General features: G+C 37.4%; 2 protein-coding genes and 1 pseudogene across 24 annotated transcripts; 1 reads left to right on the top strand and 2 right to left on the bottom strand.

Annotated features, from left to right (window-relative positions):
- Positions 1-20,118: 20,118 nt before the first annotated feature.
- Positions 20,119-27,243, bottom strand: LOC106837268 (phosphatidate phosphatase LPIN2 pseudogene; annotated as a pseudogene).
- Positions 27,244-55,965: 28,722 nt separating this feature from the next.
- On the bottom strand, positions 55,966-850,480 carry INPP4B (inositol polyphosphate-4-phosphatase type II B). 21 transcript variants are annotated; one of them, XM_070504821.1, is made up of 28 exons: positions 849,828-849,966; positions 819,195-819,306; positions 714,823-714,885; positions 696,172-696,273; positions 485,139-485,212; positions 454,467-454,674; positions 452,545-452,589; positions 427,871-427,989; positions 425,688-425,804; positions 355,011-355,061; positions 344,794-344,873; positions 314,466-314,577; positions 305,679-305,751; positions 293,522-293,669; positions 268,557-268,687; positions 268,072-268,176; positions 254,431-254,539; positions 233,786-233,963; positions 222,074-222,277; positions 205,669-205,828; positions 192,525-192,697; positions 191,032-191,155; positions 189,850-189,967; positions 184,895-185,035; positions 180,758-180,855; positions 151,300-151,412; positions 147,487-147,641; positions 55,966-56,023 (listed from the first exon to the last, which is right to left on the bottom strand). In XM_070504821.1, the coding sequence occupies exons 6-28, from the start codon at positions 454,552-454,554 to the stop codon at positions 55,981-55,983; spliced, it is 2,685 nt and encodes an 894-aa protein (XP_070360922.1). In that variant the 5' UTR covers positions 454,555-454,674; positions 485,139-485,212; positions 696,172-696,273; positions 714,823-714,885; positions 819,195-819,306; positions 849,828-849,966; the 3' UTR covers positions 55,966-55,980. The 21 variants fall into 21 exon arrangements, with proteins under 21 accessions (XP_070360922.1, XP_070360920.1, XP_070360921.1 ...); XM_070504819.1 differs by lacking the exon at positions 55,966-56,023 and adding an exon at positions 103,310-103,480; XM_044767200.2 differs by lacking the exon at positions 55,966-56,023 and adding an exon at positions 103,523-104,904.
- A 231,884-nt stretch (positions 850,481-1,082,364) lies between these two features.
- USP38 (ubiquitin specific peptidase 38) lies at positions 1,082,365-1,113,778 on the top strand. Of its 3 annotated transcripts, XM_014838102.3 has the most exons (10): positions 1,082,365-1,083,639; positions 1,085,189-1,085,324; positions 1,090,513-1,090,642; positions 1,092,377-1,092,478; positions 1,096,248-1,096,406; positions 1,098,530-1,098,723; positions 1,102,062-1,102,155; positions 1,104,572-1,104,678; positions 1,105,881-1,107,240; positions 1,112,570-1,113,778. In XM_014838102.3, exons 1-10 carry the CDS (start codon positions 1,082,958-1,082,960, stop codon positions 1,112,729-1,112,731), a joined length of 3,126 nt encoding a protein of 1,041 aa, XP_014693588.1. In that variant the 5' UTR covers positions 1,082,365-1,082,957; the 3' UTR covers positions 1,112,732-1,113,778. The 3 variants fall into 3 exon arrangements, with proteins under 3 accessions (XP_014693588.1, XP_044623133.1, XP_070360926.1); XM_044767198.2 differs by lacking the exon at positions 1,085,189-1,085,324 and having other exon boundaries at positions 1,082,433-1,083,639; XM_070504825.1 differs by lacking the exons at positions 1,082,365-1,083,639; positions 1,085,189-1,085,324 and adding an exon at positions 1,085,894-1,085,918.
- The last annotated feature ends 39,655 nt before the right edge of the window (positions 1,113,779-1,153,433 follow it).

Genomic DNA, 1,153,433 nt, shown 5'->3' on the forward strand with positions numbered 1-1,153,433 from the left:
AGCAGCTTCTTCATGAGAAAACAAACCAAAATCTAAAAAAAAAAGAAAAGAAATTTTTTTTCTTATATTTCACACTGTTAAAAATCAGGAAAAAGATACATAGCTGTTTTTAAAACCCAAATATCCAACTGATCTCATTTTCCCGAGGATTCATTTTGAGCATATGAACTTGAATTCTTATATGAATATACTTCTGGGCCAAGTTTCTGAGAGAAAGTTTTTTTCCCTTTAATAGCCTGGGATTCCTCATTTGAACCACATGACACAGAAGATTATTTGAGTAACTATTTTCTCAATTCTCTCAAGAGTGGTAAATAACTAGTACCATTGTGATAAATCAGGAGGCAGCTAATTAATTATATACAATGGCTTCCATAGATGCCTTAGGGAATTAGGATTTGATTCTCTGTGGAAGGGGTGGACCCAATAAGAGCACATACCAAGCAACAGAACTTTTACTCTTTTTCTCTTCCGTTTTCTATATTTATATAAACTGTATGTTTCATAATGTTCTTTTGATGGCAGAACACAACACAATGACACTCAGATAGATGGAAGATAGAATTCTTTGCTACTTAACAGTTCCAAGCAAGAGAAGGCTGCCACCCAGGGCCACACAGGGAGTATACCCAGGGACAGGTGTCAGCATGCCTGTGCTGTAAGGGGAAGATTAAATATGGCAAGCCCTGAGGGGTTACCCAGGTTTCATGGCTCCCTTTGATTGTCTAATTTGAATGATTTTGGCAGGCTTTGGGGCATAAAGGCTGTCCCTCGTAGTCTGGTATCTGGCCTCCTAGTGATTAGGAAAGACATATAGTGGCCTGGAGTTTGAGAAACATATACAGAAAGCGGTTGGTGAGTGGACTTAACCAGCTGCTCAACAAGGGGAACTGACTGGCTTCTAGCCAGGACGTGGAAGCTGGGTCAAGACAGCATTTAAAAAAAAGACACACTTTATTAGTTTCTTCAAATCAGTCAGAACCAGAAATCCTTAAGATATTTTATAATTCTGCTTAACACACTTTGAAAATCGGAAAATATTTCAAACTCCCACAATAAGAGGTAAAGTCTTTTCTCAATTATTGGCAGATGGGCACACAGATAGTGTCTTAGTCTGCTTGGACAGCCATAACAAAATCCATAGACTGGGTGGCTTAAACAGCAGACATTTCTTTCTTACGGTTCTGGAGACTGGAAGTCCACCATCAAGGTTTCAGCATGATCAGCATCTGGTGAGAGCTCTCTTCTGGCTTGCATATGGCTGCCTTCTCCCTGTGTCCTCTCCCAGCAGAGGAGAGCACACTCTCTGGTGTTTTTACTTATAAGATCACGAATCCCACCATGAGGGCCCCACCATGATCCTAATTACCTCCTAAAAGCCCTATCTCCGAATATTATCAGTTAGGGCTGCGACGTAGGAATTTGGCAGAGGGCACAATTCAGTCCATAGCAGACAGGATGCGGTTTCAGATCCACAACCTCAGCCATGGGTCAAAAGTAAATGCAGGATAGAAAATCTCACTGGTCCACATCCCAAAGTACAGTATGATTATGTCAAGTAGGCAGGACATATTTTCTTAATTGAATTAAGTTTAAATATAGGCAAATATACTGTGCAGAAAAAAATTAACACAATAGGCCTGATATTGCCCAATTCTCAGATTTCTTTAGAAGGTCCGTCTTGTGGGACTGACCTTGGCTGACATGTGGAATTTGGCTTTCGGAATGTTCCTTTCGTTATAATTGATAAGGCTGTTTTGCAAGCCTGGGACACTGAACTCGCTGTACCAATCCACTTAGATTGTAAGAAACAGTGTGATTTATGATGAGTAACTGCTTTCATTCTGAGAGTCTGGGATTTTGGTAATTGTGGTTGGTGGTGCAAGTAGAGAGCACTTGTGTGACCAGCTTCCAAAAAAACCCTCTCAGCTCTGTGTCTTAAGCAGGGTTTCCTGGGCAGAAAGACTTCATACATGTTGCCTCAGTTCATTACTGAAGGCTGTAACTCTGTTGAGGAAGAACTTTGGAAGTTGTACCTGGATCCCTCCAGATCCTTCCAGATGAGTCTTTTCACTTGCTGGTTCTGCTTTGTGTCTCTTCACTGTAATAAACGATCGCCATAGGCACAGCTAAGGCCCTCTGCGTCTTGTGAGTCCTAGTGAATCACTTAACATGTGTGTGATCAGAGGGCATCCAAAATAAATGCAGGTAAAAGACTACAAACCAGATTTCCTATTGTCTCTCACTCTTAGGGAACGCATGCCCAACATTTTAGTAGACATCACCAAAACTAGATTCTTCAATACTGTCGCCACTTACAGGGAATAACTTAGTGACTTTGTGCAAAGCAGAGCCAGAACCCAAGTTAGCCATGAATGAGAAATAAAAGCAAAACCGCACAGGGAAAAACAGCCAAGGGAAAATAAGTCAGCAAAGGTAAGTTTCTACTGCTATTTTTGATTCACTCTGGAGGAGGAAACTAAAGTAGAGATAAAGTTGCTTCAAGGATCGCTTGAAGAATAGGTTTATATAATCAACACAGAAAGGCACGCTGAGCTAAGCATGCTAAGAGAGACACAAAACTAGTTAATGTCCTACAGGGCAATAAAGACATAGCCTTTGGAGTTATCTTTTCTAACGTCAGAAATAATTTACATCCCTTCCAGACAAAAGTTAACAGGTAACTTCACAAAATCTGGGCCTTAATCAGTCATCCATAGTGACTCAAACAAAGGTAGACTGCTAGAAGATGATATAATTCTTACATTATAAACAGACTGTGTGACATTACAAAGACACACAGTCATCCTTTTGCTCTAGTTTGAAGTTTTAGATGTTTTCTTATCAAAGTGATAAAAATAAATCAGTAATAAATAATTGTATACTTCAGAGTATACACCGTTACAACTGGAAAACAGATTTGAATCAGAAATAAAATTTACTTATGCAATGATAATTCTAACGTTGATAACTTACAACCAAAGATCACTTGATTCATTCTAATGAATTAATTATATTTATGAAAAGATTGTGCTATATAGATACCATAGTAAAATTAGAATAAGATAATGGGTAGTATATCTTTCAGGGGGCACATATCACACTGTATTCTTTTTTTTTTTTTTTAAGATTTTTTTTTTTTATTTTTTTCCTTTTTCTCCCCAAAGCCCGCCAGTACACAGTTGTATATTCTTCGTTGTGGGTCCTTCTAGTTGTGGCATGTGGGACGCTGCCTCAGCGTGGTTTGATGAGCAGTGCCATGTCCGCGCCCAGGATTCAAACCAACGAAACACTGGGCCGCCTGCAGCGGAGCGCACGAACTTAACCACTCGGCCACCGGGCCAGCCCCCACACCGTATTCTTTTGAATGAAACCAAAGGAAGAGATTTGTGCTACTTTGAGGTGTGAAGTATCATGGAAAAGGATTCTTCCATAATATAAGTATTTATAGCTTTATAAAACTCTCTTTCTATTAAATAAGAGACAGTTACCATATGCTATTCACAAATGAGGCTGTGATCTGCAACACCTATGTCATGTTGCTATATGATTCCTCAAAAGTGAAAACAACTTTTCATTAGTGCATGCTAGACAAGACGAGGTTGGATGGCATGGAAGAGAGAAGGAGAGGTCAGTGAATAGGTTCAACAAAAACAAGGGCTGGGCCAACTGGTGGCATAGTAGTTAAGTGTGTGTGCTCCGTTTTGGTGGCCTGGGGTTTGTGGGTTCAGATCCCAGGCGTGGACCTACATACCACTCACCAAGCCATGCTGTGGTGGCATCCCACACACAAAATAGGGGAAGAATGGCACAGATGTTAGCTCAGAGCCAATCTTCCTCACCAAACAAACAAGGGCTATGTACTAATGCAAGATGGAAGAAAACTTGATGAAGTAAGTGGGCTTATCTAACATTTATGACCCTGGTTATTTCATAAAATCTCCAGAAACTGAATTGAAGTCTAATAAACTAAAAAAAGAACTGACTTTCCTTGCACCAGATGACAGAGGACGATGCCTGAGAAATGAAGGAGTCATTACACATGGGCTAACTACATATTGCAAGGAGATTGATATTCCTCTTGTTACTTTCTACAACTATTTAAGGACTAGCATCACCCTTCACATTTTACAGATGAGCACTGAATATTTCTCAGGGAACTTTTAAGTTGATAATTATTAGAGGATGCTTTTCTCATAACTCCCAAATGCATAATCAGGCTAGTATGTTTGAGAGAGCAGCAAAATCACAACTCCAGGTCCTGATTAATGGAAAGCTAACAAATAAGGAATATTTGGCAGAAATCCAAAAGTCAAGAGACGAGCAGAAAACTAGGATTGGGGATAAACAAGGCAATTTTTTTTCATCTCAAAAGATTAAAAGCTTGAATCTTTAAAAATAGTTTGCAATTTGCAAGTAGAATTCTTTTTCACTCTTAAATATTCAATAGGGAATGGGTGGCTATGTCAATGCTATGACCTTTAAAGGGGCTTGAAGTTTTCTGGGAGCTGCTATGGTGGATTAGAAATGAGATATGGTCTAAATTGCTAAAATCAAGTTATAAAGAAAAGGAGAGAGAACATGAAAACCCTCAACTTCTTTGGACTTTAAGGGACTGCCCCTTCCTCCCTCACCATGTAACAGAATGACAGTATTTGTGCCAACACAGAGAACACAAACTCTTCTTCGCATAGCTCCCTTGTTCTGGCTCCTTCTCTAGGCTTCCCTGGTGGACATCACTGGGATGTCATACCTGAAACTCTAGGCCATTGTTCTCTCTCTGCAAAGGTTTACTCCACTGGGGGAATAACTCCTACCTTAATTTTCCCCAAAGGTCACTTATGTCAGGTTGGAGTATTTAACAAAACGTTATTAAAGGCTTAATGATAAAAAAAATTATAATAATGGACTCATGACATAAAAAACTTAAACCTGTAATATTTCCGTAATCTCATACTAATACCCATTTCTAGAGTGTTTTTCTTTTGCAGGACTTGTTCCTCAGTCTTCAGTTTGCTGTGGGTTTCCATACCCCACTTATGTTAACAAAAATCTAGGGGAAAATAAAGGAAGCTTCTTTTTTTAACAGCTCTTAATCCAAAGACTTAAAAACTTTTATCTGGCCTCAGGCCAAAATATTAAAATTAACCTCATAATATTCTGTTCAGATACATACCCTGCCTATGATATTCAACAACTCAGTTTGATGAACAGTATTTTTCTAGGCTCACAACTTTTAAATATCTTGGTCTAATGCTCAGTCTTTTTATTATTTTGCCAGCACAAAGTTTTCCTCAGAAAATGTCTTATCAATGTGGTCCCTTCCAGTACAAACAAAGAGCTTTCCCAGGGTAAATTATTATTTTATCTCTGAAGTGTTGAAATTGCCTATGATCCCTGAAATGACAGCCTCTGTAGCTTCAATAGTTTTAATATTGAAGACCATCTCCAGAAATGGTGGAACATTTTGTGCAAATAGGTACGTAAGCCTTTACAATGAAAAGGGGAAAAGAGTATTCCTCTCAAAACTTTTCTAGCCAAATTAGTAAATGATTATTATTCAAAGACTTTTTTTTTAATGTGAAATTGGTAGCTAACCTTCTTCCTCTTTTTTTTTTTTTATCATGGTCACACTAGATTATAACATCATATAAATTTCAGATGTACATCATTATATTTCGACTTCTGTGTAGGCTACATTGTGTTCACCACCAAAAGTCTAGTTGCCATCCATTACCATATTTATGTGTCCCTTTATCCCTTTCACTCTCCCCCCCAACCCCTTCCCCAGTAGCTAAACTTCTTGATCAACTGATGTTTTTAAATCAGGGAGCAGGATTTCTGCTCCTGGGGAGATGGAGTAAGTGTACTTTTCCCTATCTCCCACCAAGAACAACTAAAAACCCTGGACATTATTTATGAAACAATCTAAGGAAACTCTGAAAGGTGGGAAGAAGGAAGCAGATTGGCTAAGGCAACTTGAGACCCAAGGAATGAAATGATGGTGAGTTACTTAAGTTTTCTCTTTGCCTCGTGTATCTCAGACTTAGAGCTGAAAAAGCTGGCAATATGGAAACACCAACAGATGCAGACAAAAACCCGAATAAAAGGCCATTCTTTCTAGCCAACGGACTAAGAAAGAGGTAGTCTAGTAAGGCAAACTCTTTTAGATAGCAACTGCTCTTCTCTAGCCAGACACCACACAAAAAGAGTGGCCCCACCCCCAGCCCCACCAGCAAAGGTTGAGTAGGGAGCCTAGACGTCTACCCTTGCCAGGCTATAATGAGTCACCCAACTCCCCTCAGCCCCGGCCCCTGCTGAGCTGGTGTCAGAGAAGGCCAAGTAGGAAGTGAAGACTTTCATCCTTATTGGGTGTTATGAGCCATCCTCTTCTCTCATGGTGTCACTGGTGACCACTTGGGAATTCAGAATTTCTAACAGTAATGAGGTGCCCTTCCCTTCCTGGATGGGATGCTATCAGAGGAAACTTCATGAAGAATCAGGATTATCACCACCACCTAATGGTAATGAGGCCAAACCACCCTGGTGTTAGCAGAGGCCATGTGGGGAGCTGGAACTCCTTCCCCTTTCCAGCAGCAACAACGAGTCTCCCTGCTCACATGTCAATAGATATTGAATGTGGCACCTGTACTTCTATGATCACCTGGCAGTAGGTACTACCCACCTCCTGCCTTGCCGGAATGCAGTCAGAGCAAGCCAGCTAAAACAAAAGGCTTAAATAAGATAGAGAATCTCATAACACAATATCGCAAATATCCAGGCTTCAACTGAAAACGCTCATCATACCAAGAACCAGAAAGACCTCAAATGGAATGAAACAAGACAATTAATAGATGTGAAAACAGAGATGAGATATGTGTTAGAATTATTTGGCAAAGATTTTAAAGCAGCCATCATAAAATTTTCAAGAGCAATTATGAACACATTAGAAAAAAAAATGAAAAAAATTGAAAGTCTCAGGAAAGATATGAAAGCCTTAGCAAACACTTAGACGTTATAATGAAGAATCAAATGAAAATTTTAGAAATGAAAAATATCATAACTGAAATAAAAACTCAATTGATAGGCTCAATAACGAAATAATTCTTTCAGAGGAAAGAATCAGTGAACATCAAGATAGAACAATAGAAATTACTTAATCTGAACAACAGAGAGAGAAAATTGACTGGAAAACAAAAAAAACAGCAGAGCTTCGAGAACCTGTGGGACTATAATAAGTGATCTGATACTCATTTCATCTCAGTCTGGAGGAAGAGGAGAAATAGAGGGAGCCTGAAAAAGTACTCAAAGAAATAATGACTGAAACTTCCCAAACTTGGCTCAAGCATAAATCTGGGGGTTTAAAAATGTGAGTGAACCCCTAAAGGGATAAACAGAAGGAAATTCATTCCAAGACATACAATAGTCAAACTTCTAAAAACTAGATACAAAGGAAAAATTATTGAAAGCAGCAAGTTCTGAAAGAAAAAAAACTGTCAATCCAGAAACTTAATGTCTAGTAAAAATATCTTTATAATAAAAAGCTATGCAAAGAGATATTAGAAATATCAAAACATTATGAATAAATCAAAATGGAATTCTAAAAATTGTTCAGGAAAACGACAGGAAAAAGTAAACAGACAAAGAAACAAACAAAGAAAAGAATAAATAGAAAACCAAAAATAAAATGTCTGACTTAAGCCTTAACATATCAATAATTACATTAAAACTGTATAGTTTAAATACACAAATTAAATTTTAATAACCTAAATACTTTATGGATTACATGATTGTCTACATAGAATATTCCAAGAAATCCACAAGGTAAAAATCCTGGAATTAGCAAGTGATATCAGCTAGGTTTCAAGATACAAGATATGCATATAAAACTCAACTGTATTTTTACATACTAGCAATGAACACAGGGCACTAAAATTAAAAATATAATACCATTAAATATTACTTAGAATAAATGAAATAAATAGGTGTAAATCTAACAAAACATGTACAGAGCTTGTATCCTGAGAAAGCAATTGGTTTGGAAGTCTTGACACAGCAAAGAAGGCAATTTTCCCAAATTGATATACAGGTTTAACATAACTTTTATCAATATTATATAAATTTTTTGTAGATATAGATAAGATTATTCTAAAGTTTGTATGGGAAAACAAAGGAACTAAAATACCCAAAATTCTTTTGAAAAAGAAGAATAATGTGGGACCAATTAGTCTATTTGATTTCAAGACTTATTATTTAGGTATGGTAATGAAGACCATATAGTACAGATAGAGAGGTGGACACATAGATCACTGGAATAGAATAGAAAACCCATAAGAAAATCCACACCAATATGCCCAACTAATTTTTTTTTTAATTCATAGATTCTATTTTTTTGGAGCATTGCAGCTTTACAGAAAAATTGAGCAGAAAGTATAGAGAGTTCCCATTTACCCCCTCACTTGAACCCCCGCATTGCCAGTTTCCCCTATTATTAACATCTTGCATTAGTGTACATTTGTTATAATTGATGAGTCAATATCAATACATTATTATTAACTAAATTCCATAGATTACATTAGATTACACTCTCTGTATTGTACATTCTATGGTCTTTGAAAAACGTAAAATGGCATGTAGGCACTGTAACAGCATCACACAGTATAGTTTCACTGCCTAAAAATTCTTATTCATCCCTCTCTCCCTTTCCACACAACCACTGGCAACTACTGATCTTTTTACTCTTTCCATAGTTTCGTCTTTTCCAGAATGTCATAAACTTTGGGATCATACAGTATGTACCCTTTCCAGATAGGCTTCTTTCTCTTAGCGGTATGCATTTAAGTTTCTTCCATATCTTTCCTTGTCTTAATAGCTCAATTCTTTTTATCACTGAATAATATTCCACTATATGGATGCACCTGTGTTTATCCATTCACCCATTGAAGGACATCTTGGTTGCTTCCAAGTTTTGTCAATCATATATAAAGTTTTTATAAAAATCCATGTGCAGATTTTTGTGTGAACATAAGCTTTCAACACATTTTGGTAAATACCAAGGAATACGATTGCTGGATTAAATGTTGAGTATGTTCAGTTTTGTAGGAAACTGCCAAATCATCTTCCAAAGTGGCTGTACCATTTTGCCTTCCCATCAGCAATGAGTAAGAGTTCCTGTTGCTCCACATCCTCATTAGCATTTGGTGTTGTCAGTGTTTTGGATTTTGGCCATTCTAATAGGTATATAGTGATATCTCATTGTTCTTTTAATTAGCAATTTCCTAGTGTCATTTGATGTTGTGCATATTTTCATATGCTTATTTGTCACCTGTATATCTTCTTTGATGAGATGTCTGTTCAGGTCTTTTGCCCATTTTTAAATTGGATAGTTTGCTTTCTTATTGTTGAGCTGTAAGAGTTCTTTGTATGTTTTGGATACTAGTCCTTTATTAGACATGTGTTTTGTAAACACTTTCTCCTAATTTGTGACTTGTCTTTTCATTGGCTTAACTGTATCTTTCACAGAGAAGTTTTTAATTTTATTGATTCCAACATATCAATTTGTTCTTTCATGAATCAGGTTTTTGGTGTTATGTATAAAAAGCTAAGGACAAACCCAAGGTCACTAAAATTTTCTCCATGTCACCTCCTAGGAGTTTTATAGTTTTGCATTTAACATGTAGGTCTATGATCCATTTTGAATTAGTGTTTGAGTCGGGTATGGGGTCTATGTCTAGATCCTTTTTTTTCCCCATCTGAATGTCCAATTTTTCCAGCACCATTTATTTAAAAGATAATCCTTTCTCCACAGCACTTCCTTTGCCCCTTTGTAAAGACCAGTTGGCTATATTTGTGTGGGTCTATTTCTGGGCTCTTTAATCCTTTCCATTGATCTATGTGTCTATTGTTCGTCAATCCCATTTTGTCTTGATTACTGTAGCTTTATGTAACACAATTGATTTTTGACAAATTTATGATAAGTAATTCAACAAATTTAACAAATGGTGCTGGAGCAATTAGACATACATAGGCAAAAAACCGAATATTCACCTAAGTCTCATGCCTAGAACAGAAATTAACTCAAGTGGACAAAAGATTTAAATGTAAAAGTAAAAAACCTAAAGATTTTTTTAAGGAAAAACTCACAGGGAAAAACTTTTGGGATCTAGACTGAGGCAAAGAATTCTTAGACTTGACATCAAAAGTACAATCCGTAAAAGGAAAAATTGATAAATCACAGTTGTCAAAATTATACACCTTTGCTCTGTGAAACACCCTTTTAAGAGAATGAAAATACAGGTCATAGATTGGGAGAAAATATTTTGAAGTTACACATCCAACAAAGGACTAATATCTAGAATAAGAATGTATATAGATCAATAGATAGATAGATAGATCTCACAACTCAGCAGTAAAAGAATAATTCACTTAAAAAAGGCAAAAGTCATGAAGATTCATTTTGTCAAAGAGGACAAACAGATGACAAATAAGCACATGAAAAGTTGTTCAACATCCTTAGCCACTGGGAAAATGCAAAGTCAAACCACAATGAGATATCACTAAACAATTACCAGAATGGCTAAAATAGAAAGCAATGACAACACCAAATTGGGCGAGGATGTAGAGAAACTGGAACACTCACAGTTTGTTAGTGGGAATGTAAAATGGCACAGCCCATCCAAAAAACAATTTGACGGTTTCTAAAAAACCAAACATACAATTACTGTATAACCGAGTAATTGTACTTCAGGGAATTTATCAGAGAAATGGAAACCCATTCTTGCAAAAACCTGTACATGAATGTTTGTAACAGCTTTATTTGTAATAGCTAAAAACGGCAAACAACTAGATTGTTCTTCAACAGGTGAATGGTTAAACACACCATGGTATATCCATACCATGCAATTCTACTCAGCAATAAAAGGGAATGAACTATTGACACATGCAACAATCTGGATGAATCTCCAAAGAATTGTGATGAGTGAAAAAAAAGCCAATCCTAAAAAGTTATATTCTGTATGATTCTGTTTACATAACATTCTTAAAATGAAAGAATTATAGAAACAGAGGACAGATTAGGGGCTCAAGATAGGAGGGCCCTGGGTGTAGCTATAATAGGACAACTTGAGAGATTTTTCTGGTGATGGAAATATTGTTAACTGTGTCAATGTCAGTACCCTGGTTGTGATATTGTACTACAGTTTGAAGATGTTACCATTAGGGGAACTGGGCAAAGGGCACTTGGGATCTTTCTGTATTATTTCTTACAACTGCCTGGAAATCTATAATCATATCAAACTGAAAAGTTTAATTGAAAAGTTACTGGAGCAGCATTCCATTTTAAGACAGCATCATAGGTCCAGGTTCCCACTAAAATGTTGAAACAGTAAGACTGCTGGCTTCCTCCCTCAAGATCAATCCCTGAGCAACTATAAGAGAAAAAAAAAGAAAAAGAAAAAGAAATGCAGAAAAGGATTTAAAGGCTCTTGGTGTAACAGGGATTATTTTGAAACCTTGTGTAGGGATGTGTTTTTCACCTGGGAAAGGAAACAGACAGGTGCGGCTGTGGGAGAATATACTTTAAAGGAACTGTTGGGGTTCTGCTTTTGTTTCTCCCCTGGCATTGCCTAGGGACAAACAGTGCCTGTCCATGCACCTGTTGCTACTCAAAGCTGCATTGAGCTGTCATCAGAAGTAAATCCATTCCAGATAAGAAGATTTGTAGTTACAAGGATCAAATTAAAAAAAAAAAAAATACGACTACTTTTAGACAGTTACTTCCCAATGCCCCTCCATCCAAATTTTCCAGGGGCTGGGGAATTACAATTAAAAGAGGAACTTCTAATACATTTATCTCTAGAAAATGAGGAAATTATTCAGGGGGATTTAGGAATGTTTTGTTGACCCTGGGATTCTCCATCCTAGGGTTCATCCACCCTGCACCCCATGAGCTCACTGGGGCTCAAGGGACTGGAGATAGTTTTCTCCCAACATCTACGGCCTGGTAGTGTAGCTGGTACTCTCATGGGAAAATAAGCTCACAGACCAAAATTGTAAAACTTTGAAAAGTCTAAGTATTTCAGAAGAAAAATATAATATTGTATTAAAGATTCCATTAGAGCAAAAGTACAAAAACAAAAGGATCAGGAATTTAAAATTAGTCAAATAAACATACAAAAGTGGGTAAGGGAAGATATTAGCAACAGGAAATGAGAATTAAAAAGTTTTCAAAAATCTAGCTAATTGGATATGAGAAACAAAATAATTAGAATAGAGTCATAGAGAAATAAACTTCAAAGAACTAAACAAACATGAAAAATCTCAGCCTAAAAGGCCCTAGAAGGCCAAAGAAAAGAATTAAGGAATAACTCATACTTCATCACACTAGAATTATACAATTGAATATTAAAGACAAAAAAATTTTTAAAAGCTGAAAGAAGCAAAGGACTACATATAGAGAAATAAGAATTGAGTTGACAGTATTTTTTCAACAGAAAAATAGGTGTGAAAAAACAATGAAATACTATTTCAAAAGTATTGATGAAAAGGGTATAGAGACTAGGATGTTACATATGGCTAAACTCTTGATAAATCTTTAGGATGTACTAAAGGCTTAATGGCATTTAATTTTATTCTGAAAGGAAACGAGGTTTCTGGAGCAAAGATCAGAGTGATTACTTCAAGCAATAACTGTGCCCATTCCCTTCTGCCTCACACCCCCAGGCTGTGCAAGGAGAGTCAGACATCACCTGCACCTATGGGGATGCGGAGGAGGAACCCTGAAATCATGAATTTGGGAGTTTATTTGGATTAACTGATCAATTATCACTTTTTCTTCTTAGAAACAGAGATAAACCTAATCTCTCTAATGTAAACAAATTGTTGTTGGCAGAGAAAAGGGAAGTGCCTGGATTCCTACCATTTGGACTGTAAATAAACCTTTCTAGGGGAAGGATAAGAGAATCATCTCAGCTTACAACCTTTAAAATGTGTCCTTGGTTTTACATTTTATCCCTCTTTGAAATGTAAACACATATCTCCAGGCAAGTAAATCTCCGCAGGGTTCTTTCACCATCTATTTAGTTATCATGAAACTCTCAAGGTTTGTCCTTTAACCAAGGATTCTGTTTTCTTCCCTCAGAAAGCCCTAGCCATGCAGAAACGTGAAAATATTTACTTCTTGGCAATTGCCATTCAAATAGAGGGACATGATAAAAATATTCCCAGACTTTCAAGACATCAGAAGTTTGGTACACTAATTCTACACTGAAAACAGTTTGGGATAAAGTACATAAACAGGAGAAAAAGTAAATTCAGGAGATACTATAAGAGACATATGAAGGAAAAATAACCAAAACCTTGTTAAAATTATGCTGCCTTTAAAAATTATTAAACTCAAGAAAAAGAGGAAATATGTTTATAATAATCAAGAATAATGAAAGAAGGTTCAAGGTAGTGCATAAACATCAAACTACGTGAGAGCTTGCCAAAATTCTTGCCATTAAAAAAAAGTATCAATCGAAAAGAAATAATAATAAAGTTAGAAACAATAGGAAAAACTGAAATAAGATATTAAGATAATAGAAATAGATGCAAATTCATCAATAATTACAATAAATGTAAATGGATTAAACAACAGATTGACAGAATGTGGATAAGGAATAAATGAAGACACCTACAGCTTAAGAACATTCAAAGAAGGGAAATGAAGGCAAGTAACAGGACATATCAGACAAGCAGCAATCAAAAAAAAGCTTGTGTAGCTAAATTAATATGAGATAAAATGGATGTTAATATATGAAGCACTTTTTAAAAATGGAGTGTCGTTATCTAATGATTAATTTTCCATGAACTAAGAATACATAGCAATTTAAAGCATGTATACACCTAATTTTAAAAAGCCTGAAACAGAATTACGGGCGAAACTGATAAATCTACCATGATGGATTTCAACATATCTCTCTCAATTGATAGGTCAAGCACACAAAATAATCAGCAAGTGTGCAGACCTGCACAACATAATTAACAAGCTTGAGCAGTGTACCTATGTACAGTTTTGCAGCCAACAATTGAAGAATGCGTCTTTTTTTCAAGCATGTATGGAAAGTTTATTATGACATTTTATCATAGAGGAAATGCAGACAACACATTTCAAAGATACCACAGCTATTATACATACCATGAGATCTAATGACAATACAATTAAGTTAGAAGTTATTTTTAAAAAGATAAAAGAAAAAAGTTTCCTTTTCTTAAAAAAATTTGAAATTTTTTTTAAAACTGCTAGATAATTCATGATATATCAATGAAAGAGTAAGAGAAATAAATAATTCATAGGATTATATGATAATAGAAGAGAATGAAAAGCTTATAAAACCAAACCTACAGGTTATGTTCAAAGTGGTCCTTTAAGAGGGATTTATCGTCCTAAGTATTTGTATTAGAAAAGAGGAAATATTTAAAATCAATTGTGCTAATACTTATTTTTAGAATTTAGAAGAGGAATACTAGAGTCAATCCAAATAAAATGGAGGAAAAAAGGTAATAAAAATAAGATTGTGATTAATGAAAACAAAGATGCTATTTTAACTAAAATGTGATTATAAAGAAAACATCAAAATGATGGAAAGAATTACCTAAAAGATGGAAAGAGCTTTCCTCTCAATCTTTCTGTTACTCAGGAAATTGATTCTATTTCTCTCGTCTCCTCAATGTCAGCTGTACCCTCTGCTTACATAGTCTGCTGCTGCACAAGAGGTGAACATCATCTTATGACAAAGGGTGAAATCTTGGGAGATCAAAGATCTGTGCTCTACCCACAGAGCACCCATGGACTTCCTGTGGGAATTACTCCCTGTGAGGGTTTAATTTGCCCATGCATTAGCTTATTTTTGCAGAGAAAAATGAGATTTGAAGAACTCAGAATTTATTAAACATAGGCACTCCAAAGGATAGGCACACACTGGTGGTGAGCAGTCTAGCAAAGGAGGTCATGATGTACACCATCTTCCTTCAGCCTTTGCCAGCAGTGTACTCTCATCTCATCATTGAGCAAGGTTCTCAAACTCCCCGAAGAGCAGATCTCTTGTTGTGGGACTAAAGAAAGATTTTAGCTTAGATTTCCATATCTTTAATTTGTGTTAAATCCAAACTCTGGCAGACTTCCTTATTTCCTGCCCAATTAATGTATTACATGGTTGAGTAACTCTGACTTCACCCTGGCACCCTGATTACGGTAATGTGAATGTTGGCTCATACCACTGTTCATAACTGTCCTATTCTGTGCTGGATCCAAATGTCAGAAACAGTCTCACAATACCGGGGAGAAAATGCATATGCATGTGTGTGTGTATATTTATGTATATGTGTATAAGCAGATGTATACATACATAAATAAAATGATGTACTCTGAGCTGGAAGAGGAGTGACTGGAGCACCAGGAGTTAATTGTTCTTTGTATACACTAAGGAAATCAGGGAGGAAAAATTCTTCCCCTCTCTTGACAGTCAAGGGTATTCAGGACAAAAGTGTTCTGGCTCAAAGGTCCCCAGACTTGTTTACCACTAAGAGCCACTTAAGCGCTAGTTAAAAATACAGATTCCTGGACTTTTCCCTAGAGCTTCTAATTCCAGAGGTCTGGGGTACAGCCAGGCTTCTGTATTTTTCATTTGTGCCCCTAAGGTGACTTTAAGCTTGGACAAGTTTGGGAAGCATTGCTCTACCTAGTTCCAAGATCTAAAAATTTTAAATCATATGTACACATAGTCTTTTGGGATTGTTTTAATTGTTTTCTGTAAGATTTATCTGACTTCTCCAATTACTCCAACAGAAGAATGTGGTATTCATTAATCTGCTATATTCACTTAGTACATCTCTATTTCTTAACCTCTCTAAGCCTCTGTTTTTCACCTGAAATATGGAGATAATATTCATAATAACATCTACCTCCAAGAGATGTTTTAGAGAATGCAATAAATGCCTGTAAAACATTTAGCATAACACTTAGAACTGATTAAGCCTTCAATAATATTCTACAATTGTTATTATTTCATATGACAATTTTTTTAATTTTTTTGCTAGCCTAATATGATAGATTATTTAGAAAAATGTTGCAATTATTCTCCTCCTGTACTAGGCCTCTATGCAATGTGGCTTTGCAGAAACTCCCATCTGGAGGTGGAGCCCATTTCCCCTAGCCTTGAATCCAGGATGTTCTTGTCAATTGTTCTGACCAATGTAATGTGGCAGCAGAAGTGAAGTTCTGCTAGTCCAAGCCTAGACTTCCAGGGGCCTTGTACACTTCCAGTCAATGGACAATCCCTCTCTAGCCTGTTGGAGGATGAGAGACCATTTGGACCAGCCCAGTCAGCCAGGTGTCTCAACCCTGGCACCAGAGATGTATGGAGCCCAGTCAAAATCAACAAAGTGCTACCCAACCTATAGGCACCTGGAGGCAAATGAGTGAGCCCAGCGGAGAGCAGCAGAAGCACCCAACTTACCTAAGAACTTATGAGGAATAAGGAATGGGGATTGTTCTCAGACTAAGTTGTGGAGTAATTTGTTACACAGGCAGAGATAACTGATACATCTACTATATGCCAATTACCAGGAAACATATTAGAGATGCAAAGATAAATAAGGCACAATCCTAGCTCTCAAAAACAAAAAGCATGGATTCACAAGTGAAATAGATAGCTAAACACAATTACAAAACACAGTCGTGCAAGGCTAGAATTACAGTCTTTTTTTGTTTTTTGTTTTTTTTTGATGAGGAAGATTGGCCCTGAGCTAGCATCTGTGCCAATCTTCCTCTATTTTGTATGTGAGACACCATCACAGCCTGGCTTGATGAGCAGTGTGTAGGTCCAGGATCCGAACCTGCAAACCCTGGGCCACTGAAGCAGAGCACGTGAACTTAACCACTATGCCACTAGGCTGGCCTCTAGAATTGCAGTCTTTTGTAAGCTTCATTTGTTAAAAAATAATTTTGGAACGTCTGCTATTTGCTATGCCCTGTTCCAGGTACTTGAGACATATCCATAAACAAATTAGACAAAGATCCCTTCCCCAAAGAAAATAATAAACAATAAATATTATAAAGAAATATATTGAATATGATGTTAGAAGGTGATAAGAGCCTCGGAGGAAAAAGAAAGAAAAAGTAGAACCAATAAAAGGGATCATAAATGTGGGACACAGTGGATAGAAATCAGATTGCACTATTAAATGAGGTGGTCTAATGAACCCTTGTTGAGAAGGAAAGAACAGTAAAAATAAGAAGATGAGAGAGTTAAACAAACAGAATGTTTCCAAGGAGGTCAGAGATAGAGTGACGATTCTAAGGTGAGAAAGTGCCCAGAATTTTTGGTTAACAGAAACTAGGCCAGTGTGGCCGAAGCAGGAAGCATAAGGTAGGATGTATGAATCAGCCTGTAAGAAAGTATCAAAGAAAGCTTGCCCGAGGAGGTGACATGAGCTCACTGTTGAAGTAAGGACAGGAGTTAGCCTGGATGGTAGAGAGAGGCACTCAGGGTATAGGAGAGAGAGAGTTAGAGAAAAGGGAGTTACAAGTCCGAGACATGCACACATGCAAAAGAACCAAGATGATGTTTACAGTGAATGTGAACTGTTGGGGAATTGCAAGTATTTCTTAGAAGTGGAGCCCAGAAGAGTCATGCAAAATGACGTTGGAGTAATGGACAATGTCACGCCCTGAAGGACAGGAATGCACGGCTGAGGAAGTTGAGTTTTCCCTGGAAGGCAATGGGAAGTCATTGAAGAGTTGAAGCAAGAAAGAAGTGATTTTATCAGATTGACTTTGAAAGATCATTCAGTCTTTAGCATGAAAAGTGAATTGGAGAGGAGTGAAGAAATAGTCTGCAAGACAATTTAGGAGCCTTTTTTATAGTCTGGGCAAGAAATGAGGACAGAGGAGAGAGTGTGGATTGAAGAAATGTGAAAAAGTTTTGCAAGATAGGGTGAATGGGGGTGAGGGCGCAGAGCAATTCCAGTACTTCATGTTTTCGATCACTGGGACATCAGGGTTATTAGGAGATCGGGAAATATTTTAATGGTCAAAGCAAGGAGTAACAGCATTCATTTGTTTTAATATTTAATGGATGTTTAGGATATGCCCAGCTAATATTAGACATTACAAATGTAAAGACAGGTGAAGCAGAGCTACATCACCAAGGACCACACAGTCTAGCAACGCTCCTTCATCACCCCCAAAACAACTAGCACCCAGTAAGTGGCAGGTATTGAGCGCTTTATAAGTATTATCTGAATGAACCCTCCCAATGGCATTTTGAAGTAAGTGAGACTATTATCCCCATTGTACAGTTGAGTAAATTTAGGCTTTGAGACTGACAAAAGTCTCACATTTAGTAGGTGGCATAGCTGGGACCTGAATCCAGGACATCTATCAGAACCCCATTCTGCATTGTGATGAACCAGACCTACTAACCAGTAAGTGCAATAAAGGAAATGACAAGATTTCTCCAACTGAGCAGCATGAAAGTCTTCAGAGGGGTGATTCTTGAACTGAGCCTCGATAGATGAGCAGGTTTTCTCCAGGAAGCTGGAGAGGGAAGAGAAGGCAGACGAGGTTAAGTAGCACATACTGTAGAGGAGCAGCTGTGTGGATGGGCTGGGTCTGTCCCTCCAGATCTACTCTTCACCCTTCCCCACCTCCTCTGTGCACCAGCAGGCTGACCTCTGTGGATTGCACCATCCCAGGGGAGCTGACTGAGTTTGACCAAGGAGAGACACTAGCTGGAGTAGAGACTGGGAGGAGAGAGAAATCTGGTAAGTATTCTCCTGGCTCCTTCCTTGTAAGGCCATGAGTTGATAGTAGTTGTATTCCTCTAACAAAAGACACATCTGCAGGGTGATCCTCCCCTCAGCTGTTGCAAAACTATAGTTTTCTCCATTTCCAGCAACTGTGCCTTCCTCTCCCCATGTTGCCAACCTCTGCATGCTCAATCGTTCCTTCTGAGATTCCTTAACTTAACTCTGTCCCCTCTTTTGGAAACAGTGGTAATCCCCAAAGGAATAACAGCTTTACTGAGATACAATTCACACACCATGGAATTCACTCATTTAAAGTATATAATTCAATGATTTTTAATATGTTCACAAAGTTGCACAACCATCACCACAATCAATTTTAGAATGTTTTCATCACCCGAAAAAGAAACTTTGTGTCATTAAACAGTCAACTTCCCATTTCCTCCATCCCCTCAGCACCAAGTAACTACTAATCTATCTTCTATCTGTAAGATTTGCTTAATATGGACATTTCATATAAATGATGTCATATAATACGTGGTCTTACCGTGACTGGTTCCTTTCACTTACCATAATGCTTTCAAGGTTCATCCATGTTGTAGCATTTATTAGTATTTCATTCCTTTAAATTGTCAAATAATATTTTGTTTATGGATATACCACATTTTATTTTTCTATTTGTCTGTCGACGAATATTTGAGTTGTTTCCACTTTTTGGCTATTATGAAGAACGTTGCTGTGAAGATCTGTGTCTAATTTTTACAAAGACCTATGTTTTAATTTCTCTGAGTACATATCTAGGAGTGTCATTTCTGGGTTATATGACAACGCTATGCTTAACCTTTCGAGGAACCACCAGCCTGTTTTACAAAATGTCTACACCATTTTACATTCCCACCAGCAATATATGAGGTTCTAATTTTCCACATACTCACCAAAACTTATTATGTGTTTTTATTATAGTCATCTTAATGTGTGTGAATTGGTATCTCATTGAGGTTCTGATCTGCATTTTCTGGATGGGTAATAATGTTTAGTACCTTTTCATGTACTTTTTGACTATTTGTCTATCTTTTTTGGAGAAATAGCTATTCAGATCCTTTACCCTTTTTTTTTTTTTTTTTGGAAATTTTAACTTTACTTTGCGCAATGTTTTGGTCCACTCTTATTTAGCTTCTTTTTTCTTCCTTTTGAATTATTCAGTTAAAGGAGCACCCAGTATACAACTTGACACAGAGCATGTGTGAGGACCAACCAGTGACAGAAGCCCAGCCTCCGAGCTCAGGTCCAAGCTCCCCTCACTTGTCCCGCCAGGGTACTGAACTGCGACCTGGCCAAGTCCACGGAGGCGAAGGAGGGCGGCAGCTCCAGCTCCAGGAGCTCTCTCTGTCCATGCCAGCGCCTGCCTGGCAACATGTGTCTTGTTCCACACCTGTGGCTCAGAGGAGAGCCCAGTGTCCTCTGTCCAGCAGAACCACCCATCGCTTTCCCTTGCTCCAGGTGAGTGACTGAGGGCCTCCGCCCGAGGTGCCTCCTCAGGCCAGGTCATCCAGGTCCACTTTGGGGATCGGGTCTCGCCAGTAGCAGAAGGAGCTGAACTCTGGGCACGGACATGCGGAATTCTGTTCCTTACTGAGGAGTGGGAATACATGCTCCACGAGCTCGCTCAGTCTGTGATACAATGACTTGTTTCCTTTGGTCCTTTCTTGTATTAATTCACCCTTGGGGTTCACAGTGAATATTCTGCAGTCTGGAACTCCAACTTGTGTGTAAGCATAAACATCATTGGGACGGTTTCCAAAGGCAGCATAGAAGGGCTGCTTAGACGGGGCAAACAGATTCTTGATGTCATTCAGACACTCAATTTTGAACTTCTCTGGTTTCTTTTCTATCACTTCCCTGTGGAAGGCCGAGAACAAGCTGCTGGGGGACAGCATCAGAGGGCCCCGGGGCAAGATTGTGCCCTTGTCATTGACTCAGTGCAGGTAGCCACAGGTCACGTCAGCCGTGCCGATGGCACAAGCTGAACAGTACAGAAACTTGTAGCCATTCTTGTTGATGGAATGGTAGAGCTTTGCTATACCCTGATGAGTCCAGTCTTTACCCAGCTGTGGAAGAATCTGTCCCAAAGCATCAGACTTGATTATCGTTCCATCGATATCTGAAATGATGACCTTGTCATTCCAGTTCCATAGGTAAATGGTCCCTGCGCAACGGCAGGTACCTTGATACTGGGTTGTAATACTAAACACAACATTATTTGGGCCATCTTGGAGCTTCAGTTTTGCAATCTGGTCTGAGGAGAGTTGAAGAGACTTCTTATATGAGGTCGTGCTGCCGTGGCTCGGGGGCTCTGTGGGGACGGGGTCCACTCTGATTGATTCTTCGAGCTCCTGTGATCCCTCGTCACTCGACGAGTCATCCTCGGCTGACCTGCCACTGGCCAGCTCCTTTGCACCTGACGGCAGGTCACTGGTCGGCAAGCACCTCGAATTTCCCTTCCTTGGCCTCCGGCAGCTGTTTGGTCATGCTTTCTCTCTTACGCCAAAACCACCAGCGACCAGATTTCTTTGGCATCTTATCTTTGACCCAGGACTCGACTGTGGCCTTAGGCAAGCTCTTCTGGAACACTTGTAAGCTAAGGATCATGGGAGCAGTCAAAGCCCAGTTATAGTAACGGTTATATATCCGTATTACAAGGTTAGGATTGTCTATAAGTCCAGGGTTTTCTGCAAATTCATGATAAGTAATGATATGCTCCACGAATTTTTCTTTAGAAATTTCTCCATTCTCACTGAGGCCCCCACAAAGGGAGAGGGTGACGTCAGGCAAGTCCATGGTAGAATCCAAGAGGCACTCAGTGCCACTATCAGTGGCCGCGCTTCCCACGGACTGTGGGGACTGGGAGCCAGAAGGCGTGTCAGACTCGGGTCACTGCCTGGAGACGGGGTCTGATTCACTTTTAGGGAAACAGAGAGCTGCAACTTCAGGTTCTAGAGCCTTTAAATCATCTAGGTAAATATCATCAGGTCCCTGGTGTTGGCTTCTCTTGTGGACACCTTTCTTCTTTGACGGCGAGTCTACCTTAGCTGCTGGTTTTGATTCTGAGGGAGCCTCCAGCAACGAGGGGTTGGGAAGGTGGTCTGCATCTAACATAGATGAAATTGGAGGTGGCTCAAGGAGAGGTTCGACAAGTCCTGCAGCTCTAGTTGCATCACTCATCTGCTTACACAGGGCTCTGGGTTTGGGTTTCACTATGGTACAGACCGTTTCTCCCATGGAAGCATCCTTTTCAACCTCACTGCTGAGGCTGTCCTCACTTGGAATTACCCGAAAATGGGTATTTTCTGATGGTGTAATCGTACCTGTCCTAGGATGATGGTCAGATCTGTCTCTTTTGCTGACCTTGGTGGACTGTGGGAACCCGCCCCACGTCCACTCCATGTGGGACTCAGATCTGAGCAGGCTCTCGGCTGGTTTCACCTCCAGCTCTGAATCGCTCTTAGGACACACTGCCGTTGGGGAATAGGTGTTGTCTGAAGGGGACCAGTCTCCATCAGATAAGGGGTATTGATCCCCAGAATGGAAAAGCAAAGGCTCTTTATATTCTTCTTCCTTTAAGGAAGCATTTGAAGATCCTCTTGCTGACTGGGCCCCCTTGCCATCGTCAGAACTCAGGTTCACATCCACGGTGTCCTCTGCAGCAGGGCAAGTGGCCTGGTTTTCCTTCTTACTGTCCTGTTTGCATTTCTTTGTCCTTCGTTTTTTCTTTTTCACAGAACTTGGAGCAAAAACTCTCTCCGTGTCCAAGATGTGTGAGATGTCTGAACTCTGAGATGGTCTTTCATTTCCACCAGATTTCACCAAACGGGTGTCAATATCTTTAAAGAACTGATCTTCAGTAGGAATTGGTGAGGTGGCAAGGTAAGCAGGAAGCTTTTCATATTCCTCTTCAGTCTCCTCCACAAAGAAAGCTTCTCCATTGTCACCCAGTTTCCTGTGAAGATCCACTGCATCGCCATTGATTTCTATATCAATCACTTTCTCCTTGGATCTCAGGACTCCCAGCTTCCCGAACCGAACGTGAAATGGCAAACACTGATAGGCGGCTCGGCTCCCGGCCTGCGCTGGCGCCCGCGGGTGGCCGAGAGGAGGCAGCGGCCGGATGGCGGTGGCCAGGGGCGGCCGGAGAGGGCGAGCGCGCCTCCTTTACCCATTTTAAACTCCCAATCTCTTAAACCCTTCACTTGTTATTGTGTGGATTCCTGCTAGGCTCTCAACTGATATGCATCAAAGGACCGTCTAGATTTATAGAACATGTCCTACTTCGAGGTACATAAATTTAGTGAAAGATTCGGGTAAGCCACATGTGCTAGTGGCGCAAAGAAAAGGAAGAAAATCATTTCCATAATATACATTGACCTCAGCAATTTCTTTTGAATTGAGGCTCTCTCTCAATGTGGTCTCTTAACTACCTACTTTTCATTTGAATCATTTATTGCTAAACCATCCTAAAAACACAGGACTAGGGACCTCTCAGTCCAGGTCACAGGAAGGAGAATTTTAGGGCTCAAATTTTTTTAATGCAAGCTTTCCTAGCAAGCTTTAGAAATCCCTGACAGCTGAAACATCTGAATAAGAAAAGCTATAGATAATATTGAAGGTGGTCTTTTCTTGTCAAAATAACTCAGATTTTAGTAAAACCCAGCAGCTACAATAAAGTCAGGGTTTGGAGCCACACAGAACGACTCTATTATTTATTTGCCCTATGACTTTCGACAAGTTACTTGATCCATTTCAGCCTCAGTTTCCTCATCTGTAAAATTAGGATAATGGTATTACTCTACATAAAATAGTTGTGATATATAACTAAAATAGTGCAAATGAGACATCTACAAAGAAAAACGTTAAATAATTATTTTTTTCCCCTCTGTTCTTGTACTGCTGTTTCATGTTAGTCTGGGTCTGAAAAGTCTCTCTCGCCTCTATAATGCTAAGTATGTGACACCAAAATTTATATGGTTATGTTACAAAAGATACATTTAATGTGATAGGTGAATACATTTAATTATATACTTTATTACAGAAAAATTCTGAGATATGTTGAAAAATTTACTCCTTTTTTTAACAATAGTAAACAAAACAAAGTATTAGACCTCAGATTTCTGATATTCTAGGGTGAAGACAGGTAATCTATTTATTTATAAAATTGTAGGCCTAAAAAAATTCTGCTTAGAATTCTCTCCACCAACCTATAAGCTTCAGAATTAGCCTTACTTATCTGAGACATGAATTAGATCCCAAAGTTGGGAAAAGTAGCATTACACCCTTTGTTTATAATTGTGAGCATGTTAATATTTTGTATTGACAAAATGCCAAGTGCAACAGAGCAGTTCTCTTTTTAAATCATTCCGTGAGCTGATGAATTATGAATATAAAGTGGGGGCCTGTCTTGTGATACTAATGCTGTATCTCAAGGAAGCAAGAGACAAAATTCTGACCTTTAGGAACACAATGAATTTATAGAAAACCAGTCCTCTAGGCATCCACTTGAAAAGTGCACTCTTATCTACAAAGCCCAGACAGAGATGGGCTACACTCTTAACTCAAATAATAGCCTTGTTTCCCTCCTGCAAATTGTGGAACCATTCTTGTATTATAAGAGTCCAATTGTGCAAAGAGCTGTACAGGAAGCTACACAGGCACTTAGATAGGACCCTGCAAGTAGAGATATTTTTTTCTGAGTGCAAATGGAGCATTGAACAAGTACATTTTAAGTATTTAGGATGTTGGCAGTTGCAAAATCTGGTTCTAGAAGCTCTTGTCCTTAAATTATATATAGTCACTTCATTCAAGTGAGTCAGTGTGAACTGAATAGGATACTTTATTCTCTCTTGCCAGTCTCTACTAAATTTACTCTGTGGAATATCCTTTCCTGCCTCTAGATTAAAATTTGTGTAACTTCCATAGCTTTCCCAATCATTCTCAGATGATAAAATCTTTTTTTTCTTAGGTACTAGAAACTCTTGTCAGGGCATGTGTCACATCCATCAAGTCTTTGCTCAAATCTTATCTTCCTTGACCATCTTATTTACAAATTCAGACCTCACTTCCACTCTAGCATTCCAGATTCTCCTTCCTGCTGTTTTTTTCTGCCTTCTAAGGAATAACACTGAGTTTGTCTATTTTCTGTCTGCCTTCCCTAGTAAGTCCCTTGAAGGCAAGGACTTTGTTCTTTTCTTTTTCTGTGTGTGTGGGTGTGTTTACCAATTTATTCCTTGAACCTAAAACAGTGGCAAGGACATTGTAGACTCCCGCTCAATACGTATTTGTTGAAAGGGAGAGTGAATCAGAAATCTAAATTCTCATCCAGTTTAAAGATTTTCTCCACTCTCAGCGTGAACTTCCCTTAAGTAGGATGCTGTGATAGAGAAGGAAAGTGTGGGTACCGTCTCTGTTTTTCACTCTCTCACTTCCCCTGCTCATCAGCTCCTACTTGAGACTGAAAGACGCAGGATGTGAGGGAGGAGAACACAAAATTACTTATGGTTGTACTTTGTCATCAGGGACAATTTAATAACAATTGTGACAGATGCACGATTTGCTAGAACTTTCTTCCGTGGGGGGTTGGTGGGTTCTTAAGAGACTCCACATTGCTGAGATTCTCTCAACTCCTTGATGTAGGTGATGACTTGGCTGGTTGGCTGCTTGTGACATTACTCAGCTTCTGCATCCAAATGCTTTGTTAGCTGTGTTTCAAATTAAAATAATATGAGGTTGCTATAATAAGCAAAATAATTATATAACATAAAGGTTTATAAAGGCAAAACAAAACCCCTCCCTTTATTCTCCAACTCTACCATGTAATCAATGTTAATCTTTCCCCGGAACTTTGTCCTTGATTGTATATATACATACAAGCATACATACACATTGGGATATCTTTTTGAGTATTTATATTTACTTATTTAAAACCATGCTCTGCTTATTACACTGATAAATTGTACATAACGTGATTCTGCCATTTTTTTCCTACTGTTTTTGTTCAGAAACAATCAGCATCCTGAGCAAGTATGATTAATGACATAATCAAACACATTTTGCTTTTTGTCTCTTGTCTCTCATTCTTTTTCATCATTGAATTAGGCCTGCCCTGAACCCCATCAAAACTAAGGTGGATTCAAACAGGGAAAGTGAACAAGATTTTAATGTTAAATCAAGTCCGAATATCTGATTAATATCTAGGAATGAATATTAATTTACCTAATTGAGTCTACATTTGAGGCTTAAGGTGACCTTAGTTTTCTTCCGCTGCGCCACTGGGCCGGCCCCAAGGAATATTATCTTAATGTCATTTTAATTTCCTCTTTTTCAATGATTATGTATCATTTTGCTTTTCCAATCTTGTATATTTCCTACTTTTTTCTTAATCAGGCTCATGAGGGGTAAATATGATTTTTAAATCTTTCTCAAAGATTCTTATTTGGCATTTACTTACTATTTTTACTTTTGCAGTTTAATAATTTCAGATTTGGGGCAGGCCTGGTGGTGCAGAGGTTAAGTGTGCACGTTCCACTTTGGCAGCCCGGGGTTCGCCAGTTCGGATCTCTGGTGCGGACATGGCACCGCTAGGCAAGCCATCCTGTGGCAGGCGTCCCACGTATAAAGTAGAGGAAGATGGGCATGGATGTTAGCTCAGGGCCAGTCTTCCTCAGCAAGAAGAGAAGGATTGGCAGCAATTAGCTCAGGGCTAGTCTTCCTCAAAAAACCAAAAAATAATAATAATAATTTCAGATTTTATTTTACTAATTTCCTCTTCCTCCTCTCTTCTGCTTTATTATGTTGTATGTTATCTAATTAAAATATTTACGGTAGATATCCAGACAGCTATTTATCCTTCTATTCATCTGCCTACCCGCTTTTGTACCATTCTTATATTTGAGAAGTCTCTGAATTTAGAAGACACTTCAAGTTAGTGTTAGAAATCCTAACTTATTTATCTGTCCTCTCTTACTGCAGGGTGCAGGCAGCTATGATGCAGATGACATAGACGTTACTTATTAGATTTACCTAAAAGAGAATTAAATTTATCAGATAGTGATGTTAAATGAAAACATATCATGGTCTTCTTCCTGGTGTGGATGGCCAGGCTAGATGTTTTATAAGATTTAAAGATTCTTTTGATGGTGGGATACAACACAATGACACTAGGAGAGAAGAAAGGCAGAACACTTTGTTACTTTCAGCTCCAATGCTGCCAAGCAGGATCACCCATGGGGTTGCACCTGGGGACAGGTGACAATAAGCTGGAACTGTAGGAGCAGGCTTATATATGGCAAGTGAGGCCAGGATAGCTAGGTTTCCTGGGCTTCCTGGGGATTGGCTAATCTGAGCAATCATGCAGTCTCTGGGGCATAGAAGTTGTCCCTAGTTGTTTGGTACCTGGTCCAGAGTCATTTGGAGTATGTGTCTATGGGACACACAGAATATGTGAGCTCAATAAGGGAAGTGGTTGGGTGGGGTCTTAGCAAACTGCCCACAAAGGGGAACTAAGAGTTTTTAGCCACAACTTCAATACTGGGTGATGACAGCACTTGTGAAATACTATATTACCAGAGACATCAGCTTTCTAACACAGCAGTGACAGAAGTGCAAGTAGAAGATTTCACATTCAAACTCCAGTGCTTCTGCCCTTTGGCAGAGTAAGCAGGGGTTTTGCAGGAGAAGCCCAGTGGTGTAATTTGGGAGTCAGATTGTGTGTCCTTTAAACCTGATTCTGGCCCTCCTAGAGATTCTCAGAGATGTGCTATGTTAGTCAGGGTTCTCCATGTACATGAAGAAATCAATAATAAGGAATTGGCCCCTGTGATTAATTCCAAGGCCTGTGGGGTGAGTCAGCCAGCTGGAGACCCAGGAGAGCCAGTGGTTTAGTTTCAATCTGAGTCCAAAGGCCTGAGAACCATGAGTGTCAACGGTGTAGTTCTAGTCTAGAAGTCAGCAGGTTCAAGACCCAGGAACAGCCAATGTTTCAGTTAAGTCTGAGAGCAGGGAAGAAACCAATGTTCCAGTTCGAAGGCAATCAAGCAGAGAGGATTCTCTCTTGCTCAGCATTGTCAGGCTTTTGTTCTATTCAGGCTTTCAACTGACTGGATGAGGCTTATCCACATTGGGGAGAGCAATCTGCTTTACTGACTCTACTAATTTAAATGTTAATCTCATCCCCAAACAGAGGCTTCAAAACATCCAGAGCAGCTATCTGGGTACCCCATAGTCCAGTCAAGTTGACACATAAAATTAACCATCATACCTTCTTTTATAAATTTATTTTCTGTTTACTAGAGAAAGTTCTGTGAATTCTTTTGATTTCCACTAAAAATCTTGACTGACACAAATACTAGTTTTATTTTAATATTTAATCTTTCATCTTTAATGATGCATGTACTTAATTCTATGTATTTTTTTCTGAGAAGAGCTTTTGACATGTCCAGTAGATTTTTGTATAGCCATTTCTTTTTTATTGTTTTTTAAATACTTTGCCCTTTTAAGTTTAAATTCCTCTTTATTTCAACTACTATCTCAAAGCTAATTTTCTAATTTTTATACAATAAAAATTACCCCCTAAACCTTATATATAATTAAGATTAGAGAATTGGTCTGTAAAATTTATACATTTTTGAATTTAAGGTTTTTTTGTGTCTAAGTTGGTAAACAGAGTTTTTAGAAGTTCAATGAGTATACACAAAATACTTTTTATTTAAGCTATTTAAAATTTATATCTCACTATGAAATTTTAGAGTTGAGCACTATTACTTATTTTTTGTTAACAAAATCTGTTCTATTTTTAAAGAAATATATTGAAATCTCCTATTATTTTTAATGTTCACTTTGCTTTTTAAGTAGTTTTTACTTTGTATATGTATAAAGCTCATTCAGATTTACAATTTTTCTCATGAATTTTGTTTTCTATAGTTACCTAAAATCCCTCTTTATTCTGATAAGTGAATTTAACCTTAAACTCCTCCTGTGTGTTAATATAGCCATTCCTGCTTTTTTGGTAGTTGCAATTACATTTGAATAATATTTCTTTAACGTCTCTTTAATTTCAACCCAGATTTAATGCTTTGTCCTCTATACAAAGCATAATATTTTTTAAACATGTAAATATTACAGTCTGCCCTTTAGAGGAAAGTACTTAAGTACTTTAATTAATTTACTTAATTTTATTCCTTACATTTTACTTTGCATGTATTATTTATTTTGCTTTATTATTTTTTCCCTTGTTTTTAATGGTTTCATCAATTTACTCCTTATCTCCTTTTTCCTTCTCATTTATGTGAGAGTTCTACTGCACTTTCTCATTCCATCAAATTGTGTCTTTTCTGATATTCATACAAATTTCTCTAGTATAATATAAAAAGAAGAAACTCATAAAATCATGTAGGTTATTTAATTTTCACATTCTCCTTCCTGCTCTATCTCCCCATTCTCCCTCTTTTTCTGCCCAATATCCCCCAATTTCAAAGTTTTGTTGAGCAAGCTTTATATTTTGAGGTCCAGACTTTTTTTTTAAGTTATCTCACAGTTTCTCACATCTATTTTAAGAATTCCTATTTAAGCCATTTATATTTTGCATTTTGCTTTGGTGACATTTAAACAAAAACTATTTTATTGCATTTTTGAAAAGGCAAAGGCTAAAGACATCAGTAAAGAAGTCAGAGAAGTCAATAAGGAGTTCGATCAAAAGCATGTGATCCTGTAGAATTCACAGAATCCGTGTAGACCAGAACACGAAGCTCAGGACAAGGAGAGGCCTCCAGGTGAAAAGCTACAGCATGGTGAGTTGCTATAGCTGTCTTCGAGTCACACACTGCTTGCACATTTTAACCCTGCTCCTTGAGGGGAAATGGATGGAGTTTCTGATAGATCCTGGCCATTGACAGGGGTGTGGGATTTATATCCGCATAGATTTGGACTCAAATTACTCCTCTGCCTCTTCTTAGCAGGTGATAGCAGGCAGTCACCAGCCTCCAGAGCTCCAGTTTCCTATTTGTGAAAAGGAAATAATAATACCATCTCACAGGATTGCTTTAAAACATAGAAGACCACAGACCTCTAAGGTATGTGTTGTTGGGCACTCAAGTAATGTTTGGGTCCCTGTCTTTCCCTTGGCCAGAACTGTGTGCTGATATTTGCCTTAAGACAGTAAAACTAATTTGAAAGTCAAACCTCACATCCCTCCTGCTGGGAAAAGGAGTCACTGGAAAAATAACACCTCTGCCCTCCAGCCAAGCGTGTCTGTTTCCATCTTTGTGTTCACTTTCCGTCTTTGTCTAGACACACATATAGGGTTGGAAGCACCTTGAACTGGCAGATCTGTGTCTTCCAAAAATATTTTTTTGAGTTTGATTGGTAACTACTTTTTGGCTTACCTCTTCCTACTAAGAGATTTTATAAATCACCAGAGTTTTAGATTTGAACCCAAGATCTAGTCAACTACACAGTAAAACAAAAACTCAGGATAGCTGAGGGATGAAATTAAATTTTGATTAATCTGGTATCTCAGAGTGTCTCTAGGCAACACCAGCCTCCTTACAAAATGATTTATTGCCTAACATGTCAGCTTAGGAAATACATAAGATTTCGGCTAAAAGGGACTTTTATGGGATGACAGGCTCACATTCTGCCTTCAGGCACAGAGGTTTCTAACATTGTCCCTACCCAAGTGTCTCTACTTTTATTTTCCCCCTTCATAGACCTCAGGTTTGGTTATTTTTTCCTGGACGTATATTAAATAAAAGCTTGTTTCTTAAATGTAATTCATCAAGGAGGCTTTGGTTAACCTTACCTAACCAGTTATCAACTGAAACACTCTCTTTTTCCCCATCAAAAGGAAACAAGCACTACATTTTGGTTAACCTCATGGCACCTGCATTGTAGATAAACAATAAAATCCTTTGAATTCTTTTTAGGCTTTGCATCACACAGCCTTGTATTCGAATCATCTCCTCCAGGTGTTAGCTGTGTGATCTTGTCCCAGATATGTAATTTGGATTACCCCATATAAGGAGGCAGTGGTCCTCAAACAAGCATTATCAGCATTATATGAAACTAGTTAGAAATGCACACTTTCAGACCCTGCCACAAACCTACTGATTTAGAAACCCTGATGTCTGTGTTTTCAAAAGCCCTTAGGTTCCTGTGATGCATGTGGAAGTTTGAAAAGCAGTGGATTAGAGAACAAACTGTAACATTTCTAGAGTTTATCATAGAATAAATGAAAAGTGCATACAGAGCAACAAGCATATTGCGTGGCATACAGTAGGTACTCCAAAATGTTAGGTAGTAGCATTATTATTGAAAATCATATAGAGACCCTCCATGCTTCCTTCCACACAGCCCAGGTTAGAAATCACTGATTTAAGCCAAGAAGGTGGAAAGTGTTAGTCATTATTTCACAAATTAGTTTATTAAGTGTCATCATGCAGACCATGAGAATCCAGGGATCCTCGTGAGGAAAAGAGCAGAGTCTGAGGCAGGAATTCCAGTTACCACTAGAACTGTATCCCCAAATTCTGGAATTAGAGTCACCTGACCTCTCTGCCCAGAAAGTCGTCAATTTGGGAAATTAACTAGAATTCTCTTTGTCAAAGAAAAAGTCGTTACCTCTTGAGAAACTGAGGTTCCTTCTGAAAATGTAGAAAATCATTAAAAGGCATTTTTTGGTACATTTCTGGAAGAAAATATATGCAGGCCTCTCTCAAGTGGTGCCACTTCTGCTTGAAGGGCTGGAGAAGCGTTGGCCTGTGAGCAGGAAGTAGCTTTCTGTCACTGTGCTGTTAGTAATTGACCCTCCCACAGCTGGTTTAGAGCCTTAACTAGTCCCTTCCAGACTCCCGAGCCTGATGATGATACAGGAGCTAGCCTTTAGAGCACTTCACTTCCTGACTTGCCTGGTAATGATTGTGGCATTCCATTTAGCTCCATCTGAGTGCTATTTAATATTGAATATTCTTGAGGATGTAGACCTCCCCAACACTGAATTTTACCAACAGAAAATACGGACGAATAGACTTTGTTTTTCCATCTCTGCTTTTAACTTTTGTAGTCTTCAAACTGGATATTTCTCCTTAAGACCTATAGAGAAAAAGAACATGGATGGACAAATGGTTCTATCCATGAAGTTTTTTCATGTCTTAACAAGAAAATAGCACTATTGTTCTATCAATCCCTTTTCTTCCAACACTCCTCCCCACACCCTCTTTCCTCTATTCTCTCTCTCTCTGAGTGCCCCTGCCATGGTTTTAAAGATTTTACAAAAAAGGAAGAAATTATATCCTTTCTACCATTCAGGCATTCCTTCAATCTATGCAAGTATAAGAATGAGACTTATTTTGCCACAAAGCTGGGTGAGTAGGCAGCACATACATAAAATGAGGAAAAAAAGAAAAGGATGGGGTGTCAGAAGCTTGCTTTATCTATAATTCAGATATTAACCATCTTGTCTTGTGAAAGAAAGCCTGGGGAAGAAAGATAATGTCATTACTCATAAGCTTGTTACTCACACAGAGTATCCTGCAGGGAGCTTCCTGTGGGCCTGGCAGGAGGGAGGGATTTCTCAACTTTCTGACTGGCTTTGAAGTGCTACTTACTCATGTCATTCCTTCATAAGGATCTTTTAGAACAAAAAGAGCAGGTCCTTTCAGAATCCTGCCCTCATTTTCCTCACCTGTAACTAGGCTTTATCTCACCCAAAATATAAGACTGATACACAGTTTATTCACCACGGCATCCACTATACCTTCAGGGGTAAAAACTTGGTTGAGCTCAGTTCTGATAATTGCAAATTGTTTTTTGTAGAGACAAACCTTCTGGGCTCCACTGCCTTTCCGGGGAAAGTCTCTCATATCTTAGCAGCTTTCCTGAGCCAACTGCATAAGTTTCCTGATAAAATGCAGAAGGCCCAAACCCAGCAGTGTGTGGACTCGATTGTTGGAAAGGAGAAACTGAGCAACCGCTGAGCTGAACTGTTCCCTTTCTGACGTAACTTTCATTATTTAGAAGTGCCACTATTTATCGCCATAGCATTTCAAGCAGCCTTATAGACCTGAATATTTACTCCGATAGGGACAAAGCTAGTGTTGCTGCACAAAATTGGGGTTCTCTTGCCCCATGTGTATAAAGAGCCAATTATTACGGCGTCAGCTTTTGGGAAAACAGCTTTATTGTGGGGATCAATCTACAAGGAGACAGGAGGCACCACATGCTCTCAGATCTGTCTCCTCGATCTGGGGCTTGGGGCAAAATTTATGGAGTGAAGGGCAGGGCAGTCTGAAGTGTGGAGCTAGATGATTGGAGATAAGGAGAAGTGAGGTAATTGATGATCTGCACAAGTGTAGTCCAGCTTCATGGCTCTTCATAGGGTGCATGTTCACAAAATGGTGGTGTTGGTATGATCTGAGGGTGGAGTTTTCAGCCCTTTGACATCAAAAGTGTCACATTTTGGGCACTTGTGCAGGCCCATTTGATGGGTTGGTGGTCTCAACCGGCCTGAACTGGACAAGGGGGTGATGTGGGGTCGGTGAGCCGAGTCGTCGAAAGAAAGATTTCTTGGACTCTCAAGATCTGGCAGTAGTGCTCTTTTATTTAGAGAATAGAATAGCATGGGGACAGGACCCATGGGCAGTCACAGCTTCTGCTGCCGCCACTTCTGCTGCCCCTGCTGGCATAGGGACAGGGCCCATGGGCAGGCAGAGCAGCTGCTGCTGCCCCCACTGGCATGGGGACAGGACCTATGGGCAGGCAGAGCTGGTGCGTGGGGACAAGACCCACGGGCAGTCAGAGCTCCTGCTGCTGCCCCGAGTCGAAGGCTAGGGCTAAATTTAAGGCATAGGTATGTGAGTCATCTCTTTACGAAGACAAAGGAAAGAACATGAAAAAAAGTTAAAATGGTATCAGTGCAGGTGGGGTCTGGTCGTTGGGTGATCCCATGACTTTTAGACAAGAATCAAATTGGATTAAGTAAAGGTTAGAAAGGTTAGAAGCCACCACCCTAAATCAGTTTCATGAGATTGCCAGACAGCAACCAACTTAAGTTCTTGCCTTCCGCATTAAGAGTTTCTAGGGATAAGGTCATCTCTCCTCTTCTTCCTGGTACAGAGAGGGAGGCACCTTTTATAGATAGAGATTTACCTTACAAATGTAAATGTATCCCAACAAGGCAAGTTCCATTCCCCAGACCCTCCTTCCCTGTCCCAGTTTATCAAAAGCAATCAGCCCCAAACAATCCCAATGCCAAAGAGTCATATCTTGGGGTGGCCAATTTCAGGTCCCTACAAGTTCATCCCTCCCTTCCTTCACAAATGCAAATGTCTCTCAAAAGGGCAAGCAAAATTCCAGTCCTCGGAGCCTGCTTCTCATCTGTAGTTTTAAAAGTAACCAGCCTAAAATCCTCAGCAGGGGGACTCTCAGATCCTGAAATCAACTCTTAATTACTCCGTTGATAAGACAGGGTCAGTTGAACTGGTGCTAGAGGGCCCATGGTTAGACCAGGAATTTGGTAAAATAATTAGAATTCAGTATCTCTCAAATGTGATAGTTTGCCAGCTTTTACTCTCACTTCCATTATTTAGACTCCCATCATCATTGTTTTCTTGGCTTACAGAATGGATCTCTTGATGGATGTCTAGGACTCTTCTCAAAAAGTTGGTTCTCAAACTTGAGTGTGAGCAAATTGTCATTTGAAGAGCAGATTCTTGAATCCTATTCCAAGAAATTGCATTCTTAACAAATACCAAGCAAATGCAGATGTAAGGTTCCAAAACATATTTTGATACATTACTAACTCCATTTCCCTCTGTCCATTCTTCCTATGGTGACAGAGCACTCATTCCACAGTGCAAATTTGACAATGTCAGCCTCCACCACAAGAATAGTTGATAACATCCCAGCGCCTTGAAGAAGAAAGCCCAGACCTTTAGCTAGCGATAGTATCTACCTTTGTATATATGTATGTATGCTTGCTTGATCTTTCCAAGAAAGTATTTAAAGTAAATTATAATAGTGTATATGCTACAACAAAATAAATGACAGATGTGGAAATCTTTACAGAGAAAAATGTAAGTGGGAAAAATAAGATGAAGCCAAGAGTGAGAATAGTACCCAGATGAGATACACCCGGTGAGGCCCTGTACAATTGCACTGAGTGGGCCCCAAATTTGGTTCAGAATGGTCTAGCAGAAAATGCAGAGATACATAGACTGGTTAAATAAGTCACACTTTCCAGAAGGGAAAATATATATCTAGTTAATGAGGAGAACTATGACTTATCTTAATATCGAGACCAGGGAGAATTTATTCTTGCAGGGCCTGTGACAGTGGACACCTTGCAATGTAATGAATGATATCCTTATAATAAATATAGCAATAGGTTTCCTAGGGCTGTTTCTTATGTTCTTACATGTTGATCAGTGATACCAGTGATCAGTATCAGTAAAGCCTGACATGAAGCACAGGTCTATAAATACCTTGAAGGGATGGGGTGTTTGCACCTCTGTTCTAATCAAAGAACAAATTTTAAAGTTCTACAAAATTTGCTAGGAATGGGGCATGAGTTAAATAAATATGATATTAAATTCTAATCTAGCAGCTGTGAAGATTATCCCAGAGCTCCACTGAGCTTTAGGTAAGGATAAGGCAGCAGTAAATTCCAGTTGTACTGAGAAAAATGTCTGGAGTGCAACCCCAGTAGGATGTTGTTGAAGTGAATGTTAACATCCTTTAACAACCCTCGAGGCTGGGATAGGATTGCCATTCTTTTGTGAAAATTGGGTAGTCTAACAGCTAGGAAACATGCTTGAAAAGCTCTCCCCCAAGGCAGTAGGAATGATTCTTCTTACGAAGTAATACTTGGGGGCCAGCCCAGAGGCATAGTGGTTAAGTTCATGTGCTCTGCTTTGGCAGCCCAGGGGTCACAGGTTCGGATCCCAGGCGGGGACCTACACACCACTCATCAAGCCATGCTGTGGTGGCGTCCTGCATATAAAATAGAGGAAGATTGGCACAGATGTCAGCTCAGGGACAATCTTCCTCACCAAAAAAAAAAAAAAAGAAAGAAAGAAGTAACACTTGGTCTTCCCTAGCACATAGACCTAATAAACAACTGGTTCCATAATTAACTGGGAACATTCGTAAAGGAAAACAATTCAACTCTCTGTGGAGAGTATTGTTTTCCTCATTTTATGATGATGAGATGAAGCTTAAGAGAAGTGATATAACTCAACTAGTAATTAACAAAACTGGGATTCAAACCCAGATCTAGTTGAGTGCCAAGCCCGTCCTTTTAACCTCCACACTACACTCTTTTTCCAAAATACTCCTCCTTCAACCCTGATTGCCATGGTAATAAGGTAGATCATTAATGGGAGGAATCCGTATTCAACTTATTCATCTTGTTTATAACCAGCTTCTCTCCATAGAACCAAAGACAGAAGAACTTTAGCCCAGTATTCAAGGCTTTGGTAGCTTAGCTAGTGCCACCTATCCGATCGTTCCTGCACATTTACCCTGGTCTCAAGGATATCAAACCACTTATGCCATGCTCTTTCTCTGCTCTGTTTATTCTACAGAGAACGCTTTCTCCATCCTAGTGTACATGGCAGGCTCCTATTCACTCGCCAAGTCTCAATTCAAACATATCATCTACTTTTTTGCATGTGGGATAATATACTTTGTATAAAAGTAAGGTGCACGTGTGTTTGTCTAGGTTGTCTTTAATCTATACCATAGTTGGTTAGTTAGCATTTTGAAGTGCCCTAATAAATAGTTGGCCCTAAAGACATAGGTATTTAGCCTTTCATATATTGTTATTTGAATCTAAGACAGAGGGTTTATAAATGAGTATAAAAATGATAGAAATATTTTTTCATGAAATCAATGCATCTAAAGATAGGTGGTGAGTTAGGGCAATTTGTAAATGCCATACTCCACGTGCATGAATGTAATACTGAATAAAAAATTTGGCACACCTGCAGAGTAGACTAATATCCTTAATGCAGCACTTAAGCTCTAGAGCTCAGTTGGTCCTATGTCCCTCCACCTTTCAGAGGCTGGCTAGTCCTACTAACAGAAGAGGTTTGTGTCTACTTTCAGAGCAAAATTTTCTTACCATGCCAAGGACAGAGAATGGGACTTGCCAAAGCCTTAAGAACAAGCTACATTACTATTTTGTCCCTACTTGTCAATAAATGTTTCCACATTCAACAGAATTTAGTCTAAGGTTTGTTTTCATCATAACCTGGTAGGGTGATAGAGAGAGAAGAGAGTTATAGACCCTACATATACCTAACCAACCAAAGGCTACCAGATATTTACCCAAAGACCCAAACTTCACTGATGAGCCAAATTGGCTAAGGAGAGTTTGTAACATCATCTTAGTTGGCGCCTTCCCAGAGTGTCCCAAATGGATACACTCTATTTCTACTTCATATTTCTATCTTGTTTTTATCCCATTAAATGAATGATTATAACTTATCTTGCATTATAGCAATTATTTCTTGGCATTCTAATACTTGTAACTTCAATACCATAAAGATTTTGTTGAACTTATTAAAAAAAGATTTTTAAAAAATTTACAAATAGAATACAATATTACATATGCCTTTTTAAACCTCTATACGTTATTACTACTCTCGATATATTGTTATACTTATTATATTAGATATTTTTTATCTAACCTTAAAATCCCTGCTAGACTTAATCTCTCTTGCTCTCTCTCACACACACACACACATTTCCTGACAAATTTTGAGTGTCTGTGTGATACCTTATTCAAGCATGTACAGCAAGTGGCTAGAAATTGGCCTTCTATATATAAGAAAAGCAATAAATATCTGTTCAATGAATAAATAACAGAAATAACATGTGAGCATATATTTTGTGTCATTGGACTCTTCCAGTCATTATTAAGGCACAAGGAGATGATTCATATTACAGGCATTAAAAGGACTCAGTGAAGCAGCTTGTAGGATGGCTCATTGAACCAATTTGTCCATGAATCATCATGCTTTTTTTGGTTTGGTTTCCTTTGCAGCAAATTGGAATCTTTACAAAATAGTTCACATGCTTTCTTCTTAGCCCAATTTCTGGCTGTATTCATCTGAAATTCATTCATAATTTGCAGTATTATGTGTTTTGTAAACCAAAACCCTAGCCAAAGCTGAAACTGACACCTATTGCAATTTGATTTTACCAGACCATTTGTAAATAACCAATGCTCTACGATCAATAAACTTGCCACATGACTGTTACTCAGGTGACTAGGTCTAGGTCAGGCAATCAGCAGAAAAATAAACTATCTTTTGCCACAAGACTTATAACTCAGAAGGTTGTAGTGAGTGTGAAGAAGGGGAAAGGGAATAGTAAGCTGAAAGTAGGCTGTATTACATTGGTTGAATGATTAAAATCTTGAAATATCTCAGATGAGCAACACGAGTGAAGTTATTAGGGAGTTGCTATACACGTGGTGCTTTTCAAGCTTAGGTACCTCAAAAAGCCCTGATGTTCTGACTGCATTCTAGAAAATTATATCAGAACCTCCGAGACCAGGTATTAGGATTATTTTTTGATTCCTCGGATGATACCAAGGTACGACAATGGTTCCACCCCACTGCTACTATTGAAATTAACCTAAATGCAATACCCTGGACTTGGAGAAAAGCATATGGTGGCGGGGAGCATCATGTTAGAACGGCTTTGCTGTCACTCTTCAAGAGGTCGAAATCTCTCCCGTAGCTCATATGTGGGTTATCACAGGAGCTAAACTTTTAAACTCTATTAATGGTAAACTATTTATATTACAGAGTTTATCTGGTTTAGGAAGAAAAAAATAAGATCTGGTTTAGGATGCAAGGGTGGAAAACAGGGAAGCTGAGTGAGATATCTGAGAGGGCATGAGAGCCCCTTCTTCTTGTGGTGGGAGCCTGCAGACAGCCAGGTACAGGAGAAAACACAGCAGATGTAGTTTGCATTGAATAAAGATCACACATTCTCCTTAATCACTTACGGAGTAAGTGTAAATTATTGTCAGTTTCATCATTTGTAATCAGAGCCTGCAACAGATGCTGAAGATTTCATTTAAAATGATATGTGTCTCCTATAACAACCTGCAATATGCTCTCCAAGGACTCTTTACCTTCCACATTCCACAAACTCCGTACAGGGGAGTTTATTCTTAAAAGAATTTGAGGTAAATTAAGCACAATGAATGCAACATTTTTTACAGCTAACATTTAGTGGAGTTTTTATAGAGCTTACTATGTCTGCTTTGAGTGGGCATTTGCCTTAATGACTTTGTTTAACAAGCTTTCATTTCCGTCTTTATGTGATTTAAAGAGCTCTTATAACTATTTGTTCGTAGGAGTTTCACTACCAACATGTGGTGATCACAATTTGGCTTTCTTTTTCGTTTTTTTTTTTTTACAAAATTAGTATATAAGAGGAAAATATTTATAGTTCCAATACCAAGGATAATGGTAAAATTCTTAGTTTTGGTGTGCATGTTAAACATTCTCTTTAATCTGAGGCTAGGAGCTAGGGATTAGAATCAGGAATCCATAAGGAAAAATTCCTATGTCCACAAGCAAGTTGCAGACTTCATGCATGAGACCATCTGGGGTGTTCAGAGTGTAGGAGCCAGCCCTCAGGAAATGATGTTGAGTAAGTACACAATGAATAGAGGGAGGCGCCTACCTGCTTCATTTTCTCGAAGAATCAGAGAAAAACACATATTTAGAAAATAAAACACTGTGGGTACCTTTGGGGAAAGGGAACCAGAACTAAAATCAGGGTAGAGGATCAAAGAAGATTTTAGTTTGATCGGTAACGCTTTGGATTTTTACAAGGAGAATATGTACATTTATTATTGGTCTAACTAAAAATGGGTTTTACAACAAAGAGAAGACGAGAAGGAAATAACATTTGGAAAAAGAAAGAAAAATAAAAACACAAAAAATTTAGAATCTATCTGTAAATGGCTAAATTATAGTCTTCAATAACAGATAACATGAGAACCAAGGCAATCTCAAGACTTAATCAACAAGAGGTAGAATTCAACCAAATCAGCTAAAAGGAATTCTTAAACGGACAATCTAATTTTACTATAAAAATTGAACAAAATACTAGATACTACTATAATTTTGATTCCAATACCAATTTTTAAAATTTTTATTGAATTTTATTTATTTATTTATTTTTGTACAATGGAGTGAGCATCTGCCAGTCAGTCTGGGACACTTCATGCATACTTCATTGGTCTTCTAATTACAATCCGCACTTGATCCTTGAAGTTTTCCCAGAATATAGGATAGGTCTTTCCCTTAAAATTAATATATACTGTTCAGAACATTAGTGGAATTTTCATTAATTTCTCAAGCTCTACATATACTTTCAGACCATAACTCATATAAGGTATGTATACTTATGCTCTCCTTGTCTTTTGAAAAAATTGACTGACCAAATTATCCAAAAAATGGATAGCTTTATTATTTTATAATGAAATTACTGTTTAACTGACATTTTATTCAAATGTATCACACTGTTAAGGAAAACAGGTGCTCTTTTTTATTTAATAAAGCAACATTTACCAGGGAGAGATCACAATTGATTTATAGGAAGTATGGAGTGCTATGGATTCAACTATGTCTTGCCAAAATTCATAAGTCTATACCCTAACCTTTAATGAGACTATATTTAGAGACAGGGTCTATAGGAGGTAATAAAGGTTAAATGAGGTCATAAGGGTGGAGCCCTAATCTGATAGAATTGGTGGCCTTATAAGAAAAGGAGAGCAGAGAGAGAGAGTGCTCCCTGAGTGTGCACAAAGAAGATGTCACTTGAGGATGCAGCAAGCATGAGCAGACAAGGCAATAGAAGAAGCCTCAGAGTGAAATCCACCTTGCCGGCATCTTGATCTTGGACTTCCCAGCTTTCAGAGCAGGGAGAAATAAATTTCTGTTTAAGCCAATCAATCTATGATATCTTGTATGGCAGTTTAAGCAGACTAATAATAATGAGGGTACTACTCTTTTCTGCCTCTAGGAAAAAGACATATGAGGTCTTTATCAATCACTCATTGTGCCATGCAGTGCATTAAATTGTGGCCCCAAAATGATATGTTCATATCCTAATCCCTGGAACCAGTGACTATTACCTTATATACCAAAAGTGTGAGTATTACCCTATATGGTCACAGATGTGATGAAATTAAGGATCTTGAGATGAGAGGATTATCTGGGATCATCTGGCTGAGCTCTAAATACTTATCAACGTCCTTATAAGCATCCTTATAAGAAAGAGGCAAGGGAGACAACATGGAAGAGGAGGAGGCAGTGTGACCAAGGAGGCAGAGACTGGAGTCATACAGCCATAAGTCAAGACATGCCAAAAGCCAACAAAAGCTGAAAGAGGCAAAGAACCAGCCTGGAGCCTCCAAAGGGAGTGAGGCTCTGCCAACATCTTGATTCAGGACTTCCATTCTCCAAACAGTGAGAGAATCAATTTCTATCTTCCTTCAGCTACTCAATTTGTGGTAATCTGTTATAACAGCCAAACGAAACTAATACAGCCCACTTCAACTTACTAATCCATCTTCAGTGAATCCACAGTTTATCTATCTACCTAAAGTCAAATTTCTTTAGGGAACATTTAAAACTCTCAGGTTAAACAGTGTGTGTGCATGTGTATGTGTGTGTGAGACTCACATATACACAGACAGGTCTTAAAACATTTGTGAAGTTTTTGTCAACTTTCCTTCATTTCGAAGTTAGTCCCTACCATTCTAATGATGTACTGTTATAGATATTGTCATTAAAATCAAGAATAAGTCAAGGATTCCAGCTATAACCCCCATCTTTAATATTTTTCTGAAATTCTTCTGAAATATATGTAAATGAGATAATTAAAAAATAAGAGGTTTACCTATTGGGATAGAGGAGGAAAATAATTGTGTGCAAATGATGTGATTTTTCACTTAGAAGTTAAAATAGAACTTACTGAAAAGTTCAAAACAAGAGGCAATTAAAAGCATATTTAAACATAATAGCTTTATATCAGGAAAAATCAATTAAAATCAAATACTAAGTCATAATAAAATGTTGACAAAAATATGAACTATTTAGGGTCAACCGTTAAAAGAACTGTATGGCAGGGGCTGGCCCCGTGGCCGAGTGGTTAAGTTCGCGCGCTCCGCTGCAGGCGGCCCAGTGTTTCGTTGGTTCGAATCCTGGGCGCGGACATGGCACTGCTCATAAGACCACGCTGAGGCAGCGTCCCACATGCCACAGCTAGAAGAACCCACAACGAAGAATACACAACTATGTACCGGGGGGCTTTGGGGAGAAAAAGGAAAAAATAAAATCTTTAAAAAAAAAAAAAAAAGAACTGTATGGCACACAAGAACAAAAACTAACATTTGATTGAATGAGTAGAGAGTGACATATACCATATTTCTCAGTGGCTAAACAATATTTCAAAGAATTAAATTCATTCCAAATCAATGTTTTGGTTTAACATAAGTCTAATCACATCTCAGATTTCTGTAGGCTTTAACACAATATCCATTTGAAAGAACAAATAACCAAGAAAGACTAAGAACTAAAGAGCGACTTGTATGAGAAAGATTTAAAATCAAAATTATGTAATACTGGTAAAATATCAACAGATCGATAAAAAAAATAGATAATCCTATTATTCATAATAATTTTGTTTGTGATAAAGTAAACAACAACTGTTAGCGAATGGGAGGACTATTCATCCAATGGTTGCAGGCAAAAGATGATTATTTAGAAAATTATAGCATTTGATTTTTAGTCCATACTATATATCAAAATAAATTCTAGATATACTGAAAAGTTTATATCAAAAATAATATTATAAAATGCTACACATAATTTATATGAACATTCTTCTGCTCTCTGAATAGAGGACTTCCCAAAGATACAAAATATATTTTTAAAAATCATAAAGAAAAATTCCCATGTTTTTCTACATAAAAATAAAACATTTTTGTTCACAATCACATTGATGAAAATGGAAAGGCAATTTTAAGACAATATTTATTATAAACATGACAGATATGGTTTTACCCTTAATTATGTAATAGAGATATTATTTTTGCCCTTGTTAATTCCTATTTCCAATTAGCGGCACTTCACCTAAATACTCAGCTATGAATCTTGAAGTTCTAGGGGGCAAAAGCAAGATATTCTATAGAGAAAGGATATACGCATCGCTTCTGGCCCAAGGCCTTGTGAGGATGGCAAAAAAGATACGAGTAGAGAAGGAAGGTAGACTTGTGAAATACCAATCACTATCTCCCATCCCATCTCTACATCCCTTGAGTCTACTTCTTGGGGGGTTGATTTTAAAACATATAAAAAGTTATGGAGAACATCAGATGGAGAGTGGCTTGCCTCCCCTATACTGATAGGGGGCCAGTAACGGCACTATGACAGGAGAAGAATTACACATGGCTACTTCCACCATGTTACAGGAGTGATGGCTCAGAAGTGCCATTAGACAATGAGAGAGAGCCTCAGGAAGTGCTTCTGGTTCTCACCAGCTTGTGCTTGTCAAGCAAGAGACCCAGAGGTGCCCATGTGCCTGTTGAGGGAACAGAGAGTTATTTGGATTCAGGTGAGGAGGCCACAGGGGGCAAGAAACCAGAGGCAAATGGCCAGATTCAGGGACTCCCATGAAGGCTGCTAGCACATTAAGTTCAAACTTCTAAATGGGACCCAATCGCACTCAACAGTCACTGGTGCAAGGAACAAACAAGCAGCCCAATCACTTCCTGCTGGAGCCCGGGGAGAATCCTGAGAAGTCAGGGCCAATCTGAGGACTCATCACCTCTGATGCTGTGAGATCCTTGAAGGCAGAGATGGTAGAGAGTACAAAAGGAAAATGACTTGTGAAGATCAGAGTATTTGCAGGTAAAATAAAGGTTTTATGATTCTTCCTCTATCTGTAAGAGGAGCAAATTTCTGGCCTAATTACATGTGTGGCTTATCTGTATATTTATAAAGACAAAAGCATTCCTCTTCTGGAAAGTGAATCACTGATGGTTAGGAATGAGAGATAGATCTCTTAGGATTACCCTTTTTCTAATTTATCCCTTCTTTTCCACATATCTCTTGTCCCAAAAGGGAGGATTCTTCCATCCTCTTTGTCGCGTCCTCCTACACTATGGCAACAAGCCTCCTGGATTAGCTCTCACATGGAAGGGGAAGATGGGAATTCTCTCCAAAGTCCATGGAATAAACACTTGGTTCTACGTCCTCCAGGTGTATCTATCTGGGAACTCTGGGGTATGATAAGGAAGTAAGGATCTCTGAGAATGAAAATGACTTGATTTACTAGCTTCTAAATAGTATCTCCATTAATAATAATAGTCTTAAGGAACTCACGCCAACTGATAAGAATTCCCCCAAAGAAACGTCAGAAAAAGCTGAGCAAGAAATTCTCAAAAGAAGAAATAAGCATATTAAAGGCACAAAACCTTATAAAATTGGCTATTAAAAGAAGATATTTCCCAATGTTGGGAAGAATGTGCTAAAAGAATATTTTTATATAACGCTGCTGACAATGATAGTTTGTTCAAAATGTCTACAAAGCAATTTGGCAATAACTTTTTGTATTCTCCAAATTATCTCCTTAGGTCATGTGTTTCTTATGGTCAGAAGAGATAGTAAATATTCTTTTAAATGAAGCTAGATAACTCATGCTGGCATCAATCACTGTCAACCATACTTGCCTATGTGGCATTGGTCAGTCGTCTCCCTGGCATTTCCTATTCTCCTTATCTACATCCACTAGGCATTTATATCAGTAACTGTTGACAGGCAGCCAAAGTGACAGAGATGTTGTGCTAGGCGTTTTAAAGAGCTCTAATTTTTCTGCTTCAACTGAAGTTCTATGTAGATTTTTTCCTAACATAGTTAACATAAAACAAATCAAAGCACTGAGTTAAAATAAGAATAGTAAATTTATTTTCCAAAGAAAATTTAAAGTTAGCAGGTGAATGGTAACAAATGGACAAAATCTTTTCCATAGCAGATATAGCAATGTATTACTCATATAAAAATTTATGAAACAAATTTTGTAAAAGAAGCTACCGATCACAGTGACATGAAAAATTATCAAAATGAAGATGAAATCGCAGATCGAGGCGGCAAATGTTCAAGTGAATCACTGCCTTCTCTGACAAGTGACTTCCAAGGGACCACATTAGCATCACAGAAAAGTCACCAGAAGCCCCTTCTTTCTTCAATTCCGTGGTGTATTTTTCACTAGGGAATTGCTACAGTTATCACCACACACACAAAGAATAAAGGATTCAGAAAGACTAAACAGAGGCAGAAAAGAGCTATTTTCATAACTTTTTTTCCCCAGAAAAGTTGAGCTCTATATATGTATTTTTTTAATCAAAATTGGGAAAATATATATTCCCTGAGCACTTATATGAAGTTAATGAAAGGGATCTTATAAAAAGAAGTGTATGTTTATCCACTTTGTAAAATGTGACCAGGAGAACTCTTGTTCCAAAGCTGGACTCCGTTAAGTTAAATGAAGGAGTATTCTTTGTCTTCAGTTCTCTACTTTTCTATAAAACATTAAAACCTTTGGTTCTCTGGTGTACGGTTTTACTGAATTTAGAGAGTAAGACTGAAAAAATACTTTATTGCCGAACTGAAGAAATATTGCTATGAATCCCTCATGTACGGGAGTAGCAGCACAGAATGCTAGAGGTCACGTCAACACGTGTGTTTTATAGGCGAGAGCTCAGAGGCTCAGACAATACCAGCCGCTCTGTGGAGGTTACACGGCTACTCAGTGCCAAGACAAGACTTCAGCAGAGCTTGTGACTGTGGCTCTTTCAATTGCATCACCAGCCTAGGAATATCTACTATGCAGCAGGAACAATGTCTTTCCTTCAGTTTTTCAGACCACTGAGTAATGACGTGCATGTTACACACGACTTCAAGGTGGGTCTGACAAAGGGGAGGTTGAAGTGCATGTATAGTATTTCAGGCCACATGCTCCTCTCCCCTGGTTTCTCCGTTTCTTTGTCCTTTCTAGAACTACTGATTTGTCATGGTGTCTCTTACTTGAAGAATCTGATGCTGGTTGCAACTTTATATCTTATACCAGCTTATTGTGTGATCCAGGGAATGAGATTTTTGGGGAAAAGAAATCTCAAATGAACTCAAATCTTTCTGTAACTTTTTCTCAGCACACACTACTTGACATCCATTATTACATGAGATAATACGTGTAAAAGGGCTTAACTCAGTGCCTGTCGAACAGATATAAATCCATGATGATAATATGCATTTGTTTTATAACTCTGATTCTTCTAGTAGTCCTGGGACTTTGGGATCTTCCATGGTATTTATAATCCAGACCAGGAAGTTCTTACAATATAACTCTTAAAATTCCAGGAGGGTAGGGAGATTATTTTCTTTTTACTGATATACCCCAAGCACCTACAGCAGTACCAGGTAGAGTGCAGACTCTCAAAACATAATTCCAAATGAATAAATGGATGAGTGTGAGCAAAAGATCTACGCAATGACATAAGCTGTGACTCCAGCTCTCATGCTTGAAGCCCGAGTGCACAGATAAAGCAGCTGCCCAGATTGGCAAAGATGGAAGTTATTATTTAGGAGCAAGAAGTCTGATTAACAAACACAGCTTGTGAGAGGTGTTTCCTTTCACAGGGTTAGGGGAATGTAGGAAGATGAGAAATTTTAATAAGGATTTCTATGGTATTGCTTCAAGGATGAGAATTTTGCTGATTAATTCCTACTCCAGTCAAAATGACTCGTCTTACCTTTTGGGCTGAAATTTTCATGGACACTATTTTAAGAAGAATTGAATAATATTGGCCTCAAACTCAACAATACATTTGCTACAGTTTCATTGACTTGAAACTTCTGTGGATCTTGGACAGTTTCTCTATCAGCTGGCATCATTTTTTCTTTTCTTTTTCCTTGTTTTAGAGGAAGTCCTCGAGGAACAGAGATTTTTTTTTAAACTAAATTTAATTTACCAATGTGAATCTGATTATTTAGAAATGGACTTTAAGGAGTAAATGCTCTGGATCTTTGCCTTAAGATAATTTAAAAAGTAATGACTAGATTTACTAAGTTAATTTGAATTACCTGAGTTAATTAAAAGCCTATTATTAACTAATATTATTAGGAAGAAATTTCTAATTTCAATAAATATTTCTAAGCACTATTTTTGTTTTTGCCAAAACCTTTGAGATTATAATGATGAGGATATGATCTGTTTTATGGATCTTTATAAGAGGTAATGTATAGAGCAACGCTGCCCATAGAAATATAATGTGAACTACAAACACTATACTGTAATTTTGTTTTCTAGTAGCCAAATTAAAACAAGGTGAAATTAATTTTAATAACATATTTTATTTAACCCAAATACTCAAAATATTATTATTTTAAGAGGTAATCAATATAAAAACTATTTGTCTTAATCTCTTTTGGCTACTATAACAGAATACCACAGCCTGGGTGGCTTATAAACAATAGAAATTTATTTCTCACATTTCTGGAGGATGCACGTCCAAGATCAGGTTGCCAGCACGGTCAGATGAGGGCTGTCTTCTGGGATGCAAATGTCTCCTTATATCTGCACATGGCAGAAGGGACGAGGAAGCTCCCTGCTTCTGTGGAGTCTCTTTTATAACAGCACTAATCCCATTCATGAGGGCTCCCCCTCATGATCCAAGCACCTCCCAAAGGCCCCACCTCCTAACACCATCACATCCGGCATTAGGATCTGAGCATATGAATTTGGGGGGACACAAACATTCAGACCATAGCACTGTTGATGAGATAGTTTACATTTTTCATACTAAGTCTTCAAAATCTCACTTTGGACAAGTCACATTTCAAGGACTCAAAAGCCACATATGGCTGGTGGCTACTATCTTGGACAGCACAGGTGAAGAGCTGGGAAGATTTTGGAGACTGACAGTTCTGGACATAAACCCTGGTTCAGTCATTTACTAACTGTGAGACATTGAAGAAATTTAAACATTCCAAGTGCCAGTTCCAGCAACTATAAAATGAGAATAGTTTATAGTTTGAACATTTTTGTGAAGATTAGAAATAATATGTATGAAATATCTACTACAGTGCTGGGGACTTAGGAGCTATTACTTCCTGAGGAAACTGAACTTTCAGTGCCTCAAACATAATTTCTATTAAATGTAGCTGCTGTTGCCATCATCACTTTATATCTCTGAAATTGCAGAAAAACTCTTTTAGCTTAACTTTCTTCATGGAGAAGCTGATATTGCAATGACATGTGGAATGAAGCTCCTAACTGTGGAACACCTGAAAGGTGACCTCATTAGCACACAATGAGAGAGAATACAGTTGTCACTTACTGTTAAATATGCATTTATCAAGAGGCGGCTCACCTTCCTCATTATTGATCATAAGAAAAGTGATGGGCGATATATTCATTTTGGGGTATATTATCTTTATTAAAAGTTACACAACTCCTGGTAAAATAATGCAATCCATTCTGGAATAAATTAAAACATTTCCATGCACTCTGAAAATCAATTTCCTCTTGTTTCAATTTACATTCATACCTCAATCATTTCAGTCTCAATATACAAGCTTGATTTCTTCTGGCCACTATTTTTAAAAGTATCCTCAAGGAGACCAATTCTGGGTTCCTCTGGAAGAAGAGTGTGAATTTAGATTTCGAGAAATGGTTGAAGCAGACTCTGGGGGGAAAGAGACTAAAGATTCCATTAGAAACCATAACAGCAAAAGAAAGCACATTTACTAGTCATAGTAAGTACCAGTTGGCTTGGTCTACATCATGGAGTGGTAGCACGATAAAAAAAAAATCGAATATTATATGCTTTTTAAACCTTGCAAAGTGTTCTTATGTTAATAATCTCACTTAACCAGAAAAAAATATATAGGGATAAACATTAACTGAATTATGGTGAAATTTGCTTGTTTGGTCTGCATTACCCAGATAGTTAGCTCTATCCAGGGGGAAACATTTTTTCTATGAGGATGCAAAGGCAGGTGACAGATTTTCGAAAAGTCTACCATTGTTATATAATGATAACTGAAAGGAAAATAGATTTTTTAATGGATTTTGGTCAGATTCAGCCAAAGGGAATTTAATGTCAACAGCCTAAGTTTTAAAGTGTAGATGTACACTCTGGATGCTGCATTGAAGCTTACAATTAGAAATTTTCTCTAACAGAACAAAATAGAATTAGAGAAGCATACAATTAGTTGGAAGTCTGGGCTATTCCATCTTTCTTACTTAATAGGTGAGATCCAGAGAAGTGGAGTGACTTATACACCAGCAAAATGATAGCTAGGGGCAGAGGGACAGTGTGAGGCCAAGTAGTCTGACTCTTAATCCAGGATTCCTTTCACGGCAGGAAGTTGCCTTGAAGGAAAACAATATATAAGCTGGGTGGGAGGTAGTTGGGAGGAGAAAGTGGGATATTTCTTGACATTTTATCCCTCTGGCTGAATGTGTTCACAAATGATAAAGTGAAAAAAAAAATTAAATTACACTTTATTCTCAAGTGCCGGAAAGCTTCAAACTGAGCTATGGAAATTATGGGTATTTTGCTGGGAAGAGGTATGACTTATTCCAATAATTATTCAGTGCTGTGCTTTATTTTGACTAAAGATGCCATTGTAATATTTTCAGTCTGACTTTCAATTTCAATTGTTTTGTTATTCATGGATCATGGGCAGAGGAAGACAAGTTGTTACTCCTGAAGCATCTCTAGGAAATTCTTCTGGGCAATTAAGCAGCCATTTCCTCTCTCATGAATTGGTGCAAAGCCACAATTCTTAGGAAATGGATTAGATGAACACTGGTTAAGAAAATAACCAGCTGGCATTTTGGATATCTTATAAGGAATATGTCCTCTCTCTATTCTTTCTTCATTCCGGGACTCACAGATTTATGAATGCCTTGTGACAGGGTTGGGGAAGCGAGTCTCACACCTTGCCCTGAGAAGGGAAAAGACTGATTGGTCTGGCTACAGGGACCTTGGTGTTCCTGTTATATCACTGCCTGTGACCCCATTGTGCTTCCTGTTCACAGGGGTTACCCCAAATTATAGGAAGTTTATTTTTCCAAAGCAAATGATGAGTGAATGTGGAAAAGTTTCAATGCGTTCCAGCTAAAAATAAATTTAAAACAAAAATAAAAATGTGTATGTGGCTAAAAGTATAAAAGGGAAAAGTTATAGAGAAAACTGTTATTTAGCTAATAAGGTTGATAGAATGAAATGGAAGATTTGGTCTGATTTCAATGACGGCTTTTCAAACAAATCAAGGCAGATATGAGTAGTCAAAGTAAATAAATGCCCATAAGTCAACCAGCATTGCACATCTTCACTAGGAAAATTAATGAAGTGGAAAATTTTTAGGTTTCAGAAGAAATTTCTTCTTAGTTTCCATAAGAGAGGCAGCGCTCATCAAATTTCAATTTTCTTATCAAATGGCATTGTCTCTATGAGCAGCAATTTCTTTTATTTTTGTTGACTATATCTCTTAACCCATATTCTCTATTGTATATTTCTTTAGCAACGCTTATTTGGTCCCTCTCTAGGCCATCTGCCATTCCTATCCTTTTGATTTGTAGTATTAGTGTTCGTCAAAATTAGATTTTGTAGGTGCAAGATCTGTCCATGGCATTCTTTTGTCTTTTTAAGCTGTTAAGACTGGGTCACCAAACCTCCTTCTGAATTAGTCCTTCCCAAGATTCTGGGACTCTTCTTGCTCGTAGAGAAAGAGGAAACATAAGAATACCAAAGTCAAGAGCTCTTTAGAGTCAGTACTAAGCCTCTAATTTTTTCTCTAATTCTAGCTCCTGAGTATGGCAAAGATTGACTAACCACTCACCAAAGCCCTGTTTTCCTCCTCCTGGGCACACAGCTTTATCATGTTCCCCTTTATATCTGGTTAATGTTCCATTTCCCAGCTAGCTTCGGCCACGCCACTGAGTTCTGGCCAGAGGAGTGTGATTGAAGTTGTGTGCGTGTCACTTCCATCCCGGGACCACAAAAATCTCTCACTTGTGATCCTTTCACTCAATTCCCCTTCTCTTGGCTGTTGTGTGCAGACAGGCATGACAACCTTGAAATCCTCATTATAAAACTGACAGAGTCTTAGGGCAGGAAGAGTATGTGTTTCTGAATCACTGCTTGAAGCAGAGACACTCATCAACCTGAAACATTCATTTAAAACTTAAGTGAGAGGTAAAGTTCCATTATGAAAACACACTAATAGTTGGTGCTTTACACATTACAGTAGCTATAATTACCTTACATAAAATTGTGACATACACATTCCTGAAATAAACTCCAGTCCTAGTAACTTGGTCCCTGCCTTGACCGTGTTTACTGGCCCTTAATCTCAGTTGCTCTATGGGACCCTGCCTTCTTTCTCAGTCCTTCCAGAATCTGAGCTCTGCTCTGGAAACCTGTTCCATGTAGAAGGTATTGGATAGAACTTCTACCATTAGGATCAGGCTGGAACTAGGTACTCTATTCTTACCCAAACACAGACTTTGGGAATGCCATCTTCTCTTTCAAGATTTTACCGTACGCTCTGCCCTCTGGATTCCTTATTCCACATACTTGACTCTAGAGAGCATTAATGTGTCCCTAGCTCGTGTTGTGTTATTACCATCTCCTTGTGGTCATATAAGCATTTTACATTTTTAAGGTTTTCCTGCTGTGGAAGAAATAAATTCTATGTTATGCTTTAAAATTAAACTGGCAGAATTGCTTACTTATTTTAACTAAACAAATAGCATATACACGGAAGAAAGTCTTCAGATAGTTTTCAAAATGAAAAAAAGTTACTGTCTTTTAAAATTGTTGAATAGGGACCAGCCCAGTGGTGCAGCCGTTAAGCTCCCACCTTCCATTTCGGCAGCCTGGGGTTCGCCAGTATGGAGCCTGGGTGTGGACATGGCACCATTTGGCAAGCCATGCTGTGGCAGGCGTCTCACATATAAAGTAGAGGAAGATGGTCACAGATGTTAGCTCAGGGCCAGCTTTCCTCAGCATAAAGAGGAAGATTGGTGGCAGATGTTAGCTCAGGGCTAATCTTCCTCAAAAAATAAATAAATAAATAAAATTTAAAAATAAAGTTATTGAATAAATTATGATACATTGAATGAAATCATAATCAGCATTTAATTATCATAATATTGGTGAGGAGATTTCAGCTTCCTATGACAAGCAACTAAAATTTTAAGTAATCAAGAACAATTCCCTCTAATAAACACCCTAATAAATGAAATTTCCTATAACAAACATTGGTGTTTTCAACATCACACGTTGTGGGTAACCCCCCTATACTCAGTGTACCAGGACTCCCAGAACTGAGGTCCTTGCTAGTCTCTCCTTCATTGAATCTGGACTAGCCCTATATACCTTCTAGAATGCAGCAGAAATGATGGTTCTTGACTTCAAAGACTAGGTCATAAGAAGCCTTAACAGCATCTGCCTTGCTTTCTTGAAACACATCTGCTGCGGGAAGCCAATGAGTAAGAAGTCTGACTGCCATAAAACCCCAATTTCCTCTCATGTGAGGAAGCTCTAGCTGGCTGTGGAAAGGGCACACGGAGAAGGAGAGCTGATCTTGCCATCTCTGCTGAGATGTCAGACCTGTGACTCATTGTAGACACCCAATCTGAGGCATCATCAGCTGAATTCAGGCCCAAGCACCCTCTGACTGCACCCATATGAGAAATGCTAGGCAAGGACTGCCCAACTGAATCCAGTCAATGCAAAGAATCATGACAAATAATAATAAATTGTTTTAAGCCTCTAAGTTTTGAGGTGTTTTTTTTGTTTTGCACAGAAGTAGAGAACTGGATAACAGGCTGGCAGTTCTTTTAATATATGAAAGCAAACTTACAAATATAGCAAGGTTCTTTACCCTTTTCCGTAAATGCTGGTGTTTTCATTCCTTCTCTCTACATGAGTTCTGAATAAATTACGAAAAAACTTAAAAACAAATAGAAGCCAGGCTATCACCTTAGTTATTTATATAGGCTAAGGTAGAGTTTCGATGGGAGTGAAATGAGTTCCATGATACTTAACAGCCAAATAGTCAGAATTATCCACCCTGCCTCTGGCAACTGGACCAGGGCAATCATCTCCACCGGAAGGGGACTTCCTGGGTAAGTTTTGTGGCACAGAAAACAGAAGAGAAGTTTTGGGTGGGTTTGCTTGCAAGCAGAACAAAGAGCAGTTTGTCCTTCCCAAATTACCAATCAGATAAGTCAATTACCTTGCCTTGGGCGAAGTCAGTAAAAGGGCAAAGAGAGCCAGGCATTGAAATGTCAATCAATTATGAGGTAGAGTCTGGGAAACCTAAAGCAAAGTTCACCCAGGGTTTCTTAGGACTGCAGCCCCGGGAAGAACAGATTCAGGTAACACTTGAATTGTGTTCCAGGTGTTGAAGGAAGAAAGGTTTTATAGTCATGGCGAACAAAGGCAAAGAAGAAAAGAAAAAGGAAGAAATGTATTTTAACAAATTTCAGGGACAATGTAATCGTCGGGTGAGCGTTGGCTGAAACAAGCCACTGAATAAACTTAGGAATGTGGGAGATGACTCTGAGAAGAATGGAGTCTCTGTCTCAGTAATCTTATCTTCCTGACAGACACATTTCAGGAATTTATTGAGTTCAAGAATTCATCCTGAAGGAGGAATTTGTTCCTCTCCTCTTCATGTCTGCCTGGCTCCAGTTTAGTGCTGAACATGAGAGACTCCATCTTTTTTCAATCCCACAGCACCAATTTATTCCCTCCATATGGAAGGGCGTACTAAGAGGGAGGAAAAAGTTTCCCTCTAACAGTAAAAAGATTTGACAAAAACTGACTATAAATAAGCCTAGATGTAACTGAAATTTTGACATAAAAGCATACAAATATTTTCTCGTTGTTTCCATTTTATTTTTTAAATTAAAAAAATTTTTTTAAAAGATTGGCACCTGAGCTAACATCTGTGGCCAATCTTCTTTTTTTTTCCTTCTTCTTCTCCCCAAAGCCCTCCAGAACATAGCTGTATATTCTAGTTGTAGGTCCTTCTAGTTCTGCTATATGGGACACCACCTCAGCACGGCTTGATGAGTGGTGCTAGGTCCGCACACAGGATCTGAACCAACAAAACCCTGGGCCACTAAAGCGGAGCGCATGAACTTAACCACTCAGCCATGGGGTGAGCCCCTTTTCTTTTTGAGCAGAACAATGGTTAATTCAGTGCTTTACACTCTCAAAATCACTTGTGATGATTTTTTCACTTAAATTTTCTAATTTAATACCTTTGAAACTTATGCCTGTTGTTTTATTTATAATTTTATCCAATGCAACACCCAAGATCTGGGGCTCATAATTTTTATTTCTTCGTTGCTCATCACCAAGTACAAATAGGGTAACAAGTGCAAATAAGTTACAAGGACTTCTGAATATTCCAAAGTTTTTACCATCTTAGATCAGTTTTATAACTCCAAGCTGCTTAATCTCCTTATCATAAGCACAACATCAAAAAGTTCAAGGGAGTGGGGAAAATGGGAGAATCCAAGGTCCATTTAGACTAAAACAGAGAATATATCTTAGTGGTGCATTTGTGAGTGAAAGATAAGATAGTAGGAACAATTTTGCTTGGAAAGTGGAATTTTCCTAAGGCTAATAAGAATGTAATATTTAACTATGTGGCCACTGGAACTGCATGAGAAGAGATGATTACTGGAGTCATTTAAGAAATCAAGACTTGGTGTATAGTTATTCTCTAGATTGTAAGTTTTAAAAAAGTTACATGAAAATAAGAATCATATGTCATCAACCACTGATCCACATACAAGTTATACATTACCCAACATTAAGTACGCATTGTCTTTCTGGAAGAAGAAAGAGAAGAATGATAAGAGGTATTGTAAGGATATCCACAGCCTATGAAGATGGAACTAGGACAATTTCCATTTTACACGTGTCCATTACTAATAGGCATTTAAAGCAAGGTTGCTGTCTCTGCTCTCAACTGTCTCATAAGGCAATTTTGCCTTTAATTTTTATCAGTAGAATAGATTTGATTGACTCTATTAGCAAGCACACCTCTTTAAAGTAGTAGGTTTATTTAACACGCTGTAGGTTTATTTAACTTCCCATAGCTGTATTTCACTCAACAATATAGTTATACTTCATCATATAAATGACTGCTCTGATAATTCTTTCACTCCCTTATGGCCAACACGCAATGTAACATTACTGACACAGTTTGTAGTTAGAAAGGATAGTTAAGGACCAACTACTTATAGCTTGAGTATCACTTTTACTGCTCCCAGGCTAAGCATAAAAACTGATCAGTGAAACCTTCTTCAGTAGTATTAAAAAAAAAAAAAAGACTGAGCAGTGATGTCTGACTAGCTCTGGAATCTGGAAGCACGCATGAGGATGACCTTCTAAACCTTGGTACCACCATGGATCAGATAATATAGAGATAGACGTCTTAGGAGTGGTGAGATGGACAAAGCAAACCATTGCCATGTACAGATGCCATGGGACAGTAATCCCAGTGTTTGGGCAATGAACCCTGGAGGAGACAGAGCAATTGTGAAGAGCCCACAAATTCTCGTAGGTACTAAACATTTTCTGTATGCTAAATAATTAAAATAAGACATGCATAGATTTACTTTTTTAAAAATGTAGATCTTACTTAGATTAATAAATACATTTATACTTTTCTACAGCTTTAACATTTACAATACCTTTTATATTATGCTTTTTCTCAATCAAGGAATTCTAAAATCCAGCTGTTACAGATGTGAATCTGTGAAATTGTTTAACATGAGGCAGGAAAAACAGTCTCCGCACTCAAAAATACATATTTATATTTTTTCTTTCTAACTTTTAGCACATTGTTCATCCTCAACTCTTTCACTTTCATAGAATAAGTTAACACTCTACACAACAAAAACACATTTTTTCCTGAGAGGGAGAATCGTGACTTGGAGAGCACCATTAGGCTGGCAATGAAGCCCTAAGTTGAAAAAAAGTTCTCTTTACAATTCCAGGCCAACCATGAGCCAATCTGTGTGATTTCACTTGAGTCTGCAGAACGTAGGTGCATCAGTTTGAGACAACCTATAAAGAGACAAAAAAAAAGCATTAAGACTTCCAAGAGATAGAAGGAGTGATTCTCATTCTTGGCTGCATATTAGAATCAGCTGGGCAGTTTTTAAAACTCTAGATACTCAGGCTGTACATTAGGTCAATTAACAGAAACTGGGGATGACTAATAATTTAGCTAGACGTAGAATCTTAATATTAATAAATATTTACTGTGCGCCCACTGTATACAAGTCATGCTGTTATGTGCACATGATAAAAGCTTGAATTAAGGCGTGTCTCTTTCTCTTAAGTAAGTCAAACTATAATAGGGATGACGAAAAAGTAAAATATATAAATCAAATAAAACATAAAATACATTGAGACAAGTTCTCATTACTTTTACAAAGACATTCTGTGTAAAGAAAAGGGTAACTTTTGCGGAAAGGAGGGGGAGTCAGGACACAAAGTTTGGTGACAACTGAACTTAGCCATTTTTTTTGAATAATTAGTATACATAGAAAAAACTTGGAAATACAGAAATGTGTAAAGAAGAGAAATAGATTATTGCTAATAATTCCATAATCCAGACAAAATAGACATATTTCATATATAAGTATGTCTCTGTGTATATATGTGTGTGTGCATGTGATTATATCATATCTATGATATGTATGCATATCAATATAGGTATGCATATATCAGACATTGATATACGTGTATATACACATATATGTGCGTATATATGGTATCTTTGAAACACATTTGTTTGTGTATTGTATATACATATATACTAATTTATTTATATATGTACACATATATTAATGCATTACACATGCACATACACTACTGTGATAAATAGGAGCTAAGCAGTGACACTCCTTTTCCCTGCCCAGGTTCTTAATCAATTGAGAAATAAAAAGTAGAAGATGAAGGATATAATAATGTCTTTATTCTTGAAAAGACTAATTTGGAGAACATAATTTTGTGTGAGAAACCAAAGGACCAGCTAATTAAAGTCCAAAATTACGCACTTACCCACCCAACCATAGGCAATTCTGGAGTCAGGAAGACCAACCTCCGCTAGAGGACAGCTTGGACTGAAGGAGTAGAGTGGAATGTAAGCTCTCTATAGGTAGGCTGACTCCCAAAGAGCAGAAAAGTATAAGCCAAGTTTAGTCTTTACAAATATACAGATTTATGTAATCGTTATGTAATATATATGCAATTATAATCCCTACACAGACAGTCCCTGATTTACGATGGTTTGACCTATGATGGTTTGACTTATGATTATTTTCACCTTATGATGGTGCAAAAGCGATATGCATTCGGTAGAAATCATCCTTCAAATTTTGAATTTTGACCTTTTCCTGAGCTAGAGATATGCAGTATGATCATCACTCGTGTTGCTGGGCAGTGGAAGGGAGCTGCAGCTCCCCATCAGCCACAAGGTCATGAGAATAAACAACTAATACACTTACAACCATTCTGTTTGTCATTTTCAGTACAGTATTCAAAACCTTATATAATATATTCAACACTTTATTATAAAATAGGCTTTCTGTTAGATGATTTTTCCCAACTTTAGGCTAACATAAGTGTTCTGAGTACATTCAAGGTGAGTGAAGCTAACCTATGATGTTCAGTAAATTAAGTGTATTAAAGATATTTTTGGCTTGTGATATTTTCAGTTTACAATGGATTTATCTGTACACAACCCCATCATAAGTGGAGGAAGATCTGTACGATTATGCAATATATGTGTAATTGCAACTATATGTCATATAGAGATTCAACTTAATATAATGTAAATTCTCAAGAAATTAGCCATTATTATTCTCATTTTCAAGCAAAATTATGTCTGCCATGTTCTCTACAGGATATCAGGTGTTTTGCAATGAGATTAGGTAGCAACAGTATGATACTCCCATAAAATGCATAAAGACTTTCTATTCAGAAAATTCCAACAATACAGATGCCCTGATTTTACATATAAGCTGCCTGTCAATATTAAATTTGTAGGAAGAAATTAAATTTCAAAGAATAAATACTCTTGCAAGTTAAATCCAAAGGAAAATAAAGTCCCAAATCAAATTCCTTTGACTTTTAAAAATAAATTAGAGTCCAAAATTCATCCTTTCCAATTTGTAATTCTGCTTAGTTCGGTCAGAGGAGTTCGTTACACCTGCGTAGAGTTGGGGTTCCTTCAGCAACTGCAGTCTGGGAAGGCTGTGGATCTTTTAGGACCTCAGAAATTCTCAGTTCAGTGTCAAGACTCATCCTTCTCACTCCAATAGGACTCTAAAAGAGGACTCAAAAAGCAACCCCAACCCCACATCCACCAAATATAGAATATAGGCAAACCAGAATCTCTAGAGTGATGATCCATGCTAACAACACTATTCCCTAAATCCAGTATGTAGTGCCATCAAAGGCCATCCCACTGGCATCTGGGGAAGAAAGGCAGATGGTAGATGGTGACCATCTTGGCCTCAGCTTTGCTGGTTTGCCAGACAGTCTACTTTTCTGGAATCCACAACCCATGAAGTTAATTGGTAGAAGTCTCCCAGCAAATGATTAATTCTGTCTCTATGTATTTACCAAATGTGGAGTCGGGGGCAATCCAGAAGCCTACTATCTCCGCAGGAGGGTGATGTGGAGAAGATACTGTCATCTTTGTTTGCAATGGCAGCAGCCCCTTCCTCTAAACCAGACATTATTTGGGAATCCTTTATTTGCCACCCAATCTATTCATAACCTCTTAACTTCCATGTCCCTTTGCGTACTTCAGTCCTAAGGATAAGCTCTATTGAGTAGTACTGACTCCCAGGTATTCCGGAGGTGTTTTGTGCCTGTGTAAATTAGTTCCCTGCCTTTGCCTCTTGGGATGGAATTAATCTGGCCTAACAAAACCCTGCCTGCTAGAAAAAGATTTCACCTTAAAGCTGCGTTTGTTTCACCTGTAAAAGCACCCTCATAATTTGTGAACTGCAGCTGCTCTTGAGGCTGTTGAGGCAGGTGCCCCTAAGGTCCTAGTGAGGGCCGGTGCCTCAGCCACGTGACACTTTAAAGTCTAGACAATCTCCTTGCTCTTCATTTCCATCCCATAAATTCTTTAGACACTGTGATACCCACATGCCCAGCTACAATCATTATCATTTTGAAACTTGTCCAAACATTCTTCTCTACTATTTTCATTTTCTACTGTTGAGCCTTTGGACCAGACACACAATTTAAGGTCACGTGTTCCACAGTTTCAACCTGTGCCCTGAAGGCACAACAAAATGTTATCTACTGCAGCCTAAGGCAAGAGATCTTAAGCCTCGGCCACATGATATTTTAACAGTTTAAAGCTAGATGGTCCCTGGTGTTCTGCAGCTCTGGTGTCACTCTGCTGTCTTGCCGTGTGCATGCAGGTCATAATCCACTTAGTCTAGCCAGTGATATAGACGAAGCTGTGCTTGTGTCATAATAAACTACAGCAGCCTGCAGCCTGAGGCCTTAGCACCTGCCAAAGGCACCGCTTTGCTGAGGCCCTTGTCTTTCACTTCAAGTTCAAGGTTAAACTGCAATCTGCTCTCTGAGGCCATCTGTGCTGGCTAAAAGCCCAGGCCTTTGGCCTTCTCTCTACAGAAAAGTCTTTTAGGGTCAGAAGCACAACAAGTTGCAGCCACCTGGCAAAGTCAAAAGTACCTAATGACTCATGTTTAAGGACTCTTAGTTAGGTGTCAGCAATTAAAAGCTAACTTTGCAAAGTAAAAACCTTTCTACCTAGTGGTGACGAAAATAATCCATAACCAATTTGTAAATGAAAATTTGGGTGAGTTTATTCTCAGCTGAAATCTGAGGATTATAACCCGGGAGAGTCTTTCCACAAAGGAACAGAGCACTCCAAAGAAGTGGGGGTACATAGGGTGGTTATATACCCTCAAAGAAGGTGTTTCACATATGATTGAAATGTCCCTCCCACAATAGTCACAAGATTGTTGGCACAGCACTTAATGGACACAGCAGGTAGTGGGTCTGCTATCTTGGTGGGCATAGCAGGAGGCAAGTCTATTGTCTCCAGCTGGGCGGTCACAGGTGAGCGCAGCAATCAGCTTCTAGCCTAAGGAAAGATACTTAATCCTTAAGGAGACGCCAACATTGGGAGGGGGAGGGAAGTTGCACCTTTATCTCAAGGGCCTTTGCTCTTGCCATAGGGAATCTCTAAAGCAGATATACAATGCATGCTCAACGGCCTCGGTCAGGCCCTTTTGGAAAGACAAGGTCAGGCCGAATTAGGTTTACACCAAAATGGCTTCCTCATATATTCCAATATATCCTATTACTTGCCATTTTTATTTGACACTAGTATAAACCGTACAAACCACCAATGTCTAAATTTCCTGCCCAGATGCTAAAGGCCGAGGTCGCATCGGAAGTTTTGTCCATTCCACGTGGAATTTGCTTTCCAAATGCTTCTTAGCTCCTTTCGCAAGGTTCTCATTTGCCAAATACGGCATTTAAAAAAAATTATATATATATATCTCCAATTTAGCAAAATACATATAATACACACACACATATATACTCCATTTAATAAATTTTAATAAATAAAACAAATACCTGACATACAAAAAAATATATATACCAGGTATTTATTTTATTTCACTAAATTTAGATCATACTTTATAAAGAAATATGTATTCTGGTTTCATATATCGAAAGTATTTTTTAAATCTTTCCTAATATCATTATTATAATTAGAAAAAATTAAAATATTTTTAATCATAATACCCCATGAGCCTGGTGAAAGTATCAAATAGTACAGTAAAACCCTATGAAAGGATGCATGTTCCTCTCCATCCTCCAATTTAGCTATTTATAGGCAACCAGTTTTAATGCTTTAGTTGATTCTTTTTGCTGTTCTTTCCATATCCCTAAATACTATCTTGTACTGCTATTTCTCAAGTATTCCATTTTAAAAATTATTTATTTCCTCCTTTGTCTCTTAATCCACCAAACTCCTAGTAGAGCTAAATCACTATTTTTAATTGAATCAACAAACTATGTAAATGTAGTTTACTTGAAAGTCTAATAGCTTATTCCTGTGCAGCTTTTTCATTCACCAAGAGTTTCTAATTTCTTTTCTTTATATACTGTGTCCCTTTATCCTAATATTATATTTAGACTGTTTACCTTACCAGGCACTCTATAGAGCTTTTGTTTGTTTGTTTCTCCTGACTTTTCCCCCGGAACACTGTGCTTCACCTGTCATCTGGATGAGTCATCTTTTAGGAGAGCTCTGAGGTGGTCATCCTGGGACTTCCTCTTTCGTAGACCTCCTTTCCTTGAACTTGTTTTTGTCTTTCTTGGACTACTTCCTTGTTTTGCTAGAGCAGAGTGTGTAGGAAGTCTTATTTCTGAAAACGCGTATGTCTGAAATGTGTTTATTCCAAACACTCGACTGATAATTTGGCTGGACATAGAATTTTAGTCAAAATCTGTTTCTTTTAGATCTCTGAAAGCTTTGTTCCATGACTGTCAAGCATCAGTGTTGTAGATGAGAAGGCTGGTGCCAATCTGATCATTCCTCTGTAGATGACCTATCCATTGCTCTCTGGAAACTCTTAGGAACTTGTCTTTACCCCTTTGGTCCTAAAATTATACAAATATTTACCTAGAAATGGGAATTTTTCAAGCATTTATTTGGCACTTAGAAGGTGCTTTCAATCTGGCATCACATCCTTCAACTCTGGAAAATTCTCTTGAATTGATTCTTTGATATTTTACAATCTCCTCTTTTCTATGCCCTCTCATTATAAATTGCTGTTAATCAGACTAATATTACTTGTTACTCAACAAACAATTTCAAAAATGAGGTCCGGGTGCTTGGTTTGAATTCTCAGTCATCTCGTGTCTGATAAAAGCAAACACCTAATAGTTCCTTGAGGGTTGAATCTTTAGACCTTCTCTGAGGCTAAAGGCAAGGTCACAGAACCAGCAGCTGAACTTCTCCTCGCAGAGGCCATATGGAGACCAAACCCCTTATTTGGTAGGTGTACAGAATTGGATAACTTAGGTAAGGTTTCCAAGGCCTGACAGAGCCTGGACTAGACCAGAGAATTCTCATTTCCTAGCTGGGTCCCTTTTTCATTACATAATGTTTTGCTAGTCTGCCACAACTTAGTGGCTTGAGGTACAAATTCACACATCTTATAATCAACCATGATGGGTACGGTTTCCAAAGAAAATTCTAGGGACTGTTATAAAAACAAACCAAAAAAAAAATGGAGAGGGACTACTGAGATGGCAGCAATCGCCAATAACTCTTTCTGCAAATGCTAATGAAGCCATTTACTAAGATACACAGTGGTCATTATGTAATACTTACTTCAATATAACAGTGTTTCCTTGAAAATGATTGTCAAAAATTTGTTTAAATTATATAGTTTTAAATCATATAGAAAATTTTTGTAGTAAAACAGGGGCCTTAGAATAAGAATTAAGACTGAATTGTGGTTTCAAAGAAAAGTCAAAATGGAGGCCACAATTTGAGTATACCGCTAAGCCGACCATTTATAGTCACGTAACCAAAACTTAAGCTGTCCTGATTTCCCCAAAAGGCTGACTTGACCTTAAACCAAACTTAAGCTTTCTTCATGTCATCATGACCATGCAGATTCCTAGGCAGTCAGCTGGGAAACAAACAAGTAAGCTTATGCACTGCTACTACTCTAAAAAGGACCTAAGTTTCTAGTAACTAAGCACAATGGAAAACAATGTACTTCCTCATTCACGCTTCACAAACTGAGCTGCAGCTGCTGAGAGCCCAGGGTCCTACCACTTTGGGTTTTGAAGTCTTCCCCTTCAGAAATGGTTTGTTTCTCACTCAATAAATATTCATGTTAAGTAAAACTCTGAATTTTCTTTTGATAGTTTCTATCATACCCACTAGGTATGCTACTATGGACAAGTTAGTTAAACTCTGCAAATTTCTTCATTAATAAAATGTAGAAATGATGGTAAGATTTATAGGAATGTTCTAAACATTGGCTGAAATTATGCATATAAATTAACTAGCATAGTGCCTAGTACATGGGATGCATTCATGAAAATTTGTTAAATCAATGAATGTTAGTTTATGTCACTTGTCATATGGACTTTCCATAGGATTTCTCATGCGTATAATTATTTGAGGAATATGTCCACTAATTGTTGAAAGGCCTGGAGAACTTTGTTCACATTCAAAGTTGTTGATGAGTAGTACATTATCTCAGTTGGCTTGCTTATAAGCAGGTAAGAAAAAAGCTGCAAATGACTAACACAAACTGAAAGACGAGTTTATAATATGTGCCGTTTTTGATATTGTAAGGTTAGAACATTTTGCACTGGGCTAGAGTAGTGTCTTCACTGAATAAAAGCTATTTTTTTTCCTAATTGAATATCCACAAGATTATGGAATGTATATGTACTCCAAACATACTCAATAATTGATCATCAGTGATAATGATAAATATTTAAACGTATGATTTAGGTGCCACTCAATATATTCATTCAAATGATCATTCATTCAATTCATTTATTCATTTATTTATCATATACTTATTGAGTTCCAAATCAATAATGCTGAGACTATGAAGAGAAAGTCATTGCCCCAATGCTAGCACTCTTATCTCTATTACCCAATTCATTTGGTGAAATAAGGAACAGTTCAGGAAATTAGAACGGAAGTGGGTGAATGTCCCTTGCTGTTACTGTGTACTTAGATTAATCTTTCCCGTTCTAAGCATTAAAGTCAGGATATAAACCAGCACTTTCCAATAGACATAAAATACAAACCACATGTATAACTTGAAATTTTCTAGGAGTCATCTTTAAAAAGGTAAAAAGAAATAGGTGAAATTAAATTTAGTAATATTTTTAGCCTCATATTTTCAAAATATTATTTCAACACATAACTGATATTAAGATTACAATGAGACAGGTTACATTTTCTTTTATACTCAGTCTTGGAGATCTGGCCTGTATTTTACACTTACAACACATTTCAATTTGGACTAGCCATATTTCAAGTACTCAACAGGCACAGGTGACTAGTGGCTACCAGATTAGACAGTACAGATTAAGGACAATGTCATGGATACTGTATTCTTAATATTATGTATAGTGCCTGTAACATATTTACTCAAGTGAAACTATAAAATGCATGAATAAATTAATAAATAATAATAAAACAAATTATTTAATGGAAAGAAGTTGTATTAGTCAGTATTATTTAGAGTTAGTCATCATTCATTCTTTCTCTATGAGGAAAATCTAAGTCAAAATTATTTCCTCTAAAATAGGAATTGATTCACTCATATGACTGAAAAGCCAAGGAGATCCAGGTTTGAAAGAGGCTGATGGGAAATCTCTCTCTCCCATCTTGCACCCACACCTACTGCCATCTCTCCATCTTTCTGTTTATTTTTCCTCAGCCTACCAGCTATAATTGGCTAGATTATTGGTCATGTTATATGCCCAGAGCAAGTTATTGTCACTGAGTGACTCTGCACAAGGGATGTTCTATCTTGTTGCAACTTTCTACAATAATCTGGACAGAAAGAAGAGGATATAGTGACCTATTACTGGCTCTTAAAATCATCTTCCTAAAAGTGACACCCATTATTAATGTTCACCCATTATTAATTTTCTTGGCCAACCAAGTCATACAGTGACACCTAACCTCAAGGGGTTTGAACAAGAAGTACAGCCCTGCCATTTTCCCAGATGGCAGAAGAATATGTTAAATAGAGCTAATGACTAGCATACTCACTATTAGCTTCATTCTCTGGCAAAAAACGCAAAGATGGCTCCTGACTCGTATCCTTCCTTTTTAGTAATCCTGTTAGAAATAAAGTGCTTCTTACTCAGTAATCTCAATAAAGCACCCCCTGCTGGAGGAAACAAAATTTGAGATGAACTCTAGTAGTTTCTTATTGCTGCTGTAACAAATTGCCACAAGCTTACTTAAAATAAAACAAATGTATTATCTTACAGTATTAGAGGTCAGAAATTCAAAATGGGTATCACTGGGTTAAGATGGAGATGTTGGTGGAACTGCATTCCTTCTAGAGGCTCTAGGGGAGTGCAGCGAGTTGAATGGTGACCTCCAAAAAGATATGCCCACATCCTAAACCCTAAAAATCTGTGAATGTGACCTTATTTGAAAAAAGAGTTTTTGCAGATGTAATTAAGGATCTTGGGATGAAATCACCATGGATTATTTGAGTGGGCCCTAAATCCGAAGATAAGCACCCTCATAAGAGACAGAAGAGGAGCAGACATCCTAAGATAAGGCAGAGACTGGAATCACACAGCCCCAAACCAAAGAACACCTGGAGTCAGCAGAAGGTAAAACAGGCAAGGGAGAAATTTCCCCTAGAGCATTTGGAGGGCATGGGGCCCTGCCAGCACCTTGATTTTTATCTCCTAGCCTCCAGTATTGTGAGAGAATAAACTGTTGTCATAAGCCACAAAGTTTGTGGTAATTTGTTAAGGCAGTCCTGGGATACTGATACAGTAACAACTCATTGTCTTTTACAGCTTCTAGAGGCTACCTGCATTCTTTAACTTGTGTCCTCTTTCTCCATATTCAAAACCAGCAGCAAAGGATCTTCAAATTTCTATGTTCTCTTTTTTTGCTCCCTCATTTACTTATAAGGACCCCTGTGATGACAGTGGGCCCCCTGGATAACCTAGGATCAACTCCTTATTTTAAGGTCAGCTGATTAGCAACTTTAATATCATCTAACTTTAATCCCCCCTTGCTATCATATTTATGGGTTCCAGGAGTTTGGACGTGGAGTGAGTGGCATTATTCTGCCTACTACATGAACTTTGAGAAAAAGCAGAGTATTTTATCAAGAAGAAAAATAATATTTGAGACTAAAAGAACAGCCTTACAGAAAAAGTGCAATGTTTATTTGAAGTTTAAGTTTCAGATGTTTTATCTTTATACCAGTTTGAGACCCATCAGACAACACCATCCTACACCAGCCTACATGACGCACCTGGAAATGCTCCCTAATGATTTTGGACCCTTCTCAATGGTTACTGATCTGTGCAGACTTTCATCCACTTTTTCTCCAGTTGATGACTCATGACTTCTTCCCTCATTTACAACACAGATCTTGCCCTTTGGAATTGATCAGTCCAAAATTTTCCTTTGGCCCCTCTCTGAACACTTATCTTGGATTTCTATTACTGATAGTTCTTTGTTTTGGACTACCTTAGGAAGAATTTCTACTTATATTAGTTCCTTAAGAATGGAGCTTAATCATTTTTCCATGAGAAGGGGATTTGGGAAAAAAAAAAAGGTTAAGAATCTTGGGTTGCTGTACCACAATATGTGATAAGGAACTAGATGGGAGATGAGGCTGGGAACAGCTTGAGGTTTGATTATAGAGGACGTTGGAGGAAGGTATGAGGACTAGGGAGTTTAGACTTAAAAGTTAAAAATTTATTATTTTGTTTATAAAGATGAAATATTATAGGAGAAATAACAATAAAAATTATAGTTCACTTATTTTTAAATTTTATTGAGATCTGGTTTACATACTATGCAATTTAATGATTTTTAGTAAATTTATAGACTTGCGTGTTTGTCACCACAATCCATATTTATAACATTTCCATCACCTCCAAAAGATCCTTCATATCTATTTGCAGTCATTTCATCTACTTTCTGTCTTTAAAGATTTGATTTTTCTGAACATGTCATATGAATAGAATCATTTATTATGTGGTCTTTTGTGTCTAGCTACTTTCACTTTGAATAGCTTTTAATTTCCCCTCTTAATAAGGGCTTATGATGTTCTAGGCACATAGCTGAATTCTTTACTCATATTAATTCATTTCCTCCTGACAACAGCTCTGTGAAGTAGGTACTGCCACTGTACCCATTTTATAGATGAGAAGATTGGGATTAAATAGCTTCTACAAAGTCATGTATCTTTGGCTCTATCTACTAAGGGATAAAGCCATAGTTAAAACCTAGGCTTACCACTATCCAACTATCCTACACTGCTCTTCAGTGTTAGGATCCACATAATAATATTAACATAGAAATAACTAGGGGTATGACAAACTGGTGGCACAGAGAAAGGTTAAAAGTCTATTTTCATCATATCCATTTCAAATAAAAGTCGATTTGGCTGGACTAGATAACAGACAGAGGGAATAGACAGGAAAAATAGATAAACAGGGAGGTAGAATGAGTTTGTGGTCAGATAGATTTGAATAGAAAATCCAGCTCTTACTTGCTGTCTGATTGATTGTGATCAAATATTGTAACCTATCCTCAATTTCTTCATCTTAAAATTGGGTTTAATGCCTGTTTTCTAAATATACTGTATAAAGATTTACATAATGTACTTAGCACCCTGCCTGAGGCATTATAGGGGCTCTCTAAATGGTTATCTTTGTATTTCTGGTGGTTTTGCCTCCTGCTAGAGCAGATAGATGAAGCAGGAGAAAGGCGAAGAATCAAAGGTGATCTTTAGTTTGGCTTTGGTAAGTGAGAGTTACCAATGATCCTACTAACAATACTGGAGAATGTAGTCTGAAGATTTGGTTTATGGGGAAGGGATGATGAGTCTGATTTGTGCTGTACTGAATTGCATCTACTAGTAGGAGAGACATGTGAAGAGATCCTTCTGACAAATGAAATTCTGGTTTGGAGCTTCAGAGAAAAGTCACAGTTATGAAACCAAGCAATTGATTCAGAAATGATAATGATCCTGGCACTTGCAGTAAGAGTTGCAGCAAGGCCTGAACTAAAAGGTCAGTTGGTCAGTACATTTTGTCTTCTGATGAATTTCTGTATCTAGCCAGTATCCTGCTGGGGCAGGAAATGGCCCCAGTCAGAGGCTTCCTGAAGAAATGCACCCCGTAAGTTTGCCTAACCAGGGTAATTGCAAGAGATAGAAAGCAAGGCAGGAAGGAAGGAAATGAAGAAAAAGGATCTATATAAATTCAGGAGAATTCATCAAAATAGTAACCCAAAGATCAAGTAACTATGTCTCCTGACTCAGTGCCTACTAAATGACAAGGAACAATGGAGACCTGGGATAATATGATACCAAAATTTTAATTCTATAAAACACCATTAAAGGCGATACCTTCTAGAGAAGTAACTAGGCCTTATTTATAATGATTTTAATGTAGGTATCAGATGAGTTGCTTAATTCACTTGTGTTGAAAATAATACAGCAAAAACTCCCATATTTTCTGGGTGCTTTCTCTGACTACAAGTTTTCTAATGTCAATTGCTACAGAAAATGCATTAAAACAAGAGAGTTTAAGGTATGATTAAGAATTAGCCAAAGGAATCGAAACCAATTAATAAGACCCTAGAGCTCATTATTAAACAAAGTCTCTAGTGTTTTTCAGTGTGGGCAATGTGAGAGGCAACAGGTGAGAAAGTACTTGGTGTTCCTATGGTCACTTGTTAATTGTTGAGAGTCACCAAATAAAAAAGCAGAAAGGACTTCATCAGACGGGACAAGCCAATGGACCATTACAAAGAAAGGCCAGATAAACAGAAAGAAAGAGATTCAAAGAAATTATTGTCAATACATCTCTAATAATCCATAAACATATAAGCAAAGAAACAAAATTGTGGGCAGAATTACCATTGATGTACATATTGTTATTGTTTTTTCAGAATAAGATATCTTAAAGTAGAATAAAATCAATTTGTGAATTTTCAGATTACTATCTTTACTATATAAAACATAGAGGAATAAATATACATTTTCTCTAATACACTTTTTCTCAAAGGGGAAAAATTGGATTAAGATTTTTACATTATGAAATGTTTAAAAATAAAGTGTTTATATATTGATATTCATTGGCTACTTCCAAAAATACTTTTTAAAAGCTTTATAATATAAAGATTAGCATGTCCAACTCTCTCTTTCTATACATTGGTTACCGAAGATACATAAACTTGACATATATAGCATTGACAATTTTTACAACCTAAGTATATCTTAATAATAATCACAGAGGAGTATAAAATGAAGAGAACTTCAGTCTGATTCATTCTGGTGGAAATAAACCATTGGACACAAGATTTATAAGAAAATCTTGTAATAGCATGCATTTGTTGTTTATTTTGTTTTACAAACATAAATATTCTTCAGATGTGATGTTGGGAGATGTTTCCAAATTTGGCAGAGACAAAGACATCTTTTGGTAAGATTGATCCAAGAATATTCTATTTCTGCCACAACTCAGCCTTTTATTGCAAAGACAAATGCACTTGATTTATTAGCTCAATTGTTAGCATGGGCACAAAGAAGGCAGGAATGGAAAATTCCATCTCTCATTCACTAGAGCAAAAAAAGCTGTGCAATGATTCACTTTCTTTTCATATCAAAGTAATTATATATTTTTCTTCCAATATTCTTAGAGTTCTACCATTTTTCTCTAATTCTAAAGCCAGAAATTTATTCTAAGTCTTGGTTCTTCCCTATTTCAACTATAGTTTCTTCATTTCTTCTATAAATAGCAATTAATTTAGTCTTCAGGGGATTGAGTGAGCCGAATATAGCAATGGCTATTAACACAGGTTTAGGCCGAGATAAGTAACTTGCCTGAAATAGTAGGTGGAAGTTTCAAGATTTGAATCTACATCTGGCTAACTGCAAAGATACCCACTATTTATTATATGACAATACATTTACCTCCATCGCAATTGCTGCTCCCAAAGTCTTAGGCATACTCCCTCTTAAAGATTGTGTAGGAGTGCTCTATCACCCTACTACAGTAGAGGTAGCCTGAGTATGGGAATATTTGAGATTTATCTTTAACTAAGATACTTGTCTCATGTAGTGAGCTCCAATTACTCAAAAAACAAACAAAAGCAAAAAACAAAGACTTCGGTATTTCTTTCGGAGAAGAAGCTGGCATTATAGTTACATATATACCCTTAGCTTCTTATGATCAACAAAGTTAACATCAAAATATTTATGTTTATTGAAGAAATTTACTTTCACTTCAAACATTTCAATATCCTGAGTATAAGCTACCCTACAATTATATTTTATAATTCTGATAGTCTTTTGTAATGCCTACTCTTGAACTCAACACATTATACATTTCTTCTAGCCAACGGGAAAGCAGAACGGCCATAACATTGAGAAAATAATATTTAATCTGTGGTGGGAATGGATTACGTTCTCATTATTTTGTAACATTAATTAAATCAGAAATAAGGAAATGCTTGTATACGGTATCATTTCAACTGAAGCCAATTATCTTGGCCTTCAAAATAAGTTATGACAATGTCAATGCTTAAGATATTTTCAAAATTATCATTATTTGTTTATTTATTTAATTACTTTTCTTTTTTTTTTTTTTAAATTGCCCATAAGTTGTGATAGGCAGGCTTCTCAGCTCTTGATTTAAATGCTCACTAACTCATATGGGATAATTAAAGTGTTACCAATAAGGAAGCCAGTTTATTGGGTAAAGCATGCCATTTTGTTTTTGAAATTTCACAAAAGTGGGAAAATCAATTATAACTGAATATTTGTCCATTGTGACCTTAAGGGAAGAGTATTTTTTGTCAAAGAAAATTGTAGCTGCCTAGTCCCTACACAAACTCTGACTCTTATCCTAAATTTATCTCTATGATTTAATATGTTGGAACAAATGCTAGAAGAGTTGATTTTTGTTAAAATACTTTCATGAGAATGATTAAACATAATTGGGAAAGAAAAGAAACTAATCTATACTGTTGAAAAGGCTGAGGTCGCTGTTGTGTGATTGTACAGTCTTAGCAGTTTTAATTGACAGAACATTTGTCTAAAAGTCAACATTCAGCATGCTTAAACAATTCTCATTAACTCTGGTTAACCCTATTAACTACTTTAATGGTAATAAAAACAATCTATGCTCACATGAAGTCAAGAAAAATGAGATTTGTTCTACACAGAAGGTCTTTTGAATGCACTGGTGCCTTAAAACTTTCACATAATTAAAAATAATTAGATCTGCAAAAAAAGTCATCGTTGTAATAAAAATTTGGCTAGAAACTAATGGAATAAGTTGTGCATTGTATAACTACTTAACATATTTTTTATTTGATTAGTTGACTAATCAAATGAATAACACAGATAATAAAATTGACTTTAAAATTTTATGTTAACATATGCCCTGAAGTCTTTTTTTTTTTTTTTTTTAAAGATTTTATTATTTCCTTTTTCTCCCAACACCCCCTGGTACATAGTTGTATATTCTTCGCTGTGGATTCCTCTAGCTGTGGCATGTGGGACGCTGCCTCAGCGTGGTTCCATGAGCAGTGCCATGTCCGCGCCCAGGATCCGAACCAACGAAACACCGGGCCGCCTGCAGCGGAGCGCGCGAACCCAACCACTCGGCCACGGGGCCAGCCCCTGCCCTGAAGTCTTTTTAAAAGTCCATTATGGTATAAAATAGATCTATTGAAAGGAAAGATATCAAGTAGGGAACTTACCCTTTAAAATAGAGGTTGTTTGGGGCTGGCTCCATGGCCAAGTGGTTAAGTTCGCGTGCTCCGCTGTGGCAGCCCAGGGTTTGGATCCTGGGCGCAGACATGGCACCGCTCATCAGGCAACGTTGAGGTGGCATCCCACATCCCACAACTAGAAGGACCTGCAACTAAGATATACAACTATGTACAGGGGGTTTAGGAAGATAAAGCAGGAACAAAAAAGAAGAAGACTGGCAACAGTTGTTAGCTCAGGTGGCAATCTTTAAAAAAAAATAAATAAATAATAAAATAAAATAGGGGTTGTTTAACTGGAAAACAAAAACAAAAATCTGTGGCCTAGAAATGAATGTGTGAGTCACAAATCCCGAGAGATTACCAGGTAGGAGATAATTTCAAACTTTAAAGATGGCTATTGCTGAAAACAGGTGTCAAGTGTATGTTTTAACAGATAAATTATCTCACACGCTAATTGGCAACCCCATTTAAGGTGCTGAAGACAAGGGTGAAGCACTCTATAGCATGAGCCCTGGTGCTGCCTGATAAAAGCAATCAACGAATTGGAATGGACACCTGTCATAATATGTGCATTGATTAAACTGGGCTGCAGAAGAGAAGAAGCAATTGAAAGCATCATGGAGTTATCAGCTGAGTATAAGTACAATAAAAAAATCTGTGAGTCACTCTAGGTCAAATGTCAATACGTGCATGGGCAGTATGGTGCTGTTTTAAAAGCAAGCAAAGTAACAGACTGATGGAGTAGGATACAGCCCATAGGAAATTTACGAGGCTTGGTAAATGAGTAATATAGAAGAACGCCTGCTAATAATACAGAAGAAATTGTTGAATTATGTAATTGTCATTTTAGAACCCTTAATGATGTTACTGGTCCAGGTAAGGATTATTCTCTAAAACAATTAGGTGAATGGTTGAGGGGGAACATGAAAAACTGCAAATATAACCCCTTTCTGAATATCTCTGGCTTGCAAAGCGGAAAAAAATAACTTTGCAATGAAACAACCAGTTTGTCAGCCCCTTACTCCCATGTTTAATCTTATCAACATTGATGGCTGGTCAACCAGAAAATAAGTTTTCTGATGTGATGCAATGTAGTATCCAACATTATTTATGTCAATGTATCAAAAAAGTAGTTCTAATTTCTGGTTTGAAGGAATTAGAGGGGATAGAGGAAGAAGTTAGACAATGAGAGAGCTCAGAAGACTGTTCTTGTAAAACTCTGGGCAGGATATGGAGGTACTTTCATTTTGCTTTTGGAAAATTTAGACGAGTGAAGGTTCGAAGATGTTGACATTACAGAACCATTTAAGCTGAAGTAAAGAGTTTCTTCGCTACATATCTTTGCTCACTTCCCTCATTTTAGAGCTAAGGAGAGTTAAGGTCAAAGGCCGCCTAAGCTATAGGAACCCATCAGCATTGTACGCCAGATCCTAAGTCCAGTACTCTTTGCTTGACATCATGCTGTTCTCCAGAGGTGTAGTGGTACCTCACCAACACTTCAGTTGTTGAAGGGGAGGCTGGAGGATAATTTGCAAGTGATGCTACAGAGAAAATTAAACAGCAAACTTGAGCCTGGACGAGGTAAACATCTTTAGGGTCTTCTCTGAGAGTGGATGGTTTTATGAAGGAGTCACAGCTGGACCTAGCAGGTTTTAGCTAAGTAATTTAGGAATTTCACCCCCACTTGTACTCTACTCTTTAAGAGTGTAACTTTTGGGGCTGGCCCTGTGGTGTATTGATTAAGTTAGGCATGTTCTGCTTAGACGGTCCGGGTTCATGGGTTCAGATCTCAGGCATGGACCTACACAACTCATGCTGTGGTGGCGATCCATAAATAAAGTAGAGGAAGACTGGAAACAGATGCTAGTCCAGGGCTAATCTTTCTCAGTGAACAAAAAAAAAGAGGGTAATTTCTCGACAGGAAGTAATTTTAAGAAATACCTGACCACCATGGACAATTTCATAAAATGGCAAACTTTTTTAGCTCCCTAGAAATGGATAAAGCATTATTGTTTCTTTTTCATCACCTTCAGATAATAGTCACATAGAAAAACGCATTTCTATTCTGCTGTCAAATTCAATTATGTAATTGCTTCATTTATACTTCTTTTATGAAAAAAAGTAAATATCACGTTCAAAATATTTGCAATCAATCTATAATACAGCAGCTACATATCCTACTTTTGTGAAAGTCTTTTCCGTAAACCATAAATTGGAATACAGATATTAGTAATTACCGCATTCACTTCCACAATGACCTTCATAACTGTTTTGTACTAAAGCTGCTGGGTAGCTCTAGGTTCCAAGTGCAGCTAAAACAAAAGCCCACAGTCAACATATTCCTCATCAGGGTAATGAGGATCAGCAGCAAAGATGTGCCCTGTGTGAAGATACAAAAGTGATTTTAGCAGATGAGGTCCTGAATTTCCTGATGAGATTATCAGAGCTTTTTTAAGCAAACTGTTGTTAGACATGGACCTTTAAACCCTGCTGGCAAATCCATAGCCTAACAATCTTATTCTCTGTCTTTCACTCCCGCTGTATTGAAGATCTGTCCTCAAGAAAAGCCTCTCAGAAAGGTGGTTCTGGTCCCCCCAGAGTCGAGGCGCATGGTATTGATGGGTTTATTAAGAAGAGGAATAGGGTCTAAAAACTTTGGATATAAAGCCTACATTTAGTTTTCTTCACCCATAAATAAATAAATTGATTAAATAAATAAGAAATAAGGCAATTTTGTTTCCTTTTCTGTGCTTGGAAATGAATAAATAAATAAACAAAACCACAACGACAAAGACAAAAACCTTTATTTTATGCATTAACTATAATCTCTCCCTTTTTGCTGTAACTTTAATTGTAATACAGTTCTGATAGGCACAATGCTAATGAATAATTAAAACATGTTTCTGAAGAAGGCAACTAGGGCGGGAAAAAAAGCCAAGAACATGGATATTCTACAGAGTCTGAATAGCTTTTCTGCCCTACTTCCCTTTACAAACCCAGGACACGAATGTTCCACACTTGGAGCAAAGAATGGCATTGGACTGTTAAGCCTTTTGAATTATAGATCCTACTCTGCCACTTATTTAAAATGAAAATACCAGCAAATTATTTTATTTTTATTTTCAAACTTATCCTGATAATAAATATAACGGTAGTTCCTATTTAACAACTATCTTTCATGTGCCAAGAACATGTTTGTTATTCCATTTCATCCTCACTACTGCTCCATGACATAGATATTGTGATCCCCATTTAACAGGTGAGGAAACTGATATTTTGCTTTGGCAGGTTCAAGTTCGCACAGCGAGGAAGTGGAAAATTGGGATTTGATTTCTATCTGACTCCAAAGTTTATGTTCTTTTCTCTATATTACAGTTTTATTTCCTTAAGAAACTAGACGAGGTGTAGTGAACAAATGGGCTGAATTCTTATTCTATTTTAACTCTTAAGAAAGTGTCAATATTACTTACTTTGCGTTTAAAGTTCTTAGACTTATATAAATTAATGTCTTAGACTATATTTGAAATACAACTAGGAAGAACTTCATAAATAGGTTATATGGAATTTTAAATAAACAAAAAAAACGCTTTCAAATCCTCGACACTCATTTATATTATAAAAATATTGCCCCATTACAGTGATGTTAGTTTACGTCTACGCTGTAGGTGTGGTCAAGTGCTCTAATCAGGACTCACTCCAGGGAAGGGTAGCTAGTATTTAATCAAAAGAACATATTCCAGATGTGGCCGCTGCAAACTTCATCTAGATTTATGAATATTCAATATCACAATTTAAAAAGTTTGTGTAACAAATGTTATCGAGATTTTCTTTCTTTGGAGAAAGATGTGAAATAGGATAGAAGAATCTAGACTGAGCCCTTCATCCCTTATCCAAAGAATCGACTACCTGGGTCTCATTCCTAGACGGCTCTGTGTTTAGTCAGCAGATTTTTGGTCACATGACTTAGATTAACATGGTTAGTTGGAATAGCATCACATTTGCCTTGAGGTAAACTTTTCATTTCAAGATTTTGTCAGAACACCTAAGGGACTGTTTGGGCATACAAAGAGCTTGTGTGTTTGTTTCATATCTGCTGGCTGCTAAATATCTGAATGTGTGAAGGAATTCAGTCTGAGACTTGCTTTCACAACAATGTGGAGGAGGGAAAGATGTATCTTCTCCCCTACCTTTGACAATTAGAGGTCTCTAATATTTATCCAAAGGAATCTAATAGTTGTAGGTGGACAACTCAGCTTAGGTCAGTCAAGACAAATATTATTCATCTCCACGTATTACGTGAACCTAAACTCTATCATCACCTTGGGACAATTGGTATTCTCTCACCGTTATCACTTTCCTACCTCCAAAGGAAATGCGAGAAGTCGGTGTGCTCTTGTATCACTTCTAGACTAGTTTTGGGTTGTACTTGGACATTCCATGGGTCTCTGGAAGGATTGCAAGGTTACCGGGCTGCCTGAAGACACTTCCATCTGCATAACTTACAGAATCAGGGCTCAAAATGGTCCAAGAAATTGTTATTCTCTTAAAACAAGGGCTCAATCTGGATCTAAATGCCAGAATAAATGTCCTAAGATTCAGCAGCTACTCCTTTAAAGTATTCAAGATGAGTGGTAGTACCTCACAAAAATTGATGGGTATGTTCTCTCAACAATCCTTTGAAAATGGCTTTCCAAGACAGTGTGTAGTCATTAAACCCCCCAAAATACCCTCCCCATTTCTTGCTTCATGGGGGTGGGGAAAAGGAGGAAAGCACTATGACCTCTTGTGATTGAAAATGGAGCTAGATTGATAGATAGGCCTGGTGTTGAGATGGGGATTCTGAGCTCCACGGAAATAAGTAATGTGAGCGGTTTTACCATTACAAGGCTTAAAACAGATTAAACCTAACATTCCCGGAAATAATATGTAGTTAGGGTGCACTTAAACCATTTTTTTACAAATGGGATTCCTACCTAAGATTCTAATCTGGATAACATTTGACAAAAGAACTAATCTACGACATATTTTATTTTAGGTAAAATAAATTTTCCTAATTTTTATTTCCAAATCTCTAAATTCACATGACTCCCCTCCTAAAGGCAGATATTTTCTTAGTTGTGCGATGGCCAGGAGAGTACGTCAGTTCTTAGGTCTTAGTGAGTTACGTAGCTTTTAGTAACGACTCCCAATTCATGTGCAAAAGGTTTTTAAAATATTTTTTAAATGAAAAATATCTGTAACTTTTGAGTTTCAAACTCACTTGCAATGTTTGGGAGGGACTACTTCATTTCCAACGTTACTCATGACTTCATGACTTTCAAAGTGTAAGAGTTTGGGAATAGGCTATAGACTGGGAGCAAAACAGGCTCTGAACTCAGTTTTAGGGGCAAATCCCATATTTTCTTCTCACTGGTATAATAATATCTACTTCATACAGTTGTTTTGAAGATCAGATGAGAGGATCTCCATAAAGCTTTTAGCAGAATGCCTGTCATGTAATAGTGATCTATACATGTTTACAATAAACTTATATTCAGATTTCCTATCCAAATTCCTTTAAGATACAAGGATCTCCCAATTTTTCTATCCCATAAACTAGGATTTTCAAAAATTTTATTTTTTATGGGTGTAGCTAAACCATGTCATCATCGTTAATCCTTCATAGTGGTGTAATTGCTGAAAGCAGTAATGAGGCAGGCATAGTATAGAGAGCATTGAGTACAGAGTCAGAAGTCCTGCTTTGAATTCTAGCCTGTGACTGACAATAGACTGTTTCATTTTTCTGAGGCTTATTTCTTCACCTCCCAATGTTCTGAAAATTAAATGAGGTAAAGTATAGCAAAGGGCCCATCACTGAGCCAGCATATAACCGATGCTCAACAAATAAAATTCTCCCCATTTAGAGTATATATTTCTGGGGAGTAAAAAGTAAGATGTGGATTTCTTCTTATCCCTCTGTAGTCATTGATCTGCACACCATTGGTGTCTAGCTAATAATTAAAAATTCTCAGACTTCATGAGTAGAATGTATTTCCAACTTTATTTGACTATGAGACAAAAGAGCTGAGTGTGTGAATTTATTTGATTGTTTTCTCACTGAAATGTCTGAAATGCTCTTCTGCACCTTACCACGTCTAGGATGCTATTTTCTTTGTTAATGATGTCTCAACAACTACAACGTTAAAAATAAATTGAAGAAAAACAGGAGGAAATGAAATTTACCAGGTGGAAGATCAAGAGGAATTAAGCGCCAAAGCTCTAGCCTGTATGCCTGTAAAATTGATCTGACTTAATACATTTGGTGCAAATAGAGTTGTATTCTTTGGGATGTATGTCTACACACACACAAACTCTTCTTTCACTGCGGTGAGCACATCTTGCTGTTGTCCATTTAGAACTCTCATGAATAAACAAATATAAAGAGGTTGTTTTCATTTTTATAGTTCAGCTTTTTATCTGAAATTTAAAACCAAACATGTACCAGCATATGAGCAGACAGACTTTAAAAAACGTGGTCCATCGGGGCATGCTCAATGACAGCGCCTGATTCCCATCATGTGGGTAAAAGAAATACCGCATCTCTTATCTCGTCTTCTTACTTAAAACTTTGTTTTTTACCCTCCCGGCAAATCTTTTTGTCGCAACACCACTAGACTTAGAGCACGGAGCTGCCTGGAGTCACACCAATGTTTCACTCCAAAGTTTTGCAGGGTAATTCAGCGCAAAATTTTCAGTCTGTTCTCCTAGCTAACACTGTATATCTTTCAGGATTCAACTTTGGTATCCTCCAGCAAGCTTTCCTTTATCCCTTCTTCCTATTCAAGACCAGCAAAATACCCTTTCTCTGTACTCTTACATCACTCCACATAATACGAAAATTGTAGCTTTCTTGTCTGTCTTATCCACTACATTGTGAAAATCGTTTATGTTTGAATCCAATCCCCTACCGGAGTGCCCAGCACACAGGACATGCTCAACAGATACTCATTGAACTGAATTGAATCTACTCATAGACGTATTTATGTATGTAAGTTTCTTCCAAAGTAATCCTCAAGTGTCCACTAGTCCAGGAAGAATGTCTCTTCATGTACAACTTCCTGAAGGAGGCACTGATCTGTTCTACCATGAAAGCGAATTCAGATTGGTGTTGCAGTACTGGGTTCCCAGCTTCTTGCTCTGATATCTGGGAGAGAGATCCATATATTCAATTCATGGAAGTTGTAACACGTTACTTGCTATGGGCAGAGTTCAGGGATGTGAAGTCTTGGTGCATGTGACGAGTTCCACTCTGTGTTTCTGGTTTTCTACTTTGCAAAATAAAAATAGTGATTACTCCTTCCTACTTCACAGAAGGGACCGGGACGCTTGCCCTGCCTAATGACACAAATAAAAGGTGATTTTTTAATTGATTACAACTCAACCTCTCTAGGAGGGTTCTTTTACTCACCTGATGGCCCCAATTATCAATATGGTAAATCTGCAAATTAAAGGTAGAAATAACAGATGATTTTAAGAACTGTGATTTGGTAATAATGTATAAAGGGTGGTTAAGAGGAAAAAGAAGAATGCTAGCAAAGGGGAAAATACAACTGCTGGTTAATAGAAGTTCAATACACAATAGGATTTTGTTGATTTAGCATAGCAGACATCTTAAGAACAATTTTAGTCATCTTGTAGAGCCAGAATAAGATTTTTTTTTTTGGTGAGGAAGATTGGCCCTGAGCTAACATCTGCTGCCAGTCATCTTTTTGCTTGAGGAAGATTGATGCTGAGCTAACATTTGTGCCAATTTTCCTCTATTTTTGTATGTGGGACACTGCCACAGCATGTCTTGAGGAGTGGTGTGTAGGTCTGTGCCCAGGATCTGAACCCCTGAACCCTGGGCCACCAAAGCAGAGCGCACAAACTTAACCACTATACCACTGGGCCGGCTCCAAGAGGAAGCATTTTTATTCTTTTATTGGGAAACTGAAAAATCTGAAAACAATGTTACTCACTCAAATTGATATAGATCTGATCTGTCAAAAATACCATGCAAAAAAGAACTCAAGGGGCTGGCTTGGTGGTACAGTGGTTAAGTATGCACATTCCACTTCGGCGGCCTGGAGTTTGCCGGTTTGGATCCCAGGTGCAGATATGGCACCGCTTGGCAAGCCACACTGTGGTAGGCGTCCCACATATAAACTAGAGGACGATGGGCATGAATGTTAGCTCAGGGCCAGGCTTCCTCAGCAAAAAGAGGAGGATTGGCAGTAGTTAGCTCAGGGCTAATCTTCCTCAAAAAAAAAAAAAAGAATTCAAAATGCAACTAATAGTATCTTATCCATAAATAATACCCAAGATCCAAGGGCTTCAGATCTTTTCAAATGTATTCTTTCAAGAAAACACATCATTTCTTTCTGCGTGTTTTGGATAGGCAGCACTGATTCCATTTAAAAATGGAGGAAACTGAGCAAAAGAAATATACCTTTTCTGACATAATAACACTAGTAAGCTAATAAGAGAATTAACCTATATCACATTTTTACAACTTTTGTCTCTGGGATTCATTTCTCTTATATGTTTATTTTTAAATTACACTCGGAACAAAGAACAGTTAGAGCAAAAATGAATTCCATTTTTGGTGGATCGCTATCCTTTTCAGATAAAACGATCCTTACACCATTTTAGGCAGACAGCTGTCTGTCCAAGACAAAACAAACAAGCAAACAAGAAAAACAACACTGGGAAAAATATTCTACAAACCCCTATATTGAAAATAACTTTGCAGAGAGATCCAGCACAATAGCAGTACTCAGCAGAAAAAGGGGTATTACTATTAAAAACAAGACAGCAGGCCCGCAGAGGAGTCACTTATGCTAAGTGCCACATCACCAAACCAAGATTTAGTTACACTGTTGCCTTTCCCGGAAATGGAATGTTAAACCAGTCAATCAAGAATCCCCTGATCAGCGCTAATCAGGTCATCTGCCTGATAGACCCCTGTCAGCCCCTAAAGGAAAGTAACCTTGCAATAACCAACACACTTTTTTGTCTAGAGTAACGTCCTTGTTCCCGCTACCTCCTGCCTATAAAAGTCTTTCATCTTGTACAGCCCCTCGGAGCTCTTTTCTATCTGCTAGAGTGGATGCTGTCCGATTCATGAATCGTGGAATAAAGGCAATAAAATCTTCAAAATTTACTCAGTTGAATTTTGTTTTTTTAACAGTTTATTTATTGCCTTTATCCTGCTAAAGAGGAAATACAATTTATTGCATACCTTAGCACCAACACAGTCTCTCTGATCAAAGTTCCATTCAACTCCTTAAGCAGTTATTGAACGTCTATATTGTATTAAAATTTACGTCGAAGTCCACGTTGAACCTTCTAGGTAGTTAAAATTGTTTATGCAAAAGGGTAATTTCTCCTTGCTCATCTCCCTGCCTCTGGATTTAGCGGAAGTGGAATCACCATGGAACAGCACCAGGTGCATTTTAGCTTCTCTGATGATTTACTCTGTCACCTTCAAGTGTTTTTCTAGGGCAGCATCTCTGAGCAAAATCGATTGCACATTCCAGGCAGATTTCTTTTTTCTCTTCTTGAAAATTCACTATGCGTCTTAATATATTTTTTAAAAGTTTTTGTTTTGATGGTCTCTTACTGGTTTCTGGTTCCAAAGTACTAAGAGTCAGGGAAGTGTCCATTTGCTTACATTTCTCTAAGTGCTTTTCCCCTCATCCAGAACGTTTCTAGCATTTTTTCTAAACTGATTCTAAAGATTTTAAACTATTATATATGCAACATCAGTGAAATTTGAATTTATTTATACAGAAAAGCTTTTTACAATCCTCTCAGTTGTAAATGTTGAATGCTCACATTTTTCAAATGGAGGAAAATCCATGCTAGAAAAGATATTAGTGTAGAAACAACGTAAAGGCAGAAAAAACAAACGTGCCTGTTTATCATGAACACAAAGAGTTAAAAAGTAACTTCTGCTGTCATCCCTCAGGTATGGGACAAAATCATTTAATATCCTTGCAGTTTTTTTCCTCAGAAGAATATTCTAAGAACTAATAATTTAAGCAATACCCCCAAAATATAAATTTTTCTCATATGCCATATTCATACATTAAGAATTTTAAAATCATATTTAAACTGTTAGTGTTCTCTTAGGTATTTATATCTGACCTCTTGCTCCAGTCACTCGCTAAGGAGTAAATTTAGAAAAGATATTTACTAAAAAGATTTACTAAAGAGAGAAATAATTCAAGTAAAATTATCATACACAGTTTTCTCGGATTATCTGACAATTTCTAAAGATGAGTGGTAAAAGTTGTGCTAGAAAAATTACTCAATTTATTATCCATCATTACATTACACAGTTTTAAGCAAATAAGTCCTACAAAAGTTATTTTTTAAGGAAGATTTTAGGGAATTAATCTATAATATTGCCTCTTCCTGTCCATGTTTTGAACAAATTAGGAGGTTAGACAAGGAGCAAGGCTGTCAGAGGTAAAGATATAAGCATTCAGTTTTTTAAAAAATTGTGAGATAATTTTGGACTTGCAGGAGAGTTGTAAAGATCGTGCAGCATGCCTGTACAACTTTCACCTAGCTTCTCCTAACCTTAACATCTTACACGGCCATCGGTGCCATGCTATTAACTAGACTACAGACTTTATTTGGATTTCCCCAGTTTTGCTTCTAATGTTCTTTTTCTGTTCCAGGACCCAGTCCAGGGTCCCATGTTGCATTGAGTTGTCATGTGTCCTTTGTCTCCCTGAGTCTGTCACTGTTCCTCAGCATTTCTTTGTAACTCACAACTTTGACAATTTTGAAAAGTACTGGTCAGGTATTTTGCGATTGTCCGTCAATTTGGATGTATCTGCCTGATAGCTTTTCACTATTAGATTAAGTTTCTGGATTTGAGGAAATATCAGAGTGATGATGTGCTCATCTTATTGGATTATAACTGAGGGTACGTGATAATATATTTTATTGCTAGTGACCATTGGAGTAATGAATAGTAGTGATTTTTCTGCTCTCATTCCTTCTACATTCATTAATTGGAATTCTCTGTAAGGGTATATTGTCTCTTCTTTCTCATTTATTGATGCAGTCATTTATTTTTATCACACATGCTTATTTTATTCTTTGGTTAATAATCCAACACTATCGTTATTCATTTTGTGACTCTAATTGTTCCAACTGTCGCCACTGGGGCTCTTTCAGATTGGCCCTTGTGGTTTTTTGACGTTTCTTTTGTGTTTTGTTTTGATTTTTGTTCTTTTATTTTGTCTTTACTTTCTAGCACCTAAGGATGATCCAGATTCATTTTGTATTTTCTCTTCCCTCTACCCCGGAATAAACCATTTATCCAAGTAGTCTTGGTTCTTAATATTGGAAGACAGAATTTAGAAACCAATATGTAGGTGTTAAATGCACTCATTGCTACTGCTTCTAGGTCCTCTTCATGCACAGAGCTTAGTAATGTGTGTATTCATACCTTTCCATCTGTATACACAAATCTATATTTCTGTATTCGCCTATCTGTGTGTGTACACGTATATATGCATACATGTATGTGTATATATGAATATAAACATATATACCTATAAACATGAGTTTATACTGATAGCTCTGATTTCAATTCAGTCCCACTAAGTAGGGTTTATTCCATCCTTCCTCTTTCCTTACTTCTTTCTCAGACAGGGAGAAACCTAGCTCTCACTATCTACAAAATAATGATGTATTTGTTCAACCACAGTACAACTGTAGTTTCAAAATTCCTAATCTGTACTCACGTGAGAAACAATTTATGAACTAAAGTACAGTGTTCATTGTTCGTTTCCTCTTTAGCCTTACAGTATCTAGTCCAAACACTGTTTTCTTGCCTATTCCCTTCCATGTGATTAGGTCATAGATTTGTAATACAGACGTGAGGCACAGAGGAAACAAAAAGCAAATGGGACATAAATTTGAACTGAATAAACATGAAAATTCAACATACAAAAAATGTGTAAGATATAGTTAAAGTGGCACTTAGAGAGCAATTTAACGTATACTAATTGCTTGTTTTAGAAAGAAGAAACATCTCAAATCAACAGTCTAAGTTGCTTCTTTAAGAAAGTGAAGAATGAATGGTTTCTGGTTCCTCTGTGTATAATGTATTCTATTTTTATGGAGACTATCATGATTTTTTCTTGGTCAACAATTTTCAACAGTTTGTATATGATATGCCTTATTTGATTTTTTAAATCCTTTTTTGGTACTGTATGAGTTTCTTTAATGTGTTTTTGTGATTTTTTGTGAAATTTTGATATTATTCCATACCTCTTGGAAGCTCCATTCTGTTCTTTGTTTACATTTCACTTTTTCTTCCATTCTTTTTCTCTTTTTCTTTCAGTTTGAATAATTTCTATTGATCTGTCTTCAACTTCCCTGATTCTTTCTTTAGCTGAGTCGAGTGTACCATAAGACTCAAGGATAGTTTTAATATCCAACATTCTCATTTGATTTTCTTATATAGTTTCCTTCTCTCACTCTAGTTTCCTATCTGATTTGAATATCATTTATCTGTTACATTAGAACTTTTAACATATTAATCTTAGTTAATTTAAATTCTCTCTCTGAGTCTTCCTACATTAGTGTCATATATGAGTCTGGTTCTAATTGCTTTGTCTTATGCAAGTGTGTTTATTCTTGACTCTTTGTATGCCTTGTAATTAGTTATTTAATACTGGGCATATTTTTTTAAAGACAATAGATACTAAGGTTAATTTTGTTTATGCTTAGAGATGAGCATAGCTTTCCTTCTTCCAGGCCTATTTTATGGGGATTTGTGTAAATCGAACCCAGAGTCAGGCTGAATTTGAATTTTATTGTTGTCATGGATACCCTCTGTGACCAACAGTCTTCAAATTTTTCTAGTGATTGCTTGTGTTTAGGGAGAAGGCTGATTTGGCAGAGGTTATGTCCTCAATGTCTGCTTCACCCTTGGTTTTGGTGCTTACCTTTGTGCTGTACCACAGGGAGGATTTGTCCTTTGCACTTACTCCTCCACCTGGTGTGGTGCTGAGCCTGGCGCAAACTCCCCACCCTCCCTCAGGGTTAGCACTTATTTTTTTCCTTTCTTTCTGCTTTTTCACAGCCACTATGGGTTTCTACCAGTCCCCTAAGGCTAATTAATGCCTTTGTTCCCTACGGAAGTTAGTGGATATTTGTCTGAATGGAGACTCAGTTGTGTGATAAGTTGAAGAAAAGACTTTAATTTGTAGTTTGTGTAATATTGTCCTTGTTGTAAGGGTGAGAACAGTATTTTTTCAGCTCTGAGCTGAAACCAGAAGCCAGAAGTCAATATCAACACTTTAATGTAATTGTCAAGAGAATGTGGCTTTGGGGTGTCATGGTAATAGCCCCAGTAATGTTAAACCTCTGAGTTGGACAGTCTTATCCATCCAGGCCCTAGAAAACGGCAGGACTCCCCAGCAGGAGCAGGATCTTTGCCAGGAAGCCTGTGTCATGTGTTGAAGCAGACCAGACCGTGTGTTCTACAGCTGCAAAACCCCAAAGTAAAGATGAAGAGAGAGGAAGCTACAGTTATGTCCGCTGAGTTTCCTTCCCAAATTCATTAGTCTGATATGTTGCCTTTCCCCTTTGGAGTTGATTGAGTGGGGAATGGAGAGAGACCAGGAATGTATTTCTTAGTGGAAGTCCTCCTATATCCACAGAAGAACAGAGATATCCTCCTTCTTTCACAATAATATTCTCCAACTGTTGTTATATTTATCCATTTCATTCAACCAATAAATCCATGGTCAATCTGGAGGAGGAAATCAGCAATCTGTTAGAGTTGTTCTGTTCCACCTTCCTGAAGCTGCTCCCCAAGGTGATCAAAGATCCTTTGTGGATACTCCTGGGACCACTCTCCTGCCACTAGAGGGCTCTTATACGAGTGATGACAGAATACTGAATAACTCCAAGCCCCCCATTATTTCATTCTCAATTTTATTTCCCATACCAGGTTATATCCATCCACATCGGCCCAAGTAGCATAAGATTCTGTAATAAGATTAAAAACAATGTAAAAGGGAACCAATATAAAATTTCAACAAATAAAGACGCCTAAATTTATTCACGTTAGTAAACTCCAGGGGAGATTTGAAATCTGCAGACTAAGTCCTTGTGTAAGTTACAATGCTAACATGTCAAATTCCAAAAGAATTTTAAAGTGAAAATTCAGATTGTTTTGTCCTTATGAGTTACAAATCCAGGGTTGTTTAGGACATCACCAATTCCTTACTGTGCTCAGTCTCAGGCTGAGGGGTCAACGCGTCTGGGCAGAGTTGTGGTTTCTTCAGCAGCTGCAGTCTACACTGTCATTGGCACGGCGTAGTGTTTTCCCAGCCCTGGAAGTTTATTAGTTTAATGCCAGATCTATTCACTCCTCACATTTAAAGTTTCCAGAGGATTAACAGGAGATGTGTATACAATTGTCGGTGACATGAACTTCGTTTAAAAAACAAGCTATTCCCAGCCCTTAAGGCAGAATTCAGTACTTAGTGTTGCCAAAAACCATACAGAAACTCAAACGGCATTTAAAAAAATAAGATAAATGATGAAAATCTTATTGATTTTAGTCTAACCAGGATGGCCATTAATGTTGATTTTCTGAAGTTCATGATTTATGAAGTTAAACTCAATTAGCTGAAATCTTTTAAAGAACGGTTACCAGATCTCGTTATAAGATTACTACATCTGGGGGAAAGATTCGCCACCGTACCCTTTTTCTCCTCTCTCAGAGAGTGACATCTGACACATTGCTATAATTTTACAATTGTTTTCCCTTTTACATGAATTTTAGTTTTTAGAGCAGTTTTAGGTTCACAGCAAAACTGAGTGGAAAGTACAGAGATTTACCATATACTTCCTGCCTCCCCACATGCACAGCCTCATCTGTAATCAACAATGCTCACCAGAGTGGTACATTTGTACAACTGATGAACCGACATTGACACACCATTATCACCCAAAGTGCATGGTTTACATTAGAATTCAATCTTGATGTTGTGCCTTCTTTGGATTTGACAAACGTACAACGGCATATAGCCACCATTACTGCGTCATACAGAAGAGTCTCATTGCCCTAAAACCCTCTGTGCTCCCTCTCTCCTGCCTAACAGCTGGCAGTCACTGAACTTTGTCTCTGTAGTTTTATCTTTTCCAGAATGTCAAACATTGTAATTGTACAGTTTGTAACCTTTTCAGAAGAACTTCTTTCACTTAGTAACAGGCATTTAAGCTTCCTCCATGTCCTTTCGTGGCTTGATAGCTCATTTCTTCTTAGTTTTACAAATTAAAAAATTTCAATGTTTGTGGTTCTTAAGACCTGGTCGTATGTGAAGTGGCCCTTTTCCATACAGCCTATCTGAAAGTTCTTCATTTCTATTGTTTTTTGCCTTGAGGCACTGTTGTCTGGGACACCAAATTACACTGAGCTTGTCATTACTTCCACCCTTTTATAAGCGCAGGCATTTTGAGCACTGCTTCAAGATGATGGTGGCCACGCCTCTTGCTATACAATCATTCCCTCACCCCCATGTTTGTTTTAGTTGAAACGTCACCCTCAGAAAATCCCTGAGCTGAACCACCAACATCTTGTGCTTAGGGTGAACCATACCTCTGCTGTGAGCTCCTGTACAATTGGGCAGTAAAAGTCTTAATCCATGGCTGTAGCTTACGTCAATAACTTTCAGAGCCAATAACTTTCACATGGCAGTGGGTGACTCTTTTGTTTTTTCTCTTTTAAAATAAATAACGTATTTTAGAAAAGCCCATAAATCATAAGAATAAAGTTTAATGATTTATGCCAAAGTGAATACATCCATGTTATTACTACCCCTATTACTGCCATGCCAGAAGTCATCCCTCGAGCCCTTCCCGTTACTGCTCGTTTCTCCTCCTCAAAATAACCACTATTTTAACTTTTGGCACCATAGACTCATTTTTTGTCTGTTTGAATGTTTATAAATTGAAGTATCTGTTATTTTTGTGTCTTACTTCTTCCACAAAAATTATGTTTGAGCAATTCGTATATGTTTTTATATGTAGCATTAGTTTATTCTTTTTCATTATTGTATATAATTTCAAAATTAATCAGTTCTACTATTGATGGGCTTCTGAGTTATTTACTGTTTTGGCACATTATGAATAATACTCCTAAAAGCATTCTTATAAATGTTTTGGAAGCACATATGTAGGCATTATACATTTCTATTGGATATATACCCAGGATCACTGGCATACATGGTGTATTTGACACCAGGGCAAATCATATTTTAATAAACCTCCCCCCACTACAATAAAATTATTTTCAGTAATAATAAGGTAAAAATAACACACATTATTTTCTTTGTTTGCTCTTTACCTTTAAAACTAGCAATTAATAATTGAAAAAACAATAAATTTCAATTTTAAAGATTTCTTAATTTTAGTAAAATATTACATATGTGAACAACAAATTGCACTTTCAAAACAAATATAGTGTTCCTTTCAGATCACACTATTTTAACATTTTACATTTTATAAACAAGAACTTCAAGAGGTTCTGTAGAGTAAAAGAATTGCGGTGCCTCAAGTTTCATTTTTGTCTTTATAATCACTTCACCATCACTGCAATCATTGCTTGTTTTGAATCTAATATCTTTGCGCAGGAAGATATAGCATAACAGGAATTTGTGACACAAATTTTTATAATTTGGAACTGTAAAGAACTTAATCTTAAAATGAAAACATGCAAATGAGTTGACATTTATTAAAGGGTAAATAGTAAAAATGTGCTGATTTGAAGCTGACATACATATTATTAAAACTCAATATTAGCTGTCTCAATTTTTTAGAATTTAAATCCAGATAAGACTTTTTGGGGAAGAGTATTTGCCCATTGGCATTGTTTACAATTTCTAGGGCAGAGTCATAATAAAATTCAGACCATCTTTTAGTCACTTTTTCCAGTTTTTATGTTGTAAAATTCTCTACAGACCAGGCGTAGTACTCTAATTTCCTTCCTGGGACAGATTTCTCCCACCCCCCCGACCTTGGTATGTCCCTGTCCAGGAGCAGAATGGCTGGTCATGGGGTATGCATGTGTTGAGGGTAGTAGACACTGCCTAGTTTTCAGAGTCAATACAGTAATTTACAATTCTCCTACCAGTATATGTGATTTCCAGCTGTTCCTTATTTTATTACTAGTGCTTGATCTGTCAGGTTTTCAATGTTAACCATTCTGATAAGTGTATATGGTTTCTCAATATGGTTTTAATTTGTATTTGCCAAATGAATAAGGAAGATAAGCACTGTCCATATTTTTGGATATCTTCTTTTGTAAAGTGTCTGTTCAAGTCTTTTGACCTCTAATTGAATTATCTGATATGTTTTCTTTTAATGATTTATAGAAGTTATCTACATATTCTGGATACAAGTACTTTGCTGGTTAGAAATATTGTAGATATCTTCTCTTATTCTAAGTTATTTCTTTACTCTCTTGATGTCATTTGCTCACTACAAGTTACTCATTTTAAAATGATTATAATTTATTAATATTTTTTTCTGTGGTTAGTGCTTTCATGCTCTGTTAAGAAGTTCTTTATTTTAGTACAGACTAATTTATCCATGTTTTCTTTGAGGGTTAGGGCTATTGTGTCCTGTTTGAGAAATCTTTACCTACCAATGGTCATAAAGATAATCTTTATTATTATATAGATGCTTTAATGCTTTACCTATTACGTGAAGACTTAAAATCTTCCTGGAATTGATTTTTTTTTAATGTGGAGTAAGGCAGGGGTCCACTCATGGATACAGAATTGCCTTAGCACCATTTAGTCAATATACCATCTCTTCCCTATTGCTCTTCAGTGTCACATTTGCCACAAATTAAGTAACCGAATACGTGTAGGTTGGTTTCTGGACTTTCGATTCTATATCATTGTTCTTGTCATCTAAACTTGTAATAATACTTAATTAGCTTCCCTTTGTGTTTAGTCTGTATATCTCATTGTGGGAGTGCTACAGATTTGCTCTCCTTATTCAAGCTTGCCTTGATACTATGGTACTCTTTGCATTTCTATATAAATTTTGGAATAAACTCATCAATTTTCACCAAAATAACCTGCTAGTATTTTACTTGGGATTGCTTTGAATCTATAGATCAATCTGGGAAGAATTGGCTTCTTTATCATATTGTGTTTTAGGATCCACGATAGGCTATATCTTCCATTTATTTAAATATTCTGTAATTTCTCTCACTAATGCTTTATAATTTTCTGCATTGAGGTCTTGTGCATTTTTTGTGAAATTGATTTTATTGCATTTGATATTTTTATGATTTAAAAAAAATTTACTTTCTAATTCTTCACAAGCTAGTACATGGAAATACAATTGTTTTCTCTATGCTTCTCTGATATTTAATGACTAGCTAAATTCATTTCTTAATTCTAATATTTTATCACTAATTTAAAGAATTCCACATAAAAAGCCATGTTGCCTGTGTATGATGTTTCATTTCATCTTTTACAATTATCATATCTATATAAATATACAGTGTATACTCTTACTTTTTCTGGTTTCTTACACTCAACATAATTATTTTGAGATTCATTCACATCCTTGTCAACACTTGGTATAGTGAATCTTTTCAATTTTTGCCATTCTAGTAGGTATGGAGTGATATCTCTTTGCGGTTTCAATTTGCTTTTTATTTTAAAATTTTAATTAATTTAAAAATTGAAATGCAATCTAAAAAAATGACATAGTAAAATTCACTCTTCATTTTATACAGATTATGGATTTTAATAAAGGAATAGAGTATATACCACCACAATCAAGGTATAGTTCAATTTAATCATCTCCAAAAATTTCCTCATGCTAGCCCTTTGCAGTCAGGTCCTCCTCTAATACACAATTCTTGGCAACCACTGACCTGTTCTGTTTCTATAATTTTCCTTTTCCAAAATGCCATACAAATGGAAGCATACAGTATGTGGTTTTTTGGTTCTGACTTTTTTTGCCTAGCAAAATGAATTTGAGATGCACCAATATTATATAAACAGTTCATGTTTTTTGTGTCACTGAGTAATAATCCAATGTAGAGAAGTATCACAGTTTCTTTATCCATTCAGGTGATTGAAGGACATTTGAATTGTTTCCAGGTTTGGGCAGCTGTAAATAAAATTTCCATAAATATTTGTACAGGTTTCTATATGAACATGCATTTTCATTTTTCTTGGGTAAATACCTAAGAGTGAGATGGTTGGCTTACATAGTAAACATGTGTTAACTTTATAAGAAATTGTCAAACTGTTTTCCAAAGAAGCTGTATCATATTGCATCCCCACCAGCAGCAAGGATGAGTCCCAGTTGCTCCACATCCTCAAGTGGTATTTCATGGTGGTTTTAACTTACGTTTCCTTACTGACTGATCATGTTGAGCATCTTTTCATATGTTTATTTGCCAACCATATATCTTCTTTGGTAACATATCTATTCAAATCTTTTGCTCCTGATTTTTTTTTTAATTTAGTAGTTTGTTTTCTTATTGTTGAGTATTGAGAGTTATTTATATTTTTAGATAAAAATCCTTTGCTGGCTATGTAATTTGTACATGTTTCCTCCAGTATGTCGTTAGGATTTTACTTCTCTTGACAATGTTAAATGAATAGCAGAAGTTTCTGATTTCAATAAAGTTCAATTCATCCATTTTTTTATGACTCATACTTTTGATGTTATATATAAGAACTCTTTGCCTAACCCAAGGTCAAAAAATTTACCATGTTTTCCTCTAGAAGTTTCATAGTATTATGTTTTATATTTACACTGTAATTGTTTAAATTGTAATTTATATTGTAATTGTGAATTGTTGTACAAGCTTTGAGGTATTCATGAAGATGTACTTTTGCATATGAACATCCAATTGTTCCAGAAACATTTGTTGAAACAGCTGTTCTTGTATTCATTGACTTACCTTTTTACCTTTGGAAATAATACATTGTATTACACTTAAATTGAGTATTGTTAGAAATAAAGACATAAAACTAATTTTTAAAATTGACCTTGTGGTCTGAAACTTTGTTAAACTCATTTATTCTAATTTTTATGAAAATTTGACTAGATTTTCTACATAGTTGATCATGTTGTCTACAGACAAAGATGGTTTTACATCTTCCTTTTGAATTTGAGTGCCTTTTATTTATTTTTTTTGCCTTACTGATCTGACTAGAACCTTCAGTACAATCTACAGAAGTGCTAGGAGCAGACATCTTTGTTTCATTCCTGATCTCATAGAGAAAGAATTCAGTCTTTCACCATTAAGTAAAGATTTTGTGTAGATGCTCTTCATCAGTTGAGAAATTTCCCTTTTACTCCTAGTTTTCTGGTTTTTTTTTTTCAGGGATGAGTTTTGGACTCTAACACATTTTATGCATCTATAGAGATGATCATATAATTTTCCTTTTCTAGTTTGTGAATGTGATGAATTATATTGATTTATTTTGAAATGTTAAACCATGTTATTCCTGTGATAACTCTCACTTGAATTCGGTTGGCTAAAATTTTGTTTAGAATTTTTGCATCATTTCATAAGTGATATTGGTCAGCAGTTTTCTTTCCTTGTTGTTGTCTAGTTTTGATATCGGGGTAATACTGGACTCATGGAATGAAATCTTCCCTCCTATTCAATTTTCTATAAGAAAATGTCATAGGTAGGCAAATATCAAAAAAACAAAAAAGGAAGAAATATAGTAGCTAAACTATCTGTGTCCAGTTGTGTCCACAATCACCAAGCAAATAAGTCACTGAGTGAATGGCAAGTTGTATAATGTGTCTTGGGAGAACACGAACATTATCCTAGAGGATGTTCTTCACTTAAAAACAGGAAACAAAGGTGAAAGGATGTTTATCCCTCTATTTTATTTCTCTTTAAATAGGAAATAAATTCAAGCCTATATTTCTCTTTAGGAGTAAATCAGGGACCTCTGAAATCAAACCCTTTTCTAGAGGCAATGCATACTTCAGAGAACCTTTCATTCCAGTGGATTCAATACTTATTCACAAAGCTAACTAGGGACAGGCATAACGTTAAGCTATCTTCAGTTTACATATGGGAACATGGAAAACACTAACAATGAACTGATTCTCTCAGAGTTAATGGCAAATCCAGACAAAATTAGAAAAATAAAAATACTACTCTCACTGTAGTATTGCAGCTGTTTCCTTAGTTACACTTATTTCAGTGAAATTACTTTTCATTTTTATCTTACTAGAGACTTTAGAGTCTAACTAAATAAAATGCAGTTCTACAGTGAAGTAAATCTTATGAAAATTGGACTGCTTTTATTATAGTTCAACCTCTTAATGTTAGAGCTCGTGAGGGCTTGGTCTCAGGCTTTTTTCTCATTACACTCACTCCTCAGAGGAAGTGGATGTCCGTTTTTCCCATGTCTTTTTCTTTTGGGAATTGCTCTTTCTCAATGCCATATAATGTGGGGGAGCTGCCATTCCAAGTGCCCACTTCATCCACCATTGAGGTGCAGGGGTGGTCCGAACTGGTCCCTCAGAGTCTCCTTCCAGGACACAGTGACTGAACAGAATCCTTTTGAGGATTGATATGGTTGCTGGGAGAGAGAGGATCTGTATTTTCTCACAAAACATAAGCTGAAAGTACCATGTAACCCTGGAACGAGCAGAGACTGTCTGAAAAATTACACTAAGACAGAGGAAAGAACAGTCAAAAGAAAAAAAAAAAAGAAAATAGAGGCGAGACAGCAATAGAGAGGGAGAAAACTGGTATCGTCATTTAAACATGAGGCAATAGATGTGCCGAAAGCTCAATCCTTGCTCTTTTTCAGTTTATGAGACAAGAAATTGCCTTTTTGTTTAAGCTAGTTAAGTGTTCACTTTCAGCCAACAAGTGCTGACTCCTGGTCTAGGTGTTTTTATTCATTGACACGTGCTGTCAGCTTACACTGCTCTGTTCTCACTTCAGTCTTCCCTGAACCCGAGATTCATTTCTATGAATATCCCTGAGTTTCTGCCTGGATTAGATGACTTTGGCAGCTGAACCTACATGTTCCAAGCCAAGCAACTGGTTTCCCATCAAACCTAGTCCTGCCTTCCTCTCCTGCATCTCAGTATGTTACCACCACTTTTCAGTAATTCAAGTCAGAAATGAAACTCACCTTAATTAGTAGCTCCCTCTCTCTCTCCCCGACCACCAACCCATCAGCAAGTCCTGCCTTTCTTACTCCCCACATATTACAGGAGTCTCCATTTCTCTTTATGTTTACTGTCTTAACTCCAGTCCCTTGCCATCTCTCACTGTACTGCAATATTCTTCCAACTGCCTTACCACTCTCAGTTTTGATTCCCTACAATCCAGCCTCCACACAGCACCTGGAGTGACCCTTTAAAAAATATAAGCTAGGTCACTTTAGTCCCCTGCTTGGAATCTCGTAATTGCTTCCAATTGCACATAAAATAAAGCCTGACTTCCTTCCTGGTCTACAAAGCTTTTTCTAATATCATCCCTCCTCCCCTGTCCCCCAGCAGCCCCATACTCTGTGGCCCATGCACTGGCCCCACAAACAATGTCCCTGTTTGTCCTCTCTCTTCCTTTGGCTGGATGATGCTCCTCGTTTAGAGCTCCGTCTAAATGACATCTCCTCAGAGAGACCACCGTGACTACTCTATGTGAAACAGGGAACCCTCGATGTGCTCTATGGCTCTCTGCTAAAGCTTGTAGATCATTTACTTCATATCACACATTTTAATTAATAATTGTTATTTAGTTGATTTTCTTTTTGTCTGCCTCTGTCACTCGACTGTGAGCCCTGTGAATGAAGAACCATGCCTCTTGTCTACTGCTAACACCCTGTGTCTAACCACCTGCCAGTTACATGGAGACTCAGAAGAATCTGCTGAATGAATGAAAGAATAAACAGATGAATGTACAAATGAATGAATGCGTTATACAGGTACAATACAGAAGAGTGAGAACAATGCAGACTAATTCCACTTAGAGCGATGTGGGCAGATCACTTTGGAAAGAAAAGCATACGAGTTAAACCTTAAGCAACAGATTTGGGGATGGTGGGAAGAGAGGAAACAGCCTCAGAGAAAACCTGGAGATAATTTGGGTGTGTGAGTCTGTGTGTGTGTGTGTGTGTGTTTACAGGACATGCACTGTGTACATAGACTCCTAGTGTAAATATGTATAGAGGATAGAACTTCAGAGATAGAAAATAAGCCCTGAGAAGGTAAGGCCAAATTGTGGATTTCATCGAATATCGAACTTCAGTTAGTTTGGACAGAACTATAGTTATGAGGGTAATAAACAATGCGTGTGCAGGAAATAGCTGTAGCAATGAAAGGGGAAAGTAACAGATACGTGGTGATATGGTGGTAAAATTTACAGATCTTAGTGACAAATGGATTATACGTCAACAGAAATGGAGGAGTTAAAGCTGATTCAAGCTTGTGAACCGGTGTGACTAACATATGGATTCCATTAACAAAGACAGGAAACCTAGGAGGGCTGTGTGTGAATTGGGAGAAGAACAATGAAATCATGAATATCTTCAAACACATACATTCACAAATAGCCAGCAGATACCTGGAAAGATGGTGCTGGTGCCCAGCTAAAAAGAAATCAAAGATAAATAAGTTAATCAGCAACAAATACCAAAAACTTTATTGAATATGTCCTATAGGCTGAGGGCATCAGTGAGGGCTCAGTGCAGGAATGAGAATCCGGTCATTTTGAGCAGAAAATAGTTGAGTTCATGTAATAGGGGGAACCTGATGTTTATACAATCAATGGAAAGACTGGAGGAACTTCATGTCAGAAGTGGACCCTTATCAGGCTTCTGACTTCAAGCACCTCTAATCCAGTTTTCAGGAACTCCTACTGCCACTCACAAGAGGGAAAATGCTGCTGCTATGGCTTCCACCATGCTGAAGTCACAGCCACCTCCACTAGCAAACTGGGGAATTGACAATAGATATGAGAGTCCGACTGCTGCTTCCCCTCTACCACAATATGGCTGTCTGCCCATTCTGGTACAGAAGGGGTGAATGCCTTCCACTCCTTGCTATCTTCCTTCTTCCTTTCAAATACGGTATAGGGGGGTCTCATTGGCAGAACCTATGTGATATCCAAAACTTTCATGGTAAGCATACCAAGAAAATGTAGTTTTCAGTCTGCCAACTCTTAAGTTCCAGGTAATGGGACTGCAGGGGCCTAGACTATGATGGCAATGGATGCTGAGTGCCAACAGATAAGACAGCACAATGGGCATTGGGCAAAGGGCTATGCATACATTTCTCACTTACTTTTCATCAAGAAAAACTGAATTAAGTCATACTATTAACCTCATTTTACAGACAAGAAAATATTAGGTAACTGGACATATGTCCTCATCTAGTGAATTCTGGGAACCACGATTTGCATCCAGGCATTCTAACTCAAAAGCTCACATTCCTTAGGTCAGTACTGGAGTTTTCTCCTTGGAAACAATAGCTGAAGACCTCAAAGGAAAGCATATCCAACAAGAAGAGAAGAATACTGAGTCTAGACTTTTGGGCAACTCCTAAATGTAAGAAGCAGGCAGAAGAAGGAGAAGCAGTAGCTGAGAGACTACAGAGTGTTTAGAAAGGAATCAGATGTTAGAAGAGTGCAGCACAAAGTCAAAGTCAAAGGAGGTGAATTATCACCAAGGAGGTGGTTGTTTATGGTCAATTGGCTTAGAAACTGAGAAGCCATCATACTACGCAAAAAGCAGATCATTATCATCATTGCTGTTATTTAATTCTGAAACTAAGGGCTATAGTGACAAAGTCGGATGGATTAGGAGGTAGAAGGGAGCTTTTAATAGTTGAGTACCATATTCCTGGTATTCCACCCAAAAGTGCTTTCTCCCATCCCCTGCCCCTTTTCACTTAGCATTTATTTAAAAACTTATTGAGTTACCCTTACTCATCAGGATCATTGCAAGAACACTCAGTGTTTGTTACATGGAGCCATAGAATCATGCCCATGTGGCTACTTTGGCTTAGAATTGATGCTGGCTTCACATGCTCCAACTACATCCACCACCTTCCTGATCCCACTCTCTGGAGATATCTCTATATAGCCCTGGAACAAATTTCCTGAGTCCCTTGTTGTACTCTGACTTTGAATGGGACTGTCACTCCCTTATAACACTTAAACTTTGCATGGATATTTAATATAACAGAGTATTACCATTTTACTCTTGCTGTCCCTCTGGTTTTACAGCAGGAAGCATTTTGCTATAATTCACTACGCATTGTTTCACTATGGGGCTGCTTATAACCTTGCTCCTGCTCAGATGAAGAAACACACATTAGTATCAACATATATTGATGATGATGACATTACAGAAGAGGAATGTTTCTTGCTGCAAGATCAGATATGTTCTTGAAATTCTCCAGATGGCAAAACTTCATTCCTCTTTTACCTGCAAGCAGGGGTCTCATTTGGTTAATTCTTTTGCAACAAGATCTAATTAAAACTCTTTGGGATTTGCCTTCTACTATCAGGTGCTATATTGAATTATAAATGATCAGATCCAAATAGCTACATGGAAAAATTGTCTCCAGTGCTCAAATGACTCTACATGTATTCTGGACTACAAAGATCAGTGATTTGCCCAAGGTTGAAGCACTGACATCTGGTTCTTGAACCTTTTTTAAAATCGTGGTTGATCTTGCTCCCGCAGAATAACAACTCTGAAAGGTGCATTCTGCTAGTGAATATGAGACTAACATGATATCAACGTAAAACTTGCACTGTAATTGTGGTCCAGCATAAAATTAGTCTGTTCTCTTTGACATATTGTTTAGCCTGCCCTTCTAATATTTTAACTAATGTTTAGACATTGCTATACTGATGAAAATGAAAAAAATATATATAATAGGGAGAAAAAGACAGAAACATAAAAAATAAAAATCACATTTATTTAAACAAAAATATACACACAATGTACAATGAATATGGTTTACACAGAACAATAAAACAAAATGATATTTCTTCAAATGCCAATATAAGATTATCTAACCTATTTGTGCCTCATTTTCTAGGAATACAAATTATTGGTTTATGTAGAATATAAATTTAACATAAAAAACCCCACAAATCCCAATGTTTCAGATAAGTACCACAAGAATCTGAAAATTAGGTGTTAGATTAAATAAAATAAAATATTCACATGAGAAATATATGTGTACAAATGATTGCACGTGTGCAGAGAAATGGGAGTGTCTATATAGTCATAGACAAATGGAGTCTGCCTTTTAAAGGTTTGAAAGTTCTTTGACATGAAATATTTTTTAATATTGGTAGTGATAGCATCATAAGAACTATATAGATAATACAGCAACCTTGCCAATATTTGAGTCAATATCGCCTCCTAGTCAATGAAACGACACCAAGTCATCATTAAAGATGTATGGTTGGATTGTGCCCTTTTATGACCTTGGAGTAAGTAATTTAGATGATTTTAGGAAGATTGTGAATGTGTATGAAAGTGCAACATATTCTTAAAGAGCTATATTTTCTAAAAGATAAGCAAGATATGGTTTCAGGCAACATGACTTGTATGCGGTCTTCTCTCCCTTGACATTCACACTCTCTGGGTACTATACTTCATTGTGAGCCTTTTTTTCCTTTTTTAATTTAAAAATATAAATAGTCATGTAATCTATAAAAAATTCAAACTCAGGAGAGCTGATTACATGTTCATTTTTTTTGTTGGTTAATATTACCTTACAATTTTTTCCAACTCCTTGTTACTAAAAGTCAGATATGATTTTTCTTTGACATCAAAAACGCTTTAGACTTTCTCTGACTTGCTTAGAAATAAAATTCAAAGAGTGTTTCATCTGCACTATGACTCAGAAAGTAAAAATCCAAACTCTTATACCTCAACTCAATACCTAATTGGCCTGCAATATTTTATCTAAAACATTAATTTCATTTTCTGTTCTTAAAGACAGTTATTATTTGTAGCATCTGTTTGGAGAGGAAGTTCTAACTTAAAACAACCAAAGAAACAAAAGATATAATATATTGGACTTGCTTTACAAAGCAACGGAAAATAAATATGGGGGTAAAAAGCATAGCTTTTGCAGATTGCAGCTGGGCAAAATGAATGTGAATTCACACACTAAACTGTCAATCAATTACACAACTCTCAGCAAATCATTCTCTTCAGTAGTGCATAATTTCTAAACCTTCCAGCTATTAGGGATGCTTTGCGTTCAATATGTTCATTTCCCTCTGTAACTGTTGATTATAGTTTTTCACAGATCAGTTTCTTAAATCTGTGATAAAAGTTAATTTATTTCCTGGAGGATTACAAAAGACGCCCTTTATATTGAACTGAACAATTGATAGGCCATCCTGTTTGGAAATCAAACACCTAAAACATCTGTGTTGATTTAGCATACTGCCAGAGTTTAATTTGTTTAATCTAACAGTTTGGGTTCCAATTGAGCCATATTTACTAGAATTGGCACACAGTAATATGTTACTGTTTTTAGTGCTTTTAGCAAATACTAAAATTATAAACTTAAAAAATTGATACTGAAGCACATTTTCAGTAATACTCTAATTAGGCTGACATTTCCCTGAATTTAGCCCGGAGTTGTTATTGCTTACACTAAAGCTCCATTGCTAAGATTTCCCTTGCCAAACATCATAGAGAGATACATTTTTAAGTGCATCTCTATGATTAAATAATTTAATTATGAATAAAATATAAACATCAAATATTACTTATAGACTAATAAGAGTCTTTAAAGAGAGTAAAAAGCAAAAGAAAATTACACCGATCTGAAGATAAGTGATTGCATTTAATGTCATTTTAATAATTTGATCCTGCTTCCAATTGTTTGTTATTTTCTGGAGAAAAAATGATGGCGGCATTCAGTTGTGTGCCAGTAAATGTTTATCCACTGGCTTTCCAGGAATTAAAAACCCTGATTTGTAGCATTTGGCAGTTTCTGTGGTGTAAATACTCCCACTGGGGTCAATTTCAAGCTACCAACGTGATGTTACCGAAGGTGGAGCCAGGAAGATATGCACAGTAATGCATCTCTATAATATACTATTTCAATTGTACAGATACAATTAACACAAATAACCTCAAGAACATAGAAAATTTGTAAAAGGTAGTAAAATAGGAAGTAGTAAGTTTTATCTTTGCTTTTAATAAAATTTATTCAATTTTATTTCATAATTTAATATTTAACCATAGTTGTGTTTTACTACTGGCTTACAAAATTGCTGAAAATTTAATGATTAACTCTCATGAGTAAACGTGAGCCCGTTCTAGCACGTGACCCGTATCGTCTTTTCCTGGCACATATCAAACTTTACATTGGGGGGGATTTGGTTTGCTTAGGAAGAAAAGCATTACTGTATACAAATCTTTTTCTTTTATACCTTGAATCTTATTTTATGCAAAATACCAATCTTACTTGAGGAAAAAAAAATGGGAAGCATCCTCCATCTAGATGCTAGCTTTTATGACTTGAGGGTTCTTTAGAAGAGGTGTTAGTCTTATAAAGCAAGGACTGGAGGTTAGGTATGTGACAGGCTGCTCTAACTGGGTGCTTGGTTATTTTACCACAATTTGTCAGCTGGATCAAATGGTTGCTCTGGCTCACTGGATTATTAGACTGACCAAACTATTTACACTGAAAGATTGTTTTGGCAGAGTGTAGACAAACCCAAGGTGATATTTACAAGAAGAAAACAACCGCATAAATGAATGGGTGTGTCTCAGGGTGGTTCTGCTTCAATCAAATATTTTAAACTTTTATGTTCAGCTGCTTTATGGACCATTTCCTGGTCCTGGATCTTTTGTCACCGGGTCAAAGGTAATCATGATTCCACCTTCCCTTGTTTTAAAATATATTTTCTGTAAGACTCTGCAATTGGCTAATACAGAATTGATATCTACATTTGATAATATTAGAGGGGAAATGTTTTTGAGGAAAAAAATTTGTTTGGAAATGTCATTTTCTTGGTTCAGTTTCTGGCTCAACATGATCTCCTACAATAGGCCGGCTGGTGTGTCTTTAAACAAAAATACAGATAGAAAAGAGTGACTGAGGCTGTGTTTGTACAAAGGAGATTTTCAAATTTTTTGTATAACATTGGTTCTTGGATTTAGAAAGCCTTAACAACTTAAGAAATAGTGAGGATGCTTTCTAAGGATACTTGGAACATCTCTCAGGAAAGGAGCAATATTGCTGATATGAAACAGAAATTTTCTTAATGAAATCCACTTTTATTTTTTATTTATTTATTTTTTGTGTGTGAGGAAGATTGACCCTGAGCTCACATCTGTTGCCAATCTCCCTCTTTCTGCTTGAGGAAGATTGTCACTAGCTAAGATCTATGCCACTCTTCTTCTATTTCATGTGGGCTGCCTCCACAGTGTGGCTTGACGAGCGGTGCAACGTCTGTGCTCAGGATCTGAACCTGCAAACCCTGGGCCTCCGAAGCAGAGCACATCAATTTAACCACCGTACCACTGGGCTGGCCCTGATGAAATCCACTTTTAAAAGCATGCACAAATAGAGGCTTCCTATAGGGAAATGCAGATGACTATGTCAATAATAAATAAAAACTTGTATGCATTTGTATTAGAGTAAGTTCTATTCTATTTGACGTTTATATTAGCACTTACTAAAAAAGAAAAAAGGCTTTGAAATGTCTTCCAAAAATAGAAAACGTTATCGTTAGCTTTTTAGTTAATAAATATTTTTTCCATATTTAAGTCAAGAGCTTTCATTTCTAAAAATACAAATAAAAATTATTGTTTATAAGAGTATTTGCAGGATGATAAATCACTTAAGGTCTCTTGGAACTCAGATTACCATTTGATATACTGAACGAGGCTTCATAGTTATTCAAGAAAACCTGTGTCATCCCAGCCTCTTTACCTTAAATCCAATGGGATAACGAAAATAACCACAAATCCTACCATTTTCAAATGAAATTGAACAATTCAAAGATTATATTTAATCATTGAAATGGAGAATGAGGTATAAAGGAGAACACTAAGATAACTTTGTCCATAAGTAGATCCACAATACACAGCATCTTTTTATTAAAAAGGTTGTAAATTGTTTGGCAATTGCCTTGAGTATAATGCCCACAAGTCATTTGCTGAAATAATAGATTGATAATTTTAGTATTAAAAGCCCCAAAGGGTTATCTAAAATTTGTAATAATTTGAAACACCCAACACAAGCCTAGAGATCTGTTTGGAACCCTAATTTCAAAAGGCATCTTAGTCAAGGAGCTATCATATTAGCTATGGAAAGCCCCATAATATCATCTGTTGAACGTGGCCATAGGTAAGGGATGTCTATGAAATAAGCCTCTGGCATTTCCAAGGAAAATTATGCTCTAGATGGCATGCTCCTCTAATGAGAAAGAAGAAAGAGTAAATTCTTAAAATTTGGAGAAAATAAATTTCATTTGTTCACACCTTTGTACTCTAAGCTTCAATTCCAGCAATAAATGCCAATTTCTATCTAATTAACTAGCATTCTCCCCTAATTTTCATGTATATTTAGCATGGCAATATGGAGAAGAGTCAAGCCACAGACAGGGAAGGTAAGAAGAGATTGTAACCACAATTCTAAAATTATCTCGCTGGGAGGTTAGGGGCATATTTTCCTTTGTGCCTTATTTACCCATTTATAATGGTGTTATACAAGATGATGCCTAAGTTAACCTCTAATCTGGAATTTTAGAAAGCTTATGGGGTTATTTTATTGAGTAAGGACAAACTGGAAATTCAGGTTAACAGAAGTAACTGTTTTGGTTTATCATTAGTTGTGGTTGCACATGTTTTAAAATGTTTCTTCACATACACTAATCTACACCAGACAATGCATACTTACACTCTCTATATTCTGTGCCAAGATGACTGATAGAAAACATCTCAAAGCTATTTTACTGACTTTCATGAACTTGACTACATAAAGTTCAGACTGATAGAATTTTTATCCTGGGCATCAACAGGCTGATCATCTTTAATTTCCTTGCAGTTTCAGTCCCTCGCAATGTTTTGCCTATTATACCATTCAACTTTTTCTATTGCCACTTCTACAACTGGGCCATACAACCCAAGTCAGAGTTTTGAAAAGATACCATGCTTTTGAAAAGTAACTTTACTGTTCATCTGCCTGTTTAGGAGGAGAAGTTACACCTCTGTTGGATGACACAAGTCTTTACAAGCACACTTGTAAATCGTTCCATAGTCAAGATCATGAGTTAACTCTACCTAATTTCAGTCCACCAGAAAAATACTTTTTAAATCCCACAGATGGGCTCTAAGGTTATGTGTGAGAAAGGCTGTGAAATAATATCTCCAAGTCTCTCTGCCCTTTACACTCTCCTATCTTCATTTCGGAGGGAGAGTGTCACTCTCTGAATCACCTCTAGTCCTCTTGTAGCAACCTGTGTTTTCTCAGGATGTCTTTCCTTAAAATACTTAATGAATGAAATTTACACTTTCCGAGCTGATCTCAACCAGCGGGGGTCCATACAGAGAAGCTTAGAACTAGAAACACAGTATTATTTTAGAATTATTTTAAATGGGTTTCTTTCAGAAAAATATACTGATAACTAATTCAGTAATTTCTAGATTGGGGCACACATTCCTGATCACCTCCCTCCACAAATTTATGACAGTAAAAAAAAATAAAAAGGTGGAGATTATCCAACTGGAGCATATTTGTGTTCCTGTTTATTTACATGTTGGTAAACTTAGGTGTCAGCTTTTCCGTAAGTCCCCTCTGGAGGTCTGTAGTACTTGGGGAAAGCCATCAGCTGTAGCATGTTGAAAGCATACTTTCTGCATTTGATATTCTTCAGTACATTCTCTATGCGGCATCCTTCTCTGGTGAAAGGGGAAAAAGTACAACTTCATGAAACACAGAATAAAGAAATATGCTTTATTTGTTCAATGCAGAGTTGCAGCAACAGTCCAAGTAAAAATAACAAAGATTCAACTCTACATTTTTTTTTTTTCACAAATGATGATACATCTTACAAAATTAAATCCTAGGCCAGGCCCAATACCATTATTGCCCACGGAAAGAGATGATTAAAGTCTCTTTGCTCTTAACAGATATTTAAGGTTTAATAAACTCTTTAAATATACTTTGCTCCACAATACAGCTTCACTTTAATTTCATAAATATATCTGCCTTCTTCTATCTTTTTCACAAATTAATTTCTCAGTCTCTTTAAAACACATTAAAATCTATATGTAGCCCTAAGGATGCAGGTTCTAGGAATAAGGCATTTAATTGATTAAGTCTGGCCCTATAGATTTTTAAAGGAAAGTTTCATTTCTATTTTACTTAATTACTTTAGCTGTGCAACAAAGAGAAAAAAATGGCTTTCTGGACATCCTGGTCCAAGCCTCAGCTTTATGGAGGAAGAATGCTTGTGCACGGAAAGTACAAAAGTCACAGGTGCGGAAAACGGTGCCTCAAGACACAAACAAGACCTTGTTAAAAAGAATAGAAAAGTACTCTGAAAGCCAAATCAACCAAACAATAGTTCCAAACAGGTTAATTTAATTACAAAACATAAATAGCCATTCTCTCCATAAAGTTTCTTGACAGAAAAGGGTTAATTGCGGCAAGGAAATAACATAACTAACAGGTTAAGAACTCAAACAGAAGGTTCTATCAGCTGATGGAAACAGTGACATTAGCACAGTGGAAACAAAGTCTGGAACCTCCCACATCTCTAGGACTTGTCTCAGGGTTTCAATGTGTTGTGCAAATTCAATCTGAATTTCTTTAATAACTTTAATGGGAAGAGGAACAGGAGGTGCAGAACTTCAAGCTTTCAGGATTCTGTCTTTGTCTTATTCCAAAGACAGTAGTTTAAAAATTCTTCTCGAGCTGGTTAACAGTGGGAAACACTTTTCCATGAACAAAAGAGCAAAATAATTCACTTAATGCATAGTACTTCTCTTTTTAGATTTTAGGAAAAACAAAGAAAACACTTACAGTTCAAACACTGGTTTTGTTTTTAAATTCTGTGCATCTGAAAATGTAGAAATATTACAGCATCGTCCCCATAATTTAAAGTCCATTGTCATTTGTAGAAAAGAAAGGAATACAACGTAAAACTTATTGGTATTTGGCTAACAGTAACGCAAGACTTAAAATAAGCCACACAACTAGCAGGTGTGAGCTGACAAGCAGCAAGGCGACAGGATAGAAGTGTCGAGAAGTTGGCTTGTTATCAGTTAGACAGCCTGTTTCAGGATCATCGGATTCATTCAGTGCTCCCTGGGTTTGTCTGCTGTTAAACAGGGCGGATTTAGGGGAGAAAAGAAAATAGTATAGCATTCATACAGTAAAGAAACTCAACCTTAAATATTCGGAAATACAACATACTGTCTCATACAATACAGCTGTTTCAGATGAAGTTTTTATGCTAAACAGCCCCAAATGCATCCCGTATACTTTTTTCTGACTGTATAACATTGGCAAATGTATTAAAAAAGGAGATTCCTTAGAGAACATTATGATGATATTCACATGGGTTGAATCTGTATGTGCAATGGAGAATCAAATAAGCATAAGAGCACCAATAAACAAGACCACGTGAATAAGACTAAAATACGGGTCAGCCCATAAAAAATAATCTGATAAATGCATCTTTGGAAAATGAAATGAGATACACAGTATGTAGTGAAGCAAATGGATCTGTCTGGCACATTTAAATACATGTCTCTTGGTATTGTACCTATATAATGCACTTAACATTATAAAAATGATTTATGGAAGTGGTCTGGTATTTAAAATGAACGAAACATCTGACATGTCATCCTTGCCAGCCATAAGATTAGTTTAACAAAACCCAACTCGGTGCCCTTCTGTTAACACAGCTCATAAATTATGTTTTCTCTTGCTCATTTTACTTAGATGAGGCCAAATCTATCTCCTATGGACTCCTGATCTTAAAAGAGATCCATATTTGCAGAACGACACTTTGGAAAACAAAAGATTGTAAATTCCCAGGTGGTGTATTTTCTGTGTAAGTAAAAAATGGGCATTTGTAACTGGGCTTAAAAGCAGCTCCAATTATAGCAAATCTGAAACATGCCATAATGATATATGTTGAAAATAAAAATTCTTTTCTGTGGTATATTTCATCATTATTCAGAGTATTCGAATTTCAATCACATGCAGTTGTCAAGGGGTAGTTTGATCTCTGTCACATCCTCCAGGTGTTGAGGCAGAAAACTGGTTGTTGCTCAGTCTTATGAAGTGCCATGCAAAGGCAGCTTCTAAACAGGCATCTTAGCTTGCAGGGTCTCCTTCAACCAGTTGCAGCTCCTGAAAACCCCTATACAGAAATTTCTGACCAGGTCTTGACCACATCAGTGGCCACATTTGGACAAGCGGCAGTCATAACGATTTCAAACAGCAATCTGACTTCATTGAAAACACCAAATCAATCACTCTGTGCTGTGCTCCGGTGCTCCCTTATTTTTTGGTAAGACCTAAGAACTACGGATCAAATGACAAAGTGAAATAGAAGCTTACCTGGAAAACAAATGGTTTATTGAGCAAAATGGAGGCTTATTTTAGACTGGCATAATTCCCATTGTCAATTGAACAAGAACTTTCTACTGCACATTAGGTGGGAAATATACAGTAGATTTTAAGGTATTGATACCTTTGAACGAGACTAAGAAAAGCTTCCTTGTCCTATATTATTTTTTGAATTGGCTTCTCAGGTTGCTTGAAATTCCTACATTGCTCATCCCAGAGAAATATTTTATTTGTTTGTACAGTTATTACCAATGTTCATTTCATTCTTTTAAAATTTCTATTTTTCTTATATTCTATAAAGCATATTCTATGCTAGTAGAGTAACACACAGAGAGGCAGCTGTGGGATAGTCAATAAAAGCATGGACTCTGGAGTCAGACCACCTGGGTCCAAGCGTGGTTCAGTCATCTGCTGGTTAAGTGGTCCAGGGAAAATTATTTAACATTTCATGTCTCAATTTCCTTATCTGTAAAATGGTGTTAATAAAAATAAGACCTACTTCTTACAGCTGCTATGAAGTATCACATGCAAGCCAACACTTATAAAGTTTTTAAGACAGAGCCTGTCATATCGTAAGCATTCAATAATGGTTATTATTGTTCTATTATTTGTGTGTTAATAACTATACACATCTTGGTAGTGTAGCTAGAACCTTTCTAACAAGTAGGGACATATAATCAAACAAGGCTGTGAACCACTCCTCTAGCCCAATGGTGCTCAACAGCGGGCATGCCGGTGGGGCGCTGTTGGAAGGACAGAGGGCTGATCAGAGCAGTTTGCTTTTATCGATATTATCTGTTCAGGTCTGTGCAGAAGAATTTGCTTGCGCACCACCCCAGTGACAACATTTGGACAAACAATAGTCATAATTATTTCAAACAGATCACAGAGCAAACCGAATTAGTTTAAAGCACCAAATCAACCATGGTGTGGTCTGGTTGAAAAGAATAGTTGAAAATAACTGGTCTATTTCATGCTTGAACAATCCTGAGAATGAGGAAAAAACACTTTTCAAAGAAGTTCAAAGAAGTTCATTCCATACACAGACAGCTGTGGAGGGGGTTCAGTCACAAAACATGTGTGCAGGCATGTCAGGGAGGCTGGCAGGTGACGTTAGGGTCCCCTTGGACTTTCAGATGCACAAAGTAAAGATAGAAGCCCTGAAGTAACGCTTAGCTTGTTCCTTCCTCAGCTTCAAGCACCTATTAGTTGCATAAACTTTAGCAAATACTAAATGTCTTTCTATTAAAATGTCTCCATATGCATTGTTAAAAGGATTAAATAAAATGATATATACAAAAAACTTAGCACAGTACCAGGTATAAAATAAGACCTGAATAAATGTTAGCTATTGTCATGACTGCTATCACTAATGTCATCCTCACTAACACTGCCTCCTGTCCAGGATTAAGGTGAAGATTACCTGTAGCAAATCTTAACAACTTTGTTGGAAACATGGTTCCTCTCCAGTGTTCCCTGTTAGGAGAGAAGCACAGTCTTTGTGTTCCCTGTTAGGAGAGAAGCACAGTCTTTATCTATCTATCTTTCTACCTACCATGTATCTATCTATCATCGATCATAATATAAATATTACATTCTGATTACAATTTTAGGTTAAGTATTAGCTACAATCTGTCAATATAATAGTACAGAAATGCTCTCTCTTTCCCAGCAGGGCCACACAGTCAGGCTCTGACCGAGGAGTAGACGACTGGCCAAAAAGTAACTTGAAAGGAAACTTATAACAATCCCTACTCCAAACATAGGGGACTAATTTATATCAGATGACTTTTTTTCTACAGCTGCCAGAGCACATTTAGCAATTTCCAGTCTGCTTGTCGTATGTGCCTTCCAAGCGAAAATTACTAAATTAAAATGTTGCCTTTTTCTTTTTTTGGAGGGGCAGTTTTATAATTGAGTTAGTTCACTGTTTACTAACTTCAATCTCTGGAGATTAGAAAAATACATTAAAATGCCTCACATATAATCATTCTATTATTCAGCTGGAATTGAAAGCAACATGGCCTATGAGGCTGTCACAGAACTTAAAGCTTGAGGCCCATGTCCGTGTCACGGAGTGAACACAGGTGCTCTCAGGGCCGCTTCCTTGCTTCCTGCTAAGAATAGCACGAATGGTCATTTCTTCACGGCCGCAGATGCATTTTTATGCACTCTGCAAGTGCAAACTGCAAAGGATCAATTAAGTAATAAGATTAGTAATTTCCTCACAGGGAGATTATGACAAATAATTAATTAGTGGCCGCCTTGGAAGAGCCCCTGACAATCCAATGTCATTAGTCTCAGCCATCGCTCACTGTAGATCACCATGGAAGCAAGTAACAATATTGTCTCCACTGAATATATGACATGATCAGACATTTAAGGGCAGTTACTGAATCTGAAAGATAGAAAATAATTTTTTTCTTCAAAGACCTATCAAAGCAATCACTTAAAATAGGAACAAGTAAAAGTAAATGTCTCACTTTTAAGCACATCACTGCCTACATAAGGAGACCTTGCGTAACTAAGACCCAATGTGCGTGACTTGATGATATTTGCTTATTTCCCTCTCTTTTCAGTCAGTGACTACTGCTGTATCCTAGATCACAAGTCCCCCACTGCAGGCATCCTCTCCAATCATTCAGACTCTAATAATAAAAGTTAGAGTCCTCGTATCTCCCCCTGCTGGGTAATTATTCATTAATAGTTTTGATATTTCATTCCTTTAACTACTATAGCTCTTCAAGGTCCCCCAAAGGAAAATTACCAATTAAAATTGAATTGAAAAATCTTTCCTTTTGACCAGCAAGCTGATTTCCCATGCTAAAATGAGAGCATTTTGCAGTTAATTACATCCAAGTTCAGAGCTATGGGCATACCACCTTGAAATTATGAGCCCAGAGTTTAAAGCCAATATCTTACAGAGCTTTATTTGACTCTACATTCATCTGATGAATCGATCTTTATAGAGCACCATGTTTCAGACCCTAGACTGCTGAATTGTATCAGATGTTAAACTGGCAGATCTGGCTAAAAATGAATATAATGTAAGTCTGGCATCAATAAGAGCTTTGAGAGTGGTACAAAAAACAGAATCATAGATTCTCAGATGTAAAAGTGCCTTTAAAAAACCTTCAAGTTGAATGTACACGTTTTATAGATGAGGAAATAAATTTAGCAGACTTCTCAGTGCTTCTACAACAGCAAGTTGAAAGGAAAGGATCCTGAGAATGTAGTTTCCCTGGTTCAAACTTTGCTTATATGATAATCTGGTGAAATAAAGTAGAATTTTGTTTTCAGCTTAGATCAACGTCCGTGAAATTTAACAACTCAAAATACTCTTAGATGACAATTATCTACCAAAACTTTCCAAAAGTTCAATATATAGTTAGATTATTAAAAGTAGATTTCCAAAACTTTTTAAAAACTGTGCAACCATTCAAGTGTAGGGGAAATTCTAATAAAAGCATATCAAGGGTGGGATAATTTCCAGTGGCCTAGAAGCAAAATTAGCCCTTATGGCCACTGGATCACCAGCCACATTTAAAATGCCTTTTTTATTCTAAATAGATTTCAGAATCTAATTCAAAATATGTCAACCACAAGAAAAGCCCCTAAATGAATTACTTGGAAGACATAAGACACTGTCACTGCTTTAAGTGTCTGGGTCATAGAGTGTTTCTAATGATCCTGGACAAGTTTGCTATAAAAGAAAGAGTTGTATTAACCAAAATACACCCTCAGAGGAAGCTTGAGGCCACCCCATAGGGCACTGCATGCATTTCTGGACATGGCATGCTAAGGGGAGGGCTACCATGAAGCAGAGAGAGCAGGGCCTGCTAACCTGGAAGACGACAGCAGACTTGGGAACCTGGCATATCAGAAAAGACTGAAGACAGTGAGAATGAGAATTCCACTGGCTTGGAAAAGAGGAAAATTTAAGATTAAATAGTTGTTGATTTCAGATAATCAAAGGTTCTGTAGTGTAAAGTCTGGGCTACCGTGGAAAGCAATGGAACTATCTGAAGCAAAGAAAGAGATCTATGTATCATAGCCTATCATGTGATAGCTGCTTTGTAGATATTATCTTATTAATTCCTTACAAAAGATCAAACTGGCTGGTGTTATCTCCACAAGCTCAAAAGGGATACAAAACCTGCTCAAGTAGCAGAGAGGGCATTTTTATCCCTGTCTGCCTAGTGGAAAAACCATATTCCTTTCCTTTTACGATTGGGATCCTGTCACCTCTTGGAAACTGGCAGGTATGATTCTTGTCAGTTGTTAGATTAGATTAAGTGGCCTCTAAAATTACTTTCATCTCTACATTCCTGGGATTCTTTGGTTCTATTAAAACACACCTGCAGTACTCTAGAGATGCATATTTTTTCTACGAAAAGAATAGATGACAGTTCAGTAAGAAATAGTTGGCGCAGCGTGCAAAGGTGGAAGAACCCAAAGTATGTTGACACTGTATTTGGTCTCTAAAGTTGTTCCTGCTCATTCTTATCTATTTGCATATTCTATTTTCTGAATTAAAAACAACAAAAAACCCTGACATATTTAACTGTTTTAATTTAATTTCTCCCTGGTATCACTTTCTACATGCTTCTTCCCATTTGACTTTTTTAGTTTTAAAAAGTTATCTAGAAAATAGGAATATCTTCTTGTCAAAAAAGGCAAGGCTCCAGGAGTGACACTTTCAAATAGTATCTAACCGTTGCTTTGAAGAGCAAGTACATATGCCCAGAAAAACAACTCAAGAAAAGACAGCAAAGAAGCCTGGTATCAAACCTAAATGTGTCTGATAAAAAATGTTTAAAAAGGAAAAAAGAAAGGAGAGAGAGATACACAATAAGTTGAAACTATAATTGCTTCCATCAGATCATTATCAGAGAACTGATTCCAGTTTTGATCTTTGAATTTCAGAAAGGAGAATATTTGGATGAGGTCCAGAAAGAAATATCATAAATGATTAAAGGACTGAAGAAAAAAGCTTTTGAGCAAGTGCTGAAGGTTCATTTTGTTTGGACAAAAGAAGGCTAATGTGCGATGTGATCGCTTTATGTAAATGTACATAAGACAGTGGTAAAATAATTTTGGAGATAATTTGTGTTTTGCTCTCTCATATTTTTGGCTGTAGTATAAAGCATGTGCCCTAGGGATTTCAACAGCGCTGAAAGCAAGAGTCGCCTGAACTAAATAGATTTGCCCTTCTTTAATCTCATGAGAGAGAAAATGTGAGGTGTCTATTGAGGGGGAAAAGAATCTTTGAGGGTTGAGAAAGAAAAAAGAGAGAAAGGGAGAAGGAAAATGACAGAGAGAGAGAGAGAGACAGAGAGAGAGAGAGTGACTGGGGAGAGGACAGAAGGACAAAGGTCAGTGCCAGGAGAGTAAAGCTTTGTGCAGTGTTCTGAGTTGGCGCCTGCTGAGGGAGGACCACCCACAGAGAAGGGCTACAATATGCATCTAAGGAGGCTGATCATCAGTCACTGGTCAGCTTCACCAAAGATTGCCATGTCTCGAGATTAGGTTGGATGCGATGAAATGAAAGGGCTTCAAGGTACCATAATGAATAGGAAAAGGAGACATCAGTGGCTGATGACTGAAACAGACAAGCTTTCTACAAGTTTCAGTGCAAGATGAGACCTGGGGCAAGAGGAGAGCTCAAAATAATAGAGACTGACTTTCCATCAGCCTGGCTAGATAGAAGCTGAAAAGTAGAATGAGGCTTGTTTAAATAAAGTTTTAAAAAGAAACGAAACAAAGAACAAAAACACATTACATCTTATGAATGTGAGTTAGTGGGTAGATAAATACAGAAATTCTACAAAGAAATAAGTACACAGATGTAAATATACACCTATACCTCATGTTCTGTTTCCCAAGCAATGTAATCAGCTTTTCTTTGTAGAGGAGCTCCAACAAGATGACTCAGTTTTAATTGCAGCAAAGTAGCAGTCAGACAGAAGAAAGGAGACTAGTCACGAAAACGATCTGTAAGTGTATTTGTTGCTAATGTTCTTAAAAATATCAACAACCATTGTCTCACTGCTCTAGCTTGTCATTCTCCTGGAGTTTGGGATAACTTTTATCCCCTAGTCAAGAGGAAACTAACGTGCAAAAATAGAAGACTTCTGATTCCATTCTTGATAAGCACCAGACAGAGGTAAATCCATCGCCAGCCAGCTTCCCTGTTGGAGCTGGGAACCTGGCAGAGCAGGCAGCCTGACTCCACGGGCTGCTCTTAAGCTCTCAAATAAAAATAAAAGTCCATTTATACCAGTAGGTTATAGCCTATGTTATTCTGAAAGTAGCCTGGGAAATGTAGCAGGTATCAGTAACAGTGAATAAATATTTGAACATGTGTAACAGAAAAGGAAAATCAGCTCGGCTCCCTATTATCTATTCAGTTAACTTTCGACTTTTTCCCTTTAAAAGGGAGAATGTTTACATCTATCCAATAGGATTATTGTGAGATTATGTAAAGGCACTTACCACGTCCTCAGGAGTAAAAATAAGCAAATAAAAAATTGCTGTCTTTCTCTCCCCTTGCTAAATCTCATTTCTTGTGCAGACAGTGGGTACCTTGACCAGATGTGCAGTTGCTTAATTCTAGCTCTTTTTCCTCTTGTTCTCTATAACGTTGAAGTGCCCTAGGATTTAGGACAGCACACTTTACCTTCCTGTACTTTACATACTTTCTCTAGATGATTTCAACCAGTCCCATGACTTTAATATTATTTTATGCTGATGAATCTTAAATTTTTCTCGCCAGTTTAGGCCTCTTCTCTGAATTACAGACATATATTGCATCTTCACTTGGATACCTAAGAGACATTTTAAGGTAACGAAGGGTGGCAGAATATGTCACCACCAAATATGCCCCATTGACATAAGGATTATTTTGAGCTAAAGGCACTAGAAAAACAGCAGGTGCAAGAGGGGTGCTCTGACCTCCCCTTTTCTTTCTGAAAGCAGGAGATAAAACTTTCATGTGAAAGATGCCCTTCCTAAACTAGGAAGAAAGAAACATTCTTATCAGAGACAGTCAGTCAACGTGGAGAGAATTCTATATGACAGACCTAGATGAAATAATTCTTATCTTCCTCTAGCTCCCCTCTCCTCCCATATATTTTACTTACTTTTCCACAATTGCCTCTCTTTGTTCAGCCTAGTATAAAAGGATTTAGGTTTTACACTTTTTTGGGTCTTCATTTCCTTTCGGAGATTTCCACGTACATATAAAATTTGTATGCTTTTCTCCTGTTAATCTCCTGTTAATTCTCAGGCTCAGCCAGACAACCAAAAGAGAGTAGAGGAAAAATTTCACCCCCCCCCCCCCCGCCGCATAGTTTCTAGGCCAAATCATAACTTGAGGCCATCTACTCTGCCACCATTCCAGATCAGCTCCTCTCTTCCTTCGTATCACAGGAAATGACACTCACCCACTCAGACATTCAGATTAAGCACCTCAGTTCTGCCTGATTCTTCTGCATTCTTTACACCGCACATCCGTCCATCAACAGTCAGCCGCTTCCCACCATCTCCACTGCTACAACCTGACTGTGATCCACTGACATCTTGCTCTTGTACTAACAGACAGTTTCCTGCCTTCACCATTCTTGCCCCTCCATTAAGTTTCACTAACTCCTGATGTATCCATCTAGATGCATGACAAAGTAACCAATGCTCTATTCTAGTTCCATTCTAAAACCACTTCTGGAAGAGTTTTTATGAAATGAAAATCCAATTGCATCCCAGCTGCCCACAGGGAACCAAGCTTGTAAAAATTGCAGTGGTGCTTATCCATCTGCAGGGAGGTGGAAATATTTCAGCTTCTCAGCACTGAGAGAGAAGCTCCTGAATCTCAAGGAGGAAGTTCAGCATACCCTCTTGCTCCACAATCTCTTGGGTTTCTCAGGTTTTCAATTCCCTCCCACCACTGCCATTTGTGTGGTATTACAGTCAGCTAGATTAATCCTGTTAATCTGGGACAGAATCCTGCTTTTGATTTTCCTTGTTGCATCTGAAATAGATGGAACTGAGTATAAACCAGCTCAACATCAGACACCACCATTCCCAACGTTGTATATTCTCTAACATTAACTTCAACCTACTCTTTGAATTGGACCCTCCAAAAGAATCAATTTAGTTTTGCCTCTGGAAGTGCTAGAATATTCATCATCTTCTCTAGAAGGATAGGGTCTCTCTCTTTCTCCCACCTTCAAATCTTTTCTCATTTCTATTTCCCAATTCTCCCTTTACTCCCACCATCCCATGAAAATAGCATGATGTTACAATTTATGTTATCAGCTGCTGGAAGTAAAGGCTTATGAAAATCCTAGGGAAAGAGATATGTTCAAGAATCTTAGAGTTTAGTCTGGGATATAAGTGCACAGCTAAAAACAACAACAAAGGTTACATAACTACGAAAAAGGCTGAATATAAAATATGAAGTACAGTAAGGAGGAATAACTCCAAGGGGTAACTCAAAGTGCTTTACATATATTATCACTACTCTCTGTTACAGGGATCCAAAGAGAAATAGACTTTTGTGATGGACAGTGAAAACTGAACAGAATTTCAATGGCTAGAAATTAGCTGGGGTGGGGAGGATATAAATAACATGGAAAGGCATGGAAACAGGAAAATGTCAGATGCATTTGGGAATTACCCATAGTCTGCTTTGGTTAAAATAATAGGGCAGCAAGGAAATCAATGAAAGCAGGAAAATCAAATATTAGGGTATTTTCTTTTTTTGTTGCTGATTCATTTTAGGCATTTTCCAAAATAAGCATGTATTTTGCAATAAGAAATTGAACTATATTGTTGTAAAATGAGATGGGGCTATGTTGCAGATGTTTGTGGTTGATGGCAAAAATGCAGACCTTATTCTGTAGATGTGGGTGGGCAAACACTGAGGACTCATGGGCAGCAGAGTGGTGTGATTATCTGTGTTGTAGCACAGCACCTGGCAGCAGTGGGTTGGATGGCTTAAGCTGGGACTGCAGGAGGGATAGAATTAACAAGAGATATGAAGACCCAATAGCAGGTTACCATAAGAGTCAAGGCAAGAAATGATGAGGGCTGGAACTTGGAGTGAAGGGGAAGGGTGAGGAAGTTATAGATTCTAAAACAGACGTGATTTGAAAAGCAGAGTACGTGTTAAGAGTTTAGATAGGGGAAGATCGGGGAGAGGAAAAAGTAAAAACTTATGCTGAAGTTTTAGGGGAAAATGCATTCTATTTAAATATGTTATGTTTGATGCAAGGCTTTAGTTAGATATGTATAATAAAAGATGGGTCTAAACTGGATCTATACCATAGTTCTATACCCTAAATTTGGAAGTTTCCTGCAAAAAGTGGGCTAATTAGATGATGTCACCCAACTAGAGAGTATACTTTAAGCAGAGATGAGAGATGAAGGCAAAACTCTGGGGAATGTAAGGCCATTGAGAAAAGAGGCAGACAGTAGGCAGTGACATAGAAAACAGTCACAGATTCAAAGAAAGAGGGTGTAATCAATATGTCAAATGCAGCAGCTGTAGCAAGGAGGTTGCAAAGTAAATAAAGGTCACTGGACTCAACAATTATGTGGCTTGTAGCCTTTGACTTGCAGTAGAATTTTAAGAACAGAAATTAGTTTACAAGCAACTGATGAATGAGTGGTGAAGAACAGGACAGAGCATTCTATTCTATTTCAATTATTATGTCCAGAGCCTTGATGGTGAAAGGAAGAGGAAAGATGGCACAGAGACTAAAAGAGTCAACTGGATTGATGAAACTGTTTTAGGATACATGAGGCAGGCATGCTGGAAGGCACAGGGGAGAGAGCAAATGGGGAAGATTCAAGAATATGGGATGGTTGGCCATCTTTTCCTTTTTCAGAGAAAAATAGATATTTAAGGGTTGAGAACTACCCACAAAATAGGGAGCTTTTGTTTATCAAAAAGTCCTGACTGAGTAAGAGTCCACTAACCTCAAAGCATTCTCTGATTGATCTGAATATGGAATCGAACATAAAGGTGTGTAAGTGCCTGGAGGAGGGGAACATGCAGATTTACCCTAATTAGAAGCTTCATTTCTCTCCATTGTGTGACACAATGAGAACTTTTTGCAATATATTCTCAGTTGTTTAGTAAGCAAATAAAGCCAAGATTGAATTTCTGATCACCTAACCGTTAATGTCACAATACATTAGAACATCTAAGCTACTGATGGTGTGCTTGGAGTAGCATCTTTGCATATAATTTTGAAGCCCAATGTCATGTAAGTCCCAAAAGTTTACAAATACAAATTTCAAAACAGTGTCTATTTCTTCTGAACTGATTCTTTTTTCATATGGTATGTGGATTGAAGCCTCCCAATGATCATATAAACATAAATACTACTAATTAGAAGCATTTAATCAACACAAATGACCACCAAAATGACTGTGCTAGAATGCACTGTTCTGCTTCCTTTTTAATTTCTGATATTATTAATGACTTTTAACTATCTGGCACTAGATTTTGTGTCCAACATACTATCCCTGATCATGGTCACTGGAAAAGCCTTATACCTGGCTTCTCAGAATGTCAATATCTACTCAGGGTTAATAAATGATCTTAAAAGATGTCTATTTTCTAACAACCAGATGGATACTTCCTTCCGTTTTTTGTTTAATGCTACTTCTTTTCTTCTTTTAAACTGATATTGTCGCAATAAGTTCTAGTCAATTGACCACGGATCTTGATTAATTTCCCCTTTTCATTTATAATTCTTAGCTCTTCTAAGGAAATAGGATTCAACTCCATGAAAAAAATATTTCCCAAGATATCTGTGATGAAATAAATTAGGGAAATGCGGTTAAAAAAATTCAAATAGGATTTTTAATTTACTTATTTATTCAAGAACTAGTTTTTAAATTCTGACTTTGTGCCTTGAGTAGTCCAAACTAACTACAGTCTAAGAGTGATAAGAAAAAGGAGGAGGCAGGGCCGGCCTAGAGGCTGAGCCGCTAAGTTCACACATTCTGCTTCAGCCACCCAGGGTTCACCAGTTTGGATCCCGAGTGGGGACCTATGCACCGCTCATCAAGCCATGCTGTGGTAGGCGTCCCACATATAAAGTAGAGGAAGAGGGGCAAGGATGTTAGCTCAGGGCCAACCTTCCTCAGCAAAAAGAGGAGGTTTGGCAGCAGATGTTAGCTCAGGGATAAGCTTCCTCCAAAAAAAAAAAAAAGAAAAGAAAGAAAGAAAGAAAAAGGAGGAGGCAATGATCTAGGAAAAGTTGATTGACCCTGAAATGACAGAGGCCCCTAAATTTCAGGCTAAGGAATTTTAGCATCATTCTGTATATAGTGAGGAGTGACATGATTGGTGTCGACCTTGAGGAAAAACTCTTTGGGAGCAATGTGTAAAATAGATTGGAAGGTAAGGGATTGGAGAAAAGAAAACAATTGAGAGACTACAGCAGTGGATCAGGTGAAAAGTAATAGAAGTCTGGAGTAAAGTAACAGAAATGGAAATGAATGAGAGAGCATATATGAAAGACAGGGAGTCAGGTGAATCGACATCTTGGAGAATCTGCCTTACAGTAATTATACACAGAGATGGTGATTATAAATAGGAAGACCAAGGAGGGAATATTTTATCTCAGATACATTTTTTTTTCTTCTTTGTCTCCTTTTGTAACCACACTGATGCAGATAATCAGGCTGAGTCCAACAGAGCCATCATTTCTGACACTTGCAACAATTTTCTGCAATAATTCTTGAAATGGCTGTGTTGTTCGCCAAACAGATGGCTATCGGGGAGAGCACAAAATAGCACTCAGAGCCAGTCATGGTAAATGCTAGAGTTAACTTGTTTGATTAAAATAAAAAATGTGTTAGTAGTTTCATTCCAGTAGAACCAAGAGAATTCTAAGGCCGGCAGGCAGGGTTCTTTTTCTATCCATTTCGTTTGTGCTTCGTTGCACATCAGTTAGAAATCACATTCTTTATCAACTGTCTTCTGTTCAACTGAGTAAGGCATAAAGACACAAAACTTAGAAAAAAGGTATTTTTTTTCCTACTTTTATCTTGTTTAGGCTTCCTCTAAATTGCTTAAAGCTTTTCTTCAGCTCAGGTTGTCAGAGATAGAAGAGAACCTTAGAGATCTCCTGATTCAACCCCTTCGTTTGTCCGATGACAAAGGTGAGGCCTCCAGAGGAGGACCAGGATCATTAGCAGTCCATGGGGTGGAGAGCTGGGATTGTGTGCAGAACAATTAGATTAATGATATTGTTCAGCTCCAACACAATGAAACAGAATCTCCTCTCGTGCCCCACCCCTAACAGAGAGGAAGACATCACCTTCTCACTCCTCAGGGTCTCTACATTGTGAGGCCATGGTATCTAGCACATTCTTGTGGGGAAATGCTTCCAGGGATTTGGGAGGGAGCTGAGCTGGAGACCATGCATTTTGATTCACTATGATTTCTCTGTTCCTCAGCAATCCCTATGGAGTTTTGGTTCCTTTTTCTAGATAATTGTAGTGTGAAATTAGCCTCTGAATCTGTCACTGTGGCTGCTGCTGCTCCAACTTACAAACCACTGAGAATTCCAGGAAGGAAGAAAATTAATGAGAGAGTTCACATAACAGTCATTCATAAAGCATCAATTAAGCTCAAAGTTAATAATAAAAGTTACCATTTACTGAGTACTGACTATTTCACACATGCCAATCACTTCACCCTGATGATCTCCTTTAACCTTCACACCATTACTGTGAAGTAGGTACAAAGGTCCCTTTTGCAAATGGGAAAACTTAGAGATGTTAGGTAGAATACCCAAGCTTACGCTGGTAATAAGAGGTAGAGTTAGAATATGAATCCAGTTCCTCCCGACTCCTAAGTCTGTGCTCTTAACATTTGTATTATACTTTTTCTACATTCTGCATTGTGCAAGAAACTATGTAGATTACAGTACCTGCACACACGGACTCATAGTCTACCTAGGACAGCTCAACATACCCTGAATAATTAGAGAAAAACATGTAATACTGCTATAAATAAAATACAAGTTTTGAATCTAGAGAGTTCTCAGTACGGGCTTAGACTAAGGGTGACCACACAACCCAGTTTGCCTGGGACAGCCCCAGTTTATGCCTATTGCCTCAACAGTATTTAAAGGGAGGGAAGGAGAGAGGATATTTAGGTAAAAGTGTACAGTATTAAAAAAGAAATCAAAAGAAAAAAGACGGCGGCAAGGATTTATGGTGTTTTTATATTTTTTATGTGTTTTCTGTGTAAGTGTGTAGGGGCAGGTATTTATGTGAAAGAATGGTGAAAAGAGGAGCGGGAGAGAGAAACAGAGAGGGCATGGTCTAACAAAAAGATGAGGGCGAAACAAAATGACACTACAAGATCACATGATTCTGCATGATATACTTTGGTTTTCATAAAATTAGTTTGAAAATACTATGCAGGGTAGATTGAAGCACAGAGATTGGGAGCAGAAAGCCAGTGGGGAGAATATTAAAATAATCAAGGTGTGAGGCAAACAAGATAGAACCAGGGTGGCAGAGAGAACTTGTAAAAGGCAAAAGACATGGCAGAATTTAGTCAACAGACACGTAATTAAGACTTGCATCATGGTTCATGATAACATTGGTCCCAACTTTTAGATGCTGTCATCATGGGCAGTGAGAGAACAATAGAAATTGGCTTAATGCACTCATGAAGCTTTGGAGCTAAGTGACAGCAAACTGAAATAATGGTACATGCTGCCAGAAAGTTTTTACAGTCATTAAAAAAAAATCATGGCAGAATTGCATCATAGAGCACAGAAAACAGGCAATCCAACCTGTCGTCACATGCAATTTAACTTCAGCAAAACAGTATGGTGTCACAGTCAATGAATTGTGCTAACTCAAGTGCTGTTGCTTTTGTTTTACGTAATTTGTACATTTGTTTTGGCTTTATAGTTGTATAAGAGCTAGAAGCATAGGGAATTTATACCTAGTTTTATGTTTGGGCATATATAAGTAACAATATACTAAAAATAGTCTATGTCAGAAAGGAAAGCAGGCAATAATTATTTCTTAAAGAGGTCAATGCATGACTCAAGTTTGAGAAACAGTATCTAACACAAACAAGATTGTTATTGACATCACTGGCTTGACAAGGAAGTATTGGTGATGTGGAACTGAAAAGTTTAAGTGGACTGGTGGATTGGATGTGAAACTGCAAAAAGATAAGAAGAAAATATGGGATTAAAAAGTAACAGCAGCAGTTGAGACCACATTAAGAAATGTATATTGCATATGACACATTCTGCAGGAAAAAAATACAATAAAGAAACACAAGCCATAAAACCAACCATATAAGCTATGATTGATACTCAAGGCTTAGTGCAATAGCTTTACTTGGCTAAAATATGAGTTTTGTGGGTAATGCGGTGGGAATTAAATATATTTCTTTCCGGAAGGGTGAATATATCAATAGGCAGGAATTAATTTTATGGCCAAATTAACAAATGACAATTCGCAAGATTCATTAAAAGATAAAGTATCGAGAAATGTGGGAGACAATCTGGATACCATATCTAATTACCCCAAACCACAAATCAATTAACAAAAGGTCCATGGGTCATATCCATGTGAAGTGCCATTGATTTAATGAGCTGATTTTATAACTTTTAGTCACATGGTGTTGTTGAGCTCCAAATCCACATGGCTAAAATACTGACTTTTGTTCTTTTAATTCTTTTTTTCTAAGTAAAAGCAAATAATTCACTGAAAACCAGCTGCCAAGAAATTGGTTAAGGGATCATGAAGAGCTGACTTTGTATGAATAAGGTTCCAAAGTTAATCTGGGAGTGACTTGAGATTCTTACTAGAAATATAAAGCTAAGATTTTCAGGACACTTACCCTTTTGTTTTGGAGAATAGTATCCTAACGGATTCCACTCTAGTAAAACAGGAATTAGCTATCATTCTCATTATCTAAAAATACTTCCCATTGGAGAAAGATTAATAAAAAGTCAATGGTTGATTAAAAATCAAAATACAGATTATTAGCCTATAGATTCCTATAATTCTATAAATTATCAGTTTTTAAAAAATTCTCAGTAGATAGCAGTATACGTAGCGTATAGTGATTCTATACCTATTTACAGTATAGTGCTTATGTACTGGAGAGTCAGACAATCCTGGGTTTGCATCTGGCTTTGCCTCTTGCTACCTGAGTTACTTGGACAAGGTACACAATTTTTCATTTCATCATCTTTAAAGGGGGGATGATAGTATTGTTATATGTAGGCTAGTATGAAAGTTAAATACACAGACACACAAACACAGACACGTATAGTATACTTAGCAAGCCTAGCATATATTAGGTACTCAATAAATGGTAGCTATAATTATTAGTGTCATTATAAATATTAATAATTATTTATTGAATAAATGACAGTGAAATAATCTACAAGATCTCTCTACTAATGGTTAATGAAAAATATACAATGTAGCATAGAATTATGTCTATAAAAGTTATATCCACAGTAATGATTTCAGGAAAAGAATATTTAATCATTATTTCTAATAATACTTTGAACTTATGATTTATATACACTAACATTGCATGTTGCATTTCTCTCTCTAAATATTTTTCTAAACTTTCCAAATCTAAATTTGATAGGCTGTTGAACAGTTTGATTGTTTTTAACCAAATGATATTTTACTTGTAGAATATTGCTTGCTTGCTTTCGTCACATATTTTATGATGTTTATTTCTCCTATTTTCCTATTCTATGTCTAATTTAATCATATGTAACCAAAGAACTGAGTAACTCAATTTTATAATTCATCCTAGTCTACCTGAAATAATCATTTAATTCTGATAACATTTTGTTATAATACTTTCAATCAAAAGTCATTAATATACATTGGAATTTTTGTTCAAATATTTCTACCTTGAATAATTATAAGTATTCAATCTTATAATTGAGATAATGATAATTAGGTTGGATGCAGACAATTATTAAAATGTATAATGATTTCTAAAGAGAAATTATGTTGCTCTTTTATTACTAAACTAGCTTATTTATTCCCTAGGAATTATGTATTTAAAATTTATTTCTCCAAAAATTGCTTCCTGATTGGTTAAGTATAACTAGTGTTCTTCTATGTTAATAAATATAAACTAGATCAATTGCATATAAGTATAAATAAAACAAATACATAGGTTTTTCTCTCTTCCCTTTACTTCTCCATAAACAGGTACATATTTATAAAATAATATTAATTCTCTAAAAATTCTACAGTCAAGAATATGTTGAATACTTTCATTAAATATTCCTTTAAACATAATGTCTTTATTTTATCTATTGGCCAAAATTTACAGTGCTTAAACTACCTAGTTTCCTATGACAAAATTTCCCATATTGTGTTTCATGAGTATTGATGGATGTGCAGTGCTGGGTTAATAAAAGTCAAGTTTCTTTATGATGGAATTTTCCTAAGACTTTAATATATAAATGTATTAGTAGCTTTGGGGAATTGGAAACATGCTATTTCTTGGACTTCGGTGGTCATTGCTCAGGTATCCACTTTGTAATTATTTTTTGAAACGTACATTTATGTTTTATTCACTTTAACATGAATGATTTAACATTATGTCCTATAATATGTGTTGTGATATTCTGAGGAGATATAGACTAGGAAAACCTTTCCTTAGAACATTTACTTAACATTATAAAGGTAACTAGTGTTCAGAGGAACATGAATTAGGAAATGTCACCCTATAGGATTTCAGAAAAAGAGTTTAAAGGCACAGATTAATTAGAAAACTACCCCATCTACTCAAATTAATATCTACACACCAACGTCATGATGCCTTACAAAGGCAAGTAGAAAATCAATGCAATCATCTAAATAATTCTGACAAAACGTATTGCTTTTGTATACATATATTTAGACTACATGCCATTCTATTTTGATTTTTAACCTGAATGAACGTTTCAAATTTCTTTTCACTTTGTATTGGATGATATCCAGAACTGTCTTAAAAATTTGTACATGCAGAACTATCACTAAAGGAAAGCAATGTGGATACTTTATTATTGTAAGTAAAGATAATACCACTACCGTCTTTTCTTCCTTTTTCGTTGATGGTTTTACTTTGAATAAGTTATGAAATGACACTCTATACTGAAACATGTTATTTTGACTTTCTTGGAATCAACATTCAAGTCTTTCTTGATCAAGAATAGACTATTTTATCAGACTTCCATCATATTTAAGTCTTTTCAAATATTTTACAAAAAAGATACCCTCATAATAATTTTTGCTTTTCTTTAGAGATAGTTCTTAAAAAACATGATTTATTAATTTTGCTGTGGTGAACAAGCAGAGAACTTATCAGATGGGTGCTTTGAAACATGAATTTGGGCAGCTACACAGGGGGTGGGCTTCAAGAAGGCAGTTGGGAGAGGGGATCTGGTGAGAAATGGCAATGTCCAGTCTAAGTCAGATACTAAATGAATGCTGACATGCTGTATTATTAACAGAAAGGAAAGCTGATTGTTTCCACACACTAGTGACATTGCTGCCAATGTTGGTATTCTGTTAGGGAAATTAGAGATCCTCACTGGTATTCTTTGTCCCAATGGTGGACTACCACATAAAGAAAAGTTAAAATTGTACCTTTAGTCATGGCCCGGTTTCTCAAAAAATACTTTAGACACACTTGAATGTTTAACTCAGAATTTAACTGAATCCCTCAATTTCTCTCCAAAAAATCATGGAAGAGATCACCTACCCCTAGAAAATTGTGGGAAGATGGTGAGTTACTAATTACCAACCTCTCTATCAGAGAGAAAAAATGTTTAGTAACAATCCAAATTCATGTCTTTCTTGTGTCGATTTTTACCTGGTGACATAGATGCCAGCAACCATTCTCTTATCCCCTGGAGGCTTAACTTATTCCTAATTGAATTCTGGCGTATTAAATGGGTAAGTAGGCACACTCACTCATTCATGTCCACAGAATGTAATTTAGTACTTTGGTAATAAAATACTAAATGATGCCTACGATAGCTAAGGAATGAATGTGTCTTCCTAAAAGCCTAAATGATTTTAAGGAGTTATACAGGGAGATCTGTTCTTTTTCTTAGAAATATTTTATAATTTGAATCAACCTATCACTAAATGTATTTAGTGATATATTATCATACATTATCAACTTTTGCCCTTATGTATTATCTTCAGATAACATTGCTTATGTTTTGTGCATTAATTAGAAATTTCTGATGGAATTGTTGTTACATAGGTCATTCAATAAAAATCCTCTGATCATGCTATATGCTGTTCTGTCATCATTGGGTATAAAGTAAAATTTGATGGCTGGTTGCCCTGTGCTCAATGTAATAATATATTGAGCCATAACACACTGTTTTTCCTGTTTCTACTGAATGGAATGCCTTCAGAGTAGTATCTGGAAATACCACTACTGTATCTGAACATTTTTAAATGCATGTATGAGATAATCACTGCTGCAAGTTCAAGTTCATTACAGCCTCATTTCAAGTTCCAGCTGGGAATTAAACTTAAATTGAGACTGAAATGGGTTTTGTTATCCCTATTGTGCTGCTTAGAGGAAGATGGTTCACGATGATACGGAGAGTGATTGCCTCTGGGGCTGCAAACACAGAGTCTGAGATAGCCCACCATACGTATACACACACAATAATCTAAAAATCAGACAACTGCACAGATAGTCCAGAGAATCCCTTTTTTTTCTTTTATTGAGAACTAACTTAATTGTGGGTGTCTGCTTGGCTGGATTAAGGTTCTGCAACATTTACTTTAATATTTTCTGATCTATTACTAAAATTAGTGCTGCAATTGTAGGAGGCTGGATAGTCACAGAGGATTCCTAAATCATGCTTAAATAGATACATAGACAGATAATGACATTGTTGAGCACCAAATATTTAGGAGATGGAGATAACAACATACATAAGGGACACAATCTTTATTATGCACTTTCTGTAAAAGGGGAATAGATGACGGTCTTTATACCTGTGTTACCTTATTCAGAATCACCCATTCTACTGAGCTTGTATGGATGCTTCAAAATCAACTAATTTTAACTATAATGATTAGCTAAACATTGCCTACTAAGGCATTTTGTGATGTAGGAGTGACCAAGTATGCACGTGTGTGTGTGTGCGTGTGTGTGTGTGTGTTTGTATTAGACCCCATTTACTAGATTGAAACTTCTGGATTCTTGACTTTGCTTCATTAATTCGATAAATATTTTCTGTGGATGTAGTCTGTGTATTTAAAATTCCAAAGTCACAGGAGCCATGGAGCTATTATGCATCCATTTTCAATAGCATAGGGCATTAAAGTTGGTTTGACAGTTAATACACCACTATTAAAGCGGACAATCACTGATTTCTAAGGAGCATCTAAAAAGAGACTGAACCTCTGCATTCCTTCTTGTCATTTATATTGATACACATGACTGGGGTATGGAGGGACTCTGGACTTTCCTACAGAACAGGCCATGGTAAATACAACCATCAACCCAAATTCATAAAGTAAGGTAAGTCTTTGTCAATTAGAAAAGTTATTTTCTATCCTTTACCTGATTCGCACATATGCTTTAAGGCTAGATGAGATACTGTCCATTCAATTCTTAAAAGTAGCACAAAAAGGAATTACAACGGTGTTTGAATTCACTTAAGAGACCTTGTTATACAAATCATATCCTGTGTCATCAAGGATTAGCAATCATAAAGTGGTCATTTTAAATTATAAGTGTTGTAAATAGCATTTGTTCATTGTTGTATAAATCTTATTCAGTTTTCTACAAAATGTTTCTGTTTTACAGAAAGTTTTGTTCCATAGAAAGTACTATGAATCCTTTAATTAAAAACAACAACAAAAACAATTAGTATTTGAATAGTTTGTGACTTGGAAATGCTTTCTTTTAAATGAGAGACACTTAAACTATAAACATTGCTACTGCAAGTAAATTTGGTTAAAAAAATTTCAAGCTACACAGAAAAAATGTTAAATGGTGTCTCTCTTTTCCAAAATAAACTTACAAAGGAAATTTTGAATAGTACATTAGATACAATGGTTTACGGAACAGAGACTATATAAACAGAGCAAGATGATGTGGTACCTGTAAAAATTTAATCTCCCTAAGGAAGTAAGTGATAGGAAGATGAAGAAAGTCAGCTTCAAGGACTTTTCATTCCCAGGACAACCTCAGCTCCAGGCCCCAGAAAGAAGCTACTATTGGATGTTTTGGTGGGTAACAAAGTGCCAAGGACAACTTGGAAGCAGCTTAGCCTAAAGATAAATATTTTACAAGGAAATGAACAGCCTCAAGTGCTAAAAAGCGGCAAATCTAAATCTGCAAAGGGTTGGTACCATTAATATTTTATATCCATGGTTACTATAGGATACACTAAGTTGGAAGTGTACTGTCCTCTAGTCGCCTCTGGAAATCTGAACACTAGTGACTAGAAGAAATTAGGGAGACACGTCAACTTGGAGCTGCATTTTACAACTCAAATACACCTTTTTGTCTTGTCCTGGTTATTTGGGAACTCTGAAGGCTTTGCTCAGAGAATTTTCTCATCCCTCACCTGTCAACCACACAAATGATGGATAGGAGAAAAACGCTAAGGCGACAAGTTTTCTCTTAAATTTTATTATACTCTGTGATGTCAGAGTATACCCATGTTTGGTACCCATGTTTGGTAACCATGTTCGAAACTGACAGGTGCCATGGAAACAACTAATTACAAATGAGAACCTATAAATACATCATCACATCACAAACCTACATTAAGAAATGTAGCACCTTTCATAGGAATGTTTATAATGAGAAAAAAGCTCCATTTTAATATGAAGATGTTAAAATCCATCATAAGCTTTTTCTATCTGCATTATTTTTATCTGTCTATCTGATTCTGAAGTTACAGAAACTTAATCTATAACCAAATTCTTCACTGGCTTCTACTTAATACAGGTTTATTATTCTTCCTCTCCAGTACTAGTTAGTGATTGAAGGAGAGAACTAAAGCAAAGCTGCACTCAAGCGAGTAGCTGAATTTATGTATTTCCACTTAAGATTCAAAAAGGGGAATGTGTCAGTAGCTATTCCATATGCAAAAGACATTTTGACATATACACTCCCAGTTTGGGACTTGAAATGAAGAGGTCAGCCAGTACTGACGTGAACATTACAAAGACTCCTATGCCAAACCAGAAATAAATTTGCCTGAGTATAAAGATTATGGAAATTCTTACATACCCACAGGCAAAAGATGAAGGCATAAAATCCAGAATCGGTAATATTCTATTTGCTTGAGCTCCAATGCTTACAGTATATCAAAATTTGCTTTCTTATTCCCTAAAACTTTCTGCAAATCCATTCTCTCTGTGCAGTGCTCTTCTTGCTTCTTTTTAAAATTTCTAGAATCTCCAGTGCCTGAGATTTAGTAAAAATAATATATAAATATAATCAGTCCATTATTCCTGTAGTTCCAATTCAAATGCTCCAGGCAAAGTGAGCATCAGAGGATCTCGCCCTCCTGTGAAGACTTAGAGTACTTTCTGGATCCAACCAGATGGCATTCACCGCATGAAGCCCTGCATTTTCTTTATTTGTGTACGTCTTGTCTCTCCTACCAGACTGAACTTATTTTAGGGCAAGGAACATAATTTACCTACCTAACGTGCCTTGTACTAAAGAATAGTCTTTAAAAGTACTGCTTGAGTCTAGGTCCCCCTGGAGAGCCAAGCATTGCTGTCTCTGACAAGGGTACTGAATCTGGGCCATGTTCATGCTAGTTAATAAATAAATGTATTTGATTAAAATTGATTATCCTTTAGCTTCAGTAAATACCAGAAGCTCATCAGTACAACACGGGGATTTAGAGTAATAGTTATTTGTATACTGATTTGCTATTTTAATCAGCTCACACTATCAGAAAGACTTGAAAATGAGAACTAATTCTGATTTCTTGGACTCACTCAAATAAAACAATGCCTCCCTTTCACAAATGGTTTTAAAATAAACAGTGTTCTATCACTGGGCTACTATTTCACAGATCGTACCTTTTTCTTTCTTAGAGCATCTTTGAGGAAGCTATTTTAGGTTCAATCTGTTCTCTATTCCAACAATATACGATAGTACAAGAGGCTAGCTGCCCTCCAGTTCAATATTACGTTTAAAGCAACGCAGAATTCACATACCACTCTCACCTAACAATTATGAATGAAATATTCAAAAACAAGAAGAGTTTGAGTTTTCTTAAACAAAATAGAAAAACTAAAATGAAATTCTATTTTTGCAGAAGCAATATTTTTAATATAATCCAGTATTAAAAGAAATGGGGAGGGTTCTTAGAAAAAAATCAGCTAATGATTATCTATTGCAAGATGTCTGGCTCTAACACAGCTTTCCCTCATTCCTGGAATAAAGAACGGAGGTTAATTTGGGTTGAGTAGTAACGGTGTTTACATGTATTGAGAAGAGGTCAACTAAAACTAGAATTAATGGGAGAGATTAGGTTTATTTTCTTTGTATCACAGATTTCTAGCCCAAATATACTGTCTTGCCTGCCTAAGTCTGATGAAGCTGGTTATAAAGGGAGAAAGCGCAGGCAGGTTGGAAATCACCTAGGAAACCAATGTATTTGTGGAGTGATAAGGGCTCTTAAATCTGGATACTTATAAAAGTCACTTTTCTAGTTTTTCTTAAAGTCACTGCTTTCTCAGAAATCATAACTTGATAAAGTAATCTACTTTCAGTATTTATTGACTCTGTGTCCCAATCTTAGGCCTCTAGCAAAACATGCTGAAATTTCTAGAGTAATCAATAGCTTTTTAAATTTTTTAAAGAAGCATCAAAGTCTCTTGTGGGTGGACTATATTCTTTCTTAATTTACCTGTCTCATAATAATACCAACTTATAGGTTACTTTCTCTCTGTAGCCCCGACATTGCCCCATACTCCTGCACCACCCCCAAAGATTTAATTGCTCTCTTATCCATGTTTTCAAAAGCCTTTTATACATAATATCATAAAAAACCTAATCCATCATTATTTATTTGTATGTGCTTATCTCCCAATAGGTATTGAGGTTTTCAAGGACAAGGAACAGATCATATTCATATAGCTATCTTCAATATGAATCATGATTTCCAGTAAATAATATACACTCAAAAATTGCTTACTTCTTTGACATAAGAGAGTATTCAGAGCCGTCTACTCCTTATGGTAAATGGCTTCTGCTAAAATAGAATAATGAGCCAGAATGAAACCAAATACTTTTGGTAGAAACAATAGGGTTGTGGTCAACTAAAGTGAGCCTACATAGGCCCTGCGCTGCAGAAAGAGAGTGAGCAGAGAAGCAGGTCACCATCACGCTGTAAACGTGCCTTTTGTGGGTAAGCAGAGCCCTGAGGGAGACACGGCTCCACTCCACCAATGGCATTAAATAGAGCTAGCTCAGGGGTCTGATTTCCCGCTTCCCTTTCCCACCCTGGTGTTTTGAGTGGGCCTCCATGAGGAAAAGTAGGTCCTGGGTAAGCGCAACTCCTCATCCACCTGGCGCTCTCTTTGACATCACTGCACTGCTTGCTCAGTGAGCTGACACAAACTTGAACCGGGTCCAAATTGTCCATTTCATCAATTTTCAAACTTGGTCCAGACTTTGTGGTCTGGTTTAGTCTAACAATCAACCACAAACTTGTTCCAGAGTAGCTACCTGATATGCACACGTCGAATTTTCGGTTTTGAACTTTCCATGATTTTTCAATGTAGGTATTTCTTCATGTTCAAAGAAACTGTTCCATGAAATTTCTCTTTTGAATTTTTTTTTATTTGAAGATCCCTTAAATTATCTATTAGTTACATATGATTGTGTAGAAGTATGTTCTATTATAAAACTCAGTCCCTTTTTTTGGGGGGGGGGGGCGTTGAGGAAGATTCGTCCTAAGCTAACATCTGTTTCCAATCTTCTTTTTTTTATGTGAGCTGCTGCTACAGCATGGCCAGCAACAGACAAGTGGAGGGGTTCTGTGCCCAGGAACCAAACCCGGGCTGCCAAACCAGAGTGTACCAAACTTTAACCACTAGGCCATGGGGGCTGGCCCTCAGCCGCATTTCTTAAAGCTCTGAAAATATACAATGCGGCCACCATACTTATCTCAAGGGTAAGGTTGATAGGAATAAAAATACATACATTTTGGGGCTGGCCCCCTGGCCGAGTGGTTAGGTTCGCGCGCTCCGCTGCAGGCGGCCCAGTGTTTCGTCGGTTCGAATCCTGGGCGCGGACATGGCACTGCTCATCAGACCACGCTGAGGCAGCGTCCCACATGCCACAACTAGAAGGACCCACAAGGAAGAATATACAACTATGTTCCGGGGGGCTTTGGGGAGAAAAAGGAAATAATAAAATCTTTAAAAAAAAAACCCAAAAAACATACATTTATATTTCATTGCAAAATACCAATTACCCTAGCAGAGCTCTGGAGAAACTGTGCTAGATAGCAATATATATGACAAAGGACTACATGTTGCAATTTACTACACAGTGAGACAGAGTTCTTTTATAAAGGTCATGCAATTTGTGGATCCACGTACAAAGAGATAAATGTAGATCAAAAGAAGCGTGGACCTGGCCTCACACCACTTTCTAGTTGTGAGGCCTTGAGCAAGTCATTTAACCTCTCTGTGGCTGTTTCCTCATTTTAAAACTTAATCCTTAGGGTTAAAATAAGGTTTAGGTGGGGCCAGCCTGGCGGTGTAGTGGTTAAATTTGTGTGCTCTGCTTCAGTGGCCCAGGATTTGCAGGTTCAGATCCCAGGCACAGACCTATCTACTGCTCATAAAGCCATGCTGTGGTGGCATCCTACATACAAAATAGATGAAGATTGGCACAGATGTTAGCTCAGGGACGATCTTCCTCAAGCAAAAAAAGAGGAAGATTGGCAACAGATGTTAGCTCAGGGCCAATCTTCCTCACCAAGGAAAACAAATAAATTAGGTTTAGGAAAGTTAATATTTGTAAAGTGCTTAGAAAAGTGCATGGTACAGTAAGCATTATATAATGGAGGGAAGAAAGAAGGAAGGAAGGAAGGAAGGAAACGAAGGAAGGAAGGTAAGGAGGGAGAGAGAATGGAAGGGACATGTAAACTTCTGTCCTATTTTACTTTTTGTTCTCCTTATTACATTTAGAACATGATGTCCAATCTTCCTTGCAATTATTTATAAAGGGCGTTAAAAATGAAGAATGCATTGAGAGATGGTGGCAACATCTTTTAGAAAAGACAGAAGGAGTTGCATCTGCTTTTACATCTTAAAGGGATTTAAACAATAAGGCGAACGTAGTAATCATCTTCAAACACTCGCAGGCTGACATAAGGAAGGAGACGCTGACTTATTCTATGTTGACACAGGCAGATGAGTGGATTAACGACTGGAAGTTATAGGGTGACAGCATAATATGAAGGTAAATTTTATAAAATGTATAGCTGTCCAAGCATGGAATGGGTCAATACACAAAATAACAAACTCCCTGCTACTGAACATGTGCAAGTAAAGGTTAGCTGACAATCTGTCAGGGATGTTGTGTAAAGAATTCCCGCCTTGGTTGGCAAGAGTCACAAGGTAATCGCTAAGGTCCTTTCCAAATGTTGCAGTCTTAAAATACCATTAATATGAAAAGTTACAAGTGCATGGAAATGGAAGTAGTTCGAAAACTGACTTTTAGGAAAATAACAATAAAGGCTTGAAAAACAACATTTATTCTGTACCAAAAGCTTGTGGTCCTTCACAAACCCATGGAAATAATGAGAAAAATAATCAGAGGGAAGTGGATGTGTCAACTTATGGTTATTCTTTTTTTCTCAATTTGTCTCATTTTCATGAGCTAACACAATGTTGAATTTTTTTACTTAATATTAAACATTGGCTGAAACAGTAGTGTAACAACAAGCGCGTCTCTCACAAGTCATAACGATTGGGTCATCTGAATGAAAGTGCAATTTATGAACGAGATCAAATTAAGTCTAAGCAAAATGAACATTAAAATTGTACATATATATGTATTTGCTTAATATCTATAACTTCGGTCTTCAAAGCAAGTCAAAGAATAATATAAAAAGGTACATTGCAATTCACCTTGTCATTTCAGTTACTTTATTTGGAGCATAGTCTTGCAAGGCTACCAAATTCATTTTGTCAAAAAAACAGTGGCTGTAGACTATCCTCTGAGGTGGTTTTAGACTATTTCCCCAATCACAGAGATCAAACCTTGCTCCAGGAATTCTATATAAGTTCTCACTGTTGCTCAGAGAAGCACATCTTTTCACAGTGGAATCAGTTCAGACCCCAGAAGGAAATGTCCTATTGCTCTCCAGCCTGTTTGCTCTTGGCCACCATCACATTAGATTCAAGGGACAGAGGCTTCAACTGAAAAATCTTCCACAAAACTTAATCGAAGGGCTAGTATAGACTTAAGAACCGTATCTTAGAGATTAAAGAATAGAGTAAAAAAGAATTACTTTATTAGGCATATATTCATCAACATAAGATCTTAAGAAGTCTTAGACTAGCTGTCCTTCCAACACTGATTCACTCAGACAACATAATTATAGACCTCAGGTATAGATCCCAACAGAAATGGGAAAAGCAATGTTAACTACGCTTGTTCAGATTCTTCAATAAAATTTTGTCTTAACTTGAAAGACTATATTTTGCCCTTGGGTATCTTGATACCAATGAATGAACTACACAATGATAATGATGAAGAGGTTTCTTTTATATGTGAATAAGAATGCTGCTTCAACAGTTTTTTTTTTTTTTTTTTTTTACAGGGCGTGGCAAGAATATCAGAATGCCAAGAATTCTCCTTAAATGAAAAATCAACAGCTGTGTAGACTTCAAACTACTTTCCTTGTAGCAACTTTTTCTTTTAGCTGCCGGGGCAAATACTCCATCTAGAGGACCACCTGCACAAGGAGAAGGCTTGCCTCTGCTGGGGAGAGAAAGCCCTGATTGCCTGGAAGACTCTCACAACCAACCTGGCCAACGGGTCCATGAGAGCAAGGTTTTACCTCGTCAAACCACACATTAATTAGAAAGCTGCTTTTTCTCTCCTACCCTCTACACACAAAGGTCCAGTCTTTCAAAATTCTTTGAACTTTGCTTTTATTCCTTGATTGTGATAAAATTAGTTAAATTAAAATTTTGCGTCCATTACTAATCCATCTCTAGGAGGAAGTTAGCAGAGTTCAACAACATATTGGCAAAATGCGCCAACACCATTTTAATATTTAGTTGGTGATAAGGATATTCAAAAGATAATTACTAACTTTCAAATTAAGCTTAATATTTGAAAAATACACAGACACGCAATCATTTTCATTAGCACTAATATACCAACATCCCAAAATTCTTAAGGCTTTTTAAAATATTGACTATTTTTCATTTTCCTTTCATCCCAGCATCCATACCACGATTGTTAGTGTATCCTATTTTTGTTATTCAAGGGATATGGGCAAAGCTGGCACAGTAAACATACACACATTTATCATAAAACTACATAAAACAGATGGCAAAGAAACGACTTTCTTTTTACCTTGCCATAAATAGAAATGGAACACAGTTTCCATTTTCCATTATGATCTGAAACCATAACCTCAATAACATAATATTTTAATTTATGAAATAACTTTAAGGATTGCATTTGGGAGAGGTTATAACTGACTGTGTGAATATCAGACTGTATTGTTTTCTAAAGATAGATTTATTTAACCCCCAAATAAAGCCCCATGATTTAGAATCAATTTCCAATTACTATGTACAGTCCTCTGTCCAGGAGCCACAGAATTCATTAGCAACTTTAAAGTTATTAACATGCACAATAAAATTGTGTTTATGTAGTCAGACCACAGAGGAAAAAGATAAACTTGGCAAATGATCATTGGAGTTTGGGCTTTTCAGAGGCTGTCAACCACACATTTCTCATGTGGTCAAGCTGAACCCACGCAGGTCTTCACAGTAGCCTCGGTTCCCTTCTGACTTTATGACCCTGGAATATCCAATCATACATACCTTGCATATATGCATGCGAGATTTCTGGTATCTTATAGGAAAAATGGTTTTTCTTTTTCTATAGTGACTAGAGATAGTAGGAGTTTTAAATAAATGCATCTATTTCAAGAGCAGCTGCTGTAAAATCAATTCATCCTTGTGAAGAAGAAGGCATTTTCCCCCTCCTTTTTGGGCAAAAATAATATCTCTTGACAGCCCTAATATGCCTTTTTCTCACTTTTGCTCTAGTCTTTCCTAGAGAAAAAAAAATCTTTATCACAAAATCAAATGAAACAGTGTTATAAAAATTCTATCTTTGAATTTATGTTATAAAATTAAATTATGAAACAGAAATTGAACAAAGATATCTATTGTGTCCCTATTTTCTAGAGCAGTCATAGTGATTGCAAACTCTGAAGCATATAAAAATATAATGTCATTATTTTCTCAAAAAGTTGAGAAGACAGACATCACTTGAAGACACATAAATTCAGGTATAAGAGACCGGAAGCTTTTTTGCAGTTTGAAAAAGCTATAAATCAGTATTATTCAACTTGACTTGATAAGGGCTGAGAGCAGATTTAGGAAGAGTCTTGAGAACAGGAAAGAGGGAATATTTTATGTGATTTATTTTTAAATATTTAAATCCTGACTTGTTTTAAAAAGAATTTAAGACAGTTTAAATGGATATATAAAATTCAGTAAGATATCAAGAATAAAAAGTGAGAAAGAAATAGTAAATGCAAGAGTAATGTCATAAAATGGAACTAGAAATGAGACCACTGTATTAAAAAAAAAAAGCCCTTTAATGAATTCTATACATTTGAAGTAGATAGATCACCAAATTGGTCCTAAGCTTTTTAGTAGTCTCTACCGAATGGAAAAGCACAAAATTAAAACACACAGCACATATACACAATCCCATCCAGCTCCCCCACCCCCAAACCCCACACACATGTATACGCACAAGCACATGAGTTGTTCTGGAGAATCATAAACAAGCCTCATGTTAATGCTGCAGAAATGAAGGGAAAGAATATTCACAAAGAGGGAACTCTACAAGGTAGTAAAAAATGTCTGACAACATGGATGAACCTTGAAAATACTATGCTAAGTGAAAGAAGTCATTTACAAAAGACCACATACTGTATGATTCTATTTATATGAAACGTCCACAATAGGCAGAAGTAAACAAGTGGTTTGGTTGCCTATGGCTCAGGGGATGGAGGTTGGAGAAAGGTTGCTAATGGATATAGGGTTTCTTTCAGGGGTGATAAACAGGTTTTAAAATTAGGTTGTGTCGATGGTCGCACCAGTCTGTGAATACACTAAAAATACTGAATTATATACTTTAAGTGGGTAACTTGTATGGCATGTTACTTTATGTGTATGTGAATTATATCTCAAGGAAACTGTTAAAAATGTAACACAATGCTTACCCTAGACCAGTGGTTATGAAACTTACGTGTGCATCACAATCGGCTAGACAGCTCATGAAAACGCTGACGCCTCAGACCCACTCCTAGAGTTTCTGATTCAGTAGGTTTGTGGTGAGACCTGAAAATCTGCATTTCTAGCAAGTTCTTGGGTGATGCTGATGCTGCTGGCCCGGGGAATACTCCTTGAGAAGTAGTGTATAGATGATATGAATAATTGAAAAGGCTGTCTCTTTTACTTTTACTTTCTTCAATATAGTTTGGAGACATCACAGTAACGCACGGTTTAGTAAAAACAATCCAATGGGAGGCCATTATGACAAAGAAGGCGGTAGCAATAAAAGCAATAATAATAATGCCAATCACCACCACAATACCATCAATAACAGCCCTAGTGGCATTTAATATTTACTGATCCTTACTGTATAACAAGTACCGGGTTAAGGGCTTCTATGGCCATTGTTTAATTTAATCTTCACAACTACTCTATGAGATGAGGATGTTGGTGAAATTACTACAATGATATTTAAACTTCTCAAGCACTTACTATATACTATATGCTGTTACCAATTTCTTTATGTACATTGTTTCACTTTACAGATAAAGAGCCTGAGGGCCCTTAGAATTTCACCCCCACTGCTAAGAAGTGGAAAGCCAGGGGATCTACCCCCACAGTCCTTCCTCCTAACCATCACACTATCCTCACTTTACGTGCCATACTGAAGCATCTGCTCTTGCTGAGCTGGCTTCATTGTTAGATTTTAGAGGATTCAGAGCAGCGACTCCCGCAAAACAATGCTGTGACACTTGAGAAATATCACGTATGATTTGTTACCCTAATAAACTACTAATTTTGCAAATTACATGCTTTATAAATTACACTCTCGATCCCTATAATGATGTCATTCACATTCATATGAATACCAATAGGCTCAATGACTGGAAGAGAATGGGCTGTCACTGTGCATAATACATTTTTGCCCCCTGAGACTTGAGACCATTATTCTTCAGGCATAAATGCATTATGTCAGGCATTTGAACTTTTTTGTCATCTGTGATCTTCCAATCAGAAGAGTTTGCAATATTCTCACTGCTTTTCCACAAATACTCTTGCCTTCCAGTCTAGTTTTCATTAGTCAGTGGCCTTTGAAGACTTCCAGTTTGCTCTCCTGAGCTAGAGACTGAAGCACTATAACCAAAATTCAGGTGAGAAGGAGGGTTGAAACCCTTCTATGACAGCATTTACTAGAATATAGCAAGCACTCTGTTGAAGGCAAAACGTTACACTGAGAGTACTTTAGTTTTTACACAATACACTGATAGTATATTGATTTTCATAGTTTTGGGTATATTGTCATGTGCATTAGCACAAACATAACAGGCACATCAAGTACATGAACTCATGAATATCACTGCCTAGGACAAGGCTAAAATAAATGATTGTTCACATGACACGTGAAAACATCGTTAGGTGGATAAATGAATGTCTGAGATTTGGGAAGCATTCTTATATGGGAACCGAATGCCTTAACAAACTTGTAAACTTTAAAAGTAAGCAAGATCTGAGGTAGAACTACGATATTTGTTCCACATCCACGTGTTTAATTCTGAGTTATTTCTCTCTTTGGACACGGCATTCAGATTCAGCAATATGAGGCTACACCCCCTCACCTCCTTGGTTCTTGAATCTCAACCATCCAGGAGCATAAATAAGCTTTCTAGCTTTCGGCTAACTGCTCTCCACAGATCATTCAGGCCTGAGCTGCCTGTGTCTCAGTCCTCTTTAATGAGAACGAGCCATTTCTAGGACTACTTCCTGTTACACTTCATTTTCCAAGTGTGAAGGCAGCAATCATCCCCCTGCCTGCCTACAGGTTTGTGTCTGTGTCTCAGCTGGAAGTTTCCTTCCTTTGTCTAAAATGAGCTCTGTCCCTGTCACTGCTGAAAAGTCTCGTATCATACCACGGGTTCCTGTCAAACACCATGCATCTCTCTATCCAAACCCAGGAGACTCTCTGTCTTATTCCACTTTGCTTCCATTTTTTTTTTAAATAAACAAAACAAATAAAAAATATTTTTAAAAAACTATCACTACGGAAACCCTCTTCTCTAGGACTTGACTTAAACACAATAAACCTGTGGTCCATAAATGCTGGAATCCTTTCTTCACTTGCAATTATACGCAAACCCCCAATGTGTGAAACATATTAAATATGAGATGCTGGAGGTGGATACCCAGATGGCTAATCAATGTTTAGAAGGGTTTCCAATATCACTTATTATTGGGAAAATATAAATTAAATCAACATATCACTTTTCACCATCAGATTGGTGAAAACTCTGATAGTGCTATTATTGGGACATGTAGAAAATGGGAATACCAGTGCATGTCTTGTGGGATATAAATTCGTATAGCTATTTTGAAGAGCAATCTGGTAGCATCTAGTAAAATAGAAAATATAACGACCTTACCACTCATTTCCCTTGCAGGTTTATATAAGAAAGAAACTCTCATACTTGTATTCATAAATATACACGCATTCATGTCTATTACACTATTGCTTGTAATAGCAAAATATCAGAAACAAGCTAAAATTCAATAGGAGGACAGGTACCTTGTGGTCTATTCATGAGAGGAATACTATATAGCTGTTAAAAGGAGAAGGCTAGACATTATATATGAACATAGATCTCAAAAATGTGGTACCTGCTAGAGAATATACGTTGTCAACATGACATACATTATGATACCATTTATGTAAATAAAAACACATAACAAATGCGATGAATTAATAAACACTACTCTTAGTCTTAACCACTCAAATATTCCTAGTCAAGAACTCCTAACTCCCTCTTGCTACTTCCTAAATGGTAGCCATCCTCAAGACACAGTTCAAATCCAACCTCCCCCAGGACTATATTGAGCTGTAGGGATTCCTTTTCTCCCTTGATCCACTCTAATAATTAAAAGTTTTAGGCGTGTGGCCTCTTCTATCTCATACTATCATTGAGGGATTAATAGAAGTTCCTCATATAGAATGTTTAATGTAATTCTTACTGCATAGCAAGAACTCATTGACTATTAGCTGCTATTATTATTACAAATTTATTTCTTCATTAGTTTGGCATGGTACTCTGTCATTGTAGATATTCAATAAATGTTTACTTTTGACTACAAATATGATGATGATATATTTCTGCTGATGATATATTTGCCCAGGTCATCTCCTAAGGTGGGGTTCCTGGCTCGTTATTTACTGGACACCCTAAATCGCTAATCAAGTCTGTGGGCATTCAAGAGTTGGACATTCACAAGTTCCATGCTTGAGTGCTGAGGCACTGTGACCTGGGAACCTCAGAGGAGCACTAATCCTAGGTTCTGTTGATGCTAGTAATAGGGCTCTAGCAAGATATCCAAACCTTCTAGCCCATAGTCACCGAGAAAGAGTTTACGCTTTTTAGAAACCAAGTATTAATCCTGGGACTTTTCTTCTAAGACCTTGAAAACCAGGGAAATTCCTCAATTTCAGGAGTATCAGAGGAGGCACTTTTAGAGAAACATGGGAAAGAGAAGAATAAGAAGGGTATATAGAGATGGGGAGAACATGGAGAGCAAGGGTAATTTATTAAGCGGAGCACCCAATATCCACTGGGCACAGAGACTTTAAGGAAGTGATGATCTCATTTAACACAACATCTATAGGACAGGGAGACTGTTATGCCTGGTTTACAGATTAGGAAACTGAAGCTGGAGATTAATTAACTTGTCAAAAGCTGCACAGATAATAAGCATTAGAATAAAGATTTAACCCTAGGTCTTGCTTACTTCATGTTTGTGGCAGAAATAAGTTGAATCTATTTATTTTAATTAGATTCATTTATATTTGATTAAATTAAATTAAAAAGTATATATTCTATCCACTTATATGTCCAGGCCCTTAGTCAATAATTTCAAGAATTGAAAGAAGTGACCTATTTGGAAAGGCATTTCTAAAGCTGGCAGTCACTCTGGATGACAAATTCCATACTCACAGAGTCTCAAATCACTAGTACTAGACAACAAATATTATATACAAAACAAATTAAGGAAAAGAAACAGATCTCACAGTCACTACTTTTTTAGTAACAAAATAATATGACACACATAAACATAGGAAGAAGTTTGCCTAAAATTAGCACATACATTTTGTTCAGGAGGTTGAAGGGTTTTGTGTAGGTCATTCTTTGATTTCTGCAGTAAGGTCAGTTCTCTTTGGTGGTTCCTCTGTGGATATCTTGTCAAGATTCTCTCTCCAATGTGATTTCTAAAGAAGTGTCTTCTCTACAGTATTACTCATGACCCATCAGATGAAGCAAATAACGTCCTAAAGGGGTCAGTTTTTGTGTAATTATTAGCAACTCGAAGATGAAGGGGGCTCCCTCTGGGCTTATTACGTCCATTTGTCACCGATATGGACTGAAGTAACGGAGCAACCACAGCACTGAAATTCTCCAGGGAAGAGATGACACTTAGTGATGATGAAAAACTGTCCCTGCTTCTGCTGTTCTGCACAAACACATCCCTTTCAAGTAATCAAGAGATAACTGAAAGCTTCAATGACCTATGTCTACAGTGCTTGTTATTCACTTTAGTATTTGAAATAGGAGATAATAGGAAATAATAGCAGCTCTTCTCCGAATAGTACAACCAAACAAAAGTAAAAAAAAAAAAGCCAAAGTGGAAAGAAGACTAAGGAAAAAAGGAAGACATTTTTCTGTTTCAACACAAATAAACTACATGACTCAAAAGTGAACTCTGCAAAGGAGTAAGTCAAGAGAAATTAAATCTTTACTGACATCAATTGGTTACATGTCACTTATTTATAAAGCAGAACATTTCATAAGTTATGCTCTCCCGAGATATAAATTTCAGGTGGAACATGTTGAGAATATATGACATTCAACAAGATAATAAAACTCAATAAGCTGATGGGCCTTTTAGCCTCTCTCTTATGAATTAAATATTTACTAGAATAGAATGATTAAAGCTCTGTATCTCAAGGGTGATAAATGAGTTGTATGCTGAAAGGTACCCTGATTAATCTTACTAATGGCATATCAACTATCTTAATTTTAAGGAGCCATTATAGAATGACAGATTGCAGAGTAGTGTAGCATAAGGAAAATAAGTTACAGACAGACAACTAAGCAATATGGTGTCACATTGCAACATAATCCCAGAGTTCCTGTTAGGGGAAATAACTGCACCAGCATTTTCATTTTAATTGACTTTTGAGTGGCAATCAAATTTCCCAGCACAATTATTTTTTGATAAAACATGACATTTTATAATCCAATCAAATTTTGTATTTTTAAGTCCAACCCTAATCATCTATTAATCAAATATAAATTTGAAAATGCCTACTATAAATGCTTTCTGCAAACGCATTGGGACAAGATGGCTCTTAGCATTCAATGGCAATTCCATAACCGAAAATTTGAGTGCTGATGCTGCATTCTCCCTTTCTTAAAATAAATATATAAAATCTGCTGATTGTTCAGCCCGCATTTTGTAAATTTGTGCTGTAGATGATCAAGGGAGAATTTGCCAATACACATATACTTCAAAACTCAAATAAAGAATGGATATACCAAGCTTATAGTCTTACCCAAAGTCATTAAAATCAATTACTAAATGGGGTTGGTTTAAATGAGGCAGACTTCAGTCAAGTGGTTCTCAACTCTGGCTCTAGCCCAGAGGCTAGTCTGTTATGGGACTCTTGCCATTTACCAACCCCTCCCAGGGTTTCTAATGGGCAATGAGGGTTGAGAATCGCTTTCTGGGTCTTGCAATATAGGCAACTACTGAGAGTTCCTTAGAGAGTCCGATCTATCAGATACCTTGCTAACTTTCTCATGCGAAGAGGCTCTTCTGCCATTTCAGTCAAACAGATTGTAACTAGAGGCTCATGTCTGGAGTGTGAGGCTGCAAGTAATACTGGATATGTAGGAAAAGAGAGTGTGAAATTTTTGAAAACTGTACAAAGGGTAGATTTAGACTGTGAGTTAAGGTAGGTTGCTTTTTACCTGTTTGTTTTTGAATTTGTATCATAACCTCTCCAAAGCTTTCATGTTCATCTTCTGGAACTTATGCTTATAACTGTATCACAATCGAGTGATTACATCCTATGCTTGATTCTAAAAATCTATGTATGCACAAAACTTGCTAATATACAGGACCTGAACATTTTAGAAACCTACGTTATTCATTCATTCATTCACTCATTGAATAATTGTTCAGAGCCTACTTCATTAGGCATTGTTCTAGGTACCAGGGAGGAGCAGTAAACAGGAAAACAAAAATCTTTGCTCCCATGGAACTTATTCTGGTGAAGGGGTTTCTGAGTAAGCAGCTTTATTTATTTCTTTTTATCTATAACATTTTGCTCATCCACAAATAATTTGAAACTGTTACAGAGTTAAGCACAATACAATAGAAAAAGTTAATACAGATAAAGAAAAAATAAATCTAGGACAACAGGGATGATATTATAACCTTGGTGAACGTAAAAACAATTCAGAGTAAATACTCTGAAAGGTAGTTAGAATAATACAAAGGTAGAATAAACTGCAACTGATGTTAAATAAAAAACCAATATGTTCAAAAGTATAAAAATCCAACTCCTCTAAAACACTATTTTGTTTTAATCCAGAGTTGTGCCTCAGAGTATTTGTGAAGTTCTTAAAAAATTGAGATCCCTTGAGCCACCTCAGAACCTCTCTGTTACAAACCATGTGGGGGCCAAATATACATAGTTTTTTAAAGCCCCAAAAGAGTTCTTATGTGCATTTTAAAGCCACTGTCTGGAGGGTGGGACTTCTCAGATGGCAGAGTGAGGAGCTCTGCAAATCCCCTTCTTCCCCAAAAAACTATGACACTGGAAAATATTGTCAAAAAACCATGTCAGTGCCCTGGTGATCAACCAAAGTCAAGCAATAAGCTGAGAAGCGTTTCTTTGTGGAAAACTGCTGAGTGCCGGTAAGAAGAGCAGGAGTCTGTGGTCCTCCCTCCTGGCGCTGCTCCCAGCACTGCCCCTCTCAGCTCCAGTTCTACCAGGGCGGGGCTGCCGGTGGAAACCAGCAACTTGCTGCTGCGCAAGGGGTCTGACTGCATTTGAAGAGGAGAGTGGAAAATCCCTCTCAGGTACTGTCAGAAACATTAGTGTTCTTGGAGGCAAACGAATCCTGATGGCCCACCTCACAGCTAGCCTGAGATTGCAGCACCACTTGGGCCACTTCCTAGAGCAGTGGACTAGCCAGAAATGTAACCAGGAGATTCTGGAAATGGGGAGCCACGGAGGGCTCTGATAAATTTCCACACATGCTGAGCTGACCAGTAGGACCTAACAGGACCTGGTGGAAATACAAGGCAGGGCAGATGTGGAAATTTCTGAACTTTGAATATGTTCCCCAATTCACAAACAGACACACCAGCAGAGGTTGTAAGCCTTACTGGACTGACTTGTTTGAGTACATCCTTTGGCTAATCGTTGACCGACCATTAAGCTACAGAGACGGTAGGGCAACCCTAGGACACGAGGCTTTGACACAAAAGTAATAACCAAATTACCACTCAGAACAAAATTGAAAACACAACTTGAAAAAAAGATGAGAAAGTTGCTACAGGGGTCTGAAAAACAGAAGGCAGCACAATGAATTCCTTTTCGGACTGTTCTGCAATTATTTAACCACTATTTGTATTTATTTTACTCCAGACCAGACACTGTGCTGGATGCTTGGACACAATGATAAACATGACACACAAGGTTGAAAGTAAATAATTTATATTCTAGAACTAGAGTTTGCTTTTTAAGGTCTCAAGATTTGGGCAAACCGCTCTGGTCTTGCAAATAGCCTCAAATTTCTAAAAGCACATGGTGTTTATGACATGTATGACATACAATATTTTAACTAACAGGTCTGAGGTACCAAAATACATTACCAAATTATCTTAAGTGATAGCATTTTGTTTCATTCTGTACAAAGAAAATAACATTAACATATAACGAGGGCATCTATGTTCCAGTGCTGGCTCTAATACTTTCTATCTGAATAGTTTTTGCCAGAACGCTCTGTAGAGCTCAGTTTCACTATTGTTAAGGTGAAGCAGAGTTGACTAAATTTCTAAGGTGACTCCTTGATCTCAAATCTTATGACTACTTGTAAAAGCATACAATAATACACATTAACATCAAAAAATATTTCTAAGAAAACTATCCAGTCTTACTTTAGTGAATGCCATCTATCCATAATTAAGATTGCATTTGTAAACACATGCACATTTTAAAAGTGGTATTTAAAGAGCTTATTTTCTTAAATGGGAAAAACATTGCATTTGAAATCTTCTTTACAAGAGTTGGCAGCAGACTTTATTTTACTATATGGTATTGGATTCAAACCTTATGTCATAATATATTCATAAAGATTGCAAGGCTTCAGGGACCTGCCCCGTGGCCAAGTGGTGAAGTTCACACACTCTGCTTTGGCAGCCTGGGTTTCACTGGTTTGGATCCCGGACATAGACCTACACATCACTCATCAAGCCATGCTGGGGTGGCATCCCATATAGCAGAACTAGAAGGACCTACAACTAGCATATAAAACTATGTACTAGGGGTCTTTAGGGAGAAGAAGAAAAATAAAAGATTGGCACAGATGCTAGCTCAGGGTCAATCTTTAAAAAAAAAAAAAGACGATATTTAAAACAAAAAATCTGCAAGTTGGCCCAAACTGTCACTGATCAAAATTAAAAAAAAAAAAAAAAAAGACTACAAAGGTAGAAATTAGCTAGATTTTATTGCACCTGGAAGATCAGAATGTTAACATCATGACCCTTGATGGTTATTTTTTATTTATTTAACGAATATTATACAGTAGTGCCAGATTATCCACAGGGGATGAGTTTCAAGACCCCAGTGGAGGGGCCAGCCTGGTGGCAGAGTGGTTAAGTTCACATGCTCTGCTTTGGCAACCCAGGGTTTCTCCGGTTCAGATCCTGGGCGCAGACATGCCACTGCTCATCAAGCCATGCTGAGGCGGCGTCCTACATGCCACAACCAGAAGGACCTACAACTGGAATATACAACTAGGTACTGGAGGGCTTTGGGGAAAAGAAGAAGAAGGGAAAAAAAAAAACAAAAAACGGTGCAGCCTAGGCTCATGGGTCCAGGATCTGAAATAATTGAAAAAAAAAAAAAAGACCCCAGTGGATGCCTGAAATGAGGATAGTACTGAACCCTATATGTAGTATGTTTCTTCCTACATATACACACCTGTGATAAAGTTTAACTTGTAAATTAGGCACAGTAAGAGATTAACAACTAATAATAAAATAGAACTATAACAATATGCTGTAATAAAAGTTTCTGTAGATCTTAGCAACCTCAGCATGTGAGGTTTTTTCTTTCCTTAAGTCAAGAACTTTCATCTTTTCACTTAAAGGAAGCACTTTATGGCTTCTCTTTGGAATATCCAAATTGCTAATATGACTACTCCTGCACTTTGGGGCTGTTATTAAGTAAAATAAGGGTTACTTGAACACAAGCACTGTGAAACCACGATAGTCGATTTGATAACTGAGAGGGGGCTACCAAGCAACTAAAGGTCAGAAGGCATACCGTGTAAAAGTATGGACCCACTGGACAAAGGGATGATTCATGTCAGGGGACAGGAGGAGGAGAGCATGAGATTTCATCACACTGCTCAGAACGGCTCGCAATTTAAACCTTGTGAATGGTTTATTTTGGGAATTTTTCATTTAATATTTTCAAACTTCAGTTGACCACAGGTAACTGAAACCACGAAAAGGGAAGCTGCAGATAAGGGGGGACTACTGTATAGTGATTACTGTGTGTCAAACATTGTTCTAAGCACCTCACACATATCAATTCATTTAATCCTCAAGGCACCCCTAAGAAGGGCTACTATTATTATCACATCTCTTTTACAGATGAGGAAATGGAGGCATCAAGAGGTTGACTAACTTGCCTAAGGTACTAACAGGCAGTAAGAGATTAACTTGTTTGTGGCAAGTGGCTTAGAGCTTGGATTAAACTCAGGTCAGCTGGCTCCCAAGCCCCATGCTCTCATCTACTCATCAAACCTATGGGCTTGTGTCGTAAGACAGAATACCTGACAAGGGAAATGATGGCAGTTATTAAAGAAAAGAACGCATCTTATTTCCCTTAAATGTGTGTGCGTACACACATATAAACATTTACACTCTCACGCAGCCCTCACACATACAGAAAACCAAAGAATAAATTAGACAGATTTAAAATTTACCAAAAAAAAAAATTACCAGAAATGAACCCCCTTAAATTTTAAGTCATGAGCAAATATGTTGCATATATAATGTCAATTCTGCACAACCTTTATGGAATATCAAAATATGTAGTTTTACAGTTTAACATGTGCATGACAGAAACACTCTTTATTTACCAGTTTGAAAGAACTATCTTTCTAATTTAAAGGTCTTCTCTCACCTCTACCTTAAATAAACATGTAGCAATTTCACCTTCTAGATAATTTAAGTTGGTCGAATCACTTTAGTCTTCCGGTGTTTCTGGCTTATAATATCATGTGTTTCTGCTCTCCTCACTCAGCACCTTTGCTCTAGCCAGAGTGACATCTGTATTCTTTTTATGCACATTTGAAGATTTCATACTCAGATGACGAATTTTTCCTGTTAGTGCTGAGAGGTTATTTTTGAAAGAAGTTTTTTATATCAACCAAACATGTTTTATATGGCTGAGATGTTCATGTCAGACCTCTAAGACATTCTCATGCATTTATCAAAAAATCATGATAGAACCCCACCGAACAGTGAAAATGCCAAGAGACATGAAATGGGGTAAAATAGAGGACTTCAGAAACCTCTCATTAGTGGCAAAAACATACAGGCACAGGGCAAGGGCAGGCAAGCATCAGTGTCGCCACTGAGAGACTGCAGCAGTTAAAAGAAAAGTGGAAGCTAATGACATGCCAGATGAGAAACAGTCCTCTCTAGAGCATCACGTGACATTCCCTTCTAGGAACAGGGAGCCTGTCTTGTGCTTCCTGGTGTGCTTCGGAGTTGGTCTTTGTAGCAAAGAGACAATTTTGCTTAACTTTTTAATTAACGTGTGTCCTTGCTGACAGACATTGTGAATGAGGCACTTTTTCCTTCCCATTACGGCTTAGACCTTAGACTTAATTACTGTGGAAATGAATCAAGACACATGACTTCAGGCACAGCATTTTAAATGTCGGCAGAGTAACGATATTAATTCTCTATTTTAAAGTATCAGTGTCATCCCATCTTTACAACGAGTGATGTGAAAATAATTTAAGGAAGGAGGTTACTGACTCGGAGACACTGCAAGTCACGGGAAGATCACCTATTAGTTCCAACGTAGAAAGGCTTTATTTGGATGACGACTTAGTTTTATTTGGGGCATACTCATAGCTACTTATATGTAAAGGAACTCTGGTCTTCAAGTTTACATACGAAATGACCAGAGCTCTTTGACTTGGGTCTAAATGACCTACTAAAATATATCCTCCATGCATATAATCAAAAGCCGGCCATATTTTTTTTTATTGCCTAAAATGAGTAGGGAGAATACTTAAAATTACTCCATCTTTCATGTCATGAGCTATAAGCCATGGAAACGCAATGAAGTTACTAAATGTTTAGTCCTCCAGTAAAATACGCATTTGGACAAAAAAAAAAAATCTTAAAATGACCTTAAAAGAAAGAAAGTTGAAGACACACGGGATACCTTCTCATGCAATCCAGTGCTCGGATAAAGAAGTCCTTGTGCAACTGGTGCTCGTCCCTCAAGATTGAGCACTGTTCAAGCGTCACTGACATCGACGTCCTGTCTTTGGCACTTTTACAACAGGTGAAACGGATACCATTTAGTTTGCGACAAATCTGTAACACAGACATATGAACAGTTTATTGTTCATTTGTAGATTAAAGTGTCAGACTCCTCTAAAGGCTTCCTGTCTAAACAAACCAAATTTATGTTAATTTATGATAGTCAATTGGTTCAATCTGCCCTATGGAACGTAAAAACATTACCATTTCATCTCAAAAGCTAGTGGAATAGATTTCATTTATTTAGTTCTTTGTACATGAGGTGTGGGGTGTGGGTAAATTTTAAATCTTTCAATCTTTGAAGCCGTATGAGATGGCAAATATCCAGCAGAGGCAGCAATGCTCCCAGAGAGGGGGACTGAGCTGCAGTGGGTGATGGTGATAACGACAGCTCAGGAGCGACACCTTAACTGTGAAGGGGAAAAAGATCTATATTCCTGGATCAGACATGGATCTGAACGCTAAATAGCTAGTATCTTCTTACTTTACATTTAAGAAACCTTTTCTAGTCTCGGTTTTATGTTATGAGATTTCAAACATCCACCTGGTGCCAGTGCATCAGATAGGGAACCTCTCATCAATACGACTAACAAGAATAAGGACACTGAAAATGACCATTGTTAATTGCACATCTACTGTGCACCAGGTACAATACCAATAAATTTCATGTAAATTTGCTCTTTTAATTAACTTCACATAACCCTGGAGAAAGGTATGATTACTCTTATTTTACAGGTGAGGAAATTGAGGTGTAGATAGATTAAGTAAGTCGCACACAACAGAGCAGAGCCAGGATGCTAATATGTCTACCTAACTCCAAGGAGCAAGTATTTGACTTCTGTCCCAGTCTGTTTCTCTCTGCAATTCTTTCTTTTTGTTATTTGGGTGAAAGTCAGGAGAAGACTCTGTGAGCAGCAATAATCTCTGTCTCATTGCTTTATGCTTAACACTGAATCACCTTTCTCTTCCCTATCCCATGGTAGGGTTCTGACCCAAGATACTAATAACCAACTGTAGCATCAACATGTATTTGAAATAAATCTAATGTGATATAACATAGGCCTGCTTTATTATCTGCCATCAAGGGGCCTTAATAGTTATCTGTTTTGAGGAAAGGATATAAGGAAACAGTTTGTCAAGGATTTTTACCACATTTTAATTGTGATTCTTATAATTAAACTAGGACTTGCAAGTCCTTATTAGACCTTTGGTACTTTCTCACTATTTCCAATATAAGTGACTAGAAAAATGTGAGAGCATGATTTCACCATATAATCTTTATTTACCTAGAAAATTCTAATCCTTTCAAATAAATCGTATTTAAAAATTTTTAATATAAAATAACACAGGCTTGGCTATATTCATAGCAATAAAATATAGACTTCAATAGCCACTTATGAGATATGGTTTTGTTTTTTTTTTAAAGATTTTATTTTTTCCTTTTTCTCCCCAAAGCCCACTGGTACATAGCTGTATATTCTTCGTTGTGGGTCCTTCCAGTTGTGGCATGTGGGACGCTGCCCCAGCGTGGCTTGATGAGCAGTGTCATGTCTGCGCCCAGGATTCGAACCAACGAAACACTGGGCCGCCTGCAGCGGAGCACGCGAACTCAACCGCTCGGCCATGGGGCCAGCCCCATGAGATATGGTTTTTAAAAAGAACGAATATTCTTTAAAATGCATTGTCACTATTATGTGCAACTATCCTGCTAAGGATATTTAGAGTTCTAAATTTAAAATCAAGAGGAGGCAGGGGCAACTGTATCAGAGTAGACAGGTGGGGTCTTGATTTCTGTATTTCTACAATTGTTTTGAACTATATAAACTTAACACACTCGATTGACATTTGATTTCTTTAAATTCTCATTTTTATTTTTTTAAATTCAATCAAGATAAAAGCAAATAGCTTTACATTTTTCAATTAAAATGCAAAACATTAACAAAAGCAATATTTCATTAATAGATTTAGAGAAGAGAGGAAAACGAAATAGAGACAGAAGTAAAAGGTTTTGAAAAATGTCAAAGGGGATTTTTCTATATTTCTTCATTTTAAGAATATTATCGTGGTCCTCGGTTTGCAAAGAGGATATTGAAACTGAGTTATCAGTCTACAGAAACTCTATTAATAATAAAGTCAATGTTCCTACAGAATGTTAAATTTGCACACTATGGGTGCTGTGTATTCATCAAGGCAGGCAATCATCCATTCACAGGTAAGTTGTGAATAAGCCATATTTGGTCTGCACACACATTTCAAAAAAATATTTCAGAAATGTATGGAATTAATGGGAAAACTGTTTTATATATTCAAACAGTAAAATTACATATAGTAAGAGAAAATACGTTTGTAGTTTTCACATGTGCATTTTTCATTTATCTATTTGCGTAACTGAACGATATGTATGTAATGACATATGTATGTGTTCCTGCGTTGTCAGATAGCCTTGGTAAATGATCAAACTACTGTTGTGCTATCACATTATTAGTAAAATAGCAAAAATAACATATGACCTACCTTTGTGAAAATTTTGTGAGAATTAATAACTATAGTAGTCTTTGAAGATATAAAGAGCAGCCGCACTGGGGAAAGAACTATTAAAAACAACCTTCATGTAATGCAGTATGGTGCTAAGTGGGACCTGTGTAAATGAGCTGCCTGAAAGCAACGTTTCACATTGTTACCTTTGATGTTCTTCCCTGGGGCTCCAAGAGGGCATGAAGGGAACCTAAAGCAGCTTTCCTCTACCCTGCTCTTGGTAAATTATTTTATATAGACTCATGGTAAATTATCCATTTCTTTTTCCCAGAAGAGAGGAAGTAATACTGTATTATAATTAAAGCACTGGCAATAGGAGAAAGGCTCTTTTTTAAACACTATTGATAGAGATTGAATAGAATATACTAGAAGATCCATTAACTTGAACTCCAAATTACATGAGCAACACTGAGAAGTAACTACAAATGTGGCATTCATCATAGAGATCTCCAACGTGTGCCTTTCCTGATGAAAAGATCCTTTCCTTAGGGTCTAGATGTTTAAAAAAATTCGTAAGTTCATGTGAGCTATGCCTGAATGGTTGCCAGATAAGAACTTAAAAAACACAGGCACGATTCTCTCCCTTTCATTGTAGAAACCTGGGGTGGGAAAGCAGGCAGATCTTCCACCCTGAGGGTGCCAGTAAATGAGAAAGAACCTCCAAATATAGCTCATTACCCAAGAGCAATCCATCAGTAAAAAATTCTACGCCAATATCTAAATTAACAAACACATTTACAAGCTCATTAATTGAACAATATGTCCAGGAGCCTTACTAAGGCTGTGAGTCAGAAATCTAACCACATTCTGTTGAAACTATCTATCACTAACGCAGCAATTCAAAACCCTGATAGATATGGGTGATTGGCATTGTAACACGCAGTATCAAGAAAATCATAGGCATTTTGTTTTAACCTCAAAGTGTCAAATACATCCATGATTTACAAGAAAAGCCAATGAGTAAGATACTTTCTCACTGAGTGCATCTTCTTCCAGTTTGCGTTCTAGTCTATTGTTAGAACTACCAACAACGCTGAAAATGCCTAATCCCCCGGATAATGGAGGATGACATCTGTTAACCCAAAGTGCAGAGGTTGCACACTACATAGTAGATACCAAATAATGCTTGCTGGTCCTCATGGTGACAGTGAATAAGATTTGACAGGAGAATGCTTACTGTTGCAGCCAGCCACATGATTTCTACATTCTTTCTTTTTTTGGCTTGGATATTTTGATGGAGATTTTCTAGTAATCCTTTTAAATCATTTTGTTCTTGAAAATGTGAAATGTCTGAAAAAAAAAAGAAAGGAGAAAAAAAGAAACAGTGTTAGGATTAGGCTTCCCATGGTTTTTTCCTCAATATATGTGCAAATGCAATTTCTGTAACAACAAATGCCATTTGGAGCAGAGTATCTAAGGATAATCATACTTATTAATCCCTCCTGTTTTATTCTTTACTTAGAAATATGCCTCAGTTTCCCACATTCTGCATTCTGTGTAACTGTGGTAATGTCAACTAGTCATATAATACTGCTATGCTAACAAGGAAAACATTTCTGATGATGATGGCTGCTGCCTCACTTCAACTAAAGCATGACAGAGATGAAATATGAGATATACTGAGTAGTTAGTCTGAATCGAGAGACTATATTAAACTGAGTCTCTCATGGGAGGGAGAAATCTGAAAGTTCAAATAAAACACATGAAGTCAGTTTCTGTATAGCATGATTCCTCAACCTTGGCACTCTTGACATCTTGGACTGGATGACATTTTGTCGTGGAGAGTGCGCCTCTATTCTGCACTGTAGGATGTTAAGCAGCATCCTTGATTTTTACCATTTAGTAGCCAGTAGTACCCTTCCTGTGACAATCAAAAATGTCTCCAAACATTGCCAAATGTTTCCTGAGGGCAAAACCTATCCTGGTCGAGAAGAATTGCTATGAAGAAGCACAAGTATGGCATGATAAGAAACACAACCTGAGAGACAACAGTTAGTTATATGAGATAATTGGCTAGAGAGCAGGAAATGACTGATTGCTCAGATCTCTATGTACTAATAAGTAGAGCATGAGTGATAAATGGCATACATTTTATATTAAAAACTAAGGCAATGCACAGTATAACACATGTCTCTCTGAGACTTGGTGAGACAGGATTCAAGATTAGAATATAGAGATGGAAAAAAAAGGCTTTCTAAGAGAGTTGTTGGGTTAATACTGTACAGTACGAAAATACACTCTACTGTTGAATCCACAAACTGAAGGATGAAGAATTTCTAAGAGTTGCACTTGAGACCCAAAACAGGAGAAAATAAATAAGAACAACATAGACTATACCTAGGCTATCCAGTTACATCAAAGAAATAGGTGATACAATCCTGAATCAGATCACAAAAATGACACAAATAAACTTTAATAATAATAAGGCTGTGTACTTTCCAAAATTGTACCAGATATTTCATTTTATTAGAATAATACATCTGAGAAGTTCTTCACTTTAGCTCCAGAGAGTAGAGGAAGTATCCTAATGAACTATACTAGCAATCTATATCTATCAAAGAATGGAAGTGGTTGGTAAAATGGAAATGTCTATTGAAAATAATCATACATCATCTTGAATTTCATGATCATAGAATAGAGGAAGGTCAGATGCAATCCAAATGTATATCTTGTGCTAGGAAAGTGAAATTCAAAATATTCACATAATATATATGCATGATTCTACTGTATTCATTCCTAAATGGAAGACCTGTCAAAAGTGAAACCCTTAGTATGTAACTATAGGTAATTTTCATAAGAAAGAGAAGGTTTGACTAAAGACATAACATTGCTAAGTAGGAGACTCTATGCTATACAGAGATTTCAACAGGACATAGCCCAAGGAGAAAGGGAAGGAGGCATAATGTAGTATGTCTTGAAGAGATTTACAAAACCAGCTCAACACTCTACAACTAACCAAAGAAAGTAAGGACAATAATGGTGCTTTTTAATTGCTATGTATATCATATGAACAATAAGAAGTCAGGTCTACCATCACTACTCTTGATGTTGATAAATGGCAACTAAAACATAACCCAAAGTAATCCATAAATTAGAATTATAAGCAGCCATTTAAAATTATGTACAGGTATATCATGGACGTAGAAAGTGTCCTTCACATTGTGGAAAGGACAGTAGATTAATGAATGAATTTATATTTATGTGTCACTGAAGGACAAGGGCACGTTCTGAGAAATGCATCATCAGGCGATTTCGCCATTGTGCAAACATCATAGAGTGTACTTAGACACACCTAGATGGTATAGCCTACTACACACCTAGGCTAAATAGTACTAATCTTATGGGAGTACAGTCATATATGCAGTCTGTCATTGACTGAAATGTCACTATGTGGTGCATGACTGTCTTCATTTAACACTCTGAATATGTGCTTGCATATGCATGTTTACCTTTCTTTATATGTGTATGTAGGCAGAGTAAGACATCGCTTTAGATATTAACAGTAGTCATCTTTAGGTTGTAGGATTTAGGTGATTTTTCAACTGCCTTTTTATGTCATTTGAGACATTTACAATGAGCATGTATTGTCTTTCAATACTAAAGTTATTTTAAGAGCAAGAGAGGACAGAATATACACATTAGAAAAGGAAAGAACCAAAATTCTTATGATTTAAAGACATGACCTCAAAAACTCCACATTCTAGTATGGTGGGATAGATTTTTAAAACATTATGAACTGCAGTAAAGTGTACTGTGGACTATGACATGTCAGTAAAGAAAATAATAGGGGCTGAAGATAAGGAGTGGTCAATTCTATGAAGACTAATTGTGTGTGGAAGGGCTTCTAGCAAAGGTAATGCTTTGTGGCTCCTGAGAGCATTTAAGACTGAGGGGAAAATGTCACCAAAGTCATGAAGACATAAGGCACTACTGTAGACACAGAAAGTTTGTAGTTCACTATACTCTTAGAGTGCACGGACCCAGAAACAAGAATTGTGAAGGGCCTGTTTTGCCATACCGAGAAATCTTGGCTTCATCCTAAAAAAGGGAGCACCTGGTGAATTTTAAATAGGAACATAACCACATCTGAGAAGTCCCCGAGATACTTTCTGAAGTCACCTGGTATAAATGGTTTTCAATGGTTTTGATAGAAATACAGAATAAGAATTTTACTTTACATAATGCTCCACAGCAGTCATACACACACACACAAACACACACATCCATCTCTAGCAAAAGATGTACGAAATAATACTTACCTTTAGTGAATATAATGTACCCTGAATATATTCTGCTCTATTCCATGCTATTTTTTTTGAATGTTGGTCTCAACCCACCAAAGTGATTTAACAACCCATAGGGTCAACACAAAAAATTTGCAAAGCACTGATTTAGGGCAACCTCATGTCCAAGATTCTTAGGTGACTTTTTCACAAGTTTCACAGTTAGAGGAAAAGTCAAGTCAAAAACAGTCTACCAACTCCTATGCCAGTAATTTCTTCCAAATCTGTGTTAGTGTCTTCACAATTAGCTAGTAGTACTAAAAAGCAGCTCCACTATTAACACAATGGACCAGCTTCTTCAGAATTCTGAGACTCCAGAAGAAAGCATCATGATTTTTAAAAATAATTTAGTTTCATTGTTGACACTGAGATTTTTTTAATCAGCCATTTGAAACAGACTATAAGGTTCCTAAGTATAATTAGCAAATGGCCATCCTTCGCCCTTTTCTATCCTATAAAGATAGTGCTTTAGGATAGACAGACATGATGTCCCATAGTAATTTCACCCCCTATCCCCGTGGCATGCTTTTTATAAGGAAATCATTTTGATCTGTTTAAATTTTCTGACCACTACTATACTTCTATATCTGTAATGATAAAATTTGCTTTATTCAGAGCACACTCCTATCAATGCAATACTTTGGGTGTGGCCAATTTTTTTTCAACCTGACAAAAATCCTGCAGGTCACAGAAATTCAGATTTGGTTCCAGAAAGAAGTATCATCGGTCAGGACTACTTTTTGGACTAATAGATGAGATTTCAAGATATAATGATAGATTCTGATATAACAACTGAAAATGATGGCATAAGTGCGACATGGATTGGTTGTAGATTTAGAATGAGTCTCCTGAAACATAAATATAGTCAGTAAGTCTTGCTTTTGCTACTCACTTCACATTACTCTAACACCAAATTTAGACAGGGCAATTGAATCTCTATGCCTATCTCCACAGAAGTAGTCTTTTGTTTTCAAATGGTGTTCAACAAAGCAATCAGAAGGTGAAAGGTGTGAGAATGTTCATTGTGTTACTGATTATAATATTAGACAACAGCCAAAAAATCTAAATCTCATAAAGAGAACAGATAAACTGTTACATATTCATGCAATGTACTCACACAATAGGCAAGATGAATAAACAAATGCTATATGTATTAACATGGATATATACTAAAACTACGCTAAGCAAAAAAAAATGCAAATTATAAGAGGATTCATACAAGATAACAGCAATAATATAAAGCTAAATGTGCAAAACTGTACCACGTTTTCCATAGATACATACGTTTGGAGTAAAAACTTGTATGAAAATGTGAAACACCAAATTCAAGATATTGATTTCCTCAGAAGAGAGGAGGTTAGGGGTAGGAACTGGAAAGGGTACAATGGGGGCTTCCCTCTGTCTGGAAATATTTCTTTCTTACAAAATTTCTGAGGCTGAGGGATGGGTTCCTGAGAGTTTGTTACCTTATGTTCTATTCACTTTTGTTTGTTTGAAACTTTCATAATTCTTTTTAAAGAAAGCACTGAGCCAAGATTCCAGGAAAATGATTTCTCCTGCCAACTCTGCACCTGCTTTGATGTGTGGTCTTAGGCGAGTTGCTTAACCCTCCACCCCTATTTTCTCAACTGCAAAACGAGGACAAGAACCCTGTCATGGTTCATCGACTTGTAGTGGAAAACAATTAATAAAAGTCTTGGCAGAAGAAGCTACATTATTAAATTCTGTGTCAACTCTGAAAAACAGAGGACAACATTAATAGCTCTTAAGAAAGAGTTCATAGCCTCAGATAGGAAGCCTACTTTCTCAGGCAAAAGTCAGAATTTATCCAAAATAGGAAATGTTCTCTCACACACATGAAGGCACACAAAACAATCACAATCGCAAATATTCACAAATTCAGTGACTGTTCTCCCATCACTCCCCGTTAGAACAGAATAGCCAAGTTCAGGGTTACTTTTTAGTACCCATTTTCTCCTTATTTTTTCAAACGGGTTTTCTTTAACAACAAGAGTTCTGAATACAATGTAGACCTGAATGAAACCCAGGGTGCTGACAAGTGAACAGGAAAGGGGCCATGACTCTCAGCTGATTGAACTGCGATGCTAATGAGGCCAAGGCAAGAGCTTCATCACCTCATGGTGAAATGATTTTCTATGGCCAGAGAGTGTTCCAAGATGAAATGGCAATTACGGCCGCCTTCCCAGCACCTATTCCACCCATTTCTCACTGCGTAGTAGGCACAAAATTTATGTAGGATCAATCGCACCTTGACTCTGAAGTCAATGGGTGTAATCCCATCCCCCTTGAAATCAGGACTAGTTCAGGGATGGGCATCTAAATCCAAGACAATCAGAACTTGACTCTGACCTCAGGAACTATTTCAAAGGTATGCAAGTAACCTATGCTGCTCCAGCTGAGTGACGCTCAGGACTCTGTAAAGTGGAAGAAGGAAGAAAAGCTCTCTTCATCTCTTTGGTTGAGCATGCAGTGGAGCATGAGAATAATTGCTCATGCCAGCCATCTCTTAATCATGAGGAGACTAGACATAGGATAAAATCAACAAGAAGAGTGGCAGAGTAATGAAACAGGGCAGGAGAATGTTTTTTAAATACTGCTAAGCCACTGAACCAATCCTTACTTGAAGGGTTGCATGGCTTACCACTGGAATTTTCAGTTTTGTTAGTCAAATACATTTTCTTTATTGCTCAAGCCAGTTTGAGTCTGGGTTTCTGTCACTTGCAACCAAAAACATTCAAAGGTAAATATGTGGTTATATTGGCATTTTTAACATTAGCCAGCCATATTGCAAAGGTGTATTGTTGCTTTAGATGCAAAGAAATGGCAAATAAGTAAGAGTATTTCTGGAAAGCAGCACATCAGTCACTTCTACAGTGACAGTTTTAAAGCATGGCCCCACATTCTTTGACACTCCTTCTATTGAGAGGTGGAGTTATGTACATTCACCTGGAATCTGAGTGGGCTTGTGACTGTCTTGACTAATAGAGTCTGGTAGAAGTGATGCTACGTGACTATGGAGGCCAGATCATAAATGACAGCTCCTGCCTGATTCTCTTGGAACTTTGTTGTCTGTATTCCCTTTTTTGGGGATGCTCTCTAGAGAACCCAGGCAGTATGCTGGGAGAAGTCCAAGCCTCACGGTGGGTCCCGCTTAGGTACTCCAGTCAACAGTTTCAGCTAAGCTCAGCCTTTGAGTCATTCTAGCCCAGGTGGCACAATGTGAGTGCAGAAGCCTGCAGATGACTCCAGTTCCCAGTCATTTAAGTGAACCTTATCCATTCTTCTTTCTAGCTCAGGTCCAAGATATCATGCAGAGGAGACAAATCATCTCACTTGCCCTGTCTGAAGACCTAACCCACAGGATCTGTGAGCATAAATAAAATGGTTCTGATTCTATATCACTAAACTTGGGATAATTTGTTACCTAGCAACAAATAATCAGAACAACTACAATAAAAACAACTTAGAAGGGCTTGTACTTTTAAGTACGAAAAAATGAACACATGAAGAACAATGCTTTCATAGTCTATCCTTGTTAGTGCTATATTCTGAAACACCAAGTCTTTTCTATAATTATTCTGAAACAATTATAGTTAAGTGTACTAGCAAACAAATGCAATTAGGTGAAAGCCACTGAAATGTCTTAAAACTGGAAATTATGTTCTTTTAGATGCTGTAAAATTTTGAGAAATATAAAGGAGAAAGCCCCACTGAAACCACTTTATTTAAATTGTATTTCCAATTTCCAATTTATGAAAAAGGCAATATAAGAAATCAAATATCAAATTCCCAACCTGATCAGAGCCGAATAATATTTTTGACCTATACACTTTCATTGTTTCCTCTTAAACGAATTTCAAGATTGCATCACCCATAGCAAAGGAAAAGCAAACTTTAAAAGTAATTGTTAAAATACATTAAAACCAATGTATCAAAAATTCTTTTGGAATTTCCTCACTCACCATTTGTATATTGAAGGGTATGGAACTTGGTGTTCAAGGAAAAGAGTAGGATTATAACATATTAATCTTTTTTCCTATATTCATTTGTTTAAAGAAATCAATTGTGATTTGATTTCAGAATCTCCAAACAATTTAAAGTCATGTCAAAGGGTTGGGAGACGGTTCGTAGGTAGATTACTCTCAAAAACCTAAATTCTGGTCTCCTCAAGATGCCCAAGATAGTTTTATGGATAGACAACAGAAAATCTGAGCATGAAAAGGGGCTTGACACCAATCCCCAGTTCAGTCTCCTTGTGAGCCCAGATGTACTATGTGGACTAATTTTGCCTGCATTCAAATGGCCTAGGTCCTTAGCACTAAAGGGAGTTGGACGGCCACCTTTTTTCTTCTCCCAGGTCATCTTCCAAGTCCCTGCATTTTACCCCAACAAGAGTGATAGCAAGAAAAGTCCTGTTGAAAGCATACATTAAATGCAAAAGTCTGAAAACCAAAGCAAGGATGGGTTTCTCAAAGCTTAGGACAGAGGGGGAAGCAGCTTTTGAGGTCATTCTAGTGCCTCACCTCGTTGCCCATGCAAGAGGCAGGCTGCCAGGGAAATATACCAAGGTCAAATGGTAGCCCAGAGAGGCAGATGCATAACAAGGCCTTTTCTAAAAAAGAAGGGCTCACTTCTTCCATGCTCCTTCTCTTTCTGATAATGTGGAAGGAAGTGATTCCCAAACTGCCAAAATGACAGCCAAGATAAGGGAGATAGTCATAAAGACTGGGCTTTTTTCCAAAAGCCACAGTCTCCGCATCATCGCTTTAGGTTTCTGGAGGCAAGTAAGCATGAGATCTTGAATACTTCATACTGTATAGAATAAAATAAATAACTCCTGAGGTGTTAAGAAAGGTATAAATGAGGTAAAATAAAGGAAGAAGATTATGGAAATAAAGCTGCTTTGGGAAGCTCCAAAATGAAAAGGAAAGAGTAATAAGAACATAAGACTTACATTTTATTCCATTCATATAGCTCCTTTTTTGGCTTGAAGTGACCTCTAGTTTGATAATCTGGGATTCTTAAATGTTTATAGTAGCAAAATGTATTAATCTATGTGTGTTGGCAGGCTTCTCTTTTCTGACCCAATCTGATGAAGATAATTTTGTCTTTGAGTCTTCCATTTCTCCCCCTTATCTGACTTAAGAGTTCTGCTTTCTCTGGAGTTTTGATATGCAGAATTGGAAGCATGAAGAAACAAAAGTAGAAGGAAAGGTGGGATGAAACAAAAGGACTTGCACTTGTGGTTTTGGGTGAAGTAGAATAGTAAGTAAAGAGTGAATGTTCACGAGAGTGATATGCTCAATAGTTGAGTGAACTAGAGAGTGTAAAAAAGGATTTAAGAAGTAAAATAAGGGCCAACCCCAGTTGCCTAGTGGTTAAATTTGGTGCACTCCACTTTGGCGGCCCAGATTTAGTTCCTGGGCACAGACCTACACCACTCATTAATGGCCATGTTGCAGTGGCAGCCTACATACAGAAAATAGAGGAAGTTTGACAACAGATGTTTGCTCAGTGTGAGTCTTCTTCAGCAGAAAACAGGAAGATTGGCAACAGCTGTTAGATCCAGGTTAATCTTCCTCAGTCAAAAAAAAAACAAAAAACAAAAAACCAACCAGGGGCTGGCCCCATGGTATGGTAGCTAAGTTTGGCACACTCTGCTTCAGTGGCCCAGGTTTGCGAATTCAGTTCCTGGGTGCAGACCTACACTACTCAGCCATGCTGCAGCAGCGACTCACATAGAAAATAGAGGAAGATTGGAATGGATGTTAGCTGAGGGCTAGTCTTCCTCAAGGAAAAAAGGAGGAAGATTGGCAACAGACGTTAGTTGAGGACAAATCTTTCTCAGCCAAAAAAAAAAAAAAAAGTAAAATAAGTTGTTGGTTGTCTCTTCTTTGATGTTTAACTAAAAGTTGGAAATGATTTTTAGTTCCCTTTAATTGTTGGACTGTTTATTGGATGCGATACTATGCTGAAACTGGAGTCATAAGAGACTGGTATTAATTCAGGTCAAATTCAGACATTTACTTCCAAAAGGGATGATGAGTCTTAAGATTTTTAATATCCACCTTACTCCTCACTGTGGTGCCAATGAACTTATCCTAATGGTGATGATCTCAGGGGCTCATTTCTTTCAGGGTATACCAAAAAGGAAAATATGCTTTTCTGAAAGATTACCAGAGAAGCAGTGACTATATGAAAAAAATCATTAAGGTTAATATAGATATTACAAGAAGAAAGAGAAGGAAAGAGGCTACTGAATGGAGAAGAGAGGCAGGTTGGCTCAAACTATAGGAAGATTTTTACAAGAAAATTTAACTGGACCAATAAGTTGACTTATTTGTAAACAGGAGAAATATAACTCTCTTGAGAAACTCAAAGTGCATACAATCATTATCTTATCCATCTCTCTAACATTCATAAGGCAGTATGACATCTTCTCATCACAGAAATTGACACAGGAAATATTAATTTCCTTTCTCTGGTGAGATAATGGTAGAATGTACTTTGAAGTACAGGTATAATCATATTAATTCTCCTTTAGCTGATAATGAAATGGAGGCATTCAAAACATCAAGTGACTCACCTAAGTGAGCTTTCAATTGAATTCATAATCTTTTGATTTCATGCCATTTTGTGCAGACTTACTAGACTGTTTTCCTGGGAGTCCAGCCAATCTTTGATGAGTGGTGTAATCTGGAATGCAAGACTTAGTCTAAATAGAGGAGAGGCCGAGTGAGAAGGAAAGAACGTAGAAAAATGTAAGGATGGCTAAAAGGCTAGAAATCTGAGTCTTTACACAAATTAGAGAAGAATTGGGCTAACCAAAAAAAATTGATGTATCTAATTTGTGAGGACCATGAAGTAACATAGAAGATGCAGAGATCAAGGCTGAGTTGAACAGAGAGGTGGCCATTTGTACGTGTGTTTGTGTGTGTGTCTATCTTTATTACTTGCAGTGTTCTTTCATTTGTTGGCTTAATCTGATCCACAAGTTAATGGATACCAAAAGTCTACATCTGTGGTTTTACCTGGACATACAAAATTAAAATTAAATATTGTTTTGCATCACTTTCCCTTTCAAAAAGACACAGGAGTGCTTCAAGAGACATAGTAGGCAAAAAGAAAAATTCTCTTAATTTTTGTCAATGTTAGAAAACATTAAGAACTTTGAGAGGTAAGTCAATCAGAGTTTCTTCTGCAATGAGTTGCAGATAAATTTGTAATTATAAGTATGTAGAAATTGTAAGCAGTAAATAAAGGCATGCTGCTGGAAATACTCAAATATTTTTAAATTTATAATTCTACATTTGGAAGATCAGAAACTCTATAACAGAAATGGAAGAGCAGTAGTATAAGTGAGAAGAACACTTAACTGGGAGTCAGAAAATAGGGAATTTAGTCCTTGTTCTGTCATAAGCTGGGTGTGTGAAGTTAACAAAATCTATCTTGAATCCCAAGCCCCCCATAGCAAATGATAGAGTAGGACCAGATCAGTATTTCTTAAACAATGTCCTGAGGAGTACTTATTAGCAAGATGCTAATGACTATTTTATATTTTTGTGTGTGGCCACTTAAGGCAATGAAAATTCTATTTTAAAGAAAGTTAAATAGGTTTAGATACTATAGATTAAGGTTATCAGCAAACTATGGCTTGCAGGCTAAACCCAGCCAATTCTGTGTTTTTGTAAATACGGCTTTTTTAGAACTCAGCAATGTTCATTAATTTACATATTGTCTATGGCTTATTTTGCACTACAATGGCAGAGTCTAGCAGAATCTAGCAGTTGTAACAGAGATCATATGGCCTTCAAAGCCTGAATTATTTACTTTCTGGTTCTTTACATAAAAAGTTTGCTGACTATGCTATAGACATTCTTAAAACTTTCAATGTGATAGCATGAATTCCAAAATAATTTTGCTGTAGAATCCTTTTATTGCCCAACAATCAGTAGCAGAAAGTGTTCCTTGGAATAGATTATATTGTTTTCAAGATCCAATAGCTTCCTATTGATTCTAATTCTTTAAAACATTGAACTAGAGAATTCAGTCAAGATGGTGGTGTTGGCAGAGTCTGAACTCACCTCCTCCCACAGACACAGAAAATTTACAAACTACTCTTGGAACAATTATCTCTGAGAGAGAATTGAAAACTGGATGAAAAGAACCCCTACAACAAGGGACAGTCCTGATCAAGGTGAAAGAGGCAGAAATTCCTTTCTGGTGAGAAAAGAGCCACCTTCTTGAGCTGCGGTGCTTCATGGACAGCCAGGACTAATCCTAAGGTACGCAGCCTTCCCTGAAGGAACAGGGGACCTTTTACTGCTATAAGCATCTTTTGGATTCAGCACAAGTGAGACAAGATGAGCGTCATAATACCTAGTTGTGCTGCTATTAACTACAATGGGGAATACCCCTAGAAAAGCTATCGGACATAAGGGAAAAAACCTGCTCTTAAAGGGCCCACACACAAATTCACCTGTTTTGGAAAGCAACCTAAAATCACCAGAAAGAAAGGTACATGGTCCTTTGGTGAAAGGAGACTTTGGTGAAGATAGGCTCTGGGTGCATCTTGGGGAGAGGTGATACCTCTCCAGGGACTGAGATACTGGTGGCAGCCATTATTGTGACCTAGTACAGGTGTGCTGACACAGATGCTGAAAGATACCATTAGAGTTCTTCCCCTGGCCTGTTAGCCCAGGGATCTACCCCCACCCACTAGGGCACTGATTTAGTCCAGCTCAGCCAGGGCAGGCAGCCCACACTAGGAACTGGTCCCACCCAACAGCAAGCCCCCAGGCAACCTGTGGGCCCAAATAGGTTGGGTGTGTGGGACCTCTGCAACAGGGTGAGTGGGTCTGCCTCTGTGGGGTAGGGTATGCACAAGGAGTGGGTGGAGTGTGTGGGGCATTGGTGGAGTGGGGCCTCTGCAATGGGGTGACTGGGTCCACTTCAGTCAGTTGGGGTGCATGCATGGGGCAGGAATGTGCTGTTGGGGCGTGTGTCCCTGTGGGCAGTGGGTCTTGTCAGCTGCAGCAGACTTTTGCTTCTCAGCCACATGGGAGATCAGTCACACCTTCCAAAATCTGAAACATTTGGGTGCTCCCATGCCTGAGGCCAGCCCCACTCAGCTGCAATCCTGAGAGCTGACAGCAGTTTTGCAGGCCAGTGGCCTACAACAATTGTAAGTTCATGAGCCTAGCAAGCAGCCATGCTGGGAGCCTACTCCCTTAACAGAGAAACTGCAACAGGAATGTGCTATTAGACCTTGCAGCCAACTGTGCTGGGGCTCCCCATGCCTGATAAAGTGACTGAAGGGTCCATCGCAGCCACAGACAGCTGAGCATTACAACCAGCCAGCCAGCAGGACAGTCTAGCCTGCCTGGGCACCTGCAGCAAGAGTAACCCTGCCACAACAGAAGGACAAACATAGCCCACACAGGGGACACTCCTGGAACATTTGGAACTGGTGAATAGAGGGAAGCACATGGCTGGGTTTCATAAGGCTATCTCTCTAGGATCAGGAGACATACCTGACCTACCTAATACATAGATATAAACACAGATGAAGAGGCAAAACAAGGAGACAAAGGAATATGTTCCAAGTAAGGGAATGGGACAAAACTTGAGAAAAAGAACTAAATGAAACAGAAATAAACAATCTCTCTGACAAAGAGGTCAAACAAAAAGTAATAATGATGCTCACTGATCTTGGGAGAAGGATGGATAAATTCAGTGAGAACTTCAACAAAGAAATGGAAAATATAAAAAGGAACCAATCAGAAATGAAGAATACAATACTGGAAATGAAAAATTCAATAGAGGGACTCAATAACAGAGGAGATGATAGAGAGAAATAGACCAGCCAGCTTGATGAAGGATTATAGGAAATCACCCAAGCTGATCATAAAAAAGAAAAAGGAATAAAAAAGAATGAGGACAGTCTAAGGTACCTCTAGGACTACATCAAGCACACTAACATCCATATTAATGGTGCCCCAGAAGGAGAGGAGAGAGACAAAGGAGCCAAGAATCAAGCTGAAGAAATAATAGCTGAAAAGGTCCTTACCTAATGAAGGACACCAACGTCAGATACAGGAAACAGAGAGAGCACCAAACAAGAAAAATCCAAAGAGGCCAACCCAAGACACAGTATAATAAAAATTTCAAGAATTAAAGATAAAGAGAGAATCCTGAATTCTATAAAAGAAAGACAACAAGTTACACACAAAGGAAACCCCATAAGGCTATCAGCTGACTTCTCAGCAAAAAACTTACAGGCTAGAAGGTAGTGGCACAATATATTGAAAGTGCTGAAAGGAAGAAAACCTACAGTCAAGAATATTCAACTTGGCAAGGTTATCTTTCAGAATGGAAGGAGAGATAAAGAGTTTCCAAGACAAGCAAAAACTAAAGGAATTTATTAACAAGGAACCAGCCCTACAAGAAATACTAAAGGGACTCATTTAAGTGGGAAAGAGAAAACCACAAACAGGAATATGAAAATTATTTTTAAAAAGCAATAAAATCACTGATAAAGGCAAAAATACAGTAAACGTAGCAGATCGGCCACATAGGAAGATGACCTGAAGATCAAAAGACAACAGTACCAAAATTATCTATTCACAGGATAAGACAGTAATGAACACATACACACACAAAGAGGTAGATATGACATCAAAAACACAAAATGTCAGGGGAGGGGAGTAAAGAGTAGAGCTTTTAGCAAGAGGTCAAACTAAAGAGACCACCAACTTAATATAGGTTGCTATATACATAGGTTATTATATATGAACCTCATGGTGATCACAAAACAGACACCTACAATGAATACACAAAAAATTAAGAGAAAAGAACCCAAGCATAATACTAAAGAAAGCCAGCAAACCACATGTGAAGAGAGCAAGAGAAAAAGAAAGGAACAGAGAAGAACTACTAAAGCACCAAGAAAAAAAGTAAGAAAATGGCAATAAGTACATACTTATCAATAACTACTTTAAATGTCAATGGAATAAATGTTCCAATCAAAAGGCCATGGGTTGTTGATTGGATAAAAAGACAAGACCCATATATATGGTGCATACGAAAGACACACTTCAGACGTAAAGACACTCACAAAGCGAAAGTGAAGGGATGGAAAAAGATACTCCATGCAAATTTCAATGAAAAGAAAGCTGGGGTAGCAGTACTTATATCAGACAAAATAGACTTTAAAACAAAAACTGTAATGAGACAAAGAAGGGTACTACATAATGATAAAGGGAACAATCTAACAAGAGGATGTCACACTTGTAACAACCTATGCACCAAACACAGGAGCACCTAAATTTAGAAAGCAGCTATTAACAGACATAAAAGGAAAAATAGACAGTACACCATAATAGTAGGGGACTTAAACCCTCCACTTACACCAATGGATAAATCATTCAAACAGATCAGTAAGAAAACATTGACCTTAAATGACACATTAGACAAGATGGACTTAGTAGATATATACAGAACATTCCATCCAAAAACTGCAGACTACATATTCTTTTTGAATTCACATGGAGTATTCTACAGGATAGATCACATCTTAGGCCACCAAACAAGTCTTGATAAATTTAAGAAGATTGAAATAATACCAAGCATCTTTTCTGAACACAACAGTATGAAACTAGAAATTAACTACAGGAAGAAAATCAGAAAAGTCAAAATATGTGGAGATTGAACAAAATACAAAGATTGAACAAAGATTGAGTCAATGAAGAAATCAAAAGTCAAAAAATACCTGGAGACAAATCAAAATGAAAATACAATATGCCAAAATTTCTGGGATACAGCAAAAGTGGTTCCAAGAGGGAAGTTTATAGCAATACAGGCCTATCTCAACAAACAGGAAAACTCTCAAATAAACAATCAAACAGTGCACCTAAAGGAACTGGAAAAAAGAAGAACAAAGCTCCAAATAAGTAGAAGGAAGGAAATAATAAAAATCAGAGCAGAAATAAATGAAAGAGAAACTTAAAAAAAATAGAAAAAACTCAATGTAACTAAGAGCTGATTCTTTGAAAGATAAACAAAATTGACAAACCTTTAGCTAGACTCAACAAGAAAAACCACAGAGATGGCTCAAATAAATAAAATCAGAAATGAAAGAGGATTAATTATAATGGACACCTCAGAAATACACAAGATTTTAAGAGAATACTGTGAAAAGCTATACAACAACAAATTGGATACTCTGGAAGAAATGGATAAATTCTCAGAATCATACAACCTTCCAAAATTGAATGAAGAAGGCATAGAGAATTTGAATAGACCAATTACCAGTAAAGAGATCAAAACGGTAGTCAAAAACTTCCCCCAAAATAAAAGTCCAGGACCGATGGCTTCCCTGGGGAATTCTACCAAACATTCAAAGACATAATAGCTATCCTTCTCAAACTCTTCCAAAAATTTGAAGAGGAGGGGAAGCTTCTGAACTTATTCTAAGAAGCCAACATTACCCTGATACCAAAACCAGACAAGAACAACACAAAAAAAGAAAATTACAGACCACTGATGAACATCGATGCAAAAATCCTCAACAAAATACTAGCAAATCGAATATAACAGTACATTAGAAAGATCATATATCATGATCAAGTGGGATTTATTCCAGGGATGGTTCAACATTCACAAATCAATCAACATGACACAATACATTAATAAAATGAAGAATAAAAATCACATGATCATCTCAATAGATGCAGAGAAAGCATTTGACAAGATACAGCATCCATTTACGATAAAAACACTGAATAAAATGGGCATAGAGGGAAAGTACCTCAACATAATAAAGACCATATATGACAAACCCAGAGCTAATATCATTCTCAATGGAGAAAAACTGAAAGTTATATCTTTAAGAACAGAAATCAGACAAGGATGCCCACTTTCACCACTCATATTTAACATAGCATTGGAAGTCCTAGCCAAGCAGTCAGGCAAGGAAAAGAAATAAAAGGAATCCAAACAGGGAAGGAAGACGTGAAACTGTCATTACTTGCAGATTAAATGATTTTATATAGAGAAAACCCTAAAGAATACACCTAAAAACTTTCAGAAATAATAAACGAATACAGTAAAGTTGCAGGACACAAAATCACCATACAAAAATCAACTGTATTTCTATACGCTAACAACGAAGTAGCAGAAAAAGAAATCAAGAATATAATCTCATTTACGATTGCAACAAAAAGAATAAAATACCTAAGAATAAACCAAAGAGGTGAAAGATCTGTACACTGTAAACTATAAAACACTGTTGAAAGAAATTGAGGAAGACACAAAGAAATGGAAAGATACTCTGTATTCTTGGATTGGAAGAATTAACATAGCTAAAATGTCCATACTTCTTAAAGCAATGTACAGATTCAATGCAATCCATATCAAAGTTCCACTGACATTTTTCACAGAAATAGAACAAAGAATCCTAAAATTTATATGGAACAACAAAAGACCGTGAATAGCCAAAGGAATCCTGAGAAAAAGAACAAAGCTGGAAACATCAAACTCCTTGATTTCAAATTATATTAAAAAGCTATTGTAGTCAAAATAGCATGGTACTGGCATAACAAAAGACACACAGATCAATGGAACAGAATTGAGACCCAGAAATAAACCCACACATCTCTGGACAGCTAATTTTCCACAAAGCAGCCAAGAACATACAACGGAGAAATTAAAGTCTCTTCAATAAATGGTGTTGGAAAAACTGGACAGTCACATGCAAAAGAATAAAAGTAGACCATTATCTTATACCATACACAAAAATTAACTCAAAATGTATTAAAGACTTGAATGTAAGATCTGAAACCATAAAAACTCTAGAAGAAAACATATGCAGTACACTCTTTGATATCAGTCTTAGCGGCGTATTTTCAAGTACCATGTCTGACTGGGCAAGGGAAAGAATACAAAAAATAAACAAACGGGACTACATCAAACTAAAAAGCTTCTGCACAGCAAAAGAAGCCATCAAGAAAATGAAAAGACAACCTAACAATTGGGAGAAGATGTTTGCAAACCATATATGTGTTAAGGGGTTAATATCCAAAATATATAAAGAGCTCAACAACAAAAAAACTAACAACCCAATTAAAAAATGGGCAAAAGATCTGAACAGATATTTCTCCAAAGAAAATATACAGATGGCCAACATGCACATGGAAAGATGTTTAATATCACTAACTATCAGGGAAATGCAAATCAAAATGACAATGAGATATCACCTCACTCCCATCAGAATGGCTATAATTAACAGGACAGGAAATAACAAGTGTTGGAGAGGACGTGGAGAGGGCGGAACTCTCATACACCGCTGGTGGGATTGCAAACTGGTGCAGACACTATGGAAAACAATATGGAGATTCCTCAAAAAATTAAGAACAGAATTACCATATGATCCAGCTATTCCACTGCTAGGTATTTATCCAAAGAACATGAAAACATGAACGCCTAAAGATACATGCACCCCTATCTTTACTGCAGCATTATTCATGATAGCCAACATTTGGAAGCAACCTAGATGCCCATCAAGGGACTAATGGATAAAGAAGATGTGGTATATATATAAGATGGAATACTACTCTGCCAAAAAAAACGATGAAATCTGGCCATTTGTGACAACATGGCGGGACCGTGAGGGTATGATGATAAGTAAAATAAGTCAGAGGGAGAAAGTTAGATACTGTATGATCTCACTCATAAATAGAAGGTTAAAAAAGAACAACAAACACATAGAGACAGAGATTGGATTGGTGGTTACCAGAGGGGAAGGAGAAGGGAGGAGCATGAAAGGGGCGATCAGGCACGTGTACAGTGTTGGGCTGTAATTAGTCTCTGGCTGGTGAACATGATGTACTCTACACAGAAATTGAAATATAATGATGTGCATCTGAAATTTATATAACGTTATAAACCAATGTTACCACGATAAAAAAAGAAAGGAAATTTTAGCTAAGAGTTAGTCATTGTATGGACAGAGAGAATTTTTTTTAGATCAGATTGACATATTGTTATAATATATTTATTCTGAAGTCTAAATCAAAGATTGTATTCCTTCCAGTATTAAAATTATAGCTTTGGACTGAAAAAAACGCATTGAACTAAATGACCCAATTTATCCCATCATTCATTCATTCACTCAACAAATATTTATGTGGCATAAGCTATGTGCGAGACAATATTTTTAGTAGTTGAGATAGAAAAGTCAACAAATAGACAGGAGACTTGTCCTCGTGGAGCTTACAGTCTGCTGAGGAGACACAGGCAAACAAAGTCAATGATATACTGTATACTAGATGATGATAGATAGTTGTTATGGAGAAAAATAATGAGACGAGGGGACTGGGCCATGTGAGGTTGCATTTTTAAACAGAGTGGTCAAGCAAGGCCTTATTGAGAAAGTGACATTTGGGGAAAGACGTAAAGAAGGTGAGTGGGTGATCTATATAGGGGGTAAAGCAGAGGAAACAGCCAATGAGAAAGCCCTAAGAAACAATAAGAGGTCAGTTTGGGGCAGAGTGAAGCAAATGAGAGAGAGGTAGCAGAAGGGGACAAAAGAGCAGATTTTTTGCCAAATTACGTGGGGCCTTAGAGGTCATTGTAAGAACTTACTGTGTAAAAAAAAATAAGGGGCTACTGGAAGAGTTTGAGGAGAGGCATGATTAGATTTTCAGTTTTAATGATCACTTTGGCTGCTGTGATAAGATTAGACTGAATGAGGTTGAGAGAGGAAACAAAGAGACTGGGAGGAGGCTCCTGCCATTATCTGGAAGAATAACAAGGTTTTGCACAGAGAGGTAGCTGGTGGTGAGAATGGGGGTCATACATTTTGAAAATAGAGCCAATGAGATTTTCTGATGAACTGGAAGTGGGGTATGAGAAAAAGAGTAGATTCAAGAGTGACTCCAATTTGTTTTTGTTTTATTTTGCCAAAGCAACAAAAAAGTTAGAAAGTTAGAACTGATAAAAATTGAAACTGATAAAAATTGAGCGAGTTTTTAAGGGCATATCAGGAACAAACTTTGAGGTGATGCACGGGATCTATGAGTTCAGAGAAGAGAGATGGGGTGGTGATGTAGGTATGGAGGTCGATAACTAATAGATGGTATTTAAAGCAATGAAACTGTGTTCAACAAGGGAGCAGAGTCCACCCCAAGGACTGAATCCTGGGACACTCCAACTTTAGAGATCAGAAAGAAATTAGGAATCAGTAATGGAGATTGAAAAGCAGCAGCCAGAAAGTAGAAGCAATCACAGAAAAGCGTGGTGGCCTGGAAGGAAAGTGCAGAGAAAAAATAAGCATGTCAAACGTATCGCTAGATCAGGTAAGACGAGGACAGAGAACTGAGCATTGGCTTTAACAATGTAGAAGTCTTAACCAACAGAGTTTCAGTGAAGGAATTAGGACTGGGCAGAGTGAGTAGTTGGGCTGCAAGGTAGCCACACAAGGGCCTCAGATGATCCCTTAGGGTAGTGTCAAATTGAGGCAAGGAGTCAGACTTTATATTCCCTCTTGGACCAGTCATTAGACTCAGGCTGACTGGGGAGGTGGAGGGGCTGTGACATTGAGTTAGGCTGCTCTCCTCAGCCAAGGGCAATACTTGGAGAGTGACTCAGTTGAGAGTTTTCATCTGCCAGCTTCTCAGTGGCTGTGGGAACGAGTGTTTTGATCCTCAAGGGTGGACAAATGGGCTGTGCCCAGGAGCATCCACTGCAGTGCAATAGAAACTACATGGTTCACCGTCATGGCTCCCAGTAAAACAGCCAGCTGTGATGTGCAAGGTGTTTACCATTGGTGGGTGCCAAGATCATTGCTTCTCCTCTCTTTGATCATTTTCATGAAAACAACAAAAAAAGAACCAGTTCCAGTGAAGTTACGTGGACTAATGTCTGGCTGGAGTGGATTTAGCAGAAAAATGAGTGGAGAAAATTGGAGCAGCTAGTAATCTTCGAATCTCACTTTTATCTATTTCTGGAACATTTCCAACCTTAAGGTAGTCTTGTATTATTGCCCTTCTACTGCCAATCCCTCTTACTCATCTTTTGCATGTTTCTGCAATGCCAAACATACGGATAATATGTGCAAAATTCCTCAGCCATCTGAATGTTTCCAAATACACATATGTTTGAAATAAAATAAGCAAAATATTTGGATGACTAACTGGATTTTTCATTTGTATATTTGGATGTCTACATAGTACCAAAGTTGAGCTGTCTGTAAAACAGAAATTATTAATTAATTAATTAATTATGTAATAGTAATTTATAGTTCCTGTTGGAAGGATAGTCATGTGTTAATTTAAGAAAATCCTTATGTCTTCTTATATCTTCAAGTCTGTTAAAAATGCCCCACAAAATCTGTAATATTCAGATTATTCTTTTTGATTAGGAAACTTAGACTCATTAACTTAGCTTGTCATAATAAATCAAGGCAATCTCGCCTTGAACAAAATCATCAGTACAACTGAGTTGCTTTATATATACATTTCCCTTAGGTCAATAAATGTTTGTTAAACAACAAATAAATAAAAGATACAACAGTTTCAATATTCTGGGAAATTTTACTTTCGCGCTCATGTCTAGAGTATGAATGTAAGACAGGCATAAATTTACAATTTGACAGCTAAATCTGTCACATCTTACAAGTCTAAGTTAGTGGTTTTCAAATCTTACTGTACAGTGGAATCAGCTGGAGGACTTGTTAAAACACAAATTGCTGACCCCACATCCAGACGTGGATTTGTCTGAAATTACTCTCGTGGGTAAAAGGTAAGGAGAGGTGCTGAGAGGCAAAGGTGCAGTTGGTCAACTGTTGAGTTCCTCTCAGGTCAACTGTTGAGTTGCTCTCATATCTTGGTCCCTTTTCCCATTCTGCTCTGTATCCCAGGAAACCTCATTTCCCAGACTACTTGCTGCTTTCTGACTTACAGTTAAGTTTGGGCAATGAAGATTAAGAGAGAGATTAAAGGGAAGGAGGAAGACAGAAGCCACTGTATTTCTCTTCTGATCTCCTTGCTTCTTATGAGCCTCTGTAAGTAGTCGTGTCTTCTCCATGGCTCCAACTCCCACTGGCCAACTTCTCTGCCCATGGTCTCAGCTTCTACAGGACACCTCTCATCAAAATTCTAAATACAGCTAGGTGGCCCCAGCATTTGTGCTCTGGTGACACTACATCTGACCTAGGTGCCTTCAGCACCTGGGTTAGTAGCAGCTTCCTGCTATTGCTATGCTCAGTATGGCTACACCAGTCTCTGGTTACTGCCTCCCTTCCTCTTCATGTCTATCAAGAATGCTCTGCAGTCAATTCCTAGAGTGCTTGTTTTCCTGACTGTGTCCTGACTAAGACAGTTACTAAGAATTTGGTATTATTTTTTATTTACCACAGTACACCCTAGGTTAGCATATCCTGTCTAATTCAGATACCCTTCTCTACCTGATCCTGTTGGCAGGTTAATCTCTTCTTGCATAGCCTGAGCTCATCCCTAAAGTTTATAGATAGGAGAAACGAAGCAGCGAGAAAAGAGATGTCGGGAGAAGAGAGAAAGGTGACCAGGGGGAAGAGTCTAACAGTGCTTTTTGTCACCCACAGCTGAGCCTTAGTGGACAGAACAAAATCGTAGCCTCTGAGGTCTCTGTTCAGAAAATGTTGAGAGGCTGTCCTAATATTCAGAAAGGGTCTCTATAGAAATGTGAACCATTCAGAGGAAATCTAGTATTATTACCATAGGTGGAGAAAAAGTTAATATTTTAGAAATTTACTTTGAAACTTGGGAAATATTTAACCTTTATCAGAAAGTCCCTTTGCTAATCAGAAAGACTTGGATTGTTTGAAGACCTTTTGTGGGGTGTGTCAATGAGTGTGAGTACGTGAGTGTGTGAGTGCATGTGTGTGTGCACATGTATGCATGTCAATGCATTTGTTTGTTAATATCCTTTGATACATTTGCCTTACTTCATTTCCTCATTTTATAAATTCAGGTCATTTCCAGAGCCTGCCAAGGTCTGGGAAGCCAGGCTCAAGATAGGCGTAGTCTAAGGCCAGACAGCTCAGAAAAGCAGGGACAAGACACATCCACCATAGCTTGTTCTGAGAAAGCGAAAGCAGCACCTTTAAACTTGTGGCAGGAGTGAGCCATATGCCCATGTCAACACACGTGGACTCCAATTTTAGGTAAATAAGCAGTAAGTAGATTAATATTCAGATACACCCTTTTTTGTTTATGGACACTTGCCCATTGATGGGGCCCACATAGCTGATGCTGTCAGTATTGATTCCATCACATATTTTCTGGTCTGCATCAGAGCTCATAAAAAAATCACTAACTCAAAGAAATATCCATTTAAGTAGCTTGAATTTTCATTGATAAACAGAGCAAGTGCGGTACAACCCTTCTCTCAGATATATGCTCAATAATCCAAGAACTCATTTACATGCTGCTCTTCAGTGATTTTATCCATTTGTAACAGGAAATACCTGTTAGCATGTGACAGCAACTGTTTCCCCACGCTCTACAGCATCGAACAGTATGGAAAGTCCAACAGCACGATTGTTGAAAGAAGTTTACCAAGACCTAGTACTGATTTCTTTCAGAGCACAGTATACATTACAAATGCTGTGCCTAGTTTTCTGTTTCTCAGCAATAGTCTCAATTGTACCAATTTGTAAGATCACTTTACATGGAGTACAATTCCGAATGATACCTTGATAGCTCGGTGATTTTCATTCCTTCTAGAAAAAAAAACAGTTTCTTTCAGGAAAGTATCATATACTTGATCTAGGAAAAACTACCTTGATTTATTAGGAGTTCTTTCCTATATTTGAAAACCTTGCTAAATTTTTAACAGCTGTTGAATATGGAACTATTCTGAAAGGAGGAATTATTAGATATTAAGGGTGAGTTGATCCCTTCTCTGATCTAACAAAATCCAATTTTTGATATCCAACATTGTATTCATAGTTAAGTTTTTCTTTTTCATCTACTTTTGGGAAATCCTCTCATTGGAAGATTTTCTTGTCTCAATGGACTCCTGTTACTTTTTATATATTTCACACTATTTTGAGTTTTAATATTTATTGTAATTTTCTTTCTAATTTTATCCTTAACCGGCCAGGTTTGCTCCATTGATCTATTTTTTAAATGAGAGATAAGATAAATCAAAATACTAAAAATGAAAAATGTTAACTAAAAATATAAGTTCAAAGGGCATAAAAATATTTTGGTCTAAATAAATTGCGCCCTGTTAAATATTAGCTCAGTAAAATTGAACATCAGAGCGCTCAACACGCAGGCACAGCTTTTACGAACTATAGTTAAAGAGCTATACTTTAATTATTATGTTAAGAGAATTTAATAGGCTATCAGGGAAAATCATGATTGATTTTTTTTTTTTTGAGGAAGATTAGCCTTGAGCTAACTACTGCCAGTCCTCCTCTTTTTTGCTGAGGATGACTGGCCCTGAGCTAACATCTGTGCCCATCTTCCTCTACTTTATACGTGGGATGCCTACCACAGCATGGCGTGCCAAGCGGTGCCATGTCCGCACCCGGGATCAGAACCGGTGAACCCCGGGCCGCCGAGAAGCAGAATGTGCGAACTTAACTGCTGCACCACTGGGCCGGCCCCGATTGATTTGATTTTTAAAGTTTGTAAAGTGGAAGTGAACAAAATCCTTTTTCAAGGCTTTTTCCTCTGAAGACCGTGGGAGACCTGACAGGTGGTGGACCAGCAGAGGTCTGAAGACCAACCCCAAGCTCTGCTTCGAAATCTTTCAAAATCACTTATACTCAGAACATCAGTCCTAGAGAATTATCTGTGACCTTTTGGAATTCTGAAAGCCAGAATACTACTTTTTCTTTCCTTTTTTTTGGCACCTGAGCTAACATCTGTTGCCAATCTTTTTTCTTTTTCTTCTTATCCTCAAAGCCCCCCAGTACATAGTTGTATATTCTAGTTGCAGTTCTTTTAGTTGTGGCATGTGGGATGCCATCTCGGCAATGCCTGATGGATGGTGCCATGTCTGTGCCCAGGATCCAAACTGGCGAAACCCTGGGCCACTGAAGCAGAGCGCATAAACTTAATCACTCGGCCACAGGGCCAGGCCACAGAATACTACTTTTTGCCTCTCAAGTAATGTTCTGTCTCTGTATCACATGGGAGGCCTAATCCTCTGTTCTCTCTTGGGGCTCCTCATGGGCTTTCTGACTAGTTCTAGAAGCCTTATCATTGCACCCTTCTATAGGACCTCTTGGCACAGTCAAGAGCAGGCCCTCAGCCCCTAGCCACTGCCCTGCAATTTCCACCTGTCTTTAAAATTTCCATCTGACTTGGAAAACCAAACGACAGAGAAATAAAAAAGAAAAACTCTCTCACTTAATTCTACTGCTTTCAGCCAGTTTTTTTCATTTCTCTCATTCTAATTACTGTCAGCTTGCTGAAGGGGGTTGCTGTCCCTCTGTTTCTCTACTTGTACAACATGAGTTCTCTCCTTAAATGCCTATGATGTGGTTTTACTGCATGTTTTTATTAAAACTACTCTGGCAAATGTCGTCAATGACTCATAACCACCAAATCCAACAGTTTCTCGCTAATCCTTATTCTTCCTTCTTCATCAACACATTTGTTATTCTTGTTCACCTTCCCCTGGTTGATATTCTTCTCACTTAGCTATAGTGATGCTTGATGACCATTGATCTCTAGTAATTTCTCCATTTTTCATGGCCTCCTTAGTCCTCGTTTCCTTATACTCATGGATACTCTCCTCCTATCATGTTTTCTCATTTTCTATGTGGAATACATAGAAGACTATTTAAACAATTCCTCTAAAAATAATTATCCATAAAATATTAGGTTGTCATCCTATTTCCCTATTTTTTTTTTAAAGATTTTATTTTTTTCCTTTTTCTCCCCAAAGCCCCCAGTACATAGTTGTATATTCTTCGTTGTGGGTCCCTCTAGTTGTGGCATGTGGGACGCCGCCTCAGCGTGGTCTGATGAGCAGTGCCATGTCCGCGCCCAGGATTCGAACCAACGAAACACTGGGCCGCCTGCAGCGGAGCGCGCGAACTTAACCACTCGGCCACGGGGCCAGCCCCCCTATTTCCCTATTTTTATAAATGGAAAGAATGCATAGGATCTTTTATTTTTCGTAGCGCAGAATTAAAACCTGTGGCAATGCATAACCACACAATGAATGTCAAAAATGGCCAAGTAGAAAGTAACGCTTTTGAACTAAATTACTCACAAAACTAAACTACTCACAAAAAGGATCAACACGGCAAAATAGCAACTCATATTCTGGAAAGAGATTTAGAGTTCATGTAGATTATTCGTCGATCACATTGAGTCATTAAATTGTAAGCTACTAGGGACTGTATTTTATTCACCTTTCATCATCCATAGTGATCGGCACAGGCTTTTACACATAATATGATCTCCATCAATGTCTGCTAAATTGAACGTGAGGCTTCTGGCAACAATTGTCAAAAAAAATAAAATAGGATGAACTATGACAACAATATTTGACTTACCCTCAGTACAATTCTAAGATTTTTTTTTAGTATTTTGTATGCAATTCATATGCTGTGGTTGAGGAAATATTATTACAAAAGAAAGATGTCAAATATTGAGGAGTTAGTTTATAACAGTTCACAAAAGACCGTAACTGTTTTTCCTTTTTAGTTCACAGTGCTACACAGCCCACCCTTATCGTGCTAACATGGGAGTCACCAAGTGGTAGCATTCCAATAGGCCCATAAGACAAAATCTTCCTCCTTTGTTTTGGCAAAAGGGCAAGAGATGTGCCTTATTATCAGAGAGAAAAATAGAGAGATTGGAGATGATGAATTGACATGGTCACTCCTCACTTAAAAGGGAGAAAAAGAAGCATTTCATCTGCTCCTTCTGCCAAAATCAGGAACTCCGAGTCATGTATAAGATGTGATGGTTACTCTAAAGCATGGAACAATTCATGCTGGTGATTTACACAAGCACTTTGTTTTATTTTGCTAACCCCAAATTTAAGTGTCTTAATGCTTTCAGTGGGCATGAAAGGGGACTTGAAAGGTTTCTGAGATCCTCAAACCCAGTGGGAAGAGCAGAGCAAAGAGAGAGAAGCGCTCATGCCTGCCTCACTGTAGCTTCCCCAGTTGATCAAAGAGGCCAGTAAATATCACAGGTAGGGCCTGAGAGGAAGTAGCTCCTGCAAATTTACTGTGCCTTACAGTCAGGGCAGAGAGAACAACTGTCTGAGAGCTGCATTACTGTACAAAGAAAATATGAAGGGAGAAATCCACGACATCCAGTACCCAGACAGAGCAGACAGACCTCACAGTCAGCCACAGCTCTGTCTATCTGACACCAATTTCAGATATGTATCTCTTGCTTCAGATGAAGATTCAGCAAAGATTTAGAAGAAAGGGATTGCCCATTCTTGGGATCTCCATACTTGGCATCCTTCTCTGTAACTGGCACTTCCCAGTTCCAGATCTCCACAAATCCTCCAAGAGAGGGAAAGGGAGGGAGGCCATCCCCCTGCTACAAAGCCTTCCATTAGTGTCCCCTCTGCAGATACAAGGAAGATGGGGTTGAAGGATAATAACATTTGAATTTGATTGAATATTTATTCCAAATGAACTTGAGATTTTAAAATAGATTAGTCTACAAATCACCAGACAATGCTGAACACATTGAAAGGAAGTGAGGTACTGTTGTTTGGTACATGAATTCTACCCCCTTTCCCATTACTAACTCCTAAGGGGTGAGTGCTTAATAAAGCTGATAGTAGTTATCAAGATATAAACAATTCCATGTGTGACGATTGCTGAACTGAGACTATTAATTGAATCTACCACATATTTAACAGAATTAGAGAGTATTTCAAGCAGAGCAAGTATTGTAGGCCATAAAAATTTCAGTACGAGAAGAGTAAAAAAGATGAAAGCTATTTGATTGCGAGTGAATATATAGGCTGAAATAGAGTTTTTCATTCAATCTTGATATCACAAAAGTAGGGGACATCTCTTAAGGTTAAAAAAAATCTTTCGGGAAGAAAGGGAAATTTTTTACTTCAAGAACATGTAGAATTCCACTATTTAATTCACAAATCATAAAAATCAGCATTAGTGAAATTAATGGACAGGACATCCAAAGTGGATTAATAAGCGAAAGTAACATGTTTAGAGGACTAACTGATCCTTTTAACATTGATAACGATTATCACTTGATTTCACTGTGAAAGAAAAATAATATTTTATAGGGATTAAGGGGATGAGCCTTAACTATGGTAGTTTTTTCCTCTTTAACAAATGGCCTAAACTCTATTCACACTATTAATAAAGCTTTATACATTCTTCCTTGAATTCAGTGAACCCAAATGATGCTTTGGGTTACAGTATTTCTGTGTGAGGAATAACCCCACCTATGTCAGTATAATTGCATAGTTCAGGTTTGGATTTTGTTATGGAAAACCAGAATCATACACCAACTCCATTCTGTGCCAAATCTATGGTAGTATTGTCTCAAAAATATATTAATATCATAGGAAATAAAAGATCAGGAAAAATTCAGTACGTTAAGACAACAGTCTAATGAAATACAACTCGTTTGATGCAGAAGTCTCTTCTGTTTTTAAGGATGAAATATATCTACAAGTTTAAAAAACAGTTATATTTAATTAGCAATATATTATATAAAGTCTCATGTTCTTCAAAGTTTTAAACTTATATTCCTATAAAGAGTTTAAATGACTTGAATGCAGGAATTATTTTGTATTTCATAACTCAGATGACACTTCAACAATTACATACATTTGGTTTTTGGGTGACATGATTGTTTATGTATAGTATTGAAATCCTTCATAGATTTTTGCCAACAACCTACTTTTTAATATAATGCACGTTTTGAGCAAAGATGACATATTATTGGTTCTCAAACATTAGTATGGATTAGAAATTACCTGGAAGGTTTATTAAAACACAGATTACAAGACAACTTCAATAGATCTGCAGGGCGGCTGAGAATTTGCATTGCTAACAGGTTCCCAGGTGATACTGATGCTGCTGGTCCAGGGAACCATACTTTGAAAGGACCCACATAAAGAGAAGTCCAGTGGTTTACAAAAGTTCTGAGAATTACTTGCAAATTATAAGTAACATAAAAAAATTATCCACCAACACCCAAGTTATAACAAACTCCTTTTTCATTAATTACTAATGCAAAATAGTTTTGCTTATATTATTAACTTTTCAAGTAGCTAACAAATTTAAAATTCATAAGTATGCTGGCTGCCAAAGAATCTCCCTACACTTACTTTCATTTTGCGTTAAAATATATTTTATGTGGAATAATATAAAAACTGCAGGTGAAATTTTCTAACCATACACACATGGACATGCACACGCTGTTGAAATATTTTAAGGCAAGATCACTGTGTTATGAAAAGACCTAAACACTGCGACCTAACATATTTCAAACTAAGTATCAGAATATAGATGAGTGAACAAACTGCCAGTGATTAGATGACAGGTAGACTTTTACTACAGCTTTTGGTTACAAATATTAAAATATTTTCTACTTTATTAAAACCTAGTTTCTCATCATTGTGAATATTTCAATATCTCAACATATTTATAGTACTTATGGATGAACTCCAAATACATTCTTGATTCTCTGATTTTGGACTCTTCAAATGTCATGTGCTTAATTTTTTGGGAAAAAGAACTGCAGAACTGACTGAACAATGGCAAAAAACCAAGCAACCAAACAAAAAAAACAAAACACATTTCTATAGGCTTGCATGCCTTAACATTTTCACATAAATATTGCAATAAGTACATTAAATTGGTTCCTTAGTTTATATCACTTTATATTACCTGTGTAACTCGTATTCTGTCTGATTTTCTCCTTGTATATGCGTGATATATCTGATGTGCCTTATAAATTAGAAACCTAAATCTTTATTAAAGTCTTTTAAGTGGCTAAAAATTACACAAAATTTCTATTGGACTCAGTTGAGATTTCTAATTATAAGTTCCTTAATTTTAACTTTTGGCATTTTCCAGTGGCACTGAAATTAATGTCCTAGCATGAGCTGCAGGACACATTCAAGAGAGTAATCAGGGTGATGAGGCAGGTGTCGGCCAAGCCACCTTCGCAATCAGTCTTTTTGGCTCAGACAATCTCAAAATTGCTCTCACATCCTCGCCCCATGCTTCTTTCTTCCTTTGACCTCTATGTCTGACCTCTCCTGAAGATTTATAATCAAGAAACCATTACTGTTGTTTTCCGTAACTAGCATACTTACAATCAGGAGGCATCTTTTCCATAAATATCGTGTAATATTCTTTGAGAAGTTCAAAATTTTCCTGATTAATACTTTCTTGCAAAGAGACATCTCCAAATCTAAAAAGAGAAAATGAAAATAGTTATGGGTTATAACATAGCACTTGAATGTAACATTTTTCATCTTCCTTTTTAAATAGATGGCAATATTTTCCTAAGGAAGGAGTCTCTTTTTTTAAGCAACAGTGCGCAATGGTGATTTCAAAAGTATTCCAGTCTCCACTGGCCCTGATTCCACCAATCCCTTTGGACACACCAAAATATCCTCACAATCATCAAACGTGAACTTGAAATGAAATACCAAATCTAAAACACCAGCCCCTGTGCCTGCGCATAACTGATACGCAGTTAATGTTAGTTTCCTCACTTTTGCAGGGCTGCATCTCTGAAAATATAAAAATCCCTCCCTCTCTCTTTTTATCCTTCCCATCTTCCTCTTCACTCCTGACAGTTTGAGGAGAGATCCAGAAGACCAGGACTAGACACTGGGTTGCAAACAGTCTTGTACACATAATCAACTGCTGTAGGCACACGTGGTCCTCCAATCTCCCAGAGAGTAGTGCACTTCTGCCTACGTTTTTTTTTTTCTGTCCACACCATGGAGGCCAACAGCCTCTCTACTGGAGATTTTCTGCCTCTTTCTCAAGATAAAACTTTCTACCTGTGTATCACTGCCCCTGCGTTTTCTTTAAGCATTTCTCAGGTTTAAGTAAAGTCCCCTTCTCTCTCTATAAAAGATGCTACGTAAATGGCTTCCAAATGTATGCCCATCCAAATATCTCCATTCAGATCTGTATTTCTAGATGTCAGTTGAAATTTTCAGTGCGAATCATCCCACTCCACTTCAAATGAAACATAACCAAAAACTGAAACCACCTCCTCCTTTTGTTTAGAAATAAACATGTTCCTGGTATTCTGCCATTAACTCAGTTTCAAAATCTAGGCACCCTTTTGTATTTCCTCTCTTTTCTCCACCCCACCCACTATTCATTGATCTTTTCACACCTTTGGTATCCTTTCCTTCTTTTTCTTTACCACTGTCATCATATACTAGCTATTCAATTGTATCCTGATTGACTGGATACAAAGCCTCCCAAATACTCAAGTGCTATGCCTCCTTCTGTTTCAAACTATCCTTTACATCATGGTCAGATCATTATTCATTCAACAAATATTTCTTTAGTGTCAACTATGTGCCAGACGCTGCATGTGCAATAAATGAAATGTTGGAGAAGTTAATCTAACGCCCATTTCATATATCAGCTCACTAAACTTCACTACTTCTCCTCTCCCTGTAAGGACAAAGTCTAGTCTCTTTTTTAGCATCTAACTTCTCCACAAAGGCTTCCAAAATCCCTGTGGGAATGTAGTTACACCCTTCTCCCTTACTAGCAGTATTTCGATGTCTTTGGGACTTTTCACATGCTACTCCTCCTCTGACTAAAATGTCTTACCTTCTTTCTTGGCTTGATTAATTCCTATTCATCCTTCAAAGCCTTGTAGAAGGCTGCTCATCTACTCTATGAGACCCCCCTAATGAAGTCTCCCATCTATGAATCACCTTCATTCCTCCCCTCTTCCTGTCCCTTCCACATCTTTGCTTATTGAATGAGTCAAACTGAAATGTACTATTTGTTGACCTGTCTTCCTTACTGGATGGTAAGTTCTTTCAGGACAGAGATCATATTCATTCTTCTTGTTACATCCCATGCTCCCTGTGTCCTTCAGCTTGGCAGAATAGTGCTTGGTACAGAGTCAGTGTTCAATATCTATACTGAATTAAACTTGGAAGACAGGAACGTACACCCAGGAAAATCTACAGGAGAGTTTCCCTGAACTCTGAAATATACTCTTCTAACTTTTGCAGACATCATAATCAAGTGATATTTTAAAAATACCATCCTGGTTGGGATAATATTATGCACTGAATATTTATGTCCCCTCAAAAATCATGCTGAAGCCCTAACCCCCAATGTGGCTATGTTTGGAGAGGGAGCCACTAAAGATGCAATTAAGGTTAAATGAGGTCATGAGAGTGGGACCCTGATTCAATAGGATTAGTTTCCTTGTAGAAAGAGACACCAGAGAGCTCACTCTCTCTCTCTGCACACACAAAGAAGAGGTCATGTGAGTACACAGCGAGAAAGCAGAAGAGAGTTTTTACCAGAAACCAAATTGGCTAGAACCTCGATCACAGGCTCTGGAACTGTGAGAAATAAATTTCTGTTGTTTAAGCTGCCCAGTCTGTGGTATTTGGCTGTGGTAGCCCAAGCAGACTAATTAGTACTTACTTATTTGAGAATGGATATATATAACATAGGTTTTGGCTATGGGTAAATATGTCGTAAAATATTACACCTGAATTATATAACATACCTAACACTCAGCTGTTGCCTGATAAAGCTCAAAATTCAGAATCAGGAAAATGAGGCCAGAAAACAAAAAAGGAAGTGATCTGCTCAAATCAATAGATGGTTGACATCAGAGTGTTTCTTGCTTCTCTTGTGTTTTTGTCTACTTTGCCATTTTGTCTCCTTTTCAAGTCTCATGTGTCTTACATAGCTTCCAGGTATGAAAAACTGCATTTTTTAATATGCAAGAGAGATGAGAGAGAAGGGAAGGAAAGGGGCATTTTTTAAATAAAGTGACTAACAACTAAAATAGTCACAATGACATGAACGATGCAAGTTAACCTAACCTGGAAGGCTTGAAAACACAGTGCTAACTGTTCCTTGAAAAGTCTGTAAATGGAGAGTGTCACATCTCTCTCAAGACCACACTCACAGGCCTTAACTTACTAATTAAAACCCAAAATACTGTACTCTAGTGTAACAAAGAAGAGAGAATTAATTGAGAGCGCTGATTCTTTTTTTCCAAAATTGTATAATTTATGTTCATAAATATCATTCACCTCAAAGATCAAACTTGCTGTGAGACAAATATATACAGATGACTGGAATATAATCTGATTTTAGATATTGATTTGCTAAAGTGCTTAATTTTTGTACAATACAGTGAATAAAATTAGATTCTGATTTATGCATGCTAGAAGAAAAGAGATGAATAGCTTCCACACTTTGAAATTAAACATGCAATACAAAGCTGTCATCTAATTTTGTAACTGGAAAGTGAGAATTACGAAAACTTCTATTATCCAGGAAGCATCTTTTGGATAAGAAAGGGATAAGGAGAAATATCTGGAAAAAAGTAGATAAAAACAGGCACCTTGACCATCTTTGAAATTCAAGAGGACTATAAATGTAGTGGCATTTTTAGTTCAGTAAATGACATTAGTAAAGGCCTAAAACCGACTATCAAGTCCTGGCAGAGAATATGGCAGGCACTTTAAAACTGCCACCTATGGAAGAAGAAGACATTTGGAGAGTGAATTATAGTTAAGAGAGCATTTTAAATACTGAAGACTATCAAACTCCCCAGAAGTTTTCCCCATGGGGAAGCTTCTCCAACCAGGCCTTACAGCAACAGGGAAACTTTTTTCTCTAAAATTTTTCAAAAATGCGTCCTAGGAACCTCAACTCATGTCCACGTTTTCGATAATTTCTACATGTAAATCACGTAAGAGGCAAAAGTAACTCCTCTGTCTGTTCAAAAAAGTGCTTTTGACAGTGATTCATAGGATCACATACAATCATTTGTCGTTTGAGCAAATTACTATGAAAAAATGTGTTAATAACTGTCAATAGCAACTATTTTAGTAAGGAAAACAAAAGGAAATAATAGACTGTGTTTTAGGTCCAGAAATTGACACATGAGCTGCCTTTACAATGTTGAAATACATATGAACATAAAAAATCCTAAAATTTGGTATACACATAAGCGTTTGGAAACACGAGGAAATTTAATCCATGTGAATATTTTGGTATTGGATTGCATATTTTCCTCATTGTCTCACGACACTTAAATTTGGTGTGAGCCAGGAATCCTTAAATATGAATATTTCTCCTTGCTGTACCAAATAACTTGGTACTAATAAACAGGAAAACCTAAGTTCTATGTGCAGGGAAGTGTGGAATTGCTCAACATTTTCATAACAATTAAAAAGAAAAACTGAAGTACCAGTGTTATACCTGAAGCTTACCTCTCAGCGAGAGTTTGCTGCTCATTGATTCCAACGTTAAAAAGTACCGGATACACATGAAGCAATTGTCCTTCTTTAATCTGGAGAGGCAGAGACTCAAACATTCTCGCTGGAAGCTTTACCTCCACCACATAATGTTCACTAAAGGAAGCAGAGGACAAAGAGAAGCAGTGTTGTTTATTTCATTCACTTTTAGGTTATTTTAGATTCATTGGAAAGAAACTATAAAACAGTTGGAATTTAGCACTGATTGAAGTTTTTGGCTGCTATCTGCTTATTTTCTGTTACTAATTCATTCGATTATAATTTCATTCACTTCACTATTAAATTGCTTGGCATAAAGAATTGTTTACATGTTTGATTTCTCTCCATTACTCTGAGCTCCTTCAGGAAAGGAAGAATGTTTAGGTCATTTTTGCATACCAGGGCCACGTACATAGAGAGCCTTATTTGTTATTTGTTCTCTTGATTTAGTTATTTTTAAAACACAACCAGGCTCAAGAATAAGAAAAGTAATTTAATGATGGATTTTTCAATATGGGAAACTAATAAACCAAATCACTTATAACATTTTTTAGCACAGCTTGATTGTTGTTATTCTTGATGAACCTCTGTGTTTGTGACGGTTTGATGGAAATATAATGGTTTCATTATTTAAGGTGTAACCTTTGGGGGTTCTCAATCATTTTGCAACATTAACAAATCATCTCATTGAAAATTTCCATTAAAAATTACCCCTAATGTTTAGTGTTGGAAATTTAAATTAGGATTCATAAAATGTGGTCAACAAGAATAGCTGCTTACATAATTTGAAACGCCATCATCTGATGCACTGCGAATTGAGTAGAGCAATATAGAGAGTTTTGCCCAGAATTCAGGAAAACCCATGTGTTTCCAGAACTATACAGAGTGCTGAGGTGGTAACACATGTATTGGGAAAAAAAGCAAAGGACAATTAGTGGGTCTCTGTGAAAATATTTTTAGTTTCTCCTAGTATAACAATACTGATATGCACTCTGGATCATTGACTCTGAGACTTGTTTCTTATCTGAGCTTCAAACTAGAGAACTAGGAGATAACCTTCAACCCAGCAAGCAGGGACATTAGCACTACCCTCACACGGATGGACACATTATTTTTCTTTTTCATTTTTTTGTGAGGAAGATTAGCCCTGAGCTAACATCTGTGCCAGTCTTCCTCTACTTTGTATGTGGGATGCCTCCACAGTATAGCTGATGAGTGGAGTTGGTCTGCATCCAGGATTCGAACCTACGAACCCAGGGCCGCTGAAGCGGAGTGCAGGAAACTTTAACCACTTGGCCACGGGGCCTGTCCTTTCTTTTTCTTTTTTAAATTGCTCTCAGTGCCCTTTACAAAAGCCTGACTAATAGAGGGCTGATGTTTATTTATTTCAAGTCTTTCAGGAATAGGAGAAGAATCAATGAGTTGGTCCATGTTGAAAGGTTGCTCTGAAGGTGAAATATTATACAATTTATGATAACTTTTTGTCAGTTCTATTAAAATTAAATTATTTTATTTTATTTATTATGTTGATATTTTAATTTATTACATTTTAATAAATAATATTTATTACATTATTATTGTAATATTGTTATACAATATTAATAATTTATTACATGTTATATAAATTTAATAATAAAAATTAAAATTAAAATAATTGACAAGCATGCATTTTAAGTGTATAATTCAAAGCTTTAGAAAATTTATAGAGTTGTGCAATCATGACAATAATTCAGTTTCAGAATATTTCCATCACCTTAAAAAAATCCTTCATGTCTGTTTGCATTCAAACCCCAATCCCATTGCCTGCCCCAGGAAACCAATGATCTATTTTGTCTCTACAGATTTTATTTTTCTACATATTTGACGTAAATGGAATGATACAGTATGTAGTCTCTTGTGCCTAGCTTTTCTCACCTCGCATAATGACTTTGAAGTCGTCTATGTTGTAGCATATACCAGTATTTTGTTCCTTTTTATTGCTGTATAGCATTCTACTGTATAGATACCACATTTTGTGTATGTATTCATAAATGGATAGATCCTTGGATTACTTCATGATTTTGGCTATTATGAATAATGCTGCTATGAACATCCACACATTAGTTTTTGTGTGGACATATAGTTTCATTTTCTCTTTGGTATATACCTAAGAGTCATATGGTAATTTTAGGTTTAACTTTTTAAGAAACTGCCAAACTATTTCCACAGTGGCAATATCATTTTACATTCCCACTAGCAATGTATGAGGGTTACAGGTTTTTCACGTCCTTGCAAACACTTGTTATTGTCTGTCTTTTTTATTATGATGATTCTACAGTGGTGAAGTGCTATCTAATTATGGTTTTAATTTGCATTCTCCTAACGACTAATAATATTGAGTAGGTTTTCACATGCATATAAGCCACTCATATATCTTATTTGGCAAAATATCTATTCAAACATTTTGCTCATTTTTAAATCAGGTTTTTTACCTCATTGAGAGTAAGATTTTTTAATGTATTCTGGATACAAACCCTTTATCAGATATATAGTTTACATATATTTTCTTCCAATCTGTGGCTTATCTTTTCATTTACTTAATGGTATTTTTAATGCTTAAAGTGTATAATTTTAATGAAATCCAGTTTATCAAATTGTTTATTTTATGAACCTAGATTTTTGGTCATATCTAAGAACTCTTTACCTAACCCAACTGAACAAATATTTTCTCCTACAAGTTTCATAGTTTTAGCTCTTATATTTAGACCTCTGATCCACTGTGAGTTAATTTTGGTATGTGGTATAAAGTCAGATTTTAAATTCTTTTTGCATACGGACAATCAATTGTCACAACAACATTTTTTGCAAAGACTTTCCATTCTCTATTGAATTGCCTTGGTACCTTTGTCAAAAATCAACTGACCCAAAAAGTAATAGTTTATATCTAGGTTCTAAATTCTGTTTCATTGATCTACATGTATATACTTATGCCAGTACTATAAGGTCTTGGTTATCATTGTTTTATAGTAAATTTTGAAATCGGAAAATAGAAGTCCTCCAACTTTCTTCTTCTTTTATAAAATTGTTTCCATTATTCTGGTCCTTTGCATGTCCATATAAATTTTAGGTGTAGCTTGCCGATTTCTCCACAAAAGACTACTTGGAAGTAGGCAGTTAGTGATTGCATTGAATCTATAGATCAATTTGTGGAGCACTGCCATTTAAAAAATATTAAGTATTCCAATCTGGGAACAGGGATTGTCTTTCCATGTACTGGATTTTATTAATTTCTCTAAGCAATATTTTGTGTATCCTGTGGAGAATTCTTGGAGTACTTTGTTAAATTCAGTCTGACAATTATTCTTTTTGATGTTATTGTGAATGGAATTGTTAACCAAAGTTTCTGACAATTTTTCTGGAATGTGCTTTTTTCGCTCTGTGGTCCGAATCAAGTCAGTCCCCTCTGGTAGTGCAACTGCTGGTTTTCATGGCCCGCCTTGCCGTAGTAAAGCTGTGCTGAGAGAGCCAGGGTCGATGACAGCACCCCGTGGCAAAAATGCCACGGACTCCAACAGTCTTATCCAATGTTCACTAGCTTGTCATGAATAAGTACTTCTAAATTTGTTGTATGCCTTTGATTTATTCCCTTTGCCCTAAAATGGATCTTTCAGACAATTCTGTCTAATTGTAATATTGCTTTTTGGAGAGAGGATTTGCCAAGCTGCTCATGTCGTCATTCTAGAAGGCCTACTCCCATCTTTATGATAACTTTTGAATTTAGCTACAGTCTGAAGAACTCCCTCAGAAAAAGCATCTTTTACTCTACCTATGCCAAATGGCCTGGTAAGCTTCCCTTACAAATTATGATAAAAGTATCAGGTTCTTACTTCTGATAATAATCTTCATGGTGATATAGAGTGGGACTTTTTTCCAGGTGTGTATATGAGCAATTTTATTCCTCTTTCTCCCAATGAATGGCAAATTAAGCATTAGTTTGCAGATGAAATATTCAGTTTTATGAGGATACGGTTTTTCTTTATGCATAAGAAACAGCCACCTTTCATTCAACCATGTATCTCTGAGAATCACAGAAAATTTTAAATAATTCACACAAAATTTAAAATATCATATGTTTACTATGGACAAGAAAACAAGTGTAGTTTAAACTTTTATACTTAGTCTCTTCTCCATCTCTCTCTAGAAAGAAAAAGGCTGTCTCTTTAGTACATTCATATTTTTCATTGTGATCTGAGAATGTTTCAAATTTCAAATATCCACGTGCAACCTTTAAAAGTGCTAACATCAGAATAGTCAAAACTGGGAGGACTTCTGATTGAAATGAGTTAGCATAGGATATAATTCTTCTGTTGGAGGTCTATTCTGCACACCATCATTTTTCTTAATTTTTCTGATATTTTGCCCATTATACACTGACCTTTAAAACTATTTAAAATCATTCTTGGAAATCTCAATCTGGGAGTGAATTATCCAAAATAATTAGAAAAATGGTGGTATATGTCCCTGACATAGGAATACACCTTTTCTAAAATGTTCCTGCTTTTAACAGAATTTAATATAAAGTCATCTCAAGAATTATGATGCTATTAACCAAATGATTCCAGCAGAAGTAAAAACATCCACAACTTCAGACTAGATAGTAATAAAGAGAAAAATGTTCTTCTCATGCCTGCTATTATTTTGTATTCTTCATATTTCATGGGGGAGCATTAAGATACTCACCTCACTACAGTACAATTTACGAACAGTCATGAGCTTTCCAGGAGTATTTCAAGCCTCCCCTGTCGTGTCCTCTACATTTATTTCTCACCAAAAAGGAAAAGAGAACAAAAGAAAGAATTGCACACCAAACCTTAATTCTCCTCGGCTCTTTTATCAGGAGTTAATGCAAACATCTAACAAAGCTCGGTCTTTAGGAAATGGGCACCACTTACCGCCTTCCTGTTATAACTGGCAAGACATCATTGGATTTGGCTTCAGTTATTTTAAATGTGACTTTCTTCAAATCTGAAATGCCAACGGCCATGTCCTCCAGCATTCCAATCTCATCACCTAAACAAGGGAAAAGGAGCCTAGTTACACACAGACTGTTTGAAGAAAATGTCACTTGGTACTACAGCTCCCTGCCGGAATGTTTCTGGCATTTAAGTGAATGAGTTTCTGAATGCAGTGAATCCATTCAAAGTGTTTGGCCTCAGAGGCTGAAGATTTTCATTACTGAAGTAAGAACCATTTCAATGGACTCCAGCAGTCTGTGTATCTTTTGAGAAAAGGAAGAATGTATATATTTACTGGGAGGCTACAGACAAGTTTTAACTCCTTTATAAAACACAGTAGCATTCAGATCTCGTTACATTGGCATGGCTGATATTTGATTTCTAGAAATAAAAGAGATGGCTGAATTGAAGATGACTGATCCAGGCTCATATGAGTTTTATATCTCAATGCACTGACAAATAAAGCCTGAGAAAGAGGTAATTAAGTAGGATTCTAGATCAGCACTATCCACTAGAAATACAATGTGAGCCACATATATAATTGTAAGTTTCCTGGGAGTCATATTTTAAAAAGAGTAAAATAAAAATGGTGAGTTAATCTTAATAATATGTTTTACTTTAACCCAATATACCCAAAATGTCATTTCAGCTATAAATCAACATAAAATTATTAATTATTAATATAAAGCTTTTTTAACTAGTCCTTGAAATCTGGCATGCACGTCTAGTACATATTGATTTGGACCAGACACATTTCAAGTGCTCAATAGCCACACCAGGCCATGTATTGAACAGAGCTGTTCTAGACATTAGAGGGTTGGGACTTTAAAAATCCTGTCATTGAAACTATGTTGGCAAAGAGCCTTTTATTTTAAAAACGCCAGATGGCTTCTCAGGACTCCACTATGAAACAATCTATAATTCCATTTTCAAAACATAATGGGGGCAAAAGCACAGGTAACGGTGAATGAATGCAAAGAACTAGAAGTTACATTATTCCCGTAATACTTGATGCAGTAAAGGTTTACTTCTCCTTTTTATGCTTAACTGAAGAATCTTTGGATCAAGTATCCTTATGAGTAGAAATATGATTTTACCATGTGCTAAAGCAGTACTCACTGTATGTACTTAGCAGTCCTTCATATTGCACTACTAGTCCCACTGTGTGAAGCTGCTGTAGGAAGCCAGGATCATGTAAACTTGTGTGTAATTTGATGATAAAACCACAAACCAATCCAGCAAGCTAAAAAAAAAAAAAAAACCGTTGAAGAAATTTACCAGGGTCAACAAAATTTAATTGAGAACATTTAAGACTTTCAAGGCACCACAGATTTCATTTTAAAAGTTCAAGTATGTGTAAGAAAACTATAATTTCTTATATATCCATTTTGAAACCAGTTGACAGTCTTTGATCTAGTAAGGTTTGGGGAAGACAGCACTGTGAAAGGAGAGAGCATGGACTCTGGAGTCAAGGTGATACATCTGCAAATCCTGTCTACCATTTCTAGCAGTGAAGTCAAAAAAAGTTATTTAATGCTTCTGATGTTATTATTATTTTTGCACACATAGACTAAAGACAATACTACTCATTTCATAGAGTCATTGAAAGGACACGATGAAGAAACATGTGTAAGGCAGAGCACAATGTCCGACATATAGTTAGCTCCATTTGCCACTGGACCATCCATGAAATACTGGAGAACAGGGAGAGTTGGGTTAAAATATGCCCTTTGCCTGGAATGTTTAGAAAGACAGACTCTGTCTCTTTCCCTCCATGTGTCTGTCATATAAAATTCAGTCACCGAGGTGGAGGCAGGAGGGGAGATGGAAGACCCCAGCAGAGCCGGTGTGATGGAGACCAGCCTTGGTGTCACGGGGTAGGGTTGGGTGTATGCAAAGGAGGTGGTTCTGTCACTTCCCATTCAAGCCTTACTGCCTGGCAAACTTATTTTATAAACAAGAGAGGAGATCATTGGGGGGCCCTGTCCTGGGATTCATGGGGGAGCCGTATAAACAGGGGGTTGCAAACAAACCCCTTTTACCAGTCCTAGCTGGCCACCTGCAATGCAAGGCAGCTGCCCCTTTCCTCCCACTGTGCACTGTGCGGAGACCCCAGGGCATAATATGACAACAGGCTGGGTGACCCTTTCCCTCACAGACTCTGCCCCGTGAAATTGAATGTCCATTTCAGAGACTTAGCTACCTGTTTGCAGAAATAAATGCTTAAGGGCTCATAAACTGTTTCTATTTGGCTCATATTTATTATGATTAAGAAAAACTGGGTACCAAAACTTAAAAAAAGGATCCCTTTAAAAATAAAACGACCAAGGGGCCAGTCCAGTGGCGTAGCAGTTAAGTTCACGCACTCCACTTCAGCAGCCTGGGGTTCACTGGTTCAGATCCTGGGCACGGACCTACACACCACTCATCAAGGCAGGCTGTGGTGGCGTCCCACATGGAAGAACTAGAAGGACTTGCAACTAGGATATACAGCTACATACTGGGACTTTGGGGAGAGAAAAATAAAACTACCAAAAGAAGACCTCTATCCTCATCAAGGATAGTATTTAACAACCCAGCACAGTGCTGTGCTCACAAGTAGAGGCACCTACCGCTTGGCTGAAGACAATGTCTCTTCTCAGAGTCAGCATCAAACACTGGGGCAAGCTGTACGCAAGTTCCTGAAGGAGCACAAACGTCAGGGACTGCTTGGCTCGGTTCACCACTTCTCCCATGCAGTCCTTCAGGGTAAGGATGAGGGGATACAACTGTTCATACCAGTCCTCTGCGGGGAGGAAAGGGTGTAAGAATCATGGGATAGATGAAGGAAAGTCTCGGAGGACAGAATCAATTTATTTTTTTTTTCAGTGAAGTTTTACATATTATTAAGGATTCATAAGATTAGATTTAAAGATGTCCAATTCAAATCTCTCCTCTGAACTCCAGATGTCTATAACCAGCCACACACTGGATCTCTCCACTTGAGTGTACTTAACATAATACAGTAGAACTCTTCTCTTCTCTGTGCATCTCTAATCTGTGCACTGCCTGTATCTTAGTGTATGGTGCCACCAAAGTCTTCCCATGCTGGAAACAGAAGTTTTCCTGGACTTCTTCTATAGTCTTCCCATTTACTGAGTCACTAAACTAGTTCAACCACTGCAATAACCCATGAAACATTCATCTTCCCCTTGGCATCTCCCATCATCATTCATCAACCTGCCTTGCATCACTTTCTATCCTACTTATTAACTGATCCCCTTTCCTCCACTCATACCCTACTCAAATCCTTTCTCAACAGTGTTGCTAGAGGGAGCTTTCTAACCAGTTTAAATCCCATTCCATCACTCACTCTCTTGCTTCCTTAGTTAAAATATTTTAAAAACACTAGAGCATTCAGAATAAGGTCTAAAAGCATAAAAGATCCTCCATTATCTGATGTCTGCCTACTTGTCCAGTCTCATCTCTCAGAACTTCTTCACTTGCAGTCTTGAGTCCCAGGTGAACTGAACAACATGTATTTTCCAAAAGCTGTCCTGCTCTCTCATCTCAGTGTCCTTGTAAATCCCTTCTCCAAGCCTGGAGCACCCTTTCTCTACTTGTCTTCCTGACAAACACTTTATCTTCTCTGCAGGTGCAATGTAGAATTTCTCTCTTCCAGGAAGTCTTGATTTCCCCCTAATCCTTTTTTGTTTACTAAAGTTTGGGTTGAATTCACTTCCTTTTGTGCCCACAGCTCCTTGCCCTTAGTGTTCTAGAACTATCTACACACTCTTTGTGCTGCAAAAAGGGAGCTCATTGAGGGTAAGGAATATACGTTTTAATCACTGAATCTCCAGAACCTAGTATAGTGTCTGGTATATAGCAGATATTCAATCAGCATTAATGGAAGGAGTAAAAATGCAATAAATATAACAAAAGTCTTTTAAGATACTATAGACAAGTATGAGAAAATCAAGTTTTTGACAGTGTTTGGAATTCAAATAGCTTTTCTTCAAATAAGGATACAAAATTGAAACCATCTGTGATTTTGTATGTTTAGATTTCTAACATGTTTCAAGTATATAATTACGACTTTGGCATATGATATAGAAACAAGTTATGTGCCATTTCAGTATATTTGGAACTCAAAGCCCTGACAAATGTTAGACATTATAAATTCCCAACTGTATGACATTCAATTAATATATAAATAAACAGTACTTGACAAATAAAATTTAATAGAAATAAGTGCATGCTGAAAAATTAAGCATGCAACGGGATCTGAAATATGATCTTCTCAGCACAAAAGTGTCAGCTTCATCATGAGTGATGTGAGGGGTCAACAGCCAGTCAAGACCTTGTAAGAGTTATAGAGAACAATAAACAGAATCATGACCACTATGGTACCATATCTCCTGTCATTTATTTTATGTTGTGGTGTAAAGACTAGATGAAATAAACCAAAATGGTTGAAAGGGTAATTAATGACCGCAACTTAATAAAAAGATGTGTTCGTTAATACTCTATGTAAATGCATATGCAAAATACATTGGAAAGATCAGGAGTTGTTAGCTAAAAATATTGCAGAATTAAGCGTTATGACAGGCATAAAAAAAACACTAGAGAAAGGACAATTCAATGAAGACCTATTAAATCTGTAATCATTTAATAAAGGACTAATTTGTGGGCAGTCTAGGATGAAATATGAACAGTGGTTCAATTTAAATAAGCGTGGGCTAACTATTGATTTTTATGCCATTAGGACGTGTAAAAGGGCAACTGGAGGAACATCAGACTTATTTTCAGAGTAAAAGACACATCAATAGGCACCAAGAAGCAATATTCTATATTCCTATTTTTTTATATTTATTCTTTTATCTTTTATTCTTTCCCACCCTCTTATTTAATTATTGTTCTCAATATGAATGTGTAGCCTGATACATACACACACTGGAAAAATAAATATTTCAATAAGTTGACCTGGATGTAGATCTTAACAGATCAGGCTGCAAACTGATTTTGTTTTGTGCTTAGGTCTACAGAGATCAGTTTCCACCCAAGAATTCTCAAACATGAAATAAAGCTTGTGTGCAGTAGGTGGCGCTGCTTCATCAGGCTGAAGTAGAACTACTTTGCCACTTATTCAAGTCACAGATTTACACTTTTTTATACATTTGCATAGTTTCCAAACAGCATGTATATATATTTCTTTAAGCATCTTGCATCATACTGTCCTGTGTCAAGCGGTCAATAATTTGATCAAGAGTGTCATATGTTCTTTCTAGTTAGAAAATGGAAAATTACCTTAAGTGTACACTTTTTTTTCCTTGAAAGAAACTGAGAGCTCAAATTAAACATAGCTCCTGGGTTTTTCTGAAGGTCTTTAAAAGAGGAAACATTGTAGATTTCTTCATTAGCATCAGGATACTTTTTTTAGTCACTTTTAAACTTATCCTCACACTTATTCAACCAGTTGATTCTTAATCATAAATTGCAATCAGATAATCAAAAGAAAAAAGATCTAATTTCTGGTCCTACTATAATAAAACTGAAAACCTGGGGAAAAAAAAAATACACTGATATTCTACCGTAGGAGTATTGTTAGATACTTGTCTGATACTAACAATATTCCAGTGTCTCCGTTTACTATAATTATATATACTTTTTACGGCTAAAATTTAAGGAAAATGACAATATAAAACACATTAATTATGAATGAGGAAAATACAAGTTTGTGAGCAAAGTAGAATCTCTCAAAGATAGCAGCAAGCTTCCTATGGAGAAGCATACATGAGAAAGCTAAAATTACTTTTCTTTATAGAAAAGAAACAATTAAATTAATTCAGCAGATAAAGGAAACCTGCACTGGTAAATGCAAATTGCGATGACTACAGGTTTTGTTCCCTGTTAATATTCGCTGCATGTAAATCTCAGGTTCTGAAATAAACACAATGGGGTATGACAGGGCAGACAAAGGCCGAAGTCAGTTCATAAATGGGCTTTTTGCTCCAACGAGCATTCTAAATCAGTCTCACAAAAGAACAGCAAATGTTTTAGTTTTCTCTTTAAAAGTATTTTTGAGAAAAAAAAGCTGCAGCTGTTGAGTCTTGAGACCACTGTCACCTCCCCCTCACCTGTGTCTCTCTCCACATTTCACAATTTACATGGTGCTTATTTTGTCCTCAGGATAAAGCCATTTTTGGGGAGGGATGGAGATGTTCATTCTGTGCTATCAGGTCAAAGTAAGAAATCCAGAAATGCACACATCCACTCTTCTGAGCTTAGGTTCTGCAAGTTTCAACTAAGATCTTATATAAACACACACGCACGCGCGTGCGCGCACACACACTTATGATACATCCAGCGAAGCTGGGTAGCTGAGGGCTCACCACAACATTGTCACTGACCCAACAACTGGCTCAGCAGGCACTTAAGCGCCCACATGGTCGATTCTATCCCCTGGGCTCCTTTCAGTGTTGGAGGAAAATATGAAGAGAATGTTTTAGTGTCTCTATAAAAACTTGCTGAAACTCCTTAACCCTGAGACCAACAAGCAGAGTCTTTCCTCAGGAAAACATAAAATGCGTGTGGCTTAGCTGAGCTTTTCCTGAGCTTTGTGAAGTGTGTTGGAAACCATCCAAGCAGAGCCTGTTTTCCAGCCCTTGACTCGCTTCTATAACGTATTCAAGTGACGCTCACTGAAGGATTCAAAGAATGATGTCCAGGTGCCCCCTTCACCTCCACACACCATCTATTTCCTGTACAGGATGTTCATGTCCTCCAAGCTCAATGGCTCTTATGTTACTCAGGAGAAAAATAAAAGAGCCAAATAGCAACCAACTGTAGTACAGCATAAGGCTTTCTTTCCAATTTCTGAGCCATTTTCTTCTCAGGTGCTTGGTCTTCTTTGTTCATTTAAAATAATTAACTTCACACAAGCTTGTAGTCATTGTTATTTTTGTTATCACAACTTTTCAGACATAGAAAAAAAGAAAAGCTAAAAGATTGCATGCCCATTAAACTTTATGCAAAGAGATAAGAGAAGAAATGAGCCCAGCTCTTAGGATTCACCTAAGTTAAGAAGATGATGAACTGTGAAGCCAAGCAATTAGAACGGCCTTTAAGGAGGGTGATAAAATTCCCAAGGTTGTGCGAAGAACAGAGACCAAACCTACAGCCAACGGGGCTTTTATACAATTCTCAAATCTCAGGGAGCACAGAACCAGCAATGGGTCCATGGTTGAGGGCTAGGGGTGGGGGATTTCGATACCTCTGCTCAAAGTCCTTGCTGCTTTTGAGGGCCTGTGTCATGCATCAACCCAGATATGCCACCTACATGCCCCTCTGAGTGAAGGCCTGGCCTTTCATGTACAATTTTACAATGAGGACATCATAACTTGGAGAGGTCAATTAATGATGTCTTCTTCTCCAGATGCTTTATAGCTAAACTTCTTTATATGAGCATGATACACATGGCCAACTTTGGTCATAGGCCCTAGGCACTTGCCCCTAGGATGCCTCCAAATATCCAGACACATCCCAGGGATGTGGGGCACAGAAACTAGGGTAATCAGACAAGAGACAAGTAATCAGGAAAGAAAAGCATTTGCTGAGGCTTGGCCGCTTCAAATGTCCTCCCTGGCTGCTCAGAATGTCCTTCAAGCTTTCCTAACCCCTCGCCCATCTTTCTCATCCATCTCGTGGCTCTGGTCCAGGAATCAAAAGATCAATCCGCATTTTTATATTATTTTAACAAATGCTAATCTGTCTTCTTTTTATCACTTTTCCTCCTTTTTTCACTGCCATCATGAGAAATACACTCATTGCTAGCCAAATACAACCTCTCGGATATGAGGTCCAATATTAATATTGATCACTTATGTCCCCTATCCTCACAGAGTTTAAAATATAGAAGAGAATCAAGAGCTGTAAAGTAATACCTACCATACAAGGATATACTAAGTGCTATAAAAGTTGGGATGTGACAAAACATGTTTAGAAGAGTTAAGAGTTTAGAGGCAAGAGAGTTCATGTCTGGTGAGAAGATCATATTCATTCATGGTTGTGTCCTTTACTGAATACCTGAAGGAAGTCCTATGTGGAGGGAGCTCAGGGAAGCTGCTTGACCTGCAGGTAGTGAATACCCGTAAAGTGAAGCTTTGTAGGAATAGAGTCTGGGAGGGGTGCGGTTTGATGAAGCTAAGTCCCACAAATGGATGCCATACACTGACTGGAGGGGGCCATAGAGGGGACTGGAAGGGAGGAGGGAAGGAGCTGAGATGAGTCAAGGACTTAGAAAAGGAATGAATAAAGTAGAAGAAAATGCTGAACCTGAAGTCATGGTAAAAAGCCAATGGAAAACTTAGTGGGCAGTTATCATAGCAAGGATAGGGAATGAGCTTAGTAGGGGTGTTGAGAGAAACAGGAAGGTATGGATTATGTGTGAGCAGAGCCAAAAGCTGAGAAACAAGGCCAAATCTAGAAATAAGGAGTATCAGGCAGGCAAATGCAAACAGGTTTATGGTAAACTTGGGAGGGAAGTCACACATGAATGCGGCACCATCCTTTCCCCCACCTCAGAGCAGTCTTAAAGGCCCCAAGGGTATTCATACAAAGGACAAACACGTATCTTAAAATGTAATCAACGTACTATCCTCTGAACTGTGATCCAAGGAAAGCGAGTGATATGGCATCTTCCAGATGTATTAGAAATGAGTGTACTGCTCATCTTGAGACAAACTGCTATGAGAAGAACAAAGGCAACCTTTTCTCATGTCAAGGAAACCTTGTTTGTTTAAATCCTGCCAGCCTGAGAACACAGTATCGTAAAACTTCCCAGTCTTGCTCTTAGAAAAATAGCAAAGGAAATGCATCAACTGATATCCTGGGTTAAACTTCTCATTTCGTGGCACAAAGTTGAAAGCCTTAAGTAAATTCTGCTAAGACACTTTCCAGGAACTAAATCCATTAACCAAACAAGCTGTGTATTTATTGTAGCATAAAGTTTTGAATTGGGGGTTATGCTGGCCCAAACAGGTCATGAACTCACATTCATTGGGCTTATTTTGCCTTTTGGCCTTAAGAAAACTGTAATGTCAACTCTGGCCTACAAATATGCTGACATTTAACCATGGAAAAATAAGCTGCATAGGTCATAGGTCATTGAACAACCTAGGTCACCAACCCATCTGCACCAGAGAGCTCTTGTCACTTAAATTTTGTCCGGTATCTAAGATTGAAACCAGAGGTAGCAGATACTGAGTGGACTGAAGCCTAATGACAGTGCAGGCGTCCAGAGCAGGGAAGAGGAGACACATTTCTATCTGGAAGTGACCTAGGTGAGTGCAGTAGTTTTTTAGTAAAGTTCAAGGCCAGTGGAATAGAGTGCACCATTTAAAAAAAAAAATTCTACAAATACAACAAAGCCTCGTGTAAAGAGATTTAATTTATAAGTGCCGAGTAAGTAGGCAAGTCACAAACATAATGTAAACAGTACCATTTCTCAGGCTATTCCATTCAATAATCACATGCCCCAAAGTTCTCAGGTGGGAGATATGAATCTCTTTTCTCTGTCTGTCCCAGTTTCTCTGTGGTTGTGAGCATCATCAGATTTCCTTTACAACTTGCGCACCCACCAGACTGCAAGACCAGGGAGATGACTGAAGGCGTTCCTGAGGACAGTGCTGGCAGAAGATAGATGCTCAACAAATATCTACTAAATGAATGAAAGGGTTTTCCTTTTCGTCTTCAAACTACCATCAATTTAGTGTGTGTCTTCCATAGGGCTTAATGACATGAACTATTTTATATATAATTGTGTTAATTAATTGTTCTAGTCCTTATTCCAAGTTTGTTAGGTAGACAGCTACTCTGGCCAACCAAAGATAAAAGATGCGAAAGAGATTTGCTAAAAAAAAAAAAAGGTGATTTGCTAAAACCTTGATTTGTCCCTTTTTGGAGGTTGGGATGCATTTTTCGGATGTCTAATCTTTGGCATTAGCAAGCCATTGATAATTGGTAATAAATTATTGATAAATTCTTTGCAGTTACCAGACAATTGTGTTAAGTGGAGACAGCCAGAGATAAAGCAAAAGATGTGGGGAAAAAAGTGAACTCTTAAATCCCATAAGGAAATGTGGAATATGCTTTACAAGTTAAAAGGGAGTTACAAAGCAGAAAAGGACACGAGTATGAAAGAAGAAGAAACTCTAACCACTGGTAAGTGAACTAATTCAGTGATCTACACGGATGTTTACCTCGTCTGTATGAGAAAGCAGTGATGACTTACAGGCAGCATGGACTCATTAAGGAAAATTATGTCACAGGAACTTCATCTCTTTTTGACAGGGCTTAAGGCTGGGTAGATTAAGAAAAAGCATTGAATGACATAGGGCATTTTGTCTTTCGCAGGGCACTTCATAGTATTGTTGTGAAAGAGAAATACAGGCCATGCAGTAACCTGAATGGGTGAATATAGCTAGTGGAACACACAGTCCCAAAGTGTAGTGATTAACAAGTATATTCCAATGCATACAGTTCTCTTTAGTGATGTGCCTCAAGGACATGTATTTGTGTCTGTTTTCCCATAATTTTTATCTAGAATTTCCATAAATGGACAGGAATATTTGTGAAATAAACCTGAGTAGGACAGTAGATACGATGGATGAAAGTAACAGATATTTATTAAAGTGTACTCAAAAGTGTATTATACTGCAGTCCTGGGTTTAGACATCAATCTCTTCAGCAGAATTGAGATAGACATGTCTTAATCTCCTGTGCCCCTAGTATTTCACAATGTCTAGCACATAGTGGTGACTGAATATTACTTGAATATTGATAAACCTGAAAGGTCAAATTTAGCAAAGTTTATGAATATCAATAGAGTTACTAGCAAAACATGGCTGTCAAATTAGCTAATGTGGACTTGGATATCATTAACAAAAGAAAAGTATCTAAAAATAGGGAGGTGGTCCTCCTGTGTTACTCTGCATATTGATGCTATTCCTTTGAAAAACGACCAAAAATGTAGCAACTTGGAAAGGACACGATGGGTGCTTTCAGATATGTTAGGCTATAACGTGGCAAAAGGAAAGTAAATTTGTTCTGTGTGTTTCAAAGGATTAGATCTGGGCCTGTGGGGAATATTAAAAGAAACGTATTTAGATCAATATCTGGAGCATGCCACTCTAGAAAATGCAAATGGTTTTCTATCAGTGAAGATGTGTATAACAGGCTAGGTGAAAATGGGCAGATATATCATAGGTAAGCTTCCTAACAGAATTTAGGAGCTTTAACTACATATTCTTTAGTGACACATCAAAATCTAAGACTCCAATAGTCACTGATTTTATCCTTGAGTCCTCGATTTATTATGAAATTGAATGCATGTGGTACCACACACACAGTGGATGCTTGTAAGTATGTTTAAGTGTATGGAAAATAAAAAGACAATCTTGTTCATTAAGAAAATATGTAAATATAGAAAAGCCTTGAAAGTTTTGAGTAGTTATTGTACTATATTTGTTCAGAACAGCAAAAAAAGTTTTTCTCTCAACACTATTTGTATTACTCTTGAAAAGAAACTGATGAAGTAAGATATATTGTAAAATTCTGGATCTAAAACAAAAAACCTTCAAAACTACAGATTTAAAACATTATTAAATTAATACATTGTAGAAAGAAAATCTGCAACTTTAAAAGAAAAATATCTGCAGGTTATAGAAGAACATAAAAAAAATGGATGATGGTAGTGACATTTCAGAAGACCATCTGTTTAAACATTTTATATATATACCAGCAAAACAAACACAAATTACAGTTACAATGTACAAACAAAAGATGGTGACAAAGAAAGAAAAACTGACTGTCATAGGGTTGACTTACCGTATAAGATTTCAAAATGTATCCCAATATAAAACACAGTAGACAAAACATACGAACACAATAAAAATTCCAGAAATTGGTTAAAAATGTTTACAGAAGTTAATATATAAAGAAAAGAAAACAAAACAAAACTGATGCAACATGAGGAAAAATAATAAATAATAAATGATGTGCTAACTTGCCTATCAGTAGTTATCACATCATACCTTTCAACAAGTTCTAGATTACTCAAATCATTCACTGAATCACTTCATTTATTAATTGTAAAAAGTACAATGAAATGCATCCCACCCTAGCTATGGGTTAGTGAATAATCTAGCCCATAAATTTGGGGGCTATTGAAGAAATGGATTTTATTATAAAAAATAATATTTTAAAATATAGTATTGTTACATCATATCAAACTTCACAAATAACCAGAAATTACAATTTTTCATCCAAAGTGGCATGAAAGCAGTGAAAATATTTAAGGTTCGTAAGGCTATAGTTAAAAGGGTGTTTGTAGATACTGTTGATGACAGTACCTAATGTTAAAAAGAACCATCAAAATGTTCCTACCCACGCAAATGTTGGTTTCTAAATGCTATTGCCAATAAAAGAAACCAGGATTCCTTAGAAAATGGCTGAACCTAGGGCTGAGGCAGGGAAAACAGAGATGAGCCTGGAGTGCTTCATGGTGCCAGAGGGTAAGGGAATGAGTAAAAAGAGTAAGAAAGAAAATAAGGGAGTAAATAGCCTGTGGTGGGGAAACCTGTATGAAGGCCACTGAAATGAACCTGAAAGAGCTCCCAGTGGCTATCTCTAGAACAATTTGAACCCCAAATAAACAATAATGGTATTGGATTATAGACCAAAGAGTAAAATAAATATTCATGAGTCCACAGTGATATAAACAAATAATTGTATAAATAAATACACGGGAGAGAAGGGATAACTCTTCCTTATAAAATAATTCTACTGTTAGCAATCTCACTTAGGGGAAAATATCTGAGATGTAGTTAAAGACTTAAATGCTCAAAGATACTTCTGTGTTAATTGCAGTATTATTATAATAATTAAATATTTGAAAGAGTGGTTTGTCTTTTGATGAGTTAGTTTACAGTCATTATAATCTCATTTCCAGAGAATATTTACCAGGAAATATTCATAATATAATGGTATGCAGAATATTAAGAAGAACATTTGTATTTATAATGTGTACTCCAGTTTGGTTACAGTATGTGTGTGTGTGTGTGTGTGAGTGTGTGTGTGCATAAATACAAGATATGTTCAAAATGTTTATGTCTAATTGAAATAAGAAAATAAAAATCATATGTAATTGTATTTGTTTTTCTTAACGAATTTTCTAAATTATTACTTTCTTAATAAAATTTAAAAATACAAGTAAATTGGAGTATGTGTCATCAATGGATGTATATCTCCAATATCTTTATCTGAGATAGTTTGGGGGATAACATAGGTAAATACACGACTTTAGGTTATTCATATGCTTTATATTACTTCAAAAAGCCACTATTAATTTCTCTACTGCATTGCTTTATGTGACAAAAATCAGGGTAGATACCAAAAGTGCTTTTTTCTTAACTTTAGAAGACTATATAAAAATAATTATTATTTTTATATAATAATAATATAATATAATAATATACTAATGTAATGTATAATAACAATGTAATAATTTTTATTTTTATTAAATAATAAAAATAAGCATTAATATTTTATTATACAATAAAAGTAAATTTTTATTAAATAATTGAGTTAATCAATTCCACTCTGACATACAATATCCATAATAGATTTTAAATATACTTGAGCACAGATTCATTTGTAAAACATCTATTTATACATGTTAACATGCTCTTTTATGTAGCAATATCTTCTCGAAAACAGGCACTCTATATACAATTGTCTGACAAGTAAAATGTTAACAAAAGCTTTAACTTTAAAATTATTTGACGATACTATAGTAAATAATTTTCAGACCCAAGTATACATTTTCTTTTACACATTTAAATAGTTTCTTATGTCCTAAAAATGTTTATAACACAAAAAAGAATGGATGAAGTAAAGATGGATAATAAATCAAAGTAATAAAATCAATTAGAGGGCACTATGTCAAATATTGACTCTAATTTGATCTAGTTGTGACTTCCACATCGGCAGCAATTTCTGTTTAGTTTTAGACTGTATCCAAACAACGTCTCACATAAAAATGAAAGCAATTCATCTAATTTTACAGATGATTTACCTACCAAATATTTTTACTTTTTAAGAAGTAATTTTGTTTGCATAAACGCTATCTTCCAATAAAATACAAGACAAATAAAATGTACAATTTCAAATATTTTAAAACTCTGTTCTTGTCAATGAGAAGTTTTCAGGAACATCAAAACAGAAGAGGTAGCCAAATTCAGTATCCCTTATCTCATTTCTGCTAAAAAATATTAAGCTTGAAAACCCATCAATGGACAGAACAAGTCACTAAACTGGATTCTGCCCCCTTATCTCATTTTTCAGAGCACAGCATGTCTCTGGCTCATAGTTGATAGTCGATAAAGGTTCAATTAAAGAAAATTGAAGTATACTATTTCTTTATGACATAAGTTATGACAAGCTTTCATTTTGATTCATTTAAAGTTATGGAAGTGGACTAGATTCATTAACTAATAAAACGGATATTATTAAGAAAGAAGATCCCCATAGACAATTAGACCCAGTAGGAATGAACATAAAGAACATTAGTGTAAACTTTCCACCCATGCGAATGTTCTACAGAGGATGAGGACTATCTACACTAAGAACACTTCAGAAAGCCAAGGTTTACAAATATGATTTAGAAATGGTTCTACTATTAATCAAGTGATGAAAGATTGATGTTTCACATAATTAAACTCCTGATGAAAATGTGAGTAATGAAAAATCAGGAAAACATAAATTTAATTTTATAAGTGTCCATATTTCCTTATGACTCATTTTCTTAAAGTAGTAAGAAAAGCAGATTTCAGAAGAAGAGGGAAGGATGACACTGTTTATTCTTTCCACTTAGAATATCTAGCAAAGGGGTCAGGACAACTCTTACAGCATTCTTACTATCATAAAGAAATGCAGATGTTTGTCTTGGTTTTTGTTATCAAAATTAATCAAATTAACAAAAAAATTTCAACAAAAAAAGCCATTTTTAGGGTCACAACTGTAGTTAAAATTCTGATTATCGTATTTTGTAGTCAACCTTGTAATAAGCCATACATTTGAAAGTATCTACCTATATCTATCTGTCTGTCTGTCGATATACACATACACACTCCCATATGTATGCATATATACCCACGTGTGTGTATACGTGCATTCGTGAAAATCCAGACTTACTAATATGTCTTTGGACTAGTGCACAAAAATATTGTCCTTTATGGAATCAAAGCTTCTTATGCTTTTTTGAGATAATTCATAAAAACATCCCCCTGAAGAAGGAAAAAGCATTTTATCATATTGCATTCTTTTTGGGAACTATGATGAGATACTGTGTCCTAATAACTCTCAAATTTTCTAAGAGTTTTAAGAGCAGAGGCTTGTTTTTCTTCCTAATAAAATTTTGGAGAAATGTGTACCAGTAGATTAAATTATGTCAGAGTCTTTAACAGAAAACACTGTTCTTCTTTCAAGAAGGTTTTTATGTGGCAAAAGGAAAAATAAATGAGCATTGCAAGCAGTTCTGAAAACACAACTGAATGCAATTTGATAAATAGCCTTCCATCACCCAAGCCAGAGCATTGGAAAAGCATGCTATCAGCACTTTCATCAAAGGCACTATTGACTCCTCTTTTCTCTCTCATTTTATCATGACTTTCTCATTTTGTTTACTCAGTCAATGATTGGGAAAAAATGACTCCTTACCCCTTGGATGAGTTATGATGGAGTCCACTAGAGACGGGTCCTTTTCTTCATTTTTGCTGCTGCTGCTGCTGCCGCCACTGCCACCATCTCTTTCAATCAGTTTATCCACCATGGCAATAATGCAGTTCAGGCTCTTCCCCACATTGGCCCACACCCTATCCTGAAAAGAGCATGAGTATCACTACGCATTGTTATTGCAGAAACAAGATAAGGCAAAATCTGATGAATCCATTTTGGAGAAGCAGGCAGAGAAGCAATCCTAAGAATGCAAACTGAGCGACTCACTCTACTACTTCCATTAATCTGGCCAGACTATGGATATACAAGAAATCTATTTTCTCTTAATAAAGTAAAATTTAAGTATTATAAATCTTTTTATTTAGCCCATTTTTTTCTCTGTCATAAAAGCAATGATGAACTACCATACAATATTAATCCATAATTGAGCACAAATTATGACATATCTATTTTCCTTATCAATACTTAGTAAGAAAGCAAAGACATATCAATATTTTTAAAGAATGCCCACCACCTGCATTAGAATTTTTGTTTTTCTTTTTACTGTGATAAGATGTACACAGCGTGAGTTTGCCATTTTAATCATTTTCAAGGGCACGGTTCAGGAGCACTAAGTACACTTACATTGTTGAGCAGTCATTACCACCATCCACCTCCAGAATTTTTTCATCTTCCCAAACTGAAACTTTATACCCTTTAAACTTGAATTCCTCATTCTTCCCTCCCCCAGCTCCTGGCAACATCATTTTACTTTCTGTCTCTATGATTTTGACTATTCTAGGCATCAGACATTCTTAAATTGCGATCTTCAGATCACCTCTAATAGAATGATGTAGAGAATTAAAATGTAGGTCCTTGGGTGCCATCAAGTCAATCGGAACCATTGGGAAGAAGGCCCTCTAAATTGAAATGCTGACACGCGTCCCAGGTGCTTCTGACCACACTAACTCTGAGAGCTTCTACTCAATACTATATGCTTCAGCTACACAACAAGTCATTTTGGCTGATTTATTTCCTAGGAAGCAGCCTCTACCACTAACGGACCTCTTTGTCACTAATCTTCCTAGTTCTGATTACTATCCATTTTTGTTTAGGGCAATACCCAATACTGAGTTCTTTGATTCACAAAATTTTCTATTTTTTAAATAAAAATTTTAAATATAGTCATCGATATCATGATGTTAACCTTGGCTTCTCTTCTGGCTCCTCTTCCCACATCATTTACGTGTAAGCCCTGACTCCCCATCTGTGATGGTTAATTTTATGTATCAATTTGACTGGATCACAGGGTGCCCAGATATTTGGCTAAACATTATTTATGGGTGTGTTTGTTTCCAGATAAAATTAGCATTTGAATCTGTGGACTCAGTAAAGCAGATCTGCCCTCCTCAGTGAGGGTGGGCATCATCTAATCCATTGATGGCCTGAGGAGAACAAAAAGGCCGGGGAAAGAAAAATTCCACCCTTCCCCCTTGACTGCTTCAGCTGACACAACAATCTTTTCCTGCCCCCAGTGCTCCTGGTTCTCAGGCTTTTAGTCCTGGACTGGAATCTACACTGCTGGCTCCTCTGGTTCTCAGACCTTCAGACTCAGGTTGAACTACACCACCGGCTTTCCTGGGTCTCCAGCTTGCAGATGGCAGATCATGGGACTTCTAAGCATACAAAATTGTGTGAGCTAATTCCTTCTAATAAGTCTCTTCATATATATATATATATATATATACACACACACACACATACATATATATACATATATATGATTTATACACATATATACACATATATATGATTTATACACATATATATGATATGTGCATATACATATATATATACACACATATCCTATTGGCTCTGTTTTTCTGGAGAACTCTGATTAATATACTATTGCAGAAAAACCAAATGGATTTATGGTGCATTTCCTCATCTCGACATAAAGCAATCTTTTGGTAGATGCTTTCCCTGTAATAGAGCAATTTCAGGAACCTAGAGTAGCACTTAGTGCAAAGATAATAGACAACTAAAGTACTTCCTTAGTGGTTTATATATTTTTTTCCCAAATGTATATTTTTTACATAAGTTAATTTTGCTAGTTTATAAACATATAAACTAATTTTGGTTAGGATAAATCTAGAAGGAAAGAATGATAGTAGAATTTAGATTATCTGATGGGTGCTTGTAAAGATTAAGTTAGTTGAATAATTCAACCACATTGAAACAAATATGGAAATGTACTGACATGCCTACTCTAGCTGAGGGGCAAATAGGATTTAGTAGAAAAAGAGTACATTCAAAGTTAGAAAAGGTCAATGTGAGGTCCACTTATGTGATACGCTGTCTATGATACCCGGGGAGAACCACCACATTTCTGGGCAATTAACAGTGGGGTCCTCTACAATTTAGAATGATGATTCATGCCCTGCCATCCTCACCATACTGCAGTGGAGCCAAATGACATGGTTTCTATGAAAGTGCTTGGTAGAATTATTACAATTTGGCAAAATCACATCCTGTCCCTGTTGGCTTTCCTAATGAATCAAGCTTGTTTTCATCACCCTGTAATCTTGAGTGTGAAATATGCCATTAATCACAAATAATCATAACAATTTTTCCCATAAAATTAGATCTTTCCCCTCAAAGAATTAAAAGCACTTCCCTTCTGCTTTTAACTAAAAGGGAAATTAAGACACCAATCACATCCACAGATTACATCATCCTCTGCTTGTCGTCTGAGAAAATGAAGTGGAGGCACCTCTGAGGCATGAGCCAGGAGACCTAAGAAAGCTCACCTCTTCCAGGAGGAAACACTGCGGAAAGGTAAGCCAGCTGAGGTCCTGACATCACTCATACTGCAATTTGGTAAGGCGCTCACATTCCAGACCACGACAACAAACTAAATGGCCCCATGCTGAATATGCCTTAATCACCACCACCAACTGCATCTTTAAGGCTATTAAATTGAAAAATGAGACAATTCTTCAGCTAATACTGGAAATAAACTCTGCTATTGAGGGGAAAAAAGGGGAGAGGATTGCTCCTAATTTTCCATATTAGCTTTGTACATGAAGTAAGTTTTCAACTCTCTTCCTGCTGCCCATGTTGAGAGGAACTTTATATTTTGATGAAAGATCAAGTAGCATTGCACACTGCCTGTCTTGTGTAAAGTAATAAAAGGGGTGGATCAACTGCTCTTAATCACATCTCTGAAGTGCTTGAACAGAAGGTTATTTAAAAGGATAATTTTACATTCTATACCTATATATTGTTCTTCTTTCTCTATAGATACCTGAGTTATAGGATTCTACTGGTAGAAAACGTAGCCTTTGCAGACAGTAGAGAGATCTTTATTGACATGAGGAGCAGAGTGAAGCATGTTCAGTGACCAAGACCAACAACCATATAGTAAAGAGAGGAGGTAAACAGTAGAAAAACATTTAAGTCATTAAATGCTTAGAGGACACACAAGCAGGGAGGCTGTTTTTTGGGGGTGAGTAATTGAGCAGTTTCTTCTGTAACATTAACATACAATTAATGTATAATCAAATATTTTATTGAAGGCACACCCAGCAGCAGACTCTGAGCAGACTAATTCTGTTCTTTATCTTTTGGAGAGGAGATCCTGCCTGGTGGTGAGGGAACGCTGAACTTTGCTGGTCATTGCTTCCTTCTCTTTTATGGCATCTACAAAGTAGATTCAAGTTATTGATTTGCACTTCTGTCTCTACTACTAGACTATGAGTTATTTGCACTATATTGTGCAAGGCCTGGAAGAAAGACAGAGAGAAAAGGGGTGAGCAAAGGAGGGAAGAGGAGAGAGATGACTCCAACCCAGACAGAGATCGAGGGCTGCTATGTATAGTCACCTTGGATATGAACATTAGCTAATTTAACCTCAAAAAACACCACACAAATTAATATTATTGATTCAGTATTTTGGGGGGGCATGGGAAGCTTGGCCGTGAGCTACCATCCCTTGTCAGTCTCCCTCTTTTTGTTTCAGGAAGATTGTCACCAAGCTAACACTTGTGTCAATCTTCCTCCATTTTGTATGCAGGATGCTGTCACAGCACGGCTTGATGAGCAGTGTGTAGGTCTGTGCTCAGGATCCCAACCCATACAATCTGGGCCACTGAAGGAGGGAACACAAACTTACCCACTACACCACCAGGCTGGCCCTTTGACTCAGTTTTTAGAGATGAGAAGATTTCAGGTAAGAGACGTTGAATAATATTCAACATTAAAATGGTCTAACTGGAGCAGAAATTCTAATTGACTCCAAAGACTTGATTCTTCCCCTATGATTTCCCACAGAACTGTGGTTCACAGTAGGAATTCTTTTTCGTGAAATCACTGGAACTCTGGGGACAAACTAGGCAGAAGAAGGTCAGGAGACAGAGCCTGGGAAGGTTTAGGTAGAGATGTGTGCCATCTACAGGAGCAAGATTAGGTTTCAGTTGCCTAAGACAGATTTTGGCAGTTATCTGGCAGATTCTGGACTAAGAGATGACTCTATAAAAAGGACAAGATGGTTACATATACTCGTAAGTCTAAAATAAAGGGTGTCATATAATCAGGGATGGAGCAATAACTTGGCTAAAGGGTCATTTGGCTTCGGTCAAAGGACATAAGCAGCCAACATTAATAAAGAGCAATGTCAGTATCAAGGCCCAAAATCCATTCACGTGACTGGTATATAAAACAAGGAGTGGGTTGCAAGGAAGACGATAATTCAACTGCTAGGAGATCAGGGGGAGGGGCAAGATAATTATTTTGGAACTAGGATGCTAAAAATAGGTAGACAAGTTTCTTGAAGGGGAGCCTTAAATATCTGATTTCTCTCCTAAACAAGCCACTTTCCATAATATTTCTCTGAAAACATACACACAGAGGAAAACAACCAGCAACAATTCTCTTAGTCTGATGATTTTTACTCACTAGGCTGGTCCACACAGGAAATTCTTTTTGCTTAGACTGCTGGTATGTCTGGGACCTACTCCACTTTGTTCCCTACCAAAATCACACGATTTGTTTCCAAATGTTCTCATGAAGAGGAAAGGCTGATTAGGGAGGAGAAAACAATGGAAGCAAAAGAATGTGGCTGCAGTATCTGGTGCTTCCAGCCCCTCCCCTTTTCAGGCCAGGCAAGTATGAACAGCTCCAGATCCTGTGTAGTTCCTTAGCTACAGGAGAGGTTTAGAAACAAAACAACAACTTATCAGAAAAACAGATTGCCACGCAGTTTCCCCTGAAAATAGTATCAATCACACTGCTATGTCTTCTGCTGTATGAAAGAAGCAATGAAAAATTGGTGGGCTAAAGTCTAACCTTTAGTAAATGGAGCCTAACTGGTCTCCTTGACCTTAATGGAAACTTCAGACAACCCAATTTCTTGGAGGTGAAGTGGCTATAAACTTTTTCTCAGCAATGAGGGCACAAAATCAGTGGGGAACTAGCAGTAATATTTATTCCATTCTAAGTCAGGTGCTGATCTTGGTCTTTATTTATTTCTGGGTAAGGACCTCAGCTAACACGTAGGTCAACCCCAGTGCAATAGATGTAAAAATTTGATGGATGTAGCAGTGAGTAGCCAGGGGCACATTACACCTGGCAGAGTGAGCCATGAGGGCAGAAGACATGGTGCTTACTCAGCATGCCACACATTTATGAGCCTGGTAGCATCAAGAGAAATCCTGACTACTTTGGATCAGCAATTAACTTGAAAAAAAAAAAAAGTTCAGCAATGCTGAGCTGATCAACTGTTCTAGGGCCGATTTTTGGTTGGCAAGAATGTGAAGACTAAACCAGAGCTGACATGGAGGTCTGAAGTAGGCCTGTCATAACTATATCTCCATATACATTTTCCCACTTGTCATTACCAATTTCTGAGGACTTTGATTAGAACCAGCCAGGGAATTAACAAGGCCAATAACATCTTTAAAAAGAAGCTTCTGTTTATCCTTGAGTGGACTGAGAGCAATTTGCACTTTACTGACCTGGTTCCTCAACACTGCAAACCTTTGTTTTTTCCATCGCTTAATAGCTCTTCTCTCTGAATCCTAACTTTACTCAGACTGTTAGGTGAAACAGTTGCACTTAAAATACTCTATGACACAAACTGGCACATGTATGGCCCAAGCTACGTAATACACACATATTTGCACACACGCAATTAAATGAGATTCTTTGCTTAGGCCTATTGATCCTGCTTAACCTCACCTACCTAACCACACCACAGGCCTCACGCTGAAATTCAGTCCCTAGTCACACACGTGGATTCACGTAGTCAGCCACTGTTTCTCCAGTATTGACCTCTCCTTACTTCCCTGGTTTGGATCTTTCCCAGGCCTATACTGTTAGCTGCCAGACAATGAGATCTACCTATGACTGCCACGTTCATCTTCATCGATCACCATGCCCATGTCATCACTCCTCTGATCAACAGCAGGTTTAGTACCCAGCAAGTATTTTTATTCTTCTCTCAGCCTAGAGGCGTCTCTGTAGTTGGGCTGACCTAGATAATTCTCTTGATTTCTCATTAGTCTTCAAAATAAAAACTTCATCCAGGTCAGTCTCCTTGCTGTCCTAGAAACATACTGTTAATTAGCTCAAGATATATTTTCTGGGCACTCGCTACATGCCTTCTCAGTGCTGAACATCAAAGAGAATGGAAACCTTGGAGGAACTAATATTTCTATCTTGACACATGCTGCTTTTTATGCTTAGAATGCCTTCTCCCTTATCTTCCGTCAATCCAAGTTCTTACCCTTTCAAGTCTCACCATCTCCAAGAACTGTTCATGCTGCTTTCTCTCTACTTAACATGTTTTTTCTTTGTAATAGACAGTGGGCTCTATGAAAAAATGACTATTACTTATTAATCCCTTTATTCCCAGATCTTAGTACTCATGAGTTGATAGATAAATAAAAGAATGAAAAAATGAATAAAAGAAGGAAGGGATGATTTTTTCACCTTCTCGAAGCCTCATATAACTTCTCTCTGAATCTTTTCAACATTTTTAGTGTGTATTACACAATTACCTCCATTCTGGGAACATCTTTCAATATCTCTGCTTGTTTTATGAGTGCTGGCCATTCACTTAAATAAGGTGATATGGTTGTTGAGGTAAGAAGCCATATTTTATACTTAATTTGTTTTCCCCCCAAGTTACCTATAGCATTGCTGTACATCATTGATGCTTAATTAACATCTGTTGATTGACTTAATAATCTGCTATTCGGGAGTAAAAAGAAATTAAAACATAAATATAAGAAGTATTATCACATGTGCCCTCAAATTAAAGTTAGAACTAACCTCATACTCTGAAAGGCTGAGTTTACCCTAATAAATGCCACATCGTGCTACAGCTTTCAATTCAGTGAAATATTAAATAAAGCATTTGTTTAATAACAAGTAAAAACAATCCACTGATGGACTAAAGCTTTTAATTTTAAATTGGTAACTGGATATTATCTGCATACCATTAGACAGCTACACAACTGGTTGAACTATACGACATTATCAGTTAGTGTACTGCATACCATCAATTTCCAGGATTAATTTTTTTTTTAACTAAACGTACCAGCATATATCAAGTCAATAGTCTGCGTGTATATACCTCAGCATTTCTTTTAACTATTCATTAAATTTTGATTCAAAAATTTCTATTTAGGAAATAATGTCTCATTATTCATATTAGAATGTATTAAAGCTTAAGGCACTTGATTTGAATGTAATCATAAATTTCTAAAGTGTGTGTATGCAAGTTTGCAGATACATTATACATAAGCACATCAAAATATCTGACACTGAACCAGGCATTGTAAAGGCCAGGGAAGTAGCCAAGGGAAATGATGGTAACCAATATAAAATCACGGGAAAATCACCTTTACATTAATAAAAATAAAATATCTTTGTTAAAAACACTGGTTTGAATTGTATAATGAACTGGTCTTTCAGGAAATCCGTCCATTCCCTTCTTCCTACATTAACTCTGAAAAACACATTGAACAAGTATGTTTAAAACACTGTGCTAGGGGCCAGCTCTGTGGCCAAGTGATTAAGTTCACACACTCCGCTGCGGCGGCCCAGGGTTCGGATCCTGGGTGTGGACATGGCACTGCTTGTCAGGCCACGTTGAGGTGGCGTCCCACATCCCACAACTAGAAGGACCTGCAACTAAGATATGCAGCTATGTATGGGGGGGTTTGAGGAGATAAGGCAGAAAAAAAAAAGAAGATTGGCAACAGTTGTTAGCTCAGGTGCCAGTCTTTAAAAAAAAAAAAAAAAAACCACTGTGTTGGGGGGCTGGCCTGGTGGCATAGTGGTTAAGTTCACGTGCTCTGCTTCAGCGGCCCAGGTTTCACAGGTTCGGATCCCAGGCATGAACCTAGCACTGCTCACCAGGCCACCCTGTGGTGGCATCCCACATAAAATAGAAGAAGATTGGCACAGATGTTAGCTCAGTGACAATCTTCCTCAAGCACAAAGAGGAAGATTGGCAACAGACGTTAGCTCAGGGTCAATCTTCCTCACCGAAAAAGCACCCCGCCCACACACACACACTGTGCTAGGTGCTGTAAAACGAGATTGAAGGTGAATGTATTAACTGCATGTGGGAAAATCTAGAAATTGGCAAGATTTCATGAATATGCATGCACATAAAGATCTCATTTGGGGTTTCTTTTCTTTAATAGAACATTTGTGCATTTTAATGGACAGTCATGAACTTTGCTTAATCATCTTTGGCGGACTGTAATATCAGATAAGTATTCAAAGCATATTTCTCCTGGGTGAAATGGACTGGAGAAGTTCAGGAATGTTTCCCATCCATCAAGAACACAGATGATAGAACACACTCCGTTGCCATATAGGGAACAACTGGCCTAATTCTCCCTGTTTTGCCTGCCCTTTCTGATGGGGAGAGTGGGTGCTGTCAATGCCCCCCTCCTCAGTATAAGATTATCAAAATCAGACAACCTTATTATGTGTGACTTAGGGATGAAAAAGAAAAAGCTGAGACAAAGGGAAAAATTTCCTCCAATTTCTACTTGCTGGGAAACATCTAAAATTATTTCTGTGTAACTAGGATCTTTGTGATCGGTGCATGAATAATCAAATAAAGTTAAAATTGCCACCACTGTGTTTCTGGAAGCTTCTAGAGGGCTTAATTGATCATGTTTTTAGCTTTGGCCATCTCTGATGTTCTCTGTCCATTTTGAATTTTACTGCTTTCTATGTTTGTAAATATTTTTCAGGTGACTTGAATAGTCATCTGAGAGGTGACCATGACACTAGGGAATATGCACTAAGGAGAGAGGAATATAACTGGGTACTTTTGACTGGAAGAGAGAAACAAAATCCTCAAAAGAATTCATGAATTCCAGTTGGGGTAAAAGGTACTTGACATAGTGCAAAGTTATATTAAATTTAAATATTCTGATTTTCAAAATAAGAAGGTAAATAAAAATAATAATTTGAGGGCACATTTCAAAGTCATTAATTTATTCTACAAATGAGTATTTAATACCTTTTATGGGCAAGTGCTCTGCTATCTGTGGGAATATAAAAGTGACCACGACATTGTCTTTGCCCTTTAGTAGATTATAAAGTTCATGAATACATGGATGAAACAGACATGTAAACAACCAATATAATTCAGTGTTCATAAGGCTGTGTGATCACTGGATGCAAGAATAATGCTTTATTATACAAAATGTTTTGGAGTTGAATGCAGTATGTATGTATATATATACAAACATGTGTATCTATCTATATATCTATCTCTGGATAGGTATATCTATAAGATAAAAATTGGAAATAAATGGGTATATTTTAGTGGACATTTTACTCATTTAGGTAACTAAGCTATAAGGTATTTCTTTAGAAAAGTTAAATTGTAGGTTAGTAATTAGGTGTCTATAAGAATTAATTACCTCTAAAGAATGAGAATGATTTATTTCCTTCTTATTAAGATCAGGTCAGTGGTTTCACATAGGATAATTCTAGCCAGTCAGAAAAGTGAACAGAATTTTTTTTTAATATTAATTTGCATAGGTACCTCTGCATTATGCACAGCCTGAACTATTTTCCCTAGAGCTAAGGTCTAAGATGGAGACAGAAGCTAACAAGAGAAGTTGGGAATACAGATCAGTGAAGATTGCCTGTGGAGGTATCTGATGAAATATGTTTTGTCCTCAACAGTTAGTAATATTTTGCAACTATCTGTGCTCACTGCTACCAATTACGGCAATATAAATAGCTCTATCAATACTCTTGTCAAGCTTAAGCATTCAGATTTGTTCTAGACATCATTAGAGAAAAGCGTAGTACAAAATGAACTGTGAGATGTTGGGAAAGAGCATATCAGAAAGCGGTTCATGTAAATCTTATTCCAAAAGGCATCTTTGGAAATATTGAATTACAAAGAAACCACAATTGTCTTTCAGGTTATATATGCACTTTATTAAGAGGATGCCTGACATAAATACTATCGTGAATTGTGCTATTGTTTCTATAATCTATAAAATTATTAAAAATTATTATGGATTAATGTAGATCATGTATTGTGCTTATGTGACATAAATACATTTTACCATAATAAGGCATAGCAAATGTTCTCATAGCTTAAGAATGGAAATTAAAATTAAAATTTGATTTAGGGGCCGGCCCGGTGGCACAGCGGTTAAGTGCGTATGTTTCAATTCGGTGGCCCGGGGTTCACCGGTTCAGATCCTGGGTGCGGACGTGGTACCTCTTGGATGATATGCTGTGGTAGGTGTCCCACATATAAAGTAGAGGAGGATGGGCATGGATGTTAGCTCAAGGCCAGTCTTGCTCAGTGAAAAGAGAATTGGTAGCAGTTAGCTCAGGGCTAATCTTCCTCAAAAATAAAATAAAATTTACATTTGCAACATGAAAAAGGGAATTAATTGGATAATTTGGATGAGGAAATATTGCCTGATATAGAAATGTAGTTCAACTACAAAATGGGTTTGAAATATGGCTAAAAAATAGCAACAGTTTTCCTAGTTCTTCACTTTGCTGGAATGGATCAGAATACAAAGGATCAGAAGTTTATATCTTTTTTTAAAAATAATTTTTTGAATGAGGGTAGGCAGATTTAGTCCCACTCCATCAGTGTAGTAATGCTGAAGTTAAATCACAGTGTTATAGAGAATAGTATAATTACTGGAAGCCACAAAAACTGGGTCAACTTAATCCTTGGGTTGGATGACATGCTTTCATGTTTTGGACAAACTAATCTTGGAATCCCAGCTGCTGGAAGCATCTGCTGTAGAGATGTAGAGAAAGAAAAGCAATATGTCATCTTTACCAGCTAAAAGAAGAAGAATGCTAGATTAGTCTATTTCTTTGGACAGATTGTCATAAAATCCCAATATTCCTCTGGGTTTAATTGTTTACTAACTTTCAGAAAATTAAGACTTTAAAGCACTCAATCATTTAATAAATAAAATTCAGCAAATAGGCAATTTTTGGTCAGTGAACATTCTAGTTTAAATCTCTTCCATATTGACTAGATAATTATCATCCAGATTGCCATCAATTTTGCCAACAAAACAAGTTTAAAAGAGAACAATCTTACATTGATTTAGAATTAATAGAGATTCTCTCTCGGCCTCAAAGAGAAAGGTTTTTATGTGAATCAGCAGATTAGAATTCAAATAATTTACTAACATATCTTCATTTGCAAATATTTATTATAAGAATCTAAATGCAGTTGTTCAAGTTAGGTAATTGTTAAAACTACAGTCACTATAAGAAACTAGATAAACAGATTTTTAAAAATGGAGCTACTGTAATCTTATGTGCAAACCTAAACTAATCTAGGTGATCAGAGAATATTTTTATATATCACAGAAACTCAATTGCATTAATTTAAAACACTGAATTATTTCAGAAAGTTGGCTAGACTTGTAATCAGTGCTGAAACTTTTCTAACATGTAATTAACTAAGAAAAGTGGCACACAAAGTTATGTTTCCAATTCATTTAATAGCACAGTCTCCAAAGGCATTTTCAATTAGTTACATTTTCTTTGGACTTACTCAACTTTTCAAAGTTAGATAAAGCTTTGAAAATAATCTTAAATGGTTATGACTTTGGTGAATTTTTTTTTTTTTAAATAAGAAATTTCCATCTCTTGACAAAGGCATCTTTTTAACAGAAAGTGGTTGCTGAGGAAAAGCAATAACAATGTTACATAACAATCACATCTGATTATTGTTTGCAAATAGAGTAAAATTATATTAGAAGGAGAGAGTTAAAAGTAACTTTTCTGAGTGGGAACGATTTTCCTTGTAATCATGGTAAATTTAGACAAAGCACTTATATGCTTTTGGGAAACAGTGGGTTCTAGAGGAAATTCAGAAATTATATGAAAGGAGATGAAGAGGAAGATACAGATCTTCATTATTACCCTACTCTTTTTGCCTTGGAAGGAAACCAAAAAGAAAAACAAACAAACAAACTGAGATGACACTCTTGCATCCACAGGAAGAAAAAACCAAGAAGACATTTTTTTCCTAGAATCAAGACTACCAAAGAATTCCCAAGAGAATGATCAATGGTGATCCAACAACCAAGCAAACTCCTACTGTAACTTTGGTTGGCCCCTCACAAGGACTACAGTTCTTCCTAATTTTTTAAGATGTTGCTAATAAGCTCCTTTACTCATTTTCTTTGGTGCCTATTTGATACTTTCACCACTATCCTCAGTCCATCCTCCACATTCGCTTCTCTTTGCACATGATTCTACTTTAAGGATAAAAAAAAAAGTCCAGGTTAATAGCCAGAACATATAAAGAACTAAAACAACTCAGGAAAAAAAAAAAAAAAAAACAACTTTAAAAGGGGCAGATGAACTGAATAGATATTTTTCCAAAGACATACAAATGGCCAACAGTGCATGAAAAGGTGCTCAGCATCACTAACCATCAGGGAAATGCAAATCAAAACCACAAGGAGATATCACCTCACACCTGTTAGAATGGCTATCATCAAAAAGACAAGAGATAAGTGCAGACAAGGGTGTGGAGAAAAGGACATCCTTGTCGCACTGTTGGTGGGAATGTAAATTGGTTTACCCACTGTGGAAAACAGTATGGAAGTTCTTCAAAAATTTAAAAATGGAACTATCACATGATCCAGCAATTCCATTTTTGAGTAAATATCTGAAGGAAACAAAATCACTATCTCAAAGAAATATCTGCACCCTCATGTTCACTGCAGCATTATTTATAATATCCAAGATACGGAAAAAAACCTAAGTGCTCATTGACAGATGCACGGATAAGGAAAATGTGGTACACACAAACACACATACACACACAATGGAATACTATTCAGCCATTAAAAAGAAGGAAATCTGGCCATTTTTGACAACGTGGATGGACCTTGAGGGCACTATGCTAAGTGAAGTAAATGAGATGGAGAAAGACAGTATGATGTCACTTATATGTGGAGTTTTAAAAAGCCAGACTCACAGAAAGAGAAAACAGATTGGACATTGCCCGAGTTGGGAGGTTGGGGGTGGGGGAAATGGGTGAAGGTGGTGTAACCATACAAAGTTCCAGTTATAAGATAAATACGTTCTGGGGATTTAACATACAGCATGGTAAATATAGTTAGCTGCTAAGAGAGTAGATCTTAAAAGTTTTTGTCACAAGAAAAAAAAAATTGTAACTATGTGAGGTGATATATGTTAATTAAATTTATTGTGCAATCATTTCCCAATATAAACATGTATCAAATCATTATGTTGTACCATTTAAACTAATACAATACTATATGTCAATTATACCTCAATAGAGCTGGAAAGATATTTTAAACAATCAAACAAACAAAAAGCCGCCCAGCCCCACCCACCCTTGAATAAGTAAAGTCCACCTTTACAGCCCCCTTGCAGTGTCAGTAGAAGAGCATACTGCCTAGGACTTGTCTCCACCTGTGCCCTGGAATTGATTCTCTACTCTCCTTTGTAAGGACCCTGCTCTATCAGTCATCTCCTCTCTGCCTCTCAGATGGCTTTTGGAATATAAACACATCAATTTTCACCATCTTTAAAACAAAACAAGTAAACAACTCAGAATAACCACATACACACACTCTCGCTCTCTCACCCACCTTCCCAAATGTCAGCTAATGTGTTCCTGTCCAAAAGGGCACCTCATTGTCTTTCTTGACTGGTTAACCTCGATTCACACTGAAATCTAAGAATTACTTCTGGAAATCCCACCATGACCATGAGACTCCTGCTCTATCCCGTGTAGACCCCTAAGTTGAACTTAACTGCCATTTGTCTTTCTAGAGCCCTGAACAGGCTTTGGAGTCCTTGAAGCCCTGGGTGGTTCACCTCTTGTGTCCAGCATGCAACACAATGAACCAGGCAGAGTAGGTGCTCAGTGACACCCCCTGGACTGAGTGGTCCCCCTAAACCTCCTCAACTCACCACACGGTTCCCATTCTATTCCTTCTTTTCCCATCATCAGAAGGTTCTGTGTATAAAATTTTGAGTTGAAGTCATATTAGTAGAGCCTATCTTCTACCATCTTTCTCTCTCCAACTTTTTGTAAATGTGTTAATATGTTTTTATCTGCCACTAGACTCTGATCTCTAGGACCTAAGGATCTACTGCTACTTACCTTCCCATTTGGAGCACCTAGGATATAGAAGGTCTCAAAAATTATCTAAAAAAAGAAAATAAGGAGGGATGGAGGGAGAAGGACACTTCTGAGCAGCAGGAGGAAGGCGGGGTGTAGGGAAGGGTTAGCATAACAGTGAGGTGAAAATTATGAAAAGAAAAGATACCTAGTTCCAAAATTCTTATGTGATTTAATATACAAATGCTCATTATTTGTCAAAAGGTTAACCCTGTATTTTTAATTAAATGAAATACAAGTTCTTTTCTGTGTCTACACAAACTTTAAAATTCTCGATACTCATTGTATGGTAGATCCAGTTTCCTCATTTATCTCAAGGGATAGCATTGATCCTCATAATGAATTATGTAATTTACATATCTTAAAAAAGAAAACATATGGCAATAATACTAAAGTAATACAATGCATTTCCCTAGGCCTTGGCAGGCAATGGCATGTTATCGCACAGGTAAATCATTTATCTCATGACCACCCTAAGAGCTAAGCAGAACAGGCGCTGTTATTTTCGCTTTACAGTTGAGAAAATTGAACTTCAGAGAGGTTAAGAGGTGCGCACGCCTCGGAGCTGTGAATAAATTGAAGAAGGTGAAAGTAAAGGGAAAAATATTAGATCTGCTCTTTTCAAAATGCTTCAGTGGGAGAAACGCAATCTTAATCAGCAACAACAAATACTTATTCAGCATTTACCTCTTGGAACCCAGCTCTGTCTTTCCTGTGATAGAAATTTTATCAAAAGAAAGAGCAGGCATCACTTCACAGCCCTTCAGACAGCAACTTTTTTTGAGAAACCTGGACCTTTCAAATAATTTACTCCCCGAACACTTTTCAATTCTTGGGTGGGAGGAAAAGTAATCGTTAACTGTTTAACATCTAATACAGCTAGCCTACTATTTTCTTGATTAAATATATGATGAAGTAAAGCATTTCCTTCTGTGTGTGTGTGATGTGCATATACTTTGGAGGGTTCCTGAGCAATGAATATGCATTGATTCAGGAGTAACACACTGCTTCCCCTTCAGCCAGAACCTTCACGCATCTCCTGTCTTATTCTGCCCAACTAGAGTTCCTGTCACCATGTTGGTTTCTTTTGTTTATTTGCCTTTACCAGCTATTTTTTTCAGGTTTTAGAAAACCTGGAGCAACATCTTATTTTTAATACTAGAATCTTGAAAAGGGGAATTTAAGAGATCTCTGTGTCCACTGCCATTTAAATGCTAACACTTTTTACAGTATGAGCAGAATTAAAACACTGAATTGCAACAAGGAAAATACTTGCTGCATCCAAGTAGTGAATTACGGATGATTTTTGACTCTTTTTCTAAAAATTAATTTTAACAGCTTATATTACCTTGGTAATAAATGAGGAAAAGTATTATAGAGTCTTGCAATTGTGGCATCTTTGCTTTGATGACATATTCTTCATTGTATATATATGTAATGAATATTACATGTATATTCATACATATTACATATATATTTTGCCAATATATTAATAGCAAATAAATTTTTATGTCAAATAAATATGATCAGGAATAAAACTTCCATTTATCATTTGCCCCTAAGGAAAAATATGACTTATTTACCCACAATTTGTATTATGACTGCTTTCCAACCTGTTTTGATGAAAAGCAGAGATTTCTTATCATTCCTGCTTTAGTTCTCAGGACTAAACATCAGGACGCAAGCAATGTGCAAAGAAAAAAGACTTACCCACTCTTCCTCATCATAGTCTGAATGATGAGGTATGGAGTCCTGCCTCTTCATCGGTGGGGGTGGGTCCTGGGGACTGCTCTCCTCTGTGCTGTTCTTAGGGGAGGGTGGTTTCTTAAGGATGCCTCCTGGCCGGGCAGTGTAAAGCGCTAAAAGAGCACTTCTGACCAGCTGATCCTTGAAGGCATGTACAAAAAGCTCTGTCTGGAAAGAAATTGCCAAGGATTAGAAACAGCATGGTAGTCAACTCAGCCTATGCTATGAAAAGGTCAGTTGCAGATTTGTTGGCACTTAAGTGGTGTGGATGTTGGAAAAAATACAGGCAACAGAGAGAGAAAATGATTCACACCAATCAATGGAAAATAGTTTGGTTTTGGGTTGCTGCCAAGGTCTTGAGTCCTCCTGTTCTAAACATTAATGCTGAGATTCTATACGCACTATAAACACCATCTGTCTCCTCAGCTCCCTATGTTTTAGTTCCGAATCCTGTCTTTGGAGGTGAATTTCACTGGGGATAATCATTTGAACACCATCTACCTGCTGCATCTATCAAGTAATTTCAAATATACCTTAAAACAAAGTGTGATCAGACTAGGTATAGTCTATATTTCAAACAGAGTTAAAGGCTAAAGAAAGACATATCTTTTAAAAACTTTAGAGGCAAGAGATCTTTTTTTCTGTTTAGCGTTATGGACAGATTTCAACAGTAGAGATGACGTAGGCAGTCTTCCCCATGAAAACATTTGGCTTTTATTCCTTATTATCACCCTTAACTGTCTCTCCACCAAATGGCTTCAGTAATGCTCAATGTTAACGAGGTTACTGTGAAACTTGCCATGGTAGATTTTACAAGCTGGTGGTAAATACCTAGTAAGTACTAAAGTAACGACAGCTCACTGACAATAAAGAGCTTTACAGCTGTACTTTGCAGTTTCCTGACAAATGTTTAATAGCTTCACCCTGTAATATACTGGAGGGTGCAGGAATTGATGGTCTGTATTACAGTACACTTAACGTGCACATGGCCTAACAATCTGTTCAGTCAAAGACTAGAGAAGTAACTCATATTATTAGAGAAGTGACACATATTGTTAACATATTCATACTTCATAATCTGTTAGTAAGGGGCCCTTTAACTCATAGCATTATTTTGAATAATAGTTGATAGAATCACCATTTAATGAGACACTTTTGGATATAATGCTGTAACTCAAGGTAATCATTTATTGGTGCACTCTCAACATGCAGTCACCAGTGCCATGCCCAACTAGTGGTTACTAAATTGTCTCTAAATCTGCCTGTTGTGTCATGCGATTAAAGAAAACCAGTTAAACCACATGCAAAACAAGTGCCTAATAAGATGATTATGATCTGCATAGTCACTTTGCAATAGATTGTGAAATTCTAGAACTAGAAGGACCTTAAAGTGGACCTCTTCATTAACCAGATAAGGAAACTAAGAAAGAAATGTGATGACTGTCCTAGAGCAGACTGCTTATTGGCATCACAAACGGAACAGGTCTTGTTTTCTAACAAATTCCGTAGCTATTGCCCTCACTCCAAACCACCTACCCGCCACCATCAGACTAGACCTGCCTGTTCCTGTTCTCCTTCTTCCCAACCCCAAGCTCCCGAAGTGTTTTGAACAGTAACCAGCTCTCACAATTAACTGTGTCCACAATTGCCAACATAACTATCTTTACTGCTACACTTTACTGGATGTTTTAAACTCTTTAAATCTATTAGCCATACTGAAGGCACTCTGAAGGTAAGTAGACAGGAAATATAGGGAAAAAAAACATATAAGAATGAAAAGTTGGAAAATATTTTGATGCATTAAAAAACCAAAATAAAAAGGCAGCTTTTTTATATTAAAAAAAAAAAAACCTGAAGAAAATGTTGGCGGGACAGTACTCAGACAAGTCAGCAGTTATAGCCAAATGGAGAAACATGTTGTTTACATAATCTTCCATATAACATGGACGTGTCCATCAATGTGAATTTAAATATTAAAAATATGAATTTATTTCCATTCAGCTTAACCCTGCTGATAGTTCCAATAAATTCTTTTGATCTATTTTTAGAGCAAAACAGCTTGCCCTCTTTGAATTCCTGCTACTACAGCTCCAGTCTCCATAACACTCACATAATTAGTACATAGCTGAGTATCTATTCACACGCAATGAAATCTTCTACCGTTCTTATAATCACCCTCGTTTTCTTCCCATAGCATGCACACACAGAGATTCCACTTCATTTATTCAGATCTCATTTGGGTTGATTTACCACCAAAGACATGGGAGATAATACAGGAGAGTATTGCAGTTTTACAACCCAGGATTTTTGAGGGGTAGTCGAATATAATGCACAAAATCTTAAACAAACACAGTAATAGCTGATCTTTGACTTTGTGTCTATACTGAAAAAATTTATCTGACTCCTTGGAAACTCTCTGGGTCACCCAGAATCAGATTCTGTTACAAAATAGCAAAATATTCCATTGCAATATCCATGTGACCTGGAAAAATCTTAATTTTCTTGACCAGCATTACTTAGTAAATGTAGACCAATGTAGACCCTGATGTTTTACAGTCAAAACAAATCAGCTTGAAGAGATTAATGTAGTCACTCAATCCCAACACATGTATATGTTGCTGTTCTTGCAACTGAGATGATACTAGGAGAGTTGAGAGTAGTGGGAAGGATGTGACCTTGTTTCTGAGTTGCCTATTGACTTAGAGTTCTGAATACCTTTTTCCTTTTCTGGCTTAGCTCACACTACATTAAATGAAAGAAGAAAGGCTGTCTAAATGTTATCATGAGAGTAGGCAAAAAATTTATTAAAATATTGGTTTAATAACACAGTAAAAAAGCATAAAATCTGAACATAAGGCAGATCTGTTTTATTTGTTTGATATTAAAAAGAGAGAGAGAAATGTTACCTTAAATGAAATGTTTTCTTGCCTTATTGACATTTTCCCAATTCATATTCTCATACAAGTATTCTTCAAAGTAACGTACAGAATTATCTGCAAGTATAAAACTACTAAAAATTACTTCTCCTGGGGACGAATCTCTTAGCTTCCTGAATGTTAATGGCAGAGGAATAGTTAGGATATGTTCATTTAAAACCATCTTTTTTCACTAGAGATTTCAACAAATTAAGAAAAGTCTCCTTTTATTTAGAATCTTATTGTCCCTGAAAAGATTCAACGCCATGCCCAATCTTAACTACAATACAGAAGTAGCCAATGGCATAAGCAAGTGATTATCATTTTAGCAGTCACGTATATGGCAAGAAAGAATTCTGCTAATTTTGAAATTTGACATGCTTTAATTATTTTATCAGGCAATAGCGCTACTCTCTGAGATGTGTTTACCATTCCCAAAAGGAAAGTATGCTGAACTTTCAGCCAGGAGAGTTACCTGACATCTGGGCAGCTCATACAAATTACCCACTTGACCTTGGCTAAATCACTTAACCAGTTTGTACAAAATTACAAAGCCTACCTGTGCAACCCTTGTGGGAATTCACTGTAAATTAGACTCTTCTCTTTATGCTTCTCGTTCTTGACTGACCTTTTCAGTTTCCTTTGTTAATTCATAATCCCCTACTCACTCAAAATGTGGTAAGTGTACCCTAAGAGACCTTAAATCACTTTCTTGAAAGCATTTTTTCCACTGGTGATGTAACCCACTCTTCCATAACTTCAACTATCATCTTTATGCCAAGTTCTTCAAAATCCATTTCTACCCACCTCCTGAACCAGTACTGTCAACTGTTTCCATCTAAAAGTCTTTTGAGTTTAGAAGTCCCAGCCTGAGCTCAAGTTTCTTAATGAATGTGTTCTGCCTTGCTTTTCCATCTGAGTGGTATCCTTACTATTCAGTAACTCACAGTCTAAAGGTCTGGATCATCATTAGTAATACTTATCTTTTGCACTAGTCATCAATTTCAACTAGTTATACCTATTCAATAATTTCAAAGATTGATCCTTATAGTCCTACAGCTAGTCCCAGTTCAGACCCTTTCTACATTCCATGTGGATACTTTCTATAGTCTCCTTACTGGTTGATTTACTTTTTTTTTTTTTTTTTTGCTTCAGGAAGATTAGCCCTCAGCTAACATCTGTGCCAGTCTTCCTCTATTTTGCATGTGGGTCACCACCACAGCATGGTTGACGAGTGGTGTAGGTCCACACCTGGGATCCGAACACATGAATCTGGGCTGCCAAAGTTAACCACTATGCCATGGGGCTGGCCCTTGATTTACTATTTTTAAGGTAACTTTTCTTTTTTTGTCAGGATATTATCCAAGGCCACCAATATTAAAATGTAGACTTCTGAGTCCTAACCCAGAGATACTGAATTAGAATTTGTATTTTTAACAAGCTCCCCCAGGATCATTACTGACAGTTTGTGATGTTTAATAATTCAAATCCTCTGTCTCAGCTCAGCCTATTGATTGCTATGATGGTCTACCCAAAGCAGGTCTCCAGTCCTTCCTCACTCAACAACCTCAGTACCTACAAAATAGACTTTCTCTTGGATAAATAACTAGGAGTCAGATGGCTAGATCACATATATATTTAACTTTATAGACATTGCCGAACTGTTTTCCAAAGTGTACAAATAATTGTGTGCCCATCAGCGATATATGAAAGTTCTGGTTGTTCATATCCCCCGCAACTCTCTGTATGCTCAGCCTTTTTGATTTTAGCTATTCTAGTGGGTGGTTAGTGGTCTCATTTTAGTTTAAATTTGCATTTGCCTAATACCTAATGATGATGAGTGTCTTTGCATGTGCTTATTTGCCATCTATATATCTCCTTCAGCGAAATGTCTTTTCAATTCTTCTGCCCATTTTTAATTGAGTTGTTTGTCTTACTATTAGGTTGCAAGAATACATTGCATATTCTGCTACAAGTCCTTTGTCAGATACATATTTTACAAATATTTTCTCACAGTCCATGACTTGTCTTTTTATTTTCTTAATGGTTTCTTCTGAAAACTTTAATGAAAGTTTTAAATTTTGATGAAATCTTACACATCATTTGTTTTCTTTTTTGGTTCATGCTTTTGTGTTCTATCTAAGAAATCTTTGCTTAACTCCAAGAGGATAAAAATTTTCTCCTACGTTGTCTTCTAGAAGTTTGTTCACTTACATCTCTTAGCTTATATATTAAGGTTTATGATCTTTTTTGAATTAATTTTTATATGTGTGTGAGGTAAAGATAAAGAAGGGTTGCATTTTTTTTGCATATAGATATTCAATTATTCCTGCATTAGATGTTAAAATAATATCCTTCTCCCAAGAACTTCCTTTGCACTTTTTGTCTGAAATTATCTAAACGTATATGTGAGGGTTTATCAGAGATTCTCTATTCTATTCTATTGCTCTATATGTCTATGCTTGCACTAATACATTGGTATTATTTTTGTTTTAAAGAGTAAATATATTTAAGTAAATTAAATGTTTGAATCTTTTTTATATCTATCCAAATATTTACCATTTCTGACACTCTTTATTCCTTTGTGTAGATCTAGTTTTTATTTGTCTAAAATGATCTTTATTTCACTTTTATTTTTGAGACACATCTTTTCTTGATATGGAATTGTAACTTTTTTCCATTGTCAGTATTTTGAAGACATTATTTCATTGTCTTCTGGCTTGCATAGTGTCTAACAAGAAGTCTGTTATAATTCTCATCTGTGTTCCTCCGCACATAATGTATCTTTTATTTTCTTTTCTGGTTGTTCCACAATTTTCTTTTTATCAATATTTCTCAGCAATTTGATGATGATGTATCCATGATTCTTTTCTTTTCTTTTTTTCTTAACGTTCTTCTGTTGGAGTACATTTTGCTTCTTGCATCTGTAGTTTCAAGTTTTCATCAAATATTGAAAAATTTTGGTCATCATTTCTGCAAATATTTTTCTGTTCCCCTCTTCACCTCTTCTTGGACTCCATTGACATGTATGTTAGACTTCTTGGTATTTTTCTATAAGTCATTCATGTTCTGTTTATGTTTTTTAGTCTTTTTCTCTATGTGCTTCATTTAAATAGTTTCTAATGCGATGTTTGCATGTTCACCACCTATTCTTCTGAAGTGACCAATGTGCTAATTCCACTCAGTACATATTTTTATTTCAGAAATTTATATTTTACATTTCTCTGAGTTCTATGTGATTCTTTTTTTAATCTTTCATTTTTCTCCCCATCCTGTTCGTGTGTTTCTCTGCATTCCTAAATATATAGAGCTTGGTTATAATCACCCTTTTAAGGTCCTTATCTGCTAACTGCATCATCTCTTTCATTTCTGGGTCTGTTTCAATTGCTTTATTTTTCTTCTGGTTATGAGTTACATTTTCCTGCTTCATTGCACACTTGGCATATGCTTAGTAAATGCCAAGCATTTTATATGTTACGTTCTAGCTGGCTGGATTTTATTGTTTTCTTTTAAATAATGTTGGATTTTGTCCTGGTGTGAGGTTAAGTTACTTGGAATCAATAACAATCTTTCAAGCCTTATTTTTAAATCTTGTTAGAGTGGATCAAGAGCAGTCTTTAATCTAGGACTAACTTAGCCCCACTTCCAAGACCATACCCTTCTGAGGGCTCTACACAATGTGGTATGTATTATAGTCTCTTCACTCTGCTGGTGGGAAGATCAACTATTCCCAGCTCTGTGTGACCACCAGGAATTGTTTTATCTGCTTATTTCTGGTATTTATTTCCCTGGGTTTTGGTGATTTATTCTTATGCATATGCAGATCAGTACTCAGATAAAGATTTAAAAGCACCTATTTACAGATCTCCAAGGCTCTTTCTGTGTGCAGCTCCCTTCTTTCTGGCACTCTGCTCTGTGAATTCTAGCCATCTTACCCTTCCTGAACTCCCATTTCTCTCTTTAACTTGAGAACTTACTGTTTGGCTTTCTCCTCCTAATGCCACAGCCTGGAAACTGCCTCCAGGAAGCAAGCTAGTTAATCATAAGCATCACAGGTTGTTATCTTCCTGTTCTGCCTATTTTCCAATTCGTGAAAACCACTCTTTTACACATTTTGGCCAGTTTTCATGTTGGTTAAGGTGGGAGGATCCATGCTACTCCATTATAGCCAGAAACAGAAGTTCTAATTCCATGTATTTTAGGTATAAGTCTTATTCTTAATATTATTTTACTTCCTTATCTTTATTTTCCCTATTCCTCAATATTCTAATGAACACAAATTTTGGTTTTTATGTAATATTACTTTTTCACCAATTCAATATTTACGTGAGAGTATGAAAAACAGACATATAAGTTCTAATCCTGAGATTTCATCTTGATTTATACCAGTTATTTTCAAGTTCACTTAGACTATATACATATATATACACACACACACATATTTTCACCAAATATAAAAAAAAAATAAAAATCCTTTACCTATTAAGTTCTCATTAAATTCTCTTCACTTTGGGACTGAAATAGACCTAGGAGTGGTTGCACTGAATAAAAAATAAGAAACTCCTTCTCAGTGCCTAAGTAATCAATATAATCAATATCCTGCTGTATATTACGTGTATCTTCAACTTTTAGCTTACTGATAGCTTACTGACTTCTTGGCATTGTTATTAAGGAAAACAAGACTTTTCATAAGAAAATTCTGAGTTAAGTTTTCAGATGAAATGCTTTTTTCTTTCTTTGAATACAATAGAATGCTTTGGTATACTGTGTTAAGGTTGAAAGGATACTAGGAATTGGAAGATGTGAGATTTTCTCAAATGTACTGTGAGCAGAGCCTCTCATACTTGTGACAAAATCAATATTTGTTGTTGTTGTTTACCATTTCACAATTATAATATTGTGGAACATCTCATTCTTTTAAAGTCCTGGGTTGTAAAAGTTAAGGACCATGTTTATGTAGTATTTGTCATACAGCATCGAGTATAATGCCACACCCAATCAGGAGGTCAATATTGCTTTTTGATGAGCAGGATAATGACTTTCTAAAGAAGATCTATCAATCTTGTTGGAATGGAGAATTCAATGGGTAGTTGGAACTAATGTCACACGTATATCCGAGCTATGAGAGCTATCTATACATTGCCTACATTTAGGCCCTTATTTTTTCAGTTTGAATTTGCTTACATTATTTTTATCTTTTGATTTTTTTGTAGTATTGTACACTTTTAGTCTAGGGAAAGGAAAATGCATTTTTATCCCACTCTTATTATTAACCTTTCACATATTATGTTAAAACTTTGGCCTGTGCTTTGTCTTCTCTCTTGGAATTATTTATAGCAACTCAGAGTTTGCCTTGTGTTATGCCCCTATGTCATAAGATTAAATAATTTATTTAATATTTTCATAAACTAATATGCAGCAAAAAAACCCAGTTATCCATCAGAAGATATACTAAGAATTAAAAGATTAGAACAATTTAATTGAGCTTGTGTGTTTTAGGACATGAAAAATTTATAGAAAATTTTTATTCTTGTGAAATTTCAGTTAGGTCTTCCCCACTGCCACCCAACCTCCCTACTTGTTTCCTTAGTTCTATATACACATGCCCGTCTTAGCAATCATGGAACATTTGACAACATGCTATAGTGGTTAAGCTCACAGAAGCTGGAGCCAGACTCACAAGGTGGGTGACTTTGGGTTCGTTAATATAGTTCTGTACCTCAGTTTCCTCTACTGTATAAAATGAGGGGTAACAGTACCTGCTTCATAGGATTAAGCAGATTAAACATTGAAGATTTTAGTACCCATCTCATGGACTTGTGAAAATTTAAGACCTTATAAGAGTACTTCACACTTATTAAACCTCCAATAAATGCTATCTATTATTGACATTATCATTAGCATCATAACTATTACCATCAAGAATCTTGAATCTCTTGGGAAGAACAGGTCTACGTCTTACTCCATTTGTGTCCCTAGTGTCAAGGACACTGCTTGGCAAATAGTTCAGGAAATATTTTTACTTTTTCTAAATTGTGTGTGTTTGTTTTTCTACCAATAGACGCTTAAAGGGATGGAATTTTCCTGGAGACCCTTAGTCCTGTGACTTGGTTATCAGCAGCAGGAGAGATTATTTGAATTGCTTTTGGATCTACAAATAATGCCAGCTCTGAGACTCTCTGAATATGCCCTATTAGTAAATTGGGTTTCTCTGTTGCCCTTTGCTTTTCCCCAAGACTCTGAGTATATGTTAAACTGATAATGTATCCACTGCTATCATGTCCAGATGCAATGGCTTACCTAAGAGAAGGGATGGCATCTCATTACAAAAGAATTCAATGCCTCCTGCCCTCAGTCTTCCCCAGCCTCTCCAGTCTACTACAGTGAGCTCTCCCATGTTCAGCTGGTCAAAGGCTATGAAACCTTTAGAGTTCCTGGATAAGTATTAACGTAGACAATCACTATTACATATTGAATAGGCTATATGGACAATTTCCTAAGAAAACGACTCAAGAACTTATTTTCCAAACATACCAGTCCAGAAATAAAAGAAACAAGGGGACTATCAACGAAGTAAGAATTTCCATTTTCTAACCCACAGTCTGTAACACCCTGATCCTAAAAACAAAACTTTTTCAGCTAAATCTTGCTAACATTAAATTATACTAAAATTTACGATGCCACTAAAACTATTTATCTTTTATGCTAAATTCACGGTTCATACTTTATTTTAAACCACTAACTGTCTTCATAGACTACAAAACTCTGTTTAACTTAGCTAATTCTTTGAAATTCCAGGCATGCATTCTTAAAAGAATGCATGGCTTGCAAACTTAACTTAAATAAGATCCTCTTGATTCCAAGGGCTGACAGATTTATTAGTAGAGGAAGCTGTCTACTCAGTAGAAAAACATAGGGGAAAAGTTGGAGCAATGCTAAATTAAAGGAGGAGAAAATATGCACCCTGTCCCCTCCTGAATCACTGCAGCAAGTTGTAAATGATGTATGAAATGACAAATCCTTGCCCAACACACAGGAAGAATATAAATACCGCTCTGTAATCACTGCAGTGATGTGCTATTTGCTAAAATTTTCTGCTTAGGTGAACCCAGAAAAACCTCACTTCATCTACAAATCCAAAATAGAACTGAACCAAAATGAAATTATATTATTTTACTGTACGCAACACTCTCCTTTTTTTTTCCCTTTCCCTAGCCATAACGTATTTATTGACTACTAGACACACTTATTGACCATTAGAATACTTAAATGTTGCCGAGGAGTTTGTTTAACAATTTTTTTTTAACTTTAAATAAGAAAACATCAAAACACATATATTAAGTAGAGAATGCCAGAGTTTCCATGCCAGATTCCATCAGACCTGGGGTTGAACCCTGGTTTTGTTTGAATCCTAGGTTTGACTCTAGCTGCATGATTTGCACCTTTCTTTAAACTTCTCTGAGCTTCAATCCTTTCTGTTGTGACATGGAGATAATATGTACCCACAATTTGAATGAAATAACATAAGTCATGAAGTCCATAGCACAGTATTTAACAAAGTAGGTACTTGTAAATTTGGGGTCAATTTTTTCCTCCCTTTTCATGATGGAGGCACCTGTTCTGGCCTAGAAGGAATGCTGCATTTTGAACTGGAAGTCTTAGATTTTGATTTTTCACTTTTTAATTCATTTGACAACGCACTTGACCTTTCTGAATAGGCATTGGCTAACTTTTAGTGAAAACAGACATTAGTTATATCTGATGAGAAAATATATGGTAATGTACACTTTACACTAAAATGTTAAATAAGCACAAGATATTATTATTATAAATTAACATATCTGAACCAAAAATATATACATATATAGAATCCAGATTTCTATGAATCTGTTCTTCAGGGACATGAAGAACTACATTGTTATTTTATTCTAAAATGATAACATGAGCGTTTTCTTTGGTCAGTTTTTTCAAGGACATATTTATTGAAAGTATCTCATAATAAATTGCAAGATGTCCTCAGAATGCAGAGGTTAAGGATGAGGTTATTGGAATTGGACTCGAAGACACCTGGTTTTACACTTAAATCAAGCTGCAATTTGTCTTTTTCGATCTTGGTTCTTTCTATGCCAGTCAGCTGCCCTGATTAGTTATGGAAGTTGTTATTGAGTATCCACCCCACCCCACACTAACTTTCCTCTCTGCATATACAGATGCAAGTCATCTTTGGAAAAATCAAGGCATAGGTCCCACTACATTTCAAACAATAACTTTTGGAAATTTTTAGAACCTTCTCCCAGTAGATAATGTAGAAAGGAAGTGAAGAAGAGGAATTACCCCATGCCACCAATAAGAAACCACATCAAAGTTCTCAAGTGGCATTCCTATTCAAATGTATAGCTTCATATGCATAAAAATTAGGTGATCACCAGAGGAAAATAAAGCAATTTTCAAAATCTAATTTAATTCATTTAATAAGACCATGAACAAAAGAAAATGAAAGATGTCAAGGAAAAGAGAAAATATATCCCAACTAATAACAGATTTCATTTCCTAGTAGGAAAAAAAAAGTAATGTTCAGTAAGATTTGAAAAGAGAATGAGGCCAATTCATTTTGATCCTGTGGCAATACTTTGAAGCTTGCTTTTTAACCTGGTCTATTTTACATTTTCAGATGCTATGAAAGGCAATGTATGCAGAAAGCAACACCGATGGGGATTTGGGTCTTTCATTTTCCCCAATGTAGTGATGATTTGGATCTTACTTTTTCTGAAAGCATCTTTAAAGAATTCTTCAAGCTGTCTGGAGAATGCTGGCTTGCAGAATTAAGCAGTAGGTCTGCATAGGTTGCTATCAGAGGCTGTAGCTGATTGATGTTGCTGAGAACTTCTTTTGCTTTGGCTGTGTTTTCAGGTGAATAGTAAATAAACTGGTACTCAGTACTGCAACAACAAAGATAAAGACAAGTTACACAACAAGCAGAAGGAATTCGCAGCCCTTAATACCAGATGGCAAATGATAAACAGAACTCCAAATATCATTACTCCCTATTGAACAGATAAGAACTATTCTAAGAGATTTTTTACAATGTTCCAAGAGTTTTTTAAGTAAAATGACCAAGATATTTTTGTTTTTAAAAGATTGGCACCTGAGCTAACATCTGTTGGCAATCTTCTTTTTTTCTTCTTCTTCTTCTCCCCAAAGCCTCCAGTACATAGTTGTATATGCTAGTTGTAGGTCCTTCTGTTTGTGCTATGTGGGATGCCACCTCAGCATGGCTTGACGAGTGGCGCCATGTCTGCGCCCAGCGTCCGAACTGTTGAAACCCTGGGCTACAGAATTGGAGCATGTGAACCTAACCACTCAGCCACGGGGCTGGCCCCAACCAAGATATTTTTTAGGACTGGGTAAAATAAATCCAGCCCTTTTTCAACCCCCAGGAAGAGTCTTTCTGATTGCATATGTCAAATATTGGTATTCAAAATAAATGATTATTAGTATTCATTACTCATGAAGTTACATAGGACAGAGAAAAAAACTATGAGTGTTTATATTCAGGTGTGTCTGAATATAAATCCTGGCTCTGGCACTTACTACTAGCTGGGTGACCTTTGGGCAGCCTTCAGCTTCCTCCTGAGGAAAGTAGGAAAAATTATACACATAATTCTAAGAGGTGGGTAAGACTGGTGATCATTCATGTGAAGTGCCTAAAATAGTGCTTGACACAGAGAAGGCATTCAATAACTCCTACCTATATTTTCCCTCGTGATACTTAGGGCAAGGGGAATAAATTTAATAGCTGAGAAATGTGGAGAAAATTACTTAATACCAAGTGGGTATATGGAGAATTTTATTGGATAAAAAAGGACTTTGATAGCATAAAAATTCCATTAGGCTATTTTGTTATCACTCTTTCTGTTCCTGGTGGTTTCTCATTTGACTTGTAAACAAATCTAAAATTGACTAATAATTAAAGAATTACTGACTTTTGTAATCACCATCTAGAAATTGGTCAAGCAAGCTATGGAGGAAAGGATTCCATGGAATGAAGGAATCTTTGGCCAGTATCATTAGAAAAGATAAAGAAGGCATGTCAGCAGGGGAAGCAGTAAAACAGCAAAACACCAGCCCAAGAGAAAGAAGGGAAAAGTCAAGGTTGGTGCATTCTCATGGTTAGTGCCACGCTTGCTTACATCCCTATACATCCAACTGTGAAAGCATTTTTCATAATACCTTGCAACCTTTTTTGAGGATTTATTGAACATTTTCTCTACATTTACTAGCTAAATTATTAAAATTCCCATAATTCCATTTCTTATTTTGAAACATTAGAATCCAGTAAGAAAAATTAACATCTAGGAAGAACTCTCCTCTTCACTTTCCCGTTTTTCAGTTTATTCAGGGAGATGATATTCTTTTGCAAATATATAATAAATATTTCTATTATTTTATTTATTTATTTGCACAATAATTAAAAGAAATGTCCTTGGTTGCTTGGACTATTCAGAAGATAGAACAGGAAGTTGATGAGGGTACATGAAGGCTAAGAACTACATTGCTATTCTGTGACACTTATGAGAATTTGCTCTCAATTTTATACTTGTAGACTTCTAAATTTCAGAAGTGGGGGCTTAAAATAAAACATACCTTAACTACTGAGTTGGTGTATTTCAATGCGACTAAAGCAAAAGACGAGTAACAATGGTGAGGGGGAGAAAGAATACAATAGTCCCTGCCAATTACCTCTCTTTTTCTGGCTCATCTGATCTCATGCTGGAGTGTGGTAAGGCCTTAACCAAAAACTGTGAACTGAGATGTTCCCTTTTCATCTGTATTCAGACTGGATACAAAGTTCAATCCAACACAGTCTTCAGTAAATCGAACAACTCCATGTTATTTTTGCAAAGAAAATGATTATCTAAAGATATGGATGCATCACCAGGGTGGGGATGATGTTGGATACCCAGCACTTCTGACAGCAGAGAGTAGGACTATTCCAGACCTGATACAGAAGGCAGTGGGTGGTAGCTACTCCATGATCCCTCTTCATTGATCTGCTCTCCTGTCATTATAATTTGCTTTCTGGTGTCACGTTATGGGTACTGACAAGACTCCCATGGCTTAGCTCTCGGAAAGCTACAGTTCTCAAGGCCATATGTGGTCTCCCATCTTTCTCTTCACATGACAGTCCTCTGTTGGAGTGTGTCATTCCTGGCTTCGCATACATTCTCTTCCATTTGTTCTTTTTGACTCTTGTCACCATTGCCTTTCTTCTTTACTTATATCATACTTTCCTGGCAGTTCACTGTTACTATATTCCTGAACATTACCTACTTTCATTATTTTTTATACGTATTTCTTACTCTGAAAATTCTCTTAGAGTCTCCTCTCCATTTGAGTCTAACACATACATTTTCAAGATTTATTTTTCACATGTTCTGTCCTTCTACCCTGGTTCAGCAGTGCTCAAACTTTAGCAGGTATAAGATTCACTTGGGGATGAGGACAGAACCTGGGTGTTTATTTTAAAAAATGCAGATTCCCTGACAATACCAGGAGATTCTGCTTCACTAGGTTGTAGCATCTATAACAAGCCCCTCAGTTGACCCTGATGCAGGTGGACATCTGAGCACTTTCAGAGACATCTGCTGTCATTGTTTTCACTGTGAGAATCCCTCTAAACCCTTGATTATGCTACACAAAGACTCTGATAAAAATTCCTTTATTCTCATTTTAACTAAGTTAAACTTAGGTTCCTTATTCTTATTTTAATTTTCCTAGTGCCTTTTATAAGGCTACTTTTTTGCCCTCCATCTTTATATTCAGCACAAGTTGCTTCAGAGCCCTTCTCCTTGCCAGCGTTGCCTCCCCTAACATTTTCCATTGTCCTTCCATTCTTTGCCCTCCCTATATGCTCCCTGCCCTCTTCCTCTCATCCTCCCATTACATTCTTCAATCACCATCGTGGGACATAACCATAACTCCTGCCCCTTCCTCCCAAGTCAGTCTCTGTTGGAGTGGAGTTTTGTAGTAGGTATTGGTTCTCCTGATTAAGTCTTTAAGAATGAGCACCTTACCCAGTGAGGCTGAAAGATTCATTTTCCACAATAAAAGCCAATGCTGGTGTCCAGGATGAAATAGTATGATATGGAAAAAAAAAATATCACCACCCACAAAATAATTTTAAGTATACATAAATTTCATCCACCTATTCAGTGCCTTACTGTTTAAACATGTCATATATTTTAACAGTTATAGCTTCTTAAATGGAAAGTTATGAGTATAATTTAATTATCGAGATAAAAAGAATATAGCGAAACTCTATTTTATAGTGCTCTGAAATTTAAACTGAATCCAAACACTTGAATCAACTATCAATCAGACAAAGCCAGAAGAAAGACAAAAAATTTGCTTAGACAAAAAATGTTTTAATAGGATATAAATAAATAGCAAATCATGGATAACAAAAATTGTAATTGGTGCCATAATAATTTTTTATTGATGAAATAGTAAACATATAATATATATTTATTTATTTAATATAAATTTAATTAGAATACACATACATCCATACTCATATGTACACAAGTGCCTGTTGTTACTGGGGGTGTCATATGGTGGAGACGTAAAGAAAAATAAAGCATTGATATTCATAAATGTTAATTGCTACCAAAATACAATTTAAAAAATGATTGCATATTCTTGGGTGTATATTCCATTTCAGTTGCTTTTTGCTGGTCCTCTTTATTTCCCTATCCTCTAGTGTTGGCATGCTCCAGGACTCAGCCCTTGGAACTCTTCCCTTTTTTATCTATCTGTCCTTCCTAAGTAATCTCATTTATCTTGTGGTTTAAATACTTCAATTGTGCAAATGATTCCCCAGTTCACATTTCTAGCCTAGATCTTTCCCCTGAACTCTAATTAAAAACAAAAGCTCTCCTCTTGACAGCTCCAACTTATCATGTCCCAAACTGAGCTCCTGATCTGCTCCCATTCTCAACAGCCAGCTCCTCTGGCACTCTTCCTCAGCTTAGTTCACAGCAAGTCCTATGATGGTGGTCCATGTCTTTTCTCTCTCTCTCCTATGTTTTGTCCAATTTTCAGAATATTCTGCCTTTTCCTTCAAAATATGTAGAGAACCCAACCACTCATTTCCACTCTCTACGCAACTGCCCTGGTGCGGACCACCATCCTCCTCTACCACCAGGATAGTTGCAACAGCCTACAAACTGGTCTCTCCACCTCTGTCCTCTCTCCTTGACATTGAAATCCGTGACTTTTGCTTAGTTTTGAAAGAGGCAGGAGGTAGGCTAGGAGAGAGAAATAAAGCAATTCTTCCTCAGTTCCCTATCCACATCCCAAATCCTGGGACTTGCACTGCCACTTATCTGCGCCTGCCCTACCCCACGCCATTACTACCTCCACTCCTTAACCCATTTGCCCAACCAACTACTACTTTCGCAAATGGAGTCATACAAAAATATAGATGAGAGATGCTAAATAGGCAAGGAGGGAAAAGGGAAGGAATAGATGGAGGAGGAGAGGCATGGACATAAGAAAAAATGCTATTGAGTGATGTGTCTCTGCTCCTGTGGCAGAACTAAATCTCCAGAGAAAAATTTCAGGACTATTTCCACTTATTTTTTTCCCAACTCAAGCAGTATTTGTAAAGAAACAGTCTCTTGAATCCAGAGGGAAGGATAGACATGCTCTCAGTTCTAACTGGGAAAAAAATCATGTGGATAATAAATGAAAATTTACACCTTAGTGCACTTGAATATACCCTTCTGGCTTCACAGGGTTTAACAACATGCTTCATGAAATTGTAGAATGTAAAAACATAACTCTCTGCTTTTCCCCATGCATTCTTTCCATTTTTTTCTAGAAGTGTGGCTGAGAGAAAAGAACTAAAAGGAAAACAGTATTTGTTTTTTTACCTCCAAAGGATTTTACTTACATAATTAAATGAGTTACATGATCTAAACATAAATTGATGTTTGTCTATGAAACTACGCATTTTTAAAGACAAGTTGGTCTCCTGGAAATTTTAGAATGAGTATTTTGAACAAAGCCTGATCCTGCCAATTATTAGCTCTGGGACAGGTAATGCTAATTAAGAGGGAAAAAAACCTAAAATTTATTTTGGCTCAACTTGCTCTCAAAAAAATTTACGTGTTGGCTCTGATCGCAGTGGCTCCTACTACTCCACTTTTCAGTTTGCCAGTTCTTATCTGCAATTTCTTGACCATTAAGACCTTTTTTCTGTATACATCCTTTCCTTAGCCCTATTATTGCCCTAACAAAAACTTCCCAGGCACTCTTAAGTGACTTTAAATAAGTCCAATGTGTTTTCACTTCCTTCCATGGCCTATTCCCATCTATGCTTGAATTCACTTGCCCTAACTTCCAAGGATCTGGTCAGTTCTATTTCTGCCTTGTTTGGCTTCTGATATTTTCGTGCTCACTGCTCTGTGAAAGTGTGACGGAGTAACACCAACACCAGGTCTCCATCCAAAAATTTTCTCAACTCCATCGTAGACCTTATCCATTCACGTACCTATCCGAAGAACAGAAACCATTCCCAAATATACTGCAAAAGTAAATGTTCCCGTGATTGTAAATGGGAATGAGAGATCTTTTTGGGGTGATGGAAATGTCCTAAAGTTGGATGGTGATGATGACTGCACAACCCTGTAAATTTACTAACAATCATTGAATTGTATACTTAAAATAAGTCAATTGTATGGTATGCAAATTATGCTACAGAAGCAGAGAATAGAATGGTGGCTGCCAGGGCTTGGAGAGAGTGGGAAATGGAGAGATGTTGGTCAAGCAGTTCAAAGATTCACTTATGCAAGATGTATAAGTTCTGGAGATCTAATGCATGGCACGGTGACTATAATTAACAGTACCGTATTTTATGCTTGAAATTTCCTAAGAGGGTAGATCCTAAGTGTTCTCACCACAAAGAAAAGAAAACAAAAGAAAATGGTAACTATGTGAGATGATGGAGGATAGGTTAATTAGCTGGACTGTGGTGATTATTTCACAATGTATACATATATCAAAACATCAAGTTATTCACCTTGAATATATCAAATATTTGTCAATTATACCTGAATAAAGCTGGGGGAAGAAAAGCAAATGTTCTCAGCATATGATATTATAGTGTTGGTGATTATGATTCTGGGATAAAAATATAGGAAAACAGAAAGTATATTTAGGAGCCATTTCATTTTTTTCCCTGTTAAATCTGATTATATTTTTGTGGAGGGTCTATAATAAAGCCAATAATTTATGCTGTAGAATTTACACTAATAATCCAAATCTCTCTCTCTCCTTCGTTCTCTCATTTTAATAGCTAATAATTATTGGGTCTATACCATAGGCCTAGCATTATGCTAAATTCTCTTCAGGGATTATTTTATGTAATCTTGACAACAGCTTTCTGAGGAACAATTATTCTTCCACCATCCAGACACGGAAATTGAAGCCTGGATAGGTTAAGTAACTTGGTCTGGATTACACAACTAGCATAGACGGTAGAACCAGGGTTCAAACCCAGGCCTTTATCATTACACAATTTGAACTCTCAATTATGTTTCACTACCTCATGAACACAGTATTGACCCATTTTAAATCTGGAAAGGTTATAATGCACTAATACAGGAAACATCTTTTATTCAGTAACATAACGGTAGGTTATTTTATTAAAATAAAATTTAATTGAAGTTCTCATCTAATTAAAACAAAGCTCATGAGAGAAAATGTATGATTCTATTTTATAACACAGATTAGACTAAAGAAAGAATTTGAAATCATCTCACAGTAAACTTTCAAGAAATATTTAGTGACTGCCACTTGGACAATGCATTGAGGAAAGCGAAAGGCCACAGGGAGGCAGCAAGATGATCCGTGTGGATGATGTGATGAGCGTGATGATGCCTGTCCTCTAGATGCCACAGCCAGGGCCAGCAGCAGAGAAGGAAAAGGGGATAACTTTTTTGCCTCAGTCTTCTTCCCATAAGAGCCTGCAAACCTAAAGCTCGATATTCTTGCTGTGTGCAAATATCTTTGGGTAGCCTTGGTTTCGCGGGGCTTGCTAACTAAACACCCAGTACTATAGCTCCTTACATTCCTGAGAGGTCAGACAGTCATGTAAAAGCAATGTGAAAGATTGTCACATTGCATCCGACATTTCCAGGTATTCTGTAGTTGGAGATTTTTTTTCATGACCTAGTTTTCCATATTTGCTTGAAGTAGAAGTGGCAAAAGGAATTTACGAAGACATTTCTTTTATTCTACAACTAAATAAAAAGCAGGAGAGACAAAAAAAAAAAAAAAAACTATCCAAAAGAAATGGAACTCTGTATCTATCCATACCATTCTAAATAAACTTTAGTATCCTTTCCAAACTTTCACCAATATGCTTAGATTGATGTCTTCTGTGTAGAGCATATCATTTCATGTTTTCTTTCAGGTACATTTTTTATATACATCTCTGCATATCTCATAACGCACATACTAACTGAAATGACTACATAGTGCTCTACTCTAGTGATTTAGCAGAATAGGTTGCTTATTCAGTCATTCAAGACGTTTCTAATATTTTACTGTTATGAATAGAATCTATGAAAATCTCTAAAAAATTACTTTTTCTCTCTATTATTTTTATTGTAAAATGTTTCTAAATAAGTGGTTTTCTTGAGGTGTATTTAGGGAGGCTATAGATAGAATCAATAAGGCTAAAGTCTCAGAAATATCTTTATTGACTACTATACAGAGCAATTTTAGGCAGTTTAAAATCATAACTGATGATTGAGTGCAAATCACATCAATTCATGTTTTGGGTTTTTTTTTAATAGTACAGATAAAGCAATTTACTTTTGAAATTATATTCTCATAAAAGCCCAGAAGAAGTTGAATCGACCAAATTTTTTTATTTCTATTTGGTGGGTAGCAAAACCAATTCCTAGAAAGATGGTCTGTAACTAACAATATTTGTTAGAACTAACATTGTTCATTTATTAAGAGCATACGCTTTGTGTTAAATATCTACTGATCGCATGAGGGTGAATGAGTATGGAACAAGAATCTGAGAGTGGGGACAGAAGTCTAATTTTCTAGTTCTGGCTCTGTCATCATCCGCATGGGTGACTCAATCTTTGGTCCTCATCCATAAAATAAATAAGGGAATTTGCGATCCCTAAGATTCACTGTTAGTTCTTACATACAAAAGATTCTTTAAGGGGAAAAATCACAGACTCAACAAAATGATTTTCTTGTTTCATGAAACTTCTTTCCATTTTGAACATAGACAACTGAGCTTCTTAAGTAAGCAATGGAAACAAATGGTTTATTTCCTGTACTCCTTTTCCCAGCAAGCTTGGCATTTACCGGGTTATATAAACGAGAAACCTAAGAGTCCTTCAACCCTGCCCAGTCTCTCTCAAGTCCTCATGCAGTTGGATTTAAATCCTGTAAAAGTCTCCTTAAAATCTTCAAGTCCATAGTCACCCACTTCCTCTCAACCACACTATTATAATAGCCTACCTGTTTGCCCTTTTTAAGTTCTCTCCACACTGTCACTCAAAATGCAAATCTGATCATGTTAATCCTCAGACAAAACCTGTGAATGAGTCCTGGCAGCCCATAGTATGAGCTGCCAGGACTTGATAGAACAAACAAGTGTTGATTTGGCTCCTGTCCCCTGCCCAGCCTTAGTCATATCCTCACACACACTCTCTCTCTTCCCACTCCCCTCCTCCACCCCTGGCCCCCAGCTCCTGTAGGATCCTGGAGTTTCAGAGCCAAGGTGCATGGAATGGCAGCACCATACCCAGGTGTGCTGCACAGAAACCTGGGAGTCTTTCTTGGTACCTCTGGATTTTTACCTTTCACTCCAAACACACAAAATCCAAATACTTGGCAAGCCCTCCTAAATATTTCTGCAACCAATCTCCTTCTCTCCATCTGTGCTGACACCACCCTAGGCCAAGCCATCTTTCCCCTCTGACAGGCTCATTGCAATAACTACTTATCAATGCACGCCTTACGACAGAGAAGAGGACAGTGGAATTGTTCAGGCAAGGTCTTATCTGACAAAGATTTTGCAATAATTCTGTTTTTCTCATGTTACACACGACAATTGTGTGATTTTTCCATGACATAGATCCCATATGTACATTTTTTTTAAAGTTAGTACTTTTAGTATAATCTTGCCAAGAATGGGATATTCTACAGTTAACTTCTAAAGCTCTGGAAAGTACAGCATTTTTTATTTTCTGAAAATTTCTTTGTAGATGACTGTCTTTCCTGCCGCTTGTTGCCTTTGGCGTGATGGATATCAAACATCCAAGCTAACAGAGAGCTTTAAAACACACGCTGGAAGTCGCTCAGTATTTAACCTCACTACAAGAGTTCTTCCTTGGATTAAAGCCATACTAGTTGAAACGACAAAACTGTGTCATGGTTTAAAATATTGTTTTAGTTTACAGCGAAGGAGAAATGCAGTTTCTGATTTACAGCAAATAAATCCTCAAACCATATTATCTTTTCCATATCTAGTTTTTTAAGTAAGCAGAAAAAAAAGTTTTTCTGTAATCTGCCTATTAGATTTCCCATTTTATCTTTTCAATCCTAATTCCTTGTTGATTAACTTTTTCTTCTGAGATAAAACCAGAAGTCTTACCTTAATAACTCTGTGAAATTAAAACATTTAATTGACAAGTCAAATTATTCAAACTATCTTCCCGAGAAATAGTGATGGTATTCTTAATAAGTCCTTCGTCAAAAATCTCAAGATTTTAACCACTCTAACAATCTAATGATCTCAAGAGAAACCAGTTACATCTATTATGTAAATAAGGAAACTGAAGGGTGAGAAGTTCAGTGGCTTTCTGAAATCAATTAAACAATTGAAAACAATTAAGATTGATTTTGTATTCTATCATTTTCAGACACTGTTCTCTTCACCAAATTTATTATCACTATAAATTCTAAGATCATTAGCAAACAGTTTCATTTACAATTAAAGTGATTTTCTTTAAAAGGATGATTTAATTTTTAAGAATTTTGAATTGTCACACAATATGCAGTGCTTTTTCCTTAAGCTTCAAATTATACTTTGCTTTACAAGATTCTGGGTAGGTGACTGGAGGAATGCTGCCAACTTTTAAATGTTAAAGTCACCCTTGCATTACTAATATTGAATCAGATTTTAGGCTGGCTTTTTTATAAAAATTATCACCTTTCTCATTTCAGAACACATAAAGTTTACTTTTCCTTCCTTGTGAGGTACAAGCAAACAATAACATTCTAATACCTGACAAATGGCTGTTTTTAAAGCCTACAAGATATTTTCCACAAATGCCCCTATGTTTCTGTTTCCTAATTCCGCAAACCTTCCCTCTGTTTCTGTTACCTAATTCAGTCACGTTGATCTCTTGAGGCAGAGTAATTTATTCTTCCTTCCACTCCTGTGAGAGGTAATGCTTTCACCACTTTCATTCACTCCCTCACATACTTATTCGTTCAAAAAATACTTCTCAAGTTAGTTCCTGAGGATTCTGTGGTAAACCAGAGAGACACAGTCCATGCCCTCACTACACAAAGTTTAGAAGGGAAGAGAAACAATTAGACGTGTTTGTACACTGGAGGCTAAAAGCAGATGTGGTCTACCCAAGGAGTCTGAGAAGGCTTGCAGCAGAACTGAGACGGAGGACGTTCAGTTTGGTTCACTATGGAGGGTGGTGTGAGCGTAAGAGATGGTGGTGTAAGTAGCGAGGGACCAAGCTAAAGAGAGCAGGGCCAGGTTACACAGGAATATAGGGACCAAGCTAAAGAGAGCAGGGCCAGGTTACACAGGAATATACTATGCACTTTGTGCTTTATCCTCCGGGCAAGAGGCAGGGATGAAATGTTTAAAATTCCAAAATCACAAAATTATATTTGTGTTTTAGAAATATTACTCCAACCAAGGTGAGGAAAATGGATTCGATGAGAGCCAGCCTGGCAGAGGGAGAGGGATGAAGAGATTTGGCAGTAGGACATTTAAAAGATGGTGATTCTGTGGGTTAGGATTATCCTAAGGCACAATTTGTTATTGAAATGAATGACTTCCTGAGAAATAAAAAGGTGGAACTAACAGAATTGATTTTTTTTTTTTTTGGAAGTGGAGGTAAGGGAAGAAAAGTAGTCAAGGATTTTCAGATTCCTAAGTTGAACATCTGGGTGGATGCTAGTGTCTTTTATCTGACGTAAGGTAAGGGGATGAGACTTGACTTAATATGCTGACTTTGAGGTGTTTAGATGATACCGTTAGTGGGGAGCTGTCTGCCAGATGGTTGTTAATATATGTCTGGATTGCGTGAACCACACCTGGGCTTAACACACAGATGGGGGCTGAAGCCCAGCGCTCAAGAATATGTGGGCAATCAGGCATCTTACACACACTGATACCACTTTTTTGGAGGGCAATATGGCAATATCTTTAAAATGTAACCATCTCAACTAAGAAATTCCACTTTTAGGAATTTACCAAAAAGAAATGCTCACAAATTTGCAGAGACATAAGAACAAGGAGGGGCCTTGCAAACACAGGGAGTTATAACAACAAATTAGAAACAATCTAAATAACAATCAATAGTGCATTGGTTAGATAATTATGCTACATTTGATCAATAAAATCCTACTTACAGAAAAAATGAGATCTACATGTATTGAAATGAGAAGTTGTCAAAACATTTTTTTGAGTGCAAATATACTTGTTTATATATTTTACACAAATTATAGCTAATATCTATTAAGCCCTCATTATGTGCCAGGTACTGTTATAAAATGTTTGATGTACATGAAATCATCAAACCTTCAGAATAACCCTATGAGGTAAGCAATGTTATTTCTATGCTACAAACAAGGAAATTCAGGCACAGAGAGGTGAGATAATTTGACTAATGTCACACAGCCAGTAAGCGCCCAAGACAGGATTCAATCGATACAGGGAGTGGGGTCTATGAATTGTCTGAGAAGAAAGTTTCTGCCTTGCCCCAGAATGGGGGCCCCCCAAATTAAACTGAGTTATACAAAAGTCAAGAACATTACATTCTTCAGACCTGAGTTTGTGGACTAGATTTATAACCATTGAAAAGTCAAGTGGTTGAACACCTGGAAGAAACTGCACAGGAAAATATATTAAGGTGTTCCGATTGGTTTATTCTGAGGAGGAAGAATGGAAAAGGCAGGCTTTTCACTTTATATGCTTCTTCCTTCTTTGAATTTGTGTGCTACAAGCAAATTTTATTTTTGAATAGTTAAAAAGAGAATGAAGAAGGAGAAAGCTGCATTACAAATTCATTTAGGATCATATGCAACCTAGCAAAATTCCTTCCACTCCCTTGGATCATATTTAGTTCAATGCTTTGCAAACCTCATCATTTAGTTTGTAGAGTATGTCCAAGCCTCCACAAGCCTATTTAATTAAAAACATTTTATTCTCTCTCTACTCCAAGCTATAGATGTATAAGAGATAAAATCCACTTATTCTTGAACATCTAATGTTGTGTATAAGGAGCGGCATATGGGGAAGCACATGTGAAGAAGAAAAGCCTGGTCCACAGTTTTGGCAGACCCAGCTTTGCATTTGCTCAAACATGAACTGAGCTGAGAGCTCAGAGTGGCCAAGGAGGAACCGACTCATAGGAAGAAGAAAATATAGCCTCAAGGAATCAAATTCATCTACACAAAGAATTAATCCCCATCTCCTTGAAAATGACATATTGTCAGCCTCTGAACACATTTCAAAAGAAAAAGAAAAGGAATGCATAGGGCTTTTATTCACACTTATTCTTATTTCCATAGGGCCTGTGTGATATTTCTTTCTTTATTTGTTTGTTTGTGATATAAAGTGGTTTTTCCAAAAGGAAAGAAATGTCTTTGAAAGCGAACGGGACATGAATTTTAGCTGCCACCTATAAGACTGATATTTTGAAATAGCCTAGCTTCAGTGTATTGGGCATGACTTCCAAAGAACCAAAAACACAAAGATTGTTTTTAAAAGAAGAGTATTCAATTTATATACTTTGAAGAATTACTCATTTTAAGCCATTTTGAATTTTTAAATTTATAATAGAAATATAAGTAAAATATAAAATATAGAAATAAATAAGAATAAATAAATAAATAAGAATAAATAAATAATAAATAAAATATAAAGATGTAGATTAAATGTGGGAAAAACAAACTAGAAGAGACTGCACCAGTATCTTACTAGGAACTGTTTTGTTAAGGAGGGAGATTATGGGTGATTTTAAACTCTTTCTTTTGACTTTTCTACATTTTCCAACAAACAATATGCAAAATTGGGAAATTATCGATAGAAAGTATTTACCAAAAATATATATTATTGAAAGATAAAAAATATTTCTACATAAAAGATATATGACATGATCTATTGGTTCACATGGAATACTAAACCATTATGATCTCAGACTAAATTACTCTGCCAGTGAGTGACAAGACAAATTTCGGAGAGAAATCCAGACATCAGGCTAGAGAAAGACAAAGAAGTTGAAGTTGGAAAAAAAATTTGGCTCCCAAAATCAAATCATGGATGCAGTCTCATTGCTTTCACTGAATACAGCTGAATTACTCATTCCCTTTCATAAAGAGACATGAGAATCTTTAATCTTAAGCATGAAAGTGAAGGGTTTGAAAACAAATATTTTTGTAACTACTGCCTAGTCTGTTATATGTTATTAGAGAGAGTATAAAAAGGGAAGACCTGGAAAACTCTGACAGTTTTGCTTACATATCTCATTTCTACACTACTAACTAAAACGGTTAATTTATGTTTCTTCTCTCTCAAATTAGCAGTGGTTAGTGATTCTATCAGAAAACTATATTTCTTTCTTTTTTTTTTAAAGAGTTTATTTTTTTTCCTTTTTCTCCCCAAAGCCCCCTGGTACATAGTTGTATATTCTTAGTTGTGGGTCCTTCTAGTTGTGGCATGTGGGACGCCGCTTCAGCGTGGCTTGATGAGCAGTGCCATGTTGCGCCCAGGATTGGAACTGACGAAACACTGGGCCGCCTGCAGTGTAGCGTGCGAACTTAACCACTTGGCCACGGGGCCAGCCCCAGAAAATTATATTTCAAAGTTGGTAATATGAGGTTCTGCATCCAGTTCTCCTATTTCTGGTTTATTGGATGCCTGCTACACTGTGGGCTAGAGAGCGCTTCCTTCTTTGATGCAACATTTTTCCTTTTTTTGAGGAAGCCTCTGATATATAGTAGAGAAGGAGGAAATAACTACTTCTATTTCTCCTCACAAGATTTAAGAAAAATTTTCCTCAGAATTTCCACCGTGTGATTGAATAACCATTGATCTCTTAAAAGATGACTGGTTTGTTTAACTCTTTGTATTATTGTTTTACTTTCAGAAAATTCCCCAAATTCTAGTACAGACTCAAGTAGTTGCAGGCTCAAGGACAGCCTATAAGTTTTCTATCAGTAAAATCTTAGTTCATTTTCTCTATGACTTTTCCAAATGATTTTCTTCTCTTTTCCCTTTGAAATTGTAGGGCAGTAAATGTTGATTATGGGCATCTGGAATAGATGGTGGGGGGACCAGGGCGATACTCAAAGCAGGCATGTGACATTAGTATCATTTGCAGGGAGCTCGTTCTGTGTTTGTTCCAAATGAATAGGCAGATCGCAGGGAACTAATATTCTCAAGAAGGAGTTAACACTGTCCCTCACTGGCCTTTCTGTCTTCCTTACAAAGGCTCTTGGTTTTCATGAGGTGCCTTTTTATCTTAATGAAAAGGCGATGCTTTCAGGTCATGATCCTACTCAGTGAAAGTTCTGGCTGAATCTGAAGTTCCTGCTGAAATTAGAAAATATTAAAGGCGGCAAAATATGTGTTGTCATGGTAATTTTTCCCTTTCTTTTAAACAATACTGAAAATAAAGGATTGATTCATATTTGGGGAGGAATCCACGAGCTTTCAATAGTGTCTCGGTAAATCAGCAACTCCAGGAACACATAGATGTTTGACATAACAAGTGAATACTTGGGTTACAAACATCCTGATTTTGATCTTTTAAAAAATGTATGCGTAATTGGAGTTTTGAGTCTCCTAGAAAAGTCTCATGTTTATAGCACGAAATCTCTATAATACGTTCGATTTTATTTGTTTGCATGTTACTCAGGCCCAACTTTTCCCAGATAAAATTCTTATAAGCTTTATTACCATCTTTGGTTTTATTTTGCAACTGTTTAATGAGTTTGAGATTCTGTAAACCAAAATTTCTAGTAAGAGAGTTGTAATACTTTTCTTCTTTATTTCAACAAATATTCCTTTACATAGATTTTCTTTCCTTTTGATACATACCAATTGAGGTTCTACATATTTTTCAAGTTTTATCTCATCTGTGTCACTATTCCTATTTCTATTCACCACACCTTTCATCTGTCCTCTCCCAGCGATATTCACTGACATCTAGATCACCGGTTCTCAACTCTCCACATTAGTCTCACCTGGGAAGCTTTTAAAACATACTAATACCTGGGCTGTATTCCCAGGACTTTCACATAATTTGTCTGGGGTGATACCCTGGCATAGTTAAAATGTTTTAAAGCTCCAAAGGTGATTCTAATGTGCAGCCAGGATTGAGAACCTCTGCTGTATATAATATTGATCTTACTGCATTATGATTATTTGTGAAACTTCATCTGCCCCTGGAGTTGACAGCACTTCAGTCAGAGACTGTATTCGATTCATATGTGAATTCTCATGCCTGTCGAATTTGATCTATAGAATGCTTGCACGCCAAGTACTCTGGGAGCAGTCCAGAAAATTCAAATTTCAAGAGAAAGTCACCTCTTCAGGCAATGGCAACCTGTCGTGGAACTATTGGACAAGAACAAACCTAATACACCATAATTGTGACCTAGTAAGGTTGAAAGGGGAGTGAAAATAAAATATTAGGACTAAGAGCTAAATCAACTTGAGAAATCAGGAAGACATAATGAAGAGGGTGGAATCTTAGGACGGACCATGTCTAGAATTTTGATAGGATTATGTGTATGGTTTTGACAGGAAGAAATGGAAAATAACGGGGAGATGAGGACCGAAGAATTTCTTGTGAAAGGGAACAGAGTGAGAAAAGGGAAGAGGTGGAAAGGTGTGAAGCCCATTAAGGGAACAGCTCGTGGAGCATTTAAGTCGCAACTACAGAAGGAGCTGATGAAGGTACAATGTCGGTGGGGTGAGATCAAGGTGGCTTTAAGGGGCCAGTGGATGAGTGTGGACTCCTTGAAGGTTTCTGAGCAGGGGAGCGATGTACTCAATTTGTGCTTTAAAAAGATAAATCTTCCTAATTAATTATCTTGTAGCTTTTAAAATACATTTTTACATGATCCGAATTACATTATATGAATACCATAAGCAAAGCTTTCTTATGCTAAAACCCTTTTCATTATGAGATCAACGTATTCATCGAAAAAGAAATCACTAAGGAACAGACACATAAATTACATCTGTTCTCAGATGACAATTATTTCATTGGTTTAGCTGAGATGAAAATAAATGGAGGTGAAGTAGTACAATGGCTGTGGTAATTCCCCTAAAAAACCAGCCTAAAAGACTAGACTATATTTTTTGGGGTGAGGGGGTACCAAAAGAAAGAACAGGTAAAGAAATTTCCCTTCACGTAACTGCGATTTTCTGTACTGCCAGATGTAAATGTGTAAGTCTAAGTTACTCATTTCATATAGTCATATTTACTTCTCTATTATTGCTTATGGCTGAAAAAGACAATATTTGTTGCTGAAAAAGTCTGCATAAAAATGATTTGCATAATGTGATATCACTTTAGGCATGAAGTCTTGACTCAGGTCAGCTCTTGATCAGATAGACTGGCTGATACCATGCTTATCTGTGTATTGCCTCAGCAAGCTGTATTTGTCCCATACCACTGCCCTATGGAAAGTACTTTTAAGATCTACATCAAGTTATTTTTTAATTTTTAAAAAAATTTTATTGTACTTTATCAATAAAATCATTAATAAAGCAATGGGATATATGAAAAACCTAAAGCAAATCAATATTTACAAACATTGAACACACTTTTTTATTTATTTATTTTTCCCGAGGAAGATTAGTCCTGAGCTAACATCTGCCAAGCCTCCTCTTTTCTCTGAGGAAGACTGGCCCTGAGCTAACATCCATGCCCATCTTCCTCTACTTTGTACATGGGATGCCTACCACAGCATGGCTTGCCAAGCTGTGCCATGTCCGCACCTGGGATCTGAACCAGTGAACAACGGGCCACCGAAGCAGAACATGCGAACTTCACTGCTACGCCACTGGGCCGGCCCCTCTCTTTTATTTTAAATTTGATCCCAGAGCTGTGTGTGTGTGTTTATATGTATATAAACATCCCAGTGAAAAGTGAAGAAGAGTGAAGAATTCAGATGTTCACACATCAGAATATCTGAAAAATTCAGATATTTCAAACTCAAGAAATATTATTCAGAGTCTAACCACACAACTCAACATTTGTCCTTGCCAGTAGCATATAAACACACACATTATTATAAGGTTAGATTCCATGTTTGACATACCGACGCTTTATATGCTCAACTAGATTTTATGTGCCCTGTGGACAGTTTTCAGTCTTCTAATTGTGTTGTGCACTTAAAAATTTGATTGAGAAAAACATAGACTAAGCAAATTCTCAAGGTACGAACTTCCAGTTCCTAACATGATGGAGTAAACACAATCTATTTTATTTCTCCCACTAATCACACACACAAAAAAACTCTAGACAAAATCTATAAGTCAGAAGGCTCTAAGAGGTAGAGAAAAGAAGGCATATTGGCTGGGAGCCTCAGGACTTAAGGAATGACATGACAGTGAGTTCCATGGGCTTTTTTCTCGCCTCCTATATATCCCAAATTGAGTGCTAGAGAAGCCCTCAATGCAGCAAAATGCCGACTAAACAGATATGTGTAATTAGAGATTTGGTTCTCCTAGAAAAGTCTCATGTGAACAGCATGAAAACCTCTACAATATGTTTGATTTTGTTTGCATGTTACTCAGGCCCAAATTTTCCCAGCTGAAAATCCAAGAAAAGCCAAAGAACTAGCAAAAGGGAGGCCCAACAGAACAGAAACTTTTAACCATACCTGCCTCAAACTCAAGAAAAATAGCAGTGTCCCTCCCCCACTTGAAGGATGGTATGGCAGGAAGTCAGTGAGAAACACCCCCCCCCACACACACACCCCAGTACAGCCTATGGGCGGAAACCTGTATTCCACTGCCATTCCCATTGCAGTAAAGAGATGGCATCCCTTTCCCCACGGGGTCTGTGACTGCTGAACTGACTTCCCACCTCCATGAATTAAATAGGAAGTGCCCCCTCCACTCAGAGCCCCTGGTTGGAACTCCGACTTCCACTCCCTGTGGAATAATAAGGCAACAGAACTGCTTTCTCCAGCAGAAGGGTTTGGGAGAAGGGGGGACTATTAAGGGATACCTGAGGGAGTCTCTTTGTGGTAATGAACAGTTTTTTAAGATGATGATGGTGATGGTTACTCTGATCTACACCTGTGATACAATTTCACAGAACTACGTACCCTCCTCACCAAAAAACAAAACAAAAAAGAAAACAAAAAACTGGAGAAATCTGAATAAGGACGGTAGCTGAGTTAATACTATTGTACCAAAGTCAATTTCTCTAAAACAAGAATGAAACATATATATGTGTTATTAGTTTATGTATTTATACAATAATATATCAGTTATTCAATTTCTAACTTACTTTTACCACTTTCTTCCTGAACACCTGAACAGTGAACAACAAATGTGTGATGTGATAAAACTTGAAAAAAGGTTCTGGTTTGGCCACTCAGATCAATTTTCTAATATTGTTACTAAAACAACTATGACTAAAGAATAAGTATCTTCCCCTAACTTTCAAAATGAGGGTTCTTAATTCAAGAAGAATAACCACTTGAAAAGAAAAATAAAGTTACCATTCACACCTGAGTAACACCCTTTATGGTCTACATGAGTGTAACCACAGCCAGAGGATATTACAAGTGACAAGAGATTTCACACATTGGGGTATACGGGGTAATTAATCAGTTTCAAAATTGATTTGGCATGAACTAAAGAAGCCTAACTTATGGCGCATCAAACACACATTGTACATCTGCTTTAACCATTCAAGTAAAGAATATACTCTTAAGCTGAGAATGCCTACTTCCCCTCCTACGCCCTATCGGTAACACCCGCCCTTATTAGTCCCTCTCCCAACATGATGTCAGGGTCATGTTGACCTGCTAATTTTCAACTAAATACCTCTTTGAAACTTTGATGAAAATGTATCCTGGATTTGTTTAAAGGATGCTCTTTGTTCTAAAAAGATATAAGACTGTACTGAAAACCATGCTTCTCCAGAACGCTTTCTAAGGCCCTCCCAGGTTCTAATTCTCACCCTGGCTTGAATAAAACTCACTTTATTCCTCCTGTCTATAGAAGGGTTATTGGTTATTTTGCGTCAACACAGGATAAACTCAATTGATTAGTACATGGGGGATAAACTACTGATGCAATATATTAAGGCAGCTAAAAACAAGCAAAAAAGAAATTGAGAAAGTATATTAGAAGTATAAATAGCAGGGATAATACTTTGGTTTTTGTATCATTACTTTTCCCTAAGGAATAGAAAGTTTCCTCGTTTAGTCTCATCACTTGACTAATAAAGTTCTGTATTGATGTCTCTTTTCAAATGGCACAATTAAATGACAGAGCAGTTATGTGCCTTGCCTCAGGCCACAGTAGAAATCACTAGTTGGGTCGAAGTCATAAATTAGGACTCATGCTCTCCATTAAGTGTCTTCAGCTTCACAGTTCAATTAGACTATGTTTTTAACTAAATCCCTGTCTGAACACCATCTCATTGAACGGGCGATAGTTAGTAGTAGAATACTATCTATTTTTTAGTAGCATGGCTTCCCCCCAAATTTTCTGCCAGCACACTACTACTCTATAAGCAACACACTCAGGCATTTCATTTATTCTTATTTAATTTCTGCTCAAGTATTTTTTGGAAATTCAACAACTTTAAGTTAATGAATGAGTTAGAGATGTCAAGAACTAATCATTACGCACAACCAGAAGGACCTACAAATAGAACATACAACTATGTACTGGGGGAGCTTTGGTGAGAAGAAGGAGGAAAAAAAAAAAGAAGATTCGCAATAAGTGTGTTAGCTCAGGTGCCAATTGTAAAAAAAAAAAAAAAAACTAATCATTGTGATGGACCAAACTTCTTTATCCTAACCTTGTATACAAACTTCCCCAAAGGGAAGATAGTATCATTAACGCATCCTGTCATCACTTACTTTCTTCTTTCCGTTTCAAATCTATGGAGTAGTTTCCGAAGACCACCATTCTTAAATCCCTGAAAATGGGCAGCTGGGGCTCCCACAGTGATGACATCGTAGAGAGCATCTGGAACAGGAATGGACAAGGAGATGAACACTTTGCAAACACTGATCTCCAGTATGCTGTTTCCATTGAAGCATGCACACTGTATGAAGTCTGAGAAATTATTCTGTTTAATTTTGCAGGAATAACAATGAACTCGCATCTCAAGGGGGCAAGAGGAGCTAATCAATCTTTCTAAAAGCCACCTGTGCACCCAAACAAGTTAAAATATTTCCTTGATTTATGACTACATCTTAATTATATGCCACTGTGTAGAACAGTATGTTCTCTCATTCTTCTATATACTTACTGAGATAACATGTTAATTGGTCTTTTGTGTATTTTACTTTATTGAGTTTTGCATCATTTAATTTGCAATCAGATTGAAATTCAACAATAATGAACAATCTTTCAACCAAAATTTACAAAGAAGCAAAATACTAATGCCTTTTGGCTCAAGGGCAGAACAATACTAGTGCATTTTTACAAAATCTATACAGAATACTTTCCCGCCTGTGTATACTACATCTTACCTAATTTTGAATGCATGCTTTTGCAATTTCCTTAGGTGACATAGAAAGAATACACAAAATATCTCGATCTATTTTTCCAGTGAGATACTTTGTTTTTTTTAATAACAAATCCATACATTTAAATCGAAACAATCCTTTGATCTTGAAAGCCATCAAATTTGATACATATTAAGTTCAGGGCTCCAACACATGCCGTCATTTTACATTCTAATGAAAGCATCCCCATAGGAAGGAAGACAGAGCGAAGGCCCTCTTGTTAAACTACATTTTATTTGAGAAATCTAATTTCACAGTAGATCCTTTTCAAATTGATTCTGGTATGGACACATTGGTTGTTTTTCAGATCTCATTTACAGGGAAAACATAAACTATTTTATTAGCTTCAGGTAAACACCATAACTTCTTCATAGAGGTTCAATCCAAATGCACCTGCAACATTTTTCTTAACAAGAAAAGCGTCTTCAAGTGAAAGACTTCAGCAGCACTCAGAGAACTCAAGGTCACAAAAAACCAATACAACCCAAGCCAACCCATCAATAAGGCAGATACTGAACCATCACTTAATAGATTGTTGGAGTGGTTATCTCTTGCCCTTTTAAAAAGTCACTAATAAACTGGAAGTCACTTTTTCTTAAAATAGCAGAATATTAGACTGTGTCAAATTTAAAGATTTCTCAGTCTAGGGGATTTTAACCTAGGACTAAGAAAAGGGTTTCAGGGTGTCCACAAACGTATGTAACTTATTTAAGTGCAACTGTTCTACTTCATGGAAAGGGGTCACAGATTTTTCCAACAGTCATGAGATCACCCAAGAGTTGCCAACAACTACCACATTCTAGTCCACCTTCACATTTCTGGGGAGAAACCTGAGGACCTTGAGAAATTATCTGCTTTGTCTAAAGCACCGAACACCTTCCACCCAGGGTTCGCTGACTTCTAACCCAGGGATGGAGAGCCAGTGGTTTACGTTACTGACTGGAACCTGAGTCCCTGGTTCTGGATCCCAGTTCCGCCACTTCTAAGTTGTGTGGCATTAGGAAAATTACTTAACCTCTCTGGTCTCAGTTTCCTCAGCTAGAAAATGGAGTTGACAGTAGTTAAAAGTGATAAGCGTGTAGTAAGTACTATCTATGATTATTTCCCCTGTAAGAAGTAGTCCCATCAATTAAGCAAAGAAGGGTGGTATTTTAACTTTTGCTTATTTCTCCATAAAAATAAATTTTTCAGTCTGAAAAGGAAAGTGATACCAAGGCTCAGTTTTCTGAATAAAATCAATTCCTGTGTTAATTTAAACTAAATTCAGAAAGAATAATCATGCTGCTGCTGCAATGAAGTACACTGCATTTCAGCTAAAACCTGGGTGACCAGCAATACCAAGAGTATACAGGAGTGACTAAAAACTGCATATATATGTCCCACTAAACCCAAACTAATTGCATTCCTAACTCAATCTCCAATAAAAACAAATTGCCTGTAGACTTCACTGGATCCAAAAAAACTTGTGGCCTCTCTACCACTACCCAGCAAGAGGGAAAGGATGAGGGAAAGGAAAATCTGAGTGGAAAAAGAGAGCAGTCTTAATTGATGGAGGTTAAAATAACTTACTTTTGCAAAATTTGCAAAAACATTTGACCACAAACATGTTGCTAGGACCCCTTGTATGGTCTTGTAAGAGACCTAGACAACCTAGATGTCTATCAAAAGATAAATGGTTAAAGAAAATGTGCTGTACACATGCACTTGAAGGGCCCTGAACTTGAGCTTCATTAGCATCAGGGTGAATCTGTCTCTTTAATTCATCCACAGTTTCAGCATTTTCCAAACCTACTTTCTAGGACCAAAAACTTTCTCTTCATTCATCCAGCTTACTGCTGTTGTGAAATGCTAGTCATCTATGAAGGAACCAAGACATTTTAAAGTAGCAGGTAAAGGAACAGAAGAAAGTTGCTCAAATACTCTCTACTCCTCATAGTAAAGAACTGACTATTTTAAAATCTAAATGAAGGAGTCTGTGTTTCTTGAACCCATCTACAATGATGAACAAGCTCGTTCATTTCCAAGGTTCTGACTTTTACTTATTTCCTTTCAATTTTCTATCTATGAACTCATTATTTTGGGGGTTTTAACACTATATTTTTACCAAAGCCTATAAAATCACCATCTCTGGCTAGTTCTGACCTCCTCCACACTAAATAATCCAATTCCTAACTGCCTTATGAACATCAGTGAAGGTCAACCTGCTATTAATCCTCACTTGTTCTAACTCTTCCCACCTGCTCTCCCCCTCCCCCCCCCCCGTTCCCTATGATCAATAAAGACATCACCTTCCTTTAAGCCTTCCAGATTAAAATTCTCAAGATCTTAAGATCATTTTAAATTCCTCTCTTTCCCTCAACATCTTATCTGATCAGTTTTAACAACTCTGCTACCCAAATTTTATTCTCTCTTGCCAATGTTAACTATCTTTACCCTAACACTAACTTCCTCACTTTTTGTCAGGATGACTGATGCCTCTTCTATCTCAGCCTCGCAGCATCCACAGTGCAGTACATCACTTCTCCATTTGGGTGGCCATTCAGTCACTCTGCCCAAAACACAGGCTTTGATACTTATTTCCCTCCTCATATATTTCAAATATTAATAGAAGAACATTCAAATGTTTCAACATCATGCATGATGATGTAGGTGCTCAATAAATGTCAATAAATAAATATTTGGAGGCTCAATTCAGTTTGTCTTCTTTGTCTTTAGATCACACAGGGAATTACTATTCTTAATTGCAGAATAAAAGTTTAGACACAATACCCAGAAAAAAATATGGGAATTGGAATATACCTATCACCAGGGGATGGGGATAAATATATATGCAGCCATGTATCATATTCTACAAAATAACAGAGAGCTTATGATTATCTACATGCAAAAGAATGAAATTAGACCCTCATCTTACAGCATGCACAGAAATCAACTCAAAATAGATTCAAGGCTTAAACATAAGACCTAAAGTTGTAAAATCCCTAAGAAAAAAATTGGAGAAAAGTTTCATGATATTGGTATTACCAATGATTTCATGAATACAACAGCTAAAGCACAAGCAACAAAAACAAACAAGCAGGGTTAGATCAAACTAAAAAGGTTCTGCATAGATAAGAAAACAACAGAGTGAAAAGACAACATATAGAAAAGGAGAAAATATTTGCAAACCATTTATCTGATGAGAGGTTAATCTCAAAAATATGTAAGGAACTCCTACAACTCAATATTAGAAAGAGTTAATAACATGATTTAAAAAATAGCCTAAAAAGGGCCAACCCTGGTGGCCTAGTGGTTAAATTCAGCATGCTGCTTTTTGGCAACCCAGATTTAGTTCCTGGGAGCAGACCTATACCACTCGTCTATCAGTGGCCATGCTGTGGTGGTGGCTCACATACAAAACCAAGGAAGATCGGCAACAGATGCTGGCTCAGGGTAAACCTTCCTCATCAAAGAAACAATGGGCTAAAGATTTGAATAGACATTTCATCAAAGAAGGAAAACAAATGGTCAACAGATATATGAAAAAATGATAAATGTCATTGATCATCAGGAAAATGCAAATCAAAACCACAATGAGATATCAAATCACATCTGTAAAAATGGCTATTATCAAAAACACAAAAGACAATGAGTTTTGGCAATGATGTGGAGAAATTGGAACCCTTGCACACTGTAAGTGAGAATACAAAATGGTGCAGCTGATATGAAAAACAGTATGGAGGTTCCTCAAAAAATTAAAAATAGAACTATTACATGATCCAGCAATTCCACTTCTGAAACTGAAATTAGGATCTCAAAGAGATATTAGCACTTCTGTATTCACTGAAACACTATTCACAATAGTCAAGATGTAGAAACAACCTAGATGTCTATCAAAAGATAAATGGTTAAAGAAAATGTGCTGTACACATACTATGGAATGCTATTCAGCCTTAAAAAAGAAGGAAATTCTGCAATATGTGACAGCATGGATAAAACTTGAGGATATTATGCTAGTGAAATAAGCCAGTCATGGGAAGACAAATACTGCATGACTCCACTTATATACAGTCTTCAAAATAGTCAAATTAATACAATTAAACAGTGGAATAGTCATGGCCAGGGGCTAGGGAGAGGGGCAAATGGGGAGTTGCTAATCCAAGGGCATAAAGTTTCAGTCAAGCAAGATGCTTGATCTGCTGTGCAACATGGTACGTATAGTCAACAATAATGTATTATACACTTAAAAATTCATTAAGAAGGTAGATCTCATGTTAAATATTCTTATCACAATAACATAAAAAAGAACTTATGACTAAATTGCTATCAATGTTTCCAGAGAATTTGAGTTATTTTAATCTGTTGTCTAAAATAGGAAGAAATACAGAATTCCCTTATTTATTTATTTTTTGCTGAAGAAGATTCACCTTGAGCTAACAGCTGTTGCAAATCTTCCTCATTTTTTTTGCTTGAGGAAGATTTGCCCTGAGCTAACATCTGTGCCAATGTTCTTCTATTTTCCATGTGGGTCACCACCACAGCATGGCTGACAAGTGGTGTAGATCTATGCGCAGGATCCAAACCTGCAAACTCAGGTCACTGAAATGGAGCATGCCAAACTTAACCACTACACCATGGGGCCAGCCCCAGAATTCCTTTAAAAACATCTCACCACACCAAAAAAAGTAATTATATATGAGGAGATAGATATGTTAATTACCTTGACTGTAGTAATCATTCACTGTGTATATGTATATCAAAACATCCTGTTGTACACCTTAAATATATACAATTTTTATTAAAATATAAAAAAGTCTTTATTATTGTTTGAATATTTTTTAAAATTTTTACTTGTGAGATAATTTTAAATTTCCAGAATAGTTGCAAAATTAGAGCAGAGTTCTCTATACCCTTCACTCAGGTTCTTTTTATGTTAATATCTTACATAATCATAGATTAATTATCAAAACTATGAAATTAATCTCATACTATACCATTAAGAAAAGTAAGGAATGTATTTGGATTATTTTTTCCACTAACACCTTTTATTCTTTTAGGATCCAATCCGGGATTCCATATTTCATTTAGTTGTCATGTAGTCTCCTCCAATTTGTGACAGCTCCTCAGTCTTTTATTTTTGACCTTGACACTTTTGAAGAGTACTGGTCAGTTATTTTGTAGAATGTTCCTTAGTTTGGGTTTGTCTTATGTTTTCTCATGTTTAGATGGAGATTCTGCACTATTGAGAAGGAAACTACTGAGGAGAAATGCCCTTCTCAGTGCATCCCATCAGGGAGTATGGTAAGTTAAGTACTACTTTATGTGAATCTTGATGCATTGGTCAAAGTGATGTCTGCCATTACCTACAGTTGATTCTACACTATAAAGATACTACATATTTGGAGGGACATATTGTAAGACTATGCAAATATCCTGTGTCTGTTTAAACTTGCACCCACTAATTTTAGCATCCATTGATGAATCTTGCCTATGACAATTATTACTGTTTTGTTTGAATGGTGATTTTCCATTTCCCTCATTCCTTCCACATTTATTAATTGGGATTTTTCTGGGAGGAACAGTTGACCCTTTTTCTTAATTCATTTATTTATTCAGTTACTTATCAACATCAATATGGACTCAGGTATGTTGTTATCTGGTTTATGATCAACCCTATCTTAATGTTCAACTTGTTCCAGCTTTGTCCATTGGGAGCTTCTTCAGATTGACTCCTAGGCATTTAAATATGCCCTTTTGGTTTTATTTTTTGATTTTTGAGTACTTACTTTCTAGAGCCACAATACATTCCAGACTCATCTCGTATTTTCCCTGCATCAGCCCTTGAATCAACCAGTATTCCAAGGAACTCTAGTCCTTTTTGTTGGAGAATGGTGTTTAGAAATCAAATACTGGGGGTAGCTATGCTCATTGCTACTCTTTCAATTCTTTTTAGTGGCTAGAGCTAGAAAGTATATATACGTATATGAACTTGTGTGTGAATACATCTATATTTATCTATCTAATTATCAATCTATCTATACCAACAGCAACACAAAAACAAAAATCCATGAGTCCACATTGTTACCTCTAACTTCAACTCAGCATCACAAGATTCCTTCTACCTTTTCCTCCTTTTTGATTTCTAACTTCTTTCTCTGACATTGAGAAGCCTGATTCTCCCTGTTGTAAGGGAGCAGAATTTGTTATCTGAAAAACGTGTCTCTTTGGCTTGACAATTTTTAAGAACAAAAGACGCAGGAACAAACTTCGACCTTCCCTCTAACTGCCTAAAAGAAGTCAAGATACAATCCCTGTTCCAGAAATGAGCTATGACCACAGACAACTATAGTATAATATGAACTAGGTGTGGCAGACAGGGAGGAACCTAGCAAGGCCCATTTGGTCAAAGTCCTCTCCATGTCTCACTGTCTTTGGCAAACATTTGTTTACCAAACATTTGCTTTTCCATTTCCATGCAAATTGCCTTCCTCCCCTTTGAAGTCCCAAACCACTACCCCCAACATCCTCTTTTGTCTTTGCTGAAGATAATATTTAAGGTGGTGCCTTTGGCCATTTTGGCAAGTTAAGTTGCTCAGAGTTTGCGGGTTTCTCCCATGTATACACGTTATTAAAACTTGTTTAATTTTCTCCTGTTATTCTGTCTCAGGTCAATTTAATTCTTAGACCAGCCAGAAGAACCTAGAAGGGTAGAGGAGTATTTCTTCCTCCCCTACACTATCTACATATGTACGTATTTGGTCAACTCTATTATACAAATAAAACAGTTTAGAACTGTTAACCCATACCTCTGTAAGAAACAAATTTACTAGTAAGAATATAGTGTTTGTATTCTTTTTTTATTTAGCCTTATAGTAGCCAATTCTTTCTAAAGTATACTTAGGTCAGTTCCTTTCTTTCTCATTCTTTTCATTAAATTATCATGTTTATAATTTTATCTACCATTTATTATTATTTTAAACAAGATAATAAAAATAAGTTCACAATAAAAGCAGGCTGGGGATACAAAGTTCTAGGGGAAATTTGCATAATAATTAGCAGCACAAGAATCAGGATTTGAAAAAAAAAAAGAATAGAAAGGGAGCCAATTTCCTAACATAGATGTATGTTCTCAAAGGTGAAGGTACCAGGAAGTAAGATGTAGAAAAGTCCCCCAAATATTCTTCACTTTTGAACTTCATAGAACAAATTTCAAACAGGCAAGTAAAAAGTAGTACTGTTGTTTCAGCACAGGTAGCAGCACCTCATCTATATTCCAGAAGCCATTTGTCCTGTTACCCCACCTCCCAAGCCAATGCTGGTATTCTATTAATATCAAGTGATCTCTGCAGGGATGCTAAGTAGATGTCTGGATGCTGAAAGAGCAAATAAGGTCTCCCTCTGCCTCTCTCACTTTTCTCTGTTGCCTTTCAACCCTACCCATCCTGATTAGAACCACTCCTCAAACAGCTAGGATCTTTATGAGCATATTTAAAGAGGCTGAAGAGTTTAGACTTAAATAGCCTTTGTACATTTGAGGTCTTCAAAGTGTTGCTTTGAAGTGTTAACTTTTAAATATTGATAACTGTGATATTGTGATTTATAATAAGAAATAAATATTTGGTCCCCTTTTCTGGCCCAGAGCTCCTAAAACCCTTGGAATTTCCTATGTTGAAAGTTTTAAAGGTGTTTTTTGTTATGTTGATGAAGTGACTTTTGGACCTCACCTAAGGATGGGGCTGGTTGCCAGAGAATCCAACCCTGTGATTAGAGGGTTGGAATTTTCAGTTCCTCTCCTCCTCCCACCTCCTGGGAAGGGTAGGGGGTTATAGATTGAGCTCCATCCTCAGTGGCCAGTTATTTAATCAATCATGCCTATGTAATGAAGCCTCCATAAAAACCCAAAAGGACTGAATTTGGTGAGCTTAAAGGTTGGTGAACACATGGAGGTGATGGAGAGTGGCAGGCTGAAAGGGCATGGAAGCTCTGCTCCCCTTCCCCATACCTTGCCCTATGCATCTCTTCCATCTGGTTGTTCCTGAGTTATATCTTTCTATAATAAACCAGTAATTTAGTAAGTAAAATGTTTTTCTCAGTTCTGCAAGTAGCTCTCACAAATTAACCAAACTCAAGGAGGGGAATGGTGGGAACCTCTAACTTATAGTTGATGAGAAGCACAGGTAACAACCAAGATTTCCCATTGGTATCTGAAGTGGAGGGCAGTCTTGCAGTACTGAGTCCTTAACCTGTGGAACCTAATGCTATCTCCAGGTAAATAGTGTCAGACTTGAGCTGAATTGTAGGATGCCCAGTTAGCATTGGAGAATTGATGTATGGGGCTGAGACAATTATAAAAATCTGGGTGGGCATTTTATGTTACAGAAAACTTAAGAAATATTGAAGGTCCTTTATTCTTCATTAAAAAAATATAATCTATGTGCCTTCTTTCTTTGATATTTTATTTCTCAAAAATTGTCCTTGGCTTTGTGAAAATGGCATAGTATACAGCATAATAGGAAAGTGGAATTCAAGTTGTTGAGTCTCATCAAGCTAAAGATACTAGGCTGGTTTGAAATTTAATAATAGGGCTGCCTCATAGCCTTTTAAAAGCCATTTAATAATAGAATTGAGATAATAAGTCTATTTTTTTCCCAGAAGATCTCTTTAAAATTCCTATAACTATAAAAATAGTGCTAATGAAAAAAACCATGTAGACACACTGATCTCATTTCAAGGAAGAATTTAAGCATAATCCCTGACTTCAAAATGGCCACAAAATGACTCTGACACGAATCACAAGACAATAGGGAAATCTGCTTCAAAATAGTCCAACCAATTTGGCATCATCATTAAACATATGTAAGGCTGATTAGGCTTCATTGATGAGGCCACACACCCAGACTCTTGAGATACAGAAATCAAGAAGCTCTACATAGCTCCTCTTGTTTGCTCCTTCCCTCAGAGTAGAGATTAGAAGACTAAGGGGCAGAGAGGTTACCTGAGGAATCCATAGGTACACAGTAAATTCTGGCTTATGGATCTGACCCCAACTACAGCTTTATGATAATAAGATAGTAGGTTCTTTCTCTATTTTCTTTCCTCTTTCTTTCTTGTATACTATAATATGCTACCATATATCTATAACATACAAAATAACAAATATAGAATAACATCACAAGAATCCATATTTTATAATATCCACCTGATTTTCCATGAAAATAAAATCTATTGAGGTATGTTGGAGTGGGAACTTTTGTTCTTAACTTCAGGATTGTGTTTTTATTATTGTTTTACTGCTGTCTAAGATATCTAGAGTGGTAGGTATTCCATTTGTTGCATTTAAGTAATGAATAAGGATGAAAAATTAACTCAGTGGGTCTGAGAGCACCCACAGTTAAATGGAGGTTCTTCATTTGTCAGTATAAGACATGAAAACATTAGTTCTGTTCAGTTACTTGTTTCAAGAGTTACACATTAGCCTTGTATTTGGCGAATCTGCCTGCTATTGTTTGCAAAGCTGCTTCTCCAAATACAGCAGACATATTAATCAAATGTGGATAGACACAATTTACTAATGGTAAGAATGAAAATAAATTTAGGCTAGGTCCCAATAACTCACCAATGAAATATCATTGCTTGGACGATCTTACTTGCATCATTACCTTGCAAAATGTTGTCTGTAATTCAGCTAAACATTCAAATCCGTAACCACAGACTTTAAATAAACTTAACTGCAATTCATTTAATCTGTTCAACACATTATATAAGGAAGTAGAAAATTTGATTGGCTAACATCTACAAATTTTAACTGTTTTATTTTGCAAATAAGAAAACTGAAACTCAGAAAAGTTATTAACTTGGTCAAAGTAAAAGAAGTAAGTGGTAGGGCCCCCAAAATTCAGTCAAATTTTCAATTTCTATTATAACATATAGCTGGCAATCTACTCTAAAAGGCACATACTTTATCTGAATTCCAATTTCAAATAATACATTTTAAATTTATAAAAACAAGTATTTTTAAAACATAAATTTAATATTTAATCTTACGTGTATGATATGTATATCATATACATGTATACATTATATACATGAGTAGGCTTGGGAAAAAAGTCATTATGTAATAGAAATCAGTACCTTCACATTACTTCTTGGCTGTAAGGGTACCTAGTCCTTTCCCACATTTTCTCTTTAAGTCTTCAAAGAGAAGAACCAGTCTTTCTGAAAATTGCTGCATCAAAAATCCTCTAGTTTGTGAGTTGTATCCTAGTTCTGTAACATCAAAATCTTGGTTTCCTGTCTACTGCTTGTATTGGTCATCATAAATAAGAAATCTCTTTATATGTCCTGTTATGGGCTATCTTAGAATATGACCAAGAAAGATATCTTAGAATATGACCCTTTTTCGAAGAGGATCATTATAGATGCAGTCAAGTTGAAATCAGGCTATTACGGCCGGTCCTAATCCAATATGACTGGGGTCCTTAAAGGGGAAATTTGGATACAAAGACAGACACACAGAGAAGATGATGTAAAATGCACAGGGGAACACCGTGTGAAGATAGAAGATTGGTGTGATGCATCAACAAACCAAAGAAAACCAAAGATTGCACGCAAACTACCAGAAGCTGGGAGGAGGCAAGGAAGGAACCCCCTAAAGGTTTCAGAGGGAGCATGGCTCTGCCAACACCCTGATATCAGACTTCTGAACTCCCAGGCTGTGAGACAATAAATTTCTGTTTTTTAAGGCACTGAGTTTGTGGTACTTTGTTACAGCAGCTCTGGGAAACTGATACATATCCCAAACCAAACTAATTAGAAGAAACATTGCTTGCTTTTCTAAATTTCTTTCTTTTAAGCTGCCAGTTTATTCCTTTCAAATTGCAGAAGAAATTAAATGCATTGCATTCATTCTAGCTCACTCTCATCTATTTTTCAGATAACAGCTTGGAAAAAACAGTATAATGTAAATGATTCTTTCATTTTCAAGAAGTAAGTGTAAAGTAAGAGGCCACTTAGATACTAACTTCTCCTTTTTTTGGTGGAAGTATTTTAAGGACCATCACCAAATATTTGAATGCAAAATTAAATATAAATTCATATCACTTTGGTCCCAACAAACTATCTGATTTGATGCCACTGCTATCCATCCATGGCTGTAGCCAGAGTCATCCTTTTCTCTCATATCCTCATTCTAACAGTCATTAAGTCCTTGCATGTGATGATTTTTCCAAAATGCCTCTCTAAATCATCTTTTCTCAAAATCTGGCTACTTCCTTAGTTAAGATTTCATTGTCTCTTACTAGGCTCTTAATTGATGACTTTCCTCCAATTTTAACAGCCCTGATAAAACTGACAGATCCATTTTGTTCCAGTGATGGCAAATGTCACATGTATCATAAAAATCATTATTGTTCATTTTAGGTATTTTACACATCCTCTAATTCACTTAATCAGGAAGAGGACAATACTGCTTAGAAAGATTAAATAACAGACTTACAGTCATATATAAAAAGTGGTAAAAAGATATATAAAAAGTACAATTCTGTTCCACTCGAAAATATATAAACTTTTTACTATATCATAAAAGCCTTTTCATATTGGCCATTAGAAAAAAATTTACGTTGGTTGTCAGATCCCTTTTAAGTACTTTAGCTTCTTTATTACGTGTTGATACTTTGGTTTTGATGATTTTTAAAACCATCACATGTTGTTATGTTCAAACTATTGACAGACGCTCCATAATCAGGGAAGAGTTCCTAAATGCCTTAAGCCAATTCATCTCATTTTTATTTCAGTTCTTTCATTTGATGTAATTTTTGGTGAAAAGTATCCAAGTCAAAATTTTAGATAGTTGATAAGGGTTACCCAAAATAATAAAATTATACATCAGAATGATTATAACTACACTTAAACTTGCACATTAGGTGATTATGTATACACAATTATGCATAAACTTAGAAATATGTTTAATTTTCCTGATTATAAAACTTCAGATGATTCTAAAGCAGAAACAGAGATTTCATTTTAACTTTTTTTAAAAACTGTAACCTCTATATTGTCACAATGGCTACAAAATAGGGTGTGAGAAAGAGTCTTTAGAAGTATCTGTGTATGTTTGTGTGTGTCGGTACAATTACCAGGAAGGATTTAATCATCTAAAGTAACTTTTTCTCCCTAGGAAGATGGGTACTAGCAGGATGACCATAGCATTTATCATTCAAACCCAGAGACTTCTGAGAGGGAAAGGAGGTGGAGGGCATCATTAGCAATGATGCTAGATAACAGGCATAATATGGACTTTTGCTGCTAAATAGAGGCAGATAGTCAACCCAGATATCATAAAAATTGATACAGTAATAAGTTAAAGGAAAAAGGAGATGAGAAGAATATTTTAAAATATATTTTATAAGGATGTGGCAAGGAATTATGTAGAATGGCAGTGAATATAACACCATATTGTTCACTCTGGACCCTATTTAGGTATGTTTATAAAAATCCATACATTTTTCCTTAAAAGGTGTTTATTATAACTGAGTACATCGAAAATACTCTACCACTTCATATCTGATAAACCCCCTTCTCATAGGGAAAGCGGTAATTCTCTTGATAGTCACCACTAAGTCAGAGAAGCAGCATACCTTTGGGCTTTGGTTTATTAAGACAGGTACAAAATGAACAAGTCTTTTTTTTTTCCTTTTTCTTTTTTCCTAATCCAACAGTAGCACAAGTGGTAGCTATTAGCCGTCACTGATATTACTTAGGGAAGCTAACACTCATTTTTCATATTCACTTGTAACAATTCAGGTGCCACATTTCCAAAGTATTGCCCAGAAACACAGCAACAAAAATATAATCATCACTTTTGTAGTATTTAGGGTCATTATCAGCCTCAATTATTTCGTCTCATCTTTATATAACTGCTAAAATTTTTAATTCTGTCAATAGTCAAACTTTTTAAAGAAGTATACACTAGCATAATTTGCCAATTTTTGAAAGAATACTGTTTACTACCTTTCAAGTGAGGGCTGTGTACGTGCATTCTTTGCAGATGTAGATTTACTGGAACAAATTCCAATGTTCTCTCTCCTTTGCTGCTGCTGGATTTGAAAGAGGACCCTAGGTGGAAAAAACTAAACATTATTAGTAAATAAATAATAAATGCGTGTGTGTGTGCACATACGTTGAAAAGTACATTTGACATAGCAAAATGTTACAAGAATTTCAGAAAGAGAAACATATCCTGTTTCAGTTGCTTTTCTTCTCAGAAATTCAACTTTTTAAAAAACTTTCTCAGTTATTCTTATAATAATACCATGAAGTAAAATAGCGCAATCTTTCTTCCTTGTTCTTCATGACAAGATGGTAGAATTAGAAATAAAAGCTTTTTTCTTTTAAATCTTGGCTTTTTTATATCTATAACAATGTTTTGTATTGTTTTCACATAACATGCATGAAATGCAATTCAGTTTGAAAATGTAAAGTTCTTGCTTTCACACCTGTTTCCTTGCTAAGTTCTTTCAGAATTCCTTGGTACATATTCACCATTTGATCACAGTGAGTAAGGACATTTTTCCGTAGATTGTCCCAGTGGGGAGAAAGCTCACCAAGTTCTTTTAGCTCCTGGTTTCTGTTAAGAATGGAAAAGAGGATAATATATTTATTTTGATCTTGAGTTTATAGACATGGAAGACTTAATCAGGCTTGCCAAACTAGTAAGAAATTGATTCACTATCCCTTCCAGGAAAAATCTATGTGCTTACTAGAAAAAAAATAATTTTACCACAAAGAAAGATACGAGTAGTTTAGGTCAGACAAACATTAAAAATTCTGCATGCCAGAAAGCAAAAAAAAACTACAGATTAAATAAATTTTTCCACTGATAAAAATTTCACAAAGATGGCCAAGACTTACCATCCTTAACAGACATAGACTATTCAGTTAAAAAACAAACACTAAACTTCCATAGGAAAACAGTTAAGTTCTAGGCTTGACCATCCTAAATAAAATAATATAGGAAGGGCTATCTACATCTGAAAGAAATGCAAGATATTCAGGTAATCCAGTTTATATATAACATAGTTGTAAAATTTTTTTAAAGCCCATAAATGGTACGATCAGGTATGATTTTATTGGCCTCAGTTTCTCCCAAGAGGACAATTTAAATACCAAATGCATATGTTTTGTCCCTTCTTTATCAAAAGGAAGAGCTAATTGTGCCATTTAGGTTTTAATTATTAACTTTTATCTAATTCTCTACCCTTTAGCCAAGTTAATTTAAACAATCAGAATGCCTTTTTAAATTATAATGATAAATAGTGTAATATGCTGCTTGGTTAGATCTCTTATTCATTTCTGTAACCTTTTACCAACAACATTTTCATGAAGCTAATTTAACCAGCAATAATGATCCTTCTTTGCTATTTTGGCTGTGAAACATGCTAAATACCAAGCTAATAAATTCAGAAGATGTAGAATCTTTAACGTCCTGTTAAATGCAAGAATAATGGATGGTGTGCAAAAATGTGACTTGCTTTCAAATGTTTGTAGTTGCCTTTGTTAGTTTCAATGGGAATGCAATGTAGCATTGCTGCATCTTTCATCGACATCTTTACAATTTTTGTGAACATTAATCTCATTCTCAGCTTTTCCATAGATTAGCTTTCATCACACAACATTCATGGGAGGAGAAGTAATTAATCAATAGACAATGAGAGTAAAGAAAATTCATGACCAAAGAGGGTGGGGAGAGAGAGGAGAGAAAGTTGAAGAATTGGGGAGTCAAGATCTCTATGTGTACTTTATGTTCAAGACAAAACAACAACCAAAACAAACACACAATTCCAAAAGCTTGAAACATTCAAGTCTAGAAGAATCCGGGACAATTAGGTCAAATATGAGATAGATAGTAAGTGTGAGATATCAACTTAATATGTAAGGTTTCAGGCTTTATTTCCAATATATAGTTATAATGAAAATATTAGTTAAGGATTCCTATTTAACACTAAGAGATGCACCATGGGTTTACAATTCATGTTGTCTCTGAATTCTTATCAGAAAGAATAATTAGAAGAGAGGTGGTGAGGGAGGAAAGGAAGGATGATAGAGAAGCCCCGGACTACGTGGTGGGATCCTGGGATGGGGGACATCTCCTTTCCTAAGACAAGCCTGGCAAAGTGTGGTCAGAAGAGTTTAGTGTTCTGTGGGGAGTGACTGGAGATAAGCTGGAAGGACTTCATAAACTGTTATATAAAATTTATCACCCTCCTCCGGTATGTCAAAAATTATATACAGTAATACACAATTGAAACCTGGCATTCACTGCTTGTTTATTCTAAGAGCTGGAAGTGAAAAGCATCACATTCTGAAAGAGACAAATAACCAACATAAGGCTTCTTTGTATTGAAAGAAGTTCAAATATAGGGAAACTATAGAGTAAAGGTGTAATAAATCAGAGCAAAGTAATAAAAATGTTATAAACCAAAATGGGGCAGAGTAAGAGAGTAGCTGTGAGTTTCAAAAAAGAAATGAAAGAAATTACTTACATTAATGCATTACCATAGATAAAAAGGGGAGATAATTGAGTACACCAAATCAGTAAACTTTTCAATGGGGAAGGTTAGAGCTGTTTATACTATATTTTAATTTGCTACTCAGTGAACAAAAACTTTGGAGTTGAAGAGCCTTGCTTTGTCTCTCAATCCAAGTTCTCTAGAAGGCAGGATCAGAGATCAAGCAATCTTGGGTGCGCAAAAGGGAGATAAGAAGAGAAGTGTGCAGGGAAAAAGAGAAAACAGACATAAGGTGGTATGTTACTGAGTTGGGAAGAACTTCGGAAGAAAGCATGGCTGGTGACTTGGTCATGTGGAACAACTCTAGAAATGTCATATGGAACCATAGCATACTTGGAACAATTTGTTAGATGGAAGAAAAGGTATTTAAATGTCAGTTCCTTACCATCTTCTATATTTCATTGGTAAAGATACATCCTATGAAACATTAACTCCTCCATACTTCTAGTGGTGTAATCTATCTCCTTTGGGTGGCCACTGGGGAAGACATCCCAATGGAGACAGAACTGTCCTGGGTTTGGTCTTATAAGGCATAGGTGCCAGAACCACTCACAATATTTTCAGCCACTGGAGGTATGGTAACACCTGGTCTTCACCTTCAGGGAGGCTAATAAAGCTGGAGGTGTTAAGAGATAAGATGACAATGGTGGTGATATCTGTGGCTCTCCATTCAGTAAGCAGTCAAAACTTGAAGAGAGGTTAGAGTTGAGCCAGTATAGAAAAGCACATAAACTTGGCCCAGGGCAGGCAATCCCTTGCACAACTTACACGTGCACCATTTTCTGATATCCAGGTAGCATATAAAACAGCATCCCTCATGTCTTCCCTATGAGGGAAGTCCAAGTATAATCCTTCAAAGTGATGACCAGGTGCAATTCCCCAAAGACTTAAAGAGAGGTAGTGAACCAAGCTACGGTATTCAATACTCTAGCTGATCCTTGGGGCCTTAATTGATATTCATTACCAATCTCCTCTACCACTCATTTCAGATTTTCCTCATATTACACTGCCACTTCAGCTGGTCCGGGTTGCTGCCTTGTGAAGTGACTTGACCTTAATCCCAAGGTATTAGGCCCTTAATTTCCTTGCTCTCATGGACTCTCAGGTTGCTGCAATTTCCCATTCACATCTGGGCCTGGAGCACTTCTAAGTTCCAGACATATTTCTCTTTACTCAGGTTGTGAAGCAGAAGACCTATTTCCCCATGATGATAAGTTTAGTATCTCTTAATATCTTTGCTGGTCCATTGTAGTGAGAAATGCATGGTAACCAGATGACATGCAGAACCAATCATAGCTTCCCATTAAGTGGGACTCTTTGTGGGTCCCTTGACAGAATTGCCTCTACCTACATCCCAAGAACTAGGAGTCTAACTGGCAAAGTCTAAGGTTGTAGGGAAAAGAAGCATAAAACCATTAACAGAGCACTGTGATTGATGGTAAGAGGGGCCCGCCCTTTTACCAGAGATGTGTATTCTAGCTATGGTGGGCACAACATCCTGTATCAGCTGTTGGTTCAGCATATAAACTTCATTCTGGAGGACAGTACCTTAGCAGAGCCTTTCATAATTAATATTACACCACCATTCTACCAGGTCTGTAGCTTTTGGGTGGTGTATCATACAGTGATTACAAGCTCATTTTTGCACCTCCTTTGATGTGGCAAGTGTCCTTTGGTAGGACTGTTATGTGGGATGCCATATTATTGGATCAGGCATTCTGTAGGCCATCAGATATGGGTGGTGGCAGAGACACTGAGCAAGAAAAGCAAACACATATTCAGACCATGGTTCACCTACTTAGGATGAATTGCTGACCTCTCCAAGGTCAAAGGGATCCAACTTAATTGACCTGCCACTAAATAGCTGTTGGGTCTCCTCCAAGGAATGGTATCATATTAGCGTCCATTGTCACTCTATTTCTGGCATCTAACATTTAGCAGTGACAGTAGCTACATCAGCCTTGCCCATGCCCTTGGGTCCATGCATAGCCCCTGTGTCTGCCACCAAGGCCATTCTTTTCATGGGTCTATTGCACAAACTCTGGGGTATCTGAGAAAGGAGTCTGGCTAATATCCAGAGGCAGGTGATAACATCCAGCTAGTTGTAGAGAGCCTCCTCTGTAGTATTTGTTTTCTGATAGGCATGACTCCAGGCATACAGGCACTTTGAGCTCACGCCTATAAGCCTATCCACATACCCCTTGCCCCGTCTCCTTGTATCCAATCTCCTAGTCTTATTTTTCCCAGGCCCTTGAAGCCATTCACTCTGCCAATACTCAATGTATATCCATACCTCAGGCATCTCTCCCTCTAAATGAATAACAATTATACTGTTTTGCAGAATTGCCCACTGAGTGGATTTCCTCCACTACTGGACTTTAAGGTCCACCTAACACATCAGGCTGACCTATCTTTGTAAGAGTTTGAGTTCTTTCCTCTTCTATGAGTTAATCATATGAAAACTCCCATGAAGCTATAGGTGCAAGATGAGAAAGAAGCATCATGCAATAGAGGTACTGACACGAGGTCAATTGCATGAGATTCGGGGATGTCTCTTCCTGATATATGCTCATACCGTCTGGATCTGCGTGAGCCCAATTCCAAATGTATCACTCCCATCTAACTCTTACACCACACAATGGGATCAAATCGACACCCAGTTCATAATGGGCAGCTCCAGTCAGAGTCACTTTGTGTCCCATTGTCAGGTTTTCAGTCTCTACTAGGGTCCGGTATCATAACAGGGGCTGTTTTTCAAATGAAAAGTAGCTCCCTGATGCAGGAGGCACCTGCACATCCCAGAAGCCTAAAGGTCTGCACTGAAATTTTCTTATTGGAATTGCCATAGACTCCACACAGCAGCACCGTTTCTCATCACAGATACTTTCAGCCCCACTGGATCTCCTTGGTCATGGACCCTAGGGCTTGCAACACAGCTGGGATCTTTTGCAGTGTCCCTCCTCCATTTGACACACTCTGCTTCTCCACTAATATACAGATATACATATATACATATATGATTAGTGATCATTAGTGGCTGATTATACACTAGACAAAAAGCCCCAATGAGATGTACATCATAAATACAGTTCAAAGGCACAACAATTATTTATGTGCACAGACGAAAAAGGCTTTTTTTGTGTATGTATACATATGTGTTATATTACTGATTTCCCCCATTATTCGTCATTGTACCAACATGTTAGAGGTGAAGCAACCATATGTGCCAGTTTACACCTGTTATTCCACTGTAACATTAGCATCTCCTTCATTTTCAAAACATCTTATTAGATTATCCAAGTCATGAGATACCAGAATTAATATATCCTTTTTGATATAGTTAAATAAAACAACTATCAACTCACAGAATGTTACAGTTGGAAGGAAGTTCAGAGAATAATTTGAAACCTCTTGTTTCATAGATGGAGGCATATAAATGAAACTGCTTGTTAGTCTCAGAGTCACTAGAATACCGTAAGGCTTTCAGGCTACAATCCCCATGTCCACTCTTTCCCCACTCCACATAAGTCTCCACTGTAAAAACGAAGACACACAACACAAACAAAGAAAATAAAAAACAAAAAGCAGAGCACCTTGTTTATTGAAGGTACTTAAGGAATATATGTTGAGTGAGCAGGGTTTGGAATCTAGGCTATTGACTTGTAGAATTGCATTTGTAAACCTTCATTTACCTTTAAAATTAACTTGAACAAAGGATAAGTTATAATTTGGGATTTTTATCTCTGAATCTTGTAGTAGGAATGGCATGGCTACTAGTATGCAGTGCATGGTAAGTGATATTCTCTAAAACATGTTCAAGTGCATAGTTCTGTCCAGTATTATGAGATGCGTAGAGAGGACCCCTATGGTCCAGTGTCTATGTGTTGCCACTTTTACTTAAACAGCAATCTTGGCATCAATATTCTAATCCAATAGCTAACACGTCTTCAAAAAGCCTTCGGTGTGAATGGCAAAGGGGATGAGCTGTGCAAATGAATCTTTAATCCACAGAAAAATATCTTTTAAAATAATCCTTCCTGATCTATGAACTTTCTATTTTACTCACAGTAACAACAGCTTCTGCTTTCAAAATCTGTCCCCTTCATTGCTACCTTTACATTCATAACAACAAATATTTTCTGGAAAATCCACTGCCCTGCTAAACACATGCACTCTCTTATGAATTCATTAATTTACTCTCACTAGAGTTCTGTCTCTAAAACAAAACTTCTACCCTATCTCCAACTCCTTCTAATTCTCCAAGAGTCCAACAGGTAAACACAAGAAGTTGGGAAGAAAAGACTGAACATTCAAATATTAATAAACTCGGGCCTCTTACACATTAAACAGCTTTTTGTCACTTACTTCCATCCATTCCGTTTTTGCTTCGCTACTAACAAATATAAAAGGCAAACCATATAAAATAAATCTCTGAAGGAGACAGGTGATTGCTAAGGCCTACTTGAGAAGTATCTAACTCTCTATGGATCTTGGCATTACAACTATAAAGGATGACATTCTTGATATTTGATGAAATATTCATACAGATCTCTGGAAACAACCTTATGATGCACTTTTTGTCTATATGGCTTTTTTTGGTCTTATTTTATTTAAATATTTCAAAAAGAGATGCTTTTACTTTTCAGTAAAATTGCAGGTTCTTGGAGGTCATTATGATCCTCTGAACCTTCCATAATGCAAGACACTACTAAACATATAACATGTTTGAAACACAGACTATTGAATAACATGAAGAGGAACTGAGATTTAAAAAAACCCCAAACCCAAACAACTCTATGAAGAATGAAGACAAATAATTGAACAAAAATGAGTCACAAGGAATTGGAAGAAAAATGGCCAAACCTGATTTAAGGTTTTTACATACAATGCATAAAACATTGGCAAGAATATTAAACAGATAAACGATTCTTAAATTTCGTTCCTTACACCCATGGGGCCATTGTGGCTAAAGGGACAGGGTAGGCCTTGGACATAAGAGGAGCCAAGTACATGGACAGTCATCAGGTCCTTTTCCTTACTCCAGCCACTCACCAGCTCCAAGTGAATCTCTGATTAATATTGGAATTCCATCTACCGTCTGTTTGGAGAAAAAAAGTTTCTGCTCTTAAAAAAATAAAACTAAGTTTAAAATCACCAAAGTAGAACATAGTTAAAAGAGGAGAAAGTTTAGCTTCTATTTAAAACACAGTTTTAAAGCCTACTGATGATGTATTCAAGGGGAGAATTCTAACAAGGGGAATATTTGTTCTGAGCCTGTGAGTGGCAGAATCTTGTCTGATTCATCTTTTTTGTCCTACCACAGTCCTTAGTCCATGGGAAGTCTTCAATATAGGCTTGTTGACTGACTGAATGAAAGGTGTGAATGCAAATTGTTGTTCTTAGATGTTCCTGAAATTTGAGATAAAGTCAGAATATAAACTAATCCTGAAGTAAAACACTGAGTTTTGTCTCACATAAATGGATAGATACAATAGCTAAACGAGCCATTGTTGAGTCCTCTAAATTTTTATGATCTAGGTAATCCTGGATTGGTCAAGTTTTCCTTAGGGACAGAGAAAGATTTGAAAATGTACCTTTATATGGCATTTCTTACTGTGATGGTTAATTTTATGTGTCAACTTGGGCAGACCAGAAATTGTCCAGATATTTGATCAAATGTTGTTGTAGGCATTTCTATGAGGGTGTTTTTGGATGAGATTAACATTTGAATCAGTGGACAGAGTGATTAAAGCAAACTGCCCTCCCTAATTCAGTTGGGCCTCATCCAACCAGTTGAAGGGCTGAATAGAACAAAAAGGCTGACCCTCTCCCAAAGGAAGAGAGAATTCCTTCTGCTTGACTGACGTTGAACTGGGACATTGGTTTTTTTCTTTTGGACTCAAACTGAAACATTGGATTTTCCTGGGTTTCAAGACCATTAGCCTTTGGACTAGAATTACACCACAAGCTCTGCAGGATTGCCAGCTTACAGACTCACCCTGAAGATCTTAAGACTTGTCAGCCACCGTAATTGTATGAGCCAATTCCTTAGAATAAATCTCTCTAGTGTGCACGCTATACATACATACATACATATACATATACAAATATATATACCAATATATATATACAGATATATACACACACATCCTATTAGTTCTGTTTCTCTGGAGAACCCTGACTAATACATTAACTATACAGGGATTCCATCACAAAGATTTCTCTCTGCTTGGTACAAAAGAAGTTGGGGGAAAGGGGAGGGGATGGAAACATTCAGAATATAGGCTCTTTCATGGCCTTTTATCCCTCCCATTACATGTTGCAAATACTCTGCCGACTTCTTCAAAAGAAGAACAACTATAGAGATGCTTAGTTTGTCTAAGGGACATGCACAAGAAATCTCTCTTGTTCTGAGGTCAGAGCTCCACATGTGAGCACCATTTCATTAGAAGTGTGAAGTCAATATAATAAACATTAAAAATCTGGGTATGTAAATTCAAAAGTTCCTGAAATTATGAAAAGTAATTATTGTAATAAAGATTCCCTGAGAATAACAGTTAATTCATTTGCAAGAGTCTAGTAAGACCAAATAACCCAATAAAAATTTATACACCAAAGGCTATGGCCCGGTAAGAAAGGTATTAAAATGTTATTTGAAATTGTTACTATCAAAGTAAATAGAAATATTTTCCCACAGTGAGCTGTAGAATACCATTTTGTAGAATAAAAATAGCTATACAATTTAAATAGAGCCTTTGGTAGATACGCTCTAAAACTACACATGGGTGTACACAGGTGGAAAGTTTAATAGCCAAACTACTTTCATTCATTAAGAAAAATTTGACCTTAAATCAAACCCAAAAGAAGTCATAAAAAAATTTACCCATTAGGAAAAAAAATTAAATACTAAATAGTCAATGAAGAATAGACTACATAAATGACTGGCAGGTCGGGGGGGGGGGGCTTCAATTTTGCAAAGTGGTTGGGTGACACCATAAAACTGAACAAAGTTCAATCAGATGTCAAGCTTCACAGTATTTTCAACCCACAGTTTAAATCTTCTGTGCTTTAACCCAAACAGGGATAAAAACTGCATCCATAAATCATGGCCTTTTTCTTTTTTAATGCATTTTTTGAAAATGACAATGTGCTTAATGTTGCAATCCATGAGCCACAATTTCACTGAAAAATGACTGGATATTCTGAGTGGTCATTCACTCTGATTTTCACTTGAAATTAAATTAAGTGACTGCTGTACTGCACACGCAAGAAAGTTTCAGGTTATAAGCGAAGACTAAGAATTGGGACACAGTAACTACAGGATTTAGTTGTAACCACAGAAGCTATTTGTATCTGAGAAACAGCCAGATATTATAATTTAATTTTCGGTAACTGGATTAGAAAAAAGTGAGGAATAATAAGTATGTCTTCTTCTACCCTGAGAGTCTATTTGCTGTTCCTGATAAAGGTGATTAGGTATTTATTTATTTCTAAATAACATCTTATTTACACTTTGAAGTTTGTTTTAAAGTTACCAAACATGGACAACACCTATTTTTTTAATATCTTAAAGCTCAGTGTTCCATTTATGTTTAAAGTGGTGGCAGATGATATGAAGCTTCTCCCAAATTCACATATATTAATTACACACCTACTCTTTCTGCTTGACCATGAAAACTACTAACTGAAAGGCTGGTAAAGCAAGAAAGTATGCTAGAGCTCTCATCATTTTTTCATCATTCCTGCATATACTTTTAGAAATTGCAAACATTTCTGGGTATTTTCCCTTGCAGTGCCCAACCGTGGACCTGGGGTATGGATGTCATCCAGTGAAGTTTCATAAATAGATGAGATTCAGGAGGCCCCACAAAATGTTGGCAGTAGGGCTCTGTGGTGGACGCCATAAAACTTTGCAGGTAATCAATGTTACTTTTGTATAGAATGTATCTCTTTTTATATTTTCAAAACAATCCTTATAGATAATTGTTCCAGAGCTGGACTAAGCAAAATTACAATTTCAGTCACACCGAAATAGGCATATTTCAAGTGCTGAAAAGTCACGTAGTTATCATATTAGACAGTACAGTATAGAACATTTCTGGCATCATGGAAAATTCTATTGAACAACGTTGCTGTAGATAAATGAGAACAATATAAGTGAGAAGTAAAGTGACTTGTTCAATGTCATATTGCCAGTAAGTTGCAGAATCAAGACTTGCACCCACGTCTTGTGACTGAAAATCTTGTTCTCTTTTTTAATTTAATTCCTGGGGAGCATGGTTTCTCCCAAGAAAGTATCCCTGAATAGGAGGACAAGATTGGAACCTTCCATCTGGGGGACTCATCTGAATGGAACTTCTGCCTAGGTCAATAGAGAGCTGGTTCAAAGATTTTTCTCAAGTGGACACTTACCAGACAGCTTTACCTATCATAATTGCTGGAATGTCAACAACAAAACAAATTCTTATGTAATTTCTATTCAGTTAACACACAATTATGCAGAGCCCACTATACTTATTTATGCCACGTTCTGTAATAAGACTTACAAATATTCACTCGTTCAATATGCATAACAGCCCACTGAAGTAGATATTATTATTATTATCATCCTTATTTTTAAAATGAGGAAATTGAGACTCAGAGAAGGTAAGTAATTTAGCCAAAGTCAAATCCAAATAGTGAGTAGCATAGTTGGGATTAAGCCCAGAAGGTTTGTTTTTGGTGCCCATGCTTTAAACTACTATGCTAGGTGGACTCTCCATTAGAAACATAACGCAATCTCCTTCCCACTAGAAATTACAGTACAGAACACATGACAGTCATACTTAACAGTAGGGATATGTTCTGAGAAATGTGTCGTTAGGTAATTTCATCATTGTATAAATGTCATAGAGTGTATTTACACAAACCTAGAAGGTATAGCCTACTACACATCTAGGCTGTATGATACTAATCTTATGAGACCACCATTGTATATGTAGTCCATCGTTGACCTAAACGTCGTTATGCAGTGTGTGACTATAATTTGATACTACCAATTTGGAAAAAAATCAAAAACATTTCTATCTTATGCCTATCTTTCTATAAAGTAGAAAGCTTGATGTCAGCCTTCTCATTCTCCACAATAAATTCCAACGGGCAGGAAGAAAGGAGAGTTGTGTGTTACTATAGCCCTCCTTTTTCAAATTATAGATGCCACTGCTGGTTATCCTACATCAGTGCTGCCCAGTAGAATTCTCTGTGATAATGGAAATGTTCTGTAGCTGTGATATTTAATACGAAGGCTACTAGCCATATGTGGCTATTGAGCACTTAAAATGTGACTAAGCTTACTGAGGAGCTAAATTCTTAATTTCATTTAATTTCAACAAATTGTAACTTAAGTCTAAACAGCCACACAGAGCAAGTAGTTGGATAGCATGGACCTAGATGGTTCAAATAAGAGCCAAAGAGGGCTCCTTTTTTCCTTCTAAACCTGGCACTTGCCCACTATTTCCTATATCAATGAATTATACTTATCTATTCAGTTATGCAGGTCAGAATATTTGAATCATCCTGAACACCTTACTTCCAGATATAACCTATCACCAAGTCCTGTTAATTTTAGCTCCCTAAAAATCTCAAACATATGTACATTTCTGCATTTCCCCCACCACCTTTCTGACCTAAACCACCATCATTATTAGCGTAGAAAACAACAATATCCGCTAAATTGTTTTATCCTTCCACACTTACCTTCCTTTTTCTAAATGTAATCATGTCATTTTCTGTTAACAATTTCAGCTGTTCTTAGGAAAAGATTACATTACTGAGTGCTTATTATATGCCAGGTATTATGCTAGAGTCCAGAAGGAGTACAAGAAAACTGACAAGTTCTTCCTTCTCTGAGGCCCAGGAGGCCCTAAGTAATATGAAGCCTGACTATCACCCCCAAATCACTGTCTCAGCTCCAAACACAGCAGTTTGTGGGTGAACACATGCCCAGCCTACTTTTCGGGCCACTGGGAATTTGTGGTTCATACAGTGAACATATCTATGATGTGTGCCAGGTTAGTAAGATAAAGGAGATTGAAATAAATTGCAGACTTGGTTTTATATCTTAAACATTATCACATTATCAACATTCAGCTAACATGAAAAACAACAACAATAATAGCTTTAATGTACTGAGTGTCTACTGTATACATGAGTCCTTCCTTTTGTTTTTAAAGATTGGCACCTGAACTAACATCTGTTGCCAATCTTCTGTTTTTTTTCCTTCCTCTTGTTCTCCCCAAAGCCCCCCAGTACATAGTTGTATATTCTAGTTGTAGGTCCTTCTGGCCATGTCATGTGGGATGCCACCCCAGCGTGGCTCGATGAGCAGTGCCATGTCCCAGCCCAGGATCTGAACCGGAAAATCCCAGGGCCGCCGAAGCAGAGGGCATGAATTTAACCACTCGGCCACGGGGCTGGTTCCCATGATTCTTTACATAGATGGTAAGAGTGATTTCCCATATTAAAGGTCAATATATGTATGCCCCAAGGGTTTTTCATCACTAGCTCATTTTAAACCTCACAATAACTACGTACATTTATTATTTAATCCCTTGTTTACAGTTGAGGAGACTGAAGATAAAAGCAGGGAGAGAAATTGCACCATATCACATAGCTACTAAGTGGAATTGGAGGAAGCCAGGTTTCAAACCCAGAGCTGCATTCACACACACACACCCACACACACACCCCCCAAAACAAAACCTGAGAGTCTCCTGATTGCTCATTTAACTACTACAGTAGCCTTGTAAGACAAACGATAATGTTATTACCTAAAAAGATCTGGAAATTGAGAGATGAATAATTGTCTACAAGTTACAAGTATGTATCAGGTGGCAGATATAGGTTTTGAACTAGGGTCCATAATGATTCTGTTTCTGTGCTCTTATTGCCACACACTCTCCCCTACTCAATCCATTTTAAATAAAGAATCTTGGCATGATAGAAAAAAATGTGCTTCTAAATGAGTTTTGCCTTATTTGTTCCTGTGGGGATACTGCAATACCCAAACAGCAAAATAACACACATATTTCTATCACCAGCTTGACAATACTAAGCGCTCTACAGGATCTCTCATTAAATGATACCAAGAATCCATAATGATGAATTTAATGGCACACAGCATCTGCCCTCAATACTAGGAGTTGGTAGGACGAATGCACTTTCCATGATAAATAACAAACCACATGGTAACCCAACTGTGCATCAACATTGCATGAAGAAAAATGAACAGAAGAAACAGCACTAATCAGGTATGAATCAACAGTGGTGTCCTGATGTTATATTCTTTATGCATTGCTTTTGGATCTTTAGGACCTAAGATTTTTCTGAGAGAGAGCACACAAGAGAGACAGAGACAAAAACACAAAGAGAAACAAAGTGGAAGAGACAGAACACTATAAAAACATCGATGAGATTCATCAGTTTGAGGTTTATTTGATAAATATAAATATGTATATATATATATATATATATGAGATCTAAATAGCATAGCTGGTTCTCTATTACTTTTCCTATTAATCAATGTTTCTTTAAGGTCAGTAAAAATTTTCAGTGTGCTTTTATTTTATCCAAGTATGCAAATATCGATAGACATCTCAAAAGACATGTGCTTCAGCCATGCCAAAATAAACAAGGCATAGGATGAGGCTGGAGAAGTAAGTAGACATAAGATCCTGCTTGCCTTGTAGGCCATGTGAAGGGAAAATCTTGTCTAGTGGAAAACAAATTTAGAAAAATGTACATAAATTATATCTCAGAATGTCAAATGATTTTAAATGGACAGGCTGTGTCACTATGTTGTAAAATCCTACTGTATGTCTTTTTATATAGTGAGGCTGTTTTTGAAATAGAATTTACCTGAATATATTCCAGTTCTAATATATATTTTTAACTTTTTTTTTTTTTTGGTGAGGAATGTTGGCCCTAAGCTAACATCTATTGCCAACCCTCCTCCTTTTGCTTGAGGAAGAGTGTCCCTGAGCTAACACCTGTGACAGTCTTCCACTATTTTGTATGTGGGAAACTCCCACAGCATGGCTTGATGAGTGGTGTAGGTCTGTGCCCAGGATCCAAAACCGTGAACCTGGGCCACGAAAGTGGAGTATGCTGAACTTAACCACTATGCCACTGGGCCAGCCCCTATACTTTTAACATTTTTCAAAAGGCACCCTTGTAATGTTATCAGTTTGAAATAAAAACCATTTTTTTCATAGTCACAAAATGCTTTAAGATAGGGTGCAAGGTCAGAAAATTAAATATCTTCTGCATTTCTCTCAAAACAGATATAGTGCTTAGAAAGACAATTTCACAGAATATGATAATATGTAAGTAAACACGTGGACATGTGTCTCTGAAACATGTATCTCTGGGTAGCAACTAGCCTTGCAACCCGGGACTTCAAAATATCTTACTGACCACCTTTTTCATATATAAGAATATACTTATGTTCAAGAAATAGATTTAGGACACAGATATATATCTATATAGATACACTTATAGTTCTATAATATAGCTCTAAAAATATAGAACACAGAATATTTGAAATATATAGTGTTGAAAAAAGTGTTTATCTTCATTGATATAAAATATTCTATCACCATGAATTTAGTATATGTACATTTACAAACACTAATATCTAAGACAAAGCAGGTACATTCACTCAAAGAAGTGTAAAAAACTTTTATTTAAAGTTTTTACATCCCAAACTCTATCCCATTCTCCCCTACTAAAGTATTTTGGTTCAGATTTTTGATATTTCATCTACAAGACTGTTTCTCTGCATGATACACACAAATATTTATATGTTTTATATAAAACTGAAGAGAGACTTAAAGTTAATTGTTATAAAATATTCTTATCCTTTCTTCTAAACTCCCAACACCATATGCCAGAAAGTTTCTCTATTTCCCTAACCCTGGGATCAATGAAGAAAAATAAGCGTAAGGAAGAAATGAAGCAGGAGAAAAAGAGAAAAATACATGATATAAATCAAACTAATTTTTTCCTGGGGAGTTTTATGGACAATAAGGTTCTTCACTGAAATATTTCATTTGTTTAAAGCTTTTGGTACTATGACAGGTTTTCAAACATAATTTTATAGTGTAGAAATGTATACTTTTTTGATAAAGCTAAACACTGTGGCCACAGAGCCTCCCGTCTAAACATCTCCGTGTGCACACCGTGATTTAATACTGTATTTGAAGCTGTCATGGAGCTTCAATTCTATGAGTAACATCATTTTGTCTAGTAACTAACATATTTCAATGCAGACTGAGCATAGCAAAGCTCTGAAGTAGTACAACATCTGAAGAAAATACTCAACATAAACAAAATATGTGGCAACACTAAAACAAACTATAAAAATTTTATAGGTGGTTGTTTGGCAAGACCTACATAACCTGCATGAGACCTGAATTGAAGGACTGTTAAGCTTGAAGCATTATAAACACAGGCAAAGATGCACAGATGCACACACACACAGACACATATACACACCTTCTATGTGTTTAGGGTCTCTGAGCTGTCTTCAACATGTCACTCTCCTTTCCTTTCATTATAATCACTCCACAATAAACCACTTGCTATTTCCTCCACCCTTCAAGCATGCTAGATCAAAGAACTGGTCTGCTTTACAATACCGAATCCCTTATGTATCGTGAATATGGACTAATTTAGGAAACTTCTCAGAAGCAAGGTGTTACACTAAGTACTTTGTAAGTAGAATGCCCTCCTTCTCCTTCCCCAATATACAGTTCCAGCAGAGGCCTCCAGAGGTTAAACTCCTACTGGAAAACTGCATTTTATAAGATTTCAATCAGATTGTGTGAATTTGAGTTGTGAGCCATAGATTTTAAGGAAATAAGGCCATTGGCAGAAAAGCCACTAGCAGACTGTGCACTGTCACAGGCAAGAAATGATGGCGGGTTGGGATTAGAGTAAGATGGAGTGAAAATGTAAAAAACAGATGAGTTTTAGAGAAAGTGTGGAATCAGAATGATTGGAAATTGATACTCGATATTCAAACTTGAATGTGCATAGAGATAGTGAGACAAGACAAAAATGTATGTCCTGTGTTTCTGCATTGGACTGTTGGACAGAGGGTGGTATCATTTACTGAGAAAGGAATTAATTGAGGGAGAATGATTTTAAAGGGAACGACATGAGCTATGTCTTAGACATGTTGACTTGGAAGTAATTACAAAACATCTAAGTGGAAACATTTAGCAGGCAGTTGGATGGAGGTATCTGGAGCTCAGAAGACAATATGAATTGGAGGATTTAGAAAACAATAGCACACAGATGACAATGGATCCTATGGGAGTGGATGCAACTGATCACGAAGAACACAAAGAGTGAGAGAGCATGGAGATGGAGAAACATGCACAAAGAATCACCGACATTTCAGGGATGGGCAGGAGGAGAAGAGTCTCCTATGAAGACAGAGAAGGCATGACTAGCAAGGTCACCTGACTACCAGGGGTGTGTGCAGCCATAGCAGCTGATGGAAGACTGCTTCAAGAAGGAGTTGAATGCTACCAAGCGGCCAAAAAGATGAAGGCTAAAGATTGTTCACTAAATTTAATGACAAAGAAGTCATTGGGAGATTTTAGCCTATAACTATTTCAGCCTTCAACAGATCAAATATCCAGAAAAGACAGAGAGAGACAGAACATTGCAAAAACAACTAATTCATTGTAATAACAATTTTAAGTTACTAGAAATTAAAAGATATATACATCCCCCTGTTCATAGCAGAATTATTTACAATAGCCAAGATACGGAAACAAACATTGATGGATGAATGGATAAAGAAAATGTAGTGTGTATATATACAATGGAATATTATTTCCATAAAAAAGAAGGAAATTTTGCCATTTCTGACAATATGGATGAACCCTCAGAGCATCACACTAAATGAAATAAATTACACAGGGAAAGACATGATCTCAATTATGTGTGCAATCTAAACAAAAAAACAAAACCCAACAAACTCATAGACATAGATACAGAGAACAGATTGGTGGTTGCCAGAGGTGTAGGGTCAGGAGTGGGCAAAATGGGAGAAGGGAGGCAAAAGGTACAAACTTCCAGTTATAAAATAAATAAGCCATGAGAATGCAATGTACAACCTTGTGACTACAATTAACGATACTATATTGCATATTTAAAAGTTGCTAAGGGAGGAGATTTTAAAAGTTCTCATCACAAGAAAAAAATTTGTAACTATGTATGGTGATGGATGTTAACTAGACTTCTTGAGGTGGTCATTTCACAATATATACACATATGGAATCCTGTTGTACATGTAAAACTAATATAATGTTATATGTCAATTATACCTCAATAAAAAAATTTAAAAAAGACAGAATAGAAATAAAACCAGCAAAACAAAATAGAAATAGAAATATAAGTATGCAGTTCACACAAGAAGTCTGTTTAAAAAAAGAAAGATGATAAAGATAAAATAGAAATAATTAATTGAGACAACAGGAAGAGTAGAATTGATAAGTCTAGAAGAATCCTCTTTCAAAAGATCAATAAAAATCAAATATATTAATCCTTATGAAAAATATACAAAAGCTATATGAAGAAAACTACAATAGTTTATTTGTACATATAAAAGAGGATTTGAGCAGACCATATTCCTGAATGTAAAGAGTGAATATTCCAAAGATGTCAGTTCTTTTGAAAGTAATTTTGCTGTTATTGTCTCCATTCAATGTTTTTAATTACTTTGCTTATGACAGTGGAGAGGCATGGAAACTTGGCAAGTATTATAAGGAGGTGAGAAAGAAATAGAATATTGAAAATATGATATTGAAGATAGTAAGTTTTCAGAAATGTAGCTAATTTCACATCTCATTTTATCATGTTATCAAATAAATTCTTGATTATTAAAATTTAAAATGCAAAATAAATGAAAATTTAATAGTGAGAGTATTGATTAATATTGAACTGATCTCAAAATAAAGACAAACTTTCTAAGTATAATGAAAAATCACAAAATATACATAAAATCTTACTATAAAAATAATAAAATATAAATTTAAGAATAATATTTGAAAAAATATGTCATAAAATATATACTGAATATATACTAAATACATAAGTAGCTCTTGCAAATCAAAAGGGAAACTATGAATACTCTGGTTCCCACATGGACATCTATGTGTATTTGTACTAAACATATAGATAAATGTACAACCACACAAAGTATCAAAAGTATAAATTTAAGAGGCAAGGGGACTCCAATAGTTGATACCAGCATATCACCCAAAAGGCCAGATAGAGCCCACGGCATCTCAGTGGTTACCAGTCATCCCATAATAGAAACCACTAGGCATCCAAAGGACACTGCAAGGAATCAAGAATGCCTTTGTCACTGCTGCTCTGAAAACACAGTCAGCCCATCCTCATTTACCCATATATTTTCCTGAGGTAGGGAAGGGAGAAAAGTGAAATTCTGAATGCCTGGTAATTTTCCTAAAAAAACAGTCATCCAAAATTTTTAAACGAAGCATGAGGGAGACCTAAATTTTGAATGGACTTTGATGTTTGGATGGAAAGTAAACTGTTTAAACCAGAAGAAACCAAGGTATGGTTAACTGGCAAGTCTAAGTATTCTTTGTTATTTGTAAGGGTCAGTGTATTTCTTTTCAATTGCTGTGTAATAAATTACCATTCTAAATCCACCATCCAGAAATAATCATTGTTAACATGTTAGGATACATATTACTAATAGTTTAGTTTATTTCTAGTCTACTTTTTCTTCTAGTCTTTTTAATGTAGCAATAAAAATTAAGATGCAATAATTTTTACTGATTAGTAGCCTAGATTTTTATTTACCACTATATGGTAGAATCACAGATGTATTCATAATACAACTCAGATATGCAAGGAAAATTAAGCATGATACCAGGTCATAAAGGTCATGGGGAGCAAAATTTTGCTTTCCAAAGTGAGGCTTATGAAGATGAGAGTAGATGAAGAAAATAAGACACAGCCTTCCTTCTAGGTGGTGAAGTTAGAGTGATTTTACTTTCCCTTTTTTATATTTTCTATATCTTTACTATTTTCTATAGTGAGCATATATTATTTTTTTGGAAAAAATTCAATATACATTTTATATATTTGTAAAATATGGCTCCAGGAGCAAAGAATCAGAAAACTGCTAAGAAAAACATAAGCCTTTCTTCTCAGCAGTAAACATAACTTGAGTGATGTCTACGATTCCCTGTTTGCGAATTTTTTGGACCTAAACCATAATATAAAATTCAAAGTGTAGTGTTGTGAAAACACTTCACCGCCAGTGCAAAAGCTGTGATGTATCTGAACCTGACCTCAGAAGGCTTAGGCCAATGGGAGGGAGCCCCAAAGAATTTAAATTCTATCACAGCCCTAAGACTTTGTGTATGCACAATCTCAAATTTAATAAAAGTAGTTCGTGTTGAATGCAACGTGTTGAGTCACACTAACTGTGAGACGAAGAGACTAACAGCAAGAGAGCTTTTAGGTGGCAGCTGCAGGCAAGGACAGACATTGCGTAGGAGTGATGTGAAACTAGCCTCCGCACCATTATGTCTCTGCCAACATTTACATTCCATGTCATGACTGGCTGAGAAGGATAACGTTTTCCTCAATTATGCATACCGGTATGCATAATTCAAACAGGCAAATCATGCACACATGTGGTCTCTGCAAACACTCCCAATAACTTACTCTGTCAAGTGTTTACAAATCTCAGATGTAAGAAAGTTAATAACATACTTGGATGTTACGAGTGGAATTTCATTCTTACCAAGTTAAAAAAATTATGAAATCACTAATAATGCCTTATCTTTAAGACAATTTTGACTAAACATATACCTTATATTTCCTTAATTCTCTTCCTTAACTGCTGTTTCTTTCACAATTAAATCCACAGTCAAATTTTAGGGATTTTCTCTCTGCGAGACTGATATTTATGAGACTAATTTATGACTGATTTATGAGACTGACAGTAATCATAGCAGTCTTTCAATCTTCCATTTTCCACTCCCTTGGTAAAGGAGGGGCAGTTATGTAACAAAATATTAGGATAATTCCCTAAACAGTCCTATAGAGAGACAGCAACACACCAACTCAGAGAAGCTAACTGTATTTGGTCACCAGCTTACATATAAAAATTTAAATCTGGGGTGAAAAGGGAGATTGAAAGAGTCAATTTATCATGAAATCAATTTATCATGAAAGGGTAGGATTTTCAAAATCCAGACTCCACGGAAGTCCAGGACTGACCACATTTGCAAATTCATCTTCTTAGTAATTGAGAGGAAAGTTCATTTTTGTAAATAAAGTTTTGTTAAAACATAGCCACAATTATTTATTCACATATTGTCTATGAGTGCTTTGCTTCTGCAACAGCAGGGCCAAGCAGTAGAGGCGTGACCATATGCATTTCAAAGTCTAAAATATTTACTATTTTGTCCTTTAAGAAAAAGTTTTTGCTGACACTTGATGTAGGGCATGGCTAAGTTCATAAGTTCATATTGTATTTACTGACTTCTCTAAACAAAAATAAGATTATTTATCCCCATCTATCTAGCTAGCTAGCTAGCTCACTCCATCTATCCACAGGTCCTACACAGAACAAACTATGAAAAGGGTCTTAGTGACAGCTTACATCTGCTACTCATTGACTTATTACTCTTCACCAACTAAAATGATACAATTTAACTAATATTTATTTTAAAGATTCAGAAAATAGTTGTTTAGGTTTCTTAGCAATGTAAATGACCATAATATAAAGTTGGCCAGGGAAGTTTTTTTTGTTTGAAGAAAAAACTCCAAGCTTTTTGTTCAATAATTCCCCCAGGATAGATTTCCGAGCACGCAAAAGGAGCATTTTGCACTGCTTGCAGGAACTAAAAGATAACAGCACTATAGCACCCATAGTCTTCATCAAACAAAGTAAGATAGTCCATCTAAACTGTGTGGTTGGGAGGGAGGTTGAGGCAAGTAAAATACTTTCTGGGGTCTGAATAAGACTAGGGTTAAAGAGGCCAAGAAAAGAACTTCAGAGTAAAGTTGTGTGCAGGCTGGAGATTCCACCCAACCAAGAAAAATGTTTCAAGTCCTTTTGCAGGACAATGTCTCATTCTTACATATTTAATTTATTATATTATCTTATATCATATTAATTTCATATTATAATATAATTTAATTTTTATAGTATACCAATTTATATTATATTGCAAATATAGTTCTTAATTTATGTTCTCAGTTTGATGACATATCTTCAAGTAGATTTTTCAAGAAAGTTTAGTGGGTGACATTTTCTGAGCTCCTGCATACTTAATTATGTCATTTCCATTACCTTCATTCATAAAAAGTTCATAATCTGACCCTATATAATAAAGTGGGGTCATAGCCTTTACCTCTCAAAAATCAGTATTCAAAAATCAGTTATTCCACGGGCTTCTGCAAAGAAGTGTAAACTTAGCCTGATTTTAGCACATAAAGGAAAAAATCAAAATTGCATACATTTTCACTGTTTTCTTTCAAGCTTCTGCACAAATTTTTCTTCCCCAAGAACACTTAAAATTATCTGGGAGTTTCCAGCTTTGTGCCCTGCACATCTAGCATCTTCTCTCTCATCATTTTGAACTCACTTCACCTTTGTTCAGCGTTTGAGGAGAGCTTATTCTGTTTGTCTTCCACATTACTGATAGGATTTCTCAGTGTCAGATCTGTTCTTTTCTGCTGGTTCTTTTCTGTGGCTTTAATTTGGCTGCTGTATTTTAAAATTTCATTATTCCCTCCACTAACCTTTTCTTCTCAGCATTTTCCCTATAGGATGATGGCTCTTTTCTTATGGTTTTCTGATTCTGTTTCATAATAGCCACACCTTCTTATACTCTAACCAGATGGCTAGTCAATTTTCCTAGAAACTTTTCCTATTTCCCTTTTGAGTCTTCAGTATGATTTTTTCCCTACTTTATAAACTTTTAAAGATTCATTGTTGAATTTTTAAAACACATTCTAATGATGGGAGATCTACAAAGAAAAGCTGTTGGAAAAAGCAAAAGGTATGTGGAACAGGCTGGTCATCACAGTGCCTAGCCAATTTTTAGAAGCTATTAGGTTTTTATAGTTTAAAATCAAAATAGGATTTTCTTCTCTGAACAATTCCCAATGTATACTGATGACAGTTCCTAGAGCTGTCACTAGCAATGGAACTTTATATATGGAGGAACTGTGCCTTGTCTCCACCAAAACTGCCCGCTATCCCCTTCCATGCATTTGCAATTTTTTTTCCTGCAAATACATAGGAAAAAAGACATACAGAGAAAGGCAAGAGAACAGGATGGGTGGACAACACTTTGTTGTGTTAAAAATATTAAAACAGTAATTACAGAGGCTATGCCTACTAAAATTCAATGGCTTAATGGCTGCTTTCTCCTTATTCTATACTCAATATTTCCCCCTGGGATTTAGGGTCCATGAATGGATAGACAGAGAGCTACTAAAGGGAGTGGGAGTGGAGGGTGGGGTTGGAGATAGTCCTGTGGAGAACTCAAAAGCTGTAGACATGCAGAAGGTCAGCTGCTGAGCCTTCAAGGGGTTTCTAAACTGATAACAAAAGACAGATGCGGGCAGCAGTAGTGGTCTTTCTCTTCACTTTCTTTCTCACTAGCTTTCTGTATTTTTAGATGAAACAGCATTAGTCCATCAACTCATATTTCCAACCCCAAAATATGAGCCTAATAATTAGTCATTGTGTTATATATAGTATGTAGTATAATAATATAGTATTATGTTAATAGATATCAGTATTTTGTAAAAAGTCATCATTTTCCATTTTCTGTGTCTATATGAATATTTTAGTGGGAATTTAGGACTGGCTAAATTTGATGCAGCTTTCAGGTGCAATTTTATAGGATAAAGCATAGCCCAACTTCTTTCTTTTTTCTTTTTTTTTGAGGAAGATTAGCCCTGAGCTAACTGCTTCCAATCCTCCTCTTTTCGCTGAGGAAGACTAGCCCTGAGCTAACATCCATGCCCATCTTCCTCTACTTTATACGTGGGACGCCTACCACAGCATGGTGTGCCAAGCGGTGCCATGTCCGCACCCGGAATCCAAACCAGCAAACCCCGGGCCACCAAAGCGGAACATGCACACTTAACCGCTCTGCCACCAGGCCGGCCCCTTAGCCCAACTTCTTAAATCTGCTTTGTCTGGCAACTCCTCTTCTGTGGCTCTCAGCTGAAATAAAGGTGCTAGGTTCTGCCTGTCACTTCTAACTCCTGCTTGTCTCCTGAGTCCTTCCTTATTCTATACCCTCTGTGAGGCACAGTTATTCTCTCCCACCCTTCCGTGTGAAATGTGATCTTTACGTGACTCCAGTAAGAGTGCTTCTTAGTGTCCAATAGTCTAGAATACAACAATGTTGAGGATGACACTTCTTTTATGACTTTGAAAACCCAAACTCCATGCTCCTCTAATCTGCACATAAGCTTGTTAATCCTTCCTGAGAGTTTCTGCCCATCACCTACTCTTACTATTAGCCCTAGGTAGGGATAAAATCGAACAATTTGGCTTACGCTAATTCATGCTTGCAGCTGGCTCTTATAAGTAGTCTGCTTAGGTTCTGAACATGCTCCAGGTTCTCTCGGGCTGAGTCAATACCTGCTATCTGATTTCTGCGGCCTGATTATCATCACGCTGCTACTCTCAAGTGTCCGCCTTCCTGTCCCTCTTTCCTTTACTTCCCTAGCTCCAGGATGTTGTCTTATATGTCTTATATGCTTGATTTTCCCTAAAATCCAGGTTCTGTTTTCTTTGTTCTTCACTTGAATATATATTATTTGCGCAGTCCTTCCTACCCTAACAAATCTTGTCAATACTGCCAGGCTTGACCATGGTGCACTCACTGGTTTAGGTCACTATGGCATCCCAGGGGCTGAAGAGTCTACCAAAGGAGCACAATACTATTAAGCAACTTGGTGTACTATCGCGAGCATAGGCAGAAATCCAAATTTGGGACATTTTACATTTTCCTATATATTTTAGCAATTACAAATGTTAACTATTGAAAATATTTGCTAATTTTCTGAGATTTAGGGCCTTAACAGTATTTAGTATAATGTAGTATTCGGCATTTTTAAAGTCACTAGAAGTTTATAAGGCGGAGAAACAAATTGTTTGATCAATCATGGCTCAGAGATACTCTTATCAACAATCAGCTTCAAATCCTTCTGTTATATTATAGCAATGGATTTAATTTTGTTGTATGACATACTGTCCATTCACATAGTATACTGTATCAATCATCTCAAAGAGTGCTTAGACCAAGAAATATCTGAAAACTTTGTTACAGATGAGTAGTCCAAAGAAGGGTCAAGTAGGAATTCCTTACAGAAACAGTGATCATAAGCACATAGGTAAGGACACAAGGATTATTAGCTAGGTCAAAGCTCAGGTTATTGGCTAGACACAAGTGATACAATAACAATCTAATGCAAGCCACAAATGAGAGTCACATGTGTAATTTTAAATTTTCTAGTAAAAACAAGCAAGTGAAGTTAACATATTTTATTTAACCCCAATATATCCAAAATGTTAAGATTTCATTATGATGTCAGTCCTTTTTTTGTTTGTATGCTAAGAATGCAAAATCTGGTGTGTATTTTAGACTTACAGAACATCTCAAATTAGAACATTCACATTTCGAGTGATTAATAGCCAAATAGGACTAGCGGCATCATACTAGACAGTGCAGTAGTCTAGATTTTTATATCATCATACTTTAAGAAAAAATGTTTTATAGAAAAAATAATTAACATGAGAGACATTAAAAATTACTTTTTCTTACCTACACAAATCTTCTTTTATGTGAAGAGAGATCAATTCCTTAGGAATATGAAAAGAAAGTATGCTCTCTGACATCTGCTCGCGGATTCGCATCCACTTATTGTCAGATGTGGGAAATCTATATAATTTACACACTGGGTTCTTCAACACTGGGAAGAAAGAAAAAATAAAAGGTTAAGAGTTAAATTATAAAGATATGTACATCAGATGAGGATCAATTAGCCAAATCATTAATCAGAGTACCATTCTAATTATTTATTGGATCAAAAATTTGTTTTTTATCAAAATCTATTTGTGTTTGAATTGCTAAGAATTTTGTGGTTACATCTCATCTTTTCAGTAGTTTCTGAGACATATAGTCTTTATTAAATTAAAAAATGATACATCAAATTCCAATTCATAAATACAGCTACATGGTTTTTTAATTTATGACCTATTAATTTCTTTCTCTTCTAAAGATTTCTTAAGGCATATGTTTTTATAAATATAGATGAAACTATACGTATATATACATAATACACACTTTGAAAAAATATATTTCTGAATTTCTTCTGATCACTCTTAGTCAATTTTACCCACTTACATAGTAGGTGACAACTGATATGTTATTTCAGAGGTTTTAAATGGCTCTACTACTAAAAATGATTTATTTCTTAAATGTCAGAAAGGTTCATTCCTTGGCTTAAGAGCTATTACAATTAAAATATTATGCATACTTGAGTGCCAATGCGTCGATAACACACTTGTCTGAAACCACATATTATCAGACGCAAGACAGGGAGACTATGAACAAACTCTATTTAAGGTGAGTGGGCAGTGATTAGGGGAGAAGTAACGAGGTCATGCTATCAAGAATTTTGAAAAGTTTAGGGAAAAAGTAAAGGGCCAGCTATTAAGATAAGACTTGATACTTTTTTTTCGCCAGGACAGCACTCCTACCACACACTCCCAAGCCGTATATTTCAGAGCAGAATTTTATCTCCATTGCTCTTGCACAATGGATGCCTTTGTTACACTCAGATGCCAAAGCTTAATGGGCAATAAAATATCAGGTCAATCACCAGTCAAGTATCTATGATTATTTGGCTCCAGTTTACCAATAAAGCTGATTAAAAACAGAATTTGATATTGAAATGGATGTAGGGCTTTAAATAATATCAAGCATGGTATGTGGGCCAAGTCTCCTAAATGTATAGGGTAAAATGCCTTTCAAAATTTTAGGGTTCTATAAGACTCTATCTCATTCACTACCTGAATAACATATAATATCCTTCTGAACATTAAAGTGAGGATCTATTCATCCATTCTTCTGCAACCATGCGTTCTCAGAGTACAGTCTGGACATTATTTTTATCAGAATTGATACTACATTGGAAACCTTGATTTCAAACATCCCACTCTTTAATGACCAAATTCAAAGCTACCCCCTACTAAAAATTAGCCACAGTGCTCACTTTTCAAAAGCACCTATAGAAGCTAGAAGACAGCAAAATATCTCCAGTATGTTGAGAGACAACATTTCAAATCTAGAGTTGTATATCCAAAGAGATTATATTTTTAACATAAACACGATCTTTAAGTTTTATCAATTAGATCATATCACAGATCCATATATAAAGTCAATTATGTTTATTTTTTCTTTTTTTGTTGAGGTATAATTGATATATAAAATTATATTAGTTTCAAGTATACAACGTAATGATTTGACATTTGTATAATATTGCAAAATAATCAGCGCAATAAGTCTAGTTAACGTCTGTCACCATACAGTTACATTTTTTTTCTTGTGATGAGAACTTGTAAGACCTACTCTCTCAGCAATTTTCAAATACACAATACAGTATTATTAACTATAGTCACCACGCTATACATTACATCCCCATGACTTATTTAATATAACTGGAAACTTGCATCTTTTGACTGCCTTCACTGATTTTTGCCCATCTGCATCCCCCTGCCTCTGGCAACCACCAATCTGTTCTCTGTATCTATGAGTTTGTTTCTTGGTTGGTTTTAGTTTTTGTTTTTTCACATTCCACATATAAGTGAGATCATACAGTATTTGTTTTCTCTGAATTATTTCACTTAGCATAATGCCCTCAAGTTTCATCCATGTTGTCACAAATGGCAAGTTTTCATTCTTTTTTATGGCTGTATAATAATCCATTATGTTTATATATACCAAGTTTTCCTTATCCATTCACTGTTGGTGAACATTTAGGCTATTTCCACGTCTTGGCTACTGAAAATAATGCTGCAATGAACATGGAGGTGCACATATCTTTTGGAATTAGTGTTTTTGTTTCTTTGGATAAATACCCAGAAGTGGGATAGCTGGATTCTATAGTATTTCTATTTTTAACTTTTTGAGGAAACTTCATACTGTTTTCCATAGTGACTGTACCAGTTTACATTCCAACCAACAGTACACAAGGGCTCCCTTTTCTCCACATCCTTGCCAACACTTGTTATTTCTTGTCTTTTTGATAATAGCCATTCTAACAAGTATGAGGTAATATCTCATTGTGTTTTTAATTTGCATTTTCCTGATGACTAGTGATGTTGAGCACCTTTTCATGTACCTGTTGGCCATCTGTATGTCTTCCTTGGAAAAATGTCTTTTCAGATCGTCTGCTTATATTTTAATTGAATTTTTTTGTTGTTTTTGCTACTGAGTTGTATGAATTCTTTACATATTTTGGATATTAGGCCTTATCAGATATATTTTCGTTCATCTGAAATATAAGAACCTACAGCCAGTCAATAAAAGAAACTACGATATTTCATTCATTTTTAAAGTGTAAATGTTTCAAAGATTTAAGAATTTTATTACAACTTCTATTGGCATATCTCTAGGGTTGGAGAAGAAGAAAAAGTGTGTATTTAATTCAATGTAGGGTCAGTTTGGTTAAGCCATTTATGGGATCTCATGAATTCTAACATAGCTAACATGATTAGGAATATAAATGCATCCTTTTATAGTAAGACAAAAACTCAGTCTCTGAAATGTCCCAATTTTTCTTTAGTATTCTAAGCAAATATTTAATTACTTGCTTTATCTATACTCAGTATATGCACTGCTTTTTAACCTCTGGTTTTTTTGAAAGATTACACAGAATCTTTGTATCTCCCAAACCATGGTTAAAAATCCTTGGCTTTCTCTTCTCTTTTATAAAACAACAATTATTTTTTAGAAAATTTATATTTTGAAGTAAGTCACAAAATGTAAAATTCTTCATTTTCTCTGTTATCCCCAAACTAGGCCTTCAACTTTTGATTTTATTGCTTTCATTTTAATGCTCTTCAATGTGTTTTAAATATACACTTTGGTAAAATAGCTTAAGTAGAAATCAAGGGCAGTTTGATTAATGAGCTCTAGAACTCTCCTCTGGCCATCCAGGACACATCACCCAAAGACTCTGTGGGAATGCTGCTGTTTGTACGGGAAACACTTGGGGCAAATAAAAAATCAGGCAACTTGATCATCAAAAAAGAAAAATTCCCAATAATGTCTCCCATCTAACTTTTATGTTATACGTTCTGATCTTTCAAAACTCACAGGTTTACAACATTAGCACAAAACTGTATATACTTATCAGGATCTCAGTGTAGATATAATGATATCCACTTTACAAGCCAATTTGATCTAGTAGCATTCCTTATTGAACATCAATCTATGAATAAAGCGAAAAAATTTCCTCTGTAGCCTAAAATACCATATAATGGAGTCTGACCTCAAAGATGAAAAAATATGGCCTGACTTTAACTGCCATGCAAATTTGTTGCACTGGTTACAAAAAAGACCAGATAAGATGTTCTTAACTCAAAATTCTTGCTGAGTTGATAGTGGGGAGATTTTGTCACATTCTCAGGTAAAAGAAAGGCATGGTATTCATGCATTAACTGTTGAACAATAGGCCATAAATGATGAATGCTTTTGGCAATTTTTTTAATGCTTCTTCCCTGTAATAGAGATACAGTTTCAACAATTCCATTCACACACTCCAGCTGTGTAAATGGGTCCATCACTTTCAGCTCTGGCTCTCCACTGATGCCAAGTATTTCTTCATATAGAAAATGCAAATCTGATTATACGATAGGCTCTGCTCAGCAAAGAAAACTATCTAAAATCTTTTATACATTCTTTTTAAAGAGACTCCTGTGTAATAAGTATTCTCTTCATTTTTTTTTTCACTGTTTTTGCCAAGACAATTGCTAAAAATATCATGTAACAGATTCTCCTAAGAGAAAAGTAGTAGAGACATCTTGGATCACATCATGGCCCTGTGATGCCTTAATCAGGGTACAGTTCTAAGCTGGTCCAGATATTGATACCTTCTCCTTGAAGTCTACTTCCTAAGGTGAACACATGATAAAAAACAAATGACAGAATTGTTTCCCCCTAAATTGCAGCACAACTCAAATTTCCATATTGTTTCTCTTGGACACTGTAACAGGGCCTCTTTAACAAGGTAATGCCCACTTGCTTTTTCATGGGATTCAGCAATCGTGAAAGCCAAGCTGCCCCAAGTCTGAATTATCAAAGTAGAGATGCCAAAGAAGTGTTCAACAAAGCCAAAAAGTATAGACAATATATAAGAAAGATGGCTGCTCAAGAAGCCTGGGGCAGAAAAGATAAACCAGAGAGACATCACAGGGCTGATTTCTCTTCTTTGTGTGTGCATTAGGGATGCCAGTGGTTTGGACAAAGGATTTTGGAAATTTGGATTCAGAGTCGAGAGGTTCATCAAAAAGTCAAACACTTTTTCAACAGGTTGTCTTCACTATATTTCCCCAAAGGAAGCTCATCTGTGATTATCTTCCTGCATTTTCTTGCTTTTAGGAGGTAGTAGAAGTCACATATTTAAATGGAATCTGACTCGATTGGCGTCAAGCCTTATAAAATCATTATTCTAATGCACTGCAGATTCTTGTAGAGAATCTATTCATTCTGTAGCTTTCAATTATGCAGTTGTTTAGTAGTTTAATTATTCAACTGAACACACATAGATTGTCTATTCTCCAAATACCACATTATACTCACTAAAGATAAGTCTGTGTAATCCAATTAGATATTGACACTCCCTCATTTGTACATGAAATATCTTAGATTTATATACATCTTAAACGCATGTCGGCTCTTTTTCAGATTGGATGAGAACTGAGAAACCTAAATAGAAATCACTAAAACACTATTCTAAGCATGGCTATAGAAAAGAGATTGTAAGAAAACATGAGAATATAATCACGGGCCCATTTAGAGCCAGTGCAAACAGACCTCAACTCTTATCAACAATGTGATTAAAGATTGTCTTTCAGAAAACCTGCAAAGTCACTTAGCCAGAGCATGCGCAAAAGAAGACATCATGACTTGAAATGACCTCGGAACCAAAAATCCTCCTTCCCACAGAACCCAAGCACCGAGACACGACCAGAAATTGAAAGCTGGAATTTTATCATAAGTGAGGGGTCCCTCATTCAGGAAGATCTGGTGTTAAAATTCCTTCTGCACCTCATGCAAAACTGTTTAGAATTCCATCAAAGATGTTTAGAACTCCATCATGAATGTTTAGAACCCCAGCATAAATGTTTAGAACCCCATCATAAATGTTTACAACCTCATCATAAATGTTTAGAACCTCATCATAAATGTTTAGAATCCCATCATAAATGTTTAAAACCTTACCCTAAAATGCCTGAAGCCCAACAATGAAAACCGGCCACACCAGCGTCTCCGCATGCCAACCTGTTCTCCCTAACCTCCTAAATTTTGTCCCAAATCTTGAATCAGAGAGACAGATCTGAGGGCAAAGCCCCCTGTCTCCCTGCAGATTGATCTCACAGAATAAAAGCTGAATTCTCCTCCAAAGGCTGATGCCGTAATTAATTGGCTTGCTTATGCTGATCAGGTAGAGAACCAGAATTTTGTGCAGTAACAAGAGGAGCTTGGAAAATACAGCAAAGAGATCTCTCTCTCTCTCTCTCTTTTTTTTTTTTTTGGTGAGGAAGATTGGCCTTGAGCTAACATCCATTGTGAATCTTTCCCTTTTAGCTTGAGGAAGATTGTCCCTGAGTTAACATCTTCCTCTATTTTGTATGTGGGATGCCGCCACAGCACGGCTTGATGAGTGGTGTATAGGTCTGTGCCCAGGATTCGAAGCTGCTAACCCTGGGCTGCCAAAATGAAGCATCTGCACTTAACCACTATGCCACCGGGCTGACCCAAAGAGATATCTCTTTAAAAATGGTAAAGATTAAATCAATCGTAAAAAAAAAATAAACTCCCAAGAAAGTTTTAGTAACTTTTCTCTAGGTTTGTCATAAAATACAAATTATGTAATTGTTTGTGTTGTTTTTAAAGTAAACAAAAAAAAAACTAGGAATAGGAGATGAGTTGGACAAAGTGCTGCTTCCCTCGTCTAGCCAAACCCACAAGCTCTTGGCACTCCATCTTCAATTCAAGGCCAAGTATAAGAAAGTCTATTACAGATGTCAGAATAAAACATAAAAATAGTACTTGCCAGCATTTAGTCTCCAATTGGTGATAATTGATGAGTTTCGTGCGTAGAATTTGGATTTTAGATTTTGAGTGGTCAGAAAAATGATTTGCTTCATTTATGCTAGTTTGAATGATTTGGTCTGTTCATTCTAGTTCAGTCATTAAAGAAAAAGACTCAACTAGAAAAGGTAGAAGCTAGCTAATATTTCATGCTGAGCAACCTGGAATGACCTGTAGTTCACTGAACTCAAGTTGTTTCTTGCCAATTTTCCTCTGCTCCAGGCATTCCCTATACTTCAAAGGAATGCCCTTCTTTCCTGGCTACAGGTAATCATCCTATAAACTCAGCTCAGCTAGCACCTCCTCCAGGAAGCCTTCCTTGGCTTCTATCCCCTCCCTCCCTACAGGTGGCTCCCCTTTGTACATCCCATCCCCATCTCTATCATGGTTCTTACCAGTTGTGATACAATTGTCTGCTTACTGTTCTGTGTCTCCCATAAGAATGTGAACTTTGTGAAGGCCACGACTGTGTTTTCCTTGTCTTCATTTTATCTCCTGCACGCAGCACACTGACCAGAAAATGCAAACATTCCACAGAGATGAGCTTAAACCCTGCAACTCAGATGCTTCCCATCATTACAGGGAAAATGCAAGAGGGAAGGACATAATAAAAACCCTCACTTCAAGGGAGAGCACAGGCATCAGGATGGAAGAAGGAAAAACCACATTTGAGACAAAGACCCCATCACATTCATCCACAAAATATGACCTTTGTGACTATATCATTTCCTTGACTTTATTTTTCTTCTAATTTACTCAAGTGGGCAGTGGAGAAGGTAATGGGCTTACAACAGGAAGATAGTTGAAGCATTTAAAGGTGTGTAAGAGATGATTCTATTGATTTTTAGATAGTAAAATTCACTCTTCCATTGAAGCTACTTAACATGCTAAATATATTAGTACACAGTAATGAAAGGATATGGAAATTCCAAAACAGCAGGTTAATGGACTCTATTACAGTTGTCAAAACAGCAAAGGGAAAAGAAATCTGGAGAGTAAGTATAAAGGACTAAGGGCAATGTTATAAGCCAAAATGGCCCCCAAATTTTACAAATCAGAGAGTTATAAATACAAGGACAAAATCTATTCAAAGTAGTATGGAGAAAAGACAACAGAGGTATCTTTGTTAATATAAGATGATATCATCTAAAATTTGACGAGGTAGTAGATTTAGTACCTCATGAATGAAAAGAGAAAAAGGGGGAAACTGGGGTTTTCTTTCTGGCTGGAATGCATCAGTACTCAAAATGAATAGAGAGGAAAATATTTCTGACAATCTCTTAAAATATTGCGAGTCATGCATTGCTTTGGATGGGGGTGGTAGTGAGGAGAATGTTACCCCAATTTTTTTTTTTTTTTTTTTTTAGCTCATTTGTGTGGTATTGGGAAAAGCAATTAAAATCCATGGTGCCTTATGAGGCAGAAAAAAATTAAAAATGAGAATTTGGTAGAAATTTTTAAAGAAAGTAATAGATTATTTTATTTCAAACAATTAAATTTCAACATTTTTCTCATGGAGAAAATAACAATGCAGTTTTCTGTTACCTGAAACATCAGTTCAAATGATAAGATACATGTGTTATCAGCCATTTGACAAGCATTTATTGAGTTCCTATTGTATTCTGGCCCTGGAGATATAGAAATAAGCAAGCAATGTTCCTTCTTCTTAAAAAGCTTATAATCTAGCATCTTCTGCAAAGCAACAATAGTAGATGGATTAACCCTATTTTGGGAAAAAGAATCAAAGATATAGCAGCCTATTTTGAGAAAAGGTGTGATTTATCTGTGAAGCAAGAATTACAAACACGAATAAATTCCCCACATAGGAGGGGACTGCCTGTATTTAGGACTGACAGCACTACAGTCCCCTTGTCTCGGTTTAGATTCCAACCACACAGTCATGGAAATCATTGCCGTCAGATATACCCTCTGTGAATATGAAGGATAGTATACACGTTGATATACAGCATGAAAGTAATCTTTAAAGAATATAAGGGAAGACTTCATGACTCAAGAAGCATGGAATTCAACGAAGGAAGATGCTGTATCAGATCGAATGCTTGCTGGCAGGGGGAAACTCACTCAAAATGTGAAGATAATAGGAAACGTTGTGACAGGGCCCATCAGCTCCTCAGGGTAAGGGTCCATGGGTTGAAGGACTCTGCAGCACTATACTCTTACAAGGAAAACTGGGAGAATTAAGACATCTAGAAAGAACTGTCTTCCTGACAAAATTTTAAAATGGTACATCTGTGGTCAGGCTTATTAAATATAAATAACTCCTGAGAAAGACAACTGTAAATGACAACAAATAGATATATGACTCCACGTGAAACTGATTAAAAGGAATACTTTTATGAAATATTTCTAAAAAGAAGACAAACATGTAAAAGCTAAGCTATGCTATATCAGCTTCAAACATTTGAGAGCCAAAAAGGAAGTCAAAGACTGTCCAGGTTAATTTGATCATTTTAAAAGAACTGATGTGCAAAGAGCCTGACCTGTCTATCAGGTCGCACTGCTGGTTGGCACATCTAGGCTTTGACACCAGTTCTTCGGACAGTTCGTTCAGTGCTCTGATATTAAGACCACAAGAGCCCACTTGTAACTGTTCTGCTGCAGACGAGAGGCCTCAGTTGATGTGACTTAGCAGGCCCTGTGGCAGACCCGACCCTCTGCACTCCTCTATGTTCAAAATTAACTTCCCCTACTCCCCCAACAACAGGTTCAAGCATTCTTACTACCATTTTGCTTAAATGAATAAGCAAATAATTAAAGAGGTAAATTTCCTGTTTCAAGAACTTTATTCTGTGAATTATATAAAGTCAAACTGAATAAGAACTTTACATATCTAATACTTACAATGTCTTCTAGCGTGTCTTGTTTCACAAAATATAAAATCCAACAGCTAAAAGGAATTTGCCTCCCCATATAGGTAAGGTACTTACATATCCTTCTTACGGGATCGTAAATTCTGTCCCCAGTCCTCCTCATTCTTTCTCTCCTTCTGCCCTCAATTACCCAGATTCCCAACATACTCATTCAACTTGCAAGGCAAACAGGACATAAAAAAGGTGAGACCTTAGGGGGAAGAACTTTTTCTTTTTCATCTTACAATAGATAGGCGAATTTCCTGAATTATAAATTAAACCTCTAGAGATATAAATAGAATAGTGAAGAGCTGCTATGAGGTATGACATTCTCTTCCACTCACTCAATAAGTACTTCATAACTCACTTGAGGCTGGCAAGTTCTATATAATACATTAATACAAAGACTTCAGAAGAATGTCAATAGCTCCCTTTGCCTACAGATTTTTAAAAAAAATACCACATGGGACTATAATAGATTAATTCCAAAGTCGCTGAGTTTAGACATATAAATAAATAGAACCAAAGACAGAGGTACACACAAGCCAAAGTCACACAGAGAGGTATATTCTATACCAGCACAACACAATTTTATATTTTGAACAGAAACATTTCAAATACAGTACTTAGTTGTGTTTTTATTTAAAAATCTAGCTTTTATAACATTTGCTGTCATTTATTCTTTTCTTCCCCAAATATAAGAAGACTCAAAGAAAATATATGTGGCAAATATCCTAGGTTCTGAGCACTCCTCCGGGTTGCCTGGACTAAGGACATTGAGAAATATGTTCAGAAGTAAGTGGAATATCACCACAACTGTCACCACCATGAACGAAGAAAAGAAGTAATCAATCATCTTTCACTCCACTAAGTAAGCATATTTAAATGGCAGAATGCAGCTGCTTCCATCAATTCCATGTCAGTTGTCTTTGTCATATTACAATTTACGCATTAGGAGTAGTCCCCAGTAATATGGAAGAATTAGTGCACTTTCAAGACTCACGTCTTACAGATTTTATGGCACAAGTATTAGGAGGTACAGATTTATTTTTCACTATGTCCCTCAGTCTCTTCTTTCTTATGTAATATATTTTCTACTTAGAGAGCCATTTTTCTCTTTCTCTTTGAAATTTATATTAAACCCATCAGTATTTTAAAAATGGCATTTCTTTTTGTGTGCATAAAAGATTACCAGGTTCACATGAGTGAATCATTAAAAAATTATCTTATAATTATAGTGTGGATCATTTTGGTGACAACCTTATTCATTCAGACTGTATATAAGAGGGAGTTAATATCTCCCACCCTTGATTTTATTTCTCAAAAATGGCATTTAGTAAAATAAATAGATTATCTGGATATATTAAATTAAAGACTAAAGGTTCGGTCAACTTTCAGGTGGAAAAATAAACGTGAAGAGGACCCTTTGAGGACACATTAGATATTTTAACCACGTTGATAACTTATCATATACTTTGATGGTACATGACCGGGTAGATCCTTCACTGTTTAATGCACATCCCTTACTCTTCTGCATTCTTAATACAACTTTTAAAAAAACACGTCATTTGGTCATAGGTTGAGAATTAGCTGCTCTTCTTTGGTATAATCTCTCATTCTATATAAGTATAGTTAATGGTTTTTTTATTGCTAAATTTTGAGTTCTCTGTACTTATAAGCACAGTCAAAGGGAGGCCTTCCTTTTCTTCATTTCCTATTATTAGTGGCTTCCTGCAGGGAAAAACTGTTAATAGTTTAGGGGTTATGTATTAGCAAGCCTTTGAAGTTTGGTATCATTCATTAAGCTGATTTTTATGCTATGTCATTGTTTAAGTGTACAACATGGTAGGGCTAGAAAAATATGAAGGCTTATTTTATTGTCACACCAACTTGTTAATTAATGGCTTTTTAGTAATGAACAGCCTAGTGATTAAGAGCAAAGCCCTTGGGATCAAAACTGGATTTAAATTCTGGACCTGCTATTTGCTAAGTAGGTGACCTTGACCAATATCCTCATCTGTAAGATGGAGATAATGATAGTGTCTTCCTTATAGCACCTGTCAGAAGGCAAAGTAAGGCAAGGCATCTAAGGCATTTAGCACATTGTCTCTCACTGTAATAGTCATTATTTACTATTGTTATTAATGATAATACAATTTACTTTATCATTAAAAAATTTGTTCCATAATTACATATACATATTATCATATATTTTTTAACTGTACCATATGTCTCAATTTTATCCACAAGGTCATCATTTAACACATTGTTTAAGGCCTTATTGAAATTCAAATACATTGCTCTCAGTAACACAGAATATGCATACAAACACAGGATGTACAAATACATGTATAAATTTTTCCTCATGAATCCATGTGCCTACTGGTTTAACAACTTTGAGTTCTATAATTAGAAAGTCAAACTAAATAAGAGCTTCACATTTCTAATACTTATTCTATCTTCTAATGTGTCTTGTTTCAGATAATACAAAATCCAATAGCTGAAAGGAATTTGTTTTGCCCTGTAGCCAAGGTATTTATATATCTTTCTTACAGAATTGTCAAGTCTATGGCCCCACTCTGCTGGCTCCTCATGATTACCAACTCATTTTCTAAGCGTTCACAAATGATTCTGTAAGAATGCTGCCCAGACTCAGTACTGAGTTCACAGGAAATTAAAATTTAGGTTCAGATGAAACTAACATAAGTTTCGAAACCTGAGGTACATACCTGCATTCAAAAAAGGTAAGTTATCTTTTCCGCTCACACTTTCTGGGGCTGTACATTCACATACCAGTGCACACTAGGAAAGGAAAAAAGAAGAAAGGAAACATGTTTGAAAATAAAATAAGAAATGAAATCGTTTTATTTTGTTTGCAAAAATGAGGCTATGAACCTGGTTTCAAAAAGTTCTGAACACAACATTTTTGTAAAACTATTTTCAGCTTTATCTTCACTATGAAGCTTGTTTAGTGTGATTATTTACTTACATATATTATGACTGTAATATATTATTATAGACTCCATTTCAGTTCTAGTTAAAGATGACTTAGGAAAGAAAGAAAAAGATGAAAAAGGACTGTCCCCAGGATGCTAGGGAGATGTTCCTGGTACAGCAAATCACATTTGACGAGCTGAATGGGTTTGTATTTCTGTCCCCTGCGACGATTTTGGATCAATAAAAAGCAAATTATTTTCTAGATTTTCAATAAAGCCAACTTTAAATAAAAGATTAAAATATGTTGTAGCATCTAATTACATAGGACAAAAGCAGATTTTTGTCTTCAGCAAAATAATGCAAACACTTGCTCATACAGTATAATGACAACTTATAAATAAGCTGATCATTGATTTATAAATAAGCAATTTATAAATAAGCTGATCCAGAGATCATGGATCTATTAATCCACGATGAACAGATTAAGCTCATGAGCCTTTACAGAACCAACACGTCTCTGGACAGAATGAACGAAGAGACACAGAAGAGTACACTGCCATTTTCCTAGTGCGTGAGCCATGAGTGGAAGACAACATCCCAGACATCTATCTCTAAGCGTGGGTCTTTCCTTAAGTTTCCTAGGAAATTGTAACTAACAGAGAAGCAAAACTCTTCTGACCCCAGGAGATTGACAAGAGACCTATTTTCACACAGACACCAGCATTTGCTTCTTCAAATGAGTTTCCTTTTATCTCTAGCCAAAAAAAAAAAAAAAAAAAGGTGGGGAACCAAGAGAAGGAGGAGAGGAAATGTTCAGAGCAAACATTATCAGACATAAGCAACTAAATGCAAATAAAAACAAAACAAACAAATGAAAACTCAGCAAATTCTTTTCATGAGGAGTTTTAAGGGAAAGTGTCATCCTTCTGTAGCACACATGGCTTTGCTCAAGAGACGCCAAGGGCTCAGACCACCACCCCCAGTAGGGTGTATCCAAATTGTTTGGGTATTTCCTTACTGTCCTAACTCTCTCTCTCTCTCTCTCCTCTTCCTCCTCCGGGCACAGGCCCCCTTGAGAATCATGGCCATTAAGGTCACTGTTACGATGGAATGTATATATCCCTTAAGCATTTTGAGAATAAAGATAAATAATTGAAAATATTGATTTAAATGTTACTTTCTGTATCCTTATAGTCCAATACTTATTCCTCTACCATAACAATTCATCACATTACTCAGGGAATTTCTTGATGGGGAAAAATAAGCTTTCATAATTTCTTTAGCACTTATATTGAGGTCCTGGTTCACTGAAAGAATGAATAACTAACTGCAAACAGCTCTTAAAATTTTATTTTCTCCAAGTTATTTTCATGACCAACCAGATGTCAGAGGTGATCCTTTCTTTTATTCCACAGTTATTTTGGAAATTCACTTTCCAAATCACTAGAGCATTACAATGATGATACTTGGAAATACTGAAAATTCTTTATTCCTCCAATTTCCAATATTTCCTCTACTCCTTTCAGCCTATGTAGGGCTGTTAAAATAATCTTTCGTAAACACTATATTCATCACATCAATGTTCTGCTCTAGAATGTATAATGTGTATTTACTGCCCAATCAAATCCAATATTCTCAGATTAGTCTTCAAATCCTTTCATGATTTGTCTCTGACATCCTTCCTCATAACAACCAGGCATATAGCTATGAGCCATCTTCCTGTCCAAAAGAGGATCATCATCTACAATATAGCATATAGGAATGGTTTAGATTAAACCCCTTTAGTGAAGAAGTCCATAATTCATAAGGACCAGGCTTTATCCTGAGAACTGGTCCCCTATATGAAGGCAGACCTGCCTGTTTGTAATAAAGACAATTTTCTGTTTCCTAACAGAAGGCCTGTATTATTTTACCAAACAGATATAGAAATATGACTTTCATACATTCATATCTCCCATTCAAACTGGAAGGCAGGTATTTAGGACAATTTTAACCTAATTACATTATTATTTTGCAATTGTATTTTGAAGCTCTACTATTCAGAATGCTCTCAGATTTAAATCCATGGCATATAAACAGAAAATATCCAAAAAATATTCACTAAATTAATATTTTCATATTTGGACTCAATAGTTAGTTTCTTCAATTGTTTCCTGAGTATACCTTCTGTGTCTCTATTTAGATTGAAAGTTTTTTGAAGCTAAGAACTTCTTATTTCTTATTTCCTTAGGCTATTTTATTTAATTTTTTACAATTGACCCTAGAATCACTTTTACATGTGCCAGCTCCTACAGAAAATGCAAAGATTAAAATGATGTGGAATCTGTGCTTAAGGAGACTCAAGCTACACAGACTGTTCATTGCTATCATTATGATGGATATTTGCAGCATTACACACTTATATGGTGTGTGCTCTCAATGTAATGACTTCACATTTGTGATTCTGATCAGAAATAACAAATATCACAAGCTTTTTATACCACATGCAGCATCATGAACCAATTGATTTTGACGAATATGTTAGATGCTAAATGTGGCCAAGGAGAAGAAATAGAAGATACGTAAAATTCTTGGAGCTTAATGATTTTGAACATCAACTAACATATCGATTTGTCATGTCTTGGGCTAGAAAATTAGCAAAACTGTAAGAACAATGATCACAAAGTTCTGTATGAATCCATCAAAGACCAATACTTCTTGGCAAAGCACTTTCACCTCTGTTAGTTTATTCCTTAAATCATGGTTCTCAAAGTTTGGTCTAGAGTCTCCTGCAAGTCCCTGATAACTTTTGTCTTTGAATCTCTATAGCATCTAGAACAGAGTGAAGACAATATTATTTTCATAATAATACTAAAAAATTATTTGACTGGTTTCCCTCTCTTTCTCTTACAAGCATAGAGTGGAATTTTCCAGAGGCTATATGACATAATCATTTGATGGCTAAAGGTATGTGTGCTTGTGTACCCTTCTGTTTTAAACATTTCTCCTTTGAATTTCTAAGATGATAAATGTATATAATCCAAAAATGTAAAATCTCTAATGTAGTAAATGCCAATGGATAAAATCCACATAAATATAAATTTTAAGAGTGCAAAATATGCAAATTGCCAAGCTTTTCTCATTCGGTCTCATGGTCTAAATACCATCCAAATACCATCTGATGACTCACAAATATGTAATTCTAGCTTGAACATCTCATCTGAATTCCAGACTCAAACCTCCAACTGCCTACATGCATCTACATCTGCATGTCTAAGAGGAATCAGACTTAACATCTCCCCATTTCCTCTCCTCCTTCCCCTGCTTCTCTCAGTTTTCCTTATCACAACAAATGGTAATCCTATTCTTTGTTTACCCTTTGCACCTGAAGTCTGGCTACATTTCATTTTCTCCATCCTGATGCAACACGTCTTCATTTCTACCCTGAATCTCTGCAATAAGCAGGCTCCGTTCTCTGTCCTTGCCTCCTTTCAGGCCACACTCAACACAGCTGCCAGAATGGTCCTCTCAAAACATGAATCAGATCATTTCACACCTATACTCAAAAATCCGCAACGGTCTTTACAGCTAGCTCAGAGTCTAATGGCCTAGCAGGGAGTACGCAATCTGTCTTCCCTACCCCATGAACTTCTGTCCTCAATTCCTACCACAGTCCTCCTTAACTGCTCAGCTCCAGTCACATTGTCCTCCTTGCTATTCTTTCAACATAACAAGCATGTTGCCAGCTCAGGGCCTTTGCTCTTGCTATTCACTCTACCCAGAATTCTTGTTCCTCTCAGATATCCACATCTTGCTCCCTTATTTCCTGCATGTTTCAGCTCAAATATCACAGTATCAGTGAATCTATCATTGATCATCCAGTATAAAATGGCCACCTGCCAGCACTCCCTAGTCCTTGTACCCTGTCTTATTACTTTTACAGTGTATAGCAACATCTGATCAACAATATATTACTTCTTCATTTGTTTATTGTTTACTTCCCCAAAAGGCAGTATCTGTGTTTATTTGGTTCATTGTTGAATACCTAGAACATAGAAGGCAGTATTATTTGATGAATGAATGAGGAATATTATACACCTGCAAATATCCTACAAGGTAAGTAAGGCCAGTCATACAATTTTCAATTTTCTATTTGGGAAAAATAAAGGGATGAGACCTTTGGAGACTAGTCTTTAGCTACCCAAGGCCTCCACCTTTTCCCTGATGGTGGTTGATGAAAGTCCGCTTAAAACACCACTTCAAAGTATGGAAGCAAAATTACCTGAGCACATCAGGTTATCAAAATACTAGCTAGGTTAGGTTCACAGCCAAAAAGAGATATATTATTACTCCACTTATACCATGTTTGCTACTGTCAAAAATAAGTAAGGCATTTTCCCTTTTTTTGTAGAAATCACCACCACTTTGATCATTAGGACTTCACCATATTCAAATCTGATATAGACATTAAACAAAAAGAAGAGCAAAGCAGAAGCCAATCTGGACTCAGCTCCTGCAAAGCCTCACTGGAGGATGCTCTTAACAACCCTCCTGCCCCGACAAGAAGCTGACGCATCTCTCTGAGGGCAAAGGGGAGGACTGTGGCTTTCTCAGTTCATCCTGTTGGCTTTACTTACAGGAGTTTTCTCATCTATCACCTGATTTGATGATTTTGCTTCTTAACTCTCCTTTTTCTTGTAGCATTTTGTTCTTGACTACTTACTTCAAAGGTTGTTTTTTTTTAAATTTCTTCCTCTTTCCTTCATAATCCTAAACTCTTCACTACACCCTTACTCCAGTCTTTATTTATTTACCAATCAGTTTGCGCAGCATTATATGCAGCCAAACATTTTCCCTTCTGGGAGACAATTTTAGACTTTATTTCTTCAAAGTAAAATTGACTTCATTTATTCATTCATTCATTCATTTTTTCCTGTGTCAGTCTCTATGCTAGGCACTAGGGTTAAAGGAGAGAATAAAATAGACAAATATCTTTTTCTCATGAAGTTTAATTTTAATGAGAGAAATAGACAATAAATGAGATAAATAATTAAAGTATGCATGGCATTGGACAGTGATAAGGACTAAGGACAAAAATAATGCAGAGAAGGGAGATAGAAAGTTTGGGGTATGCGTTGTAATTTTAGATACAGTTGCAGAGAAGGCTTCAGTGAGAAGGTGACATTTTGCTTAAAGACCAGAAGGAAGTAATGTAGTGAAGCACACAGTGACCTACGGAAAACGGTTCAAAGGCAGGTTGAATAACAAAGTGCAAGGACCTGAGTTTGAAATGCACCTGGAATCTTAAAGGAATAGCAAAGAAGATAACGTGGCTGGATTGAAGGGAGCAAAAAAAAGGAGTAGAGGATAAGGCGAAGGAAGTAATGGGGGCAAACACTTGTAGGACTTTAAGTTAGGCCACTGAAAGGAGTTGGGTTTATACTTTCAGGGAGTTGAGAAGCCTTTGGAGGAATGACATGGTCTGCATTATATTTTAATAAGTGCTCTGCTGAGAACAGACTATGATGGACAGGCGGGTGTGTGAGGGGAGGAGGAAGGAGGGAATCAGGGACACGTTCAAGAGAGTACTGTAAAAATCTAGGTGAGAGACAATGTTGGTAACAGTGAAGGGGTCACAAGTCATCAGATTCAGGATTTATTTAGAAGACAGTCTCAACAGGATTTGCTGACAAATTGACTGTGAGTATGAGAGGAAGAAAGGAGACAAAGAAGACTCCAAAATAAAAAAAAAAACAGTTTTGGATACCTAATGCAGTATTTCCCCTAATATATTAGCTTTGTAAAAGGACAATGTTAGCGTTTCTTTTGCGAATTTTTCTTTCTACTGCTGTGTGATTTTTAACACTGTTGTCTATTTCTATACATGTATATATCAAAGTTTGACCCAGTATAATATGGGTCATGACCCTCAGCACAAGCTTCCCTTGATGAGAAATATATAATAATAATATGATTTGAGGAAACAAGCAAGTAAATACATGTGAACGGAAAGAGTTTGAATTTTTACTTACATTTTATTCCATGCTCTGGATTCATGATTAAAAGATTCATGATTAAAATGTAGTTTTTGTGTTAGGAATATTGTTATAAACTGAATTATGTTCCTCAAAATTCATATGTTGAAGCCCCAGCGCCTAATGTGACTGTATTTGGAGATAGGGCCTTTATGGAGGAAATCAAGGTTAAATAAGGTCATGAGGCTGGGGCCCCAGTCCTATAGGGCTGGTGTCCTTTCAAGACAAGGACGAGACACCACAGCTGGCTCACTCTCTCTCTCTGCATGTGTGCCAAGGAAAGGCCACGTGAGGACACAAGGAGAAGTCTGCAGGCCAGGATGAGAGCTCTCCCCAGGAAGTGAATCGTCTGGCACCTTGATCTAGGATTTCCTAGCTTTTTAGAACTGTGAGAAAATAAATTTTTGTTGTTTAAGCCACTCTGACTATGGCATTTTATCATGGCAGCCCAAACTGATGAACACAGGTATTAATCACTTATCTGCTTAGGTATACATGAGAGAGAACATGTGTTACTCACCCACATGACCATGGTGCGAAGAGTAACTGCATTTCTTTCCCTCCCATTCATGCAAACCACTGAAAGGGATATTTTTTTTAGGGATAACCTCTATTTCAGTTACTTCATCTTTTTATATGTTTCAGTCAATCACTAACTTCAGGATCTAAATCACCATTAGTAGCAGATTGCGTTAATACACTTCACAGGAATTTTGATTTAGCAAATCTGCCAACGGGTCCCAGAATTTCCATTTCTAACAAACACCCCAGATGATTCTGATCATACTTCAAAAAATACTGAGATAATTATTTCTACATAATTCTTCTAAATATCACGCATAGTGCACCTTACTACATGCCTGTCACTCAATCATGAATATCCCTAGGGATTGTCAACAGAGTTTATAGTAACTCTGTAAAAAGAATTTGCAAAAGGTCAAGGTTTACTAAGAATCCAGACAGGACAGAGGTAATGCCAATAGTGCTTGGTGTGTTTACCATCTTAGTCAACTTATGACTCGTGCGTGGTACATGCTGACACTGCCACTTCCTATTCCTAGAACAGGCCAGTTAAGGCTTTTTTAAGTTCACATTACTAAGTCAGAAACATTAAGTAGGATGGACTTTGGTGGGGCATATTCCTGGGTATCAAGTTCTCCATTTATGAAAAGAACATGATTCAACTTGTGCTATCTCATAATAGTTACATGGTAAATGAGTCAGGGGGTGGGCAAGCTTTGAGGAAAATAGAGAGGTAGCTAATAATAGAGTCAGAGTCAGGGAACGTAGCCCTACTTTGACATGTGGACTGTTTCTGCTACTGGTCTCCCGGCACACTGCCACAGGTCCAGGCACCATTTTCTGCCTATTTCTGCTCTCTGTCCCTGCTTAGCCTCCAAAGCCTCCCTGTTAATCTCGATACAGCATTCATGTGGCGGTGACTAATATGAGTCTTGTATAGAACTCCAAAGGAGACAGGATTGAATGAAGGGACCTGGCCACAAGACAGGAGTCTTGAGTACACGGATCCTAAGAAGATCTGCTGCAAAACTTCACAAGGGCCCTGAGATTTTCAAGTAATGTGATTCAAACTTTGGGCCTCCTTGGAATATTTTCACTCCAATGATATGTTCCAACGGAGAGTAGGGGAATGGAGAAGAAAAAGGCTTGGGACAGAAGATGAGAGCCTAGTTTATTCTGGGGCAAGAACGATATGTTTTTGACAGGCAGTCAGATTTTTTTGTAAAGTTAAATAATTTGTTAAGTGTTAGATAAACACCATCTCTCATGTAAATATTTCCTCAGTACCAAAAATTATATATGCTCCCATAAGGCATGCTAAGCCAGAAATTAAGTCATAATAGGCCTTATCATGAAACGATGCTCATTTATGAAAAGCTAAAAAAAAAAAAAAAAAAAAAATACTTAGATCAAGCTTCTCTTTCTTGGAGAGAAGAAAGTAAAAATCCTGGACACATCCTGATATGCACTGGGGCCTTCATCCTAGGCTTCAAGGAGGCTGCTTTGCTTCCAGAAAGCATTGCCCCTCCTCCAGAGCTGTCCCTCCTCTCTGTACTATTTCCTGCATCTCTCTCAGCAATTTAATAAGGCACAAAGTCATTGACTGTGCCCTCTTTCACATACATAAAAATGAAATCCAAATTCAAATTGCATCTCTTTCCAAAGAGGGTTTAGAGTAGAGAAGTGGTTATTTTTGGCAATAGCTCTCCCAGAATCTTCTGTGCATCTCAAGTAGGGTTAATTATGGCAGAAAGCAAGAGTGATCAATACTTCTGTTCAACTGAGAAGAGGCAGTGTCAACAGGGAGACAGTGGTGAAGAGGAAGGCGTCTCTGAATGGCGCGTGGCTTTGCATAGTTCCATGCAAACAGGCCCTCTGGTTCGGAGGATGAAACACACTTATGGTATTCCAATTCCAAAGCTGATTTCTCATTTAGCTTTTGAATAATGAGATTTCGTTACACAGAGGCGCTGGTGATTCAGGCATCTGGCAGAGCTGATCATTTCTAATTTAATTTGTGCAATGAGCTGACTGAGACCCTACCTTTTGTCCCTGCACATCTGTCGTGATGTGGTCGGCTTCCCCATCCTCAATCTCCCCCATCTTCACGAGACTGACTTCTATGGTGCCAACAACTTTGCCACCATCTGAAGTTCTGCAACCAAAAATAAATGAAATGGAAAGATAAGAATCTTCTCTCTCCTTAAAGTATGACCAAACATGTTTGTTTCTGAAAACTACTAATATTGCTCTTTACCTTCATTGGTTTTAATTAAACAAATCTGCTTAAAACACATGGAAACATGTTAATAGTGTTGACGTTGTTTTTAATTTCAAAAGAAAATTAACCATGAATTTGTGAGGTAAGCACATGGATTGTCAGAAATGACCATGTGAAGGTGAAACCTCTTCAAGCTTCTCAGGAGTAGCTGTAAATAGCGTGGATCCACATCCTGTTTGACACCTTCACATCTCTACAACAACATAAACCAGAGCTCCCTACATCCATTGCAAAGGATATTGTGTGCATCGATTACAAAACCTACAGCTGAATAAAATAGAAAAGAGTATAAACATCCTCATATTCCTCTGTGACCGGGCTATTAGCTACAACATCTTATTTTGTACCTTTTCTCTAAGATCATTTTTCTAATAGACTAGATAAAGAAGATTCTCTCCCAGAAAACATAAGAAAGTTAAGGTACATGCAGAGCAGAAATTAACCATAGAGATCATTTAATACAGCTCACTGATTTTTCAGATAAAGAAACTGAGACTCAAAAAGATGGAAAGACTCGTCCAAGGTAACAAAGTGCAAAACCAGACACCCGGGTTTCTATCTTCTTGAAGTCTGTTCATCACTGAACAACTCTTCTTTATTTAATAATGATGATAATTTTATTATTACAATTATCATCACTATTGTCTTCAATATACAAATTTCATGGTTGACAAGAATAATGAAAGATTAAAAAAAATTAGTCACCACTATCCTTTAAGATTCTCTAATTTCTTTTTCCAGGCAAGAAAATATACAGAATTAATGGTGCCATCATACCAAGGAAACACTGACACATAATGATATTTTTGCCTTGAATCTCATTTTGAAAATAGCAGTAAGCCACCCCATAGGTACGATATGTTGCTGTAACTTCTATCTAAGCCTAATTGGCTAATATTAGTCATGTGACACATTTTTTTTTTTATCTAGTCACGTTCTTTTCTGAAATTTGTTTTTAACTTTAATCTTAACACAAATGGCGTCTTTCTATCAATCAGTTTCTTCTAAATGTCACTATTTTGTTATTAGATGGGTCAGGAGAGGAATAGAAAAATTAGTGTAAGTAGTTTAGCAAAATGCTAATTAAAATAATGAATAAGTTAGATGAAACAGAAACCCAATTATGTTACTAGATCATGGCAAGTTTTTCACAAAATATAAAAATGCCAAATCAACACACATCTTTTGAATTATGCTTTTAAAGAAACTGAAACAGGAAAATTCTGATGACGTATATATACCTAACGTCATGATGCAATAAAATAAAGATTATGTACATAAGAAAAAGAAATGTGATTTACTTTTTAAATAGTATATTAAGATTTCTTACTAAAATATGAAATAATATGGTTCCTGGTGATTTTTAAATCAGTGGAAATCACAATATTGACTCAATTACTTAAAACTAATATAGAAAACTTAAACATTCATCACAAAGATGTGTATACGAATGGCAGTATAATCTATGATTTTGTGAAAAATGATATTAGCTCCAATTCTGGGGTGGATTTAAAAAATTCATTATACCATTTTCCCACTTGAAAATGCCATAACTTGTTATAAGTCCTGATGTGACATATCTCTGTAAATTTCTTCAGTACCTGGTAGTTAAAGATTTTATTTTTTTTTTTTAGATTTTATTTTTTTTTCCTTTTTATGCCCAAAGCCCCCTGGTACATAGTTGTGTAACTTTTTTTAGTTGTGGGTCCTTCTAGTTGTGGCATGTGGGACGCCGCCTCAGCATGGCTTGATGAGCAGTGCCATGACTGCGCCCAGGATTCTAACTGGTGAAACCCTGGACCGCCGAAGCGGAGCTCAAGAACTTAACCACTAGACCACGGGGCCAGCCCCTCCTTTTATTTTTTAAAGATTCTATTTTTTTTGTTACATGGTAGTTAAATAAAGCGTTTAATAAGAGCCCTTGGGGCCGGCACCATGGTCAAGTGGTTAAGTTTGCACGCTCAGCTTCAGAGGCCCAGTGTTTTGCTGGTTTGGATCCTGGGCACCGACCTATCGCTGCTCATCAAGCCATGCTGAGGCGGCATCTCACATAGCAGAACTAGAAGGACCTACAACTAGAACATACAACTATGTACGGGCGGCTTTGGGGAGAAGAAAAAGAAGAAAAAAAAAATGATTGGCCACAGATGTTAGCTCAGAGCCAAGCTTCAAACAAAAAAATAAATGAATAAGAGCCCTCCCTCATTGGCATTACTCACAATTTTTTTCTAGAGATTTTCAGACTTCCTTTTCTCTCAAACTGATCATCAATAACAATTAAAGGTAACTCTTTCTTCCTGTAGGAAATTGTGTAACAATTTTTGCTTGAGCAGACTGAGCTACCTTAGTTTCTAGGAATGCAAAGCCTACATATAACTTTTGAAACTTGTTTACTGAACTAAACCAAAAAATGCTACAATGATTTGAAACAGAGGGTAGACTTTTCACAGCCTCTCCCAAGACTCGGTAATAAAATAGTATCTGCCGTAAGGGTGAAAGTGTGAACTCAGGAGTTTGAGCTCTCTGTTAGTTGCAGGACCTGGTCAAGGAGCTCCACCACGTGAAACTTCAATCATTTGTAGAATGGACAAGATAATAACATTGTTGTGAGGATTAAGTTGTAACATGATTTATGTAAAATGCTTAGCACAATGCCTTCCACAAGATAAGTGCTTCTTCCTTCTCTCCCTCTTCTTTATCCTAGTAGTAGTAGTAGTAGTAATAGCAGTAGTAGCAGCAGCAGCAGCAGCAGCAGTAGTAGTAGTAATAGCAGTAGTAGTAGTAGTAGTAATAGCAGAAGTAGTAGCAGCAGCAGTAGTAGTAGTAGTAATAGCAGTAGCAGCAGCAGCAGCAGCAGCAGTAGTAGAAGTAGTAGTAGTAATAGCAGTAGTAGTAGCAGCAGCAGTAGTAGTAGTGGTAATAGTAGTAGTAGTGGCAGCAGCAACAGAATTGCTATTGTCATTAATGTATTATATTATATTTAATTTGATTCTCTATAGGGATTTTACTAAAATCAGCACCCAAGACTAGTAAAAGGTCATAGGATCTCATGGCACATGCATTTCAACAGTGAATAAGTGCTTATTCATTTCAACAGTGGGTAAATGCTTATTCCAGATACAAAGACTTAGTAATAACAGATGATGTTATGAAGTTTACATTCCTAACAGTGCAAAGAACACAAGTTTATAACTAATTACAAGGCAAGAGAACCTTTCGAAGTGCCAAAGGAGATGAACATGCCATGTATTATGGCAGCAGGCTTCTGAACATAGCTCCATCTATTCCCTTTTAAAAAGGCTCTGGCTACCTTTTAAATAATTTTTATGCCTTGTGAGTTTCCTATTTCTCTTTATCTCCTATTGGCTTCCATTTCACCCCAGAATGGAATCAAAGCAAGAAGCCTGCTTAATCTAGTGGCAATAGAGGGATTCTAAAATCATTTTTCCCCCAAAACCATTTTGGACAGGAAGCTCTGAGTACCCTAAAGCATGCCTTTCCATCTGAGATGTGTGGGAGACGAGGAATGAGGAATCCAGGTTATAAGCTAAAGAACTGAACCCAAGTCCCCAAAAATCATGGTCCACACTGTCAGTGAACTGCACCGTAAAATGTGGAAGCAGTTTCTTCCGTATTCTGTTAACAACTTACCATACACAGAGTATGGATATTCAACTCTTCTCTTCAATCAGGAAAGTCACGATTGAAATAACTATTTCATGTTTCCACAGGCTATTTCAAAGGCGACTTCATAGAAATTTAGAAAATATTCATTCTTAAATGCTTAATTATGCTTTTAATTTACCATCCATCAGGTTCAGGAGGCTAGCAATTATAGCTTAACCACTATTCATCACCAAAATTCTACTGAATTTTATCTAGGGGAAATTCATCATATCTTTCATGGAAGATATATTGAAGAGACTTCTGGGCTAGGAATCAAGAAACCCAAGTACGACCTCCAGCTCAGCTGTTAATTAACTATGTGACTGATGACACACCACTGTAGTTTTCTAGATTTCAGTTTCCTTTACTGCAAAACAAAGAGTTGGTCTCTAACAGCTTTCTATCACATCAGCACTCAAGTCCTTGTGCTAGTCACTCCTGGGATTCCATCACACGATTCCACTGTGGGCATCATAGGCCATCACAGGCTGATACGGCCTTGAGAAAAATCTCAGGCACAGTCTAGCTTCTCCTCTTCACTCCCCACCTTCCCATCCAACGTTCCTCCAAATCAAACCAAACAAATCAAATACATGCCAAACCTGGAAAGCAACTAACACTTACAGTCAAATAATTTGGCTAGTTTTTCGCATAATATCCTATGTACATATATACATGTATATGGGGTGTGTGTGTGTGCATGTTTACCGCCATTATGGCAATGCATCGTGGTATTTTTACAAGAATACAAATTTGACTGATCCAGAAACAAAAGTGATCTTCATACACTTTCCTAGCAATTTATATGGCAGTAAGAACAGGCTGCAGTAATAAGTAACTATCTCAATCTATATGAACAAAGAAAAAATAATGTCATTTCAGACAGCTCTTGCCAGGCCATTACCACTGTTTAATGCAGAGAGCTGTAAGAGAAGTAAAAAGATGGATAGTTCATGGCTGCTATAGTATTTTGATCACAACATCAAGTTCCTAATTCCCTCAGCAGAGACACTTAAATATTTAACCATGCCAACAAGGTGGAAGACAACAAAGGGGACATTTCGGCAACACGAGTCGACACTCCTTTTCACTTAGGTTTTAGCATGTATAATATATTATTGATTAAGGTTTTTAAAAATCTGCCTTTAAAATAATGCCCCTAATGCTTCCTAATGAAATATTCAACCTCACATGCTGAAACATACAAACATTTTTAGAAGACTGAAGGAAAGTCTTCTAACAAAGGACAACGGAATGATACTCCTCCTCTAAACTCCTTTACCATCTACAGTACTGTCCTTAGTAGAGCAAAAAGGAAGCAAAAAAAACACCTCTGGAAATGTTAAACAGCAACATGTATACAACTCCTCTGTTCTGGAAGTGCCACAGACAAACCAACAAATGACTGTGAACATCCATGGAAAAATCATCATTAGCACTGTCAGTCTTTGTGAACATAAAGCAGTCCTGGTGTTACACACATGCATCTTCAGCTGCGGGACATGCCTTGCATTTAAACCATCTAGATGTGTCACTGGGAAATGAAAATCTCACCCGGACAAGAAAATAAACAAAGGCCATAAGTAAACAAATGGCGTTAGTGAGCAAGTGAGTACACCTTGAGGAACTTTCTGGTGAATACATTTATCTGGCTATGCTAGATTTACTTAGGGCTCACAGAAGTTAAGAGTTCTATTGAAGTATGTATAACTAAACATACCTCTATTCTGGCTGAAATTCACAAATGTCAGGAGGGGTATAATACTTTCAAACTAATACCCAAATAAAATCTTTCAGTAGTTCTTAAGATTACAGCTCACACACTCTAAGGTACAGTCCTTGTTTTTTTCCCTCTTTTCTCTTTATAAGCTTGCCTTGAGAAATTCCATCCATTATTATGGATCCAACTATCCCTTCTATGAGGACCTACCACAATTTTATATTCCCCACTCTGTCCTGATTTCCTGATCTAGAACTCCAAATTCCTGTTGTCCTGATATTATTTTACATTCTGTAAGCTTGAAATTCAACTCTTCCTTCCTCAAATCCCAACTTGTTTACATCGATAGGACATCCTTCTCCAAAGACCAAAACCATAGAATATTCCATCTCTATCTGTGCATTGCCCCTACCCTCCAATAAGTCACTGAGCCACACTGATTCTTCCTCTATAGTGTCTCTTACAAGTGCCCCTTCCCAAAGGCAACATCGCCTCTCCTACATTATACTTGGAGAAGCTACTTCCCATTTTCCAGTATCTTTCTCTTCCATTCCATTCATCTCAAGTTTTCCTTTTAAAGCCTTGCTATCACTATTTTATTTTCTTTTCTCTGTTGGAAGTCTTTAGACACTGCACAGTGAATAACCAGAGAGTCTGAAGTATAGCCTGTCTTTCAAGGCCTTATATCAGGACTTGTCAAGGGTTATGGACAGCTCAGTATTTTCGGTTCAAACTGATCCATGTCATCACACACCATTAAATACTGGAGTCTGGTTTAGTGGAAACTGCAGTGAACACTGAGTAACAAAGTCCTTGGTCATGGTGTTGGCTCTTTATGGTAAAGAGCTATGTGACTGTGCACAGGCAATTCAGCTTCTACGGAGATTTCCTAGCTATAAAATGAAGATAGTAAAACATCCTACTTAACTCACAAAATGCATGTAACCAAAAACAAGGTTTTAAGTTTAAATATAAAAATGCTTTAGTGTATGAGAGTGAGTACTATAGTTACACAGTCTGGCCACAAAGCTTCAAGAGCATATCATAGAAGTGTTGACTATCAGTTTTTCAGACTAATTGGCTTGTAATTCCTCTTAACTGCTAAAAACAGTACTATTCACACATGAGGAATTCCTTCAATACAAATAAGCTAAAACAAATCTTTCCCTCCTCATGACTCTACTAAGAATATATATAGTAAGTTATATTTGGAAACTTGTTTCTATGCTAAATGTGAAATATCAACTATCTCCTTGAATGTAAGAGATATACTGTTAGCAAGGTGAGAAAACAAGATCAGCATCTTCTAAATATGTTTGTCAGGATTCAGAGGTAATCAAAATTACATTAAAATTAATAGGACACCATGACCCACCCCTTGGTAGATAAGGGATTGCAGGTAAGATGGAGTCAGCACACCTTGTCCACTGAATGCAGCTATAAAACCTGGACGGAATGCACAGAGCACCTATTTGAGGACTCAAAGTAGATAGCACCAGGTATTGGGAAGAAGATCAGAATTTTAAATATCACCGAACTACACCTGAGTTTACCACTTTTTCTCTCTACGGTATCTAAATTCAACCTAGTTTCAACACAACCCTAAACCTAGAGGTGCTCATTGGTCTAGACAGAGAGAGCTTCAGGAAAGTTCTCTAGTCTGGCTCAAAGAATGGGAAAGAGGTCTGCAAACAGTCAGAAGAATGGAGAAATCTCTTTTCTTTTTTCCCCTCTCACATGCACCAGCCCTGAAGTAATCCAGTGGTGTCAGCAACAAGAGTGGCAGCAAGGAGAAACTGCAGGAGCCTAAAACCATAAGGGAAGGAAAGTGTCCTCTCTGGAGCCGTGATCCGAAGGGAGTCGGGTGAATGCTTTTACTTTTTATCTCTCTCTGCTCTCCTGCCTCTTGGCCCCAGAAGCGGGTGCAGTTGCATGGCAGAGAAGGGAATAAATCCTCAGCTTTCTGGCTGGAGGATCAAAGAGAAGCCACAGGAAACAGGAATGTGCTGGGGAGAGTGTGGAGAGGAAGGAACCCAGGAAAGGGACTTCTTAATGTTGCTCATGAGCTCCTGGGCTCACCCCAAGCTGTGCCTGTGTGGATCTAAGCAGTATATCAGAGACTCTGAGAAATAATCCATGGACTTGACCACCCCTTGGTCCTAGACTGCCATCTGGGTGACAAACATGAGGTTAGACCTGAATAACACTACAAAAGTTTTGAAAACAGAAGCAATATTGAAACTACAAGTTTTCACGGGACACAAGGTCAACATACAAATATTTAGCAATGAACAGTTAGAAACTGAAATTAAAAATATATATCATTTATAGTAAGTCCAAAACACAGTACTTAGTTGTAAATCTAGCAAAAATGTACAAGATCTACATGCTGAAGTACTACAAATGATGGAAGAAATAAAAAAAGATCTAAATAAATGTAGAGACATACTGTGCTCATGCATTAGAAGAGTCAATTTTATAAAGATGTCAATTCTCCCCAAATTGATCTATACATTTAACGCAATACCAATCAAAATCCCAGCAAGACTTTTTATCGATATTGACAAGCTGGTTCAAAAAGTTACAAGGAAAAGCAAAGTTAATAGAATAGCCAAAATAATTCTGAGGAAGAACAAAAATGGACAAATTGCATCTACTGATTTTAAGACACTTAAATCTACAGTAATCAAAACTATGTGGTATTGGTGAAAGGATAGACATATTGATAAATGAAACAAAATAGAGAGGAAATATGACCAATTTATTTTTGACAAAGTTACAGTTAATTCAATGAAAAATAATAGTGCTTTCAACAAATGGTATTGGAACAATTGGGGAAAAAATAAAACTTGGCTTAAACTTCACAACTGAAAGAAAAGTCAAAATGGTTTATAAATGTAAAATATAAAACTTTTAAAAGAAGACATAGGAGAAAAATCTTCATGAATTGGGCCTAGTCAAAGTGTTCTTAAATATGACATTAAAAGCATGAGTTAAAAAAGAAAAAATCGACAAATTGAACTTCATTAAAATTGCCAACTTTTGCTCTGTGAAAGACATTGTTACACAAATGAAAACAAGCTACTGACTGGAAGACAATATATTTGCAAACCATATATCTGATAAAGAACTTGCATCCAAAATATATAAAGAGTCCTAAAAACTCAACAAGAAAACAAACAGCCTAATTAATAAATTGGCAAAAAAGTTGAACACACATGCCTCAAAAGAAGATATACAGATAGCAAATAGCCCAGGGAAAACTTTTCAACATCAGTGGTCATCAGGGAAATGAAAATTAAAAGCACTATGAGACCCCGCTATATAACTGAGAACAGCTGGCAAGGATGCAGAGCCACCAAAACTCTCATACACTGCTGGTGGGGAAAACAGTGCAGCAGTTTCTCACAGAGTTCAACACACACTTACCATATGACCCAGAAATGCCAACCCTAGATATTTACCGTAAAGAAATAAAAACTTAGCATCACAGAGAAACCTACACATGAATATTTTAGCAGCTCCATTCATAATCGCCAAAAACTGGAAACAAGCAAAATATCCTTTAATGTGGATGGTTAAACAAACTGTGGTACAACCATCCCGTGGAAAACCACTCAGTACTTTAAAAAAACTGTTGGTGCACACAGTCACGTGGATGAATTTCAAAGGCATTAGAGTGAATGAATGAAGTCAGTCTCAAAAGGATACGTACTGTATGATTCAATTTATATAACTTTCTCAAAAAGAAAAAGGTATGGTGATGGAGAGCAGATGGCTGGGGTTGGCATGAGGGGAGCATGAGTCAAAGGGGCAGAAGAGGGAGTTTCTCTGTGGTGATGGAAGAGTTCTGTATCCTAATTGTGACAGTGGTTACAAGAATCTGTACATGTGTCAAAATTCATAGAACTATACAATAATAAAAAGTCAATTTTACTGTATGTTAATTTACAAAATAGAATAAATTAGAAAGGATATAGCTATTTTCTCTGATAATGAATTAATAGTAAACAAAAACAGCCAGTTAGTCTGGGAATACAGAAACAAAATTATTAAAATGTTATCCTCTTCCATGTGAAGCAAATCTTTTAATTTCTGACAACATTTATCTGCAATGGCAAAGTCAAAGTATCAATTTATCCCATGCCCTATTCTCAAAATATCTGCTCATGTAGAAATGCCATACGTGAGAGGAAAATTTCCACCTGAACGATGGAGAGCATTTCCTCAGAGACTGGAGAGGAAAATGCTCACACAAGCCTTGTTCATGGGATAAAGCAACTGGCCACCTGTCTAAAATTACTCCCATTTAGACCTACAACAGAGAAACTATTGTTAAGGCTTTTTGTTGGGTTAATTTATTTTATTATATTTACTTGTCTGACTTTTTATTTTGAGTAAGAGGCAGAAAAAGATTGAGGAAAAGAGCTCTCTATATATTAAGCAGAGACCATCGGGAGAAGGAGGGAATAGTAGCAAGAAAGGAATTATAGGAGGTTGTAGGGGCATTATAGGAGATTGCTAGGGAAACCTGACGTAACAGAGAATTTTTTTAAAGGCAAAAACATATTTTTTAAAGCAAAATATACAGTTTTAAGACCAGGTACAAACAATCTTGACTGATGACTAAGCAAAACATTTTTTCTTACTAAAAATGGACATGCTCCTATAGCAAAAAAAACTCTACATAAATGGTTTGCAAATGTCACAAAACCAATCAAAATATTCTCAAACATTCTGAAAATATTCTGAAGATAAGTGGCATGGAGAACTAGAGGGTTCAATTATTAAATAATTAGTATTAAATACTAGTGATAGGTCAATACATAATATTCAAATTTTGAATCATATACATTTTCATCGGATTTTTTGTGCTTTTGGATTTATGTCAGTTTTTTAATGGTAGGAAATAGTGCAAAGAGATATTTTTTTAAAAAGCCAGCATTTAAAGGTCAAAGTTATACAGTATATGAACATAATTTTGAAGTACAATGTATTTCAAACCTGTGTTGTAAGGAATTCACTAAGCTTTAAATTGCACAATGAGGCAAGCGCTCTGAAGCAAATAATTCTTAGTGCTTATACTTTTATGCTTAATTGCATTTGGATTTGTTTTAAATTCTTCTGTTATTAAGTTATAAAACCTTGCAATTTTTAAAATATTTTTTCTTTATTCTCCTTTAATATGACAATATTTTCAACCAAAAAAGTTTCCAAAATTATAATTTTCCATAGAAATATAAAAATAATGTCAAAATAACAAAAAATATTAACCCACTTACAAACATTTATTAAGCACCAAACATGCTGTGTAAACTATTACATGCGCAAGAATACAACAAAGCACAAAATAAAAATCCCTGCCCTCAGGGAGCTTGAATTCTCACGGTAAACAAGTAAATGACATGTCAGAATATGTGCCGTGGAGAAAAATGAAGCAGGGTAAGAAGGTGGATGAGCGCTGGGTTGGGGCTACTACTTTAGATTCAGTAGTTGGGAAGGGCCTCTTTAATATGATGCCATTTGAACAAAAAGCTAAAGGAAGTAAAGCAGCGAGCCATCTGTCTTTCTTGGGGGAAGATCTTTTCAGGCAGAAAAAGCAGATGGTCCAAAGGCCTTGAAGTGAGTGAAGTGAATATGGTCCCCAGATTCAAGGAAGAGCGAAGACACCAATCTGGCTAAAGCTGGGTAGTAGGTGGGGAAAAGAAGTACTAGCCTGGAAGACTAGAACTTTGATATTGCTGCAAAATAAATGATCACAAACTCAGAAACTTGAAACAACATCCATTTATTATCTCACGGTTTTTGTAGATCAGAAGTCTGGGCTGGCTCCTCTACTCAGGGTCTCACAAGACTGAACTCAAGATGCAGGCTGAGCTGCATTCTCACATGATCTAGGGGAGAGTCTGCTTCCTAGCTCATTCAGGTTGTTGGTAGAATTTATTTCCTTGCAGCTGTCTGGCTGGGATCCCTGTTTCTAGCTAGTTATCAGCTGAGTTGATGCTCAGCTCCAAGAGGCCACCCTCAGGTTCTTACCATGTGGCCCTCTCCATAGGCAGATGACAAGATGGCAGTTTGCTTTTTCAAGACCAGCAGGAAAATTTGTCTCTCCAGTCTGCTAAGATGGTGTCTTATACGAGGTTACCCCAGCCACCTAGGTGTCATTATAGAAGTGACTATCTCATCACCTTTGGCATATAGGGTGACCTTATAAAGGGAGGCACTATCCTCTCATAGTCAGGCCCCATCCCCACTCAAGGGGAGAGTATTACGCAGGGCACATAAACCAGTGGGGTAGGAATGTTAGGGGACATCTTATATTCTGTCCACCACAAGAAGTGGTGAATGAGATAATCTAGAACTTGATAGGCCACTGTAAGAATTTTGCCCCTTCTCTGAGTGAGGTGGAAGACCAACAGAAGATTTTAAACTGACATAAGTTTTAAAGTGAGAACGTGGGCTGCAGTGTAGAGAACAGACTGTACAGGAACAAAGAGAGAAGCATGGAGATGAGTTAGAAGAAAGCAGGATGAAGTTGAGATGTGTTAGATTCTAGTTTTCCTTTGAAGGTAGCACTGACAAGATATTGCGATTGGATATGGAGAATAAGAGAAAGAAGAATCAGAGAATACATAGATATGGCCTGAACAATGGGAAGAGTGGAGTTGCAATTTCCTGAGATGGGATGACTGTGAGGATAAACAGGATTTTAGGCAAAGGAGTGGGCAGCAAGGAAGAGTGAAGAATTCAGTTTTAAACATTTTAAGTTTGAGAAATTTTTTTAAAGTTCAAATAAAGATGTCATTAGGTGGTTGAATGTGAGAGTATGGAGTTTAAGAGACCAGTCAAGGCTAGAGAGAAAAACATGGGAATCATCAGAGTACAGATGATGTTAAAAGCTTGGAGACTGGATGAAAATGAGTGAGTGAAGAGTGAAAAGAGAAGTGTTCCTAGACTGAGATATAGGACACTTCAACATTTAGAGGTCAGGGTATTAGGAGCAACCTGCAAAAAAAAAAAAAAAAAAAAAAAAAAACAAGAGGAGTGGCCAGCTTCTTAGCAGTAGGAAGAAAAAATGAAAATCTGGTATCTCAGCTATGAAGTGAAAAATGGGTTTTAAGGAGGGAGTGATCCACTGTACAGATACGCCAAAGGAGGAGCATCAAAAATTGTCCTTTGGATTTAGCAATGTGGAAGCCATTCATTCCTGATGGTGACAAAAGCTGTGTAGGTGAAGTGATGGAGATAAAAACCTGATGAGGATGGATTCAAAAGACAATCAGAGGAGGCAAAGCAGAGACAGCTCCTAAAATGGTTCTCCTATAAAGAGGAGTGGGGAAATGGAGCACAAGTTAGGAGATGTGAGAGATTTGGTGGCAATTTTTTTTTCCTTTTTGAGGAAGATTAGCCCTGAGCTAACATCCGTGCCCATCTTCCTCTACTTTATATGTGGGATGCCTACCACAGTGTGGCTTGCCAAGCACTGTCATGTCTGCACCCAGGATCCGAACTGACAAACCCTGGGCTGCCAAAGTGGAACACGTGCACTTAACCACTGCGTGGTGGCATTTTTTATGCTAATATACATGATCTAGTAGAGAGGGAATAATTTATGATATAAGAGCAAAATGAGATAATTGCTGGAGTAATGTTCTTGGAGAGGTGAAAAGAGAGGGAATCTAAAAGACTAGTGGAGGGGTTGACTTTAGATATGAAACAGAGTTCATCTAAAACAGGAAGGAAGGCAGAGTAAACGCTGGAACATTGGTAAATACAGTGTGGGAAATTGTCAAATTCCTCTTCTCAGTGAAACAGAAACCAGATAAATCATATGAGAATGAGGAAGAGGGGAGACTTTTTGGAGGTTCTGGAAACAAGGAGAGTGGGAGGGCAAATGGACCAGAGAAATATATTAGTACTATAGAGTAATAATGGGGGCACCCATGAAGTTAGAGGTCATGAACCCAAACAAAACCTCTAAGCATGGAAGTCAGGTTATGCAAGCCCACTCAGCTGCAAGGATGCAAGGATGGAGTAAGTGAACAAAATATTGGATTTAACCACAGGTTTTGATGGTGTAGCTTTTATTTTCATTTTATCTATCTGTCTGTCTATTTGTCTATCTATTTATCTATCTATCTGTCCATCTATCTATCTATATTTTGCTGGGGAAGTATAGTAACAGAATAGGGGCACAGGAGTTGAGGATACATTCAAGGGAATTGTTTCGTGATTTCTCAGTGATGCACCATGGAACCTCAACTGGATAAAAACAGAAGAGTGGACATAGGGGAGGGGGCTGTAAAGGGTAGAGACAGAACTTTAGGATCAATGACTAGGTGCAGGCAAAGAGCAGCGAGAAGGAGTATCCTGGAAAGATATGAGATGAAAAAATCAGAAAATAGGACGTTTAAAATTAAGACTCTGGAGAGGTGGTATTAATGACAAGATGTAGGGGATGACCACAGGAGTGGGTTGCTGGAGTAGGGTAGAGAAAAGCCTAAAAGGCCAAGAAATTGAAAAAGTCATCTATGTGGCTATCGAATCACAAGATGTATAAAAGGAGTTGTGCTGAAGAGAGACACGGTGAATTACAAGTTAAAGTCCTCATGAAACGAGGGGAGGTGACTTCTTTAGGTGACCCCAGTAATGTGGGGAATCCAACGGCATGTTCAAGGTCAAAAGCTTCAATCCAGGGACGTTTTCAGAGGATGTTGATCCTCCACCAGGTTTAAAAGGCAGCCACTTGGCAGGGCTGCAGAGGAGAAAGGCAGCTTCCAGTTAAAGAAAGAAAAATGATTGACGATAGGGGATGGGGCTGGGGAGGGACCTCAGGAATCGGAATAGAGTTGGGGAGCAGAAGGCACTAGGGCCAGTGTAGGGAGTGGATAGACAGGTAAAATGATGGGCGGCCATGTGGATGAAGGATGACGTGCGGATCTAGGGCTTCTGCATGGTGACCAATCACCTGAGAATGAGTAATGGTTACCGCCACCATAAGGAAACTCAGTTTAGCTGGGCAAAATATGCATCGGTAGACAGGCCAGCACTAATTTTAAAACACTATAAAGACCTGAAGTTTCCCATTTTCTGATTTTAACTTGTTCCACTACATAGTCTTAACACTGCATTACTAAATCATCTGGTACTTATTCTAGAGGTCAAGATGTGACCGATTCACACTTAAAGCAGTCTAGATAGGATAATGAAGATTCCTTCAGAACTTTTTTGTTAAAAGGAAGAAAAGTAATTAAAGCAAAGTTCAAGACACTCTGTGATACGGAAACAGTATACTGCTTTTATTCATGCTAAAAGGAGTCTGAAGATCGGCAGGAACCGATCAAATGTCCTATACCAGTTTTTCAACATAAAGTGCATGAGAAAGCCATCTACTTTTTCTCCAAATGTCTCCCTTTCAAAACATTAGTTTAAGATTTCTGATTACGAGAGTATATCTATTAGCATTAAAAGGCCTTTATCACATCTCTAAAGAATCCATATAACAAAGAGTTTGGTATTCCGCAGGCTGAGTTCTAACAGGAGATAGAGACAGTAAAACATAAAGGCACAGGATTAAAATTTTCAATTAGAGAGCGATGTCTATATATTCTTTTGTAAATTTTTGAGAACTATCAAAGTTTGTGTTCCAAATAAACATTTCACTAGCTTTGAAAAACCCTGGATGCAGGGTTTTATTATCTCTTTTACTCTAAGATAAACTCCTCAGAACCCAGTATTAGGACTGAATAAAATTGGAGAATGCTTAGAGCCAAAAGGAACCTTAAGTATCATTCAATTCATTTTGTAGAAACTAAGACCCAGAGAGGTTAAGTGAAAGGTTCAAGGCCAGCTCACAAGTCATCAGCAGTGCTGATTTGTCCAAGAACAGTAGAAATCAGAAGACCACATCCAATTTTTTAACATTTATTTTTGAAAATCAAAAGATGAAACGGTGGTAACGTATTTATTTTTAGCTGTTTGTTCAATAAGTTTATTGTTCTAAATCCCTTGGGATTTCCTGGGTGATAGTAGTGTCTGTTGTTCTAATGAGGCAATGCTTGGTGGGCTCTTAAATGGGGGCTGGTCACCAGAAAGACCAAGACATGATTAGAAGCTTGGAACTTTCAGCTCCACACCCTACGTTCCATGAAGGAGAGAGAACTTGACTGAATGATTGATCCTGCCTATGTGATGAACTCTCCATAAAGATCTCAAAAGTATGGGATTCAGATAGCTTCCGGGTTGGTGAACATATTCATGTACTGAGGGTGGAGCATCCCATCTCCACGGGCACAGAAGTTCCTGCATTCAAGACCCTTCCAGATCTCGCCCTATGTATCTCTTCATCTGGCTGTTCATCTGTATCCTTTATGATATCCTTTGTTATATAATAAACTGGTAAACATAAGTAAGTGCTTCCCTGAGTTCTGTCAACTATTCTATCAAATGATCGAATCCAAAGGAGTCGTGGGAACCTCTGATTTGTAGCCAAGTTGGATAGAAGTTGTGGGTACCTGGGGACCTGCTACCTGTGACTGGCATCTGAAATGGGGGTAGTCTTATGGGACTGAACCTTTAACCTGTGGGGTCTACATCAACTTCAGTTAATGTTAGAAGGGAATTGAATTGTAAGGACACCCAGCTGGTATCACACAGAATTGCTTGGTGTGGGGAAAACCCCACACATTTGGTTGTCAGAACTGTCAGAAGTGAAGTATTCTGAGTGTGTAGGAAATGAGAAACACACAGGAATGTTTTCCCTTTATGCTGATTGAGTATTCTGCAGAATCAAATTATTTTTCCTTATTCTCAGTGTTGTTTTATTCAAGCTATTATGTTTTTAACATTATAGTCTCTCTTCCCCATCCTGCTATTGCTTAATAAATTGATGTGTTACAGAACTTTCTTGAGAGTACTGAACAGATACTTTCTAAAATATCCTTTTATCAATGAATTTTAAAATGTTAATGATGATTTTACTCTATTTACCTATTCATAAATTTGCTTCTTTTCACCGTAGTTTAAAACATTTTCCTAGGCTTCACATGGTTGCTTTTTTTCTTCATTAGTTTATTAATTCATTTTTACAATCTTAACTCACCTAAACTTGATAATGTTCAAAACGGAACTCCCAACTCCTCTTACAACCGGCTTCACTGAAGCCTCACCCTTCTCAGTTAACAGAACTCCATTGTTCCCAAAGTCTGGACCACAATCTTAGGATTCATTTTTATTTCCTTTCTCTCATATCTCAAATCAATGCTGTCACCAAATCCTGTTTGTTGTACCTTCAAAATATATCCAGAATGCAATCACTTCTCACTACCTCCCGAGTGCAAGCCCCCACCACCCACCCCTGCACGAGGCAGAGGCCTCCTACTTGGCCTTCCAGCTTCCACTCTTGCCCTCCTGCGGTGTGTCTGCTCTCAACACAACATAAATCAGATCATGTCACTCCTCTGCTCAAAACCCTACCATGGCGCCATCTTTACTCAGAGTGAAGGATGAAGCAGGTCACACGGCTGTCGATCCCACACCACCTAGACCTTGTCACCTCCTTGGTCATATTTCTTTTACTCTCCTCCTTGTGCTGCTCTCTCAACCCCTGCCTCACGGGCCTCTTTACTGTTCCATAAATACACCAGGCAAACACCCTCCTTAGGGTCTTTACAGTGGCTATTCATTTTGCTTGTAATAGCAACAGTAGCACTGCCACCATGATCACCACCCCTCCCCAGCTAATAGCTGCATGGTTATTTTCTCTTTCAAGTTTTTGCTCAAATGTCACCTTCCCAAAGAGGGTGGCATTGATCACCCAGTAGACCAGGCTGGCCATAGGTGGAGAAAGCATATGACCAAAGACAAACAGGTATTAAACAGCCTGGAGCTGTTAGATACTCATTTTTGAAAAAGAAAAAGCTATTGAGACCCAGTGTTATGAGACACTCAGGCTGATGACGATAATGATGGTAATGATGACCAGTATTTATTGGGTGCTATGTACCAGGCACTGTTTCAATTGCACTGCATGTATTATTTTTTGTAAATCTCAATATATATCTCATGAGGTACATATTACTCTTATTCTCAATTTTAGATGAGGATTGTGAGGTGCCCTCAAAACTCTAAGTAATGCCTCTCTTTCTAAAGACTTCTTTAAACTGGATGCTGAAAGGGTTGTCTTCCAGGAACATGAAAGTTATCTAACAAAAACCAATACCTTTTCCCTGTAAAATTCACTAATCGGGTCCTCTAAGTAATACAAATATTACTTCCTTACCTCCCTCTGCCCACACTCCTCAACCACCAACACCACTCCAGTCCCCTACCGGCAAGTCATAGATGGAGACAATGTTCAGGCTCCTAGCACTAGTGACTTAGTGCTCACTTAATCCAGTTAATGGTTTAGGGTAATGGTTAGTTAATGGCAGAATTTGGACCACAATTCTTAAGAGTGATGTGACTTGGCTTCCAGTCCCAGTTAAGGTAACAGGTAATCCACATGGCCATCATAGTCTGCACTGGAACCTCATGGATCGGCTTTAGGCACTGATTATTAATATGCATGACTCAAAAACAGAAGGGAAAACTCTTTCCCAGAATGAGTATTCAAATGGTCTTATAAAAGTGACTTCTTCCCCATTCTCAGCCTCTCCTCTAACTTCAGAATTGCCCAGGATTCTCTTAAAATTAGTTCCATAAGGAAACTCTCCGACCACTTGGAAATTCATCAGCCTTCCTTCTGACTCCATCTCTCATCAGAGAAGGCATTAGCTGGGAAGTTTGTAAAGCTTTCATTGAGGAATGGATCTGCAAGGTGTCAGAAGAGAAAAACACTTTTCCAGAAAACATGTATTCCTGTTTTTTATTCACTTAGCCCTGAAACTCAAAGCAACTTGGCTGCTTCATTTTAGATCCATGACTAGCACTGTTGAACTCAAAGCATTTACAAACACAATCTCTGAGAAAATAATAAAATGTCCTAACAAATACTATGAAACCAGTTATAGGTGTTTTTACCATTTTCCCCTCCATGGAGTCTTCATATACCCTTTATTATCTTCAGTTTTTAAATGAACTTAGCAGGAAAGATAACATCACTCAAATAGTACTTGTTTCAAGGGAGTTGAGGGAAGAAGAGATGGCAGGAAAGAAAGAATAGGTAAAAAACTTTTTTTTTCTATTAAAGAGTAAATGGATCCTTTACTTAAAATCTAGTTTATGAACCTGTAATTCAAGTTCACCTCAGTGGTATTATTATCATTAGTAGACAGATGGGGAAATTTAAGCACTGCAATTAACTCCTAGCAACAAAATGAAATTCTAACTTCCTCCAATGTTACAATGGCAGGCCTATCCTTAACCAGCTTTAAAGGCTATATCACTTGGTCATGGAAGCAATTCATTTTTACTGGTACCAGGGAAAAGTCGCAATAGCCAAGAAGTTTAGTGTTAGTTGGCAGTTTGCCCAATTAAACAAGCAAACCCAAGAACCCTTAGAGACTGCCTCTCCTATTTACTGTATAAGTCCCTGGAAAATCTTCAATTTGATTCCAGACAAGAGAAAAATAATCCTCACTATACATCATTTCCAAGTTTAGGATTGAAACTTTTAAACCTGCTTTGAATTAGAGAAACTGCGCCAAAGTTGGGGAAGACAAAGATAAAATAAAATTCAAATTATCTGCCCAGATCTTCAATGGGTGGATGAGGATTAGACCAAGTTTATTAGGGCAACTTAAATTTGGTTTTACTAATCAATTTTTATATTGAACTTCTGAAGGAATTGTTTATTTACTTTCCAACTTACATGTATAAGAAAGAAGTAAAATTCACCATGTATCTACAAGTGAATTTCCTCATTTCATTTGCTTGTAATAATGTAACAAATGTAATATATCCCCAGTAGCACTTAGGTCAGGTCCAATTAAACCTGTATTCAATGATTTCAGTTAATTTTAAAAACTTACTTTCTATGCAAGATGGTAAAACTATTCCAGAATGTAACAAACTCATCAGTGTCATACAATGTTATAAAGAAGAATCCTTAATTACCTAATGTTTTCTATCAAATTCTACTAAGCTTAAGCACATTGATCAAAGGATCCAATGGATCACTCATAAAATAGCCTATCTCTAGAAACAACCATCCCTCATTGTAGCACAGCCTTGAGAAAAACAATTTGCTTACATTGGTGCTAAATGTAATAAAGCGAAGCAAAATAAACTTGCCTATTCTCTTCTTTCTTCTTGCTTATTCTACATGTTTTTATCTTTGATCTCATCCTTCTCTTCTGCCTTCTTAAAGTCATTTACCACATTATTTTCATGTACTTTCTGTTTCCTTATCTTCTATTAATAAAATAGTATTCTCCTTACTTTTCCTGACTCAATTCTTTACGTTACTGGAGCCTCATTGTGAACAATCTCTTTCAACTCCATTTTTACTATGAGACAGGCATGCTACGCCACAGAACAACAGACATCAGTGAATTTCAGTTAATGGATTAGGGCAGAAAATCATAGGCTAGAGCATCCTATTAGGGGAAATACATTGTCAAGGGGCAGGTCACTTTCTATATTCCCTCAGGGAGGAAACCTCCTTCACAGCTGACTCGTATACATTAAGTAGAACTGACAATGTGTAAATAGAAAAGCCAAGTCAAACCTCATTGGAAACACAGTTAAAAAATGGTGACCTTCTCGCATTAAGTCTTTGTTAGCTGGAGCAGGAATGATGAGCTCTGCTCTGCTTCTTCAGGCACCCACTCCAAGGCCTGCTGACAGGAACATGGTCCTTTGGTCTTGGGAGACTGAGGAGCCAATGGAGGGGGATGGTGACCAGACCTTTGCACTGACATGCCTGGAGACTATTACCTCTCAGTTCCTGGTGAGAATAAATTTGGAGACTATCAATGTTTTCTGGATGAGTAATGTTTTCTGGATGAGTAAGACTTATTCCTTGAGCAAGAGATACCAAGAAATGGAGGGAAAATAATTGGAAGTCAGCGTGGGAAGGAATCTAAACTGCATCATCCACACATACAAACACTGTGCTCTCTTGCTGGCTGAAGTTGAAACTGAGCTCAAAACCCTGAGAAGAAGGGTTTCCAGAGAAAGACAGAGACTCTGACTCCACCTTTAGAAAGCATCATGTGCACAAAGCTTGCTATAAATGAGGGAGGAAGTGGTGTCAGTGTCAAACATAATGTGTGTGGCTGCAGATGAGCGTGAAAAAGCAGACTTGCCATCTTGTATATCTTGGCTGAAGTTTTTGCATATGTTCACGGTCGAGCTCATTTGGGTGGGGAGTGGGAAGGAATACAAAGTTTAAAGCAGGAAAAGAGCATAATCAGATAAGAATTTTAGAAAGGATGATTTGAAAATGATGCTTGGGCACTTGATGGTTCTCAATTTTAACGAAGAAAGGCAAAACACCGAAAGGCAGAGCTTTCAGGGGAAGAACCAAATTCAGTTTAGCGTAGTTACAGCATTAGATGATTGTGAAAATAAACAGGTGCCCACTTATCTGAGCTTAAAAAGAACCTGTCAGTGAACATAAAAGTGACAGCATGTATTTTGTCACTCCTTTCTCATACATTTTGTGAAAATTTCACAAATTGGTGTCTATATAGGCCACGGCATGGGTGTAAAATGCCATGGGGTTGGCAATGGGGACATAGGGGACAGGAGAAATAGGGTGAGTAATTGCATGTGGTTAGAGGCATAATGTGTGGGGGTGGAGGGTGTGTGTGTAGGAGCAAGTGTTTATTTCAGTGAAGACCACGTGCCTGCCTACAGATGTGTGTGTTAGAGAATATGCTTATGGTGAGAAAAAGTGGTAAACACATAGCCACTCATGTATTCTTCTGGAAAATTCATGGTTGTTCTTGTCGTTCTAAATCAGCATTTTCTAAACTATGTAGCTGTGTTCCTTGGAACACAGTGTCTGCTAAGCTCTTAATATGTGTTCCATGAAGACAGCTTCTTGTGTTCAAATTAGCTTGGGACAAGCTGCAGGTGACATCTCTCCTCTGAGAGACCCAAAGGGCTTTGGGGGCTAAGGAAGGCTCTGAGAAATACTATAGTAAGGTAACCAACTTCACCTTTTTCTTATAAGAGCATTTTCCAACTTATTTGACATAAAACTCCTTCATTCAAAGAACATATACTAATAGCTGAAGGGAAATTGGTGTTCCAAAAAACAATTTGGAAAAAGCTCATTTAAATGTGTCCAGAGCAATAGAAACACAGAGTGATAATGATAAAAGTGACTTTGGTAACCATGGGCAAACCCAATACAAAATTTTCAGGTCGAATACAATTCCTTGCAGGCCTAATCAGTCCTACAAATTCTCTTCAAAGCTAAATTAGCTCTCCAACTTCTTAAGCAGGTAGGTCTTTGTGTACAGATACTAACTTCGTGTGATTTGCATTTTAAAAGAGGAAATATTTCAGGCTTTTTAACACAAATTGAGGAGCTATTGAAGTGTACTCCAAGTATGTGTTGTCCCTTTAGTGACTGAAAACTCTAATTTGCAATGTGACTAATATGACATCTTTTGAATAATGCAAACTAAGAAAGTGCTAATTGGTTTCCATGGTCATACCTACAGCCTCATGAAAATGGATTAGGAACATAAAGAAAAAGGCAGACGATATAACTGCAGAGCCATTTAAATTATAAATGAAAGACAGTCTAGTTGAATGAAATGGAAAATAATAATACTGATAATAAAAATTTTAATAACAGGTGACCAGCATGATGAGCACCTGCTTTCCATCTGACAAAATTTCAGATAGGCTGTGTATAATATGTATAATTTTCACCTGAAAAAAAAACCCTAAGGCTAGAGAAGCTGGCCGATAAAAGAAAACGTAAAATTTATAGCTAGCATTTATCGACCACCTACTGTGTAACAGGCATTGTTGTGAACACTTCACATTAGGAATTCACGTGAGCCTCAAAACAGCTTTGTGAGGTGGGCACCACTGTCATCCCCATTTCACAGATAAGAAAACTGAACAATCAGCCATCCTGTTATGCAACAGAAGAGCCAGGATTTGGGCTCAGGTATGTCTCTAAATCATGGGTTCTTTCTACTTTTCTACTGTCCTAATGCCATGATATTTGTATACTCTGCACTCTCTGATTTTATTATAAGTTGATGTAATTTTAACAATTATTGCAAAGTGGCTCATGTTAGAGCCTTTTGATAATTTTACGCAATTGTGTCCCTGAAGGACATTAACACAGCCCCATAAAAGAACATAATCTGTTTCAGAAGCAAATGCCCCTACTTCTGTGTTTGATGTCTTCATTCTCACAATCCCGTCCTGAGAAATGTCACTTGAATTTACTTCTGTAGACAGTTTTTGATATATTCAGCAATAAAATGCGCCAGTAAACTCTAAAAGCAATTGATACTCTGTGTGACATTTATGAATTTCCGTACTGATTTCAGCACTGTATTGCTGAAGTTTTAAGTCAAAACAAATTTTATTTTTTTCCCAATTCTATTGGAATGCTTCCTGTTTCAACCAAACAAACTGCTCTCCATATGCCTCTTGCTGGCATCTGCCAACTGATAAGAAGCCAAATCTGATGTCAGAGAGACTAAAGCCAGAATTTAAGTTGCAGGTCAGCACTCATTTCTCAAATAATAGAAATGGTATATCGAGATCAAAGGCTAAATCAATCCCTTTGCATGGATCAATTTAGAGAAATGTGGATACCACATTTTAATAAAGAACTTCAACAAACTAGGGAAGCAAACTAAGCAAAACATTGTGATGGTTGAAGAATTAGTAAGTTTAATGCAGAAGGAAAGAAAACAGTATTTACAGTCTTTTTCTCTAATGCACAGCAGTGCATGGAACTTCACTGCATTCATTAATTGCCCAGAATAACCCTGGGAAAGTCATTAGCACTTCCATTAACAGATGTTAAAGAGAATAGGCAATATGCCTGGGATGACACAGCTGGTGACAGAGCTGGGACTTGAACCCAAGTTTGGTATGAAAGTCTGGCATTCTTTCTATGACATTACATTCCTTCCTGAGGAAAAAAAAGGAGCAAAGATTTAAAGTTGAACAAAAGAGCTGCCTTCAAATGTGATCACAGAGCAAAGGCATGAGACTTTTTCTACCTATTTCCATGAAGGAGAGCTGGGACCATGGCAAGGACATAAAATTTGGGATAAAATAGGAATACTTTGCTACACTGACCTGTGTGAAAATGGAAAAGACACGTGGCTCCTTGAGTTTGAGTTCCCTGTTGTTAAAAGGCTCCAAGAAGAAGCTGAGGTGCCAAGATCTCTTCTAGTCTCTAAAATTATTTAATTCTAAGATTCAAACAAAATACATAGTCTCCAAGAAATCCTGATATCAAGAACCCTTCTTCCCTCCCAATCTGCCTTTTCCATCCCGTCTCAGCTGTGTGATCTTAGGAAGTCAAACTTCTAATCCTTAGTTCGCTTATTAGTAAATAGGAATAATATCACCTTCCAGGCAAGATTGTTAGAAGATTAAATAAGATAAGACATTTGAAATGCTTAATCCATCGTAAGCTCAAACAGTGTAAGTTACGTCTTCCTATTTGTCTATGAGGCCCGAGTCAGTGTCAGGACCAGAGGAGCTCTAGGAGGAGCTGCCTGTCACCTCCCCTTGAATCATGCCAAAAGCACAGTGAAGGAAGCACTCCAAGGATGCGAGGCTTTCCACTTCTTTGTGCATCTGGATCAATCACAAGTCTGCATTTGCTATTGACTTGCACGTTTTCCTGCTTGTTCACTCCCAGAGAAAAATATGCAATGTTCTTAGACATTGCTTTCAGGGTATACGATGTGCATTTTTAGTCAACTCTATGCAAAATCATCAATTAAGTTAGGTTTTTACATGCCATCCTCATCCTATAACTTTTCCAGTGGTGCATTCAATAAAGCATACTACTATTCTGTTTTTTAATTAACCATGAATATGCTATTCTCTCTCAAAAAGGGGTTTTTGGCTGCCAGTTAATGTCTCTTCCTTTATTTAATATACAAAATGTTTTAGGCATACACAAGAATTAGTGTTGTGGAACCATTATCACTTTCTGCTGTAATCCTACTTTCCGGTACCTAAAAAAGCTGACTGGAAGACTTTACAAAGAGAATGAAATATATTCAAATATACATGATTATGAAGATGCTTGATGTGATTTTTTAGATTATCTCTGAAGTTCAAATACATTTTGATAAGAAAAGATGTCATTATAGAAGTATTCATCATATATAAAACTTTAGACTATTAATTGGTGCTTAAATTAAGAAGACTTGCATAACTATTATTTACACACAGGGAAAGAGTAGCAGTAGGAAATTAAAACTCTAAGAAGGGTTAATTTCATTTGAAATGAAAAAGAAACATCATCGAAGACTCTATCTATGGCCAACGTTGATCTCAGGTTACTGCGGGAGTTCTGATGCATTCATGCATCCAGGAGCAAACTCATCCTGATCCACTGCCCTGTGGCCTATAGACCATGCCTGGGCTCCCAACCTGTGAGATACTAGTGACAATTTCATCTTTTCATCACTCTGAATATGCTTGTGTAGAAAACAGTATGTTACAGTCTACGGAGCCTCTCCTTATCATTACTTCCAGCCCCCAAGTTATGAACATGCCATGGGAGATTAAGTTAAAAACGTGGGGTTTTTCTCATTCTTTTATTTTTAGAAACAAAATTGAAGTGTGTGTGAGTTTAAGGAGGTTAAATTAAGCAAAATACCAAAAAATAAAAACCTGAAGAACTCATAATTTGGATCTTAACTTCTATAAGCACACACATTTGACAATGGAAAATAAGTATTCCTGGTTTGTGAGAAAGCAAAATAGTCCTAAAATAATACAGATGCACAAACAGATATCCATTCACACAATCTATGATACAGTTGTATATGCATGAATACATACACATACAAACGTTACACAAAATAGGGAAAATTTAAAAACAAACAGTAGAACTGTAATGCTTATTTCTTTCATAGGCTCTCCCATACATCTGTATATTATAAACATAGCACCATACGTCCATTTAGGATCACTGGAGTCTTATATTACATGTTACATGGCAGCACTATTATAAATGTGGCAGAAGTAATAAGTGAGAAGAAAACATAAATTCTCTTTTTATGAATAAATTCTTACATATCTGTATTTAAGAAAATGTTGTCACATCCATTCTGATAAAATCATATAAATATTTTCTTAGTTTTGGAGGGTTACATGTAGAAGGTTACAAAAGAACTAACAGAGCGCTTAAGAGCTGAACGTTTCTGCGATGAGGTAAAGTGGCCTACACCGAAATCAATGTGAATTCTAAGTAAAGTTTTCAGCTTTTCAAGCAAATTACAATCTATCACTCATTTCTCCGAGAACTACTCGTCTCAGATATACTCTAATGCTTATACTATATTATATTCGCTAATTCAGGTGAATTCCACTCAGACACAAATGGTACTAAGTGTACATTCAGCATTCATGAAGACATAAGGAAGTCATCCTCATGAATCAAAATTACAACAAATAATTATTGAACCCGTACTATGCCACAGGCATATAAGACTGAATTTTAAGATAAAGCATTAAGGAAAAAATAAATGAGGTCCCTAAAACTTTCCAAAGGATGAAATATAAAATGGAGAAGTAAGTAAAGATTCTGTGAGATCATTAGCTTCCTACAAGGCAGGAAAATAAGAACGGAACAAGCTTTGGAGTCAGACCAAAGTAAATTCTAACCTTCCTTGTATAATCAGCAGCTGTGGGATCTTAGATAAGTTGCTGTAAAATGAATATGATAATGCTGCGTGATTAAATAAGATCATGCACAGAAAGCATCTAACACATTCTTTGCATGCTAGTAGATGTTCAATTAATAATGAGATTGTTCATTAACAGTGTTACTAATAACATCAACTGCAAAATATTAACTCTGCTATTTTTAAAAATTTCTAAAAAATTGATCACTGCAGGTGGCATATGAAAAATTAATAAAAGCTTGCTGAATGAATGAGCACTGAATGTAATCCAAACTGTGAGGAGACATGCAACGAAGCTCAGACAAGGTCAGAACACTTCCATCTGTCTCTATTCTATGAAAAGGATTTTCTAGAAAAGAAGTTATACCCTCCTCCCTTTTTTTCTGCCTCTGTGGTTGTTAGAATACTTTAAGAGAAAGGTAATTTTTCCCGACTACTAGCGCCATTCGCAGAGACAGACCTAATTTCTCCATTCTCTCATTAAATCATAAAACAGGGTTATAGTGTTCCAAATTTCTACTTGCATGGTGCCAAGACATTCAGATCAGGTTGGTAGAGTAAATGATTGTCAGGTGCTCGGGCAGTAAACCAGGTGGAAGGCCTCGTAATGCCATGTTCTGGGGTGAGAATAGATTCCACAAGTTTCCCTCAGCCTTCATTTCCCCCCAACTTAGCAGGCTGGTACCCACTTTCTGCCATCATGGCTAATATTCCTGAGTTCTCCATGGTGTGTTAACACTCATTACGTCTTTATTTAGTCTAAGATGAGGCACTGTGGTGGACTCAGTCCATGAAGAAGTGGTCCTGGACCTGAGGCCTTGCTTTTTTCTGCCTTTACTAAGTCACATGACACGTGATATGTTTTAACTAGTTCTCAGTTTCTCTTTTGTCAAAAGAAACAAAGGGTCATTACAGCATAGGCTTTGCAGTCAGAAATATGTGGCTCCGTACGGTGGCTTTCCTACTTCTAAGCACTGTAACCTTGTACAAATTATTTACCTGCTTGCTACGCCTCGGTTTCTTAACTTATAAGATGGCAAGAATAATAACATTACAGGCTAACTGTATAAGGGTTAACGAGACAAGATCTCTACTATACTTACAAGAGAATAAAGTAAATTCTTCTTCTTCTTCTTCTTATAAGATTATCCAATATTTTTCTTGCCTACAATTATAATCCTCTATACAAAAACCCTAGCTTTATATTATATAATGGAAGTCAGGAATATATGGCAATCAACTAGAGAATGAAAATGGAAAATATAAATGATTGACATCTAAAAGAAGTCAGAGGAGAGAGGAACTACCAAATGTAAACTAGCAAAACAAAGCAGATGTAATACAAAGGTAAATAGATACCCAGTCCAATTAGGATGCTAGAATACTCAGACAGAAATTTAGCAACTGTGCATTTAAATGAAGATGAACTACATAAGTAGGAACCACTTTACATTGGAGGTATTTTCCCAATATATGCGAACAAATTACAACTTTAAAAATACACTATATTCTATTTTAAGAAATTTGAGTCTAAATATACAAATTAGACACACACTTCTTGTCCTTTAAGTTTTCTGTGGAAAAAAAAATTCAATTCAGTTCAAAAATTCCAGTTCGAGTACACATGGCCTAGTAGCCACATAAAACCATGGTGTTCCGTGGAACTAGTTTGAGAGTTTGGGAATCTGAAGTATCTGGTAAGAAGCAACCTAAAGGGACAGTGATCGTGGGGAAGCTCACCATCAAAGAATGGTGCCTAGAAATACATCCTTATTTCTGTGAATTTGTTTTACAAAAATCTGAGATTTCTATTGCTTTAAAAATAATTACTGGAATATAAAAAGAATAAAGGTCAGATATTATCAGTGCAAAGGAAAATTAAAAACAAAACAAAACAAATAACCAAAAAAATCTTATCCCTGACCTAATGTTCTTTCAACTCAGTAACTCAGAGAGTACTGAGTCAAAGGAAAGAAGATAAATTGTATCAGAACTAAAAAAACATGAAGTACCAGAAATCAAAAGGCTATGAAAAGTCTATACTGTGTCTGGTTCATAGGAAGAGAAATCCACAAAGTCAGCAAAGTACAAAAAGGAAAAAAAATACTAACCTACCTAGTCCACAATTGGTTTTCAAAAATTATCTTTTCTAAAATATTCCATTCTTTGTGGTTGAACTTGTTTTCCTCTTATACAATCGAAATCAAATGAGTTGTAAGCCGAGGTATTAAAATCAAAAGTGGAAATTTGTATTGATTTCATCTAAACCTGTAATTATTACATTCCCTTCTCCTTCCAACATTAATATCCTAAACTTGACCCTTCTGTTCCTATCCTCTCTCTAAGGTATTGTGTGGCTCACTAATTTCCATTTCACTAAAGATTTCTCGTCCCTGATTTCTGTTTCACAGGCAGTGTCTAAATGTTGTGTAGTGCGCTGCTGACGTTGATGACAGTCTTGATATAGTCAATACAGTAGCTTGTGAGTCAGCAAGAGGAGGAATTAAGCGAATGCATCTTATCCAGAATATGCGTGCCCACTAGTAGTTCTAAGTTAGCTCAATGTTTGAGACCTCATATCATGAACCGAGGGGCACTTGCGTCACATCCAACCACCATGCTAGGCTGGCAATAGATATTTTCTAGGTGTCAGTGACACTGATAGCTAGATATTTTAGCTGGCCCTTACACACTACAAATTGAAAATAACCACAGCAAAATTTTATTGGGAATGACACCACAAAACTACAAAGATTTTTAAATGTGTTCTCAAGTAAAATACAACAAAAAAATAACAGATGTTTAAGAGACACAGCCTAAAATAAGCCTGAGAGAAGATAGTGGCCTCATTAGAACCCACCAACACTTATTTGTCTGCATGAATATGGATTACTTTAAATTATTTTATACCGTCTCTTGAGTCAACATCAAAACTGTAAGGATCAGGAAAAATCAGAAAAAGAGACAGCAGCAGTACAGATTCCAGTATGAGCAAGAGTATCTTTACTGAAATAAATTGTTTGTTACCAGTGGGTCCTTGGGGTCCAAGGCAGAGGGCAAACTTAAGACATTTTCTCTTCCCTGAGAGTGGTCTCTAAGTTTCATCAAAAGAGGAGCATCTTAAGATTTACAAAGAGAGTTCCATACAATTTTTATATTCATTTATACTATACAAATATAGCAAGAGGTATTCTCCATGTATACATAATTATAAGTTATTATACAGTCAGAAAACAACATACTATTATTGTTTCAAATTTATTATGAATTTAAAAAGAAATATTTATTCTATTTATTACTTTTGTTAGTATTAAAACATTATGCAACTTCCTAAGGATTTTTGTCTCATCTTATGTATCAAAACAAACTGTACTTATACTCAAAATCAGCTATAATCTATTGTCTGTTTCAATATGGTCTGTTTTAATGTATAACTATCTCATATCTAATAGTATAGCAACAAAATAAGCTTAAAAAAAGAGAATACTCAGTTTATCCTCTATTATCATAAGTCCTCAATGTTGCCTCTAATAAACATATTTCAAACGTAAAAACTTACTTGATTTAAAAAGTAACATTTTGATAAGTAACAAAAAAATTACTTAATAGGACACTCATCATTTCTATTTACTTTCTTACTTTCACAGACTTTCATCACTTTAACGATAATGTGATTTTTTTTTCCTACAAGGGCCGATAACCTTTGACAATTTGAAATATGAACTTTAATGTGAACTTGAATGACTGCTGTTTCACCATAACTTGTTGAAGTAGCGAATATAAGCCATTTGAGTGCTGACATCTGAACGTCTGCAGGAATTGTGACTTTCGAACCCAACCAGCCATCAATAAATATCATGGGCTATTAACTAGAACAGCATTTCTGCAGACAAAGAGACCCACCTCAGGCTCAGGGCTAGCAGCTGCTCCTTTGACTTCAACAGCTCCCCCACTTTAAAACTGGCATAGCCCAGGAAACTTCGCTGAAAATAAGAGAGAAAGAACGATTTTCATTCATTTCTGAGGTTCTTAATATTTTTGCTGTCACACCAATCACACCAATCACACAAAATTAATGTTTAGAAGAATGAAATGTTAACTCTATTAGCCTGACAAATAGGTCACTGGCAGAGATACAATCATCAGTAATATACCCACTTCACGGGGTGAGGTCGAGGGGTACAAATCCTTTTGTTAAAAATAAAGAGACAAATAGCCTAGAAAATAGCAAAATGTATAATACAAAAGCCAAGACTTTTCCACGAACTAATTTTCTCCCCATATGAAAACTGGGGTAAAAGAAAAGATGATAAACTTTCAATATTTACCAGTGCCGACGTTGTTCTTATCAGAATTCCTCAAGTCACTGGCAGCAACAACTTTGTATTCCAGATATGAGCAAATCTGTCACTTGGAGCTATTTTTATGTGGGACTCTGTACAAGCTATAAATAGAAATGCTATATTTCTCCCCCATCATAGCAATGTTTAAAAGCATTTGTTTCCTTTGTTATTTCTATGCTAGCATGGGACAATTTCATTCCAATACACCAAAAAGAAAGGGACTTATTCAGTCACATTTTCTAAAATTGCTTTTTAAACCTATCATAACTGGTGTTGGCTATCTACGAATATCTACTTTCTATACTCTTTGATTCATAATGTAAAGAATAAAACTCTAAATTGATTTTTCTTTTCCAGGATAAAAATCTTTCATCTCTTTTTAATATTCCTGGCTACTTCTGATTTGAAAGTCATACTATTATGGTATACCATGAATAGAATTTCTCATTCTCCCCTCAAGGTCAAGAAGTAAACATGAAAATATCAAAACCATATTATTACCCATGCCATTGCTGCCTAAAACATTGTAATACTCTACAAGAAGTCAATACTACATCTTCCAGAACATTCTCTCTTCATATGTCTGTTGCCAGGCTTCACTAAAATAAGAGGCTGGACTTAAGTAGTCTGAGGCCAGTTGGGTCTTTTCAGAGGAAAGTGTGCAGTTATGCCATACACAAAAGGCTCCATCTGCACTGAGCAACTGTTGGACATAGGAAAGAAAAGCTTCAGGTCAGAATTTTCCTCTCTCTTTTCAAAGCTCTAACTTAGAAGAACTGTTTCAAAAGGCAAACATCTGAAATACAACTCAGTTCTAAACTTGGAGATGCCTGTATTTTAGTAATGATAAACCCAGTGAATTAATTTGAAACTCAAGAGCTGGTTTAGACACCAAGTCACCAAAGCCAGAAGAATATGAGACCAAATTATTAGGTGAAGAATATTAGGTGAAAATAGAGGATTTGTGGAAACAAGCTCTGATGACAGGTCAACGAGTGATGAAATGAGAGTGAATCATGGCAGAAAAGGAAGTGCAACAGCTGTATGAACAAAGTATGCAGAGATTTAGGATGACTTTTCAGCAAGAGGTAATGAGAGCCTAGGAGAGATCCAGCTGAACCAAAGCATTTGTAACTTCATCAGGGATACCTACTAGAACATTCCCATAGAAAAGAGCACCCCTCCTCAACACACACACTGCTATTCTTTATTCCTTATCCTGCTGGATTTTTCTCTATTGGCGCTTAAATATTATATATTTATTTTGTCCCCCCACCAAAAAATTGAGATTTGAAGTAGTTGCACAAGAAGCTTTATTTTGTTTTCTGATAAACCCCCAGTGCCTAACGCATAGTAGGTACATGATAAATATTTACTGACAAAGAATGAATGAACAAATGGCATAGCGCAAGCTTTCAAGTACTAGTTATTCTATTAGATATAGAAGAAATGCTCTTTCTGCATATAGTTATAAACTACTATACTTCACTGAAGTGTGGGAAATCAAAACAATTTTACAGTGTGCAGACAGTACATGTAAAATGTTGTAGTGAATTTCATTTTAGCATTTTGTATTTTAACGAGATGTCTATCTCACTTATTCTTTATATGATAATTAGGGTTTTTAATTTAAATCCTCACCCCTCACTCATTATCCTTATTCAAAGAAAACTCTTAACTGACCAGAAATTTCATGATGCCCTAAAATTTCAAATTATTTCTTCTCTTTGCCTTTTGAGACTTTGAAGGTATGGATGGTTTTAGAATTAATAAAACAAACTACATATGCCATGAATGTTACTGTGGTCTTTTTGACAATAAAAGCAGCAAATGCCCCCAGACTGGAAAATAGCAATGAGAGACAGGTGGAACGGCTATTTTCAGACATGAGCTGCAGACACACGACAAGGCACAGCTGCAAGCAGAGTTTGTGACCACAAGCCTTTGGAGGCCTCTCCTGTCCACCAGCCCAGAAGCTCCTGTGGAGGCGGACCTTGGCTTGTCCATCTTCGAGCCAAGCCCAGTGTGTGGAACAGAGGGGCCGTGTGGTATGCCTACTGCTGCACTGTTTGCAGTGTGCCAAGAACAATGCTCTTGAGTCAATCTTTTCCATCACAACTGTCAGCCACATGCTTAATCTCAAAGGATAATAGGAGAACTTACAGAGAAAACACAATCTGCTAGAAAACAATTTGGGTAAAGGCGTTATGGCATTAGATTATGAAAACATGTCAAACAAGAGGAGATGTTATATAGATATAAATATTATTTATTCTAAAAATAACTGTATACTCTGTCTGGATGTTGCACAAAATACATTAATAAAATCCTCAAATTTAAAGACAATCTATAATTGTTTCACATTTCAACACCAACAATGAAATTGCCTATACATTTATTTTCTAGCAGGTTTTTATGTATTTGCTTCACCTCAACACAAATAAAACTAGGGCCTTCTGCACTCCCAAAGTTGGAAAATACATCATTCATTTACATGAACATTCTTTGGACTCCTGGTAAAAGAACAAATTAAAGGGAAAAACAGTCTTCTCTATTTCTGAAACCTGCATTCCCATATAGGGAAAACAGTGCACCATGCTATATCATAAGCTAATAACTTAATATAAAGCTACTTTATCCTTGCTGTCACTGTAATCATAATCATAGAATTTAAGAGAATTCTTTAAGACTTTTTTTATATTTCAAATATAACTCAAGGAACAATGTTTTCTCTCATTCGGTGCCATTTCTAAACTTCTCATCCTAAAGGTTTCACACTGGGAGCTTTAATATCAGGCGAAAAATAAAAAAGACAAAGAAAAAAATGTAAAGCCTCACTAGAATTGGAGCTTCGGAGGTCTGAAATGTAGTCCTAAATTAGTTATTTTCCAAAAATGGAAATCTGGGCAGTTAAACCATTTGTCCTAGCCCCTGGGCTGCATCCAGTGATGGGCATGCTCAGGCCTTCGATCTCTTTCCTCTCTCTCACAAACCTGTGGTCTTGGATGAGTTCCTCCAACACTCTAGGCCTTGGTTTCTGTATGAAAAAGTTGTATATGATTAACTGTATCTTTCTCATAGCTGTTGTTATGAGAATTAAAGTAACCCAAGCAAAGCACTTAGTATATTGCTGAGAAAACAGGAATATTCCACAAACATTAACTTGCATAGCAATTAAGGTAACACACCCAGAAGTCAAATGACTTAAAAGTATTGTAAGTCCACCTTGGATACCTTTTGAAAAAGGCAGAGTATTAAAAAAAAAAAAAAAAAATCTATGAGAACTGCCTGCAATAAAAAAAGAAAATATATGTTTAAAAATAAAAATTAGATTCAGGGGAAATATATATTAGAAGAAATTCTACATAAAAAGTGAAAAAAAAATACAAAGGTTATATGGGCCTATACAGTTATTATTGTTGAACACGTGTTACCTATAAGCTACCTTGTAGTTCAAATTTTTAGTAGATCATATGGAAAGTTTATCAGGGCCCAAGAAATGTCTACATGGAATCAAAGAATATCAAGGCTTGTTAAGGCATTGCCAGTCTGTAGAGGAAGAAAGTGGGGCCCAAAGGAGTTAACTGGCTAACTTATGGTCACAAAACTAGTTAATATGCAGAAGGCCGAATTAGAACCCAGGCTCTTGCCTTTCAGTCCAGTGTTCTTTCATCCCCCTCATGCTGTGCCTTATTTCCAGGACAGGTGGCAATTCTCTTTCCTTCTGACAGGTTCTCTGCCCACACAACATGTGGCTCTGACCTTTCTTGCCTGCTCATAACAGTGAAACAAACACTCACAATTATGATTCTGGTGCCAGCACCCAAAGCAGGTGATCATTAAATTGCTGGATGCACGATTTCAATCACTCACCTGGCTGGAGAGAGGTATCAAGCAGGGTGGAAAAAAGTGGGGCATCTGTCTCAATCCCTGGCCTCTCTCGATAGGGAGTGTACAAATAAACAGTTTATCCACCAGCCACTGTGGGGACCCTGAGCAAGTCACAGATCTCCAGACTGCTCACCAGGATTGCACACCTCCCTGCAGCAGGTCCTCAATGGTCCCCTGGCCATACAGCACTACAGAAGGAGCCAGAGGATGTACAAGCCCATATGCATTGCCATGAGCTGGCCAAACCTCCATCACTTATGTAATCTCACAAAGCCTTTATTCAGAGTATAGGTTTCCTTTATACTACAATTTGCGTGAATCTCCCAAGTTTTTCCAAGTACTGTCTAGCGCTGCATTATCCTGAACACTAGTTTGTGGCTCTTGTGAATTGAGATGAGTTCTAAGTGTGAAATATACAACAAATTTATAAGATGCGGTATGAAAAAAGAAATGTGAAATATATCATTAACAATTGTTTGTATTGATTACATTTTAAAATGATAATATTTTGCATATTTGGGGCTCAATAAAATATAATTAAATTAATTTCACCTTTTTTGAAATAAACCTTTTTATTTATTTTTTTTCTTCTTCTTTCCGAAGCCCCCCAGTACATAGTTGTATATTCTAGTTGTAGGTTCTTCTGGTTGTGCTATGTGGGATGCTGCCTCAGCACATGGCCTGATGAACTGTGCCACGTCTGTGCCCAGGATCCGAACTGGCAAAACCCTGGGCTGCCAAAGCGGAGCGTATGAACTTAACCATTTGGCCACAGGGTCAGCCCCTCTTTATATTTTTTTAAAAGCAGGGACTACTAGAAAATTTAAAATTACATACATGGCATGCATTTGTGGTATGCATTATATTTACATTGGATAGTGCTTGTTTAGATGCTAAATGAATCTATCAATAATACTTTGACCTATTCTCACAAAACTATATACAGGAACTGTGTAAATTTTAAAAGGTGTTTGAAGATCCGAAGTTGATGTCATGAGGTGGATAAACAACATCTTGTACACATAACTTACAGGACAGGCCCTTTTTCATAACCCAGGTACTTTATCTTCACTGTCAACCCTAACGGATACAGTTACATGGTTTCTCATCTATAGGAAGGCAAACAGGATATGAACTATTCACATTGAAAAAAAGACATCAGAAAGAAAAAAGAATTGGGGGGAAATCTGCTAAAAGTTGCTGAACGGTCCAAAGAAAACATTGAAAAGCACTTTAGGTTAAAGTCATATACTATAAAATTACGTATTTACCATGAATACACCTCAAAAGCTCTCATAGCACAGACTGGCATCTGCTTGACTAAGTCATCAACAAAGGTTTGGGTGCATCCAGTAGGTGCTTCTTCAGAATGCAAAGAAATGTATGGAGCATATTTGAAGGATTTACAATGAAAGATTTTCGCTCATGTTTTAATTGGAGTACTTAATCGCTAGAGTCCTAACATGATGGCAAAGCCATTATTAGCTCTACTTTCTTGACCAAGAAATTGAACTGTCAGACTCTTTTTGCAGTGTCCAAAGAAATATTTTGAGGATTAATTGATGAGATGTTTATTAACTGGTAGAACTTCATTGGTGCTCAAGATGTGGTAATTCTTATCTAGAATATCATGTTCTCTGAGAGTGTTAGAAGCCACGGCATGCTGATGTCAGCTCTTATTTAGTCTCATTCTTACTATACCTGAGATTTAGTTCAGTAATATAATTGCCATTTTATTGAGTTCTGATGTGACACAGAATGTACTAGATATTTACCATATTATTTTTGTTTTTAGTCACCATACCCCTCTTTTAATTCTGGTGGTTCTAAAAAATATAAGATGGTTGGCAAACCAAAATTACGGTATACTTCCCAATACATTCAATACAGATATCGTAATTTGCTAATTTCCAGGCACAAAGCTTGGACTGTTAGAGTGAGCAAAATAAGCAGGGTCTTCATTCTCATGGAGTCTAACATCTAGTAGCAGTGCGGAGACCTTACTAACACCTAATACCCATTCTGCCCTTCTTTCAGTACTAAAAGCACTTTGATTTTGTTTAAGAAGGAATTGTACCCAGATTCCCTTCTGCCTAGGGACTCAGCTCTTCTCAGTGATATCTAAGTGTTAGTATGCCAACTGAGAATTCCTGGAAAGTTGTTGTTTTGCAGAATTGAAAGAACAGAATCAGATGATCTGAGCCTTTGCCCTTTACTCTTTCCCAGCCTGGAATATGAGACTTGGAGGTGCTATGGTCAGAGCAGACAATACTCTAAGAAAGGAAGAGCAGGAAGATGGATAGAGCCTGCTTGCATGAAGCCATTTTTGAGTAGCTGCAGTCTTGGACAACCTCCCCCAAGACTTTTTCTAACATGAGAAAAACAAGCCTACTACCTTTAAAACACTGTCTGTCAGTGAATGCCTCTGAATGCATTCCTAAGTGATACAACAGACATATCACAGAATGTCAATTGAGACTTTTCTTTTGGTGCAGGAATTATAGCTGAATCTTTGTTACCAAATGCACCACATTATAAGTTCAGAGAACCTCCAGTCGTTGGAGCTATCAACCCCTTCACAATGCTTAACGAGGAGCCAGTTCAGAGAAAGTGGCCTATTGATAACCATGACATAAACAGTTAATACAAAGGTAGTGTTAGAAGAGAGGGAAGGTCAGCATTTGGGGATGTATACTATTTAGGAAATGAGGCTAATCTCTCTGTTAATCACCCTCAAGAAGACACCTCTATCTCCAAAGCCAAAGCCAAAGTCAAGGGAATCTGATCCCAAAAAATCACTTATCAAGCTTGGAGGTGTCCAACCATCCTTACCTCCCCACTGTTGGGGACTGGTGATTGTCTCTCCTTTGATAATCACTGACTATCTAGTACCATGCTGCTGGGGCTTGTAGAAAGGGTCAACAAGGAGATGGCTGAGCTGAGAGAGGAGACCAGTGGGCAGCCTGAATTTCTTCCATGCGACATGGCTAATACATGCGAATTTTACATGGGTCAAATGGACAGCACAGAAAGCAGCTGAGCTAGGGCCACATGCTGGAAAAGTGGATCTCAGTAGCAAGAGAGTGTAGGGTGAGCCTGGGCAGTGGAGAAGGTTGCACCAGAATCAGATCCTCCATCATAGGGAAATATGCAGTTGGAAGGAGCCTACAAGGCCTCCAGGAATACATATATTCTGCTCACAAGAGAGCCAGCATTTCAACATCTACCACATGGAGAACTCTGACAGGCAGCGTCAGCCTGAGAAGCACCGAAACCATCAGAAGGGGAACTGCACCTTCACCAAGGGCAAGCACAGAAGGAATCTGTCTCCCCTTTCCTCTCTCCTTGCCGCAGCACTGAACAATAAAAGGAGGAAAGGGTACGCCATGTGTGAGAATCAGACTACGCTCCCTCTCTCCCACAAGTTGCCAGAGTCAGAGATGTCTATAGCCTGCAGTGGGAAACAGTGGGAAGAGAAAGGAGAAATAAATAATTTAATGAAGAGACTTAAAGGATTTTGCATCCAATTCCAATGTGTGTTTTTTCTCCATACATCGAAGCAATTCTCTGACACCAGGTGAGTGTCCTGTGATTCAACTCAATTCTGGCACTATCTACTGGGAGATAGCATCAGATGCCACAGGCTGAGGGCTCAGTCCCATAAGATGGCTTGGCCCTCACTTCAGATGCCAATTACAAGCCCAAGTTGTTACTTGTGCTTCTGACTGAGCAGCTACAAGTCAGAGGTTCCCAGGAAACCCTCCTTGGGTTTGATTAATTTGCAAGAGTGGCTCACAGAACTCAGGCAACCCATTTACTTACTAGATTACTGATTTATTACAAAGGATATTAAAGGATATGAATCAACAAGCAGATGAAAAGATAAATAGGGCAAAGTATGGGGAAAGGGCACAGCGCTTCCACGCTCTCCTCCGAAATCTCCAGGTGTTCATAACCCAAAAGCTCTCTGAACCCCATCCTTTTGGGTTTTTATAGAGGTTTCATTACATAGGAATGATTGATTAAATCCTTGGCCATTGGCAATTGATTTAACCTCCAACCTCTCTCCCCTTCCCAGAGGTCAAGGGATGGGACTGAAAGTTCCAACCTCTAATCACATAATTGGTTCTCCTGGCAACCAGCTCCCATCCTTAAGTGAGGTCCAAAAGTCACCTCATTAACCTAACAAAAGACACCCATGTATCTGTCTCAACACTTAAGAAATTTCAAGGGTTTTAGGAGCTCTGTGCCAGAACTGTAGACAAAGGCCAAACACATATTCCCTATTATAAATCACAATACCACAGGACACAAGTTTTAACATGAATTAAATGTATTCCCAAGAACTTGAATGTGAAAAAAAAAATGGGGGAAATTTACACAATTAGGCCAGGACGTCATTGAAGCCTCAAGCAAGGAGGATTTAACACAGAGCAAGTTGAGGGGGTGAGCAGTTAGCAGAGAAAAAATTAAATCGGTTCATCTTTCTTGAACACCAAAAAATAAATGGAACTGCTCGATAAAATAATGTATTAACCTATTAATAGTTACAGATTTCACAAGGTCTTTTGTCTTCTGAAGGAGGTGTGAAGGGTGTGATGAGAGCTTGCAAGTGATGACTAGTTTGCAGGAGGGCACCTGGGGTAGTAGGAATAAGCAACAGGCATGTGACCTGAGCCCTGAGCAGGCAGAGGGAGCTGGTGGTGAGCAGCAGCTGGGCAGGAAGAGGGTCATGTGGCCTGTGGCAATGGAGGCCTGAGGCTGGAAGAACTTGTTGGTCCCTTTGGACAAACTAAATTAAGCCCTCCACGCAGTCTGGGCACAGAGATGGGTGATGCAAGTGTGAGCAGCACAAGTGGTTGAAGGGACAGGCAGAAAACAAAGCATGAAGATTCACTTGAGGCAAAGAGAGTTATTCAACCTTGCCCAGGAAGAAACTAGAAGCTTGGGTTAGGCATGAGAAAGCACAAAAGGAGTGTCCTTTCCCTTCTCCTTCACTCTCAGATGCAGAAATAGCTGGCATTCTCCTTGGTGGATTCAACTTACACTTTGGGGCATATTTTTGGAGGGCTCCTTTGGCAGGATGGGGTGGTGGCTGTTGCCAATGAGGAAATGAACAGTACCTAGTACAGGTGTCCACACGCGGCCTGGAAGAAGGTTGTCAATTGCCTGTAGGATTTCAGGGAATTTCAAACAGGCCTTTCAGTTGGTTCAGCCCCAGGGCTTCTTGGACCCAACTTATTTCTGGACTTTTTCCTCCTCTCTGAATGCACAGATCCTGGGGACTCAGCCTGCTGGGTTATCTTTTCAGGAGCTGCCACTGCCTGCTCCTGCCTTGTCTAAGCTAAAATCACCTATTACTCTCTTGCTTTTCTAACATCTGAAGGCTGGAGATGTGACAGTGCAGATGCAGCAGGAAAACCTCAGCGGGATTTTCCAACGCTGGACTGCACATTGGTGGCAGCTTCTGTTTTGACCTGTGTTACAGTGCTTAAGTGGCAGGCAGCGGAAAATATCACAGTTCTACAGCTAGTTAGTTCTCTGCCTCCTTCCTGAAGTGGAAGAGCCCACATCTGCAAATTCCCTAGCCTGTGTTGGTCCAGGAATGCTGGCTCCAAATCGCATCTCAGCTACCTGCAGGGCAATTTCCAAATTCATCTCTAGCCAGCTGAACTAAATATGAATTCATTTGAGGATGATTTTCAGGAGACAAGGAGTAAATTCCATGCCATTCAGCAAATAAGTGACAGTGCCTCCTCGCATAGTCACACCCTGTTAATTTAACTCAATTTCATTTGTCAGCCACCAGGCAGGAGGCCAGAGAATATCTAAATGATTAACTCGGAAGGAATGCCTGTGCCTTTTGGAAACACAAGAAACACTTACCCCAACCTCTGGCAGGGGATCCTTATGTTCAAGGAGGACACTGGTTCGAACCTATGGAGAAAAACAAACATTTTCTGTATGACTTTGGAGTAGAAACCAGCGCAGGAGCTTCACACAGGTGCTGGGTTTCATTGTCCTTCATGTGGCATCAGTTCAGACTCTGTGGTTAATCATTATTGAAGGCACCTGTGTGCAACACCCTCTGCAGTGCAACAAAGCTGTCCTCTTACAGTTCCTAAACTTCCTGATTTTCCTAAGGAGACAGAGCCCCTTGGATCCTCACTGCATGACCCCTGGTCAAATACAGAGATATCCAGGCTTTAGGTGAATCACCTTTAATTCCACCAAAAAGCAGCCCTCATTCAACATTCAAGAGAAGGGACAGAGTTAGTGTAGAGGGAGTCACTCTATGGATGCTCAATAGATATTTATTCTCTGAATGAGCAGGAAGATCCACAGTCCTTACAGGATATCCCTCCCACGTGAGAATTCTGGGCCAAATTGTCAGATACCATCATCTAGGTTTGTTTGAAAACCAATTCTCAACTGGGGGAGAGGAAAGTAGTGTAAAATAATCAGTCATCTGGGGAAGCTTTTCATATGTTTGAAAAGCACTGCAAGAGAAATATCAACTTTTGAGAATTTAATAAGTAGACATATTTTCTACTGAGCAGCGATCCCCCATCCTGCTGTCCATCAGAATTACCTGGGGGCCTTTTCAAACTGGTAATGCTTTTTCCTGCCCCCAGATATTGATTCTAACGCACGGCTACTAGGTCTATGGTTCTCTATTTAAGAAAAAAATGTTCCCAAGGAAAAGAAATCACGATTATCCTTCTCACTTAAGAAAAAGCTAGTAAAAGGAAGAAAGAAACATAAAACCTAAATCTAGTGCATCTTGATTTGAAGTACAGATGAGACAAACGAGGTAAATGAATACAGAGCAATATACAAGCACACTCTGTTTAACCGGAGAGCAGAGGACTGCAGGAACAGACGGGAGAGAGGAACCCAGGAACACATAAGGGATCAACATTTTAGAGGGTCACTTTAACAAGATCTCTTTGGAGGAGCAACACTGACAATCACACTCTCTTCAAATCAGGACTTAAAGTCCTGATGTACCTGACCACACCAGGTCAATTCTCCCAGGTTAATGGATGCTTATAATACCCCTCACAATGTCAAAAGACTTGAACCAGCTCCTAAGGGCCTACTCATCTTTAACATGGTTTCCATTTCTTTGAAAAAGCCCCAAGCCACGGGAAAACAGCACATTTTAACTTCCAGCTGAACACTCTTTCTTTGTTTCTTTATGACAGATCCAGCACTACCGCTTGCACAATTTGTCAGTCATTACGACTCAAAATTGTTCACCAGAGCACAAAATAAATGACAGGAGAGCTCCCAACAGAGTAAACAACACAATTTGCAGAACACACTCAACTCAGGGTTTCATGACAGAGAGCTGACTGGCAACGAGCATTTGCAGTTTGGTAGCTGCATTAATGTTCAGTGGTACAGACTGTTCAGATGTACCATTCAGTCTCATTATCTGGAAATCATTAGCTGGCCTCAAAGGATGAGGAAACTATATATTAACAGTGGGCTGTAATAGACTATATAGTGTGTATATATATATGTGTTCTCTCTCTACACACACACATGGACTATATATACACACATACAAGCATATATATAATTTATATATACACAATGTATATCTGCATGTTTACATATATAGTAGAACGTACTATAATATATAACAAAATAATAAATATATAAAAATAATAAAATATATAAACAAATGGACTATAGGAAATAAATATTCACACACATGCAACCCATACTCACATACATATATGTGTGTATTTATACATCATTTTAAGAAAATATTTACCATTCAAATAACATTACCCAAAGGGATATGCTTGAATTTAAAAATAAAGTGAAAGAATCAGAAATCGGTGAGAGTCAACATATATAGACTGTATAAAGTATATATATCTATATAAACTATGTGATATAATGTTGGACAAAAGTAGAATAATACTAACAATTCATGCAACATGGTCGTTAAACTCCTAAATTTATGTTGATTTTATCAGTAGAACATTTATTCCTTATAAATATGAATAAACTATAAAGAAAAAAAAGATCCTTAACCCAAATTTGTACACTATGAAAAAAATCTAAAGATATTCACAGACTAGTTCATATCCAATGTGTATGTCTGAGTGAAGGAGAGAATGAACTTTACTTTACATAATAGAAGTATTTTTGAAAAGCACATGTATGTCACACTTTCCTAAATTGAGGCATGTTTCAATTACCAGCAGAGCTCCTGATTCAGAGGAACTGAAAGACAAAACTTTAATAAACCAACTTCAAATTTTGTAAAGTCAGATTTTCACATAAAACATTTCTTTATATCACTATATATGTATAGTTCTAAAACTTTTACATATTTAAGGTCAATCCTACTGATGTTGTGACATGTAGGTTACACATCAATGATGCTTTCCTTGTGTAATATATATCCCTCATTACAGTGAACACAAAGTAGGTGGCAAGCACAGGATTTGCCAGTGAATGAGGTCTCATTCCTTCTCTTTGGGATTTCAGAGTCTAGTGAGGGGAACAAATGTATGAATAATCCAGTATAATGTAATAAATGCTATAATGGAAATGTGAGCATTTTCTTGTGGGCATTCAGAGTGAGGAGTAACTAATTCAGCCTGTGATTGTCAGGAAAGCCTTCACGGAAGAAGTGTTCTGGGTTTTGCAGGATAAGTGGGAGTTTTAGGCAAGGAAGGATATGACAAAGCCAGCAGGGTGTTATAAAACAGGCATGTGTCATGGAGTTGTAAAAGCCCATTTGTGTTTGGGAAAGAGCGAGCATTCTGATGATGCCATAACATGGGGGCCCTCAGGGGAGTGGCAAGAGTTAAATATGTTTGGGGATAGAGGTTGGAGCCATTTGCTGTAGAGGGTTATCTATCATATTATGGAACTGGAGCTTTATGCAATTTATGGGCAATCGGAAATCAGAGAAGACACTGGGTAGAGGAATGACACGACTAGATCCCCTTGAGTCATCCCAACTCTGCCCTCAGTTACACTGACAGAATTATTTAATCTCTTTATGCCAGTTGCTTTTTGGCTTTATATCAGTTATGGAGTTAACAATACACCTCATAGGTTGCTGTGAGTATTACAACTTTTCAGCTCTTAGAACAGTCCCTGACACAGAATGAGAAGGAGGGAGGAAGGGAGAGAGAAAGAAAGGAAAGGAAGAGAGAGGAATTGAGGAGGGCAGGGAGAAAAGGAAAGAAGGAGAAAGGAAGGGAGAAAAGAAGACAGAGGAAAGAAGGGAGGGAGGGAGGAATGTGTCACTGAGAAAAAATAAACCCTGGACAGATTTAGATGAGACCTCTGGATGAGAAAGAGATGAAGCAATGGCGGTCACTGTGGCAACTGGAATATTCCAGTTCATCAGCAACGTCATACCTCCTGAGATTTACTGGCCTTCCTTAGGAATTCATTTTCCCTTTTTTGGTCTTATCAGCAGTTCTTCTCCCTGTTTCTCTTCACCTACCCCCCCTATCCCTTCCTGGGACATAAGAATGTCTGCCTGATGACACATGTAAAGTTTTTATAACTTCCTTTTGTCTAGACTTTTATGATATCAAATAAAGCAAGGGAGATCAATTAATAGGAGTGATCATGTAGAAGATTATATATTCCATCTTGAAAATTTTTTAAAGTTCACATAAAACAAATGCATTTCCTTCTCTACTAACTTCATAAGTTCAAAATTCTACATACTAAATTTATCTTGAAAAAAAGTAAAAATCAAAACAAAACCAGGTAGCATATAGTGAATTATGCTCACTCTTTCATCAACTCTCTATAGATTAGTTCACAAACTTTATTCCCAAGCAAGAGCCTGCTTGAGCTACCACAGCAGTGACTGAATATAGCATTCCAATGCTCAAATCCATGGAGAAAAGCTCCTTAAACTAGACAACCTTGCTACAAAGACCATGGGCACTGCTCTTTGTGCACAGCGTATGTGTAAGTGAGGCTTGCTCCATTCCAGCTGGATTTTTCAGAAGTGGATATAGTATGCCCTCTCCACTGTCTCTTTCTCCCGCCAGGGAATCCAGCCCTTAGGTGGCTGCCGAGCTGCACCTTGGTCCTAGAATGTCCACAGAAAACCATCACTACCTGTATTAGACTGCTAAATGATTGTATTCGTTTTCTACTATTGTGTAACAAACTTAAGCTATTTAAAACAACATCCTTTGATTAGTTCGCAGTCTGTAGGTCAGAAGTCCAGGCCCGGTGTGGCTGGGTTCTCCACTCCAGTCTTGCGGGGCTCAAATCAAAGTGACAGCTGGCTTCGCCCTCATCTGGAGGCTTGACAAGGGAAAGGACTACTTCCAGCTCCTTCAGGCTATTAGCAGAATTCATTGCTTGCAGTTGTAGGACAGAGGTCCTCATTTTCTTGATGGCTGTCAGGTCAAAGTTGCTGTAAACTCCTAGAGACGGTCTTCATTCCTTGCCATGTGGCCTCCTCTATCTTCAGATCAGAATCTCCTTTGTGTCAAATCCTCCTCACACTTTGAATCTCTGTCTTTGGGTTCCACTCTCTTTTAAAGGCTTACCTGATTAGGTCAGGCTCACCCCAGATAATCTCCCCTTCTTAGGCAATTTTGCCATGAAAGATGACCCAATCACAGGAGTAAACGCCATCATATCACAGTTCTAGGGATTATGCAGAGCAGGAGGCAGTAATCTTGGGGCCATCTTAGAATTCTGCTCAGCACAATGATCAAGAAATAAACTCCCATTATGCTAAGACACTGAAATTTGGATATTTGCATTTGTTTCAGCAGCCAGCATAATTTAGACCTCCCATTTGTTTTATAAGAAATTTTGCATTCAGTTTATGGCTATGAAGACATAAAGCAAACAGTTAATATTAAATCCTTATTCACTATTTCAATGTCATCAAACATGTATTAACTACTTATTATGATCTAGGCACTATTATAAACACCAGCCATCTGAAGAGATTAAGAAGACAGGGTATTTCTTATCCACAGGCAATAATGATAACATGAGAAGAGTGAAAACGTGTAAAATAATTACTAAGCATCTCCGATTGTCTACAACCTACCAGCTACTCTTACATATTGATTTTCCAATTGTTTAAATTTTTGTTGTGAATGGAGAAAATGATCTATGTACAACCCAAATGATTTAGACCATAGAATCTTGAAGATGGAAGGGATCTTAGAGCCAACTTAGCAAAACCATCTATGCAATGTGAAAATTTTATCTGAAATACCCCTGGGAAATGCATTTAAAATTTCTCCTTGAACATGTTTAACATCTAGCTTTCTATCTCACTAATCAGGACTATAGAGATACTGTTGCAAACTCATACAGTGGGCTGGAAGTAAGAGAATAGAGATCGGAGAGGACTCTGGCAAAATGGAAATCACATTCTTCGTCTATAAGGAATGGCAACTACCCAGCTTCAATGATTACAAAGTTCCTGAGAAGAAGTCCTAATTCTTTTGCAGGTAGGCAATATTTATCAATTATTATCAATATTTAATTGTTTTTACCAGAAACAGGCCTGGTAAATAAGGTGAGTGGTCTAAGAAGGCCCAGTACTGTTTTAGTGAAAAAAAAAAAAAACAAATTGCTACCCTAAAACAGTTGCTCTTGATCTTGACAACACATTAGAATCATCAGGAATATTTTTTTAATATCAGTTTTCCAGGCCACACTCTAGAATATTTAAATCAGAATCTCGGAGGGAAGGATTCAGTCATCGGTATTTTTTAAGGCTCACTCCACACTTGATTCCAATGAGCAGCCAAATTTAAGAACTACTACTCTAAAATAAATGAGATTTTTTTTGTGAGAGCCTCATAAATCAGCTCTGAATTCAGTGAGAAGTTGCAAAAACGTATTGAGTAATGGTCAAATGATGGAATAAGGTTGCCTTTGAAAAAGATTTTTTTAAAAGTTAATGGAATCTCAGAGCTAGAAGAGATCTTAGACATTATTGGGCAATGTTTCTTAAACCTTAGCATGCATACTCATCACCTGGTGGTCTGCCGCTGATCAGGAGGATGGTCTGAGGACCATCTCCTAGAAGCTTGTTAGAAATGTACAATCTCAGCCTCACTCCAGACATACTAAATCAGAATCTTCATTTTAACAAGGTTCCCGTGTAATTCATACACATGATAAAGTTGGAGAAGCTCTGCTCTAGAAGCGTGCTTATGAGTGAAAGTGATCACAGATAGAAGGGTAGGCATTCATTTGCACATAAACAAGCCTGAGATAACAAATGAGATTTATTCTTCTGGTTATGAAGGTATTTAGTATTTTTTTAAAAATGTTAACCATCTGTAAAAGTTCCAGATAATATTTTCTATCAGAGATGCCCTTTCCTTTGTCATGCAAATAGAAAGGAGTTTGCTCTTGTCAATGAAGTCAGAGATTGATTTGGGATAGAGCTGGGCTGGAATTTTGGTAAGACTCAGTTTTGTGAGCTGAATTTCCACCCCACCCCAATCCCAGATTCATATATGGAAGCCCTAACCACCAGTACCTCAGAATATGACTGTATTCAGAGATAGATAGAGTGATTAAGTTAAAATGAGGCCATTTGGTGAGGCCTAACACAATATGTCTGATAAGAAGTGTCCTGATGATAAGGGGAAGAGACACTAGGGGTGTGTACACCAAGGAACGACCACGTGAAGAGTCAGCAAGAGGGTGGCCATCTGCAAGCCAAAGAGAGAGGCCTCAGAAGAACCCATCCCCGCCACTGCCTTGATTTTAGACTTCCAGACTCCAGAGGGTGAGAAAATAACCCTCTGTTACTTAAGCCACCCAGTCTGCGGCACTTTGTTATGGCAGCCCTAGCAATCTAAGACACATTCTACCTGAGTTGCAGGGTATGGCCCTCTGCGACTTTCAACGGAGAGCCTGGCTGGTCTTTGCTCCTCAACCCTGAGAGAATGCTGAGGGTTCTCAGATATCTGAGCATACCTCTTTTGCACTGTGCCCCTCAGAGCTTCAAAATCTGGCAAATGTCTTTAGAGTGAGACGAGCCATGAGTCTGAGTCCCCTTTGGTCTCCGCATTTGTTATGTCAGCTACACATGAAAATCAAAATCTCTGCTGGGTTCTCTGTCTGCCAGCTGTCGCCTTGTGTTTAGCAAAGCCTTGATGCCCAGACTTCTAGCTACAGGGAGAATCTGTAAATGCCCTCAGGTGAAAAATGGCTTTTTAGTCCCTTGGTGTCAATTCACTGCTCCCTCTAGGGTTTAACTCTTGCCTGTTTTTGGTCCCTCTCCCCGGTTTCCTAAGCACTGTGAAACTGGGAGGTTTTCCTCTGCTTTTTATAGGCCTTTGGCCTTATTCTTTAGCCTCCTGCACAGCCACAGAACTCAGGGAGTCTCTTCTGAGAAAAAAATGGCCACTGACTTGAGGCCCCTGAAGTCTCAACTTCTCACTTCATCCAACACAACTGCTAAAAGCTTTCTGATTTCTTCTCCTCTGAGCAGCAGCAGCCCTGTGTCCAGGCAAAGGCCTGTTCTTCAGTCCACTCTCAGAATCAGCAGATGCTGAAAAATCTCAGGCTCCTGATAGCTCAACTCTGAAAGGTCCTGTGTTCTCTGGAATTTCAGCGTAACTTGTCATTATTACTTTCACAGCTCAATGATACTTTCAAACCTCATTTTTGTACCATGTCTGGCTTGTTTCTCGGTATTGTCAGAGGGAATGTTACTTGCTCCACCTACCACATCCTACCCAAACTGAACTTTTTAATATCTGAAAGTTATTGGAAAGCTAAGGAATCTTCCAAACATGTGATTAAGACACGAAAAACGATATTCAACAGAGCATAGTTAAATATGATTGGAGAGGGGAGAAAAATGCCATTATATGCTTATCTATTTAGTTAAGTCTTTGATAAACCCTTTACAAATGCATAACTACAGGTAGTTCCCTTAGTAAAAGCAGAGTTTACCCTGAAGCCTGAGCACTATCCAAAAATAATCCAATAATTATTGTGTGACATGCTTTCTTGGTTTTTACTAGGTAAATGTGATCATCTTTCATATGTCAAAACATATTCAACAAAACTATGTACACAAGAACATTCTATAGACTTCCAAGCCAAAATGAGATAATGGTATAACAAATATAAGCACTCTTTTAGTTTGGATGCATCTAATCTTAGAGGTTTTCCATTTCTCTAAGGCAGCGATGTTCACACTATAGCTCTCTAGTCACATGGGTCTCTTTATGTTTAATTGGTGGCTCTTTAAGACTTCTAATTTCGCTATATGAATGCGCCATTATACTAAATTCTACCAGTCATACAGGAGTCATGTGCTTCTTTAGGTTCATGGTGACTGCAAATGCGGCACTAGAGTCATATAACTTTGAGTCTCCCTGCCATTAGCCACATTTTATTCCATTTCCCTTTCCAACTATTACAGAGATCTATTACAGGCAGGTGTGAAAATACTGAACAGCAAAAATATCTTAAGACATTCCTTTCCTTGGTCGGAGAATCTCTGAAAGATACAGGCTCTGCTGAAAATAAGAGATGCAGAAACTGAAGTCTAGCTCTCATGGAAGCCAAAGAGGTGTCTCCACCACTGCTCTGAGGGTAAACCCTTCTGCCTGTCACATTCTTTACTTCTGGATCTTCCTGAAAGGGACACTAGGCTGGGAAAGGCAATAGCATTCAGACCTGTCAGGTTCCCTGACCTGTGTCTATGAGTTAAGTCCTGTCCTGTACACTTACCTAAAGCAAAAAGGACAAACCTTAAAGAACTGTACAACTAAAGGCCACAGACTTAAGTGTTAAGAGATGTTTAGATATTTTTAAAATGGAAATAAAGAGTAAGGAGCTCTTTGTACTGCAAAAACACAATCTAAAAATGTGTCTTACAGGCACTGAAACATTAACTAATAATTTTCTAAACAACTGCTCATTATAATTTGAGAACTCCATTCCCAGTGACTTCCAAAGCCCCACATGAGGATATTATTAACACATGAAGTATATATAAGGCCCAATTCAAATACAAGGTATCTATATTAACAGTTTTTGCTCAGGTCAAACCACTATTACTGCTCCCATCTCCCTTCCTCTCCTTCTCCACTACCCCAATAAACAAAAATAATTGTACCACCACTCTGGAAAGTGAGAAGAGAGTCATGAGGGCTGATTCCTTGATCCTAGCACTAGAACTGAATCGAGTTTTGAATTCAGTATGTGCTACCCTAAAAACTTTCTAGCCTAGAAAGAAATAATATAAAGCTTATAAGTGATAAGTAAGGATAATAGAAGCAAAGGAAATAACGATCACTATACTCACTTGGCCTATGGGTTAATTATTTCAGAGGCACATATATTAACTTTTTTTTCTTGTATTAGCTCATTTAATTCCTGTAGTTCTGTGTTGTTTTATTATCACTTTGTCCATTTTACAGATGAGAAAACTCAGTTTCAGGAAGTCGAAGTAATTTGCCCAGAGTCACTTCAATAGCAAGTTGCAGATCAGACGTTAAACGATCTGCTTCTAAAGCCTGTGCCCATTCTGTGGCAGTGTGCCTCTTCTGAGCCCAGACTGATGGTGACTTTAAGTGTCTTCCCTAGGGCTGCTTAATGAGTTTTAAAAACCAAAAATCTATTAGCCTCAGGGAATAGAAACAGACGCAATTTATCATATTGCCAGACTCAAAAACACCATCCTTACATGTTAACGGCCCCCAATTAAGAGCGCAGTCATGAGTTAATGAACAAGCCATTAGACAGAGAACAGTAATATCAAAACAAGCACATGTCTATTAATCTTTTGCTCATTGGAAGTCATTAGTCCCAACACTATAAGGCTAAATAATTTCTAGGTAGCTTTAAACAAAATTATTGTGATATTATTCCTTATTTCAAGAGATCATTTACAACCCAGGCTTTTGTAACCCCAGTCAAAAGATCACCAAGCCCTAGGTAGAGATCAACTGATTTATATAATCAACGCACAAATCATACTTTTTGGATGAATTGAAAAAAAATGTGTATCCAGGCATAAAGGGGAGAGGCTTTCAATGCAGCTAACAGTGAAGTGCTGTGTTCATCTCCAGGAAAAAAACAGAATTAACTGCAGTAGCTTTACTCTACTATCACAGCAGTTTCTTTCTCTATGGAATTCTACTAACGTATCTAATAATTTGATCAATGGGTCTCAATATTGGCTGCACATGAGAATCATCCGTGCACATTAAAAAATGCTGATGCCAGGGCCCCACGTGTTCATGTTCCTTTAGTTGATCCGTTTCTAATCACTCAGAATTTTCTTTCACTGCTTTCCCTTCCCATTTTATCTTCAAAATCACCTTATGAGAAAACTGAGGAGCAAACTGGAAGTAACTTTCAACCTGCAGGAAAACATGACTCAAAGATAAGTGACTTTCTCCCCAGATTATGTGGCTAGTAAGTAGAAGAGCTAATATTTCGGCTTGGATCTGCTGTATTCCAAAACCAATGCCTTTGACACCTCTGTTGTAATGCCTGCAGCTTGGGCTGAAATAAGAATCCCACATCCACTACACGAAAGACAATGAACGGAAATCGAAGCAGGGTTCCCAGTTTCCCCGCCGTAGAGGGAAACGTGACTGTTGCATCTCAAGCGAGAACTCGGGGTGACTCTCCTCAAAGGAACACTGTTAGGAAGTAGCCAGGGTCTATTGCACGACTCGCTCAGTCTTGTCTTAAAAGAGCAAAGGTGTTAAATTCAATGTTGTAAACTCTTCCCAGGAAGGTGATACCGATATACAACAATGTTTCTATACGAAAAATGTATTCGTAGTTTCAAAAGATTGATTTACAAAATTGGGAACACAATCCCATTAAGTGGAGGGCTCCTTTTACCCTAATAAACCAGGTGTATACTCAATCCTGTAACGTCTGAGTAGCAGCTGGGATGCAAAATGCCTACAATTTATATCTTATTCAAACCACGGATCAGCAGTTCTCTAGTGTGGTCCGATCAGAAGATCTGCAAGGTCAAAATTATTTGCATGATAATTCTAAAATGATATTTTCCCTTTTTACTCCTTGTGCCACTCTCTCAGTATATTTCTTTAGTTTTCCAAAATGCAATAATTTCAAAAACATGTATTATTTATGTGAACATATAACGGATTTAATATTTGCTATTTTAAATGAATTAATAAACGTTTTAAAATTTTCTGAGTTTTAATTTCCAATGTGCTAAACATCTATAAGTTATTAAAACCATATGAACAAAAGCCTTTTGGGATTCTTGATAATTTTGAAGAATGTAAAAGCATCCGAAGACCAAAAGTTTGAGAAACACTGCTACAGGCGATCCTCAACATTTGGGATTTGTTTTTCATGGTTACTTGGTCAATCTTACTATTTTTCAGAAGATTTTTGCTGCAGAGTCTCTTTCAGAGATGGATGTGATGTTTACCACATGCACCCACTAATCCAGCCACTCTGAATCACCACAGTTCCTTGAACTTGCCTTGCTCCCACGTCCCTCCATGCTTTGCACGTGCTTCTCTTCTGCCATAAGTGCAGGGGACACAGCCATGACAAGGAATAATCACTTCACAGACTTACATCCCAGCATCAGGAAGGGACGGAAAATATCAAAATAGGTAAATTAGGAAGTATGCGTGGAAGTAAAATATGGTAATGGAATAATATGTTAACTGGATAGGACTACTTTACTACAGTGGTTTCTCTGAGTAGGTGACTTTAATTAAGACCTACATGAAGAAGAGGAGCCAGCTCAGACAAAAATAAGAGGAAAGAGTATTCCAGGACAAGACAAGAGCAAGTGCAAATGCCTTGAAGCCAGAATGGCTAAAAAAACTGGCTGAATGGAGAGTAAAAAAGTGAGAGGGAGAATCAAAGAAGGCAGGGCTCTAGTGACGTAGGGTCTATATTTTAATTTTAATGGGAAACTCTAGCAGGGTTTTGAACCAAGAAGTGATGTGATCTTTTTCACACTTTAAAAATACTACTCTGATTCTAATATGGAGAACAGACTGCAGAAGGTCAAGAGTGAAAAGGATGAACAATTAGGAGTTATTTGCAATTTAGAGTTTTGTTACCATTACTCTACTTTTTCTAGAGTCAAGATCAAGCTCAGTGCTTAGGTTTTAGAGTGATAATCATTGCATAGCCTCTAGTTATTTAATTTGTTTCTAATTATTTATAGAAATCACTTTGATACTGACAGAGAAACAAAGTTAGCATATAAATTTCTTGTATGTATAATTATATTCATCTATGTGAATAATAATGCTCAACTGGTCACAAGAACATTTGTGAATGAATAATATTTAAATAAATTTAGTGACAGATAATAAATGTTCTGCTATATACATCATATTTACATTACGGATATTAAAGAATAGCACAGCTCTTGAAATACAAGAATATTCAGAAGAAGCACGGTAACTTAAAGCACGAGGGAGTTCAATTCCCTGAAAAAAATTTATAAACAAACTGAGTGATGATAATAGAATGATGATTACCAAAGAAACTCCTACGAATAAGATCGTCTATGGATGGGTTCGGCACTTCTGGCAGGTACCTGTGACAGCAGCATTTAGAAAACGTCTTCAGTGATACATCTTTGCATTTGAACCACACCAGCAAGCAACCATTCAAAAACCCGCGAATGGCAAATAATGATGCCAGTATGGAAGAATATAAAAGGGAAGAACAGCACCTTTAATTTTTAAATCAAACCCCTTTTTTCTAGAACAAGAGACCTATTAACAGGACTTCTGAAAAGCATCTTTCCATAGGGGCACAATTTTGCACACGATTGGGCCTGACTTAAAATATACCTTGGAAATCCAACTCTGAGTTTTTAAAGTTGTGGAACATTCTATATCTGCACTGGAACAGTAGCTGCCTGTGAGATGGCTCTTTCATTTTCTAATCAAAGGTTTTCCGTTTTACACAGTAAACTGGCAGTCAGAACCAAGTCCACGCGTGCACGCACACACATGCACACACACACAGGAGTATTCAGCAAGCAATTCAACTCCACTAAAGTGCAACTGTTCAACAAATGTCAAAATATTCCTGTTCCCCCAAACCATTCAAAGCTTTTAAAATAAAGCTTCTCGAATGCCTAAGGACTTTACCGTCTTAAGAACACATCTGAAACCTAGAATCTTCACTCTTTAAATTCTTAACAGCTGAAGTATCCCTGACTTTATAATGCATGTTTTGTGCTTAAAGTGAGTTTATACTCGGTATTCTTGCTGCCTCAGTGCCTAAAGAGGCAGGCTAAATTTGAGCTAATGGGCTCATTTGAGAGGAAACTATCTAAAACTAAGAGCACTAAGGAAAGTCCACTCACAAGGACAAGAGAAACGGGCATTTTCATAAATTCTTCTTATCAAAAATTGTACTTTTACCTTTCCCAGTTCTTAAAGTGAATTTTTCTTTGATGCTGTCGGGAAGAAACTTTCAAACGTTCTTAGATAAGGGTGCTCATTATTGCGCAGATGAGACAAGACCACAGGTAAGGACATTCAGGGGCTTTAATCTAATCGTGCTCAATGGGATTCTGCCATTAAGGACAGTGGCATTCAGGTAAATGTTTAACAACTGGTTCTGGGAGGATGGAGATGGGAGGGAAAGCTATGATTTCTAGAGTGTGCCAATTCCTGTGATTTAAATATACCCACCCCGGCCGGTTTCAAGCTACCAACTTGAGACGACAGACTGTGGAGCTGGGAATGATGTGCAGGATCAGCTCTGCAGGGCTGGTGGAGCCGACGCCAGCACATCACCGTGGGGTCACCATGGGGTCACTGTGGAGAAGTCAGCAGGCACAGATGCTTGGGACCCAGATCTACTGAGATCCCAGAGCATTGTGAGCATGGCTGTGGCTAACTCAGGCATGCATTTCAGAAAGAATTTAGTATAACATGACTATATTCCCATCAGTAATTTGAAAATAAAATCCATCTTGAGTCTTACATCTCAGGGGATAAGACCATGTCTCAGAAACCAATGATTTTTAATTAATTTTAAACTCAGCAGAATTCAAATGTCTCTCTGAGAGGTGACCAGCACTGTCTGTTCAATCAGATTCCCAGTAGCTGCTGAGAAATTCTTTTAAAAGCAGTGGAAACTTTGGCCATGGGAAAGATGCAGAAGCACACAAGGAATCCGGCTTACCAGAATTGGTCTCATGACATATCTGGGCTCCAGGGTCAGTTTTAAGTGCCCTGGCAGCTAGCACTGGATGCTTCAAAATTTTATCTCTCTTTGGAGCCTCTGATTGTAGTCTTCATAGGCCACAGACCATGTTATACATCAATGTTTAGAAAAGCATTTGCACTGAATGTACCACAAAGCTGAAAAAACCTGAGATTGTCAGTATATCCCCTCATCCATAAATAGACTTATTTGCAACCAGGATTTCTAGATTAGAGTCTAAACTCTTAGGAAAACCTTCCATTAAGGAATTTTTAAAATTTGTTCCAGTTAAGCAAACAGAAAATTTCTTTCTGTTTTTTGCTGTAAAGCAAAAAGAAATTTCTTTAAGGGCATTAACCATGCTGATAATTTTGTCTCCTTAAGAAAAACTAATTTTTCATATAGCTGTCTTGTACAAGTTTTATTTCACAGCTTATCCCAAACCAAGCTGTACAATATAACAGTTTGTGCTTATAGTACTACTGTCCAGGGATTTCAAACAGTTTTATATTAAAAAAAGAAATTTATGACACTATAATAAAACTTTATTCCTGGCTTTCTTTCCCCTTTCTTTAAAATAAAACATAAGGGGAGTAAATACAGCTAGACATTTACTACAGGTTTTGTAATAACAGATTACAGGCCTTCAAAGACACATCAATATTCATAAAAAGAACAATGGAACGGAAGAGCATTAAATGCTATTCCTAAAGCAAAAAAGAAATATTTCTCAATGACCTTGGGAAATAAACAGGTAAACTTATTAAAGAGGGATAAAAAGAAAAACGGATTATAGTAAGAAAGTAAAAAAAAGAGAGAAAGAAAAAGAGGATCACATTTATCATCATAAAAACCTACATCAGGGGCTGGCCCCGTGGCCGAGTGGTTAAGTTCGCGCGCTCCGCTGCAGGCGGCCCAGTGTTTCGTTAGTTCGAATCCTGGGCGTGGACGTGGCACTGCTCATCAGACCACGCTGAGGCAGCGTCCCACATGCCACAACTAGAAGAACCCCCAACAAAGAATACACAACTATGTACCGGGGGGCTTTGGGGAGAAAAAGGAAAAAATAAAATCTTTAAAAAAAAAAAAAAGATATTACTCCTATGTTTAAAAAAAAAAAAAAACCTACATCAGTGTTCTATCAATTATGAGCTGTGGGGTGTTGTGGGTAAAAAAGGCATTAGAAATAATTTAATCCAGCAAGTTAAAAAAATTTTTTGCAAAATAAAAATTGTTCCAGCTTTATTGAGGTATAATCGACAAAAATTGTATATATTTAAGGTGTATAATGTGACGATTTGATAAACGTATACATTGTGAAATGATTACTACAAACAAGCTTATTACCACAAACAAGCTTATTACCACATCCATCACCTCACATTAGTTACGTTTTGTGTGTGTGTGGTGAGAACACTTAAGATGTATCCTCTTAGCAATTTTCCAGTTTACAATACAATATTGTTAACTATAGTTACCACGCTATATGTTAGATTCTCCAGAACTCATAACTGGAAGTGTGTACCCTCTGACCTATATCTCCCAGGTCTTACACTTAGAACAGAATTAGGCCTAGACTAGATGTTTTATTTTTTCTTCAAAAACTTATAAAACCAAAGACATGTACCCACAATGAAAACCTTGAAACACGGAGACAGATTGCATGGCGGCACCCATGTCAGGTGCATCCTGATCACAGTTGTGAGGCCGGCCTGGGGGCTGGTGTCATTGGCTTAGCTGGGGCCATGTTTGTGCTCTGTGTTTTTGCTCTCAAAGTCAGGTCGTTGGATCAGCAGCACTGGGATCACTTGGGAGCTTATTAGAAATGTAGAAGCTTAGGGTCCTGCCCCAGAATGCGGAATTAGAATCTGCATTTCACAAGATCCTCAGGTGGGCCCAAAGTACATTAAAGTTTGAGAAGCCCTGATGCAAAGGATGCATTCATACTGCATATAAGCAGTTGGTGAACTGCCTTTAAATACTGAATGGCTAAATCCTCTACACTTGTGGCAAATAGTCCCTTGAAACTGCTGGAATTTAGGCCTCCTAAGATCTCCCAAAGATGTTGCCTACAGGTCAAGCAGGCTGGCTAATGCCCTGTCTGCTACTTCCTGGGAAAAATGTGGGGAAAAAAATAAGCGTCTCTCTGAGGATCACAAATTCCCAAAGCAGCTGGAGGAGTTATAAAAAGAAAGGCATTTGACGATTTTCATGGGAGCTTCTTCACTTATCCCATTTTTCTTTATTAATAGTAACTCAGATTAAACCTTTCAACAATGAAAACAAAAACTCTAGTGAACTGGTTCGTAACATTGGCTTGGAGCACAGCAGGCTTCTCTTCCCTCGCTTCAGCTTCTGTCCTCTCATTTTTCTCATCCAAACTACCTTGTGTTTACTTCTCACTTAACTATCTTACTCTTTAGAATTAGCCATTAATCTCAGCATTGATTTTCTTCCTCATAACCCCAAGCTTCCCAAGAATACCTTAAGGATGTCTTTCCTTTCCATATACCAGAAAGAAAGAAATATTGGTGCAAATATAATGGATATTTATCATCTATTTATATTTCCTGTTCTGGGATTCATGTTTACATTCTCAACCACTAAAATATAATCTGAAATTTAAAAACAGTGCCTTTAAACACCCTTGGGAGACAGGCAGAATCAATCATCAAACTGCAGAACATGAAGAATGGAGAGTCAATTGACTTTTAAAAAGTTGTTAATCTATTTTTACCAGAAAGGAAACTGCATAAGCGTGTACATACAGTTTAGTATGTACAAATTAACGCAGTGTAATATCAGCAGCTGTGGAAGAAATGCAACTTAGCCGGCAACCTTAAAAACTCCTTTTTTGAGCCTTTCCCCAATATAACCGCAACCTTCTCCACCAGAGATAACCATTATCCTTTTGTAATGGTTTTCTTTCTTTTCCTTAGAGTATTACCACTAAAGAATGCATCCCTAAACAAAAGAGTGTGGGCTTTCTTTTTGCCCAGCTTTTCACTTAATATAAAATACATGAATACTGTATGTATTCCTTTGTCTTGCTTTGTTTACTCAACATTTTTTTGGGATTTATCCAAGTTGTTGCATATAGCTAAGGTTCATTTATTTTCATTGCCAGATAGTAATTTATTGTATGACTATACCACAATTTATTTATCACTATTACTCTTGATGGCTATACGGATTATTTCCATGTGTTGGTTGGAAAGAACTGGAATGAACTGCTGCTATAAAATTCTTGCGCACAGATTCTGGAGCACATGTGTGAATAACTTTCCAGGGTAATTACCCAGGAGAAGAAATCCTGGGAGAAGAAATCCTGGGTCTTTAGGGATCACATCTTCAAGTGGACTACAATGCTAAACTGTTTTTCAAAATGCTTGTATCATCTACCTCCAACTACATGAAAATTTCACATCTTTATTGATATGTGAAATTATTAGACTTTTTAATTTGGGGTTAATTTTTGATATGTAATTATATCTCATTGTAGTTTTAATTAAGACTTCTCTGATTACTAATGAGGCTGATTCCCAAATGTTTACTGGTCATTTGGCTCTTTGGTAAAATGCTAGTTCAGATTTTTTGCCCTTTTTTTCTATAGTTACCTGTCTTATTTTTGTTAATTTATAGAGGTCCTTTATACATTTTATATACACAACGGATATTAGTCCTTTGTAATTTATATGTGTTGCAAATGTCTTCCTCCACTCTACAATTTGTCTTTTCACTCTTTTACGGTGTGTTTTTTCACCTGACTCTCTTAAACGTTTATATTTGAAAGTATTATGACAAGATGAGGGAAAAGCAGTATAAAATCATACACCTTTAAAAGACTACATCTCGGGAATGTATCCAGTATCATTATCTCCAATTGTGTATTCTAGAAGTGATCTGTCAGCACTTGCATACCTGCTTTCAACTATATCATCCTAAAATTGCCTATGTGTTGCTTTGCAAATGCTTTCAAGACTCGCCATATGTGTCTGAACCTTCGCTACCATAGAACCCCAATGCCTAGATACTGACCTTTACCTAAAAATATTCTAATAAAAAAAAAAGTTGATTAAATGCCACAGGAGAGACCAACCATCAAATTGTCTTAATAGTTTTTAATTAAAGGCAATTTTGAAAGAAAATAATATAGCCTGCATATAGAAATCTGCTCATTTGCCGGCCTTGACAAAGGCCCAACTAGTGAGTGAGTTGGTTTTTGTTTTTCCTGCCTTGTATATTCAACAAAGTAAGATTCTCAAAGCTTAAATGCCTCCTAAGCACTAAATATTTCCTATTAATCTATTCTGATGATCACAAGACATAAAAAACTTGAATTTCAATATTTTAATTTCCATATATTAGAAGTTTTGCCAAATGTGCTAAATCCTATTTGCTCCTTCAGGTGCCACACTCTACCCTTTTCCACCCTGCCCTGTGCCCCTGGAGGCTGAGCTCTGGCCTACATCAAGGGGCTTCTTTGTCCTCCTGGCTTTCAGTGTGTTCTGGAGGTGGGGGCCCTGACAGCAGTCTGGTGGCCCCGAGAGGAAAAGGAGGTCAAGATATACTGGCCCTTGGCTCCCTTCTTGTGAGGTAGCTTCTAGCCAGCCATGTCCCCTGACCAAACTGGCCTTCTCTACTCAAGTCTCTCTGTTTTCTGGAAACTGTCCCCCTCCTTCCCCTTCTCTCTTTCAGGCCTAGAAGTGATAATAGCTCTACCATTATTAAACCAGGTTACTGCACTACTCTTTGTGGTTCTACTTTGCAAATAGTCCCTTTGTAAATAAACCCTCCTGAAATTATCCTAATTTGTGGATGCCACCTGTTTCCTATTGGAACTGTGACTGATACAGACTTAATAGCCATGCTTGTGTGCAAAGAGAAGCAAAACAAAGCATTAAGGCAGATTACTAGAAGTGCTGCCTTCCTGGGCTCATATATAAAGCACAGAGAAGCACAAGTACTCTTTCCTATGGAGCTAACAGAATAATCATTCAGCACAAAAATTATGTTGGGCCCTGGGAATATAATAAATAATGAAGAACAAAATTATTCTTCCCCTTGGAAGGATGGGTTCGTTTTACCAGTACTAGGTTGTAGACCCCAATCATGATCTGCCAGCTGGATGGCATTCAGGGGCTTGGTGGAAAGCACTCCTTTCACACTACAATTCTTTGCACCCTCTTGCTTAACTCATTCATTCTCACGACCCCATTTTGAAACTGAAAGTGGACATTCTTTAGCTCAGGAAAGTGAATTATGTTTCAAGTGACCCCATGAAGTCTAGTTCTGAACTTCATTCAGTGTTGTGTCTCCTTACTTTTTTTCCCTCCTTCCCGAAAGAAAAAAGGCAGTTCAGTTGATGCTTATTTATCTATTCCTCCTTGTATAGATCTCTTATTTTCTCATGCTTTGATATAGTATTAAATAACAAAAATGTTTCCTCTTGTGTGTAGTTCATGCAAAACTAAAAAGCAATTATTAAACCAGAAAAAAAGTAACAAATTATAATTAGGTACATGAATAAATACCTCAGGATGCTACAAAGAGATATTTTCATTTCTCAGCTACAAGACTGCTACCTTTTTATTCCGATATTACAGAAATGAAAGTCCCTTCAAACTAGGGTATGTTTAATACCACAAAAAGCATGTCAAACAGAGAGATTTTACTAACTGAAATGACTAAGTGGAAATACATAAGGTGTATCTGATGAAGGGAATAGCAGTGAGGGCCTTGCCCCATCTGTTCCCCTATAGGAAAGGCAATCTAATTTCCATAGGGAAAAGACAGGAAGGCTTATTTCGAGGGTCTCTTGCTCCCCAACTTACTAGATGCTGTAACAGTAGCAGAGGCAACAGGGATCTGACAGCCCGCCACTAGCTCCCGTCTGAGTGAGAATATTCTCCTTCCACAACAACATGACCCCATGCAGGGCCCTTCTCGGCAGCCTGCCAGCGTGTAGGAGCCTCTGGCTTCATGCTTCCCCTCGTCAGCAATCAATGATGTGACTAAATCAGGAGCGAGCTGAAGGCCCCTAAAGCAGGCACAAAATCATGGGGGAGCTTGTTCTAATCGGTCTTTAACTACCGTCTGGAGAAAACGAGAACCACCGCACATCTTTTGTTCTTCATCTCCAGTCCTAAAAAGGGACCTAGACAGCTAAGGCTTCAGAGCTACAACACCATACTCCAGGAACTTAGAGTGCAATTCATACTACATTTGCCATTATTTTACTAGAGACTCTGAACATAAAATTTAACTTACACTTTTTAAACAGAAAAACACTAAACAGCTTCCACTGTGCTTACTAGTGGATATATAAATATTCTCTTTGATTGAAAAAGCCACTTCCCCTTCTCCCTGGACCCCATTCATTATTGTATTGAAAGCAAAAGTGAGTGTCTTCATGTCAATGCTATTTGGTGTCTAATTCAACACTATATTTATTATGTTTCTAAACAGATGTGATAAAACACATACATATTTTATTTTAAGGCTTAAACTAGAATTAAGAAAGTCCCCAAATGTGGAAGTTAATCACTTAAGTTATACTTTAAAAAAGTTATTGAGGGGATGGCCCCATGGCGTAGTGGTTAAGTTCAGCATGCTCCACCTCAGCAGACTAGGTTCGTGGGTTCGGATCCTGGGCATGGACATATGCCACTCATCAGCCATGCTGTGGCAGTGACCCACATATAAAATGGAGAAAGATTGGCACAGATATTAGCTCAGGGCTAATCTTCCTCAAGCAGAAAAAGAGGAAGATTGGCAACAGATGTTAGCTCAGGGCTAATCTTCCTCAGCAAAAACAAGAACAAACAAAAAAACTTATCAAAGTACATACAGATGATAATCTTATAGAAATGTATTTTACTTCATTTGTATCCTATGTAGATGGTAAAATATAGTAGTTAATACATGGACATTTAAGTGAGTAACATCTGTGAATGTGAATACAGCAACACAGCCGTGACTCTCAGTAGCTGTGTGACCTTGGTTAATTTACTTAATGTGACAGGCAGACCTCAGGGTGGCTCTCAGGATCCCTGCCCCCTGGTGCTCCTGTCCTATATAATTTCCTTGCCTTGACTGTGGGCAAGGCCTGTGACTTACTTCTAACCTAGAAGACGGCAAAAGTGATAGAATGTGACTCTTGTGGTTGTTACATTACATGGCAAATGTGATAAGATGTCAGCCTGTGATTATATTACATTACATAAGATTCTTTTTTAGCAGATTGGAGCCAGAGATTCTGTTTGTTTTCTTGATGAAGCAAATGGTTATGCTGGAGAAATTCACATGGCAAGAACCTGCTGGCAGCCTCTAGGATCTGAGGCAACCTCAAGTCGAAAGCTAGCAAGAATCTAGGGGCCACAGTCATACAGCCACGAGAAGCTTAATTCTGCCAAGAACTAGAATGAGCAAGGAAATAGATTCTTCTCCAGCTGGACCTCCAGATAAGATCACAGCCTTGTGATGAAGCCAACACCTTGATTGCAGACTCTGGGCAGAGGATTCAGCTAAGCCTAGGTGCTGACCCAGAGAAGCTGTGACATAATAAATAGGTATTGTCTTAAGGTGATGAATTTATTATGATTTGTTATACACTTCTCTAAGCCTCCGATTCCTTACATGTAAAACAGAAATGATAGAACCTCCCAGACCAGTCGTGAGCATTAAATGCAATACTGTTTTCCACACACACATTCCCAGGATCTCACTCACAGAAAGCTCTCAAAACTCAGTAGCAACATTATTACTACTAGCATCCTAGAAAGTTAAATCTCAGAAAAATGAATATAAGATAAGGCCTTAGGAAGAGGTGAGTTCTGCTTATGCTCGTAGTGAAGATGCAATCAAACAGGTTACTGATTAACCAAGAACTCGACAAATTTAATTTTATTACATCTGATTTTTGGAACAATACTAAACAAAACTGAGAAATGGAAGGCAACGGTCTTGAGCACCTTCTCTTTACTCTTTTGAGCCCTGTCCCCTTCTCCCACACTCTCTCAGCTCTTAGGTACTCAGTTTCTCTCAGGAGCTGTATTTGTTGAGGATCAAAGAATCTATCTTAAGACAGAGAATCTTATAAATAGCTTGAGCTGCACCAGAAACGCAATTGACTCTTCTGCCAGAATATAAGAATTGTTGCATATTGTCACAAGGAGTTAAATTTAAGTTACAGGGAAATGTTTATAAGAATATGAACATTTTCATAATATATAACAGTTTCAAAATAGAATTCATACATTTTGTATAGAGAAATTTTGCCGAAAAAGCATTCATGTTCCTTAATAGCAATCTCAACTATCTTGCTTACAGCCTTGATCTCTGAAACTGAGCTTTATTTATTATTCTCATTTTGATTTTAGATTATTTTAATTACCAATAAAAAGCAAGTACCAAAGCTGAATGGATTATTACTTATGTGGATGCTTTTAAAGCTAGAATAGTTAGTGGCCTCATTCCAAAGGTTCTATAAACCATTTTTATAAGTGAATGCTATCATAAAGAAACTTGGATGGAAACTCTGTTATTGGTGGAGAATGCAAAGCAAAGAGTGACTAGTATTTTAAGTGTGTTAAGTACAAAGCAATGTCATTAAATTAAATTTCTTCCATCCTTTAATTTCATTAGATGAAAAATCACCACTGAGAAGATGAAGGATTTCATTTCTATCCCATCAGTTCAAACATCTGAAATTAGAAGAAAGTTGAATGTTAGCAGCATAGAAGCTGATGTGAAACTAATTTGTGGCCTCACGTTATTCCTATGGAACAAACCGAATGTTGTCTAATATAAACACTCAAACAAGAACCACCGAAATTAAGATCCCAACTGGTAAATTAACCAGGGATCTCAAGAACTGAGTAGACTACATGGCCCATTCTAACCGGTGTACTTCATGATTTGTAGTGACAAAGATATTAATATTCCAGAGATGAAGGGATAGACAGATAAAGGACATTTATCTAATGGATTATAAGAATATCCTTTGCTCTTAGTTCACATAAATCCCTATACCTGTGAAGGCTTACAAAATACCTGGAAGTTCATTATAAATCAAACTAACGTGAATTGGCCTTTCACTAAACTGGAGAATTGGAGTTTTGCCTGGTTTTTTAATATGAATTCCATAAACAGAGTTCCTAGATGACTGGACAGAATAATGACTAGTATCTCCCAACCACCTCAAATGCCTTTCATGCCTACTTTTCTTTATCCTTTATTCTGATTTATTTATCGCCTCGTCAACTGGAATGTTGATGAAGTTCAATGGTTAGTTACCAGTGATAGCTCAGCCACTAGTTAATTATGAATTTGATCAAACCACTTAATCTCTTTGACCTTTTGTTGGTCTCTAGTAAAAGAGAAGAATTATTTTCTTTACTCTTTTTCCCTTGTTTAGGGGCTCAGAAGCAAGAATATATGTGAAAGCACATTGAAAACAGCAAGGCACTATAGAACTTTGATATAAAATTACCATAAATATTAATATTTCATTTCTAGCCCATAGAAAGCCAATTGAGTATCATTTTTGCTAAGTAATAAGCTGTAACTTAATGACTTTTATTAACAATGAGATTTCCTGTGCTTTCAAGATGTCATAATTCAGCCATTTTTAATATTGAGTGTACATCGGTTATCTTTCTAATAATGGCTATAAGTTGGTTTTAATCCATTCACACTCTCTAAAATAGTCCCTCTTTCTCGTAAAGAATAACATGCATTTAAAGAGAAATAACCACAGAAATAAGAAAAATCTTTGCAGATAGAAAAGAGAGCATTAGTCTCCTTACCAGTAAGAAACTCTAACCAGATCCAGCCTGTGAAACAGGGAAGCTAAGGGGGAGAAAAAATATATATGCGTGTGTGTGTATATATTTATGAAATTTTATATTACATATTTTTTTTATAAAATGTTTTCTAGGTCCTTTACCCAAACTACAAGGGTTAGCCACTCAAAGGATGGCATCATCATGGAATTTTATCTGTGGGAAGTTTTCCTATTTCCATCATGCCTTTTTCCAAGTAGCTCAGCACAATCATAGAGTTTACAATCATATAACTTCTACAAAGGGTACATATACACGAACGGAAAATGATAACAGAGAGAGCAAGAAAGTCAGCTCCTTTTCCAACAATACGCTTATCAATCATCCAAGAAACAAGGACATACCTTTGTATGACAATAAACACATCTCTAAAGATGTTGATAGTTTTTCTTTAAAAGATAAAGATATAAAATTGTACTTAATTTCCACTTTTTTTTTTTTGCCATTTTGTGTCATTCAGTTAGTACACAACAATATTTTCTCTAGGTGGAATATTAAAATAAAACATTTTTCTCTTGGTGTCTATCATCTCATTTGATTTGTATAGAAGTGCTTTATAAAATCTCAAATTATTCTAAGCTATTTCGCTTGGTTCTGCTTATTTCTAAGCAGATTAGATTCACAACTTAAATTCACAACTTAATAACATTAAAGTACACCTAACTCACTTATATTTGGGGAAATATGCATAATAAAAAAATCTTTATGGAGGCATCTATGCAGTGCAAAGTCATAATATTTTTCTTCAGTAGAAGAGACATTATGTAGCAGCAGATTTACTTATAACTAATTAGATTCTACGACAAGACACACCAAAGGTGACACAACTCTAGAAAAAGAAGCCATTTCTTGATGAGAAGAATTTTATATTCAGTATCAGATAATTATTTCCTGATTTTTAAAAAAAGCCAGAGTAGTAGGTAACATTGTTGAAAAATAAAGCATTTGAAAAATAGTGACAAGAAGATTTAGAGAAAAAGGTATATCATACATTCATAGAGGTGTGACAGGGGGCTTTCAAATGCTAGGTGGGGATAAAGGGATGTGGTTATGTCACCCAGTGCACATAATGCACCTGGCCCTTTGCAGCACACTCGGGGTGGGACACTGAAACATGAATTACAGGCCACATGAATCAGAAAGTGTAGAATCTGAGCAGAGGTAGATAATTCATTTAATTCAAATCAAACTTAAATAGGCCAGTTCCCATAAATTCCAGTGGTCTTCATAGGAAAATAGTCATGGTAATTTACATTTGATTTAATTTTAAAAAATCAAAAGAACCAGAATAATCAAGGAAAACAGGGAGTTTATGCGAACATAGATTTAGGGCTTACAACCATCCACTTTCCCTACAATTGCTAATACTCCACCTTTGTCAGTGCATACCCAACCTAGTAAGTGACGCTTTGAGTAAATGGCTTCTAGACTTTTCCTTTTCTACTGCGTGATTGTGGCAGTTTGAGTGAACTGTTTTTCATCTCAGCTGTCCCCCTCAGTTTGCTGATGTAGACATACAGTTGCAACTCATTAAGTCATGCACACATGGTCACAACAACAAGGAAATGGAATTGTAGAAAGCAGTAGAAGTAGCTTTAATTTACCGAACAACATTATTATCATCTTATATGATGCTGAGCTGGGCACTTAATTTAAATAGACATGGTCTCTGCAGCCTAGGAATTTATGAACTAATACATAAATAATACAATCTTGCTCCTTTCCAAGAGGAGAACATAGATCTTCCCCGTGGGCTTCCTAATTAAATCCAAGCGTTAGCACTCTAAGATAAACTGGTCATTAGCTTCATTCCATTTCACTTTTCTTCTTTTTGCCTCTTGCCCTCTATCACTCCATAATTTAAGGACACTTTGGGAAGAAGAAGCCTTATAGAAGAAATCAAAAAGGCAAACATCCTCAAACATTAAATAATATGGAATAATAGAAGCTGAAATGAGACTAGAAAAAAGTGACATATTGATGATGTGGACAAGGACAGAAATCTCTTTTATAAACCAAACTAGCACCCAAATAAACAAAGGAGGCAAGAGAGATTATCTGAATGAACGAAGATAATCAAAAAGTGTAAATTAAGGCCAAGAACTGAAGAGGAATAAAGAATATTTTTAGGGGCCAGCCCAGTAGCATAGCAGTTAGGTTCGTGTGCTGTGGTTCTGTGGCCCGGGGTTCACTGGTTCGGATCCCGGATGCAGACCTACATATTGCTTATCAAGCTGTGCTGCGGCAGGCGTCCCACATGTAAAATAGAGGAAGATGGGTGCAGATGTTAGCTCAAGGCCAATCTTCCTCAGCAAAAGGAGGAGGATTGGTGGCGGATGTCAGCTCAGGGCTAATGTTTCTCAAAAAAAAAAAAAAGAATATTTTAAAATAAATTAAAACAGAGGGCTTGGGAGCTGTTTAGCAAAATAAATTTTCCTAAGTGGAATTATGGCTCTAGCAACTCAGCAAAAAAAGACCAAATTAAGACAAATATTAAGTAATTCTAGTCTACACTCTCTAAATAATTGAAATATTTGGTTGGTTGAAATTGGAATCTTTTAATATTTTTATAAAAAGGTGCAATATTGAGTAGCAGTTGCATAAAACTGCTGAGTTATGACATCCTAAAAAGCCGAGCAAGATCCACAAATGAAGCCCTTCCCATTTGAAATGACATAAAAGGTGGAGCCTGGGAGTGCCAGCCACTCTATCATTGACCAGGTTCATTTTCCTGACTGATCCAGATGTAATAGGTAAAGCTACTAGGCTCAATTAAATTCTACATTTGCTTTACTTTTCCATTTCACTGTGTGTAGCTACAAACCAGTCTTCCTTATAAGAATGTTGAAGCAACCTCTCTCTTAATGTGTGGTCTTGAAGTGCCTAGATGATCAACCACATCTTTCAAATATGAAGAAAAGATTGAGTTACGATATTTGATTTCATCACATTTAATGCCATTCCACTGCAAATTCATATGGTGAATAATACATTTTTGAAATTAATCAAATGAGTGCTTAAATAAAAGATTGATGTCACTTTAATTTCAATTTTAATAGATATTCAACAAATACATACTACCTGCCAGTCACTGAGACCAAAATTCTTCATCTAATTGCTTAATGAGGATGATATAAGAAGAATCTTAATGATTCAGAGCTAGTACGCATCCGTTTTTCAGAGTCAAGTGATACATATATTCCAATTACCTGATTACTATTTGGCCAGTGCTCTGAGGGAAAAGTACAGCCCTAATCATTGTGAAGCACTTGAAGTATTGCAACATGGCTGACCCACCAAATGAAGGTTGGAGTAAGCCAAGTAAATATTGGTTGAGCACCTGCCTCAGGGGTCAAAAAATTCACAATGAAATTAATTTATTCACCTCTAGCTGAACTAGCAAAGATGCTATTATTTTCACTTAACTTCCAAAGTGGAAAAATCAAAATGAATAATATCAAAATTCAATAAAAACATTATTACAAGTAATCCATTAATTAAAATATCTGAGCAAATAATTTCTGTGTGAACTTTTCTCCTGAGACCTCTCTGATATCATAACATAGAAGACTGAAAATGAAATATGAAAGCATTTATGAGACGGGGAGAGAGTCTACTAGGTGAATATTGTCTTCTAGATTTAGGTACACGTGTACCAGCAGAGGTCGTTCAGAAAAGAAGGACAATCTGTTATAAAGAGTCCCAGGGTCACAGTGCTCCCACTTCAAGGTTAAATATTCCATCCCAAGTCACAATAATTTCATGATACCCTGAGGGAAAGAGAGGAGGAGTCAGGGAACCATAATTGAGAGAAACCCGACAGAACATGTAACCCATAAACTCTGCTACACAATTACAAGACAAAATCACAGCTCCATTATGTGACTGCATACACTTCCACATATTTTGACAAAACGCACATCAATAGCAAAGATAAGCTATGAGCTCCATCTCGTAAATAATATTCTTCCATCTTGAAGCCTTTCCTTATGTTGTAGGGGTGGGGTGGGGCAAGGGCACTAGATCTGAGGAGGGGGCATTGTAGGGAACCCCATCTCAACCCTGCTACTGCAGAGAGGTCACCGGGGAGGAACCTTTGTTTCCATCAGCCCCTAAATCAATTGCCCCATTATTAATTCTCTTAGCAGAGAATAAAAAATGGTTTGACTTTTGCCCTTTTAACAAAGTTAAGACATTCACCATTCAGCCACCTCAGTGTCTGGTCTTATTTCAGGAAAATCTTTTATTTCTGGAATATTTTACCTTAGAGGAAGAATCATAAACCAGTCAATTGTGGACCCAAACCAGGTTACTTTTGGAGCCCCAGTACCAGCCACCTGCTCCACCTTTTAATTCTTTCTGACATAGATGATTAAGAAGACACTGGAAATTGTCAGCATGTGAGAGGCCCTTTCTCTGTCCTCTTGTTCTCAACCTCACAATTGACAAGTGCAAATCTACGATATAAGGAAATAAAAGAACGTCTTTCTAAGTATGAGCTTAGCGACACACTAATCTAAGTAACATAGCTCCGGGGCTGCCAACTAGAACGGGCTCAACCCGGGGCAACGACTGTCTAAAATACCCCTAGTGAATAGTTTGAAGGAAGAATCCTTCCCTCTACAGCCACAGAAGGTTAGCAGAGCAAAGCCTTATCTGTTCTAAGAATCCCCCACGTCCACTTCATGGAGCGCCTACTCCCAGGAGCTGTGCTGCTGGAGGGCAGAGAGATTCATGCACTTCACAGCCAGCTCAATGCAGGGAGCTGTAGGGCGCTGCTCCGGGAAGCTGGCTTTACAGCTCAGCCTTGCCAGCACCAATGAGGAACGCAGAGCAGATGTTATTTTCTTCCTGCTTTTACACTCCTTTGGAAAGAAAGATTTCCTGTCCCTCTTCCAAATCTCTACCATATTTGGCTCTTTATTAGCTATTGCTACGTACTCTGTCTAGTAGCCAAGATTTTATAGCAATGGCTTTTTATTTACAACTTGAGTAAAAAGAAAGTAACTTGGGTCCATTATCAGCAATAAATCCTAATTTAGATATAAACTTTGATGTCACAGAAGTAGCCCACTCAACATACCTCTTTTTATTTCCCTTCAGAGAATAAAAACAACTGACATGCAAGAGATAAAAGAAACATTTGTGAACCACATTCCAAATAAGGGGTGAAAAGAAAGATGACATAAAGGGATGCTATTTTTTGTATTGTCTCTTGGAATCTCTTTGTAATTTAGATTCCTAGGAAGAAAAATCTACTTTCTTATAGTAGCTTAGCACTAAATGGTCCTCTAAGAGAATGAAAGTCAAACTACTTTCTTAGCAAATAGCTTCAAACCACAGAGTGATTTGGACACAAAGAGAATCTCATGGATCAGCTTTTCCATTTTCCTGCAAAGGTATAGGAATATTATATTTCATTGAAAATATAAAATAAATATAGGCCTTTTTTTCAACATCAATAATTTATGAAAATGAAAAATTTTATAAAGATTTATGATATATATCAACAAAATACTCTCTGAAGTGGAAAATTTTGTGAGGAAAAATACTAATCACTCTATCTGAATGTAATATTAAGAATTGTCCTCTATAAAAATCACATCTTTAGGGCCGGTCTGGTGGTGCAGCCGTTAAGTGCACACGTTCTGCTTCCGCAGCCTGGGTCTCACTGATTCGGACATGGCACAGCTTGGCAAGCCATGCTGTGGTAGGCATCCCACATATAAAGTAGAGGAAGATGGGCATGGATGTTAGCTCAGGGCCAGTCTTCTACAGCAAAAAGAGGAGGATTGGCAGTAGTTAGTTCAAGGATAATCTTCCTCAAAAAAGAAAAAAAACAAAAAACCATTTTTAGATCCTCCCTCCCATCTCCACCCCCAAGGAATCGAGGAATCACAAGTCACTTCTTTATTTTTCAGCTGTAGTTAAAATATAGACAAATTAAGAATTTTATGCTCAAATAATTCCAAGTCTTCCTGAAATCAATATTGTCTGAGAAGTTGTAAAAAAAAAAAAAAAGCCATCATCATCAATAACCAGAGGATCTGTTTATTTTCTTCAAGGTGAGACAGAAATAAGAGTTTTTTGTTTTGTTTTGTTTTTAAGATATTCAATGCACTCTAAAGATAATCAAGCTGTAGGACACAGACTGTTATCACCACAATCAAAACTACTTCTTACTCTCTTAGATGCAAGAAACCATAGAAAGAAAATTAGCATGACATGTGGGGCTGAAGAACTTGAGTTGTATGTCACTTTCCACTGTTGAGAACAGTCCACTCTACTAGTCTTTCTCTGGGCGTTCAGGGATACGTTATGTCAAGAACATGTGGTATGCCCTTGCTTTATTTAAGCAAAATAATAAAAGTGAAATCATTGTTGTCACATTCTCTGTTCAATAATTGGTGCCCATGTTTCAACTGCCATTTCTCTAAGATAATTTAGAGATGAATCAGAGCACATAATGCATTACATTCAATATCACCCTGCTTGGTGACCATTTTTCAAAGTATTTTCTTTGGGAAAATAAAAAAACTAAAACCTAAGTCAGTTTCTCTCACATATCACCAATACTAATGCAATTCAAATTCTCAGCCCACTTCCCCCTCCCCTACTCCTTGCCTCAATTTGCGTTAATGCTCTAATTTTATCAATAGCAGAATAAGCATATTATTCATAAGCCATTGAGCCTCAACCACAACACAACTTTGCGTGGTGTAAATATTAAGTACCCTGCCATTGGTAAGATATTGGACAACATGGAAGTCATTTAAGAATACCTAAGCCACTATTATTTTTCAAGATTTAAGAGAGCAAAAATGCTAAAGATTATAAAATTCTACTTTTACATTGCAAAACTATACTTTATATTTGTACCTCAATTTTCAAAGCAGTTTTACATACAACTGTGCCAGAGATTATGGCTCAGCTCTAAATCCACTGTCTACACTCTGCTGTGTGATGCTGGGGCTGGACTCTCAAAACCACATTTCAGCTTTACCAGCTGGCTCTCGTTGGTTCTTCTAACAGGGAGTACTAGATAGAGACTGAAAAGTCTGGAGGAGGAAGAAGAAATGTATTCCTTCCTGCGGACTGGCTGTATCCTTGCTGTTCCTAGGAGCTTTACCCTGGCTACACTTCTTTACCCCAGAGCAGCTATTCCTTTCTGTAGCGCGAGCCCAAACCAGTTTGCAATACTTCCAACATATGCAGCCTGTTACACCCTTCTCACAGGTAGCAGCGCTCATCAGCTCTCATTTCCTCCACACAGTGAGTCTCAGGCCTATGGGACTTTTTCTCCAAGCTCATCAACAGTGAGAGAAATTTTAGCTCTCCTGGTCCTTTCCTCAAAGGTTCTAAGCTTTAATAATTCCAGAGTCTTCCCTGTGCTCCTCCAGCTCTACAGGTGGTAACCAACTACTGTAGACGCCACCTTTGTGATAATTTTACCTCGTTAAAAATGTTACGCCTACTTAATTACTTATCCTCAATATCTATGTTCAAATAGCTGGTGTGCTTTCTGTCTCCTGACTGAGACCTAGTTGATTCAATAACGCTATGGGGGCAGTTAGAGCAAGCATGACTGTCCCCATTTTACAAATGTTCACAAAATAACATTTTAACCTGGGAAAGGAAAACCTGGAACTTGAACTCAGTCTTTAAACTCCAATCCTAGCACTCTTTCCATGAAACTGCTTCCACGTATTAATATGAAAAAGTCATTTCTCATAGATACTCTACCTGTGCAATCCAAAACCATACATAGGAGGTCTATAAGGTGGTCCAGGTGAATACGACTATTTAAAATCATATCTTTTGTACGAAGTTAATTTTTATATAAAATTTCCTCAATTTCAATCCATTGTAATAGTTTTAAGAGTTTGGGTTAAGATGTATTTTTATTCCTGTAATATAATAAATAGTCATGATCCATTAAATTGGAGCCCATTGAATAATGTCAAAACCATACTTATGAGCTCATTATATCCTATATAATTTTAAAAGTGGAATTTAAAAGGCAAAAGCAAACTACTAAATAAAACGTAGCTCTGAGCATTACATTTGCTTGCTGCCAGATATTCTATAAATATGAAAACAGATCTTGGAAGGTGCTGTTTAAAATGAAAGTAACGAATACTTCCTGATGGGGTGTTCAGCAAGACTTTCCAGACATGCGCTTCCTTACTCTTGTTGGCCAAATAGCATGTTTTTTCCTCCTGTCTGCTCAGTGAATGTGTTTCTAAAGGCTGCTTTGTGTTCTGTAAATCACAGGAATTCCTTTACGGTACAACTGGAGGCCCCGGCAGCAAAACCTAATGGAATTGAAGAAAGCACCACAAACACTTCCCAAATGGCCTTCTTCCACAATCGGCAGCGTTAAGACAACAGCAACAAAAAAGTGAAAACAGAAACTACAAAAGCAAATACATCAACTTTTGTTCTTCTTCCCTCATTTCTTTCTAGATCCTCGGGACTGATACACAGGAAAAATAGATTAAAGGTAGAATCACATCTATAGTACCCACGCTACATAAATATATTAAAATATCTATCCTGTAAGATAGGAAAATGAAATTTCTACTCTTACAGATATATGTAGAGAAATAGATATTACTTTTCTACACCGGAAAATATTCCCAAGCCATATGTTCATGTGTCTGACCAGGAATTTAACAAATTCACTTGCTACTTCAATAGGATAGGACTTCAACTCCCTTTTGGTGGCTTGTCAATCATCAATACCAGAAAACAAAGTAAGGAATGAGAAAACAAAAGAAACTCTTCCATCTCTGTTAATCGCTGTCAAACACCTATGAAAGAGGAACCCCCCATTTTTATAGCTCCATTATCAGCATTTGCCATTGAGAAACTAATGTTAAATGACAGCATCTGAGTTACCTCTGCTTGTCATTGGCAACATCCTACAACAGCGATGTGCCAAATTATCCATGGAAGTTTTAGCTGATGACAAGTGGCCTATTCAGTTATGATTGGAGTAGCTTAGAAATACAGAGTGATGTTTTCCCAGCTCACTACTCAGATAACTAAACCACTATTCACTTGACTTTGGAGTCTATCTGACACTGGATCACAGAACCCAAATGTGCTACCACCGGATAGATTAAAAGGTTAGAAGTTGCTAAATGTATTTTTTTTAATGTCTGTAATAAAAGAAATAATATCTATGTCTTCAATATTTAAGTAATAAGGTAATGGTGAATGTTATACCTTCATCCTATTAAAATTTGTAAAGGAATGAATAGAGACCATGCTAATATATTCAGTAGGGAACTGTCAAGACTTTAAAAACACTACCATCCTTATACTATAGTGTTTTTTAAGTTGAGTGTATAAATATCAGCCTGTAGGGGGAACTCCAGGTTCTTCGCCTTGATTTTCCTAAAGTCCAAGTCAGGAAAAGAGAAGAAATCTCCATTCCTTTAAGAGAGAATCATCTAGCTGGTCAGATTCCAGGACATTGACTGGAGCATGTTCTGTACGACTGGAGCTTTCAGAAAGTTTAAATGTCAGCATATGCAATTCTTTCTTCATGCTCTCTATTCCTTCCATGTGGCAAGCAGGTTGAATCAATGCTCTTGGAAAACTACCCTCTCTCTTCTCTCTGCCTCTGCCTCTCTCTCTTTCTGCATATAAATAGATAGAGGTACCTAAATCTACATATATAGCTATAGATACATGTAAATATCTGTGTGTGTGTATATAACATAATACACACACATGCATATTCAAGTGCACGAAGATTATCTGATTACTGCCTTTGCTCAGACATCCATGTCCATGTTCTTGAGGACAAATATTTTGCAAAGAATATTCAGCATTCTTGATTTACCGGCCATAATATCACAGCACCCTAGATCTTTCTCTGATTTCTAATAGGATGCAGGGATAGCATAGAGTGTTCATTCTTAAACCACACAGAATACCATTAACCAGTTTTGTGACTTTGGGCACAGGCCCTTGCTCTGTGAGTTCTACTTTCTTTACTAAATGACTTCTAAAGTGCCTTCTGGCTCCCAAATTCTATGCCTTTTATCTTGATCAATTTCATTCCAATGCTAAGTAAAATTTTGTTCAACTACTCTTGACGGTCTAAGTCATTTCTCCACTGATGAAATTGACATAACTTCATTCAAGGTCATGGAGCAAAACCCAAAATACCCAGCAGGGATGAAGGACTCAGGTCAAACACATTTGACCAGTCTGCTGCAGAGATCTGGGACGCAAGAGCCAAAATCAACCTAAATAGACAAATCTCAACAGCAAAGTCACAATCTGCCTTTAATCCAGCATATTGGGTAACATGTGCGACAAGTCGTCTTAGAGCCTTGGGACATGGACTCAGCAAATGTGCATGCTGACTCTTACATCTAAAAATTCAGTGGGAGGCACATACACCTTACATAAATCATCTTCCTGACTATGCCAGCAGCTTTTCATCCTATAACTATGTGGCAATTCAGAACAGGTTTGTATGAGCACAGCCACCTATGTGTAGGAGGGACAAGATTTTCATAGGAAAAGCAGAGTAGGAGCATTCTTTTCCCCTCGTATACTTAGAGTTCTCCCGCATTTCCATTTTATGTCTTTCATCTATCGTGGACACTTAAGGAATAAGCTGGCATGAACAGTTCAGGTAGAGGAGAAAGAAGATGATTAGAATCATGGATTCCAAATCTTTTAGAGAATCCAACCATCAAAATGAGCTGGCATTATGGAAGATAGATCAAATAAAGATTTTAAGTGAATTTAATCCAGTGCCCTCACTTTACCATAGGAAACTAACTCAGAGAGGTCCAATCATTCACTGGAATGATCTTTATTTTGTGCTTACTTTAGATGCTATTATGTGAGTGGGAAATCCTGCTTGTGCACACTGGAGTTCAGAGAATCAGGCTAAAATACCCAGTCAATATAAGCCTACCACATCAGCTGTGCATAACAAATCATCTCGATACTTGAGGCTAAAACAATAATGACCTGCTATTCCTGGTGATTCCGTGAGTTGACTGAGCAGTTCTGTTCATCTCATCTGGGCTCACTCATGGGGCCCAGTCAGCTAGTGGTGTGGCTGGGACTATATGCTCTCAAACAGACGCATTCACATGCCTGGGGCCACAGCTAGGAGATGGCTGGACGAGCTGTAACATCTTGGACTCTCTCTCCATGCAATCTTTCATCTGAGCTTTTTACATGATGCTGCAAGTTTTCCAAGATGGTAAAAGTAGAAGTTGTAAGACCTCTAGATGTAGAGGTTCAGGAGTCCCATTATTGCACTTCTGCTGCATTTTGTGGGTCAAAGTAAGTCACAAGGACAGGCCAGATTCAAAGGGTGGGGAAATAGACTCCATCGCTTTATAGGAGGAGCTGCAAAGAATCTGTGGGTGCATATAATCTACCACACCTAGACAGTAGAGAGAAGTTAGGAGGTTAAATGAGACACGATTTGAATCTCCTTTGCTTTCAAGAGAATAAATCCTAAGGGATAAAGGTGATACTAGAGGTTATTGATTCATGCTTCCAGACCATTCACTATTTTGAATTCTAACAAATAGAAACCATGCCAATGCTACGTTTCTGTACAACGTCCACATCATAATTGACACTCACTAAACACATAATCACAATAATGGAGACAGAAGTATGCACAGGCATGTTTCACAGAAACTAAACTAGACTTAGTCAGTTTATTTGTTAAGCATGTATTCTTATCTACTACGAAAAGTCATGACCTTCTCACTTAAGAGAACCAATTACTTCTTTTGCACAGAAAATCTTTAGATAAAACCAGAAAGGTGATTCAAAAGTTCCAGGGAAACGGTGAAGACAGGCAGCACTCAAGCCTCCTCTTTCTCCTCAGACAAACCTCAGAAATAATGTGATCTAAGAGTAGGGGGAAGACCTCACCTTCCTCTAGGAACACACTCACATTCATGACCATCGTATGGGTATTAAATAAGATGATTTTTGTGATTTTTCTTCATTAGCATTTTATGATTTTGTGCTTTGGTCTATAGTAATTTTTATTTCCTGACCTCTTAACTAATCTGTAATTAATTTCAAATGCATAGAAAACTATAGAGAATAATACAGCATAATATAACAAATATCCACATAGCCACCATTAATCTAATGATAATATTTTGCCAGATTCATTTCAGTTCTACTTTTAAAGAATGATGCAGATAAACACAGCAAGCCTTTTATGTGCTCTTTCTTGATCCCATTTCTCTTCCTCCAATTCCAAAAATAATAACTGTCCTGAATTTAGTTTTTATTGTTTCCATATGTTTTACATCTTTAATAAACATGTGTTCATCTTGATTTTAAAGTTTTTATTTTAAAATGTCTTTTTTTTTACAATGTATATTAAGAGTTAATTCACTTTTAACTGCTCTAATGGTGTGAATATACAATTTATTTATTCATTTTATGTTAATGAGCATTTAGACCTCGTGCAATTTTATACTAGCACAAAAATAAAATGTTGCAAAGAAATTTTAGGAAACTGAGTGGCAACCCTGCCTGAACATTACAATTATCTGGAGAGTTTTTAAAAAACATCCAGATGCCCTATTCTGGAGCTATGCACGCCATTCTGCTTGACATCACGACATATCTAGAAAAGAATATTTAGAGGGTGCATTGGAGCAAAAAGTAAAGGTTTCTCAAGGATAGTCAAAGGGGATGAGACACTTCTACCTCACCAAGCACACCCAGCCACCCCAAGGGCTAAGAGGAATCACACCTCAGTAGATTGAAATCCTTTTCCAATTTCCAGCACGGCATTGTGCAGGTACCACCGGCTAAGCAGTGCTGTGCTAAAGCAGAGATTCTCAAATTTGGCTGCACATTAGAATCTGTTGGGAAGCTTTTAAAAATCTGCTCATGTCCAGGCTGCACCCGGACCAATCAAATTAGAATATCTGGCAGTAGGATCAAGACATCAGTGCTTTTTAAATCTCCCAGATGATTCCAACACACAGTCAAGGTTGAGAACCATGTTGAGCAGCATCTCTCAAACTGCCTTGTTTGTGAGGTTCACCTAGAGCACTTGTTACTAATGCATATCCCTAGGTCTCAAACTCTTTAGTGGCCGGCCTGGGAAACTGTATGCTTAAAAATGCCTCACATCCATACCTAAACACAGAATTGCTGTATCTCAACTGAACAGTGGTCTGAAGCTACTTTAGAGCCACTTGCAAGCCCCTATTTGTTGAAGCAATCAATCTAAGTGATCTTGCCTTTCCAGACAACGTCCACATCGAAGTGATGACTCTGACCTAGTGACTGTGATGGTTGGTTTGACTGGAATTGCAAATATCAGTTTAGATCCCTCAGAAAAGGATGCTAGCTGAGTGTCGTTAGCCTTCTAAGGGGCTTCATATAGTAACTCTTGCTGGTGTCGTCACACCACTCCACAGGCAGGCATCATATCGTCCATTGTGCTAGGAAATAACCTTCGAGATTCCAGCCACAGAGCTCTTTTTTACCTTTCTTGAAGAGGCTATAAAGCACACTGGTAAAGATCAGGCTCACCAGACTGCTTGGGTAAGCCCCAGCTTCACTAGCCACCAGCTGTGCCACCTTGGGCCACTCACTGAATCAAAGCACGCCTTGGTTCCCTCATTTGTAAAAAGAATCATGGTATTAATAGTACCCCTCTTGTTGTCGTTACAAAGATTAAATAGATAAATAATTACAAATGCCTAGAATTTAAGTGTTTAATAAAGATAAATGTTATTATGATTGTTACCAGTTCACAAGCCCCAGTTCTTCCCTCATTCGGGTATTCTTGCATGTTTACCATCTAGAAACCTTCCCATTGTCACCCACCCAAATTGCTTTATTCTCAATTGATTGTAGCAAATAAAAAACAAAGTAGTAAAAATACCAAAATTATTAAACCCCTTATCTAATAACAAATTCTGTATGTTTTCCATAGCATATTAAGTATCTTTCTCTCCTTTTTGCCACCAGCAATAAATAATGTTGAAAGATATTAATTCAAAAATAATACCTTAATTGTGTCTACTTGAGTTTAATGCTTTATGCCTTTCTGATTCAATTTTTTCAAGGATCTCTAGGTCTTAGTATCCCAGAAACTACTTTAAGAGATTGTTGTAGAGTTAAAATAACCTTTTTGGGCAGGAAACTCTTTTTCATGTCAAAGTTTATTTGGTCCTGCTGAAGTTTAATTCCATTTTCTCTAGGTTTGGCTTTTGTGCCCATTTTAAAAAATGGGACTTGTGGTAACTATTATTATGTAGCATTTGTTGCAGAAAGAACTTCAAATCCTTAAAAATTATACTAGAGTGTCACAATATGTTTCCTTTTGAGTTAAATTTCATAGATAAGAGAGGTTTTTAAAGAAATACTAAAGGAAATATTATTTGAGGTCATTTTAACCATAAAATCGTCCCTATCATAGACCCTGAGGTCAGGATTCTGGTAACACATATATGAATTTTGACCCTAATGTTAATATAAGCATATTACACACATACAAGTAATAAAGATCAATAATTTCAAAGGCCACTGTCTAGAAGGGTGAATGAAAAGTCAACCTAGCGGATACAAAAATAGGGTCAAACTATAAAATTTGCTCACTTATGATTTTTAACAATATTCCATACTTTGTCTTGTCCTTGAGAAGCAGCTGGTCATTTAAAACCATCTGCTCTTTTGTGCTGGATAGAAAGACGTCAACAGTTAAAGTATTTCAAAATCATCACTACAGAAGCAAACATATTTGAAACCTAGGGAATTCCTAGAAAGGCACCTTGAGAATACATCTTTGACATTTTTATTTTCAAGGACTACTTCCCATTGCAAAGCCAAGTGTAGTTACTGATACACTGAAAATAATTAATGCTAAAATCCCTCTGCAGGCCGTGAAGAATTTAGGTCATTTCAGGGACCGGATAATGTCTATGTTAATTCTGCAAATCCCACAGGATCCAGGTCAGAGATCTACACACTGCAGGATAGGAAAGCAATTTCAGATAACAGATGAAGATGATGATTATGGGGACTACAATGATGGAATGCCTTTAATTATGTCAATTCACAAAAAAGTGATAATCATTTGTAAAACATTAATTGAAAACGTATCTACTTCCAATAGTCATGCAAATAGTTTGAAAAATCTACCAAAGTGACTCAAAATCTGTATTAGTTCTTTCTTGAAGGAGCTGAGTTTGCACCCAGGGTAAATATTTATACATACATATCTATGTAGTTGTTATTTTATAGTTTTTGTGTGTCATATTTTGTGTACATTCTTTGGGTGTCATCCTTGATGCTTTCTCTTTACTTCAACTACTTTATCCTATTCTTCACTAAGTCTAGCTGATTTTGTGTCCCAAGTATATCTAAAATCCACCCACTTCTCTCCACTCCACTGCCAGGATGCTGGTCCAGCCACCATCATCTGTTCTATTTGTCTACCTATAAGCTCCTTTAGTCCATATTCCACATAGGAGCTAGTGAGGTCATTTAAAAACACAAATAGAAGTATGTCTCTTTCCTACTTAAAGCCATTCAGTGGTTTCCTTAGTCAGATAAAATTAAATTAAAATATCTTTAAGACCATGCATGAGCTGACTTTACCTGCATCCCCTGCCTAATCTCTAACAAAGGACATAAATAGTTTTGGTAGGTGGGACAGGCAATGCTATTTTCCCTCCTGTTGTTAATTTGCTACTTCTTCTTTACTATCAGAACGCCAATTTTGTTAGTACTGGCAATTTTCCCAGCTCTTCTTGCAGCTAGATTTGGCCACCAGATGTCAATCAATGAGATGTAAGTGGGTGTATATGCTGAAGGACTTCCTTCAAGTTTCCAATTGAATATCATCTACTCAAAAACGCTTCCCCTATTTATCCCTTATGAAATTAAATTCCCTCCCATTAATCTCTCAAAATCCTATTTCTTCGGAGAATTTGATTGCAGTTTGTAATTATATTATGTATCTGTTAGTTTGTTTGTGTCTCTCTGAGTCCTCTGCAAGCTCTGTGAGAGTAATGAACATTTATGCCTTATTTACGGCTGTATATTGTCACCTCTCCCAGTTGTAGATAAACAGTAGTGGACAAGAGAATGAATAAAATAATTTGATAAATATTTATCAACATTATGAACTATATTATAAATCCATTATCAACAGACATTTGTCTCATATCTATTTTGTGTAAGGCGTTACACTTGGTGGTGTGGGAAATATAACAGTAAATACAACATGCCCTTAAGAAGCACACAGATTAGCGCAAAAGAAAAACACGTGCATAAATAACCATAAAGGGTGGCAGGTGATATAAATATGGCACAGATGCTATGGGAGGTCAGAGAAATCCCTGATGACTGCAGTGTTAGGAGGGTAGCCTGATAATGCCTAAGCTGATCATGAAGTTGAGTATTATTTCAATGGAGGTAAAAGATGGGGGTGAGTGGGTGGGAGAAAAGCAGCTCAGACAGAGGAAACTCAAAAAGCACTTCTAGAAAGTGCAGTGATGTGCGAGAACAAGGAGTAGTCCATCAAAAAAAAAAAAAAAGATGTAAAGCAAATATATCATTTCTATTTGTTTCTTATAACACCTTTCCTTGAGGCAACACCTGATGATGACCCAGTTTGGCCTAAAGAATAACTATAAGTTCCCTAAGGGTAACTGTGTTTTAGCAAGGCTGATTTAAGGAAACACAACATAGCGATGGTAGAAGGAGAGAGAGAGAAAACAGGATATGATGTCCTGCACAAATTCTATCAAATTCTTCAGTGGGGGTTGGAGGTAGGAGATGGGGAGGTGGGAATAGTTAAAACAATTAAAAAGTATGTAGGTTCAAATTGGGAGTTAGTAAAGGCAGAAAAGAAAGAAATCAATTACAAGGGTAAGAACACCGATGATTAGATACTTAACAAAAAGGTAAAATAAGAGAAATGAAGAAAGGATAGCTTACAGAATGTGTGAGGGGTTAAAGTAATTTAACTATAAATGCAGGTATGTTTGTGAACTCCCCGTAGTTCTTTTATCCTCTAAATGTCTTTTGGCTACTTCATAGCCCAAGTGCCATCACAAGAGCGAGGTACAGAAAGAGAGAGAGCTTAGAATCAATTTCAGTTACCTGTGAGGGAACGAGTTGTAGTAAATTGTCTATTTCATTTGTATATATCAATTAATGAACCCTTCAAGGGCTGCTCTTCCAATTGTGCTATGTAATTAACATAAATAGAAGGGATATACATGATGTGCATGTGTGCATATGGAGGACGTATTATATACAATTATATGGAGCAATATTGTTTTACATGTATATATGTTCATAAGGAGACACTTAGATATATTTCAAAATATGTTACATGTCTCACAGACTAGTCTTACGCCTTGTGTTATTTGACCCTACAGTCCCTTCAAGGGGTAAATATTATTATTCTGCTGCACATTTTTTAGATAAGGAAGAAAATGTAAAGAGATGATAGAACTTGCCTAAAGAAAGAGAGTCAGTCAGTGCTTGAAGCCAAGCAGAGCCAGAATTTCAAAACCCATTGAGTCTGGGGATCTTCCTACCACATTTAGAACAGCGTGAAGACATCTCGTCCTGAAGCAGGTGGAAGAATGATTAAGGTGGTGTCTCATATATAATGCTGCCCTACATTTATACATCACATTTCTTTCAAAGGGTTTTCAGATATTATCTCATTTGTCTTCCAACAACCCTGAAAGATAAATAGGGGCAGGTAGCTCCATCTGCATTTCCCAGGATGGATTCCCTGAGGCAGGGAAGAGAGAAGTCACGGTGAACTGTGGAGCTCTGCAGCCACCAGACTAGAATCCAAGTGGCGGTTTCCCTCCCAGGGCTCTTTCTACTGATCTGGGTAACAGAATCCCTGAAATAGAAGTGAAGGGGGATAGGAGTGAGGTTGAGGAGATTCCAGAAAAGGGATATAGTTGCGTTATTTCACTGTTACTCTTTCTAACATCTCTCTCTGGTACCTCTGTCCACAGGAATATGAAAGAATGGGTAACAGGATCTCAAATGGGACTCTTCCTGCTGTTCCCAATGGGTAATTAATGCTTAATGCTAAAAACAGAAAGAATATAAGTACCCCATATTCCAAAGAGAACTGCCAGCAATAAGGTTTCTTTATCTTCAGAGCTTTCTAAGGCAGTTGAAGTAACACTACCATCCCCAAACATCACTCAAACCTCCCGACTTCCCTTAACAGTCTATTAAAAAAAAAAAAAAGATTGGGAAAGGAGAGAAGGAAGAGGTCATCAAGAGCCATAGATTCTTGTCATCGATTGTTGGACTAATGGGAAGTAAAATCTTCCCTGCATCAAACAAGCTAAATAAGAGAGATCTGAGAGAACCCCTAATAGAGACTGGGGTTCTAGCACCTCACTGGTTCCCCTTGGTGCAGGGTATTCCTCATCTTCTGTGCGTCTAAGCAAAGGGAGAGCAAATTGACAAATCACAAAAGGCAGAGGGAGGTGAGTTCAGTCTTGCAACTTGTACTGCCAGCATTCGGTTCCCGAAGCGAAGCAGGCATCTTGGAAGAAAGCTGGACTGGAACCACCTCATCAGCACCCCAGAGAGAAGGACAGCTAGCCAGGTGAAGGGCCTCAAGTATCAAGAGGCTATGGGGTTCACAAACAGGATCAGGTTCAGGAGATTGTGCAGAAGGGAAGCCCCCGCAAAGCCCTCCAAGAAACTCGTGCATGCCCACCAGGAGAGAGCCAGCTATGCAACTATCAGTAGAGTGATAGCCTGGGAAGCAGCGGTAATCAACAAAGAGAAAATCACAGCAGCTCCAGTCAGATAAGGGACAACTGTTCTGTTTCCTTTTTCTTTCTCTCCACCTCAGCACACAAGGAAAAGGGAGAAGAAGAAAGCGTCCAAAGGCCAGCAAACCAATCCTCTCCTGGGCTCCAAAGTGAGAAACAAGTAGGAGGAACAGATAAGCAAGCCACATCCCCTCCCCATGGATCAAGGAGCCCCGAGACTGGCCTATGATGCTGGAAGGGAAAGTTTTGTAAAAGAAATGAGATTGGAATTTTCAACTGGACAGAATTTGAGTAATGGGAAATGACTTGACAGTTATGGTATCTGCCTAGGATGTCGTTAAGGGATCTGCTACCCAGCTGAGAAGAGGAATTTGACATAACACAGTAGGGAAGCAAAGCCTGGTGAAAAATAAAACCATTTCATGTTTGTTCCCCACTGAGCTGAGCCTTCTGAATAAACTAGACATATGCGGATGCAAAAATCAATTGAGACCATGGAGGAGGAAGAGCAGGCTTTAACAGTGAAAGAAGAATATTATTTAAGCCTCTCTACAGAGATGATTTACTGGAATAAAAACAACCCATAAGCAATAGACGGAAGAAGAAATACAAAGAAGCAAACATTTGCAGCCCTCTGGTTCAGCAGAACTTGCAGTTTTCATTCCTACTTTTATACTCAGATGTGGGCAGTGCACATTGAAGAATCTAGAGAGGTTTACACTTGACACTACAAGGAACATTTATTTCAGACATGTGGCTACATCAATTAAATGCGATGTGTATTCACAACATTAGTCATTTCACACAGCAGCTCATTATAATGCATGTGCCTTGCAAAAGCAGCCAAGATTCAGTGAGGCATAAAACCACAGAGCATCATTATAGATCATGCATCATTATTTTTTAAAAATATTAAATTTTACAATGGCTTTGTTCTCCATATTACTAATACTGGTCAAAATAATTATTTTCCTCACTTATTCAGGGTAATTTTCATTTGAACTTGCATCCTGATTACATAAATTGACCCAATAATTACCTTAATTTAACAATAATTTTAAAAAGTGTTTTCCCACATTATAAAATGACAACCATAATCTTTGCATAAAGCAATAAAGAATAAATGGCTCTAATAAAATATTACTAGAGGCAGCTATTTCTAATCTAAAAGACTCACTAATTAGGTTTCTGCATGAGAATAACTAAGGTAAATCACATAAATGAAAAAGGAGAAATAAAGTGCAACGTGATTATATAAATGACTATTTTAGTGTTAGCTAGGCAAATTGTCACTCAACAATCTATCTGCAGCTTTGCATTATTACTCAAGTTGTCTGATGCAATAAAAATAAGAGAATTCAGTGTGAATCCAGTTCAACTGAACAAAGATTTCCTTAACACACCCTATAAGAGATACAATGTGCTGAGAATTTAAGTAGACTCAGAAAGACCAAGATAAATAAGACATAGTCAGTAAGGAGGAAAGACTGAAACAAATGTAACTGTCCCCAAACTTGAAGGTATCATCATCAGCAAAATGCTATGTAATAAACAATATATTTCCTGACAAGCAAGTCACATTTTCAGTATCAGTCAGTGTCTAGTAAGAAAGAGATGGCACACTCAAAATGGTTTAACTGAAGAGGATTAAAGAAAGGGATTGTTTATAAAGGCGTAGGAGGATCAAGAGATGCAAGAGCATGTAAAGCATCAAGGAATGCAGCCACAATGGTCAGTCCTCCTCACTCCTAGTGGGAAGAGAGAAGGGAGGGACCACATTTACTGGGGATCTGCTAAGAGATGAAGCCAGGAGTAGAGCTGCAGGACAGGACAAGAACTGTGGCAGGAGAGAAAATCAGCCCATTCTAGAACCTGAAGAAGGGTTAGAAGTGGGAATGGGGGCTCTAAATCCTCAGATTTCTTTCTCCTTCTATGCTCTGACCTCCAGCAAGGCCTCACATTGGCTAGACCTCCTGTAAAGCTGAAAGTAAGGGAGTTTAGGTCAGGTCCTGAGATGGGAGGGGCAAGAGCTGGACAGAGAAGTTTGGAGAAGAATGGATGTGGGGTGGGGCAGGTGGAAGCGGGGGAAACAAAATAACCAGCTTAGCTGTTAAAATGGAATTTAGAATATAGTAAACTAGACTTTTCTTAATCAATAGCTTGAGGTTTCACAACCTATTTTGATAAGGAAATGAGATACAACACTGGATTTAGAAAAATTTAGAGTTTTCAAAGAATATATTAAAATACTATAATCTTCCAAGCCCCAGACATCCTGACATTGAGAGTCCACATCACTAATCATAAATTGAAGAAATAAGTTCCAGACAAGTGCTACTTGGAACAGGATACATAGGTCTAAACGTTTTTGGTACAAGAGGCAGGCTGTCTTCCCTAATTCAGCACTGAGACCCTCACCTCCATCTTTCCCTATTTTTACAGAATGAATTTGTCACACATTAGGCACTTAACTGACCAATGATTCTACACATCTTTGGTGATTCAGGAGACACAGAGAAGGAAATATAGTCAGCTAGAAAATGTAATGTATAATTCAGATTAAATGAAATATTTATATTAAGGACAAGCAATGATTAAATGTATTTAGGATTAGGGAAATGCGAGTGAATCATAAGAATCGAATATTTGAGGAATGGAGGGACTTACCCCAAATATTTACATCATGACAGTTCTGTTAAGGAAGATGTGGTGGAGAGGATGAAATGTTAAGAGCTGTTTAACTGAAGGCCAGGGAGATTTTCTTAATTATTAATACTTAGATGTACAGATCCTTGTAGGGGATTAGAATTGTCCGCCCCCTAATGTGTCTCTTTGGTTAAGGATAAGAGACTCTGAAAGAAACTCTGACCTTCCTAACTGCCTAAAAGAATTTAAGATGGAGGGCCTTTCCCCAGGACAGGCAATCACCATAGATATCTCTGGGTATCGGTAGACTGTGAGGGTCCTTGCTAAGCCCATTCTTATCAAAGTTCTGTCTACCAAACACTTGTTTTTCCATCTCCATGTGAATTGCCTTCCTCCCCTTTTAAGTCACAAACCACTGACCCCAACTTCCTTCTTTGTCTTTAGCTGAAAATGGTATTTAAGGTGGTGGCTTTGGCCATCCTGGCTGAGATACTCAGCTTTCCTGAGTTTCTCTCACGTATACAAGTTATTAAACTTTGTTTGATTTTCTCCTGTTATTTTGTCTCATATCAATTTAATACTTAGACCAGCCAGCAGACCTAGAGGATAGAGGAATTGTCTTCCTCTCCTACACCCTTCTCAATAATTCTTGGCTTTTGTGACAATATTAAATTTCTTGGAATTGATATCCATAAGTTTTCTTCATTAGTCAACTTCTGTTCTTCTCGTTTCTCATGACTCCATTCAAGAGAGGGACTGAATTTTTAATTGCAAAGAGAAAACTGAGAAAGCTTTGCCAGTGGGAAATGAGCAAGGCCAGGGTTCTTCTCATGAATGAGTAAATAATAATAATTAAGAGGCACATTGTAGAACTTTTCTGAGTACAATAGTTGCATCTCCATCTCATGGAAACAAGAAACACAGAATATCCTCCCAAGAATCTTGTGAGGATTCTGATCATGCTGGCTGCTAGACTGTATCAATTTATGTCGCGAGGCTCAATTCTCTGGGGATAAGTGTGTATGTCAAAGGAAATAAAAGAGAGAGATAGAAAAATAATTACTCTGATACAAATATTAGCTCTTAGTTGTAACTTAGGTATGTGAAAGTAAGACAAATTTCTATCTTTTAGGTCATTCACTCTAAACAGAAATCATCATGGAAATACAAAATTCAAACAATAACTGGCCAATTATAATGGAGGTCATCATAATTAACAAGATCTAATAATTAGTTCAGCACAATTTCATAAAGAGCTATGAATAAGCCAATAATTTACAATGGTAATAGATGCTATATAAGCATATTTAAAAACAAAAAGAATATTCACTGGGATTATTTAAGTAGGTTGGGGGTGGGGAAGACCTCTTTTGTTGATTTTTCACTTCCACGTAGATGGTGTCCTCAATCTTTGTAGCATCCTTGTGTTGCAGGAGGTTATCATTCAAAATCATGTTGTCTGAAAAGTATTGAACCTGGAGTTCCTAATTCGGAGAAGTAGAAGGGTATAGATGCAGCAAATGTGAATTAAATTAAAAAAAAAACAAAAAACTTTGGAACAATCCTTAAACAAACAACACACTTGTTAACACAAGAATTCACATTTTTACGTTTTTCCTCAGAGAAAATACTGATTGGACAACTAATACCCTCTCTCAACCAATCTTTTCTTTTGAATTCCTGTGAGAACATTCTGTTTGCACCATGCTTTTGCCAAGGTTCCTGGTCTCGGCTTCAATAAATGCTATTAATTTCTTCTTGTGTCACATGAGAACCCAAGAGGAAATATGATGTTTTATTTCATAAATAGAACTATCTACATTTGGAACACTTCTAATTTGCTTCTCTAGGATGAATGTTCTATATCTTTTTATTGATTAACATTTAAGATTAGTTTATATATGTGTGTGTGTGTGTGTGTGTGTGTGTGTGTGTGTGTGTGTGTGTGTGTGTGTGTGTATGCAGTCTTTAGGAGAGGTCTAATTCAACTCCATTACATTTTTCCCCCTACTTATTTCCATCTTCATCCAGAAATGGAGCTCAATAGCTCTTGTATGGTGAATAACTACATGATTTTTCCCATCTTGGTTCAAGTAGGTTAAGATGGAGAAATGACTTTTCTTTAGCACCCAATTCCCTGGAACTTCCCCTAACTCTCTTAACTCAGTCTTTACACTGGATAACAATAATAAAAACAATTACATATGTGTGAAATCTTGGTGTTCCAGGAACTCTGGTAAGGGCTCAATATGTCTAATTTAATACTCTTAACCTATGAGGAGGGTTCTATTCTTGTCTCCATTTCACAGAACAGGAAACTGAAGTTTAGTGATGCTAATTAACTTGCTCAATGTCACCTGGTTAGTAACTAGCTGTACTAGGACTCAGACATAGATCTGATTGTCTCCAGGGCACTTGTGTTCTTAACCTTATGCTCTACTACCCCCAATTAGTGCAGAAATACTAAATCTCACTGAGTCACACTCCAGACGCTTGGCTCAAAGTTTAAGTATTTGTGCCAAGTTCATGACTCTGTCACTACAACAGGGTTCTAGATCTACCCCTGCTTTGCAATTGTATGTAGTTCGTTTTCCTTATGAATTTACTCTTGGGCTAACGACAGTGAATCATGGCGACAGAAAATAGAGAGTTGGAAATACTGCATGCGCGGCCTGTTGAATGAATAAATAAGGAGAAGCCCGTCACCCTGTGTCTTTCCTGTCCTCCTCTATTAAGATACTCAAACATACAAAAAGCTCACCATTGTCTGAAGTAAACCCTTTACTAGGCCATGCTGCCTTTGCAATCACATAAGCTCTACAAGACCAAACAATAGAAATCATCTACAAATACAAAATAACCCATTAAGCAAAGGTTGCTGTTCTTGCTTCAAAGGTTGTTGTTCTTGCTTCTGGAATTAAAATAGCTAATCATTTTCTCATACATCTTTCAACTAACATTGTAAAATAAAGTCAAGATTATAATAATAAACGATTCCTTATCAACTACTGACTCTCCTCTGTATCTCTAGTTCCAAACATTGAGATAAATTCCGGTATTTTTAATAGTACCATTATCAACTTAAATTTAGTGTCTCCAAACCAAATAATGATTTCCTTCTTTTCTGATAGCCAACATTTTGTATAATGACATTCCTGTTCTCTCAATCACAATATATAAGTAACTAATGTCTTTTTCTTTCATGCTCTGTATAATGCATATGCATTTACTGATGCATACACAGCATGTAACCAAACAACAAAAAAGTTGTGCATATTCATTTATTTGTTCATTCAAAAACCACGTAATCTGAGAGACAGTGAAGCTACAGAGTGGCAAAAGATACAACCTGTAATTCAAAAGGCAAATAATCTAGTTAGAAGGCATGCAAGGAAACAGAATGTTCAAACTATGAAAGTAATTGCTGGAATGTATGTTTGTACAAACTCTTATGGGATCAGAGAAAATGACCCAAATTAATGGAAAAGGACATCAAGGAATGCTTCCCAAAGGAGTTGCAGAGGAAACAACAGGCAGATGAGTGTAAGAAGAGAATTGGTGCAAGTTGGAAAAGGCTGATTGCAAAGAATCCACAATAGCCACACGATAGGCTGTCTGATAATCCAGGAAAAGCAGGCCTTTGGGGGATATAGGACTCAGGTGAGTGTAGGAGAGTAAACAATGACATTGCTGAGCTAGTAAGCCTGGGTCACTTCAAGAAGAGACTTGTATGTCAGGCTAAGGCACTTGGATGTTTCTTCAGAGGTGGGGTGAGAAAAGGAGGAGGAAGTGAAGGAGGAAGAGGGAAGGCCAAAAGGAAAGGAGGAGGGAAGGAAGGAAAAAAGAAAAGTAGAAAAAAAAAGTAGGGGATCTCTGAATTTGTCAGCTCACCTAAAGTATCCAGAGGTTACTCTCGTTTAGACACACCTAGATCCTGATGCTAAAATATCAGCTTAACTCTTGACATTTTGATTTTTTCCCCCGTCTTGGCCATGTTCTGAGACAGGTTCTTCCCAAGAGACAACAAAACAGTTAAGACTCTCACTTCATATCTGAAGAAGGAAGGCTTCTTTCCAATGTTTCCAGGGAAAACAAAATCCTGGTAGATCAGACAATGTCTCATTGGTCTGGCTTAGGTTACATTTCTAGGAAACTTATGATAGAACATACTGAAATACCAATAGGAATAGATATATTAACTAGACAATAATGGAGTTTACATTCATTTTCTTATTTATATCTCCCTTTATAAATGAGAAAACTTGATACCTAGGGTTAAATGCTCAAGGTCACAGACAGCCAATACTCAAACCCAAGTCTGTTCATTCCCATTGTCCATGCTCCAGATATAAATAAATGCCTTCATAATAGTCAATTACCAGCCTGGGACAACGTCCAGCAGTAAGCTTTGAAAAATTACCCATTCTCATGAAGCACACTAACCTCTGCACAACGAGTCCCCATGGAGTTTGCCTAGAGTTCCAAATCTCTTTTAGATTTTCCTTAAAAATAAATCGCCTTGATAAAAGTAGTTCAGACTCTCAATAGGTTCCCCAAGTCTTATATCTACATAACATAAAGCTGTGCATTAAAGAAAAGGCAAGATTAAAAAATATAACAAAGGCAGCAAATGCCACTTGGATTTGGTTCTGCGGTAGAAAAATGTGGAGAGGCTTGGCAGGCATTTCAGTGATGGGCAGCTTTTCCTTCCCAAATCCTTATTTCATTTCCAGTGTGACTTCTGGCAGTCGATAGGAATGTGTGTTTTTGACTGAGCAGCTTGAAACGTTCGTAGGGACAAAAAATAAGGCTGATGACATCCTTTCCATTCCTATCATCAGCAAGCGTTTCCTCTTCAGAAAGGAGCAGTAGCTCCGTCTTTTCGTATTGGAGGTGAATACCTGAGTATCTTTACTACACTGACTCCTGATGCCTTGATATCGCCACAAACAGTATCTCACATGATGACTTAAGTAGATTTTACCTTAGTCTTGGCCCTGAACCAAAGACTTCCCCTCTCCGTCTGCCTGCAAATAAATACATAACTACAAGGGCATGCATTGCACTTTTCTTCTGGACTTGAAATGTAGACGGTTTTAAACTGAATCATTTCTTTCCTTTGCCAAACCAGGGTTCAGTCTTAGATAGCTTCAGGCTCAAACAATCACTATTTTGAAAATCCGACTCTATGTTATGCAGCAGAGGGGAAAGAGCTCTGATTGAAGAGCCAAGACCTCTATGTGTCATAAATTCTATTTTTGCATCTATATTGAATAGATCGGTGCCCTTTCATAAAGCAGAAAGTGTTTGAGAAGATGAATAGAGTAACAACGTTTGACCTTTTAAGGTTCTGAAACCTAAGATCATAAATCTCAAATACTAAGAGAAAAATACATTTTAATGAAATTATTAGAATTGCTCCCTTTGAGACCTAAAATATACAAATAAAAACACTTCTGTGGTAAAATATAATAGGTATCTGGACAATAAATTTTATTTACCATGTTATTTATGTAACACATTAAAATAATGTAATGTATTATTTTAAAATAATGTAATGTATAATAAATAATGTAACTACATTAAAATGTAGTAATTAAGAAGAGCACAGATTCTGGAGTCAAATGTCCTGGTTCATATCCAAGCACTTCTACTGAACAGTTTGTACCTCTCTGTGCCTCAATTTTCTCATCTGGAAAATGGTGATGATACTAACAGTATCTATCTCTTGGTATTCGTGTGAAGATGAAATGAGCAAATACGTAAAGCCTAGAGAACAGTGTGTGATATGGAGCAGTGTTATTAAGGGTTTGCTGTCATGATGATAATGATGATGATGATTATGTATTCAAAATATAAATAAAACATATTTGAACATAAATATATAAGGTAAACAGTCATTCAGGAAATACTATCGTTTATCATATTCCCTGTTGAGAGCCTTTCTGTAGTTGTTAAAGCAAACAAACAAAAACTAAAACTTTACCAAAGTTAATTATAATGCCGAAATATAATCATCATCATAACAATATTAAGAATAGCAACTCGCATGCATTGAGCAGTTACTATGTCAGGTACTGCACTAGAGGATTTACAATAATCACCTCATTTCAGCCTTACAACCACCTTGTGTAATATTTACACTTATTATCATGATTTTATTAGTGAATGAACTGAGGCCAAGAAAAACTAAGTAACTGGCCCATACTTATGGAATTAATAAGTGTCAGAGCCTGGATATAAGTCCGAGTTCAGATGAGCACAGCTCACATTCTTAACCATAATGTCAGAGACTACCATTCTAAGCAAAGATGCATTTTTCATGCAAACATTTTTCCTTATTACTTTTCCAATGATCTGAATTTCTTAGCAAAACTTGTTTGGGTAAACATTTTGGAAGATACAGAATAAAGACTTTTAAAAAGTGGGGGGCTTTCCATTATACGCTATTTTTGAGATGGTAAGGGGAAAAAGCATATAAGCTATAATTAAAGGTAGTTTCATATATATGCTTTCATTCTTCCACATGATTTTCTTTCATCATAATTATTTTGAACTCCTGGGTCTTGCCAAACTAGTTAAAATTATCTTTTTCTATTGATATTGTTACAGCTATTAAGAAATGATTAGACAACATGCATCGTATGTACCTTAGGGAAGTCATAGTACTGGTGATCTTTGCAGAACACAATTTCTTTCCTGTCAGAATCTCCAAACACCTCATAAAAATAATTCTCAATTCCACTTGTTTCCCAGATAAGATAGGTTCAAGCCAAGCATTTCATTATTTCTTATTTAGTTAACTGATCCAAGGAAGGGATTGTAACGTAAATACTACTGCAGAAGAAATTTTATAATTTAAAAAAGTAATCAGGAATTTCCAGTAAAGGCAAGATCAATTACCAAGAAATCTCTAGCTCTCAGTTCTGGGACTCCCACTACCCACTACCCTGGAATTCCTGGGTCCTCCTGCAGTTGGCTTAGGTGGCCTAGATCTTTCTACGAATGTGTTCAAACTTACCCTAAACTAAGTATCTTCCTGCACGTTCACCCACAGTCCTTTGCTTCTGCTTTTTGCAACCCAATATTGACAGTCTCAGCACTCATTTATTTCTTTAATCACTTGGATTCTAAAGCTTCTCCTCAGCATCTAACTTACTTTCTGAAAGGCTAGTGACCTCCTAATCACTAAATCCAGTAGTTTTTTTCCATCTTCCTTGGTATATCTACAGATCTAGGCCACACTGACCTTCCTCTCTATGTTAAAGCTCTCCACTAATTTGGTTTCTAGGACACTGTGCTATCTGGTTCCCTTCATTTTTTTTTTTTTTCCTTTACTGCTTTTAACCTTTTTTCTATCTTTTTCATTTATTCAACACAAATTTATTCAGGAACGAACAGTGGGTTAGAATCTGGGGATACAAAGACAAACAAGACAGTTCCTGTTGCAGGAGTTCACAGTTTGAAGGAGAGTTAGACACAGAGACAGAGGGTTGAGCGTTAAGTCTTGTCAGAGCAGTGATTCCCAAAGTGCGATCAGTAGACCAGGCGTACCTGCATCACCTGGGAACTTGTTAGAAATTCAGCTTTGCAGGCCCCAGACCTAAGCTGCCAAAGCAGAAAGCTGAGGCTTTTTTTTTTTTTTAATTTTGGTAAAAAAACATGTAACAAAGAATTTATCATCTTAACCATTTTTAAGTGTACAGCTCAGTAGTGTTAAGTATATTCATATGGTTGTGAAATAGATCTCCAAAACATTTTCATCTTGCAAAACTGAAATTTATACTAAACAACAACAACTTCCCTTTTACCCCTCTTCCCAGCCCCTGGTAACCACCATTCTACTTTCTGTTTCTAAAATTGACTTTAGATACCTCGTATATGTGAGACATATGTGTCTTTTTGTGACTGGCTTTTTTCATGTAGCACAGCGCCATCCAAGTTCATCCAGTTGTGGCATGTGACAGAATTTCATTCCTTTTTAAGGCAGAATAATATTCTATTGTATGTATACACCACATTGTGTTTATCCATTCATCCATCGATAGACATTGGGGTTGCTTTCAGCTCTCGGCTATTATAAATAGTGTTGCTTTGAACATAGGTGTGAAAATATCTCTTTGAGATCATGATTTTTATTTTTTGGAAAAATACCCAGAAGTGAGATTGCTGGATTGTATGATAATTAATTTTTTGAGGAAACTCCATACTATTTTCCATAGCAGTTGCACCATTTTGCATTGCTACCAGCAGTGCACAAGCGTCCCAATTTCTCTACATCCTAGTCATGAAGAAATAACACTTGTTATTTTTTGGTTTTTTTACAGTAACCATCCTAACATGTGAGACATTGCTTTGTATCTTTTACTGAAAACTGATTATCTCTCATTCTCCACATATTATTTTCCAAGGTTCTGACTTTGATCATTTTTTTCTATTTTTCTTTCTTGATTCTCTCATTTTCTTTTTTATTAAAGACTTTGTTATTCTTCCCTTTTCTCCCAAAGCCCCCCAGTACATAGTTGTGTATTTTTAGTTGTGGGTCCTTCTAGTTGTGGCACGTGGGATGCCACCTCAGCACGGCTTGATGAGCAGTGTCATGTCGACGCCCAGGATTTGAACTGGCGAAACCCTGGGCTGCCGAAGCAGAGCGCTCGAACTTAACCACTTGGCCACGAGGATGACACCGATTCTCTCATTTTCAAAGATCAGTTCTGTAAAGATGCCTTCCAAATCTTTATTCAAAATCCTGTAGTTACCTGCCTAATTCAAAAGTCATTCCCAATGTGCTTCTTTTTTGCACATCCCAATATAGAAAGTTTGGAAGAACATGTACTTGCTTTATCAGCCTTCCTTGTTATTATTGGTGATCATGGGACACAATTCTAGCCAATGAGATGCAAGAAGGAATCTGACACAGGTTTACTTTCTTGAATAAAAGGTACAAAATTAGATGATACTAATTCTTTCCTCCTTGCCATGTGAGAAAAAATAAAGCCTAATTATTTAAGCTACTGTTAAATTGTTCTAAAAAATATAAATCTTGTCACTTTACCTTAATTCTTTACACCTATTTCCAAATGATTGCCTAGATATTTCCAGATGGATATCACACTTGCATGTTGGATTTATCATAACAAAAATCAAATTGATATAAAGAAGCCTTTTGTTGTCTCTTTATGCCTTAATATATGCAATATTTTACAGAATAAGTATAAAAATATTTAAGTGAATTAATAAATTGTGACTTGACTAAACATGGTATAATCTCTAAGAACTTCCAATTAGAGGAAACAGCATTAAGATACATAGTTCTCCTCCTCACTTGACTATTTTTATCTTGACATTATCAGCATCCTGGGGTGAGATCTCATAATGACTTGACAACATAGCTTAGCTCCTCCTGAATGTCACTTCATCAACACTGAAGTCTCACATGCAGTAACTCAGCTAACCTGAGAGAGGCACTAAATAATACTGCTGTACAATTACCATAGCTATTATACAGCAACCTAAGGTAGGCTTATCCAAACTGAAATGAACAATCAAAAGGCCATCAGGGCATTTTTGCACCTGTACTGAGATACACTGACCCCATGAGCAAGATGCATTATCCAAGGCAGTTACTCTAGGTATCCAGAGAGGCTTCAAAAAGTATTCCCCCTCTCCTGTTACTGAAGGTCAACTTAAAGAGGGAGTTCTTAACCATATTTACAAGTGTGGTTATCTTCAGCCATGGATTGATTGAAAGTCTCATCAAAATCAAATTATTATTAGAGTCAGGAACTTAATACTGTTCCTGAGAAACTCCTACAGTCCAATGGGTTCACTATCAGAAGACAGATGCTGGTTGGCATTTCAATAGGACCTTGAACAAATTTTTTAAATTTACTTTCCAGCTCCCTGACACAACAGGGTCTCTAGGTGACACAACAGGTTCCTATGAGAATCAAATGTGATACTGTATGTACAAATTCTTTGTAATTATTGCTGTTTTATATCATTTATTTGTTCTTTATTTTCTGGGATGCCCCAAACAGAATTTACCCTGCTGTAAAGGGTGAAGTGATATGTGTGGCTGTAAGGTAAGATAATCCTCCCCTTTAATCTGCCACCCAGTCACATTAATTGTACTCTGATCTGATTTTTAATTAATGAATAACACTTAAGCCTTTCTTCTGTCTTATTTTTGGTGTTTCTGAGAGTCTAAATGGTTAAAGCATTTTCTGCATAGAAGAAAAAAAATGCTTTTTCACAATTTTTAGATGGCTATGGTCTCAGAACTTCCTTCCAACATCTCATCTAGTTAAGCATTCATGAATTTCATGAGGTCAGGCTAGAGAAGAAACATTCTGTGAGTCTTTAGTCTGATAAATGTCTTGAGAAAGAAAAGAAAGTAAGATTGTGAGGAAGGTAGAAAAGAATTCTTTATTCTCTGTCATGCTGTAAAATCTTTCATTTTGGGCAGTTTGAATAACGTCTCAAAATTTAAACTTTATGATGACTCAGAGCTGGAAGAGTAAAAAGAGGGATAGGGTGAGTTACTGGTCAGTCCATCAGATGGAACTATGATTTGAAAAGTGAATCTTAAACAAGAGGGGTTTTTTCTCTTATTCTTTCTCATGTGTGGTTTCAGAGACAGACCCATGGACACACTGCTGTTTGTAACCCAAGTTAAAAGATGAGAATCAGGTATCAAAATGACTATTACAATGGAAAATGTGGGTCTGCCTTTGCAATCATCTTCTGTGGTTTCTCACCTTTTGGAAAGAAATACTCGGGAAATGAATGTTGGAGTATCAGAATGCAGAGTATCAGACTAAGGACATACTAAAATAAAAACAGAGAAAATAGGTTCTTATTCACTGCTGTTCCTTTGTTTCAAACTGAAACAGTTCTGGTGTACCAGCATAGGATCTGCACCCAGCCACAAATCATCTCATAAGAACACAGATGAAATATCCAGACAGATCAATTCACTGGAAATGCGGTCAACCTTGATGAGTCTGATACCATGAAACCACTAATCCTTCTCTGGGAAATATACCAGTGTTACTCAGGAAAGAATGTCCTATGCAAGAATAGTATTTGCAGTAAATCATAATGATACCTGCATTTCCAATGAATTTTTAGTTTCCAAAGCACTTTTACTTGTGTTAGCTGATTTTCCTCCCAGTAGTAGACAGGGTAGGTATTATAGTCTCCATTTCAGAGCTGGGGAAACTGATAACTTGTCTGGGTCACACAACTAAGTAGCAGAGATTAGACCTGTGACTCTAAATTTTATGTTCTTTGTTCTCAATGTGGCATCATGATCAAGAAGGAACCCTTGAGGGGACAAAGAGTTGTATCCTTGATCTCAAATTTGAAAATGTCCATGCTACAGCTATTTCCAACTCTATGTGAACCTGATTTTCCCATAATGGCATTCAGAAACCTTGTCCTGGCATCCACTGCTGGGGTTTTCAAATGCCTCTGATGGTCTATTAGAATTCATCTCCAGTTTGATATCATCTTTTCTCTGATACACGTCTAGGTTGCAAGTCCAAAGTCAAAGAAACTAATGCCAAGGGAAAGCAACTATTTATGCCATGTGTGTGCTGGGGAAAGCAGGATGGGAAAGGCAGTACAACAGCATCTGAAAGACATGTTTCTGCCCTTAAACCTACGCTAACTGGAAAGGTTCTTTTTACAGAGAGAAGAAAATTTCTCTGAATACTTACATTGCCCTAAGGATATTTCTGGGTTTTTTGGGGCAACAAATGAAGTCAATCCTGGAATTTAAAGTTTAAAGCCTTACCTAATGTACACATACATACAAATTTGTGACTATTAATCAATGTACATATTCATTTTTAAAACTGTGTGTAGATGTGTATGTGAATACACAAGCAAATGTCTAGAGTTTTTAAAATGAGGCCCCAGTTTCTTTGTTGCTCTGAGGCCAGAGCAAGCTGCTATGCACATTTCACTACGCCTCAACTTACACTCAGGAATGAAAAGCAAATGTGGTAGCTATAACATATGCTTCCAATTCCGAGTAGGGGCGGGCTGGGGTTTGAGGTGGGTGAGCTCTTGTTTATATTTAAATCCTACCCTGTTAAGATTTTCTTGGGAAACTGCTTTCACATATTCCAAAACACTGATATGACTATCGATGCCCTTTTCAAAAAAACAAAATAGTAGTTTAAAAAAATCAGTATATTATTTAAAATACTAAATATCCCTATAAACCCTATATATCTGATTAAACAAATCTCTATAGTACCTTCCAAAAGCTGCTTTCTCTATCATAGTTAAACACTATTACCCAAGTTTGCATGAAAGACCAATATTATTGTGAATTCACACACTGAATTCCTTAGGACAAGATATCAGGAACAGCTGCCACCACAGCATTTAGCTCCATCCTCAACGAGCACATCTTAAAAGACAGCTTGACTTAATGCCATGAAACCTAAGTAACATGGCTCATGGCGACATGAGGAGAAAATCTTTGTGATGTGGAAACAGATGTCCCTTAACATTTTTCAGAATGTGACATCACCTTCTGCCTTGATATACACAACTTTCCTCAGTAAGTTTAAAAATAACTTTCATGCAAATTTAAATAGCAGCCTGGACCTAGTTGTAATTATCATTCCATTCAAATGACTCAAAGGAAAGCCTATGTTTCTTTAGAATTTCCTTTTGTTCCTGCTGTGCAGCGTATGTAAACTGACGGTAATTAAAAGCTATTCCCAGCTGAAGCAGACTAACCTTTGAAATCACTAGTTTCTGCTTCTTTCTAATCAGAAGAAATGTTTTGGCAACACATCACATTTCAGCTTTGCAAAACTAAGCAGGAATGGGAAGCCAACGCAGGACACGTGTCCTCAGTGCCCATGTGGGTCTGTTTCAGGGATCACGCCCATCAGACAGAGTGTTCACTAAGCTTCCACCTGCACTTACAGCTGTGCCAAGAATGCTGCTGCGAGAACAAGACCAGGCTGGCCAGCCAGGCGCTAAAGGCCTAAGCCATCGGACAAATGGTAACAACTGGGGAATTCTTGAAAACCCTAAGAATAAGGTTAAATATCCCAGAGTCAAGGGAGATAACTCAAGCAAAAATAACTCTCTCTCAGTTCAGGGCCCAAGTTAGACTCACAAATCTCAGTGGTCAGTTATCAGCCCATTCGATTGGTGTTAGCAGGTAAAAAGATCAGTGCTCCTAGAACCACTTTGCAGTATGAATCCACTATCCAGTTTACTGACTCTACCATGCACAAGACAGTGCTCCCACTTGCGATTGCAGATCCCCTACAGGTTCCCCCTAGCTATTTCAGGGGCTACTTCATCGAGTATTACAAATGATGGTCATTTTCTTCCTCTTCTGCTCTGACTGGCCTTGGTGATGTTTTCAGCTACTGCCTTCATTCCCTACAGATGATCCCTGACAGCAGGTCCCTCACATCTCCCCAGGCACTGAAGTCCCTGTCAGGGATCTGCCAGCATTCTTACAGGCGGCCACTTCATTCCACTTCCCTCCCATCCGGGACTCTGACTGCCCTCCTCAGGATTCAAAAGTGACATCCTCTCTGGACAATGTATTTTGTGTGGAAGTAATGGAAACGACATTCATCTGTCTAAGTTACATTAATTCTATTTGATTAAAAATAAAGAAATCTTTCGGAAAATCCATTAACATGACTGTTTTATGATATGATTATTTTATTTCATGTTTTTTTCTCTCCCCTCATCATCTACTACTCTCCTCCCCAATTCCATCCACTACATTTATCCTCCTGTACTTTTCTACATACTCATGATAGTCATACACAATTATATACTACTTAAATATAAACAATATATATATAAAGGCATTTTTCATTATTAGTGTTTTAAAAATGGAATTATATTACACTCCATATCCCGCATCTTGCTTTTCTCAATTATGTAACACCTTATGGATCTTCCAAGTCTGCTTTTAGAGTCCTAATTACTTACATCCTTCTTTTCTAAGGCTTCATAATGTCTCTAGTTTGGATACACCAGAATTTATTCATGCATTCCTCTACTGATAGGCATTCACTCTGTTTCTAATTTTTTCACTATTATGAGGAACACTAAAACATTCTTTTCCATATAACCTTGCGTACTGGCATTCTACTTCGGTGAGGTTGAGTAACATGCTAAATCAGTGTACACTTATTTTTCATTTTAACAGATGCTGGAAAATTGTTTTTTTTTTAAAGTTGTAAAATTTTACATTCAATCAGCACTGTATGAGAGTGCAGTTTTCCCACATTCCTGCCCACAACGGTCTTTAAATTTTTTGCCAGTTTCTTAGTAAAAATTGATGATCTCATTGCTATTTTAATTTTGTGTTTCTAAGAAAATAATTACAACATTTTCTCATGTTTCTTGGTCATTTGAATCTATATTTCTGAGGACCACCTCTCCAATACTTTGCTCAATTTTTTGACCCTTCTTCTAAACTTGGAAGAACTCTCTAAATATTTTAAGGATTATTCCACCACTCTCTGGCTTGCATCTAATTTTCCGTATCTACTTTTTTTCTCTTGTTTATGCCATATATTCCCACATAAATAGTGTAGATTTCCATATAATCCAATTCCAGTCCTTTCTGTCCTCCCATTCTTAGAAAAACTTTCCTTACCCTCCCTCCCCAGCGCCTGCCTCTAGATTACACAGTCTCTTAGATTACCTTGTAGGAGTTTAAATGTAATTTAGTTTACACATTTAATTAATCCACCTGAAATGTATTTTTATACATGGAACATGATGAGACTGTCATATTATTTTGTTCCAGATGGATCATCATTTAAGCACTTTTTTTTATGTTAAATAATCCCTTCTTTACCTACTGAATTAAAGCCATCTAAATCAGTGTTAATTATCCATGTATCCTGGAGTCTGCTTCTGGATTTGACATCCTGCCTCACTTCTCTATTTGTCCATTCCTATGATCAAACCATACACATCCGATTGCAGTGGCTTTACGTTATATTTCGATGTCTAATCGGGCAAGTCTTACTACTCTTTTAAAAAATGTCCTTGGCTATTCTTGGATATTGATTTTTTTAAATAAACTTTAAGATCATGTTATACAATCCTCAACATCCCTCTCCATAAAAAATACTTTTGATATTTTATTTGGAATTATACTAAGCTTATAAAGTGAATTTGGGACAATTTATATTTTATGTTATTTACTTTTATTCCAACACAGGTATGTTTTGCCTTTTGTAAAGGTCTTATTTTATAGCCTTCAATAAGATTTTATACTTTCCTAAGTAATTTATACAATAAAAGAGAGAAACCATTGATTTTTAAATATATTTATCTTGTAACCAACCAACTTACCAAATTATCAAATTTGGTCTTTATTTACTGAAGTCTCTTGGGCTCTCTAGACATTTAAATCATATCAACAAAAAAATAGTTTTGTTTCTTGCCTTCCATATTTTATACAAGTAATATAATTTCCTCATTGTATTTTCTATAGCCTCCAAGAAAATGTTGAATAATAATAATGATAGTGGGTAATTTGGTGTCTAATTGAAATAATTTTAGCATTTAATTGTTTAGAACATTTATATTATCTTACTAGGATAGACTTTTATTATATTCCTATAATGTAATCGATTTCTTTTTTTATTAGATGTGGCCATTAGATTTATTAAATGCCTCTTTAGCGTTCACTGACATAACCAAATGAGTTTTCTCCTTTAGTTATTGATAAAATGTATTATGTTAATAGATGTACTAATATTGAGCCATTCTTGCTTTCCTGAAATAAACTCTTAGAGCATATTTTTCTTTTTCCACGTAGATGAATTCTACTGAATACTATTTCATTTATAATTTTTGTACTTATTTTTAACTGAAATTCAGTTAAAGTTTTTTTAAAACTTTCATCAGATTCAGGTATACACTTATCTAGCCTTCATAAAATAGACAACGGAAGCTTTCTATCCCCTCCCCCCCAGCATCCATAGGCAGGTTATATTGCTTAGGGACCTATTACGGAGATTTGTAAAACAATACCCATAAAAGGTATCTGAAAGAGTAACTACTCCCCACGTAAGCTATATACCTGGTTCAAAACTGACTGCCTAAATTTCTGCTCCCTTATGATAAGGGATCAGAGACCTTCCTAAAACTTCTGGAGCAGACACCTATCAAATTAGATTTATGCAATCATGACTAAATTTCAATCCATGGACTCCAGAGTCCCAAACTAGACTCACCTGCAACTCCTGCAACCACTCTTCTCAGTGATCTTTTAATGCCTAAAAAAAAAAATGCTCCCTGCTCAAAACCTACGAGAGTGGAAAATTAAAAGCCATTCTTGAATGATGGATGGAGGTAGGACTCAATAAGAGTCCAGAATACCCTTAGGAAACATAGGGTAGATTATGCGTCTCTGTTTGTGATTAACATTAATACACTTGCCCAGTTTTGAAAAGAGAATAGAAAATGGTCTGACCTAATCATTTCTGTTTTAAGCGGAAAAAGGCAAATTAACTCCAGGTATTGTTTTTTCTTTTTAAAGCCAGGTTAAACAATGTTTCTATAACTCACACATTTGTAGACAGTAAAGGGTGAAAATACTGAAACTATAGTTGTGCTGATCTCCATGAAATAAGGATGTGGCTACCTCATAGTCGACCAGCCACTCTGCTATGGCCAAAAGATTTTAAATTTGTTCTGCTTCAAGAGTAATTCATTTTCTTATTTCACGGTCAAAGAGCCAGTCTTTCTCCATGCGAACACCATTACCTTCTTGAGGAAAGTGAAGACGTATCAATGAATACCCTTTCCTCTGTTGTGGAAGTCCAAACAAAAACAAAAAACAAAATCCCTGAACAGACAATATAGAAGAACTCTGTGTGAGTGCAGAAGGCAGTAGCATAAAGAAAGAACAGGAATATGAGTGAAAAGAAAAAACAATGTAAAGAGCAGCATAGAGTGTAATGCACTTGATATGTAAAGTACAGAGAAGGAGAAATAAAAGAGAGGGGAATGCAAATATATAGAGAGTAGCATAAATGCTAAAAGGAAGAAGTTAAATATCTAGCACTTCTGCTTCTGGTTAAGATGTAAAATGTTGCAAGAGACTGTCACTCCCATTGGAACACTGAGAAGTGAGATACACTAACAAACCATAGCTTTTGTTAAACCCTTCAGAAAACTGAGGGTGTAAATAAACCAAATGAAAAAAATACAGAGAGTGACAGACCCTTCCTAGAAGAAGAAATGCTCATGGCTAGAATCAACCTTGGCTGAGCAGCAGGAAGAGGAGGATCTTTGAATGAACTTTGAATGAGCCATGTGACCTGCCATGAGACATTTGAATCCTCAAGAGCCCTAACCACAGCCTGAGTCTCACTCATCCATCTACTCGTTCCCACAGGGCTTTCTCTAAAGCACAGGCAGCAGATCAGAGATTGATTCCACCACGTACTAAGAAGAAGCTTGGGAGAGAGGTAGGAGAGCAGTGAGCTGAAAAAATTGCTCCAGGAATCTAAGGCTGGTTTAACAAACAAAAATGAATTAATGTAACTCACACATCAACAGAATAAATAAGAAAAATATATAAGCATCTCAATCCATACCAAAAAATAATTTGACTAAATTCAACACCATTCATAGTAAAAACGATAGAAAAGGAATTCCTCAATCTGATAAAAGGCATTTATGAAAAAGCTACAGTTAAGATCATATTTAATGGTGAAATATGAAACACTTTTCTCTTAAGTTTTGGAGCAAAATCAGGAATTCCACTGTTACCACTTCTATCAATATTGTAGTGAAAATCATACCTAGCCAGTGCAATAAGGAAAGATACAATGTACAATGCCTGGAAAGGGAAATATGTATCTTTCATTATTCACAGATAGCATGATTGTGTATTTACAAGACTCTATGGAATCTATAAAAAAATTCTTTAGAACTATTATGTGAATTTAGCAAGGTTATTAGATACAAGGTCAATATACAAATAATTGTATTTCTTCCTATTAGCAAATGACAATTGAAACTGTATTTTTGGGGCCAGCCCAGTGGCGCAGTGGTTAAGTTCGCACGTTCCGCTTCTCGGCAGCCTGGGGTTCGCTGGTTCGGATCCCAGGTGCGGACATGGCACTGCTTGGCACGCCATGCTGTGGTAGGCATCCCACATATAAAGTAGAGGAAGATGGGCACGGATGTTAGCTCAGGGCCAGGCTTCCTCAGCAAAAAGAGGAGGACTGGCAGTAGTTAGCTGAGGGCTAATCTTCCTCAAAAAAAAAAAAAAAAAAGAAATTGTATTTTTTAAAAATACCTTGTATTTTAGCATAAAAAACCATTAGATATCTAGAAAAGTCTAAAAAATATTATGACCTGTATACTTAACACAAATACATTGCTGGTAAAAGCTTAAAGACCTAAATAAATGGAATGATATACCTATCATATTCCAGATCAGTAGACTCAATATAGTAAAGATGTCCATTCTCTCCAAATTGATCTATAGATTCAACACAATACCAACTACAATCCCAACAAGCTTTTAAAAGAAATTGACAAGCTGTTCTAAAATTTATGTGGAAAGACATAGGCTCTAGAATAGGCAAAACAAAAACAACCACCTTGATAAAATAGAACAGGCTGGCAATGACAGAGGATTTTATCTGATTTCGGGACTTACTATAAAGCTACGATAATGTTATTGTCATGAAGCTAGATAAACAGATCAATGGAACAGAGTATCCGGAAATAGGTCTACATGTATCAGTAGGTAATTGATTTTCCAGTCAAGGCACTACCTAAATCCAATAGAGAAAAGAGTCTTTTTTAACAAATGATGCTAGAATATCTAGACATCTACATTAGAAAAAAATAACTTTGATCCCTACCTCATTCCTATTACAAAAATTAATTTGAGATGGATTTAGACCTAAATATAAAAGCTAGAACTATAAAACATTTTGGAAAAAAACATGAGAATATTCTCATGGCCTAAGGAAGGAAGATTTCTTAGGGCACAAAAGCACTAACTATGAATGAAAAAATTGATAAACTGGACTTAATCAGAATTAAAAATTTCTAATCAACAAAATACACCATTAAGGAAATTATCAGGCAAACCAAAGACAAAAAAATACAGTGACACATATATTTAACAAAAGCACTTGTATCCATAAAATGTGAAGAATTCTTAGAAATAATAAAAAGAAAAATTTTTTAAAGTAAGCAAAAGACTGGAACAAACAGTTTATTTAACAAAAAGATAGATGAATGGCCAATAAGCACAGGAAAATGTGCTCAACATAATTAGTCATCAGGAAAATGCAAATTAAGATCACAATGAGATACCACCTCATACCTACCAGAACGTTAAATAAAAATGATTGACAATATCATTGTTGGTGGAGTAACCAGAAGTCTCATACATAATTAAGAGTAGGAGATTAAGCTTATATAATAACTTTGATGAACAGTTTGACACTTTCCAGAAAAGTTTAACACACATTTGCCCTATGACCTATTCATTATAACTCTTCAGTAATTAACCTTCAAAATAAAATCAAAGATCCACATAAATACTTGACTCAAATCTTCACAGACACTTTGTTCATCGTAGTCAAAAGCTGGAAGCAATTAAATGTCCATCAATAAGAGAATGAATAAACAAATTGTGGTATATCACTACAAGATAATACTATTCAGCAATAAAAATGGGTAGACTGAGTCACTCAGCAACACGAACGAATCTCAAAAGATGCCAAATACAAGAGAGCACATATTAGATGATTTCATTCACACAAATGTCAACAAGAAAAACAAATCTATGTTGGTCTATATGGGAAAGTGGTTGACTCAGGGTGTGTGGGGTGGCAACTGACTGGAAAGGGGCACAAGGGAACTTTCTGGAAGGATGGAAATGTTCTATATCTTGCCTTGGTAGAAGTTATGTGGTCATATGTAACCGTCAAACTCATTGAACTGAACACTTAAGATCTGTCTACTTTATTGTATGTAAATTATATCTCAGTAAAATACAGATATGCTCTTCATAAATATATACCGCTTACCAACCAGTAGAAAGGTAGTGAAGTTATTTACAAAAGGCAGTAACATTCTAGAACTCTGAACTACTTCTGTATGGAATCAGTAACTGCCCTTGAGAACTGTCGTAACACAGAGAGGAGCATTCCAAAAGGCAAAGGCTGAGTCAAGGAACAGGTTGAGAGGACCCCATAGCACTTACACATAAAAGAAAAGGGAAAAACAAGGCCAGGGGGACAAAAAGCAAAAGCTTGAGACATAAACTTAGCCACTTCACAACAGGTAATAACAGCTATTTTTTCATGAACAGTAGTTGGCATTTCATTATAAAATATTTAAACATCTGCAATTAGGTATGCATCCTTAATTTAAGTGCTTACAAATTTTGGATATGGGTTTTTTCCTATAGTGGAATATCGGCTTTTTTCCTCAATTTATCAATTTTTAAGCTCCACATAAAGAATGCCTTTAAAGTATCAGTTGAAGTAAAAAATACCATACTGTGGGATGTGAAAATGAGGGAAATCCTATCAATAATATATGTACCATAGCGTAGCCTGGAAAAAATAAAGGATTTTTAACTTGGCCTACTTAAGTTTTCAGAATCCCGATTTCTTCTTTTTATAAGGGGCATAATAATACTTCCCTCAAAGAAGTTTTGTGGAGATTAAAGAAGAAACAATAATATATTATAGTTTATAACATAACTGTGTTATAAACATATCATAGCTATAATATAACAAACTATAGTTTATATAACATAAACTTTAAGATAACACATTAAACATAGTGCTTAGTATGTACTTAGTGACCAATAATCTTAATTTCTTTTTCCTTACCTACTGTACTGTATCTTCTAGATAGAGAAGAAAGCCAGCGCACAGAATTTGTATCTCAATAGCTATAGTTAGACTTTAACTTCTAACATGTCAATGTAGAAAATCAAGCCAAGCCAAAGTACACTAAATGTAAATGGTTTTATTTTCCACAGAAAAACATATAAACTGAACTGGACACTTCTGTCTAGGGAATTGTACTAGAACTAAATTGCCTTGGGCATGTAACACACGCAGGATGCAATAAATTTACATCCAATCTTGATAAGGTCACTTTTTCCGTAAGGTATAAATAGGAGATTGCTAGTAACTGGTAACAGAAACTGTCTTAGGACATATATCCTCACCTGAGAAATGTTCAATGTCTCCTGGACAAGGGACTCTGTCCTGTAAGCTGAACATCTAACAAGCTGGGGCTACAGCAAACACTTATTTACTCTAAGAGTGAAAGGAATGGGGCAACGTGAATACTGCAAAATACATCAGAAATTCAAATTTCTACCATGAGCAAAATCAATCCTGTGACCTAACTATATGTTTGCAGATTAATGGCTGTCCTCAGCTGGGTGTTGAAAGAGCCTTGTTCAGTACCTTCCAAAACACCACTTGCATGGGAAGGAAGAGAAAGAGAGACCAACCTGTTGACGTTCTTTTCCTTCATAGGTTTCTCCTTCCTCTGAGGTTTTTCTGTAATATCTGAAAGACCCAGATTCCCAGCTTATTTCCCTAGGGCTGAAGACTGTAAATGATGTGCTAAAAATACTTTTGTCTATGTTGTTTCAGTTTCTAGGAGTTTTAAAATAGAGCCTACAACCAGCCTATATCCAGAAGATAGCAACTTCCCTGTTAGAACCTGGGCTCGCATATCCTAGCCACAGGATTCAATTTCAAGCATAAAGTCCCCATCAAACAGCTGGATGTTAAAAGAGCCCATTTCTCATTTTCCATGAGGAAAAGAATAAAAAAGTCACTCTAATTCTAAGGATGACCCTGTCACCACTATACCCATCTCCCCACCTGTCAAGTGCTCTCTATCCATCTTCCACAGAGGGAGACTTACTGCAATGAATGGGAAGGATGATGGATGTAGTACAAGGAAACAATAGTCATTGTGAATCAACTGTTGGACTCTTCTCATTCATTACAATGATTAATCGCATTTCTGCTGAAGTGAACAAGTAAGATAATCAAACTTAGGATCAGTTATTTAGAAGAATACAAGAAAAACAAATAGTTGTTAGATAATAGTTGCATAGATGAAAGGTTATCATTTCTCTTTAAAAATATCTAATATTAATATGTTTTTAAATGAATATGAAACAGCAAAGTAACAAATTTGTTTGACTGGTTAACTCCTAGTAATGATAAACTCAATAGGAAAAGATAAGCAAGTTGGTCATCTGACTCAACTACTTAGTATTCATCCAGTAAAGAAGATCTCATTGTCCTGGGTCAGCCTAACATGATCAATGGTTTGCCAGGATCAAACATTCAAACTACTTTTAAATACATGTAAATAATTCATTAATTTTCCAAAACACACAAATATTCATCATCTCATTTCTTAAGCTTTGAAAGTATCATGATCTTAAAATATTTAGGTTGCTAAGTGCTCATAATTATAAATTGTACTTTAAAACCACTTCCTGTTTCCCCCTTCCTCACTCCACTCTGCCCCAAAGAAAAACTTAAGAAATGAGAGAAAAGGTGCCAGGATAAGGACTGTATGTCCACGGGGACTATTAGCATATTAATGAACTGTGTTTCCCTTTACACTTCCATCACCAAGCTAATTGTCAGTTATTTTAAGGAAGAGGTTATGCCTTAATTAACAGCACTTGGTAAATGAAAGCCGGTTGCATTTCTTAAGTATGTTCAAATTTCACAAGTCTTATTTCACAGCAGGAATTCCAGTTCATCCAATACTTTTACGTGATAACACCTCCGATCAAGGAAGAAAGTCATTAAAAGACCCTAAATAATTAGCTTCCAGAATAGAAGCCAACAAGAAGTATAATTAATGAGTAAGCTTATTATTTATCCCTAAAGCATTAACAGATATGCACATTTTAAATGAGGGAGATTGAAAGGGACAGAAACATCTTTGGTACTTAGTATTTCTAACTCTGATATTTCTAAGGACTTAACAAACCCAAGGGTTTGGGGGCAACATTTTCATCTCTGTAGCAGAGTGACCCTTCCATCTTCTGTCCTGTCTATGCCATGGCACTATTGGGAGGATTGAATTTGATCATGTGCTTGGAAGAACATAAAATCCCGTAGTTGCTGCTTTGTTTTCCATCATACTGATCATTTCTCTGCTTTTTTTCTCCTTGGCCCAGTTGTATCACCTCCTCCCACCAGCCTCTCAAACTGTATCTCCCTCATTCCCAACTTTATGATTTTTCCCCCGTTCCCCCCATTTCTCTCTCTCCTATGGCAGAAAAAGGAAGCCTTGCCCAGTGGCTTTGTGCAGTCTATCAAACCTGGTCCCTGATCTCCCAATGCAGTCCACTCCTTTTCCATGTCACCTCAAAAACAGGGAGAATAAAGAGAAAGGAAAAAACAAACTTCCAAGCAAACATTTTTTTAAAGTTGCCAGTTTTAACCCCAATTTTTTGTCTCTTAAAATAGTTTTATCTTCCCCTCTTCTTTAAAGTCAGACATAATCAATGTAGGACAAGTTAAGAAAAAACAAATTAAATATGGAAAAAGATTTTGGTTAATATTCCCTTATTTGACTTTTACCATTTATGAGGGACCGTGAGGCAGTAGTCAAAATGTTAACTGCCATAATAATAGCAGCAATTTACACATATCAATTAATCTGTAACAGTTAGTCTTCTAAATATTTTACATATATTAACTTATTTTATCTTTACAACAACCCCACAAGGTAAACATTACAAACGAAGAAACAGACACCCAGAATTAACTCTCCCAGAGTCACAAAGCTGGTGAGCAGAATAGGAACCAGTCTGCCTTCTAGATAATTGTATTGGACTGCCATAACTGTTCTAGTCTACGTATATGCTGTGCATTTAATTAGGCATTTCTTCTGCAATTTTAAACAAACGAACTTTCCTGGGACTAAGATGAGTAGAAATTCCTCCAACATAGACTATTTTTTCTCTATTAAACATCCCCACCATCTATCTATGTTATATATTTTGTGGTAAAGAATGGAAAGAAGAGAAATAGTCAAGTGGGGCAGAAATGCCTAAGTGAGGGAAGGCAGGGCAGAGTTTAAAGCCGCCTTTCCCCCAGACCTAGACAATGTAGTGTGTGATTCTCCAAGTCCAGCCGCCCCTCTTAGCTTCAACCTGTACTCTCCCAGAACCTACTGCCCCACCTGCCTTCAAAGTATTTCCTAGCTTGAGCTTCACCATTGATCATTAAGACTCCCATAACACCCTGCCTTGAAAACAGACAAAAATTCATGCTAACAGGAGAGATTTAAAGGAGAGGGTTCCCTTTCAACCATCCCGTTCCCCACACCTACCCAATAGCATTCTCTCCTGTCCAAGAATTTTAAGAGTGGCTTCTAGAGATAGTGCCAGGGTACTTAACTGTTTACCCATAAGGTCTCATTCAAGTGGAGGAAAAGTCAGAGCCTGTAGGAAGTGGAAGACTGAAGAATCTCCGACAACAGACCACAGGGACTTTACATGACCTTCACGTAAAGAGGCCAATTCAAGCTTCTGCCTAGTGCTTCCAGTTACCTCCTCTGCTTGCTTTGGTGCCAGGAATAACTTCAGGAAAACAGAGGGAGTTTCTCTCTATACAGTTGTAAAAGAACCAACTGTGAAAGTAGAGTACTTTATCAATCCCCTGTTTTAGAATAATTACAATGCCTAGAAAGTTTTCAAACATTATTTAATCTCTTCCACTTGCATTCTGCTCACAATATTACTCCTTCAGCAACTCTTAAAACAACAAAAATGTAACCCAAAAGTTCAAGCCAGCCTTCTGAAAAAGAGGAAAATCTGTTTTGAAAGCTTTTGCTCCTAACCAATTGCCAATTTGGCACTAGGCCAAATGAATTTGGAAAAAATCCCAGTAAACTATAAACATAAACACAGGACAAACACTTTCTTTGAAAAATGCCAGTTACATTAAAAAACCCAATAGTTTAGAAAAGCATAATTCCCTTTCCCAAAGAAAGAAAGAAGTACAAGTACTTACAGTGTCTTGAGACTTATCCTTGACATCATAGACTGTTAGCTTTATTTTGGTCTCCTCATAGATGGGATAGTCAGATGGGAATGTGACACCAGTCAGAAACAGTGGGTCTCTTGTTCCCTGTGACAGCACAAGCAGACAACTTTGATTCAGTAAGGCAGCAACTGCAGTCGGCAGCACGCAGTGACATATGAGAATGCAGAAAGTGTGCCCGGGTCTGTTTGTTTTTCTAGGAAGTAGTTCTATTAGAAGACAGAGCTGAATTGCCAAGTGATGCTCCTGGGCAACCACTTGGCCCAAGGCCCCAAAGTACTGATAGAGCTGTTGATAGTAAATGGCCCTGCATCGTTGTCAGAGCTGCGAATAGTCTTGAAAAACTCTATTTTCATTATATGCATAGCCCTTCTTTAGACTCAGTTGTCAGTCGATTTAGAATACATTTAATGGATATAACCTGTAATTTATGCAAATAATCTAAGATATTGACTGATTGAATTAAAATGAAGCTATTTTCTCAGAAAGAACCATTTGGTAATCTCATGCTGTCCATTTATTTCCTTTCTATAGTGATTCAACTGAAAGCTATGCTCTGATGGTATCCACTTGTTTTTAGATGTTTAGCTGTGTTTTTTTCTCAGACTGATTTGAAAACTAATGAAAGAAACTAAATATGATGGATTTGGGGCTATGAAATTACTAGCTCAGGATGCAGAGCAGAGGCTATTTCCATGCCTCCAAATTCATTTTTAGAGAGCTGACATCTAATATTAAATTTTATAACTATATTTAAATATATATATTGCCAAATATTATTGAGGCACTTGCTAGAGTGCTGTAAACCATCTGTCTATGGCAGTGTCTGAAAACCTAAGTCGTTCATTTATTCATTCACTCTTTCTTTTTTCACTCACCAAATACTACTTTTGGTTACACTCTGTGTTAGACAGTGAATAAAACAGCCAAAAAGTTACATATGTTCAAATATAAAATTTTGAAACGTCTGAAAATAAATACTTTCTTTTAAATTAAGACAATATTTAAAAAAATAATTAAGTTGGAATAATACCTGAAAATGTTTTCCATATAAATGAACAATTTTACAATCATAGTCAAGTTTTCTTTACATGAATAAGACTATTCTTGTTAATTCGACTACAGCATTAACTGCAAATTATACCAACATTGGAACCTCAAGTTCCAAAAGGGCAGTTTCAAGGCTATATGTAGGATCTGGGTCAGTCCCATTAAAGAAATGAGTCAAGTTTAGTCTGAATCATTTCTTCCATCAACCCGGCGTGAAGGGGCCAGTCAGCACTGAGCAAGCCAGGCCTGGGGTAGGCTACTCAGTTTCTGGCAGAGAAACTCCTCATTCAAAACAGACAGGGCTCACAAGTCTAAGAAAAGCATGCAGAGGTAAGGAGTTTAGAATACACTTTCGTTAGTCCCAGATGCTCAAATAAATATCTCTCATTCACTAAGGTTGTGAAACGTGTGATGAGAACAAAATAATCAAAAGGGAAACACTTCCTCTTTTGAATCTGATCCAACACCATAACAAGTTTCCACCTGACACATTTTGAATATTATATTATTAACAATAAATGTAAATAGGAAATCTCTCATCTAATGAGTAATATTTACACATTTTTCCTAGAAGCATTAGTTTCTCAAATTAATCATCTACTTTTCTTTGAAAAAAATCATACTTTAAAAAAAGAAACCAACAGCAGAGAATATAAAGTTTCCACAGACAGACTGAAGAATACAAGAAAAAGTGAAAAGGGCAAAAATACTTAGTGGGTTTAAAACTTTGCTCGGTAACTTTATGACTTTCTTCTTTTCCCAAAAATAAATATTCATTCCATTTAAGCTAAAAATATTCGGGTTTTTTTTTTTTTCTCTATTTGGTGCTCTATTAGAGGATTCAACGTAGAAATTTTTTTATTTACTAAGGAAAAATACGATCGTTTATGAAAAAGGCACGTTCTTCCTCCGTTTGTTTATTCTGGTAAGTTACCAACGCATGCTTAATAACCTCAGGTATGCTTTCCCAAATGACAGAGGACAGTAACAGCGTAGCTACAGGGCATGAACTAACTTATTTTAGCTGTTTGCTCAGATCCAGAGAGAGATTGAGAGAGACAGAGCGCGAGCGTGAGAGTAACGCAGGCAGATGGCATGCTCACCTCCACAATTTCCGTGCTCGAGTATCTTGTCAGACTCTGCTCCGCGGGGTGGATTACTGAGATCTGCACCAGAGTATTCAGCTTCCGATCACGGACGGGAGCCACAAGATCCTTGCATGCTGGCAGTGACAGAGGAAAGAGAAAGAAAAGAAACTAACACCATATCTCGGAGAAAACTTCTGTCCCGGGCTGGAAGTAAACTTCGCTACGGTGCTGAATGAAATCTCCTGGGACACTGGCTGATTGTACAGAGGAAGTCCCTTGGAAGTACCTTACAGAATAGGAAGTCACGTGCTGTGGAGCTGAATTGAGAGTTCATTTCCACTGACCACATTTGCAGCTCTTGTAAGTCTCGACTGCCTTGGGATCACAGCTCCGATGCATGACTGCACACACCGCTGAGGGACTTGAGTGACTGTAATTAGTCTCCTAGACTGACTAAATTGATTTGGGCCATATCCGGGAAACTTTACACTCTCTTCCTTATTGACACTGGCTGGATTGGTTCAAAGGTTCGAATGTACACTTGGTCCTTACCTATGTCTTCTCTACAGCTGACCTCTTTCGGTCATTACCCAGGAACAGAAACTGGAAAGAGGGGCTATCCTACCACACAGCACACAAGCCACAAGGGAGGGGCAGAGGACGTGTTAAAAACACCCTCTATCTGGGATTCCAGCCAAGTCTGGGAGGGAGAAATATAGAATCAGGATGGGTTAATTTTTGCCCAGGGGCCACAAATGTAAGAAATTTCCCTTGAGACACCAGGCTCATATTACAGACTCTCACCACCATACCATATTTCCTTGAGTATTTTCTCCTCCCACATATCGTTTCCCCCATTTAGGGAAGAAAAACCCAGAAAAATATTCTTTTTCAGCAAGTCCAACATCTCCTCTCACTATGCTTTCTCCCCTGGCTTTGAAATAGTAATTTTACTACCTGCAGTTGGAGTGCTAAGTATGATGCAGTGTCCTCACCAGCGGGGGGGTTCAAATTCAGCTCAGCTGTTGGCCTGAGGCAGGCAGGAGCTGTGATGGGGGAACTGAGAAGTGGCCCTGGGTCCTGGATTCGTGGTGAGAGTGTGCTGGGCTCTATACAATCCCTACCCCAAACTTCTAACCAGTGAGGGAAGGGAGAGAAGGACCAGAGTATTTAAGTTACGCTGTGGTACTGCAGTCATTTACAGGAGCCCCTCCACTGGGATGGAGGTACTACGGCTTAAATCTGAAACTTGAAAGCAAAGGAAATTATAAATGTAATTATCACCTCTCAGTCGCTTGCAGATCATCTCACTTATAGAGGAAAAAGCAGGGGCTTTGGAATGAAACAGGCCTGGTGTTTGTCCAGCTCTCCTAGCTAAGCAATGCTGGGCAAATTATTTAACTTCTTGCCAGACTTTGAGATCCTTTTACTCCTGTCTGGTATTTTGTCATAATTTTTCCTTATTGAAACCACATGTCTCTAGCAATACAGGAGGGCTTAAGAAAGCATGTGTAGAAAAAAGAATAGCTAGAGTTTATTTAGCCCTCACTATTTTTGAGGAATTTTGCTAATTATCTCTTTATTTCTCAAAACAGTGCTTTGAATTATTATTTCAGTTTTACATATTAAGAACAAGAATATGAGTGCTCACATTTGCATTACTAGAAATCTCTGGCAGTTTCCTTAATGTCCCACCCATCAGCCCCATTTCTTTTCTTGACTACCGAATTCCTCTCTGCACAATGCCACCTCTCTTTGGAAGACCCACTCCCTTGATTCTTTCTTGTCTAACCTAAGAGATCTACAGTTTTAGAAAATACTGATGTGAGGTTTCAATAATGTCAACATATTGCCGGAAGGAAAAAAAAAAACAACTAGATTTAAACTTGACTCTTCTTCGGTGGTTATTTTGATCATTTCCTCTACTTGCCTTATGAATGTGTTTAATTTTACCACTCATTCTCTTGGTTTTCTGCTCACAGTACAGCACTCTCTCCACTTACTAACATATATCTGTCCTTGGATTTTAAAGCTGGAGTCACCTTGTTTCAAATACATGCATCTTGCCCACTCTCTGCCTGTAGTCTCTACCATATGATCTTACGACACTTTTGCTCAAATAAGACACTCCTTTTCTGATTTCTTATCAGGCTTGGTTGTGGGCTGTGGTTAGTTCTCAGAAGCGAGCAGCTGTTCTCCATTTTATCAGAGAAACTCTCAGACTCACTCTTGAGAAAAACAGAGAAAATCTCCATTAAACTGAAATGTTCTGTCCAACTCAATTTGCAGATCCCCTGATAGTGATGAAGTAAAACAATAATAATAACATTTTGTATTTCTTTATATTCTATAGCGCTAAAACCAGGCAAAGAAAATAAGTCACATCTTGGGCTGCACATATCTCTTTTCTTCCCAATAGCCCAGAGCATTTACTGTTCCCCAAGGCTTATACAGCAAGATGTCATGGAAAGATCCTGAAATCAGTCAGAATTCCTGAGCTGTAGTCCCAGATTCCTTGTTTTCTACTTATGTGACGTTAGGTCACAAAAGCTTAGATACTCAATTTCCTCACCTGTCTACCTATTTCTCAGGGTTGAGTTGAGAAAGAAACTAGGCCGTTTACGAATGGACTTTTCTATGCAAAAATAAAGTTTACTAATATCATTATACTAATATTTACCAATATTACTACCAACATTTGCCAATATTTGGTGTTTTGTTATTTTGTAAAATGGATTTATTGACTTAGTCATATCCAGACAGCTCCTTAAAAGTTGTTACCAAGTCCAGTATTTCTTTGTAAATACCAAGCCAGTGTATGAGTCATTGCATTTCATAAAGTGAAACCTATGCACACGTTAGGTGTATAGGAGGGTGATGAACGATGAGTGATTGGATTGCTTCATGGAGCTATTACTCATTTGATCGCTATAAAGCTTAACCGGCATTGGAATAATTCAGTAGCCAATTGAGAAGCCTTAAAAACGTGTTTTCAAAAAGTGTTATATCAGTCTTCCAGACGTACTTACCATTGCCTACTACCCAAACAAAACTCTAGTCTAGGAGTGGCCTGCATAAACGGCCTTCCTCAACTCACAAGACTAAAAGAATGTTTTGGGGTTTTGCTTCACTTGTTTCGTCTCATCTTTTTAAGACTCAAGTCAAATGAGGAGTAACAAATAAATGCCTCTCTGCAATCATTCACTCATCAGTAGATTTTTACTTTTATTTCTGCCTTTTTACTGGCTTCTCTTTGGACTGAGCTATTTAAAAGTATGCGCAGAGCCCAGAGGAGTTTAATTATACAAGATGTTGATAGGTTGGGATTCAAATGTGCTTGTGTCCACTGAATTGACTAATTTTTACTGAAAAGAAAAAATAACAATATAGAATAATTTTTTTTAAAAAACTATAATTTGAAACTTTTCTTTAGAAAAAATAAGAGCTACGAGTGACTATTTTTCCTGTTAACTTTGCTACAGTAAATAACAACCTGAGGGCTCATTTTCTCTTGCCAGCTGTGCCTGAGATGCCTACAGGCGCCCACAGCTCACATTTGTACAGGAGCCAGACAGCTCTCACTCTAGTAGAGGAAAATCCCCAGTAGAAGTGTAATGACAAAAATAAATGGAGCTTCAGTAAGTCAGGGGAGGGGAAGGCACTGAGCAAACTGGAAAGCCTATGCTGCATCAAAAGAGGGACCTCATTTCAGACTCACTGCTTGAGGAAATGAAAGCCCTCTGTGGCTTGATTTTAGGATTTGTCCAAAGCTTGCAATCCCAGTTACTGTGTAGGCTAAAGCTGTAAGAGTCACACAAAATATATCTGTAACTGGATTTGACCTAATGACCAGAAGTTGCCCACCTCTGCTCTAGATGCTTAAAACTACTACTTAGATTCTTAGGAAGAGAGCACAGATCATTTTTGGCTCCTGTAGTTCCAATATTTGAAAGACCCGAAGCTAAAGGGCAGGTATCTTCAGAGTTCTTGTTGAGTTAAATATTCCATCTACCCCAAAATACTTTTTTTTAATAAAATATCAGTTTTCACTTCATTCAACCATCATTTCTAAATCATGTCAAGTCTACTGAGTCCGTGGAACCTTTCCATTACTCTAGCCAACTTTGGCTGGGATCCTAAAAATGTCTCTTAACTCTTCTATCAGAGAGCTCAGTCCCAGCAAGAATCAATTTGAAATAGAACACAGCTATTGGTTCAGGTGCCTTTGAATTCAGCAGCACTGGCCGAATCCTGTTCTAAGATCCGTATTGGATAGAGAGCACACAAATAAGCAGAGGGGTCTGCCAAGGGCAATGGCATGAGCCACCAGGGCAGTGTGAGCTCATGGTTGAATCCAAGCAACTGTCTCTTTCCCTTTCAGAATGCTTTCTTCCGTAAGTCAGGTCATTTTTCTTGCCTCATCCTATTTCATCTCTCTTCTCGCCATTCTGGGCTGGTGGCATCTAACAAAGTTTATCCTCTTTCCTCCGGAACAAAGCAATGGCCACAAGCAGAGGAGGTAGGGGTGGGGGACTTTCCACATTTCTACACTTCTCTTCTTAAATTAGCCAAAGGAAAGTTAAGCTTAGAGGAGAAACCACACAGCGTAGCATATAGAGGATAAAGAAATGTGGTTTTTCTTTCTCTTGAGATAAAACTATTTGAAACCAGGATCTAACCTAAGGAGCTATGTGACTTTGGATAAATTACTCTATCTCTTTCAGCCTCTATTTTCTTATTTGTAAAATGGAAATAAAAGGACAAATTTCATAGACTTGTTATAAATATTATATGAAGTAATGTATATAGAATGCTAGGCACATAATAGGTCCTTCATTTATTATTATTAAGATTAATATGAATGTACTTATGCATTAACACAAAAATGGATTTTATCCATCTAATATTCTTACAGTAATTAAATGCTCAAGATGCTCCAGGTTGCTCCTGATTTTGTGTAACTTTATTCTTTTTCAATAAAAGCACTTTATTAAATATATAACTGCGATTTTTAGGGACTTTCTTGCTTTCATATAGACAAATAAAAAAAATTTTAAACCCTGTACTGGTTTGTTTGCTAATTTCAGAAATCATAGGTATCATTAATATATTGCCTTCTGTGAAACCAGATGTGCACACTGAGACTTGTTAATTTCACCTCTGACTGGGCACTTCCAAATGAGAAGCCAAAAATAGCAGAAAGCTTCCTTCCTTTTTTTTTTTTTTTGAGGAAGATTAGTCCTGAGCTAACTGCTGCCAATCCTCCTCTTTTTGCTGAGGCAGACTGGCCCTGAGCTAACATCCATGCCCATCTTCCTCTACTTTATATATGGGATGCCTCATGGCTTGCCAAGCAGTGCCATGTCCGCACCCGGGATCCTAACCAGTGAACCCTGGGCTGCTGAGAAGCAGAACGTGGGAACTTAACCGCTGCGCCACCAGGGCGGTCCCAGAAAGCTTTATTTTCTGACTGTCCTCAGATGTACTACAGGTAAAAGGTCAACTCACCATCCAAGTGGGAGTTTAACTGAAAAGTTAGTGTTCCTTTACTTAGAGAGTGATGGCCCATAGGAAAGTATTATCTTAATAACTGAGATGGCCCAAGGGGTCCTGGAGAGACTCACTCCTCTCATCTGTACATTCTTTCATTAAAAAGGAAGGCTGTGAAGACTAATAAAGCTTCTTTTTCTTGCAATTAAAAATGAATGCTACAGCTAGGACCCCACATAGCCCAGTGGAATCATACCCTCTCCTCTGATGAAAGATCACCTCTTGTACCCTCTACAGACTCTTCTTAGGAAAAACAGAAGAGAGAAATTCATGCCCTTCAAGGGCAAAAAAGGCCAGGGTACAGGAGACAGGGTCATCTTGAAGAGAAAAGTGGCCTTATACAAACAGGAATTTAGGGAATAACCATCTAGCTTCCAGGCTCCTCCAGAGCACCATTCTTATCTTACTACCGCTAAGAGAATCAGCCGCTTCCCTAGGGTTATGCGTAAGACTCTTGCAGCCTAGAATGCAGTTTTTTTATCCACTTCTCAGATTCTTAAGGTTTGGTCAGGTTTCTCAAAAATGTCACATATATATCCTTGCTCCTTGTACTACAGAAAATTAGATGCCACTAATCAACGGATATGCCAATTTAGGTTATGTTTCCAGTGCAATAAATTACTGGACTCCTTTACACAGTTTCACAGTTACCATTTTATACCAGTGATTACATCTAGATTAAATCAATTTACATCATACATTAAAAGATATATGTAACACTTAAAAAGCCTAATAGCCCCTCTCTCTCATTACTTTGCCAGTATAATATGCTTTCCTATTTTTAGTTTCTTCTGCCTTTCTGTTCTTTATACTTCCTTTCTTTCAGGAATTTTAAGATAGCAATTTTCTGAAGCCTAGGCTGCTAACCTCTACAGTTCAGATCTCCTGAGTAGATTCAGAAGACAATACTGCCTCATTCCCAGGGCACTGCATCCCCTGATAATTCAGCTGTGTGTAGTACAATAGCCGAATGCACAGCGTCCTTGCCTCATACTAATATCCACAGAATGAGAATTTCCTAAGTAGCTGGGAGCACTCTATTCACTTATGAATATTTTCTTAAGGCTATTTCTTAGAAAAATGTGTCTCTATATCATTTCGACCTGATGTAGGGCCATTAATATATATCCTTCCGTGTTCATTCTGTCTTCTCGCGATAATCTTTGAGTCTCGAATTCACTGAGTCTAGCATCACATCTTGCCCTCCCTGTTCATTTAGCTTATTTTCAACTGATAGAGCCACTTTCTGTAATTTTTCTCACTTGGTATTATTTCTTTGTGTTCTCTTCTCTGCTCTCTCAGATGTCCTCTCTGACATATGTTTCTCTCATCGCTCTGAAAGATGAGGTCATCAAAGTCATCACTTGTAAATTTATAAGACTTGGGACTAGTGAGGTCAGGAATACATTTCTCTTAGCAAACCATAGCTTCTCCCTCTAGTTAAGTAACCATTTTTTAAAGCTTTGTAGAAATAAAACAAAAACGCGTTATTTTCCCCTTAACTGTGCTGTGGGAGATTTTAATTAGCACATAGTTCCCTAAAGAGTATGTAACTATGCATATGTGCCAACATAAGCAATATTTGTTGGAAAAAATAAAAAAATGTATAAAAGTTGGTGTGTAAAACTGATTAGAAAATTTGAAATTATTTTTTATTTCTCCTTTTTTTTCTTTGTCTTTTAAGGCACTGAGTTCAAAATATTAATGTTTCAAGTTCAAACTTAGGGTCTTACTTTTCAAGGATAAGTATACCCACAACTTGAACCAACAGTATTAATTGTAGGTTTCTAGAAAGTCAGGGGGTAAAAAGCAATTCAGTGTTTAAGGTTGAAAGATAAGAAATCACCCAAGGGGCCGGCCTGGTGGCGCAGCGGTTAAGTGCGCACATTCCACTTCAGCGGCCTGGGGTTTGCTGGTTCAGATCCCAGGGGCAGACATGGCACCACTTGTCAAGCCATGCTGTGCCAGGCATCCCACACATAAAGTAGAGGAAGATGGGCACGGATGTGAGTTCAGGGCCAGTCTTCCACAGCAAAAAGAGGAGGATTGGCAGCAGATGTTAGCTCAGGGCTAATCTTCCTCAAAAAAGAAAAAAAGAAATCAACCCAAGGAATCGATACACATACACACACAAACTAAACGAACCAACCAACCAACAAATAAACAAAGACGCTGAATGAAAGAATTTCTTAAATATTCTGAAATAATCCTAGATTTTTTGCTCCTATACTACAACAATAAAATGTGAATATCGTACAAATGTTAAGGTTGTTCTCCTTAAGACAGTAAATAAAGTATGCAAAAAAGATGGGGAACATGGGGGTGGGGGTCAGGAGGCACAATTTACTACATACTCACCACGTGCCAGGTGGCATTAGGCTTAAACTTTTCATGTGTTAGCTCATTCCCAGAGCAATAATGGCCTATTGCTACCTCAGAGTTCTATTAGTGCCATATCCATATTTTTTACTAATCAGTCAGTCAGATTTGTAGATCACAACATATGGCTCAAGCAGGAAGACTATTTTTTATTTATTTTGTACCAATAGCTCAGAATTCAGCAGTCTGAGTTGATTTTTTGACAATAATGTCATTCTTCTCCGTCTGGCCCTCTGCATGTTCAATGGTGATTTAGCTTTCTAATGAGAATTTAAAGACTCAACACTCTGATAATAGAATCCAAGTAAAGCTTGAGGAAAGGATGAGACTAATGCCACAGGGAGGAAGCAGATGACAGAGTTATTGAGGAACATGGGTATTAATTTACAAGAGGGAATTTAAGAGACTCTGTTATAGAAACATTGCTTTAGAATTCTTGCTACATTGAGATCTGAGCACCAGGGCTCCTAAATTTCATTATAACTGGATTCACTTATAAGTTATATTGATTTCCTTGATATAAAAGGCTAGATTCAGCTTGTTGAGCAATAGTTCCTGAAATAAAATTTGTGACTTTTTTCCCCCATTACAGAACAATATAAAAACACGCAACCATAATTTATGTGTCTCTGTGTGTACGTGAAATAAAAAACATATTGCCTTTTAAAAGAAAAAAAAAATGACTGGGAAGATGAAATTCCCTTCTTTAGTTGGGAACATCATACACACTAAAATAAACAAGCCACTCAGTACCCGTTCTCAATTTAAGTATCATTGAAGAATCCAGAGAGAAAAAAAGAACCTCTGCCTGGAACAATGGTGCTCTCGGGGAAACGCTCTTTGATTGTCTGTGCTCTGGAGCAGTGAACATGCCAGCTGTACAGCAGACAGCATATTTACATATGAAAAGAACAAATTTGGTTCAAATCACTGTTGTCATACCAGAAGACTCGCATTCTCCAGCTTGTCCCCTACTCCCTCAGCTTCTCTCATGTCAATCCTCAGAAAATTCTATTTTGTCTTGTTTTCACGAATATTACCCAGGTGACTGAGACTCCCTCCTCAAACAATTGGATTAAAAACAAGCCTATGCCCGCATCTCTTCTGGTTTTGATATCCCACGCTACGTGCTGTAAACACACACTGGTCTGGCATCAGCATCTAATGTTGCAGACAGACTTGGCTCTTTACGTGCATACTCCAAATCCACGATCCACTTTAGAAACAACAAGTGCTTGCTGTTTTCTGCTGCTCTTTTCAGCAGGAACATATGTGCTGCTTAAGAAAAGATGAAAATGTTATTCCAAGAATGGAGGCAGGTCCCTCTGAATGCTAAAAGAAATATTGTGAGTCAGTTAATGGAAATCTGTAGTGTTAGAACTAGAATCACAGAAGTAAGAGGAAGAAACAGGGAACAACCTTAAGCCTTTTACTCACCCAGAGGCCAAAGATGACAACGTTTTTCCAGAACTACCAGTTTGACATGGAAGCCAATAGAATTCCCATTCAGGACAAGCATAGAGCCCTCAGTGGATCGAGTAATGCGTGTGGCTTAGTGGGGAGAGGCTGCTTGCCTGATTTACTTCTGAACCAAAAGATGAGGCCAGCATGGTTAGTAGAGACAGTGAAGTTACAGGAGGGGGGCAGGAAAGGCAGGGCCTGAGCTACGAAAGGTGGATGGCTAAGAGAAGTGTGCTCAAAGTTTCTAAACTCCAACTGAGGACACAGAATGATGTCTTGGAGGTATTTGGGGGTCTTTAAGGAAAAGTAAAGGAAATAGGTGGCTGGCCTGTTGCCTTCAGGGGTTGACAGTCTCCTGAGGGATTCTGAGGTCCACATGTCTGGGCAGGAAGCAGCACGCAGTCTGAAAAGCAGTTGTTCTATCTGGATGATTTCACACGCAACACATTGACTCATGGTCTAGGTTTCACCAAATCTTGAATGAGGCAATTTTTAGACATGCTTTCCCAAACGAAAATGTTTTAGAAGAATTACATTGTATGTATTGCACTTAAGGGCTTAAATTTTAGAATGTAGTGCTTAAATTAAGGTGACTTTAAAAATTTTAGTAATTTTTTTTTCCTATAAATGTATTAGGCTTGGTAGTTATATGCAGTATTAACAGTGTTTTTTATGAAATGGCTGTCCTTATAATGCCAAATATTTTACAAGTAGATTAAAAGTGTTAAAGTCATACACAGATAGATTAGGAAATAAGGGGAGGAAAGGGAAGAATGGGAGGATAGATAGTCTGGGGGAATAATTAACCTATCATTTTATTGTCTCCATCTAGAACATCCTTTGGGAGAGGACAAGTTTTGAAGAGCTTGAAAAAGATAACCCCCCATTTCTCTTGAATCTCTTGAGTCAATCATATGCATGATTTTACTGCAGACAAAAGAAAAATCTCAATGTGCCTGTTAAACATAGGGCTTTACGGGTGTCAATTCTTCCATCATAAGATGGTTGACTCACAGGAAATAAAACAAGGTTGGTACAGATAAGCTAAAGCTAGAAATGACTAGTGATCCAGGAGACATGAAACAAGAGGAGGAAGACGGGTGAGTCTGTAGGTGAGAAAGCACATGTATGCTAGCTTGAGGGCAGAAAGGGTCTAATTATTAAGAGCAAAATCCACAAGTTCAACACTATGTGGAAACAACAGATCTGATGACCTGAATGTGGGAGAGACTGGTTCTAAGAGAACCAGTTTGAAGGAAACAAGAAGCATACATCTCAGAATATTTGGGATCTCCAAGGAGAATAGTTCAAGCCTAAAGCTCAGCAGAGCACCTGCTAGCTGAATGTAGAATGCTTCAGAGCCCTAGCTACACAGGAAGTTTCAGAACCAAAGAGAAGTAGTTTACACTACCCAAATTCAAATTAAAGAAAAACCACCTTCTCAGCTCTTCCAGGACACGTGGTAGACTAGATAAGATAAGAATACAAGACACTTTCTGTTTGAAGGTCTCCTTGGCAGTTCTTACTTGCTCTGTGTAGTAAACAGCCAAAGGTTCAGGTCATAGATTCCAGTCCTGAGTGACTTTGGATTTGTTATGGAGCCTCAGTATCCTCATCTGGATAATTATAATTATTCTCACTGAGTGCGTGTAAAGATTCAATTAAATATGAAAAAAAGAGTTGTTAAATCCCTAATCATGTATTAATAATGCATTTCTCACATTCATATGTATCAGCTCAAACACCCTGTAAAACAGGAATTATTATCCACCACGTACAGATAAGGAATCAGAGTTTCAGAGAGAGTAAGGGATTAATCCCAGATAATTGTTAAAATAATACCATTAAGCAAACACTTACACACCTAGCACCATTCTTGGTGCTTTTAAGTACACTACCTCATTTAGTCCACAAAACAACCCAGTAAAGATGAGTTGTTCCAAGTCATGCAGGTAGCCAGTAGCAGAATCAGGATTCATACATTCCCAGGATGGCAGTCCAGCCCATGCTCTCAAACACTGCCCTTGTATGGCCTTCCCTCAGTGTTGTTACATGTTGTAAGCTGAAACTGAAGCTCAAATCTCTGGACTCCAGCCTATTTCCACTATTTTAGTTGCCTGTTACGCTTGTTATTTATATATGTATGTTCTTAAGAGCATCTGTGGAAGAAGATCACTTGCTCCCTGAGGCTGCCATAATACAAGAATTCCAAAATTACTTTGTGAAGAATTTTGGGCATCAAATTCTATGCAGGTAGGCAATCATCAGCTGCATAGTCCAATTCTAGAGCCCAACTTTTTCAGCTCAGCCTGTGACTGATTGTTCTTGTAAATTCTCTCTAGAAGAACCCTAAGGCCAGTAAAACTGTATCCTTTCTAAATATAATTAGCTAACAACAAAATATCAATGATTAAATAATGGTATTCATTGAGAATTTTAAAATGAATTACTCTTTTCAAATAATTGTGTGAGTAAAAATTATAAGACATTTCAAGGGTATACATAAATATATACATTTATTTATTTTATGACGAAATTTGTGAGGAAAAAGCAATGACATTCGTGCATGCATCCACTCCATGGATATTTACTGAATGTCTAAATGTGTCCAGCATGATTCTAGGTGACAGTTTCATAGCAGTGAACAAGAAAGCAAGTTTCTTATTTTATAGAGCTTATAGTCTTGTGGGACACGAACTTAAACAAAAATAATTTAGTGAGCATTCTAAACAGGGTGATTAAATTGAGAGTGTTGGGAGACCAGCCCCGTGGCCCAGTGGTTAAGTTTGTGTGCTCCACTTCTGTGTCTCTTCTTTTCATGGATTCAAATCCTGAGCGTGGGTCTACACACTGCTCATCAAGCCATGCTGTGGTGGTGGCCCACATGTAAAATAGAGAAAGATTGGCAGCACATGTTAGCTCAGAGCCAATTTTCCTCACCAAAAAAACCCAACAACAACAAAAAATTGAGGATGTTGGGGGAAAGTGGATCAGGAAAAGCTTCTCTAATGAGGTGACGTTTGAGCTGTGACCTAAAGCATACCAAGGAGCCAGTGGAGGGGGAACAACAAATGCAAAGGCTCAAATGTTTGGCCTGTGTAAGAAGCAAAAAGAAGACCAACAAGGTTGATGCAGAGTAAGCTGGCAGTTTAGCACAGATAAGGTGAGAATGGCCTGCTCCTGAAGACCCTTGTAGGATGTGGTAATATATTTCAATTTTATTCAAAGTGAAGTGGAAGCCACTGGAGGATTTTAAGCGGGGAGTGAAGAAATCACATTTATATTTTTAAAACAATTATTTTGGCTCTTCCATTAGGAAGGGACTGTGCAGGGACAAGAGCAGATGCAAGCAGACCCATGAGGACTTCCCTGACTGGCCCAGTGAGAGCTGATAGTGGCTTAGAATTGAACGACAGTGGTGGCAAAGGAGAGAGGTGGTTAAATTCAGAATATATTTTCAACATAGTACTTACAGGATTTAAGGATGATTTGATGTGAGGTTATGGAAAAAGAAGAATCAAGAAAGAATTATAGTTTGGTGACTTGAGTAACTGAATGGATGGTGGTATATTTTATGGGCATGGACATCATGGGGGAAGAAAATGTTTTGGGGGACAGGAATGGGAATCAAGAAACCAAGTGTTAGCTCTCTTAAGTTTAAAATATCTCCTAGACAAACAAGTGGAGATATCGACTAGCCAGTTGAAGATGGGAGCACCTGAAAAAATGAGGGCAAGAGTTACAAATTTTGGAAACAAAAGCCCATAAATCTTATGTAAAGCCATGGGCTTTGGAATCACTTAGAGTGAGAGGGTGTTAAAGTTTTGTGAGTATTGGGATAAAACTGGTATTCTGAATTTGGACAAGTTCTTACCCGGGAATACCTTTCTTGCTGCAACTGACTTCTGCCACCTTACCACTGCAGCTAAGAGCCAAGAGCGATCTCTTTGTCATTGGTAAAGAGGAGGTGATGTAGGAATAAGAGGCAGAGTGGTTGAAAAGCTTTGGGCTGCAGACAAGTCACCTAGTCCCTCTGAGAGTCAGCCTCTTCCATGGTAAAACAGAGAGTACTACTATTGCCAACTATAAAAGGTCAAAGCTCAAGTAAGAAGCATCTGGGAAAAGACTGTTTTGTATAAGGGAAATGTAAAGGGACTCTTCTTTAATCCTGCATTCAACTCTACTAGGGCTCTTCTCTTCCCCATGGCATGGTTCCCACGTGGCCTAGGATACATTTGGATGCCATCTGCTTGACAAAAAGGCTCACTGACAAATTTCAGCCACACAGGCAGCAGCATGAGGGGATCTTGCTCCCTCATAACCTTAGTGGCTTTCAACTTTACACAAAACAAAATCACTGAATGAACACAAGGCCCTAGGCAGGCCTGATTCCTCAATTACACATAAGTAGCAACAGATGCTGCAAAGGTAGACCTGTTCCAGTGGCCAGCCGCTCTCAGTAATGAGACAACGGAGGGAAGAAAGTAATGAGGTAAATCACACAGAAAGAGAAACTGGATGGGGCTGTTGATCTTGGATAAAAAACACAAATAGAGTAGAAAGTGAATATTTTTTTACAAACCTCTAATTTAACAAATAATTTACTAAACCTACGTGGAACAATCAATTTAGGCCTGTGAAATTAAATCTGGTCAAAGATCTCCCTTAATTAAAAGCTCGTATAGTATCTTACCCAGAAAGAAATGTGACGGGAAGAATATACATAATTTATCACAACAAAATTCAGTAGTTAAACGATACAGTCGTGGCAAGAGGAAGTGGGAAAAAGAGAGCTTTGATCTCTCATATACTTTTCGTTTATTAACTGTGTCATGTATCTCAACCTCCTGAGAGTGCCAAGCTGGAATTTAGACCAATGTCAATAAGAACAGGCCCCATTCCAACTGCAGCACACATTAAATCTTGAGTTGCCAGAAACCACTACCCACAAGACAGACCTGTTAAGAAGCTCTAATTGGTTCATTTTCTCTTCTTTTAATTAAATCTCTATTTCAGCAGTACAAAAACAATATGCAGGTCTTACATAACTTTTTATTGTCTTCCCTTTCCCAATCCTGTATATGCTTCTACTTCCTAACCTTACTTGAGCAAGTAACTCAATTCATCTCTGAAACATGAATAGTGGCAAGCACCTAGAGGGCCTGTTGTAGCAGCAGAGATAAAATGTGAAAAGGCTACAGCCTAACAGAAGGAGTTCAGTAAGGGATAGCAATTATCACACACAAAAATGCAGTGCTAAGACCTCTGTTCAAGGAAGTCCTCACTGAGTGTGATAAAGTGATTCACCCAAGGTCATATCCAAAAGCATTTGTTACATATCAGTTTAAGTGCTTTGTATATGTTAAATCATTTAATCCTAATAAGAACCTTACAAGGTAGATACTGATATCCTTCCCATTTCACAGAGAAGAAAACAGAGATTCGCAGACATTGTGTAATTTTTCTAAGGCCACATGGCTAGGTAGTAACAAAGAAAGGATTCAAACGCTGGTAGTTGGCTTCACACTCCCATCTCTCTGCTGGTAAGCTATGTTGCTGCCCCATTCAGCTTATAGACTAAAATCTGAGCCTGAAATGCAAATCCACTTCTATTAGTTGTGTATTGTTTTTGCTGTGTTGTTGATAGATGGTTGTTCTGAAAAATATTTCCTCAAAAGTCTTGCTAGTTACCCGATGCTGTCAAAATTGAGAGAGCTCAAAGACACATCGAGAAGATTCTTGTGTATGCAAACTCTGCATGGGTAGGCAATTGTCAGGGTCACAGCATGGCTACAGGGTCTGCTGTGACAGGCTCAGCCTGGCCTGTGCCTTCTCTGAGTTTCAGGTAGCATAGCCCCCAAGCCAGTAAGATTCAATTCTTCCTGATACCTCATTGCTTGGCAACCCCAGGAGCTTCCCAGGTGTAATCTGAAACTGGCCCCCATATGAGAAGGGCAGGGAGAGACTGAAGAAAGACACAGAACACTCCAGAATGGTGGGTGGCTGGTTTACTAGGCAAGGAAACTTCCTTAGGAGGCTTGGGAAGCTGCAAAACCAGTAGATCTCCACACCTGCCCACCAAATCTTAAAACTTTATATAGATGCATTAACTGGATTCAGTCACATAAACCATCCAGATAGTCTCAATACTACATTTCTATCTCAAGGCTGCATCCTTAGGGCAGCTTCTGGGAACAGGGAAGGCAAACGGAATGCACATTCCAAGGACAGGGGAGGGAGTGGGGAGCCTCCAATTGCCCAGCTCCAGCTTGCAGATCAACCAGGGTGACGTCTTCTCAATGACCTCCCTCAACACACCTACATATAATTTGCTACCAACAGAACAATGTTTAAAGACTTGTGTTCACTTAGAATTTTAAAACAAGTCCCTAATACACGTGCAACAATTGTAAAATATTGCAAGGGGATTTCTAGAGCCTTAATTTGTTTTTAGAGTGGGATTGTAAGTAATAAAGAGGAAAATGTAAATGAGCATTAAATTCATTACCTTGGAAAATGAGCTTCAGGATTTTGTTTCATATATTTTGCTACTTTTTTGCCTGAAATGTTTTCTGTGTTCCTTCTAAACCAACTGAAATCCTGCTCATCCTTCCAAGTGCTACTCCACAAAGATGCTGTTTCTGATACCATAGTTACATTTAATGACTGATTTTCAGTACTTCCATAGTTTTTGGCTTATGCCTTTATTTGCCCTTATCACAATCTGCCGGGCATTATAGATGTTCGTCTCCACCACCTCCTGGAAATTCTTAGGAAGAAGAAATCAGTAAGGACGGGGTACAGCCTGATGGTTGGAAGGAGGAGCTTCAGAATCAGACAAATCTAACTTGGATTCTGATTCTGTTACTCAACTTCCACAAGATCTTTGGAAAGCTGACCACGGAGAATCTTAGATTTTTCATCTCTTGAGTGAAGGTAATATGGGACAGTATGCTCTGTACTCTGACTCCTGGGTTCAAATCTTGGGCTATTACTTTACCTGTTCATATCTAGGATTCCTTTCCTGTAAAACAAGGATGATAAGAGAGTAGTAGAGCAATAATGATTTCACATAATGAAATTGTGAGAATTAAAGTAATTAATTTAAGTAAATTATTTAGAACAATGTAGGGTGAACAAATAAACACTCAATAAATGTTAGTTATTTTTAATGTTATTATCCCATAGAGTTGTGGTGAGGAAAATACAGCATCCTGTTTATAAAGAGGTAACCACATAGTAGATGCCAAAAAAGCAGTAGCTGTTATACTGTGCAGTGACTATGATCTTCCAGTACTTTAGAAGGTGCTCCCCCAAAATTGCTGTTCAATGGAATGTGATGTTTTTTAAGGGAAGTGTCATATTGGAAGAATAAAAAAAATGGCATCGATTTATAATGAGGCAACAAAATAGGTTAAGCACAGGTCTTGTCTAATTCTTAACAGTTGCTTCTCTTGTTGCTTGACGATCATCTTGTAGCTTACATGAAGAAGTAATATTTTTATCATTAGATTAAATACAAAAATATACTTTTGTGCTTAATATTCCCTTTAGCCGGCCCAGCATACCAAGCAGAGGGTAAAAATACTAAAGAAGATATACTAAAGTCTTCTATTCTCCCACTGGAGCTTTAAAAAAGTCAGAGCTTTATAATCGTTTATGGAACACAGACCAGCAGGAGAGTAGAAGTGTGAACACAGGAGAGAACTGGTAAGTTTAGCCTCCTAAGAATTTTTTCTTTTAGAGAAACGTCTAAAACAATGCCTGATTTATAGCAATTCATAAAGTCTGAATGGACCTGACATGCAGGTTAATGAAGGCCTCAGCAGGCTATAAAAGCTGCCTCTGTAAAGAGATGAGACTGTTTTTGTGCAGCTTGTCAATTTGGGCACATTTTTATGCACATTTTCAAATTCTGAACACAGAAAGCTGATCACATAATTTACAACTTTTTTTTTCTAACTGGGCTATTGGACATATTGGCTCTATATACAAAATCCAAAATCAGTACACATAATCTAATATACGATGTGACAGAAGAACTTAGTGTTTAGAGTCAGCAGTGTCCTGGACAAAGCTTTAACAACCAGAGAGGATAATCTCTCCTTATGGAAAGCCTCTGTAATATCTGAAGTAACCTACCTAATGACATCTTGTCATTGTACCATGACATAATGTGATAAGAGTGAATTTTAATCACTGAATTCTACGATGATACACATCCTTTACCTGGTACAGGTGTATAGTGGGTTGCTTATCCACAAGCCTTTTTTTTAATCCTCCATTTCCACAAGCAAGCACAAGCAGTGCACTTTAATTTGTCTATTTAATCACACTATGTGTGGCAGAACTGACACGGCTTGCAGAGTGAATGTGAAGTTAATTTCTTATAAAGCACTTGCAAACACTGATGTTTCTATACATATTGCTATTCCCAAAGACCAGGAAGCAGATGAATGAAGAATCCTATTTGAGAACAGAGTTTTCATTTTCTCTTCCAGGAAGACAAGCTGGCTGGCGTTTCTATATGTAGCTTGGTTTGATAATAAAGTATTTCTTGCATGCCTTTTGTGTGCACGTTTTCTGAATTTGGAGTCTCTATCTTGTTCCAAGCACCAGGCATCTGTTTATGCTGCTCTCCTGGTCCAGAATGGGATTCATCCTTTTCTCTTGCTATTTGAATCCTGTTTTCTTCCTTCAAAAACTGGCTCTAATCTTCCTTAAGAAGCCTTTCTTGACTACTCCTTCCCATACTAGTTTGATCCTTTACACAATCTCTTACATTCATAGAGACGGAAAAACAGCTCAGCTTTGAAGAGTCTTTTAATGACTTTAAGGATCTTAGTTTGACCTCTCTAATTATACTATGGGCTAATTGAAGGAAAATGGCAGAATTTTACTCCTTCACATATGCCCCTTTTCTTGTTCAGCTTATTCAGGTTCTTTATTTATTGCTTCTTTTTTAAATTTTTTTTAAAGATCAGCACCTGAGCTAACATCTGTTGCCAGTCTTCTTTCTCCTTCTTCTCTCCCCCTCGTCCGCCTTCTCCTTCCCTCCCCCTCCCCCGCCTTCTTCTCCCCAAAGCCCCCCAGTACATAGTTGTATATTCTAGTTGTAGGTCCCTCTGGTTGTGCTATGTGGGACGCCACCTCAACATGGCCTGATGAGTGGTGCCATATTGGCACCCAGGATCCGAACCAGTGAAACCCTGGGCCATCAAAGTGGAGCTTGTGAACTTAACCACTCAGCCATGGGGCAGGCTCCCCAGGTTATTTATTTTTAGAAAACCTCAAAACATCTGATTGTGACATTTATACAGGCGCATTACAGAGATTTTGGAAGATACAGGAAAGTATAATAAAGGAGATAAAAATTCTACCAACTTGTGATAACCGTGGTTAAGGACACTCATACCTGTTCTCCCCATCTTGTTCTTTTGTACACACAGACACAGAGGGTTAAGTAAGGGTCATGTTGTACATGTAGCTTGTTATCCTGCTTTGACAACTTTTATATTCTCGTTTGATGAAATATTCTTTTGATAGATTATTTTTAATGACTATGTAATATTCCATCTTAAGAACATATGTTTCACTTTAAAAATTAAACAACACATGCTGATTGGCTCTGAGTTGGGGATGAAATACAGTGGCCTGAACTTTCCTTCATCCATTTTGAATTTAAGGTATTAGGAGAAAAGTCAAAAAATGAGATGGTAAAACAAAAATCAAGAGGGTTAACTGTCTGAAAACGTGTGACAATATACCACCACATTGCGGAGATAACTGTGATGTACCTGTACATTGCCTACTATTGATTTGTATCTGTGAAAATTTCCACAAATTTACTATGAAAATTATAGCAGTTAATGCAGACTTATCAGTTTTAGAGAAAACTGAAAAATAAACTAAGGTTCTGTTAAATAATTTGAGCCTCAGAGTAGTCTTATTTTAAGTACTAATAAAACACATACGGGATGAGTTGGTATGTTTTAACTGCAAGAGGAAAAAGTCTTTGGAAAAAATTATTCCATAAGATTATATAGTGACTTTTAAAACAGTGTCACAAAAGCCAAAGGATCTAACAATCAGGTGGCCTTGGATCCCATGTATTTCTGTCCCTTACTAGAGGCTCACTAAAGGGTCAGGCCTGATCCTATTATCCAGACTGCTGGGGCTGGGGGTTGGTAAGGGTGAGAGTGAGAGGGGACTAGAAGAGGCGGGGGGAGTAGGATCTTACTGGCTCAGTACCTCTTTTATCCTACAGTTGTCCTACTCTGACCTTGGGATTCCAGTAGTCCAAGCACATGGTCCTTCCCTCTTCTGCCATTTCCCCTGTGGCTCTTTTTGCTTCAAGACCAGATCAACTTATAACTCGGTCTCATGCTTCATCAAACCAGCAACCCAGTTTACCGCCTTTGAACCCCAGAATTCCCGTTCTTACGACCCTATTTCCTGTGCATAAATATCGACCAAAGCCCGCTCCCCCCTGCTTGGAAAGTCACCTGGGTCTTCTGTTCAGTACAGACGCTTTCCAAATCAGTACCCGCAGCCAGCTTAAGTCCCTATGAATACAGAGGCCTTCTTTGACCTCTAAATCTAAAGCAGGTCTTCTAGTCGCAAGTTAACTGCCTGGCCCCCAGGGATGTTCTGTACAGTGGCCCTGTTTACTGTCTACACAGAACTTAACACAACCTGAAAATACTTTATCTAAAAGCTTTCTGTGTTCTCAATACAATTTGAATGAATGAATCGTTTGTACTGGTTAGAGATTTCACTCCAGTGCCCATGTCCTCACATTCCTTTCATAATCAATCTGGAGGCTGTTGATGTGCACAAAATACGTCTTTTAATGTGCCCTGTACCTGGTCATTTGGCTTCCACTGGGTATCAGTTCATCAAAGTGTAAATTAATTTCAAGAATAACTTCAAAATGGCAAAGATGGAACACAAGGACCACACGCAAACACACACATGACATTATTTCCTATGTATCTAATATACATTAGTGCCTATTGTTTTGGATTTATAATATATGTGATATCCATATAAAATATGAAAATATATTGTTATAAGTACTCTATTGACTCTGGAGATGGTAAACGGAGGCACATGATGATAAGCACTATAAGCATAATTGGGTGGATGAGTTTAAGAAATTTCTCACAGAGATTTCTTTTATATCTTTGTCATAATTAGTCTTCTGTAGACGTTTTCCACAATGGATTCAAGAAAGAAATGTACCCAGATTTTAAGAAATTATCTCTCTTCTTAAATGCCAGCTTTGTTGAAATGAAAATAATTTTATTAAACCATAAGCAAAATCTATTTTCTCTTAGGTTTTTAATTATTTCTTTCTTTGTGAAAATAAAAAGGGTATCAATACGCTCAAAGGAAACAATGAAAGAGATGTGGAAGCAGAGTTTCAGGTGTAAGGGTGAATTATATAATTCAAATGCAGTAAACCATTAGAAACACAGTTGACAATGGCATGAGATACTCATTTTTTTCAGTACATGCTTATCTTGTGCTAACAAGACATTTTTAGGCAATTAGCTTGCTCAATTGACTAAGCATCTCCTACCTCATTTACTTGAATAAAGATATGCAGCAGAGAAACTTCAGCAAGAGACAATGATGATATAGTGGCATACAGACAAGGCAGAAACAAGTCTTTGCCGGAAAATACCTTATACAAAGCAATATACCACTTGGCAAAATTAGCGTGCTGTTTTCCCAATTTGAAAAGCAAAGCCATTGAAATTCTCAATTTATTTGAATACTTGGGTAAAAAAATAGAGAATCAAATATCAAAAATTTATTTGGAAAATTAGGTGGAAAAAAACCTCCTATCTTATTTCTTCTATATTTTTCCTAGAATTATTTTTTGTTTTAAGACAGTTGGGTTTTTCTTATTAAATAAATATGCACATTCTTAAACAATGACACAAATATTTAAGAAATCATTATTCTTTCATTACTCATTATGAAACGAAGTTAACCATATAACAGGTGAAGTCTTAAAGAATTTGTGGGATTTAAAAAAACCAAAGAAAAAAAGTGTTAAAAATAATACAGTAAAATCTACAAGGGTTTAGGTGTAATGTCTTTGAAAGAGTAGTTTTTTAAAAAACTTCTTCAAGAAATAGTACAATTGAGAATCCTAACGTACTAAGAAGCATAATAAACAGTATGGGGAATGTATCTTCCAAGATCAATAGCACAATTCCCTGAACAATCTAAATAACTTTCTTTGTTTATTCATCAGGCATTTCTTGCCACTTTATAAGATAAAATTATTTGTTAAGAATTCTAGTGTATTTTTTGAATAAGCATAAAAAAAGAAAATTGAGGGTTTTTTTTTTAAATGAGAGGAATATTATTATGGATGTATTCTTGCAGCTGCTTAGCTCTTGGATCTACGATTCAAAACCAGAAATATAAGTGACAACAGCATCGCTACTGAATTTGACTGGGCTTTCAAAACAAACAGTATAGTTAGGCCCTGGAGCAAGACTGATAACCTTAATTGAAATAAAAGACAGGTGTTTGGCCCAAGCACGCTGTCTCTTGAAAACTGGCCACCACCGTGTTTGCCTAACTCCAGTTGCTTCTGCCTTCTTCAGACTCCGCCTGTTCTCCAGGATGCAAATAACAAGGCTTTGTCTGTTTTTTGAAATACACTAAATCACTCTAACAAATCTTCACTTTTCAGAAGTCCTCTCAAAAAGGTAAAGAATGAATCTCTTCTCTTAAAAATGAAAGTTGAGGGCTGGCCTGGTGGTGAAGTGGTTGAGTTTCCTTGCTCGACTTCAGCAGCCTGGGGTTTGTGGGTTCAGATCCCAGGCACGGACCTACACACCACTCATCAAGTCATGCTGTGGCAGCATCAAAATAGAGGAAGGTTGGCACAGACGTTAGCTCAGGGACAATCTTCCTCAAGCAAAAAGAGGATGACTGGCAACAGATGTTAGCTCAGGGCCAATCTTCCTCACCAAAAAGAAAGAAAAAAAGAAAGAGGGATAAATGAAGGCTCAGGTAGCAACAGTTACAGCCAGTGAGTCAAGAGGTGCCTAGGCTTCTTTGGATCCTCAACTCCCTTTCTGAAAATGAGTTATTTCTATATCTGACAACAGCTGAGAACTCTCTACAAAAAAAAAAAAAAAAAAAAAAGTATAGCTTTATTGGTGTTATCACAGAAGTTCTTTGAGTTTTTACATTTCTGTTTCTCAATACTAGGGATAATAAAAAAAATCTAGAATCCTTAAATTATAGCACCTTATAGCTATATTTGTAACAAAATAAAATGTTAAAAAAATTATACCAAAACCAAGAACACTGACAACACTAAATGCTGGTGAGGATGTGGAGCAAAAGAAACTCTCATTCGTTGCTGGTGGGAATGCAAAATGGTACAGCCACTTCAGAAGATAGCTTGGCAATTTCTTACAAAACTAAATATACTCTTGCCATATGACCTAGCAATTGCACTCCTTGGTATTTACCCAAAGGTGTAGAAAACCTATGTCTTCAAAAAACTTGCGCATAGATGTTTATAGCAGCTTTATTCATAATTGCCAAAACTTGGAAGAAACCAAGATGTCCTTCAGTAGGTGACTGGACAAATAAATTGTGGGACATTCAGAAAATGGAATATTATTTAATGCTAAAAGGAAATAAGCTATCAAGCCATGAAAAGAAAATTAAGGAAACTTAAATGCATATTACTAAGTGAAAGAAGCCAATCTGAAAGGGCTACAGACTTTATAATTCTAACTGTCTGATATTCTGGAAAAAGCAAAACTATGGAGAGAGTGAAAAGATCAGTGGTTGCCAGGGGTTAAGGGAGAGAGAGGGATGAACAGGCAGAGTACAGAGGGTTTAGAGCACTGAAAACACTCTGCATGTTACCATAATGATGGATACATGTCATTATATATTGTCCAAATCCATAGAATGTACAATACCAAGAGTGAACCCTAATGTAACCCATGGACTCGGGGTGATAATGATGTGTCAACGTAGGTTCATCAATTGCAACAAATGTATGAATCTGGCAGGGGATGTTGAAAAGAAGGAGGCTGTCTGTTTGCGGCGACAGGGTTTATATGGGAAATCTCTATGCCCTCTTCTCAGTTTTGCAGTGAACCTAAAAGTGCTCTAAAAATAAAGTCTATTAAAAGAGAAAACAAACAAAACAAAACAAAAATAAATTATATATAACTATTGTCCTAATAAATTATGCTTCAAAATGTAATATTATGAGAAAAGGATATAAATTTAAAAGCCATTTTATTATATAGTAAAAACACATGTTGCTAAAATAATTGGGACTGCACCAAAAACCACTATGGGTAGTGAATGTATATATTTCAATTTGCCCATAACTTTATTAAATATGTATATTAATTTTTAAAGACTTGGATACTAAAATATATCTACTCTCTGTATATGAAATTGAACATATACATGTATGATTCTATAAAACTGCATTACAAAGAAAAATGTAAAGATACTGGTGACCTTTCATAATATTTTGGAACCATGAGAGGGAAAAAAAAAATAACCTCTTTCTAAATAGTTCATATCAAACGTATTTTTACCCTCTTTAAATACTATTTTGCAGCTAAGTTACTAATAGCATCTTGCAGTCATACCTGCTTCAAACACAAAGCAGGTCCCCCTCACGAGCCAAGTAGTGGATCACCTTGAGTGCACATGTTTAATTCATTCTTGAAAAAAAGTTACAAATTTCTACTTGTGACAGACTTTTAGAGTTGCTTAAGGAAGTCAAAGTTTTGAATTAAATTCTCAAATGCCGAGGATCCGCCCACAAAATCAAGATGGAACAGGAGGAGGACATTTTTGAGTGAGTGAGACTGAAAGAGAGAAGAATCTTGTAAATGCCGTAAAGGAAAACTCAATGTCAGGCCAGTCTCCAGCCCAAGGAGTAAATAATTAGGCACATGGATTTCCAGAAACATTGATTAGCAACAAAATCCAGTCACTGCATGAGAAGGAGTGCTGGGCACTGAATTTGTGGTCTGCAGACCTGGTTGTCAGACACAACTCTGTCACCACTGAACCCTATGTCCTTGAGTGGTGAACTGACCTACTCCTCAGCTCAGATTCTTTACTTATAAATTAGAGAAAATACTACTTACCTTATAAAATGAAAGTTTTTATAGAGCAAAGTTCATAAAAGTTTGTAAAAGGTACGCTATAAGTCAGGTACCTACAAGTTGCAAACTGTATATACAAATTATTATTATAATAATAAATAAGATGGAATTCCTTACCAAGGATGAATTCCAACTGTGGTTCATTTGGAGTCTTCTGAATACCTATAAATAATAGATACAAACTCAGATGAAAGATATTTAACTTATTATCATAAATATGTCAATGAATATAATCATGTTTCACTCTGCCCAGAATGTAGAAACACATTATTTGGCAGAATGAATAAACTCAGTTAGTCAGACTTATAAGCAGTTGGTTTTCAGAATGTAACATAATATTTGTAGCAGAATGAGATATGACTAAAGATTTGACTGATCTATTTAGCTCTATGGCAGTAACGAAACTCAGAAATACTGTTTTTGTAAGCTATGACAAGTTCAAAACATTTTTCAGTGGCATCTGTTTCTTTTGGATGCATAGAGACAGAGCAGTAACCTTCAAAAAAGATGAGCTCCCCAAAGTACTCTCTTAGATAGATTTTTCTTTCAAACTACTTGGATCTGCTGTAAATAGAAAATTATTAATTAAAAAGATATCTCTGATTGGGTTATGAAAGACATGATAGTGGTTATTCTGCCAGTTTTTTGATAGCTCAAACCAACATTCTGTTAAATATTTCTATTCCTTTTTTGGAGATTTTTAAAAAATCCAGTAACATGGCTAAATAATTTAAGATGAAGTGGGCTGTAAAGTGAGTCTGAGACTAAAGGTAAGGAAGTGTGAACACGTAATGGTTAAGAGGTAGAAAGATCAGACTGTGGCAAGTAACTAGGTCGTAGGTAGATGCCCGAAGACCACACACAGTGCAGGGCCTTCCTAAACAAAAGCGGATGAGGACCGGGGTGCCATTTCTTACAACCCATGGGTGGCCAAGGCAGCAAAACCAAAATGTATGGAAAAGTAAACCATTTGGCAATAAACGTAAGAATATTATAAGAATCCTTTCCTTGTTTATTTTTACTGGTGCGTTGATCAGGTACAATTTAAATTTACTAGCATTTGGTCACTAATATATTGTTAGAACCATCTCTTTGCATAAAAATCACTCATTTTTATTCATAGAGTTCACTTTTTTTGCAGAGTAACCATATTTTTTTCTCCTGCTGACATTTAACCATGCTATGGTTAACAATTTTAGACTTTCCAACAGGGGTTAGAATGACAATCATTAGGTAGGTCTTTGTGCATTTCAAATAGCGTGGATTTTTAAAAAGGTTATTAACAATTAACTCTGCTGTAAGCTCTGACAGCCAAAGTTCTCAAAAAATGCATCCAGCCAATACCACTTTCTAAAGATTATTTTTATAATGTAAATTAAGCAAGAGGTTGGGCATATGTTTGCCAGTGTTAAATAATTGAGCAATAGGAATCTTCTGAAAAGAAAAGATAACAACACAATTCATGCTAAACAATAAAACCCAAACCCTGGAATTTTAAACATGAGAGAATACATACATTTCTTCCCATAATTTTAATTACTTGAGTAGAACAAAAACCAATCTTAATGTTTAAATGCGAATCTTGGCCAAATCTCCAAGCTTGCTCTCTTTATGTAACTTAGCACTCTATGGTATGGCAGCAACAGTCTAAGCATCTAGTGTAACCATTTTGCCCTAATGTCTTTGGTTTTAAAGAGAAAATTTCTATGTTCCAAAAAATAATTCCACATGAGAGTATATCAATGCTAAATAGAAGGTGTTCTTAAAAAGTATTTATTAGGGTCCTAATGAATATTCAAGAACTTTGATTCTGCTATTTGATATGTAACCATTTCATGGACTATCATTTATCTCATCCAAGATAAAAGATGAGAGGCATAGCATAGATTCACAACACCAAAATAAATAGCACAAAGGAAAAAGTTTAATCTCACGCTATTTGCAAGAACGCGTTTCTGTGAATACACATGCATGTGTCTGTTTAGTACACTCAATTTGCATTTTCAGAGAGTTACAAGAATGAGTGCGCACATACTTACTTGTGAACTGAAAGTCCCCCGTATCATTTGCCGGTGTGGGAAGAAAGTGCTGGCCTTCTTCTGATGCTCCTTCCTCTTTGATTTCCATGATCAACCTTCACAATTGTTCAGTCTTTCAAGTTTTCGTGCTGAAATGTCAGTGCCAATGATTCCTGGTTTAATGTAGATGTATCTTCACACTAAAGACCTGATATCCCACTCTGAAATTCTGCATTTAGGAAACAATAGCAAAAATCTCAGTTACTTCAGAGTTCAGTATAAAGCTAAGAATAAAGGTAGATAGAGACTATAACTACCTTCCTGTCCCTCCCACTTTTACTTTTAGGACAAATGCACCCAGTTAATGTACAATAAACTCTGTATTTAATGGGTATTCTCTACGCAATTATTTTATGGTCATATGAGGAACGTGTAAATTTTGAAATTACATTCTTTCTCTTCTGGTTCATTCTATAAAATAGCAGTTAGCTATAGGGGCTGCCAACTTAATATGCACCTGATTTAGTCACAAGATCAGATAGCATCTTGTTAAGGCATTAGCAAGTTTTGCCAAGGTAATGGTACTATCATGCCTTCCATTAGAACTGCCCTTTATGCTCATCTCTCTATCCATCCTTGTTAGAATGTTATTGATGAGCACATAAAGATAACTTGGCATGACTCTCTTCTTCAAAGATGAGCCAACAGGTTGTACAGGCAATTTTCCAATCTCATCATTATCCATGGAGTCTTTTGCTGCTTTGCCTGATAAAGGTTTAATTGTTTAATGATTGGGGTATATGGTGAAAAGAATGAATAATAATTCTTAAAAGCCAAAGCTCAAGGGGAAATGAAAGTAACAACAAAATGATCAAAATTAGCATGGAGAAAGGAAGCTTCTCCAAGAATTTAATACCCAAATAGTTTCAAATTCATTTTGATATTTAGCATGACATACATGACCAAGAATGAATTAGAAAGAAAATCAATGTTGTTTTAAATCAAGTTACCAGCTGAATTAAAATGTATAAAAATCTTTAAATGTCTACCCAAAGTTGCTGAATGAGATAGCAGCAATCAAGTGTGCTTTGGAATACTGATTCGGTCTCCAGCTTCACAAACCCACAGCCTTACTCTTTGTTGTTCTTAACAAAGTGGATTCATCTATAATTCAGCTTTAGTTTTTTAAGATAATCTGGCAAAAATTAAATCCAGAAAGCATCTTGAATCTTTAGAAAATAGTACAATAAAGTTGCAGGCAAATACACATTTTCTTCTAAAGATACAACCAGGAATACTTTCTGGGGTAAAGGGTAAAAGGGTTACTGTGCCAAACCTGCCAATTTGAAAACTATATTTTGAGTTAAGATAATACTTTTGAATTTCTTTTTTGACAATTTAAATTTAGAAGTCTTTTTCTTATAAGGACAGACATATATTCATTGTACCACATTCTCTCAAGAACCTATGACAAATGCATTAGCGTAAGTGGAATAATATCTTTGGGAGATCATCATGCATTTGGGACTTAGATACAAGAATTTTATTAAATTCACTGTACTTCTTGTCTTCTTTTTGCTGAGAAAGATTTGCCCTAAGCTAACATCTGTTGCCAATCTTCTTCTCTCTTTTTTTTTCCTCCCCAAAGCCCAAGTACATAGTTGTATATTCTAGTTGTAACTCTTTCCAGTTCTTCTATGTGAGCTGCTGCCACAGCATGGCTACTGACAGATGAGTGGTGTGGTTCTGTGCCCAGGAACTGAACCTGGGCTGTCAAAGTGGAACACGCCAAACTTTAACCACTAAATCATCTGGGCTGGCTCAAATTCACTATATTTCTTGACCAAAGACTCAACCTCTAATCCTGATCAGTCATCTTAAAAACTGACAAAGAGACTTAAGTAAGGTAATATGAATGAATTTTAGCAAAATAACCACTCTGCACACTAATGGTGAATAATTAATAAAATAAAAGTTAACTCTGTGTGTGGGTGTGTGTGCACTTGCATAATTTGGAGGTCAGTGGAGAAAACTGAAGATGCCTAAAAAGGCTCATTAGTATGATCCCATTTTAAGTATACTATCCATTCAAAACTAGTTCATTTACTGAAAAATAACTTCTTGAATTTTAGAAAGAATGAAGCCAAAGGATTATATGACAATCTCTTATGATTCTATTAATTTCCGTTCTACATTTGTTGCATTTGAGGACAAATTTGACATTTGATACTTGTTACCAAGGCACATACCTCAGAAGGAAGCAGTTGCATTACTAGAAAGCTCTAGAAAACCACTGCATTTCTAGCTGGTAAATATAGCATTTACCTATGGTTATGGTTAGGTACAATAGTTCCCTTTCTGTGTCTCTTTGGAAATTTTTTGGTTTGGAGATCACGCAAAAGAATAGATTGAGGCTTTTACATACCACAAATATATTTAAAACAGATAGCTAGAGAGACTAAACTTAATTCTTAGAGCAGAAAGAAGCCACACTAAATATACTTTATGCAAGAGAGTGACATGACCATATGTGGTTTTTAGAAAGTTTACTGGGTGTCAAAGTAGAGAATGTACTGGAATGCAGCAAATTGATATGGCAACCAATAGTTTGGTGGTTATTTTAACATTCTAGGAAAACAAAATAATAAGGAGGATCTAAGCCAAAACAGAAGCAGATGATTAGAAAAGAGAATCTGAATTCCAAAGAAACTTATAAATAAAATTACCTGGATTTGATGATGGAATTAGATGTGATATCAGAGTTGAGAATGAAAGACAGGAATTCAGGTGAAACCCAGTAAATTATGAGCCAGTAGACTAAATGGAAAATAAAGAAGGAGGAATTTTAGTCAAGGATGATGAGTTTAGTTTTAACGATGTTATTTCTGAGGTGCCTTAAGATATTCAGAAAGCAGTTGAACACATAGGTCTACATCTCATAAGAGACATTAAGGCTCTAAAATTATATTTTTGGAAATCGTTTGCAAATGGTTGAAATCAAAGGAACACGTGAAGTCACTGAAAGAAACTGAACGTAGTGAGAAGAAGGAAAGACTGAGGATTCAACTTAAGGCACAAATTATTTAAGGGAGCAAGAAGAGAGGTTAGTTGGTAAAGGTACCAGCAGTGATAGGAGGAGCAGCAGACAGAAACAACTGAGGGAAGAATGGCATCACTTCGCTTAAACAAGATCATTGGGCTAAGAGATGGCTAAACTTTTTTTAAGAATAGGGACACTTGAGCCTATTTAAATGCTGAAAGAACATAGCTAGAAAAACAAAAGAAGAATTGAAGATTAAGGAGAAAGGAAGATGACTTATAGGTCAAGAAAAACTCTAGATGATACAGTCTGCTGTAATGGGAGGAAGAGGAGTGAATAGAAAATGAGATATGATCTAAAAAGTAAGGGACAGAAACTTGAGAGTGTTCTCCCCAATGGTCTCATTTTTCCTCTCAAGAAAAAGGCATATTTATGAACTATGGATAAGGAGAGATTTCTCAACCTGACTTCAAAAGCACAGTCCATAAAGGAAAAGATTAATAAATTTGACTATATTAGAATAAAAATATTCTGTGAGCAAAAGATACCATAAAAAGTAAGATAAATTACACACTGGGAAAATATATTTGTAGCACAGACGTTTACAGCTTCTGTTTAAGATGTACAAAGATATAAAGAGTATTACTCCCACCATAACCTCAAAAAAAAAAAAGTTGAATAATATACAGAATTATAAGTTTTCCTTAACTAATCAGAGGAAAGATAGATGCCTGCACAGAGCAGAGCTTCCTTCCATGGGAGGAAGAGATGTCAGGCCCTAAACAAGCTGGTAATAAGAATTCAGCCACAATGTTTAATGACTTACTAAAAGTCAAAGGTGGGCTAGTAAGAGAGTATAGAGCTACTGAGAGCCACGAATTCAAGGGTAATCTACATCCACTAACAGGCTTCTCTTCTTGGACTTCACCAGATGCTCTCGAGAAAGACTGGGAGCAGAGTGAGCGTCTGGAGAAAGCATCCTTTGATGATGCAGGCCTGTGGGAAGGGAGCAGCAGTCACTGCAGGAAAAGCATGATGTACCACTTTGATCCTCCCTACAGAGCTAAAACACAGACCCTGTTGCCATCAGGGCACAAGCAAAGACTCATTGCAATTAGGGGATGGAAACAAGAAAGTGGTAGGAAAGCTTCCTGGAACTATATCATTAGAGATCCACTGATCCTCTATTGATAAGAGAGGAACAGGATCACAGAGAAAAAGTCCCATTCCCAAGACCCAAGAATGCAGACCTGCTTAAGATCAAGGCTGAAATAGGATAACAGAGAACATCTCTGCCTCTAAACACCAGGCAAGCAAACACTAAGAAACAGGTAATAGAAGGCTACCACTGGGGGAGGCATGAAAGCATAAATAGTGAACCTCTCTGATTTAGAAGTTCCCAGGAAAAGCCTAAAATGGAGGGTGGAGAACAAAGTCTCCAGCCACCCAAACCCCACCCTAAGCACAAGTGAATGTTAGAGGAATTTGAAACTAGCAATGCACTGAAGGTTAGCCACAGCAACAACGAAAGCCAAACCTAGCTCAGTTACTGACTAGATCTACTACATCCCCCAATACACAAACTAAAGGTTAGCAGAAAAAGAGGAATGCCCACTTCTAGGCGTAAATACTATTTTATACTCTACTTCCCTACAAATCACCCAAGAAGATGAAGATGAAGACAAAGAAGAGGAAGAAGAGGATGGAGAGGTAGGGGAAGGAGGGGAGGAGAGCAGTGCGGGAGGCAGAGGAGGAGGAAGAAGGAGAACACCAACAAAACAGTCCAAGAAAAAGCAAAAAAGAAATGAAGAGAACCAGACTCAGGTATGACCCAAATGTTGGAACTATCTGAAAAAGAACATGCTAAAGACTCTAATGGAAAAGGTAGACAACCTGCATGGCCAGATGGGAATTTTTAGCAGAGATAGAAACTGTTGGAAAGAATCAAATGGAAATACTAGGGATGTAAAATACGTAACAGAGATGGAGAATGCCTTTGATAGACTCTTCAGTAGTATGACACCATCAAGGAAATAATCCATGAACTTAAAGATAGGCCAATAGAAATTAACCAAACTGAAACACAAAACAAACAAACAAACTGAAAATGCATGATAGCATTCAAAAGCTGTAGACAACACAAAGCAAAATATATGTGTTACTTGGACCTCAGAAGAAAGAAAACGATAGAATAAATATTAAAGCAATAATCGCTGAAGATTTTCCAAAAATATTGAAAGACATCAAAAAAGTGATCCAAGAAGCTCAGAAAGCACCAAGCAGAGTAATGACACTTCCTCACACACCAATACACAAGCAAATCAAACAAACAAAAAAAATCCTACGTATATCATATTCAAACTACTGAAATCCAAAGCTAAGGAGAAAACTTTTAAGGCCATCAGAAAAAAAAGGTAAATTACATATAGAGTAACAAAGACAATATTGTGAACTTCTTGTTAGGAACTAAGTAAGCCAGTGGATATTGGAGTGACATCTTTAAAGTTCTGAAAGAAGAAAAATTGTCAAGCCAGAATTCTATTCAAAGTAAAAATAACTGTAAAAACTAAGAAATAAAGACCTTTATCCACACAAATAAAAACAGACAAATTCATGATCAGCAGAATTGCACTACAAGAAATATTAAAGAAAATTCTTTAAGCATGACTTAGAGAGATACTTGAATCCAAAAAAGAAATGAAGAGTGCTATAAATGTTATAAAAGAAAATAAATGTTAGTTTCATCTTTTCTTGCTTTTAGTGACTACAAAATATAATTGCCTAAGGCAGGGGTTGGCAGACCTTTTCTGTTAAGAGCAGAGAGTAAATATTTTAGGCTTTTTGGGCCATACAGTCTCTGCCACAACTACTCAATTCTGCTGTTGTAGTGTGAAAGCACCATTGAAAATACAAAAACAAATAGGCATGGCTGTGTTACAATAATACTTTATTTGCAAAACTAATTTGTATTCAGAATTTGGTCTGCAGGCCAGAGTTTGCCAACCACTGGTCTAGAGCAAAAATAGTAGCAATGTATTGTATGCTTATTGCATATATAAAAGAATAATGTGGGTTCTCGTTAAGATGGCGCTGTGAGCAGACATTGAACTCACCTCCTCCCACGAACACAACCAGGTTACAAAAATTTTGGGAAGAATCATCCTGGATTGAAAACTGAAAACTGGATAAAAAGCACCCCCACGACAAGGGACAGTCCTGACGAAAGCATAAGAGGCAGTAACTCCGGCCGGAGAGGAAAAAAGCCACCTTTGGGAGCAGCGGAGCTTCTCAGCTGGCCAGCCGGGAGCCACCCTAAGGTACGCAGCCCTCCCTGGAGGAGTGAGGTCCGGAACGGGGGCAATACTGCTATAACCATCCTTCGGACTCAGCCCAACTGAGATGGGGGTCTTACTGTCTGGCTTTGCTGGCTATTAACTGCAGCAAGGACACCCCAGAAAAGCTATCGGCCGAAAGCCGAAAAGATCTGGGTCTTAAAGGGCCCACGCACAAACTCACTCATTGCAGCAACCTAAAATCACCAGAGAGAAGGCTGACTGTCATTTGGTGAAACAAGACTCACCTGGTGGGCTCTGGGGGCATCTTGGTGAGAGGAGGATCCTCTCCAGAGACTGAGACATTGGTGGGGGCCATTGTTCTGAGCTGGTCCAGGTGTGCTGATATGGACACCAGTGGGGGCCATTGAGGTGCGTCCCTTGGGCTGTTAGCCCAGGGGTCTGCCACACCCACTAGAGCACAGATTTAATCCAGTTCAGCCAGGGCAGGCAACCCGCCCTAGGGACTGGCCCCACCTAACAGCAAGCCCTCAGGCTACTTTTCAGCCTGCATTGACTGAATGCCTTGATCCTCTACAGGCAGGCGAGGGTGTCTGCCTCTGTGGGGCAGGGCTTGTGTGAGGACCAGGTGAACTGTGGGGGCATTGGGGCAGAGGTGGGGGCCTCTGCAGTGTGGTGGTGGGGTACGCTCCAGGGGGTTGAGAAGTGTGCATGGAACAGGACTGTGTTGACAGTGTATGTGGTCCAGAGGGGAGTGAGGCTTATCAGCGGCAGAAGAATTGTGCTTCACAAATAGCCATAAAAAGGATCAGCCCCACCTTCCAAAGCCTGAAACAACTGAATGCCTCCATGCCAAGGGCTAGCCCCACTCAGCTGCATTCCTAAGAGAACTGGCATCAGCCTTGTTGGCCTCAGGCCTATCACAACTGTACGCCCCTGAGCCTAGCAACCAGCTACACTGGGTACCAACCCAATTAAGAGGACAATTGCAATAAGAGTGTGCTGACAGACTTTGTAGCCAACAGTGCTGAGGCCCCTCCAAACCGGATCTACAAACAGCTGGCCAGGGAAGGAAAGATCAGACTCCCTGGGTACCTGCAGTGGGAGCAACCCTGCCACAGCAGAAGAACACAAGTAGCCCACAAAGGGGTCACTCCTGGTTCTTATGGTCTGGTGACAAGAGGGAAGCACACTGCTGGGCCTCATAAGGCATCTCATACATAAGACCACTTCTCCAAGATCAGGAGACATAGCTGACTCACCTAGTACAAAGAAAATAGCACAAAGAGACATAATGAGGAGGCAAAGGAATACTTTCCAAGCAAGGGAACACTACAAAACACAAGAAAAAGAACTAAGTGAAACAGAAACTAGTGACCTCCTTGACAAAGAATTCAAACAAAATATAATGAGGATGCTCACAGATATGCAGAGAAGAATGGATGAACACAGTGAGCACATCAGCAAAGAATTGGAAGATATAAAAAAGAACCAATCAGAAATGAAGAATACAATACTTGAAATGAGAAATTCACTAGAAGGACTCAATAGCAGAGTAGAGGAAGCAGAAGAACGGCTCAGCGAGCTAGATGAAAGATTAGAGGAAATCACCCAAGCAGAACAGAAAAGAGAAAAAAGAATCAGACAGAATGAGAACAGTGTAAGGGAACTCTGGGACAATATCAAGCGTGCTAACATTCGGATTATAGGGGTCCCAGAAGGAGAAGAGAGAGACAAAGGGGCAGAAAATTTATTTGTTGAAATAATAGAGGAAAATTTTCCTCACCTGAGGAAGGAAACAGACATCCAAGTTCAGGAAGTACAGAGAGCTCCAAACAAGAGAAGCCCAAAAAGGCCCACACCAAGACATATTATAATCAAAATGTCTAAAATTAAAGGCAAAGAGAGAATCCTAAAAGCAGCAAGAGAAAGGTCACAAGTGACATATAAAGGGAAGCCCATCAGGCTGTCAGCAGACTTCTCAGTCGAGACCCTACAGGCGAGAAGAGAATGGCACAACATACTTGAAGTGCTAAAAGGAAAAAAACCTACAACCAAGAATACACTATCCATCAAGGCTATCATTCAGAATGGAAGGAGAGATAAAGAGCTTCCCAGACAAGCAAAAATTAAAGGAGTTTATCACCAAGAAACCACTTCTACAAGAAATGCTGAAGGGACTTATTTAAGTGGGAAAGCAATGACCACAAATAGAGATAAAAGAAAAAAATTATCAAAAAACCCCAAAACAACAACAAGAAAAAACAGGCAATAAAATCACTTGTAAGGTAAAAGTATAGTAAAGGCAGCAGATCAACTACCTGGAAAGGTAATATGAAGGTCAAAAGACAAATGTACTAAAATTACCTATTTCAATGATAAGAGGGTAATGGATAGACACACACTAAACAAAAGACTATATATGTTGTGAAAAACATATAATGTGGGAGGAGGGGAGTGAAAAAGTAGAGCTTTCAGAAAGAGGTCAAGCTAAAGAGTCTATCTACTCAATATAGACTGTTATATGCATAGTATATTAAATAGGATCCTCATGGTAACCACAAACTAGAAACCTATAACAAGCAGGAAAAAAAGTAAGACAAAAGAAATCAAACATATTACTAAAGACAGCCATCAAACCACAAGTGAAGAGAGCAAGAGAAAAAGAAAGGAACTGAGAAGAACTACTAAAACACCCCCAAAAAAGAAAAAGTGACAAAATGACAATAAATACATATTTATCAATAGCTACTTTAAATGTCAATGGACTAAATGCTCCAATCAAATGCCATAGGGTGGCCAACTGGATAAAAAAACAAGATCCATGTATATGCTGCATACAAGAGACACACTCCAGACCTACAGACACTCACAAACTGAAAGTGAAAGGATGCAAAAAGATATTCCATGCAAATGGCAAAGAAAAGAAAGTGGGGGTAGCAATACTTATATCAGACAAAATAGACTTTAAATCAAAAACTGTAATAAGAGACAAAGACGGGCACTACATAATGATAAAGGGAACAATCCAACAAGAAAATATAACACTTGTAAATATCTACGCACCCAACATAGGAGCACCTAAATATATAAAGCAATTATTAACAGACATAAGAGGAGAAATAGACAGTAACACAACACTCCACTTAAACCAATGGATAGATCATCCAAACAGAAGATCAATAAGGAAACACTCGCCTTAAAGGACACATTAGACCAGATGGACTTAGTAGATATATACAGAACATTCCATCCAAAAACCACAGAATACACATTCTTTTCAAATGCACATGGAACATTCTCCAGGACTGATCACATATTAGGCCACAAAACAAGTCTCAATAAATTTAAGAAGATGAAAATAATACCATGCATCTTTTCTGACCACAAAGGTATGAAACTGGAAATCAACTACAGAAAGAAAACCAGAAAAGTCACAAAAATGTGGAGGTTGAACAAAATTCTACTGAACAATGATTGGGTCGATGAAGAAATCAAAGAAGAAATAAAAAAATTCCTGGAGACAAATGAAAATGAAAACACGACATGCCAAAATCTGTGGGATACAGCAAAAATGGTTCTATGAGGGAAGTTCATAGCAATTCAGGCCTACCTCAACAAAGAAGAAAAATCCCAAATAGACAATCTAAAAGTGCACCTAAGGTACTGGAAAAAGAACAACAAACAAAGCCCAAAATCAGCAGAAGGAAGAAAATAATAAAAATCAGAGCAGAAATAAATGAAATAGTGACTAAAAAAAAAATAGAAAAAAATTAATGAAACCAAGAGCTGGTTCTTCGAAAAGATAAACAAAATTGACAAACCCTTAGCTAGACTCACCAAGGAAAAAAGAGAGAAGGCTCAAATAAATATCAGAAATGAAAGAGGAGAGATTACAACGGACACCTCAGAAATACAAAAGATAATAAGAGAATACTATGAAAAGCTATACGCCAACAAATTGGATAATCTAGAAGAAATAGATAAATTCTTAGAAACATACAACTTTCCAAAACTGGTCCAAGAAGATGTAGAAAATTTGAATATACTGATCACCAGTAAGGAGATCGAAACAGCAATTAAAAACCTCCCAAAAAATAAAAGTCCAGGACCAGATGGCTTCCCTGGTGAATTCTACCAAACATTCAAAGAAGACCTAATGCCTATCCTTCTCAAACTCTTCCAAAAAATTGAAGAGGAGGGGAGGCTTCCTAACTCCTTCTAAGAAGCAAACATCATCCTGATACCAAAACCAGACAAGGACAACACAAAAAAAGAAAATTACAGGCCAATATCACTAATGAACATCAATGCAAAAATCCTCAACAAAACACTTGCAAATCGAATACAACAATACATTAAAAAGATCATACATCATGATCAAGTGGGTTTCATTCCAGGGATGCAGGGATGGTTCAACATCTGCAAATCTATCAACGTGATACACCACATTAACAAAATGAAGCATAAAAATCACATGATCATCTCAATAGATGCAAAGAAAGCATTTGACAAGATACAGCATCCATTTATGATGAAAACTCTAAATAAAAAGGGTATAGAAGGAAAATACCTCAAAATAATAAAGGCCATATATGACAAACCCACAGCAAATATCATTCTCAATGGAGAAAAACTGAAAGCTATCCCTCTAAGAACAGGAACCAGACAAGGATGCCCACTGTCACCACTCTTATTTAACATAGTATTGGAGGTCCTAGCCAGAGCAATCAGGCAAGAAAAAGAAATAAAAGGGATCCACATTGGAAAAGAAGAAGTGAAACTGTCACTCTTTGCAGACGACACAATTTTATACCTAGAAAACCCTAAAGAGTCCACTAAAAAACTTTTAGAAATAATAAAGGAATACCGTCAAGTTGCAGGATACAAAATCAATGTACAAAAATCGGTTGCGTTTCTATACACTAACAATGAAGTAGCAGAAAGAGAAATTAAGAATACAATCCCATTTACAACTGCAACAAAAAGAATAAAATACCTAGGAATAAACTTAACGAAAGAGGTGAAAGATCTGTACACTGAAAACTATAAAACATTGTTGAAAGAAATCAAGGAAGACACAAAAAATTGGAAAGATATTCCATGCTCTTGGATTGGAAGAATTAACATCGTTAAAATGTCCATACTTCCTAAAGCAATCTATAGATTCAACTCAATCCCTATCAAAGTTCCAACAACATTTTTTACAGAAATAGAACAAAGAATCCTAAAATTTATATGGAACAACAAAAGATCCCGAATAGCCAAGGGATTCCTGAAAAAAAAGAACAAAGCTGGAGGTATCACACTCCCCGATTTCAAATTATACTACAAAGCCATAGTAACCAAAACAGCATGGTACTGACACAAAAACAGACACACAAATCAATGGAACAAAATTGAGAGCCCAGAAGTAAACCCACATGTTTATGGACAGCTAATATTCGACAAGGGAGCCAAGAGCATACGATGGAGAAAGGAGAGTCTCTTCAATAAATGGTGTTGGGAAAACTGGACAGCCAATGTGCAAAAGAATGAAAGTAGACCATTCCCTTACACCATGCACAAAATTAACTCAAAATGGATTAAAGACTTGAATGTAAGAGCCGAAACCATGAGACTTCTAGAAGAAAACATAGGCAGTACGCTCTATGACATTGGTCTGGGCAGCATATTTTCAAGTCCCATGTCTGACTGGGCAAGGGAAACAAAAGAAAAAATGAACAAATGGGACTACATCAAACTAAAAAGTTTCTGCACAGCAAAGGAAACCATCAACAAAACAAAAAGACAACCTAACAATTGGGAGAAGATATTTGCAAACCACATATCAGATAAGGGGTTAATATCCAAAATATACAAAGAGCTCATACAGCTCAACAACAAAAAAACCAACAATCCAATTAGAAAATGGGCAAAAGATCTGAACAGATATTTCTCCAAAGAAGATATACAGATGGCCAACAGGCATATGAAAAGATGCTCGACATCATTAGCTATCAGGGAAATGCAAATCAAAACTACAATGAGGTATCACCTCACTCTGGTCAGAATGGCTATAATTAACAAGACAGGAAACAACAAATGTTGGAGAAGGTGTGGAGAGAAGGGAACCCTTGGTCACTGCTGGTGGCAGTGCAAACTGGTGCAGCCACTATGGAAAGCAGTATGGAGTATCCTCAGAAAATGAAGAATAGATCTAGCATATCATCCAGCTATTCCACTGCTGGGTATTTATCCAAAGAACTTGAAAACACAAAGGCATAAAGATACTTGCACCCCTATGTTCATTGGGGCATTATACACAATAGCCAAGACTTGGAAGCAACCTAGGTGCCCATCAAGGGACAAATGGATAAAGAAGATGTGGTATTTATACACGATGGACTACTAATCAGCCATAAGAAATGACAAAATCCGGCCATTTGTGACAACATGGATGGACCTTGAGGGTATTAGGCTGAGTGAAATAAGTCAGAGGGAGAAGTCAAATACCATATGATCTCACTCATAAGTAGAAGATAAAAACGACAAAAAAAAAAAAACACATAGCTTTGGAGATTGGACTGGTGGTTACCATTGGGGAAGGGGGGAGGGGGGAGGGCAAAAGGGGTGATTAGGGTCACATGTGAGGGGATGCACTATAATTAGTGTTCGGGTGGTGAACATGATGTAATGTATCCAGAATTTGAAATATGATGTACATCCGAAAAAAATAAAAATTTTAAAAAAAGAAAAAAATAAATAAAAGAATAATGTGTATCATCAACAGCAAAAAGGATGGGAAGTGAGGATGGGGAATGATTTTGGTATGGTTCTTAAACTAAAAGTATAATATACAATTATATCTCTAAAATATTTGAAGGTAGACTGTGATTAGTTAAGTGTGTATAGCGATTCCTAGAATAACCAGAAATAATTTTTAAAAATAAATACAAATAATAAGCCAATAGTGGAAAAAAATTAAATAACAAAAAATACACAACAAATAAATCTAAAAGCAGGGGGAAAGAACAAAAGCAGATGGAATAAACAGAAAACTAGCAAAATGTTTGTTTTTAATCCAACCACATCAGTAATCACATTAAATGCAGACAGTCTATACACACACACACACACACACACATCAATTAAAACACAGAGATTATCAGTTTGGATAAAAAATGAAGACCTGACTATATGCATCATAGTTATATTCAAATATAATGATATCTAGTTTAAAAGTAAAAATATCAAAATATATATACCATGCAAATACTAATCAAAAGAAAACTGAAGTCTGATATTAATATAAGACAAAATAGATTTCATATCAAGGAACATCAGCAGGGACATTATATAATGCTAAAATGGTTAATTCGCCGAGAAGACATTACAATCCTAAATGTGAATGCATCTAACAGATTTTCATAATACATGAAGTGAAAACTTAAAGAACTGAAAGGAGAAACACAGTCAAGCCACATAAGATTTCAGTCAGAGATGGACAGCACAAACGACAGTGGTCCCATAGATTAGTGCCATATAGCCTGGGTGTGCAGTAGTCTATACCACCTATGTTTGTGCGAGGACTGTAGGGGAGGAAGACATTTTTCTCTACACTTCTAGGTTCTTCCAGCTAGTCTAAGCATTAAATTGACACGAGGCAGATCAGCAAAAGAAAAGCAAACAAATGTTTAATAACACGTATACAAGGAAGAACCCAAGAAAAGTGAGTAATTTGCCAAAATGGCCAAAGCCCTCACCTTAAATACCATCTTCAGCTAAAGACAAAAAAAGGTGTTGTGGGTGTGGAGAGTCAAGGACTTCAAAGGAAAGGAAAACAATTCACAGGTAGGTGAAAAGGAGCAAACTTTTGGAAAACAAGTGTTTGTTAGGCTACACAGAAACAGAAGAACACAGAGAGGAGCCCTACAGACTGGCTTTTCTAGGTTTCTCCATGTCCACCACCTAGTTCATGTTATGCTAAGGTGATAACTTGCTTCCTGAGAAGGTTTTTTTAATCTGAATTCTTTCAGGAAGTTAAAGGAGAAGTAACAAGAACTTTCTGACTCTTTTGTTTCTTAAAAATAATCAGCCTAAAATAATTCTCATGTACAAGAGACACATTTTGGGGCAGCAAATTTTGTTCCCCCTTCAGCACACTCTATGATGTTGACACAATGACAAAATCACCTAATGACACATTTTTCAGAACATATCCCCATTGTTAGGCGATGCATGACTGTAGACAAATCCACAGTGACATGCTTGAAGACATCAACATTTTTTATCAGTGATGGATAGAATGAGTAGACAGAAAATCAGTGCGGATATAAAAGACTAAACAACACTACCAACAACTTGATCTAATTGACATTTATAACACAATTCATCCAACAAAAACAGAATACACATTTTTTTTCAAAGTATATAGGGAAGAACATTCACTAAGATTATATCCTAGGTCATAAAACAAACTTTAACAAATTTTAAGTTGGAATAAAAACAAGTTTATTTTCTCACCACAATGAAATTAAACTAGAAATAAAAAAGATACCTGCAAAATCTCCAAATATTTGAAATACATTTCTAAATAATTATATGTATTTAACGTGATTCAGAGGTTATTCATAGGTATATACCTATGCACACTTTCAATCAGAATGAAATCACTACATTACACATCAAAATATGCTTGAAGGTAAATTTACATTATTAAATGCTTATATTAGAAAAGAAAGTCTCAAATCAATGATCTAAGTTTCACCTTATAACCAGAAAAAGAGCAAATTAAACCTAAAACAAGCAGAAAAATATATAATAAACATATATATGTATATAATAAACATAACTGATAAAGATTTAGTTTCCAGAATATATTGAAAATGTTAGAAAAACAACCTAATAGAAAAAACTATCAAAATGTGTAAATAGGTAATTAAAAAATATTAAACAAAAATTGCCAAGAAACAGGAGATTCTCAACTTCACTACTGATCATGGAAATGCAAATTAAAACCAAATGAGATATAATTATGGAACCATGAATAAGTAAAAATTTTAAAGTCTCAAATCCTCAAATATTGATGAGGATTTAGAGCAATATAAACTTTTATGCACTATTGGTGTTCCAATCACAGTGGAAAATAATTTGGTAATATCTAGTAAAGTTGAAAAGCAATTCTACTACTAAGCATATATTCTAGGAAAATTCTTGCAAATGTGTACCAGAAGACAGTTAAAAGGATATTCATAACAAATCAACTTCTAATAATAAAATATTGAAACAGGCTAAATGTCCATCAATAAGAAAGTAGATAAATATATTATGGTCTACTCATTCTATATAGAATGGATCTTTCACATATCAACACTGATTAGCTTCACAAACAAAATAGAAAAGAGAAAGAGTGAGGAGGGGCAGGAACACAGAGAGAGAAAGAGAGATGGTGATATGATGGCACTTATAGAAAATTCTAAAACATGTAAAATAATACACTAGTTCTGTATTGTGCAGAGGTACATACATATGAGGCATAATCACCATAAACACTAAATCAAAATACGATGTTTGGGAGGAGGGATGTGGGGATGCTATCAGGAAGGGGAACACAGGGGTCTTTAACTGTACTGGGAATGTTTTATTTATTAAACTGGGTAATAGGCACATATTTTTCCTTATACCTTTGGTATGTCCCAAATATTCATTATGAACTTAACTAAAAAGGCAAAGCCATGTGTTGAGAGGAGATGGGGAGGAAGTGGAGTGGGAGCTTTGAGAAGATGGAGTTTTGAGCTGGCCTTTATGAGCTGGATGAGGGAACAAGCAGAGCAGCTGTGTGGGTCCAGCTGGGCCTGGAGACCACACACCTGTGGAGACTTGTCTGACTAGCTGTGTGGCTTTCTCCAGCAGCGCTCAGCAGCCTGGTGGAGGAGGACAGTTTAGCTGACATAGCATCAGGCTTTTGTCTGCTGACGCAGTGAGATGCAGGTGAAGCCCGGACTATAATACTACTAATGTGACTGAACAGCTTCTAGGCTGGATTGGGAAGTCATTAAAGGGGAAAGATGTAACATATTGGGAGATGACAGAAGAATTCAGTTCTAAGTGATGAAGAGTCTCCAGGACTGCCATAGGGTAAATGGGTGGCTGAAATGGAGTAGTGTTGGTGGCCACTCAAGCCAGAAGACAAAAGCTGTGCATCAAGGATGTTAGATGGGTTATTCCATGGAAATTGAAATCTCCAGGAAGTTAGCAGGCAGCACCTAGGGACCAGGAAAAAGCTGTGTTTGTTGTTAGTGCCGTCGAGTTGATTCTGACTCCTAGCGACCCCGGGTATAGCAGAGCAGAACTCTGCCTGGACTTTTGCACCATCCTCTCACCTTCCAACACGGCATCAGACAACGCTCCACTGCTATTCACAGGGTTTTCATGGCCAATGTTTTCAGAAGTGCGTGGTCAGTTCCTTCTTCCTACTCTGTCTTAGTCTGAAGCTCTGCTGAAACCTGTCCACCATGGGTGACCCTGCTGGTATTTGGAATACTGGTGACATAGCTTTCAGCATCACAGCAACACTCAGCTGCCATAGTATGACAACCAACAGATGAGTGGTGTGGTTCCCTGACCAGGAAATGAACCTGGGCTGTCGCAGTGAGAGCACTGAATTTTAACCACTCGAAGACCGGGTTGGCAGAAGACTGTGTGCCTGGTAGAAAGGTGTGAAGGGAGCAGAAGTTTGGCCAATGAGCATGATAAATGGGAGTAGAAGTTGTAGCCAGGCACTTGCAATCTTAAATGAGGTCATAACAGTTTAGGGGCCTCGTGTGGCACTAGGAAAATGATGCCCTACCCCCAGGCTCTGTGGTGTGTGGTAAGTCTACATTACAGTAGGCAGCAGGGGAGCAGAAAACTCCAGAAAACTAGGTTTCCCTTAAGACAAAGAGACAAAAGAAACATTTCTGAAGAGGTAGAAGGTGGAAGAGACTGTTTTTCATAGAAACAGAAGATCTCAAGGACAATACGTAATAAAAAACTGAGAGGATCAGGAGAAGATTCAGTCATGGCCAACTAAGCCCATAGCACAATGGGATGACACAGTGGGCAAGGATCCATGACAGGAGGCGCTTGTGGTTTAGGTGGTATCCCAGGATGACAGGGATGTGAGGCATCGTAGGACGGGCTGTTCTTGGGTTCTAAGTGGACCCCTGGTTAAAGATGTTTCCTGGCCTGTTCAGGCTGAGGTCCAGGCAGGGAGTGTTGGAGTCTTGATGATGCTATACACCTGTGGCTTTTGTTTGAGTTTCCAAACAGTGCTTTGATATAAAGTATTGAATGAATTGTTATTTTCTATCCATCTCCAAAAGATGCAGAATCGCAAGTCTCTGTTACATTGATGGTGTAGCCTTTCAGTAGCTAAGCCATTAATCTTGCTCACTTCACATCAACGTCCCCAAACTTCTGCAGCCAGGACTTGGTTCTGACAAACCAGATATAATTCACGATGCCAAATCATTCAAAAACCTTCTGAACACCTGGAATTTGCAAGATGGAGAGTGAATGAGCAGGGCTTCTGAGGATCAGCCAAATGCTTTATAATGCCAAGAAGAGGTAAAGCCAGGACTATGATCTGGGTGAGGATGTGCCTCTGCCTTCTCTGCTCTTTCCCCTCATGGGAAATGTGAGGCTACATTGAAGGCTGCCATCAACTGTAGGATAATAAAAATTTTACAATTCGACCCCTAGTCTCAGTAACAGGGATTCATTCTTATTTTACATCAATCAAAAATAATAGCAGAATAAATATAAAAGTTTCCCTCTGAGGAACCAGCCCCATGGCCTAGTGGTTAAGTTTGGTGCTCTCCACTTCAGCAGCCCAGGTTCAGTTTCTGGGCACAGACCTACACCACTTGTCAGTTGCCTTGCTGTGGCGGAGAAACCACATACAAAATAGAGGAAGATTGGCACAGATGTTAGCTCAGGGACAATTGTCCTTAAGTAAAAAGAGGAGGATTGGCAACAGATGTTAGCACAGAGCAAATCTTCCTCAGCAAAAAAAAAAAAAAAAAAAAAAAAGCTTCACTTTGAGGAAATGGCATAAATTGGAAAATTCAATATTTTACCCGAAAAAGCAATCAGGCATATATTTAAGGTCAAGCCTTCCTGGCTTCTCAGGAGGCCCCTGACCAGGTAGAGGATAATTCCATCAGAGCAATGGATGATTGTTCAGGGGCAACATTTCTGCCCAGAAAAACCAATTGTGTCAGGAGACACTTGAAGTCTCAAGGGCAGTATGGTTTTGCTACCAATATTAAATTCCATGAGTATCTGTTTTGTCACAAGAAGAATAAAGATGAGAGTTGTCAGGGCTCCAGTTTGATCAAAAGTCTACTTTCTGGGGCTCAGTATTGAACTGGCCAGCAATATTCTTCTCACCTCTACCACGAAGACCCAGCGCTGACGTAAGACAGGAAGACACGTGGATTTAGCAAGACCAAACAGCAATAGTCTTTTAAGGCTTTGCCACTCGAAATGTGGCCGCTAGATCAGCAGTATCTGCATTACCTGGAAGCTTGTTAGAAACGCAGAACCTTGAGCCAGACCTCAGATTGACTAAATGAGAATCTGCATTGTGGCAGAGGTGATTCCTATGCACGTTTAAGCTTGAGAAGCACCACTTTAAGGCATAGAATGCTGCCCAGATTCCAGGCTCATAAACTGGGAGAGGAGAAGAGAGAGTGCGGCCAGATAAGAAGCCAATATGGGCTAAAGGTCCATGCCACTTAACCAGACTGTCTAGACTGATGCCAGGAGCTGTCACAGATCTTGGCCTGGGCTTCATTCTCTCTAGCTATTGGCTCATGTTCTACCCCCGGCACTTTATTTCTAGCCAGGACTTTATAATCTGAGTTATTTGCTTGGGGCCCTTAACACCCACTACCCTCCTACCCACCTATTAGTTGGCCTCTCTGTGATGGACTCTTGCCAATGATCAGTCCTAACCCAGCCTAGATTCTGCACCCATTCTTACTCCCTTTCATCTTTGCTCTCTTCAGCCTCAGCTCAGCTGCCTGACTCTTGGAAGTCTGCTTGGCTCTTGGCAGGGTCAGACCAAGGTACTTCTGGGGCTAAACAGAGCCAGGTCACTGCATGCTACACTCTGGAAAGTGCTAGAGGTTGGCGAGGACAGTTAGACAGCAGCTCACAATAAGAACTAGTGTCGTAATGTCATCAAAAGCGGGATCATCTAGAGTTCAGTAATTCACTGAAAATGTTGGGACTGGGCGTTTACTGGCACACCGTGGTTTAAACTATTATGACACATGGAAACAGGGAGCCGGAGAAAAGGTGGAGACAAGAAAATCAATTCAATAAAAATACAATTGACCAGCATGATAAACTTCTCTTTGCTTCCTGTAAATAGCAAATCAAAGGGGGCTCTACTAACACACATCCACAGTCTTCAGAGAGTTCTAAATCCACCATTGCTTTTGAAATAATTTTAGCCAATAGTAGCCACAATTTTCTGAGTATTTATCATGCCTTTTCTGAATACATATTATGTGTCATATTCTGTGCCATCACTTTATATGCATTACATGAAACTTCACAATAAATTGAAGACGTAACTCCAGCTTTACAGGAGAAGAACTGAAGGTGAAAAAGTAATTTGTTCAGGACCCACTTAGTAATTGGAGATACAAGGATGTGAGCTTGAGTTTCTGATTCCAAGCCTCTCTATTCCACCTGCCATCACTTCTCATTTTACCATACAAAAGAATTTCAGACTTTTCTTATCCCTTAAGAAAGTAATGAGGGCAGAAGGATAGAGAGAAAGAAGGGAGTTCTAGGAGACATTTATTTTAAAGCTTTTATTTACATTATTTTCTCTCTTAAAAATAAAAACTCCTGGAAAATCTATAACCTATCAATAGAGTGTTTAATGCCCAAGTACCAGACTCCCAGGGAAGAGATAACCAAGTCATTATAGATATTTTTACAATTCCATTTATAATATCCTGTCTAATTGAGACATACTCATCTATTGTTCTTTTACTCTGTCCTGATGTGACAATACTTTCTGTGGACAAGCCAGTATAAAAAAAAATCAAGAATAAATATTCAAAATGATTGAAGTTTGAAAATAGAATCTAATGATTCAACACATCCAATTCTCTGGATCCAGCATTCTGGTTACTTAACAAAGGGGTAATATTTTCTTCCTTTGCTACTTTGAATCATAGGACTCCCTTTTGGAGATCACAGTCTCGGTCAATAAATATTCCCAAACCACAGTGAGTATTAAGTGATCATTGAAACTAGCAAAATCTTGATGTTCAAAAGGACAGAACACAAAGCAGCAATGGAGAGAACTCAGTTAAGCAAGCAGAGGGACAGCGTTGTGGTTTATTGTTAATCAGAGGCCAGCCTGTTGCTCCTTTGTTTCATATTAGCATAAGAACATGTTGGTCTCCATTGGATATAAAGCAAAAGGAGGCTCCCGTCAACCCCTGTGAGAAAGCATCCTTCATCCTAAGAACTCAAACGGCTTGGCCTCAGCACTGTGTAAGATCTGCACCAGAATTTCAACAGTTTCCAACAGTGACCTGAAGTCCTGAGGAGGACCACCTGCACCAACTTTGGGCATATAGCTCGTCAGCCATCTGACTTGTTAGATATTGTTCTGTGTCAGTCATAAAAATGAAAGCACTTGAAGAATTACAAAGCGAAGATGTGAAATCATGCTTGATTTAATCTCACTCATCTCTTTGCAACAGTTGATTACATGCATCCACCTATCATCGCTCTTTAAAGTATCAGGATAAAGTGTCTTAAAAGGATATATAATTGAAGAGGTTTAAAGAAACTAAGAGTTGTCTCATTGAAGAGATGAGAACACTGAGGCCCAGAGGTGGGATAGAAGACCTCCATGTACCCAGGTGGCAAGTGGCCACGCTGGGATTAGAGAGAAGGCCTTCTGTTCTGAGGTGAGCTTTTTACCTGTCTCTTCAGAGTTCCTCTTGGTTGCTTCTCACATATAATCAAAGGATAGGAAATTTCATTGGATGTTGCAGAAAAGACTAAAATCTCATGGAAACTTTTCTTCTATAAATACTTCATATGACACATTGGATTTCGCTTACGTAACAAAAACTTGTAAAACCTTGTCTAAGCCCCAAACACGGTTTTTTAAAAAAATTGCCATCCTACAGCAAAGGTTTAATAAAATAGTACAAGAGAGCTTTATAGTCGTTTGCTAGATGCATGTGTATTTTTTTAATGTCCTCTGTCCATCTGAAAAACTAAGTAGAGGACAGGAGGTTATTGTCTACTTTTAAGATGACAGGGTTGGGCTTTTTTTCTGATACTTTTATTCAACAAACTGCATATTCCAACTACAATGAGTCCTAGCCACCCATCTCAAGCCTATCTCAAGAAGCAGAGATGTACAGAGCAAATTTTAATTTGCCCAGAGGTTGATTCTTTTTTCACATGTACTAAAAAATAGGACTCCGGGGAAGAGCTGCCTGAGCAATGTCCAGTGTTCTAGAATCCCCGGGAACACGGTCACACGCATACGCCCAAGACCAGTTAATACCACGTGCTTGAGAAAACTAAAACAGAAGCTTTGATTACATCTGCAGGACATTTCTAATATAGACGTCAGAGGTTATTAATTCACCGAACTGATTGAATTCCTCATGATGACACATTTCGGGTTCAAATTAGTATTGACTAAATTATCTGTAGCTTCTGATGATTAATTGCTCATTTTCTTTTGAAATTTCAAATTTCAAAGTAAGACAGATAATGAATTTAATTAAAATTTTATCTTCCGCTTTTTATTATGACGGGCAAGAATAAATGTATCTATGTGATTATTATAATTTCACTTTAGTTCTCCAGAGAAGTTCATAGAGTGCCTGAGGTCATCTGCAAAGAATATAATATAGCATAACTAAGTTTTCTCATTCATACTGGCTACTGCATACAAATAATGAGCCTTAATTCTTTCACTACAAGCAGTTTCTTCCTTACACTCCAATATGTACACAGTCACACATTCTACCTTGAAATCCTTTCTCAATAAAACTGCACTGCAATGAAAGTAAGAGTAAACAATATTTAATGGGGAAAAAGAAGAAAATTCAGTTGCTAAACCTGAATTGGGCAAAAGAAAAGAACTAGGCTGAGCAGCGACGTTCCACGCCATTGTTCCACCTGCAAATTCATCTAGCATTTCTCTGGTGCATCTTATAGAACTAAAGAGAATCACAGATTGATTTAACAAATTCCCTCTATAATGTGTGTTAATTTTCTGTGATCTGCTGGAGTTTATGAAGGATTGCCACTGAGGCAGTATGGTACCCAAGCTCAAATTTTATGTGAAAAGTATGTCACTAATTCACACCTGAATACTGAATAAAACAGCATGAGTAGACTTTCCCATCTTCTCAATCTCAGGCTGAGGCTCTCCAGCTTCTAGGATTGCTTTGATCCCACGTGGAAGGTGAAATAAGGAAAGGAACTACCATAATCATTGATTCAAGTGAGACGTATTTATTAATCATTGATCATGTGACATGTATATGGAATATACTGCTGTAAATAGAAAAGTTCCGTCTTATATTCTGCCTTTGCCAAAGTACTAGTTTTCAGTCCTTTAATAGCATAACCAACATAACACCCGCCCTCCCTCGCCCCCACCTCCAGCACATTTTAGCACTTAATACTCCCTGACTCTTTTCCCTTTAGTAAACTACTCTGAGAATTTCTTCAACCAGTTTTTGCTCCCTTGCCTGGCAAGTTAATAAAAGTGTCTTTGACTATTTCTTATATTATTCCGAAGTCTCTTTTATTCTTGAACTCTATGTTAGTCTAGCATGCACATCTGAATCCCTCTCACATGGCATTTATTATTACAGTAATTTAGCATGAGACAGGTTATATAGCAAAGTGGTTAATTTTGGATTGAGACTGCCTATTATGGATCCAGATTGCCTAGGCTCTGCCACTTACTCTGGAAACTGGGGCAAATTACTTAAACACACTATCCCTTAGTTTCCTCACCACAAATGGAGAAAATTCTAATATTTTTGTAATTATTTATGGTGAGAACTAAATAAATATATGCAAAGTTTTTAGGTATTCCATTTCTAGCCAACTAAACACTGTATCTCCACTGATTAGAAGTAAACACAAAAAGCAACCAAGGGAGGATTTTGAAAAATAAACAAAAGTAGGAAAATTGTGGGAAGGGGCTAAAACTTTGAGAAGAGAACCGCATGAGGGTGAATATTTCATTTTTTCTCTGTTTTTCTTGTGGTTTTGACCCAAACGTAGTCCCCATTTTTTGACATGGGACATATAACTGTGACATATTTAAAAGAAAGGAAATCATATAAGTATGTTTTCAGACCATAATGGTATTAAACTAGAATTCAATAACAGAAAAATATATGGAAAATACAAATGTTTGGGAATAAGGCAACATGCTCCTATAGAACCACTGGGCCAAGGGGAAGTCATAAAAGTAATTACAAAATAATTTGAATTATGAAGATGAAAATAATATCAAAATTTGTGGGATGCAGCTAAAGTAATGCTTACAGAAATTTAAGATCCAAATGTTAGTAAAGAAAAGTGTCAAATCTACAGTCTAAGCTGCCATCTTAGGAAACCAGAAAGAGTCCATTAAACTCAAAGCAAGCAGGAGGAAGAGAATAATAAAAATAAAAGCATAAATCAATGCAATTGAAAATTAAAACAATTGAGAAAATCGATGAAGCCAAAAGCTATCTCTTTGAAAAGATAAATCAAATTGATAACTCTAGCCAGACTGACCAAGAAAAAAAGAGAGAAGCTACAAATTACCAATATCAGGAATGGAAGAGGGGACATCACTACAGACTGTAAAACTTAAATAATAATAACAAAAAATCCTGAACAATATTATGAAGATAAAAGGGATAACAGATTAAATTGAACAATTTCTTCAACAAAAAACTGTCAAATCTCACTCAAGAAGAAAGAGATAAACTGAATAGTCCTGTACCCATTACAGAAAATGATTTTGTATTTAAAAACTACAAATAAAACTCTAGCTAGATGGCTTTCTTGGTGAATTGTACCAAAAATTTGAACAAATAATAACAAATCTACACAAACTCTTCAAGAAAACAGACAAAGGGGCATACTTCCTAACTCAATATATGAGGCCAGCATTATCCTGATACAAAATAAAAGATGCTATAAGAAAAGAAAAATACAAACCAATATCTCATGAACCCCAAAGTTATCAACCAAATCTTAGCTATAGCAAATCTAACGCAACAGTGTATAAAAAAGGTTTATCCCAGGATAAACCAGCATACAGAGGGATTTATCCTGGGAATGCAAACCTAGTTCAATATTAAAAAAACTATCAATGTAATTCATTAAAAAATAAAAACATATTATTACTCCAATAAATGCAGAAAAAATATTTGACAAAATCCTACATCCATAAAATAAAAACCGTCATCCATAAAATAAAATACTCTTAGCAATTTAGGAGTAGAAGGAAGTACATTAACCTGATAATGGGCATCTACAAAAATACACAGCTATTATCATAACTGAATTATAAAATCTCAACATTTTGCCACTAAGATTGGGAATAATACAAGAATTTCCTCTCTCATCTTTCCTCTTCAATATCATAGTGGTGGTCTTAACCAATGTAATAAGGGAAGGAAAAGAAACAAAAGACATACAGATTGAAAAGAAATAACTAATGCCGTCTCTATTTGCAGACAACATGATTGTCTAAGTAGAAAATAGCCCCCAAAAAAATCTACAAAAAAAAAGCTGTAAATAATTTTATCAATGTTGCACAATATAAGGTCAATATACAAAAATCAGCTGTCTATAAACTAGAAATGAAAAATGGGGAAATGAAGTTTTTAAAAAGCACCATGTATTATAGTACAAAAAAACATTAAAAATTTAGGGCTAAATCAAAAAAAAAAATGTGCAAGATCTGTATGCTATAATCTACAAAACATTGATGAGAGAAATAAGATAAAATTAAATGAAGATATATACAACATTCATGGATTGGAAGACTTATTATTGTTAAAATGTCAATTCTCCCTAAACTGATTTATAGATTAGGAAAATGCAAATTTAAACCACAATAAGCTATCACTATACACCTATCAGAATAGTTATAATTAAATTTTTTAAAAATTGGCAATACCAATCTCTGACAAGGATGTGAAAAAACTGGAATTCTTGTACATTGCTGGTGGGAAGGCAAAATGATACAGCCACTGCAAAAAGTCTGGCAGTTTCTTATAAAGTTAAACATACACCTAACATATGACCCAGAATCTCATTCCTGGTTATTTTGCCAAGAAGAATAAAACTTAAGATCACACAAAAACCTGGTTTGAGTGGCCTTTTATTTTCTTAGTAAAAATTCATAATTACCCAAAAGTTCTTCAAATGGTAAATTGATAATCATACCAAAGTACATCCCCAAAATGGAATATTACTCAGCATTAGAAAGGAATGAATCACTGATACCCACAAAATTCAAGTGAACCTCAAGTACATTATGTGGGGGACTGGCATTGGCCACCCCAAGATATGTCTCTTTGACATGAGTACTATTTGGAGCTGGTTACTTTTAATAAACTGCAGACGGGAAGGAGGCTCTGAGGAGTGGAATTTGCTTGCCCTTTGTTAGGAGACATTTACATTGTAAAGGAAATCTCCATCTGTAAAGGTGTCTCCCTCTCTGTACCAGGAAGAAGGAGGGGATGAGCTTATCTCTAGAAACTCTTAATGAACGCCAAAGGCAAGGACTTAAATCTGCATTTGTTTACTGTACTTGTGTGGTAATCTCCCATGATCGACTTCCCCTCCACCCCCAACATCCTCTTTTGTCGTTAGCTGAAGATGATATTTAAGGTGGGGGCTTTTGGCGAGTTTCTCAGCTTGCCTGAGCCTCTCCCATGTATACATGTTATAAAGCTTTGTTTAATTTTCTCCTGTTATTCCGTCTCATGTGAATTTAATTTGTTCTCTGGCCAGAAGAACCCACTGTGGGTAGAGGAAATGTCTTCCTCCCCTACAAGAATCCAGACTTGAAAGGCTACATACTGTTTGCTTCCATTTGTATGGCATCCTGGAAAAGGAGACTTAGGGAAACAGAAAAAGATGAGTGGTTTCTAAAGGTTGGAGGTGGGTAGGAGAGGTTGATCACTGAGAAGTAAAGATTTGGGGTGATGTAAGTGTTCTGTATCTTGATGGTGGTAGTGGGTATATGACTGTTTCCATTTGTCAGAAATTATAGAACCATGCATCAAAAAGTATGAATTTTATGGTGTGTAGATTTTTAAACAGTGAATACAAAACAATAAAGATATTAAAAGATACAACAAGTGGCCAATAAATATTACTAACACTATTAATTTTAACAATATTTACTATTATTAACGTGGCTAGACGAGAGGAAGATGGCCTAAAAGAGGTACAATTGGAATGCTTTGACAATCAACGTGACTTCAATCCAGAGGAATGCAGAGACATGAGAGGAAACAGGAAGAAATTTGTTCCATAAAAGAGTAAGAAGAATAAACTAGGAAAGAAATATTGATTTATAGGGGCCAAGAGTCCAAATTACCAAGACTTAATAGATAAAATTAAGTTTGATCTGAATGGGTATCAATAAATAGGGGCTCCCTTGAATTTGGTGTGAGGGATGGGGCAGCAATAGAACAGGCTTCTACTAGCAGGAAGAGTGGAAGGGTCGCTCTCATCATCATGTGTAAATCAGGGAGGGATATTCAAAGTAAGGTAAGGTCACAGGGAAAGGTATGCAGGCAGGTGTCCTAGAAATCAGGGCACCTAGAACACTGGGTGCAGAGCCAGGCTCCTGACTCAGACACAGTAGCCAACAATAAGGATCCATTCAGAAAGCCAACAGGACTCACACAACTGCTGTGACTGCAGCCTGGTGCTCATGGCCAAAATTCATCCCACCGGTGACCTAAATAGCAGTGTGGAAGCAAGCAGCAAACTTTGCCAGAGGTCCATTCCCTTGGTGAGTTTTTTGGTAAAGGGTAACAGAACAGAGTGAGGATGGAAAGAAGCCATTAACATAATATGTAATTGGGCTTTCACTGTCTCTGTGTCAGGGTCCCCTTCTACAGATGAGGAACAAGGTCTAGTGCCTGAAAACAAAAAAATCAAAGGGGTAAGATATTGATCTCAGGAGATCCCTGGCACCCGTCATGGAAAAGATGACATTTGATCTGACTTGAAGAGATTTGTACACCAAAAATGTGGGGCTAGATGAAAGGAAGGGAGAGGAGAAGAGGCAGAAAGGGAGGAAGAATGAAAGACAACAGGGAAGAAAATATTGAAAATGAAGGCAATGTAAGCAAAGACAAAAAGCCACATGGAGAATATGTGTAAGTAACAGGAAATGGGCTAATCTGAAGGGAGCAGAGCTCTTGGAGAAGTAGCAGGAAGTGGCTGCAGTATCCTTGAATGAAATCATTCACAGGGAGGCATAACCGCTCTTGCTTTGGATGTTAGATACAATATTTGTAAACCGGGGAATAGGACGATCTGGGTTATCTACTTCCTGGCACTGTTAGTTCACAGCTTCATTCAATTAAACAAATATTAATTGAGGAACTATCATACCTAATGGGCTGCAACGTGCTGTGAGTAATTCAGAAATAATATGCCACTATGCCTTTAAGTGGGGTTTACAATCTGGAAAGCCGAATCCAAAATATCTACAAGAAAAAAAATAGCCTGAGTAAAAGGATTAATGAATCTGCCTTTCAGTCTTTACCTCCAGGGTACAGAATCAATAAGCACTTTCTGAATGTTTAGTATTTGCAATATTCTGTGCTAAATATTATGGGACATATTCTCGAATTAGCCTTGTTTTTTTTTCACTTCCTTCTCTTTCCTTCCTTTCTAGAACTTAATATATCTGGATCTGCTACTATGTACCAAGCAGTGTATAAATCAGGAGACAAGAAAGAAACCATGTTGCAAAATGAGATTGAAAAATTCTATTTTAGAGATGGGTAAACTGAGACTGAGAATAGTTAGAAAATTGGTCCAGGGTCAAACAGGGAACAAGTTAAGGAGCTGAGATTCAGCTCAGACCTCAAAACTTTAAAATAATTGTTTTACACTGAGCAAAATATAGTCTCTGAAAATTACAATTTATAGAGATTAAAAGACTCATCATTTGGTTGAGAAAATTATTCCTGAAAGAGGAAACAGTACAGCTCAATTTTGTGCCAGATAACAGGTTCTCCAGAGTCCAGCTCATTTTGAGACAGGTGATTATTCAAGCGGGCTGGAATATTACCATTTCTATTTTTCTCCTTACTTTTATGTTTCCATGTTGATCTCTTTCCTTTTCCTTTTTCTAAAGGCATTTTCAATTAAGATTTCTAATTAGATTCCAAATTTGAGACACATATCTAGTAGAAAGCAAATGGCATGAGCAGTAATTAAGGGACAGCTGTGTCTTGACGTTTCCGTGCAATGTCATTTGGTCTTCTCTCCTGGTCCTCTGAATATAGATGCTTTCAAATCTACCACCCAACCTACACCTCACTTTAAGACTTTTTTAAATTATGAGAATTTTACACATCGAGGAGAATAAGCATTTTCGATGGAAAGGAGTATGATTCAGAACAACTGAGGTGTGAACAGTATTTTCTTTGTGGTTTTCCTTTGTCTGTTTAAGAGAACAAATATTACTAATACTCATATTGAAAATTACTTAGTAAGCTCTTACTCCAGTACTCCTTATTGGTACTTACAGCTATACTTTCACATGCAAAGCATAAGCAAAATGTGAAACAATTAACCATACAATTCAGGTCAAGAAAAAATTTTCTGCCTGAGAAAGCTAAAGCACTGGAGCAAACAGATTTTTTTCTGGTTTGAATTATCTAGATTCTAGAAAATTATCTAATATAATTTAATATGCGAAGCCATAAAATAGGACAAGTTACCTAAAAGCAGGCCAGCCTCAGGAGCATAAAGAACCTCTTAAAATGTATTTTCCTGTGCAACTGAAATTTCACAGTGTTGTAAACTATTATGACCTCAATTAAAAAAAAATAAAGTACATTTCCAAGAGAGAAACTTTTGAAACATCTCCTGTTGTAAACATGGAAATAGCCTGGGAAATGTCAAGTTGCGTAAAGGTATACACACACATACATATACACATATGTATAAATAGATACACGCATATATACACATATTTATTTGTTTGTTTACTGTAGAACTTCTCAGAACCTACAATATGTTAATGTGCACTTCAAGCTCCTGATAGTGTCAGAGCATTCCGAAAATTTTCAAACTTTCTTGACCCAAACCATTTTATGCAGAACATATCACGGAACTAGTGTCCAGAGGAGAAATGACCACATGGACAACCTCTTTGCATGGTCCTAAGATGTCAACACTGTAGTTTGGCAGGAGGTGTAGGTTGGGTGGTAGATTTGAAAGCATCTATATTCAGAGGACCAGGAGAGAAGACCAAATGACATTGCACGGAAACGTCAAGGGCAGAAAAGTGGCCAAGCAGAGCTGGTCCAAAGACACCTAACCATGGCCAGGAAGGCCGTATGAGACTGGGCCAGCTCGCATAGTCATCTTCAAGCCAGCTTCATCTTACGTCTCTCTCTACTTCTGTGATGACTTAGCTACTGCCACTTCATCCTTCTTTCAATCATTTTCTTTATTCACTGCTGTTCCATCTGCCTGCGACTCATGTCCTCACACTTCAGCTCGTTGTTTAAATATCGTCTTCCAGAGAAATACCCTATATTTAGTCAATCCACAGTAGATTCTTCCCTTGTCTCTCAATATTTTCTCCCACAGAACTCTGCTATTTCTCTTCATAGAATTTATCATAGTTTTTATTCATATATTGATATTTGCTAATTCCTGTCGCCTCCATTGGACTGTGGAGTCCATGAGGGGGAATGGACCATGGCTGTTTTGTTCAATTCTGTAAAACCACCAAATATCTCAGAGATGAGGGTTCACCATATAACAGGCCTTTGATGAATATGTGCTGATTTAATAATAAGTAATAATAATAACTAGTTAATTCTCTTACATTTCTGTCTAGGCCTGGCCTAACAGAAATCCTCAAAATTGATTTAATTATACATAGAAATCAATTCCTCTTTAGCCTATGGTCAACCATCTATAACACACAGTCACACATGTTCTACGACACCAAACTGGCATTTCTGTGAAAAACTTTTTAATAATAAGGGCTATAAGTTTGAATTAATCATCCCTCTAAAGGAATATTGTGTGTTAATTACTGAGACTCACTCTTGTATCTGCTTTATTGTTGTATTCCTCAAACAGCTCTGCTTTTTGATTATTGCTTTGCTGCTTTCAGAGCTCTGTAAAGGACAAAAGGACAAAATGTTAGGATTTGGTGTTTCACTGGGAACTTCTCCAGCTAAAATATTTAATATGCTTATAATGCCCATCGTACCAAACTTGAGGACTTATCATCACAAGATCCATGGAACATAGCTATTTCTTGTTTGTATTCCTAGTTAATCTGCTTCATTCAGCTTACAGAGCTCCACCAGAAGGAACTAGAGCTGACCCTTATTTATTTGCTTACATGAGCCAAGCACTATTCCAAGTTGCATGGATTAACTCATAACCACTGGGCAGGCAAGAGTTAACTCAGAAGGCCTGAGTTACCCAAACCGTGCACTTTCCAAAGAAAGGCCCATCTTCAGGACTGGCCCTTGGCCAGCTTCTAGAAGATAACCTGTGAGCTCTTGAAACAGTCTGCCCGATAAGAGTTTTTGTCTGCCTGAGGCCTTGGCCTATGCTGTTCCAGTTTGACCAGATATGTTTATGTTGAACACCTGTTTTTGCTTGGGGAAAGGGAGGCTGAAGTTTGAGTAGCTGAGGTCAATCATCTGGTGCTACATGCTCATGTGACTGACCGCTAATAAAACCACACGACTGGCCAACAATAAAACTCGAGAGACCAAAGTTCCGCTGAGCTTCCCTGACTGACCACACGTCACGCATGTAGTCACACATCATTGCTAGTAGAATTAAGTACACCCTCACGTGACTCCACTGGGAAGGGACACCTAGAAGTTAGTGGCTGCCTTATGTGCTTTACCCTTTGCTGATTTTAATGTGTCTTTCTCTGTAATAAACCATGGCTCTGAGTATAACAGCTTTGCTGAATCTTAGGAGTCCTTTCAGCAAATCATCAGCCCTGAAGGTGGCCTTGAGGACCCCCACACAACCACCCTGTGAGCTAGGTACTACTATTATCCACATTTTATAGACAGAGAAACTGGCAAAGAAAGGTGAGGTAACTCAGAGGCCCATGGCTAGTTTAAGTGTCAGTATTTTAATTTGAACTCAATGATTTGGTTATAGACTTTGGGCATTTTACCACTATGTCACATTGTTTACCAAAATACTTGTTATTATATGTCATACAATACATGTATAAAAAATACCCCTTGGTTCTTTTTCCCATTTCATTATCAGGAATGATAGTTTTCAAATTGTATATTTACTTTCAATTACCAAGATTTCATTTTATCTGCTAAAAAGAGAACCATAACTCTTATTGAGTCAAAGTTGTTCTTTAGCCACGTATTTTATTCAAAATGAATTTTTCTCCAGTTATGTCAATGATACGGACTTGACCTATATTTTTCTCACTCACATTCTGATATATTTCTTCCCATTCTATAAAGTTTATAATGTAGGAGGATGAAAACTATAAAGAGTCAGCTTTAAAGCACACCAGGTCTTATTTAATGTGAGGAAACAAACACATTATCACAATTTTTCTTAAGATTTCTATTTTTTTTAATCTGATAGATCTAGAGTTACTTTTAAGACAAGTGTTAAAAAAATAGTTCATAATAAAAGAAAGTATGAAAATAATCATGCAGTTGCTACTAAAGAAAATACAATCTACTGATTTCTAAACATAAAAAAGAAAAATAATATACCAGTTATATAGAAAAGTCCCAATTTTGGTATATCAAGCTTTTATTCAGGTAGACTTTGCAAAAAACATTGGTCTAATTAATCATTGTCATTAGGGGTCTGAGATAGTAGCTTTATTCTAACACTTGAACAAAACTGTCATTCATTCTCTTTTATCTTTTTTTCAATCTACCCAAAGGTAAGCATTGCACTCTGTTGTACATACAGCGGGTGACAGTTGTCTTGTCCTTATCACCAAAACAGATGGCATATCTCTTGATATTTTGAGGGGTCATTACATCCATGAAGATAATGAGTCTACCTTGGAAGGTGGAGGTACATAGGTCAACGTAGTCTCCTATGGTTCATAGTGCCCAAGCAAGCCCTTGAAATAACCTTCAAAAACACAAGTAAAGCCCACAGAGGAAGGGCAGCACCTCACACAGTGATGATGAAATGCGCCGAATGTAAACTGGATAATTGTGCAAGTCCAAAGAACAAAAGTCTACGACATGGAAGGACCAGCTGTGTTATGTTAGCCTCAGTCTTTCAGACTTGTTATGGTCCCATTATGATGTTATCATTTGTCAGCTCCCATCATGTAGCAAGAACTCAAACCCACTGAACTGTACGGTGACTTAAAATGAACACCCCCCAGAGTTAATGCAAACAAAAAGTCTCAACACTTATCACTACCTTTACAATAAATGACCAAATAGAATATTTTCCTTAATTAGGATATAAAAATTTTCTTTAAGTAGAAATACAAAATTCTGTTTTAAACAACTTCTGGATGTTAAACTGAGTTGAACATTATTAGTTAGGATTAAAATATGGAATAGTAAAACAAAAATTGGAGTATCCTCTATTGGGCTCTACCTTATCCTATGAGGTTGGTGCCTTCTTTGGTCTCTATAGCCACTCCCTTTATGGTCCTGAATGGGGCTTTCATCACTCACATTTTGTGTCTCTTTCTACCCCAGAGTCCTAATGTGATGGGGATATAGCTAAAGACAAATCTGGCTATTTTCCTTTTCCATGTTGCCCCATGAAAGAAAGCTGGCCTTGAAATGCTTTGTTTGTTGTTGATCTCAGACAGCCTGACAGATTCAAGTCAAGAGCCCTCATCAGTGAGAGGTTTTGGGATATTATGCCAAAGGCAGGAGCTGAGTGAGGTGGAGTTTAGAAAAGATCAGGGAGAGAGTATGCCATATATTTCAAGAAATTGTGCAATATGGAGGTTCTCATGGATTCTGAAAAACTTATACATTTGCCACCTAAAAGATACAACAATTAAAAGCCTTCTTTACAGATACACATGTAGTTACTAGAACTTCTTATAATTAACTGTCTCTAAAATAGATATAAAAATTTAATTCTATCTCCAAAAGCACTTCTTAAAATATTACTTTTGCTCTCCAATTCCCATCCCTTATTGTGAAGGCAAAGCAGAATTTAGCTGACAATATTCTCAAAATGATCTTCACATCAACTAACAAATTACAAAAAAAATTCTATTAGAATTAATAATTCAAAAAAAGTCTCAGGATGCATGGTAAATTTGTAACAATAATTTTTTGATATAATAGCAATAAACAGAAAGTAAAATTTTCAAAATAAATGAATATAACTCCCAGTAGCATTAACAATAACCTGAATCACTACAGCAGTAACAACAAAATCAATAACTGCTTATGAATAACTCCGGAGAGAAAATTATGAAAAGCTATGAAGAGAAATAAGGAATTATAATATATGTGTGAGTGGGACAGTATTTACATCATAAATATCACTTCTTCCCAAATTAATCTATATTTTTAGCATAATTCCAATCAAAATCCTAAAGTGAGTAATTTTAGAGCCTGTTAAAATTCTCTAAAATTCATTTGAAGAAAGAGTTGTGAATCATAAAGAAACTCTGAAGTATGAATATTAAAAAGAAGTTTTGCTCTATCTAGTGATAAAAATATATTGTTATGACACAGTATTTAACATGTGCAGAACTGGATTAGAAACTGATATGCAGATTAGTAGGAAAATATAGATATCCCAGAAACATCCCATTATATGCATTCACTCAACAAATATTTGATGCCTATCATATGCCAAACATGACACTAGTTATTAAAGGGACAGTACAATATCTGCCCTCAGAAAGTTTGAAGGGGGAAAAAAAATTAATAGCTGTTTTCATTACAGTTGAAATCGATACAAATGGGCATAAGATTCCAAATGGGGATAGGATTCCACGGATGCATAGAGAAAGGGAATCTAAATCAAGAGTATGATAAAAATGAACACCACAAATTAATGAGAAAGAAAGGAATTGTTAAATAAATAATGCTGAGATAATTGCCTAGCTTATTAGAATAAAATCAAATATGTTCCATTAGACATAGATATACATTCCAGATGTATTATTAAATTAAATACAAATAAAATGTGACATAAAAATAAAGAAAAATGCAATTGATTGTTTATATGCGTTTTGAGAGAAGTTAGGTCTACTTATGAAGCTTATAAATGCAAAAAGAAATTCGAAAGAAAATGCCTGGTAGATTGGACTATGTAAAAAAAAAACTTCCCTAAGTCAAACCAAAATTTAAAAAGTAAAATAGATACAAAATTATTTGCAACGAATGCAAAACATCAAAATCTATCTTATATAAATACTAAATGCCAAACTATCAAAGGATACTTCACAATAAAGAAACTCATTAACGAACATATGGAAAAAATGTTCAGCCTCATTAGTACTCAAGGAAATAGCCATTAAAACAATGACTGACAATATTTCATCTGACAAATTGGCAAAGAAGACAACGTTTTCATGCTTGATGCCATTTTGAAATTGTTTTGAATGCCACTTTCCTACAACCCCTAAGAGCTCTTAAAGTTTTCCTCCCCTGTCCCAGAAGATCTAGGAAGCATTCTCACCAAATATAATTTGCACAAGATGTTCATTTCAGGCACATGCTATTTTAACTCCCACTAAATCACAATACCCTTTAGGTAAGTGACTGTCAAGTATTCATTATGGTATTATGGGTACCACATGCAGTACACAATAAACATGCAATAAATGTGTTGAACGTTGAATAGACGAATAGATGAAGTTGTTTCTTCATCATTAAAGTAAATAAAAGATTAGAAGACATTTGTTTCTGTCCAAAATGACCATAAGACATTTTGTCCATAAGATATTTGGTCTATACCCAAAGGTCCTTGACATTTGGTCCTTTCCAAAAATTCCATGAGACATTTGGCCCACGGCAAAAGGTCCATCATACCTGGTCTTCTTTGGTGCTGTCCAAAATGTCCATGCAGACATCTGATCCATGCCAAAAGGTCGTTGATATTTGGTGCTGTCCAAAACCATTTGGCATGGACCAAATATGTTTACGGATGTTTCAGACAGGACTAAATGTCTTGGAAGGAAATAAAAGTATGATGCTGGCTTCTCAAAAAATATGTTTCCTACCCTTTGATCTAGTAACCCTAATTCTGAGTTTCTATTCTAGGGAAGCTATCCTAAAAGAAAAAAGTTGTATACACAAAGAGTTACTACAATATGACTGAAAATGGGAAAAATGTAGAAACAGCCTAAATATTCAACAATAGAGCAATCTTTGAAAATACTGTGTGACATTAATTTGATTGAATATTATGTCATCATTAAAAAGAAGAGTTTAAAATTCAGTTTAAAAAGGCTGATACCAAAATGTTAAATGTAAAAAACAGAATTTAAAGTTGTATATCTCATATATAACAGGTGTAGTGTAGCAGCTAAGATTCAGAATAAAATTCCATCTTGATTACTCCTTAACTGTATCCGTGAACAAGTTACTTAGGCTCTTTAACCCTCAGTTTTTATAAAATGGGAAAGTAGTAATAATATCACCTATCTCAAAGTGCTGTTATTTTTAATTAAAAATCATATTACATAATTCAAATAGTGTTAATGGTACCTATCATATAATAGTATTCAGTAATTGCAGCTATAGCTTTTATTTGAACTATTAAAAACAAAATCTATTCATACCAGAAAGTCTAGATGCTAACACATTGATGCGTTGGCAGTAGTCTTTGTGAGGTAGATGTTTGGCTGTCCAGAACCTTTAAAACACATCTCCTATGTTTGGGAAATGTCCCACCTTACAAGTTTACAGATCATCAGGACAGACATCAGAAATCTACTCCTCAGCCTTCCTTACCTGTTAAGAGTGTAAATTATCCCTAAAGGAATAGATGGTGAGCGCGCTAGGGTGATGGCTTGCGACCTAGGCTTTTCTGACAAGATACTGTGGTACAAGGTTTCCATCTCAGAGTCTCAAGCTAGAAAGAGACTGCAAAGATCATTGTGGCAAAAATATAATTAAGTCCAATCACACATCTGTCATTTGAATCACCTCTACCCCATACCATGACCAAGTTGTCACCGTCAGTGATACTGAGCTCAGTAGTTTGCTATCTTAGGAAGAAAACCAGATATTCTATCTCTTGGTAGCTTTGAGTGACAGAAAGTTTTTCTTTTACACTGAGTCAAAATACATATTCCTGAAACTCTTGTTTTCCCTGAGTCTATCTCCACATCTGAGTATTCTTTATGCTCTCATTTTAGATACCCAAGATCAGTGCCTTGGAATCACTGCATAGCAATCTAACCCAAAATACTTTGATATATACTCCACATGCTTGTTACTTTGATTCTGTATCAATCTGTCATTGCCCTGGGTGACCAGATGCTCCAGAGCAGAGATGTGAATCGCTAAAGCAGAGGCACTGTCTCCTCTTCTTTCTCTTCAGATCACAAACTCATCATTTATTTGACTCCCATCATAGGAAAACAAAGTTGCACTGGACCACAGTGTAAAAAGAAATTTGGAACCCAATACAAAATTTAGATGTTAGTGTTTTGTAGAGGAAAACTTTTCTACTTTTTTGTTTTTCTTGAAGGAACTAACCAAAATGGTATAGTGAAAACTACACAAAACTAGGAATCTGCCAGTACAGATTCTAGGTCCTGATTCTGCTACTAAATCCTAGAGAACCTATAAAATCCAGATTCTTGCATTCCTTGAAGGATAATTTAGACTCTCAACATTTGATGACTTGATTTCTAATAAATAATTAGATCCCTAAGTCATTAGCTAAGGAAGAAGTAAACAAAATAAAACTGGTTAGCAGTATCATTTCATTTGTACTTCAGGTTTCCTTTTAACTATTGAACAGAAGTTTTGAGATTGAAATCAAAAGTATGCCATCATTAGTTATCCTTCTGATCTTCATCAGGTATGTATTTTTTCTGCTTTTGGAAACTGACAGATCTACATGCCCCATGCTCACAGACAAGAGTTGACACTACCCCAAAAAAATACAGACAGATTGCATAGACATAAATGAGGACAAAACCTGTACTTTTATTAACTGAAAATCCTTTCCCCTGATTCATTTGGCCAACAAATACTGGATTCCTGTATAAGTTATGGTAACACTAGCTATTGAAATAGCTAACCATGAAATCTCAGTCACTTGTTCAAGTTATTAACTCATTGATCCAATTTTTGGCTGAGGGGAGCAGGGAAGAAGTTCTGTTTTATAAAGGCCTTCAGGAACTCAGGCTGAGAGAGACCCCACCATCTTGCAACCAAGTGGCTTAGTCACCCTGAATATGGGAATCTAGCAGGGTGACTAGAGAAGAGACAGAATGAGGATCACATAAGAGCCCTTTATTGGCAAGGTCTGGAGTGTCACATGATATGCCTAGGTGCAAGGGGGCCTCAGCAGCCATAACTTGACACCTTGGAAGGGAACCAGTATCTCTGGTGGACAGCTGACCATCGTCATCACAGTCTCCTATAGTTAAAGATTTTGTGAGGGTCAATTAGTTCACGGCAGGTTGCATACATTTATCTATACCAATGCTAGATGTCTAAATAATGAAGTAGGTAAAATGAATGATTTAGAAAAGAGGGCTTTGGTAAAATTGGCGTCAGAAATTGTTGCAGACAAGAGTGTATTCCGAAGAATGTGGTGATTATATGGTGCAAGCACTCTAGGGAGGATAGACAACAGGGGTCCAGGAGAAATTTGCTCCTGGGTGAAAAGTATCAGAAACATCTTTGGGCAAAAGTCATACTAGAAAAGGGAATTTCTAAGTGTGTTCTTTTCATAGTCATATAATAAAAGATGAAAATACTCCTCAGGCTGACTCAGGACATTCCATGATCTGCCCCTTTCCATTCTTCTTCTTTACTAGTTCTGTACACGGATTTTTGTCTCAATTATTTCCAAAATGACTCTTGTTTTGTGGCCTCTGCAAATGTCCTCTGTCTGGAGCTGCCTTTCATCAGGCTGCTAACCTCTGGAACTTTACCAACCCGAAATAGCATCCTCATGTACGCCAGGAAGAATCTTCTCCCCTCTTAGAATTCCCATATCATTTATGTTGTGGTGGCTTGTTATGAGGCAATTTGTATGTTGTTATATGAAACTATTTTTTTGACTCTTTACACTATTGTATCTCCCTTTATATAGTAAGAGGCTAAAATGTTATTGAGTGAATGATGGAGAAAGTAAACAGATTTATAGGTTATACTAGTGGTTTTTAAACATGTTGCATACCAGAATTACTCGGGGACTCAAGTCTCAGTCAGTATTATCTGGGTATTCTGCATTTCTAACAAACTCCCCAATGATTTGCTTTCATCGGCTTTGAGAAAAATAGATGACTAATTCTGCTGAATCTGAAGTAAAGCTGTTAAATCATATTTCAGACAAAAACACAATGAGTCAACCGGTTTTAATTACCCCAACATAAACTGATAGGCACATGACGTAGCACTGGAGAGTTTATTGAGAACTGGGATCTATTTCTTAGTACAAGTAGTTAAAACTTCTCAAGAAGGGAACATCTATTCCCTTTTGTGTTCTAGTGCACATGAGGTAGTAAAAGAGATGACTGTGAGCGAGCTACAAAGTAATAATCATTACAATAACATTACCTTTAGTACCCTTGTGAGAGTGAGGAAATAAAAGGAATAGTTAAATATTAGAGAAAAAGACATATGGCAGTAATATGTGGGTATTAGTTGAGAAATCATTTTAAATTAAAATAGAGAAAGTCAATAGCTTGCAAGAATCCTAGTGATTGCTTACCAAATTCCTTACTATAAGCCCAGGAAAACGCATGCTGTGAATCAAAACTATAGGCTTGACTAATAAAGGGGAACAATATTATTGTAAGGGGAAAAGTACTATTTTTATTTGTTTAAAGTTCAACCAGGTTTATCAGTTTTGAGATAACGTAGCTTTGAAATTTTGCTCTTTCAAGTAGTTTCATGCACAAGCGGTAAATACTACCAGTCAAATGTCATAAACTGACCGGTTAAAAATCATCTTTCAAAACATGGAAAGACAGGCAGAGTGAGGATGACAGCGAAGCCCTCAAAATAGCCTACAGATCAACTGTTATCTAGGAATAAAATGTTTTCTCCCAAAACAATTTTCAAGATTGCCTTTTAAGGAATGTCAAAGCTAATAAAAACACATTTTTTGCCCAACATATACAATATATCAAAGGGATGGAGCCAGCTAGAGACTCAGTGAACCCAGGATAATGGTCTACCAAAGAGAACACTTAACACTTAGGGTCTTTAAAAAAAAAAAACAGACAGACAATCTAACAGACTATTTTCTTTGAAAGGAAAGATTTTAGGAGATACCACATATTGTCCCCTAAAATGGTAGATTAGAAGGGTAGAATAAAATAATTATACAAAAATCTAACCACAGAAGTTGGCATTTATAAGGATTTATAATATTCAAGGCCTCTGCTTAAAAACGCTATCTCATGATCATCCCTGCTTTAGTTGTTTCCACATTGGAAAGGCTGATAGAGGCCCAAAACATCAAGGCCAGGAGAAGGTGGTTAAGAAATAAGAACAGATCAAACTGATTTCTCCTAAGGGAGATGGGATCTATGAAGCTATTGAGATACGTGCTCCTGCAGAGTTTATAATGTAAGCAATGGAGAAACAAAAAGACAATCTAAGAATTGGGAGAAGATATTTGCAAACCCCATATCTGATAAGGGGCTAATATTCAAAATATATAAAGAACTCATACATCTCAACAACAAAAAAACTAACTACCCAATTAAAAAATGGGAAAAAGATCTGAGCAGACATTTCTCCAAAGAAGATATACAGATGGCCAACAGACACATGAAGGGATATTCAACATCATTAACTATCAGGGAAATGCAAATCAAAACTACAATGAGATATCACCTCACTCCCATCAGAATGGCTATAATTAACAAGACAGGAAACAACAAGCGTTGGAAAGGATGTGGAGAGAAGGGAACTCTCATACACTGCTGGTAGGAGTCCAAACTGATGCAGCCACTATAGAAAACAGTATGAAGAGTCCTCAAAAATTAAGAATGGAACTACCGTATGATCCAGCTATCTCACTGCTAGGTATTTATCCAAAGAACTTGATAACATGAATGCATAAAGATACATGCACCCCTATGTTCATTGCAGCCTTATTCACAATAGCCAAGACTTGCAAGCAACCTAGGTGCCCATCAAGGGACCAATGGATAAAGAAGATGTAGTATCTACACACAATAGAACACTACTCAGCCATAGAAATGATGAAATCCAGCCATTTATGACAACATGGATGGACCTTGAGGGTATTATGCTAAGTGAAATAAGTCAGAGCGAGAAAATCAAATATCATATGATCTCACTCATAAGTAAAAGAGAAAAACACCAATAATCACATTGAGACAGAGACTGGATTGGTGGTTACCAGAGGGGAAGGGGGAAGGGAGGGGAGGGGAAGGAGTAAATTAGGCACATGTGTGTAGAGATGGATTGTAATTAATCTTTGGGTGGTGAACATGATGTAATCTACACAGGAAAAAAAATTCACAAAATCAAATATCTATCCTGCCATCATTTTGATAAGATTGCCAATTTCCTTGATTTATTCCTAGTTTACCTCCCAACCCATTTACACCCAGTACTTTTGAATCTTTCCACCATGTACTTTTACCCAATTATCTTCCAAAAACACCTCTTGGTCTCTTCCCATTCCTAACACTACTGTATCAATCATTTATCTAACTATGATCTGTCTTTCATTTATTCAGTTATTTAATTAAGTTAAAAATATTATATATTTAATATAAAAAAATTTAAGTGCAAAATATCATGTTTCTGGATCTTGAGGCTCAGAGTTGTGGACTGTCCCAGCAGTTGGGAGATCCAAGGTAGTGGGGAGCTTCCACCTGAAACAAAGGAGAGCACGAAAACTGAGGGATCCTGCAGAGCTCAGGAACCGCATGGGACGTCAATATCTAAAGCTGGATGCATGGCCAACTGAACAAAAAGAGGACTACAACAAAAGGACTGAAAGAAGATGTCAAGGCCAAAGAATAGAATCAGGTAGCTAAGAACCAGGAAAAAAAAAAAAGAAGAAAAAATAATTTATTGACATCGTATTATTGGAGCATCTTTAAGTTGTCACATATTGTAATGGCATAACTTCTGAAGAGACATATTGGACATGTGGTTAGGTATAACTGGGATGAGAAACAAAAAAGTGAGTGGATTTTTGGTTCAGGGTACAGCAAGGGTCTGAAGTTCATTAATGCACTATCCTAACCTATTTCAATGTCCTCTAGAGTAGTGCTATGCAATAGACGGTTCTGTGATGATGCAAATGTGTTCTAATCTGTTCTGTCCCGGAGCATATCCACTAGCCACATCTGGCTATTGAGCACTTAAAATGTGCTTAGTGTTGCTAAGGAACTGAATCTTTATTTGATTTCAGTTAATTTGAATTTAAATAGCCATGTGTGGCTAGTGGCTACTACATAGTATTATGCAATGTAGCTTTAGAAGTAAAAATTAAACTTCCCACCAGACACACAAAGGAGCAGTGTCATTCTCAACTTCATGAGTAAAGAGCAGGACAACCTGGGAACCAACAATGTCCTCTATAGGGGCCAGACTTAACTCTGGGGAGCCAAAGCATTGATTGTTAAATCTAAATGGGTTAAGGGAACACAAAGAACATGGTTGTGGTGGGGTGGGGAGCTTCCATTCCTCAGGATTCTTATTTCTAACAGAATCACACTAGAGTAACTCCTGCCTTTCTCCTCCCACCTCACTCTCTTGGGCTTCTCTCTCTGTTTTGAATGAGAAGACACTGTGCAATCTTTTCAGCTTCCTACCTTGTGGTAAGCCTATAATAGTGGGCTCTGCCCCAGGAAGGAAGCCCACATTTGTCCAGCTCTATCTGAGTAGCTGGCTAAGTTTAATTCCATAGTGAAATATTGGAAGCTCAATCTGGCATCAAGCATGTCATATCATCCCATCAAGCTTTCATCAGGAATAAAGCTGTTATTTACAGCTCCATTTCTCTGACTTCCATGCCTACTAATCAGTTGTTTCCAAAACGTGGAAAAGAGAAAGAATTTATTTACCACCCCCTCCTCAAAACTTCGAGACTCAATATTTGTGATCATTTAATGGCTTCAAAAGTAAAAGTTAGAATTTGTCTTTGTCTAGACCCTCTTTGTTCTGAGAGAGACAACTTAAATGATACTTTCAGGCATATATACAAGCTATATACATTATCAGTTTATATTAAGGCAGCCATGAGCCAGTGGAGTAAATGGTATGAAAGGTGTTTTGTACTGAGATTTCCTGACCTTCTTGAGTTGGTCCAATTCCGCATTATTTCCTTTCATACTATCTGTTCCTTCTCCTTTGTGACACATCATATCTTAATTTGTGTGATTCATTAATGATGAGTTTACAATCCCGACTGGATGATAAACCCTATCAGCTTCACAAGGGAAGAGACTATGCTCATCTTTTAATCATCATTTTATTTACAACACTTGGAATAATGACTGGCACATGGATGATATGCTCAATAAATGCATAACGCATATTTTATTTAATGACATAAAAGATTATCTTTAGTATGAGCAGAGATTATGATACAAATTTAATTTTTGGCTTCTTTTATGCATAGTCCTCAGAAATAGTGGTCCTGCAAAAGGAGAATTCCTATTTGGAGGAGTACAATAGTCTCCAGGAATACAAAACTAATAATGGTCATAACAATAGGAACCAATAATAATGACTGGATTCATGCTAGGCTTTTGCTTCCATTCCACAGGTCAGTGCCAAGGGTCTGACAGTAGAGTTAGCTAGATAATTTAAAGTACATAATCATGGCGCTCAGGCCACCATAAAAGCTTCCATTTGTTGAGTATCATTATGTTCAGACACTGTGCTGAGCACTCTAGAAAACAGAGTCAGGATAGGAACAGTTTTTTGAGCCAGTTTTTTTTCTTTACCACTTTGCTATAATACTTCTCCCTCATGGCAGTCTTTAGGTTCATAGAGCAAAGGTCAGTAAGAACTTTCTGTGAGTGAATATCACTAATAGACTTAAGAAGCAGCGATATCTGATATCCAGTTCTGGGGTTCCACTTTTACATCATAGTTTCTCTAGACTTTAGTCAAGTTTGTAGACTAGAAATCTTGTGCTTTATAGACTAATGTAGAGCCTGTGTGTATATTTTGGATCAAACTGAAAAGACAGGAACTAAGACAGGATTAATGTGATGATATGATTAGAGGCAGTGGGGAAGACACCTGGTCTAGAGTGATGAGCAGCAACTAGAAGAGAGTTGTGGAATTCAAAAACACTCACTAGAAATTTTGGGGAAAGACCTGGATTTCTTGCCATTGTACAGAATGAGAACTCAAAATTATTGCTACTTGGATACACGAAGAAAATGCGATACTGAATAGAAGGTGATCTACCCACAGAACCCAGGGCCCTGAATTAATCAGAAAGGGCTGCGATGAGGTCTGGGAATCCTTAGACTACTGCTTGGGAACATGGATCTTAGTGACAGAGAAGTTAATAAGGACTAGAGAATGTTGTGCTTCCTGAAAACGTTAATATAAAAAGTTCAGAACACTTTCCCTGTCCTAGACTATCATGTACAGTTCTTATCACTGTATCTTAAGATGAATATGGAAAACTTAAAAAGATCCAGAAAACAGCACCTAAAACCATGAGATGAATGAAGTATGAGAGCAGCCATATGCAGTCAGATAAAAATGGAAAACTTTGCTAAGAGGGAAACAGAAGCTGAGGAAGAATATCAACATAAAAATGAGCAGCTTAAAAATTAATATGACTTACAAATTTAATATAGATTTGAAGAACAAATTCCAAAGTATTAGGGCAAAGGAATACGCTTTGAGGAAATAAGATTATCAGTACTTTATTAACACCAATTGGATACACATTCTGGAAATATACATACATCTGACAAGAATTTGTCAAAGTATGAAAAACTAACCCACAGACAGTTACTAAAGGAAAGCTTGGATGTAGCCCATCTTTAGGGTTGAAAGCCACAACTTCCAATAACCACACTTTCAGGCATCCACTGGCAATCAAACACTAGAATTAGAAGGATCAGAGTATATCACCAATTAAAATCTAGAATATTTTGAAAAAAGCAATTTAAGCAATACCGATAGCTAAATTTCTGAAAGAAAACATCTGTAAATTAAGGAATTCCTCAGAAAAATTCTCTTTGTTCAGATATTATGAGAACAACTGCAATTAGGGGTCTTGTATTTAGATACTGGTTAATAATGATTTTTAGTTTTAAAATATCTATGCAATTAAGGGGGAACTGAAGTTATCAGAATGTTAATTTGTCACTTGGAGCACTAAAGCAGAGATCCCTACCCCTCAGCCGAGAATCCTTGTTCCGTAAAGGATTTCAGGAGATTAGTCTGCTCCTTCCTAGGGAATCGAAATAGCTTTCAGAGAGGCATGCACAGATACATTTTTTAACCTGACACTAAGGGAGATATAAAATTACTTTGATGGAGGAGACTTTGATCTTAGGCCAGAAAGCTGAGAGAAGAGAACAAAGCAATCGGATCCAGACACAGTCTCAATCTTCATTTAAATGTTTTAGGAACACGTCACTGGAGTGGAAATTTTCTCATTCAAAAAAAAAAAAAAACCCCTAAGTATTTAACTTTTAGACTGATAGTCTATATCTCTGAGCCACAAAAAACAGTAAATAATAATACTCATTCAGAAAGGGCTCTGTTTTCCCAAATCTAAGATTATATAAACATCATGTAGATGAATACTCTTTTGTCAGCTACGAAGGAAAATAATTTATTTTTCACAACAAAGTTCAGATAGTTCAGAGATACTGTCTCATTTGATCTTCAGAACAATCTGGAGTGAATAAGAGACGATAACAGATTCCTATTTTACAAAAGTTAAAGTTCAATCTCAAAGAGCTGGTGAATGTACCAACAGCTGCCTATTTGACAATGGCCCCTGAATGAACTGATTTAATCAGGGGCTCTGCTGGGTTAAGAAACTGGGATTTGAATGAAACTGTCTGATTCTAAACTCTTGCTCTTAACCCACTATATTTTAAATTTCCTGTCCAAGGTAACATGCATTTACTACTAGAACTAACAATTAAACTCCCAAACTAGTGCTCTCCTCATTATACAAATTGCCTCCCACATCCATCCATAGCTAAATAGCACTGTGAATAAGGCTGACGTTGGCTAGACATTCACCAAACCCTTTTCCCTTTGCCCTCACCTAGCCTTCTGTGCAATTATGTGCAGCCATGTGACTAAGATCTGGTTGATAGCGTATAAAATGCATGCTTTGTGCACTTACTCCACACCTGGCCTACAAAATCCTCCTGAACTATCCTCCATCTTTCCCTCCTTATTAGCTGAGTGAGGAAGACACCAGGGAGTGTACATCCACAAGAGGAAAGATCCTGGTTCCCTCACTGACTATACAAGTTCTTCTCCCTGCCAGGAATGGACAGAGCAATTTACATGAACAAGAAATAAACTTTTATTCCAATAAGCTGCTAAGATTTTGGAATTTCCAAAGTGATTGTACCATTTCATACTCCCACCAGCAAAGTATGAGAATTCCAGTTGCTTCACACTTTCACCAACATTCAGTGTTGTTAGTCTTATTAATTTAGACATTTAGTTCACATATAGTGCTTATTATAGCTTTAATTTGTATTTTCCTGATTACGTGTAATTTTAAGCATTTTCCATACGTTTATCACTCATTTGTTACACGTTCATTTGAGACTGTTTCATTATTTTTCCCATTTTTAATTGAGAAGTTAATCTTTTTGTTATTGTATGATAGCAATGTTTATATTCTGGATACCATCTTTCGTCAAATATATTTTTATTGGAATACTTTTTTGTCAGGAATATTTTCTTCCTATCTCTGGCTTGCCGTTTCATTTTCCTAATAGTATCTTTCAAAGAGAAGTTTTACATATTTATAAACTCCAATTATCAGTTTTCCTTTTTATGGCTTGTGCTTTTTTTACCATATATTACGAATCATTTCCTGCACAAATTCAGAAGAGTCTATTTTGTTTGCTTTTAGAAGGTTTATATTTTAGCATTTGCAATTTGGAACATAGCTCATTTAGTGAGAGTAAGAGCTGGAGTTAATTTTGTTTCATGAATTTATCCAGTTCCAGTAACATTTATTGCAAAAATGTCCTCAATGTTTGCCTTGGTGCTTACACCAAAAATCAACTGACCCTTATATGTATGTCTATTTCTGGACACTCTATTTTAATTCATTGACTTATTTGTCTTTATGCCACTGCTACCACTTTCTGGATTACAATAGCATTACAGTAACTGTCAAAATTAGGAAATATAAAATCCTCTAACTTCATTATTTTTCAAGATGTTTTGTCTATTCTAGGTTCTGTGCATTTCCATATAATTTCAATATTAGCTTGTCAATTTCTACCCCCCAAAAAAGTCTGCTGGGATTTTGATTGGGATTGCATTGAATTTATAGATCAATTTTGGGAGAACTGACATCTTACTAAAATTGAGTTACTTAACCCATAAACATGGATTAAAGATTTTCTTTAAATTCTCTAAGCAAAAATTTATATTTTTCATTGCAAAAGTCTTGCACATATTTTATTAACTCTCCCTGAGTGTTTTATATTTGGGAGAAGCTTTCACAAATAATGCATCTAAAATATATTTTCTAATTGTTTTTGCATGTATATAGAAATAGATGTGTAAAATTGGCCTTGTACCCTATGACCTTTCTATACTCACTTATTATTTCTAGCAGTTACATTTTAAAATTCTTCAAGATATCCTACATACATATATCTTCTGGAATAAAGACAGTTTTAATTATTCCCTTGAACTGTTAGGACTTTTATATATTTATCTTGTCTTTTTGCATTGACTAGGGCCTCCGTTACAATGTCGAATAGAATTAGACACTTTGCTTATTCTCGATCCTAGCTGGAAACCATACAGAATTTCCCCATTAAGAATGATGTTTGCTGTGGAGTTTTTAACATGAATGTATGTTGAATTTTTCAAATGCTTATTCTGTATTCATTGAGTTGGGTGTATAATTTCTTCCTTTCTTCTGCTAATGTGGTACAATGCATGATTAATTCTTGAATGTTAAACCAATCTTGCATTCCTGGGATAAACTCCAAATGCTCACAGTAAATTATCCTTTTCATATGTAATGGAATTGTTTTGCCAATACTTTGTTAAGGATTTCTCATCTCTGCTCATAAGGGATAATGGAATGTATTTTCTTCTAATGTCTTCAGCATTGGAATCACAATGTCTTCATAAAGTAGGTTGTGAAGTACTCATTCCTCTTATATTTTATGAAAGCTTGTATAGATTGGAATTTTTTCCTCCTTAAATATATGACAGAATTCATCGACGAAGCCACATTGGCCTGGAGTTTTCCCTGTGGGAAGGATTTGAATTAAAAATGTAATTTGTTTACCTGATACAAGACTGCTCATATCCTTTATTTCTTCTTGAGTCAGTTTTAAGTTGTGATTTTTAAGGGAATTCTGCATTTCATCCAAATTGTAGAATTTATTGGGCTACAGAGGTTCATTTTTCATAATATTCCCTTATATTTTTCTTAATATCTTTAGGATATGTACTGTTCTCCTCTCTGTCAAAACCAATTTTGGTAATTTGTACTTTCTCTTTTCATTTCTTTATCAGTCTTGCTTGGGGTTTACCAACTTGATTAATCTTTTGAAAAAACCAACTTCTAGGCTTTTAATTTATTGTCTTTTTCTATTTTACTGATGCTCTGTCTTGTGTTTATATTTCCTTTCAACTTTCTTTGGTTTCAATTTGCTCTCACTTTTCTAGTTTCTTAAAGTGAAAACTTAGGTCACTAATTTTAAGTGTTTCTTCTCTTCTAATATAAGCATTTGAAAGTGTTCATTTGTTTCCAAACACTGCTCTAGTTCCATCCCAGAAATTTTAATATGCTGTGTTTTTATTTTTATTTAGATTAAAGAATTTTCTAATTTTCCTTGGGAATTCTTCTTTGATCCATGAGTTACTTAGACATGTGTTACTTAATTCCTAAATATTTGGTGAGTTTCCAGGTATTTTTCTTTCTAATTTTAATTCTCCTGTACATCTTGTGGTCAGAGAAACTACTCTGTAAAACATTAATCTTTTGAAACCTGTTGAAACTTCTTTTATGGCCCAGTATGTGACCTATTTTGGTGAGTGCTCCATGAGAAGTGTGTGTTCTACAGATGTTGAGAATGGTATTCTACAAATATAAATTACATCCATTTCACAGATGGTATTTCAAACTTTATTAAACTTGCAGATTTTTTTTTTTGTCAATTGCTGAGAAGGGGTGTTAAAAATACTATGATCGAGCATTGTATATTCTCTTTTTAGTTCTGCCAATTTTGGCTTCATGTATGTTAAACTCAATTATGCATACATATGTAGCACCTAATATACTGACCCTTTTATTAGGAAATATTTCTCCTTTCCAAGTAATAATTCTAGTCTTGAAGTTTACTTTGCCTAATTTTAATATAGCTACATCAGCTTTCTAATTCATGATTACTGTTTTCATGTTACATACTTTCCACACTTTCACTTCAACATATATGTCTTTATATTAAATGTTCATCTCTTGTAGACAGCACATATTTTATTTCTTATGTTGTCTTATTAATTTTATACCTTTTTGTATATTCTTTTTAAATGTTAGCTTTAAATATTACAATTTACATCCTTAATTTATCATATTGTACTTCTAATTATTGTTGTAAAAATCTTAACAATAACAGCATAATTCTATTTGCCCTTCTTTTCTTTGTGCAATTGTTGTCATATAAACTCCACAGACAATATTATTATTTTTGCTCTAAATAGTCAGTTTCCACTTATGCTTTCATAATTACCAGCATATTTATGATCTCTAGTGCTTTTCCTTCTTTCCTGCTGACACAAGTCCCTATCTGGTATCACTTCCCTTCAGCTAGCAGAAACTACTTTAACTTTTCTTGTACTGCAGTTCTGCAGACAAAGAATTTGCTCAAACTTGAAAATGATCTTGTTTCACCCTCAGTTTTGTTCCATATATTCATTGAATTTGAGTTTTTGTTTCTTTTTTAAAAATTTAAAGATATCGTTCCATTATTGTCTAGCTGCCATTGTTTCTGATAAAAAAAAAATCCCCCATAATTTGTATCATGGTTCTCCTACTTGTAACATGCACTTTTTCTCTGTCTGCTCTCAATATTTTTTCTTTATTTTTGTTTTTCAGCAGTTTAACTATGAGATGACTGGGTGTGATTTCTTTTGTATTCATCTGACTCGTGGTTTTCTGAGTTTCTTGGTTCTATAGTTCATTTGTGTTATTTTCAGCAAATTTGAGAAGTTTTTGGCCATTATTTATTTAGACATTTTATTTCCCCATCCCTTTCTCCTCTTTTTGGGGGTTTCCATTTTTACATACTAGACCTTTTAACATTACTTCACATGTAACTGAGACTGTGTTTACTTGGGGGAAAAAAAAACAACTTTTTTTCTTTGTTCTTCAAATTTGGTAATTTTTTGCATCTGTCATCTTTGCTCAACTTTCCTTCAGCAGTTTCAACTTACTGTTAATCCCATCCAGTAATGTATCTAAAGTTCAGATTTTGTAATTTTCACTTCTAGAATGTCAGTATGATTCTTTTTATAGCCTCTATTTCTCTGCTGAGAATCTCTTTCACTCAATTTTTTCTATAGTTGCTTACACTCTTGAACATATTTATGATAGCAATTTTAAATAGTTATTATAAGTAGCCTGTCATAAGAACTGATTTTAGTATTTTATTTTCAACATCTTAGTCATCTAGGTGTCTGTTTCTGTTTGACTACTCTTTCTTTTGTTTATGGGACACATAAACTTCTTCATCAGGTGACCAGTAATTTTCATTTTGATTTGATTTATGCTAGACATTGTAGGTCTTACATTAAAAGGAGTCTTGAGTATGGTATTTTCCTTTAAATAATATTGAGTTTAATTTTGACAGGCAGATAAATTACTGGAGGGTCTTCTCAATCCCCTCAGACTTGTTTTCTATTCTTTGTTAGGGAAGATTGACTTTGGTTTTGTTTTTAGACCTAAGATATGGCCCTTACTCTGTGGTATGGTCCTTACTTGCAAAGCATAAGCTTTCTGGGGTTTCAACTGATTGAGGTATTCAGCAATGTTATTGCACTCAGGATGACTGAACAATTATTTCCTCTAGCACTGCACAATTTCTAGTGTTTCTAATCTACTCTTAGCCCTGCATAAAATCTCACTCTATCCTTGCATCAGATACTTCAGCCCCAAATTCAATCTTTGCCTTCTTTCCTCAATGAGATCACTACTCTCTGCTCAAGATTACTCCCCTGCTCCAAGTCAGAAACACTGAAAGAATGTGAGGCTCACCTCACATATTCTCCTTTTTATAGGGACCAGCTTCTTGAGCTGTCTTTGCTCAATGACAGTAGACAGTCATTGACTATATGGTCCAGTTTGATAGTTGTTTATAGTGGGAGACTAAGTTGAAAACCAGTTATTCTGTCATGGATGGAAGAAAAAGTCTTATATCATAGGCATCTTAATGACTAATACTCTACAATGTTTCAACTATAATTAAAGATTTTTGTATTAAGTAATATATATGTTATTTAAGCACCTTTGTCTATTATAGATAAAGTTATAAATGTATTTCTTAAATACATAAGAAATACATGTGTTTCTTAAAAACTTTAGTAATGTTTCCTTGAGATGCATTCCCAGAAACTGGTCAAAGGGTAGGAAAATATTTCTGGTTTTTGAAAATACTAAAAAAGTAGTCCCCTCAAATCTCCTTTGAGAACAAAAAGAGGGTAAAATTATATGTAAATTATATTAAAATAAATATATTAAAATGAATTATAATAAAATTATATTAAAATTATATCTTATTTCCATAACAATTATATCAAAGTATAGTGCCATTAATAATGCAATAGAATACCAGTTTCTCTACATACTTACGCTATGTATTTTATTTTGTTTCATAATGAAGTAAATTAAAGATAATATGAATTCAGTAGTAATCTTTGAAAAGGCAGAATAACAAGTTGATAAATGGTCAAAAAAACTGCAAAAATGTCCTCTGGCTTCTCTGTGCTCCAGCAGCTGCCCTCTGATTGGGCTGGCCCACATGCTTAGCCTCCACTTACCTCTGAACCCATCAGGATCCATGGCAAAAAGGTGCCTGTGGCTCCTCATTGTCAACTCTCCATCGTCGTTTTACCACTAGGGTTTTCAACTCTTTTTAGTCATGATTTTGAGGTGTGAGCAATTTCACTCTGACTTTCAGAGGCTTTTTGTCTAATGCTTTAGTTTCACGCAAAGCCTCAAAATGTGCTGTACAATAAACCAGTATGTGTGTGTGAAATCCTTAATTTCTCTAATTTTGTTATGCCTATGCTGAGTGATCACTAAGACTTTGTGGTGTGGTGCTTTTCTTAGTTGAATTCCGGATCCTCAGCCTCCAGACCAGACAGGAAAATGCCACAGGGGAACAAACATCTGCTGTCTTTAGCTCACTTCAGAAATGTTTTCCCCTCTGGACTTTCAGTGCATCTAGTACTCATGGATTCCACAGCTTCCAAGCACCTTTGAAAATATAATTTGTGTAATTTATCCAGCTTTTCTAGCTCTGTCAGCAATTTTGTTGGCCTCGCCTGACTTACTACATTCTACTCTGAAGCAGAAGTCCAGTTTTGCCAATTTTGAACTGTATAGAAGTAGAATTATATAATATAAATGCTTTATTTTTCTCTGGATAATTTTTCTCAATATTACTTTTTTCATTGTGCATCCATTTCCTTGCATGTTTATTCTCATTACTGTAGATTACTCCTTTGCATGATTACACCAAAATTTATTTATGCATTCTACTGTTAATGGGTATTTGAGAAATTTCTACATTCTGGCTATAATGAATAGTGCAATCTTGAAAATTCTTATAAATACCTTTTTGTAAATATGTAAATACATGTTTGTTAGGGGTATATAGTGTAGAATTGCTGGGTCGTGGGGTACGCACGCGCTCATCTTTAGTAGCCATTGTCAAAACGATTTCCAAAGCAGCTGCTTTTATTCACATTTCCACCATTAGCATATGAGAGTTTCCATTGTATATTTTTAATTGGTTGTATTTTCTCTAGGACCTATTGCCATAAATCCCTTATGTAATAAAGATATTAACTGTTATATTTGCAGCAAATATATTCCCATATATTCTGTTCTTTGTGTTTTAATTTCAACTATGCCAAACAAAATGTGTAAATGACTTTGGATTCCACATGCTTTGAAATATTCACATATCTTCTTCAGTCTATTAGAGTAGATAATTAAGCCTTTACCACAACAATGAACTCCTTATCAACAGATTTACCTGTCAATATTCAATCTAATGATGCAAAAATATCTCTTTAAGACTGATATTTCTAAAGCAAATTGGGAACAATGTAGATTCACTGCTACTCTTTGGAGACATAGAATAACAACTGGTAAATCGCAAAAAAGAGGAAGAAGAACAAGGGATGTAGTGTAGTATAAAATGTTTATAGGGGCCGGCCCGTGGCACAGTGGTTAAGTGCACATGTTCCACTTCGGTGGCCTGGAGTTCACCAGTTTGGATACCCGGTGTGGACATGGCACTGCTTGGCAAGCCATGCTGTGGCAGGTGTCCCACATATAAAGTAGAGGAAGATGGGCATGGATGTTAGCTCAGGGCCAGTCTTCCTCAGCAAAAAGAGGAGGATTGGCAGCAGATGTTAGCTCAGGGCTAATCTTCCTCAAAAAAAAAAAAGTTCATAGCTACATAATCAGAGCGAAATGGATTTATAATTAAGAAGATGAGTCCTTTTTTGGTTTAAGTTTGTTTTCTTTTGTTTTTTTCCCCTTACTTTGTCCTTCCACAAAATATCATATCTGAATAGTTGTGGCTACCATGTTTCTCTAGCTTGTCCATCTAAAACAGATCTTTTTAACTGCTACTTTATTAGCCATGTCACATCCCATTACTCCAGTTGTGACTAAACACCAGGGGATAAACAGTGTTGAGCCTGGCTCTCCCAGCTTAACTATAACTGCTAGAATCACATAATGCCAAACCAATAAGCAATGCAACATGCCCAAGTTATATTTATCTTGGTAATCAGTAAAACCAATTTCAATCTAATATGTTTTCATAACACTGTCTTCTGGGGAATTTACATTAAAAAATAGTACAACAGAGAATGAAGGTTACATTTGTTAATGATGAAAATCTCAAATTTATACAGAGGAAATTAATAAGCTCCAAGACTTCCAAACAGGATTTTAAATCCAGAAAATGTGTTATAGTGCTTAATCTCTGCCTTATCTAAGGTGTATTTTAAGTAAATGCTTTATTGGCTAAACACAGGATAAATAAACCAGAGTCAAAGTCATAAATAATTATATCCACAAACAGTGCTACTCTTACAAAAGCAAAACCATGTCTAAATTCTTGATCTGCTTTCAATTTCACTGACTTTTTCCTCATTATCCTGAAACAGCAATATTTTCCAACAGTAGACTTAACTTTCTCCTACCAGTAGATTATCACTAGCTTCAGTCGCTGTGCTGAAAGCCTACAGCCTTCTTGGCACATTGTCAAATGGAAGGATGCAAAGGCCTACCTCTACTAGTTCATGTCTACCCCCTACCTGCCTGAAACGTGTAGAGAAAATGAAAAAGCATTTCAAAATAAGCTTAGGGAGTTATGTGCAGTTAAACTTGCAGTTATGTGATCTGTGCCTTTTTGGCATAGAAAATGAGAAAGATATTTACAAATGAAAAGACATATTATGTATACATAATTTAATTAAAAGGACACATAATGCATATACAATTTACTGGCTTTTTATGAGTCTTTAAAGGTACTTGAAATCATGACATAACCAGCTTATTTCTATCTTGCAACTTATTTTTTATCTTTTTTTTGAGGAAGATTAGCCCTGAGCTAACATCTGCTGCCAATCCTCCTCCTTTTGCTGAGGAAGACTGGCCCTGAGCTAACATCTGTGCCCATCTTCCTCTACTTTATATGTGGGATGCCTGCCACAGCATGGTGTGCCAAGTGGTGCCATGTCTGCACCTGGGATCCGAACCAGTGAACCCCGGGCTGTCGAAGCGGGACGTGTGAACTTAACCACTGCACCACCAGGCCGGCCCTTTAGTTTTTATCTTTGTATTAACTTTTCTTGGGTGGTTTCATCAGGAGAATAAGTGTCCAAAAATGTCAACCCAAGAAACATATGACCACAGCTCACATCTACCAGTCTTTACCAATCACAACATTCTTCTAATGGGTAAAAGTCACTTCCCACAAAGCAAGTGACACAGAAATAACCTGAGAAAATTGTAGCTACCTTAAGAGTTGAAGATGACTGTGATTCTGTGAGAAAGTCAACTGTCTTACGAAGAATCCACCTAGTAATTAAAAGGTCTTATTTAAGAGGTTAACTTGGAATACTTTGGTTTAGATTAGAGGAGATAATCTTTATAATATATTATTTGAATACTAGAAGACAAAACTATGAGTCAGAATTGTCAGATATAGAAAGTGACCTAAAAGCAAACCTGTATGTCTTTGTAAATATCTAGACTCAGGTTTTAAGAGAGAAAAGCAATTTTTCAAAATGTACAAAGCATTTTGAAAAGTTATTTGGAAAGACTTTTCTCCCTGTAAGGACTGGTTATCAGCATCTTTGTAGTTGGATAATGCAGAAGCTGTTCTTTTCTTCCTGTGATCTGCATCGGATCTTCAAGGATAAAGAAAATATTTATATTCCATAAAAATCATTCAACTTATCTAGGGAGCTGGAACTGAGATTTAATACCACTGAGAAAAGCTCTGGTTGTTTACTTGACTTATCAAGAAGAAAACAATTCAGCATTCTGAGAAAGCAAAATGTTTAATAGAGGCTTCAACCATGCAAAATAACGATAACCAAATACCTGAGAACAAGGAGTTATTGTTAGCATATACCACTTGATTAAAGGGAGGTTTAATCAGGAAAACACAATGGTTTAAAGTAATGCAAAGTAAAATTTAGAATAGGTTTGAATTATGTTGCTCTCAATGTACATATAACCTATAGTCTGCTTTATTGGACAGACTCACAGAGGCCAGCTAGGATTTCATTATGTTATATTCAGGTTATGAGACAATTTTGCTTTTTCTAGTGATTTAATTTATGAGCTATCTTTTGTCTAAGACATATTGCAGAGGAATAGGAACTGCTTTTTACCAGGAAACTGAATATGAGACTGTTCAGGCATGCTATGGAATCAGTTATCCTTAGAATGTTGTTGTCCATCACTTCACAGGGGTCATTACTGCTGAAAGATACCAATTGCCAATTCAGCAATCCCCCAAGTATCCTTCCCTTTAACCAATAAAAAAGATCAACCTTGCAGGCTGTTAAGAACTATTTAAATCCCATGATATACTGAAAGAGTAATCTATACACTCCTTACCTTTATTTCAGTTTTTCCTGGCCCAATCCTGCAATCTAATCAAAACTCTATCATTCCATAATATGACTTTCATGGAGGTCCCTAATGAAAACCTAAAAACCAAATCCTCTGCCTGGTCCTGGCTTCGCCAGTGTGCCTCTCTATTAGAAATTGTAGCCTTAGAAAATGTTATTCTCTTTGAGAAGAACTGGATTATGGAAATATAGCAAAATAAACTCAGGAGCTCCCTTTCCCTCCACAACAAGCTCTAAGATTTTTGCCAATTCTGAGTGAAACCAGTAGCTAGCACTCTCAGAAGCTAGGGAGACAAAACTTGGGAGAGCACGCATGCGCTTTCTTCCCTAAGGGATAGGGCTTGGCAAGATTCTGAGGCACTTCATTGAAACCCAAGGGCAAGACCCAAAAAAGTACTTTTGGAGACAAACTTGGCACCTCAAACCTACGTACTCCTGAGAAGGCTGACTTAGTGAACTCTGGTGTCTCCTGAACACTATGGGGTAGAGAAAGTACATCAGGCTGGTTGAGTCTCCCTGCCCTTGAGGTCAGGAGATTACAGAGAAACTTAAGAACTGAGTGGCTTTTCAAGGAGCAATTATAATTGTAAATTCTTGCAGTTGTAAATTCTTTCTCTACTTCTTTGATATATAAATCTTCTCTGGCCAAGTTTACAACCGAGGAATGTCTTTTTCAAGGGCCTAGGAGACACCCTTTTGAAAGGTAAGCATCAAAAAAGACAGTGCCAAGAAGAAATAGACTATCTGAACAGACCTATATTTATTAAAGAAATTGAATAATAATTAAGAACCTTTCAAAACACAAAGCAGAAAACAGAAGAGTTCAGTGATGAATTCTACCAAACATTTAAGGAAGAAATTATATCAATTTTCTACAACCTCCTTCAGAGATTAGAAGCAGAGGGAATACTTTCTAACTCTTCCTAAGAGGCCAGCATTGCTCTAATACCAAAAATAGACAAAGATATTATAAGAAAACTAGAGACCAATATCTCTCATGAAAATAGATGCAAAAATCCTCAATAAAATATTAGTTAAGTTGAATCCACAAGAGTATAACAAGAATTACACATCATGACCTATTCGGACTTATCCCAAGTATAGAAGTCTGGTTCAACATTTGAAAATCAATTAATGTAATCCATCACATTAACAGGCTAAAGAAGAAAAATCACATAATTATATCAATGGATGCAGAAAAAGCATTTGACAAAATTCAACTTCCATTTTTGATAAAAACTCTCAGAAAATTAGAAATAGAGGGGAACTTCCTCAACTTGATAAAGAACATCTACAAAAAGCCTACAGCTAACATCATACTTAATGGCAAAAAACTTGAGGCATTCTCACTAAGATCAGGTACATGGCAAGAAAGGCCCCTCTCATCACATCTTTTTAATATGGTACGAGAAGTCCTTGGTAATACAGTGAGGCAAGAAATGGAAACAAAATATACACAGACTGGAAAGGAAGGCATAAAACTGTCTTTGTTTGCAGATGACATGATCCTCTATGCAGAAAATCTGAAAAAAATGACCAAAAAACTCTTGGAACTAATAAGTGATTATAGCAAGGTTGCAGGATATGAAGTTAATACTGTAATAAAAGCCAAATTCTTTCTTATATACCAAAAATGTACAAGTGGAATTTGACATGAAAAATGCAATACTGTTTATATTACCACCAAAAAAATAAAATATTAGATACAAACCTAACAAAATAAGTACAAGATCTATATGAGGAAAACTATAAAATTCTGATGAATAAACTCAAAGAAGAACTAAATAAAGGGAGAGACATTCCATGTTCATGGATATGAAGATTCAATATTGTCAAGATGTCAGTTCTTCCGAACTTGATGTACAGATTCAATGGAAATTAAAACAACAATGAGATATCACTGCACACCTATTAGAATGGTCAAAATCTGGAACGCTGACAACACCAAATGCTGGCAAGAATATGGAGCAACAGGAACTGTCAGACATTGCTGGTGGGAATGCAAAATAGTCAATTACTTTAGAAGACAGTTTGGCAGTTTCTTAACAAAACTAAACATAATCTTACTGTATGATCCAGCAACAACATCATTCCTTGGTATTTATCCAAAGGAGTTGAAAACCTATGTCCACAAAAAAATCTGTACACAAATGTTTATAGCATCTTTATTCATAATTGCCAAAACTTGGAAGCAATCAAAATGTCATTCACCAGGTGAGTGGATAAACTAAGGTACATCCAGACAATAGAATATTACTCAGTGTTGAAAAGGAATGAGCTGGGGCTCGCCTGGTGGCATAGTGGTTAAGTTTGCACACTCTTCTGTGGCAGCCTGGGGGTTCGGATCCCAGGCACAGACCTACACATCACTCATCAAACCATGCTGTGGAGGCATCCCACATACAAAATAGAGGGAGATTGGCACAGATGTTAGCTCAGTGACAATCTTCCTCAAGCAAATAGAGGAAAATTGGCAAGAGATGTTAGCTCAAAGCCAATCTTTCTCACCACGAAAAAAAGAAAGAAAGAGATGAGCTATCAGCTCATGAAAAGTTTTAAAAGCATGTTACTAAGTGAAAGAAGCCAATATGGAAAGGCTGCATATTGTATGATTCCAACTATATGACATTCTGGAAAAGGCAAAACTATCAAGACAATAAAAACTTTAGTAGTTGACAATGGAGGTGGGGGCGGGGGGAGCAAGAGATGAAAAGGCAGAGCTCAGAAGATTTTTAGGACAGTGAAACTATTCTGTATAATACTATAATGACGAATATGTGTCATGATTCATTTGTCCAAACTCACAGAACGTATAATATCAAGAGTGTATCCTAAGGTAAACTATGGATTTTGGGTAATTATGATGTGTCAATGTAGGTTTATCCTTGGTAACAAATGTATCATTCTGGTGATTGCTGTTGATAATGGGGATGGTTATGTATGTGTGGAAGTAGATGGTGCATGGGAAATCTCCATCCCTTCCTCTCAATTACGTTGTGAATCTAAAACTGCCCTAAAAACCCAAAAAGTCTTTAAAAAAATAGTGCCTTCTTTTTTAAAACTAAATAATATCCCATTGTTTGTATAAACCACATTTTCTTTATCCATTTACCCATGGATGGACATTCAGGTTGCCTCCACATCTTGGCTATGGTTAATAGTGCTGCAATGAACCTGAGTGTTCAAATAACTCTTCGACATCCTTCACAAAGAAAGATGTCATGTTGTATGTGACAACATGGATGAACCTTGAGGACATTAAGTTAAATGAAATAAGCCAATCACAGAAGAACAAATACTGCATGATTCCACTCATAGGAGGTCAAACTCATAGAATCATGAGGTTTCATGATTCATCATAGAATCTTGCCAGAGGCTGGGGAGAGGCGAAGATGGGGAGTTATTCTTCAATGGGTTTAAAGTTTCAGTTATGCAAGATAAAAAAAGTTCTAGAGATTTGCTGTACAATATTGTACTTAAAGATAACAATACTGTACCATACACTTAAAATTTTGTTAAGAGGACAGATTTAATGATCTCATGTTATATTTTTGGTTTTTTTCTACTATAAAAAAATATGTATAGTGCTCCCATCTCCTTGACTCTATAAGAGGGTAAGAGCCTAACTTCGATTAAGCACCAAGTAGTAAACATAGATGGCCTAATCCCATTGACCAATCTGTCTGCTGAGGTCAATAGCTCATCAGGGGACTGATAGCTGTTGGCTCCTATGTCACAGACACACAGAGATAGAAACAACAGTGCCTTCCACACTCTGTGGAATATCCCAATAACAAGACCTAAGCCACAATGAATTAACAAAGAAAACTTACAACTCATTTTAGGGGATTGGCAGCCAGAGATGAGAGGAAAATTAGAGCAATCAGAAAATCTGCCCAGAGAAATAGAATTTCTGGAGAAAAGGAATAGATATTTGAATAAAATTTAGTTCAACTCACATGCACGCACACACACATGCAGAGCTGATAAGCTTTAACTTCTAAACCAAAGATTTTGTTAAATGAAATGAAGGAGTGGATTATCACTACCAGGAACCAAAATCATGGTCTGAAAGATCAAGAGTTACGTTACAAAATCTGGAGCAAAAAACATCTTGAGGTGGAAAATATGAGGGAAAACGTAAGAGATTCAGAGATTAGATGCAAAGATATTAGGTCTTGATAATATTACATAATAGAAATTTCAAAAAGAGAAAAAGAATAGATGAAGGCAAAATGATAACTGAACCAAAGTAGAAGAGAGTTTTTCTAAGGTGAAGAATAATGTAAATGTGCATTTGAAATGGCTCACCAAGTTCCAGACTTCATTAATAAGAAAAAACATATTGTTAGACCTGTGTAATTAAAATTTCAGAAGTGTGAAAACAAAGAAAACAATGTATGAGCTTAAAAACATAAAGAACAAGTTACTTAAGAGAAAAAGAGAACCAGATTGATACGAGAGTTCTCATAGGAAGCCCTGGAAACTATAAGACAGTGGAGTAAAATTTAGACCTAATTGAAAAACAAGCCTGTCAACATTAGAATCGTTTCACTGGCCAAGATAGCCATCACCCATTAGGGCAAAAGAACGGTATTAAAGAACAGGTAATAACATAGAGAGTATCACTCTTATACTGAATATGAAGAAAGCACTTGAAAAATACTATAACCAAACAATTAGATCATAAATTTCAAGATGATGGCAGACGAGTCAAAGAAAGGGTGGTGAGGGAGCTGAAGTAATTGGGTCATATGCACCTGATTATGAGAGCCGGGAAAGTGAAGGTCATTGTTAATGATAATGGAAGAGTAGAGCAGGGTATTTTGAAACAATATACAAAAAATAGCCTCTAGCTTTTATCTTCTCTAGCAACAATAAACTTCAAAATGAAATGAAAAAAATACCATTTATAATACTTACAAACATTACAAAATACAGAGCAATTTAATAAAAATGGCATGAGACATATGATATATGAAGAAAAACGTATAATTGTATTGAAAGTTATTAAGATCTGAACCAAAAAGAAAGCTCTTTAGATGGGAAGAGATAATATAATAAAAATGACAATTTCCCCAAAATTAAGGCATATATTTAATGGAATTACAAATAGAGTCCCAACAGGACTTTAAATAGAATTAGATAAAACAATTTGAGATTTACAGGAGAAATATGTGTCCAACAACATCCAATAAAATAATGTGCTAGAAGAACAATGAGGAAGTACTTAAGAACTTATGAGAAAGCCACTGTACGATTACGAAATCAATATGTAATGATATAGAGATAAACAGATCAATGGAATAAGAGAGAGCCTAAAAATGGATCTCACTATACATAATTAGTAGAAAAAGAGTAGATTGTTAAATAAATATATCGGTACAATTAGCTACCTAAAAACACACAATGATTTATCTCCATTTTATACTATATGAAAAATACAAATTCCTGGATTAATCATAGACAATCATAAAAAAACCAAAACATTAGGATATAGCAACTATGGTCAAGGGACAAAATCTAGACAAAATTGGAATCAAACAAATTATATATATCTGATTACATGAATATTTTCCGAGGCAAACAAGTCAATAGACAGATGATAAAGTTGGAAAAAATATATTTGCCAATCAAATGGTAGACCAAGGGTTGATTATCTAAAATATACAAAATTATTAAAAGTATTATAAGCACAATGAAATATCACTTTACACCTATCAGGCTTCCAAAAATTAAAAAGAGCTGTAACACCAAATAATGGAGGGATGTAGGAGAAAAAGTCACTCCAATACATTTCTGGATGTGTGAAATCTTACAGCCTTTTTGGAAAGCAATATAGCTACATCTATTAGAATTATAAATACATTTACTTTTCCAACTCTTGGGACTATGTTCCATAGCATGTTCATTAACACTTATGTACAGGATGATTATTGCTCTTTTGTTCATTTTGACCAAAAATAAACACACACACAAAAACAGAACCTTGTTAAGTGAATGCCTACAGGGAAATGGCTGAATGAATGATGATATATCACACAATGGAATATTATTCAGCCACTGAAGAGAGTAAATTAGAGATTTACCAGTTGACCCGGAAGTATTTCCATTGAAGGATATGCCATTTTGGCATAAGGATTGTTTTTAGCTGAAGACCAGTGAGAGGAAGCAGATAGAAGAAAAGTTCTCTGCCTTCTCCCATCAACCTGAAAGCAGAACATACACTCCTCTTGTGAAGGTGCCTCCCTCCCCACTTCCCATACCAGGAAGGGGATAATACCTTTATCACTGGGGATGAGATAGCATTGAGAAAGTCTACACAAACAACCTTACTAATTAGCCTTATCTGCCATTAGTTTCCCATATATTTGCTTTCCCTCAATGTGCTGCCTTTAGAAGCTCAAACTCCTTTTCCTTTGTCTTGTTACTTCCCTACGAAATTATTGGTCTTTGCTAAAATGCTACATAAGCCCAAATTCTAATAACCCCTCTAAGTTACTCATGACTGAGGTTTCTCCAGCATGAAGTGCACTGCACATGTTAATCAACTGTTCATTTTTCTCTTGTTAATCTGTTGTTTTAGCGTCAACCTAATTTAGAAGAACCCAGCCAATGAACCTAAAATGAGCAGAGGAAAATTTTTTTCCTCCCCTACACCATACAGTATTGTTGAATCAGAAAGGAAGATACAGAAAAAAGTGTAAAACATAACTATCTGCAATAGAAGTGATTACAAATATACGTATGATTGCGATATTTATATCACAGAAATACATGATTACATATAGATATATGTAATATGCATATATTTATGTATTACGTATATATGTAATACATATATATTTATATATATACTTAGAATACGTATGTATATATGTATAAATCATACACAAATATATGATTATATATTTATATCATTATAATATCATATAAAATGGAAACATGGAAGGATAAATATTAAGACATCAGCAAGAATTATCCTGCTTGTGGATGTGATTAGAATGGCAATTTGTTTTGAAGATGGAGAACAGGGTAAAATCAGTCAAAAAAAACAAAGGAATAGAAAAAAGACTATTAAAAAATTGAAAATTATACAAATATGCCCAATTATACATGTAAATATAATTTTTAAAAATTACAAATGGTGATCGCTCTTCTGTCTTTAAAGCTCTTTCCTCAGTGACCAGGGTGTTTGGGAAATGGGGATGTGTAGGAAATGACAGGGACACAGCGGGCCTGTAGGATTTGATGCTGGACAGCTGGAGTTAATGTCCCAGCCCTGTCACTAACAGGAGGTGAGCGGTCCATTGTATTGTTCACTTTTCCAAACTCAAAATTCCCTCATCCATGAAATAAGGTTGTGAGAATAAAATGCAACAATATAATTAAACTGCTTAGCCCAGTGCCTGGTACATATTAAGTAGTCAATAAATACTGGCTGTTAATATTATCACTCATATTATAGTCACTGTGAATTGACCAGTCCTAGGTCCTGGTTAGAGAAAAGGAGGAGAGATGGACAGCAAGATGATTTTGAGGTTCAAGTGTAAGTGTAAGGAATCATGCTGCTATATTTTAAGATTTTTTTATTCTTCCTTTTTCTCCCAAAGCTCCCCAGGTACATAGTTGTGTATTTTTAATTGTGGGTCCTTTTAGTTGTGGCATGTGGGATGCCGCCTCAGCATGGCCTGATGAGCGGTGCCATGTCCGCACCCAGGACACGAACCGGCGAAACCCTGGGCCACCGAAGCAGAGCGTGCAAACTTAACCACTCCGCCACGGGGCCGGTCCCCATGCTGCTATATTTTAAATTCTCCCTCCTAGATTTTGATTGGGTAGTACAGAAAGTTATAACTTCTTAACACGGCATTCAAGATCCTCAGACTTGGTCCTTCATCTAAGTACAATGATTCTCCTATGCCCAGACATTCTATTTATTTCTCAAACAATTCCTGCAATTACCTACTTAAAGAGTTGCTATTAGGATCAAATAGTGAAGATGCTGGCTCATGTTTTTCGATAACCTACTGCATGTCAGGCGCCATGCTATATGCAGTAATACTGAAAAGTACATTCTACTTCCCTCATTTTGCAAATAAAGGAACTAATATTCCAAGAGTTTAAAGGAGTATCAAATTTTTTTGATGTTAGATATGTCTAGTTCAGAACTCCAGGCTTGTTCTAATACAGCTGGTTGTCATCATTGTATATAAGTGTTCTATAAACAGTAAATATTCTACAAATTTAAATGTAGCAAGATATATAATGGGAGGTTTCAGTTGCCTTAGAGTCTTGGCCCAGGTCCTAAAATTGAGGATAGCAGGTGATAAATTTTCACACATTCTAAAGAGAGGTGCCAGACACTCCTACCCAGACTTGCTGAGATAAATCTAAATATGTCCTTACCTCCTTTCTTTGTCACTATCACCAGTCTATATAAAGTTGATTAGGTAATGGGGCTTTTTAGAAAACTTGATAGGCTAGAAGAGGAGAGGGTACAGCTTTTCCAGACCTCCTCACTTGCAGACTATGTTCAAGATGCCTCATATTACAGAAAGCGATAGCTATCGGGCATGTGAAATACAGGGCACAGTGCCAGATTATAAGAGTACCAGACAGACGGATCTGTTCCTTTGCTTCTATTTCCTATTCCCATCCCAACCCTGGAGGACCCTGCAGAAAAATTAGTATAAGAGCAAAATGGAGGACGAATGAAAAAATAGGTAACACCAACCCACCCCTCCTTCCCCACTGTTTATCTGGGAAATTTTTGTGTCAGGACTGAGCTGGAAAGAGGGGAGATGCCTTAAATTGGAGTAGAGGTGAAAGTTGTGATATGTGACTGAACTATACATTTAATATTAAAAATTGACAGCTCTAATATCTAATGACTATTCTAATATTATTTCTGGAAAGATCTTGAATACTTCTGAGATATTCTCCAGGGACAGAGAAGGGAAATCCAACAAACTGTTGGAGGGCAGTGGTGGGAGAAAGAATAAGGCCATTTCATGATTATCCCTTATCGACTGATGACATAAAGAAACTATTCGTTCTCCCCTCTGCTTTGGCTGATGTTCACGTACATTGCTCTCTTGAAATTCTGCCCAGCATTCTCGTCTCGCTTTCCATGACCCTGTTTCCATAACGTCTTTCCATAATGTCTCCGGATAAATCAATCTTTTATTCTGTGCTCTCATAGCCTTATGCCCCATCAGTCATACAGTATTGTGGCCAAGAGTATAGCTAGACTCCTCTGAAACAGTGAGCTCCTTCAGGAGCAGTATGGTATCTTAACTGGTCTTTTTATTCCCAGTGCTTAGCACAATATCTTGCTCATGCTAAATGTTCAGTACTAGCTGATTAAATTGCTGTGGAACAAATTGATAACTGAAATCAGTCACAAAATCCAGGACCTTGTGCTCCAATACCTCTATGGTATAAATCCAGAAAACTTCCCCCAGGGAGCAGAACACTGTTTCTGCTCTCCCGTGGACTTCGCAGGTAAGAGTCAAGATAACTCTGACACAGCTGAATACCCATCAAAATAGAAACCCAGGGGTCACCCAAGCATGAACCAAACAACTATTAGGCTCCTACTATGTGTCAGGCTTTGGGAATGAAAGACAAAGAAGACAGCACTTGGCCTGTTCTTTTACCCTATGTTTATAACAGTTAAAATGGATCTCAGTTTGGAAAGCATATGATCTTCATTTCTGAGAGCACTGGCAGCATACACTGAGAGCTGATGGAACTGTGGTTGTGATTAGCCAACTCCACAAGATGAAGATATGGAAACTGAGGTAGGCATAGGCTGAGGGCAGTAAAGCAGACATGGCACCAACACCAGATCTTTCCACAGATGGCCTTAACTGAGAGTGTGTGATAGTTGCATAAATCCCAACCCAACCACTGACTTAATAATGGCATGTCTTAGATTCACCCTGAGTATTCAAGCCTTAGCAAAAACCATCACCAAGATGGTCTTAACAGTCCTCTGAGCTTGGCTAAACTTCAGACAGGTTTCTTTCTGACTATAGACCCTGGCCTCTTTTTTCATAGAGCATTTACTTTAGAAAACTTGCAATTGTAAATTATTTTTCTACCCCCTTGATATGTAAATCTTCTCCCAGCCTCTTGCCAGTTTTACAACCCAGGAATGTCTTTCTCAAGGACCTGGTGGTCATCCTTTTGAAACGTAATCTTTAAGAAAGACAGCCCCTTTATCTCCCAGCCTCTGGGGGAAAGTAGGACCTAACTTCCATAACTAGCAAACTAGCTAACTAGCAAACACAGTGGCCTAAGCACATTGCACGTGGACAAACCTCTCCTCCAATGTCCCCCAGTACTTTTCCACTAGCTCACCACCATGCTTAAAAACTCTTCTGCCTTTTGTTTCCGTGGAGTTGAATTCAATCTCTCTTCCCTATTACAATAGTCTTGATTAAAGTCTTCCTCGCCTGTTTAACTCAGCCCAATGCAATTTTTCTTTGGCAACCACTGTATAGAACTTCAACCATAACCATGAACTTTACCAACCACAGTGATGGTAATAGTTGTGATTAGTAAAAAAATTGTTCAATAAAATTTCTCGACACTATAAACCAGTGTTTTCTCAACCAAGTGCAATTTTGTGGGGCAAATAGCCTGTGGGCTATTTGATAAAGTCTAGAGACATTCTTGTTTGTCACAGCTAGGGAGAGGGGGTGAAGGAAGAGGTTTGCTATTGACATCTAGTGGGTAGAGGTCAGGGGTGTTGCTGAACATTTTACAATGCACAGGAAAGCCCTCACAACAAAGAATAATTTAGTGCAAATATAAATAATGCATGGTTGAGAAATCCCGCTAGAAACAGGATCCTAAGAGCACTCTTTCCTAGGTCTTAGCCCAGTCCAAGAAATTAGGTTGTGCCAAAAGGCCTGCATGAATACAGGTTATGATGAGGATCAAGGCTTCCCCAGGGAGAGAAGGCCAAGTTGTCCTGGCCTACATGCTGATCTATATGACCCAATTTATATCTAAAGTTATACGACCACACAATAACAAGACCCCACCTGCACTGATACCATTTACGTCATCTTTCCTTTGTCTAGTAAAAATAAGTCACGTATCCATGCCTTATAAATTTAGCTCTAACCCACAACACATTGCAGCCCTTCACTGCCCATGGGTCTTGTCTCCATGCTATTCCCTGAATAAAGGAGCACTACTACCAGACCTTGAGAGTCCAAGAAATCCTCTTCGATTCTTTGGCTCGCTGAGCCCGCATCAGGTTAGAATATAGTTTTTTTCTTTTAAGATTGGTACCTGAGCTAACATCTGTTGCCAATCTTCTTTTTTCCTTCTTCTTCTTCTTCTCCCCAAAGCCCCCAAGTACATAGTTGTATATTATAGTTGTGAATGCACCTGGTTGTGGTATGTGGGATGCCGCCTCAGCATGGCTTGATGAGCAGAACCATGTCTGCGCCCAGGATCCGAACTGGAGAAACCCTGGGCTGCTGAAGTGGAGCACGCGAACTTAACCACTGGGCCACCAAGCCGGCCCTCAGATTATAGTTTCTGAACACAACAAAAGCAAGCAACTGAGAAACAACTATAAATAGCTCTTGAAGAGAATATTATTGACAAACATGAGTAGAACCAATAAAGTTTATAAGATGTTGAATTATTAAGTTACTACAAAATGAGTCCATATTTTGCATTTGTATAGAACATGGTCCACTTGCTCATGGTGTACAGGTTCCAACACTTCCTAACTGTGGCAGTGTGTTATTTAACTCTTAGGCTCAGTTCTCTCATAGGTATAAGAGAAGAATAATGACCCCTGCCTCCTAGTACCATTATAAAGATTCAACAATATGATGCAAGTTCACGCCTTAGCCTGATGTCTGATTTATAGTAAGTTCACAGTATATGGAGATAATTTTAAAACTGCGATAAGAAAGGAAAATAGAGATTCCAGAATTGACAACTTAATAAAGAATTGAGGAAACAAATGACACCTAATTAAGTCCTAAGCTTATCATTTAATATTTTGAGACCAAACTAACTCTTCAAACACCATTATTTTTTATGAGAATTTAAGATCTAGATAATCCAATTTGTGGACTGACTGAGTCGCTTTGGACTCATAATCACATGAAGGTATTTCTTAGTAAGAATCTAATTAGCTGTTTAATTAGTCTATATAGGCTAATGAACTGCCACTCTGCCATTATCTCCTTTAGAGGTTCATCTCAGTCAATTTATGTATACAGTCATAACATGATTAACCCAGTACAGATTGTCACTACCTATCACTGACTCATTGACAAAGGAACAGCTCTTCAGTTAGCCCAGAGCCCCCTTGGAGGAATTACTAAATTTGTAGATGCTCTCTTAGTAGCTAGCAAGTTAACTTAAACAGGTTACCTGATTTATTTTTCATTTACTCAAAAAGCAGTTATTGTGGCAATAATAAAGAATAATTATTCATTTAATTCACTTGTGACACACTGATCCCATTCTATTTGGAAACACACAATAAAAAAAATTAAACACCTACCCTCTTCCCATTTTTCACACAGTCAGAAAACCTATATCAGGACAAACTGGCTTAAAATGGTTCTATGTAGTTCAGATGTAAATGAATTTGGCTGATTTTATAATGTAAGGCTCTGGTGCATTCTCACCAACTACACAGGAGTAACAGACCTTAGATATTATGGCTTATTTTTTTTGTCCCACATTTAGGGCTTCTATTATTTATATTTGCTTATGCCTTCTTTGGCAATATGCTAAGGACGATCTGTGTTTCCTCAAAGGCTATTATTTTAAGTTTAAAAATGCATTAGTATATGAGAAGTAAAAGCATGAAACCCCTTAAGTCTCCCCTCAATAATTCACTACTAAATCAATATATAAAGAATGTTTTTAAACCACCAACTAAAGGAAAGGAAGTTCAAAAAACAATGGATATCTTTCCTCAGAATTTTCTAAACTAATTTTTCCTTCAGATAGACTTGTCAGTTTCAAAATAAACCTGACTTGGGTTTCTGAGATCCCAGGAAGTGAAGGATATCTTGCTTCATTTTCTATTCCTATATAAAGCAGAGTTGTATTAAAAATTTCAAATTTCTTCCCTCTTTTGAGTTCCAGAGGATACATTTGGGTTAGTTCAATATGCTATTCCTGCTTTAACTTTCTCATAAATTCACTTTTCAATTTTATCCTAAAAGTTTGAGTCAAAGAGTAAAATCTTCAAAGTGCTAGTCCTCTCTGATGTACTTTTGAAAAGAGGAACATTAAGTGTAACCTCAGTGAGGTACAGATCAGTGCATAATGCTAAGAGGAACTTAAAAAAAAGAAGAATTATTAAGAGTGGCAAAGCCACAGAATTACTCTTTACAATAACCTTAATATGAAGGCAAATGATCTGTTTGACACTCCATGCACAAGGGAAAATTTCTATCATCTAGAAATCCTCTATAGACATTATTTGGAAGGGCTTTATTCTGCCAATCAGTTAGTACCAGTTATAGATCCTGAGCTAACAAATGTCAGCATGATAGTTTCTCTGGAAAACAATACCATAGGTTAAGTAGATACGTGTGTTAATAGTTAAATCAGTAGCTCTCAATCTTGGTTGCACACTAGAATCACCTCTGGAGCTTTTACAAACTCAAATGCCCAGACTGCCCCCAGATCAATTAAACCCGAATATGTAGGCTGGGAACCAAGCATCAGTATTTTTTTATGCTGCCTTGGTGATTTCAATATGCAGTCCAAATTGAGAACCAAGGCTTTATAGAAATGGAACGTTCTGTAACAATTGCCACTATAGCATAGAGTTAAAAGGAATCTTTGGATACATTTTCATAATTGAAAATATAATCGGTTAGAGTAGAAGAAAGAATTACTTCTCCATCTCCCAACTGTAACATTTAAAATGAGGTTTAATGCCACTACTGAAGTAGATTTTTAAATTTTTGTACTTTTTCTTATAATACCCCAACAAAACACTGAGATCATTTCTATACAGGTATATTTAAGTTGATGCAATTTGACTTGACATAGCCATTTAAAAGACTCTAAAATATGAAGGCAAATATTGCTAACCCATTCAACTGACTCTAGGTAAAAAGAATAATCAGCCACTGGTTAGGCAACATTTTTTCTCAAAAGCAGAACAGTAATATGAAATTTGGCATAAAGATATCATAATATAATAGAAGAAATAACTTTTGGCTCCATATATTAAACCTTGTAAAAAAAATACTATGATTAGTATATTAACTTATCAAAAAAATAGTTAAACACCTTTTAGGTAAATGGCACCATGCTAGGCCCTGGGGATACAAGGTAATTGAGAAGACACAGCGCTTGCCCTCATTGACCTATAGCCCAGGCCAAAGATTTTGATCCCATCTATTCACCGACCATAAACCCAAGATATCGTTAAACATTAGTAATATATCAGTTTCCAAATGAATTGCCAAATGTCCGTATAACACATTTTCAGATCAACTTGGTTGACATTCTATGCCTTTCTCTATACCCCATCTTCTAAAAGATCAAGAAAAGACTGATAATGTAAACATTACCAGTTGAGCTTGTGCAGGTTTATGAAAAAAAAATGGTAAATGATTCTCCTATCTCCACTTCTCCCACATTTTCTGTTCCTTTCTTGCTTTCTTACTGTCTCTCATTTTCCTCCTCCTCCTCCTCCTCATCATCATCCCTATTATTGTCACAACTGTCTAGGCAGTCTCTAATATATAATCCAAAAATACGTCCGAAAGCAAAAACTGTGGCATTGGAAATCATTGTTGATCTATTTAGAATTTTTTCAGTTCTTGATTATTTTATATTTCATTTTAAAAGTAATTTGTGCTCATTATACTATTATATAAGTACAAGAAAAAATTACTCATAACCTACCACCACAGAAACCATATTTAATATTTGACATCTTTACAAATTTTCTCTATCAAGCTTTAACAGTTAAAGTCATACCAAATGTAAAATTCTGAATGCAGCTTTTTAATTTTCTTCACATTATATTTTAAGAATTTTACAATTTCACTAAGAACACTTTATAAACCTTATTTGAAATGGTATATGGCTGAAATTCTTAACATTACAGAGTGCTTCAAGGGTGTCAAAATATTAATTTAATGAGCAAATATTTACACACTCTCTTCTATGTACCAGGTACTAACTTAGATTCTGAAGACACAGAAAGGAACAAAGATTCCTGTCCTGTGGAGCTGATATTCTAGTGGGAAGAAACAGACAATGAAAAATAAACAAATCAAAAAGATAATTTCCGATAGTGATTTTCATTTTAATAATCATGGGATTCTGACTCCGGAGAGGGGGCTGGTTGGGGGGGGTGTGTTGGGAAGATATCCATCTCCAAGTAGAGAATGTTTGATCTGAGATTTGAATGATAAGCAGGAATCAGCCATGCAAAACTCTAAAGAACCTGCAAATATAAGAAGAGTGGAATTATGCTATCTTCCTGGAAATTCTTTTTATTTTCCTAAGATTGGCACCTGAGCTAACTTCTGTGGCCAATCTTCTTTTTCTTTTCTTCTTCTTCTTCTCCTCAAAGCCCCCCAGTACAAAGTTGTATATTCTAGTTGTAGGTCCTTCTGGTTGTGGCATGTGGGATGCTGCCTCAGCATGGCCAGATGAGCGGTGCCTTGTCTGCGCCCAGGATGCAGACTGGCCAAAGCCTGTGCTGCTGAAGCAGAGCGCACAAACTTGTTCACTCCACTTGGGCCAGCCCCCTGGAAATTCTTAATTACCTCTATTAGGTCTTCATGAAGGTACAGGTAAAGAGTGAGCAAGCCTTGAAAATATCTCTTCCTTGCCGGTCCTCATATGGTTTCTCTTGGGTCAGATCTCAAACTTCATTCATCCTTTCCTCAGAAGCCACTTAGAGGCCAATTCCTTTGTTACATAACTCACTAATCACAAGAGAACTGATATGACAAAATTCCTGCCTAAACTTCTAACCAAAGATGTAGTTAGAATTTATAATATAATCTGATTCAAATTTGTGCTGTCCTTTATTTTTACCATAAATTCACCACAATTTTTGACACTTCAAATTTGTGTTGCTATTACTGTTCTTGTCAATTTTGGAGGTGAAATGTGTCAAGCTTGTTGTACAAGTGGTTTAGTATTGCAGTCAAGAGCATGGTCTATGGACAGATTCTAATGGTAAGACCTTACCTAAGCTACTTAGGCAGCCAAAATTTCCTTATTACAGTAATAATAATGTCAATTTTCAAAGAAATGATATAGAGAACTCAGCTTAGAGCCTGACACACACAAGCCTTTAATAAATAGGTAGAGTAGGTAGAGAGATAAACAGCATACATGTTCATGTACACACACACACCTTGAAATTATTTTAAATAGTTTATGTATAAACATCTTAGTATCAGTAAAAAGGAGACAATTTCATCATGCTGTATTACTCCTTGAATGTCCTCTTGAAACTCTATTGCTCAGAAGACTGCATATGGTCTGCTAAGAAAGGCTGCCCACCAATTTTTTTTGGTGAGGAAGATTGGCCCTGAGCAAACATCTGTTGCCAATCTTCCTCTTTTTTTTTTTTTCTCCCCAAGCCCCAGTACATAGTCATATATCCTAGTTGTAAGTCATTCTAATTCTTCTATGTGGTGTGCCATCACAGCATGGCTTGATAAGCAGTGTGTAGGTCTGCGTCCAGGATCCAAACTAGCAAACCCTGGGCCACTGAAGCGGAGCACACGAACATAATCACTTGACCATGGGGCCAGCCCTCTATCAACCAATTTTTACTTGGATGAATTATATAATGTGAGATTTGGAAAACTTGAAACCCCAAACTCCACTAACTCTTGGTCATAGACCAAGATCATACCAAGTTTCAAACATAATCATGGTGGGAGATGAAAAAGAGATGCTAAGGGTCCTCTCAGTTCTCCTCAGTGTTTCCTCCTCTTCTCAAGCCCTCATTAGGTGACTTCCTCCACACTAACACAAATATTTTCATGGAAGACTGTCTCGATGCCTAGAACTCTGCATTTGAAACAAAATCCTAAAAGACAATGGGATGAATGAGCCCTGCACCCAAGGAAGGGGGGGAATTCAGAAAGAGACTAATAAAGTAACTTTCACACTGTCCTCCTCAGAAGCTCAGCACTCCTCCATTGGACTAAGCTCAGAGTAGAGAAAAAAGGGATGATTGGGTGGGCTTGAACCAGAGAGCTCATTTTCATGTGATATATATGTGTCTAAGAATGGAATGTTCAAAGGGTTCCAAAACTAAAACAAAACCTTGAAAACCACTGAGCCAGTAAATGTGAAGGCTCTTTGTAAACTGTAGTGTGATTTACAAATGCTAGTTTTTAATATTATTACTGCTGTTTCTTGGTTCTTGTAAACATTTAAATGCTTGTTTTATTGGGAAATTGCTTAATTAGATAATAAATCTCAAGAAAAGGCAGTGTTCCAAGTCAAAGATTCATTTTCGTCTCTACCATTCTGTGCAATAAGCACATTTGAAAGGCTTCCTAAAGGAATTCCTAAAGGGATCGATTTAGTGGAGGAAGCAGGAGCAGACGACTAAAATTCTCCATCAAAAATTTAAATCACTCAGTCAGTCGCTTTCTGCAGTAAAGAAATTCATCACACTCCCTGGCTGTTATGAGGATACTCAAGGAAATGTTCCTGCCTCCTTTGGTTGGATATGAGAGCCCTAAGGATCTCAATTCAATTACTGTAACCTGGATATTGAATCCCACGTACAGAGAAACACCAAAGGAATATGGAAAAAATAATAACAACAGGAATCCAATTTAACTCAATGTACATTATTTGTCCCAAAAAAGGGCAACACAACTACAGGATCCTGTATGAGAATTTAGGAAATAATAATAGCAAAGATAAATAATGCTGTGTGCCAGGCCATGGTCTAAATGCTTTACATACATCAGTTCATTTGTTCCTCTTGACAAACTTATGGGCTCAGCACCATAATTATCTTCTTTGACAGATGAAGCCCAGAAAGTGTGAGTCACCTGCCAGAGGTCAGTGTTGGAGCTAGGATTCAAACCTAGGGAATGAGGCTCCAGAGATCACCATACTATGCTTTAGTTTTTAGTTTTAGAGAAGTTAGAAAAATGAGTGTATATTTCAATTTGAATTCTACCAATTATAAGTAGGGCTTTGTGCTTGATATCTTCCTTCTGCCCCTCCAGATTCACACCCTACACTTTTCTACCTTGCTATGTGTGCTGGAGTCTGGCCTGTGTAGACAGCATCAATGGGCTTCCAGTTGGGTTTGGCATTAGCTGGAGAGTAGAGGTCAAGGGGAGTGTAAGGTCAGGGTATTTATCTTCCTGGTTCCCTCACTCAGGTCACTACTGGTTAGCTGCATCCCTCTGTTGAAACTACAGCTCCTGTCAAATGACTCTCTTCACTCTGGCTCTCTACCTCTCCCTTCCTCTGCTCCTGAAGACACAGAGAGAGCAATAGCTCTCTACTGTTACAATTGCTGGGCCACTGAATCACATTCATTATTTTCCCTAAACCCTGACTACATCTTTGTAAATAGACCTTTTATTAAACTTCCCTCAAATCACCATTCCAGAAGTCTGAATAAATTCCTCCATCTAGTTTACATATGACTGGACCAAAAAAAAATGCAACATAACCCTCATGATCCCCCCTTTCTACCCTCTGAACAACAGGCCCAGGAAATAAATTCTTCAGCTGTCCAAAAAGAGTGCCTACTACAAACCTCTGTGAAAATTATTTTTCAATTTTATTGGTTTTTTGGAAGAGATCAGGAATTTATGTCCACAAATAGAACAAAATTTTCATTTGAATAATAGTCATTGGGTCTATTAAAGCATCCTAAGTGCCAAGAAGCAGGGCAGGAACAAACCTATTCACGTTGGGTGTTGGTCTGTTTGAGCTGAATGACCTTGCTAAATCCTTGACTCAGGTGCCATAAATCAGACACTTAGCCCAATTAAATGCAAAAATATCTGATGCTATGCAGCTGACAATACTAGATAGCTGGCTTCCCAGAACCAGGTAGTAAAATATATCCAGGAAATGTGATCCCATGGTGCAGAAAGACACCAGGTGCATCCTTGTTTTCTCTTCTGTCTAATTAGCCATTCATCAGAAACAATGCATGCTTACGAATATGTCTTGGCCTCAAAGAAAGTGAGTATCTGAACTGACCTTAACATCTCTTCTTCAAAACATCCTAAGTTGATCTTGTCATTTACTGAAACAGCCCACCCTGTGGGGGAGAATGGAGGTTGTTTTCATTGAAAGGGAGGTAAGAACAACGCTCCGAGCCATAATTCAGAAAAATATGGTTACCTACCTGCTCCTCTCCCCTCATCCACCTTAATAGTGCTGATAACTCTCCACTGTTCCACTCCTGTTTCCATGTTGAGACTAGCTTTATAGCTACAATTCAGCTGGCTTGATGAGAGGATGCATTTCCTGTTACCATGACTTGATGTCTGCAAAGTTAAATGTGTGTGGAGGTAAATTACTCACTATCATTGCTTACAAACCTCATTGTTTCATAATCAGAATGTGTCACAAAGGTCTTAAAAGTCTATGAGCATGTACAGCTACCAGTGGAACAGACACAACAAACAGACACGTCTCTGAATTACAGTTTCATAGAACAATGGCTGAAGATGGATGGATGATACACAGACCTATTTCACCAATAATCATTTGGGAAATCTCTTGGGGTAATTCTGGACTGGCGGGAAGCAACAGCATGACCAAAGATTAAAAGACAGAAATCCTGGATCTTACTTCTCTGATTCTAGCCACCATCTTGATGTGTGACCTCCCCGACTCTAAAATGAGAACTATCTGTATGAGCGGACTTGCAGAATCATTGGCATGAACAAAAGTGACTTATACATACAAACAGTAATGTAAAATCTCGTGCTATTTCACTTTGCAGAAATTGGTCAGAAATTATTTTGTGAATGAGATCCTCCTTTTCCTGAAATAAAGTCAAGATGCAGTGGTTCTTTCAAAGTATACATCCTATTTCTTTTCCTCCACACCTGCAGTAACCAGCCTCTTAGGGGGTCTCCTCCAGTGATCCTCACCTTCTGGTATTCACACATTCAGTGTGCTCTTCTCCATTGATCAGGGTTAACCTGCACATCCAACAAGACATTGCAGAAATGATACTGCATGACTTCCAAGGTTGGTTCATAAAAGCCATTTGGCTTCAGCCTTATTCTCATATAACTCAGTCTGGGAGAAACCAGTTGCAATGTGAAGAGGATGCTCAAGTAGCTGAATAGAATAGTCCACATGATGAGGAACTGAGGCTTTCTGCCAAGAGCCAGCACCAACTGCCAGTCATGTCATTAAGCCATTTTGGAAGCAGATCTTCACACCCTATTCAAGCCTTCAGATGAATGCAGCTCCAACTGACATCTTAGCTGTAACCTCATGAGAGATCCCAAGCCAGAATCACTCAGCTAAGCTACTCCTAAATTCTGGATCCACAGAAACTGTGTGAGATGTTAAATGTTTGCTAGTACAAACCATAAAGATTTGGGGAGTAATCTGCTACATAGATAACTGAAATAGTCTTTATTCTGGCTTTCTATTCTGGACAAAGTTTACCTTATATGTATACACGTCCTTTCCCCCAACCCTGACAAACATACACCCATTTTTCAAGCAAACTTTCCATATAGAAATATGGCAGAATGTCTAGGAGCAACAGGAGGGCATGCACACTGTGATAATGACACAATTTTAGAGAATTAATGCTCTAAGATGTACACGTCCATAGTTTCAACTGCACAAACCATGAAGGTCCATCTGAAAAATGTCCTCATCCAAGAAATTGTTTACAAAACTAAATACCACATGTTTGATCTTCATAATATATTTGTAGCAAAGTAGATTATTCCATTGTCTTACAGCAGCATAAGTGGAATATGGTGATATCATTTTGTCATCCAGACAGTTGTAAATAGTGAGTTAATGTCCTGCCTTTAACTCCTGTTAACTGACGGAATTGAGTCATATTATTTCAGCTGATAGTGAAACAAGTGAATTAGACAGTTAAGAGGGACATCCGGCTGAAATACTGCAAAGGTCTAGCAGCGCTTTAAACCAACCATGAGTATCTTCCGCTGCAGAAAAACTTCAAATCATTATTAATTGTAACTTTACTATGAGTCATGATGACATTATACAAAGAGTGTTAAAGTACTAACATTACCAGAAACACCCAAAGCAGATAATATAACATTCTTCCTCACCTGCCTCCTACTCTTTATAAAGCCAGTTTATCTTTAACGTTTCAGACCATATTAAAGTGTAATAAAATTAGAGGAGATACACATTTACTGTTTATATCACTATATCTCCAAGACTAACATAACAAAACAGATGAAAAATCACATCTATAAAAACTTTTGGGTACCTGTAGAATTTTTTAGTAAAACCACTTAAAAATTGTTTTCAGTGTTAGCTTCCAACATAATAACAGGCCTGAAAACACAGACTACCTTCTTAGTATTGATGTGAATTTCTCTTAGGAAAATCAGAATTCTAAATTAACCTAAATAATAAAAAAGGTATTGAGTTGTACTGCAATGAGATTTTACTGTATACAAAGCTAGTTTCTGCAAAGGGCAGAAATTTTCTTTTATGCAAGCCCATAAAACAATTTTTTAAAGCCATAAGAATTATAGCAAAATGAAAAATTCAAAAAGAATGAAATACAAATGTTTTATCTTTAAATAAACAGCAGCAGAATTTTACCAAATATAAAATGGCATAAAGGGTAATGGTTATGAAATGAGAATCACAACGTGCTTTTCTGAAACCCTCAAATGGGTAAGGGTTAACTTAACTCTTAGAATTAGATCTTACAGATCTATTTAAAAAATTTGTTTGATATTTCCATTTAACACCTGTATTTAATACTTTTATAAGGTATCAAAAGGGTAGGAATTAGGAACATTCACTTCTGATATTAAGTTGGCTGAAAGTGCCTAGGTGTGGAGCAATGGAAAATAAATAAATTGTGTCAACAAGTTTTTGTTGTGTTATTAATTTTATTTATTGTTCTGTCAAAATTATACCCTTGTGAACCAAGGAATTTAAGATATACCTAGTATTTACAAATTTTTTAATGAATTAATTCTTTAATAGAAATTGTGAATGGATTTATGCTTAATATAATTTCAAAAGGGTTAAGTTATTTTACTCTGAGAAATCGCTGATGATTCAATTCTGAGAAATCTTATGCATTGGGTTGTATTTACGTCCTATATATTAGGAAGCTATCATTTCTCTTCAGATATTTCATAGTATCTGTTGAATGAGATGTGTGAATACATGAAGAAAAGAAGTTTTCAGCAATTAATTCTGGCAATGTTTTGGAATCAATAGATGCCGTTTGTCTAAAATATACTGTTATCCTTATGCTGATCTTTGCGTTCGTTCTTGAGTTACACTTTTTATTTCCATGTAAAGTTGTGTGCAAGGATTATTTTTACTACTTCCTCCCCCCCAAAAACCTATAATCAGTATAATGATCTGCATGATAATGTCTCAGAAAAATCAAGCAAGCCCTCAAAGCATTACTTGGACATCCATTACATACCTAGTTAAAAGGAATAAGACTTAGGTCCTGACATCAAGGAGATGGAAAACATAACCAGAAAAATCAAGTTAAATTACATGAAACAATTAGGAAAAATTAAGTGCTATGATGTATAACAGTATTTCCCAAAATATCCATGAGATGTGAATAGATGTTTTATTTAGAAAAATAAATAAATAAAGAGCTTCCATGGTCAAATAAGTTTGGAAAACATTTCTTAAGACATTACCCTCTTGGCAATTCACAATGTCTATTAGCATATTAACGACTTAAAAATTTTGCAGCAAAGAAAACGACTAGGCTTTTATTAATCCAGGATATTCAAAATTTCTTTAACCATGGAAGCTTTTGTTAAAATGTTCTCTTTTTGATCATGAAAATTTCATAAATGAAGAGAAAAAATAACTCAAGTATTTGCCACATTAATTTAACAAGCATTAGCATTTTGCCATATTTGGTTCAGATTTCTTAATCTAAATAACAATAAAAGATCACAAACAATTAAGGCTACTCTCATCCCTTTTTCCTCCCTCTTTCCCCAGAGGTTACCATCGCCCTGAAATTGATCTATATTCTTCTTACCCATATATTTACCTTGACTCATGTTTGCATCAACAAACAATATAATTTCTGTTTTAAATTTACAAATATAGTATCACTTTTGTACCCATTGTGATTTACTAATTTAATTCAACATTATGTTTATGAGATGGAGCCATGATAATGCATATAGATTTAGTTCATCTGTTTTAACTGAGGAATTGTGTTCTTTGTATAAATAGACCACAAAAATTAATTATCCAATAATCTATTAAGGACATGTGGCTTGTTCCCAACATTTTCCACTTACAAACAATGTTGTGGTGAACAATGCCTTGTACATACATCCTTGTGTGTCTAGAAGAGAGTTCTAGAGTATAAGCCTAGAAGGAGAATTAATAAGCCATAGGTACCTACATGATTAACTTTAGTAGTAGTAAGTCATAAGTATCTATGTGATTTAACTTTAATAAGTCATAGGTATCTGCATGATTAACTTTAACTTTAGATATTTCAAACTTCTCTCCGAAGTAATTGAACTAAGTTACACACCAACTGGCATGCTGCAGGAACTCCCAGTGACTCACATGTCTGCAGACACTCAGACATGACTTTATATTAATCTGATGTGCATGAACTTGTACTGATATACAACGTTAATTTCCCCTATTATTTTTGAAATCTGAACATATTTTCATAAACAAATTGGCCATCTGGTTTTCCTCTTTGGGAATTATGATGGTATGGCAGAGTTGATATTAAATTTCCTAAACTGATCCTTCATTGTACAAATTCACAGCTAAGAGTTTCCCGGGTTTATGGTTTAACTTTCATTTTGTTTATTATTTCTTTGGTTGTATTTTGACAAGTTTTTATGCTTATCAATTTTATAAAGTTTGTACTTTGGTGTCAAGTTTTCATCTAAAATTTTCAAAATTTTATTTTTCACGTTAAGGATTCTATTCCATCTGCTATTTATTTGTGTATTGTGTCACACAGGCATTTAATTGTCCCAGTGACACTTCTTGATTAATCTATCCTTTCCATACTGACTTCCAATGCCACCTGATCATACTAAGTCTTTGTAACATAGAGGAGATCCTCAGTAGTTGAGAGAAGGAGAGGGCCCACTGTTGCATTGGCCTAATTATACATGAGGGACTGCATGAAGGAAGAGGCCTTCAGGCAGGGTCTGAATCCTGGATGGACATAAGGACATAGGTTTTGGTGTCAGACAGACCTTCATTTATATCCCTTCTGTAATCCTCACTGCAAGTGAATTAATCTTGCTGCAAATGAATTTCTTCACTTGTAAATGAGAATAATATGGATTACCAAACAGTATTATTCAATGAAATAATATATTTAACAGTGGGTACCATATTGTCTTGCATATAGTAGGTGTTCAAAGATGTTAGCAGTAGTAATTGTAGTTCCTGTTGCTGCTAGTAATAGTAGTAGGAGTGGTAGTAGTATCTGACTAGGTTACTCACTATAATTTTGAAAAGATAAAACAAATATGAAGGAAATTCCTAGGAAAGGAAAGAGAACAAGGATATTGTCTGACCATAAAGGTGAGAGTTAGAGACGAGCCCAAGTTGGGGTTTGGAGGATAAGCTATAAGAGGAATGGAAGATAGTGGTTTAGGACAGAGGCTCTCAAAGCGTGAACCCCTCAGACTGTGAACCTCAGCAGCAGCAATTCTTGAGAACTTGTCAGAAATGCAAATTCAAGACCCCAGACCTACTGATTCTGACACTCTGACTGATGTGTGGCCCGGTAACCTGTGTTTTAACAGCCCGCTCCCCAGGTGATTCTGAGGCATGCTCAAGTTTGAGACCGTCTGGTTTGGCACATGGTGAGTAAAAGGTGATACTGAGGAACCAGGTGAACATGGTGTACAAACAAATGTCAGAACTGAAGATGTAGATTTCTCACTTAAAGGGCTGAAATTCTTCTGTTCTGATGCCTTTACTTGCTTCCAGTTACTGATTCTATTTTATTGAATGGCTTCCCAATCTCAGAACCATTCCTCAGCTTTCAAGTTCTCCTTGCAGTCCACCTACTGGACAAAGCAATGCCAAGTTTGCAACCTTGAGTCACCCTCTGTCCTTCCCACCGTCGCCCTCCTACATTGTTTTCCTCATGCTTTCAGCTTGAAGGCTCCCCAGGGAAGGCAATTTGTCTGGCACAATTTCATCTAACATTAAATACCATGTACATTTACAGAGTTTTGTAATTCATAAACGAGGGTAATTATAGCCTAGAACCCAGCTTTTAATAGTAGGAATCCCCGGCCAGTAAATACAAAACAGCTATCAATATATGTATATCTAGTGACCCTTCTCTGGCCCCTGAATAAAAGTCTTCAAAGAACTGCTGTATCTGTACTATTTAAGAGTACTTTTATTTTAAGAACCAATTTCACTTGAATCCAGTAGGTGTACGCGTGAAAAAAAGAGATGAGCAGTAGCCAGCTACAGAAAACATTTACCTATTTTCAGATTTTTCCATTGTGTTTTTTAAAGAGTTTTATTGATTCTTTGGCAGCAATCGAGCTGGGGAAATAATGAGAGATCTCATTATAATAGCTTATCAGAGACCTGACCAGTGTCCTCATTTTGGCCATGATAAGTGAAAATTCCAGCTGCAAAGGGTCAGCTCGGTTATGGCTACAAGGATCAATTGTGCAGACCTCTGAGAGAAGTAAATCTACCATGGCAGGCTGTGGAGCAGGATGCATTTGGGGATAACACCTGCATTTTAAATTAGTGCTGACTGTCTTGCAACACTTGGGAATCCCTGTTTAATAAAATGAAATCAATCTCCAGGGACTTGAAACGTCACACCTTTTATGTAAAAATTCAAGGTAATTCTGGTGTGTTTCTTACTGTGTTTTTCCTTTTGCTTTACAATTTGTATATCACATACAGGCAAACACATACACTTAAAATCTATAAAACACATAGAGTAGCAGGTGAAAAAGTGGACCAATAAAACACATATTTTATTATCACTGTGTAATATGTTTAACAATATAGACAGAATTAACCTACAGTGAAAAAGCTTTATTTTTTTCCAAGTATTGGATGATTGAATACTGCTGTCTTTGTGATATGAATCATGATCCTTTACAACGAAATCAATTTACTTGGGGGGGCTGGCCCCGTGGCCAAGTGGTTAAGTTTGTGTGCTCTGCTTCAGAGGCCCAGGGTTTCATGGGTTTGGATCTTGGGTGTGGACATGGCACTGCTCATAAAGCCATGCTGAGGTGGCATCCCACATACCACAATTAGCAGGACCCACAACTAAAAATACACAACTATGTGCCAGGGGGCTTTGGGAGAAAAAGGAAAAATAAAATCTTTAAAAAAAAACCGAAATCAATTTACATGGGTGTTTAATTTATCTACAAACACAACTAGAAGTTTGAAAGAAAGTTCTAGGATTGAAATTGCCTAATAACATAATTAAAGAAAATTTAAAATACCACCCATATGAATTTCAAGTGCATGAAAAGAATGAAAACCCACAAAACTGTTAGCAGCACTTTTTATCTTAATGGAAACATAATGTACAACCTTTTCATTTATACATATTTATTTTCTAAATTCCTTATCACAAGGAAGTATGATTATTCATTATAGTACCAATGTTAATAATAATAAGATATGAATGAAATATGTACTTGGAAATATTTATAAATCTTAACTAGACTTGTACCAAAATTCTATTTATAGAATTCATAGAAAAACAAAGAAACACATACATGCACAAATACACACACCAAAAACATATTTGCAATGCCTTTCTTGATAATTAAGAAATAAGATGCAGATAGTAGCAGCAGCAAGTAACAGTGAAAGTCCAAACTGTTTGCTTGATATGTGTGATCTTGGACTAGTAGATAGTAAACACTGAAGGGAAGCAATAATGTCAGCCATCCTGAATTGATAAGCAGAGTCAATCATGTACTCTGGAGGAAGGGTTTCAAAACTTTATAAAAACACTTCTCTTTTTTAAATAAAGAGAATTGTGCATTGCCGTCTCTTAGGGCAACTTTATTATGTTGCAACATATATACTAAGGACTGCAAATTAACAATTGATTTGATATAATAATTGGGATCATCTAGATCAGCAGTTCTGTAACCCTAATTCTTGGATTTCTAGGGGTTCAAGGAAACCTTTCGGAAGGTCTGCAAAGTCATAGCAATTCTCACTACATTATTTGCCTTTTTCATCATTTGCCTTTTTCACTGTGTTGGCATGCCTCTTTCACTATGTTGGCATTTTCACTGATAGTACAAACACAGTGGTGGGTAAAATTACTGGTGCTTAGAACAAATGGAATCCATAGAACCAAGCTGTTCTAGTAGACTTTGTGTACTTCACCACCATGCATTGAAATGTCACTTTCACGTAAGAACATCTTTGGGGAAGCAATAAAGATTATTAATTTTATTAAGTCTTGGCATTTAAGTATATATCAACACTGTCTGACAAAAATTACAAGTTTGTATAAAACACTTCTACTACATAATGAAGTCGATAGTTGCATTAGTTATCTATTGCTGTGCAACAAATTGTCCAAAAACTTAGCAGCTTAAAACAACATGCATTTCTTATTTCCGTTTCTGTAGGTCAGGAACTTATGCACTGCTTAGCTTGAGTCCTCTGGCTCAGGTTTCTAACAAGGCTGCAATCAGGTGCCAAGTGGGGTCACAGGCATCTCAAGGTCTAGCTGGGAGAGATCCACTTCCAACCTCACTCGTATAGTTGTTGGCAGGATTTAGTTACTTGAGGGATTTTGGACTGAAGACCTCAGTATCTACCTCACTGGGTTGTTCTGAGGTGTGGATTGAGATAACTAGCATTCAGGCCCCTAGGGTCTGGTAAATGCTCAGTGCTGGTTATTGGCTGGAGGTCACTCTGTTCCTTGCCAGGTTGCCCTCTCCATTGTGGCAAGCATATGAGAAGAGCCAGAGAGAAATCCAGCAAGATGGAAATCATAGTCTCTTATAATCCAACCACAGAAGTGAAACCTCTTCAGTTTCGCCATATTCTATTTGTTAGAAGGAAGTCACTAGGTCCAGCTAACACTTGGGGGAGGGAATTACACAAAAGCATGAATTCCAAGGGGTCAAATCAGAAGCTGCTACTCATAATAATCATCTCTGGGAAAAGTACCCGTACAACTGTTTGTGTTGCAAGTTGAACTAGCTGCTCTTTTCATTACACAGCATTTTAACTCGAAAGAATAATTAAAAGACAAACTATAATTATTCAGACTTGGGTATTTACAGATATTCGCACAATTGAGTATTTCTTGAAAATGAACAAAGTGAGCTTTGTCACTTTGAGGAAAACAGCATTGATACTCAAGACTTGATAGCAATTGAGTATTCAAATGAGTGCTAGAATTTTGGAAAACTTGTATCTGGCAACAGTGTCTTAACAGTTTCTCAATACATAAAACCTTTTTTTTTTTTTTTTTATTTGCTGAGGAAGCCTGGCCCTGAGCTAACATCTGTGCCCATCTTGCTCTACTTTATATGTGGGACGCCTACCACAGCATGGCTTGCCAAGTGGTGCCACACCCGGGATCCGAATAGGTGAACCCCTGGCCGCTGAGGCAGAACGTGTGCACTTAACCACTGCACCACTGGGCCAGCCCTTAAAACCTTTACTAAAGATAGTGGCAGCAATATTAAAGAACTTTGGGTTCTGATATTGTATAATGAAACATGTTAACATTTGAAAGATCCACAAAACCCAGTGAGCCAATGTTTTTCAAATGACCAATGGATGCCTTTACAGAATCATGCCTGTATCCATTTAAAGTGCAAGATAGACCGATGGATCTCGTGTAGCAATATGAAAAGTTCATTAGCATGGTTTCAGCTCCACATTGCAATTAACCTTAAAGAAACTATTACTTACAGGGTTCTACTGTAATATCAAAGAAGAATATCCACAATTATCTGAAAACAGTATTAAAATACTTCTCCGTTTTCAATGCTATAACTCCACAAGGCTGGATCTTTTCCATAGACTTCAACCACAACAACAAATGGCAACAGTTTGAACACTGTGGAAGCAGATATAGAATCCAGGTAGCTTTTATTAAGTCAAACATTAAAGATAGTTACAAATATGTATAAAAATACCACTCTTCTCATGAAACTACTTTTTGTTTTGGAAAACATAGTTTTTTCATAAAAATATTTTATGTGGACATAAAATGGGTGTATTATGGCTATTTTTAAATAAATTATTTAAGAATGTCTACTTTAATTCCTAGCATGGTAAATATTGATAGATATAATCTACATAAATAAAATCTCTTCCAGTTCCTCAACAAATTTTAAGAGCAAAAGATTCCTAAGATCAAAATATTTGAGAATCATTGGGCTAGATTTTGCTGTTTTAACAAAAATAACCCCAAAATCTCAGCAGCTTGAACAAAAAGATCTATTTCTCATTCAGGCTACAAGTCCATTGGTGTTTACTGAGGGAATGTCCTCATTGTTTTCTCAGGAAACCAGGCTCATGGAGAGTACGTGATCAAGAGTCCAAACTCACAAAAATAAGAAAAACAGGCATATGGCAAAATTTGCAAAGGCTTATAAAGCTTTCCTTAGAAGTTACTTATGCTAATTCCACTCACTAGTCATTGGCTTAAGAAAGCCACATGGCCACATCTAACTTCAAGGGGACAGGAACAGGCAATTCTGCCATATACACAAAAGGAAATCCAGAAATATTTAGTGAGCAATACTAATGGCCACCACATGTGCTAACCCCAATCCATAGATAGCTGGAGCACTGAGTTGAAAAGGATTATAAGGCTGTATCTTACCTCAGGAGGTTTATTAGTTTCTCATCGCTGCTGAAAGAAATTTAGTGTCTTAAAAGAACACAAATATATTTTCCTACAGCTCTGGCGGTCAAAAGTCCTAAATCAGACTGCTGGCAGGGATGTCTCCAAGGGAGAGACATCCGGAGTCTCTAGTGCAGAACCAGCTCTTTGCCTTTTCTAGCTTCTAGAAAACATGGATTATAGCAATATTTATCCCTTAAGCCAAAAATAATTGAGTACCTGCTAGGTAAGAGGCACTATTCTAAACTCTGAGGACACTGAGCGGAACAAAAGTCAAGTCCCAACCATCACAGAACCTACATTCTAAAGGGAGGAGAAATAGAATAGCAAGTAAATAAATACACACATGTGTTAGAAGAAAGGTATGTACAACAAAGAAAATTAAGGCAGGAAAAAGTCATTGAGAGCGCTGTGAGAGGTGCTCCTTTAGATAAGGTGGTCAGCAAACGTCTTTCTGATCAGACAATGACTGAGTAAATCACTGAATAAATTTAAAGGGATAAATCATGATATCTGGAGGATGACCATTCAGGCACTGAAAACAGCACCTGAAAAGGCCTTAATGCAGGAGGATGCTTGGAATGTCTGGGAAACAGCAAAGAGGCCAGGGTGTGGCTGGAGAGGAGGGGAGGAGGAGATGAGGTCAGAGAGAGAGCTAAAGTGCAAATCATATAGTGTCTCAAGGACTGTGATAAGGACATAGCCTTTACTCTGAAATGGGCAACCACAAGGCCATTTACTTATCGGAGTGTTATGATATGGGTTACATTTTTCAGGGGTCACTGACTACTGTGGAGAGACCATAACCCCAGGGGCAAGGCTAAAAGCCCAAAGACTAGTCAGGTGGTCATTGCAACAATAGGAAGGAGATGGTGCTGATTTAGATTAGAGCTATAATGATGGAGTTGGTGAGAATTATCTGGATTCTGGACATAATCTGAAAAAAAGTCAATAAATATACTGATGGGTTAGGTGATATGGGTGTGAAAGGGTCATTACCAAAAAAGTCATTACCAAGAAAAGTGGTCAATTTTCCAAGTAGGAAGGAAGGGAGGGAGAGATGGAGGAGGAAAGAAAGGAAGGAAGGAAGGAAGCAATGGGGGAAGGAGACAAGCAAGCAGGAAGAAGTCTCCACCCAACTTTTCAGTTGAAAGACTTTTGTGTCAAAATGAATAGTTTTTCTGGAAAATTAATTCTATGACTTAGGGAAGTCCTTGGATATCAGTTAGAAGAATGATGAATCTTATATAAGCAAAACATGCTTATTTAGCTTCAAAAACTTGAAATGGTTTTAGGCAAATCTGCCACATGGAGCTGCTTGTGTGCACATTTGTATAGTCTGTGAGAAGTAATTTCTCTTTTATGAGTTCAAATTGATGATGTAGCTTTCAACATTATTACAACATGATTTATTGTTATCTAATCCACATCCGAGTAAAATAGCACTGTCCTTCTCTGAATAGAATAAAACTTCTCTCAAGTAGATCTTTTTAAGAAGCTTTTATGAAGGTCACATTTGCTGTCAATTCCACAGTCTCAGACTAACGGGAAAGACTGTACCAAACAAACCAAGACACTAGTCAGAGGTGAACTGTTTCTCCACAAAGAAGTCAGAATTTGCTAGTGCCATCTACAAAGGCCAGTTCTTAGTTTCTTCTCAAAATATTGATATTAAATCTTTGATTAAGCTGAATAGAACTAATAAGTAGATACAATACTCATCCACTTTTTTGATGCATGAGACTATCTTAACTAAGTAATATTTTTGTTTTAACTTACTTCTGTTTCAACAGCTAGACATTCAGTTCTGAGTCAGGCTGCACTGAGAACAGACATCAGAAAATTTTGCTATAGTCAATTTCTATTTTCAATTTATCACCAGGTTAATTTTATTTTCCATTATTATTAAGATATATTCACTTGTCTCCATTTCCACCACCACCACCCTGGTCCAAGCTAGAGTCATCTGTAGCCTGGGCACAACCATATCCTCCCACCTGATGTCTACATCCGTCTTGCCCTGCTCCCATCCTTCTCTGCAGAGCCGTTGGAATGATCCTCTTCAAAACTCAAATCACGTAGTTTCTTTAAAAGGCTTAAAGATGAAATCTTTAAGCTTAAAATCTTTCAAAGGCTTCCATTGGTTCATAGGATAACGAAAAAACACTGAAGTCCTGCACATGCCTACTATTGGCTTCTCCATGCTCTTCAGCAAGGGGATCCTCTTGCTCTGGGCTCTGCCCTCTCCAGGACTAGCTCTGCTCCCAACCTTGCCAAAGTCTTTGCGTGGACTGTACCCCTGCCAGCACACTCTTTATTCCCACCCTCTCTCAGCTTATCTTTATCCTTCAGGTCTCTAGTTTTCTGTCTTACTTTTTCCGGGAACTTTTCCCTGACTACTCTGCTCCACTCCAACAAAGTCAGATATCCTTGTTATATGCTCTAATCATCCTATGTTGCTCTAGCTTATAGCACTTATGAAGGTAGCAATTAAAGTAATCTGTGCAATTGTTTTATTAATGGCTGTCTCCCTTACCAGACGGCAAGTTTCGAGAGGGAGGGACCCACATCAATTAAAGCTCACCAGCCTGCCACGGTGTAAAATAGGCACTCAGTAACTATTTGGTGAATAACAAATGCATAGAAAGTTTTATTTACAAAACAAAATAAAAGAAGCATTTAATAAAAGTTAGAAGAGTAAGACTAAAAATGGAATATATCAAAATACTTGATTAAAAGTGAAAGATATACTTAGACATCTAGCAATTTAGATAGTCAACTGTAATTGTGAAATGGATAACTGGAAGAAAAGAGGCTTGGTAAATTCAGATCTTTTGATTTTTCTCGAAGGTCATTCATCTGTTGACCTGCTGCCTTGTGAGTTTTCAGAAAATCTTACAATTTTGTTTCGCTGTATGTTAGCAGATGTAAACCATAATGGTAAATATTAGGGTTTTTTTTTTTAATATTAGTGCTAAGAAAGAGACTCAGATGCCACTAATTAATGCTCTTGAAAGCAAATGAAACACGTGTCAAAAACAGAATCTCAAGACATAAGTGAATCAGAAAATCATTTCAATGCTATGGTGCCCTAAATTACAGATCTAAAAAGTGATTGTAGTATTTACTCTTTTATCTTTGGAGGTCAATGCTCAAAATACATTGTAAACATATTATTGGGTCACAATTTGAATGAGCTCAAGTTCAGTTGTATGACTATACACACAAGACAAATGTTCTCACTGCTCTACGGAAATCATAAGGTTCTGCTTAAAAGACAGTCTGCTTTCAAATCGGCAGAGGACCAATTAGTGCATCCTTCCAGGAGGACGGTGCAGTGGCTCTTCGTCTGATCTTCATCTGGTTCAAAGATTCAAAACAACAAGCCCTCAAACGTTTGTCCTGATTTTTAATAAATAGAAACCAATGTTGCCCTGGATTTTAAAATGTACAAAAAACACTTCTGAAAAAATCAACTCATGAACATCCAAATCCCACATTTGCCTCTTGAACACACAGTCAAAATCAGAGCTAGTGTGGTAGTCTTCAGTGCCAGTCAACAAATATTTCCATTTTTTTCCTTTCTGTGCACATAGTAGGATTACATTTATTAGGACAGCATGGCCACGAACTTACTTTGACCAAAGAGTCATTAGAAGTTATGGGTGTCACTTTGGGGTAGAAGCTGGTGCACACTTTGCAAGGTTCCTTTCCAATGCCACTGCACTAGCATTGCTGTAGATGATAGGAACTCCTTCATCCAGGCTTCTAACTGTAAAGACATGGATTAAAGCCCCAGGCGACCCACTGTGGACATGCATTTTGAGTAAGAAATATGCCTTTTCTCTTTCAAACCTTTAAAAGTTGAAGTTGTTCATTTCTCTAGCATAACCTAGCCCATCCTGAGGAACATATATTTGCAAACTCAAGTCATCAAAAATAATTTCAAATTTTATACTATGATGTTGATTTATTTATATATCTATATCTATATGTACACACATATGTACATTATTTATATATGGGCATCATAAAATAAAAGAGACCCAGGGATACAAGGATTGTAGAATGACATCGGGTTTTGAGTCATTAAAATTCCTTACTCTACAGGTCTCTTAAATTTCTTTTTAAACTTTTTGACCTGAGAGAGGAAAATTGTATGTATTTCTATAATTATCTAAGAGTAAGCACACCATCTCTTGTATTCTTTTTTACAGACACACCACAATTTACTTGTTACTGAAAACAATACATTTCTTCTTAAAATACATCCCCTGGGGCAGTAAAGTACATTCTCTAGTGTTTTCCAGTCTAGTGATCATATTAAAAAATCTTAAAGAACATCAATTTTCATACATTATCAAAAGAAGTACATACAATCTTGAGGGATTGTACAAATGACTATATTTATGCACAACTTGTTGAGCAATGCCAAACATTAGAAATGTCGTGAGTCAGACGATGGTTCAACAACAGTCCCTGAGCACCTAGAAATGCACGTTTTGTCTGCTGTCTGATGATGTCCCTTGAGTTAAGCAACAACTCAGAGACAAAACAGCTGAGGGAGAGTTTAGTTCATCCACCTACACAGAGCCGGGTACATCTGTTTTTCTTGCTACCAAATAAATGTCAACCACTTTCGTGCCATCGAAACAAAAACAAAATTCCAAGAAGAGACTTCCTGAATTTCAGGCAATCTACCACCTATTTCAGCACCCATGGCAGAGTTCTAGATTCATCTTAGGAGGCTCTGTACACAAATGGAGAGTGAGCTAGATGGCAGTGCAGCAAAAGCGAGCAGTTTGCTTCATCATGGCTGCTACTATTGATTACTAGAAGTGCAAGATAAGTAATTGTGTTATAGCAGTTCCCTAATGTGTAATATAGGGCTAATAATACCGCTTACCTCAAGAGATTGAGAGGATTAAATTAACTACTCCATACAAATGGCCTGGCACATAGTAGTGGCTCAATAAATTGCAGTTGCTCTTATGGTAACAATAATTATTATAAAATTATACATAATTATAACAACATATTATTATCTAAATCAATAAACTATTTGTGCATGGGCATTTCCCAAGTTCAGTTCTCAACAACTTCTTTTTTCCACTTCATACTCTTTTCCACGAAAATCTCAGCAAATCTCCAGGCATCAAATACCAACTCTAAAGTAAGATTCCTAAATTTACATTCTCACTCCTGTTTCTAAGTTGATATTTCCAATTCCCTCTAGAACATTTTCAGCTGGATATCCTTTTGTTTTCTCAAACTCTTGGTGTCTACATCATACAGCAAATCCCCAATCCAGTACTAGCATTAGACTTAGGTGACGATGGCCCTTGTCTTGGGGCCTGATTTAAGGGGGTCTGCTCTCACCCTTCTCTCACTGCACCCCTCCCCACAGAGCAAGGATTCTGCAGAACCAAGAGATCTCATCACTATATGGTTGTATTATAATTGCTCTATTTTTTCAAAGGCAAGTAAAAATATTCAAAGATAAATAGCACAGAACTAAATTTACCAATTATCTGTATAAGAATTAAAATAAACATTCAATACTTGCTTCAGGAAATATAACAAAGTCTTATATTTAATATTGCTATAAACAATGCTAATCGATTTGCTAAATCTCTTTCCAATGTATGCCTTGATAATTAGCTGTCCTCCTTTTCTCCATTTTCCACTTCAGAAAGCATGTCTGATTTTAACTGCTAAAAATTGACACTCAACAATTTCTAGGCAGGGAAAAGATAAATGACCATTAATTCAACTGATAATTAACCACCTGAAAATCAAGAAAAGACTCTATCATCATCATTTCTGGCTTTCTACAATTTAGGATTTTACTTCCCTCTAAGTAGAAAAATTGTTATTTTCTCAAATCAAAAGAAGTGGCAGCTGCACACAGAGGATGTGCCTGGGTATTTCTAGAGCTGAAGTCACCTCATTCTGCACTTCACCAAACAGCTCCTATCAGAACTTAAGGAATCTAGGCAATGCCATGCATGATGGGAAGGGGCTGTCAGCACATGGAACCCTGGGAACATCCCTGATGGCCCCATCCCTTCTATCATCAATGAACTCAACTCTAATTGGTAAATAACTAAGCTTAGGGGGGCTGACATTGATTTTCTTTCCTGCCTCTGGCAAGGATGTCTGCCAGGTCAATTGCACAGGTCACTTAAACTTCTTTAGACTTCACTTTCCTCATCTCTCAAATGCACAGCACTCTCACATATGAAACTTTGCACCTATATAAGTGACCTATCACTTTGTGAGAATGTTTAACACACTACAAATCACATTTTAAGGAATAAGTGTTCACTATGCTTCTCCTCATTTGCATGTGCTTTATGATACATGAGACCACTTGATTTTGGAAAACATGATAAAGACAAAAACAAAAACAGCAGCTAACCCAGCAAAATCACTTGAATGATTAAATGAAACCTATGGTACCATTGACCCACTGGGTATAGAAGGTCTAACCAAGGAAATAGACACACGTGGCATACCAGGCCTTGGTACTCTCCAATTATCTTCTGTAAAAGTCTACATCTTGGCTGATAAGAGTGCAGTTTCCATGATGCCTCATGCTTTTTCTCATCTACAAGTTTTCAAATAATCTCTTCTTCTTCTGAGTTGCCCCATTTGTCTGGAAAATTGCTATACCTAAAGACGCAGTTCACCTCCGTCTAAGAGCCCACTCTGGTCACTCCCAGAAAGGATTAAGTATATATATAAAGTATTAAAGTATATATATATATATATATATATATATATACACACACACAAAAAAAAAAAACCGATAACATATTATTCTGGTAATTGTTTATATGCCTGCCTATCCTGCTAGACTATAAAAATCTCTGTATTCCCAGACCTAACATAGTGTTGGGCATAGAGATGGAATTTAATACAATTTAGCAAGTAATACATAATTACTTAGTGAAAATACTTTTTAAAACCTGTTTTTTCTTTTTCTTGTAGTTTGACATTTGCTTGCTATTCCATGAAATTTCTAAAGGTTAACTTTTCATCTCATTTGTGCTCCTGTCTGTCATTGTGATCTTAAAACTGTGTTGCTGCCACAAAAGTAGATAGCTGAGCATTACTTCTATCTACTGTCTTTGAAATGAGCTGTAGTTTTATCTAATGTCTTTTCTGTGTCGGCCCAAGTACCCAGTATGAGGTCTAGCCACACTTAATGTTTTGCACAAAGTTTGCATCTTCCTCAGATCTTCTGTTGATGTTAAAAACCAAATTATGGTACTGAAATGTAGTTCTTAGTCAGAATGGAAAGTGATGTTTATAGGGCGTACTCTTATGGATCACAGTAGTCAATACTTAACATCTATAAGATAAATTTTACAGATCAAGATGTAGGGACGTGAAAAAATCCACTATCTAAGAAAAATACTGGGTTTTTTTTTAAGTGATTAATTTTGGAAATATTCTTTTAGATTTATGAATACTACCATGTTGTAAATGTCAACAACCATCATCAGCTCCCTAAAGATACATTTTTATGGAAACCAAACATACTGCTTTAATGTAAGAGTTAAGGTAAAGTTCATGAGCCATTTCTTCAACACTGAAATGCACCTTTAAAAATACTCTATTGGAATTCCTTTAAGGCTCCTTGAACTCCAGAGTGAGGAGAGAAAGGAGATGAAATAGATTTGTCTTCCACAAATGTTGCAGTCAGTTCCCAGCACACCTCCATCTGAGGCTTGAATGGGCTGACCTGGGATGAGTGTGGCTATAGAAACTTGGTCCTCTCTTAATGTTGGCTTCCCACTCCTGCTTCCCACTCTCCATCCAAAAACACTCCAGCCAATCTCAAATAATTTTCAAGGAGTTTACTAGGAATAAATTCCAGGAAATAGGGAATGATTACGGTAATTGTGATTAATTAACAGGACAACAAATGTGATTCCCAGATAACACTGGGAAACTTTCAAACTAAGCACGGGGTTATATATTCAAACAGAAAGCTGCTGAGTCCTGGGTGATCAGTAGATATAGATTTTTAGAAATGGGAAAGGAGAGTGGGAGAAATAGGACCTGGGTATGGTGGGAGAGTGGGTAGACAGAATTCTTAAAGGGAAATCAAGGTATATACCTTAGATGAGGGCTGAGTACATATGTCTAAGATGTTGCCCAAATAAACAAAAGAGAAGAAAATCCAGTTCTCAGAGAGCAGAGGTTATACACACATGCACATATATATGTAGGGAGAGAGGCAAAGATAGAAACAGAGAGAGGAAAAATGAAAATATCTTACCACATGAACCCTAGGAATATTGAATAATTATTCCAAAATTTACTAGAATTTTTCAAATCTTAGTTGCAAACTGAATGCAATGGAAAACTGAAGTAAGCTAGAATTCAGCATGTATAAATTCTTACTTCAAGAAAATTTATCATTTCCAATATTTTCTTAAAAACTTTTTGTACCTTAGACAACAACAATAATGAAACCTCACCTAAACTTGAGGATTCTGGGAAATGATCATTGTGGATGACCTTTATAAGAGAGGCACCAAAGAGCAGAGCTTGGTTTTAAATTGCTAACCATCCAAATAAATCCTTATGTAAGTGGTTTCCCATACTTCCTCACTGCAAGCATTATTTTTTAAACAAGAAAACACATTGAACACTGACAGCTAAATTGGTTAAATCCACATGGCAAGAAGGGCAGCCAACAATCCAGAATGTGTTAAAAATGGTACATTAAAAATAATTTCTTGCAAACTCTGTGACAGGGCAGAAATTTATAAAAATAATGTTGACAATCTAACTGTGATCTAGTAAACTCATCAGGATTGTATGTATGTGAGTATACATACATATTAAAAAACAGATGTAACAGGAATTTACATAATCATGTAGCTAAATACTTGAGCTATAATCTTTTAAGCAAACTCACATTTATTTTGCCTAAATATCTGTAATACTGGGTATCATAATTGTTTCTGATGTCATAAAAGACTATCTTGAATGAATATACCAGTTGAAGAAAATATGACTCATGCTAAGTATAACCTTAAAGAATTTGAAGGGTTCTCTTATTATAAACATGGAGAAGCATATAAATTGTACCTTAGTGAACAAGCCACTTTGAAATTCTACTTCCAAGATGAGTAGTATCTATTCACATGCCTGTGTTGCAGACATGGGCATGAAGATTAAGGAGGTAAAAATACTTTCGAAATTTAACGAATTTAAATTTAACGAAATAAATTCCCTTCTGAAATGAGACTTCCTACTTCCTACAACTTAAATTCTGCAGAAAGAAAGACCTTTACAGTTATAAACCACACATTCTTTTACCAATGAACAAAAAAGAAAATCAGTCAAAAAAAAAAGGAGAAAGAGACAACACTGAAGTTAGAAATGATATGAACTTGATCCTGGCCCTGTTAGGCCTCTTTTTGTGAGTATGAAAAAAGCAAGCAACAACACCTCCCCCCACCAAATATCACCCTGAGGAGACATTCATTTGTTAATCATGGCTCTAAGGTAGCAGATGTGGACCAGAACTGCTCCTTCATTCTCAAACCAGGAAGTTTGGATGATATCCAGGTTGAGAATACAAGACCTGCTTCAGGCTGCTCACACCACCTGCGAGACATTTGCTCTGCTTGTCACCCAATATCTGAGCGTCTGGGGAAGTCATAAAACAGCCAGATGACATTTACTTTGCACATCTACATGACAATATAACAATAACAAAAACTTCCCTTCTGAAGCACAACATGTTGCAAAGTATATTTGAATGAAGAATTTTACCAGGCAGAATGATTCTGCTTTTAAAGAGTTATCTGCATTAAGTCAACAAACCTGTCAATGAGGTAGATTCTAATAGCTGGTCAACCTGATGGAAGTCACAGCAGTTGAGCTCAACTGCACTGGCTGATGAAACTGACTGGTCAGTTCAATCAAAATATTTGATCAGTAATCTGGTAAAGAACACAATTTAAATTACTGCTGCCTCCTTCCCCTTGCCTTAATTTATTCTTTGTCACACTGTGTCTTGCTGATATGAGAACAAAACCTATATTATTTTATACAGACCAGTGAGTCTCAAAGTTTCCTCCCTGGCTTTCCCGATAAGGTTGCCTGTGAGAGCCTGGTGAGTAGGAGATTGGCCAAACTGAATAAACTCCCACACTATTTCCCAGCTCCAAGGTTAAATTTTCCCTTTTGAATCTGTTTTATATTTGATTAAAGGTTTCTCGGGAAAAGAGGGAACTGACAGGGAGAGGTGGACTATGCATTTATATTAAAATGAGTTAGTACATTTTAGAGGACTTTTAGAAATGCTAACATAATATGTAGTTGGAAAAAAAATACTAAGCTTTTAATGAAATGACTGAGTTCAGAAAAAAAAAAAATTGACTATGAAAATAAAATGCCCGTGCTGAGTATTGGATCCACTTCCATCCCCTTCCTACGTTCTACGGCTTGTCAGAATGGCTGAACATGGAAGACAAAGATCTAACCTTCCTAACTCCTTTGCTTTGATGCTCTGGATTCAGTTGAGTTTCTGCCAAGGAGATATCTCATCCTGAGATTTGGAAAATGCAAGGGAGACAGTGACACTGAGAGGGGCAGATGGGCCCCAGCAGCCGTGGGTGTCAGCAGCAGCTGGACTCCATGTTTTTCACTTGCTTGGTGGCTGTGGGAAGGCTGTGGCTTTGGCAGCAGTGTGGCTGTGGCAGCAGCATCTCCTAACTTCTGGAGCTGGGGTGGTGTAAAAGCTTTGAGGCCAGAAGTCACATCACGGCTTCCTGACTTCCACTCCTCCAGCCTGTTAAAGATTTGGTAAGCATTTAATCCTTGTATTAAATCCATCTCTGCCTGAAGTACCCAGAGTTGTTTTCTGTTTCTTGCACTGAACCCTAGTTGATAAAATGCCGTTATATAAGAAAAATGTGTACGATGTAAGCATTTTTGATAATTTTGAATTGTATTTACAGTGTAACCCTCATGTTGATGCCTGCATTCCTTTGCTTTTGTCCTGAATCATCTCTATTTTTATATTCTTGTGTCAGACACAGATGTAAGCATTGTTTCAAATCCTCTAAAAGAACCCTCTCTGTCTCTCTCGTTCCCTCCTCTGTCCGACCCCCCCACTCCAATAGCCCACTCTTTGGATATTCCCCTTTGACTTTTCTCATTTCCAAAGGCCTCCTGCAGTCATGCCCTCACTTGGTGTTTCGTTCCTTCTCCTACTTTCAGTCTTTATCAGGCCTCTTCATTCCCCTAATACCAAAGATCTTAAAATGTCAGTTTTCTCTCTTCTCTAGCATTCACAATTATTCAGCTGTCTCAGCTTCTTCCCCCAACTTGAATAAGAAAATTCATCTCAATAATCACAAAACAAAAGGACATCCTTAGAACTTTGACGGTGTTTTGGGGTTTATTTTGGTATGTGCCTGACATCTTACTCTTTGCCTCAAATAGCTTATCCAAATTTTTCTTCTAAGTAAGTATAATTCTTTTTCTAGCCAGAGTTCTGTTACAAAAACAACAACAAAAAACTCTTCTTCATTATAGCAGAAAGGACGAAGGGACTATCTAAGATTTGATCTTTGCTTTCATGGTATAGAGTCATTGATGGGAAGTTGTGCCCAAATAGGGGCGACATCTTCTGGTTCTCTTTTATTTAGGTCAGCCTTATGACAAGTTTTGGCCAATGGAATGTAAGATGAAATGGCCTGGGGGCTGAGAGGGTTATGTATCTAGCGTGCCTTCCCTATATTCCCATCTTCTTCTTTTTTTTTAATTTTTAATTTTTCCTTCTTCTCCCCAACGCTCCCCAGTACATAGTTATATATTTTAGTTGTGGGTCCTTCTAACTGTAGTATATGGGATGCTGCCTCAGCATGGCTTGATGAGTGGTACCAGGTCTGTGCCCAGGATCCAAACCGGCCATACCCCAGGCCGCTGAAGAACATGCAACTCAACTACTCGGCCATGGGGTCGGCCCCTCCCATCTTCTTCTAAAATGACCTTCAAGGCTATGTGCTGAGGATGGATGCCTTCAGGATGGAAAGTGACAGTATCCCTGAATGACTATGTGGAGCAGAGTTCTCACCATCCATGCCTGCCTACTGCATTAGACAGTGACATCGGCAAGTAATAAGCTGAACTGTGTTAATGAACAAGGATTTGGAGGTTATTTGCTAAAGCAATTAGTCTTACCATAACTAATTCAAGCACAGTTTTTAATTTCAGCACCAAATTAATGTGAATATGTGCTTCTAGCCTTGACTAGATAGGCTAAGTCAACATAAATCAAACTGACATCATTAAAAAGCTGTTGAGAGAAAGAGATTATTGAATAAGTGGATGTGCTGAGGAAAATACCATACTTCAGCAAAATAAGCATGTTTTGTTCATAAACAAAATTAAAACTATTTTTTTTTTTTACTACTAGATGCCTCAGATTTTTAAATGCTGATATGTTATGTGAATCTACAATAAAGCAAATGATCTTGAAATCCTTACTTCTCAAAGCAATGACTAGTATCTTTTGAATTTGAATACAATTTGGAAAATAATGAGCTTCTAGCTTTAGGGTTCTCTTGTCAATGAGGTTGAAGGAGAGACTAAAACCATGAATTATGCAGATCTCTTCAAAATTGGGAGGAAAACACTTCTTTAATATTAACTGGCATAAGCATTAAAGAGCATTGTAGATATTCTACAGAGCAGGTTTTCTCAACAGTGGCACTGCTCATATTTTGGGCTGAATAGCTTTTGGTAGTAGGTGCTGTCCTATGCATTAAAGGATGTTTAGCAGCATACTTGGCCTCTACCCACTAGATGCCAGTGACACTCCCCACAAATTGTGACAATCCAAAATGACAATCCAAATTGTGACAATCCAGAATTCGTTAAATGTCTCCTGGGGTGAGGTGGGGGCACAATCACTCTTAGTTGAGAACCACTATTATAGTGCAAGTTTAGCATTAAAACAAACAACAAACAAAAACATTATTATTTTCCTCACTTTATCTCTCTTGATAACATAGCTTATTTGTAATTTCAGAAAGCATTTTTAAAAGTCACCCTTGATATCTCTGTCAAAAAGATGATAAAATGCGAGCTAAATTTTAATAGCTAGATTAAGTCAAAATATCTCAGTCAACCACACCTGATTCTCTTTATAATCTGAGTTATGCAACACCTGGCCTAGCCTTGTTTAAAATTTTAATCAATGATTTGAACACAAACATAGATGATAAGTTCTTAAATCTACAGGTAACACCAAGTTATACGCAATAGAAAATGTATTAAATGATTGAGTCAAATTTTCCAAAGATTTTAAAAGATATCACGATGGGCAACAATTAATATTCTGATCCATGCTTTGTTTCTAGTATCCGATAGCATATATATGAGTAGGGAAGCAATTTATATGGAAAAATGTACAGCTGTTAGTTCTTCAAAATTTTAATGAGCTAATATTTGAGGCAGCTGCTGACATTAATGCAATATTAGGCTATGTTAATAAAAGTGTACTCTCCAAATCATGGCTGTTACTCTCATTTGATTCTCCCCAACTATATCTGGAGTATTTGTTTTGCTTCAGTGGAGCAGATTTTAGCAGAATGCTGAAAAATTAGAATTTCTGATCAAGGGGAAGGATTAAGAGTGAGAAACTTACAGGGATTATATTTTATAGGTTGACTTAGACACTTCTCTTGCCTAGGGATGAGCTGCCATGACAAAGCCTAAGGAAAAGCCATAAAAAGCTTGAATTTAATGTTGTTTTTTAAAAAAGGCTGACCTGAGGATAAAAAAACAAGGAGTTGGGAAAAAAAAGCAAGAGAAGGTTTTGGAAAAAAAAAAAAAAGCCTTTGACCCTGTCCAATCTTTTGCTCCAGATATGTTGGTGAAACCAAAAATAGAGGCAATCTGTGCCCAGTATCTTATCTGGATTCATTGGGGGGAACGGTGGTTGGGGACACCAAAACTACATTGGCATAAGCGTTGTAGGGAGAAGGAGATTCTGAGGAACATAAGAAACAAAGTTGTCTGAGGTTGCCTCAACCCAAAAGCTTCCCACAGCAGAGAATGGTCTAGCAGAATAGCCAAAGAATTTCTCTGTCCCAAGAATCACAAAGGTCTTAGGAGAGAGAGAGACGGCAGCAGGGAGGGAAGGAAGAAGGGAGAGGGAGAGAGACAGTGCTAATAAATCTAAAAAGGGGCTTTGGACCATGACCACTGATGCTGCAGCAGGAAATGACATCGGTCATACAGTCCTCACCTGGCAGAAAAATAATCAGGAGATGCCATTATGAAACTTATAACCTAGAGCCAGAAGATTTTGTACATGATCAGGTCAGAGGCTAAATGAGGATTGGGTCCTCCCGTCCCTCGCTCTTTATTCCAGATTGTAACACAAACCCTCCAGGACGTAAGTGTTGCCTAGAGTGGAGAACAAGGGAATGATTCTGAACTAATTGAGTTCAAACTAAAATAGAATTTATGTGGAACTGACAATGATAATGTTTAATGCCATAAAGCAAAAGAGGGGCTTGAAATAGATGAGTATAGAAACATAAAGTTACATTTTTGAACCCCTCAATTTTGTGACCTGTAAAATTTAGACCCTCCACTTAAAAGCAAGGAGAGCTCTGCTCTTTATTTTCAATTGATCCCTTGCACTTATATCCATTTAGTAGCTGAGAACAGAATTCTGGACAATCCTTGGATAAAAGCACGTCCACTTGGATTTCAACCTTCTCTAGAATATACCCAGGTATTTTCCTTAATATTAAAATAACATAACCTGGCACATATACCTATAAAAAGTATTATTATTAATAGAATTATTAACATTTTTAATCACATTTTCTTTTCAACATTTCAACTTTAGATTCTGTATTCACTGTCCCTTTTAATTCCAAATCACTTTTCAAGGAAGAAATACTTTTCTACACAATTCCCATTTAATTAGTTTTACCAGAAAAGCTTCATTTATTATTTTGCTACAAATCGAATGGAATAAAAAGAACTCCACAGCTATTTTATCAATTCAGAATCGGAAAAAACACTCCATGATCACATCACCTTTTGTCCTGAATGTCTTAGGCAGAGATGGAAGTGCAGACACTCGAAAAACGAAAACCTGACCAAAAAAAGAGATCTTCCTTTCCTGATTTACTGAGTCCAGCCTATTTAATTTCCAAAGAGCTGGATCAAATTTGTGTGAAAAGGAGGAACATATTTTGTTACCTAAATTCAATGAAGCCTTCACGTGAAGACCTGATAGGATGGTCCTGAGAAAAATAATACCTCTTAGTGGCTACAGCATCACAGATGTGAAGAATCTGAACTTGTGAAAAACAGCAATCCTGCTTCTAGACTTTCTAATTTTCAAACTACAGCTCCCACCTCATTGTCTGCCTTCCTCCACTGACCTAGAGTTCAACAGTAACCTGGGCACAGAAATAGTCATCTGCATTCCAGCGAAGCTTGAGGCACTCTGTGTGTCTACAGGAAGTTTTATTTTATAATAAAAGTAACCATATGTGTTGAATATCTTTGTTATGCTAAAAGTGATGTTTAATGCCTTTATATTTTATATGCATCATCTTATTTAATGCAGTATAAGGTATGTATGTGTGTGTATATATATGTTTATATGTGTGTGTATGACAAAGCATGTTCTTCCTTTACACACATGCATTGTCATATATATCGGCTTTGTGGCCAGAACACCGGGCTTCTAATCTACACTTTAGACTTCTTCAATTATTAGCTGTATGATTTATCTTTGTCAAGTTATTTAACCTCAATTTTTTCCTCCTTAAAGTTTACATATATATAAGTTTATATATATCAATTTACATATATAAATACATATATGTATAAACTCATCTCAGTAAGTGCCTACTTGATGGCACTAACAACACATGGCTCTGAGGATTCTGGTTGGCTTACACTCCTGGCTAAATCAGCCAATTTACTTTGAATCGAATAGAGGTTTGTAGGCAGGAGCCCAGATAAGACAGGGGCCCGGGCAACAGGTCTGCCCCAAGGAAACAGGGGCCAGGGCAACAGGTCTGCCCCAAGGAACAAACCCCTAGAGACCAGCAGAGCCAGTCTAATGCAGAAGACTACAGGCGATTTTTAAAATTTGTGCCCATTATCAATTTATTGCCTTAGAGCTCCAAATCCATCCTTCAATGCCTGCTCTGGGAAAAAAGAGCTGAGCTCTTTAATGTTCTTTTCCCCTTTGCCAGTGGGGAAGGTGTTAAGCTCTGTTAGTAGAGGGCACTGCAGAAACATTGTAGTAGAAAAGGATTTTCCTTCCTGGTTCCTGTGTGTTTGCTCAGCTGGCTCCCAAAGCATGACCTGCTTCTCAATAACCAGCTCCTACAATAGGCATGGCTTCCCAAGCACCCTGCTCCTGCAGCACATGTAGCATCCCTAGCCTCTAGCCTCTGCAGTGAATGCAGCTTCCGCCGTGTCCAGTTCCTGCAGCACAGGTGGCTTCTCCAGTGCCCAGGATCAGCATAACCGGCTGCTTCTCCAGGGTCCAGCCCCTGAGAATCATGATGGCGAAGAAAGCTCACCACCCAGTAGCTTCCCCTGGCACACCTCTCAGGTAGTTTTGTAGCAGAGTCCCTTTGGGATATACCTCCTTGGAAACAGAAGGTGGATTTCCCACAAGTTCAAGAGGGCACATTTCCAGCAAGTTCTGCCAGCAAGTCACTGCAGCAACTTCTCTACCATCCTGAGATGGCTTTGCCCTCTCCAATGAGATCTGGATCTCAGGCTTGGAGGCAGGAGGGAGGAACCCCTCTTTGAGCACTTATCTCAGCCCTAGAGGAAGAGACTGCTCCTTGTATCTACCATTCTTATGTTATTAGTTACTCTAATCCTCCACTACAGTTGATAATTCTTTATATTGAACTATCCAAACTAATGCATGGTTTCTGTCTCCTAATTAGACCCTGACTGAAAGAATAATCAAGATCTTTTGGGGCTGGCCCTGTGGCCGAGTGGTTAAGTTCGTGTTCTCCGCTGCAGGCGGCCCAGTGTTTCGTTGGTTTGAATCCTGGGCTTGGACATGGCACTGCTCATCAAACCACATTGAGGCAGCGTCCCATATGCCACAACTAGAAGGACCCACAACGAAGAATATACAACTATGTACCAGGGTGGGTATGGGCTTTGGGGAGGAAAAAAAAAAAAAAAGATCTTTCTCCCTCATTATAGGAGAATAAGGCACTCTTTATCGGAAAGTGAATAAATCATCTCAGTTTTCATAGACGAAAACTGTCTAAGGAGGAAAGATAGCAGATTCTTTAATTCTCATCTCTGATGCAAAATTTAAATTTCTGCTAATCTTTACATAATCTTTCTTGCCTTGATTAATACACATGAAGCAATTACTTAGGATGGTATCTGAAACTCAGTTCAGGATTATGGAGTCAAATATTAAAGAGTTGGATTTTATGAAATACTTTTCCCTACTTGGGTTCCAAATTATTCTTGGCTTCCAGGGGCACAGCTCTTTGATACTTGTTTTTTTAAGTAACCGATTTCATATGAAGCTCATTTTCCTCTCAAACTAGGAATACTATAAACCAATAAAGCCATTTTTCCAGATCAGTAATACTACATTATTTTCTTCTAATACACATAACTCAGCAAGACTAAATAAGATGCTACATATACCAATGAAAACTCACTGAATGAATTAGTCTGTTATACAGTGTAAACACTGTAAATCTTCCTTGTTCAAAATGAACATCAATTGGTTTGATTGTGTAATAAAAAAAAGGTTGCAGATGTTCAGAGAAAGGAAAAAATGCATACTTACATGTTCAAAACAGTATCTTTCTCATTGTCATGGGTGAAAAACCCCTCTGGAAATATTATATTTCTTGGGTCTAAAAATTACATTAATGGGAATTGGAAGCCCATTTCTCAAAGTATTGATGCATGTGCACAACGTAAAGTGCATCTTGTTTACACGCACAAATTAATCTATAATATTCTTACATTTAAATGTATTAATCTCAACAGAAAACATGACATTACCGTTGTTCACATTTTCAATCTTTCTATTTCAATCATTATGTAAATGCTGCTTCCAATTAAGTTTAGAGGCACACTTTGTTCTATGGTTTAACTCTGCTGTTACCGTACCACTTCTTAGCAAATTTGGTAAATATGAGTGCTTCTATTTTCAAGTAAACTCGTTTTATGCAAACTCATTTGCACTGCCACATGATTAATTCCCCTTTAGGATTATAATCTATTATATTTGCAGATAATAGGCAGAAAATGAAATGGAACTTTTCTTTCTGATGGAGCTAAATCCATTAGTGAAACTTTAAACTGTGTAGTTAAAAGGTCATTCTACTTCATCGTAATATGTGTTCCTTTTTTTCTTAATCTTAGAATTCAATTGTGGAGTCAGCATTAAAAAAACAAAACAAAAACCTCTCCGAGTGATGCTCAGTAACATTTACTCTCCTTCATCGCAGGCCATTTTTTCCTCTTTAAATCTTCAACTACTCCCCAAAGTTTAAATCGCATAGGTTTTTATGTGGCCTTAGTTATTTTTAACTTGGAATCTTGATGGATTATATGTTGTATAAAATTACTGAAACATTTATGAAATACTTTAAAACTATACAAAAAAGTCCTATCTGTTGCACAAAAATAGATTTTAAATCTGATGTTGCAAATGAGATGCCAACGTGCTAAAGATAACAGGCATCAAAGTAAGTGTGGGAGTGTCCACCTAGAGGGAGCCTCAAAAAGACCCCAGGAGTCTGAGGCCTGGCTATTGTAGTCCCTATTCTACCTGAAGGTCTAAACCAGGGAAGAAATGACTTGTTGTGAAGAAAACTCTGTATGGAAGTTTTCTTTGGAGAAAGTTGTAACCTGTAACTAAAACCTAGTGAGGGGCTCTTTAAGGGGCTTACTTAGAAAGCATAATGTGTGAATATTGCAGAGTGAGTGTGTGCGTGTGTGTGTGTTTGTGTGTGTGTATGAGCATAGAGAACTGAGGTCTGACTCCTCCCTAAAAAGTCTACAGCATGAGCGATGGAAAGACTAACTGCTTTGGCAACGTAAAGAGAGTGTTATTAACGTTTTGGCATCAACCTGGCTCTCAAAGTTCGTCAGAACAAATTTGTGAGTGTTCTCTGTGGGTCAGGTATAGGAACCCATGGGAAGGCAAGCTGATGTAGAGGTGCTTCAACTTCTTCTCCAGGGAAAAAGACATGGGAAAGAGAATGGAAAGGCCATGTGGAGAGGCCCCCATAAAACCATAGGCAGAGAGGATTGCTGCAGCTGGATGGACGGAGTTCTTCTCCCAAGCCACAAGAATTGCCATCAGAGGAGACCCTCCAAAGAACCTACAGAAGCATTCATGGGTGAAAAAAATCTTTTAAACACCCCTACTAGGACAAGAAAGCACAAAGCAGATTTGGTGTTACCACTCAAGAAAGAACTATCTTCATATCCTTATATTCCTCTCTCTCATCCTATTTGGACTCTGGTAGGGTTGGAAGCAACAGACCCAGAGGGGGAAAGAGGGAAGGAGAGCCCATTGTGAAGATAGAAGGGGCTGATCAGATTCTATGCCTGCAGGCAGGTGACCCACTGATGCTGTGCCTCAGCTGGAGGAGGGGACTGAATGAAGACCGAGTGTTGACGAATATATTAGTCTAGACAGCCTATTTTCTGAACCGAGACTGTGTTTCGTGTATAAAGTGACCTTACGACTTCCTATTACCCAAGAGTAATGAACTTGTTGAAGTTTTCATTCAGTAATGGAGGAAAAACTTCTCATACTGAATATATTTTACATGGACACTGGAACACAAAATCAAGTGGATTTTATGGTGACATTCCAGGAGTTGTACTTTTTCCATTACCTATATTATTTATAAATCTATATTTTGAATCTGAGGGATCTTGATTATAGGTTTATAGTAAAAAACTATAGTTGGTTTATGTAAATTTATCTACATTAATGCCCCAAATTTTGTGGGTATGCAATATTAGAAACATAACGTATCAAGGAAACAGCACCTATATTAATTCAAGACACAATGAGGTAACGATTCAACGTAGTTACAGGCAGCAGTTTGATACTTAGTGACAATAATGATAATGATAATAGCTAATACATGCTAAGCATGTATTATTTTGTGTCAAACTGTCGAACATTTTCTAGTAGGAACTTGCATAATGCTGTCATCAACCCTAGGAGGTAGGTAAAGCTATTATTCCCATTGTAAAGAGAAGGTAACTGAGGCACAAAGGAGGTAACAGTTACTAAGTTACCAAGCATTAAGTGATGGAGATGGATCCAGATATGAAATGCTTAACCAATCTCTATGATAACCAAAGGAAATCAGAGGCAAAGAAGAGACTATGAGTCCACTGTAGAACCCGTGCTCTGACCTAAAAGGCAAAGTCAAAGACGGACAACTACTTACCCATTCTCTAGTTCTCAGAAAGCCACTTTCTCCCTCAATTACATTCATTGTCACATACTATTTTATCTTGCCCGTGCAAAGAACAAGAGGTATTAGATGTAGTATTGATGCACAAAATGGTCTGTGGTCCAAGTAATTTGGGATATAAATTTCAGGGAAAATGACCAAGCTATTCATCTTTCAGAATCACTTTGTTTCATTTTATCCAGAAATATGTATTTGATACAGTAAAATACCACTGACGGCTTTTGACTGGAGTATATATCCCAAACTGAGGAACCTAGGATCCCGAGGTGGCACAGTGAAGGACAGATGTCAGAATCCCAGGTTCTCTTTCCTAATATGCCACTTTTAGGGGAATTGTAATGTCATGTCTCCCCAGAGATGTTCGGAGTCAAATTGGTGGGTGTAAGTGTAAGTGTTAAAAGCTCTTTGGTAATATATTTGTACGGTATTATTGTCAACTGGAATATGGGAATCCTCGAACAATATTTTAAAGTAGAATTTTTATATCCTTTATTAATTCAAAAAGAAAAAAAAAAGGCCACAGCATTCAGCAGTAATGCAACTTGGATGAAACAGACACTTGAGGACATAGAAGTCCAAGGAAATGCTGAAAATTAAACATTTTTAATTTTACAGTTTATAAAAGTTGTACATGTTTTCTGAATAACATTAAGATACTATTGATAAATATAAAGAATATAGAAATTACCTATAATTTTATCATCCAGATGAAAACACGATTAACATTTTATGCTTTTTTTCAAAATTAAGATCATATTATAAATCATTCTGTCTAGATTATTTTGGTTAACTTACTATTTTGAGCATTTGTTTGTTTCATTCAAGATTCTTCAAAACCATACTTTTGACTCTGTAGTTTCCCCATTATATAACAATCCATATGCTCTTTATTCTCCTTTTCCTGATTCCATTGCTTTTTTGTACTTTTTTTACCAAGACAACCAAGACAGTAAATAAGCCCTCAAAAAGCTGATCTGTTACTTCCTGCAAATTCAGAGAGCTTACCCCCAAATCAATATTTTCTGTGCAAACAGTATTTCTGGAGTCTCAAAAGTCTTTGAGAATGCTAGCAAGATCATCTTTCATAATAAACCAGAACCTGACTAAATGATCCATATCATTTAACCCTCCCACCAAGCTCTGGGGATCTCTCAGATGTATTGAAGGGCGCTTCAGCTTCTGAATTCCCAAGTCCTTGCAGGATTGCCTGGGCAATAGTTAAACATTAACTATTTATGAGCAGCTCCAACACCCTGCACTATTTTTCTGCAACCCAATTAGCAACATTTGGCAAAAGAAAAGTAACCTTCATCTTGAGGATCACTAGCGAATCAGAGACCGAAAGAGCCAAATGGGCCATTGGAGGTCATCAAGTTTATGCCCCATTTTATAACTCAGAAAAACCAAAGACCATGAAGGTTAAGTGACTTGGCTGAAGTGACACAGTGTGCTGAGAGAGGCTCCAACCCTGGCTGGCAGAAAAATACTGCTTCTACCTTTTCTGAAAGGAAAATACCATCTCTAATTATTTATGAGGAAATAATGCCTCCTTACTTTTTATTGTATCGTATTTCCTTATCTGTGGAGAACAAATTTGGGGACCAATTCAGAATCTGACATACCATATTTTTTCTCTTCTTGAGACTAAATATGGGAACCCATAAGAAATCATTGGCTTTGCAATATTCAGGTAACAACAACACAACTTTATGCATTTATCACTACCATGTTTTATTTAAGAGCCTGACTCCTTAAAGATTAAGATAAAGACTAAAACATCCTTCAGTATTCTTGGAGAGAGATACAAACTAAAGACTGCTATTACTATAGGTCACATGTCAGGGGGAAAACAGGCTGTGACTCTCTGGTTAATGGTAAGCTTGGAGAGAAACCCAAAGCAACAGCTTTGAAAGGTAAACACATCTCTCAAACTCCTAATTGTTGTGAAGATATATCCTTGGAATGCTTAAATGATGAAAGAACCAAATCGCCAAATCCCAGTCACTACAGAGCAGTGTTTCCAGCCTGGGTGAACGTTGAGAAAGTCCATGGACTTGATGGTAAATGAGTGGAAATTGTAAGAAGTGATCTGAACATTTTGAGCTTTGCTATCAGTAATGGAAAAATAGCCAAAGCATTTCAAAGAATATAAATATCCAAACAGAGAACTAAAAGAGTCATCAAAAAAAAGTCTACCTTCTGAAATATAAATGATGAAATCAACATATAAATTAGTAGGAGAAAAGACCAACTCAGACCAGCTGTTCTACAGAGGAAAAACAATATGACCTGAGGTTAACATATTACAACTTAAAACACATATTAATAGTGAAGCTAAACCTAATTGCCAATCCATCTAAATTGTTTCGTTTTGAAAAATTTTCTGGTATTGGTAAACACTTTAGTATGAAGCAGTTATTTTGATCAAATGCTTTATAGATAACCAAAACTTCACTCTACAGAATTCTTAAAACTTTAGTCATTCCAGACTGCATATTTTCAGCATAACAGAGGGGTTACCTTTCTAAGTACCAAATACAGTATATACTTTTTTCATTTAACATTCTGACAGAAAATCATTCTAAAATGTATTAAACTTTATGAGGCCTTCCTTAAAAGTACATTGGGCATAATGTAATTTTCCTTGATGACCCAGAGTCATCACTGTGAATATTAATTATTATACTGTGCTGTAATAAAAGGATGTCTGTGAGGCTGTCAAAAATGTATACTTTCTATTGCCCTGAGAATGACGGAATGTCAGAATTAAACAGGACTTGAGAGCTTGTCCAGCTTTCTCAAGTACAGATGAGGACACAAATGTCAAGAGAGGAGTGACGTGATTTAATTGAGACATAAACAGTGGCCTACCCCAGATCTCCCAAGTTCTTATCCAGAGTCCTTTCAATTACCCAGCGTTGCTCAGCACAACTATACTTCTCATTAGGTCTTCTGCCTGTTTTTTATAGTTTTTCGTTTCTCCTCTTTGTTACGTTCTTTGCTCACCCTTCTCACTGTTGCTGGCGATACAATCTCCCCCTCCCCAACAGTGGGCACTCTGATGATGAGTGGTGCAGTTCTGGCATGGTGGGAGGGCATGGGGAGCCCCTGGTCCCCAGAGGGTGATGGCTGGAAGTCAGGTGCTGGGGAGCACCAGGTCAAATTTAGGAGAGTGATCTAAAATTTAGAGAGTAATTTCACCTAGACCGCAATCAAGAGTCCTAACTACATGTTGGAGTCGAAGGTACAGAGCCAAAGAGGGGAGGGGGCTCAGGGACCAAAAATGCCAAGAAGGAGGTACAGAAAGGAGCAAGCGATGGGAGGTCGTCTAGCTGCACCTGAATGACAAAGATGCCTGTGCCTTCTTTCAACTCCATTCCATGGGGATTATATTTTGAAAGTAAACACAATGAGAGGGATGGAGGGTGCCTGCTTCTTTTTACAGGTAGGTGAGATGTTATCCTACGGTTTAGCTTGCATGTCAATAAACAGATAAGGCAGCAGCTCAGTGAAGTAGGAAGAGGGGAAAATAGTAGTTTAAAAGACAAAGGCTGCATTTGAATCTGTTGCAGCAGGATGGTGAATTCTCACTTTCTGAAAGAATTGCCCTTTTGTCTAAAATGAGATGACTGAGGCTCCCAGGGGATAATGACTTGTCAAGGGTGGCACAATGGCCAGGCCATTGCCTCTGATTAAAAGGATCAAGTATTAGACCCCCGTGCTCCAAGTGGTGGTCATAAGTCAGGTGATTATCATCTCAGAGAGGAAATGCTCCCCATGTGGTGAGCAGAGGAGATTCTGTTGTACTTTCTCTCTCGCTCTTTCCTGTAGTGACAGAAGGAAGGTTTACTTTGCCGCATAGTCTGGAAGACAAATTGGTATTCTCTGCAGGAACAGACAGGATGATTCATGCTGTGTGGTACATAATTAAGGTCTGTGAACTCAAAATGAGCAAACCAGGATGTTAGTAATTTTGGTAGAGGAGTGGCTCAAGAGGGCAGCCATACCTCATTCTTTATTTGAATCCCTTTGAGGCAGGAGAGTTAAACTTCTCTGAGACAAGGGAACTCATCCAGAATAGTAGTTCTTTTCAAATCTTTTCTCCTCTACCTCTTGATCTCTCATGTCTATCACATACACAAAAAAACAAACACATATATATGATATTTTTATTTCACTGCCAAGACAGTAGGTTTTCCTCTCATCTTCATGTTTTGAAGTGTTCATTCAATCCCAACAAGTATTGAGGCTCTACAACATGCCAGAGGACGAAGCGCTTCAAAGCCACATATTAAGACAATGTGGTTCTTGCTTTCACAAAAGCCCACAGTCTGGTTGAAGAGACAGAGAGGTAAAGACATTACATGGGCACTTCCCTGACTGTTTCACTATGGCTGAAACACTTACATTCCATAAGCCCAGTCTCTTCAAGTGTAAAATGACAATACTACTACTTATGTTGCCAATAGTGTTATGAGTATGAAAGAGTCAATGTATATAAATCACTGAGTAGTGTGCCACATATATACGTAACCAATGAGGAAGTCACAACACAAACTAGCAAGTGTTCTAACCAAGGAACGATAAAGATTCAGAAACACAAAGGAAAGAGGCTACTCTTCCCACAGGTGGACATTTGTTGCTTTATGGCCACCCAGCAAGCACACATCCTTTCATTGGCAACAACATCCAATTTCCTTGGACAAGCCCCTGTCCCCTGTGCTCAGTCCATGTGTTTCTGAAGACATTTACTCCATAGAAGGTCACATGGCATGGCAAGCAGTCTTTTCACAGCTTCAGTAGAGTCTGAGTTACAAAAGGAGCCGAAATACTAAATTATAGTGCACTAAAAAATGGAAAGAATTAGTGAGAAAAAAAAAATTAGTGAGGCATTTTCCTTTTGTGCTTTCCTTTCTGAGACTGCATAGAAGTGAGAGGGAGGAGAGAGGAAAGGGTGGAAGGAAGCTGGATCCCAAGTTGTAAAAATGTCCAGGAGGCATTTTAAGATAAGGATTAGCTAACATTCTCCCATTAAATTGTTCGCATTTAAGTCTTTCCATCTCCTCAAACCTGGTAGAATTTGTCCTACACACAAAGGTCTTGTATGAGATGTTTCCGCTTGTTTTTCTGGAAGCTGAGGAAAGTGTTGAGCTCTGCGCCTGTGTGGGCACAGAGTGGAAGTGTGGCAGCATGCAAAGATTGGCACCCTGACCCGCAAAAGAAACAACTCAGTGGAAGCAGAAGCTCAGAGTGACACATGGCCAAGAGAATGTCAGTTACATGCAGCCAACTTCAAAAAGGTGGACAGCAAGAAGGTAGACGACATTCCCAAGGCATGGAATAGTGATCTGAGCCAATTTTATCTACTCTCGCAGGAAGGGATACCCTAGCTGATGCTGGAGTTTTAAGTCCTGTTCAGGTTCATCTGAACTCTGGTGCAATCAACAGTTTGAGCCCCTTATTTAAATCCCTGCCATGGTTTAGAACCAGGAGCATAAGACGGCCAAACCCTGGGGTGCCTATTTCAGAGGAGTGGCAATAACTCAGCAGCAACCAATTAGGTTATGGGATTTCTACCACAAAGTCACAGGAGAGTTGGGGAAAGTGCTCAGAAATCACTCACAGAATTTGGGTAAGGAAGCTCTTTGAGATCAAACGCTGGTGGCAGAAAACCAAGCACATGTAATATTATATGCGCTCTCAAGAGCATGCTGCTTAAATTTTAATGTGTATGTGAACCACCTAGAAATTTTGTTAAAATGCAGATTCTGATTAGTAGGTCTGGGGTAGAACCCAAGATTTCGCATTTCTAATCAGTTCCCAGATGCTGCTGAGGGTGCTGGTCTGGGGTCCATACTTGGAGCAGTCAGCTAAATTCCCTCATGAAATAACAAACAACAGAAAACCTTAACATTGATCAAATAAATGAACCTCATCATATATAGAATTCCTTTAAACTCAGAGTCTTTTTGAAAGAAAAAAGAAAGTACTTACTGGAACCTTGCACCACTTATCAGAGCACAGTGTCAGAGAAACTAGACCCCTACAGTAGACTTTTGAGCCTTTGGTATGCTTTGCATATTACCAAAAACTAGGGATCTTGGAAAGTGTAATACCAAGGACTAAAGAGAAGTAGAGAAGGAAACGACATTGATTCTCAGAGAAATAAATAGAATATAAAGAATAAAACTAACAATTGCTACCGTTTGTTTCATGTTTACCATCTGTCAGGTACTGTTTTAAGTATTTTATCATTTAATTCTTAATATCATAGTAATTCATGAGGTACAGACAATTGTTATCTCTATTTTAGAGATAAGAAAACTAAGACTCAGGGAGGGAAAGTTACTTGCCTAAGGTCACACAGCTAATAATTAGCATGACAGGGGTTTAAACACAGGCAGTCCTGCTCTATAGCCTACAGTTATAACCATTATGCACTCTCAATCTCCTGTCTCCATTGCTCCACCGAAATAGCTTTTGCTATGGAGACCAATAATCTCCATGATGCAAGATGTAATGGACATTTTTGGTCCTCTAAGCAGTACTGGATGCTGGATGCTGCAGACCTCTCCTTCTCTGAGTATTATCTTCTCCTGGTTTTCAAGGCATGAACTCTCCTGGTCTCTGTTCTATTTTTCTAGCCTTCCTCTCAGTTTTCCTTTCAGTATCCTTCTCCCCTTTCTGGCCACGAAATGCTGGGATTCCTCAGGGTTGAGTCAGAGTCTCTTCTGTTTTCTCACTCTGTAGTTTCTTTGAATAGACAATATCAATCAGTTCTTTAATTATCACCTCTACTTAGATGACTCCAGGTCTCCACTCTCTTCTGAAGTCTAGACTCATATATCCAACTTGATATCTCTATTTGTATGTCTGAAAGTAAGAGCAAATGCAGCAGATCTACAACTACGTGCAAGATTGCTACTTCCATCTTCCCTTTCCACAAAACACCTTGTAGCAGAGGCTGCTGTTTGTGCCTGTCCATATCCTCTTGGCTTTATCATTTCAGATCATACCCCCAACTCCCAACTTCGAACATTTGCATCTCTTGTCTGAAGGTTTCCCCTGGCCATTGGAATCCACTCTGCCTGCCCCACATGGCAAGCCAGAGTGCTAAGGAAGTGCTGCCCACTAGCCAATTAATGACTGGCAGGAGAGGACTTGGGCCATAAATACCCCAGTACCCTTTCTCTGTGGGTAGGGTAACTCTGAGGCCTATGTTCCATGCTGGCTTCTAGAGTTCCCCAAAAGGCATAAGCTCTTGTATTCCACAGTAGTAAATTCCTCAAAAAGTACACCTCTTATCACCTACTTTCCCTTCTCCGTCTCACTTCTTCACTTCCCCATTGGTGTTTCCTGGGATTAACTCCAAAATAAACCACTGACCCTAAAATCTGTCTTGGGGTCTGCTTCTGAAAAAGAACACACCAAGACACACCCTCCACCTGATTTTCTTCAAGTCTTCCCTTCTCAAGGAATGGGTGCACCATCAGCCTAATTCCACTGGCTAGAAACCCAGAGTCATCCTTGACCTCTTGTGCTCCCTTAAACTCCACATCCACTATCAGTGAGTCCTGCAAATTCTATCCATTCAATAGCTTCCTAGTGTCCCCTTCTCCATCTCCTCCACCACCTCCTAGTCCAATAGCTATCATTTCTCACCTGGAATAGTAAAAGACACCTCTAACTGGTCTCCCACATCCACTATTTTATGAATTTTTTTAATTAAGATATAATTGACAGATAATATTATGTTAGTTCCAGGTGTACAATGTAATGATTTGATATATGTACATACTGTGAAATGATCACCAAAATAAGCTTAGTTAATTAACACCCATCACCTCACATAGGTACAATTCTTTTTTCTTTGTGATAAGAACTTTTAAGATCCACTCCCTTAGCAACTTTCAAAAATACAAGACAGTATTATCAACTATAGTCACCATTCTGTACATTACGTCCCTAGAACTTACATATTTTGTAATTGGAAGTTTGTAACTTTTGACCACCTTCACCCATACTTGACCCCCTCAAATCAGTTTGCAGCAAGAATATTATGCAAATCTGCTCATGTCACGCTCCCCAAGTACCCACAATTTAACCCTTCCGTGGTTTTCTGTGGCTTTTAGGCTAATGACAGACAAGACTAACCATTAGACAAGGCACTGTGGGATTTGATTTTGCCTTCCTTTCCAGCTTCATCTTGCATCAAACTACCCTTCACACCCTGGGCACCACTCAGTCTGGACATTAAATCAGCATTTTAGTATTTTCAACCTCACTAATGGATTTTAGTGTGGTGTGAAAACAATTTGGTTGGCCAAGATTAGCATTTTATTTTAATGAAACGCGAGAAGAGAAACACATCAGAGCGTTATTTGTTAGAATATTTTTTTTTAATTATATGTGTACTGCATCATGATGAAAACCTATTTGTAACCAAGTATCACAGTCAAAAGGTGTTTGAAAATGATGCCTGAAACATACTATTTTTTCCTCTGCCACTGAGCCTCAGCAGATGCTGTTCCCTCTGCCTGGAAAGCTCTGTCCCAACCTCTTTGCCTAGGAATTCCTATGCACCCTCCTGATATCAGCCGCATCCATGCTGGCATCCTGAACATCTAGTCAGGGTGTCGGGGTGTCAAAGACTGTCTGCAGGCAGCACCGCATGGAGCTAAGAAGAATTCAACAAACCTAGTTGGGCAAGATTAAAAATAAAAGCCATGAAGAATCCAAATATTACGCTGCAGGATGGCTACCAACCATATTAAGCCAAAAGACACCTATTGGGAGAGAGGATCGGACATGGAGCCTACAGAAGTTCCTTGAGCCACCAGAAGTCAGCCACTTGGACTTTTATGGGGCACTCTGGCACACCGTGAAGGGCAAATTTGAGGTTGACAAACTACAGCAAAGCTATCATAGTTAGAAAGCTAGCTCAGCAGCCCAGGTGAGAGCCAGTAACCATATCTGTAAAGAGCAGCTTGCCGGGTGGAGAGGTGGGGCAAACCTGGGAGATGTTAAGGGGAGAGAATATGAAAAACCTGGTTACAATGCAGTCTATTTCATGAATTTGTTAGACACTAAATAGTTGTAAATGGGCATTTTACAGTTGATTTATATAGTCTCCAGAGCCAACTTTAAAAGGGTGAGGACCCTGAGGCTGGTCGAAAATAATAAAAAAGCATTCCTATGTTTCTGCCTACTGGCAAAAAGCTCATTTCTTTATTTTTTTCCCATTCAGCGAGAAAGGAGAGTTCTTAGCTGTGAGTGACCCGTAGAGACAAAGCACTGTAGAGATGGAATTAATTTGAATGTTCAATTGGTAGGTAAAGAAACAGGCTCAGAGCTTCATTGTCTTACAAGCTAAATGCCACAGCCGCAATCAGAACCCAGGAGCTCGGCCAGCTAAAGGAAGGCTTTGTCCATGAAACCACCCGTGGTCAAAGGTGCAGTTCCTAACCCATCTGAGTCTCCTCTTTCCATACCAGCAAGACCAAGAAACTTCTCTGGCCCAGGCAGGCTCTGTTCTCACTGCCACCAACTGACCAGGGGCACCATCACATGCATCACCCCTCTGTTACTAAGGAAGGTCATTGCTGGGGTCCCTGACTCCAGACAGGAGTTCAATTTGTATATAAGTGGAGAAAAGTAGCAACAGTTGTTTAAATGAGGATGTAGATTAGGGTTATGTAGCTGAAATAGAAAAAAGGGCAAATATTAGAGACAGTTTGGGAAAAAAGTGAAAGAACTAATGTCTGACCAGGTATAAGAGATAAAGAGGAAAGAAGTAGTAAGGAAGAATCTAAGACTTGGAGACTAGGAAGAAAGATGGTACCGCTGACCAAAACAGGGTCACTTGGGAAGGAGAGGCATCTGGGTCACAGGGAGAAAGACCACTGTTCAGTCTTGGATAAGTTAACTTTGACAAGAGGGCAGGATATGCATGTGGAGATTGCCTGCTGAAGGTTTATTTGGGGAAAATGTTTTATATCACCCACGACAGTTTTATTTCCACCTTGAGTCAGAAAGATGAGCTTTGCAGTTACAGCAGAAAGAATAAGGGCCTAAAGAGGTGTACAAATTGCGGGGGGAAGTGTCGATGGCAGTTTTGATCACCCAAGCTGATACCTGGGGAACCTGCACTATCTTCTCATATATTCAGGCAAGAGAATAGAAGTCAGAGGGCTGAAAGGGGCTCTTTCTTCTCCTTTTCTGATGCATCAAAACTGATACAGCACAAAGCTGCTCCTTAAAACAGCCCTGCTGTGACCACCGGGGGCCAGCAGCCAGCCTCCAAAATCACACCCCAAGTCAGCTTTTCACACGGCTGCTCAGCCTCAGAGACACTTTCAAAGAGGCTGCCTGGAGAGGTTTGGTGGTGCAAGGGCGAGCATCCTCATAAATACCCACAACGGCTGACACAGCTGGAGGAAGGCTGGCAGTTTGCCAGGGTTGGGCTGCAGACAGGAAATCTGGGGAGAGAATTGTGGAGAGGAGAAAATAAAGACTGGATAAAAGTTGGAGCTAAAATTAGGTTCAGACATTAAGATCAACACAGATAAGAGGCGAAGAGGAGGATGGTGTAAAGCTCCCTTCATTCCCAGAAAGGGAATTTCTGTGAAAGTCAGACTCACCGCCGAGAATTACTTCAGGGCACGGAAGAGACACAAAGGCCTTGCGGTTCACAGAGTCCGCCACGCCCCACCTCCCACAAACACACAGACGCATGGCCTCCACGGAGGAAGAAACTGAGGCCAGGGAAGTCACGTGACCTGTGGATGGTCACACGGGCAGCTGTCAGTGGCAGAATCTGGTACACACTCAGGATTGCAGACACATGCTCCAGGGGTCCTTCTTACTGTTCCACACAACATCACAAAACCCGTGAAAGGTGTGGTCATGGTAAACATCAACCCTGAAAATGTGGGGCATCATTACAGGTCTCTGATAAATAGCAGAATAGATTATAGAGGGAAGAATAGGAAATACTTGTGATGAAATATAAGATGGAATTGAGACAAATTGTATTGAACATAAAATATAAAATGGAATTGAGAGCCCCAAAATAGGTCCATCAGAAATAGTCTGGTCCCCCAGGACAATGGTCTCTAATGTCTGTTCTTGCAGAGCTTCTGGTCTCATCCGTGGGCTCAGTCCCCCATTTCCCATTCTAGGTTCTGGTCCTGCCCCCAGAACCACAAGAATGTCCAAACAAGCAGCTCAGTGGCAAAGTTAATTCTGTTTTTAACCTCTGCATCTGAAGCACAGTTGCTCATGGGCTGAGTTTGACCCCACTGCCCAATTCCTCTGCATCCAAGGCTCCACTTCCCTGGCGGGCACTTGACTCACATCCCTGGTATCAAACAGGGCAACCATATTTGCCCTTTTCAATCTGAAAACACTGGTCCTAGTCTTTCATTCTGATTCTATACCCGACCTGTCATCTCAAACCTCTGGACGGGCTCACAGGCTCTAATCATGGCATCATTCTTCTGTCTGAGACTTTCTTTGTATTACTCTCCCTTCCTTATATTCTCATTATCTTCCAAATATCATCATCCAGGCCCAAATAAAACACCAACCATGATTTGATTTGGGAAGCAGAAAATAAGGAAAGAAGAAAGATGGAAGCTAAAAGTTAAAGAGGAAAGAAGGCCCCTTTTAGAAATAGTTGTTACTAACATGCCTCAATATGAAGCCTGAAGGTGAGGAAAATCTACATTCCATAGGAATTATTCAGGGTAGGCTGTGCTGTGTTGCTATTAACAAATTTACCTGGAAACCCCAGTGGATTAACATAACATAGGTTTCTTTCTTTTCCTTGGTATATATTCAGTGGGTGTTGGTAGGTAGGGGAGAATTTGCTTTATGTAAGAACGAGGGACCTGGGCTGAAGGAAATCTCTTCTTGAAGCTTCTTCATCAAGAGCAAGTCTCCTTGATTTCCTGGCAGGAGAAGAGAGACTGTAGGATCACAAGGGGGTTTCCATGGGCTCAGCCTAGAACTAATACATTCACTTCCTCTCACAGCTCTTTAACTAGAGGTGGACATAGGGTCCCACCCATCTGCAAGGAGGCTGAGAAACCCCTCTTCTCCACATGGCTCCAAGGAGAGGAGAACTGGAGATTGGGAATGCTAGTAACGTCTGGTGGACAATGATCCCAATCGATGTGGCTCTCAAATTCTTGCAATTGTTCTGTTAGCTAAAGGGCTAAGGTACTTACAGTTGTGACAATGTTTCTCATATTCAGTTGACAATAAGCAAAGTGTTTGCAATACAGTGTGATAAAAATGAATGAATATGGACTAATAGAGTAAGGAAATGATAGTGCAAGTGTTAAAAGCTGAGAGAACCTAAGGTATTAAAGAGGATTATGTTGCTACAATTTTGTTTCACTGTTCTGTTTTTGTTTGTTTGATTTTTGAGGCTTCAGGAGAATTTGTTTTTAATGTTAGTTTTTAACGTCTACCTTGTATTCAATGAACCAAGATTAAAGTGGAGCATTTACCTCTCATTTTTATGAGTAATCGCATATAATATGCAAAAGTATAAAATAGCAGGGATGTCTTATTAAAAGCAACCATCTCAAGACAGCAGCAGGCTTGTAAATAGTGGAATCATACGCATCAGCTTCATCAATATTGTGATTTAATTCTAGAGTACCACCTGCGCTTCTGCACATATTTTAACTCGTAACCACAGCCCTTCACAGACAAACCCATGTTAACTCAATCCATACATTAATTATGGTACAAGTTTACCTAGAGCTGGCATTAAAATATTTTAAACTCTCTGTGCATAAATTGAACATTTTGCCAAGCATACATTAAAAATAAGGAGAAAAGGGGCTGGCCCCGTGACCGAGTGGTTAGGTTCGCGCGCTCCGCTGCAGGCGGCCCAGTGTTTCGTTGGTTCGAATCCTGGGCGCGGACATGGCACTGCTCATCAGACCACGCTGAGGCAGCGTCCCACATGCCACAACTAGAAGGACCCACAACAAAGAATATACAACTATGTACCAGGGGGCTTTGGGGAGAAAAAGGGGAAAAAATAAAATCTTTAAAAAAAAAAAAAAAGGAGAAAAGAAAGCCGTTGAATTACCCTTTATTATTGCTTGCTCTTCTTCCTCGTATTATGTGTTGAAAGTGTTTTGAGTTATTTATTTACGTTTAACTCAGGGACATGGTGTCCGTGTGCTTTGGAAGCCTACAACAGGACTAGGGTGGCTGGAATCCCATCCATCCAACTTGCCTGGAGCCGTCGGAGGGGTGTGCAGGGAGGGAGTCTCCAGAGCCTCCTGACATCTAGTGACAGCATATGAGAGGAGCAGCGCGATATACAAATAAACAAATATTTCTCCTCTAATTTCCAAAATGGGGTTTATCAAGTAATGTTTTGTTTATGGAGATGACCACAGAAGTGAAGTGTTTTGGCAAGATCTAGTCCTCAACACTAGAGGCCTATTGTTTGAAAACATCTTCAGGAAGCCTCCTCTGCCACAGCCACGTGTCCCTTCTAAGCACACCTAGGCCCCCACGAGAATGACAAGCTCCACCTGGTCTCTCTTACACAGCAGGGAGGGTGCACAGGCACAAGGCAACCAGCCCTATTTAAGATATTACTTCTTAATCCTGAAAGCTCATAAATGCTAGTATGGCTTTTAAAAAATCCATCTCACACAGGTTGATAAACCTTAACTGTCATTTTGGTGAAAACTGAAGTGACCCTTTTAATATCACCTGTTTTTCTATAGGCAATAGTTGTCAAACCATTATACCTTCCTGAGAAAAATATTCAGTAAGACCACACTTAAATGTAACAGAATCTACATGTTAGAGCTAAAACACTAATGACATAACTTACAAATTTTCAGGAGATTAGAGTTTACAATATTTTTTTTTATCAGATCTGCTGGAAGACCAAAAAATTAAAATTAAAAAATTCTCTACTCACTGATTTTTCTAGATATATTCTCTAGTAGGGCAAAATATACCATTGCTTAAAAAAGAGACTTGAAGTGATATGAAAATATACTTCCAAAGCAAATCAATTCAGAAAACTATTTCACTTGAATAAACACCCATTTTATAAATGGAAAAACTGAAGGAGAAAGATTATATGACTTGTTCAAAGTTTCTAAAGTTGATTTGTGAATGGAGCAAGAAATACAATATTTGTCTCCTAACTTTAATTCAAATATCTGAGTTGAAATTTTTAGGTACTTATCTTCTTCTAAAAATACGTAAAGACTGAAATTATTTATTTTTTTTAGGAAGATTAGCCCTGAGCTAACATCTGCCGCCAATCCTCCACTTTTTGCTGAGGAAGCCTGGCCCTGAGCTAACAACTTTGTCCATCTTCCTCTACTTTATATGTTGTATGCCTGCCACAGCATGGCTTGACAAGCAGTGCCGTGTCCGCACCCAGGATCCAAACCAGTGAACCCCGGGCCGCCGAAGAGGAATGTGAGAACTTAACCACTGTGCCAGTGGGCTGGCCCCTGAATGTTTATTTATGCATACATCATAAGAAAGAGTCTATCTAAAGTCTAAAAAACAGTTTTTTCCCCCAAAAGTTTCTATGTACATTTCACGTCTCCGGCATCAGGTCTAGATTTGTTTTCTTTTTTTCTCTTGTCTTTCATTCTTTAAGATTCTCACAGGGGAAAAACAAGAGGGAAGATGAGATTTCATCAGAGGACAGTTTTGACCTAGAAAGAGGAAAAGAAGAGCTTTAACATAGAGAAAAACTGAGACAGATCTTTAAAGAGGAGAGTAAGTAGATGTTGCTACATTATTTTGCTTTACGTGGATGTAAAGAAGTTACCAAGTTTTTTGTTGCTTGAACGGGAATAGAGATTTTTCTTATGAGGCTCTGAAAGACTTTATAGTTGGAGAGTAATGTGAAAAACAATAACTTCTGCCACTGAATGATTGTTAGCAGGCTCGGCACCTTCCATAAAAAGATGCTTCTGTCCAATTTCCAGTCACATCAAATTCTCATTACAAGCAGCTAAATCCCATCTCGCCATGAGCCAGACTGCATCAAAAGGAGCAGCTTTATGCAGTAAGTTTTGCAACACACACTTACAGCCCACATATCCTAGGTCACACGGTGAATTCTAAGACCTTTTCCCCTCAATGAATGACAGTCTTGGAGGCTAAGCTTCAACGAGGCCAGGAGCAGGGAAGTACTGGTGACCAAGTTGCCCTTGAAAATAAGAAAGAAATTGTGCTGCTTTTTGGAAACAGAATTGTCCGGTTTCCAAGTGCTTGCACAAAATCCATTTTTGTGTTACAGAAAAAAATTAAGGATTGCTGAGAATTTAATTCAGAATCCATGAGAAGGAAAATTAGAGAGGCAATAAGGCAAAAAATAAATAAATAAATAAATCCCTAGGGTAGAAAACTCAAAAGCCTACTCAATAATTTCCACGCCATTCTCTCTTCTCACGTTATTTATAAATCTTAGATATTGCTAGATTTTCTTCCAAGGTCTGGTGAGAAAATGAAATTAAATACCAATGAGGTTAAAGTTCCCAGACTAACCATGGAAATCAGGATAGGAAGGAGCAGACTGTAATAATGAATACTAGGGTTCAGAGCACCACCTCTAAGTCAGAGCATCTCTCACCTTACCAGTAAAGAGGCCAATGGACTTGACCTTAGACGGCTCTGCCCTTTAGAGAAAGCTGTTTTTAGTAGTAAAGAGCCCCTCTACTGGGCAGAAAGACGAATATTGCTTTCAAAACAGAAAATAGGTCAACTGGTAATGCAGAATGAAAGTTGGATATGACAATTCTTTATAGCAGTGAAGCTGAAAATGAAGGGTAAAATTCAAAGATATAAGAATGGTATGTTTTCTTATTGGCGCATGTCCATTCTCACATTTAGTGTCTGTAGTTTGCTGTGACTGGGAATGTTGGCTTCATTTTAGGACCTACACAATCCAAGTAATTAACTAAACGGTACATACTTATTTATATTTCTCATGAATAGATGCAAAAGGTACTCCAGAAATTGACGAGGAATTAGGTGACAGAGCTGGAAAGAAAACAGCAACATTTGGCAATGGAATGGTTTGAAGATAAAATAAAATACGGGTGTTTCTAAGGCAAGAGCAGTGATCGTGATGGAAAATTAGAATCTAGTTTACAGTTACACTGTAAATGAAAATTATCAATTCATGTACATTAGACCCATGAAGTAGATTGCAAAAACAGCCACATTACTTTGTAGTGCCTCCAATCAAGAAGTGGAGTCTATTTGCCCATCCTAGATTTGGGGCTGGCGTTGTAACTTGCTTTGGCTACTAGAAAGTGGCAGAAATTATATTGCGCCAGCTCGGAAAATGAGCCTCAAAAGAACTAGTAGTTTTTCCTCCCACTCGCTTCTCCCTCTCTCTCTTTCTCTCTCTCAGAACCTGCTAGCTACCTCCATTTGAACAAGCCCCAAGCCTGGCCAGTCTAGCCTTCTACATGATGAGAGAATCACTGTGAAGCTATTACCATTTCTCCAGCCAACAATCAGCCAGTCCCAGAAGCAAAGCCACCCAGCAGACCAGCCACTGATCACAAACGTATGAGTAACCCCAGTTATACCAGCAGAAAAACACCCAGCTGATCTCAGAACAAATTGCCAACCCACAGAATTATGAGCTAAATAAGCAGCTGTTATTTTAAGCCACAAAGTTTTCTGGTGATTTGTTACACAACAAAACATAATGGATAGAATCCATATATTCTAAGATGGTTCATATTAGTCTATGATTAACTCAATTTGCTAAACCTTTATTGAATACTAACTATGTGCCAGGCATGCTGACAAAGCTGCGTATTAGTGCATTGGGGAGACAGACTTCCCTGGTGCACAGCCCATCCTGAGAATGCCAGGAAGGCTTGCGATACCTGAGGGATAAGACGATACCTGAGGGAGGACTAGAAATATATTTATGAGTGGGCCAGGTGAAGTAAGGTGGGAGAGGCATTTCAATCAGAGGGAGTGGTAAAGTATACAGAAGTGAAATAGCAAGATATAAACAGGGAAGTGCAGGAATTTATATTAGTAGAATATGAAGTTTTAGTCAGAGAATGGCAAGAAATGAGACTAGAGAAGTTAGTAAGAACCAGATCATGGGAGGCTTTGAATGTTCTCATAAACAGCTTGGATGGAAGTATATTGATACAGGCTTAGGCTAGTAGTTCTCAAACATTAGGGCACATGAAATCCTCTAGTGGTGGTGTTGAGAGTAGAAGTTTCTAGGGCTCTATCACCCATAAATTCTTATGCAGGAACTAGGGATGGAGTCCTGATTTGGGGCTTCAAATTTTTTAATTTTGCATTTTTAATATGTAACTCAGGAGGGCCTGATGCAGCGTGTTTATGGACCATACTTTGAAAAACATCACTAGGCAAGGAGAGGTGTCCTGAAGTGATTTCAGAAAGAGAGCGGCTTGGGCATTCTCTGTATTATTTTCAGATTGACATTTAAGACTGATTTTTCCGGTTGGTCTGGTAGGTAAATTGAAAGCACTCAGTGAAAGAGGTAAGAATGAGAAAATCTGGATTTGAGCAGTGGTAATAAATATGAGAACCAATGTGTGAACTATTTAGGAAGTTAAATTGCCAGAGATTTTTGTTGATTGCAGGAATAGAGGTGGAGGAGAGGAAAGTGTCAAGGATGGCACCCAGATTCAATTAGACTTGAGATATCTTAAAAATGTCCAGAAAGCACTGCTTTTGGAGTTAGAGGCACAGATTTAGGAGTCACCAGTATACAGCTGTAAACCAACTATGAGTGTTGGGGGGAGTTCCCAGGAGAGTCAATAGCGTGAAAAGGGAGAAGGCCAATGACAGAACCCAGAGGCACGTCAACACTTAAAGGACACGTAAAAGATAAATAGCAGCTAAGGAAGCTGGGACAAACTACCAGAGAATTAAAGAGAAAAACATGGCTATGGTGACGTTATAGTCCCAGTAGCCACAAACCAGCACTGTTCCAGGCAAACTGCGACATATGGTCACCCTACTTAACAATTAAAACATGTCATTCAAAGTCTCCTGTGACCATTGCCAGCCTCATCTCTCTAGAGTTTGGGGTGCAGAAGACTGAGTGGTTCAAGTAGTTACCTTGAAGTAAAAATGTGAAAACAAAATTTATACAACCCTTTGAAGAAAATGTAATGTATGCAGAAAATTATAAATAGGAATGTAAAAAGACTTGTAACTACTTATGCACTTCGGTGAACAACCTTGTAGAGCCTCTCTGTCCATATATAATTTTAAATGAATAGAATCTTTGATTTAATATATATATATGCATATAATAATATATATACTAAAAATGTCTTTTTCACTCTACAATATTGTTATCATGCATATTAATAATCTTTATCAGTGTTGAGAAACCTTTTCTATAAAGGGCCAGATACTAAATATTTTAGGCTTTGTGAGCCATATGGTTCCTGTTGCAGCTACTCAGTTCTGTCCTTGCACTGTAGCATTGCAAGCAGCCTTAAACAATATGTAAATGAACAGGCAAGGATGAGCTAGTCAATAGGCTATAGTTTGCCAAATGTTGATCTATATCATAATTTTTGATGACTTCACATTGCTTATGGCTGTACCATAAATTATTTAACCAACCTTACTTAAAGACACATATCCCAAGGAGATTTTCAAACGTTTGAAAATATATGTACAAATATGTTTAATACAGTCTTATATATTGTCATGGAAACAACATAAATGTTCATCAAAAGGAGATTAATTAGATAATTTGGGGTATAATTAATAATTCCGTTCAAAAATCCTAAATGGTATAGTTAGAATGCCAAGTACAATTTTACTTCTTTTCTGAATTATCTTGCCCCTAACTTAGATCAGTTTCTTCAACTACACAGATATGAAAATTTCTTTTCAAAATCAATTATAATGTGGATGGTCATGTTATTTTGATTTGACCATGACAGGAAGATAAATACATATAAGATTATAATAAAATGTACAATATTATTTAATCTATAGAACTCATTCAAATTTCTCCAATTGTCCCACTAATGTTCTTTTTGGCCAAGGATCCAATCCAAAGTCACACTTTGCATTTAGTTGTCATCTTTCCTTAATCTCTTTTAATATGAAATAGGTCCTCAGTCTTGTTTTTCACGAGCTTGACAATTTTCAAGGTCAGGTATTGTGATACCCAGGTACAAATGAGCCCATCTAGTGTCAAAATCTTGGTTTCTAAATACCATGCTCTAAGGACTCTGAGTCCTTGGAGAAACAGCTGACTGCAGGACTAGGGCAGAGAAAGTAGAAGATGAGCCTGAAATATCTTGTGATGTCAGAAAATATGGAAGTGCTTTAAAAAATAGCGGGCACATTCTAAAAAGATACAGGAGCCAACTGGAAAGGGACTTCCAAAGGCTAAATCTTAGAAAAGTGAACAACACAATAAATAATGATTGTGATAGATAATAACCCATTGAATAAAACAAGAATTCCATAGTGATATAAATAATGAATGAACAAATGAATGGGTGAATAAATAAAGAAAGAAGGGTAAACTTTTCTTACTGTAGATTTCCAACTAGTATCTGTAGATTAAGGAATGATTGAACTAAAAATCATGGGGCTTTGCGGACATGGCACTGCTTGGCAAGACATGCTGTGGTAGGCATCCCACATATAAAGTAGAGGAAGATGGGCACGGATGTTAGCTCAGAGCCAGCCTTCCTCAGCAAAAAGAGGAGGATTAGCGGCAGATGTTAGCTCAGGGCTAATCTTCCTCAAATAAAAAAAAAAAAAAAAGAAAATCTTCATTTGGCAAACACCACAATAATAATTGTTTCAGGCAAGAATTGTCAATGGATGCTAAAAATAGTGGTAATGATGTGATAAATAACTAAATACTTAAATATGCTCAAATTATTTCCCTGTAAGATCCTTATTAAGTACAAAGAAATAGAGTAACTTTGCAGTGGAGAAACTAGGCAGATATCACCTTCACGCAGTGATCAAAGTTACCATTTTCGGTAATGGAACAAATCAACATCAAATGCCTTCTGATATGATATATTGAGAAGGTCACAACCTCACTTTTTGGTATCTTTGCCAAAAATTCAAAACCTGAATTTAAATATGAGGAAACATCAGAGAAAATGTATTGATTGTCAGAACCCAGTCGACCTAGTATTAGACACACTGGGGTGCAGTCATGTATTAGATTCACTTTCAGTTTGGCCTTCATTCACAAATAAATCCATTTAAAGATTTTTAGGAAGAAAAATTACAGAATGAGAGCTGTGCCCCAAGGAGGTGAAACCGGCAGGAGAGGGTAAGATACAAAATGAACGGAATGAAAAAAAAAGCTGTGCAAGGCATCAATGACTGTCGAGGATCTGTTACATTATTTCAGGCAAATAGTCATAATAATCTCAACTAGGATAATGATCATAGAAATGGGGAAGAGGAGAGTAAGCCAAAAAATAATATGAAGAAGAATCAAAACAATTTTCGCACTCATTGAATATGATGGGGCTAGAGAAGGAGTAAAAGATAGGTCCCTATTTATTAGCCTGAGTAGTTGTCTGTCTACGGCAGAGGTGGGTCAATGGAAGGAGAGGCAAGGAAGTTCTATTTTGAACAGATACTTGAAGCATTATCAGGACATCCTAAAGAGAATGTCCAGCAGGCAGCAGGAAACATCAGTCTGCAGTCTGGGAAAAAGATATAGCATGTAGCAATGATTGCATTTCCCATTAATAAGTTGAGTTTCAAAAGAACATATAACTTGTGCAATGTTATAATATCAGTAATAGGGAGAACCAGTATTTAAACTCAACTCATCTAAGTTCAAAAGTTTCTATGGCCTATAGGAAGTTCTGTGTATATTGAGACCCTCAAAGAAATTAAAAAGAACCTCATAAAACATGGGGAGTAGAAGAGTAAAAATGTTGAGCTTTAGAATGAGATAAAACTTAACCTGTTATCAACTTAAAATAGAATGTTATAGGTAAAAGTTGTTATGTAAGCCTCCTGGTAACCATAAAGCAAAAACCTATAATAAATACACAAAAAATAACTAGAAAGGAATATAAGCATACCACTAAAGAAAGTCATCAAACCACAAAGCAAGAGAGCAAGAAAAGAAGAAAAGAACAGAGAGGAACTCCAAAACAGCTAGAAGAGAATTTAAAAACTGACAATAAACACATACCTATCAATAATTATAGACTTAATTCTCCAATCAAAAGATATAGAGTTGCTGAATGGATGAAAAAACAAGACCCATCTATATGCTGCCTATAAGAGACACACTTTAGATGTAAAGACACACACAGACTGAAAAGGAAGTAATGGAAAAAGATATTGCATGCAAATGGAAACCAAAAGAAACCTGGAGTAGCTATATTTATATCAGACAAGACAGATTTTAAAACAAAGGCTGTAATAAGAGACAAAGAAGGGTGTTACGTAATGATAAAGGGGTCAATACAACAAGGGGATATGATTTTTATACATCCAACATAGGAGCACCTAAATACATAAGGAAATATTAACAAACCTAAAGGAAAAAACAGACATCAATACAATAATAGTAGGGGACTTTAATACCCCATTTATATCAATGGATAGATCATCCAGGAAGAAATCAATAAAGAAACATTGGTTTTAAACGACACATTAGACCAGATGGACTCAACAGATATTTACAGAGCATTCCATTCAAAAGCAACAGAATATATCTTCTTCTCAAATGCGCATGGAACATTTTCCAAGATAGATAATATCTTAGGTCACAAAACAATTCCTAATAAAATTAAGAGGACTGAAATCATATCAAGCATCTTTTCCAACTACAATGGCATGAAACTAGAAATTAATTACATGAAGAAAACTGGAAAATTCACAAATACATGGAGATTAAATAACATGCTACTGAACAACCAATGGGTCAAAGAAAAAAATAAAAATGAAAATCAAAAACTACCATGAGACAAATGAAAATGGAAATGTAACATACCAAAATTTATGGGATGCAGCAAAAACAGTTCTAGGAGGGCAATTTACAGTGATAAATGCTTACCTCAAGAAACAAGAAAAGTCTCAAATAAACAACCTAATTTTATACTTCAAGAAACTACAAGAAGAACAACAAATGAAGGCCAAAGTTAGTAGAAGAAAGGAAATAACAAAGATTAGAGCAGAAATAAATAAAATTGAGATTAAAAAGACCACAGCAAAGATCAATGAAACTAAGAGCTGGTTCTTTGAAAAGATAAACAAAAGTGACAGATCTTTAGTTAGACTCACCAAGAAAAAAGGAGAGAGATGTCAAATAAAATCAGAAATGAAAGAGGAGATGTCACAACTGATGCCACAGAAATACAAAGGATCATAAGAGACTACTATGAACCAATTATATGCCAACAAATTGAGCAACCTAGAAGAACTGGATAAATTCCTAGAAACATTCAACCTACCAAGACAAAAATCACAAAGAAATAGAAAATCTGAACAGACTGATTACTAGCAAGGAGATTGAATCAGTAATCAAAAACCTCCTAACAAACAAAAAAGTCCAGGACCAGAAGGCTTCACTAGTGAATTCTACCATACATTCAAAGAAGAATTACTAACAATCCTTCTCAAACTCTTCCAAAAAATAGAAGAGGGGGAAACTCTTCCAGTCACATATTATGAGGCCAGCATTATCCTGACACCAAAACTAGACAAGGATGCCACAAGAAAAGAAAATTACAGAACAATATCTCTAATGAACATAGATGCAAAAATCCTCAACAAAATATTAGCAAACCAAATTCAACAATACATTAAAAGGATCATATACCATGATAAATGGGATTTATTCCAGGGACGCAAGGATAGGTCAACATCCACAAATCAGTCAACATGATACTCCACCTTAACAAAATGAAGAATAAAAATCATATGATCATCTCAATAGATGTAGAAAAAGCATTTAACAAAATTCAACGTGGATTTATGATAAAAACTCACAACAAAGTGAGTATAGAGGGAACATGCCTCAACATAATAAAGGCCACATATGACAAGCCCATAGCTAACATCATACTCAATGGTGAAAAGCTGAAAGCTTTACTTCTAAGATCAGGAAAAAGACAAGGATGTTCACTCTCACCACTTTTATCCAACATAGTATTGGAAGTCCTAGCCAGAGCAATTAGGCAAGAAAAAGAAATAAAAGCTATCCAAATTGGAAAGGAAGAAGTAAAACTGTCATTGTCTACAGATGACATGATATTACATATAGAAAACCCTAAAGAGTCCATCAAAAAACCGCTAGAATTAATAAATTCAGTAAAGTCTCAGGACACAAAATCAATAGGCAAAAACGTGTCCCATTTCTTTACACTAATAACAAATTATCAGAAAGAGAAATTAAGAAAACAATCCCATTTACAATTGCATCAAAAAGAATAAAATACCTGGAATAAATTTGACCAAGGAGGTGACCTGTATAATCTGTATAATGAAAACTACAAGACATTAATGAAGAAATCAGATAAACGGAAAAATATTACATGCTCATGGATTGGAAGAATTAATATTTTTAAAGTGTCCATACTACCCAAAGCAATATACAGAGTCAATGCAATCCCTATCAAAATTCTAATGGTATTTTTCATAGAAATAGAATAAACAATCCTAAAATTTATCTGGAATCACAAAAGACCATGAATAGATAAATCAACCTTGAGAAAGAGAAACAAAGCTAGAGGTATCATGCTCCCTGATTTCAAACTATGTTACAACGCCATAGTAATTAAAACAGTATGGTATTGGCATTAAAAAGACACATAGATCAATGGAAAAGAATAGAGTCCAGAAATAAATCCACGCATATACAGTCAATTAATTTATGATAAAGGAGCCAAGAATATACAATGGGGAAAGGACAGTCTCTTCAATAAATTGTGTTGGGAAAACTGGACAGCCACATGCAAAAGAATGAAAATTCACCACTATCTTACACTATACAAAAATTAACTCACAATTGATTAAAGACTTGAGCATAAGACCTGAAACCATAAAATTCCTAGAAGAAAACACAGGCAGTAAGCAGCTTGACACAGGTCTTGGCAATGATTTTTTGAATCTGACACCAAAAGCAAAAGCAATAAAAGCAAAAATAAACAAGTGGGACTACACCAAATAAAAAGCTTCTGAATAGCAAAGGAAATCATCAACAAATGAAAAGGCAAGCTATTGAATGAAAGAAAATAACTGCTAATCATGTATCTGATAAGGGGCTAAGATCAAAAATATATAAAGAACTCATACAACTCAATAGCAAAAAAACAAACAATCCAACTTAAAAATGGGCAGAAGATCTGAATAGACATTTTTCCAAAGAAGACATACAGATGGCCAACAGGTACACATAAAGATGCTCAATATCATTAATCATCAGGGAAATGAAAATTAAAACCATGATGAGATACCACCTCACACCTGTTAGAATGGCTATTATCAAATAGATAAGAAATAACAAGTACTGGAGAAGACGTGGAGAAAAGGGAAGCTTTGTGCACTGTTGGTGGGAACAAATATTGCTGCAACTGCTATGGAAAACAGTATGGAGGTTCTTCAAAAAATTAAAAATAGAACTACCATATGATTCAGCATTCTGAAAATGAAAACACTAATTCGAAAAGATATATGTACTCATGTTCTTTGCGGCCTTCTTTATAATCGTCAAGATATGGCAAAAACCTGCATCCGTCAAGGGATGAATGGATAAAGAAATTATGATATATAGACAACGGAATATTATTCAGCCATAAAAAGAATGAAATCTTGTCATTTGCAACAACATGGATGGATTTTGAGGGCATTAAGCTAAGTGAAATATGTCAGAGAAAGACAAACACCGTATGATCTCTCTCTAATTTAACAACAACAACGAAAAACACAAGCTCATAGATACAGATAACAGATTGGAGGTTGCAAGAGGTAGGGGATGGGAGAAATTGGTGGACTTTTTTTTTTTTTAGGTTAAATGAAATGAAAACATTTTAAAAAAGAACTGCAAAATCTGCAATTATCAATTTCCAAGTGCACAATCAAACTTATGTGCAAAAGTAGAAGCAATTCATAAAAAAATGTAAAAGAATAAGTGAAGTTCCCTTTTGATCTGTGATTTCCACTGGGCTTTATACAGAAGTAAGGACCATGTTCAGAGCCTCTAGGGCTTTCAACAGTCACCTGATCCATTGTCAGAGCCTAGTCAACCTCAAGATCACCCATTCCAATGCCAACATTTTACCCATTAGGTATCTAATCGTGTACATTCAAATATTTATATATACGTTAGATGGAAAAGACACTGGTGTAAGTAATTTAATTCTCACTAGGTCTCAGTTTATTTTAAGAGCAGACAGGAGCTAGAGTTTTAAGTTTCAATTCCATATATAAATTGGCAGAAGTGCTGCATCCTGAATAACTACATCAAAGAGCACATCATCCTTTGAATACAGCATCACAACCCAGGTCAGCTCTGAGGGCGTGCAGAACCATCACTCAACTCACTGTGTTCAGGGTATGACAGCCTTGGCAGGAAATGAGGGCCTGGCAGAAGTTGCTGATCACCAACTACAACTGGCCATTCTTCCAGCAGTTCCCTCCTGGTGGTGAGGAGAGGGGTTAAGCCCAAATCTCCCCCTTTCAGCCTCCCTTTAAAAGGAGATAATGAAGCTGAAAGAAGCAGAGTGGTTCATCCTCTCTTGAGAAAGGGTAGAATGAATGAGAAAAATCTCTTCATTTTAGCTAATACATTAACAAGTTGAATATGCTGAAATAAGTAAGTTTACTCTCATTAAATATTTTCCCTTATTTCCAATACCTGGAATAACAGTGAAATAAATATACACACATTGGGAAAGCTACACATATCCCTTACACAAACACAGCACTTGTCCTAAATTACCACAGCCAAAGTAATCACATTCTTAAATCCTTCTCTAACCACAGTTCATTACATACTCTAAGGAAGGTTTTTCATTATTGCTGTTTATTTATTTATGCTCCTGAAAAGGAATAAAAAGCATTTCTAATTTGGGTACTCTCAAATCATACTCGACCTTTCTGCAACTAAATCACAAATTTCCTTAAGACACCACTTGCCTAAAACAACCCGGTTTTCAAAATAGACACTGCATGAAATTTGTTCGTAACAGTTGACTGCTTAAGAACAGCACAAAGCTTCAATCAAAGGATTACAGTTCCGGAGCCAAAATGAGAGAGATCTCAAGCTCAGGGCCGAAACTTCCCCCTCTGCATTCATTCTGTCTGATTTCAGTTGGGTTTTGATTATTCTTTTCCCTTTCCTTTTCTGCTCTTCTGTTTGCTGTTGGATAGAATTATAAATCATAGGAGGGAAAAGCAGTCTGACCTTACCAAGGAAGTTGTTTTTCTCAAGTCGTTTCTTCCATTTTCAAGTTGGTTCCCAGCCCAGCCCTACCTTGTGTGATCTGAACCTTCATCACTCTGGTGACTCACCAAGGTACAAGGTCTGCCACAGAACTACCTGAACGCTGAAATCATCCAGAAATCGGCCTGCTCACGGGAACTCTTCCCGTTTTCCCTCATATAAAAGTGGGACTTAGAAGTGTTTAAGCAATAATTAATGAGAAAATAAAGACAAAGATTTGGACATTGGACTTCATTGCTATCCTCATCATTTCCTTTCTCTCTCTCCCTAATATCATGTCAATGTCTAAGTGTCCCAAAAGAGTTAATGAAAACTGGGCACTTAATGTATTTTTCCAAAACTATGCAAAAGGGACAACTCTCAAAAAACAATAGTCCTTTTCCCATCACTGATTTATTAAGAGGAGAAGGAATAAGTTAATAATCTTGTTAGATATATTTAACAGCTAGTGAAGATATTGTTTGATAGGACATACTTCAATATACAATTCAGCACTACTTGAGATAGGCACAATTGCTTCTCAGTTGGAAAAAAAATATCAGATAGATATTTCTGAACTTCTCAGTAGGTGATAATCCAGTAACTTTGAGAAACATTTTATAGGCATATGGACCAAACTACTATGGTGATTGAAATGGGATTCTTAACAAATATAGGTCATTAGTCTCAACCATTTCAAAAACTGTTTTGCTGAGACTAGAACTTAGGAAGAAAGTAAATGTTGTGATATTTACCTAAAGTTTTTTAGATGAATGAGATAGCAAATTAATAAATTATTTAAATATACTACATAAATGTTTAGTCTGTATATGGGCATGAATAAGAAAGAATATTTTTGTATCACACAGGACTGCACACATATACACACATTCCGTCCCTCTGTCTTATGAATTCTAGATGGCCACTGGATGGCAAGAAGGAAAGAGAAAACTACATAGCCTTCCATTATTTATCTCAATTTTGACCTTACATTTGGAAAAGGTGAAAGATAATTCTGGCCAGTGTTTGTTCAATTCTATAGCCTTCTGGAACAGACAATATCAGTTTCATAGCAATGCCATAACCATTTATTCCCATCACAGCAGGGCCGCTGGCCTGATGAAAACATAATTGGAAAAAAGTCCTTCTTATGTGGCGTTGTAAACCATCTGCCATATTCAGGTTTTACAACATGTAGCAAACTCAAATAGGAAAAAAAAATAGAAATAGAAGTTTCCGGGACAACTTCAGCACCTAAGAACTATAAAAAGATCACCTTATTAGGGAAAGATACACAAAAATAAACAGTGAACGAACATACAAAAGCCCCTACCACTTACAAATAAGCACGGATTTTTATTGCTTTTTACATATCCCTCTACATGCTTTAATATATTCCCAACCCATCAAGAGTGATTTACTTACTTTTGTTTATTAACAACCACACAGTGCTAACTGTGCACCAAATCTGTTCTAAGTGCTTTATAAATACTAAATCACTCAATTTGAATACCAACCAAATTTATAAGGTGAGCACTATTGTTATGCCTGTTTTACAGATGGGAGAAACTGAGCAAGAGAGGCAGGATTGAAACCCAAGCCGTCTGCAACAGGATCTCCACACTTAGCACTACACTGTGCTGGTGATGGCTCCTTTCTCTGCTATAGTCATAAAATTTTCTCTAAAGTATAGGTAACTCTTAAAAAGTGAGGGTTTATTCTAAGGTTAATTTCACAGTTGGCACTCCCATCCAAATTCACATTCTGGTAGTCTGCAGTTCATGGAATATGTGCTTTCTTTCCTGAAAAGCTTTCATATAAAACATAGATCGACATAAAAGATGAAATATGCTTCCATCCCAATACTGATGAAGAATACAGTGATTGGATCCACTAAAAATATCTATATATTTAACAAATGCCACCTCTCATACGTAAATTTCCTACATAGAGGAAATACATATGTAGGAAAATAAAATAAACCTTATTTTTCTTCCCTCCCACTCCAAAATATGATTTATTGGTTTGGGTGAGTAGGTAGGTATAAGAATCAATGAGACCCTCCCATCTAAAACAAATTTTTAGAAAAAAGTTGACAATCAATAAAACTAAGAAAAAAATTAGTCTGTGCCTCCTTATAGAGAACTATACTATCTACTAAAGAAGTCACACCCATTTTTCAGTATCTGTGAAAGAAACCAAAATTACTTCTTTATGTATTTCGTTTCATACCTAATAATGAACTGATTTTCAATGACATTAATAATACGTTCTCTTGCTAAACAACCACATCCCAGGAGCCCCAGACTTCTTCTCTCTCTTCTTTTTAATCCCTGAATACTCATTGAAAATTAGAGCACTTATTATGCTTGTTCCTATAAACACTGAAAATATTCAAGTGCATTATGAAAATTAATTAAGTAATATTTTACTGCAAATTTTTTTTCAGTAGGAAGTAACAGAGCTAACATTTCTTAAAGCAACATAATTTGGGGAGAGGGATAAAATACAAACTGAAAGTTTGGTAAAAATAATTTTTAGCTAATTTTGGTGAGGAGGAGACTCAGCACCCTATAAATAACTATAACTTCCAATAAGGCAAGATCTGAGTTGATTCGGAACTTGATAGGAAACCTAACACCCAGAAGATGCCCTATGATTAAGCCATTTTAAATTCCATTTAAAAGAAGAAGCAAAAGAAATATATTATCAATTTTTAAACTACATAAGTCATTTCAACATTTCTGCATATAAATGCTTTTACAGATCTCAATGAACTCTTAATCATAGATTTCACCACCTGTAGCATATATGTAGCATGCACAACCTAATTGTTAATGAATTGTACTTCCTTCTCCTTTCACTTAAGGCCTCATTTCTCTTTTCTACTCTCTTCTTCTACTTCTCTTTTCTACTTCTCTTCTCTCATCACACACACCTCTATCCTGAAGAAAGACATATCCTCTCCCAAACTTTGAAAGCCCAAGGTCCCTCATTAGATCTTCTTTCTTATTCTAAAGTTGCATCTTAGAATTAGTCTCTTGCTTTCCTATCTGGCTCCCATTAAATGTTTTCTTTTCACTTACCTCTCCCCACCTACCTAAAGATTTCTGGGGGTCCTCACCCAGTCCTTTGCTGTCTCCCAGAAAGGGAAGAGTGCAAAGTGGGGTAGGAGGTGGAGGGGAAAAAATGGAGGGGGCCTTGGCATCCTTGGCTAGAAAGCTATTATGCATTCAGAATAGCTTCAAATCCACCCACTTCCCAACTTCCTCATTGTTTTCCTTCTCTTTCTCCCTCTGATTTTTCATTTTGACCCCACAGCTTGACTTCTCACCACACCAACCTGAGTAATGTTTAATTTGGTTATGTAAAAGAAGTCAGCTAACCATTATTCACATATACTGATTAACATTTATGTTTAAAGTAGGCCAATAACGATATATATAATCATAAACACCTAAGAATCTTTGTTATGAGTTTTATTTAATAACAATACTCTTTCTTATCAAGCGCTCAGTCTTCATAAATCCTTGCATAAGCAGTATAATTGTCTCCTTGTAAGAAAAAAAAAAACCAACAAAGAAGTATTGTTCCACACCTTTCTGGAGATTCAAAACATCAGCCTGAGTAGTGGAAAAACAAAATATTTAACAGCCATGGAATTAAATAAAATGATACTTTGACACTTTTGGCAAAGAGATGGCAAAGAGTGAATTTGAATCAAATGATTCCAAAAGTAAAGAGAACAGGAGTTAGTTAAAGAAACCATAAACCTATATTTTAGCCAAGTGGTATTTTTAAAAGCTATGTTGATAAATAGAAGTTAATAGAGCCTGATATAGAGAAAGCATTCAGTAAATATACACTAATTGAATAAATGAGTGAGTGAATGAATGAATTGCTTTTCTGGTTTCTATTCAGACTGGTTTATATATCTGGAAATATTTAGCCATTTTCTATATTCTTCAGCTATGTATTGCTGCTTCATAGTCACTCAACACTAAAGATTTAGTTTTCTTGGATTGTCAGTAGTAGGTCCCATTAGTTTCATCTTCTCTTTCCAAAGCCTTCCTGACTTTGAAGATTGCGTATCATACTGCCCTTTTGTTGAATTCAATTAGATCTAAAAGCTCCATATCATTGGCACATAAAACTATAAAATTCAGCTCCACTACCTGGAGTTGTAAGGAAATGATGCAGCCTCCAGTCTCCTGAGAGGTGCTGGGCCTTGGCACACATGTGCCTCCAGGGAAGCCCTGAGAACAAGGCGCACCTGGGCAGACAAGCTCTGGGGTATCACCACTGCTGAGGGTTCCTCCAGCAGTAAATGAGAAGTTACACTGATGCTGGTGCAGTGATGGGGCACTCTTAGGGATAGTGAGGAGTTGGTGGGAAGCTGGAAGGACATCAAAACACAGCACTGCTTCTCAAACCACAACACTATACACTGGCAAGAGCATGAGTCAGTGAGAAATTGGCATGTAGTTATTATTTACGGAGAAGGACTCTCTGCTCCTCTGCTTTGTAGGATTAGAACGAATACAGAGAAATAAGCAAGGATTTCGTGATTTGCAATTTTTAAGAGTATGGGATTTTATTTGTCTGGGTGAAAATGTTCCAACTCTCCATCTTAGTAACTTTCTGAACTTAGACTAGATTCTTACACTCTCTGTAACTCTTTCTCTATTGTAAAATGTGATATATATTTATATATATATGTGTGTTTATACATATTTTAAAGAATTACAGTGGCAGGAAGAGCAGATTGGGTTACACAGATGTGGAGCTCCTTCCCCTAAAACTGTCTCCAACTATTGTAGTCCTTGCACAAAGACTCTCAGTTCCTACAAGAGGAAGGAAAATGGAAATTCCAACCCCAGTATCAAGCTCCTTATCACAGAAAGAAGTGTCACTAAACCATTCTGTCAGCTAGTTCATTTGCCCTTTTTACTACTCTTTGTATCCTCTTGCTTTCCACAGTGGAGAAAGACATATTTATGTGCTAGTGACTAGAAGTGGGGAGAGGGCCCTGTGAGATGGCCAGCAAAGCACATATGTGGAAACTTGAAGAATAATTAATTGTTATATCAGGGTAAAGTGGTGTATGCCAACCCACAGAGAGCCCTAGGGGCCTGGGGATTCAGAAATGGCTTCTTCAGTCTAGCTGCAGTATGTCCTTCTGCACAGCTTTCAACATAGCCTGGGCTCTCAGGACACACCACTTGGCAAGAATCTTCGTGGACAGAAAGCATTCCTCTTGCATCTTCTTGCTTGAATCTTGTGCTTCTCAGTTCTTTCCATCTTCTAACAAACTCTTCCCTCTCTCTTCCACGCCCCAGGCCTCACGTACATCCATTTATGGCTTGCCTCTGGCATGGGTGGGCAGCAATTCTTTGTTGCTCAAGATAGTATCGCAGGAAGTGGACAATTTTGTTCCTGAAGCAGGCCATCATGGTATTCTCGCTTGAGGATGAAAATTCTAAAAATCACTCACACACCTGGCTCGAGAAGAGTTATCTCCACTAGCTTGTTTCTAAACCTTACTGTGCAAAAAGATATCTGTTACCTTCTCATCCTCAACTTCCATTTTTTAAAAACCTCCATCTATTATCTTTGCCTTGGGTCATATCAGTTTGGTAAAAAAGATGTGAGTGTGTGGTGGGGGGTATTTAGCACATCATTATGCATTCCTCGTGCTAAATCAAATGTTGACCAAGTTTAGCTTGAGAATGGTCGCAAATAGTTTCTGAATACAGGCCCTGGTACTGGACGACTGCCATTGCCACTGTTTTCTGGACTTTAATCTCCTTCTCATCAAATTCATCTTGAATTCCACTGACAAATTACATTCTCCAATTTTCTTGTGTCTCTCTACATACAACTTCTTGGCTACACGTGTATTTATTTGTTTGCATACAATTTACTTACCTATTTATTTGCATACAATTCTAAATTTGCAAAATACTTTCATAAATATTCTTTTAGTTGATTAATTTTAAAAAACTGATACAGAAAATGGTATTACTCCCATCTTATAGGTGATGAGTAAAGTTCAGACAAATTAGTAGGAGACATGACTGAGATCACACAACTAAAAAGTGCCATAGCTAAAATTCTAACATAAACCATTTAACTCTTGGATTGGCATTTTCATCAATGTCAAATGCCTTAATATGACATTTAAGATATTACAAAATCTTAAATCATCCATTTCCAACATTATATTCAGCTGTTTACAGCTAACCTTTCTATTCTAGCAAAGCTAGTCTCACATTGTCCCCTAACTTCACCTGAAGAGCTGGTTCCCTCCCTTGTATTCTGTATTTCCCAACACAGAATATTCTTCAGCCTTCTATTCTCTTGCATGGTGTCTCTTCCTTCATAATCCTGTGCAGTTATTTTCTCTCTCTCATGTGGACATTATGAGCAGGGCCCTCCTGACACTGAATACTGTCTCCACAGAAACTCTCAGCCTTACCGTGGCCGGAGAAAGTTACTTGAAGCTTGGAGAATGGGAGTATCCCCTGAGAGACTATGTTCTCACATGACTTTCTGTTTTGCTGTCAACTCGGGACAGAAAATCACCAACTTATCAACAGAGTACCTTTCAAAATTGTCAGGATTCAACTCAAATATCCTCTCTTCAACAAAGGTTTCCCTGACTCTTTTAGTCATAATTTAGTAAGCTTTCTCATATCCTCATAATAACTAGCACATGATTCTTATATAGCACTTACTACAACATGCTATTATATTTTTTGTTTGTTTGTTATACAGCAATATCCTGCCTTCAGTTGGATAGATCCCTGGACATAAGAAAAGTCACTCTCAATGTGACCCACTATGGCACTGGCTCTGCATAGGCAGGCTTCATTAAATGTTCTGTGGCTGGATGAATAAATGAATGAATGAATGAATAAATGGAAATGAAGATTTAGTGGAAACCAGAACACAGTTTTCCCTAAATGACACTTAGCTAGCACTGAGAGCCTCAAGCTATCCAACAAGAACCTTGTTAATCCTCAATTTGGTTGAAATAACTTTCAACTCTGATAAGGGTCAAAAGAAGAGAAATTTACGGTGAAATATGGCTCCCCTTAGGAAGTGTTAGCCACGTTATTTTGGCCCTCAGTTCAGCCTCAAATCCCACTTGACCTATAGGGCAGCAGAATCATGACAAGAGGTCAAACAAAAGGAAAAATAATGGAAAGAAAAGGCAAAAAGGGAAAACAAGACGAGTCTCCATTGGACAGAAACAATAGGTGGATTCACTCAAGGAAAAAATCAAAATGAGAATTACTTTTTTTAAAACTGCAGAGGATTTTTAAGACCTACTCTAATTTAACAGATGAGACTACTGAGGCCCAGACTCAGTTGTGAGGTGACCAAGATTAATTAACTGAACCAAGGTTTTCTACCAACCATCTACTTTCCCCACCGTACCTCACTGCCTCTCTAATATATTTCTATTGCTGCTATATTGTGAATTTAAAAGTCCTACAGTAAAAATAATAACACAAACACATAATAATAATATAAACACCTCTGAGTCCCTGTTTCCTTATCAATAAGGTGGAATGATCAGAATAGCTAATCCACAGAGCAGTTGTCGGTATTAAATTAAATAATGAAAGTAAAGTGCTTGCGACAGAGATGGTATACGGAAACACTCGATAAATGTTACTGTTATTAGCAACTATCATCTGTCTCAAACTCATGCCTGTTTCAACATAGATCTTCCTGGAAAAGCTGGAAGGAAAATAGAACTAATACGAACATGACATTCGATGCCATGTCACAAAAATGAAGCTTATGATAATTGTGCCCTTCCATTACACCCCGACCCTGTGGTTACTACTGTGTATACCACCAACCTAGCTGCTCAAATAATTCGAGGTTCTGTGTGCAAAATTACATATTGCGTGTGCCCCGGTTACATTTAAGAGATCGACACCCTGCCTGTGCCCTTTCATGGCTGTTACAAATCCACTAAGTTGTAGGGTGGGAGTGCTAGTGCTTTTTAACTAGCCTGGATATTATTTATAATTTTTCAATAGTCCAAATGTAACACAGCTACATTTCCATTCCACATCCAGCTGGGACTAATTTATTTATTTCACAAAAATATTAATGAGCTTCTAATATGCACCAGCCAAGTATTTGGTGCTGGGGAAAGAACAGGGAACAAAGCAGGCAAAAATCCCTGAACTATTAGCACTACGTTCTAGTGGAAGAGTGATCCAGAATGGTAAAGGGCAGAAATAAGTGTTTATTCTTTGGAAATGCCATCAACTAAACCCAAAGATAAGCCGCCCTTACATTTGAAATAAAGGGATTTTTTTAAATAAAAAGTTGTCTTTGACCTTGACATTATACAATCTATCTTGTAAGATCTTGGGTGTGGCTTTCTATGCTGTGACCAATTGCTTTTCCTAACATGCCTTTAACTTCGTTATTTGCACAAGGGATGCCAAATGAGAATAACATATCAAAAGATATAATATGAGAAAAATCTATTGGCAATGAGGATAATAATCATAGATAACTCAAAGCAGAAACACCAAAGCTTCCAAAGGAATGCAGAAATCATGTCTCCAAGGGAAAGAAAGACACAAAAGTCATTTTTAGGGCCCATTCACCCAATTTCTACCCTGCCCACCTTCCTCTCTCACTCTGGTGTCTCAGCTTTAACCTTTTAAACCCAAAGCAGACCTATAGCTTGTGATCACACCCAAGGCTTTGCACTGCAACATATCACCTCCTCCCACCACACTCGCTACCAGAGAAATTCAAATCCAAATCCAGAATTTTTGAATACAAGGAACAATTCAAACAGCAGAAATAACTGTCTGAGCATTGGCAGAAGGTGCTGTATTTTCTTTTGGAAGGCTCAAGCTATTTGTAAATATTTCATCTGAAAAGATACAAAGAAACTGGTAATTTGTACTGACAGTAATAATGAAAAAGGCCAACATGTATCAAGTTCAAGGCACTAGTCTACACTACACTCAAAAGCAAACTCAGTTGTAGAAATGGGTACTGATATTACGCCCATTTTACAGACAAGAAAAGATAGTCCTGAAAACTAAAATAACTTGCCCAAGTTCTCGCGACTGGTAACTGCCAGAGCTGGGAATCACAGCTGTCCGTCTGCCTGCTGCCGATGTCCACATGCTAAAATGTCTTCCTCTCTACAGTCAGCTCCATCTTAACCCGCGACTCATGAATTACTTTCTCTCTCTCTTCCCATGTGTGCTTCCTTTAACAGAGAGAAAAAACTCAGCACAGGAATTATGCTGTGTGATTTTATATTGTTCATAGAGATTAGCATAGGGTAAGACATAAAAAAACAATCTGTAACAAATCGCTTAAAATCTCCAAATTTTGTTCATGTGTAAAAGGGGTTTATAATTCTGGTTCTTCAATATTATGGGTAGTCATAATGAGATCAATGTGATGATAAATACGAAAGTGTTTTGTGAACCAAACAGTAAAATGTCAAAGAAATGTTGTCTATAAGGTAGTGATAACTTTAATTTCTCTATCAAATCGCCTATCCAGAATCAACTTCCATGCTCTCTGGCCTCCCAAAACACAATTTCTGAACCTTTACTATATCATTTATCTCATTTGGCCTCAATTAGAGCTGAGTCACAAGAGATGATTTTCATATTTTCAAGAATTTTGTGAGCTGGCTATTAAACACAGCCATTATTTTTCAAAAGTATATTACATAAACTTATAATTTAATAAATTATGTTAGAAACGAAGATAGAATACCCCAAACTCATTATTCCTAATTATTTTACAACATTTTACTCTTATTGATGTTCATGTCTATCTACAGTATCTTATGGTAAAAAGAACCATACAATAGTGAGCTACTGAGCACCTCTTCTCAATTTTATGCTCAGGGATCTCATGCTGGAACTTGAAACTGGCCATGATAGGAGTATTTTCACCAGGGATATCAGCAAACAGTACAAATTAAGATTTGTTGCTTTGTTGATTATTTAGACTTAAGAAAGTAATGGATAATATGCTAATCATGCAAATTAACATGTCCAATAGCATAAAAAATGGTCAAATCATAGGTGAATTGTACTCATAGGTTGATATGGGTACAAGAACTGGCCAAAAATCAATGGAAGCATTATTTGAGACTCAATGACTGTATGGAATTCAATAGAGTCCTGCATATTTTATTACTTGTAAATCGTGTGCCACCTTCATACCTGTAAGATTTATAATAAATGTACGCACTTGTATATATTTATGCATATATGGTGTACACAACATATACCATATATACACACACATATATGTGTGTCTGGGGTTGAGCAGCCATTAGTTAACCTTTTACCAGAACACTGCTCTTTGGAATAGAGAAAAGGATGCCAGTGCAGAAACAGAGAGGAAAGAAAAGGGGAAACTGTAATGGAGCATACTAAGTGATCCCTGGTGCCCAAGGGCATGGAATGGCATACCTAATCCAGCTTTAGACCAAAGAATGGTCAGGGAAGTCATCCCAGAGGGAGGACCACCTGAGCTCGTTTTGATGAATGGACAGAAGCCAAGAGAATGGGGAAAAACATGTGCAAAGACACAGATAAGAGAATGTACAGTACCGTGAAAAACTAAGAGTTGTTCTGAACACCTCTAGGGGAGCATGAATATGAGGTACAATAAGAAATGTGTTCCTTTTTATTTCTCTTCATTGTGACCAGGGTCACATTTCACTTATCTGGTGTGCCCCAGAGTACCTGACACAGTTCCTTATACATCACAGGTATTCAATAAATGCTCCAGGAATTGAAGAGCATGTATTCAGTAACACTTTGTCAAGTAATAGTAAAACTGAATAATGAAAACTGCATTTAATACTTAGCTTTTATATTTTCTCACACTCTATTTTAATTTCTCACAAAAAAAGAGAAGAGAGTACACAGGAAAAACATATTGTGTATTCCTTACCCCTGTTTATTATGAACTAGAAAATGATAGATTTTGAGAGTCCAAGTAGTGACTTGACAAAAGTGGTCATTTGAATTACTTGTCTATAAACTAGCCAACCCAGTGAATTTAAACAACAACTATTTTAACGACCTCATTACAGAAATGCTTGGCTCACCTAATTGCCCTGCTTTTGGTCATTTCAGTTTAATTACCCAAATTATAGTCAAGGATGGCTAACATTAGAATCTCCATAAAGACTTGATTTTTTTCCTGCAGGTTGGAACACCAGGGATATATAAGCATTTAGATTTAAAGATGCTGAACATGTAAACATAAATAGAGACACTTCAATACAAAAAGGCTCTCTCAGAACAGATAGGAGATTTGTTCAGAAGGCCAGCAGCAGTGTCCAAAGAAGCATCTCAAAGTCTCATTTGTTATGTAGATGAAGCCGTATTTTGTCATTTCATGAAGGATAGAGCCACCTCTCAGGAGCAGAATCATAACCACTAAGCTTGTGAGACTGGTGTAAACCAAAACAAGAACCTATTAATCTGCAATGAGAACTATAGTGGATGCATGAACTGGAATAATAATGACAACATGACTAACCCAATTTTTTCTAGTCAACAAACATCTATGTAAGCCAAATAATATTCAGAATGCTTAATTATTTACTCATAATGAGAAATCACTATTATATGGACTGGAATCCTCAACTTTGATTTAATTAGTGAATTCTTTCCCTAGAAAGGCACCTATTTGGGAAACTAAGTGTGTTAGTTATCTATCGCTGTGTAACACTATTACCACAAACTTAGTGATCTAAAAAAAACACATGTTGGGGCCACCCCTGTGGCCCAGTGGTTAAGTTCCTGCACTCTGCTTCAGTATCCCAGGGTTTCACTGGTTCGGATCCTGGCCGCAGACATGGCAGCACTCATCAAGCCATGCTGAGGCGGCGTCCCACATGCCACAACTAGAAGGACCCACAACTGAAAATACACAACTATGTGCCGGGGGGCTTTGGGAAGAAAAAGGAAAAATAAAATCTTTAAAACACAGACACACACACACACACACACACACGTAGTATCTCACAGTTTCTGTGGGCCAGGAATCCTGGCACATCTTCGCTGCATCCTGTTTAGGGTTTTACAAAGCTGCAACGAAGGTGTTAGCTAGAGCTGTGGCCTCACCTAAGGCTTGACTGGGGAAGGATCCCCTTCCAGGCTCACTTAGGTTGTTGGCAGAATTCAGTTTCTTGTGAAACTGAGCACCTCAACTGAGGAGCGAGGGCTTCACTGTCTTGCTGGCAGTTGGCCAGAAGCTGCCCTCAGCTCCTAGAGGTCACCTGCAGCTCCCCATCATATGAGGTTCCTCAACCTGGCTGCTTATTTTCTCAAGGCTAACAAAGGAGACTCCAGTAAGATGGATGTTAAAAGCTTATGTAACATGAATAAATAACGTTACATAGCATGTGACATACACGTAATCACGTCTACCCTGTCACCTCTGCCACGTTCTATTGGTTGGAAACAAGTCATAGTCTCACCCACACTATAGAGAAGGGGATCTCAGTGTGAACACCAGCAGCTGAGGATTACGAGGGCCGGGACAAAATTCTATTTGCTCTACCATGTGATAATGATTATTTTATGAATGATACAAGAATCAAATATGTGATGGCATCAGGCCAACACAGACTGATGGATCCATCTCATCTCCATTGCAGAAAGTCTTGTCAACATGATGAGAATATGCAAAACTCACGGGCTCTTCTTCTTTGAGCAATACGTAAACAAGTAATGACATGGTTGGCCTTTGTGACTTTTCTATCTCTTTGTCATTGGATGTCCAGCTTGCCTCTGATTTTCAGATGCTGTATTAGTTTTCTATGGCTGCCTAACAAAACACCATAGACTGGGAGACTTGAACAACAGAAATGTATTTTCTCACAGTTCTGGAGGCTAAAAGTTCAATATCAAGGTGTTGTCAGGTTTGGTTTTTCCTAAGGCCTTTCTCCTCAGCTTGCAGGTGGCTGCCTTCTCCCTGTCTCCTCACATAATCTTTCCTTTGTGCACATGCATTTCTGGTGTCTCCTTGTGTGTCCGAATTTGCTCTTACAAGGACCCCAGTCAGGATTAGGGCCCACTCTAACAGCCTCATTTTAACTTAATCACTTCTTTAAGGCCCTATCTCCAAATACAGTTACATTCTGAGGTGCTGGGGTGAGGGCTTCAACTTATGAATTTGGGGGGGCATAATTCAGCCAATAACAGATGCTGTCTTTTAGAAATGTTGCAACACCCATCAGCAACAATCAGGTCTCACTTGTCTGCAACCTCTTTAAAGTGATTTACCCACTTCGACTGTGATCTCTTACATTTTCATGTGAAACTTTACCACTCAGAGAGAAGTTATGTTCCTCCTAACTTGAAGTTCTAAAGATTTGTGACTGTGGACTTCTATAACTGAAAAGGAAACATGTCTTGGTTTTGCAATCTATCCTTACCCAAAGACAAACACACACACAAACAATAACTGCAATTTTGCTAAACTCAACGACTCAGACATTGTATTGAACATCTGCCTTAATTCATCTAATAGAATTTACTGAGTCTCTGAAACAAAGCTACACAGTCTCTGCATTCATGGAGCCAACATTTAAGTGGGGAATGTGGAGAGAGAGGAGGCAGACGTTAAATAAGCAAGCAGAAGAACACATATCACATACGTAATGTGAGAAGCAATAAATGCTAGGAAAGAGCTGTGAATGCGAAAACTGGTGAAATGTGAATGCCGGTGGGTTGGGGGAAGGGAAACCTACTTTATGTTGGGTGGTGAGGAATGGTCCGTCAGAGTTGAGACCTCTCACCAGAGGCCACAAGGATAAGAAAGAGACAATCATGGAAAGAGTGAAGGAAGAGTGGCTCCAAACCAGGAACCAGCAAATGCAAAGACTCTCAAGGCAAGACAGACTTTGGTGTGTTTGAGGACTTAAAGACAGGGTAGAGAAAGCACTGGGGGCGTGGAATAAAGAATCCAGCTCCTGCTGAGCTGTCTAGCAACTGACACACACAAGCATTAACCAGTTAAGAAAGCACGCCCAGGCAGGAAGGGTCTGGGTGTGGATGAAATGCTTGGGTACTAATCCCATCTCTGCCACTTACTAGCTGCGTTAACTAAGATTCAGCTTTCCAACTTCAAATCAGCAAGGGCTTGTTACATTTGCAGATCATTGCAAAGACAACGTGAGTTAAACAATGTGAAGCACTTGGTGTCTGGCGGATAGTCTCTTCTCAGCAAAAATGACCTATCTTAACACGAAACAAGGCCAATATGTAATTTTCCCTCTTTATGTTACTTCCTGCATTAAACCTGCATCTGAAGATAATTCTTACAGATAGAAAGTTTTTCTTGATTAAGGATTTCTAATTAAGAGATACAGTTAATTTGGGGAAGACAGACTTAAATACTTGATGTGATAGATGTGGTTAAAATCCAGGTGTTAGTTCTGCCAAGAAAAAAAGGTTCCAGTGCAGGTTACAAAGAATGTGTTTACGTAGTCCATTTTTTTGTGTTCACATATTAAAAGAAGACAAAAACATGTATTGAACATCCAATTTTCTGTATTTTTTTTCCCCTCCCCAAAAATACCTCAAACATTTTGGCAGGCTTAGAGAAGGCAGAAGCTGTTCCATTTTATGGGATAAAGTTAAACCAGAGAAAAAGATACATTAAATAAATTGGGTCAAAATCATTTAATCCCCCTCTCACACAATTTCAGCTTCTGGAGCAGATTAGAAGGTGCTGTTTCATAATTTAGCAGGCCTGATACAGTCACTGTTATGTGAAACTTTACATTATTCTACGGCATCTGGCCCGAGTTCAGGACATTTCCTAATTGTATGATACCTATAGGATTCATCCTTAGCTGAAAGAGTAATTCAGGACTCTTTTCTCCCACTTCATCACTGGGATATTTCTGGAAGAAAGATGTCTAAAATAAGCGTAGAATATGGGCTAGAAGGGGCAGAGAGTGGCATGTCTTATCATTATTTGGGGTATAAAAAACAGGACCAAAGAAAAGAGAGCTGAGAAAAATCTATCCTAGAAAAATATACTTTTGCTTACTCTTGGAAGAAAGGATATGAAATCCAGGAAGACAAAAATAAGGACATGTTTTGTATTCCTCAAGGACCTTTCTCCAAGTTTTGTACTGCACGAAGAAAAGCACTCAAGCATTTCTATACAGCAGATATCTCTCAGATCCAGCTTCTCAAGTCCTATTGGAAATCAAGGGCAAACAGACTACCCAAACTACTGTCAGATTAACAGGTTACTGATCGATATGCTATCTTTCAAATTATCAAAGTCAGAAGACAACGATTCTCCATGAACTTTGGGTCACAAGAAATATAGAAGCTCCATTCTTTCCATAACCGTTATTTCCAATAATTCATCTTCCTTCAGATTACCTGATGAGAAGACAGACCACTACAATTATTCTAAATTGGGCATCAGTGTAGGCAAATTGTTCTTTGTATAAGATTATCCCCACGACAGCATGATTCCTGTACCAGCTGATCTTGAATCTACAGGGATTGGGGATGGTGCAGTGAAAACTGCTTAGAAATTACTAGAGGTAATGGCTGGCAATGAGAGAGGCTCACTGTCTTCTACAATTGTGTTAAAATGAAAGAATATTAATCACGCCAAGGAAAAAGCCTACTTTAAAAAAATAAAAAGATACGCTACAACTGTGCATTGTGGGAGCCAGCAACGATTGTATTATTCAGTAATTTGGCATGTGTGTGCTGCACATACTGTTTCTCTTCCCAAACACATTACACCTGCTGCTGTCAATTTGTTCTTACTGTCAAGGCCTTAGTGGTCTTGAACACCTTCTCCACTCACTTCCCTAATCTGCTGAAAACATAATCATCTAATGGTTAAGAAAATAAATCTACTCATTGATGGTTATGGGTTATGAAAAAGCATAGGTTACAAAATTATGAATTCGTTTTTAAAGGCCCAAGACTAGACATAGAATTTGTATCGTACATTTAGTAAAGCTGTCAAGTGAAATCACAAAAATCTACGAGACGAGAAAGGAGCACATACACTTTCATTTGCTTTACCTAGGTCTGTTCAAGTAGGTGGAAGGAAACCCAGGTAAGCTCAAAAATTATTTTACCATGTGTGTAGGAGAAGCTGGGCAGAAAAGACGCAAATTGAAATTTATGTCACTGGGAGCTAGAGATGTTCCAAAAAGAATTCAATGACTCATAAAGAAGATAGTTCTAGCTATTAATATTAACATAATCAATAAATAAAAACTATGGTCTAACCAAACAGAAAAAGAGTTCTTTTGTAAAAGCCTTTTTGATAGTGAGTATGGTAAGTGTAAAATAAAACTCTTTATAAAATGAGCATGGGCCAATCCACTGTAGGAGGCACGGTGCAGATTCCCTACTTGGCATTCTTTATACTTGCTGGCTCTCACCGCTGAGCAAAAATGAGGAAAAGAATCAACTCCCCTCATAAGTTCTCTATAAGACCAAAATGAATAATATAGTCTGCATGATGCTATCATAACACACTAACAGCTTGGCAGCTGGCTTACCACACATTTTGCTGTTGATGTTCAGTCAATGTACAATTTCTCCTAACCAGAGATTAATTACCATTTATATTGGGTTATACATATATGATGCAAAGAATAAATTACAAAGATTGAGTCTTATTTTACTAGTTTATTAGCCATGTGACTTTAATCTGAATTTATCTAAACTCCTTTGTCTTAATCTGAAAAATGGATATAAGACTAATATTGTAACTCTTCCCTCAAAGGATCAAATTAAATATATATGTATCTCTAGCTGGCCTTGCCAATTTTTTACTCTGAATGGGGTCATACTTATTTTTAGGCCAAAATTACAATGATTCTGAGATCCTACCTGCCTAAGCAAGAAATCAGCCCTCTCAAAGATTCTATCAATTATTTTTGAGGGTTTAGAAAAGGGACCTTAACAAGTGCAGTCATTCTCACTCTCCTCTCCTACTCCATTTAGCACTCCTGCTGCCCAGATCCTGCTGGGAGAAGGGAGCCTTGCCACCACCACTGCAGAGCGAGGCGGTTGCAGAAACACTGTTGTTCCATGCCAAGTCAGCTGTCTACAGTGCTTGTAAAAGCCAGGCATCTTCAACTTGTGGAAGCAGTGATTGATTCTGGGCCGAGCCAGGAAACACGGTCTTCCTCCCACTCTGATACACTTGACAACTGGGCCACGAATAGCCCCACCAGCCAGAATGCCTCAGCTCTCTCCTAGAATCTCACAGTCTCCTGAAGAGAGTCTGTTTTGAGCCTTCCCTCTCCTTCCACAGGGGATCACCGGGTCCAAGGAGCTCAAGGGAGAAGAGATGCCTTGTCATCCCTTCCAACCATCTGTCTCTTCCCGTCCCTCATTTCAGACAAAACCTCTATAAAAGTTTTCAACTTTCCAGACACAAAGCCCTGAGAAAATCCATGACTGCAAACAAATACTGGTGATGATCAGAAGGTGGGAGGGATATATAGACAGCACGTGAGACACAGCTCAAGCAACTGAAATACCTGTTTGCATGTGGATGCTTTCATTTAGCCAGCAAATGTTTCATTTAATAAGTTTATTGAACTAGCTGGATCTGTAGAGAGAAATCAAGAAACAGTATTATTTGTGCCATAAAGTAGCTTTCAAATCCACTCCTTCTGATAATCCTTTCTTGCCCTGAATGAAATCTCAGAGAGGTCCCATAGCCTTTTATGGTTGTTTTCAGATATTAATAGTAGTATTATTAGATTTTAAACAATTTTCTTCCAATCAAAATTAAAACTTTCATTTCTTGTTGAGTTTAAGGCTTCTCTTCATCCACGACTCCAGCTGTCATCTCAGCCTTAGAAAAGTGCAGCATGCTCTGTCCTACGCCCTCTGTGTTCTGTATTCTCTCTACTCTCCTTTTCAGACATGGAGGGAGGGTGAAGGAAAACAAGAGTTTTTGTTTTGTTTATAAAAAACTTTTAAAAAATAAACAATTTGCTTTATAACAATTCTAGGTACAAATCACTAAGATAGTAAAGAGAGTTCCCATATACCCCTTTCCCAGTTTCCACTATTATGAACATCTTACATTGGTATGGCACATTTAATGTAACAATATTGATACATTATGATGATCTAAAGTTCATGCTTTATTCAGACTTCCTTAGTTTTTACCTACCGTCTTTTTTCTATTCCAGAATCCCATCCTGTATACCTTATTCTATTTGGGCATCATATCTCCTTAAGCTCCTCTTGCCTATGACACTTTTTCAGACTTTCTCAGTTTTTAATAACTAGTTTTTGGGAAGACTGCTCAGCTGTTTTGTAGAGTGTCTCTCCAGTGGGATTTGTCTCACGTTTTTCTCACGATTAGAGTGGGATTTGGGGAGGAAGTCCACAGAGGTGAAATGTCATTTTCATCACATCACATTAAGGGTACGTATCATCAGCACGACTCATGACTGCTGATGTTGACCTTGATCACCTAGATAAGGCAGGTTTTGTTAGGTTACTACTGTGAGGTTACTCATCTTTCTCTCTTTCCATGCTGTAGTTTTTGGAATAAAGTCACTATGTGCAGACCACATTTAAAGAGTGGGCATTATACTCGACCTCCTTGAAGGCAGAATATCTACATAAATTATTTGGAATCCTTCTACATGGAGATTTATCTGTTCTCTCCCATTTTCTGATTTATTCAATCATTTATTTATATCTCTAGGGACTTATGGGTATTTATTTTATACTTTGAGTTATAGTCCAACACTACTTTATTTTGTTGTTCAAATTATCCCAGCTTCAACCACTGAGAGTTCTTTAAGTCAGCTCCTGTGTCCCTTTGACATATTCCCAGCTTTGTACGCATTTGTCTTTGGATGTGTGTGTGTGTGGGAGGGGTGTTGCGTGTTGTTGTTAGTACTCTCTTACTTTCTAACAGCACACAGTTTTATATATTCACTGACCCAGCCCTAGACTCAACCATTTCTCCAAAGAGCCTTGGTTCTTTTTACTGAAGAATGATATTAGAAACCAAGATCTTTTATTTTGCTTTTCTTCATTCTTATTAATAAGTACACAGCATCTGCTTTGTGGATATACTGTAATAATACATTTAACTAGTTACTGATTGGTATAAATTTAGGATTTCACCAATCATAATCAGAGTCCCAGTTCTAATTTGTAACATAAGGAGAAAAATATTAACAATCCCATGTACTTCAAGCACTGTAAACAACATTGGAAAACAAAGCTCTTGCCAGTGTTTGCTATAACAAGGAAGTAACACTGCACTAGACATTTCCTAGCATAGATCTTTGTCCTCCTCTTGGATTACTTGATGAAAATTTTTACAAGTGTAAATTTTTAGAAGTGTGTTTACTGGGACAAAAATGAAGAAAATTTTTATGATGTTTGATATGTGTTGCCACTTTACAGTTTAAAAAGTTTATATCAATGTCCAATGCCAACAGGGGTAAAATAATAGTTAATATTTTTCAAATGTTTGTTTTGTACCTCTTACTGTTATGTGTTTTATTTCTATCAACTCATTTGTCTCACAAAAACCCTAAAAGGTGGATACTATTATTATTATCAATCCCATTTCTCCAGATGAGAAAACTGAGGCACAAAGAGAAAGTAATTTTCCCAATACATGAAGAATTAAAGGAGAGCTGTATCTGAATTCAGTCAGTCTGACTTCAGAGCTGGTGCACTTCATTACCGCCTCACATTGACTAATTACGTATGTTACAGCAAACATTTAGAGATTATAACATGTGTTATAGCAAACATTTAGAGATTATAATTCTGGTGGGCAAAAAGGGGAGCATTAATAGCATAAAATACTATCTTAAGAATGCTTCATTTCTATTTCTTTAACTATTAGTTGCAATGACTTTCTCACTTTTTGTTGTCGTCATTATTTTGCTTTCTTTGTATTTTCCTTTAAATGAAATGCCTATGTAGGCGTGTTGTTGCAATAATTAGTTGGAATTACTTTTTAAATTGGAGTATGTGAAGTTTGTCAGACTATCTAGTTTTTAGTGATGGGGAGATGGATTTTGAGTCTTTGCTCTTTGGGTGGTATCTCCTCCCTCTGCTTCTTTCTTTCTGATTCTTGCTCTCTGATGATGTCAGCCCTTAGGCAGCTCCAACAAAGAGTCTTGCTCCAACAAAGAGTCTCACTCAACAGGCATCTTCTAGCTAACAGTTTTCACAGCTACAACCTAATACATCAGCGACAGCAGTCCCTGGGATGGTGAGCTTGTCTAATTTCCCTTCTCTGGATATATTCCTCCTCCAAAGTGTCCACTGTGGTGCAGAAAGGTCAGAGATTAATCAAAGTGCTTTTGATCACAGCATGATGGGATCTCAAGGTACAAAATACATATTGTTGGACTGTACTTAATGTGAATGCAAAATTTATTAACCAAAGTGGGATTTTGTGAGAGGAAAAGGGAGAGCTATTTTTATTTTTACTCTGGGCAAGCAGACACAAACAAAACTGTCCTGAGCAAACCTGGACATATAGCCCCCCTAGTCCTGGTAAACAATCAACTTGGCAACGTACAAGTGAATTAGATAGTCATTTGCGGGAGCTCTTCGCTTTCATGCTTCACACTCGCTGGTTCCCCTATACTGGTCACCTAACCTCACTTTCCTTGCTGTAAATCCACCTTACTTCTGCACTTCTTACAAAATGCTGAGGCAGATTCTCCAACTTTTTTTTTTTTAATCAAAAATAGCCACAATGGTTACCTTCATGCTCGTTGGCCATGTCATCCTTCTGCCACTTATTCCATTAAGAGATAGAGTTTATTTTCCCTCCCCTTGAGTTTGGATTGATCTTGCAACTTGCCTTGACTAATAATAACATGTGGAGGAAGCGACGTTATGTGATATCTGGGGTCTAGGCATTGAAGGGCTTTGCAGCTTCCTCCTTTGCCCCCTTGGAATTGTGCCCTGAGACCCCCTTCGTGTGAAGGAACCCAGGATGAAAGAAAGCCTCAACATCACTTCCTCCACATGTTGTTATTGGTGAAGGCAAGTCACGAGACCAGTCCAGACTCCAGGGGAGGGAAAATGAACTCTATCTCTTAATGGAATAAGTGGCAGAAGAATCACATGGCCAACGAGCATGAAGGTAATCGTTGTGGCCATTGTGGGGTCAATCCGCCCCAGTGACGGTCAGCCCCAGCTGACCTACCCCCTGAATGACACAGCTCTGGAAAGACCAGCAGAAATCCCATCCAGGCAACCCACAGAATTATGAGAAATAATGAATCATGTTTTGTTTTAAACTACTAAGTTTTGGGTTGGTTTCTTATACAACAAAAGATAACTGTAGCAAATGCTTAAAATAAGTTATTTTCCCCTCCACAGTTATTTAGACACTTGTAGTTTAATAACCACAATAAAGCGACTTGGGATTTAGCCAAGGCACCAAGTTTTAAAGACCGCGGGTTTTGGGGCCAGCCCGGTGGCGAAGTGGTTAATTTCACACGGCAGCCCGGGGTTCACCAGTTCGTATCCCAGGTGCGGACATGGCACTGCTTGGCACACCATGCTGTGGCAGGCATCCCACATAGAAAGTAGAGGAAGATGGGCATGGATGTTAGCTCAGGGCCAGTCTTCCTCAGCAAAAAGAGGAGGATTGGCAGCAGTTAGCTCAGGGATAATCTTCCTCAAGAAAAAAAAAGGCTGCAGGTTTTAAAACCACCACAATCCTTAGCAAATGGCCTCTCTGCCACCAGCTAAAGCAGCAAGCTTGCCCCTGTCAGCTCTTTGGTATAAAGTGGAAACCAATAAAGTAGGGGCTTAGTTTGTACCAAGTCAGGGACCACTCTCATGTCCCCACAGGCTTCACAACTTCACAGATTAAAGAGCAATATTTTCTGCTTTTTGTTCAGGCCTCCAAAATTAATGTCATTTTCGTTACCCGCAAACAATCAACATTTTTTCCTGCCTGGGCTCCAGAGCCACTGTTCATTCATTAAAAGCTTCTATTGTGATGAGCCAAGTGTTGTGCTGGAGGAATTACATTATGTCATTCAACCCTCACATCAACATGTAAGTGACACTGGAGAGAACAAATTCCTTGCTCTGCTTTCTCCAAACATTAACTGAGAGGATCAGGGCTCCAATTCAGACTATCTTACAGTAGTGGGATTTCCTGTTCAGTTGTATCTACCTTAATGTCCAAATCAAGAAGGTTCTGATTTCTTGAAAGGGCCATTCCATTTGCTGTGCAGATTTCATGACTCCACATCATGGAGAACTACGTAAATCAATGGTGCCATCATTTACTAGAGTTACGGCTTTGTTGTTGTTAGTGCCCTGGAATCCATTCCAACTCCTAGCAACCCTGTGTACAGCAGAGGGGGACTCTGCATGGTCTTTTTGCTCTATCTTCTCACCTTCCAGCGCTGTATCAGACAGTGCTCCACTGTTATGCATAGGGTTTTCAGGGTCAATTTTTTTTGGAAATGGGTGGCCAGGTCCTTCTTCCTAGTGTGTGTTAGTCTGGAAGCTGTGCTGAAACCTGTCTACCATGGTTGACCCTGCTGGTATTTGAAATACTGATGGCATAGCTTTCAGCATCACAGCAACATGCAGCCACCAGAGTCTGACAATCCATAGAACAAACTCCAGCTGTGGAGGTGAGATGGCCAAATCTTAATCACTAGACCACCAGGGCTGGCTAGTTAGGGCTTCGATGAGGCAAACGTCAGTTCTTAAATATTTCAGGATAAATTTTATAGGCTTTTCAGATCATGTCCGAAGAAATAGTAATTGAGATAAATTTGCAAATTTGGATGTCAGAAACTTAGGTAATTTTTCACTTGAATGACTCTTTGAACCACTCAGAACTCCCCCTTCTTTACTAAACTAGATAATCCCCTCTGAGATAGGATTAAATTCTGGAAGGTGATTGTCTGTAGGTTTCAAAAGCAGACTTGCTGCTGTATAAATCTCTTTATCTGTAAGTATCTTTCCTTGGGGGAAACTCAATGAATATCCTAAGTGTCATTTAACAATCAGCGGTAACTCATTAACAATTTGTATTCACTGTAGTAAAGTATCTGCTCTCTATCGCTAAGGCTACCGTGCCTTTTTCTGGAACACCAAGAACTGTAACAGACAACAGCAACTGAAGCACCACCAAGCTGAGAGCCAACTCCTTTTTATAAATAAGAATCTACAGTTTGAAAAACAAACGCCCCGGACTCTACAATAAATTTGCTCCAGAAATAAACACTATGCAAATAAAAAAAAGACCAAGACAACCTTCCTGCATCGAGAAGAGCTAAACAATTTTAAAATATCAGATTAAAACACAGCTGTTCAAATACATATTTTCAAATATTTTGGATCTGAAGAATGTTTGCCTAAAGGAATTTTTCAATCTTTTCACATGCAACATTCTGGCTTGCAAGTGCTAAAACTCCATGAGGAAGCTGCTGGCAATACTTCTGTTTCATTAGAGAAAGAATACTGAAATCAGTTTACTCTGAGCTCAGATCAAATCATAAAACAAGAAGTACTGAAAATGAAAATTTCAACTATCTGTGGCACATGTGTAAGTCTTTTAAGTGAAAATCAGAGGCAAATTCTTTAAAACACAAAATAAAATGATGATTAAAAATGTTTTTAAATTCTAGTTATGCTTTTTTTACTAATTGTAAGAAATTGTACGGTGTAGAAGAACTGGAGAATCTAAAAATGGAAACAAATAAGTAAATCTATAATACAAATAAAATAAATCTATATAACATTATGTTAACAAGGTTATTAACTCCATGTATTTTATAATATTCTTTTCATTCTTACATATATGGTATTATAATGCAAGTATAATATTATATTCTAAATTTTTAATCAATATTTTAACATGACTATATCTCCATGCCCTTCAATAAAAATAAAAAAAGGGAAAAAACACAAACTTTAATTCTGTGTAAATTCCACCTTATAGATATCCAGTAATTCATTTAATCATTCCCTTCTTTGTTGGATATTGTGGAGATATATGGAAAGCAGATAAGCATTTTATTTAAATATAAAACTAGCTACAAAATTGAGTATATGCAAAAATATAAACTATACTAAAGGTTTTTTAGTGGTAGCCTTTTTATTACTACATGCTCTGAGCACTCTCTACTTGGTTAACTTAATATAGAGCATTTATAAATTGTCCTATGTGTGTATGTATACGTGTGTGCTGTAGCTACACACGTTTTTGAAGTGCTCCACTTCTGGCCGACACAGAGCTTGACATCAACACAGGGCTGGCATTTAAATCTCTCGATCTCTAGAGAATGTACATTGGATTCTGGTCTGTCAATCTGATCCAAAATGAAAACAGAAAACCATGAAGATGTTTTTTCAGATGTTTGTGCACAAAACAAGTTTAAAACAAATCATAGGTTAAGCCTCTGTTCAGATTTATTCTCACTTTTTTTTTTTTGCACGATATTAACGTTGTTCTACAGAATAATTTTAGAGAAGATACACAAAGTTATATAGAAGATACACTTTTTTTTTTTTTAGGAACACACTAGCTTTCAGGATCAGGAGGGTTCAAACCATATACTCCGCTAGGAATAAAGGGAAGACCCTCTACTATTGCCCTCAGTTGTTTGATGATTCATTTTCAACATGGATGGTTATATTTCTGCTATAGGGTGCAAATGGCGGCAGCCTGTTCAACAGACAAGGACACCATGGAGCACCCCTGGGGCATCAGAAATGAACTTGGTTCTATGCTCTCCGCCAAATGCTTCCCATTACCTGATTGTAACTTCAGGGCACAAGATAAGCATTTAAAAAGTTTTGTTGGAAATAAATAAATAAATAATAAGTTTTGTGGGGATTTTGTGGGCCTTTTTTTGGGGGGGATGAATGAATGAATCACTGAGAGCCTGCTGCTTTCTAATAATAAATAGCTATGGCGCCTACTGCACCTGCCCATTAGATTTTCTAAAAATAAAGGCAGAGATTTCCTTTTGGAGTTTCCTGCCAGAATTACCAGGATGTCTCTTCATTGGCCTCCTTGCATGAGGCAAAGCCAATAAAAAGGCACCTCCATGGAACTATCACACCTGCAACATTATGATGAGCTTGGAGAAAACAGGGATTGCCAACAAACGTGATGATATAAATGGCCTAAAAAAGAAAATAATCTCTTTTTGATGCCAAGATTCTGGAATATGAGGGATTTATAATCCTCCTATACCTTTTAACTACTCTTTCCTTTCTTAATCCTCCGCAATCTTCCGCTCACTGCTCTCAAAATCAGTCTCTAGCTTGTCTCTGTTGTAGCCCCAGCGCCTAGAATAAGACCTCGAAGATAGTAGGTGCTCAATAATTATTAGTGGCCCTCCTAGGTTATAGCAGTACCCTCTGGTCCCCACTGTCACTTTCCATCTGATCCACCTTGAACAACACTCTTCAAGACTCGCTGTCTTGGAGAACAGTTTAGTCACGCCCCTCTCCAAACAAGAATCAACAAAAGCTGCCTTTGACAACAGCATCCACAGCCAGGACCCTTGCTTTCAAACTCCTCTCCATCCTTGCTGTATCCCACATCTCTAGCCAATGCCGTTATCATTAACCCAACACACACTTTCTGTTCCCATCAGGCCTCCCAGGGTCTGTTCTCAACCTCTACCCTTGCCAAAATGGAAGCACAGTCACATACAACTTCAGGACTCCTCATCACTGACTCAGAAGAGCCTACCTTTCTTTCTTCCTCTCAAAATCCCATTTATGCTTCAAAGGAAGTTCAAATCCTGCTTTGTGAAATGTGTTTTCTCTTCTCACTCTACACTGAGATTTCCTTTCTTCGAATTCATATTGACTTACTACTTTATTCCTTTATTGTTTTTCTGTGGTTTGCTTCTCTAATTAGATTCCCTCCTCAAAGAACCCAACAATTTCCTAGTTGTGTCATAATGTAACTCACATTAAGGCTGGGAGGCTGTGTGGAAGGGTCAGAGATCACAGAGGCTGCCTAATAACTGGTGAGCGGCTAATTTAATCCACCATCCAGGTCCTGTTCAATGCACAATATTGCCATGTAAAAATGAATTTGAATGTTTCAGCTCAATCAGAACCAAGACCTATGAGTATATGATTGTGTGTGCGTAAATAAATGTATGTTTTTATCCTAAAAGACAGAATCCAGCTTTCTCTCCTGTTCCTCTCTGGGTAATTCTCTTTTCCCCTTTTCTGAAAGATTATCACACTCAACTTCACATTGTTGGCTGTCATACCAACTCAAAGTGTTTAAAACTTCACTGATAGGGCCCTGAAATGAACGTTGTCCTCAAAATGCTTTATCGCTGATAAAAATTATGATTCAAAATGTTTCCCCAGAAAAAGCTTATCTAGGGTACAATCTATAAATATCCATTTGCTGATGACTTCCTAAAAACCATTTCTCTTAGTTGCACTTATTATCCTAATTTCATACATACTCATTTTCTCTTGAATAGGAAAAATATTTCTTGAAGAGCCAACTATTTTTTAAGCCCTTTTGATACTGCTAGTTTGTTTGTTCACTGTTCCTGCCACCCCTGCATACCAGCTGAAATAAGATGTGATTGGAATTCACCAAGAAGTAACAAATAGGATAGCCTTCCAACATAGCACTGCCCAACAGAACTTTCTACGATGATGGAAATGCTCTATAATTTGCACTGTTGGATATGGAAGCCACTAGCCATAGCTGGCAATAGAGTACTTGAAGTGTGGCCAGTGGGCCTGAGGAACTGGATTTTTCATTTTAGCTAATTTTGTGTGTGTGTGAGGAAGATTGGCTCTGAGCTAACATCTGTTGCCAATCTTCCTTTTTGCTTGAGGAAGATTGTCACTGAGCTAATATCTGTGCCAATCTTCCTCTATTTTATGTGGGATGCCACCATAGCGTGGCTTGACGAGTGGTACTAGGTATGCGCCCAGGATCCAAACCTTTGAACCCTGGACCGCCAGAGTAGAGCATGTGAACTTAACCACTATGTGACCGGGCTGGGCCCTTCATTTTAGCTAATTTAAACAGCCATGGTACCTAGTGACTACTGTATTCGTCAGTGTAGTTTTAATACAATCAATGCTGTTAAAATTGCATTTACTGAAATTACAAAGGATAAGTAAATAATATTCGGATAAAATGGCATTTATTTATTTGTTTGTTTGTTTTCTGGTCTTTTCTTTATTTTCTTTTTTATTTTTGAGGATGATTAGCCCTGAGCTAATATCTGCTGCCAATCCTCCTCTTTTTGCTGAGGAAGACTGGCCCTGAGCTAATATCCATGCCCATCTTCTTCTACTTTATATGTGGGATGCCAGCCACAGCATAGCTTGACAAGCAGTGCATAGGTCTGCACCAGGGATCCAAACCAGTGAACCCCAGGCCACTGAAGTGGAATGTGTGAACTTAACCGCTGCACCACTGGGCTGGCCCCAAGGATATTTTTGAGAATCAATAAGAAAAAAATTGCTTGAATACTTTGTAGATTGGCAAGTGGCACCCCAATGCAAGCATAATTAAAGAAAAATATCATTCAGGATTACCAAGGCTTAAATTTATGAGGATCTTGACACTGAAATCCTAGTTCATAAGTTTTTCTGTACCACCATAGAATACATGCTAGCATTTGTAAATAAGAGTCTATATCATTTCAGATCTTGTTTTGTTTTGTTTGTTTTAAGGAAAAGCAAATAATGTCAAACATATAACACACAATAACCATGAATTAAACACTTTATCTGGCCGAGTTATTTCTAAAGTAAATATTTCTTTATTTTTTCATTTGTATGCAAAACAAATAAACTGGCTTCTCAATTGCTTCTGTTCTCCTCTGGGAGGTCCCTCTTGAAAGACTGGTTTCTGCAGCCCACTGTGTAGCACACACAGGATCACATACATTGTTTGCATACACAGGTGTGGAGGTCAGCAGTTCTGCCCCACTAACCACCTTCAAGAGAAGGAGTGGTGGGAGGAGGAAGGTGTCTTCTGGTTGTGCTTCCCTCGTGAATGGCCAGTGAGTGGGAAAGCAGGCTCACCATCCCTGCTGATTCTGCCTCTAATGTAAGGGGTCCACACTCTGGCAGGTACAGAAGACGATCCACTTGTATACAGAAAGAAAATATTAAACCTACTTATATTTAGTGTTTAAATAAAAAGTAAGAGAGACATTAAGCTTCACAAACATTTAACACACAGTGCATAGAGATTGCTAATTGCCTACCATGATATCCATTCTCCCTTTCCCATTCAGTAAAAGAACCCCGATATTTAGCTCAATATGTTGTCACTTAGAATAAAAGTTGTCATTTCCTGGCCTTCCTTGAAGTTAAGCTTTGGCCACTGTGATGCAATCATAGTGCTACTGCTTAGAATGTGAATGCAATGGCTAGAGATCCATCAGCTACTTTGTACCATAAGGCAGAAGACCCATGTGAGGCTAGAAGTTCAGAAAGATGACAGCATTTTACCTGATGACCTCATGGAGCTACTAAATACTCTTTGATTGTCAACCTCCAGATTTAACATGGAAAAAAATAAAATTTCCTCAAGTCTGAGACACTATTATTTGTTTTAAATAATTTTTCTATTGTATGCAGCTGAACCTAAGCTTAACTGATACATATAGATTTGTTAGTACTGCATTTTTATAATACACAAATTAATATACATATAATACATGCATGCTCTTTTTCTCTGATAGTGTGTGCAATAAAATAGTTTCAAGATTATAGGGCTAAAGGATTGTTACATGTTACTACAGAGGTCATCTCTACTTTGAATTAAGAGAGGTTAATGGGTTGCCATGATGTGTGCACTAATTACACTCCAATAGACTCAATTATTTTGGTGAGCTCTAGCTATAGATACTGGGGAAATCTCAAGTTCACAACATATACATCTTGGTTAAGACCCCTTAGCTTTTCACAGATATAATTTCTGTCCAGAGTCACATGTTCTCTGAATATATCTGTCCATCACATATTACAAAGAAAAATGTTTAAATCACTACACAAAAAGCTATACAGTAACAAATGGAGAATGCAAAAAGTATCTATATTTAGATGCTGGCGTTTGGCTAGACTCACTCATCAGTTAATGACCTAGTCCTACATATCAATCTCACCATGCATATTACTCAAATCCATATCTTAAGTTACGTTTAAAAAAATTATATGTCATGAACCTTAGGGTTGCTTGTAAGTGGTTGAGTCCTCCCAGGCTGAATCCACAAACATCAAGGGTTTGTTGTACTAAATGGCCAGTCTCCTACTGCATCCCACCATGCTACAGAAAGATTCTTAGTTAACACTCATGCTTAAACTCAGTGGTGATAGTCAAAATAAGCCCTCAATTGGCCCAAGCACATTCAAGCTGAGAGAATTTACAATCCTAATTTATAATCATTCATCCTACTCAGTGACTTTGCTTGAGTACTAGGAGCTTCTAGCCTACAGGAAGGCTCTATTTCTGTCACTGTTTCTACTGACAAATTGGTACTAAAAGAGGTGGAGCCCACCCATTCCCTTTCTGTGGAGATGTGAACACAGCTAACATACATTCAACTCCAACTCACACACATTCACAGTTGATCTGCATCACCTTCCCACAGGGGCCTCTCAGTAATGGTAGCTGGGAGGGGGACACCTAAGACGAGGACCACTGCTCGCTGCCCAGGGTGTACTCTCCTCTTCCCGCAGCAAGACTGGCCCAGCATCACAGGCAGTCCACAGCAGGGAGCCACCTTTCAGACAGATCTTCACACCCAGAGGGGATGCTAAATGGCCATGAGGGGAAATGAGATTTAGTGACACAATGAGAAAATGCTCTGCCACTAATTTCATAAAGTTTAGCCCGTGAAGCAATAAACAAAAAGCTGGCGCTATTCCAGACGCTGAGCGTCTACTTCCCAAGCACAGTGTCTCCTGGAGTTCAGAGGAAATAGCACAGATGAAGGGGGAAACGGTCCGATTAAATCATCTGTTAAAATAGTCAGCCACAACATAAATCCTCCAGAGAAGACTCTGGGCAGAGGACACACTTAGTTTCCTTCACCTTGCCATGCCAAGGTGGATCAAATTAACACAACTTCCAGGAAACGCAATAGAGAGAATAACACAAAGGTCAGAGTTTCTCACGTCACTTGTCTTTCCACAGGTTTCATTTTCTTTTGTTGAAGACAGGTTACCAAAATTTATTACAACGTATCAATCAAAATATCACATTTAAGTAGCAATACGGCAAAATATCATTACAATGATGAAACAGTAATGCAAATCATACATTCTAGAGGGAATGAAAGAAAATGAGATTTTACGTGCTTTATGAGCTATAGCCATCCTTCCAACAGGTAGACTGAGAAATGCATATAAACATGAGATTAAAGACTATATCTCAGGAGTAGATCATAAGAAAGGAATGGAAGAAATATATTTATTTATCAACTAAAGTAAGAATTCTTCCTGAAATGCTTGGGTTCACATGATTAAAACAGAATCATAATTCTAGAATTCCAAACCAAGTAAGAGTAGTAGGACTCATTTAGCCTAATCTTATTTTAAAGATGAAGAATCCAAAGTTTGGAGCCAGCCCAGTGGTGTAATGGTTCAGTTCACATGCTCCACTTCAGCGACTTGGGGTTCACAGGTTTGGATCCCAGGCACAGACCTATATACTGCTCATCAAGCCATGCTGTGGTGGCATCCCATATACAAAACAGAAGAAGACTGGCACAGGTGTTACCTCAGGGCCAATATTCCTCATGAAAAAAAGAAACTGAGGCGTAAAAAAGTTAAGGATGGTTAGCTCAGGGTTAATCTTCCTCAAAAAAAAAAAAAATATATATATATATATATATACATATATATAAAACTTCCAGAAGAAAACTTTGAAAAAAATATTTGTGAGTTTGGGTTAGGCAAAGATTTCTCAAATAGGACTCAAAGTACACAAACTTCAACACAAAAAAAAATACTGCATTAAAATTAAAATTTTGTGCTCTTTGAATGTCACTGTTAAAATTTAAAAAAACATTAAAAGGCAAGGCATACCTGAGAGAAAATATTTACCAAACAACAATTTGATAAAGAACTTGTATCCTGAATGTAAAATGATCTCTTCTAATTGAAGACAAACATCATTTTTTAAAATGGACAAAATATGATAAAATTTAGCACCCATTAATGATAAGAACTGTCAGCAAGTTACAAAGAGAGGAGAACTTCCTCAACCTCATGAAGAAAACTTACAAAATCACTAGAGATAACATCATACTTAATGGTCAGAAACTAGAAGCTTTTCTGCTAAAATAGGAACAAAGCAAGGATGTCCTCTCTTACCACTCTGTCTCAAAATCATTCTGAAAGTTCTAACTAATGCAATAAGACAAAAAAAGGAAACAAAATGTATATGGATTGGGGAGGAAAAAATAAAGCTTTGTTCTCAGATAACATGAATCTCTATGTAGAAAATCCAAAAGAATCATGAGAAAGCTTCCCAGAACCAATAAGTAATTACATAGCAAGGTTGCAGGATACAAGGTTAATATACAAAAGTCAATCACTTTCCTATATACCAGCAATGAACAAGTGGAATTTGAAATTCAAAACACAATACCACTTATATCAGCACCCGCAAAAATGAAATACTTAGGTATAAATTTTTAAAAATGTACAAGATAAACATGAGAAAACCTGCAAAACTCTGATGAAACAAATCAAAGAATATCTAAATCACTGTAAAGATATTCCCTATTCATGGATAGGAAGACTCAATATCATCAAGATGTCAGGTCTTCCCACTTGATCTATAGGTTCAGGGCAATCCCATTCAAAATCCCAGTAAATTATTTTGGGAATATTGACAAAATAATTCAAAAGTTTATCTAGAGATGCAAAAGACCCAGAATGGCCAACACTGCATTGAAAGACATTGAAGAACAAAGTGTGAGGACCAACATTACTTGACTTTAAGACTTACTATAAAGCTATGGCAATCAAGAAAGTGTGGCATTGGTGAAAGAATAAAAAAATACAATAATAGAACAGAATAGAGAGCCCAGAAATAGACTCCCATAAGTATAGTTTATTGGTCTTTGACAAAGGAGCAAAGGCAATAAAATGGAGCAAAGTAAGCCTCTCCAACAATTTGTGCTGGAACAACTGGACAGCCACATGCAAAAAAAATGAATGTAGACTCACTTTATGCATCATATTGACTCAACATGAATCATAGACCTAAATGTAAAACATGGAGCTATAAAACTCTTAGAAGATAACATAAGAGAAAATCTACATGATCTTGTGAATGGTAATGCCTTTTCAGATACAACACCAAAGGCATGATCCATGAAAGAAATAATACATGAGTTGTACTTCATTAACATTAAAACTTCTGCTCTGTGAAATACAATATCAAGAAAATTAGAAGACAAATCACAGACCAGGAGAAAATATTTGCAAAAGACACATCTTAAATGAACTGTTATCTAAAATATACAAAGAACTCTTAAAACTCAACAACAAGAAAATAAATAACCCAGTTAAAAAAAGTGGACCAAGTTCCGCCCGGGCAGCAGACAAAACTCTCTGTCTGCCATTAGCAGAGGGGCCACGCCGAGCATTCACAGCTCCGGGAGAGGCCTGGAGAGAATCCCAGAGGGCGGGGCGACCCCCAGCTGCCATTGCCCGCCCCGTGGGACTAGGGATAGCCGGAGATCTCGGAGAGGACTGGGGCTGGGGGGAGTTCCAGAGACCCAGCTTCGTAGCCTAGGGGGAAACCCTACAGGCTCACAGCAGCCTTAGGGAAAGCCTCTGCACAGCACCAGTAGAAGGCACCCAGCCACCAGCCACAAGGCTGGAAGACCCCAGGGCAAAAGCAGCATAGCTAGGTGAACTAACCACAGACTGTAGAAGATGCCAATAGCTCTCCTGTGACCCATAGAGGACAAGTGAGATTTTGTGGGTGCCGACAGCAATGGAGCGACAAATATAAGTGATCCCACCCCTGGCCGCTGGAAAAGCCCATAACACCGTTGCAGACCCCAAGGAGAGAGCACATCTAGGTGGGCTGCAACAGTAGGCACCAACAGCCTGAAGCCCCCCTGTGACGGCTCCCACAGCAGAGGAGGGAATCCAAAGGGCCACTGTGGCTACGAGGAGGGGCCCAGGCCCAGTTAGCAACTGCGGACAGGGTTCCTGGTTGGTGCAGCATAAACAGCTGCTCCCCCACCGCAGCAGCTGAAACAAGTGAAAGGAGCAACTAAACTCTATCTCCATGCGGAGGCACAAATCAACAACATCAAGCAATATGAAAAAATACATTAAATCTCCAGAACAGAAAGAAAGTAACAAATACACAGAAAACAATCCCAAAGAAAATGAGATATATAACCTAAACGATGATGACTTCAAAACAGCCATCATTAAAATTCTCAATGAGTTAAGAGAGAGTTCTGACCGTCAACTCAACGAGTTCAGGAGCTATGTCACAAAAGAGTTTGATACGATAAAGAAGAACCAAACAGAAATATTGGAAATGAAGAACACAATAGAGGAGATTAAGAAAAATCTAGATGCTCTGAACAGTAGGGCCGATAATATGGAGGAAAGAATTAGCAATTTGGAAGATGGCAATATAGAATTGCTGCAGGCAGAGGAGGAGAGAGAAGCAAGACTAAAAAGAAATGAAGAAACTCTCCGAGAATTATCAGATATAATTAGGAGATGCAACGTAAGGATTATAGGTATACCAGAGGGAGAAGAGAAGGAGAAAGGGGCAGAAAGCATATTCAAAGAAATAATGGCTGAGAACTTCCCAAATCTGGTGAGGGAGATGGATCTTCAGGTGACAGAAGCCAATAGATCTCCAAACTTTATCAATGCAAGAAGACCAACTCTACGCCATATAGTAGTGAAGCTAGCAAAAGTCAACGACAAGGACAGCCAGGCAAAAGAAACTAACCTACAAAGGAACCCCCATCAGGCTATCAGCAGATTTCTCAGCAGAAACTTTACAGGCTAGAAGAGAGTGGAATGATATATTCAAAAATCTGAAGGACAAAAATCTACAGCCGAGAATTCTCTACCCAGCGAAAATATCCTTCAAATACGATGGAGAAATAAAAACTTTCGCAGATAGACAAAAATTAAGGGAGTTCATTGCCACAAAACCTCCTCTTCAGGAAATCCTCAGGAAAACCCTCACTCCTGAAAAATCCAAAAAAGGAAAGGGGCTACAAAACCAAGAGCAGAGGAGATAAGTAGAAGGACAACAACAGAGAGTAGCAGCTCTACATCAGAACAGATTAAACCATGGGACGAGAAACAAAGGAAACTGAAGAAAAGCAGAAAACAAGACACAAAATGGTAGTGGTAGGCCCCCACATCTCAATAATCACTCTAAATGTAAATGGATTGAACTCCCCAATCAAAAGACACAGAGTGGCAGGATGGATCAAAGAACAAGATCCAACAATATGCTGCCTCCAGGAAACACACCTCAGCCCCAAAGACAAACACAGACTCAGAGTTAAGGGATGGAGAACAATACTCCAAGCTAATAATGAACAAAAGAAAGCAGGTGTCGCTATACTAATATCAGACAAGGTAGATTTCAAAGCAAAACAGATAAAGAAAGATAAAGAGGGACAGTATATAATGATAAAAGGGACTCTCCACCAAGAAGACATAACACTTGTAAATATATACGCACCCAACACAGGAGCACCAAAATTTGTAAAGCAACTCTTAATAGAACTAAAAGAAGACAACAACAACAATACAATAACAGTAGGGGACCTCAACACACCATTAACACCAATGGACAGAACATCCAGACAGAAAATTAACAAGGAAATAATAGAATTAAATGAAAAATTAGACCAGATGGACTTAATAGATATATATAGAACACTTCATCCAAAAACAGCAGGTTACACATTCTTCTCAAGTGCACATGGAACATTCTCAAGGATTGACCATATTTTGGGAACCAAAGCAAACATCAATAAATACAAGAGAGTTGAAATAATATCAAGCATCTTTTCTGATCATAATGCTAATAAACTAGAAATCAACTACAAGAAAAAAGCAGAGAAAGGTGCAAAAATGTGGAGACTAAACAACACGCTTCTCAACAAACAATGGATCATTGAAGAAATTAAAGAAGAAATCAAATTTTATCTGGAGACTAATGAAAATGAGAACACGACATACCAAAACATTTGGGATGCAGCAAAAGCAGTCCTAAGAGGGAAATTCATTGCAATACAGGCCCACCTCACTAAACAAGAAAAAGCTCACATAAGCAACCTCAAACGACACCTAACAGAACTAGAAAAAGAAGAACAAACAAAGCCCAGAGTCAGTAGAAGGAGGGAAATAATAAAAATAAGAGCAGAAATAAACGATATTGAAACAAAAAAGACAATAGAAAGGATCAATGAAACAAAGAGTTGGTTCTTTGAAAGAATTAACAAAATTGACAAACCCCTAGCCAGACTCACGAAGAAAAGAAGAGAGAAATCGCAAACTAATAAAATTAGGAATGACAGAGGAGAAATCACAACAGATACCAATGAAATACAAGAGATCATAAGAGAATACTATGAAAAACTATATGCCAACAAATTGAACAACCTGGAAGAAATGGACAAATTCCTAGACTCCTACAATCTCCCCAAACTGAATCAGGAAGAAATGGAGAATCTGAATAGGCCAATCACAAGCAAGGAAATAGAAACGGTAATCAAAAACCTCCCCAAAAATAAGAGTCCAGGACCAGACGGCTTCTCTGGAGAATTCTACCAAACATTCAAAGAAGACTTAATACCTATTCTCCTCAAACTGTTCCAGAAAATTGAGAAAGATGGAGAACTCCCTAACACATTCTATGAAGCCAACATCACCCTGATCCCCAAACCTGACAAGGACAACACAAAGAAGAAGAACTACAGGTCGATATCACTGATGAACATAGATGCAAAAATCCTCAACAAAATTTTGGCAAACCAATTACAGCAATACATCAAAAAGATTATACACCATGATCAAGTGGGATTTATACCAGGGACACAGGGATGGTTCAACATCCGCAAGTCAATCAACGTGATACACTACATCAACAAAATGAAAAACAAAAACCACATGATCATCTCAATAGATGCAGAGAAAGCTTTCGACAAGATCCAACACCCATTTATGATAAAAACCCTCAGTAAAATGGGTATAGAAGGAAAGTACTTCAACATAATAAAGGCCATATATGATAGACCCACAGCCAACATCATACTCAATGGACAAAAACTGAAAGCCATGCCTCTGAGGACAGGAACAGGACAAGGGTGCCCACTTTCACCACTCCTATTCAACATAGTACTGGAGGTGCTGGCCAGAGCAATTCGGCAGGAAAAAGAAATAAAAGGAATCCAAATAGGTAACGAAGAAGTAAAACTCTCGTTGTTTGCAGACGACATGATCTTATATATAGAAAACCCCAAAGAATCCACAGAAAAACTATTAGAAATAATCAACAACTACAGCAAAGTAGCAGGGTATAAAATTAACGTGCATAAATCAGTAGCATTTCTATACACTAACAATGAACCAACAGAAAAAGAACTCAAGAACTCAATCCCATTCACAATCACAACAAAAAGAATAAAATACCTTGGGATAAACTTAACCAAGGAAGTGAAGGATCTATACAATGAAAACTACAAGACTTTCTTGAAAGAAATTGACGATGACATAAAGAGATGGAAAGACATTCCTTGCACATGGATTGGAAGAATAAACATAGTTAAAATATCCATACTACCTAAAGCAATATACAGATTCAATGCTATCCCAATCAGAATCCCAAGAACATTCTTCACAGATATTGAACAAACAATCCTAAAATTCATATGGGGCAACAAAAGACCGCGAATTGCTAAAGCAATCCTGAGCAAGAAAAACAAAGCCGGCGGAATCACAATCCCCGATTTCAAAACATACTACAAAGCTACAGTGATCAAAACAGCATGGTACTGGTACAAAAACAGGTGCACAGATCAATGGAACAGAATTGAAAGCCCAGAGATAAAACCACACATCTATGGACAGCTAATCTTTGACAAAGGAGTAGAGGGCCTACAATGGAGAAAAGAAAGTCTCTTCAACAAATGGTGCTGGGAAAACTGGACAGCCACATGCAAAAGATTGAAAATTGACCAGTCTTTTTCACCACACACCAAAATAAACTCAAAATGGATCAAAGACCTAAAGATTAGGCCTGAGACAATAAGTCTTTTGGAAGAGAATATAGGCAATACACTCTTGGACATCAGTTTCAAAAGAATCTTTTCGGACACTGTAACTCCTCAGTTGAGGGAAACAATAGAAAGAATAAACAAATGGGACTTCATCAGACTAAAGAGCTTCTTCAAGGCAAGGGAAAACAGGATTGAAACAAAAAAACAGCCCACTAATTGGGAAAAAATATTCACAAGCCACTTATCCGACAAAGGGTTAATCTCCATAATATACAAAGAACTCACACTGCTTAACAACAAAAAAACAAACAACCCGATCAAAAAATGGGCAGAGGACATGAACAGACATTTCTCAAAAGAAGATATGAATATGGCCAATAGACACATGAAAAGATGTTCATCATCGCTAATCATCAGGGAAATGCAAATCAAAACTACACTAAGATATCACCTTACACCTGTTAGATTGGCAAAAACATCCAAAACCAAGAGTGACAAATGTTGGAGAGGTTGTGGAGAAAAAGGAACCCTCATACACTGTTGGTGGGAATGCAAACTGGTACAGCCACTATGGAAAACAGTATGGAGATTTCTCAAAAAGTTAAAAATAGAAATACCCTATGACCCAGCCATCCCATTACTGGGTATCTATCCTAAGAACCTGATATCAGAAATCTCAAGAGTCCGTTGCACCCCTATGTTCATCGCAGCATTATTTATAATAGCCAAGATGTGGAACCAGCCTACATGCCCAGAAACTGATGATTGGATAAAGAAGATGTGGTATATATACACAATGGAATACTACTCAGCCATAAAAAAAGACAAAATTGGCCCATTCACAACAACGTGGATGGACCTCGAGGGTATTATGTTAAGCGAAATAAGCCAGTCAGAGAAAGACGAACTCTATATGACTCCACTCATAGGTGGAATTTAGTATATTGATAAGGAGATCTGATCGGTGGTTACCAGGGAAAAGGGGGGGTGGGGGGAGGGCACAGAGGGGGAAGTGGTGTACCCACAACATGACTAACAAAAATGTACAACTGAAATCTCACAAGGTTGTAATCTATTATAACATTAATAAAAAAAAAAAAAAAAAAAGTGGACCAAAGACCTTAACAGACACCTCACCAAAAAGATACACAATTGGCAAATAAGCATATGAAAAGATGTTCCACATCATATGCAATCAGGGAAATGCAAATTAAACAGCAAGATACTACTACACACCTATTGGAACGGCCAAAATCCACAACATTGACAATGTCAAATTTTGGTGAATACGTGGAGCAACAGGGACTCTCATTCATTGTTGGTAGGAATGCAAAATCGCACAGCCACTTTAAAAGGCAGTTTGGTGGTTTCTTGAAAAAGCTAAACATACTATTACCAAAGGATCCAGCAAACATGCTCCTTGGTATTTACCCAAAGGAGATGAAAACTTATGTTCTACACAAAAACTTGCACATGGTTGTTTATAGCAGCTTTATTTATAAATATCAAAAGTCAGAAACAACCAAGATGTCCTTCAGTAGGTGAATGGATAAATAAACTGTGGTACATCCAGACAGTGGAGTATTATTTAGTGCTAAAAAGAAATAAGCTATCAAGCCAGGAAAAGACAAGGAGGAAACTTAAATGTGTATTACTAAGCGAAAGCCAAAAATTACATACTGTACGATCTCAACTATATGACATTCTGGAAAAGGGGAGACAATGGTGATGGTAAAAATATCAGTGGTTGCCAGGGGTTAAGTGGGAACGAGGGATGAATAGGGGTGCCCAGATGACTTTTAGTGCAGTGAAACTATTCTATATGATATTATAATGGTTGATACATGTCATTATACATATGTTAAACCCGTAGAATATCCATACAACAGTAAGAGTGAATCCTAATGTAAACTATGGACTTTGGGTGATTATGATGTGTCAGTGTAGGTTCATGTATTGTAACAAATATACCATTGTGTTGTGGGATGTTGATACTTGGGGAAGCAGTGTGTGTGTGGGGTAGGGAGTACATGGGACTGCTCTGTACTTTCCACTCAGTTTTGCTATCAACCTCAAGCTGCTCTAAGAAATAAAATCTAGTAATAAAAAAAAAAATTTAAGGATGTCCACAAAATTACACAGATAATTAACAGCAGAGTTGGGAGAAGAACTTAGGTCTTAACACTTTATTCAAGTTTTTAATCTTTTTTTCATTATTTTCCCATTCTTTCCTGTATCTCTGAGTCTAGCCTTTCTATTTTTTTTTTTCCAAAGACTCACTTAAAACATAACCTTTGAGGGAACTTTTAAGGATGATGAAATTGCTCTATCTCCTGATTGTACTGGTACCTACACAGTCTATGCATGTATTAAAATTCATAGAGCTGTACACCACGAAAAGTAAATGAAAAACATCTAAAAAATAACCTTCAATGTTATTGAAGGTTATCTCGGTATCTGAATTTTTCATACACAATTTCTTAGTTATTTTCAATAGAAAACCAAGAATAAAATCAGGACATTTTAACTCCTTTGTCCGTTATTCACTGATTCCATTGTATTTGGTGGCCTACTATTTTACTGTATGCAGTATCTCTATTATCAAATATAAATATAAAATAAGGAAATAACAATGAAGTGTAAATCTTTCTTCCCATTATCGACCAAATCTCCCAAAAAAAAAAAAAAGAGAGAGAGAGGGAGAGAGAAAGAATTCTTTCGTGTGAGAAACTTACCCGTGGAGAGGTAACTGCGTGAATCTACTAAAACTTTAGAAAATTATATCCATTTAGGTCAGTCCTAAATAGCTCATGGTGAAATAGATAATGATTATGGCTACCTACCATTTCTGGAGTCCCCGTGTACTAGACACTGTGTTAGATGTGTCAATTATATCCAGTCCAGAATAATCATTCAGGAGCAAAATAAATATTCTTTTAATGTCAATCATCTATATTTAATGCAAACATAGGAGAGAAATCCAGAAGATCATGGCAGAGTGGAAAGGACATGATCATCAGAGCCACTCAGCGGGATCCAAATTGCAACTTCCCTCTCTTTCTCCTTCTAAGAAATTTGAGGTCTTTTTTTTTTTTTTTTTTTAACATCTCTGAGTCTCAGTTTTCTCACCGATAAATGGAAAAATCCTCCCTTCCTTGCTGGATAATTGTATGGATTAAATATTATGATGCATATAAATAATAACAGTTAACATTTATTTAGGGTGTGCCATGTACAAGACACTAAGTGCTTTAAGTAGTATTATTTACTTGTCTGCAGAAAAAGTCCAGAGACAAGTGCTGTTATTACCCTCATCTGACAGATAAGAAAATAGACACAGAAGGTTAAGTAACTTACTGATGATCACACAGTTATTAAGTTGAAAACTGTGATTTGGACCCAAACATTCTGGTTCCAGAGTCCATTGCTTAAACAACTTCACCATTACTGCCTCATGTATAAAGTGATCTGGCACAGAGTAGATGCTCAAATAATGGTTACTGCTGTAACTGCAGCTTTTTATTTTTTATGGCAAACTAATCTCAGTGGACACTCAGAAGCTTAAAGTGGGGCAGAGCTGCAAATGTTAGCAATGTAAATAAAACCATTTGGCTAACAAAGTGATACTTTTCATTACATTTTCTCTTCACTGCTGCAGCGAAGTCAGAGGTTTCTTTTTAATGCTGATGTAATCAAAAGTGAAGGCTTACATTTAAAACCAGCCCTTATCTTCTCTCCTGAGCTCTGGATCGAGATGACCAACTGCTCCCGAACATCTCCATGTGCATGTCATAATGGTTAGAACAATAGGGAATTAGAGTGGATAAAGAAATGGGACATAAAATGGAGAAAAAAATCAGGGCCGGCCCAGGGGTGTAATGGTTAAGTTCACACACTGCTTCAGCACCTAGGGTTCAAGACTTCAGATCCTGGGCATGGACCTACACACTGCTCATCAACCCATGCTGTCGTGGCATCCCACACATAAAATAGAGGAAGAGTGGCACGGATGTTAGCTCAGGGACAATCTTCCCCACCAAAAAAAAAAAGGAAGCTTTTTAAAAGAATTTTTATTATTATTTTTTAATTGCAGTAACATTGGATTATAGCAATAGATAGCTTTCAGATGTACATCGGAATATATTTCAAATTCTGTGTAGATTACATCATCTTCACCACCCAAAAACTAATTATAGTCCATCCCCTCACATGTGAGCCTAATTACCCCTTTTTCTCTCTCCCCCCCTCCCCCTATGGTAACTAGTAATCCAACCTCCATTGCTATGTTTTGTTTGTCATTGTTTTTATCTTCTACTTATGAGTGAGATCATACGGTATTTGACTTTCTCCCTCTGACTTATTTCACTCAGCATAATACACTCAAGGACCATCCAGGTTGTCACAAATCGCCGGATTTCATCATTTCTTTTGGCTGAGTAGTATTCCATCGTGTATAAATACCACATCTTCTTTATCCATTCATCCCTTGATGGGCACCTAGGTTGCTTCCAAGTCTTGGCTATTGTGTATAATGCTGCAATGAACATAGGGGTGCATGTATCTTTATGCCTTTGCCTTTTCAAATTCTTTGGATAAATACCCAGCAGTGGGATAGCTGGATCATATGGTAGATCTATTCTTAATTTTCTGAGGATACTCCATACTGCTTTCCATAGTGGCTGCACAAGTTTTCACTCCCACCAGCAGTGTACGAGGGTTCCCTTCTCTCCACATCCTCTCCAACACTTGTTGTTTCCTGTCTTGTTAATTATAGCAATTCTGAGCAGAGGGAGGTGATAGCTCATTGTAGTTTTGATTTGCATTTTCCTGATAGCTAATGATGTTGAGCATCTTTTCATATGGCTGTTGGCCATCCATATATCTTCTTCAGAGAAATCTCTGTTCAGATCTTTTGCCCATTTTTTAATTGGATTGTTGGTTTTTTTGTTGTTGAGATGTGTGAGTTCTTTGTATATATTAGATATTAACCCCTTATCTGATATATGGATTGCAAATATCTTCATCCAATTATTAGGCTGTCTTTTCGTTTTATTGATGGTTTCCTTTGCTGTGCAGAAGCTTTCAGTTTGATGTAGTGCCATTTGTTTATTTTTTCTATTGTTTCCCTTGCCAGGTCAGACATGGTACTTGAAAATATGCTGCTAAGACTGATATCAAAGAGTGTACTGCCTATGTTTTCTTCTAGAATTTTCATGGTTTCGGTCTTACATTCAAGTCTTTAATCCATTTTGAGTTGATTTTTGTGCATGGCGTAAGGGAATGGGCTACTTTCATTCTTTTGCATGTGGCTGCCCAGTTTCCCCAACACTGTTTATTGAAGAGACTCTCCTTTCTCCATTGTATGCTCTTGGCTCCCTTGTCGAATATTAGCTGTCCATATGTGTGTGGGTTTATTTCCGGGCTCTTGATTCTGTTCCATTGATCTGTGTGTCTGTTTTTGTGCCAGTACCATGCTGTTTTGGTTACTATGGTTTTGTAGTATAATTTGAAATCAGAGAGTGTGATACCTCCAGCTTTGTTCTTTTTTCGCAGGAGTCCTTTGGCTATTCAGGGTCTAAAAAAGGAAGTTTTTGCAGTTCAGTCCTGGTAAATGAATTTCCCAACTTTGAGAAGACAGCCATGAGACTGCCTGAGTGGAGAAATAGTAAGGAACTCATCAGGAAAACTCCCTGGACCAAGAGAAGAGGATGGGCAAGAAAAGTCAGAAGAGAAATATCAAGGAAGATCAATGGTGATCCCAAGCGAAGGAATGAGATAGGCACAGCAGATCATGGCCTCTGTAGGTAATATAGTCTACCACAAGATATGGGCAACATCTCAGACCCTTATTTTTTTTATTAAAAAAATTTTGTGTTCAGCCCATGGGAATTAATTTCTGCCAAGAAGAATTCTTTGGTTTGTGCGACTCACCTGTCAGCTCCTAAATGTCTTCTTATCCCAGATTCCTATACACCCGACCGCTTGAGGCAACCTGTGGGAATTGCCTGCAGATGATGCTCCAGAGCAGAATCATCTTCCCCACTCCCTCTGATTTACTTCTCCAAGGTCTACCACAGCCTCCTGGTGTGTATATCTTCTGCATCTCCTCCACTCCTACTGCACCTGCTCTGATTCAGGCTGACATTGTCTATTTCCAGAACTCCCTGGATGTCTTCTAAAAGTCAAGTGCATCTGCTGCCACTCCTCTGTCCTCTGCTTAATTATGAGGATCTTTCCACCTTGGTGAATCCTCAGCATCATGCTCTAGGAAGCCCCCATCACGTGAATGGAGTTTGCACCCAAGATGACACCTATTGGCTATATGTTCATACTTTTCAAATCTATCATTTATAGTTTGCCAGAGTCATCCTCCTAAAACAGAGATCCACTGTGGTGGCAGAATTCTAAGATGACCTCCAATATTCCCATCTGTGGTATACATGCCTTATATAATTTCCTCCTTTTGAATGAGGATAAAATTGTGAATGTGATGAACTATCTCCAAGATTAAGTTAATAATCAGTTGGTTTCGGATTATTCAAAAAGGAGTGACCTAATCAGGTAAATCCTGTAAACAGATATGGCCTTTCCTAAAGTCATGGAGGTTTGACATGAGGCAGATTCTCCAATGCTGACTTTAAAGGTGGAGAGGGCCATGTGGCAAGGACTTGAGAACAGCCTCTAGGAACCGAGATTAACCACCAACCAACAGCCAGCAAGAAAGCAGGGACCTCAGATTTACAACCACAAATAACCAGATTCTGCCAACAACCATGTGAGCTTAGAAAAGACCCTGAGCTCCAGGCAGAAATTTAGCCCACCTCACACCTTGATTTCAGCCTCCTGAGACGCTAAACAGAGAACCATGCTCAGACTTATGGCCTAAAGAACCGTGAACAAATAAACAGACATCATTTTAAGCCACTGAATTGGTAGGCATTTGTTACACACACACACACACGCACCCACACAGACACAACTAATACATCCATCCTGTCATCTTCCATTTGAAAAATCTCTCTCCCCAAAATGGAAGAATAAAGTTAATTGTTCGTAACATGGTGAAATTTCCTCAGGTACATATATACTATTTGAGGCTATAGGATGAATATTTCTCCCATTCTGTGGTATATACCTCCATCCAAAAACACCCAAAAAGCTACGTTTCCTTAATGCATCAGTCATCCAAATCCTCACATAACTAAGGTAGGATTAAAGGACTCCGCTTGGGAGACTGTGGCAAGTGGCTATAGATGCTATCCCCAAAGCTTCTGATGCACAGCTCCCTAGTACAAGAGCCCTTCACTGTGACACTACAGCATAACCTAAATGACACTCTTCTGTCTTGGCATCTCTGTGGAATGTCAGTGCACTTTGGCCAATCGCACCACTCTCAAGACGTATTCTTTGAATGTGTCATTTCCTAGAGTACCATTTTCTCACTGTGATTATTTGATGGGTGCTCAGGTTGTTTATGTTTTTCTTTGATTCATCTCTTTGACAGGCATTTCATAAGACATGGCCCTAGTATATAGTGGAATTCCTAACGTTTAGTTTCTTTTCAGAGAAAATATACGTATTCTCTCTGACAGGCTGACTCTTCCCAAGGAGTTCCCCAAACAAATGATAAACACAAATAAGTGCCCTGGCTTCATAACAGGGAAGGTGGGCTATGGGGGAGGGCAAATGGAACATCAAAGAGAAGACACAAAACATTTCTTTTCTAAGAAATAATCCATGCCTCTACAGTCACACTATGTCCATAAGAGGCAAAAAGGAAATCTACCTCTCTCACATTTCATTTATTACTCTCTCTTTTCACTTTTTTTATGGAAGCAGGATTTAAAGAACTTTCCTGCAAATAATAAGCTGGCAAACAGAATATGCTACTACACAGATGAGAGTATGCTGTCCTCTTCCAGAAGTAAGAAAGTAAACAAAAGTAATTCATGGCTAAAGAGCATGTCCAGTGGTTCTTCTCTCAATCCTAGACTGCTGGAAAAGTGAGCAGATTCTTAGGCATATATTAGAACTGTTTTCTGGGAGAACAGACAGTCAATTAATACCGACTGATTAACTTGAGCTCTAAACCTTGGATGATATTGATTTTCGTTTACTCATTCAATAAATGTTTATAGCTCTTTTTTTGTTGTTATTGCTGTTTGTTTGTTTGTTTGTTGTGAGAAAGATTGGCCCTGAGCTAACGTCTGTTGCCAGTCTTCCTCTATTTCATGTGGGATGATGCCACAGCATGGCTTGACGAGCAGTGCTAGGTCCAGGCCTGGGATCCAAACCTGCGGATCCTGGGCCACCAAAGCAGAGCACACGAACTTAACCACTATGCCACTGGGCCAGCCCTATATCCTGTTTTTGATGTGGCAAACTATAAGAGTATATAAGTATAAGAAATGGCAAGTGAACTGGAGTCAATCAGACTTTGTTGCAACAGAATATATATATAACAAGATTGGTTTCAACAGGATGCATCCAGAGAGGCTGCTTCAGGAAGAAGAGATTATTGATTTCCAGATGAGTTGTAGGAAACTCCAGAGTGGGTGAGTATATGCATGAGTGTGTGTGTGTGTGTGTGTGTTTGAGTGAAGGAGGAAAGAGAAAGAGAAAAAATGTGCAGAGGTGATCTTTAAGCTGTGTCTTAAAAAACGTGCAGGCAATGACAAGTCCTATAACAGAAGGTATTTCTAGGCAAGAAAACAACATGGAGTCATAAAAAGACAGAGCACATTTGGAAAAAAGACTGAGACATTTACAATAACAAGAATAAAGGTATGAAAGAAGCAATAGTGAAATGTGATGTTGGAAGCAGGATGAGACTTATTTGTGAAAGGTTTTATGTAGCATAACACAGGGATAATTATTTTGCTCTGCCCAATTGTCCTTCTCCTCCATTCTTCTTCTCCCACACACAGACCCAGATCCCATTGCCAGCAGCAGCTGTGGCCAATAAGAATAACCCCTTCCAGAAAAACCGACCATAGTGATGGGTCCAAAGTTGGACGCAGGATCTAAGCTAAGCTGTAGAAACTGATCACAGTGATGATCCAAAGACAGGCACGGGACCTAAGCCAAGTATTTTCCAGGCATTTCCTAGGATTCTTCTTATTGGTTATTGGTGGGAAGAAGGAAAGGTGGAGAGCAAAAGGTCCCTTTCCCCGTTCTGGTGGTAAGATTTAAGGACGTAAACTCAACACCATCACTAGTTGTGTCCCCTGCCATGATGACAAAGCTTGTCTGCAGTAGGCTCAAGTCAGCCTAAACAGCAGAAGAGGCACAAGAACCAAGGGAAGTGTCATCTTCACAGCGTTTTGCTCTTTCAATCTAGTCATTCCTGAGGGCAGCCCTGTCATAGCCCTTTTCAATAATTTGGTTAAATAAGCCAATACTTTCATATCCAAGCTAATTAAAATGGTATTTCTGTTAAAACTAAACCAGTAAGTTTCTGGGGTTTTTTGTGTCTTTTATTTTTTGCCAAATTAAATGTTTAAAAAAATGTGGGTACCTTACTTTATTTTTAAATTTTGAAAACGTTAGTGATATTTTATGCTTTTTTGAAAGGTGGGGCAGTGTCCAGTTTTTTAGCAAGTAAATGAAATAAACTCTGCTAGGGCTTCTACTTCTGTTAATGGCAGAATGGTTAACACATTTGAATACTGCTATTGAGGACAACTAGAAAAGCTGGATAATGGATTATAAAAAATAACATATTTTAAGACTTTGTAGAGATAACAAGAGAGTAAAAACATTAGCAGGCCAGGAGACAAAGGAGGACAGAGGTCCAGGAAGATAAGCTTGTCTTTGGGGCCACTTTTTTGAGGAATCTGGAAGATCAGTTAGGAATCAATTTACAAGCAATTTACATAGCCTATCAGCACAAGGAAGAATGGCATTGGACTCTAGGTCCTATTAAGTTGTGGAGGTAGGTAAATCCATCTTTTGGGGTGAGGCATGCAAAGGCTTAATGTTAGAAGTAACAGTGAACCAGAAGTGAGCAGCCCTCACTGGAATTGCAGCTTGACTTGAAGTCATCACAACAACTGGAACTGAGTTGACGCACTCCTGTATTGCCACTGCCATCAGGTGCCTGGAAGTAGCTAACGGAAATCCTCTCTGGAGGAAAATAATATCACGCTAGGACACAAATTATTTCCCCAATTTAAAAATACTATTTCACCGCACAATCCAAAATAAGGGTACAAGGCAACATGTCAATAGGGATGAAACCCTCCAGATACAGCAAACAACAGAAATGGAATAATATGACCTCCAGATCTCAGAAAAGACTTTAAACTGACTAGGTTTATTATCTTCAAAGAGATAAAAAGACAAGATGGGACATTTTGGCAGAGAAGTAGAAGCCATGAAAAATAATGACATGAAAATTCTAGAACCAGTAAATATGATAACTAAATTAAGAACTCAGTAGATCGTTTTAAAAGCAAAATAGCAACAGCTGCAAAAATACTTAGTAAACTTGAAAATGAGTTGGAAGAAAACATGTAGAATGAAGCATAAAGAGAAAAAAGGAGAAAAATGCCAAAAAGAAAGTAAGGGACTCAGACTATAGAATGTGAGGGTCTATAATTTTGGGTAATTTGAGCAAAACAAAAAGAGAATTACTGCATAATTTGAAAGAATACTAAGCAAGAACTTTCCAAAATTGACTGAGGACAGTAGGCTACAGATTCAAGAGGCTGTACAAACTTGAAACACAACAAATTAAATGACACCTACAGCTAAATACATCATGGTAAACTGACAGAAAACTAAAGATAAAGAAAAAATCTTAAAAGAGGAGGTATAAAGAAAGGATTAACTTCAAAGTAGCAACAACTCCCCTGACAGCTAACTTATCTATAGAAAAGAAAGAAGCTGGAAGAAAGAAAATATTTTAATGTGCTTAAAAAATACGTGCCAACTGGGGCTGGCCCGGTGGCCGAGTGGTTAAGTTCGCGCGCTCCACTGCAGGCGGCCCAGTGTTTCGTTGGTTCGAATCCTGGGTGCGGACATGGCACTGCTCATCAAACCACGCTGAGGCAGCGTCCCACATGCCACAACTAGAAGGACCCACAACGAAGAATATACAACTACGTACTGGGGTTGTTTGGGGAGAAAAGAGGAAAAAATAAAATCTACAAAAAAAAAAAAATACATGCTAACCTAGAGTTCTCCAGAGTTCTCTACCAAAATAACATATTCTTCAAAAAACGAAGGTAAAAGAGAGATATTTCAGGCAAATAAAAACTAAAAGAAGGCATGAGCAGTAGACTCATAAAAAAGGAAACACTAAATGATGTACTTGATATAGAGCATGAAAATGGAAGTTTACAAATACAGAAATAAATTAAAAGCCATGAAGATAAGAAATATGTGAATATCGATGATATGAGATAAAAATAATAAGTACAATAGTGCTAAAAGAGGTAAACAAATTGAGTTAAAATGTTCAAAGGTCCTTGCATTGTCAGAGATGAGGAAAGTATACCCACTAATATTAAATTTTGATAAATAAATAAGTTGTAAGTTCTAGAATAAATATTAAAAAGTGGTAGAAGAACATACATCTTCCAATTTGACAGGAAAAAACAATCCATCAATCCAAGGGAAGCAAGAGAAAATAGAACAGAATGATGGTAGATTTAAAAACAAAATTTAAACAATTATAGCAAACAAAAGTGGATTCGATTTAAAAACTTAAAAATTAAAAGAAAATAAACTGAATTAAAATATCTCAGCAATAACAAAAAACACCTAAACTATGAGTACAAAGAAGGTTACAAGTAAAAAAAATAGGAAATATATATGCCATGAAGATCATATCCAAAAGAATGCTTATATAAACATAATATCACACAAAGAAATCTTTAAGTAAAAGAGAATTACTAAAGATAAAGAAGGAGACTTCAAAATGACAAAGGTTTAATTTTCCAGGAGGATATAAAATGTCTTAAATATATAAACACCTAATACTACAGCTTTAAAGCATAGAAAGCAAACATTTTCACAAATAAAGGAAAAATATTCAATTACAGTTTGAAATTTTAGCACATCCTTCTCTTATGAAAGAATAACCAAATACATACATACATATATACATACTAAGAATAAAAACAATTAAAGAACAATAGCCATAACTTAGTCTGCAAATACAGAAGACTTCACCCAACAACTGCAGAACAAAATTATTTTTTAAAACTCTGGGCATTTACCAAAATTGACCACTTACTGGAACATAGAGAAGACTCAACACACAAGAGAATTGAAATCATACAAAATATGGTCTATGTACACACTGCATTAAACAGCTAAGACCATGATGGATGAGAAGTTTATAGTCCTAAATGGGTATATTAGAAAAGAATTAAGGCTGAAAGTGATGAGCACATTGCCCATTAAGAAGTTTGGAAAGGAGATTAAAATAAAATTTAAAAAGTATAAGGAAGGAAATTATAAAAAGCTATAAGCAAAAAAAGAAAACAAACATAATTAGAAAGGATCAAAAAGGTAAAATGACCCCAAATTGATAAAAACCTGGAGATAGTGATAAAAAACCTGGAGAGCATGGTCAAATAAAATACAATAAAATAGATTAGTTGAAAGAGAAGCTTCACTAGAGACTGTAGACATTAAAAGACAAAAGGGGAATATTAGAAACATTTTTATGCAAATAAATTCAACTATTTTATAGAAATGCAAATTATTTAAAAAATAAAAGTTACCAAAACTGACACAGTCTTTTCACTATTAGGAAAATTAGATCCATAATAAAAACTCCAGATTTAGATGGTCTCACTGATAATTCTATGAAACATTTCAGAAATACATAATACATCTCTTTTTCAAACTGCTTCAGAGAATAGAAACAGAAGAAATACTTCCTAATTTATTTTTTCAAATTCTGTATGTCCTTGAAACCAAAACCAAATAAGGACATTTTGAGAAATAAAAATTATAGTCCAATCTCACTCATAAACATAGATTCAAAAATTCTAAACAAAATATGTTTAGCAACGTGAAAATTATAATATGAGACAATCAAGTTCAACTCAGGAATGCAAGGTCAGTTTAACATGTAAAAATAAAGCTTTGCAATTCATCACATTAATAGAATATACAGGCTAAAAATCATATGATTATCTCAATATATGCTGAAAAATTTGACAAAATTTACCATAAATTCATCATCAAAATTTCTTAGAAACTTTCCTTAATCTGTCAAAGAAGATCTATGGAAAAATTATACGAAATATCATCTTTAATAGCAAAATGTTGAAAGCATTCTCTTTAAGATTGGGAATTCTAAAAAGTATGCTCACTATCACCACTTTTATTCAATATTGTATTGAAGGTTCCCTCCAGTGCAATAAGTAAAAAGAAATAAAATGTATAAGAACTGGAAAGGAAAAGAAAAAATATCATTATTTACTATAGATATGTTTGGGTTCTTAGGTCATTCATAAGATTCTATAATGCATTATTTGAATTAATAAGTAACTTTTGCAAGATTTCTAAAAAATTGACAAAAATAATTGCATTTTTATATATCAAAAATAAACACAAAATAAATTTTTAAAAGGTAATGTTTACATTAAAATGGAAAAAAATCAAATACCTAGAAACAAATCTAACAAATGATGCACACAATCTCTGTGGAGAAATCCATAAAATATTATTGAGGCATTAAAGAAAATCTAAGTAAATAGAGGGAAATATTCATGAGTTGAAATTCTCAATGTCATTAAGTTGTCAATTCTTCTCAATTGATAGATAGGTTAGCCATATTATTTTCATTCCAGTGAAAGAAGGCATTAAACAATATTGATTTGCTGATCAAGAGATATTAGTTACATAATACTGATGGATGTATAAAATGATTTTGTTCCATTTTCTTCAAAAATGATACTCTCCCTAAAAGATTAAAATAACCTAAGGGAAAAAAATCCTCTGTATGGATTCCCTAAACCTTAAAAATTACATAAATAGAATATTCTCAGTGTATAATTACATACTTTTATCCCTTTCTTAGCTCTCCCTATTTCTAATGCCATGTTACTGGCATTTCCTGAAAAATGTTATTTTTTTTAATATGGTCTTATTATTTTTAAATTTTCATAAAATTACCTGCAATTATTCTTAGGATTCCATTTTGTGGTTAAAAATTTTTAAATTGATGACACCTTCAATTGACTCTTTCTGTAGGTGATATTTTAATTGTTGAAATACTCTGTAAACATGGCTAAAGTACAATAGTTAAGTTCTGTTAGTTGGATCATACTCTCAATTCTATATTTTTTATTAATAAACTTCACTTTTTAGAGTAGTTTTGGATTCACACCAAAATTAAGGGGAAAGTACAGAGAGTTCTCATATACGCCCCCACACACAAACACAACCTCCCCCACTATCAACATCTCCCAGCAGAGTAGTACCTTTGTTACAATCAATGAACCTACACTGATACACCAGTATCACCCAGAGTCGATTAGGGTTAACTCTTGGTGTTGTAGACTCTGTGGGTTTTGACATATGTATAATGACAATTATCCGCCATGGCAGTATCACACAGAATAGTTTCACTGCCCTCAAAATCTTCTGTGTTCTGCCTATTTATCTTTTCTTCCCCCCAATACCTGGCAGCAGATGATCCTTTCACTGTCTCCATAGCTTTATTTTTACCGTATTGTCATATAGTTACAATTATCCAGTATGTAGTCTTTCAAGATTGACTTCTTTCACTCAGTAATACTCTATTAAGGTTCTTCCATGACTTTTCATGGCTTGATAGCACATTTCTTTTTTTGCACTGAATAATATTCCATTATCTGGATGTACCACAGTTTATCCACTCACCTACTGAAGGATATATTCATTGCTTCAAGTTTTGGCAATTATGAGTAATGCTGCTGTAAACATCTGTGTACAGATGTTTGTGTGGACATAAGTTTTAATTCATTTGGATAAATATCAAGGAACATGATTGCTGGATCATATAGTTAGGGTATATTTAGTTTTGTAAGAAACCGCCAAGCTGTCTTTCAAAGTGGCTATACCATCTTGCATTCCTACCAACAATGCATGAGAGTTCCTATTGCTCCACATCTTCACCAGCATTTGGTGTTGTCACTGTTCTAAAATTTGTATTTTTTTCTTTTTTTTTTTAAATTATTTTATTGAGGTCATAGTGGCTTATAACATTGTGTAAATTTCAGATGTACATCATTATATTTCAGTTTCTGTATAGACTGTATTGTGTTCACTATCAATAGTTTAGTTTTTATCCATCACCATACACATGTGCCCCTTTACCCCTTTCACCCTCCCCCCATCCCCTACCCCTCTAGTAACGACTAATCTGTTCTCCTTATCTATGTGTTTATCTTCCACATATGAGTGAAATCATATGATACTTGTCTTTCTCTGTCTGACTTATTTCACTTAGCATAATACCCTCAAGGTACATCCATGTTGTCACAAATGGCACAATTTTGTCTTTTTTATGGCTAGGTAATATTCCATTGTGTATATATACCACATCTTGCTTCTTGCTTCTTGCTTCCATGCCTTGGCTATTGTGAATAATGCTGTGATGAACATAAGGGTGCATACATCTTTTTAAATTATTAATTTCATGGTTTTTGCATAAATAGTAGTGAAATAGCTGGATCATACAGTATATTTTTAATTTTTTGAGAAATCGCTATGCTGTTTTCCATAATGATTTTACCAGTTTGTATTCCCAAAGCAGTCTATGAGAGTTCCCTTTTCTCCAAATCCTCTCTAACACTTGTTATTTCTTGTCTTGCTAATTATAGCCATTCTGCATTTCCCTAATAATTAGTGATGTTGAACATCTTTTATGTGTCTGTTGGCCATCTGTGCATCTTCTTTGGAAAAATGGCTATTCATATGCTTTGCCCATTTTTTGATCAAGTTGCTCTTTTTTCTTTTTTTTTTTTTTTTGCTGAGGAAGATTAACCCTGAGCTAAGATCTGTTGCCAATCTTCCTCCTTTTTTGCTTGTTCATTTTTTTGTTGTTGAGTTGTATGTTCTATATTTTGGCCACTCTAATACATGTATGGTATCTCATTATTGCTTTAGTTTCATTTCCCTGATGACATATGGCATGGATCATCTTTTCAAATCTTTATTTGCCATTTGCATATCTTCTTTGGTGATGCATCTGTTCAGGTCTTTGGCCCATTTTTTAATCAGATTGTTTTCTTTGTGTGTGTTTCGGGTGGGGGGGGGGAAGATTGGTCCTGAGCTAACATCTGTGGCCAATCTTCTTCTATTTTGTGTGGGATGCTGCCAAAGCATGGCTTGAGAAGTAGTGCTAGGTCCGTGCCTGGGATCTGAACCTGTGAAGCCCAAGCCACCAAAGTGGAGCATGTGAACTTAACCACTACATCAGCCGGCCAGTCCCAGATTGTTTGTTTTCTTATTGTTGAGTTTTAAGAGCTCTTTGTGTATTTTGGATAACAGTCTTTTATCAGATGAGGCTTTTGCAAATATTTTCTCCCAGTCTATGTCTTGTCTTCTCATTCCCTTGACATTGTCTTTCACAGAGCAGAAGTTTTAATTTTAATGAAGTCTAGTTTCTCAATGATTTCTTTAATAGATCATGCCTTTGGTGTTGTATCTGAAAAGGTCATACTCAAGGTCATCTAGGTTTTCTTCTGTTATCTTCTAGTTTTATAGTTTTGGGATTTACATTTAGGCCTATGACCCATTTTGAGTTAATTTTTCTGAAGGGTTTAAGATCAGTGTCTAGATTCATTTTTTGCTTATGGATGTCCAGTCATCCCAGATCATTTGTTAAAGAGACTATCTTTGCTAATTGTATTGCCTTAGCTCTTTTGTTAAAGATCAGTTTACTATATACGTATAGTCTATTTATGGCCTCTTTATTCTGTTTGATCCATTTGTCTTTTCTTTCACCAAGACTACACTGTCTTGATTATTGTAGCTTTAAAGTGAGTCTTGAAGTAAGGTAGTCCTAGTTCTCTACTTGGTTCTTCTCCTTCAATATTAAGTTGATAATGCTGGATCTTTTGCCTCTCTGTATAAACTTTAGAGCAAATTTTTCCACAAAATAACTTGCCAAGATTTTGATTGGAATTGTCTTGAATCCATAGGTCAAGTGGGAGGAACTGAAATTCTGAAAATATTAATCTTCCTATCCAGTAATATGAAATATCTCTCCATTTAGATTTTCGTTGATTTTTAAGTCAGTTTTGTAGTCTTCTATATTTAGATCTTGTATATAGTTTGTGAGATTCATACCTAGTATTTCATCCTTTTGATTGATAATACAATGGTAATGTGTTTTTAATTTCAAATTACACTTGTTTGTTGCTGGTATAAAGGAAAGTGATTGACTTCATATATTAACCTTGTATCTTGCCACTTTGCCATAATTGCTTATGAGTGCTAGGAGTGTTTTTTATGATTCTTTAGGATTTTCTATATTTATGATCATGTCATCTGTGAAGAAATGCAATTTTATTTCTTCCTTCCCTATCTGTATACCTTTTATTTCCTTTTCTTGTCTTACTGCATTAGCTAGGACTTCCAGCACAATGTTGAAAAACATAGGTGAGAAGAAACATCCTTGTCTTGTTCCTTATCAGAAAGCTTTTAGTTTCTCACAATTAAGTACGATGTTAGCTGTAGGTATTTTTTATAGATGCTCCTTATCAAGTTGAGGGTGTTCCTCTCTAGTCCTAGTTTTCTGAGAACTTTCGTCATGTGGCAGTTGCATTTTGTCAAATCTACATCTATTGACATAATCATGGAAATTTTCTTCTTTAGCTTCTCGATGTGATGGATTACATTAATTGATTTTTGAATGTTGAACCAGCCTTGCATACCTGGGATAAATCTATTTGGTCATGATGTATAAGTCATTTTATATCTGATTGAATTCAACTTACTGATATTTGTTGAGGATTTTGCATCCAATTCATGAGAGATATTGGTCTGTAGTTTTCTTTTCTTGTAATGTCTTTATCTAGTTTTGGTATTAGAGTAATGCTGGCTGCATAGAATAAGTTAGGACATATTCCCTCTGCTTCTACATTCTGGAAGAGATTATAAAGAATTAGTGTAATTTCTTCCTTGAACATTTGGTAGAGTTCACCCATGAATCCATTTGGACCTGGTGTTTTCTGATTTAGAAGGTTATTCCAACAAGCATCCTGCTTGTTGTCTTTGAATGGTAGATATTAATAACATTTCAACAAGAATTAGTTGAAAAAAGAGAGTAGGATCATGACTGGCTATTTCCAGATTTAACCACATGTAAAATGAGAAAAAAGTGAGAGAGAGAGGGAAAAAAATGAGAATTCTATTCACTGTACATATGTTTCATCCACTTCTAGATAAGTCCATGCAGGAACTGGAATTACAAAGTTGAGGTCTAGCAAAATCTTCCCTGCTTATTGTAACTTAATAATAATAATAACAATAATTAGTGAAAAATGAGAAAGCCCAGACAAATACTAAACTAGATAGGATACCAACTCTATAGGTGTAAACTAGGATTGTCATAGGCAAACCAGGAAAGGGCATACTTTCTATAATTCAGTGCAATCCTAATAAACATACCAACAGGCTTTCTAGTAGTATTAGCAAACTAATTTAAAAATGTATATGAAAATGCCAAAGGAAAAACCAAGACACTTTTGAAAAAGAATAACAAGGTGGGAGGACTTCTCTATTGGAAGTCGAAACTGATTATAAAGTTACAGTAATTAAGATTATGTGAACTACAGATAAATGGATGAAACAGAGAGCCCAGAAATAAAATTAATAATGTATGCATAATTAAATTTTGGGAAAGTTGATATTGCAGAGCTGTGGGGTAAAGGTATTTTTTCAATAATTTGTGCTAGGACAACTGGATATCTATATTCAAAAAATTATCTAAATGTGCAAGGTAAAACAATAAAGCTTCTAAGAGATAGTATATGGTAATATAATATTAAAAACTCAGCAGAGGAAAAAATTTCTTGAAAGAATTGAAATAGCACTAAACATAAAAGAAACGAGGGATAAATTGGACTACATCACAATTAAGAACTTCTGCTTATCAAAATTCATATTAAGAGAGTAAAGAGGCAAGCAATAAAGCTGGAGATTTTTGCAACACAGACAATCAAGAATTCCTCACAATTAAAAAGCAAACAAAAGACAATCAACACAATAGAAAAAGAGTTAAGGGCCTTTAAATAGCATTTGCAAAAACAAGATAGCCAAATTGTCAATAATCACATGAAAAACTCCTCAGGCTCATTAGTCTTCAGGGAAATGCTAATTAAAACCACAATGAAATACTACTAGACACCCAGTGAACTGGCTAAAATTGAAAAGACTCCCAATCACCAATATTGGTGAGAATGTGAAGCACTGGGAACTCTTATACCACTGGTGGGAATATATAAATTGGTACCACTTTGGAAAACTATTTTGGCAATCTCTGCCAATGCTGCAAATAGACATAACCTAAGATGCGATAATTGTGTTCCTAGGTATGTTCTCATCAAAAATGTATGCACAGGTGCCTCCAGAGATGTGCATGAGAATGTTTACAGGAACATTATCTGTAATTTTCCCAGCTGGAAACAACTCAAACATCCATCAAGACTAGACTAGATAGCTAAAATGTGGTATATTCATACAACGAAATTCTATACAGCACCCAAAATTTAAAAAGCTAGAGCTTCTCACAACCATATGACAAATATCATAAACAATGCACAGCAAAAGAAGATAGAAAAGAATGATGTATGCTTCACATTATTTACATAAAGTAAGTTCAAAAACAGGAGAGGTTATGGAACCAAGGGCCCTCCAGGACTACTTCAACTGATCTCAGCTTATCAAGAGAGTAATAAAGAGTGGATTTTCAGGAACTGAGATCCAGTCTAGGTCAGTTGAGACCAGAACCCATCAACTGGGCCTGTGCAAATGCTCGATAAATGACCTTTTTGACATCAAAGAGCCAAAATCTTCACCTCAGATCATGGTAATGCCGCCATTTTGTGAGCATGCATCCTATGAAGAGGCATGAAGCTGGACTACACTTGCACAGATGATCAATTACGTCACTTCTCCTTGCCGCCCATCCTCTATCTCCACACTTCATATTGCCCTGCACTTCACCCACAAATTGTGCCCCAAGCTCTGGATCAGGGAGACAGATCTGAAGGCACATGCCCTTGTCTCCTGGCAGATCAATCTCGCAAAATAAAGCTGATATCTTTTCCAAAAGCTGATACTGTAATTAATTAACTTTTTAATGTACATTGGGTAGAAGAACTCCATTTCAGCATTAATAGTTATACAAATTGATTAGTCAGGATACATACTTAGGTGGTAAAACTATACAGAAATGAAGGAAGTGATTAAATCAAAGCAACCCCAGTGATTATATTTAAGGAGGAGAACAATTCAACAGGGGCACACAGAGACCCTCGAGTAGACTACCAATGTTTTATCCTTGACCTGATGATGGTTACAGGAGCGTTCACTTTGATAAATCATTGAGGAGTATGTTTTTATTATGTGCAATTTTCTGTATTTTTGCTAGATTTCACAATATTTTTTAAAAGGATAAACTCTACTTCTAAAGCTCCTCATCCAATCCTCATCTCACTTCATTGTCTGGAGTAAATCAAGCTCAGCTTTATTTGCCTGAACTATTTTCAAGGCATACCATGAAAATACCGAACAGCCAATTAAGGGGAGGTTTGGGGGAATATTTCACAAAATTTCAAAACTAAAACTGAAAGCAAGAAATTACTAAACAGTAAGTGTGGTGCTGAGCGACGTTTTTCCATTCTGAATCACACATGAACAGAATACAATTGAGAAAATCAAGACAATGGTGGGAAGCTACACCAATTCTCCACATAAGACTATCTGCTCCTACTTCTACTTACGCAATAATATTTTCTAACTAGAGTCTCAAAGATTCAGCAGGTGATATTCTACCTCTTCAAAGTATTTAAAACTATGGGCCAATTAGATCTGAAATCATGTCACAAGATAATGGTTTGTGCTTAGATTATTAAAACTTTATTTAGGACAAGTCTTTTTTTGCCGAACTTTGATGCTTTGAAGGACATTACTGTCAATTAGCTTTAACTAGTTGTTAAACGCATTTAACTGGGTAACTTCAGCAACAGAAAATGATAGACAACTCAACTCCAGGAAAGATTTCTATTTTTTCTGTGACTGTATTTGAAGATCAAATAGAACCTTAGCTTTATAATGTTAATTTATTCTATAGAGAAAGAAAAAGTATATGCAAGATATTTTAAATGACTGTACGATATAATTGCTGATAATGAAGATATAGTATTTAAAACTTTGTCCACATTGTATGCTATTAGTCATCAACAAATAAAAATATATAGGAGATATCAGACAACAGACCCATTCATTAATTTTAAATTTTGCCTCACAACTATGACAACATAAAAAAAGGAAGGACATTTGTAAACTTTAATAGGGAGTTGCAGGAAATTTATAGTCAATAGAATTGGACAAAATTTCAGCGAAAGAAATGCACTATTGGCCAAAAAGAGGTCACAGGATCTGGCAGTTCAGATCGTAGAGGGAATCTTAGAACGGACGGTTTCTGTGCAGCAATAGAGGCAGAAGTCAGAAAAAATTTGAGTGGGAATCAAGACAGTGGAGACAGGTATTTGTTTCCAAATATCCCTTCTCCTTTCTTCCTTTAGTATAAAACCCCCAAATTTCGCTGCATGTGTAGCTGTGCTAGTAAGACTATATTTCTCATCCTCCTTGCAGTTATGTGTGGCCATGAGTCTAAATTTTGGCCAGTGGGATACAATGTTTACGATTTCTGTGCTCTCCACAGTTTCTTCTCTCCTTCCCCCTTTCAGCAAAGTAGACACAACAGTCAAACTACAGAAGCATTTTTAGACACAACAGTCAAACTACAGAAGCATTTTTAGATCGTGAAGTGGAAGGTGTTAAGGCTGGAAAAACAATCAGATAAAGGGAGTCAGTGTCCCTGCCACTGGAACTGTCATATCAGCTCTGGACTGCTTGCTCAGACTGTTGCATAAGACCGAAATAAACTCCATCTTTCAAGCCACTGCCACTTTGGTCTCTTTTTCAGCAGTGGAACCTGTCCTAATTAACACTGCAAACATTAACTCCAAGGAAAATGGAAATATTTAGAAGAAAAAGAATCAAATTGTAATACACTAGGTGGCTCAGCTGTGAGCAACATGTATAACTGTAAGCAGTGCATTGCTTTCACCAAAGATTGTGAGTAATACTTTTATTGGTGGATAGGAAGAAGGGTTTATGCAGAAAGGTTTATAGGAAGATTTGAGAAGTAAATTCTCAACTTCCATGAAGAGACGTTAATAGATATGCTTAAAATTAAACGCATAAACAAAGATGTAGCTGAGTAGGCCTGTTATTAAGAAAAAAAAAGAGGAAATACTAAAAGAAATGGGAAAAACAGTTGAAGGTACTTGCCTTAGAGAAGTGGGACTCAGGAACCAGGAGGGGTGGAGCAGGGGCCTGCTGTTTTTTTGTTGTATCTCGAAATACATTTTAACTACGTGCATGTATTATTTTTAAAAATAAAAACAGTTTAAAAACAAAATGCAGTTAATACAGGGACTGAAACCCTATACATATAGTGCCTGACACCAACTCTTTCCTGTTTTTATGGGTGCAAAGAAGACAGACAGAGGACCTGAAGGAAGAGATGCCAAGAAAAGAAGTGGAAAGGTCAGTAACGATAACTTGGGGAGGAGACAATATTCATCAACGTCACAATTTTGCCTACAGCCTGCCCAATTGTGTGTGGAAAAATAGAAGCTGTGCTCAGAGATGGTTTCTCTCTTTTACGGCCTCTGGTTCATGTAGCTCAAATGAAGTCCTGCTGATAACCCTGCATGGTGTCAGTAAATTCCCAAATACTTGCTAGTAGCTAGGCAGAGAGCACAGTGGAGTTGAAAGGGCATAGACATTGAAGAGAACAGAGCTGAATTCTAATCCCCTTTCCTTATCACCATAGTCACCGTGAGTTACTTCACCAAGCCCCAGTTTCCTCATTAGTGATATGGAGGTGATAATATCTTCCACGTTGGATTGATATGACAGTCAAGTAAGACAGCAAATATACAGCATTGAATTAAGGGTCTTGCCCAAATTAGGCGCTGATAAATGTTACTTTCTTCTTGTTCTTCATTGTTTTATTGATTTCCACCATTGTAGCAAGTGATTTGTTGATTAGTAAGTCCTAAATAAATATCTACTTATTGACTGTGTGCATGCAAATCCTCTTTCTCTCTCTCTCCTTCTCTCTCTTTTCTCTCTCTTCTCTCTCTTATCTCAATTAGGTTCAACTCTGAACTTCCAAATGACTCAAAATTTGAAACAAGGTAGAATCAATTTCTTATAAAGGAATTCATGACTTCTCTGCACCATCCCCTCTACAAAAAAGGTGTTTCTCAGTTAGTTTGCCTAATGCACTGCTAAATTGTAACATTTACCTCTATTGCAAGGCTATGAAACTGAATTGGCTCAAATTAGCAGCAAAATACGTAAAATGAGTTAGTGAACTGAGACCATAAAGGGCAATGTTCTCTTGCCTCTCTGCTCTACACAGTTCCTTGCAAATACAGTGATAATGAATAAATCTCAACAGGATCCACAAACTCAAATCTGTGGTAAAACCGTATTATTTCAAAGGAATGTGGAAGGGCTGTCTTGATTAAATTTTTCTTATTTCCTATTCCACATCCTTTTGGATTTTATAAATATCTTGTTTCCAAAGCTAGATTTCTCTTTTTCCCTGAATAGCCTCCCCTACCTAATATTACAAAAGAGGAGACAAAGTCAGGACTATAATTTCATTTTCAGTTGAAATTCAATTACTAATTAAAGGTAATAAATATTTTTTCAAGGAGATTTGGAAGAACTGTGGTCAGCAATGAGGTGAATAAAATAGTGAGTAAGGAAGAGACCCTGTCCTCAACATAATGTTCCAAAGCACAAAGTGACACAAATATCTAGGTAAATACAACTCACAGCAGATCAATCCCAGTGCCATCATCAGGGAATCTAATCCTATATAGTTTCCAAAAAGAGAGAACGTAATTGAAAGGGTTCCTGAATCTAGTACCTGCATCAGTCACTTTCAGATATATGATCTCATTCAATTCTCACAGCAACTACATGTAGGATAAAATGTTTCAAATTTGGTCAAGAATTTAGGTTTCCTATCTTCTAATCCACTACATTTCAGCATGGTTTCAGAAGTTAATGCTCTTTAAAAAACAACAACAATAAAAAAAAACAGAAACCCTCCTGTGAATCCTTTTATCACTGCTGTGTGGCATCAGTTTTCCTGGTTAAAATGATACTTACAAAAATCATCTCGCCTGGTGGTCCAGCTCAGTAGGTGAGCTCCATTATCTCCACAGTTGTACAGTTCTTCTCATTTTATTTTCTAAACTTTGATTTGCAGGGAATAGTAGATTAGCATTTTCTGTCCTCAGTGAATTCTTGTTTTATTATTGGAGCACACCATGATTTCAGTGAACTGTACTCTTTCAGACTTGGCCCAAGTCTAAGCGAGAGGATCCTCCACACGCTCATTTTTATTATCTGCCTTGAAAATTATCTGACAAGTGCAGCTAATTTTGTACACTCCGTATGTTAAGTGCTTTAAGTCACCTGAATGAATTATATTTCTAAAAAAAAAAAAACCTTTGCCTTACATTTTCTATAATTAACTAGCATGAGACTATGGTTAAGTAATAAGACTTAAAAGGATTCTGTCAAGTTAATGAGTGGCACGGTTAATTACATGAGTACAAAAATTGAAATCTATGGCAACATACTGTAGGTTATAAACTTAATTTAATTTGTTTTTTCTCATTTATGTGCATCATTCCTTTGAAAGTCCACATGAAGGACATGGGGAGCTCTCTGCTATGCTGCTTGGGCAGATACGTCCCAGCATCAACTCCACGCTGTGAAATAAAGAGGGAAAATTTTTGGTGGACAGTTAGCCATCAATGCCACAGCAGAGATATTTTATTCTGTGATATTAATATTTATCTGATATTATTATTATGTCTGATATATCTCATGTTATTTTTTATCTGATATTTAAATATTTACCTATTTTTACTTACAGTCTTACCAGCTTCCTGCATTTTTGTTGGTTTTCAAAAACAAGACATTGTTAATCAGAAAGCTAACATTATTCCTTAAATATTGACAATGATATAATGTACAAAATATTTGATTGATTGATTCTGAAATGCAAGATACAGGTAAAATCAATACTGAAGATTGATGGCAAAATTAAATTATAATCCTGGGGAAGATTTTTAAAACTCTTCTTAAGAAAATAAAAACACACAAGCAATCACAAAATAAAGTTCAATAGGCCAAATATCATAACCAGCAATTGTCTCTATTCTGCAGGAGAACAGCACATGAGGAAATGAGCTTAAGTCTAGCATGAAGAATTTTAGCCAGACATTGTATGGATTCCTGATATTCAGTCCTTAAAATGGATATCAACAAGATGTGGTAGAATTTGAAAAATAGGTTACAATCTCAGTATTAGGTAATGTTTGAGAGTCTTTCCACTTGCAATATTATATAGTTAAACCATGGGGGCTTCTTAATTTAGCAATTTTTTTAGAGTTGCAAAATCCTTTAAAAACACAACTAGATCTTCCTTTCATGTTCTGTCAGATCTTAGGGATGCCTATTCAAAACAGAATCTTTCCCATTCACCCATAGTGCACCAGCTATTGACTAGGAAATAGTGGGGCCAAATTTTCTCCATCTGAAGTAACAGATGCTGGAAGTCTTTCCCTCAAAGCAAGAGACAGTCCAACTGAAGCTATTAGTAGATGCGTTGTTAGGGACAAGATATTAGTAGATAGGGCCCAGAAAGTAGATAGGCCCTTGAGCTTAAGTCTTCCAGATGATCAGATATGAACTGAGGTGAAGAGAATTCTAAAACACAATCCATCAGAAGAGTGGGAGAGGTTGAACACAGCTCGACTCTTTGCACACATGTGGTCATGCTCTTAAAAACCTCTGCGCAATCCGAAGCCCCCTCATTATTGCCTCATTACTAAATAGCATCACATGTATTATCTTTGGGGTATTCACAGTTTTAATCTTCTGTGGCATTGACGGCTAACTGTCCACCAGAAATTTTCTTCTCTATTTCACAGCATGGTGTTGATGCTGGGACGTAGTTGCCCAATCAGAGATACACTTCAGGTTTGTCCACGTGACTAGTTCTCACCAAAGGAATGTGAGAGGAAAGGACTGTGTTATCTCCACGCTGCAGCTTTTAAGAAATAGATGGATCAGAGGTACAGGACTGAGAGGCCCCAGAGGATGATGGAACCAAAAGGTGGAAATAGCCTAAGTTCCCTGATAAACCCCATGGAAGGAAACCGCCCTACTAATAAGGAATACCCACACTGGACCCTTACAGAGCAAGAAATTTTAAAAAAGTGGTGTTTATTAACTGGAGCAGCTAGAGTAACCCTACAATTCCAAATCTTAAGATTAGGTAAGAGTAAAATATAGATATATAGATTTTTTTTAAAATTCCTGGCTACAGAAATGTCATATAAATGATTACAACCTTAAAATAAATAGATTGGTCTCAACATTGAAAAGCTATAACAGTTGAAAGGCATTTCATTACTCTAAAACATTTAATAAATATTAGCTGTGACCTTTTTATTAAGGATTGAAAAGTTATTGGAACAGGTTGGGGTCCCTTGTTGAGATAAATTATTCAGCTTGGTAACAGAAATTGAAACAGATTAAAAACATAAATGGGGGTGAGTGTGTGACAAAGATGCAAAGGACAGTGTTTTTCTAGTCTAGAAGTCATCAAACAAGTTATTCCATCTCAACTTTATCCTCTTTGATATGGTTAATATCTATCTTAATTATTTGTTAAAATATCAAGTCACATAAAAGATGTAACAGCACTTTAAAAACTGCCAAGCACTAAAAAAAGTAAAGCAATATCATTGCTAATAAATTAATCAGAACAGCTTTTAGATAGAAGGGTAATGAAATTATATTAATTTCATTTATCTTTCCAATTAGATTTAGAAGTTCAAGGAAATTTGGAATTACACATTTTAATGTAGGAAATAGAAGTCTAGAAGTAAAATAAGAGTGAGAATTAAGTGGGTGATACATTTAAAAATGAACTAAGCTGATATTTAATGCAAAGAATACATCTTTTTTAGAGAAAAAGAATATTTGGACAATTAGATCTATTTGTTGAATACAATGAGTAGGTCATTTTAAAACACAGCCACTTAATTGTGTACTTTTAGGAAACCTATCCAATTTGCCCAAGTAATTATATTTAATATTTTTAAATAGATCATTTATTATTCCATAAAGAAAAGCTAACAGATCTGAAAATTTGTATTCATTTACAAGTTGAAAGACATTTTAATTGTTTTCATCTGTTTCTAAGAATTTCTATAGTAACTGTCACCATAGTTTCTTGATTTTCAGATAAAGCTATTAAAAACTTTTAGAACCTTTCAATTGGTGAAAATTTTCACTCTGATAAAATTAAAATGTATGGAATGTGAGAAGAAAGTGGTAAAAAAGTACTTTTTTCAAGTGTTTGGTTAAGTGAACTAATTATCTTAGGAAAATATTTCTAGATATTCCAAAAGGGTGCCAAAGGACTAAAATATATCAGAGAAATGGCTTAGTTATATGTGCTGTTTGAGATAATTAGTGTAACTTGACTTTACACGAGGAAAATCAAGTCCCTAACTCTCTGGTCTGATGACTCTAATTGTCTACCTGAGGGAGCCACGGGGCTCACCCAGCAGCTTCAGTTTGGACCTGAAAAGGAAGGCATGAGAGGCCCCTGCCAGAAGGCATTAACTCAGCATCTTGTTGATTCTCCCTATTGCCCACGATCCATGCCATCCATGCCATCCATGCCAGGACTTTGATGGTAGCAGGCTAAGCCATGCCCCATAAAAATATTTTCATCAAAGTTCTTGGAGCTTGGGTTGTGACACATACTTAATTCCACTATACTTGAGGCACATCCTCCTGCTTAACATTACCTAGGCCTCTCTACTAGCACCCCAAGCTATTTCTCTGGCTTGTTGGCCCTTGGATTTCTTTGCCATCTCTGCTTCCCACTGAGGCCATGTCAGCTATGTCCCTTTTCAGCTTTGTGTCTAATATTCTACCAAGGTCACCTCTAGTTCTAGGGCCATTCTTTCTGGTCCTATACCAGGTTGATCCATCCAATGCCTGGTACTGTGACATTTACAGACTGGGGAATATAAGGGTCCAAAGTGGGATATCAGACAGTTTCTGATACATTAATGTGCCAAAATCAAGTTAATTCCCTTTCATTCAGACACTTGAAAACAGACAACAAATAACAGTAAATTAGTAATCAGTTTCATACTTAATATTTATAATTAGAAAAGTCGCTTTAAGAATTTCTTTAACTTAAAGGAAATCACAAATAAAAATGGGATATAAATATTTCACTTCACTAAGAGAAAACAAAAAATAGAGGCCTAAGAGCAAAATAATTTCCAAGAAAGCACAGGAAATAGAAAGTATAAAATGAAATCACTGAATAAGAAATTAAATCTTTTTTGAACCAAAATCTTTATATTTCATATACCTTTTGTCTCATAAGTTTCACTTCTAGGATTTTTTTCTAAAGAAATAATGATTCATGTGTTGAAGACTTAGCTACAAGATTTTTTACTGCAGTTTTCTTTATTAATACAAAAAAATTGAAATAATGTAAATGGTCAAAGGAACTCATTAAAAATTATGATATAGTGGGATACTATCTGCCATTAAAAATATTTCCATAAACTATATGAAATGACATGGAAATTTCAGAATATTTTATTAAGTAATAAAGAGTACTAAAAAAAATGCCCTCATATTTATAACATTTATTTTGCTTGATAAACAAATATATGTGTGTGTAGAGATATATATATGAAAAATTGAAACATATACATTAAAATATTAACAGTTAGGGGAGAAAATTGCTGATTTATATATAACTTATCCATAATCTCTAATTGCTCTGCAAGAAACACACATTTACTCCTACAACAAAAGAATAAAAATGCCTATATAATCTCAGATTAGGCTAAGGAAAATTTTAAAAACCTATTTACAAGAAATACACCTAAAGAAAACGACAGAAAACTTAAAACATACAAAGATGAGAAAGAGTTTAAAGGTAAATTAAAACAAAAAGTAACTGGAGATAAACCCAACACTTTCACACACAGAAAAAAGGTAAATGAGTTAAGAGATATTTACTTAGAGGTGTTAAGATGGCGGCATAGGCAGACTCTGAACTTACCTCCTCCCATGGACACAAGAAATTTACCACTATTTTGGGAACAATTACCCATGAGAAAGAACTGAAAACTGGATAAAAAGAACCCATGCAACAAGGGACAGTGCTGACTGAAGTGGAAGAAGCAGAAATACCTTTCTGGAGAGAAAAAATAGCCACCTTCACAAGCCACAGCACCACATGACCAGCTGGGAGCAATCCTAATGTATAGCCTTCCCTGGAGGAGTGGGGAACCTGAGCGGGGGAGCATTACTGCTATAAGCATCCTTTGGAGTCAGCAAGTGTCATAATATCTGGTGTTGCTGGCTACTAACAACAATGGGGAATACCCACAGAAAAGCCATTAGACAAAAGGGAAAACATGCCAGCTCTTAAAGGGCCATGCATGAATTCGCTCATTTCAGAAAGCAACCTAAAAACACCAGAAAGAAAGGTGCACAGTCCTTTGGTGAGAAGAGACTCATCTTATAGGATCTGGGTGCATCTTGGTGAGAGGTGAGACCTCTCCAGAGACTGAGACATTGACATCAGCGATTAGAACGACCTAGTACAGGCATGCTGAAACAGATGCTAGCAGATGCCATTGGAGTTCTTCCCCTGGCCTGTTAGCCTAGGGTCTATCCCAGCCACTACAGCACTGACTTAATCCAGCTCAGCCAGGGCAGGCAGCCTGCCCTAGGGACCGGCCCCACCCAAAAGCAAGACTGCAGGCAACTTGTGGGCCTGCAAAGACTGGGTAACAGGATCCTCTGCAGCCAGGCAAGTGGATCTGCCTCTGCAGGGCAGGGCATGTGTGAGGAGTGGGTGGACTGCATGTGGCATTGGTAGAGCATGTGGGTCCTCTGCAGTGGGGTAACTGGGTCCACTTCAGGGGTTCAGGGCACACATACAGGGCAGGACTGTGTTGACAATGTGTGTGGCCCTGTGGGCAGTGGGACATGTCAGCTTTAGAAGACTTGTGCTTCTCAAATAGCCACACAAGGGATTAGCCCCACTTTCCAAAGCCTAAAACAATTGCATACTCCCATGCCTGGGGCCAGCCCCACTTAGCTACAATACTGAGACAGCTGACAAGAACCTTGCAGGCCAGAGGCCTAGAGCAAATGTAAGCCCCTGAGCCTAGCAAACAGCTATGCTGGGGGCCTACTCACTAAGCAGAAAAACTGCAAGCAGAATGTGCTATTAGACCTTGCAACCAACAGTGCTGGGACTCGCAATGCCCAATGAAGTGACTGAAGGGTCCTTAGCAGCCACATGCATATGAGATTACAACCAACCAGCCAGGGAGGCAGCCTAGCCTCCTTGGGCACCTGCAGCAAGAACAACCCTGCCACAACAGAAGGACACACATAGCCTACACAGGGGTCACTCCTGGAACATTTGGTATTGGTGACAAGAGGGAAGCACACTGCTGGGCCTTATAAGGCATTGCTTACAAAAGTCCTCTTCTCCAAGATCAGGAGACATAGCTGGCCCACCTAATACATAGATAAAAGTGCAGAGAAGGAGGGAAAATGAGGAGGTAAAAAAATATGTTCCAAGTAGGGGAACAGGAAAAACCTCCAGAAAAATAACTAAATGAAACAGACATAATCTACCTGACAAAGAGTACAAACTAAGAGTCGTAAGGATGCTCACTGATCTTGGGAGAAGAATGGATAAACTCAGTGAGAACTTCCACAAAGAATTGGAAAATATAAAAAAGAGTCAATCAGAAATGAAGAATACAATATTGGAAGTGAGAAATTCACTAGAGGGACTCAAAAGCAGAGTAGATGATACAGAAGGATGGATCAGCAAGCTGGACAAAAGGCTAGAGGAAATGACAAGCTGAACAGATAAAAGAAAAAAGAATTAAAAAGAATGAGCACAGTCTAATGGACCTCTGGGAAAACAGCAAGCACACTAACATCCTATTAATGGTGTTCCAGAAGGAGAAGAGAGAAACAAAGGGGCAGATAATCTATTTGAGGAAATAATACCTGAAAACTTTCCTAAGCTAAGGAAGGAAACAGACATCCAGGTAGAGGAAGCACAGAAAGCACCAAACTCAATAAATCCAACGAGGCTCACACCAGGAAACATAATTAAAATGTCAAGAATTAAAGATAAAGAGGGAAGACTAAAAGCTGCAAGAGAAAGGCAATAAGTTACATTCAAAAGGAACCCCATAAGGCTATCAGCTGACTTCTCAGCAGAAACCTTACAAACTAGAAGGAAGTGGCACAATATATTTAAAGTGCTGGAAGGAAAAAACCTACAGTCAAGAATACTCTACCTTATTATTCAAAATGGTTTTCATTCAAAATGGAAGGTTATCATTCAAAATGGAAGGAGAGATTCCCAGACAAGCAAAAAGTAAAGGAGTTTATGATCAAGGAACCAGTTTTACAAAAATTGCTAAAGGGACTTATTTAAGTAGGAAAGAGAAGAGCACAAATAGGAATAAGAAAATTATTTTTTAAAAAGGCAATAAGATCAGTGGTAAAGGTAAAAATACAGTAAAGGTAGCAGAACAACCACCTATGAAGATACTATAGAGGTAAAAAGACAAAAGTACTAAAATTACCAATTTCAATGATAAGAGGGTATTGGAGACACACAAAAAGAGATTAGATATGATAAAAACATAAAACAGGGGAAGAGGGGAGTAAAATAGTAGAGCTTTTAGAAAGAGATCAAAGTAAAGACATCATCAACTTAATATATATTAATATACATAGGTTATTGTATATGAACCTCATGTTAATCACAAACCCAAAACCTATTATACATACACAAAAAATTAAGAGAAAAGAACGCAAAAATAATACTAAAGAAAGTCATCAAACCACAAGGGAAGAGAGCAAGAGAGGCAGAAAGGAACTGAAAAGAACTATGAAAACATCCGAAAAAAAGTAACAAAATGGCAATAAGCATATGTTTATCAATAGCTACTTTAAATGTGAATGGACTAAATGCTCCAATCAAAAGGCATAGGGTGGCTGATTGGATAAAAGATAAGACTCATATTTATGGTGCATACAAGAGACACACTTCAGATCTAAAGACACTCACAAACTGAAAGTGAAGGGATGCAAAGAGATATTCCACGCAAATGGCAAAGAAAAGAAAGCTGGGGAAGCAGTACTTATATGAGGGAAAATAGATTTTAAAACAAAAACTATAAGGAGACAAAGAAGGGCACTACATAATGACAGAGGGAACAATCCAACAAGAGGATATAACACTTGTAAAAATCTATGCACCCAACATATGAGCACCTGAATATATAAAGCAATTATTAATAGACATAAAGGGAGAAATGGAGAAATAAGCAGAAACACAATAATAGTAGGGGACTTTAACACTCCAACTACACAAATGGATAGATCATCCAAACAGAAGAGCAATAAGGAAACATTGGCCTTAAATGACACATTAGACCAGATAGGCTTAGTAGATATATACAGAACATTCCATCCAAAAAGTGCAGAATACATATTCTTTTCAAATGCACATGGAACAAATTCCAGGATAGATTGCATATTAGGCCACAAAACAAATCTCAATAAATTTAAGAACATTGAAATAATACCAAGCATCTTTTCTGACCACAGAGGTATGAAACCAGAAATCAACTTCAGGAAGAGAATTAGAAAACTCACAAATATGTGGAGATTAAACAAAATGCTACTGAACAATGACTGGATCAATGTAGAAATCAAAGGAGAAATCAAAAAGTACCTGGAGACAAATGAAAATGAAAATACAACATGCCAAAATTTATGCGATGCAGCAAAAGCAATTCTAAGAAAGAAGTTCAAAGCAATACAGGACTACTTCAACAAAGAAGAAAAATCTCAAATAAACAAGCTAACAGTGCACCTAAAGGAATTAGAAAAAGAAGAACAAACAAAGCCCAAAAGCACTAGAAGGAAGGAAATAATAAAAATTGGAGCAGAAATAAATGAAATAGAAACTAAAGAAACAATAGAAAAAGATCAATGAAACAAAGAGATGGTTATTTGAAAGATAAATAAAATTGACAAACCTTTACCTAGACTCACCAAGTAACCAGAACATCATGGTCCTGGCACAAAAACAAACACACAGATCAATGGAATAGAAACAAGAGCCTAGAAATAAACCCGCACACCAATGGACAGATAATTTTCTACAAGGGAGCCAAGAACATATAATGCAGAAAGGAAAGTCTCCCCAATAAATGGTGTTGGAGAAACTGTACAGCCACATGAAGAAGAATTAAAGTACACCATTATCTTACACTATATACAACAATTAACTCAAAATGGATTAAAGACTTGAATGTAAGACCCGAAACCATGAAACTTCTAGAAGAAAATGTAGGAAGTATGTTCTTCAACATCAGTCTTAACAGTATATTTTCAAGTACTATGTCTGACCAGCAAGGGAAACAATAGAAAAAATAAACAAATGGCACTACATCAAACTAAAAAGCTTCTGCACAGCAAAGGAAATCATCAACAAAATGAAAAGACAACCTGGGACTGGCCCCGTGGCTGAGTGGTTAAGTTCACGCGCTCTGCTGCAGGTGGCCCAGTGTTTCGTTGGTTCGAATCCTGGGTGCAGACATGGCACTGCTCATCAAACCACGCTGAGGCAGCGTCCCACATGCCACAACTAGAAGGACCCACAACGAAGAATATACAACTATGTACTGGGGGGCTTTGGGGAGAAAAAGGAAAAAATAAAATCTTTAAAAAAAAAAAAAAATGAAAAGACAACCTAACAATTAGGAGAAGATATTTTCAATCCACATATCTGATAGGGGTTAATATCCAAAATATATAAAGGACTTATATGTCTCAACAACAAAAAAACTAACAGCCCAATTAAAAAATGGGCAAAAGATCTGAACAGACATTTCTCCAAAGAACAGATACAGATGAACAACAGGCAAATGAAAGGACATTTAACGTCATTAGCTACCACGGAAATGCAAATCAAAACTACAATGAGATATCACCCCAATCCCATCAGCATGCTATAATTAACAAGAGAGGAAACAAGTGTTGGAGGGGACATGGAGAGAAGTAAACTCTCATACACTGCTGGTGGGAATTCAAATTGGTGCAGCCACTATGGAAAACAGTATAGAGATTCCTCAAAAAATTAAGAATAGAACTACCACAAAATCCAGCTATCCCACTGCTGGGTATTTATCCAAAGAACATGAAAGCACAAATGCATAAAGATACTAGCACCCTTATGTTCACTGCAGCATTATTCACAATAGCCAAGACTTGGAGGCAACCTAAGTGCCCATCAAGGGATGAATGGATAAAGAAGATGTAGTATATATACACATTGGAATACTACTCAGCCATAAGAAACAATGAAATCCAGTCATTTGTGACAACATGGATGAAACTTGAGGGTATTAAGCTAAACAACATAAGTCAGAGGGAGAACGTCAACACCATATGTTCTCACACATAAGTAGAAGATAAAAACAGCAACAAACGATCATATGGAGACAGAGATTGGATGGTGGTTCCAGAGGGAAGAGGGGTAAGGAGGAGGACGAAAGGGGTGATTAGGCGCATGTGTATGGTGATGGATTGTAATTAGTCTTTGGGTGGTGAACACGATGTACTCTACACTGAAATTGAAATATAATGATGTACACCTGAAATTTATATAATGTTATAAGTCAATGTTACTGAAATTTAAAAAAGAAACCTTTATTTAATGGTATTATACAGCCATTAACGTCAGGTTTTCACTCAATATTTTATTATATTAATGAATATCTCATGATACAGTAATTAGTAAAAAAAACAAGACACCAAACAGTGCACATATTACAAGTCCAATTAACAAAATATGCAATAGATATGACATATTATATTAAACTAATATATTAAATGCACCTGTAATAAAGTTTTATATGACTATATTAAGTATAACTTATGTATGTAGTAAAAAAGACTGGAAGAAATAAAGCAAGGCATTCATAATAACTTCCCCAGGTGATTTACTAGTGACATTTTTAATGTTTATAGCATATTTTCATATTTATATAGAAATGTGTTGTTTTTGTCATCAAATAAAATATTTTAAAATGTAAAATATGTATCACCATTGAAGCCAATCATTTGACGTAATATGAAAAAGATAAGACTGGAAAAGGAAAGCAATAAAAAGGGTAATAAAAATTAAGCTTTTCTTCTGTTTCTTTAAAATGAATTCATTAATGTCATTGCCCAGAATCTGGAAACACAGAGAAAGATGATATTTTTAACAGAAAAATCAATCATAATAATTTCCTTTTCCTAACATTTTTGAGATTGTTCTAAGATTCAGCCCTCGGAAATAAAATTTTTGACATGGGATTGCTAAGTGTGAGTGTGAGTGTGTACGCACACGGGCGCCTGCACCCACAGGCACTTTTACTTTCCCTGCTGCTAAAAGTCTACAATTTATTAATGTCCAATGACATCACCAGTGCTGCCCTTGGGGACAAAAGGGTAAAGACAAGTGCTATCTGTCAACCTTTTAATTTGCTAAAATCCCTTAATGAGGACTAATAACCTTTAATATTCATTTGCTTGATAAACGAGCCATTTTATATGAATGAAAGGTCAACACAGCCTGAGGCTATTTTCATGCTGTTCTGTCAGATTTTAATGGCTGCTGGAATTCTGTTGCTATAAATACACACAGAAAATGCCCACTCATATTTTTAAGCATGGACTTTATAAATAAAAGAAATCATTGAACATGACATGTGTTTGTCAACACTTATCTTCCTGAGCCTAGATCAATCACTTTAGTCTGGCACATGAAAGGCTAAATTCTGGGGCAACGCTGACCATACTGACAGCACAATGGGCTCAAGAACCACCACCAGATGGGGTCATCAGTAAGACTTGTTGCCTGTGAGGACAGCTCTCAGATCCTGTGTGCCTGCCCACCTATAGCCCTATTTCTCAGTCCAAGCTATGCTTCTCCAATCTTCGTGTTTGGGCTTTTTCTTGTTTCCTAATCTGTCCTGCAGCTTGCTTCCCCAGAGTCCTGACTGACTTGGCCAGGACCTTAACATCCATGTACTGGAAGCTGCTTCCACCATCAGGTACTGATCATGATGCTGAGAGAATCTGGCTCCACAAAAGGCAGACCATTGGGCCCAGTAACTATAAAGCCACACATTGGCCTGTTTGAATACGGCCTCTATCTGGACCTCACAGGGGTTAGGAGGGCAGGTACTGGAGTCAGCCTACTGGTTCCAGTCTTATCTCAGCTGCTTACTAACTGCATGAACAGGAATGGGTCACTTAACTTCCCTAAGCTCGTGTCTCTTCTGAGAAAATATCTCCAATGGGCGATATTGGGATTTCATATAAGAGCATGGCATCAGGCCAACACTTTATAAGTGGATCTAGGATTAGGCTATCTGTGGGGAGGTGAAAAATATAAGGCTTTCAAGAGCAAGAAGAATGGCAAGGGCCCTTAGGGCCTTCTATCCAAAAAGAAAGTCTCACCATAGACACTTACGTAGACATAATTTGATATGAGTACAATTCAGGAACTAACTGCTGGGATTAGGAGTCAAGGTTAAATGTTTATCATAGAAAAAGCTAGAAGCCTAGATTAGGCATAATGTGAGTGTCAGGGAAAAAGCAAGACTATCTTACAGTAAACTTACCTTAAAAGTTAAAATAAGCCTTCAATATCACACAAGAAGAAAGATAATTAGTTCTGGAGCACTAGGTGGGGGAGAGAATGTAGATGTAGGTAAAAATCCTGATTCTCTGGGGGTTGGAGGCAGGTTATACGGACAATCAAGGGCCATTACAACCACCTTTTCTCTTGAGCCGTATGAATCCATCCTAAGGGCTGCTGACCCACTAATCTTACTAAAGCACAGCTGCAATCATCACCCAATTATCTCAAACCCCTGAAAGGATTACAGAATTACATACAATCTTTTGTCACAACATCATCATATGATCCAACTTTCCTTTGCAGCCTTAATCCCAATACATTCTTACCTGTACTTAGTGCTCCAACACAACAGACTCTGAAACATGCTGTGCATTTCCTGCCTCCATGTTTTTGCTCTTACAATTTCTTCTTCCTGGAAATCCCCCCTACTTTGTAAATCCATTACAACTCTACCCTTCCTTCAAGGCCTGTCTCACATGCAATCTCGGTGTATTATGCTGCAACTCGAATTGGGTAGAAGATGTGGGTCCAGAAACCCATGGACAAAACCCGGTGTGGTCCTACTTACCATCATTGCCAATGACACTTGGGAAATTTGTGCTTATCAGCCTCATAACTTTAGGTTCTGAGGTTTTAGAAGTCTTAGTTACCAGAGTGTAACATTTCTACCAGGGGACACAATAAAAGTCCCACTGAACCATTGGACATTTTTATTTTACTGAGGTATAATTTACACACTGTAAAATTTACCCTTTTTAGTGTATAATTCTACGAGCTTTGTCAAGTGCATATAATCATAGTACCACCACCAAATCAAGATATAGACAATTCCATCACTCCAAAATATTTCCTCATGCTTCTTTTTAGTCAACTCCTACCCCATCCTCAATGCCTGGCAACCATTGATATGTTTTCTGTCCTTACAGTTTTGCCTTTTCCAGAATGGAATCATAGAGTATGTAATCTTTTGAGCCTGCCTTCTTTCACTTGGTATAATGTATATTGTTGCATGTATCAGTAGTTCATTCCTTTTTATTGCTGACTAGTATTCCACTGCATGAATGTACTATAGTTTATTTATTAATTAACCAGTTGAAGAACATTTCCATAGTTTCCATTTTTTGGTTATTATGAACAAAGCTGTTGTATACATTCACATACAGGTTTTGGTGTACTTATGTGTGAACATAAGTTTTCATTTTTCTTGAGCAAATGGATTGCCCAGAGGGAGTGCTAGGTCATACATATGCTGGGTGTATGTTTACCCTTACAAGAAACTTCCAAACTGTTTTTGAAAGTGGCTGTTTTGCCTACCAGCAATGTTTGAGACTTCCAGATATTCTGGATCCTCGCCAGTCCTTGGTACATATTGGTATAGACCTTCATAGCCATCTTTTTTTTTTTTTTTAGACACTCTAAAAATCTGTATAGTATCTTATTGTGGTTTAAAATTGCTTTTCCCTAAACACTAATGACATTGAGTATCTTTCCATGTGCTTACTTTTCATCTGTATGTCTGTTTTGGCAAACTGTCCCTTCAATTATTTTGCTTTTTATTGGGTTGTTTTGTTTTCTTATCGAGATTTGAGAGTTCTTTATATATTCTAGATACAAGTCCTGTACCAGATATGTTTTTTACAAATATTTTCTTCCCATATGTGGCCTGGCTCTATTCATTTTCTTGACAATGTCAAGAGCAGAAGATTCTAATTTTGGTAGTCTAATCTGTAATTTTTCAACGGATCATGCTTTTGGTATCATGTCTAAGAAATCTTTCATAACCAAAGGTCACAAATATTTTCTTCTAGAAGTTTTATAGTTTAGGTTTTACATTTGATCTATGGTTCATATTGAGTTAATTTTTGTACATGGTACATGGTATGGGTTCAAGTTCATTTTGTTGCATGTGTATATCCAATTTTCCCAGCATCATTTGTTGAAAAGACTACCTTTCTCCAGTGCAATACTTTCATACTTTTGGCAAAATCACTTGTCTATGCATGTGTGAACCTATCTCTGAGGTTCCCAATCTTTTCCATTCATTTGTATATCTATTCTTTTTCTAGTACCACACTCTATGAATTACTATAGTTTTATACTAAGTCTTGAAATTAGATTGTGAGAGTCTTCCATATTTATCTATCTTTTAAAAAATTATTTCAGCTATTCCAGTTGCTTTGCCTTTCCAAATTTCAAAATCAACTTGCCAATTTCTATAAAAAATAATTTTTGTATTGATAAGATTGCATTTAGTGTATTCTGGTTCTTAAAGTAGATATATCAGTGCAATAATTTGGAAAGAGTCTTATTGAATATTAACCTATGAATACTGCTGGTCACTCTGGGCCTTTCACGTCAACAAAACACCAGTAGACAAGGAAAGGAATCACACTTCTGACAGGGTAACTGGCTCTGATTGTCATGAGGAGGTAGGGAGGTGGGGACAGAGAATACTACATTTGCAACCTGATGATGATGTGCATTTCTTTGTACTCTCCTACCCAATGTCGATGGTAAATTAGCAAGCAATGTTGATGGTAAATTAGCAAATGCAATAATATACCTTGGCCTGAGAATGGCACAAGAATCAGGAGTTCAGACCACTCAGAGATTTAGATCAGCCCACCAGGCAAGCCACCTAGACCAGTAGAGGCTCCAGCCAAGGGTGAACATAATCTAGAATGAGTACAAGTTGATGGAAACCATGAGTACCAGTAGAAACCTCAAGTCCTGCTGTAGGGGCAGGGCCAAAGTTGGTAGAACTAACTTTCCCCTTTCATATTTCCCCAGGAAAAGAAACCAACAATAATCCAGGAAGAGCTCTAAAATTAGTTACTACATAAAGCAAGCGAATCTGGCTGGAGCTAGCACCTAGATAACCTGTCATGACCCAGGCACTCATTTCCCTAGCTGCCAGGAGTGTTGGCTGTTAACAGCTCCTAGCTGAGTCTCTCTCTGAGAATGACCCAAGTGGCAGATGAAAGCTATCTCATCCTGGGTTACACTTCCACCCAGGGAAAGTCTGCATCCAGAGACTGCCCTATATCCTTATCTAATTTGGGGGCATGCCCAAGGCTCCCATAGAATTATCTGAGGCCTCCCTCTATTGCAACTGCATTTCTGTTCAGCTTCTCCCTCTATTGCAACTGCGTTTCTGTTCAGCTTCTCCCTCTGCCCACCCTGCTTCTCCCAAATTCTTATTGGGGTTGTTTCCAAGGGTACTTTCCAGAAAATCCCCTGAATATAAACCTGCTCAGAATCTGGTTCCTGGGTAATCTAGCCTAAGATATGCCCACATGTACTCCATCTCTAGAGTTCCTTTTTGAGTAAATCTGAGGTGCAGTCTTGACTTATATGGTCTTAAAGCTTCCTCAGGTGTTTACAGTGTACACTCCTGACTGGGAACCACTAGTGTTATGGATTGAGTTCTTGCAGTGTTCTGACCCAATTATGGCTGGAAGTTTTTAAGAAAAAAAAATATATATATACCTGTTAAATGTGTGAAGCATATGAGGAAAGACTCTTGCTATGTAGAGATCAATTAATGGCAACGATATTAATTTATCTTTTCAGGAGAAATATAAATATGAAGGTAGACCATCACATTATTTATTAGACTATGGTGATGGTCTGCTGAATTAAGCCCACAGGCCTGCTGACTTGGCCATTAGAAATATAATAAGTGAGCCATCCAGAGAGGTCAGTCATATCAGACATGCTCTGGTCCTGCAACATTTCTGTTTCCTACCAGTTACTAAAACTAACCATGTTTGGATAGAAGAAATATTTATTTCTAAGTATCTGATAATGTTCAAACTAGTAACAAAGATTTAAGTTCCTCTCGGGAGGGGATTTTTAGATGGTATTGACTTTGTGGCCAACATGTTTCTCAGCAGACAACTACTTTGTGTGTGATCTTGGGCAAGTCACTTTACATCTCTAGGCTTCATTTCCTTACTTTCAAAACGTATATGTTGGGATAGGTATTCATTAGGTGTCTTCTGACTCTAAAAGATGTTGATTCTATGATGTGCTCCTCCAAAAAAAGAAGACTAACAATAAAAGAGATCTGGCACTCAACATAAGAAGATATAGAACAAGTTAGTGAAAGGAAAATTTTATGTGCCACACATCCATTCAGGAGATAAATTTTTAATCTGCATTGTGAACTGGAAGGAATGTTACGAAAGCTGTCCTCAAATGGCTTTATTTTTAAACATGAGTAACTGATCTGAAGTTAGACCAGAATTTAGTAAGTTGGATATCTCATCCACTCAAACATTTGCTATTTCCTTTAGCTGTGCAATGAAGAATTGTATAAAACATTCCTGAGACATCTACCCAAGAGATGTTCATTTATCTTCTCTAATCCTTAAAGATTCCATTCAAAGATAAGGCTGAGGGAATTGCTCTATTGTTCTAAGAAAAAAAAAAAAAGTTTAAGGAACAAGTCACTTCCTTACTAGTAAAAACAGATTTCCTTTCATCTACTTCAGCTTATTTTTACCTCTCAAAATGTCACTAAAACAATCAGATATCCAGACCTCTAGAACAGTAAAGCTTCAGAGACAGCCACTATGGTGGACAGGAAGTGGGGAAGAACTTTTATCTGCTTTATATACTATTTATATATTATACCTCTGAATATAATTTCTTTGTAAGACAGGGTCCTGCTGCTTTAGCAAGTCAGGAAAACATCTATCTAGAATCCAAAAGCTTGGCAAGACACTTAGTATACTTTCTTTAAAGCAGGGATCCTAATGGGATCGGCATGATCCCTAAGAGTTGCTTCAAAACTGAATGGCATTGGAAACTGTAGGGGTTTTTTCGTCTTCCGGAAAAGTCCTGTATGACTTTACCTATTTACCTACTGCAAGACACATTATTTTATGATCACTTACTTTTCATTTCTCCATTTATGGCAACAGACTGTGTTTTTTTAAATTACCAATATAGGTAGATTGCATTATTTCTTAATTTCATTGCAAGATCGTAAAAGCACATATTCCAAAACAGTTGTCATAGAAAGGTTGAGAAGCACTAATTAAAATAAATATCATTAGAGGGGTCATGCGTAGTTGACATGAGTTTCAGCATAGGCAGTTTCTTCTCCAGTACCATCAGTACCTCAAACCCATGCAGAGGTTTGAGTTCTAGAAGATGAAGAAGTAAGATGCCCTCATCTAGCAGAAAACACTATTCTATAAAGAACCCTTCAGGTTATTTATGTAGGATTCAATCCTTATCCATAAAACACTAATGGTCACCCTCAAGGTAGCAAAAGAACATTCTCTTTAAGTCACCTAAGTGAGCAATAAGAACTGTCCACTGTTCAACAGTATTCCCTGTGTCAACACATTTTTTAAAAAGTAGATACATTATGATCTTATCTAGAAATTTGAGACTTGAACAATGGAATTCAGAAATGGACAGCAATTCTTAGTGAAGATGTAGCTTCTCCTCTATCTATTTCATTTTCTTCTCAACAATGGACAAGTCAGCTGGTTTCAGCTAGCCTTACCCTTCACTTACTTTGAGTTCTGGTTAGGAGCTATAACATCACAATGCATAAATCTAATTACAGGTCTTAGTTGGTGAATTCCAACTAGGCTTTATTATTTTTAGACTGATTTTAAAAGGGCATTTTAACATAAAATATTAAAACTTCACATATTCCTATTAATTTGATTTCCTTTCTTTGTGCCAGGAATCCCAGCCAAGAAATCAACAGGAAAGCAAATCAAAATATTTCTTAGCTACACTGCATTCCAAAACTACCTACTCCATGCCAAATCCTATTGCCCATTCTTACCTATCACATCCCCCAAGGGAAACACTTCAACTAACATGCTCATTTGTTTTAGGTTTGCTTCCAAATTAAAAAGGCATTCAGTTCCCTCTGTAAAGTAGCTATTGCTAAACAACCTGAATCTTTATTTATAGCTGGCTATTCATCTCTGAATAACCATGAAAAATAAAAAGATGGAAAACTGTAGAACCAAAGACTCTTGCTTGGCATGGAACAGCTTCCAGCAAGTGCATAATTTAAGCCTCTTTATTTGACAGGTTACCTGCAAGCTATGTAGGAATTGAAGTTACTAAAAAAAGCACCACTTGTACTAATTGTTTTTACTAGAGATGTGGTAGTTCACCAAACACAGTTCTAGAATTGGGCTGCCCATACTAGAAATGTCCTCTCAACCATCTTCCTATTTCCATTTCCCACTCATCTCACTTGGGTTCCAGGCTTAAGACTTGGGAGAGGTTTTTGAACTACGAGAGCAAACTAGAGCTGACTGAGATGGCTCTCTTCCCTCACTCATGGTCTACTTTAGTGTTTATTCATGGTCTCTTCTCTACTCATGGCCTACTGGAGTGGCTGTCATACTACAGATGTGCTTTGACATATACTCATAACCCCAAGGTGAGCCAGACACTCTTCACAGCTATCCACAAGAATCAGAAAATCCAAGTATCATGTACTCCTTAGGAAATTCTATTGAGCAAATCCCTTCTCAGGAGGTAAGGGGAATAATCCTGTCCAGCCCCAAGGCTCCATATTTATATGAAAAGGCTGCTGGGCTGAGTGAGTTTTCATTCAAGTCTATGCACAATGTATGTAATTATATTGTTATATCAGGTTGCACGCATAAAATTCCACTTTCCTGTAGTTTTACTCAGTATATATCCATATTAACTGTAATTACACAGCCCTTTAAATAGTCTAAAATACACATTTATGTTAGCATCATTTTGTCTAAACTCTGTATAGTCTTTTAATGAGCCATGGATGTGAAGTCAATATCCTTTCCTAGCACAGGCATTATACCCCAATTATCACGTAAAGAAGAGAAATATCCTGTTCAGAGCAACTGATTCCACTTAAACTGGGGTTGCCAGGACCAAGTGTCTAAACAAACATGGAAGTGCCCACTGAACCAAACCAGACTTTAGGAAATTCTAAATGCATTTCAATAGTGAGACAAAAGGCATTGCAAGGAAGTGCAACTCTTTCTCCTCCTCTGCTGTGGATGCTAATTAATTAGCTGCCCTTGAGTACTGGGTAGAACTGAAGAAAAAAGAGATTAAACGGGCAGGAAAGGTCAGGGGTCTAAAGCTTAAAATGAAAAAGCACATTTAAAAGTGTCATTAATTTTGGCATTAAAGCGAACAGCTAGATAACAGAAGTCAAGGAAAGAAAGACAGAAATAGAGAGAGAGAGGGAAAGAAAAAATAAAAGGCTTTTCAAGGAGATGAATGCCTGCAAATGCCAAAGAAATGAAGGTTGTTAATAACGAAAGAAAAAAACCACGAGAAGATTTATCGCAGAAGGCAAAGACAGCCAATTGGTTCTAGTGTGGTTTTTTAATCAGCCTTGAAATTTCTTAAAATTCAACACAACAAATGGTATTGTATGGCATTTTAATGCTCCATGTGCATTCAATCCTAATAAATATGGCTGGCAGATATTGTTGTCTATGCTTTACAATATTTCAGCATGTATGATTATCCTAAATCCACGCAGAAACAACTTGAAAGTTCAATCATGAAGAGCACTACTTTTTTCTGCTCAGTGTGCGGTTTAGTCTCAATGTAGCCCTTTGGGGGATTTTGTATCCTCCATTGTTCCAGTGCTCTGTGAGGTTTAGCCTCATCCTTGAAGCAATAGCTGTAATAAAATTACTTCATCTGCTTTTGACATTTGAAAACAAATGTTCTAATGATGTGGAAAATGATTTTACAAGAAGTTAATTTATTCTATCAATTTCCACGACTTCTCTAGTTTTCTAACACTTTTTTCCCCAGAGAGAATATTTAATGTAATTACTTGGCAAGAATCTGTCTTTCTCTCTCTCCCCCTTTCAGTTATAAAACAATACCTATCCAATTTAACCTTGAACAAGGACTGGGAAAAAAATGACATCTTAAATCTGAAGTGTTACCATATCCTTTTTTGCAGACGCTGTCTGCAAAATAAACACTGGAAGAGAAGTAATATTTGTACAACATGTAGCAAATACAACAGTGTTCCTTAAAAGTCATTTAATTATGTCACTGATAAAGTAATTATAATATTCTATTTTTCATTAAAATAGCATCACTAATTCATCCATAAGTGTTCCCACCTAAAATAAAAAGTGTCACTTTCATACAAAGACACAATTGAGATGATTTGCAGAGCAAGCCTCACAGAAAGAAGTTGGGCAACTACACAAGTGGGTTATCACCCTGACACCCTCATGCACATTGTTGTTATGGAAAAATAACTTCCTCATCTAACGAACCAGGATTCAGTGATAGATGAAAATCAAACTTTGCAATAGTTTACAGGAAAAAATCAGTAACTTACTTTATCGTATAAGATAAAGTTAAAGTTACATTAACCAAGATAAATAATTCAGCTTAATTAAGAAAATGAATACTAATTTTATGTTCATCCAGAAGGTCAAATCAGAATGACAGATTCGGTATTTTAAATTATCTTAATGAACAAATGTATAAAAATTATTTTCATTTACTCTTCACAACCTTATTCAGACAAAATGACCAACTAGCCTTATCGTGGAGTAACTATTTTGGTTATGTAGGCAAAACACAAGTTTGGGAAATGAAATAATTCCTTAACATATTACACTGATGCATACTAAAACACTGTTTTAATGCAATGCATGAAATATGAGAAAGAACAAGTTGATAATTTTATGTTATAGTAATTTTTAGTTGGAGAGGAAATAATCAGACTTATGACATAAAAGATAGTCTCATAATTTTGTGAACATTTTAAATATTTAATATTTGTTTGGGAACAAAATGGATTGCCTTGCTTCCATATGAAGGCTACCTTCGCAAGCAACATTCTTTTGTGTATATTTATCCAATACAATATCAATTTTTCCTCCCAATAGCACCTAATATTTGCCATGCACAGAAATGGCAATAAATAGTTGTTGGATGAATTAAATTGTGTGCACAGACATCTTTGTTAAGAAAACATCAATAACCTGTATTTCCTAGAGCTGTTCCAATCTCATCTTGGTTCATAATCAGTAAAGAGAGTTAAACTTGAGCTGTTCCTCAATCTAAGGTAGGAGTTTGCAGATAAACGCAGGTTTATCAACACTGAATCAATAATTCATTACTCCATGTGTCTGCATTTCTCAGGGATAAAAAGTAGCGTGCCTACCAATATTTGTTTTCTTTTGGCCCTTGCATTTTCCTTAAAATTATTTTAAAACCTATTTAAGTTAAAAAATGCTAATTTTATGCTTTTACCATTATTATTAAGGACAATTTGCAAAGGCCTCTAATGAAAGCACCAAAAAATTAACAATGAATTTGTGAATTATTCATAAGACTAACTTTTCTATAAGATTGAATCCTGAGCATTTGGAAGTCAGGATATCTTAAAGTCTAGCTCAGCTCAATCCAAATGAATAACCTCTGACTGATTCATCAGTACCGTTCTATGTCTGATTTAATAAAATATAGGTAGCTTCTACAACAATAGTGATGGCTGCCTCACAGACATTGGCTCACAGGGCATTGGCCCATACCTAATATTAAGCCAGCACTGCAGTTCTAACAGATACTGCACAGCTGAACATCTTTACAGGAGCCATGCTGATGCTTCCGTTGAGTTTTAGGAAAGCTGGTAATCCCTTCCTGTGTGCAGAAGACAGAGATTCTTTAAGAGAGAAGTTACACGCTGCTGTATAAAACAAAATGTGTGCAGCCATGAGACTATCTGATCCCACTGACTTGCTCAATGCAGCCAAATCCTCTGTCTGCACTGTGGACGGGTGGGAGTGGGCTGGGGACAGACCAAATCAGTTTCACTGTAGCATGCTTTGAGGCACAAGGTAGGACAAAAAGAGGAGTCTCCACACCCTCACTTAAAAACACTGTTATTGGTTTCTTTACATCTCCAGCTCCTTCAGTATCTTCTGTTTGATATTGAAACCTGGAACTACATCTGTGAAGAAGAGCACCAGGTGCTGATCAATGTTTAAACAGGTTGAATGACGACGATTTTTGCAGCATTTCTGTTTGTGATTGCCGAGAATAACTTGGCTACTTCATTTTTTTTTTCTCTTCACGCCGTCCTTATGTTGTGTGCCATTTCCCAGATATGAGAATTGTAAGATCATTTTAAGCTCATTAGAAGCACTTCTATCAGATGAGATTGGGATAGGTAGTCAGGAAGTTAAAAAGCCAGCTGAAGGGAGGAATCAAAAAACGATATACTCAGCTTTAAACATTTTATCTTAACAGAAAATAGAGACATATACACATATTTGCCAATCTTCTGAGGTTGAAACAAGGCCTTTTTTTGAGTATATCTACTCCGAATGGTGAACCACACTGTCTTTCTTAAATAAAAGGAAAGAATGCATCATTTCAGCTTGAACATTTCCAAAGTGAAGTCTGCAATAAAGGGTTAACTTAGCAGGCCCTGCACATTCCAAAGAAGGAACTGGTTAACTGGTTCCTGGGAGATAATCTCTAAGTCCTGATAAGATTGTCTTTGTATACCTGGGATGTGGGATATGTCAAATAGTTTATACTAACCATTTGATGTGGTGAATGCCTGTTTTGGTTTTTTTATCTGCCGGGGCCATGGACCACAATATTAGTTTGACATCTGGGAGAGCTGGAGACTGGGTAGTTAAGGTCAGTCACGCGGACCCTCCATGTTTACATGAGTGACTCCCAATAAAAGTCCTGGGCACAAGGTTCAAGTGAGCTTCCCTGGTTGGTAAATACTTTATACATGTCACATGCCATTGCTGGGAGAATTAAGTGTTGTCCATATAACTCCACTGTGAGAGGAAAACTGAAACTCACACCTGGTCTCTCCTAGACACTGTCTTACGTACTTTTCACCTTTATTGATTTTAATCTGTTTCCTTTTGCTGTAATAAACTGTACCTATGAGTATAACAGCTTCTCTGAGTTCTTTGAGTCCTTCTAATGAATCATCAAACCTGAGAGTGGTCTTGGGGATGCTCAACACAAAAGGAAGAATTTAGAGATACTTATAACACAACGTGATTTAGAATAAATCTAAATTTTTAAATTTTCCCTATATATATTACAGTTGTCTTCCCACACCAATTTTGGAAGCTTTTATGGACTCTTCAAAAGATTAAAATTAACTTTAATTAATTTGATTCATTTATAAAAAGACCAAGTCCCTTTACTTTTGCACCCATATTTTACCAATTTTCAAGTCTTGATTTGGTTACTTAACGATTACAACAGCCAATTTCTGAACAAAGAGAGCATAATTCCTTGAAAAATAGAAATGAAGTGCTTTCACTACTGCATGGGAGTAGAAAATATTCCCACAGAGTATTGGTGTGTGAAGTCAAAAATATCTGCCTCCCAGGGAATCTGACCATGGGATTCTGAGAGACAGACAAGGAATTGCTAGCTGGCATTTCATCATCAGAAGGAACAGAGTTCTGTTTTGGAAGTTTAATATTATAAAAACACTTAACAGAAAATAAGTTTGATACCTATAAGATATCAAGCAGTGGGGTTGGAAAGAAGCCAAAATAAAGAGCCTTTTAGCTTTTGGGAGAAGCAAGGAAGACTGTACTTTGCAATAAGGGCATTGCAATGATTATATATTGTGTATATATGTACACGCATACGTGATAAATGGAAAGCCTCTCAGAGTTTATCTCTTGGGATTTGTGATAGATCATTTTTCTAGATAAGTGAAGATTAACTCAGCCAAAACTTTTCTAATTCATTTTTCGCTTCTCTAGCAGTACTGCTCTTGAACTCCTAAGTCATTGTTAATAAAGTACATGCACATTACTTAACATATACAAACAGCCTCCCACACTGAAATGCTGTATCCCTGGAAGAAAAGGAGGCCTTTGCTCAGTGTGTTTGTGTGTTTGCAGTGGATGAGGAGGGGCCCTAAAAGAGTTATTTTATCAAAACTCTGTAAAACAGTGAGGGCACAAAGCAGGATTTCTTGGTGACAGTGGGACAGACCACAGCACCAGAGAGAATAAAAGGACTTTCCCCATCGGGGAGGCTTTTAGAGGACACCGGTGCAGAGAATGAGCACAGTGATTTAAACGGAACACCAGACCAGCCTCCATGTGGAGGAGGAAAGATGAAGCAAAGGGCATTGGGCTTTGGTGACTTCTAAGGAGCATCAGTAGACGGTGCTGTAGAAGAGAAAAATGCTACCTACCACTTGGAAACTAACAGGACTGTTTAACAGGTTCATATGGGACAACCCCATGGCTATGAACTTTTGGGAAAGAAGCCAGACAAATGCCTTTTTGTCAAGTTACTGTGACTCTATGTTTTATTCTCCAGGCTCAGAAGACCTGAGTACATATGAATCACACAGGTAAACAAACCAGCAAATCTTAATATAATCTATTAAGTATTATAACAGGTATAAGTATAGGGTGACTAAAAAAGAAAGTACCCAAACCGATCTGTGCTGGGGATAGAGAGGGAAATTTGGGAAGGCTCCGCAGAAGAACTGGTGTTTGAATTGAGTCAGGAAAAGTGAGTAGACATTTACCAAGCAGCAACAGGCTTGACGGGCATTACAGGCAAATAAACAGATGCAAAAGAGAGCATGGTGTGTTCCAGAACTAGCCATTATTGGAGAGGCTAAAGCACAGGGTATATTTGAAGATGGAGTGGCAATAAATAAATCTGGAAAGTATAACTTGGATTTGTCCATTGCAAAACTCCTTCAATTTGTATGCATAATAAACTTTCTTTGGGATCTTTGTGGTTGCTGACAACCAACCAGGCTGCCCTGTGGATAGGCTTGCCAAGATTTCAGGGGGCGGTTTGTGAAACAATGCAAAATGAGACCTTCTTAGAAGGCAATCTGAACCTTCATGAATGGCTCTACCAAAAAAGACTGCACACATGTGATCCCGTTGTGGGCACTCAAGAAATTAATGCCACAAAGTTTCTTCTAACTTATCCAGGACCATGTGATTTGTTGTTTGCAGAGCCAAGAGTATGACAATATTCTCAGACTGGAGATCAGTCAAAGTTATTGATATGATATATGTGATAATGGTAGGATATAAAAATTCCTACCTCTCTACCCCGACTCCTACTTAGGCAAACGAGCTCTACTACCAGTAATTCCTAAATGCCTCCACAGCCACAAAACTGAGAAAGGCCTGAGAATCTAGAAGAGTGGTAGAAAGGGAGTTTGACCATTTAAAAATTAAAAAGCTGATCCTTTAGTTATTATTTAGTATATGCCATCAACATTTCATTGCAATTTCCCAAGTGTTCAGGGACATCATTTTTGAAAAAGTTTCCTTGATATTTAGCCACAGCCATTTCAGCCTGAAATGAAGAGCCAAAATGTATTTAATTAAATATACCTTGGTCATATTATTCCTACAAAAGAAAAAAGATACTTCTACATTACTAATTATTTGGCAAGATTATAATTGCACTAAATTGGCATAAGACTACAAAGAAATTAGCCAGAGTGCTAATCCAAACCTCAAAAGGTCAGTTTGAACACTGCATGCTGGTTATATATTAATAAAAGGGAATAAATCAAAGAACATATGTGTGACTTTGAACATTTCTAAAATTTAATATATTTTAAACTGCTGCCAAAAAATGTGGATATTTATTTTCTCTGACATTCTTCCCTGATTCAGACTTAAGTATGCCTTCCATAATTCTGAAAGGCGTAACAGACAGTGATATATCAAAGGAATGCTGCAGCTTCAGATATGCTGCTTCCCAATTTTACAAGCCATAGCAATGTTACTTACTAAGCAGGAGCTGACTTCTGCCAACACAGTCCTGCACTTGCCTGAGACAGGCAAATATATAGTACTTTATAAGAAGAACATCTGAATATTTACCATTTTATAGATCCTCTCTGACTGCAGAGAGGAGAAAAAAAGCCAATTGCACTTTAAAACAATCCTTCATTGGGGAGACATTTTTAGTGAGTAATATTTCCATTCAAGGGTGAAAAAAATGTTTTATAAACAATAAATATTTTAGTGACTTCCGTGGTGAAAATTTCATAGTATGGTTTTTGATATGGTCTACTTTCATTCCACTGAAATTCTACTATCTGCCATCATTCCTAAAAGTACAAATGGTCAAGAGTTTCCCTAACAAACTAAAGCCACCTTTGAATTTCCATACCAATTATACTTTCTCTAGAATCAAGCAGGTTTTGATGTGCAAATTTATCCATAGCATTTAAAAAATATTTATCAAGACAGGCTGACTTGAATAGGTAAGTATATAAAAATCGTCTGCTGACATAATAACAAAAGATTAAATGCATAGATTATATGAGCCATAAATAGATACTTGATTTGAAAAACTAGATTATTGCAGTTAATAGCAAACTGTAAGACACAGGTTTACAAGTCACAAAAGGTTTGTTTTCAACATTGGATGCAGTCGAACCCCTAAGCTGTTGATTAGATTTTCCAAACTCTAGAATCAGGTTGGAACTGAGACTGGAAATGCTTCCAAGACACTAAGACTGTGGTTTCTACTCCCCAGATAACCCAAAAGGATTTATTAAATTCTCTAGAATGCTAGAGTTTAAATGCTTAACTGGTATAGCCTAACATTCTAGTTCTTAACTAACAGAAAGTGAAAGTTAAGACAAGCTTAGGGAAGAAAGGACAAAGTCACCAACTGTAGGTTAAGAACCTTCATTAGGGAGAAATGCTAACTCTAATAACCTTGGCCACCAACTTGAATAAGCTTGAATAGTTGTATCTTGTGTCAAAGCCAAGAAATAAAGTCCACGTTGAGAACCAGACCAAGAATCTAGGGCCCTCTGTGTGAGCTGCCCTGACACTCGGTGGTCAAGATTCATAATGAAGGTTGGAGTACAGATGAGGTCAAAAGAGTAAAAAGACAGGGCAACAACCTTATCACACCATTTTCATGCAAAGGAAAGATCAGTGATCCTGAAAATACCCTTCATCTTCGACAATTCTTACCAGTCATTCTCAACTTTGCTGTGGTATAAAATGTTTCAAAGATTATATAACATGCCCCAAAAACAACTTCAATTATAAATGATAATCTTTGTTTATTCTTGGATTTCATATGCAATTTAAAATTTGAAAAAATAAATCTTTGTTAAGAGAAAATAACTCCAATAGAAAGAAGGTTACGTGTCTCCTTTACCTCCACTCTCTAGAAATTAGAAAGCAGGCCATCCAACCCAAGAAAAATTGAAAAGTGGAAAATACCCATTTTACAGGAGATAGGGGATGATGACTTGTTATTAAGATGTGTTATTAAGAATAAAGTAGATTTGGAGAAGGATAATCAGTTTGCATGGCAAGGTTTTCTTTCTTGTTCACTGGAAACAATGACGACTTCAGGAGAAAAAAATCTCAGGATTCTTGAGAAAGTTGGGAAAAAACAAAGAGTTTTGCCATTAGTAAGATGGGGGATTTTCTTTTTTAAAGTATGAGTTCTGAGAGTTACTAAGAAAGAACATCAGATAGAAGATGCGAAACTGACCCACTGACAAGGAATCAAGGATGTGTTTCCAAGGCAGAGAAGAACTGCGAGGATTATGCCAAAGAATGCAAGAGAGAGAGTATTTGATTATTTTTACTTACTAATTTTCAATTCATTTCAAAAGGGCTTCAAAGGACTTTCTAAAGTAGCTACAATACCAAAGCACAGAATTAATCAATGAAAAAACTTGAGAAAGAAAATAACCATTGAAAATTCAATAAAGCTCTGATTGGGGTTTGCACACAGAAATACATAGCATACGGTCTTCCAGAGTTGCTTGAACTGAGAAACAAATTCAGCTCTAATTTTTCCAGGATTCAAAGCAAAAAGGGATGCAGGAGCAGTAAGGTTGCTAATTCTTTGTCTCATCCAAACGTCCTTCCTCAGGAAAATCTTTGACAGAAAAACAGAAGCCTCAGGCTAGTCCAGGTATTCTGAGCTGTGAGGGTTCTGCAGGGCAAAGCCAGGCAGGGAGATGATAGCCAGAAATAGCAAGCAGGTGGGAGGCATGGAGAACACTAGGGCTGGATGGTTGCCACATTTAAATTGCCAGGAATAGAAGACACAGTCCTGGTAACTATGAATGATATGGATGATATTTGCTGAGACACTCCAAACAGTGTGGGATGTTTGGGACTCTCAGTCACCATATGCACATCCCTGATTCCACATTTCTCATCCTTATCAGGCTCAGGCACCACCTACACTGTCAGGATGACACTGTCCCTGTCCTCATGCCAATCTCTGCCTTGTCCCTGCCCTCATCCTTCACCCATTTCCCTCTCTAACCAGTCCTTTCTACCCTATCCTATGGAACCCCTGTTCCACTGTGACAGACTTGACTAAACTTCACTCTGCACCTCTTTGCCTCAAAGAAATACAACTCTTGCCTGAAAGTAGTCTCTGCCTTACTCATCCTCCCGTGATCCACAGTCCACAGACAGCTACCAAAGCCACGCTCAGCCTTCTCCTATAGACACCTGTTCCTTCCAGAACATCATTTTCCTTATCTTACAGTATTATTTTTTAGAAAATTTTCCCTTCAGAACATTTTCCTGATTCATTTTATCACCAGAATGAACTGTGTAATCTACACTAAATCATCCCCTTTAGTAGCTAACTGAGGTCATTTCCTTGTCTTACGTATCTCACAACTGCTTCAGGCCACACTTTGTTTTCTTGATGGGTAGTGAAGTGAGAGCAAGATTTCGATAGGAAACACTGCAGGACTATGGCCACTTCCCTAAATACACTACCATATTTCTTGCCTCCATGACCATGCACTCCTTATTTCCTTTTTTCTAAAATGCCTTCCTTGACATTTTCATCTGGAAAATATTCCTCTTCCAAGAGTCTCCTCTTTTCTGGTATGCATCTTGAGCCATCTCAGGAAGCCAATGGTCCTCTTTTGTGTCACTGCTGCACCTTGTATAGAGACTAATGAAAGTGAATCTCTCACAGCAATTGATTTCCATCTTTGTTTGTTATGGACTACTTAGAAGTATTTCAAGTAAAGGTCCCAACACATTGGCAGACAATAAATATTTGTGAAATGAATGAAATTTTCTGAAATTGCAATCCTTTACTCAAAAAATATGTTACAAGTACTTTCAATAGCCAGTGCCAAGCTGCCCACGATAATCTACTTGGGTGGGTTTATGATTCTTTCAAGTTACCCAGACTCTTTGTTTCAGAGTCATTTTAGAACAAAAAGGACACAAAATATTTGAAGAGCTAGTGGTATTTCTCTATTCAGTGGTGTTAATTCTCAAGATGTGTGATACTAAACTTCTTAAAGAAGTAGCCCAAGCTGATGTGTAGAATGGGCCACGATACATTTCACATTAAAGCATTAAAAAGCCTCACAGTTGTTAGAGATAAGCTTTTGTAAGTAAACAAATTCTGCTTTACACGAATACATATGTTCATTTACAGCTGAGCAATTCTTTAGAAAACAATATTTATCTTCCTCCTTTCCTGTAGAACTAAGTTCACAAGTAAATACTAAGTTTTGGTTTCATGCATTTTTTTTTTCAAAGATTGGCCCTGAGCTAACATCTGTTGCCAATCTTTTCTTTTTTTCCTTCTTCTTCTTCTCCCCAAATCCCCCCAATATGCAGGTGTATATTCCAGTTGTAGGTCCTTCTAGTTCTGCTATGTGGGATGCTGACTCAGCATGGCTTGATGAGTGATGCTAGGTCTGTGCCCAGGATCTAAACCGGTGAAACCCTGAGCCACGAAAGTGGATCATGTGAATTTGATCACTGAGCCACAGGGCCAACTCATGGTTTCATGCAATTGAAAAAGTCAAACTAACTTTCATTATCTTGTAAAATAGATAGATAGCTAGAAAGATGATAGATAGATAGATAGAAGATAGATAGATAGCAACTAACATCAGTACAAAAAAATGAATTAACATTTATACATTTAATAATCTTTTCTATGAGGCACTATCCTGTATATTTCTTTGGAGTTTTATTAAGAAAGTGAGTGACACGCTTAGCTATGTTTTACTGATAAGAGATCTAGTCACCATCAGTCCCATGCCTTCAGGTCGGGATCTGGTTCTTAATATCCTTTTAAGACACAATAGGGCATCTTTTATTGATCCATGAATATATGACTCAGGTGTGTCACAAAGCACGAAGACACTGCCTAGGAGCTTGAACCAACAAGGTATCATGCAGGTAGATAAAGGATGATCTGGAGTTTCTTGGTCTAAACATAACACAGAGAAAAATGTTTCAAAGGTAATTTTTGTTCTTTCAGACTAGAGCAAAATATTCACCATATAAAACAAGTAATACAAGAGGATGCAGTGAGGAAAAGACATACAGGGAGAGAAAGACATATTTTAAAATAAATTAAAAAGCCTTTTAATTTTGACTTCTCATTCCCCAACTTCTTCAGTGGTTTTATCTGCTGTCTCCCTATTTCTTCATCAACTCCCCATAAGAGACCTAGCTGCTTTCAAAATTTTCTTCCCTTTAAAAAGACTAGGTTGAAGCTTGCTGAGCTCTTGATTTAGTGTCAATTTAACATTGAAACAATCTTGAAAGAAACCTGGCTACCCCGCAGGGAACTGCTGGAGAATTGGCAAAAAGGACCGGAAAAGGAATTGTAAATGGTTACCTCCCATCTCTCCAAGACCCTCCCTGGTCCCTTCAATTTCATTAGAAAAGCCAATTAGAAAAGACTTTTTAAATGGCTCCCAATACCAACTGTTCTATCTCAGTGAATAGTGAAATTGACCTCTTTGTAAAGTGCATCACGGGGTTAGAAATTAGTCTTAAGGACCCCCAACACCTCCCTCCTCAGCCACCTCCAGAGACCAGAAACCACAGGTCCAGGACCTTTTCCCTGGAATCTATTTTTAGAAGAGCATACCGAGAAGCTGTTTATAGGCAGCAACTGGTCTCTTTTCTACACTGCTGTTTCAAGTTCTGAATATAATTCTCAGTTATCATGAAATGTACAATCCAGTTTGTGATGACCAGCCAACCTGTGGGATTTGACAGAGCTAAGAACTCAGCGGGAACCACGTATTTAAATCCATCACCGTGAGACTATGAAGCTCTAAGCGCATCTCAGTCCTCCAATGTGTCTCGTTTCCTTCTCATCTTAACATTATCTTTAGCTGTATCTGTCACATTTTCTAGCAAACTCTAAAAGTCCAGTGAAAAAACTCAGAGGGAAATGATATCCCTTCTGACACTAAGACTTGAATGTGATTTTGAAGCATTTTGAAAAAGAGAAAAGAGTAGTGTGTCCAAAATGCCTACAAGTACGGGCTTGTTGTTGTTGTTGTTGTTGTTGTTAATTTTAGTTTCTTAGGATCCACATAATACAACATGTGCCACAAGATTCATGTTTGGAAAACAGATGCAACCAGAAAATTTTCCCCTGATTAATATTGTAATGCTTATGTTGTACCTTTAATAAGATCATCATATACATTTATTAGAATCAGGCAGAAGTAGGAAGACTATTGAAGAAAATGTCAGGACAGGTACCTTTTATCTCAAAATCTATAATAAAATCACACCTACTTATCCATTGACAATCCAGACTTAGAAACACAATCTCAGCATCCTAGTTACCTGAGTCACATAACCTCAATTTATCCTGCGACTACTGAGCAATCTGCTTGCAGTCTCTCCTCTCTATTATTTCCTCAAGTTAACTCAGAAAATGGAGGATGTGAGGTGAATACTTCTCAACTACAAAATTCCTAAACTATTGACCCTGGATTACAAAGACTCCCTGTTCATGCCCTCCCTTGGAGAAACTATGTGTAAGCTCCACATTAAGAAATGTAGGGGAGAGGCAGAAAGCTTGAGTTCCACTTCAGACTCTGCCACTCACCAGAGTCAGGCAGGCCCTTCACTTTTCTGAGCCTCACTGTCTCCTCTGAAATGAAGGGGATGGATTAGATAACCTCGGAGACCCCTTTTGATTTAAAATCAATGAGGAATTACCCAGTGTTCTCAAAATGGATTAATACTGGGTCTTCATACAGAAAAGAAATCTTATGGGTCATGTGAAATGATTTCTCTGTCCCACTAAAGACTTCTATTCAGAAGCCACAGATGGGACAATCAGGTTGGGTTCTCACTTGCCTTAGCATTACTTTAAATAGATTACTAGAAACAAACAAAAAATACTGGAACAGAAATAAATATTTAAGGCAAAAAATAATACAGAATATTAACAGAAAGCATCCCTTACACCATTTTATAATTTATTTCCTTCTATTTGCCAACAACATTTACAGTGAAGCTAAAAATGTTCTCATATTAAATATACCAAAATATTCTTGGATTAAAGTACTTAACAGTCTTAAATATATATTTGCTTTTACTGTATGTACAAGGATACCAGCTAAAGTTCCTCAGGAAAATCTTTTTCTCTACTAGGAGAAAAGAAATAAGCACTTTTTTGTTTAAAAACTAACTACAGTCACTATTGGTCCAGTAACAAAACAGGGTCTTGGAGGGGAGAGGGGTGTTTAATTTTATTGTACCTAGAATACCTTCTTAATCATCTACTCTTTTTTTGAGTGTTAAATAACCTCTACGCCTATGTGGTAAAAATTATAAAATTATCTACAAATTGTACAAAGCATTACTTGACAAAATAATCTCCATTATGGAGACATCTAAATCACTGACCCTATTTCAGGATTGTACAATGATACAACGTTCTGAAATTGAGGTCCAACAATGAACTAGGAAACTGAAGAGTACCATATATGGAGCTAATTCTAAAATAGCCCTGCCAAAATGGAAGCATGCATTCAAAACAAATGATTCTGCCAAACTGAATGGCTATTTTGTTTCCCTGAAAATAAATTTTAAAAAAAGTAATACATTGGTAAAATTTTTAATAATGCTTAAAACATTCTTTCCCTTGCAAAAGATCTGAATGTCTTAGCTCTTAATGTGGTTTTTAAGCAAAAGATCAAGTATAATGCAGCTGTCACTTTCCCCACGCAATTATCTGAAAATTAGTAGTTTATTTTTAAAATACTATGCACAAGTCTATGATTGGAAATAACTAGTTGAAGGAAAAATAAGATGTTGTATCATGTTGTTAGCAGCATGCCTAAAAGGCAAGAACCTATCCAACACATACGATTTAATAAATCGTGCAATAGAATTTAAATCAGTTATATAATGCGCATTAGGACAGCTACAGTGTTCCGTCCAGCAGAACACTTTTATCCATCTCTATTGCCAACTGCAACCAAATCTTAAATTGTTGGGCATAGGTCTCAGTGGTCACATACAAGTCATTCACAGAAATGAAGGCAAAGTTTCTTATCAGGATGTTAGATGACAAGGGACAAGATGGACCAGAGAGAACCAAAACCTACACACTGTCAATCGGGCCAGAGATCAAGTTCCAGGAGAGCAAGCAGGGACCATGAGAATTAAACAGGTGCTTCTGGTCAAACAGGAAAATGTTGAGTGTCAAAGGAGTCCTCAGAGGATAAAAAGGTTAGAAAGATACTAGGAGTTCAGAAAGGCAGCGTTTAGGGTGCAGGAAGTTAGGTGGTGACACTAGCCTAATGGACGAACTGAAGTGTACTCTGATCCCAAATCAGACCATGTCCTCTCTGCCCTGTTCCATGTTCTTTAATAAAACAGAGACAGTCCCTGAGCCTCCTAGAACTGATTTCAGTCCTGAAGAGGGCAGAAAGCCGCAGGAGAAAGGCACAAGAGATCCTCATGCAACAACCAATCTCGTTCCAAAACTGTGTGCAACCGCTCCAGGAGACAACTATAAAATGAGGCCGCCACCCTCGAAGAGCATAAAATCCAGCTGAAGAGACAAAATATACTCACATATCTGTGCAAGGCAATAATTGACCCAGTGCTTAACTTTGTGGCAAAAAGACTCCCTTTCAAAACCTAGTTGTATCATTTGCCTCCTACACCATCCTTGTCTACCCAACTTTGTCACTTACTTCACTGCTTACACTCATTTAAATTGTCTTATCCTGGCATCTGCAGTGCCCACTCAACCCCTGTACCCTTCTGTCTTACCATCAGCTACTGCTTACATAGCTCCCTGAACATTTCAAAACTAGGCATTACACAGCCATCCGCTTCTGCACCTCTCAATTCACCAACTCTTTGCCAGCCAGTTGAGTGGTCCAGTGAGGGGGCAAATTGGATAACACCAAGGATATCCAAGCAAAAGGAGGTTTACAGTTCCACTCTTTTATTATAAAATTACTTATTATATTACTTCCCTTTGCATGTTTTACTTGCTTTTATAAAAGTGCTTTCTTCCAGCAAGGAAGTCGACAAAACCTCAGTGTGCAGCCCAGCACACTCCATTGTATGCATTTATTCTTAGAATGGTAAGTCAGAGAGAGTGAAACACAGTGGGAAAGTTGGCAAGCTTTGACTTTCTTTTAGTTTAAAAGTATGTCAGTTATAGTTTATTATGCCAATGATGAATTTAAAAAAACTTCTTGGAATCATATCTTATGCATGTAATGTTGATGTTAGTTGTAAGCAGCTTAAGTTATATTGTTATTAAATTATCCGTTATACAATGCTTCACAATTTCCAGGAAAAGGAGGCATGTAAATGATAGACTTCTAATGAAAAGACATCTGTGTCTGAACATAGGGCAAGTAATCCCTTTACCCATTGCACACCAATACCATCAAACCCACTCCTGGAAAAACTGCCTAAATTTATGGAGTTGCCATTAATAAAAAAGAATGAGTCTGGTATCAACTGTGAAAGTGAATTATACATATTAGCATATAAATCAAAATAATACTCCAACACAATAGGTAAGCCAAGTTTATTGTTTCTGGCAGTAGGTTTTAATCACATGATAATGTTCTGTTCATGTTCTCTTAAAAATCCCATCCAATTAGATAAAATTGTCAATCAATCTCAACTGAAAAAGCTTTGGACAACATATTCTTACTGAGCTTTTCTATATGATGAAATGGTGAAAGCTTATTGCTTTTCATTACTTTATGTGGTCTGAGTGCATTCTGGGAAGCTACAAGAAAAACAGGAGACAAAGGTGAGAGATGTGCAAGGAGAGGAAGGAAATGCAGCCGCCAGAGTGTCCCAGTGTTGAGTTAAACAGTCAGATTCCCAAACTGGGGATCAAGTACAAATCCTAGATCACCAGGCAAGGGTAAAAATTCTAAACAGGGATAAGACATTACAAATCACTTTCTAGGCATTGACTTACTTAAATACCTGTTTTCTCCTGTATTCCTATGCAAATAATAATAACATTTTATCAGATAAACTCAGAATTTTGAAGATTCCATTTGGGAATTTCAAATTCTCAGAAGACAGAATATTTAACAAAATAAAAGGCCATATAAATTAAGACTAGGTTGTCAGAATGTGACACATACTTGAATTTACAAAGATGGTAGTGCATGATGATCGGCTGTTAAAATTCTGATCTGTTTATAAAACCCTCAAGCTAACCTCCAGAATGGAAGAAAATATTTGCAAACCATATATTTGATAAGAGGTTAATATCCAAAATATATAAAGAAATCATACAACTCAAAAGCCAAAAAGCAAGTAATATAGTATAAAAATTGGCAAAGGAACTGAATAGACATTTTTCCAAAGAAGGCATACAAATGGCCAAACTGGTACTTGAAAAGGTGCTCAACATCACTAATCATCAGGGAGATGCAAATCAAAACCACAATGAGACTTCACTTCACATTTGTTAGGATGGATATTATCAACAAAACAAGATTAATGAATGTTGACCAGGATGTGGAGAAAAACAAGATTAATGAATGTTGACCAGGATGTGGAGAAAAGGGAATCCTTATACATTGTTGATGGGAATGCAAACTGGTATAGTCACAGTGGTAAACAATATGTATGTTCCTCAAAAAATTAAAAATAGAACTACCATATAATTCAGCAATCCACTCTTGGGTATATATATAAAGGAAATGAAATCAGTATCCCAAAGAGATATCTGCACTCTCATGTTCATTGCAGCATCATTCGCAATAGCCAAGATAGGGAAACAACCTAAGCGTCCATAGACAGATAAACGGATAAAGAAGTGTGGGACATACACACACACTGGAATGGTATTCAACCATTAAAAGTAAGGAAATCGTGCCATTTATAACAATATGGATGAATCTGGAGGGCACTATGCTAAGTGAAATAAGCCAGACAGAGAAAGACAAATACTGCACGGTATCACTCATATGTGGTGGGGCGGAAGCCAATTTTGGGGGAAGCCAATTTCACAGAAACAGAGGATGGACAGGTGGTTGCCAGGGGCTGCAGGGATGGGGAAATGTAGGTCAAAGGGTACAAACTTTCATTCATAAAAAATATAAGTTCTGAGGATCTAATGTACAGCATGGTGACTACAGCTAATAACATCGTATTGCATATTTGCAAGTTGCTGAGAGTAGATCTGAAGCATCCTTACCTACCCCCCCCAAAAAGAATTAACTATGTGAGATGGTAGATGTGTTAATCATCTGTGATAATCCTTCCACAATATATATGTATATCGAAACATTATTGTGCACTTTAAATATATACAATTATATTTGTCAATTATTACTCAACAAAGTCAGAAAAAAGAAAAAAAACACTCAGGCTAAAAGGAGGCTTGATTTTAATCAAGATAAACAACCACAGCCATCTTATAAGGGCAGCTATGAGCAGGAACACACCCTACCAGTAAAAGAAAACAATGCAATTACAGATCTTAGAGGTTAAAAAAGATCCCTGATACAAATTCATTATTTTGATCAATTTCACATCAATAAATTTCTCATAAAATACTCTTCATAAAAAAGACATAGATGAGATAAATTTTTAAGTATCTTAGTACTGAAAGGGTAGGTCACCATTTCTCTTTTCAGCACTATTCCTGTCAAAACTCTCTGAGGTTTCAGCTTCCACAGAGATGATTCTGCTTCTCCTCTCTCAAATGATTCTTCTCTAGTTTATTAGGACCACTGATTTCCATTGCCAGACCCTAGATCTCATCATTGCCAATATCCCAGATTTTCCATGTCTCAACTGCAAGTATCTCATTTACTAGTTTTTCTAACTCCCTGTCACCGACAATTTTTAGACTTCATCGGTGTCTACTGAGTAGTCCAGCTCCTGGCTAAAAAATCTACGTGTGACCTTTCAGGCCTGACCCCAGGCAGTTACAAAGGCTCTACATGGCAGGCCTTACAGGGGAAGGCTGCCCTTGCCACACCAGCCGTGATGCACAGCCGATGCCTTACGGTTTCTGAAGGGAGTTGCAGTCAAGGACTCAGGCTGGCCATGCTCTTAGGAATATCTGCATTCTTAGCTCAGTGCCTTCATCTGGGGGCCTCTTTATGATGAACTTTTGGCCAAGACCTTCCTCAGGAACCTCTGCCCAGACCCTCTAGGAGGAGGGGAAGGGGAACCTTGAAGATACTTTTCTCCATTCTGACTCAGTACTTTTTCACTCCTAATCCTTTTGGCCCTTTCCCTCATCCCCAGGGCCATAAAACTGCAGGAACCTTTTGTTCAGGGTTCCCTCGCAGTAAATCCATTCCCCACATCTGTGCTAACCCATTCACCCCTCAGCCAGCACTGTTCCATAGGAAAACATGGATTGAGGGTGTCAGTGCTTTCTCTGGTTTAGCCTCTTGCTTATATGATCATGGTAAGTGATTAAAGGCTTGACTGTTAATTTTTGTTTGGGCTTATTGTCTTAACCAGCTGATCTGACACCTGGCAGCCCAGCTCAGTTCTATCTCAGCATGGCCCCTGATATCTACAATCCATCCTTCTAGCACCTTGTCAGCATATCTTATCTCCTCATGTCCTCCCTCACATTCTTACCCAGCTTAAATGTCATGGCTAGTTCTTACATTCAGCCTCTCATTTACATCCCAAACTACCATGACTTTCTTGCACTTCATCACCTCACTTGGGAAATTTACACATGGTAAAAACATCTCCCCATGTCCTCTGGATATACTTCAACCTGTGTAGTTGAATGTTTCTGGAGAAAAACCCATAACCACGCTGACTGGTGTCAGTTTATATCCATGATCTCTATTCTCAATGGGCTCTTAAGACAGCCTGGCAATCGTACTATACTCCCTGGTCCATTCACTCTTTCACATGCCTCAAAGACTATTAAATATCTTTTGTCTCCTGTTAAGTGTCTGAGACCTTCTCCTCCATCCTTATGTTCCTCTGATGACCTTGCTTCCTATTTCAATATGAAAATATAGAAGGCAATTAGAAGGTATGCAAGCTCCCACATCATATCCGCTCTTTTAACTTTATCTGCGTCTATATATCCTGCATCTCCCCCATCATTATGGGTGAATGCTACAAGCTCTTGGCTAAAATCAACCTTTCCATTGCATACTAGATTTCAACCTCTCTTGACTACTCAGGGACATCGTTTTAGCATTTCTTCCTTTTCTTCCCTGTACAGTTTACCCCTCTCAACTAGGTCTTTTTCATCAGTATACCAATTTATTGTTATGTCTCCTATCTTAAAAAAACAAAACAAAAACTACTTTCTTCAGAAATCATCCCCTTTCTTTCCATCCCTGTACAGTAAAACATCTTAATAGATTTGCCTATATTCTTGCCTCAAATTGTCTTTTCCATCCTTCCTTGCAATTGCTCCAATCAAACTTTTGCCCTCATTATTCTATCAAAACTTTTGTTGTCATATCACCAGTGACATCCTTGTTGAATAACCAATGATTATGCCACCATGACCTAATAGTTAAACAATTGGCAAAGTTTCCAGCAACTGAATAGTGATACACCTCTCTAGTTAAGATATGACGCAAGAGTCAGGGGATGTCTTTAGCCTATGCTCATGGTGATGCCAAGTATTAAACTCTAAAGCCACAAAAGGTAAGGTGAGGGGAGAGGGGGAAATTAGGCTGAGTAAATGAGGAATCTGGCTTCAGTCCATGGATATTTGTATAAATCTTTTATTACCTAAAATGAAGGCATCAAATTATGAACTGCCATTTTTAACTTTAAAAATGCACTAAATGGAAAGATTGTATGTTTTCTCTTTCCCATAAATGCACAATACTGAGTTGAACAGGGTTTTCATAATTGTTCTCTGTGGTATACCTGGTGTTCCTTCAACTCAATCCATTGGGAATCACATCTTCAAAGATGGAATCAGTCGGTCAGATTTCTACTGAATTATATTTCTGCATCTCTCCCCATTGCAGGATACAGAATTTATTTTCTCCTAAATATCTGTTCCAAATCCTATTAATGCCTTCATTACTTCTTTTAAAAAATTAAGAACATTCTTGTTTAAGAAAATAGGCCATTACATATTTGCCCAATTTATGAATCCATTGTTTTTGCCTGGGGTCATGAGCATGAAACTAAAATCTTTAACTCTGGCAGAAGGTGCTTTCTCCTCCCTCAAATCCTCAGATTAAAATCTTTTCTTAGAATCAGGTCACATCACCTTTCTGTGAAATTAGGTGTGGTTTTCTGTTTAAGCATCAGTGACATGTCATGAATTTATATTTTCATGACAATTTTCAATATAAAAACTGTCTGGACCAAGAATACCTAGTTAATATTGTACTTAAAGTATTGCAAAATGTTGAAACTCAGATGATTTAAACATTTGCTGTCTCAGAAAATATTAAGATCATCTGTCTATCAGTCAGTTACAGATTGAAAACAACAGTAATTGTCTCTGGCTACGTTAAGCCACAAAGGACTTCCTTGGGAAGATTTCAGGACTGATGAGAAGCTAGAGGGCCAGGCTTGGAAAACTGGTGGGAACCAGGGAGCACCAAGAAGGCAGCAGGAATCACAGGAAAGAAATCACAAAGCAAGAACAATCTGGTCTGTTTGTCATTGTTAATACAGCCTCTGTATGAAGATGTCAGGAAAGTGCAGACGATAACCAAGCTATGTCATGATTACCCCCTGACTACTGCAAGGCAAGAAGAGAAGAAATCACATGCATTCCATTACCAGAGTGTTAGAGGATACCCCCTCCTACCCAGTGTCTGCACAGTAGGGGGTGCCCTAAAAGGATGTAGTAGAGCCAAGAAAATCATGAAGGTCAACTCCAGGCCATTCTTGAAGGACGGCCACACAGATCCAATCACATCGAGGGCAGCCACACCCCAACAGGTACAATTAGGCTGAAATGATCATCAGAAACACCCCGAAAGTGAAAAATGGTAATAAGCAGCTTTGAATAGCCAGGAAAATGGTGAGGTTTCAAGGAAAGAAAAAGGGCTTTACCTTCTCATTCAGCAAATATATTTTGGTATATGTGAAATTGTAGATCTTGTTTTGACCATCAGCTGGAAAGTTACCATTTCTCCTACCAGATGCCTTCATGAATCACTGCTTACTTTCAAAGCTCCCAGAAGGCAGGAGCTGATGCCTCCACCCTGATGCACAGAGAACAGAGTTAACTTTGGAGAGCTTAAAAATCAGGCACTGTGGGAGATAAGTCCTTCTAAACTTCTATCATAATAAACACTTGTGTATGTAGACAGTGAATGGCTGCAGTTTCTAGAATGTGAGTAAACACAAGGAACATCTAGATATCATGATAGTTCAACCTAAAATGAAGTGCATCCCATCAGGTTATTGGAAGGGGCTTCCACTCACACTGAAAGCCCACCCAAGCCAAGTCTAGGAGTTTGAGACCTGTGAGCAGCCATTCAAGATTTTCCTGACTTGTAACTTCACACGTCAACTTTCCATGCTTTCACAGCATCAGCTTCTCTAAGCTTTAGTTTCTTAATAAAATTATCCTTTTAAGTTCAAACCATCTGTTACCATTAGACATGAGACTGCAAATAGACATTGAGTAGAATTTATTTCATGTGCGTGGTTCACAGAATTCTTATTGATGGAGCCATCTTTAAAATGATCTATTCTCCTTTACACCAATCTTTGTCTTATTCCAGAAAGCTAAGTTATTTATTCTAAAATGTATAAAAATAGACTATTTTTCAAAAGATGATTCATTTAAAAAATGGTATTTGGATTGACAAAATACAATATTTTTTTGTTTTTCCCTAATTTGGTTTCACAGAATTACTAATCTTGGTGCTGGCTCCATATAAAGTTAGATGACACTAAAGAAGGTGTTTTTATAGAGATGCATTTATAACTATACTTGTTGGAGAAAGACTAGTATATCGAGAGCATTTGCTTTGGCATCATAAAGATGTGGGTGTAAGCCTGGTTCAGAAACTTGTTTGCTGTGTTACTCTGGACAAGTTACTTAGGCCCTTTTAGCACTGATTCCCATCCCTGCAAAAGGGAGATAATAGTATGTAATGGTTGAAGGGAGAAATTGTGGCAAAAACCCTGTACAGTGCCTATTACTCTCTCCTGCTCTCTTTGTGAGCCTTTCAAGAGCATTCCCATTCTTTAATTAACATACACTGGATAGCCATAATGTCCTCAACTGCCAAAAAGTAGTGACTGCATCAGCTCCACATCCTGAGACAATGAGTTTAGATCTGAAAGGTTTCATGAATACCGTAGTATTGGCCCTTCCAAACAAAGACACTTGCTCACAAACAACAAATATGTATTTCAAATCTCGGATTTTTAATTAATAAACTGTTTTCACTTTTTAGAAAGAGGAGTAAATACCTTACAAGAACAATAATAGGTTTTGCAGTTAGTTGGATTCAATGGTTAGGCCACAATACTTTTTATGGCCAGATTCACGGTAAGGGGACATCATGAGGGGCAAAGATGACAGGAATAGCCTTAAACAGATTATTAACAAGGTTAAGGAGAACAAGAGCTTCGGGAGAAGAAAAGTAAAATGTGCTCCCAAATTTAGTGATCAGCCCACTGAGGCCCATTCAACAAACCAGTACGGGGTTTGGTGCATGGGGTTTGGTGTTTATGGATATAGTAAATATATACATATTTTGTTTATATACTTATTTATAGTAAAGATAGCTTGTATCCTCTGGGGAAAGTTTAATTTCCTACATCATGTCCCATTATCCCTAAAAGAAGGAAAGTGGCAACCATTCACATTCCTTAGAATTAGTCCTAAAATGGAAAAGGTTCCTCTCTCTCAGGACAGAATGCATTGGTACTAAACTCTTAAGTATATGGGAGATGGAAAAAGTTCTGTAGTGAAAGGAAACTAACTTGGGCCAGAAGTGAATGGATCCACAGTCTCTGCTTTTTGCCAGCAGCACCAGACCAGCATGCAGAAGAATGGCCAATTTCTGGAGTTCTACCATTTGGGGCTGCCCAATATGAGAACATTTTCTTCATGGCATGGAGGGAGATAGTGTATCTGAAATCTAGCGCTTAACTACCCAGGGGCAGTGACCGCCCTTGGAACAAAAAGAGGGTAGTATACCTCCCCAAAGCCAATGAGGGTGCATCAGGGGGAGCTGTGCCTCACAGTGCAGAGGACTCAAGGCTTCATCAGCAACACAGGATGCAACAGGATGGCAAGATAAGGAGGCCAGAATGTGACAAACCACAGGAAGTCCTTCCAGAACACATATGAGGCAAACTTGAAAACAAACAAACCGAGGCATGATGGGAGGTAGGGGATTAAGTACAGAGTGGAGGTGATGAACAGCACATTGAACATACTTTAGGATGGGTAATTTTCAGCCATAAATCAGTGGAAGACTTCTGCCATAAGAATGTTGCAATACAAAACAAAATTGTGTTTAGTTATATGATAGGGAGCACAATGATATATGAATTACATATAATTTGGCAAAACTATCCCCTGGGACATCTGTTTTATTTAAATCCATGGAATGTGTGACCTCCATGACTTCACAGAACAAATGGAAGCCGTCAGACAGAATTCCGCTAATTTCTTGCCACAAAACTTGTATATTTATAGACCTCTACATATAGATTTTACTCTTTCCTTCTATTACTGCAACAGACTGAATGTCTGTGTCCCCCCAAAATGCATATGTTGAAACTCTAATCCCTAATGTGATGGTATTAGGAGTGGCCTTTGGGAGATAACTAGGTCATTAGGGTGGAGCCCTCATAATGGGATTAGTGCTCTTATAAGAAGAGATACCAGAGAACTTGTTCTCTCTCTCTCCATCTCCACCATGTAAGCCCAGCAAGAAGGCTGCCATATGCAAGCCAGGGCCCCCACCAAGAACCAAATCAGTGGCACCTTGATCTTGGACTTCCCAGCCTCTAGAACTGTGAGAAATAAATGTTTGCAGTTTAAGCGACCCAGTCTGTCGTATTTTTGTTATAGCAGCCCAAGAAGACTACAATAATCACCATGAGAAAATTAAATTTAAAATTAATCTTCCACTAATGCTTTATATATTATCCCTTCCCACTTGCTCGAGAAGATTAATTGCTCTCATGTTCTTTCCTGAACCTTCCACCTTCTCCTTTTCTATTTGCTTTTTCCTATCAGCAGGTGACTATGCGAAGATTCTTTTTATCTTAACAAACAAGAACATCTTTCTCTCAAATCCCTGTTCCTCACAGTCACTGCCCTCATTCCTTCCACTCACAAACTTGTTTAAATAAATAAATTTCAACTCCCTATATTCTTTTCACCCCTGACTCATTCTTCAATCCATGATAATCTGGTTTTTGCCCCTACGTTCCCCAAAAAGTGCCCTCCTCACTGTCACTTTGTTACTTTGTTACTTGACTAATCACTAAATCTAATCACTTTCTTCGTTCTTATTTGGCATTTCAGAAACATTTAATATTATTGGCCATTATCTCCTTCTTGAAACTCACCATACTCTCCTGGGTTTCTCTCCAGCTCTTGCCCTCAACGCTCTTTACTGGTTCTTTCTCCCTCTGACTATTTCTGAGACTATTCCTATTCTCGCTTCTCCTAGCTCACCTTTTATTCCCAATGTAAATGTATTTCCTGCATCGTGTCCTACATTCCCTGGACTTGGTGTCTACTTTGGGTGTTTAGGACTTCCAGTTTTCTGTTGCTAATTCAGATCATGCTTGTGTGCTGGACGGCTCCTAAAGGCACACCCATGGCATCTTAATTCTAACGTATTCAAATGAATTTATTATCGTCTCTCACAAACTGACTTATCATTAACTTAACTGATATAGTCAAAAACCTAGATATTATCCTTCTCTCCTCTTAACCCTCAGCAAGCTTCCTTCTTGTCCACACACACACAACAAGTCAATCTTATTCTCACTTCCAAAAGGAGTCCACCTCTCTTCAGCCTGTTCTACTGCCCTAGACCAAGTATCACTCCTGGACAGCTGTAATTGGAGGTGATGTAGCCTGATGGTGAAGAGCATAAATTTGCCAGGCAGAGACTGAATCCTAACTCTGCACTTCCTCACTGTGCTTTCAACAATTTACTTAATCTCTTTTAGTTTTTATTTTTTCATCTTTACAACTGGAATAACTATAAAGCTCAGCCTCATAGGGCTATTGTAATAAGTAAGTGAGATAATGCACAAGATCTTGTCACAGTGCTGGCAAACAGTTAGGTACTCAGTGTGGGTCAGACAGCATTTCCAGGCTGCCAGCCGTACTCCTTGGTATACATACTCCACAATGCAACCTGAGTGATTTTCCTAGATAGAAATCTAACAAAGTCACTTCTCAAATTAAAACCCTTTGGTGGCTTCTGTTGCACATAGCATAAAATCCAAATCCATTAAGATGGTTTACCAGACCGTTCATGACCTGGCCTCTGTCACTCACTCTCTCAGCCTTATCTCTCAACCTTTATTCCTGCCCTCTACGTATGTTATAGTCACAGGTAATTTCCTTAAGTCCCCTCCAAATATCATGCTCTCACATCTCCAAACTTTGCAAATGCAATTTCTCTCATTTGAACATCTTTTTTCCACTTCTCTTTGCCTGGCTAATACAATCAGATCCTAGGACTCACGGCCACAGCCTTGGCTATGAATACCCATGGCACCTTGGAAAACCCAGAGCATGGAACTGTTGTAATTGTTAAATTGTCTGTCTCCCACTCCGGGTTGTAAGCTCTAGGAGGGAGGGGAGCATATGTATCCATATATATCTCATTTACTTTTGTAAGTCAAGAAGCTAGCAGACTTCTTGACTCATGGTAGGTACATAATAACAGTTTTGAGAGGCTGTATCAGTAAATGAATGAATAATTTAGGCTGATAAGTGGCCTTATACACAGAAAGTAGTGCCCTGATCATCACCTAGTCTGGACAGGGGTGTTAACAACTCTGTCTCGTGTATTTCATCGACATGAATCAATAGCCATAGCACAATCATAAGGGCTGGTGACCAGACCTTAAAAATCATTAATCCATTGAGGTGAAATCATCCTAGGCTGAGGCTAAATAAGTAAGCCTGCCTTTACTAGTTATTTCAAAGACAAATCCTTAAACTGAGGTTTAAAGCAGGGATTTCATACTCATATGCCTACAGGATCCAGATCAGCATCATAAGCGAGTGATGTGGGAAAACGCATACTTTGTACGGTTCTCCTGCATTCTGAAAGGAGAATGCAGGCCTTTTCTAAAGGGAATAGACATTGCGCAGCTCCAGTAAATTATACTGAGATCTTCTGACTGGTTTTTTAAGCTTGAAAATCTAAAATTTGCATGTGAGGCTACTCATTTTAAAATCTGACATTAAAATAATGAGAAACAAACAAACCAAATCTATAGCATCTATGCAGCTGTTGTGAACTATCAATTGATGATTTTGTCTTTAAGCCAATGCGAAAGAAGACAGAATTTGAGACTGCCAATAAATGAATACTAATCCGCCACGTCCATCAATGTCCATACCTTGGATCAGCTCCTCCACCCAATGACAACGCCAAAACTTCAATGTTATCCTCGAGCACCCACCTAACATATACCGTCTCACTCAGCAGAAGATCTTGATTCCTAATTCATAAAGAAAATTACAGACATTAGTAAGCAACCACCTATGTTCCCATTCTCAGTCTACAAACTTGACTATGGTTGGAAGCATCCAAACTCAAAGAGAGGTGATCTTTCTCCTCTTGAACGGGAACCCTCCCACCATTGCCCCTAACATGCCCCCTCCATTAATTATCCTCTTCTTGCAAAGACCTTCATCTTCGTTCTTCTGCTTAACTTAGTAAGAGTCCCATCTTGGGGAGACAAATCTCCTTTGACCTACTGCCTATTGCCTCCTCCTTTAAATTCCCTTTAAAGGTTATTTTTCATACTGTTCTATTAGCTTCATTATTATATTTGTATAGATTTACAGAACAGGAAGCAATCACTTTATTAACTTATGCTAAGTTTTCTAACTTTCAAAAAATATTACTTAATGCTATCTGTTTATTTGATAAAAATTTATTATCCTAGTATATGCCAAGCACGGCTCAAGAATGATCCACTCTAATTGCCAATTGAGGTCAAAGCTCCTCAGCACAGCTAACCCACTCTGCCATGGGTCATGGATCTCCAGCTTGCATGTCAGAGAGTCAGAATAAAACCAAAGCAGGGAAACAGGCTCATATTGTTTAGTTGGCAGGAAACATTTATCTACGAGCACAGCCAATCTGCCTGCTGCACACTGACTCTTAATGATACTAAAATAAGTTGGATTAGTGATCCTATTGATTTTCAGTTTGTGACTACAGATGGAAGGTTAAAAATTCCATATGTAAGGGAGAGATTATGTTTCTGAAAGTTTTAACACAAGTGCCAAAATACGAGACTGGCAGGCATGTAGGGAATGTGAGAGATGGTTTTGAGTGGCAAACTTTTATCTTGATTGCTGCCCACGAGCATGTTTTCTGAATCACAAGTCAAGACCCTAGAGTGGGTTATAGAATCAATTCAGTGGATTGTGGCAAGCATTTTTTAAAAGAAATGATATAAAAGAGAATAGAAAATAGAGTGCATGGCACATATCAAAAGTAGTAATTATGTCATGAAGAAATTATATATGTCACAGTGGATGACAGTATAAAATGTATTTCTTACTGTAGATTGTGGCACAAAATATATCTATTTTTGAACCACTGGTCTGTGTTTATCAGGCTTCATGAAAGAGGAATCTATATTCTCTGCCTACACCTTTTCACTTCCCAATCTCAACATGTTTCTGCTTCAGCAAACCCACTAAAATTGCTCTTGATAATGTCATCAATGGCCTCTATGTGTCAGATTTGATGTACCCCTTCAGATACAATCATAGTTGAATTCTCTGCTGTGCAGAACATTGTTCATTCCTCCTTCTTAAAACTTGCATTGCTTTTGGCTTCTGTGACATCACTTTATTTATTTTTTTAATTTATTTTCTATTGAGGTAACATTGGTTTATAATATTAGATAAATTTCAGGTGTGAATCATTATATTTCAAATTCAGCATAGACTATATCATGTTCAACACCAAAAATCTAGTTATCATCCATCTTCCCCTCTGGTAACCACTAATCTAGTCTTTGTATCTATGTGTTTGTTTGTTGTTGTTGCTGTTATTACCTTCCACATATAAGTGAAATTATACAGTATTTGGCTTTCTCCATCCAACTTATTTTGCTTAGCACAATACCCTCAAGGTCCATTCATGCTGTCACAAATGGCAAGATTTCATCTTTTCTATGGCTGAGTAGTATTCCATGGCATCTCTACACCACATCCTCTTTGCCCATTCATCTGTTCATAGGCACTTAGGTTGTTTTCAAGTCTTGGCTAGTGCCAATAATACTCCAATGAATGTAGGGGTGCATGTATCTTTTCGACTTAGTATTTTCATGTTCTTTGGATAAATACCCTGAGGTGGAATAGCTGGATTAAATGGTAGTTCTATTTTTATTTTTTTAAGGAATCTCCATACTGTTTTCCATAGTGGCTGCACCAGTTTACACTACCACCAGCAGTGTGTAAGTGTTCCCTTTTCTCCATATCCTCTCCAACACTTGCTATTTCTTATCTTTTTACTAATAGCCATCTGACAGATGTGAAGTGATATCTCATTGTAGTTTTGATTTGCATTTCCCTAATAATTAGTGATGTTTAACATCTTTTCACGTGCCTCTTGGACATCTGTATATCTTCTTTGGGAAAATGTCTGTTTAGATCCTCTGCTCATTTTTTAATCAAGTCATTTTTTGTTGTTGTTGATTTGTATGAGTTCTTCATATATTTTTGATATTAGCCCCTTATTGGATATATGATTTGCAAATATCGTCTCCCAATTTTTAGGTTGCCTTTTTTGTTGTTGTTGATGGTTTCTTTTGCCATGAAGAAGCTTTTTAGTTTGATGTAGTCCCATTTGTTTATTTTTTATTTTGTTTCCCTTGCTGAGGAAGCATATTCAAAAAGATATTGCTATGACTGATGTCAAACAGCATACTGCCTATGTTTTCTTCTAGGAGTTTTATGGTTTCACGTCTCACATTCGACCTGAAACACAGGTCTTTAATCCATTTTGAGTTAATTTTTGTGTACCATGTAAGAAAGTGGTCTACTTTCATTCTTTTGCATGTGGCTGTCCAGTTTTCCCAACATAATTTATTGAAGAGACTTTCCTTTCTCCATTGTACGTTCTTGGCTGTGACATCACATTCTAATGATTCTCCTGCCCTCTCCCTGGTGTTTCTCTCTAGGTTTTGTTCTTTGGTTGCTCTCCCTCAGTCTTTCCCTGAATTCCCAGCATTTCTGCAGAATAGAGCACAGGTCTCAGAGATGCCACACACACCAAGGTTGAACCTTATCTCTACCACTTATCACCTCCAATACTACCTTCCTAGTCCCATCTACTACCATCCCTTGCCTTGATTATTGTAATAGCCTAATAACTGGTCTCCCCTTTTGTCTACTCTCAAAGGGTGGCCAGAGCAACCCTGGTAAAAGGAAAGTCAGATCATCTCATTCCTCTGATCAGAACCACTCACTGGCCCTGTGACCTCCTTCAGGTCTTTGCTCCAATAGCATCTTCTCAGTGAGGACTTCCAGACCTCCCTCTTTAAATATACAATTCTATTGCCTCTGCAAGATGCCCTTCCTCCTTCTTGATTTACTTTTCTCCATAGTCCTTGTCTAAAATACCATACAATTATTTATTTTGTTTACTGCAGGTCTCCTCTTACTAGGACATAAGAACCGATAGAAAAAGGATTTCTGTCTATTTTGTAGACTACTATATTCCCAGCATCCAGAATTGGTGGCACATACTAGGAGGCCATTAATATTTGTTGAAAGAAGGAGTGACTATCATCAATGACATATTCTTCTTATCATAATGGTCGGGGTGAGAGTACACTAGGCTATGTAACTCCCACAACTATTCTATGCAGTTCTCTTTCTGTGTCATATATTTTTATAAGGGTTTTTAGCTATTAAGCAAAAAATAAGAGATATTTATAGGAAATTGTCTGAAATTCATAGCCAGGTCTTAATCCTATGTTAGCAGTGTTCCTGATGGCTAACTCTATAAGATGCAAATACCTACATATCGGCCCAGTTCAACAAATAATACAAATGCTGCTTTGGGTTCTTCTTTTTTATCTGCTTCGTCATACACACAATTGCTTCTATTGGTCTAAAGGGTGGTAAAGATAGTTCAATTTGCTTCCTTTATTTTTCTTTAAATAGCCCATAATTGTGCAATAAATGGAGAAAAATATTAATAAATTATTTTCCCATGAAGTATAACCAGATTACAACCTTAGTTGTTTAACTCACCACTATAGCATCTTAAAAGATATTTGCTCCTGTAAAAACACCAATTAATCCATTGATTATTCTTAAAAGCCATGTAGATAAGCAATATGTTATCAGACTCCCAGTAGGTATCAGACTCCTACTAGATTCCTTATAGATTACCATAGTAATGGTTGCTTAAGTCATTTTTCAGAAACTGAGAGTCAACTCCTTGTCCAGTTCAGGCCAGTTGAGATCAATGACCCATCAACTGGGCCTGCACCAATATCCAATAGGTGATCCTTTGACATCAGGAGGGCCAAAAACCCTACCTTCAGATCATACTAATGCCACCATTTTGCAAACATGCATCCTATGAATAGCCATGAAGCTTGACTGTGCTTGAAAACATTATCAATTGCCTAACTTTTCCTTACCTCCAATCATCTATTCCCACACTTCAGACCACCCTGCCCTTTTACCCCACAAATATCCCTAATCCCCGCTTTCAGGGAGGTGGACTTGAGGCTTATTCTCCCATCTCTTCAATTGCCTATCTTGTGAATAAACCCTTTCTCTACTGCAAAACTCATTGTCTCAGTGATTGGCATATTGTGTGGCCAGCAAAATGGGCCTGGTTCAGTAACACCATCAAGATTTTCCCCCTAATAATAATAATAATAATAATAATAATAATAATAATAATAATAAATTTAATCATAGATAAGTACTTCATTATTTAATAATTAAATACTTATTTAATAATAAGTAAGTTCTTTTTCCCTCCATAGGGAGACACAAAAAATGTCAACTAATCTTCTCTCTACTCCCCTAATTTATCCTCATTTAATTTTCACAAACTCACAATAACTCTCTCACTTAGGTATTACTATCATCCCCATTGAACAGATGAGAAATTGAGGCATGAAAGACTAGAAAGATTGTTCAAGGTCACTAATATATCAGCCATGATTTTGACTCTGGAACCTAAGACATGGAAGGAGATGGGGTTATAGGATAGAGAAAATATCTTGATAAATGTGATTGGTTGTGAGGGGGGTAAGAACAAAAAGAGGAGCCAAGGATGACTCTCAGGTTTCTGGCTTGAGTGACTGGGTGAATGATGTTTCCTCCAATGATCTATACAAAGAAGAGGTTTAGAGTATAAGTTTATCAGATCAATTTTGGACATAGGTTCAAGACGCCAGTGGGAAAACAATTTTGAAGTTTAGAACTGTGCCCTGGGCTGGAGATAAAAATATGGAACTCAAAAGCATTCAGGTAGAATCCAAAATCATAGAAGCAGGTGAATCCATCAGTTCACCCAGGAAGAATTCACTACATTTGGCAAATAGAAAATAAGTGACTATTTAAGAAAGATGAATTTTATTGAAATGAGAGAGTGAATGAAAGACTGTTATAGGTCAAAGAGTGAATGGTTGGCAAGGAAGTAGAAACAATGAGAGTAATCTACTCTTCTGAAAAATAGGTATTTGCAAAGGGGAAGGAAGTGACTGAATGCTATCTGGAAGTCAAAGGAGCTATTAAAATTTTCTTCACCTAGTCATCTCCCTTTTGACACCTTCTAAAATTGACCTTCCTAGAAACATAGCTCTGAAAGTCTCATGTCCCAGGAAAGACCTTGCTGGAGATGGCTGGCCATCCTCCGACTTCCCAGGAACCCCCCTGAAACAGCCGTCTTTAGGAAACACTCCATGTTATGGCCTCTCCCACATCATCAAGGTCTTAGGATCCTGCTCATTTAGGAAAGTTAATCTGTACAGATAGATGTTAATAGATAAAGTGTTACTCTTATCAGGTAACTCATGTTATAAAGCAGTCCCTCTTGGGAATCTATATTTTATTCTAAAGCAGCATTTCACAAAGTATGCTTCACTGAAACCTAGTACTATTAGATACAATGAGTATAACATAAAAATATACTAAAGTATAAAAGGTGTCATGGTCCACAAATTTTAGGAAATGCTGGGTTAAACAGGTTTCTTTACGGCAGGATTTTCAGAGACTAATATTCTAATGTGCATCATAAAACTACAGGAGAGAGATATGAAATTCAGCATTTCCCAAAACTATCTGATTATAGGACTTTTTAAAAGCATCATCACATGGGTCAGAAATTTAGGGAAATTTCTTCCTATAGGAACAACGTTAGTGGAGGTTATTTGGAGCAATACGACAAATTGATTAGAGGTCAAAATCAGCACTGTTTTAATCATACCAGCTATCATCCCGTTGAGCAGCCACATTTTCTTCAGTTCACCCCACTTTCAGCATTCTCCTCACACAATAACATTAATTCCAGGACAATCACTTTTAATGGGAATGGACTCTTGCTTGAAAGTTTAAGTGCTCGCTTTTCTTTTTGATCGACAAAATTCTAAGGACTCCATAATAAGAACTGGGATTAGGACTCGTGGTGATTTTTATTTCACAGTCCTGTGCGACTGACTACAGATGAAATAGAGTTAATGGATAAACTCATTGATCGTTGATATTATTTCCTCACTTCTATTTGTTGTTGTTTTTTCCTTTTATAGCTTGCAAGCTCAGTTGTTACAAGGAAAATCAATAAACAAGCTTTCAAGGAAACTTATACCCAGGGAGGATAAAGGCCCTTTTGCCTTTATGTTATTCTTTTTCTTTTTTAAGGAAGTAATATCCACTCCACAGCTAGAGTTCACTTCCAAGTCAACAGAAGCCCTGTGTGCTCGTGAAGGCTCTCTGCGGGGAGAACAAGATGCCCTAGTACTTTCAGAGGGATATCTTTTGTTACCAGGGACAACTTCAGTGAATTGAATTGTTCTGAAAGTCAGGCAGGATTGAAGGAAGGGAACCAACACAGCCAAGAAAATCAATCATTCTCTACAAACAAGGGGCTAGAGAAATATGTAGGTAAGGCCACAAAAGGCAACCCCTTCATGTGAATGTAAATGAAACATAACCTTATTAACCGGAAGAGAGATTCTCATCTCTGTCCTCTCCTGGAGCTCATTCCTATGACACAGAGACCAGATCCTTTAGACTTTTGCTCTGGGTCAAAAGATTTTTGGCACTGCGTGCCACTATTTAAAGGAGTTAGCCTTGGGCTACATGTGTGAGTTACAAATCAGGCAGCACTTTTCAAAAGAATGTAGTGAGAGGGTTACAACATGCAACATGTTATCCAGTAGTTACATATAAATATTGAGCACTTGAAACATGGTTAGCATAGCTAAAGAATTGCCAATTTTATTTAATTTTAATTAATACAAATTTAAATAATCACACGTACCAAGTGCCCACCACATTGGACAGCATACCACTAGAGAATGGGAGTTGAATTTATCAAGTCAGGATTCCCAGCCCTTTAATAAGGGTATAGAGCAAGTTGGATATCCCCAACTCATTTTCTCCAACCAATTCCATCCAAGCAAAACTGTATCTCAAAGCCAACAGGGGGTAAAAAAACAAGAGTCAATAAAAAATGTCCATATCTACATGGTAAATCAAAGGCATGAATCAAAGTTGAATGGCAGTCACTGGATGGAAGGAGGGTCTGACATGTGTTTTAGTAAGAAAAGAGACTCCTCAAAAAGACATCTGAACACCCATGTCCATTTCAGCATCATTTGTAATAGCCAAGACATGGAAACAACCTAAACGTCCATTGATGAATGAATGGATTAAGAAATGTGATACACACACACACACACACACACACACACACACACACACTGGAATATTATTCAGCCATAAAAAAAAAAATAACGAAATCTTGCCATTTGCGACAACATGGGTGAAACTTTAGGGCATTATGTTAGGTGAAATAAGTCAGACAGAAAGATAAATACCATATGATCTCACTTATATGTGGAATCTAAAAAAAAAAAAAGCAAGCTCATAGACACAGAAAACAGATTGGTGGTTGCCAGAGGTGGGGGTTGGGAGGGTGGGTAAAATAGGTGACTGCCTAACAACACCTCAAAATTTAGTGGCTTAAATCAAGAACATTTGTTTTGTTTATGAATCTGCAACTTGGATGGGGCCCATGGAGAGACAGTGCATCTGTGTTCCAGTCATCACCACCTAAATTATCCCAAGGCTGGGAACTGGGATCATCTGAAGACTTGCTCACTCACATGGCTGGCAGATGATGCTGGCTATTGGCTGCCTTAGACTATCAATCAGAACACCTTAAAAATGGCTACTACCAGACAGAGGAAGACAAACATTGTATGATTTCACTCATTCATGCAACATAAACAAACACATGGACAAAGAGAACTAGTTAGTGGTTACCAAGGGGAAGGGGGTTGGAGTGGACACAAAGGATGAAGGGGCATACCCATATGGTGACTGACAAAAATAATGTACAACTGAAATTTCACAATGTTGTAAACTATCATAACCTCAATAATAAATAAATAAATAATGGCTACTGTATGAAGCCCAGACTTTCTTACAACGTGATGATGACTGGGTTCCAAGGGAAAGTGTCCAGAAAAAGAAAATCAGGAGGGTTTTGTGTCCTCTTAAGACCTAGCTTTGGAAGTCACATAGCATCAGTTCTACAGTACTCTGCCCATCAGAGAAGACACAAACTCAGTCAGGTTCAAGGGAAAGGAAAACAGTCTCCACCTCTTGATGGGGAGTGCCAAAGAGGTTCTGGAAGAGCACATGTGACTAGATATATTGCTGCAGACATTTTTGCAAAATAATCCACCACTGTTAGATAAAATAGTTTAGGTTTCAAGTAACAGAAACTTTAGTCAAGTCAGACTAGTAACAATAAAGAAACTTATTGTTTTAAGAAAGAAGTAAGCTTAAAGTTTCAAGTATGGCTGGATCCAGTGGCTCAAATGAGGCAATAGCATCTTTCTCATACTTGCTCATTCATTCTCTGTTTCTTATCTCTCTCTTTTTTTTTTCAACTATCTCATTATCTTCTCCAAATGGCAGAACAAAAAGTTACTGGCAGCTCTAAGTCAACATTCTGACAATTTTTGATCCTAAAGGAAGAGTCTTTCTCTTGCAAATCAAGTCTCATGGAAGAACTGTGCTTAATTTTGTTTAGGTCTCATGCCCACTCCTTGTCCAATCACTGGGTCCTGGGAAATGAAATTCCATGATAGGCCAGGTAAGGGTCACAAGTCCACCCTAGCAGCAAGTTATTTAATCTCATTGCATTTCAGTTTTCTAACATGTAGAATGGGGATTCTGGCAGCTTGATTGCTACCCTGACACCACCCTGAGGACAAGCTCAGTTTAGACTGTTGGGGGAAGAGAGATCATGTAGAGGAAAGTAGGGTCAAGCCAGTTGTCCCAGCTGAAGTTACAGACACTTAAGAGAGCTCAACCAAGATCAGCAAAACCAACCCACAGCTGACTTTCCAGCTGACTGCAGGTACATGAGTAAACTCAGCTAAGAGCAGCGTAAACCACCCAGACAATCTGCAGACTTGCACAAATGAGTTTTGCTCATTGCGTGTTTGTTCCACAGTATTACGACAAAACTGACACAGAGATAACAGTAGGCCCTAATTCTTAGCACTGTGTTTAGAACAGTGCCTGGCATCAAATAAGTAGTCAATAAATATTTGCTATTATTATTATCCATAATTTGCCAGAACATACAATGTGAGTGGGGTAGTTTCCTAAAGAAAAAAAGGTTCCCACACCAAACTCCAAAAACAAACGAAATTAAAAATGAGATGTCTACCACAAGTTTCATGTGGTCTAATAAAGAAAGAATACTGATCTATTAAATTTTTAGCAGTTTTAATAAATTCATCAGAAAAAGTAAGCATATTCTCATAATGGGAAGCAAGGCATTTATTACCAATGCAGTAAAAGTAGACGATCAAAGACCTTCACACATCCTATATAAATATCTAATATCTGATCTATGCCCAGCTATCATATCACTAATTAGATCAAATATCAAACTTCTTCCTTGCAGAATGGACAGTAACACTTTTATGACATGACTAATTGCTGTTGATAATGACATTTATATAAGGTCAAAAATTAGGATGAGTCATTTTATCTGTACCCAGTTTTTTCAGACACAATAATTTTATATCTGACACTATTTTCAACTGTGGAATTTAATAGAATAGTTGCATTAGCTCCCAGAAAACATTATTATACCTTAGCTTTACAAAAACTGGAGAAACGCATGACTCAGAGCCTCACCCTTCTGTGTGAGTGTGTGCATACTGGGGGTAGGGGGCTTCTTTCTTGGCTGCTCTTCTGTCTACATTGTCTCTCTCAGGTGAGTCATTCATCCACTCACGCAGCTTCAGTCAAATTCTATGACAGTTTATAAACTCCATCTCAGGTTGCAACTCCTCTTTTGAACCTAATTCTATATTTCCACTTGTTTGACTTTTGTACTTGGATGCTCTGCCATTTTCTTCCTCAACAGGTCTTAATGTGAATCATCCTCTCCATCAACCATCAAACACTATCATTTAATTTGTTAAGTGATAACTCAATGTAAATAAAACTCCTAGTTCAGTTCCTCACACATAGCAAAAGCAGGATAAATGGTAATTATCACCAATCTTGTTATTACTCTTATTTTCTAATTTTGTCTTCACAATAACCCTAGATATGGCTGTGGAAAGTATTATTATCCCATTTTATTGATGAGGAAAATAATACACCAAGAGGGTAAGATCAACAAATACATAAGTACTGGTGAGGTGGGCAGGTAGAGCTGTAAACATACACCAAGATTAATAATGACTGTTATTATGAATTATTATGAAGAATGATAAATTGGAGACTAAATTTTATGGATGTGAATTTTGAGACCGACTTGACAGAACTAACAGTAGTTAATATAATATTAAGCATTTACTGTGTGCCAGTAACTATTGTAAGTTAATAGTAATATCATAAGTTAATACCAGCATTAACTCACTTATTATTTAAGTATTTTTCTTTCCCAGTTTTGTAGAAGAAACCAATATGAGACCTAATGGGTTAAACAGCTTGTATTAGGTCAGGCAGAAATAAGCTAACAAATCCCAATCTGGGATTTGAATATAGACCATCTGGATCCCAAGAAGTGTTCCCACTACACTCTGTTGTCTCTGAAATGAAGAATAAGAAGTTGAGAGAGAGAAGAATAAAGCAATGGTAAATGCAAAGTCAAGAAGTAGAAATAAGTAAATCCTACTCAGGGTTGATCCACCTCCATGTATGGGCAACGAGGCCACGTCTGGGTGTGGAATTCGGGTAGAAATGAGATTGGGAAGATTTGGGAAGCAGTGGCAGAAAAGTGGTCTCTGAATGTCAGGTTGAGATGTTTGAATTTCTGGAACAGCCCAAAGGGAACATGACACTCTTTCTACTTTTACTTAATCTATGTCAATGCACAGGGAAATGAACACGTTAAGGACAAAAGCACTGGTGCATATGGAAGTAGGAGTTCGTTTCTTAATGTGGAGTTAGAACAGTTTGTTTAAAATTGGAAGCATCTCTATTTGAAATACTTCACGAACATCTGAGTCATTTAACTATTTATAAATAATGAAGCAAGTGGCAGTCTGAAGACAGATGCCCTGGTCACATCCCAGCCCTGACCCCTTCTAGGAGATTAAGTACTGGAAGCATAGGATGGACTGTTACAGATCAAGCAAGCTGCGTGCTTCCACATCAGGCTCAATGTTGAGAGTGTCTTAACTGAACATCTGGCTAATAATGTGCCTTCCATTTACAAACAGCACTTACTCACTTCATCTGCTCTATGTGAGGAAATTGCATGGGTCAAGTAACTGCAGCATGATTTCAAATGTTCGTCTCATCACCTAAAACATAATTAAGAGTAAGAACCACAGTCTTGGGGAAAATCTTGGTAAGTCCTTTTTACTAGTAGTTCTAAAACAGAAATGCAAAAAATAAGAAACAATGATAATCTTGTAAAGTTAAACTAATAATTCTCAAATATAACACCTTCAATATGAAAGGAATTATTTTTTTAGCCCACCTACTAGTTGAGTTAGCCCCCACCTCAGTGCACCAAGACAATTTTTAAAAATCTTAAAAGTGATGAGGATATATTACATTAGTATGTCGCTTGTTAGAACTGGTGTCAAGAAAGAAAATGTTTTCCTAATTCTTTTTTCCAGCTTTTCCTAAGTTTTTTTTTTTTTTTAATGAGGAAGATTGGCCCTGAGCTAACATCTGCACCAATCTTCCTCTGATTTATATGTGGGGTGCCTCCACAGCATAGCTTGATGAGTGGTGTGTAAGTCTGTGCCTGGGATCCAAACCTGCAAACCATGGGCCACCAAAGCAGAGCATGCAAAACCAACCACTATGCCACCAAGCCAGCTCCTAAGATATATATTTTTCTTTTTCTTTTTCTTTATTTATTTATTTATTTTTAAAGATTTTATTTTTTTTCCTTTTGCTCCCCAAAGCCCCCCCATACATAGTTGTATATATTCTTTGTTGTGGGTCCTTCTAGTTGTGTCATGTGGGACGCTGCCTCAGTGTGGTGTGATGAGCAGTGCCATGTCCGCGCCCAGGATTTGAACCAAGGAAACACTGGGCTGCCTGCAGCGGAGCGTGCAAACTTAACCACTTGGCCACGGGGCCAGCCCAAGATACACATTTTTAAATACGTTGAAAGCAGGATTTTTCCAAGGGAGAGAAATGGGAGCAATTCTACCTTTTTCTTAATCATTTAAAAATCTGCTTGGTACTAGGTCAACTCATAGCCAATTACCTAAGACTGAGTTCTAACCAGTGACTAAAATCCAACAGATTAGTCTGAATCTTCCTGCTAATGTGAATCTGATTTGACCAGATATTAATCGCATGATTTAAAATAATGTTACTAGTACTTATTGAACATTGGCCACTACTACAATTTTCTTATTAATTTCTGGAAAAAACATTTGAGATACTTTTACCTGCTATTTTAAGGACTAAACTATCATACGTGCTATAATTCATGGAAAATATCATTTTTGGGAATTTCTAGTTTGTTTTCTTTGTCAACTGGTGAGCAAACACACATAACTTCTTGGCACCTATCAAAACGCTCCAAGTGTCTTGTAACAACAGAGCACAGATCCTGAAAGCTTTAGACATTACTAAGCAAACAGCGCACAGATGTGCATGCTGAAAAATTAATACCACACAATCTTCTGATGGGCTGCAGCACCAAAAAAGCCTCTGCAAAAACACAATGGAACAAACCCAGAGCACAAATACTCATGCAACCGTGACATAAATGAATCATAAAACCTTGAAACAGAAGTTCATAGCTCTGACATCAGGTACAACTTCTAAAAACTTAGCCACACACATAGTTCTTCATGCCACTTCATTGGTAGAGGGAATACTGGAAGTAAAAGTAACTGGTTACATGCAAACAGAAACCAGTTGAAAAAATAGTTTCCAATTTTTTTATGACGATTGGAATCCTCCTTCTCATACCTCAAAACATACTTTTTAAATTTTCAAAATAAGTACCTCCCATTCTTACATAAGATGCTCTAATGAAGTAACAATTTTTTGTGTTGTTATGAATTAAGGCCCCAGGAACCCTAGGAGGTTGCTGCTGACATCTAGTGGCGTAACTTTTAAAATGCCAAATGCATTAAAAATACATTTCCAGAGAAAAGGACAAACATACATATATATGCACTTGCAAAGTCTGGTGGACATCCCATGTTATAAATTATTGCCTCTGCCCACACCACTCTGCCTCCAATGATTTGCTTCCCCTTCCAAAGTAATGCCAGTATTGCAAAACCGAAAACTAACACAACTGCGAAAGCCATAAGGAACCAACACCCTCAAAGTCCTTAGTCCTCTACCGGGAAATGCCAATTCTCTGCGAGCCCCAATTCCCAAAGGCCTGCTCCAACCCCAACAGTCCTAATTTCATCTCAACTCCCCAAATAACCATAGCTCTTCCCCAACCTCCGCACCTAGCATTTAGGTAGTTTTAGGGTCCTAGCCTAAAAAGACTCTATGGTAGAGCTGGGAATATGTTATTTCAGACTGCATATACGCAAACAGACACACACATTCAAAATGGCCACAAAATCCCTAGGCATGAGATTCAACAGTTATTGAAAACTTAAAAATTGCTAGTAGGGTCTGCTTTAATGGCTTCCAGCTATCCACGAATAATGATGTACAGAAGAACATAGAAGAAATTAAATTTGTGAAAAATGATAAGGAGCATGGAGATAACTTCTACAAGCATGAAAAAAGATTTACTTTGTAGCCTCTATATGTATGTATGTAAGGTGTGAGTCTGTGTGTGTGTGTGTGTGTGTAATGAGAGAGAGAGAGAGAGACTCTCAAGTTCTGCATGTACCCTCACTCCAGCTGAAGCATTTATGAATACAGTATGTAAATACTGAATTGATGAATGAATGAGGTGGCAAATTACAATATAATTTTTTTTCCTGTTGATTCTGATGTAAGATATGCAGTAGGCAGTATCCGCATAAGGCAGTGTTTTGCTCTTAGGCTACAGTGCTTTTGTTGAGTAGCTCAGGTTAGATTTTTCTCCAATGACATGTGCAAATGACATGGCACAAAACCAATGGGTGACAGAATTAGGCAATCTCCCCTTGGTGAAGACAGTGTGTTTCAATAGTTGAAAATTATTTGCTTTATAAATTAGTATATTTTAATTTTAGATTTTATTCTCATTGAAAAGATATGATAAAGGGAGAGTAGGTTCTCAAGGTAGTCCTAATTAACGCAAAACAGAGCTAAATTATAACTCTCATAATACAAAGGAATCTGTTAGACTTTTAAATATTCCTCCAGTGGAAATCCTGGAGATGTAAGGAGCCCATTCATTCAAAGAGTGCCTACTTCACTCAGAAGTGGGAGTAAAAGTAGATGGCAGAAAGATCTTCTTTACTATCACACTGAAGGAAAAAAATCCCATGTCTGTGTGTGTACCTTTATACATAATAAAATAAAATTATACATATGTACACATATACATATAACCACACATACACACATGCACACATGAGAACTACTATGTAGTTCTCTACTAGGTAGAGGAATAAGAGACAAAGAAGATTGGGCATTCAGAGTGGATTTTTCAGCACAAGGTAAGACAAGAATGTTTAGGATATGTAGTGGAATAAGAGAGAAACAAATAAAGTAAGAAACAGGTGGGAAATAGATGGAAAAACCTGAATATTAGCAGCAGTCGACAATGCTATGTCTTATAGTCTTGTGAGTTTTTAAAAAAGCTTTTAAAAGATGGAGTATCCCACAGAATCTAATACTCAGAAGAGTGAAGAATACCAAGAACTTTTGCGAATGACAAAAATCATATAAACCAAAAAAGGCATATTCTGTAAAATTATCATAATTGCCATTTCTCATGTAAATTCTCTGTAAGAATTACTTTTTAATCACTTCTCTTTGAAAACGTTCAATGATTTATTCTCTGACTTGCAGTTTAAGTACTCTTTGGCAGCAGGCTTTGCCTGATGTCATAGCTATATTTTTGTAAAGCATTGCATATATCATACATGGAATCTAATTCCGGCAATGTGACAATCACATCACACCTCTCATCACGTGCCATAGAAGCATTTCTAACTCTCATTTAAATTCATGGTCATTAATGTTTTAATCAACCCGCAAGTTGTGATGTTTTATTTTCCATTGTTACTTTATAGTAGGCATGTAATAAATAATATAAAATATAATTTGTAGTAAGCTCTTAAAATACCAAATTTTTATCCTTTCAAAAACTTAACATGTATTCCATCTACAACATTTTCTACAGCCAATAATAATAAACCACGATGAAACAAATCTTTAAATAATATATTCATAAGTTACTTCTTAATACCCTTGAACATAAGTAATATGATACTCTAGCCTTATGACACAGTTTATTTTCAATTCTCAAAATTGTATTTATACTGGGGCCGGCCCACTGGCATAGTGGTTATGTTCATGCGCTCCGCTTCGGCGGCCCAGGGTTTGCTGATTCAGATCCCAGGTGCAGACCTATGCACCACTTATCAAGCCATGCTGTGGTAGGCGTCCCACATATAAAATAGAGGAAGACGGCACGGATGTTAGCTCAGGGCCAGTCTTCCTCAGTAAAAAGGGGAGGAGTGGCAGCAGATGTTAGCTCAGAGTGGATCTTCCTCAAAAAAAAAAAAATAACTGTATTTATACTGAGCCCAGATTTCAACCTGGAATACATCAAAAAATTGCAGAATCCTCAATATTCCATTTCAATTTCCCACAGAAAAAGTTAAATATGTGTGAGAATAAAAGTTATTATTCTTACAAAATAAAAATAAATTAGAGATGTGAAGTTTTCTTAATTGAAATTCAATCTATTTCCATGACAGATAAACCTATGTAAAAATGGAACAGAATAACAGTCTCTATTTTTGTATGTAATCTTATTAGCTATATAGAAGGATAATTTCGACCTGACTAGTTGAAGTTGCCTCTCTCTTTGGATGACAAAATTAAGAATATTGTGACTAACAGGCACAAATAACTTAACCTAATAAAACGCTACATGAAAAGTTATTTAAATGCTCCTGTTAAAAGAGTCAAATGTAGAACTTTCAGGTATCTGCACACACAAAAGTTCCTGTTAATCCAATAGCTTTCTCTCGGAGCTCCATCGCCACAGGGAATCCTACACGAAATGAGTGTTAGTCATCATGCGCAACTGAGAAAAGATGTATGGTCCCATTTGTCTAGAAATAGCACCTTCACTAATATGTCTTAAACTCCTACTATTTAAACATGGAAATTTAAATGTACATAACCCATCTGAGATAATCAAGACAGAGCATCAATACATTAGCATTCTTTGTCTTATTAACAGGATTTTTTCTAAGATTGCAAGCACCCTATTTCAGTGAATCCAAAGGACCAACCCAGAGAGATGATGACATGAATGCCACCTCTCCCACCTCAAGTTACTCCTCCACACCATACTCCCAACCTCCACACAAACGCATACATCACAAAGCATAATCTCTTTGGGTGTTTTATCACTCCAAAGCACTTGGACTCTGGCAATATACACAACTATTCCTTTACTCTCGTGTTAGGAAGAAGCAAATTTTATTACTCTGGGTACGTTATGGTAGGAATTTTACCACGTTAGTGGAAATTACCCTTCTTCCACTCCACATCTCCCTTTCTTACATTCAGTTCAGAATAAGGTTGTCCATATCTTAAATAAATAAAACAAGAGCCTAACAAAATTTAATATATTAGTATATACAACCTCCTAAAAAAGAAAAAAATTCACACAAATGCATCCTAGATAGCCTGTGCTCCCTTCATCCTTTATTTTTATTCTAAAGGGCATGGATCCTTGACCCTCTTCATTGACTTCATCTCATTCATTGTGTTTCTTTCTCTCTTTACTGTGTCATCTTCCATCAATTCTCCCTCAACAAGTACTTTTCTACCACTTCCCTCCCTATGTCTGTATCACATACCTCAGCTTCAACCTCTTCCACGTATTGTCTGTATTAGTTCTCATAATAATGACTCTCTTTGGGGAGTCACAGTTAACAGTTCTATGTAAAAGCCAAACTTCAATTGATGTCATTAACCACTTAAAAATCCTTTATAGTTTGAATTAACATTTAGTATAGACAAAACTTGAATAGATTGCCTATAATTCAAAATAGGGGAGAGAAGCTGAATCCTTAAGGGGTTTAAACCTCCTTTGAAGAATTGACTGAAAACTAGAAATAAGTAGAAACACCCCAATTTGTAACTCAACTTAACGATTTATTTTTGTTCAACTGCAAATTAAAGTTCAGAAACAAATTTTTCTGCTGATGCCCATTAAATTTAAATGCTATCTTTGTTTCAGCACTCATTTGTTTTTTGGAATTCAACAATTTGTCAAAAATAAAACCCAATCAGTTCCAATTAGTATGCAGCCTAATATACATTTCAATAAATCTATTATGTGTGTTCCTTTACATACAACTAGAAGTTGATAGATGGGTCTAGTTCCCATCGTAATTCTGATCTTTCAGAAACTTTTCTATAAAACTTTTGAGATAGCAGCTTTATTCATAAAACATATATGCATTGTATATCTCCGTCTATACCAACCTTTTGTTTACATATATGTTATTAGAATATTTGCATGAATATTCATATTCTTAGGCCAACATATGTAAATAAATTATAGCAATTTGAAAATTTAGTAACTAAATATGCAATCTGTTGAGCACAATCAGGCATGCTATTCAACAACTATATAATATAATTCAATCTTTCCAAAGAAACTATATGTTTTGTATGAAGGTGTCTTCATAAAACTTGAAGTTTTCTAGGAATTTCTAATGAAATTTTTTGTGTATTCAAAAAATAATATGTAAAGCCATCTGACTAAAGCTTAAATAAAAAGGAAAATCTCATCACTGTACCCTGACAAGAAGCTAATTCTCTTACTGTCTGTCATTTGTAAATATGATACATTGATTGGAGTTATTTCCAAACAAAGAGAATACAATCTTCTAGTCAAGATCCTACTCATGTACTAACATAAGTGAAAGAATAGTGCCAGCAAATTAACCATTTTCCACAATGTTTTGATAAGCTAATATATATTTTAAATTTTATTGTCCACTTCATAAATATGATAATCATCATAAATCATTCCCTCTACATTTCAGATAATGATTTACTTTTTTGATAGGTTATTCAATAGCTAAAACCAGTAATCAAAGAAAGCCAACTCATTTCATGTATCAGAGGTAAACAGATTTTAAAATATATCAATTCAAAATAAGAATTACCTTGGCCTGATTTTTCATAAAAGACAGCAGATCTATTGCCAGGTAACACCATTTCTTTGAGTTCTGTGGGCAAAAAGAAAAGAGATTAGTAAAAACAACCTTTCTTTTCACTCTTTAAATACTTCTTAAAGAAGATTCATTAGTAATAAAGGTCAGAGAGGAAAATCATTTGACAAAATATTCAGCTCCATTCAGCAGGTGCCTTGGGAACCATTTGCCTTAAATGCCAAATAACTTCCCCAAAGGTCCCCTCTCCCCTGCAGGTGGGGAAATGGGTGACTGAGGCAGGTACTCAGTCCTGTTTCCTTCCCTTCTCTCTCTTTTCTCGCATGGGAACAAGACCAACACTAGAGCAAGGAAAAGCATTAGCTTCTGTCATTTCAAAAGATAAGATGTAGGCTATGTTGGGACAGAACATTTACTTGGAATACAACTGACTGAAATGGAATTTGCAATTATCTAAATTTACTTTCCTCCCTCCCCCAGTGAGTATGGGTTTTAAAATATTCATGAAAGTTTGGGTGTTTTCCTATTCTGTCTTTCCACAAAAGTGATAAAATGAGATATTGTGGGATGACTCTGTAAATAATTGCAGATTACCCTGCTTATGAGATGCAATTTCAGAGCTTTTCTATGCTGCAACGAGGAGGAAAGTACTTTATAGAAGTCAAAAGTTATGAAAATATATCTTATTCCCTCCCTTAGCATACAACAATCTTGAGGAGTATCCCATAAAGGATTTTATTGCATCATTATCTGAATGTTCAGATTGGAGGATAAGAAATTCAAGCCTGAGCAATAGCTTTCCAGAGAGGACTGTCACAGAGATAGGTAAGAATTTTAAATTCACTCATTAAGAAAGTTATTTGAAGAAATGTTAACAGTTAAAAGCAACATTGATTAATTGACTATAACAGTCATTATAAGAATAGTCATATAACAGCAATCACCACAACATCTTAGCAGCGGGTTGAACTTGGGTAAGTAAATTAAATTCTGTAAGCCTTCACTTTTCATGTGTAATATCAGAATGATAATTCTTCCTATTTCATAGAGCTGATAGGATAAATAAGTGAGATAGATACATATAAAGGACATAGAACTAATCCATATTAGCTAATATAATTGTCAACATCATTATTACTATTACTATCATCATTCTTCTTAAAAAAAATCTTGCAACCCCACTGAAAATACTGCCCTATTGTGAATATTGCCAAGACTTGGAAGCAGCCTAGGTGCCCATCAAGGGACAAATGGATAAAGAAGATGTGGTATATATACACAATGGAATACTACTCAGCCATAAGAAATGATGACATCTGGCCATTTATGACAACATGAATGGTCCTTGAGGGTATATGCTGAGTGAAGTAAGTCAGAGGGAGAAAGTCAAATACCGTACGATCTCACTCATAAGTAGAAGATAAAAACAATGACAAACAAACACACAGCAACGGAGACTGGATTGGTGGTTATCATAGGGAAAGGGGGGAAGGGGGAGGGCAAAAGGGGTGATTAGGCTCACGTGTGAGGGGACGGCCTATAATTAGTTTTTGGTTGGTGAACGTGATGTAATCTACACAGAATTCGAAATATATTACAATGCACATCTGAAAGCTATATAATATTATAATCCACTGTCACTGCAATAAAATCAAAAAAGGAAAAAAAAAAAAGAAAATTACTGCCCTAGTGAGCCATGTGGTGGAATGATTAAAATCATATCACACTGGGGGCCAGCCCAGTGGCGGAGTGGTTAAGTGCGCACGTTCCACTTTGGTGTGGTTCGTCCAGTTCGGATTCCGGGTTGGGACATGGCACCGCTTGGCAAGCCATGCTGTGGTAGGTGTCCCATGTATAAAGGAGAGGAAGTTCGGCATGGATGTTAGCTCAGGGCCAGTCTTCCTCAGCAAAAAGAGGATTGGCAGCAGATGTTAGCTCAGGGTTAATCTTCCTCAAAAAAAAAAATCATATTACACTGGATGTTACCTAATTTGCCTAGTTATTAATCAGACTCTGTGATGACAAAGGAAATAAAAAGTCACTTTAGGTCTTTGGGTAGGTGGGGGGAAAAGATTGAACAGCATTTCAGGAAGATGAGTAAGCTGTCAATCACTCCCCTGCAGTGGCTCCCTTTGATTTTGCTGAGAAGCCCTCCAACAAACTGTGATACGCTTCAAGATTCTCTTAAAGCAACTGGCCCTTGTCTATTCTTGCGAATACTCGACCCAATTCAGAAAACACTTACTGAGCTCCTACTGCAAGCCAAGGTCTGAATAGACTTTAGAGAAACCACAGCAAACAAAAAGTGACTCAAGAAAAAGATGGTTTAGTGGAGAAAACACATTTGTAGACAATTTTTCAAGTAATTGGTATAAATAACATCATTAAACAACATATAATGTATTGAAGCAAGAGAAGGCATTGAAAGAGTATTCTTCAGCCAAGAAAGGGAGATTTAAAAAATAGTCTTTAAAAGCATCAGTCAGAATGGCTGAACAGGTGCAGGCTGGTTGACAATCAGCCCTGTTTGGTCTAAGAAAATTTCACCAAAGAGAAGGACTTTGAAAGACTAAGGCTGGGAGGCAGGTAATTAGGGATATGTCTTCCCAGGGAGCTGGGACAATGCATAGGAAGAACTGGAATCATAAAAAGACACGGAGACCAGCTTCACCTGAGGCTCACTTGCAATGCTCATTGTGCTTCTTCTCAACCTCTCATTAAAATGCTCATAAGATGTCAAAGAAGAGAAATACTGGCAACAGCACTGGGAGAAAGTGGACAAAATATAAAGAGGCATTTCCAGTAGCTGCATTCCTGATAGGGATAGATTAAGAAACACTGTTTCAGATTTAAAATCTCATACTATGTATTCTGAAAGAGTACAGCATATATGATTAGAAATAAAGAAACTCGGAAGAGACTTTGATCACACTAACCACAGCCCCCAGCTCCAAGGTGCCATCACCAAGCAGACCAAAGTCTGGTAAACATCTGCTGTGCATTGAATTATGTCTCCCAAAAGATGTGGTGAAGTCTCGCCCTAGTACCTATGAATGTGACCTTATTTAGAAATGGAGTCTTTGCAGATGTAATTAAAACGTAAGTTGAGATGATGTTATATGGTAGGGTGGACCCTTAATCCAATATGACTAGTGTCCTTGTAAGATGAGACACAAAGACAGACACATAAAGAAAAGAGAATGCCATGTGAGGACAAGGGCACAGAGAGGGAGATAGCCATGTGACTAGAGAGGCAGAGATTGGAGTGATGCAACAGCAAGCCAAGCAAGGCCAAGGATGCTGGCAACACCAGAAACTAAGAGAAAGTCATGGAACAGAGTCTCCTCTACTGCTTTCAGAGAGAACATGGCTCTGTAGTCACTCTGATTTTTGACTTGTACCTTCCAAAACTGTGACAGGACAAATTTCTCTTCTTCTAAGACACCCAGTTTGTGGTGATTTGTTATGGTAGCTCTAGGAAACCAATGCAGCATCTCTTGAGCTAATAAGAAATAAGGCCTTACCCATATCCTGTTCACTTGGAACTTAATCTTATAGTTACATTAAGTCACCAAACATTCTCAATTTAGAAATTAGTACACCCAGCTACATATAAAAAGCTGATTTAAAGTTTAAATTGTCTCCCCTCCATAGCTAGGATCTGCTGCAAGTGGAAACCAACAGTCAATGAAGAGAGAGATACTGGTCCCATACTTTTTCCCCAGGTCCTTCTTCCCCAGCCAGGTAACTGTGCCTCCAATGCCTCTGGAGTGTGGGAGAGAAGTGAAAGAGGGAAAGTAGGGAAAGAAGAGGTAAATGGAGACAGAAAGTTTACTTTCTGGTCACTGAGCTAAGAAGCCTGGTATGTATTTAAAGATGATTCTCAACCAGTGGATGCTTTTCCAGGTTCTTCAGTGATTGCTCTCCCTTCTCCAATCACTGGGGACCTTTCATCTGGACTGCCCTTGATGGGAGTCATACTGTCTCACTTTATCACTTGCTGCATCCACAGTTCCAAGTGACACCTGCACCTTCTACCTTCTGAGACCAGTTCAGTCCCTGGGCAGCCTTATGGGAGAGGCCCTCGACAGTGTCATTACTGCTCTCTCACATCCATGGCCTACACTTGTTCCACAGGGAACTTTCTAAGAAACCCTGGGAAAACAGGCTAATCCCATTTCAACACCTCTACCTAAACTGCTCATTAGCTCATCTCTTGGCTTTTAGATTCATCAGAAATCAGTCCACTGTCTCCACTACCACCCCTAAAACTTCAAGGGGCACATATTAAACTTCACCAAGTCTCCTTGAAGCACCTCTTTCTAGCACTGAGAGTGGAAAAGGGGAAACACCTCACAATGTACCTCTTTGTGGATATTCCTAATGGACCCTTAGTTCACTCTAAAGAAATCTGCCTTTAATCTCCAGATCTGCCATTCTTTTTTGGATTAGGAATGTAGGAGATATCATCTAACCAGTTTTCATGCTCCTGCTAGGAAATTTCTACAACATGACCTCTTTCATACATCATTTTGCTAGCTGATAGCTCTTGCCTTAAGCGTCAAAATTCTCCATTTTTATATCCTGTGATGTTGGTTTTCACAATTTGAGCTTTATGAGGCCCATGGGGGAAGAAGCTAAAAATTGTATATCATGTATACTGGATATACTAATTTTTTTTTTAAGTTTCCTGTGCAGTCCATGAATTTTACACTGTCCTTCAATATCATCTCTCTTGTTCAGTCAGGCAGAGAGCCCAACGGCTCCCATGTTGTTCTCTCCCAGTTCCATTCTCCACATCTATTCCTTCCAGTGTGGTTCAATTCTCACTCTTCAGCACCTTCCAAATTTACCACCCTGTCAAAGATTTAATGCTAACATCTCCATAAAGCGATCCCCGGGGACTTTGGGCTCGGTTGATTTTATCCTTCTCTGACCTCGGATAGCAATTATAGTCAATGCCTATAATTTATATTGCCTTCTTGGGTTGTCTCGTGCTGTCATGTCTCCCCAACTATATTTTAAGTTGCTCAAGGACAGTTATTGTATCTTGTGCTTCTCACCTATCCTCTTTAGTACCTAATTCAATGTGCAGCACATAGGAAGGAGGTTCCTAGTAAGTACATACCCACTTGCTATGTGTTAAATATCTATTAGTGCAGATAAGATAGAGCTAACTTATGTGGCATAAATATCTTACCATGACCTATGATGGAAACAGCATAATAAGTCCTTATTGCCACCACATAAAATTTAAAGAACATTTGAACAAATAGTATGTCAGATAGGAAAGAGGCAGAAAACAAAGGAATATGAAAGAGGTGATAGGCCATCATATGACAAGGATGCTAATGTCTGTAAATATATCATGTGCAATGCTTTAGCATTTCTCTGTGTTTGACCTCACCTTTCCACCAGGAGCAGCACTTGCCTCAAGGAGGATTAGGACTGTTACAAGATAAAATAAGAAAAAGAGTCTATAGTCTGATATCCAGCAAGAAGTTTGGATCCGTAGCAAGACAACAGTCTTGAATATCAGGCTTTCCCTAAGGAAGAGGATTTTTAAAAACACAATTTTAGTTGCCATGAACATATTAGAAGTCAGACCTAGAGAACTACATCACGGAGTTTCGTGATGCCAAGAGTGGAAAAAAACAGAGTATGACGTAACAGATATGGAAAATTGCCTCAGGCTCAAGAGTTGTATGGAGAAGAGGTCAGACAGAGGAGGAAAACGTCAAACATCAAGTCCCCATTTCCCATCTCTAAGTTAAACCCCACTTGAACGTGAGAATATGAGCATTAGGACTAGCAGACTACTTTTCAGGGCATAGACTGGAGAGAACTCAAGATTCTCTGAGAAAACCAGCACTTGGCATGGAACATGACATAGGAGCAGTCAGGGGGCATTAGAGGAGGTTTAGGAGGGAAATGTCTACAGTTATGAACCTGAGACAGAGTCCTATTATCCCCATAGTCAATATGTGGTGTCCAGGGAAGATAGAAGTTCCCAAGTGGCCTGAGCAGGAGACATGGGAATGTTAAGTGGGCTTGGGCCTGCCTACTACCCTCCCCAAAAAGGAGATCACATGAGGCCCATTGCCCTCTGTCACAATGCTGTAAGGGGAAGAGTAGAAGAAAGGGAAAAGTCCAAAAGCACAACCTTTTACCTAAAAGTTGTCTGAGACATCTACCCCTGATCAAAAGGAACTAAAACTTATCTAGTCCAATATCATCATTTTACAGATGAGGAACAAAAGACCAGAGTGGCAGACTCATTTACTCAAGAATATTATGCAGATGAGGACAGAGAAGAGATAATTCCAATTTTTCCAGCACCTACTAAAATGCTAACACACTATCTTACACTCTCAACCAGAGTCTAGCTTTTCTTTTTATTATGAATGTCAGTTAATGCTATTATTCAGCTAATATTTAAAATTAAAAACTCCAATTTTATTTTTAAGTAAAAACAGCAATAAAGATAATAATTTAAATCCATTTCTTTTAATGAATAATGGAATACATTTAAAATGAAAATAATAAATAATGAGTCCACAGAAAAAATTATTAGTTTTAATTAGTAAATTTAGCAAGGTTACTGAATTTAGGGTTATTGTACAAAAATCAATTGTGCTATCATATAACAACAAATAAAAACATAGAAATTATACACCTAAAATAAAATTAAAAACTTCAAACATCCTGGAACAAATATGTTCACGACCTCTACACCAAAAACCTACAAAACATTACTTAGAAAAAATATAGCAGACAAATAAATGCAGAGAGATACATCATGTTCACAGATTGAAAGACTCAATATTATAAAGATGTCAGTTCACTACAAATTGATCCACATATTCAGTGTAGTCACAATGAAAATTCCAGTAGTTGGGTTTTTAATTTTAAATTTGCAAGCTAACATTTATACAGAAACGTAAAGGGTCAAGATTAGTTAAGGTCACATTAAAGAACCACAAATCTGGAAGTCTTCAACCACCAAATATCAAACTTATTATAAAGCTTTTGTAATTAACACAGTGTGTAATTTGTACAAAACCTGACAAAATATGGAACAAAACAGAGAGTCCAGAAACAAACCCACACAAATCATGACAACTAATTACACTAGTACATTATGGCAAGTTCGACAATGCAGAGCAGTGGGGAAAGGACAGTCTCTCTACTACTGAGTGAATGTCCATTTGGGATAAAAAGTGAATCTTGACTCCTACGCATACAACATCAGTTTCAGAGAGTTGTATACCTAAATGTGGATGATAACAAGAAAGCTTCCAGAAGAGAATATCCTTCTCTTTGGGATGGACAATGATTTCTTAAAGAGCATAAAGTGGTAACCATAAAAAGGGAGAACATGATAACTCTGACTGCATTTAAATTAAGAACTGTTCATCAAAAGATGTCAGGTAGAGAATGAAATGGCAAGCCACAGTGCGCAAGAAGAAACTTGCAATACATATATCAGATAATGACCCATATTCAGAATATTTAAATAAATTCCTACAAATCACTACAAACAAGGCAAACAACTCAATAGAAAAATGGGCAGACATAAATAGAAATTTTACAAAAGAGGGCTTTCAAATTTTCAATAAACATAATAAAATTTTCTCAATTTTATTAGTCCTTTGGAAAATGCAAATTAAAATCACGAGATACCATTATATGCAGACAAGTGTGGCTAAAATAAAAAAGACAGATAACATCAAGAGGTGGCAAGGATGCGGAGCAATGGTACTGTTATATCCTGTTTGAAGGGGGCAGAGAGTGGAAATTGGCATAACTTTAGAAAACGATTTAGTAGTATCTACTAAAGGTAAACATATGCACACCTTATGGCTTGGTAAATTCCACTCTTAGGTGTATAACCACCATAAAGGCATACTATAGATGCCAAAAATTATGTACAAGAATGTTCATAATAGCACTCTTCACAGTAGGGACAATCTGGAAACAGCTCAAATCTCCATTAACTGTAGAACTGATGAACAAATTAAGATGTATTCATACAGTGAAGTGATTACATTAATCAGAATGAACAAACCAGTTACACGAACAACACAGATGAATATCATACAATGTTTAGGGGAAGAAGTCATATGCAAAAAAGTACACAAAACATGACAGCATTTATATAAAGTGTGAGGGGGAAAACTCCTGTGGAGTATGTAGTGACTAGTAGAGGACACAAGGGGAGCTCGTGGGGTACTGATTCTATTCTCTTTCTTGATCTGGCAGTTGGATCTGCATGTATGTTGCCTTTGCAAAATGTTATCAAGCTGTACACTTAAGATTTGCTCACTTTTCAATATGTAGGTTATACTCCAATAAAGTTTATTTTTTTAGGGGGCATTGGGATCCCCACCCATCTGTCTGGGCCCATTGAAAAAAAGGGACAAATAGATTTTAAAGATGATCGGGAAGAAGTAAGCATAGATTTCAATCTGCAAGTGTCCTTCCTCAGCATCTACAGGTGTGATGACTGGAGAACCGCCCTTTCATGACAGCTCCTGAGACAGAACATCAGCGTTTTCCCTGGAACACAAGCCATTTTCCATATTTTCAACATATAACATTCCTCCTCAAATTACCTACTCCTTGTTGGCTTTGTTTAATAAAAGAGAATCTAGCATAAAAAATGCATATATATTCCATTTTAAAGCATATTTGTATATTTAAGAAGACATATGTTTGAGAAATTTTTAACATTTGGACAACATTAGCCAGGAAACACCTAGAGTCAGATTTTAAGTGTTATACCTGACCTTTGCAATTATTTCCTTTTGCGAATACTAAAACTATTACCAATTGGATTCCTTTCTAATTTTCCCTTGCTTGTTATTTTATGAAACAATTATCACAGAAAAGAAAAACGAAACAAAACAAAGGCTTAGAATTGTAGGTTTTTAGAAGTGTTTGTATTTAAACTTTGGAAAAAAATAAATTGATAAAAGAAATACAATAAACACCTATTTATCTCTGTCTGCAAGCAGTAAGATCAAAAAAACTTCTTCTCCCCTGAATTATAATTATACCTAGATTAATCATCAATAATGAAAAACTGCAAAGGTAATAATCAAGGCCCAGACATTTTGAAATATACGCTTAATCTATGCCAGAGGAAAAGCAGAAAAATAATAACAACAAAAAAGCCACATCTCACGCTTAAAGCACACTAAAAGCTGAACAGTAGAAATAATTCATTTCTACCCTTTTATTTTTTAATAATCAGACCTTCTACTTAGTTAATGAAAACATTCTTCTCTAAATGATATACTGTAATTTCACTAATTTTATTTAGTCATAGGTTGTTACTCTGTTGTTTATTCAAGTAAATAACCAAAACATTTTCCCATAAGCAATTTAGCAATAAAATAGACTCAAGAAAACGTCTACTTTTTGAAAACCACTTTTTAAATCACTTAGTCTGGATGATTTTAGAAGTACCTTATTATTATTATTGTAATAATAAACATAACCATTTAGTACAGCCAAATAGAAACCAGGTGTGGTTCTGAGTTGCTATCTTAGACACTTAAAACTCATAACAACCTTAACAGCTGGGTACACTACTATCCCATTTTATAGATGAGGAAATTAGAAACACAATTTGGTTATTGGAAGTTACCTGAGCCACAGAGTCAATGAGCAAAGGCAGGATTCGAAGGCAAGTGGCTGTCACCAATCCCATTCCCTTGGCTCTTCTGCTAAGCTAAGGCACCTCTGCTATTTCCATGTGAGTACCGGTTACTATGGCACGTATTCCATCATTTTATCTTATTATTTAAATATATTACTTAATTCTTACTGTGAAGTCTCTCATTTTACTTTAAATGTATGTTAAATAAAAAAAATACATATTCTATGTATGTCTTTGCTATTTTCTATATTTTTCCTACATTCATTAGAATTGTAAACACTCTATACTTTGAATTTAGAGCAGGTACTATCTCCTAGGCATTTAAAGCAATTTGCATATAGCATGCCATTTACATTTAAACACACACAGACATCTAGCACTATTGCCTGAATTGGTTTTTATGGTATGTTTTCTCATCTTCTATCTCATGACATTGCCAAAGTCAAATTCTCAGAGTCTAAACCCTTTATTCTTGAGGGGTGGTACATAAACAAGCAGCATCACCATTACCTGGGAGCCGTGAGAATTCCAGAAGCTAGAATTCCAGTACAGAATTCCAGGTGCCACCCTAGATCAACCGAGTCAGAACCTTCATTTTAAGAAGAACTCCAGGTGATTGTAGACATATTAAAGTATTAAAGTTTAAGAAATCTGCTTCGGCCAATCTATTTCTCTACACTGAAGGCTTTCATAATCCTTACTTCAGCTAATTTATTTCCGTAGGTTCTGTGGAAGATATTCTTACCAATTTTACCACTAAGCGTTTTAGTCTGTTAAAAGTATTCTTGAGTGCTTCACTATCTCTACCAGCTCTACTGCCTGCAGTATTATCGAATTTTACTGAATTAACTATTGAGGATGTAAAACAAACGTTTCTCTTCCAGGGCTGTCTGAAAAGCTATTTGTGTGCAAAAGGCCGTATCCTCCACAAGTGACTACAAATACCATCAACTGGAAACAGGCAGAGCTCACATGCTTTAGCTCTGGTGTATAGCCTCGTCTATGAGAGTTCCTGAGTTAAAAGATCAATAGTAGAATAGCTACTGTTTTCTCAAAATCCTGGGAGATTTTATGCTGTATAATGGCACATGCTGATCTCAATTCCTTTGTGAATTCATTTCAGATTTCTTTAGTTTTCAGGTATCCACTTATAAGTTTCCCTAAGGTTTTCTGGCTTTTTATATAAGTTGATCTGAAAGTTTCCAGAAAGATATCTTAGTAGTAACACAGGATTCGTGCTCTGGCTGAAACAACCAACATCAACAACAACATCATCAACAAAAAAGCCAAACATAATAACTAATAAAACCCTCAAACAAAGACAAATCCATATTGAAAACCATCAAAATAAGCTTCCAAAACAGTAAATTAATGCAAAAGAAAATCAATCTTATTACAATTTCAAAATGTAAGACAAAATTCTGTGCTGGTAAGTGCTTTTTACTGTTTTAATGAAGTATCAATACCCAAATCTTGAAAAACATCACCAAGTTGCTTTACTACCTCATCTCTTTGCATTGGCTCTTGAATGGGTCCAACATATCAGCTAGCTGGGGTAAGAAGCTTAATTTACTTGTGCAAATAGTATCAAGGAAGATCATTCTTTAAAATTTTACCAATAAGAAAATAAGGAATGTTTGAGTATGAAGTGGGTATTAGATAGTAGGAAGGAATTAATTTTAATTATATCAGGTGTGATAATCATATTGTGGTTATGTAAGATAAATTTCCTTGTCTTTTAAAGATGTATACTCAAGTAAATTGGGCAGAAATGTCAAAAAAAATGCCCATAGGACATACTGGTACACACTACTGCCACTAAAAATGAAATGAAATAAAAGCCCTACTAACAAAAAACAGAGAGAATGATGGACATGAGGGATCTAGAAAAGGCATCAATCATAGTGAAATTTCAGTATCAATGCAGGAGGCTCAAATAAGCCACTAGGCCATTGGATTAAAAGTGATGAAAGAAAAAATATTTTTTTTAATATTCATAATGTCACTGAACTAACACATTATATTTGAAAAATGCTATGGACACATTTTATTGACCACTTGCTCAAGTTACTATGATAACTATTTTACATATATTATTGCTCTTAATCTTTAAAATAACTATTCAAGTGAGACATGAAGAGCGCTTTTCCTATTTTCCTAACATTTCTAGCTTGGCCCAAGGAGAAGTTTTGCACTGCTTTACACAGTCTTCTTATTTTCTCTTATACTTACTCCACTTCATAGGATAAGGAGGAATAATTTGATTAGTCAGATAGTCATATTTTATTAGTAAGTGGTTTCTGTGCCTAAATGAATTAGAATAAATGTAAAAGTTAATCCAAAAATTTGGAAAACAACTAACTTAAAATTTTTTTAATCTAAATTAACTCTTACTTTCCACCCTCATTCTTCTAGGAATCAACAATTTTGGTGGAAGATATAAACAACAAAACTAACACAGCAGAACAAAACTTTGGCAACATGGAAGGTATGCATGCACAAAAAACCCAAACAATATCTAAATGCAAGAAAAATAGACAATCTAAGAAAACAGAATTATAGTTGAATGCCTCCATATTCTACTATCAAACCACAACAGAAAAGGAGGACAAAAATAAAAACTATATGATGCTCAATTGGGGGATTTATGGTAACATAGACACTAGTAATTCTAAAAAGCCCTCTGCCTCAAAACATCTAGAAATGCTTCATAAAACACAATAAACATACTTTAAAATGCATTGTTGCACTCACTCAAAATAAGAATGACCCTACAGTGGCGAAATGAAGACAGAGCTGAAACAGCAGTAGCATCCACATGCAAAAATCATGGGTACCCTGGTGGTATTTACCAATAACAGGATCTTGAAGCCCTGATTTTAACAGCCTGACAGGAAGTAGTTGACAAGACTTTAGATTTGAAAAAGATGGGGACTTGGAATTAAGAACATCCAAAAGCCCAAAAAAGTGTGAATTTTTTTTTAAAAAAAGCCTTCTATCAAGGGGAAGTGACAAGGAGAAAATTATTTATGACATCCCTGGCTTGGAGTAGAGAAAAAGAAAATCTCTCTTCTAAAAATGCATAAACCATAGTTCCTCCCCCATGGCTTTGGGGCTTGGTTTTATAGTTATTATAAGTCCTGAAAAGCTTCAAGCAGAGAAATTAACTTAAAGAAGCAAGTTAAATTCATTGCAAAGTAATATAACCTCATCTGAGACCTCTCAGGATCCCTCTAATTTTTAAAAAGCCAAAAATGAGCTTGCAATCCAAAATTACACAACTCACAAAAAAAATAGGCTTTCATAAAGGAGAGTCCAAAGAAGCAACAAAGAGCAGATTTAGAGTGCCAAGAGCTTCAGATTTTCTAATTGTCAGATACACAACATAATATAAATACAATAAAAATCTCCAAATATATAAAAGAGGGAAGTACAAACATGAGAAAGGAACAATAGGATGTAAAAAACCAATTGGAATTTTAAAGTACCAAAGGTAACTTCTAGAAAAAAATATTAAATAATATTATGATCTCTATAGATGAACTGAATAAATTAGGTACAACCTCAGAGAGAGTTAATAAACTGAAAGATACACTTGAATAATTATGTAAAATACAACAAAAAAGGTGATGAAACTACATAAGATGGAGGAGAAAATGGAAAGTTCTAACATGTGACCAATCACATTCCCTGAAGGAGAAACAAGGGAGAACGGAGGAGAGTCCAGGATCAGGCCTAGGAGGAGGCAAGTGAGGCAGCTAAAGCAAAAAGTTCAAAGGGGCATTTATTCTTCCTAAATTTTGCCACCTGGAAGAGGCAATACCAAGGAAGATAATTAGCTAAAAAGTTTTCCAGAATTGAAACTTGAGATTCAGGAAATACAATGTTTTCCAAACAGGATAAATAAAAAGAAACTTACATCTAGAGTCAATAATAAAACTGTAGACTATCAAAGACAAAGCGATTGTAAAAGCAGCCAGAAATAAAAAATTGACTACTTTAGTAGACACTGTTGGTGCCCTGCCTATACCCTCTTTATCAGCCAGGGACCCACACTTACCTTCTCCTCATGATTGTCCTCAGCTTACTGGAAATGTCTCACAGTTTCTTTCCATACTCCCTCTGAAGACAGCCCATTGCTAAAAACTGACCAATAAAAAGATACCAAAGGCCAGTCCCCTTGCATCAATGTGAGACACTTCTATGGTACCCTCAGGATTGAGAGTTTCTTGTGGAATCAGACTGATCTTCCACTAAATCCCATCTTTGACTAGCTGTTTTTCCTTTCCTATACTCTTCTCCTAATTTTTTTTTTCTGATTTCAACTAACAAAACGGAGAATCCCCATCTTGGGTTTGACTCTAGAAAGTACAAATGAAGGCAATTATCAACCAGCAAGTGATAAATAGATCACCAGCAGATTGTCAAAACAACAATGGATGCCAGGAGACTGTAGAATAATACATTCTAAGTACTGAGAAAAATAATTGTTAGTTAAGATCTCTATTTCCAAAATATAATTTGAGGATAGAAGTGAAATAAATATCTATTCAAATGCATCAAAACAGGGTTTACTACCAACAGACCCACACTGAAGAACATTTTAAATAAAGAATTTGGGGCAGAAAGAAAATAAACCCAGATGGGAAGTCTGAGACACAAGAGGGACTGGAAAAAAAAGAAGAAAGTAATTAGTGAACATGTGGGTAAAGTAAACTTAATCAACAACATTTAAAATAACATTAGTAATAATAATGCTTAAATCAGTGAATAACAAGCCAAAGTGGAACTAAGTTATCTTACAAAAAAAGGAGGGAAGTGATTGAACTTAAATTGTAATATCTTGCATTTTTGAGGAGGAGACAATAGAGATTAATTTAACTTTAGACTTTTAATATGCAGAAAAATATTTTAAGGTCAATCTCTTAAAAATAGAAATCAAACATATTAACTTTAAACCAGCAAAGAAGAGAGAAAAGGATAGGAAACCTCAATCAGAATGAAGGCATGAGGAACTTCTGTTTCTGGCTACAATGATGTGACTGGTCCTGGATTAAACCACTCACTACAAACAACCAGAAAGTTGGACAAAATATATAAGGCAAATCTTTTTGGGAATTGTACAATATGCAGCACAAACTGCACTTTACAAGTGAAGGGAAAGTGCCACAATTTCCCAAACTCTCCCCTTAGGGACAATTTTCCAACCTCAATAAAGCAAACTGGGATCCAAGCAAAATACATGGTTTTGCTTCACTTGGAAGGCAGAGATTAGAGTTAAGGAAGCTGAAGTGGAAGGAATATACACAGCAAAAAGACAGAAAGGAAGGATTTGGGCAGAAGGCTGACCTCAGATGTCTGAGTAGTAGTTTCTGTAAGTTCTTAAGAAAGCATTGGGCTATACATGTGCAGGACAAGAATTCAAGAGGCTTCTTAGAGAGTCACTACTACTCACTGAGATATAGAGATATCAGAGGTCATACAGTGACAGTGAATAGTGGAGTCCATGCCAGCCAGAGTGGAGCTATCGCATTAACATCTCCTAATATTGTAACTTTTTTACAATGCCCAGTATACATTAATTCTTGGATGTACAAAGAAAGAGAAAAATGTGATATATAGTAAAGAAAATAAATCAAAATAAACTGACACGGAGATGACTAAAGTCTTGCATATATCAGATAATGACTTTAAAGTAGCTATTAAAAATACATTTAAAGGAAAAGGAAAAGGGGCCAGCTTGGTGGTGCAGCAGTTAAGTTCACATGTTCCACTTCACGGCAGCCTGGGGTTCGCCGGTTCAAATCCCAGGTGCGGACATGGCACCGCTTGGCACGCCATGCTGTGGTAGGTGTCCCACATAGAAAGTAGAGGAAGATGGGCACAGATGTTAGCTCAGGGCCAGACTTCCTCAGCAAAAAAGAGGAGGACTGGCGGTAGTCAGCTCAGGGCTAATCTCCCTCAAAAAAATAAATAAATAAATAAAGGAAAAGGAAAATACATTAACCAAAGGAAAATGTATTCAGAGAATTAAAGGAAAATATGGTCTTAATGAGAGAACAGATAGTGAATCACAGAAGAGAAGTAAAACTATTTAAACAGGCAAATAGAAATCTAGAGCTTAAAAGAATAATAAATGAAATTTAAAATTCATTGGATGGGCTTAACAGCAGGTTGGAGATGGTAGAAAAAAGAGTCAGCAAGTTGAAGAAAAATTAGTAGATATTATGCAATCTGAGGAACAGAGCGACAAAATGTTTGCAGAAAAACGCACAGAGTCCCAGAGACCCACAGGACAATATCAAATAATCAAACATATGTATAATAGGAGTCTCAGAAAAAAAAGAGACTAGGGATAAAACTATTTAAAGAGATAATAGGTTGGGCCGGCCCTGTGGCCAAGTGCTTAAGTTCACACATTCTGCTTCAGTGGCCCAGGGTTTCGCCAGTTCAGATCCTAGGCACGGACATGGCACTGCTCATCAGGACACCTTGAGGCAGTGTCCCACATGCCACAACTAGAAGGACCCACAACTAAGATATACAACTATGCATTGGGGGGATTAGGGGAGAAAAAGCAGAAAAAAAAAAAAGGAAGATTGGCAACTGTTGTTAGCTCAGGTGCCAATCTTTGGAAAAAAAAGAGAGAGATAATGGCTAAAAACGTATTCAATTTGACTGGGGGAAAATATGAACTTACAGAGTCAAGAACTTGAGGAAATCCCAAAAAGGATAAAATCAAATAAAACTACACCAAACCACAGATAGTCAAACTTCTGAAAACAAAGATAGAGCAATCAGAGGAAAAGGCACAGCACTACAGGAAACAATGATAAAAATAACTGCTGGCTTCTCATCTCAACAAGGTAGTCCAGGTAACAATGGAACAGCATCTTTAACATGCTGAAAGAAAAACAAATATTGTTATTTAGGAATTTTAATCTGGTAAAAATATACTCCAAAAATAAGGCAAAAATAAAACTGTTTTATGGTAATCAAAAGTGAAAAATTATTTGCAGCAAACATAAATTAAAAGAAATATTAAAGGAAAATCATATCACATAAAAAGGTAGATCTACAAGAAGCAAAGATGAAGACTGAAAAAGTAAATACTAGGTAATACAAGAGATTATATTATTCTCCTTAAAATATAACTGGTTTTTAAAAAGAAATATTAATATTGTAAGGTAGAGTTTACAATATATGAAAAAATAGAAGATATGTAAAAACAGCACAATGGAAAAGGGACAAATTAATGGAATTCTACTGTTGAATGGGTAAAATATTTGGGAAATAGGAAGTAGGGACTGGGAAGTGGGAAGCATCAAATGTGAAGTTATAAGTTTAACGGGGTCAGGTGTTAAATAGAATAATTTGACTCTAAATAGACTTTAATAAGTTAAAGATGGGATATTGTTAATCCTAAGCAAACATTACATACATTTAAAAAACAAAAGAGCTAATAAGCCAAGAAAAGAAATGAAACAACATTAAAAAATATTCTATTAGCCCAAAATAGTCAAGAAAGGAGCAACAGAAAACAAACACTAAAAAGTAAGGGAAAAACTGAAAACAAATAGGATGAAAATAGACTTAAACAAAACGATATCAATAATTACATGAAATGTAAACAGAAAGAAATAAAAGCAAATAGACTAGGAGTTGAGAAACTGTGGCCTTCAGGCCCAATCCTGCCCACTTATTTTGTAAATATTTATTGAGAAATAGCCTTGTCTACTTATTTACATACTGTCTATGGCTCCTTTCATGCTACCGTGGCAGAGTTCAGTAGTTGTGACAGAGATTACATGACTTGCAAAGCCTAAAATATATACTATCTGACCCTTAACAGAGAAAGTTTGATGACCCTTGGACTAAACACTCCAATTATACAGCAGATTTTATGAGACTGAATTAAAAGGCCAGACCCAACTCTATGCTGCCAACAAAAGACTCAATTTAAATTTAAAGAGACAAATAAGTTGAAAGCTAAAGAATGAGAAAAGATATATAATGTAAACAGGAAGCATAAGAAAGCTAGTGAGATTGTATTAACATGAGACAAAGCAAACTTCAAGACAAAATACATTCCAAGAGATAAAGACGGATATTTCATAATGATAAATGGGTCAATTCATCAGGAAGATGTACATATTAGATATGTATACACCTAATAACAAAGGTTCAAATTTCATGAAGCAAAAACTGATAGGACTAGAGAAGGAAATAAGCAAATCTATAATCATTGGTGATTTTTAATACCCCTCTCTCAGTAATTGACATAATGAAATTAAAAAAAAATAAAAAAAGATTATCTTAACACCGCCACCCAACCATCTTGACCTAACTGACTATTATAGAATCCTATACACAGGCAATGTCAGCAACATGGTGGAGTGAGCTGTTCCCTTCATCTCTTCCCCCTTTTGAACTACAACTAAATGGACATTCACTGACCAATGGAGGAAGCCCACAGAACACAAGAGGATGCCTGAGAGACACATGCAGGTATACATCTGAGGGTGGATGGATTGGCCCCCTGGGAAGTGGCAGAGATAGGTGAGCAAGCCCTGCTCTCCCTTAGTAGCCCTGGGCATGCTCACGAATGCTATCCAGCCTGGTGAAAGGGCCCAGATAGTGGGAACACGCACCAGGGCAACCATAAGAGGAGGAGGCCGTAACCCTTAGCCTGCGATTGTGGTCACTCTCCTGGTGGGGAGAGGGAGCCCACTGTGCCCTCTGTGCTGCAGAGGGGCAGCCATAGCTTGGCTCCCAGTGAGGAAGCCCCACCTGCCCAGCACAGCAGCCCCGTGGACCATGGACCATAAACAGAGACCTCACCAGATCTCTCTGCTGGGGCAAACACTTCACAGGCACATGGGTGAGCACTCATAGTGCAGTTGAGCCCCCAGAGAGGAAACAGTTCTCGTGCAGCTGCAGGAATAGGTGTGGTAGCTTTGAGCCCACTCAGGTTCACTTTCTTGGTGGGGAGGTGGAGCCCACCATGCCCCAGTGCTATCAAGGAGCAGCCATAGCTTGGGTCCCAGTGAGGAAGCCCCACCTTCCAAGCACAGTGGCCCCGTGGACTTCAGACCATAAACAGAGACCTCAGCAGATCACCGTGCTAGGGCCAATGCTTCCCAGGCATGCACACAAGTGCTCACAGTGCAGCTGAGCCTCCATTGAGGGAATGTGTCCTGGGCAGCTGCAGGAATAGGCGTGGTAGCTTTGAGCCCACTGGTGACCACTTTCTGTAAGGGAGGGAGAACTCAGAGTGCCCCTGAGGCACCAAAGAGTGGCCCTAGACCAGCAAGGAAGCCCCACCTGACAAGGACAGTCCACACAAGTGCCTGAACACAGCCCAGGCTGGGGCAAGCACCCATTATACCCCCACAGCTTCCAGAAGATGGAGTGGGGCCAGAAATGCTGCTTCTGCTTCCCCCCAGTGGTAACAGGGGTAATCTAGTCATAAGATAACCACAAATGCCCCTAAAAAAGGTTAGTTCATCAAACACAACGGAAACTGCAGCAAGAATTCAGACCAGAATGAAAATGACAATTCTCCAGAAACCAACACTGAAGACAAAGAAATATACAACCTAAATGACAGAGAATTCAAAATAGCCATCATAAGGAAACTCAATGACTTACAAGAAAACATGGAAAGACAATTTAAGGAGCTCAGCAATAAAATGAATCTCTTCACCAAAGAGACTGAAACTATAAAAAACAATTAAGCAGAAATTCTGGATATGAAAAACACAATTAATGAAATAAAACATAATCTACAATCATTAAGAAATAGAACTGATCTTACGGAGGAAAGAATTAGTCTTATTGAGGATAAAAGTGTAGAAATTCTACAGGTGGAGGAGGAGACAGAACTAAGATTTAAAAAAAAAAAGATGACATTCTTTGAGAAATATCTGACTCAATTAGGAAAAGCAACATAAATAGTATAGGTATTGTAGAGGGAGAAGACAGGAAGAAAGGAGCAGAGAGCTTGTTCAAAGAAATAATTGCTGAGAACTTCCCAAACATGGAGATGGTTTCAGATTTACAGATAAATGAAGCTAATCAAACACCCAACTTCATCAGTGCTAAAAGACCCTCGCCAAGGCAGATAATAATAAAAATGGCAAATGTTTGTGATAAAGAAAAAATATTAGGAGCAGCAAGCCAGAAGAAAATAACCTACAAGGGAAACCCTATCAGGCTTTCAGTGGATTTCTCAGCAGAAATTCTACAGGCTAGGAGAGAATGGAATGATATATTCAAAATACTGAAAGACAAAAACTTTCAGCCAAGAATACTCTATCCAGCAAAACTTTCCTTCAGATACAATGGAGAAATAAAATCTTTTCCAGATAAACAAAACCTGAGGGAGTACATCACCACTAGACCTCCCCTACAAGAAATAAAGATGCCCTCACACAGGCAACAATAAGTCAAAGATCTACAAAACTCTGAGCAAGGAGATAAATAGACATGATAAGAAATCTGCAGCTCTCTACCAGAACAGGGAGTCAAATGCTCAGTTACAACTTAAAACAGAAAGGAAAAGAAAGCATCAAAAGTAATGATAAAAATTTCAACTTAGCCACAAACTCACAAAATTAAATACAGAACAATTTGTAACAGCAATTACTCAGAAGGGGAGAGAAAAGGGAAGGAACCTGCTTAGGTTAATGGAGATAAGAAGCTATAAGAAAATGGACTATCTCATCTCCAATATCTTTCATACAATCCTCATGGTAACCACTAAACAAAAAATCAGAGCAGAGTCAAAATTCACAAAAGGAAAGAAAACTGAGAAATCCCCCTCAGAAAACCAACAAAATGAAATGGCAGTCAGAAATACAAAGGAAGAGAAACAGTGGAAACATAGAACAACCAGAAAAAAAGATAAAATGGCAGCATTAACCCCTCATATAACAATAATAATTCTAAATGTAAATGGATTGAACTCTCCGATCAAAAGACACAGAGTAGCTGGATGGAGTAAAAAACAAGAGTCAACAATATGCTGTCTCCAGGAAACGTACCTCAGCTCCAAAGACAAACATAGACTTAGAATGAAGGGATGGAAGACAATACTCCAAGCTAATTGCCAACAAAAGAAAGCAGCTGTTGCCATACTTTTATCAGACAAAGCAGACTTCAAGGTGAAAAAGATGAGAGACAAAGAGGGGCAGTATATAATGATAAAAGGGGCATTCCGTGAAGAGGACATACACTTATTAATATATATGCACCTAACACAGGGGCACCAAAGTACATAAAGCAATTATTAGCACATCTAAAGGCAGAAATTAACAGCAACACAATAATATTAGGGGACCTCAACATCCCACTTACTTCACTGGACAGATCATGCAGACAAAAAGTCAACAAGGAAATAGTAGATTTTAATGAAACACTTCACCAGATGGACTTAATAGACATATATAGAGCATTCCATCCAAAACCAGCAGAATATACATTCTTCTCAGGTACGCATAGAAAATTCTCAAAGATAGACCATATGTTAGGTAACAAGGCAAGCCTCAAAATTCAAGAAGATTGAAATCATCCCAACCATCTTTTCTGACCACAATGCTATAAAGCTAGAAATCAACTATAAGAAGAAAACTGGGAAAGTCAGACATAATGTGGAGACTAAACAACATGCTATTGAACAACTATTGGATCATTGAAGAAATCAAAGGGGAAATTAAGAAATACCTGGAGACAAATGAAAATGAAAATACAACATACCAACTCTTATGAGATGCAACCAAAGCAGTTGTAAAGGAGAAATTCATAGCAATACAGGCCCCCCTCAACAAGAAAGAAAAATCTCAAGTAAGTAATTTTCAAATGCACCTAACAGAGCTAGAAAAAGAACAACAGACAAAGCCAAAAGTCAGCATAAGGAGAGAAATAATAAAAATCAGAGCAGAAGCAAATGAAATAGAGACTAAAAAAAACAGTAGAAAGGACTAATGAAACTAAGAGCTGGTTCTTTGAGAAGATAAGCAAAATTGACAAACCCTTAGCCAGACTCACGATGAAAAAAAGAGAGAAGGGTCAAATAAATAAAATAAGAAATGAAAGAGGAGAAATTACAACAGATACTGCAGAAATACAAAAGATTATAAGAGAATACTATGAAAAATGATATGCCCACAAATTCAATAACCTAGAACAAATGGATAAATTCCTAGACTCATACAAACTCCAAAAACTAAATCAAGAAGAAAAAGAGAATCTGAATAGAGCAATCACAAGTACAGAGATTGAAACAGTAATCAAAAACCTCCCAGAAAACAAAAGTCCAGGACCAGATGGCTTCTCTGGTGAATTCTACCAAACATTCAAACAAGACTTAGCACCTGTCCTTCTCAAACTATTCTGCAAAATTGAAGAATAGTTTCCTATTACATATACAATAGCTTCCTAACACATTCTATGAGGCCAACATTGCCCTGATACCAAAAGCAGACAAGGACAACACGAAGAAGGAAAACTACAGGCCAATATCACTGATGAACTTAGATGCAAAATCCTCAACAAAATATTGGCAAATCAAATACAGCAATACATTAAAAGAATTGTACACCATAATCAAGTGGGATTCATTCCAGATACACAAAGGTGATTCAACATCTGCAAATCAGTGTGATATACCACATTAACAAAATGAGGAATAAAAATCACATGTTCATCTCAATAGATGCAGAGAAAGTATTTGACAAGATCCAACATCCACTATGATAACAACTCTCAATAAAACGGGTATTGAAGGAAATAACCTCAACATAATAAAGGCCATATATGACAAACCCACGGCCAACATCATACTTCATGGCGAAAAACTGAAAGCCATCCCTCTGAGAACAGAATCAAGACAAGGGTGCCCACTCTTGCCACTCCTATTCAACATAGTACTGGGGGTATTGCCAAGAGAAGTAGGCAAGAAAAAGAAATAAAAGGAATCCAAATTGAAAAGGAAGAAGTGAAACTTTCGGTATTTGCAGACGATATGATTCTATGTATAGAAAACCCTAAAGAATCCACCAAAAAACTATTAGAAATACTGAACAACTACAGCAAAGTTGCAGGGTACAAATCAATTTTAATTAATCCCATTACAAATCAATTTCAATCTAATTACAAATCAATTTTAATTTAATCCCGTTTACAATCACAACAAAAAGAATAAAATACCTAGGAATAAACTTAATCAAAGAGGCGAAAGACCTGTACACTTAAAACTATAAGACATTACTGAAAGAAATTGAAGAAGACATAAAGAAATGTAAAGATATTCTATGTTCATGGGTCGGAAGAATAAACATAGTCAAAGCGTCCATACTACCTAAAGCAATCTACAGATTCAATGCAATCCCAATCAAAATTCCAATGACATTCTTCACAGAAATAGAACAAAGGATCTAAAAATTTATATGGAACAACAAAAGACCCTGAAAAGCCAAAGTAATCCTGAGAAAAAAGAACAAATCTGGAGGCATCACAATCCCTTAATTCAAAACATACTACAAAGCTATAGTAATCAAAACAGTATGGTACTGGCACAAAAACAGACAAACAGATCAATGGATCAGAATTGAAAACCCAGAAATAAAACCACACATCTGTGGACAGTTAATCTTTGACAAAGGAGTCAAGAACATACAATGAGAGAGGAAAGTCTCTTTAATAAATGGTTTGGGAAAACTGGACAGCCACATGCAAAAGAATGAAAATAGACCATTATCTTGTGCCATGCACAAAAATTAACTGTACATATATTAAAGATTTGAATGTAGGAACTGAAACCATAAAAATCCTAGAAGAAAATATAGGCAGTACACTCTTTGACATTGGTCTTAGCCACATCTTTTCAATACCATGTCTTCTCAGGTAAGGGACACAAAAGAAAAAGGTAACAAATGGGACTACATCAAACTAAAAAGTTTCTGCAAAGCAAAGGAAACCACCAACAAAAAGGAAAGACAACCCAGCAACTGGGAGAAAATATTTGCAAATCGTTTACCAGACAAGGGGTTGATATCCAAAGTACATAAAGAAATCACACAACTCAACACAAAAAATCAAACAACCCAATCAAAAAATGGGCAGAGGATATGAACAGATATTTTTCAAAGGAAGATATACAGATGGTCAACAGACACATGAAAAGATGCTCAACATCACTCATCATTAGGGAAATGCAAATCAAAACCACAATGAGATATCACCTCATACCCATTGGAATGGCTATAATTACCAAGACAAAAAACAAGGAATGTTGGAGAGGATATGGAGAAAAGAGAACACTCATACACTGCTGGTGGGAAAGCAAACTGGTGCAGCCACTATGGAAAACAGTAAAGAGATTCCTCAAAAAACTAAAAATAGAAATATGATATGACCCAGCTATCCCACTACTTGGTACCTACCCAAACAACTTGAAATCAACAATCCAAAGTAACATATATACCCCTATGTTCATTGCAGCACTATTGACAATAGCCAAGACATGGAAACAATCCAAGTGCCCATCAATCGATGATTGGATAAAGAAGATGCGGTATATATATACATATATATATATATACACATATACACACACACACACACACACACACATATATATATAATGCAATACTACTCAGCCATAAAAGAAAAACAAAATCATGCCATTTGCAACAACATGGATGGACCTGGAGGGTATTATGCTAAGTGAAATAAGCCAGACTGAGAAAGAGAAACACCATATGATTTCACTCATATGCAGAATATAAACAAATACATGGACAAAGAAAACAGTTCAGTGGTTACCAGGGGAAGGCGGGGGGTGGTGAGGGATGGGCACAGAGGATGAAGGGAAGCACTTGTGTGGTGACAGTCAAGAAACAATGTACAACTGAAATTTCACAATGATGTAAACTATTATGAATCTCAATTTAAATACATATATAAATAAATAAATAACCAAAAAAAAAGTATACCCAGCAACTACAGTACCCACATTCTTTTCAAGAACATATGGAATCCTCACCTGGTTAGAACCTATGCTAGCCCTAAAATATACCTCATTTTATTCTGAAAAACTGAAATTTCACAGAGTATGTTCTCTACCAAAATTGGAATGAAATTAAAAATCTATAACAATTAGATATATAAGAAAAGAAACAATTTCACATTAAATAACCCATGGACAAAGAAAAAATGTAAGGAAAATTAGAAAATGTTTCAAACTGTGGCAATGAGAATACAACATAGCAACATTTACAATATATAACTAAAGCAGTGGTTAGAAGAGATTTATAGCTTTAAATGCCTATATTAGGAAATAAGATCTAAGTTTCTGACTTAAAACCCTGAAAAAAGAAGAGCAAATTCAACTCAAAGTAAAGAGAAGAAAAGGAACATTAAAAATCAGAACAGAAACCAAGGAAACATTAAATAAACAAACAATACAGAAAATTCTTAAACATGCAAGTTAGTTCATTGAAAAGTTTAACGAAATTGATAAGCCCCTACTAAACTCATTAGGAAAAAAAGAGAGAAAATAAAAATTAGGAAAATTAGGGGCCAGCCCAGCGGCATAGTGGTTAGGTTTGTGAGCTCTGCTTGGGCATCCCGGGATTGGCCAAATCAGATCCCAGGCGTGGACCTATGCACTGCTTGTCAAGTCATGCAGTGGCAGGCGTCCTACATATAAAAAAGAGGAAGATGAGCACGGATGTTAGCTCAGGGCCAGTCTTCCTCAGCAAAATGAGGAGGATTGGTGGCAAATGTTAGCTCAGGGCTAATCTTCCTCAAAAAAAAAAAACGGAAAATTAGTAATGAAATAATGGATATTGCAAGAGATCCTACAGACATTAAAGGAAAAAAGAGAGAAAACAAGATAAATTAGCTTTCTTCACCACCACTTCAACTTAACACAGTACAAGAACATGGGTGACAGACATTCAATAAAAAAGCATTTTGTGATTAAAAAAAATATAGGGGAGGGGCTGGCCCCATGGCTGAGTGGTTAAGTTCGTGCACTCCGCTGCAGGCAGCCCAGTGTTTTGTTGGTTCGAATCCTGGGCGCGGACATGGCACTGCTCATCAAACCACGCGGAGGTGGCATCCCACATGCCACAACTAGAAGGATCCACAACAAAGAATATACAACTATGTACCGGGGGGCTTTGGGGAGGAAAAAAAAAATGGAAAAAAATAAAATCTTTAAAAAAAAAATAGGTGAAATTTGAATTCATAAATTTTACACATAGAAAACCCAGATATTATTCTCTAATTGTAACTGAGTTCAGAAAAGTTGTAATATGTGAGGTATATCAGAACTACAAACGGTATTTCTAAGAGAGACAGTAAAGAATTTAACTCTGAAGGCACAAATTCATGGTCTTGAATATGGGATCCAGTATTGGCCACTCTTGTGGCCTTGAGTAATTTACTTAATTTCTGAGTTTTAGTGGCTTTGTCTATAACCTGGAGATAATGAGCCTACCCTGTAGCATTGTTGTGAAGATTAAAGATAATGTAAAGCACTTAACATAAATTAAACACTCAATACATGGTCGCTGCCATTATTATATAGTAGTGAAACACAGCTAGAAATACAGAATACACTCCAATATATTCAGCCTATGGGTGTTAATTCTGTTCATAATGCAAAAGAGTTACTGAAATACATGGAAAAATCATAACAAGAAAATATAGGAAGACAGAAATAAATGTAAAGACTTGCATGTCCCTCGTTGAGATTATTAACTCAAAATGGACATTGATCCCTAAGCAACCATTTAATGTCATATCTCAGACAATCTCACATAGACAATATTACAAGAGTGGTGATACAATTCACTTGGAAGAATAAGCAGGGTAAAAGTGTATAAGAAAAGCATTAAGGCCCTGATGCACTTCTCTTATGAAATGCCAACCTACGTTACAAAGTGAAAATTACTAAATCACTAAGTATTTAACACAGAAAAATAAATTAATAGAATAGAAAAGATAGCAAAGAAAAGAAGTCAAATTATTATAAGATCTTAGTAAATGCCAAAATAAAGTAACACAGTAATGGATGAAAGAAGCATTATTAACAACCATTAATGAAGATGTCAGCGTGGAAAGAATTATCTAAGTTCATAACTCACAACTTCATGGCTACACATTTCAAAAGGATCAAATAATTTAAAACAATTTTAATATAAAAGAGTTTTCCTTCTCATCTGAGAATGAGATGAAAACTTTTGACTACTAAAGAGATGAAGAAAAATCATTAGACACAAGATAGATTAAATACATTTTAAAATTGCAAAGTAAAATGCAATAAAATAAATATAAAACTATCACAGATAGGGAGCCAGCCTGGTGGCACAACGGTTAAGTTCGCACATTCCGATTCTCGGCTGACCAGGGTTCGCTGGTTCGGATCGCAGGTGGGGACATGGCACCCCTTGGCAAGCCATGCTGTGGTAGGCGTCCCACATATAAAGTAGAGGAAGATGGGCACAGATGTTAGCTCATGGCCAGGGTTCCTCAGCAAAAAAGAGGAGGTCTGGCAGTAGTTAGCTCAGGGCTAATCTTCCTTAAAAAAAAAAAAAAAAAACCTATCCCAAATAGAATGCCAATAAATACGTGGAAAAATTATTTTATAAAATATTTACGGAATGTGTAAGTGATCAATGGCCTGATTTCTCCAGCTAAGTGACAAAATAGATGAACTAATAGTATACAAATTAAAAAAGACAAAAAAAAAAAGAAATACCCCTCAGGCTGTAAATCATATGTACCATTATAACTGAAGTTATTCAGAAATAAGCTGGTTGCTCAGTGAAAGGGGAATGATTAAGGAAGCCATTTATCAAGTTGATGGAATACGTTATTTTTAAAAATGACATGTCAGGAACAATGCTTCTTTCTCCTTAGCACTTATACTCACCATTAACTCTTACCTCTCATCATTTGCCATGATGTTACAACCAAGGTGTATTTATGTGTTGCCTAAATAAACGTCTTTTTTTTTTTTTTTGAGGAAGATTAGCCCTGAACTAACATCTGCCACCAATCCTCCTCTTTTTGCTGAGGAAGACTGGCCTGAGCTAACATCCGAGGCTATCTTCCTTTACTTTATATGTGGGACGCTGCCACAGCATGGCTTGACAAGCGTTGCGTAGGTCCACACCTGGGATCTGGACCAGCGAACCCTGGGCCGCCTACGCAGAGCATGTGAACTCTTAACCACTGTGCCACTGGGCCAGCACCCCTAAATAAACATGTCTTAAAGAGTACCTCCATCTCTTTTTGCTCCAGCTTTTCTCATTCCTGCTTTTTAAAAATTTTCCCTTTGTCTCCTCAAAATAAATGTTTTTTCTTTACATGAAATTATACAATTTCTCACGTGAGAAAAACATGTGGGATGATATATATACATATTCTGGTGTGGTCAAAATACAATCTACCACGAACCCTGAATAAAGGAATGGCAAATACAAAATCTTGCAGTTGATATTAAATTAGGAGGGATTACTAATGCTCTCAAAAATGTAAAAAGTTGATTAAATCTCTTCTTGATAATTAAAAGGAGTATATTGATTAAGATCTTCAGCTTTGGAGTCAGACAGACTTGGATAGATTCAAATAAATTACTTGACATATGACATGGGGGTAGTAATACCTACTCTATATGGTTGTTGCCACATAGTAAGGGCTTGTTGCTATTATTATAAACACTAACTGCAATACTTTTTTAGCAAAGAATATTTGGAAAATACAAAAGTATAGAGAGAAGAAAATCAGTCACTCATAATCTCACCACTCAGAAAAAATGAAACTCATTTTAAAATGACCTTGACAAAATAAGAGTCCTGTTTTTAAAAAAGGATACAATTCAGTAGGAAAATGGTGAAAAAAGACCAAAATCCTGCTCTGCACCATTTTACGATACTTAGCAGATGGGTATGGCTCTGTCAGGCAGATGCAGAGCTGGGGGAGGCAGGAGTCTCCTACACTGGGTGACAGGGTAGGACGATCCCCTGAGGGGAGCAAGAGGAGGTCTCACCAAGAAGGTGGTACGTAAGCTAGGCCAAACTGTGAGTGGGCCTCAGATCACTAGGAAGCAATGGGAAGAGGTCTGAGAGCAGGTGGTGAGAGCAGCACAGACAGGCTGAGGGAGCCGTTTACCAGGAGCCCCGGGCAGACAGGTCTGATCAGATTGCTGGGTTCCTTTAGGAGAAGTGGCGATTGAGGAGTAACTATTAGGTCAGATGATGAGCATGATGCCAAGTTAAGAGATTTAAACATTATCCTCATAGGCAGTGGGAAGCTTCAGAAGTCTCTGAGGAGGAACAGGAATGAACTATACTATTATATTTTAGACAGTTTACGTGAAACACGTGCGAGAGTCTAGAAACAGGGAGATAAAATACAAAATATCAGACAAGAGAACTTAATGAGGAAACGTTTTTTTAAAGAATAAAAGAGTCAGGAATTGATACAGAATGCAAAAGGACTAAGTATAAATATCCTAGAAAGACTCTGTAGACACATGCCATATTTGGAGTATAGCTGTAAAAATAACATGATGTTGAGAAATATCAAAAAGGAATATGACAGCAAAAGGCTAATATATGCTATATAATCAGAACTCTGTGAGGTCGTTTCATTCATCAAATGAATAGTTTAAGTAAATAAAGGGGCAAAAATACAAGTGTTTTTGTTGTTGTTCTTGTTGTTTTGAGGAAAATTAGCCCTGAGCTAACATTCGCTGCCAATCCCCCTCTTTTTGCTGAGGAAGATCGGCCCTCGCTAACATATGTGCCCATCTTCCTCTGCTGTGGTTGTTGTTTTTAAAAACAGCCAAAGTAATGGAGGCTAACAGAGTCAAAAAATAAGCCCAATAATGACAATGGCCCTCAAGTATAGAGAGAGAGCTAGGGAGGAAGTGCTGATTAGCTGGTTTCTGCAATAAATCTGTGGGGAACATAGAACATGGGCTTCAATACAAAAACAAGATGTGTTTCCCCTGGAAGGAATAAAGCATCTCCCAATCGTACCTTCTGTCCTCTGTCTCTCTTTCACCGCAATTCCATGAAAATCTTCAAGAAGTAGTAGCACACTAAGTACTTTATAAATTCACATTCCTCCAAAGCCTCCTCAAGACACTTCTAATCCCAAGATTCTGTGACTCTCCTGCCCCATCCAGTAAGGGTCTCCTCTAAGAACATCGCATCTGCCTGCAGTATATGGAGGGAGGAGGAAAGAGAGCTCCCTTGAAGTCAGCTGGAATGTACAAATCAGTGACCAGCAATTAATGGTGATAGATATTATGGTCTCATCACTTATTCCATATTTGACCCTGGTTTTTTAAAATCACTAAACCACATCACTCAGATACAGGAAACAGATAACCTCCTACAAAACTGCTCCTGGAGGGTTAGGTGCCCTGGTCAAAAGAGACAATTAGTAACTCAGGCCGTCTCACTCCTGATCTAGGTGCTCCCCACTCTGAGTATTTTCTATTTTCCATGTTTCCACTTTAATATTTTTCCATGTACTTCTGAAGTTATGTATTTCTCTCTCCCCAAAGCATTTCACATCCTGTATTCTGTTATGGAGTGAATGTTTGTGTCCCTCCAAAATTGATATGTTGAAATCTACTCCCCATGTGATGTTATTGGAAGGTGGGGCCTTTTGGAGGTCATTAGGTCATGATGATGGAGCCCTCACGATGGGATTAGCGCCCTTACAACAAGAAATATGGGAGCCAGCTCACTCTTTTTCTGCCACGTGAAGATAGAATGAGAAGTTACCAGTCTGCAACCTGGCAGGGGGCCCTCACCAGAACCCAGCCATGCTGGCACCTGATCTCGGACTTCCAGCCTCCAGAGCTACGAAAAATACATGTCTGTTGTGTATAAGTTATCCAGACTATGCTACTTTGTTATAGCAGCCCAAACTAAGACATATCTGCTTTTCAAAAAAATTTCCATCCCAAACAACTTTACGTTTTTAGGATGTGGAACGCTATTTTATTCCTGTCTAGGCACCTGGCTCATAATATATAAGGCTAAAACACAAACATCACAAGCCTACAGACATCTAAGTTGAGGTTTCTTATAAGACCTGCTTAAAGAAATAGACATTTTTCAGAGCTGTAGAATGGAAGCCAGCCATGTAAGGTAACGATCAGTGAATCATATCACATGCAGCCGAAAAAGAAAATTGCTCCATGTGGAGAGCAGAGATTTAAGAGGCCAAAGTTGCCGTGTAGACAGGGGAATGAAGGGCTGGGGAAGAGAATTCTGAACCAGGAGAAGGTCATCCTGGTAATCTTCTCCAAAGGTCAGCATGAATCTCACGTGTAGAGAGAGTCCATGCGCCAGGTGTGTCCTAGGTTTTCCTATCTATAGATCTTTTCCAGCTATAACTTGTCTAGATTCAAGAATCGCGGCCTGAACTTCTGCCCAAGCCCCTGTCCCTGAGCCTTGGAACTATCCGTCTTTCATGTGTCAGAAGTGAACACCCTGCTGGTTGCTGGAGGAGAAGGGGGAGGCTTTCTCCTTTCACAGCTTTACTGTTTGATTGTAACCAACTCCCAGGGACAATTCTGGACTTAATGAGCCCTTCTTTTGTCCTTGGAATAGTCACAGCATGCAGCTGTCAGGCAGCAAGAGTTGCACAGGAGTCTTACAGATCCTCCATAACTCTGCAGACAACATCATATTTCACATTATCAGTTACCAATGGCCCAACAGCAGAGACCCTGCCTTCTATAAATTCCCAAACAAAGGAGGACCAGATGTGTCTTCTTTATTGGCCACATTTTCCTGCACATCCTGAGTAGTCTTTGAAGAAAAGCAAATTTTCCTTTTTTCTATGAAAAAGGGGAGGAACAGCATGTATTAATGGATAGTTACTAAAATTCAGTGACCCAGGAAGCATTTTCTAAGCATCTCCTTCGAGCAAAGCACTGAGCTGGGGTCTACAGATCTGGTTCAGAAGAGTGTAAATAATTCCTGGCTTACCCTGCCCAGGTGGAAACAGCTCTCTGCAGAGGGGGGCTCTCAGCCTCAGGACATGCATAAAGCATTTATCCTGCCAGACCTATAAATGCCTAAATCAGGACTCTCTAGTCAGAATAAACACTTTACTGAGACGTGATGGTTATAAAAAACTCACAACAATAGTTTTATAAGGCCATGCTTGCAAGAATCAGATTTGGCCTAACATTAATTGGTTATATCTTACTCTAATAAAGTGATACATTGTATTTCAAAGTCTTACTTTGTTCAAGGTTAACCTTTAACTGTACATGAGCGGGCAACAATGATGACGCAGTACCTCTTTGTCATTCTCGTTGGCATAAACTTTTAAGCACATCCAACAATTACTTGGTAGCTAGCTTGAGGTTGTTGATTACCGATGCTACAGGCTTTTGCCCCCACTATATAGTGAAGCCAAAATCGATCTGTTGTCAACCTGCTGATTATCATCTTGTCATCAGCAGTCCAGCTGGGATGATGAAGACCAGGTCAGCCCAGGAGAATCTCTCAAAACAAATTTGTATACTGATTCCCCTCCCTCCCTATCTCTTTGGGACCATATTTGAGGCTTGCTGTGATCTGGGCACACTTGGGAGTGTATGTCTTTTCAAAGAGAGAAAACCTCAAATCTTTCATAAATTTGTTTTCAGAATGAATTTTACTGTTAAAAGGTCATCTATAGTCAAATACGCTTCTTCTTAAAGAGGAAATAAAATATTTTTCAATAAATTGTCTCCTCCAATGTAAAAAAGAGTTGAGCTTTATGTCAGTATATTTATGACAAAGAAAATATTTAAGAACTGTATCAGTATCATTTTATGTTTGTGCAAAATGCTACAAAAACCTAGGATGGGGCCGGCCCGATGGCACAGAGGTTAAGTTTGCACATTCCGCTTCGGCGGCCTGGATTTCGCTGGTTTGGATCCTGGGTGCAGACATGGCACCGCTTGGCAAGCCATGCTGTGGCAGGCATCCCACATATAAAGAGGAGGAAGATGAGCACGGATGTTAGCTCAGGGCCAGTCTTCCTCAGCAAAAAGAGGAGGATTAGCAGCAGATGTTAGCGCAAGGCTAATCTTCCACAAAAAAAGGAAAAACCTAGGGTGCTTATTATGTGTAATGTTACTGAAAAGCTCTGAAGAAGGCTTGTTACCCCAGCCTGAAATCCCAAGAATAACCCTTCTCCTCCTTCCTTTCTTTTCCTTCCTTTTTTTCACAAATGCGCAGTCCAGGTCTTACTGATTCCTGAGAAAATCCTGGAAGGTATTACCCGGGTGACTGATTTCCACCTTCAGCAATGGAAAAGTAAGAAGAATAACAATGGTACGATTCCAAGTAAGGTCATATTTAATGGCATATGTGGAAATGGTGCTCATTTCCAAACTAGCTGATCTGGAATGAAGAGGAGTGTGAATTTTTCATTCAGAATTTCCCTTTATACCTCTAATAATTCCCTTGCATCTCTTCTTTTCTCAAAAATAACTCCCAAATATTATTAGCTAGGGGTTTCTTTTGCATTCGCTTTCTCAAGTAAATGAGTCATGCTGTTCTCCAGGACATCTTTTACTAATGAGCTTCTTTATTTGGGCTGAAGCAATGGTGACCTCAAGTGCTGACAAGCAGCAAAAATAGTTGCTTGGAACTCAAACAGTGCATTTGTATGTGTACAAGTCCAGTGCACTTTGAGGTATTTACCTGATTTTTCCTTCCTTTTATATCCCCTCCCTGTCCACACAATATTTACCATCAGGTTGTATCTTTTCTCCCAGTTAGGCCATATCCAGGCTTAAAAATCCTTAGAGTGGTATTTTAAATGCAGCTCTATGCTAATCAGCAAGATATATCCTTTTCCAAAACCAAAAAGAATTTCTTTTTAAATACTTCAAAGTTATTAAAGTGATCTAGGGAGGTTCTTCTACTATTTGCCAACTTGAAAATATATGTACATCCGCAATGTGAAAGGATTCAGTCTCAAGGTGTGTTATAGTACGTGAATTTGATTTTGTAATGCATTCCTGCTTTACTGAATTTATTAAATACAATGAGGTTTTGAGAATATGTATGAGGTAAAATTGCTTAATGATTCTCGCATAGCTAAACTCTGACCCATGCGTGGGCTTTTGTACATTCACCTTAGAATTGAGGGGAGCCAGTATAACCAACAACAGACTCACATGCATGCAGAAAAACACGGACGAAAAATATCTTGCATTTGTATGGCACACTACAATTTAAAATTACATAATTCTTCATGATTATACCTGCCTCATATTGCACGTGCTTGAAAGAGTTGCAAGCATTAAATGAAACAATGCAGGTAAATTCTTGACGCATATGTAGGTCACAACAAATGGAAATTCTTGTTCCTGTTACTGATTTCTTTTTCGTCTGTGGGTGACACACATTTCTATTCTATCTGTTCTCATAAATCTGTTAGTCTTTTCTTCAAGGTAACATTGAAATCAAGTAATAGCCACAGACTCACTCACCTCAGGTTTTCTTTCTGAAAGGTATTGAGTAATTCATAGTGCATGAATTCCTCAAACTATATTCTACGTCTGTACCAATTTCTCTCAGTTTCCTGACTCGAGACTTCACTAGGCTCAACTAGAAATAATATTCCATTGACTTTTTATGAATTTTTTCAAACAAATTTTTAATTTGTGTTTAATGATCCAGCTCTTTGAAGATTATAATATATTTTCTCTTCCAGATACTTTCCTCTGTCAGTGATCTCAATTAGTCCTTTTCTCCATTACTTCCCAATTGCAAAGCTATAATTTTAACTCTCTTTAAAAGAGTTGTTATAAGACTGTCAGATTGAAGGAAAAATTAAAAATAAAAAAGATATTGCTTCTAAGAGCTGAAGGTTGTCCCTTCTCAGCAAAGATGGAGCACTTGTACCTCAAGCCAACAAATCACAGAGGATTAATCTGGAGCCATGCACAAATTATTTCTTAAAATTAGGCTTTAATTAATTTGCTGTAGAGAGAAATAAAATGTTACCATGTGGTGAGCAAAATAGTTTATTCTGTTACCTTTGCCCTATAAAATGGTTACGTGAACTTCAGCAACAAGCCATCTCTCACAGCATCTCACTATTTTGAGAACATTTTCAGTGGCATAATAACAATATCTAGTCTCTGAAGAAAGAAAATGCTGTTGAGCTTTAGCAGTATAATAAGCACTGGTAGTTGCTCACCCAGAAATTATTCCCCACACCCACCTTCTTCCCTGTTCACAGAATTCAATTTTGTTCAGGTCTTACTCATTAAGTCCCAATTTTTACGAGGCAGCAAACTCTCCATCAGCTCCAGGGGAGGTGGCCCATTTCTACATCCAGCCCCGCACTAGACCTGGGGTGAATCACAATTTGGCCAGTTCCCTTTGCCGGTGATTGCCTTACGCAGGAACATGTGATATTGTTCAGATGAAGGAGATAGGAGAGGTCTCTAATGAAAGGATTCTAAAAAGCAGTGAAGAAGAAGAAAGGATTCCTCTTCTGCTCCTGGATGTTGTCATACCTGTATGTTGTTGTGAAACGGCAGCACCCATCTTGGGACCATGAAGGAATGGTGAGGACGGCAGAATAGAAAGATGAAAGTAAAGTAGAATTTTGAGGACGTCAGAAAACTGCTGAATTAACAAACCTTGGGACTGTCCTACCTCTAGAATTCTTGCTATGTAAGATAATGAATCCCTTCATTATTTAAGACATTTTAAGTTGGGGTTGCTGACACTTGCAACTAAAATCAGCCTAACTAAGCTACTGCAATATCATTGTATGAGGCGCTTGCAAGGGCTAAAAGCTGTCCATCACTTCAGTGCTAGGCCAGGAGATTCAGCCCTCATTTTCTAGCATTCTAAGACCTATTCCTTTCAGCTTCCAAATGTATAGGTACATGTTATTATAACTTAGAAAGGAAAGGTTATTAAAGCATTAGGCGAAATAATAAATTTGTGAAATATGAAAAGCTGAAAGTAATACATAACACTCACCAGAGAAGAATAGCGATAAATAAAGGACAGACCTGAATCTGTAGCTATCATTATATTTATCATTCTGGAATGCCTATCCAGAAAGAATGAATCCTTAAAGGTTATCAAAATAAGGCATGTGAGATTTGAAACCATATGGGTAGAATAGAACGGTGGCTAGAAATGGCCAAGATGAGATATAATAGGAATAAATATAAAATCTTAGATCTAGGTCCTAGAAAAGGCAGTGTACAAATTTAGGAAAGAGCTAAAAAGAAACCCTAGTGGTTTCAACTGTTCCCAAATTTGGCACATAGAAATAATGTTATGTGGCCACCATAAACATCATGAGATCTTCCTTCATCAATTGAATATAGTATCTACATAGGTGGTTTTTATCCCAGCTAGATATCAAAATTATGTGTCTCTTCAAAAATGCAAATATCTGGGCCCAACTCCATACCTAGTGAATCAGAATATTTTATATTGAACCTGACCTTGCGCATTTTGTAAAAGTCCATAGGCAACAGCGCATGAACTGGTCTAGACTCTAGATCAAGCAAGATCTGTTGAACTCATCTCTAAGCAGGTGTCACCAGTGGGATTTTATATAGTTCTGGGAACCATAGTTTCAAAAAAGACATTTAAAAGTTGGAATGCACACACAGAAAGCCAACCAAGAAAGGGTCTTTTGGATTACGTCATGTGATGAGTAGATGAAAGACCCAAGGATATTTGATCTAGAAGTGAAAGTATACTCAGAAGGAACCTATGAAAAGAAACTACGTACACGTTGGATATTTAAGATCTGAGATGGGGAAGAGGTGCTACTGTTTCATAGCTCTGAATAAAAGGATTAGAGAACTAATATATGAAGTTAGAAGATAAAAGATTTTAGATCAATATAAAGAAAACTTTTCAAGCCATGAAACAGTCAACAATGGAAAGGATTGCTTTGAAAAACAGCAATTTTCTCATAATTGTAAGTTTCTCCAAAAGGTCATATAAGTGACATTGTGGAACACAATCAGGAAGGCTGTAATGGGGACACCTGCCCTCAAAAGGGAGTAAACTAGAATACCTTTGAGGTTACCTTTGGCTCTGAGATTCTATGATACTCTGAGCAAATATATCACATAAAACACACAGAAGGAAATCTTGGAAGTCACCTTTTAAAGGTCCTTCATTGTATGGATAACAATTGCCAACACTTAGTGAACAATTACTACATACGCATTATCCCTAATGCTAACAGCAACCTAGAAAGATCATATTGTTAGTCTTATTTTATAGATGAGAAAACCAACTTACTGAGAAGTTATCTAATTTAACTTAAGCATTTAAATAGAAAGTGGAAGAGAGAGGGCTTAAAACCAAACCTTGCCAAAGCCTCTCCTTGTTTTGTGTGACAATCCCCAGTGACTTTTCAAGGTCTACAAAATGAATACTCCACTCCCTGTTTTGTATTCAAGAACTTCTGTGATCTTTCACTAACCTATATTTTCAACCTTATTTTTCATCATTACCCTTAATTCATTTTATGATGCAGTTAAACTGAACTACTTGTTTCCTTCTAAACTCAAGGTCTCCTGACTCTAAGCCTTATATTAAAGCTGTTGCTTCTAATTCTAACACCATTTCTTCTCTTCTCCACATCTCTTTAAAGTTAAACTCTATTCAAGGACCAGTTCAAATACTGCCTCAAGTCTCCTTCCTCCTTAACTCAAAGTAAGCTGTCCATCCTGAGAAGTCCCATTGCATTCTATACTAGCTCTCTCGTAGCATTAACACCACTTTCTGCTTTGCATTTATTAAGCATGTATCTGTGTCTATGACACATTACGACAATTTTTTATGTGTCTAATTTTTCCTCCTAATTTCTAAAATTCCCCTACTAAATTCTCCCAATATTGAATATTCCACCATCACACGGTAAATAGTCAATACCTTTTGATTAAGTAAGTGAATGAAAAAAACCCTTGAGCCACAAAGAATTTAAGCGATTTACCCAAAGTCACAAAAGTAATTTGTATCCCTACCAGAACCGGAGCCTACATCTTCTACAGAATTATTATTATTATTTTTATTTAATTACACCATGAAGCAATTCACATTCACATTACTAGAAACAAGAAGAGACTATGTGGATTTTTGATTCAGTTCTCCAAGGGCAGGGGGAAAAAAAAAAAACCAGGAAAAAACTTTTAAGAAAAGTCCTCTGTTTCCTTCTCTAGGAAAAGAAAATCAGAAAATGTTGGTGGTCATATTTTTTAATGTTTCACTTAAATAATTAAAGCCAAACTCAAGTACCTCAAACCGAGATCTGTCAGCACAGTCACTAAATATTCGCCTGCCAAAGTTCACAAATATCCTACATTTCTCATTAAGTTGATAGTATCGTGGAGTTCAGAAAACATTCCCTGAACAAATAAATCTGGAAATAAATCTGGAAAGTACTGTTCTTATGCCATCATATGAAGAAACGGCAATAAATCATTTTAACAGCATCTTTGACACGTCACACATGGAAAAGACAAGGAAATGTCTTGCAACTCACAAAAGAGATACAGGGAAAAGAATGTAGAATCAGAGAACTTGTTAGAAAAACATAATGAGATATATAAATTATCTTGAAAGGTGGTTGTTTTATGCAAACTAGCAATTTACCAGAATGACCAGCAGTATACTGGAAGTTCATGTCAACAATTATAAAAGCTTCCACAGCCAGTTCCAGAGAGGAAATCAATTATGCTGAAGAGCCAAGATACTCATGAGGAGCAATAAATTACGCTAAAAATACTTTCAACAATTGACTGGGAAAAAGTGAGATACTCATGTTATAAAGAAGTCCAATATATAAGAACCAGTAAATATAAAAAATAAAAGTGAAATTTATCATTTGAATTAATCCAACTCTTCTTGTAATCAATTTGGTGTAAAACAATTGAAAGTGAGTTTTTTGTTTTTTGGGTTTTTTTTGAGGAAGATCAGCCTTGAGCTAAAATTCACTACCAATCCTCGTCTTTCTTCTGAGGAAGATTGGCCCTGAGCTAACATCTGTGCCCATCGTCCTCTACTTTATATGTGGGACACCTGCTACAGCATGGCTTGATAAGCTGTGCATAGGTCCGTGCCTGGGATCTGAAGAGGTGAACCTTAGGCTGTGAAAGTGGAGCTCACAAACTTAACGGCTACACCACCGGGCTGGCCCCTGAAAGTAAGTTTTTTGAAGGAAAGGACTCCCTGAACAAACCGTGCTCTCTCTTTTGCCTTTGGCTAAGCAATGGTTTTACCACATCTAGAAACATCATTGCCAATTAACACTCTCCACTCTCAATTCCTCTCCTCTGCCTAAATTTTACTCATTCTTTAAGTTTCAGATGACAAAATCTTCAAGGATTCTTTCCTGAACATCCTCCCCCAAACTGGGTTGAGTGTCCCCTCGGAAATGAGCACTAGCCCTAGAACCCTGTGCTGACTCCTAATATAGCACAAAGCACATTTTGTCATTTCTTCTTTATTTGTATTCCCTACATTTTGTGTCCGTGCACATACACATGCACACATGTGCACACATATACACACATAGACCATAAGCTCCTTCTGGGCCAGGACACAGCATCTAGCATCTTTCCAACAACACGGTACAAACCGAACATATTTCCATGCATGAACACATTGTGATAAAATGATGTAATTGTTTTGTTTTTGGTTAAAAACCTCCACATCTTCTTGAACATTTCTAATTGTATTATACAACAATCTCCATTTTATCTCCTGGCTATGGTAGCAGAGTCCTCAGTGCTTCTACAAGTTGGAAACTAGTTGAAGTTTTGTGCATGAGTCCCTTTTGACATTTTTGCATTGATTTCCAACTTTGAAAACAAAGAAAATGTATAATATCATGTGATTTATTTTAAATTGTTACCATAAAACCTTTTAACACAAAAACATCACAATGGCACGTGGTCAAGATTGAGAAACGTGTCCATTTTAGCATTCATAACAATATTTTCAGATGTCTGGGCATATTTTTTCAATTAATTTTGTATTTTTTAAAAAAAGGTTCGCGGTGGATCTTGCAATCATTGTTGCAAGAGATTTTTAAGGCCCATTCCATATTAGGAAAATTCACTTGAAAGTCACTGTCAAGCTGACCAAACAGGTGTGATATTTGATTGTTTCTGTTTTTCACACTTTGACAGAGGTAGAAAGATTGCTCAGCCCTTTTTGTCAGATGTTATATTAAGTGAACTGTCTATGGATTCCCTGCTACAATGGAACACTGGGGCAGCTCTGACTTTCTGTCCATTCAAATATGAATCAGTCACACGTAGGGACAGTTAAGACATGATAACACAGTCTGAGCCAAGGGTGGAACAGAAATCGTTTCAAAATCTTTCAGAATACAAGGCCAACGATGTAGACATGGAAGCCGGCCAGATTCAGTTTCCTAGCCAAAAATGACCATTTCTGATCATCTAGATCCAACATGAAATCCTGATATAACTGAATTTAAAACAAAATGTGTTACATAACTTGAGCCCATGGTTTAGGGGCTAATGCCCTTAATTGTCTCAGGCAGGAGAGTTGTCTATAATAACATGCCAAGTGCACACATGACACCCACATTTTTTTCATTTGTTCGGTCTGATGCACCCTATATTTCTGCGTCAGGTGCCCTGCTCTTCATTCTGCATTCCCCTGGCATTCAGGAAGCATTTTAGACCCTCTGGGGCTCCTGGAAACACTCTGGTTGATATTAGAATGGAGCAATAGAAATCTATGACCACACTCACCTCCATTCTCCATCTGCATTCCCCCCAGCCACCCACCCACACACAAACACAAATACACAGAGTTTGTTAAAGTTCAGAAAAGAACCTTGGGTAAATAATCTTAGTGATTTAAATTCCCAGTGTAACTCTGGGAGCCACCATCATCCTGTGAGGAGAGTTTATTCAAGAATTAAAAATAGCTGCCCTGAGCTAACTCTCCTCTGGTGAGAGCTGGCTTATGGTATGTTGCCAGTAGTACAGCAATCCTACAGAAGCACTTTGCAGCAAGCCAGCCCAAATTTTTCCATGAATTTCTCTGCCTGGTTAGCCTAGATCTATTCCACTGCTGCATACTGTTCTAAAACACAGGGAGAACAACTAACAATGTTATCTTTCATCATTGCAGTAGAATGCAAGGTATACGGGGGGCGGGGGGGGGGGCAGATATACATTTGAAGAGGTTGTGTAAGCCAGAGGAAAGAATATCAGAACAAGAAAGAAATCTTAGCCTCTGGCAGTGTCATCTTGGAGAAGTCATTTAAATTCTCTAAGCATAAATTTCTACCTGCTTGCAACTACATTCTTACTTGAACATTAGATAAATACTGTGAATACTGGTTAAAAGTTTCTAATTAAACATATTCAAGATCTTTTTCCAACTATCTTAACTTGTCAGCACTAATGGAAACCTTTCATAATTTTGTAAAACTCATTAACACATTTTATTTATGAAATAAAAATGGTAGATTTAAGAGAAATACTATTTCAATATATATTAATTAATGTCCTCCTTGTTTGGATTTAACCCTCAATAGCAAGATGTAACACCAAAAAACAGACAACAGAACACATTATAAACAGCCAAGATATTGCCCTTGTAGACACAGGATGGAAGTTTCACCAGAGAAACTGACACACAATTGAGAAGGGAAACTGAGCCTGAGAATTGTAATGTAATGTCATATTTTAAGGAAGAACTCTGGAACCATAAATGTATTCATCTTGGACTTGTTGATTTTCTAAAGAAAGAATAAAGAATATGATGAGTAAATAGGAAATTAGTAATGACATATCAATGCACTAGCTATATCACCAGAGTAAAAGTAATGCCAGAACCAGTCTTAACTAAGGTTCAGTTGTTATGCTTACATTTCTCTGCAGCTGACAGAGAGGTATTTTCCAATGACAATAACACAAATTTTGCTTAGTAAAAAGGAATTTTAAATGAAAAAATCAACAAAAAAGCAATGTAAATAGTCAAGACAGATGAAATTATTCCAACTCTTACAAGAAAGAAATAAAAAGAAAATTCTGTAGAAAATTAATGATTAAACATTCACTGACAGCTTCCTAAAAGCTCTAAACTGCTGTTTAAAATTCTTTGAGCTTATCTAGTTTTAAGATGTTTTATTTCAAGTTCAAAAAGTTATGACAAAATGCTAATTTTATTACTTAATTTATGAGAGCATAAATTTTTCTTTCTTAAAGAAAGTTTTATCACATTCTCAAGATATTTTCTATCTCCTTTTTTAATGTGTCAGACAAAATGACGCATGGATATGCAATAAAAAATACATAATTTACATCTAAAATATAAACTGTATTTAATCTGTACTTTGTAAGTAAAAACTTATAAATACTAAAAAAAAGAAAAAAGCCACCTCTTTTCTGACTAAAATCATTGTGTTCATTTCTTGACCCTTTTAAAATGGTTGTTGAAAAAGGATATGAATGAACACATATATCAAATGGATACTGAAATCCTCAAAGGTCATTTCTTGCTCTATATAGTAATGAAAAATTCAAGGCAACTGTCAAAAAATAGCTGGCACAGCACCACACTGGGCTGACATCAAAGAAGCTATTGATGTTATAGTTACTTTCAAACAAAAAATAACTTAGTTGGGGCTCTGCTGATACTAGAATCCTACCCCGTGAACATAACCATCTTATTTTGACAAGAACAAAGAGGAACCAGGTGTTCTCCCAGGAGCATATTAGAATTCAGAGAGCCATTATTCCTCAAGACATGTTCTTGAGAGATACACTGGACCTGTGAGAGTTTCCTTATTATGAAACACCTAAAGTTGATACCTCCTCTCTATTCCCACCCTTCTGCCTCTCACTATAAATGATGATCAAAATCTACCCTGAGAGCAAGAGATCCTTCAGGAAACTTAAGAACCTAGAGACCTTCAGATATACACACTAGAGCATGGAGGTTGGGGCCAGAGCATGGGGGGTCTTAAACACAAGGCTAAGAAGTCGGACTTAGAAAGGCTATAGGGAAGTACTCACTCATTAAAGCAGGTGATGTATGTGATCTCAATAAAGTAGAGTAAGTCTTCTACTCTAGGGGATGGTGAGTAATCAAGTGTTTGAAAATGGTGAAAAAGATGTAGTGCAACTGCTCTCAGAACTATTCTAGAAAGTCTACAAGAGATAAATAGGAGACTAAGCCACACTGAATACATAGCTGAGAGAAAAGAGCATGATGCTGCACAGACCTCAGTCCAAAAACTTTCATGGCTTTCTGCAACAAATCTTGGTTACCTGATAGTGGAGAAAACAGATAATGAGGTGGCCCAACATTAGAGATTAGCAAGGCAATGAAAACGTTGAAATGTTGAAACGACTAACCATTGGTCCAGAGGGACAAGCAAGGCAAGTGAAATCTACAAGGTACTTATAAGTCAAGACAATATAAGGGAGAGGGGCTGAAGGACTGGATCTGTAATGCTGTGAAATACAACACAAGAGTCATGGTCACCTAAGTATCAGGTCATCCAGTGTATGGGTCTCCTAAGTATATAGGTCACCTGAGTCTTAAGGCACATTGAGTGATGGAGTACACCAAAACACTCTCTCCAAATACAGCACAGAGAATCACACTGCATCAATTACTTTGATTGTATTTGGAAGAAGAGTTGTAAAGGAGCATCAGTAGACAGATGGAAGGCGATCCTTGTGGTTGGAATAGCTGCATCTCCTCACCCATTTACAATCAATCACCTAAGAGCCAGTTTGGTTCAAAACAAAATTAACAAAATAGAATTAGTTTGGGTAGATTCAGAAAAAAGTACAGAATTTTCCTTGCTAACATCATCATAATGCTTATCATTCCTAAGAGAAACATTAACTAAACCAGCACAATAGCATAGTATGCCATATTTCTCTTATTTATGTAAGCTAGATTAAAATTGAACATTGTTTTTCTGATCATCATCATCTCTCTTTTACAAGCTAGGATTACAATTCATAAAAATTGTACAGGAAATCGCCAGCAAAAAGTACTAGTTTTATGAAAATACATGATGAATACAGTGTAAATCAAAACTACCATTCTTTTCTAGCTAATGAGGTGCCTGACTTTTTTTTCATTAAATATATTAGTTTATCAAGGTTGGTCTGTTGGTTTTTTCCAACCCATTAGACCCTCATTTAATGAGATTTATCTCTCTAAAGAAAATACAGATATTAAACCAATATAGCCTCCTATAGAAATGTACAGGGGTCAGCCCGGTGACATAGTGGTTAAGTGCACACGTTCCACTTCGGCGGCCTGGGGTTTGCTGGCCTGGATCCCGGGTGCGGACATGGCACCACTTGGCAAGCCATGCTGTGGTAGGCATCCCACATATAAAGTAGAGGAAGATGGGCATGGATGTTAGCTCAGGGACAGTCTTCCTCAGAAAAAAGAGGAGGATTGGCAGCAGTTAGCTCAGGGCTAATCTTAAAAAAAAAAAAAAAATACAGAGCAGTCTAAAATTTGCATAAACATCATAACTATAGACATTGGATCAGTAATAGAAATATATGGAAATACATATCCATTTAATCAAAGAACATCTTAACACTTTTAAATTTATTTATATTCTACAGTAAACATTATTTGCAGGGCATAGTCCTTCAGTCAATCATTTACACATTCCATTGCTATGTTTTAAAAAGATATTCAACCACACAATTATAACAGAATAAGATACAAATAAAATATAAATATTTGCTTATTCTCACTAATGTATAAAAATCACCTGGAATCTTGTTGAATAATTAATTCATGGTGAGTCTGGTAGTTAGCAAAAGGCATAAGTTCTTTTCTTGTAGAAAAATCTTAAGTGGGATGAATTCAGTGAGCACCTCCTTACCTAAGATCATAGGAGGCTAGCGTTGAAATGAAACTTAGAGATCATGTCCATGGGTTCTTAAACCTAGAAGGTCCACAGATGATGTCAGCCCCTGAAATTACATGGGGAATCATGCAAGTACTTGTGTACGTGCTTTTGGGGTGGAGGGAGAAAAAATGGGGATGATATACAAAGATTTAAGCAGATTCTTGAGTCCATGACTCTAAAAGAAAGTAAGAATATCCAGTTTCTCTATTCTACACATTAGATTTATTTTCTACGTTCCATACACGTAGAATAAACTCTTTATTCTTATTCTACACCTTAGGCAACTGAGACCCAGATTGAGGAATAGAGTCACACAAGGTCATGGAACTAGTTGGTGGTTCAGATGACACTGGTCTCCCAAATTATGATCTAAATGCTTATTCTTTTTTCCACGCTGCCACTACTGAGAAGCCCCCACTGTGAAATCTTAAAAATAGATCCTTTAAGAATGGGAAGTTACAACACTTTAATGTCTCCTTTGTCACACTTTTATACTGTTCTTCCTCAGGAACAGACATTTTGGAACTTAATGTTGGGGATGTATTTGGAGGGGACAAAAGTCAAAGAAACAATATACCTTTGTATTCTAAACCTGGGGGAAGGATATGAACTTTAATCTGTTAACTACAAATTTTAAACAAAATTAGGGAAGGTGACCTAAACATGCCATTTGAGACACCTATATCTGTTACAGTCTTGATTCAGTATGGAGTATTGGTCAAGAAAATGGGCTCTGTAGCCAGACTATCTGAGCTCAAATCCAGTCTTCCCCACTGTCTGGCTGTAAGATTTTAGGCAAGACATTTAACTTCCCTGAGCCTCTGCTTCCGATACAATGGGGATAGCAGTAGTACTAGTCTTAACTTGGGTTCCTCCAACATAGAATCTGATGAGATCTTTTGTGTAAGTAGTTTACTTGGGATATGCCTCGAGAAGGAGTAAGAAATGACATGAGTGAGACAGAGCTATATGGGAGTCAATTATCGAAGTTGCTTCTATAAGCAATAGAAGCTTGATTCAGCTGGGACCTCTAACAGTGTACAGAATGCCTCTTAGAATTGTCAATCCAAAGGAGGGGAGGCTGGAGCACTTACCCCCCACCTCTTGTGCACCTTTGGTTGAGGGCTGCCCTAAGAATGTTAAATGTCTTTCACTTTAATGCTAGCTCACAAACAGGTCTAGTGACTTCCTGCAGCTTCGGAAAAGGCCTGAGACAGAAAGCAGATAGACACGCAGTGTGCTTGAGATGATACACTCAGCACGAGTCTGAGCTCACACAAAACTATCCACCACAGCGATGACTGAGATCAGAGCTAAGTCAAAGGACAATGAGACAGGGCACTGAAAGCATCAGCTATATGATTTACCTCAAAGCATTGTTGTAGGGATTTCATAACATAATTCATTCTAAAGTGGTTAGAACCAACCTGGCATATAACAAGGGATCAATTCATGTTAGCTACAATTATTCTTCTTTTAATATTTATTGAATGCCTACCAGATGCCAAGTACACTGTACTAGGTGATACAAAAATAATAATAAATAAATAACACAGACTCTGCTCTCAATCTCTTCACAGTCTACAGAGGCAGCAAAGAATCAAGTATTTGTCAACCAAAGCAATGAATTTCAAGATAAAGGCATACATTGGGCCTAATTGCTACACAAATAGGGAGCAACACACTCTGCCCAGAGATCAGAGCAACCAGAAAGTTTTCACAGAGGTTGTTGAGCCTGCACAGAATCTTGACAGATAAGTAGGAATAGCCTAGGAGGGGAAGCATTTCAAGTAGTGAGAGCAACATATACAGAAGCATGTCACAGGGGAAAGAAAGAACATGGACTCAAGGGAGCTGGAACAGAGTCCCATGGGTGAATATCAGGAAAAAAAGCTGTATCATGAAGAGGCAAAGCATGAAGGATAAAGGGTAGCATTGGCCTTAGTTTGGAATTAAGTCTTCAGGCAATGGGAAATAACGGAAGGATTCACGTTTTAGGAACTCATTAGAAGTATAGAGGATGGATTGGCAGGGAACAACACTGGATGCAGAAGGAATCAGATGGGAGGCTATTGTGGTAGCCTGAGGTACATATGGTGAAAGCCAAAACTAATCTAGAAGGCTGGCAGTGAGGATAAGAGGTAGAATTTACAAGTTTGGGAGGCTGGATATATATGCAAGTTGAGGAAGAATAATATTTCCCAGATGACTTACCAGTTTCTGGCTTAAGCAACTGGTTGTTTGGTAATATTTTCAACCAAGACAGGAAATAAAGAAGAAACTATGTCTCAGAGAAGGGAAGAAATAATAATGAATTCATTTTGGACATGTTGACTCGTTGACTCGCAGGGATCTACCAAGCTCATGCTGCCTACAGCAGCTATGCTTGTTCCATTGGAAACTCAGCCAGAGGGACCACACTGAGGTGAGAAAGGCACAGAGAGCTTCCCATGATTCTCTGCAGGGCACTTTAAAGTACTTTTCTGGGTCCCAAACTGAAAGTAGACCTTAATAAGTAAAACTTACATTTTAGTAAACTATAACAAGCTACACAACCATTTTTTAACTCCACTAATTTACTATATCCTCATTAGAGTAGACAAAAGGTGCATGATGGGTGTTCTAGAATATGATGTGGATTAATGTTGTGCCTGAAATTCCACCATGATGATTTATTACTCTAAAGATACTGTTCTCTCCAGGAATTTTTAATTCAAAAGCACAAATACCTTTGGATTCACACACTAAGGTGTCATTACTCATTGACAAACTTACATTTTTCTTCATTAATCTAGTTGAAAAAAAGGCACTAAGAGGATGGTAACTTTGATGTGGGGGCAGAGGAGTGGGGTCATTTGAAGTGAAGAAGGGGAGGACAGGATGGAAAGAGACTAATTTTTCTTTGAGGTCAGAAATCATCAAGTGGTCCAGCCCCTGTCTGGAGAGAAGGTGGACTTGTGTTGAGGAAGGGTGCACAGGTAATGGGAAATAATCAAAGGCCAACTTCATTATTTTAGCTCTTTGGCTCAACTTTCAAAATCTGGTACAGTGTGTGGTTTGAGAAAACCATACTGGAAACATTTAAAACAGACTGAGTCGGGGCTGGCCCTGTGGCTGAGTGGTTGAGTTCGCGTGCTCTGCTGCAGGTGGCCCAGTGTTTTGCTGGTTCGAATCCTGGGCATGGACATGGCACTGCTCATCAAACCATGCTGAGGCAGCGTCCCACATGCCACAACTAGAAGGACCCACAACGAAGAATATACAACTATGTACCGGGGGTCTTTGGGGAGAAAAAGGAAAAAATAAAATCTTTAAAACAGACTGAGTCATGCTTGCAGAATACTGATAAACTATTTGTTTTTATAAAATCAGATCATTTTTTTGGTCATGAGAGTTTGCCAAGGAATGTGAAGCATCCCTTTTGTTGGGAGTAAAGCCAGCAACTCAGCTAAAATACCAACGTTCACTTTAGAATATTGTTATATAATGTAAAATTTTATAATAAAGATAAATCCTTATTTAATCATGTTAACATAAGTAATAGGGCTGTAATTTGTGAGAAGACATAAGCCAGTCTCTCAGCTTGTAGAGTGGATGAAGTTTTCTGACAGATCATTTTTTCAATGAATTAATAGCATTAGTTTCCCTGCCTAATATACTGGTACCATGCACATCAAATCTTCATCTCCTCTATTAAGTGAAACTATTCCCACTGCCCTCCTACCACATTCTTTCATTAGGCAAGTACCTTAGGTCAGAGTTTCTTTTACCAATTATAGGCCTCATCAATTCCCCAATCTCAGTTTTAAGAGGCTGTAATAGGAATTTAAGTTTCCTATAACTAACAAGCAATTCCATTAGAAAAAGAATGAGGGAGGAAAGAGTGATTACAGAATTAAAGGGGAAACGTGCTCTTCTATCAGGACTACTCTATGCCAAGTTCTCTGAGAAGCAGTGGTGAGAGAAGCATAGGGTCTACTTCTAAGGGGCTCACAGTCAAGCATAAGAAACAGTGTGATGTGCATAGATAGCTACAAGGCAGGGTAAAAATCCTTAACCACAGAAAAAGGAACTGACTGCCTAGAGAAGCAAGATGGGCTGCCAATAAGACATGATGAGTCTATCAGTCAGTATAAATACATGTTAAAGCAGGCAGTATTTTAAATGCTAGAGATAATATTCTAGTTGGAAGTTGGGGAGCAAATGCATCCTGCAACTGGTAAGGGCTAGAAAGAAGATAAAATCATAGAAGAGGGCAAGTGAGGTACTCATTAGCCAAGGTGGTCAGGGAAGTTCTCTTTGAGGACTTGGAGAAGGAGATGGTCATGTGATTCTCTGAGCTGAAATTACAGCAAAAACAAAATTCCTAGACAGCAACAATCTGGCTTGCCATGTTTGAAGGACAGGAAGTGGGTCAATGTCACTGCAGCATGTGAACAAAGGAGAGAAAGAAAGAAGGAAAGTCAGAGGTTACTCAGGGGTTAGATTGTGTGGGTCTTTGGATGATGTGGTTAGAAATTTAAATTTAATTCTAAGTAAAAGCCACTGGAGAGCTTTAATATAGGAATGCTATGGTCTGATGTACGCCATAGAGAGTTTTCTCTGACAACCATGTAGTGAACCAATTTTAGGAAAGCAATAGTGGAGGCCAGGAGACCGATTAGGAGGTTGTGGCTGTAGTTCAGGTAGCAAGATGGTGGCACTAATCCATAAGAGAGGTGATGGCAGCTTGGTCCAGGGCTATGGATATGGAGATGGGGAAAATGCATAAGACTCAGGATATACTTTGGTAATTAACTGATAAGATCTACTAGTGAATTTGATATGGAATATGAAAAAAAGGGAAATCAAGGCTTACTCTCAGGTTTGGCCTGAGCAGTGCTATAAATGGTACTCACTTTTACTGAGATAAGGCAGGCTTAGTGAGGAAAAAAATCAAGAGTTTTCTGGCCATGTTAAGTTTGAGATTCTAATTAGAAAGCCAACTGGTGATAAGTAGATAATCGGATATATGAGTATGAGAGAGGTAAAGGGGAGGTCCAGGCTGGGGATATAAATTTGTGAGCCATCAGGGACTAAATGGTTCTGAAACTATCTTAACAAGACCCTGATATGTGTCATTCAACTTGCATTTATGAGGCATTTGCAATGTGTAAAGCAGACTAGTCCTTGTGTCAGGATAAACAGGATGGCTGTCCTTAAGGAACTTACAACAGAGTATGTGCATGTGTACATCTCTGGGGTGGGTGTGAGACATAAAAAATAAAATTCATAGAAGAAGGAAGGAGCTATAAAAGAGACCAAAGCAAAAGGAGTGGGAATACAATGAAAAATGTGATTAATTCCAACTGAACAATCTGTTTCTCAGAGCCATGACATTTCAGGTGACCCTTAGATAATGTGTGGATAGTAGATGGATGAAGAGGGAAAGGATTGAAGGTGCAGCATGGATGATAGCAGGGAGGGGCAAAAGTGAATACAAAACGCCATCGGGGAGTAGGAAGGGATGAACAAATGAACACACATGGCCCCTGAGAGTAAAGGAGCTAAAAGTCTATGTAAGAACTACATGTACACAAGTAATGAAAGTGGCTATCCAAAGGGGTCTGAGAAGAGTGTGTATGAAGCATGAAAGCAAATTTACATTATGAAAGCTGATGCTTTAAGGACCTATTCTAGCAGTATAATTGCTCTTAGGGTCTGAATCCAGGAAATGGATACTCTTAGATGCTAGAGGGTAAAAATTAAAGGTCTCCTCCCAGACTAGACATGAGAAAGAGATGGGTCAGAGAGATTAGGCTGTTATGCCTGCAAAGTCTCAACAAAAAACCAGTCTGTGCTGTCTCTTGCACTTTGCCATGCACCATAGCACTAATTTGACTAAAATTAATATCAGCAAAGAAATCAGAAGACTAGTGTGGTACGAGAGTAGACAAAAATCCAAAGGTCACGATCCCCTACTAAAAAATTACCTTATTTACATTTACTATTCCATGCAAACCATTGCTAAGGAATACAGAGCCTACAAATGACAGATTATCTACTTACCATGTACTTACATTTCAAGGTAGCAGAACTCTCTAATTGAATACACAGTGTTTATTATTAAAAGATCACATGAGCTACACACCCATGCATGCACATGAATGGACATCTGCACTTATCATTCACTTTATATTAGATACATTGAGATATTTCTTGATCTGAGATTTCCTGGCTAAACTATTTTTTAGTGGAAGGGCTAAAATTTGAAAACAGCCTGAGCTTTGGTGTATGCACTTGTTAAAGAGCAGACATGATAGAAGACACTGCAATTTCATTTTCGTTTCTGTATTCCTGAAGTTCTATAATTTTTAGAGCATTAATCATAAAGTAGAGATGTGTGATGAGGAAATGCATGAGAATAGAATAATGTAAGCAAGAAAATACTCTTTTGCCAGTAGTAGCAGAAGGGCCATGACCAAAACTCCTGCTGGTGCTGTTTCCCCAGAAGAGAACGAAATTGATCTGGATTTCCAGAGGGTGAGAGCCATCTGTTCTTACGGGTAACAGTAGCGGATGCCCACCCTCTGAAAGTTATTCCTATTCATTGGCGTTGGCCTAAAGCATCACTATACCAGATAGCATTTAAAACTGAGATCATAATATTCAATATAAAATCACTGTGGGGTTTTGTTTTATGTCTTCATTTTGTTTTCTTTAACTTTTTAAGAGAAAAGAAGAGTGCATGCACATAAATATTATCTCAGAGGTTTTTCTTAAACCCATTCCTCACAGTGCTCAATAATTATTTTCTTTCTTTCTATCCAGAGTGTGTAATTCTAAGATGATCAGAGAAAAACTTGCCATCTGGACGTCATAAGAAAATAACTAGTTTCTGAGGCCTGCCTGGAGCCCCCTGAACCAACGCCATCACAGTGGAGTCAAATCACATGCACTCACTGCATCCGAGAGGAAGACACCTCCGGGCTCCTTCTCGTCCAGCTGCTCTTCACTATGACACTCCTTCAGCCTCCGCTTGAAGATCAGTAAGAGGAAGCGCTCTGCCTCCCTCCAAAGGCAGATTAGTCATATTCGGACAGCTCTAATAATCATAAAATTCTTCTTTCAATCTGAGTTGAAATCTAACTTTGATCAACTTGTTCTTGTTCAGCCACTGGAAACTACACTGAGCATGATGTCTTTACATTCAATATCTAAAATGTTTGAAGGCAGAAATTATAAGTCCAATTACAACTACTTCATAAGCATTTATGCAACTATAAGTACTTCACAAATATTCTCTATTTTTTTAATCAACTACTCCATCTATATCCCCGTTGTCAGAGCCACTCATTGATTTTTTTCTTGTGCACTTTGTATTTTTTAAAATTAACTCTTTATTTTAAAACTGTTTTAATTGTGACAAATGTCCCATACGAATGTAAGATATTAATAATAGGGGAAATTGGGTGTGCAGGGTATATGGGAACTCTCTCCCCATCTTTGCAATTTTTATTTGCCTAAAACAGTCTGAGGAGACATGGTATTCAAAAAGATACTGCTAAGACTGATGTCAAGAGCATACTGCCTATGTTTTTCTCTAGGAGTTGTATGGTTTCAGGTCTTACCTTCAAGTCTTTAACTCATTTTGAGTTAATTTTTGTGTATGGTCTACTTTCTATTCTTTTGCATGATGGTCAACAGGCACATGAAAAAATATTCGACATCACTCATTATTAGGGAAATACAAATCAAAATTACAATGATATATCACTTCACACCATCAGAATGGCTATTATCAAAAAGACAAGAAATAACAAATGTTGGAGAGGATGTGGAGAAAAATGAACCCTCATACACTGCTGGTGGGAATGCAAATTGGTGCAACCACTCTGGAAAACAGTATGGAGTTTTCTCAAAAAATTAAAATCAGAAATACCACATGATCCAGCTACTCCACTTCTAGGTATTTATCCAAAGAAGATGAAAACACTAATTCAAAAGATACATGCACCCTTTTGTACAACTCAGCATTATTCACAATAGCCAAGATTTGGAAGCAAATTAAGTGCCTATCAACATATGAATGGATAAAGAAGATGTGGTATAGAGATACAATGGAATACTACTCAGCCATTAAAATAGACAAAATCTTGCCATTTGGAACAACATGGATGGACCTTGAAAGTATTATGCTAAGTAAAATAAGTCAGACAGAGAAAGACAAATACCATATGATTTCACTCATGTGGAAGATAAACAAGCAAATAAGCATATAGATAAGGAGAACAGATTGGTGGTTACCAGAGGGAAAGCGGGCAAGGGGAGGGCAAAAAGGGTAAAGGGGCACATATGTATGGTGACAGATGGAAACTAGACTTTTGGTGGTAAACACAATGCAGTCTTTACAGAAGCTGAAATATAACAATATACACCTGAAATTTACACAATGTTATAAACCTGTGTGACTTCAATAAAATAATTTTAAGAAAAAAATCAGATTGTTTAAATTTTAAAGTTCTTCATACATATTTTAGATAGAAGTCCTTTATCAGATATGTGTTTTGGAAATATTTTCTACCCATCTGTGGCTTGTCTTTTCATTCTCTTAACAATGCCTTTGGCAGAGCAGAAGTTTTTAATTTTAATAAGTCCAATCATGGTTTTTCTTTTACGGATCATGCTTTTGGTGTTGTATCCAAAAAGTCACCACCAAACCCAAGGTCACCCAGGTATTCTCCTAGGTTTCCTTCCAGAAACTTTGTAGTTTTATTTTTGAAATTTAACTCTATTGTCCACTTCTATTTAATTTTTGTGAAAGGTGTAAGCTCTGTGTTTAGATTCATTTTCTTGTACATGGATGTCCCATTGTTCCAGCAACCATTTGTTAAAGACTATTCTTCCTCCATTGAATTGCCATTGATTTGTGTCAGTCGATTTCTGGGTGCTATACTCTATATCATTAATCTATGGTCTATTCTTTCATCAATACTATGAACTGTTGATTACTGTTGTTTTGTAATAAATCTTGAAATCAGTTGGTGTGAGTGCATCAACTTTGTTCTTCTTCAGTATTGCATGGCTATTGTAGATGTCCTGTCTTGCCATATAAACTTTCATTAGTCAGTATCCACAAAACAGACTTCTGAGATTTTGGTTGGGATTGCGTTGAATATAGAGATCAAATAGGGAAGAGCTGGCATCTTAACAATATTGAGTCTTCCAATCCATGAACATACAGTATCTCTGCATTTGTTTAGATATTCTTTGATTTATTTAATCAGAGTTTGTAGTTTTCCACATATAGATCCTGTACATATTTTGTTAGATTTATATTTAAGTATTTCACTTTTTGGTGCTCAATATTGTAATTAATACTTTTTAAAATTTCAAATGCAAATAGTTAATTTCTGGAATAGAAGAAAGCAACTGACTATTGTATATTAGCCCCGTGTCCTGTTAACATGCTATACTACGTTGTATGTTCTGGGATTTTTTTGTTAATTCTTTGAGATTTCTACACAGACAACCTTGTCATCTGCAAGCAAATCCTTCCTAATCTGTCTACCTTTCCTTTCCTTTTTATTGTCTTAATGCATTAACTAGTTCTTCCACTCTGAAGTTGAAGAGGACTGGAAAGAGTAGACATCCTTGCCTTGTTTCAGATCTCAGGAGGAAAGCGTCCAATATCTCATCATTAAATAAGATGTTAACTGTAGGGTTTTTGTAGATGTTCTTTACAAAGTTGAGGGAGTTTCCCTTTATTCATAGTTTGGTAAGAGTTTTTATCATAAGTGGGTATTGAATTTTGTCAAATGCTTTTTCTGCATCAATCAATATGATCATATAATTTTTCTTCTTTAGCCTGTTGATACAATGGCTCTTTGTCTTTTAAAAATATGATAACTTTTATCCTTCCATATACAGTGCGATGTGAATATTACCTTTTTTATTTCTACCAATATAAGTAAAATATGTATTAATTTTCTAATTTAATTTGTGCTTGCTATCAACTAAAACCCCAGCTTATTTTCATGCATGAATTATTCTTAATTTATATCTTCAATATCTTCAATTCTCTACTTAGGCAGTTGGTTTTTTATCTCTCAATATGATGATGTTACATTTATTAATAAATTTCATTATATATTCATTTGACAAATGTTTATTGAGTGCCTTGTATGTGCCATTCTATTCTAGGTGCTGGGGATTCAACATTGAGCAAAACAGGCAATGTCTTTGCTCCCATGGAGCTTGCATTCTGGTGGAGGTGATAAAACATAAATAAATCAATAACTACATACAGCAGATCCTAATAAGTAATATACAAAAACAGAGCAAAGTCTGAAAATATATGAGGATATAGGAGGCTAAGAGGCTAGTTCACTGAGAGTGGTAAAGAAGAGCCTCTCACATTTAATGTGATATTTAAAGGATGAGAAATCAGTTTATTAAAATTTTCCTTTGAATCCTGCCATTCACATATGTTACCATTCACAGATCTGATGAAAGACAATCAACAGGGCAAAAGAACAGAGCTTTGTAGTACTATTAACTTTGAACTGTGTCAACTCAGCTAAGCAGGAACCAGATTTCCTAGAATTCCTTTCTTTCATGATTCTGAGCTAAAATTGGCCACCAGGGAAATTTAGGTGAGGCTGGAAGGCAAAAGTCAAGCAGCAGCCATAGTTAAGCTCGGAAGGCTGGCGCTGGGCCAGGCGCTCTTGCAGCTCCTACAGATGGGTCGTGAATCTGCTGGCTGACCTCACTGGCATGCAGCAGCTGTTGGGGGCACAGCTCCTTCAGCTTCTCCAACTCCCAAGCCATGTGCATGTTGGGGCCTCAGCTTCTCCTGTCAGATATCAGATACCTGCATCACTGGAATAGGAAACTTGGAGGCTGAGGCAGGATCCAGATCATCTTCCTCAAACATTCCTTACTCTCCTCCATGTCACATCCATCTTTTCTTCCTCACTTCCTGCCATGCTGACTTCAGGCCCAGCAAAAGCAGCAGCCTTACATAAACACTTTAGCCAGTTCCCACAATTCTCTAAGGTTAAGTCCCCATAATCAACACCTTGTTTCATATCATTCCTAGGAGTTCCACTTCTATAACTGAACCCTGATTGGTACAGGGACCCACTATCAATTCCTTTCCTCAGATTATTTATGATTCAACTTAGAGGAGATAATCATTCAACCAACCATGAACTTCATTTGGCTGTGCTATTATTTGTACCACATTTCTGCACATGATCTATAAGGATATCATTAGGATATTTGTAAATACCTATCTAAAATCGAGACTGTCATACCTATAGTTTACTCTGGGCCTCCCAGTCTTAGAAACACATTATAAGAAAAACAAATGAAGTTAATTTGGCATGATTCCTGGTGATCACCATTTCTATTTCTAAGGACTGACAAGTTACCTGTTTAATAATTCCGACCAGAATTTTGTAGGCAATTGCTGTCAGAGTCACTACTCAGTAATTTTCAAAATTCTTCTTTCTCTTTCTTTGAAAAAAATGGCACTTCTCTCATTCTCTGTGATTCTTCACAGATTATTGGCGGCGCTTCTCTAATCACAGCTATAAATTTTTTCTGTATCCCAAGGACGTAATATGTCTGACCCTGGAGACCTGTATTAATTTAAAGCAGTTTGACAAGCTCTTACTATTTCTTCTCAAGATTGTTACTAGCTGTGGGCTAAGGTCTATTACCTACTTGCTCTGGCCAAGAAAAAACAACTCATAGAGGAAGCACTGCTGCTCAGTATGTGGTATATTGTGGTGTTTCTCAAACACTAAAGTGCATAGAAATTACCCAGAATCTTGCTAAAATTCAGGGTTTTCTTCAGCAGGTGTGGATTGGGCCCAAGATTCTGCATTTTAACATGCTCCCAGAGATGGCAACACCATTAGTCCATGAACCACAGCCGAGTAGTGAGGATATAGTGAGAAGCAGTGGCACATTTCCTGGGAAGCTAATCAAGTTTCAAGGCCCATCGTGTGCACTGTCTCCTTGGGTACTAGAACTTGTTAGGAGCTATAGAATATTCTAGATTAATGGGAAGAAACCAGGCTGCAATTAGGAAGCATCTCTATATGAGCATTTCTGGCAAAGGGCTTAGAGATCTCAGAAAAAAAGAGACCTGAATCTCCAAGGTTTGAGTAATTTGTTCTGATTTCTTCTCCCATTCTAAGTACTCAATTTGTACCTAACCTTGTAAATTATCATTTTTATTCTCTTACTCAAAGAGGGTCCCACAAAATGTATAAATTTCAGACCCCAGAAGACTTAGATCTATCCTAATGAAGAGTATGAATTTCAAAGCCCTACAAACCTGGGATTAAACATCTGATCTGCCAGTGACTACAGAGCTAGAGCAGATAGATTCTGGGCGGGGTTTGAGGACAATCATGGATAATGACTGGAACTCAGTTCAAGGTTGCTTTTAATCTGACTTATTTCTGAAGTAGCAAAAAGGAATGCAAAAAAAAGATACGAGATGCAAGTACAGATGAAGAGTGAGTATCCACATTGCTTTCTTTATATCTTCACGGATATACGTCCAAAGTTTGGTGCTCTTAGCAATCCATGAGAAGGGAGAGAACTGCCTGGGCAGAGCCTCCTACAACTGTGGACTTTTGAATGTGGTGAACAGACCCAAGGGTGATTCATAGTACTCCTCACCTCCTGGTGTTAATGTCTTTGTGTAAACTCCTCTCCTGTGACTTGTTTCTAATCAAGAGTATATTGCAAAGGTGATAGGATGTCACTCACATGATTACATTACAGCAGACTGGAGAGAGATCAAGAGAGAGAGAGCGAGAGAGAGTCAGTCTCTCCCACTGGCTTTGAAGAAGTAGTCATGTGTGAACTGCCTGTGGAGAGAGCCACAAGTAAGGAAACTGCAGGTGGCCTCTAGAAGGTCTAGTCTAGTCTAGTCTAGTCTTTAGGGCCTCAGTCCTACAATCCCAAGGCACTGAATTCTGCCAACAACCACATAAGCTTAGAAAAGGACCCTGAGCTCCAGAAAGGATCACAGCCCAGCCAACACCTTGATTACATCCCAGTGACACTCTGAGCAGAGGATCCAGCTAAGCCATGCCCAGACCCTGCCCCACAAAATCTGTGGGACAATAAATATGTGCTGATTTAAGCCACTAAGTCGGTGGTAATTTGTTACACAGCAATAAAGAACTAATATAAAGCATCAAGACACATTGGCACCCAGAAACCCCTTATACTAGTGTATGAGGCGATGATCCTTCTTATGAGGGAGGTATATCCTCTAGCCTAATATCCTGATTCCAGAACACAAAGTTCTTGCTGTTCAAGCCCTGGGGTCACCTCTCCTTCTCTTAGCCTTCTTTACAAGGCTTAGGAATTTTCAATTTACATCTCTAGGGACCTGCATGGAAGAACTTGACACAGCCTGCCAGAAAGACTTGCTATGTAATTTGTAAGACCCAGTGCAAAATGAAAATGTGGGGTCTCTTGTTCAAAATTGACACTGGTGACAGGTAAAGCCAAAGGTGATGATTTCTTTCGAGACTTGCTACTCGTTTCCAGATCCCTCCTCCTGATTTACTTGTAAAAATTGGCATAGATACATAAAGATTTATAGTGCAGATTCAAAAACATCTCAAGGTTTACTAATACGGATCTCTGTCATCTAATTACCTTACTCCTGAAAGCCAACAGTTAGAGAGCTTTCTCCCACTCAGTACTCCCGAGCAACGTGGCACTCTCCCATTAATAACAGTGACACCACAGTGCAGATTCCCTCAGCTGGGTAAGTGTGGGCAGTTGGAAGGAGGAGCTATAAGAATTCAAGCAGTTGGGTAGATTGAAAAAGACTCTCGTGATTCTGACAAAACAAACATACAACTCACCACCCCTACTTTGCTGGGGATCATTATTTTAGAAAGATTTCCATACAGTATGCCTTTCAGGGATGTACAGGGTTATGTTTTTTTTCTACACCATTTTCTTTTCTGAGTCTACAGCTTTTTACAAATTGCTACTCGCTAACCTCTCCATCATGTAAAGCTTTGTGTAGGCAACATACAATTTTAAAAATTGGACGAGATCGGTTCATATATACAAAAAGATGACTGGGGTCTACATTCAGAGCATTTATACTTGCCCACCCCGATAAGTCTAAGAACCAATGTGGCTTCAGGAGAGTCAACTGAATTACTGACTTATTTTCTTTTATGCAAACAAGAAATGCAGTTTTCCATATGTATAAGTAGAGTTAATATGCCCCTGATTTTTAGGTGACCCACTGCCATAGCCCATTCCAACTCAGTCACTAACAGAATCAGAGCCAAACGTCCCTGGCATCTTAAGAGGAAATTCAGAATATTCTTTTCTGAGACAATTTTATAAGTTCCAGTTATAAGCATTGAAATTATTAAAATTATAACTTAGATTCATTATAATGAGTTGAATGGTGTTCTGCAGGCTTACCTAGGACACTAAACATTGGTAACAATACTTTAATTATATAAGGTCTCAAGTAAGTCATTTATAAACAAACTTTTGGAATATAAATGTCACATAATCTTAGGTCTACATGAATCAATAACATTTAAAACCATCAAAAGTACAGACCAAAAAGGATTACGAAAAAAGACAAATATCTTTTAGTAATGTATGTTTACTACCCTATCAGAAAATTTTTTTTTTATGCTTTCTACAAATCTATGACTCCAAGCTATTATTATTATTAATTATTTGGTACACTGAGGTCAATATTGGTGCAGCATCCCTCCTCTCTTTTCTTATATCCCATGTTCATAGAATATAAGGTAGTGGTTGAAACCATGAGAGTTTGGTCCAAGAGATCAGGAGGTTGTATCTGGCTTTTAAAGAACAGAAAAGTAGACTTTGACTATAATGAGATAAAAATGAACAAATGGAGGAAAAGAACAAAAGAAGGAAAGCAGGAAGGATGAAGAGAAAGCTAGAAGATCATTAAAACAGTGTGGTGACTTCATGATGGAAGAGAGCACAAAACAGAGCAAAACAGAAGAGACTAGACATGAGGGAGTGGACCAGAAACTAACCCTGCAGCAGGCCTGAGAAGAGGTGTCCACAACTTGCAGTGCTCTTTATAGAATAAGCTAATATTTAAATAAATATCATTACTCTTATAGTCACAGTAAAGAAAGAAAGAATAGGGCAACTTCTGGCACCTCAATGAGAGCTTAAATGAGCTCAGGTTCAATTTAGAGAGAATTACATCTTTTCTTTAAAGTGCACATTATTTTCACAGTTTATTAATGTCAGTTCCATAAAGCTAAGTATCTGCATCTTCACATATGATAAAATCAAGTAGGATTTCTCATCTTTGACTTTCAACAAAATTTCAGAAGAGCGGTAATGAGAGTTTTAAATAAGGCTGAATATCAGAGGGAACTGAGAGAAGGGGGAGAATTCAAGTGAATGTGCAGGGGTAGAATGAATAGGATTTATTCAAAATACAAAATAATGAGGGAAGTAGCACAGAAAAGCAAAGTTATGTCTGACTTGACACTTGCTGAGAACACATACATTTAGCACTAAGGAATTAAGGCATTAATAAACTCAAAGAAAACAATTTTCAATTTAAACCAAAATTCAATTCTGTCTAGACTGAATCTGATCCTAACGGAATTCTCATAAAGGTGTCAGAAGCTATGCGAGTGTTTCTTTTTTGGTTGCAAATTTAAAATTAATGAGAATATAGAGAGTGCCTATGAGCTCATTTATCTCAAGACTTTAGAGACTTTAGAGAAATCAATCTCATAATACTCACTGAATTTTTGAGCTAGAAAGTGTGATAATGATGCATGGTATCATTGCCATGGTGCTTTACATGCATGTGAGATGGTCATAAAATTTGGCAGATTTTCAACAAGATAGTGGTGTGGTTGGATGTTGGTGTCAGTAGTTAGGAAAGAGTGGTTGTTAGGAAAGCAGGAATGGGGTGAGGTTGTTCCGTTAGAGATCTATTCTATAGGGACAACTAAGTGAACACTTCTCTCTCCAAATCATAGAAAAAAAAAACCTTGCACTCTGCCTGTCCCTCTCCTCTGCTGATGAGTCATCTTCCTACCATTCCCAGAGGCAGGGAGGGTTTACCTCTTCCCCACCCACCGGCTGTCCTGCTGTGAAGAGACCCTCACTCCATGCCTACAGAAACACAAGGGAACAGCTTTCAGTCTTTGTTGAAGGAACCTCTTAACAGCCAGTGCTGTTCAATATGGAATAGTTCATCCTATAAAGAGGTGATTTTCCTGCCACCAGAAACACTGAGGCCACTCATTGACAGATAAAATGCAATTATGAAGTGGTGGATGGTTATGGTGGATTAAATGAACACTTCTCCTCTGTGATTTGATGAAATTTGAGAAGTATAAAAAAAAAAAAGAGGAAAACCAGATTGAATGGAAGATTTTGCAAGGGAGAAAAGAATCTATAGCTTCAATGAGAATGAATCTTTGTAAATTAGGATGTAAGTCTTCATTTAAGGTGTGTACCATTGGCATTACAACATTAAACATATTGAATATAACAGTAAAATAAAAGAAAACCTCATGAAAACAGACTTTCCATGAGAAAAGAAACATGAACAATAAGAATTTAATTACTGTCCTTTAAAGAATTACTGCAGAAAGCCCACTGCTTTACATGCTAGTCAGTGGTTCAGCTGGAATGACTTATTCCCTCTTTCCATCTTGCTAACCTTTTTTAAAGCAGCCTTATTTTAAATTAAGTCGTATATCTTCCATATTACCAATATTTATGTTAGAGGGAGGACTGAAGCACCATGCAATTTTTATTGACCTGGCTTCCTTTCCCCTCTTCTCATGTTTTAGTTCCCAGTTTCATTTTTATGCATCTCTTGTGGAAAATTAATTTTTTTAAACACCACATTTTGCTACATTGAGATTATGATAAACAAATTTAGAATCCTTTATATACTCTGCAAAGCATTAAAGTGATGGAAAATATGCATTAGAAAGAATAGAGAGTGTAATAGCACTTCATGTAGCACTTTACCTGCTTTCTCCCAATCCCCCCCACCTCTTCCTTACCAGTTATTGAGGTGGGCTCAGCACCTAAAGGACTCGGGTCTGGGTGGCAAATAGTCAGTGTAGGGTGGGGTGAGAGGAACAGCAGACAGTGGAGAGCAGGTAAAGGTGCATCATTGGACTAGGAAGAATAAGAGAGAAATTGTTCTACAAGAAGAGACTTTAAGACTTTTAAGGCTAAGAAAAATGCCAGAGACTTTTAATTTCAGCTCCTGTGTGTAAAGAGCTTAGGAGTCATGGTTCCCATACTTAAAGCAAGAAAAGAGCTGAACAAACTAAAAATCAACAACTATTCTTAGACCAATCAGAGAATTGAGGTCGCAGGGCAAACTGCTACCCCAAAATCTGTAAAGACAGCCAAATACAGAGTATCACTGCCAAGAACAGCTTACCTGGAGCAAAAGCTGCTGGAGCCATAAACTGCTAGAAACACCTTAAGTACAGATCGCTAAGTGAAAGAAGCCAGCCTGAAAAGGCAACATACTCTATGATCCCAATTATGTGATATTCTGGAAAAGGAAAAACTACAGAGATGTTAAAAAAATCAGCGGTTGTCAGGGGTTCAGAAGAGGACAGGGAGGGGTGAATAAATAACGCACATAGGATTTTTAGGGTGACTAAACTATTCTGTATGGTACTATAATGGTGGATTTAGGACATTATATATTTTTCAGAACTCATTTAGCATACAACAAAAAGAGTAAACCTTCATGTAAGCAAATTTTTTAAATAAATCATTTTGGAGATCAGGGGATCCAAGGAAGTAATATAGACTGTGACAAGAGAATCTAAATGAGTTACAAATGTATAAAATAAATTCACTGAATGTGGTTGAGGAAAATGATGCTGACCTAAGTGACTCTGGAAATGAGTGGATTCTATGAGACTAAAGGCAAAAGGAAGTGCACATAAATACTGTACTCTAGTTGATAAAGTTACTTTTCATAGGAGTACAATTCTGACATAGTATACACATATTCTGGGACTGAACAATTAAGTAAATGAGTGGCAGATGGTGGAAGCCAGGTTTCTCACTGTTGGAGAGGGAATGTACAGATAAGCAAGAGGAGGAGGCTAGAATGATTCATATGGCAATGGATTAGAGTTAGAGTCATCAGTAGGAAATCATGTTTAGCTTTATATAGCTAAAGATGCTTATATAGAGAAATGTGTGTGTGTGTGTGTGTGTGTACAAAGTTTACTGTACACATATATTTCTTTGCTATGTCAACAGAGAGGGCCAAAATGAAGCAAATATACCTAGTACCCATACCTTGGTTTCTGATACCATTCTCCAACAAAAAGAACCTGGGCTCTTTGCAGAAGTGTTTGATTCTAGGACTTGAGCAAGAAATATACAAGATCAGCCCAGATCATCTTGTAGTGCCAGAAAGTAAGAAAACAAAACAAAACAAAAATCCTCCAGATTGATGGGGATATACCAAAAAGCCACAGGAACCAAGTGGAAGAACACTCTTGGTCCAAAGCTGGCACAATTTAAGCAATAAATAAATAAAGTTACATTAGATTATAGCTCAAAGTATAAAATAAATATCCATGAATCAACACAAATATAAATAAATGATTGAACAAGTTAATAAATGGGAGATGAGAGACATATCCCAAATAATTTATGTAGATATTCTGACCTAAAGGAGGTAGAGCACAACTCCCCACTTCTGAAGTGTGGACTGAGCACAGTACCTGATTTCCAAGGGAATAGTATGAAAAAGTGGGAAGGGAAAAATAGGGTCCTTACAGTGAAGAAACCTACTTTAGCCAAGTGATCAATGTCAACATCAACAGTGACAAATCATGTTAATAGTATGTACCCTCAATATGATATAACAAAAATGGCACTATACTTCTATCTTCCTCCCCCTAAAAAAGCATAATTCCTATCTAATCATGAAAACATATCAGACAAATCCAAATTGAGGAACATTCTACAAAATACCTGACGATACTGTGGTCATACTGTGGTACCCATATGGGTACTAGGTATGTTTGTTTCATGTGGTCAAAACTGTGAAGGCCATCAAAAACAAGAAAAAGGAGAAACTGTCACAGTCAAGAGGAGCCTAAGGAGATATGGCAACCAAATGTAATCTGGTACCCTGGATGGGGTCATGGAAAACAAAAAGATATTAAGTAAAAGCTAAAGAAACATGAGCTTCAGTTAATAGTAATGTATCGATATGGTTCATTAATTATATCAAAGTACCACACTAATACAAGATATCAATAATAGGGGAAACTGTATGTAGGAGTATATAGGAACTCTCTGTACTATCTTCTCAATTTTGATGTTAAATCTAAAACAGTTCTAAAAATAAAATCCATTAAAATAAATGCCAGGCTAGGAGAGTGGGAGAGAAGATCCAAGATGTCAGCATGAGCAGACTTCTTTGTCTCTCCCCCTTTGAATCTACAACTAATTGGACATTCATCGCTTCACAAAGGATATCTATATAGCATCTCAGGACGTCGGAGAGACCCACACTGCTATACATCGGAAGGCAGACGGACTTCCCTCCGGCAGGAGGTGCAGATAAGTGAAAACTCTCCGAACCCGACCCCCGAAGAGCCTAGAGCCTGCGGGCAGCTTTCTTCCAGCAGACGCCCCCAGAACATCACCACACGCCAAGGACAGGAGGGAGGGCACACCAGAGGAGTGACGGTGGAAACAGGTGAACAGAGCCCTACCTAAGCCCCCTGCAATTACACCTGAGCCCAGAGAGAAGCTCCAGAGTTACACACCGGAGGCGGTGGGGAAAATCCCTACTAGCCATTAGCGGGGAGGTCCCGCCCAGCATCCACAACGCCTGGGGGCTCCCAGAGAGAATCCCAAATGGTGCACCAGCCCGCCAGCTGCCGCCGCCGCCGGCTCCTCTGACCTAGCTTTCGCCCAGGAGGGGCTTGGGACTACCGAAGATCTCCTGGGAGAGGTCTGGGGCTGGGTGGAGCTCCAGCAGCTGGCTACGCAGCCTGGGGGAGAAAGCCTGAAGGCCTGTCTGGGCAGCAGGCAGGGTCTTTGCCTGCCATTATCGGAGAGGCCCCGCCCAGCCTCCACAACGCCTGGGGGCTCCCAGAGAGAATCCCAAACGTCGCAGCGGCCTGCCGCCGCCGGCTCCACTGACTGGGCTTTCACCCGGGAGGGACTCGGGACTACCGAAGATCTCCTGGGAGAGGAACGGGGCTGGGTAGAGCTCCAGCGGTTGGCTAGGTGTCCTGGGGGAGAAACTCTAGAGTTCCGTCCCGGCAGCAGGCAGAGTCTTTACTGGCCATTATTGGAGAGGCCCCGCCCAGCATCCACAACGCCGGGAGGGTCCCAAAGAGGAGAATCCCAGGCAGGGCACCAGCCGACCAGCTGCCACTGAACTCAAGGTATCCGGCGATCCCCCAGACAGGGCAATGGGCTCCCCGAGATCCTAGGGGAGAGGACTGGGGCTGGGTGGAGTTCCAGCGACCCAGCTCTGTGGCCCAGGGGGAAACTCTACAGTCTCACAGAAGCCTCAGCGATAGCCTCTGCACAGCACTAGTAGAGAGCACCCACCCGGCAACCACAAGGCTGGAAGACCCTGGGACAAAAGTAACATAGCTAAGCGAGCTAACCACAGACTGTAGAAAATGCCCATAGCTCTGCTGTGACCTATAGTGGACAAGCGAGATTTTGTGGGCACTGACAGTGACAGAGCTGCAAATATAAGTGATCCTGCCCCTGGCCGCTGGGAAAGCCCATAACACCGCTGCAGACCCTAAGGAGGGAGCACGTCTAGGTGGTCCGCAACAGTAGGCACCAGCAGTCTGAAGCCCCCCTGTGATGGCCTCCACAGCTGAAGAGGGAACCCACAGGATCATTGTGACTGAGAGGAGGGGCCCAGGCCCAGTTAGCAACAGCTGATAGGGTTCCTGGTTGGAGCAGTATAAACAGCTGTCCCCCCACCACACCAGTAGAAACAAGTGGAAGCAGTGACTAAACTCTATCTCTATGCAGAGGCACAAATCTACACCATCAAGCAATATGAAAAAATATATTAAATCTCCAGAACAGAAGGATAATGAAAAACACACAGAAAACAATCCCAAAGACAATGAAATATACAACCTAAATGATGATGACTTCAAAACAGCCATCATTAAAAAACTCAATGAGTTAAAAGAGAATTCAGATAGACAACTCAACGAGTTCAGGAGCTATGTCACAAAAGAGTTCGATACTATAAAGAAGAACCAAACAGAAATACTGGAAGTGAAGAACACAATAGAGGAGATTAAGAAAAATCTAGACGCACTGAACAGTAGGGCCAATAATATGGAGGAAAGAATTAGCAATTTGGAAGATAGGAATATAGAAATGCTGCAGGCAGAGGAGGAGAGAGAGCTAAGACTAAAAAGAAATGAAGAAACTCTCTGAGAATTCTCTGATGCAATTAGGAGATGCAACCTAAGGATTATAGGTATACCAGAGGGAGAAGAGAGGGAGAGGGAGGCAGAAAGCCTATTCAAAGAAATAATGGCTGAGAACTTCCCAAACCTGGGGAGAGAGATGGAACTTCATGTGACAGAAGCCAATAGATCTCCAAACTTTATCAATGCACGTAGACCAACCCTGAGGCATATAGTAGTGAAGCTAGCAAAAGTCAACGACAAGCAGAGAATACTAAGGGCAGCCAGACAGAAGAAATTAACCTACAAAGGAACTCCCATCAGGCTTTCAGCAGATTTCTCAGCAGAAACTTTACAGGCTAGAAGAGAGTGGAATGATATATTCAAAAATCTGAAGGACAAAAACCTGAAGCCGAGAATTCTCTACCCAGCAAAAATATCCTTCAAATTCGATGGAGAAATAACAACTTTTCCAGATAAACAAAAATTAAGGGAGTTCATTGCCACCAAACCTCCTCTTCAAGAAATGCTCAGGAAATCCCTCATTCCTGAAAAATCAAAAAAAGGAAAGGAACTACAAAACCAAGAGCAAAGGAGATAAGTGGAAGGACAACAACAGAGAGTAGCAGCTCTCCATCAGAACAGACTAAACCATGGGACGAGAAACAAAGGAAATTGAAGAGAACCGGAAAACAAGACATAAAATGGCAGCAGTAGGCCCCCACATTTCAATAATCACTCTAAATGTAAATGGATTGAACTCTCCAATCAAAAGACACAGAGTGGCAGGATGGATCAAAGAACAAGACCCAACAATATGCTCCCTCCAGGAAACACACCTCAGCCCCAAAGCCAAACACAGACTCAGAGTTAAGGGATGGAGAACAATACTCCAAGCTAATAATGAACAAAAGAAAGCAGGTGTTGCTATACTAATATCAGACAAGGTAGACTTCAAAGCAAAACAGGTAAAGAAAGACAAAGAGGGACAGTATATAATGATAAAAGGGACTCTCCACCAAGAAGACATAACACTTGTAAATATATACGCACCCAACACAGGAGCACCAAAATTTGTAAAGGAACTCTTAACAGGACTAAAAGAAGACATCAACAACAATACTATAATAGTAGGGGACCTCAACACCCCATTAACACCAATGGATAGAACATCCAGACAAAAATCAACAAGGAAATTATAGAATTAAATGAAAAGTTAGATCAGATGGACTTAATAGATATATATAGAACACTTCATCCAAAAACAGCAGGCTACCCATTCTTCTCAAGTGCGCATGGAATATTCTCAAGAATAGACCATATTTTGGGAAACAAAGCAAGCATCAATAAATACAAGAGAGTTGAAATAATATCAAGCATCTTTTCTGATCACAATGCTATGAAACTAGAAATCAACTACAAGAATAAAGCAGAGAAAGGTGCAAAAATGTGGAGATTAAACAACATGCTACTGAACAAACAATGGATTATTGAAGAAATTAAAGAAGAAATCAAATATTATCTGGAGACAAATGAAAATGAGAACACGTCATACCAAATCATTTGGGATGCAGCAAAAGCAGTCCTAAGAGGGAAATTCATTGCAATACAGGCTCACCTCACAAAACAAGAAAAAGCTCACATAAGCAACCTCAAATGACACCTAACAGAATTAGAAAAAGAAGAACAAACAAAGCCCAGAGTCAGTAGAAGGAGGGAAATAATAAAAATAAGAGCAGAAATAAACGATATTGAAACTAAAAAGACAGTAGAAAGGATCAATGAAACAAAGAGTTGGTTCTTGGAAAAAATTAACAAAATCGACAAACCCTTGGCCAGACTCACCAAGAAAAGAAGAGAGAAATCTCAAATAAATAAAATTAGGAATGAGAGAGGAGAAATCACAATAGATACCAAAGAAATACAAGCGATCATAAGACAATACTATGAAAAACTATATGCCAACAAATTGAACAACCTAGAAGAAATGGACAAATACCTGGACTCTTACAACCTCCCCAAACTGAACCAGGAAGAAATGGAGAATCCGAATAGGCCAATCCCAAGTAAAGAAATAGAAACAGTAATGAAAAACCTCCCCAAAAATAAGAGTACAGGACCAGATGGCTTCTCTGGAGAATTCTACCAAACATTCAAAGAAGATTTAATACCTATCCTTCTCAAACTATTCCAGAAAATTGAGGAAGATGGAGCACTCCCTAACACATTCTATGAAGCCAACATCACTCTGATCCCCAAACCTGACAAGGACAACACAAAGAAGGAGAACTATAGGCCGCTATCACTGATGAACGTAGATGCAAAAATCCTCAAGAAAATTCTGGCAAACAGAATACAGCAATACATCAAAAAGATTATACACCATGATCAAGTGGGATATATACCAGGGACACAGGGATGGTTCAACATCTGCAAGTCAATCAACGTGATACACTACATTAACAAAATGAGAAACAAAAACCACATGATCATCTCAACAGATGCAGAGAAAGCATTCGACAAGATCCAACACCCATTTATGATAAAAACCCTCAATAAAATGGGTATAGAAGGAAAGTACCTCAACATAATAAAGGCCATATATGACAAACCCACAGCCAACATCATACTCAACGGACAAAAACTGAAAGCCATCCCTCTGAGGACAGGAACAAGACAAGGGCGCCCACTTTCACCAATCCTATTCAACATAGTACTGGAGGTGTTGGCCAGAGCCATTCGGCAGGAAAAAGAAATAAAAGGAATCCAAATAGGCAATGAAGAAGTAAAACTCTCGCTGTCTGCAGACGACATGATCTTATATATAGAAAACCCTAAAGAATCCATAGGAAAACTATTAGAAACAATCAACAGCTACAGCAAAGTTGCAGGGTGTAAAATCAACATACATAAATCAGTAGCATTTCTATACACTAACAATGAACCAACAGAAAAAGAACTCAATCCCATTCACAACCGCAACCAAAAGAATAAAATACCTTGGGATAAATTTAACCAAGGAATTGAAAGATTTATACAATGAAAACTACAAGACTTTCTTGAAAGAAATTGACGACGACATAAAGAGATGGAAAGACATTCCATGCACATGGATTGGAAGAATAAACATAGTTAAAATGTCCATACTACCTAAAGCAATCTACAGATTCAATGCTATCCCAATCAGAATCCCAAGGACATTCTTTACAGAAATTGAACAAAGAATCCTAAAATTCATATGGGGCAGCAAAAGACCAAGAATTGCTAAAGCAATCCTGAATAAGAAAAACAAAGCCGGAGGCATCACAATCCCCGATTTCAAAACATACTACAAAGCTACAGTGATCAAAACAGCATGGTACTGGTACAAAAACAGGTGCACAGATCAATGGAACAGAATTGAAAGCCCAGAAATAAAACCACACATCTATGGACAGCTAATCTTCGACAAAGGAGCTGAGGGGCTACAATGGAGAAAAGAAAGTCTCTTCAACAAATGGTGCTGGGAAAACTGGACAGTCACATGTAAAAGAATGAAAATCGACCATTCTTTTTCACCATTCACAAAAATAAACTCAAAATGGATCAAAGACCTAAAGATTAGGCCTGAAACAATAAGTCTTCTAGAAGAGAATATTGGCAGTACACTCTTTGACATCAGCTTCAAAAGAATCTTTTCGGACACCATAACCCCTCACATGAGGGAAACAATAGAAAGAATAAACAAATGGGACTTCATCAGACTAAAGAGCTTCTTCAAGGCAAGGGAAAACAGGATTGAAACAAAAAAACAGCCCACTAATTGGGAAAAAATATTTACAAGCTACTTATCCAACAAAGGATTAATATCCATAATATACAAAGAACTCACACAGCTTAACAAAAAAAAACAAACAACCCGATCAAAAAATGGGCAGAGGACATGAACAGACATTTCTCCAAAGAAGATATGAGTATGGCCAATAGACACATGAAAAGATGTTCATCATCACTAATCATCAGGGAAATGCAAATCAAAACTACACTAAGATATCACCTTACACCTGTTAGATTGGCAAAAATATCCAAAACCAAAAGTGACAAATGTTGGAGAGGTTGTGGAGAAAAAGGAACCCTCATACACTGTTGGTGGGAATGCAAACTAGTGCGGCCACTATGGAAAACAGATGGAGATTCCTCAAAAAGTTAACAATAGAAATACCCTATGACCCAGCTATCCCACTACTGGGTATCTATCCTAAGAACCTGAAATCAGCAATCCCAAGAATCCCATGCACCCCTATGTTCATTGCAGCATTATTTACAATAGCCAAGATGTGGAACCAACCTAAATGCCCAGAAACTGATGACTGGATAAAGAAGATATGGTATATATACACAATGGAATACTACTCAGCCATAAAAAGGACCAAATTGTTCCATTCGCATCAACATGGATGGACCTTGAGGGTATTATGTTAAGTGAAATAAGCCAGACAGAGAAAAATGAACTCTATATGACCCCACTTATAGGTGGAAGTTAACATATAGACATGGAGAACCAATCGGAGGTTACCAGGGAAAAGGGGGGTGGGGGGAGGGCACAAAGGGTGAAGTGGTGTACCCACAACATTACTAACAATAATGTACAACTGAAATCTCACAAGGTTATAATCTATCATAATCTTATAAAAAAAATAAAATAAAAAAAAAAGTGAGAGTGAAGCCTTGTAGGTGAATAACTCATGTTTGAATTTCAAACATTTGTCTCATACTTTTTTTTTTAATAGTAAGAACTGTATAGGACAGAAAACTCGCCCTGAAGACGTCTTTCATCCCAACGTAAGAGGACATGAATATCTTCGCTTCACACACTGACCACTATTACTTCAGTTGGGAAAATGGAACCGAGGTGCAGTTTGACCTTTGGTAAAGAATGCCTTGGGGTGGAACTTGGGTGAGAGATGCGCCTTGAAACTATGTCTGAATGCAGTGGACAGAATCTGGAAATAGACTAATAGATTTGAGTTCAAAAAAATAAATAAATAAAAAATAAATGCCAGGCTCAGGAAGACTAGAAATTCTATATTCTGGGTTCTATTCCTATCCCTGTTACTAAATTATTTTATGATATTGATCAATCAGCTGTGCCTCGGTTTATGCAACAGTGGTTGGGAACTACAACAGTCAATGGCAAATCTGTATCTTAACTCTGCTTTGGGTAAAATACTATGTTCATGCTTAAAGGATAATAAAACCTATAGGAGATAGTGACTGCCCTCCAAAAAAACCCCAGAAAAACCAATGTCAAGATGAAGATGGAAAAAAGAAACACACACATAAAAAGGCAAACAGTAATATAAAAGAAAACACAGTAAAAATCAAGTAAATATAAGTACTACGTAAGTTCAGAAAGATTGGTGTAGACTTGAGCAATCAGAAAATGTGTCATAGAGAAACTAGTACAAGAGTCAGAGAAGTAGAAAGGAGAAGGAGAGTGCAGAGATGTGATGAGCACAGAGAATAAAGCAATTCAGCTGGAGTGGAGAAGAGCCCTGGAAATTCAGATGGGAGCAATTGGAGCGCTTCTGAATGTGGAGAATCTTAAAGTCAGCTTAAGAAATATGGACATTATCCCCATTTGCAATGTCCCCAAAAATGTTGACCCATGGGGCAAATATCACAACAGTTATGATATGCCAGCCAATAAACACTTTAATATTTTAAAGCAAATATTAATAACTTTAATAACATATCTTTATTCCAAGAAGCTCAAGTATTTCTCAAATATAATTTCACTTAACTTTTCACAAAGTAGTAAAGAAAGAGCTAAAAATGCATATAAAAGAGAATAGAAAATAGACTTTCTAAGATAGATCTGAGACTAAAATTTGAGTTTCCAGAGTCTTATACAATAGGGATTTTCTCTTGTTTCTGCTGCATCTCCTAGTAGGTAATCCCTGAATGTTCTTTCAAAGGTTAAATGAACTTAAATAGTTCTGATAGATATATTTTCAAAGCCAGTGGGCATGTATGGGGAAAAGAAACACAAACTGAGGCAGAAAACTGATGTAATTAATCTAATTTAATATTAAGCTATCTTATCATTTTGACATTTTGTTTATATAAATATCTATTTCTATATGGTTCAGAATAAAATATTGTTTTGGATTGAGCTCCTTTTTTTCTCATATAACAAATAAACCGGGTTCAGGGGTTGCCCTGTTTTCCTTTTTCCTTTAAAATCTTGAAAGGGAGAAGTACAACATCCAAGTGGGTATACTAGCTGATGAACACCACACTTCAGCCCTCTCCCATCCTCAACACCAAATACTAACTCCCATCACAATCTTCTAGAAATCTGCTCACATTTAAGAAAGCTCTAAAGAATAATAATGATAATATCTAACATTTATATAAACACTTATCATTTACCAGGTGTTTTCATACACATTACTGTCTTTTGACTTTGGATTTCACAGCTGGGGTAAAACATATCACGATTTTATAGAAAAGAAACAGAGACTCGGAATAGTGACACGATCTGTCCAATCATGTCCAAGATGCCCAAGAAAGAGCATGGCTTACTAGTTTTATCACCACAGTTTAATTTCAAAGCATCAAAGATTTCACCTCAGAAATTTACTGCCATATGAAGTAGGGCTTTTAAATACCACTGCTCTATAAGGGCTTTTGTTTCATTTCACTTGATTTCAGCAAATCAGCACATACCCTTTTCTATTAGCAATTTGCCAGAAGCAAATGGCTTCACGCTAGAAAGTCAGAGATTATAACAGCAACAATTAAAATAGGATTTCACCTATAGCATTAGCACGCTACCCACTCAGACTCCAGGATGAAGTTTACAAGGGTGTGTGTAGGGGGCAGATAGTTTGGGGAGGAATTAGAATGAAGAAGTCTGTGATGTGGTAGCTCAGGATCAAGGTGTCCAGTAGGCATACAACACGCCCCACCATAATATGGCCCTTGATTTCTTCTTGATGATTTAGTTCTAATTCAGTGACTAGTTCAAAATCTTGACCCTATCTTTCTACAGAAGAACTCCCTAGTACCATGGCTCCTTGTACTACATTCCCAGGGATAAAGAATGCCCCTCTTTTTGCCTTCCTTCTCAGCTATAATTATTTCCAGAGCCACAACCCTCCAGTAAAGTGTGAACCCTGAGACGCAGGCTCAGCTACTTACCTACCCATTGACTGCTCCCTAAACCAGTCACCATCAATACGATCCTCCCAAACATTGATTTCCCACTCAGATGTTCTCATGCTGCCTCACACTGCTTTTTCGCTGTTTGTCAGCCCACCGCCAACAACCCTAGCACCCAAGTGTGGTTGACAGGAAACAATAAAATAAACTTCAAATGGCAATCACCAAAAGTGAATTGTTTAAAGTTGATTTCAAATTTTTTAAGTTCTGAAGCAAATAACCCTATAATGTCTCATATTCAATCCTACTGGATGTATATGTGCGTGTGTGATGTTTTTTAAAATAAATTTTATTATTTTTTTAGAAAATTTCCCTCCAACTGTCAAAACAGTACATGAAAATTAGAGAATTTGGGTGGGAGGTGGGACAGCAAAATACCAAGAATCACTCATTTCTCAACAAATTTAACAATATGGATTACACTGCAATAGTTTGCCTTGCTAATTTCACTCAGTACTTTATGATGAACATTTTCACTAGACATTAAAAATTCCTTGAAAATGTTTTTAAGTGCAGCATGATTTTCCACCACATGAAAGTATGATTATTTATTTAATCATTTCCCCAAGGTCTTTTCCTTTTAGCTTATGGAAACTGCTTTAAGGTGAGGGCAAACAGGGACATTGCTTAAGAAATGAAAGCATTACCATGGGCTCAGAGAAAGTAACAGATTCTTTGGCCATATTCTCACTGGCCTCAGAGTGGTAACATCCTGAAAGGTGTCCCAGATGGAAAAATTACTCCATCTCTAAGCACAGCAGTCTTTCCAAGCCACATAGTGCAAGGAGAAAGAAGATGCTGACTTTCAAAACTGAAAATGAAGTACCTAAGATATTTTTAGAAACACAAGATAGATTTTAAAAATTACCAAAAGTAATCTCAAAATGGATTGGGCCATGCAAGCTTTCTTAGCACTCCAATCTTGACTCCCACGTTCCCATGACCAGACAGATGTCTGTGACCAAACCAAGGAGCTAGAAGGTCCAACTTCTATTCTGGCAAAATGCTGACCTCTTTAACTGTCCCAAGATGCTGCATGAAATAAAGAGCAAAAGGCAAATGTGGTACAGAACCAGGAATGGGCCAATAGCACACGCATTTATTTGTTTAAATCCAAAGATTAAAAAACATGGAACACCCACATAGAGTGTTTTGCTGCCAGTAACTGCCCATCAGAAATGGCGCTACTCAAGGAAAATAAATTACCTTTTGCAACGTAGAGGAATTAATCAGAAACGAATCTGCCAGAAAGTCCACCAGACTCTAAGTTGACCATTCTTCTAGCCCAGCACCTAGCCACTGTCTGGACCAGCATTTAGCCACAAGAAAAACGCAGTAAATGTTAAACGGAACAAAGAAGCAGAACTGTGAGCAGGGCACATATTTCAATGCAACTACCAATAGAACAAAAAGAATTAAGGGCAAAACAAAGCAAATGATTTATTTGTTGCAGCAGCTAGGGTTCAGGCCCTGCAAGTAAGAAAATGTATCTGTAAGGATTTCCTCAGAGGCCTCAAAGTCCTAGAAGGACGCTAATAGCAAGCTCTCTAATCAACTGTGCATAGGAAACCAGGATTCCAAAAGCCAAACGGAAAAGACAAAATAAAGAAATAAGATGCAGTGCTAAGCACATTGTATTTGTTACTAGGATTAATAAACCATTCTAGCAAGGTGCTGAAAACAAAATCAATATACAAAAATCAATTGCATTTCCAAACACTAGCAACAAGAAGTTATAAAATGTAATAAAGATACTTCCTTAAAATAGCATAAAAACACACAAAGTGGTTAGGAATAAATTTAAAAAAATACATGCAATACCTTTATGAAAAAATTTAAAGCTTCATTTAAAATATTAAAGAAAACTAAAGGGAAAAGAAGAAATTAAAGACTAGTGTGAGAAATTCATATGACTGTCTCAATAGGTACAAAAAAATTATTTAAGTTCAACAATCTATATGTGATAAAACTAAAGAAAATAGAAATAATAAAACATTTCCTGTACTTGATACTATGCTTCATGGCCAAACACTACAGCAAATATCACACTTACAGAAATTTTTGACATGATCTTTAAATTCAGGAACAAGACAAGGATAATGCAATCATTGCTATTTAATATAAAAAAGAAATATAAGGATTGGAAGGGAAGAAGCAAAACTCATTATGTGTAAGGAAGATCATCATCTACGTGAAGAATCATTAGAATCAACAGAAAAACTTTAAATTAATAAAAAGTGTAGTAAGCTTTCCAAATACAGGTTAACTTACAAAATCCAAAAATGCTCCTAGGCCACTAATAATCAGCTGGAAAGTTTCATTAAAAAAATAAGATACCATTCATTACAGTGAACAAATTAAAAGTATCAAGGAATTAACTTAGCAAAAATTACACAAAACCTATAGAGAGAAAATTTTTTTAACTTTCCTAAAGGACATTCAGAAAGACTTGAATAAATGGATAACACATTTTTCGATGGAGCAAATTACCCTGCAAATACTCCCAAAATCAATATTCCCCAAATTAAATTAATCTATAAATTAAAAGTAAGACCAACCAAAATTCCAGCTGTATTTTTCAAAGAACTTAATAAACATTTCATGATGTGTGCATGTATCCCTGAATAAATACTGTTATAAAATAAAAGAGGGTATTCTCTCCCTGCCATATTTTAACTCATAAGAAAAATACCATAGTAATAAAAACTATATTCAATTATGAAGAAAAAAATTAAACAATGGAACAAAAGTTCCACCTGCGGTTGAGAGCTGAAAATAGAGCTCATCAGAAAGGAAAGGACAGATTGCGTAGTAGCTGATGTTAGGAAATCTGGTTCATGATATGCTGAAAATTAACACTACATGTCAATCCTACATTATGTATAAAGGTTTAAAGATTTAAATACGAAATAGAAAAAGACAAAGCTAATAAATAGAAGAAGATATTTTTGTGAACTTAAATGTCTGAAGACTTCTTAAATAAGACACTCAACTCAAACTATTAGGTGAAAATTAATGGATTTAACAATATGAAATCATTAAAGACTTCTGTTCTTTAAGTGATATAACTGAAAAATTTAATAGCATGATATGAAATAAGGAGAAGTAACCAATATCTAGTGTGTAAAGAACCTAGGATATAACGAATTTCCACAAATATAGACTACCAACCAGAAACCATATAGAGATGTAGACAAGAACTTCACAAAAACGGAAATCTGAATGGCTAACAAATATATAAAGACATGCTCATACTTATTAATGATTTTTGAAAAATAAAAGCAGCCATTCAATTGGTGATGGTGGGAATGGTCCTGAATCAGAGGATGATTAGAAAAGAAGACTAAATGAACAGATACCATGTTCATGTATTGAAAGATTATATATTGTATAGACGTCAATTCTATCCAAACTGATCTATAAAATCAATGCTATTACAAGAAAAAATTAATAGGGTGGTTTTGGTGGTGGTGATTATATTTATGTATCGATCAATCGATCAATCTACGTATTTCCTATATATCTATCCATCCATCTATTCATCACAAGCTAATTCTAAAATGTGTCAATGGAAGAGCAAAAAATTAAGAATAGCCAAGACACTCTAAAGAAAAATAAAAAGCAGGAGCACCTGTATTACCAGATATCAAGACCTATTATGTTTAAGCTACAAATAAAGTATTTTAAGATGGAATGGATTGGGGATAGCCAAATAGGATAGGAACCATATAAAGGACCCAGAATAAAGATATATGGAAGCTGATTTATTACAGACCTGAATTGAAGGTCAACAGGAAAAGGATGGACTCTTCAATGAAAAGGGCTGAGACAAAATGGGGAAAAAAATAACATAACACTAGATCTGTACTGATACCATATACAAGAAATTCTATGTGTATTAAAGAATTAAATATAAAAGACAAAACAATAAAATTTTAATAAGCTAAGATAAAATATCTTTAATACCCTAGGGCAGGGAATGATTTCTTAAAGTAAACATAAAAAGCCCAAATCATAAGGAAAATGTTGATATACTAGATTATATTAAAATTCAGAACTTCTGTTCATGAAAAGATATCATAAAAGGAAAGTGAAAATTGAAGCCACAAACTAGGAGATGATACTTGTAATATTTTTAAATATTAGCATAAAAATACATAAGGCACATCTGCAAATCGACCAGAAATGACAAACAATTTAATAAGAAAAAGTGGTGGCACTTAACAAAAGAGGCAATAAAAATGGCCAAAAAAATCTGAAGAATGCAATTTGGAAAAAAATTTGGCATTAGGTAGGAAGATGTGGGTATGTTCACATACTGTAAGCTAACAATTCAACTCCTGGTTTTATATGTAGATAAAAGATATCAATCTATATATACATAGAGAGAGGGAGAGAGATAAAGAACGTTTCACAAGAATATTCATTTAGCATTCTTTATGGTGGCAAAAAATAACCCAAGAGTAAAATGGATAAATAAATTGTGGTAAACTCATTCTATGGGACACCACGTAGCCATGAAAATGAATGAACTGCAACTGCATGCAACAATACAGATGAATCTCTTTCTTAAAAAAAAATTTACAGAAGAGTACAAGAATGATTTCATTTATATAACTTCAAATGCATGAAAAAACCTAATAATACAGGTTTAGGGATGGAAACATTTATGATAAACTATAAAGAAAAAGCAAGGGAATACCAAAAATTCCAGGGTAATATTTACTTCTTAGGAGGCATAGACAGGGATGACAATGGGATGCTCACTCAAGAACCCTCAAAGGTAACACTACTCTTAATCTGAGTGGTAGGTATGCAAGAGATTGCTGGGTTTTAATTCTCTATAATGTTATACTTTATAAATAGTTCATAAATAATTTTTTGGTTTTTGTACAATGAGTAACAAAAATAAACCACAAAAGAGAGTGCTGTCTGAAGTTCTTCTCAATGTCTTTGGGCTGATAACTTGCTCTTTTTAAACTTGTTCCCTCAGAACAAATTTTAAGAATATTTACTTCACAGGGCTGTGTGAAAATATAGCATATCTTAGAATAGCATCTGGTATATAGTAGGTGCTTAATGATTGTTAATTATCATCAATATCATCATATCTATTATTACCAATGCAACTATCAATGTGGCCAAAATAATCTATGGCCTCTCTGCTTACTCAATGCTTTAATACTTTCTACAAGCAGCAAAAATAAACTAACTTGATCAATTATGCCTTTAATCAACCACTTTTTTTTAATCTTCTATATCCTGTTGTTCTCACTACAAATCCTCTTTCTAAAACTTCCACAGTTGCTGCCTCTATTCAGTATGCTTCCTATATACTTTCACCTAATTTAGGTCATTATTTTCAATCTAAGAATTTTACACATTCATTCCATTTTTATATCCATTCCTCCTAAAGTAAAGCCCCTCATCTTTGAATTTGATTTCAATATTGACATACAGTGAATGTGAGCATCTTGAAGTCAAGGACCATATCTCATCATTGCTCTATCCCCAACATCTTGCTCTATGTGACGAGAACATTTGTGTGTGCTCAAAAGATGTTTGTAGAATGAATGATGGATTGTCGAATGAACTAAGGAGTACACAAATGTGGAGGATTCTTGTAAAGGCAAGACAGACATGTTTGCCTCTCATTTGTTCCAAGACAATAATGCCATTAAAGTGACAAAAATCAACACAAAAGGAACAAATCTATAGAAGGAATCAGGGGTTCAGCAGGCAAAAGATTTCACCAAAATCTTGAGAGGTAGAAAGTAGCTGAGAAATACGTTAAGAATGCAACAGAATGGAAGGATCCAGAGTCAGGGAATGAGAACCCTGGACATGCTCTGTGCTAGAAGTCAGCATGGGCAGTGGACGGTAGGAAAAAGGATGCTGAACATAGAAGTGAAAATCTGCTACAGAAAGGCTGCCAAAGGAGATTTCCACTCCCCTTCAAGGCACAAAGGCAGAGCCACCAGCAGTTTAACATTTATAGTCAGGCCAAAAAATAAAAACCTGAAAGGGCTCTTTCTGAAGATTGGAATAATTGCTGCAGAAACTAGACTATTGGTGAGTTCTTGACCTAAGAGGAAGCTTTCCACTCATTCACCCTAGAACATAGACTGTCAGTTTACAAGACCCATCCACATACAGAGTTTCCAATAAGCCTATCTATTCAAGAAAGACTGATGTGGAAAACAGATACATATGGCTGAGACAAAATAGGGAAAGGATAACCTTAGATCCCTACTGATACCATACACAAAAAAGTTCTACATGTACTAAAGAACTAAACATAAAACTATATAATTTCAAGGTAAATTTTAAATTATATATATTAATATTTTTATATAATATATATATTTTAAATTATATTTGTAATAGAGAAAAAACCTCATACTACCTACCTAGACAACCAGTCTAGTTCTGTATTATTAAGTATGAATAGACAATCAGAAATAATCAATGTGGAAAACCAGCAGTAACATAAAAGAGAAAAACAATAATAAAAAAAATTTAAACTAACCAGAGAAAAATAAAGAGGAAAATTGAGATTATCTTCATCAATGAGGTTCAAGAATACAAAATGTTAGTATTTATTTAGGGCTTACTATGTGCCAAGCTGTGTGCTGAGAGTTTTACACACTTAATCTCATTGACCTCCTAATATCTCTATAAAAGGGTAGCAATGTTTTCCTTCACTTATAGATCAAACATCCTAAATTCAAAGAAATTAAATATTTCTAATGTTACACAATAAGTGGCTGAGCCAAGATTTGCACCCAGGCCGTCACCCTCCAAAGCGTGTACTCTTAGCCCTATGTTATAACGCCTTTGGAAATGTAGCACCTATAAAACAAAGAGTCTACCATAACAACCAGAGCACCAAAAGAAGTTTCCATAAATGTCAGTCATGATTACGAAAAGCAAAACTGGAAAATAAAGTCAGGAACTTTCCCAGAGCAAATAGACAAAGATAAAACAAAAATCTACAAAAAAAAGGGGAAAAAGGTCTACATCTGAGTGACTAAAGTTCTAGAAAGTGAAGAAAAAAGATGTGCTTTCGCTTAAAAGGAATCACCAAATTTCCCAGCCCAAGTAATAATAAAAGAAAAAGATCCAGACATACTTTCATGCCATTTTATATCCCCGACCCTAAAGAGAATATTCTAAATGCTTCCAAAGTGAAAAAATAAAAACTACAAAGTCAAGAAAAATTAATGACAATAATTCTGCCATTGTTATCATTAAACTTAGAGCAATGCCTTCAGAGTTTAGGAGAAAATTTTTTGAACCTAGATTATCTAATTTCAAATGTGAGGCATAATAAATATATTTTCAGATATTCACGAATTTAAAAAAATCTCTCTCTCGTCTACCTCTCAGAGGAAATCACTTGAGAATGGCTTCATCGAAACCAGAATAGCAATCAAGAAAGAGAAAGATGTAAGAAATAACAGCTACAACAGAAATAAACCAGAGCACAGTGAAAGAAAATCATAAGGTAACAGCTATACAGCAAGCCTGGGAAGCGAGTGATTTCAATTAGAACAGAAAGACACTGGGCCACCAGTAGAAAAATCTCAAAGAAGAAAAATGAAATAGATTCCAATCCATATAAAAAAATAAGTTAAAAGAGATGAGCGACATGGTAAAAATGTTCTTTACTCTTACCAAAGGGAGGGAAGGAGGAGGGAAAGGAAAAGAAACATCAGAAAAAAATAGAAAACTCTATAAGAAAGCTATTTTTACATATACAAAGTAAACCAAAATGTAGCATGATTTTGAGCAGTTAGTAGAGTGCAGGAAGACAACAACACTCACTTGACCTTGTAGCCAGATTGATTCAAGAGGCATGAGGGGTGGGTAACCGGGCCCATGAAGAAGGAAAAGTAATCTTACTCCTCATCTTTAGAATATACGTAGAGTTAAAGCATGAAAGAATTGATTATGGTTTCAGAACAGAATGTAAATGCTATCTACCAGATATAGCTAACCAAGGTTGGAAGAGGGAGTTTGAAAGAAGTGTGGAGCGCAGAGCAGGTGCCAATATCTCAGTACACAGTGAGCAATAAGGAGATGCTAAAGACTAGGAAACAGGAGCAGAAATTAAAGTGCATTATCAAAAGTTATACTGATACATAATTTAAGAACTTTTCTAAACTATATAACTATTCAAAATTGAAAAACAGAGGGAATTGTGAGGAGGACATTGCATAAATGAGATAAACTGCCATATTTCACAGAGAGAAGTAGAAATAAAGTCTAAAGTTGATAAATCAATTAGAATTTAAGCACAATATTTAAAATTATAGCATTAACTAATAGAAGAACCAAAATCAGAAATGGTTTAAATGGTTAAATGTTTTCAATGGTTAAAGTGCTTGCATCTGAGCAATGGGTGGGGACTCTGAGAGACGGGCGCTTCTCTTGATGAACTCTTTGGTACTACCGGACTTTACCCCAGTGCACACAATACACTGGCAATTAAAAACAAAAAAAAGAATGAGTGAAGTTTTTTAAAAATTCACTAGATTAAAGACTTGGATTAATGCCCACTGAAATATCATCATACAACACAAAAGAATTTTCAAATTCAACTTCTATTAAATGCTTTACAACTAAGACTGTTTACAAATGTTACATATAAAATCTCTTGATTCTCTTTTCCCCATACATATTTCAGGATCAGTTTCCACCCATTTGTAACTAAAACGCATTGGTCCCAATATATTTTAAATAGTTGTGTGTATTTTTCACTGATTTTAAATTATACATATAAAAAGATATATATATATATCATGGAAAAAATTAGGCCATTCTGAAAAATATGTAGAACAACCAACCACAATCCACTCTTTAGAAGCACCCACTTTTGATACTTTGGCAATTATCTTCATTGTTTAACACAAGTCAAATCATAGCACAACTAATATTTTGCATTGTACTTAATGAAAGTTAATGTAAAAAATGTTCCATGCTATTAAAAGGACTATTCAAATAGAATTTTTAAAATAGATGTCAAAGGATTATAAAAATAGTACACAACAAATTTAGAAAAGTCAGAAAGTAGAGAAAAGTATAGAAAAGAAAATAATAATCCTTTACAATTCTATAACTTGGAGACATTCAGTTTTAACATTTTCATATACCTCCTCCCATCTTTACTCTTTATATAAATGGTATGTTTTAATAGTTGATCTATTGAATCTGCAAATTTATTTCCTGCTTTTTTTAACTAAATATTGTAACAAAAAATATTCCCCCATACATAAGCCTCTTCGTAAATATCTTTTACATGTTTTATTTATCAAATTTTAATTAACTCTTGTCCTACTATTAAATATTTAGATTCTTCCAATTTTTCACTCGTTCATATTACAAATAATGATGCAATGAACACATTTGTGCATAAAATCTTTGCCTCTTTTGGATTATTTTCATAGTTTAAATTTCCAGAAGTATAAATACTGGCTCTAAGAGAAGTACAATAAATTTATACTGCATAAAGATCATTCTTTGATGACTGGAATAATTGGAAAAGCATGTAATTTAGGCAAAGGCAGGGTGATTTTTTGACTTACGTAAAATGTTGCATAAATTAAAAAGCAAAAAGATTAGGTGCAAGTTCAAGTGCTTTGAGAATCAGTGAGAAAATACGATGCCTTTTAGGTTGAATGTACAAACACCAGCCATAGAAATAACAATCTCCTTTCTCCCAAAATTGAGTAATAATTTATACCAGGCAAACAAACAACACTGCTGGTTTCATTCTTTTTATGGCCAACGTATCTCTATGGAAGCAGCGGAGCCGGTAAAGATTCTCAGTCAACTATAAAGTACCAGTGCTTATTTACAAGGGTGTTAAAAGGGTTGCTTTAATAAGTTATACTTCCTCTCTGATCCTAACTATTTTTGCGTGATATCAAGTTACGGTAATGGTGTGTCTATCCGATCAAATGGAAATTGGACCGTCAGATATATTAGAGAATCATTTTTTCAAGAGTCATTAAAGAATCAAGGTTTATGTGCAGATCCCTGAAAGGAAAAGAAGAGATCCAGTGGCTTCCTAGACCTCTTAGTATTTTAAGTTGTAAAGGCAAAACACTAACTAACCTTATCATATTAGTTAGCTTATAACTGAAAATATCATAGGATGTTAGTAGTATCATGCTTACTTTTATTTCAGGGATTTGTGCTAATTACTTGGGTGTTAAATGTTGGGGGTCCCTCTTAGTATTTCCTCCTTCATACTATGATTGGAACTTCTTACAATTCTATTAAGTGATTAAAGGTGCTTGGGCTGTAGTGATGACTCAAGATGATGGAGTAAGCAAAAGACTGCACCTTGCTCCATATTCAAAGAAAGTTACAAACAAATGGGGTGTTTGAGGGCCCAGAATCTGTAGAACAGATCACTTAGAGAATCTTTGAGTAGATCCATATGGCTGGAAAATAGATGTGATGAAGAGTGTGGTAGAGGAGGAACTGTCTAGAGCTAAAGACGGAGAGGTTGACCAGAGACAGATCACAAGGGCCTTGTGTACCAGGTTAAAGTTGTAAAAAAATCACTGAACGTATTTAAACATGGGATATTATGAAGAGACGTAAACAACACTCTAGCTGAAGAACAAGAAAAGAATTGTGGGAAAAGAAGTGATTGCAGTAATCTAGTCAAGAGACAATAACGGCCAAAGTTAAGAAAGTAGAAGTGGGATGGTGTTATGGGCTAAGTTGTGTTCCCCCAAATTTCAGGTGTTGAAGCCCTAAGTACTTCAAAATGTGACTGCATTTGTAGACAGAGCCTTTAAAGAGGTGATGGGAGGCTGCTGCTGTAGGTCTTAAGCCAATCTGACTGGTGTTCTTATAATAAGAAATATGGACACACAGGGAAGACATCAAGGCTGTGCGCACACAGAGCAAAGATCACATGAGGACACAGTAGAAAGCAGCCATCTGCAAGCCAAGGAGACAGGTCTCCACTCTGACTCACCTTGATATTGGACTTCCAGCCTCCAGAACTATGAGAAAGTAAACTCCTGGGGGTTTTTTTACGATTTTATTTTTCCTTTTTCTCCCCAAAGCCCCCTGGTACATAGTTGCATATTTTTAGTTGTGGGTCCTTCTAGTTGTGGCATGTGGGACGCCACCTCAGCATAGCCTGACGAGCGGTGCCATGTCCGCGCCCAGGATCCGAACCCGCAAAACCCTGGGCCAACAAAGTGCAGCGCGAGAACTTAACCACTCGCCCGCGGGGCCAGCCCCAACTCCTGTTTTTTAAGCTACTCAGTCTGTGGTATATCGTTATGTCCAGTCCTCGCAAACTAATACAGATGACTATAAATGAATGTCTGAAAGACATTTAGAAGTCAAAAATTACCAAATTCGTTGACTCAATATGAGTTTTAACGGAGAGGTGACTCCAGATAGTGGAGCCAGTTTCTGAGGTAGGAACTCCAAGATGAGGAGCGGGATAGATTAAAGATAATAACTTCAGTCGTGGACCTACCGAACCAATCTTGTAATCACCTACCTCTTCACTTGTTATAGGAGAAAAATAATCTCCCACTGTCTATTCCACTTTCAGTTGAGAATCTTGTTTTGTGAAGCTGAAAGCATTCCAGTAGGAACCAGGAATTTCCTCAAATACCTCACCTACTAAATAATACGGAAGCTATCTTTTTTCCCCAGTTTTATGGAGACATAATTGACATACAACATAGTATAAGTTTAAGGTATACCATGTGATGATTTGATACATGTATATATTGCAAAATGATTACCACAATAAGGTTAGTTAACACTTCCATCACTTTATATAATTACCTTTTTTCTGGTGATAACATTGAAGATCTACTCTCTTAGCGACTTTCAAGTGCACAATACAGTATTGTTAACTATAGTCACCATGCTGCACATTATATTCCCAAAACTTATTCATCTTATAATTGAAAGTGTGTATCCTTTGACCAACATCTCCTCATTTCCCCCACCTCCAGCCCTGGCAACCACCACTCTATTCTTTGTTTCTATGAATTCTGCTTTTTTAGATTCCACATGTAAGTGAGATTATACAGTATTTGCCTTTCTATGTCTGGCTTATTTCATTTAGCATAATGCCCATCAAGTTCATCTTTATTGTCACAAAAGGCAGGATTTCCTTCTTTTTATGGCTGAATAATATTCCATTGTGTGTGTGTGTGTGTCCGTGTCTGTGTGTGTGTGTCCGTGTCTGTGTGTGTGTGTATACACAGACCACATGGACACTTTGGTTGCTTCCATGTCTTGGTCATTGTGAATAATGCTGCACTAAATATGGAGATGCAGATATCTCATCAAGATAGCAATTTCATTTTATGGTCAGTATCTTGAAAGTGCAGGCCAAGATGCTTGCTTAGCCTACTAAAGCTAAGAGCCTCCAGCTTTTAATCTAGGGCTTCCTTTCTCCTCTTCAGTTTCTACTTAGAAAATAACAATAATTTAAAAGATAGCACTGACCACCCTCTCTGTACAAAGATAATAAAATTAAATAATAAAATTGAAAATAGTCATCAGTTAGTTAACAGGTACAATACAATTTCAAGTGTATATTCATATTCATTTAATAAGCAAACAGTAGATGCTCAATAAATACTGCTGATTGAATTTGACATGAGAATCACTGAAAATTATTAGCAAAATCATTTTCAGTCTCCTTGATGTGTAAGAAAAAACTCACGAAGACTTTTCTTTGCATTTTTTTCATAAAAGAAATTTTTTAAAAAGCCAATTATCTCTACCACTTTATTTTTGAATTTTACTACACAAAACCCTACAAAGTAACTTCCCCTCTGTGGTCTATTGCAGGAATAGAGATAAGAAATGTGTCTCTGGTTTCCCAGGGGAATTCCAGGAAACTTTAAAAAAAAATAATAATGCCAATTCTCTTTAAGCATTGCAAAACATAGAAAAATGAAGGAAACCTCTCAGTTCTTTTTGTGAAGGAGAAAAACACTGATATTAATCTTGAGGATATATATATCCTTAAAAAACACACACATACACACACAAAGAAACTCCAGACCAATTTCAACTTACAACTATCAATGTAAAAATCCTAAAGAAAATATTAGCGAACAGAATCTATCAATAGTTCAAAGACAAGAGTAGTACACCATGACGAAATATGGCTTAGTCTAAGATCATTCAATATGAGAAAATGTATTAATTCTATTTACAATAAAAGTATCACTTTAACATTTAAGTCAGAGCATGTCACTACTCTGCTCCAAGATCTCCAAAGACTCCCCATTTCACTCAGAGTAAAAGCCAAAACTTCCAACGCTCACCTGAAGGGTCTACATAACATGGCAACTGGTGCCTGTGCCTCTTACTCCCTCCACTCAGTCACACAGCTCCAGCCACACTGGACACTCTGCTGCTCCTCAGACAATCCGAGAATGTTCCCGCCTTAACATCTTTGCCCTGCTACGCCCGTTTCCTGGGACACTTCCCCCAAATATCTGTGGGCTTAACTCCCTCACCTCCTTCGATTTTTTGTTTAAATGTCACCCTCACAATAAGGCTTATGCTGACCACCCTGCTTAACACTGTAACTGTCCTCTCCCCACCATGGCCCTTCTGATTTCTTACCCTGGTCTATGTTTCCTTTTCTGTATCACCTTCTAGAACTGATTCGATATATTTATATATCATCATTTTCATTTCTTGTCTCTCTCTCCTGCCATAATATAAGCTCTAAAAGACCAGGACTCTTTGTTTTGTTCACCACGTGCTCCATATGTCTACAATAGTACTTGACACACAGATAGCATTCAATTGACTTTTAAAAATACATGACTGAATGATTTATTTAATATCTGAAGCAAAGTCTCATGGTATTCTCTATAGACATTAAAAAGCCATTTGACAAATAAATACACATTTTTGCTAAATGTCAACCAAATAGAAATTAATGGCTAAATCCTTAACATGATTTACCTCCAGAACATTCTTAGTGGGAAAACACTGGAGGCATTCCACTCCTGTCAGGTAAAAGGATGCCCACTATCACCACTAACACTTAACATGCCATGGGATGTATTAGCTGATTCAGTTTAAAAAGCATGAAATCACAAATACCAAAAGAATGGGCAGAACAAACTCTAACTATTTGGAGATAAGAGGATTATACAACCAGAGTAAAAAAAAAAAATGAAAAACTATGAAGATGAACTTGAGATTTAGTGAAGTATCAGACCACAAAATTAATATATAGAGAGCAATAATCTTCACATGTACAAACAGCAACCAGTTAAATGTATAATGAAATAGAAGATGCAAGTTACAATACAACAATAAAACAAAATAACAAATAAAATACTTAAGAATTATTTTTCAAATAAATGTGCAAAGCTTTATTAGGAAAACCTAAACATGAGTAGAAATGGTAATTGAAAAAAAAAGAAAGAATAAATGTCATAAAAATGTTCATTCTCCCTACATTAATTTATAAATTTAAAATTATACCAATAAAATATCAACGGGTTTTTGTTTCTGGAAATAAACAAGCTGAGTCTAAAGTTAATATGGAAAAATAAATAAGTATAAGAGGAAATCTCTAAAAATTAAAAGCAATGAGAGAAGATTAGATTGTTTAGATTTTAAAACATACTATAAAACCTCGATAATCAAAACAGCATGTATCGGCACATGGTTCACCCACCAAAGAAGCAAACTACAAGTTTAGTGGATTAGCTTCCTATTGCTACTGTAACCAATTAGGAAAACTTGATGGCTTAAAACAACACAAACTTATTATCTTAAATTTCTGGAGGTCATCCCACAATCCCACTCCTGGGTATATAGCCAAAGGAAATGAAATCAATATCTCAAAGAGGTATCTACACTCCCATGTTCATTGTAACATTGTTCACAATAGACAAGACACGGAAACAACTAAGTGCCCATTGATGGATGAATGGATAAAGAAAATGGGGTATCCATCTAGCTCTCTCTCTACATGACATATATATATATTAAATAGAATATTATTCAGCCATGACAAAGGAAATTCTGCCATTTATGACAACATGGATGAACATGCTAAGTGAAATAAACTAGACACAGAAAAACAACTACTATATGATCTCACTTATATGTGAAATCTAAAAAAATCAAACTCACAGAAGCAGAGTAGAATGATGGTTGCCAGAGGCTTAGGGTGGAGGGGGTGGGGGGAGAAAATGGGGAGATGTTAGTCAAAGAGAGTACACTTTCAGTTATAAGGTAAACAAGTCCCAGGGATCTAATGTACAGAATGGTGACTATATTTAACAAAATTGAATTGTATACTTGAAATTAGCTAAAAGAGTATCTTAATTGTTCTCACCACACACAAAAAAAATAGTAACTATGTGAGGTGATGGATGTCTTAATTAATTTGATTGTAGTAATCATTTCACAATGTGTATACATGTATATATATACATATATATATATCAGATCATCATCTTGTACACCTTAAATATATAATATATATAGTTCTCATTTGTCAGTTATACCTCAATGAAGATTGGGGAGAAAAGAAGTCCAAAATGAGTCTCACTGGGCTGATATCAGGGTGTCAGCAGGGCTGTATTCCTTCTGAAGGCACTTAGGGAGAATCCATTTTCTTGCCTTTTAGAAGCTGCCTGAATTTCTCAGCTCATGGTCCCCTGCCACATTCAAAGCCAGAGGTCGCTGGTCAAGTCTTTTTCAGATTACATCAGTCTGACATTGACTCTGCTTCTGCCTCTTGCTTTCGCTTTTTTTTTTTGATTGAATTGGCCCAATAGAGCAATTTTGAGATGGAGTTGGAAAGGTGAAGAACTGCCAGAATCCAGCCCCTTGAATATATGCAATCCCTAGTTACTCCTTGAACCATTTCATTATAAGTTTAGATGTTAGATGTTTTTGTCGTTCCTCCTGCTTCACTTTTAAGGACCTGAGATTATGTTTGGTTCATCCAGATAATCCAGGATAATTTCCCTATCTGAATGTCAGCTGATTAGTAAACTTAATTGCATCTGCTACCTTAATTCCACTTTCCCATGTAACAAAACATATTCATAGATTCAGCAATTAGGATAAAGACATCTTTGGGAGGTGATTGTTCTACCTACCACACCCAGAAATAGTTTTAAATATTTAAATGACTTTATATATGATAAAACAAGCATCTCAAATAATTTGGGCAAAGTTGGACTTTTTAATGAATGGTTTTGAAATAACAGAGTACTCCTCAGGAAAAGATTAGATCCATGGGTCACATACACACTGCAACAGGATAAACTCCAAAAGGATCAAGAGATGTAAATATAAATAAATAAATGAATCATAGAAATATTAGAAGAAAGCATGGCAAATTTCTTTATAATCTCATGGAGAGACCCTTCTAATTATGACTTTGGCAGACAGACTTTCAGGTGGCCACCAGCATCCATGCCTCCTGGTATTCATGTCTTTATGAAAATCCCCTCTGCCTGAGTGTAGGTGGACCCATGACTTGCTTCTAACTATCAGAACGTAACAATGATGGATGTACATGATTATGTGTATGTGATTACATGAGTGCAGCACAAATCTCACTGGAGTCACTCTCTCTCTCCATCCCCCTCCCCTTTTCCCTCTTTCTTTTGCAAGCTTCCAAAAATTCTACAGAAGAAAAGAAATTAATTTGGCCAACAACTACAGTGAGCTTGAAAGTAGATTCTTCCACAGTTGGGTCTGCAGATGAGACAACAGCCCAGCTAGTGCACTGATTGTAGCTTTGTGAGACCCTGAGCAGAGAACCCCACTAAGTAGTGCCCAAACTCTTAGCCCACAGAAACTTTGAGATAATAATTATGTCGTTTGGAGCTGCTAGATTTGTAGTAATTTATTACACAGCATAGAAAACCAATACAATTACTCAAAATTTAGAATACATAGAAAAAAATTAATAAATTTTACTAGGTTAAAATTTAAAATTTCTGTATTGCAAAGCAAACAAAGAAACAGATATACAAATACTATAATTAAAATATAAGAATACATAAGCAAGGTCAAAAGACAATTGACTACAAAAAAAGTAATTATTAAATGCTAATCTCCTCAATAGATTAAAAAAAGTTCCCAAAAATCAACAAGAGAAAGATCAATCACCCAGTAGATAGTCAATGGGACAAGAACATATAGTTTTCAGAAAAGAAATACAAATGGCCTTTAAATATATTAAGCAATACTCAATCTCACTTATAAGAAAAATTTAATTAAAACTGTACTGGGATATCATTTACACCTCACAGATCTGTTAAATTCTAGATTTGATAACACATTGTATTGGTAAGCATTAAAAAAGCACATATTCTCACATGCTGCTGGTCTAAGTTGGAGGGCAATTTAACAATATCAATCAACATCACAAATACATGTACCTTTGATTCAGCAATTTCACTACTCAGAATTTACCCTAAAGAGGTGCTCACACTTATATAAAATGATGACTTTTAGGATTACTTGTAATAAGATTAAAAAACAAGCTAATGTGTACTAATAAGAAACTAGTTAAATTATGACACATCCATTCAGTGGAATGGTGTGCAGCTATAAAATGATACTGATGTCTTTCTGTATTGATTGGGACAGACTGGATTACTATTCACCAGTTATTCTCAACTCCCCTACTGTGACACCTCTCTTTACAGAAGGATTGTATATCCTCATACTGCTGAACTTGGGAAAAGGTGTGCCTTGATTTTGTCCAATGAAATGTGGGCATATATGTCATGGGTCACCTCCAAACAGAAGATTTAAGAGCCAGCATGTGATTTACTGTGTCTTTTTTCTCTCTGCCACAAGCCTGGCAATGTTCCAGATAGATGTTTTTCCATGAGCCTGAATTCTTGAGACAATGGCCTACAGCTGATCCACAATAGACATGTAGTATGACTCAAATATAAATCTATGTGGTTTTAAGGCATAGAGATTTTAGGATCATCATAGTCACCTATCCTGGCCAATGCACTCATGTAGAAAAGTTTCCAAGATATATTGTCAGGTGAAAAAAGCAAAGTACAAAAGAGTGTGAATACGTATGCCACACTCTTCACTTAAAAATCAAGGGGGAAAAAGCACATATGAATATATGTGTGTACTGAACTCAAATAAGCATAACAAATCTCTGGATGATTTTTATCTCTCTGGTCCAATAGGAACTGGACAAGTGGGAGACAGGGTTGGGAGAGATACTCCTTTTTGTATTTTCTGATATGTGATGATATGTTTGTACTATCTATCCAAAAATTTAAATGCATTTTTAAGAAACGAAACACCCATCTCTAAAACATATGTCAGAATAAAATCTTAAGACAATTAGAGAGCCAATGGGAGAAGAAAAACCTACAGGAAGTCTTCTTAGAGCTTGAACAGAGCCAATGGCCTGGTCTTTCCAATGACTGCCATTCCCATAATTGTGCCTGCCTCTGAACATGTTCATCTGGCAAAATCCTATACTTGACTCTGTGATAAATGATTGTGGGATGTATTGAACTCATGTACTTTTTGCCATGCTATATAACTTTCTTTTTGTTGGTATTTTGCCTCTACAGTGTAATGTAAGCAGCTTCAATTCAATTAAACAAAAACTGAACACTGAGTTTGGTTATTAGATGGAGTCACTGCCTTCATTGATAGCAAATATTCTAAGGCAGGCATGAAATATGATACACATAAAAATACAGAGGTAACAAAAAGGCATCGAGAAACTTCCCCAAAGAGGTGATATATCAATTTTGAAGGCAGACTAAGAGAATAGAGAAAGAGAATGTTCTAGGAGGAAGCAAGTGCATGGACAAACTGATAAATGGGTAAAGCAGAATGAAGACAAGTTTGGAGAACAGTGAGTTGCTAAAATGAGAAGTGTGTTTTTTCAGAGGGAGAGGAGGAACATTAGAGGAAGAACAATGATCAATTTATCAAGGGCCTTGACAACTTATGCTCCACGGTTTAAGCTCCATCCTTGGGAGCTGTGGAGCCAGAACAGCTTTCAGCAGGGAGAACACATGACCAGATTCATGTGTTCACCTGGCTAGCAGTGTAGAAGATTCATTGGAAGGGGCAAGACTGAAAAATGCAGTTGTCCACTGAGATACGATGAGAGTAGTGTTTCCTTTGGATTCCTCTTTGTACCCTACTCAACAGCATGCACCAACATAGTAAATCACCACAGAGACCCGCAACAGCCACGGATTACCTGCAACATCACTTAACTTTTTCCTGACAATACCTTAGCTCTAAAAGTAAAATAGTGTAGGAATCAATATACTTTGGACTGCTCTAGCATTTTGGAGCAACATTTTACCTAAATATGTTAACATTTATACCAGAATTATATGAAAACCAAGATTTATCCTATCTGTTATTGAAAATTCATCTGACAGTGTTTGGGTTCTGTAGATACCAGAGATGGTGTTTTGATTTTTTAACTTTGCTATAAACACTTAGGTTGCCAAGTTCCATCACCTTTCATTACCACCTAAAGTAAAAGACTTTACTGCAGTCTTGCAGTTTCCCCAGTAAAGGAGTCCTGTTGTTCACCTTCATGAAAACACACACATACACACACACAAAAAAAAACAAGCCATCCACCTACCAACTAGATTCTTCCTTCAGGGGGATCAGGTTTTCTTTTTCTTATTTTATTTTATTTAATAACAAAGGCTAAAAAGCATTACCAACTAGGGTTTCACAACAGGTAAAACTTCCTAGGACTGTTGTTTGAAGGTTTTTAAATGGAAGATAAAAATGCAGAGAATTCACAAGGCTTCTCAAATTGAAAGTTGGATGAAGATACATAAGAAAAGGACATAGAGAAACTCTCTCAGGAGATTTAAATAGACCTGTTTGAAGACTCAAAGAATCATCCAGTCAGGAAGAAAACAATATACAACCTTTAACTAGAAATAGACCCTAATCTCAACTGTACCAGTCTTTTTTCAGTGCAAAAAGACTACTCTACTTTAGATGAATAATATGCATTAGTAATTAAGAAGAACATAAACTGAATACATTAGAGGGTAGTTACACTGGAAAAGCTAGAACTTAGAGAGTTTTTTACTTGGAAACAGCCTTTGACAATGCAAACATGTATCCCTATCATTCTCTATGTCTATTCAACTAAGTAATGATCAGAACACCAACAGAAATGGCCACATACAAAATTTTTTTCCAGGATGCTTTATTTTTTAGTGTAGTCAGAATATTTATTTATACAACTCACTATTTAAAATAGTGAAGATTTTGAAAAGCCAAATAACTTCAGAATAAAAATCATCTGTATCTTTTAATATGAAACAACAATGCCTAAGCAGCTAATATTGCTATCTTTAATATTCGTGGATTTGTTAATATTAGAATATAGATTTCAAAAAGTAACAATAAAATATTCAGATTGGTTATTGAAGAGGAAGCAAGGAATTTTAAACTTTTTAGTTTCAGATTTCAAACTAGTCTACTTTGAATCCAATGTTGAATTCTATAGTTATTGCCTTATCAAGAGTCAGCTAAGGATACTGCCGGGGAGCAGTGACAGTAGAGGCTGGGAATGGGGCTGGGTGCAGTGTTGGTGATGTGCCCCCTACTTTCACCCACATATCTGCCTAGCATACTAAGCGGTGACCATGCAGTGGAGTCATGGGGAGCGGCTGTGACTGACTCAGAGTAGCACAGGCAGGGTGCGGGGTGGGGCAGGGTCGGGGTTTGGATGGCAGGGCAGACAGCATTGGTGGAGGTGTCGTTGACAGAGAGCCAAGCCACAGTCTCCCTGGGTCCAGGCCAAAAGGGCATCACTGACATCCCGGTATGTATCCTGCCCTGACGCAAGGGCATCGTGCTGGCTGCCCTAGAACTTCATGGAAGTGCTGACTAGGGGAGACCGAAGGAGGAGGTCATTGGAAAAGTGATGTGATTAACTATATCGTGATTCAGAAAGGAGCATCAGAGATACTGACAAGCCCTCAAACAAAATATCACATTGATGCTCTTTAAAAACCAACCAATGGTTTGGAAATTATTGGAACTATTTGATAAACAATTTAAATTAAAACTTATAACACTTGGTAAGCTGTCTTATAATATGTGTCAGGTAAGTTAGAAAAAAATATTTTTAAAAATTTACTTATACTTCAAATTTATATATTAATTCCTCAGACCATCTGGTTAGTGATATTTTTGAATATTTTTTTCATCTCACTCTCACACTCCCACTCCATGGGATGAGGGCTTAGATCTACATTGTTTACCAATACAACCCCAAAGAAAACACAGTGCTGCACATAGCGGGCCTCAAAATATTATCCAACGAATAATTAAATAATGGAATAAACATGTACTCAACTATCAGTCATGATTTCCCAAGTCCCCCTAAATCCAAAGTCAACAATTCAATTCACACCAAAAAACATGAGAACCTACTAAGTGTAATTCACCATGGGAATTCTATGAGGGTATGAAGATGAAAATTACCCACTCCCTGCTCTCAAATAACTTAAATATGATGAGAGACAGAGCTTCTTGATAAAAAGTTAAACCTCTAATAGTTATTACAGACTTCTGTGCTGAACTCTGCCTTCTAGCAACAGCAGGCTCTTCAGGAAATGATATACCTAACAGCATGCACATGGCCACACACTTGTGGTATTTCAGCCTTGACACTGGGTAAAGGGTTTGGGAATTCAGGATTGTGCCTCCCCTACATTGTTGCAGAAACAATGTTCCCCTCATAGCTGTAGTTGTCAAGTAGAGAAGATATTACACTTGCTTCTGGCTCTATATGACATGGCAGCTGTTTCATCACCAAATTTCTTGGTTTTGCTTTGTTCTCCCTCTTTTAAAGTTAGAAAATAATATTTTGCATTTTTAATAAATATAGATGTTTTATTAATTCTACTAAATTATGTTCAGTCTGATCCTTGTGAACATGGTGGTCTTCTTGCCTAATGTGTGATAATAGAGGGGAGCACATGTTGTGCATTTTGAGAAGCAAACAACACAGATGCTTAAAGGATCTAAACAATAACCAGGGTACCATAGAGGAAAAACATATTAACTCATTGGTGCCTTATACTTATTTATAATAAAATAAGGTAAAAATGACATCAAAACATCCGATTTTAGTGAAATGTTTTTGAGTAATAAAGATTTCTAGAATCCATAGACTTGTCCCAACTTCTTCAGCTCTATGGATTTGACAGGTTGTATATGTAAAAGCATGACAATCCTTTATAATTGTTAGAAGAACACCCTTCCAGAACATCTCAACAGTGACAGATGGATTTTCGTCTATCCTTTAGAAGCAAAAAAATAAAAAGCTTTACCATGGTCAACATCAAATCAATATCTGTTACATGAGGCACATCCAGGTATTTAACGCTATATGCCCTGCCTCAGCTTCCGTTCATTTGTATGTGCTCTAACTCCTAAAAATGTTGAAAGTGAAATTTAAAAACAGTCTCACTGTAGAGGATTTTCTTCCACTCCACTCTAGTGCTACATAAGCCCTTCTTAAACCCAGCAAGGAGACTTACACATGCACTATTCATATCCCAAGCCAATAATAAGTAAAAATAACACTACCTTGCAACCTTATAAACCTTCCATAAACGTTATGTCATTTCAGAATGGAAATTAACATATTTTTCTGAATATTCTTTTAGCAAGCTGCTGTGCTCACCATTCATTTGATAAAAGATAAAGAAATGCCAATGAGTCTTTTAGGAAAAAGCTCTCCAGACAAATTGTCACATGGAGCAAAAAAAATCTCTGGGTGAACAGAGCCCAGAGCTCACTTGTAGGTGTCAGTAGGGTCAATGCAGTAAATAAGCATAACACAGTGTTTCTCTAATATCAATTTCTTCATGTCTTCATGTCTTCACCCCTGTGTTACTAAGCGATGTAAGGCTATTTTGTGTTATTCAGTTGAGCTTTGCTCTATGTCTTTTCACTGGCAATAAAAAGATAAAGAAATAAACAGTAATACATAAAAGGAGTTAGCAAAGCTTTCTAGCGACACAGATTATTGATCTGAGCTAATAAAAAGTTTCCTTTTTAAAAGATCATAGGGCCAAAAACAAAATAAATGAATATTAAATCAACGATTTACAATATATTGGTGTCCTATATTCTACAAAACCACAAATTGAAGAACTCCTCCTCTTATCTCTCACTTCCTTTTATTATGCTGCATTTGGTGTCTTTGGGCAGTATTTACATTCTAAACTGAAATTTGAATACCAAATAAGACATAGTAGCAACTGTTCTAAAAATCATGAAAGTTAGGGCCAGCCAGTGGCATAATGGTTAAGTGTACATGCTCCACTTTGGCAGTCCAGGGTTTGCAGGTTCAGATTCTGGGTGTGGACCTACATATCGTTCATCAAGTCTTGCTGTGGCAGTGTCTCACATATAAAGTGAAGGAGGATTGGCACAGCTGTTAACACAGGGACAATCTTCCTCAGGCAAAAAGACAAAGATTGGCAACAGATGTTAGCTCGGGCCAATCTTCTTTACCAAAACAATAAAAAAATCATGACACAAATTTCTCTATAAACCATAAGAACACTCTGCTCCAAACTATCAGACTGTTTCCAGTTTGGTTGTCCCTGAGAGAAGGAAAAAGTCACACAAAAAATCTGGACCTTTCCTTCAGGTGTGGTCAGATAGGAAAGTGCTTTCAGCCACAGGCTGAGGGGGAGCTGGAAACGGGTGGTGGCGGGGAATGGGACACAATCTTTGCCCTAACAGAGTGTTTCCCCATCCCTGTGCAAAAGACAAAAGGGAAGGAATGGTAAGAAACCAGGTGAGAGGGATAAAAGGGGACATGCATCCCCTTTCTCTTGGAAGAGATCCTATTTTAAGTACAATATCTTCAAGCAAAAGCAAAACGTCAGTGGAAGACTGGAGGGATTTGCGGGGGGGAAGTGGTTCCTTCACCACCAACATCCCCAGCTTTTTTCCCAACACCCAAGAGGTTAAAAACTACTTAGAGCATGAAATAATTGGCAAACATATATTAACATAAATTGCAAAACATGTCTATTTGTCTTGATTATAAATTAACAAAATGCTAAGATAAAAATGAAAAGAAAGATAGAAAATGGATATTACTAACTGGTCTAGCTACCTATTGCTACCATGGCTAAATAATCTGTCCTCTTCTTCAAAATTATTTTATCTAGTTATTGTATGAAAAGGGAAAGTAATGCCATGGACTATTAAAACTTGATGTGTCCTACCTAAAAACTATACTCAGGACACAGGAACCAACTGAAAGGGTTCCAAGTGGCCAAAGGTGGAACAATTTAAGCAACAAAATTCATAAAGTAATATGGGATTGTAATCCACAAGTCCACACTAACATAAATAAATGATTGAATAAATCAGTATACAAAGGAGAAGAGACAATTTTCTCGTGCAGAAAAATTCCAAATAATGTGTGTAGGATACTCTACCCTCAAGGACATGGCACAGAACCCCTGCCTCCCAGGACTCTTTAAGTGTGGACTGCACAGAGTAACTCACTTCCAAAGAGTACAACATGGAAAGGGGGTTAGAGAGTAACTTTACAGGGGAGAAATCTGACAAACACTCCCTCACCAGGTGATCAAGGTTAACCTCAACAAGCGTTAAGACATGTGGATAGCAGGTGCTCCTGATATGATGTGATGAGAATGGCATCTTACTTCTGTGGTCTCCCTCCCAAGAACCCATTAACCCAGTCAAATCATGAGAAAATATCAAATTCCAATAGAGTGGCATCTTACAATATACCCAACTAGTATTCCTGGAAACTGTCAAGGTCATCAAAAACAAGTCAAGTCTGAGAAAACTGTCACAGCCAAGAGGAGACTCGGGAGACATTACAACTAAAACGTAATGTGGTATCCTAGATACAATCTTGGAACAGAAAAAGAATATTAGATAAAAACTAAGGAGATATGAATAAAGTATGGACTTTAGTTAATAATAATGAATCAATATTGGTCCGTTAACTTTAGCAAATGTACCATAATAACTTAAGGTGTTATTAATAGGGGAAACTGAGTGTGAAGTCCATGGGAATTCTGTATTACTTCATAATTTTTCTGCAAATCCAAAACTGCTCTAAAATAGAAAGTTTAACAAAAGTTATACAAATACAAATGTATTGTGCCACTCATGTTTCAGTTTAACAAAACAATTACTGTTCATGCTTTCACTCTATTCAATGTAAGCTGTGATGAGAAGAACAAATCTGACATCCCAATTGAACTACATCCTTCTGCAGAGACTTCTCATTAGATTTTTAACCTTACTAGGTACAAATTAGGTTAAATTAGGTAAGTAAACTTGACAAAACATAAGCTAATTCTATACTTGTTTTTATATGCATTAGCTTCATTCTCTATGTATTTTTCTTTGTTACAAATCAAGTGTATTGTTGAAGACATATTTCAAAAATTAAGATGTCCTGCTTTAAAGGATAGGTGAAAACCTACTGCAGAAAATCCCATTTTTCTTCCATTGGGAGTTATTTTCTCTTCACTTTTGTAAAATTGCTGGCTTTGGACTCAAACAAGACTTTTTCTTTTCCCTTCACAGCAGATCTTGTCCACCTACTGTGTAAAGAAATTAAGGTTCCACTCTCTATTGTGAAGTCATAATGATAAATTTGTGTCACCATCATTGTTTCTGTGGCAGCAGACTAATGTTAGAAAAGTGATCAGGACCACTCCCGATGCATGGCTTCCCCATCTCTTCCTGGGTAGGCCCTCTTGGGGAAATATCCCCACCTCTGTACCCATGATTGAGTCTTTAGGCATAGATATCTTACTAAAGGAATTTTTTGCTACCCTCCATTCTTAGGGTTGTGACTTTCAGAGGAGAAAATTCTCAGAACAGATTAAAGCAGGTTAAACTCCAAGTTGCCAATTTTCATTGCATAAGAAATGATTTCATCAAGAACATTGTGATGATACTCTTTAAATATTTAATTGAGTATGTATTTATACTTTCTATACCCTTATGTTAAATATCCTGTTACAGGAAATGTTAAGAGTGGGAGAAAGGAAAAGGATCTACTTAGTCATTTCCTTTAGGCTTAAACTATTTTCCATCTTGAAAACACAAATAGTAACAATATTCCATGGTGCCTAACTTCTTTAGAAAATCATATATAAAAATATACATATATATGTGTGTATGTGTGTATTATATATATAGAAATGTTCTTGGGTACCATTTAAATTTCTGGTTATTTTTTCTTTATAGTACATTTGAATGTTCCAAGTACAACCATCATTTTATTTAACAACCATTTATTAAGCAACTACTGAGTTGCAAGTGCCACTGTAGATATACATAAACAAATAAAATACAGTCCTGTCTTTTCATAAAGGCTTTTAATCTAGTGAGATGGGGGTTACTGGGTTGAGTAGTGTCTCTCCAAAATTAATATCTATCTGAACCTCACAATGCAACCTTATTTGGAAATAGGGTCTTTGCAGATTTAATTAATTAAATTAAGATGAGGTTAGACTGGATTAGGGCGAGCCAGGAATGCCAAGGATGGTGAGCAACTATGAAGAGCAGGAGAAGGAAGGAAGAACGCCCTTACAGAGCTTTCAGAGAGAGCACAGCTCTGTATAACACCTTGATTCCAGACTTCTGGCTCCAGAATGGTGAGAGAATCCATTTCTGTTGTTCTAAGTCACCAAGTTTTTGGTACTTTGTCCTAGCAGCCTTAGGAAACACAGGGGTGCAAGACAGATATAGCCACAAACAAGAATTTCTACAAGAATAGATTCCATTTAAATAGAAGCCTTTAAGACGCTGATACACACCAGGCCTTCCATATCAAAATGGCTGACCTAGATGAAAAATTGTAAAGCACAAACAATTAAGATGGGATTTATTTTCTCGGTTGTTTATAGGCCTGTTCCTATACCTTGCATTGCACTCATTCATTCAGCAAGGGGGTTGATCATTCTGATAATAGGATAAAAGTTTTTAGTGAAGTTTCCAGCCGTGGTTAAAAAGCAACATAAAACTAAAGACGTGTGAAATGAAATTATCAGTCACAGACCTAATAGGTTTCCAAAACACAAGCCAGCTGTCTGCTGCCAGCCTCCTCACTCCCGTGCTTTCCCCTTTTCAAAGTCAAACTGCATATGAAGTGCTTTAATCTTTGAACATGCAGCTGCTTCAGACTTCCCCAGCCTTTTTATACTTTTCATGCATCCAATTCATCTCCATTCCAAGAGGCATGTCCAGGGAGGTGACAGGCCGACAATAATGCCTGGGCCACAACAGGCCCTTAGCAGAGTGGTGACTAACTGATTAAATGCTTAGCATGCCAACCCACATAAACCATGGAGCCAGGGATTAAGACTCCCTTGCAGCACAGCACCCAGGAAGTCAGCTTTCAAGTAGAATTAAATCCTTTTTAAATGCCTTAACATTAACATTTCTTGGGTCTCTTCCATCACCATATCTGTGCCACTTTATATTCCAGATGTATTTGAACTAAAAAAAATAAAAACATCTAAACCTACTTTATGACTGCTATATATTGACATAAAAAGGAAACCAAACGGACAACAAAAGACACCAGGAAATTGGAACTTCTTAGATAAACATATGGGTGAGTCTTTTGGTTTCCTTTCACTGAAATTAGAAAAATAAACAGCGACCTTTCCAGACCCGGGGAGGGAAAAGGAGAAAGTAAGAGAGACAAAGCAAGAGAGAGAGCCCTGAAACAACAAGAAAGAAACAGGACAGGAAAAGAGTCGAGTAGTCAAAAATAGTGAGAAAATGGAACTTCAACACTGCTAAAGAACGAAAAGATGGTAAGAAACCAGCTCCCCCTGGCAATATAAGGACACGTGTGAGAGAAGCACCTTGAACTGTGGGGAGCCCCTGAGTCCAGTCCAATCCCCTTCCCTTGCCAGCATTTCCTTTCCTCTCTAATATCACCCAAATTTCAAAGACTGTTATGCCTTCCTTGAGTAAGGCCGGCTTTCTCAGAAACAACATGAGGCCAGCTTTTGATTCTATTATTGGCCTTTTTACCAAAGTAAAATTTCCATGGCTTTTTCTTATCAGAGGCTATTCCAGGGCCTGGTTTTTCTACAAAAAAAGGAAGGCAATTTACATATACATATGTGTGTGTATTTCCAATTCTATCTATACCTACATTTCAGTAGAATTACAATTCCTGTAGGAACCAAACTTTGAATAAAGTCAGTTGTATGCTTCAAAGTCTTTATTGTAAAAACGGCATTGATGACATAAAAATAAAAATCAATATAACATTAGCAAGGAAAAGACTTTGTGGCTAGGTGAGCTCCTGGGCATAGCCCCAGCCCCCATCCCATCCTGGAAGCCCTGTTATTCCCTGAGCAGGATGCTCTCTACACATTGTTCTCTCAGTAGGATGCCTCTCCACACTTTTGAGTGCTGTGCCTGATACTTGGAACTCTCTTCTCCCCACCAACCCCATGGCTCTGTTGGTCACTGCTCAACTGTTCCTGTATCAGATAGCCCCTTCTTCCTCACAAGTCTGAATAAAATAGCAACCACCCAATATTCCTTAACTCTTCATCCTGTTTTATTTTTATCCATACTGTACCTCTCCTGCTGATATATTATTATATTTGCTTAAGGGTTTTCCATCCACTAGCATGTGAATGCCATGGGGACGGGGACTTTGCCAGTTTGGTTTATTACCACATGCCCAGCACCTTGAGGAGCACCTGGCTCTCATGGGCTCACAATGAATCTTTATTAGGGAATAAATGATTCTCAGTTCTGTGCTGTGTGCAGTATTTGCCCTAGAAGGAAGAGTGACTCAGACATCCATGCTCCCAGCCATCTTGGACTCAAATGCTTTGGAGCAGAAGAAAGATCAAGAATTGAGGAGGGAGTATATACTGATGAAAGTAAACATTTAGCAGTTTGAATAAACAACATTTTCAAACTCCAACAGGCCTAAAGCGCTGTCTCCAGGGCTCTCCTGTTCTCATCACATGGCCTGGGGAAACTGTGCTGAGGTGTTTGATCCATTTCTTTCAAGCCAATTTGCAAAGTCTTGTAGCCCGCTGACAGCAGAACAGAGGGTCTGGTTGGCATTTGAGTCACTCCAAGCAACAAGGGAAAGAAACTAAGAACATAAAGTGGGAGGTCTTAAAATGGTAACTAGAAAATTCAGAGTCTCAGGGAATAATGAAACTGGATTTCTAAATGAAGACTTTTACCTATTTCACCTAAATCCACAGCTATCTGCCAATCTGGATGAAACACCAGCATAATTTTTAGGCCACACTTTCTATCTGCATTCCTCCTCCTCCCCAGCAAGGCATACAGAAAAGGTATTCCTGAAGGCCTTAAAAGTTGATGAAAGTAAAATTCAAATGTACATACTAGGCTGTGTCTATGTCCTGTCCAGATCTCCCCTTACTGGGCCAATGTAGACAGAGGCTACTTCACACACACGCCACACACACACATACAGCCCACACCAATGACTGACTAACATCCTTGGGTGACAAAGTGTGGTGTGGTTTATAGTGTGGTTTCTGCCTGCATAGTCCCTCCTTTCACTCCTATAGCCAATCTACATCCAGCCAAGGCTAGAATTTACCCCACACGTAGCCAAGACTAAAATTTACTTTAAAATACATCCTTGCTCCATTCTTCTCCCTTCACTAGCCTGCATCACCTCTTCCCTTACAGCTTCTTCCTGCAGAGCATCCCCTCAGTAAATCATGGCACCTGAATCTCCATCTTGGACTCTGCTTCTGAAAACTGAACATGAAACAGTATAAGTCCAGGTTAGTCTATTGACTTAAAATCCAAAATTAGAATGGCTTAAATTAAATTGGAATAAATTCCATCTCATTTTAAGGCCACTTGAATTTAACAGATTCTAAGTTCATAGAGCTATGAAGATATTGTGTGCAGAGGAAGAACATTTCCTGTTTGAGTGGACTTCATTGCCCATCCATGCTGTGATGGTATTGGGAAGGAAAATGGGCATGCCTGATTCAAGTGAATGATTGCAATGTACCATAGCACTTTTGTCTTTTGTTCCTTTTCTGCATGTATACTTGGTTGGGTTGCTTTTGTTCTGTATTTGTTCTTAATCTTTTAATGTATAAAAGTTGACTCTTAAGCTTAAAGAAATCATTTATTTAGCCAACTCAGAGTTCTTTTATTCTAATTTAAATTTTTTGTTTTATGAAGTTGGTCTAGTGTATTTGATGGATTTTAAGAGGACTCTATTTCATGGTTTCTATTATAACTTTATATTGGTTATAGTCAGTTAAGAATTTAATCTGTCTCTTGCATTTTATTAGCAAACTGTGTGAATTATCCTCACAATATGCAGGCTTGCTTCTGTCTGGTCAGTTATTTCTCTTAGGAAGTAAAACACCTCTTGAGAACTTGGTCAATTGCTTTTTTATTTTTAGTCTACATTTTTTAGTAATAACATTATAAAAACTTCAATGAAGATATAGTATTTATTACATTCTCTTGAGCCTAAACTCTCTTGAGTGCATTTATTTATTGGATTTATATACTACTTTCTCATGCAATAGTTAGATTTATATTTCAGTCAGTTTTCTATTTTCACACATTATGTTAGAAATACACATTGCCTTAATTAAAATGACACCACAAGGTGGCTATGCCTTTTTTGGAGGACAATGTTCTTTCTTTATTGCTTAGAATAACCCAAGAAGTTACTGATAAATCAGATAAAAACACACATTTACTACATTATATTATTGGTTTATCTGACTAATATTAATATATTATCATATTTTTTTTGAATTGCCATCAAGTATGTTGTCTGATTTAACATTTTTTTTTTACAGTTTATTCTGTGAATTTCCAGTTATAACTATATATACAAATATCTTCTTATGTATTCAACAATCTTATTAATAAACAGGTAGAATTATGCATTTTTACTTTTCTCAGTTTCTTAAATATAAAATGGAGAGAATAACAAAAATTACCTCATAGAATTGTAGAGAGGACACAGTCTGGCAGGTAGTGAGCACCCACTAAATGCAAGCTTGACTGTTACGCGTCATGGATGTCACAGGCCCAGCAGTCCTGTGTTCAGGTCTGTAAACACAGCGTAAATGGGTCACTGACATATCACAGTGCATCTGAAGAAGTGAAAGCATCTGGAAGTCTTATCACCTAAAGACTGGCTAAAGGAAAGGGCACTATTCTGTGGAAGGAAGATTAGATTTTGCTCTGAGCGTCCATAAAGGCCAGGACGAGAACCAATAAGTGGGAACTATGGGAAGACAGCCTTTGTTTCCATATACGGAAAAATGTCAGCCTGACTCAGAAGGCAGTGAGCTCCTGTCACTGGGGACGTCCAGTAAAGCAGGAAGACTGCCTATCAGAGATATCGTAAAAGTGATTCCTCAACTGTCTGGGAAGTTTGACCAGACAAATTCAAGATTCCTTACAGCTATAATAATAAAAACAATAAAAACTAACGCTCGCTGCATGTTAATTACGTGGCACTGTGTGAAGCGCCTTAAGAGTATTACCTTACTGAATCGTCACAACTTCAGTAGATAAGTACTAAGATAAGCAATCCCATTTTATCTATGGGGAAATAATGGCTTAGATTCTGCCTTCAAGGACCTGGAAGCCCTTAACCAATAGGTTATACTGCCTTCCAGGACATGATAATCCTGACTTGGGTCTTCTCAACAATACCAGTGAAGTTGGACATCCCATCCTTTTTTTTTACATTGTAACCCGGTCCTACGATTTGGAATTCTTTCTCTATCACTCAAAATATGCAAGGTTACACCATATTAACAAACAACTCCTAAATCTTCCTGTCTTCATACAAAGGTTTCTTTCTCATTCACTCACATGTTCACCACGGCTTGGCTCGGGGACCTGCTCCACATCCCCTAATACTGGATCTGTGTTGATGGAGCAGCCACCACCTCAAAAGATGTCAGTGACCCAAGCAAAGGGAAAAAGAGAGATCTGAAGGGTGCTCACCGGCAGCTAAACGCTCAGGTAAAGAAGTGACACAGATGCCATTTTTACTCACAAGTCACTGGTCAGAACTAGTCACTTGCAATCCTATGATAGCTCAGAAGGTGGAGAGCCAGAAGTATTTGGTAAGTGGAACCAATGACTACCATATTTTCACTGCAAAGTTTTCACATTCTGTCATTCAAAAGCTACTGCTACCTCACAGCTTCTCAAGGTATTTTTCCCAATTCATAAAAGAGACGAAACTTTCTGTGATAACACAATATAGTGATGGTATTGCTCCTTTATTCCTCTCTCACGGTATTTATACCTCTTCTGAAAGTGTAGGGTTTCTTCTAGTGAATAAAAACCAATTAAGACATAAAATACCTCAAGAATATGGTAGAACCTATCCACTCCTGAAACAATCCACTTGAGTAGAGGTAATGACACAATTTGAATGTATAGGCTTTTCAAAAGCATAGACTGAATTTCTATCCATCTCAATAGTTTTAAGTGAAGACATATTTTTCATCAAAGTGCTTTATTTTTGTTTACAGATCATCTAAATCACTAAATATATTCTCTTCCAAATGACCTCTACTTTCAACACCAATTTACAAAAGACTTCTGCCTTGGGACACAAAAGACTTTTGTTTGTTCCATTTGGACTGACATTGCTTTAGGATAAAAGCCGTTCCCTTACTCTGGAAGTTTCCAATGAGAAGGCAAAGGCTGCCACTGTGCAGGAGCAGTCAGTCCTCTAGGCTCTTTTCCTAAACTACCGCTTCCTTCCTCTAAACGCTCTTGGCTTTAAAATTCCCTAGAACACTAAGAAGTAGTGTTCTCTTGAACCCACTCAATTAAATAAGCGATTACTTTGAAATTTAGAATTAACCATAACCCTAACTCCAACCCCAAGAGCTATGGCTTTTCTGGAATGAGTCACCCCCTCCAAAGATACAATCCAAATCTTTCTCTCTACAATATCAGAAGAGTGAATTTCTTTGGTTATGAGCTGTCACAACCATCTCAGCACTGATTCATTTCCCCAGTCCTTTATTCCAATACAGAGTTTCAACGCCTCCCTCTCAAAAAGATAGTTTGATCACCTTAACATTATTGCAATTTATAACAATGAAAATTTTAAATCAAGAGGATCCTTTCTTTGTTTAAAGAAAAAAGTTTAGAACTAAAAAGATTATACCTTCATTTGAATGATATAAATTAGAAATAGTTCAAAATGGAAATCTTTGTCTTTGGGTTTGGAGGCACATTTCTTGAGAAAGTGTTGAGGACTTTTTTTTTTAAGTCATTTCCATTTTAGCACCAGAGACTGTGAAGCTAGGAAACATACGGAAGGGGGAAAAATCTAATGGCAATTTGGTGTAATAGCACTGTAACCTTGGATTTGTGTGCTAGTCTCTTTGGTGAGCTAAACTACGGGTCAGACTCTTCTAGGAACCATGCTTCTTTTGACATTTTAAAGGTCACAGTTATTTTCATTTTGTGAGTATGATAGGTTATATTATTTCTTTTGAATTCTAGAAGCCTTAGTACTTTTTCAAGAGGGAATGTGGTTACTAGAATCACTTTAATATGAGTACTGATAATCTAATTTCTCATCTGGAAATAGAGATGGGGAAAAAAGTTCCCATTACTTGTTTTTGACTCTAGATCATAGAATTTATTTTCACTAAACGTATTACATAAGTTTAAGATTTTACTATAACTTTATCTGGTTGGCTTTAATCTACCAGCAAATTGTTTTCTTTACTCAACTTTCAATTCAATGCGTAAATACAAAGTGCCTATTATGTGTAAAGCACAACACTGTATATAACTGAGAATCAATGGAACCCCTGACCCCAAGAAGTTTATAATCTAGTAGATGGGCATGTAAACAAACAAGCATAATACAAAGAAGCATGTGAAAAATATTATAACGAAACCACAAGTGCCTTGGTGCATAGCACCTGGATCATTTTCAGCTAGGAAGTGGGGGCCAGCCTCGTGGGAGAGTGGCATATGACCTGGGCTGGACCTGAAAGGTGGGTAGAATTTGGGGAGACAGACTTGGGAAGGAAGAGCCCTCTGAAAGGGGAAAATATGAACAAGCAGGGAGTGTGCTTGGGAAAAACCAAGTAGTCTTGCTTGGCTGTAGTGTAGGGCACGGCAAAGAAGAAAAGGGAAAGAAAATGCAAACTGTAGATTCCCAAAGCCACACAATGCTCAAGCCAGAAGAGACCTCAGTGACACTTTATCTATCTCTTATTTTTACAGATGTGGAAAATAAAAGCTTCTTTTCACACATTGTTATTTTTATGTTCCTTGTTTTGGATACTTCTTTTTAATTTGATTATGTGGCCCATTTTTCATTAACAGGCTCAACTGTAATTTCAATTCAAGTAGCTTGAATGCAAGTTAACAGATTCATCTGTGAAATACACATGTGTATGAGAAACAATTACCACATTTTTCTTTTTCCAGGCCTCACAGCCAAAATTTGAGGAGGGTAAATCCTTTTCCTTAAACATAACAGGTTAAATTCATAAATTTATTTGGCTGCATGAGGTAATGAGGCTAATATACCCTTAAATTTCATAAAACAAGTTCTTCATTTTGAATATTCTTATATTTCAGGACAATGCCACAAAAGAATTAACAGCATTAGTTCCAGAATTTTACCTGACAGGTGCCTGTCCTTTAGGTTTGCTCCTAGAGACGTTGCCTGCTGTCCCCAAATCTCCAAGTCCTAGTAGACACTGAGCCCTGTCCCCATTTTCATCCTCCTAACACTAAATTGTTTTCTTAAACTCCAACACAAACAAGCAAAACAAAGGGAAAATCTTTCCCACTCTCATCTCTTAAAATTGCACGAAATCTGTCCTTTCATATTTTGGTTGCAGTGTCCTCCTCTATAACGCTGTTCTTTTCAACTGTGTCTCCCTGTGAAAACTCACAGGCAGCTAAGCCTGTGTTTCTATTCACTTTGACAAGAGCTCTTTCCACCGTGGTCTTCACAAACTCAACTCTGCAGCTCCTGACATACAGGAAAACTAAATAACCCAGTAAGCTCTCTAAAATAGCCAAGATAAAGTACAATGACCATTCTCATCTTTAAAAGAAGTTAGAAGCTTGTCACTGTCATTGCAACAGCTTTAGCTTTGCAGCTACTGAGATTTGCAGCAGCATCTCTTTGTCCAAAGGCCTACTGGTGCCTTTCTGTACTGTTACTCCCAAAGTCATCTCCCCCTCCACTGTTTTCAAGGCTCACTGTAGAACACAAATCAGGTCTTGTCTTACTGCTTCTAACAGTCACTGGCTTTCAAGGTCAGTCACCTCTTGTTTGGAAAAGCCAGAGTTCTTTATTTTGAGAGCCAGCCTTTGGTTTGCCTCTACACAGCAGTAGCTTGTTCTTCACAGCGTTCTTTGCGAAAGCATCTTCAGACAGGAGCCAGTCCCGTGCTGTTAGCATAAAAGCTGTGCAATATTGATAAAGACAGATTTCATCTGAGCCCTCTACCCCTATACGCTTAAAGTGCTTTCCTGTATGTTCAGGTGTTACATGCTCTGAATATTACCAGAAGCTAATTTCAGCTAAGTCTTCAAGCCTAACCGTCAAATTTAATAAAGCCACATGCAAACTAGAAGGTCCTCATATTAATTGGATAAAAGGCCAATAATAATTTGTTACTATTCACCAGGAGGGATGTAAACCATCCCCTCAGCAGAAAGAAACATCCCATTACTGACTGAAGCTGTTTAGAATTCTACATGTCCACGCGTACTACAGACATATATGATTTTTAAAGGGGAAGTAAAAAATACTTAACGTTGCCTGCAACATGAAGGTAGAGACAAACCCAAAGGAAACGATATATTTCCTGATGAGAAGTGAAAACTTCAAGAAACTGAAGTAAAATGAAAGTATTTATCCATTATAGTAGCATCACTGTGCCAACCCCTCCCACCTGTAGTACAATAAAGTAATCATTCTCTATTAGACGCATTAACAGTTCTTCCATTCACTCATTCATCCAACAAATATGAACTGGACACTTACTATGTGCTAGAGATTATGCTAAACACTAGGGAGGTATTGGCGAAAAATATTAACACAATCGCTGCCCACACAGATTACAGTTGGCGGTGAATTAAAGTAAAAATTTATTTTGAAATGTAAAATGATACAGGAAGAGGAAATTGGACAGAACTCTGAAGTGCCTCAGATTTAAAGGATAGGCAGGGAAATGACATGGAAAAGGATGACAAGACAAGAAATGAAAAAACAGGAGAACTGGCGATCTCCTTTCACACCAAAGTCCTAGATTTCAGATAAATTGCAGAATCATAAAATGCTGAGCCACAAGAAATTAAGGGAAAATCTTCAATGGCAAATTAAAGTGAAAGCTAAATCAAGAAAGAATAGGACAAATCTCAATACCAGGAAACTAGACCTTGGATTGCAGGGGAGAATAGGTGTTAAGGTCTGGGAGCTGTGTCCTGGGAAGGATAACCCTGAGCCCCACCTAGAATTGCAACACTCAAAAGTGAAGTGCTGTTTGGAAAACATGGGCTAGAAAACTTCCACATATCAACAAAGGCAACCGAAGAGGAAATCTGTCTGAGTCCATCATGGCTCTGCGCAGGGGGAAAAAAAAAGAATAGCCTTTTCTGAAAACCTGTATATAAAGTTTATTCTTTCACAAGAATCTGAGGTTTAAATGACACTGCTCTTACAGAGAAGGTCGTGGAGGTCCATGGTATCTTGCAGAAATAAACTCAAATCCTCTTTGGATAAAAGGATCCTCAACTCAGGTCCTTTAATTAACTAATTAATTAATCCCACAGATTAATTTTAGCCAAAACCATGCTCACATTAAAAAATGAACATAAACTCAAGAAAATAAGCCAGCATGGCAAGAGTCGGCAGAAAGACAAAAAACTACAGAGCCTTGAGACTTAAGATATCAGACCTAACAGGTACAACATAAATAACTATGCATAAGATGCCTAAAGAAATAAAAGATGGGATTTAAACTTGAGAAAGGAACAAGAACAATCAAAAATGATCAAACCAAATTTGAAGAAAAAACAAAACTAAATAGAATGGGGTTAAATATTTTATGTTGAACCCTCCAGGTCCAACCTCTCCACCCTTTTCCACCATGCCCTGTTCCCTCTGTATTTATCTGACCTGTGTCTATCATCACATCAATCATATTATGACCCCTGGCTTCTGGCTGGGTTTGGCCAATGCAGAGCACAGGCAGGATATCGGAAGGAGAAGGAGGGTGAGTCTGAATGTTTATAACCTTGGCTCCTTCTCTGTGAGGTCCCCAGGGCTGGCTGTGCCTCTTGACAGGTCACACTGCTCCTGCTCTACACAAACTTCCCTTCTCCCAGTTTCCAGTAACCTCTCCTTCTCTGGCAGTTCTGTTGATGTTATTCTTGAGTTTCTGCACTCTTGCTTGTGGTTCCCCTTTATCCTAACCAGAAAGAAAAGATAGATCCCTACAAAAAAAGGGCAATTAGACTGACAGTAAAATTCTCAATAGCAACAATAGAAGCCAGGAAACTATGGAACAATACCTTCAAAGTGCTGAGAGAAAAACTGTCCACTCAAAATTGTATAACACTATTATTCAATAGCAAACCCAAAATAAAGGCAGTTTAAGATAAACAGAAACCAAGAGCATTTACTAGCAATAAACTCTGATTACAATAAATATACTTAGAAAACAGCAAAGCTACAGAAAAAAATGTTAGAATGAGAGAGTTTAGTAAAGTGGCTGATTATAAGATCAATACACTAAAATCAATAATATTTCTATACACCATTAGCAAATAGCTAGAAAATGTAATTTTAAAGAGATACCATTTTAAATAACTGCAATAAAAATGAGGTGCCTAAGAATAAAACTAACACAGAATGTAGAGGATCTTTAGAGAGTGAATGTTTAAAATGTACTGAAAGACACTAAAGAAGAGAGAGATGCGTTGTACTCTTGGATAGGAAGATTATAATCAACATTATAAGAGAGCAACCCCACCCAATTTGAGCTAAGGATTTATTGCAATTCCAGTAAGAGAGGGATATAGTTAAGAGAGAGGGACACAAGCATGTTTGATTATTTTTTCTTATAATATATATACATTTTTATCCAAGAAATTGTATTTTCAAAAATTAAACAAAAGGAGAATTCAGTGTCAAGAAAAACAAAGGAAGAATTGTTTTAAAGGAATAGTTAACACAATCTGATATTGCCAAGTGGTTAAATAAGATAAAGACAGAGAAAGACCTGTGAAATGCAACACAAAGTCTTAGCAACCTTGGCAAAAGCAGTTTCACTGGAGCTGTGGCGAGTAGACTACAATGAAATGGAAAAGTATAAGAAACGTTGAACATCTTCTCCAAGACACTTGGCTCTCCCATGTAAGAGAAATAAAGGTAGCTGGAGTGGAATATGCAGTAGGGAGGATGTTTTATTCTTTTTCACATGTGAAAATCTTGAGTATGTTCACTGCTCATTGGAGGGAGGAGCAGAGAAGTGAAGATATAGAAGACAAGGGCTGATAGTCATATAGACATCCTGAGACTTCAGGAGGAATTAGGATTGAGTGTGGAGGTGCAGGGCATAGTTCAGCTAGGCAGGAAGAAGGAGAGGACAGTAAAAAGACACATGAGCGTAGTAGACTGGGTGGTGAGTCATTAAAGGAAATACTTTTTTTTTATTTTTTGGATTTCTATTTTTACTGGAAACTAAGAGGTAAGAGGCCTAAGGATATATCTTCCCTTAACACCATTTTCCAGTGCCTAAATTGGATGCTGGTAAATCAAGCAAAAATTCACATGGATAAGCAGGAAAATCTCAATACCTTCACATAGATATTTATTCCACCAGATCTAGGTCACAAATTGCTTGGTGGTTCCATGTGGCAGAGTCTTCAAGTCTAGACCAAGGATATGGTTTTGCATTAGTGACTCTATCTGACTCTACAAAAGTTTTTAGGAAGAGAAGCTATAAGGTGAAAATAAAGCTGTAAGACTGTGCAGCTCAGAGTGCCATTCAGCAAAGGAACTGTGAGTTGTCTGCTTTTGCATATTAAATCATTAATCTCCCCACAGGGGAGCAGCTCCAGTAATTTCTCTGCAAATGTCTTCTACAAGGATTCGCAAGGGTGAAGAAAGACTTCTCACTATCCATTAATTTAAAGAACATGGTTCATACAGAACCCTTTGTGATTTCAATGAATTATGATCAGGCTGAAAACACCAATTCCTCCAGTGTTTTTCAAAAAGCATTTTTTCCTCTTCCCAAGATTAAGCCTCTATATTGGGTGATCTGCAAATGAACCTCCCTACAGAGACCAGCAAACAAGTCTGCCATGGTCACACAATGCTAGTCTCCAACACTGTCTTCCATTAGGAGAGAGAGGATTCTTCATAGAAGGAGATTTAATGCATGCTTATCTTAATGGAGAGTTGTCACCCAGGGTGCGCTCATTTTCTTCAAATGTATTGTTCTTACAGTATAGATAAAGTCCCACAGTATCTGTATTGTAAGTAGCCATGACACAAATAAACCTTAGCACATTGGCACCATACGGTGTAAACAAATCCTTCCTAAAAATAAAATATATTTTGTGCTCAAGATATATCTTCAGAGACAACAGGAGGAAAAAACAATCTAGCCTGTACAGTGGTTTTTCTACATTTGGCTGCCAACTTCTATAGATGGATTTAACCAGTGGCTTTTACAGAGGTTAACTTTTATTTCTACTTACGTGGAATGTTCTGAGTGGAAAATTCAGCGACAAGCCAAATTTTTAAGTGTGCCCAATGCATGTAAAATGACTGTGTAAATGAAGCATATTGGATTCCGAAGCTCTCAGGAAAAACACAGCAGACATTTCCTTCCACCTATGATGTTTTTTAGGCCACAAAAAAAATTTTTGGCTAGAATGTTCAAAGTGCATGATTAAAGGTTTCCAATTGCTGGGTAATTTTGTGCTCATAATCACCATAGAATCTCCAGATATTATGTATATATGTGTGTGAATGTATATATATATATATTTAACAGATTGATCCAACCAGAGCTAAATAACCATATTTTCCACCTTAAAAAAAAGAAAGAAAGAAATGGTAAAGAGAGGAATCCTACAGATACCTACATTGCTGTAAGCCAGCCTCCTCCTGGATTGGAACAATCACCTTCACTCTTCATGATCACAACAGGGAGAGCACACCTTGCCCCTGGCACCATGGCTACAAGCCACCCTCAAGGAGACAATGATCTTCCTCTCCCATCAATTGAAGCTCAAACGAAGAGCCCCCAACATGGAACTGGCAAGAATATAAGGTCTCCTCTTACCTTTGCTGCTGATATTTGAAGAGACATATTGCAAGAGCAGATCCTCTTGCAATGCAGAGTGGCGGGTGCTTAAGGACTTTGTTCAGAATCCTGGATCCACTGCTTCCTAAATCTACAACTGGAGCATGTTACATTTCCTCTCTGTACCTCATTTTCCTCCCCTGTAAAATGGCGGCAACAGCAGTGCCTACCTTACACAACTGTGGGGAGTGCAAGTTAATGTGAGTAAAGCCACAGTGTTCAATAAATGCTAACCTATTGTTATTTTTATCAGAATAGAGCAGGTTAAGTGAGTTCCCATAAGGATACATATTTTTCCTGATTTACCTCAACCTTTTATTGCTGGTTCTCATCGATAAGACAGGGGTGATAAAGAACTCTGCAAATTACTCAGCCTCAAGAAAACAGAAGTTGACTCTGCAGTCTTACAAATAGTTTGTAATTGGTTTCCATACTCCACCTGCCAAAGTGTGATAAACATTTCAGTGGGCATGTTTCAACAAGCTCTGATGCAGCAAAAATCCTCAAGAAGGGTAGAGCACATTCAAGGCAATGTGCTCAGCAAGGGCCTGACACATGGCAGGCCCTCACAAATGTTCATTCCCTTCCCATTGCCTTCTCTCTGTCCCTCACCAACTCTGGTAAACCCACACACATGAAGGAGCATGCATATGCACGCACACGCGTGCGCGCGCACAGACACACACACACACACACTGACTTTTCAAAGAGCAGATTCTTCCCTGGTACAGCAGGAGCTTTACTAATAGATTAAAGTTATTCCAGATCGTCATCAAGAAACCACTATTTTTAGATCAGTTATTTTATTATATTATTTCCCGTCCTTTTCAAGCTCTAACACTTTACCTACCAATTCACCTTAAAAACACAGTGATTTTTCTCAGGTACAATAAGCCCCACTAAGCAGATTATTCACTTATCTAAAAAACATTTTGATGCCTACCATGCACCATGCATTCTACTGGGCATCAGATCCAAAAGATGAATTGGCGATGCTCCCCATCCCCGAGAAATTCGCAATCTAGAGGAAGAAACCATATAAACGGAATAAAGACACAAAATAAAAATACCAAATAAACCGAAATCAAATAAAGACACCAAATAAAAGAATAAAACAAATAAAATCTAAATTGCACGATGGAGCTGATATAATTGTGCAACTCTTATCTATAAGCCCAGACTTTACATATTTGTGTTCAGCAAAGGAAACTCCTTATTTTCATTGATTGAAAGTATAAGTATATTTTTAAAACATGAACTTACAAAATGCATCTATACTAATAAAATATTGTTTTATATCTACTTTATACACTGGGATTTCACTTAAAATTTGACTGTCAAGTTTGGAGAACACTTTGTCTAATAACTCTAATATCTCAATTCCTCATGCATTCATTTATTAATAAAAAGTATTAATCACAGTAATAAAATAGTTTGAAGACTTACTATTCATTGAAGACTTACTCTGGTCTGACACTATGTACTTTACATCCCTTATTGTATTTAATCCTCATAACTTCTTTGCAAGCTGGGTGTTGATGAACCAGTTTGCACATAAGGAGACTACAGCTTAACATTCATCAGAGTGTACTGTAAATTGTCTTCTAAAATATTTCTTGGCTTTGCCCACAGATAACCCCTTGGGCCTCCTCCATTTTGCGGTAGAAAACGACTACATATTTGGATGAGAATCTGTATTAGATTCTTAAATTTCACAAAAGAATGTGAAATCTGTCATTCTGTTTTAACTCAAGTTTTAGGCCGTAAGCAGCCATAGAGGACATTCAAATAAAAACACTGCCAGAAAATCTAACATTGAAACATATGTTGCTCTCCTTTTACTGTGATAATATGCCTAAAGGATAGTTTGAGAAATACGTAATCCATTTTTTTTCTAGTTTATAAGATATATGCTCAAATGCTTGCAAGGGCCAGGCAAATAACAGATATAAGTGAAGGCGGTCAGGTGCAAGATAACTGGGAGTAGCGAACATGATCTGAACAGACATAACCTGTCCAAAGACACTTATCCTCGATATTTAAAAAAAAATGTGTGCTCTTGCTCTAAGGCAGTTTAAATGCAACTTTTTACTTATCTCTTCTAGCTTGGTGATCTAGAAAGGCAAAATAAACAGACATAAGTGTTGCTTATGTATGGGTAGGTGCTACACAAAATGTAGCAATTCTATTTAGGGTACCCATGGAGTCAGTTGATTGCATTTGTACTTCAACATTTAAACTGACATGGATAAATTAGAATAAGTATATCTCCCTATTAAATATACTTGGCCATCCACCCCATCCAAGATGAATCTATAGAATTTTCTTGGTTATATTTAAAGCTGTAATAGAGTCCTACATGATCATTTTGTGTATAGGATATAATGGAATAATACTGATATTAATTATTATAGTAATGGTTGTCAATATTATTAATAGTATATTTTGTCATTTTTTTGTACACAATCCCACTTAATTCTCATCACAAATCTATAAGACAGTTATTATCTCTACTTAATAGATGAGAAAAGAGGGTCAAATAGATTACAATGACTTTCCCAAAATCATGACAGTCTAGATTTGGAAGAACAACGGCTGTACACCAGTTTTTTTTAAATAAACACCACAGTCTTTTCAACACAACACAATTGTGTCTAACACTAGGCTGTATGGACACAGAATCAAAAACATGCATGTGAAAGAAAGCTGCCATTCCTGTTTGGATAGGCCCAGAGCTCCTCCATACTGGGCACCACCTCAATAGCTCAGCCAGTCTGGTGGAAAACTTGTAACATCAAATAATTGCTACATTTTTATCCAAAATCATGGAATTTGGGTAGTGATTTTAAATGTTCCAATAAATTTTTCTGCCTAGACCACCTCAGATCTCACATTGGGTAGTATTCATATTATCAAACTTAATTCTTAAGGTATACTACTTTTAGTCAAGCTCCAAAATATATCTTTTACATTATTATTGAACTGCTGTAAAAACCCAGTATTTTTATATGTGGTTTTTCTGTAAGCCATTTCAAATCATTTTTGGAAGTATGCAGGGAATAAATTATGAATAAATAAGTATAAGCACATAAATAAAAAATATCCAGTTTCTGCCAGCAAAGGACAACCTGAGTCCAGATTTTGCAACATCTCTGAGGTGATTATTATTCATAGAATGTTCAAGCAACACTTTCATAACCAAAAACTGTCTCTTCTTTCTAGCGAGTACAATAGATTATTTGAAAACTTTTACCTATTACTCTCCCTATATTTTTCTAACGTGTGTGTGAAGACGTGTTTGTGACCAACCATCCCATTTGCCCGGGTCTCTCCTGGTTTTAGCACTGAAACTCTTCAGTCTCGAGTAAATCAAGGTGTTGGTCATCCTAAAATGCAGCACAGAAATAGTTAAACCAGAGGTCTTTGAAGGGGACTTCTTAAACTAAGACTGCATTTTTCAATGAATTTTTAACATTATAGAGATATAAGCCTATATGAGTTAGAATCCCAAGTTAGCTGTTGTGTCATTTAGAATCCCATTGCAATATCTCTGCTGTGCACTGTCTATACTAGTCTTTTTCTGTCTCACACTCTCTTTCTCAGCATCATATCACCCAAGAGATTTTGACAGGCAAATTTAAACAAGTTGGAGAAAAACTCTCTTGAGGCTTTAAGAGAATTTTCATCATTGCTAGTGCATTGTTGCTTCAAGCATTCAACTAAAAAGAAATATATAAACCTATGCATGGAAATTAGAAAATCTTAACAGAAACAAATTATAAGCTTTTCACTTATTTTTGCTTGTTGTTGAGCTCAATTATCTAGCCTGCGAAATGGGAAATGGATGTTAGTAGAATCTGACATGGTGAGCCACCCATGGGAAGCCCCTACAGGTTTAGGCAAGGTGATGAACATAGTTCCTACCACACTGTGATGTTTGTAGCTCATATATAACTTACATGTACAACTCCACTTCGCAGAAGAATTGCCCTTGAAGATAATATAACTGGAATTGGAGGTATACATGAGCAGGCCTGAAGACCCCCACATGCAATGCTTCTCCTACCTGTCTATCTGCAGTCTCTTGAGACAGGGCAGCAGCAGATGTAGGGTCCATTAGCCTATGATACACAAGTCTCAGCTTCAAAACAACCTGGAGGACTCTTTAATAAAAGCAAGGCTTTCTCTTCTGCATGATTCCAATAAGCAAAATGTTTTATATCCAGAGTCAATGAAAGAGATCTGGAGTATACAGTTATGTAGCATTTAAGAAAGATATAAACAAAGTGTGTATATGAAAATATTTCTGGATTTTCATTTTAAAAATCTCTGTAGGGGCTGGCCTCATGGCCGAGTGGTTAAGTTCACATGCTCCACTTTGGCAGCCTGGGGTTCACCAGTTTGGATGCTAGGTGCAGACCTACACACCGCTCATCAAGCAATGCTGTGGTGGCATTCTACATAGAAGAACTAGAAGGACTTACAACTAGGATATACAACTAGGTACTTGAGCTTTGGGGAGAAAAAAAAAGAGGAAGATTGGCAACAGATGTTAGCTCAGGGCCAATCTTCCTCACCAGAAAAAAACAAAAACAGAAAAAGATCTGTTAAAAAAATTTCTATTGGCTGGCCCCATGGTCTAGTGGTTAAGTTCAGTGCAGTCAGCTTCAGCGACCTGGGTTCATGGGTTCAGATCCTGGGTGTGGACCTTTACCACACATCAGCCATGCTGTGGCAGCAACCCACATATACAGCAGAGGAAGATTGGAACAGATGTTAACTCAAGGCTAATATTCCTCAGCAAAAAAAATCTCTATAATTGGAGTACAGACCCAAATAAATAAACTATAGCTTCAGGATAGTTACCCAATCCTGCCACTCCATTATAATGGGCCAAAATTGATGATGTTAGAGTTAATTACATCAGATTTGACAACTGGAAACCAAATATCAAACTGAGCAATATTTGCTGCTTTATATTTTGTTAATAACACATATTTTGGGGCAGTTTTATGACATCTCATTAGTAATTTATTGAAGAAGTTGAACTATCATTCATATTGATATTTTAAATATTTTTACTTAATGTATCATCTTAGGCTAATTTAAGTAAAACAATTTAAAATGAATAGATGTTGACAGCAAAGTTATAGCCCAGTAAAAGGAAAGAGAAGCCTTCAGGCCTCCTGTTTCCCTTTTTCTCACGGGCATTGAGATGCCATTAGGCCAAACATGTAAACATGAATGAGCAAAACTGATGTGGGCCCGTGGTACATAAGGCATGCTGTATTATTCCTTGGTCACTTTGAAGAGTGAATCAAGAAAAAGAAAAATATTTAGACAAAATGATGGATGTCTAACAGAGGCCTTACATATAGCATGAAAAAAATCCCTCAAATCAAAACTTTACTGAAGGGGCCAGCCCAGTGGCATTGTGGTTAAGTTTGCATGCTCTGCTTCAGTAGCCTGGGGTTCACATGTTCAGATCCCAGGCACAGACCTACACACCACTCATCCAGCCATGCCGTGGTGGCATCCCACATACAAAAAATAGAAGAATACTGGCACAGATGTTAGCTCAGGGCCAATCACTAAAAAAAAAAAAAAACTTTACAGAGAGACACACCAGGTTCCTGGATAAGAAGACTAAATCTCGTAAAGTTGCAAATTCTCCTCAATTCCATTTATACACTCAATGAAATGTCAATTAAAATCCAAAAAAATTGGGGGGTAGCTTTACCAAATTATTCTAAAATGAGTCTGGAAGAAATATCAGTGACAATATCTTAAAAGCTACATACAAACACAGAGAAAATCAACAAGAAGAGGGTATTAATCCAATCTGATACCAAGCAAACAATAACAAGATTTAAATAAGTGTTGTATTAACAAAAGAACTTTCACAACACTAGAATGGAATAAGTATATCAGAACCAGAAACCCACTATTTGGGAGTATGCGTCTGTATGTGCATTTACCTCTAGAATAAGATAATATATGATGTGACAGAATCACAAATAAGTGGGAAATGGATGGATTGTTCAAAAACTGCTGCTGGAAAATGCTAAACTATTGTTAGGAGGAAAATCAATTTAATTCTTATCTCACACCACACACCAAAACAATGTCAGATGGACTAGAAGGGAAAAAAATCATTAAAGAATTAGACGTAAATTGTTTTCAGGGAAGAATAATTCAGGTAAATTTTAATCTGTTTTATGAATGAAAATATTGTCTATGCAAAAAAAGCAATGGAAGAAACATGGCATTCAACTTAACTACACACACATTTTAACTATCATATGTTAAAAAAATAAGAAAGAAAACAATATAGATAACATAAATGACAAAGAGACTAATATCCTAGTATCCCTAATACATAAAGGATACTAAAATTGATGAAAAGAAAACCAAGGTCCCAATACACAAATAGGCTAAAGATATGAATTAACACTAAAAAATGAAGTACAAATGAAATAAGCATTTCAAAATGTTCAGCCTCACCTAACCAAATAATAGTACAACAAGAATGTAGTACTTTAAAGCCTAGACTTTAAAGTAAAATCAATCTTGGTCAAAAACCCAATTCTATTACTCATCAGTTGTGTGACCTTGGGTAAATCACTTAACCACTCAAAAAATGTTTCCTAACCTTTACAACAGAATGATAATACTGTTTCACTTTCAGTAGTTTCAGTTACCTGCAGCTAACCACAGTCCAAAAATATTAAATGGAAAATTCCAGAAATAAACAACTCATAAGTTTTAAATTGCACACCATTCTGAGTAGTGTGATGAAACTTCTTGCTGTCCTGCTCTGTCCTCCCCTAGACATGAATCATGCCCTTGTCCAGCGTATTCACACTATATATATGCCACCCATCCATTAATCACTTAGTAGCCCCTTTCAGTTATCAAATTGACTGTCATAGTTTCACAGTGCTTTTGTTCAAGTAACCCTTATTTTACTTAATAATGACCCCAAAGAGCAAGAGTGATGCTGACAATTCTTATATGCCAAAGAGAAGCCATAAAGTGCTTCCTTTAAGTGAAAAGGTGAAAGTTCTCAACTTAATAAGGAAAGAAAAAAATCGTATGCTGAGGTTGCTAAGATCTACAACTACTTTTATTGTAGCATTTTGTTATGAATGTTCTATTTTATTGTTAGTTATTGTTGTTAATCTCTTACTGTGCCTAATTGATAAATTAAACTTTATCATAGGTATGTATGAATAGAAAAAAACATAGTATTTATAGGGTTCAATAGTATCCATGATTTCAGGCATTCCCTGGGGGTCATGGAACACATCCCCTGTGGATAAGTGGGGACTATTGCATTTACCTCCTCTTACAAAGATTAAATGAGATAATACAAAGATCTTGTGTGGGACAGTATCAAAATGGTGGCATAGCCAGACTCGGAACTCACCTCCTCCCATGGACACTACAAATTTACAACTACCCTTGGAACAACAGCCCCTGGGAAAGAACTGAAAACTGGATAAAAAGAACCCCCACAAAAAGGGACAGTGCTGACTGAGGTGGAAGAGGCAGAAATTCCTTTCTGGAAAGAAAAAAGCCACCTTTTAGCCATGGTGCTTCATAGCCAGCTTGGAGCAATCTTAAAGTATGAAGCCTTCCCTGAATGAGTGGGGGATCTGAGCAGGGGAGCAATACCACAATAAGCAGCTTTTAGACTCAGCGCAACTAAGACAAGTGTCATAATATCTGGTTTTGCTGGTTATTAACAGCAATGGAGAATACCCACAGAAAAGCCAACAGACACAGAGGAAAGAAAAGCCTACTCTTAAAAGGTACATGCACAAATTTGCCCATATTGGAATGCAACCTAAAATCACCAGAAAGAAAGGTGCACAGTCCTTTGGTGAAAAGAGATTCATCTAATAGGCTATGGGTGCATCTTGGTGAGAGGTGAGATGTCCCCAAGACTAAGACCTTGGTGGCAGCCATTATTGTCAACTGGTACAGGTGTGCTGACACAGATGCTGGCAGATGCCATTAAAGTACTTCCCCTAGCCTGTTAGCGCAGGGTTCTGCCAGCCCACTAGAGGACTGATTTAATCCAGCTCAGCCAGGGCAGAAAGCCTGCCCTAGGGACTGGCCCCACCAATAGCAAGCCCTCAGGTAACTTGTGGGCCCATATAAGCAGACTGTCTGGAACCTCTGCAATCAGATGAATGGGTCCACCTCTGCATGGCAGGGTATGCACAAGGAGCAGGCCAGCATTGGTGGAGTGTGTAGGGTCTCCGCAGTGGGGCAACTGGGTTTGCTTTAGTGGGTCAGGGCATGCACATGGGGCAGGACTGTATTGACAGGGTGTGTGGCCCGGTAGGTAGTAGGGCTTTTCAGTTGCAACAGACTGGTGCTTCTCAAACAGCCACACAGGGGATCAGACCCCCCCTTCCAAAGCCTGAAACAATTGTGTGCTCCCATGCCTGGGGCTGGCACCACTCAGCTGCAATCCTGAGAGAGCTGACAACAGCTGTGCAGGCCAGAGTCCTACAGAAATTGTAAGCCCTTGAGCCCAGCAACCAACCACACTGGGGGCCTAGTCACTTAACAGAAAAAGTGCAACAGGAATGTGCTATTAGACTTTGCAGCCAACTGTGCTGGGGCTCCCCACACCCAATAAAGTGATTGAAGGGTCCATATCAGCCACACACAGCTGAGCATTACAACCAGTCAGCCAGGGAGATAGCCTAGCCACCTCAGGCACCTGCAGCAAGAGCAACCCTGACACAACAGAAGGATACAAGTAGCCCACACAGGGATCACTCTTGGAACATTTGGAACTGGTGACAAGTGGGAAGCATACTGCTGGGCCTCATAAGGCACCTCTTACATAAGGCCACCTCTCCAAGTATGGGAGATACAGCTGACCTACCTAATACATAGATATAAACACAGAGAAAGAGGCAAAATGAGGAGGCAAAGGAATACATTCCAAGTAAGGGAATAGGACAAAACCTCAGAAAATGAACTAAATGAAACAGATAAACAATCCATCTGACAAAGAGTACAAACTAAGAGTTAAAAGGATACTCACTGATCTTGGGAGAAGAATGGATGACCTCAGTGAGAACTTCAACAAAGAATTGGAAAATATAAAAAAGAATCAATCAGAAATGAAGAATACAATACTGGAAATGAAAAATTCACTAGAGGGACTCAACAGCAGAGTAGATGATATGGAAGAATGGATCAACAAGCTGGACAAAAGACTAGAGGAAATCACCCAAGCTGAACAGATAAAAAGAAAAAGAATTAAAAGGAATGAGCACAGTCTAAGGGAACTCTGGGACCACATCAACCGCACTAACATCCATATTATAGGTGTCCAAGAAGGAGAAGAGAGAGACAAAGGGGCAGAGAATCTATTTGAGGAAATAATAGCTGGAAAGTTTCCTAACCTAAGGAAGGAAACAGACATCCAGGTACAGGAAGCACAGAGAACACCAAACTAGGTAAATCCAAAGAGGTCCACACCAAGACATATTATAATTAAAATGTTAAGAATTAAAGATAAAGAGAGAATCCTAAAAGCTGCAAGAAAAAGGCAACAAGTGACATACAAAGGATACACCATAAGGCTATCAGCTGACTTCTCAGTTGAAATCTTACAGGCTACAAGGGAGCAGCACAATATATTTAAAGTGCTGAAAGGTAAAAAACCTACAGCCAAGAATACTTTACCCAGAAAGGCAATCATTCAGAATGGAAGGAGAGATAAAGCGTTTCCCAGGCAAGGAAAAAGTAAAGGAGTTTTATCACCAAGAAACCAGTTTTATAAGAAATGCTAAAGGCACTTGTTAGGTGGAAAAGAGAAGACCGCAAACAAGAATAAGAAAATGCTCCAATAAACAAACAAATAAAACCATTGTTGAAGGCAAAAATACAGTAAAGGTAGCAGATCAACCACCTATGAAGCTAATATGAAGTCCAAAAGTACTAAAATTATCTATTTCCATGATAAGAGAGTAATGGATACACACACAAACAAAGAGCTTAGATATGATATCAAAAACATAAAATGTGGGAAAAGGGGAGTAAAAGAGTAGAGTTTTTAGAAAGAGGTCAAACTAAAGAAACCATCAACTTAATACAGATTGCTATTTACATAGGTTATTATATATGAACTTCATGGGAATCACAAATCAGAAACCTATAATGAATACACAAAGAATTAAGAGAAAGGAACGCAAACATAACACTAAAGAAAGTCATCAAACCACAAGGGAAGAGAGCAAGAGAAGAAGAAAGGAACAAAGAACTACTAAAACACCAGGAAGAAAATAACAAAATGGCAATAAGTAAATTCTTATCAATAGCTGCATTAAATGTCAGTGGACTGCTCCAATCAAAAGGCATAGGGTGGCCAACCAGATAAAAAATAAGACTCATATATATGCTGCATACAAGAGACATACTTCAGACCTAAAGACACTGACAAACTTAAAGTGAAGAGATAGAACAAGATACTCCATGCAAATGGAAATGCAAAGAAAGCTGGAGTAGGAATACTTATAACAGACAAAGTAGACTGTCAAACAAAAACTATAACAAAAGACAAAGAAGGGCAGTACATAATGATAAAGAGAACAATCCAATAAGAGGTTATAAAACTTGCAAATATCTATGCACACAACATAGGAGCACTTAAATATATAAAGCAGTTATTAACAGACATAAAAGGAGAGATAGACAGTAACACAATAATGGTAGGAGACTTTACCACTCCACCTACACCAATGGACAGATCATCCATACAGAAGATCAAGAAGGAAACATTGCCCTCAAATGACACATTAGACTAGATGGACTTAGTAGATATATACAGAACATTCCATGCAAAAACCACAGAATACATATTCTTTTAGAACACACATGGAACAGTCTCAAGGATAGATAACATACTAGGCCACAAAACAAGTCTCAATAAATTTTAAAAGATTGAAATAATTCCAAGCATCTTTTCAGTCCACAACGGTATGAAACTGGAAATCAACTACAGGAATAAAATTGGAAAAGCCACAAATATGTAGAGATTAAACAAAATGCATCTAAACTATGATGTGGTCAATGAAGAAATGAAAGGAGAAATCAAAAAGTACCTGGAGACAAATGAAAATGAAAATATCACATGCCAAAATTTATGACAGACAGCAAAAGCAGTTCTAAGAGGAAAGTTTATAGCAATATAGGCCTTCCTCAACAAAGAAGAAAAAGCTCAAATAAACAATCTAACAGTGCACCTAAAGGAAGCCGAAAAAGAAGAACAAAGCCCAAAATCAGTAGAAGGAAAAACATAATAATAATCAGAGCAGAAATAAATGAAATAGAGACTAAGAAAAACAGTAGAAAAAATCAATGAAACTAAGAACTTATTCTTTGAAAGGATAAACAAAATTGACAAACCTTTAGCTAGACTCACCGAGAAAAAAAGAAAGAAGGCTCAAATAAATAAAACCAGAAATGAAAGAGGAGAAATTACAGCAGACACCTCAGCAATACAAAAGATTATAAGAGAATACCATGAAAATGTATAAGTTAATAAATGGGATAACCTAGGAGAAATAGAATAATACAACCTTCCAAAACTGAATCAAGAAGGAATAAAGAATTTGAATAGACCAATCATCAGTAAGAAGATCAAAACAGTAATCAAAAACCTCCCCAAAAATAGAAGTCCAGGACAAGATGGCTTCCCTGGTGAATTCTACCAAACCATCAAAGAAGACTGTATATCTATCCTTCTCAAACTCTTACCAAAAAATTGAAGAGGAGGGGAAGCTTCCTAACTCATTCTATGAAGCCAACATCACCCTGATACCAAAACCAGACAAGGACAACACAAAAAAAGAAAAGTACAAGCCAATATCACTGCTGAACATTGATGCAAAAATCCTCAACAAAATACTAGCAAATCAAATACAACAATACATTAAAAAGATCATAGACCCTGATCCAGTGGAATTTATTCTAGGGATGCAGGGATGGTTCAACACCCAAAAATCAATCAATGTGATACACCACATTAACAAAATGAAGAATAAAAATCACATGATCATCCCAATAGATGCAGAGAAAGCATTTGCCAAGATACAGCATCCATTTATGATAAAAACTGAATAAAATGGGTATAGAAGGAAAACACCTCAACATAATAAAGCCCATATATGACAAACCCACAGCTAATATCCTCCTCAATGGAGAAAAACTTAAAGCTATCCCTCTAAGAACAGGAACCAGCAAGGATGCCCACTTCCTCCACTTTTATTTAACATAGTATTGGAAGTCCTAGCCAGAGCAATCAGGCAAGAAAAAGAAATAAAAGGGATCCAAATTGGAAAAGAAGAAGTGAAACTATCACTGTTTGCAGATGACATGATTTTATATATAGAAAACCCTAAAGAATCCACCAAAAAACTTTTAGAAATAATAAATGAATATGGTAAAGTTGCAGGATACAAAATCAACATACAAAAATCAGTGGCATTTCTATACACTAACAATGAAGCAGCAGAAAGAGAAATTAGGAATACAATTCCATTTTACAATTGCAACAAAAAGAATAAATATCCAGGAATAAACTTAAAGAAGGAGGTGAAAGACATACACTGAAAACTATAAAACACTGTTGAAAGAAATAGAAGAAACAAAGAAATGGAAAGATACACCCTGCTCTTGAATTGGAAGAATTAACATAGTTAAAATGTCCATACTTCCTAAAGCATTCTACAGATTCAATGCAATCCCTAGAAAAGTTCCAATGGCATTTTTCACAGAAACAGAAGAAAGAATCCTAAAATTCATGGAGAACAACGAAAGACCCCAAATAGCTAAAGGAATCCTGAGAAAAAAGGAACAAAGCTGGAGGTATCATACTCCCTGATTTCAAAATATACTACAAAGCTATAGTAATCAAAACAGCACAAAAACAGACACACAGATCCATGGAACAGAATGGAGAGCCCAGAAATAAAACCACACATCTATGGACAACTAATTTTGAACAGGGGAGACAAAAACATACAATGGAGAAAGGAGAGTCTCTTCAATAAATAGTGTTGGGAAAACTGGACAGCCACATGCAAAACAATGAACGTAGACCATTATCTTACAGCATACACAAAAAATAACTCAAAATGGATTAAAGACTTGAATATAAGACCTGAAACCATGAAACTTCTAGAAGAAAACATAGGCAGTATGCTCTTGCACATCAGTCTTAGCATATTTTCAAGTACCATGTCTGACTCGGCAAGGGAAACAATAGGAAAAATAAATGAATGGGACTACATCAAACTAAAAATCTTCTGCACTGCAAAGGAAACAATCAACAAAACGAAAAGACAACCTAACAATTGGGAGAAGATATTTGCAAACCATATATCTGATAAGGGGTTAATATACAAAATATAGAAAGAACACATATATCTCGACAACAAAAAAACTAACAACCCAATTAAAAATGGGCAAAATATCTGAACAGACATTTCTCCAAAGAAGATATACAGACGGCCAACAGGCACATGAAAAGATATTCAACATCACTAATTATCAGGGAAATGCAAATCAAAATTACAATGAGATATCACCTCACTCCTGTGAGAATGACTATAATTAACAAGACAGGAAATAACAAGTGTTAGAGACGATGTGGAGAAAAGGGACCTCTCATACACTGCTGGTGGGAGTACAAACTGGCACAGCCACTGTGAAAAACAGTACGTAGATTCCTCAAAAAATTAAAAAGAGAACTACCATACAATCCAGATATTCCAGTGCCGGGTATTTATCCAAAGAACATGAACACAGGAATCCGTAAAGAAACGTGCATCCCTAGGTTCATCACAGCCTTATTCACAATAGCCAAGACTTGGAAGCAACCTAGGTGCCCATCAAGGGACAAATGGATAAAGAAGATGTAGTATATATACACAATGGAATACTACCCAGCCATAAGAAATGATGAAATCTGTCTATTTGTGACAACATGGATGGACCTTGAGGGTATTATGCTAAGTGAAATCAGTCAGAGGGAGAAAGTCAAATACTGTACAATTTCACTCATAAGTAGAAGATAAAAACAACAAACACATAGAGACAGCGACTGGATTGGTGGTTACCAAGGAGGGAGGAGGACGAAAGGGGTGATTAGGCACACGTGTGTGGTGATGGGTTGTAATTAGTCTTTGGGTGGAGAACATGATGTAGTCTACACAGAAATCGAAATATAATGATGTACACCTGAAGTTTATATAATGTTATAAAACAACGTTAATGCAATAAAAAAATTAATGAAATACTTGAAAAATTTTAAATAAATAGTAAAATTAAAACCCATAAAAAAAAGATCTTGCGTGATGAATGGCCCATAGGAGATGCTCAATAAGCGCTGATGATGATGTTGTTGTTGTTGTTGATGATGATGATGTTAATGTTGTTGTTGATACTGATACTCATCTTCATCTTTCCAATTAAAAACTTTTGTAAGACATAATATCCCTCAATGCTTGTGAGGATGGAGATATGACTTATGTACTTCTAGGAAGAATGAAAATGGGTGCAATCTCTCTGGAAAGTAATTTGGCGAGATGTAGAAGGAGTTTTTCAAAGGTTCATCCTCTTTATCCAGTATACTACTTCTAAGAATAATTCCTAATAAAACAGTGAAAAATATAGACAAGGAATATCAGAAAAAGAGGTCAGACAGAAAACATTCATCACAGTATGATAATAGGAAAAAAAAAGCCAATAATGTAAAAGTCTAGGTTGAGAGTATGGCTAAACAAATAATAATGATTCGTATGCCTAACTCCCAGATAGCAAAAGAAAAAAAGTTAGAGAAGAGTTTACAGTCATGGGAAACGTGATTTTCTTTTGTATTCATTGCTGTATAGCAGGACAAAGCTTAGCACAGTACTGGCAGATAGTAGGTGCTCAATTAACATCTAAACTGAATTGAATAGCAGAATTCTAAGTAAAAAAAATCAAAACACTCATTTTCACACACACACTTGCAGATACTATCATCTCAACTTTTATAAAAGAATTACAGGAAATCCTAGAAAGAAAGATGATAAAACGCTAACAATACTGTCTTTGGGTGATTTTTTTCTGCCTCTTTGGACTAATCTCTACTTGACAAGTTTTTGCCAGTGGAGATTTATTACATTTATAATCAGGGGAAAAAATGAGTAGAAAAAAGAAATCAACTAGAAGCCAACAGGCTCAATTATTTCTCATCACACTATTCTGTGTATGTACCATTCTTCACTCCCACCCAAAATATAAAATGAGAAATGGGAATATGAATAGCATGAATAAATTGGGAAGCAGCCTGTAAAACACAGCCCGGGAAAGGAAACATTATAGTAAATTTTAAAAATGTAAAAAAATCATGTGTCTAATATTAAGAAAATTATACAGAGGCTTTGCTCCCTATATAATCTATACATACGAAAAATATGGTATGACAAACTCTTTAGATACAAACTACTTGTTTTCTCTACAGTAGAATTATATTTGCTCCTAGACACATAATGTTAAAGATTTATACATGGTAGTTACTGTCAATTTTTTGAAATCTAAAAACATTCTATTCATTAAAAATTTCAACTCAACACAAAATCTAAAAGGTATGTTTTAGGAGATCCATGACATTCTCAAAGGGGAGGGTCAAACAATTTCTCAGATTCCCAATTCTCAAACACACTCAGAAGGGATAATTAGCCCTAGAAAGTGAAGTGCCATGTCACCTAGAGCATAAAGTCACCTGGAGGTGTGACCACTGGGCCAGTGGCTGGACTCACTCACTGAAAGGTCAGTTTCCAGGACTGTATAATCTAAATTCACACCTCAGCAAAATTACAGATTACTATACATCAAGTACCTTTATGATGGATGGTAAAATCTTGACTCATGCAAACTAAATTCTTGCATGCCAAGGGTCTCCTGTATCTACAGTAGCTACCTTTTTAGAAGTAAAATGTTACACCAGAGAACTGTGGTGAGAGGTATGCAGACAGTCAGTATGTTTTCCTCTAAGAAGCCTCATGAAGTCATTGGTTTATCAAGTATGTACTAACGACCTAACATGTTCAAGGAATATTGCTGCATGCTTCTGGTGATTCAAAAATACGACATAGAACTTAAACTGGAATTCATTTCTAAATTATATAAAGTCTGCCATGTTTTAGAAAAACTAATTCAAGTGCTTAATTTACCTAATGCCAAGATTTCTGACTTTTTAAGTAAAATATGTAGTGTTATTACAACACCAATTCTTTTAAAAATTGCCCTTCATATGATACCTATTTTTACGAATAGCTGCTTCACGAGAATATTTCATTTGATATAATTTCTAGGATTTGCTTCCAAAATCTCCAGGGAGGGAAATAATAAGTGGGATTGTGGATGAAACAAGAATGGCCATCATTTGACAATTATTGAAGCCAGTTGACGGCTACATGGGAGTTCATTGTAATATTCTATTTTTTATTATGTTTGAAATTTTACACAGTAAAAAAAATTTTTAAAGGAAGTGTATTTCTTAATTATGCCAATTTATATTGATTAACTTTTCCCTTGGTCTCCATTCCTGCAACAGCCACATCCAATGAGCATGGCTGAAATGTCTTCCATATCGATCTTGAGGAGGGTCTGATAAAGTGGCTGAACAACGCAGAGGTCCCATTCTGGTCCCATGATTTATGACAAAATAAATTGATTAACTTTGCCATGACCCATAATTTGATCATTCAGCCAAAGACAGGGATGCCTACATCCAGATTAACCAAACAGAAATGGTTTAGATAAATTTAGCTGTCATAATAACCAATAAAGACAGTGCTACATGGCCAATCCAATTCGGTCATTGTGGTGGCCAGGCCATCACTATTACATTAGGGGATCTACTGAAGTGTCAGTGAGACAGTCTGTACTTTTTTTTTTAATTTGTCCCAAGGGCAATGAGATAGAGAAAAATTTAACAATTATAGCCTTCGACTCCTAGAAAAGAGAATTTGCTCAGCCTGCATAGTGAGAAGATTAGGATTAAAATACAAATGGTTAACACAATGTCTATTTTAGAATGGCCACATGGGGTTTTTTTCTATCATCTTCATTTAATTTCCCCTTTCCCTTTCTCTTACCCAGCCATAAGCAGAATTTTGGCACATTTAATTAAATTAATTCCTAACAATTCCTCATAAGCAGACCTCACATAAAAGCAGAGTGTGTTAAATATTACAGTCAAATTTTGAAAGAATTACAAACAATAGATCTTCTAAATACACTACTAAGGATGTAGCTGCCTGTCGATTTTAATTTCATTAACTCACTCATGATACAAATAAATTCTGTTTAAAAGAAAAGCTTTAATAATGAATATATTGCAATTAAAATGACCCAAGGCTACTAGGCATTGCATACTGCCACCTAGTGCTAAATGTCTCTTTAACTCCAAATGCACAATGGACATCTTCAGGAAAGTGGAAATGCTCTATTTTAAAGCAAATTTATCCAGAAAGACAGATCTGAAACAGTTATTTACAATTGCTTCAAGATAAAAAGGCTACTAGGAATAAATGAAATTACATATACCTTAAAATCAGCCCTGTCTCATAAATTCAAGTAGGAAAGATCTGATTAGATTAGAAAATGTAAAAAGTTACAGGTTTTGTTAATAAAGACATGATTTTTCGAGGGCTCCACCACACAATTAGGACACCTACTTGGAATGGCTGCCCAATGTAGAAGACAGAACTTACTCAAAATATTGCAATTTAAGAAACTCAGCTTGGAAAACATGATTGAAGAACACATATCATATTAAAATCCAACTCTTTAGACTACGTTGGGATTACATCTATCATGATAGTTCAATATTCAGTAAAATTACAAAGTCAATTGAAAAAAAAGTCTAAAGTTCCAACTCCTAGATATTCCATTGGCCTTATGGAACACCACCTATAACAAGATACTTCTAGGAAATGAGACAGTAGATATGGCTGAGTTGTATATGAGAAAAATCCCGCTGCAGTTACAAATATACATGCAATACAGTTATAATAATAAAACTTCATAAGCATTTTTAAAATGCTCCTATTAATCTACAAAGTAGTGAAAATATATAAAGTGAATGAACTAACAAGTCTTGATTCAAATGACAATTGTGCCTGAGACTGAAGATTTCTTAGAATTTTCTCACATATCTTAATGTGTTTTCTAGGTACATACTGCATTGACAGTTTTGGAAAATAAAGGCTATGTGCATCTTGCACACAAAAATGCAATCAGGGCAACATCATTTGGATTTATCTAAAAATAAATGTTTAAACTGAAATTATTTCATTAATAATCTCATTTCTTAAGCCTGAATATGAAAGTATGTACGTATTGATGAGCGTGTCCTATGGAGCTCTATAATCAAGAATGTCTAACTCAACATAAAAAAAATAGTAACAATATGGCCTATGAAGTAGATTTCCTAGGGCTTAGAAAGATAGAGAGGACATGTTGAAACACTAAGGTACTGAACACAGAAGAGCTTTCAACTGAACATAAACACCTAACTTGAGATTATTTAAAACAGCACCTTCCTAGCTATTAAAATCCTCATGGTTGTGAAAGACAAGAATTTATTCCATATAGATTACAAAAACTACGCTATTTGGGTATGTAACATTAGTACTTGCTGGGGATTGCTCACTGTGAAATAAGAAAATGTAATAAATATTCAGGAAGCATTTTACTCGCTAATTATGATTCCACAATTTCTTTAACTTTGTATTCTCAGATGTCAGGTACTTACTTGGAAACTGACATCCATTTGGTTGCTAAGAGACATGAGATCAGTTTGCAGTTTTTTCTCTGTCTTTAAGAGAACTGCCCTGTTGGGTTCTGCCTCAAAGTACTGAAAGTGAACTCTCTTACCCATGTGGGGATTTATATTACCTGTACTAGAAGATACTCCCAGGTCTCAGAAAAGAAATGAATTACTTTCAATTTGCACAATTTAGAACAAATATACAGCTTTTCCCTAAGCTTAATGATTTTCCACTTCACACAACTAGAATATAATAGCATTATTTTAAAACCAAATTTAACTGATGAGTCTATGAGTATTTTGACCAAAGTCTTATGAAAAAATGAAGTCATTCAGTCAATTTGCATCCCCAAAGTGAAGCTCAAACTCAGCATTTTAAAAGGATTTCCTGCCTGTAACTTTGACCATGTACTTTTTTAAACAGCTGGAGGAACAAGACTAAACTTGGTCTATCTGATTTTTCTTATACTTTTTCAAAGGATCAAAAGCAAAACACAATTATAAATATGTACATCCTAACTGGTCATTAGTTTATCACCAATAAATACTGATTTGTCTAATCAAAGAGATTAGTCCTAAAGTAAGAGTGGTATTTCAATGAGCACATATATTTCCTAATGACACTGAGCAAGTAGACTCTCTTCAAATGCACATTTCATAACCTTTCAAGGACAATCTTCTAAATCACATTTTAAAGAAATACGCTGAAAAAGCATTCCACTGCAGTAGCATTTTACATTGCTACGAATCCAAGAGGTTCAATGTTTAACGCCATGTACTTATGAGAAAGCCATTGATCATTTACTCTGATTTCATATCAATGCTTTACTGGAGTATATCTCAAAGGAACACAAGATAATGCATTTGTCTACTAAGTGAGACAATGCCCACTTGCCCAGTCCTCTTTTTACTCAACTTGCACACCATCAGCCAGCTGCCCTGTTGGTGACTCCTTGCACCTTATATGCTGCTTTAGCACTAAATCATTTACCATTTTTGGTCCAGAATCCATTAAGAAAATTCCCGTTACAAGCAAGATATATAGTTGTACACCTATAAAAGAGCTATCTAGTGCCCATCTTGAGGGAAAGAAGATGAATTTACTCCCTGTCTTCTGGGATTTTACTTATTTTATAGAGCCACACCTTTATAAACAAGTTCTGTCACACTGAGAGGAAGGAGATATACAAAAGGTAACACCTGGAGTCATAAAATGTAATGACCTCAAATAACACATCTCAGAAAGAGGGAGGAAACCTGGTTCCGGAGAAGAAAAAACAGAAGCAAAGCGAGTGAATCTACATCATTAAAACACGAGTAACAGAAAACCCTCCCAGGTTTTTCCAGTAAGTTTTGTGCAGCAGTAGCAGCAGCAACAATCTCATCAATACGCACATCCTCACCCTCATAAAACCTCTTGGCCCCAAACAGAAACTGCTGGTCCCTCTCCACCGTGTCCTCAGGGGCAGAAACCACCACCCAAAAGGGAAGCGATTTCAGAGGCGTAGGGAAGGGCAAAAGCAGGTTATGTGTAGCTCCAGCATCCTCATCTTAGTCCCAGCTGCAAGCCTGAAAGTCCGTTCAGGAACCAGCCCCTGGCTCCCAGACATCCCCCGGCCTGGGCCCTCCCCTAGAGGTGCCAGAGGCGTCAGACTCCAAACAATGATCTCCTCGCCCCCTCAGCACCCCCACTTCCCCGTGCTCTCACTCCAAGACCGTGGCTTTCTAACCTTTAGCGAGACCTCTTTGGGGTAGGACAAGACATGTTTGGTGGCCAAGAGGAGAAGTATGGGCTTCTTTGCCGGAATGAGTTGCTGCGGGTGGTCACGGAGAGGGGCCCTTTTGGAAAAACCAGGACATGGGGCAACTCAGACCTCAGTTATCTGTCGCCCTCACTCCCACCCTCCACCCCTACCTCTCGCCTTGGAGATGACTTCTCCTGAGGCTGGCGGCGGCGGCAACTCGGCGGCCGGGATGGGGGTGAGAGCGAGCCCCCAGGCCACCGCAGCCTCGCCAAAGGAACCGCGCAGGTGGGCGCAGCCTCGGAAGGTCAGAGTTACCCGGGGCCCGGAGAGTGTGAGGGGGTGAGGGTGAGCACGCGCGTTTGCCGGGGCTAGGGGAGCTCGGCAAGAGGGTCAGCGAGGTGACAGGGGTCCCCAGCAACCAAGGAACGACAGCACTCCTTAGGCGACAGGGCTGGAGGGGCCATTGAGGCTGCAAGACTGGGAAACTTGATGCAAAACACCCAGGCTTCCCCTGCCAGGACGTGCCCCCGCGCTCTCAGACCCGCTCCAATGCCTCCCGAATCACCCACCGTCACGCACCCCATCCTGTAAAAATGCCCCCCGCCCCAAGCCCTCGGATCCGAGGCGGGTCATTACCTCTCCCGGAGGCGGAGTGGGGGGCGGCAGCGGCAGCAGCAGACACTTTTAGCCTGACTTTCCTGCGTTCGCGTGTGAGCGTGTGCGCGCCGAGCAGGAGCTGTAACCTGCTATTTATAGACCGGAGCCTCAGCGCGCGGGGCTGGGCACCCGGAGGACGCGAGCAGGCGGCGGCGGCGGCGCAGGGCGCGGGCCGCTCCCGAGGCTCCCGCGGCTCCCGACTCCCGGCTCCCCGCCCGCCGCGCGCGCCCGGGAGAAGTTGTCACCAGCGCGGCTGCCTCTCCGGCTGCTCACACGCCCCCTGGCACAATTGCTACTTTCTCCCCACCCCTCCCCCACCCTCTCCGCTCCTCTTCCTCCTCCTCTACTCGTGCCAAGTGGTCTCCTCCCAATGTCACCGGCGGCCGAGGAGAGACAGCGGCGGCAAGCGACCGTCGCGCAACTGGCGCAGCTCGCTTCCCGCTACTAAAGGAGTGGAGTTGGTGTCCCCGCCGCCCAGCCCGAAATGACCGAAACACGCTTGCTCGGTGTGCTGACCTTACACCCCCTGACCCTCTGCTGGGCCCCTCTGCGAGCAGAGACGGTCGCCCAGCCTGGGCTGTGGGAGCACCGCTGCAAAGCAGTGGTGAGGGGCGACCCAGGGCCGCCAAGCTGCGCCGGGGGCTGGAGAAACCGCGGGGATCTCTAACCCGCGGGAGGAGGCGCCCCAGCCCTGGGCCACTGGCAGCGCCCGCCCAGATCGAGGCGGGTGGGAGCGGGGGGCAGTGCTCCCAGTTCTTCCCCCGGACTTGCGCCTGCCCCCACGCTGGGGCCCGTCTTTCTCGCCACTGCTCGGCCTTGGCCGGAGTGGAGGTCTGGCGAGGGAGACCTGGGCACCGGCGCGGCTTCCAGCTCAGCGCAGCCCACGGCCACCCACCGTCAGCCCTCCAGTCGCGGCTGGGGAGAGAGGCCGAGCTGCTCCCAACAAGCGCGACACCCTTTGGCAGCCCGGGTGAATGGGGACGCATCTGCACTCTGAGTGTTTGGGGTGTCAGGAAAACAGGGTACGTAATCACGCAGTCTGGACCGAGGCTCAAACTCCCCCACTTCCTCGCCAGCAAGCCCACGGAGAAGACACGCAGCTTGGTTATTCCGGGCTGTGGGGTGTGGGGCAAATGACTCTCCCCATCTGCGCCGTACAGGTGCCACCTGGCGGTTCGCTTGGAGAGGTTTTTGACTGAGCTGCTCAAAGGTAATGGTAATAGCGGTAATGCCACGCGCCGGTCCACACGGACACCCTCACCCTTTCCTCTCCCTGAGGGTACTTTAAATTCACATTTAAAATAACATAGAGGGAGAATGCTAGTACACACAGGTCACACTAGCCATATAAAGAGACTGGATCCCAAAGTTAGACTGGTGAAGTGGATTTGGGTTAAGTCAGTACTTACAGTTACTGCAAAGTGGGAAGCTGTAGCTGCCCCAGCTGTCACCCCTGCTGTCACTTCCTGCATCTAGGCATCCATTCACTCCACAAACATTTCACTGCCACTAGGTTATAAGCTTTATGGATAAGAGCAGAGACTTTGGTGTTTTGTTTTGTTTTGTTTTTTCCATCACTATTCCTCAGGGCTTGGAACAATGCCTAACACACTGTAGTTTCAATAAATGGTTTAGAATGAATTAATAAACACTAGGGGCCAGAAACTGTGCTTGGCCCATTCTCTGCGTTAGTTCCAGCAGCGCTTCCCTTTCCTCCTCTTCAAGCTCTTTGTGCTAGGCTCAGCCACCATCACAGGTGAGCTAGATGGAGAGAAGGAGGGTGAGGGAGAAACAGTTCATGCAGGCCCTGTGGGGATGTGGAGCAGGGTTGAGGAGCCGATTCCACTGTCAGATTTCTCCTCCATGAGGCAGTGCTGAACACTCCCAGTTTGGAAAAAAACACCTATGTCAGACTTGGGGCTTGAAGCAATGGATAAATCCTGTTTGTAGAGATCTGCTGGCGAGATGATTCAACTTTCTCGTTGGGCAAGAGTTTCAGCCTTTTGTTAACGTGCAGAAAGATGGAAAGGATATCAGAACATCAGAGTGCCAGAGCTTTGCTGCTAAATTGAGAAGATGTTTAACATATCTGTCCTCTAACTTTAAATGGAGCTGTGTGTGTGTGTGTGTGTGTGTGTGTGTGTGTTTACAAGACTGCCACAGTGCCGGAATACTAAACCATCCTTCTAAAGTAGATGTGGCTACTGTTGTTATGGAATTGACCACTTAAAGTACCCCGTATAATTAAAATCCAGGCATAGATCATGCTGACCAAGACCTTTTACAGGGCTACTGAGGAAAATGTGACATACCTGTGCATGTCATGTAGGAAGTTTAAATTCCGGAGAGAGTGAAGTGGGGGGAGAGAGAGAGAGAGAATAAATCAGATGCATGTACCACATGGCCTTTTAAAAATCCATCAATCAGCCTGGTATTTGCCTTTTTTAGCTATTTGGCAGTGTGTTTTCCTCGAATAAGCCTAGAGGATTGGATGATTCTATGGTATATTAAACTCATTCAGCATCCACTTTTACAAATCTTGAACTTTTAGCCCGCCTGTGCCCCCAAAACATAACTCCATTTGCCAATGAAGCACAAAATATTTTTCATTTCCTTTTGAAATATCTTTGCAGGGCCAGAGGTCAAAGGTGATTCCCAGCAGTTACCTTGCTGTCTAAAGCAATAAAATCAAGCCAGGATCTGCAGGGCTGGCGTCTCACTCTCTTTTGAGTGAAGGAGCTCATACTTTTTCATTGAATAGATTCATTGTTCTTGGATATTTTTATTTCAGGTGAGACTGGAATGGCACAAGGACTCGACACTTTTGTGATCCTTCATTATTAAAAATCTCTTCTGATATAGGTGTGGGTTTTTTGGCCACAGTTGTTCATTTATATTAATGAGAATTTTGTAGATCAAGTCATTGTTTTCATCCCAAGTTTTAAAAACTTAACATTAGAAGAGTTAAGCTTTGATATCCATACATTAAGATCATCTCTTGCATGTGCACATGTGTGTGTATGCCTGTATTTAAATTAATGAGGAATGTTATTAGAAGTAGAAATTTGACCCAACAAGTAAAAGGGGGAAACTATTGTAAAGTTGCCTGGCTGCTGTGGAACCCAAGAACAGGAATGCAGCTGGGCATCAGTGACAACTTGGAAACAGGACAACTTTCTCTCTCCCTTTTCCCCCACTGCACTACCTTCTCCATTCTTTCTCTCTCTCCTTCCTCCCCTTCTCTCCCTCCCATACCGACTTTCTCTGATGTGCACTAAGTTGTATGGTTACCAACAGCTCTTGAACTTCATAATCAATGGGCCAGTTCCAAGTCCTCAAGGAAATACCATGATTGGCCCAGTTGCCACACTCCAGTCCAGACAACCATTGCCAGAGGTTGGAGGTCAAGTTACATTCTCATAGCAGTTACTATGGTAACCATGTGGCTAGTAGTGGTGCACAGAGGTAGGAGGGAAAGATAAAATTCGCAGAAGGTGGGGAGGAGTATGGGTCATTCCTGACCACTATTATCTCCTAATCCTTGTTGTTCCATGAATACTGGTACCAAAGGTAGAAGGAGGCGGGGAGGAGAAACATAAGGAGCAATGATGTCTGTGTGTGTGAATGCATATGCATGTTTAAAAATTCAGTGAGGTGGAATGCCTCTTGCTGACGGTGGTGCTCTAAGATGGTGTGTCCCAGTAGAAATAGCCACATGATTTTATGATCTCTTGATGTGAGACTGGTTGAGCATGAGGAAGGAATCAAGTATTTCACAGACAGTTTACTTCAGCTTCCTTTTGCATGGCAAATTAAATAAGAGACATTTTTTAAATGAAGGAAATGAGTGTGATACCATTTACATTTATTGAAGATAAACATTCTGTTCTCTTATTTATATAATAGTTACATTACTAAAATATATATAAATCATATATTTGAAAGTGAATCATATTTCAAACATAATAGGGTGGTGAATCAATATTTTTGTGCTTATAAACCCTTCTGAGAATTTGAAGAGAGCTATGCACTTTCCCCAGAAAAAAATATGACCAGATGCACAAACATTTATGGTGAAATGATATCTGACACATTTATTTGAGATATGGAACTTCAAAGGACATATTTCTTTGGTCTTCCTCCAATCACCCCCATTTGAAACAAAGATTCCAGATTCTTGAACAAAAGGTTCAAAATGCCCAGAATGTCTAAGCCAAAAAATTGCTTTGGGGCAGGGAATGCTGGAGCATATGTGAACCCAGAGAAGTAGTTCCCCTCCCACCCACTCCTGCCCTGAGTGAGATATAAATGAGCTGTAGGCAGGAAAAGAAGACAGAGCCTTAGAAGGATAGGAGAAAGTTGCAATGTGGGGAAGGATGTTGTATTAGTTTGCTAGGACTGTCATAGCAAAATACCACAGACTAGGTGGCATAAACAATGGAAATTTATTGCCTACAGTTCTGGAGATTAGAAGTCCAAGACTAAGATTCTGGAAGGGTTGGTTTCTCCTGAGGCCTCTCTCCTTAGCTTGAAGATGACCATCTTTCTCTGTGTCCTCACAAGGCCTTTCTCTGTGTGTGAGCACCTCTGCTGTCTCTTTGTGTGTCTAAATTTCCTCTTCTTAAAATCACACCAGTCAGATTGGGTTAGAGTTACCCTAACTGCCTTATTTTAACCTAATCACCTCTTTAAAGACTCTATCTCCAAATACAGTCCCATTCTGAGGTACTGGGGTTAGGGTTTCAACATATGAACTTACGGGGACACAATTTAGCCCATAACAAATATGAACAATTTAGCCCCAGTCAAACTCCAGAAAGAACCCAGGGGTGAAGGTGGGATTTGGATTTCCCCTTTATGTTAAGAGGGCCTAAGAGCAAAGAAATTTGTATCCAATTTTCCCATTGAAGTCTTTTGAAAATCTCAGTCTTAATAAAAGAACCCAGAACACAAGGTTGTAAAGTGGAAATATAAATGGTTGTATGCCTTATCTAGATCCTAAAGGACTGAGGATTATGGTATGTCCAGCCCCTTGGGCTTTCCCATGGTGCCTAAGTGGTGAGGAAGGGGCTCCTGTAAGTCGTAGCAGGCCTGGAAGTTAGTAAGGAAAGAGAGGCAGCAGGACATGAAAGAGACTGCCAGGGAGGGCAACCAGATAAAATACCAAGGAACAATGTGGCCTGTTGACTGGTATGCAGAGATGTGGCTACAGTTCCATGACATTGCACATACCAGTCATGGGGCCAAAGCAATGACCTCAGAATAGTCAGTGGCCATGCACTACAGCAATGTTGTGCTTCACTCACACTCAGAAAACAGAGGCCAAGTCATCTCTTCAGAAAATGAGAGAGGTCATCAATACCCAGACGTGTCCCCCAGTGTCGTGATGCTTCATAAGTCTCCCCTGGACCAACAAGCTACCCCCGAGGTGAGGGAGAAGGAGGAAGAGAGGGAGCAGCACTGTCTGAAACTGGATAAGCTTTAAACCGGGATGGCCTTGGTTTAGATCACTGGATGGGACTAAGAAAACTCAATTAAGTTTCTGTTTCTGAGTACAAATGTGTGCTTATAAGTTCATTTTATTGCAGAAAAATTATGTCCCACTTTTTATACCTGGCATTTAAAGAATCTACTGACTTTTAAAAATATATCCTTTACACTTTACATTTTTAATGAGTCTTCAGGAAGTACATAGATCCCCTGGAATAGCATCTGTGAAGACAGATTAAGAATATTTGCCCTAGGGGATCTGGTTCTTTAAATCTGGTTGTGTGAAAAATCTTTTTTTTGAGGAAGATTAGCCCTGAACTAACATCTGTCATCAAGCCTCCTTTTTTTGCTGAGGAAGACTGGCCCTGACCTAACATTTGTGCCCATCTTCCTCCACTTTATATGTGGGATGCCTGCCACAGCATGACTTGACAAGTGGTGTGTAGGTCCACACCCAGGATCCGAATCAGAGAACCCTGGGCAGCTGGAGCGCAACATGAAAACTTAACCTCTGCACCACTGGACTAGCCCCTGAAGAATGTTCTTAACTGAAAAATACTGGCTAGTATATATAATTTGCCACTAATGTATTATTTGAAATTCTATTTTCTTAAAGAGAATAGTGTCTATAAGTTACAGTACAATAGTTCACATGATTATGTTTCATAACTCCCAGAAAAAGAATAGCATCGTAAATGGAGAAATTATAGACAATTACTGGGTAAAGATAGCTATATTCAAGGAGTAGAGCGCTTGAAAGTGACAGTGTAATGTTGCTTCACTTCAAGAAATATAAAGCTTTTTTTTAACAGAAGTCCTCAAAAGTAAAAACATCTGAATTAATTGTTTTTCTTCCTGTCCACATTTTTAACCAAACACTTTTTTATTGCCTAATTATGACACTACTGGCATAAAATGAAGAAGAAACTTACATATCAGACACATTTGTAGGAAATGTTTATGGTAATCAGTGGCATTGATTGGAGCAACCAGTTCTTTCCAGAAGAATATCTGTGAATATTTTGTTCGTCAATGTCTCTATCATGCATCCCACACTTAAACATGCAAATATATCCTTCTCACCCTATTTTCAAAAGTTTCTCTACATCCAACCTTCCTGTCAATTCACCATCCTGGGTCTCTTTTTCCATGGTTCAGTCAAGCTCTACCGTCTCCTGGTGGCCTGATTTAGGCTGGAATAGACCAATTTTGATCACCAGAGCAAGTCAGAAGAACTGAGCCTAACTGAACCTCCCAGTTAAGCTTTTATCTCTGTAGACTCCTCTCCATCAAGACAAGATCTGTGCTTCTGAATCAAACAAACTAGGGTTCTAATCATGGTGCTCCCATTCACCAGTTATGTGACCTTTGATGAGTGCCTTGAAATTTCTGAGTCTCTGTTTCCTTATGTGTAAAATGGGAAGCATAGTACCTACCTCCTAGAGTGACTGTGAGAATCCTCTGAGACACTATAAGGACATGACATTAGTTGGAATCCATCTTGCACAATTTAGCTATCCAATATCCCCTTGCCAAGACTGGAGAAGATAGACATGAAAGGGGCAAAACGAGAGTTTCATGATGAAACCTTCTAATTTATATATTCTAGCCTAGCTAGCTCACCATTATCTACAACACAACAACTGTCACAGAGATAGTGGTCAGCACCTGTGAAAGGTAACACAGTTCTGAAGAATCTGGCTGAGATCTGTGCCATCTGAGATGAGAATTTTCCAGAGAGTTTGGAATGGAAACTCTCAGCAGAACAACTTCTTTTAACTCCCAGTCTATCTTTACATTCTCTTTCCTATTTGATTCCAACAAGCATTCACTTAGCACCTATTGTTTGCCAAGAATTGTGCTAAAATCTAGGAATAAAAAGGTGAAGAAGGGATAAACTTTGTCTTCAGAGAGTACATCGTTTAGTAGGTTTAGAGCTGATCTTCCTAAACTTGTTCTCTGTTGTTTATTTACTATTCAATTTACTTTAACATTATGTTTATTGAGCATCTGGTATACACAAGGCACAGGAATGCAGCCACACAGGAAGAGTATATAATTTATTCGAGGGGATGAGGCAAGTATACAAACAGGTAGAAAACAAGGTGAGATATTAAGTCAAAGTGCCATGAAAATTAGAAGACAGGAGAAATGAAATCTAGTGGGAGAGATCAGAAAAATCTTCATGAAGGAGATAATGTTTGATATGTGACATGTCTCCCCTTCACTGGGTGGCAAGCTTCTCCTGAGAGTAGAAATCATGTTTTATTTAGCTTTAGGTAACAGAAGTGAAGGTTCCAGAAAATTATGAAAACTTGGAGAGTAGAATATTTTACATTTATATATTTTTAAATCAAATTATATCCAACTTGGGGCTGGCCCAGTGGCATTTTGGTTAAATTCAGCACTCTGCTTTAGCAGCCCAGGGTTCACAGGTTCAGATCCCAGGCACGAATATCATCAGGCCATGCTGTGGTGGCATCCCACATAAAATAGAGGAAGATTGGCACAGATGTTAGCTCAGCAACAATCTTCCTCACGCACATTCATACAAAAATTATATCCAACTTGAACCTCTCACCATACTTGCTGAAAAATCTATTAGTCAGTTCTTTGGGTCCATTTTACCTCTTTTGGAACTTCTGCTTGGATGGGAATTTGCTCAGTCCTGAGGCATCTTCTGACTCACAATTTTCTCAGCACTTCTGCATTCCTCAGAAGGTCTTCAGAAACTTTGGACCCCCCACATGTCACATAAAGATCATGGGAGGCCATGGCCCATCCATCTGGAACCTTCTTCTGTCAATGCTCTCTAACATGCTATCCCAGGCTAAGTGTGGAACTTCTCTGAGACATGCCAAGTTTGGGGTTCTTCAGAAAGTATCTCAGTGTATCTACTCTCTCCCCCTTGAAGATTAACCTCTGAAGGGGAAGAAGGACAATCATATCCATATCCCCATCCTCTTCTCACTTCCTGCCCTTTCTCCCCTCCCAGTTTTCTACTTTCCTACCCTATTCACCAAAGTTTGTGTATCATATCCTCCTCTTTCTCTGGTGGCAACTGTGCCTCCCCTTCTTGGAGTAATAATGCCAGAGAAAATACAGAGAAAGAATCTGAGTTACCACGAGGTGAAAATTCACCTGGATTATTTCAAAAACATTATCCCATGTTACACGAATTGATGAATGAATGTGTGCATGCATGTATATGTGCGAGTGTGTGTGTGATCACTAACTTTTTTAAGACTTTTGAAATTCTAGAGTAAGTTTTCTTATGTACACTGGAGTATTGGTTTCTACTATATGTTCCAGAAAAATATAAAGTTGCAGATATTTTTCTTTGTAAATAGAATATAAACTTCTCACGCAGAACATATTGCAATATTCTCTAAGGTAAAAGCTGAGAAATCATTAGAGATAGCTCAAAAATGTTCTTCTTTCAAAACACAGCACTTTTGAGCAAATAGGATCATTTGAAACCCTAGGAAAAGGTTGAGAAAATTTATCAATGTGGAGACATCCAAAGACAACCATTTTATTTGGTCTAAAATGAAGTAACATTTTATAGGACTGAATTTCAGTTTCATGAAAGTTATAATGAAAACAAATGAGTGATTCATTTTATGCTTTCTATAATATAAAAATAAAAACCTCACTGCCTGAGCTAGCCTTTTCTAGTTTTGTAACCAAAAGCCCTACCCGAGAGTAGACTCGAGGGTTTTTTAAAAAAATTTTGATAGATGGGTACTTAGAGGGGAATGGGAGCAGGGAAGAGGTGGACACCACTATTTTAAAACTGTGAACATTTTATCAAGTTCTCCAAACGGAGGATTAACTCGAACCATGTGATCAGATTGCTTTTACTTTTGGGGGGGAAAAACGTACTTTCATGGGTTTTAGTAATGGGAAAGCGTATTATTCTACAATGGGATGTTCAAAATAGTGAGGAAGCAAAGAGCTCTACAAAACAATGAAAAAGCTTGTCTTCATTCCAGGCCCTATTAAATCTCTGAAGATGATTGTGTTTCCTGGAGGCAGGCTTTGAACTTGGGCTTAGAAGTGGTGGATGAGAGAGACTGTCTCTTACTAGACCTCAAAAGACTTTGGGGCAACTGGACTCCAGGCAGAGAGCCCATGATCAAAGGCACTTCTCTTGCTAGAATGTAAAGTGCTCCCTACATCATGTTGGCAGACCAAGCAGAGTCCCCTCTCCAGCCCTTTCTGTCCCTATCCCCAAATCCTAGCTCCCATCATAGAAGGACATGGCCTTTATACCTTAGAAGTCCTAAGAAGCTCCTCTTCTTTATTTGCTTGTTCTTCCTCCATTGCCATTCATTTCTGCGCCTACCATTCATCTGTGAAGTGTAGTTAAACACAGAAGCAGGATCTTAGCTGAGTCTTGGTGACTTTGTTCTTTCCCAGGGTAAATAAGGAGGGTGGCAACAGTGTGAAGAAGCCAGCCTGGAGTTGGAACCAGAAGATGAATGGTTGAGGGGACTCTCTAAACTGGAACAAATTGACATAACATGTAAGCATTCTTTGGATCAAAAAAATACTGGACTTTCAAAAGTCAAATGCGATGTCAGTTCTAACTATTCTTTAACGGTTTGTTGCAGAAGGTGTGATCCCTAAAGGCTAGAGAAGTCACACTTATTTCGGTGCTAGTTACAAGGAACAGAGGTACACTGGGCAGACATGAAATATTACGAATCTAGTGTTGGCTTGTCTGGTGGTCCCCCTCTCTCTGTGTCTCTCATTTTTCTCTGCCAGAGAAGTTGCTGGCATTGCTGCTTCTGGGGTCCTGGCCACCATATAGTGGACTGCAATGAATGGAGGGATGAAGAAAACTTGGGGGACACTGTCATTCAGAACTAGTTTTTTGGGTTTTTTTTTAAAGATTTTTTTTTTTCCTTTTTCTCCCCAAAGCCCCTGGGTCCATAGTTGTACATTCTTAGTTGTGGGTCCTTCTAGTTGTGGCATGTGGGACGCCGCCTCAGCATGGTTTGATGATCAGTGCCATGTCCACACCCAGGATTCGAACCAACGAAACACTGGGCCACCTGCAGTGGAGCGCACGAACTTAACCACTCGGCCACGGGGCCAGCCCCCAGAACTACAGTTTTGCTCTCTTATGAATCCTTCCTTTTGATCATTAATACTTCTCAGCAACTTTCATTGTCTGTGCTTCTTTTTGGAGGTTCTTCTTTCTCCACCTACCACTAATTGAATGATCTTCTGCATTCTTCTCAGTCCAAATTGCAAAGGATAGCATCGGATTGACTGAAGCAATTAACTTCTCTCCTATTAAGAAGAGAGCCTCAGGGGCCATCCTGGTGGCATAGTGGTCAAGTTCACACACTATGCTTTGGTGGCCCAGGGGTTCGGATCCTAAGAGTGGACCTGCACGCCACTTTAAGCCATGCTGTGGCGGCATCCCACATACAAAATAGAGGAAGATTAGCATAGATGTTAGCTCAGCTAACCAAAACAAAACAAAACAAAAAATGAAGAGAGTCTCTTGCAGCAGGCTACCTCATGTGTTACTGACCCACATATAGTTAAGCCAGCCTTAGATCAGGTGGCCACACTTCTCTAGAGAGTATAAAGGCCAGCCTAGGATTGTTTCTGAGAGGAGGGAACAGTGAGCTGGAATTTTAGCTTGAGAGGGCTATTGGGCACCAGGCTTTTGACGGTCTTTAATGAAACAAATGTACATTCAAATACATAAGAAAATAGCATTTGGTGAAAATATACACACATGCAGTGAAATATGTTTCTACTAAAGGTCATGAAATCAAAGAAAGAGATTTAAGTACTTGTCACTACTACAGACCACACTTATAGATGGGGTTAAGCCAATATGGCAACAAGAAAATCAAAGCTCTTACTGTTCTGGTCAAATCCCGAATATGTTATTCATTGTTGAGCTTTGTCTTTCTAAAATAAGGACAACACTGCCCAGCTTTTGTTTTGCTTTTTATAATAAAGCATACAGTTGTGGCTTTTGTTAGTTCCAAAAGAGAAAGCATACTATGTGAAATAGTAAACCACAGCCCAATTTTCCCTTGATAACCTATATTCCAGGGAGGCTGCAGTTTATTTATCCAACTATTGATGAAAGGGTAAATTTTTATTATGCACGAACCAATTTAAACTGTTCTTAAAATGAATAAAAGAAGAAAAGTCATCTCTGCTTGCACAATTACACAATTACATGGTTTTCAGCACTCTCTGAATGTTTCTTTCTTTAAAATTCCCTTGGAACATAGCTATTTTTATATTACCTATGGGTAGATTTTTTTTTTCTAGGAATCGGAGGAATAAAATTAAAGTCAAATTTTGACTTGCTTCTGTCTCAATGTCAGACAGTACTCACAATCAAAATGGCTTACTGGTGAAAGAGGCTCAAAATCAATATTGCAGGGACCTACTTCATCAAGGCCCCTGGTTCCTGGCCACTTCATTTCTCCTCTCCTTGCAGTTGGAGCCACTTGATCTCCTTGTGCAGGCTCAGCCACTTCTCAGTTACGAAGGTCCTTGGTGGGAAGGATTTGAGGACAGCCACACCACACTGGAGGAGCCAGCTTCAAGATACGTGTACTGTTCATCCTCCTCAGAGATGTGTCCACTTCTCCTGACTTGGGTTTTCTTTGTTTCTAAAACCCAGAATTAAAAACAACTTTCTGAAAATTGGCTTTGTCTTGGAAACAGGCCAATGAACTTTCATGGGATTTATCTTCCATTTTTGACATCAATATGTCTTTCCAGGACAGCCAGGTCTACTTTCTGCTCACCAGGTCCATAATTATAGTGTTATCAATGTAATGGAACACAATGATATCCTGTGGACATGTGAGATGGCTAAGGAACCCAGGAGCCAAATATGGGCCAGCAAACTACAGCCTAGAGGCCAAATCTTCCCTGCAGCCTGTTTTTGGAAAGCTTGCAAGCCAAGAATGGTTTTTACTTTGACAGGTTGTTTTGAAAAAAAAGGAAGAGGAATAAGAATATGTAACAGAGACTATACATGGCCTAAGCAGCCTAAAATGTTGACTGTTTGCTCCTTTACAGGAAAAGTTTGCCAATCCCTGAACTAATTAGCACACAGAGCCAGAGAGTTGATGTAGCCCTTAGTCCATCGCTGCCCCTGCTACTTAAAGGGAAGCTGCTTCTGTGGTCTTGTCTTATTGGGATATTTAATTTAGAAAAAGCATTTGCTTACTTGATAACTCTGTATCAGGCAGCGAATCTGCATCAACTGGCTTGAGAAAATAAACCACATATGGAACAACAGCTTCAATTGGAATCACCCTCTCATTAAGTTTCTGATAATCCATTAATATTGTTCCCAAGACCCATCTGTCTCCTCACTGGTTAAACAAAAGAACTTAACAAGGATGTAGGGAAATTTGGGAACGTAATAGAAATTGTTTTCCCTGCCTTTCTTGAGTGTTTTATAGTAACACTCCACTCTACAACCCCACCGGGTGCACGGCATTGCTTTAGGTTTACTATTATGGCAGCATCTCAGCACAGAGGCTGCCTCTTGCCCATCCAGAGCCTTCACTTCATGGGTGAGGAAGCCAATATGCTGATGCGCATGAGTATGTCTATTCAAATTGTACATGGAAACCGGGAAAGTAACCACAGGATGATCCACCCACTGTGAGGCAAGCCAGACCAAATCTCCATTTATACTCCCTGACCTCAAGAAGTCCCCTCTGAGTAGTGGACCACCATGGCATTCTAGGTCCCCTGGAATTAACATTAGCTAGAGCTCAGGTCAATAAGCTCACAAAGATCTGCGTGGTTTCTTTCTCCCGGGCATGCCAGGAGATAGCTATTTTCCTAAGAGATGCCTGCAGGTCCTTTTTAGGGGAAGACCAGGAAGAAGATGAACAGTGGTTGTGGTACTATCATAGGTACGTCCTCTTTCATTTATGGGCTGTGGGTCACTGAACCAGTGAAGGGCTGTAACTCATAATTATAGTTATTCAGGTCACCTAGAGTTTTGCTTTTGTTTTGCTTTCATTTTATGAAGATCAAGGAGGATAAAAACAGGCCTGGACATTTCTTTCAGTCCTAGGCACCTCTCGTTCAGTTCACCACTGTCAAATATCTCTGACAGTCAAACCCTGTGATCATCGCTCTAGTCCTGTTGCCGGCTATGGTAACCACACCCATTTTGCTTCTGTCTTGGGTCCTTTCATTGTGCTGTCCCTTGCACTTTGCCACTTGGGACACCATCACCCCCAGAAAAATCAGGAGGCCCTTTCCTTTAGCAGCAACTCCTACTTCAGGTGTGGCATGCAGAGGACAGACACTCCAGCACTTTTCAAGGTATTTCTTGATGAAGGCATTGCCTCACTGTAGAAAGTGCCCTTCAGGCTCTCTTGTGAGACATAAGTAGGTATAGATAAGTGACTTGCACATCTTAAATAGACCCCAATATTTCCTTATCTTTACATCCATTCTCTACACTATCCCAAGAAATTTCTGGCATCATAACTTAAGCATTGGCTACCACCATACTACATTTCTATCAAACATTCTGAGCTGCTCAAGTGAGCATATTGAACCTGGAATCTCTGGCAAGTGTACCCAGTGTGAAATAATCAACCAGATCTAAAATTATGCTTCTCTCTTCTTGGTCTGACACTCTGGGAATCCATTTCCACACATACTGCAGGTTTTTGCCATCGCAAATGAGCAAAATCTTGTCATTCTTTTTGTTGTATATCCAGCTTCCGTTGTGTGTTTGCCACCACGCCAGCATGGTGGGATTTGACTCATGCTGTGGCTCTGAAGGCAGTGATGGGGTGCAGGGCATGCAGCAGACGGTTGTTTCCTGCTGCTTAACTCCCTCAGGTGAAGTCATCACAGAGCCTTCTGGCAAGAAGGTAACAGCCTCATAACACTAGGAATCAAGTTTGCTTCTGCTTTCAAGGAATACTTAATGGAATTTGGGCTTTTAAGGTATGCAGAGACACAGGAATCTACCACATTCCCTATTTCATTTCCTGGTCTTAGTCTTTCCAATAAATGTCCTCGTGTTCACATAAGAGACATGAAGTTTATGAATCCACCCTACACTGTAGTTCAAAAACTTGAAGGATCAGGATCTGGTTCTACCTTTTGGCTCTGTCAGTTCAACAGCTACAAAAAACAGAAGAGGGTCCTACAGGCAGCCATGGAAGTTTCCTATTCTCTGATCATACTTTAAGCAGAACACTTTAACCTCATTTTATCATTTTTCCTTTAAGTTCTCTGGAACAGATAGCAAAATCCACCCCACATCCCCACAACAATCCTTGCATCCTTATTTTTCCTGTAATAACCAGCATCACTTAAGTCACCAAAACCTTGTCATTGATAGGCTTCTTATTCTAAACAAGCCCGGGTGATGACTTCAGTTAATATGTCACCAGTATGTACTAGTGTCTGTTTTATGATACTAGCAGAATGCTAGCTGCCCTCAGTTCAAATTGGTGAGCTAACCAATCTTAGAGTCTCATTTCTTTGAGTCTGTTGCTTGCAACCACTATAGCCAGTAATTACCCTGTGAGGATTCAATTATAGAGAACAAAACCTACTCTAGATTGTGTCAGCAGAAAGGAATTTGTTTTATGGGATATTAAATGGTTTATAAAATTACTTATAAACCAAAAAGACTTTAGTCTGATTTTCCAGAAATAACTCAAGTCGTGATACAGAACTGTTTTTGCCCTGGCCATAATCAGGAAGCTGCCTGAAGAATCAAGAAGTCATGATGACAGCTGCTAGCTCAAGACAAAGCACTTCCACTTCAGTCTGCACCAGCAAAAATAGGAGCCTCGTGCCATGTTTCCCTCTACTCTCATTTCAGTTCTGGAGTTAAGTCTTATGTAAATGTACATGGTTGGTAGAATGTAAATCACATTCAGAAATATGGAAAATGTAGAATTTAGCTCACCAGCCCCAGAAGTATAGGAGATCACTCTAGAAAGCGGTGGGAATCCATTTTGAGCAAACTAGTCTGCGATATCCATCATAGTCCTCTTCTTGGGGGCTTCTTGTGATTGGAACTCTACTACCTGCTGACAAGATTTCCTGATGCCAACCTGCCTGTCTTGTTACATGGTCTGTACATTGACTGCTCCTAGATTGTCCATCTCCATCTATTAAACAAATATTGCCCCTCCCATTATTTGGTATTAAAACTCCTCCTCAATATGAACTACTTTCCTGGAGTATTGTTATCTGCTTCTCCTGTCACACTTTTTACATGCAGTTTTTTGCTTACTAGGTTGAACTTTTTCCTACTCCTGCTGCTGTCTTCGTCATAGCGCTTGCTCCATAGAAGAGCCTATGACTCTATCAATATATCCAGTCCCAATGCTGTCGACTTGAACACGTTGCATCAAATCTCATGATATATTGATAAAGAATTTTTAATGACACCAATCTAAATAGATTACAATTCCAAATTTTCAAAGAGGTCCGTATCTTTTACTACTAATAATAATATTTATCGAGTTCATATCCAGGAGCTAAATAATATCTTGGCTTTTTCTTTTAAATCAAGTACATGTACAAGACAGCATACTTTTCTGATTCAAAGATTTCCTCTTGTTCCCAAAAAAATATTAATTGTGCTGATCAGTCATCTTCAGTTAACCAGATTTACCCTAAATAGCTGATCTCTTTTGTTCCAAACTCCTTGACTCTGGGGTTTTTATGTTTGAACTTAAGATTTTTCTGAAGAATCTAGTACAAAATGAATTATGTAGCTTCTTTCTGTATATAATTAGATTTCATAAACATTTTTTTCCTATCAGTGAGTCACATAAAGATCACATGTACCCTCACTACCTCACGATCTTTCTACACTGATCATAGCAGAATTTAAAAGGACCTCATAGGAAATGGTAGCTTTGACCACCTATGTTGAATCTTCCTAATAACTGGCCATTACAGAATTTTATTCTTGATCTTGTTCATAGTTTATATCGGGTCAAACATGGTATGAGTAGGGAGCTCTGTTTTAGCTCTATTTGAGATTTTTGTTGTTACTTATGCCACCAATAAAATAGGCATTTTGTTCTAAAACAACCATTATATACTTTTTGGAGATTAGATATTCAGCATATAGTTCCAAGGTTTCTATCTTCGATGAGTTAGGAAATTGGTTTTGTGTAAATGTGTCTGACACGTCTGATTCTAAAAGTAAATTTTGGATTGCTCCAGGTTAGCCTTCTGAAATTACATAATTTTCACAAGTTATTAATATCACTCAGAATTTCTCTTTCCACGCTGTTTTTAAAATCAACACATCATCTCCCCCACTATCACTACCATCCTTAAGTCATTCTTTCTTCTTTTTAGGAGGTCCTGACTAGGAGAGGCGTTAATTGACTCTGTCTTTCTGACCGGCAGTAAAAGAAAATTTTGACCCCTCACATAGCTCAGCTCCCATGCCCTCCCTGTATACTTTCAAACCTTTAAAAACAAATGTTTCTATTTGTTCTGAATTTCCTCTTTAATTGTTGCCACGCTCTTTTTCAGCACAGAAACAAACCACATGGCAGACTTTTTCTTCCCCAGTGTTTACATCCAGGGCTGCACATGGTTAACAAAGTGCGCCACAGCTGGCACAATCGATGGCTTTGGTTCTCTGCAGCTTGTCTTCGTGATCGATGGGTTATTGCAGCTGGGCTAATTAAGCAGCAATTTATATCGATTGTTTAGAGAGGCAGTGGTGAATCCTAGTGACTAAAGTCACCATACTAAGATTTGCTTCTTCTTGCACTGTACAGACTCAATTCAAACACCTCGTGAATCAATTTTGATAATACATAATTTTTAGGTGTCCATAATTCCACGTGGTCTAAACAAACCAGAGAGGGAACTTAGCTTTCTAAGTACTTACATACGGCTTCAAAGTGTGACTTGGAGACTAAAGTGGAAGTGACAAAATCTTTTCTTACCAGTTTTCAATTATTATCCTAAATTTTCCTTTTAAAATAAAAGTAGGTGCAGAGATTATCCATGCACTTAATTTTCTATATGAGCAAGCTGGGTCAGCTGATACCATTGTGCTTCTGGAGTTGATTTAATATCAAAGAGAACTTAAGCCGTCTTTTTGTCACATTTAAACATGGAACTTGATGGAGCCCCAAGACGCTAATTATTTTACATTTAAGAGTCTTTTTTGAATTGTTTCTCATTTTTTAAGAATATGTCCTTTCAGTTGGAGGAAGAAAATTTTCACACATGAGGGCAGTGTGTTCTTTATAACTATAGTTCACCAGTGACTGTACTGGGGTCATATAGTTGTGTGTGTGTGTGTGTGTGTGTATGGGTGTGGGGTTGTGTGTTCAAATTGCTGGCTAAAAGTCACTGATGTTTCAAAGACAAATATAGTAGTTTTCTCATGGAAAACATTATAAGCTATTGACTAGAAAGTTATAGGTGACTCCAGTCACTCTCGAATTACTGAAAATAGGCAATGCTCCATTTGCTCTTTACTTAAAATAAATGAAGTTCTTCCGACTCATGAATGCTGCAATAAAAGGTCAAAATCTTTTATTTCCATCTCAAGAGGAATGTCTCTAAAAGACACTGTGCCCTATGCCTTTGCTGAGCTCAACAGCTAAAGGGATAGCAATTTTTAATTATAGGATACAAGGCTTTCCTAATGACCTTCTGACTTTGGGACATTAAAAAGCCTGTTCACTAACAAGACACAGAAACAGAAGAAACCTGAGTGAAAATGTCAATTTAAATGTTACATAGGAATTCATTTAAAGGTGTATGAATAAAAGAAAATGAGTTGTATGTATTTTTCAAAAAAAATTTATTTCAAAAGATCTGAATTTCCTTTGCTTTCCTTATTTATGTTATATTTACCTGAATATGTGAATGAGCACTTCTTTTTGCTACACTATTGAAATTGCTATTGGAATGGCCTATGGTTTTGATAAAGTAATACAAGATCTAAGTGTGAAATTTTGATTACAGTAATAGAATAGGTATTTCATAGAGAATGAAAGATAAAATATTTTCATTCATTGGGTCACCACTGGTGACTGAATTTCAGAATGATCTATCAGGTAAGCAAGACTATCCCATGTGGTAGAGTCTACCACTGAATTATTTTGGGGTACTTTCAAATATTTTTTTCATGTTAGAAAAGTACTAACACTTACTTAGAAAATTCAGAAAGCCATTTTTAATTAAAAATATCTATCATAACCTACCCAGAGATATTTACTATTAATATTTTGATAGATTTTTCCCAATATTAAGTGGTCAAGGCATAGGATATACAGCCAGTTCAAATTACCACTCTGCCATTTATAAGCCTTGAGACTTTGGGCAAGTATCTTAACTGCTTTGGGACTCAGTTTCCAAATCAATAAAATGGGCATGAAAATTGACAATTTATGAAGTCACTGAGATGATTAAATGAGGTGATACATGCAAAGTTCTTAGGAAAAATTCCTGGTACACAGTAAGAGTGTAATATATAACAGCTTTAATTATTACTGTTAAGGTTTTCCCTTTCATATGTTCTCTTTTTTATATTGATGGTTTTTTATGTTTGGGAGGGCATCACTAACTTAAAAAGAGATTCATGAACTCTCTGACAAATTTTTAAAATATGGACAAAAATTTAAAAATAAAATTACACTTGTTATTACATTATCAGACATAACCACTGTTAGTATCTGGGTTTACAGTTTTAAAACTATGTCTGATAATGATAGACCTCAAATACTCAGGTGAGATTTTAAAAATGTATAATACATAGGAACACATTTAACAATGAGGTGCTACATGTAACGTACTTAGGAAGACGTACCCTAAAAATTACAAACATTGCTGAAAGAAATTAATTTCTAAATGATTAGAAAGACAGTCCATGTACATGAATTAGAATATTCAGTAGTGTTAAGATGGCAATTCACCTGAAATGGATCTGTAGATTCTATGTAAAACCTATCATAATTCCTGCAGTTCTTTTTGGGTTTTTGGCAGATATTTATGAGATGATCCTAAAATATACATGAAATAGCAAAAGGCCTAGAATAGCCAAACAATTCTGAAAAGAAAAGTGGAAAGATTTTGACTTCCTAATTTTAAAATTTGATATAAAACTTTAGTTATCAAGACAGTGTGGTATTGTCATAAGAACCGAAATGTTCTTTTTTATACATAGCAAATTCATTTGCCTTTTTAACAAATGATTCTTGGACAAGTGGATATCCACCTGCAAAAAAAAAAAAAGAGCTTAGATCCTTATCTCACACCATACCCCAAAATTAACACAAAATAGATCATAGACTTAAAGAGCCAAAACAACAAAAATTTTAGAAGATAGAAAAGAAAATATTTGAGAATTTGGGTTAGGTAAAGGTTTCTTAAACACAACACCAAAATCGTGATCCATAAAAATATTTGACATATTGGACTTTCTCGAAATTTGAAACTTTTGCACTTCAAATACACCATTAACAAAATGAAAAGGCAAGCCACAAACAGGAAGAAAATATTTTCAAAATGCATATTGGACAAAGAATGTGTATCCAGAATATACAAAGAACCCTTACAATTCAACCAAAAAACAAACAATCGAATCAGAACGAGGACAAAAGATTTGAACAGACATTTCACCAAAAACAATATATGACTGATGAGCCCATGAAGAGATGTTCCATGTCATCAATCACTAAGAAAATGCAAATTAAAACCACAATGAGATACCATTTCATACCTGCTAGAAAAACTAGAATCAAAAAGGAGACAACAACAGGTGTTGGCTAGAGCATGGAGAATTTGGGAAGCCTCCTACACTGTGAGGGAAATATAAAATGTTATATAGCCAATTTGAAAACAGTTTGGCAGTTCCTTATAATGTTAAATACAAATTTACTATAAGGCCCAGCAATTCCATTCTGAGATATCTACCCAAGTAAAAAATAAAATGTATATCGACACAAATATTTGTGCATGAATATTCTTAGCAATATTACTCATAATAGCCAAAAGCTGGAAACAACCTAAATGTCCATTAGCTAACAAATGGATATACAAAATGTAGTATACCAATATAATGGAATACTATTTAGCAATAAAAATGAACAAGCCACTGATACATGTCATGACATGGCTATTCTGGGTCTTTTCTTTCACTTACCATTGACATTTAGTTCTTAAACAACCAACTGTCGAACATTACACTAAGTGAAAGAAGCCAGACAGAAGAGACAATCTATTGTATAATTCCATTTTTTTATATTTAGAGCAGGAAAATCTATAGAAATAGAAAGCAGATTAATGGTTGCCTAGAGCAGGGTGTGAGGACTGGAAATGGAGATTAACAGTAAAAAGACATTAGCAATAAATGGACGTGAAAGATCTTATCAGGGTGATGGAAATGTTCTAAAGCTGATTTATGGTGATGGTTCCACAACTTGGTAAATTTAATAAAAAATGACTGGATTGAGTGCTCTAAGTAGGAGAATTATATGTAAACATTGGCTTTAAAAAGTTACATTAAAAAATTCTCTGATGGATTTCGTCCTCAGCAATGTATCTCTGTCTCAAAACAATGTGTGATCTACATACTACATACACAGAAGCACCATAGGAGTCTGTCAAAATCACTTATTTATAAGCCACCCACTAGGAGTCTTATAGGTAAGACTTGGATATCTACATTTTTAACAAGGTCCCGTGTAATTAGTATTTAATCAATTCTTAATCATACTATATTAGAGAATTACTGTGCTAAAATTAATCTAACAAATGGCATCACTGGCTGGAACAAAGCAAAGATCTAAACAGTAGGAGGTCGGTGAAACAAAAGGACTGGTTTATGAACATGAAGGCAGGGAAGGGTGGGTAATCCAGAAGGCAGAGCTCCCTGAGGATGTATGGTTTGAGCTGATATCGAAAATACGAGTAGGAGAAAATTAGAGGAGGAGGGTATTTCAGGCCCACCAGCAGTTGCAACATGACAATTAGTTATGTTTTAGGAAGATTCTATTCATCTTCTAGCTGCCCAGGGTATATTCTGCCCTGGGCCCATAGCTGTATCCTGCAAATAAAGAGCTAGTTTGTTGGTGAGTAGAGATGTGTTCTGATGGAGGTTGGGGGCCATCAGGAGTAGGAATACTAAGATTACAGGAAAATTCTAACAATAAACCCAAGTGGATATCAAGATGACATATAGACCTAGATTTTACTTGTATTAATTGTTCACTTACCATTTTTCAACAAATTTATGGAGATACAATGTACATACTATATAATTCACACATTTTAAGTGTACAATTCAACGATTTTTAGTAAATTTTCTGAGTTGGGCAAACATCATTATTATCCAATTTTAGAATATTTTCATCACACCAGTAATATCTCTCATGCCCATTAGCTGTTAATCCCTGTCTTCACGCCACATCTCATGACTGAAGCAACAAGTAATCTACTTTGTATCTTCATATATTTGCCTTTGTTGGATTATTTTATGTAAATACAATCACACATTTGGGAGTATGGCATCTTTCACTTAGAATAATATTTATGAGGTCCATCCATGTTGTATCATATATCAGTATTTCATTTCTTTTTATTGCTGAATAGTATTCCATCGTGTGAATATACTGCATTTTCTTTATTCATCTGTTGTAGGGCATATGCACTGTTTCCACTTTTTGGCTATTATGAATAATGATGCTTTGAACATTTGCATGCAATTTTTTAACATAGACATATGCTTTCATTTATCCAGGGTAGATATCTAGGCACGGAATTGCTGAACTGTATGGTAAATATATACAACTTTATATAAAACTGCCAAACTATTTTTGAGTTAGCTATGCCATTTTATACTCTCACCAGCAATGTAGGAGGCTCTTTGACTCCCCACATCCTTGACAACATTTGTTGTGTACCTTTTTGATTATAGCCATTCTAGTGAGTATGAAATGGTACTCATTATGGTTTTAATTTGCATTTGTCTACTACTAATGATGTTGAGAATCTTTTCGTGTGCTTGTTAGACATTCATATATCTTCTTTCGTGAAATGTCTACCTAAATATTTTGCCTATTTTTAATTGGGTTGGTTGGTTTTTTATTACTGAGGTGTAAGAATTGTTTGCATATTCTAAATACACATCCCTTATCAGATATATGATTTGCAAACATTTTCTCCCTGTCACTGGCTTGTCTTTTCATTTTCATAATGATGTCTTTTGAAGTACAAAAATTTTGAAATTTGATGAGGTCCAATTGATCCTTCTTTTCTCTTATGAATCACGCTTTTGGTAGTATATTCAAGAAATCTTTTCCTAACCAAGTTATCAAAAATTTTTTCCTATGTTTTCTTCTAAAAGATTTTTTCAGCTCTTACATCTAAATCTCTAATCCATTTTGAGTTCATTTTTGCCTGTAGTGTGAGGTGAGCATCTAATTCCATCTTTTTACACGTTTATCCAATACTCCAAGCATATTTTGTTGAAAAGACTATTCTTTCTTGCAATGAATTGCCTTGGAACCTTTGTGAAATTTCAATTTAACCAGAAATATGAGAGTTTATTTCTAGACTCTCAATTCTGTTCCATTTTTCTGTAAGTCTGTCCTCACACCAGTCCCACACCGTCTTGAGATCTGTATCTTTATAGTAAATTTTCAAATCAGGAAGTAAACTTCCTTTGACTTCATTTGTTTAATAAAGTCAATAGCCAATAAAATTTTGGCTATTTAGGGTCTTTTCACTCACTTATTGATATTCAGTTCTTAAACAGCCAAGTGCTTTTAAAGCTTCATTTATCTGTCAATTTTTTAAATCATTCAAATGTTGTTTACATAACAGCAGAGATGAGAAAACACAGACTTTGTGAGGCGCTGTGATCGATTAGAAACTATAGGGGTATGACAAGTACATAAAGGACTGCATGGCACATGATACATTTGATTTTGTAAAAATCATATATATGTAGCACCACGTCATTGAGAAAAGAGTGTAGAAATATTTGTGGTAAACACATGAATATGAAAGGTTAGGGCAGAAATATCTCAATTCAGATATTTCAGGGTTAAATCCTGATCTTTCTTATATCACAAAGATGTTTTCCACATATTGTTGCGGATAACTTTACAAAATAATAAACTACACTAGAAATCTTTGTCATAAGTACCAATTAATCCATCAAAACAAGTTAAAATAGCTGTGCAAACTGTTTGTTATGATTGCTAAAAAGATGCAGGAGTATCTCTTGGTAAATACGTTTCTTTCATGTTTGATACATTTTTTTAAGAAATATGCTAAGGAGGGAATAAAAATATAAAAATCTGCATGTGTTTCTTCATGTGATATATAATATTGAATGTTTACCACTTATTTATGAGTATGTTATCCAATAAATCTTTAATGGCTTTTTTATATGTGAGAAAAACAAAATGAACATAGTAATCTCAGCAGGCCGGAAATGTACAGCTACTAAGAACAAGACAGCAATTTTTGAAATCAAACCTAGCCTGATGGTTCTTGGGCAGAGTCTGCAATTAAAAAGCTATGGGCCACATTTATAGACAATCATATCAGTATCCTGCACTAGCTCCTTTAACCAAAGGCATCCTGAAGTTGGGGAAATTTTCTGACTATTTTTCACATAGAAAGGAAATTCCCCACATAGCCCTGCACTAATATTTACTATGCTGAATGCTATTACTCATTATGAGGGATGACAGAAGATTTCCTTCTACACAGAGCTTCAAGGTAGGTCATAAAATAGGCCTTTCTGCAAAATTTGTCATTTGATGGCTCCTGAAATAGAAACTTTTAAGCAGCATCAAATCACTCCTTGACTAGATTCTATTGGCTTTCCTCCTGTGCCTCTCTCATGTGTGAACGAGTCGTGGCATGCGCCTTCTCTGCCTTGAATCATTGCAAATAGCAAGCATGACCCTCAATCATTCACATGACAAATGCTTACAGCAGGGAATACAATTTGTGAGTACTTTTAAAAAATGTATTTAAGGTCTTTATCGACGATAAAGATTACCGCCCATTTTATGAACATGCATGGAGCCTAACTGCCTGATATCTTTCTTGAGGAGCACAGAACCTATATAAAGTCTTCCACAATATTAAGATCAGCTAATTTACAGAAGAAACAGCTTGACTTTCCATGTCATCAAACCATCTGGCAAAAGTCATCTGTTACTCCCATAATGTCCTACATCCATTCTCTCAGGTATGCTATTTATGTTCAGTGACAAAATAAAAATAAGTCAATTAACACTAATTAAATTAACTGGCAAACCCCCTGACTTCCTGAACAAAGCATTTCTAAATCCATGATTCTCCCAAAACTAAACATATTCTGCTAATATTGGACCAATTAGCAGAAAGCCTTTTTCTCCAGTAATAAATCAACCAGAATGAACAAAGTTGACCAAAAACAACTTTAGGGTAGCTGCATTCTCTCTCCCTAAACTGTCAGCCACATGCATGGAGAGGCACAGAAGCTTGTCCAGGCACTTGGGTAAGTATTATAGAACAGTGCTTCTTAAGTTTTAATGTGCATACAAATTACCTGGGATCTTGTTAAAATGCAGATTCTGATTCAGCAATTCTGGGGTTTCTAATAAGCTCCCAGATGACACTGAGGCTGCTCGTCTGTGAACCACACAGAGTAGCAAAGTTGTTGAGTTCTTGAGTAATGCAAAGACACCTGTAACCATGAAAATATTCAGGTCAAGAATGCTTCCATCCTTTCAATAGATTATATATAAGCAGTTTAGGAGCAAGAATATCATCAAGGAGGGGGACTGTAGGGAAAAAAAAAAGATAAGAGGCACTTGTAAGCTTAAACATTATTATTCCCCAGTGCAGAGATTTGAAACCACAAGCTCATTTTTTGGTTACTTATTCATTCATGCATGTGAATATATCAAGTGCTACTATGTGGCAGGCTCCAAGCTAAATTCCAGAGTATAATGTTGAACAGACAAAATCCTAGTTTTAAGAAACTGAAAACCTCATCTAAAAATAATAAATTATGAGATAACGACAACCATCTATGGTTGCATATAAGGAAGAGTGAAAACGTAGAGGAGAAAAAGTTTCACTCTGCAAGATAGGATGATGAGGCAGCCAGCACCAGGAAGAGTTCACAGTAAAAATCGATGGGATTTTTGATAACTCAACTTGGGCTAAGTTCTAGGTACTGTTCTCAGCACTTGTACTCTTGCAACGACCCTTTCAAAATATGCAATCTTATCCCTATTTTATAACTAGGATACAAAGGCAGAGAGAAATTATATAATTTTCCCAGTAAATAACTTACTGACGATAAGTGATAGAAGCAGGAATTCCTCCGGTGTTCTCACTAATACCATTTACCAGTATATCCCACAAGGTAGACGTTACTAACAACCACCAAGATTTCCAGCTCTCATTTCTTTCAGGAAGCATTCCTCTTGGAATATATGCATGGACACATGCCATTGAAATGTGATCAGGAGCAACATGTGTCACTTCCAGGCTGAAGCAGTTAATAGCCAGTGCACAATTCTCCATCCTCTCTTTACCTGTCCCAGTGGTCTTGGAAGCATTTGTTGATGTGAAGTTGCTACAAAATTTTAAGATCTTGGGGAATGTTGAGACTCCAAAAGAAAGGACGACATCCTCAGATCGTCTCCCACACCCACGCAGAAACTTGCCAGTGCAAGAAAAAAACATTTATCATGTTAAGTCACATAGATTTTGATAATGTTTGTTACTGGAGCCTAAGTTGGCCTATCTTGATAAGACATTACAGTGGAGGTGATGAACAAATTATCTTGCAAATAAGTGTGAGTTTAAGTCACCAGAGGAGGGGAGGGTGTGCTGGGAAGGAAGAATCTCAAGGCTGGTATAGAAGACGTTCAGAGGCATTAAACAGCTTGATCAATTTAGGAAACTTCAGGTGGTTGCACTTTACCAGAGAACAATTCTGAGGAAGTTGTAGAGGAGGAAGGAGGAAGGGTATGGGTCTCAGGCCCCTCTGAAAGGAAGAGAAGGAATAAAAGTCTGGACAATGCCCATCAGTGCCGCACATGGAGGAAGCTAATCAGATTCAACTCAAGGTCAAACAAAGAAATGAGTTTCTGTCAAGGAAATCAGAAAAGGACTATGCTGGAAAGAGGGGTCAGCCACGAATAAGGAGGTTGAACAGAGAGAACACAGGAAAAGGAGCTGAACAAACCAGGAATAAAAATCCCAGTATAGAGCTATAGGAAATGGGAAGTATAGGAATTGGGAGAGTGGCTTCAAACCAAAGAAAGCAGGGAAGAAACATACATGTGTCTGTTTGCAGGATATGGCTACTCTCGCCCACATAACTAGCACATGCTGCTCTATGGCTTGCCTTTCTCGTATGCCTTCACCTGACTGATGCCCACTAACTAGGTTCAAAGAAAGGGCCTCTGAGAAGTCTTCACCTTCCAAACTCCCATTGCCCTCAGCCTCAGGCCTGCTCCACACTCCTTCTGCATCTTCACTAAGTTCCCTCACTTTTATCACTCCATTAATCCAAGAGCATTTTAATTGTCCATTCATTTATCTGTCTCCCCAATAATGACAAACTTCTTTAGGAGAGCGATTGCATCTAATTTATTTTTACAGTTCCAAGGCCAAGTTCAGAGCTTGGTCCATAGTAGTTACATAAGTCAAGGGTAAATCTGTGGTAAATCCGGGGAAAGAATTCTCCTTGCATATTTAATATATGACATAGGAGCTCAGAAGTAGGTCTCAGATAAAAATTAAAATTGGCCATCTTTACTGAATTCTTTAACTCAACAAATATTTACGAGTGCTTATTATGCTCAATGGTGAATATTTTGGTGAACAAAGAAGATAAAGTGTCTGTTTTTGTGATGCTTGGATACACATGGAAGAGAAGATGTTAACTGAAAACACACACATGTAATTATAAACAGCTCTTCTCAAGGTCTCCAAGGATCTCTACATTGCTAACGCTAATGCTCAGTTCTCAGTCCTGGTCTTACTTGATCCATCAGCAGCATTTGACACAGTTGATCACTCTTTCTTCCTTGAAGCAGCATCGCACATTCCCCTGGTTTTCCTTTTGCCTTGCTCCATCTCATTAAATGATTCCTCCTTACTTCTCAGACTCTAAAAGTGGATATGCCCAAGGATTTCTTGTGTTTCCTTCCACATCCTCTCTCTAGCTATGATCTCATTCAGACTCATGGCTTTAAATGCAGTCTTTAAGCTGAAGGCACTCAAATTATATTTTCAGTGCAAACTTCTCCTTTGAATTCTAGATTCCTAGGTCCCAAAGGCTACTCGACCTCTCTACTTGAGTGTCTAATAAACATCTCAGAGAAAACATATCCAGAAGTGAGTTATTGTCATTTTCCTCATGACCTCCTACAGTTTTCCCCATCTCAGGTCATTGCAACTCCACTCTTGTAGTTGCTCAAGACAAAAAGTTTGGTCTCATCCTTAGAGCCCTTCTTTTTCTCACACCCCATATCTTGTCCATCAGCAAATCTTACCTTCAAAATATATTTCAAATTTTACTACTTCTCACCACCCCTCCTGCCACCATCTTGATCCAAGCCATCATCGTTTCATACCTGAATTATTTCAGGAGCCTCCTAACTGATCTCCCAGATTTCGTGCTCACTATCTTCTCTCCACACAGCAATCATAACAGCCTTGTTAGGTCAGATCATGCCACTCCTCAAAACTCTACAGTTGCTCCCTATTTCAAACAGAATAAACACCAAAGTCTTTCCAAAGACCCATAACCATCTAAGTGATTTGGATGAAAGATAGTCTTTCCTGGGAAGCATCCTATAATTTTAGTATTTACAGTAGTTTTATAAATTCATCTCACATAAAAAAAGAAACCAAAAGACAGAACTATTCAGCAACGATCCAGCATATCTTATTTTTTATTTATATTTTTTGAATGGCAGTATCAGAGCAACTGAATGGAAATAGATTGACTCTCCTTTAGAAATACCTTGAAAAAGCATAGTTTATTGCCCTTTAAAGGATATTGTGAGTCCATTTATATAGGCCCCCAGAATCTGTTCCTTATTTAGGCAACATCAGAGTTGCAAGTAATCAGCTGGAACAGAGATTTAAAGAAAAGGAAAAAGCCTACTTCAGCTGAGTTCAAAAGCATTACTTACATCAATCCCAGCAAATTTTTTGGCTCTATTTATTTCCTCTTCTTCTATTTCCTCACCAAATCACAGAGTGATCTTCATTCCTAACCTACAAGTACTTACTTCACACTAAATAAGAAACTTAGATTTTCTACTCTGATCTTAGACTTGAGTGAGTATATATGTCCGAGTATGTGTGTATGTTATCTATGTTAGAGACAAAAAGAAGGGGACAAAGAGGAGAGAGAGAGAGAGACAGAAAAAAATGAATCCAGAGGAAAAGAAGGTAGTAGGATGGACTAATCTTTGTACAGGAGGGATAGTCAGCCACTGAAAGGCCAAATGGGGGGCCAAGACAGAGCTAAAACAGAGGTATAAAAGCATTTCTCCCACCCTTCCACTCACTGAAACCTAGAAAAAACCACAAAGATTAAAACCAGAAAGAAGAAAAAAACATATTTCGTGATACTAGACAACACCACAGCCTCAACCCAGAATCTATTTAAAATAGCCATTAAATTTAAGACCAAGTCAAGAAGGGATTTTGAGAGGGAACATATTTCTGTCCAGGTCTCAGGTACCCTAAGGAGCTCTCCAAAAGTAAGTGGCAAACCAAGAGCAAGCAAGCCAATGACCCCTGCTTGGAGCTAGGAATATGAGAAGACTCTGTAAGAATCCCTGACCTACAGTCAACAGCTTAGAGTGGCAGAAGAGGCACAGCTAAGCAAGGTGCCAGACAAACATGCCACTTTTGCAGGAAGCAGGTGAGGTAAGAGGGAGGAGAGAAAGAAGATGACAAGCAGGAATGTAGCTGCCAACCCAGGTCTGCTGAAGGGGCACAAATGCCAAAACATGATGCAAAAGACCTGAGACTTCCAGGATTCTCTTTGAGCTCTGGGAATCCCTGCCTGATGCAGCCAGGGACCTCTATTCATCTAGCAGAGTCTCTGCCCTTGCTTTGAGCTACTAGCACAAAGAACTTCCCTTCCTGAAGCTTCTCTGTATCTCAAAGGCAATGGCCCAGGCCACAGAACCGCCGACAGGTGCACCAAATGGCCAACAGAGGCAGCAGCAAAGAGTATTCCATCCACCACCACGAGACACCAATAGAGTTAGCTATTTCAACTGTTTGTGTTTGCCAGTACTCCATCAGTGCGTGCCTTGCCTACTGAACTTGAACGGGAGGTGTTATTAGGTTGTGTCTGCAAAGGGTCAAGGCAAATGAGATGGGTTACTGCTGGTCAACTGTCAGATTTAACAGCATTCTAAACTCTGCTCACTGTGCATGCATAACTAGCAGATTTCAAGGTGGAGGCTGAAAGTACAGAGTAAAGGTTTACGAAATACAGCCAGGTTTATTATAACACAACTACTTATAAAATACTTTATTTTTAAAATGTGGAAAATCTAAGGTAATTACAAAATCAAACAGGGTTCCAAGGCAGCAAATAGTCATCTACGGCAAACTTTTAGGCATAAAAGCAAATGAGTCAATTTACTTGTAAGGGAGAAAACTGGGCTGGCCTTAAAATTATTCATAGTAGTGTTAATACTAGAATATAAGGAAGCATTCAGCAAAGTTGCCATAGAAACAATGTATAACACTGAGAAATTTATGAAGGCAAACAATTTCAAATGTAAAGAATTTTAGGAATATAGTACCCATGAGCCATTGCTGAAAATACGACTTGATGATAAAATCCAACCAAACCATTGATGGATAGAGGAACCAACGGGAAAGCCCTGATGGGAACACTGAATTCATGGAATTATATAGCATTAAACAAGGCATGGTAGACAGTTCATAAAAATAAAAGGTACAATACACAATGAACTTGTCATGAATTTGTGCATCAAAAAATATATACAGCACCAAAACTAATAAAGCAAAAACTATAGGAAACACAAGAAAATATAAACAAAATAAAAGGATTTTAATTTCCCCATACAATGAGAAATCAAGGAGACAAAAAAAAAGTAAGGCTATGAAGAATGTAAATGACAATAAATAAGATAGCTCCAATGGATAAATATTCAACAGTGTTTGAGAAGTCCACGCTCTCTTCTCAAACATCCAAGGAAATTTATAAAAGTGCACATGTAGTGAAACATAGAAATAAAACGTGCCTACACATCACATGTTAAAATGAAGGTTTGGACTAGCAGATGGGGAGTGAGTTTGGAGATTCTGCATTCTATCCAGATTCCAGATCAGCCCAAAGCTGCTGGTTTACAGACCAATTTTGAGTAATAAAGTCTTAAATAACTCTTGAGTCAAGGAGAAAAACAAAACCAATATTTCAGAAACAATCACAGAATTATGAGCTTAACTTTATTCAGATAAATATAAACGCCTGGATGTAATAGCTATTTTTCTGGAAAATATCTAAGGAAACAAAAAGGATTCCAAAAGAGAGAAATATAAATAGACCATTACCATGAATAAAATTATTCTTAATGGCCTTTTAAAAATATATCTTTTAAAATGAATTGTCTCTTCACGTCATTTGCAGATTTTGTAATCTAGATTTTGGAATTTTCCCCTTCATTAAAAACATTGAGATATAATTCATATACCATAAAATTCATCTTTTTAAAGTGTCCAGTTCAATGGTTTTTAGTGTATTTACAGAACTGTGCAACCATCGTCACATCTAATTCCAGATAGATACATAATTCCAAATTTTCATCACTCCAAAAAGAAATCCCGTATGTCAGCAATTATTCCCCATTGCCCCTATTCTCAGCTCCTGGCAACCACTAGCTCACTCTCTCTCTCTCTCTACAGATTTGCCTATTGTGGACATGTCTTATAAACAGAATCATACAATACGTGGCCTTTTGTGTCTGGCTTATTTCACATGGCATGATGTTTTTGAGGTTCATCTGTGTTGCAGCATGTATCAGAAGTTCATTCCTTTTTATTGTCAAATAAGATTCCATTGTTTGGTTATATCACATTTTGTTTATTCATCAGTGGGTGGACATCTCACCTGTTTCAACTTTTTGGCTGTTATGAATTATGCTGCTGTAAACAGTAGTGTGCAAGTTTTTGGATGGACATATGTTTTCAGTTCTCTTGGCTATATAACTAGGAGTAGAATTGCTGGGTCATACGGTAACTCTGCACTGAAAATTTTGAAGAACTGCCAAACTGTTTTCCAAAGCATTGTACCATTTTACATTCACATCAGCAATGTGGGAGGATTCCAGTTTCTCCACAACCTCACCAACGTATGTTACTGTCTGTCATGTTGATTCTAGCCATCCTACTAAATGTGAAGGATCTCTCTCAACTTTTAAGGATTCTTTATGTATTAGAGATTTATTTCTTTTTCTAAATACATTTTGTTAATATTATCTTCCTGTTTATTGTGTTTCCAGACTTGTTAATGATATTTTTTGCCATGCTAAAGTTATCTATTTTTATGTAATCAAATTCATCAATCTTTTCTCTGTTGCATCTAGATTTTGAGCCATAGTTAGAAAGCCTTTCCCCATACCCAGAGTATAGAGGAAGTCACCCATGTTTCTCCTGGTACTGATATGGTTTCATTTTTTGACACTTAAATCTCCCGTCAGTTTGGAGTTTTTCCTAGTGCGACAATGGACCAAACTTTCTTTTCTCTGATGTCTATCCAGTTGTCCTAGCACCATTTATTAAAACATCCACCTTTGCTCCAGCAATTCGAGACAACACCTTTACCATTTCCTATACTGCCATGTGTATTTGGGTTTACATCTAGATTTCGATTTGATTCTGTATGGCTATTTATATGCCAGTAATTTACAGTTTTAATTACAGAGGGCTTAATTTTTATATTTTAATATCTGGAGGGTTAGTCTCAACCTTCCATAACTTTTCTATTTCAATGTTTTCTTAACTATTTTCTTATGTTTATTTTTCCACATGAACTTTGGTATTAACTTGTCTAATTTCAGAAAGAAAAGCTGTTTGGTTGGTTTTTTAATTGGGATCACATTAAACTAATAGATTAATTTAGGGAGAAATAACATCTTTATAATGCTCAGTAATCCTATCCCAAAACAAGGAACGTCTTTCTATTTAATCAAGTCTAATTTTGTGTCTTTCAAAAATGTTTGAGTTTTTCTCATATAAATTTTACATATTCTTGTTGCTATTGTGAATGGGGTTTCTCAAACATTATATCTTATACTGGTTATAATTTACGTATGTGAAGACTGATTTCTATAAACTAATTTCATATTTTGCTACAAATATGAATTATTTTATTGTTTGAGTTATCACTGTCATCCTAAAAGCTGAGTTTTATCATTGATTCTATAGAATTTTCAAGTATATTGCCATATTATGTGCAAATAGAAATAAAATAGTTTTATTTCTTCTTCTCTAATTTTTATGGCACTAATAGATTTCTCTTGTCTAACTGCATTGACTAATATGTTCAGTACAATGTTAAATAACAACATTCTTTCTTTTCATATTTTTAGTGGAAATGCCACTAATGTTTCACCGTTAGATAAAATGCTGGCTTTAGGACCAAAATATGTAGAGTAGATAGATAGATAAATAAAATTAAATATGTACGTAATTTATATGTCATATAAATCAATATATAATTATATATAAACTCATGTTAAGTATACATAGGTTGCTATCTTTTTATGCTTTATGTTTTTTTCTAGAATGTGGGGTGGGGCTTTTTTCCACATTTATAGATAATCATATGATTTTTGTTCTTAGAACTTTATATGGGGTATTTTATTATTGGATTTCCTAATTTTTTTTAAGATTTTATTTTTCCTTTTTCTCCCCAAAGCCCCTCAGTACTTAGTTGTGTATTTTTTTAGTTGTGGGTCCTTTCAGTTGTGGCATTTGGGATGCCACCTCAGCATGGCTTGATGAGCGGTTCCACGTCCGCGCCCAGGACTCTTCTCGGCGAAACCCTGGGCCCCCGAAGCGGAGCGTTTGAACTTAACCACTCTGCCACGGGGCCAGCCCCCTGGATTTCCTAATTTTAAACCCACCTGGTATTCCTGTAATGAATTCCATTTGGTCCTGGTACACTATCTTCTACATGTGTTATATTTAGTTCACTAATAGTCTATTTACATCAATATCAGTGATATTGGTCTGTGATTATTTTCTTTTGTACTACTTTTATCAGAGTTACATATTTTACTTACAGAATAAAAAAAATAAATATGAAGTTTCCCAATAATTTCTATCCTTTGGAACAATTTTATGTTTTTGTTGTTGTTGCAGATGTTATGGCCCTAAATAATTCCACGTGCATCCCCTAAAAATAAAGACATTATCATAACTTAATAATGATTTAATATCTAGTCATATTCAAATTTCTCCAACTGTCCTCAAAATATTTTTATAACTGGTTTTCTTTTTGAGACAGGATTTAATAAAGCTTACCATATCGCATTTGACTGCTTTTTTTCAGCTTTATTGAAGTATAATTGGAGTCTTAAAAAAAATTGGGACAATTTTTCTAGCATTAGGACTAAAAGGTCTTTAAGGTTTGGGTAGAATATCTCTGCGAAACCATCTGGGCCCAATGTTTCCTAGTGGAGTCACTGCTTTCTCTTTCTCCAGTTCTTCTATAAAAATTGGTCTGTTTAGGCTTTCTATATAAATGGGAATATGATTGGTAAAATTATTTTCATAGAAAATTAGCCATTTAATTTATTTTTCAAACATTTTCATAGAGGAGTCTATAGAGTAATCTATTATCACTTTTTATTTTCTACTCTTACAAAAGTTACCCCATCTTGTCATTTCTTATTTTGTGTATTTGTGCTTTCTCACTTTTTTCTGTCATTTCTTATTTTGTGCATTTGTGTCTTCTCACTTTTTTTCTTAAGTTGGCTAGTGGTTTGTTAATTTCATTCAAACCACTGGCTAATTTAATGAAGAAAAAAATTACTTTACATATTTTGCAGTTTCTGCTTTTTAACCTAGTCATAATGGTAATTAATATTAGGTAGTCTGCTCTAGAATTTTATCCAAGAGAGGAATCCTCTTCTATCTTCTTTAAATAACTGTTACTTTTGTATTTTCTATCAAGTGGAATTAAAAAACTCCTAACTGATTCAGGCACTACATAAAGATATCAATCCCTTAATCATCATAGTGCTATTTGGACAAATGCTCCCACAGTTGTCTGTGGCAGTTCAAATCAAACATATATTAATAAAAAAGGTTCTTAGAAAACTATGTGGAGCTTCCATTTGCCAGCAAAAATATTTCTTGAACATTTGTCTACTCAACAATCATTTCTTTTTTTTTTTTTTTTAAAGATTGGCACCTGAGCTAACAACTGTTGCCAATCTTGTGTTTTCTTTTTTTTCTTCCTGCTTTATCTTCCCAAACCCCCCATACATAGTTGTATATCCTAGTTGCAGGTCCTTCTAGTTGTGGAATGTGGGACGCTGCCTCAACGTGGCCTGACAAGCAGTGCCATGTCCGCACCCAGGATCCAAACCCTGGGCCGCCGCAGTGGAGCGCGTGAACTTAACCCCTTGGCCACAGAGCCAGCCCGTCAACAATCATTTCTTAATTGAAATTCAGTAATGGTGGAAATTAGTCAATTTGGATATCTTAGACCACCAACTATATAGTTTCAATCAGCTATTTTTTGATTTGTTGTTCTTCTGTTTTGTTCTCTAAAGAGATGCACTCAATTAACTTTCAAAATCAGATTCTTTGGCTACCCCAAGACAACCCTTATTTAAATCATTATTGAGTGGTGATCCTCGGGAAGCACTCCTGAGATGATGCTGTAGTTCACAATGTCTCGCTATTCAGGAGGCCCACAGCATGAGGAAGATGCTTTATGCACTGAGAGATTGTACTGTGTGTTTTGAAATACTGAACTGATGAAAGATTTTAATATTAGTAAAAGGAGAACCAATTATTTCATTAAAGTTAAATGGTCTGAATATAGTAGTATCACTAACCAAACTCCATCGAACACGTACTTCTGAAATGCCAGCGGCCAAGAGTTAAACCTCATTTTGCTTTCATAATAAAAAAAAGTTGACCAGGGAGGGTATTAACTGTAAAATTTAAAAGAAGTTGCAGAATTTAGAGTTAAGAAAAACCTTAAAGACTATTTAATCCAACTTTTCCATTTTATAGAAACCAAGGTCCAGAAAATTTCTAAATCGTGTCTAAGGTTACACAGCTCAGCCAGTTTCATTTGGTTCCAAATCCAGACTTCTTCCTATTCTCTAAAGTTGTGCTTTCTATTGCAGGCTCTTGTTCACTGTCTAGACACTAATCTACTAAGAATAAGAGTGTACTTAAATGTAGATCTCAATCCAGCATTGAGACATGCTAACTAAGCTTTCTCTCTATGAACCTCTGGTGCAGTCTAAGCCCAGCTAAGGATACTGGATGCAGAGCTTTCCATTCCTCATTGTTTATTTGTAGCAATATGCATTTCTGTTATGCTTTTACACATCCGAAAAGTGCAAATTCACACTCTCTTTACATGAGTCTAATTACAGCATTCCCCATTCATTGGTAGACTCAATTGTCCAATAATTAACCTTGGCATCTGCTGCTTAATCTTTCTTACAATGAAATGTGCAAGGATTATTGTTTAATTAGATTCTATAATTGAAACAAATGAAAAATGGGCCAAGAATTCTAAAGTCAGCAAAGCTGTGATTTGTTTGTTTGTGCTTTTTTCCCCTCAAGATACACCACTGTTTTTCAAAATACTGTTTAAGAATAGCTTTTGAAAATAAGATCTCCATTTCTGAAGTACAGGTAGCATTCATCAAAAGACAGATAAATGGCAAATAATTACATAAACCAAAATACAAATCCAGAATGACCTTTTTGTGGCAGGAGCTATGATTATAGGTTTGAGCACGGTGGTGGGATCCATTGTTTCTAGCAAATGAAAACAGGAGCTCCCCAAATTGTCAGGGGTACACTTTCTCACTCGGTGTCTTCATTTTTCACTCTTCATGTTCTGATTACTACAAAATCTGTTGTTGTTCCAGTATTTTTTCTAAGACCCCAATATATTTCTTTTGCTTTTCTTTCACTTAAATTTTCTTCTCAAAGATACAGGTTTCATTCTGCACACTGCACATACTTCAGAAACCTCATTTTTTTTTATAACAAAGCTATTGGTTCATGTTCAACCTTTAAAAGCAGCCACATATGTGTATATAATTCAAAGCACTCCAGTTTGTCATATTTTCCATAGTTATCAGCTTTTCTTATAATTGCTTAAGCTCTGCTACCAATTTGCATAAGAGTTTTAAAAACTGCCAGCTAATTCCACGAGAATTTATTCTATTTCTTTAAGAGAGTAAAGTAGCAGTCAAAGTTTTAATGAAATGGAAATAAAGGCTCTTTCCCTCACCGTTAAGCAACAAGAAGTTTCACTGGCTAGTGAAGTTTCTAGTTCTACTGTTATCAAGCGTAACTGCATGAATTGGTGCTCATTATTTCAGTATTAAAATAAGGTAACGTGAAATAAATGTCAGCTTATGAAAGCTCCAGGAAGCGAGATAACACGAAAGCTATATTTCCATAGTTGATAGAAGATATTTATCTTTACATTTGAATCTTTTAACCCATTGAGCTTGGATATAGTAAGTACTTATATTGAGTGATGAGGCAGGACAATATTATGGTTTGACTGTTATAACAGATCTGCCATGCTTGAGCAGAGCCTTTGGTAAACGTCTACTATTATAAACAACCATCAATGGAGCAAAATCTTACACGTTTTCTCAGTCTGTGCTTCACTTTACTCTAGATCTATAATAACAAAGTCAAGTGGAATGTTGAAACAACCAGTTACACCAAGACACAATTCTATCATGGCAATAACAGAAGATTTGGGAGTCTGAATTTTCTACATGAATTTAGATTTTCAACACAAACTATGTAATTTCTTAGCCCTCCATTCTGAAGATGTAGGCAGTGAAATAATCTGTTTGACTTTCTGCTGGCACATCCCTCCAAAGCCCAAATCTAAGGATGCTAAGCCATCTCCCTCAGCTTCTTCCTACTCTAGACTCTGGAACCAATGTTATTCCTATTTGGGAGGAATTAAAGCATCTCTGCTTTAGATCACCAGCCTAAAATCAAGGTAACCTTCTGTTAGTCACTCATCAAAATATAAATATTGAGAATAGGGACTTTTTTCTGTCTTGCTTAGCCATGTATATTCTGCACCTAATTTGTGCCACATAGTGGGTAATCAATAAATATGTATTTAAAGAAAGAAAATGGATGAATGAGTAAATGAGTGAACTAATGGGTTCTCTGGTGTCCTAGTTGAGCTCAAGGTGCCATGCCCTTCTTATAACTAAATTTGAATTAGTGAATATTGATATATTGCCTGATATTTCTGAGATCTTCTTTTGCTCTGCACTGGTCCTAGAAATAAGAACACTGCTTCTGAACTATTGTCCCATGGTTGAGGTCCTCTCCCAACTGCTTCCTCATATCCCTTGTGCCAAACAAATCTTGATTTTCCTCCTATTGCCTCTTTCAGACTCCACGGCACTGTGTTCCACACATCTACTAGGATGCTCACACATTAGAATTTTCTGTGCATCTCTAACCTGGACCTTCTCTGCTTCTCCAGTAACCATAGTCTAATATTCTTTTCAGGATCTTTTTTAGGTAGTGGAGACAAAAAAAAAGTCAAGTTCGTATGGGATTATGAACAATTTTGTGCTGGAATATTTGAAAAGCCGAAATGTTTCCTTAAAACAATACCAATATCTCATTGAATGCTACAAATGATTAGTAGTTTGGTGTTTATCTTTCTGCTTTTTCTGTTCTATAAATGTCAGGAAAATAAAGAAAAAAGAATGATCATGACCAATTTGTAATTAAGAAAGCTTGACCAAGGGTCAGGGGGTGGATGGTGTGAGAACAGGGTTCCTCTCAGCTGATCTGTTGCAACCTTATCTCTCTCCCCTGAGATGCTTTGAGTCATGGGGCTGACCCTTGGCCAAACCTGAATGAAATGTACTGATTAGTGATGAATATAATCCTGAGTTAGGGTCCAAGACAAATCAGGGGCAACCTATACCAGCTTATCAGCATTATTTATGAAAAATATACAGATTAATGGTTTGCACCTGGTTTTTGTGTGTTCTCTTGGTTTCTGTTATTGAGCTTTGTCATAAAGCCTGGTTTGAGCTACATGACCAGAGGGGTATAAAAGACATCTCCTTACATGGGACTCATTTCCCGGAGATCAAGGCAACTTGCACCTATATTGGTGGCTCATAATCCAAAGACAAAGTACATCCCGCGTGGCTGAGAAAGGAACCTGGGAGCTGCGCCAGAAGGTCTTGTGCCTCTCTGATATTTGTGCCTTTGTTCTCCTGCTGTACAATCATCCTTTACCTGTATTTAGGCTTAAGCGAATATACCATAGGGAATCTCGTGCGTCCTTTTAATCACCCAACCCTGTGAAAATTGATGCAATTCACATAAATCGAGGTTTCCTTTTGCATTACTTCTCCCAACATATTTATTTCTGATGGTGATCTCAGCAGCAGATCATGTTGACCAACTTTTCAGGTCAAACATGATACATCTTGATGGAATAAATGGCCTCAATATGCCAAATTATTCTGACTGTTTCTTTGTGGGGCAGTTTCACAGCCATAGCTTCAGTATCTCTAAAAAAAAAAGTCAGAACTCTCTTGTATTAAAAATTTTGGCAAAACCTTACTGTCCCTCTATCCATCAAGTTATAGCTTTTTTATCTTTAAAAGAGATCTAGAAAGGCAAAGTCAGAATGGAACGAGACCAAAGACTGGATTCTTAGATTTTGTCTCTTAGTAATTCTGTAGGCTTTAACTCTCTGGACAAATATATTTTATCTGTAAAATAGGAATAGTAATTCCAATTCATAAAGTTGCTTGAAGATTAAAAATAGAATATATTGAAAGTTCCTAACACTAGTTAAGTGCTTGATAAATGATAGTAGCTAATACTATCTTGCTTTGAAATCATCTAAACATATTCTGACCTTTTGTTCTGCTTCTATCATCTATAGTCAAGATAGAACAGGTGAGTCAAAATTTACTTGCATTTGGTTCTAGTCGCTAGTGAGAAAGCCACCGGCAAATGTTGTCCCTTGGAATGCTTCTTCTATCCAAACAAATGTGGATCTATATTAGGATAAACAAGCCCAGCTGCTATAACAAGAAAACACAAAATACAATGGCTCAAATAAAACAGAAGTCTATTTCTCTTTTACATTAGCAGTCCAGGACAGGATGGCTCTGCCCTTCAACAGGTAATTTCTATCCCTGGCTGCGGGTTGGATGCTCTGGCGTTGCCATTTGTAATTCAGTGGGAAGTGGAAAGAAGAAGTGGAATGCAAAAAGGCCTCCTTTCTAAATTCATGACCTGGATGTTGCACACATCACTTCCGCTCACAGCCCACTGGCCGGACCATACTCACGTGGCCACACTTTGTTGCAAGACAGATGGAAAAAGTGGTTTCTAGCCGAGTGGACCACATGCCCAGCTAGAAATCATGCTAGGTTCTATTAATAAAAATAAGAAAAGATAGTCAGTTGATAATAATCTTTCTCTCCTACAATTTGCTTATACATTGACTACTAAAGACAGAACTTCCAGGCCTAACTGGCTCCCAGGATGCAGCAGCAGATATAGATATAAAGGACGTGGTCTCCAAAATGAGTGTGTAGACATTCCAAGAAGTGTGCAAAATGACACATAATGGAACAGGAAAAAAAAACATTTGAATCACGCTTTTATTTATTTAATTTTAAAAGAAAAAGAAAAGAAACTAAGTTTTACCAATAGTTAATGTGGCTCGACACTAATTCTGAATCACGTGACCTCCTGAGATAAGAGCAGAGGGACTGTCCACAGTGCTCTCGCTCCTGCCTTCAGTGTATTTGAAGCTGTCACTATGCACTGCATTTCATTACCGACTAGTTAAGTGAATTCACAGATTATATAATTTTAGCGATGTTAACTTTCACAAAATAAGTGTCTTGAAAAGACTCCTGCCAAGAAACTATAGATTAAAGGTAATATTAATGAGAAAGCACAAATAAATATCAAAAAAGCAAAGTTTTTAAAAATATAAACAGCATTTATGTAATTGGCCACTAAACCTGAAAAATTTTTATCAAAATTTTTAAATATGGCCAAAGATGTACCTTCTCCTTTGGGATCCGTATATCTTTCTAAGGAATCATTTCTATAGAGTTAGAACAATCCATTAAAACCAAATATCAAAATGAATTGAAATTAGAACCAATCCTTTTAATCATTGTATCATAAAATGTTGATCATGGTTTTCAAAAATAATGAAGTATATTTAACAACAAAGATCTCGCTGAAATAGTATATATAATTATAAATATTAAAAAGTGCTGTATTTTTGTGTCATTTATGTAAAGTTATTTTTAAAACATGATTTACTTTGTCTTTATATTTTTTATTTTATACTTAAGTGTAGGCTTTAAATGTACATAAAATTTGGAAGAGAAGTGAACATATATAGTTATCACTAATTGATAAACATTTATAGTCAGGATTTTACTGAAAAGATGTATGGTTAAAAGAGTATGGAGGGGCCAGCCGGGTGGTGCAGTAGTCAAGTCCGCACGTTCCGCTTCAGTGGCCCGGGGTTCGCTGGTTTGCATCCCGGGTGTGGACATGGCACTGCCTTGCAAGCCATGCTGTGGTAGGCATCCCACATATAAAGTAGAGGAAGATGGGCACGGATGTTAGCTCAGGGCCAGTCTTGGTCAGCCGAAAAAAAGAGGAGGATTGGCAACAGATGTTAGCTTGGGGCTAATCTTCCTCAAAAAAAAAAAAAAAAAGAATATGGAAACCACTCTTCCTACCCAAAGTTTCTCAGTGTGTGGTCTTCAAAATGCCTCTATGGTTTACCAAATGATCTGCAGGTGGTTTGGTGATTTCAGAGGAAAAATTCTTTTCATTTGTATAAATTTCACAAAGATTAGATGCAATATTACCTATGAATTCCAAGGGAATTCTCTTCATTTCTTACCAATCGTTACACCACTAAATGTGTATATACACTATAAAGATTAGGCAGATTAGTCACCATAACTAACATCCAGTTAACACGTTGCAATTCACTTCAACTAACATGTTTTCACATCATTTGCCTGCTTATTACTTACATTTGTGATGACTGAGTTTTTATTGTTTCTATTGCACTTCGTCGTTACTATTGTCTAATGTCAAATTTGTAAGCCCCAAGTGCAGAGAATATGGTTTAGAGTTGGCTTATTGAAGCATAATAGTACTAAAGAAAATATTAACCTAACATTGTAACTTAGATCAATATCATAAACATATATGAGAAATATGACTCCAGAGCAAATACAAAATAGGCTGGAACAACTGCATCTTCAGTTATGGTTATTTTGCATAAGCCTTGATATTGAATTTTATTGGACATGTGATCCATTTCCTTCTGGTTCCCATGGTAGTTTGAGTTATAAAACATTGTCAAGGCTTATGCTTCATTTCCAAACAAAGCACAACGGTCTCTTTTGTAAATCAATTGTGCTTTTTCAAAACAATTACAAAACTTTTTCCTCACAAAATTTATTTATTACTAAATTTAGTGATATTTATTACTAAAGAAGAGGAAAAGACAAAACTACAGAAGCATTATTCATTATTGTATACTTTCTAGCAAAAATATAGAAATCATATTGTTGACAATGTCTCTACAGTTAATGAAAAATATGTGCTAAAAAGAAAACAGAACACGGGGCCGGCCCCGTGGCCAAGTGCTTAAGTTCGCGCGCTCCGCTTCGGCGGCCCAGGGTTTCACCAGTTCAAATCCTCGGCGTGGACATGGCACCACTCATCAAGCCATGCTGAGGTGGCATCCCACGTGCCACAACTAGAAGGACCCACAACTAAAAATACACAACTATGTACCCGGGGGCTTTGGGGAGAAAAAGAAAAAAAATAAAATCTTTAAAAAAAAAAGAAGACAGAACACAACTCTCTTAGTTAAGGCTGCTGTAACAGAATGCTATAGACTGTATGCTTAAACAACAAACGTTTGTTCTTCACAGTTCTAGAGGCTGGAAGTCCAAGATGAAGCTGCCAGCATGGTCAGGTTCTTGGTGAAGACCCTCTTCCTGGTTTATAGACAGCAGCTGTCTTCTCATTGTATCTTCATATGGCAGAGAGGGCAAGAGCTCTGGTCTCTTACTCTTCTATGAGGACGCTCATCCTATAATGGGGGCTCCACCCTGATGACCTCATCTAAACATAACCACCTCCCAAAGGCCCTACATCCAAACACCATCACATTGGGGACTAAGGATTCAACACACGAATTTGGGGGAACATAAACATGCAGTCCGTAACAACATCATTGGCAAAATTCCTTTTATCGAATGAACTTGTTGTATGTCATCTAATATTAATGGCACAAAATGTAGACTAACAAATACATATGTATCCTACCAGATATTTCACCTTGCGTTTGGATGAAACCATTGATGTACAGGTGAACCTGTTCTTGTAATATTCACAGTAGATACATGAAGAGAGAGTGATGATTTCCTGCAATGTTTAGCACTGAAATTTGATACTGTAGGAAAAAAGACCTCTTTAAAAGTTTTAGGTACATTTTTTTTGAGGCATGATGTCATCTAGAAACGGTGTCTTGGGCTAAGTACTTCAAGTAGCACTCCCCAGCTGTGCAGCAAGAAAGGGTGTTGCTTAGAAAGTTTTTGCACCAAAATATCAAGCACTTTGCTTTATTAATACAAAAAAATAAATAACTTTATGGCTGATCCAGTGTTGCAGGAAATGGCAATAATTTTGAATACAATCAGGTCAAGTTTTTTAGTTACAAACCATCACACCAATTTCTGGCTAACTGAGATAAAAACAAACTTACTGGGATGGTAACAAGAGCTCACAGAATTGATGGCAGGCCAGAGAAATAGTCTTGGGATGGTGAAGAATGAAATCAACCCCAAAGGCTAAGGATCAGGAAGCCCAGTAATTGTGGCATATCAGGGCCAAGCTGGTGGACGCCTGCCCGTGGGAGGGCACAGAAGGCCAACTGTTTAACTCAGCACAGGATTCCACTGCATTGGATTCAAATATTCCACCCTGGACAGTAAAAGAAAAGGCCCTTGATAAGAGTTCAACCAGATTATAATCGGTAGACGAAGCATAACCAATGTCCAATACACAGAGACTCAGAGAACTTTATTTTCAGCATGCTATATAAAGAAACACTCAGCAAGGACAAGAGATCCTTCTCCACATGAAGTGTACTCTATGAGGAGACAAGTGTCGCATTTTAAATAAAGGATTCCAGTATGTAGAAGAGACCATTTCTATGATTACAAGCTCTTTCCTCAATTGACGTATTTTAGGGATATATCCAGCATTGTGAAACAGCTGAACCTCTCACATCAGGACCAAAATATCATTATTGTTAAAGATAGATCCAAGAGTTTCCTTCTTTTTTTTTTTTTTTTTTTGAGGAAGATTAGCCCTGAGTTAACATCTGCTGCTAATCCTCTTTTTACTGAGGAAGCTTGGCCTTGACCTAACATCTGTGCCCTTCTTCCCCTGTTTTCTATGTGGGACACCTGCCACAGCATGGCTTGATAAGCAGTACATATGTTTGCTCCTGGGATCCGAACCGGCAAACCCGGGGCCATGGAAGTGGACTTGTGAACTTAACCACTATACCACTGGGCTGGCCCCACCAGGATTTCTTAAGAAAAGCAAACTGTGATACAAATGGTTTATCTCCAAGAGTTTTCTTCACACCTACAGATAGAAATTGATGACATATTTTATGTTATAAAGCATATTTTATTATCATATGTAAGTTCTAAAACAGAACAGAGTGAATTGAAACACCAGAATGAATTTAGACGGCCACTGTCTCCTACCTCCCAAAATGAAACAGTCACTAGATTTTCCAGCTTCTGTGCGTGATCTGCTTATAACTTTACATCTGATGGGGTTCTCACTGTTGTTTTCAGTATGAAAATCTGTAAAATTACTAGATGTATATTTGATCTAAATATCCAGGATTATTGGCTGATTCACCAAATCCCTGCAAATTGGGATTTTCTAGGGAAATAAAGAGAAAGAAGAGAAAATAGAATCTGACCAGTACCTCAAACTATCCATCACCAGATGGAACCAGATGTTGTTTTTCTGGGGAAGGTTAAAGCAATACGATCTCATTGAGATTAAACAATTATAAATTTAGAAATTCTATACTTCATGTTTAATTTGTCTAATTTCTAATTTTTTAATTTAACTTTTTAAAATATTTTAACTTTCCAAAATCTGGTGGGCCTCATCTTTTCATGTTGAATGCTCCCTAGGTCGACACAGATGCCACAGCTTGACAAAAACCCTACCAGAAATTGCTTCAACTGCACCTGCAACTCTTGCCCAAAGCCCAAATCAGGAGATACAATGAACAGCATTTAACATGGATTGCGTGCATGAACACATTTAATAACAATTATAGGAAGCTAAATCTAAGAACCCAGGCATTCCGAGCTCTTGTTGGAAATCTACACTAGAAAATAAACTGATAAATTGAGAGATTTGCCATATAATCGGTCGTCTTTTAAAATACGAATTATCATGATTATTTGTCTATTATAATGAGAGGCAGTGTGGTGTAGTAGAATGTCCACAGGATTTAGAGACAGAAGTCACATTATTCTTGATTTTTCTACCAAGTGAATGTTTGCTGTTGAATGAATTACTGTCCTTAATATCTCTAAACCTCACTTCATTCCTCTGCAAAATGGAAACAATAATAATGCCCTCATGGATACCACATGAAAAGTAAATAAGGTAGCACTATGTACATGGCCACGTAATCTAAAAGTATTGCTGATTTTCCACATAATTTCTCAAGTCTTCACTCTACTTAGCCTAGAGAAATAAGATTGAAAATATGTTTTAATCTTCTAAAAATGACTAACCTTTTATCTTATCCCTCAGGGTTGAAATTAAGGGAGAGCAGCATCATCAGAAATGATAATGTCAAGTATATGTAATGCATCATTCTTATAATATTTCAAGCATCAAAAATAATCTCTTTTTGGCACCAATCCTACCATCAGCCTGGAGTGGTAATGTCAAAACCACCATTGCACTTTTTATCATAGTGCATGCTGTATCTTCAATACTGCCTTCATTTCAAATTCTTATCAAATTATTATGAATTACCACCAACAGCATTTAGCTTTGCATGAATAGGAGTAAATACATTTCCCCACTATTTGATTACAGGCAAAATGTGATAACTTGAGACCTTTATAAGTACATAATAAAGTTCTTTTCAGAGCTTGAACATATTACTCATATTGAATGAAGTAAAATACGCTTGTCTAATACCAATAACCCTTCTAGACTCTTTGTCCTTTCCTCAGTGCAGATCTTAATTGAAAAGGTTAATATAAGATAAACTCACAAAAATAAGTGATGACTAGATAAGAGTACATATTAAGAAAAATTAATTATGAGTGTCACAATGAGCTTCAATAATGAAAGAATAGCACTTACTGCATAATTTTCTCTGATCAATAAATGTACCTCAGGTTATCAAATACTCACATCAAAATCCTAAACTAAGAGAATTCACGAACCAACTTACAAATTCAGCCCCAAAATCAACTCTCCTAAGCATATAAGATTTATGGGTCCCAGGCCATCATCTCTTACCTTCCATTTGTCCTTGTAAGTATTGTTCGCTAGATGTTTGCCTTCAATACCTCATTTAAGGCAATGACAGCAAATTATCACCCAGTATATCTCCTTTTCCTCCTTTGGTAATAAACCCCACAATATTTCTGCTTGGCATGTGACCACTCACTTAGTAGGTATATGTCCAGCCTTCTTGAAGTGAGGTGTGGCTAGTGACAGTACTGACTGATGAGATAGGAGCAGAAATGATATATGCAATATCCAGGTCATGTCCTGAGAGTCAACACTGCTTGCGCTGTACTTTCTCTTTACGCTTTCTCATTTCCTGAGAAAACAGAGATGACTGGGACAATGTTGGAAGTCATAGGTTGAAACAATTAGAGCTTTCCTATTAGCAGTGGACCACTCACCCCTGGACTCTTGCATTAGAAAGTAATAAACATCTCTCTTGACTGAGTTATTGTATTTGGGAGTCCCTTAGTTGTACCAGTGTGGCCTGTGTCCTACCCCATCATCAGCTGCATAGGATGAAATGAATGGGTCTCAATCTTGTAAGCCAGTGGTTCTCAAAGTGTGTTCCCAGAGCCAGCAGTATCAGCATCACTTTGGAATTTGTTAGAAAAGAAGATTTGGGGACATAAACTAATACCTACTGACTCAGAATTTCTGGTGGTGAGGCCCAGAAATCTGTGTTTAAACAAGCCTTCCAGGTGATTCTGGTGCATTTGAGAACCAAAGATCTAGACTAAGACACATAATGAGGCTTACGACTGCAGTCTTTACCCAGGGTACCCAACAGAACATTGGTGAAAAGCTATACTGTTTTGAAAGATGAATGACGAAGCCCTGAAACAAAGATGGCTGAAAGAAGGGATTTTCCCAGCCCCCAGTCCAACTCTCCAGGGTTCAGATGGCATCACTTGAAGGGTTTCTGTAAGAAGGGAAGGAGAAGTTCTATTGTGAGCATGTAAAAGGGGCATGGAGGTTCTGGGTTGCTGAAATTTGATGGGAAAGTGCTGACACTCTGATGTCCAAAACACATTGCCCAGAAACTCAGACACAAAATGGTCAGTAGTCTGCTTCTGGAAAATAAGTGGTAAATTTCTGAGTGAATCTTCTTAAATATTGTTTGTCTTTGAATCCTAGTGAGAGCTAACTCCAAAAAAACACAAAATTTGAATGTGAAGATCTAGAACTAACCAGAAGCAGATGAACGGGGTTTCAGACCACTTTTCCTGTCCATTAACAGGAAACTTTAGGTCCTAGAGCTCCCTCTGCAGCACAGCCCTCTCCCAGGTGTTTGCTGGTGTCTCCTGGGGGAGTACCCTGGCAGAGCCTTGAAAGAGCTTGCTGAATGCACACCCTAGCATTGCATCAAAACAGTCACACTTAGTGCCCATCCATCCACCTTCTGGGCAGCAAAACAATGACTCTATCCGGTTGAACTTGTGACTGGTGAAGAACCAGAGAAGCTTCTTTTCCTCATTCCAGAGGTTTCATTAAGCAAGATTTTGAGGATGACCTTCACTCTTCTGATCCTTCTGGAGGGCTTCAGTCTCACCTCAGAATCCCAGCAAATACAAGAACCTGGCTGTTTATTTGTTCACTTGTTTTTTACTCATTCATTTAACATCAATCAAGTACTTATTTTGTACTCAGTGTTAGGTGCTGAGAAGGCACATTCCCAGGCTTTTTTGATTTCAAGCTGGGGAGACATAATGCAATGTACTAAAAGTGCCATGGAAGGAAGAAAAAGATCAAGAAGGAGAAGTCTAAGCTGGATCAGGAAGGAAGATTCAGCATTTACCAGGAAGAGAAGAGCGGAGACCAGTCCAAGCACAGGGCATAGCATGAGCAAAACAGGATGGAAATGTCTTCTATATTAGAGGAAGAGAAAAGAATCCAGAGTGCTTAAAAGCAGTGAATCCATGGGGGGTGGAGTTGGGGTGCGGGGTGGAACATGAGGCCAAAAGAGTCAGTTGGGCTCCATTTGTGGAGGTGGCTTCATCAGAAATGGAAAATATTCTAGAGTCCCCCACCAGGCACCAGGGAATACCCTAGCTTGAATTTCCTTACACATTAAACAGAGTCCACTCCCCACCCCTCACCAATCCTCTCTGCCTCCTACACCTGTAGGAACCACGTGATTCAGGGCATTTTCCCACTGACCTTGAGGAAGGAGCAATCATACCATGTCTAGTAAAGCATGAACTTTTCAATCCTGAAGGCCAGAGGCCACAAGATGCCAGAAGCATCTGAGTAAATAGCAAATGTTGAAATAACAAGCAAATTTCCTTGGTCTATCTTAGTAGTCTTTACTCCACTCTCCTAGCATTCAATGTGAGTAGAGGGAGCTCTGAATTGAAAGAGGGGGTGAAATTATCAGATTATAAAAGTTTGGGCTGGATTTTATGCATAATGCCAAAAAAATGTACGCCACTGACTTCAGCTTCTGGAAATAAAGTGGACTTGATTCTCTGAGATTTCTTTTACTATGGTACAACTAGATCCCAGATAAAATATTGTAATGTGCTGCTGGGTACAAGAAAGGAGGGTCAACCTGTTAGCAAAGAGCGAAATAAAGTCAGAAAGGTCAGCAACAAGCAAACACAAAACCAATGTTATTCTGGAGGGAAGATCTGTAACAGGGCTGGGAGAGGAATATAGTTTTGAGCCCCCCTCAAGGTGAAGGAGCTAAACCAGAGAATCCAACTTGATGGCTCAAAGGGGCTCAGGTGGCCCTATATAAAGAGCACCCCAATGGCTCCAGACTGAACAAATGAAAACCTCTCTGGAAGAAACATAAATAAAAGCCACTAAGAAATAACACTTCATAACTGCCAGATTGGCAAAATGATAATAATAAAAATCTGACGATATTAAAGTTGGTGAGACAGCAATCAGAATTCTCATAGAGATATTCTAGTAAAAGCATAAACTGGAACAGGAAATTATGAAACAATTTGGCATTAAAGTACTTTTAAAGTATATATAGAGAAACTCCAGGAAATGTGTAGACAAAACTTCATGGCGACATTATTCACCACTGGAAAAAAAAAGTAGCAACTCAAATGTCCATTGAAAGAATGGCTTTTTTAAAAGTTATATAATCAGACAATGAAATTTTATACAACACGGAAAAATCAACAGCAGAAATAAAATTATTTGAATTTTAAGGTAAGCCCTTGCACCTGATATTGGCTTTAAAATTTCCTTTAAAAATATAATAGAGGGGCTGGCCCTGTGGCCGAGTGGTTAAGTTTCCGTGCTCCACTGCAGGCGGCCCAGTGTTTCATTGGTTCGAATCCTGGGCGCGGACATGGCACTGCTCATCAAACCATCTAGTTGAGGTGGCGTCCCACATGCCACAACTAGAAGGACCCACAACGAAGAATATACAACTATGTACTGGGGGGCTTTGTGGAGAAAAAAGGAAAAAATAAAAAAATAAAATAAAAAAATAAAAATATAATAGAAATTATTTACTCTGGGAATCTCAACCGTATTCTGGAATTGTGTGCACCGGCATTCCCTATAGTACCTCTCCGTCTATCCTGAGATCACTAGGTGACTTTTTTCTTTATTAACTCTGTATCTGAGAGGGGAGGACATAGTAGCTCTCAATGAATACTTGTTAATTTTTTAAATCAGGTTACAGTCTGATACTAGGGTAAGATTTGAAGTCCAAGGATAGATTGAGAATAATAAAAGTTTCTACTGTGCTAAGGACTGGTCTAAGGATTCTACATGTTACCACAAATTTATTCCCACAACAAATCTACGAGGTAGAAACAACTATTCTCATTATATGGACCCAGGAAAGTGAAATTTAGTGTGCTGGAAAAAGTCTTCCATTTGCTCCTCCAAATCCATTCTCCACCCTTTTTCCTTCTATTCATCTTCAGTAGTTGAGGTGAACAGACTAAATCAATGGATTCGCTTGCCATCTGGCTTCCTGTTGGTTTCAGTTATTAGAGAGAACTGTAAAGAGTCGAAAGAAAGGAGAGTAGGATTGTGGTGTTTAACCCCTAAAACCTTTCCCGATGGGTTGCTTTGCACTGGGTGTCTCCACAAAAACGCATATATAGCTCCTGATCAGTAGCCATCCCTATACAGCTTTCTCTGCACCCTCTCCTGACCTCTCGTTGCCCCCTAGGCCTAAGATGGGAGAAATGCCCCTCTGGGATTAGCCTTGGATTCATGCAGTATCCTTAGTGTTTTCCCTAAACCCTGCCCAATCCTGAAATAATCCCTTTTTAGATGCTTTTCAAGTTACTCAGTTGTAAAACTGATCTTCAAGTTTACAGAGATACATTAGCAATTAAATGCTCAACACTCCCAAATGTAAGGCCCTAATGTAAGGGGAAGGAATAGGAGCCTGAGATATGGGATGGGACGTTTAAGCATATACAGATGAGACTGAGGATTTTGAACCCACAACCCTCTGAACATCCCTTGTAGAGTTCAAGGAACTCTCGACGTGAATACTCTCCCCACCCTCTCTCTAAGTGAACTAGCTTAATCCTTAGTAAAAAAGCCTTTCAATGACTAACCAGGGAAAGTTGCCTCACAAACTAACGCCTGTTCTCAAGATCCACCCCAACCACTCCTCATTCACTCGGGACCCCAACAAGAGTTAAAACTCTACATAATCCAGATAGAGTAATAAAAGGCCTGCTCCAAAGGAGGTCATCTATGCACCTAAAGAGATACAATATGTGCTGGCAGGGCTGAGGGGCATGTATGCAAGCACATTCTGAGAGAATTACACCTAGAAGAATGAAACATAAAGCTTGATCCAGTTGAATTCATTGACTAGAGTCTGTTCACCCAGGACCCACAAATAATGTATCTGATCATAAACATGACAGTGGTGTTGATAGTTTGCTAAATTGGCTAATTGAATTTGGATCCAAAAGTTATCTACATCAGAGATCAACAAACTATAGTCCATCAGCCAAATCCAGTCCTCCATCTGTTTATGTAAGCAAAGCCTTATAGGAACAGAGATAAACTCACTAATTTCCATATTGTCTGCAGTGGCTCTTGAGTTACAATGGCAGAGCTGAGTAGTTGTGACGGAGACCATATGGTCCTCATAGCCTAAGATGTTTACCATCAATTCCTTTACTGAAAAAGTTTTCTGAGCCCTGATCTACATCACTGAGGCCAAAATGTGGGACTGCTCGAGAGTTACTGGAGAGGAAGGAGTCCTAAAGGGAAATGGGAAGTTGGAAGGGATCCATTATATGCAACTTGCTCACCACCCCAACCACACCTCATGGGACAGCCCAAAGAATACTTTCTTTACCAAGTCATTGATGACAAAGGCAGGAGAAGATTGACAAACTCTGGGGTTGCTCTCCTCTGCAAGCTAGGGATAGCAATGGAGGATGTTGCATTAAAATTTAGTTTCCTGATCACAGTGGCAATAATGTAATCCCAGAGGGATAGAGACCAGGTGTTGGCACTTAGCTATGTGCAATTAAACAATAAGTCTCTGGGGAAAATGAAGTCAGACTGGTTTGACCCACAAGGATTTGTGGGGATGATGAATTGATCATGGAATCATCCAGTGATACCTAGAAATAAAGCAGATGGGCTGCCCATTAAGGCATTTCTGTACGTATGTTGGCAGAAGTATTCTAGATTTAATAGAATCCTGCCTAATTCATTTAGAGAGATTAAGAAGGTGCTTGAGTTTATGCACCAAGAAATCAAAGCTGGGAAATGAACACAAGTAGTCTTGCTATAGCATCTACATTAAGCATCACCTTGCCTTGGTACTAATACAGGTGGAAGTAGCTCCAGCCAAAAAACAAGGCAAACTTGGAAAGGTGAACCAACTTCCAGAAGCAAAGGAGCTGCACCATCAGTCAGGTCCAAATAGGTGAGCATGGAAACAAAAACAGAAAATGAGGTAGTATCCAGACAATTGCAGGAGCAGGATGTGAATGGAGCAGAATTAGGAAAATCTTCTGGAAGAAAGAATCTGAGATGTTAGATATGAGTCATGTGGGGGAGCCCCAGACTTTACAGTTATCACCTCAAGCTACATAGTGGTCCCAATTGATCTAAAGGTACAGATTCATGTTGGATAATAGGGAATAACAAAATTTATAAACACTGGGACCTTACAAAGGGTTTAAAAAGTCATTTAGAATATCGCCAAATAGTCTTTCGCTTATGGCACCTACAGTTGCTGGCTTGCTTTCTTGATCATTCCTCTGTTGCTTCCTTCTTTGACCCTTTGAGTCTGTGTTGTGTTGACTTCTCCTTGATTTCCTTTCTCGTCCTCCTTCTCATCTACTAGTATTAAAGACGCAACCAAAGTGAAGTAATGGGTTTGTCCTAGTATTTATTTGTGTGCCTTTTTTATCTCTAGTGGATACTCTGCATTTCAGAAGCTGTTTTGGCGGCTGCCACCCATTTCAATAAGTTCTTCTGTCTCATTTTCTCATTAGATTGGAAGAACAGTTTTTGTTTTTGTTTTAACAATTGGCACCTGAGCTAACATCTGTTGCCAATCTACTTCTTTTTTCTTCTTCTCTCCAAAGCCCCCCAGTACATAGTAGTATATTCTAGTTGTAGGTCCCCCTGGTTGTGCCATGTGGGACGCCGTCTCAGGATGGCTTGATGAGCGGTGCCGTGTCCGCGCCCAGAATCCGAACTGGTGAAATCCCGGGCCGCCGAAGCCAAGGATGTGAACTTAACCACTCGGCCATGGGGCCAGCCCCAAGATTGGAAGAATAGTTTAAGTTGTTACTTAAGTTACTCATTGATGTCAAAATGAAGTCAGGAATCTCAGAAACCCAGCTGAAGATGAAGAAGCCATAGCTTATAATGCAACTTATTGCCTTAATCCATAGAAAATTCTTATTTAAATGTTCTTTCACAATTCCATTATGGTGAATTGAGGAAAACCATGTGTGTCTATATTTAGGTTGAAGTGCAAGAGGGAAAATAAACCCCTCTCTCTACCGTACTGGGTCAGGAATGGGAGCAAATGGGAATGAGCCAAGTGAGGATATGGGTGAGGAAGAGCGTCACTAACATCACAATAATATATGCTAGTATTTTGCAAACAGTTTCCAAATTCCTTTCATCATCAGAAAAACACACTTCTAGGGGCCAGCCCTGGGGCTGATGGTTAAGTTCGTGCACTCCAGCTTTGGCAGCCCAGGTTTCACCTGTTAGGATCCTACGCACAGACATGGCACCGCTCATCAGGCCATGCTAAGGCGGCATCCCACATGCCACAACTAGAAGGACCTACAGCTAGCATACACAACTATGCAGTGGGGGGCTTTGGGGAGAAGAAGAAATAAGATTGGCAACAGATGTGAGCTCAGGTGCCAATCTTAAAAAAAAAGAACACACTTCCGCAAAATAACAGGCCACAATTTTCTCCATGCACTCGTTACTGTTTGACTTTTAACAGGATGCCAGGTGTAATTAAATGGGATCTTTAACAATATAATAAGATTTAAAATCCTGTAGAACGTCTACATGATGGCTCAACTTCCATGTGAAATCTCTTCTATAACGATATTCTATAGTCTGTGTAATAGTGTGTAATAGTGTGTGTTTTGCATAACACAGTCAGTGTAACACATAGGTAGAACCAAAAATAACATCAGTAGTTAGAAAAATAGTAAAAATATTGGCAAATATTAAACTTTTCTGGACATTAACAAAATTAATCCCCAAAACCTCCGAGGCCAGGACTGGAAGGAGGTTCCTGGTGCAAGGACAGGCAGCTGGACATCACATCCCACCTTCATTCACTCTGAAATCACTTTCTCCTTTTCTTTAACTCCAATACCACTGCCATCCTGGGCTGGGAGAGAGAATATCGTTCCCCATTTAATACTCTGGTCCAAACCACAACTGAAACCACACTGGAACAGTTAAATAAAAATTTTATGAAAGTTGAGGATCACAAAAGGGGAATCTACTCAGAAAGTAATATTAAACTTGATATATATGTAATGGCTATATTATTTTGAAAATAATGTCACCATGTATTTTTAACTCCCTATGGCTCTCTTAGGCATCGAATCAAGGGCTTTCATTGCTTTAGGGGAAGAGCTCATAATACCTAAAAAAAAGAATAACTGCTCAGATTTGAGCATTAAAGCAGATTTGTTAAGTTCATAGTGAGAAATTGTCTTGAAAGCCCAGTTTCCTTGAACCAGAGCACCCACACAGACACACACACCCCTTAATTTCCAAAGCTTCTCTTCAAATATCGAGAAGCGAAATTTGGAAGATCTTCTACCTAGCAGATCATCAAGCAGGGCAGTCAAGATATGTACTAAGCAAAATTCCCACCCAACAGCTAAGCCTCTCTTTGAGAATATGGAAGAGAAGAGAGAGGAATGCAGGGGGAATAATTCCAGAGGCTTCCTGTCCCTTTCCCTATCTCTGGGGCCAATCTCATCCCTGCAGAAACGGTCCTATGGTGAAGGGTGGGTGGTTGAAACGTGCAGATGAGGGGTGGACCTCTCAGGCTTCCCCTGCTGGACAAGCCTCTCAGAGAAACTCGTTTCTTCATGGTGCAGTTCCCAACGTGTAGAAATGGCTGGGGGAGATGCCTGTGGAACCCCCATATTCCTGGTAGTGGGTAGAGGAGGCAGAAGTTTTCCACCCCTGAGTAAGAGAGGAAATCACTGAGGATGCTAACTGGCACACTTGCTGCAGGGGGAATGGGTGGAAGGTGGTCTTTTATTGAAGAATAAAGTAACTTCTGGAGCAGATTCCCAGGGCTAAACGCCCAGGGATTAAATAGCACCCTGACCATGCTTCAGAGGGTCGGCCGGATGCAGAAGACAGGTGAGGAGGCTCAGCCAGCAAGAGCGGAGGGTGACCTTCATCAGGCCAGAGGAAGACTCTCGAGGTATGCCACCCTAGAGACACTGACCAGAGGAATCGGCCCGCTGCCTCACTGCCCTGAGGACATCCACGCTTCCCATCTTGGGAGGCAGAAAGGGAAAAATTTGACAGGATGGAAGCAACTTTTACAGGAAGTTTGAACTTTGAATCAAGTGAATATTCACCCCAAAGAGGCTGTTATAAAATAGAAGATACTAAGTGGCCTTTCGTTGGCAGATGCAAGGTGCTTGCCATTCCCTACCATCAGCAGGAAGCAGGGCTGAAGAGAAGCTGAGCTCAGATACAGGAAACAAAGCTCCACTGTTTGTACACCCTTATATGTGAGTGTTAAATTCCAACCCTGTGACATAAAGGACATAGCTTGATAATTTTCAGCTTACATACTCTAGAAAATGTGGTAATCTCCTCAGAGCATTACAGGCCCTGGCCTCCCTGTGACCACTGTCCTGTACTCCTTCTAGCACAGGCACACTTGGGTCCAAATTCTGGCTATACCACTTACCAGCTCTTTGATCTCAGGTGACCTTAACTCTTCCAACCTTCAGATTCTTCATCTTTAAAATTAAGATAATAATTTGGCCTGCCTCACAGAATTATCGTGAGGAGTAAGTGCAATTATACATGTAAAGAGCTTAACAGAACATGTGCTGTGCAGTAAGAACTCGGTGTGTGTGTGTGCACATTTCTTACAAAAATGCCCTAAATATACCAAAGAGTGCAGGATTTATATCGCTTTGCACTAAAGGCTCCAACGGTTTCATGTTCTCTAGACTGTGATCTTCTTTTAGTCTGGCAATTCCTCAAATACAGAGATGCACTCAAAAGTCTATATTGCAGGTCCCAAACTCTGCACCCCATGGCTTCTGCACTGTGTGGCTGGCGCTCAGCGTGAAGCCGTGATGTAGTCGAGCCCTGTGTAAGACCATTCATCACTACAATGACTAAGAACGGCTCAAACTCACCGAGCAATTTTACTATGTGTTCCATGCTAAGTGTTCCACCTACATTAACTCACATAATCCCACAACAGTCCTCCTGTAGAAGACTATTATTATTACCATTTTATAGATGAGGAAACTGAGGCAAAAAGACAGTAAACAACTACCCCACAGTCATGAGAGCTGGAATTTGAAACCAGGCAGACAGGCTTAATACATCAAGCTCCTAACCACTTCACAACTCTGCCTCCAAAATGTTTCTTCTCTCCGCCCTGTGGCACCGCAGCACTGCCAGCCAACGAGGACATCGCTTCTATGAACAAACCAACCAATCACATTCCGTTTACTTTCACTGTCTTCTCGGCAATAAGTGCATGTGTTCGGAGGCTTCCTCAGTTACAGCTGAGTTCCCAGCTGCCCCACGGCTTAGCTGGATAAACACTTCTGAGCCCTTTCTGGTGGGGATGACTCAAAATAGATCCAGAGGCGCAGATAGATGTAACTGTTGATCCTGGAATGTAAGCGCGGCCCAGCCTGTGGATGTGCGCATGGCTCGGTGGACTTGCTCTGCCTCCTCCCTTTGTGCGCACTCTGTGCAAGTCTCCAGCGCAGCGCAGATGGCTCTGGCCGCGTAACGACGTGCTTACAAGGCCGTCACTGTGATCAAGTGGAAACCTGGAGCTAAAACAGACTTGCCTCACCGATTCTGAGGAAGGAGAACAGTGCTATTTTGCATATTTGCGCAATGCTTAGTGTTTATTTTATTTATTTGAATTTATAGAGACATCATAGATTGTGACTTGAATGTTTCAGGACATGTCATTTTACAGTTTCAGCAGATGGTGATGGCACTCAGAATGTTTGGCCTATGCCCTGGGCCCTTGACTTATTCCCTATGCTCAGATCATCTGTAAATAACTAAAAAAACTAAAAATAAAAATAAGGTCACAGCCTTTGAGAAAAAATGAAGCCCAAACTTAGATGCTTTAAACTAAATATTTTGTATGGAAATGAAAGGTTTTCCTAAATTATCTGAGTAATTACAGAGTCAGTTTTCCTCTGAGATCTAGCTTCATAGGGGTTAACTATTGACAGAAAATTCTGAGGGCCTTTGACTCATTTTTATATTAGAAAAAGAAAGAAAGAAAATCTTCTGGATGTATCTAGAGACAAGGAAAGTGTAGGTGTCCATTTTCTGTTGGTAACTGTGCTTATGGATAGCTCCTGAGGACACATTTGTGTAACTCATAAGCAAAGTTTGTGCCCGTGTAAATGGTTAAGTTTTTCCTATGTATAACAGTGCTTTAAAAACTGAATATCTATAAATTTATTTTATGCTGTAATTTTTGAGACAAGGTAATTTCAAGAATAATTCTATTAAATATAAATACTAAAATGCTATTAATTAATATTTCTATATTCCCTTAAGTGGCTTTTAATCCTTACTTCAGTATTATGATTTTTATTACCAATAAAAATTAAGTGTACACATTAAATATCTAACACATAATTATGATTTAAATAAACTACCAAATGTTTATTATCATATTCTAAATTCAACTAAAAATCAAAATAGTTTGAATAAATATGAACCTCAGGACAATATTTTTTTCCTGTTAACATATGCAATTTATAGCAACTAAGTGAAAATATATTTCAGGGAAAAGACCATATCTCATACATCTTTTTTAGTAAAATATCAATAAACCTCAGAGCCTGAAAAAGATCTGGGAGAAGAGAAAAAACTGGAATTTGTGGGCATCCTGGCAGTAGCTGAAGCCACGGGAGTGATTGAGAGCAGCTAAGATAGGGTAGACAGTGACAAAAGAAGTGGGGGGACAGAACCCTGAGACACCAACATTTAAAAGGCAAGAAGAGGAGGCGGGTAGCAAGTCCAGGAAACAGAATGGTGGAAAGTAGTCCAAGCTGTATGGGGAACACCAAGAGAAAATGGTGCCATTAGGGAATGAAAATGACTGAGGAAACAGAGACAAGGACTCAGGATGAGTGGGAAGGATCTTGACAGTGCTTAAAAGACAAAGGGTGGGCAGGGCGTGCATGTGCCTGCAGGCCATTCACATGTGGGTGGCTATGAGAGAAGCTCTGTTGGCCTGTGCTGTGCTGTGCTGTGCTGAAGGTGGTTGTGCAATTGGCATAGTGGGAGGTGATTGACCAAGTATGAGGCCTTTTCCATGTGCCAGCACAGAGTGTCAGTGTGTCACGGGTGCCATGCTGATGTCAAGGAGGAAGTCTGTTTAACAAGAGTGGGTTATTTAAATGGACATCCAAGAAAAAACTGAGTTCATCACCTATGTCTATGGTGGCCACTCATGCTGTCGCTTTAGGGTCAATGTAGAGAGCAAGTACAGGCAATGACTGAGGACGCCATGCTGGAGTCAGACTCCCTGGGTTCATATTCTCATTCACTTACTCGCTCTGTGACCTTGGGCAAGAGAGGGCTGTCTGTAGATTAGGCATAATAAAAGCAGGATTATTATGAGGATTAAGTAATACAATGCACATGAAGCCATCAGAGCAGTGTCTGGCATGTAGGTGCTCATTAACGTTAGCTGCTTTTAGAAATGTAATGTGACATACTGCTCTTGACACTGTGTCACATAATTCATGTGACTTGAGTTCCAATCTTTTCATGAGTGAGTAGAATGTCTATTCTTCACCAGCTTCTAAGTGCTAAGGATGCCACATTCCTATTTAACATGCACATAATGATTGGCTTCTGTCCCTTGTTGTCTCTCAAGCATTTGTGCTTGCTTAGGAGCGGGTCCTGTCACTTCCTAGTCAAGCCTGATGATGCCAACACCGCTGTCAGTGAGCCTCCTCAGAGGCTACTCTGCTGGGCCCCACAAACCTCCACTGGGCTGGGCTGTTGCTGAAGGGGCAGCACCACCCACCCTCTTTACACTTAGTCCGGAGATGAGAACTTCCAAGACTCCTCCACAGCACAATTCCTGTCAGGCTGTAAGCTCTCACAAGGCTTCACAGAGAGCGTGGAGACGACCAAGAGTCCAATCCAGAAATTAACATATAACTTACTTCCTGATGTGACCTCTCCTGGGGCCCACAAGGCCACCTTGTTTTCAGAATCTCTTTCAGGGTTTCTCAGTGTCTCCATGTGGCAGGGGCACCTCGTGTGTCTCAGCTGTGGGATCCAGGCCCAACTTTCAGAGCCCAGAATGAGGAAAGGTGAAACCTGCCCTCCGGGCCATGGTTCACCTTCTCAGTGAAATCTCTGTGATCTCTTATAAAGATAGCCGCCCTTCTCCAGTAATCTTTTCCTAGAATGTAGGAAGCTAGTCTTTTATCCAAAGTACATGTGCACTCAGGGCAGGGCCCCAAAAGATAGTATTTCACAGGCAGAGCAGCCCGAAGAGTACGGATGGCATGTCTTCCTGGTGCTCCAGGGAGAGTGTGTATGGATTTGGGCAGGCAGAAGTCTCTCGACACTCACATCTCTCTGGGGATCCTCTTCACTGACCTTCCTCTGGCCCTTGATTTGGGACCAGGATGTGGAGAGTGACATCCTCTGCCAACCCGCAGGTAGGTGGCACAGGCACAGCTAGCCCTTTTCCCTTTCCTTCCTCAATCATCTGGCATTCATGCTTTCCAAGGAATCATCCACCTGGATCGACTCAAGGAGTCACTGTGACTTATCCCAATAGTCCCCATGGAGTTTCCCAAACCCTCCGAGGAAATTGCCATCTCCCTATAGCCAGAACAAAATGGTGGATATTTTCATTTTATGAGTACCTAAGAAAAACCTTATGAGCTCTGGTCTTTGGGTATTGAGCAGTGCCCTTCTAGACTTGGGTAACATTGAGGGTCCGCCCTGAGCAATGCTGAGCTGCCATCACTGACTAAGTTTCTCCTATGAGTCTTACGGAGCTTCTCACTCTTGTTATCAAGCGTGGTCACCTCCGTCCTTCTCTTTACCTCCAGGACTTCAGGAAGATGGCTTTAATGTTCCTGCAGATCAGCCTGTCCCGGAACACCCACCAAGGTGAGCCCCAGCCAGGGGCCACATGAGAGTGCTTGAAATAAAGCCTGCTTGCAGCAGACTGGAATGGCAGGAGTAAGAACCACAAGTTAAAATTAATTTTCATAAATGTGATACTAGAAGGAAAAAAGGAAATTGAGCAATAACTTCAAGTATAGATCCATTTTAGGATAGAGGGTATTTCACTCCTTTCTTCCTTCATTCCATAAATGCTTCCTAAGACAGTACCTTTCCAGGCACTGAACCAGGCACTGGGGGACAATCATGAGCCAACAGCAGGTGCCCTGGGCCTCCCATGGCTAGAGTCAGCCTAGAGTGGGGGAGAGGCAGACGTTAGTTAAGTAATCACACAAATAAATATAAAATCACAGTTCTTAGAAGTGCTGCAATGGAAAGTGAAATGGTGCGAAGAGAGCATTGAACAGTCATTCCTGACCTGATGTGGGAATTCAGAGACAAATTTTCTAAAGAAGTGATGCTTGAACTGAGATATAAAGGTTGGGTAGGAGGAGAGAAGGAAAGGAGACAAAAAGAGAACACAAAAGCCACATATTGCTTAAAGAAAATCATTTTTAAGTCTGGCCAGAGAGACATTTTTATTATTACCTGTATATGTGTGTTATGATGAAAATTATTACTATGTGTTTATATAAAAATATATTTGCACATTGTATGTAAGCAGAAATACCTTGCTTTCAAAATCACCATAATGACCTTTTTTTTCTCTCCGCAAACCCCTAGGACATAGTTGTATATCCTAGTTGTAAGTCATTCTAGTTCCTCCAGAGCATGGCTTGATGAGCGATGTGTAGGTCCACACCCAGGATCCGAACTGGCAAAACCCCGGGCCACCGAAGCAGAGCACACGAATTTAACCACTATGCTACCAGGCGGGCCCCCCAAAATGATCTTTCTGAATAGCTGAAAGGATAATTCAGAACCAACAGGTCTCATCAGAGTGAGGGCACTTGAAGTCAACGTATGGGTTGGAATGAACTTAGAATCTGGCTTCCAAACTGACTTTTCTTGAATTAGATGACCTTGAGCAAGTCACTTAGTCCTCCTGTGACTTCCTCACATCTGAAAATTGAGAATGTTGTCATACTAAACTATCTTGAATAGTCTTTCGAATTACAAAATTCTGTATTTCTGTAATTATTGTCTGTAGTATCTAGAGACTTAAAATTAAGAGAAAATAATTGTCCCAAAACTTCTGCAGTGCAAATAACTATGTAAGATGGCTAGGGTAAAAATTAGTTCAATCCTTCTTGGAGTTAAGAATAGCTCATCCCTTAAATTAGGCACCTTAGAAATGTAGAATAGGAATAAACTCTTACACTAAGTTCTTTGTTAAAAATTATCCATTTTGGGAAAATTGAATTCATTTTGAAAGTCTGGCAGAAATATATGCTGATGGAGTTAAGTATGTAAAGGAACTAGAAACATCTTGCAGCGTTACAACTCATTAAAATGCTTACTAGACCATAAAGTACAGCATCTCAAAAGCAAATAGGGCTCTGAACATTGTTTTCTTAATTAAAATTCTCAATTTAATCCACTTGAAATATACAGCAAAAAAAAATAAATAAAAAGAAAATTCAAAGCAGAACCATCCCTGGGAAATTCTGCTCTAAGTCCTGGCTATTCATTTTTCCACTTGTAGGGTAGTTCAAGTTGTATAATCATGATGTAGTTAAAAATATAATGAGGAATTGGCACTGGTAGTTTTATAGGGTTTGAAGATTGGTTTTCATGCACCATGCTTTTTTGTTATTTAAACTTTGTTACTGTCATCATATCTCTAGCTGTTGAGTTTAACCTTTGCACACCACAGGCGGCAGGACCATAAGAGCGTACTCACAAACAAATGAAAAACGTTTCTGGGCCCAGTGATCCATAGGGCATGTCATTCCACAGTGAAGTTTGCATGAAATGAAGGCTTTTTATTTGTTCGTGTCTTTTTAAGCCAGGCATAAACTGCCCAATTTATAAACCACTGCCTATGATTTTAGCTGTATGACTCCTAATACCAAAAAAAAAGAAATCATTTAAAGATTGAGTCTACACACAGATAAAGTAGAGAATTATCTGAATAACCATAAAATCTGAGGACTGGACCACACCTCATGATCTTCTGGATTCATGTTTCCCAAACATGCCTGAAAATAAAAATCACTGGAATCTTATTAAAAAATTTTAAAAAATAAAAATGGAAAAAGATTATTGGGCCTCAAACCAGCACAACTAAATTAGAATTCCCAGTGAGAAAAGCCTTGACTAAATAGTTACAAATGTTCTCAGGCAACATCTGAGAAAGGTTGATTTGGTCAAATTTACAATCTGAAATTCAGATCCCAGCCTGACATGGTTCCTAACAGTTTACGCACGTGAGAATCACCTAGTGAGTTGTGTTTTGTTTTCAATATGGAGTCCGGTACTTCCACAGATGTACCCACGGAATGGGATCTCGTAACCTCTTTTCTTGTTTCTTTTTGTGGGTTTGTTGGAGGGGTTGTTTTCTTTTTTATTAATGTCCCCAGGTGATGCTGATGCCCAGGCTGGTTTAGGAAGAGCTACCGGCTTCACTTTGCCTGACAGGCTTTATCTTCCCTCTGTTTGCGCACTTCCAAGCCAAAAGCCCAAACCACTTCCACCTAAAGTAATTACATTTTCTTTTCTCTGCCTAGGAAAACTCATATATTCCCACCTCCTTTTACACATAGACACACTCAATCTATGAAAGGAAGTAGATCATTCAACTCCTGTTATCAATGTATTGACAGTGAGTTGGAGGTAAGTTTTTGCTGTGACAACATCCACTCCAGGGCAAGAGGGGAGGGATGGAGAGGAGAGGAGGGAAATTTAGTCAGAATCTGTTATTTGGCCGCATGTGCACAAAAATTATTAGTTGACTGGCTAAATTGTTAATGCTAACTGGTAAATCCGTCAGAAATATGGCATTATACATTTTGAATACTGTAAAACTCAGCTATTTAGGAATCGCTTTGAAGAAAATTACTGTTCACTTAATGAGAACATTTCTTATTCTAAATTGATATTTTGAGCCTCTCTAATATTATGGGAAATCATTAGAAATATATCAGACTGAATTTTTGGCTTTTTTTCAACAAACATATATATTGAGGGCTTATTGTGTGCCGACACTGTTCTTGACACCAGGGAAACACAGCAGGAAACAAGACCATTCAAAGACCCCACCCCCCTGTAACCTGTGTTTGGTAAGGGCTAGGAAGGAAACAATATATGATAAAATAAATATATATAATAAAATATCTGGCAAAAATAAGGCTATGAAGAAATTAATCAGAATAAGCAGACAGAGAATGACTGGAAGAGTTTTATGGAATACAGCATGCAGCACATCGCCATTAGCTGGCATTCATTAGTATGATTTATAGATATGCATCATCTTCCCTCGTATATGATTATAATGATGCTGCCAATGTTACTTTCCGTATTTATGGATATAGCTTTTATAAAAAACCCTACAAACTGCTCCAAACAGAGAGCTGAGCTGGTCAAGCCCTGCCTTCTGACTGCCGGCACCAGTGCAGGGCCTGTCATTTTGTGCTGATGTTCCCAGCTTCACGGGCTGCTCAATACCTTGAATCAAAATGAGCCACCTCTGTCACACTGCCGTGTGCCATGTCTGCCCACAGACAGTACCCCTCATTCATCACCAATGGCAGCTCCTTCAGTGTCACATCACCGTTTCCAACAGGCTTCTCTGCGAATGCCTAGATGGAGGTTTCTGCGCACATCTTGCTGTAGAGCAGCTGCTCCAGGTCCTGCTGCCATCCATCCATCCTCAGCCAGGGCGCAGCCAAGCATTGTGGCGCACACAGCTTCGTCGTCTGTGGACTGGCTACTTTCCAGGGCAGCTGGGAAAGGCCAGTGTGACACTGTGTTGCTATGTATTTATATAGTGATTATCACCCTTGCGGCATGACTACAGGCTGATCCAACAGTACGTCCAAACTAAACAGGGACAAATTCACTACTTCTCTCAACCTCTTTTTGAAGAGGCAAACAGGGAAGAGTGAGCCACAAGTAGGTGTTGGAATTGCCTAGTTTATTAAAAACAAGGAATTAGCAAGCTTAAAATGTCTTCTATAGCATTACTGTGCTGACAACATGGTGATGCTAAGAGAGCTGGCCGAGTATGCTCTGCATTTTCACCAAAAGGATGAGGAAGAGCCAGCACGTGCTACATATACAAACCACATCTTTTATTTTTATGGTTCATTTAGGTCAAACCTCTTTTGTATACATTGTATCATTGTACGTTCACTGGGTTTTCATTAAAAATATTTTTTCAAATGCATTATACTGATAAAATTGTAATCAAATGACATTTGAAAATGTGTTTAAAAATTTCACTTTACTACCCAGAAACAGATCATGTCTACAGTTAACTCATAATTATCCATGTCCTTGGATGGAAACAATGAAATAAGTTGTAGATAATCCGAAATACTACAAAAGCCAGTTATACCACAGCTGTGCACAGAATTCGGTTAACTGCATAACTGCTGTTTCACCCATTTCACAATAGTCGCTTGCTTCCCCACTGGTTACTACAGCCCTCTCCTCATCTTGAAACTTCTCTAACCCAAAACTTCCATGACACCACTCTGCATCCTTCTACCTCCCTCTTAGTTTGCTCCTTTTCTTCCTCTCTCCCTTTAACGGTACACATGTCCTGAGGTTCAGTATGCCATGCTTTGTCCTTCCCTATATCTACTCCTTTTCCCGAAGATCTCATCCACCTTTACATCCTCAACTTTCATCTCTTTGTGGATGACTCAAAAATCTTTATCTTCTCGCGTTAGGTGGGCATACATTGATCCCATATGCATTGTTCCATAAAGGGTATTAGAACAATTGGTGACTCATTTGGAAAAAAATGAATGTAGATCCTATTTTCACACCATATACAAACTTCAATTCTAGATTGATTAAAGAGATAAACACTAAAAAAGTTTTTCTACAAAAGTACAGAGTGGTCATAAAGTTTGGAAATAAATATGTATGTGTTTATAATGTAATGTAATATAATGTAAATATACAAATATATTTACAAACTGGACCTCTTTGATGACATCTCCTGAGATGCTCAAGGCACAGATTTATCTGGTGAAAGCAGAGCTATTAATCAATGCATCAGAGACTCATGTGCAAGGACTCAGGGAAATTCCGTGTTAATGCACCACACATGTGCAACTTCGTAGTGCACTGAACCATGCAACGCTAGTAAGGGACGACACGAACGTATCATGAACGTCATTTAACATATTTATGGTAACATAATATCAATAAGCTATTTATTATTCAAACTGTTAAAAAGATAATCTTTAGTGAGTGGACAATTTTTTCTACTCTAAAAAATTGTGAATTGTTCCTTTTTTTAATAATGAGCTTATTTTCATAGATTATTTGTATACATTTTAAAGCAATAAACATGAAAAGTACTGTACAGTACTTAACTAAGCCACTAATAATCAATGTGTTTTCCAGATTGATAAATTTCTCTGTCAACACAGTTTTGAAAGCTGCTGATAAAAATACAATTTGCTTTTAATGTCAACTAAGCAAGAATCAATAAACAGAGAAGAATACATTTCTCTCCCTAAGTTATTCTCAAGTTAGCCAGTTCTAGAAGTCTATACAAAATGACAGGAATAAATACAACTATTTTGATTAGAAATGTCAGAAACAAGGAGAAGTGGTTCTAAAAAACAATGGAAAAAATAAATTATGGATTAAAATAGTTCTTTCCCAAACTTCTTCCCTCAGAACCGTAGCATTGCAGAATATAAGTGTTCTATAGGGGAAATAAACTGCTTCATCCTCCAAAAGCTTTGGAAGAAATCTAGGCTAAGCACAAACATATTTCTTAACTTCCAGACTTTGGAAGCCCTTGACATACGCTCACGCATGGAGGGAATCTCTCACAGAGGGAGATAGTATCCAACGGCTCCCGCACTGCTTTAATCACAAATCCTTTTTTCCATGATGGCTATTAACGGCTCGTGTTGTGCAAAATACTTATGAACGTGTCAAGGAAGTTGTTAAATTTAAAAAAATTAGTTCTAAAAATAGAAATTACACATTGTAACCCTGATTCCTTAAGCAAATAAATCCGGATCCTAGACAGACTGCATCATTCGTTTCCTTAGACTAAAAAGGCAGCAGAAACTTTTAGAAATTCTTGGGAAATAATACCCTCTCTATTCACCCTAACATGGACTGCAGACATTTGAATTCACATTCTATTTACCTCAGCTGTATCTGGGCTTAGGGAGTACTTCCCTCTTCCCTAATAATCCCCCATTATGGTCTGTAATTAAAATATACATAATGTTTTAAGTGATTAATAAAGTTGTCTTCCTTGTATTTAACAGCTTCAGGTCAATAGCTTTTGAGTTCCGAACTTTCTATTTTCTGGATATAATTATACTGAAACACTGCACACCAAAAATTGTGTAACAAAATTCCCATAATTCAAATTATTTATACTGATTAATAGTGTCTATATTCACAAATAAGTCAAATTAAATAAGGGCATCATAGAGTTATATTCAAAAAGAAGAGGAGAATGAGCTCTTGAAGTGTTTACACAAATGAAATAAAAGTATATGTAACATGTAAGAGAATTTTATTGTATATTAATGCAAGCACAAGTATATGCATATATACATTTACGTATGAATGTGTAGATACATTAGGGATCTGATTTTCCTTTTCCTCCTCATTAAAAAATCAGTGAAAATCCTTAGTGTGATATGGTCAAGAAATACTCTGTTCTTCCTGAGATTTCTCTCTCCTTTAGACTAGCCTGCAGATGCTATGAGGTTGGGAAACAGAGTGCCCCTTTTGGCAGAAACATCAATGTTTTGGCTTTTGTTTTGTTTTGTTTTTGAGGAAGATGAGCCCGGAGCTAACATCTGCTGCCAATCGTCCTCTTTTTGCTGAGGAAGACTGGCCCTGAGCTAACATCTGTGCCAACCTTCCTCAACTTTATATGTGGGATGCTGCCACATCATGGCTTACCAGGTGGTTCCATGTCCGCACCTGGCATCCTAACCAGCAAACCCCAGGCCACGGAAGTGGAATGTGCACACTTAACCACTGCGCCACTGGGCCGACCCCAACATCAATGTTTTTATACTTTCTGAATAACATTTAACATCCTTCCTTAATGCAAGAACTCAGAGACTTACCATTTAACCATTCCATCCCCATAATTAAATGGATTACATACAGATTGTAGTAATTTCTAAACAATCTCCTGGAACAGGAGGCCAGCAAGATGGGCCAAATCTAGCCAGCACTTGTTTTGTTAGTAAAGTCTTATTGGAACATGGCCATGCCTGTTTATTTAAATACTATCTATGATTGTTTTCATGCCATGAAGGCAGAGTTGAGTACTTGCAACAAAATTTCTTTATGGCTAACAAAACCTAAAATATTTACATCTAGCCCTTTACAAAAAATGTTTGCTAATCCCTGGTCTAGACTTCTAAACAAGCAAATACTCTTGTTGTCAGTGTAATTGCTATTAGATTTGGTTTTGGAATTGAGTTTGTCCACATAGCTAAATATTGGAGTCTTTAATTTTCTGAGCATTCACAATTTTTATTGATGAAATTATATTTTGAGTCTCTGGTTGACGAATTTAGGGAAGCGATGTCTTTTCCCAATCCTGCCTCCTGGTTCAACAACGCTTGCTCTTCTGAGATTAATGAAAAGCTTCAACCACACAGAAAACTACTAGTACTTCCTAGAGAAATAAACCTAATGAAAATATGAAACATTTCTACACAGAAATCTATAAGACAATACTGAGATAAATTTTAAGAGACAGAGAGAAGGAGAGAGAGAGAAAAAATGCTTCTATGAATTGAAAGGCTCAGTTCTTAAAGTTATCAATTTCCTCCAGATTGATCTATAAATTTAATGGAATGCCAATAAAATTCCCACTGGAGATGTTTGTAGAAACTGACAAGCTGATTCTATGATTTATATGGGAATACAAAAGACAAAGGATAGTTAAGACAAACCTAAAGAACAAATTTGGAGGATTTACACTACCCAGATACCAAGACATATTATAAACCTAAGCAAAAAGTGTAGCTTTGGCACAGTAGAGGTAAAGAGATCAATGAACAGAAACCAGAATCTAGAAAAATAAGCAAACATATTTATATTCATTTGCTGTATGACAAATAAACTATACTAGGTCAGTTTATCTACATAAAATAAAAATGAATCTTGACCCCTACCTCACATAAAAATCGATTCCAAGTACACTGTGAGACTAAATGTGAAATCTAAACTAGTGAAACTGCTAGAAGATAATATTGAAAAAGTCTTCCAGACTGTGGGACAGACCCTAGGGTGGCCTCCACAGTTCCTGCCCCTGATATTCTCATTCCCTTTGAGTCTGGATGGGAGCTATGATTTGCTTCTACCCAATAGAATATGGCAAAGGTGAAAGGATTTCAAATGTAACTAAAAGTCTCAAATAAGTTGATTTAGAGTTATTATCAAAAGAGAGATTATCCTTTATGGATCGACTTCATCAGGTGAAAACCTTTCTAGAGGGACTCTCCTTGCGGGCCTGATGAAGCAAGCAGCCGTGCTGAAGAAGCCCAGATGAGGAAGAACCTCAGGCAGCCTCCAGGAATTGCAAGTGGTCTCTATGACCTGAGGGCAGCCACCAAACAGCCAGCAAAAACCCAGAGTTCTCAGTCATACAGACACAAAGAAATTAATTCTGCCAACAACCTGAATGATCTTAGAAATAGATTCTTCCCGAGTGAGTCTCCAAATAAGAGCACAGCACAGCCAAGACTTTAATTTCACCCTTGTGAGACCCTGAGCACAGGACCGATCAAAGCCATGCTCAGACTTCTGACCCACAGAGACTAGGAGATAGTGTTATTTAAGCTGCTACGTTTATAGCAATTTGTTCAGCAGCAATACAAAACTAAGGCAATGACTCTGAGGTACATAAAGATTTCTCTAATAGGATGCAGAAAAGCACTAACTATAAAGGAAAAGATTGATACATGAGACGTCATTAAAATTAAGAGTTCTGTTCACCATAATCACTGTTAAGAGATTAAAAAGGCAAGCTGTAAATTTTGAGAATATATTTGCAACTCTACATTCAAAGAAAGGACTCAATTCCATTAACACTCCTATAAATCAATGAGAAACATATAGACAACTCAATTTTTTAGTAGGAAAAAAATTTAAACAGGCACTTCACAGAAAGGATATCAAATGGCTATAAACACATGAATATGTGTTTAATGTCGTTATTCTTTCAGGAAAATGAATATTAAAATCATAATAAAAAATCACTACACATCCACTGGAATAGCTAACAATAAAAACAAAAGACTAAACCAAATAATGATCAGCATGTCGTACAACTGGAACTCTCATGTACTGCTGGTAGATGTGTAAATTGACACAACTACTTATGAAATTGGCTTGAAAGAGTCTACCAAAAATGAACATACTCATATTCTATGATCCGGCAATTCCACTTCAGGATATCTACCAAACCAAAATCTGTACATATGTACTAGAACATTCCTCATATCCCTGAATATTAATATTTGGCTATACTTAATAATCAAAACCCACAAACAATTCAAATGTTAATTAATAACTGAATCGATGAATAAATTGTGATATATTCATAGAGCAAGATACTATACAAGAATTAAAATGAGCAAACAGATGCTACATATACAACATAGATGAATATCACAAACAGAAAGTTTAATTAAAAGACTCCAAACAAAAGGATAGATACTATCTGAATCCATTTACATAAAGTTCTAAACAGTCAAATCTAATTTATGCTTATAAATGTCAAAACGCTGATTACTTTGGGATAATGAGTAGAGGCCTGGCAAAAGGAGGATTTCTGGGTACCACTAAATATTTTATTTCTTAATCGAGGTGGTAGTTACACAGGTGTTCATTTTGAGAAGATTCATAGAGCACACACTTAAGATTTGTATCCTTTTGTATATGTGTGCTATTCTTCAATAAAAATTAACGAAGACAATAAAAATAAAAGGATCAATGAGGAAGATACATAGCAGGAAAGGATTGAAGGGGTGGGGTTAGTTCAGTCTGATTTTGGCACCAGGATGAACAAATAGACCGACGGAACAGAACAGAGAGTCCAACATCACAAGCACACTTTTAAGATCACTTGGTTTATGCTGATGATCCATGACTTGGAAATTTTCAGAGCCCAAAGAAACAGAAGAAAAGACTTAGTGAAAGTACTATGTAAAATAGTTAACAGTTAAAAGATCCAGAGAAACTCAGGGAGCTTCTGAGGGAACTCAGGTTCAAAGCGAAGAGAAAGGGTATTTATTCAGAACAGAACTCTAGTGAAATTTTCTGAAGAAAATCTTCCTGAAAAGTCTGCGGGTAACAACACATGAAAGCAGCAGACAGTGATAAGTACAGAGTCAGGGGCAGACCCGGTTGTCTGGGGAAAAGACTGTTTCCCTGACAATAGGTCACAATGCTCAAAATAATATGAAATCAATGCTATGTTATCGAGTTGATTATTTTGACTAGGTAGCAGGGTGAAAATTTGAGAGATGGGAACAATGTGTAGCCCCACTCCTGTTCTGGCTATCTTTTGCTGCATAACAAACTACTCTAAAATTTAGTGGCTTAAAGCAACATATAATTTATTATCTCTCGTGATTTTGTAGGTCAGAAATTTGGGCAGTCTCAGCTGAGCACTTCTTATGTTCCACGTGGCGGCAATAGATGTCACTTGGTGGTACTCAGCCTGTGAATGGGATCCCCTGGAGAGTCCAACCCAGCTTCACTTACATGTCTAATGCTTTGACTGGGATGGCTGGAAGGCTGGCTGGGCTCAGCTAAAACTGTTCTTCAGAGTGCTCACACACGCCCTCTCCAGAATGGCAGACTGAGTTCCAGATGTGGGCATTCCAAGAGGTCCAGGCAGAAGCTGCAAGACTTCCTATGGCCTAGCTTTGGAAGTTTCAGAACCTTACTATCACCTCATTCTATTAGTCAAGCAAGTCAACTGGGCCAATCTAGATTCAAGAGGAGGAGGGTGAAACAGACTTACATGATAAGGAAATAGTATGCATGTACAGGTAAGGACGGAAGTGATGCCTGCCATCTTAGAATATGCTATCATACCCCATCATTTCCTTGTTATACCAAGACATTCTTCATACTAAGCCAGTGGCATAAACTGCCTCAAGAGAGGAATCACAAAGAACAAAAAAAAAATCAAATTTTATGTTTAACATAAGGATGAACACCAACAACTGAGGATCAGCCATTGGAAGGTGGCAACAGATGCCAACGACAATCGATGGCTGAAAAATAGATGCCCTGCCTGTCTGGTGATGGATGCTGGAGAAGACCCTCAGGGAGACTGGGAAGGAGAAAATCCTGAATGGGTTGAGAAATTCTTGAATTGACTAAAGTGACAATGGTTAAATTTGTGTCACTAGACAGAATGGGATGGAACAGATTGATTTCAGTTGTAGGAAAATAAAATCATGTTTGGATTCCTAAATTTGTGGGCAATTAAATTAATACCTATATAATTACTTTAAGCTTTTATTCCTGTTGGTTTGATCATCTTAATTATTCACATACCATAATTCAGTGATAGCTAACTCTGATGAGTAATTTTTCTCTCTACCTATTTCATTTTCCTGAAATCTTGATGTTCTTATCATACTCTCATAGCAAAGAATGAACTGCCTTATTATTTGCTTCATTCCCATAGTCTTGATGACTTTTAAAATCCAATTTGTCTTAGACATAAAATATTTACTATTTTAAACCCTTAGTTAATTTCTATTGACTCATACTCTTTTAAATATTACACTTCTGAGACTGCCTAGTCCATTACTCCTGGAGGAGCCACTAACATAATACCTTTCCAGATTCATTATTATTTGTTTTGGGGGAAGCTTTTGTCCTTGAGCAGAGTTATAATATTTCTTCAGAGACAGTTGGTCAAATATTCACTGAGATAAGCCACCAGATATAACTGAAGCAAGAAAAAGTACTTGTGAAGTACAGACAGAACTTCAAAGAGCAGAATTTCAAGGGGCAAAGATAAATTCACGATTGCAGACTGATTCTCCATAAACATACATAAAAGCTTTTAGACTCAGCAAACCCTCACAAACAACCAACGCAGACACAAACACACCATAGTCTTTCTGCACAGAAATTCTGAGTTGTCTTTTCACTTGTAGCTTCCTATTGGTCCATTCCATTTGTACTACACCCAAAACTATTGTACCTTCCAGCCATAGTGAAGGTTCTACTCATGCTCAAAAAATCTCCCCACTTACACTCTTGCTCCCCTACAGTTTATTCTGAACCAAGAGCCTGTGACCCACTTAGACGTGTCAAATCACATCACTCCTCTAACAGAATAAATAACTCACCAAGAACAAACTCTAAAGTCCTTACAACAGCAGACAAGACCCCTGTAGGATTTGGACCTCCACTGCCTTTCTGCTCTCATCTACTAATCTGTACTCCATTCACTTCCCTTCCACCTCATTTGTCTCCTTGCTATTTCTGCAGTGTATCAGGCACGCACCCCTCTGCCTGTGGCAATCTTGCCTCAGATTTCCACATGGTTGATGCTGTTGCCTTCTTCAAATCTTTGCTCAAATGCTGTCTTCTTATGAGAATTTCCCTTTAAAATTTCACCCACCACATGCATTATTCTTCTCCATAGCACTATCATAACATACTAAATAATTACCTATTTGTTTTCTTTATTTTCTGTCTCCATTCATCAAAGTGTAAACTCTATGAGGAGAGCTTTTTTTCTATTTTGTTCATTGATGTACAGCTATTCCCTAGAACACTGCCTGGCATAGTATGTACAACAAAATTCATGACATTCTTCTACGTAAGGATCCAAAACTAAAAAAGTCTAGGGTCCATCAATAGGAGAATGAATAAGCAATCTGTGGTATACCAAATAATGGAATACTACTCAGTAATAAAAAAGGAATGAACTGCTGATACATGCAACAACTTGGATGAATCTCAAAAGCATTGTGCTAAGTGAAAAAGCCAGACACAAAAGACTACATATTGTATTATTCCATTTATATGACACTCTAGAACAGGAAAATCTAAGGTATGGTGGAAAAAATCAGAAGAGTATTTTTCTCTGGGACAGACGTAGAGTTTGACTGAGGAAGGTCGTGAGGGAATCGTCTTGGGTGGTGGTGATGTTTTATATCTTGATATGGGTTTGTTTCTGTTTTTTATTTTTCCTTTTTATCCCCAAAGCCCCCCGGGACATAGTTGTATATTTTTAGTTGTGGGTCCTTCTAGTTGTGGCATGTGGGACGCTGCCTCAGCACGGTCTGATGAGCAGTGCCATGTCTGCGCCCAGCATCCAAACTGGCGAAACCCTGGCCTGAAGTGGAGCGTGTGAACGTAACCACTCAGCCACAGGGCCGGCACCATGGGTTTTGTTTTAATGAGTGTATTCACAGGTAAAACTTATTGAACGTCTGTGCATTTTATTATATGTAAATTTTATCTCAAAAGAAAAACAGTAACCCAATATTTAATTCTAATTAATGATATGCATGCTGAAATAGGAAGAAGTGTACTGATATCTGGAATGTACTTTGAAATATATCAAAAAGAAAATAGATTAAAGGATGGATAAAGGGGTATATAAATATGTGATATCAATGATAGAATTTGGGTTGTAGGTATACATAGTGTGGTTTTCCACTGTAAAATTCTCTTAAATTTGCTGTATGTTTGAAAAATATTATAACAACATGTTTTAAAACTCAGCATCTCAGGCCCTACCCTGCCTGATAAGATAAGTACCTCTGGGCTAATGATCCTTGTGATCAGCCGCATCTTCTCAGGATGAGTGAGCCTGAAGAAAGACTTCAAGACCTTAAAGGCTGTGGCCAGGACCTCCAGCAGCTTCTTCCCCATCTCTGATGACTAGTTTAAGGGTTAGACCAGAGTCTTGGTCAGAGGAATGCCAGCATTCAACTTTAACAAGAATAGAAATATACTTTTCCCCAAAAAGGATGATATATAAATAGATCTTTAGACTCGTTGGCCTTGTGATCACAAAGCTTTGCATAAACTCATATAATAAATGTTTAGATATAAGAAAAAATCATTATTTCAGTCCCATTGCAATTTTATCTTTTTGTTCTTGTAAAAACTACGCTGAAATTTATTGCAAGGATCCTTATAAAAGTAATAAAACAATGTCAAACAATCATAAAACCAATCACATATTTTATAGAAAATAGCAAAATAAAATCTCCTTTTGTGAGATGTCAAATCCAAAGAAACTTATGACTTAAGAAAAGACAACTTTCTGCTGTATTTAAGCATCAGCTTAGTTGAACTTCCTGTGCCCTTGCAGGACTGGAAAGGCATTTTATGATTGTCAATTTGAAAAGACTCTTCTGATCATTGGCCATGCTTATAGAAACCTTCAGCATGAATTCTGTTGATGGAAAAGTCTTTTTCATAATTGTCTTTGTCTTGTCTTCTCCATTATGTTTACTCAGACTCTGTCCCTCCACACCAACCAAAAGAACAAAACAACAAAATACTCAGATTTCCTGTAACCATATCCTTTGAATCCAGTCGCTACTATGACGTGCTAAGATGTACTAATTTTGTCCTTTGCAGAAATGTAAACAAAAGAAATTCAGAGACTACAAGTTGGATATGATCCAGGAATTCAGCATGCTTTTAAATAAACAAGTGCTATGTAGGAATGAATTAATAAAAGCATAATGAGGTCAAATGAAGCATTAACTCAATTCAACTAGTGGGACTCTGTCAAAATAAAGGTTCAATAGGGACTTTGGAGAAATAGAAAACTAGAATATATTTATGAGACAGTTCACAAAATAATACCTAAAAGAAGGGAACTTTTAATGGAAAATGGGAAAAAATAGTAGGCAAAAAAAGTGAGAAAGATGGTGACCATCTGCTGTCCATCTTCCTTGAAACAGAACAAAATGGAACTATCTACAACAATAGGTTAAGGAAGATAGAAGACTCACTCAATGGCCCCTTTTCAGTCTTCAGTGAACTTCATGTTTCTGAGATATTGTACATTATCAATTACTTCCTCCTTTATGAAGATCCTCCTCTCTTTATGAAAGCACTACTCTCTAATCACACCATACCTGCTAGTCACTCTTTTTGTACCCATGGTCTCCATGGTTTCAAGGTCATAAGAGGAGGGCAAGAGTTTGGAAATGGACTGGGTTAGTCTCCACATAATCATTTTACTTTTACTGTTTACTTTTGCTTTACTTTTAGTGGCTCTGCTTCTGACTGCCTACAAAAAGTGGGTGTTATTGAGCCAGCCCTGATGGCTGAGTGGTCAAAGTTCAGCATGATCTGCTTCAGCAGCCGGGGTTTGGTTCCCGGGCACAGAACCACACCATTCGTCTGTCAGTAGCCATGCTGTGATGGTGGCTCACGTAGAAGAACTAGGAGAACTGACAAGTAGAATATACAACTATGACTGGGGCTTTGAGGAGGAAAAGGAAAAAAAAGGTGAGTGCTTTAAGATTACATCCTTTTTGGCCCTCTTTTCTTTTTATTCTCTTTCTCATTCCTGGATAATCTCAGCTCCACATGCTGGCAACTTTTAAAATTGTATTCCAGCTTTAATCTCTTTCCAAAGCTCCAAAATGAATTTTTCTGCTCTCAGGTATCTTGCAAGTACATAAAACTTCATCACGTTAAAAAGCAAACTTGTCATTTCTGCCTAAAACCATCTCCTTTTTAGTATTTTCTATTTATGGCATTTCTATCAAAGTAATCCTCCAAGTTAGCAACCATGAAATGATCTTTAGCTTCTCCGCCTCCATCTCTGCCTCCCACATTGTGTACTTTTTTGGTCTCCCCTTTCTGTACTGGTGCTTCTTGAAAGTAAGGCTGTGTTTTATTCATCCTCCTTATCTGAATACCTAGAAGAATATCTAGTACCTATGAGGTGTACGAGATAAGAAGGAAAAAAAGGAAAGAAGAAAGGATGGGAGGAAGGAAGAGAAGAAAGAGATAGAAAGGAATAATGAAAGGAAAGTGAGAAGGAAGAAGAAAGAGGAAGAGAAAGATATAAGGAAGAAAGCGATTAATAAAATTACTGGGATATTACCCATAATAGGGTAGTTAAAGTTTATAACAGCTGACAGCTGATGCTCTAATTCTGAGGAAGAGAGCTCTTTTTGCTGCAAAGACATTATGAGAGGTCCTTAGAGTAAAAGTGAAGCCCCCCCAAGGCTTACATATCAACCCTCGAAAGCTTGGAGGGAGTGGGAAGTACTCTACACATAAAAAGACAGAGTTTGGAAAATTCCAAGACAAAATAAGAGGAAAAGAGTGAGGCACAGAAAGAGAGAGCAAATGAAGCAAACAGGACCATGACAGTGGACTCACTCCCATGCCTTCCAATCAGTTCTAGGAAATTCATGAAAAGCTTGGTGCAAGTGAATGTTTTCATGCTTGCAATGCAGTGAAATGATAGAATTTAGAATCTAGGTTTATATGGGGTAAAAAATGAGACAAAACTCATAAACACAAAAGCCAGAGGACAAGGCAACAGGTGATCTGTGTTTACCTTCACTATGTCATAATGAAAGTACTTAGCCTTGCCATAAAGGAATGTAGCAGCTGAAGCATGACCTCAACCTCGGCCAGGGAATTTGATGTAGACGATGAGATCAGATGGGTAATGATTCTATCCAAAAGATCAAACCAAAGTGACAAAATCAAAGGCTCAAGACTGTACAAGATGTTACTCTATTCCAAATTCAAAGAGACAAGGCTAAATAAACCAGCTTAAAAATCTACTAGGAACTCAAGAAACTCAGCTTTGATCTTGGGCAACCGCCTTCTACTCTCATTTAGAGTAGTTGTGCAATCTCTAAACAGGCTTAAATACTTGAAGCTAGCACAGCCTTGAAAATAGGCACAGGCCTATATTGCTTAAATTTAAGGAAATCCATATAAGCGAAGGGACACTTTCACAGTAGGATAGCAATTAACGTCAATATACTCCATTTCCCCCCACAAGGGATTCTGTGTTCATCAAGGTATACTTGTGTTCTCATAGCTGAGTGAGATGGGGAGCAGAAGAAGAAGATGGAAATGTCTAATGGTTTGAATTAGAAATATTTACGTCTGCCAACATGAGGTTCTGAAATATAAAATTTCTTACTGCTAGGCCACTACACCCTTCATAGCCATTTTGATGCTATATAGGCTAATTTATTTCCTTTATATGCTTCAGTATGAGTTTTATAACTTGCAATTATATGTGTTGTTACATAAAAAATGAATGCAACTACTCATTTTGACAGGCTAATGAGGTGCAGGAGTGCAAAATGCTAGAAGTATGTGATTTTATAAAAAACTCTACTATCATGCTTGTTTTGTAATAAACCAAATTGCGGACCTCCATAATGTGCTGCTGTCTTATAATAAAACCATTTACAGCAATAGCTAAGAGAAGAGAATGCTTACTTTTCAATCAGTGATAGTCACCTCTGCTATAAAATGTTCTCCATTGTTTTTGAAGCAGAAAAATGAATAAACACCCAAGAACCACTCCAAAAACTGATGTTAGTCATCAAATAAACTAGCAAAGCCTCAAAGTCATTTGAAAATGTCAATCTTGTGGGGGTTATAACAATCTTAGATAGTGCCTACTCTACCGTCAGCATTTACAGAACATTTTTTCACTTCACTAATTTTCTTGGTTATTGGCGTTGTTCCCAGCTAGTATCTTCTCACTCTAAGACACTCTATGCCACATTTACACTTTAAGTTAAAAACATTGTCCAGATACTTTACATTGCATTTTTCAAATGCATATTCCCTTTCAAAGTACCAACCTACTACATAAGGCAGACGCCTTTGTCCTTGATCCGGGGACCATCTTTTTTTTCTTTAAATCAATCATATTTGGAAACATGATTATATATTCTTTATTATAGCACTGAAGGAAAGCACTGGTGACATTCTCTAGACTTTTTGTTTCTTCCTTTGAACCCTTCCCTCTGACATCCTGGTGACATGATCAGTCATTATGTAAAAGAGCAGTCTCACATGTATTCCAATCAAGAGCCATTGAACCGTTTGGCCACTGTGAAATAAGAGAAGAAATGGGCTTCCAATTACAGTGACATCAAATGTAAAAGAGAAGAAACACTTTCTTTGATCTCTGAACTTCTGCTTTCTAATTGACCTGCTTTGCACAGTATGGAATATGCTCCCTCACTGCTTTCTGACGTACCTCCCCAAATAACTAAAGCCGCCATATTACCTCACCTATGTGGAACTTGTCTATCTTCTGATTCAATCTGCTTGTAATAGAGCAAGGAGAGAATGCTCTGAGGACCAAAAATGCTATTTATACAGGAGTTCCTCTCACTCTCTTTCAGAATCTATTTATTCTTAGTTTGAACAGAATTTGAAGAAGCCTAAAGGCAGCACAGTGTAATAATTAAGAACACAGACTCTGGAGTTAGACCGTCTGAGAAGAATCCTGGCTCAGCTGTTTACTAGCTCTGTGACCTTGGGCAAGTTACTTAAACTCGATGCTCTGTTGGATGACCCATAAGATGAGAAAAAAAATAATATTTTTATACAGTTGTTATAAGATGAGATTAATTCAAATATATATAACACCTAGAACTATGCCAGGCACATAGTTTTTGCTTGATTTCTAAGCTCATAAAATAATATAAACAGCAAGAAAGAAGAGGGACAAGGGCTTCTGTAGGCATTTGCACTGACACCAGCAAGCATTATCAACCAGACGTCTAATAGAAAGAAAGGAGGTGGGGGTATCGTTTAAAAATAGACATAAGAACTGGGGACATTGAGTATGGGAATAAAAGCCTGTGAGTATCCAAGGGCATCACTCTATTATGCAACAGTAGAGGAGTGGAAGTTTCTAAAGAGCAACCTGAACCGTCAAGTCAGAGGACATCTCTCTATTTCAGCTCAGCAAAATAGCTGATGTTTATAAAGATGACCCAAGCACCCTAGAAATAATCAAGATAAGCTCCGTAATTTCATTCAAGATGCAATACATTTTGAAATATTTCTGTTCAAAAGAGCCAGGTAAAAAATTGTAGATACATGCTCAGCTATCTAAAATACTCAGTGATTCAGAATGATTCAATCCCTAAGTGGTCTTGTTATAAGAAAATGCTGAGGGTAAAACCAAAATATAACAGCAAATTATGTCATGAGGAGATGTGGCAAAGACTGATAATTGTCCCCTACCTTTCATCCTTCAAGTCTTGATTTTGGAAGTAGAAATGTCCTGAGTACATGAGGATATGACTTCCTGCTCATTTAGAGACTGTGTCTCCCGGCCTCCCTTGCAGCTTAGTGTGGCCATGTGACTAAACTCTCATCACTGGGATGTGAAGGGAATCCATTGTGCACCTTATGTGGTGCTTCTTCACAAGCACAATGTTTGCCTTCTGCTTCTTCTTCCTCTCCCCACAAGCAGTACGGAGAACATGAAGCAGGTAAGCTGGCTTCTACCATGCAGATGAGGTGGCCACCAAAGAAATGGCTGAGCAAAAAGACAGAGGAAACTGGATCCCCAGGCCAACCTGAGGAGGGAGCAGGGTGACCGACCTTTCCCCTATCCCCTCTCGAGGCAATTAACTTCTATCTCATTCGAGCCAGAGCAATTTTGGGTCTCTTTGTGATAGCATACTAGTACTATCTTAATAAAGTTAGAAAAAGATTAATAGGAATTAAATTCAAACTCGTATTGTGCAAGTTACTGTGTTAGGCTCTATAAAGATGCAAAATTAATTAGATGCAAATTCTGCCCTCAGAGACATTATAATCCAGAAAAGATGAGGCAAGTACCCAGATAATTACATTACCATACAGTCTATGCTGCTTGTCATCTGAGAGTTATAAACAAGATGTTATGGGGTTATAGCAGGAAACAATTCTATCAACTTGAACCTAGAAGTCTTGAATCAGGAAAATCTTCCTGAAGATGGCCTTTGAGAAGGACCTACAGTTGAAAGGATTTCAAAAGCAGAGATAAACAGTGACAGGAAAGACAAAGATTATGAACAGAGGCCCTACAGCAGAAAAGTGGACACATGTTAACACGTCCTGTCAGGACAGGGGGTGGGGTTGAAGGGCCTTGGCCTATGTAAACTGGAAGAATCAGTTTAGACCACACGTGAAGAGTACTAAACTATTATAAAATATGTGTTAAGCTCTGTCTATATGCAAGCATTGTGCTAAGTGCTTTATGTGTCCTTTCTCTTTTTATTCTCAAAATAAACTCTAATCTTTTATTTATCACTTCTAGTGTGAGAAGTCTGTACCTAATTCAGCAGACAATGGAAATTTTGAAGAAGCATGAGAAAGTGAATGAGACTCTCTAGCTGGGCTTCAGGAAGGCCAGTTTCCATGTGTGAGTGCAGAGTACAGGATGCCAGGGGAGCAGAGAGAATGCTTTTCCTTTTTTTTTGAGGAAGATTAGCCCTGAGCTAACTGCTGCCAATCCTCCTCTTTTTGCTAAGGAAGACTGGCCCTTAGCTAACATCCATGCCCATCTTCCTCTATTTTATAAGTGGGACGCCTACCACAGCATGGCATGTCAAGCAGTGCCATGTCCGCACCCGGGATCTGAACCGGTGAACCCCGGGCCACCAAGAAGCGGAACCTGCAAACTTAACCCCTGCGCCACCGGGCCTGCCCCAAGAGAATCCTTCTTCTAATAGGTAAGGCAAGAGATGGGGCCTTGAACTAGTGTGGCAGCACTGAAACTGGGCCAGAGGGGCTGGACCCAAGACATTAGGAACTTGACAAGTAATTCTGTGATTGTGTGAAGAATCCTGTGAAAAAGGAAGTAGGGGGATAACCCTAAGGTTTAGAACTCAAGCCCTGAAATTAACAAAATAAGGAGTGAAGGGTTGTTATTAACAAAAAAACAGGAGGTAAGAAGTTGCACTGGGCTTATTGAGATGTTGATGAAGTCTACGCAGAGGACTTTTGCTTTCTCAGAACCATGACTTACTATGTGACTTTGCAAAAACAGCTTAATGTTTCTAAACATATTTTCTTCTCTGACAAACAGGAATAATAACATTTGACTCATAGACTTTGAGAATTAAATAAGAGAATATTTTTTGAAAGGGAAAAGAAAAGCACCTAGCACCGTAGCACTGTAGACAGCACACAGTAGGCACACACTAACAGTAGCTAACACTCTTATTGTTGTTGCTGCTGCTCTTGTTTCTCCTGAGCATTATGAAAAATTGGAGCAAGAGGGGCCGGTGTGAAAGGCTTATACAAAGACATACGTGTGTTTGCACGTACACATATACATATAAGGTGAGAGTTGATGAAATCATCAAAGAAAAAGAAAAAGTTTTGAAGAGAAAACCTTAGCGAATACCTCCATTTTAAGACATGGTAGGAGAGACGGGAGCCAGCGAAGGAAACAGAGGAAGAAATAATTATGAGGTAAGAAAAATGAGAGACGGGGAAAAAGAAGATACAAAGAGAAGATGGTCAACATGGCTAATGCTGCTTAGAAGATAAAGAGAGTTGCGATCTGAGAAAAATAGCATTGATTTTAGTGTCAGAGTCAAGAAAATGGGGTTTGTCAGGAGATGGAGACCGAAATGTGTTTATCAACATATGGGAAAGAGCTGGTAGAGAGAAAGATTAAATTTATAAAAGAAAAAGAAAAATCGAAGGAATAAAATGCCAGAGGAAGAAAAAGAGCAGAGATCAAGAAAAAGAGCAAAGATCAAGAGCACAGGTGGAAAGATCAGCCTCTGCCAGGAAAAGAGATGCATTTTCCTCATGGAAGGAAATGAAAGAAAAGAGAGGAGATGAGGAAATGAAGATACTAATGGCAAATCTGCGTGGTAAGAGAGCTCATTTAAGCTGGCTTTTTAGTAAACTAATAGGCTAAGTCATCTACTGAGGGGAAGTGAAAGGATAAAATTAGACTTGAGATGTTCACAGTTTATTTTTTCTTTCACAGGTGAAGGACTTTTATCTAGTAAAGGACACCATTTCTTAATGTCTCCACTTTAATAGTATTTTATCAAATCCACTTTTCTCCTCAAAGCATTCATTTTTCTAATATTTGGAGGAAGTTTTCATAGGAAAACATCTTGAATGATTGAAATGAGTCACGCCCAGTAACTTCCACTCCGTAATGTCAACTCCACATATAAAAGCAATAAATGGTGGTGGTGGTGGTGGAAGAGGTACCAAATTGCATAGCACTCTTCCGAAACGTTCGCCTTCCTACAGAATGATTATAATGCAATTTTTGTAGCTCTCTTTTCTGCATCCACTGTACTGGGTTGAATGATGTCCTCTAAAAATTCACATCTACCCAGAACATGCAAATATGACTTTGTTTGGATCTTTGCAGATGTACTTAGCTAAGACGGTTCATCCTGGATTACGGTGGGCCCTAATCCAGTATGACTGGTGTCATTATAAGAAGAGGAAAATTTGTATGCAGACAAACATAGAAGGAAGACATGTGAAGACAGAGACAGATAATGGGGTTATGCTGCCATGAGCCAAGGAATGCCTGGGGCTCTCAGAAGCTGGAAGTGGCAAGAAAGGATCCTCCCCAACAGGCTCGTGAGGGAGCAGAGCCCTGCCATCATCAGGATTTTGGACTTCTGGCCTCCAGAACCACGAAGGTATAAATTTCTGTTGTTTGAAGCCACCTCGTTTGTGATACTTTGTTATGGCAGACCTGGGAAACTTCATAACCTCCCAAAAAGAAAGGAGGAAGATAAATCCTGTGACTAATGGGTGTTTCCTATATTAGGCTTCATAATGATGGTCCAAAAATCAAAAGAACCATTTCTACCATACGGATTGTTCAAAAATCAAAAGAATCATTTTTGACCAGAACGTCGCTTTGTTGATCCTGCATCCCTCTTCAGAAACATCAGGAAAATATTTCTTAAACTGTCATTGTAAACAGAGTAATGGTTTATCTGAAAGCCCTGAGAAAACGATAGGGAGAGGACATGAGAAAAAAGCTTTTTAAGATCCATTATATAAAAAATTACCCAAGGACCCTTAGTCCTAAGGTTCTATAGAAGAGGTCAGTCAAATGAGAATGAGAACTAATGACTCAGAATAACCAATTGGTAGAGAAAAGAATAATAGCCTAAGGCCTTAATACACGTCTCTTTAAAAGGAAAGACAGCCAATTAGAACACTGAGCCTGGAGCCACCTACAACGATGAAAGCAGACAAAGAGTTAGGGTTCCGTCTGGAACTCCTTGATAACACATCAAAGGGAATCACTCCGAGGGACTGCCAGAGGGAGTAGAAGGACACCGGCCCACTCCGTGTTTGAAGATTGTGTTGCTGAATCTTACTACATATTTGAATAAAAAACAGACTCTCTGTGATTTGAGCCTATAAGATATCACAAGAGGAAATAAGTCAAAATTTAGAGATCCAGGTCTGGGATTGTGGTGTGATTACTCTGAGGAGGTGGTGAAAAGGTGTTACAAAGAGCCATGGAACAGCAGAGGGAACATTGTAGACCTAAGCTTCTCCTTTTCTTGAAACAATGAAATTGATGGGAGACAAGGGGAGAAAGCTATTCCTTTCTTATTTAGAGAACTTCTGGGAAATATGCTTTGTTATATGTGCAAAATGAAAATATATATATATAATGGAGTAGAAAGGACCAGCGTAAGAAGTAGTGATGGGGATATGGCTTGTGAGGAACATCAAAAATTGATTTGAAAATGGACTGGAATCATTATAAACTCCTAAGGATCTGAGTAGCAAGATCAAAATGACTCTTCAGAAAGATGTTTCTTACTGCTCCCTGTGAGCGGAACAGTTTACGGAACAGAGAAGGCGATAAAAAGAATTTGAACATGAAGCAATTGAGTCGCCAGACTGGGTTATGTATGTAAAAAGACCAGGACACAGAATTCAAAGTGGATTAGATGAAATAGCCCTGCTCTTAGATCTGCATTCCTTCCATGAACTCTTCAACCCGAACTTCCAATCTTTTATTCTCCTCAAGCAGATATTCTACCAATGATAATTATAAAATAATATTATCCATTATAAAATAGCACCCCCAGCACTCCCGATCCCCCTTTACACCCTGTTTTATATTCCTTCTTTGTTTATCACCACCTGACACCTTAGCAACTTGTTCGTTCATTGGTTTATGGTCAAAGTCACCCCGTTAATAGGAAAGCTTCTTTAAGTCACTTGGAATAGCGTCTGGTGCATAATATGTGAGAGGAAGGAGGGAAGAAAAGAAGGTAGGAAGGAGAGAGGGAAAGAGAGAAGGCAGAGGGGAGGGAGGGAGGGAAGAAAGACAATGAGAGAAGGAGGGTGGAAGTAAAAGAGGGAAGGGAAATGCTAAAAATTATTGTAAGGTGGCAAGTCTGAGGAAGTGTGGGAGAGTAGCAGCATGGATGGTGAACCTGGTTATAACTCATTTTTTATACAGAAAGATCATTTTAAAAATTTTGCTATGTCAAATATCACTTGTTAAAAGTTTATCTAAATGTTATATTTTATACCAGTATTTCTCAAATGGGAGTCCACAGACCCCAAAGAGTAAATGATCATATTCCTATTAGTCTGATGATTTTCTAAGAGAAGTTTAAACTTCAAAATATTCATTTTGATAAAAATAAAATATATGTGTACTTAGCTAAGTATTACTATACTACTAATAATTTAAGCCCACATTGGGGGTCCAAGAGTTTTTATTTTTTAGAAAATCCAGCATTTCTAAAATATGAGAAACATGGGTGTCTTATTTCTTATTTATTTTATATTCCATTGTCTCCCCCATTCTTGCTCTCTTTTTTCTACTCATGTTTCTGTAAATCTAGGGGAACTGAACTGTCCCACTTTTATTAACTGAGACAAACAGGAGTCTTTCTTTAATATGTCCTCATTTTTTAACCTCTCACTTAACTCAGGCCTTGAAAGCTCTCAACATCAAAACTCCTATAATCATTAAACTTTTCAGGATCTGAAGTGTTAGTTTCACTATCAAAAGAGCATTTGAAGTGTATTCAGACACTTCTGTTATTACTTCCTTTCAATAAGCAATGGTCATCCCTTGCCCACTGAGAGGCCAGTTGAGGCTTCAGCCTTAGCAGGGTGCATTGTGAATTTGTATCAGGAGATGACTAGGGTCCACTCCAGAGCAGAATCCAGGAAGTCTATGTAACTTTTAGTCAACACTTGTATTAGTCTGGTCAGGCTGCCATAACAAAACACCACAGACTGGGTGGCTTACGCAGCAGAAATTTATTTTCTCACAGTTCTGGACGTGGGAAGTCTGAGAGATCAGAATGCCAGCGTGGTCAGGTTCTGGCTTCACCTCTCTTCCCAGCTTGCACTCTGTGTCCTCACGTGGAGGAGAGAAAGAGACGGCAAGCTCTCTGGTGTCTTTTCTTCTAAGGGCACTAATCCCATCATGAGGGCCCTACCCTCCTGATTTCATCTAACCCTAATTACCTCCTAAAGGCCCCACCTCCAAATACCACCCCTGTTGGGGAGTAGGGCTTCAATGGGTGGTGGGGCTGCTGTTCAATCCATGCAATCTTAAACATGAAGGACATCAAGGAGCTAAGAACACTTTCTCAGGTCACATCTGGGCAGACACAGGTGACTTAGGTTACCCATTTTCTACCTTCTAATCTGGCTCAATTTATTGTCCCTAGAGTCCTATAGACAAGGGTGACCAGTAATATTTTGGTTCAGTCTCTCAGAAACATCCCAACCCGAAGTGGACTCCCTAAAACGAGTAATCCCAAGTCCAACAGAGATATATTTGCACTCTTAGGATTGACAACTAGACATGGCAAGCACTAGGATATATTGGAGTATATGAGGAAGCCATTTGGTATAAACCTAATTCAGCCTTACTTTGTTTTTTTCCCAAAAGGGCCTGATGGGGCAATTGAGCATGCTTAAGCTTTGCTATGTCCCAAAGACAAGAACAAATGGCCTTAAGATAAAGGTGCAACTTCCCCCCACATTGGCATTTCCTTATGGAAAAGCATCTTTCCTTAGGCTAGGAATTGATTGCTGTGCTCACCTGTGACCACCCAGCTCAAGACAACAGAACTGCCACCATGCTGTGTCCACTGAGACAGCAGACCTACTACCTGCTGCGTCCATCAATCACTGTGCCCACAGAGCAGTCTCCTGAGTATTGTAAAAGGGACATTTCAATCATATGTGAAGAATCCTCTTTGAGGGTATATAACCACTCAGTATACCTTACTTCTTTGGTGCCCTTCCTTCCTTTGGGAAGGAAGGCCCTGGGCCATGGTCCTCACATTTTGGCTCAGAATAAACTCACCCAAATTTTCATTTATAAATTGGTTCATCAACATGATGTAAACATCAGAAATCCAGCACGACTACCTTTCTGCCTGAATTCTCTTTCAGGCTATCCAGTAGAATAAGAGCATGCAGTTTCCTTTCCATGCTGGAAGCCTATGGATGCTCAAGCCTGGAGCACATTCTACCTGTCAATGATCAGAACTGTATTACATGCTATCTCTCTCTGTGAGATATTGTTGGGGAAGGGGATGGTGAGATGATTAATATTTGAAACCCAAGCTGCTTTACTTTTGTCACTAATGACCTGTAAATATAACAGTGACTGAAATTATCCGGAACTACGTTTCTTCTTGCTATTTTGTATTTTCATCATGTTGCAATGTGTAGGGATTATCCAATGAAGAAAAGTGGATAAGACTAAAAGTCATAAATCAGAACTGGTTTTATTTTTATTTTTATTTTTTGTGAGGAAGATTTCTCTGAGCTAACATCCATTACCAATCCTCCTCATTTTTTGCTTGAGGAAGATTAGCCCTGAACTAACATCTGTGCCAGTCTTCTTCTACTTTGTATGTGGGATGCCTCCACAGCATGGCTGATGAATGGAGTATGCCCACACGTGGGATCTGAACCCATGAACCCTGGACCACCAAAGCAGCTTTAACCACTCCATCACAGGTCTTGTCCCAGACCGGTTTTAAAATATTTATCTGACAATTCTTAATTCACTTAGTGACCACAAAACAATTACGATTTTCCCTCTAACACTTGACTCAAGAACTGTCTCCCTCAAAAGCCTGCACTCAGAAATATACAAGGGAAAGATATTTGTGAAAAGATGTTCAGCCTCACTAATAATTCAGAAAATTCAAATTAAAGTGAGTCACTATGTTTGAACATCAAATTAACATAGATTTTTATGAATAATGATATGTAGTGTTAGCAAGGCCAGAGTGGGAGTGTAAACTGGAGCAATCACTCTGCATGGAGATTAAATAAACTAAGAAACAGGTAAAGAAATGAATATCAAAGGCCTTAAAAAGGACTCTTGACTCATCAACTATCCTATGTAACTCAATGTCTTCTAACAAAATAAAGATACACACAAAGATTTAGCACCATTGTTTATCATCTTGAACATTTAGAAACTACCCAGAATGCCACCAACATGGAATTGGTTAAATAAGTATGGTACATTTTTACAATAAACCCCACAGATGTTTTAGTTGACCATGCAAGGACATGGAAAGACCTCCCTAGTCTGTTGTTAAGTGAAAAAAATATTACCAACAGTTGTATAATGTATAATTTGAGTCAGAGAAAAAGGAAAAGAAACACTACACACTCCAAGTGGCTCACTCTGGTGTGCTGTTCGGTTTTGCCCCTTCTGTTTTGCTTATCTGTTTCCCAAACTTTCAACAATGATAAATGTTTTTGTAAAAAGACTAATCTTTGCTCTTTAATCTACCTGCTACTTTAAAAAACTCACGAACTTCTACACATTTATAAATACAATTTGCAGTGCTTAAGCTGACATATATCCTTTCAAATATGTTCTTACTTTCAAACGTACATGTTTTCTTGACTCATCAATTCACATGTGAATTTGGAAGTTCCAAAAGGTCAAGGATAATTGCATCTAATTCTTTAAACTGCCTGGTGCCTAATAAAGTAATGTATACAAAAATTACACATATTTATATTTTTGAATACATGAATCTGGAATATGTGATGGAAAGAAGGCTTAAAAAATTAACAGTAGATAAAAATATGTTTGAATTGCTGTTGTCTATACCCTGGATATGTTTGATTAAGATTTCCCAAATCAAACTTTCATCTATTATTTCCACAAATACTATCTCTCCTTCAGAACTATTACTATTTGAGATTCTGTCTCAGCCTCAGAGTCTGAGTCCAAACCTTTGCTCAAAACAGCATCACCACTTGGGCTGCCCAGTGACATAGCAGTTAAGTTCCCATGCTCCACTTTGGCAGCCCCTGCTTTGGCAGGGTCCATGGGTTCAGATCCTGGGAGCGACCTACCCACCACTTATCAAGCCATGCTGTGGCTGGCATCCCACACATTAAATAGAGGAAGATGGGCATGGATGTTAGCTCAGGGCCAATCTTCCTCAGCAAAAGGAAGAGGATTGGTGGCAGATGTTAGCTCAGGGCTAATCTTCCTCAAAAAACAAACAAGCAAACAAAAAAAACCAGTGTCACCACAGCTCAGAGTCCTGCACACTGGGTTGGCCTGTCTGGCAACTTTACCATTGCTGGAAATAATGGTTCAATGCACCTTTAAAATTTTCTTTCAGTTCTATTGACTGATTTTGTCTCACAAGTTTAGGTTATTCTCTTTAGGTCACAATAAACGTGAATTCACTCATGTTATCTCATGTAATGGGTGGCTTACTAGAGAAACAATTAAGGAAATAAGCGCAGTGGCATGCACTAAGCTAGTGTCATCGTCTCTGAGTGGGAAAAGACTTTCTAGATATAACACAAAATTTAAAATCCATAAAAAGGAAGATTGATCAATTTAATGACCCTGAAAACAAAGCTCCCTGTGTCCTCCCAAAACAGTTAAAAGGCGAAGTCAAAAAAAATTTGTTACTTATGTTACAAACAAAAGGATAATCTCTTTAATGTTGTGTGTGTGTGTGTAAAAAGAAAGATTCTAAAATCCAACCGAAAAAAGACCAATAACAATGGAAAACTGGACAAAGGCTATGAACAGATAGTTCACAGAGAAGAAATATAAATGGTCCTTAAACATACGTAAAAATGCTTAACCTCACTCCTAATAAGTAAAATGCAAATAAAAACTATAATTAGATTCCATTTTTCACCCAAAAAATAGTAAAGATTAAAAAATTGCTACCCACAGGGTCAGGAAAGGTATGATGGAACAGAAAGTCTCAAATATCATGGGTGGGAGTGTAAATTACTCCTACAACTATAGTGAAGAATTTCATAATATGTCTACAAAGTTACAAATCACAATTACTGAATTACCCTCTGGCCAAACTATTTCACTTCTGGAAATTTTTTCCATAGATACGTCATACATGTGCTAAGTTGTATATGAGAAAGACACATATTCTAGTACTGTTTGTAATAGCAAAAGATTGGCAGTAACTTAGATGTTTATTAATAGATATATGACTAAATAGATTACACTCCATGCATATGATAGAATATATGCCATCTTTAAAAAGAATAAGGCAGGGGCTGGCCCTGTGGCCGAGTGGTTAAGTTCGCGCGCTCCGCTGCAGGCGGCCCAGTGTTTCGTTGGTTCGAATCCTGGGCGCAGACATGGCACTGCTCATCAAAGCACGCTGAGGCAGCGTCCCACATGCCACAACTAGAAGGACCCACAACGAAGAACATACAACTATGTACTGGGGGGCTTTGGGGAGAAAAAGGAAAAAAATAAAATCTTTATAAAAAAATTAAAAAAAAAGAATAAGGCAGGCTTTTTATATATACTGTTATGGAACCGATATTGTAAAGTGAACCAAAGTATAGAATCATACATATAGGATGGTATCATGTGTTTGTGTGTATGTGTATATACTCATACAGTATCATTAAAGGATATACATATCTCTGGGAAGGAAAACTAGTTTAGGAGACAGGATGAGTCACAGATTTGATTTTCAAAATAAACCCTTTTGGACATTTTGAATTTTGAATCCAGTGCATGGATTTCCTTTTTTTTTTTTTTTTTTTAAAGATTTTATTTTTTCCTTTTTCTCCCCAAAGCCCCCAGGTACATAGTTGTATATTCTTCGTTGTGGGTCCTTCTAGTTGTGGCATGTGGGACGCTGCCTCAGCGTGCTTTGATGAGCAGTGTCATGTCCGCGCCCAGGATTCGAACCAACGAAACACTGGGCCGCCTGCAGCGGAGCGCGCGAACTTAACCGCTCGGCCACGGGGCCAGCCCCGCATGGATTTCCTTTTTAATAAAGACACAGCAAACTTGAAGCATATCTTCTTTATTGAATAGACTTCTCAGTAATGAAGATGCAAGGTAAGCAGGTTACCCCAAGCCTTGGGGTAAGGATTCAGCATTACAGAAGACAGAGGCCTCCTTTCTCCTTGAGAGTTGGGAAGTATGACTATCCCTTTGAACTAAATAAGCCCCCAGAGGTTATGAGTCATTTAATTTGATGGAGGGGGAGAAAATCTCATGAATAAGAGACTGGACTTTCTAGTAAATTCAGCATATGAATGCTCAAGTCAGTATTAATTTGAAAAATAAAGTAAATATGAACTCCTTTGTACCCCAGGGTACTGAAGTAGGCCAGACCAGTAACATAAGAAAGAGGCACGACAGCCTTGGGGGTTCCCAGGAAAAGCCAAATGATCTAGTTCTAGTCAGGCCCCAAGAACAACAGGACTGGAGTAGAGCTGGCCTCTTGGAGCCTGGAGCTGGAAGGTGGTTCAAAGTAGGATACTGGGGAGCTGAGCAGCAGAATCCGGATCTTACTCTAGTGCCTCATTACTAAAGTGAGAGCTCTTCCCTGATACTTCCTCCTCTCTTTTTTTGCTACCACCCAACCTCTTCACACTCTGTTTATCTTTGTTTCCTTCTCTTAGCTTCTTTTTACACCTGACTTCAGTTCCATTGTGGCCATAGCCATTCAGCTTTGGTTCTCTCTGCTCACTGCCTCTGACTTTCCTAACTGACATAACCCACAACAAGAACTAATTGGCACAGATAGACTTTGCATGAGCCAAACTTTCCACAAGGAACCACCTTCTGGTCACCTGCCAGCCTATTGATTGACTGCCCTTGGGTTAGATGCCCATCAGTTCCAATCATCTTGGCCCTAAACCACATGTGGAAAAACCACAGGTAGTGGAGGGAAGAGAAGAGGAGAGCTGGCACAAAGGCAAGTTGCCTAGGACCCTTCACCAGAAGTCTGAGCACAGGGCGGTGTTCCTTAGAAGGGGCAGTGGACCTTTGCAGATTCCCTTGCCAAGTCTTCATGCTAGGAAACTATGAGAACTTTGAAACTTGATGAGAATGAGTGCTATAGGAATGTGGTAGAGATTCTGTTTAAACACTGATTTTAACAAGGGCTAAATATGGGCTATGAGTGGAATGTTAGACTATCCTCGCTATAACTCTCGTTGCTAAACAGAGTTCACATAGAATTTAAGAGATTAATGAATCAGTTCAACACTTTGCCAAAAGAAAAATTTTCCCTAAATTAACAGAATTAAGCATTCTATGCATCTCTCTTCTTGCTCCTGAAAGCACTTAGCATGCCCAATCCCTTTCTCCATGTATTACAGTATGTTATGATTAACCCAGAGTTTAATTTATGCGCCACAAACACCCAGGTTGTCCTCACAGCCTCTAATGAGAAGAAGAGTTGAATAATTAAACTTAAAACCATTGCGTTGAGAACAGAACAAAAAAATCATGAGTTAGTATGCTAATGTGGCGATCTTTCAGCCATGAGCTGATTGCTGGACCACGCTCCATTACAAAACAGGGATTACACTTTGATTTAACGGCTTCCTCTCTCCATGCACCCAAGGACACAGTAACAAACGCTATAGGGTTACTGGGCAAAGATAATGGGAATGAATCAAGGAAGTTCACACAGTAGGAAGAGTTCCAAAATATTTATTTTTAATCTTGGACTTAAAATCACAAGAGCTTCAGGTGCTTAAGGTAGGTGGGAAGGTAAAGATCCCAGCCAAAGTGCTTGGTGACAGCTTGGCGGTATGTTTACAAGTGGTGGGTTTACTTTCTGGCTTTATTTGCTCTCTCAGGAGAATATTGAGACTGCAGCCATTATAGACACCTTAATTCAATTCTGGAACTAAAAATTAAATTAATTTTTTTTCAAACAAATTATAGAAAGTAATGCAAATTTAGAACTTTTTGGTTTTGTCTAATCCTGTTGTATGTTGAAGAATACCTTTAGAATTTTAAGCATATGTACTCTATCTCACATTATGTTTCTTACTCCTTATTGATTTACTTTGCTCAGTAAAACATTTTACTGTCCACAGAAGCAGGCTTGGAAGCTTTTCTGCAAATCGAACATTATGTTTCTCTTTCTAGCTGCCCCTGGGGTTTTGAGCTATAATTTTTCTTTCAACTACCCTATTAATTGGTGAGGAAGTATATGAGATTATAAATATATTTTCCTATGCCTATCAGTGCGTACTGATGCATATAATTTTAAAGGATTAGAAGGTACATCACTACTTCTCTATAATAAGTAAATGTTAGACTCAGCATTGTTATCACCACAGCATGAGGCAGGTACTTTGTGACCTCATCATACTAGCTCTCTACCATGAAAGCCTCTTACCTCCATTAGTTAAAACCTGTCATAGCTATTCAGGTATCACAGGTGCGATGAAAACATCATATTCTAAGGCAGAAAGCTCTAACCCAAGCAGTGTCCCATCTTATTTGTATTTAGCAAGCGTATAAAGTACAAGGTGCGTCTCTGGCACTACATTGATAATGAATGACAGTAATAAAGTTGGGAGATCAATGACAAATCAATTAAATTAAATTACAATAATTTAGAAAAGATGGAGTTGTGAAAAGTAAAAAGACAAACTAAGCAAAAACAAAGTGAAAAAAATCCTAAAGTAAAAATGATACTTTTATAATGTAAATAGCTAACAGTTGATCCAACAGAAAGTAGCTAATTTATCAAAATACAACCCAAGGAGTTCCAAAAATGAGACCAGGAAGAATGATATTTCTGCAAAAATTAGAACTGTTTAAACATACACCAAGAATGGAAGATTTTGAATTTTATTTAAAGCAAAATACAGAAGAACAGTTTAAAAATTACCATATATATATATATATATATATATATATGTTAAGATGTATTTAAATTAAAATCACAGTGTTAGTTACCTTTTGTAACAGACTCATCATTATCTACCTGTCACTATTTCTCCCTCCTGTGTTAAGGTTCTCTACTCTGGCTTTTTCCCTCATATGTTTGTAATAAATGCCCACTGTACAAGACGAAGGTCACCGATGACTAAGCGTCATGCACCTGCTCCCTCATGACTCATTTGCTCCCTAGAATATATTATCAACCTTCCAAAAAGGAAATATACAAGGACAAGACGATGTTACATATTTTTTCATGGGGGTAAAAAATGGTATGAGGATGGAAATTATTAACAAGTTACCTAAAAAGAACCCTATCATTAGTCCCCAGAGACCATCTAAGCTGAGCTAAATGGTCTTATTTTAAAGGAGGGGAAATAAGCTTATCAAAGTAAGAATAATTTCTTTAATACATCAGTTTCCCAAGAATACATATAACACCTTCCAGTCCTCTCCTTTCCTACCCCCTCTCCCTCTATCTAAGGATTCTTTTAATTTCGTAGTTTTATTACTTCTCAGGCAGTGAGGGGTGTAACATAACAAAGATGAAATCTTCGTTAATAATCCCTAACTGAAAGAAGATGCATAATTGTATGGTCTTGGGTTAGATCCAGAGGCAACCCAAGCAGTTGGAAATGCAGAATCTTCTATTTCTGCAATACTGGTGTCTTTAAAGAATTTCCTGAGTTTTTGGAAGTCAAAGAAAAGAGAGCACAACAGAAAAGTGTTCCTGTATTTCAGGTCATTTTAAAAATTTAAGTGGTAGGGTTTTTTGGACACAGTTTAGGATATTTTATAATATCTATATTTTGTTAAATTGTAGTATAATCACATACACACACCTAAACACACGTGTACATTAAATATGAATTTTCCAACGGTTTTGTTATTCCAAGACTTTCAGCAGTTGAGACCACAGAAGTAAGAGTGGAGCCAAATTCAAATAATCAAAGAGATGGCTTGGACAAAATTTAGACGTCAAGTACTGGACAAGGCTGGAGCTGATAACCAGCATGGAACTAGAGATCAAAACTAGACAAATAGGGATTAGAGAGAGCGAGGCTACCAAAGATTAAGACAAGTCATTGCATCAAGAACCAGGACCTATGAGAAGGTGGAAGATCAAGGCGAAGAAGGGAGAAATAGAACCAGATCGACGAGGGAACTTCTGCTAGAACAAAGCCACTTCCACAGTGTGATAGTCCAGGGTCTACACACAGAACGCAATTCACATTTGAAACATGCTAACTGGATTAATCTGATTAGATGAAGAGTATGCATATGTGACATCCAAGGCCAGGTGAATACACACTCTCTGTTCCTGGGAGTCCTCTGCAAAGCCTGTGAGAGTTTATGCACTGAGAGCTTTTGTGAGAGAAGCTTTTGAAAGTCTGAGGTAGAGAACGAATACGCATTATCATTAAGCTGCTTGCTAGAAATGTTTGTATTTTTCCCAAGCTTCTAATGCATTTTTGCCTTTGTAAGACTATTTCTTTAAAGACACTCTAAGTGACCATTTCCACAAATGACTTACTTCTGGGGAGGCCTAAGAAACAGTCCCACTACCTAGCGTGAGATTCAAAACTGACTTCTATGAATTTTCATGAACCTTCAGAAGATTTTCAGACAAAATGAGTCTTTCCCACAGGCAATTAAGCACCTTTGGGAATGCCAATGACAGTTCTGCCTGGTTTTAAGTTTGAAGTTCACATCTATTCATTTTTTGTTTAGTTCAAAAAATAAGAGCTATAATCCCCCAAAGCATAAAGAGGCTTAAAACAAAATTGAGGTGAAATATTAGAACCTTTAGGTCATGATGATGCTGACTCACTGAAACTGACACACATTTCCTTATCTTCTCATACAAAGAAAAAAAGTGATAAGTCGTAAGAGCCAATAGAAACATGCAAAAAATCAATTATCGATTAATTATCTATCCCTAATTATAGCCTCAATAGGTTCTGAAATAATCATTGAGAAGGCCTCTGAAACATATATTCAGTTCTACAGGAATTAATTGGAAAAGGTCATAACATACAAGGTAACTAGTTAATACTTCAGATTTCCCCACTGTGCTCACTTTTCCCTCTCTTTCTACATCTATTCAGGAAGCAACCACTTCTAGTGCTGAATACTTAGTAGAGGATAGATGATGGTGCTCTTTTTGGTGGTAAATTAAGGTTTCAGCTAGAGCAGAGCGAAGCACACACTCTAGAGATTATGCCAGTCATGTACTATCTGTAACAAATTATCCAAATTTCAAAATACTTTTTGAAAATTCCAAAAATAAATTTACTTGCTCACACTTTAAGAATCAAAAACTGAGAGCAGAAGAAATTTCTCACTCTATCTAACACAGCCATCCTAAATGAATGTCTGCTATACACCAGAAATTTGCTGGAGGTTGTGCTCATGAAGTTGGTGATCAGCCTAAGAACTGATATGGGAATTCTAGCAATAAAGGCATGGATAATGTATAAACTCAAAGGGAAGGAAACCATCGCATTACTTGACAAATACCAGGCCCAGAGAGATGATTCCTCATTCAAGTTCGAGAAATCAGAAACAAACAGGAAAAAGTGGACTTTTAAAATAAAAACCCTCTGTGATATATAAAAAAGAACTTAGCTGTTATGCTAAAAACACATAGAGAAGCCTACCTCTAAATAATATTAGCCAAGAAATAAAAGAAAACTTTATATTGTTTCTGGGTTTTTTTATCTTAACAAAATGTAAGAAATCATGGACTCAGCAAAATAAGAGATAAGACACAAGACGAAAATTGAGCTGGCCAAGAAAAACAAAAGTGCAAAGAAACCCTCAAAAAGCACAATAAAATATAGAATAATTAAAATATGCATTGAAGCATGTAAAGTACGGAATTAAGACTGCATAAAATTTAATTAGCAACAACCTAGAGAAATTTTCTAAGAAAATGATAACTACAGTGCAAGAGAAAATCCAACATTTAAATAGTCACCACTACTGAGAAAGAAATCAGAAAATATGGAGGAGAAGTAATCATCAAAGATTTATTACAAGGAAAAAATAATAATGTCCTGAAGTAGAAAAAAATAACAGCATAGATATTGATAGATCAAAAAGCCTTACCAAATTCCGGGAAAAATTGATATAAAATAGGCTAGATTAAATATAAACTAACAAATTTTAGATCGCAAAACAAGGTTTTTTAGAAATTCAGACAGAAACAGATTACTTTCAAAGAATCAACAAAAGTCAGGCCTGTCTCATTACACTCAGAATACCAAATTGTCTTCAGAATTTGGAGAGAAAAAAGATGTGGCAATTATTTTATAACCAGACAAGATGACATGATGAAATGGTTTAAGAAATATACCACCCATAATATATTTACTTGAAAACTTAAATTTTCTTTAGAGTATTAGGAGAAAGATAAAAAGTAAGAACGAGAAACTAGAAGTATAAAAAGACTATGTCAAGCAATTTAAAATATGAAAACCTGAAAATATAGTGTATTAGTTAGAGAACAGATTTTAAGAAGCTAAAACAAAAGACTTGCAAAATACAATGGCTCAGACAAGATCGCACTTTACTTTTCTCTCTTGTGAGAGTCTAGACAGGGAAGCAGTCCCTGCCAGGTAGGCAGACTGTCCATTAGCTTATGAGGACCTAGATTTCTTCTGTCTATCCTCTTGCTCTGCCATCTCTTAGAGTGTTGTTCTCAAGTATATGGTTGAGGTTGGCAAGGACAATCATGTCCACATTCTAGGCCATGGAAAATGGGATATAGAAGGTATGGAAAGCAAGTAGTTTCCTTACACAAATTTCATCTGGAAATTACATGCACCACTGTGCTTACACCCAATTGGGCAAAGCTCAGTCACGTGGCCTCGCTGAGCTGCAAGGAGATTAGGAACTAAAGTCTCTAGTCAAGTGGACATGCGACCAATTATAACTCAGATTGCAGTCGTGTGTATGGGGGGAGGTCTATTAAAAAGAAAAAGATGAAGATAAGGGATACTGGGATTCAGTTTGTTAATTACCATCTTTGTCATTTATGATCACAAAATTCAAAGCAAAAATCAAAACTGAGTCTTGAAAGAGAAACAAGTTGGAATCTATAACCAAATAAAAATAGTAATTAACATTTATAAGGCTAGATTATAATAGGAAGTCAAAAAGAAGTGATGGAAAGGAAATTATGCTAAATTCTTTATTTTATAGAAAATTTAAAAATTCTTATTCTTACATCTAATTAGATAAAATCTAGTTTCAAGCATTTTTGAAAGTTAAAGTAACTTTTTTTTAAAGTTGACAAGATATTTACCTTTCAATCACTAGAAAAAGGAAAATGAAAATCAGAGAAAAAATCTAATAAAGAAACATTCAAAATGAAAAAAAGAAGATGACAGAAATAAGATCATCCTAAAAAGTCTGGACAAAAAATAAAATACTGAAATCTCCTATTAAAACAAAATCTAACGATATTCAACTTCAAAATTCACATCTAACATTAGGACACCAAAATGTTAAGAACAAAAGGAAACAGAAAGATGTGATAGACAAAATCAGACTAAAAGAAAGCAAGTAGAAATATTAATTTCACATAAAATTGAATAGACTAAAACATTAAAAGACAGTCATTTCTACTGATAAGCGATTTAATTCACAAAGAAGATAAAACAACTATGAACTTCTATGCTGGATGTAGAAGACAATACTAATGGAAAAATAATTTTTGTTATGAGAATTTAATACAACTCTATCTTTTACAGACAAAGATGTAGGAAGGTCTCCTAAGAGTTTGAGTAGTACAATTAATAACTTTAGTTATTAGATAAAGTAAACTTTATTCTACAGAGAACACTTACAAAAAAATTATCATGTAGCACTAATACATGAAGATAATCTCAATAAATGCCAAGAAACACACATGGTACAGCTCATATTCTCTAATTACAAATTTAAACTGCTAACTATCAACAAAAAAAAATGCAAATCACTGGAAATATAAAAAAGCCTTGCTAAATAATTCTAAGATGAACAGAAATCAAAACTGCAGTTATAAAGTATTTTTAAATTAAATACTCTGGTTATTAAATAAAAAGGGAAATAAATGAACTCATAATTCAACTCAAGATGGTTAGAGAAAAAGATTTATTAAGAAAACAGGATTAGTAAAATTGTTCACTTATTCAACAGTCAACAAATATTTGGTGAAGGCCTGTTACATTCCAGACACTGGAAGTAAGGAAATACGTCAATAAGAAAACATATTCAAAAGTAAATATGTAACAATGTTATGCAGAGATTAACACTGTAAAGAAAAATACAGTAGGATAAGGAGGTAGAGACTGAAATGGGGTAGGAGGAAGCTGCTATTTTAGATAAAATAATCACAGAAGGTTTATCTGAAGAGATGGCCTTTGAACAGAGACTTGCAAGAAAGAAGTGAACAACACAAGCAAATGTTGGGTGAAGAGTTTGATGAAATAGTACAGAAATTGGTAAACCAGAAAACTGAGAGCTGATGCCTAAAAAAAGTAGTAGACACACCTCAGAAAAATATTGCCAAGAAATAAAAAAGAAAGCACGCACACACAAATACAGCTACAAGAAATTCTGAGCAAACATAAGAGAGACTTTTAAAAAATAAATGCATATATGATATAGCATAGAGCACTGACATTTGCCCTGGTTATATTGCAAAGTGTTCATGAATCTCCAAAATGATAAATGATGAAATATTTGTTCAGCTTTCCTCTAAATGACACCTCAATAAAAAGTCATGCGATTCCCAACACAGCCTTATCCAGCCATTTACCTGCCTTTTCCACCGTGCTAAAGTTTTCTCTCACTTAATAGCCATTTTACTCAAAGCAGCACACTTTCCATCACTTACAGAGTTACCCTTGAGGGGCAGAGAACAAAGGCAGTGTGATAAAAGGGCTGCTACACTCAGACCCAGACTACCTCAGTCACATTGCTGTCTCAGCAAAATTCAAGATTCTTGTAACTTGGTTCTTAGGGGCCAATAGTGAAGAGCTGAAACCAAAATATATTAAAGCTACTAAATAATTATGGAACATGATTAAGTCAAAAAAACCCCAGATGATATATGATTTTAAAAGAAAATAAATGTTTTTAAAAATTAAATCAAGAAAAAGGAAACAGTATTTTGAATTAGAGTTTTCTGTGGTCTGAGAATATTGGATAAATGATCAAAGAAACCCAATTTCAAGAGAACACCAACCAGCTGCCAAATATCCACTCTGGGGTTTATTTAAGGAAATCAAAATCAGATCTGATTCCTTCATCCTCATCTACCAGCTGATTAAAAGAGAAAGCAATGCTGAAGAAAGTTACTCTAATAGAGAATTGATCTGAGAGGTGAGCTATCAGTCTAGGGAGAAGAATATTGTAGGGTTTCCCCTCTATTCCTCCATTTCAATCTAATTGAGGAAAGTCTCCAAGAGAACCACTCACAGAGATCAAGAGTGCCTGAAAGAAGAGGAGATTGGCATCCCCTTCTTCATCTGGATGTTTAGTGTGGAATACACGGATCCTGGTACTGCCAGTGCAGCGTGGATTAATGTAAGAGAGCTCTTGGGGGAACCTGACATGTATTCCCTGTAGCTAATATGAGCAGATGGGAAGAGCAGGACAAGGAGAGAGAACAGCTTGGGGGTGCTTCCCTTGCACGATTTAGAGTAGGTGCTGTGGTCCTCAAGGTTGCTGCAAGAGGGCAGCCTGAGGATCCCACTGTTAGAGACTTGACGTGTACCGGTAGGGTGCTGAAGAGCTCCCTGTGGTGCTCCAAAGAACTAACACTTGTAGCCTAGAGTCCAAAACCCATCAATGACAATAGTAGTTTAGTTGTAAGACTTTTTCCACCTCCTCTAATCCCCCTGCATCCCATCCCAACCCTGTGGGAGCCAAGAGCAGCGGAGAGAGGAAGAGGAGAGGGGACAAACGCGAGGTGACCTGAAATCAGACCTTACCTTGGCTCTCACTGCTAGTCTCCAGCCACAAGCCAAGCCTGGGCTTGGGCTCTAGGGAGCAGTCGGAGGGGAAGAGCCTTGAATTTGAAAAGCATTTAGGCTGAATGGTGCATTTGAATGCCTGAAGACAGTAGTAATTTCCAAAAATGAACTTGTTCTTACATCTGTGTGTGACTAGAAAGCCATGAGACTTGACACAGATGTCTTCAAACAGGAGGAACAGAGATCATCAGAATCTCATAGAAGTCCTGAGCCAAACCACCAACATCTTCTTCTGGGACTTTTGCAATTGGTTGTTTTTTTGGTTTTTTTGGAGGAAGATTAGCCCTGAGCTAACATCTGCTGCCAATCCTCCTCTTTTTGCTGAGGAAGACTGGCCCTGAGCTAACATCCGTGCCCATCTCCCTCTGCTTTATATGTGGGATGCCTGCCACAGTATGGCTTGACAAGCAGTGCGTAGGTCCACACCCAGGGTCTGAACCAGTGAACCCAGGGCTGCTGGAACATGCGAACTTAACCGCTGCACCACCCGGCCAGCCCTTGCTATTGGTTTTTAATAGTCTCCCTGCTTTGTCTTTGCCCTCCTTCAGTCTGTTCTCAAGAAGAAAAGTCTGTTCTCAACACAGAAGCCAGATTGATCTTGAAAAAGTTATCAATTGGGGCCAGCCCGGTGGTGCAGCAGGTAAGTGTGCATGTTCAGCTTCGGCGGCCTGGGGTTCACCAGTTCAGATCCCAGGTGCAGACGTGGCACCACTTGGCAAGCCATGCTGTGGTAGGTGTCCCACATAAAAAGTAGAGGAAGATGGGCATGGATATTAGCTCAGGGCCAGTCTTCCTCAGCAAAAAATGGAAGATTGGCAGCAGATGTTAGCTCAGGGCTAATCTTCCTGGAAAAAAAAAGTTATCAATCACCTTTTGCTAAAATAATAGTGTGGGGGGTGGGGGGATGTGGAAATTTGATTCTAAAGTAAAAGTGTAAATAAAGTGAGCATTTGCTGTAACACTGTTGTATATTTCTCATTATCTAAGTGATGTTATTAACAGAGTTGGTATATGTGGTTGCTAGTCTGCACAGATAGTCCCAAAATGAACCGTGCCTCCCAGTATGTACGTCCTTCTCTACTTCTGCCCCACACTGAATCTAATGTTGGTGGTCATGAATGTCAACTGACACCAGTCAGCATGTTTCTGAGTGTATGTGTATATATACTTTTTTTGCAAATATATTTCTAGCTCCTAGACTAGTGCATTGCACACAGTAGAATAGGAATAATTGGGCAACTAAAATAAATATTTGTTATGACCCCACTGTATGCTTTTCAGGCCTGAGTGATGCTATGAATAGAGATGGTATACACAGTAGGTAATATCCAAGTATAGCCCTGCAGTGTACCATACTAATCCCTTTTAGGTTAGTTCTAGTGCCCTTTGACACTGAATATGGTGCCCTTCTACAGCAACAGGCTGTGGTGGAAGTGATTCTGTGTGACTTCTGAGGCTAGGTCAGAAGAAACCTTGCAGTTTCTGCCTTGGTCTCTTAGAACACTCATTTTGGTGGAAGTCAGCCACCACAAGTAAAAAGCCTGACAATTCTGAGATCAACATGCTGTGAGGAAGCTCAATCTGTCATTGTAGAGAGACTCCATGAAGGCCAGTCCCAAGCTTTTCCAGCCTCCTCAGCTGAAGTGCCAGATATATGAGTGAAGAAGCCATCTTGAACATTCATCCCGCTCAAGCCTTCACTTGATTCCAGCCTGAATATCAGCTAACTGCAATCTCGTGAGCCTTTCCAAGGAACAAGTGCCTAGATGAGTCCACTCAACCCACAAAATTGTGAGAGATGACAATAAATTGCTACTTTAAGCCACTAACTTTTAGGGTGGTTGGTTTCACAGCAATAGATAGTCAGAACGGATTAACTATGAGAATGAGGAAAATAGAGAATGGTATAAAAAAGATGTAAAATCCTAAGGAATAACACCCTGATGGTGGTTTTAAAACATCATTACCACCAAAAAGAATAGAGATTTTGGGGGGAACAAAATGGCTAATCCCAGGGCAAAGGAAGAAATGCACAAGATGAGTTTGAAACTCTTATCCAGAAAACAAGACATTATCAAAGACTACTACTAGGACTGCAGCATAAGGACTTAAGAACCAGCTTGAAAGGGGGACCACTGTTCACCAATGAAGTAAATTGAGCACAAATGGGAATATTGACTATAACAGTTTGAAAGAACTAATATGTTCAAATCCTCAATGCTTTAAACAACAAAAGGAAAATGAACTAATTGGTCACCACTTGAGACTGTCAGAGAAACACATCATCATTCTGAAACCAAATAAAGGAAAAAAATCAGAATTACAAGAACAAAACACCTATGGCAGTCTGGAAAATCAAACTTAAACTCAGAATCTCCAGAGTTTAGCACAACTCCCATCACACATTAGGAAATCAATAAGGGTTTTTTTTAAATGAAGGCAAAGAGGAATGATGTCAACAATATAACAGAATAGGAAGCCTCTACTCTCCCGCCCCCACGGACACACTGATTCAACAACAATAAACAGCCCAATTCTCTTTAGGAGATATCCAGAAACCAGCTGAGAGGCTTCTAGCTAGGGCAAAAATAGCCTCATTGAAGCTGGTAGGAAGATCTGACATTCCCTTTCACTATAATCTCTCTCCCCCCAACACAGCGAGGGGCACACAATCAGGAGGAAATCCCCAGCTCCCAGTTTCTCCCTGGGGAGGGAAGGAAAGAACTGGACCATACGTCCAAAGTTCTGACATTTCTGGAGACTGCCTGAGGAACTTGTTTCTGCCTTGCCTGAATCTGAGCACTGACAGCAAAGGTCCCCAGGTTGGAGGCTGCCAAGAACTAAGGCAGCAGTTTGGAACATCGCGCATGCACTCATATAACTCAACCCTGAGCAAGTGAGTGAAAAAGCCCAAATCCCAGCTTCTCCCTGGGCAAGGAAAGAGTTGGGCTGTACATCCAACATTCCAACTTTTCAGGGCCTGCCCAAAGGACTGGCTTCTGTCTTGCCTGGCACCAATCAATGCCAGGACCCACCATACTCTAGATGACTGAGGAGCGCTGAGAATAAAAGTAAAGGCTTGGGTATAGAAGGAATGTATTCCGACATAATGAAGGCTATGTATGACAAGCCCACAGCTAATATCATACTCACTGATGAAAGCTTGAAAGCTTGAAAGCTTTTCCTCTAAGATCAGGAATAAGACAAGGATGCCCACTTTCGCCATTTCTATTCAACATAGTACTGGAAGTCCTAGTCAGAGCAATTAGGCAAGAAAAAGAAATAAAAAGTATCCAAATAAGAAAGGAAGAAGTAAAATTGTCTCTGTTTACAGAGGACATGATCTTATGTATTAGAAACCCTAAAGACTCCATCAAAAAAACAGTTAGAATTAATAAATGAATTCAGTAAAGTTGCAGGATACAATATACAAAAATCAGTTGTGTTTCTATATACCAACAGCAAACAGTCCAAAAAGGAAATTAAGAAATAAACCTCATTTACATTAATATCAAAAAGAATAAAATACTTAGAAATAAACTTAACCAAGGAGATAAAAGATTTGTACGCTGAAAACCAGAAAACACTACTGAAAGAACTCAAAGAAAACACAAATAAGTGGAAAGATATCCCATGTTTATGGACTATAAGATTTAATATTTTAAAATGTCCATCCTACCCAAAACAATCTACAGCATTAAAGAAATCCCTATCAAAATCTCAACGGTATTTTCTGCAGAAATAGAAAAACAATCCTAAAATCCATATGGAACCACAAAGGATCTGAATAGCCAAAACAATCTTGAGAGAGAAGAATACAGGCATATAAGCTCAAATGATCTTCAGACAAGGGTGTCATATGGGAAATTGCTGTTCAAGGAGTATAAAAGTTCAGTTATGCAAGATAGATAAGTTCTAGATATCTACTGTACAACACTGTGCTTATAGTTAACATCACTCTTACTGTACATGTAAAAATTTAAGAGAGCAGATCTCACGTTGTGTTCCTAACCTTCTTTTGCCACAATAAAAAAAGAGCATAAAGTGAAAAATAAAGAGATGATTTTAAAATCTAAAAAAAAAAAAAATGAAGGCAAAAAGAGAGAGTGAGCACCCCCACACACACCCCACCAAAATCAAATGTTGGGCACATACTCCGTCTCTTTCCCTCCCCAGAGAGAAGCCCGTAGTAAGGGGTTTTCTCTGGGCTGAGCTGGGAAGAGGGACAATGGCGAGTTGAGTGCATGCTATTCCAAACCATCGCCTAATTCTCAGCTGCCCTGGACCTGGCACCATTTCCTGTCAGTGCTTACCTCCAGGCAAGACAAGAACCAGTCCTTCAGGCAGACTCCTGAAAGGTCTGAACAGTTGGAACTGCTTCATTCTTCTCTTTTCCTCCCCAGAGAACGCCAAAAGACCTGGGAGTTTTCTCCTCATCAAGCAGGGCTGAGCTGCGGGGAGGGACTATCGTGAGTGGTTGCCACAAATTTTCCTACCCACTTTGATACTGGCTGGTTTCATGCTCCCCTGTGGTGTAGGAGCCTCTAACTGGCTGAATTTCTCACAAAGGACAAAGGAAATTGGTCCTTGTATTGACGATTGGATGTCTCCATCGGGAGAAGGAGATCTGGGTGCTTCCTGTTCCAACATCTTGCTGCCATCGTCCCAGAAATTTATTCTTAATTACAAATCAAGAGGCTTACTTTTCCTGGAAGCCTTTGGAAAGTGCTTTTATATGGCTGTTTCGATTAGAATTTACTACATAGAGACGGAAAGCAGTTAGTATGACTGCTTAAATTTCCATGACCTGTGAAGAAAGTGAGGATTCACAGAAAAATAAAAATGTTTTTGCTGTATTTTAATTTACATGCACTTTTTTTTGTTTGTTTTTTTGGAGGAAGATTAGCCCTCAGCTAACTACTGCCAGTCCTCCTCGTTTTGCTGAGGAAGCCTGGCTCTGAGCTAACATCGTGTACCCATCTTCCTCTAGTTTATACGTGGGACGCCTACCACAGCATGGCTGCCAAGCGGTGCCATGTCCGCACCCCGGGATCCGAACCAGCGAACCCCGGGCCGCCGAGAAGCGGAACCTGCGAACTTAACCGCTGCGCCACCGGGCCGGTCCCTACATGCACTTTTTAATGTGGGTTAAGACTTTATTTGATTGCTATCTTTATGAGGGTATATGGGGAAAATTAAATAAATGTAACAATGGTCAAGTTTTATATACACTAAACTTTATATATGTGCATATATGTACATTTTATAGATATACATATACACACATACATACACTTATATACATATATACACATATATGTCTATGTGTGTGCACAGACACACACACACACACAAACACATAAACAAAAAAGCTAACTCTTTTCCTTTGAGAAAAGATAGCCAAAATATAAAGAAAACCAAAGGGAAAATATGTTTCAATATATAAATATTGTCTTTCAGGAACAAATATATGTAAAGTGTTTGTTACAGAATTTTAAAAGATTATCTTTGACATATCAGGAAAACACTGATCTATCACACCTAGATGACACTGTTATCACATCTCAAGGGTTTGAACTGCTTGATGTCATCTAAGATGGACCATCGTCTAGAAAACCTTTTTTGATTAGATGATAGAAGAAAGAGATTTTGTTTTTATGTTGTGTTTTGTTTTGTAATGATATAACAGTCGAGACAATATTAATGTAAAATATCTTGGGTTTTGAGAAGTATATTGATTAGAACTCTTTTGTTAACAAAAAAGAAAATCCAAACCTGAGTACGTAAACTTTTTAAGGGAGACTTTATCATAAAAGAGTATGTCACAGACATAGATGTGGCAGGGCCTCAGGAAAAATGGAAACCAGGAGTTGAAAATCCTTCATGACTCTTTATCTGTCACTATTTCTCATTTTTTAAGTCAGCTCTTGTCTTCTTTCTGTCTCTACAGCCTGTTTATGTAAAACGGGCGTTCGTAATCCATAAGGCAGAAAATGTGGCCAGCAATAAATCTAGTGTTGAAAATTCAAAAGACTAGCCACAGTAAGACCAAAACTTAACAGCTGAACTTCAGAGAGGCTCTGATTGGGCCCACGTGGTGCACAGGCAGGGTCAGGAGGCCAGTCCTAGCTCACTCACATGGCTGTTTTCACTATAACCATGTAGATTAAGTTAGTTGGGGGTATGACTGCTCCCAGATCAGTCAGTGGGACAGGCAATCCCATGAGTTTCCACAATAACACAGAGAAAGTTTGAAATGTTCCAAGCACAGAAATATGCAATGTGATTTAAGAACTTCTAGAATTAGTTGCCCTTCTTTAGGAAAATGTTGTATTTGTTCTTGGTGAAATAGAAAGAGAAGATAATAGAACCTATAGTAAATGTTTAGGCTAACGGTCTGTTCTTTTTGCTAGTGTGCCTTGTAAAGTAAAATAATTAGTCCAGAAACAAGAAATCAAGGTAGCAAATATGTGCTAAATGGGACAATCATCCAGCACAGTGGACAGGAAAAAGAGGGGACTGTTACTGTGGGAAAAACCATTGAAACAATCAGCCCATGCAGAACAGCAATAAAGAAAACAAAATGAGATACTGGGATGTTCTTAGCTGGAGAAACAAACGCAAAAACGAAATGGGGCAGAGTGTTCTCCGATAAGGTGTCTGTCTGTTCCCATTTGGAGAATTGGATGCAGAACTGATCACCAGAATGAAGCAAAAAGCCATTGACTCAACAAAGTGAATATATTTTCCAGTTCGAGCACAAAAGTACTGAAATCATTTTGACAAATTTGGATGAAAAGAACTTAATGTTTCTTAGCGACCTGATACTTCTTATAATGAATGAACAAATAGAATTTTTACACTGGCATTATGCTCATAAACAAGAAAGCATCGTCATTAACCATCAGCAAGTAAATGTTGCAACCAGCAATATTCTTCCCTGTAAAGCATGATGTATTGAATGGATTACTGTCGAAGACCAAATGGGAAAGAAATACCCTCTGTGTCCACATCAGTTCGCGGTTATTATGGCACACTAATATCATTTCTTTGAAAACCTAACCAGTACTTCCCAGAAGTAGCATTCAGCAGTGAGACTCCAATAGTCGAGTATGACATTCATTTATGGAACAAAATTATTTTATTTCCTTATCCTTAAGCAAGTAATATGACATTCAATTATTATGCTGAAAACAACCAAATTCAAGTATCTTTCTCAGGTTTTTTCAGCTACTTCAAGGAGCAGGAGTTATTATTAATTTTAATTTTCTCATAATTCCTGATAGGTTAATATGCATGCAGGAATCCTTAATATGCTCACTATAATATATGTGTACTTAAGCCAGTATTTTCCATCCACGTTTATACTCCTTACCTAGGAGTCTATATGGCATATTTACTAAGCTACAGAGATCTCTATGTCACTTGCTCTATGAAACCACAGAACTTAAAAAAAAAAAACCACATTATTTCAAAACCTTGGGTAGAACATCCATATTTTTATTTTTTAAATATTTAAGACCAATGTCTATTTTATGAGGGTAAGATATCTTAAACAAGGTATCAATCAGTATTGAGATAGTCTTGTAATGTGATTGAAGTTAAATTTGCCACAAGCAGATATTTGGGGACAGTGTTTTCCAGCTCAGGTTTTGGAGCACTGTGCTATAACTGGTCGTCTCATTGAGAGCTTTTCTTATTTGAGGCCCTTTGAAACAATATTGACTTTAATATTAGTAACTTGAAATTATGTGGAATCTTTACCTTTGCCATCCTGAGATGAAGACAAATCTTCTTTCCTTTTAATTATATTTCACCTATGAGCCTTTATAACAGCATAATGAACTTTTCAGTGTTTTAATTATGATTTAAATACAGCTCACTCTTACTATGGCAATCCCACTCAGATGTGTGAGATTTTACTAGTGTTTTATTATCTCTAGTAATTTTACTTTGTTCTGAACTGAAAGATCTTATAAAATTGACACAAACAATGTATTTCTTGGTGATCATTGCCAGTACGTATGTTGTACTTGGAAAAGCTTCTAATTAAACTCGAGATAAAAACAGGCAATGAAATCATTAGATTCTTCCTATAAAATGTTAAGTAAAATTATGAAATGAAATCTCATTTGATAATTTTAGTATATTAGGTATATTCAAGGGTATTTTAATCAAAAATGTAGCTGTTAAGATAGCATTTTTACACACCATTGAGACTGTTGAAGAAAATACTACTAGTTATGATAAGAACACAAGCACCAGTTTCCTTTTTTTTCATTAATAACACTACCAGGCAGTACCCAGACTGCACATATATCAACATGTATATGTTCAATAGCAATTAAATTATTTCTTACCACTAATTTCCACCAACCCTGGAATATGAATGGCATTGAATTTTCCAACAGCAACACTGGACGCTGGAAAAAATAGAGCAATGTGTTCACAATTTACAGGAAAAAACAAGTGTCTAAAAAACTGAAATTCTCAGGTAGCTTGTCTTAAGCTGCTGAAGGATATACTGCAGTAAAATGAAGCAACACAGCAAGAAAGCAAATGCGGAATCTGAGAAAAGGACCCAGCAGAGGGGAGAGGTGGGAGGGGTTTATATAAACTTGTCAAAAGGAAGTTCCAAGACGAGAGCTATGCAGGAAGCCTATGCTACAAACCGTCATAGAATAGAAAATGGAAGGTTCCAGAAAGAACATTTCCAGTAAAAAGTCAATAAAAGGTGATGGTGCAGTTACTGGCAGATTATCTTAGAAGTTTGAAAATTATATTCATAAATATTTTACGACGTTGTTAGAGAGTGTAGAAAGACAGCTTTTGACTTAGAGCAAACTAGGTAAATGGGAAAAAATAAGGCAACTATCAACTCCAAAGAGAAAAAGATCTAACAACAAACTGTATTCATGCTATAATACTTGGGCTTAGAAGTGAAAACAATGCATGTGCACACACATTTTCATAATAACAAAAACACCAAAAATGGATTTAACCAAAAATTGTGATATTATACTGGGGAGTAGGAAAAGGATAAAGAGAGAAAATTCTCATCTACTCTAACAAGAAGTCAATAGATAATGTCTAAAACGTAAAGAATCCAGAGAATAGTTTATGCATTTTTTAAAATATAGAAATAAATACCAAAAAGAAAAAAAACAGTTGAAAAATGTAAAGTATTGCCCTCAAGACAAGAAGTTGGAAAATGAAGAAGGACATAGCCAAAAAGTACACAGAAGTTTTGGGGATTCTGGAATAGTAAGTGAGGTGACTGACCATATATTCCGGTCTGCCTAGGATAGTCAGAATTTGGGGGGCGGGGGGGCTTCCCCCAGCATCCTGTCCAATTTAGCATTTTTTCTTCATCTTTAGTGAAATTTTATTCTTAATAGTTGCATTAAAATAAGATGGTTGGGCTTAGCAGACCTCCACTTTGACCTTCCAGCTCCTGCCACGGTTTTAGCTACTAGACTGCAAGACTCATGTGGAGTAAAGTTCTCACCTTAATGTGTAGTTAAATTTGAAACACAATCAGCAATAACCTGCCTTTCTTCACTGTGTTTTTCCAGAGTCAACAAATACTACTCTTCAAAACAGCTATAGGACTCTTGCTTATGAAACAGGGTGTCTTTCAACACAAATGACTAGGATAGTCATCTCTTGCAAGTCCCAGGTGGGTTGCAGGGAAAAGGCTCTGTGCTGCTACCCTGTGAGTCAATTGCTATAACATGTAGTTGTACGTGGCCCATGTCATGGTCGGCAAGACACATGAAGCCACCAGGCCAGCTGGGGAGAGGGGAATAGATCAGGGTGAAGCATGAGAACTTACAGGTCAGGTATATATGAAACATGTGCAAGAAATAGAAGCAGAGTAATTCTGCTGTAGCGTATAGAGTATAGCCTGAATGCTATTGCTACAGTAGTTTAGTCATATATTATATGATGAAAATCTACAACTATTTAGCTTATCATTTGGTAATGCCTTTTTTTTTTTTTGAGGAAAATTAGCCCTGAGCTAACTACTGCCAATTCTCCTCTTTCTTTTTTTTTTTTTTTTTTTTGCTGAGGAAGACTGGCCCTGAGCTAACATCCATGCCCATCTTCCTCTACTTTATATCTGGGACGCCTACCGGAGCATGGCTTTTGCCAAGCAGTGCCATGTCCACACCCAGGATCTGAACTGGCGAATCCTGGGCCGCCGAAGCAGAACGTGCGAACTTAACCACTGTGCCACCAGGCCAGCCCCTGATAATGCCTTTTTATTTTACATTCAATTTCAATAGCAATGACCTCAAAAAACTCACAGTACATATTTAATCAAAAATCATGTACTAAATTCCTTTCTCTCAAAAAGTTGATGATGAATGTATAACTTTCTCAAAATATTTACTATTCACCATGCCATGAGGACTGTAAAGATATCACTGGCTATATCAAAATCAGTAGTCAGAAATCTGAAGAAATGCCAGCATCTATTTTAACTTTTGATATTTATTTTAATAAGACTGTGTCTAGAGATAATAGAAAATGTGCAGCTACAGAAGGTGCATTTACTTATTATTCTGTGACACATCACTTTTCATTTAGATCAAATGACAATGCTTCTATATTAATTTAGCTAATTTTCTATTCCACATTTTCTTGTACTTGTATGAAAAGTACAAGAAGAGATAGCTGTTAATATGTTGTTTCCATTAACAGAAGCAAAACATTATAAACAGTTAATTATGCCAGTTTTGTATCTGTGTCATCAGACCCTTCAAATGGAAAATGTGTTAATTCTAATAATGATTTGATTTTTTTTTGTACAACTTATGGAATCAAAGTGACATGTTAAAAAATTCCTTCCACTTAAGATGAAACATCTGACATTATTATGAATGCTGTTAAGAAAAATTATTTTTTTCCAGTAATAAGATATATACAAATTTTGATGGAGTACATCAACATGGTAAGAACAATATTCTTACTAAATTGAAAATGTATGATACTGAAATATACTTAGGGGGCCGGTCTGGTGGTGTAGTGGTTAAATTTGTGCACTCCACTTCAGTGGCCTGGGGTTCTCAAGTTTGGATCCTGGGAGTGGACCTACACGCCGCACATAAAGCCATGCTGTGGTGGCATCCCACATACAAAATAGAGGAAGATCGGCACAGATGTTAGCTCAGAGACAATCTTCCTCAAGCAAAAAGAGGAAGATTGGCAACAGATGTTAGTTCAGGGCCAATCTTCCTCACCAAAAAAAAAAAAAAAGAAAAGAAAGAAAGAAATATCCTTAGAACTGATTATGGTGCACACAAAATTCATAACCAAATCCAAACATGTCATGATATTTTACCAGTTAAAAAGTAAGCAGAGGTCTTAAAAATTTACCAATATTTTATGTATACACTACAAATGACTACAAAATTTTGCAACAAAACTAATGTGAAAATAAAACAGCAAAAAAGAGCTCCCACGTGGTGGTATGAATTTTCTCCTTACTATCTCTCCTCAAATATTTAGCCTTTGAAGGAAAACTTTGTAAAACAACTTAAGTGCCTTTTAAAAAATGAAACTTTTTGTTAGAAAGTCCTTTACAGTTAGATTGCATCTTGTTCAGAGTGACTTAGACATCAATAATTAAAGATTACATAATTAGGAGGCTAAAAAATCTTTAGATTTTGGAGCTTTTACTGAATTGCAATGGTTAAAAAGAAAGTTTGTGAACAAGAAGATGCTGAAATGTTTCACTACAAAAGCAAAGTAAGGGAAAATCTATGCGACCTCGAATTTGGTGATCAGTTTTTAGATACAATGCCAAAAAGCACATTTCATAAAAGAAAAACTTGGTAAGTTGGACTTTATTAAAATTAAAAATTTCTATACTGTGAAAAAAAACTTTTAAGGGAATAGAAAAACAAACCATAGACTGGGATAAACTATTTGGAAAATACATATCTGATAAAGATCTTGTATCCAAAATATAGAAAGAAATTTTAAAACTCAACAATAAAAAAATTTTTTAATAGTCAAAATATCTGGACATCTCACCAAAGACATACAGATGGCAAATAGACCTATGGAAATATACTCAAAATAATTTGTCATTAGGGAACTGCAACTTAAAACAACAAGAAGACACCACTATACAACCATTAGAATGACTAAAATTCAAAAATTTAATAGTACCAATTTCCGAAATAGATGCAGAGCAACGGGAACTCTCATTCATTGACGGTGAGAATGCAAAATCATTCAGCCACTTTGGAAGACAGTTTGCCAATTTCTTACAAAGCTAAACATAGTCTTACCATACAATCCAGCAGTCATGCTCCTAGGTGTTTACTCAACTTATTTGAAAACTTATATTCACAAAAAATATGCAGACTTCAGCTTCTGGTTCTACATGTAAGGAGTTAGAACTCCCAAACTCCCCAGCAATCTCTTCTCCTTCAATCTCTCTGAAGACCGTACATTGCTCTGCCTTTAACCACGTTTTTCTTTACTTGTCTGTGGCCTTTTTCATTACAGGGGGATGAATAGGTGGAGATGGAGACATCCCATACCCAGGTTGAGCAGCAGTGATGTTAGCACAGATTAGTTTTAGGCCATTTACTTTGCTCCACTTGGAAGAATCTCAAATTTTTTTTGACTCACCTGATTTTTGTGATCACAAGAATGTAAACACTCCAGAGTTCTTCGCCTTGTCTTCTGTATTTTCATATACTTTATTGACCAAGACATGGTCTCTGAAATCCACTAACGCAATGCATTCCATTCTATTGTATTTCTACTATATGCTGATTATATCCAAGCATAAATAGCAATAAACCTCCTAACTAAAGACATTTTATATGTGTATTACCCTCACAATAGTTCCTTTCTAATTATAATCATCATATAATATTACATGGAATTTTTAAGCATCTTCAGTTATCTTACTCTTCAGTTGTTTTTCGAGCAGGACTATTTTTCCCCCTGACCACACTTTCTTAGATACTCAAGAGACAAAATTATCACACATCACAGTAGACTCACGATATTTATTGGGCATTATTTGGCCTTAAAATATGCCTCTTACTGGGCCAGCCCTGTGGCTGAGTGGTTAAGTTCGTGCGCTTGGATGCAGGTGGCCCAGTGTTTCATAGGTTTGAATCCTGGGCACGAACATGACACCACTCATCGAACCACACTGAGGCGGCGTCCCACATGCCACAACTGGAAGGACCCACAACTAAGAATATACAACTATGTACTGGGGGGCTTTGGGGAGAAAAAGGAAAAAAATTAAAAAAAAAATATGCCTCTTACTTCTTAATTATACAATAATTTTTAACCCACTCTGCGTGGTGTCAAATAACCCACTCAGTTCAATTATCCATCTGGTATATAATCTTAACAGTAACAGTTAACAAAAATTTTTACATATTGATAAAAAATTAAGGGAGTTTATTATCACCTGTTAAGAGTCACTGACTTAGAGTTTATTAACTAAGTATTGGTAAAAACTTATAGAATATATTCAGAGTAAAGTACTAACAAGTAATACTTTTCTCCTTTTATCCAATCGTTCTCCCCACTCAGGGAGACACGTAGGTAAAGTTTAGAGATACATTTTGAATAGGGCTTCTTCTAATAAAATCACTTCTTCTGGATGAATATATCCATCACTGAAATATCTGATTCCAAAGTAATACCACAGGGTTCTTCCTTTCTAGCCTCTCATCCATAATTTCATCACTCTTCTTCTACAGTGAGAACTCTGATTCCTAACAGCATCAACGTCTTTATTCATTTGCTCAGTTTATAATACACACAAAATAGTTTTGGATCTACTACAGTACCATCATCACAACAAACCTACTAAGTGAGATTAAAGATGTGCCTATAGTTCTTTTTGTTCTTATGATATAGGCCCCTTGAAAGTGTACAATCAGAGCACACTTTCACAGTAAAGTGTTAACAATCCAATCAGAAAATGGGCAAAAGACAGGACCAGACATTCCACTGAAGAGGACACACAGATGGCAAATAAGCACATGGAAAGATGCACATAGAACTTAATTAGCCACTGGAGAAATGCAAAATAAACCACAATTAGATATCACTACACATCTTAGAATGGCTAAAATAAAATATACTGACAACACCAAATGCTAATAAGGATATAGAGAAACTGGACCATTCATACATTGCTGGTGACAATGTAAAGTGATACAGCCACTCTGGAAAAAGTTTGGCAGTTTCTTATAAAACTAAAACACATGCAATTATCACATGACCCAGCAATTGCACTCTTAGGCATTTATTGTAACAAAGTGACAGTTTATACTCACACCAAAACCTATATGGAAATATTTACAACAACTTTATTCATAATAGCCCAAAACTGAAACAACTCAGATGTCCTTCAACAGAAAAGTGGCTAAACAAACTGTGGTACATCCATATGACTTAGTAATAAAAAAGAATGAATGATTACATGCTACAATTTGGACAAATCCCCAGGGCATTAAGCTGAATGAAAAGCCAATCCCAGAAGATTACATACTGTATGATTCTATTCATATAGTGTTTTTGAAATGACAAAATTATAGTAATGCAGAAGAGATTAATGTCGGCAGGGTTAGGGACGGCAGAGTGAGAGGAGGAGCGGGTGTCCTTATAAGGACAACACCAGAGGTCCTTGATCCTTAGAGTGACGGAGCTGTTCTTTATGTGACTGTGGTAGTGGGTAAATGAACCTACACATGTGATAAAATTGCCTAGAATTAAACAGACACACACACATGCAAGTGGAACTGGAGAGATCAGAAAGAGATCAGTGGATTCTATCAACGTCAATATTCTGACTGCGATATTGTATACTTTTGCATGATGTTACCACGGCAAGAAACTGGGTAAATGGTATTTGGAATCTCTCTGTATTATTCCTTACAATTGCATGTGTATCTACAAATATCTCAAAATTAAAAGTTTAATGTTAAAAATTACTTGGATTGATTCTGTGTGTGTATGTGTTGTGTGTGTGTGTGTGTGTGTGGTTATGTTTTTGATCTATAGTTAGCCTTATTGGCTTCCGTTTGCCAATTTGAATATGAATTTTAGGAGTTTTCCTGCATCTATTTACTTTAATTATATTTTTAAATATCTAAAATATTAATATCCTCCAAAAGTCAAAAACAACAGCAAAGTTGCAGGGTATAAAATCAACATACATAAATCAGTAGCATTTCTATACTCTAACAATGAACTAACAGAAAAAGATCTCAAGAACTCAATCCCATTCACTATCGCAACAAAGAGAATAAAATACCTTGGGGTAAATTTAACCAAGGAAGTGAAAGATCTATACAACGAAAACTACAAGACCTTCTTGAAAGAAATCGATGACGACATAAAGAGATGGAAATACATTCCACGCACATGGATTGGAAGAATAAACATAGTTAAAATGTCCATACCATCTAAAGCAATCTACAGATTCAATGCCATCCCAATCAGAATTCCAATGTCATTCTTTACAGAAATTGAACAAAGAATCCTAAAATTCATATGGGGCAACAAAAGACCCCGAATTGCTAAAGCAATCCTGAGAAAGAAGAACAAAGCTGGAGGTATCACAATCCCTGACTTCAAAACATACTACAAAGCTACAGTAATCAAAACAGCATGGTACTGGTACCAAAACAGATGCACAGATCAATGGAACAGAATTGAAAGCCCAGAAATAAAACCGCACATCTATGGACAGCTAATCTTTGAGAAAGGAGCTGAGGGCCTACAATGGAGGAAAGAAAGTCTCTTCAACAAATGGTGCTGGGAAAACTGGACAGCCACATGTAAAAGAATGAAAATCAACCATTCTTTTTCACCACTTACTAAAATAAACTCAAAATGGATCAAAGACCTAAAGATTAGGCCTGAAACAATAAATCTTCTAGAAGAGAATATCGGCAGTGCACTCTTTGACATCAGCTTCAAAAGAATCTTTTTGGACACCATAACCCCTCACATGAGGGAAACAATAGAAAGAATAAACAAATGGGACTTCATCAGACTAAAGAGCTTCTTCAAGGCAAGGGAAAATAGGATTGAAACAAAAAAACAGCCCACAAATTGGGAAAAAATATTCACAAGTTATTTATCCGACAAAGGGTTAATCTCCATAATATACAAAGAACTCACACAACTCAACAATAAAAAATCAAACAACCCAATTACAAAATGGGCAGGGGACATGAATAGACATTTCTCCAAAGAAGATATACGGATGGCCAACAGAGACATGAAAAGATGCTCATCATCACTAATCATCAGGGAAATGCAAATCAAAACTACACTAAGATATCACCTTACACCTGTTAGAATGGCAAAAATATCCAAAACCAAGAGTGACAAATGTTGGAGAGGCTGTGGAGAAAAGGGAACACTCATACACTGTTGGTGGGAATGCAAACTGGTGCCGCCACTATGGAAAACAGTATGGAGATTCCTCAAAAAGTTAACAATAGAAATACCTTATGACCCAGCCATCCCACTACTGGGTATCTATCCTAAGAACCTGAAATCAGCAATTCCAAAAGTCCCATGCACCCCTATGTTCATCACAGCATTATTCACAATAGCCAAGTCATGGAACCAACCTAAGTGCCCAGCAACTGATGACTGGATAAAGAAGATGTGGTATATATACACAATGGAATACTACTCAGCCATAAAAAAGGACAAAGTCATCCCATTCACAGCAACATGGATAGACCTTGAGGGTATTATGTTGAGTGAAATAAGCCAGACAGAGAAAGACGAACTCTGTATGACTCCACTCATAGGTGGTAGTTAACATATGGACAAAGAGAACTGATCAGTGGATGCCAGGGGAAAGGGGGGTGGGGGAAGGGCACTAGGGGTGAAGTGGTGTACCTACAACATGGCTAATAATGATGTACAACTGTAATTTCACAAGGATGTTAACTTTCATAACCTTAATAAAAAAAATAAAAATAAATATTTAAAAACATATTTTCAGAGAAATCTGATCCTGTTTCCTACTCCTTAACTCCACTTTCGCCCACTCCTTGTAGAAAATCAATTTCATTAGGTTTGGTTCCTCTTGTGTCTCTTCTTGAAAAATTAAGCAGCATCACAAATAATTTTGTATTTTCTCTTCTCTCTTACACAACAGACATCATACTCTACACATTCTCTTGCACTTTGATTTTTTCACTTGATTATATGTCTGTTAATCACTCCATATCAATAAACAGGTGTATTTTCATTCTTCTTTACAGCAACAAGTTACCACGCCAACCTTTTTTATTTGGGCCACTTAACTTTTGCTATCATAAATAATGAAGCAACGTTTTTTCCCATATTTATTTTATGTTGTTGGAAGTGTATTTTTCAGGCTAAGTTCCCAGTGGGAATTTGTTAGAGGTATGAGCCAATGCAATTAGACAAAAGGAATCCATTAAAGTCTCATACGAGTCAATGTTAAATAATCGTGAAAGTAGTGGGCGTCCTTGCCGTCTTCCTGATGTTAGTGGAAAATTCCCTAGTGTTTCCCTATTTGGTAAGATGCTAGCTTTAAGACTAAAATATATTTATGCTAAAAATTGTGCTAAGAAAGCACACATCAATTTCTATTTTACTGAGTCTTTTTATCAAGGACAGCTAAATCATATGTCATGTCCAAGGTCAAGTGCAAGAAAAAGAACAGGACATGAAGCCAAAAGTTCAGGAATCAGATAAGCACCGAACTGAGCAGGATGCAGGAAAGGAGCAAAGGTCAGGACTTTTTTTGTGTATTGGATACATGCTGTGGATATGAATCAGTCCAAACTAAAGGCACACGGGGGAATGGGCTCAGTTCTCCAGACACCGGCTATCGGAGCTTTCTATGACCGCCACGCAAAACAATGTTATGATTCTCAAAGAACCTACCTACAGGAAAAAAAAATCAAGAACACACACAACATAAGAAAAATTGTAAGATCCAGTTTTATAATATTACAAGTCATCTTTGATTTCTGAATAGGAGTTATTATGTACACACTTCAATCAAGGACAGGCTTCTGTAAAAAGGAGGCCGCAGGGAGATAATCTGTCCTTCTAGCATCATTATTTAGTGTAAGCTTATTCTTTGACCATTGCTGTAAACAGTGGCTATTTTTTTGTTTCATCTCAGACCTAGTATTTCCACCACTGAAAATAACAGAGTCTATACTCCTGAAACTACTTGATAATTTTAATTTCCAATTCCCAAATTCAAGTGAGAAACGAAAAAACCATTGAGCATTTAGAGAAAATAATTCTCTGACTTTAAAAATATATATTCTTATAGATACCCAGCAAAATTTGACAGAATTTTCTTATACTATGTTACTCATCGCATACCTTTAATAGAACACTGGCATGCTCTACTTTCTATATTAACTTCTCTAACATAAATGAATTTTTATGTAAGTGAAGAATCAAGTTAACGTCTTTCATATATTATCTCATAAGTATAATTTAGAGGAAATGGAGTATTCATGATCCAGGTGCAAATCTCGAGGCAAAAGATTTTTGCCTGAAATTAACATTTAAGTGAGGATAGGAAGATAATAAAACAAAAACTCATTATGTACTTCTAGAAATTTTACAGTTCCATTCTTTTTGTCATTTAAGTAATTCTAACTTCCTTTGGTCATCATTTTTTTTCTGTTTTCCAACTAAATAAATATTGATTAGAAAAAAATCAGCCTCCTACTTTTGTGGCTGCTTTTGCGATTCCAAATGAAAACCTCTTCTACGAAATCTAATCAATATCTTTAGCAAAAAAATAGAAATTTAAGGGGCTGGTGCAGTGGCACAGTGGTTAAATCCACACGTTCTGCGTCAGGGGCCAGAGGTTCTCAGTTCAGACCCCAGGTATGGACCTGCACACCACTCGTCAAGCCATGCTGTGGCAGGCGTCCCACATATAAAATAGAGGAAAATGGGCATGGACGTTAGCTCAGGGCCAGTCTTCCTCAGCAAAGAAGAGGAGTATTGGCAGCAGATGTTAGCTCAGGGCTAATCTTCCTAAAAAAAATCAAAATAGAAACTTAGCTAACATTCTGTTTCTTTTGATTTCAAATTAATCAGTTTTAATAGCATTCACTTAGTTCAGAGTCAGGAAATTCTGATGACCACTGGGAAGTTTCTAGAATCAGGCAATCGAATGCTATTCAGTTGTAATGGGAAAAGGCAAGAAATGCTGGCCATCCCATCGGCCTCCCAGCATAATTCTAGAGTGAAATAGTCTAACTGTTCCACAGTGGCTCAGGGTACATGTTACAATCTTGTAGCTCATGAATGAAGAATTACCAGTTTATAAACTGAACCCAGCTCTGGGTCCAGTTTATCCAGCTCTCAAGGTAATAATACCCCACCGGGTACTACCAATAGGTGTCCCAGGCCACAGTTCTGTATATTTCACTCTGAAGGAGCTTCGAAGACCAGAATAGCAAATAGGTTGAATTTGGCATGTGAACTCTGCTTATCTGGTGGTGGCTCTCTAAAGTGGCTTCTTAAGAAAAGTCGAAGGCCACATGCAGACGCAGAGGAACAGCGTGCCAAGGCAGGTGAGCAATGTCTGCCGTGGATTCCAAAAGAGGGAAATAGCAACTTAAATGCCCCATATTTACCCATCCTGATCTAAGGATTTCAAGGGAAAAAAAAAGTCGGGAAACCTAGCTCAGAATTTCAAGTAAAATCTAAACTATGATAAGAATAGTTGACCTCTAAAATTCTGCACCCCTCTCCCTGAGAACTTTCTAATCTCTCAGTGCTTCTCGTGATGCTTCTCCCTCTCCTCCTTTATTTCCCAGTTCTCCCTTTTCTCTACTATAAAATATAATTATGAATTTATTTAACAATTTTTCTTTCTTCTAAAAATTTCATATAGTGTGCTTTTATATAGTGTCTTCTCCCAACCACAACATTTCCAATCAAATTTAAGTTGTAATTTTACTTGTATGTGACAGATGTTATTATGTTTAGTAGATCAATTCACCTCAGGAGAAAAAAAAATACAAAGCATCCTATTTCCTTTTAGAGGGTCATAGATTAGAGGTTACCTGATCCACGTGGATATGTGTGTGCAGGACAGACACTGGCTTGGGGTCTGTCTGCCCAGCAACGACTGCTCTGCTGCCTCCATCCCAGCTTCCCTCCAATTCTAGTAACAGCTTCTTGGTTCTTCTTTGGAGACCACAGTCCACCATCTTCAGTCTGTATGGTTTAGGTGGAAAGGTAGGAATGGCACCACCCCCAAGATCCAGGAGTGTGCACATGTCACAGGTCTGGCCAATGCCAGTGATCACAGAGATTGGCTCAAGGATGGGCATGTGACCCAACTTGGAGCAACTAAGATTGAACCTGGGACTTTTGTGAAAATTATTGGGGAGAAACTCTTTCTGCTGAAGTCACTGAACTTAAAGGAAGTAAGCCTGGCACTGTGGGGGTGGGGGAGAGGGGGTGGGGTAAGGCACTATAAAAAAAACAGAACCTGCATGGAGACAGAAAGTAGGATAGAGTTTATCAAGGGCAGGGGGAGGGGAGAGGGGGTGTTATTGTTTAACAGGTATGCAGCTTTGTTTGGGATGATGAAAAAGTTCTGGAACTAGATAATGGTGATGGTTGCACAACATGGCGAATGTACTTATGACCACTGAGTTGTATGCTTAAAAATGGTTAGAATGGTAAATTTTATGTTCTGTATATTTTACCACCATAAAAAGTTAGCAGTGAAAAATATCCAAGATACAAATCAACTCATTTAATCTTGTAAAAATCTTCTGAGGCTGGTAATAGCATTCCCATGTCATAAGTTTAACATTTAACATGTTAAAGTGACTTGCTCCAGGTCACACAGTTGGTCAGCAGCACGTCCAGGAGCCAAATGATCTGTGGCAAAAGACTAACTTTGCAAAATTCCTGACTGTCATACACTGATACTTTGATAAATGCAGTAGGGGCCAGCCCCATGGCCTAGTGGTTAAGTTCAGTGCTCTCCGTTTCAGCAGCCGGATTTTCTTCCTGTGCGTGGACCTACACCACTCATGAGCAGCCATGCTGTGGTGGTGACCCACATACAAAATAGAGCAAAATTGGCATAGATGTTAGCTCAGGGTGAATATTCCTCAAGCAAAAAGAGGAAGATTGGCAACACATGTCAGCTTGGGGCAAATCTTCCTCAGCAAAAAAAAAAAAAAAAAAAAAAAGCAATAAAAATAATTAACCTAGAGAAATAAAATTTTTTAAAAACAACTATTAAAAACAAATGAAAACAGAGCCTGCCTGTGAGTGAAACAATACTAAGGAAAATAAAGACAAATCAGAGAAACTCCTAATCCTGATAAGGCCATAGAGTTCCTGGATCAAACTCTGACTGAATCAATGTTATATTTAGACTTTTCAGTCAAGAAATTCCCATTTTTCCCTAATAAATTTGAGTTTGGCTTCTGTCAAAATCAGCTAAAATATCCCTAACTAATAGAGGGATTTGATAATTTACGGAAGGCTTTATTCCCCAAAATTCAAGGGAAGCTGGGAAAAGGGCTGGCCTGGGGAGGTTGTTGTCCGCAAGAGCAGCTGATGTGGGAGACTGAACTCATTTCCCGTTGGGATGAGGACTTGCAGAAGACCGTAGAGTAGTAAGCACGAGGCTAGACAGAAGGCTGAATCCTAGATTCTGTGGTCCCTAAAACCTTCAGTAAAGACATTGAACTCATAAAGCACTGAATTGAAGTTTTCTGAAGGACTTCGAAAAATTTGGCTTCACCTTTAAATTTGATGTTTAAAAGAAAAAGGGCACACGCAAACTCAAGAGCAAAGAAGCAGAGAGAGACTTGAAGAATATTGGTCGAAGGGTACAAACTTTCAGTTATAAGATGAATAAGTTCTGGGGATTTAAAGTACAGCTTGGTGATTATAGTTAATAGCACTATGTTGAATACTTGAAAGTTGCTAAGAGAGATCTTAAGTAGTCTCATTACCATAAGAATGGTAACTATGTGAGGTGATGTATGTGTTAATTAACTTGATTGTGGTAATCATTTCACAATGCGTACGTATATTAAATCATCATGCTGTATGCTTTTAAAAAATCGTGTATAATGTAAATAAGAGTAGAAGGAATTCACAGAAACTAGGGGAGGATTCTCACATATAAAACTGTGGGCTCGGGACATGTTCCACCAGATCACTAAAGGATAGAAGGCTCCAGATAACATCTATATTACAGGATTTTGTGAGACATATTTGCTTTCATGATTACCCTGTTCCCAATATGCCCACATTTAGCGGCTTGATTCAGATCCAAGCTTGCTATTTTTAACCTTTCAGTGGACATCAATATTCCAGAGGCTAGCATCCTATTTTCTGATCTGGAGCCGTGGTCCAAAGGTTAGGCATGGACCGAAACAGAGTGAAAGGATGGATGGAATAAAGAGGAAAGTTCTTAGCAGTCTCTACTCTTCCTCAAACACCTTTTCGAATCCGGCTCCTCTGATATCTACCTACCACATTACTGAAGGTTCATTGTTTTCTTAAAGGAAGAGTGACTCCAAAACCCAAAAACTTCACTCAGCTTTAGAATTTATTCAGCAGTTTTCCTGCAGGCATGAGGAAAAAGCCAGACAACTAACACTAGTATAGTGAAAATATAAGAAGAGTGATTGTATTTGCTGATATCTCAGAGTAAATGAACCTACACAGACAACTGTCTCTGGGTTTCTTATTATACAACCAAAATAAACCCATACTTATATTTTAAGCAACTCGGTCAGATTTTTTGTTTCTGGCGATCAAAAGAAATTCTGAATAACACACATGGAAAAGATGAAAAATTGTACAGTGAAACAAAGACTTTTTAAATTTAGAAAGTCTTTGAGAAAAAAAAATTATATGTGAATGTTGTGAATTAGATCCCTGTAAGAAAACAAGTATGCTACTTATCATGATCAAGGTGCCAAGAGGAATCAAAGGGAAAAGGAATACAAAAGTTAATGAAGATCTCATTCAGTGAAATGCCATTTCTACAAAGAGTACTTGACCTTCATGAGCCAGCATCTTCAAAGTTTTTAAGAGTTTGTGCACCACTCAGATAAACTCCCTTTCAAAGGAAACAGTCCTCATATAGGAAGAGCTCATTCACAAAAGAGAATTGAAAGAGCATCTCAGTGCAGTCTCCAAGAATGGAAAAGCCACAAGGTATGCCTTCTGATGGGCTAGAGATTACAGCAGCAGTTTTTTAAATGGCAAGAAGAAAATGATACAAAATACTCAGGTTAAATATCTGATAGTGAAATCCTCTTAGAGTTTTAAAAAAGAAAAAAAAAAAAAGAAAGAAAATGCTTTCACAGGACATAAAGATTTCTCACTTGAGAATTGTTCCAATTCCTCTTTTATTAAAAAAATAATAAATTCTGAAGAAAATCCCAATGAGGAATCAAAAATGTGTGGTGTAATAGTTAAATAAATTGTTAGAGACTGTGTAAGCAAAAACCTTTAGCAAAGTATTCTTAATCTGTACCATTACACCATTCCATATAAGACAGACATTTACCTTCAGCAGTTCTCAGTGTACTCATCTGTAAAAAGGGAAAAAGAGTTTGAACTAGATAATATCTAAGACCCACTACAATCCTAAAATAAAATATTTTCTCATTACATAAGTAATATACATTCATTAGAGAAAAATTATAAACACAGATTAGCAAAAGCAAGATGACACAGTTCTTGCCAAAGTCAAGCCTATCTTGACTATTTCTTTTCAAAACAATGGAACAGAGGTTTCAGGAGACTAACAGATAGAGCTTAATCAGAGGTTCATCCATCTATTTTGTACCCAAGGCCGTGCAACTTATGGGTCAGACATTTGGTCAGATTTACCTACACTGCTTCTAAACTATCTGCTGGTAAAATTTTCTCTTTCAGATATGCAAACTATCTGAACCCTTCACAGGACATATATTTGGACAAAAAAGGGGTCTCTTATAGCCAAGCTGTGTGGGCACAACCTGGAAATTGCTTCAAAGAAGAATGATGTTCCCAGCCAATCACTTCTTTTATCTGCTCCATTGAGGCACTGAGAAGTAGTTTTTTTGTCCTCTAATAAAATCATTTTGAAAAAATATAAACTGTGATTCCAGAAGAGAGAGCTCAAATACAGATCTTTCAGACACTATAGGTTTCCTGATGTTACTATGGTACGGAGCTTAACAAAGCTAATGTCAATGCATTGATGGCAGTTTTCCCAGGAGAAGAAAGATTTGTCACGTTTGGTATCAAAAACCTCCCCAGACAGTAAACAGAACAGCATGAAGGTCTTCTGGGATAGCTGAATTGTAACTGGTTTTTTGTCACTTATATCATAAATGTCTTTCCATGTCACTAAATACATTTCTACATCATTTTTCTTAAGTAGAATTCATTTTCTTTTGGTTCTCTAATTACAAATGTAATATATCCTCCACTATTTATTAACTGTGTTATCTTGGACAATTTACTTAAAATCAAACATTAATTTCCTGATCAGTAAAATGAGAACAATATAATTCCTATCTTCTATTGTGAAAATTAAAAGAGAAAATTAAGATATGTTATTTATCACAGTGCCAGATACATAGTACTATATTAAAAGTATCATTTGTTAAATTCAAACAGTAGAGAAAAATCATAAAAAGAAAAGTGAAAATAATGTATAATCTTACCACCCATGTTAACTCCTTTTGATACTTTCTTTCAATCTTTTTAGACTTTTCTCTAGGCATATGTTTGCATACATGTTTATAGACACAAACTCATGCATTATTTTGATTTTACACCATTGTATCCCCAATGCTTCACTGTGTTAAGTAAATATCTATGGGATGTTAAAAGTATTGAGGAATTAATTAGCAAAAAATGTGATTTCATGAAAAAACTCTATTGTATTTAGCCCCAGCCAATGGAGCATTTTTTCATATAATATTTGATACATTTAAAAGTCAGTACAAATAAAAAGTTAAAAAAAAAGTCAGTACAAAAAATAATTTTAATACTCTTTCACAGTATGTTATAACATGACTTAACTTTTAAGTAAAGAATATATGGGTGGGGAGCTGGCCCAGTGGCGCAGAGGTTAAGTGCGCACATTCCACTTCGGTGGCCCAGGGTTCGCTGGTGCGGATCCCGGGTGCGGACATGGCACCACTTGGCAAGCCATGCTGTGGTAGGCGTCCCACATATAAAGTAGAGGAAGATGGGCATGGATGTTAGCTCAGGGCCAGTCTTCCTCAGCAAAAGGAGGAGTATTGGCAGCAGATGTTATCTCAGGGCTAATCTTCCTCAAAATATATATATATATACAGATGGGCTTCTATCAGTTAAAATGATTTGCCTGCAAGTAACAGATAATATAATTCAAGTTAAGATTAACAATTAAGACATTTATATCTTTACATAAATAGAAATCCAGAGACAGAGTGTTCTTCACGGTTGGCTTCGTCCAGTACCTTGGGCTCAATTTCTTTTGACCCTGACCTCTTCCAGATTTTAGATTCATCCCCATGCTAGTAACAAGATGCAGAGGTTCTTTGTAGCCCATTGACACATGAGAACGGCACAAGGAAAAATAGTGGGTGACTTTCAAAAGTTCTCTCAAAGTTCAGCCATCATGGAGTAAGAGGTATCAGATTTCCCCTTCTTCAGTAAACAACAATAAAGCTGACAAATATATGAAGTAAAAGTTGTCAAGCATTAGACAAAAGAAAGCATGGAACTGTGATCTTAGAGAGAAAGGAAACACATAAGGCGAGTTCTACTTTCACACAGGTTTTTGTCATGGGCACACTTTCAAACTGCCTCACAGAGAAACAGAGCCTAAATCAGTCTTATTGTGGATGGAACATAAAGATTAGAGTTAGGGGCTGCTGAGATAGAAGTTTGCTAGACAAGGTGCCAGAGGGGTGGGAGCTATCAGAGGAGGAAACATATAAATCAACATAGGGATTCTCTTGAGTTTTTAACCAGATCCTTCTCTGTGTCTGCAGAGAGTGACATTCTGCAAGGCCTGACAGGGGTCAACTGCTCGGAGTGTGTACGCTGAATGGGAATTCCAGAGATTACACAATTCTGGGATTCTGATCTCCCTTAGATTTCATACAGCTTTCTAAGTATTCAATATCCTTTCAACCATTTCCCTACGTGACCTCAGTGGGCCACAATTTAGGAGTAGGACCTATCTAGCCACAATGTGACGTCTACTTTTGACCCATGCAAATAATACTTCAAAATCATCAAAATGAACTATCAGTAGATTAACTTCCTACCAAAACAAAAATGAATAGTCTGTAAAGAAAGATAACATAATCTAGAGTCTCAACAACATGACACCAACAATGACCAGCATACAATAAAAAATCACTAGCTGTACAAAAAGAAAACATAACCAGGAGGGAAAAAAACCAATAGAAACAATCCCAGATATGACATAGACATGAAAATTAACAGGAGAGAAATTTAAAATATCTATGATAATCATACTAAATCACAAGAACCTTTGAGAGTTTGCCACTTTGTCTATTTTAGAGTGAAAAACGGTCCATCTCCCAGTTCCCCAAATGTAAAAACAAGTATTATAATTCGATATCATCACTTGTCAGTCACCCTAGGTATAAAAGGGGGAGACTGCTCTCCTTGGAAAGAGAGAAGTAGGAACCAGATCAGATCCATGAATCTTGACTATGGATGAACCTCAGTTTGTCTGCCTTATACTATTTGGTGCTGTTGGAGGCCATGAGTTAGAGACAGAGAGTGGATCAGTGTTGGTGGGCATTATCTTTTGAAACAGAGTTTGAGGGACCATGATGATGCAGGCATGCATCTGCTCACTGCTGCTGAAGTAGCAAGAGAACAGAAGCTTCTCTTCGAGCTTTCAAATCACATACAGGGGCCTCTTGTTGGCAGAATTTAACCCAGAACCAAGCTAGCTGAGATTCTGAGAAATTTAGTTTCCAGGCTTGCAATTGCCATAATATAGGGGATATCCTAGAAGAAAGAGAATGGTCCTAAGTTCCCAACAGGCCACCAGAGACATCTCCCATTACCCCTGCTCTGCAATGCTTATAATAATGCCTTAAATTTTCAAAATATTGTCACACACATTTTCTTACTTGAGTTCCACAATAATATTATGTGCTAATGTGACTGATATTATTACCCTCATTTTACAATGGAAAGAACTGACACCCAGAATGATAGTGAATTTTCTTTTCACTATTCATTCTACAATATGCTAGTTGGCCTAAAGACATTGAGCTGTATTTCAGCAGCAAGAGAATTATTTAACTCTAAGATAGAAATTTAAGTTCAACACCAAATGGTGTCTAAAAGTGAAGGCTACTAAGAATGGGGCTCAATTAAACTTACAGATTTACTTCTTTAAATTCTCCTTTATTTATATTATCTTTAAATATGATAATTATTATTTCTAACTCTATACAAATGAATATACATAAGAATAATTGTGTTTACTTCTCTACATATTCAGAAATAATTTAAAAGTTACACAATCAGACTTTAACCACCTGGCAATAATCATCAATTGCAAGATCAAGTTGGGCAAAATGAAGAAATTTCTTGAACTTTTGATCAACAAACAAATACACAAAGTAGCAATGGGAAAAGTCATAATTACTATTAAGATATACTCAAAATATATTCTTTATTTTGAGACCTTGAGAAAATGAAGAGAAATAATCAGTGCAATCTATAAATCACAAACCAGAGAGTTTCATGGTGATATATAAGACCCATATATTCTATCACCAACTCCAACAATATAAATTTAACTTAATCTTTTAACAATTTAATTTCTATTTATCAATATATCAATACATTTGAACCATAGCTTTTCTAAATTTTCTAGCATAAAAATTAATACGTAAATATGTCTATGTGATTGTCATATCAATACCACTACAAAAAACAAGATTTAGATTTTAATGAGTAGCAGTAAAGATAATGCTATTGATAGATTGCTTCTGGGAACAAGTTATCAACTAATCAGACAATGGAAATTACTGTGGAAGTAAAACCAGTCATAAACAATTTTACATTAAAAAGAAAGAATTTATGTGAGTATCTCATTGATTGAAAAAAGAACATTTTTGCGATCTAGTCACATGACTGAAATGACTTTAATCATGTTTCTGCTTCTCTTCCCCGTGCTCCTCCACACTCTCCTGCCCCTCATCTTCCTCCCCCTCTTCCTCCTGTTCCTTTCCTCCATTTTTTTCTCTTCCTCCAAATCCACTTTCTCTTTTCCTTCCTCTCTTCTATCTCCCTCCCTCTTCCTCCTTTCAGACCCTAAGATTTCCTAACAAGTAAAATTGGCTACACAGTAAAATGACCTTCATAACCAGAATGCTATTCAGCAGAACAATGATGTAAGAAATAATTATTTAAGTGTACTGCTCTTCAAAAACAAGTTATTAAAAACACTGATAGAGAGCCTTGCATGCATCAAACACTGCCCCAGGTATTTGAAAAACATGAGATTTAATCCTGCAAAACTGCATATGGTGTAGTTAGCTAAAGCAAGTTTCAAACCCAGGCCGCCCAATGCAGGGCAGGCTGCTTCCTCTGGCTTCTCATCATGAAGACTCATTTCTGTCTACACACTGGTCTATTCACTGATTGTCTTTGAATTAATTCCTGTTCAAGCTAATTAAAGAGATGACCTCAGTTTGCCATCAGATCTCCTTATCAGCTAGAAGTATCTAGTGCTGTTTCTGACATTATTACGTGCTTATTATTTACTTACCTCTCTTCCCAAAGCAGAGAGCTGAAAATTACTGCCACGTGGGCACCTCTTCATCCCATTTATGAATCTTTTCATTTAATTAGGAAAAAATTTCTCTGCTACTATCAAAGGAGAGAGAACTTTCCCTTTCCCTCCAACAATATTTTATCTCCAGAAGAACTAGATGGAAGTGGAGAATGAGTGAAGCAAAGAGCATGAGAAGACAAGAGGCATCTCAAACTGCAGTCACAGTGATTCTTTATTAAGCAGCTAAGATAGTCTAGAAATCTGCAACTTTTTTAAACGTTCCTATGGTACAAAAAAAATTATAGCTTGGTCAGAAATCTAAATAGACATCTTAGAAGTAGATAATTGAAGGGGTTTGTCATAATAAAGAATCTAGAGTATGTTTAGCACTTTCTCCTAAGAATTTTTACAACTATTATATTAAGTGAGCCTTACAAAAAGCCAATAAAAAAAGTCTGAACAGATTTTTTCTTTTTCTTTCTCTATTTGTAAAAGTCATACACACATTTTTATTCAAATATTACATTGCATAGGGCAAAACGTGAAGGACCCGCTTGTTCAAGTACAGTATCCTTTCAACTATTTCCCCCATATACGTGTTCACACACAGAGTTTGAAGTGGCAGGTATTTGTAAGAGGGATATGATGTATGCTATTTGGTGAAATGCTTTTCATACTTAACAGCAGAGCCTGGAGAAGTTTAATTAGCTTGAATGGAAGTTTAATAACCTGTACACCTCCTGTGTACATGGGAGAGACCCAGGAAAACTGAGTAATTCCCCAAATGGCCAAAGTTACCACCTTAAGTACCATCTTCAGCTAAAGACAAAAGAAGATGTTGGGGATGGGGAGTCAGTTTTGAGCAGTTACCTGGAAAATCACAGTAAACAAGGGTAAGATTGTTATGCAAACTTAGTCTTTGTCTTCTCCATTAACAAGAATTTCTGGAGATTTTGTCATCTTCCTCTTCCTAGCACAGCAAAAGAGACACCACTATAAATGGAGATTTCTCTTTTACATGTAAATATCTTTTACAAAGGGTAACTTCTACTTGATTTTCAGAGCTTCTTCTATGTCTGCTGTTTCTTAAAAATAACCAGCCTAAAATAATCCTTATGCCAAAGAGACATATTTTGGGGTGGTAAATTTTGCTCCCCTATTCTCTTTACTATACCCCATAAGAACACTTCACTTCTCCTAGACTCTTTACTTCCCAAATGTGTCATGATTATTCACTTCAAATCCTGTATCTGCAATTTACTAGCTCTACATTTTGGGGAATATCACTTTGTCCACTCTGAGTCTTAGTTTCATCATCTTGAAAAACAGGTAATATTATAAACCTCACCAGTTTCTTGAAATGTAACCATGAGCCCACTAGAGCCAGTTCAAACAGACCCCATCTCTTATCAACAGAGTGATTCAGAATTGTTTTTCAGAAAATTTGTAAAGTCATATAGTCAGAGCATCCGCAGAAGAAGAAATGAAATGACCTGAAATGACCATGGAACCAAAGATTCTCCTCCCCACAGAGCCAATGGACTGGGGCATGACCAGTCTGAAAGTCAGACTCTCATCGCAAGCCAGGAGTCTGTAACCCAGGAAGATCTGGTGTTAAAAATTCCTTCCTCATCTTACGATAAATGTTTAAAACCTTACTATAAATGTTTAGAACCTTACCATAAATGCTTGAAGCTCACCAATCAAAACCTGTCCCACCAGTGTTTCTGTGTGCTAGCCTGTTTTTCCTAACATCTTAAATTTCACCCCAAATCCTGAACCAGGGAGACAGATCTGAGGGCACATGTCTCCTGTCTCTTTGCAGCTCAATCTCACAAAATAAAGCTGCTTTTCTTTCCCCTAAAGCTGATGCCATAATAATTGGCTTTTTAAATATGAATCAGGCAAGAGAATCCTAATTTTGTGTGGTAACAGAAATAATTAAATAACGAAAAATGGCACATGGGAAATGCCTAGAACATAATAAATACTCAATGAGTGTTCACTTTTACCCTTCTTTCTCTAATTATCCCAGGCCATAATAATTCTTCCTATTGCTGAATTCTTACACTATGCATCTATATTACTTTTCTGTCACCTAGTACATACGACCTTCTATCATTGTTTATCTTTTCATGTGATATGTTCTCCATCTTGATTATAAGCAACTTGAGAACAAGAGCCATCCCATACTCTTTTTTGGGTCCCTATCCCCTTGCACAGTGCCTTACAGTGTGGGCCCTAGATAAATGTTTGTGATGATGTCAAATAAATCAAGCATACTGGTGGGAGAGAGAAAGCAAAATGAAACAAAAATTCATCCCAGTTATTCAATTCTAGGGAAAGAAACTGAAAAATCTGTAGAGATTAGTTAGGGGGAAATTGAATGATGGCATTTAAAAATTCAATAACCCACAGGAAGCTGGAAAGCATTTGTGAACATTTCATTGAAAACCCAAGATAAATGTAGGTCAGATTTAAAAATGCCAAGCCTGTGTGTGTGTCCCTAGGCAAGTTTAAGGGATTATGGGAGCAGATTTTTCCATTTAATAGAGGTATTTGAGAAAGAACTATTTAAAAGAAATGAAGGAAGGAAGGAGAGTAGGGAGGAAGGGAAGAATGGGGCGAGAAAGAAATGGAGGGAGAGAAGAGGAAAGAAAGGAATCTTTCAAAGACGAGAAAGTTGTCCCAGTTAAAGACAGCAGGGAAACTCAGGAAGGATGCCAGGTCAGGAACAAATCTGAAATTAGGCAGATCAAAAAAGAAATGTGTGGAACTTCTGAAGAATGTCCAAAATCATCAGCAATATTTGTGGAGGCTACCTGTGGATTTGGTGAAACCACTTAAAAGTCGTGGTGTACATTTTCACCCAAGAGCATGGTGAGATAGAGGGAGGCAGGAGCGAGAGCTGGAGCTGATTTGAGGAGTAGAGGGTTTGGGATGGGCCAGTCCCATCCAGGTTTTGAGTAGGTGGGTCGAGAGGGAGACTAGGCAGGGCAGGCAAGAGATAAAGACCTTTATTTATCGCTTAGTCTGCCCTCTTTCTCATTTCTCCTTTTCCTTGCCTGGCTATCTTCTTCTCCCCCCCCCCCCCCCCACCACCCCTTACCTCAAAATTCCTATGCATTTCTCTGTCATTCTCTTTCCCTTAAAGAATTCAACCAAAGACTTACTTTGTATGAATTGCTCTAAGTTTCATAAAAATCTGAAATAGATGTCAACATTTAAAAATAAGAAGACTTAGCATTCCATGTTTCAGGTGTCACTTGAAAGCAAACTGAAGATATAGCAACACAGGACCCAGGTCCCATAGGAGCAAAGAACTGGTACTAAATAGCTTCAACCCCTCCAGACAGAGCAACATCCTACATCTGCTCATCTCCATCTGGCCAGATTCATCAGTGATGTTATCTGCCAGGCCCGTTCAGGATGGAAGTTTACTACCCTGCAAGCATTCCTATTCCTCTTCTATCTTCTCGTGAGAGAATTTCTTCCTTTCTTTCCTTAGATATTTATTTTCTTCTTAAATTTCCATAAGCTATAATTGTAGCACATATGTTATTTATTTTTGTCTATTCTTAACTGAACATAGAAACTTTTAGTTTTCTTTTTATTTCATACCACCCCCATACCAAATAATACGCTTTTAAATTGGTCCTTGACTAAGGGTAAAAATATCCTTAGCATACATTCAAAAATAAATAAATAAAACTATTTTGCTCTTGCTTTATTGCTATTTCAAAACCAGTACAAGTGATAAGGTTTTTCAGTGTTACAGTGGTGAAAACAGCATAAATATTTTACTATATGTAAGTTTCTTTTTTGACAATCATGAAACAGAGGTGTTGTTTATTTGCTTTTTTAAATGGTAATTGTTAGCCTCTGTTTCTGTTCCTAGAAAAACAAAAATCAATTTAGCGTTCTTACATTTACTGTGAACACAAATTTAGTCTTCCTAGAACTTGTTAATGAAGAGCCTCCCAATGACCTCTCTGCCTAGATGTTTTCATCATAGCCAGTTCCTGATCTGTTCAGCCTCACCCTGCATTGATATCTCACTTCCCCTCCCATTGAAGCATGGCTCCATCTCTAATAGGCTCCTCATTTACATCTTATTTGCATATATGAAATTCCTTCACATAATTCTCATAATTGTGCTTCTTTCTCAGCTTGCGTGGCATAATGATCCTGCCACACTTCTGAAGAAGGCAAGTGAGACTCATTGCTAGAATTTGATTCATTTTGTTAACAAATATTTATGGAGGGCCTGCTTGGTGCCAGGTATTGTTCTAGGTGCTGAGGGTGCAATGTGGAATATGACACAGTCTCCAAACTCCATGAGCCTATAGTAAAATAAAGAGGTGACAGTCAATTAAAATACAGAGGATAGGATGTCCAATAAATGGCCTTCCTTCATTGCCTCCACAGCATGAAGTGGTTGGACAAACCCTCTCACACATAATAATTATAAAAACTGGACAGACTATTTTAAAAACAACTATTTGCAGACACTGAAAACCAAAAGCTCACAGAAACCAATGGAGGTGTTTCTACGATGGATAAGGATTAAATTTGTGGCTTTTTTGGCTGAGGTTGGTCTTCACTCCTCCAGAAAACTTCCAGAGAATTCATTGGTCAAAAGAGAAACTGGAAAACATTTTTAACTGAATGATAATAAAAATATAACATATCAAAATTTGTGGGATGGCTCTAAAGTAGTATTCAGAGGGAAATTTATAAATTTAAATACTTATGTTAGAAAAAAGAAAGGCAAACTCAATGATTTAAGGTTCTACCTTAAGAAGCTGGGAAGAGAAGAGAAAATTAAACCCAAATGAAGCATAAGGAATAAAATAATAAAGATAAGAGCAGAAATAAGTGAAATATAAATTAGACAAGCAAGGGATAAGCCAATAAAACCTAAAGATCAATAAAATTGATAAACTTCTACTCAAAATGTTCAAGGGGAAAAAAAGTGGAAGAAACAAATGACCAATTTTAATACCATTACAGTTATGATAGAATATAAAAACTGAATGCTTTAGTTTCCTGAGGCTGCTGGAATAAATTGTTACAAATTTTATAGCTTAAAACAACAGAAATTTATTCTCTCATAGTTCTCGAGGCAAGAAGTCTGAAAAAAGTTGTCAGCAGGGGCGCATCCCCACCAGAGGCTCCAGGAGAGAATCCTTCCTTCTCTCTCTCAGCTTCCTGTAGCTGTCAACATTCTTTGGTGTTCTTTGGCTTGTGGCTGCATCACTCCAATTTCTGCCTCTGTCTTCGCATCAGTTTCTCCTCTGTGTATCTCTCTAATCTGGCTCTCTTATAAGGATACTTGTGATGGCATTTAGGGCCCACCTGGATAATACAGGATGATCTCCTCATCTTAAAACTTAATTCAATTACAATTCAACTTTTTCCAAAATAACATTTATAGGTTCCAAGGATTAAGATGTGGACATATCTTTGGGGGACTGTTTTCAACCTACCCCTCCTAAGAAAGAAATATTAAACATTTTGTGCCCAAAAAACTGACAACTAAATTAAATGGAGAAGTTTCTTGAAAGTTATAAATTACAATTAAGACACAAGAAAAAAATAGACAACATAAATAGTCCTACATCAATGAAGAAAATTATATTTTTAATTAAAGATCTTTCCCACAAAAAACACTTGAGGTCCAAATGGCTTCACTGGTAAACTACAGTCAACATTTAATAAGAAGACCAATTCCAGACAAGCTCTTTCAGAAAACAGAGGATACAAATACACATCCTTTGCTGGAAAGGGTGAAGTCAGCAGGCTGGGTTAGTCAAACTCTACACATTCCCAAGAGAGGCCTTCCTCCGGGACTGGCGCTTGGCCACCTCCTGGGATATGAGCTCTAAGCCCTTGGGAAATTCTGACTGATAGAAATGTTTTTGTATGCTTGAGGCCTTGGGCCATGTGATACCAGTGTGACCAGATAGTTTATGCTAATGTGATTTATGATGAATACCTGTTATTGCTCTGAGGAAGTGGAGTCTGAGTATCTGAAATCAGCCACATAGGCACTGAATGTCTGTGTGAATGACCCCCAGTAACAAGGCTGAACACCAGTGCTCCGGCGAGCTTCCCTGGTTGGTAACACACACGGTGTCAGACATCCATGCTGGGAGACTTAGGTACATCATGTGATTCCACTAGGAGATGATACCTGGAAGCTTGAGCTTGGTTTCTCCTGGACTTCAACTCATGTACCTCTTCCTTTACGAATTTTAATTTGTCTCCTTTTCCTGTAATAAACTGTAATCATAGTTTTCTGAGCCTTCAAGCTCTTCTAGTGAATCATCAAGCCTGAAGGTGGTCTTGGAGATCCCCAAAACACTTACCAACTCATTTAATACTATGAGTGTTATCTTGAAACCAAAAGGGAAGGAATCACGAGAAAATTATAGACCAAATATCTCTCATGAATATGGATGCAAAATTTCTTTAAATTAACAAAAAGAATCCAGCAATAGAGAAAAAGGATAATATATCATGAGCATGTGGTTTTTATTCTAGGAATACAAGGTTGATTTAATATTTATAAATCAATCAATGTAACTCTCCACATTAAACAGTGAAAGAGAAAAGCCATACAATAGATGCAGAAAAAGCATTTGACAAAATTTCACCACCCATTTGTAATAAGAGCTCTCAGCAAATTAAGAATTAAAGGAAACTTCCTCAACCTGATGAAGTACATTAGTGAAAAATTTACAGCTAAAATCACACTTAATGGTAAAAGGAGAATACTTTCCCTCTGATTTTGGAGATAAATCAAGGATGTTTTACAACCACTTCTTTCAATGCTGTACTGGAGGTCCGAGCCAGAGCAATAATATAAAAATAAATACGTGAAAGGGAAAATGACTGAAAAAAAACAGTAAAATTTTCCTTACTCATAGATAACATGGTAGTCTACGTAGAAAAGTCTAAGGACTCTAAAAGAAAATTGTTAGAACTAATAAGTGTATTTAACCAGGTAGGAGAATCAACAATCAATATAAAAAATTAATTTAATTTCAGTATACTAGGAACAATCAGAAAATAAAATTTAAAAATAATTCAATTTACAACAGCATCCAGAAACATAATTTATTTATATATAAATTTGAAAAATACTTGCAAGACCTCTATTTTGGAAGCTATAAAACATCGCTGAATGAAACTAAAGAATGACTAAAACAAATGGAGAAATACTCCACATTCACGAATAAGAAGGCTCAGTACTGTTAAGATGTTAATTTTCTACAAAATTATCTATGGATTCTGTATGACACCAGTAAAATCATCTTGGGAGACATTTTTGACAAGCAATTCTAAAATTTCTATCAAAAGGCAAAGATCTAAAATAGCCAAAACAATTTTGGGGAAAAAAGGGACAAATTTGGAGAGCTTACACTGTCTGATTTCAGACAATATTGTAAAGCTATAATAAGCAAGAAATTATGGTTCTGGCACAAGACTAAACATGTACATTGTTGGAATAAATTAGATTCCAGAAACACACATATAAATATACTCAAGTGATTTTCTACAGCCATATAAATCTAATTCAAGAGGGATAAAATACGCTTTTGAATAAATGGTGCTGGAAAAATTAAAGATCTATATTCATATGGACAAAAACAAGCCTCATCCCTTGTCTCACACCACATAAAAATCGACTCAAAATAGTTCATAGACTTAAATGTAATAGAAAAAATATAAAAATTTTAGAAGAAAACATGGGAGTAAATCATTGTGACCTTGAGGTAGGCAAAGATTTCCTAGATAGGGCTCAAAAAATACAAGTCAGAAAAGAAAAGAATGGATAAATTAGACTTCATTGAAATGTAAAACTTCTGCTCTTCGAAAGACACTGTTGGAAAAGTTGAAAGGCAAAGCCATAGAATAGGGAAAATATTTGCAAAACATTTATCTACTAAAGGACTCATATCCAGAATATATATATAGAACTCACATGACTCAGTACGATGAAAACAAAGAACCCAATCCAAATATGTTACCTAACACTTCACCAGGAAGATACATGAGCAGCAAAGAAGCGCTTGACAAGATGTTCAATATCAGTAAAACGCAAATTAGAACCACAATGAGACACCACTACCTCTCCATGAGAATGACTAAAATTAAAAAGCTTGATAATGCTAGGTATTAATAACTACAAAAGGGCAGGAAGGAGCTTTTTGGGATGGTGGAAATGTTCTGTGTCTGGACTATGGAGGTGGTGAGTACATACATTTACCAAAACAGTGAACTGTACTTTAAATAGGTACACTTATTATATGAAAATTACACCTCAATAAAGTTAATTTATTGAAAAAGTACAGTGGACGTGAATAAAAGTGTTAGTACTACTACAATTAATGAAATGAACATGCCCAAGAAGCTCATCCTATTTGAATAAATATGCTTACACAGTATTCTTCTAAGCAACTTTCTAAAGCATTTAGAACTTTCTCCATAAATCCTGTATTTACATTCCAGTATCCATTGAAAAGACACTATGCTTATTCTCATTTTTATAGACAAGGAACCAAAGACAACTAGAAGTTGCACTCAATATCCCCAATATCTAAAACATCCAATGTAATAGCAGGTCCAAATTTCTTGATGTATATTTAACTCCTCTTTCTCAAGATTATGATGCCTATTTTGACTTTTTTTCCCTTAAGGGCCTTGGTTTACTTTTCCTTCCTCTGTTTTCATCCATACAGCTCACCCAAATGTCCATCTCTTATTAAACTCGGTGATGATTTCATGCTCAGACTAAAAAAAGAAAATAGGTTGCATTGTTTATCTGCTCAGATATTACCTTCTTGAAGCACAGAGCTTTTCTATACGTTAATGAACTTGGATGTTTCTGCAACTCCTCTCTCTTATTCTTAGATTTTAAATTTTTTCCTTTTTTTAATACCTATTTACTTTTTTTCCTCATCTCTCTGCAAAGTGAGGTAAAAGACTTCCAAACAAAGTATTGCAAAATAGATTCCACAGGAATTTCAGAGACAGTAATTACAGGCACTCTGACATGCCTGCTTGTTTAAGTAGGTGTTTTAAACAAATTTGGCACAGATTCATTTGCAATAGTCCCTGTTTTTATATTAAAAAAAAAACAGTCTTTCTCTGTCATGTTTTTTCAGTCATACCACTTTTTAAAAATCGTCACATTTCTAATGCTTTACAGGTAGTCACTTTTTATTTCTATCCATGATTAACTTCTTTGAATAAGTATTTTTCACATTTTAAGTCTGAGGCCCAGGCAAGACATTTTAAAAGTCTATCACTAACTAATAATTCTTTTGCTTTGGGCTCTTGGAAAAGTCTTGGATATCTGGATTTCAATCACTAATAAAACCCATCATGTTATGATTTTTCTCACAGTTGCAAAGTAAGCTCCCTTTAACCCCTATTATCTACTTCCTGCTTCTAACTCTCTTATTGACACTAATTGTCTTGGTCAACTATAATCGGTAAGGAAACCGTCTGTTGTACGTTAGTGATATTTTGTTTTTATTTCCTAAAACTTAGATAAAATATCCGCCACACCCCACCCCGACTCAAGTAATGAGTCTATGCTCCTTGTTCTGATTCCATGTACACAAGCTACAGTCCAATTAACTATTCAGTTTTTCAGATTCCTTGATCCTAGGAAAGAGGGTGCCCCCTGGAGACAGGATTGTGAGCATTCCAGTTACTACAAACAAGTATACTCCATCATAAATTAATAAGGTCACATTCTGGTTTATCTATCAAAATCATGGGATTTTTTTTTTCTTTTTTGAGGAAGATTAGCCCCCAGTTAACATCTGCTGCCAATCATCCTCTTTTTGTTGAGGAATACTGGCCCTGAGGTAACATCGTGCCCGTCTTCCTCTACTTTATATGTGGGACGCCTACCACAGCGTGGCTTGCCAAGCGGTGCCATGTCCACACCCAGGATCCAAACCGGCGAACCACGGGCCGCCAAAGCAGAACATGCACACTTAACTGCTGTGCCACCAGGCAGGCCAAAATCATGGGAATTTCATCAACGTGAGTCACCAATGGAGCAGCTCATTATCTCTGAGTATACTGAGAAATGCCTGTTTCTAGAACTATGAGGTTGAGGAATAGTCCCTGGCAGCGGTGATATTGCTGAGAAGCCCTATCCGTCACCAGCCAGCACTGTCACAAGCACCCACCACCAGCAAAAGTGTGCCAGTATTAAGTATGTGCCAAGTACCATACGAAATTCTATGGGTGTACAATATGTGGCACTGCAGGGTTTTTAAATCAGCCTTCATCACCTTCCTTCAGTGGCCTGGTCTGTGCTGAAGATTACAGAACGGGACCTGTTGTAATGTAATTCAAATAGGGGAAAAGAGATAGAGACTCCTTTAACAGAATAACAACAGAATAACAGGAGTGCTCAGAAGCACTACAAAGAACCAGTCACCTTCGGCACGGTAAAACTCGATTTTTATTATAGAGACTTTTACTACAATGCTGGACTAATGAGGGCAATTTCCTTTCCTGCACAAACATGAATTAAAAGCACACACAGGCAGCCTCACCCCAAAGAAAGATTGAATAGAATTGTTAACTACCCAAGACCCAAGACAGGAATGGGGAAAACTCCATAATCAGAAGAGGCTCCAAAGCAAGCAGGAAATCACCAATTTGGGGAAAAGGTTACTCTCTGGATCTGCCTGCACGTCCGAGAAACAGCCACTCCTGTTTCTTCCCACTCAAGGGGGGTGAAAAGTCTCTCCCCCAACCTTCTCACTAGAATCAATGAACAGTGAGAGCTTCTACAGAATAGGGACTGGACTGTATTACCCAACCTTTCTGATGTTTATGGCATAATAAAGGGTTGAAACGGATGAAAAAACAGTAAAAACCCTGCTCTCAGGAAGCTAACAATGTAAAGCCACATATGCCAGTTTGTATAACGTCGTATGTATTTTTAAAATTTCTTTAAGACATACCAGCAGTTCCAAAATGGCCTTACCGGGCAAGTGTGTGTGTATTCAGTTGCAAGGCATATCCTGATTTCAGAACTATTAACTAGAAAGGTGGTTTAATGTTATATTAACAATGGGAGTACAAATATCGTTGCTGATGGTGACGGTGCAAATTAAACCTACATCTAATTTCCACCATTTGTAAAAATGTAAAAAGTGACTAAGCTACAAACTCAATTAATACACGTAAGATAAAATAGCAATGAGACAAACATTTTCGTGACCAAGATGATTCTTCTTAAAAAGGATTTCTTAGTGAAAACAAAAAAAAAAAAGAACTGAAAAGGAAAAGTGCCCCGTACTTGAACTAGGGCAGAACTCGGGGTGTGACGTAATTAGCAGCACCTCCTGGGAAGTATCTAGTATTCATGACAAAATGCTGGAGCTACTTGCTGTGGGATGACAGTGAGATTCAAACTCCTTTTGAGAAACTAGAAGAACACCGCTCCGCCTACAGTCATCTTCAAGAAGCCTGATGATCTTCAAGTAGTCATGGTTTTTTTTAAGAAGTCTAATATAATAATGATTACTTTAACCATTTATATCCCCAAAAGATGTCTCTACCAAGAAGAAATCTTTGAATTGGCTTTTTTAGGAGCATTCTCCTTATGGCAAGTTTGAAATAAAACTCTGACGCATGCTCACAATCTGAGAAGCTGTCACACAAATACAGTAGTCCCTCCTTATCTGCAGAGGATATGTTCCAAGATACATCCCCAGGGGAAGCCTGAAACCACCAATAGTACTGAACACTATATATACTATGGTTTTTCCTATATATACATACCTATGATAAAGTTTAGCTTACAAGATAGGCAAAGTAAGTGATTAACAATAAAAATACCATAGAACAATTATAACAATATACTGTAATAAACATTACTGCAGATCTTAGCAACCTCAGAATACGATTTTTTTTCTTTTCTTATTAAGTGGAGAACTTTCCTTTCACTTAAAGGAAGCACTTTATGGCTTCTCTTTGGCATACCCGAATTGCCAGCATGACTACTCTTGTGCTTTAGGGGCCATTATTAACTAACATAAGGGCTAACTTGAACACAAACACTGCGTTACCTCCACAGTCGATCTGATAACCAAGTGGGGTTACTAAGTGACTAATGACTGTGTGGGTGTGCTGGACAAGGATGATTTTCATCCAGGGTAGGACACGCCAGGACAGTGCAAGATTTCATCACACTATTCACATCGGCATGCAATTTAAAACTTATGAACTCTTTATTTCTGGAATTTTCCCTTTAATATTTTCCCTTTAATACACGCTATCAGTTTTTCTATTTGCCAAGGAATAAATGTAGATTAAGCAGAGGTCTTCTGTAAATATACAGTGGCATGGGGACTAGAATTCCAGATGCATGGCAAGTATTTTAAGGCTTCTCTAATGAATATGCCTCTGTCTAATCCATCAAATTCTTCCTCACTGACCCAACCAAGGAACAAAGGAAGCCTGGGAAAGAAGAAAGGACACAGTTCCTATGATCCCCAACTTCCTCAGCCACTTCTGTGATTCACTCGATGAATGTTTGCTAAGAGCACCCCACATTCTAGACATTGTCCTAGATCCTATGAAGTATAAAAAAAATCAAAATGAATAAGATGGAGTCCCTGTAGTCAAGAAAATTAGCCTTTTTTTCTAAATAAATATGTAACATCCAAAGACAGATAATTACATGAAAGTTTAAAAGTTAGCAATTCCATAAGAGAGAGCCCAGAGACAGTTCCACGAATATATGTAAATTTAATTATGAAAAAGATGCATTTAAAATCGGTACAGAAGAAAGAACTACTCCATCTTTTGAAAAAGATAGCTATTGGCTGTCATGTAGGAAAATGTAAAGACAAACTTAATCTGAACATAAACACACCCACAAACACGTCAGATGAATTTAAGAATCAAAAACAACACAAAAGTATACGAGCATCAGCAAAAATTCTCTTAGAACATTCTTATAATCTTTGGTGCTAGAAAAGGCATTTCTAAGCATAAAGATGCTGAAATTTGATATTCTAAAAATAAAATCTGCTGAATAAAAATTCCACTGTAAACAGTTAAAATGAGCAAAAGACTAGAAAAAATATTTGCAGGATATATAACAGACAATAACCACTATCAAGAATATATAAAAAATGTTTATTAAGAAGACAGATAGCCTAATAGAAAAATGGGCAAAAGAGATGAACTGACAAATTACCGAAGAAATACAAATGACTGACACATTTATTCTTCCATTCATTCAACCATTATTTAGTGAGTCTTTCCTATATGTTAGGCACTCCCCTAGCAGGTAGACAGAGAGGCATAAACAAAAGATACAAAAACGAAATGAAGAGATAATTAAAACAACAAATATTATTTGCTCATCTGATTGGCAAAAATTTACCGAGATTGATAATATCAAGTGCCAAGTGGGACATGGAAAAATGGGCATGCTCGTGAAGTTTGGGAGTGTAAGTTAGTGCAGACTTTTTGAAGGGCAGATTGGCGGTATCAAACAAAATTTTCATTGTTCATATACTTTTATAAGCAATTTCATTTTATAGAGTCTATCCTACAGAAATATTCATAACTTGCACAAAGATGTGCAAGGATGGTCATTGCAGCATCATTTATAATTGAGAAAAATTGGAAAGGGTATATCTATTCCCATGGCAACAGTTTTTGAAGTTTTGGTACATACAGACTATGGAATGTTAAGCTGCTTTTAAAAGAAATTTGTAGATTGTAATGAAATCAAAAGATTTCTAAGAGTTGTTATGCAAAAAGAAAGTTAGAAAATAATTTGTGTTGTAGATCGCATTTATGTTTAATAAAAGACACTTATGTGTACATACAGCTATGCATACAAGGATATCTACAAGGGGACACAACAAAGCTGCTGAAACTGCTAATCTCTGTGGAGGGCAGAGGAAGTGGGGGTGAAGGGATGACACCAAGCAATGGGCTTGCTCTGTTCGCCACAATCTGAGCCAATCAATCACAAGTTAGAGATGGAGAAAGGAAGTTTAATTAGATTAGCTGGCTAATCAGAAGATGGGTGACTAATGTCTCAAAAACCCTTCTTCCAAAATTACAGAATCTTAGGGCAGTTATCTAGGGAAAATGGGCAGTAAGGAGGGGGTCCAGGGATGTTGGGCTGCAGGCATGACGGGCTCCAGGCATCAGATTGTTCCATTCATCTGTCAGCTGTGATGGATACCTTGTAGGCGTGTTTCCTGCCTGTGGTCAGCCTGTTCCTGGAGAGAAACTCAGAGAACAAAGTTTTAATTTATCAAGGTATCGGGGAGTACGTTCGTAAGCGGAGGCCATGGGAATTCTTTTGAAGTACGTGCAGAGCAGCGAGTAGTCACACAGAGGAGGGGCTGGGGCCATTAGCACAACAAGATGGCCTCACTTTTGCTCACTTACAGGGAGACTTTGAGGTTTCTCTCCATGTGTTGTTGATGACCAGATTGAAGAAAGATTCAGAGTGTATACAAGGTTTGGAGTCAAATTACATGGAGTCAAATTCTGATTCTGCTACTTTCCAGATGTACAAACCTGGATTTCCCCTTCTGTAAAATAATTATAGTGCATAATTCATAAAATTCTGAGAATTGTGAGAATTGTTAGGTAGTCCATGAAAAAATACTCCAAGTTGGCACATAGAACTCATCTAATAAGCATTAATTATTAATGTTTTGAATTGTTTGAATCAATTACAATGAGAATATATTCACGTTATTTGTGTAATTGAAAAAACAGTCTCTAACAAAAGGTACAAATTAAGGGCTGTGAGATTTCAAGAGAGTCAGAAACTTACAATATTATATATTCTGCCACATATTAGACCTGCTTTTCCCTTGAATGCGACAAACACAGAGGAATCACAGATCTTGTGGGACAAAACCACAAACCAAAATTTGTGTCATACCTCATTCTTCTATAAAAATATATAGTAAAGAAAAACATATCTAAACCAATGATCTCCTAATTGGGGATCCTAAGTAAACGGAATTAAATATTTACTGCTTTTGTAAATTAAGACTTTCATGTTTCCTCTTTTAATTTGGCTAGTTAGACACATCTATAAAGAATTCTCCTAAAAGTCACTTAGTTGCTAAAGGAGATCCCAAACTTCTGTGGAAATAATTCTCATCCATGGGTAATAAGTATTTTTCTAGATGATTACTATTATTTTAAAGTTATGTATAAACCTTCACAAAATGTGTTTTATCATCTGTTTCTTTCTAACAATTGTTCTGTAAGGAAGTGATCTGTGTTACATAATCTTGCCAAATCAGAAGAATTACCTGGAAAGTTTATTAAAAATACAGATTCCCAGGACCCTCCCTTGGAGAGTCTGATTTGATTGGTCTCGAATGTGGCAAAGGAATCTGCAGTTTTCACAAGTATCCTAGGTCATTCTCATGACTAGGCAAGTTTGGGAAACCCTGAGCTTGATTATCTGTGTCATAAGCTATGCCTCAATTTCACAGGAAGCAGCTGATCCATAAAGTGAAATGTTTCTGTGTATGAGAACAAATATTGACAAATTGTGTTCCTGCTCTTCCACACAGCCAAACTTCTCAAAACAGTTGCCTACAAATGTTATCTCTATTTCTTCATTCCTCAGTCTTTTTTTAAGAAAGAAAATGTATTGATACATGATGAATTTTTCTTCTTTATCCTTGTACTTGTACTTCAAATTTATCTTGACTAATCTGGGCCTTTTACCTTTCCACAGACTCTATGGTCAGTTTATCAAAAACCACCAAAAAAAAAAAAAGAAAAGAAGAGAAAGAAACATTGCACTAAATTTGTAAGCTAATTTGAGAATTGTCATCTTTTGTTCAATATTGAGTTCATGCATCCATATTGAGTTCCAATGCCGTGATTGTTCAATGATTTTCTCATTGTATGCCCTTCAAGAAAGTTTCAGAACTTGCTCCATAAAAGTTACACATATTTTTGTAGATTTATTCCTAAGTAACTTTTAGTTTTTATGGCTAACCTGAATGGACTCTCTTGGTGTGGGTGTGGAAGAAACAAAGGAAGAAATATACGAACAGAAGATGTATGAAACATGATAATGTAAAAACAGCAATATGAAAAACCATCTGCTTCCTTCAAAATAAGACAACCAGAATCTTATGTGGAATCTTATCTCCATGATCTTATCCCTTTCCCTCCTCCACAGTTATAACTTCTTATCTTAAATTTTGTGTTAAACATTCCAGTGCTTTTCTTTATAGTGTTATCACCTACATATGTATCTATGAACAATACGTTGATCCAGTTTTGATGGTTTTCAACTCTATAGATAGAATCATCCTACAGTATTCTCTAAACTCTTTCAGTCAAAATCCTATTTTTGCAATTGAGCCATATTGATACTTGTGATGGTTGTTCGATCATTTTCACTGCTGTGGTGTGTTTCTGAGTATGAATATGCTAAATTTTGTCTGTTCTACTATAGATAATCATTTGGATTGTTTTCAGTTTGGGGCTATTATAAAAAATGCTGGTATGAACAATGCTGTATGTGTGTCTTCTGGCAACTGTACTAGTTTTTCTAAAATCTATGCCTGGGAGTGGAAATGCTGAATCATAGTGTCTATTTACGTTTCCAAAGTGATGTACCAATTTACACTCCAACATTGTCTGACAGTTTCTGTTGCTCCATGTTAAAGACAACACTTGGTGTAAAGATTTTTAATTTTTTCCCATTTGTTGGGTATAGAATGGTATCTGATTATGATTTCAATTTGTATTTCTCTAATTCTAGTGAGGTGAGCACCTTTTCATGTCTATTGGCCATTTGGAGTTCCTCTTTTACTAATGTCTGTTCAAATATTTTGCCTATTTTTCAGTTGGATGTCTCTCTTTTTTGTTGATTTCTAGGAGATCACTATGTATTTTGAATATTAATCCTATTTGTATTACCTCTGTTGCAAAATATCTTCCTATTTGTGACTTGTCTTTATATGTCTTTTGATGGAGAAGTTCATAATTTTAAAGTGGCCAAATTCGATCTTTTCCTTTAGAGGTTGCATTTTTTGCTCCCTATGTAGGCACTCCTTCCCTCCTCTAATGTTATAAAGTTAATTTCTCATATTGCCTTCAGAAAGTTTGATAGTTTTGTGTTAAGTATTTAAGTCCTTAATCTAACTGGAATTTATATTTTCTATGACATGAGGTAGCGATTGAAGGAAATTTAAAAATTACACTTTGCATTCTCTATTTGCTGCTGGTGTATAGGAAAAACAACATGTCAGCAAATCCATCTTGTATGCAGCAACTTGCAGATTTTTCTCATTAGTTCTAATATTTATTTTTAGATTTTCTTTGGTTTTCTCTATGAAAATCTCTGTCTACAAATATCTTTTTCTTCCTATCAGGTGCTTGACCATGTATTTCTTTGTTTTATCTATTGTATTGAATAAGACCTCCAGTATCATATTGAATAGAGGCAATGATAATGAGAATTCTTGCATAGTTCCTGACCTTAAAAGAAAATGTCCCTGAAGATGCCATTTGCTAGGCTAAGGAAATTTCCTTCTATTCCTATTGCTAAGAGTTTTGTGATCATTGTTGTTTACTTTAAAACCATGAATACATGTTAAATTTTATCAAATTCTTTTTCTAATAATAGTAGGCTGAGTAATAACCTCCAGAGATGTTTGCATTCTAAACCGGAGAGACTGTGAATATGCTCTCTTATCCGGCTAAAGGGTATTCGCAGATGTAATTAAGGATTTTGAGATGGAGAGAATATCCTGTATTGTCTGGGTGAGTTCAGTGTAATCTCAGAGATCCTTATGAGAGAAAGTCAGGAGCATAAGAGTCAGAAAGAAATTGGAAGATGCTACACTGCTGGCTTTGAAGACAGAAGGTGAGACCACCAGCCAAGGAATGTGGGCAGCCCCAAAAAGGCGGAAAAAGCCAGGGAATGAATTTTCCTTAATGCCTCCAGAAGGAATGCAGCCCTGCTGACACCTTAGCCCAGTGAGACTGATTTTGGACTTCTGACCTCCAGAACTGTAAGATAATAGATTTGTGTTGTTTTAAGCCAGTAAATTTGTGGTGATTTCTCTACAGCGGCAATAGAGCATACAGGAGCTATTGTATTGGGTTTTAACCTCATGTAGCAGATGATTACAGTAAATTACCTTACAGAATTTTGCTTAATAAATTATCCTTACATTCTTGAGATGACCTTTTCTTGGTTAAGATGTCTTTTTTTCTTAATTGAAGTGGTAGATTCAGTTTGCAAATATTTTATTTAAAATTATTATAATTATGTTCTTAAATGAGATTGGCTTTTAATTTTCCATTCTCATACATCTATTTTGGGTATCAAAGTTACCTGGACTAATGAAAGGAATTGAGGAGCATACCCTCTTTCACTATTGTATGAACATGTTTTATAAGATTGGGATTATTTTTTCTTTAAAAGCTTCATAAAACTCACCTGCAAAAGGTTCAGAGATGGATGCCCTTGTTATGTGTCAATATTTGAATGTTCATTCAGTTTTTGGTGTGTATGAGTCGTTCCAGGTTTTATAATTTCTTTTTAATCAACTTTGGCAATTTATATTTTTCTAGATAAGTACGTGTGTCAGCTGTCTTCCAATTATTAACATAAATCTGTGTATAGTATTTTCCTACTTAAGTTTTTACTTCACGTATAGTGACACCTAATATTTAATGTCTAATATTGTTTATTTGTGCTTTCTCTTTATTTTTTTGTCTTGTTCAATCTTGGAAGAAGTTAATATATATAAGCTTGTTTTTTTCCATCAATTAGCTTTTGGTTTAGTTAATCTTATATTATTCGTTTGATTTCTATTTTCTTAATTTATGCTCATACCATTATTATTTTCCTTCTTCTATGTTGTTTGGGTTTACTCTATTTTTCTTCTTTTAAAATGTTTAGTTGAATATCTAGCTTACAAATTTTTAATCTTTTTGTTTGCAAATACATTTAACTATTTCATTTAAAGAAGAAACTGGAGGGAGTACAAACAAAATAATTGTACTTCCCTTTTGCCCATGAAATTTTATTAGACTAGTTCTTTCCTGTTCCTTGAGTAACTTTTACAACAGGACTCATGATTTTTTCCTTCATCTCAAATAACAAGAGTCTTCTGGTCACTTTAATCCCAAGGACAGTCTAATAATTAAAAGAGTTGGTCCCATGTAATAGGCAAAACTCTGAAATTCATTAGAAGTCAAAACTTATTCCCGATTCTAGTTCCAGCCTGCTTCTGAAGGGAAATCTGCTGTGGAAAGGTTTTGGTCTATGCTTCATCTCTGTTCCCTACTTTCTCACCTTCTCCTCACTGTAAGATTGTCAACCCACCCCTCCCCCTCCCCCAGCCCACTAGCTCGGTAGCCAGGCATTCTCATGGTTAGGAGCAGGAAGGCCTTCCTTTGTCAGCATTGGTGCTCTGAGTGTTTGGTGGATGTTCACAGTTTACTCCTTTACTCATTATATTGGTTAAGAATCTCTAAAGACCCAAGCCCAGATTAAGGGACATTTTACAACATAACTCGCCACTATTCTCTAAGAATGTCGTGGACGGAGACAAAGGAATTGTTCCAGATTAAAGGAGACTGAGGAGATGTGACAACTAAATGCAATGTGCGAGCTTACATTTAGATTCTGGATGCAAAAGAGGACACTAGCTGGACAATTGGCAAAATTTGGATACGGTTTGTTGATTAGATAATGCTGTATTGATGGCAATTTCCTGGTTTTGATCATTGTACTATGCTTATATAAGATTTTAACCTTTGGGGAATCCGAATGTATACAGGATTTTTCTGTACTATCTTCCAACTTTTTTGTATGTCTGAAATTATTTCAAAAAATGTATGTGTGCTTTTGATCTTCAGTTCAAATCTCCAGCCCAGACTCCTCCTCTGAACTCCAGACTTGTGTATTCAGCTGCCTCTTTGATGTCTCCACTGATATGTATCATAGACATTTCAAGCTTAACATTTCTAAAATGGAACTCTTCCCCATCTTCAAAATCTCTTCTACCAAAAGTCTTTTCCAGATCACTAAACGCCACCACTACCTATCCAGTCATTCAAAGCAGATTTCTTGACGTCATTCACCATATTTAACCCATCACCAAAACCTGTTGATCCTATTTGCAAACATATATCTTAAACCTATTTGATTCTCTCGACCTCCATTGCCATGGCTCTAGTCTAAGCCACTTTATCTCCTGCAAGGTTTGTTGTAATGGTCTCCTAACTAGTCTCCCTGCTTTGACTAGGGCCACCCTCCAACTCATTCTGCAAAGAGAATCCTAAGTGATCCCTTTGTAAAGTAGATCATGTAAATTAGGTCTAAATGTAAATTAGATCATGCCTCTCCCATTTTCAAAATACTTCAATAGGTTCTCTCCAAACCTAGGATAAAATTCAAAATCCTTAACCTGATTTAAGGCAAATTAAGCCCTGTATAATTTGTCTGCCCTCCTTACTCTGCTTCAAACACACATACACTCTCACTACTTTCTCCCTCATTCACTAGGCTCTAGAACACAGTGTACATAAGGTTCCCCAAGAACTGCAGTTCATTTGCTGCCTCGAGGCCTCTGTAACTGTTATTTCTTCTTCATTGGTTGCTCCTACTACTATCTAGAACCCTCTTGCTAATAGTCACCCCTCAACCAGTTCCTTTTCCTCCATCAAATTCAGATCTTGGATTAAATATCACCTTCATCTAGAAGTCTTCCTAGCTACCCATCCTAAATTACGTCCCTCCCATATTTCTATCTCATAGCAACCTGCTCTTTTCCTTTATAGCTCTTAGGATAATTTTAAAGATTTTTTTCATTTTTCCTTTTTCTCACCAAAGTCCCCAGTACACAGTTGTGTATTTTTAGTTGTGGGTCTTTCTAGTTGTGGCATGTGGGACGCTGTCTCAGCGTGGCCTGATGAGTGGTACCATGTCTGCGCCCAGGATCTGAACCGGTGAAACACTGGGCCGCAGAAGCGGAGCGCACGAACTTAACGAGTCGGCCATAGGGCCTTCCCCATAGGATAATTTTAAATGATAACTTTGTTACTTATTTGGTGTCTATGTCTCCCACTAGACTAAAAGCTCAGTGAGAGCAAGAATCATGTCTGTTTTGTCCACCTTTATAACCTAGTACCTAGCCTATGCTCAACAAATACATGAGGAACAACTAAGTAAATTAATTCATTAAAATGTCTGTGCTGAGATGCACTATCCCCACTCACCAGAGGGACTAGGTGGTTCTGGTTCTGATTCACAACACAAAAATGACTCTTGTCCAGGGAAACTGAGACAAACCTTCAAGTTAGTAGCTAATAAAAGTGCTACTGCATCCTTCTGAGCAGCAAGCCAAGTTTGTTTTGTGATGCCAGTCTCCCTAGGTTAGAGATAAGGAATTGTTTCCACACTTACACAGGACACAGAAGAAGTATCTTCATCAGTAAAAGTAGCTTAGCACCTCCAGTTGGCAGTCATTCTGTGATTTAGTGTGACATAAGGAGCTTCGTCTCATGTGCTGGCTGGACATTTGCCTAGCCACCAGTTCTCTTCTGGAACTATACTTTTCAATGCCACTGGGAAATGTGTACTCGGGCTCTGCTTGTATGCCAGGAACATACACAACGAGACAGCCATTTCTGAGTCTCAGCACTATGCTGTTGAGAAGATCTAAATTATATAGCAAAATTGGCATTTCTTGTATTTAGGTCAGAACGTTCCGGGTATGGGATTGCAGTAGAAATGTTCTTACGTAATTTACTGAACTTTGGGAAAGTGGGATGCATGTGATATATGGGTTTAGAATAACATGCCTTTGAAGGTTTTGTTAGGAATACATAAGTTACAGAAGCAAAATAAGAAGAAATGAGAAGGAGATTCACTTTAAGGATTTTAATTTCACTGTGAAAACTTGATAACAGAAACTATTCAGATTTCAAGGTTTTCATATTATTGCCATTATATTACTAGGATTACTGGCATCTGTGCATAATCCTCTTTAATTAGCTGACTTGCATAATCCAAGATAGACCACAAAACAGGTGGTGAATTTTTTCAGTGTGACCTAAGAATCAACATAAGCAATATCATGTGGACTCATTTCAGAATCTCCTCTGATTATTTCTTGATCCTTTTTCCGTGGGAGACAGCCTTGACCTTAGATTTGGCTCTAAAACCCAACGGATTGACAGGATAAATAATAAAGTCAGGGAAATTAGGCATTAGGAGAAAGGAAACAACCTATATTAATCAGGACTCAGTTGCAAGAAACAAACCTCAAAACAAACTAGATTTAGCAAAAGGGAGATTTATTAGAAACAAACTTGGGTAACTCAGGATCAGAGAGGAAGCAAAGGAGCTTTGAAGACATGGAGGAATAAAATCAAGGAGTAACTCACCGGGATGGTCTCTCCCTGCCTCGCTTCAGTTTCTCCAAGTAGTGAGAGACAGAACCGGCACCTCTTAATCATAGACTTTCGGCTGTCTTGCAACAAAGAGAAAGAAATTTTCTCCAGTGGAGCCACTTAGGAAACAAACCTCAGAGAAGTGTTCTGATTGGCCCAGGTTGTGTTAAATGCCCACTAGTGAACCAATCACAACACCAAGGCAGATATAATAATCTAACTGGATGTGGGGGCTGGGTCACGCACGAGCACAGCCCTGAGGCGCCGAGGTAGAGGAGTGCTATGATTGGAAACCCTACCAGAGTACAAGGTGGAGTGAAGGAACCCACACTTTCCCCACCAAGGCTAAGAGGGGGATATTTTTGTTAGAAGGAGAAAAGAAGTTGAGTAGACAAAAGCACAGTACTCATCTCACTTTCTTTCCATGTCTATCCCACAGAGAAGAAAAGAGAGGAGGGGAGGAGGAGAGGGGAAGGATGGGGAGCGGAGGAGAGGAGAGGTAAGGAGAGGAACTTGTGAGATGGGGGAGAGAGTTTTATATCACTAAGTTTGTGGTAATTTGCTATTGCAGCAACAGAAAACCTAATATAAGGTGATATGAAACTATTTCTAGAACTTTGCTTACAAATAGACCATACACACAGTGTGTTAATATCATTTGCTTCCAATGACAAGCAAAAATCGTGAAACACCTCTGCTGATGGGGGTGAGGTGGTTCAAGTTCTATTTAGAGGATTTTCCTTTGAATTAGTAAGACACAGGGGCATAAATTACACTCTCTTCTCAGATGATACAGTCCCTTGTGTCAAAAGGTCAGTGTATAAATGTAGTTTGTTTTTTCTCTCCTGACTTTTTCTTCCAGGTAGCTTAAATTACAGAAAGATTTCAGGAAAGGAAGTTGAGCCTATAATAATTAGACTCCCACTGGGGTTCAGGAGATTCTAGTCATTGAGTGATAAATTTCTGCTTCTCCTATAAAGACTTAAGGGGACGGGAACCATGAAGAAATGACCCTGAGCTGATGGACAGAAGCTAAATAGGGAGTGAGGGAGCCCTGTGTGTGTCCGGACCTGCATTATAGACCAGGGCTGTAGAAATAAGCCATTGTATCTGCCAAGTTTCTGATGTCGGCAGTAATTCTCTACATCTTTATAGGCAGGAATAATTGGGACCATGTCTATCCTCAGGAGAATCCCGATTATTAAAAGAACCCAACTGGGACTGTGGCAGGAGAATGGAAATCCTGACAATCAGTGCCACTTCCTTCTTTGTTCTAATGCACAATAAATAAAAGAGTTTTAATTTTAGTCAAATAGTGGGTGAACTAAAGAGAATTGAAGCAAACCATGTGTAAATTACATGTCATTCTGCAAGACCTGGCCGTGATGTCATCAAATACAAGTTCCTGGAGGGCAGGGACTTTGTTTTGTTCACTTCGTTATACTCAATGCCTGTTAGTAAATGCTTAATATATACATACTGACCATATGAAGATCATTCCAATCCCATCATGGCTTCAGCAGGTGCCAGGAGGTCCTGTTTGGCTTGCAGTCACCCTAATAGAATATAATCCTGACATTCCTTAGCTAAAGAACAGCCAGTTACAGAACAGCCAATTCCTTCTGCCTGGTAGAATGTGCCGATCACTTAAAATGAGCAACAATTCTGAGTGTTATAGAGACATGCACCAGTGTCTGTTTATCTCCAAGGGAAGCCAGGACAGTAGATGTCTGATACTAACTGTGTCAAAGACATGATGGTTATACTGGATGAATCTTTTGATGCCACACAGCTTCTGTCTTCTTTCCAAACTGAGAGCAATAACGTCCCCGACCTTGGGCCTTTGTACCTGCCATTCTTTCCGCCTAGAGAACTCTTCCTCAGAACTGGCTCCTTCTTATCACTCCTGGCTTAGCTTAAATGTCACCTCCTCAAAGAGGCCATCCAATCTAAAGGAGTGCCTCAGTCACTCCCTACCACATCACCACGCTTGATCACTAGCTCAAATTCTCTTGCTTCTTTGATTTTATTTTTGCTTTTGTTTTTGTTTTGTTTTTATTTGTCTTCCCACTGAAATGTAGCTTTAGTTGTTAGTTAGGGGACTTTGGCAAGCCTCTGACTCTGGGTGCCTCAGTTTCCTTATCTGGTTAAAAAGTATCAAATGAGATAATAACAACACAGGATGTCCTGGCACACAGTCCGTTTTCAAGAAACGTTGGTTTAGAGAAAAGAGCTATTCAATTTAGTGAGCTTAATATTTTGAATGAAAAAAAGTGACAAACACTATTTTAAAGTCTAAGAAGAAGAAATATAAATTATTATTCCAGAAATGGCAAGACACATAGTTCAACATTATAGTAAGGAATATATGGGAAGAGAGAGAAAGATAAAGCATTGATGTTTTCCAAAGCCACAAGAGGGGATGATAATTAATAACACTACGATTTTCCTTTTAATTCAATTCTTTAGGTGAATAAAGAAATAGCTAAATGTTGCCTTATTTGTCACTAAAAGCATTTTAATTCCTCCTTAAAATTAAGAAACATATATGAAATCATCCTCATTTTTTTCAGGAAAAAATGTTAATTTCATGATTCTGGAGTGTTTCACCAACTTTCACAGTGTAATGAGCCCATCTTGTGGCCTTTTATAATATTGCCACTTTTAAAGTGAAATATGTTTGTTAACCATAGGTTGAAATAGCATCATTTATTCAACAAGGAACTTTTGAGCACTTACTGTGCGCCAGGTGTTATGCTGCCTGCTAGAAATTCAGTGATAGGAAACGTGAGAAGAACATGGTCTTTGCTCTCAATTTGTATAAACCTAAAGGAGAGACATTTGTTTTTAAATTAATTAATTTATTTTTACTGTGCTAACATTGGTTTATAACATTATATAAATTTCAGGCATACATCACTATATTTCTATTTCTTTGTAGATTATGTCGTGTTCACCACCCAAAGACTAAGTATAATCCATAACCACACACATGTGCCTAATTTCCAAATTAGGCCTCCCTCCCGTCTTCCCCTCTGGTAACCACCAATCCTATCTCTGTCTCTATGTGTTTGTTTGTTGTTGTTTTTCTCTTCTACTTATAAGTGAGATCATATGGTATTTGACTTTCTCCCTCTGACTTATTTCACTCAGCATAATACCCTCAAGGTCCATCCATGTTGTCACAAATGACCAGATTTCACCATTTCTTATGGCTGACTAGTATTCCATTGTGTATAGATACCACATCTTCTTTATGCATTCATCCCCTGATGGGCATCTAGGTTGCTTCCAAGTCTTGGCTATTGTGAATAGTGCTGCGATGAATATAGGGGTAAATGTGTATTTATGCATTAGTGTTTTCATGTTCTTTGGATAAATACACAGCAGTGGAATAGCTAGATGATATGGTAGATCTATTCTTAGTTTTGGAAGGAATCTCCATACTGTTTTCTATAGTGCTGCACCAGTTTGCACTCCCACTAGCAGTGTGTGAGAGTTCCCTTCTCTCCACATCCTCTCCAACACTTGTTTCCTGTCTTGCTAATTACAGCCATTCTGATGGGAGTGAGGTGATATCTCACTGTAGTTTTCATTTACATTTCCCTGATAGTTAATGATGTTGAACATCTTTCATGTACCTGTTGGCCATCCGTATATCTTCTTTGGAGAAATGTCTGTTCAGATCTTTTGCCTATTTTTTAATTGGGTTGTTAGTTTTTTGTTGTTGAGATATATGAGTTCTTTATATATTTTGGACATTAACCCCTTATCAGATATATGGTTTGCAAATGTATACTCCCAATTGTTAGGTTGCCTTTTTGTCTTGTTTATGGTTTCCTTTGCTGTGTAGAAGCTTTTTAATTTGATGTAGTCCCATTTGTTTATTTTTTCTTTTCTTTTCCTTGCCCAGTAGGACATGGTACTTGAAAATATGCTACTAAGATGGATTTCGAAGAGCATACTGTCTATGTTTTCTTCTAGAAGTTTCATGGTTTCAGGTCTTACATTCAAGTCTTTAATCCATTTTGAGTTGATTTTTGTGTATGGCGTAAGATAATAGTCTACTTTCATTCTTTTGCATGTGGGTGTCAAGTTTTCCCAAAACCATTTATTGAAGAGACTCTCCTTTCTCCATTCTATGTTCTTGGCTCCCTTATCGAAAATTAGTTGCCCATAGATGTGTGGGTTTATTTATGGGCTCTTGATTCTATTCCATTGATCTGTGTGTCTGTTTTTGGGCCAGTACCATGCTATTTTGATTACCATAGCTTTGTAGTATATTTTGAAATCAGGGAGTGTGATCCACCAGCTTTATTCTTTTTTCTCAGGATTCCTTTGGCTATTCAGGGTCTTTTGTTGTTCCATATAAATTTTAGGATTCTTTGTTCTATTTCTGTGAAAAATATTATTGGCACTTTGATAGGGATTGCATTGAATCTGTAGATTGCCTTAGGAAGTATGGATATTTTAACTATGTTAATTCTTCCAATCCAAGAGCATGGAATATCTTTCCATTTCTTTGTGTCTTCTTCAATTTCTTTCAACAACGTTTTATAGGTTTCAGTGTACAGATCTTTCACCTCTTTGGTTAAATTTATTCCCAGGTATGTTATTCTTTTTGTTGCAATTGTAAATGGGACTGTATTCTCAATTTCTCTTTCTGCTACTTCATTGTTAGTGTATAGAAATGCAACTGATTTTTGTACATTGATTTTTGTATCCTGCAACTTTACCATATTTGTTTCTCATTTCTGAGAGTTTTTTGATGGATTCTTTAGGGTTTTCTATATAAAACTTATCCGCAAATAGTGACAGTTTCACTTCTTCCTTTCCAATTTAGATTCCTTTTATTTCTTTTTCTTGTCTGATTGCTCTGGGTAGGACTTCCAATACTATGTTAAATAAGAGTTGTGGAACTGGGCATCCTTATCTGCCTCCTGTTCCTAGAGGGATAGCTTTCAGTTTTTCTCCACTGAGAATGATATTAGCTGTAGGTTTGTCATATGTAGCCTTTATTATGTTGAGGGGCTTTCCTTCTATACCCATTTTATTCAGAGTTTTTATCATAAATGGATGCTGTATCTTGCCAAAAGCTTTCTCTGCGTCTATCGAGATGATCATATGATTTTTATTCTTCATTTTGTTAATGTGGTGTATCACGTTGATTGATTTGTGGATTTTGAACCATTCCTACATCCCTGGAATAAATCCCACTTGATCGTGGTGTATGATTTTTTCAATGCATTGTTGTATTCAGTTTGGTAGTATTTTGTTGAGGATTTTTGCATCAATGTTCATCAGTGATATTGGCCTGTAATTTTCTTTTCTTCTGTTGTCCTTGTCTGGTTTTGGTATCAGCATAATGTTGGCTTCATAGAATGAGTTAGGAAGTTTCCCCTCCTCTTCAATTTTTTGGAAGAGTTGGAGAAGGATAGGTATTAAGTCTTCTTTGCATGTTTGGTAGAATTCACCAGGAAGCCATCTGGTCCTGGACTTTTATTTTTGGGGAGGCTTTTGATTACTGTTTTGATCTCCCAACTGGTGATTGGTCTATTCAAATTCTCTATTTCTTCTTGATTCAGTTTTGGAAAATTGTATGATTCTAAGAATTTATCCAATTCTTCTAGATTATCCAATTTGTTGGCATATAGCTTTTCATAGTATTCTCTTATAATCTTTTGTATTTCTGAGGTGTCCATTGTAATTTCTCCTCTTTCATTTCTGATTTTATGTATTTGAGCCTTCGCTCTTCTTTTCTTGGTGAGTCTAGCTAAAGCTTTGCCAATTTTGTTATCTTTTCAGAGAACCAGCTCTTGGTTTCACTGATTTTTTATTATTTCCTTCCCTCTACTGATTTGGGCTTTGTTTGTTCTTTTTCCAGTTCCTTTAGGTACACTGTTAGGTTGTTTATTTGAGATTTTTCTTATTTGTTTAGGTAGGCCTGTATTGCTATAAGCTTCCCTCTTAGAACCATATTTACTGTATCCCATAAATTTTGGTGTGTCATATTTTCAATTTCATTTGTCTCCAGGTATTTTTTGATTAGGAGAGAGAGAGACTTTTAAGCAAAGGTAATTACAGTAGAAGTCTTAAGTGCTATTATACAAAGGTGTAAAGTTAAGTTACTACACCAAAGTCAAATAAAGTGTCTCCAGACCTCAGAATAAAACCAGTATATCTCCATTTCCGGGAATCACTCTGAACACTAAAGAAATCTCGTGTCATTAGAGGTTGGGTTAAATATTAATTTCCAGTCTGCCATTCCATTGGGAAGTGTTATGGATGTTTTTTAACCTAATGAACCCACACAAACCTAAGTGTATCTGGCTCTCATCTAAATCATTTGTTCTCAGAGTGTTCAAGTATAGTATTTTTTTAACTAGCTTCTAATGTATGTTCCCTATTGGTAAACAGGTTTTCTATCTCCCTGTAGCCACTTGCAATCATTGCTTTAAGGAAATGGAGAGGCAAAAGTCTTTGGGGAAGTGAAGGATATGACAGAGTATTTTAATCAGACAGGAAGAGAAGGGGAAAGCCCCTTCTTTCCAACTTGATTATTTGGGGGAGAAAATGGAACAGAAGTAGGGGAGATAAGTAACTAGATGAACTAGATGTGTGGCCCTCCCTCCCAGCTTCAAGACTCTGTGGGATGAGAAGGATGTAATAGATTGGGAAGGGCCTTGCCTGTTTAGAGCTCTGAGACATCATTATGCAGAGTGGCTCTTGAAGAGCAAATGGCCACACCCAGTATGGGTGAGACAGAGGAGAGGCATGGTCAACCAGAGAGAGGGCCAATCTCTTTCCTGTGTGACAGAGATGCTGAGATTAGAACCCACAGACCAGTTGGGGGATCTTCCATATTGGGAGAAAAGCTGACCCATAAACTCTATTGCAGGGTGAGTGGACATCCTTGGCCAAGGTCAGATGGAGGATATAGCAGAGACTCAAAAGGTCTCAGCATGATCAAGGGCTAAAGAGAGGCCAAGTCAGCAGGAAGGGGCAACCAAAATCAGATTTTGACCAAGCTGAGAAAGAGTAAAGCAGAAGTTTACCAGGCAGAGAAATCTGCAGTAAACCCCAACAGAACATAAGGATTATAACAACCGATGAGCCTCAACGGGCAGCAGTCAACCCACACCCAAGGAAGAAGACTTTCTGCCAAAAGCCAGGACGTCACGTGGCCTACATCCATGTATCCTGGGTCTCTCTGTGCCTTCTGTACAGAATACAGCCTTCAGTCGCTTCTACAACTCATGCCACCACACACCATCTCATTCAGCAAAACGAAGCTTCTTCCTAGTAGTCCATCCTCCTTAAAACGCAAAAAAGAAGAAATTGGAAAAAGCTAATTATTTTTAAAATATATCTTTTCGTAATGCTTATATAACCATAAGATTGAACATGGGGTTTCATGGCAAAAGCAAATTAAAAAATAATATTGAAGGAAATAGGAAGAGAACAGAAGATTTTAGCTTGACATAGCTTTGGAAAGATCTCTTTGGTAGAAGTGTACAAGGAGCTAAAATTTTCTTCCCCTTCTTTTTCTTTTTGTTCATTCAGTTACTTCAACAAATATTTTGAGCACCTACCTTACACTAGATGCTATGCAGATAATCACTACGAATATGACTTGAGAGAAGAGGGAATCTTTCCTTCCTCCAAAGTTTTCATATCTGGAGATTAGATGAATTCTTCAACAATCCATTCAATAAATACGTTTTCAGTGTTTTCTAAGTGCTGCACACTGTGCTAGCTACTAGATAGTAACAGTAGTACTAGACATTCAGAATATAAGAAATGGAACAGCTTGCAGGAGGATTAGATTGAGTAAACTGTTGTTTTATCAAGATGACTGACAATCCATGGATTCTGGAGCCCTGTAGATGAACCAAGGATATACTTAGGTTTTTATGACTTCCCTCACATCACTCAATTGTAGAGTTGCTTTCCTGAAATTAAAGTAAGATTAATTCCCCTAATTAAGTGACTTTATATCAAGTAACAACATGACAGTTTCTCCCCAAAATTACTTTTAAATAAATAAAAACTCAATTTCCTCCCTGTTTTCCCACTCTTCATTCACTCAATTTACTCAATAGATATTTATTAACCTCTACTATGTGTCAGTAATCTGAATTAGATGCTTTGGATACTACCATAAACAAGACCTTCTCTCAGTTCCTATAATATCTATTTCTCCATTGACCTTCCCTACCTAAAGGGATCCAGAACTCTAGACTCCTTTTCCTGTTTCAAGCCCAGTCACCTGGTCACCTGCCTCAGCAGTTGCTGTCAACCACCAAGGTGCCATGTTGCTCCAGTGCTAAACTCGAGACTTCCATAAGAGGCTCTCACCTTCCCTGAGTCATGGAAAGGAAAGGAGGGCACAAGTCTTGCCTGGATTTCTCAACCCCATCTTGAGACTTCTGTTTCTCTCAAAAGACGTATACTCTAGCAGAAAAAGACAGGAAGGTGAGAAGGCTTCTCACTTGCAGTTTACCACTTTTGCTCTCCTCTCTCTCCCATTCCAGGCTTCTCCATCCAACTCAGTAAGGGCTTTTATCTTCTCCCTATGTGACATATCCTGTATCCTTCCTACTCTGGAGCTTGTAGTAAAATTCCACCATAGCCCCCCAAGCTTTGATTCTTGATTATTGAAGGAAAGGTTTTGGAATTTGGGAAACTCTTTTCTCTTTGGGGTGACTAGCTCTTGAAATTGAAAGTCTGGCCTTCAAAACCATTGTCCTACTATGGATTGTTAAATTGGAAACCAAACTGTGACCTCATTATTCTAGCCTATCTTCCTAAATCAATGAATTGGTGAAGAACCATAAGACAACAAGAATAATTTCAGTAAAGAAGGGCAGGGAATCACAGCTTAAAATCTCCAAACAGGATTCTACTGCTTATATTTCAGTAATTTACTGGATAAATATCCATTTTGCTCACTATGCTGCAAGTGTCTTTACAACAGAGGCTATGTCTGTTTTCCTCCCTAGTGCATCCCCAGTTAATAAAGACATGGTCTTTGCCCTCATAGTGTTACAGTATTCAGACAGACAATTAAACAATTACAATGCAACGTGTTCTGCTCCCCAACAAGCAACTACAAATTGCTTTAGGAGAACATTTGTGGGTAACTCAAACCCCATTTGGGCACCAGAGAAGGGTCCCAGGAGGAAGTGATAGATAAGTTGGGACCTGAGGGGTAAAGAGAAGTTAGCCAAATAAAGGTCATTTGTGAAGGAGTCTATAAATTATGCTCCAGTGTTAAGATTTATTTCTAAAGGCCATAGAAAACTATTGAAGGGTATAAATAGGGGACTGAGGCCTTTTAAAATATCGTCATGTAGAATAGAGATTGAATACAAAAGAATGTCTAGAGGTAGGCAAGGCTGTTAGGAAATGCTTGCAGTATTCCAGACAAGTTTCTTAGAGTTCCAGGTGGCCTGGCCTGGGGTAACAGTGGGAATGGAGAGAAGTACTGAATTGATGATAAAGCTGGGAAGGAAGAAGAGGAGTTTCCGACTTTGGCTAGATTACGGGCTTGGACAGCTGGGCAGTGCCATTGACTGATATAAAAAACAGGAGTAGAGGGGCTGGCCCCGTGGCCGAGTGGTTAAGTTCGCGCGCTCTGCTGCAGGCGGCCCAGTGTTTCGTTGGTTCGAATCCTGGGCGCGGACATGGCACTGCTCATCAAACCACGCTGAGGCAGCGTCCCACATGCCACAACTGGAAGGACCCACAACGAAGAATATACAACTATGTACTGGGGAGCTTTGGGGAGAAAAAGGAAAAATAAAATCTTTAAAAAAAAAAAAACCAGGAGTAGAAATGCTTTTATGAACAATCTCCAAAGCCATTTGGAACAGTTGGGCATAAAGTCCCCATGCTCACTGATTCTTCAATATAAATTTTAATTGCTAGAAAGTTCATCTTTAGAAATTTTTTCCTACTAGCAATAATCACTTTATTATTCTGAGATTTAGGCAAAGTTGGAGACCTTCCTCTCTGGGCCTGCCCTTTCATCTCACTCAAGCAGGGACAAAAAATTTTTCTGCAAAGGGCCAGTTAGTGAATATTTTTTACTTTGTGGGCCATATTGTCTCTGTCACAACTACTTAACTATGCCATTGTAGCAAAAAGACAAGCATAGAAAATATGTAAATGAATGGGCATGCCGGTCTTCTAATAAAATTTTATTTACAAAAATAGGCAGTGAGCAGGACCTGGCTCATGAGCTGAAGTTTGCCCGATCAGCACCTGTATTTCCCAACCTATCCCAGCAATGTATAATCTTTGAAAACATCCCTGGACATACTTTCACATAGGAATTTTAAAAATCATTTCTTCATTTTTGAGTAGTGTCTTAGCAGGGGCTGCTATAACAAATCACCACAGACTGGGTGGCTTAAACAACACACATTCATTTCTCACACTGCTGGAGGCTGGCAAGTCCAAGATCAAGGTTCTGGCAGATTCATTTCTTGATGAGGACAGACAGCTGTTTTCTTGTTGTATCCTCACATGGTAAAGAGCAGAGGGAGAGGAAGCAAGCTCTCATTTGTTTCTTCTTACAAGGGAAGCAATTCCATCATGAGGGCTCCACCCTCATGACCTAATCACCTCCCAAAAGTCCCATCTTCAAAGACCATCACCTTGGGGATTAGGGTTTCAGCACGTGAATTTGGGGGGGAGGGGGGAGCACAACCATTCAGTCCATAACAGGTAGTTATGATCAAGAAGTAGGTTTAGGGGCTGGCTCCATAGCCGAGCGGTTAAGTTCGCGCGCTCCGCTGCACCGGCCCAGGGTTCGGATCCTGGGCGCGGACATGGCACCACTTGTCAGGCCATGTTGAGGCAGCGTCCCACATCCCACAACTGGAAGGACCTGCAACTAAGATATACAACTGTGTACAGGGTGGGTTTGGGGAGATAAAGCAGAAAAAAAAAAAATGATTGGCAACAGTTGTTAGCCCAGGTGCCAATCTTAAAAAAAAAAAAAAGAAGTAGGTTTAGATCATCATGTTTTTCAAGACCATTATGTTGACTTTATAACCATGGCATCATTATTAAAAATATTCAGGGTATATAAACCCAAATTTTTACTTTCTCACCATTAACAAGTGACATATTTTATTTTTTATCATTTACACCAAGCACTATTTTCTAAATGACAAGATAATAGAAAAAGCTTCAGTTTCCTATTTGCAAGTGTGGATAATCCCTATCGTTCCTAAATAAAAATGTAATTTGGATAGAACCATCACTATATATTTTTCCTTTTCACATAGGTGTTTGAAATACTAGAGATAGCTTGGCATGCAATATGAGAAAGTTAAATAATGCAATCTTGCATCAGTTGAAGATCAAGTTGAGATAAAATTGGAGAATTATCGTCATCAACTACTTGTCAGGTCAAAGGCCCCGCCCCCACTAGATCACATCCTCCTGCCCCATTTTCTCTTAATCATCTGAACTTTTTATTTTGGGGGATGACATATTTGCTGAAAGGTGAAGCTAGGTTTGAGCTCAAGTTCTGCATAAGTCAGATCATGCCAAGCCTCTCCTCACAACCGTCCATGACTTGCCATCTCAATTGAACCAAAAATCAAAGTCCTTACATTGGCTTGCTTTTAAGTCCCTGATCTCCATTTCCATCTTCCTCCTCCTTGCCCATTCCATTCCAGCTTCCTTGCAGTTTTCAAACATGCCAAACGCTTTCTTATTTCAAGGCCTTTGCCCTTAACCTGCCCTCTGCCCGGAGCACATTTCCTCCAGATTTGCATACAGTTTATCTCATCAGTTCTTTCTTTCAGGTCTCTGCAGAAAAGTTACCTCCTCAGTGGTAGGAGCATCCTAGGCATCCTGTGTAAAATACCACCAACACCATCACTCCATGCCCCTTTCTCTTTCTTTAGTTTTCTCCATAACACTTATCATCATCTCACGTATTATATGTATTTGTTTATTTATTCTCTACATGAGGGCAGGAACTTCATTTAGTTCAGTACTCTATCCCCACCTCTTAGAGCAATTTGTTGTTAGAACTGTGAAGTCCATTCCAACTCCTGGTGGCCCTGTATACACAGAGATGAGCCCTGTGTGGTGTTTTTGCACCATGCTCTAACCTTCTAGTGCTGTATCAGCTAGAGTTTTCATGGCAAATTTTTCGGAAGTGGGTAGTCGAGTCCTTCTTTGTCTGTCTTAGTCTGGAAGCTCCACTGAAACCTGTGCACCATGGTATTTGAAATATCAGTGACATAGCTTTCAGCATCACAGTAACACCCAGCCACCACAGTATGATAACTGTGGTTCCCTGACTGGGAAATGAACCTGGGCCTAGGCCATGAGAAACACCGAATCTTAACTCCTAGACCACCAGGGCTGGCTTCTTAGAGCAATGCCTGGTAGGAAACGTGCTCAGTAACTGTTTGTCAAATATGATTAAATAGCATATATTTCAGCTTGTACTTGTATAGTTGTGTGATAATTTGATTGATGTTTGTATTAGTCAAAACTCTAAACTATTAGAAGTGAATCTTTGTCTATTTATTCATTCTATTTATTCAGCATAAGTGTTGAGTGCCTACTATGTCAGCAATGTTCTAATCACTAAACAAAGTTTTGTTTTCATGGAGCCTACATTCTAAAAGTCATCAATTTATCACATATACATAACCCAGTGACTGTACAATGTGGTAGATTATATTTCCCAAAAAAGACACAGTATTTCCCATTATGAGTTGACTTGAGTCTCCAAAAAGAAGTGTTGAAACCCTAACTACAAGTACCTCACAATGTGCCCTTATTTGGAAAGAGGGTTGTTGTAGATGTAATTAGTTAGGATGAGGTCATACTAGAGTAGAGCGAATCCTTAACCTAATATGACTGGTGTCCTTATAAGAAAAGGAGAAAGAGACAGAAAGGGAGAGAATGCTGGCCATGTGACCACAGAGACAGAGATTGGAGTTATGCATCTGCAAACCAACAAACGCCAAGGCCTGCCAGCAACACAGAAGCTAAGAGAAGGACATGGAACAGTTTCTCCCCTAGAGCCCTCAAGAGGGCATGACCCTGCCGACACCTTGATTTCAGATTTCCAGCTTCCAGAACCATAAGACAATAAATTTCTGTTGTTTCAAGCCACCCAGTGTGCAGTAATTTGTTACAGAAGCCTTAGGAAACTAATACAACATCTGCATGCTCTTCTTAAAATATGACCTTGGCACTCATCCTGTCAACTATGAGGGTCTATGTCCCCTCCCCTTAAGCCTTGGTGGACTTTTATGACTGCCTCAATCAATGTAGAGGCAATGATGCCATGTGACTTCTAAAGCTAGATCATAAACATGTCATCCACTTTTTCCTTGTTCTCTTGGGATCTTGCTCTTGGAATCCACTCACTATGCTATGTGGAAGCCCAAGCAGGCCATGGAGCAGCCTATGTGGAGAGGTAGCAAAGCCCTTGGCCCAGAGCTCTGACTGAGTTCTTAGCCAACAACTAGCACCAATTTGCCAGCTATATTAGTGAGCCTTCTTGAAAGTGGATTCTCCAGCTCCCACTGAAGCCACTCCAGTCAACGCCACGTGGAGCAAAGATGAACTGTCCTCACTGAATCTTGGCAAATTACAGATTTGTGAGCAATGTAAATAATTGTTTTTGTTTTAAGCCACTAAATTTTGGGAGAATTTGTTACACAGCAATAGAAAACTGATGCCTACATACTTACTAAATGTTTATTGAATGAATAAATAAATAAACCTGTACTTCATGCTGCTTATGTAGCCTAGTGAAATTGGGTAGATTCTTCAAAAGTGGTCTAATTTAAACCTGGAAGGTGTTTATTTTTTATAATCTGAACAGTCAGACACTGTAAATGCACAGCTAGTATAAACAACAGCACAAAGTTCTGGAAGAGGCTTAAGGGCTGAAATCCAGTGTTGGTATAGAGACTCACTGAGACGTCACCCTCTGAGATGGAGTGATGGAGGTAAAAATTTTCCCACAGACTAGCTTCTGGGTCCACACATTTTAATCCTTGCTTCTTATCCACTAACCACTTACTTCTGTTCCTGGCCCCCTAGGATACATTCATAGCACAATAAGGCTTTTGGTCCCACACCATCATATCATAACCATTGTCACAGCAGGTGGTAGGGATATTCCTAGAACCCATTCCCACACCATGATCATAGCTAGTACTAACTATACAGAAATGACTACAGACAGCATGAATATTTTGCACTAAAACTGAACTAATTATATTTCCTATCCTACTCTCGATTAGCTTCATGGTATAGCTGTCTCTGTCTCTATCCATTGTACCTCCTCCATCTTCTCTTCCCTGCCCTACCTAACATGAACACACACACACACGCACGCACACACACCACACACAAACACGTCTTTATTATTAGAGCTTAAGTCTTTGATCTTTGTTAAAATTATTTAAGGCATGAAAAAGTCATGGAGTGAATTTTAGGGTCATGCTTCTTTAAGATAAAAACATGAGAATATTGTCTCCCAATATAGGAAGGCTTCATCAGAGGCTTAATTTGGGAAGGAAATATAATTGAGAAATGAAGATGAATTTTGGCCAGTTGTAGTGTTACTCAGTCTCCTGGTATTTGCTACGGAGCTAAATTAAATCAGTGCCTAATATAGGATGCTCTAGAAATTGATCATTATGAAATAACTAGAGATTTGCACAAAGATTGATTTACAAGGATGATTGGGGAAGTGAAGTAGAACTTAAAGTGAAGGATGAAGAGTGAGCATTAAAATATTGTCAGTTACTAAGTTTCGATTCATAGGAATTTAGAAACTTACTATTGTGGATGTTGGGTGAGTGAGGGAGACGGGAATGTGTGTGTGTGTGTGTGTGTGTGCGCGCGTGTGTGATTATTCTTTTGGTCTTGGTTTTGCTTTTTTTTAATTTTTTTACATGGGATATTCTTCTAGGAAAAAGTTGAAATCTTGAAAAATATTGACGTTTGCAATATAACTTTATGAAATAGTACATAATTCCAAGCCCATAGAAGTTTGAGTAACGTGTTTTAAGAATATTCTTATTTGTTTTGGCAAAGAGCTTTCCAAATTCCCAAATGTCTACTCTCCATATGCAAATGAGATCCTTGTAATTGCAAGTATAATATGTGTATTACTTGAGAACACAAATATGCAAATGCTTCCTGAGCTTCCACTTCCAGCTTCCACTTCCAACCTCTGGAAATCAATTCTGCTTTCTTATTCAAGTTCTCTGGGTGGCTGTGTTGGCTGTATACCTAGGTCACCAGATGTTTTTTAACCATACGTGCCTCTGTTAGGGTCACGTGAAATAACCTTTTTTTTTTTTTGCATTAAATTAGTTCAGAAGCCTCCCATTGCTCCCTTCAACAACAGTTTTTTTCTTAATGTTAAGGATTTTTGTCAAAATGCTAACCCATCTACTCTTACGTATGTACTCTTAGTTTGTTCAAATTAAATAAAACCAGGTGTTTTAAAGTTTGTGTTTAGTATTTCATCATTTTATAAATTATTTTTGAATTATTTTCAAAAATTTTTTTTTAAATATGACGGTTATGATTTCAGGGCAGCGTATCAGCATGTAAAGACTCTGGAATCTCACAGACATTGGTTCATTTCAGCTTCGCTACTCTGTAGCTTTGTGTCTTGAGCAGGTTTTAGTTATTCAACCTGAGGCTCAATTTCCTCACCTACAAATGGGGTCAGCACGAATATCTATCATAGGGTTCTTGTGAAATATAAACATGGCCATGTGAAGTGAGCTTAACAATATCCAATCCAAAATAGGCACTTAATACATGTTAGCTATTGTCACTATAATTGATGTTATTTTTATTTCTTTTCCTCATTCTACCTCAGTTGACACCACAAAATGTAAATTATAGGTTTAAATAGACAGCGTCTCTCTACCTTCTCAATGAGCAAGTGGTTCTTAGAGAATCACATATCAAACTAAATTCCGATTTTCTGGTGAGAAATAACACATAGCTTGACCCCCAGCACCCAAAAAGTTTTTAATTCAGTAAAAGCTGAGACATACTTTGAGGAGAGTTTGATTTGTAACTTAACCAAAAAAGATATAAGGCACCTACAGGAAAATTGACAAAGCAAATTAAAAGCAGAAAGAAAACTGGAGAAATAATACAGACTTCTCAGGGATCTGAACAAATAGGACCTTGGAGAGGAAAAGACAAGAAAATGTGTTCAGATTGCATGATGCTGCAAAACAAAAAGTCTGTGAAGACTTTCTCTACCCTATTCATTCATTCATTCATTCATACATCCATCTATCCATTCTCTACATTTATTACTAGAGCTTACTATGTGCCAAGCATTTTCCCAGGTACTGGGACTATGCAAGTGAACAAGATAATAATAATACTGCTTTAATAGCCAACTGAAAAGGATGCAATAACAGTATTTTAAAAATGTCTTCCAGAGCACACAACATTTACTCTAGCTGTCTGATTAAAATTTGTAGTAAAAATAGTGGAAGGAGAAAGACTGAGTTAATATTCAATAATTGACCTTGAAAATATGATTATGCTCAGAACCTAAGATTTGAAAGCAAGACTATTGGCTTGGGAAAGTATTTTCAAAAATCCTTTATCTCCCGTTTTGGCATATGAAAAGCCAATCATGGAAGGCTTTGCTCATAGCATCCTCCAAGAATGTAAAGAAGCCCTTCAGTTTAAGACAATCAGAACAGCTCTGAGCTGGTAGGAGAAACTTTAGAGACACACACAAAAAAAACAGGTTTCTCTTCTGGCCCAAAGAATCTTGGAAGCAAGAAAAGTAGGATAGTCTGACATGAGCCTGTCTGTTTTCTCTTTCGAAGCTTCAACCTAGAGAAGAGGCAATATTATATAAGGTGAGAGGACTATCAAGGAAAGGACACCTGCAGGGACCCAAGTAAGACTAATTAAATCAGAGAGTGTTACTGGGTCCTAAGCCAAGCAAGAAATATAATTATACCAGCCACAGACTTCAGCCTTGAATGCTAGCAGGACATGCTGCACTCAGATAGTCTAGCATATACCCGGAGACCAGAAGAGGCCAAGGATGGTACTTGAAGATGCCAGCACTTCCCCACCCTGATAAAGATATTTTAGCCCCACATGTCTGCCTCCTCCTCCTCATCTCTATTCCCATAGACACTGACACCGTCTTAAGAAGAAAGCAGAGAAGAGGAGAAGTCGTATGAAAGCCTCAGCATTTGTATCCAAGAGGCATTAAACATTGCTTAAATAGCCAGTTTTAAATTATTGAACCAGATAAGCTTTACATTGGATATTAAGTTGGTTTTTCTCCCTTCCAATAGGTTGATGGAGGTTATATGAAAGCACCAAATCAGTTGCAGACTACATTCAATAACTATAATTTTTCTGCAAGCTCAAGTTATAATGTAGGTTGAATTTTTAACCTCGCCAAACTAACATTTATTGAATTGTAACCATGTGTCTGATATTGTGTCCTCTCACCTACAAAGAAACTTAGAATCACGGAATTTTGGAATGTTAGCACCTGAAAGAAATGCAGGAGAAATTGAGTACCTCCTAAAAGGCTTAAGTGACTTGTGCAAAGTTACCAATGGGTCAGTGGCAGAGCCAGGACTTGACTCTGGCTTCCTACTCTCATCTGCAGAATTTTATAAGACTTTTCATCAATGATAGACAAAGATTTCACACAGGAAGACTTTTTACGAATGCACTTAAAATAAATTATTGAAAAGTCCACACAATCATAGTCATAAAATCATAGAGCAGAATGGGACCTAATGGAAGAGAATAGAGAGCTCAGAAAAAAAAAACCCATATGCATATATTGTCAATTAATTTATGACAAAGGAGCCAAGAATATACAATGAAGAAAGGATGGTCTCTTCAACAAATAGTGGTGGGAACACTGGACAGCTACATACAAAAGAATGAAAGTAGACTATTATCTTACACCATAGACAAAAGGTAACTCAAAATGGATTAAAGACTTGAATTTAAGACCTGAAACCATAGGACATCTAGGAGAAAACAGAGGGGGGTAAGCTCCTTGACATTGGTCTTGGCAATGATTTTTTGGATTTCACATCAAACACAAAAGCAGAAAAAGCAAAAATAAACCAGTGGGACTACCGCAAACTAAAAAGCTTCTGCACAGCCAAGGGAAATCATCAGTAAAATGAAAAGACAATCTATGGAATGGGAGAAAATATTGGCAAACCACATATCCAATAAGGAGTTAATATTCAAAATATACAAGGAACTCATACAACTCAATAGCATAAAAATAAATAACATAATTTAAAACTGGGCAAAAGACCTGAATAGAAATTTTTCCAAAGAAGACATACAGATAGCCAACAAGTAGATGAAAAGATACTCAACATCATTAATCATCAGGGCAATGCAAATAAAAACCACAATGAGATACCACCTCACACCTGTTAGAATGGCTATTATCAAAAACACAAGAGAATAAATGCTGCAAGGATGTGGAACAAGGGATCGCTTGTGCACTGTTGGTGGAATGGAATTGGTACAGTCACTATGTAAGACAGTATGGAGCTTCCTCAAAAAAATTAAAAATAGAACTACCATATAATCCAGCAATTCTACTTCTGGGTGTATTCAAAGGAAATTAAATCATTATCTTGAAGAGATAGCTGCACTCCCATGGTCATTGCAGCATTATTCACAATAGCCAAGATATGGAAACAACCTAAGAGTCTGTCCGTGATAAACAGATAAAGAAGATGTGGGGTGTGTGTGTGTGTGTGTGTATACTTATAACGCAATATTATTTAGCCTTAAAAAAGAAGGAAATCCTGCCATTTGGGACAACATGGGAAAGCCTGGAGGGCATTATGCTAAGTGAAATAAGCCAGAAAGAGAAAGACAAATACTATATGATATCACTTATATATGAACTCTAAAAAAAAAAATGTTAAACTCATAGAAACAGAGTAAATTTGTGGTTGTCAGGGGCTGGGGAGTGGGAGAAACAAGGAGAGGTTGGTAAAAGTTACAAATTTTCAGTTATGGGATGAATAAGATCTGAGGATCTAATGTATAACTTGGTGACTATAGCTGATAACACTGGATTATATTATTGGGATTGCTAAGAAAGTAGAACTTAAATGTTCCCATCAAAAAGAAAAAGGTAAATATGTGAGGTGATGGATGTGTTAATTAACTCAATGGAGGAATGCTTTCACAGTGTATACATACATCAAACCCTCACATTATACACTTTAAACATCTTACAATTTTGTTTGTCAATTATAGCTCAATAAAGCGGAAAGAAAAGGACCTAATGGGTCATGAACTCCAACTCTTTCCATTTATAGATAAGACATTCCAGTTCTACTTTAAGGGATCTGTCTAAAATTAAACAGCTAAGTGTTAGACATTAAACCTGGTTTTCTGATTATCTATTCCGGTATACATAGAAAGTTACAGGGATTAAAAAAGACCTCGTAAATGAACTATTTCCTAGGTCAAAGACAAACGCATAAGAAAAGGCCAATTGTTTTTTTTTTTTTTTAAAGAATGACCCTAATTATTCAAGATTTGTATGAGAGTAAATGGGTTTTAACCCCATTAAATTTAAACTATACTTTTCAATATGGCAAATTAGCACGGGCTGCTGGCTCTCTCACCCAAAATCAACCCTGGAGAATTATAAAAGCAACAGGAAAACACAGATTCCAGGTATTAACAGCAATTTACAACTGCAGGAGACATCCATGTGGGACCCAAAGACTATGTCTTGAATAGGTTGGGGGGAGAGGCGGGAATAGCTGCTGCAGCCTGGGGCAGAGGAGCAGAAAAAACTGCAGTGAGAGGAGAGGTTAGAGAAAAATGTTTAAGTTTTATTCCTGTCTATCTCCAGAACTGCCTTAGATAGTTACTATTTGCCACTTTATTGCAGAAATCAATCACAATAGCTCAGCTCTTGGGTGCCTGTGCATGCATGGTAATATCAAGGCAGTACAAAATCCTGCGGTGGGCTGTGATTGAAATAGGGCTGGAGTTGACAAGAGACCTTTGGCGTTTTCTCCACTCCTCCGTCAATAAATGCAGGGCTGAGGAATGACACCTGGTAAGACAGCTCTTCCTGAGGCGCTTCTCCATAAGGGCTTACAGGTGGAATGCTCCCAAGAAGAGAGGTCATTGGGGGACGGAATAATCTAAAGTGGTTGTTGCAAAGGGAGTAATCATCAGGGGAACACTGCTGCCTGGGGCTTTGCCATGTCTTCCCCTCTCCTTAAAAATGTTGGAGAGGATGTGGAGAGAAGGGAAACCTTGTTCACTGCTGGTGGGAATGCAAACTGGTGCAGCCACTAAAGGAAAGCAGTATGGAGTGTCCTCAGAAAATTAAGGATAGATCTACCATATGATCCAGCTATCCCACTGCTGGATATTTATCCAAAGAACTTGAAAACACAAAGGCACAAAGATACTTGCACCCCTATGTTCATTGCAGCATTATACACAATAGCCAAGACTTGGAAGCAACCTAGGTGCCCATCAAGGGACAAATGGATAAAGAAGATGGGGTATTTATACACAATGGACTACTACTCAGCCACAAGAAATGATGAAATCCGGCCATTTGTGACAACATGGATGGACCTTGAGGGTATTTTGCTGAGTGAAATAAGTCAGAGGGAGGAAGTCAAATACCATATTATCTGACTCATAAGTAGAAGATAAAAACAACAACAAACAAACACATAGCAATGGAGATTGGATTGGTGGTTCCCATAGGGGAAGGGGGGAGAGCAAAAGGGGTGATTAGGCTCACATGTGAGGGGATGGACTATAATTAGTTTCCAGGTGGTGAACATGATGTAATCTACACAGAATTCGAAATATATTATGATGTAAATCTGAAAATAAATTAATTAATTAATATTAAATAAATAAATTATAAACTCCTGAAGGCAATAAATAAATGAAAAAATAAATAAAATAAAGCATCTCCACAGAAGTAGAACAGGGATTTCAGCCCTTTCAGGAAAACAGTCACCTTCAGGCACTGGGATTACCAAGGGACCATAAGCTCACAGGATAAGTTATTGGACATCAGAGAATCACAATTCTGTAATTCAGTGAAATTCCTATAGAGAAAACATAATCTAAACACTATCTAAAGCAGGATTTTGAAAATAGTCAGACCAAGAATTTAATCAAACATGATACACATACTTAAAGAGATGAAGGAAGGCATTAGTGACATAAAACAAGAATAATAAAGCATAAAAAGAAAGAATTATGTGGCAACATTAAAAAATATAATAGTTGAAATAAAGAATACAACAGATAGAATAAGATGTTAATAATACTGGCTAAAAAAAAATAAGATCAAATTGAGGAGCTCTCCCAAAAAGCAGGAGGAAAAAATAAAGAACTAGAAAATATGAAGCAAAGCAGAGTGTAGAAATGCTAAAACTGAATAACAGTAGTCTCGGAAGGAGAGAACATTGAAAGTAGAGAAAAAGAAATATTTGAAGAAATAATAGAGATTAATTTCCCAGCATTCAAGAAAGATGACAGGGGCCCTCCCTGTGGCCAAGTGGTTAAGTTTGCACACTCTGCTTTGGTGGCCCACGGTTTTGCCAGTTCAGATTCTGGGTGCAGACATGGCACCGCTCATCAAGCCATGCTGAGGTGGCATCCCACATAGCACAACCAGAAGGACCTACAACTAGAATATACAACTATGTACTGGGGGGCTTTGGGGAGAAGAAGAAGAAAAAAAAAAGAAGAAGATTGGTGACATATTTTAGCTCAGGTGCCAAGCTTTAAAAAGAAAGAAACAAACAAACATGACAGATCCCAAGTTGAAAGGATTCGTAAAGTATCAGAGAAACAAGATTCCATAACAAAACACATTGCAATACATTTCAAAGAGAAAATTCTAAAAAGTTTCCAGAGTAAAAGAGCATGTCACCTACAACAGAAAAAGGATCTTACTGTCCTCAGACTTCTTGGCACCTATGATGAATGCAAGCAGTCAATGTAGTAATATTACTAAAGCATTGAAGGAAGAGAACTCTGAACCTCAAATTTTTCTACTGCAAAATCGTCATTCAAATTTAAGGATGTAATATAAATATTTTTAGGCATACAGTGTCTCAAAAGGTTAGCCACACAGGAATCCATAATAAACACTACTAACAAAAATACGAGAAAGGAAGAAAAAGAGGGGCCGGCCCCATGGCCGAGTGGTTAATTTCACGTGCTCCTCTTCCGCCGCCCAGGGTTTCACCGGTTCAAATTCTGGGCACAGACAGGCCATGCTGAGGTGGTGTCCCACATGCCACAACTAGAAGAACCCACAACTAAAATATGCAACTATGTACTGGGGGGATTTGGGGAGAAAAAGCAGAAAAAAAAAAAAAGAAGATTGGCCACAGTTGTTAGCTCAGGTGCCAATCTTTTAGAAAAAAGAGAAAGAAAAAGAGTGGAAGGGAAAGAGGGAGAAAGAAAAGAAAGGCAGGATTTTAATTCAAGATACATTAGAATGGCATAAAAAGTAAGGGTAACTACATGTCTTGGCAAAGTTTCTTTTTGCCTAAAAATTAAATTTAAAAATTTTAAACCAGGAAAAGAAAAGTATATCTATTACCCAGAACTAATACTGTAGACAATATTACAGTGATGGGAGTGAAACAGAGACCAAAAAAGACACAACAGTATATAAAAGTACTAGTCTGATTAAGAGAAACAATATAGGTATTAATATGATAAAGAAATGAGTTGGGGTAAATAAACATTAGTACCAGTCTTAAGGGCAACCGGCATGACATGGCATCTAGTATAAGAACAAAAATAGAACACATAACTTTAAGCCAAAAGAAACAAATCTGATCTATGTAATCGAAAACAAAAAAAGAGTGGGGGAAAAGGTGTATTAAATGAAAAAATATTAAATGATATGGAGCAATAAATTCTAGCAGAACTACAATATGGTAACTACAAATAAGATAGACATATCAGTTAAAAAGACAGAGACTCAAAATTGATTTTTTTTAAAAGCCCAACAAATTGTAGTCAAGTAGACACATTTAAAACAAAAAGGCAAACAAAAGTAGGGCTGGCCCCGTGGCCAAGTGGTTAAGTTCGTGCGCTCTGCTGCAGGCAGCCCTGTGTTTCTTTGGTTCGAATCCTGGGCACGGACATGGCACTGCTCATCAAACCACGCTGAGGCAGCGTCCCACATGCCACAACTAGAAGGACCCCCAACGAAGAATATACAACTATGTACAGGAGGGCTTTGGGGAGAAAAAGGAAAAAAATAAAATCTTTAAAAAAAAAAAAAGACAAACAAAAGTTTAGAATAAAGGTTATACTGGGCAAACATGTAACAAGAGGAATCTGGGCTAACAAATTTAGCCAGGGTGACAAATATAATTTAGGCCAAAAGTTGATTGATAAATATATAGATAGATGGAGAGATATAGAGATATAGGTGTGTGCATATACACACGTGTATATTATACATATGCATGCATATACATATATAATGAGGAAAGAAGAACATAATATACTGGCAAAAAGAACACTAGAAAAAGACATATTTATCATAAATGTAAACGTACCTAACAAGACATCCTCAGATTTAGGTGGTAGTCAAGGAAATGAGAACAGAGCAAAAGCACTTGAATGTGGGATATATTTTGAAGATACAGCTGATAAGACTTGCTGATGGGCTGGATTTGAGGGATGAAGGGAAAAAAGAATCAAGTATTCGTTGAGATGGAGAAGAGAAGAGGAAGAGCCAGTGGGTAAGGGGTAGTGGATGCTGGAAATTAAGTGCTCAGTTTGGACTTGTTAAGTTTGGGGTGCTCATTTGATATCCAATTTAATGAACAAGCAGGTAGTTGGATATACAAGTCTGTAGCTCATGGAAAGGGCAGGAATGCAGACAGAAATTTGAAAGTCATCAACAAATAGGAAATATTTAAGTAATGAGTCTAGATTAGATTGCCTAAATAGAGCAGAAATCGAGAAGAAAGTGGGCTGAGGGCTGAACCCTGAACACCCTGCCATGTATACAGATCAAGTAGAGAATGCTGCGTGAGCAAAGGAGACTGAAGAAAAGCCAGTGAGTTCTGAAGAAAATCAAAATAGTGTATCCTAGAAGCCAAGCATGATAAGTTTCAAGAAGAAAGCAATCAGCTGAGTCAAATATTGCTGAAAATGTGAGTAACATGAGGGAAGGAAATTAGCCATTAGATTTGGCAAGAAGGGGCCAGTGGTTGACCTCATAAGAACAATTTCATGGAAGTGGTGGAGAAATCAATATCTTGTGAGCTGGGTCAGGGTGAGGCTTGTCACCTCCAGGTAAATAAATCAAATTCAGTTTTTGGACCAGTAAAGCAGAATGTGGTGATTTATTGAGATACTGCCACCTGGTGATATCCCACTAGAGAATCAGTTGCCAACCCTTATGTAGTCCTATGTCATCTTTTGATAATTTAATAGAGCATAAACAGAAGTTTCAATATGATACTGTAAATGCACTGTGAGCCTCTATGCTTACAGTAATCTAATGGCTAATTCCTTTGTCAAATGAAGAATCTGCTTAAAAACCAATCAATCCCTTTTTTTTTTTTTTTGAGGAAGATTAGCCCTGAGCTAACTACTGCCAGTCCTCCTCTTTCCACTGAGGAATCCTGGTCCTGAGCCAACATTCGTGCCCATCCTCCTCCACCCTATACTGGCACACCTACCACAGCATGGCCTGCCAAGCTGTGCCATGTCCACATCCGGGATAGGAACTGGCGAACCCCGGGCAGCCAAGAAGTAGAACTTGCAAACCTAACCACTCCGCCACTGGGCCAGCCCCACAATCCCATTTTTTAAATAAATGAAAAGTGTTAAATATATCATGTATCTACTGCTTTCATGATGGATGCATTTGAGGAGCAAAAAAGGTAGCCCAAATCACAGAGCATTTGTGCAAAAGTTCCAGGCTTGTAATAGAGAGAATACACAAAATGGGAGATTTAAGAGCAGAGGAAATTTATTTTCGAACTCTCCAGAAAATGGCTTCTTCAGAATTGAAAACCTAGAGATAGACACATGACCACAAAGAATTACACATCCTACCTACTGGAGTGCTGAATCAAGTGGGTCAGGAAACAAGGATGCTCACTATAATCCAATAAAGGCCTTTCCTCTCTCTAGGTCCCTTAAGCCATAATAGGGAAAAAAGGAAAAAAGTGAATAAGAAAAAAGACCTATAGCCATGATTTTGGTCCCCCTCCATAAGCTTCCATAGCCCCGTCCCTTGTCCCCTCTTCCTCAAACATATACAGACATACTCTTCCCTTTTCTCATTCTTCTTTTCTGACCTAGACACACTTGTGAAAAAAGACTAAGCAAGTCTCCCATTACAACCAGTATGGGAGAAAAGATGGACAAAATTCACTAACAATGAAAACGAATCTAAATCAGCTTTGCCTATTGTGAAGGCTTTCAGTACCTATTTCTCCTCAACTACTTTGAAATAGATGGTGGTTTCCTCCAGAGATTCCTAAGTACCTCAGAAACAACTAATATTTTTAAAGGGAAGTTGGGTAAGAAAAGCAAGAAAACAGAAGTGATTCTGAAAAAGTGAAGCAACTGGAAAATAAAATATTGGTTAAACTAATCAATATTTGAGATTTGTACCTTATTCTACATTCCTTCTACTACCTCACCACACCTTCATGACCTACACTTGGATTATTATAATAAGACCCTGTGTGTGTGAATGTGTGTGTGTTAATAACTCTCCCTGTCGCTCTCTCTCCATATATTGCTAAATTAATCTCAGCAATATACTGCTTTGCTCATACCAGTAGCTGGTAAAAAATTTATAGTTCTCTTTGATCCAACACGAAAGGCACAACAGTCCTTAGCCATTTACAACATGCACAAATAGTCCAGTGTTCCAACAACTTTCCCCTCATTTAATGCTTTTCATGAACTGGCTCCATATCCTACCATCCTGATCTTATTTCTCATCATTCCTAACATGGACCATCACGTCCGTCTATAAGGCATGTCCTTTCCCACCTCTGTAACCGAAAGTGCGGTCTCTGAACCCGATGCCGATCCAAATAACAAGAACAGAGTCTTGAGTGGAAGAGGAAAGGCTTTTACTATGCCAGGCACAGGGAGCAAAGCAAGGGCTCATGCCTCAAAAATTGCTAGCTCCCCGATGAGGAAGGGGTGGGGATTTTTATAGGGGGTTTTGGGTAGGGGAGGGGGAGCGTGTAGCTGTGCAGGTCGGCATTTTCCCACCAGCCTGCGTTCGGCCTTGAGAAGCCGCTTGCAGCGAGGGGGCGGGGGGCGGGGGATGATGGTGAGATTGGAGGATGGTAGGTGGGCGTCCTTCGCCCCCTGTCTTGTGTTCCTGTTTGAGGCGCGTTTGAGCGCCGGGAGTCGAGGAGTTGAGGTCTAGGAAGCCTCCACTCCTAGATATTCTTGAGACAGCGGCTTTCCTGGCAAACTTCAAGGACACATGATTAGCTTAACTTTAGTGTGCCTCCAACTCCAGGCCACCTGGGCTTTGAACAATTTGTAACTCCTATTTAGTTATAAAGCTCAAGGAGTCCAAGTTTAAAGAAACAGGTATTTACATGTGAGTGGAGCTAGAGAAGCAGGAAAGGAGGTTTAGTTTTAACCCCATATATGCTGGGTTCAATGTCGGGGAACTGATATCCGGGCTGGTGTTAAGAGCCTGTAACACCTCCACACTTTCACTCCTGACTTTTTAGAATCTAGTTACATTTCAAGAATATGAATAAATTTGGCAACATATATTTATTTAGTATTTTCTGTATACCAAAGATATAGTTGATTCAGAATGGAAGAGATATAACACAGTGAAATACCAGGGCACTTCCCCTGAAAACAACAGATTTTCTACAATGGAAACAGTCATTTGAGGAGTTAACTAGTCAGTTGAGGAAAGACCATGCTGACAAAAACACCAGACCTTTCTTATGGACAATATTTCATTTCAAACCCCACTGGCTGTACTTCAATTCAATTCTGGCTCTTAGCGCCAAGACTTAGCACAGACCCCACAGGTTAAGGGGTCAGTCCTCCACAAGACTGCTCTCACTTCAGATGCCAGCTGCAAGTTCAGGGAGTCCCCAAGACACCCACGCTTCTGACCAAGTGACTGCAAATCCAAGGATTTTCACGGCCCCCTCGGGTTCAATAATTCACGAGTATGACTCACAGAGCTCAGAAAAGCGCTACACTTACTATTACAGTTTTATAATAAAGGATACAACTCAGACTCTTCCCAAACTTGTAAATAGTCAAAAACACTCATCACTCATCATTTTATAGTCTAAAATGTCATTGTGCTTCCCAGTATCCTATTACATTGTGTTTCCCTTTCAGTTCCAGGAAATAATTTGGCACAGATACGAACATGTCAGAAATTAATTCCAACTTTCACAGTAAAATCAAAAAGTCATGTTTCAATTTGTTTACTTTCTTCACACACACCCAGATAAAATAGTCCTTCCCACTCTCATACTAGGCATGATCATATCTTTTTGGAACATTAAAATTTTTTGATGTTAGGTTCTACATCTATTTTTCGAAGTTATGGACATCAATAGAAATGGGCGTAAGAACTTCTACACTTTCTTGATTTGTGTTTTTATTCTTGGTGAGGTCACATGTGATACTTCCTCCAGGAAATATCTTTCGCGTTAATTTATTCCTTCAATGACATTTTCAATTATTCATTCAACATGCACTTATCGAGCATACCTAATATATACTAGGTATTTGATGGGCATTGTGGATGAAAAGACTTTAAATTTTCTCTAGTTTGGAACCTGCCACAGTTATAAAGTTCGAAGAGCCTCTTGCATTTAAAGATATAAAAGTTTAGCATTATAAATAAGTTACAACTTATTCTTTCAAAGTATTAAATTGCAAACAAATTTTTTTCCCATTCCTTACCTAGGATATGTCCTCCTAAGTTTATTTTATAGTAATTTCCATTTAAGAAGCTTAGCCTGTTTTGGTATCAGTTAGGATTGTGTTCATCTCTAAATGAGTAAGAGCTTGACTAATGGTTGTTTAAATCGTAAGAACTGTTTTATCTTATGCAACAAGAAGTCCAGGGATAGGCAGTCTAAAGGCTCAATGATTTTAGCAAGCAAACAGATTCCTTCCATCTCCTGTGCCAGCATCCTTGGCAGGGAGTGTTCCTGTCCATGCATGCAAGATGGCTGCTGCACCTGCTGGTACCCACTAGAAACCAACTCATCCAGAAAGAGGAAAAGAAATATTTCTATTTCATTTACCACTTCTATGTCACGTGGCTCACTCTAGCTTCAAGGGAGTCTAAGGAGCATGAACCTTCAAGATTTTCAATCACTCTTGTAGAAGAAAAAAAGGGGGGATTATAAAAGAATTTGGTGTAGCCAGTCTATAACATCTGCCACACTCTTCTAAAGCAGTTATTCTCAATATATTCCATCCTACCCCAATCCTCATCATTCCAAATCAGAATCACTTTAGGGTGTCATATTTCTCAGGTTAGTTGGTGTGAGAAAAGTTTGAGAGACATATATTATTCTGGAGAGAGATTGTGGGAAATCTCATTTCCATTTTTTTGGCTTTTGAAATACAGTTTGAATACCTGATTGTTAATGTTGGAAGTTCAGAGAACTTAAACTCACCTCTCTGGGTTCTAAATTACAAAGTACTCTTACAAGAATTTGTAACCATAGAATCCATTTTATTCAAGCTAGACAAATACCCAATCACTTTAAAATTCAGATCTATTAACAGCTGGATTTGAGAACATGGATTGGACTTGAGACCTAAGTGGGCATCCTGCCAACAACTTGAGTCTGGTCCTTAAGACCCATCATGGAAAGAGGCAGAATCACAGAGCAGATTCTAAAGCCACTTGCCAGGCAGCCAGAGCTGCCAGGTGGCACAACTCTAGGGGCCTCCTATCAGATACACCATTATGCGGTGCATAACATGCAAGGCATAGGCAAGGGCCTGCAGAGAGAGTGGCAAACTCTTTACACACAAGAAAACACTGCCTAGACTTTCAATTCTAATATAGAGTCAGGAAGACAAGGAAAGTAAAGACAATAAGAGCCTAAGGTAGCTTAGCTCAGAGTACAGCCTATTTCCCTATTCTTCCATCCACTAAGCAAGAACTATCACATTAATCAGAATTATCAGATTATCCCAAATTAAGCAAATTATCTCCTTCAACTAACAAGGTGGAGAAAGGAATAGAAGCTTCCCTTCCAACATCTTCCCCTAGGGCAGGGGTCAGCAAACTGTAGCCTTTGGATCAAATCCATCCAGCCTTCCGTTTTTGTAAAGCTGTTTTTGAAACAGCCATGTCCAGTCATTTACTTTTTCTCTACAGCTGTTTTCATGCTACAATGGTGGTTGAGTAGTTGCGACTAAGACCGTGTGGACCACAAAACCGAAAATATTTACTACGAGTCATTTACAGAAAAAGTTTGCCAATCACAGACCTAGAGCAATTGACTTAGCAAGATTTTTTTGACCATATTCCCAGTAAAAACCATTTTTTATTATAATGCAATCCACTCCACATAATCATATATACGTGTGTGTAGATATATAGATTTATATATAAAATCCGAAAAAGTGTTTCATAAAACAATACTTACCCCTTACTATGTGTGATATACTCTGATATTTTCTCTTCTGTTCTATGTCATTTTTTTTAAGCTGGTCACAACCCACTAAAGTGACTTCACAACCCACTAATGACCTGCAAAATGTACCTTCTCTGAGGCAGACATACAGGGAGAACAGTTTCTCCCCACACTTAGATACATAGGAAACATGGAGAAGATGATAGCAGTTATTGTTGTTTGTTATCTATTAACTTTCTATCAAAATATATTATTACAGTAAGGGGAAAAACATATATTTAGGTTTGCCTGAGCTCAATTTGAACAAATATTTTCTAATACCTATGTTCCGAGTATTTGCTGGGTTCTGTGGGTACAAAAGTGAGCAAAACAGACATGAAGCTTAGACTTCAGTTGGAAAACAGATTTGAAACAAACACTCACAAAAACACATAGTTACTAACTGTGATATGAAGGAAAAGTACTAAGTCCCAGAAGTTTACACTGTGAGAGGTGGATGGAAACTGATCTAGTTTTGGAGGGAGTAAGGCTTTGTCTAGTTGGAATGGCCTTACTAGAGAAGTGAAAATGGAGCTAACTTTAAGAATAAGTTAACTATGCAAACAGAATGGGAGAAGGGGAGAGCAGAACCCAAAAGAAGCCACTTGAAATCAATTTTAATAATAACAACGGCTAACGTTATACAGCATCTACTGCAGTTCTCTAAGCTCTTTACACATATAAACTCATAATTCAGCTAGAAAGAGGCAGATATGAAATCAGCATCCATGCCTCTAAGCACTACCATACCAAGCTGCTTAATGAGATAAAATAAGATGTTATTGGTGTAGTTGGAAGGCAAGCTTATAGAATGGGAAAAACATGCACTCCAACTACACTTGTATTTAAATCTCTCTCTATTTTATCATCTTGGGCAAATTATTTAAACTCTCTGAGCCTCAGTTGCTTTATCGTAAAGTTAAATGCTATGAACATTAAATTAGATAATACATTATACTGTTGTCTGACATATTGTTACAGGCCCTTAACATCAGCCCTCATATCAGTTCCCTCACAATGAACCCAGCATATATGGGGTTAAAACTAAAACCCACCACCCCCTTTCCTGCTTCTCTAGCTCCACTCACATGTAAATACCTGTTTCTTTAAACTTGGACTCCTTGAGCTTTACAACTAAATGGGAGTTACAAATTGTTCAAAGCCCAGGTGGCCTGGAGTTGGAGGCACACTAAAGTTAAGCTAATCATGTGTCCTTGAAGTTTGCCAGGAAAGCCGCTGTCTCAAGAATATCCAGGAGCGGAGGCTTCCTAGACCTCAACTCCTCGACTCCCGGTGCTCGAACCCGCCTCAAACAGGAACACAAGACAGGGGGCGAAGGACGCCCACCTACCATCCTCCAATCTCACCATCACCCCCACCTGGCTGCAAGCAGCCTCTCAAGGCCAAACGCAGGCTGGTGGAAAAGCACCGACCTGCACAGCTACATGTTCCCCCTCCTCTACCCAAAACCCTAAATAAAAATCCCTACCCGTTCCTCATCTGGGAGCTAGCAATTTTTGAGGCATGAGCCCTTGCTTTGCTCCCTGTGCCTGGCATAGTAAAAACCTTTCCTCTTCCACTCAAGACTCTGTTCTTGTTATTTGGATTGGCATCGGGTTCAGAGACCGAACTTTTGGTTACAATATGGTGAACATATAAATATTAACCTCTTCTTTCTAAATCTTACCCACCCTCCAGACTCTGAGCTCCCTACAGGCATGTAACTAAATCTAAATTCATTATTCATTTAGCATACAAATTGCAGGAAAATATGTTATGTTGGAAGCAAAAAGACAAAGGAGGCATTCCTTCAAAGTTCAGAGGGAAAATTTTCTACCCATAATGCTACACCCAATTTTTCTATTAAATAAGTGTGAGTGTAGAAAAGATATTTTATGACGCGCAAGGTCTCAAAATTTTCGCTCCAATTCACCATTTCTTGAGTAGCTAGGGGAGAATGTGCTTCACTAAAATAAGTGGATAGACCAAGAGGAAGGAAGACATGGAAAGCAGGACACAGATACAGGTAGAGGCAGAGGATTGCCAGCACAGCGGCGAAGGGGAGTCCTGGCAGGCCCACAGAGAAATCAACCCCAGCTGGGGACCAGTGTGGATCCGAGAGGAAATATAAAACTGACAAATGATCAACGTGTTTGACTAAGTTGAGAAGAATGTCAAAGTTCTATGGGAAATTTGGGGACTAAATTAATAAAAGGAGCACAGAAAACAAAGCAAATGAAGCAATTGTTAACCCCATGAAAGATAAAAAGTGTATCAGGAAGGAAATAAAAACATGGCTTAGCTATGAACAATATTTACATGTTTATAACTGTGTACACAATTCCTGCTCATTTAAGCAAACGTTATGATACAGGTGTATGCGGAGGAGAGAGGGAGACGGCCCATGTAGGGCTGTGGCTGGGTGCGCAGTGGGCAGGCGAGGAAGACCTGCAGGAGCCGTATCTTCATCTTCCAGAGTAGGAAGTCGACAACAAGAAAGTCCAAAATTTAAAAGTTATCTCATCATTGTCTAATTTCTTTTTTAAAAATATTTTTAAATAAACAATTTGTCAATTTAAAAAAATTTAAAAATCAAGAAAAAGTACTATACAGATACGCAGTGGAAATAACGGAGGGAGGAGAGAACGGCTGCTTTTGTTATAAGCCTTAGAGTGGTGTCTGTACATTCGTGCGTGGGATCAATAAAAACTTAATTTGAAAATGATATTCAAATTAAACTTTTGCAGAACCCTTGAAGCACTTCTGCAGACTTCTGGGAAAAGTGTTTTAATACTATTCAAATATGCCTGGGAACGTCTTAGAATACTAGACGAAGTCTTCGACCTTGGATAGTAGATAACAAAAACTTAAGTGACTATATGAATATTTTATTTGAGGTCACTTCAATTATACTTATGATAACAATATGAGGTATCATTATGCCATTTTACAAATGATCAGTTTCTTTTTTAACAAAAAAAAACGGGTTCAATAACTCACTCAAAAGCACATTGCCAGTACAAAGGAGTTATGTATGTAGTTTCCACATAGCGTTAAAGGAGATATTCAACTTCTCTTGAACATCAAAAACACAATTCCAGATGTCAAAGAAATTTTTCAAGCATCTAATATAAATTTCTTTTGCTGAAATGTAATCATGTTCAAAGTGAATTTGCAAAAGTTGTTCACTAAATCATCCCTTTGTAGCATATTTCTACTTTGTTATTTATTCCACTATGCTATTTTCCTTTACTACTATTCTATTATTTATTGTCAATAATAAAATTTATTACAATTCACAATATGTGAAAAGTTATCAACAGTAAAAGAATACATGAGGTGTAAAACTCTACAAAATCATGAAAATTTATTTATGGGAAATGGCAGGCAACGAATGATAATTGCTTACTGATGATCTGCGTGAATAACATATATCCTGGAGTCAGATTCTATTTTGGATAAGCTAATCATTTAAGTGTGAAATTATGGAGAATGCCTATAGTACATCAACACTCAGAAATTTGACTGGGAAAATGTCCTTACTAGTATGAACGATCTATGATGAAGAATTTGGCTAAAGGTTAAGACTTAATTGAGCATTTAAATAACTCCAAGTAAATCAAACATTAACTTTGCCTTTGACAATCCTTAACATAAAAATTCTTAAAAGATGCTTATTTTTTTATAAATATAATAAAACGATTCAAAAACGATTCCTTTTAGGTCACCTAACTAAAAAGCAATGATCAAAATACTTACTATAACTATTTTTGAGGAGTTATCTCCTTATCCCATATATTTCATTTCTATAGTAGGTTGGAGTGATGGAAACAAACCAAAAAAACTATCTCAAATGAATGGAATGGTTTCCTGCTTCAGTAGGGCCTTGGTTTTTCTTTTTTTTTTTTTTAAAGATCTTATTTTCCCTTTTTCTCCCCAAAGCCCCCAGTACATAGTTGTATACTTTTAGTTGTGGGTCCTTCTGGTTGTGGCATGTGGGATGCTGCCTCAGCATGGCTCAATGAGCAATGCCATGTCCGCGCCCAGGATCCAAACCTGCGAAGGCGGAAACCCTGGGCCACCGAAGCGAAGCACGCGAACTTAACCACTCGGCGATGGGGCCAGCCCCAGTTTTTCTAAGCAATCCTTTCATCTGTCTCTAGTTGAATCCTATTTTGGTTTTCCTATCACTGCTAACCCAAAATCCCAAAACTCTTTATTCCATGCCACATTCTTCAAGTTCCCTCAAGAGATGTTATCAGGTAGAGTATATGTTGCAAGCTATTTAAGCAAAAGAGACATTATAAGAAAGAAAAAGAGGACTTATTGGAGGTTTTGTAACTGAAGGAAGGTCTGAACAGGGAACATCTCTGAAAGGAGAAGAATCCAGCTAGCTCAAAACATCACTGCCATCAAATGGCTCAGCTCCAAACACCTCCTATACCTATAAGTCTTTACACAAGGTTTAACTTTGCAGGAATAAGAACTGGTCAGCCCAGATTTTGTCACATAGAGGGCAGGGAACAAAATCTAACATTTGGAGAAACCCTCAAAATTCACGTAAGCATAGAGTGAAACAGGAATAGTTCCCCTAAAGGAAGGGTTGCTGATCAAAAAAACAAAAGCAAAAACAAAAACAAAAAAACAAGGAATCTTCATAAAGAGAGCAGGGCGATTAAGCATGAACTCCATCAATATACTACTCACCCAGTCAAAAAGACCCATATACAACCCTACCCAGCCATTAACTTGTCTCCTTTTGTAAAATAGGTATTCCCTCTCCTGTCCAAGCTGAATATCTCCTGAAGTGCCTATAGCTCATAGGTGCTAATCTCTCCATTTGCCACCTCTCCAGTATCTTCCAAAATCTCTCTCCTAGGAAGCTTTATCTCACCATATAAACATGGCAACATTTCTCCCATCGTAAAAATAATTCCTTCCTCCCTGGCATCCCTTTGGCAAACTTTTCTTCTCTCCTTTCTAGCCAACCTCCCAGGACGATAAGCCTACTGCACTCCTGACTTCTTAATCTCTGACAGCATTCTGCTTCAGCTTACACTGTCCCACTGAAACTGCATTCTCCACATCATAAACCACCTCCTAATGTCATATCTAGTAGATACATTTTGGCCTCTGCTTTTACAAGTAGGAATAGCAGAGTAGTTTAAGGACATCAACTTTGCAGTCACGCTCAGGGTTCACAATCTTGGCTCTGCCACTTACCTTAGGTAAGTTATTTCATCTCTCTGTTTTCTTATCCATAAAGCATGGTTAATAAAAATACCTATATCACAGGTTTGACTTGAAGAGCTAATACACATTAAATACTTAAAGCATTGCCTGACATATGGTAAGTGCCATATAAGTGTTACTTATTTATCATCATTATTATATTGGGCCTTTTTATGGCATTTAATATTGTTAATAATATCCTTCTTGAAATTCTCAATCTCCTTGGCTTCTGTGATATCACTCTCTTAACCTTCTTGTCCTTTTCTGTCATCTTTTCAAGTTTCTCTTCCATTATCTGACTCTTAAGTATTGATGTGCCCCAGAGTTATCCTGGGTTCTCTTTTTTCATTTTACACATTGTCCTTGGGAAATTTTATCCATTCTCATAGTTCCAAGTACCAAGTGTACTCTTACAATTAGCAATTCTGTTCTCTCTCTCTCCATCTGTCTGTCATTTTAGCCAACAAATATTCATCGACGGTTATTCCATGCCAGGCATCATGCCAACCACTCTGGCCCAGATTCCTGCCAGATCCACATAACCTATTTGACTTCTCTCTCTGTATCTCAAAGACACCTCAAATTCAAGATGTCCAGAACTAAACATATTACTCCCTAATCCTCCAAACATATTCTTCATTCTATGTTCTATGTTCCCCGATTCAAAGATAAGCATTATCATCCACCAACATGCCCAATCCTAAATCCTAAGGGTCGCACTTCAGCTCTCCATCATCCTCCCGACTTCTAATCAGTTGCTAAATTTTACTTCTTAAATATTTCTGTCTGTTGCGTGGTGGTTGTGTGCACAGGCTCTGGAGTTCAAATCGCAGCTGTACCACTTCTGACTGCATAACATTAAATATAAGTTGTTTAAGCTCTCTAGACCTCATTTTTCTCCTCTGTAAAATGGGAATAGAACCTACTTCATAGGGACGTGGTGAGTGTTAAATGAAGCAATCCACCTAAAGTACATAGCACTGTGCCTAGCACATAGAAAGTATTCAATAAATAAAGGTTATTTCATTAACATCCTCTCTATTGACATTATATTAGTTCAAGCCTCTGTTCTTTTTTGCCTAACATCCTTACTGGTCAGCAGTAGCATCCTAACTGGTCTCCTTGCGTCTTATTTTGTCTCTCATCAGCTCATTCTTCATACCACTGCCCAAAAATCTGATCTAAAACACATTAGCGTAAAATAGAAATGCAGTGAACTATGAAGTGAACAGTTCATAGTCTCTTAGTTTATCATATATGAAGGAAAAATGTCTCCCCAAATTGGATCTACCTGAAAATTAGTATCAGGTCAATGGTAAAGACAAAGACTTGTAGTCAACTTTCAGACACAAATCACATTTCCAAAATATTGGCAAATTTCCTCCACAGCAAATACTATTCATATCCATTAAGCTCGGCCTAACCAAAGCAAGTGGTTAAGGTCACTTATTACAAGACCCTTGATCCTGATTCTTTATTGATTATCCAAAACATAAAGGCAATGAATGTTTACGACTATCTTCGCTACCAAAAAAAGTCAAGTAAGAAGAATAGCGGAGTAGTACTGAATTTTTGATAAGCATTTTTAAAACTCTGAATTGTCAGCAAACCTAAAGAACTTTAGGGGCTGAAAGAGATGCAGCATGAAAAGAATATTTAGTTGAAATTTATTGTCTTGACATAAGAATTCAACCATAAAAAGCCTGGGCAATGTTAAATCTTGTTGCTAAAATAGTTATCATGTGATATATTATGGAAAACTTGTTAAAGAACAAAATTACACCACTGAATCCTTTGTCCCTATTCTAAAGTGGAAAAAAGCTTACATGAGGAGTTAAAAAAGAATTCCTCTTAACCTGATAGGCTGGAACAGGCTAATATTATTTGTACTTAAAAACTGATCTGTTAGATGATGTTAGCCTACGCCTCATTGGCTATGGCCAGTAACAGTTTGTCTTCTCTTCACTGACACATAATCAACCTGCCCCTCCCTGTATCACTCAGACTGTAAAAATAGTCCCTAAGAAAGGTATGGCTTAGTGAGCTTAGCAAAGCAAAAGAATTAACCTGAAAATGTGCAAATAACTAGGAAAATTTAACAAACCATTTTACCATGTCCTGAAAAAAAAAATAATTGCATGAAGCAGCATTTTCTCTCTTATTTGTTTAACCATATTTTTGGTCAAACGCACACACAAAACTAATATTGTTCACTCTTTAAACAAACAAGGCAATGTATACTCTGGATTATCAACTCAGAGGAGCCAGAGGAAAGAAATATTCAAAACATCTTGTTTTTTATAGTTGAATCAGCTCTGCTTTGAAAAGATCTGCAGCACACCAGACCTTACGGAATAACTAACGCCTTCATTACTGCTTTCTTTGGAAGTAATTTCTTCTGTCATATAACCCCATCTTGAGCTATGTTATTAAAAAGTTATAAAAGATCGAGATCTTGGAAGATCAAGATCAGTTCCTTCACAGATGAAACCGCAAAATCAATGAAGCAGCATTATTCATATGGAGATAAAAGGAAATGTACAACTTTTACTGCTATTATACCAAAAAAAAAACAGATTAAAAGGCAGAGTTTCCACATCATCACACAAATCCTGGTCACAAATTTATGTCATTGTGTATGCATGCATTTGGAGAGTTGGGAAGGGAACTTGTTCAGAGATTTTTTTTTAAATGCCTAAAGACTAGAGATAATTCTAAGAAGAAAAGTATTTTTCAAAATTCTGCCTCCAGGGGCCGGCCTGGTGGCACAGCGGTTAAGTTCACACTTTCTGCTTCCACGGCCTGGGATTCGCCGGTCTGGATCCTGGGTGTGGACATGGCACCACTTGGCAAGCCATGCTGTGGCAGGTGTCCCACATGTAAAGTAGAGAGAGATGGGCAAGGATGTTAGCTCAGGGCCAGTCTTCCTCAGCAAAAAGAGGAGGATCGGCAGCAGTTAGCTCAGGGCTAATCTTCCTAAAAAAAAAAAAATTCTGCCTCCATTCAAAATACAAAAGTCTTACTTCAAAATAATATTTGTTAGTAAATAATGCAATGGATTCTTTCCAAAATATTTGGAGCCCAAATTGACACATTCCTTAGCTTTATCTACCATATAAAAATGCACAAATCGAGGGGGCTGGCCCCGTGGCCGAGTGGTTACGTTCGCGCGCTCCACTGCAGGCGGCCCAGTGTTTCGTCGGTTCGAATCCTGGGCGCGGGCATGGCACTGCTCGTCAGACCACGCTGAGGCAGCGTCCCACATGCCACAACTAGAGGAACCCACAACTAAGAATACACAACTATGTACCGGGGGGCTTTGGGGAGAAAAAGGAAAAAATAAAATCTTTAAAAAAAAAAAAAAATGCACAAATCGAAAGATGGGTATATATTTATTTTTTGTTGCAGTCAGGCTTTTAGCATATGTGGGAAAAAACCTGGTATTTAACTCAAAAGAAATTTTCACAATGAATATGACTAATAATATATTGAACTTTTTGCCTAACAATAGCAGATCCCATAGGTGGCAATAGAAGAAAAACAACAAGAATAATATTCTGAAAGAATTGTACGTGAATCCGTTCCTGTCGCCTCTCTAGAATTTGATGAGATTAACAATTCCCTACAAGGCCAATCAAAAATGTTGGGGCCGGCTCCATGGCCAAATGGTTAAGTTCCAGCGCTCCACTGCAGCAGCCCAGGGTTCGGATCCTGGGCGTGGACATGGCACCGCTTGTCAGGCCATGTTGAGGCGGCGTCCCACATGCCACAACTAGAAGGACCTGCAACTAAGATATACAACTATGTACGGGGTGGCGGGTTAGGGGAGATAAAGCAGAGAAAAAAAAAAAAAGATTGGCAACAGTTGTTAGCCCAGGTGCCAATCTTTAAAAAAAAAAAATGCTGATGAAACTTTCTGAAAGATTACATGAGACATTTTGAACTTTTCAATTTTGGTCTATAGATGTTACGTTCTTCAGAAAATCTTTGGCAATAATCAACATTTCACTGTATTGAGAAAAGAAACTGCAAGAAGTAGTAGTTAATCTTTCATTTGATGTATCAAGTCTCTTTCAAGTGTGTTCCCAATCTCTGGAGATAAATTCAATGGTGTGTTCTCAAGAACAGCCTCTCAGTCAATCCTGTTTTCAAACCAAAGATGACTGTGCTGCCAATGCATCGCTGTTATATTTTGACAGACGGCTATGGTAATATATTACTCCATTTAGTTAAACAGGTTCTGTTCACCACAGACATCCAGCTTTTTCCTTTGTATCATTCACCAACACTCACTTCTTAGCATAAACTTTGCTTTTCTTCACATTCTGTGCAATATGTGCTTGAGAACAAACATTCAATTTTCAACACCATCATTACAGTCCCTACCTTACAATATCCTACAAGGGCCATGTGGTGTAGTATAAAATACATGAGATTTGAAATAAGGCAGATCTTGGTTAGAATCCCAAGATCACTTACTAGATATATGACCTTGGGAAAATTAGGTACCCTGAGTCTGTTTCATTATCTATACAATAGGAAGAATAATACTTTATTTGCAAATTTGCTGTAAAAATTAGATTTAGTGCATATAGAAAGGGCCCCTCTCCACCAAATGATAAATACAAAGTCTTACATTAAAGCGATAAGTTTTCATTCTCTCTTTTGGATCTCTGTCTTTCTGCACAGCAAGACAATGCTTTGGATTACCATTTTAATGATGCTAACAAGGCCTCCATGAACTATTTAATCTCACTTCCTGGTCTCCATAGTTATCGCCACTCCATTTCCCACCTCTGTGGTTTTATTCCACCCAGATCACCTTATGAGAACTGCAGTTAGCTCCAGAATTTCTATATAGAAGGAACTTGGAGCAAGAACCCAGTAAGAAGGAAACAGAAATTTTCTCTTAAAACTGAATTTGCACAGCGAGAACATTGTTTTCCTCCCAGTGTAAATAGAGAAAGTTTTGCATTAACGCTGGGCTTGCAAAGCAAGCGCTCCATTTTATATATACTGTATGTTTTGGAGGTAGCTATTCAGGAGGCTGTTGGAGATACAAAGGACCTTAAAAATCCCCTTCTCCCATTGCATTCAGCTATCATTTAGCCCATCATCAAACATTATCCTCCATGACGCTTTTCAAAATTGCAGTCTTAGATCAAATTAGTGTCAATACCTGAAACACTCTTTCTCATAACCTGTTTGTTCCTCTATGCCTATCCTAAGAGACAGTAAAAGTTATAAACTGCTCATTTCCCATCACCTAATTTTTACCAAAATTTCAGTTTTCTTGAATCAAGAGAGCTGCAAAATACTGGTTAATACTGAAGCCGGACTGCCTGTGTTCAGGCAGGTGTGTGACTTTGGGCAAGTTCCTTATCTCCTCTGTGCCTCAGCTTCCTCATCTGTAAAATGAGGGTAACAGTGGTAATGGACCTCATAGGATTGTTGCGAGGACTAAATGAGTTAATAACTGTAAAGTTTGGCATGAAGTTAGTGATATATACAGGTTAGCTATTATTATTATTACCAAGTTAAAATGGTACCATCTTGTGTGTGTGTATATATATATATATATATATATATATCATGTATATATGCACTTATCTAAAAGAAACTGCCCCATAGTCAGTTCCTCTAGATATTTGGTAATTAAGCCCCACTGAGTAGTACCCAAAATGCATTTTTATTCCACTTTGATATAGTGGCAAAATGTTATTTTTTTCATTCATTCTACGTATATTTATTGAGTACTTACTATGTTCCAGACACTGTGCTGGGAGCTGAGAATATAATGACAAATCAAAACAGATCTTGCCCCCTCCCTGGTGATGCTTACACACAGTGGGGTAGAGCACCACCAATCCGATAATCATAAAGCAAATGGAAAACATCAACTATGAAAAATGCTACACAGTGAGGTACATGATGCTGTAAGAAGGCCAATTTGCCAAAAATCAACTTGCAAAAAGCCAATTTGCCAAAAGCCAATTCTCCAAATGACCGATTCACTGAATTCCCTAACAGATAATTCACTGAAAGCTAGTTCGCCAAAAGCCAATTTCTAGAAAATCAATTTGATGAAAAGTAGTCTGCCAAATCATCATTTCACCAAATGACCAATTCACTGAATTATTGAGGATTTTTTGAAGTCTTCATTTCACAGAAGTTTCAATGCAGTTCTTTCATGACAGCTCCTTAACCCCAAATTTGACAATCTGTCTGGGCTGAATGTCAGTTTCACATTTTCACATTTCAGAAGCAAAGCCCTTCTCTAACACCCGATGATCCAGCACTCCAAGGTAAGCAAACGGCTGGCTTCTCCTTAAATGCAGTTTACCATCTTCCTAGCTAAGCCTCTGCCAGTCTCTGCATCTTGCAGAAAGACAGCTGCAAAGAATCATCCTAGACCAGGGTAATAAACTGTCTTCTCCAATCTGGCTTTTACCAGATTTGTTTTTAGTAAAATGGTCATTTATGGAATTGACTCTAAGTTAGCTGTTCTCAGTGAAATTACCTGGAGTCCGTGCTTTGGAACTGGGGAATTTGGCCTTGCCAGAGAGGTGAGAGAAGGCTTCATTGGGGAAAAAAAATAACTAAACTGAGGTCGGAAGGGTAAATTTAAAAAGCAACAAAGCAAAAGGGGGAGGAAACAAAGGGAACAGCATATGCAAAAACTATTTGGAAGGAGGAAGCACCAAAATTATAAGAATTGACAAAATGGCCAGTGTGGCTGGAATACAGAGAAGATGCAAGAGCATAGTGTGAATTGAGGCTAGAAAATATAGTTGGGAGCCAGACCATGTTGTGCTTCATAGACTTTATAGACATAATAAAGACTTCTGTCTTATTTTAAGAATTGAGATCATTAATATTTATTTTAATTTTATTGAGGTCAATAGTTTATAACATTCTGAAATTTCAGTCATACGTTATTATTTGTCAGTCACCCTATATATGTGCCCGTTTACCCCTCATGCCCACTCCCCAATCCCCTTCCGCTCTGGTAACCACTAATCTGTTCTTTTTATCCATGTGTTTCTTTATCTTCCACATATGAGTGAAATCACATGGTGTTCATCTTTCTCTGTCTGGCTTATTTTGCTTACCATCATACCCTCAAAGTCCATCCACGATGCTGCAAAAGTGATGATTTTGTCTTTTTTATGGCTGAATAGTATTCCATTGCTTGTATATACCACATCTTCTTTATTCAGTCATCAGTAGATGGGCTCTTGGGTTGTTTCCAAGTCTCGGTTATTGTGAATAATGGTGCAATGAACATAGGGGTGCATAAGTCTCTTTGAATTGCTGATTTCAAGCTCTTTGGATAAATACCCAGTAGTGGGATAGCTGGTTCATATGGTATTTCCATTTTTAATTTTTGAGGTGTCTCCATACTGTTTTCCATGGTGGCTGCACCAGTTTGCCTTACCACTGGCAGTGAAGGAGGGTTCCCTTTTCTCCACATCCTCACCAGTATTTGTTATTTTTTTGTCTTAGTAATTATAACCATTCTAAGAGGTGTAAGGTGATATCTCATTGTAGTTTTGTTTTGTACTTCCCTAATGACTGGTGATGTTGAACATTTTTTCATGTGTTTGTTGGCCATCTGTATATCTTCTTTGGAAAAATATCTGTTCATATCCTCTGACCCTTTTTTGATTGGGTTGTTTTATGTTGCTGTTGTTAAGTTGTATGAGTTCTTTATATATTTTGGAGATTAACCCCTTGTTGGATATATGATTTGTAAATATCTTCTCCCACTTGGTGAGTTGTCTTTTCATTTTGTTCCTGGTTTCCTTTGCCTTGCAGAAGTTCTTTAGTCTGATGAAGTCCCATTTGTTTATTTTTTCTTTTGTTTCCCTTGCCCGAGTAGACATGGTATTCGAAAAGATGCTTCTAAGTCCCATGTCAAAGAGTGTATTGCCTATATTTTCTTCTAGGAGTATTATGGTTTCAAGTCTTACATTCAAGTCTTTAATCCATTTTGAGTTCATTTTTGTGTGTTGCGAGAGATAATGGTCTACTTTCATTCTTTTGCATGTAGTTGTCCAGTTTTCCCAACATCATTTGTTGGAAAGACTTTCCTTTCTCCGTTGTATGTTCTTGGCTCCTTTGTCAAATATGAGCTGTCTGGAGATGCATGGTTTTATTTCTGGGCTTTCAATTCTGTTCCATTGATCTGTCTGTTTTTGTGCCAGTACCATGTTGTTTTGATCACTATAGCTTTGTAGTATATAAAGTCAGAGATTGTGATGCCTCCAGCTTTGTTCTTGTTTCTTAGGATTGCCATAGCTTTTCAGAGTCTTTTGTTGCCCCATATGAATTTTAGGATTTTTTGTTCTATTCCCATGAAGAATGTCATTGGGATTCTGATTGGGATTGCACTGAATCTGTAGATTGCTTTAGGTAATATGGGCATTTTAACTATGTTTATTCTTCCAATCCACGAGCATGGAATATCTTTCCATTTTTTTAGGTCTTCTTTGATGTTTTTCAATAATTTCTTCTAGTTTTCAGTGTATAGGTCTTTCACTTCCTTAGTTAAATTTATTCCTGGATATTTTGTTCTTTTTGTTGCAATTGTAAATAGGATTGTATTCTTGAGTTCTCTTTCTGTTAGTTTGTTATTAGAGCATAAAAATGCAACCAATTTTTGTAAGTTTATTTTATACTCTGCAACTTTACTGTAGTTGTTGATTATTTCTAACAGTTTTCAAATGAATTCTTTAAGGTTTTCTATGTTCAAAATCATGTTGTCTGCAAACAGCAAGAGTTTCACTTCTTCCTTTCCAGTTTGGATACCTTTTATTTCTTTTTCTTGTGTAATTGCTCTGGCGTAAACCTCCAGTACTATGTTTAATAAGAGTGGCAAGAGTAGGTACTCTTGTCTTGTTCCTGTTTTCAGAGTGATGGCTTTCAGTTTTTCCCTGTTGAGTATGATGTTGGTGGTGGGTTTATCATACATAGTCTTTATCATGTTGAGGTACTTTCCTTCTGTACCCATTTGACAGAGAGTTTTTATCATAAATGGATGTTGGATCTTGTCAAATGCTTTCTCTGCATCCATTGAGAAGATCATGTGGTTTTTACTTCTCATTTTGTTAATGTGGTGTATCACATTGACTGATTTGTGGATGTTGAACCATCCTTAGGTCCCTGGTATAAATCCCACTTGATCATAGTGTATGATCCTTTTAAAGTATTGCTGTATTCAGTTTGCCAATATTTTGTTGAGGATTTTTGTGCCTATGTTTATCAGCGATATTGGCCTGTAATTTTCCTTCTTTGTGTTGTCCTTGTCCAGCTTTGGGATCAGGGTGATGTTGGCCTTGTAGAATGAGTTAGGAAGTGTTCTGTCTTATTCAATTTTTTGGAATAGTTTGAAAAGGAGAGGTATTAAATCTTCTTTGAATGTTTGGTAGAATTCTCCAGAGAAGCGATCTGGTCCTGGACATTTGTTTTTTGGAAGGTTTTTGATTACTGTTTCACTCTCTTTACTTGTGATTGGTCTATTCAGATTCTCTATTTATTCTTGATTCAGTTTGGGGAGGTAGTATGGTCTAAGCATTTATCCATTTCTTCTAGATTGTCCAATTTGTTGGCATATAGTTTTTCATAATATGCCCTTATAATCCTTTGTACTTCTGTGGTATCTATTATAATTTCTCCACTTTCATTACTAATTTTCTTTATTCCAGCCTTCTCTCTTTTTTCTTAGTGAATCTGGCTAATAGTTTGTCAATTTTGTTTATCTTCTTAAAACAACAACTCAGTTTCATTGATCCTTTCTACTGGTTTTTTTGTTTGTTTAAATTTCAGTAATTTCTGCTCTAATTTGTATTATTTCCCTCCTTCTGCTGACTTTGGGCTTTGAATTGTTCTTTTTCTAGTTCTGTTAGGCATAGTTCAAGATTAGTTATTTGAGATTTTTCTTATTTGTAAAGGTGGCCCTGTATTGCTATGAATTTCCCTCTTAGAACTGCTTTTGCTCCATCCCATATGGGTTGATATTGTGTATTTTCATTTTCATTTGCCTCCAGATATTTTTTGATTTCTGCTTTAATTTATTCATTGATCCATTTGTTGTTCAGTAGCATGTTGCTTAGTCTCCACATATTTGTCACTTGCCCAGCTTTTTCTGGTAGTTGATTTCTACCTTCATATCATTATGGTCAGAAAATATGCTTGATATGATTTTGGCCTTCTTAAATTTATTGAGGCTTGCCTTGTTTCCTCACATATGGTCTGCTTTGAGAATGTTCCATGTATACTTGAGAAGAATGTGTGTTCTGCTGATTTTGCATGGGGTGTTCCATATTAAGTCCATCTGCTATAGTTTTTCAATTAATTCCACTATTTCCTTTTGACTTTCTGTCTGGATGATCTATCCATTGATGTAAGTGGGGTGTTGAGGTCCCCTACAATTATTGTATTGCTGTCAATTTCTCTTTTTAGGTCTTTTAATAGTTGCTTTATGTACTTTGGTGCTCCTATGGTGGGTGCATATATGTTTATAAGTGTTATGTCCTCTTGGTGGAGTGTCTCTTTTATCAATATATACTGCCCCTCTTTGTTTCTCCTTGTCTTTTTTATCTTGGAGTCTGCTTTGTCTGATATAAGTGTGGTGACAACTGCTTTCTTCTGTTTTCCATTAGCTTGGAGTATCATCTTCCAACCCTTAACTTTGAGCCTGTGTTTGTCTTCAGAGCTAAGATATATTTCCTGGTGGCAGTTTATTGGTGGGTCTTGTTTTTTAATCCATCCAGCCACACTGTGTCTCTTGATTGGAGAATTCAATCCATTTACATTTAGAGTGATTATTGATATATAAGGATTTAATACTTCCATTTTATCACTTGTTTTCCAGCTGTTTTGTATTTCCCGTTTCATGTCCCATGTATTTCCAACTGCCAATTCAGTTTGATGATTCTCTCTGATGGTTTTCTCAGTTTTCTCTTTACGTATCATCTGTGTTTCTGTTCTGATTTCATTTAGTGGTTACTGTGAGGCTTATATAAAAGTTCTCATAGATGAGATAGTCCATTTTCTGATAGCCTCTTATTTCCTTAGTCTAAGCAGTTTCCATCCCTTTCCTCTTCACTATCTAAGTTATTATTGTCACAACTTACTCCGCTTCGTTTTGTGAGTTGGCGATTAAAATGAAGTGATTATAGTTTTTTTGATGCTTTCCTTCCCTTTATCCTTACTGTTATAATTAAGTGTTTCCTAACCTGTTTCTGATTTTGTCTCTATCTCATTGCTCAAGGCTTTGTAAACCCTTTCATTTTTTTCAGGTATGAGGGCCTTCTTGATCACTTCTTTTCAGGGGGTCTTGTGGCAATGAACTCTCTCAGTTTTTGTTTATTGGGGAAAGTTTTTATTTCTCCATCTTATCTGAAGAATAGTTTTGCTGGATAAAGTATTCTCGGCTGAAAGTTTTATCTTTTTTAATATATCATTCCTCTTTCTCCTAACCTGTAAAGTTTCTTCTGAGAAATCCACTGAAAGCCTGATAAGGGTTCCTCTGTGGGTTATTTTCTTTTGCCTTGCTGCCCTGAATATTTTTCCTTTGTCATTGACTTTTGCCAGTTTTACTAATATATGCTTTGGAGAAGGTCTTTTTACATTGATGTAATTAAGAGTTCTATTAGCTTCATTTACATGTAATTCCAGCTCCTTCCCCAGGTTTGGTAAGTTCTTAGGTATTGTTTCTTTGGACAAGCTCTCTGCTCCTTTCTCCCTCTCTTTTCCCTCTGGAATACCTATAATCCTTATGTTGCATTTCCTAATTGAGTCAGATATTTCTCAGAGAATTTCTTCATTTCTTTTTAGTCTTAGTTCTCTCTCCTCCTCCATCTGCAGCATTTCTATATTTCTGTCCTCTAAATTACTGATTCTGTCCTCCATAATATCAGCTGTGTTTTTTAAGGGTTTCAGATTTTTCTTTATCTCATTCATTGTGTTTTTCATCTTTGACATTTCTGATTTTTTTTCATAGTTTCAGTCTCTTTTGTGAAGAATTTCTTCTATTCATTAATCTTATTCCTGAGCTCATTGAACTGTCTTTCTGAGTTTTCTTATAACTTGTAGAGTTTCCTTATGATAACTGTGTTGAATTCTCTGTCATTTAGATTGTAAATTTCTGTGACTTCAAGATTGATTTCTGGGTACTTTTCATTTTCCTTCTGGTCTAGAGTGTTAATATACCTCTTCATGTTATTTGATGGGATGGGCTTTTGACATTGCATAGTGATAGTATCTGGTCACAGATTCCACCTCCTATCACTGTAGGGAAGGCAAGAGCTGTGTTTTCTGAGGCTGCTGGACCCCAGTAGATGTGCCTGTCCATTGGATGCTGTGCTGCCAGGTCCTGTCTGCATTTGACTACTGGCTGCTGCTGCTGTACACACATGGTCTTAGGTGCTCTGGCTGAGATCCCCTGCTCTTGCAGACTGGCTGAGCTGGTGTGCCAGGAGGTGGGGAGGAGGGGTGCTTTCTTTCACGTGCATGATCCTGCACACTCCTACTCTGCATACACTGTCTGTCCACCTGGGCTGCTCAACTTGGTTGGAACACCTCCACAGTTGCTTAGCTGCCTCATGTGGACCATCCCCACAGGCTGGGAGGCAACTCTGAGAATGCAAGGATTCCTGAAGAAGGCTGCCTTTTTCTCCTTCTCTCAGAGTCCCATGCCTTAGATTGCTGCCACTTGGGAGGGAGAGGAGATCCACTTACCTCATTCCACTGACTCCCCAGGGGGTTCCAGCACCCTTACCTTCAGATGTATGGTTGAATGGATCTCTCAGACATCTATTTTGTTGTGTTAATATCCTCTGTTGGTTATGAATGTCCTTTTCATTGTGTCTTAGTGGGAAGAGACTAAGGGAAGAGCTCACACCGCCATGATCCTGACATCATTCCTCGAGATCCTTAATATATTTTAAGTAGAGGAATGATATGGACAAATATGCATTTTGAAAGATCATTTTCCAAGTGATTTGGAGAGCATACCTCAAGTGTGTGCTGGTATAGGCTATTTTCTTTCCTAGAAATTTATTATTGCAATAGTTCAGGAGAGAAAAGATAGTACTTAGACTAGAGGATGGGATAAAAGTGAAGAAAATCACTTATAGAGTTATTTAGGAGGTAGAAATAATAGAATTTATTATGAGGTATTGGACAAGGGGGTGAAGAAGAGGAAAATGTCTTGGACAATTCCTAGACTTCTGATTTGCATACCTAGATGGTGGTGCCATTCTTGTGAAAGGGAAAACTGAAAGACTAGGTTTGTATAATATTCTCTCTCAATGTATTGCTACATATTTGTATATTTTATGTATCTATTGGAATATCTTCTTTCAAATTTTAAGTTATTGGGAAATTAAATGTGAATTTGGTTGAGGATTTTTATTCAATTTAGTGCCTATGTATGTGGGTATTCAATAAGCCATATCTTTTTGAGACAGGCTCCATCATTTACTAGCCAGTTGGTGTTATGCAACTAACTTAACCTGTCTGTGTCCCAAATACTTCAACCTTAAAATAGGTATAATACTAGTGCCTGCCAGGGAAGAAACTAGCTAGCACTATTCCTGTAATCCATCCTTTTCCTATACTAAATGGATGCCTGCAGGAAAGAAAGAAGTTGACCTAGTTAAATCACCTTATGAACATGCTAATGACAAACCTGACAAACTTGGAGCAAAGTTAATTATGCCAAATCATCATTTCACCAAATCATGCTAGTGACAGAGTTCTTGTTATGGACTGAATTTAGGTCCCCCTGAAATTCATGTGTTGAAGGCCTAACCCCCCATGTTACTATATTTGGAGACAGGGCCTATAAGGAATTAATAAAGGTTAAGTGAGGTCATAAGGGTGGCACCTAAATTGATGGGGCTGGTGTGCTTATAAAAGGAAGAGATCGCAAGAGAGCGCTGTCTCTCTCTGCATGCGCACAAATGAAAGGCCATGTGAGGACACAGTGAGAAGGTTGTTATCTAAAAGCCAGGAAGAGAGACCCCATCAGTAAACAACCCTGACTGCACCTTGATCTTGGGTTTCTAACCCCAAGACTGAGAAAATAAATTTCTGCTGTATAAGCCATCCAGTTTGTGATATTTTGTTAGGGCAATCCTATCCAACTAATACAGTCCTTATCTATGGAAAGACTTTAGCAGGATATACCTGGTCTGTTTTGATTGCTTTTGTACATAAATCTGTAATCTAGAGATTTATGGGCCATGGCAGTGGAAAATGTCATGTAAACTAGTAACTATCAGAGTATAAAATGGAAATGTGTCATTACTGAAAAATTCTCTTTTGTGTAAACAGCATTGCAACTTGAATTAGTTATTTAGAGACTTCATATGTTAATCTGTACCAGAGTGAATCCTGATGCAGCAAGAAAGGATGTGGGGTTCTGTGTTGGTGGTCTCAGTCCTCTCCCTGCTAAGCCTGTGCCTCAAGATTACTTATAATGAATATTAGCAAATCTTGATGCAGGGTATGATCTCTGATTCTTCCATGTTTGATTTGATAATACAATCTTTTGTGTTAAGATCACTACCTCAGAATATTGTGGTGAAGAGTAAATGAGTCAGTGCTTCTGAAAATGCAGTGCCAAGCTCATAGCAAACATTCATTGAGTATTGCTATTATTAATATATTTTATAATCCCAAGAAATAATAAGAGCTATCATTTATAGAGTGAATATTATGGCAGGCACTTAAGCTAAGTGCCTTCCATGGATTATTTCATTTAATCATCCAAAAAGCCCTATGTTCTGTGTTTATTACCATTATATGAGAAGCCTGAAGCCTAGAGATTAATTAATTTTCCCAAAGTCATAGCTACTAAATTGTGGCACTGGGTTTTAAACCCAGGCAGTTGAACTCTCCAGTTGAGCTCTTGTTCCTAATTGCAAATACCACTGCCTTGCCACACTATCCTGGCTCTGAAAGCCCATTAGAATGTCCATTCAGGTGTTATTTTACTATGATGAAAGTATAATTTATTAACTAGCACCAAAATGGCCTTAAAATGTTAATGCAGTTTCTAAATATATGTGACTTCCACCCAGGGAGTTACTAACATCAGGAGAAGTAAAAATAGAGAAAACTACCTGTTATTTTTACTCTATTTCTCAAAATGTTATAACCCTTTGATATTTCACTCAACATAACCCTCTGTGCTGCCCCCAAAAGGGGCATGGGCCAGTCAATTCTGAAACAATCAAATAAAACTGGAGTTTTAGGAAAATTAGCAAAAGGTTTGGTGAGTTCTTTTTTCTCTCTGTGCTCACAGATTATGCAAGCTATGTCATCTCCTCATTGTTTTCTTATAAACACTAGAGATAAGCAAAGATAAAGAAGAGATGTAAGTCAATTCTATCAACTTTGCTAGTAGCAATAATTAGATCAATGTATATGACCAAAATACTATTTTGGAAGATAAAGTGTATTGGTTTGATTTAAAATTATATTTAGAAATGGCATAGGCATTCCACAGCCATTATTACATAAATGATAGTTATAAACTATATTATAGTTTAGTCTTATCCTATTTTATTCATTAAGGGCATTCATTTTTTATAAAACATCTGTAGATTAGATATTAAATCATACTTCCATGGATTTGTACAACCCACACAATACTGAGAATAAAATGATTAAACAACAATGTCCCTGGCACTGATGCAGGTAAGTGGAAGGAGATTATCTAGTAATGTTCCCCAGGAAGCCTTATGGTGGCCATGGATCTGCCCATTGTGGTTCTGTTTTAAGTATGAACATCAAACAGGAAGCAACTTTTCCTGCCAAAGGGAGTAGACAATAGCCTTTGCCATTGTAGAAAATGGCAAAGAAAACAAGGTGCACAGCAGTCATATGAGAAAAAGACCATATTTAAAGGAAGTTCTAGGAACTGCAGATGCATAAGTAAAGAAATTTCTGCAAATAGTAATAAGGGCTTTGATAGAAAAAATGCGACCATTCCAGGGCGGATTTGCATGGAACCCTCCAAAGGAAGATAAGGAAGACTTGGAAGAAAATAAATCTAGATTAGACAAGAACAAAGAAGAATGCTTATTAAGGAGAAATTGGAAATTGACATCAGTATCCCATTCGTGAAGAATTTACATGTAATTTTATATAGCTATACATAGTCAACTGTACATGAAAATGTATTGTTATGGTTTTTAGAAATCCTAATGTGAAGAATTTCTTTCCTTGAGTATTATTAGAAGGAGATACCAGAACTGAAAGGACCTGTTGGGAGAGGCAATCTGCCATGGGCAATTACAATACTGCACATTCTTGCAGGGTGGGCCAAGAATGTGAAGGCCTGACCACTCTTTGCCCAGGCCATTTCTCAAGGTTGTATTTGCCGAGAGCAATCTTGAGAGATAAGGGAATGCACTCATCCCAAACAAAGAGCAGTCTTGCTTACTGCTTGCTATAAAAACAGTGGATTCACGAGTTCAGTGTTCCTCTCTTATAACTGACTGCATGTGCAGGCTCCCAACTAGGCCTTCTGTGTACCCACATATGAATGAGGGGCAAGAGGAACAAATGCAAATATACTGAAGTTCATGCTTCAGTGAAACAGTAACAAGCTAACTTGTTAGTTTGCAAGCATTGTAGAATCAAATCTCAGAAGTGGCAAGCCCTGCTTGACTCTGTAATTAAGAGTTCAGGGTCCAGAATAGATAGATGAGGTAAATATCATCTTTCATAACGTGTTCATTGTTTTTTCAATAGGTTTGCTTTTTTAGAGCAGTTTTAGGTTTAAAGAAAAATTCCCAGAAAGTTTAGTGTTTTCATACTTCCTTACCCCGATTTTCCCCTATTATTAACAACTTATAATCATGTGGTACATTTGTTACAATTGGTGAACCGATATTGATACATTATTATTAACTAAAGTCCATGGCTTACATTAGGGTTTACTCTTTGTGTTGTACATTCTATGGGTTTAACAAATGCATAATACACATGTCCATCATTACAGTATTATATAAAGCAGTTTCACGGCCATAAAAGTCCCCTGTGTTCTATCTGTTTATCCCTCCCTCCCTCTAACCCCTGATAACCACTTATCTTTTTACTCTCTCCTTGGTTTAGACTTTTCCAGAATGTCATATAGTGGGGATGGTAAAATACGTAGCCTTTCAGACTGGCTTCTTTCACTTAGCACTATGCATTTAAGTTTCTTCCCTGTCTTTTCTTGGCTTGATAGCTCATTTCTTTTTAACTTCATCCTTTTGTGGTCAGAAAAGACATTTGTATAATATATATTTTTTAAAACTATTGAGACTTCATATGTCATCTAACATATGTTCTATCCTGGAAAATGTCCCATGTGCACTTGAGAAGAATATATATGCTATTGTTGTTGAGTAGAGTGTTCTGTATATGTCTGTTAGATCTAGTTAGTATATTGTGCTGAGTCTTCTATTTCCTTACTTATCTTCTGTTTTTTCTATCCACTACTGAGACTGTATTGAAATCTTTCAACTACTATTGTAGAACTATTTCTCTCTTTATTTTTTCCAGTTTTATTGAGATATAATTGATATATAATATTGTATTAGTTTAAGGTGTACAACATAATGATTTGATATATGTATATATTCCAAAATGATTACCACAATAAAGTTAATGAATATCCATCACCCAACTCACATAGTTATAATTTCTTTCTCTCGTGATGATAGCTTTTAAGACCCATTGTCATAACACCTTTCAAATATACAATATAGTATTGTTAACTATAGTCACCAACCTATACATTACATCCCCAGAAATTATTTATCTTATAGCTGGAAATTTGTACCATTTAACCCCGTTCACCCATTTCCTCTCCCCACCACCCCTTACCTCTGGCAACCACCAATCTATTCTCTGTTTCTATGAGTTAGGTTTTTTAGATTCTACATGTAAGTGAAATCATACAGTATTTGTCTTTCTCTGACTTATTCAACTTAGCATAATGTATATCTCCCTTTAATTCTGTCAGTTTTTGCTTCAAATGCTTTGATGATGTCATTAGGTTCATCAATGTTTATAATTGTTATATCTTCTTGCTGATCAAACCTTTTATAAATATATAATGTCCTTCTTTATCTCTTGCAAGCTTTTTTTATTTAATGTCCATTTTGTCTGATACTAGTATAGCAACCCCTGCTCTCTTTTGGTTACTACTTTCATGGAATATATTTTTCCACTCCTTCACTTTCAATCTATTTGTGTCTTTGATGTAAAGTGAGTCTCTTATAGACAACATATAGTTAGGTCATGTATTTTTTATCCATTTCAACTATCTCTATCTTATGATTGTCACTTATGTATAAAGTAATTATGTATAAAATAAAAAGGAAGGATTTCTGTCATTTTTTCCAGCTTCATTGAGATATAATTATCATATAACATTGTGTAAGTTTAAGGTGCACAATGGGATGGTTTGATATACGTATATATTGTGAAATGTTTACCACAATAAGATTAGTAACACATTCTTCATCTCACATAATTACCATTTTGTTGTTGTTGTTATGGTGATGACATTAAAGTTCTACTCTCATAGCAACTTTCTAGCATACAATATAGTATTGTTAACTATAGTCACCATGCAGTACCTTAGATCCTCAGAACCTACTCATCTTCTAACTGGAAGTGTGTACTGTTTGACCAACATCTCCCCATTTCCCCATCTGTCAGCACCCCACAACCAGCATTCTACTCTCTCTTTCTATGAGTTTGATATGTTTAGATTCCACACGTGAGATCACAAAGTATTTGTCTTTCTCTAACTTATTTGACTTAGCAAAATGCCTTCAAGGTCCATCCATGGTGTCACAAATGGCAAGATTTCCTTGTTTTTACAGATGAACAATATTCCATTATACACATATGCCTCATTTTCTATATCCATTCATGCATCTTTGGACACTTAGGTTGTTTCCATATCTTTGCTGCTGTGAATAAAGCTACAGTGAACATGGGAGTGCAGATACCTCTTTGAGACAGTGATTTCATTTCCTTTGGACATATACCTATAAGTGGTATTGCTGGGTCATATGGTAGCTGTATTTTTAATTTTTTAAGAAACCTCTATACTTTTCACATGGTGGCTGTACCAACTTACATTACCACCAAGAGTGCACCACGATTTCCTTTTCTCCACATCCTCACCAGCATTTGTTATCTTTTGTCTTTTTGAGAATAGCCATCCTAACAGATGTGAGGTGATATCTCATTGTGGTTTTGATTTGCATTTGTCTGATGATTAGTGATGCTGAGCATCTTTTTATGATGGCCATTTGTATGTCTTCTTTGAAAAAAACATCTATTCAAGTCCTTTGCCCATTTTTTAGTTGGATTGTTTGGGTTTTTGCTCTTGAGTTATATGAGTTTCTTATATATTTTGGATATTAACCCCTTATCAGATGTATGGTTAGCAAATATTTTCTCCCATTCTGTAAGTTGCCTTTTCATTTTGTTGATTGTTTCTTCTGCTGTGCAGATGCTTTTTAGTTTGATGTAGTCCTACTTGTTGAGTTTTGCTTTTATTGCTTGTGTTTTAGGGGTCATATCCAAAAAGCATTGCTAGGACCCATGTCAAGGAGTTTTTTCCTGTTTTCTTTAGGAATTTTACAATTCCAGGTCTTATATTGAAGTCCTTATTCCATTTTGAGTTAATTTTTGTGAATGGTTTAAAAAAGTGGTTTAATTTCAGCCTTTGGCATGTAAATGTCCAGTTCCCCCAACATCATTTATTGAAGAAACTGTCCTTTCACCATTGAGTATTCTTGGTTCCCTTGTCAAACATTACTTGTCCATATATGCATGAGTTTATTTTGGGGTTCTTGGTTCTGTTCCATTAGCTTATGTGTCTGTTTCATGCAGAAGGAGTTCATAGAACTTCTTGCGTGTTTACATTCGTTTCATCAAATTTGGGACGTTTTCAGTCATTATTTCTTTAAATATTCTCTCTTTCCCTTTCTCTTTTCTCCAAATGTGGTTCCAATACATATTTTGATCCACTTGATCATGTCCCACAGGTTCCTTAGGTTCTGCTCACATTTCTTCAGTCTTTTTACTTCTATTCCTCAGTCTTATTAATTTCCATTGTCTTATCTTCAAGTTCACTAAGTTTTTCTTCTGTCTGCTCTGATCTGCCTTTGAATCCCTCCAGTGATTTTTTTTTTTCATTTCATTATTGTAATTTTCAGCTCCAGAGTTTTCTTTTTAGGTTTTCTATCTCTTTGTTGATTTTTCCATTTTGTTCATACATCATTTTCTTGACTATCTCCACATCTTCCTTTAGTTTTTTGAACATCTTTAAGACAGTTCTTTTAAGTCTTTGTCTAATAGGTTTGCCATCAGGTGTTTTTCAGGGACGGTTTCTATTGATTTATTTTTTTCCTTTGAATGGGCCATATTTTCCAGTTTCTTTGTATACCTTGTGATTTTTTTAAATTAAAAACTGAATATTTTAACCTAAAAATGTTGTAACTCTGGAAATCAGATTCCCTCCTTTCCCCAGGGTTTACTGGTTTTGGTCAGTGTTTTTTATTATTGTTTTTGTTTTTTGGATTGTTGTAGGCTGTCTCTGTGCCAAGGATCAGCAGGAGGTGTAAACATAAGGTCTTCCCAAGTCTTTTCTGGGCCTTTCCCTGAGCGTGCACAATCACTTTCTAATTTTGCAAACATGCGCAGCTGTTTTTGAATGTCCTAGTCTTTAATGTCTGGCTCCCAAAAGAGGGGAATGAGAGAAATGAAGGGCGTAGGAAAAGGGTCCCAGCTGCTTAAATAGTCAGGAAGTCACTTCTGCTGGAGGGAGAGGGGCTTACAACAATGGGAGGAGGTGCAACAATAATGACCACTTACCTTTTTGTCTGTATCTCTGTGATCAGATCTTAATATCTGGAGAACAGAGTCTTTTTTTTTTTTTTTTTGCCCACTTTTGTTCCTGCAAGCTGTGTGTAAGGTGCTCCAGAAACATGTGCACAGCTTCCTGTCACATGGCTGAGGGCAGGGAATAAGTAGCTGCTACTGTGCTAAGAGCTAAAATTAGCAGCAATTTACCATCTAAGACTTCCCCTGAAAACTGCAAGCCTTCAATAGACTCCAGAGTTCCAGTATAGTTGCATGAGACAGATTCTGCCAGTGTGATTGTCTAGATGGAGACAGATTCCTGGTGCTTCCTACTCCAAGATCTTCCCAGAATTTTCTAAAATGTGTGTTTTGTTAATTGAGGTGACATTGACTTATAATGCATAAATTTTGAGTGTACATCATTATATTTCAGCTTCTGTATAGACTACATTGCATTCTCCACCAAAAGTCTAGTTGCCATCTGTCACTGTACAAATGTGCCCCTTTACTGCTTTTGCCCTCCCCCTACCATCCCTTCCCCTCTAGTAACCACCAGTCTGTTCTCTGTATCTACATGTTTGTTTGTTTATCTTCTACATATAAGAGAAATCATATAGTATTTGTCTTTCTCCACTTGAGTTATTTCACTTAGCATAATGCCCTCGAGGTCCACCCATGTTGTTGCAAATGGCAAGATTTCATCTTTATTATGGCTGAGTAGTATTCTTTTATATATATATATATATACCACATCTTTTTTTTTAATTTTTTTATTGAGTTAATGATAGGTTACAAATTTGTGAAATTTCAGTTGTACATTAATGTTTGTCATTCGTGTTGTAAGTGCACCACTTCACCCTTTGTGCCCACCCCCCACCTTTCCACTCGTATCCACTAATCTGTTCTCTTAGTCCACATTTTTAAATTCCTCATATGAGTGGAGTCATACTGAGATTATCCTTCTCTAACTGGCTTATTTCACTTAACATAATTCCCTCAAGGTCCATCCATGTTATTGCAAATGGAATGATTTTGTTCTGTTTTGCAGCTGAGTAGTATTCCATTGTATATATATACCACATTTTCTTTATCCATTCATCTGTTGATGGGCACTTATGTTGCTTCCATGTCTTGGCTATTGTAAGTAATGCTGCAATGAACATTGGGGTACATAGGACTTTTGGAATTGCCGACTTCAAGCTCTTTGGATAGATACCCCATAGTGGAATGGCTATACCACATCTTCTTTATCCATTCATTCATTGATGGGCACATAGGATGTTTCCAAGTATTGGCTACAGTGAATAATGCTGGAATAAACATAGGGCAGCATATACTGTTTCAAATTAGTGTTTTTGCATTCTTTGGTTAAATACCCAGGAGTGGAAGAGCTAGGTCATATGGTGTTCCTATTTTTAATTTTTTAAGGAATCTTCATACTGTTTTCCACAGTGGCTACACCAATTTATATTCCCACCAGCAATGTATCCCATTTCTCCACATCCTCTGCAACACTTGTCATTTCTTGTCTTTCTAATAACAGCCATTCTGATGGGCATGAGGTGATATCTCATTGTGGTTTTGATTTGCATATCCCTAATAAGTAGATGTTGAACATCTTCTCACGTGCCTATTGGCTGTCTGTGTATCTTCTTTGGAAAAATGTTGTTTTTTTTTTATTGTTTAGTTGTGTGAGCTCTTTATATATTTTGGATACTAACCCATCATCAGATATATGATTTGCAAATATCTTCACCCAATTGGTAGGTTGTCTTTTCATTTTGTTCATGGTTTCCTTTGCTGTGCATGAGCTTTTTTGTATGATGTAGTACCATTTGTTTATTTTTTCTCAACACCATTTATTGAAGAGACTCTCCTTTCTCCATTCTATGTTCTTGGCTCCTTTGTCAAAAATTAACTATCCATAGATGTGTGGGCTTATTTCTGGGCTCTCAATTCTGTTCCATTGATCTGTGCGCCTGTTTTTCTACTAATACTATGCTGTTTTGATTGCTATAGCTTTGTAGTGTTTTTTTGAAATCAGGAAGTGTGATACCTCCAGCTTTCTTCTTATTTCTCAGGATTGCTTGGCTATTTGGGGGTCTTTTGTTGGTCCATATTAATTTTAGGATTTTTTGTTCTATTTCTGTGAAAAATGTCATTGGGATTTTGATAGGGATTGCATTGAATCTGTAGATTGCTTTAGGTAACATAGACATTTTAACAATGTTAATTCTTTTAATCCATGAGCTTGGAATATCTTTCAATTTCTTTGTGTCTTGAATTTCTTTTAACAATGTCTTACAGTTTTCACTGTACAGGTCTTTCACCTCCTTGGTTAAGCTTATTCCTAGGTATTTTATTCTTTTTGTTGTGATTGTAAATGGAAATGTATCCTTGATTTCTCTTTCTGTTAATTCATTGTCAGTGTATAGAAAAACAACTGATTTTTGTATGTTGATTTTGTACCCTGCATCTTTACTGTATTTGTTTATTATTTCTAATAGTGTTTTGGTGGAGTCTTTAAGGTTTTCTATATGTAAAATCATGTCATCTTCAAATAGTAAGTTTTACTTCTTCCTTTCCAATTTTGATATGTTTTATTTCTTTTTCTTGCTTAATTGCTCTGGCTAGGACTTCCAATACCATATTGAATAAGAGTAGCAAAAGTGGACATCCTTGTCTTGTTCCTGTTCTTAGGGGAATAGCTTTCAATTTTTCATGATTGAGCATAATGTTAGCTGTGAGTTTGTTGCATATGACTTTTATTATGTTGAGGTACATCCTTCCCCTGCCTATTTTATTCAGTTTTTATTGTAAATGGATGCTGAATCTTATCAAATGTTTTCTCTGCATCTACTGAGATAATCATGTGATTTTTATTCTTCATTTTGTTAATCTCATGTATCACATTTATTTGTGGATTTTGAACCATACTTGCATCCCTGGTATAAATCCCAGTTAATCAAGGTGTATGATCCTTTTAATGTATTGCTGCATTTGACTTGTTAATATTTTGTTGAGGATTTTTGCATCTATGTTCATCAGTAATATTGATCTATAATTTTCTTTTTTCATGTTATCCTTGTCTGGTTTTGGTATCAGGGTAATGTTAGCCTTATAAAATGTGTTAGGGAGGCTTGCCCCGTGGCCGAGTGGTTAAGTTTGTGTGCTCCGCTGCAGGCGGCCCAGTGTTTCGTTGGTTCGAATCCTGGGCACGGACATGACACTGCTCATCAAACTATGCTGAGGCAGCATCCCACATGCCACAACTAGAAGGACCCACAACGAAGAATATACAACTATGTACCAGGGGGCTTTGGGGAGAAAAAGGAAAAAAGACAAAATCTTTTTTTAAAAAAAATGCGTTAGGAAGCATTTTCTCTTCTTCAATTTTTTGGTAGAGTTTGAGAAGAACAAGTCTTAAATTTTCTTTGAATGTTTGGTAGAATTCACCAGAGAAACTGTCTGGTCCTGCACTTTTGTTTTTTGGGAGGCTTTTGATTATGGTTTCAATCTCCTTCCTAGTGATTGATCTAATCAGAATCTCTATTTCTTGATTCAGTTTTGGAAGGTTGCATGATTCTAGGAATTTATCTGTTTCTTCTAGATTATCCAATTTGTCAGCAGTATAGCTTTCCATGGTATGCTGTTATAATCCTTTGTATTTCTGTGGTATCCATTGTAATTTCTCCCCTTTTCTTTCGATTTTATTTATTTGAACCTTATCTCGTTTTTTCTTGATGAGTCTATCTAAAGGTTTGTCAATTTTGTTTATCTTTTCAAAGAATCAGCTCTTAGTTTCTTTGATCCTTTCCATGGTCTTTTTCAGTTATTTCAGTTATTTCAGTTATTCTCTATTTCAGTTATTTCTGCTCTGCTTTTTATTATTTCCTTCCTTCTACTGATTTTAGTTTTCATTTGTTCTTCTTTTTCTGGTTCCTTTAGGTGTAACATTAGATTACTTATTTGAGATTTTTCTTGTATTTTGAGGTAGGCTTGTATTGCTATAAAATTCCCTCTTGGTGCCACTTTTACTGCATCCTATAGATTTTGGTTATGTTGTGTTTTTACTTTCATTTGTCTCCAGGTATTTTTTTACTTCTCATTTCATTTCTTCCTTCTCCAAAAGTTGTTTAGTAGCGAATTGTTTAGTCTCCACATATTTGTGGATTTTCCAGCTTCTTCCTTGTAGTCAATTTCTAGTTTCACACCATTGTGGTCAGAAAAGATGCTTGATATGATATCACTCTTCCTAACTTTATTAAGGCCTGTTTTTTTTTCAACTTATGGTATATCTTTAAAAATGTCCTGTGTGCACTTGAGAAGAATGTGTATTCTGCTGCTTTTGGATGGAATGTTCTACATATATCTTTAAGTTCATCTGATCTAATGTTTAAGGCTGATGTTTCCTTCTTGAATTTCTGTCTGGATAATCTATCCATTGATGTAAATGGGGTATTAAAGTCCCCTAAGATTATTATGTTGCTGTCTATTTCTTCCTTTAGATCTGTTAATAACTCCTTTATATATTTTGGTGCTCTTATGTTCGGTTTATATATTAATAAATGTTATGTTTTCTTGATGGATTATCCTCTTTATCGTTTTCTAATGTCCATCTTTGTCTCTTGATATCTCTTTGTCTTAAAGTCTATTTTGTCAGATAATTATGGCTATACCCCCTTTCTTTTGGTTGCCATTTTCTTGGAGTATTATCTTCCATCCTTTCACTTTGATCTTATGTATGTCTTTAGCACTGAGATGGGTCTCCTGGAGGCAGCATATTGTGGGGTCTTATTTTTTAATCCATCCAGCCACTCCACGTCTTTTGACTGTTGAATTCAATCCATTTACATTTAAGGTGATTATTGATATGTGAGGACTTAATACTTCCTTTTTATCTTTGGTTTTTTCGTTGCTCTATATTTCCATTGTTTCTTTTTCTTTGTGTTTCTGTCTACCATTTCAGTTGGTGGCCTTCAGTGATATGGTTTTCTCATTTTCCTCTTTTTTAATGTTTTGTGACTCTTCTCTGAATTTTTGTTTTGTGGTTACTTTATGGTTTGTATAAAAGTTCTCACTGATAAGGTAGTTCTTTTTCTGCTGATAGCATCTTATCTTCATTTGCCTATGCAGGTTTCTTCTTTTTCCTCTTCCCCTTTATGTTTTTGGTCTCACAAATTATCCATTTTTGTATTGTGAGTTTGTTACCAAATTGAAATGGTTATAGTTACTTTTAATGCTTCCTTTCCCTTTAACCTTTATGTTATAATTAAGTGTATACTATCCTATTCTGATACAGAGCTGCAATTTTCTGCTTCTGTCTATCTATTTATCCCTTTGTTCAATGCATTGTATACCTTTGCCTGTTCATTTCAGGTAGGAGAGCTGTTTTCAACATTTCTTGTAAGGCGGGTCTAGTGGCAGTGAATTCCCTCAGCTTTTGTTTGTCTGGGAAAGCCTTTATTTCTCTTTCATATCTGAAAGATAACTTTGCTGGATGGAGTATTCTTGGCTGGCAGTTTTTATCTTTAAATATTTTGAACATATCTTTCCACTCTCTCCTGGCCTGTAGGGTTTCTGCTGAGAAATCTGTGGGTAACCTAGTGCAGATTCCCTTGTAGCTTCCTGTCTTTTTCTCCCTGGCTTCTGTTAAAGGTCTTTGTCACTGGTTTTTTAGTTTTATTGTCATGTGTCTTGGAGAAGGTCTTTTTGTATTGAGATAATTAGTTGTTTTATTAGCCTCATGGACTTGTTTATCCACTTCCTTTCCCAGGTTTGGGAAGTTCTCAGCTGTTATTTCTTTAAATAAGCTCTCTGCTCCCTTATCTCTCTCTTCTCCTTCTGGGATACCCATTATCTTTATGTTGCCCTTTCTAATGGAGTCAGATGACTCTTGTAGAATGTCTAAATTTCTTTTTAAGTCTTAGCTCTCTCTCCTCTGCTATTTACAACATTTCTAGGTTTCTATCTTTGAGCTCACTGATTCTCTCTTCCATATGTTTTGCTGTATTTTCAATGCTCTCTAATGCATTCTTCATCTCATATATTGAGCTCCTCAGCTCCAGAATTTCTGTTTTGTTCTTTCTTAGAGTTTCAATTTCTTTGGTAAAGTATTCCTTCTGTTCATTGATTTTATTCCTGAGCTCATTGAACTGCCTTTCTGAGTTTTCTTGTAATTCACTGAGTTTCTTCATGACAGCTATTTTGAATTCTTTACTAGTTAGATCAAAATCTTCCATGATTTTATGTTTGGTTTATGTAGAATTGTGGGGTTTTTTTGTGATGCCATAGTACTGTGGCTTTCTGTGGTGCTTCTGAGTTATTCTTCTGCTGGTGTATTTATTGTAGGAAACATATTTTCTATTTAGGTATAGCTTTGTTTGCTTTAATTCAAACTTTTCAACTGCTTGGCGATTAGAAGGCTTTCTTTTGTTTTTCAGTAGGTGGTGCTATAGCACTAGTTTTTGGTTTCTCTTACCTGAGCTCCCTTGGCTATATTTCAGGAGCCATACTTAGCTTCCTTCACTGCCTATTTTTAGGGCATCACTGGTACTCTCATCATTGCCACCTATGCTTCTAGGGGTCACTGATGCCTTGCTATTGCTGATGTCACTGATGTCACTGACTTTGCCACTGGGGGCACAGGGATGGCTGATACCTCAGCCAAGTCTGGGATCACCTGGGTCAGAAGCTCTGCTGTTGTGGTGGGGGGAGAAAGGGAGAGGAAGGAGAGCTGGGTTCATGGGGCACCATCTCAGCTGTTGCCTGTTACCTTGTGGTCACAAGCACCACTGCAGTTGGGATGTAAGGGTCCTGTGTGCACTTCCACCACTGGTATCAGGATCCAAGCCACAGCCAGGGGGCCTGGCATCACAGAGCTCCACCTCCACTGCTGCTCCACTTTTTGTGGCCACATGTTCCATCATGGCTGACTGACTGGAGTGGCACACATGCCTCTGCTGCTTCCCACTGAGTTCTCTGGGGCTGGTGGTGGCTGGCTCAGCTGCTGTGGCCAGGGATCCAGGATCCTGGGCTCTGCCTCTGCTGATCCCCCATTTAGCCTCCTCAATATTCTCCAATCCACCCACTTTTGTATGTACAAATGTGTGGATCTCTCCTTGATCCTGATGTGACATGCAGTGTAGTCTTTGTTGAGTAATGGATGCTTTACAGGCTATATATTGAAGAGGAGAAACAAGAGGATCCCCTCGTACCACCATGATTATGATGTCTCCTAAAATGTGTTTTTAACACTTAATAATTTTATAGATTTTTCCCCCACAAAAATGCCTCCAACAATAATATAAATTGCATTTAAAATCTAACACTCATTTAGTACATTTGAATATTATTACTATACATCTTCTGTGCATTTATTTCTCTAATTTTTGGAAGTACACATTTAGGTAGAAACATAATTTTTTTATCTGGTTCTATATACTGATGCTGTTTTCATATATCAACAGATGGCCATTGGTAATAATGCTTTGTTGATTGTGTTAATGATGTCTTTCGAGCATAACTGTTCTCTTAAACAAATAAACATAACCTCATGAGACACTTATGCCATGTGATAAAAACATAGTTATTTGGCTATTTCATTATGGCACAGTGGTATTTAAAAGTGATATGAACGATTTAATGATATTTTTAAACTGGTTTTCAAAAGTTTATATGGCTTTTCTTTCTAGGTTTGGTAGGGTAAGGTTGGCCTTGATTCGTTCCTACGCCAGGAAAGTATTCAGTTGATGTATAACTGCTAAATAGTCACTGAAATAATGAGTGCAATTTTCAAGGTAGAAAATTGTAAACACAGAGAGATACAAAAATACCCAAGAGGGGGCAGTTCTCCCACCAAGAATAATGATATCCAATTTTTTTCTGGTAAATGATGTCAATCTTTATCTACAAGGTCACTCCTGAGTAAAATGTGAAGAGGAAAATAATTTTGGTGTTCAATTACTAAAATGAGATTATACTTTTAGTCATAAAAGTAATTACTACAACCTTTCTACAATAATTTAAAAGTGTACATGCCTAAGTGAACCACATGGTTAAGGCTAGTTCCACTGGTAATTCTCACTGAGGCTCACTAAGGCATGACTCCTGAGCTACAAGAATCAAGTGAACATTCTTTTTCACACAATTTAGACACTGTAAGGCCTCTGTTGCCTTATAAAGTTTTATTAAAACACTGTGAGCTTCTAAAGGGCAAATAGATAAGATGATAACAAGATTGAGGAAAGGAATGTGTCAGTATGTTGAGGGAAAGCAAGGAGAGTGGGGAGAGATTGATGATACAAGGAAGTAATTGATGAAGCAAAATATCACAAAAAGGTGAGAAGGGGTGGAAGGCGCAAACATCAGAATTTACAAAAAGGAGAAAGACATTTTCTTCTTTGAGATTAGAAGGAAGATGGGAAGTGTGTGTTAAAATACAAATACTTATTTCTGTTGGAGAGGGAAATTAAGGGAGTTGATGTGATAGTCCTCAATCTTTCCAAAGGAGTTAGCATGAAGGATATTACCAAGGAGGCAAGATAGGATGTTTGGGTGCTAGGAAGATATGAAATATTTAGAGATGAATATAAAACTTGTTTAAAAGCAACGAGGGCTCCATTGAGGGTGGATAACATGAATTAGCAGTGTAATCAGTTTGCTTTCTTGACTTACTCAATATTTCAGCAATCAGGAAACTGGAGTAGGGGAATTGAATTATAGGGTTGACCCAGCATTTGAATCCAACTATAAAAATTTAACCGAATTAGGTAATGTCTGTGGCCTGTGACTACTGATTAGTTGAAACTCTTTCCTTTCTATGAGGAAGATTTTTTATTAATCTCACAATAATCTATAGGGAGTTAAAGCTACTGTGGTCCATAACATTGGTAAAAATCAAAAAACCTTGGAGTAGAACAAATGAATCATTTAAATAACTAGAATTTGTGTCTTCTGTAAGTTAAATTGAATAGATTGGTTAACTTATCTTTGTGATCCATCACATCCAGAGGATTTTACCAGAACCATAATATGGAATCTGTGAGATACATTAAGACAGAAACATTTTCGGTTAGATAAATACAGTAGCGCTGACTTTATCCTTTAAATGCCATTAAAAGGAGACAGGCTTTCTATAGCTTTTGGACAATACACTTGTGGATTACATTCAAAGTTCCCATTACAAGCTTAGAAAAAAGTGCCTCATTATCCTTTTATCTCAGACAAACCAATAAACAACCAAAAAAACCAATTTCTAGCTTTCCCCCCAATCCCACTCCTCTCCTTTCATAATACAGAAACTCCGCAGTTAGCACTTACATCTATATTATGAAGTCAGGAGTGATAAATATGTTTAATAATCTTTTAGCTGTTTTCTTCAATGCTTTATTAGACATTTTCTTCCCAATAAACTTACCACAACTTCCCAGTTTTCTGAGCGTTCTAAACCAATCCAAGATCTAGGCATGGATGGTTGAGAAAGTATGTACCCTCCGTTCTCCTCATTCTCTAATGACCGTCCTCATAATAACAAATGACAATCCAAACTACAAACTTTACCTTTTCAGATAGGTAGAAAAAAGAAAGAAGGAAGAAATGAAACTAGGGAGAGAGAGAAGGAAGGGCCTGGTCCGAAATGTCAAGAGACATGGTTCACTAAAATCCTACATTGCTGTTTTTCCTCAGCCTAACCAACTGATGAAAGAGGGAAAGGAAATATTTGTTGTGTGCCATTACGTATCAGACTCTTGATGTGTACTAGATTATGTAATCCATAGACCATGGCTGGGAATAAGGTGGTACTATCCTCATTTTGCAGATGAGGAAGCTGAGATCCAACTATGTAACATACCCATGGCCACAACATAAAAGAGCGGGTAGAGTCAATCCATTTAGGTCTGTTTTTGAAAAACAGTAATATTTCTTCTTCTCTAATCTACAACTGAAAGTAAAAAAAAAAGTATACAACATATTAAAAAACAGAAATCTGGGCTGCTTTGTTCCCCATTCTCTTGTTCTATGTTTGCCACCACCACAGTCTACTTTGTAGAGCTAGAAGGACACTTCAAATAAGCACTCTGCATTGCTCTTCACATGAAAGTGATTTAAAACTAAAGCTGACTCAAGCACCATCTTCCTAAAATACAAATATTTTCTTCCACATTGATGTCTAAAACAGACTATCACATCTTGTTTTGTCTAAGAAATAAAGATCCCTGATGATACATCTTTGAGAAAGAATATGTACAAATCCTCAGAAATAAAGCAATAAAACATTATTTGAAATATTTAGTAACTTAATATGTTGGCAATGTCCACACTATCTTAAGAAAACTCTTCAAAGAAGAAAACTCTTCTTTATCTGTACATAAATATATATGTATTTTAGTTACAGTAAAGGAAGCTAACATGCATAATTCCTAAAGATTTACAATACCATGAAAAAATGTATTTCCTATCAAATCTCTCTCTAAAAATATTGATGTATGCTAAATGAACATATCCCCAAAAGGATTTTCACTAAGACCAAGATTCATTATTTAGCAATTATTGAGTGCTAAGTACTGGGAGGTGGTGTGCTGGGTACTGGGTAAGGAGCAGGAAAGAAGGCAAACATGATCCCTGTCCTCATAGAACTTAGCTCCTAGGGTAGAAGACATTCAGGAATTGCAGAGAAATAATTACAATTGTGATAGGTGCTAGTGAGACGTATAGGATGCTCTGAGGATATTTTATAGAATACTTGACCTATTTTATGAAGTTAGGTAAGGCTTCCCCTGAAGATGGAAAATTTAAGTTGATATCTGAAAGAATGAGTTCATGAGAGTTGAGAAAAGGGGCCGTGACAGGGAAGATCTACCACGACTAAATATATATATATAGCTATACATACATACATAGCTAGCACAACATTAAAGAGCTTACCTAAATAACTAGAGGTTTCTTGCAACCAGAAGTCATTATTTTATTTTTGTAAACCATTCCAAAACTAATAGGATAATTTCTAGAAAACTTTTAAGAAAGAAAATGCAACTTAAGCCAAGCATTGGGCTATGTACTTTGCATGTTTACTTACTCTTTAATTTACGCTTACAACAAAACTGTGAGGTAGCTATTTACAGACCCTGCTTTTATTCTTTCTGTAATTTTCCATGCCAAAGTGTGTCTTTTACATTAATTGCCACGGCAGAAACTTAAAAAGAACCTAAACAGTAAATGACAAATTTCTCAGTCCTGCCTTCCATGTAAATCTTCAAAACCTGTATGTAAGCATTGCACAATTATCCATTCCAGTCCTTTCCCCCCTCTTAACAAACATGAGTTTTCACACTGTGCACACACCCCAACCACATAACAAGTAAAACTTTCAACCATGCCACAGCCACCTGCTTTCTCTTTCCCCATCTCACTCCTACTTACACCGTCCTGTGCTTACCCCACTCTCCCGGCCAGTCAAAGCCTTGGTTGTCCCCAGCCACAAAATTTTTCACCTCTCAGTATTCAAAAGCAGCAGTGATAGTTCTGAGTTTCTGTTATAAATAAGAAGAGACACACAGCTCTTTAGTCTTAGGGAGAAGACAAGTGGGTTGATGAAAACAAAAATTGGCATTCCCACCCACTGTTTTTTCCTGTATCCCATGTTGATTGATTTTAGGAGAACCCTTATAGTTTTTTACATGCCTATAAAAATTATTCTAGGTTTGGAGTCCCCCCACCATTTCTTTATTTTGAACTCATGTTCAACCAGTTATGACTGCTTTGATCTTTTGGGATTTTTTAAAATCAAATTTCCAGTTTCAAATTTTGTTTGAATGTAACAATAGGTAAAACGTCTATAAATCAACTAGACACTACCACTATTCAAACTCCTCTCAGGCAAGAGGGCAGAAACGTACTGTCTAGCTTTTGAAAAAGTTCCTCTTATGGTAATGAAGGTGTTTGAGAGCAGCAATAATTTCTGTATGATGTAAATTGAAGGTAATGAATAGTAAGCCTTGATTATCTTCAAGGTCTTCAGATTCCTTCATAACTGCATATACCACCTTGTGCCCTTCACGAAGCAGACATTTTGCCAACAGGCATTTCACTCATGACTAATCTAAGCCCAAACTTGTCCTTGAATAGGCATTGAGGTTGCACATTTGTTTCATTATAGCTTCAATTCTGAACTTAAAGCTTCTATCAAAGACTTTCATCAAGATTAATCTCATTATTCCATTTATGCCTGTTGATTTTAGTTGCTACAAAAAGCCAAAGTCAACTCTCATCTTCTGGACTCAAATTCCTTAATACTCAGAGCATCCTTTTCTGACCCATTTCTTATCTCTATCCAACACCTGAAATCTTTCCACTGTGCCCTCTAAGACTCAGTCATCAGCAAAATCGCCTTCTCTGAACATTCCATTCACTTTTTGCTTTAAAAACTGATCAACCCTGAAGCCCTCTCCTCTGCAGCCCAAACTCCAAACTCCACTACTACTAGACCTGGAGGTGGAGAAGATGACATTCTCACTCTTTGTTGCTCCTTCCAGACCATTCTTCCTCCTTCCTCCATAAACACACTCGTTTAAATTTTATGACATCAAACTACAGCACTCTCTTTTCCTGCTGCAGTACTCAATCTACAGGCCAGTCTCCCTCCACCCCATTCCTTGGAGATTTTAGTGCCTAACTTCCTGACAGCATCTCAAACCCTGTTCCTGCCATAATTCTCAGTTGACTTCCATGTCCACATAGATGATCCATCCAATATATTGTCACTCAGTGCCTTGACCTCCTCTCCTCCAATGATTTTTTCCTCGACCCTATTCCAGCTACTAACTCGCATGGCCGCACCTCAGTCCTTGCCATTCCCAATGACTATTGCTATTGGCTCTCAATCTTCTCAGTGTGAGGGATTCCACTCTCTGATCACCATCTCCTATCTTTCCAGCTCACCACCTTTACTTGGATTCTGGAAAATTCCACCAACCCTCTGACCCCATCAGAACCTATAATTCATTGATTCTAATTTCTTTTCATCGTCTCTCACCCCTCAAATCCTAAATTCTATCCTTAAATTGCATGGTCAATCATAATCACTTCCTTGCATATACTTTTAACTCTCCTGCCCTTCTCTTGTCTCCTTGTACTTGGCTGAACCACAACCCTGGCTATGTCCAACTCTCTGCCTGTTCCATGCTTGCACCTGTGCATGTAAACATAGCTGGAGGAAACAAATAAGCATATTGATTGGTCTCAATTATCTTTACGATCTCCAACTTCAAATAAGCACATAATGCTGCCTAGGAATCACACTGTGTTTCCATTCTTCATAAACAACTATTACATCGCTTCACCTGTCTCCTAAATCTCCAGCTCTTCTCTCAGTCTCACTCTCAATTGACAACCTTACTTTCTATTTCACTGATAAAATAGAAGCAATCAGACAAGAACTTCTGCAAACTCCCACAACCATATTCACTCCCCTACCTGCCACCGTCTCTTCTGTCACTGAGTGAACTTGTTCATGTTTCTAGAAAAGTGAAACTGCTGCATTTGTGTACTAGATCTTTTCCTAACTACTCAAGGACACTGTCTGAGCAATTCTTTCTTCTCTCTCCAGTATTAATAATTTTCTCTCTTTCCTAGATTTTTTTTCCATTGGCCAACAAACATGCTTTTCCTCTTTTCTTAAAACAAACTTTTGCTTGACCTTGCTTTGCTTTATGTCTACCACCCCCATTTTTCCTTCTCATTAGCAAGTCTCCTTGAAAGGGTTGTTTATACTTGCTCTCACCAATTTCTTTCCCACTTTCTCTTAAATCTGCTGTTAGGCTCTGATACTCTCCACTCCATGCAACCTCTTATCTTTATGTTGTTAAATCCAGTAGTTAGTTCTCAATGCTCATCTTATTAGACCACTTAACAATGTGACGCAGCTAATTGTTTGCTTCATGTGGCTTCCAGGATACCACACTCTCTTGGTTTTCTTCCTACCACACTAGTAGCTTCTTCATAGCCTCTTTTGTTATTTCCTCCTAGTCTTCCAAATATCTTAATGTTGCCCAGCTTAGAGTTATTTCTCTTCTCCTATCTACACTAATTCCCTTAGTGATCTCAATTACCCCAGAGTGAGCTAATTAGAAATGCCAGACCTGCCTCGGTTTAACCTAGAGGGAGGGATTCAAAAGCTTAGGGAGATTGAAATGTCAGAGTGGATTTGTCATTTAAAACCTACTTACTCACATTGGGAGGGTTCAGAAAACATGCCTTTCATCACTACTGTGAGAAATAAATTTGTGAGGGGAGCCACAACGTCTTTGAAGAGCTCGGTGACCACTTTTCTTTGTAGGCCAGACCTTACAGTGGAGACTGCAGTCATTGAATTGGAAAACCTAAATGCAATGGGAGTAATCAGATCCCTGGGGTGGCAGGGGTCAAACTGCAGCCCTCAATTGCCAGAGGCAAGCTGGCTGTGGTTACTATAAAGGACAGCAGAGTCAAAGCAACAATCAGCATAGTCTGACTTGCATAGACCTATAGCATTGGCTAGTTGATCATGCTGTTGCTAGAAGTGAAATAGATAGGAAGCAGAAAAGATCTAGGTCAAGTGAACAAAAGTCTAACTTAAATCACAAAAAGAGAGAATAATAGCCCTTCAATCAATTCCCAGACTTGAGCCAGTTTACAGACTTAGAACCCCTTGAATGAAGGGGAGGCTGAGTGTCCTTGAGGAAGGATCCCAGTACACTGCAAAGTATTTATATTATTAATCTTTCTCCCAGGCTTCCTAAAGTGACGTACAGCCTTTTGCCAGGGTAACTGTGCCCTAGGGAAAAGGAAATAATCAGAACTTTCAGGGACTACTGGACACTAACTCAGAATGAACACTAATTCCAGGAGATCCAAATCATTGTGATCCATCAATCAGAGTAGGAGCTTATGGAGGTCAAGTGATCAATGGAATTTTAGCTCAAGTTGGAGTCAGTGGGCCCAGTGGGGCCCTTAACCCATTCTGTGGCTATTTCCCCAGTTCCAGAGTTCATCTTTGGAACAGATATACTCAGCACCTAGCAGAATCCCTACATTCGTTCCCTGACCTATGGAGTGAGGGCTATTAAAGTGGGTAAGACCAAGTGGAATCCATTAGAACTGCCTTTACCTAAATAGGAAACCTAAAGCAAGACCCATATTCCTGGAAAGATTAAACAGATTAGTGCCACAATCAAGGACTAGTGAGATGCAGGAGTGGTGATTCTCACTACATTCCCATTCAACTCACCTATTTAACCTTTGCAGAAGACAGCTGGATCTTGGAGGATGACAGTGGATTAGCACAAGCTTAAACAGGTGGAGCCTCCAATTGCAGTTGCTATACCAGATGTGGTTTCATTGCTTGATCAAATTAACACATTACCTGGTATGCAGCTATTGATCTGGCAAATGCTTTCTTCTCTATACCTGTTAGAGAAGACCACCAGAAGCAGTTTGTTTCCAGCTAGCAAGGCCAGCAATAAACCTTCACTCTCCTACCTCAGGGGACTATTAACTCTCCAGCTCTAACTTAGGGGTCATAATTTAATTTGCAGTTTTCTTGCTCACCTTTCCCTTTCACAACATAGCAGATTCGTCCATTATATTGACGATATTATGCTGATTGGACTTGGTAAGCAAAATGTAGCAACTACTTTAGACTCATTGGTAAGACATTTTCAGCAACATGGACTTCCACTCACCAAGGCCAACATGGGTATGGCCACTGCTGAGTGCCCAATCTGCCAACAGGAGAGACTAACACTGAGTCCCTCATATGACACCATTTCCCGAGGTGGTGGCCAGCTACCTGTGGCAGGTTGATTACATTGGACTGTTTCCATCATGGAAGGGTGGTGCTTTGTTCTTACTGGAATAGGCATTTACTCTGGATATGGATTTGCTTTCCATAAATAAAATGATTTTGCTAAAACTACCATTCCTGAACTGACAGAACACCTTATTCACCATCATAGTATTCTACACAGCATTGCTTCTGATCAAAGAACTCATTTAACGGCAAATGAATTGCAGCAATGGACCTATATTCATGGAATTCACTGGTCTTACCATATTTCCCACCATCCTGAAGCAGCTACCTTGATAGAACAGTAGAATAGCCTTTTGAAGACTCAAAGGCTTATGGTGACAGCTAGGTGACAATAACTTTAAGGGCTGGAGCAAAGTTCTCCAGAAGGCTGTATATGCTCTGAATTGGCATCTGATATATGGGATTGTTTCTCTTATAGCCAGAATTCACAGGTCCAGAAGTCAAGGAACAGAAATGGGAGTAGCAGCACTCACTAGTACCTCTAGTGACCTACTAGCAAAATTTTTTCTCCCTGTTCCTGTCACCTTGTGCTCGGCTGGCTTAGAAGTCTTAGTTCAAAAAGGAGAAATACTTTCTGCTAGGAAACACAGCAATGATTCCATTGAACTGGGAGTTAAGAATGCCACTAGGCCACTTTGGGCTCCTCATACCTATGAATCAACAGGCAAAGAAGGGTGTTCCTGTGCTGTTTGAGGTGATTGATCCCTCAGGGCATCTCTTAGTAATACCATGCCCTGTGATTAAGATCAACAGAAGTCTACAACAATCCAATCCAGGCAGGACTACTAATGACCCAGACTCTTCAGGAATGAAGGTTTGGATCACTCCACCAGGCAAAGAACCACAACCGAGGTGCTTGCTGAAGGCAAAGGGAATACAGAAAAGATAGTGGGAAAAGGTTGTTATAAATACCAGCTATAACTGCATGACCAGTTATAGAAATGAGGACTGTAATTGTCATAAGTATTTCCTCATTTTGTTATGAATATGTTTGTGTGTAATATATTTGTTTAGTATATATAAAAAAAATTTGCCTGGTATATATGTTAATATATTTAGCACATTTTTTTTCTTTCCTCTCTTATTCCCTTATCATGTAACATAAGATGTAACATACAGTATTTAAGTATTGCTAATTTTACATCATAGTATTTAAGTTACAGGATATCAAGGAGAAGAGTAAACATCACTCAAGAACTTTACCTCCTTTTCTGGGGAAGGGGTTAGTGTTTCTCGTTGTATGCAGATAGTTAGGTAGAATTATGATCATGCTATTGTCTTTATTTGGAGATTAAATATGGTTTAAGGAGATGTGTATGAGTGCCAAGCTGACAAGGGGTAGACTTGTGACGGTTAGTTTTGTGTCACTTTGACTGTGCCATGGGATGCCCAAATATTCGGTTAAATATTATTCTCTGGTATGTCTGTAAGGATGTCTCTGGATGAGATTAACATTCAGTTCAGTAGACTGAGCAAAGCAGATTGCCTTACACAATGTTGGTGGGCCTCATCCAATCCATTAAAGGCCTGAATAGAACAAAAAGGCAGAGAAAGAGGGAATTCATTCTCTCTGCCTGCTTTCAGATTTAGACTGGAACTATACCATCAACACTCCTAGGACTCCAGCTTGCCAGATGCAGATCCTGGTACTTCTCAGCTTTCCTAACTGTGTGAGCTAATTCCTTATACTAAGTCTCATATGGTTCTGTTTCTCTGGAGAATCCACACTAATACAGTATAAAACCACTCCATCACTACAAAGATCACCTTCATGCTATCCCTTCATAGTGATATCCATCCTCCTCTTTAACTCCACCATCCCTAACCCCTGGCAACCACTAATCTGCTCTTCATCTCCAAAATTTTCTCATTTTGAAAATATTATATAAATGGAATCATACATTATGACATTTCACACTGCCTTTTTTCACTTAACATAATGTACTTGAGATCCATCAAAGTTAATGTGTCTCAGGAGTTTGTTCCTTTTTATTTTGAATAGTATTCCATGGTATGAATGTACCACAGTTCGTTTAGCCACTCCCCTATTGACAAACATTTCAGTTGTTTCTAGTTATTGCCTATTACAAATAAAGCTGCTATGAACATTTGTGTAGATGTTTTTGTATGAATATAAGTGCTTGTCTCTCTGGAATAAAAACCTAGTTCAATTGTTTGGTCACATAGCAGTTGCATACTTAATTTTTAAGAAACTGACAAACAATTTTCCAGAGTGGCCAAGCCATTTTGCATTCCTACCAGCATTGTATGAGAGATCCAGTTTCTCTGCATCCTTGCCAGCATTGGTGCAAACGGTTCCTCAACCCAATTCCAAGATACGCATGTGTGTGGCTTCCCCACACCAACAAGCAGTTCTCAGATGCGAGCAGTGTGTCCAAGAATTCAACTGAATTGTGATACTATCTACCCAGAGATAGAATCAGATTCCACAGGTAAAGGGCTCAGTCTCATAAGACCATCCTCCACTTCAGATGCCAGTCACAAGCCCAGGTTGTTATCTGTACTTCTGACCAACTGGCTATAAATCAGAGGTTCCCACAACCCTCCTCCTTAGGTTCAATTAATTAGCTACAATAGCTCACAGAACTCAAAAAAATATGTTTACTCACTGGATTACCAATTTATTACAAAGGATATTAAAGGATGTGAATCAACAGCCAGATGAAGAAATACTTAGGGCAAGATCCTGAACAAAAGAGCTTCAGTCCTCCAGGAGCTTGGGGCCCAGCACACTGGCATGTGGAAGTGTTCTGTTTCCCCAACATGGAAGTTCTCTGAAAAAGGGCAGACAAGCTGTCCTGGGTTTTCACAGAGGTTTTATTACGTAGTCATGATTGACTAAGTCACTGGCATTTGGCAATTGATTCAACCTCAAGACCTCTTCCCCTCCGCAGAAATTGGGGGGGTGGGACTGAAAGGTCATATCCTCTGATTACATGGCTAGTTCTTCCGACAACCAGCCCCCACCCTTGGTTGGGGCTTATCCCCCAGGAAATTCCAAGGGTTTTGGTTGCTGTGAGCCAGGAACTGTGGATGAAGACTAAATATATCTGAGAAACATATTTCGGTGACCTGAATGACCAAATATATACATTTCTTATAAATTACAGTATCACAATTGGTACTGTCACCATTTACCATTTTTTATTTTAGCTGTTCTAATAGGAGTGTAATGATGTCTCATGGTCTTAATTTGTATTTCTCTAGTGGCTAGTAATGTTGACCATCTTTTCCTGTGCTTATTTGCCATCTGTATTTCCTCTTCATTGAAATGTGTCATCAGATCTTTTGCTCATTTTTAATTGGATTGCTTGTTTTTTTTTACTATCGATTGTTTTTATTGTGGTAAAATACACATAGAACTTACCATTTCAACGATTTTTAAGTGTACAGTTCAATGACATCAAGTACATTCACAATGTTGCGCAAGCATCACCACTACGCATTTCCAAAAATTTTATCCTCTCAAACTGAAACTCTGTACCCATTAAGCAATAACTCCTCATTTCCTCCTTCCCCCAGCCTCTGGTAACCTCTATTCAACTTCCTATCTCTATGAATTTGACTATTCTAGGTACCTCATACAAGTGGAATCATGTAATATTTGTCCTTTTGTGTCTGGCATGCTTTAATTAGCATAATGTTTTCACGTTCATCCACATTGTATTTCCTTCTTTTCTGAGACTGAATAATATTCTTTTGTGTGTGTGTGTATACATATTTACGTATATATAGATAGATATCCATTTATCTGTTGATGAACATTTGGGTTGTGTCCACCTTTTGGATATTGTGAATTATGCTGCTATGAACACTGGTGTACAGGTATCTGTTTGAGCCCCTGCTTTCCATTCTTTGGGGTATATACCTAGAAGTGGAATTGCTAGATTGGATCACACGGTAATTCTGTTTAACTTTCTGAGGAACCACCAAATTATTTCCCACAACAGCTAGACCATTTTACATTCCCATCAGCAATGCAATTTCTCCACATCCTCACCAACACTTGCTATTTTGTCTTTTTTTTTTTTAACAATACCCATCCTAATGGAAATGAAGTGGTATCTCATTGTGGTTTTGACTTGCATGTTCCTAATGGATAGTGATGTTGAGCATTTTTTTCATGTGCTCATTGACCATTTATATATCCCCATATCTTCTTCACAGAAATATCTATTCAGGTCCTTTGCCCAGTTTTGAATTGGGTTGTTTTGTTGTTGTTGATTTATAGGAGTTCTTTATATATTCTGGATATTAATCACTTATCAGATATAAGCTTTGCGAATATTTTCTCCCATTCTGTGCATGTCTTTTCACTCTCTTGATAGTGTCCTTTGATACACAAGTCTTTTACCATTCAATTTTGAGAGTTCTTTATTCTAGATACAAGTCTTTTGTCAGGTATCTGGTTTTACAAGTATTTTATCCCAGTCTGTAGTAGCTTGTCTTTTTTTTAAAAAAAAAAAATTATTTTTCCCTTTTTCTCCCCAAAGACCCCCAGTACACAGTTGTATGTTCTTCGTTGTGGGTCCTTCTAGTTGTGGCAAGTGGGACGCCGCCTCAGTGTGGTTTGATGAGCAGTGCCATGTCCGCGCCCAGGATTCGAACCAACGAAACACTGGGCCACCTGCAGCAGAGCGCGCAAACTTAACCACTCGGCCACGGGGCCAGCCCTGTAGCTTGTCTTTTCATTCTCTAAACCAGGTCCTTCACTGGGGAAAAGTTTTTAATTTTGATGAAGTTCAATTTATCGATTTGCTTTTTGTGTCATGTCTAAGTATTTTTAGCAAGTCCTAGGTCCCAAATATTTTCCCCTATGTTTTCTTTTAAAGTATTATGGTTTTATGTTTTACATTTAAATCTATGACCCATCTTGAGTTAATTTTTGTATAGGGCATGAGGTTAGGTCAAGGTTTGTTTTTTGCCTATGCATACCCAATTGCTCCAGCACTACTTGTTGAAAAGGTGATCCTTTCTCCATTGAATAGCTTTTGTACCTTTGTCAAAATTCAGTTGAGCATATTTGTGTGCGATATTTCTGAATAATCTAATCTGTTCCCTTGATCTGTATGTTTACCCCTCTGCCAATACCATGATTACTCTAGTAGATAATAAGTATTACATTTGGGTAGAGTGATTCCTCCCACTTAATTCTTCTTTTTCAAAATTATTGCATTCTGGTTTCTTTGCCTTTCTATATAAATTTTGGAATAATCTTGTCTGTATCTACAAAAAAATCTTGCTGGAGTTTTAACAGGAATTGTGTTACACATGCATATTAATTTGGGGAAAATTAACATCTTTATATACTGAGTCTTCCAATCCATGAATACAATATGCATCTTCACATATTCAAGTCTCTGATTTGTTTCATCAGTGTTTTGTCAGTTTTAGTGTACGAGTCCTGTATATGTTTCATTAGATTTATACCTAAGTTATCTAGTTTTTGAATGACTGTAAATGGTATTACATTTTTTATTTTGGTTTCCATGTGTTCATTGCTAGTATATAAAAGTATAACTGACTTCTATTATCTTGTATCTGAGACCTTGCTGAATTCACTTACTAGTTCTAGAAGTTATTCTGTAGATTCTTTAGGATTTTTTTAACCTAGGTTTCATTTCATTAAAAAAATGAAATGTTCATTCATTCAACAAATCGTTAGATTGTTTACTTTGAGCCAGGTACTCTTCTAACTACTAGATATGGAGGTTATTAACACAATGAGAGTCTCTTGACCTCATGGAGCTTAGATTCCAGAGGACAGAAAAGGACTGTAAGCAATTAAATAAATAACAAATAAACTAATTTCACATGGTGCTTAAGTACCATAAAGAAATAAACAGCATACATAATAGACTGATAGATAACCTAAAACTGCATCCATGGGTAGATGACTTCTGAACAGAGACTCAAACTACAGGAGCCAGAGAAGAAAGTTTCAGTGAGTACAGAAGCCAGACGACCTGAAAGAGTCTGACCTGAGGAAGAACCACAAGAAGGCCAGGGTGGCTCACGTAGTAAGGAGGAAGGTGATAGGAAAAGACTCAACAACTGCCTCACATAGGGCCTTGTAGTCAGTGGTAGGCACTTGAATTTTATCCTAAATAAGATGGTAAATACTGGAGGATTTAAAATAGAGTAGTGAGATTAGCTTGGTGTGCATTATATAAGTCATAAATAAATACTATCCCACCATATCAAAGTGGTGGGTATATTTCTTTCCAGTTTTTTTCTTATAATTTCAAAACTGTACAGGAACATAAACTACATAGTTTAAAATAAGGGATCTATAATTACTCCATATGATGGTTTATTAATCACAGCTCTTTCTAATCTAAACACTGAACTTGCTTTTGATCCTAAAGGGTAATATAAACATCCCAGGGGAAAGTTAACCTTAGAGTTGTTGCAGTTGGCCAACTCTAACCAATGCCTTTGGAAATGCCTTTTCTTTTTGCTCATCGCAAACAGATGCACACACTCACACACACACACACAACATTCACCTAATAGCTTTTTACTTAATCTTTCATGGCTTCATTACCTTATGTATAAAATACAGCTATGAAGTTGTACTTCCAAAGGTCGGTTTTGAGAACTAAGGATAAAGTATAATATATTGAGTCTCATGCAAACAGAGGGTACTTAATAAGGAATAATTGCCCATCCCATCACTTAGCTCCCATTCCCAGATCGAAGATATTTAAAAAACCATTTAATTAGCAATTCGGGCCTTAGACTAAATCCTTACACAAAATCTTAAAGCCTTTAGCAATAGTGCCATCTAACCCAGTGATCAGTGGCATGGCACACTGCAACAAAACCTTTCGATACACTTCTGAAAATATTTTAAAATGTTGAACAGGAACATGGTACTGTTATAATTTTTAGTTATGTTATAAAATAAATTATTTAAACTGGGCTACTTTCCACTGAAATCTTATAACCATAGAAGAGCATAATATGTACGCTTTACCAATGGCAAAAGGAAACATGTTTTGAATACTTTGGCATAAAAACCTACCAAATATTTTATTTCACACATCTATCACTCAAGAAGCACTTAAAAAATACTGAGTCACGGTGCTTTTGGAAGCCTGATAGGATGAAACTGTTATCTGTCTTTTGCACCATGTTCTCTCAGACATCTTATTTTACAACATTCAATTTCTCAAGACATAACATTAACTGAAGGGGAGAAATGTTATTGATGATTCAAAGTAATCTGTCAAGTTTTTAACTAACTAATCTTTTTCTCCTGTCTTCTCTGGAGTAATCGCTTCACTAGTATTGTTCAGCAATCTTCATTCATCCTCAGTTGGCTCCCTAGCAAATCCTCCACAAACGCTAATTCCAAATCTTCTCTGCTACACCTCAAATCCACAATCCTATCATTCCTTCCTCTTAGTGCTTTACTATGTTGTCTTTGTCTTCCAATGTGGCACCATTCCCAGTAAAGTCAAACCTTTCTCTCTAGTTTTATCTTCCACCTATTTGAAAAGTTCTAAAACTATTCCTGTGCTCTAGCAAGAGTGTCTTTCAGATCCAGCAATTAGCTCATTTCTCTTTTATCTTCAATCTCTTCCTACAAGTTCAGTCTCGTTTCCTCTGCTCAGCTCCTATTTTGTCTAAATCACCATTCTTCTTAAGATTACCCTAAGTGATGTCTTAAACATATTGGTGTAATCACTGTGTAAATTGGTTAAAAAAAAACCAAAACTATTTAGCAAAGCAAACAACGTACAATATTGTTCATTTTTCTATTGGACATTTTAAACGAACTATTTCTTCAAAGTTTTGTCTGTATTAGAGACCATTAATGTCTGATTTCACAACTGTATTAGCCAAGACTGAACGGGACTATAATTAGGCAATATTTTCCAATTTAAAGCTCTCTGATTAAAGCCTAAATTCTTATTGTGAATTTTTGGAATTTAACTTCAAAGAGCACACGTATGATGACTGCATCATGTTCTTCTTTATTGCAAACCATCTTCAATGTCAGCATACACATACATTAAATGTATTGTGAAATTTTCACCTGGTTTTGTTTTCACACTTTTATATATGACACAAGCATATATATACTTTTTCACTGTTTCTCATCTGTCATTTTTCTCAGTCTCCTCCCACTTTTTGGACAGCTTATAAATTTTCGATATGCCACAAAAGCTCAGGAGAAAGATACCTGCTAGAGGGTTCATGAAACAAACCTCTGCTGATACCAACCGTCGCTCAACTGCTGGGCCAGTACAGTCCTTACTTTAAGCAGCACAACGTAGGAGCAAGGCACTGGCATGTACGAACTCTAGCTCATTTCTCGAGGAACGAAGCAAGACCCTAAACGATTTCTCCTCAATCCGAGTTCTGAGTTCTTTTCCTTACTTTCTCTCCAAATGCTCTTCTGCTTGAGTAACCAAAACTTTCGCATTCACAAGATTTTACATAAAGAGCCCTTTTTCGGGCTTTCACAAGTAACCTGAGGCGGACAGAATCGACAGAGACCGGAGGGTGGGAATCCCAGAGTCGCCGCCATCTCCACCGCGACCGCTCCGGGCCGCTGCTCTCGAAAAGCCGCCTGCAAGTCGACACACGATGCCCCACGACTCGGGCGTCGCCGCGCGATTCGACTGGAGGCGGCCGCGCCTGCGCAGCAGCGAAGGGGGCGGGGCGAGGCGGGGTCCGAGCGCAGCCGGGAGGGAGACCGCGAGTTAGGGCTGCGGAGGGGCGGAGGGGCGGAGGGGCGGAGGGGCGGAGGGGCGGAGGGGCGGTGGGGCGGAGGGGCGGAGGGGCGGTGGGGCGGAGGGGCGGAGGGGCGGAGGGGCGGAGGGGCGGAGGGGCGGAGGGGCGGAGGGGCGGAGGGGCGGGCCTTTCCGGAGGCTCCTACGTCCTCCACTTCCTGTTTGCGGGACATTCTGAATCCGGGTCAAAGGTATTCGCCTGCTCGTCTCCGCGGCTGATGGGATATCCTCCGTGACAGCGGCTCCTAACTCAACCCAGGGCCGGTTTTAGTTCACGACCTCCTGGAGCCCGGACGCCCACAACCGCTCCAGGCCGCGGAGGCGGGCTTCCTCCATCTCCCAGCTCGCAGCCCCGGGCCCTGAGCGCCCGCCGCCGCCGGGGGCCCCCGCTGGCCTCTCCGCGCTGATGCTGAGAGGGACCTCGGGCCCGGGGCGGCGGCGGAGTGCGGGCCTCTGGCTCCTTAGGCCCTTCGCGGGCAGTGCCGGTTCTTACGCATCCCAGGCTTGCCAACTCCCGCCCGGGCTTGGATGGGCCCCCTGCCTGATAAATGTGGCTGCTGAGGCGGCGGTGGCGGTGGTCGGTCCCGCTCTTGCTGCGCTCGAAGTTCACCTCCGCCGCGGGGCTCTTCTGCTCCACCTCGGGGCTGTGGCCTCCCGCTCCTTACCCCCTGGCCCTGGCCTTGCTGTGTGGCGACAATGGACAAGATCCTGGAGGGCCTGGTGAGTTCTTCGCACCCGCTGTCCCTAAAGCGGATGATTGTGCGGAAGGTGGTGGAATCGGCGGAGCATTGGCTGGACAAGGCGCAGTGCGAGGCCATGTTTGACCTGACGACCCGGCTCATCCTGGAGGGCCAGGACCCCTTTCAGCGGCAGGTGGGGCACCAAGTGCTGGAGGCCTACGCGCGGTACCACCGGCCGGAGTTCGAGTCCTTCTTCAACAAGACCTTCGTCTTGGGCCTCCTTCAGCAGGGCTACCACTCGCTGGACAGGAAGGACGTCGCCATCCTGGACTACATTCACAACGGCCTCAGGCTGATCATGAGCTGCCCGTCGGTGCTGGACCTCTTCAGCCTGCTGCAGGTGGAGGTGCTGCGGATGGTGTGCGAGCGGCCGGAGCCGCAGCTCTGTGCCCGCCTGAGCGACCTCCTGACCGACTTCGTGCAGTGCATCCCCAAGGGGAAACTGTCCATCACCTTCTGTCAACAGCTCGTTCGAACCATCGGCCACTTCCAGTGCGTATCCACCCAAGAGAAAGAGCTGCGGGAATATGTCTCCCAGGTGACGAAAGTGAGTAACTTGCTGCAGAACATCTGGAAGGCCGAGCCCTCCACGCTCCTGCCTTCCCTGCAGGAAGTTTTTGCAAGCATTTCTTCCACAGGTAAGTGTCTTTAGATTCCGAGAAAATCTCTCTTGGAAATTCTCTGTGTTTCTCTCACACACGTCTTAAAAACATCCTTCGTGGAGCACAAACTTGAATACCCTTATCCAAAATTTTATTCCCATCCGCTGCTCTATTCAGGCTGTGACTTTGTACCTTAAAAAACAGCCAGTGTTCCTATTTTGAAGATTGGGGACGCCGAGGTCTAAGACCTTTGACACTAAACAAGTTGCTTAATTACCAGCCTTTGCTCAAGTTAGGGAATCCTTTGAGGATGACAGCTATTATATAAAGCTTCCATTCCTTAGTGACTAATGGTAGTGTAATGATGTTTATCATATTATTGTACTGTGACCCTATCATCTTGTTGTGATGAGTTTTTCCCCCATTTTTGAATTTTCCCCTTTTATCGGTGCAGTGTGTTTTATTACTGGATTATCTCAGTTAACTATGTGGTTTTTGAATATTGACATTTTCTGTCTACAGTAGTGTTTGTGAGAGAGGATATAGGTAGAATGAGGGAAAGGAAGGAGTATGAGACCTTCAGTAGGTGTTTTTGTGCTCTCGGTATAGCCCACGAACTGCATCCTTAGAAAGCAGGACAGAGTCAAGTGATACTTGGCAAGAAAATGCTTTCTCATCCAGGAATTTTACCTGTGCATTTACATTCCCTGTTGGGACTTGGAGCTTCCCAGCTCTGCAGGTTTTGAAACAACAGATCCAAAACCATGTTCACTTCCTCTCTGCTTGCCACAACCATTCTCCCTGGCTGTTACTCGAAATTGAACTTGCAAAGGAGGTGTCCTCCTTCTATCTTAAGAAGTGGGAATAAGAGTAGAGTTCCAATGCAAGCTCCATGCATTCTGATGAATTAAATACATTTATGAAAGAATTACCAGCTATATATTTGCAGTATCTGAGTTGATTTTATTAATTGTGATTTTTTGTGTGTTGCCTGTGTTGCTAGAACTGTTAGATTTCCCCAGAACTTTTCTAACTGTAGTAGTAAAGGTGCTCACCTTGTGCTTGCTTAATTGTTATATAGTTCAAGCAAAGTCCCCCCAAAATTCATCTTAATTTCTACTTCTTTAAGAGATTTGTAAAATCTTCCTTAGAGCAATGTAATGACTGGTGATTAATAGTTGTAAGTTACTGTGGAGGATCTGAAGTGGGAATTTAAAAGATACCTTGCACTTCTTTTCTGACTACTGCTTTACAAATGAATATTTTAGCACAATAGCAACTTTATGAAAGAGGGCAAGAAAAAATAATTTATGGACTAAGTATGGTGATAGTGAACAATAATTTTTATATTGCAATAGTTCTGTCTATAGAATGAGCCATCGTTGCTACTCACTTTTCCTCTCTCATTTCTGTAATTTAACATTCCTTGTATGTTAGTCTACCCATGAGGTGGAGCATAACAACTGCTTCCTGATTAACACCTTTGCTGCAGTTACTTTTTTTTTTTGGTAAATTGTTGTTCTCTCTAAATACTTCACTTGAACCTTCTTGCCATATTCCTTTTTCTTTTTAATTAAAAAAATAGATGCGTCATTTGAACCTTCTGTAGCATTGGCAAGCCTTGTGCAGCATATTCCTCTTCAGATGATAACAGTTCTCATCAGGAGCCTTACTACGGATCCAAATGTAAAAGATGCAAGTATGACCCAAGCTCTTTGCAGGTACTTTCATGACACTATAGATGGTAATTGTAGATTTGGGAGGAGGAGATATTTTGTTGTATTTTGTGGGTAGTGAAAAACTTAGAGAAATGTTTAAAACTGAAATCGTGGAATCAAATATATAGAAATTCTCCAAATTAATTGGAATGAATTGTTTACCTTGCTATAGTCTTTACAGGCATCCCAGTAATTCACAAACCCATTTTCAATTCAACTTTTTTTAAATTCCAAAAACGTACACACATATACACTTACTGTACAGTCAGGAGTTGGTTGGATTATCAATATATTTTACTAATTTCTTTGCTCGTTGTTTTTTGCTGCAACCTATTTCTTCCCTCTGGAATCTTTTTTTTTCTAGCTAAGTGCATACTTTTGCTTTCTCTTTCAACCAGGAAATAGTACACTCTTAGCCTTTGTCTGTTTGAAATGTGTTTTTTCTTCCTTATTCTTAAATAGATGATTTGGCAAGATACAGAATTCTAATTTTATAGTCTTTTTTACTCTTGGCATTTCGAAAATAATACGGCATAGTCTTCTGGCATCTATTGTTGCCGATGTGGAGTCGGCTGTCAGTCCAGTTGTCATTCCTTGGTGAGTAGTTAGGCTTTTTTGGGAACATTTATGGTTTTCTCTATCCTTGATGTTTTGCAGTTTGGTTTTTTTTTTAATATATATACTTTTTTTGTTTTGGTGAGGAAGATTGGCCCTGAGCTAACATCTGTTGCCAATCGTCCTCTTTTTTTTTTTCCTCCCCAAAGCCCCAGTACATAGTTGTATATCCTACTTATAAGTCCTTCTAGTTCTTCTATGTGGGGTGTGGCCACAGCATGGCTTGATGAGCCGTGTGTATGTCCGCACTCAAGATCTGAACCTGTGAACCCTGGGCCACTGAAGTGGAGCGCACCAGCTTAACCACTCGACTAGGTGGCCAGTTCCTGTTTTGCAGTTTTATTCTTGTAATTCTAGCTGTAAACATAATATTATTTATCCTTGTCAGCACTTTTTTTGCTTTTATTTATTCAATCATTCATTCATTTATTCAAATCACATTTCTTAGGCACTTACCATGAGTGCCAGGCAGTGTTTCAAAACCTCCTTGAACAAATGGATAAAAATATCTCTCCTCTGGGGCTTACTTTCTAGTTGGGGAGGCAGAGAGTAAACTAATAATTTCAAGATTCCAAGACGCATCTTAATTTCAGAGATGTTAAAATGTCAAAAGGTGTAGTCATTGGTGTTCTAGTTCAATTGGCAGGACTTTGCCTGCTTTAGTGGTACATAATTATATATCTAAAATTGATTTATGTTTTAGATTTGATTAAATATGATAAAATAATTTAGTATGTTGGATAGTGATGACTGTTTTGGGGAAAAAAGTAGACAGAAAGGGAATAGAGGGTGGGGGAGTGGTTTGCAATTTTAAATAAGATAGGTGAGGAAGGCCTCACTGAGAAGGTGACCATTCAGGAAATGGGGAAGCAAACCTTGAAAAGATCTAAAGGGAAGATCGTGAATACTGTCGTACACTTCATTCGTTTTCTCCCGATTATTCTAGCTAGTGAGTTTCTTTATTTCAGTGACTATATTTGAGCTTTTCCTATCTACCTAGTCTTGCTTCATATCTGCCTGTTTTTGTTTTGTAATTGTTTTCTGTTTTTTTCATGCATGTATGTGTAGCACATTTAAATAAAATGTAGGGATTTGGAACAAAATTGTTTCTGTAAACCTATTACAGAATTACAGCCATGAGGTAACATATAAGCTTAAGTATTTATGTTGGGTTCTCATAAAGTTACATGTGTACAAATCTCACTCTCTGTAACACACACTTTGAGGACTTTCATTCTCCATCTTCTCCCCTTTTTGTTCAGTATTTAAAGTCTTTTTTCTTCCTTCTTCCATGTGCTCTTGAACTTAAATCAATTTGCCTGTAACTTTTACTTCCAATTTCTTATTGCTCATTCCCTCTTTAACTTCCATAGATTTGTGAAAGTGCTTTGTGATTGGAGAAAAGTCTATATGACTATTGTTCCTGCTGAGTGGCCTCTCTCCCCACTGCTTTCAATTTATGGTGATCTCCTTGCCGTCTTTGCTGTGGTCTATAGTTTTATTCTCATCTTCTTGATGTCTTTGTACTTATAGTTCTTGAAATTCTAGAAGTCCTATGACACCGTGCTGTTAGGATTTTCTTCATATTATCCATTCTTTATATTTTCCTTTTCCCTTTCTTCTTACCACTTTATCAATTCTCACCTATACATGGTTGATTTCCAAGTCTTTATGTAAAGTTATCATTGTTCATTTACTTTAAGAAACACACTGACCTCATCCATCTCTCCATAATGAAACTCTGTGTCCTGCTTAGCAGCAACATTCCTTTGTCAGTGTGACTGCAACAGCACTAAAATTTCTTTCTCTTTGGGATGAATATATCTTAAATTATGTCATCCTGTAAGTAAAATAGGAAGATTCAGAGAATTATGGATTTCACAAATGAAAGTGAAATTAGAAATCAGTTGGTCCATCACCTTCATTGCCTAGGTAATAATAGCTAATATTTTTCCTTACATCTCATAAGTCGTAAGTCATGCAATCAACAGAGCCTTCTAGTTGGTCTTTTTGCCAGCAGTGACTTGGCTCTCTTCTCTAAGTCATCCTGACCTACTTCTTTTTCTCTTCTGATCAAGAAACTACAGTGACTTCCACCACTTTCTAAATCAAATGCAAATTCTACTTCTTGGCATTCAACACTCAGTCTTAATTTTTCAACCTTTTCAAAACAACCATTATCAATTTATTTTGTTTTTAAAATATATTTGGAATTTAGTTTTTACCTATTTGTTTCTATGGGATGTTGTGATCCAATTTTTTTATTGCATTTCCAATTTAGCCTACATGATCCTATTTAGCCAATAATCTACCTGGAGTAATTATTCTTATACTGTGTGTGTAATTGAAAAGGATGTTTATTTTTACCATACTCCTACCTTATACTTCCCCATACATAGCACTTATCATGCTTTACTGTCATTTTCTCTAATACAGAGAAATGCAAATACCATACCAGGACCAGAAAGTAACACTAAAATATGAAATAGGCCAGGTATAACTGAAATAATAGGGAATGGGGTACACAAGCACCTTCTAAAAGAGAAAGCTGATCCTCAACTCCACTTGTCTTGTTGCCATAAGGAAATTTGAGTTCAATGTTGCTGGTATGATTTTTCAAAAGAAGCCTGAAATCCACTTTTTTATGTGAAATTTCCCAAATGTTAAACCATTGGAACAAACAAAACTGAAGGTGAATCTAGCACTTAAGTTGCCATCTAAAAGTGAAAATTAGTTTTATTCTCCACAAATTAAGATTAAATCTATTTTGTGGGCTTTCATAGTATTGCCGGTTTTAATGAAGGTTTTCAAGTTGCATGTATTTTTTTTTTTTAGCTATAGAAAGAAATGGTTTCATTTATTCACAAATTTGAGCTCCTTCTCAGTGCCACGCACTATGCTGAGTACTAGAGATCCAAAGATCAAAGATTAAAAACAAAAAACAAAAATGAACAAGATCACTGCTCTCTGGCTCCTGGTCTAATGGAGGAAACAAGACTTCAGAGTACATAAATTACAACTATAGTTAAATGTTCTTTAAATAGTAAGAAATTGAATCGGTATATCAGGGTCGAGTGTCCTTAAAATTCAAATAGTAACCAGTACATGGTGGATAAGGTTACTGTAGTTAACCATAAAAATAACTCATCCTCCATTGCCTGTGCCTGAGAGGATTTGGGCAGATGCAAGTCCAATCAAATTGAAGCAGACTTTTATGACTTATAGCCATCATTGTTGGAAGAAGATGGCCAAAAACAAGAAGGGAAATAAAATGTGTGTAGGGAACAGAGAGAACATACAGATACTGTAGTTTACATGCATTTGGACTTTGGGGCCACACTTAATGTTTGATGGAACATTTTTATCTTAAGAGAAAAATAGTAATAAAGGTAGCACTCCAGGATTAATGTAGATAGTTATAACACCGCTATTGTGAGAATAACCATGTCAATTTAGAAGCCAGTCCTTTTAATATGTCAGGTGCTCTTTTCGTCATGTGTTTTTACATACTGAGGATTTATATTTGACATTTTGTACGATCAAGATATTTATTTAGTTATAGCCATGTGTTAGTATTTGGTGGAAGAGAGGCATTCACAATGAGTATTCCCAGTGTCCTATATTAACTCATTTAATCTTCACATCAGCCGTGTAAAATAAGCATGTTTATCTGTAATCAATCAATGACAAAACTGACACACAAAGAGGTTAAATAATTTACAGAAGTATTTAGGCTTCCCCAGCTAATAAATGGCAAAGTGAGATTTTTAAACCAGATCACTCTGACATTAAAAACCTGTTTTTTTCACTACTCTTTTCTTATACAGTCCCCAAAAGTGGATTGCTGGATCAAATAATAGGAACATTTGGCCCAATTGCTTTCCAAAAGAGTTGTACCAGTCTTCATTGTCATTGATGTCTAACATAAGGGGCAGTCTGCATCAGACCTCATAGTACTTTGTCTTTATTTCTGTTAAACTGGGTTGATATGCAAGAAGAGAAATACTCGCTAATGCAAAATGAGATCATTTAGGATATTTACGCATTCAGCACCCCTTTATCTATTTGAAGTTTCCTTTTGCTGTCTTTGCATAGGATTTTGAAAGGGATGAAGAAACCTGTTTCACAATTCAAAAATATAGTCTTTTTTAGCAGTGCATTTCATATTTAGACTGTAATCACCAGAAAGGAGAAATTTTGGTTTATATCCGTATGTCTTACTTCAGATAGCTATATTTGAACTGCTCTTCTTAGAGTAAATTTGCCTAATAAATTCTTGATACTGCTATATAGCATAAATTTAAAACGTGGCATTTATGCAAAATGATATTTATCAGAAATTCTTATTATGGAAATGTGTTATATAAGAAACTATCAGCTTATAAGTTTGGAAACTTCTTGAGTACAAACACCCATTATACTGATTTCTACATCTTGAACAGTGCTTTTCACAAGCAAGCTCAGTAAATATTGAGTCACAGAGTGAGTACTTATCTACTGTAACTCTTGTTATTCCTAACTAAGTAATGTTGAAAATATTTTCAATACTGATAGTTTTGTTTCCTTCCATTTTCAGAATGATTGACTGGCTGTCCTGGCCATTGGCTCAGCATGTGGATACATGGGTGATTGCACTCCTGAAAGGACTGGCTGCTGTTCAGAAGTTTACTATTTTGATAGATGTTACTTTACTGAAAATAGAACTGGTAAGTGGGAGTGTATAAATCTATTAGAATGTACGGACTTGTATAATCAATCTTTTTATCTTTGGGTTGTCCCCTTTAAAGCATCTGATTTTGAATATGTTCTTGTTTTTGGTTTTGTTTTTGGTGATTTTGAATAGGCTTTAGAAATTAAAATTCTGTTTAAGTATAGGTAATTAAAATAATCTTGCTGTTTTCAAATATCTAACATGAAAACATATTCTTCCCATTATCTCTTGAATCCAACTAATCAAGCTTTTACCACCATTATTCTGCCAAAACTGTCTTTGACATTAGTGCTTTCCAATGTAGCTAAACCCAGGAATTATTCTCAGGCCTCCTCTCATTTGACCTGTCAGTAGCACTTGACACAGTTGATCTCTCCTTCTTGAAACATTCTCCTCGCTTAATTTCCAGGACATTAGTCTCTCCTAGTTTTTGTCCTGGTTCACTGGCATCTTAGTCTCCTTTAGTGGATCTTTCCAAGTTTACAGTGCCTTAGAGTTTCGTCTTTAGTCCACTTTCTTCTCAGTTCATGTGCACAACATATGTGTCCCATTGCTTTAGATAACATCTCTAAGTTAATGACTGCAAGGTTTATATTTCTAGTCCATTATTCCCCTATGAACTCAATACTCATGTATTCAGCTATCTGTACTTGGATCTCAAATTTAACTTATCTACAGTCTAACCCTTGATTTTTCCCTCCCAGACCTGGGCTTACCCGTCTTAAATGTCTACTCCATCTCTTTACTCGCTCAGGCCAAAAACCTTGGAGGCATCCTTGTGTCTTTTCGTTCTCTGTCTGCCTGTATCCTACAAATCCTGTTGAATCTACTTTTTTGAAATACATCCAAAATCGTACCACTTTTAACCAGCTACATCACTATCACCCTTGTCCAAAGTCATCATCATCCCTTGCTGTACTGATTGCAGTAGCCTCCCTGCTTCTGCCCTTGGTCTCCTACAGGTGTCACACAAGGTCCCACATGATCTGACCTGCTGCTTCTCTCATCTAATCTCCCGCTATTATTGCTTCAGTCTCCGTGCTTTACTTACACTGCCCTCCTTACTATGTCTCTAATACACCAGGCTGGAGGCCTCCGGGCCTTTGCAGTGCTGGGCCTTTGCCCTGCTTATTATGCTCTTCTTCCTGCTATCTTCCAGGCTTACTCTCATTCTCTTCAGTTTTTTTATAGTCAGATGTCACCTTTTTCATAAGATGTTTTTTCAATGCCCTGTGTAAAATAGACCCTTTGCCACTCAGCATTCCCTATATATCATACCCTACTTTCATAGCACTTATCTCCATTTTAGTTTTTATTGTGTCCACCCAACCTCTAGACAGTAAGCCCTGTACAATCAGAGACTGTTTTTTTGATCCCCAGCGCCTAAAATAGTGCCAAGCAATAGTAGGTGCTCAATAAATATTTCTTGAATGAATTGAATGAATAGTGGACCAGGGAGCTATCCACCTTGTAAACATGGTTTGACAGATTTTTATTTGGTCAGAGGGTTTTAAGAGTTGGTTAGGCCATTATAGTCTCTTGATCTCTGTCATATTTTTGTTATTTCCCAATTTCTTCATCCCCAAAGTTTAGTAACTTATGTTATGATAGAACTTTCCAGGAAGGGGGATATTCACATAAATAATTTTGGGCCCTAGGAAAATAACTACTGATTGGGTTAATGATTTCCCTACAAACTCTTAAGGTGAATGTCTTGTCTTTTTTGAAGGTTTTTAATCGACTTTGGTTTCCTCTTGTGAGACCCGGTGCTCTTGCAGTTCTTTCTCACATGCTGCTCAGTTTTCAGCATTCTCCAGAGGCGTTCCATTTGGTATGTTATGACACAAGCTTTCTACCTTGAAAAACCTCATTTTAAAATTTTAGTTTAATATTGAGTCACATTTGTATATGGTGAAAGATTGTAAATTAGTTCTAAATCTATGTATTTTCAGGTAGCTTTATGATTTCTTAGATAATTAGGACTGTGGGATCTCTCTCCAAAGAATATATTTTCAGAATGTTTTGGGTCTCACCAAAACTGCTCCACTTGTAATCACTATCAGCAATTGAAAGTTACTGCTCCACATGAGAGATGTCACATGTCAGTGTCACTACTGGTTGTCTGTTGCACATGTGAACAGTGTAGAAGGAGAAAAGTGGTTGAAAACCAGTGACTGCTTTAGAATTTCAAAAGCATGAAAATGTCGGTCTTTGTTTTATAGCCCCATAATTAGAGCTTTTCATTCTGTCTCAAATCATATCCTACAGATTCTGTTGACCCCGTGTTTAACATATAGCCAGAATCCTACCAATTTTAACCAGCTGCATCACTGATTTTGATTTGATTTGATTTGACTTGTTTGATTATCAGTTATTACAGTTTGTAATAAGCATTACAGAAATGACAAAATGTTATTTTGGGAAACTGTCCATTTATCTATCTAGGGCATCATAGGAAAGCAGTGCTTTGTGTGGTTATTCACATCCTCCAGGGTCTGATCCTCAGTTTTACAAGTCTAGAAACTCCTTATCAATATAACCACAATGTAAAAATCTTGGAAATACGGACCCACCACAAACAAATTCAAAGGAGACTGATGAAGTGGTGCAGAATTCTGATTGTTGATTATTAGCTAGAAATATAACTAGCCTCAGAGAACCATATTACTCACATAGGCTGCTCGGTGCCTCATTTCCACTGAATGAAAATCTGCAGGCATTGTAGTAAGTAAACTTTACTAACAAGTAATTACATTATACATTATCACTTAGGATGAGTGATTTCTGCAGTTAATTGCCCTAAGTGGTGCGTTTGATCATCAATCAGTAACTTTATATGTCTTTGTTATACAAACAAAACTCAAACTTGAGCTAATATAGCAAGTATACTAGCAAAGTCTTCCAAGGAAAAAAAACATCATTTATTTGTCCCCGCCTTCAGGCACAATTATGTATAGGCCATTTGAGAAGGTTTTTTTCCAGAATTTCTGGGAAGGGGATTCTCTGGCATATCTTAATCATCCATTCTAGTGTTTATTGCTCTTCACACCAAGGACATTCGTTACTCTCTCTGATTAGTCACTTATGCTGTATTCTAAACCTGTTTCTTTGCTCACAGTTTTTTAAAAGATGGAAGGTATCTCCTTTCGTAGTAGTTGCATTTTTTTCTGAAAAAAGTAGTTGAAATAACAAATAGTTCACTTTGAAATATTTGGCTTATTGAAATATGAAATCATTTATTTAAGAAACAGATCTGAAATTGAAAATTGTGATCTGGCTTAGTAAAGCCTATAAGCGAAGACCTACTTACTGCCTACATACTGTGCATAGCCTTACCTGCTACTCAACTACAATCAACTTGGGCATCTAGTAGTAGGTCATGTGGTAGTTAAGTCACCTATAACTCTAAGTAACTCAGCGAAGGACTCGGGTTTAGGAGTTGCTAAGTATGAGTAATAATCTGGAATCAGCACCATCATTACTCATTTTATTGTATGTTGAGAGTATTTTAGAGCAAACCAAGATTGATCTTATAATGTGTGTCATTATGGACCCAGTTGCTTTTCATATGCTTTTTATAAGTGGGGAAAGAATTATTTTAAGAGAAGAAAAAATATCAAAGCTTGTAATTAAATGTTAGACATGTTTTCTCAAATAGTAACCTATGTTTAATGAGTATTACAATAATGTCTACAAATATTTAGATTTGCTCTTTCAGAAAAAAGTCAGTTTTGAAGCATTTAGAAGGTAACGGCCTGCTTGCACGTTTATCTATATGCCTGTAAAGAACTTAGTCTTATTTCTGTGTTGGTGACAATTTTGACCATATAGGATGCAGTAGTTGACGACTATATTACCGGATTACAAAGACCAAATCTACACCAGAAAAGCTTTTGGAAGATTTGGAATTGTAAATTAAATAATCATTTAAAAAATTCTTTTCCCGTCTTCTCTTCTCTCTCTCTCTTTCTCTTCACCTCTGAGGAAACAAAATAATATTGGATTTCTGACTATTTTAGCAACAGAGTATCTGATAGATATGGCTTTAGGAGCAAAATTATAGTTCACATTTGCTTAGAAATGTAGAGATGATAGCAATAGAGTGAACTCATTAGGAACTGTTAGTTCATGGCCAAATTAATACCTTTGGTGGAGGTGAGATTAAAGAAGGTAGTGCAAAAGCTAGCAACTGATTTAAGACCTCAAGCATAAGAGTAAAACCAGACAGAGCAGAATGAGAATAGCAATGTTAATTTAAGAATATGAATATTCTTTTTAGGGGAAAGGAAGGGGAGTTAATTGGGACATTACTGTAATTGTTGTTATTGCTGTTTGAGAATTAGACCATAGAGCTATAACTTTGTTTTTATCATGAATTAGCAACCAAAAAAATGTTCTACAAATAGAATATAATAAGATGCCTTCCTTTACATATGAAGTGTAAATATGTAGCATCAGATTGTAATTAATAATTAGTTAGAAGAAGTCTAGAACTATACTGATGAAATGAGCCATTTCTGCAAAATAGAGTTTGTTTTATTTTGTTAATAACCTCTTAAATATATGATTAACTCTGTATTGACTTTTTAGTCTAATTTTATAATGTAAGCACATTGTTGGGCTTACTATCAACACTAACAGTTTTCTACATGTTTATGAGCAATGAGCATTTTAGAGTTCCCTTTTATTTTTAACCTCAGTTCCTTAAAAATAAGTTTCTGATTCCTTTATCGTTAGAACCATCTCCTCTTTTTGGAGGTAGGGAATAACCATGCTAACATAGGACATCGTCCCTATGCTTATCCAAAAGAAAGGTGATCCTGTAGCCTGAGCTGTAATTTTAGTTACATTCGTAAGTTATTTCAAAGGCTTTCTTGAAGTAGACTTTAAATGTGCAAAGTATGTGTAATTCTTTCAAGTGAAAAATCTAAAATTTGCACTAGATGGAGCTCTCAAGCTAATTCTAGGTTTATCTTTTAAAAGTTTGTTCCTATTGAACAATCTGGTAAATATAATAGCCCTAATTTTTTCAGCTTAAGGCATTTTTTTTAGAATGGCAGCAGTGACTAAGGCTCTTATTTTGTACCTTAGTTTGTGTTTTAGATGAAGTATAAGGATGAGGAGAGGGGTCTTACATGGAATTACAATTATATGTGACTTTGAAAATTAGATTTACCTTGATATTCTAGAAATTATTTTTTTCTTTTTTGAGGAACATTAGCCCTGAGCTAACTACTGCCAGTCCTCCTCTTTTTGCTGAGGAAGCCTGGCCCTGAGCTAACATCCATGCCCATCTTCCTCTACTTTATATGTGGGACGCCTACCACAGCATGGCATGCCAAGCCGTGCCACGTCCACACCCAGGATCCAAACCGACGAACCCTAGGGCCACCGAGAAGCGCAACGTGCGAACTTAACCACTGCGCAACCAGGCCGGCCCCTAGAAATTTTTAGCTTCATAACTTTTTTAGGAAAAGGATGTGACTGAACATACAAGAAAGTATTTGCTGATCGTGTAACATTTGCATTGCACTTGTAGACTAGAGAATTCATTGTCAATTTGTATAAGTTGAAGAATGTTTGTCTTTTTTTCTCTTCAGATTGTTCCTCATGTAGTTAATTTGGTTCACTCCTTCAAAAGTGATGGTCTGCCTTCCAGTACAGCCTTCTTAGTGCAATTGACAGAATTGATACACTGTATGATGTATCATTATTCTGGATTTCCAGATCTCTACGAACCTATTCTGGAAGCAATAAAGGTATGATGATAGTTGGACCAATATTTGTGGAACTGCAGCCCAAGATGTGATAGGTGAATGTGGTGGAACATTCCTATACCAGCTATTCAATTTACTATTTTATGGTACTATGCTTTTTGTTTGGAAAATGCAATTGGAATCAGGGTTCACTAATATTTAGGGGGTAATCTTTTTCCTATTTGCTATAACTCATCTAAATGAATAACCATATTTCTTCAGTTCTACAATGCCATCAGTTACAAGCGTATCTTTAAATTTATAACAGCTTTTGGGGAAATTTGTTAAAAAGAAATGCTATATTAAGTGAATACATCTAGTGTTCAGAAGTATTAAAATATTTAAAATACACCTTAGAATCAAGGAAAGGCAGTTTAATAAAATATTTAACTTTGATTTCTTCCCTGTTTTTTATTCCATTTTTGCTATGAACTGTTCATGAATGTCCATATTTCATAGAATCTTTATTTGAATTATTTGTGAAATTACTCTGTTTTTCAACTTTGTATAGATATTGGATCTAAAAAGCACTGATTCTGTTTGTCTTGAAGAATGGGTCACAATAAGCCCACTTTCCTCTTAGTAAACTTAATGGCTAATCAGGGTGTAGCAAAAAGAGTTGGAGACTCTGCCTCACTCACACTTAATCAGAAGTTATTAGAAATCAGTTCTATTAATATTGTTCCCTTTTGAGATCTGAAATACAATATAAGGTTTCATCATCACTTCTGTTATCTTAAATGAATACAAGACATGTTCTTTTTGCTATCATATTTTTGATATTTTTTGCTGTTTTATATTTTTGCTATTATATAGTTGGCTAAATCAAAGTGGTTTTGGTTTAGCCCAGAACACAAGACTGCAGCAATTAATGAGTACCACTGGTATGACGCTTTGACGCTTCAGAAGTAACTGTCTGCACATGTAGGAGCTTTGTGTCATGGATTTGATAGTAATGTTAATCTCTTCCTATGATGTCACTATGTCCATAGAAGAAAGCTGTTGCTGTTATTAATTGGTTGTTATTCTTCAGTGCTTTACATATTGAGAATTCTGATAACTGAAGTAGTCTCAGAAGAAGCAAGGGCCTCGCTCTTAACCCAAGGGAAGCGCTTTCTATTAGCTGTCAACAAAAAATCAGGAGATTAAACTTCCTTCAGAAAATGTTTTCTGAGGGCTGATTACCACATGGGAAAAACAGTCCAAAAAAAGCCTTAATGATTTTACCAACTTTCCTTATTCTCCAATGCTCGTGCTTGAAATCACTTAATGCTTAAAATTTTATCTCTATGTCTTGTAATAATTTTCTCTATGGTTAAACGTGAGATTGAGTTTTATTTTTCAAAGTCAGAGGTCGTTGTGCTTAAATGCTTTCGTTTTTCATCCCCTGATTACTTGGAGCTTTTATTTCTAAGGGTTAATACTGGGTAGATATTGGTAGTGAATGAAAAGGAGGTATTTCTTTGTATTACAAAATTAGCAAATTATTTGTTGAGCTTATTCAATTGTGTGCTAATTTTAAGTCCTCATTCTGTTGTCTTTGAATAACACTGCAGTATATTCCCTGAACTCAAAGTTTTGTTTTGAAAACATTTTGCTGGCAAATAGGAAACATAAGTAGTTCAAATGTGACCTGAACTCCTGATTCTTGAGTACTCCTCAGCTTGAGAAACTCTGCCTTCAGCAGAGATTTATTTTAGGAGATGATTATTTTTACCATGTAGTATAATTTGATTTTTTGATGGCTGGTCAAGTACTGTCAGTGATTTCAAAACTAAGTGGGAAAAAAGAAAGGTTAAATGTCAGTGGAGGGGCTGGCCCAGTGGCACAGCTGTTAGCTTTGGCGGCCCGGGGTTCGCCGGTTCATATCCTGGGTGCAGACATGGCACCGTGTGGCAAGCCACGCTGTGGCAGGCATTACACATAAAAAGTAGAGGAAGATGGGCACGGATGTTAGCTCACGGCCCTTCTTCCTCTGTAAAAAGAGGAGGATTGGCAGCAGATGTTAGCTCAGGGCTGATCTTCCTCAAAAAAAAGAAAAATGTCAGTGGAAGAACTTTCTTTATGATGTTAATAACAAGAATAGTTTATATTTTTAAACTATTTTTCCTTTTCATGACTGACAGGATTTTCCTAAGCCCAGTGAAGAGAAGATTAAATTGATTCTCAGTCAAAGTGCCTGGACTTCGCAATCCAATTCTTTGGCATCTTGCTTGTCTAGACTTTCTGGAAAATCTGAAACTGGGAAAACTGGTCTTATTAACCTAGGAAATACATGTTATATGAACAGTGTTATACAGGCGTTGTTTATGGCCACAGAGTAAGTTCAAATTTGGACCTTTTTTTTTTTTTTCATTTTAACTGTAGAAATTGATGCATGCTGATGAAATATAAGATGGTGGGCTTGTCTTCACGTTATTATAAATGGCAGAAATATTAATATTTTCATATAATTGCCTTATTCAGAAATGAAGTTGCTTTTAGTGCTCAGGAGCTATTAAAATGTTAACTTACATAAAGTCTACTTTATATTTATATTATGTATTGCATGTAGAATCTTTTGAGTTACTCTGACTTGATATTTATTAGTGTAACAAAGGGATTGATTGAGTTTATTCCAAAGAGTTTTAAGTTTCCTTAAGTACTAATTTGTTCTTATCGTATAAGACAGTGTATTTTATTTTAACATATATATTGGGGCTTGCCCGGTGGCACAGCAGTTAAGTTCGCACGTTCCGCTTCTCAGTGGCCTGGGGTTCGCCTGTTCGGATCCCAGGTGCGGACATGGCACTGCTTGGCAACAGCCATGCTTGTGGTAGGCGTCCCATGCATGAAGTAGAGGAAGATGGGCGTGGAGGTTAGCTAAGGGCCAGTCTTCCTCAGCAAAAAGAGGAGGATTGGCAGTAGTTAGCTCAGGGCTAATCTTCCTCAAAAAAGATAAAATAAAAAATAAAATAACATATGTATCTTTTGAGGGGGTCATTTTTAGATTTTTCTGCTTGTAGATATTTTGCTTTTTATCAGATCAATAACTTCTCTGTTGCTGTTAAAAAAACTTTAAGCTCTGCGTCCCACCCCAGGTTGATAAATACTGAACATGTACTAACAGACGTGTTCCTTTGCCCTCTTGCAGATTTGCTTTCAAATTCATTTTCTGTTGCAGCAAACAAATAGGAAATCAGAGATTGTTAGCTATGTGAATACTCTATGTAAAGGTACAAAATAGTGATACCTAAAGGCAAAAAACATGGTTGAATTTTTCTCTTCAATACTGAAAGAGTACAGTTCCCCCTCATATGTGAGGGGGATTGGTTCCAGGGTCCCCTGCGGATACCAAAATCCGCAGATGCTCAAGTCCGTTATATGAAGTGGGGTAGTGTTTTCACACAACCTTTGCACATCGTCCTGTATACTTTAAATCATCTGTAGCTTACTTATAACACCTAATACAATGTAAATGCTGTGTAAATAGTTGTCATACTATATTGTTTAGGGAATAATGACAAGAAAAAGAGTCCATACATGTTCAGACTGTGGAACCCACGGGTATGGAGGGCCTGCTGTAATCGTGGAACTTGACCAAAGATGTGTATAAATTGAGTTCCAAGCCTTTTTAAGTTTTTCTCCCTACCTAGAGAAATCATAAACTGAAAGATGAAGAGTTAGTTTTATTTTATTTCTTGGCCCCAGAATATACTATCAACACTAAGGTGTTTTTTGTTTGGTTTAGTATTCTCTTTTGTTTTCTGGTTTGTTCATATTTGGGATTTTTTGTTTGTTTTTTAAGAAAATGTGTACTCTTAGTCACAAGTGATACTAGGCGTAAAAGTGAAAGAATCCATGTCTCACCGCTAGAGGTCATCCACTGCAGCCGTCTTGGGGATAGGGAAAGCAGAGACCCAGAGCAATTATAACTGGCAACAGCCCTTCAAAGAGCACACCCCGTTGTACAGTCGCCAATGATACTATTTCAGAATAGGCAGACGGCATATTTTATTTCTGTGGTAATACGTGAATTCTTCATGGTTTAAAAAAACTAAATCTAGAAGTATATAAAACAAAAATCAGATATAAAAAAAAATTTTTTTAATTAAAAAAAATTAGACATTCCCATTCCCAAAGGTAATTTGTTAACAGTTTTGTGTGCATTGTCCCAGACCTTTTTATAAGATTTTATCTAGTACAAAAACAAATGCATTGTTTTTTAAAAAAATATAGAAAAATCTTACTTGTGTATTCTTTTCCAGCCACTTGTTTTTATCTTTTAATTGTATTGGACATATTCCCATGTTAGGACAATGAAAGAGCTATGTCATTCTGAGTAAATGGGTATACCATAATTTATTTAACCATACTCCTATTGATGAGTATTAGGTGGTTTTGCTCATAATTCACATCTCTCTGCTCATATGCATATGTAGAGGATATTCTCTGAACAGGGTATGCCAAATTGCTCTTCAGAAAGACTATAGCATTTGAACTTGCATACTCATACAGTCATTTGCCGCATAACAGCATTTCGGTCAATGACAGACCTCATGTACAACAACAGTGGTCCCATAAGATCAGTACCATGTAGCCTAGGTGTGTAGTAGGCTATACCACCTAGGTTTGTGTAAGTCCACTCTATGATGTCCACACGATGACAAAATCACCTAATGACACATTTCTCGGAATGGATCCTCGTTGTTAAGTGATGCACGACTGTATGTGATGGTACCTATGACCTCATACCTTTAGTAGTACTTCATATGATAATCAGTCTTTAAAATTTTTTCCAATCTGGGGAGAAATGTCTTTTTGTCATAATTTGCATTTTGCTGACCATTACAATTTTTCCCACTCTATTTTCTTTGTTCGTTTGTGCTTCTCTTCTGAGTAACCTGTTGTTTTCTTTGTGCACCTTTCTATTGGGTCTTTTCTTTTTCATAGTGATTTAAATATACTCTAGATGATAATCCTTTGTTAGATGCTTTCTTCTAGTCAGTGTGATCCAAATTTGTAGTGTTTCATTTGTAGTTTTTTATTTTATGTAGTCAGATCTGCTATTTTTCATTTATAGTGCGTGAATTTTAGGAAGCCTTGCCCCTCTAAATTTCCCCTTTTAAAAAAAAAATACTTCAGTAGTTTTGTACTTTAACTCATTACTCCTACATGGCATTTCTAATGATATAAAATCTTATCTAACTCCATTTTTTCCCAAATAGATCCCAGTTGTTCCTATACGTGCTGTTTTTTGAATAGTTTATCCTTTTCACATCCTGTACTAGTAGCACACTCTGTAAGTCACTCTAACTTTACAGTATGTTTTGTTAACAGCTTATTTTTTTTAATTTCATGCAGTGTTTAAAAGTTGCTTACTTAGTTTATTAATTAATAGCTTAATCTGTTTCTATTTGCTAATTCAGAAAATAGGAATAATATGTAACAGCACATAGGCCATTGCCAGGCCACATAATAAGTCTTCATTTAACATCATTCTCCCCTTCCTTCTTCACTACATTGTAGGTAGTAACTTTGCTAGCTAAAGGACCATCAGGTAACTGAAGTTTTACTTTGAGGATAATATATTCTTGAACTAACTACCTTTTAGGCTTAATGAAATGCATGTGGGTGAACATATGTACACAAAAATCATTATATTTTATTCTCTTTCAGTTTCAGGAGACAAGTATTATCTTTAAATCTAAATGGGTGCAATTCACTAATGAAAAAATTACAGCATCTTTTTGCCTTTTTGGCTCATACACAGGTAAGTGTAAATATGTGTAATATGTATATGTTAACTTCATTGATAACACTCTTTAAATTTCACATTAGACCAAACTTGGTGAACCTTTTTAATTGATAAAATAATATATATCTCACCCAACACAACAAATCCACTTAGAAATACTAAAGAGATACTGCCTAAAACCAGGATATGCCCTAAATTTTTATTTCTTCCTCCTACTTTCCATTCTTGTAGATGAATATTATGCTGACCTATTTTTCTAATTATTACAGGTAAAATCTGATTTTATATCCAGTAAATAAGCTCATTCATGAGGAAATCTTTTTAAATATGTCTTTAATAGTTTATAGGTACTAGACTGATAGATTTTCAGAGTAATGAACAATTGAAATAATTTTGTGGCACATTGCCTTCTCTTTCATTGTGACTAAAACTTTAAGTTCTAGAATGTAATGGATAAACAGAACTGTTTATTTTATTTGCAATAAGAATTGTTCATCCATTACATTCTAGAGCTTAAAATTTTGTGCTGATCTTTTATGTCCACAAATTAATCCAAGGAAATGAATTTATACTAATGGCAAGAAAATCACACATAGTATGTATTCATTCATTCAGCAGACATTGAGAGACACAATATACAGTCTGATAAGCATACAAAGAGGAATCCTTATGCTCAAGGAACTGTAAATTTTGAGCAATGCGTGTGAATAATATATACCATGTATAAATAATACATATTATTATTTTCTGGTTTTACTCTGATTGTCTTAGTTTCACAGAGGTCTAAAGGAGTAGGTCATTAGAGCCAGAAGAGAAGATGGATTCAGAACTGATGGGATTGACTTGACAGGAATGCCTTATTTCCTTTCTATAAGCTGAGAAGTATCTCAAGTATAACTTCTTAAATGGAAAGAATTAAGACTGGATTGACATATTAGATGATAGTGATGGCCTATGAGTACTAATATACTCAAAGGGATAATGTTGTTATTCTCTATCTAGGGGAACTATGTTCACAAATTAAATTTAGATCTCAGGACCAAGGGAGATGAAATCTCCTCCCTCCAACTCCCAAACATTCTTTCCTAGTAAATTAACTTCTGCACTTGCTTTATCACTAGTCTATATTTACTGTATACTATATGTAATATGTATGTATATATGTATCTACGTATATACATGTAGACATGAATACATTATAGATACTATATTAACTTATTAAATCAGAACTATTAGAAAAAACCTTAGGAGATTTCCATGCTCCCAAGAAAAAAAGAAAAGAATTAACAAGAGAACCTAATTAAAGTTCTGTCAGAGTTAAGACCCTGTCTGATAGCAGGCCAAAAAGAATTATTTTAGGTAGGCAGATTTCCTTTTAATTGAAAAGACTTTTTTCTTGTAATTAATAAAGCTAACATTTATTGAGCATTTAAATTGGTCTAGCTCCTGTGCTAAGTGGTTTACTTGTGTCATCTCTTAATCTTCAAAACCGATCTATGAGTTAATAGGGTAGTATTCCCATTTTACAGATGAAAAAACGGGCTCATGTTACCTTCTTTCAGGGTCATACAAACTCATGCAAGATTGGGATATAGACCAAATGACTCTGGCGCCCATGCTCAAGCAGTACTCTAAACTTCCTTCCTTCAAAGTACTATAACAGTCCTATTTCAATCAAGTTTTCCTTAACTGAGGGCTCTCTGTTATATACCACAAATATTCAAAATATTGGAAGAATTGTAAATTTTCAAGTTATAATCACATCTTTTCAGATGCCTTTTCAGTTCTTTTTTTCTTGTGGCAAAATCTAGGATTTGAACCTAGATTGCTCCAAAGTCTAGATTGCTCCCCAAAGAACAACCACTTCACTAAACTGCCACTGTACTAAAAAAAATAAAATCAGCAAGGTCCCTAACCAGTGCGCTCACATTCTGTATATTTATGACGTGTGGACCCAGTCTAGGAAATGTTCACCTAAAGGATGTATGCATGGCCCTTGTAGAGTATTCCCCTTATTACTTTATCCAAAATATATATTCATTAACATATCTTTTTCAGATTTGGTTTTTCAAAAAATTGTGGACTCAAGTACATGACTATCATAGAGGGATAATGCCAAGAGCATTATATTAAGAGTTAGACCTGGGTTCTGATGTAATTCCCCCTGCCACTAATTTAGCTGTGTGACCTTGGGCAAGTCACATCATTTCTCTAGATCTTAATTCTCATCTGCAAAATGAGAAGTTATGATTGAAGATTACGTAAATTGATTTCGAACTAATTTTGTCTTCCTCCATGTTTGGCACTTTGTAGTAAAGGTTAAGCACAAGGTAATTTTAAGTAATCTTTATTAAACATATATTGAGATTTCATTTATTTGGTTCATAGTGTGAGAATCACTTGCTTGTATTTTCTATACTAATATCAAAAGAGAGAAGCCTATGCACCTCGGATATTCTTTGAGGCTTCCAGACCTCCATGGTTTACCCCTAGATCTCAGCAGGACTGTTCTGAATACCTCAGATTTCTGCTAGACAGGTAAAAAGTATTTTTAAAGTTATGATTTGAATTGTGTTCTTTCATAACAGATTATTTCTACAGAATATTGTTTTTACCTTTAAAAACATATTTCAAGTGTTAAGTCTTTAAAATACCTTGCGTTCCTTGTATTTTTTTAAGTGTTCTTTTGTTCTTAATTTGGTTTCTTTTTTAAATTTTCTTACTTTAGACCAGCTGTTCTCAAAGTGTGGTACAAGGACCCCTAGGGGTTTCCAAATCACTTTCAGAGGTCTTCCCTTTTCCAACTACATATCTGTGTATATATAGTTGAGGCCAGGTTTTCTCCATATGCTTCATCTAAGACAACATATTACAATAGATTGAATGCAAAGCAGCTATGAGGATACAGCTGTCTTCTAAGCCAGATACTTGAAATACTTGCAAAATATAAAATGGTGCCATTCTTCTCATTAAATTTTTTTAGTTTTAGAAAATATAACTTTTTCATTAAAAAATGTTGTTTATATTAATTAACATGTAATGTGTTTATTATTGTTTTTAAATGTATTATCTTATTACTTGTATTCTCAGTTTTTGAATACAGTAAATATTGATAGATACAACTACATAAATGAAAGCTCTTGGGTTCCTCAATTATTTTTAAGAATATAAAGGGGTCTTGAGACCAAAAAATTTAATAGCTGCTTCTTTAGACCAGTTTGAACTTGAGTGTGTTTGGTTTATTTTATTGTCTTTACCACTCCATTAATAAAACCTATTCTCTTCTTGTATCTCCTTGTGTTTGCTTCCCTTCTGTGATATGAATGACTAGTAAAGTTAGTTGAGCTCAACATGTGCGATCTTCCTTCCATTCAGCTGAGGATATGTCAAATGGTTTCTGTGTGCCAGGCTTTCCATGAGATGTCAGGCAGACAGGTAGAGCAGACAATTAATGGACATATATAATTAACTGTAATGTAATAAGTGCTATAAAATAGCAGTATGAAGAAAATGTAATAAGACTATAGGGAAGTAATAGCCCCTGGCTTCTCTTCTAATCTACATTCTCCAGTTGTTCAATATTCTGCTTGATTGAAAAAAGGGAGAAACTTGATTTTTTAAATTAAGCATTATATTTGATAAAAATAATTTGACTGTTTATCTAAGCCATCAATATTTTTAAATAGAAATGACATTTAAACTTAAGTGAAGTAGCTATATAATGATATACTGTCCTGCAGGCTCCATGAAGAAGAAAAGATCTTGAAAGTTCAGTCCTCACACAAGCCTTCTGAAAGTCTGGGGTGCAGTGAAACTTCTTTACAGGAAGTAGCCAGTAAGGCAGCTTTCCTAACAGAGAGCCCTTGCACAAGTGATGGTGAGAAGACTTTAATAGAAAAAATGTTTGGTGGAAAACTACGGACTCACATATGTTGTTTGAACTGCAGGAGTACCTCACAAAAAGTGGAAGCCTTTACGGATCTTTCACTTGCCTTTTGTCCTTCCTCTTTGGAAAACTTGTCTTTTCAAGATCCAGCATTATCACCCAGTACACAAGGTGGTGGTCTACTGCGAGCCAGTGTCCCCGGTCCTTCGGAAGAACCGGGAGTTTATAATCCAGCAACAGCTGCCTTTGTCTGTGACTCAGCTGTGAATGAAAGAATGGTAGGCAGTCCTCCTGATGAGTTTTGCTGTACTGAAAACACTTCTGTCCCTAATGAATCTAGCAAGATTCTTGTTAATAAAGATGTACCTCACAAACCAGGAGGTGAAACCACACCTTCTGTAACTGACTTACTAAATTATTTTTTGGCTCCAGAGATTCTAACTGGTGACAACCAATATTATTGTGAAAACTGTGCCTCTCTGCAGAATGCTGAGAAAACTATGCAAATCACGGAGGAACCTGAATACCTTATTCTTACGCTCCTGAGATTTTCATATGATCAGAAGTATCATGTGAGAAGAAAAATTTTAGACAATGTGTCACTGCCACTGGTTTTGGAGTTGCCAGTTAAAAGAACTACTTCTTCCTCTTCATTGTCAGAAAGTTGGTCTATAGATGTCGACTTCACTGATATTAGTGAGAACCTAGCTAAAAAATTAAAGCCTTCTGGAACTGAAGAAGTTTGCTGCCCCAGATTGGTGCCCTATCTATTAAGTTCTGTTGTCGTTCACTCTGGTATATCCTCTGAAAGTGGGCATTACTATTCTTATGCCAGAAACATCACAGGTTCAGAGTCCTCATACCAGGTGTGCCACCAGTCTGAAACTCTGGCATTAGCGTCCTCCCGGAGTCATTTACTAGGAAGAGATAGTCCCAGTGCAGTTATTGAACAGGATTTGGAAAATAAGGAAATGTCAAAAGAATGGTTTTTATTTAATGATAGCAGAGTGACGTTTACTTCATTTCATTCAGTCCAGAAAATTACAAGTAGGTTTCCAAAGGACACAGCTTATGTGCTTTTGTATAAAAAACAGAACAGCACTAATAGTTTAAGTGCTAATAATTCAACCAGTGGACTCTGGGTAAATGGAGACCCACCTCTACAGAAAGAACTTATGGATGCTATAACAAAAGACAATAAACTCTATTTACAGGTAAGTTGGAAATATAAGCTTCATCATTTGTAGAAAATATTTAAACACTTAACGGGTGGTTAAATGAGTACCCTAATTTTGAAATCCAGCTTAACGTCTACATTTTTAAGGAATTTACAGTGGTGATTTTGAAATTTGAGTCTGAGTTTATATGAAATGGGTTCAACCTATATAACTAAATTGTCTTACTTTCTAATGTTATGAATTAATTATGAAAAGTCACAATTAGTTGCAGTATAGAAGACCTTATTTGTTTTTAATTACAAAAGATGAGATCATTATAAAATCATTCCACAGAAATATGGCAAGTTTACTAAAATGTAAGTATCTTCCCTCTGCTCTTCAGTCCCACTGCCTGGGGAAACAACTGCTAAATTTGGTGTTTATTCCATTCTAGACCTTTGTATAAATATTTGAAGGGCTGTTTATCGACATTCAGGTGAATAAGATAAAGAACACTAAGAGGCAGACTATGTAGAGCAAGGACATTTTTACTCTTGAAGGACCTGAGCAATAAAACCAAGGAGATGATAGAACAATTAGTAAAGAAAAGCCATGGAATAAAAGTTTCATATCACCTGAATTTACTTGTAAATATACTTTTTGCAAGGAGTTAGTGACTTTATTACTTTAAAGTTAATGAAGATCTTGCTGAAAGTATTTTTCTTTGAAGCCTGCCAACTTGCTATCAACATAAAGGATCAGCAGTAATTATAGGTGAGACTGTAGGCATATTAATTGGGTAGTCCAAGTGATTTTATGAGTTTAGATAAGTTTCTAAAAATTTTGTGTTTCACACAAAGTCACAAAACTCTTAAAAGATACAGATAGAATAAGAGAAGAAATAGGCCACTATGGTGCTGATTTTTAGAAGGACGTTTTCAAATTTACTGTAAAATGCTCAATGATACATGATACATTTTTAAAGGGATATGGTGGTATTTTAGAGTGACACAAAAATAATAAACTTTACAGGAAAAAAATTAGAAATTCAGAATATTTGTTAGAACTGATTGACTACCAAAGATTCTATTATCCAATCAGAAGGCTTACAGTCAAGGTAATGGAATGTATTCAGCCATGTCCCTCTTGGAGGGGTGGAGTGAGGGTAAGAAGGTTGGGTTGAAATAGAAATTTTCTGTACTATAGAACATAGAAAATAAAGCCTAATGCAGTCTTGACTTTTGGAAATATGCAGATTATTTATATATCAATGATTGGGTGAAGTATTTATCAAAGGAGAGACATGAGTTTTGAAAAGATGAAAACCTACTATAAACTACTCTAATTTCTGTGATTGGAATTCTAAAAGTTCTTACAACAGTAACAACTCTGTTGTAGCCTAGCTCCGAATGATTTTCTCTATCTTGCCATTTACTCCATTGCATCCTGATTTTACAATATTTGAGTGTGATGAGTCATTCTTACTATTGTTTTAAGGCCCATATGTCACTATAAAAGAAAAGCATTATGTACTTTGTCACTATAAAAGAAAAGCATTATGTACTTTGTTAATTCAGTTTTTCAGTGTTGGGCAGTTCTAAATTCTATCTTAAGTCTCAGATTAGCAAATTGTTAATGAGAAAAGATATTGCTAAGTTTTGCGTTAAGGTATTTATTTACCTGTATTAAGACAGGCTATTAAAGCTTAATTGTCAAAGTGCCTTTTTAAAGCAAATTACAATAATAAATATTCAACTCTTAATTAGAAACTTAAATATATTTATATTTTGTATTATTTACATTTAAATACAATAATGTAATTGATATGGTTTGAATTGTGATGTTTCTCATACTATTTAACCAAATCATTCTGGTGTTTTAAGTCTGTGTTCAGAGACTGTTGTTTCTTCTGTTACTGATAAACACGTTCTCAGAATTGCCAGGCAGGGGGAGTGTGTGATGTTGAGGTTTTTGTATACAGCAGTTTTCAGCTGTCATTTTTTTCATTTTGAGCACAGAGAGTGTGTATATGTATGTTTTTCTTACTCTCATTTTTGTTTTTACATTCGCTTTTTTAGGTATAGTTCAAAATTTGTGCCTATTTAATAGTAATAATGGCTTATAGTGGATTGCTAAGTCTAGAATACAACTTTAGCTCTAAGAAATAGCATTGTATCTATTTATAAAACAGTTGTAAAAATTTAATTGAATTTTAGTAAAAGTAAGGATGTGGAGTTGAACATTTTGAGCTTCTTTACTTTTGAGCAGTACTGCAAATGAATTTACCATTTTAGTACATATCCGGGGAGCTGCTTTCTTTAATACTATACAATCACATTAGAAATTCACCTTGTATAATTTTAGCAAGCTTTTTTTAGGATTCCACTTTTGAATTTTACTAAAGTCACAACTAGATTTACAAGTGTTAGAAAGAAACTCTTGCTGTTTCTAGTATTGGCAAGATTAGTGGTTTTGAAAAGCCTGGGCAGAAAATACTATATGACAAATCATTTTCTACTCTGTTTCATAGCCTGACACACAGGAGAGCAAAACAAATTGTGGACCTCAAAGTAAATTTTGGAAAAGGCTTTACTCTCCATATATTTCTTTCACCTCAGTCCAACTTCCATTAGGAGTATCTCCATTATTTTAGCGCCTGGACTACAAAAATTATGCTTTTGGTTAAAATCCAGTGAGAGAAAGATTGTGTAAGTTGCACCACCAGTGCACTGTGAAGATATCACCTGTCCCACAGGTCCCACGTCAACTGCAGGCAGACTTCTCTCCTTTCTTACTAGGTTTCTTTTCTTTGTTTCTTTGGAAAAGGTGGTAGTTTGATGTCTTAATTTTTTTCTTTATCCTACGTACAGAGAGTATACATTATATCTGTGTAGTTTACAGAAAAATAAAAGATGAATTAATTTCATGTTAACAGATTTACTTAAATGAGAGATCTAAATATACTGAAAGTTATTTGTCCCAAAGCAACAGTAACTCCTTTCTGTGAATAGACCTATAGTCCACTACTGAAATATGAATTAACTTTATTACTTGATAAAAAATTAGGATATAAATTGCATATTCTGTGAGAATCCTAATTTTTGACTTTATACACAATTTTCTCATCTGTATTAAGAGAAATAAAATGGAAAGGAATTTTCCCTACTTTTACCCATTTTTAAGCTTGTCTTCTGAAACAGAGTATCATACATTTTTCTCTGTCAGCCATGTATTTATATAAATAGGTAAGAAAGCAAAAAAGGAATATTACTTTCTTGGGAAGCTCTGTGTCTTGAAATATAGGTTTCAGGTGTCTCAGAAGCAGTGGAGTTATTCACTTAATTTTGTGTTTTGTGTGTCCTTCAAAATAGCTTCTGGGGAGAAAGCACTTTTTACAAAGTCCAGGCAAAATGCCATGTCTTTCGGGAGCAGAAATTCTTGAGCTCTACCTTGCCCATTCCTTCAATTTTGTTTATTTCATTAGATAACATGATCTGTACCTGAAACCAGATATTGTTTCTTAGGCACAGAGTTATATTTTCATTGCTTGTTTAGATAGTTTAATAAATTATAGAGCTACAGCAGAGGATTTTGTTTCTTATTTTTGTGTCTATTTCTGATTTATCTATGGCTTTTATTTTCTATCTATAAAACATTTGTAATTCTTGCTTTAATTTTAGAGATGGAAGAATAAATTAATATATCTCCTGAAAAATATTGTGTAGTTAGACCTTATACAGAGGGCACAGCAATTATAAATGTAAATGACAGAGAAAAATGAAAAAAAAATGTTTTTGAGAAATATCCTGCAAATTATATTTTAGAAGCCTCTCTAAGCCCTATCAGGGTTAATTAGGTCGTTCTGTTACAAGGATTTGTTATCTAAGGTCACATTCAGCCATAGAAATATGTGACACTTGATCATTTGTGTATTGGGAATCACACAGCAGTCAGTGTATGCTACTGAGAAACAAGGTATCTATAATATGAGGGATAGATGTCAGAATAAGCCTGGGTTTTTTTCCCCATAATAAAATATTGGGCGTCTTATAAAAGGGGGAGAATAGTTAACTAAAAAAATTTAGCTAGAGGGGCCAGCCCCGTGGCCAAGTGGTTAAATTCGCACACTCTGCTGCGGCGGCCCTGGGTTTTGCAGGTTCGGATCCTGGATGCGGACATGGCACCGCTCATCAAGCCAGGCTGAGGCGGTGTCCCACATGCCACAACTAGAAGGACCCACAACTAAAATATACAACTATGTACCGGGGGGCTTTGGGGAGAAAAAGGAAAAAAATAAAATCTTTAAAAAAAAAATTAGCTAGAAATTATAATATTACCTTGCTGGATGGAGCAAAGTAACTGGGCTTTCAGTTGAAAATTGGAAATAGTACAGTTTCTGTTATTAATGTTAACTGTATTTGAAAGTTCTTCAGGATGATTATGCCTAACAAATTAAGAGTTATGCTATTACCAGTGGCTGTTAAACCTTGTTGACATCCACCTCATTTGAAAGTTATAGACCCTTTCCCAGAAAGATGAGCACATGCCAGAATGTTTTGCATATGCTTCCAAGGAGTTTGTGCCAGTTTTAGAATCCAGTTTTAAACCTTTCCAAATGAATTTGTCATTTTTTATTCACATTGGCTCCTTTTGTGGCTAAGTACCTTACAGTGTTATAATCTGAGATCATTAATATTTATTGAGGACCTAATATGTGTCTGGCACATGATAAATGTGGTTCCTGATAAAAGTTGTAATAATCTGGTAGGGAAAATTTTTAAGGAGATAGGTTCCATTTTCCTTAGCACTGTTTTTGAGATCTGTCTTACTTTTATTTACTGAGAAGTATTCTAAGGAAAGGGTAGAAAAAATTCAGTCCTCTTTCATTATTTGTACCTTTTACTGTAATCACCCACTTCCAAAATAGCCCCACTTGATAGAGAGTGGATAATCCATCGTCATAACTGTTGAACTCTACATTCTGTATATTAGAAAAGAAATCTCTTCCTATTTGTGTTGATGAGTGTTGCAAGAATTGTAGTATTTCTGTAGAGAAATTTTAGAGCTGTGGGTTTCAGTTTCCTCTTCTGTAAAGTGAGGCAGTATTGAAACAGAGTGTTCTCTATTGAAACAGAACAGCCTTTAGGATCTGTTGTTCTGTCGAGTTTCACCAGGATTTTGCTCTCTATCTTGTTTGCTCCATCTGTGTTTACATACTTACCTTAGTAAGATTTGGTAAGGATTAGTATAATCAGTAATTTTTTAGTTACTGAAATTTGAAGGATGCTTATTAAGGATTAAGGCAGTTTTAAAATATTTATATAGGTGATATACCCATCAGTTGTATTTAGGATTTTCACTGTATAAAAATTACTTTTAATTTTAGGAACAAGAGTTGAATGCTCGAGCCCGGGCCCTACAAGCTGCATCTGCCTCCTGTTCGTTTCGGCCCAATGGATTTGACGACAATGATCCGCCAGGAAGCTGCGGACCAACTGGTGGAGGCGGCGGCGGAGGATTTAATACAGTCGGCAGACTCGTGTTTTGATCCCGAGAGTCCAAAATGCACTGGTCACAAAACATCCAGTACCGTGACTGTTAAAATGTCAAACTGTAACAAATACCATATCATATCTTCTATTTTTCTTTTCATTAGACCCTTATACTTTAAGAAAACACACTCAGTGCTTGATTTAATTTTCTTGACAATACATTTATTAACAAAATGCATCATGGGAAAAAAATCTACCTCTTAAAATTCCATTTGCTTTCGTGGATAGATATGCTTGACCAAAAATTTTCAGAGAAAAATGTGTACCTGGTCCCTAATTAAGCTGCATTAAATTTAGTAGAGGTATTTAAATGGTCCTATTAAGAAAAAATATAATTCATTTAGCATCTTTTAAAAGAATTAATGTTAGAAGTGAAGGAAATATTGTTAAAAAAGAAGGAAAATCCTTTATTTCCTATGTAGTTATCCCATTATTAAATTCAAGTCTTTGAAAAATACTAGAGATGATACAGTCTCTAATGAAGGCAATAACATAAAATGTATCAAGCTGTAGTACTTTTCAGGTTTTAGTGCTGTCTTCAGCATCACTGTATCTGCATTTCAAATACAAATGTTTTAAAAAAGGATTATTTATACATATGTGCTGAATGATTTTAAGAAAGGTGCATGATCCTATAGGAGCAACATTTTTACCTAAAAATTGCTAAATTTGTAGTATTTATAATTGTTTAAGGATTTTAAAATTATATTTCAGGGAGTATTTCTTCTGTGTGTTTTGAAGGAGGTGAGTTCTGTATGTGCCTTGCAGTATTGTAATTCAAAAATAGGAATCTTTGGCTGCGGAAAAGTTTTTTTAAAATGAAATGTTAGGAAGTAATTTTTTGTGCTAACATTAAAATTATAACTTTTTGAAAGGTATTAGATTTTCCTGAAGTAAAATCTGATGGTTCTAAATCAATAAGTGTGATAGTTCATTTTTAACTCTTAGAAGAATTCAGAAGAAATGAACCTAGTCAAGTAAAAAATCTTTTTTGATTTTGTTACTTAATCCTCAGAATATTAAACATTGATCGCATATTTTCAGAGTTGTACATTTGGGTTTTTTTTTGTTTGAGTCATATGTTTTGCACAGTTGTTTCTATTTCATAGTTTCAGATAAAACATTGAAATGTCAGACCCTACCATCCCGCATTTTCTTTTGCCAGGAAACTGGAAACAAGCCAGTTCTCCTGGGTCTTGATTATACAAGATTCAAGAGTTATCCGAAATGTCCCCCTTCCTAAGGGCTTTCACTTATCCATGGTTGTACATTGTTCTAAAGATTGGTCTCATATTTATTTTGAAAACATTTTAAGGAAAGAATGTTCTTTGGTGATTTGGGTTTTATCTTTTTCCCAGGCTTTTAGTGTCATTAGTTACAAACAGAATTCCTCATCTTCATTCCACTACCTCTCACTCCTAACCTGCTTCCAGTCACTAGAAAGATTAGGAAATTTGATTGGATTAAAAACTGAAAATTCCTTGCAGAATTGATTGAGATTTCTCTTCCCGATAAATGAGTGAACAAGAAGGATTTTTATTACACCTTCTTTCCTGTGGGCTTCCTCTTGTTCTAATAGCAAATTTCTAAGCTACCCTATGTGTTCAGTTATCCACTGCTAGATAATGATTTATAATCAGATTATAATACAGTCTTAGCATTTATTGAAATTGGTAAAGTCATTTAATACTTGGTGGCTTGATATTGGGCTCAGCTGCTTCTAGGAACTTCCATAAAGACAATTAAACCTATACACAGTTTTATCTATGAATATCAAGTCACTCAAGGGTTTTGTGTGTCAAGGTAATACGTATTGAATTTTCAAGATGATAACAAAAAGGTGACATTCTAGTTATGCAATAATACTGAGACTATTTAGATAATAACTTCATACCAATATCAGAGACTTAAAGACTTCTTTTTAAGATTAAAAATATAATAACATTAATTATTTGCTGAATGTAAAGCATTTATACCTGTGGAAGACTTGGAACCGTGGAAGACTTGGAACCAGAATAATCAGAAGCTTCATTAAAAAATTCATCCACCTGAACTTTTTTAAAAAGCTAATGCGTAGAATTGCTGTGATCACTGTATTCTTCAGTCAGTAATGAGCATCCCTGTTACTAACTTGTAGTTTTATTTAATTGTCATATTAGGTCTTTTCTTTCTCCCCTGTTCCTAGCCCTTGAACTTTTCTCTGCTTCTTGCAAATGTCTGAATCTGAAGGCTGGCCAGAGTACTATTGCTATTTCTCTTTTTTTTTCTTCTCCCCAAAGCCCCCCAGTACATAGTTGTATATTCTAGTTGTAGGTCCTTCTAGTTGTGCTGTGTAGGATGCCACCTCAGCATGGCTTAATGAGTGGTGCTAGGTCTGCGCCCAGGATTTGAACCAGCAAAACCCTGGGCCGCCAAAGCAGAGCACGCGCACTTAATCACTCGGGCATGGGGCCAGCCCCGCTATTTCTCTTTAACTCAGTCCAAAGTAATCAGTTTAAATGAAGCTGCTTGTTGCTGCTAAAAAGAGCACATTAGGCCTCACTACTAACAAAATGAAAAACTGGAAATCTAAGTCTGTTCCTTTCAAAGATCTTTATTGACACATTGAGAAAAGTAGAATTTTTTTTCAGAGAGCTATGCAAAGAACAAAATATGTGTGATGTGGTCGGCCATGCAAGCCCTACTAAGCAGGTGTCTTTTGCAACCCTAATTCATGATATTTACATAGCTCAAGTTGGAACAAGGAATCTAGCTCATTCTCCAAGTATCTTCCCACCACACCTCTTCCAGCTGAATAAATCAAAGAAGCAGGGCAGCATCAGGCTAGAGATCCCTGACCTTTATCTCCGTACCTTAAGATTCCAGAAGAATCCTTTGGATGTAGAAATAAAGATCCCTCATAATGTCTAGAGGTATTGGGAACGTTGTGACAGGTCCAAAAGGCCTGTTATATTTTAACTCACATTTGGAAAAAAAAAGTATTTAAAAAGTAATTCGTAAGCTCATATCTATAGTGTTCCTTCTCATTTAGTTCTGTTATTTACAAAAGGAATTGTCTTTTGCTATACTACCTCTTTAAAAACTTGTTGCTACCCTCTTATAAGAGGAGGTTGAATGCTTATTGTGTGCCTGGCACAGTTTAAGGAAAACATAATTGGTGTAGTCTGTCCAGCACACAGATCTTAATGGAAATCACCATTGGATGTTGTGTACTTTGGTCCAGTTCTTTATTCTCAATTTATCTTTTCCTATGATTGTGTACTTCATGTAATATACTCTGTGCAAAGAGAGCTTTTTTTTTTAAAGATTTTATTTTTTTCCTTTTTCTCCCCAAAGCCCCCCGGTACATAGTTGTTTATTTTTTAGTTGTGGGTCCTTCTAGTTGTGGCATGTGGGATGCCGCCTCAGCGTGCCTTGGTGAGCGGTGCCGTGTCCGCGCCCAGGATGCGAACCCAGCGAAACTCTGGGCTGCCAAAGTGGAGCACGTGAACTCAACCACTCGGCCACAGGGCTGGACCCCTAAAGAGAGCTTTTTAAATGAATATTTCAGAGTAAAAAATATTGTACATTTATATATGGTATTTTTTTCATAAGAATGGTGTACTTTGTATATCCTTTCATCCTCTGTTTTTTCTAATGGGTAGATTTCTGAAGTAGAGAAGGATAAGTTCACATTTTATGAAAACTTGTTAGGAAATGTTAACTATTATTAATAATTCAGTAACATCATCTAGAGGAGTAAGGTTAAACTTTGGATAATTGTGATCCTGTAATTAAGAGGTTAAAGTGCAACAGCAAGGAAATTTGAATTAAAATTTATCCCAGTGAAACTTAAAAAATAAGTCAAATATAAGTTGTTCCATACATATATATATATATATCTCTCTCTCTCTCCACACACCTTCTTAAGCATTTACCAAACTGTCATGTATCATCATAGTGTCAGCCTTATTTTGCTTTACTAAGTTAATTTTCTTATAGAGTCCTTTTTGGAAGTGAATGAACCTCAAAATGAAAAAGGGATTTAAAAAAACAAGGTTTCAAAGTAAACAGTGCTTTTAAAAAAAACCTAGCTCGTAAAGGAACTGCAGCTTTCCCGTATAAAAATAAATTTTGCTATAGAAATAATTTTTAAAGAAATGAAATAAAGATTTTTATAAAATCAACAATCTGGGTTTTACAAATTCAAAGGGATTTGTTATGTAAAACCTTTAGTTCCAATGTTACATAACCAGTGTGGATTTAACGTTAAAAATAGAATCTAAGAAGTCAGCCAAGTGTGTTGCCAGCTCTCATAAGTGTCAGTTATGGCCTGCAGTTGTTTTTCTTTTAAATAGATCTCATGTTTTTATGTTTTGCTTTGTGTGCTAGACACACACACACACACACACGCACACACGCACATACACATCTTGATTTCAGAGGGATGAAAAAGTTAGCCTTCCCTGGCTACATCAGTGGTTTTCAACCTTGCATTCATGTTAGAATCACTTGGAAAGCTTTTTAAAAATAATACCATATCCCACCCCAGACCAATTAAATACATGGGGACTGGGCATCAATGTTTTTTGAAGTTCTTAATGTGATTTTAATATGCAACCTGGGCTGAGAACTTCTGGGCTAGAAAAGACTTTTTTTTTCATAGGGCTTTTATCCAAGGAGACTAACATATTGAGTGTCTACCATGTGCTGGACACTGGTAGGTATTGATAGGTCTTTTTATCTTATACTAGCCCTGTAATTGGGTTTGTACCTTTGCCTTCCCTTACCCCTTTAAGGATAAAGAAAATAAAGACTCAGATTAAAGAACTTATTCAAAATTATGCAGCTAAGAAATCCAGAAATTGAGATTTTAACCCAAGTCTTCAGAACTCCAAAGTCAAGCTCTAATGTAAGGACAGTAACAAGTAGGAGAAAAATGTGAGCAAATGACTTAAGCAAAATACCTATTAATTTTAAAGGCTTGCAGTCTGTTTCACTTAACATTTTGCACTCCAAACATGATTCCTTTAAAAAAAAAGTGAGATATGCTTTGTTAAAACTTAGAGGCAGTGATCTAAATGGTTGAGGAACATGGTTCTTAGCAAACTCGTTTGCTACACCCATTTAATCTGCTTGCTTTACTAGCCTCATCTATTCCATTCTTCCCTTTCTGCCCTCCCTCAGTCATATTGAATCTTGCATAGTTCTTATTTAGATAACATCATACACTTGCCACATCGAGGCTTTTGCACCAGCAAGTCTCAATATTGTGTACCGTTCTCCTCACCCCAGTTTTCCCTCCCTACTTTCAATTGACTAATTCCTGCTCACCTTTCAGTATGCTCAAGTCTTCTCATACTAACCTCCCAAATTGATTAGCCTCTCCTTTTATCCTGGGTTGTGTCTTGTTCTTCTAGTTAAAAAGGCCACGGCTTAGTAGTGGAGCTAAATCAGCCCTGGAGTAATGGCTGATCCTTTACACCCAACAAAGATTAAAAGCAGTCCTTGAAAGGATCAAACTCATCTGTGAGTAATTTAACTGCCTGTGGAACAAAGTCCAAAACTCTTTAAAGGAATACAATAAACCCAGCATTTAAGAAAGTAAAATTCACAATATCCAGCACCTGATCAAAAGTTATCAGGCATTCAAAGGAGGAAAATATAACTCACACCTAGGAGGAAAACCAATCAATAGAATCAGATTCAGCAACTATGGAAAGGAAGGAATTGACAAACTAGGAGTTTAAAATAATGTAAAGAAAAACATTAACACAATGAATAAAGAAATGGAAAATCCAAGAAGTTCAACTATCCCTAGCAGAATAAACATAAAGGAAACCACACCAAGGCACATCATAATCAAATTAGCTAAAAGCAGTGATAAAGAGAAGCTCTCAAAAGTAGCTAGAGGGGAAAAAAATACATTACATATAGAACAGAGGTCAGCAAACTATATATAACCCTCAAGTCAAATCTAGCCTGCCTCCTCTTTTTCCATAAAAGTCTTACTGGAGTGCTACCATACTATTTGTTTACCTATTGTTTATGGCTGTTTTCACACTACGATCACAGACTTCAGTCATTGTGACAGAGAACTTATGGCCTGCAAAGACAAGAATATTACTAGAATACAAAAAAGTTTGTGATCATAGAAAAATAGAAGAAAGACAGTAGTCGTCTTATTAGAAAACATGCAAACTAGAAGGCAAGGGAATGACATCTAAAAAGTGCAGGAAGAAAAAACTGTCAACCAAGTGAATATTCACTATATTATACCAGTGAAAATGTCATACAAAATAAAAGTGAGACAGACATTTTTAGATGAAAGCTGACAAAATTTTGTTCTTGAGTATTTTACTTCATGAAATGTTAAAATTTTCAGACTGAAGGAAAATGACACCAGATGGAAACTTGGATCTACACAAAGAAATGAAGAGTGCTGGAAATGGACTTGGCACCATTGACTCAATTTACAGACTATCCAGGAAAGGAAGGACAGCTTTGGAAACCTCAAGCCTCATGCTGTGCCCACGAGCAGCAATTTGGACCACCTGCCGCATCCACCCTGCATCTAGTATACCATAAAGACAAGAGACTCCCTTCCAGGAAAAGAATTATAAACACGGACTAAAGCATGGTTTGGCAAACTATGGCCTAGGAGCCAGCCACCTGTTTATCTATGTAGAAAATCCAAAATAATTAACATGTGTTTAACCTACATATAAACATTTAGAATTAATAACTGAGTTTAGCAAGTTCCAGAAATATAAAGCTAATAGACAAAATTCAAGTGTATATCTATCTACCTGGAACAACCATTAGACTATAAAACTTAATGATATAATAGAAAATAATATTAAAAATCAGTTTTTTAGAAACCTAACGATTGATGCACAAGAACTCCACAGAGAACACTAAAAAACATTATTTACAAAATTAAAGAAGACCTAAATAAATCATGGCTTAGAAAGCTCAATATCATAAATATCTAATTTTCTTCAAACTGACCTATAGAATCAATGCATTCTTAATCTTGGAATTCTTACTTGTATTAATTGAGAAGCTGATTCTAAAATGGAAATAGAAAAATTCTCAAAATAGCCAAGACTCTCTTGGATATGAAGAACAAGGTAGGATCACTTTCTTTATAGGATAACGAGGCTTATTATAAAGATAAAATAATTAAGACAGAGTGGGCTTATTATTCTAAGAAGAGAGAATCCAGAAATAGACTCATACACACGATTTGTGACAAAAGTAAGATGAACATCCATCCTGGTTTGCCGAAGACAGGCTGTTCCCAGGACACAGAACTTTCAGGACTAAAACTAGGAAAGTTCCAGGAAAATTGGGATGAGATGGTCATCCTAGACAAGGTGGCACTTCAGAGCAGTGAGGAAAGTATGCTCTTTTCAAGAAATTATAGTGGGGCCATTGGATAGTCATATAAAATAAAAGAAACAAAGCCCTTACATCACACTATGTATAGAAATACATTTCAGGTGAATTGTAAATCTAAACGGAAAGGCAAAATAACACTTTTAAAAGATTACGTAGTAGACTATCTTCAAAATCTAGGAATATGGAAAGATTTCTTAGGACCCAAAAAAGACTTTGTCATGAAGGAAAACAATGATAAAATGGATAACATAAAATGAAAAACTTCTGACACCATTCAGAATGAAAAAGAAAACCATGGACTGGAAGATACTTGCAACTCATAGGTGAATATATAAAGAACTGCTACAAATCAATTATTTTAAAAAAAGATAATCCAGAGGAAAAGGGGAGCAGGTACTTCAAAAGACAATAAATATCTAATAAACATACAAAAAGATGCTGAATGTCATTAACCATCAAGAAATGTAAATAAAACCATAATAGTACACCATTAAATGCTCATAAAATAAATAAACTTCAAAAGATTGACAATATCAAATATTGATGAGGATGTAGAACGCAAACTTTCATATACTGCTTAAGGGAGTGTGGACGGATGAACTTCTTCAGAAAGCTCTTTGGCAGTACCTTCTAAAATGGGACAGAGGCGTACTCTACCACCCAGTAACTCAGTGCTAGGAATAAATGCTACAGAAATGTGTGCATAAAACATTTAAAAATGTTCAAAGCAGTCGTATTCATAAGAGGCTAAAAATTGAAGTAACCCAAGTGTCTATGAAGAGTGGGATAGATAAATAAATTGTGGATATTCATATGTTCCTATACGGCAGCGACAATGAATGAACTTCACGTACATATCACAAGATGGATGAATTCCACAAGCATATTATTGGGGAAAACAAACCAGACACAAAGGAATGCATACTCTTAGGATTCCATTTATATATAACAGGCAGTTTGTGACTGGAAGAAGTAAGGATGTTACCTTTGGAGAAAAGGAAGAGAGAAATGAGCAGAAAGGACCATGACTGGGAGCCTTCTGCGGTGTGATTAATATTCTTTTTTTTTTTACCTGGTTGTTCATTTACTAGTTATGTTTACTTTATGATAACATGTCAAACTGTATACTTGTAATTTTGTACTTCTCTCTATGTCTTTTATACTTCAAAAAATGTTTAAAAATTTAATTATAAGTGGCGGTTCTTTTGAGATTGGCCTAGCAGAGTGTTAAGACTAGAGGCCAGAAAGCAGTTAAGAAGATACTGCAACAGCCCCAATGATGGATGATGGGGTTAAACTAAGAAAGTTGCAGAAAAGTGTTGAGGATAAAAATGAATTGTTTACATATATCTAAACTGAGTGTCTATTTTTAATTTTAAATTAAAATGTCAGTTCCTCAAGTGAACTAGCCGCATTTATGTGGTCAATGGTCCCATGAGGCTTGTGGGTACTACAATGGACAGCACAACTCTAAATAATGGTGATGAAACATAGTGGTAGCAAAATATATTTTGTAATTTTACGCCTATTTATCATCTGGATACCCATTATCTGGGCAGCCTTTTAAAAAATTAAATATATATCTATTTTCTAATTATGAAATAAATGAAAATGCTTGAGAAAAAAATTCTGGGTACCCTGCTTCCCGGAAATTTCAGGCTCAATGCTATTTAGAGGATGTATCATATATGACTTCTGAAAGAGGAACTTTACAACAATATGAATGACTTCTCATTATTAAGGAAACAGAGCAATAGACTTATTTTAATGCTGCTCCTGTTGACCACTTATTAACCAGTCTGTCCATGAGTATGAGAAAGGAAATAACTCATAATGTTTGCTTGCCCTATTAGAACATCTTGTCTTCCTTTTGAGTATATTTTTATTTCTTGGGTTTGGGGTTATACTCTGTCCTCCACTTCCTAGCACTGACTCTAGTTTCTTTAAACAGACAATAACAGAGGTGAGTATTTTTCAAGATACCTTGTGGTATGTGGCCTTGATATCAAAATCACAACATTCCAGTAGAGAGCACTGCTGCCATTCAATTTCTGCAGAATGATCTACGCTTGGCTAAGTCCAAGGCATATGTTTATAAATACTATTCATGCTGTATTTTTGACAGCTTACATTTCCAGAGAACTTCATCAGTTTCAGGTGTGAAGGACAGGCTTGACCTTAATTTGATTCTGTCTGGAGCAGTTTGTTCTCAAACATGGTCCAGAGTTAATGAGGAAAATATTGAAATCCAGGTTCAAAACATGGAAAAGTCATTTGCTGTTATAATTGATGGTACACCTCTATAAGTCTCTGCTGAATAATTTCCTGCCTTGGATAATTTCCACCCTCTTGGCTTTCAGTAATAGCAGAAGCAACTGCATAATCAAATTAGCCAATGGTCGGAGACAAGTTTCTTACTTTCCTCACCATGGCTAAGATGAACACAAAACTCAAAGTAAAGTAATAATAATGATAATAAGACAAAACTTGCCTCTCAATCTCCACTGCCCTCCCTTAAATCCTGACAAATAGGAATAGAGAAAACATTCCAAGCTAAACTAAGAATCTTGCTTTGGGAAGTGATTGCCCAGAATATTCTATTGTGTCTTCAGCAAGGACATTGTTTGCCAATATAGACAGGTCAGCAATTGTCTGAAACAGTTATTGAATATTCCACTATCCCTTGTTGGAACATCATGATTAGACACTTATAGGTATATAAAATATATAAAGGGCTGAGTGTGTGTTAAATATGTGAGACAAAATAATAGATTGGCTGCCATCTGGCAAATAAGTTATCTTCCCAGATCTACTATTGACTCAGAATAAGTGCCTTAAACAATGCATATCTCCATTTTCTAAGCAACCCAGTGTCAGGTAGCACCACCTAGTTCACTGGAGGCTTGGTTTTGAGGAAGAACAATGAAAGAGTAATAGTATTTTTAATAAAGAAGATCTTTATAAAAAACATGCATGATCACAGCTGGCAAGACTTCAGTGATAACCCCAAAGGCTCATGTTAGTCAATGACTTACTCTCTCCATAGAAATTTAACAGAGCAGCTAATAAGGAGCCACATGACTAACTTGAGCATACTTGAGCATTGTTCTAACCTTCACTTCTTGTCCCCTCCCAATTATCTTTAAGAGGGATTTTAATTAGGGGCCGGGCGTGGTGGTGTAGCAGTTAGGTTCGCACATTCCGCTTCTCAGCGGCCCGGGGTTCACGAGTTCGCATCCCAGGTGCAGACATGGCACCGCTGGGCAAAAACCATGCTGTAGTAGGCGTCCCACGTATAAAGCAGAGGAAGATGGGCATGCATGTTAGCTCAGGGCCGGTCTTCCTCAGCAAAAAGAGGAGGATTGGCAGTAATTAGCTCAGGGCTAATCTTCCTCAAAAAAAAAAAAAAGAGGAATTTTAATTAAAAAATAAAGTGCCTCAAAAGTAGGCAACATAAAAACAGGAAAATTAAGGATCTGAATCATCTACCAATAATCAGGCACATAACAGAGTGAGCTGGTTTTCTCCATCGCTAGGAAAATCTGCCACAAGCAGAGGAGTTGTTTTTATGGTCATCAAATAACTTTAAACATTAATTATCAATGCACTGAGCTATTTGTAAATATTCTCCTGATATACCGTTTCTAAGCAGGCAGTTCTTAATTTTCATACTTTAAATCGATTAATGTGATTTTTTTTGCCATTACAGTTTCCAAAAATGTATATTTAATACAATCTTCATTAAAGTGTGGAGTACGTGAGGACAGTCTATTGTTAATTCTGTCTCTTGGGAATATGGCTGTCTGCAATTAGATTGAATTCCCTCTGAAGGAATGCCTTCTTCATCTTTGCATGCCGCTGTCTACCATAGCACCCGACATTTAGTGGGTACTTAATAGATACATATGGAAGTGAACTGAACACAAGGTTGTGTTAGGCAGGGTCATTTTCCTGGAGATCAGAATTATAAAAGTCTTAAAGAAGTTGATAGAAATAATTGGTCAAGAAGTGTCTGGATGGTACATCAAGAAAAAAACATGGTTTAGGATAAGTGGATGGAAGTATGTCTGCCCAACGAAGAACACTGGTCATAACTGGGCCAAGAATTGATATTCCACCCAAGATGAACAAATTAGATTTACCTTCTGGAAATTTGGCATTAGGACTTATAGACATCAGTAATTCTATACTAAAGTAATGTATAGCCATATTACACTAGAATTTATAAGACTACAGCATTTGCAAAGGTCAGAATAAGATAATGTATGAAAATTTCATTTTGGAAAGAGTAGGCACTAGATTTTTGACTGAGTGAGGAAAAATACTTGGCTCAATTGTACCTTAATCTATTTAATTATAATGCAGAGTCAAAAACCATAGGGAAAGATCATTTTGTTTAGCAATTTTAGTTATCTTTAAATTCCTGTGGATTCTGTTTGGCATTTATTTAATTCTGGGACTCTTTGCATTCTTGTAACCTCTGTTTAATTGGTTAGCTGTTCAGCCCATGATTTTTCCAAGTAGGTTCATAAGTATAACCTGGTCTTTCTCATGGAAGCAGTCAACATGGAGTAGGAGGGCCTAAAGCCACCTTTAACTCTGACCTATCCTTGAGGATTAATGACCAGGGTTTCTTAGGGACTAGTTGAACTGCTGAGAAGAAAGAGAAAGTGAGTGGGGAGAGGAAAAGGAAATAGAGAAAAAGAGGGCCACAGATGGGAGTGGCAAGCTTGAGAACTGCTGCTGGATTTTTATGATTTTACTTCATACCTTAAAGTGCCGTTTTATGTAAAATATTATTTAACACTTTTAATGTATACCTTTTGATAATTGATCAAGTTATGTATATAGTTGTTGACTGATATAACCATCCTGTATTATGCATGTGGAATGAATGGCCTTGCAAATGGAGTGACGCCCTCCCGAATTCTCTTTCCCTCCCATCCCTCAATCTCCACCTCCTTCCAGCTCTGCCTAGTGGCCTTCCCATCCTGCAGTGCACTGTCACTTAAATCAAGTTACCTTTTATTAAAAATTCCCATGGTTTCAGGCTTCATAAAAATTCACAATTCTGAAACTAGGGAGACAAGAGGTGAAAGCAGGATCGTCTAGTTTAATTAATATTTTTAAATATCAATTTTAGGACACTGCTAGAAGCCAAAGCAAAATGTTCTCTGAAATCTGTTCAGTGGGTTCATGCACATACTAGTTAAATTTTTATTTACGCAGTCCTGTGACTATTCATCTGGAAAATATGAAATTGCTTGAGTTGTCAAAATCAAGAAATAATTTTTCAAAACCAAAGAAAAAAATAAACATGAGGAAAGGTTTTTCAGAATGGTTTTTCTGTGCTGACTGTGAAAATGACAGTCCAGAAGTAAAAAGGAGCTGTAAAAAATCACAGATTGGGGAAAGTTAAGTATCATTCAATAATTATATGTAATTTACTTCCATGTGTGATACAAAATTATATTTTCTGCAAATATATTTAGAATATCTCTGGAGGAATACACAAACTGTTAGTATGAATGCTTCCAGGGAGAGAAGAAGGGGGTGAGAGGTACCAAGGAGATTTGTCTTGTACAGTATATTTTTTGTACTTTTTGAATTTTTTATTATGCGTATGTAATTCTATTTTTTCAATTTGTTCTAAAGAAATCACCATTTATCTAAGTAAACAGTAAGCCTAAATAAATTCTGATCATTAGGTGTAAAATGTTTTTAATCAATAATGCCTCTCCATTCCATGACTTCTTGGTTAGACCTTTTTTAAACGTCCATGTTTAGGGAGATCTTAAGTGCATTTCCTATAGAGACAATTCTGTTCTATTAGCCTCATGCTATGGGAAGAAATGGAAGTGTTACTATAATAGCCTAGGCGTGAATTGGTGAAAGGATGGAATCAGGCTAAATTGGAATTGGAAGCAGCAGGAAAAAAAAAGGAGATGAACAAGGGAAACAAGTTTTGGGGCCAGTTTTAAAATCAGCAGGCCCCATGGACCGTCTAAATTCTGATCTCCTTAAAGCCTTTATCATTCTCTTGTGGCCTGAAAGAGGACATTATCTCTAGGGGTTTGACTCTCAGGGGAGAGAACACAGATACCCAAATCTAACCAAAAGACCTCAATTGTGCGAAGAAGACTTACCAAGGGCATTTGTTAATGTACCATTCAATGGGAACTGTCTCTCTGCTGCTGCCGTGTATATAACTTATTTTTTAGACTGGAAAATTTCAAAGATATAAAAACATAAGATGTATAATGAACCTCCATGTACCTATCACCCACTTTCCCTCCCCCGGGACTATTCTGAAGCAATCCCATGCACCGTTGTGTCTTTAAACATTTCCATTTGTATCACTAAATCCTAAGAATTCTTTTTTAACAAAAGTTAACCATCATAAAATGTCTCCACCTACAAATTAATTATACTTTCTTAATGTCATGCAATTTCCAGTCAGTATCCAGATTTCCCCAATTGTCTTAGAATGTTTTTGGTTGAATAAGAATCCAAATATGGTCCATACATTGCGATTGATTTAGAGACGCCTCTTCAGAATTTTTAAGTCTATGAATTTCTCTTTCCATCTCCCTCTTTCACTTTCCTTGCAAATTTTGTTATTGTCACTGTTGAATAAACCAGTTTCCTTGTTCTGTAGTTTCCCATAGGGATTACAATCAAATTACTGTTTTAAAGGCACTTAGGATAGTTACTCACTGTATGATCATGCCTCTAACTTGATATAGAGTTAGATTCATTTGTCTTTTTCTTAATTTCAATACTTAGGAATTGTTTTTTTAATTTAATTTTTATTTCATAATTATGTAAAATATACGCATAATTCCAAAGTCAAAACCACAAAACAAAGTATATTCAAAGATCAACTTCAGTCCCTTTCACCATGCTACTCCCTCCTCCATTAGTAACCATTGTGTGTAATTTTATAATTTATCCTCCTGTTTTTTTAAAGCATATGTATATTCATATCCATCTCTGAGATAAATGGTAGCACGCTGTACATGATTTTATCCACCTTACTTTTTAAGAAATTTCTTCTGGAGATCACTCTATAGTAGTATAGAGAGATAGTCTTCCCTCCCGTTTAGAGCTCGAACCGTCTCATTGCGCAGATAGAGAGTGGTCCATTAGGCGAGTCCTCACTGATGGACATGGAGTTGTTTGCCTGCCACCCTCTTTTGAAGTGTCAACTACACATGGTCTATGCACTTCAGAGGGTTCAAGGTTCCACTGCCTCACCACAGAGACCAGATGTGCTGGCAGTTCTTTTGACTGCCATCCCGTTCTTTTGACTGCCATCCTTCCTTCCTAGACGCCCTCTATTTCTCAGCTTCCTGCCTCTCTTTTCTCCTACCCTCGCCCGTTCTCCTGCATTGTCCTTGCTTCACTCTGTGTTGAGGGCATGTTGTACTCTGCAATATCTTGAAGGACCTCATGTTTTCTTCTCCTTTCTCTCTAGGGAGAAGGTCAAAGGAGCTCTTTATTTTCCTTCAGAAACATTATTATTTTGATAAAATAAATGGGCTTTCAGGCAGAGTCACCAGGGAGAAAACCTCCTTACAAAATAATACCCTCATTTCCAGTACTTCCTGGTTTCTGAGAATATAAATTATTAAGCATTCTCGTTTCAAACATTTCCAGCCACAGCTGCCCAAAAGGTACCAAATACAGCACAATGCCTCAAGAGTTATGAGCCATGGAGCATGGAAAGGATGATGGATATGCTCATCCTGCAGGTCCTCCTTTAAAATTCACTTACAACTGGGAGAAGTTCTACAACAATTCACTAACACTTCAGTGTGGTTGTGTTTGTCAAAGAGGTTGGCCATACTGAGAGCTAGAGCAGGACTCTGAGCACCTGGGATTGAAGGCGTAGAGTTAAGGAAACGAACAAAGACCTAAAAGACAAGAAGAGTGAGGATGGGAGGGGAGGCTATGCAAAAGAAGTTACAGATGCTTCAGCGTCTCTCCCTTTTAACCTTGACCTCCTAGGTCCCCCAAACTCACATTCTAGGCAGATCTGGACCTGCCCCTTCATGCATTCATCCATACCCTCTTTTTTTACACAAGTGTTAGCACATCCTGCACATGGTTCTACCCATGGTTTTGTTTTGTTTGCTGAGGAAGATTAGCCCTGAACTAGCATCTATTGCCAATCCTCCTCTTTTTTCGCTTGAGGGAGATTAACCCTGAGCTGACATCTGTGCCAATCTTCCTCCACTTTACATGCGGGTTGCTGCCATAGCATGGCTGATGAGTGGTGTAGTATAGGTCTGTGCCTGGGATCCGGACCTGAGAACCCAGGCCACCAAGGCAGAGCATGCCAAACTTAATCACTACACCACAGGGCTGGCCCCTACCTATTGGTTTTTTCGTTCAACAATAACTCAGATTTTTTCATATTAAAAAGAACTTTCCACTTTTTTACAGCTGCCTAGTATTCTATTGAAAGCATGTATCATAATTTATTTAACTAGACCTCTATTCATTAATGTTTAGGTTATTTTCAATATTCTACTATTACAAACAATGATGTTACCTTGAACAGGCTTCATTTTGCCTGTCAAAAGCATATCTGCCATCTAAACTCCTAAAAATGGATCTGCTGGCTCAAAGAGCTGTGCATTTATAATTGTGATAGGTACTGTTAATCTGCCCACTATGAAAGCTGGAAATTTGCCTTCCCAAGAAATGGATGGCAGAGCCTGTTTCTCCCAGCCTTGCCAACACCATATGGTATCTCATTTTTGAATTTTATCCTGTCTGATAGCTTGAAAAATGGTATCTTGGTGTAGTTTCCATTTTCATTTCTCTTATTGTGAGTGAGATTAAGCATCTCTTCATTTGTTTGGGGTTTTACACATTAAGGAATTTTTTGTTCATATCCTCTGCCCATTTTTCTATTGGGTTCTTTATAAACTGGCCAGAATTCTATATCAGGGACACAATCCTTTGTCTTTGATTTCAGTTCTGACTACTTTTTCCCATTTTAATCTTTTCATCCATATTTTTATTTTACTCATGGTATTTTTGTCATGCAGAAGTTATTTTTTTAATGCAGCAAAGTGTAACAATATATTTTTATGACATAGATTTTGTGTCCCAATTTAAAAAATCTGGTGAAGAAGAAATTTAATTGTGCATTGAAAATGCGTAGCAAAACTTGAGGGTAAAGAAATATTTAAAAGACTGAGAAACACTGGCAGATTATGGAGAGTTCACAAAGCCTCACCTTCAAAGTGCTGCCATAATAAAAGTCTGGTTGGAAGGGCCACACCTGTTCTTGTGCCAGTTTGGGGCAGGGGTAGAAACTATCAAGAAATTGACGGCTAGGCCTTTTTTTTAAAATTGATGTATAACACACATATAATAAATTGAATAAAGTTCACTAGTTTTAAGTATACAGCTCAATAAATTTTCACATGCGAAGATTTCCTGTATAATTACCACCCAGATCAAGATACTATGAACACCAAGTTCTTGATCACCTGGCAAATGGAGGAAGAAGGGATGTTTAGTTCTGAGGGTTAGAGAAATTTGTCCTTTGTGTAGTGGAGTGGGAGGAGTAAAGGGAAGGAAGAACCACGGACAAGGGTCAAACAAGCATTGTTGGGAGGAGCCCACCTCAGTCTATTCAAAGGACCTAAGGGTCCTCCCTGAATTCTCACTCTTGTTAGAATTTATTCACATGGAAGAAAAGAAAACAAGGCTATTGAGCATCCAAAACAAACAGGATGGGGTGGCTCAGGTGTCTTCGCAGGCCTGTGTCTTAGTGAACAAAATAAAGATAATTCTATGGAAGTACATTGAGGTGTGGCTTCCACATTAGAGATAATGTGGGTCGAAGATAAATATTCAGGAGAACTGACTGATGGCAATGAGCTGGCATTTATTCCTTTCTTCTTACTTTCATCTTTTCATCATCTCCTCCTCTCAGTAGGCCCAACCTAAATCTCCAGGTGGATGGAGGAGAGGCAAAATAAGAACAAAAACAGGTCAAAGTGAGGGTAAGGCACAGACCAAACCCTCATTCACCTCCTACCTCCCACTGCTATTCTTCCCAAGTCCTTTCTATATTATTATAAGAGTTACTGAGGTGTAAAGAGCACAAAAGGGTAGAAAATGAAAAGTAAAACTCTTCTCCCATCCACCCCACACCCTATACAGGTTCCACTCCCTAGAGGCAACTGTCAAGGGAAATCTCCCTATTCCAACTGTTTCCTTCCACACGGATGTGTCAGTCCTGGCCTCTCTCCGTTCTACCACGGAATTCATTTTACAAATGGTTTAATCTGGGTGGTAAATTTGAGAAGGATAAACCACGTGTGCTTAGCTTAGCTCCTTCCTGTCTTTCCCTGGGAGTTGGAGCCCCAGGGGCAGGCGTTCTCTGCCCCTTTTCCAGGTGTGGGCTCTTCCCGCAATGTGGGGAGGGCTGCCCCGGCCCAGCACTTTTATAACTGCATGGATAAAGTTGTCTTCGTGGAGTGCATTAAACAAGGCTTTTAGCTCTCACAGCAAGCTATGCACTCCAGCTTAGCCTTTATTAATAATAAAGTAACATTCGCATCTCCCGTCAACCTATCCTTGTCTGTTCCCCAATTTGTTCAGTAACAAACAAAGAGGGGCTCCATTGATTGGTGCTCCAATACCACCTACTTAAGAACTGATTGGGATTTTAGTTCAAAACATAATGAGGGATCTAGCTCACTAACTAGCCTTTTCCTCCAAGAACTTGTTAACGTTTTTTTTAATTTATTTTTAGCTCTACTACTGGCAATCTTTGTAACTTTAAAGAACTGTGTCTTCTATCTCTTAATCCATCTAGTTCAGATAGTATTTCTCAACTCTCCAATTTATAAAATGAGGAATTAGGTCCTTACATTTTGCTCCAACTCTCCTCCTCCACCTTCCAGCTTATCAGCTCTACTTTTAATGTTTTACACTATTAAAGCTTATAATATTTTCATCTCATGTAGATTTACATAAATGCAATTATTATAATTAAATGTTCTAAACCGTCTAAAGGATGAATTATGAAAACTGAAAAACAATTATAAATATTTTTAAATGAATAAGGAAATGCTATTCTCAGCAGAACACAGGGTGTCATCGGACCCACAAAGACTGAAACATAATCCTACATCAATAAACCTGTTCTGCTTGAAGGAATCTTTTCCAATGTCAGGGTCAAATGGATATTCTTTTCTTACGTTCCATCAATCACTCAATATCATGCCACATTTTTAGTTTGCTTCATATTTAGACAATGGGTTTTATACAGATCATTGTTTCCCCCATTATATTAGTCTGGCTTGGGCTTCCATAACAAAATACCAGAGACTGGGTGGCTTAAACAACAGACATTTATTTTCTCACAGTTCTGGATACTGGGAGTCCAAGATCAAGGCATCAGAAGGATTGGTTTCTGGTGAGTCCTCCCTTCTGGGCTTGTAGATGGCACCTTCTCCCTGTATCCTCACATGGCCTTTCCTCTGTACATGGGTTGAGAGAGAACAATCTCCCGTAAGACTTCCCTCTCCTTATAAAGACGCCGGTCCTATAAGATTGGGATCCCACCTTTATGACCTCATTTAACCTTAATTACCTCCCTAAAGACCCCATTTCCAAGTACAATCACATTGAGGGTTAGAGTTTCAACATATGAATTTTGGAAGGACACAATTTAGTCCATAACACTCATGTTTGTTTAAAATCTACACATTCAATAAATACTAGAATAGCTCTTCCCCTATGTCTGTAAATAGGGAACATATCCTTTACCAAGCCAGCCCTGGTGGTCTAGTGGTTAAGATTTGGCACTCTCATTACCGCAGCCTGGGTTCGTTTCCCGGTCAGGGAACCACACCACCCATCTGTCGGTTGTCAGATTGTAGCAGCTGCATGTTGGTGTGATGCTGAAAGCTTTGCCAACCCTATTTCAAATACCAGCAGGGTTGCTCGTGGTAGACAGGTTTCAGCAGAGCTTTCAGACTAGACAGATGAGGAAGGAGGACCCGGCCACCCACTTCTGAAAAAATTGGCCACAAAAACCCTATGAATAGCAGTGGAGCATTGGCTGATACAGTGCTGGAAGGTGAGAGGATGGCACAAGAAGACCAGGCAGGGTTCTGCTTGCTGGACACAGGGTCACTAGGAGTCAGAATCAACTCACCAGCACTAACAACAACAACAAATCATTTTCCAAGTGTCTAGAAAGTAACCTGAGGATGCCCTAAAACTAAACCATGGGCTCTGGAAAATACGCCTAAAGTTGTAAAATTCCCAGGCCAAATTATTCTTGTCTTCACATTAGAGAAAACTCAGATTCTTTTTTTTGCTTTTTAGATTGGCCCCTGAGCTAACATCTGTTGCCAATCTTTTTTTTTTTCTTTCTCCTTCCCAAAGCCCCCCAGCACATAGTTGTATATTCTAGTTGCAGGTCCTTCAAGTTGTGCCATGTGGGATGCCACCTCAGCATGGCTTATGAGTGGTGCCATGTCCATGCCCAGGATCCAAACCAGCAAAACCCTGGGCCGCCAAAGCAGAGCACACAAACTTAACCACTCGGCCACAGGGCCGGCCCCTCAAATTCTTATCTAGGGCCTAGAACTCCCCATGAGATGATCTAGGACTGGGCATTGTTCCTGAAAGCACTGAGGACCACGCCCTCCACCTCCACCTCCTCTCTCCACCACTCCCACGTGCTAATAAGGTTGAATGATACTCTGCCCTACATCCAGAATGAAAACGCCATGGCCCAGGTGAGCACTGTCCTGTCCTCATAAAACCATAGAGTGAAAGGTATCTTAGATATCCACTTGTCCAGACTTCCTCATTTTATACTTGAGAAAACTGAAACCCAGAAAATTTGGATGATATTTTACACCCAAATTACACAGCAAGGTATATTAGAACCCAAGACTCCTGACGTTTTGTTCTGTGTCCTGTCCACGAAGCCATGAGGCTTTTCAGTTCCCCTCAATGAGCAGAGAGACTCTGAAATTCAGAGAAGCTGCTCAATTGTTATGGATAAATACCCATTCAACCACGAGTCAGAACTGTAAATTGTGACTCTATTCCGAAGTTTGGTGTCTAGTTACTGTCAAGAGCTGAAATGGAGAAAGCTGAGCTGCCAGGTGTTGAGGTGGTCAGTTAAGACAACAAGCCAAACTGAAAGTAACAGTTAAGCCTTTATTCACTGACTGCAACAGTATAATCAAGAGGCAAAGCACGAAAAAGCACCGGCTCCCTTGGTGCTCCCCACCATCAGCTCCAGCGGGGGGTCAGATGTATCAGCCCAGATTGGGGGATTGTCTTACTGCTGGGGAGGCCCTGGGATGGTGGGGGAGAGCAAGGAGTGGAAAAGTACTGAATACTGAGTCAGAATGTAGAAAAGTGACTTGAAAGCCCCTTGATAAGGAGGCCTCTGAATGCAGGCATTCAGACTGGGAGTGTGGATACACTAAGAGCATCGCCAGCCTGTGTGGGGCTGAGTCTTTGACTGCAACTCCCTCCAGACTATGCACCCAGCGTGGGAGGGCAGCTTTACCTTAAGAGGCCTGCCACGTAAAGCCTTTGTAATTGCCTGTGGTCCAGCTTGAAAGATCACACATAGGATTTTGGTCTGGAGCCAGACTCCTCAATTACGTATGGTAACGGCACCTTTTCATGTCCCTAGACATGCTTACTAATACTCTGCAACTCCCTAGACATCACTTTCGCTTAATGCATATTTTGGTTATCACATTTAACTATCATCAGAATAAAGCTAATTATCACCAACTTTTTCTCCAACTGCTACAGTTGGACATTATTATGCTTTATTATGAGTGCTTTTCTGTGTTCAAATACAGAGCTGGGCACATTGCAAGATCTCAATAAATACATGCTTATATTTCTTTTTTTGTTTGTTTTGGTTACTATAAAGATCTGAATATAATTAATGGTCCATTATATTTTCTTTGTGCTATATGGCTTTTAAATTTACTTCCTAATTTTGTTATCCCATTCATTGTAAATGGTTTTAGTTATAATCTGCTCAAATCTTTCTTGGTGGAAATAATTTTGGCAGAAATAATCTTGGTGGAAATAGAGATGATAATTTAATGAAGATATTAAAGTTATGTCAACTGGTAAGTAAAAAGTTGTGGCTGCTCCCTGAGGAGATTTCATCCTAAGAAAAGATACTCCAGATAGTATACATGAAGCCCCCTTCCCTATTCTTGCCTCCAGACCCCACCTCCTTCCCTGTCCTCAACACGTTCCCTACGACAGGAAAATCTGGAGAAAAAAAGGAATGGAAAAGAGAAGAAATTCACAGCCTGAGCCAGGACAAAGCATGTTTCCACCCATTTGTTAGGACCTTTCAAAACTTACTAAAGCAAATTTAGGTCTGTAAATGTGTATTTTAAAAGGTTGGATATTGAACGTGGAAGGGAAATTGAACTGCAGAGCAAGATTGAAGTGTTGTGTGAGATTTCGGTAATTGTGCCCATTAACTGAAAAAATATTTGCTTAGGATTTCTTTGCAGTAGAGCCCCTGGGTTAGCCAACAAAACTGGAATGTGCTGGCCAAGGGTGCTCTCCTGCCAATCTACCTACCACATTTTCAGAGCCAGAACATCTCCAGCTAGGCCTTCCTTTATTTAGTATATTTATATACCTTCCTCTATTTAAATAAATAACAAGCAGAATGTTAACAGACTGGATTAAAATGGAAATCCCCCACAAAAGAGAGAGTCACCATTAAGCCTCATCTTTCTGCTTCTCCCCAGCTCTGCCTCAGGCCTGGAACACGCTTTTCCCCCTGGGTTTATTATTATTTGTGTTAGACATACAGTAAAATTAACTTTTCTAATGGTGTGCTGTCCTATGAGGCTTGTTTGTTTGTTTGTTTTTGGAACACTTAAATGGCCTTGGGTGGAAAAGATATTAAAATTAGCTAATTTCCTAGTTTTTTGTTTATTAAAGACAATTCTTAGCTGTTATTTAAAAGTAGGCCTCCAGTATTTCCCTTCCTTGTATTTTTTTTTTTTATAACAGATTTGAAAGTCTTCCCTACCACCTTTCTCTTTTTATTCTCGGCCCACTCCCTTCACAATTTTTTGGTCTTTCTTCCACCTAACTCAGTCTGCTCCTATATGCAGGCAGCCAACAGGATACACCCTGTAAAATACATCTGGCCTGACTTGCTGTTTTCTATCTTCACGTTGGGACTTAGAGAATAAGAATTTGGAAGCATAAGTTTTCCGTCTTCTGAAAAAAATAATCCATGCTGTACCAATTGGCCTAAATTTTGAAAATCTGAGTTCAGTTGGCCTATGTTATGACTTTAATCAGAGGTTCTTTTGAATAGAGCCAAATCCCAGCGGCCCGAAGGTCTTTTAGGCTGGAAATAGGCAGCACTATTGCCTGGATCAGCAGGTGCAACCACACCCACTCCCAGCCCTGCCCTTCTCAGCACTGGTCAGAGCGTCACCCCTTCAGTGTGAGGCAGGAAGTAAACCCTGAATAAGGAAATAGAGGCAAAGACGCTCCCTCTATGGCCTGAGACTTCATCATCCAGAACCACTAAGGGTCCCTCATTGCCTACCGGCCACTCTTTGGGGCCACCAGGAGTACAGTGACTGCTTCACCCTCCTCTTCATGAACAGAAGTAAAATTACCCTTGAGGATATTTGGTAAATTTTCCTCCCCATATATTAAATTTACTAAGAAGGACAAAATATATACATGAAGTCAACACATTTCCATCATTTACCCATAACTATATTAATTAACATTTCAGAATTACTATGTATTAGGATTAACTATAGAGTTATCCTTTTCAAAGGAAATCTACCAAACTTAGTCATAAGCAATGAGTCAGTCTCGTCCCAGAAATCACTCAGAGGGGACATATGAGCAAAGATAATGAAGACTTCCTCTTGGAAATATGCCAAAAAACAATATATAGAATAGGAAACCACTCCAGACTACTTCGTCTCTTAATATAAACCATACAGCAATATCATAAGCCACAGGGAAGAAAGAACTTGAATGAGAGGGCTACCAAATATTATCCAGCCCACTAGAACAACAACTTGCCAAGGCTTGAGGAGAAACTGTGCTTAACTTCTACTGTTACTAATAAAAATGAGGGTGTTTGGATTTTCATACAGGAAGACATTTTATCCACATATATATGTGCCATCAAGTAGCAAGGATGTCAGAGACTATCATCTCTATATTAAGGATCCCAGGAAGATGGGGTTCACAGACAGGGCCTTGGACTCTATGCTTCTTCCCAATATGGAGAAGCAGTTTCCATTTGGATCTGAAATCAGGACACTGATTATCCCACCAAGAATAATTGCCTTAATCATAATGGGGCACTTAACACAAAGGAACAAAGGAGGCAGCCCCCAGTCTCAGGTTCAAGATCACATCAAAGCAGTGAGATAAATAGGCCAGGGAGTTCTACCTGCTTTGTTCCCTGATGTGTCCCAAGCACATATCATGATTCCTGACACATAGTAGGTGATCAGTAAATATTTACCAAGTGAACGATTATATGCATGAATAAATAAGCAATGATTCGACATTTTTCACACTAAGGGCTGAACTATTCCTCGGTACCAGACATTTTGCAAAATGTTTTGGAAGTGTCCTTTGTTCGCTATTCAGCTACCAAATATATCTAAAATGATTATAAAGCAAGAGCAAAGGATAGCTCATTTTTTAAAAATTCAACAATCATGGACCTACTGTGCAAACCATTGTAACATATAAATGTAAGAGTTCTTATATGAAAAGCAAATTACAATACAGGTATGAGATAAAACAGAAGAACCCACAAAAGAGGATGAGCAGAGTGTAGATAGCATGAGAAAAAACAATGACTCTTGTTTTAGTCATCTGAGCCTTGATGAGTAGTAACTAAAAGCTCCTATCAAAATCTACCCTGTAGCCCTTAATATCTCTTCTACTTGGTTATATAGATTCTCTCATCAGAGTAAGTATTCAAAGATATTCCTAGCAGGAAGGGATTTAACACAGAGAATTAGAGCTCTTACACAAAACCAGTGTAAGGTGAGGAGAATACAGGTCAGGGAAGCTCCTCAGTGCATTCAGGAAATTAGGAAGTTCAGGGATCAGAAGAAACCTCTGCCAATGATGTCAGCTTCCTGCAGCACTAAAGTGGGTGATTTCCAGAAGAATACCTAGAAACTCCCGGCAAAGCCTCACGTCTGCCCTTTGCCAAAGCTTACACACTTGCCCATAGCTGCTGAGTCAGTGACGGCTTCTCTTTCTCTTTTTCCTTCCGTTTTGTTCTAAATCTCAAGGAGTGCCTCCCATTCGTGGAAACCAAACTAGAAACCTGATGACAAAGCAATTTGGAAAATGCAGTTTCCAGGTTTACAGACCCTACAATACAAGAGGAGATAGATGAGAGTTGGAATGTTGCTAAGGTCCCAACAGAAAATCTGGCACAAAGATTTAGTTAAGTCTACAGTCAAAGGTAAATGGCTTTCACTCATCATGTGGATTCAGTCATTCTCCTTTTACAGTTTTGCTGTTGTTGTCTTGCTAAAAATCTGAAGTTCAAGAATCCCTCTGGGTACCATCACAGAAAGATATATGGACTGGGTAGGCCCTACTGACTACTTTGTCCCTGGTAAGCAGATTGCCTGTGGACTGCTTTGAGAATGATATTTCAATAAAGCTTTATCTCCACCAGGTTGTGTTCCCTGATGCACTGGGAGGGCACACAGGCTGGGGAGGAAAGGGTGGGTGTTCTCAGGGAAGGTTTTACAGAGGAGGGTTGAAATTTTAGTAGCAGTCCTCTAAACAGACAAGAATGCAGTGGACACTAAAGAAAACAGAAACACCAACTGACAAGCCTCTACTGGAAGTTAACAGAAGGGGAAAATGTGTCTCTCTTGACTACCTGACATGTTTTCTCATATCCACTCAAGAAACCTCCATTCCAAACCCTTTTTAGGTTAGTGAAGGCTGTTGGGGGAAAAAATGGCATACTTTAAAAGTTGAACTAAAGAGAAGATAAAGAGTGGAATAGTGCAGTCATATTCCTCTCATATAAACAATACAAAGCCCAAATATTGTTTCCATCAGCCCTCCCAACTTGAGCTCCTAGCTGAGTTTCCCAGGCAGTGTTAGGAAGAATAAGCACAGACTGCTCACCTTCCCTCTTGCTCGGGCCACTCCCTTGCTCTCAGTTCATCTCTCCAGTAGGGAGCTTCCCTGGCCACCCAGGCTGTGAGCCATCTGCTCTGGAGGGAATGCCTCTGGGAACAGGATTCTGGCCTCCTAAGTGGAGGGGAGTGCCCTGCTCTCCCTCTTCTGAGAGTTTTCCTTGGGTTAGGGAGTGCTGAAAAACAAGACCAAGTATCAGGTTCCTGTTTTGATCTGTAAACCAAGAAAAACACTCTTTTATCTTTTTCCCTCCCGTCCCTAGAGAGTTTTTCTCCTGTAAGTGCAGTGGAAGTTCAGGCTCCAAAAAGCCACCTACGAAGATGACCCATGGCCAGCCCAAGACCACACCCCTTCTCTCCAGTAAGTGTAGCAGAGGACTTAGACAAAAGCAACATGGCAGAAGTTGTGCAACAACAGAAGCGAGGGGGTAAGCAAGTGCATTAAGATTTTAAAGTTACTTCTTCTTCACTGGGTTCCATCACGCAAGATGTGTAAAGATAAAGCACTTGGAGAATAAAAATACATTCAGAACTAGCCAGGGGCCGGCCCATTGGCGCAGCAGTTAAGTTCCTACGTTCTGCTTTGGCAGCCCGGGGTTCGCCAGTTCAGATCCCTCGTGTGACTTACGCACTGCTTGTCAAGCCATGCTGTGGCAGGCGTCCCACATATAAAGTAGAGGAAGATGGGCACGGATGTTAGCTCAGGGCCAGTCTTCCTCAGCAAAAAGAGGAGGATTGGCAGCAGTTAGCTCAGGGCTAATCTTCCTAAAAAATTTTTTAAAAATTAAAAAAAAAAAAGAATTAACCAAAGCACTAGGACCCTTCCACAAGAGAGAAGGGAGCAAGGGGGATTTTAATGTTTCTTTAAGAGAAACTAAAATCTCTAATATGAGAAAACATGGATTTAGGGTTGCAAACATTTTCAAATACATTAGTAGCACATAGAAAAGACTGAAAATAAGTTGATAATATTTCTCTTTTCAGTGTGTTCACTTGCCCTCAGCCTGATGGGTGTGTGCTTCAATTTATGTTTTTTCCCACTACAAAGTGTAGAATGCAATTAAGGAAGGATCATTACTAGACTAATCCTTCCCTTATGTTAATTCCCTTTAATAATGAATAATCAGTCACAAGGAAAAGGAGATTGAAATTAAAAGGCTTAGTCAAACCCTAAAACTACAGGTTGAACAAACATAACTGCAGTCATGTGATTACAGGAATGCCTTTGCATGCAGCTAATAGATGAAGGACACATGTTACCTAGACTTCCTTATGTTCAATCAGTTCATTGTGCGATAGTTTCTACTAAAAGTCCATCATGTGGGGCTGGCCCCGTGGCAGAGTGGTTAAGTTCGCGCGCTCCGCTGCAGGCGTCCCAGTGTTTCGTTGGTTCGAATCCTGGGCGCGGACATGGCACTGCTCATCAAACCACGCTGAGGCAGCGTCCCACATGCCGCAACTAGAAGGACCCACAACGAAGAATATACAGCTATGTACCGGGTGGCTTTGGGGAGAAAAAGGAAAAAAATAAAATCTTTAAAAAAAAAAAAAAGTCCATCATGCTTCATGGCTAAACATTAGTACAAACCCAACTATCCCCAAATTGGAAAATATATATATATATATATGAGACCAAAATACTATTGGATTGTTTTGAGTAAGAATTAGGCTCAAAAAAATTTCAAAATGAAAAATGTAAATGAAAAGTGTTATTTATCTCTTTAGTATTCTCTCTCATTAGATTTACCATCGCAGAAGTGTAGAGGAAATTATAAAGCCTAGAAAAGTTATAAAGGCTGATAAATATTCCAGCAGTTATATTTTTGAAACCTGATTTCTGTAAGCTCCTCTCTAAAATAAATCTCTCAGTGTTGCCACTTTCAGAATGCATCTAACTGGAGCATTCCAAAGCAGCTGGATTTTCCTGGGACGGTGTTGTATAAGGCTCTCCCCAAATGCCTTTCCTAATATACTAGGTGCATTCCTGAATCGTTGAATCATTACCATCAAAACAAAACTCAACATTCAGAGAACTGTTTTTCTTCTGTAGTCCCCTACTCCTTCCATTTTTGACGATCATTCGTGATTATTCCCAGCTTTGATTTTCTGGTGTTTTCCTACAGGGGAGCACTGTATTTGTTGGATTTGCATCGTTGCGTTGCGCGGCATCCAACACTGCATTGTCGGAATTTGACGAGGGCTGATTCCTCACCGTGCAGGAGTCTACAACACTGTAGGAGATTAGTAGTCCCAGCCCTTGCTCACGAAATTGAGTAACATCTCCCAGTCACGCTGACATCACAGATTCTTTCCCACATTTCCAAATGCCTACCAGGAGGTGGTACTCATGTGGTTGAGAACCACTATCCCTCAAACGTCTGTTTCTGTATGACAGCTGCTCTCTTTCACAGCCCCAAAAGGCAATTCACACTCCTTGTGGCTGGGACACTGGATTTCTGATGCATAAAGCAGAAGTTTGTCTTCAGGGTTGCATTCATCTCTGTTGAAAGCATGGTTCCTTCTGAACACGAGTCCAGTCTGACAATTAAACCTGAGAGTCGTTATTTAGTATTTTCTTATCTTATTTGTAGACACAAACAAATATGGCAGTAGAATTCAATGTGTTTGCTTCACCTAGGAGTTCACGCCCAGGTTGTCTCAGCCCAGCCCTGCCCACATTCATTATATTCCAGCCTTCCCTCATGTGAAAGGACGAATGAAAGTATTTTCCAGATGTTGCTATTGTACCAATTATATTCTCTTCAAGAAAAGGACTATCAATTCTAGTAGGAGGCACTGCTTTTATTCATTAAGATCTGTTCCCAGCACTGTATATGGTGTGCCCTTTGACATGAACTTAGCCACGTGAGGGAGCTTCAGAAGGCCTAGGAGGCACTTCTTAGGTTCAGAAACCTTTCCAAGGATAAGAAATAAATAGCTGTCCGCAAGTGACGGGGAGAAATTGTGGATTAGGAAGAATGTAGGCCACCCTGACACTACTCAGACCATATCTCATCAATCCTAAGGCCTTGAAGAACTTTGTTTCGAACATTTGTGTCTCTTGTGGTCCTGTCACTTCTCAGCTATGTACTCCTCAAAAGTTTTCCATTACTCAGATTATTCAGCATAAGAATATAAAATAAGCAAATTCTTAAGGCCCCATGATGTTGGGAGAGAGAGAAAACTTTTCTTTCTATGCATAAGTGATGATCTTGGCATGACACAATGCTTGGCATGAACAAGAAAACATTGAAATAACATTGAAAAAATGAAAGAAATCACCCTCAATTCCACCTAGCTCTAAAAACTATTTTTTATATTTTTCATATAACTTCCAGATCTTACTTGTAATTGCAATCATAGTTTACACATCATTATGTATTGTGCTTTAAAAAAATATCATATCACAAACATTTTCTACATTCTTACCTTCTTTACACAATTATTATATTTAATGCTTGTATCATAGTCCTTCTTGTTGATATACTATAGTTGACTACATTATTCTCTTACTGTTGAATATTTAATGTTTTTCTTTTTTCAGTATTTTTAATTACGGATGGAAACATCTGTCAAAATATTTCCTTAAGAAAAATTCTCTGGTGTAGGATTACTCGGTCAAAGGATATGAATATCTTTGTATCCTTTACTAAATGTTACCTCATCCCTTTAAAAAGGAGATATACCGATTTAAAAAGCTCTTTGCTACATATTTGTACCTAAACTTTACCCTCCCCTCACGTGACGTAAAATGGTAGCTCTGAATTGCATTTCTTTGCTTACTACCAAGAGCACCTCCCTGATTAAGCTATGCTCAAATTCTCTCACCTCTTGTTTGCAATGCTGTCTCAAAGCTGAGAGTATACCAGCAACAGCAGTTTATGAGCTTTTTGTTGCTTTTATCCAGAGTTAAGTCCAATTGCAGAGGAAAACACTCAAGGAAGGCAGAGGAAGTATCATTTACTGTTGTATCTGAATGAATATTTTCCTGATTACCTCCTGAGATGTAAAGAAAAACTTCCAATACTTTGGGAAAAGCCTGTATAATAAGTTAATGTTTCTTTGGCTGCACAAAAGAGAAATTTACCCGAGTCACACAACAGGGAAAAAGAATCTATGGGAAGTTTTTAAGTATTAGTGAATCTAGTAGACTATAAGGAAGATCTGGGTCATACGGTCTATCCTTTAGGATATATTTTATTGCATTGATTATTGATTTTTGTTTATTTACCAAAAATCTGACTAAGAGTGGCTTTAGAAATAAAGAGATTTAATTATCTGGCAAAATAACATTTGAGATATCCAGGGCTGGTTCTGCCACTTAACAATGCTATCAAGAAGCCAGACTCTTTCCATTCTTTCATTTCACCAGCCTCAGTGTGTCAGTCATTCTTGGTTGCCTTATGATCACAAGATGGCTGCCTTAACACCAGGCACTTCATTCAAAGGCAAGAAGCGGGGGTGGGGATGGTGGCTAGGACAGAGAGAGACTTATTATTCTTTCTCTTTTTTTCAAGGGGTAATAAGTGTTTCTCAGGGTACCCTCAATAGACTTCTTCTTAAGTCTTGTTAGATAGAATTGGATTTATGATTACCATTAGATAGAACTGGGTCATAGGTTTATGATCGTCCCTAAACTAGAAGTTGAGCCCATTTTCCATGAGATCAAGGAATCTTCAGCTAACACTGGAGGGAAATTTTCGTGTTTGAGAGTGGAGGAGAATGCAAGCTGTGCCTCTTTGTGGACAGCCAGAGTGTGTGCTGCATATGGGAACAAAGGATTTTGTGGACCTTCCTTTCTTCTATTAATAGGTCCATTGGCAACAAACTCAAATGTCTTTTTTTCCTTAGATCAACACTCTAAATGTCGGGGCTGGCCCAGTGGCACAGCAGCTAAGTGCACACGTTCCGCTTCAGTGGCCCAGGGTTCGCAGGTTCAGATCCTGGGTGCGGACATGGCACCACTTGGTAAGCCATGCTGTGGCAGGTGTCCCACATCTAAAGTAGAGGAAGATGGGCATGGATGTTAGCTCAGGGCCAGTCTTCCTCAGCAAAAAGAGGAGGATTGGCAGCAGATGTTACCTCAGGGCTAATCTTCCTCAAAAAAAAAAAAAGAAACTCTAAATGTCACAGAGAGAATCTTAGTGGCTCCACTTGGCCTATCAGGGAAAATCTCAAAAAGCATGGCTATTGGTGCCTCCTTGGGTAATTCACAGGTGGAAAAGGAGAAGGCATCAGTCCTCAAAAGATGGAAATTGTCTTGAGCTGGAGATAAACACATGAGCTGGTGGACACCCCTTATATCTAAGGTAAATGAAATACCACCAAAAGGTATTTATTGACTTCCTAACTCGTGGGAGGAGTTGTACCAGACCCTGCAGGGATGCAATCTATAAGCTTTGGTCCTCACCCCTAAAGAGACTACAAGCTGTTTGAGGAGAAGCCAGTGTAAACAGCACTACAAGAAATAGATGAGAACTAATTATGAGGTACAGACAAGAAATGTTTTGACCCCAACAAGTTGTGTTGAAGATTATGGGACATAAACTACTTCACATGGAGGGAGGAAAGGTCTGGAAATGTTTAATTCATTCAACCAACCCTCATGTAGTCAGCTATGCCACAGCTCTTTCTCGATCAGCTCTTACCCTAGAGCCACAGCCTCTTCTGATGTTACGTAGCCCACCATTTTGGTGGCATGGCATTGCCTCAAGAAATCCTGCTTCCCTCAGGCAGTCTTCGTCTTCCCCGTCTTCTCCTGCCTTTTTTAGAACATTCGTTTTACCTCCTTCATCCCCACCCCCACATCCTCATTTTCTGAGTGGTTAGTGAAAACTCTATTATTAGAGTCAAAGGTTTTTTAAACCTCTTCTATAGCCACAAAACAAGCATATAATATAGGATACAGTTAATGATTCTGCTTCTGATCTGCTGTGTGATAAACAGAAAGTCACTTAAACTTTCTGGGCTGAAGAAATCATTTAAAGAAAAATAATATGATTTGTCTCCTTCCCACCTTTTCAGCCAGGTTCCTGGTGAAGATCAGCGAGATGGCCCCAAAAAATGTGGTCGTATTTTAGCAAAATATTTTATGAAAATGTGCAGTCCTACTATAAGAAAATAACAGTTCAAATGGAGGTATTACATTTTCTCTCTTTTGAGAGAGTTAATCATCCCTCAGTTGGAAAATCCAATTACTAAAGTCCATCTAATTTCTCCTGGTCATTGGAGAATTCAAAAACACTATGAATCCAATTAAGAAAAAAAAAATGTTCACACCCTTAAATGAATTACAGTCAGCAGGACTAAGATCTAATTAGAAATGCTGCTACCCTCTGAGATTACTTATGAGCCAAAAACAAATTGCTTATACCAAAACAGAGAGACTCCCAAAGGCCCTGGAACAGTATTTGGGTTGAAAATTTGGCTAATATTTTCCTTCCAGTCTTAAGCACCCAGATCTGGATCTCTTATTATCACACAGAGGTTCTTGTTTTTAAATCATTGAACGCTATTTAGGACTTTGCGCAGGAAGCAGACCCTTAATAACAGGAAGACATTGTAAAAATTTCTCCTTTCAGGAAGAAGAACAGAAGTCAGGAAAGGACGGATGCATTCTAGAGAAGGAATCTACAGCATGCTAGACCGCGCTATTTCCAGAGGCAGCTGGAAACCACTTCCTTGGTTTTCCTCGATCTCATCAGTCAGTAATTAACTTCCCTGTGCTGGAAACTACTAGGGCTGATAATGTTAATCTCCTCCTAGCATCTAGTTTAATGTCTTACACTACTATTAGTTATTTCCTCATCCATCTTCCCTACCAAAGTTGTAAGTTCTTGGGGAAACAACCTGTGCTTCTCATTTTTTGACTCTTCCTCACCCCCATCAGTGTCTGGAAGAGTTAATTATTAAATAATAACTCCTACTCTGTGTCAGGCACTGTGTTAGCTACTGGAGAGAAAATGGAGAGGAAAGTTAGCACCGTTCTCTTTGCCCAGTGCTTGCAGTCTAGAATGGGTAAAAGATATGACTGAGTAAGCAATAACAACAAAACACTGTGCGTCCTGTGATAGGAGTGGAGGTGTTCAATGAGGGTTCATTTTGATGGCATGCCTGCATTACAAGTGCCTCGAGGGCAGTCTCCCACAGGTAAAATGAAGTGTGGTGTGTTTGGTAGCATTCCATTTGAGGTTGAGTATGAATTCTTGGGAAGCTGAGCAAGTTCAGATGTCAATTCTTCGTCTCTGAGTCTTTGATAAGAATCGCATGAGCCTCACACCCAGCCTGTATATGCACTAAACTGAAAGGGTCCCTGAAGCCATCCTGAGGCTTTGGGATGCGGAAGAGGGGACTGTAGCTCCTCCAACTTCCCAGCTCTGCTGATTGTCCTTTTTTTTTTCCTTTTCTTGATGAGGAAGACTGGCCTGAGGTAAACATCTGATGCCAACCTTCCTCTACTTTGCATGTGGGATGCTGCCACAGCATGGCTTGGTGAGCGGTGTGTAGGTCTGGCCCGCTGCAGAAGAGTAGCCCGTGAACTTAACCATTACACCACCAGGCCAGCTGCTGATTGTTCCTTTTAATGAATGTCTTTCTCCATATTCCTGAAGCCAATTGCTTGCTTATGCTTACACATATGCAAGCTTCATCGTTCATGAGGAGTTCAGTGAACCAGACTGGGAGATGTCTCTTGCATGAAGGGAAGTACAGGAAGCTGGGGAAACACACAGCCAGAGCACTCAACGGAGTTCCAACACACATTCCACCGAATCATGAATAAATGGTTATTTAAACTTGAGAAAAACAAGGATTCAAATATACCAAGAAAATGAAAATGGAAATTATGATTCATTCATTCAACTGATAATTATTGATAAACTATTACATGCATGCTGTTTTACAACTGTGAGATCTGTAGTTATTTTAGAGTTTGGGGATTGTTAAATCTGGTAAGTTTGCCGTTGCTTTCTAGAAACTTTTCCTGCAGCTTGGCTAAGCGCAGGTGAAGGTGAAGTGGGACAAAATAGAAAGGATAATTCTCACTGTTCAGCACATCCTGTGGTCTTCCGGAGTACTGTGAGCAGAAAGAGTACTCTGCCAGTCGTACAAACTTGTGTGAGTGCAAAAAGGTTGCTTGGGAAAAATAATGTTTTGAGGCAAATAGGGGGGCGATCTTCAGGAGATAAACTTACAAGAAGTAAATTATCAAATTCTAAGCCAATGAGAAGTAACTCTCCCCTTACTTTAACTAAGATGTGCCCGCCACATGGACAGCTGTCTCACCATGTCCCGGCCCAACGTCTCGAAGGGAGACAATAGAAGACATAAAACACACACAGACTCCAGTCTGGACAGGACGGCACGGAGCCCTTTCCTCCTGCTCAGTTATCGACTCTGGATACAGCACAGGAGACAAGCAAACCACTGGAGAACTCTGAAAAGTGGCAAGAAGAAGGCAGGCTGGTTTGTGACTCCAGGACAAAAGGAACAGCACTGTGGCAGGGCGTCTGGCATCCCCCACCTACCCAACACAAGAAGGCCACCCAGACTTATCGTTTCCCAGCTCCTGACCTAGCGATGGAAGGCTCATTCCTCCTCCATACTGAAGAGGAGTTCCTCTGACAACCTCAGGCAAGCCCAACTCCACAGGCAAGGGGGATCAGTGGGGAACCCCGAGCTATAGGAGGCACTTTCCTTCCCTTCACGGCCTGAGACTTTCCTGTTCTGCCAAGAGAAACTGAGGTAGGTGGACAGAACTGGCAGGAGAGACCTGGCTACAGCAAGCAGTCTGGTCCAAGAAGGCTCTTTATTCCCATGGGTCTGACACTCTCCTTTGCCCAGAAACATTGAAGCAGCCATGGGGTACTGATAGGAGCCATGGGGTACTGACAGGAGAATCCTACCACACCCCTCCTCACCAAGAGTCACTGAGCATCCAGGCCTGGGGACAACCCTTCCACCTCATCAGCCAGCACCAGCAGGGAGTATTGGAAGCCCAGGAACACTGATAATCCAATCCAACTAAAATAATACCACAAAGGCTCTAGGAATTAAACTGCCGTTGGAGCCACAGCCCACAAAAGTAGGCTGGGACCTGTACACTAAACCTAACAGGGTGAATGCCTGCTGAAGTAAAAGATTTCCATGGGACCCAGAGTATCCTAACACAATTGGCAAAATGTCCAGGGTGCAATTGAAAATCACCATCATACCAAGAACCAAAAAAACACAACATGAGTAAGAAAAGATGATGAACTGACACCAACCCCAAGACATATCAAGGGTAGGAATTAACTGATTTTAAAGCAGGCATCATAAAAATGCTTCACCAATAACAAAGTCTCTTGAAACGAAAAAATAGAAAATCTCCACAAAGAAACAGAAGTTATAAAAAAAAAAAGAACCAAATAGAAACTACAGAGCTGAAAAATACAGTAACAGAAATAAAAAACTCACTGGATGGGCTCAATGGTAGAGTGAAGATGACAGGATAGAAGCAGCGAACTTTCATGGAAGGAAGTTCATGGGAAGTTCACAGGATGACAGGAAGAAGTAACTCCTTGTGCGACTATAACAAAAGTTTCAACATTCATATCATCATAGTTGCATAAGACTCAGAGAAGGACAGTGGGGCTGAAAGAGCATTTGAAGAAATAACATCCGAAAACTTCCCAAGTTTGGTGAAAAACACAGTCTACGCACAGAGAAAAGTCTTCAGGATGTAGGGCGAGGACAAGAGTTCTTAGACTTGACACCAAAAGCACAATCCATAAAAGGAAAAAATTGATAAACTGGAACTCAGGAAGTTTAAAATTTTCATTCTGTGAAAACCCATGTGAAGAGGATGAATAGACAAGGTACAGAGTGGGAGGAAATATTTGCAAAGCACATAGCCGGCACACGTGAGGAATTCTCAAAACTCAACAGGAAAATCCACAAAAACATCCAACTGGGAAATGGGCAAAAGACATGAACAGACACTTCACTGAAGAGGATCATAGATGGTATACATGCACATAAAAAGATGCTCAGCAACATTAGCTATTAGGGGACAGCAAATTAAAACCACAGTGAGGTGTCATTACATAACCTGTCAGAACAACTAAAATCAAATATAGTGACAATTCCAAATGCTGGTGAGGACGTAGAGAAACTGGATCACTCACACATTATGTAAATTTAGAAAGTATTGTTGATATGCTGATTAGTAGCCATCATTGAAGGAAAAAAAAAAATGCTGGTGGTCCAGAGGAAGCAACAATTAATTTACTACTGTTCCTGTGAGCCAGCAAGGAGAAAATAAAGTTCAAAAATGCCAGCTTGGGGCCAGCCCAGTGGTGCAGTGGTTAAGTTCACACGTTCTGCTTCGGTGGCCCGGGGTTCGCTGGTTCGGATCCCAGGTGTGGAAATGGCACCTCTTGGCAAGCCATGCTTTGGTGGGCGTCCCACATATAAAGTAGAGGAAGATGGGCACAGATGTTAGCTCAGGGCCAGTCTTCCTCAGCAAAAAGAGGAGGATTGGCAGCAGATGTTAGCTCAGGGCTAATCTTCCTCAAAAACAAACAAACAAACAAAAAACGCCAGCTTTCCTTAACCAAGCTGCACTGCAAGTACAAAAAGCTGCTCAAGGGGCCAGCCCCACGGCCTAGCAGTTAAGTTTGGTGTACCCCACTTCAGTGGCCCAGGTTTGCAGGTCTGGATCCCAGGCACAAACCTACACCACTCATCAGCCATGCTGTGGTGGCAACCCAAATATAAAGTAGAGGAAGATTGGCACAGATGTTAGCTCAGGGCTAATCTTCCTCAGCATTAAAAAAAAAAAAACAAGAAATAAAATGCTCAAGTGTGCAGGAAATACGTGAAAACAAGAACAGACTGAAAAAAAGGGGCCCTGAACACAGCATGTGAGTTCTGAACCTGTTAAAGTCCAACATACCCTAAGAGTTAGCACCACACTCTCAGGCAGAGGGGCCAGGAGGTACAGCCTTGGGACAGAATACACAGCCTAGGTCAGAGGTCAGCTGGGGACTGAGTGCTTAGAGAGAATGAGGGACTTCCACAGTTTGAACTGGACACATGCTCAACAGCAGCCAAACTTTGGGAAACTGCAGCAAACTAGCAGAAGGCCGACCTGAGGAAGGCTGGTCCAAACTTTAAAAAGTAAAAGATGCAGTGAAAAATCGAGTCCACCTTCTACAATGCCTGTTTGTAAATGATGAGTACTCTGCAATTTCCTGAGCCTTATAGCTTATAAGTAATTATAAAGTAACACACACAAATAAGGAACACACACTGTGGCAGCCAAGCAAGTTGCAGGCTGACTCGGATCCACCAGGCTCTGCACATGCCAATCCTGCCTGTTTAGGGCGATACCTAGAATTAACTCTGCTCCTCAGCCTTCCTGCAAATAGCAACCAGACTCAGCCCAGCTCTGCTGCGCACTGATTCAGAGCCTCCCCTAACCATTCCATCTCCTCTCCCTCATGGCAGGAGGACAGTCTTGATTATGTGTGTACCCCACATTGGGCCCAGGAGAACTGGAAGAAAGGGGATGGGAGGGTAAGGCAGACTTCTTTTTATTGCTGTGCTAAATTAAAGGTGTGCCAAGAACACTTTGGGTGTTGGCTGCTTAATTTGCTCAGCCTGGTACAGTTTAAGAGAAAATGGGAAATCAGAGGGAACGTCCTTGACCCGTCCTGAGCCAGGCCATCCGTAACAGGAGCTATGCTTCCATTGTGACCTCACGGTTTTCAAGATGAGGCCATTCACAGGTGTGGTTTTACTGGAACAAAGATATTAGCATATTATTCCGTTCAATTATACTTCTAAAAACCAACACCATGACAAAAATAGAGCTCTTCATTTAGAAAAAAAAATCTACATGAAAAGATTAACTGGTATTTTAAATGCTAAGTTTATACTGAAATCAAAATCAGCTTAACGCTTAAAAAATATGAGCAACTAAATTGTTTTCTCAGCTTTCCTTCCTCGTTCAGAATGACCTCTTGGTTGAAATCTACTCAGCTTCTCCAGGCTTGGTTTCTTCCTAACTGACCCTGAGTCTCCTTTCTATGTCAGGCCCCCTCAGGGCTCTGCATGCCAGCTTGGTGTCAAAAGCCATAGCTGCCGGTGGGCCTGAGAGGGTGGTTGGTCTACCAGGCGTTCCTTTTTAAGTGGCTGTTCTGTTCCTGTCTCTTCTGAGGCTCTTGCATGTGGCCAGACAGAAAAAGGAAGAGATCACCCGGTAACACAATAACCTGCCTTCCAGATATTTCCTTCTGCCTTTCCCCCATCCCCAGTCCCCCTGACACTGGAGCTCTTCTAAACCTTTCCTGGCTTCTGACATTCCAGTTGGAGACCAGTCTCCCAGGGCCCTCCTTTCCTTCTTCCTGACTCTTTTAAAACATAAGCAGGTGGAGCTGCTGCATCAGTCCTGGACTGGATGCTTCCAAACGCTGTTTACTTGAGAGAAAAATAAACTTCTACATGTTTTGACTCAAAAAAAAAAGCAAAGATGTTCTTGTGATGCAACAGTTCCCCAGCACTTGTCCATCTTACTTTTGAAACTCTTTTAAAAGCTACCTATTATTGTTCAGTTTGCTTTAGCAAAACTTCTTAACCAAACGTAAAAAATTATATTTAAATAAGCAGACTTTTTAATTAGGGTGGCTACTGGTTTACATACAGAAATATAACATTTGTAAAAGCCTCTTTATTTTTTCCTTTAGTTTTAATTGATAAATATTTATTTCTACTTTCTTTAAAAGACTGGAATTTTACATTTATCTCTATATTCTCTGGAAATAATTTTGATACATGTGTCAAAGTTGACTTCAGTGGAGCCATTTTACTTATTTATTTATTTATTTTTTAAAGTGAGGGGTTTTTTTCTCCCCAAATCCCCCCAGTACATAGTTGTATATTTTAGTTGTGGGTCCTTCTAGTTGTAGCATGTGGGACGCCGCCTCAGCATGGCCTAATGAGTGGTGCCATGTCCGCACCCAGGATCCCGAACTGGTGAAACCCTGGGCCACCCAAGTGGAGCACGCGAACTTAACCACTCGGCCACAGGGCCAGCCCCTAGTGGAACCATTTTAAAATGGAGACAGAGCTGCCTTTCCAGAAAAACTGCCTTGCTGACTTGAGCCTTGGACTGGTCCAAAACCTTGGGCTGGACCAAAACAGCAATTGTTTTATAAGCCATTGTTTGAGAAGTCAGCAGGAAAACTAACAGCCTGATCACAAAGACTGAGGATTGCGGACTTTCTGAAGACAGAATCAACAGGCAGTCAATGTTTAGCCAATAGTAGCTTCTGCCTCCAACTCTAGTTAAAATTCTTTGTCATACAACCTCCTTTCTTTGCCTTTAAAAGTCCCTGACTCTTGCTCCCCAGCAGGACACCCTTTGGGTTTCTACCTGATTCTATGTTCCCTGAATTGTTTGATCCCAAATAAATGCTTTTCCTCTTAAACTGGTTTCTATCTTTGTAGGTTGACATATGATAGAATTTACTTTGATATGACAAATGTTTAAAATCTTTGTTAGATTTTTAGTTACAAAAGCAATATGCTCTCATTGCAAAATATAAAAGAAAAAGAAGTTTAAAACATAACAAGGAAAGAATTCTTCTTTCCCCATCTCCCAAAACTCTCAGCTGGAGAAAACAATTCTTAAGTACACAAAATTACTTTTACTAGCACTTCTACCTTTAAGACATTTTCCCATGCATATACGAATATACATAATGTATATAAAAACATATCTATGTACCCATTAAACATTTAAAATATATATATACATATAGAAAACATTTTAAACAAAATGGGATTAGGCAATATGTCATTTAATATTTCATGAATATCTTTTCATGGGTAAAATGAGATCTGCCTCATTTTTCTTGACTAAGAGCTTTCCATCTTGTGGATTTACCATGATTTAATCAGCCACCTATGAATGTGTCTTTAGATTGTTGATAATTTTTGACTATTACAAATAATGTTACAATTACTATCCATATATCTCCTTATTAATTTTTTTTTTTTTGAGGAAGATCAGCCCTCAGCTAACATCTGCTCCCGATCCTCCTCTTTTTGCTGAGGAAGACTGGCCCTGAGCTAACATCCGTGCCCATCTTCCTCCACTTTATACGTGGGACACCTACCACAGAATGACTTTTGCCAAGCGGTTCCATGTCCGCACCTGGGATCCTACCCGGCAAACCCCAGGCCGCCGAGAATCGGAACGTGTACACTTAACCGCCGCACCACCTGGCCGGCCCCTCCTTACTGATTTTTACAAATATTTCTGTTGGATAAATTCTTAAGTACAGAATTGTTAGTCAAAGGATATATATGTATATTTCTTTTTTTTAAAATTTGGATAGGTACTTTTAAAATTGCCCTCCAAAAAGATGACTTCAATATATACTACCAACAACTGTGTATGAGAATACCTGAAAAATAAGGTTTTAAAACAGAGTCATAATGGCCAGCCCCAGTGGCCTAGTGGTTAAGTTCAGTGCACTCCCCTTCAGTGGCCCAGGTTCTATTCCTGGGTGCAGACCTACACCGTTCTGTTAGCGGCCATGCTGTGCTGGCAGCACATAGAGGAAGATTGGCAAAAATGTTAGCTCAGGGCGAATTTTCCTCAGCAAAGAAAACAAAAAATACCAGAGTCATAAAATAGTTTCTCTATAAAAAGATACCAAAACTAACCCCCTATACAGAATTCAGAATCTATGTAGAGAAAGAATACATATGCACAAAATAAGTAGAGGCTATTATAAAGCTACTTATGAAAAATGCAAAATAACATAGTAAAAACAAAGATATACACCATAAGTTAAAAAGCTATAGTAAATATAAATTTGAGTAAAGATGAATTTAAAAAAAAATAACATGGGTACTATAGATGTTTTTGCCAGCAAGATACATTTTTTAGACGATTATTAAAAATAAACGTTTTGAGTAAAAGGACTGAGAGTGGGTGCTGTTCTAGGTTTTAAAGACTGAAGATTAGCCACCTATTTTAATTCGTAAACTTTGATTGGATCTTGGTTAAAAAAAACAACTGCAAGAGATGTTTCAGGGTGGCAACTGAGGA

This window comes from Equus asinus, chromosome 3, assembly GCF_041296235.1.
Source record: "Equus asinus isolate D_3611 breed Donkey chromosome 3, EquAss-T2T_v2, whole genome shotgun sequence".
NCBI lineage: Eukaryota > Metazoa > Chordata > Mammalia > Perissodactyla > Equidae > Equus > Equus asinus.

Bases quoted from the DNA above. Each gene is read 5' to 3' on its own strand.
- USP38 (XM_014838102.3), top strand. From the start codon at position 1,082,958: ATGGACAAGATCCTGGAGGGCCTGGTGAGTTCTTCGCACCCGCTGTCC. The intron at 1,085,325-1,090,512 runs GTACTTTCATGA...TTCCATTTTCAG, and splicing joins ATGACCCAAGCTCTTTGCAG to AATGATTGACTGGCTGTCCT. The intron at 1,096,407-1,098,529 runs GTATGATGATAG...CATGACTGACAG, and splicing joins CTATTCTGGAAGCAATAAAG to GATTTTCCTAAGCCCAGTGA.
- INPP4B (XM_070504813.1), bottom strand. From the start codon at position 454,554: ATGGAAATCAAAGAGGAAGGAGCATCAGAAGAAGGCCAGCACTTTCTT. The intron at 205,829-222,073 runs GTAAGTCTTTTT...TGCTCTTTTCAG, and splicing joins ACTATGATGAGGAAGAGTGG to GATAGGGTGTGGGCCAATGT. The intron at 192,698-205,668 runs GTAAGGAGTCAT...TCCTCCCCGCAG, and splicing joins CATCATAACTCATCCAAGGG to AGGACTGGTATGAACAGTTG.